At 43.5% G+C, this 1124925-nt stretch overlaps 10 protein-coding genes and 3 long non-coding RNA genes across 35 annotated transcripts; 7 read left to right on the top strand and 6 right to left on the bottom strand.

Moving 5' to 3' along the window:
- Positions 1–8717: 8717 nt before the first annotated feature.
- On the bottom strand, positions 8718–74863 carry UROC1 (urocanate hydratase 1). 4 transcript variants are annotated; one of them, XM_073351321.1, is made up of 21 exons: positions 74846–74863; positions 74615–74742; positions 66630–66760; positions 60773–60866; positions 58877–58936; positions 55501–55629; positions 54728–54789; positions 53241–53307; positions 51099–51242; positions 45615–45703; positions 44821–44883; positions 44066–44245; positions 41460–41557; positions 38700–38772; positions 36566–36687; positions 26328–26398; positions 25274–25372; positions 22190–22289; positions 18930–19011; positions 11359–11458; positions 8718–8966 (listed from the first exon to the last, which is right to left on the bottom strand). In XM_073351321.1, the coding sequence occupies exons 2-21, from the start codon at positions 74738–74740 to the stop codon at positions 8826–8828; spliced, it is 2031 nt and encodes a 676-aa protein (XP_073207422.1). In that variant the 5' UTR covers positions 74741–74742; positions 74846–74863; the 3' UTR covers positions 8718–8825. The 4 variants fall into 4 exon arrangements, with proteins under 4 accessions (XP_073207422.1, XP_073207421.1, XP_073207423.1 ...); XM_073351320.1 differs by lacking the exon at positions 74846–74863 and having other exon boundaries at positions 74615–74839; XM_073351322.1 differs by lacking the exons at positions 51099–51242; positions 74846–74863 and having other exon boundaries at positions 74615–74839.
- A 3989-nt stretch (positions 74864–78852) lies between these two features.
- On the top strand, positions 78853–144431 carry LOC140914151 (netrin-4-like). 3 transcript variants are annotated; one of them, XM_073351316.1, is made up of 11 exons: positions 78853–79390; positions 88475–89016; positions 102268–102531; positions 115906–116032; positions 118324–118512; positions 127138–127351; positions 128244–128377; positions 129980–130048; positions 132077–132247; positions 136398–136494; positions 137659–144431. In XM_073351316.1, exons 1-11 carry the CDS (start codon positions 79324–79326, stop codon positions 137834–137836), a joined length of 2052 nt encoding a protein of 683 aa, XP_073207417.1. In that variant the 5' UTR covers positions 78853–79323; the 3' UTR covers positions 137837–144431. The 3 variants fall into 3 exon arrangements, with proteins under 3 accessions (XP_073207417.1, XP_073207420.1, XP_073207418.1); XM_073351319.1 differs by having other exon boundaries at positions 136398–136519; positions 137659–137733; XM_073351317.1 differs by lacking the exon at positions 136398–136494.
- A 10258-nt stretch (positions 144432–154689) lies between these two features.
- CHCHD4 (coiled-coil-helix-coiled-coil-helix domain containing 4) lies at positions 154690–174384 on the bottom strand. Of its 2 annotated transcripts, XM_073351314.1 has the most exons (4): positions 174055–174384; positions 167623–167721; positions 159698–159736; positions 154690–155807 (listed from the first exon to the last, which is right to left on the bottom strand). In XM_073351314.1, exons 1-4 carry the CDS (start codon positions 174074–174076, stop codon positions 155515–155517), a joined length of 453 nt encoding a protein of 150 aa, XP_073207415.1. In that variant the 5' UTR covers positions 174077–174384; the 3' UTR covers positions 154690–155514. The 2 variants fall into 2 exon arrangements, with proteins under 2 accessions (XP_073207415.1, XP_073207416.1); XM_073351315.1 differs by lacking the exon at positions 159698–159736 and having other exon boundaries at positions 174055–174383.
- A 191-nt stretch (positions 174385–174575) lies between these two features.
- On the top strand, positions 174576–192383 carry TMEM43 (transmembrane protein 43). 3 transcript variants are annotated; one of them, XM_073351310.1, is made up of 12 exons: positions 174577–174766; positions 175689–175838; positions 177527–177661; positions 178606–178700; positions 181644–181693; positions 183178–183247; positions 185392–185462; positions 185680–185801; positions 186693–186767; positions 186860–186961; positions 188766–188883; positions 190086–192383. In XM_073351310.1, exons 1-12 carry the CDS (start codon positions 174755–174757, stop codon positions 190286–190288), a joined length of 1203 nt encoding a protein of 400 aa, XP_073207411.1. In that variant the 5' UTR covers positions 174577–174754; the 3' UTR covers positions 190289–192383. The 3 variants fall into 3 exon arrangements, with proteins under 3 accessions (XP_073207412.1, XP_073207411.1, XP_073207413.1); XM_073351311.1 differs by lacking the exons at positions 188766–188883; positions 190086–192383 and adding an exon at positions 187081–187367 and having other exon boundaries at positions 174576–174766; XM_073351312.1 differs by lacking the exon at positions 188766–188883 and having other exon boundaries at positions 190086–190264.
- A 3971-nt stretch (positions 192384–196354) lies between these two features.
- Positions 196355–216751, bottom strand: XPC (XPC complex subunit, DNA damage recognition and repair factor). 3 transcript variants are annotated; one of them, XR_012159785.1, is made up of 17 exons: positions 216053–216751; positions 212585–212777; positions 211407–211525; positions 209682–209805; positions 208651–208735; positions 206979–207136; positions 206609–206726; positions 204848–204937; positions 203109–204008; positions 202426–202586; positions 202209–202290; positions 201526–201660; positions 200672–200841; positions 200182–200275; positions 199173–199262; positions 198543–198648; positions 198086–198176 (listed from the first exon to the last, which is right to left on the bottom strand). XR_012159785.1 is itself a non-coding variant. In XM_073351308.1 (16 exons), the coding sequence occupies exons 1-16, from the start codon at positions 216165–216167 to the stop codon at positions 197964–197966; spliced, it is 2847 nt and encodes a 948-aa protein (XP_073207409.1). In that variant the 5' UTR covers positions 216168–216745; the 3' UTR covers positions 196364–197963. The 3 variants fall into 3 exon arrangements, 2 of the variants coding, with proteins under 2 accessions (XP_073207410.1, XP_073207409.1); XM_073351308.1 differs by lacking the exon at positions 198543–198648 and having other exon boundaries at positions 196364–198176; positions 216053–216745; XM_073351309.1 differs by lacking the exons at positions 198543–198648; positions 204848–204937 and having other exon boundaries at positions 196355–198176; positions 216053–216750.
- Positions 216752–217279: 528 nt separating this feature from the next.
- LSM3 (LSM3 homolog, U6 small nuclear RNA and mRNA degradation associated) lies at positions 217280–264116 on the top strand. Of its 5 annotated transcripts, none has more exons than XM_073351307.1 (5): positions 217280–217375; positions 219825–219935; positions 221702–221797; positions 222155–224127; positions 232345–232409. In XM_073351307.1, the coding sequence occupies exons 1-4, from the start codon at positions 217355–217357 to the stop codon at positions 222233–222235; spliced, it is 309 nt and encodes a 102-aa protein (XP_073207408.1). In that variant the 5' UTR covers positions 217280–217354; the 3' UTR covers positions 222236–224127; positions 232345–232409. The 5 variants fall into 5 exon arrangements, with proteins under 5 accessions (XP_073207408.1, XP_073207407.1, XP_073207406.1 ...); XM_073351306.1 differs by lacking the exons at positions 217280–217375; positions 219825–219935; positions 221702–221797; positions 222155–224127 and adding exons at positions 224260–228533; positions 239435–239539; positions 262270–262873; positions 263462–264116 and having other exon boundaries at positions 232345–235356; XM_073351305.1 differs by lacking the exons at positions 217280–217375; positions 219825–219935; positions 221702–221797; positions 222155–224127 and adding exons at positions 233157–235356; positions 239435–239539; positions 262270–262873; positions 263462–264116 and having other exon boundaries at positions 228614–232431.
- Positions 264117–451017: 186901 nt separating this feature from the next.
- SLC6A6 (solute carrier family 6 member 6) lies at positions 451018–524600 on the top strand. 3 transcript variants are annotated; one of them, XM_073351299.1, is made up of 16 exons: positions 451018–451258; positions 457928–457963; positions 460709–460774; positions 480276–480515; positions 481199–481333; positions 483963–484197; positions 492786–492918; positions 498152–498286; positions 500289–500392; positions 500508–500632; positions 505717–505829; positions 508911–509048; positions 511698–511800; positions 512909–513009; positions 515435–515605; positions 517891–524600. In XM_073351299.1, exons 3-16 carry the CDS (start codon positions 460720–460722, stop codon positions 518029–518031), a joined length of 1929 nt encoding a protein of 642 aa, XP_073207400.1. In that variant the 5' UTR covers positions 451018–451258; positions 457928–457963; positions 460709–460719; the 3' UTR covers positions 518032–524600. The 3 variants fall into 3 exon arrangements, with proteins under 3 accessions (XP_073207400.1, XP_073207401.1, XP_073207402.1); XM_073351300.1 differs by lacking the exon at positions 460709–460774; XM_073351301.1 differs by lacking the exons at positions 457928–457963; positions 460709–460774.
- Positions 524601–530076: 5476 nt separating this feature from the next.
- Positions 530077–1010178, bottom strand: GRIP2 (glutamate receptor interacting protein 2). 4 transcript variants are annotated; one of them, XM_073351295.1, is made up of 24 exons: positions 1009847–1010178; positions 609415–609495; positions 602828–602963; positions 601811–601956; positions 600328–600414; positions 599935–600010; positions 599333–599478; positions 588142–588289; positions 587209–587378; positions 579980–580105; positions 579156–579308; positions 578332–578518; positions 570875–571020; positions 570186–570266; positions 561450–561516; positions 560057–560202; positions 559619–559763; positions 554259–554398; positions 550630–550806; positions 544729–544918; positions 541362–541482; positions 537126–537365; positions 534962–535108; positions 530077–532358 (listed from the first exon to the last, which is right to left on the bottom strand). In XM_073351295.1, exons 1-24 carry the CDS (start codon positions 1009899–1009901, stop codon positions 532164–532166), a joined length of 3306 nt encoding a protein of 1101 aa, XP_073207396.1. In that variant the 5' UTR covers positions 1009902–1010178; the 3' UTR covers positions 530077–532163. The 4 variants fall into 4 exon arrangements, with proteins under 4 accessions (XP_073207396.1, XP_073207395.1, XP_073207398.1 ...); XM_073351294.1 differs by having other exon boundaries at positions 541314–541482; positions 544765–544918; XM_073351297.1 differs by having other exon boundaries at positions 544765–544918.
- On the top strand, positions 760180–765430 carry LOC140915240 (uncharacterized). The gene is made up of 2 exons (XR_012160109.1): positions 760180–760285; positions 765139–765430. It is a non-coding gene; the product is annotated as an uncharacterized lncRNA (long non-coding RNA).
- Positions 787358–792544, bottom strand: LOC140914144 (uncharacterized). The gene is made up of 3 exons (XR_012159783.1): positions 792443–792544; positions 789192–789267; positions 787358–788734 (listed from the first exon to the last, which is right to left on the bottom strand). It is a non-coding gene; the product is annotated as an uncharacterized lncRNA (long non-coding RNA).
- Positions 818271–832562, bottom strand: LOC140914145 (uncharacterized). Its single transcript, XR_012159784.1, has 2 exons — positions 832478–832562; positions 818271–818558 (listed from the first exon to the last, which is right to left on the bottom strand). It is a non-coding gene; the product is annotated as an uncharacterized lncRNA (long non-coding RNA).
- A 24207-nt stretch (positions 1010179–1034385) lies between the features above and the next one.
- On the top strand, positions 1034386–1057502 carry CCDC174 (coiled-coil domain containing 174). 4 transcript variants are annotated; one of them, XM_073351291.1, is made up of 12 exons: positions 1034386–1034566; positions 1038474–1038542; positions 1038638–1038742; positions 1040046–1040146; positions 1041637–1041695; positions 1043001–1043181; positions 1046306–1046401; positions 1048601–1048737; positions 1049152–1049246; positions 1050233–1050380; positions 1051963–1052112; positions 1056991–1057502. In XM_073351291.1, exons 1-12 carry the CDS (start codon positions 1034525–1034527, stop codon positions 1057263–1057265), a joined length of 1458 nt encoding a protein of 485 aa, XP_073207392.1. In that variant the 5' UTR covers positions 1034386–1034524; the 3' UTR covers positions 1057266–1057502. The 4 variants fall into 4 exon arrangements, with proteins under 4 accessions (XP_073207392.1, XP_073207391.1, XP_073207393.1 ...); XM_073351290.1 differs by having other exon boundaries at positions 1051960–1052112; XM_073351292.1 differs by lacking the exon at positions 1038474–1038542 and having other exon boundaries at positions 1034388–1034566; positions 1051960–1052112.
- A 6137-nt stretch (positions 1057503–1063639) lies between these two features.
- On the top strand, positions 1063640–1113546 carry C7H3orf20 (chromosome 7 C3orf20 homolog). The gene is made up of 16 exons (XM_073354737.1): positions 1063640–1064062; positions 1064587–1064613; positions 1064962–1065055; positions 1065804–1065926; positions 1066919–1067021; positions 1068652–1068843; positions 1073759–1073911; positions 1075942–1076062; positions 1077187–1077318; positions 1083711–1083831; positions 1085098–1085353; positions 1087307–1087619; positions 1089701–1089817; positions 1098418–1098560; positions 1110469–1110594; positions 1113420–1113546. Exons 1-16 carry the CDS (start codon positions 1063640–1063642, stop codon positions 1113544–1113546), a joined length of 2571 nt encoding a protein of 856 aa, XP_073210838.1.
- Positions 1113547–1124925: the final 11379 nt, after the last annotated feature.

The raw sequence follows: 1124925 nt of genomic DNA, 5'->3' as shown, positions 1-1124925 counted from the left end.
AAAATGGAATTTAGCCCTCTCCTGTCTCCCTTCCCACTGCCTCCATATAAAAGAAAATTATGTCATGTTTCAGGCAAAAAAGGGCAAATTAACTATAATTTAGATAAAAACAACACAGAGTCCTTGTGGCACCTTAGAGACTAACAAATTTATTTGGGCATAAGGCATGCCCAAATAAATTTGTTAGTCTCTAAGGTGCCACAAGGACTCCTCGTTTTCGCAGATACAGACTAACACGGCTACCACTCTGAAACCTACAATTTAGATGTTAATGGTATTCTGAGAAACAGCCAGTAGATGATGCTATAGCACTAGCCCAACAGTTCTATTTTGCATTTATTTTAAAAATTACTTTAATTTCTCTTCACAGTATAATTTAGCATTTAATCTTGAGCACCAAGGCTTGTTTCTTTATGTGGAACCCTTATTCACTGATAATAGTTCCAACAATATTCAGGTATTAAATTAACAAGCTCCTATTATTTGTGAATGCCTCCTGTAGTGTATTAATATGGGTGCGTAATAAGGGCACGTAGGTTTCAACTCACGCTAGTCTTGTGCAGTGTATGAGTTTAGAGACACAAGGAGACCCCCTTCCATAATATGCTTGTGCAAAGGGGAAGCCACAATATCAGTCCTCCTGATACATAAGACCTATAAGTGGTGGTGACAGCAGCACTAGAAACCCCAGAGGCAAGCCGGACATTGCCCCCAGTGCCTGGAGGAATTATGTCTGAGTTACTCATACTTTCCTTGTGGTAGGGCACCTTTGCAGCGTCCCATCACTGAAGGCCCTGGCAATCTAATTGTTTTGGATGGCTTCTGGTGGTAATGCTTATTACCATTTTTCCTAGCTTAGGAAATGCCTCTTGGATAGCATGTGGCCTAGAATCCTTCTCAACAAGTTGGGAGTATCTGTGTTTGGAGAGTGGGAAATGAAGCATGGTAGATTGTTAGCAAAATTCCAGGCCTCTGTCATTGCTAAGGAAGAAACCCAAACCAAAAATCCCTCTTGTGTACAACACACCAGAGAGATGCTATGAAAGCTCTCTGGAACCACAGACCTCACCAATCTCAATGAAACACCAATTCAGCTACAGTGATAGATATAAAAAACTGAAGCCCCAGATTAATTATTCTCCCTCAAGTTGTGGATTTATGTCCTGTAGCCATAACTGTGCATAAGCTTTTTCAGAACACGCAGCCTTGTCTTCAGGAGAAGAACGTGAAGACGCTGTTTGTAGTTAAGGAAGGACTTTCACAATGGGGCAAGCTTTATAAAGGACATTGCTACAGAAATTCATTTACTCTGTCAGTCATTGCATGGGTGTCTTTTATTATGACTGCATATGTGTTTGAATAAGTGCACTCTCCCCCTCACAGGTTTCTCCAACAGTGAAGACATCATCCTAGACATGACATCAATCTCCCCATGGAAGGGGGTTGAGCAATCACACCTTCAGAATTCTGGCTTCTCTGCAAGACAAGGCAGGAGGTTCAGATGAGCTCAGAAAAAAAACCCTTTGCCCAAGACTTGCATATGGTTTCAGCATGCTCTTAATCAGCTACTGCTTCACCCCAGTGGTGAGTAATGGGAAACCTGTTTCCTTTACCTCCCTGGCAAGGGTATCATGAGGCTCAATTAGTTCACATTTGTAAAATGCCTTGAGATCCTCAGCTGAAAGGGCTATACACGTACAAAATGTATCACAATTAGTAAAATTACATATATATCACATTATTAAATATGATGAATTACTCATGGGTTCATTTAAGTCCTTTCATTACTATTCCATCAGCCATCTTGCATTGCTCATGCTAATTAGTAAATAGACAAGCCTAACTAAAACTGATTGCAAGAAGGTCTGATCCTCAACCAATAAATCTTGTATGGAGATTATGTTTGGGTACTGTTGTTTGTTGACATATGGCCTGGTCCTGCAAACGCTTACACCCAGAGGTATGCGTGCGCCCATTGACTCTGGTAGGAATAAGCGTGGGAGAGTTTGCAGAATCAGGCCCAGATCATAAAAGCCTTGAGTCTGGGACCCTGTCTCTTTTTGTCTGTTGTCTGAGCACACTACCAGAACATAACTAGTATGAAATAATGAAAATGAATCTAACATATTCATAATAAAGATTTCCTTAGGCAGCCTTTTTCCTCAGTGGATTTTCACATGAGGATTAGGTTAAATTTATATCTTAAAAATTCCTTCAGTACAAAGAACTGATGTATTTGCTGGGCATTTATTCATGATAAAACAGTCACCCAATGCCATTAAACTGAGAAAAATATCTTTGAAGTCAAAAGGTAGTAATGATGTTGTAAGAGGTAGCTATCAAGATGCTAACTTTGGGCCCAATTCAACTCTTGTTTAAATCAATGGGAGTATTTTCGAAATAATTATGTATATAGGTCAAAGCACAGATTGGCAATTTTGGCTGATAGCTACTTATGTTGTGGATGTGTAAACTGGCAATTGTTCTTCTGTAATATGTAGCAATCTTGATCTACCACAATTTTCACTTCCCAGGACATTTGGTTAACCTGTGTATTTACAGCTGTATATTGTATAACTACAGACCGGTCAGCCTCACCTCTACCCCTGGAAAAATCATGGAGCAGGTCCTCAAGAAATCCATTTTGAAGCACTAGGAGAAGAGGAAGGTGATCAGGAACAGTCAACATGGATTCACCAACGGCAAGTCATGCCTGACCAACCTGATTGCTTTTTTGATGAGATAACTGGCTCTGTGGATATGGGGAAAGTGGTGGTTGTGATATACCTTGACTTTTGCAAAGCTGTTGATATGGTCTCCCACTGTATTCTTGCCAGCAAGTTTATTAAATATGGTTTGGATGAATGGACTATAAAGTAGATAGAAAGCTGGCTAGATCATCAGGCTCAACCGGCAGTGATCAATGGCTCGATGTCTAGTTGGCAGCTGGTATCAAGCGGAGTGCCCCAGGGGTCAGTCCTGGGTCCAGTTTTGTTCAACATCTTCATTAATGATCTGGATGAGGGGATAGATTGCACCATCAGCAAATTCGCAGGTGACACTAAGCTGGGGAGAGAGGTAGATACGCTGGAGGGTAGGGATAGGATACAGAGTGACCTAGACAAATTGGAGGATTGGGCCAAAAGAAATCTGATGCGGTTCAACAAGGACAAGTGCAGAGTCCTGCACTTAGGATGGAAGAATCCCATGCACTGCTACAGGCTGGGGACCGACTGGCTAAGCGGCAGTTCTGCAGAAAAGGACTTGGGGATTACAGTGGACAAGAAGCTGGATATGAGTCAACAGTGTGCCCTTGTTGCCAAGAAGGCTAATGGCATATTGGAGCACTGCCAGCAGATTGAGGGAAGTGATTATTCCCCTCTATTCAGCACTGGTGAGGCCACATCTGGAGTATTGCATCCATCCAGTTTTGGGCCCCCTACTACAGAAAGGATGTGGACAAATCGGAGAAAGTCCAGCGGAGGGCAATGAAAATGATTAGGGGGATGGGGCACATGACTTATGAGGAGAGGCTGAGGGAACTGGGCTTATTTAGTCTGCAGAAGAGAAGAGCGGGGGGGGATTTGATAGCAGGCTTCAACTACCTGAGGCAGTGGGGGGGGGGGGGGTCCCAAAGAGGATGGAGCTAGGCTGTTCTCTGTGGTGGCAGATGACAGAACAAGGAGCAATGGTCTCAAGTTGCAGTGGGGGAGGTCTAGGTTGGATATTAGGAAAAACTATTCCATTAGGAGAGTGGTGAAGCACTAGAATGCATTACCTAGGGAGGTGGTGGAATCTCCATCCTTAGAGGTTTTTTTAGGCCCAGGTTGACAAAGTCCTGGCTGGGATGATTTAGTTGGGGTTGGTCCTGCTTTGAACCGGGGATTGGACTAGATGACCTCCTGAGGTCTCTTCCAACCCTAATCTTCTATGATTATACAGCGGTAAATAGTACGGTATGTGATCAGGAGAAAACTTATAATCTTGAATGAGAGCATGCTGTACTTTACAATGGCACCTGAGATACTAATAGGGTGCAGAGAGTTGGCATTCACCTGGTTTATTGTGCATTAGCCCCAAAGCAGAAAGGGAAAGTAAGATATGGTCTTAAACAGTACATATAACTCCCAAAAAAGAACACAGGAAACCCATAGAGGATGGGATGATAAATCTTTGTTTGAAGAACACGCTAGTCCCAACAAAGGTCCATCATGGCTGAAAAGGAACTGAGTTGAATCTGAACTCAACATTGCAGGCAGATCAATCATAGGAAATACAAAAGTCACATCTAGATTGAGGAATTAATGGCAGCCCATAAGAAATAAACTCATTGTTATATATATAAAAATCCAACCTTTCACTGATAATTAGAACAAAACATTATTACATAACCTTAATGCTAGGATTAGGATGCAAGGCGCATAGCTTCTTCCAATTACATCAAGCTACATCAAATCCTTTGTCAGCATGGTTTTTGGTGGGCATGGGACAGAAGTAGTAAGGGAATCTACATTTGGCTTTGTACAGAATTACTGTGTGAAAGGAAGCCCATCCTGTCTATAAGGTTAGGTTTTGCTGCAGAGTAATGTTGGTTGTATGAAAGAAAACTACTGGATGATCTTCAAACAATTTTTAATATGGTCTTAATTTTTTGTATCATTTTGAACCTCATACAGCAATAGTGTTCACTACAGCTGGAGCAGAAGACCATAGAGATAATGCTCTAAAAATCCAAGTCTGTCTTGAGAGACACAAAAGAGACTAGAGTTTAGGATTCAGAGTTTCTAAGGCCATGTCTACTAGAGAGACTATACTGGCATAGCTATGCTGGCATCACCTTCTAGTGTAGACACAGCCTATGCTAGTAGAAGGAGATATTCTGTTGACCTAGGAACACTACTTCCCCTAACGACGTTAGCTACATTGACGTAAGCCCTCTTTCATCAACATAGCTGCATCCATGCTGTGGGTTATGTCATCATGACTATGTTGGTTTGGGTATGTGTACTTATTGTTCATACCGCTGACCGATGTAGCTATGCTGATAGAACTTCAAGTATAGACCAGAACAAAAGGCCTCCATCAATCTAATAAGTGGCTTCATTTGCTCAGATAATGGAGACAGCTATTAGGAAAGAGCAAATCCATCACAGTTCTTCAGATGGATGGGTGTACGCACAGGGTCAAACTCAATGGAATTGCACCACTTTGGACCGGCATTGAATTTGGCCCACACAACAACTCATGAAGCTGTTTTACACATTTTCCTGGCCTTGATGTTAACTTTATTGAAATGATTTAGTGCTTACCCCCCTTGTTCTTTTCCCAGTCTCTATTTCTGGCATTGCTTTCTGTTCAATTAGAGACTCCGTGTTCTGTCTTTTGTGCAAATCTCAGGTGACCCTTTTTCCAGGCAAACCCTGGTGCAGGTAGATGCACTAAAAATTCCTTTGTTTCATAGCAAATATCAAATTGCTTGTCTATATACAGGAAAACAGAATAGCTTGGCTTCAGCCCATGTAATTTTAATACCCAAAGTCAGCCTAAGAATATTTTCCACAAACATGTTTTCACACCCAAGTCTTATAGTAATTTGACAAGTCTTTTTTTATTTATAATCTGGCGATCAGCAAGTCCTAGTTTTTGACTGTGGAACTAGTTGGGACTACTCACAGATAAGCTGAACTTAAACTGCATTCCAACAGCACAGAAGAAACATGGCTGGCAAAGGAAGACCAACTTGTGTGTGGGTTTGTGATGTAGTTATATGGCCAATTGTTTCTGGTGCAATATTCCAGCTATCAAGCCAAGGACAGACAATTCAGTATGCATCACTTTAATATATACATATACTAATACACAAAAAACTATGTTAAAAGAATGTCAAGGGCGCAAAATCAAATATTCAAAAGTTACAAAATGCCAGAATTAAGGTTATCTGTTCAATTTGATTTGCTCCCTTCTACTCATGCATTATAATACAGTCTTGAATTATATTATATAGTATTTTTTTCCACAGGCCCCCTGCCTCATTCAGTGCACAGGATCGGACCTGCACTGGGGATGACTCAGGGTTGTGTAGTGAAAAGGGCTGTTTTTTGCAGAATGTCTGCTTCATTTGTTGCAGAAGTTGGAAGGTGTACAGTTGATGAGGCAGGGGATTGCAGGAACAGAAAGGATAGGAAAAAGAAAGGAAACTTCATGGAGGATAGGTCCATCAATGGCTCTTAGCCAAGATGGTCAGGGATGCAACCCCATGCTCTGGGTGTCCCTAAACCTCTGATTTCCAGAAGATGGGACTGGACAACAGGGGATAGATCACTCAATAATTGCCCTGTTCTGTTCATTCACTTTGAAACATCTGGCACTGGTCACTGTTGGAAGTCAAGATACTGAGCTAGATGGACCATTGGTCTAACCCAGTATGACCATTCTTATGTTCTTCGTCTGACAGGTAAGGCAATTGAACTCTGCCCTGGAGAATTGGATTCTATCCCTGCCTCAGAAATTCCATTATGTGGCATCACATTGACACCCACATGGGTCATCAGCAGTGTTGGAACCTTTAATGCCATGTGAGCTAATGTACTGTTTCCAGTAGAAGGTTGTCATCTTCTAGTGGACCAGCACTAGAGGGGGATGAGACACACAGTTTGCCAGTGGTTTTTGTGCCAGATAAGAAATGGTCTAACTCTGCAACTGCTAAATGAGATGTTAAAACCCCTTGTCCACATTCAGACTGCGTGTGTGAGAACTCTGATGGAGCTGAGAGCCATCAATCATGAAATCATTGTTAATACATTAGGAAACAGAAGGGAATGTAAACAAAAATTGAAGAAACTGGTGTCCATTCAGAAATGTTCTCAAATGGGGACTTTGACAAAAGCTAAGGGTTTCAATGTCCTGTGAGCAGCTTAATCAATAATATCACCAGCAGCTAAAATCCTAATAACTGTTCAATTGGCTGGGGCTGGTAATATCTAACAGTAAAAATAATTGGGAAATACCATGTACTAATACAGTACTATACTCTGAGCAGTTCACCTGTGCGTGTGAAGTGTGTGTGTGTATTACAGCTGGTCTAAAAATAGGAGGGGGAGATATGCATGTTTTCCCCATTTTTTCATTGAATTAGAAAATTTGTCACAATACACCCCCCCCCCCCGCAAAAAAAAAAAAAGTTGGCCAGCACTAAAAACACTGTGGATTCAGGAACTATTATTTAAAATCTTGGCCTTAACTATTAAACATATTGGTCTTGATCCAGATATAACTTTAATCAGGCCTTTGTGGTTAAACCATATTAAAAGCAAGATAGTAATAGGTTTAATCTCTTACCAAAAGCTATTGCCGGGACACAGTTTCACAAAATATCTCTTACGCTTTTAGCAAAATGGCTGCCATCTACACAACAATCAGAAATGCCAGCTGCAATTATGGATATGTCAATTTACTCTCAGTACAAAGTCATTCTTCCCTTTGAATTTTCAGTCTGTGAGGCTGAAGGGAATGGACAGGAATTGCTTTGGAACGACACACCATGTGTTTGGTACATTCAGATTGCAGGCGATGACACTTGCAAACAAAGGTCTAAGGATTTGGGTGCAGAGTAGCAACAGGAATGACAAAGGCTGACAATATGTCTTCAACATGGAAAAATGAAGCTACATAACAGGAGGACACAATTTAAATATAAAAATTAACCAATTAGTAGCTGCAGATATTTTATGCCAGGACAAAAGCAGGGTTAATCAGATTCTTTTCCCCTCACTGTGAGCCAAAGAAGGGCAGTATCCATGTTTCGGCAAGGTGTACATCTTCCCCCTGCCTTGCAGCTCCTGGACAATCATACAGAGTATGTAGACAGTGTGCTTCCTTTCCAAAGCATTGTGAAAACATTCATTCATTCTCAAATGTCCTAGGAGGTGAGTGTTTTTATCCCCATTTTACATGTGGAGAAATTGAGGCACAGAATACCATATCCAGCCTTGCCATAAACAGACACAAGTCCAGTCAAAGCCAATGGGAGATGAACGTGCTTATAACGGCAGAATTTACCTCACAAAGATGTGAAGTGATTTGCCTAAGGCAGTGGAGTGAGACCATAGCAGAACAAGGTAGAACTGAGAACTCCTGATCCCTAACTCCATACTCAACCCACTAGACCAGTGATACTCAGACTGAGGCTCCTGAGCTGCAAGTGGCACTTTAATGTGTCTCCTGCAACTCTTTGCAGCACGATATTAAAACACTGTGTGACTTAATTATTAACCAATCTAAGTTATTAACCAGTCAGGATGCCTTTACTATGTTATTAACCAATTGTAATGGATAAAACAACAACACTTGGTCTATATATATATACATATACAAATAGCCAATGAAACAATGAATTCACACAACTGGCTCTTTAGGGCAATGTTGATCACTCATTTGGCTACTGAACCACTGAGGTCTGTGTATCCCTGCACTAGACTAAAGGACGTCTCAGATTTCTGAACAGTCAGACAGGAATGGATATTTTTTATGTAGCTTAATTTGTTAGGCCCCGATTCCAACACCCTTATTCACACTGAATAGTATCTTCCTCCAGGAGTAGTCTTAATGAAGACAATGGAAAAACTCCCAATTATTTCAATGGAGTTTAGATCAGACCCTAAATGTAGGGAGCTTCCGCAGTACCCTGCTAATGATGAAGGAAAAGAACTGCTCACATGGAAGAGACACTTGCAATGCATTTATTATCTTACCAGAGAGTGAGGTTGGGTAACAAGAAATCAACTTCAAAGTGTGTCTGAAAGGAGCACGATGAATTCAGAATGCAATTAACGATGCAGGGCTTGCTCCAAAATGCTTTCGTCTACCACCTTGTGTGGGAGAGTCACCTTTAATTTACCAGTCTCCTCCATCGCTTGGCAGATTGTTTCATAGGCATTGCTGTTGCCCGACCAACAGCGTCTAGCTACCTGTCAGATCACAAACATAGTGAAAGTAAATAGATGTAAAAATGCAACTGTATCTCCCCACATCTCACCTCTCCCCATACACACGCACACAATTTAATTATAACAAATCTACCAAACTCATGCTAGTTCCCGGTTTCTTTACCAATGTAAGAAATCATTTGCTCTTTCACCCTAAGCATTTTTTTTAAAAAAGTTTTTGGATGGTCTTGATGCATTTTAGTCCAGTTAAAAATTAGGGGCTTATAGCCCTGGCTAGAGCAAGGCACACTGTAAAAAGATGCTTTGCAAAAGTCCCTCACAAGGAAAAATTAATGCATCTCAATCCAGATCTGCAAAACTAGCTGCTGTTTCAGACTGAAGTCTGTCTTAACCAATCACTGATTTTATCATGGGACAAAGAGTTACATGGAAGGACCCTGACAGCACTGCACATATTTTCAAATTGAACCCCAGGTAAGATTTGAAACCAAGGGGCCAAACTCCCTTCTAGCTCCTCTAAAGTAAATGGAGTGGTAGCCATTTACACCAGCAGAATTCAGCCCATAGTTTCTAGAACTGGAAGGCTCAGAATGTCTATGGCAAAGTTATGCCCAAACCACGGACCAGATCAAAAACTTTAAAAGAAATGCTAAGATTCAGATTCAGATTTATTTGTAAAATAGGTCTGAAGGAGGACAGAGCCAAACCTCCTTGAACTTTGGAGAAGGTCAGGCGTAGATCTGAACTTGCTGGTTTAGCCTCATCACGAGTGTATTGGTGCTATATAACTATTCTCAAGTATTAATTTATTATATCATGTATCCATTATGTCATTTAACACAAACATCACCGGCCAAATCCTGAGCTCCTTACTCAGTCTTTACACAGGCACAATCCAAGGTGCAATGGGCCTAGAAATATTATTTTGTTATGCATTACAAATCAGTGTTTGAAGTATTTGGTCAGACTCAAAGCTGTTAAAATAGGCAAATGCTTAAGATCCCAGTTCAGCAAAGTACTTAAGCACGTGATCAATTTAGAACTAATACATTTTGAGGATTATAAAAATAAAAGAACTACTAGTCAATGTCCCCTGCATATAAAGGATTATTCCTGGCAGTGTATTTTCTAGTGTACTGTCCAATTTCTTTCCATTTTTGGATGTAGGAATATAGGCAATATTCTAAGATTGTCTTTTTTAAACAGTGCACTGAGAAGTTGTACTATTGCATGCAATAAATCACATTGCAAGTAAATCTTCTACCAGACTGTTGTTTTATAGGCTGTCTCTGATAAATTATGCTTGTTAAGCAGTGGTCTCCATTACTCAAATCTAGAGATTAATTTAATCTTCTTCCTTCTTCTTCAATGATTTATCTGTTCTATCAGATCTCGTACAGGGAGTGCATGTGGATTGTTCCTCCTACTGTTTTTTGTACCACGTTCTCTGGAGAGAACCCGTTTTCAGATCTAATGCAAGGAAGGAAACCGTCTTCACCAAATTCTTTTGAGAAATAAAACAAAAACAGACCACACCAGAATTGGCAAGCAATCACCTCAGATGGTCTGAGACACATCAAGTAATTATGAATAGGCAAAGTCTTCCTAAAACGCAACAAATTTTGTCCTTTATAATTTTGCTGTATGTGATTATGCCACTGTGGGGAGTTGTCTACAGAAATTGAACCCAGGACCTCTGGATCTAAAAAGCATGAGCTACTCCTACTTGATCTAAATTACCACCTCTAGTAGCCCAAGCATGAGAATAGAGTCATAAACCCATATTGGTCTAGGTACTAATGGAGGACAAACACTCTGTGTTAGTATGTGTTACACTCTCCCTCAGGCCAAAGAAACTCAACCCAAGCTCATAGTCCATTGCAGTTCAATTAAATAAACTGATTTGTGTTTGCACATAACTAGCACTTAGTACTAAACTCTAGACTGAGGGACTTGTGGCATGTACCCAGGAATAAAAGTGGCCACAGGTGCCTAATGTAAAGGTATCTTGAGGTTGCTCCTTTTCCTACTGACAATATTGGAAAAACTCTCATTGATAAAGATAATAATGGAGATAAACAGGCCTTTTATGCATTGGGAATTCAGTGGGGGTTCAGGGTGCTCTGGACCTCCCAGGATACGGTCCCAAAGCCCTACATTTATTGGGTCTCTTTTTTAGGGTCTGACCCCAAAGCCCATTGAAGTTGTCTAAAGTTGATAGAAAGACTCCCGCTGACTTCAATGGGGTTTGGATCAGGCCCACAAATTGTACGATCAGAGAAGAGTTAGCAAAGTTAGTTACTCTGCCTATTTCGTGGTACAGCTTGCATATTCCTGGGACATCAAGCATTTTTTATGTTTTGAAGAAGAAAAGCAATATTTCAAGTCAAAACAGAAGGCAGATTTTGCTTACTCCATTGGAAACATCCCAGCTGAGCATCATCTTAGCTTGTTCCTCAGCCTCTGCTGATCCATCCAGAACAAGGCCAAATCCTCCATTTATCACTTCTCCCCTTTAAAATACAAGTATTTACATTTAAAAAAAAATTTTTTTTTAAATGATACAAACCAATCCTATAAGGTATCCCTCCAATCAGATGCACCGGGGGAAAGAGAAAATCTAAATTAGGCCTGGATAGTATTGCTGAAATTGGATACAGGACGCCATCAGTGAGTCTTTGTACTTAAAAGATGGAAAGTTAGCAGTACAAGAAACCAAAGTCCTAGTGTAGAAAAGGGTAGGAAGCCCATTCTGTACTTTCCCACACTATCAGCCAGCAAACCTATTCCTGACCCAAGTGGCAGTGCCAGAAGCTAAGCCCGCTGTAAGTCTCCTGAGAACAGTATGTTCCACATAGCCCTTGCTTTATTTAAAAAAAAAAAAAAACAAATACAGAAATGCCAGCATTCCTGATGATTAAAGAGCTAAAGTCACAGGGCTTCTTAAAGGTTAAGCCTTTCATGTTTGCTACATTCAGGTCTAGCATTCAGATAGTATGGTGATGGGGGTTCTGTTGGTATCTAGATGAGGGATCTCAAACACGTGGGGTTATTTCCTGCAGCCCGCCAGACTCCCCTCTCCCCAGCGCGCCACATCCCCACTCCTCTGCCTACCTGCAGGCGCTTCCCACCACCAAACAGCTGTTTGGTGGCACTTAGCACTTTCCAGGAGGGAGGGGGGAGGAGGAGGTGAAGAGGTGGGGTGGGGCGGGGGCTCATGGAAGGGGTGGAGTAGGGGCGGGGCTAGGGGCAGCACAGGCGGGGGCGGGGATCAGTAATGCGGCCCTCGGGCCAATGTACTTGTCTTCATGTGGCCCTCGTGGTGATTCAAGTTTGAGATCCCTGATCTAGACAGACAGACCAACCGACCTATTCATACTCCCATAATCAGAGTGTCACAGCTAAATACAAGATGGAACAGTTTGTTTAGCATAAGGCGTTAAAATACATTTCAAGGGTCCATTCAAGGTGAAGTGGCCTGTGAACACCTCTCCAGTCATATGGAGGAAAGGACTGAATAAAGGCACTGGATTTATGGCCTCCTACAATAATCGATAACTAAGGCAGCACGTTTGTCATGGAGGTCATGAAAGTCACAGATTCCGGGACTTTCCAGGACCTCCGGGACTTCTGCACTGGTCAGTGCAGCTGGCCAGGGGGCCACCTGAGCAGCTCGGGCAACTCCTAGGCCAGCTGCACCAGCCGCTGCTGGGACAGTCTCAGGCCAGCCCCACCCCCAGCAGCAGCAGGAGTTTGGGTGCATATGGGAGTGGGCTGAGGGTTGAGGTGTGGGAGGGGGTGAGGCTCTGGTCAGTGCTTACCTTGGGGGACTCCCCAGAAGCGGCAACATGTCCCTACCTCAGCTCCTAGCTCTGTGCGCTGCCTCCACCCACAGGCACCACCCCCACAGCTCCCATTGGCCATGGTTCCCAGCCAATGGGAGCCACGGAGCTGGCGCTTGGGGCAGGGGCAGGGGTAGGGTACGGAGCTAAGAGAGGGACACGTCGACGCTTCTGGGGAGCTACAAGGAGCTGGGGAGGGAGCCTGCCAGCCCCCCCCCCGGAGCAACCGCAGCACCCCCGGACTGCCCACCCCAAGCACCCACAGCACCCCCTGGGCTGCCCCCCCACGAGCATCCGTGGCACCCCTGGGCTGCCCCCTCCCCAAGATTTAGTCAGGGGTATACAATACAAGTCATGGACAGGTTATGGGCCGTGAATTTTTGTTTACTGCCCATGACCTGTTCATGACTTTTACTAAAAATACCCATAACTAAAACGTAGCCTTATGTATAACCCCACAGCTGCTTCCTTCACTCTCCCCCTTTTCTCTCTGTTCTTTTCCTCCCTATGACTGGAGGAGTGTTAACAGGCCACGTCACCTTGAGTGGTCCCTTGAAATGTGTGTTAACTACTTATGCTAAATGACAGGTTTCAGAGTAGCAGTCGTGTTAGTCTGTATTCACAAAAAGAAAAGGAGTACTTGTGGCACCTTAGAGACTAACCAATTTATTTGAGCATAAGCTTTCGTGAGCTACAGCTCACTTCATCTTTCACCTTGCATTTAGCTGTGACACTCAGAACGTTTCCCAGACCAGAAGAAGAGCTCTGTGTAAGCTTGAAAGCTTCTCTCTCACCAACAGAAGTTGGTCCAATAAAAGACATTACCTCACCCACCTTGTCTTTGGTCCACTGAGTGTGACTGATAACCTAGCCAGAATTCCAAATTCTGCTCTCAAGTACACCCATGTAAACCCAGTGTAACTCCTGTTAATTTCTATGCAGTTACTCCAGTATAAATGAGATCAGGACCTGGTTTAATATCTCAGATCATCCCACTACTAATATAGAACAGTAAGAAAATTAGATGTCTAGTTTTTTTGTTTTGTTTTGTTTTGTAAAATAGTCTCTTTGGCAAAACACTTGCAGAAATGTTTTTTAATGGCAAAAGATCTCCTCTGAGCCCAACATCTCAAAGACAATTCTTTGAAGCGTGGAAGTTAAGCGCTAGATTCCTGATCTCAATAATACTCAAGTAAATCCAAAGCAACTTCACTGATTTCAATGGAATTACACCAATGTACATCAGGAATAGCTGGTTAGAATCTGGCCTACCATCTAAAAAGACACCCATAAATTAAACCCCAAACAAGTCATGTTTGTTAGGATGGCTTTGCCAACAAAACCTCTCACTTTTAAAGGAGAGTACTCTGCCTTCATTAGCATTGGGTAATATTTTCAAGTAATTAAAGAAACATGTGGCATTTTGACCTAAGCTACCTCCTATAATTTCCAGATGCCTCCTCGTAAGGTGATCAAAGAAAACCAGGCCCCTCTCACAATCAAGATGTCACACTGTCAACTGTGTAGTTCAGTGTTTAAATTACCTCTGCTTTTTTGTCACTACAGTTACACAGACCTCATGCTAATATATATTCTAGTGCAAATGAACAGGCCTCGAGAAATCAATGACATTCAGTTGCTATAATTATGGCCAAGCCTGAGTTATTCTGTACCCACATCAACAGTGCATGTGATGCAGATCCAGCTAAATAAATACAAATCCTGTTTTTTGCTTGTGTTACAAGGTTATAACTTAGTGAATCAAAATGGAAGAAAAACATTTCTTGAGCCGTATAAGGAAGAAGCATCAGATTTGTCAACAATGCTGGTGAAAACAAAACATCTACTGCGAAGGCTGGCTGCCAAATAAACTGTGATCCTCTTTTCTGAATTCTCTAAACAGAAACATTCCAATGTCAAGTTGATTTCTTCCTAACATACGTATATACATACACTCCTTTATCAGTTATCATGGAAATGAAAGAGGAAAAATAAATCACACAGATGAAAAGCCTACATCGACTGAGATGAAGGAGATGAGGTGGCTAATTTTCACCATGCACAAGGAGATTTGTGTATTGCAGGGCCAGCTGATTTCTCATGTCCCCAGCAGTCTTTACAATGCAACACAGGTTCTCAGTTGCTGAAGTGCAACATTGCTGGATGAAAATGGAGGACCAAAGAGCATCTGGCTCTGTAGGGCAAGGAAATCAAATATATTTGTAATGGCTGGGGACTGTATCTTTTTTTAGGAAAAACGTCCTATTATCCCTCCCTTTCTCCCAAGAAGCAAATGCAAGGAGGATGCAGCTCCAACTAGACTGGGTGGCATACAGGTAAACAGAACAGAACCACTGCAGTGCTAAGGCTTTTAGAAAGCTCTCCGACTGCAGCATCTAATAACATGACATTGTTACGACATCTGAGTCTCAGTATAGTGGCTTATTAAGGCTTGTGCAAGGACAGGCCCAATTTTCAACTCCAACGTTCTTTGTGGAAGCCAAACCCTTTCATCACAGAGGGCCAAGTCTACCCCCATGAGTAAAGTGAGCAACAATGAGCCCGTCAGGTACTGTACCAAATACCCAACCCCAAATCATCCATGGCAGTTGGTAGGCTGGGTTACCAGTACCTGCCTTTCCATGAATATTTGGATTCCAGTAAACTTCCATTTGCTAATTTTCTGAATCATTTTGCAAGCACCCCCTTTGTTTTACATTCTGACACACATTCTACTCACTGGTGTAAATCCACTTAAGTCAGTGGAGTTACTCCAGATTTACATTAGTGTAACTGAGATCCCAATCTGGCCCATGCACTCTTCAAGCAAAAGAAGTAGGACTAGATTCCCAAAATGGGGTCCACCATGGGTTATACAGGGGTCTGTCCCTTGAGCCAGGGCCAGAACTGTGTTCTGGCAGTTTTGCTGCATGGAGGATGCCATTTTGTTCTCAAAATGGCATCCTCCAAACAGCGTGAGAGGTCGCACTGGTGGAGGTATTCCCAGGCTGGCAGGGGCATTCCAATAGTACCATTAAGGACCACACGTTCCCTGTGAGGGTTTTTTAGAAGTACTTTTTTTGCCACAGATGTCAAGACTCATGTCACTTCTAAAAGACAGGAAAGTAATACCCCCATTTAGGAGAAACAGAAATACAGATAAAATGAAGTGTAAAGGCCAACATGAAACTGACGTATGAAAAACGAAAGGGGTCCAGGGCGTTTAGGCAGCTGCCAAAGGGGTCATTTGCAGAAAAAAAAATTGGGAACTACTGGACTAGATAGTGTTTTCAATCACTTGAAGTTTGAACAGTCACAATCAATGCATAGAATAAACAATTCCTAAATACAAATCCATTTAAATAACAAATACATTCATGGACATAATGATCTTTCGGCAGATTTTCCAGCAGCTGACTAAAAAGTCTAAATTCAGCACAGAAATGACTCATTATGAATTATTCGCTCAGAATCTAGTTGTTTTCCATCTCTACAGCCTAAGGTTGAGATCTTCAGAGCAGTTTTGAGGATTTAGAGACATATCCTCCATTATAATTAACGGACATTATGGATGAAATCCTGGCCCCACTGAAGTCAATGGCAAAACTCTAATTGACTTCAACAGGGCCACGATTTCACCCTGTGTGTCTGACTTTCTCAAGACTATGGCCTCGATTCTGATCTCACTCAGGTGTAAGTCAGCAATAACTCCATTGAAATCACTAGAGTTAGAATAATGTAGACAGAATGATCTGACCAACCAAAATGGGAGATTGTTTTAGCTCTAATTAACAAGGCCACATAATAGTCAGTGCCTCTGTGGATAACATCTGTTGCAAGCTCTTTAATTCTGGTTCTCTGTACAGTTGTTCTGTAACATGTTGGAAGGAGAGTGGGTTCTTTACAGCATTTAACAGCAAAAGCTGTGCCCCTCTCAGCAACATGCTGTTCCACTGGACAATAGCCTAGAGACACTGCAACCAGCCAAAGTACCAGTAACTTCATGCCCCTCACACTACATTTTTAGCTGTAGTTTCCAAACTTGCTAGCATACGTTAGACTTGCAGTCTTGGTGACAAGCATTGCAATAGACTTTCCTGCTCTTAAAGTCATGGGCCTGGCTGAGATTTCATCGAAACTAGCAGCCTACTGCAGTGACCTTGGGGGGAAAGGGACATCTAGTGAAATGTCAGACACTGTCCTACAGAGCTTGGGAAAAATAAATGACAGCAAAGCAGTATTAACATTTTTCTTTCACAGATTTGAAATCCTTGATCAGACACCCCTATACTACAGGCAACTACCTTAAACTTGCGAACTAGAGGGTCAATCAGAAAACACTGTCACATTTAACGCCCTACAGCTCCTACCTGACTCACCCAAGCAATACCATGGGACTGCTTGGGTGGATAAGGCAAGCCAAACTTAATGGTATGAGTGATGATGTAATTTTATTTGTTTTATTAATAATCAATAATAAACCCAGTAGATCTATGTAACAACTGTACACCCAGAGTACTCAAGTGCACAAGTTTTCCAGTAAGTCGTTTGCAGATGGGCCCAGTTGGCCCTAAATACCACCCTCTAGCTGTGTTTGCTGGAAGCTCATGCCATGAACATGGAGATTCATGGAAAGAGGACAGTTTTTTTGCTATATTTTGAGGAAAACTATTCTTAAACACTTTTAAAAACTAAATTTTCTGCTTCTTATAAATGAGCCAAAGGATGCCTAAAGAAACAGCCAAGGCTTAAATTCTGCTTGAAGCTACACCAGTGTGAACCTGACATTGCAGTTGATGGAGTGATTCCAGATTTACATTGGTGTAACTGAAAACAGAATGCAGCCCTCAACAATAATAGAAAAGCTGTAACAAATTGCTATATTATACCGTAACAATCTGTCTCTCTACTGCAACATTTACAGAGCACCCATCATCACAGTACATAGAGTCCCATCCAGCAAAGCACTTAAGCACGTGCTTAACTTTAAGCTCTTGAGTATTTTTTTCTGGCATTGTTTAACATGAGAAGGCACGAAGCTCTAACAACACACTCATGTGCGCACAGGTAGGGGGAAGAACTTTTTTCCAGATTGTAAGTGGTGATCATCCTATGCCCTGAAACAGGAAGCCTGATCGTCATTAGTTTGTTCTTCCAACTTCTCTGTCTTTTATTAATGGAAATCTGCTAGAAATGAGTCATCTGAACCATCCTTGAGTAGTTTGAACAATCATACAAAACAAAGCAAAAAAGCATCCTCTTAATATTTTATTAGCCATGCTTCCACCTAGCTAGGCATTTCTATCCATGGTGCTTAGATTACATGATGAAAGTCATCTTAGGCAGCTACTATATTCTGATCTGAGATAAGTGCCAGTCCAGAGTAAGTTGTTAGTGGAGTTACTGTGGATTTACACTGGTGTAACCAAGATCAGAATGTGACCTCTGAGAATTCTCTTGAAAATATACATCCCCATCTCTCTCTATGGCAATCATATTGTTCTGCTTCTCACTTTAGAAATCCCTGCAGGTTCAGCATGTAATGCGACAAGGGGGCTGTTGTTCAAACCAGTCCTTGCATTGCTGCTGCCTTTTATCCTGCCAGGCCTGAGCAAGGGAAGAGGAGCAAAGAACTGAATGAAGAAGGACAGAAAAAAGTTTCCTGGCACCTGAGCTGTTTTGTATCAGTAACCCTTTGTTGCACTTTAGCACATGGGCATGTTATATTGGGGTCCTAAGGTCACAGATTTAAATGCAGCTTAAGGGGAAACCTAAACACAATCCATCCACTAACACTCTGGCTCTTCATGTGTGAAGACAATGTTGGAAGTGGGGTCTGTTCAAAAAGACTAAGCCAGTCTGTCCTTGTTTAGCAAATTAAGTTTCCCAAATAGTGCTATGGCCAATGTCTAAAACACTTTTTCTTGACATATGGACATTAATTAAAAAAGCGTCATATAACACCACTCTTCGACCTATAATATACACTTTGAGCTTCCCTTCCCTAAACCTCCATTTTTCCCATGAACATGGCCTTTTGCTGCCGCAGTAGCAAATGTTGACTCTTCTCTCTCTTTCTCACACACACACATCAACTGGATGGAACTGCTCTTCCCTTCAAACAAAATCAAGTTCTCCTTACCAGCCAACTCCACCACCATTGTGTAAGGCAACCCAAGTGGCTCCTCTAACTGCATCTCCTACAAAATTCTGTACCGCCATATCTAGGAAGAAAGGAAATGAGTTATTGCAGCACCAGAATGCTTCATTTATTTCATGTAACGCTTGTTGTTACTTCATTGCTTTTTCTCAGTCTGGGGGAGGGCAAAGGGAAGAGACTATTTTTTCCATCCTCTTTCTTTCCACACAGGAGGAAACACATGTCAGTATCACAGAATGCTCTGCTCGCTCAGGATTGTCATGCTCTTTATACACTGATAATGTGGAGATCTAAAACGAGAGGCCTATGCAAGAGGAACTGTAGAAAACTAGAAAATAAGTAAATAAGGGTATGTCGGCATTTCAATCGCTACAGCAGCACAGCCAACGGGAGGGGTTCTCCTGTTGGCATAGGTAATCCACCTCCCCAAGAGGCAGTAGCTAGGTTGGCGGTATAACTCTTCTGTTGACCTAGAGCTGTCTATACTGGAGATTAGGTCTGCTTAACTATGTTGCTTAGGGGTGTGGATTTTTCACACCCCTCAGAGACATAGCTAGGCTGATGTAAGTTTCCAGTTCTAAAACTTCACTGGAATAGATAAGACTTTGCAGAGATGTGGCACTTTTCATGGTAGAAACATTATTTAATTATAACCCTCAGTTATAAGTCAGAATTGGGTGGGTATTGTCATTTCCATTCACAAACAGAGAAACTGAGGCATGGAAGTTAAGGCCCCAATTTTTAAAAAAAGTGCAATAATTCTGGATGCCTCAGTTATGGGGTCTCACCCTGGGCACCCTTCAGCATGGGCATCCAAAATTAGTCGATGCTTTTGAAACCCTAGACACAAAGTGGAAGAGCCAAGGACAAGAAATCAGGAGTTGCCGATTACCAAGCCCGTGCTCAGACCACAGCTCCCTGTTACGCGCAGAGAACAAGCTAAAAGGCCTGTGCATCAATGAAGACTGAGATTTTCCATGGGACTTAAGTAGTGTGAAGGCTTTGCCCCGCACCTCTGTACAAGAGTGAGTTTAACCCTTAATGATTTGAAGTTGCAGAAGTTACCTAGAATATTTCTTTCTTTAAAAATCACACTTAAAAAAGCAAAAAAATAAATTAGAGGCCTGATTTTCAGTGCATGGCTTCCTCTGAAGTGCACATAAACACACAATATACACTCGCCCATGCAACAGCGGGCACTTACACTTGCAAATCCAATTCTAAAATTTCAGCTTTGCATGTACATTTTAGTACATCGAAGTACACACAGAAGTGTGCATATGTGGAAGAAATTGCGCACACCAGAAGATGACGGGCTAGATCCCAGTGAAAACAAAACCCTAGGATTTTTGATTCAGGAACAACAGAGCAAGTGCTTTGATTTTATGAGTTCAAAATCAACCCAAAGAAACAAACAAACACACCCCTAGAATCACATTTGCAATGGTGTATGTAATACATATTCAGTGTAAGAACTAGCTAATGTATCCACTGATCCATATTAAAACCCTGTCCAAAAGCTTTCATTATGGCATCATCTTGTCTGGCATAATGTCACTTTAATAACCCAGTTAACATAATTATTACTTTGTCAGATGGCACTGGGGACAAGAGGGATAAGAGTGTACACTCAACATGTAAAAACTTCCATTCCCTTCTCAGGCAAACAGCTGAGCAGAGTCAAGATTAGGAGGGAAGCATGGCAAGCAGAGTAATGATGCAATAATTTGCAAGCCCTCTGCTTTGGAAAAGGTCACTAATTGAGTGAACGACAGCACGGAAAGACACTTTCTTCAACAGAATCTGCCTGGGCTGAGGTGACCCTGATTGTCAGGCTGCACTGCTTAATGCAAAACCAAAACAGATCGGCCAAAGTTACAGAAAATCCCTATGTTCAGTAATGAGAGGACTTCAGATGGGCCAGTTCAGATAAACTACCAGATATTGCAGTGTTGAGGGGGAAAAAAAGAGAAATGAAGAGACCTAAAATGTTCCCCCACTCTCTCTGAGAGCTCGTCCTTAGGAGCTTGGAGAGCTAGGGACTGATCTACAGACCACTGAAAACTATAGAAAGATTCCCATTGATTCCAATGGGCTTTGGAGGAGATCTTTCAAGAGGGTCCATATAATTCAAGAAAACAATTTTATTAAACACTGATAAGCAAATTTCACTCTTAAAAAAATGAGCCTCCATTACAAACTGGAATCCTCAACTAGCCGACAAATTAGTCAAATTTTGCAACTCTGGAAACCTGCTAAGAATACTTTGTCCTTATAGCTTTGTAGCACCTTGCATCCAAGGACCTCCAAGCACTTCACCATCAGCAATTCATGACACCTTGCAACACCCTGAGGCATACAAATTATTATTATTATTATTCCCATTTTATGGTTGGAAAATTGAGGCAGAGAGAGAGATTTACGCCAACATTTTTGAAAGTGTGCACTGATTTGAGTGCCTCCATTTTTGGATGCCAAATCTGAAATACTTTGGGCTTGTTTTTCAGAAGTGCTGAGCACCTTCATTTTCCCCTGGCGCTCAGCACTCTACAAATCAGGTTCTAGGGCTCCCAAAATTACAGGCCCCTTTTGAAAAGGGAACCTGAATGACTTAGCCAAGGTCATTCTGCAGCTTGGTGGCAAAGCTTGGAATCTAATCCAGAACTCCTGATTCTCACTGCTGTGTATCAACCATCAGCCCATTTTCCCCGATGACAGGGCTGGCTCATAGAATCTGAACTGTATTTTCTCGTTAATGCACAGAGTAAAATGAACAGGGCTGTGTCAGTATCAATTCTGTTCAAAACATTTTTGTACACACAAGGTCTGATTCTGATCTTATTTCTACTGTACCAGGTTAATACTGCTGTAACTCCATGGAGAGTTCCTTTGATTTACACAGGTGCAAGATCAAAATCAGGTATAATGTTCCACCAGCTGGGGCAGATTCTACTCTTTAATTACACCAGTGTAAATCTAGAATAATGCCAGTGACTTTGTAGCATTAGTCTAGATTTGCATTGGTGTTACCAAGGGCCCTTCTACTTTAACTAGTTCCATGCTAATTTCTGAAACATAATTATATCCCATAAAGCCGCCATGTCAAGATAACAGGAAATCCGATTAATTGGGATGAAAGGGTTAAACAAAACCCATTTAAATTGTTCTATAAAAACTAATTTCTTGTTTTAAGCCATTTCTTTTGTTTGCCTAGACAGATATGTCTCAGCTGCTCTGCTGACCTGCACAAAAGGCTGATCCATCACAAATGTCTGAGGTCTCTCTGTAAGGACTGTCGGTGCCACTCACATCATGGTGATCTCGACTCAGGACAACCGGTGCCTGCAAGAAACCAAGGACAAGGAAGTGGAATCCTACAGACTGTCAACTCTGTCATTCACAGACTGTTTTTTTGCACATTTCACTCTCCACCTTATTGATTTACCATCTCATTTCATATCTCATCTAAAAAGAACTCGTCACTCCCTACCCTAATCCTCTTAATTTCCTTCTCCCTCTGTCACTAATTTTTTATTATAACTGGTAAATAAATGCTGACTTTTTGTGTGTGAAATCTGGTGGAGAAAATCACCATCATTTCACACCCAGAGATGAAGGGCCCTTTTTTTTGTTTGAGAGCTCTGCGTAAAAATTATATTTTCACACTAGAAAAAAAAGCAAAATGTGGCAAGTAATTGATCTGAATTGACTGCTATCTGAAATTTTAAAGACTTTGTGGAATTGGCTAATCCTCATGCGAAACAGAACAACAAAAAACAGGGCAAAGTCATATTTCTTCATGAATTTGCAACATTTTTGAAAATGTGAAATTAAGTATAATATCTGAGGCTATGAGAGATTACATAGATACTTTTAAAAAGCTCCACATTTCATTTTATAATTTAACTCTAACTTTATCATTTAGTACAATTATATTTGTAACTCTACAGCATTTAAGGAAACTGTTTGTTTTTATGAAAGATGCTATCCAAAATGAGAGACCAGTCCCGTGAACCTTACTCACAGAGAATTCTTTATTCATAGAATATTATTGACTGCAGAGGTACCGCCTGTGTGATCAAAGCTTTGTGAGATCAGGCCTTTAGCTTATCTTGTATTGTTTTCATTGATTCTTAACCACAAATCGCAACACATATGTGTAACTTAAACATCACTATAGATTGTGAGCTCTTTGGGGTGTTTGTACAGCACCTCGCACAATAGGGTCTGGATCCATGTCGGGGTTCCTAAGTGCTACTGCAATATAAATAATAGAGCTGGGTAGAAACTGGAAATCCCATTCCACAGTAAATTCCAAAACAATTAATGTTGTTGAGAAGTAGAACAAGAAATGAAATTTTGAAATTTCTCTTAGAACAAGAATTCCAAAATTTCATTGAGAAAAAATGAGATTTCATTCTGACCTTTTGGAAATGTTTCTGAGGCTTCCTGAGCTGCCCACAGCCCTGGCAGCCCACCAGATGGGGAGCCCAGCAGCTCAGAGGACTTGAAAACCCTGGGCACCCCGGCTCCGCCTGACAAGCTGCCTTGGACCCAGTAGCATGGAGGCCCCGGGAGCCTGGGCTGCTGAGGAGCAGAGAGCCTGGGCAGGCTGGCAGGAAACCAGACAGGATTCTGCTGGAAATTTGTCGAAATAGACACATTCCCCTGGAACATTTCAATGTTGTCAAATGGGCATTTTCCAGTGAAAACTGTTCCACCAGAAAATTTCCAATCAGTGCTAATAAATAATAAACTAAAAATAAGGGAACACTGAAAACTAACAGCTTCCTACAGCTCAGATAAATCTTTCTTGGCCGGCGGATATCTAGCCCATTTGATCAGGCCTGATTCTCCTCTCACTTATGCCAGTTTTACACCACAGTAACTCCATGGACTTGGCACGATCTGGAGTCAGTTTGCTCACTCTGCTCTGTTCTGCCAGTGAATTATGAAGTAACTTCAAGGGCATCTCTATGGCCAGCTCATGAGAATGGCTGAGAAGGGGAATGGAGATTCTGAAAAGATGAAAAAGATACAGAACAAAATCCAAAAGGCATGGAAGCCTGCCCTTGACATTCATAGCTCCGAGGGCTTGGTTTGTCTGGCCAAGTTTAGTTTTTAAGACTAGCTTGCAATGACATTCATTTTGAATCCTGACAAGATGAACGGTATTTGAAATATGTTAAACATTTTCTGAGTAACAAAAACCAGATATTGCTCCAATGACATTCATTGTAAGCATTACATGAATTTGCTTCTTTTAAAATGATGATAATTGAGCTCTGACACTGGAAAGACAGAGACGCGTGATTTAACATCTTTGGGCCTGATTCCAAGTGCACTTAAACAAGTGTGAATCTGGAGCAACTCCAATGGAGTTACACTGTTATAAAACCTGTCTGAGAGGAGAATTGGGCCCTTAGATTTTATGAGCAACAAAAATAGTAAAGATGGGTTTGAATCTCTGGATTTGAACGCCTGTCTGATTTGGGGGGTTGGAGATCAGACTGGGCTCAGAACCCTCTCTAAAACAAACACACATGCTGATTATGTTATTCTGTTGAATAGAAAAACATGCATGCCAGGCCCCATCATACTAAAATACAGGGAGCAAAATGCCACCACAGCATGCATCACTTAAACACCTTTCATGAGAATAAAAGCAAGAATTCAATTTTGTTCACCAGAGGTTTGTATACCACATAGTTTTGCTGTAGTGTAAAAGCCTTTATTATGCATGTACCACCGAACCCAACCATGAGCCCTAGATTCTTTGCAATAATAAGTGTGTATTATCTACAGCAGTGCCCAGGATCTAGGTCCCACAGTGCTATGTTGCTGTACAATCATATACAAAGCCCCAGAGACCTTAGAAAATCCCAATATGTACAAATTCCTGCACACGTACTACATTTCAACAGGGTAGATTCTGCCTCCATTACTCACACTGACTAGTATCTTACTCCTGCAGTAAGGTACCAGCCAGCGTGCACAAAGCTGGTAGTATCAAACACTGTGTTAGTTTCTCTTAATTTTTCACTAGCATATGAAACGTGAGTGAATGTCGACTGTATGACGCCCATACACAACACCAGGCAGATTTCTGGCCTGGGGATTAAATGTGGTATCTATGAAGACATTCTCTTGGTCAGACTCTCCTCTCATTGAATATGTTCCAGTGTAACAGGGAAGAGAATTTGGTTCTACATTTTCTAATATACTTTTTTATTATCATTGGTTGAACCATTCTACTTCTCCCATCCCACCCTGATCTCAGATACTAAACACAATTACCAAGCTGCATTGAGTGGGAAAAGCCGTACCTTAATCCTTTTCTCAGCAATGGCTCGATTAATAGCCACCGCAATAGACACACGACCCTTCCGATCAGAGTACAAGATTCTAGCTTGGGAGCCAACTACCTGGAAAATGAAAATGTCAGAGTGATAACGTTCTGTCTGCAACTGGCTTATCTCCAGACCCCAGCAGTAGACTCTGCCCCCTCCGCTGGAGAAAGCATGGAGTATTAATTTGGAAATAACCAGAAATAAGAAATTAACCCCCTCCCACCCCATTGAACTGAGTTTTATCTACACTCGCACAATGAGACTTATTTTTCTAATTAGCTGCTACAGTCCAGTAAATCCCACTTTTTAAATCAACCTCATTGTCAGGCCCACAATCCCCTATCAACAATCCCCTTATCAACAGCTGAGAAGCAGAGATTGGAACCGGTGGTGGTGGCAGTGGGCTGGAAGGGCAGAGAAATCTGGAGACAAAGAACATCGAACATCTGTCTCACATAGCTATGCTCCCATCCATCCCTTACTTTGTGGTCTTTAGTCTGACTTCCAGCTGGGGGATGGCATGCTTGAATCCTGAAGTGCCCACTGTTAACTGGCTGTGGTGCTTAACTGTGCTTTAAAAAGAGAGAGTCTGTCTAATACACAATGCCATAGGAGGAAATAGCCCTTTCCCCCCTTCTCCTGTAAAAAGCGTTACAGGACTAGAACAGCAGTCCTGAGGGGGACAGGACAGCTCCTTCAAGGTCAGATTTCAGCAGTGGAGCTCAGGGGAAGCTAGTTATGAATAAAGTGTATTGTGAGCCTATGATGCTTTGTTGAAAAATAGAGGTGGACTCGAGCCACAAAAGTTGGCTGTAGACCCAGTTTTCGAATATCTCCAAGTTGAGAGGGTGAGGTGTTAGTTTGGTTCATTATGAAGATGGGGCCATTCACAACGTTTGGATCCGGAGCTAGGATCAGATTTCAAACACCCCTGGGTGGACAGGGCAGTGTTTGGAGTCAGAGTTTTCACGAGGGCCCTCTTTCCTGCTTTTTGGTATGGCCGCATGCGAGAAAGAGGCTGTGTATTTACCAAGCTGTGCCTCCCGGCTTGCCGAATCCAGTGGATATTGTCGTGGTATTGCTGCTTCACAGATGCACTGACTGCAAGAGAAACCAAGAAACCAAAAGGTTTAGAAAAATAAAGGCAACATGCTCTAAATACTACGGAATTCATAAAACATCTCCAGGGTTCAAACCATACCCTCAACACAGGCGCAACAGAGGAATATAGGAGCGACCATACTGCATCAGACCAGCAGCCCATCTAGTGGCCAGCTCCAGTTACTTTCGAAGAAGGTACAAGAAATCCTGCAGCAGGCAAGTGTAGGATGATTGAAGCGCTCTTCCAAATCCATAACGGATTGATTTAACCCAGACACAAGAGGTTTCCAATACTTTTGTTCACATTAACTATAACAGCTCTGGATATTCTTGCTGTGCCTATAAATGTCCCATCTCTCTTTGAATCTTGCTAAATTATTGGCCTGAGCAACATCCAGTGGCAATTAGTTCCAAAGTCTAATTCCACACTGGGTGAAAAAGTATTTCCTTCTAGCAATTTGAACTTCCAGCAATGGAACTTCAAAGGGAGTTGCTTATGTGCATCTGAAAGCATAATCTGGTACAACGGTTGTAATCAGTGGGCCACATTCTCTCATTTACAGCTACGTAACTCCATTTAAGTCACTGGGTCAAACTGAGCAGCAACAGAAATGGAAGGGGGAGCTACATGTGGAGTGTAAGGTTAGAAAATGAGTATAAGTGGCAAAGAAGTGTAGCGTGCATCAGTCTGGCATGAGTGGGGGTGTTATAATACAAATCTAACATGTTGATGAGACTGAAGGTAACTGTAGCAGGTAAGTGACTAACGAGATAGAGGGAAGGTGTAAAATAAAGTAGGGGCTGCTTTATTTTGCACCTTCCTTTTAGGTGTTTTTGCTGTTCTACCTTTCCTTCTGCCCCTTGGTGAGTACAGTACAATAATTTGCACACCCACTGAATGCCAAATCAGTACATGTTACACTATACAGCTCACACCCATTTCCTCACCAACTTACAATGGGCATGTAACTTATACCAATATTTCCCTCAACACTGAATTTGGCCCAGAGACTCTCATGAGGTCTGAAACTGACTCCAGAGGGGGCTTCATGGGGGTAAGTGAGGAGTATTGAGACTATTGTCTTTTCACAAGGTGTACATTCAGGCAAATATGAACAGCCAAACTAGAAACTGAGGAAAGAGCCCGATATTGAAGATCAGGTTTAATATATTGCTAAAGAGAAATGTAAAATATATTAATTTCTGCATAGGAAAGATACATTACTGCAGGCCTGCACTAGCAGTGAGATAGACGCGAGATTGTTTTAATGATTCTGTAAGGAAGTTTCAGTGCTTTATGGGTTGGCTATGAGTGTCTCTAAATTATGCAGCAGGGATTAATATGTCAGCTCTTATAATCAGAAGGAGTAAAGGCTGAAACATCTGCTTGCACCGTCCTTTCCTAGAAGACTTGCACTGAACTTTAAAACTGTTACGGAAACATCCTGTAGAATTTAATAGATATGACAACCTTAGGGTACTATTAAAGTTTTACAAGGGTTTATAAAAATTGTTCTACAGAATTTAATAGAGAATGAGATCCTTTCGATAGTTTTAAAACAATATCCTATAGAGTATAATTATCTATTCAGTCCAGGGGTTCACATAAACCTACAGAAAGGACCTCATTCTCTACTGAATTCTATAGGTCTTTTCCTTAAGAGGAGCTAGTTGAGAAAACTGCTGTCATTCAACTAAGACTATGGGGACATACGACAACTAAATAAATCTGACCCTTCTACAGAGCCCGACACATTATCAGGCTCTCTTTTCTAAACGTTGGTGTGTCCCATGTTGAATTTCCTGTTAGTTCTGTGGGGGTGGGGGATAGCATCCTTTCATTAAATCTGACCTGCTGGGATTGAAAGTATTGACGCTCCTTCTTGAGCTGCTGTGGCTCAACCTTGGACTAACTCCACGCCTTTCTCATTTGTTAAACTGTTGCCGTCTCTCTCAAGAATATGTTCCTAAATCAGACAGGCTACTGTGTTGCTTCTGGTATTTCACAGATACTGGTCTTTATTTAGGCTTTAAAGCACATTCTGATCTTACAAAAATAATCCTCATCAGCAAGGAAGTTGATTCCTTGTTTGTTTGTTTTAATTTATTTTTTGCTGTCCAACCCTGTCAAACTCTGACTAGGGTGGTGAGCAAATTCCTCATTTAAATTAGTTATTACTATCTCACTGCCATTTGGGCCTTGATCCAGAGAAGTCAAGTTTCCCAGCAAGTGTCACAAGTGTTTTACAGGTCAAGCGTGGAAATATACACAATAATATGCAAAGTCCCTAGAGGGTTTAAACCATTCTCCTCCCTTTTATTACCATTGGTTGAACTGTTCTACTTCTCCCATCCCACCCTGATCTCAGATACTAAACACAATTACCACGCTGTATGGAAATATACACAATAATGTACCATTCTCCTCCTCTGTTGTGGGTTCACAGATTTTAAACAGAATATGCATGTGTCACAAGTGTTTTACAGGTCAAGCGTGGAAATATACACAATAATACACAGTAACACGCATCACTAAAATTGGAGAGGAGTCCAGACTGAAAGTCCTGATCTGAATTTGAAATTCCCCAAAATTCAGGATGTTGGGCTCCCGTCTTTTGATTCAACCTTTTACTGTAATCTGTAAAATTCAAATTTGGGTTTAGCTTTTGAATACCACTGATGTTAGGGGATGGCCAGATGCAGGATTTTGGTTTAGGCCATGTATATATTTACAATGGCTAAACAGCAAATAGAATAGTCAAGACCATGGGAGGTCAAACTGGAATCCATGAAAGGCTGTGTTTATTAAGCGCGTTTTCCATCCAAGTTCAGTTTTAAATTCTCTCTGAATTCCTCTCTCCATTGTGCTGCCAAGCACAACAGAAAATCCAATAACAGAGTTGCCCCCAAGTCTGCTCCCATCTGCTGGGTTTTAAAGTACCATTTTTATATCAATGTAAAAATACAAATAGCATTCCAATACCTTTACTGCCTGTAAGAGGTGCTTTCTCATATCCTTTCCATGCATTTCTCTGTGTGTGTATATATATATGTATCTATACACACACACCCCACTCATACGCATGTACTTACACAATATTCAATTAATTTGGTATATACACAGTGTGAAACATTCAAATGTCATGTGTTGGCTCATTCTGGGATGGAAAAAATGACTGGAGAATGAATCACATGCCAGATAAGTTGTTGTGTATTTATGCTGCCCTGGTACACAATACAGCACCACAGTTGCCAACTTTCACGCAGTAAATAAGTATCCCGACTTTCACAATAAGCCAAAAATCAAGCCAATCCCTAAGAACCCCAACACTCTATGTGACTAGATCCTCCCGGCGTGCAGTCTGGGACTGTGGTGGGCCCGCTGTGCACCCTGACTCTCTCCCCCCTTGCCCCTGCTTGCCAGGAGCAGATAAAAAAAAAAAGAAGCAACAAGCTACAAGCCAAAAACTAGTCAACAAGCAACTCATAAGCTCATTAAGCCAAAAACAAGCCCAATTTCTACATTTTTTTCATGGGTTTGGCACGTCTGTCCCCCTGCTGCCCGGTGCTCCAGGGTCCCCCCACCACCTGCAGCGGCTCGGAGCTCTGGGATCCCCCTGCCGCCCACAACAGCTCAGAGCTCTGGGGTAGCCCCACCCGTGGCAGAGGGACCCTACAGCTCCCGCTGCTGCGGGTTGAAGTCACAGAGGTCACTGGAAGTCCCAGATTCCATGATTTCCACGACCTCCGTGAAAAAATCGGGGTCTTATTCATCAGTGGTTAGGTTACTAGCCTGAGACGTGCGTTCAAGTCCCTGCTCTGCCACAGACTTACCTTGGACGAGTCACTTAGCCCTGGGCTACACTATGAGTTTAGGTCGAATTTAGCAGAGTTAGGTCGATTTAACCCTGCACCCGTCCACACGACCAAGCCTGTTTTGTCAACTTAAAGGGCTCTTAAAGTCGATTTCTGTACTCCTCCCTGGTGAGGGGTTTAGCGCTAAAATCAACCTCGCTGGGTCAAATTTGGGGTAGTTTGGATGCAATTTGACAGTATTGGCCTCCAGGAGCTATCTCAGAGTGCTCCATTGAGACCGCTCTGGACAGCGCTCTCAACTCAGATGCACTGGCCAGGTAGACAGGAAAAGCCTCGAGAACTTTTGAATTTCATTTCCTGTTTGGCCAGCGTAGCAAGCTGATCATGCAAGGTGACCATGCAGAGCTCATCAGCAGAGGTGACCATGGAGTCCCAGAATCACAAAAGAGCTCCAGCATGGGCCGAACGGGAGGTACTGGATCTGATCGTTGTATGGGGAGAAGAATCCATGCAGGCAGAACTCCGTTCCAAAAGACGAAATGCCAATATATATGCCAAAATCTCCAAGGGCATGATGGACAGAGGTTACAACAGGGACACACAGCAGTGCTGCCTGAAAATTAAGGAGCTCAGGCAAGCCTATCAAAAAACAAAGGAGGCAAAGGGTCACTCCAGGTCAGAGCGCCATACATGCCACTTCTATGATGAGCTGCATGCAATTCTAAGGGCGGGCCCTACCACTACCCCACCACTGTCCGTGGACACCTGCAAGGGGGGAGTCTCACGCAACAGGGATGAGGATTTTGTGGATGAGGAAGATGAGGAGAAGGATGAGGAGGTTGAGGATAGCGCACAGCAGGCAAGCGGAGAATCCCTTCTCCCCAGCAGCCAGGAACTGTTCATCACCCTGGAGCCAATACCCTCCCAACCCTCCCAAGGTGGGCTTCTGGACCACGAAGCTGGAGAAGGCACCTCTGGTGAGTATACCTTTGTAAATATAATACAGGGTTTAAAAGCAAGTGTGTTTAATGATTAATTTGCCCTGAAGACTTGGGATGCATTCACGGCCAGTACAGCTATTGGAAAAGTCTGTTAACGTGTCTGGGGATGGAGCATAAATCCTCCAGGGACATCTCCATGAAGGTTTCCTGGAGCTAAAAGCCTTTGCAGAAGGTTTCTGTGGAGGGCAGCCTTATTCCGTCCTCCATGGTAGGACACTTTACCAGGCCAAGCCAGTAGCAAGTAGTCTGGAATCATTGCAGAACAAAGCATTGCAGTGAATGGGCCCAGCTTTGGTGGCATTCAAGCGACATCCGTTCTTTATCCCTTTGTGTTAGCCTCAGGAGAGTGATATAATTCATGGTCACCTGGTTGAAATACGGGAAATTTGCTTAAGTGGACATTCAGAGGTGCCCATTCCTGCTGGGCTGTTTGCCTTTGGCTGAAAAGAAATCATCCCCACTGTTAGCCACGTGGTGCGGGGAGGCCCGTTCATGCTGAGCTGTTCGCGTTTGGCTGACAGGGATCTTCCCTGATACTAGCCACGCGGGGTGTGTGTGTGTGTGTGAAGCGATCATCCCAGAGAATTGGGGTGGGGGTTGTGCTGAACATTCACCCTAAAACTGCAGCCCCTCCTTTTAAATGGCCAACCTAACGGGCTTTGCTTGGTATGGGAAAGGAGGACAATGCTGTTTGAAACCATTCCCACATGTTATGAAGGTTGAAGAAGCCGAAACCCTTTGCCTTACCATGGCTGCCTGCAAGCCAAATTCTGTTGCCCAGCTGAGCATGTATGATGTCTCACACCAAACCAGCAGGCACTCAATATAAGAGGCAAAATGCAACCTTGTACAAAAGCACATGTGCTATGTAATGTGAATTGCTTGAATCAGTGTGAAATGGTCTTCCCTTTGTTCTCTAAAATGTATCTTTTTAAATACTACTCTCCCTTTTTTTCCTCCTGCTGCTTCAAATATTTCTACGCTCCCCCTATCATCTCTGTCCCAGAGGCTAGCGCAGATTAGAAGGTGAAAAAACCGCACTCGTGATGACATGTTCTCAGAGCTCATGCAGTCCTCCAGCACTGAAAGAGCTCAGCAGAATGTGTGGAGGCAAACAATGGCAGAGTCCAGGAAAGCGTTAAATGAACGCGATGAGAGGAGGCAGGATGCAATGCTGAGGCTAACGGGGGAGCAAACTGGCATGTTCAGGCATCTGGTGGGGCTGCCTGAAAGGCAGCAGGAGCACAGACTGCCGCTCTAGCCCCTGTATAACTGCTTGCCCTCCTCCCCAAGTTCCATATGCTTCTCACCCAGATGCCCAAGAACGCAGGGGGGTGGAGGGAGGCTAAGGGCACCCAGCCACTGCACCCCAGAGGATTGCCCAAGCAATAGAAGGCTGGCATTCAATAAAGTTTTTAACTATAGTGTGGCCTTGTCCTTCCCTCCTCCCCTCATCCACCACCCTATCCAGTGCTTCCCTCCTCACCCACCCCTCCCAGGCTACCTTGCGAGTTTTCCCCCTATTTGTGTGGTGAAAGAATGCATGATTTTGAAACAATAATGACTTTATTGCCTCTGAAAGTGGTGATTGAAGGTGGGAGGTTGGTTGGCTGGCTTACAGGGAAGCAGAGTCAACGAAGGGGGTGGGTTTTCATCACGGAGAAACAAACAGAACTGTCACACTGTAACCTGGCCAGTCATGAAACTGGTTTTCAAAGCTTCTCTGATGCACAAGGCACCCAGCTGTGCTCTTCTAATTGCCCTGGTGTCTGGCTGCACGTAATTGGCCACCAGGTGATTTGCCTCAGCCTCCCACGCTGCCATAAATGTCTGCCCCTTACTCTCACAGATATTGTGGAGCACACAGCAAGCAGCAATAACAATGGGAATATAGGTTTTGCTGAGGTCTAACCTAGTCAGTAAATTGCGCCAGCAAGCTTTTAAACGTCCAAATGCACATTCTACCACCATTCTGCAATTGCTCAGCCTATAGTTGAACTGCTCCTTACTACTGTCCAGGGTGCCTGCGTATGGCTTCATGAGCCATGGCATTAAGGGGTAGGCTGGGTCCCCAAGGATAAGTATAGACATTTCAACATCCCCAACGGTAATTTTCTGGTCTGGGAAGTAAGTTCCTTCCTGCAGCTGTTCAAACAGACCAGAGTTTCTGAAGATGTGAGCGTCATGCACCTTTCCTGGCCATCCCACACTGATGTTGGTGAAATGTCCCTTGTGATCCATCAGTGCTTGCAGCACCATTGAAAAGTACCCTTTGCATTTTACGTACTGGCTGCCAAGGTGGTCCAACCCCAGGATAGGGATATGCGTTCCATCTATCGCCCCACCACAGTTAAGGAACCCCATTGCAGCAAAGCCATCCACTATGACCTGCACATTTCCCAGAGTCACTACCCTTGATAGCAGCAGCTCAGTGATTGCGTTGGCTACTTGGATCACAGCAGCTCCGACAATAGATTTACCCACTCCAAATTGATTCCTGACTGACTGGTAGCTGTCTGGTGTTGCAAGCTTCCAGAGGGCTTGCGTCACTCACTTCTCAACTGTGAGGGCTGCTCTCATCTTGGTATTCTTGCGCTTCAGGGCAGGGGAAAGCAAGTCAAAGTCCCATGAAAGTGCCCTTATGCATGCAAAAGCTTCGCAGCCACCGGGAATCATCCCAGACCTGCAACACTATGTGGTCCCACCAGTCTGTGCTTGTTTCCCGGGCCCAGAATCAGTGTTCCATAGCAGGAACCTGCCCCATTACCACCATGATGTCCAAATTGCCAGGGCCCGTGCTTTGAGAGAAGTCTGTGTCCATGTCCTCATCACTATCGTGATCGCACTGTTGTCGCTTCCTCGCCTGCTTTTGCAGGTTCTGCACATGCTGCAGGATAATGGGCGAGGTGTTTGCAATGCTCCCAACAGTAGCGGTGAACTGAGTGGGCTCCATGCTTGCTGTGGTATGGCGTCTGCAGGAGAGCAGAGTTGCAGCAGAAGCAGTGGACGACAACGGATGCCAGGAGAATAGATATTTATACAGAACAACGAGAGGACCTGCGAGGTGGATTCATGGCACCAGGAGAGCAGAGTTGCAGTGGAAGCGGTGGAGGATGACGGTTAGCAGTCCGACTGCACTGTCTGCTGACAGCTGCACCCAGGACCCAACAGCAGTGGTGACGGTGAGCTCAGCTGAGCGGGCTCAATGCTTGCTGTGGTATGGGGTCTGCACGGAAAAAAGGCGCGAAACGATTGTCTGCCGTTGCTTTCACAGAGGGAGGGGCGACTGACTACATGTACCCAAAACCACGCACAGCAATGTTTTTGGCCCATCAGGCATTGGGAGCTTAACCCAGAATTCCAATGGGCGGCGGAGACTGCGGAAACTGTGGGATAGCTACCCACAGTGCACCACTCCATAAGTCGATGCAAGCCATGGTAGTGAGGATGCACACCGCCGACTTAATGGCTTAGTGGGGACATACGCAATCGACTGTATAAAATAGATTTCTAAAAATTGACCTGTATAAAATCAACCTAATTTCATAGTGTAGAAATTAGTCTCTCTGTACTTCAGTTCCTCATCTGTAAATAGGGAACAATAGTACTGCCCCATGTCTGGGGTGTTGTAAGGGTAAACACATTCATAGATTGTGAGGTGCTCAGATACTACAGTGCGGAGGGACCAAATAAGTACCATAGATAGATAGACTGACTGTATAAAAGTGAGAGTAGAATCAGGCCCGATATTTTCAAAAATAGCTGTCAATTGTACAGGCATTGTACAGGGAGAATGATGGGAAAAAATTATTTGCCATCAAAACTGCAACCACAGATCAGGTAGTGAGGATTCAAAATGGGTGGAAGGGTAAGTGCAGATATTTGAGGCCACATTTAATTCTCAGCACGAAGTTGCACCCACAAAACTGGAGATCAGCTGGAGGCCCAGACAGAAATTAAACTACTGGATTAAATGCATTTTTTGTTTTTCTGCAATAAACACATCCCAGTGAGGACTTATCTTGACCATTTTCTTTAGTGCATTTAATGCTTACGAAAGGTGCCAGGTGGACAGCTTTAGACAACAATGTTTTGAGCATTTATCCTAATAACAGGTACGGTATAGCTAGCAGATGTACAGGGCTCCCTAAAACTGTCCCACCTGGGGGCCTCACATACAACCTGGTGGAACCACCCAGGGGTAAAGAGGTACATCAGCATCCCTGGCCTCTATTTCAGTTCATAAAACCCCAAAGGTGCCCATCCCCTAAAGCTGTGGATGCCATGACACAAATGACATCACACAATATCATTCAGGGTCCATGCAAGGAACTAACCCTTCAGCACAAAGCAATAGCACTCCCCTACTTCAGTCCAGTTCACAAATGCCTCAAAGCCTCTCCTGCAGGAGAACACAGGAGCCTTGCGGCAAGCCCAGAAGATTAACATATCTGGGGATAGGCAGACCAAGGAGGGACGTGAATTCTAGAGTCGAAGGGCCCTCATAGTGAGTGCCCTGCCAGCAGCTCCCTCTCAGTTTAATTGAGGGAACTGTCTCCAGCTTGAGCACCTTTGATGACTTTAACTGCATCATCACATATGCTGGGTGAGAGGTGGTCTTGTAAGCGGACTGTTCTCAAGCTATTTCCGGCTTTAAGATCATCCTCCTGAATTCTACAGACAGCCAGTGCAGCTCCCAGAGCACTGGTGTCATGTACTCTTGACATGAAAGCCTACTTAATAAGCAGGCTACTTCATTCTACCCCAGCTTTAGCCTCCAGTTCTCAAGGCCTAGCCCCAGGTGCAGCGCATTACTGGGCTATTGGCTAGATCACTAGACACAGGAGACCTGCATCTTATTTCTGGCTCTGCCACTGGCCTGCTGGGTGACCATTAGCAAGCCACGTCACCACACCGTGCCTCAGTTTCCCCATCTGTAAAATGAGGACAATACTATTGATCTCCTTTGTGAAGCATTTTGAGCTCTACTGATCAAAAACTCTAAATAAGAACTAGGTATTACTACTATTATTATTAGCTGAGTCTCAAGCTGACAAAGGCATGGATAGATGCAGCAAAATCCACACCATGTGCAGATGGGAAATAGTGCTCTTAGTCACAGCTGCAGTTTACGCATCTAATAGCAGCCCTGGGCTCCATAAACCCCCTAAATAGTGCTTGTAAGTCATAAATATTGGCTGCACTCCTTACTGACTTTAATACCTATGTGGAGCAGACAAGAGCTTGGTTTTTCAGGTCTCGTCTGAAAGACACACTAAACTCCTTTGATTGCACCCCATTCTTCAAGAAATTTGCACCTTTTATGATAGAAAAAGAGTTGACATCCTACCTCCCTGATGTATAGCATCTTCAAGCACTGACGTGGCGATTAAGTCAGCGGTAGCCAAATCCTGTGGGTCACCTGACGTACAAACCCAGCGGAATGGTCCAAATCCCAGGGAAAAAATGTCTCTGGGAAGAGAACATGTTTCATTAAGAGATAGTTGAAATTCCTGTCTGATTTATCCTGGCAGTTAGCAATGCTTTTCTTTCATTAACTGAAGATGGAAGAATTCTAAATATTTCAAACAAACTAATCTAAACAGAAAGCACTTGGGATCATTATTCCAGAATTTAAACAATGCTGTCTCACCAAGACATCAGTGGGTGTGGGGAAAATTGCAACCACACTTGTAGTGCTCACAGCCTTTGATAGAAAACTCAAGGCTGTTAATCAAACAAGGGTGTTCCCCAGTTGACTGAAGGTCCTTTCATAAAATAAGATGTTGGAGGCCTGGTTCTCTCCTTTCTTACACCAGGGTAGCTGATTTACACCAGTGTAAGAGGAACACCCAGCTCCTTGTTTTAATGTCCACAGATGAACCTGTAATCATTTACAGAGTGAGGGCTTGATTGAGCCTCTCTTTTGCACCCTTGTCTAGTCATTTATAGCTATGGAAAGTGAATGCAAAGTGGGTGTAAATGTACCCATCCACAGAAGAGAGTGGAGAAGTCTGAGCTGGTAGCATTCTACCTTACACTGCACTTACCGGGCCAGAGAATCTGGCCCTTTCTGCTCCCATTGTGCTTAGGCTGGCCCCTCGTCCAGTATTAAACCGGACAGTCCTGCTTTTCTAGGGTTTGTCCCCTATCCAGAACTCAGACAAAACTGGATGTGGTTTTACCAGATGGGGATGCCCTTTTGAAGAGTGTGCTGCTTAGTCCCCGCTGGCGTGACCTGGCACGTGAGTGGAGGTGGAGTGGTGCGTTCTTAAAAATGGCTCCCCATGTGTGGTGTGACCTCACACGCACCATGCGTTTCAGGTCATGCTGCACAGGGGCAGAGTGGTGCGTTCTTAAAAATGGCTCCCCCTGAGTGGTGTGACCTCGCATGCAACATGCATCCAAGGTCATATCGCGAGCGGTGGAGTGGCACGCCCTTAAAAATGGCAACCTCCATGCACTGTGCATCTGAGGTCACACCAGTGGGGGCGAAGCAGCATACTCTTAAAAGTGGTACTGGACAAAACCACATCCAGTTTTGTCTGAGTACTGGATAGGGGACAAACCCTAGAAAAGCAGGACTGATAGGATACTGGACGAGGGGCCAGCCTGAGCACAATGGGAGCAGAAAGGGCCAGATTCTCTGGCCCGGTAAGTGCAATGTAAGGTAGAATGCTACCAGATCAGACTTCTCCACTCTCTTCTGTGGATGGGTACAGAAAGGGCCAGATTTGGATGTGTGGCCAAGGTCATGCCAGTGGGGAAAGGTTTATGCCAGCAAGAGCAGGCTCATGCCGTTCCCGGAAGACTGATATGTCTAGTATTCTGGGAATGCATGAATGGCCACCCTAATTGTGCCACTAATCCAAAAGGAGTCAGTCTCGCCCCAGAGTAGTGAGAGGTAGCAAATCTATGTATACAGCCACAAACCAACAGGGCACCGCTGCAATGCCAACTCTGCTTTCTGCATATATATAAATGTCTTCCAGAATTACTGAGCTGTTAAGGGTCAAGTCCTGCTTGCCTTAGTGCATATGAGATGTCCCCGGAGGCCTGATTCTGATATTACACTGATGTATATCAGGAATAACCACAGTGAAGTCAACAGTGTCCATAGGCCAGACTCTTGGCCTTGTTCCGATTGTTTTACATTGCTCCAGCATACACACATTCTTCTTAGCCATGCTGGGCACTGCTCCCGTGCAAATGAGCACGTGGCCCACACAAGGGTAATACTAGTGCAAGTGACATAGAACCAAGACATGATGGGATGTCTTAGATAATTCATTGCTGAAGCCCCCTTCCCATCACCATCATTTTACTCTGCAATGGGACTAGGCAGGATTTGGCCATGTAAGTGGGGTCTCCGAGTTAACATATTTTTTGGATATTCTCGTAAAAAGCAGTCCAGTTTGTAGTTTTACTTCTCCAGTAAATGGAAATAGCTCATTGCCCCAAGTTATCTATTCCTTCCAACATACCCCATAATGTGCTGAACATAGGAAGGGTATCGGAATTCTGTTTTATTGGCTCCTCTTTTCTCGACATCAGCACCTGCAAAAGGATTTTAAATGCAGATTAGTTGATGAGAAGAAGAGCTACAAACTTGGGCCCGATTGTACCCTGAGTTCATGCCCGACTGCATCCCTGCCTGCTCAGCTCTTCCCCTGCCACACCGAAAAAGGGGGTCAGACCTCTGCTTGATGGCACTTTCCTTCTCCGGGATCCCTCTCACAGGTGCTGTGTGAAAAGAGGGGTGGGGACTGGGTGGTTATGGGGAGGTCAGTGGGCAGCAGAGGATCTTCTTTTAAGGGAATGATGGAGGCAGCTGTGGTTAGGGCAGTCCTCCATTGGAGCTGCTCTGCCAGAGAGCTGGATGGGTAGAGGGAACAGGATCCCAGAATCAGCTTTCAGACAAAAGGCTTCTGTATGGAAGGCCATGGCCTCCTGTATATACCAGGGGTTCTGGAAAGTCACACAGCTCATACCATGGGGATGAACAACCCCCTCCCTAAATTGAAAAAGGCAGGAAAAATCTATAGGAAGACCTCTGTGATTTCTTCCCTCTTCCTCCTTTCTATGGGATTTCCCACAAGGGAAGCAATACAGGCTGCTATAAATTAAACCAGAGCAGAGAAGCAAACTGACACCCAGCCGGCCCACCTCGGCATCTCCCCGGCTTAGAAACACTATACTTTCCTGGGCCTTAACATTTCAGGCTCCAAGAGAAATTCTCTTAAAATCACTCACTATTTCTTCTATTTGTTTTAAATATTCTTGTTAGAAGAAAGAAAACAGGGAATAAATGAGTGGCAACGGCAGCTGAATGCAACCAAACAAATTAATGATATTCAAGAGGTCCTATATTTTGCAGAAGCCACCTCCCAAGACATCCTCAAAGCCGTCCCTACTGCTTTCTTTTCTTTATTTTTTTTAAATGGCTCATTTTTTATTTTCATTTTCTAGTTTTAAAATGTCAGCTTGTAAAAGAAAAGAAAATACCCTTGCCAAATCCTGCAGCATCAACAGGGCAGGCTTAAAAAGTGACCTGAAGCCCTTGGGGTGAGATTTTGTGCTGCGCCACAAAACGCATAGCCCATGGGGAAAGAGGGAAGGCACTTTTGTGCCCTTCCAATTCTAGGCTGCTCCATGGGCAGAACCTGCCCCAGCCAGGCTTGTATCTCAGGAGGGCAGGTGCAAAGGTGGGCTAGCCATGCGCCCACCACCAGCTCTGTAACACAGAGCAACTTAGAATGTTTGTCCCTCACTTAGCCCTGCCTTTTAAACCAGGGGACCTCATAGATCAGCATGTGGCTAGTCAGTACAGTGCCTGAACCAGAGAAATTATTCCCTGGCTGGCCAAGGGACTTTTACAGCCACTGTACATTGTGAAGGGGCCATAGTTGAAGAGGGAATCCCTCCCCAAACATTTTAAGGGGTCAAAACATGTTCCTTGTTCATATATTTTAAGCAACCACTCTGCATGGAGATGTCTTGGCAGCTTTTTCATGTTGATGCTTTAACGATGCAATGGAGTAAAAACAGAAATCCTGAAGCTGTCTCCTTAGACATTTTCTGTTACACAATGATTAAGGGTGAAAATCACTAGTGCTTTAAATGTTGATGCCCTACCAGTCACAGAACCTAGCCTGAAGATCAGGTTTAGTGAAGGAAATATATTGGGCCAGATGCTCAGTGGGTGTAATGTGGCATAGCTCCACTGACTTCAATGGAGCTAGACTGATTTACACCAGTTAAGGATCTGGAGCAATATATTCTACCCCTAACAAAGGCAGATGTCTGCTACATTTTCTTTGTACTTTCAGTTTGTCTGATCTGCATCCTGACAAGCCGCAAGGGTCTGTTTGCAATGCTAAGAAGGCTTTAGAAGATTCCCTTGTAAATCTCTGGTGGGCTTGAGTTTAAGGGCAGCGGGGCCATCTGGAACTGTAACATTTGCCACCCCCTCCTGTCCAGGATAGAGAGGGACATTAAATAAAAAATAAGCGTTGTGAGGAGCGGGACAGAGAGGGGAATTATAATCCTAGGCCCTGGTCATGAAAATGCCTCCACACAGGCAGACCCCTGCACCAGTGGGGCTCTGCATAGGAATCCACTCACACTGAGGCAACTGCAGGATTAGGGCCTTATTTTGCAAATTTCAGACTGGGATGCTGTTACCTTGTGTAGAATGGAGGTATGAGTGTCCAGATTGGAGCCCACAGTTCAACTGCCGGCAGTTGTGCCCACAGAATGGAGGTTTGTCTTTAGAAAGCTTGGCCACTGGAGTCCATCATCTGTGCCCAACATTGGGTGCAAAGTTGTGGATGTGCCATTAGAGGACACTTCAGAAATGTGTATTTTATTTTTCTCCTTTGAGGAAAGACAGACTTTGCTTCCCATCGACCCCCCACCCCACAAAAAAGTCAGTGCTGTTACTTTAAAAACAACGGGCCAGCTTTTCAGTGGTGCTGAGCACCAGTTTCTCCTACTGACTTCACTTGGAGCTGTGGGGGCTCAGCACCTCTGAAAATCAGAAACAAACACTACGGAATAAAGCCCAATACCACTAGTCTTCATGAGAAAAAGAATGGCACCAATTTAACGTCCAGGCAGGACTGACTCCTACCGATACACTCCATTTGGAAGACCTGCTCTAACAAAGGTAATGAACTATATGTTACCTGCTGGAAAGGAGAGAAGTGCCCTGGTTACATCTAGGAAAGCCAGCACCTACTCACCGGCTCTCTGAGCTTCCAAGAGAAAAGCATTGCCATAGTCCCAAAACACCATGCCCTTATCAGAGAGCCTGTTTATAGCAGCCACTTGTCTCCTCAGACTGAAAATAAAAAGGCAGAAAGTTAGCTCTGAGATTCATTCACTTATATAAAAGGTTAATGTCACAAACACCTTAGCATTGCTGCCCTGGGCTGTGAAAAGGTGGGGAGAGTTAGATAGATGACTTTGAAAGACTCAAGATCAATCCATGTTCTAAGCCCACCAGACACCAAATAAAAATACTTTCCACTTCTGTAGCACCTGTTATCCCAAGCTCTCCAAATGCTTTACAAATATTAAGTGAACCTCACAACACCACTGTGAGGTAGGGTAAGTAACACACAGGAGTCACCTATTCCAGCTCAGAAATGCAGCCAGCTCTGGGTTGGAACACAACAGATGTTTAACAGCACACAGCAATACTGCCCATCAGCTCAGAAGAGGCAGTGAAGAACAGTATCTTAACTAGCTGAAACTACAGAGATGAATTCAGAGAAGCAGAATGTGGTTATTGTACCTGAACAGGCATTTGGCTAACACAGCCCGGTTATCACCCATCCATTATGAAAACTGCCATTGGATCTTTAATGACCACAAGTGATCAGGAGCTTGGTTTTATGGGTTATCCAGAAGAGACCTCCTGTATCAGCACCATACCTGCTAGCAAGAAGCTGCAACACAGGTTAAGTACTGAGCCAGGGTGAAGAGTGTCACCTGCTAAATTAACAACAGTATTTCCCGAAGGTCTGCCACCCAGTTAAAAAGCCAACACAGCTCCTGAGATCTAACAGGAAAAATTGCAGAAGGTGGTACTGCTAGAGACTGCCTCCTAGCACAGAGCTGGCAGTTTCCAGTGACGAGGTAAACCTACCAAAGGCCAAATAACTTCAGACCATTATATAATGTGAGCAACTCCCATCACTGTCTCCTTCCTCCTCCCTATTTCTAGAACAGAGATCTAAAAACTTCAGGCAGCAAGAGAATTTCACAGCCACTGCTAATCTTTGTAACCTCATTCTTTAATTCCTAGTGCCGGTGGTTATGGTCTGAAACCCCCCCAGCAACTGGCAAAGGCTCAAAAGCAATACAGCTAGGGCTCTTAAATTTGTAACGGTCTCAAAAATAAAGTCCACTTCCAGCAAAGTCATTTGCTAACTTGGTTTTAGATCAAAAATCAGGAAGTTAATGAAACTGCTTCAGTCCTCTCTGACCCCTTCTTTGGAGATTTTTGCAATTCTCTGCTTCTTTTCCTTTTGCTAGCCCTTAAAAGCACGCACAAGGTCTGGGCTATTTTGAACTGGCTGCAGTTTCCACCTGTTTCTTGGACTACAATAGAATCACAAAAAACAGAGATTAAAAAGATCCCAGTAGATTATTTAGTCCATCCCTTGGCCAATACAGGGGCCTAATTTTCCTCTTGCTTTCACTGGTATAAATCATGAGTGAAGGCAATGGAATTAAATTGCTAATTAAGAAGAGAATCAGGCCCTAGGCCTATTCTTGAGAGTACCCTTTTCACTGCTTGTTTTCACAGCTCCCAATTCTAATCTCACTTGCAATGGTGTAAATCAGAAATCAACAGAATTACACCAAAGCATAACCAATGAGATTGGGGTCCCTAAATTATTCTTCATCTTACAAAAAGGTCCTGCTGGAAATTAGCTTTGCTGTTACAGACAGCATCGCCCTCAGAACAGCATCTAAAATGAAGACCTGGGAGACCGAAATCATCATTTTAGGCCCCTGGGCCAAAGCCAAACAGATGACAAACACAAATTCTAGCCTCTAATGGTAAAAACCTCTTCAGCAGGAGTGTTTCCAAGAGGAAGGAGAACAGCAGGAGTGAAAAGTAATAGCACTCAGAGCCAAAGAACTTCTGTAACTGCAAGCACCTGCTGGGTTTTAGTGAAGAACAGTAGCACTGTTCCCTGCTCCTACCCAATTAGTGAAGCTACTAGCAAGCCTGGAAATAATACAAAATAAGGATGTTGTTTATTTTCTGCTCTCTACGTTTAATAACAACTAACTCACATGCTAGGTACCTTACATAGGCTACAAAGCCCAATATATGGTTGAAATAGATCCAAGCAGATATTTTCAGACTTTAGTTCTTATACAAGAGGGAATGACCCTGCAATGGCAGGTAGAGGGACTAAGCAATCTGATAGACCGTTTCTCTTTCTAGAATCTGTGGGGTCGATTCTATGTCAGTTACATCTGTGTGAAAGCAGTCACGCCACAGGAGCTAAAAGAGTTACACCAGTGTAACTTCAATGGCATTACTCCAGATTTACACTGAGAGAACTGAGAGCAGAATCTGACCCACTGATTCTATGAGTCTTATTATGGGGAAGACAAGAATCTGGTCACTGGAGAAGCAAAATAAACACTGAGCCTAGAAATGCTGAGCAACCAAACCTGCATAATCAAGGCTGGATGTTTTTCTAACAGATCTGCTCTAGCAATTATTTTGGGGAAGTTCTATGGTCTGTGTTATGCAGGAGGTCAGACGAGATGATCACAATGGCCCTTTCTAGCCTTGGAATCTATGAATCAGGTAATTGTTTACCTTTCTTGCACCAGGGTACGGAACCTCCCTGGATTAGTAGACATGAGCTGGTTTGCCTCCTCAAAGCTGAGCTGCACGGGGTAGTATCCTCCACTGAATGGATTGTGACAGGAGGTTTGGTCGGATCCAAGATCAACTAGCTGTTCTCCTGTTGTATCAAGTTCATAGACAAGCCTCTCCCTATGGTGAGGAAAGATAATATATAGACTGCTTGTCTGGTGGCTGCCATTGCCAGCATCACCTCGTAGTTATATTTCTTGTGAGCATCAGCAGCACCAATTAGAAGTTCTCAGGAATATCCCTAGAGATTTTTTTATAATATTACAAGGATATCCTGGATTGGCAATGTCTGTTGGTGGATGCCTGATAGAAGTATAAATAATGCTTGTCACTGATTTCAGTGGGCTTTGGATCAAGCCACTAAAGCAGCAAATTTCTTTTCTCAATATTCTGATGACCAAGGGGTTGTCTTTCATTAAGACACCATTCTCCAGTTTCTGATTACCAATGAATTATCTTATTAAGACCCCACTTTGGTTTCCAAAACCAAAGTTATCCATCCTTGTGCCTAAAAGGGGTACTTTGGTCGGCAAAATGTAATTCACCCATTTGGAATTTGGACACCAGATTTACCTCCGAGAGTCAAGATGTAGCTTCAATGGTTGGTTTGAAGGACAATTCCCTTTGTCTACAAGCTTGGACATTGTTCCAGGCTAACTAACAAGGAAAAGTGCCATCTACCATCTGGTACTTACCAAAGATCTACCACATTCCCATGGTAGCCCAAACTAAGGGTAATTTTATTCTCTCTTGCATCTCTATAATAGAGTAAAAATAGAAATGGTTGAAGAAAATTCATCATCTGGATAGTTGCAGTTTACAAACTACACATAAACAACCAAAGCAGTCACTCAAAAGAGCAGAGAAAAGCCTATGTGGGTTCAAACAGCAAGACAGGAGTGATGAACACTTTCAACCTAAACTGACAAGAGGATCCTTATGCTGCGTGGGATTCCTTGAGTAGACTGGGAGTTCTAGGTGCATAAACAATACAAGATTAGGCACTGTACCGGGAACTGGACAATGCACTGAAGAGTCAGTGTTCTTATTCAGACAGACTTTCTGTCTGAAAGAGTTTCAGAGCAAACAGAGCTCAGACTGTGCTGTTAATAGTGAACAGGTTACGGTGCCGGCAAGCCAAATACCATTCCTTTCACTTAAAAACCTCAACAATATTCTTTAAATCCACAACCTCAATATGGAGATTTTATACTTTCACCTAGCTCATCCTTTTCAAACCAGAGTGATTCTGTAAGGGGCTATGGAGTAATAATAACAAGACAGGGAATTCATGAGTTGAATTTCTAATACACGGGCCTGATTTTCTTCTCATTTACCTCATTTAATAGCAGAGGTGATATGAGGAGAGAGATCCTGTAACCCCTCCCCTGCATACCCATGTAGGGGAATTCAAGGGCTGCTGCGGTTACTTCAGCCCTTGAGCAGGATTTAGCACATAGGGACAAACACAGCACTTCATGAGCCATACCTAAGCCGAGCAATGCAGTGGTCCAGGCTATCAGTGATTTCCATCAGCCAACCTTGCCTGTAACGTTTCAAAAGTGCAGCTTCATCAACCTGGGACAAATTGCATAATTATTTCAGGACTGTCATCTCACCTACGGAAGAACTTCTCCAATCCATCTTTAACTTTAAAACAATCCTGGATGAAACACTAACAAATGTACATAAGACCACACTCCTGCATTGGCTTCAAGGTGATGGGCTGGGTGAGCTAATCGTTGTTTTTTATTTCTAGCTTCTAATATTCCATCAGTTCTGGTTTCTGTTGTTTCAAACCAGGAATGGAACAAGAGCGGAATATTTTCTCCAACCACCTCCCAACGCCAACCTTTGTAGTTTTAATAAAATGGGAACCAGATCACTGCTTAATTTGTAATGAAAGAGGTGCCGGGGCTCAAGCAATTTTTTTACTTTCATAAACAACATGGCAAGCCCAGAGGTGCCAGGGATATGAACTGCCAAGCCCAGAGGTCCCAGGGCTCAGCCCTGGCAAGCCCTAGCACAAATTAAGCACTGAGCCAGATCCAAACCAACCTGGCTTTAGAAAAACAAAATCCTAATGAGAGCTGGTTAGGAAACATTTTTCCCCCACAAAAAAAATTAACAACAATTTTTTTATTTCTCTTGGAATTGTTCATGTTTTAACTGAAAAACTGAAAACAAAAAGTGTTTCTGCTTTCAGATTTTCAATGACCCCCCCCCCAATTTTACAATAACCCATTTAAACTGCCATGCATTCCCACAGCCCACCCCCTGCATTTTCTTTCCATCATTTCCAGCCACCAAACCATTGATACGTAAACAAAAAACGTTATATATTTGGGGCTTGATCTAACGCCCATCAAAGTTGATGGAAAGCCTCCTCTTGCCAAGTTATTTCAGTGTGTGAAACGTTCCTTCAATTCCCATGTCACTGATTAGGCATATCATTAAAAAACCCTGGTTTGGGGCAACACCAGTGGAGCAGCAGACTAAGAAGTCAGTTACACAGAGGAGACTGCTTCTCTTGGTATGCTGTTTTAGTACCAGGCAAAACAGCCGTGATGGAAAAAAGAATGCAGACTGGTACATGACAAATAAATGGGTTCTGATACTACAGTTCAAAAAGTCTGAGTGCAGCGCTGATTGGACTATCTAAATCCTCTGTGTTATAGTATCCTATATACTGTATTTCTGACCTATCTTGATAGGGTCTTGGATCTCATTTCATAGACCCCACCAACACACCCAAAGAAATTAACTTCCTTTTCATCAGATTCTAGAAAATCTTTTATGCTCTTTGATCAGCGAGTCAACAGGTTTTAAAATGACATCAACCACATGGGTTCACATCACACCTGGAGTAACTCCATGGGATTAGTGGAGTTACACTAGGGATTCTCTTCAACCCTATACCCCTGCATAATAGTTTAAACAGGCCCCAGCAGGTAGTTTATGCCCCAAAGTGAAGATATGAAAAAAACCCCGCTTTTGTTTTGATTCCAACATACCTATGCAGGGTTTGCAACCCAAACATTGCAGCATTTTGCTAGCATAATAATAGTTATCAGGGAACCTGATCTTAAAAAATGAGAAAGAGGGCCAAGGGGTTCGGAGGCCAGGAGGGGCATCAGGGCTGGGGCAGGAGGCTGGGGCACGGAAGGGGGTCAGGGTGCAGGCTCCCAGCAGCACTTACCTCAAGCAGCTCCCAGAAGCAGCGGCATGCCCCCCCTTCAACTCCTATGCGGAGGTGCGGTCAGACAGCTCTGCGCACTGCCCTGTCTGCAGGCGCCGCCACTGCAGCTCCCATTGGCCGTGGTTTTTGGCCAATGGGAGCTGCGGGGACGGCACTTGGGGCAGAGACAGCGCATGGAGCCTCCTGGCTGCTCCTATGCATACGAGCTGGAGAGGGGACATGCCACTGCTTCCAGGAGCCATGCCGAGCTACGTGCCATCAACCGGACTTTTAACGGCCCAGTCAGCTGTGCTGATCGGAGCTGCCAGAGTCCCTTTTTGACCTGGCGTTCCCTGGCAACCCTACCCAGCACTCACCCCACAGTGGCAGCTCCTGCAGCTCCTATGCTGTGGGGCTGGCTGGGCTTGGCTTTCTGCTTTGAGCATTAAAACCTTCGGGGTTGCAATGCCACTCAGCTTTGGCCCCACCCCCTGACTAGACCAAATTTGTGTGAGTGGAGTTGTGACCTGGCTCATGGGGTTGCAGCGCCACTCACTCAGATTTGGCCTATCTGGACTCCTGTCATCGTGACAGCTGGGCCAAACTTGAGTGGCACTGGGATCCCAGAGGTTGCATTACCTGGAGCAGGGAGGTGAGCCCAGCCAGCCCCATGGGACAGGAGTTGCCATGTGACCCTTTGAAACATTCTGGTGACCTAATTTGAGGTCCTGACCCACAGGTTGAGAAACCCTGCCATAGTTCAATATGTTTCTTGCCTTTAAACATCTATAACTCCTTCTACTGATGTCAAAAACCACCTATCCACCCTCCCACCAAGCCAATGGCCTCATCGGGCCGGCACAGTTAAGGCACACCAGTTTCATAGCCAATGGTACAAAAAGGAGTGAATCAGGAACCCATTTTGCAGCTGGGTGAACTGGAGGTGCCCTTTCAGTGTCAGATCAAATGCGACTTGAACCCATGACCTTCTACTGATGTGCTTACAGCTATCTATACTATTCATTTCTATAACATACTTATAACCTTGATTCATCATTTATTAACTCTTCTGAAATAGTTTATAAATGTAACTTTACTATAAAGTGTGAAATGTGACTGATATTTCCCTCCAAGTAAGAAGGACAGGATGAGGTTCTATAGAGTTGAAAAGTTTGTTAAAAAATTAAAAGGGAAATAAACTGATCTTTCAGCTCCCTTCAGTGGAGCAGAATTGTATTTATATTCTTTAGAAAAAGAATAAATGATTATATAATGAAACAGCCCCATTATTCCTAGTCTATGCCTGATCTCTGTTTATTACATTTTGGAGTATAGAAAATTATTCTGATCAATTCTGGTTAGAAACCAAAGAAAACTTTAGAAGAACAGAATCATTATAAGGAGCATCAGAACTTAAAAACAACTGAAAAATGCAGGCCCTAAGAGACTTTATTGTTTTTCTTTATTTATATTTCAAATCTGGGTGGATTTTATTTTGGTCTTATGGATACTTACATTTATCAACATTAGAATTCTAGTGTTTGGCTTTTAGATGTGTTGCTTATCCATCATTTTATAAACCTAATGGGCTCATAACATCCAGTGTGCTGATTGCTAATGCATTAGTGGTCTTTAACTTACAGATAAAAGGTAGCTAATATTAGCAAAATATCATTAAAAATTGATCTTACTCTAGGTGGGAATAAGAGAAGAGGCTGTGTTGCTACTTGCTCTCATTTTTTTAAAAAAACTGTCAGACAACTTTCCTCTAGGCCAGCGGTTCTCAACTCTGGTCCACTGCTTGTTCAGGGAAAGCTCCTGGCGCACTGGGCTGGTTTGTTTACCTGCCGCGTCCGCAGGTTTGGCCGATCGCGGCTCCCATTGGCCTCGGTTCACCGCTCCAGGCCAGTGGGGGCTGCGGGAAGGGCAGCCAGCACGTCCCTCGGCCCACGCCGCTTTCTACAGCTCCCATTGGCCTGGAGTGGCGAACAGCGGCCAGTGGGAGCCGCGATCGGCCAAACCTGCAGACGTGGCAGGTAAACAAACCTGCCCGGCATGCCAGGGGCTTTCCCTGAACAAGCGGTGGACCGGAGTTGAGAACTACTGCTCTAGGGGATCAAATAGATGAGCCATTGTGGCAATCTTTGCACAGGCAATGCTCCCATTGGGCCAAATGATAAATTCCACCTCCCCCAGGCTGAGGCTGCACATCAGTGGTGTGCTGTGGTGGAAGAGGAAAAGGCACTCCAGCAATTCCCCAGACAAAGTACTTGCCTCTAAGAGTCCTTTATAAATTGGTATAATTTAGAACAGCTCTGAGGCTGCTCTAAATTATGCTGGGGGCAGAGGGGTAGGGGAGGAGGGGAACCAGCCCCTGGCTGCCCACTCCCTACAGCATTTGGGAAGGTACACCCGGGGACTGACACAAAAGACTTCAGTGCAGGTTCAGGGTGTTCAAAGTCCAAATGCAGAAGCACAGAATGAAGCAGCCCCAAGCTTTGTGTACCAAAATGGAACATTTGAAAGAGAAATTGTATTGACCTTTCATATCTGGTCACTATAATGAGATCAGGACTTGCTGGGATAAAGGCTTGAGACACGTGCTGCCCCAGTGGTCTTTAGCTGATCAAAAGTGTGATGGGCCTTCTTGCTTAAGGGTGGGATTTTCAAAAGCACTTGGTATTGATTTAAATCTGCTCCCATTGAAGTCAATGGTAAAACTCCCAGTGACTTAAACTCCCATTGACCTGGATGGGAGCAGAGTAAGGCCAACGCTGAGCACTTTTGAAAATCCCACTAAAATAACTAGTACATTCCAAGATTTTGATGTGAAACTCCCATGTGAAGTTAAGCACATGGAACCATGGTGAGTTATTGACATGGGATCTTCTTTTTGCTGCTGGTGGTTAATATCTTACTCTTAATGCAGACAGGATTCATTTAAGATTTGAACTTGATCACAACGGATAACATAGCTACAGAAAATGTTATTTTCATTTTTGCCTTATTCTGAGTTGAATAAAAGGGACATCTTTGTGTTCACTGAAAGTGATAGGTAGGGGACAGGTGACAGCAAGGAGCTATTGCTCCATTGGACCACAGGGAATAGTCCACAGAACTGTCGTAAGAGATTTGGGAAGGGTCCGTACATTTGGGGAGAGTCTACCATTAGGCTCTCTTATAACTCTTGATGAGGCTGCTAGATGCATTAACCCTATTATGCTCACCCCTGTTTTAATACCTTGGGCCAGACTGAGTCCTGGTATAAAAGGGCATAATTCCCACTCAAGTTCATTGAAGTTAGGCCTATTTATACTAGGGCCGAATTTATCCCCAACATTAAAAACTGGCTCACTTAGAGAATGATTGTTTATTACTTAAATAGCACTAGGCATGTACCTGGCACTTTGCAAAAGGCAAGGTCCATACTCTGAGGAGCTTATAATTAAATACAGGGAACTGAAAACAAACTATAGAGGGTGGAGGACTTTAGGGAAGGGAGAGGAGCTTATAATAAGTAATGGGAAGGGTACACAGCTGTTGGGGGAGAATATTTTTTTTAATGAGGATCACATAAATTGCATGTTTGACACAATTATTGCCAGTTACACATTTGTGGGGTAGAGAGTTTTATAACTGAGCAGGCGTAGATGCTATCAGAATGGAGTTTAGCACAGGAAGGCAAACTGAAAGGAATGAGGAACAAGCCCCAAGAGAGTAGAGAGATCTGAGACAGTGTATAAAGGAACCCTGCAAAGGAAATACAGAATGAAAACAAAGAGGTGTTGGTCTTACCTCAGCAATGATCCCCACACATCCAGCAATGACTGCAGCTTTAGCCTGAGCACCACTCATCCCTCCAAGACCAGAGGTGACAAACACCCTCCCAGCCAGGTCCTCCTTGCCTAAGTAGCGACGACCTGCATTCAGCACTGTTAGCTAACACACAGTGCAGAACAAAGCAATCATTGGTAACCCCTGTCCCTAAAATCCTGAAAATTTAAAGATATTTAACATGTTTGTATCTCTATTGTACTTTTGCATTGATTAGGTATTTGTTAAGCCTACATTTGTTTACAAGTAGAATTGGTTAAGATACTCTAAGACACTGGTGTTTTTAGGAGGGTCAAGTGCTCTTCCCAGCCTTTTGCAAAAATGTAATGCTTGAAACACAATGTAACTGGTTTAAGGGATCATTTACATTCAATATCGGGAGAAACTATTTGAATGGTTAAAGAATAGAACAAGCTGCTGAGCAAGGTTGTAGACTCATCATTCCTGATCCTGAACATGTTCAAGAGACATCCAAATCTCATGGATGGTTTAGGGATGCCAGAATCAATCCCTCCATGAGGCCAGGGAATGGAATACATTTTAATTAAAGGTTCCTTTCAATCCGAAGGAGTCTGTGGATATACTCATGGGTTACAGAATCTGTGCACACAAATCTTTAGACAGGATTTTGAGACACTATGCAGGAAGAATTTGGCAGACAACAAAATACTGTATTTCAATACTAAATAAAATGAGGGATCAAGAACAAGTTACATTCAATGTACTAGGCAGTGGTGAGCTGGAACCGGTTGTTAAATTTAGAAGCCCACAAGGGACAACCGGTTCTAAAAGGGCTTCTAAATTTAACAACTGGCCAAAAGTGGTGCTTTAGGTTCCACTTCTCTGGGTGCTCCGGGGCTGGAGCACTGACGGGGAAAATTTGGTGGGTGCAGAGCACCCACTGGCAGCTCCTCGCCCCAGCTCACCTCCGCTCCGCCTCCGCCTCCTCCTCCTCCCCTGAACGCGCCGCCCCGCTCTGCTTCTCCGCCCCCTCCAGTTTCCCCACAAATCAGCTGTTCGCGCGGGAAGCCTGGGAGGGCTGAGATGCAGGCGGCAGCTTCGTGCTCAGGCCCAGGGAGGCGGAGGCGGAGGGGAGGTGAGCTGGGGCCGGGGGGGGGAGTGCAAGGAGTGCAGCAGGTAACCTGGGGCGCTCAGGGGAACTGCTTCCCGCCCCAGCTCACCTCCGCCTCCACCTCCCTGAGCCTGAGTGCGAAGCCGCCGCTTGCTTCTCAGCCCTCCCAGGCTTCCCGCACGAACAGCTGATTCGCAGGAAACCGGGGTGGGATGGGGCAGAGAAGCAGAGCGGGGCGCTGCGTTCAGGGGAGGAGGCGGAGGTAGAGACGGAGCAGAGGTGAGCTGGGGCCAGGCGCGGGGAAGGGAGCTGCTGGCGGGTGCTCTGCACCCACAAAATTTTCCCTGTGGGTGCTCCAGCCCCGGAGCACCCAGGGAGTCGGTGCCTAAGGCGCCACTTTTGATGTGATCGGTGGGGGGGGAGCAGCTGCTCCCCCTGCTCCCCCTCAGCTACGCTCCCCCGCCCCTAGGTGCCAGAGGGACCTGCCGGATGCTTCCTGGGAGCTGCCCCAGGTAAGCACCTCTGGGACTCCCCACCTCGCCCCCCAGCAGGTCCCTCTGGTTCTTAGGGGCAGGGCGCGGTGGGCACCCACTACAGTGGCCCACGAGACCCTCCTGCCCGGTTCTGGGGGCAGTCAGGGGACAGGGGAAGGGAGTGGATGGGGCAGGGGTCCCGGGGGGTGGAGGCAGTCCACGACCCCCTCGTGGGGTGAGGAGGGAACCGATTGTTAAGATTTTAGCAGCTCATCACTGGTACTAGGTACTAGGACAATGCATGTTCAGCCAATTTACCTGTTGTTACTGGAGATGAGCCCAGATTAAAACCCTGGATCTAGACACTCTCAAATTATGGCTCTGGATCATGATTCCATCTCTGATTTGAAGAGTTTGGGGGGAGCTAAAGTTCTGTTAATGAGGTGGCAAAACTCATTTCCTTTAGTAGTCAGGAGCATCCTGATATCAACTCAGCACCCACCACCTGTCTCGCAGACAATGTATGACAATGCAGACAACCCTCCCCAAATCTCTTACCACAGTTCCATGGACAATTCCCTGTGGTCCAATGTAGCAATAGCTCCCTGCTGTCATCTGTCCATACCTATCAGTTGAAGTGAACACAATGATGTCCATTTTATTCAATTCAGAATAAGGTTAAAATGAAAACAATATTGTCTGTGGCTATGTTCTCTGTTGTTAGAAAACCTGATATTATCAAGTTTACAATTTAACTGAATCCTGTCTGCATTATGAGTAAGTGATTATCCAGCACCATCAAAAAGAGGAAACCATGGCAATATCTCGCCACTCTTCCATGTGCTGAACTTCAATGGCAGAGTCACCTCAGAAGCCCAAAGCTGGTTATTTATTGCAAGAAGGTCAAATATGGGTATAAAAGGAGCTTTGGGAGTGCACAGCTGCAGCACAGACAAGTAAAATGGAAACATGGCTTTATGTGGGCTAAGCACTCTGGCTGTGACTCCCAGTGTTGATGAAGTGATGTAGACACTGAATCCCCATTGAAAGTCAATGAAAACAGAGGATAAATTTTTCAAAAGCACCTAAGTGATTTAGGAGACGTCTACACTGCAAAAAAAAAAAACCTCACTGCGGTGAGTCTCAGAGCCCAGATCAACTGACTTGGGCTGCTGGGCTTGTGTTATGGAGCTAAAAAAGAGCAGTGTAGACATTCCCACTTGGGCTGGAGCCGACTCTCTGACACCAGGTCGGGGAGAGGGTCTCAGAGCCAGTGCTCCAATCCGAGCAGGAACGTCTACATGGCTATGTCGAGCCTTGCAACACAAGCCCTGCAATCCTAAGTCAGTTGACTTGGGCTTTGAGACTTGCTGCAGAGAGTTGTTTTGGTTTTGGTTTTGCAGTGTACATGTGACTTGACTTTCAGTGGAACTTAGTACTTAAATCACTTAGGTACTTTTGAAAATTTTACCCTAGATTCCTAACTCGCCTAGGTTCCTTTGAGAATGCTAACCTCCATATTCATGCTCCATATTAACCCCTTTCATATGTGCTCCTTATTTATGTGCACCTACTTCCCCTTGACTTTCACAGCACTGCAACTATTAATTCTCACCATGACATGCAAACTCTTGGATAACTGAGTGAACAATTCCCCTGCTCCATAAACTGGATGAGCAATGAAAAAATAAAATGCAATCACATTATTTATTCCCAAAATATCAAAAATATCATGTCTTGGTCATGACTGAGGCTTTAGACCTTGATTCAGCTGAGTCCTTATACATGTGTTTAACCTTAAGTTCCAATGGGACTTAAGTATGTGCTTAAATCATTTGCTGAGCACAGATGGGATCACTCATGCTTAAAATTAAGCATATGTTTAAGTGCTGTGCTGAATCAGGAGCTTACTTTAGTGATGGAACACAGTTAAAGTTCATCTATATTAGAAATTTTAATCAAAAGGTAACTGGTCTCTAACTCAGATTTAGTTAATATAAGACTGCAAACCTTTGAAACAGGAGTAATAATGAAGCATATCTTACATTGTAACTCCCATTGCAAACATTTTCTCATATTCATCTCTGGAGGAATAGTTGGGAATAACCTAAAAAGAAAAAAATAAAGCTTTGGAACATAGCAATGGTTCTATTCCACAGGCCAAATTCTGCTAGACTTACTCATGCCAGTAGTAAATCAATGAACATCAATGGGACTAATCCCAAGGGTAAGGAAGGGGGCTTTGGCTCCATATGTTCTAATATTATGGAAAAAGTGACTCATCTGTCATGCAGCTTACCTGCTTTCAAATCTTACAGAGGTAATTACCTGTCCACGTGAATAACAGATGAAGAAATGGGTTTCAGAATGGTAGCCGTGTTAGTCTGTATCAGCAAAAACAACGAGGAGTCCTTGTGGCACCTTAGAGACTAACAAATTTATTTGGGCATAAGCTTTCATGGGCTAAAACCCATTTCATCGGATGCACGGAGTGGAACATACAGTAGGGAGATATGAAGAGATGAGGACTGAATGGCTTAGAAGACTGACAATGGAACATAGAAACCACCTCTAGGTCACTCATTCAAATCTGCCCTAGGCTAACTCTGACAGAAAAACATGGCCATCTGATGAAGGCAGAATTCTGCCCTTAATTATCCCAATGCAACCCCACTGACGTAGAGAGGGTTGCACTGGAATAAATGAGGCAGAATTTGGACTTACGCGTTTTCTTTTATTCATGTAATGATAATCTAATAAGGAATAAGTTTAAAAACAGCCTAAGATGAGGCAAACAGAATGAGATGATAATACCCACCATGCCATTGGTGATGATTAATCGAGGTGCATACCGATGGCTGGGGAAGAGGCCCAAAGGATGTCCACTGTACATCACTAAAGTTTGCTCTTCTGTCATCTCAGACAAATAGTGCATCACCAACCAGAACTGAAAATTAAAGCAAAGGAAAACTAGTGAATCTGTTTCTATCTTGCAATGATCTGTCTTCCAAGAGCTCTTAAGTTTCTAGTATAATAACAGCTGTGTGGCTAACATAGTGTATTTATATATAGAAAATCAACCAGAACTTTTGCTACATTCTTACTTTTAATAAGGTCTATTAGAAGGACATTGCTCAACAGCAAACACATACATTACTAGTGAGAACATTCTGAATGAGCTCCAGAAAGAACAGCAAAAAAATCAGTATTTTTCTCCAGTACAAAACTCAGAAATGACTTGCTAGCACTTAATGGATCATTTTTTGAATTGTCCTGATTTTAACCTGAAATCAGCCATTTGGTTCTGGCACTTTTCTGAAAATCTTCCCAAGGCCAAATGCTAAAAATTTCTCTTTAAAATAACAGCTACGAAAACACACACAAACCTCATTAATCTCAAGATTGCAAGGTCTCCTACGGCTTCTCGCCTTTGAAATAAATCTGGATTACAATTGGCACTAGAAGGTGAAAGAAGTTTTCGTCCTAAACAAAAATCAACTCTTGATAAAAGAAAATACGGTCCTTGATACACATTCAGATATATAAAAAAAAATTCCCAACATCATCTGCAAAATTACTCTGGAAGTACACTAGAGAGCAAAATTTGTCCCTTAGTCTATAAACTGGCTGCAGAGTTAACACAAGTCCATTATTTTCCCACAGAACGTTCATATGATTTCAAGTGAATTTTCAAAATGTGATTATGGACTGAAAACACACAAAATAGTCACATTTTGCTATATTTTATGTACAACCACCATCTTTCTGGCTGATTAGCAAGCAGCAATGACTGTCTCTAAAGCAAGACCCATCCTGGCCTTCTTGGTGGAAAAGAATAGCCCAGGTCACAATTTTAAGTCTTGAGGCTGGTGGGGCTAAAGTGAGGGAAATTTGGAACCAGAAATGGATTTTTCTTTAGTAATCTACTTGGAAAAAGCAAGGGGCTGTGCAGATGATGTCAGCACTTTCAGGATAAATTTTGCAATGGCAAAAAAAAAAAAGCACTCTGATTTCATGACATGAACACAGAGAACAAAGTGTTCCTATTACAACCCAATCATTCATCCGATTGCTACTCTAAGTAACCAGGAACAAAAAAGCATTGTTTGTTCTGCAGTGAAACTCCTGCAGTTCACAGCTCTATCTAATTTGGACAAGACAGCTGGAAATCGAGAAAGGACAGAGTGTTATCAAATTTTGTGTTGCTTGCATTTCACCTTGTTGTCTCACATTTGCCCTGAGGCATACCAGCCTCTGAGACACATGCATGCATCTAATTTAACTGGAGGTGCTGTTCACACTAAAACAGGAAAAGGGTCTCACAAGTAATTTATAATCAATTTACCCTCAAAAAGCCCCTGGTGGGGGTAAGGACTACAATCCACATTTTATCGGCTCGGAAATTGAGGCACAAGTGACTTGCCCAAGGTCACACATGGAGTTTGTTACAGAACTGGGAATAAAACCCAGGTTTCCCATCTCCCAGACCTGTGCCATAACCACAAGATCATTCATATTCCCCTACCTGTAAGTTAATGACAGGTTTCAGAGTAGCAGCCATATTAGTCTGTATCCGTAAAAAGAAAAGGAGTACTTGTGGCACCTTAGAGACTAACAAATTTGAAGTGAGCTGTAGCTCACAAAAGCTTATGCTCTAATAAATTTGTTAGTCTCTAAGGTGCCACAAGTACTCCTGTAAGTTAATGTATTTTTTGAAAAACAAACAAGGGACCAAAGTCAGAGAAGCTTCAGCAGGGATACATCTGACCCAATGCATTTCTGTCTTAAGGGTATTTTTGTTTGTGAGAGGTACAGGAAGCCTTAGAATAACGTGCACCATCTTCAGGTGAGCTCTGGGAGGACTTTAGAGCCAGAATTCCAACTAGATCTTCCAGTCTGCAGGGGGAGGTGCATGCCTGATGCTACATCCTTTCCAGGGGATGCAGCATATTCCTGTCTGCACACCTGTCCAGCTCTACCAGCAGCAAGGAAGGACTATAGCCCCAACTCCTCCTTTCACTTCTCTGCCCCCTTTGTAGTACCCTTGTGCCTCAGAAGATTCATGGAGGGGGCAGTTTCTGTGCTCACAGCAATTGCATTTGTGCCCTGCTGTCCATAGGGGCACATGAGAGCTGCTCATTGAATGTTCTTCCACTTCATCCCTGTTGAGCAACTGTACCCAATCTGGTTCTGAATGACTAAATTGCCCTTGTATAGGATGTAACCGAGTACCCATGTTATTGATGTCAGTGATTTCATTGAAATGTTTTTTTATGTGCAAATTTCAGTGTTTGCAAAGTGTTTGTGTGACAACTACACTGTACTGCATGCCATTACTGGGAAGAATGGGGACAACATATAGTATGCAGACGCTTGTTCTATGAGTAGAATAACACCTAATGCTTCTGAAATCTTCTCATCTAGCTGGGAAAGCAAACTCCCACAGACAATGGCCTGAGAAGAGTATCTGTACATTAGTGGAGAATTGACATTATGTCTCAGGATTATTGAGCTTTTGGGCAATGTGCGTGTCTTCCTCTGTGTTCTGCAAACCTGGCCTTGACCCTAGGTCTCAGATTTGGACTTTAGGATCCATTATACATTCCAGCCCCAGAATTTAGACTCAAGCCTCGACCACACCTCTTTATCAAAGGAGATATAATTCAATGTTACCAAAACTGAAGCTAAACTGGACAAAGAAATGGTCAGCTAGTAATTATGAAATGTCTTCAGCTGTTCTTTGATATTGTTGGAAACAGACTCAAGATTGTGCTTTTTAAGTCATTATTAGTAAGTTGCATGTTATCAAACTAGTGTGAAATTAGTAGAAACAAACAAATATTCCTTATTACATATTAAGATTCAATTTGCCTCTAAAATTATGTGAACAAACCAGAGGCGCATGCAAATGTACGATAGAAAGAAAAGAAATTATCTTAAAATACTCAATTGTCGTCACAACATTCCTATTTGGCAGCATGTCCTCTCCTCACTAAATAAAGCTCTGTACATCTCTACAGTTCATAACTCAGGATTCATCTACTCAGACGGGATGTTTTGGAATATTACGAGACAATGACTGCCAAGAATTTGTCACAAACTCTGCCTAAGCAGAATGGAGTTCCGGTGGGTGAAATATGAATCTGATCTACTTTTTCACAAGACCTCTGGTTGCAAATGTATCAATGTCATACCTGAGCCCAACTGCTGAAGACTTGTCCGTTTCCTCCGTAAGTTACAAGCTCCTGGGGAAACTAAAAAAGGCACATTTTCATGATTTTAAAACTAGTGCTTTCCTGCAACATTTCTGCATGATTCCTTTAACAATCCCAGAGATTAATTTAATGTTAAATTCAACTCGTTATATTTTTGCATCAACATTCTCTTGACTTTTGAAACCAGAAAGTATCATAGTAAAAGTGACAATTTAAGCAAATCAGTGGATTGTAATCTCTCCCTTAGAATAAGGGCTATTAATTATTGCAAAAATGTGGTTACCTATATGCCAAATTACAAAAATTAATCCTTGGCTGCTATTCTTTTAACTAGGCAGGCAATGCAAAAAGCTTCCTTAAAGTCAGTGTGAGCGATCTTGCTTCTGAGATGCATGCTGCACTTTCAAAGATGCAGAAAGGGTTAACATCTACTTTTTGATATATATTGAGGACATAAGATATTGAGTGCTTAACCCTACTCTCATTAAAGTCAATGACTTCAATGGGAGCAGGATTGAGCCCTGATTAATTTGTTGTGCCTGGCAGCCCCAATCAGAGTCCGGCCCCGCTGCGCTAGTCGCTCTGTAAATATATAGTGAGAGATGGTCCTTTCCCCAAGGAGCTTCCAGTCTAAATAGAGAAGGCACAACAAGTGTGTGTAGCAATGAATCGAAAAGAACAAGGAAAGGAAGACAAGTGAAATCAAAAACATTATTGCTTTACGGGGAAGTGGGCGTGGCAGCGGCAGGAGCACCCATCCAATAGCAGTATGGCTGCAAGAGGAACCATACCACTAGGTGGAATGAGAGCCAGCCCTGCCACTCAAAGGGTGGCCATCTATGTGTATGGCTCCTGCCCACATTGATTGGAATGGGGGTGGGGTGGGATGTCTCTTGCCTGCAGATCCCCAGTATCCATGGGGAAAGGAAGCATCACCCTCCAAGTTCCACAGCCCCCCCAGCTCCCCACAAGAGGGGAGCTATAACCTCCATGAGATCATCTTGCTGTGCTTTCTTGACTCATTGGCTTCCACTGTGGGCTTCTTTGAGGGAGGAGACAATACTTTTACTATATTTACTGACATACAGAGGCCTGTTAATTTGAACAACCAAAATCCCTTCCCCTCCCCACAGCCAAACTGAACACCTTGGGTCTCCAGATGCCAGCCAGTACTCCAGACTCCCATGACATCAGAGCCTAATTAATAAAAACGGTCAAATAGTTAAAGGGACTCCAGTAGTCACCATCTCAACCTCAGAGTGATCCAACAGGAGTTGAAAACTCTGAGGAATATTGTGGTCGGTGATAAGGTCTTTATAAAAATCATAGCTTTACCATCTAAAAACCCTGCATGCCTCTTGCATGCATAATTCCCACTGAAGTCATTAGGATTACAGCATATGGGACTGGCAGGCCTAAGCCCTACACAGATCCCTACCCTGAGAAACACAGTGTGCTTTCAGGCCCAACTGAAGCCAAAGGGAGTGGCTGGCCCTCAGTCCCCCCAGGAGATGCTCAGGAACCCTTGGAGGATCAGTCCCACAGAAAGTATCATTTTGGCATGCCACGCTGTACATACACTCTCTTGCAGATACTGAAAATGGCCGGTTTAACTAACATACATAGAAGCCAGCTCTACAGATGTTATGGAGGAAATGCACCCTTGTGTAGAGGACCAGCACAAGGTCTATGCAGCACTACTTCACTCCCATTTAATCATTATACTGAGGGTTTAAATGGGAATAAGTGGTGCATAAACCTTGCACAGGTCCTAAAATACTCCATTTATATGCGAGCATATCCGGAGGGAATTACTTGTAGATTTGCTCCTGTTCTGTGAATAATTTCTATCCCTTTATTTCCATGTTACATTACCTGGGCCACGGAGGGATCCAGATTATTCATGATCATGTGCATTATTGCAGCAGCTGATTTGGTTTTGCAAGGATATTCCTCTATGGGGTAAGCTCTGAAACAAACACACACAGACATTAGGGAGGATTTTGCTTAAGCACATGTAAAGAGAAGGAAAAAAACTGCAATGAAATATTTAACTGCCACCAAACTTCCCAGAGTTGCAGATATTGATTAATAAGGAAAGAAAAAATAAAACAAAACACAGCCCATGCCTGAAAAGACTTCTGTAAATTGAGTTAACATATTTGAGATTGATCAGAGCTAATCCAAGAATATTTGCAAATAGTTTTATTCAGCACTTTTCTACCATTAATTGTTGAATCAATTAATCACAAGTGGGATCTAACTTGATTGACATAAGCAAGTTCATATTACTCCTGAGAGCCCTGAAGAACCAGCACAAAGACAGCTGGATATTTCTGGTGCCCCATCACCTGAATTGTTTACTCCGCCAATTACAGGGCCACTCAGTTATATCTGTGCAACTCCGCACAAGACAATGGGGCTTGAAAGGTTTCACTGGTGGCATAGTTTGGCCTGCACCACCTCTGTTATTTCTGCTCATGCTTGAGAAGAAAAGACTCCAGCTTGATTCTCCATTCCTAGGTTGAGTTTGCAAGGCTGGCAGTTAGGGGAAAAAACACCCACATTTTCTTTTGATCCAGAAATCATTGAGGCATAATGTACATAGAATCCCACACTGGTATTTCTACAGAGCCACTTTTCAGAGCAAGATTATTCTTCAAGGCTAACTACTGTAATTATCTAATTGCTACCCTATGCTCTCCTTCCCACCAATTTGTTCTAAGACATCTAAATATCTCCTCATAGTGTAAGCTTTCCCGGGCAAGGACTGTTTTTTCTTATATGCTTGTACAGGGCACAGTACAACAGGTCTGGGGCCTCTAGGGGCTAACCCAAATCAAATAATATTAGAAAGTGTAACCATTATAAAAAGGTTTCACTGTTTTGCTTCCTCCTGTTCCACAAGCAGAAAAGTTGTTATGGCCATTGGAAGGTCATTCTGGCAGGAAAGATAACGTGGCATGTTTTACATGTCTAAACCATCTTTCTTCTATTTGCACACAGACCCTTGATGGCTGGGCTTTTGCTTCATATAGAAAGATGTTTAATCTGGAAAGGTTCGGATGAAACCTGCCAGTTACATTGATCAGACGTTGGCTGACCAACTTCTGACCCAAGACTGAAAATGTGTATTGTGTAGATTTAGCAGCTGTTCTCATCCCTTGGGTATATTTCCTTTTGTTTACCTGTATTCTGCAGGATAAAGAGGAAAATGTCTTGTAGTCACAGCCAAACTAGAAGGAAAGTCATTTTTAAAAAATGCACAGGGTTTCGTTTGTTTGTGGGAATAACATAGCAAGTACTGGGTAACTTTAAAATAATTTATTACAACATAAGATTACTGGATACATATATCAAAGTTGTATACACTTTGCACTAAGATAGAGGTGATATCATAGATGTGGTCAATTACCCAGACATCTGTTATGGAAATAATTCAGCAAGGCACAGATTATTTAACAAGTTCTTGGAATGCATTGGAGACAACTTTTCACTGCAGAAGGTGGAGAAAGCGACTAGGGGAGAATCTGTTCGGGACTGGATTCTGACAAATAGCAAGGAAGAGGTTAGGTGGAAGGCAGCTTGGGTGAAAGTGATCATGAAATGATAGAGTTCAGGATTCTAAGAAATGGTAGGAGGGAAAACAGAAGAATAAAGACAATGGACTTTAAGAAGGTAGACTTTAGCAAACTGGGAGAATTGGTAGGTATGATCCCATGGGAAGCAAGTCTACAGAAAAAAGGAGTTCAGGAGAATTATCGGTTTTTTAAAGAGACATTATTAAGGGGACAAGAGCAAACTATTCCAATTTGTAGGAAAGATAGGAAGTACGGTAAGAGACCACGCTGACTTAACCAGGTGATCTTCAATGATCTGAAACTCAAAAGAGTCATATAAAAAGTGGAAACTAGGTCAATACTGAAAAGTGAATAAAAGAACAATACAAGCATGTAGGGAGAAAAATAGAAAGGCCAAGGGACAAAACAAGATTAAACTAGTTAGGGACATAAAGGGTAACAAGAAAAGATTTTACCAAGACATTAGAAGCAAGAGGAAGACCAAGGACAAGGTAGTCCCATTACTCCATGAGGAGGGAAAGACAATAACAGAAAACGCAGCAATGGCCATAGCGTTAAATGCCTTCTTTGTTTCAGTTTTCGCCAAAAAGATTAGCAGTGTGAATGGGATAGGATCTATGTCTAAAATAGGGAAACAACAAGTTAAGAATTACTTAGACAAGTTAGATGTCTGACAAAATACATGCTAGAATATTTAAGGAAGTGGATGAAGAGATCTCTGAGCCATTTGCCATTATCTTTGAGAACTCATGGAGGATAGGAGAGATCCCAGAGGGCTGGAAAAGGGCAAATATGGCGCCTACCTATAAAAATGGGAATAAGGACAAGCCAGGGCATTATAGACCAGTCATCTTAACTTCAGTACCCAAAAAGAGAATGGAGCAAATAATCAAACAATCAATTTGTAAGCACCTAGAGCAGTGGTTCTCAACCCTGGTCCACCGCTTGTTCAGGGAAAGTCCCTGGCGCGCCGGGCCAGTTTGTTTACCTGCCACGTCCGCAAGTTCAGCTGATCGCAGCTCCCACTGACCACGGTTCGCCGCTCCAGGCCAATGGGGGCTGCGGGAAGAGCGGCCAGCATGTCCCTTGGCCCACACCACTTTCTGCAGCCCCCATTGGCCTGGAGCAGTGAACCGTGGCCAGTGGGAGCCACGATTGGCTGAACCTGTGGACGCGGCAGGTAAACAAACCGGCCCGGCGCGCCAGGGGCTTTCCCTGAACAAGCGGTGGACCAGAGTTGAGAACCACTGACCTAGAGGATAATAAGGTGATAAGTAACAGTCAACATATATTTGTCAGGAACAAATCATACTAAACCAATGAAATATGCTTCTTTGACAGGGTAACAAGCTTTGTGGGTAAGGGAGGAAGCAGTAGGTGTGATATATCTTGTCTTTAGTAAGATTTTTGATACTGTAAGCAACCTAGGGAAATATAGTCTAGATGAACCTACTATAAGGTGGGTGCACAACTGGTTGGAAAACCATACTCAGAGAGTAGTTACCAATGGTTCACAGTCAAGCTGGAAGGGCATATCAAGTGGGGTCCCTTAGGGATCTGTTCTGGGTCTGATTCTATTCAATATCTTCAACAGTGTTTTGGACAATGGCATTGAGAGTACACTTATAAAGTCTGCAACAATACCAAGCTGGGAGAGATTGTAAGTACTTTGGAGGACAGGCATAGAATTCAAATGATCGGGACAAACTGGGGAAATGGTCTGAAGTAAACAGGATGAAATTCAATAAAGACAAATGCAAAGTACTCCACGTAGGAAGGAACAATCAACTGCATAAATACCAAATGGAAAGTGACTGCCTAGGAAGGAGGACTGCAGAAAGGATCCAGGATTATAATGGATGACAGACTAAACATGAGTCAACAGTGTAACACTGTTTTCAGAAAAAGAGAACATCATGCTGGGATGTATTAGCAGGAGTGTTGTAAGCAAGACACAAGAAGTAATTCTTCCACTCTGCTCAGCACTAACAAGGCCTGAACTAGAGTGCGGTGTCCAGTTCTGGGCAGCACACTTCAGGAAAGATGTGAACAAATTGGAGAAAGTCCAGAAGAGAGCAACAAAAACGATTAAAGGTCTAGAAAACATGACCTACGAGGAAAAAATTGAAAAAAAAAATGGGTTTGTTTAGTCTGGAGAAGAGAAGACTGAGGGGGGACATGAAGGATGTAAAAGGTTGCTATAAATAGGAAAGTGATAAATTGTTCTCCTTATCCACTGAGGACTGGACAAGAAGCAATGGGCTTAAATTGCAGCAAGAGAGATTTAGGTTAGGCATTAGGAAAAATTTCCTAACTGTCATGGTAGTTAAGCACTGGAACAAATTACTTAGGGAGGTTGTGGAATCTCTGTTATTAGAGGTTTTTAAGAACAGTTTACACAAACACCTGTCAGGGATGGTCTAGATAACACTTAGTCCTGCCTCAGTGCAGGGGACTGGTTTCATAAGCAACCATACAATCCCTGGTCTTTGATATCTGCTAACACAAAGAATGTTGCTATGTGAACAAGGATATTAATGAAACAGAAGCACGCTGAACCACATTCCATAGGAAACACAAATAAACAAATGAAAACAAAGTGTGCCAGGTGGAAAAGAACAGACTTTTTATTTTTGAGATTCAAAGAAACTGTTATAAAAATGGAAAACGAAAAATAAACACACTATAAAAAGTATCTGATGCAATCAAAGAATTATTGACATTAGAGATGGAAATGATCTGGTGGGCCATCTAATCCAATCCCAGTCAGGGCAAGTTCGTCCCCAACTTTTTAGTGTTCAGTGCTTTGTGCTACCTAGAGTCCAATCCTGCAGTCCAATTCAGACAAAACTCCCATTGTCTTTAGCGTGCAGTTTGTCTTAGTTTAGGTCCGCAGAATTTGTCCCCAGTCTCATGCTGAGAGCTTGGAGACACAGTTGTCTGCACAAATCTGAGTGCTTTATAGTTACTTGTTTTATTTATTTAGATTTCTGTTAAGATATTAAACATGACCTTGTCTGACACAAATTAGAACACAATTAATCAGACTAGAAACAACAGCTAACCCACCAGCAGGCCCTCAACAAAACTGCTCTGCTCCACAAACCTTTGCCCCTCTCTGAAAGCTTGAGTAAAGTATTGCCCCTTACAGCACTCTCCAAATGTTAACAGGTCTAGTATATTTCAGATCAGGCTCAGGCAGCAGGTTCCAAAGCTGAGGGCCCCTCATGGAGAATGCTCTACCTCTCTTTTAAATCAAGGGGGATCCAGCTCTGAAGCCTCTCCTATGTGGCATGAGGAGAGAGCCTGTCTCTCAAATAGGTGGATCCAAAGCCACTCAGGGCATTTGACCTCTCCCTCTGATTCACCAATTGTTGGCTTCAACATTCCAGCAGTCTCTGGATTGAAATCTACAGTCTAGCAATAATAACCGAGGAGTTTTGCCAGCCAACCGAATTCAGCTTCAGCACAAGCTGCAGTGCATATAAGACTTATTCAGAGCTCGTACAGTTGGGACTGTACTTCAGATGCTTGTGAAACACTACAAGGACCTCTGAATGTGGCCATGTGTCAGACTTCAGTGGTGCATAGGCCTTGTGCAGTCTCTCTGCACAGAGATGAATTTCACCCCAAGTGTTTTACAACCATTCCAGGAGCTTGAACTGATGATGTAAGAGCCCAAAGTAAATGTCTCCAGAGTAGACCTGCTTTTAAATAAGGAGCACAGTATAATCAGAGATAGAGAGGGGAGGGCCTAGTTCGTGGCCACCCACAATATTTCCCTGGTTGGACAGTGGAATGCTCACTAATGCCAAGGGGAATTTTGTGGAGCTAGAGAGCAATATAGAGCCCGGAGTATGAAGAACCTCGGTTATGCAGCTTATGGGGTAGCATTCCAAAACTATGACTGAGGCTCAATATGAACAAAGCTACTGATTTCTAATTACATACAAGGCACAATATTTATTTGTTTGATTGATTCAGGTCATTAATATGTCTTGACACTGTTTCGAGATGGGTGTAAGCGGGGCCTCACTGGGGCATAGGCTTTGGGCTAGCCCTAGGCACAGAAGTGAATTTCATATCCAGAGTACAACAAGCATGGCAGTGGCAACTGATTGCAATTCTGAAAAGTGCCCTCCCAGCCTTACCTCATCTCAATTTCTGGACAGAATCGGTACATGTATATGTGGCCGTAGAGCTTGAGCTCTTCTGCAAATTCCAGCGCCAGCTCTTTGTGGACTTCGGGTGGGAAATAACGCAAAGCATTTTGCAAAGCCAGCTGTCAAAGAAAACGGCAAGGGTAAAATGAAGGTGACGAGGTGGGTGGTTATCATAACAACATGAGCTTTTATGAGAAATGATGGGAAACCTGCCCAGATCATAAGAGTATTCAAGGTTACTGCCCTTAAAAGAATAAGGACCCAAGAAGTGAGAAAGCTGAGCAGTTCCGATGATATTTCTTCATCCTAATCCTTGCACAACAGAAAAATACTCTGGCTCAGATTCTCTGCTACGCCCAGTCTCCATCAACCACAGCAGTAGAGGGAGAGGAGGACAGCAAAGGAGCCAGCTGAAGATAACCGGGCAGTAGGGTTCTGGCCACTCCTTTCCTGCCCCCAGCATCCCACTACACTCAGCCAGGAAGGCAGTGGTACAGGACACAGCTTTGCTATCTCTAAACAAGTTGAGGGCTCTCAGAGGCCAGGGGAAGCCTTAACTGTGGGGATGCAGCCAGTTTATGGCCCCTTTGCACCTCCGGAGTGGCACAAAGGGACTAGATTGGGCTAGACAATCTGAGCCTCTAAGATGTTTATTAAACAAACCCAACAATAGGGAGTAGAACAAGCTTCAGCTCAACTCGAAGGCAGCAACCATGTCTTCAGACTTTTGGTAAAATTTCAGACATATGGTGCTACGCACAGATGTTCAATAAATAACCATAACACCATGATGTGCAGTATTCCATTCGCAGTCTGGTGCAATTTCTGGTCTTTTTTTTATCTTTTCAATGTGCATATGTAATTCCCATTAATTTTAATGCAAGTATGGTATGTAAATTAAGTAAAGATTAGCCATAAATACTTGTGTACCTAGTTATTTCTAAAGATGTTTGCCCATCATTTCTAACCCTATACAGAAGAAAATGTTCACATTTTCTTTATATTTGTTCTTTGCTTCTGTAAGTCAAGTTATGATGGTGGAATTTTTAGGAACAATCCCACAGAGGGAGTAAAAATCCAGTAGACATGAGGCAGTTTCAATTTGTTATGCGCAAAATTATATGCAGAAGGCTTGCTCAAAATAGGACTTTAATGGGATTTAAGTGATGCATAGGTCTTGTTCGGGCTCTCTGCATAAAGATAAATTTCACTCAGAGTATACTCATAGCAGGATACCTACACTTGATAGTGGATTCTTGTAGGATCTTTCCCATTAAAAGTAACCACTAGATGTTTGTGAAATCCTCATAATGAAATGTAAATTCAAGGTTTTTCACATTCCTTACAAACTGGAAAATGGACTAATTTTCACAGAAAGCCTCGCTAAGGTATTCATATTATTTAGGCAAAACCAGGACCAATTTCAATTAAAAATGGACCAGTTTTTGAACAAAAATGTGAAAAAATAAGACTATTTTTCAGGAAAGGAAAACATATAAAATGTGTAAAACATGCAGCATTTTGAAATTACTGGAAAATCAATTGTTGGAATGAATAAAGCCATTTCGTCCAACATTTGAATAAACCTAAATGAACGTGAGTGAGAGAAATCATACAAAATTTTGTATATTTTATGTGAAATTTTAAACTCCAAATTAATCACAGGTGGGTGGGATTTTAGGCAAATCACACATACTCTTTTTGATACTTATCAGATATTTGTTACTGTTCCATCAGTGAGAAAATCAAATTATGAATTGATAAGGTTATTTAAAGTTATATTTTGGTGGAGTTATTTTATTTTCAGTTGTTCAGCACATCTAGCCCGAAACAACAGGAATTGCAGGAGGTGGCTTTGGACATAAGTAGTGTTCTTTCCTGTAAATCAGTACTGAACCAATCTCCATTGTTGTGCTAGGGGGCGCTGTGCTGCCAAAGGAGCTATTGTTCAGAAATGACAACAATGAGGTCCTGGGCTCTGGTGGGCGTTGAAGATCTCATGGCACGTTCCATAAGAGTAGGGTTTTCTCCCCTGTGTCAGGGCAAATTCACATTACATGCTGCTTGCCTAAGAGTCTTCCTGCCTAAGTTCCAGTTGGATAAGTATTCTCATCACTTTTCGTCCCAAGCTATTGCAGAGTGTGTTGCTATGCATTATTATGCATTTGCTACAATTTTCTACAGTGGTGGGTGTATTTTCATATTAAACTGATTCTTGCACATGGAATCAAACTCTGGAAGCTGTGCTAAGGCACTGTATTCCCTCTGCCTGCAGAGATGTTGCCCATAGTTTGCAAAGCACATTGGTATCTTTTGAGATGAAAGGTGATACGCATATGCTATTATCTTTATGTAACATTTTGTTAAATCGTGTAGCCAATATGTATTCCACATTCTGGTCTATTAGAGCCATAATGAGGCCAAAGATTTTACAACCTTTAAAAGGCTAATTGCACACAAAGGTCACGAAAAAGATTTTCCACTTGCATTATAAATGGCAGCACTATCCAAGCTGCTTTCCGCTGAAGATAGTCTCAAACCATATTTAACTTAATAGCTTCATTTGGGTGATTTGTAGGGAGTGGAGATATAGTTTGCTTTAAGATCTGATGAGATCACAACATCTCACCATGGGGGAGACTCTTGTTTTGGAGAGGGGAGAATACAGCACATATACCCTGCACTTGCAGCACCCTCTAGTGGCTGCATGAGGGAGTCATGGATGCAGATAATTTATAGAGAATGCGAACTGGAGTAGTGCAATATGGGAATAATGGTGCTTAGAACAGAGAACAGTGAAAACCCACAGACTCAACCTATTTATTCTCAGCATAGTAATTGTTCTGGGGAGACAAGACACTTTGGCAAAAACCCTTAAAAGCCATACAAAACCCAAGCCTTGGCCCAGTGGCAAATCTAGTTGACTTCAATGGGCCATGGTTTGCTCTTTATGGTTTAGAGTTCTCCAGCTAGCTCACCACTTGAGCCTGCAAGCCTTCAACACACAAAACTCCCACAGGCTTCAATGAGAACTAGCATCCACAAGGGCTGCCAGAAAAGACAAGACGATGACTATGTAAGAAAATGTTCCTGGCATAGGTATGCTTGCTTTTGAGCACGTAGGGTCAGATCCTCTTTGAGGTCAACAGAGCTATGACCATTTACACCAGCTAAGAATGTGGCCAATAAAATCCAGGGGCTGGAATTTGCCATTTTATCGACAGTAAGAAAAGAGAAAAAAATTCCATTCACTGGATGTAGAAAATGCAAATTATTTTTTCAAATTTAACTACCCCTCCAGCACCGAGATAAGCAGTTGTTTTTCAAGAGCATGTTACTAGCTAACACAAAAATCCCAGCTATAATTAATATATGATATGGTTGGGTGTTTTTGTTAGTTGACATAACAGCTGCAATCAGCCATAACTACAACAATTTAGCTTTGGAGAATTTCAAATAAGAGAAATGCCACACACACTCTTAAAAATAAAATACAATTATCTGGGATAAAATTCTATGTGTGTGTGTGTGGCCAGGGGGGAAATGTGTAACAGGAAAAGGGAAAATATTGCAACATTTGGAATTATGGCTGTGTTCTATGTTGACTATCAAGTGCTGGAGGAATGAAAATGTTATTTTTCTAACCTGGCTAGAGTTATTCAATAAATATCCTGCATTATTTGTAGTCTAATAGGATTGCTAGGGATATTTTTACCTAATCTACAAATACAGCTTGGCAAATTCAAACAGTTTAACATGTAAGTAAATACTAGAGCTGGGCAAATGATGTGAAAAAATTTTTGTGACTATCTGCTTGGCTTTTTTTGGCTGACCTTATGCCCTATTTGTGTTCCCTTTCCAAAAGCATCCAAGTGATTGAGTTTTGTAATACAAACATTCATGCAAACGAATTCCAAAGTTGCATGTGCTTGTATTTGCAGAAACCAAAGTGAATTCTCAGATGAAAGTATTGACACCAAAAGCGCTTGTATGTGTGTCCAATCAGGGAAGATAAGCAATACCATGTGACTTATGTGACCAATCACAACTAAGCAGCATATCTTGAATTCTGTATGTTCCTGCCCTCTACATCACTTAAATCCCACTATGTCATCAAAATATGGAGCCTTGTGCTAGACCTTAGCACATGAGTGAATTTCATCTATAATAAATGCATTTCTGGAAATCAAAATTTCCCTGTGACTATTCTGCAAGCAGAGAAAAAGATGAAGAGGATGATTTTCAGAGATGCTTGGTACTTACGACTCCTATTGACTTCATCTCATGCTGCAAGTGCTCAACACCTGTGAAAATCAGACTTTGATCTCACTGAAAGTGTACATGAAAGTCAATAGGACTTACGCTCCTAAGTCACTTAGACTTTTTTTGAAAACCCCACCTTGAACTAATTATTTGCTGAGAGTATTTCAAGCTGGTCACCTAAGTACAATATAAGAACTTGACACAAAGTTTCCTTCTTAGACATGCATGGTGGATCATGACTAATATTTTGCTCTCATTTTGAAGCACTCCACTAGCAGGTTGTTTTTCTTGCCTTACAACCTCCTTGGGAGGTAGGTCACTATCACATTTTACTGATGGGAAACTGAAGCCCAGAGAAGTGACACCCAAAGTCACATTGATTTCTTGGTTCCTTGTTCTGTTCTTTAACAATGAGATTAACTTTTTTTTCCCTCCCATTTATCTTCTTGGATTTGGTGTTTATAAGGCATTTATAGAGGGATTATTCTCTGAAAAGTGATTGTAAAAATGAGATTGTGGGTTTCATGTGTTATTCTCTCTCAATAGCATCCAATACAGATGACCTCAGTTTAGAAGTAAAAGTGGATCTTTCTGATTGGCCATTGTTGTTAACTCCACATGGGTTCTGAAAGTCCAGCTGTGTTCTTTATGGCTAAGATTTTCAAAAGCAGAACCCTAGAGTTAGACTCCTCCTTCCATATGTGGATTTCTAACTCAGTGGCCTGATTTTCAGAAATGCTAATCAACCAGAAGTTCCCACTGAGGTCAAATGTCCTCCCACTTCTCCACCAAGGTCAAAGGGAGCTGCTGGGGGGCTCTGCACTTTCTCAAAAGAGGCCACTTCAAGCTCCTATTTTTGAAATTCTTGACCCATGCCTATTACATTATAACTACTAGCAAAGATACTCCAATCAAAGCTTTCTGTCTGCAGAATGTTTAGCTTGACAGATGGAAGCTGAAGAGCAGAAAGCTTGAGCTTTCTGAGACGGGGAGGGAAAGACAGAGGATATGGCTGTTTCAAGCACTCGGCCATGAAAGTGGAAGCAAGTGAGCTCAGGAAACTTATAAACAAAATAGGTCCTCAGAAATGGTTTGGTTTATTGAAGGAGATTAAATATTGTAAGGTAGGGAGAATTGAATATCTCGTCAGCAAGCCCCAAGACACATGGCTTTTTCTAAATCTCACTTAAAGGCTTTATATTATTACCAGAAACAGAGGCACACGAAAACAAACATTGCAATGGCTTAGAATTATTATTGCAAATACAGAAAAACTTAGCCCCAAGGGATATAAACATCCTCAGCAAGTGTAAGTCAGTATAGCTCCATTGACTCCATACCAGCTGAGTCGCTGGACTACTTTTTTCCTTTGCTCATTAGCTATTTTTATTAGAAAATAAATGTATCATTGCACACAAAGAAAAATCTCCAGATAGTCCCAGCATTACACATCACTGATAAAGGCTGAAATCCTGTCTCAAGGTTTTGAAACCACCTTGTAGAAAGACTATATTTGTTAAGCATGGAAGGGATTTGGGCTTTCAGGTATCAAATAAATACCAGCTGAGACTCTAAACCTGTTAGGAGTTTAAAGGTGGAGGATTAAAAGCCAAATAAATCAGAAAGGAAGCTTTTAAATCTTTAACAGGCCAATAAAAGATTCACAACCAGCCTGACCCTTTATTAACTATCAGAGGGGTAGCCGTGTTAGTCTGGATCTGCAAAAGTGGCAAAGAGTCCTGTGGCACCTTATAGACTAAAAGACGTATCGGAGCATAAGCTTTCGTGGGTGAATACCCACTTCGCCGGATGCATGTCGTGGAAATTTCCAGAGGCAGGTATAAATATGCAAGCAAGAATCAGGCTAGGGATAACGAGGTTAGTTCAATCGCTAGAAGAGGGCCTCATCCTCCCTGATTGAACTAACCTCGTTATCCCTAGCCTGACTCTTGCTTGAATATTTATCCCTGCGTCTGGAAATTTCCAAGACATGCATCCGATGAAGTGGGTATTCACCCACGAAAGCTTAGGCTCTGTTACATCTGTTAGTCTATAAGGTGCCACAGGACTCTTTGCCTCTTTTATTAACTGTTATTGATAAGGAGGGGAGAGAATAGGGTAGGATGCTGGAAACCAGATTGGGACTAAACCAATTTCCACGGGGGTTTGTTCCCAGAAAATACTTGACCTGAGGAAATAATGTGGAGCCCATGATCCATATTATCTTCCTTGTGCGGTTATGGCAGGCAGGAAACTGTACTAGTTTCCATTCATAGAGTTCCTGCCTCATAAGAGAACAAGGGTGAGGATCTCTCCATGATGGGAGGTGGTGGGGAGGGGTTGGCCTGCTAAAAGGTGAATATCTGTAGGTCCATAGAGATCTCGGAACATCTATGGAGACCATATGCTTCTTCACAGCAGCTCCACTGATCTCCCCTCCTCCTGGCAGCATGGCTCCTTCAAGAGCCACGGAACCATTAATTCCCCCACCTCCATCCCATGGCTGTGCTGTAATAGCCGAGGAGAGCATTCCTCAGTAACTAATGTTGCTCAAAGCAGCATTAATTCCTAATTAGATCTCTCATGGCTGTTCTCTTTTTGTTCCAAATACCCCTGGTGTCTCAATCCTTAGAAGTGGGGCTTCCATAGAGTCCCAAGGACCTAGGGAGAGATCTGAGATCTGGGTCTCCCCAGATACACACCTCCACCCTAGCTGGTTTTTAACTATTTTGGTTCCTCCTTGCTTGTGGAAATGGACAGAAAGAATCTGACCTCAAGTGCAAATTCAACACTCACATAAGCAGGTTGTAACACCAAAGAAGTCTATGGAGTTGTGCCTACTTTCATCAGTTGTGAATGTGTCCCTGTGTGTCTAGCATGGGGGGTGGGGGGGAAGAGTACAATGTTATATTATTATTGCTATTATTATCTGATGAAAGATGGCCTTTCAGACCATTAAGGAACCCACTTGCTGCCCTTGAACACGCAAAACTCCTGTTGACTTTTGTTTTAATGTAACCTTTTAACTGTTAAAATTTTAAAAATCTCTAATAAGGATTGAGCCTAACGATTACCTAACAGTGCAAGCTACCTAGTCAAACAAAAAAAAGAGATAGAATTGCACAACCAAGAACAAATCATTAACCCAAACCCGAGAAGTCTGTGCCTCAGCAGAGAACACCAGGACGTTTCTGATTAGGCTTTTAAATATATTTCTCCCTGTAACATCTTAAAATGCAAAACCAAAATGGAATGTATGCGGATGGTTAGTAAACAGGTGTTGAGCTTCCATATTTTGTGTTGATCAATTTTGTGGGCTAAACCTTGTACGCATACACGAGGGATTTTTTTTTTAAAGGGGATGCTCATAAAATGTCCAGTGAAAAGTGCTAGATTGACAGCTACAGAGCCTAAAGTCCCATTTACCCCAGAAAGCACCAAAAAGTTCTGTGCAAGCTTCTCCCACACTGCCCCACCGACGTGTCTCAAGCTTTTCTTTGGGGAGAAGCAATGAGGTGAAAGCAGACAAGTCCCCACGGCATTGTCCGTTAGCTGACAGCTCCGTGATATTAAAGCCACAAGGAAACTTATTTAGTGGCCTTGTACTTTGGCTGCCAAACCCTGCGGAGCATTTGAGGCAGAAGCCCTGCTGCTTTGGATGGCTGGTATCTGGTGGGAAGGGAAGCTTGGTCTCGCAAACCCCATGTTACCTTTTCTTCCTGAGCAGTGAGGTTGGGGGTTCTCACAGGAGCATGAGGTACTCCTTTCTTTCGCCCTCTGTTTTCTGGCAGGGGATGTAGTGGAAGCCCCCCACAAATGTCCTCCAGGCTAGACATGTCTGCTGGGAAAATAGGAGATGAAGAAAAGGCTGGTTCAAGGGGAATGAGAAGTGGAGAGGGAGGTGTGTAAGCACCTGGGATGTGCAGTAGCTATGAGATCACCTCAGAGAGAACAGCCCACCCTGTGGCTTTTGCAAACATGTCTCCCAAGTTCTGAGGACAAACACCCCAGGCGACACACCTACTCACACTGTGAAGTCCCATTGGTTCTTCCCTCCTTCCCTGAATAATGAATCATTTACCATTTTGCTGTTTATTCTCTGAATTTTTTTTTTTTTTTTTTTTTTTGCAGCTGCTCTGCTAACATTTTGGGATACCTTTGGTCCAGTCCTACATTCTTTGCACACACCAAAGTCACATTGCCTTCCACGCAAAGTAAGGCTGCTGGACTTCAAAAGGAGATTTGTCTGAGTAGCGATTCCATGATTTGTGCCTTGACCTGTCTATAATCTCATAACTGAATATTGGGAGCTTTCTCTGTCACACCTCTAGATAGTACTGTACCTCACTCCTGACCAGTTTCTCTTTCTGTTAACAGCTGTTATCCATAATAGCAATAAGGATGCCACCCCACATAGGTTCCTGTTATTATATGTTCCTGAATTTTAACAGATTTAAACAGAATATATATCAGTCTATTCAATATTGCTACTGATTTTGCTGTGCTACATAATAATAGCAGGGAGAAAATAAGGTTTCTCTTCTACCTGGCTTTTATACACCATGATCAACAACAACCAGAGTGGCTAAGGCTCTTCCCATTCAAACATCACAAACAAACAAATATGCTTCCTGTGACTTTCCTCTTAACACAAAACATGAACTTTAATCTTACTTTTGAACCTTTGTTTAAATTGTGCAGCTGCTTTTTGGCCCTTGTTGCATTCACAGATCCACAGCCTATTTCTGTGCTGACATCCACTGGGAGAATTACCTGAGTAAGGACTCCAGGATTGAGCCCATAATCTGGAAAAAAAAAAGAGAGAGAAAAAATATTAAAAGAATGAACAGGTGTGAAATGGGAACATCTCAGACTTAAGGTCCATCGTTCTATGAGGTGTAAAAGGGTGAAATCAGTAGGGTTCTTAAGAAATTAAATAATGTTCTATAGAAATTATTCTGAAAACCTATAGCATTTAAAAGAGAATGATGCCCTCTCTTATAGGTTTCCTTGAACAATCCTATAGAATCCTACAACAGGGATATTATTGTCTATTAAATTTGACAGAAGGGTTGAAAAATGTATAGAAAGGTTATTATTTTTTGCTATTAAATTCTACTGGACTTTTCCATAAGTGCAGCAATAAACAAAATGGCAGGTGAAATTTAATGCTGATAAATGCAAAGTAATGCACATTGGGAAGCATAATCCCAACCATACATATAAAATGATTGGGTCTAAATTAGTTGTTACCACTCAAGAAAGAGATCTTGGAGTCATTGTGGATAGTTCTCTGAAAACATCCACTCAATGTGCAGCAACAGTCAAAAAAGCAAACAGAATGCTGGGAATAGTTAAGACAGGGACAGATAATAGGACAGAAAATATCATGTTGCCTCTACATAAATCCATGGTATGCCCCCATCTTGAATACTGTGTGCAGATGTGGTCGCCCCATCTCAAAAAAAATATATTGCAATTGGAAAAGGTTCAGAAAAGGGCAACAAAAATTATTAGGGGTATGGAACGGCTTCCGTCTGAGGAGAGATTAATAAGGCTGGGACTTTTCATCTTGGAAAAGAGATGGTTAAGGGGAGATATGATTGAGGTCTATCAAATCATGACTGTTGTAGAGAAAGTAGTTAAGGAAGTGTTGTTTACTACTTCTCATAACACAAGAACTAGGGTTCACCAAATGAAATTAATAGGCAGCAGGTTTAAAACAAATAAAAGGAAGTATTTCTTCACACAATGCACAGTCAACCTGTGGAACTCCTTGCCAGAGGATGTTGTGAAGATCAAGGCCATAACAAGGTTCAAAAAAGAATTAGATAAATTCATGGAGGATAGGTCCATCAATGGCTATTAGCCAGGGTGGGTAGGAGTGGTGTCCCTAGCCTCTGTTTTCCAGAAGCTGGGAATGAGTGACAGGAGATGGATCACTTGATGATTGTTTGTTCTGTTCATTCCCTCCAGGGCATCTGGCACTGGCCACTGTTGGAAGACAGGATACTGGGCTCGATGGACCTTTGGTCTGACCCAGTATGGCCATTCTTATGTTCTTATCTTAAACACTGATAACAGTGCATTGTGAAGAAAGGCTTTCCATTAATGTTATATGGAGCTTGATCCTGTGAGGTGTTGCACATCCTCTGCTACCACTGAACCCTGCTGGTCTGAGTACAAGGACAGTATTCACATGGTTTATAATAGGTGACTAATTATGCAACATTCTAGCAGTTTTAAAAGAAGGGGGGAAAATACACAAAAATATACGAATAACCTTCTCTCCCCCCTCCCCAGTTACTCCCTTCCCTAGGTTTCCCACTGTAACAAAGATTCTTTATTTCTGATTTTAAGATCTGATCCTGCAAACACTCAGGCAGGTGAGTTGCCTTTCTCCTGTTTAGATTCCCATTGGGCCTGCTTCTGTCTCAGGAGTGCAGTTTAACTCAGGAATAACTCCCCAAAAGCCCAGGGAGTGACACTGGCATAAGGTAGGTTTAAGAAAGACAAGAGTCAGGCCCACACTAGTCACCTGAAAAAAAGTCAGACAGGGCTGTGTTTTCAGGATTGGGCCCTCAAGCAATGAGTTCTGTGCTCTGAACAACTTGCACCCTCTGCCAGCCCCCATGAAGACAAACGAGTCCTAAAGCTGGGACCAGGCACTGCTTGTGTGGCTCTGCTGTCTGCTTGCAAGCTCAGGGCTATAGACTGTATGTTCTTTGGGGCAGGGACTGTCTCATTTTGTGCCTTGTACAAAGCGGGGCTCACACACCTAACACATCTTGCCTGGCAGGTTGGCCTAGCGGATCAGTTGCAATTGGTTTTGAAATCCCCTCCTACCCTCTGAGCTCATTGCTCCCTCCTTGCTTTGGATGCTATTTGCTCCCCGCTCTCTCTGTCTGGTTAGTAACCTGCAGCAGGCAGGTGTCGTTTGCCCGGCTGCCTGATAGAGGGCGCTGCAGAGGCGACAGCTGAGCAGCTGGTGGGAGGAGCCCCCGGGCTCACATGCTGGGTATTTAATTTAAAGGCACAGGAGCAAAGTTGGGGCGCGCCTGAGTTGAAAGTGACAAGCCTGCTCTAACCTCTCCCCTCCCCGCACCCCCCCAGCCTGGCTCCTGGAGGAGGCAAAGACGGCTGGCAAACAAATAAGACATGCATCTGAAGCAAGGATCGGCCACAAGCCCAGCCGAGGGTGTGTGGAAACGACACCCCCCCCCCAACCCGCCGCCTCTAAAAAACGTATAAAGAACAGGAAGAAGATCACATGTTATAATAATCCCCTTTGCAGCCAGACAGGACCGGAGGGCAGAGCTGGTCAGTTAGGACGGAGAGATGTGCTAGCTGCTGAAGGGAGGCAGAGAGAAAACTTGAAGATTACTAAATAGCACTACGAGGGGGCGAAACCCCTGTCCAGATAGGAAAAGGGAGGCTTTCTCGCCCCCTTTTTTCTGCAAGGCATATGGGAGGGAGGAATAGTTCCTCCAATCCCCTCCTCTCACACCCGAACCCCCAGCTCCCCTTAACCAAATGCTCCCCCTAAAACCCCTCCCCACCAAGAACCTAATCTGTCATAATTTCCAGGAACAAATCAAGTCCCAGGAGGCAGAGAAGAACAGTAAAAGGGGGCAATCGATTCTGTGTGCATTGACACCAGCGGTGACTTCATTATTACCCTTTGACGACCAGTCTGTGAAGCTAGCCCCTTGGTGGAGAAGTGAGAGCAGGGACAGAGAGAGAGAGAGAGAGGAGTAATTGTCCGATCATCTCTCAGAAAGAAAAGCAAACTTGGTTCTTCCTATGACCCTCTGCCTCAGGGAGCAAAAGGGAAGAGCGCACTGTCTAGGACAAAATTCACAACAAAGCAAGGGTGCATAGCCCCTAATTGCACCCCCATTAGCAGCGGGGGGGGGGGGGCGTAGGGAGGGGATAAGGGGGGCGGGGGACCCAAGAAGCAAGGACCGCAAATGAAAGTGAAAGATTAAAAGAGCAAGTAAAATAACTGCATATTATCAGATCTGACCGGAGACCTGAGCTTTGCTTTGCTTCCTCAGTGATGGTTTGTCTCAGGGTTGTGTCAGAGATGTGAATTTCACCTACTTTCTGGATGCAAAGGGGTAACATCTATCCATTCATTTATTTATTTGGAAGCAATGTGGGTCACGCATATAGAAGCCATCTGAGACCTGGAAAGCTGTCTGGATTTTAAATAAAACAAGAAGAATGAGACACCAGCCAGGACCCCTGCCCTGAGAGGAAGGTGAAGAAAGAAAGAAAGAAAGAAAGAAAGAAAGAAAGAAAGAAAGAAAGAAAGAAAGAAAGAAAGAAAGAAAGAAAGAACATGCAGACACCAAACCTGTAGATTTATGAAATTCTTTTTGCTCCACTAAGGACAGATATTTTCCCCCTTACAGACATGCAGCATAAAGGCATCATGCTGATTGTGTTCTTGGAATACATTGTTTCTGGTCACGGTGAGGCAGGTAAGCAAAAATCAGTCAGTATTGTCAGCCATGGGACAGTTAAACCTAACTTTAAAAAAAATAAAAAGAGCAGGGGATGGAAGAAGGGAAAGTAGATATTTAAAGTCTCTTAGTAAGGTTCTTTCTTTCTTTCTTTCTTTCTTTCTTTCTTTCTTTCTTTCTTTCTTTCTTTCTTTCTTTCTTTCTTTCTTTAAGGAATCTGGGCCAACCAATATACATATTTTTCTTTCCTCCTATATACCCCATTCTCCTTTCCTATGAATTAAAATAGGATGTGCAATTTATCAGCTCATTTTATTACAAGAAAATCACATATAGTCTTTATAGAAGAAAGAAAGAAAGAAAGAAAGAAAGAAAGAAAGAAAGAAAGAAAGAAAGAAAGAAAGAAAGAAAGAAAGAAAGAAAGAATTCAGTGGATGGGTGGGGAAGAATTGAGATATTCCAATAATTTATTTTGATAGGGGATACTATCTTCTTAGATAGGACAAGAGTCAGACGCCAGTTTCTTTGGATGGCACTGCTGAAAAGATCTGAACTATGTTACGGTTAGTTTTATTACAAAAATAATTAAAAGACAGAGCCATTCTATCTAGGAAATATTATTGGTACTGTATAAGGTAGACCATTCACTCAAGTTTCTTCTTACTTTGATCAGGATTTGATGGGCAAGTTTAAATTAAAATGGTTAATGTTTGAAAGTCAGTAGGACTAGGACCAATGCATAGCAGCTGGACATTTTTCATATTTGATTAAACTGCACTGGTATTTACATAGGATTCTAAAAATATCTCGATTATGATAAAGAATGGCTCCCCTGAGGGCATGGAAACTGGACATTGGAGTGGAAGAACAGCTTTGCCTGCCATGGTTTAATACATCTTTAAGGTTGAAAGAATAATAAAAAACAGGTTGAATTATGATGAACTAAGGTGATCAGATCAGAAAAATATGAAAACAGTATTGATAAAACAGGAGAGGAGCCAGTGGGTTGGTTCATGTGTCTTTTTCATCAGGGAATTGACTTAGGATCTCTCTTTCTCTCTTTAGAGAAGGCTACAGACTGCTTTAAATTTCACTTGCGTGTCCAGAGTATTGCGCTGATAACATCATTTTCCACACAGTGTCTTGAAGAATAATTACATTTTCTGCTTTCTGCCTCTCTCTGTTAAAATCAGATGCAGACAAGATTGCTTCAGCACAGGTTATTCCTCGACTAGACTATATTTTATGACATGATTAGACATTAGATTTCCATAACTGCAAATTTTTTTTAAGGTAAAAAGAACTGAAACCACAGTAACCAGAGAAATATTCTCCTACATCATACAGAGGTTTATCTTCAATCAGATCAGAGTCTGGCTATCCCAGCATTATAGGGAAAGGTTATAGGGAAGTGCATAGAATCTCCCATCATGTATTTACACCTCCTGCCCCTTAGTCTCTCATCCGAGGCAACAGCTAGTTTCCCTGCTTGAGACTATCCCAGCAGCACACAAGTGGGGATGTGTACAGAAATGTCATTTGTCGACCTATTGGTACTATCTGGGGAACACATAGTTAAAAACGAATTTAGGGGAAAATCTATCGTAAAGGCAGCTGAAATTTGCCTTGGGTAAGATTTGCAGAGCCAGAGTGAATTTTTAATGAGCCGCAGCATGAAGCAGATTGCTCAGAAGGTCTGGAATGGTTTGTTTTTTTCTGTATTGTCTTACAGACACACAGAGCATAAGGGTGTGGGACCTAGCGGTTAAAGACAAAACAGGTCTAGTGCTGCTCTGAAGGTTGAAGATTGGGCAATCTAGCTGAAGAGTCATGACATTTTAAAGGACTCGCATGCTGTTTATTCAGATAGTTGGCCAAAATACTGTACAATAAACTCCCCTCCCTGCCTTGGGAGTTGGTCCTTCCTGGCCAGAATTGAAGCACCCTGATGGAGGATGGTATGTATGTCGGATGCATGCCCTCTGCCAGTGCATGGTCCCTTAGACCATTAAAGGTAACATAGTAAGGGTGAAATTGAGGGTGTCAGCAATTTTGAAACTCATGCTCTCTCTTGCCTTAGTTCAGTTAGACTCAGGGCCTTATTCCCTTTGCCATTGCCGAGCTCTGAAAAGTGTCCTGAGTGGGGGGTCAGCTTGAAAGGCTGACAGCAGTTCACGCTCTTACGATCTGATCTGCCAGCATTCTGCCCTCCCTCCAGAGAGTGGGCGGTTCTTCATGGCTGCGTTCCTAATGGCAGCTCTCCAAAAGGGGGTGTGGGTTGGCCAAAAATGGCCATTTGTAGCACAAAGCTTAAAATCAGATGTATGTTCTTTTTGAAACAAAATTGACCTTGGATAATTACCTGTCAGACTTTCACTAAGTAATGCCAAGTAGCACAGATTTTTGCTTATTCTGCTTTTGCCAATGGGCACTAGTGGGCTAACTTAGCAGAGTGGCTTGGCTTCCTTGGGATCTGTGAGTCCCCAACACCTCTGAAAATCACGCCAGCCGTGTTCAATATAATTGAGACTGTAGGAGGGATTTAGACAAGCAGAATGGAATTGGTCGAGCTGGGATTTGGCCAGGACATTGGGTCTAAGACTCTTATACTCTGTCATATTCTATGTGATCTTTTACCTCCTGCTGGTGTGCCACAACCCTCATGTGGAATGGGACTACCCATAGGAGTGGAGATAGTCTAGTCACCACGGCTCATACAATCTTTGGCCTCTTAGGTAGCAAAGGGGGACTGTTAGTGCCAGTTGTGAGAGAGGTTTTTGTGATGTGAATATCTAGCCACTGGTAAATGGACTGAGATCCACCGAACTCATTTCACAGGGGCCATTGACCAGCCAACAAATGCTAAAATGTTTTGGTTGCTATCAAAGGGAAGCTAAAGAGTCTATAGCTCATTACTAAACCCTAGAGACATCAGTCTCCCAACCACAGCTGTTTCAGCTGTTAAGAAGACAGGTAAACAGAGTAAAACAAGTGAAATCTGCACACACACACACACACACACACACCCAGTGTGAAACTGGCTTATCATAAACGCAGCTGTAGTGAATCCACCAATACTAGAGATAGGCTAGGGACAACCCCAGATTTTTAGGGTGTCCAAAATATGGATCAGAACTTTGTGATTTGAACAACTGAAGACATTTAAAACACTGTTTCGTGGTCCTCTATGTTGACAAGAAATAAAGGACCTGATCCAAATCCCACTGGAGTCAATGGGCATCTTTTTATTCCCTGCAATGGGCTTTAGATCAGCCCCCAAATGAGTGGCCTGGTGCCATTTCTTCTGTTTAGGCCTCTAGAGAGGGTGAAAAATGCACTTTTTAATATTTAATATGGCTTCAGTTAACATTTGTCAGGCTCTGATGGCTAATGGGGATTTGAAGTTAGCCACTGCTGCCTGAACAGTTGTCCAGTACGTCCTTTCAGCCATGTGAGCCATCTCCAATTGAATGGCTCAATAATCATCAGAGACTGTCATTTGCCAGCCGCCCTCCACAAAGCTGCTGCCTCACTGCACAGCATTTAGGGAAGCAACAAATAAATAAATAAATACACGGCCTCGTTTATTGGGCCAAGCCATCCAGCGCAGGAGCCAGAGTTAATCAGCCTCAGTAATAGGCAGCACCCATGCGCTGGTCTGATGGTTTAGCCTCTTATAAATTATTCAGTGAGCCCCTCCTGGCATTCGGGGGAGGTTGCTGGCTTCCTGGCTGCTGTTTCCCTTCTTCAGCAGTGCCCTCGCCGTTCTGACTCCACATTTCAGGTCATAGCCATGAAACAATTGAGTGATCTGTTATCAGGAGGCCGAGCAAGCTCCTGCAGATTGATTTCTTTAAATGCAAGGCTCCCAATCGACTGCAGAACGTTTCCCCTCTCTCTCCTTCCCTCAAACACCCCTTCGCTAATTTGCAGTTTGTGCTCTCCTTTTTCCTAATGACACAGCAGTTCAGACAGGAACTGTATATTGCTGTTGCTGCATTAGCAGGCAAAACAGATAAACTTCTATGTCATTGCTGATCAGAAGGGCAACTGCATTCTTTCTCACTTTCCATGTGTCATTAAATACAGTTAGAACATTCAGTAGCAGACTGATAGCCCACCAACAGGAACTAAAAGAAACAGCAGTTTCCTGTCCTTACTTTCACCCATTCTTGGCTCCATGATTTCTTCCATGCTGTTTCTAATACTTAGAATTCCCGCATTCCCTTTCCTTGGGTACCAAATGATTTGTGTCTTCCTTCAAATCTTTGCTGCTGTATACTCTGTGAAGGCTTTCCATGATGATTCACCAAAGAGAGACAGTTGTCCACACAACTTTATAGACTGACCTTCCTCTAGCCATATGGTATATTACATGTCTCAATGGCATTTTTAACTCAAGGCCTGATCCTGAGAAGCACTAAAGGCTCTTAACTCTAGTTATGGCCAATACAAACTGAAGGCTTTCAGCATGAAGTAGGTAGGACCAGTCCAATGTCAGCTCTTTGGAACCAGAGACAATGTCTTCTGCTCTGGTTTGTACAGCACTGACCACATTGAGGTGATAATATCTGATCCATTTTAAACACAGAAACTTAATACAGGAACAACCGTATTTTCCATTTCTACAATGCCTTTCACCCAAGGGTCTCAGAGCTCATTAATGAAACCTCACAAGACAGAGACCAGACATTAACAAGCTAGGCTAGGTAAAATAAGGAAATTCAGATACCAAAATGCCATGAAAAGATATCCTCAGAGCACTGCAGTCTGAGAGCCTTAAAATTCTACCTCATCTGCCAGAAGCGAGGTGTTTTTTTAAAAAAAGAACTCAGTGTTATTCAATGGAACTCACCCTGCAGAGCAGATGGAATTGTAAGGCTTCAGGACTGCAGCAACAAGGCCGAAACCAGGAAGCGCTAGACACCTTGTCCAGGTGTCTGACCTCAGAAGATCTCTAAGCCCTTTCCCAGAAAAAGAGAAGTTCACATAAACTACAGACAAACTTTCAGATTAAGCTTCTGAACCTTCTGACGTTCTCCCATAACCATGCAATGCGTAGATGCAGTTCAAAGTGACAATTGATAACCTGAGAGCAAATATATCAAAACTGTGGCAGGCCAGTCAGAGCAGTTGTTGGCCAACCAAGGACTCTACTCACCAATGGGGTTATACTGTACTAATGGGGAAAAAAGTGTGCGTTGCAAACCTCAAAATGTATACAAAATTGTGGTCTGCGCAAAGTAAGCCAATTAAAATAAAAATTATGGTGGAAACCTAATATTGCAGGATCCTCAATTTCCGCAATATCGCAAATTAAGTAGGACCTTACTTACAGGATGAGTCAGTGCAGCTGAGTTGCTGCGGCATGCCTGAATGATGAGTCCCTGCTGGCTCTGTTCGAGGGGTGAGTCATGGGACCAATTGAGGTTCCGGGGGTGTGCCCCGGGTGAGTCATGGGAACTGAGAGAGCAGCTCTGGTCTGGCTGCGGGCCTGATTCACAGGCAGTGCTCTGGCCAGTAATCCTTGGCCACAGGAACTTGTAAGCTGTATTCAGGGAGTAACAAGCAGAGCCTGAGCCAGAGACCCCCAGCCAAGTAGCACTAGGCAGAGCTAGTCACCCAGTCAGGAGCTAGCAGCCTGGCTGAAGCATCTCCAGCTGATGGCAGGAAGTAGCCAGATCACCATCCTAACACAGGGCAAGCAGCAGCCAGCACCAGGGGTTAGCAACCCAACCACAGTACTATACCCAATTTGGGACAAGGAGCAGAGAGGGCCAGAGCCTGAGGGCACCACCAGCGTTATCTGGACACCAACCCAGCGAGATACCATAGCCAGTCAGGATTGTAGTCCTAATGTTCTTAAAACTCATCCCATGCTGGAGCCTTCTCGTGGTTAAGTTTTGATCATCCGGATATTTGCTGTCATTCATGTAAATAAAATAATTCATAAAGTATGTAACTTAGGTTACATCATTTGCAAAAAAACCTCCAGATTTCTGGACCTCCAACCTTAAAAGACACGACATCTAAAAATAAAAACTGATACCAAAATGAAATGGGCCATGATCACTCTCTCTGTTCTGCGAAGAGAGGCAAGTGCAGGGCAGGGCATAAAGGACAGATTACAAGGGGAATGTACTGTGTAGAAACCCTAGATACAGAGATATTGATAAATCAATACAAGTCTTCCCCTTAAGTCTCTCTTGATTTGGGGTGTTCAACAGGAAAATGTTCATTTCCCTTAGTCTGCAATATTGTGCTGTGGTAGAAAATCCATCAGGAGAGCTAGGCAAAATGTTTTGGATGAATAGGTTATTCACTGGAAAATGCAGTTTTGACTGAGAAAAAAGAAAATAAAATTAGAAAAGTCAAAATGATTTGTTTCAACATTTTAAAAACAAAACCTTTTGACTTTTTGTTGTGAAACGGTGTTTTATTTAGAAATTTAGCTAGATTTAGTTACCCCTTCCCCTCCCCCCCAAAAAAGGATTTAAAAAATCTGGAAATGAAACATTTTGTTTGCTCTGAAACATTTTTTTCAGTCTTTCATTTCAGCAAGAAAAACTGAAATATTTCTAGCTCTACCTATCAGCACGTACTGACTTGTACTTAGCTGGACTATTGGCCTCATTCGGCATCACACAGAACTGCTACTTAGGTTCACAAAAGATGAGATGCAACCAGAAAAGGGGTCGGAACAAAATGGTTATTGAGCCCATATTGCACAGTACACTTGGCTCAGACACTAAGCGAGGTTAGTGTGTTCATCAGGGTAAACTGAATGTCTTGAAATCGCTGCAAAGGCTGACCAGTACTACGGATTTTGAAGAATTCATGATATTAAGGGAAAATCTTGGGAAAAAGATCTGCATTTTGGACTCCAAGAGATTATGGTTTGTGCCTGATTTCTGGTTCTCATTACAATACACTTACAGTATTAGTCTGTAGAACTATTATTATCAGCAGGCCTTGGAGCTCCATTGATACACATATTTTTTAAAATCTTCTTAATTTTTCAGTTAATTTACTGCGTCTTTAAGATGCCAGATTGATAGTTTGGTCCCCCCGACTCCTACATTTTAGCCTGTGGTACACAAATACGGGACAAAGGTGCAAAGAGCAAGATCATTACAGGCCCTTGCTCAACAATGCAGTGTTGGAGGCATGTGCAAGAAGGCTCCAACAATCAGGGCTCCAGCAGGCTTGAGGGACTGCTTGTTCCTGTTTCTCCACCCTGCAAGGAGAAGGTTGCTGGGGCACGGCTGGCCTTTGGCTCTGCCCCCTCTTTGCACTAGTCTGCATAGTACGGCCAGCACTTTGTGGGGGGCATGGAAACGTATTACACATGTTCACAAGGCAGCCCCAAAGACATAGGTGCTAGAACTGGGGGTGCGCAGACTTGAAGTGGTTTCCATTCTATACAGAGTTTACAGTTTGGGTCAATGGCTCTCAGCACCCCCACTATAAAAATTGTTCCAGCACCCCTGCCTAAAGACTTTGCACCTGCCTGTACGTCTGAGACACAATCTGTGTCCAGAGCTTCTCTTAGACCAGTAGAGATCCTCACCACTCACTCCTGAGATCTGCAGCATAAATGCCACCATCTACCTCAAAATGAAGGACAGAAGAGAAACAAGGAACATGAGCTGGGCTCATTTTTTTCTCCATAAATTGGACTTTATGGTTCAATGCTTATGATTTCCATATTTTTATTGGGCTAAATCCTCACGTCTTTTCCCAGGCCTAACTTGACTTTAAAGGGTATTTTGCCTGAGTAAGGACAGAAGAAAAACCGAATAGGGATTTCAGGATTTGGCCCATAATTTGCTAAATCTTGAACGAACAGTTGATCTTTGAACTTCTCCTAGACTACTAAGCATTTAAGGCCATTCCAAGTTTCTCTGAAATGGTTATTTCCTGTAGGATTTGTACAGAGTCCTAGGGTTTGACTTGTGACCCCCTCTCAGATTAGATTTATGACCTTGTAAGGTCAGACTTTAACTCCTTCTGGACCGTTAAGAAATGAAGAATGTGTCGTATGTCATTAAAAAGATGATTCTCCTTAGACTGATAATAAGGTCTTGGGAGAGACCTATAACTTCAATGTCACAAGGTATTAATGATTTCCATATAGGAACTAGAGAGATGAACAAATGTAAATATTAGGTTTTTTTAGTTTTTTTTTAAATTTTCTTAGTTTCTAAAGAAATAAGTATATAAATAGTAGAACTTTTGTAAAGAAAAAAAATAATGTATAATCAGTAGAACTTGGTTTCTAAACATTTTGTCCAGCATTTGCAAACCTGGTTGCCTGAACTTCATCACTTGACAATATATTTAGGTACTTAAATGAGGGAACTGATACTTCAGAGCTGCTAAAACCCCACAGTTCCAGGTGATGTTAATGCTCAACACATCTGAAAATCAGGCCACTTAGGTGGAGCCGAAATATGGATGTAGGTACCTAACCTTAGGCACCCATATGTGAAAATATTGGCCTTAATTTTGGGGGCAGGAACCATCTTTCTGTTATATGTTTGTACAAAGCCCAGCACAATGGGGCTTCAATCCCTGATTGGAGCCTGTAGGCACTTTTGCAAAACGAATAATATAGAATACATGGAGTATACCTGTTCTGTAGGTGCATAGCTTCACTAGGGTACAATAAAAGTGAGATAACACAAAAGTGAGATAATATTAAAGAGATATATAGATGTGTAATACTGGACAAGACTCATTTTCAGAAGAGATCAAGGCCAGATTTTTAAGTGCTCAGTGTTGACAATTGGGGCCAGGTTTTCAGAAGAGTTCAGTTCCCAGTTAGGCACCTAAAATAAGGCTAGATTCACCCAGAAACTAACACTGTGACAAGTAGGTCAAATTTTCTGAAGAGACCAGCACCCACCACGCGGAGTTCTTTCAAAAAATCTGTCCTCAGTTGTAGTGCTGAATGTTCTGACAATTCTTTAGTGGTATAGATGAACAAGTGTCTCCATGATGGTTTAGACTGTCAGAAGTTTGTATCTCTTTCCCTATATTTAATAATGAGAGCGGCCTGAGAAATTCTGTTTAGTTTTGTTTCTTACTACTGTATTTCAGATCCAGTAACGCTACGAACCTTCCGCTGTGATGGCCACTCCTGCAATCCTCCTGTAGGGAATCTAGCAACAGGCAGGACTCCAGTCTCTCTTACCACATGTGGGCAGAACAGCACAGAACTTTACTGCTTCTACCCAGACCAGAACCTCCTTCATTGGGCCTCCCAAGGCTGTGGGCAGCCCCGATGCACTAAATGCAATGCCAATCAGCCTGATAACTCCCACCTTCCCTCTGATATGACAGATAATTTCTTCCTAAACCCTGGCTCCTGGTGGCAGTCTGCACAAGGAGTACACAGGGAAGAAATCAGGCTGGACTTGGAAACAGCATTCTACCTGACTCATGTCATAGTAGTGTTCAAGTCACCTCGCCCAGCTGCTATGGTATTGGAGAGGTCTCAGGACAATGGACAGACCTGGAGGCCCTACAGATATTTTTCTGTCAACTGTACAGCAACGTTTGGGCTTCAAGATGATCTTATTGAAGAGGGCTCTCTGTGCACTTCCAGGTATTCAGATGCGGTGCCTTGCACGCGAGGTGAGGTAAGTGATAACTGACATTTGGACCATATTTAGAGGGTCAGTTAAAAACTGGCTAAAATTCAGGGACTACGTGTTGAAAGGGACACTGTCCAAATCAGTAAATAAAGGTAGGCAAAACATTTAGGTTTTACATTAAGAAAATAAAAGAAGAGGAGAAGGGAAAACAAAGAGGAAGTTTCAGTAAAAGAAAGGGAATACAAATGCTTTCATGGGTTTTTTTAGGTCAGTCAAATCGCCTTTAATGTAAACAGTCACTTTCAGTGTTGCCACATACAATATTTTGCTAATGCCTGAGGATTAGGAAGTGAAACTGTTTAAAAACAGGAAGTGAAACTATCCCGCCTAGTTTCATTGTCCAAGTTGAGTGAAGTTAGGGGAAAAATGGGAATCTAGCATAAATATTGAACAGTAAATTAGATTTGTAAAACTCGTTCTGTGTTAATCCTCTAAGGTGCCATTAGATAGAAAAGGAGATTATTTTAAAGAAATATATATTTATACTGATAAAGTCTCTTTAAAGAGGAGTTATTAATTATTTACTAATAAAATAGCTACTTCATGTACAGGTATAGCACTTTTTGTCCATAGATCTCAAAGCACTTCAGGTGGCAAGGCGGGTAAGTATCATTATTCACATTTTACAGATGAGGAGCTAAGGCACAGAGAAGAGAAGTGACTTTCCTAAGATCACACAGCAGGTTGATGAGATAGCCGTGCTTAGAATCTAAGTCTCTTGACTCCAACCAAGTCCAATGCCTTCTCCATTAGACTCTATTGCCTCTCTTATGTTATATGAACAAATCAGAAGAAAAAGAGAACAGTTATACAAGAATGGCCAGACATCTCTTAGGTTCACTTGGCTATAATCAGAGATATTCATATTTGAATAAGTGCCTCCGAGAGCCTTACAACTACATCTTCTCCAAGATCCTTTAATGAGGTCACAGTCCTATTTATGGCATCACAATACGTAGTCACAGAAGTGATCATGCTGTCCCGGGTTTGGCATTGGGACTTCACTGCAAAATAAGCGAGGATGTGCGAGGTGATGCCCTGGTTTGCTTAAAATGAAATTATAGGAATTCCAGTGGTGCTTATAACTTCACAACAGCCTGAAGGGTTAAGGAATTATTATCCTTATTTTCAGGCTGGGAAGCTGACGCATAGAGGGGTGAAGAGTGAAATTCACCCCTGTGCATTGGCAGCATATGACCTATGCATATGGATGGTGCATGTATTGGAAATGTGTGGCAGTTGATCTGACTCCCAGACCATCCTGTTGTTTGAGTTGTAGCTCTTCTAATTAGTGAATATGATTTTTTTAAAACATGAAATAAGGAGAGTGGAGTTGCATTTAAGACAACTGTACTTGTATGTTTTCCGTTTCGTTATTTCTTTTGCACCCATCAAAATACTCTCTGAACACCTAATACCATTTTGCATTGTTATAGCACCTTCTGATCAAGGCTCTTAGTACTTTATAAAATCTAATGCATCACACCTCAGAACACACATAAATGGCATTATTGCCATTTTACAGATGGAGAAACTGAGGCGTGGAAAGGTGAAGTGATTTGCCCATGGTCGCACAGGAGGCTTCTTGTAAAGTTAGGAGTAGAATCCAGGTGTCTTGAGTCACAGGCCTTAATCACAAACAATACTTCCTTCCCCTGCCTCTGTAACAAAAGCCCCTGTCTCTGTAACACTTTGGTTTGTGCTCACATTTTTATTTAACCTTGGAGAATATCATTAAGGCCACGTGTTGCTGCTAAATTAAATCGGAGACGTGAAGGGCAGAAAATCAAACAGTAAAAGCTTCATCCAACACAAGCCTCTGCAATGACAAATCTCAGTTGGTGTAGCAAAAAAGGTTCCATGTATCATCTAGCCAATATATATATGTGCTGGAAATGTAGATTATTATTATTAATAATATATTTACATTGACCTTACAACCTTGAAGATCCCAAATAGTTCTACAAGCTGATGAATGAACTAAAAAACAGACAGGGTCACTTCACCCACTATTGAAGTCCAGCCACCTCTGCAATGAAATGTTGCAGGTGTAGAGCAGCACAGAGCAACACGATCCAACATCCTCCCAGAGAACGAGAAGAGGATTACTGATGTGCAGCATTGCAATTCATAATCTTTCATTTATATAGCACCCATAATCCCAAAGGATCCTGAAGTTATGGACAGACTTTATGAGGACCACTTAATTCACCATCATCACTGCAATGTGGGTATGTCTGGGGTACAAAGGCATTACCCATTCTGAGCCAGCACCATGACACACCAGACTTTTTATTCGAATGAAACAGATGGAGGGAGGAAAGGAGGTGGAATGTAGTTACCAAAAGTGAAAGTTGATCAGAACCATTGAGCTAACAGACTTACTCTCACAAAAAGTGCCATGGGATTTTTAACCACATGTGGTCAGTTTTTACATCTTAGTCGAAAGACGTCACCTATATCTGCACAGTGCCCCTGGGACACTGATTCAATACTAAAAAGAACAGGAGTACTTGTGGCACCATAGAGACTAACAAATTTATTTGAGCATAAGCGTTCGTTGTTAGTCTCTAAGGTGCCACAAGTACTCCTTTTCTTTTTGCGGATACAGACTAACACGGCTGCTACTCTGAAACCTGATTCAATACTGACTCAGAAGGAAGAGTGCCACCTAAGGAATCCCCAATGATATTTCCTGCAGCATTTCTGTTTTCTTTGGAGTTCCCACATCCAGTTGCTGAAGAGCCTTCCCCAGGAAAAGGGGTGTAGGGCATGAGAGCTGGTGAACTCATAGCACAAGCTGGTAACTTCTGAGAAATTATCTAACTTGTTCCCAACTGAAGTCACCAATTAATGTTAAGATGATTAAGATGCTAGTGTTACCCCTTTTGACCTGAGCTGATAGCCAATATTCAAGGTCTTGCAGGTTGTTTTTGTTAGGAGGAGAAATTGATAATAGTGTCAGGGATTTCTTTGATGCAAACCTGCTTATTTACAAAGAATGTAAACAAAGTTCTGTTTCCCTGAACACAGTAAGAATCAAACAAGAGGAGACTATTTCCTTGCTCATTATTCCAAGCCTCTTTTTCCAGCCAGCACTGTACCCCAAAAGCTCTCTTTTACCTTTTTCTTGATCACATTGCAAATTCTTCTCTAGCTATTCTTGGCTTTCTGCTGCCTTCTCTGTCTATGTCTGTGATGTTTCTGGCTCCATCTGCTCACATATAAACACAGGCCTCCACCAAAGCAGTATTCTGCCATCTGTGTTTGCATTCAACCCCCAGTGAAACCTCTCCATCCACATAGCTCTGCTCCTGACCAGCCTTGCATGTGGCATGTGTTTTGGGCAGTGGCTCCTATTGGCTTCAGCTATTTTACTCCAAAAGGAGCTTAGTTGCTTCTTACATTTAGCCTGAATGAAAGATGGCTGTTATGCCCACCAGCTTCACCCAAACCCCAGCATAAAACTATGGAATAACATTTTTTAGAAGATTTGTTCACCTCCAGTAAAACATCTGTCTACAGTAATGCTTCTGTGTGGCATTATGCATCAGTAGATGGAACTTTTTACTACTTGTCTATATGTCTACATTTCTAATGCACCACTCACTATTGTATGTAGGTACCAACACTAATATTATCGTTAGGGTCAGACAGTTTAAATGAAGATGTGGCCAAGGCAAAAGGTTAAATTAATTCAACACTGCAGTCAGACTTTGGTGTGCTCAGAAGCCTGGGAGTTCAGATCCCATCTGGTGGAGATAAGGATGGGGATGCTTGAACCTGCATATTGACAGCACGTGCATTCAAGGATGTGGGACATCAGGAGCGCATTTTTAAATAAACTAGAGCACCCGGAAATGAAAACAAATGTTCTTCTCTGTAGAAGAATATGTTTGTGTAAAAGGAAAACATTAACATGCAGGGTCTGTATCACAGTGTCCCACTTACAGCCTCAGGAGCTGATGATCAGAAATAAGACCTTACGCAATTGGGTCTGAAGAGTATAAGTGAGTTTTAAATCAAAGGCCCATCCATTTATGTGTGTGTCTGTGTGACAGATGACACCAATGAAGTGTGATATAATAAGCTCATTACTGGAATTCACTCGGGGGGAGAGGAATTGTGTATGCCTGAATAAGGTAACTGGTTCCTAGGCAACATGTGAAATGTGCCTTGGTTGGAAGACCTGTACACTCTTCATTGTCTAAACCATTGTGACCCCTTTGGGTATGGAAGTACCCCGTGCTGCCTTTTTGTCAAAGATGTCACTTTTAAGCTAACAGATTTTTAATTATTCCTATTTTAAAAAACACAGTGAGGGTCAAATTCAGACCTGGTGTAAGGGGGTGCAGCTCTCTGCTTCACAAGCACCAATTTGTTCAAACATGGGGCAGAGCCATCACCATGGAGGCCCCGGGTCTCTGTTCCCTCTCTAACTGCCATGGAGCAACACTGCTAGAAACTCTCTGGGTAGCTGCTAGCCCAGAGAAGGCTCTTCATCACACTGGGGGAACCTTCTCAAAAGTCAGTGCTCCTTCATAGGGACCAATGCGGGGGACAGGGTTATGTGTGCATAGCATACCTGGACATACAGATCCCTGACCCACAGAGGGTCCTGTTCTGAGTCCAGAAAGAGGAGGACAGTGCTGCAAAGGGGTGGGAAGAGGGATATCCATGCACAATATTTGCTCAGTCCTTTCTCAGGCAAAACTCTTATTGACTACAATGATAATTTTTCCTGATTAGGGACAGAGAGGTCAGGGCTGCAAGATTTAGACCCATTGCTTATTCCTCCCACTTGACACCATAATCTACTTGTGGCATCACAACGATTAGAGAACTGACAATGTTAAGGCCTCCGCAAAGGGATAAGCAGCAGGACCAGGTGATCTCTTAAGCAGGGCCAGCCTTAGGGAATATGGCACCCTGGGCGAACTTGCATTTTGGTGCCCCTTTAAGCAGGGGAAACTATTTTCAGGCAAATGCCCTTAAATTAAAGATGGAAGAGCCCTCTCTTTACCTGCAATATGTGGATACGTTAATAATTTACAAGGTTTTCAATGAGGCATCAGCAGCTATTTAAGGGTCTGATTCAACAAAGCATTGAAGTCAATGACAAATGGGATTGCTCATCTTTCTGCAAGATCAAGCCCCCTAATAGCGGAGGTGCAAGGGACAGAGTTGAATGCTCTAGTGAAATGTCCAGGAGATCTGCAGCAGGCATAGCAAACAGAGCTCAGCGTGATCCATGGGTTCTTCCAACTTCCAGCTGGAAAGGATTCGATGAGGGATTAGTCACTCTTGAAGGCAAGTGCCCGAATGTTATGACTAGGGCTGTCTGTTCAGCGTTTAGTTTAACTTGAGCTGTAGAGGAGAGAAAATGCAGAGGCATATTGGCGGGAAGTAGTTAACACCAGCAGAATAAACAAGTGGATAACACTGCCAGGCCTCACTTCTCTGGAGGACAAGCTTAAGGAGACAGAGCGGATTGTGTCTGAAGGTGACTTGAACCTAGAAGAAACAAATGGGGCTGAGAGAGGACAGGTCTGGGGGCCTGCCTCCCTGTTATATGAACTGCAGAGAGCCAGTGGCAACCCGTTCTGACCAGGTTTATAATGAGCCATGTCAGGGATATTTGTTTGGCACCTTGAAAACCAGCCAGAAAAACACACTGTTTTTCTAGCATTATTTCTGCGAGTCCTGACATGCCGGGCAGCAGATACCAAATAGATTTCTCATCCTCACGCTGTTATGTAAAAGCTTGGAGAAGCTCCCACTTCTTTTTTCAAGTCTCAATTGAGAAAAATCTCTTTGTATGAGAAGTTATTAGCCTGGTGGATAATTTACATGGTTTTTGTTTTTAACTCCATGCAGAAGATAATTTATTAATTGCTCTGTGGTTTTCTATATATTACTATGATCACCAAGACAGTGGCAGCTTAGATTTCTGTTAGATCTCTGTTCTGCAGGTTGGTTCTTTGGAAATCTTTCAGACAAGCTTTGCATAGGAAAGGTAGAGAAGAAATGGCATTGGTGATGGGCAGTGGTGCATTTCCCATCAGAATCCAGCCTAGGTCATCCATTCAGGGAGTTGATTGGCATTTCAGTATTGTCCATCTCTAACCTTCATAGAATCATAGAAGATTAGGGTTGGAAGAGACCTCAGGAGGTCATCTAGTCCAACCTCCTGCTCAAAGCAGGACCAACCCCAACTAAATCATCTCAACCAGGGCTTTGTTAAGCCAGGCCTTAAAAACCTCTAAGGATGGAGATTTCACCACCTCCCTTGGTAACCCATTCCAGTGCTTCACGACCCTCCTAGTGAAATAGTTTTTCCTTCATCACACAGGATCCTTTCCCATTGTCTTCTGACCTCTAAGCAATGAATCATTCCTCTAAGACTATGCATTACTCTACCACCAACAAGCAACAGCAACCATCAGCAGCAGAAAGCTGCTCTGACATACTGTTTGGATTGCCCTGCATAGGTATGATCCTTAGACTCCTGGCAAATTGCTATTGTGGCCCAAAATTTGGATACTCCTTCCGTAGTGCTTTATAATTCTTACCAAATGGAATGTAACACTTTGTAGAATGGGAATAGTAGCTTGTGGTACTCAAAAATATTCTTGTGAGGTGAATTTAGGAGAAATGTTTTGGATATTCTGAATCCAAAATGGAGCCACCATACTGATGACAAGGGTAGATGTTGAATGGAAGATTTGCTCACTGAGATAGCCCAAAGCAAATGCAAGTTGAAGAGGTATCAGCCCCCTCACTGTGTTGGAAAGCATAGAATTAATCCAAGGTGTCACTTTGTAGCTGGGTTTAACTGGATCATAGGTGCAAAACAAAAATTAAATGCATAGATATTTCTTTAATAAACTGCCATATTCTGTTTTTTAATTGCTCCATAGTTTTACTGTCCATAGTGGGAGGATGGAAATGCCGTAGATTTGGAGCCAACCTGTTCTGCGAATCAATGAGACGCTCAAATAGCTAAAAAGAAAACTGGGATTTCTTTGTGTTTCTAATTATGTGTTTTTCTGATGATGTTCTGAAACAGGACAAAGATCACTCTTGCATTGCAGGATGGAATAAAACAGGACAAAGATTACTCTTGCATTGCAGGATGGAATAATGCATTTAGCACTGTAGTTCCATTAAACTGATCATATAACATCTGTTAAAGGGTAGGAAAATTTGAGAGGTGAAAATGCTTACTACACCCTTAAGAACTAAATCAACTTGCAAGCAACCTACTACTGAAGAACATTTTGAATTGATGGAAGTTTTTATTATGGCTTCTTTCTGATGGGCATGCTTTGAGTGCAGGGACATTATTGTCCTCATTAAGCCAACGTGATCAGCATATCTTAGTGATGATTTGCAATATTCATTTTTTGTTCTGCACAAGGATCTTCTTTTGTAGGAGGGCATGCATAGGAACTTCCCTGCATGCGTGACTCATATTCCTTGACCTGAGGCTATGAGGGGAGCTTTTGTTGTGTCCACATCTTTTCTGACTACTGCAGGCTGGGAGATCATGTTAAAAAAACAGAATTAGCGGCCTCAAGAGTGGAGAAGCAAAACGTGGATTCAGTGAATGGCAAGAAATCAAGAATCTGAGACATTGTCTCTTGCATGAAGATGACCCTCTTGACTGGAGTTAAAATATCATCCACTATGATGCTGTGCTAGCTGGTGAACAGAAAAACACATCCCCTAAAGATGGCTGTCTTGATTAGTTTTGAACTGGATTCTGCTAACTTCCTGGCTATTAGGATGGTCAGGGCAGACCAGGATAATTAGGGTGACCAGACAGCAAGTGTGAAAAATCGGGACGGGGATGGGGGAATAATAAGCACCTATATAAGACAAAGCCCCAAATATCAGGACTGTCCCTATAAAATTAGGACATCTGGTCACCCTAAGGATAATCTCCATCTTTATGAATCATGGCTGAATGACTGATGAAAATTAGAAGTGTGAGCGGGAGGGGGAACTAAGGTGACGAATGGGCACTCGATAGCAGATCTGCACTTAAGCATGAAAATCCTTACTAAGCTTTCAGCTACAATTTCAGTTTCTGGTAATAAGAGTAACTCAAGACTTACGATCTATTTCCATAAGATGTTGAGAGCCTCTAAGGAGATGCTGAGAGCCCACAACTCCAATCAAATTCAGTGGAAAATGGGAGTTGCTCAGCGTTTATCAGGGTGGGATCTGTAATGAAAATTGAGAAGACTCTGTCCTTTATTTATGCATAGACAACTCTCACTAAACCTACACACTAATGTTGGGGAAAGGTACTCAAAATTTTAGGGCAAAAAGCGTGGTAGCAGAAAGACTCAGATACCACAGTGATGGATTTAAATAGAATAGAATATCCTTATGATGAATGTCACATACTGGGAAGCCATCTTTGAATCAAGAGTTGGCATCAGAATAATAGGAACGACACAATTGTTTATTACATTCTCCTGACCTTTTTCCAGGAACGTAGTCGGGATGCCAAACTTGCAACTGACCCAGGGAAAGCTAATAAACAAATCAATTTTTCCATAAGGTAAACAAAATGTAAAAGTCAAATGTCTATTTGTATGCCAAGAATCTGCCTCGTACAATTCAGAATGCACAACCCAGCCCTGTAAACTAATGATAAGGCCAGATCTCAGAGCATCAGATAATTGATTGAGAGCTTTCAGTGTAGACTATCTCTTTCCATGGCCCATGGCATTATAAGTTTATTAAGCCGTAGATCCACTTCTAATCTAGTGATCTTTCAAACCACCAGCACAGACATTATTTAGATGGCCACCTTTTAAAAAATATTGATAATAGTTAAAATTAATATTTTTCACTTTATCTTCCATCTGGGAATCTCAAAGCACTTTACATACATTAATGAATCAATCCCCTCACCTCCTGTAAAGGAGGTAAGTGTTCTTATCCCCATTTTACCAATGGACAAACTGAGGCACGCAGTGATTGAGGTCACTGATGTCACTGGGAAAGTTCCCATGGATTTAAGCAGGAACAGGCTCTAAGTGACTTGCCTAAGGCCATGCAGGATGTCTATGGCAAGGCTTTGAATAAAACCCAAAAGTCTGAGGAGATCTCTTTAGCCACAAGAACACCTTGCCTCTTTTTTTGTACTTCCTCATACAATATAAAATGAGTAACTAATTGAAATGACTTTAGTGTCTTCCTAAGTCACAAAAAAAATCTATATACAGCACATAAGTGATATATACAATCATTGGATATATTTGGCTTCTAACTAGGGCTTCATTCGTTCCGATGGAATGAAAACAAACAAATAACATTTTATCATCTCTTTTTTTAGCAAAAACATTTTTAGTAGACGGTTGTATTTATTAATGAATTATTCCTGGAAACATATATCAGATGGGATGTCAGATCCCACCTGATAAATACCAGTATTTTAAATTATGCCTACTGGCCTTCACCGTAACATATATAAAAAACAATTGATCAACTAATGACAAAACAATAATAAAATGTAAGCAGGGTCAGAAAAAATAATAATAGCCAACAAAGAAACAGTAACTACACAATCATTCGTGTCTAGCAGATTTTATCTTCAGTGTTTCAAAGACCAGGGTTCTCCTCCAGGGAGTGTGATGGATTGAAGAATCTGAAACTCAGACTCTGTGTTCACCAGAGAAATTTGCACTGGTGTTGCTAAATGGAATCAAACGCTAAAGGTGTGCTCCACCAGTGCAAAATGGGGCATGCATTCAGGTGACTCACTCCAGACACCTGTGCAAACCCTTAATGACTCACTGCACTTGTAATAAACAAGATTTGCTCTTCTTTGACATACTGCAGAGTAAGTCACACCAGTTCAAACTCCACTTTGCATCAGTGCAACATATCTACGTTAGCTACTCCGGTGCAAATTTCCCTAGTGTGGACAGACCTTCAGTTTCTGTGATTCTTGTAATAGTCAAGGCTAGCAAGGAGCCAGTGATTGCTGAGCCCAGGAAGAACATATATATGAGTTCACTTTTGTTATGTCACTGGAATTAGGTTTTAATGTTGTAAAAATCTTTCTTTGGGAGAGACTGGGATAAACAACTCTAATCTCACCACTGAACTTATTCTAAAAAGCAGAAGTACATCATGAATAAATCAGGTAAGCAATTTCTTGTGTCTCAAATGGAACGGAATATTGCTGTTCCATAAATGGAGGCCATGATCCCTATGGGACTTCCAAAGCTATTAACATCTCTGCTGATGGGTAGATACTCAGAGCTCTAAGAGGATTTGGAAATGTCAAAGCAACTCCCCTGAAGAGATGCAAAGCCTGAAATGAAAATATTTGCAAAACAATCAATTCACAAGGAGCCCGAGTATTTTCTGAGCTGGCAGGTTAAGAAAGGAAATGCAAAACACCTTCATGACAGCAGGCAGAGCAGTAGTGAGAGCTTAGCACCCTGTAGCCGTTCTTTCAGCCTAAAGAACTCATTGCTACATAGGATACCTATTAATATCTGGAGAGGATGGGCAATTAACTGGATACCCAAATCACTAATCACTACCTGAAAAATGTGGCTTACACTAATATATACGAGATTTCTAATATTACACTAGACAGGGCCAAATGTATTGCTAGCATATGCCAATGCACTTCTATTTCCCTCAGATTTAAATATGATTCAGGATATGTAATTATAGTAAAAATACTTCTTTGAACCTTCTATAGCACTTTTCTATTGAAAATCCTAAATCTTTGCACATATATTAATGAATTAAATCTCACAATCTAGCCCAGGGATTGGCAACCTTTGGCACACAGCCCATCAGGGAAAGCCGTTTCAGGAGCTGCGATCGGCCGAACCTGTGGACACTGCAGGTAGACAAACCGTCCCGGCCTGCCAGCGGCTTTCCCTGATGGGCCACGTGCCAAAGGTTGCCAATCCCTGATCTAGCCTGTGACGTAGATCAGTATTATGAGCCTCCATTTTACAGATAGGGAATCTGAGGTACAGAGAGATTAAATTATTTGCCTGTGGTTATACAGGAGGGCTGTGGTAGAGCTGGGTCTAGAACCCAGATCTCCCAGCTCTTACCCCATGCCAGTCACCATTCCTCAGCTGACATGTCGCGGAGCAATATGCCACTAAAATATTTTTTTCTCAAACTTGTGGTCTCTCAAGTGTCCTAGTGGCTTGCTAGTACATATGAAGAATGGAACTTGTACAGGGATGACAAGAAGACAGATTAAACAGACTGATCAACTTTTTTGGGCCTCAGCTCCCTTGTGCCAGTATGAGAGACCTTCAGAGGGTTGTTTCAGGGCTTAATATGTTATTATTTATAACTTGCTTTGAGACACTTAATGTCAGAAGGCTCTAGAGAAGTGTCAGGTATTAGGTTTGCACATGGTATAATTAAGAGTGAATACACCAGGAACTAGGAGTGAATACACCAATCTATTCCCACATTGCTCTATCAGTCTAAAAATGTTGATCTTTGGGTCGATCAGACTGGGTCATTTGCCCATGACTCCACTGATAAGCAAATGAAGGATCCTGTTCTAAAGAGATTTGGTCATTGACCTATGGTTCCATTGATCAGGGGAATGTTGGGCCCATGGACTAAACAGAATGGACCATTTGCTTATGGTTCCATTGATCAGGGGAATGTGCACATCTGGGCAGAAAGGACTAGGCTATTTTATCATGGCTCCATTGATCAGGGGAATGTAAGCACCTGGGTTGCACAGGCTGGGCAATCTGCCCATATCTCCATTGAACAAGGGAATGTGGACATCTCTGGTCTGAACAGACAGGGTCATTTGCAACTTTGTGGATGGCTCCGCAGAATAAAAGAAGAGAATAAAAAAAAGGGAAAATTATAAAATAGAAAATGCTGTGGAAAGGCATGAAATGTGCTGTTGGCACTGTGGCATAACTCTGTCAGGTGTCGGTCTGCTACTGAGTCAGGCAGCTGACTCTGTTATTTTAAGGGGGTTTATCTCCCATGTGCCATCAACACACAACAGAGTTATCTGTTAGGCACAAACCACCAGTTCTTTTCTGGCCCCTGCAAACAAAAAGGAACAGAAGAAATATTTTACACACAGCAGGTATTTAAACTTGTCTGTCCACAAAAAAAGAAAATCCAGAGAGAGAGAGAGAGAGAGGGAGAGGGAGAGGGAATCCCTATGGAAACAAAGCTTTCACTCCACTAATATGGTTAGTCAGACAGAGACTGTCACTACTCATAAAGCAGGGCCAAAGAACCCTGAGGGCAAGTACCTCTGCTATGATGGCAAAACTCAGCCAGAGGAGAAAATAGCTCTCAAATCAGAGACAGCACATCGAAAAGGGAATCTAAGCCTGGGAACTAATGCGACCAGCTCTCTAGTTCACTGTCACCCCTCTATCTCCACCACTCACCCTCACAATATAAAAAAAAAGACCCTGAAGAGAGGAAGAGTCAAAGTGGAATCCAAGCTAAAACAGGACATATTCCTGCAGCCTTTGTTAAACACAAAATCAGAGTCTTGATACCAAGAAAAAAACTATTATTCCGTTGGGATTCTGTAATCTGTAATATGAATAGCCTTTCTCAGCAACATGGAAACTCCAAACAAACAATAACCTTGCCTCTTATGTCCAGCAGCAATAGGATGCCTTTATTCGTGGATTTTAACTGTTTGAATACTGCAGATTCTCTCTCTCTCTAGCCCCTCCTAATTAATAATTTGGCTCAGCCTTTAAAATGATCTGCTTATCCTAATGTTTAACAGTGGTGTGACAGGCTGTGTTTGCTGGTTGTTAGTTTCGGGGACTGACTCATGACTCCTGGATTCTATTTTCAGCTTTATCACAGACCAGTTGTGTGGCTTTGAGCAGATCACCTCACCTCCCTGTGCCTCGGTTTATACTACTCTAGAATGGTGAGACTACCTCACAGAGGTATTGGGAGGCTGAAGGTATTTTCTTAAAATGCTTTGAGATGCTCAGGTGGAAAGTGGTGTAGAAAAGTGGACAGTGTTGCATTTACAACCCCGGTATTCGTCTGAGTTGTCACAATCCGTCACTACCTGGTGCCTCATACATGTCAACCATGACTAAGGCTGTGAGAAGCCTCCCAAATGGCAACTATTATTCTTTCCTGAGCATCCCGTTTGTCTGGACTGCACATATTCAGGGGTGCTGCATCTCCTCAAGGATGTGTTTTCTGTTTGCCTCCTAGGTGATCTATCGTGCCTTAACTCCAACCAACAAGATTGAAGACCCATATAGTCCTGAGGCCCAAGACCTCCTGAAACTCACCAACCTGCGCCTCCTTTTGTTAAAAAGGCAGGAGTGTCCCTGCCAAGGCTTGGGATTGCTGGAGAAACCCCAGAGGTTTGCCCACTATGCTATCTATGATCTGATTGTCCGGGGAAGTTGCTTCTGTAATGGGCATGCAGAAGAATGTCAGCTTGCCAATCGGACAGGGAACACAGAGAATGTGGTGAGTTCTTGAAATTCACTAGTTTACTTCAATTTGTATTTGTTTGTGCTTCCTGAGACAAAGAGAGGCTTCTCCATAAGACCCTGTCCATCTTCCCCATAACAGTTTAAAATAGGGTACCACTGATAATCCACATCAATGAAACCTAAACCTGCTTCTTAGTATGGAAGGGGCTATATAACACTAAAAGCTGTTCCAAACATGATCTGTGTTAGAGATAGGCCTGAACCAAAACCTTGGATCTGAACATACCCACACTTGTGGAGAGGTTTGACATCTGAACTGGGATCCAGATCCAAATATAGTGGCTGATATACCTCTTCTCGTATCTCAGCAGGGAGATAAACCAAAACCTTGGACCCAAACATTGCCCGTGAAATTCTGGAATTTCAAAATCTGTTCTAAAAAAGGAGTACTTGTGGCACCTTAGAGACTAACAAATTTATTTGAGCGTAGCTCACAAAAGCTTATGCTCAAATAAATTTGTTAGTCTCTAAGGTGCCACAAGTACTCCTTTTCTTTTTGCGGATACAGACTAACCATGGCTGCTACTCTAAAATCTGTTCTAGTTATCTGTCTTAAATCACATAAGGAAATCTCTCTTTAAACAATGCAAAGAATCTCATTTACCGCAAGCTAGGACATTAAAAGTATTGCTTGAAATTCCATTTTTACTTTGCACTGTATTAGAGTGCAAATGATAGCGGAGATCCCCACCACTGGAGACCCTTGAATTTGCAAGGCACAAGTAGTTGTGTTATGGTTATGATTTCAGCTTTTGACTCTGAACTTCCTGGGTTTTGTTGGTTCAGCCAGATGCTAAGCATTATTGGTGGGAGAAGAAGATTGTGTGAGTGGTTTAATTATAGAGTCCTACAGCCAAATTCATAACTGTGGAATACTTCAATTATTTTCAATGAAAATTTTGCTTGATTAGGCACTGCAGAGTTTGACTCTAGATACCAGGCCAGAAGAAAGAGGCATGATTGGTCTTGTTGTTCCTTCTCTTGAATCACAGCAATGTGTCAATGTTCTATTGGTTTTTTTGAAAGGTCTTAGCTTGACCCATTCAATCTAATCTTTGTCTTGATATATAATGGACTTCTGTACAAATAATTTGTTACTCATTTGTGACTCTAACAGAGAATATTCTCGATAAAAGGGAACATAAAAAGGGTAAAAAGAAGAAAAGAAAAAGAAAACGAACGTTTTGCCAGTGCAGTTATTTATGTGCATGTATGTTTTCGGGGCACAACTGTGGGACTAGTGGTTCAAAATGTGGCCGAGAACATATTTGCTTGTAATAAACTCCGATCACTTTTTAATTTTAATATCTACCTGGCTGTTCTTTTAGATACTTGGACCAACAATTTGCTCTAGTGCTGACACTACATCCCAAGTTTCAATCTGGAGGGATTTCTTCTCCTTTTGCACACCCTCGTGCACTCAAGTGTGTAAACTATTGGGCTTGATTATCCGAGGGGCTGAGCATTTAAATCTCCAACTGAAGTCAATGGGATCTGTGGGTGTTTAGTGACTGAAAAATCAGGCAGGACATCCCTTTTATTTTCTGGATAATGGACTAGAGAGGAAGTGAAAGTCTCAACAGAAATGCAGGTGGTCTTGAGCCCAGCCTTGTCTTGACCTCTGGAGAAAAGCCAGGTTTGCAAGGAGCTTGGGAATTATTTTTTGTGACACATTTGGATCAGCTTGTGATAAGATTCATAACCAAACTTAAAAAAAAAAAAAAAAAGACAGAATAAGTGCAAATTTACCAAGTTTCTGGTAAGATTTTTTTGTTATTTACTTAACCTTCTTGTAGCACAAGGTTCAGAATGTAAAGGTGATTCTCTTTCCCCCTCCACTCAGCTTAAAACAGGTTAGGATAAAAAGGATCTGTCATACATACCACAAGTTCACTCTTGAATGGTGCTAAGCCTGAATTTACTTCAAAGGTTCCGTGCGCCATTTACCTGACACCACCCTAGTTCACAGTAGCCCTTTACATTTTATGAGGAGACCAGATTCAAACTCCTAACCTTTTCACTGGTATTATACATGCCAGGTACATGTATAATACATGCTCCAGTCCAAATAGAGCAATTACGATACTGTGTGCTATAGTTTTCAGTAGAATGTTAATTGGCTGAATAGTGAAGAGATTAATAATTAATGTAATCTTCAACAGTCACTTTGGAATAAAATTTGAGGCCTTGATCTAGGAAAGCCCATATTTACACTGTGGTATGTGCTTTAGTGCTTTCCTGAATAAGGATGTGTTCCTGAATCAAAGCCTTAAAGCTGTGCAGGGTGTTCGAATGCTGCTATTCAGACTTCACTACCAATAATGCCCCCATTACTGTCTAAATACTGATTCAGCTGTACATATTGTATGGAGTAACCTTAATAACAGTCATGGGAGAATTATGTTAACCAAATATAGTGTGTTATCCAAGGACATCAAAAAAGATACATTCCAGGCCAAGAATTCAAGCCATTTAACCAGGAGCAGCAACACAAGTCAACAGCTCTGTGGTTTTCCATAAGGCTTTCTGTCTCTATAATGGGATCTGAAAACAAAAGCGCCATACATACTTTATTCATGATGCACTCTGACATTATAGACTCAAGAAACCCGTTCCACAACTAATTTCATGTCCATATAGGTATATGGTGCGTGTGTTATTCTGGTTTTTTTCGTCTGGAATGGATATTCCTAGGTGTCTTTTAAGTTTTCTACTTTTAGAGTTAGATATTGTACAATTAATAAAGATCATATGAATTTCACAATATTTAAAAGATTTTTTCTGAATCACTACTAGCCATGGTATAAATCAAGCATCTTATGTATGCTAGCATTGGGTGATGTTATCCACCCACTGTAAATGTGGACCCGTTTAAGACATAACTGTAGAAAAAACACTGTTTAAAGAACAAATTCTCTACTGCAAACTGTTTAATATACAAATGGTGAAATAGAATAGATGAGTTACTCATTAAATGAATACAGCTGGTAGAAGAATAAACCCTACCCGTCAAAAGGGAAAACACAATATTGTGCATGCTGTTGGCACAGTCATTGTAAACTATGACTGGATGTCTCTTTTTTTTATTTTTTCCATTAGTCTCAATGGAACAGGGGTTTTGTGCCATCAAATGACTTCACGGGGCAGAAGGTGAAATAGTTTTGATGAAATAGATTTCATGAGTGACTCATACCCCAGGAGACAACAAGAAGTATGTATCCTAGTACTTACACTGAGAGACAAGGGTGAGTGGTTTGCCTGGGTAGGACTCAATGAGAACTGAGGATGGGCTTCAGGATCCCTGTACCAATTCCCCTGAAGGTGCAGTGCCCATCGTGTGGCGGAAGATGTTTTATAGAACATATTAATAAAGAAAATCAATGGGCATCTTGAGATTTAAGATTGTTAAGCCTTTTTAAATCTTTTGATTATTTAATATATGGTACTTATAGGAAATGCAGAGCATACAAGCATTTTAAATAAACTATTCCTCTCAATGCTGGGTTTTGCTTTTTATGGATTATTTCACTGGTATTTTTGTCTGGAAGCATCTGATATTTCCTATGTTAAATTTAGCATAATCTCTATAACTACGCTCATATTTCTCTGTACAAAGTTCCTGTAAATTCCTTCCTTAGTCAAATAGGTGGGACACAAGACTAGGTGAAAAGCCTGGATCCAGCTCTTTTGCGTATTCTTCCATTTCAATGCAGAAAGTAAAAAGGAGAAGAAGTGATGGCCAAGAAATCTATGGGCAAACATCCCAAATTTGGGGGTTTTTTGCAGCAGCAATTACCCTTTTTCTTGTTTTCCCTTTCTCCTCTCTTACCCCCAAGTCATTTGGCAGATGCTGCAAAGATATGAAACATGATTTATGCATCATCTTGTAGCATCCTTAGGTTTACACTCAAAGGGCAGAATTCTTCTCTCAGTTCTGCACGGGCTACAACATTTGGTTCTCCCTACATTATGGTGACATGACAGCGAGTGTGAAAAATCAGGACAGAGGGTGGGAGGTAATATGCTCCTATATAAGACAAAGCCCCAAATATCGGGACTGTCCCTATAAAACTGGGACATCTGGTCACCCTACCCTACATGAGTGGATCTTTTATGGATGTCAGTGAAGGAGAACTACTTATTGAAGCTGGGTGATGCCATGAAAGTTACAGAGAAGCATTTTTGTTGTAAGTGCAGGACATTGGCACCAGTTTAGAAAGGAATGAATGCCCTGACCAGGCACATCTGTGTGCCTCCTTGCCAGAGGATGTTGTGAAGGCCAAGACTATAACAGGGTTCAAAAAAGAATTAGATAAGTTCTTGGAGGATAGGTCCATCAATGGCTATTAGCCAAGATGGACCTGGAAGGTGTCCCTAGCCTCTGTTTGCCAGAAGCTGGGAATGGGAGACAGAGGATGGATTACATGATTATTACCTGTTCTGTTCATTCTCTCTGGGGCACCTGGCATTGGCCACTGCCAGAAGACAGGATACTGGGCTAGGTGGACCTTTCTTATGTTTTCTATGTTTTTTTCATTGCTGGACATAGTGGAAAGTAGCCCTCCCCGACTCCCTCGCCAAATACTGTTTCTGTAGGAGGTGCAAAGATAGCTGTTGTGATGTGCTGAGGGCCTTGCTGTAGGACACTGTAGGGCATGAGGAACAGTGGTCACGTTTAGGTTGCAGTTAGCTAACAGATGGTAGCTAAGACCAACCTTTCCCCTAGCGTACATCTAGAACATACAAAGGAGCTTAGAGTGCAGACAGAGAGCGCAGACAGTGAATGGCTTCTAGACAAGCTTCCAGTCCATTTGCCAAATATTTCCCAGTTCTTTTTTTAGTGCAAATGAAACAATAATAAATATGGGACAAAGGAAGATCATTGTGTATCCAAAAAAATGATTTATAAAACACAGTGCAGAACCACTGGCTGTTGACAAGTGTTGGGAGTGTTTTGTTTGTTTTTGGTGCCCTCATTGCCAGGAAATTCACATGAATTGCCTCAGACATCAGTTCCTCTTCTTTATTATCTTGTTTACAGAGGGGAATTGTACTTTTTTCTGGGCCTGATCCTACACAATTTCAGCCAAAGGAAATTTTCTCATTGATTTAAATGGGAAAAGGATCTGGCCCTATCTGCAGTTTCTTGTTTGGGGTAAGGGGGAGTTGAAACAAGGGTTACATAGGGTAAAACTTGTTTTTCTACAGCACTTTGCTTGGTGACTTGGCTGTCATCCCCCTTACAAATATTATCTCCTGACAAAATACCTTGTGCTGTTCCACTGATAATTCTCCAACTAAGTTTCCACAGTCTCTGATGGATCCAAGTTGTGCCAGACTATGTGACTTCCAAGACTCAGTGCTGCCAGGAGCTGCTCTCTGTTGAAGATGGCAATTCAAAGAGCAGTTTTTGCTAGGGGAAAAATTAGCCTCAGTTAGGTGACTATCATCAGAAATGTTAATGTATTGTAGGCTACCTCAGAATGAGTTCTAGGGTCTCCCTACTGTTTTGCCTGAATAAGGACTGAATTAGGACTCCAGGGTCTGGTGCGCCCCATTTGAAAGAACAGGAAGAGATAACACAGACTATGTAACAATAAGTAGTTTGTTTAAGTTACATGGACCACACGTAAAGAACATTATATCCCTGGCACGTTTGCTAGCCATGTTAGATACAATGTTTTTCCAGGACTCCCTGCTGGAGCGGTGGATGAAGAAAGATGGCTAAGTTTCAGATATTGTCTGAGAGAGAAGCTGCCATAGCTAGCATCACAGATAGGTTCACTTGGATTTTCTTAGGAGCAGCTGTGGTGGAGCAGAGGGCTCCATGCAGTATGGTGCCCTGTGAGCCACAGATGAGAACCGACTTCAAAACTGCGGCTTTGAGGGTATGTTTACACTGCAGTTAAACACCCATGGCTGGCCTGTGTCAGCTGACTCGGGTTCGCAGGGCCCAAATCCAAATGTCTACACCACAGTTAAATAGCACAGTAATCCCAGCCCCGTGAGCCCGAGTCAGCTGACACAGGCCAGCAGTGGGTGTTTAATTGCAATGTAGATATACCCTGAGTGACAGTCAAGTTCCCCAAAATGATCTAATCCAAGGCCAGAGATGAATGTTCAGACCCATCTAAAAGGCCAAATCCAGAATTTCTTAGGCAAAACTCCCACTGAAGTCAATGGATATATTGCCTAAGTAGTGACTGAGTAAAATCTGAGTAAGGGCTTCTGGACATGGCTCAAGTAGCTGATATCTCATGTAGACTGTGAGGAACATTCCTACGTTAAGCTAAATCTCTGTTGTTGCCTGGCACTAGAAACAGGGCCCAAACCAAAATGCAGCATCACTAAACTTTGGAATTGTTTGAGATTCAGACCAGAATGTTCTAAACAGTCTCGCCTTTATTATGGGCAAAACCTAAACCCCTGATTCAAATACCCTCCAACTTTGGGACTGACACCATCCCAGTCTGGAAAATGCATTTGTCCTGGTATGAATTTCTTGTGGACTATTCCCTGCTAGTACATCTAGCAGCACTAAACGGGTCAGGTTTTTTTCTTTTTTTCTTTCAGATAGAGGACGTAGCAGATATTAAACTGATAAGGGCCATGGTAGACAGATCTCTCAGTTTCAGAGGTTCATTTCAGAAGTTCATTTCAGTTAAAATAAGGACCCAGTAGTTTGAGTTCCTCTGCAAAGTATTTCTGAAGTTTCTGAGTTCCTTGGGTCTCCAAAACTGAGCTCAAAGTCTCAAAGAGCAGGCACGCTCAGAGGATTTCTGCTACTTCCTACTCCCAGATGGACTAGAATACCTTGAGAAAAGCCTACCCAGTGGTATTTTGACACTTTAACTTCCAGCTACAATTGCAGGGGCACTTAAAAATGAAAAGTAATGAATAAAGTAGTTAATCAAACTTTTTAGAATCACCAGTGTTTGGGTTTGCGTTTTGGGTGAGGGTTCAGGTCAGATTGATTCACAGCGCCCTCATTTTTGGAACGCACCCACTCTACTGCTGAGTGCTGAATGAAATTCGGCTGTTGGCCCCATTCCTTCTTACAAAGAAGGCTAATTTGCTGAGCCCCTACTGATATTATTGACTGTACCCTGTAAATATACTGTAATGCATGGCATCTTTCTGTGTCCGCTGCCCTTTGCTGGACTACTCAACCTGGGGTCATAAATCCTGTAGCTAACATCTAATGGAGATTTGAGCAGGGGGTTGGACTAGATGACTTCCTGAGGTCCCTTCCAACCCTGATAGTCTATGATTCTATGATTCTCCGTTGGCTGAAATAGGGATCTGTGCTTTTAAAGCAAGAGGATCTGAGTTCCGTCCATGCTGTCAGTGTGAAGTTTTGAGTGGCTGTGGTGTACAGCATAGCAACAAACATGATAAAGCCCTTGGTGACCATGTTATCATACAGTGAGCATGTAGTCTAGGATTATAAATTCAAGTAAAATATACTTTCCCACATCCCTCTGCCAAGAACCACATGTGGTGCTGAATTACTCTTATTAATGTCTTGGAAATCTCTTTTATTAATGATTAAGGCTCTGAATCAGGAAACTTACCTATTCAGGAAGGCTGTTTAAGTGCTTTCCTGAATCAAGGCCTGAAAGAGCATTCTTTGTTACTTACTTACACACACACCCCCACACACACGCCAGGGAGCAGCCTCTCTATCTCTCTCTCTCTCTCTCTCTCACACACACACACACACACACACACACACCATCTTTGTAGGAAGCAACACTTCTACTCCACTTCTTTGACTTTAAACTATTTTGTGTGATGGGGTTACAAACTAACTCCCTATCTGAGACTGTATTAACTTTTAAACACAGCCTTTTATTAAATGTAATGGTTAAGAATGAAATGTAAGCCATTCAAAAGTACGGTAGTTTCATTTTATTGCTTAACTGGTTAATTACTGGTAGGTTGGGGCTTTTTTGGTTATTTTAATCACTTAATTGCTGCTTTCATCTTCTGTGAAAGAACCACACTACTCCTGCCAGTAGAGACCTTTGATTGGAAGCACTTGTAAATACCCTTAGGGCTGGTAAAATGGTTTAATGTTCCTTATATTGCCTTCAGGGGGTTGTTTTTCTTTTTAAAGATGGGGGAGGGGAAGAAATAATCAGCTCTGTTTAAAACTATCAAAGACCATTTGAGACCAACATCTATCTCTCCAAAGAGTCAAGTACAGCAAATTTCAGAGGGTGTTTATTTGGTTTCCATTCGATACAAGCTGTCCAAAATTAGACTTGATTCAAGCCACACTGATACTCTAGCAAATCCCAGGGTCATGGCAGTTGTTTTGTACAGGTGAATATCCACAGTAACAATGTAAGTATACCAGCTGCTGAGCTCCCTGCACTCTGCTACATGAGCCTCACACGCCAACTAAAAATAACAATATCACCCAGAATGTACTTTACTGTTTATCATTATCAGTAGTTAATATTAACTGAGTACTGTAAAATGAGATAAAGGAAGGAATTTATAGCCACAAACATTGGTTTGACCACTGTAAATCCCAAGTAATTCCATTACAGTCAGTGGAGTTGCATCAGATTTACACACTAGTATAAGTGACAGGAGAATTTGGCCCACTGGTGTGAACAGATGTTGTTCAAGTTTCTCCATTACACAGCCATGGCAGTACTCCCTGGTGCTAACCTGTTATGTCTGTGCTGGGAATCCAAAGATCTCTGATAATGTACTTTAGGTATGACAAAAAACACTTCTCTTCTCTCTTGAAACCCAGTTCCGGGTCTCTTCCCAGCAGAGCTGGCCACTCCTGCCAAAGTGTTTTGTGCTTTTGTGATGTGGACCAAAAGAATCTAGGATGTGACCACCAAACTCATTTTCACCATTTGATCTGAGAAGATTTGAACTGTGGCAAAAGTTCAGGTTAATGCATTGACCCAGTAATATACTGAGCCTCCTTTCTCTTCCTCACTTGAAATAGCCAGTCTCCATTCAATGGGGCAATCACTGGAACCAGATGACCTACTGCATCTCATTATTGTAATTGTAATGTCCTATGTTCCTCGGGCTTTATGTCAACATAGCAGCTATTATTTGCATGCTATTTGGTAGGCACTGACAATATGCTCATCGCTATACAAGACAGACGAGGGCAGCCCTGCCCAAAGACACAGAAAAGTCAAGCCTGCACAGAGACAGAAAATGATAAGAAACCAGACTGAGATGTTGGCTGGGGTGGAGTCATGCATGAGCTTGAAGGTGCAGACAAGAAATTGATGCTTGATGGATTAGGCAACAGAGAAACACAGGCAGCTCTCAAATATCCCCCAGCAGGCTTGACTTGCAGACATAGGAGATTGGGTACCAGACAAAGGCCAGATTGGCGACTTGAAACCCTCAAAGGCCCAGCTCACTCTATGACATCCCTTTGTTGTAATGTATAAATTTTGTCTCTTTGTGAGATCACGCACAGCATTCCCTACATTATGCCTTTGTCACTGTTCAGAAAGTGACTTGGTCTGGCCAGCCTGTGGATTCACCTAACTCATACAGGCCACCTTACTGACTTTCTTCATTGTTGTTCTCTAGTGAATTTGGGGAATGCTGATTCATTAGCAGTCTGGGAGACTGAAGCCCTCTGTTTATCCACAGAACAGGTGCCACACTGCCAACTTCCTAGCTCACCTTCCCCTGCCAATCCTGTTTTACAGAAGCTCTTTGGGATGGATGGACATTCTCCTTGGAGAATGCCTACAAGGGTAACAGTCATGATGACAGGGGTAATACAGACATGAACTTAGACCAACCTACTCATATCACATAGTCCAACAACACATGATGTGAATGGGTAATAGCCCTCAGTCACTTCTAACCTTGTCAGGATTTGAACTGGTGACCTAAATGCGGAAAGCACTGCAATTCATCACTAATTCCCTCTGCCATTTGGTCCCCTAGGGCTTTGCATGCTTGAAAAATTTGAAATATTTTTTTCATTTGACCACACAAAATGATTGAACTGGTTCATGAATTTCCCTCAAAGGCTCAAATATTGATGATATTATCAGAAATCACAGACATCTGATATAGCCAAAAATCCCTTTGTGGAACCAGAGAGCATGCATGCACCTCTCAATTTGGGGAGGTCATAAGGACAACGGGGATTAGTTTGAGGCAGAATGGGCAGATGAATGTTTCACTGTTTCTCAACTACCCACAAATGGTGCCCTTCCTAAAAGCCTGTAAATGACTTGCTACTGACATGGTTGCAAACTGCTATGTCCAAAACTGTTCTGGCGACACTACAAAGTGAATACACAGCCCGAAGACAAACATTTTCTCCGAATCAGCAACAGTTGCTCAGTTCTGGATGGCTTCCAAACTTAACCTTCATTCAGTAGCAAAATAATGAAATACACTGACAGCAGCCAAGGAGCAGCAGCAAAAACAACAACAACAATTACTAAAAAGATAAAAGAGCCCAACCAGACTGAGGGAAAATCAAAAGAGTGAGGTATGATGTAGAACTGAATGGAAATACTATGCATATTCTGCTTTACATAAGGGTTCCAGCCACTTAGAATTCTCTCTTTTCAAGTGTGGTTTGCATGCTCTTTATTAATCATTTTATGTCTGTTAACATCAGATATGAATGGTTAGGGTTCAGGAATTAAAGAATCAGAGAAATTAAAGATGGAAAAGACCTATTTGATAAATCTCTCTCTCTCAACTGCTCATGACAATGATATGTGTGGATGATACTTGATATTGGGCAGTCAAAGTATGAAGGAGTCTCTAATGATCACTTGGGGTCCTTCAGTCAAGACTCTGTGTCTTTCTCATAGATATGCTATGATTCAACTATAAGTTACTGGACTCAGTTCAGGAATCATGGGATGTAATTTTGTGACCTTTGTCATGCAGGAGGTCAAACTAAATGACCATAATAGACCCTTTTGAAATCAGATTTAGGGGTTTGACATGGTTGACCGTCTTGCATCCTGGTCTGGAGAGACACCACATAATGTGCTCAATATCGCATCTCCCTGAGGATTACTGGTGTTGAGTTCTGAGAGAGAAATGCATACCCTGAAGTCTGTGTTCATTCTTCCGTGAGGAGGCAGCCAACCGCTCTGTGAGGCGGTCAGTCTGCCAGCTGGCTGTAGAGGAGCAGTGGCATCAGCTGCAGCCTGTCCCCTCTGCTAGCTACATGAAATATCTGGTCTGAGAGGATTAGAAACTGGAGGAATAGGGAGCAAATTGCTGCAGGGAGCTGGGGTTGGGATAGGAGAGAATGCTAAGGTAACTATTATTTTTTTAACATTCTTCTCATCATCTCAAATTACCTACAATGATGAGGGTGGGGAATCGAGGAAACTAGAAGTTCAAATATAAAATCTGACTTTCAGGAAAGGCTATGGAAAATTATAACTCACATTAGCGGTGAGATTAAAGGATAAAATTAGATTCACGCTCCAGTCAAAAATGAAATCTCAGTCTTCACTTTTTGTGTCACGTGCACTGGGCCAGAGTTGTGACCATGTGGCTATAGGGCTTAGTCACCAGTGTGCAAGAAGGGAGGGGAGTCTTAAGTTCTTGACTTCTTGGCATTACCTGCCCTGCTGTTAAGACCATTTCCCGTGATGTACATGTCAATGATGGATAGCCACTAGCCTGACAGGTGGAAAAGCAGAATTGTCACTTGTGAGTTTACCTTTTCCATCTCCTGCCTCCTAGGCCAAATATCAGGCACTTCCTGAAGGAGAATCATTCTTCTGAAAGTAATTCTCTTCCTTCCTTTGCAAGACCCTGCAAGCAGAGAACTTGGTTCTCCCTTTTTAAAAGACGCTCTTGTGTCACAAAAGTTCTCAAGAAACTAGATTTGTAGAGTTCTGTGTGCTCAGGTGTTACCAGTTCTTGGATGCACTCAGACATTGTGGCAAATGCATAGAGGGAAGACTTTGCTCTCCACTATTTAACAGGACAGTAGTACAGTGGAATACCAGATAAGCAGGCAAAGAAGACAAGAAGCCCCCTGGCTCCCATTAGTGGTGGTTGTTTAATGCACAATCTGATACTGTACTGTGCGATTACTTGGAACACTTACACTAGCATCTCTTATTCTGAGGGAAGCTCTTCTCCTCCGCTCACTCCTCCCGAAGTGAATATATGGTTTTGCTATTCACATGTTAGCCTTGTAATGACTTTGCTAACTGGGTACCCAGAAGGAGAGCTTTGTTGCCATTGTCACAGGTTCACTTGAACTAGCAGAGCAACTTGCAAAGCAGAGCTCCTTTTAATTTTACAGCACTCCACTGATATCCAACTCGGGGCTTTAAATTCAACCCTTTAAAACAAAACAATATTTTCCTGGCTACACTAAAAGATGCAGTCAAAGTTAGGCCCCTGACCAAGCTGGGCATTTGGATTAAGACAGTGGAGAACCTTCCTTCCCCACATTCCCATCCCAGCTTCACCCAGAATTCCCTCACCTAGAGGAAGCACCCAGTCCTTTTTACCTTGCCTGCTGGGCTCTGATTGGCTTCTGCCTGCTTCCACCCCTTCTAGCTGCTGCTGGACCAATTATTGTTGGTTCCACCAGCAGCTGATCCTGGGTGGAAGCAAGCTCTAGGAGCTCTTGGAGGTCTAAACTCACTGCTCTTTTCACCCAAAAGGTGGGCAGGGTGTGCCAAGGCAGCAGGGCTTCAATCATTCACTGGTTCAATCAAAATAAGCAGTCAGAGTTAGGCCTCTGACCAGGCTGTGCTTTTGGATTAAGACAGGGGAGATCCTTCCTCCCCTGTCCCTGCTTCGCGCAGGACTGCCCTCCTGGAGGAAGCATCCCACCCTTTTTTACCTTACCTCCTACACCCTGAGTAGTGTGACCTAGTGGCTAGTGCACTGCACTGGGATCCAGGAGACCTGGGTTCTGTTCTTGGTTCTGCTGGTGGTCTTGGGCAAGTCACCAACCTACTATGTGCCTCGGTTTCCCCAGGGGTAAAATGAGGATAATAATACTGACTGACCTCCTTTGTAAAGCACTTGGAGATCTATGGTGAAAAGCTCCATATAAGAGCCAGGTATTATTATTCCAGCAGGGGGCATCAAATGCCTGGCACACCTCATCACCCATTCAGAATCTGACCCCAGAGTTACGGGAGGGCAGAGAATGAACCCACATTATTAGAGACTTCATGAGGCAATAAAGCTGAATGTATAGAAATTCTAGATGGACGGTGTTGGCGTTGTGAGAGTGCTGGGGAACTGTGCAGGAGAAATCCTCCTCGCTCAGAGGCTGTGCTGTGCTCTGTCCTGTTAATTCTTTCAGCTGCTTGAATGTATTCTCCTTCCCTGACAGGTCCATGGGACATGTGTGTGCAGACACAACACAGCAGGGAACCACTGTGAGAGGTGTGCACCATTATATAATGACCAGCCTTGGAAGCCAGGAGATGGAAAAACTGGGGCACCAAATGAATGCAGAAGTAAGTGGCGGGGGGAGTGGGTCGGGGGGGGGGCCTTAATGTGTCAGGGCAATAAATCACCGTCCAAGTAGGCAAGGCTCTATAATAGACAATTCACCCAGTTTGGATTTATGGTGCTCTTGCAGCAGATGGGGAATGAATTGCTAGGTAACTGCTAGAAAATCCTTTCAATCAATGTATTTTTTTAATGTAGCTGGTCTATTTGATCTATTGCAATATAGAACATACAAGGCAGAACTCTGCTCTTCAAAGAGAAACATTCCCTCATTCATTTCACCATTCCCAAGCATGAGTGTCTACAGAGCTGCAGTAGGCTAAGAAAGCTTAAGGGGATAAGTTTAATGGGGGGAAAAGAAATGTTCAGTGATCTCTGTCCTTGGCATGTGCATGGGAACAAGGTTTCAGGAATGTTTTGATTTGAGTTGGTTCCAAGTCTATATTTAATATGAGATATAATTACATTATGTATTTATTAATAACTAGAAATGGATTTCAACCAACCTCCAGCCCCTCCCCTTCCCCAGCCCAAACAAACGAGGGCATTGTGTGGTGAGAATCAGAATCCAAACTTGGATCTGGATCTAAATTTGTTTATACAGTGGTCTGAAACAACACCCCAGTTCTGAGCACTCCGAGACTTAGGGAGGTTTGATGTCTATATGGTGGACTCATCCAAAACCCTGGATCCAAACACCCCAGAACCTTGGAGTGAAGTCCAACTCTGGATCAAATCTGTCCATCTCTATTTTTTCCTCCTCTAGCACTAAAGGTGTGCATACTTTACAAAACACAAAGTATAGCATTGCTGCCCCAAACAGTTTACAGTCTAAACTGGATGGGAAAAAAGCCAACAGTGTTTTAATGTGGGGGATTCTAACTGGAGCAGAACAGACAGAGTCATAGCTGATCAATCTCGGAAAATAAAGTGGACTTTCAAGTTTACTAATGAGGGCTACAGGTTTACTATAACATATATTAATTTTAGTACAATCAGCTTGCATGCTTCAAGCTAGAATTGCAGGACATTGAAACAATCCTGAAAAGTCTTTATCTTTTTGTTATATTTGCGTTGCAAAAGCAAAATTATGAGTGGCTAGAGCTGGTTGGAACACAGGGGAGGTTCTGCGGAAAATTTTGACAATATGGCGAAAAATCAAAATCTGGTTTCAGAGTAATAGCCGTGTTAGTCTGTATTCGCAAAAAGAAAAGGAGTACTTGTGGCACCTTAGAGACTAACCAATTTATTTGAGCATAAGCTTTTGTGACTACAGTATGCATCTGATGAAGTGAGCTGTAGCTCACGAAAGCTTATGCTCAAATAAATTGGTTAGTCTCCAAGGTGAATCAAAATCTGAAATCTTTCAGTCAAAAACTGAAATATTTTGGCCAAAAAACAAAATGTTTCAACCAAATATTGAAATATTTTTATTCTAAAATGCTGTCACAGTGCCTCATGTGAGTTGTCATTCAGTTGTCTCATGTTCCCTTTCTTCTCTACAGGAGGGCTGCCTGGTTGGACTGCCTCTCCATGGTGCCTCATGGTTTCCCCTCTTGCTGAGGAGAAGTGGTGTATCCTGGGAGTCGTACAGCTATGGTGCATCATGGAAGATGAAGTCCAGCTGAGGAACCCAGCCATAGAGAATGGGGAGATGAGCCAACTGAACTACAAATTTCATAAGGCACTGCGGCAGCATATCTGAATCTGAATTCTGGGGGTTGGGCCAAAATATTTCTGTTTTCAGGCATTTGGTTTTTTGACAAAAACAGACACTTTAAAAATAATTTAGTTGAAAACCCAATTTTCTGTCCAAAACCAGTTTTGACAGGAATTTTTCAACTCGCTGTAGTAATGATAGATCTGTTATGGCCCAAAGGGCTCAGTTCTACAGGTGGAAATAAACAGGACAACACGAAAAGAAAAGATGGTCCAAGACGCATAGTTTAGATCTAGATTTGGATCTTAGCTTTCCCAAAGTTAGGCAGTGTTCAGACGTGGGGTTTTGGTCCAGGCCCACCTGTAATTAAATTTAGATACTTAGATAAGGTATACAGTTCGTGACAATTGGCTTTTTCACCTGACTGTCAGTCTTTCTTGGGATTTACTAGGAGTTTCATTCTGCTTTGACATTTCTGTTTTTAATGTAAACCCAGGAAGGCAGGCAAAAGAAAAATGTTTGGCATAAATTAATTTGGTCCTAAGTTCATTTCAATGAAACTGTCACATAAGTGATACTGTAGGCTCTGTGCTTTATAAACATGAGTGAGAAATGCATTTCCCTGCTCCCTAACAGAGTGCCGCTGTCACAACCATGCTGATAGCTGTCACTTCAACCTGAGTGTTTGGCTGGCATCTGGGAAACACAGCGGTGGAGTATGTGACAACTGCAAACACAACACGGAGGGACATCGATGTCAAAGGTGCAAACCAGGATTTTACAGAGATAGGGGAAAACCTATGTCTTCCCCAGAGGTCTGCAAACGTAAGTCCAATATACTACAGTGCAAATGAATGGTGAAAGTTGTTTAGGTCTACACTTTACAGAGTGAGCTGAGACATGCAGCCCATTAAAAGTATCTACAGGTATCTGTGGAAATACATCATAAATACATTATCCTTTCCTCCGACCCTTGTTTGCGAGCTCTGGTTTCCTGGTCAAGGACACTTTCCTCCTGACTCTGGCACCAAAGTCTGATTTTGGTGTGGGATTGTGGAATGGTCTGATATAAAAAAAAAAAAATTATTATCTGAAGCCATTCTATTTTTAGGGAAAGTTTTATTCTGGTTGCGTTTGCATTTAAAATGCTCCTATGCTAGCGAGGCACACATTTTATTTAGTTGGGTTTATCTGTATCTCACCCAAAAGGGGCCTACAGCGTCCATGGGTGTATGTTCTAACTGCTGTGAGGCTCCAAGGAGCCACAGGTTGATTTTGCATTCTCTCCACAGACAAACATGAATAATATTGGCTGCAGGGGATGGGTAGGGAGTTTGAGCCTCTGAGCTCTCACCCACATCTGACACCTTTGATCCCATCTAGTATTCCCCAGGAAGGTTTCTGTTTGTAACAATCCGTCATTTCATTCATCTCTCCCTCCCCTTGGATACTTCCCTTTCTCTGCCTCTGGATGAAGCTTGTTCTCTCCCCTATGCAATCATGATTCCTCCCCCAGCCCTGTCCACGCAGTCGTCAACACAGAAGAACTGCCTCCTTTGTCACCTATGTTCGTTCCCATTGTCAGCCATTGCTTCTGAAGTTCTCCTGCCCCTTTGACAGCCCTGATCAAGGTTTCTCTAGACATTTGGGTTACACATGCGCTTCTTGCTGGGACCAGCTGGCCTGCGATAGCGCTTGATCATTCCGGGCACAACATGCCCTATGTTTCTGATCCTTTGTATTCACCTTTCATTGGATCTTAGAGCCAGCTCTGTCTCCCCCCAATTCTTTCTTTTTGATTTCTTAACCTTGCGACAAAGCTCATTGATCAGGGGAGGAGGCAGGGCTTCCTTGGCTGTCTTCCCAATTGTGTTTGATGATGCCCAGATTTCTAGGGATTTTTCTGCTGGTTTGTTTCTGCTCTGAGAGGACTTGCCGTATGCAAAGATTTGTAATGAGAATAAATTCTTGTTCCAGTAGATTAGATTTCAAGTCTTATGGCACCTGAAAGAATCAATGTACAAGCTCTTTTATTTGACAGCAAGGTGACAGTGTAGTAACCAGCACTGTGTGTAATATGAGATAATCATTAAGGCTAGGAACATTAAAGAGTAACAGAGAAGAGAAAACATTATTTAAAAATACAGCCTATCTGTGAGGAAACCCTAGAACAGGCTGCCCGGGTGAAATCAGACCCTGAGCCTACCTACAACTCTTTTGTCCGGTCTGGGTACCACCTTCTCAGCACATTTTGCCAATGTTCTGCAAAACGAACAGGAAAACATTTCGGAAGGATGCAGTCACACAAGCAGAAATATACCCTGTTCAAACAGAGCTAGTCCTGTGGTGGCAGCATTTTAAGTAATAGCGTTTTTCCCAGCAAGATGGTTAATGCCAATAGAAGGCTCCCTGCAACTGTTCCCATCATGTATAACTTCTGCATTAAGACTCCAATTCTGCATAGCACTTATGCACATATGCATGACTTTAAGCATGTGGGACTGAAGTCAAAGGGATCACTCACACACTTAAAGTCACACACAGTGCTTAACTGTTTGCTGGCTCCTGACCTAAGGAACAGGTAGGCACTTTCCTCTCTAGAGAACCCCCTTAGCTTTCATGGCTGATTTGTGAACTGTGGTTGTATTTGTGTGGAGCAGGGAGAAACATTCAGTCTTCAGAGCCTGTTCAGAGAGACGTATTTTCACTGGGTATTAGTCTATGCCCTTTCCTATCTTATTTAAAGGTGAAGTGGAGAATTCCTACAAAGACATTCAGTTGGTTATCTAAATGGGCAGCTTTTTGAAGCTAAGAGCTGAGCTCCACAAATTTCCCAGTGAGGGGTGTGGGTCGGTGCGGGTGTAAAATGCTGCATCTACACAGGTAATTTTCAGGAAATCTCCCACTCTTCTGCTATCACTGTTTAGCTTGACCAGTGACACTACCTGTGAAGGCACTAATGGAGATAGAGCCCCCATACTCCGCCGATGCAACAGTTGTGGGGAGGAGAAGCATTGCACTGGGTGAAGCAACAGTAGGTTTGGTGCGGGGAAAGATTCACCCCACAGGGTCCCCCCAATGCAAGGGCATTTACGGAAGCTTGGCACAGGGTTGAAGATTTATCCCATAGTGAACTTTAACCCATGGAGGTGCATTTCTCTCACATCTCAGCCTGCTGATCACGACCTGAAGAACTACCAAATCTGGGTGAATAGCTTTGTGAAGGATTGGGCATGCCACCTCCTACACATCCACTCACGTTGGCTGAGAAAACCCTCCGAATAGTACCAGAGTCACAACATTAAATAACTAAATGTTTTCGGAAAATGATGAAGAGAGCCATAATGAATTGGTCACGGCAGACTGCACAGATGCTTTCGGGGTGAGCAACGTGGTTCTTGGCTTCACATTGGTGTGGAAGGGAGAAGAAATACAGGGGATTAAAACTCACCCAGTATTTACAGTAGACACTGACCTGGGAACTAAAAGATGATGAAAAAGATGAATGAAACGCTGTGTTAAGCCTTTTGAGAAATCATGCTTTAAGAGAGTGCTCTTCCATCCAGAGCAAAGTCTCGGTTAAGCTATGACAGCCCCCAAAAAGTTAGCAGGACTCTGCTAAGGCCCAGAAGGAATCTTTAGGCATTAGTCATAATAATCGGCAGCATTCTTTCTTAATCACTGCTAGGGGGGGAAAAGGGTTGTATAACAACTGGCTGCACTGCTGCTATCCAGATCCCCCTTCCCTGACTTCTCCATTTACAAGACTGAAAAGACATTTGCTTTAAAAAAAAAAAAAAAATCCCAGCTGAGATTTAACATGTAAATATGATTCTGCCATTCCTTTTCATCTGGAGAGATCGCCTGTCTCTGACCTCTTTGCTTCTGCTGTTCCTGGCAGCTGGGGATGAATGGGAGCCAGGTCATGCACAGAACCTTGTTTTGACACTGCTTAGATTAAAAAAAAAAAAAAGAAAGAAAGAAAAGGACATGAAAAGAGCCACAGAGCCCAGCACACACCTGCTTGTTATTGCGGGTGACAACACAGGATTAAACAGTTTGGATATAGGCTTGTATGGGAGCTTTGAGTCAGAAGCCTCGTGAAGCCGAATCGTTTCCCAGCCAGTGGTCAGAAAAGCTGCTGTATCCTTGGCTCTTTCCTGTGGCTTATTTGGAGGCTTAAAGGATACTTCTGAACTGACACCATCTTTTGTATTCACCCTTTGCTTATCCAAGGGGGAAAAAAAAGCAAGTATGTAGGACCGTCAGGCCAAAGTCTTCAGGGAAATGGGCTTTTTACTCTAGCAATCAGCTTGAAAATTAAAATGTGCGCATGCACACACGCACCCCATCGATAAAGCTGTCCCTTCCCTTCCCTTCTTTCCCCTCTAGACAGATCTGTGAACCTCCCAGTTGTAATATTTGGGATTAATCACATTTTTGTTAGAGTCAATATCTCAGTCGGCCACACAGATGGTGACCACACCCGCACAGCCTGTAGTGTATCTAATTTCCTTGATTTACGGGACATTGTTGAGTGGTTTTGGCCCCACATTTGACCCGCTTTAAAAATTGTTCGAATTTGGTTGGGATTATATTCCAGATTCCAAAGATTTTGTTTTGAAATTTGGAAAAGATTGAATCTGCTGTTAACTGTGTTTTGCACCGTAGTTTTGACAGAAATGAAAGGTTAGTTATCTTTGTCGGTATGTCTACACTGCAACCAGAAACCTGCAGCTGGCCCGTGCCAGCTGACTCAGGTTCACAGGGCTCAGGCTAAGGGGCTGTTTAACTGTGGTGTAGACGATCCAGCTCAGACTGCAGCTCAAGCCCTGGGACCCTTCCACCTTGCAGAGTCTTAGAGCCAGGGTTCAAGCTTAAGCAGCTAGCACTGCAATTAAGCATTCCCTTATAGCCCACGCTCCATGAACCCAAGTCAGCTGGCATGGGCCAACCGTGGGTTTTTAATAGCAGTGTCGACATACCCTGAGAGTCTCTTACATATGAATTCATTGGAGTACTACATGCCTGCTATATTCATGTTGGTTGGAACCACATTGTTGCAACTAATATTATAGTTAACATCTGTATCTAATTAAGATACAGCTGGAGACATCTGTGCTGAGAGCAGACAAATATTTATCTGCTTTATGACTGCTTTCATTCCTTGGTTCCCTCTCTGTCAACAGCATCCTGGCAAAAATCTTATAACTGCAGCTGCCAATAAAAATCCAAGTGGACATGTGGGATACTTCAGTGACCAACAACAGCCACCTCTAAGATACAACCATGTAATATTTTGTAGTGTAAATATTTTGCTGCTGTAAAGGGCAGAACCCAAATAAACAGGGCCCTACCAAACTCATGGTCCATTTTGGTCAATTTCATGGTCATAGGATTTTAAAAATCAGAAAGTTCATGGTTTCAGCTATGTAAATCTCAGATTTCACAGTGTTGTAATTGCAGGGAGATTTTGACCCAAAAAGGAGTTATGGGGGGGTCACAAGGTTATTGTGGGGAGGGGGGTTGCTGTACTGATACACCTACTTCTGCGCTGCTGCTGGCGGCGGCGCTGCCTTCGGAGCCGGGCAGCTGGAGAGCGGCGGCTGCTGGCCGGGAGCAGGGTGGCAATACCGTGACCCCGCCCCCCCAAAATAACCTAGAAACCTCCCTGCAACTCCCTTTTGGGTCAGGATCCCCAATTTGAGAAACGGTCTCCCTTGTGAAATCTGTATAGCATAGGGTAAAAGCACAGAAAAGACCAGATTACACGGTCTGTGATGCGTTTTTCAAGGCTGTGTATTTGGTAGGGCCCTACAAATAAACTAGCCAGCTCTGTGCCAGAATTGTCTGTCCACTGTCCCTAACATCCTTTGACAAAAAGGAGGTAAACCATCCATTGTCATGTTGGTTTGTGTTTCATTAGAAAGAGGTGGATGGAGAGAAAACTCGGGTTTGCCAAAGGGAAAAGAGCAAAAATCAGCAGAGAAAGACATTTTAGTTACAAACACTGGGAAATACAAAAAACTCAGTTTGTAAGAACTTACTTATGACTCTTCAATTGTGAGGTTTATCATCAAACCTGTTATGTTATTTGACAGATAAAACCTGGTCATCAACAGCTGCCCTTCAGCATGTGACATTCAGATTCATATTTTGGGAGTTACCTTAGCCTCAGAATTGTGAGTTTGGTCATAATACTCTAAAAGCCAGACAATGCACACACCCGAGTTGATATGCTAAATAAACACAGACTGAGGGAAGCATTTGTGAGCCACTTGTGTAACTCATCTGAAAGTGTCATGCATTTATTTGTTCAGTTTTGCTTTATGACCAGTCAAGAGCTGCCAAAGCTTCTAACTGGAAGCAATGCCTGCTTTTCATTTTTGGACCATCAACTTTCCTTAGTTATATCCCTGAACTAAATACATGCACTTTTTTCTCTACCTCCCTCCTTGGCCTCTGCTATAAATCACGGCCCACTGGAGCACTTTCCCTTTGGCTGGGATGGTGAAATTCACATTCTCCACCTATCTGACATCCTGTCCTCAGCTAGAGTAAGCTAGCATAGCTTCATTGGAGTGACACTGATTTACACCAGCTGAGGATCTGGCTCCAGATACAGAAACCTGGAAAGACAAGAGATGAGACCGAACAATCTGTAAAGAACAGAGATAGATCCAAACTAAAACTCTCAATCCAAATACCAGTGAACTTTGGGAAAGCTGGATCCTAATGACATAGTAGGGGAAATCAAGAACAAGGATTCAGACAAACCCAGACTGTGGCAAAGTTTGGATTTTTTTTGTCTCAGACCTATCTCTAATGAGGAAAGCACCCATTTCCCATGTCCAAAGACCAAGGACAACATTTTCAAAAATGTCAACTAATATTAGATACCTCCATTTTTGGAGTGGTGTTCAGCACTTCTGAAAATCAGGGCCACATTGTCTCAAGCTGAGCACCAAAAATCAGAAGCAACTTTTGAAACGTTGGTGCAAACGTGCCCTGTGATGTTACACCTGATTTTCAAATCCTGGTGAACAACAACCCTCAGATTGCTCTCAGGATCAAGACTCCTGTGTGACGGCAGCAGTAGAGCCTGATGCTACCGTGCCACTAGCCAACAAGCTCATTGTGTGGAATAAATTGCTCATTATAGTATGCTTATTTTCTGTTTTTAGGCTATTGTGCTAATGTTCCCTTGAAAACAACTGAATAGGATCCTTCTGCAGCACAGTATAATAATATTATTAAAAATATTGGCACGAAGAACACAGCTAGGACAGGGTGAAAATATAATATCTAATGGAAGATCACAAGAAAAATGCCCATTACTCAAACTGCTGGGCACTGCTTTTTCTCTTATTAGTATTCCCAAAAGAGATTTTTCCTTTCTAAAGAACAAACATGATGATGCGCATGAAAGTAAATCCACCATCACTGCCATTATCCTTCTTCATAGAGCTCCCTTCTTGGACAGGGACGTGTGGAACCAGTGTGTTCATTTGGTCTCTTATCTGTGAGCTCAGGAAGAAAAGTTGTTTGATCAGCAGTAGTGATAGGCAAACTTCAAAAGCACTGGAATAAAGATAATCGTCCAAAAGGCTGGCCCCTAAACCAAACATCTTGGGTGTCCAACATCTGACTGGAAATCCCTGTTAGGGCAGGTCTTATCCCCAAGATTTTTGTTTCTTCCTTCTTGCAGGTGGATGAAATTGTGACATCTTGGCACTTCAGGCTTTGGTGCCAGCAGAAATCAAGAGGTGTCACAATGTTCAAAAACGAGAGGGAGCTAAAATATGAGCCGGACCTGAGTTTGGGGTGAAGATTCAGCTCAAGTCTCCATTTGTCCAAACCTATTCAAACATCAGATGTCAGCGGGCCAGATCCTCTCTTGTGATCTAGCCTGGTAGAGCTGCCCTGACAGAACAAAGGGGCTGGCAGTCTGCCAGATCTCCCCAGTTGAGAGTTCCCCTGGTGGAGAGGTGTCCCAGCTAATGCACAGTCAGCTCTGGCCTCACCCACTCCCCAAAGCCCCTGGCATGGAGACTTTGTTAGGGGCATGGCCAGAACACCACTGAGCTCCAAATTGTCTTAGCTGGCGTAGTAGCCCCTGGAGGCCATAGCCAGCTGCTCTACTTTACAGCAGCCTCCAGACTATTCTGATGTATGCCAGGGCTGGTGTTGAAATGGCACCAGAATCAGAGAGCCGCACCTGGCTCTTCTGTCCCCTCTCTCGCTGCACTCAGCAGATAATGGTCATAACTGAAATATACACAATGGGTTTGGAGATCTCTCTCTCTCCCCCTCCCTCTTGTAATGTATCCATTGATGTGTGCATGCAAACTTCAAGTTCACATTGGGAAGAGAACCTACGGCCCTACAGCTCTCACTAAAGCAGAATCATGGACTCCTCAAATCTAGAGCTGGAAAGGGCCTATCCGGTTGTCTGGTCTGTCTCCCTCGGCCAGTGCAGAATTGCTTTTCATGTTGTACTTTTACTAGTGTTTTGTCCAGTTTAGTTTAAAATATACCTAGCAGTAGGAATTCCAACACTAGCCTGGGGAGCCTGTTTATCCCGATCTTCAGCCAAAATTATTTCCTCCTTGTTTTCATCTCCTTGCTTGGCACATCCTCTCGTATATCACACTAGCAAATCCTCTCTCTCTCTTGTGAATATTCTCCCTCTCACTCTCTAAATGTTTGGGCACTATTATACGGCTGCCCACTGTTGTAAACATATCCCTCATGCTGCAACCAAGTGCTCTTAGCGCTAAACAGCCTGGCTGCTGACCCTTGTGGTGCAAGTGTGCAGCACAGCGGGCACCTGAGAGGTCTTTGTGCGTACACAGAAGACTATGACTGATTTATATTATTTTATTGTATAGCCCCACACGGGGCAAATCCTTCCAACCCACAGCCTACAGCCACATACCATCCAAAAGGCAAGTTCACAGATGGGCATAATGGGAAGCCCACTCTGGCGACGTATGCACCTTGGGGCCCCAGACATGGTAGCCCAGTCAGGTGTTTTATAAATTCACTTGCCTGCCCCTCCCACCTACTTGCAGAGTGAGTCCACACCAGTAACACAGGCTACTGCATATCAGTATAACACTCTTTATTTGAGATTGGTGCAGGGGGAAGGATTTGGGCCACAGGAAATGGTGCTGGCACATGAATCGGTCTCAGGTGAGCATTTAGCAGTTCGGGTTTTATTTTGAATCCATTGTTATGCTGAATGAGACAACACCCCACCAATGCTTAAAAATTACATTTCCATTTTGAACCAAGGCTGCCTGAGAATACAATGCTTCTCAGTGCTGATGTAAGAAGACTGGCTGTTGGGAATGAGTGGGACCCATGGAGGTTATCAGCCTTGCAGAAACATCACCTAAATTGCTGACCCTTGGGATATCATCTCAATCACTTCTTATGTCTTGTTAGCTTGCTCCTGTCAACCTATGGGATCGGCCAATGCAACCTTCAGCAGAAGCTGGCGGTGCCACCCAAAGACGGGGTTCTGTTACTGCAAGCCAGGCGTGGCAGGCCCGAACTGTGACAGATGCCTTATGGGATACTGGGGCCTTGGAGAAAATGGCTGTCATCCTTGTGACTGTGCCAGAGACTGCGACCCCCACACTGGAAACTGTTTCAATGGGTAAACAAGGCCTCTTTTATGGGGAGATAATCCTTTGGCTCACTTTTGGGCCTTTAATATGAAACTCTGATTAACACTTGGAATCCTGCACAGATGGCATAAATTCAAGGAAGTGGGGGGAGGTAATAGGGGAAACAAGACAGTTCTCTGCATCCACCTGAATTTGAGTGGATTGCAGCACTGGGTCATTCAGATGCCATTTGACTGCTTCCATGTAAGTACATCCATAATACTCTTTAAAGGCAGTTCTGAAGCAAAGGTCTTTTCTAGTTATGATAGGTAACTCCATGACCCTGCTTGTGTCCATGAAACTACTGTTTGCTTTAGAAAAAGTAAATGAAAGCATCTGAAGAGCTTGCTGTGCTCTGTGGCCTAGGTGAAACAAGTTGGAGAGTCTCACTCCAATTCCTAGTGTGCAAATGTTCTCATCACATAAAACACAGACACACACGTGACTAATTGGTGACAGACTCAGCAAAGGCCAAGCCTGAATGGCCCACAGAGACTGAAGTACTCTTCCATCCATAGTGGTAGTCCTTTTAGATCACTGGTGGTGTGAGGAAGCCTGCACAGATGCTTCCAGTGCTCGTCATTTTCGACAGATAACTGCAGGAATTCAGTCCCAAGGACCATTAGTGAAGTGTTTCACAGTGTGAGTCAGTGAAGTTGAAGTATAAGCCCAGATATTGTAGTCTCTCTATAGGGCAGTGAGGTACGGTTTTGCTCTTATTTGCATTCAAGACTAGATGTGTGATTAAGTTTGCTCATCATGGCCTCTGAGGCCATGTTCCTTTCTGGCCCTGAATGCTGCTGCCATGTGGTAGTAGCTTCCTCCCTGCTAAACATCAGAAATCCTAACATGAGATTTTTCTTCTATGTTTATCTCCTCCAGTTATGAAAATGAGCCATTTTTCAACATCCCCATGGGTGGGCGAATCCCTGACCTCCTACAAATGCCGGCCAATGAAAGCGATGAGTGGAAATGGAATGATCATGAGCAGGGATTTTCTGCATTGAGACATCCAGGTATGTTTAGCGTTATAAAATCCATCGCTCAGTGTTTATTAAATAAATAAATAATTCTTATAGAGTGCTAGAAATAGGCACGGCTTTTGAACAAATGCATATATTTATTTTATTTATGATTTGTTTCTTCACATTTCTAAAATGAAGGTGTCCATCTAGTGTTCTGGGTGTCTATCCCATAAATTAAAAATCACAACATAAACAAAGGACTGCCTATAAAATATAAGTCTTCCCTCCTCTTTAACTGCTTGAGTGAAGAGAGTAAAAAGATAGCTAAGATAGGTTCTCTGTCCCAGAGAGTTTACAGTCTAACACAAGACAATACACAGGACAGCAGCTCAGGAGAGGGTGAAGGAAGGGAAGAACGAGGCTGCTGCATCAGCCTGCTCTGCAGCCCTACGGCACCCTTCAGAAACTTAAAGCCACAATATAGCTGGCCCACATATAGCTGTCCAGTCTGATCCTTTGCATCTTTGTAGGACTATTCCCTGCACCATTTCCTCTCATATCCTATCAAAACTGCTCCTGCATATTGGAGATGTAAAAGAATAATGGTGGCATCATAAGTTATTCAAATGTGGAGGCAAATGTGAGCATCCCATGAATGGGTCTGAGACTTCTTTGCCCCCAGCTCTGATTATTTGTCAGGACACTCCAGGATGAGTTCAAGGAGAGATCTGAACTGTGCTGGTTATTTGTATTTTCCAGTGCAGGTTGAACTATCCAACTCTGGCTTTGCGGTCAAGAAATGAAAAAGTCATAATTTAAATCAAATCTCAGTGAAAAATACGCTTCCCATTTGTATTATTCATTGATTTACATAGTGCCCTTTGGAATCTTTCAATTGCTTTGTAGAACTACAGATGCTATATGTAGAAGGATCATTTGATCCATGGCTGAAGTGCAGCCACCTGTGGGATGGAATGTAGGTGCTTTTAAGAACACCTTATGGCCACACTAAGCAACAATTCAGGACAGGCAGTAAAGAAGTATATTGTATTCAGCTAAAGTAAGAGGGAAATTAGTCCAACACAATATAGTGGAACCTTTAATGCCTAAAAGTGGTCAAAACCTCAGTTTTACATAGCATATTACAGACAGCACCAGTTAGTTCATCGCTGGTTCTATACTGACTCAGAGGAAAACGTGCCTCCTGTTGAATCCCCAACATGTCCTGAAGCACCAGGGATTTTCCTTAGAGGACTTCCATCTAAGTACTGATAAAGTTTAATATTGCTTATCATATGACATCTAACAACAGCATTATTTATATTACATTATTCACACCTGGATCTGATTCTGATTTATCTGTTGTTAGCATCAGTTTATGAACTCTGTAATGGACCCGATGCAGACCGCTTTTTACTTCACAATGTGGACCAGATTTCAGAACCATTTTTGTATTGTTTAACAAGAACCAGCTTTGCAAATAACTGAGCTCACTCTGAAATCTTCTTTAACCATCTGTGTTTATTCAGATAATTGGAGCAATTTTTATACATAGATGTGTGTGTGTATATGAATGAACATCATTTGCTTTGCTTTTCTCTTTCATGTTCTGGCCCTTCTTCAACCCCTTGTGGTCTCCGGTTCCTACACTAGAAAAGTGTGTGTGCAAAGAGAAAGAGCTCGGAAGTGTCACTGATTTCTGCCAGATGAAATACGCATATGGTAAGTGGCTGATGTGCCTTCATGGTATGATCATTCCACTGTTTTCTTAGCTGGTACCTGTGAAATCATAGATCGGTTTCCTTCCTCCTTTTTTGTCTAGTGATACCTCCCAGTCCTGGGAAGAGCTGATCAGAGGACAGCATACTTCCTGTAATGATGATTTCTTCAATGCCAAGCAAATCAACATGGCCTTCTTGAACTCAGGCACATGCTTACACCTATATGTGTATGTGCTGTAGACCAGCAGACCATGTCAGGACTCCTTTTTTCCTCTGGTGCTCCTCTTCTGTCTGCACAGCACCTCCCTCCCATTTAGCAATAGAGGAAGGGCAGGGTGGTCAGGATTCCCTGACACCTGCCTGCTACTCCCATCACCCTGAGGTTCAGAACCCATTCTATAGGTCTTGCAGTAGGATTGCCACCCTTTTGCAGTTTGCCCTGTAGGATAAACTTGCTGTGTCTGTTTCTCAATACCTTATTTATCACCCTGGCAAATAAGCAATTATGTCTTGTCATCACTCTGTGAAGGGTCATGGCCACCAAAAGTCACCACATTTTGACTCAACATAATCACATCGTGATCAAACAAAGCCTATTTGTGGGATTAGCCTGTTGAAAGTTGGATGATCTTGCAAAATCAGGAGGAGTGGCAACCCTGTTAGGTCACAAATCAAAGTAGCTTTTTCCAGCATATCATTATCATCTTAGAATTCTAGTCATGTGGCATTCCTGCACTCCAGTAGGAAATTTCCTGCCCTACAGCGTGAATTCCATTGCTTAACACTGAATTATTGTACAGCGGGCAGGAGGAATTTTAAAGGCTCAGGACTGTAGCTATGTAAATCTATTGCAAGCCTTCCAATGTCCAAACAAAAATCTGCCCAGGCTCTGAGTCAGTTTGCTTAAGATCATACTGTTGGCTGCTGGACTTTCTTTGTTTTTTATGGCATTCCTATTATCACGGGTTCCACTCACCACAGTGGCGCCTTCTGCTGGCCACCCTGGGGATTAGCTCTGCCAGTTGGTGCACCCTCTTCCGGAGGTACCTCTCCTGTCATCGTCTCTGCCTGCAGATCTGCATCACTCCAGGAACCAGAGAGTCCACTTCATGACTCGGCCCTTCGACTGGGTCACCATCAGTGTTTCCCCCTTCTGGGATGTATCAAAGTTCAATATTTAGGCCACTTCCCCAGTGGCTGATGGGGGGAAACCCAGGCCCTCCCACTACTCCTGGTCCTGACCCAGGGACCCTGAAGATAGCAACCTCCTGCTGTGACTCTTTAATTTCTCCCAATGCTGCTACATTTCCCTAGGCCACTTCCTCACAGCCCCAACACCTTCTTCGCCCTCACCTCAGGGCATTCAGTCCCAGCAGCCAGCCAGGAGCTCCCTCTTGCTCCCCCGGTCCCTGCCAGCAGCTGCTCTGTCCAAGGTGCTACAGTTCCCTCAGCCTGCTAGGGACACAGTCCTCACTCCTTGAGCTCCCAGCAGCCATTAACTTATTCTACCTTGCAGATTCTCTTATATGGCCTTGTTGGGCCTGGATTGATTGTTCCCTGAAGCTTTTCTCTGATTGGCTGCACCCCAAACAGCCACTCTAGGCTGCTTGGAGGACTCACCTCCATTGCTCCACTCTGGGGCAGGGCATGCTAGGACCATGAAGCCTCCACTAACCCCTTCCACTCCTGTGTGGGGTGGACACCCCATCACACTATACATACCCTAGAGGTTTCCTATGACTTTTGAGCTGTTGGCAGCAACCCATTGGAGATGAGCTGATAAAATTGGGAAGGGATTAGTTAACTGTCTAAATTGAAAAAATCCAGCATTCCTTCCCCAGATTCATTTAAATGGGTGCTGTGATTGAACCAGAATGCTCATATGTCCCTGACCAAGAGTCCCTGACATGATTGTTTGTGCCTCATCCAACAGTCCCTAACATTCTACCCTCTAGCCATATAAGGAAAATACCACTGCTTACTTTGAAATGAATTACTGGTTTGTGCCCATGTGTGTATTTTCTGGCAGTGATAAAAGCAAGAATCCTATCAGCTCATGACAAAGGAACCCATGCGGAAGTTGTAGTGAAGGTGAAGAAGGTCCTGAAATCAGGCAAAGTGAAAATTGCCCGGAGTAACAGAAGTATCTATCCGGAGTCCTGGACCAACAGGGGATGTACATGTCCCATTCTCAATCCTGGTAAGTATTAAATGCTTATGGCGTGGATTCTGTGGGGAAAAGACTATGTCAGTTGTTAAGGTATTAATGTTCCCAATTCTTATGTCACTTTCACTAGTGTAAATCAGCTATTGAAGCTAATGAAATTGTATTGGTATGGCACCTATGTGAGAACTACACTAGTTGACCATGCTGCTGGAATAATCCATTGAGGAAAAGCTGGTCCGGGTAACATAAAGCAAATGAACAGATTAACAGAGTAAAGCTGGTACGCTTATTGGAGTATTAAAGAGAGAAACATAACTGAGAAATCCTTTATTCAAATAGTTAGGGCTGAACTATGCCTCCCTGAGGTGGGTTTGCTACAGGGGAGTGGGCACAGAGACCCATTCTCCCTTCACTGCCCAAGCATCTGCACAGTGACCAGGCATAATCTGTTTCCCAGAGCTGGGGAGTGCAGGGCTGGGGGGCAGTTAGTCCTGCCAGCAGCTCTAGCAGGTTCAAACTGGTTCAGTGATGCCTTTCTGAGTTTGAAGACAGCCTGAAACAATAGCTGTGAGGTGTGAACTGCCCCAGACATCTTAATGTATTGTTACTTTGAAACTTAAAGCTCACAATTTGCAGCATGTGGGAAACTCAAAATATGGGGCTAACATACAATAAATGAATTTAATGCCACAATAAATGAGACAGGGGCTTCGGTGCTGATTGGATTATTCACCTTTAGATTTAATTCAGTAAAAACATCCCTTTTAAACATTTATCTGTAGCCACCGCAGAATTCCCACAACAGTGCCATAGAATCTAGGGCAAAACTGCCGTTGCATACATGCCTTGCATCATATACAGTATGCATAGAGAAAAGGAAATGCAATCTCAGTGTTAACCATAATGCAATCCTAGAATGTAAATAAATCCAGATCTCACATTTCAGTTCATTACTACATTAGATTTACGCTTCTGAATATACAGGTTTGAAAGAAAAAGAGAGAGAGTTAGAGAGGGAGGCATTGTCTAGTGGTTTACGCACAGACTTTTGGTCCAGGAATTCCTTGAATCCCATCTCACAATGACTCCCTCTGTGGGCACGAGAAACCCTCTGCCACAATTGCTTCATGTGTCAAGTGGAGCTAATGTTTATCAGAACTTATCTACTTCACAGAGGACTTGGAGGATTAATTAGTTAGGGCACAAGTGGGAGCCTTGCTGTGCACCTGCACAGGGGAGGGGCTTGTATGAACTAGTGACAACACCAGAACGAGCAGCTATTCCCCCTCCCCCTCAGGTAGGTAGAGGGAGTAGAGCCAGTAGAGGTAGGGAGGGAGTAGAGCCACTCCATACCTCTGAATACCACACCCAAGATGGCACAGAAGGGGAAGTAACTTGTGCCAGCAAAAGGGCTGGTGCATATTACTTCCCTGCAGGACAAGGGGGAAATAGGAACCAAATGATGTCTTGGAGGCACAAGAGCAGCACTGCACAGCTTAAAAATTGAAAAGCACATCGGCGCTGATTTTTATTTTTCCCAGTGGGTGCGCTACCCCTACTCTGCCCAGAGGCCCTGCCCCCACTCCACCCCTTCCCCCAAGACCCGGCCCTCGCTGCCTCTTCCCGCCCCTGAGCACCCCCGGAGTCAGTGCCTATGCCAGAAAGCAATATTATTAGTAGCTGAATGGATGGATTTTTCAGCAGAGCCCTCACTACTGCCTTCTTTCCCATCAAGCAATTTAGTGGACTGGAGACAGAAATATTTGTATTGCCCCAGCTGAAATCCCATGTGGATAATTATGGGGAGATGAGCTAGAGAGCCCACGTAAGTGCCTTTAACTGTGCTAACTGGAGTCTGGAAATGTCTTTTGGACCCTGCTTTCTTTTTTTCATCCAAGTAGGCAGCAAAGGGCTTGATCCCGAGAGGTGATGAGCACCCACAGCTCCCATTCACTTCAGCAAAGGCTGCAGGTGCTCAGCACCACTTAGGATCAGGCCCTGAATGAGACAGGTAACTTGGGGTTTTTTTGGATGAGCTAAACAGTGTCTCCAAGGATCATGTTTCACTACTGTGCCTTACACCATGGAGAGTGGGGACTTATCCACATTCTAAAACAAAAACTTGTTAGATAAGTTACCCTACATTTTTTCCTCTGAACAGATTAAACACACTTTCATGCTGAGTGAAAGAATTCCTTGTATTTGGTCTGAAATCCAAGGCTTACCCTGAGCTCTAAGGCAAATTCTCATCTGAAATCAGCTACATACAAAAGAGCCAATTGTTCTGGGATTGGCTGAGTCCAATCAAATCCAGTGTGAATTCTTCCAATCAGTCCAAAATGATTTGTGCCCTCTCAAAAATGATTTGGGTCTTGCATTATCTGTACCACCAGGTGAGGAATTGGGTTTGAATTTGCAGGGATGCACTATATGGTCTCTGAGAGCTGTACTTCAGCAATGTAACTCAAACTTGGTCAAATACATTTTACTGACTGTGGTGCAAATGATTAAGGTATTCTCTTACACTTCCTGTCCTAAACTCTTTTATGGTATAGCTGTGGACCATTAAACAGCTGCAGGGCTCCCTGCTCAGCAGTGGGAGCTGTAGGTCAGGGTTGGTGAAGATGTGTTTAATATAGGGTTAGACTGTGTTCGACCCTTCACAGAAGCTCAAGGAGGGGAGAGGGCATAAGGAGTCCAGCCCCCTTGTTTCTCTTTAGCTGTTAGGAGTATGGGGCCCCTGAAACACTATTGTACAGTTCTGATGCTAGCCAGTGTACCTGCAGTGATGCACCTGCACACTAGCCAGTTCTTCACAATAAGTTTGTAAACTAGATTTTCATCACAAAATTATGCACTAGATTCACACGTGGTGTAAATGAGCATAATTCCATTGACTTCAGGTTTCTATGCCGATTTCTACCCACTGAGAATTTCACTGTACATGCTCACTCATGTTGAGATTCCCTGCTTTTATTCGGCTCATGATTTTTACACACCCCTTTTCCCTTACTTCTGCATGCATATTAGCTTTTCATTCCCATCACTTTACTTCCAGCAAGGAGGGAGCGGGGTGGCGGTGGGAGGGGTAAAGGGTAAGCAGCAGCCACCAATGCCAGTCCAAACTGCCACTGTCGTCAGCAGGGCTTTCTGCTGTGCAGGGTGATCTGGCTTCCTGCCCAACCGTCTCTGCAGCATTGTGTTGTATGTTCTTCCCTGGCTGATGACAGGAAGTCCATATTTAATCTCACAGCCTTTAGAGTTTAATCATAAAACTTTACTTATGGAGCTACCAATGGATTTGCTGTATGGATACTAAAGAAAGACCTTCTGCTTTCCATATTAGTAACTCCCGGCAGAATAAACTATTGAGCTGCCCTCTGCTTTGCACATGAACGAGCATTTCTTTAAAAAAAGCATAGGAAACCTCAGGATTTTTAAAGGCCGAAGAAGTATAATTTGGGGGTAAATACTGCCCTCTCTCTCCCCTTCCAGGGCTGTGGAGTGCTCTGTCTGCAGTGAAATTGGTGTGCTTCCACTGTGCAAGGGGTTGCAGAGCAGGATTTGGGGGAAGGGAGGAGTGAGCCAAGGCCAGTGACTCCCATCACTATCAGCCTCAGTCCTTCTTAGGGAGCGGGGTTGCAACAGCAGCCTCTACTGAAATTGCAGGGCTGCTGAGTAGGGAACATAGGGAATGTATAATCCCTCAGAATCCCCTTTCATCACTACACATACTTGGGGGTATCAGGGGATTCGGCCCTGTGTTTTTAATAAACTTTATAGTATAATAGTGGGGTTTGTCCGCTTGAGTAATAAATCATTAGCAGTATCTGTGTCTTGCTAATGAACTGATCACAGTTGGGTGTCTCACCTCTGTGGTTATGCCTCTAATCCTATGGGGATGTGGTGGTTACATTTCCTGGAGTTGCCTGAGCTGCTGTTAAAGATCCTTATTGTGTCAGGAGAATGTGCATTGTTGTACGAGAAGAATACCGAGCTGGCAGTTGTCATGTCAAACAGCCATTTCAGCTAATCTGTGTGGCGCACACAGATTAATCTAGCCCTTTAGACTGCTCACCAGCCAATCGGAACACTGTCTCAGCTCAGGCGCTTTAATAATTGTGTTTATTTTGTTCCTCACCAGAAAACACTGACTGACAATGTGGTCTTTCTGTTGCTGCAGGTTTCAGCTATGATGGGGGAGGGAAGGCAAGATCTGTACCTTCCCCCACCCCCCTTGCCTATCATCCAGAAGTTTTGTTCCACACATTGAACCCGAAGTAATAAAACTTTGGATATTAACAGGTTGGATATAGAAAGGCTGCCAATCCCCCCCGCCCTCTCCCGCAGATGGATGTCCAAGCTTCATTTCAATTAAAAATCAAGCAATCACATACACATGACATAAATACACAAGCAACCAGATTCCATACAACAGCCATATGCAATAAGGCACAAACAAAAAAGAGAAACTGACACAGCAGACAAATGGATACATAATAACAGACGCGCACACACACCAGGCGTATGGATAGGAATGCACACACGTTGCTGAAAATAAGACAGTGTAAATTGCGAGCCAAAATCTAGCCATCCTTTTCAGTTGGCGGATGTTTCTTTGTTGTGTTTTAATGACTAGGGAATTTGCACCTTCCACTTGTGTTTTGTGCTATTAAACCAACAAAATCAAGATAACTTCAGAGGGACACAGCTCCCTTCATAACATGCCCCAAGGTGCTTTAGCTGTTACAAGGGCCTCTGAACAGTAAGGGAATTTTACATATCATACCCGATACAATACACAGCAAAAAAACACCTCTGTGTTTAATGCAAAACATCGTGATTTTCCGTGGTGCCTCAGTCTGGCCTTTCCTTGAAGGTGTACAATTTTGTATGAACTAGCACATTTTCTGTACATTAGCAGTTGCGTGTGCAGATGATAATCTAACAGGGATGCTTTAGAATTCTCACATTCAAAACCAGCCCACACCTGGCAAGACCTGATTCTGCTGTCACTTGTACCTGTGCAAACAAGGAGTAGTTCCACTGAAACCTATGGAGTTAAATTGGTGTAAAAACCAAATCAAACCCCAAACGCCACAACAACAAAAAACCAGTGACAGGGAGATCAGAATCAAGCCCAATCGCTTGCTGGTGTGGGTGTTAAGATTTTGAAAGGTCTTAAACCCCTTGGAACAACTAAGGTTTGTGTGTGAAGGTTCTAATATGTGCACACGCATGTTAGAATGTATTGCTGGTGTACAGAGGAATTAGTGCAAAGAAAATGTATGCACATAGAAATGTATGCGCACAACCTGGAATATTCATTTTAAAAAAAAAGGTTGAAGCTAGCTAAGGTGCAAGATCCTGATTCCCCGGGGAGTGGAGATATTAAGTAGGTACTCCTCTGTTTTATTTATTTAAGTAATTATTTTTTTAACCAGGAACAGACTACCTGATAGCAGGCCAGGAGGACTCAAGGACCAGCAAACTCCTCGTGAATATGAACAGTCTGGTGAAACCCTGGAAGGCATATTTGGGAAAACAAGTAGCAGACATTCTTCGAACTGGGTGCAAATAATTTCTTCTTCAGAAGTTAAAGTCATAAACTTTATATTTTAATAACACTGTGGTGAAAGGTATAGCTAGTTCATATATTACCATGCAACACCTTCCTAGCTAAGGGAACAAAAGTGGACTTACCCTCCTTTCCCTCATTATGTGTTTAAACCAGGAATCCTTGGACATAACTTTTCTTCCATAATTACACACTGTCTTATATGAAATTAACACATCACATCACATGTAGGTTACAAATCACAGTTCTTAGCTTGAAGCCATTTTCACAGCTCCCAGAGATTCACTCTCAGAGGAGAAGCAGAAGCTATGGTTTATGTGTTTCCACTCTTCAGGAATGAATCTGGTATCGATACTTATAAACCGCTTGCATAGTGCAGTCATTACTCTGGTGTCATTTCTTTATTTAAGTGGCCATTAATGGGCAAAAAAATTTCAGCTTTGCAGGTGGCAAAATATTGAACAGTCAGCATGTCAGATGACACTTGATTTGTTTGAAAAGAGCTGAGTTATTTTTATTTACCAAGCAAACTGCAGTTAGCTCAGTATAAGACACGTTGCTTTCTCGAGTGAAAATATCACATTGCTGCACAGAGACTAACGCTGGAACTTTATCTGGTGAGGGCCTCTATAGATGGGAGTTGTCAAAGTCAATGCCTAATGTGAAAGCACTTCTGGTTCAGTGTGGAATCCTGGCACCGCACTCATCTATTCTATCAAAGGTCTCCTCGTTCTTTGCTATTTGTACTGTCACACAACAGGTTTCAGAATGACTGCTGCTAAAAAGCCTTGAGCCAGTACAGTAGTGTCAAGCTGCAGCTCCACACCCATAGGAGAAGGTGATGGAAGCTGGCCCAGATCTGAGTTTGTGAAGCTACAGTAGATAGAGGTGTGAACGGGCAGCAGGCTGTGCCAATTTGAGGATTAAGCAAGGTGTTGATGTCTTATAGGGCAGCTACCTTGTTATTTTGATCAATGCCCTTGAGGCCATGCTCATTATTTAATTTTCGCTACCGTTTTCAGTCTGCTGTTACTCTTGCCCCCTTTGTGTGTTGTACTGTAATAGTCAAGTGATGTTACCTTTCAGTTGTGCTTGAAGTTTGTTTAGCGTGAGAAGCAGGGGTGGTAGCATCTCCACTCTAAGTAAAGTCCTGCTGTTCTGCAGAAGGAGTCCCCAGTAGATTTATTTTAGTCTGCTCCACAGTTAGTAAGAAGCCAGTCCATGGAAATGTGAGTTCCTCAGAGTACCATGGGGAGGGGGAAGGGAACAATCTCCTCCTGGTCTCTGCCCAAGTGACAGGAAACTCATGACCAAACTGAGAGGGTAAAGGAGTATGTTCCTTTGATAAGTGAAGCATCAATCAGAACTTTGTTCAAAGATATGATTTTTTTTTTGGTTTGTTCATATATGCAGCTTTTGCACATCTTTGTCTATGCTTACAGGAAGAGGAGATGGGGTTTGATCTGCATGCCACTCAGTCACTGTGACATGAAGGAATCTAGGGGACAGCCCAATAGCCATGAAAAGAAAGTGGTGGGTCTGGGTTATGAAGCATCTGATGAGAAAGAGATAAGTTATCGGCACATTCAACTAATGCAGTTGGGTGACAAGAATCTGAAGACCGGGGATCCTGGAATGCCAGAGCTACTTTTTTATTTCCATTGTTTGTTACCCCTCCTTTTATGTAGGGCCTGATGCACATCAGAACAGCAAAAGGACACATTTCAGTTCATTTGTAAAGAGAAGACCAGCAGAAATTTCTTGGAATATTCTTCCAGCTTAAGTGAAATTCTGGATGGGCATCACCTTGAAGTGACGCAGTGTGTGTTTACATAAACAACCTTTCCCTCCTCCCTTCACCCAGTCCCCTCAATCTATGGATGCATTATATATTGTCTCAGGCCAACATGACCTCATCCTATGTTTGGCTGTGAATTCAAAGGAGGTTCAGTCAGTTAGCTAGCTGGACTGATGAAATATTCCTAAACCCATTATTGCTCCTACAATGGCCCTGTTAAAAGCAACTTTCCATTTTGTGCCTGAAGTTTTGTAAATGCAAGTGCAATCAATATCACTTAGATGTCAAACTGTTTGGTTGCAAATAACATTGAGGATACCTTCAAATTTGCAGGCACAAAATGGGGAGCTGAATAGAAGCTCCTTTCAAAATCAGGTCCATACAGTATATTGCCTCACGCACAAGTGGATCTAACTGCCCTTGGATAATGTCACTTAACTATAGGCTTGTTCCAGTTTTAAAGCTATGCTGTGGGAAAGGAAGCTCCACATAGTTATTTCGGTAGTTAGTTGTTTTAGATTTCTGTGCTTTTAAGTAAATATACACAGTACCTTGGGGATTCCTTTATTTGTATTTAGTTCAATTTTCAAAGGAGCCCAGGCCACTCAGTTCCCATAGAAATGAAGTGGGACATCGGAGCCCAATTTCCTTAGGCACCTTTGCAGATCCCAGCCTAGAAGTATGTCCTGTTCACATTGAAACTAGCATAGAACTTGTCATCCCCACTTCATAGTTAACTAGAAGTATTCATGGGACACATTATGATATGGATGGAGGTTCCCATCTGAGCGTATACATTGACCCCACTTCCTCCCCAAAATTTGTTTTCTCCTAAGGAGCACAAATGCTGTGTTTTCTTTTTCCTATCATGGCAGGAAGAAAAAAGTCACTATTATCCATTTGTTGCTACCTAAAGCAGTAACCAAGAATTTGGCATCTCTGATTAGGCATTTAATTAATGTAATAAAACACTATGCACCACTAAAGTGGCTTTATTTAAAATGTCAGCCCATTAAGTTGAGTAGCAATCAAGTGATATTGTTTTCATTCCTGTGTCCAGAATGAGACTGACTACAAGGATTAGCTAGTCATCTTCTTTTAAAGACCATTAAAAATAATGATGTGTTTAGATGACTTTACAGTCCATTCTCAAAGGGCCTATTAGGAAGAGTTTCAATAAAGTAAAGCCTAGGGTGAGAGAATGTGTTTGAGGGCATTTAACAAATGCATTTATATTTACCACTGTGTGTGCTTTTTATCTGCTGAAGGTCATATTCTGTTCTCATTTACCCAAGTGCTATCCCATTGAGCTAAATGGCATTGCAGAGGGTGTAAATCACAGGACTAGAAGGTTCCCCCCCACAGCTATTTTAATTTCCAGGGGTGAAACTTACCCTTTTTGTGGGAACCCGAGAAGGGAACCCCTTGCAGCGACCGTTTCAGGTTATGGGCTGGGATAGTGACCAGTGCCTTTGTTCTTTTCAGCGTGCAGGCTGCTGAATCCACATAGTCCAGTCAAGCCCTTCCTCTGATCTACCACCAATACGCTCCTCCATGCCAGTTTATTTGGCATCAGTAGGAGCCCACTATGCAGCATCCACTCAGTCTGCCTGCCTACTCCATGTAGGGCTACTACAGGAAGTGGGGAATCACCAGCTCAGAGGGCCTTGTACTAGCCTTTCAAGGGGATATGAATTCCACGCTTACAGAGTTTCTATGTGCCTAATCTTATATGTAAGGGAGGAGGTTATGTGAACCCCATTACAAAGCTACACTCACCATTAGGGTGCCTCCTCCTGGCTGTTCAGGTGATTAGCTCCATCCACATCTGATGACCTATTGTTTGCTCTCATCGTGGCCCCTCCCACCCTCTGGGACTCAGCATGCTCCCTCTCCATAACTTGGCCCTTGGACCAGGTCACTATACATGTTTCCCCTTCCAGAATACCAAAGTCTCTCCAGATCAATTGTCCAGTTGCCTTTCCAAGCCATCCTCTAATTCAAGACTATGCCACTTTCTTGAATGGGGGGGGGGAAGGGGGTTATGGGACCCCAGCCTGCCTATTACTCCAGATTCCAGCATAGGGACTCTGTTCAGCAACCATGGTCCACTTACCCCCAGACCTCAATGCTATTTCCCTGCTCTTCTTCCTACTTTTCTCCCCTAGCTCTACCCCCCTCACCCCAGGTTACCAGTAGAGCTCCCTCTGCTATTTCACCCTTTTCAGTTTCTTGCCAATTTATATTCCAAACACACTTTCCTCCTCCTAGGGAGTGACTGTAGACTACTTCTCCTACAACCCCTTCTGTTTTCAGCTTGCTGGTTTTGTATGAGACCAGCCTACACCTGCTCAGCTGAAATTCATCTTCTATTAGGGCTTGCCTGGCCAGCCTAATTCTCTGCCAGGCACAGTTTACTGGGTTAATTAGCCTCTTCCCAGCTATCTTAACCCTTCCAGGTGATGTGTGGAATGAATACTCCATCACAAGCTTATACATACAGCTTTGCAATGTACCTTAACACCAACTTTCAACTAGGTGATTCCCGACCATATTCATCCATTTGTACCAGACTGTGGTGGCTTTGTGGTATATGCAAATGCCCACTGCAAACCAGAGTGGGACCAATACATTTACGTCACTAATGGTCAAGCTACTATGTTCTTGAATCTATTGCAGCCATTTCTTATAACCAGGGATCTGTCTCATCATGAAAAATATTCATTAATGTCATTCCCAAGTGTTCTATCAATATTAGATGGGAGATTTGAAACAAAGGTACTTTTATAATCTCTATCACTTGCCTTGGGGTCCATTGTAATAAAAACAATCAGGCTAACAATTTTTTTTTTGCATTCAGATACATTCTCCATTGTGTAGCCAAACATTTCCAAAAGTGAATCAGCTGACATACAATAATGTGAGAGGAGTGGGGAACAACTGAGGGCAAATGTGAAAAAATATGCATAGGTTTTTTTTCCCCTTCCTCTCTTTCATCCTATTTGATGGTGGCTGGAGAGCTGAGTCTACTTCCTATTCTACAATCTCCATTACTTAGAAATACTACACATTCCATTTTGACTGTCAGGCTAACTGCTGTCTGATGGCTTCTGCTTTGCAGTCATTCAGGGTAAGCAGATACCCCACCAGCGTGTGACACTGGTGAGCCTACAGGTTGAAGGTACAGAAGCCAGTTATGGTCAGCCTAAGAGCAAGTTGACTTTGCTATTATTCCCAGCTGTTCATGAGATCTCTGGTTAACTAACCCAAGAAGAAAGTCAAAGAATGGGGAACAAAACTGAAAATTATGCAGAACTATAGTGTCCAGCCAAACAATAGTACCAGCATGCTCTGCAGTGCTATAAAGCATGTAGCCTGCCTGAAAATAAACGTCCAAAGTACAAATGAACTCCACAGATTTGAGTGAGAACAGAGTTCACTATTTGCAATGGAATTAAGACTGTATAAAGGGCTGGTTATCTTGGGTATGGGGGAAAAAAATAAACCTTCATATACTGTGATGGCTCAGAAGAAGATTATTGTGAGACAACGTGACACTATCAATACTTCCCAGAAGTAGTTGCTATGTATTTCCTGTGACCAGAACAAACAAGGCCCTACAGAACTAACAAGAGGATCTGCCAAAGAAGATGCACCTATTGAAATGGGAAAAGAAATCTGTTGGTCTTGTCCAGGGGTTGCTGAATACAGCTCTCCAGTACTTTCTACCAGATTGTCCGATCATCAGCTTTGCCAAAAAGCAGCAAAGACAGGGCAGCTGTGTTACATTCTGATGCACCCCAAACACCAGGAAATCAAATCAAGACACACAGGTAGGTGGTCAATCAAAAACATGTAATAACCCTAAACCAGTTAAGTCAGCAACAGTCCAAATGGCAGGTATGTAGCAGAAGGCTCAGCGTAACTGCACACGCCCAAAACTGTGTGTACATACACACATGTGCACACCCACCCACACACAGAAGAACAGGAAATGGAACACTGAATTCAGGGAGCGGGAACCAGGAAACAAACAGAAACAAGGAGCAGGAAGCAATAAGCAGGAAGTCAACACAGACCAGTCATCAGCATCAATACTGAAAATGGTCATACGAACAATCCAACCCAAACCATAGTAGACAGGTTGCCCTATCGCTAGCTGTTATCACATGTCAAGAAATAGCAAAGACAGCTGGTAGGCCCTGCCTAATGATGAAATAATAGCGTTTACCCCCAAGAAAAGTATGGAAAGCACTGGAGGAGTTAAACTGGGGCAGGGAAGGTAATAGGCTGAAAGCAGCCGCATATGTGGAGAGGAGGCAGCAGCACCATTAGGACAGTTTCAAGTCAGAGCAACTATCTGTGAGAGTTGTGCAGCTCACGTATCAAATAAAATGTGGCCACATCTATCCTAGTCTTGGTAGGGAACTTTAAAGGATCAAAATAGTTCACTAGGTAGTTCTTTGTGAGTGCTGAGCTCAATATGCAAGGTTGCTATGTTGTATTTAATCATGCTTCTGCATCTCCTGCTCTTGTACACTGGTACAGCAAGCAGATAGGAGGAAGGAGGCAGAAGGAAGGCAAACAGACCTACATACAATATTGTATTACTTTGGCAAGAGTGGCTCATTCTTCTAACGGCTATACAGAGCAAGGTTTCTCTGTCGTGTTCTCCATTTGTGTATCTCAGATTGTTTCAGTGCTGCCTGATGTAAGCTTTCCTTGAATTTATCTAATTCACATGGTGTTCTCTCCAGGGTTCCTCAAACCTGGAAAAGTGATTGTGTTATTTGTAACGTGTTGTGCACATTTTCTGTTTTGTACTTAAACTTTGATTAAAAATACTGATAGAAATGTATATGGATCTTGAGTTTGGGTTTTTATGTTTTAAACTATGTGATTTTCAAGCCAAATTACACTAGTTCTGTTGAAGTTAATAAACCTGAAACATTCCAGACATCAAACTCTTGGTTCAATAGTCTTGCACAGAGTAAAAGAAACAGGAGGAAAGAATTTAGTTAAGGAAATTGTACCAATTTTCCTAGCAAGCTAATTCTCACTATTTAAAAACTAATATGTATATTTTGTGTGTATGATAAACACACAAAAGAAAGTGTCAAAAATAGATGCTGATGACTTGTATCAACAGCATATTAATTCAGAATTTCAGCCCAGGTCCTTCAAAACCTTATATGGGTATTTAACTTTAGTAATATGAGTAGCACTTAGGAGCATAACATTACACATGTATAAATGCTTGCAAGTTTGGGACCTTAAAGCTCATCACTACATTCCAAAGTCACTCCCTAGAGCCTAATTATTGCCCACACCAGGCATCAGGCACAACAAAATACAAGTTCAAGGTGGGTGGAGAAGCCTTGACTCTGGTCTGCCCAAAACTTATGTAGGCTTAAAACTACTACTTTTTTGGGGTTCATAATTACTTTTGCTTTTAATACACAAAAATAAATGCATCACAGAGACTTGGCAGTGTGACTTTGGCATTGATTTTGTGCTAGCTCTTCGGGACATATTATGAGTTCAGGATCCTTGCAGGTCTTCCTACTGAGATGTTTGCACCTCCATTCTCAGCAGGCCTTACTCTGCATGCAGATGATTAACACAACGAACAACACTGAGGCTTCAATCCATGTCTTATTGACATGATATAACATAATATGTCAATAAGAAGGTGACCTTTTGAACTGTGGGGCAATATTCATTGCTGGCATAAACTGCAGGGGATTTATTACAATAAAATCAATTCTGCCTAGACAGGTGTAACTCCCATTGAAGCTAATGGTAGCTGATTTACCAAGGCAGAATTTAGCAATGGGAATTTGTGCCTATGTATCTGAAAGTAGTACTATATGTAGCCAGGTTGGTCCCAGGATATTAGAGAAACAAGGGGGGTGAGGTAATATCTTTTATTGGACCAATTTCTGTTGGTCAGAGACACAAGCTTTCGAGCTCTGTGTGGCTTGAAAGCTTGTCTCTCTATCACCAACAGAAGTGGTTGCAATAGTACTGTAAAGTATATACTCCCTTAAGTACAGTACAGTATATACCCCTTTAACTAAAGTAGTTCCATGTGTCACAGCTCTACAAGTACATGACTCTCAGTTTGTTAACTGAATTTAAATTACAGGAACAATGTGGTGCATAACAACACAAACAGCTTCAGTATCTATAAAACAAGTGGCTCAGTACTCAGTCTCTGAACACTGCTGAATTTCAGGGAAGCTCAGATCTGGGTCTGTGCTTTCTGGCTCAAACCCATATCTAATTAATGCATTTGTAATGACTTTTTTAAAAGAGAGCAAAGATCATAGGCATTAAGGACTTTTCCATATTTAACTGAGGAGATACAATGCCTGTTTATTATTGTAGCTGCCATGGCTACAAAAGTTATGTCATGGAGCTGCTTCAGGATGTAAACTGGTCACTTGGATGTTTGTTCTTGTTCCTCCTTCCACGTACACTAGTAAACAAGTGGGTAAGTGTATTACGAGTGGGGGTTTTTCCTGCAAAGTATCAGGTTTTTGTAACTTCCGGAGATAAGACACCAAACCCGCTGGACCAATAATCTGATTTGGTATAGCAAATCCTACTCCCACTTTCCCCCTTCACCTCACTGCTATGGGATCCGAGCTAATCGTCAATGAGCAATCACTACAAATCTTCCAATGCTCTTTGTGTTGGCTGCCATGGAGCCTTCATGAGCTGTCTGCTCACTGATATATTGACGCTAATCTGTAACACGCTTTTCTTTTTTTGTGCATTTACTCTTGTTTTAGAGACTGCCTCTCCTTTTGGTCTCTTTATGTTCGGCCTCTGAGTGCGGTTTATGCTAAGGATACGGAATTCGAGCCGGGAGAGAGAGAAAAATAAAAATAAAGGCCAACGATCCTAGCAGAAAATAAAGTTAATAAGAGAAAGGAGAAGCTGACAGTTCACTATTAGGAAGCCTCTGTCACACATTACCCCTTGACACCAGTGGTGGAAAACTGCCAACTCCAAAGTCTATTTTCCTTGAATTGCAAAAGTGTTTTTTTTTTAAAGCAACAACACTGCACTCACCCCAACAAGTAGGACAAAAGGCCCATTATTAATTATTTCAATTAAATCAGCAAATGACAGGAAATAAAGCAACATTCCAAGCATTTTAATGCGCTACGCAGGCTCCTCCAGTGGATCAAAACATATGAAAAAAATTGCTCTGGCTTAAACCGTTGGTGGCGGCGGGTACAAAGCCAATTGCAGCCTTTTACTGATACTATTAACATGTTAATAGCAGCCTGAGCTTTTAAAAGTTCATGAGTAAAAATAACCATGCATTGCAGTTGCTTACTTTCTACTGTTCAAAACCAGGCACGTGTTAAATTGGTGAGCCTCTCTTTCCCAACCCCATCCCCACTTTGCTGTTCTAAGAAAGAAGGGCTACTGAGCAGGGGCTGGCATGGGTCGATGACCTAGTGCCTCCCTCCCGTCTGTGGAAACTGGACTTTTGGTGTTTGATCGGTACATCTGACCGGACACTGCCAGGTGCCCTTTTTGACCAGACTTTCTGGTTGAAAATCTAACACCTGGCAACCCTAATGGGGGCAGGCGACAAAAGCCCACAGATAAGTCCAGAACATGGAAACGTGGGTGAAGAGTCAGAATCTGGGGAGAATGTGGGTAATCATAGCAGGGACAAAGGAGACAAGAGGGAATATAGAGGGGAAATTTAATGAACATTTTAGATAGCTGTACACTAATGCAAGAAGTATGGGAAATAAATGGGAAGAATTAGAAATACTAGTGAATAATCACAATTACAATACAATTGGCATCACAGAGACATCTTAGGATAATTCACATGATTCGAATACTGGTATAAAAGGTTTTTGCTTGCTCAGGAAGAACGGACAGGGAAAAAAGGGAAGAGGTATTATGTTGTATATCAAAGATATATGCACTTGCACTGAGGTTGAGATAGAAGTGGGAGGTAGACCTGTTGAAAGTCTCTGGGGTAATAAACAAGGATGATGTCACGGTAGGGGTTTAGTATAGGCCGCCTACATAGGAAGAAGAGGTGGATGAGCCTTTTTAAAAAAAAACAAAAACCAACTAACAAAATCATCCAAAGCACAGGATTTGGCGGTGATGGAGGACTTCAACTCTCCAGATATCTATTGGGAAAATAATACAGCAAGGCACAGATTATTCAACAAGTTCTTGGAATGCATTGGAGATCACCTTTTAATGCAAAAGGTTGAGAAAGCAACTGTGGGAGGCTGTTCTAGATTGGATTCTGACAAATAGAGGTGAACTTGTTGAGAATTTGAACACGGAAGGCAGCTTGAGTAAAAATGATCATGAAATGGTAGAGTTCAGGATTCTAAGGAATGGTAGGAGGGAAAACAACAGATTAAAGACAATGGACTTCAAGAAGGCAGACTTTAGCAAACTCAGAGAACTGGTAGGAAAGATCCTTTGGGAAGAAAGTTGAGGGGGAAAAAAAAACAACTTCGGAAGAGTTGGCAGTTTTTTTTTAAAAGAGACATTATTAAGGGGACAAAAGCAACCTATCCTAATGCGTAGGAAAGATCGGAAGTATGGTAAGAGACCGCCCTAGTTTAACCAGGAGATCTTCAATGACTTGAAACTCAAAAAAAAGTCATACAAAAAGTGGAAACTAGGTCAAATTAGAATTATGAATATAAAAAAATAACACTAGCATCTAGGGACAAAATTAGAAAGGCCAAGACACAAAACAAGATTAAACAAGCTAGGGACATAAAGGGTAACAAGAAAACATTTTACAAAGACATTAGAAGCAAGAGGAAGACCAAGAACAGGGTAGTCCCATTACTCAATGAGGAAGGAAAGACAATTACAGAAAACGCAACAATCAGCAAAGTATTAAATGCCTTTTTTGTTTCGGTTTTCACCAAAAAAGTTAGCAGTGATTGGATGATGAACATAGAGAACATCAAGGTAAGTAGAGTAGGATCTGAGGCTAAAACAGGGAAAGAACAAGTTAAGAATTAATTAGACAAGTTAGATGTCTTCACCTTGGAAGGGCCTGATTAAATACATGCTAGAATAATTAGGGCACTGGCTGAAGAGGTCTCTGAGCCATTTGCCATTATCTTAGAGAACTGATGGAGAATGGAGAGATCGCAGAAGACTGGAAAAGGGAAACTATAATACCTATCTATAAAAAGGAGAATAAGGACAAGCCAGGGAATTATAGACCAGTCATCTTAACTTCAGTGCCCGGAAAGATAATGGAGCAAATAATCAATCAATTTGTAAGCACTTAAAAATAATGTGATAAGCAACAGTCAATGTCAAAACACAGGGTAGCAAGCCTTGTGGATAAGGAGAAAGCCATATATTTGATATATCTAGGCTTTTGATACTGTCTTCATTCCTTGCGAACACCACTCTTGTTCTAGCTAATCTGTTGTAAAGATGCAAAGTGTGTTAGATATTTTAAAAAGGAATACCTATTTACAGCGTTATAAAAAAGATATGATTAAATAAACCTCAAAAGTCCCATTGTAACCCCCAAGGAGCTTACTTGGTTCCTGGTTGTCTGTGCTTGTAACTCAGGGAGAGGCATACTGTCCCTGGGAGGAAGGGGTGCCAAGGGCAGACTAGGCAGTCTGCTAGGCAACCAAGAGGGAGAGAGGAGAGAGACTATTTGGGGCGCCCACTGGGTAGGGGGAGGATAGCAGGGTGCCTGTATAGCCACGAGTATGCCTGTTAAGAGGAGGAGCAGCGACTGAGTAAAAGGAGGGAGGTAGAGTCAAATGACTGAGGAAAAAAAAGCCTGGTAAGAAGAGCTAGCTTGATCAATAGGAAGCGAGATACCCTACCATGGGAGCACTGGAGAGGGGAGAAGCCATTTTGGAGGAGTCGGGAGCCAGCCACTGCAAAAGCAGGATTTGCTATGTGGTGAGAGGTCCTGAGTCCCAGGCCTGCATGCAGGGGGCCCAAGAACTGGCCTCGGGATACCTGGCAGCAAGTCTTAAGCTTGGTCCTTTCCCCATTCAAGGTGACTCCCCAATGCATACAATTTTGTTGGGAAAACTCCCTACCCAGCCAGGTGAGTTAGCCCTCCAGCACCCTAGATCCACTCAGTTACTATGTAGCAAATACTGCTCTTGCTGCTAGTTTGGGGTGCCCACTTGCTGTGAGTGTATGTGAGCACTATGGTAGGAGGTTGGAGTTCAGATTTTAGTAGAGCAACTACATTCCTTTGCGGTGACGGGAAATCTTAGGAACAGAAACAGCTCGATTCCTGCATGAAGAAGATGCCTACCAACTAGTTGCTGAGGAGTCGAGAATGATTCATCTCTGAACCGGAGGATCATTTGTGGAGTTGTGAGTATACCATCTTTTAGTCAGTCAGGGAAACTGACTAAGCAGGGGACTATCAAACAGTTTCCCTGACTAAGCGGGGTACTATCAGTCAGGGAAATTCTTTGATAGTCCCCCTGCATTGTGTCCTCAAGCTAGGGGGCAAAGGTTTGGGGATTTTATTATCTGCGGCCTACTAAACTTGGGGAGGGACTTACCATCTTATACCCATGTGAGAGTTTTGTGGACTGTACTGAACCAAGTCAGCCAAGTTGCTTTGCTGCTACAGATGATCTTGTTCTCACAGGTCATCAAGGGCCCCCGCAAAGTACACGGAGCAATGGGACACTAAATTTTACTCTTGTTCTGAGGTCATGTGACTGGGGAAATTCATCAGTATTATCATGACACTGGTGACTCAGAGTAGTGTTTTACCCTGTCATATTTATTTTATGTTTAATAGAATTACTCTGTTGAATATATTGCATGTGTTTGGGTTACTTCTTGGGAGCGTCCAACTATCTGGAAGTAAGGGGGCGTTAGCCTGTGGTTAGAATTTTCCTGCCAAGCTGCCCTGGTGATCTTGCTAATGAGGCGTGATGGGGGTGGAGGCACCGCCAAATATATTCATAGGGGAAGAAAAAAGGGAAGTTACACCCTGCTGAGATGAAGGCAGAACCCTGACCTCTCAATCAAAACCTGTAAGGAGACTGGCGTTAAAAGGAGGTAACTGGGTGGAGAGGGATGTTACCTACTATTAAACAAACAAAAAGTCCTTCAAAGACTTTTTGACCTAGGTTTTGTCTGGTTAAGACTGCATAAAACGGATGCAATTGTTGGCAACCCTTTAACAGACAATTCATTCCAAACATTTAGGTGTATTGTTGTCTCTCAAAAAGATTTTTTTTTTAAATAAAAGGTTAATTAAATCAGTAATTGTTTATTATATTTAAAAAGAATTGTTCAGGAAAGACACTAGGGTCACGTCTAAAGCGCTTAGCATTGCTAGTGTAGTCACGGCAGAGCACTGGGAGAGAACTCTCCCAGCGATCTAAAAAACCCATCTCTGCAAGGGGTACTGCAACCAGCGCTGGGGCACTGTCTACACTGGCACGTTACAGCGCTGAAACCTGCTGAGCTCAGGGGGGTGTTTTTTCATACCCCTGAGCAAGAAAGCTGCAGCGCTGTAAAGTGCCAGTGTAGACAAGGCCTAAGGAAATGGGTCATACCTAAAACCCTAAGTCAGATGTCAGCAGTCCAGGTACACAACCATAAATCTTTATTCATGTGTAGGTTAGGTCAGCAACTTCACTTTGTCTTCTTTACTGTCTGACTCATAAGCTCTTTATTAACAAATTAAAGATAAATGTGATGCAATAAATTTACATAGAACTTGTCCACAATTCCTTTAGGCCTCTGCAAAACAAGCTCAGGAATATCCCAGATCAGACACTGAAGATCTGCCACTTTAAAAAAAATAAGGTACGTTTGTGGCAGAGATCCAGTACATATTGTTAAAAGTAGTAAACAAAAGAAATTGAAAAAGCAGCAATATTTGCCACATGCAGGTCTATATTCTATCTCCAGCAACTAATAAAAGTGACCCCTTGTCTACAATTTCACCAGCCTGCCATATAATGTTGAGAAGCATTTTATCATCTGTTACTTCTTAAAATAGCCTTGACTGATTATAGGTTTAAATTGGAGCGTGCATGTATAAAAGAGAAACAGCACCAACAAAAGGTAGTAGTGGTGAAGGTGTAGTATGATGGAGTTGTACCAGCCTTGCACAAATACCCATGTTAACATATAAAGTAAAGGAAAGGTTATAGCAACGATCTGTAGCCCACTAACACTCAGCTGTTTCTTTTATCTGTCCCTCTCTCCTCATAAGAGCAGCCATACTAGCTCAGACCAAAGGTCCGTCTAGCCCAGTATCCTGTCTTCCAATAGTGACCCAATTCCAGGTGCTTCAGAGGCAATGGACAGAACAGATAACCATCAAGTGGTAATCATCCATTTAAAACTAGGAAGTTTCCTTCCTATCCTGAGTAGGCAGGCTCTTCATACAATTTTTCTAATATTTCTAAGGACATGGATATTAATCAGAAGAGAGAACTCTTCTGGAGACTGATTCTAGTTGCAATTACCAGTGACAACAAGACTACGGGTAAGTCAGCTAGCCTCTCTGTGCCTCAATTGTTTCAGCTGTAAAATAGTAATATTTAAGCATCTGCTCTGTTAGTGAGCCCCCATACTTCTTCTGTAAGTGCAAAATACATTATATGACTAATGGATTTTAAATCCCAAAAGCAAGGGTTTTTTACACTGTTTTACTACTGTTAACACAGCAGAGTACTGTGCCCACATACCATGACGAGGAAAGCAGTGCAAGAACCTACACAGAATGAACTGCATACTATATTTTGGCTTGTGCATCACTCTCCACTAAATAAGCCTTTAGCAGACTTTTAGGTCTCAAGTGCAGTTTGTAGAGCTGGCAGTTAGAAGTGGTCAAAAAAAGAAAATTTTGGAAATTGAGCAGAATTGATCTGCAAGTCACTGAAAAATAAAAGTGTAATTATTCCATTTTTAGAGCCACTTTTCAAAGTGTAATTGCATTTTAAGGGACAGCATGAAGAATGAGTGGTGGCTCAATTATTTTAGCCACTAACTTCTAGATTTCTGGTTAAGAAAGAAACTTCTATTGAGTTCTCTTTAAAAGGTAAACCATCATCGCCTGCAATTCCAGAATTCCCTTTTATGAAATACTCAGGAGCTTTTAAAAGTGGTTGGCTATCTACACATCTTGTGTACATATAGACACTTTTGTAATTTTTACTTAGATTGTTTGATGCAGGGACCATCCTTTTCTTCTGTTTAATACAACACCTAGCACAATGGGGTGCTGGTTCATGACTGGGACTCCTAGGCACTATCTCACTACAGATAATTTAGGCCAAAAGAAACCCTAAAGTATGCTAAGCTATATGCTGTAAATACAACAATCCTTTCATCATCCAGCGTAATGCACTGGGGTAGAACACGGTAACTGATCGACAGTGCACAGAGTCTGGAACAAGAAATTATGAACAATAGAAATGGCATTAGAATGCCATTAGAAATGGCAGGAGGCAACTTAGTTTTAATTTATGACAAGTTACCCAATCTACTCTTAATTGTAAAATTGTATACTGAAAGTTGACATTGTTTTAGTTAGGAAATTAAAAATGTAAGCTCTCTGAGGAAAGGACTATATGCTCCTTCCTGTTTGTACAGCATACAGAAGGTACAACTAGGAACAAATACATAATGATTTTTGACAGTATGGGACAGGTTGACAAGGGACTGAAGTATGGATTGAGATGCAACACAAATACAAGGCTAGAACTCATGCATTCAGTACACAGATGCTTCAAATACTCAGTTACAGATAATAAATCCTAAAGCAGCAAGGTGACAAGGCAGTGTGGGAAAGAAAAGCACACCACAGAAGCACAACAGGCAAGCAATTCTGAGAACAGAGCACTCCTTCACACTCTGGTATTCCTTTAACAAATCACAAGCTGGGTTTCCTTTTGAAAGACAAAGGTTCAGGTACACGTGATTCGTTATCAGTGCTCAGTATTTTTCTGTTTGTCTGAAATTTCATTTCTCCATGACCCAAATGCCTAGTCATCAAGGTTTATCACTGTCACTTTTGTGCCCACTTTCTCAGGTTGTTAACTTGGCAACTGTTTTGCTGACTGTTTCATGCACAGACTGAAACTTTCGCACACTTTGCTTCTTTTAAAGTCTGCCCAGAATACTTGCTATTCAGCCCCCCAGGACTGAGTTATTACCAACTACCTAATCCTGAATGAAGATTCAACTACTATTGAAATTCAAAGAGGGCAGACAGTGCTTTAGAGGCTAGCAGAAGAGAATAAATAGGTCCATTTACACTGAAATAACTTAATAAGAAAAGGAGTATTTGTGGCACCTTAGAGACTAACAAATTTATTTGAGCATAAGCTTTTGTGAGCTACAGCACACTTCATCGGATGCTCAGGAAAGCTTATGCTCAAATAAATTGGTTAGTCTCTAAGGTGCCACAAGTACTCCTTTTCTTTTTGCGAATAAAGACTAACACGGCTGCTACTCTGAAACCTGTCATTAATAAGAAAGTAACACTAAACCAAAGTATTGATACAGGGCATATCAACAGTGTTGAGTGATGAAGCCAAAGGCTTTCAGCCCCCCAAGGGAGGCAAGTATCTAAACATTATCACACCTGCTGGAGCGAAACACCTGCTGGAGCGAATTAGTGCTATTGTAAAATGTACTTTGCTATATTTTGGTAACAACCGATTAATGAGCGTAAAGGCAAGTTACACATGGTACTTTCATATTATGAAAGGGATCTTACCCAAGGCTTCAGTATCACATTGACTATCATGGCCGTCTCTTTGCTAGTGGAAAGGGTGGTAAATGTATTATCCCTTTGACCTGCAAGTTGTAATCCAATGTAATTTTTATAATATACTGTCCATATACAAATCTAAAGCAAATCATCATATCTTTCATGTTACATATACTTAACTTCACATGATTCATGGACTATGGCAAGAGGTTCTTGTTGCTTCATAGCCACTATGGACTTCTGGGAGGTGAGTAAAAACAATGAGACAGGCTTCTAAGCAAGGTAAAAAGATTTTGCTTTTTTAATATCTGCTCAAGTCACAATATCTGCTCTGAGGGTGTTACTCCGGGTAACATTTCAATTTTATTGTCAATGGCATATTGTAAGAACATGTCTATACAGAAGGAACAGGCACTAACAGAGGGACCCCAAAAGCTGGGCTTTCAGAACAAAAGAACACAGTGATCAGCATTCTTCCCATTCACTTGATAGTTTTATCAAAAACTGCTCAACACACCACCATTTTCAAAAGGCAAGAGCCATATTCAATTCATAACATTTAAAAAGCCACACATTTTAACTTTAGTTTTCAGGAAATCTTTACCTGGAATCAGTAGTATATGCAGCCAATACCTTTTAGTGCCATTTGAAATTATGGCGTTTGCAACTTTTAAGCTTAGCTCCTTTCCAACTTTAAGGGCTACTCCCCAGCAGAGAAGCTTTAAGAAATTCCACAAAAAGCTTTTCCTATCAACAGCACAGAACACATTGAAAAGGAACAACTACTGATCAGAATGAACTGAAATGGATATAGACCTGACACACTGGCTAATGGAACTTTTTGGTTGAAAGAAGTATGTTTTATACTTTTACAGACATTATTCAACCCAATCTGCAAACTGAGAACTGGAGAAATTTTTTTTTAAAGCAGTGGCTGTACCCACTAACAGTTTACACAGTACATACATATAGACTTGCTCTTTCTGCAGTGTTTACTTTTAAGACCACAGGGCTGAGGTCTCTGCTCCTGTAATAAGTTATTTCATACAACACAGTGTATAGAACATTAAAGGTGAAACACTTCTTGAAGACTCAAAAGACAGACACTTTTCAAAACGTCCATGTGTCTGATTTTAAGGAGTGGAGACAAGAGCCTCCATGCATCTTCATTAGCTAGATCCCTTCTCCTCTTTGGCTACTGCAGCCTCTGTAGGAGTAGTTTCCAAATCTTTGCTCTGATTTTCTCTCTCTTCATCATCTTCTTGGGGGTAAAGGTCTGGATACTTCTGCATGCACTCCTGCATAGCCCGGAACTGGTCCACACAGTCCGATCCCTTTATTTCTTCTGTGCTATAGTGGAAACAGGAAAAGGCCGATTTGAATTGTTCCCCACAGGGACCACTAGCCATTCCACCAAGGCACGGGCAATTCCAATTGATATCTCCATTCGGCAATATCAATCCTGAACAAAAAGACAAAAGACAGAATAAAAATTAGGTGCCCTATAGGTTTTCTTCTTTGTTTTTAGGTGAATTTTGTTCTATGAAATGTACTGGGCGACAGCACTGAAGTCTGAGGTTCTTTATTATATCCACAAAACCAGTACAGAATCAACAGTGGCAGTGCAAGCCACCCTTTATTGCCTAGCCTTTGTGCCTCAACTCTGACCTGTATGACTCACTGCTGAGAAAGGGAAAGAGGAGAGGTTAGCTCATGTCCCAATTCAGTCTCTGGGAGAATAAAGAAATGATAGGGAAGGAAACAGAGAAGACAATGTACAGAAGAGAGGACACAATGACAACATCACAGGAAAAAGATATCAAGATCTATTCTAGGAATGAAAACACAAAACGTGAAGGCAAGAAGTTAAACAGCTTAACAATATCAAGAAACGTAAGTTTGTAAAAAAATAAAATAAAGTAAATTGGTAATGTTATTATAGGTTGTGCTACTAGCCTTCATCCCCCAAGAAGATGATAACTTAAGGTCACCTGATACTTACCACTATAAGTCCCTGTTTCCAGTCACTTATTATGTTGCCAAACTTTTAACTGTTTGAACTGAAGTTTTCCTTGATGAGTGTCTGCCTCAGTTGAATTTATTTTTTGAAAATTTAAGCCATAAAGCTTCAGCCATTGCTGAGAACAAGGCTAGGAAAAGATGTTTTGCCCATGTTAAAAAAATTTGGGTGACTTTTTCTTTGAAAAGCTTTAGTGACAGGGACTTGAAATTTGGAAGGACAGTGGCCTTTGTATCAGGGATGTGTCTTTTGCTGTCCCTGTGGAAATCTGCCCAGATTTGGCTGAGTTATATGCTTTATTTATTTATTTGAAGTTTGCACATGCTCAGGAGAGACTTCTTAGAGTTTAAGATTCTCTCTGAAGATTCTATCTGCACAGGGCCTATAGGTTATGTTACCCCAAGTGCTCGAGGGCCACAATTCATGTTTTATTTTTAAAAACAAAAATGAACAAAGTAGGGAAAAAAATAGCTAAGCACTCACTGTAGTATACACACTTAAAACGTTTACTATTTTTTGCTCAAGAATCTTGTGAGTCTCTGGAGTTCACGTCCATTCAACCAGATCAGGCCAGGAGAAAACAGCTTTTACAACTGAAGCAAAGTGGGTTTGGTTCAGCACCCCAGAAGGCACTGAATTCAGACTATCTGTTTTACACTAAGTCTAATAGTAAACTGCACAGTCCCCGTTATACCATTTCTGTGCTGGAAGTACTATTTACTACCCAAAGACTGGAACATTGTCATGCATAGGTCTTTTGGACATGCTCACAGAATTGTCACTTATCCTGCTGGAAAAAATTCAATCTCCTTCATGGACAAGATGTAGCTAGTACAGTACATCATGGCATCTTTGGCAAACTATAGCTGGGGGGTTGGGGGAGAGAAAGCAGGAGGTCATAAAAAAAGGTGGACAGCCTGTTGAAGACTCTCTATTGCTAGGGATGATATCAAGCAGAAAGAATGTAGATTGATCTTGCAGTGTAAAATAAATATGGTTTTGCTTTGTAAATAGACCAAACTAGAATTTGAAGTCACTGAGGGAAATTACGGAATATCAACTGTTAAAATGACTGGCTGTGTCTCAAATACTTTAAGAACATAGAAAAAGTTTTCTGAAAATAACCTGATCAGGGCATTGCAGTAATAAAATTCCTTGTCATATAACTCTCCAATCTGAAACAGAAATTATTAGTTTTAAAACTCAAGACTGCATGGTGATGTAGAAAATTCAATTGTAAATTATGACTTTCCACACATGAATCTTTGGCGCTTACTCCTGGATATTTTAAGAGTAGAAAAATAGGTATAACTCCACTAATCTCATCATTAAAAGACACAAGCTTCTAATACCAACTGCACAGAAACCACATTTTAAAAGAAAGCTGAACAAGAGTAAGAGCTTTGTTCCCAGTGGACCAGAGGCACAGAGGAGTCTCCCTACACTAAAAGTGATATAGTATATTAGCTAGAATTCTACCCAGACACCACTAGGGGCACATAGAACATCCTTTTACATGAAGCAAGTGGGCAGGATTTTTTTTTTTTTTTTTAATGTAATCTCTGAACTAATAGTAAATTGCACTTTTTCTTCTGGAGGTAGTCTGCAGCACATTGATCCTCTAATCCAGACCTACTGTTAAATACTAGTTGAGGCTACGCTTGAAAACCACTCAATTGGCATCATAACAGATCCAGGGCTTAGGCTGGCAATTCGTTGCAGAGCTCATCCAACCTAAACCCTCTTAGATAATGGAAATTGATATCACAACCACAAATAAAAATGTCTGCACTTATGGTAATACATGTTTTGTCCTCTCTAACCTACTTAAGTGCCTATAATTAGGTTGTATCAGAGATGCAGAGATCTGCATTAGGATTCCCTTTAACATTATAAATTCATTCTTGGAATATTGACTTTTGTTGCAGTTGGCTTGTAATGTGAGCTTGTATATCTATTATCTATTGCACCTCTAAAGTCTTCCCTTTATTAAATGCTTGTAAGTGGCGTTCTGCTGGGCATCATTTTTTTAAAATCATCCAACGGCGTTATAAGAACATAAGAATGGCCATATGGGGTCAGGCCAAAGGTCCATCTAGCCCAGTATCCTGTCTTCTGACAGTGGCCAATGCCAGGTGCCCCAGTGGAAATGAACAGAACAGGTAGTCATCAAGTGATCCATCCCCTGTCGCCCATTTCCAGCTTCCGGCAAACAGAGGTTGCCCATCCTGGCTAATAGCCATTGATGAACCTATCCTCCACGAATTTATCTAGTTCTTTTTTGAACCCTGTTATAGCCTTGGCCTTCACAACATCCTTTGGCAAAGAGTTCCACGGGTTGATTGTGTGTTGTGTGAAAAAATACTTCCTTTTGTTTGTTTTAAACCTGCTGCCTATAAATTTTATTTGGTGGCCTCTAGTTCTTGTGTTATGAGAAGGAATAACTAACACTTATGTACTTTCTCCACACCAGTCATGATTTTATAGACCTCTATCATATTTCCCCTTAGTCATCTCTTTTCCAAGCTGAAAAGTCCCAGTCTTATTAATGTCTCCTCATACAGCAGTCATTCTATACCTCTGATCATTTTTGTTGCCCTTTTCTGAACCTTTTCCAAGTCCCAATGTATCTTTTTTGAGATGGGGTGACCACATCTGCACGGAGTATTCAAGATGTGGGCGTACCATGGATTTATATAGAGGCAATATGATATTTTCTGTCTCATTATCTATACCTTTCCTAATGATTCCCAACATTGTTAGCTTTTTTAAGGCATTTGACTTGGTATTGCATGACATTTTGATTAAGAAACGTGAATCATATAAAACGAACTTGGCACCCATTAAATGGATTAAAAACTGGCTAACAGAGGTCTCAAACGGCAAACTGCGAATCATTATCCAGCAGATGTGTTTCTAGTGGGGTCCCGCAAAGATTGGTTGTTGGCTATTGAACATTTTTATCAGTGACCTGGAAGAAATCATAAATTATCACTGACAAACTTTGCAGATGACACAATAATCGAGGGAATGGTATATGCTGAAGAGGATAGGTCACTGATACAGACCAAGTGCGATCACCTGGTAATCTGGACGCCAGCAAACAATATGCGTCTTAATACACCTAAGGATATATCTAGGAACAAAGAATGTAGGCCACACTTACACGATGGGGGACTCTATCCTGGGATGCAGTGACTCTGAAAAAGATTTGGGGGTTGTGATAGAGTCACTGCACATGCGCTTCCAGTGTGATTCTATGGCCAAGAGGGCTAATGTGATTCTTGGATGCATAAACAGGGGAATTTTGAGTAGAAAAAGAGTTATTTTACCTCCGTTTTTGGCACTGGTGTGACCTCTGCTGGAATACTCTGTTCAATTTTGGTGTCAATAATTCAAGAAGCGTGTCGATAAATTGGAAAGGGTTCAGAGAAGAGCCATGAGAATGATTAAAGAATTAGAAAACACACCTTATAGTGACAGACTAAAGGAACTCAATTTATTTAGCTTAACATAGAGAAGGTTATGGGGTGACCTGATCATAGTTTATAACTACTACATGGGGAACAAATATTTGATAATGGGTAATTCAATCTTGCAAATGTATAACATGAGCCAATGGCCAGAAGCTGAAGCTAGACAAAACCTCAGACTGGAAAGAAGACATAAATTTTTAACAGAATATAATTAATCTTGGAACAATTTGCCAAGGGTCATGGTTGATTCTTCATCACTTGCAATTTTTAAATTAAGATTATATCTTTTAGAAAAACATCTACTCAATAATTATATTGAGGAAGTTCTATGGCCTGTGTTACACAGAGGTGAGCCTGTATGAACACAATGGTCCCTTCTGGCATTGGAATCTAAAAATTTAAAATACCCAGAATGCAAGAAGTGAATATGAGTTTGGCATATCTTGTATATTTTATAAGGGCACTTAATATTTATGTTTTGTACACCTTTAAAACACAGGAATATAAATTGCAAAAGGTGCAATGATGATGAGTTAACATTCTTAGGAGAACCTTTGTTTTAACTTCCTTACTTCTGAATATTTCAAATTCAAAACATTAACATTTTAGTTTCTCAATCCTCTTCAGACACGCTCCCCATTAAAAAAACCTCAGGAAAACCCCAAAACAATTAGCCTTGAGGAACTTGTAGGCTCTTCAAAATTAAGTTATTGAAGACTGGGAGCTTAAAAAGCTCTGCTGGTTTCTTTAGCAAGACTGGAAAGCCACACAATTCTCTCTTGCAGTGCAAAGAGGAAGTCAAGTCATAAATTTATCCTCAAAACTCACTTCTACTGTCTCACCTATGAAAAGTTTAAAAAACCCACAAAAGCACTAAAGTTAATGGAACTGTCAAGACATGTACCCAACTTGATCTTGTAGCATCCTTTCCTTCCGCTGATTTTTTTTTTTTTTTGGTCTGTTTATGATCCTCGTTTGTTGTGTAATGGGAAATTTAAGGGAAGGGCCTGTGCCTTCACCAGCAGTTTTGGGAACCACTCCTGCCACTAGACAATTATTTCAATACAGAACCTGCTTTTACACTGAAATCTATTTATTTAGAATCTTTTGTGATTAACTAACTCTTTCTACGTAAGACATTAGTTATGCTAACAGTGCTGTAACATTCACAAAAGTCACCTGGCATGCACAAACTATTTAAAAACAATTATAACAGGTTTCTCAATTTTAAATTATATAGATTTTGCAAGTGATAGGAACAGGTCCTCAGTTAGGAACAGTCACCCTGAAAAATTTGACACCTGTAATATTCATCTGTTTGCATGTGGAAGCAAAAAGCAAAGTCTTAGATTGGGAAAAATATTTTTTCATCTTTCGGTAATTCAAATGCTGATGACGAGATTCTTAGGCAATTTGCCCTGCCCACCCCTGCGAAGAAAGGATGTTATAATGAGAGTCACAATGTAACTTTAGGTACTGCTTTTATGTTCTAAAAGCTATAATTAAAATCTCTCACACACTTTGCCATCCCACTTAGTTGGGAATCATCTGCAGCTTTGCCCATTGTACTTTTAATACTTCTGGCTTAGAAAGTGGGCTCCAGACATTTTAATAATTGTAACTGAATCCTCATAACTGACAGTGTAGAAGGGGAGAAGAACAATACACCTATATCTTACCCAAGAGAAACAGCATATAATTAGGATTTTCCTATGCAAACTATTGATCAGAAACTTAATAAAGATAATCTTTGATTTAAAAGAGGAATTTAACAACTGGAGCTACAACAACAATTATGTTTTGCATTGTAATACCATGCGTTAGGAAGGCTGCAAAATAATGATCACATTCTGCATAAATGTAAAGGTTTACATTATATTAGGACTCAGTGCAGATTAATGACTTAATATAATAATCATATTCCTCTTTAAATGTGATTATTCTGTGTATAGTACAGTAAAAAAAGATCAAAAGGGCCATTACTGTGAATTATGCCACAGAAGTTGAACACTGGAAATCATATCTCCTGTTCAAAGTATAAGCTAAATTAAAAAAACCTGCATGTTACTTTATGATCGCCTAAAGACTTTTCCAAATTTTCTTTTAAATAAAAACCACACAATAAACTAGAGCTCCTGCCCTACAATGCTTCAAAATGTTTTGCCCATGTCTTTCCTCTCCATAGATTTCACTCCACTCAGATACAACTGCAATCTGTGATATGTGAATTGTTTATTTTTTTTATTTGATTGTTTTATTGTTGTAGCTTTGGAAAACTGAAGTGAGAAACTTTGAGAAAACCCTTAAATTTTGGCAGCAACTCACGGCATATTCAAAAAAGCATACTACAGTATTTAATGCAAAAACCACTTTCATGTTGGATCATATGTATTTCTAATGGAAAGGACAAGGATAAAATATCCTTTTCACTGCAAGATTTTCCCAACACAACTAGCTTCTGGCCTTTTCTCTCTCCTTCCCCACCCATAATAGGCCTGGACAGGCCAAATTGGGAATATAAATCCAGAGTACAGCTAGCAGGTGGTCTAAAGTGCTGGAATTACTGCTTTGTGAGAGGATACATATCTCCCTCCCACCAAAGCCCCTCCACATCCAACATAAACATGGCAATTTCACTGGCCCTTCCAGATGAGTTGTCTTGGCCACCTTAAAATTCTGCCCAGGCTGTCCAACTGGGAAAGAATCTAGACTCTATGACATACTAACTTCATTTGTGCAACCACTGCCATGAAAGAACAACACAGAAACTTGTCCTTACAGGTCCCAAGAGAACAACTATGCTCAGAGTTCATGTTCGAATCACTTGCATGGCTGTTCTGCATCACACCAACGCCAAGAGATCCTTTTCTTCCCTCTTTTGATCTGGCACTGACAATACAGCAAACCTCACTGGCTTGCTGGACCATAATTAGTAATATAACTCAAAATATCCTGAACTGTTATGGCTCAGTTCCAATAAGGTAAGTTTAAATTCACACACCCCATTACTAGAGAAGCCCTGGTTGTTGAAGACATGACTTCTAGTGCAGAACAGAAGTGTCACTTAAAAAAATTCCAACACACTGTCTTTACAATGATAACGGGAGATATTCGAAGACTTGAAGCAGCTTCCTATATCCCAAGACTGCATGAATGTAAGAATTTGCCAATATAAGCAGCAGTCTTTTTTGTTCAGTTATACACCACGTAAGGTGACTTATCAGTCTATGAACTGTTAACATGCATTATAACATCTCCAAGAGCTTATATGTTCTCCAGATGTGAGGTTGTGGTGGGATCTTTATTTCTGGTAGTCTAGTTTTGCAGAAGAGAGACAGGCCAGGCAGAAGGGAGTTGGGATCTTACCACCGCTATATTAATCAATGAAAAAGATCACCCATCACAGGCTATTAACACTATACTTAAAACGGCTTTTTCTAAAAATTTGAGACAGCATTTAAATACATTTCCTCATTGTTTTTTCCACAGAGTACAATAACTGGCTGATCAGATAAATTTCTCTCAGAAAATGCTTTTCATATAAGGGTCAACTGTATTACAGAACTGACTATTTGTAGATACTGTGGGCTCTATTCTCCTCTCCATAATCAGGGAGTTGTATATACAGACATAAATTGAGAAGAAAACAGATGCAAATAGTTTGGATTTCATGGCCAGTACCAGATTCTACTTGAAATCTTTAGAAGCTGATGCACTGTTTTCATAGAGGAGATGCTGACAAATCTTATTGTGCAGATTGGTGAAAACAAATCTGCTGTTTGAGCATTGGCTCTTAGCTAGTAACACATCCTGCCTGAAAATATGAGGGGTAAAGGAACTCCTGACAGACACTAAACTTTAGCTTCAACACATCTTTCAGAAAAAAGACACACACACTGGAAAGTTTAAGGGGGAAACCAGCTATTTCTTTTCATCTCAGAAAGGGTGTAAGGTTAACCTCAATCACACCAAGCCTGCCAGTCCCATATATTGAGAAGGCCAATTGAACTTATTTTGAGCACCTTATCTGAGGTACATCATCAAGTACTGTGTAAGAATGTCTGTTTCTACTTACCTGTTACTGTGAAGTTATGTTTAATCATCTTTTATTACTAGCTTTCACAAGAAGTTCCACATGGGCTGTTCTCTCAACCTACCACCTAAACATAACATTGTCTTAAATTCACAGATACTGGGCTAATACTAAATGTCTTGGGTTAAACAACTGCACACACCAGGGTTAAATGTTCTTTCTAACATACATATGCTATCACATCCTTACTGAGCAATACCTCAGAATATCGCCCCACTTCATAGATTCTAGCAGCCTTCTGAGTGGGTGAACTGACTGATGGCCGAGAGATTGGGGTACAGAGCATCTCTCACCGTACTGTCCTAAACTTCAAAAGAAACTTTTGACTTTGAATCAAGAATGCTATGGGAAGGAGTCTGGTAAGTTACTGTTCTATCTGAAAGAAGTCTGTTCACCTGACATACATGTAGCATCTAAAGTCAAAAGATTTCTCTATTCCCTTGTCCCAATTTTCATTTAGATCATTACAAAAGTCAAAGGATCCATGTTGAGGATGTGTTCACTCTGAATACTGCTGTAAACAGGTTCAGAATCTGTGCAGGTATGTAATGCACGCTCATTTTAGCACAAATCTATGTATGAAAACAAAAAAGTTTAATTATACAGGAAAAGATGGTTCAAATTAGATTGTGTACTGTATGTTTGTTTGTACCACCAATATCCTTTTCTGAGTGCTAAATGATGTGTGAATACTGCCCCCTGGAGATTAAAATGCTAGGGGCAGAGTTTCTGCTAACTACTGTATGTTTAGCAGATTTTCAGCTGGGAAAAGAAACAACTTAGCTCAACTTCAGTCAAAGTTGGAGGCAACAAGACTTGATACTTAGTATACCTCAATTCATGCAAACTGAAGTAGACATTACAGCCAAATTTCAAACTGGAGTACCTGAACTTATGCACCCAAATAAAAGCAACCAATTTTCAGAATTGCTTGAGTGTCCACAGTTCCAATTGATTTCAACAGGAGCTGTGAATAGTAATAGCACCTCTAAAAATGAGATTGTTTCCATTCAGGTCCCAACTTCTGGCACTCATATTTCAAACAGTTGCCTTTTGTGCCTGGTGAACATAAAAGCAATCCAATAAATCCCAAATCCAGTCTTAAATTTTCACAGACATTTATTAGCCTGGGTCAAAATATATCCACTCAGCTTTTACCATGACTATAAACTAAGATATTTTACTCACCGATTTTAAGAAAAAAAGATTACTTGCCCAAGGCAACCATGATTTTACAAGGCTTAATCCCATGTTATTCTGTCTCACAAAAAGCAGAATAAATAGCAATAGTAAAAGCAGAGAGTTCTTAAATTTGTTCACTTGCAGATGTGAACGGTTTAGCAACAGTACTGGTTTATCTTGCATGATATTTTGGCAAACTTCAGTTCCAAACTGCAAATGTTAAATTACTTGCCTCTTAAAGCATTAGTGCCAACTGGATCCCTTTAGAGTGGTCATTATGTGACAGGAGGAGGAAAATAGTTTTAGTACTTGTTGAAATGGGTTACTGGGTGTAGAATAAGTAGTTGAGGCTGAAGGGGGACCATTAGAAAACATGCAGAATAAAGAAGTTAGAGAAACACTAAGCTACTGTATGGCATTAAACTGCGTTAACTCCTCCTCTTAGACCTGTTCAAGACATGATTAACGGTCTTTGGGGGAGCGTACTGTAACGCCCATATTCCTCATTTTCATGGAATTGTGATCTCACATATAAAGCATGCCTTGTAAGGTATCAGGGGAAAGGTTATGCTCTGCTGAAAGTCATTCTCTATCCATATTTCCATGATATGCATCTGAGGAAGTGAGCTGTAGCTCACGAAAGCTTATGCTCTAATAAATTGGTTAGTCTCTAAGGTGCCACAAGTACTCCTTTTCTTTTCTTTTATCCATATATGTGTATCATTAATGCATATGAAGTTATGAGAAGTGTGTTGTATGGTGGTCACTAAAACATGCTGTAAGTTGGGGAATCAGCCAGATATTAGCTCCCCAGAGGCAAAAGCAAAGAAAGTAACCAACGCCCAGGCTGGGTGTCAAACAACCCATCAACAGCCATTGTCCAGCAAGGGAGCTACAATGCAATGACTCACCTGCATGAGGCCACACCAGGGGAATTGCTCAACCTTGCCTGGAGAGACTCAGCAATGCCCCCCAGACATGCCTGGACTTGTACTCCCCAAGCACATGGACTGAGGATATAAAACAGACAGAGTGGACACATACTGGGCCCTTCTCCTGTCCCCACCTTCACTGCAAGCAACTAAGGGCTTGGCTACACTTGCGAGTTACAGCGCAATAAAGGAGCCCTGGGCACACTAGCTCACTACCTGTCCACACTGGCAAGGCACGTAGAGTGCTCTGACTCCGCGGCTAAAGCGCAGCTGGTACTCCACCTTGGCGAGTGGAATAACGTTTGCTGCGCCCCCGCTGGAGCGCCGCGGAGCCAGTGTGAACGAGGTGTTGCTTTACTGCGCTCTGATCAGCCTCTGGAAACATCCCATAATCCCCGAAAGTCAAGTGGCCACTCTTGTCATTATTGTGAAATCGGCTGCAGGAATGCGGAAATGCCCTTTCAAAGCTCCATTCTGGAGAAGCCAGCTGCTTATCAGCTCTGAGAAAAAGCAAACATTTACTGTTTGCTTTGAGTGAGGGGGGGGTCTGAACTTACAAGACAGCATGTTGACACACTCTCCCCACCACATACACACAACACACTCCACCCCACCCCACCCATTTGAAAAGCACGCTGCAGTCAGTTGCATGCTGGGATAGCTGCCCATAATGCACCGCTCCCTATGCTGCTGCAAGTGCCACAAATGTGGCCACGCCAGTGCGCCTGCAGCTGTCGGTGTGGACAGACTGCAGCGCTTTCCCTACTGCGCTCTCCGAAGGCGGGTTCAACTCCCAGAGCTCTACTTATGCAAGTGCAGCCATGCCCTAAGACACTGAGAAGAAAACAAGACTCCAACAGAGGTGACTGGCCTGCAATATCCAGTGGGGTGTTGCCCAGTCTAATAGGATTGAGAGTTTAGACTGCGTGCTTTTATTTTATTTTGGTAACCACTCTGACTTTTTGCCTATCACTTAAAATCTACCTTTGTAGTTAATAAATTTGTTTGTTTATTCTACCTGAAGCAGTGTCTTTGATTTGAAGCATGTCAGAGACTCCCCCTGGGATAACAAGCCTGGTGCATATCAATTTCTTTGTTAAACTGACAAACTCATAAAAGCTTGCAGTGTCCAGCGGGCATAACTGGATGCTGCAAGACGGAGGTTCCTGGGGTTGTGTCTGGGGCCAGAAATATTGGCTAGTGTCATTCGGTTGCACAATCCAAGGAGCAACTTACATGCTAGAGGCTGTGCGTGAACAGCCCAGGAATGGGGGTTCTCACAGCAAAGCAGGGTAAGGCTGGCTCCCAGAGTCAAGGATTGGAGTGACCTAGTAGATCACTGGTCCAGATAATATGAGAGGGGAACACACACAGACAAGGATTATGTCTCCATTTAAAAGTAAAAAGTAAGTTAAAGTTAAAGAGTAAGTTTAATGGTACTGCATTAGGAAAAAGAATGACCTAGCTTTTAGAGATTCTCTGGGGACTTACTCCACTAATTTAAATGGGAGCCACAAAAATACTTTAGATTGTTAAATATATGTCTTACCATCCTCTTACCAAATGTTACTGACCTTGGTCTTCATAAGGGTCATTGGGGTCATCTGCTACCAGTTCTGCACTGCTTGGTGTCTCATGGTCCTCTTTGGTTACAAATATAATTCTGTCTTTTCCTAACATTTTAAGGAAAGACAAAAAGCAAGAGTTCAGAAAAAGGATTAAGCTGAGACAAAACAAGCCACTTACAAAGCCGCTGCACAGTACGAGCTTTTGAACTGTTGTGCATGTAAACAGATGCATTCATTTTAAGAGCTAATGAGTCTGCTCTACTTGACCCTGGTTAGTCTTCAATTGGAGCAGTGTTCGGTTTTGGGCATCACATTTTAAAAAAGACAAATTGGAGAGTGTTCAGAGGAGAGCCGCTAAAAAATGACAAAAAGATTTGGAAAATAAGACCTACAAGGAAAGGTTAAGAGAATCAGGCTACGTTCAATCTAGAAAAAAGGTTGACTGAGGCGAGACAGGATAACTGTCTACAAATACATAAAAGATGGTATGAAGAGGACAGGAATCACTTATTCTGATTAATCAACAAGGACAGAGCAAGACATAATGAGCTTAAGATACAGCAGGGTAATTTAGGAAAAATATTCACATCTTTATAAGAGCCGTTAGGCAATAGAACTTGATGTCAGGGGAGATGTAGAGGGGTCCTCATTGAAGGGATTCAAGGCTACTATAGGTGTCCATCTATCAGAGATTCTGAGTCAACTCTTAGGATTCATGGACTTGGGGTTAGAAATTACTCCAGGACCCACTATTATTTGTATTTCAGTGACACCTAGGAACGACACTAAAAAAATTAGGGACCCTTTATGTGAAAAGACCTTTCAGAATTAAAGTTATAAAAGAACACAACAATGGCCATACTGGGTCAGACCAATAATCCATCTAGCCCAGTATCCTGTCTTCCAACAGTGGCCAGTGCTAGGGGCTTCAGAGGGAATGAACAGAACAGATAATTATCAAGTGATCCATCCCCTGTCACCCATTCCCAGCTTCTGGCAAGCAGAGGCTAGGGACACTTCAGAACACGGTTTTGCATCCCTCCTCACCCTGGCTAATAACCACTGATGGACCTATCCAGTTCTTTTTGAACCCTGTTATAGCCTCGGCCTTCACAACATCCTCTGGCAAAGAGTTCCACGGGTTGATTGTGCATTGTGTGAAGAAATACTTCCTTTTGTTTGTTTTAAACCTGCTGCCTATTAATTTTATTTGGTGACCAGTAGTTCTTGTGTTATGAGGAGTAAACAGTGCTTGCCTATTTATTTTCTCCATACCAGTCATGATTTTATAGACATCATATCATATCATATCCCCCTTTAGTCATCTCTTTTCCAAGCTGAAGAGTCCCAGTCTTATTAATCTCTCTTCACATGAAAGCTGTTCCATACCCCTAATCATTTTTGTTTCTCTTTGCGGTACCTTTTCTGAGATGGGGCGACCACGTCTGCACGCAGTATTCAAGATGTGAGCGTACCATGGATTTCTAGAGGCAATATGATATTTTCTGTTTTATTATCTATCCCTTTCTTAATGATTCCCAACACTGTCAGCTTTTTTGACTGCCGCTGCACATTGAGTGTATGTTTTCAGAGAACTATCCACAATGACTCCAAGATCTCTTTCTTGAGTTGTAATAGCTAATTTAGACCCCATCCTTTTATATGTATAGTTGGGATTATGTTTTCCAAGGTGCATTACTTTGCATTTTTTAACACTGAATTTCATCTGCCATTTTGTTGCCCAGTCATCCAGTTTCATGAGATCCCTTTGTAACTCTTCACAGTTTGCCTGGGTCTTAACTATCTTGAGTAGTTTTGTATCATCCGCAAATTTTTCCACCTCACTGTGTCCACTCTTTTCCAGATCATTTATAATGTTGAACAATACTGGTCCCAGTATAGACCCCTGGGGGACACCACTATTTACCTCTCTCCATTCTGAAAACTGACCATTTATTCTTACCTTTTGTTTCCTATATTTTAACCAGTTATTGATCCATGAGAGGACCCTCCCTCTTATCCCATGACAGCTTACTTTGCTTAAGAACCTTTGGTGAGGGACGTTGTCAAAAGCTTTCTGAAAATCTAAGTACACTATATCCAAAGGATCACCCTTTTCCACATGCTTGTTGACCCCCTCAAGAATTCTAGCAGATTGGTGAGGCATGATTTCCCTTTACAAAAACCACATTGATTCTTCCTCCAACAAATCATGTTCATCTATGTGTGTGATAATTCTGTTCTTTACTACAGTTTCAACGAATTTGACTGGTACTAAAGTTAGGTTTATTGGCCTGTAATTGCCGGGATCACCTCTGGAGCCTTTTTTAAAAATTGGCATCACATTAGCTATCCTCCAGTCATCTGGTACAGAAGCTGATTTAAATGATAGGTTACATACCACAGTTAGTAGTTCTGCAATTTCACATTTGAGTTCCTTCAGAACTCTTGGGTGAATACCACATGGTCCTAGTGACTTATTACTGTTCAGTTTATCAATTTGTTCCAAAACCTCCTTTAATGACACCTCAATCTGGGACAGTTCCTCGGATTTGTCACCTAAAAAGAATGGCTCAGGTTTGGGAATCTCCCTCACATCCTCAGCCATGAAGACTGATGCAAAGAATTGTTTTGTTTCTCCACATTTTGTTTCTCTGCATTGAACTTTAGTGTCCCATTAGACAGTAAAGACAGGACCCAAACCATATTCTCTTGAGGCATCTAGGCAGGATTTCCTCTAGGATATACTAAGGCAGCTAAAAACGGCAAATGTAGTGGCTAATTTCAGGTGAGCTTTGAAGGTCAGAGCCATAAGGCACCACTGGCTTGCTAAGAACACCTGCAAACCCCCTATCGCACTCGCCACATATGAAGATGCAACATAACTTAAAAGCAAAGTAACTAGCTTCCTACTGATCTTTCCCAGATGTCAAACACCAGATAACTTTTTTTTTTAATAGTTAAAATATTAACTAGCTAGCACTGGTTAAAGTTTAGCATAGAAAAAACAATGACCATCAGTCAATTACTAAGAAACTATGTACCACATTACACCATTTATTCATGTAGTTCAATATTCCTCCTCCAACAGAGAAAGCTAAAAAACCCCATAATATATCTAATCAGCTGTAGCCAGATTTTATTAGGGTGCACATCACTGGAGTAGAGTTCCACAATGCTATATGTTTGGAGCTGGGAGATGATGTGGGGCAGACACCACAGGGTTTAGGGAGGAGTTTATCTTATGCCCTGAAGCATTCAAAGTGATTAGTCTTATCTTGGCAAGCATGGCTACCGTCAAGGTGACCTTAAGAATTACTGCTCTTTGTGGAGAAGTTTCTTTCTAATATGCATGTAAGGTAATTTGCTACAGAGCAGGTAGTACTTTTAGGCAGTCTTGACTGTGACTTGTCAAAAATTTATTGATTTTTGCAATTGAGTTACCATAAGAACTAAAACTCAGGTGCACCTCTGTATATATCCTGTTTACAGTCTAGTTAAACAAGAAACTGGCAGCTCTTAATTTGTAACCCAAGGTCACAGCTCATTTCACTGAAGATCAGGGACATTGAAAAGTTACAGGTTTCAGAGTAGCAGCCGTGTTAGTCTGTATTCACAAAAAGAACAGGAGTACTTGTGAAACATAGAGACTAACCAATTTAAGAATGGCAATACCGCAACTTCCCTACAGTAGCCAGTAAAACTAAAGCTTATGCTCAAATAAATTTGTTAGTCTCTAAGGTGCCACAAGTACTCCTGTTCTTTTTGAAAAGTTGAAAACTGGCTTGGATAGCAATATCATCAAATGGACAGAGTTGGCTAAAGGGACACAAACAAAGGGTATTGATAAATGGCACATGTGCTGAGTTCCAGGCAAGTGTCTAGTGGACTATTGAGGGGATCTTTTGTATTAGGGATGGATTTAATATTTTTATTAGTGATTTACATGAACAAAGTAAAGAGCACATTAAATTTGCCGATTATATTAAATTGGGAAGTGCTGTGAACACTATCAAGGATAGAAAAATACAGTCTGCATAAGATTTGAAGGGTGTAAACACTGCAAAGATAGAACTCACTGTGAAGGTCCAAGGGTATACAAGTGAGCTGTAGCTCACGAAAGCTTATGCTCAAATAAATTGGTTAGTCTCTAAGGTGCCACAAATACTCCTTTTCTTTTTACTCTGAAACTAGAGTAATGGAAAGTTTAGGGGAAATTTAGGATGATTCTCAGGGTAAATTTTTCTAACTGAAGTCTATGAGACTGCAGAATAGTCTCCCAAAAGGAAATGTTGGAAACTTCATTGGGAAATAATCTTTCATTTGCGAGGGAAGAGAAAGGGTGATATACAATAGCCTCCTTCTATCTCACATTTCCTTGAAGCTACCACAATGAGTCAACAGGGAGGGTAGGATTAGAAATTAAGGCTTTCCTAGCTCTCGGTAACATGATTGCCATTAGTGGACACATACAAATTACAAGATGTATAAACGTTTGGTGAAATATTTACTAATCTTCATTTCGATGTGTCTGAAATATACCAGTTAGATGTGTGAAGTGTCTTTGTGGCAATTGCTATTTCAAACACCGTAGAGTGCATGACTGCAAACCCTTCACCCTGTCAAGCAAACTTTGCAGCCATGAATAATACTGGAACAAATTATTAATCCATATGTAAGCACCTAGAGGATAACAGGGTTATAAGGAATAGCCAGCATGGATTTTTCAAGAAAAAAATCATGCCACAACAACCTAATGTCCTTCCTCGACAGAGTTACTGGCCTAGTGAATAGCGGTGAAGCAGTAGGTATGATATATAGGGTCCTACCAAATTCCTGGCCATGAAAAACGTGTCACAGACTGTGAAATCTGGCTACTGTAGGAAAGTTGTGGTATTGCCATCCTTATTTCTATGCTGCCTTCAGAGCTGGGTGGCCAGCAGCAGGTCCGGCTCCTAGGCCGGGTTTGCGGGAGGGAGAGCGCGCATGGGGCTCCATGCGCTGCCCCCCACACCAAGCACCAGCTCTGCACTCCCATTGGTCAGTTCCCGGCCAATGGGAGCTGGGGATGGTGGTGCCTGTGGGTGAGAACCACACAGAGCTGCTTTTGAGCCTCAGCCAACGAGCTGGACCTGCTGCTGGTCGCTTCCGGGGTGAGGCGCAGTCCTTGGTGCCACTACAGGCAGGAAGCCTACCTTACTACCCCCGCTGCACTCCTGACCAGGAGCTACGCGAGGTAAGCCTGAGCCCGAACCCTGAGACCCCCGGCCAACCCGGAGCACCCTTCTGCACCCCAAACTCATCATCCCCAGCCCCACCCTCGAGCCCGCACCCAGTAGTGCCATACTAGGATATCAATGTGGAGCCAAACTGGCATGCTCCCGGTATGTCTTACACACCATCCTGTGCAGCTTTGGGGTTTTCCTTGTTCTCCCATTTGAGTACTGACCCAGCTCAGATAGCGAGAGCTACCACAACCACAGTGCAATCTGGCTAAAAGACATAGAAATTACAGTGCCAGATTGAATGAGTGGTCCATATAACCCAGTATTGCATCTCCAGCACAGACAGCACCAGCCCTTCACAGGAAGGTACAAGGTAACCAGATAGTGGACAATTAAGTCTCATCTACACAGTGTGGCAATGCGCACTAGAGGGGTGTGAATCCTAAAATGCTTAGGGCAGAACGTTGGCATGTTTTAGAATTCACCCAACCCCCTGAGGCACCACGTAGACTAGCCCTGAGAGTAGGTTCTTATTTAACGCTTGCTATAAAATGGCTTATGCTGCAAAGTGCAAGGGTTTTATTTTTTACATTGTAGCATAACTGGGTATTTTTACCATGCGTACATATGCCTAAGCCTTATTTGATGCCTACTAAACCTCTGGCCTCAGGGACATCTTGTGCCAGTGAGAGATCAACTCTCATTATTTTATCACAAATCTCATGATAGGCGACGTATTTCTTAACATCGCAATTGCTGGAATGAAGAGACTCAACTATACATATATATATATATTTTTTAATAAAAGAAGCTCCTAGCGGTCATGATTGAGAGGAGGGGGGAAAAAACATGAAAATGGGACACGAGCAAACCCTAAAGGCTCAAAAAACCGAACGCAAACACGGGGGACGGGCTCCTGGTTTTACCACGCCCGAGGCTAGCCAGCCAGCCGCACTGCACCCGTGAATTATGGCCCTCGAAGGAGTACTGCCCGTGACGGCTGCGCAGGGCGCCGCTTGTCCCCACGTGCGGGCAGGAAGGCGGCTCCGCGTGCTCTCTACCCCACGCGGGGTCACCGTGGCCGCCCTCCGCCTCACGCGCCCCCAAGCCGCGCCGTGCCCCGCCCCTGAGAGCGGGCCCTTCACACAACGCCCCCGCGGGCCCTCCCCCCCCCAGCACTGAGGGGAGGGCCGGCCCTCCCCCCGCCACGCACCTTCTTGCCTGCAGTAGGACATGGTGAGGGACGGGGTGGTCTCTCCGCAGCTCCGGCCCGCGGCGACTGACTGACTGACTGACCCAGCCAGCGACCCGTCCGTCCCCGCCAGCGCCTGAACCAGCGGCGGCCGGCGCGCCACACTGCGACCTCTCACTCCGCTCCCAGAAGGACCCCGGGCTGCCCGGCTCCGCGCCTGATTGAGAGCCTGAGAGCGACCTCAATCGGTCGCAGCTCAACGGAGGAGCCGTTAGGGAAGCCGGGGCCGCAGCCAGGACCCGGAGCTTTGCCGGCCACCCTTCCGCCTATCCCGGCGTGCTTTGCGTTTTGCCGCGCTTCTTACAGAAACAGGACTGCGTTTCCCATCGGGCCCTGTGACAGCGAGCTGTCCCGGCTCGGATTCGCCCGAAGCACCCTTCTCGCGCGCGTGGACTGCATTTCCCAGCAGGCCCCACGGCGGCGCCACAGCTTGAAACTACTTTTCCCAGCATGCCCTACGCCAACTCTCAGTTTGGAACCACGCTTCCCAGCATGCCTTGCTCTGGGGCGTAGCTGCCGGGCTAAAGTTCTGTAGGCGACGTTGTGTCCTAGGGCGGCAAGTTTCTCGCTGCGCTCGGAGCCTGGCGGGGCGAGCTCAGCGCGGGTGGCCCGTCTCTGCTGCGTTAGCCCGGGCTTCAGCCGCGCCCGGCTGAGGCTGAAGATGTCCGGGCATGTAAGTGTGTGAGTCCGGGTGGGGAACAACTCACGTTCCCGCCCCGTAACCCCGCTGCCGACTCGCCCCTGCCCGCTGGCTGCTTCTCCCTCCGGGCTGCGGTGGCACCTCGGAGTCTCCTCGCCCCTCTCCCGTGTTGTGTTTAAGCTGGGTGGCTTCATGGTGCTGCGGGAAGTGTGTGTGTGGATGTAAGAGTCAGTCTGCATGTAGGATATAAAAATGGTGTTCTAGCCAATGCTCAGATCGGAACAGAAAGTGGTGGGAGGGCCACTCCCTTCCTGAGCATTTTCTAAAAAACATCCCCAAACCTGCGAATCTTATTTAGCTACCTAAAGCAATTATCAAACTGTTTCTAGCTATTCCTCACCACCAACATAAATACCGAGTGCCTCCACTCCAATATTACCTTGCTTTTACTCTGAAGACAATAGAATAATATGTGTTTAGATCAAATCAGCTGTCTCCATTTATTGCCCTAGATGCTTCATAAGAGGGAGAGAGGTCTTTACTTTTGAAAAACACTCAGTTATTCCATAGTGATGTAAAATATTATGTGTTAGTCTCAGCTCCACTTTTATATGGCAGGGACACCAGGAATATAATTGAACCTGCCAAGGCCCAAATATGTGATATTGACACAAAATGAGAAACCTAACAAACCGTATCTCAGGCAGCTTTAAAGAATACACTGGGCTATTATTGTGTAAATTACCTTATTCAATAAACCTCTGTTTATTTACAGTTTTTTCTGGTATAAATAACTAAAAGTAATAAAAGTGAGATGAGACAAATGTTTAACTGGGACAGAGATCAGGTTTGCTCTAAATCAGGAGATGCGCCTTTTAAACAAGGGACCCCGTGAGTGGCAAAGCAATTTCTGCCTTAGCTAAGAAGTTATTTAGTGTTTGTTTTTCTTTATCAGTTCTCTGACACAAGCAGCAAGAAAGAACATGTGAAAATCACAAGTGAGCCCAAGCCAGGGTTTCTGGAGCGACTCAGTGACACTGCTGGAGGGATGCTAATTGGACTTGCGGCATTTTCTCTCTCTTTCTACCTTCTTTTTACCAATGAGGTAAGTAAAACAATATTGACTTTTGAATTCCTTGTTCACCTCTATGCCCAAACTCCAATGCTATTCAAGACAAAGCTCTTCTTGCTAAAATATTTGTAACACTAGGTTGCTGAACAGTTCAGATTGTCTCCAGGATTCATTATTAATTTACACTTGAGAGAGGTGTCATGCATGTGGAAGAGCCTGAATTGTAGCCTGATCCTTGGTCCTGTAACACCCCCTAGAAGGTGGGGGTGTTACAGGGGGATATGATATGGGATGGCAGAGCTGTATATGGAGATTTTATCTAGAACTGAGTGTGGAGAATAGAGATAGGATATGACTGAGTAAAATAAGATCCATTGGCAGAGGAGTGGATTGATTGGGAAGTGGGGAGAAAGGTGGGTCAACAGCACATGACAAGTGTGATTGGAAGAGTTTGTTTGGACTTACATGTGTCTGCTATGTGCTAGTGCACCTCCTCTGTGTATGTAACTTCTGCTTTGTGCTGTACAGCTGAGGGGCAGTTGTAGTGAGAAGGGACTTGATGTGCTGCAGGAGCACAGAATGAATCACTATTGAATATGGGAATTGGAGGTTATCTAGCTGACTTGTTTCACCGGTCTCAGAAAATGACTTACCATCAGCGAGCAGGGGTGATCATTTTTATCCAGCCTGGTTTTTACTCTCTCATTGCTTCCTCATTCTCTTGGTATATTGCAAGGCTAAATTTTCAGCTAGCTTCATTGTACTTACATGAAAGGAACTTAATGCACCTAGCCAAACTGGGCAGATCTATTTTGATTAATTCCTAGGATAATCTTGGGCCCTGTCTTCTGCAAACATGCATGTTCTCAACTTTAGTACCATGAGAAGTCCCATTGAAATCAACAGAACTACTCATGGTTGTAAAGTTAATTGCATACATAAGAGTTTGTGGGATTGAGGCCATAATCTGTTATCCTGAAGGTATTTATAGTTAGAGCTGGTTGGAAACTTTGGGGTGGGAGCAGAATTTTGTGAAATTTCATTTCAGATTTTCATCAACATTTTCTAACCATCAATGTATAAATGAAGGAAGGGAACTGTTCACAGGTTTAGGAGATAAGGGAAGAAAAAATTGCTAGATCATAAATCAGAACAATTGGACAGTGGAACAGACTCACAATGGTACCACCATTGCAGTTATTCAAAAACAACAGGTAAGGTAAAAGGTGAGGAATAATTTCAGGGTCCTAGCCTTCAACTTGTATGTGCCTGCAATGTCCATCAAAGTAATTGTGAGTGTTACATACATAAGCATTGCTGGGCTGATAGCTCATGCTAGTGTAAATCGGGAGCAGTTCTGTTTTCTTCAGTAGAGCTACATGTATGGGTAGTGGGTGGTGGTTGTTTTTTAAGGGTGCCACCTGCTATTGCTAGTCTGATTATCCCACAAACTATTACTCAGGGGAGTAATCCCTGTGCACATGAGTAGTTCCACTAACATCGGTGAGGTTAGTTTCACAAATAAGTACTACTCTCAAGTATCAGACATAAGATTGCGACAGCTGGGAAGTGCAGGTGTGTTCCTTGGTTACATGCATGGAGGCCGAACCTATTAGCACTGAATGGAAGCTGTGGCTCCAACGCCTACTAAACTAACACAAAGTGGCAGTGTGTGACTATACCTCCACATGGTTTTTTTTCTCTTTTTTAATTGACTACAGGGACGAGCCTTGAAGACAGCCACTTCCCTTGATGAGGGGCTTTCTCTTGTGGTCCCTCTTGACAATATTCACAGTGTGTCCCAACAGAACGAGGGAAAACTAGTGCACTTGTCGGGTGCCCTTAGAACATCAAAGGTAGGTAAACAATAGTTGGTTTGAAAATAATGCATGAACTAAAAGGAAGAAAAACTCTTTACCGCCAGATTAAACCCATGCATCCTTGATATGAAATATTACTGTGGGCTGTAAACCTCCCATCTGAAAATGTTCCTCCCCATTCCTGTGCTGTGTGTTTGGGAGCCAGCTGTGCATTCCTGAAGACACAAAGTCCTGAGGATCTTGCATTGCAGAGGCTGTGCATCTTCTGGTTATTCCAGAGATAGTGATGTTGTTTGTCAGCTCTTTTTGAAAGAGAGAATGTGATGGAAAAGCAGCCGGCAGAAAAGAATAAAAGTTTCTCTTCAAATGGGTTCATGCATGGTTTAATGGTTAGAAGTGTGAACCAGGATTCCTGGTTCTATTTCCTTGCTGTGCCAATGACTTGCTGTCTCAGTTTCTTCAGGTCAAATTCACCAGTGGTATAAGCAGATAGGGTGTAGTGCTCCCTTTTTAAAAAAGATTTGTACAGTCTGTCCATCACTGAGATATCTCTGTGGCTTCATGGAATTTCACATACTTTTGACAGTGATAAATGTGGTGTCTCATCCACAAAATGGATCTTATCACGTGATTTTGGGAAGCTTAGTTAATGTTTGTAAAATTCTTCCAGATCCTCAGATGAAAGAAGCTACAGCATAGAAATGCAGAGAAATAACTGTTCCTGATGCGTTGTTATACTTTTATTCCATCGTCTGTCTTGCTGCATGTCACCAGGGCCTTTTTCTTTTAATTTTTATTTCAGAGTGTTTTTGAAAGAAAAATTTTACATGACACCCCCTTTACTTTTTCATCACAATAAACTGAGATTTCGCCAAGATAAATTTACAGGTATCTGCTCTGCTGGAATCAATAATAAAAAGTTGGAGTTATCTGAGATACAGCTTTTTAGACTGACTTGTATTTTATTTATATCCTAATAGCCTTTGTTTGATCCCAGCTATGGGCTCTCCATCCACGCTGTCAAACTGAAACGTCAGGTGGAAATGTATCAGTGGGTAGAATATGAAGACTCCAAGTAAGTCGTAGGCTCGTTATTTTTACTTCTTACCAGAATCCAATTACAATTTAAGGAAAAGGTGCTGGCTAATTAACGTTTTTTTGTGTGTGTTTTTTTTGGGGGGGGGGGGGAGGGGGTTGTAACGTGATGACCCAAGAGCCCTTGAGTTTTCAGTTTCCTTTAATTTTCCCTACATTTAATTTTGGTTTAGTGATTCTGGCCCCAATCCTGTAATGAGCTCTATGCGGGTGGACCCCATTGCAGGAGCAGAGTCTTAAGAGAATCCCAACAACCTCCAGCAGTAGGTGAAATGTTTTCCCACCCCCTAACCTCATATAGTACTATATCAGACCTCTTGCAATCTAAGATACAGCTGTGGCTTTTACCTTCTATTTTCTGATACAATTCCATAGGCTCCTGGAATATTAATTTGTTGTAGGCAATGTCAGTAGAATCTATACATGCATAATTTATTATAATTTACAAAAACAGTTGAATACACTTTTCTAAAAAGTATAGAAATCAATTTTTTTTTAAAAGTGGCACTAAGGATTTTACAGACTGATCAATGCGGATGTGCCCCTGCGGAACCCTGCTGACTCCCATGGGTCTTTGTGGCTCAGTATTGCCTAGGACAGGGGTGGCCAACCTGAGCCTGAGAGAGAGCCAGAATTTACCAATGTACATTGCCAAAGAGCCACAGTAATACGACAGTAACCCCTCATCAGTCCCCCCGCCCCCACTTCCAGTGCCTCCCACCCACCGGCAGCCCCGCCGATCAGCACCTCCCCCTCCCTCTGGATCTACTGTTTTGTGGCATGCAGAAGGCGGGGGGAGGGGTGGAGGAGTGAGGGCACAGCAGGCTCGGGGAGGGGGTAGGAAGGGATGGAGCAGGGGCAGGGCCTGTGGCAGAGCCAGGGGTTGAGCAGTGAGTACCCCCGGGCACACTGGAAAGTCAGTACCTGTAGCTCCAGCACCGGGGTCGGCGCCTAGACAAGGAGCCGCGTATTAACTTCTGAAGAGCCGCATGTGGCTCCGGAGCCACAGGTTGGCCACCCCGGCCTAGGACTTCTCCCTGCATTCATCATTTTGCAGCCCCTAATCTCGAAGCAATTGCTCCTGATGTCTTAAGTTTTTTAAGCGCAAAGTCTAGCTGCAGAGTATAGAACGCTTTCTGGTATCACCCAGCTGAACTCTCCCCACTGTTGAACTCTCAAACTCCAGAATGGAGGCACAAGCTCATTTTTGACCTCCTTCGCCAAAAAGTAAATGCATTTTAAATGGCTTCTGCTGGATCTGGAAACCTCTCCATGTTAAACATAGATTCTTCCTTTCCTCCCCTCAAGCTCAATAATGATGAACTTTCTTAGAACAAATAAAAGCCACAATTTAAAATGTGAATTCTGTGGTAAACTACAGCCCTTGATCATTGGCTGGAATGCAATGAATGGGTAACTAGGTGAAACGTAAACAGATTAGATGATCTAAGGGTCCCTTCTGACCTTAAACTCTATGGAAGTGTCTAGTCAATACCATGCTCTGAACATAACCTAAAATGTTTTAAAATATATTTAGTGTGATATACTGGTTAGAAAAGAGGCCTGGGAATCCAGATTCATGGGTAATATTCTCAGCCCTACCAACAGCCAGTAACTCAGTATGTGGCCTTGGGCACATCACTTAATTCCCTCTGTCTCAATTTGCCCATCTATAAAATGGCTACACAGGAAAAACCGTGTCTGAATTTGGGATTATCCAAACTTCTTCTTCCCCTCCCCCCTGCAATTTCAACAGTCATATAAAAACCAAAATTAATTTCTGTAAATTCCAGTTTCTTGAATGTCTCAGGGTCATCCAAAACTTTCAGTTCATTGGAATTTGTCTGTAATAATCTTAGTGGTACCTTCCTCCCAGTGGGCTGTGCAGCTTTCAAGAGTGAATGTAGGAAAGGTCTTTTAGCTGCTTTGCTGACAGGTGCAATAGAAGAGCAAAGCATTATTATTATTATTTATTTTATTATTTTACTGACATGAAACAACAACACGTAATTTGTTATAATAAAAACCTCGTTATGGATGTCTGTAGCTTTGGGTGTGGAATCAGGACTCACTGTTTGGGAAACTGTTGTCATAACACACAGAAAACAATCATCTAGAAAATTTTGAAGATGCAGAAAACAAGAGGTCCCCAGTTTAGAGAGAGTCTGCGTTTACGGCACTGTGTAAAGTACAGGCACCACACATGTAGCTACGCACTGCAGTGAAAGGCAGGCTACATCCGCACTTGTCGCTGCAGTGTGTAGCATGCCACAGTGCAGGGCTTCAGCTGCGGGGAAAGGCTCTGGTAGCTCCCCTCTGCCAGAGCCTTTCCCCGCTGCCGGAGCCTTTCACTACAGGAGGGAAAGGCTCTGGCAGCAGGGAGGCAGCAGTGTTAGACCTGGGAGGCACTGGTTGGGTGTGGTATAGAGCTGTGTAAGGTATATCCCTGAACCCTACAGTGTGTAGGAATCTCTGCCCTACTCGCCATAGTTGTGCCTCACTGTCTACTCCGCTATTTATACCTGTGCTAGCTGGGTACTGTCTCTACTCTAGAATAGGTATCTATACTCTACACCTGGCCATAAGAGTAACTACCTATAATGTGCATATGATGCTAATGCCAGTAAGAGTCCTTGGTTTAGGGCAGTGGTTCAGTCCTTCCCATATTGGGCTCCCTGGCACTAATTTAGTGGACGCCTCCCTTCCAGTTAGCTATAGGGGAAAGGCAGGGTGTGTGCCACTTCATGATACCTGTCTGCAGGATCCCCCCAACCTTGCTGTTCAGAATCTATTATTTAGGGAAACGTTTACTTCATTCTAAAGATAAGTTTGGCTTGTGCTTCATTTCCCATGGGCTTCCTGTATGTTTCACTTGTGCGGTGGGCCCTGTCCTGACCTTCATGCTGTGTGTTTTCTTCTGCAGAGAATATGAGGAGAATGGTGAAGTTAAGAAAGAAACAAGATATTCATATAGTAAGTTCATCAGTGCACAGTACAAAAGCATTTCTCCCCCTTTGAATTCAAAATGGGGTTTGCATGCGGATTTAAAAATAAGTCCTATAGTACCCTGCTAGGATGAGAAGAAAGGGGTTTGGAGGAACAGGGAAAGATTCATTCCATGCTCCCTTAGCAAATGGCAGAGACTTTGTTCCATGAGGTAATTGAGATGGGGACCAACTGGGACGCTGTTCATGAATAACCTACAAATCCCAGGTTTCAGAGTAACAGCCGTGTTAGTCTGTATTCGCAAAAAGAAAAGGAGGACTTGTGGCACCTTAGAGACTAACCAATTTATTAGAGCATAAGCTTTCGTGAGCTATGTCTTCAGGCTTGGATAGTCCGAGTGGGTGACTGGGAGGAATGGCATGTGTATTTCATGCTCTATGTTCAACGTATTGAGAGACTGCTCAGGCACTGGTATCAGCCAGTGGAAACGCCCAGTATCTTGAGTGCCTCCGCCTTTTGACAAGCATTTGGCAAAAACTATAATGCCCATCTGGCAGAAGCTGTAGAGAGGATTATTTCCCTCCAATTCTGAGCTACCCGATGGCAGAAAACAAATACTCTGAGTCTCTGAGCCTCATTTGTCCCTGATTCAAGCACGTGGGCATGTAATGTGGGTATGTAACAAGCCATGTACATGATTATAAAAAATACTATCAGCCTGTTGGAATACAGAGCTCCTTGCTATGGAGATATATCAGGACCAGAACTGGTGGCTGTGAGCTAAAGGAGCTGCTTTACATTAGAAGGGAACTAATATAGACTGGTGTATTCCAACCAATAGTTGTCAGTAGGTCACACATGAGAGCATTCCATGCAAGCACCCTCACTTCACCCTTTAATGAGGATCCCTTGCTTTGTCTTTGTCCCTGCATGGAAATATGGAGCTTTCCTTATTCAGCAGATGAGCTACAGAAAGAAGGGGGAAGAGATGATGATGCTGCAGGAGTAAGAAGGAAGCTGCCAGAGCCAGTGCTGAAAATCTCAAGAAGCTGCTTTGTGTTTCTTTGCTGTGAAGACAGTAGCACAACATTGTGTCCTACTGGGGCTTCTTCCCCTCTCTGTCTGCTGTATCACCACACTGAAGCAACTTATTCCAGCAGAACAGTTATTCCTTTCTCAGCCAGCCAGAAATCGTCCAGTGATGGGAACCAGGGGTGGAATCCTGGCTCCACTAAAGTCAGTCTGAGAACTCCCATTGACTTTAGTGGAGTCAGGATTTCACACCAGGTAGCCTTTCCCTAAATCTTTCCATTCCTTTATAAATATGTCATGAGATGCAGGTGTATATATGGTACCTTTTTTAAATATATACCTTGGTGTAAAGAATGTTACTGCAAGTATAAGGCACGTTGCCTAAAACTTGTCAGTCCTTCTGTAGCATTTAAGCAGAACATTCTTGATTTTAGTGTTTTTAACTCTTCTCTTCCCAACTTGTATCCCATTTTCCTTAGACACTGAATGGAAATCAGAAGTTGTGAACAGCAGAAACTTTGATCGAGAGATTGGCCATAAAAACCCCAGGTAATTCTGACTTCTGTAAGATAATATTTTTGAATTTGATACCCATGCTAACTGACTAGTCCTTTCAGCTCTTTGTGAGGTAGGTGAGAATTATCGCTATTTTATAGGTGGGGAAACTGAGGTACAGACAGGGCGGGGGAGGGGATTTTCCCAAGGGTACCACAGTGAATCAACAGTGGAGCCAAGATTAAGTTATTTATATTTTAGCTAATAATTAATAGGCAGGGGTCTTCCTGACTTCCAACTGTATTCTTGTGCCTCTGGAGTGTGCTGCCTCCAAGTAGGAAAACTAGAAAGGATTCCTTTCTGACTTTCATAATCCATCAATGAAGCATGGAGCTATTAAAAATACAAAAATAGAATGACATCTCATGTGACTGTCATGCCAGATGCAGTAGTGCCTGCATCTTTTGACAGAGCATATGCAAGATCACAGACTTGTTTGTGTCAATCACTCAAGGCATAATTTATTTTTAATTACTCCCTGCTGCCACATTTTGACTTATTGACTTACTAACTTTTGAGTTATTCTTATAAGATCCTTGGGGCAGGGACCTTCTTTTTGTCCTGTGTTTGTACGGTGCCTAGCACAGTGAGGTTCTGATTTACAAACTCCTAAGCACTATGGTAATACAAATAATATTCCGTACAGGTTCTGATACCACCTTCATCATGGTAGTATCTGAGCATTTTCCAGTGGTGCGATGTGGCAAAGAATGTCTATAAGGATAGGTGGGAAAAATGGCATTTGGGGTTTTGAAAAATCTCTGCATCTTTGCTTTGGAGATTTGGACTTTCACAAGTGTCCCATAAACTGAAGCATTTTTATGCAAGTGGAATTTTGTTTCCAATATATTCAATGTATTTTTAACAAATTGGCACCCTGAGCTATGCAAATAACTTAGAGCTGGTCAGAAAACATGGCAGGGTGGAGGGACTGTTATGTGTTAGTTTTCCTTTGTTTTTTATTGACATTTTCCAACCATTAATAATAATATTATTATATTATAATATAAAATATTATTAATATTATTATTATAAAATTAATAATTAATAATAACCAAAGATTATTATTTTAAATCAAATCACATTCTGCTTCTAGGGCTGCCACAGGAATAACAATAAAATACGTAGCAGCCCAGAGTCAAATGGTGCAAACCATAAAAGCTGTGAATGCCATTGTAAATGAGTTACATGCCTGACTCAAACCCACCGATTTGAACACTAAAATTTACAGTTCATGCCTTTCTGATGAGAACCTATATCTTTCAAGTCAGTTCTAAATGTGTCAAAGTGCATTATCACCTCATTAGCTATTACAAGTGTAAGAGAGACTCAAATTCTAAGAAACAGTTTGTAGGGAAAAGATGTGGCCTTTGAATTTATTCTTTCTTTTGTAGGGTGGTGCTCTATCTGTATGTATCTTGGGCTTTGATCCTTCAAACACTTATACATGTGGTTTGCTTTACAGCCATGAGTTATCAGTGGAACTACTTATGGTAGTAAAATTAAGCACGTGTAGGTGCTTCCAAAATTACTGGGGCTTCAGCTACTACTATGACTTGATCATGGTTTTTAAGTACCAACTTGAGGAAAAGATTTCTGATAGAGGGCTCTTTAATTTAGCAGACACAAAGGCATAGCAAGATCCAGTGGCTGGAAGCTAAAGCTAGGAAAATTCAGACTTAGAAATAAGATTCATTTTTTAAACCATGATGGTAATTAACCCTTGGACCAAGTTACTTAGGGATGTGATGGATTCTTCATCATGTGAAGTCTTAAATAGCTTTCTAAAAGAGATGATCTAGCTCAACTAGAAGTTATGGGCTAGATGTGAAAAATCACCTGGTATAACTCTCTGACCTGTGTTATGCAGGAATCAGACCAGATGATCATAATTGCCCCTTCTGACCTTAGTAACTATTAATGGTCCTATTACTGTAGTATCTGAGCACCTAACAATCTTCTAATGTATTTATCTTTACATCATGGCAGTTATTTAACTCACTGGTACACTCTCACACTCACAGGTTTTTGTCTGTCAGCATGGATCAGTATTTTGTGCTTCTGTGTATTCTATGTTGTTGGTCAAGAGTGTGCTCATAATACTAGAATTTATACAGAGATTATTTCTTTTCCCCAAGTGCCATGGCTGTGGAATCTTTCACTGCAATTGCTCCTGATGTCCAGGTGGGCAGTTTCTTTCTTTCAAAAGGTAAGGGATGTTTTTTACTTATTATAACAAATACACACTGGGTCAAGTTCATCACTGGTGTAACACCATTAAGCTCATTGGAATTGCACTGCAGATGGCTTTTGGTTCATTATCTTTTGGGATGGCAGACTTTTAAATGGCTGTCTAGGGCTAACACAATGGATCCTGAAGTCAATGCACCACCTGAGACCTACATTTGGCTCTTTATTCTGCTTAGGTCTTATTGAGAAAATTGACAGCTTTAAGCAGATGAGCCTGTCGAAACTGAAGGATCCGCATGCTGACATCACTCGAAGAGAAGATTACTTTTATCACAGCGAGAATCCCAGGCGTCCAGAAGTAAGATGAAAGGGCTTTGCAGAGATCATCAAGGCAGCAACTAAAATCTATTCATTGAAGAAAATGTAGGGTTTTATCCTGCAAGATGCACACCACTCTCATCTCCCATTGAAATCAATGCATGTCATAGTGCTGAGCAGCTTGCCCACTTAGCTCTGACTGCAGAGCTAATGGAAGAGTGATTAATTTCTGTATATCAAACGAGCTTCTTATCCTGCCCTTACCCTCCTCTTTCTCTTCTTGAGTGTCTTCTTCCCGTATGTTAGACTGACAGGCTAAGAAGATGCTTTTAACTGGAAAGAAACAGGAGCAGGGCTACTGCTATTCTCACATAGGTGGGTTTCATTAGTGTCTAACTGGTCTGTCTGAGTTAGGTCTACTCAGTGCAAGTGAACTGAACGCAGTAATGAGTGAGCCAGGTCACTGCTGGCTGGCGCTGCCTGCCTGCGGCTGAGGATAGCTAGCTGTAACTCTCTTTGGGAGCCCATCCTTGCCACTCCTAAATCAGACAGGGGAAAGTGGCATAAAGCTTGCTCTCCTTTGGGACTTGAGTTATGCTGTCTCTGCAGTCCTCACTTTCTGCCAACCCAGCCTGGAAAAATCACAAGCCAGGAATCCTACCTGGCTGTCTCATATACTGGTGCAAAGCCTTATGGCACAGCATCCTCTCTTAGAAGTTTTTTAAGGTCAGGCTTGACAAAGCCCTGTCTGGGATGATTTAATTGGGGATCGGTCCTGCTTTGAGCAGGGGGTTGGACTAGATGACCTCCTGAGGTCCCTTCCAACCCTGATATTCTATGATTCTCCCATGATGTTCCCGTGCAGAGTGGCTTCACTGGGAATTTTTTGTTGAAGTAAATTTTTATTAACTTGTGATTTACGTATTTCCAGGTGGGAGACCTTCGTGTTTCATTCTTCTATGCGGGTCTGAGCGGAGACAAGTCCCACCTGGGCCCAGCAGATGTGGTAAATCTTCAGGTTCTCCAGTGATTTGCTCCCTAAGGCCCCAGTGCTGTAACGAGTAAAGCTCTTTGATTGGTTCCTCTGCCTCTTGTAAGGTGTCCGTGATTGCTCGTCAGCGAGGGGACCAGTTGGTTTCATACCAAACTAAGTCTGGAGATGTCCTGCAGATTCTTTATCCTGGTGATCTCTCTGCTAAGGTGAGTTATCCCACAGCATGAGTAAACTATTGGAGACAGCTAGCATTGAAACTGGAGGAGGTAGCAAGAAGCAGGGAATGGGACAGTGAGTTTCCTCCCTCTTCACGTTTCATTTGCAGGGGAAAGATCGGGTGGTAAGTTACCAGTCTGATGCTGGACAGAGGAAATCTGGTCTGAGTATTGCCTCTCCTGCCTCTAATCTCACTGCTGGAGGACAAGACAGTTGTGAGCCTGTGTCCACCTCCCTCATCCCCCCCACCCTGGTCTTTGTGTGTGCCTAACATTGACTTTGCCTCAGAAGAATGCAAATGCTGTGTACTCTTACCCTATCAGCAGTAGCCAGTTAGGCTGTTTCATTCCTGCTCATTAAAGTGTGATTTGTGGCAAAAGTTACCACACAAAATAACTTCCTTCTGCTATTGCTTCCTTCTGCTGTAAATGAGAGAGCGACTGTAGGTACAATAATGTCTGTTGTTGGACCGAAGATATTACCTCACCCACCTTGCCTCTCTCATGTCCTGAGACCAACTCAGCTACAACAGCTCTGTTGTAAATGGCATTCTTTGTCCCCCTGCCCCCCCCCCAATTGTTTGCCATCTGTTTGTTTCATGATCACCCAAATACTTTCTAAAGGTGATATTTTAAAATAAGTTAGTTTTTTAATTAAAGCCTGTAATTCCATCCTCACCCCTTCCAAAATCCATCCCTTTTAAGGGACCTAAAGGTTTGAAATACAATTATTGTTAGTACAGTTGGGTGGGAACCCTCTGGCAATTAACTGGGTTGCAATAAACCCTGCATGTTCCAGCAGTTTGATGATTCACTTACTCCCCTGGCAGGTTGGCTTCCATTAGTGATTGTTTTGTGCCTTGCTGCAAAGATCCTTGATGCCAAGTATTTGAGTTCCCAAAAGCTGGTGAACTGGCTCTTGCTTCAGGCTGGTCTTGAAAGAGATAAGAAATAGTAACAACTTTTGTTGTAAGATGTGACCCTTAATATATTTTTACTTCAGCAGAAACTGAGACACCACCAATGTAGAGATTGGTCCAAATAGGATACAAGTAGTTTCCAGGAGGTGTCTTCCTACTATAAAATCTTTATAAGCAGTTGCAGAGCATCTCAAAGCATGTATGAACTTAATTCATTAATGTTGTACATGTGGTTCTGAAAATCTCCTTTACTAAAACTGTTTGCTAGGCAGTGTCTTGTTTTTGAAACATGCCCAAATTTCTAGTCAGCAAAACACATGCATCTCTTCTGAATAAAAACAACACAATTAATTAATATGCAAATCTTCTACAATTTTCCCTGGTCCCAGTGGAGGTTGCTGATTTTAGTGCATGTGTTTGGATAAGGAGAGAGAGAAGGCAGCAATCTTTACAGAAGTGTATACAACCATTTAATAAACTAGTGTATCTGATTCTTCCTTGGTAGGGAAATGGATGCTCCTTATTTGAGTTCATCAGCAACAACACGTGTGCACTTTTCAGGTGTGTTCTCACCTTTAATCACAAGGTGTGACAGAAAATGTTGTGGACCAAGTTAGGACTCCACAAAGATGGCCTTGGCCCTGCCCTTTGGCCACTGTTGTAACATGTTGGGCTGCTGTTGAGGGAGGGGAAAAAAGCTACACTTTTAGTAGCCAAGATAGTATTGCAAATGGCCCTGTATCTCTTGGGAAGCATTAATATTGACAAGCATGATCCCCTGTGATGTATTTATTCATAAGGTTCAGGAAGCAGCAGGATTTGGGGCTTGAAGGAACCCCAGAAATGGGCAATGTATAACAGTGTTTGGGTTTCAGGAGGTGTTTCAAAAAGAGCATGAAAGTAACACCATGAAGACCTGGGGTCTCCGTGCAGCTGGCTGGCTGGCGATGTTTGTAGGCATCAACCTTATGACCAGAATCCTTCACACTTTGGGTATGTCTGTTACTAGAAACAGAGCTCGGTTTAGAGACGGGACCTGACTCAAAATGCTGGATCCTAGTGACAAAATGACCAAAACACAAAAATTAATTTTTTGGCGGGTGCAGAATTTGAATCTGGATCTGAACTTTGCAATTGGCTTCTAAATCAATAAAGATCAGAACCAAAATCCCAGATCCAAACATCTGCTTTGTGGATGTATGAAATCTGGATCAGAACTTTGAGATTTGAACCCATGTAATTTGAAATGTGGATTAGGTCACAATTCATAGTCTCGTCTCTCAGTCTAGTCCCCAGCGGATGCTTACCCTGTGCTTACCAGTCACAGACTGATAACACAAGCTGGGCAGGTTCTTTAAAGACTTCCCCATGCAGCTCTATCAGACCTGCTATTGTTTCCAAATACAGAACTGCTATGTACCTGAAGTCTGAATTGTTGTGATTTGTATTGCAGTAATGCCTTGAGTCCCAGGCCACCACTGTGCTAGGCGCTGTACAGACACTGAACTAAAAAATGGTCCTTGAATTTTGTATTTTAGTTTAAGGCAAATTTTACAAGAATAAACTTGGCAAAAGAGCATTTTTTACATTAAACTTGTTTAAATTGAATTCCAGAGCTACCTCTTGCTCTGAAATAGCATCTATCCCATATTTTGAGAGAAACATTCACGATGCTTGAGACTCTTCAGAGAAGTTTATGCAATCTCCAGTTCTCAGTGAAATGTGACCAGTTATACCTAGTCTTTCCTCTTGTGACTTTCACACACCTCTGTCCTATGTATTTTATACATAAGCAGAAGGATGGCCTTGTAGCTTTGGGACAGGCTTGGCCATTAGGAGGCTTTGAATTCTATTCCCAGCTCTGCCATACATTACTGTTGTATCTTGGAACTGGTATTTAACTACTTTCCCTGACTTTCCCCTATCTGAAGAGAAGGGGAATGACACTTAACTGCCTCCCAGAGATGTTGAGGCTTTGCTTGTCAGTGTTTGTAAAGTGATCTGCGATCCTCTGATTGAAAGGACTGTGGAAAGACCTTATCCATTGTTCATTGAAATGGATGGGAGTCTTTTCGTAGATTTCACTGGCAGCTGGATGTGGACTCTAACCACAAATTTTTAGCAGTATAAAAGCTTACAGCTGTTCACACTGTCAAATATTTCATTTTCTGTTTAATTCTTCTTCCCACCCACAGTGGATTGGCTTCCTGTTGTTCGAGATCTGGTTAATATTGGACTTAAAGCTTTTGCTTTTTGTACAGCCACCTCGCTCTCCCTGCTAACTATTTCTGTGGGGTGGCTCTTCTACCGCCCACTCTGGGCTCTACTGATTGGGTTGCTGTCTGCCGTTCCTATTGTGATTGCAAAATCCCGGGTTCCACCGAAGAAGCATCAGTGATGATGGAAGAATTCCTTTTTTTTCTCTCCCCTTGTACTTGAACCCTATTTTTTTAACCCTTTGAATCCTAGTGCATTTATCATGTTTCAAGCTATTATGACATGCTTAAGGCACATTACAGTTCAGAATCTTGACTCCCTGCACCAGAGAGTCCAGTAGGAGACAAAGGTGCAATTTTTTGTATGTTTATTACACATCCATGGGAAAACGTAACTGTAGAAGCTGCAGTTTGGAGTGGGTGATATTCTGTGTATTTAGAGGAGGAAGTAGCATTTGTTACTTAACTGCTATTTGCCAATCTTTACTTATTAAAAGAGCAATGCTGTGCCCTATCCACAGGGGAACAGGGACAGATTTAATTATGCGATCCATGATGTGCAATCTCTACCAGATTTTGTGTGTTTGCCTCTCATTTAACTATTCCCTCTTATTTTCTTATGTACATGGAGAAATATACTTATGTTGACAATGTTTTGAAGTGCATGTTCATAGACAAAATGCTGCTTTCACATGAGTGAAAGCTGTGTTACGCATTTAATTTTTCAGTAGTTAGAAAACCAGGTATAATGTATAAGGTTTTCAAAAGTAACTAGGGATTTCGGCTGCTCAATTTACCTTTTAAACGGACCTGATTTTCAGAAAGGGATGAGCCTTCACTGAATCAGAACCCTGGAAGCGGTCTCATTTGGGCACCTAAAATTGCTAGCATGTCTACCTTGTTTTGTAAAACTTTAAAACTGATTTAAAATTCCATCTGCTTAAAGGGATAGTCTAAGGTCAAAAAACATAACCGGTTGAAACTAAGAACTGATGTAACCTGTAAAACTAATGTAAACTCCTGTACTTAAAAACTGATTATTTCCCCCTTTATTTTTTTCATTTCACTTAGTTTGGCTAAGGAAAGATGTCTGAGAAACAAACTGAGTACTTATATAAGCTGTAGTGTTTGGATTTAAACGTTCTCCTTCGGGGTTTGCAAGGGCCTCATACTTAAAAACCTTAATTGAAATTAATCATTAAAAAATTGGTTAATGTTTTGTAAACCTAAATGTTAAGCTTGGTCATGTTAGGGGAAGAAGCAACTCTACATCTAACCTCTCACTAATTCATGTTTACGTTTTTCTGCTAACACCAATACTTACGTTTTTGGAACCCCTTTTGTATTATTTTTAAGTGTATTTGCTCCTAACAACTTAGGGCTGTCTTTCAGCCTGCTTTTTTCCTGTGCTTCCACTTTTGTAAGCACAACTGATGTTTAAGAAGAATACCTAATTCCATGGAGGAATATGGTAGCTCATTGACCTCAACCTTGATTTTCAAAATCTTATCCCTTAAAGTCCAGTTAAGAACTTCAAGAAAGGTTCCTTCCCCTTGCTACATTATTTATTTTACTTGAATATATCTGAGAAAGGGTTTTTGTTTGCTCAGGATCTTAAACAGGAGAAACTAAACCAAAGCTGAGGAATGTGGAAGGTATAGACCTTAAATCCACTTAACACATAGTCAACATGTTTAAGGAATCAGACCATGTAATTTTAAAATCAGTTACTATAGTTACCAAGGTTATTAGCATTAGTAACTTATCTAACAGCCCAAGGACTATTTAAAAGTTGACTACAAGATGAGAATCCAAGTCTTTAGTGATGGGGCAATTTTTGAATTTTTTTTGCACAAAACTATTAAAAAGAATGGCTTGTAAAATATAACTTTGGGTAGTTGCTACTTGAATGAACAATAATCATTAGGCAATGCCCTTTTATTCCTGTTGATATCCAGCCATTGTCAGTTCAGTTTCAAGGCTCAAGGGCCCTAATCTGCCCCCAATGAAGTCAGTGGGAATAGGCTCTTGGGCAGGTTGCCTGGATATACAAATAGTCAATTAATAAACTTATGCAGTGTTTGTCTGCTACTTAATCATTGCAGTATATCTTCCAGTACCTCAAATGGTGTTCTTTTGGGGAACACTGTGTTGAACGGATACTTTCCAAACTTAAACCCCAACCAGCATTCAGCTACTGTATAATGGAGACTCTTGAAATAGTTTTCTATGGAAGTGCTGAACTTTTGTATGTTTTATTAAAAAAAAATTCTCAGATGGTGTGTGTGTTTGGGTTTTGTAACTGGGCTTTGATGCTAAAGGTGCTGTAACCACAGCTGGTCTGAACTCTTCTGGAGACTATTAAATACAGGGAGACATACAGCTTTTAGCTCCTAGACAAACCAGCTCATTACTAAAACTACACTGAGAAAAAGGCAACTGTTTAGTTGTAGATTTACATTCAAATACTTCACTCTCAGGAGGCATGTTCATATTACCTGAATTACTAGTATCCAGGGTAAGGTACTTTATATATAAAAGGCAGCACAGTGGAGTGGTTTAAGAAGAGCACTAGAACTTGAAGACAGGTTCTGGTTCCTAGTTTGCCACAGACTTGCTGTGAGCAAGTTGCTTAAACCTTGACATTTCCTTATCATAGAATATCAGGGTTGGAAGGGACCTCAGGAGGTCATCTAGTCCAACCCCCTGCTCAAAGCAGGACCAATCCCCCATTAAATCATCCAAAACTTCTAAGGAAGGAGATTCTACCACCTCCCTGGGTAACACATTCCAGTGTTTCACCACCCTCCTAGTGAAAAAGTTTTTCCTAATATCCAACCTAAACCTCCCCCACTGCAACTTGAGACCATTACTCCTTGTCCTGTCCTCTTCTACCACTGAGAATAGTCTAGAACCATCCTCTCTGGAACCACCTCTCAGGTAGTTGAAAGCAGCTATCAAATCCCCCTCATTCTTCTCTTCTGCAGACTAAACAATCCCAGTTCCCTTAGCCTCTCCTCATAAGTCATGTGTTCCAGACCCCTCATCATTTTTGTTGCCCTTCGCTGGACTCTCTCCAATTTATCCACATCCTTGTAGTGTGGGGCCCAAAACTGGACACAGTACTCCAGATGAGGCCTCACCAATGTCGAATAGAGGGGGACAATCACATCCCTCGATCTGCTTGCTATGCCCCTACTTATACATCCCCTAATGCCATTGGCCTTCTTGGCAACAAGGGCACACTGCTGACTCATATCCAGCTTCTCATCCACTGTCACCCCTAGGTCCTTTTCCGCAGAACTGCTGCCTAGCCATCCGGTCCCTAGTCTGTAGCTGTGCATGGGGTTTTTCCGTCTTAAGTGCAGGACCCTGCACTTATCCTTATTGAACCTCATCAGATTTCTTTTGGCCCAATCCTCCAATTTGTCTAGGTCCCTCTGTATCCTATCCCTGCCCTCCAGCGTATCTACCACTCTTCCCAGTTTAGTATCATCTGCAAATTTGCTGAGGGTGCAATCCACACCATCCTCCAGATCATTTATGAAGATATTGAACAAAACTGGCCCCAGGACCGACCCCTGGGGCACTCCACCTGACACCGGCTGCCAACTAGACATGGAGCCATTGGTCACTACCCGTTGAGCCCAACAATCTAGCCAACTTTCTACCCACCTTATAGTGCATTCATCCAGCCCATACTTCTTTAACTTGCTGACAAGAATACTGTGGGAGACCGTGTCAAAAGCTTTGCTAAAGTCAAGAAACAATACATCCACCGTTTTCCCTTCATCCACAGAACCAGTAATTTCATCATAGAAGGCGATTAGATTAGTCAGGCATGACCTTCCCTCGGTGAATCCATGCTGACTGTTCCTGATCACTTTCCTCTCATGTAAGTGCTTCAGAATTGATTCATTGAGGACCTGCTCCATGATTTTTCCGGGGACTGAGGTGAGGCTGACTGGCCTGTAGTTCCCAGGATCCTCCTTCTTCCCTTTTTTAAAAACTGGCACTACATTAGCCTTTTTCCAGTCATCTGGGACTTCCCCCGTTCGCCATGAGTTTTCAAAGATAATGGCCAATGGCTCTGCAATCACAGCCGCCAATTCCTTCAGCACTCTCGGATGCAACTCGTCCGGCCCCATGGACTTGTGCACGTCCAGCTTTTCTAAATAGTCCCTAACCACCTCTTTCTCCACAGAGGGCTGGCCATCTATTCCCCATGTTGTGATGCCTAGTGCAGCAGTCTGGGAGCTGACCTTGTTAGTGAAGACAGAGGCAAAAAAAAGCATTGAGTACATTAGCTTTTTCCACATCCTCTGTCAGTAGGTTGCCTCCCTCATTCATTAAGGGGCCCACGCTTTCCTTTGCTTTCTTCTTGTTGCCAACATACCTGAAGAAACCCTTCTTGTTACTCTTGACATCTCTTGCTAGCTGCAGCTCCAGGTGCGATTTGGCCCTCCTGATTTCATTTCTACATGCCCGAGCAATATTTTTATACTCTTCCCTGGTCATATGTCCAACCTTCCACTTCTTGTAAGCTTTTTCATGTTTAAGATCTGCTAAGATTTCACCGTTAAGCCAAGCTGGTCGCCTGCCATATTTACTATTCTTTCGACACATCGGGATGGTTCGTCCCTGTAACCTCAACAGGGATTCCTTGAAATACAGCCAGCTCTCCTGGACTCCTTTCCCCTTCATGTTAGTCCCCCAGGGGATCGGACCCATCCGTTCCCTGAGGGAGTCGAAGTCTGCTTTCCTGAAGTCCAGGGTCCATATTCTGCTGCTTTCCTTTCTTCCTTGTGTCAGGATCCTGAACTCAACCAACTCATGGTCACTGCCTCCCACATTCTCATCCACTTTTGCTTCCCCTACTAATGCTTTCCGGTTTGTGAGCAGCAGGTCAACAAAAGCTCCCCCCCTAGTTGGCTCCTCTAGCACTTGCACCAGGAAATTGTCCCCTACGCTTTCCAAAAACTTCCTGGATTGTCTATGCACCGTTGTATTGCTCTCCCAGCAGATATCAGGAAAATTAAAGTCACCCATAAGAACCAGGGCGTGCAATCTAGTAGCTTCTGCGAGCTGCCGGAAGAAAGCCTCATCCACCTCATCCCCCTGGTCCGGTGGTCTATAACAGACTCCCACCACTACATCACTCTTGTTGCTCACACTTCTAAACTTAATCCAGAGACACTCAGGTTTTTCTGCAGTTTCGTACCGGAGCTCTGAGCAGTCATACTGCTCCCTTACATACAGTGCTACTCCCCCACCTTTTCTGCCCTGCCTGTCCTTCCTGAACAGTTTATAACCATCCATGACAGTACTCCAGTCATGTGGTTATCCCACCAAGTCTCTGTTATTCCAATCACGTCATAATTCCTTGACATCACCAGGACCTCCAGTTCTCCTTATTTAACTGCAGCAACATTCCTACCTCCACAACCCTTTGAAAGGCATTATACAATGGAACTGGAACTATTATAATGGTTCTAATTCCATTGGATTAAATATTTAAGAGCTTTAGGCTTAATTATACAATCAGAACAATTTTAAGTATGCATCCACAGTAGCTTACTTTACACACACAAATAATGTGAAGCAAAACTCCATGTTACCAGAGGTGCATTTTTTTTCTAAGCAACATAGCCAGAATTGGTGCTTTTATTGCATATATACAAAAGTTTCTATAGTAACAACTGCAGCAATAAAATTTCTCTTATGCTGGCTGTACAGGTTAGGAACCTCCACCAGTGATACAGTCCAAAATTCAATTTATGTGAAGCTCTGTTAGATCTCCTAGGATATTGGTTGACCATGCAAATGGATTCCATAGTCATCTTCCATTTATTCCTAGCTGTTACTTAATTTCAGATCCATTTAAATTAATGGAAAGAGACTCACAAATTTCAGTGAGTTGGATTCTGGTCCTTACCCTGAACCATTTTCAGTGTATGAGCATGTCATGTATTTGCACAGCATATAGCACAAGAGGACCCAGACCCCAAAGGGACCCTCTGGTAATTACTGCAGTATTGTCAAATCTTGCAATACCTAGAGTTTTTCTTGAAGCCTCATCTGCAGTCAAGTACTTACCTGAGAATCTCAGCTTTCATTAAAAGCATTTCTAGTCTTTGTTCAAAAAAAACTTAACATAAACCTTAAAAAGCTCAAAGAACAGAATGTAAAGAAACGCAAATTTACATGTTTTGAACACTTAGGACTGGTGATACTGCTGCTGTAATACAAAAATGACAACTAAGCTGTCTGAGGTCACTGCTTTTTCCTTTAATAATTGTTCATTGGGAATACAGATAAATGCACTAAAGAATGACCCATAGAAATAACAGGGACCATGCATAGGATTAATCTTTGCAAACACTATTTTTTTCCAAAAATTCAGTATAAAAATATTTTTCTAAATATACATAAGTACTAAAGCTTTTTTTCCTTGCATTTTTAACCTCTCTACTGGGGTTATGAGTTTGAGCCCATGGCATAAGGCAAGGAAGCAGCAGGCTCTTAACATTGCTGCATTCCCTCCATAACCAGGAGTTTTCTTAAAGAGAAATTTAGGTCTGTTTAGGCCCAACTATAGGTTTTCTAAAAATAATTAGTCTAGATCAAGTACTATTTCATTAAAAAAAAACCCCATAAACAGTTTGCATGGATTTAAACATTCTTTTACAGTGTTTAGAATACAAACCCAGAACTATGCTAAAGAGAGAGAAAGTGAAACTTGCTATAGACAATAGGTAACAGTTTCAAAAGTGCTTAAGTCCCACTGACTTTTACTTCTGGCAATGGCGCTCTTGCAAATTTTGCCCCAAACTGAAAGTTCTTGGTCTGCTTTTGTTGTCCAAGCTATGCCATATGCAGACAGTAAATAAACATTAAGGGTGAAAAGTTATTTTAGTTAAATGATAAAGGCGGTGATGTAAAAAATCAATAGCACCTCAAAACCTGGCAGATCGCTAACATTTACATGTTTTGCAAAGGACAGAAATTTCTTAAGTGTAGTTTTGACTTATTTTACTTTTCAGTCCTTGATCTTTTCCCTGCCTCCATAATCCTTTTGAGAGCGCGAGAGAGAAAAGTCTTGAGATAATTTGGGACACTGTCATGTTGCATTTTTTAAAGATTTTTTTTTAATCATTTCCACCCTTGTGATGATGGACTACAAATGGGAATAAAAATTTATTGCACTGCTGATTTGAAACAATATGGGTTAACTACCAATAGCGATAATAGGCCAGTAATAGAGTGCAGGAGGGACTCCTGAATAGCAGCTACACATGCTTCTGTTTGTTGGTAAACAAGACTTGTGGGAAGGAGATTGTGAAAGTGATGCAGCAATAGGTGTACTGCAGGGGTGACAATACTTGTCAAAGGGGAAGAACAGCTGCAATGGGTCACTCTTGTGAGAAGGATATGATATCTACAAATCTGTCCCTCAAAGCTCCACAGATAAAAAGGTTACCCATGACTCCAAAAGAAATGATAAAATAAATCCAGTTTCACCTTTATAGAACTCTCAATGCTAGATCAGAGAGAAGGGCTTGACATTACCCTGTGGAAAGAGTCCACCTTTGAGCATCAGAAATACATATATACAAGAGAGCTGAAAGCACACACTGGTTGGTATGCTCCTGTTGTGATGTATTTTTATCTACCTCCACATCTGCTCTTTGCTCTATTTATATAATTTTGACTCATTCAGTATCAAGCAGGCAACTGGTAGAAAACATCAAACATTTTCTAGCTTTGAAATTATTTACAAGATAGTTTTAAAGAAACCAACCACCTTCATCCTTGCATCAGGAAATTGAACATAAAGAGTTTAGGCCTGGGTTCTGGTCATAACTTCTCAAAGGGGAACAAGTGTGCTACTTCTCCCTTCTTTTCCCGCTTGCTCTTTCTGCCTTTTTTCTCTTTTCTTTGTTCCTCCACTTGCCGATTCAGAGGCCAAGAAACCACCACATCTTCAGCTGGAGTCTTTGAACTTGGCTCCCCTTCTTCATCAGAAGAAAATCCAGCTCCTTTCTCAATCATGGATCCGGATGCCTCACTCTGGAAAAAATAAGCATGAATGTTAGAGGCAAACTTGCCAAACCCACAAAAAAAAAAAAATGCAGAAATTGGGCTTGTTTTTGGCTTAATTGATTTGGGAGTTGCTTGTTGGCTAGTTTTTGGCTTATAGCTTGTTTGGCTTTTAGCTTGTTGCTATTTTTTTTTTTTTTTTGATTGGCTCCTGGCAAGCAGAGGGGAGATAGTCAGCGAGGCACAGCAGGCCCACCACAGTCCCACACTGCACGCTGGGGGGGATCTAGTCACATACAGTGTTGGGGTTTTTAGGGATTAGCTTGTTTTGGCCTTGTTTTGAAATGGGATTAGTTTGATTTTTGCCTTATTGTGAAAGCCTGGGTGCTTATTTACCATGTGAAAGTTGGCAACTGTGGTTAGGGGGTGTTTTTTAAGAGTCCTTTTTTGTCATAATAGTCTCATCACCATGGAAGATGCTGCTCTAGTTATCAGGAGTGATCTATAACAGACAAGCGGTACATTTTATGTAATTCTCTACACAAAGCAGTATCAGTCCATGTCTCGTATGTGCAGCATTAATTCAAGTTCAGAAAGAATATTCACTAGTCAAGAGAGTGTAAGAATAAACCGGCTTTAAAATCTGACTTATCACCGAGCATGATGAAAAACATATTTAAGGACAGAATCATTTCACTTCATAACCCAAACCAACACAGGTCACTTTATGCCTCTGAAAACTACATTTGTGGTTTGGACTAAGAAATCCAAAATATGAAGTGGATATGATGTCAGAACAATAGAGCCATAATATAAAACCATGTTGCCTGGTTGCAGAGTGCTCGTGTTATGTTAAACAAGGATGAGATTTCAACTGACATGATTGAGCTAAATTCTTGTTCCAAACCCAGTACAAATTCCACTGCTACCATTTTCCTGACAGTCTTAGCACTACCTGGCAGGCAAATTCTGCCTTGGAAAACTCCTTAGTCCTTACAAGTAGCAGATATACACACAGATTCTTACCTTTCTGCAGTAGCGTTGCTTCAGTCTCTCTCTTATGAGAAGTCCTTTTGTCAGCAATTTCCAGTTACCCAGTGCTCTCTTCTCTCTTTTCTATGTGGAATTGTTATTTCAAAAAAAGAAATCCTTAAAGTCAGGAATTCTGATATATTCAGAACCATACAAACAGTCTTTGGTGTTTAAACAAAACGGAGAAATTCTGTATATTAATTTAAATGTATTGCATCACTCCTGAGCATTCAGTAGGCCTATTAACCAAACATCATTATATTTTAAGAGGTATCTGTTTGTACAGGAATCATTGTATTTATTCCATTATATAACTTTATACCATTTTACTCACTATCAGCAGCCAACATGGCTTTTTGCTGTCACATCTCACAAACTAAGCAGTGTCTTATATAAGTATTTATGTAGGAGGCCCCAAAAGATCATCAGTAGATGCTGCAGGATATGGGGCATTCGTCTCTGAGTCAATACTGAATTGGGCACTTTTCTCAAAGTCAGTACTGAATCAATGCCCCACTATCCAGGGCTGCTGGAGGGGCCATCATTTGGATTAAATGTAACACCAATATCATGGCCATTTATAATTATTTGTGAATGAGCAGGGTTGCTGACCCTCATTCCCTGGCAAATTCCAACTTGGATAATTATATTATGCCTAAAATTTAGCTCAGGGTATGGATTCTTCACTTTGTTTTGAACAACCGTGTAACGTTGCTGTGTGCTGTTAAACAGCTGCTGTGGTCCACCTCAGAGATGGCTGCATTATTATAATGGATCACGTGCATCCCTGCAGTTTGGATATCAGACAGAGTAAAGTGCTTTAGGAATCCATCTGGACAAGTGGTTCTACTGAAATGTAAGATTGTGACCACTACACATTTACATTGGCTCAGCTCTGTGTTTAATGCTTGCAACCCCGTTTGACTGTTATTTTACATAACTGTAAGTGAAGGTGACTTATTGTTCAATATAAAAATAAGGACCCTGTGAAAACAATTCTCACCTCCTTTTCCTTCTTTTCTATCTCTGCCTGTTCATTCTCCCAGGCTGCGACGAGCACCTCTTTGTATTCTTCACAGACTATGTAGCCATCAGTACTGGAAAGGAGAATACATTCACCTATCAGTTTATGCACCCACAATATAGGCCAAGTGCTGGAGGAAGAAAGGAAGCAGGCCAATACGTATCGATGCATCATAGACCGAAGACTACTGAGTATTGACAGAGAAAGCAGAGTATCTCACATGATGCATTTGCAAGGGTGGTTTCCCTACTCTTCCAGAGCAAGAGCAGGCTGCTAATGGAAATGAAAGGACACGTGTTGAGCTGAATTCTGTGATGTCATGTGCCACAGCTTGCTCTGAGGTGTCCTGCCTCTACAGCAGCTGACAGAGAAAATGGCATGGAATATACCCTTAGCATGGAGCACCCACCATGCAATATACAAAAATCCTCACAGGTCAAACAAAACAGAAAGCAGGCACATCACGTACACTGGGTGTGAGTAGCCACCGTGAAAATCAAATCCAGTGATGGCTTGAACACAGTCAATGTCCAGTTTCCGTGCCACTCTATGCAGATTGGGAAGTTTTAGCTGCACACAGCCTATTGGTAACATGCAGGGCAGGAAGAGATACACGTTTCCATATTCATTCCGGGGAACCTGTTATTGAAAAATGAAAATAAAAAGTGAAGCCTCATGCTCAGTCAGGAGATGAATGGAAATTCCTGCTCTTATTCAGAAATAGATACATTACAAGTATCTGCTTAGTTATCCTTATTCTGAGTGTCTGATTAGCGACACTGGCAACAATTCTTTAATATTCAGGACACAAGCCATATATTCAGACATTGGCCACACTTTGCAACTACATTTTAGCTACATAGACAACCCTGATTTATGGTTACCATCTGTGCTTTGTAACTATGGGCTTGAAAATTAAAAATGAAAATTAATCCAGAATAAGGTAGGATGGGAATTTCAAGCAGATTAACTATTTACAATTTTCTCCATAGGTGGATGCTCTTACACTGGAAGAGAGTGCCTTATTCTGAATTAACTTAATTCACTTACAAAGTTAATCAAGAATAACTCCGCATGTTTGCAAGCCCTGAATTGCAGGCACAGAACTCCATAATTATTTCCAATCATAAAAATGGAGGCCTATTTAAGGTGGGACTAAAATTTGGGCACTTAACCAATATAATCTACAAATCCCAGAACTTTGGGATCCAGAAGCTGATCTACCTCTAACACTCAAAGATGCTCTAGGAAAATAAAGCCTATGTCCTTGTTCCAGATTTTTGCATTCAACACACACACCGCCCTCTCTTCCCTCTTGCCTACCCTTCCATCCACTGCCACAGGAGGCTGGTACTCCTCCGTCTGCCACAGGCCAAACAGCCCCAAATCATCTTTCTCCCTGTTCGAAGGCTCTGCCAGTCGTGCTTTCCTTGCCTGGTTGGAATATCCTTTCACCATCTGTGCAAACACAATGGCTGCATTTGTCACACTTTAGAAACAAACAAACAGACACTAATCTGGGATCTCAGATTTTATTTGGGAGACCGAAAAAGAAGGGTCTGGGAGGAAAGGGGTGCTCATTCCATAGCTTTGACATCTGTAATTTATAGCTTATGCTCGATGCACCTAGGCATGTTGTGAGCAAATTGGGGCCAAATCCTCCAATTCAAGGAAGGGTCCTGGAAGGCTCTGAACAGAATCAAACGAGTGCAGTTCTGCTAGGCAGGAAGCCTCCAAACAGGGATGGTCCCTGAGAGTGTGAAGAACACATAGTGGAGTTCTGGGTAGAGCTGGTACACAGCTGGCTGACGGATCCACAGCAGCAGGGCAGCTCCCTGCAGCCTGGAGGGAAAGAATTGCATCTCTCTGACTCCTCCCACTCCCCTCACCGCCCTGGTCACAGAGTCCGCTGTGCAAATCTTGTCTGTGCAGAAGGTATAAAAGCAATGACTATTTATCCAGAGAGCGCAGTCACATTGCACTGACATGATTCCAAGCTCCCTTACCTTATAGGGCACTTCCCCAATCCTCACCACGCGAGCTTCCTTCAGCCAGGTGTCCCGGGAGTGCAGTGTGTGCACACAGTCTCTAAAGAGGCCAGAACAAAGCAACTGTCTACACTCTTTCAATGGACTGCAAAAATACACAGAACTGTCTTGCTGACATTCAATCAATTTAGCTACCTGTATAATTTTTACAATATGACAAGCAGGTAGGTCTCACCTGGAATATACCGCCTCTCCTCTGCAGTATCCTAGGATAGCAGCAGTCTCAGGGTAGATGGCCTCATATTTCAGGATATGCCTCTTCAATGCATAAAGAGGGTGATTTTTATACTCTCCAATGGCTGTCGGCAGAGGTTGGTCTTGAAGCTTAACTAGAAACTGTGTGAACCATGCAAATAATAGTGAATTCAATGATCTTTTGCATTTTACAAAAATTTACCAGCATTTTACAAAAAGACGACAGATTATATTATAAACTTGATCGGGGGGAAAAAAAAAAAAATCAGAAACCCATACAAAAGCAGGTAATCCAAATGACCAAAGGCATCCCTGGTGTATCTCCTTTGGTGATGATGGAATTACACCACAGATTAACTTGGTTCAAAGTGTTTCATGACAAGGGCAATGCTATTCTATGCAACAAATTACAAATGGGGTTGTCCTCTGGATTTGTTCTCTCCAGATTCTCTTCTAAACAGCTTCCATTTTATTTTATTTCTTGTAACATACACATATATGTTCCCAGATTTAAAACACCCACATATGAATACAGCAAATATTCTGGCACCAAATCCCAGCATCCCTTCTAAGGGAAAATCTCCCAGGGAGCTTTGCCAGACTCAGGATGTCAGAATTTGGCTCTCAGTATGAAATGACACTGAATGTCTGGTGTCCATTTACCTCCCTTTCTTCCTTCTTCTCTCTTTCCACAAAGGGGCTTCTATATGGTTCCAGCGTGTCTTCCCACCACTGAGGATCCACACGACATTTCCTTGTCGAAGTCATCCAGGCTGGGTCGTACCTTTGCGTTACGTCCTTTACATGCCCATTGCTGTCAATTCCCACAATATAGGAAACTGGCTTGGTGGCATATTTAAAACACAGAGAGGGCTGGCCAACGATGCCACGAACACAGTCCACACACACCCACCTGTCTTCCCGCTCAACAAAGATTTCCAACCACTGATCTGTGCCTGTCACTTTCACCACCTCCTGCTCCCCATCATCGTCACTAGAGATTATTTTGTTCCTCTTCCTGGGTGTATTAGAAGAGCCTGGAGAAGCTGCTTTTGCCAGCAATTGCTCATTTCCACCTGAATTCTTGGGCCCTTTTGGTTCGGAAGACCTGGCTTTCCTGCTATTTTCAACTACTACCCTTGCTTTATGGGGCCCTGATGTTCTCTTCTGCCTCTTAGAGAGAGTTTCAAAATCCTCATCAGAGAAATGACTGTCTTCCTCCTCCGAAGCCTCAAACTCAGAAACACTGCCCTCGTCACTTCCACTCTCCTCTTTGTAAGACACTTTCAAGGTCACTCTTCGTTGGCATTTGTTTCTGGGCCTGCGTGCTCCTTCCTCTTCCCCCTCCCCCAAGTTGCTTTCATCATCGCTGGATTCCTTTTGTTCCTGGCAATCCTTGATCACCCTTGACTTACTTTTCTTTTTGGACCCAGAGGTGTTTGGTTCCTTGTCAGCTCCTTCACTCCCTGACAGAGTTTCCTGTTGCTTGGCTCCTTTGCAGGAGCTTTTTCTTGACGGAGCCTTAGGTTTTTTGGCAGAGTGCTTCTTGCAGGAGCTCTTGCCCTCAAAACAAAAAAGAGGCGATTTTGATTTTTCTAGAATAAATAATGTTTGTCTAACAAACTCCAACTCCCACTAACTGGGTTAGGTGGAAGCAGAACAAAGTTTTGTGAGTACAGTAGTCCTGTTAATATGCAAGCTTTAGGGAACCATAAACCTAAAGTCAAACAGCTGGGTAGGGCCATTTGGTGGGCTTCAAGAGGCTGTGTTCTGTGTTCCCAACCCAGAGATGAGAACACTGCCTAGATACACAGGCTGGCTGTCTTTAAAGGATCTGAGCTTGTTAATTAGTCTCCATCACAGATGTCAGAGATGGAAAAGACCTATTGGATCATTCAGTCCAACTCTAGTTTCATCCAGCCTAGTTTTAAAAGTCCCAAGCAACTTGGTCTCCAAAGAAAAGTGGTGGAAGACATTCTACAGCTTAAATCCTTGTCTCAGTCGCATCAGTTCAACTTGAGGTGTGGCTTTAAACTTATTCAATTTATATTGGTGCAAAGGCTGTGTGGACACTCTTATTTAAGTTTAAACCTCGTTTATTTCTATTCATCTTAATTTGAAAAGAAACATGTATAAACTAAACTGAAATAAGACATTCAAACCAAAATAAGAGTGTCCACACAGCCTTTACTGTTAGCTAAATCAGTTTAACATCACATTTTACGTTAAACTCTGGCAACTCCGCCCTAATACAGCTCATTGTCAGGAAGATTTCTCTGATATTCAGCCTATTTTTTCCCTCTTCATTAACATCATGTGACTCCTAATGATCACCCTCTGGGCCAGAGTGTGGACTCCTAAAATAGTCAATTCCTTTATTTCACAATCCCAATTAACCCTACCTTTCCCGCTGGCTCTTTCAGGGGAATGGGTCGCAAAGACAGCACAAGCCGGCAGAGCAACTGTAACGCTCGTAGAATAAGTAAAAATATCTGTTTAAGAAAAAAGAAAAAACTTGAGGGTTGGGGGTTTTTTTGGGGGGGGGGGGGCGGGGGGTGGTTAAGTATGAACAACTAGCTTAAAACCACATTGGAGCCAGAGTTCAACCCAAAAGTCAAGTTTCATCCAGATCTTTAACCTGGTGCAATGTGTGCTGATAAAGATTCATTTCAATTGTCTCTGGTACTTACATTGCACCCATTACTACAGTGTCTGAATGTCTCACAATATATGTATTTATCCTCACAACATCCCCATGTTATAGATGGGGAACAGAGGCATAAAGAAGTTAAATGACTCCCAAATATTACAAAGGAAGTCTGTGGTGGAACAGGGCCTTGCACCCTGTTCTCCCAAGTCCTAGTCTACTGCCCCAACACTGGACCATTTTTCCTCTCAGTTCCTCATTCCTGAGGTAAACAGAGCTAAAGGAGACAAAGTGGCACCTCTTTTAAGGATGGATTGAATAAATTATGTATGCTAACAAGATGTTACTATATAGAAACATCTGCCATTCATATGGACACTGCAATGGTAGTTTAGTGACTGTAACCTAGTATCAGTGGTGACCTGCTGACTGTTTTGTTATGTGGGAGTTCAGCAGAAATGGGCAAAAATAGATAAATTCAAACCAGAAGTGTTCAAACTCAGGCATGGTTCACTTTGTCTGTGGTCCTCTCCCGCCAGCGTATGTAAGCTTAATTCCTCAGTTCCTAGCTAGAGGTATTTTTACATCTCCAGCCACAGCAAAGACATTCTACAACTAGACGAAGGCTGCAATTTCCCAGGTTTCCAAGGAGCATGACGGAGTTGTGGGCAGAATGCCTGCAAAATGGCAGTTCATATGCTGCTCTCCCAAAGGATGGGAAGCCTTCCCTCAATGTTCGGTTTTCCGCTCATGAATTATTTTTCTTTAACCAGCAACCCCTATAAGAACTGGAAAGACATGACTAGTTTGCCCCTACTCCAGTTCCAAAGTCACAGGCTGACTTATTGCCAGATGTCTTAAAAAGTAGTGGTCAGTTAAAGCCTTCAGGCTACTCTAAATCACATCTGGCTGCCCTTGGCCTCAAAGGGTCATTCTGACTGCTGAGGATTGCCTCAATGCAGTAACACCTTCATCACAACTCTTTTTTCCAGGTAAACCCCCTAAACCGGGAACCAAGAAGGGGCTGTGACCCCCTAGGAATTGCTTCACAAAAGAGGAATAGGGAGCTGGTTAATCTGACTTTGTAGTTGCTTTGCACTGCCAGAGCAGACTCAGGGGTAATGATTTTGAACAATGCACATACTTATTGTGAAGCCACCAGCATCAGGACCAATTACACATTAAGGCAAGTGGATATTGCCTAGAACAGAGGGCCAAAATCATCAGGCCTTCAGTTGGGTACAGCTTAGAATCAAGGGCTAACCACAGCAGGATCCCAGTGGGTGCTTCTTCAGGTTATAAGGCACATATGTCATTCAAAGCACCAGGGCTACGTTCAAAACAGGAAAAAATAAAGAGAAAGCTGAGGCCCAGAGATGATCTATCAGTTTTCTTCAAATCCAGCCCCACTCCTTAAGCCTAACCTGCAACCTCTACAGCAGCAATTCTACCCCAGTGATCTGGCATCCAACCCCAGCAAGTAACCTTGGGAGCTTCCAGACTTCAAGTCACTCACATGGATCAACTCTTCATCATCTCTTGCAGCATAGATGGCGAAGCGCCTCTCTAAAGTGGACTGCAGGCTCTCTCGATCAACAGAGAGTTCAGCGTTGATAGTGAAGGTTGCAACAAACCTTGAAGAATGACAAATTCACCTTAGTGTCTAGTTTCCTGAATAACTTCTTCATAGTTCACCCCTCTTTTAAAAAAAAAAAAAGTGTGTGTGGGGCGGGGGGGGGGGTGGGATTTTCCCCACACTAGTATTTAACAAGATAAATCACTTGAGTCTGGATGACTACACTCATTCAGCTTGATCTCTCTCCTTGTGCTGCATCAAAAATTCAATAATTAACATGAGAGAGCTAGATTACAAGGAAGGTTCTTACCATTTCACCAAGTTGGAAAGGTAGAGAAGGTCTATACGACCTGCAGGCACTTTAGTGAAGTGGGTGGGAATGATGGAAAAGCCAATAGCCTGAAGATCTGGCTGGTTGCAGACCCTGTTCCTATGGAAACCATTTGCTAGCAAACATAGTAGGTGAACCTGGAGCAGATAGAAAATAGGTTTTAAGATTGTACCAAACACACTGGCTGTTTCAATGAATGACTTTACTCCTCCATCAACAGCCAGGGATAGGGCAAATACAAAGGCTCTTCAGCTAATACAACAAGCCATATTAATTCAGGTGCAACTCCATTACAGTTAACATACCAGTGTGAATCTGACCCAATAGCTATACGAGGAAGGAGATACCAAGATTCTCAAAGGAATTGTGGCCATGTAAGCCAGAGGACAATGTGGCCTTTTGTGACTACAATTTCTGTGGCCTCCGTTGGAATTCTGTCTTCAAATTGTCAGTTCTAAGATCTTTGTTTCAATTCCCTCTCCATGGCACAATTATTAGGGACGTGAAATAAAGATAGCTAAAAAAGGAGGAGCAGATTTTAAACTATACCTGAAATTAATGCAAAATGAAATGCCAGTTAAGTTCCCTTTTTGACAGCCATGCATCCATCTACCATCTGGAAACACTGATGAGCTTTGATTTAAACACTTCACATCGTTTGTTTTCTAGGACTAGGCACAAAACAGATACAAAACCAACTTTGTGTCTTGAACATTTGAAACAACTGTCATTGCTTCACCTGAGAGCAGAAGCAATATTCATCTCCAAAGACAATTTTGAAGTCAAAAGCTAGTCCTTATTTTAAGTACTTTTCATTGTACTGGATTTCCCACCCTTTTCCCATAGCCAGTACAAAAACTGGAACAGAAGCTGGAAGGAGATCTGCCAATAACAAAACAATGGTAAAATTATGTACTTATGCCTTCCTAATTTAACTCAATGTATCTAGGTACTTATCTGGCCGCTTTCATCGTATCTGTGCACTACACAATAATGGGTTTATTCTTGCAATGCTCTTGTGAAGTAGGAAAGTCATATCCTTGGATCTAGCAATAGGAAACTGAGGCACAGAGGAAATCTGTGTCAAAACAGAAATTGAACCCAGATCTCCTGAGCTCCAGTGCTTTGAACACAAGGCCATCTTACCCTGCTCCAGAGGAAGGTGCTCCAGAGGAAGGTGATAAAGGCCCTGATCCTCAAAGGTATGTAAGTACTTAATTCCCATTGATGTAAATGAGAGTTAGGTGCCTACATACCTTTGAGGATCCGGATCAAAATCCCTTTCATGCTCATCAGTATCACCAGCCTCAAATGTGATGAATAGTTTAACTCCATGAATATGAGTGGGAATCACTCCAGTTCAGTAACTAATCCTATATACACCACTGACATCTATTTTGTTCCTGAATTCCAGAAATGCAGATTCTCCAAGCAGCAGGGGATTCCAAATGATGATCAGAGAGAAACCTGTATGTGAATTTGATTGGAACTTTGCTTTCCTTTTTCCCTTTAGTTTCTAGGCATGTCCATGAATCATACAGATTAGAATTGGCTCTAAATGTCATTGTGCCTTTTCAAATCACATACCACAACTGTTCCGAAGTCTTCATGATCTGTACCCTCTCTGCCATGTTGCTTCCGTGACCCTCACCTTATGCGTATCTTCATGAACCTCCTTGTTGAAGCGTTTCATCATTCTCCGGAGATAGGTCTCAAACTCAGCTTTCCTTTTCTCTCTGCAGTGTTATAAAAAAATGAATGCTGTAATACCCTGTGGACCTACCATTCCAGATTCCTGACCAGGACTCGGAATAATCAAAAAAGAGAATGCGTCAGAGAATCAATTCCAGGTTTTATGCTAAGATCTGTGCATGCTTTGGGAGAATTCAGTCAATTCTATGCAAATAGTCATGAGGTGCAGATGTGATTAAAAAACTGTGAGCACTATATACCTTACTATTGAGACTTAGTGCCTTGATTTAAAGAGCTGCCAGTGTAAGGAGGTACAAACAAACAATAAAAAATACTTAATACTTATTTAGCACTTTTCATGAACTACCTACCTACTCAACCCTCCCAAATACCCATGTGAATTAGGAAAGAAAAATTCAGCATACAGGTAACACGATTCCACCTATAACTAGTATTCATATATCTATAAGACCAGATGTAAATTCCTAGCCTCACTACCCAAACTTGTGACAGGATCTAAGAGGGCTGCTGCTAACTGAATTTACTGAAGGGGTACTACTATATTAAAAATGGGAAAAGACAAAGAAGATATATACAGTCATAGTACTGTATAGTTACATTACAACAGCCCCAGATCTCAAACCACTTTACAAAAGTAAGTATCCCTATCCCTATACATGGGGACACAGAAAGGCATAGTGAAGTTAAGGGCTTGATTTTCTAAGGTGCTGTGCACCCTGAGTTCTCACTGACTTCAATTCAGGTTTTGGATGCTCAGCACATCTAAAGATCAGGGGACAGATCCTCAGCTGGTCTAAATGATCATAACTCCAGTGACTTCAAGTCAATGGCGCTATGACCATTTACCCCAGCTGACAAAGTCATACAGCCAGACAGTGACCAGAGTTGGAACCTGAGAGGTCTCCCAACTCCTGGCCCCCCTGCTCTACCCACTGGCCTATGCTGCCTCCTCTGTATAACTGATCTTACCTTCTCTCTCTTTTCTTTGCCTGCTCTGGAGTTTCAATCTCTATCTCAACTGGTTTGCTGGGCAACACTAGCGCAGGAAGGGCAGCAGCTGTTCCTGATTTATCCAGGACAGGATCTTCAAGTTCTGGAAATGTAAAATTAAAATTAATACCCATGGAATCAATGGCCCTGGGGAGTCTCCTCTCTGGTTCACCTGTTCAAACATAGCCAAAGTTGAACTGCCAAAAGTCACTGCCATTTGGTGTCTCTTCAGTAACCTGTGTTAAATGAGCAGATATTCTGTATCTAAGGTATTCATGAAATGCCAGTCGCTTTAGTATCAAGGTATTGACACTGTCCAGTTTCTAGCAGACAGGTCTCCCTTTCACAATACTACCATCACAATCAACCCCCTTTAGCAGAAAGTCCAAAGAACAAATCATTACTTCAGAAGTGGATTGAGGAACACTGGTGGAGCAGCATAAGGGAAGCTTTGCATTGCTATGGGCCATGCTGTGTTTGTTCTGGGGACACAATACTTAGGTTTCAGAGTTGTCTCGATGGCACCTTACAGGAACAATAAATTTAGACAGTTATTTGTAAAATAATCTTCATTAGTATTTTTTGAACTGGGTACTCCACATTAGGTAGGAGCTGAGAATGCAGCCTTCTCTACAGCACTGCTGCCCTATTTAAAGTACCATGTTCTGGGACTCTACCATGTGTTCTGTGGTAGAGGGATATTATTACGTACGGTAACAATGTCAAAATTCTACCATAACTTTGGTATTCTTAACTTCACCCTCTGTCTGTTGGAGCTCCTCTTCCCCTGGCACCTTATTCCTACATTGAGGCTAAATCCTTCTCTATCAGTTCAAAAGCACTGACAAGACTCAGGAGTGTTTTTAAGTAGGGAGTTCACTTTAGTAGGCATGCATTTACAGCTAAAATACAATACAATTCTGGTCTTCATAACCTGGTTTGATGGTCAACTAACTGGTATCTGACTGAATGACTTAACTTGCCCAGTCTCCATCTCGATCTCAGTAAATCACAGTCTGATTCTTCTGTTGGACTCACTGTAAGCTTCTCTCGGCATAAGGTGATATTTCATATTTACAAATAGCTCAGGGAGTGCCACATGTTGGGTAACAGCATTGCTACACGTTAATAGGTATCAGGTGCATAAAGATGCAGAGCTGTTCTGCTCACAGACACTGGCAGCTAAACTAGGTGGGTCTTAGTAACACCAACTACCATACATAAAAGGGTCCCTAGTGTCTTTCTGAGGCAGACTGAATGAGGGGCAGGATAGAGAGGTTCTGCAGGGAGCAATCCTAAACTCAGGGGCAAATTCTGCTAGGAATCTTATGTTATTTAAGTAAGCAGTAAAGGAAATTCTAGAAGAGGGGCAAGGCTGCCCCTTTATCCACTGTTTGTGGATGAATAATAGGAGGCTAAAATGCCACCCGCTGGTAAGTATATTGATTTTAGTTTGGATCCATCTTTAAACACCCATGAACACTGGAATGTTCAAAATCTTGATCTGTATATTAGATTAGATCCTTTATAATATTAATAGAAGAGATTCAATTAAAAAAAAATCTATAGCTGTAATACTGAGTATAGAAACTATCTGAATTCAAGATTGGTGCACCAGAGTCAAATAAATCATCACTGAGAACAACAGTATATGACAATATTTAGAGCATAATAGTTGATAAGGCCACTGTAAAAGACTGTTACCTTCCACATCCTCCCACTCATCCTCACTTCCATCTCCATCATCATCTTCATCCATTTCTTTTTTAATAGTTGATTTTCTCTTCATTGTCGTCTCCTTCTGAGAGGGGCTTGGTAAAGCACTATAAAGATTACAAAAGACAACAAAAAAAGGCTTTAAGAGTTAGTGTAGTTTGTTTGCTAGTTTGTTTAAAAATTGGAGGAAAACAACATTAAAATAATAGAAAAACAAATACAATATATCTGTATTAAAAATAACAGCTGCAAAGCTTTAAAATATTTGACAAGCAAACTACAAATGCAAACAATGCATCTGTACTTGTAAAGTAAAATATCCTACCATAAATAGAGGTAGAACAGTAAATATAGGGAAATATTCTTCCCAGTGCAGTATGTAATGTTAGGTCCCCATTCTGTAAGGATCTCCAGGGAGATGGATACCTGCACCCTCAAAAGATCCCAAATCAACAGGGCTCTACATAGATGCAGAGGTTCTGTCTCCATATAATATTTTGCAGGATCAGGGCCTTAAAGAATTCAAGAACTGTTAATCTTGCTGAAGCATCATCAGTATAAAAAGAACAGGAATTAGAACTGTCTGTTTTACTATTTTAGTAAATTTTGTTCAGGTTGGCCAGTGAAACAAGACTGATCAGTTTCACTTCCTGCTATTAGTCCACACAAAAGCTTCTTTGACATTTTTAAATACAAATGTCATAGAATCATAGAAGTGTAGGACTGAAAGAGACCTCAATAGGTCATCTAGTCCAGTCCCCTGCACACAAGGCAGGATTATTACTTCCTTTGTTGCAATTTAAGCCCATTTCTTCTTGTCCTAGGTTACATTCCTCCTCCCTACCCTCATTTAGGGACAAACAAACCTGAATTTTTGGCCTAAATTACTAGGCAACTTCCATATAAAATTTAAATTATTTGCGCTACATAAAACTCGAAAACGTCTCAAATATTAGCTTTCCACCCAGAATGAATTCCAACAGCCTGATCCTGCAAACAACCATACACCTGAATAATTATGCTCAAGTGCATAGTGGAACTATGAGGTTACTAGTGTGAGTAAAGGAACCTGTGTGTATTTGCAAGATCAGGCTCTAACTAAACACATTTAACAGTGAATACAATATTGTCCCAGACTATTATGCTGATGCTGTAGATTAACTTACCGGCACGTTTCCCCTTTGTTTTTTACAGTTATGTTATTTTCCTCCTTCGCTACTGATTTTCCTCCTTTTTGCCTTGAAGATCTACCTGGTAGGCTATGAACTTCAGTGTCACAATCTCCTTTCTTCTTCTTATTTCCACCAAGAACTTTTGAGAGCTTCTTCTTCATACTGGGCTTTTCCTCTTCAAAATCATCTGCAATGGATCAGAGGGGAAAAATACATGTCAAAGAGCGAAATCCTAGCCCCACAGAACTCAGTCAATAATAAAACTCCCATCAACTTCAATGGAGCCAGCACATCACTCACAGGTTGCAGGGGAAAATGCAGGCTTAAAATGAACACACTGCCTATGAGAATATTTTCATAACAAATGTGAAGTGTTTACCAAAAAGTGCATTTGAAGCAAAAGTATCAGGGAAATTTAGCAGCCCAAAATACACAAGATGGACAATACCTGCCCTTACATATGATGGTGGATGAAAAACAAATATTGTTCTCACCTATCTCAAAAGAGTTACTTTTCCCAGACAAGTGGAATTTTGCAAGATGGATTTAAAGCATTTCTGAAGATTCTCCTGTAACAATAGCAAGATGCTTTCCTCATCACAGTGAAACCACTGAGCCCACTGTGATGGGTGCACTATGTACATATGAGATGGGATTGATGGGCACAATCCCGTCATGCAATGTGCCAGGTTTTCCTCCTTTTTCAGGATATGGCATGGCTCCACAGAATTTATTTTATTTGGTATCCAGTATATAGGAATAGCTATTTTATATCTATAAGAGGTTTCCAAAGCCACTCTATGTAAGGAAAAAAATGCCAGTTATTTAATCCCTTATGGGTTATTACATATTCCAGGGAGACTGCTGGTGTCCAAGCTGACATACACACTGTTCCTGAAAACACTCACATATATAAGTTACTCTAATCATGCATGTACTCCCTCTGAAGTCAATGCATGAGTAAAAGGGCTATTTGCATGAAGTCACTTATGTGCTTAACTGTGTGCAGGATCAGGCCTACAGATCAATGCATTCTGGGTCAGTATAGCAGAGAAACACCAGCCAATGTACAGTAATTTTGAAGGAGATGATTTTTTTTTCCCAACGCTACATTTACAGTAATTTACTAGCTGAATATTCCTCTGCCTGTGGCTGTCCGACATTCACCTCATTAGTTTGTAATGATCCCACTTTGGAGAAAGCTTTGAAGGTCACTTTTAAGATCCTCTGCATGTATAGAGCTAGCTAGGATTAGGACCTAGATTTTTATTTCCTAATGAAGTAGAGATTATCTGTTATAAAATTACAGCTTCTGGAAGTCTGAGAGAAGCAAGAAAACTGGAGAGATCTCTGTTGACTCTGTTTATCAATTTTACTGAAACAAGCTTTCTTATTTCAAATCAATTCACATAGGACCAAGCAATTGCAAACCAGTGCAATTGTAAATACATATCAGAAGCAGAGTTGCCAACTCTTATGATTTTATTGCAAGTCTTGCAGTATCTGCTGCTGAAGGCACAGCAGAACTCACAACCCCGGGGGGAAAATGGGGGGGGGTCTAAGGTGCCCCTTTGCACCCTCTTCATACTGGACTGCTATGGAAGCTAGAACAACCCCCAGCGTAACATAGGCAGTCAAGCAAAACTTGAAAATGTGACCCAAATGTACGATAAATAATAAGTAACAACAACACTCCAGAAGGCAAACAAGACGACCTTCTTATGTTTTTACAGTCTCATGATTTTTAAGCCAATCCCATGCATTCTGGGGGCCTGAGTCATGGTTCTGAACATCTGAGGTTGGCAATACTGCATGAATTGGTGGGCATCCACAATGGACCCTATTCTGAGACCAGTAAAATTGGTTCAAATTCAATGAAATTTTTAAAAAACAACCTTGTAGAGAAAATTTACTGAGGAGAGAGGCTTTTGTACTTTAAACATTCCATTTAAAAAAAAACAACCAAAAACACAAAGGTCCCAATCCTGTGAACTGCTCTGTGACACCACACTCCTGAGCCCACAAAGTAGCCTCCTGTCTTTAATAGGGTTTTACATAGACACCAGGGTCCAATAACATTGTATCAAGACCTACACAGATTCCAAAACCATTATTTCTTAAATGGTGTGTTTATGAGAGGCCTGATTTTCTGAGGCTCTTCAGGTATCCTCAACTCTCACTGAACAGGAGTTAAAGGTGCTGAGCACTTTGCAGGACCAAATCCAATATATTGGACAGAGCAGTCACAAAAAAGCAGGACACCATGTGAAAATTTAGGGTCTCTCTCACAAGTTAAGGAATGATACAGATTGCTTGGAACTCTCACCACATCATCTTCTACACCTATGTGAAATCCAGAGAGAAATTATGCGCACGGAAGATGTGGTGAAGGAGTAGAAGATACCATAGCATAATATTAATTATGAGCCTGAGTGTTGGTTGCACAAGAAATACAGGATCAGGCCTTAAGATTTTATAGAATTTCTTTCAGTTAGCCTTTTCCACAAGCAGATGTACAATCAATCAAACTCTACTATCATTTGATTTAAGAATGGCCTGAATTCCATGCTTATATTTTACACAGAGCATAATGCCCTAAAGATCTGTTGAAATGACATACATTTACTAAAAGCCACCAGCAACAATCCACCCTAGAACTTTCATTCTTCTTAGCTGCACCTGTCAGACCAAATCATTTGATCCTGCCTTCTTTCATTGTGACAAAGGAAAGGTTTAGAAACCTTGGATTGTCTACCGACAGCAGTAAGCACTTCTCTAAGTTCTAGAGAGGAAACTATCTTGCTTAGGTAACATCTGTATAATTTAAATGAGGCGGACAAAAAAATGCTAAATCAGCCATGATCTCATGACTACATACTGTATAATAGACAACAGATCAGCAGATGGAGTGAAATACAAACACTACACTATTTAGTGGATATGAAAACAGATTGTGTTTTTAAAGGGGGTATATCTGCTCTTTAAAATATTTCAAAGGCTCTATTCAGCTCTAAACAGACAAATAGAGACAAAAACAATTCTAAATAAACTTTTACTTTTTTTTTTTAACTCCTACAAAAACCCTACAGGAAAACGGATGTTACAGAATGAATGCAGCTAGAAATAAACACTAAGGGGGAAATTTGGTTTGTTCTTCACAATCTAATTAGAAATGCACTTTGGACAGCAGGCCAAAGGCTTGCAAAAACGGTAACATTTAAATGAGGGGATAGTCCAAAAAATCAAGTGAGATTTTAAATGTCCTTCAGCATAGAGGGAGCATTTTAAAGTCATTTTTAAAGTAATAACAAAGGAGCATGTTGGGGGAAAGTGGCAATCTCCCTCCCCCACTCTGCAATCTGGTGCCAGGTGCTGCTTCGCCTTCATTTTATATTCTCCATGATGCTTATGCAACAGCTTGTAACAGGCTCTGGCCAAGAGAGAGTCTATTTCTACACTCACCCTCTGGTTCTTGCCTGGGAATTTGGGGGGCCCTGGTGGCTGCTGCAGCAGGCTCTCCCTTTAATTTCTTGCTGGCAGTCTCTTGCTGCAGGGAACCTTTGCGCTTCTTTCCCATGCCGTTTCCTCTTCAAAGCTGCGTCTTTCAAGGGGTGCAACCAGAGACCGGCGGGGGACACAAAGCAAACACGGCGGAGGTGAAGGCAGCCCGCCCCTCCTTTGGCAAGGCCTTTCCACGCTTTCCCCGCCTCCGAAGAGCATGTGCCCCCGAAGTCTCCCGTAGCCGCAGAGAGGCCCTGGGAAGGCCGGGCTGGCACAGCCGGCTCCTACCTCTGCTCTCGCCTCCCCTTCTGCCTGACGTCTCTTCCGGCCCGGCCGGCTGGGCTGCAGCCCGCAAGGGCGGGAGACAGCGCCCGTCACATCCCACTTGCGCAAAGCTGCCTAGGGCAGGATGGCGGGGCGGCCGTTGTTCTGTGCGGGGCGCTGCAGGGGCCCGTTGGACGGTGCTCACTCGTGGCCCCTTCTTGGCAGAGGTTGTTCCCATTGTGTCCGCTCCGCCCCAGTCCGGGCGAGCGCCGTGTGCCCATTGCCTGCCCCCCAGGAGTGACTGCGGGCAGGGGCTGGCGAGCTGCCCCGGTCACACGTGCCGGTCGCCCGGCTGAACAGCCCCGAGGCGGCCTCGCACTAACACGTCCCCCGTGCGCCTGCCGGAGGGCAACGCTGCTGAAGCACTTGGCCACTGCGGGGCAGACAGGCCTTGGGCTGACCCACGCTGGCCGCTCCTGCGCCTACTGAGGCCGTTATAAAGTAATTCCAAAGGAGCCTCAGTTTGCCCATCTGTAACGTGGGTCTACCAGCATTTGCTTCCCTTCGCCACGCCCGTTGGGAGCCCAGCGCTACACCCTACCTATCCCCCTGTGGCGGTCAGGGGAGCGGGGAAACTGAGGCCCAGTGACCGGCCCTGTTCGCATAGAGCGTCTAGGGCAGAACAACGCGGGGGGAGGGGGTTGGGGAACCATTGAGAACAAGCCTGGGCGCCCCCTGGCTTCTCTCTCCCTCGCCCTGCCTGTGGGGCGGGCCCAGACAGCGCCCGCCCCGCCCCGCCTCTGCCAGCCAGGCCCCGCCTCTGCCAGCCTGGGCCGACGAACGGCGCAACTGCCCCTCCCCCGCTGGGAGACCGCGCCACGCCTCCTCCCCGACGCAATGCGTGGCGCCACCCCCCTCCGTTCCTACGCGCCGACTCGCCGGCGCCTCCCGGAGGGGTGACAGAGTCTCGCGAGAGGAGGCGGGGCTGGCGTTTGAAAGATGGCGGACGAAGTGGACCAGGTGAGCCACTCGCCCCTTTCTCACTGTTTGGCGGGAGCCACGTTTGGGGCCCGTGCGTGGGGTCGAGCGAGGCTCTCCCCTTCCTCCAGAGGCTGGGTCCCCTCTCCTGGGGACTCCCCCCGTCAGCGGGGTCGCCCTCCCGCCTGGTCGCTGTCGCTACACGCCCCCTCTCTTACTCAGCTTCTCCCCTGCTCAGACCGTGCCGGGGCGGTTAATGAATGAGGCTCACCGGGGGGGGGGGGTCCCCTCACTGTTTACTCTCCCCAGTGTCCCCTGTCTCAGCCCGCCCCAGCTTGCCTCAGACGCTCACTGTCTAGCTGAGCTGCGGCCCTCCAGCAAAGAAGCGCTGGATACAGCCCCCTCCAGAGCAGCGGCCTCCGACCTTTTTATGCCCCAAATCACTTTTTGAATGTAAGGGATCTACCCCCCCCCTTTCCCAAAGCCCTGCCCTGCTCACTCCGTCCCGCCGTTTCTCCCTCGCTGCTTTCCCCTCATTCGCTTTCACCAGGCTGGGGCAGAGGGTTGGGAGAGGGTGTGGGCTCTGGGCTGAGGGGTTTGCGGTGTCGGAGGGGGCTCCGGGGTGGGGCAGGGAGCTGGAGTGCAGAAGGGGGTGTGGGGTCTCAGAGGGAGTTTGGGTGCAGGAGGGGCTCTGGGCTGGGGCAGAGAGTTGGGGTGCAGGCTTGGAGAGGGAGTTAGAGCTGGGGTAGAGGGTTGGGGTGCAGGAGGGGGTGTGGGGTACTGGCTTTGGGAGGGGGCTGGGAGTTGGGGCACGGCCTCCCACCAGGCAGCACTTACTTTGGGCAGCTCCCAGTCGGCAGTGCAGTGAGGCTAAGGCAGGATCCCTGACCCCATGCCACTCCTAGAAGGGGCCAATGTGCCCCTGGGGGAGGGGAGGGCATGTTGCTCTGTGCACTGTCGCTCTCTGCAAGCACCACCCCAGCCGCTCCCATTGGCCATAGCTCCCCGCTACTGGTCAATGGGAGCTTCAGAGGTGGTGCTTGCAGGCAGGAGCGGTGTGGGGAGGGAGACACCCCCCATCCATGGGGCCCGCTGTTGCCGGAGATCGCTATCGACTGGGAGATTCTCTAGGATCGGTGACCACTGCTTCAGAGCATGCCTCCACCACTCTTCAGTCCTTGCTCAACCAGAGGGACTTGCTCAAGAGTGACATGAGATGCTTTTTTTCCCCTGAATTAGTAAGCTAAGGCAGAACAGAAAAAGGATAGTTGCCTTCAACTACCTGAAGGGGGGGTTCCAAAGAGGATGGAGCTAGGCTGTTCTCAGGGGTGGCAGATGACAGAACAAGGAGCAATGGTCTCAAGTTGTAGTGTGGGAAGTCTAGGTTGGCTATTAGGAAGAACGATTTCACTAGGAGGGTGGTGAAGCACTGGAATGGGTTACCGAGGGATGTGGTGGAATTTCCATCCTTAGAGGTTTTTAAGGCCTGGGTTGACAAAGCCCTGGCTGGGATGATTTGGTTGGGATTGGTCCTGCTTTGAGCAGAGGGTTGGACTAGATGACCTCCTTAGGTTTCCTCCTAATCCGCTATGATTCTATGTCAGAGTGGAGGCATGACATAAAGAAATAGCAGAAAGCTGCAACCTTTGACGTGAGGCAGACTGAATGTTCCCTATGGAGCAGCAAATCTTTAACCTCTCACTACTGTGTTTTACATCAGAATTTTTTCCTTTGTTTCAGTCTTTACTATGATCTTTATTAAAAAATAAAAATCTAACTTGCATTGTTCTTTGTGGTCTTAGTGCCATTTCAGTGCTGTTTTATGTCTCCTGGAACCTCAGTATTGGCAGTGCTATTATCAAGCTTAAGAAATACATGGCCTTGTTTCCTACTTTTATTGCAGTTTGTTTTGTTGAAAATGAAGCTGAAGGAATAATTGTGAAGGAATATAAAATACAGGACACTTACCCCGGAGACCCCAATGCATTATCTCTTTGGGGCAAGGACCACCATTTTGTTCTGTTTGCACAATGCTTAGGACAGAGGGGTCCTGGTTCATGACTAGAGCTGCTATGTGCTACAATAATACAAATAATTATCCACCAATGAGAACAGCATAGTCAGTGACAGTGTAAGCTTCTCTACATCCCCTGCCAAGGTATCTCAGACCTGACCGTGCAAGCTCAACTTTGAGGGTGAAAGGCATATTTGGTTCCCTTTCTGTTCAGGTTTCTGGCCTGTCACTAAGGCTGCCAGTAAACGGTACCAATTGTGGTGGTAGTGCCTGTCCACTAGGAAGTGGACTGAAATTCGTGTCACTTCATACCGGCCACCAAATGCTCATCTTATGGTAATGATTTTTGATTGTTACCAGCTTGCGTTGGATCAAATGACTGAGATGAAGGTGAGGGGTACTTTATCCTATCCCTGAGAGAGAGAGAGACTGCTTTTGAACATAAGTTACTGTGAAAACTGCTTTCTGTTTTTTTAGCAACAAACAACAAATACTGTAGAGGAGCCACTGGATCTGATCAGACTCAGTCTAGATGAACGAATCTATGTGAAAATGAGGAATGACCGAGAACTTCGAGGTAGATTACATGTAAGTGAAACACTGGAAAGATTTAACACTGGTGTACTTTTAACTATGAAACAGTAGATATAAAAGTCAAGGTAACTTATACTCAAAGGTTGGTTGCTTTGTGGCATTCCATTCAAGTTCATTTTTACGATCTATTTAAAGTGTGTAGAAGTTTTTTTTGTGCCTGACACATTTTCTGAGCATTTCTTGGTACCTGAGTATGGGTACCTGTAAAAGGTATAAATCCTTGTCTTTTATTCTGTTCTTAGAATGACAAGGTGCTGGATTTTCTTTTCTGCCATTACCAGTTGTCTTTACAACATGATGGTTTAGGAAAAATCTAGTTTAAACTACTTTAGAGCAGTGTCGCTTAGTGGATAGAACTCAGGACTGGAACTCAGCACACACTTGGGTTTGTTTCTTGCCTCTGCCACTGACCTCGGGCAAGTCACTTCAGCTCTATATACTGCAGTTTCCCATCTGTAAAATAGGGATAATGATACCAACCTTTTTATAAAGCACTTTGAAATCTGAAATCTGAAATCTACCGATGAAAAGAGCTTTATAAAAAGTAGGTATTGAAACATTCTCTAAAAATAATGGTATTTGGGCTCAGGCTGATATCCTACAGAAGTCTAGTCTGTATTCAAGCAACTTTCAGTGATAATGACATGTCCCTTACTCTCACAAGTTGATATCTGGCTTTTTGTCAGTCAAAGCATCCCTCCTGAACACTGCAATGTGGTATAGTCCTCACCTTCAAAGTCCCAAATGGGCTATCCTTGAAATGGCTTCAGCACCAGTGTGGTTTATGGCATGTTGGTGTAATGTGTTGAGAATGGTCATCTCTGATTAGGCCTTCTGAGCGCTATGCTGGGTTGGCCCCAGGTAGATCCAGTTTCAGTGTGCATACTGGAGATTAGGGATGTAAAAGGTTAACCGGGAAGCGTAGTCTTACCAGTTAACCGCTAACCTCAGCTGGGCTGAGCGGGGCTAGCTGCGCTGCCCGCAGCAGCCTGAGCCATGTTGGCCATATGGGCCCCAACTGCTTAAAACGGTTAACCGTTTAAATAACATTTTTAAATCATGTAAATGGTTAACTTTTTAAACTGTATTCACACCCCTAGTGGAGATGATTGTGTGAATTTTTACTGTTCATACACGACTAAATTAAGAGAGCCACTTTAAGGCCTTTGCCTAGGTTCTTTTATGACATCTTGAAAGCTTCAAATCTTCAAAGCACAGAAGTAAGGGTGGCAATACCACAACCTCCTATAATAGCCTTGCAACCCCACTCCCACAACCCCATTTTGGGTTGAGACCCCTACGGTTACAACACCCTGAAATTTCAGTTTTAAATATCTAAAACCAATAAATTTATGATTTTAAAAATCATATTACCATGAAATTCACCAGAATGGAACCTGAATTTGGTAGGGCCCTACCTATATAACTTCAGTAATCTTAAACCTGTGCAACTATAATTTGGTAAAAGTATGTGACAGCTGAAACAACTATTTGAAAGAAAATTAATTTGTAAAAAGAAAACAGTTGTACTGTGTTCACTAGTGCAGGTGAAATTAACACTCCAGTTAAAATACTGGTATATTTGACAGTCAAAGCAATTGATTATTCATGAGTCCAAGTTGAAATACACTAAGAAAAGTTACGTTCATTTTAGTTAGTTTGTATTTGAACTGCTTTGATCTACAAAGATTTAAACACTTTTTTGTTGTATGTGGTACAGATTATAAAGAAAATAATTGAAACTGGTCTCATTCGCACAGGCTTATGATCAGCACTTAAATATGATTTTGGGTGATGTTGAAGAGACTGTGACAACGATAGAGATTGATGAGGAAACCTATGAAGAGATTTATAAAGTAAGGGTTTAAATGTATTTGTGGTTGAGAAAAGAAAAACTGAAAGTACTTTCTAAATTAAATGTTTTATCTAAAAAACTTAAAATTGACAGATGAAAATTGATTTTTGCTAGCTAGATTTGAGCAGGACTTGATTTAAAGCAACTTCAGGCAAATTGTTATCAAAGTAAAAGCTACAGCAAACCTGCCTGCTAACTGTATTGCTCTTTTCAGTGTGTGGATAAGACTCTAAGTTGTAGTTCCTCAAAACTTGCTTTTTATGAACCTTTGATATCTCTTTCTTTGAGCATGAATTTAAAGCTGGTTACATTTCTCAGATGCGTTGTGTAAATTACGTTTTCCTTTCCTTCCACTTAGTCTACCAAGAGGAATATTCCAATGCTTTTTGTCAGAGGTGACGGCGTTGTGCTTGTAGCTCCCCCACTGAGGGTTGGCTGAAACCACAAAGGATTTGCCCTGGTTGGAAGCTGCTCGCTTTGAGATAAGGCTCCTGTTCAGCTCACGCTTCTGTGTAAAACTCTGCATATTTTTATATGATATTGTTGGTTTGTGTTTTGTTTTTGTTTTTTTGTACCTCCTTGGCATGTGGATCTTTGAAAATAACCCTCAAAAATGACAAAAGACAATGGTGTGAGACAGTTTAGTTTTCAAAGAGTAAATTTAAATGCTATAATACAGGTGTCCGTCAAATCAGTAAATTAATCTATTCAGTTTTGCAATCTTGGCAATTGCTGAGTTCTGAATTTTTTTTTAAATAAATATGGTTTATCTTTTGGATTATTGATTTGTCATCAATTTTTGGTATATAAAAATAACCTTCAACATGCATCGTATTTACAAGTTACAACTTATTGTGGAATTAAATGCACTTATAGTTATTTTATGGAAGAGGTTAATTTTTTTTATGTTGCATTGCATCTTTGTTTCCTCTAATTTGCAAGGGTTGCAGCTTGTACTGACTCTTTATACAGGGCACTGTTGTATCAGTCATACAGAGGTGGCTGTTTTGTGCTCAGTTTCTTAACATGTATCCTTGTGTATGCACATACCATTCATGATTTCTAAAGCATGGAGTCTTCTGCTTTACACTGGGATAGTCCTAGTAACTAGTATCCAAAATCAGTTTTGAAAGGATTTGTTGTCTGAATATCAACCATTTGTGTTGTCCAATTTGTATAGGTAGTCACCAGTGTCTTGCAGTCTAATTGGAAGGTGTGATCCTGGTAAATGAAGGGAACTTGCTTTCTTTAGACTCTTAAACCTAGCAAGCACTGACGCATGGGAGTCGTAGCATCTGTGTCTGAAATTGTGGCTTTGTTTAAGCCACAGTGCATAGCAGTTTCTGCAAGACCATTAATCCCCATCTGTAAAATGGGAATCATGATACCAACCAAATTTGTAAAGCGCTTTGAGATCTACTATTGAAAAGGACTGTATGAGAGCTAGGTATCTATGCAAATTTATGAGTTATAAAAGGCCAGCTACCTAATTGGGGTATATTTCCCATTTCAATAAATTTCTCTGGGCTAGATTGAGGATGCTGGTTCTGTACTGGGCCTGTTTCTCAAATAGTGTATGTTTAGCATTTTAGTTTATAATATTTGCCAGTACAAGCTGCTGTCCTGAATAGCTTTCTCCTAGAAGTGAACATCCTTTCTGATCTACAGTACCCCTAGTTTATGTGGCCAGAGTAATAAGAGTGCCGGATGTGTGAGACTCTACTTCTGGGTTTGTATTCTAAAAAGAGAAAATGCTGCCTTTTATGCCAAGGATTGTCAAGAACCTCCAGGTTGCATCTGTTCTGTATGTTTCTGCTCCCCTCATTTCAAGAGAACCTGGGCAGAAAGCCAGTTATAGTTTCAGTGGAATATCTCAACTTAACTTTTCTGTATTTTTCATGATATGAGGAGCTCTCGTATGATTTTCCTACATTTACAGTGAGAGGTGTATCTTCAAGTATGTGAAATGGAAACAATAGCTGAAACGAAGTTCAAATTACTGCAGGTAACTACAGTGCATTAATTATGCCATTTAAAAAATAGAGTCTTCTGTTGACAGCCGTAGAACTTTTAGAATGTGGTGCAAAGAACATGCTAGGTAGGCAAATTGTTCTAGTCCTCTCCACATGCAAGAATAGTTAATCTAAGAATAATGCTTTTGTGTTTAGGCCTCTCATGTAGCCTTATATGCTCTCTTCTACTGAAGGGAAAGGGAGCAGAACAAGGTTGGTGGAGAACGGAACCAGTGACTTTCTAGCAAGCTTCCCTGTCTATGCTGTGTTTGATTATTGCCTTGGAAGCTCTGCTGCTCTAAGTCAACTCTGTTGTGAGGTAAGGAGAGCAGCTGCAGTCCATGACCTACATTCATATCCATGCATGAGTTAATGCTGTTCAAGTTGCACTGACTCCTATTCACTACCTGTATTGCCTTTGATGAGGTGTAGGATGCCCTGCTCCCATGTGCAGTTGTGGAGAGCTCCTCTTATGGAAGAGTCTGCAGCTTCCTTTTACTACTGATCTACAGTGGAGGCAATATGTCCCATTTCCACTGTGGTTTTCAAACCTTTCCTGCAGGTGAACCTCATTCAGCACAGCAGACTAGGAAATGCTCATAACATGTAAACATCTAACCTTCCTCACTTAATGGCTTCTTCTGGTGCAGTGCAACTCTGCCTTATTACTGTCTGCTGCTGGTATTTAATGTGGTGTTTCAAAACAGGTGCAGCACTTCCTGCCAATTGGCCCCAAAAGGCCTCTCCATAGGATGGGTGTTCGGTTTACAACTGCTTCTTCCCCCATGACTGTTTGTCTGTGATTTTTCTGTGTAGATTAATTTGAAGCTGATCTTTGAATTTTAACTCACCCAAAACACTAGATGGTGCTCTGTTCCCTCAGGTTTAAGCTTGATTCACCTTGCCTGATTTTATCAGTGATATATATTTGAGCTGTGCCTATATTTCTCAAATTAGTCATTTGTTTTTAATTTAAAACTGCCATCAAATGTGATTCTAATTACTTATGCTGAGCAGGAGAGTTAGACATCCAAATATGTCTTGATATTTACATAGGCACAAATGACTTCAGGGGCAGAGTAAATATAAAACAGTTTAGTACATGTGCCCTGCATTCATAGGCATAGTTTGACTTCTATATTTGGGGGGACAGCTCCAGTCAGGCCAATGGGACCATGCGTGGGGGGCAAATTCCATGGCTGCCCAAGGTTTGCAGTTCGGGGCAGGGGGCAACGTCCCCTTCCACCCCATGCCTGCATTATGACTGATTCAAACTCCTGAAATCCTGACTGGCTACTTTGCTAATAGCACCAGTGAAACAAGTACACCATTTAAAAAACAATTGTGGTTAACAGCTTAGCTTGAAGAACGGCAGCACAGAAAGCATGCATGTGCCAGTTGTGCCTATCACCACCATTGACTTCAGTGTTCTGTAGAGAACCAGCCTTGGTGTGATTAAAGCTCAGCATTAGAAACAGGTTAAGCTTCTGAGTGTACATATATCAAATTCTGTTTAAAACATGACAAACACTTGTTATTTCCAGTTACTGTCAACATATTGTTCTTTATTTTCTTTCTGAGCCGATGGAAATGGCTTGGATCAAATCTGGCTTTTTGAAGGAGGAAGGACCAGCATTAAACATTCAGTTGATAACTCTTACCTACAGACAGATTGTATAGGCTATGTTTTGGTTCACCAGAGTTTCTCATTCTGTATCTAAGGTAGGCTCTACTTCCACACTATACTGTCAGAAATATAATTAAGGTGGGGAGGGGCTATGGGTAGGATAGCCTTCATCTTTTAAATATCCTTCCTCAAATCTGGGTTAGATTACATGCGAGTTTGGGTGGGCTAAGTCTGTTACCTCATTATCATTATGGCAAGATTGGTACTCCCTGCAAAGGAGAGATTTGGCTTGAATAGTAAGGGTACATAGTACAGGTGGGTTAATGTGTTGCAATGGCAGAGCTATGCAGGGGCTCAGGCATAGAATAGCAAAGGAGAAATGTGCATGTCATCCACAACAGGGAAGTTTGCAAAGCACTTGGCTGCACAATGCTGTGCTCCAGGTTTCTAAAGAGGATGTTCTTTTTATATACTAAACAAAAAGAATGGGAAAGGCAAATAGAAAGTTCAAATGAAAAATGATAATATATAAGCCAAATTTTTATGCAGGATGAAGGGGGGGAAACAAAGATGGGTGAAAGGAAGGGACTAGATGATGTGGCCTGGAGAGGGAAACAAACTATTGAAGGAAAGAGGTGCAGTTACCTGCTTCTGAGGTAAATTTTGCATTGCTACCTAAATATGTTTGAACGAGAGAACGGCCCACTTTCAAAATTTGGATCACCTGGCCTTTTGGGAAAATGACTAACTGCCTCTGGGGGCAGAATAAGGTATTTCAGAAAATTCTGCCTAATCCTATGAAAAGATTTGGTGGGAATCACTTATTCAAATGAGCACTTTCTTTGGGGCAAAATTCTCTTCTACTATCCACAGGACTTCTCTTGACTGCACCACGCATGGAGGATAATAGAATAGTGGAATCTAAACCTACTGTGTGAATCAGAAGGGCGAATTTGACCCTTAGTGCATATAATGCTTTATAGTCAATAATACACATTTGTATTGCAATTACTAAAATAGTTTAAACTTTAGAAAGAAAGCATTAACATTTTTGGACCTCAAATGATTATTTCTGGAGATATATGAAATATTTTGCAGTGGGCAAGATCCTCAGCTGTAGTAAATTGGCATAGCAACACTGACTTCAATGAAGCTTTATCTGACTTTTGCAAGATAAGGGTCTGGCCTTATAACTTTTATGTAGATATGCTATTGTATATTTTAGATTGTGAACTCTTTGGGGGCACAGAGCTCGTCTTTGTCTAATACCGGGTACAGCCCTAATGCTATTATATAAATAATAATTCTGCATCTCTAGTTTCTTCTTAAATTTTAAAACTAATTGTTCATTATTATTATACTTTATTCATCTGACACCTTAGCAACAGAGTGCTTTACAAGCATAACTTCCTCAAATTATAGCCGGTTGAATCATGTAATCCAACCCCCTGCCAATACAGGATTGCTCTTTACAATATATTCTCTAATAATTGCCTAGTCCACTTTTAAGTGACCCAACCAATGGGGCTTCACCACTTCCTTGCGAATATTATTTATGGACTGATTGTAGTCACAGACTTAGCCAGTGGCAGCACATGGCTCCTCATTTAAAGGGACTCTATGGCAGCCCTGGTCTGTCTTGATCTCCCAGTAGCAAGCCATTTCTCTCCAGCTGGTGCACCTTTGTCATAACACCCCACTGCTCAATTGAAGGGGTGGAGGAGGTGTTCTCTCGGTGGAGGATCTCTAATTTGGGATTGGGTGGGTGCAAAATCCTATAGCTGTCAAGGGTGCTGATGCATTAAGGGATCCTCCATCATTCACTGTCTAACAGACCTCACAACTGAGACACTTTCCTTGCAATTTTAAATTTTCCTTTGCTCTAATTTCATTTTATGAACTTCTTTGGGCAACAAAATCCCCACAAATGCCACACAAGTCATTACGCCAAATGTGTTTGTGAGTGTATCGCTCAACACAAAATGCTTGTCTAAAATTTTGTCATGAATCACTTATTGGCTTCCCCAATGCACTCTATGTAAATTACAGAGAACCTTGATAAAAACAGTTGTTTGATGAAACTGAGATTCTCTCCTTTATAAACTCTTAATTTAAAAGACTCGTAATTCTGAGCATCAGCCTAACTGTAGCTGTGTACCCAGTCTTCCTCTAGACCTTCAAATTATGATTGTAGGGAAGAAACTTGAACCAGGGAAAGGGTGTACTTTAATTCATCTCTGCATCAGGTGACTCTGACTTTGTCATATTCATCCTTAACAATTAATTGCTATAATCATGTTTCTTCCTAACATCATAAAAGTTGACAGTTTGTTTTTCTTTTCTTTACATAGCAGTGACACAGGTTAGTCACAATTAAAGGAACATGGTTTAATTTTTTTGCCTCAAATAATTCCTGTGGCTTCCATCTCAGACTGTGGCCCTTGCCGTCAGAAAGTCTGTGAAATGATTTGCTATGTTCTAGATTGTCCACTTCCAGGACTTTAAAGTAAAATTGCTACCTCTTCCAGGTGTATAGATGTTGCATGCTTCTGATTAGCAGAAATCTGGGGAAGAACTGAAGTGTTAACAAGTATGGAAGCTAATCTGATTTGTCTTAAATTAGATATGTTTATGATACATTCCTCCAGGCTAAATTTTAGTTGCCTGCTTAATTAAGGCAAGAGAGGAAGTTCTCGTGCAAACCAACAGAAGACACTATATTAAAATTAAACAGTTCTTAACAGGGTCCTTATAATATACTAGTTAAAGTAGCCATAGATCACTATTGCCCTCTGCTGGTGCAATTCAAACCTGCTCAAGTGTTATGTTGCTTTCTAATGGCTGCTCTACATATATGCTAAATGACTTAATACTGGTACTGGTAAATGGAAATTCTCCTTATAGTCAAATGGAAAGATTTGTAGCAATTACTTGTCCTGGCTTCAGTCCCCAAACCACATCTGTAAGCTTAAATGAAAACCATTGTGTCCTTTTCTTTCATGTGTGAAAATGTGGGTGAGGTAATATTTTATTGGATCAACTGCTGCTGGTGAGAGAGACAAACTTTCGAGCTTATATATTTCAAGGGACCATTCAAGGTGAAGTAGTCCAAAAACACCTCTCCAGTTGTAGGAGGGGGAAGTGTGGGGGGGAGGGGTAGGTTGGGAGGGCAGGGGTAAGTGGATTATAGATTGTTGTAATAAGACATAAATCCTGTGACTTCATTCAGTCCATGATTTTTAGTATCCAGTGTGGCAAGGCACCGCCTCTGCCTCAGCAGGCTCAGTGCTTCCCCCTCTGGCAGTGAGCGCCTAGGGTAAGTAACCTCCACCCACTCTGGAGGGTGTTTACTCTCCCACTTGGCAGTTTATTTCCCGGTATTCTCTAGAGAAGCCTGTGGTGGGCTTGATGGAATGCCCCCTGCCAAAAAAAAAAAACACACACACAAAAACAAAAAGAAACCAATTCAAACTGAAGACAAGGGAAAATACCTTTTCTTCCCCTCACTCTGAGGGTGGATGGCCTTGTTATTGGCTCTGGGGTGCCAGCCCTTCCCACGGCAGACAGTCTGTTTTGTAGCTTCCCCTGTAAGGAAGAGAGCAGCCCTCCATCCTGGAGCAACCTTTCTTCCTTATTCCTACTAGCCCCACAGCAGCTTGTCTCGCTATCCCCTTCTCTCACCAGAGGAAGAGTTTTTAAAGGTCTCAGGCAGCCCTTAATTGGACTCAGGAGTCCTGAATTGGCCTGAGGTAACCCCTTCTCGGCTTATGGGGAAAAAGGCCTTTATCATTCTGGTGCTAATGTATATGCCTTCCACCACCCTCTTATAGCTGCCCAGGCTGACTTTGGCATACTAGCATCTAGCCAAGTTATGAGTTTAAGCTTCCAAGCTCATCTTTGGAAGATGTTGTGTAGGTCTCCTTTGAGGATGGGAATGAGAGCTCAGATAGAGAGTGATCGCTGTATGAAAAGCATACACCTACAGGTGATATGGTGGTTATGTCTTCTATAATTTTCTATGCGAGTTCATTCGAGAGGACAGTGATTGTCTTGTTTCACCCACATAGTAGTTGTTCTCTTTCTACGCTGGTTAACTGCAGCACAAAGAGATGAAGTGACTTGCCATAGGTCAGAGTCAATGTAGAAAGCAAAGATCTGCTGATTCCTGATCCAGTGCTTTATCCACTGGACCCTGCTGCCGTGTCCTTTAATATAAGGCAGCATCTTGTAATCTCTAATTCCTATTTGAAAAGGAGGCAAATCCTTCACCTTATTCAATACTAGTGATTCTTTTGTCTGATTAACACAGAAGAACTTTTAAGAAAGTAAAGAAAAACATTGAACTAATCTCTCTGGCTCTTTCTGTTGTAGCCAAAGGCTAGTAAGAGTGTTGTCAGCTGCAGCATACTCTGATTGCAGCTGATATAGTCATTCATTTGTGCTTCTCACTCTTCTGACTCATAAGCAGCCAAGGAGGGAGAGCAATCATAAGCATCAGTAAGCACTTGACAAACATCTGCATAGTGATAAAGTTTCTATGGACACTACACTGATTTCAAAGAAGTGATGTCTGATGGAGTGGGAATCATGGGCAGCCTAGATCTATCACATTAAGCAAATCTCTGAAGCTCTATATAAACTATATACGTAAGAGACAGCTGCTTTCTCAATCTGAACATAATGCTTACGCACCGAAATGCGATGCATGAGGCTGGTGTGACGTTCATGGGGCCACAAGCAAAAGCAGGGCTCCAGTCTCCCACAGTGGGGAAGGGAAGGAATTATGTAACAAACTGCCTTCTTCTCGGATCCTGTTGCTAAAGAAGAGATCAGCCAGTAGATTGCCTCCCCAGTCCTTTTCTGATACTGAAAGAGAAGATGAGGGAGTGAAAGGTGTCAACTTTCTTTTAGCTGCTCCAAAGGGAGATGTGACAAGCTCCTGAGTTGCAGAACATGCACTGAACCAGTTCTCAGATTGCTTGGCTTGTGCTTAAAGTAGCCCTTCATAGGAATGGCCCTACTGGGTCAGACCAAAGGTCCATCTAGCCCAGTATCCTGTCTTCCAACAGTGGCCAGTGCCAGGTGCCCCAGAGGGAATGAACAGAACAGGTAATCATCAAGTGATCCATCCACTGTCACTCATTCCCAGCTTCTGGCAATCAGAGGCTAGGGACACCATCCCTGCCTATCCTGGCTAATAGCCATTGATGGACCTATCATCCATGAATTTATCAAGTTCTTTTTTGAATCTTCTTATGGTCTGGGCCATCACAACATCCTCTGGCAAGGAGTTCCACAGGTTGACTGTACTGTTCCACAGGTTCTCTGTGGAAGCAACCGTCATATCTCGTTCACACTTTATCCTTTTAACACTTTATTTTTTCTGGTTACAGTTAATGATAGCTGAACCTCTGAAGCTGTGACATTTCAGTTCCAAAGAATATCCAGATTTTTGGAAGCCTCTCTGAGCCTCCAGCTGGGAAATCTGGCTTCCTTGTGAGAGCCATTGATACTACAGAAATAGCTTTCTTGCTGCTTCTGCTTCTAGTTGGAGATGAGGCCAACCCTCCCTCCCACCCACACACTTACCTGATCAGAGAGATCCTGCATTTTGGGGAAATTTGAAATCAAACCCAATTTTGCCACTTGAAACCATGATATTGGGGGCACATGATTTTTTAAAAATGCAGAAATCACCAAATGTGTATGAGCTTTAAAAGTAAATCATTCAAATTAAGTGTGGGGTGAAGGTTCACGCAGGGTATTTTATTTATTTCATCCAAGCCTATTCACCCATCTCTAGTCGCAACAGAAATGTGAAAATCTTGCAGCAAGATATTACAGAGCATGAAAATACATGATGTAAATGGCCAATTTGCCTTGAGCACTTTTTCTCTTCCATAAGGCCTCGTTGCATAACTGTTCCCTTCAGTGTCTCTCTTGTGTTTATGAGCTGGATATTTGTGAGGAAATAATCAGAACATTTTCCACTTTAAGGGACCAGTAGGCCCTTGGGAATTTTGAGAGGTTTGAGGCAATAGCAGGCAGATTAGCAGGGGCTGGTCTCCATTGGGTCACTAGCCTAAGTTTCCTGCAAATAAAGATTTGTTTTGCCAGTTTGCGTAAGGGTGGGATATACTCTGTGTTTTGCTATGCTGAAAGCCTGATGCTGTCTGGCTCAGGGCAAGGGGCAGCAAGATTGTCTCACCTCTTGCTTTGGTATTAAATCATCCTACGGATAGACAATTCCTGACCATCACCTTGTACCTTGGAGGGGTTCCTTCTCAGTTTTAGATTGCTCAGAAAAATGCTAGAGTAGAGTAGCAGCCAGTTTACAGAGATGAAGAGCCCTCACGTGAATAATAATACTAAGGACTTATGCACACTTCATCCATAAACATGAAAGCATTTTACAAAGGTAACCATCATTATGTCAGTTTTTATAGATAGGGTAAATGAGGCACCCAGATTAAAGGACTTGCCCAAAATCACATAGTGAGTCAGTGGCAGAGCTGGGAGTAGAACCCAGATCCAGTGTCCGTAATTGGCACCACTGCCTTCCTCAAGAGAAGTCCTACTGAGTCTTACATGTAAGGGCTCCATTATTAGGTGCTATGTGATTCATTGTGGAATTTAAAAGTTTAAAGGACCTGGAGCTACACTCCTTACAAATTACTGAAGCCACAGTTTTGTATTAGAGCTTCAGTTGGCACCCAGATACCATTGTACTGGGGCCAAGGTTGTTCAAGAGCTAGCCCTGCCTATTTTTCAGATCTCTTTTTGGGTAACTGATCTGTTTTGGAATCAGAACTCTGAGCCTCAATTTTCAAGAGTTAATTTGTCTATCAAAAGTCAGTTAGTGGTGGAACTTGTCATACAAATAAAACAGCGGAAAATTCTATCTTCCAGCTACATCTGTGTGGATTGTGCTGGGCAACCCTTTCTCCTCCTCTTCTATACATCTTCTCTAACTAGCCCCATGCAAAGGAAAGAATGGTAAGAGATCATCAATATGGCTGCGTCAAGAGCTCTTTACAGACCTGCAAATAAATTTTAAAAAAGTGGAAACAATGACAATTGCTAAGAATGGGTATAAACGAATAGCACAAGCCGGTAAGGACGAAATCAGAAAGGCTAAAGGCAAAAAAATGACTTACAACTAGCAAGGAAAAGAATAGGTTCTATAAATACATTAGGACTAAGAGAATAATGGGGAAAAGAGTAGGCCCCTTACTTAATGAGGGAAGGAGAGCTAATAACAGATCATATAGAAGATGCTGAAGTGAAGTGCTCAGCTTTGCTAAAAAAAAAAAAAAAAGTTAATGGTGACCATATGCTTAGCACAATTAATATTAACAAGGGAGAAGGATCTCACATCAAAACAAGGAAAGAACAAATTAAAGAATACTTAGATAAGTTAGATGGTCTTAAGTTGGCAGGGCCTGATGAAATTCACCCTAGAGTATACATGAACTAGCTGAAGCACTCTGAGCCGTTAGCGATTATTTTTGATAACTCATGAAAGGCAGACATGGTCCTAAACAGGGTCATCCAAAAGGGGAGAAAGAATGCCTTGGGAGTTACAGACCACTCAGCCTAAGTTGGAAAGATACTGGAACAAATTATTAAACAATCAATCAAACCTGGAAGATAAGTAATAGCTAACATGGATTTGTCAATAACCAATCATGGCAAACTAATATAATTTCCTTCTTTTACAGAGTAACTACAATAGTGGATGGAGGAAGCAGTAGATGTGATACAACTGAACTTTATTAAGGTTTTCGACACTGTCACACATGACATTCTCCTAAGGGACACATGACATTCCCTAAACTAGGGAAATACGGTCTAGATGAAATTACTATGAGGTGGATATGCAACTGCTTGAAAGACCCTACTCAAAAAGTAGTTACCAATGGTTCACTGTCAAGCTGAAAGGACATATCAAGTGGGGACCTGCAGGGGTTTGTCTTGGGCCTGGTACTGTTCCATATTTTCATTAATGGCTTGGTTGATGGAGAGGAGAGTATGCTTATAAAATCTGTGGATAACACCAGGCTGGGAGAGGTTGCAAGCACTTTAGAGGACAGGATTAGAATTCAAGATGATCTTGATAAATTGGAGAATTGGTCCAAAATAAATATGATAAAATTCAATGAAGACAAGTGCCAAGTGCTACATGTAGGAAGGAAAATTAAAATGCACAAATACAAAATGGTAAATAACTAGCTAGGCGGCAGTACTGCAGAAAAAGATCTGGGGGTTGTAGTGCATCACAAATTGAATGTCAACTGTGCATTGCTGCTCAGAAAAAGACAAATGTCATTCTGTTTGGTATTAGCAGGAGTGTTGTATGTAAGATATGGCAGGTAATTTTCCACTCTACTCGGCACTGGTGAGGCCTCAATTGGGGTACTATGTTCAGTTTTAGCCACCAAACTTTAAGAAAGAAATAAAGCAATTGGAGAGAGACCAAGGAAAAGCAACAAAAATGATAAGAGGTTTAGACAACATGACCTATGAAGAAAGGTTGAAAGAACTGGCCCTGTTTAGTCAAAACAAGAGATGGCTGAGGTGGAACATAAGTCTTCAAATATGTAAAAGGTTGGTGGTAATCAATTGTTGCTAAGTCCACTAAGGGTAGGACAAGAAGAATCAGCTTAGTTTGTAGCAAAGGAGATTTAAGTTTGATATTAGGAAAAACTTTCTAACTATAAGGATAGTTTAGGCTTGGTAGGATTTGATTTGTACCGTTAATCATCTTTAAACATCAATTTCACACACACAGATAGATGAATCAATGAAAAAAAATCCTTCAGTAGTAATCAAACAGGGTCTCCGCTTCCCTGGAGGGCTCAGCCTCCCCTGTACCGAGCATCTGCAGGGATATGGTAAACTGGGCCCCTCAGCTGCACAGGGAGCCCCCTGAAAACCCCACTTTCACTGGCCCCATAGCTGCACCAGCATCCCCCTTTTGCCCCTCCTGTGAAACCATGACTATTTAAATTGTTTAAAAATAAAAATAAATATTGATATCTGTTGAAATTACCAAAAAAAAAAAAATCAAATTCTACCAAGCCTAAGGATAGTTAAGCACTGGAACAGGTGACCTAAGGAGGTTTGTAATCCCTGTCATTTGAGGTTTTTAATAAAAGATTAGACAAACACCTGTCAGGGATAGTCTAGATATACTTTGTCCTACCTCAGCACAGAGGGATGGACTAGATGGCCTCCTCCCTTCCAGCCCTGCATTTCTATGATTCTATGATAGTGGTGAAAAACACTTCTTCTGCAGCACAGGAATTGTCTAACTGCTTATCCCTTTTGACATAATGTCAGGTATTTTCTACACAGATAGGCCAAAACTGAGAATCTGGACCATCTTCAAACACTGAGGAAATTTACATCTAGATCCAAATTTTGCAGCGTGGGGGTCATTTCTAGTATCTTCCAAGCTACCTCTGAAATAATATTTAATTTACAGTTCCAGATGAAATTTTCTGATCTCTAGTAATCTCTGGGCTATATCTGTTTACATACCTTTACGGTAGGGCTGATACTTTGGATTCCACAACAACCCAAATAAAGCTGAATAAATCTGCATTTGTGTTTATAATTTTCATGAGGTATTTTAATGCTTCAAGGAACCAGTTATAAGGACAATATAACACACCATTTTTTCTTCCCACACTACTTCCACCATCCAGGAACTAAAATACTGTAAGACTACAACTTACATTTTTTATTCCCATACATTTAATGAAAATTACAATATGTAATATTTTAGACCCTACAAAATTACAATCTTGTATCCATCCCTTTTGGTTCTACAGTGGCAATAAACTCACAAATACTATGTGAACATCTGTACCGATGTCATGGATGAAGCTGGTGCACCAACAAAGAGGTTCTGGCATGGTAAGGCTTTATAAATATGGAGCACATAAGAAGAATCAGTGGGCTGAAGGGTAGCAAATTTAGTGCAACTAAGATCCCTTTTAGTTACTTGCTAGCTATCTGCGGTTCACACCTAGGGTTCAGTCCTGCTCCCACTGAAATCAGTGGCAATACTTGGTTGTCTGAGTGCAATAAGATGTAGTAGATTGCAAGTGTACTCATTAACTGCAGGGCCCATCATGCAATGCCCTGTTTCTGCTCAGAGCAAGATGGAACACTGCATGCTCAGATCTATAACCTCTGTGGGCTTCTCCTTTGTACTGAAGATTAAAACTGCCACATTGTGGAACTCTGTGTGGGCTGTATTTGGCCCACAAGGTGCACGTTGCCATCCCTCATATGCAGTGGAATGTAAAACTTTCCAGCCTAAGACAGATTTTGTTTTGTTTTTAATTCTTTAACAAAATAGAACTTGAAATGAGATGGATTTAAGTGGGAGTTTTACAATGCATGAGCCAAGGCTAAAGGAATTTTCATTTCACTCAGGGCTTACATTAATCCCTGAACTTCTCTTCAGTGTTGAGAAAACCACCAGCTTAACTGCATGATGAACAGACCACTAGCCTGGTCACATGATAAACTAGATGAGACAAATCAGTGGAGAATATGCTATGGAGAGCAATCCTACATTGCTTGAGGGTGGATGGACTAGGTGAGCCAACAATGAGTCTTTTCCATAACTTCTATGATTCTCTGATCAACAGACCATTCTTACAGCCATGTGATGGGATGATGAAAATGATCCTGGTTTTTTAGAAACTTCTCAGATGTCAAGATTTATAAAGTTCTGGGACTTTTGCCACTGTATTCAGAGGAGCCAAGATTTATTTCAGCCCTTGGCTTATAACTAGGTTAAACAAATAAAAACAATAGATCTCTTGAAAAAAAGTGTAGGAACTTTATTTTAAAATGTTATGAAGATGCAAAGATGCCCTGTGTGTTTTATTCAGGAACTTGAAAATATGAACCAAGAGTGGTGAAGCTAATGCTGAAAGTACCAGGGAAAAGTGAAGATTTAATTATATAATTTATTGCTAAGCATGTATGACATATACAGCAATTCCCAGATCAAAGGGTCTGGTCCTGCTGTCTTTAGTTAGGTGAGTAGTCCCACTGATGCCTGATCTTGTCATATGTCAGATCTATAATCCTGCTGTATCAGATGACTAAAGAAATTTCAGTTAGACAACGTGGATTAGTTATGTTCATCACCTCTCCAAATCTTTTTTGGTGCCTTATATAGTGCAGTTAAAAGATATTTGTTTGGCTTGTAGCAAAACTCACATTTTTCTTCAGATTTAATTCTTAACTGCAGTCCCAGCTAACATTATGGGCAGGTCTACACTACGGGATTAAGTCGACCTAAGTTAGACAACTCCAGCTATGTTAGTAATGTAGCTGGAGTCGACATAGCTTAGGTCGACTTATTGTGGTGTCTACACCATGCTGGGTTGATGGGAGAAACTCTCACGTCAACTTACCTTATGCTTCTCATTCGGGTGGAGTTGGGAGAGTGATCAGTGGTCAATTTAGCGAGTCTTCGCTAGACCCGCTAAATGGACCACCGGTGGATCAATTGCCGCAGCATCAATCCATGGTAAATGTAGACAAGCCCTAAAGACTATTCCCATGATAGGAGCAGCTTATTTCTGAAAGAAAAAAAGTCCATTGTCTTGTGTATGTTTCAGACCCTACAAGATTGATCTCCAATAGACCCAATTTACTTATTTATAACCCTTCCCTGATTGATCAGTATAAAAAGTTTCACTTCCAAAGACAGGCCCTACCTAAACAGCGAAATACCCTTTGAGTGTGATGTGCAATGCAGATGCTGACATAAGCATTTGCATTAATTTCTGCTTTTCTTCATTTCTTCCCAGGAAACTGTGCACTCTCCTAAAATTGTCACAAAAAAGCAGTACACTCAGGTTTTCTTACCCTTCATCTGAAATGGCTGTTGTTAATTCACTAGGCTGCTGTAGGCGGCAACTGTAGCTAACACAGACTGTGCCATAGTCATTTCACTTTGCTTGACTTGTTTCTTTGGCAGAATAAGAGAACTGTTGTGAGTGGGAAGAGAGGAGATTGTGCGCTGAGAGGAAAGGAAGTTTTATGTTTGCATCCATCTGTGCAAGTATTTCAACATAGCTTTTTGCAGCATGCTGTCCCCTTACAGCAGGGGTTTTCAAGCTGGGGATCAGGACCCTTCAGGGGATCGCAAAGTTATTACATGGGGGGTTGCGAGCTGTCAGCCTCCACCCCAAAACCCCCTTTGCATCCAGCATTTATAATGGTGTTAAATATATTTAAAAGTGTTTTTAATTTATAAGGGGGGGGTTCACTCAGAGGCTACCTATGTGAAAGGGGTCACCAGTACAAAAGTTTGAGAACCACTGCCTTACAGTAAATGCAACGACATGCAGAATGTAGGATGCAATGGCTAGACGTGGGTGATGCTCAAAATGCCTTGAAGTTCCAGAGTGATAATCAAGTTTTGGGTTCTTATCTGGGCATCTTCAGTCTTGACATAGGGCAGGGAATATCGTCTGAAGAGGTGTTTTTGAGTGATTCCCAACATTTCCTACTCTTGAGGATAACTCTTCTTTCAAAAATCCACTTAATTATGTATAAGACCAAATGTATTCTCAAAATTACTCTAGCTGTTATTTAAAATTATTATTTAATGTAGTATTGAACACTTAAATGGCAGTGTCCAGTGTTGTGTCCCAGACTACTGGGAATTCCTAATTTTAAAATTTGATCGCATTGGTTTGTAGTTAGGAGTATTGTTAATCCTATTTGTATGGCATTGGTCTCCATCAGTGCTTCCTGAACTCCCAAAGTCCTGTCCCAGCATGCACTGGAGCAAGTGTAAACCAGGATGGGTATTCAGGAGGGACACTCTCTAGTTGTTACAAAGTCCTGAGGTAGCATCTTGACCCCTCTAAAGTCAATGAGGCTAAGATTTCACCCCAGTCAGGAATCCCCAGATGATTACATTTTACATCTTCAAAGCACCTTGCAAACATTAACTAACCCTCACAAACTCTTTTCAAATAGACAGGAATTCCCAGAACCAGTCCTAGATATTTTGGCAACAGGCAGATTAGAGGTACAGAAATGAAATGCAGAGGTTAAGTGATTTACCCAAGGCCACAACTGGAGGAACTATATGAACCAGGATTAGGATTAGCCAGACATTCCTTGTATTCAGTCCTATTCTCAGACCACTGAACCATGCATTTTTCTGTTATTGTTATTATTTGTATTCTGGTAGTACCTGGAAGCCCCAGTTGAGATCAGGATCTGATTGTGCTAGACTTTATGTTAATACCTAGTAGGAAGCAATCCCAGTGTTTCTGTTTCTAGTCCATCCTGAATTCAGGAAGTAAATGGAGATGTGTAATAGGTTCCTTATAACATCCCATTATAACAGGTGCTCTGGAAACAACTGACTGCTTGGGGATCTAAGGGGCAAAGGCCCAGAGGTGCCAGTACACTGGAGGCTTGTTTGTGTCCTACAAAAAAATGCCAACAGTAACATCTCTGCGCATAACTTTTAAATAACTGTGCTTCTGCCTCTCTTTCTAACTTGAAGGAGGCAGAAATCAGGACATGTGGCTTTGCTGCTTACATCCCTGCCTGTCAAGAGAAGCAGGCAAGGAAGAAAATATCTTTCCTCACTTGAAATCCTTTTCATGTGATGTTTATAAGGTCTCTGTAAGTGAAAACCTTTGCCATAAAGGAGAGGCATCCAATACTGGCTAGTGCTAGAGGCAGGATGTCAGACTAAATCAGCCTCTCCTCCCCTATTTTTACTATGGTGGTGGTAGCAATGATAATGGAAAAGGGAAATAATGATATTCACATATTGTCCAGCATAACCCGTATATGCCCTAGGCAAGAGGGTGAACACAATTCTTCAGGACTAAATTAGACTGGACAGTGGTCTGACCTGAGATGGAAAATCCTATGATTATTTAAAAAAATTCTGCCATCTCTGACTCCATAAGAAGTGTTATTCTCTAATCTTGTGTAGGGGGCCAGAAGCTTCAAGGCAACCTTGCTGAACAAAGACCACCAGCTGAAAGAATAACACCCATTTACCTGCACTGTTGAACTAGACTCTTCAGAGAGAGAGAAGGTGAGCACATCAGCCTACTCCAAAATAATATAGGATGTACATGATAATAGACAACTTTTTTCCCTTATGGCTATCAGGCAGGCTGCCCACTAAATTCTAATGTTATTACCATCTGATAAAGTGAACTGCTTGCAAAAGGGTTGCAGTCCACTTAATCGATTCATAGATTATAAACCCAGAAGGGACTATTGTAATCATCATGCATAATATGAGCCAGAAGACTTCCCTGTATTAATTCCTGTTTGAAATAGGGCATATTTTTAGGAAAATATCCAATTTTGATTTAAAAATTTCTAGTAATGAAGAATCCATCACAACACTTGGTATATTGTTCCAATGGTTAATCACCCTCACTGTTAAAAATCTTCACCTTAGTTCTAGTCTGAATTCTCTAATTTTGACTGGTAGCCACCACTAGATCTTATTATACCTTTGTCTGCCAGATTGAAGAGCCCTTTATTATCAAATTTCTGTTCCCATGTAGGTACTTACAGCCATGGTGTAGCTAGGAGTGGACATTTGGGTGGGCCCCCATTTATAGTGGCTAGGCCATGACCAAAGGTCTGATGTCACAGAAAGCACATGAGCCATGAGGGCCCTAAATCACTGCTCCACCAGGCTGCCCCCCAGCAGTGTGCCAGGTCCCTTTGTGGCTCTCCTTCCACCATGGGTTATTCACACCAAGACCCACAGATCCATGCAGGAGCCACCCCACTCTATGGCCCCCTTACCTGGTACAGGCTAGTAGGGGAAGGAAGGAACTGCTGGTCTGAGGGTCCCAGGATTGGAACCTGGTTTAGCGGGCCGGCCTGGGATCCCCTATGAACTACTGCACGAGTAGTGCAGTCAGCACCATGGAGATAGAGACTGCCTGAGACTTTGAGGAAGAAGATTTTGATAAGACCCCAGAAGGGGAGAATGATAGTGATTTGGCCGGAGGGCTGAGCCATGAAGAAGAGGCACTGCAGCCAGAGCCGTCCTTACCCATACACAAACTACACGGCTGTGTAGGGCACCAGGAAATTTGCATGCTGCTCCAGCGGCCAGCCCGATCCCCTGGTGACCTCAGCTGGCCAGGAAAGCTGCCCCCACTGCACCCCTTCCCCAAAGCCCTGGCCCCTGCTCCGCCCCTGCTCTGCCTCTTCCCACCCTTGCTCCGCCCCAGCCCCACCTTTACTCCACCCCTTCTCCAAAGTCCCGGCCTGTGCTCCATCCCCACCCCGCCTCTTCCCATCCCTGCTCCACCCCCAGCCTCGCCCCCACTCCACCCCTTCCCCTGAGCTATGTCTTGGGGGATTGCAGCAGGAGTTGGGCGCAGCCTGCACTCACGGAGCGGCAGGAAGTGGGGCGACCCGGCTCCAGCCCACTCCACACCGCCGATGAGTGCTGGGGGGCAGTTCTCCTGTACCCCCCAAGTCTGAGAGCCAGGGGAGCAGAGAGGAGCAGGCCGGGGCCTGGTCACTCCACTTCCCACCACCCCGTGAGTGCGACCCGGCCCCAACCCACTTCACTCCACCGGCTCGTGATGGGGGGCAGTTTCCCCTTACCCCCCAAGCCTGCTGATGCCCCCAATAGACCTTGGGTGCAGCTTCCCGCTCCCCACAGAGGCCTGGGGACACGCTCCCCGCCTCCGCCCACAGGGGGGTGTTGCGTAGGGCACTAAAATGTCTAGGGATGGCCCTGACTGCAGCTCCTATCCAGAGTGAGAGGGGCCACAGAGTGAATGACTGAGGCAATGGGCTGAGTGACTTCAGGAGAGGACATGGACAGTGGCAAGCTAATTCCCCAGATGACCAAGAGGAGGTGCTGTTGAGCAGTGAGTAGCATGCACCCCATGACAACCCCCTTGTATTGGAGTGCAAGAACTGCCCCCTCCCCCAAAAACACTGGGTGCTCCCTTATAACAGTGCACAGCCACACCACCAGTGTGGACCCAGAAGCCGCACACAGACACTTCTCCTTTGCCCCAATGGAGTAACTGCTTCCTGCTGGCTGTACCATGCTTTGCAGACCCAGAGAGAACCTCAGTCAGTGTACAACCTAGCACATTGGCTGGCAGATCAAAGCAGACACCAGGGTCCAATCCTGCTAGCTCATCCCTTGGAGGTGTCATGTTATTGCCACGATTATGCTGGGCCCAAGAAATGCAGACCATGGCTTTCCAGCCCCTTGCGGGGGGTCATGATCCCAGGCTGGTTTGACTTTTAACTCCATCAGCTGATGTGGGCGTGTGGGGGGCACAGGCCGCAAGGGAGAGCAAGCCCCAGATTCCCTTCCATTGACAGGCAGGAAGGGCATGGCACTGCACTCGGTCACCAGTATGCTGTGGTTCTGCGTCATGAGCCAGATTGTCAGGGCTAGACAGGGTGCGATTACAGAGCACCCAGTCTCAGCACCCCAACAACCTACCCCTCGCACTGGATGGGGGTGCATGGTCACAGCCCCATGAGAGCTTGAGATGTCTTGGGCTGTCTCCTTCCACATCCACAGCAGCCTCAGTGACACCAGGGGAAATTGAGGCCAAGAGAAAGGACGTGGCCCAGCCCCAGCACATGCAGCCAGCCAGCAACAGAGGAGGGAATGGAACCCAAGAGTCCTAACGACCTTGCTATCTCTCCAAGAAGGCCAGAGAATCCTTTACTCGGACCCAGAACTGGCACATACAGCAGCTGGGCTGCTGGCATGAACCTCCCTGAGATAGGCATCTCCCGACTTGTGTGTCCTGACGACGAGGAGCGCTCACATGGCTAGGAGGGGGTGTCATCAGCATGGCAGGAGCCCTCAGCCCCAAGGGAGGGAGCTTCTGTCAGTACAGGGAAGAGAGTGATGGAGTCTGCACTAGTGAGGCCAGCCACAAGCCCCAGTGCTGAACTGGGCATGGGGCAAGGCCCTGACAGCACTGGGGGCATCTGGATCCTGGTCCAATGCCCCCAGTCCTGGGCTCATTACACCCCTCTGCCTCAAGAGAAGCTGGATCCCATTCCAAAAAAGCCACTGAGCTGGGCTGGGAGCTAGTGGGAAAGGGCTGTGACTCACTCCAGGCATGCAGCCAGACCACGGCAAGGGCAGGAACACAGCCCAGAAGCCCCATAGCCCAACCCCTAACCACAGGCTGTTGGGAAGCATCACTGGCCAGACAAGGCCTGCTCCCGTAGTATCAAGGTCAGCAGAGCCCAGGGACGAGGGTATGCACAGCGCTCTGTCCAAGGGGACTTGCCTGGAAGGGCCAGCAGGACACAGCACTAGTGGGGCCAAGGAAGGGCTGGCTCCCCTGCTGGATGGCACTTTCTCAGCTGGCATTCATACAGGTTCAGATGTTGGTGGGCTAATTGGTTAGGCCCTGGCCATGCCCCTGACTTATAGACTCTGCTCAAGTCACCCGTTAACTTCCTCTTTGATAAGCTGAGTAGATTGAACTCCTTGATTCTCTCACTATAAAGTATGTTTTCAAATCCTTCAATAGTTCTCATGGCAATTTTTCAACACCCTTCTTGAATTGTGGGCACCTGAACTGGACACAGTATTCCAGTAGTGATCGTATCAGTGCCAAATACAGAGGTTATTTAACCTCTCTACTCCTCCTCAGTGTTCCTTTGTTTATCCATCCATAGGTTGCATTAGGCCTTTTAGCCACAGCATCTCACTGGGAGCTGCTCTTGTTCAACTGTCTAGCCATCATGACTCCCCAAGTCTTTTTCTGGAGTCATTGCTTCCCAAGGTTGAGTCCCGCTTCTGTAAATATGGCCTGCATTCTTAGCATTTCCCCTTTGGGGATCTGAGTTTGTTTTGTACTACTTTGCATGCCCTTGTGAATTTCCCAGTTGCTGTTTATTTTCTGCCAGTCTCTGTGCTTGTCAATCCCTGGTGACTGGTATTGTGGGTAATGTTCACAGCCATGGGGCAGGGCTATTTTGTTTTGGGTGTTATCTCAACCAGCTGAAATATGTCAGAATAGCACCCAGCCCTTCACACGCACACACCACCCACTCTCCCCGTCGGAAAAACACAGTGCATAACCTCAGGACAGAGGCCAAGGAATGAAAGAGTCACTCAGGCCTACTTGTGCTCTCTCCAGGTATGGTGGAGGTATACGAATGGGGCCGTGTGCATAGGAAACTTGCACTACCGCTGCCTCTGTCTGTCTGCTTGGTGAATAAACAAAGGGCTTTCGGGTGTAGCACTGCCGCTACCGTGAGGAATGCGTATGGGTGCTAGGTTTGTATCATTTTTGGTGGTGCCCAGAACGGGTCCAAGCAGAACGGACTGGGCTGGGAGCTAGCACCCCGGTCCCCGTTCTTTGTGGGGGGAGGTGCCACGCTTCAGGGGGATGCGGGATCCAGGGCAGCCTGGGGATTTAGCAGGGGTCCTGGCGCTGGCAGCAGTGAGTGACTCAGCCCCAACCCTCCCCACTCCGCTCTGCTCCACTCTGCCGGCTCCCTGTGTTTCTCAGGGAAGGGTGCGGGTACTGGAAAGAGGCAGGGCAGGGGCTTGAGGGAAGGGGTGGAATGGGGATGGGGTGGGGGTGTAGCAGGGACAGGAAGATGCAGGGCGGAGCTGCTGCTGTGGCCAAGCCCCCCCTAGCCCCTCAGACCACCCTGGACTCCGCGTCCCCTTGAAACACCGGGCCCCCAAAGCACGGGGCCCGGGGCGGTTGCCCCAGTCCATCCTATGGACGGGATGGCTCTGAAAATATAAGCCCCAACATTGGTGGAGCTGGGCCCATGTTCCTGAATATTGGTGGAGCACGGGCACCATGGGCCCAAATAACTCACTGCCTACATGAATGCTTTATAAGTGCTGATGGATGGACTGGTGAAGGGATAGGAAGATAAATGGTCGGGTGCCTCTCCCCAGCACTAAATTCTTGTACAGATTGAAAAATGAAAAGTAATTACCACTCAGATCAAATTCTTTCAAAAGTCAAACCTGGCTAGCCCAACAGCGGATATTTGTTTTTAGGGTTGGTCTTTGTGGTTTTTATTAGCAATGCATTGTTCCCCAGGGTCAGGAGCAGGAAGGGAGGAAGAAAGGAAGAACAGCAGATCTTCTTGAGCTTCCACTGTTAAAACAAACTATGTAAAACCTACGGGGGAGCACTTAATTCCAAGAACATGAACATTGTCAGCACGGTGTCTTCAATAAGTTCCTCCTTGCTTTGAAAAATGCATTAGCCACTGGTTTTAATTATTTATTGGCCTGCTGGGCCACCCTACTGTAATAAAGCTGTGGCATTAGGATGTGATGTGATATGTTTAGGTAGAGAGCGCCTTATGTCTCCGGTGACGGATATGATGATGCTGAGTTTGTTCCTCTTTCAGAGTTTGAGGCAAACAAGTTTCAGGGGGGTAGCCGTGTTAGTCTGTATCAGCAAAAACAATGAGGAGTCCTTGTGGCACCTTAGAAACTAACCAGTTTATTTGGCCATAAGCTTCCGTGGGCTATAACCCACTTCATCAGATACATCTGAGGCAAACAAGTTGAGTTAATCTTGGGCAGGTGGTGACTGTTTTTATTCGTAATCGTGAAGTTTACACACTGAGGTTTATGGGCCCAATCCATCCGAGGTATCACTCAATTAACAAACACAGTGGAGAGGGCAGGATTTGGGCAATAATTATTTGGGCAATAATATTAGCACTAATAGCATCCCTGGACTTTGGGAGGCTTTTTTATCAGCCATTCCCCAGGTACTCATTTGGGGTGTCTCTGTTTGGGTCTGTCTCCTTCAGACAGAGCGCAACTGCCGCAGCTGTCTCTAGTTGGAGTTGTGAGACCTCAGCACCTCAGGTTTCTCAAGCTGGGCAGCCAAAATCAGAGTTTTAAAGAAATTGGGCCTCGTTGTCTTGTCAAAGGCCACACAACAAACGAGCGGGAGAGCCAGGAGTAGGACCCAGAAGTCTCAGTTTCACTACTTGTAAAGTGGCGCAAATACTTCCCGAGCTCCCCCTGAGGTTGGGAGCCTGGCTTAATGTTTGCGAAACACCTCGAGGTCCTCACCTGAAATGCCACGACACAAAAGCAGACTGATTATTACTTGTATTATTATGTCTAAGCCCCATTGATCTATATAGCCATAATTTAGTCACCATCCAACCAATTACAAATATGGTGTACATAACACCCACCAAAAAGCCTTGGTCATGGTGGTTGGAAAACCCCTTTGTGGGACAGAAAGTGTTTAAATGTTTAGAATATTTTGGTTCTGAGCTGTTGCTCTGAAGAGTCCTGCGCGGGATCGTTTCCAGGCAGAAATAAACAAAACCTTTTTGAAGATGGCTTTATGGATGGATGAGAATAATAGAGGATGAATGGCAGGGAATTCCTGTGTGATATGAAATGCAAGCTGTAAATAAGAAGCAAAGGCATGTTCAGTTGCAGGTGGGTGGCTGGTCTTCCCACTCCATCCTACCTACATAGCACAATGTGCATGGAAGAATGTATTGAGAAAGCATGGCCTGGGTTTCCAATACTTCATTCACTAGATGGCAATGTTGCACAAAGTTTGAAAGTGAGGTCTAAATTGTGCTCCCACTGATATCCGTGAGTTTTGCTACTGATTTTAATAGGAGCAGAAGAGAGCCCCTTATGTATATCTGCCTCTCTGTTCCTGTGGATCAGCTATATAACTGAATGGGGCAGCCATCAGGTAAAGACTGGGGCTATGTCAGCTGTGTAATGTTCAGCTACAGCCATGGGACTGGCTTATTCTTGATTCCATGGCATATGGGTGAATATGCCTACAGGAGGCAGTTAGAGACGATAGGGTTTAAACAGTACCCTGACAACTGCTGCGGCAACTTGTGATACACTGTACTATAATGGCTTGTGTAATGTTCCGTGGCCTCCCACACACAGACACAGCTGGAATTCATGATCTGCAGTTCCAAAAACACAAACCGTTACTCTGTGTGAGTGGGAAATGATGAATACTTCCGCAGGTATAACATTCCAGGGTATTAGAGAAGAGTGGTGCACACACAATGGGTGTCAGATGGCCAGAATTAAAACATAGAAGTTCCTGACACCCAATCCAATATTGAGACAAAAAGACTGATGAATTTTGCCTTTTTCCCCTGTCGTCTCAATTCCCTTTCCCTTTAGTTCAATGCATCCACCTCTTCTGGACATGGGAATGGGTGACAGGGGATGGATCACTTGGTGATTTCCCGTTCTGTTCATTGTCTCTGAAGCACCTGGCATTGGCCACTGTTGGAAGACAGGATACTGGGCTAGATGGACCTTTGGTCTCACCCGTTATGGCTGTTTTTATGACAGAATTTGAAGATTTTCTATGATAATGAATATTATAGAGAAGGCATATTAGGATCTTCTATTTTTCCTGTCCCATGCTGCAAGAACAAAGGGACATTCAATTAAATTGCAAGGTGGCAAATTCAAAACAGCTAAAAGAAAATACATGTCATCCAGCACATAATAAATTGTCATCTTAATTAGTGGAGGGTTTTAAATAAAGTTCTCAGTTACACTATAAAGCAAATGTTATATAACTTTGTAAAGAAGCAGAACTGGGTAAAGATTTCAGTACTTTAGTCTGAGGGCCCTTTTCAAACCTGTTTTGGATATTTTAAAAAATTCTGAAATATGAAAAGATTTAAAAAATATATACACTGAATGACTGCAATTGCACGTACCAGTTGGGTAATCACTCGCATCCATGGCAAGTGCCCATGCAGATTACGCATTAACTTGCATTGCATGCACATTTTTGTGCTTGCAGTTTTAAAAGTGTGAGCCTCAAAAGCAAAACAAGACAGCCTCATCTGCATGCCGATATATATTTTTTTCTATCCATGACTAGTTTAGGTTGTTCATTATAATGGGATGGGTGCATGATCTGGAAAGCCACTGTGGCCGATGTAGTACCTTTTTAAGTGAGAGGACAGAGTGTCCAGGTGGCTTTGTAGAATGAATAGGGATCAGTAGTCTCCTACCCATGTTGATTCCTCTAATATCCATGTTAATGAGGTTTGTGTAAGGCAGGGCTGCTGCATGTGCGGGTGACTTCCACTTGCAGATGCAGACTTTCCAAGTGTCATGGGGTATGTCTATACTGCAGCGTCCCAGCCCAGGTAGACAGACTCAAGCTAGGACACTACAAATAGCAACATGTATGTTGCAGCTTGGGTTAGAGCTCAGGCTTTCAATCCTAGAGATTCAGATGGGCCACAACGTCCATACTGCTATCCTTAGCATGCTAGCTTGAGTCCCATTAATGCCAGTGTTAACCGGGCTTGGAGGCTCACTGCCAGCTGCAGTGTAGACATGCCCATAGGTTTGTGTTCCTTCTCTTTTCCCTTTCCTTTTTGGCCTTGTGCTCTGCCCCTTCCAGAGCCCAGCTATGCAGTGATATATTGCTCTGGGGAAAACAGTAGTTCAGTGTCAACTGAACGACTGCTAGTTTGGCACATTTCTTCTTCTTTTACAAATAAGAATTTGAGTAGTTGCTGTGTGGTTTGATGGGTTGGGCAGATCAGGGCCCTTCTGTCCTCACATCCTTCCCTGTGACCCATCCATTCTTCATGTCTTTCCCTGTGTCCCCACCTCTTCCTGCCACATTTCTTTGGATTCCTTTTCATCATTGTCTTGTTTCCCTGCACCCCCCTGCTTATTCCCACCCATTTCCACTTCTAACAGGCTGGAGTCCTGTGGAAAAAATAGTAAGTGATTATATAATTAAAGACTGTATTGTCATGCTGTCACATTCTGGGGAGCAATCCAGACCAGTGAGGGGTTGTCAGATCCTGCTACATTAGGTGCCATGCAGTACAATTGATTTCAGGATCAGCGGAAAAGCCAGGAGAGAGGACAGGAAGAAGATAGGAGCAGAAAGGAGCACATAAGGGAGGGGAAGATAGAGTACAATCTCACATGTATCTAGCGTGACCAGACAGCAAATGTGAAACATTGCGAAAGGGGTGGGGAGTAATAGGAGCCCATATAAGAAAAAGACCCAAAAATCGGGACATCTGGTCATCCTACATGTACCAGGTTTGAGTCCTTACTGGTGCAGCAATGATGGTCAAGTGTGCTCAATGGAATTTCAAGATCTGGTGTCACGGCAACAATCCTTCCAATGCAGCTGCAGTGATGGTAAAATAAAGGTTCTTCTTTTATTGTCCCCCAAAGTCTCTTTTTAAGGGTCCCAAACAGGCAATGGGTGGGATAATTCATGCCCTCATTTCATCCACCAATTAGGCTTAATTTCTAACACACCAATATTGGTTCATTAATTTCCTATCCTCTATTCCTCTTGTTTACCACTCATAATCTTAACACAGTCCTTGAATGATATCAGTAAACCCTTTCTGTTTAAATGAATTCCGTCTTTCTGTCTCCTTCTCACATGTTTTCTTAAACAGTTTTATATAACAAATCATGTGAAAATTTGTGAACCGTAACCACTTTCCATCAATTAAATTAGACCTGCTATGCCCCAATTATTACAACAGGCCCCAGTATGTGGATGTTTATTAGACTGCCCCACTGTAAATATACGCTTGTCTTATGTACCAGCTCTCCATCATCTTTATTTTCTCTCTTTTTTTTCAACATCTTTCTTAAGCCCCACCTAGTGTTTACCAACTCCTGGTCTATTTGGTTAATTAGAAGCAATAATATGGTCCCTGCTAGCTGCTGATGTACAGGACTGTATTTATAAACCAGTTTCCATATTAGTTTGACATCAGGAAAACTTTGCTGTTTAATATTTAAACAAAACCTTTCATGCAGAAGCATGGGGATGGGCTAGATAATCTAACAGATTTCTCACCTTCAATTTCTATAATGCATTAACAGTAAAATTCTTTTCAGAGCAGCAGCCGTGTTAGTCTGTATTCGCAAAAAGAAAAGGAGTACTTGTGGCACCTTAGAGACTAACAAATTTATTTGAGCATAAGCTTTCGTGAGCTACAGCTCACTTCATCGGATGCATTCAGTGGATGCTGTAGCTCACGAAAGCTTATGCTCAAATAAATTTGTTAGTCTCTAAGGTGCCACAAGTACTCCTTTTCTTTTTAGTAAAATTCTTATTATTAAGCCACCTTTAAAGTGGGACAGAAAATGATTTTCAAGCTCTTAACAGGCACAGATTCACAGATGTTGCCCATTTCCTCTGTCTGATGGACTCAGCTTTCATCCGTTAGGTGCCACAGATGTTACAGGCTCAGATGCTCCAGTTCTAAAGGCAGATAATCAGCTTCTTGTTTGCTTTTATGAAAAAGATTGTTTATTATTTAGAGTCAGGCCTAGAATCTACCCTGTGCGACATTTTGTATCTTGCCTTTGTTCCATGACCACAAACAACCCTGAAATTGTGATTCACGCTCAACATATTGCTTGTCACATTGATGTTTTCCGACAGCATCCCAGAGCCATCGCCTACAGAAGCTGGAATTAGTCACTGATCCTGTGCTGTAATGCATCAAGTTGTATTCATTTCTGTTTTCACTTGATCCTTGTGTGTTCACAATGTCATGTGTTGTCCAGGATTAAAGGAACATGCTACCAGCTAGAGTTTGGGCCCAAGGTTTAGTCTCTTTAACAAAAGTGTTTTACAAAACCTACTATGACAAGAAAAGCATTTGTGAATGTTTTTAAAATGTCAAGGATAAAATGGAGGGGCAGTTTTAGGGGGCAGTGAGGTGGTGTGAATCCAAATAAAAGATTTGTGCTATTGCATGAAAACCAGAAAGTGAAACTGACTCCGGAGGCCTACATTTTCCAATAAGTGCGTACCTGGTTAAAGTGCACTAATCAGGTTGTACATACATGTACATCTGGGATATTCACATCTCAGTTAGGAATGTGAAAAAGTATGCATGGTGCCCTTATGTATTTGTCTCTGAGAATTTGGACCAAACTTTCTATAAATACAAGTGAAACTTAACCAGTCTAGGTTGATAGTCTCAGCCTAATGAAATAAGGGAACCACCAGCATATTAATACTTTAGATTTTGAAAATTCAGTTTGAGTAGTCTATAGTGTTATGAGTTTTTTGTTGATAGTGCCCATTTAAGTATCCCCCAAGTTAAAATGTAGCTTGAATCTGGGGTTTCTAAATGCTCGGCATGCAGGGGACATTGAGAGATTTCTTTTCTCATGCTCTGCTTCTCCTGTTAATTCTAATTACCAAGGGATCTTCATAGAATAACTTAAGAGATCATTAGCTAATATGTGCATAATTTAATCTTTAATATTTTCTCCCTGTTAAGTATGTGATCAGTATGAATTCCTTGGGAGGTCGTTATCACAGCTTTGATCTTAATGAAGTGACTGGCTATTCATGTGTACATTTAGATTAAAGAACACAGTTGTAATTCCATGGAACATAAGAACTGCCTAAGGTACACTTTGTGCTAAAGGACAGATTGAGTGCATGCAAAAATGATGGGCCAGATCCTGGGGAGCATCTGATACACACAGCACAGGCTGCGTGTGCAGTGATGGCTTAAAACTCTGTTATTAGATTTGGAGAATTTTGGAATTATTCTTAAGAATGCCTCTACCTGCAAATATACTACCTCATTTGCCTTGATAGTAGAACTTGAACAAAGCTTCAATCTTATCAAAGTCCAGCCTCAAGAACCACTTCTGCTGCGATGCCCACAAGAAATCAGCCGACGACAGATGGCTAGGTAGAGCAGCCGTTATGGATAGCTGACATTATTCAGAATCATTAAACTGTACAATAGCTAACTTGTGTAACTACCTGATCTTATCGTTACTGGAGCTGGCTGCAGACTTTTTGGTGAAACATTTTTTCAATGGAAAATGCCAGTTTGTTGGGAGAGCTTTTTTCAGGTGCAGGATGGAATTTCTGGTAAAGAGATGGCCCTACCCCAGGATAGCCTGGTGGCTAGAGACTAGGCGGGGCTGTGGGGGACACAAGTTCAAGTCCCCGCTGGGCCTGACTCAGATCAGGGACTTAGAGCTGACCATGGGCCCTAATCACTGGCCTGTTGGCTATTCTGGGGTGGGTTTCTCTCTCTCGGTGACCAGATAGTCTCTCCAAGACCTGCCCAACCAAAGTTTTGTTAAAGAAGTGCTTTGCCTGATTTGGAGCAAGGATTTGAATGCGGGTCCTCCCCATGCCAGGTGAGTGCCCTAGTCCCCAGGCCATTGGATATTCTCTTGCTTTCTCTTTTTTTCATGAACATTGTCAAAAAGTCTTGGTTTTATTCCACATTGGAACCAGAATGAATGTTGAAACCTTTATAGGATCGTAGGACTGGAAGGGACCTTGTGAGATCATCTAGTCCAGTGGTTTTCAAAGTTTTTTTCTGGTGACCCAGTTGAAGAAAATTGTTGATGCCCACCAACCCAACGGAGCTGGGGATGGGGGGCTTGGGGTGTCGGAGGGGCTCAGGGCTGGGGCAGAGGGTTGGGGAGTGGGGGTGAGGGCCGAGGGGTGGGGCCAGGAATGAGCGGTTCAGGGTGTAGGAGGGGACTCTGGGCTGGGGCAGGGGGTTGGGGTGCAGGAGGGGGTGAGGGCTCTGGGCTGGGGGTGCAGGCTCTGGGCTGGGGCCAGGAATGAGAGATTTGGGGTGCAGAGGGGGGTCCGGGTTTGTGGGGCCTCAGGGCTGGGGCAGGGGGTTGAGGTGCAGGAGGGGGTCAGGGCTCTGGGCTGGGGATGAGGGGTTTGGGGGCCAGGAAGGGGCTGTGGGTTGGGGGGGCTCAGGGCTGGGGCAGGGGTTTTGGGGCATGGGGTTGGGGTGCAGGCTTACCTCGCATGGCTCCCAGTCGGGCTTCCTGCCTGTCCTGGTATTGAGGACCATGCTGCACCCCAGAAGTGGTCAGCAGCAGGTCCAGCTCCTAGGCAGAGGCACACAAGTGGCTTCACGCGGCTCTCACTCGCAGGTACGCCCCCCCCCCAGCTCCCATTGGCTGGGAACTGGCCAATGGGAGTGCAGAGACGGTGTTTGGGGTGGGGGCAGTGCATGGAGTCCCATGGCCTCCCCGCATAGAAGCCAAACCTGCTGCTGGCTGTTTCCAGGGCGCAGCACAGTGTTAGAAGAGTTAGGGACTAGCCTGCCTCAGCCGGGCAGCATCGCTGACGGGACTTTTAACAGCCTGGTCAGCAGTGCTAATCAGAGCAGCTGCAACCCAGTGCCTGATATTCCGTGACCCAGTATTGGGTCGCGACCCACAGTTTGAAAACCACTGATCTAGTCCACTGACTCTCAACCTTTCCAGACTACTGTACCCTTTTCAGGAGTCTGATTTGTCTTGTGTATCTCAAGTTTCACCTCACTTCAAAACTACTTGCTTACAAAATCAGACATAAAAATACAAACATGTCACTGCACACTTTCTGAAAAAATTGTTTACTTTCTCATATTTACCATATAATTATAAAATAAGTCAATTGGAATGTAAATGTACTTACATTTCAGTGTATAGTACGTAGAGCAATATAAACAAGTCATTGTCTGTATGAAATTTTAGTTTGTACTGACTTAGCTAGTGCTTTTTATGTAGCCTGTTGTAAAACTAGGCAAATATCTAGATGAGTTGATGTACCTGCAGGGATACATGTACCCACTGTTCCCTCTAAGCTGTGTGCATATGCGCGCACACAGATCCTAAACCCTGCACACACGGCGAAACACCGTGCGCACAAAAATTTACACAGAAGCACAGCAATTTGCACAGAAGAAATTTTTTGCGCACACAGACGGTCAAAAATCAGAGGGAACATTGCATGTACCCCTGGTTGAGAACCTCTGATCTAGTCCAGTCCCCTGTTCTCATGGAAGGACTAATTATTATCTAGACCATCCCTGACAGGTGTTTGTCTAACCTGCTCTTAAAAATCTCCAGTGATGGAGATTCCACAACCTCCCTGGGCAATTTATTTCCAGTGCTCAACCATCCTGACAAGAAGATTTTCATGAAACAGAATTATTGTTTTCCAGCCAGTCCTAACCATTAGCCTCTTCCTTCTCCTATTGTTTGTAATCATTGTTTGTTGCATCTTCATTGTGATAAGTCTGATAAAACCTGCATTTCATCCCTACAATCAGCACTCAGCACCCTGTGTCAAGGTGAATAAAACATCTGACTATATCACCCAGAACATATTTTGCCATGATACAATGGCCTTTGTCTTACTAAGTGCTTATACAGTGCTCAGCACAATGAGACCGTGCTTCTGAGCGGAGTGCTTTGGCTACTATTGTAACATCTGGGAAAATTATGTGTCACTGCCCTCTCTTATTGCTAGTCCTCTAATGGATAACAGCCTACTATTGTTACTGGCTAATAGAGTTACTCCTGTAGTTTTAAGGGGCAGAGGTCTGCAATGTGGATCTTATCGTCTTAGGTTAGAATCCTGCTGATGACCCATGCTGATGGTCATTACAACACAAATAATAATACAGTTACTAACTATAACCCCAAACAAGAACCTCATTGGAATTTGGGAATGTTCAAATACAGATCCAAACTTCACCTCTTGGACCTCTCACGATAATGGATTGAAAAAAACCCTGGATCCAAAATCTTGATCTGCCTCTGAGCTTTGTGGCTTTGGTCCCTTGTGTGCTTCATGTAGTGCAAAATGTATTAGCAGCTACCAGCTGCAATGGGCCTCAGCAGGAACCTTTCCCCTTACAACTCTCTGAGGAAAAGGCCATTGTATCATGGCAAAATATGTTCTGGGTGATATAGTCAGATGTTTTATTCACCTTGACACAGGGGTGCTGAGTGCTGATTGTAGGGAGGAAGTGTAGGTTTTATCAGACTTATCACACTGACTAAAGGTTACCCAGCTTTCCAGCCACAGACAAGCCCATTCCATTGTTCCTCCCCTCACGTTATTTGGGGCTACGTTCTATGGGAAGCACAAGTGAATTCTATATTTCTATAGCGTCTCTGAAGAGAGGTGGCAAACTAAGAGCTAGCAAAATCCTCTTGAGGTTCATGGGGAGGAAATGAGAGAAAGCTATCCAGCACTTGCATTTTGTTCATTTAGAAGAGTTGAAATGAGGCGACACAACAGGGAATGAGGAGGAGGGGCAATCTGAATGACAGTTATCATTTCAGTCTGGTCAGTTCTTGCAGTTTTACTATGAGTCTCATGATATTTGGTGTCTTTCTTAAAGCCCCAGCTCCTGGAATCATGTTATTTTGTAAGAATCTCATCTTTCATTTAAGAAAAGTTTCTAACCCTTTGATTGCAGAGAAAAGCTAGAAAACATTACTTCTCAATGGCATCAAACCCAGAAGAACTCACATATTGTTTGTTTTTATTTACAGTTTCATGATTTTTAAACCAATTTCACGAATTTTTGAGGTCTGACTCTAGAATTTTGGCCGCTTGGGGTTGGTTGCACTGTGGTTTAGCCTGCTAATCTCAACTTTTCTTTTGGAGGGCAAGAAGCAACATGGGAAAATGAACTGGTAGATGCTGTATTAAGCCTTTAGAATAGCATTTTAGTAGCTCAGTGTAGAACAAGAAATTACTGAGGAAGAGAGGCTTTGAAGAAACAGAGAGAACAAAGACTGCACAGAGAGAGGGAGAACACATGTCAGAGTAGGGGAGAGAAGGAGAGAGACCAGAAGTGGGTGGAAATCAGAGTTGTAAAGATGAGAACATAAAGATGAGAGATACTGCCTGACACCTCTGCATTGTTAGTGGAGCTGTTGCAGCCATGCTGCTTTAGCGAAGGTTTATAATAAGTGGGGCTTGGCACTATTTTCGGAGGGTCAGTATTTTAACTATTGGTGCTTGTCATAAATGACACAGTCTCTTGCCATGCCTGGGACCTTCGATGCACTAAAAAATGTGTAAATTGCCTCTGACATTTATACAGCAGCAACAACAAAAATGTCACCTATGTAGTGTTATTATAACGGGAAAGCTATTTTAATGCAAGTCTGCGGGGACCTGCAATGATGCTATATTTGAGTGTGAAATTATATGGGAAAACCATTTCAATGCTAGTCTGTAAAGACAATGGCATTAAAAAGTAAGATTGCACATGGGGAAACTGTTCCCGTGCAATCTGTGGGGACCAATGGCATTAATATATGAGATATAGAGAAATTATTTCAGTGCAAACCTTCCGGGCCAAGTGACAATGGGATTGTAATGTCAGTTTACATGGAAAAATTATTTCAATGCAAGTCCGCAGAGACCTGCAACAATACAATTTGGGTGTGAGATTCCATGGGAAAACCATTTCTCTACCAATGAACTGAGGTTGAATAAGGTCATTAGATAGTGATGAGAAAATTATTTGAGGCAGAGAAGGTTACAATAGACATAGAACAGATCCTCAGCTGCACTGAGTTTTCACTCCGCACAGCTCAAGAGAGCCAGCGAGGAGGTTGGCTGTAAGACACCTTTCCAGTTCCCCTAAGGGCTGCTTTAGTTCTAGTGGGTGATTGCAGTGATCTCCTAGAGACTGCTCTGCTGGCTGAGGAACAGACAGAGTGCAATGCATTCTGTCCTGCCTGCCACTCCTACCTTAACTTGCCCCCTTCCCAATCTTCTGCTTGTGTGGAGGAGGTGAGGAATGCATGGCTCTCTCCTAGAAGTTCTCAGCTGTTGCTTTATAGCAGTTATTTGGGTGCTTTACTCTTTACAGCACAAAGCAACCAGAGCTGGGTTGAGGATTAAGTGCATAATTAGGGGAATTACTTTTTTTTATGCAATTTCCCTGGGTATGATAAGAGATGACCCAAAATGGAACTTTGGGTCCATCCTCACCCCCACACCTTGTGGAGATTTATATCCAGGCTTCATGATTTAAGGATATTGCTCCAGTGGGCCAAACCATAACCCTGGATTCAAACATATCCAATCTCTGGGAAAGTTTGGCCTCAGATCTAATAATCCTGGCTAAGTACTAACTCTGAAATGGGCCCAAACAAACACAAGTCCCTAGGGTAGCTGAGATTTGGATTCAGATCTGGATTTCAGAACCCACAATTCAGTTATTCAATTATATGATCTTGAAATAAGCTCTAGACTATTTATTTTAATAATTCATAACCAATGTCTTCTCTAATGTGACCTATAAGAGGCTAGTAAAGTCTGTGGATGCATCTAGTACCTGTTTTGTTAGTACAAAGATGGCAATTATCAGTGGCATTATAGTTTAAAGCAGTGGCTTTTCAACTGTGGTCTGTGGACCCCTGGGAGCCCTCAGACAGTCTAATATTTCCAAAGGGTTCTGCATCTCCAGTCGAAATTTTTTAGGGGTCTGCAAATGAAAAAAGGTTGAAAACCACTGATTTAAAGCATTATTGGCTTATTTACTACCATAGTTCAATTAAAGTACCACCACCCCACCTAAACTGATAGCACATCGTAATCCTGCTTTGCTCAGCACATCACTCATAGCCCCTGCAAGACTGAAGCTTGCTAAGAAATCTGTTCACAGAGATCCATTCGTCTGCCCTAATCAACACTGTCTCCCCCCATTGCAGAGATGGGCCTGAGCTGCAAAACCTACTTCTCAGCTGATTTACATTTCAGGGGATGACGCTCATTTTAGTCACAAAGTTACTACCTTCCAGGCAAATCTGATGTGCTCTCCTATTTATTGCTGAGTATTTACATCAAAAATAAGACTCACTGTGCTGATGTTGTAGAAGGAACTCTTTACTGAAGAGGAAGGAATCCCACAGCATTTTATGATTCCTGCATGAATAATTCTTTTTTGTCCCTCATTTTGGGACTTTGTTGTATATTGTCCCACATTGCAGCATGCCACTCCACCTACGATGGCCAGAAAGTTCAGAGCCAGGTTCAAATTTCAGGGATGTTCAGATCCCAGGGTCTATCTCTGCTTTCCAGTAGCTATTGATATTAAATCTGGGGACAGCAGTGTCAGCTAGTTTGCGTCTTGCTATAAAGAATAGCAGCAACAGGAAATGTCATGAGGCCAGTAGTCATGTCAACTGATTGCATTTTTTCTAGAGATTAAAACAAATTCCAATCTCTCTGCTTTACATTTCATCTGATTGATTTAAGACATGGCAGTATTCTCTTTCTGGCTTCAGGATCAGTGTGGAAATAGATTGGCAATGGAAACTGATGAACACTGGCAATAGGAGTCCAGATTCTGATCTCAATTGTATCTGAAGTTGCATTGATGCAGACTTGTTAGCTGTCCACATACCCAAATTTATTAAAGTCCTATTTCAGTGGGATTTTAAATTATTGTTTAAAAAAGTCATCTGCATATCATCACACTTGATTCTTTTGAGGGAATGAGCATCCTGAGGCCTAATATCTAACAAATGTCCCCTCTATGCTGCAGAACCCTCCCCCACTCTTGTATGGGGCAGCAAACAGCTGGGGGGAATCATATCACAGGGTTCCACCAGAATCATTCTGGCAAGGAACTAGGGGCAACTAGTGCGGACTAAGAGGCACCATAGAAGAAGCACCACTAAGAGGCCCCTTATTATGGATAGTCTTGGTCTTGGCCGGATTCACCAAGATCTTGGAGATTGAACACATTCTGGGGGCTGATGCCCTTGCTTCTTACCTTGTGGGAGAGGGAGCAAACCTGCTGTCCCAAAGGAAGACATTGGAAGAAACTGTATGCGGGGAACTGCAAAGAGTCCTTTCCACGAGATCTGAGCCATTGGGCCTCATTTTCATTTCCACCAAGACCAAATCTACACACAGAAATTGCACTGATTTAATGAACTCATTTCTCTAAGTTGATTTAATTATATTGATGCAACACCCTTTTGTGGACTTGCTTAAATAGGTTTCAGAGTGCCCTGCATTGACTTAGAGAATTAAACTAACAAACAAGTCACAGCTAATGATGACTAAGCAAAGGCTTGTTGAATGAGTAACTTCCTGACATAAGGCTCTGTTACTCTGTACCACAGCCAGGGATATAATCCAGATCTACCAGCTGCCATGCCTTCACTATAAATCCACCCATTTGTTGAAGCCAATGGAGTTACTCCAGATTTACACAGCAGTGATTGAGAGCAGAATTTGGCACCTTCCCTTTAGAATGTCCTGATTCACTGGTGTTTGATTTCTCAACCTTTACAGAGCATTAATATTAATATTTTACTCAAATTAAATAATTTAATTAAATAAAATAAATATTAATCTTTTAATTAAATCTTGATTTATTACCTAGTTAGTCCATTATTTTGCAAGTTGGAAACAGTATATAAAACCTTCTATTATTGCTGAAAAGAGCAAAAGAAGTGTGGGATCTATTATACTTGTTAGCCTATTAGGAGAGAACAAGACAAAATCAGCTTAAACTGTAGCAAGGTAATATGGGTTAAATGTTAAACCTTTCTGTTAGGACAATTAGACTATGGAGCAAGCTGCCAAGGGTGATTGTGGAATCTGTGTAATTGGAGATCAAAGATAGACGAGACACCTATATGGTAGAGAGGACTGTGGAATAAAGAAATCACTCCTGCTGTGCATGAAGCAGGGGTATAGACTAGATGACCCGCTTTGTTGTTATTATTTATTTGTATTACTGTGGCATCTAGAACTCCGAGTCATAGACCAGATGCTATACAAACACAGTACAAAAACCAGACATTCTTTTCAACCCAAATTATTCTATATCCATTCCTATTTAAAATAAAATATCTTTGGATTTCATAAAAAAGGAATTGCTGCCAACTTTCCCTCAAAATGCATGAATCTGATAGGTTTTCAGGATGCTGAATGGTTTATCCTTTGGTGCTAATGCACCACCATACAGTCTCCAGCAGTGTTTCTCAACCTTTTTGATACCAGAGACTGGCTTGTTGCTGCCCTAAAGCATGTCAGGAAAATCTCAGGAACTAGTGCCGGTCCACAGACTGGTTGTTGAGAAACACTGGTCTACAGCACACACACAAACCCTGCAGTCCTTTGTGCTTTTCAGACTTGGATTCCTTCTAATTTTCCAACTATGCGGCAAAGAATTTGGCCAGATGATCTGAGACTAATCAGAATGGTCTCTTCAGATTAGGCTTCTGATATTTACTGAATACCCCCACACTGGCCATCACACAGAAGTCAGACAGGCCCAATCTTTCTTTTAAAAAATGTATCTTTTTTCAAAGATAGCACTGTGACAGAGCTTTAGGCTAATTGACGAGTGAAAATGTGTCCACAGCTATGGACAAAACATCACACAGGCAATTTTCAGTGCAAAAGAAACAAAATTCTGCATCCATCAGACACTGCTGCCTCTCATGAGGCTATGTTCATGGAGACATACCAAACCACCATCTTAGCTGGGGTTTGTTTGTAGGAGAAAGTCTTCAGAGTTTTTTTTTTTTTTTTTGGCAAGATAATATAACAAGCTAGACCCAAAAGCACACAATGCTTGAACATCATGCTGAGCTTCCACAAAGTAAAATTAATGCCACCTTCTTAAAGCCATGCACATCTTCTCTAACTCCCTTCATGACAGCTGATTGGCACCAATATCCCATCTACAGTTTACAATACCATTTTATAAACCTGACAAGGGTCACAGCTCCAGTGTGTCAACTCATGAGGTATCTGATCTTTGCTGTCCTGAGGGTCTCCTGACTGGTCCCAGACCCCTCACACTGGCAAGTTACAAATTCTCCAACTTCGTCTATGCGGGGTCTCATGGAAAATGACATTTTGGGGGGATCATCTGGTGATAGTTTCAACATGAGAAGAGCATTGATGGGTTCTTTTAGAGGGTAAACAAGGTTACATTCAAGGCAGTGGTTTCCTGTCTTGTTTTGATTAGATCTTCTTTTGATTAGCAAAGGCCAGCCCCCAGAGTCGCTTTATGCCATGCCTGGCAGTTGCTACCATTTCTGTTCTGAGTCTCCCTCCCATCCTTGTGTATATGCTCTTTGAGTCCCTTCTTGTCTCATTTTTTCTTTTCCTATGTATTTTTATCTACTTTTTTCTTCTTCTTTGTCTTTACCCTTGTTCTTTGATGACCCTCTCCCTGTTCCTTTACTCATCATAAAGCTATGTGCTGCTTGGCTTGGGGAAGGTCATCCAGTGGCTGCTGCATGGGGCCGGATTGAGTGAACTCTCCTGCCTGATGTGATTACAGTGGGAGCAGAGACTCTTGAGCCCCCATGGTATTCCCTGACCATGCAGCTCTGTACCTTTGAACAGCTCCTGCTGCCAACTGCAGTGCTCATGGGAGCAGGGAGGATGGTAGGTAGCTTTCAAGGAATCCAGTACAGCTTAACTCACAGGAGTATGTTTACCCTAAGGGCTAGGAAGGATCTAGGGTCATGCAGCTGTCTCTCTACCCCATTTATGCCCCATGTGACATCACCTCCTCCAGTAAGGTGACCAGATAGCAAGTGTGGAAAATTGGGACACTTTTTTTTTCCGGGGGATGGGGGTGGTGACATTGTCTTTTATAGGCAACTAAGCCTCTAATATCGGGACGGTCACAATAATATCAGAACTTCCAGTCACCTTATCCACTACCAAACACAGACAAAGTCCCTCTTTGTGGGACAACAAAAGGGATGGGGGAGAGTGAAGGGAATTGCCTGGGAGGCAGGGAGCTCCAAGTTCAGCATCTGAGACTGAGAAGCTCTATTGTTGCTTCTGCATGTGATGTTGTCCAGTTATTAGAGCCAAGGACTGGCCGTCAGGAGTGCTGGGTTCTATTCTCTGCTCTGCCAATGACTCATGAGCCCTTAGCTTGAATCACTTCACCTCTATGTGCCTTCATTTCCCCTTCTCTAAAAACAAAGATATTAATAATGAATTCCATGATTGTGAAGCATTTTGATGGCATTGGATGAAAGGTGCAATATTAGCATAAAGTGTTCTGATCATTATTATCCACTCAGTGAACACATTCAGGAGAGGCCTAAAAATGTTTACTTAAACCAGCAACACTTCGCCTGATTATTTAATCAGCCACGAATAAACCCACTTGACGCTAGAACAAAAATACTTGGGCCTGGTGCCCGAGTCATTAAAGGTCACAGCAAGGACAGATGGAGCCTCTCTCTCCAGCAGGGTCAAAGCTAGCATATAAACTGATTAATCCCTCTGACAGCCAGGTGGCAGACCTACATAAGAAACCCAGATGCTGGCACATCACAGCTTTTCGAAACCCTAAAAGACAGGTCAAATTGTCATAGGCAGTAGGGAAGGGTCTATAAGCTAGTCCAGAAATAGCTCAACCACTGGACGATACAGGGGGCTGCATTCAGATGAGTCTGTAGGTTCAAAGTACGTTCCCTAGCTCTTTCATAATCTGAACAATCTTGTAAGAGAGAGACCTTCCCATAGACCCATAGATATCTGCACCCAAACACACTGGCTCCCCCCGGTTGGGTTCATCCTGTGACCCTCAGGCCAGGCGGTGAGGATGACTGATGGTTTGAGAACCACTGGGCTAAATTATGCCACATAAGAGGCAGAGCTGGGCTGGTCGGGAGTTGGAGTTTGCTATCGGAGCAGCAGTACCTATGCGAAGCCTTCTAGGTGCTGGGGAAAGTGAAGTAATTCTTACCACACTTAGCCCTGGTCTACACTAGGACTTTAGGTCGAATTTAGCAGCATTAAATTGATGTAAACCTGCACCTGTCCACACGATGAAGCCCTTTATTTCGACTTAAAGGGCTCTTAAAATCGATTTCCTTACTCCACCCCTGACAAGTGGATTAGCGCTTAAATCGGCCTTGCCGGCTTGAATTTGGGGTACTGTGGACACAATTCGACGGTAACTTTTGAATCTCATTTCCTGTTTGGCCAGCGTGGCAAGCTGCAGGTGACCATGCAGAGCTCATCAGCAGAGGTGACCATGATGGAGTCCCAGAATCACAAAAGAGCTCCAGCATGGACCGAACGGGAGGTACGGGATCTGATCGCTGTTTGGGGAGAGGAATCCGTGCTATCAGAACTCCGTTCCAGTTTTCGAAATGCCAAAACCTTTGTCAAAATCTCCCAGGGCATGAAGGACAGAGGCCATAACAGGGACCCGAAGCAGTGCCGCGTGAAACTGAAGGAGCTGACGCAAGCCTACCAGAAAACCAGAGAGGCGAACGGCCGCTCCGGGTCAGAGCCCCAAACATGCCGCTTCTATGATGAGCTGCATGCCATTTTAGGGGGTTCAGCCACCACTACCCCAGCCGTGTTGTTTGACTCCTTCAATGGAGATGGAGGCAATATGGAAGCAGGTTTTGGGGACGAAGAAGATGAGGAGGAGGAGGAGGTTGTAGGTAGCTCACAGCAAGCAAGCGGAGAAACCGGTTTTCCCGACAGCCAGGAACTGTTTCTCACCCTGGACCTGGAGCCAGTACCCCCCGAACCCACCCAAGGCTGCCTCCTGGACCCAGCAGGCGGAGAAGGGACCTCTGGTGAGTGTACCTTTTAAAATACTATACATGGTTTAAAAGCAAGCATGTGAAAGGATTACTTTGCCCTGGCATTCATGGTTCTCCTGGATGTACTCCCAAAGCCTTTGCAAAAGGTTTCTGGGGAGGGCAGCCTTATTGCATCCTTCATGGTAGGACGCTTTACCAGTCCAGGCCAGTAACACGTACTCGGGAATCATTGTAGAACAAAGCATTGCAGTGTATGTTTGCTGGCATTCAAACAACATCCATTTTTTATCTCTCTGTGTTATCCTCAGGAGAGTGAGATATAATTCATGGTCACCTGGTTGAAATAGAGTGCTTTTCTTCAGGGGACACTCAGAGGAGCCCATTCCTGCTGGGCTGTTTGCCTGTGGCTAAACAGAAATGTTCCCCGCTGTTAGCCACGGGGAGAGGGGAGGGTTGAGGGGGTAGCAACGCGGTGGGGGGAGGCAAAATGCGACCTTGTAACGAAAGCACATGTGCTATGTATGTAATGTTAACAGCAAGGTTTACCCTGAAAGAGTGTAGCCACTGTTTTATAAAATGTGTCTTTTTAAATACCGCTGTCCCTTTTTTTTTCTCCACCAGCTGCATGTGTTTCAATGATCACAGGATCTTCTCCTTCCCAGAGGCTAGTGAAGCTTAGAAAGAAAAAAAAACGCACTCGCGATGAAATGTTCTCCGAGCTCATGCTGTCCTCCCACACTGACAGAGCACAGACGAATGCGTGGAGGCAAATAATGTCAGAGTGCAGGAAAGCACAAAATGACCGGGAGGAGAGGTGGCGGGCTGAAGAGAGTAAGTGGCGGGCTGAAGAGAGTAAGTGGCAGGCTGAAGAGAGGGCTGAAGCTCAAATGTGGCGGCAGCGTGATGAGAGGAGGCAGGATTCAATGCTGAGGCTGCTGGAGGACCAAACCAGTATGCTCCAGTGTATGGTTGAGCTGCAGCAAAGGCAGATGGAGCACAGACTGCCACTGCAGCCCCTCTGTAACCAACCGCCCTCCTCCCCAAGTTCCATAGCCTCCACACCCAGATGCCCAAGAACGCGGTGGGGGGGCCTCCGGCCCACCAGCCACTCCACCACAGAGGATTGCCCAAAAAAAAGAAGGCTGTCATTCAATAAATTTTAAAGTTGTAAACTTTTAAAGTGCTGTGCTTAAAGTGCTGTGTGGCATTTTCCTTCCCTCCTCCACCACCCCTCCTGGGCTACCTTGGTAGTCATCCCCCTATTTGTGTGATGAATGAATAAAGAATGCATGAATGTGAAGCAACAATGACTTTATTGCCTCCGCAAGCGGTGATTGAAGGGAGGAGGGGCGGGTGGTTAGCTTACAGGGAAGTAGAGTGAACCAAGGGGCAGGGTGTTTCATCAAGGAGAAACAAACAGAACTTTCACACCGTAGCCTGTCCAGTCATGAAACTGGTTTTCAAAGCTTCTCTGATGCGTACCGCGCCCTCCTATGCTCTTCTAACCGCCCTGGTGTCTGGCTGCACGTAACCAGCAGCCAGGCGATTTGCCTCAACCTCCCACCCCGCCATAAACGTCTCCCCCTTACTCTCACAGATATTGTGGAGCACACAGCAAGCAGTAATAACAGTGGGAATATTGGTTTCACTGAGGTCTAAGCGAGTCAGTAAACTGCGCCAGCGCGCCTTTAAACGTCCAAATGCACATTACCACCATTCTACACTTGCTCAGCCTGTAGTTGAACAGCTCCTGACTACTGTCCAGGCTGCCTGTGTACGGCTTCATGAGCCATGGCATTAAGGGGTAGGCTGGGTCCCCAAGGATACATATAGGCATTTCAAGATCCCCAACAGTTATTTTCTGGTCTGGGAATAAAGCTTCCTGCAGCTTTTGAAACAGACCAGAGTTCCTGAAGATGCGAGCGTCATGTACCTTTCCCGGCCATCCCACGTTGATGTTGGTGAAACGTCCCTTGTGATCCACCAGAGCTTGCAGCACTATCGAAAAGTACCCTTTGCGGTTTATGTACTCGGCAGCTTGGTGCTCCGGTGCCAAGGGATATGGGTTCCGTCTATGGCCCCACCACAGTTAGGGAATCCCATTGCAGCAAAGCCATCCACTATGACCTGCACATTTCCCAGGGTCACTACCCTTGTATCAGCAGATCTTTGATTGCGTGGGCTACTTGCATCACAGCTGCCCCAACAGTAGATTTGCCCACTCCAAATTGATTCCCAACTGACTGGTAGCTGTCTGGCGTTGCAAGCTTCCACAGGGCTATCGCCACTCGCTTCTCAACTGTGAGGGCTGCTCTCATCTTGGTATTCATGCGCCTCAGGGCAGGGGAAAGCAAGTCACAAAGTTCCATGAAAGTGCCCTTACGCATGTGAAAGTTTCGCAGCCACTGGGAATCGTCCCAGACCTGCAACACTATGCGGTCCCACCAGTCTGTGCTTGTTTCCCGAGCCCAGAATCGGCGTTCCACAGCATGAACCTGCCCCATTAGCACCATGATGCATGCATTGGCAGGGCCCATGCTTTCAGAGAAATCTGTGTCCATGTCCTGATCACTCACGTGACCGCGCTGATGTCGTCTCCTCGCCTGGTATCACTTTGCCCGGTTCTGGTGCTGCATATACTGCTGGATAATGCGTGTGGTGTTTAATGTGCTCCTAATTGCCAAAGTGAGCTGAGCGGCCTCCATGCTTGCCTTGGTATGGCGTCCGCACAGAAAAAAGGCGCGGAACAATTGTCTGCCGTTGTTCTGACGGAGGGAGGGGCGACTGACGACACGGCTTACAGGGTTGGCTTCAGGGAGCTAAAATCAACAAAGGGGGTGTCTTTACATCAAGGAGTATTTCAGGCAGGACTTCACGGAGGGTTCCAATAAGAAATGGTGCACCTAAGTTATTGTTCTTATTGGAACAAGGAGGTTAGCCTGGCCTCTGATTGATGCATGGCTAGATTTACCTCGCTGCACATTCTCTGTGAGTGACTGCAGTGTGACCTAGAAGAATGAGCCCCCTAGACGGGGGCGGGGGGGGGGAAGCAAATGAATACAGAACAAATCTGGTCTATTTCTTGTTTTGATCCACTCCATCTATCTTTTACATCTTTGGCTGGCAGCAGATGGTGCAGAAGGACTGCATGCCATCCACATCTCATGGCTGCTCGGCAGAAGATGGTACAGTACGACTGCTAACCATCCTCATCTCTTGGCTACCCGGCAGAAGATGGTACAGTACGACTGCTAGCAATCCATATCGCCTGCCTGCTCACCATAAGACGGTTTAATAGGACTGACTGCAGGACTAAAGAGAATGACCTGGTCAAGTCACTCCAAATTTAGTCCCTGCGCCCATGTCTGTCCAGGCACTCCCAGCCGACGTGGCCAGGAGCACCTCGGACATGACGATGACGGCTACCAGTCGTACTGTACTGTCTGCTGCCACAAGGCAAGGGGTTGCTGCTACTGTGTAGCAATGCCGTACCACGTCTGCCAGCACCCAGGAGACATAGGGTGACGGTTACCTGAGTGGGCTCCATGCTTGCCATGGTATGGTGTCTGCACAGGTAACTCAGGAAAAAAGGCGCGAAACGATTGTCTGCCCTTGCTTTCACGGAGGGAGGGAGGGAACGGGGGCCTGACGATATGTACCCAGAACCACCCGCGACAATGTTTTAGCCCCATCAGGCATTGGGATCTCAACCCAGAATTCCAATGGGCAGCGGAGACTGTGGGAACTGTGGGATAGCTACCCACAGTGCAACGCTCCGGAAGTCGATTTTAGCCTCGGTACTGTGGAAGCGCTCCGCCGAGTTAATGCACTTAATGCACTTAGAGCATTTTCTGTGGGGACACACACACTCGAATATATAAAACCGATTTCTAAAAAACCGACTTCTATAAATTCGACCTTATTCCGTAGTGTAGACATACCCTTACAGTGCTGGTCAGTGCTCAGGGTGCTGGGGTCTAGCTATGCCCAGCCACATGCAGACACTCCCCCTTGGGTTTGGTCAGCTCTAGCTGTCCTTCCACTCTCCTCATGCACTGGAGCTCTGGGGGCTAAATTATAGCTGCCTTATGTGTACACTGATGGGGAAGGGTGCCTGTGTGTCCTGTCATCCATCCCCCTCCTCCCCCGCTCTAGCCCATCAACACATTTACTCTTATAGCGCCAAAGATGGTTCGCTGGGTGAAGCAGCTCCATTAGCTTTCTTTCTTGGGTGGATTCTCTGGCCTGCCTTATATGCACAGAAGGTGGGTCGTAGGCTCAGCAAATTCCAGGCAGCAATTTAATTACACAAGCTCTGAGAGTTATACTCATTCATGATGACATCTCATGCAGTGGGCAACAGCCCAGAATGTTTGAAGGTTTGAAGGCCAAATTTGAGGATAGGGTGGAGAGATGCCGCCGCTGCTCCGTAGACCCATGCCAGGTTCAGCCTGAACTCCCTGTCTTGAGCTAGTAACCTTCTGTTTCCTGGCTTTCTCTGAAGGGAAAGGTCTGCCTTTCCAATCCTTGCATACCAGTCCAGCTGCTCCCAGCAGGAGCTTGTTACAGACCGATACACTGTCAAAAGGTTCTCTCAGGCAGATTAAATTGTCTGTTTGGAGCAAAAGGAAAAAAGAAATGAGAACTTGCAAGCACAGAAGAACTGCAGTCAGGAATCACAAAGTGCAATTAGCATTTGGAATGAGTATTCTTCCTTCCCCTCCTGCGGCTGCAAGAGACCTACAGTACGTTCCCAGTGGGCGCCCAGCCTGCAGCCCTGATTCATATAAAAGTGGCCCCACTTGGGTGAATTAAGCCTGTAGGAACAGTCCCTAAATGCATGTAGAGGAAAGACAGCGACTGTAAGCTTCACAAAACAAGCTGAATGAGCTGTGAGCCCTGGGAATTCTAAATTATTCAGTGGAGGTGCTAATGAAGTGTATGTGTGTGTACATATGTGCGCGGGCATATGAGTGTTATGTGAATGCATGTGCATGTAGGGGGTGCAGATTGTTGATCCAATCATGCACACCACAAATCCCCTTTGAAGTGAATGGGAGTTTCATGGTTCACAAGGAATGTAGGATCTGGCCGTTGCTGAGATCCATGAGGGAGTCACAGGAGATTGGCATTTTCATGGAGATGTACAGCATCTGCAGGAATTGTGTAACCTGCAAAGTCTCATGGAAAATGACACTCTGAAAGTGATGCAACTTTTGAGCCTAAATTCTCTAGCACAGACTTCAGAATACTGGGCATAAATATACCCTTAGAAACACGGGTGTAACTCAGGAGCCCAGTTCTACCCTCAGATACAAAGGTGCAGCTTTCATTGGTTTCAATAAGGATTGCAACCAGGTATCTGACGACAAAATTAGGTCCCTTGTGTTGGACATTTGTCAGCATTAACACTAGAGTGCTCCTGCAGGACAATTACTATTAGTCTGCACTCTGTGTTTACGGCTTTTGATTTAAATTCACAACCTCACAGGGAGATCTGTGTTCTTGTGGGATCCTGTACCTTCAGGCAGGACACAAATGACTGCTTCTGTAAATGTGCTTCTGTGTGAGTGTACCTGTGTGGATGGTGCCTATATAGGTCTAGGGAAAAGGCTGTCATCCCCTTTGATGAGCAGAATGAGGATGGGGTAGGGATGAAAAGAAATGGAGTTGGATATTAACTCACTTATGGCCACCAGAGGTGGGTTTTGCCCTGTGCATTGAACACCAGTGTTGGACTAATTAATCGCATGATTTCCTCCTTACTCTGGTTGAGAAATAACACATACCAAGCAATGCAGAAGGAAAAGTTGCAAGTGAGCTTTTGTTTCGCTATGCACTAATTCTCTTCTCCATTCCCCTTGCAGTGAACTCCAACTATATTGAGTGTTTTCTGTGTTATCTACTGTATGTGCTGGGAGACTGGAAGCAAAACAAACATTTTGTGTCAAGGGCTAAGGAGGCTAGGAGTATTTTCTATTCCAGCAAAGAATCCTGTGATTTAATCAAGCCCAGAACAGGACCTTGCAACACTGTGCAGCAAAATATTCACATTATGCACAGACTTTTCAGGCATGTGAGGAAAAGGAGAGTAACTTCCCTTCCTCCCCCTCATCCTCCTGCCCCCAGATTCAGTGAGTTATGGGTAATTAATGGGTAATCAATATTAACAACAAGGGGTAAGGAATGCAAGTCAAAATAGGGACAGAACAGATTAAAGCATATTTAGATAAATTAGATGTATTCAAGTCAGCAGGGCCTGATGAAATTCATCCTAAGGTACTTAATGAACTAGTTGAAGCAATCTTGTAACCATTAGCAATTATCTTCAGGAACTTGTGGAGGCTGAGTGAGGTCCCAGAGGACTGGAGAAGGGCAAACATAATATCTATCTTTAAAAACAGGAACAAAGAGGACCTGGGAAATTATAGACCAGTCACCCTAACTTTAATACCTGGAAAGATGCTGGAACAAATTAAACAATCAGTTTGTAAGCATCTGGAGGATAACAGGGTTATAATGAATAGGCAGCGTGGATTTGTCAAGAATAATTCATGCCAAACCAACCTAATTTCCTTCTTTGACATGGTTACTGGCATAGTGGATAAGGGGAAAGCTGCAGATGTGATATATCTTGTTTTTAAGGCTTTTAACAGAGTCCTACATAACAGTGTCATAAACAAACTATGAAAATGTGGTCTAGATAGAATTACTATAAGGTGCATGCAAAACTGGTTGAAAGAGAGTAGTTATCAATGGTTCACTGTCGAACTGAGAGGAAGTATCTAGTGATGTACCGGAGTCTGGCACTATTCAATATTTTCATTTATGACTTGGATAATGGAGTGGAGAGAATGCTTATAAAATTTTCAGATGACACTCTTACATTTTGGGGTGCTAGCCAAACCAGTGAGGGGTTTTGTCACTGCCTGCCCTGCAACCTTGGGTGCTTTGCAATGCTTTGCTTTGGTAGCTCCCAACCAGCCTACCAGCATGCAGATCACATCCTGAGTGTCTGTGTGCTGTGCAGCCAGCCCTGGTTTAGCAGCTCTGACCTCAGGAGCCCCTCTCTGGCTTCTACCAGCCTTGGTTACAACCAGCAGGGTCACCCCAACACACCCCAACACACCCCAGTCTCACACTTTCCCCAAACCACGTGCTCTGCAATCTCAAGCTCTTTACTGGACAGTTCAGAGAAACAATATGGTTTGTTTGCTCCTCTAAAGAGACAAAACACATCACAGCTTAATAACTTAACTGGGGGTAAATACACCCTTCCCTTTAAACACAGCACTGAGTTGGTTTAAGGTAAAAATGAAATAAATTTCTTAACAAAATATACATGGAGTTAAGAGAGTTAAAATGTAAGGAATGGATATAGAAAGAGTTACAAGTAAAATAAAACCAAATATTCATCTAAAAGTCTAAAACTTAATCTAGCAAGATACAGGCTTTGTTCAAGATGGCTTCTCTCCTCAGTCATGCTTCTTCTCAGCTATGGCTATCTTTCCCTCAGCCAGGACCTTCCACAAAAGTACAAGATGCTGGCTTCCCTTGTCTTCTTTGCCTAAGGAGGTTTCTCTCCTATATTCTGTTCCAGAGACTTCAAACTGCCCCCCACCTTGGTTGTAGGAGCCATCTTTCTCAGCTTTCAAGAGCTCTGTTACCTGGTGTCTGTCTCATGATGGATGCCAAAGATGGCTTCTGTCCTTGCTTATATGTTCCAAAGTTCAGTGAACTTGTTTCAAAAAGCAGGATCAGCTCATGTTGTTCTTCCCTTCCAGTGGGCTTCCCCATCCCCTGGTAGGATTTCTATGTAAATGGGGCTTCCATTGTTTCTGATTTCACCATGATTAATTTACACAGAAGACAGGTAGATAGCTGTGACCTTCCCTTCTGTCGGGGTAGACTGTACAGCCCAATAGGAATGAGATTCCATAAATCCTTATGCAGTGTACTATATACCTTTCACAATGATTTAATCACCAGTCTGTCATTAGCTTTCAGAAAAGACCTCACTCTATACACTTTTATAACACCGTAATATTGTATACAATCAGTTGATTCAATTGCTCATCACTTGATATTGAGGTCTCCTGTCTTTATAGACCAGTGAACCTTTGACATGGATTCTTCTGAGGATTACCCCTCAAAGTTAAGTGTATTCAAGCAGGGAGGAAGCATGGATTCTGGTGGTGAAGGAGGCTCCATACTCTTTTCCCCCCACCACTTATTTTTGCTAAAATGCAAATTGTTCTGTTCCCTGCCATCTACACCCCTGCTGTCTCGATGATCCTGTTTACTACTTACCTGTAAATTTGGACCTTCGTTGTCTTTGAGTGACTATCAGGCTGGTCAGAGAATCAAATATACATTCCTTTGTCTGTGGGCTGGTCTACACTAGGAAATTAGGTCGGTATAACTGTCACTCAGGGATGTGAAAAATCCACACCCCGAACAATGCAGTTAAATTAACCTAATCCTGGTGTAGACAGCACTAGGTTGATAGGAGAATTCTCCCATCAACCTAGCTACTGTTTCTTGGTGAGGTGGATTACTAAGTAGTCCTGGGTTTTTCTTTGCTGTGTAGACATACCCTCAGTGTAGAAAAGCCTTCAGACAAAGCTGCCACTGAAATCAAAGGGAATATGACTGCCCAAAGACCATGTGATTTGGTTTATTGACCTCAGTGATAGCTTTCCCCAGGGAAGGTTTTGGCCCGCAGAAAACAAAGGTCTAGAGGTTAAATACAAAATTATAAAGCAGCGATCCAGAAATAGCATCATGCGTCATAGTCCCCTCTGCTGATCGTGCAGCTACCCACACACCAGATGGACCCTGGGAGTTGAGAGATCAGCTGTTTGTGATGCATGTATTGTGTCCTTCTAAGAGGTTTGGGTTGTCTGCGCTGGCATTCAGTATAACAGTATGGACCAATGGGAGCATCTCTGCCTTCCGCTGTCCATGTTCTGCCAGAAAAAGAATTTGTGAGAATATGTTACACTGGCACTAGGAGTTTTCATATGGTCCAAGACAAGTAGATAGCAACTCCAGGACCTGCTGGAAATGGATGTCATAGAGCACCAAAATACTGAGCATGGGCTGGGGGGCTGAGTTCAGAGTGATCGTGTGTGTGTCTATGGCATGGGTAATGGAACTGGGACCTGGGCTTTGGATGCATATCAGAAGGATTAGTCATGAAGCATGAGGAGTTTATGCTGCCCTGGAAGAGTTTTCTGTTTTTTTGGTCATATCTACCCCCAGAGGCAGAAGCTGCAGGGTAGACGAGGAGCAGACCAGTTGGTATAATGGTGGGGGGCGGGGGATAAGGGAACGGACCCTGACAATGTCAAGCATCTATTTCTTAGGGACACAGTCTGCTGGCAAGAGGACTATGGGAACTTGGATCTGGCTGCACCTTTACTAAAGCTGAATGGTATTGACGGGGCAATGTCATGCCTCTTCAGTTTCATTAGGGTAGAGAATGGGAATTTCCTTTGCTCCTTCTAACTCCCTTAGCAACTGTTGACGGCTTGTCATTTCCCCATCTGCAGCCTCCTCCACTTGTATCATGAATGAAGTAACAGGAGACAGAGCACCAGTCACACCCACGCAGACATCTAATGCATTTGCCTCCTTATCTGACATCCATGGTCCCAAGAAGTGGGAATCCCAGGGGTTCTTCCCACACTCTGGTCCTGACCCAGACTTATGGGTGATGCTGCCAACTTTGCTAACAACAAATTTCTTTATTTTTTCTCCTTGGCAGTGATTTCCAAATGAGAAGGGGACCGTGGGAATCAAGTGGTTGGCTCAAGGGACTAGGAGTCAGGAGACCTGGATTCTATTTGCAGCTGAGCTACAGACTGTGTGAACCTGGGCAAGATCAGCTATGGCTACACTAGCACTTACGTCAGTAAAACTTTTGTTGGTCCGGGGTGTGAAAAAAACACTGCCCTGACAGACAAAAGTTTTACTGACAAAAGCGCTGGTGTGGACAGCGTTGTGCTGGTAGGAGACGCTCTCCTGCTGACATAGCTACCCCTGCTTGTTAGTTTAATTATCCTGCTGGCATAGAGCAACTACACAGGAGACCTTACAGCAGCACAGCTGTGCCCCTGTAAGGTCTGTAGTGTAGATGTAGCCTTAACTTCTCCATATCTGCTTCCCCATCTTTGTAAAGTGATTTCAGATCCTTGGTGAAAGGAGACATATACCTCTTGGTGCTCTGTAAGCGCAAGGTAGTCGTATTCATTTGGAGCCAAACTCTGAAGTCCCCACCCCTTTCTTACTCGATCCTTACTTAGGCAAACAAGCCATTAACTTCCTTTTGGAGTTTTGCCAGTCTAAGTACTGAGTAAAGGCTTCAGGGTTGTGCCCAGAGCTACTACTTAACTGTAATGTAGCCCTTTTCATCTTCAAAGCACTATGCAAACATTAACAAATTAATATATTCAGGAGGAGCCTCTGCTTCTGCTCAGCTAAGTTTGTGTTTCAGCTGAGTTGATTTCACCATATGGATTTAAAACGGCCAAGGTTGACTGATATGGCTGATACCTAATAGCACATCAGGGTTGGAGGCGGAGGGAATGTTCTGGGAAAGCTACAGTATCAGCTTTGCCTCTCTAAGAAGGTCTCAAGTGATCCTGAGCCCCACCCAGGAGTCCAATGTCCACTTCCCGACAAAACTGGGGATGTCTGTGTTGTTTAATTCAGATGCCACCATTGCACCACTGAACTTTAATCCTTTTTGCCTTTGTCCCTTCTCCCTTCTTCTGGTTGGACTCTCGCCCACTGTTCTTCAAGAACAGGGAAGATTCCAAGGCTCTTGGAAATGCAAATGATATCATCTGGCCCTGTGGGTCCTGCAGCAAGTTACTATCCTTCCATCTGATACAGTTTCAGCCTTCCTGCTCTCATTGACAGTAATGCTATATAGATGAACAGATGGGAGGGATACTATGGCAGGACTCTAAGCTGACAGCTGCTTTGCCATTATAAATCTGGAATGCGATTTGAGGGTTCTAAGATACTTAGTGGTAGGGCCTTAGTGTGGGGAAAATATACCAAGTAGGTCAGACCATGCACAAAAGACAGAATAAATGCAGGGGAGAGACTGCTGCATGCTGTGGTAGTTCTGTCATTTCATCACTAGGTTTGGGTTTTAATGTAATTCTTGTGCTATTTTGATCATTCATTTTTTAGCTCCTGCTTTTTCTGCCATTCGTCTCTTTGCTTCATTCTTTGTGTGAAGCTTGTAAACCCGAGTGCTCGTGACATGGTAATTCCCATTTCTGATCTACTTAGATACTTACCATATATGGCCCCTACTGCTGTAGTGTCGGACGACCTTACAAACTTAATGGATCTATCCTGGGAAGACTCCTGTGAGATAGGGGAGTGTTAATATCCCTTTTAATGGGTAGGGAACTGAGGCACAGAGAGATTCAGTGATTTGCCCAGGAAATCTGTGACAGAGCTGGGAATCAAATCGAGAGTTCCAGGCTAGTCCTTTTACCACAAGAACACCCTTCCTCCCTGGAAGTACCTGAAATTTAGAGTGAGGCTGAGTGTGGCCAGGCCCAGTGCCAGCTTCATTTCATCCACAGAACCAATCAGGGGCAGCGCCAGCCTCTCCCTAGTGGGATGGGGAGGCTGAAGCGGGTTAGACAAAAAATTGAGGAGGCTGTGCCCCCCCCTCACCACAAGGCCCTGCTCCTTTGCAGTGTGGGGTGGCTGCTGCACGAGCTGATGCCATGGTGCGGGCAGCCACAGTCCTCCCCCATCTCCTTCTTCTGCTGCTGCTCCTGAGCTCCCCACCACCCTTTGACTGTTTGCAGCTGGTAAGAAATGGCCTGGTGGGGGGACCTGGCTCTGGGGCCAGCGGTGCAATCAGGGAACAGTGACAGCAGGGGGCGGGGCCCAGGATCCCAGGCCGAAGCAGATCAGTCTGGGCCGCTGTGGGGAGTCTTGGACCCTCCACCTGCCCTGGGTGGTGCACTCAAGTGGGCGGGGACACAGGCTGGGGGGTTGCTCTCCCCCCGCCCACCTGGGTTTACTCCTGCGCTGCTGCTGGTGGCATCGCTGCCTTTAGAGCTGGGCACCTAGCCAGCAGCCACAGCTGTCTCTGCTCTGCCTTCGGAGGTGGGTGGCCAGAGAGTGGCGGCTGCTATGGGATGACTACGGGAGGGCTAAGGCAAATTTTGGGGTGGCTATCAGTCCGCACAAGGCCCCCCCACACTGCCCCTGTAACCAATGCACCTCAACCCTGACTTGTAATACTCCTGCATAGTCCAGCTCTGTGGTCCCTTCTTCCGTAGCTCTGCCAATGCAGCTCAACCTAGTCTCAGTACCAGCTGCAAGTCTAACCCTGGAACTCACTCAACTCTACCCATGCACTTCAGTCTTGACCTGCACCACACCCTGATATGCCAGTCCCATTCCTTTCCAGCACAGAGACTGCAGTTCTTGCGAAACTGCTGTGCTCATCATATGGAAGAAGGCAAGGACACATGGTATGGGTTTAAACCAGGGTGCAACTTTAGTGTTCAAATTACGCCCCAGGTTCCCATCAGGGAATAGCCCAGTGCAGTCACTGAGAGCTCATTGATCCTTTGCCAATTCTCTGCTATGGGATTCCTTCTATAGACTGAAAAAATTAAGCAAATATGGTGCCAAAAGAATTGTAAATCGCACCGGGCAGGGTCTCAGAATGCCAACAATGGAAAGCTGCACTGGATACATGGGCTGCCAGTTCACATCAGTAGAACTATTGGGGTGAGTGCTTTTCACAGGAGGATCACAGTTGCGTCTTGCAATAACCTTCTTCATTTGCAAAGCTTTCTTTAACTTCAGTTCCTGTTTCATCATTTCTGATGTCAATTTCCAACTTCCATTGGTGGCAACAAACAGTGGGATAATGTCTGGTGGTACATTTTGAACTGAAATGATGAGTTACGCAGGGGTCCCTCTAATTTTTCCCACGCATGTGCGGAATGAATTTTGTTATGTGCACCAATATGGAGGGGATGTGTGACACATCAGCTCCATATTGGTGCACATAACAAAATTCATGTGGTGGGGGTGGGGCTGAGGGTTTGGAGAGTGGGAAGAGGGCTCAGGCAGAAGATTAGGGTGTGTGGGGGGGGAGTGAGGGCTCTGAGGTGGGGCTGGGGATGAGGGGCTCAGGGCTCCAGATGGGGCTGCGACTCTGGAGTGGGGCTGGGGATGAAGGGTTTGGGGTGCAGGCTGCCCAGGGGCTACGGTGGGGAGAGAGGACTCCCCCCAGCTCTCTCTCCCCACAGCAGCACATGGGCTTGGAGGAGGGAGGGAGAGGCACCTCTCCCCGCCACAGCAGGTCCATGCTGTGGCAGAGGCATCTCTCCCTGCTGCAGCCTTGAGCCCCTGCGAGGGGCTTAATAGACAGCTGTGCAGCTTAGAGGGAACTTAGGTTACAGGCCTCATGCTTAGGCATGCCTGAGATAGGAGGATTTGTGAATTTCTGGTCATCTTCTCCCCTCATATCATGATGTATTTTTAACATCAAAACAATGATAATAAAAGGACCCAAAGGATCTTTATTCTTGATCTTAGGAAATAGGAATTGCCCTACTACATCAGCCCATCAACCCATGACATTCAATAAGGACAAATGCAAAGTACTCCACTTAGGAAGGAGCAATCAGTTGCACACATACAAAATGGGAAATGACAGCCCAGGAAGGAGGACTGCAGAAAGAGATCTGGGTATCACAGTGGATCACAAGCTAAATATGAGTCAACATTGTGTTACAAAATGGCCAATGGTGGTGTGGTGGGTCCCACACTTTTCCTGGTGGGGGACTAAGATGCCACCCCTTGTCCCTGCTCTTGGGGCACTAAGGGCCCTGCTAGTGGCTCGGGAAGGTGGTAGAGGAGGGAAGGGGTCTGGGTTTGCTCCTCACCCTGAGCCTCAGCCCCTCTCAGCCCCTGTGGGTTTCTTACCCTCTTCCCCCTTGAGTAGAGCTACCCTTGGGCCTTGACACTGCAGGAGGGAGTCTCCCTTCCTTTGGTTCTCTGGTCTTTCAAGTCCCAGCAACACACTTCCAAACTCCAGTCCTCTCTCCTTCCTCACAAACCCTGACTGCCTGAAGCAGGCGGTTTTATTAGGTTCCTGACAGGGCCTTAATTCACACAGGTGCTCCAATGAACCTGTAGCAACCCTCCCTAGTCTACAAGGAACCACGCCTTAATTAGCTGAGGGCTTATATATTTCCCCTCTCTCACTACTCCTTGGCCCTGCTGTATCACAAGTGTAACACTGTTGCAAAAAAAAAAAAAAAAAAAAAATAGCAAACCTCATTCTGGGATGTATTAGCAGGAGTGTTGTAAACAAGACATGAGAAGTAATTCTTCTGCTCTACTCTGTGCTAATAAGGCTTCAGCTGGAGTATTGTGTCCAGTTCTGGGCACCACATTTCAGGAAAGATGTGGAAAAATTGGAGAAAGTCCAGAGAAGAGTAACAAAAATAATTAAAGGTCTAGAAAACATGACCTATGAGGGAAGATGGAAAAAATTGGGTTTGTTTAGTCTGGAGAAGGGAAGACTGAAAGGGGACAGTAATCTGCTGGCAGGCCGTGAGACAGTTTGTTTTCATTGACCGTCCGCAGGCACGGCCACCTGCAGCTCCCAGTGGCCGTGGTTCGCTCAAGTCATCCAAAATGGACTTCAGTATAAAAATCCAGAGCATGTTTCAAGCTCTGAAAATGTCTGGAGTCATTTCCTGATGAGCATTACTCCTGCAAAACCAAGGAACGGCCACTGCAGTGTAAACATACAAATACAGCTGAGGCCTTTGCATGCCTCTTTGCATTAAAGAACAGCAGGTGCTGCCAAACCTTGCCACTCACCAATACATAGGCTTTTTCAGATATTCAAGAGGTTCAAAGAACGCTTCACTGCAAATCTGCATCAAATGTACCTCAGTGATGACACCTCCTTAAAAGGCTAATCCAGCTGACCAAATGTAAGTATTCATCCTCATTGCTCAGAAAAAAATCTAAAAGATGTTGTCAGCTGCTCTGAAAGTTTGGGTACAAATTCATAAGCAGTTAAACTAACTCTGAATTACAAATGTTTGGAATCCACAAAAACCAATAGCATGTCCCGGAGCAACCTCAGAGTGGAGATGATGTCGATATAACCAGAATAATTGCAGAACCTCTTCTAATTGCTTGAAATAGCGTCCACTTATCTAGATTCTCCCTCTGCCTCCCATTAGGAAGAAGTTATTTTACCATCACGCATCACGTGAAAGATCCATATCAAACTAGAATGGGTAAAGCCCTAGCAAATATACTAAAGGACACAATCCTGCACTGGCCAGGGAGATACAGAAGATCACCAAATTGGTCATTTCCACTTTCCATTTCTGAAGCACATGGGCCTGATTCTGCTCCCACTTACATGGGTATTACCTGTGTCATTCCACTGACATCCAGGGATTACTCCCAAATGACACCAAGGCGAGAGGAAGGATGGTCTTGTGGGAAAGGCTATAGTCTAGCAATTTAGGAGGTGGAGGTTCAATTTCTCATTCTGCCACAGCTGTCCTGTGTGAACAAATCATTTAGTCCCTCTGAGTCTCAGTTCCCCATCTGTAATATGAGGACCGTAAACTCCCTTTCTCACGCCCTTTCTCTATTAGAGCATAAGCTCTTTGGGGGCAGGGACTGTCTCTTGCCCTGTGTTTGCATAATGCTTAGCACCCTTAGCTGCTCGTGGTTGGAGCTACTATGATACAAATAATAATTATCAGAATCAGGCCCCATGATTCCTTATCCACTTATGAAAAAATTATATGCTTCAATTTCCCTTTTGTGCCATCCTCATGATTTCCCCTGTCCCTTCCACTAATTATCAAAGCTATTTTTGTCAAGATATGATTTGTTTTTTCTCTCTCTGAGACCATCTTCTTCGCCTGCTTGATCTTGCACTAAATTCAGAGGAACAAATTCTGCCTTCAGTTGAACCTGTGCAAATCTAGAATAGTGCCATTCACTTCAATGGATTCACTCAGGGTTTGCATTGTTATAATTGAGAGGTGAATCTGGTCCAGAGTGCTGAACTGCAACTCCCTTGATAACAGACTGCACTATCAGAATCACAATGCCATTAGGGAGAAATTGTTTACTGGTTAGAGGAGGGGATTGAGAATCAGGACTCCATTGTTCTATTCTCTGCTATGGGATGGGAATGGGTCTGGGTTTACATCAGGAGGCTGGCAGTCAAGATTCCTAGGTTCTATTTCTGTCTCTACCACAGATTTCTTTGGAAAGTTCCCTTCCTGAGTCTTAGTTTTCCATCCATTAAAATGGATTTATTATTAAACCTTGTGAAGTGCTTTGAGATCCTCAGAAGAAAGGAGCTATAGAATTACAAAGTATCATTAATATACCTTTACATTAGGATCAGACAGAAGAAGCTGCATTGTTAAGAGGCAAATTCCTATACAAAAGCAGGAGTTTGCAATGGCAGCACAGAGAATGCAGAAAATTACATGTAAAGTAAATAAGAGCTTTTGTACTGGTGTGTATCATTTTATTTCCATCGGTCCCAAAAGCTTCCAACACAGTTTACAGTCCCAGCTCAGAATCAGCCAATAAGTGACATAATTGGGCCTTGAAATCCTCTTCTTAAATTGGATAGAGCTGCGAGTATTAACCGAGTTCTCTGAATTCTTTTTTTAACACCAGGAAGGACGCAGTCAGGCCACAGCAGTATTAACAGCTGATGTCTTAAATTCATTATGGGAATGGCATAAAAAGCAGTTTATCAAGGGAGACTGAGTTCAGGTCACACCCATATGTGGTCTTTGGTCTGAGTCAAAATAAAAATGGAAGTACAAAGCAAAGAGTCAATTATCTTTATTTGTGTATTCACAAGAGAAGCAAATAGAATTTGTTAGTTACGTTGATCCCAGGAAGAGAACCCACACCTGTCTCTGCCCCAAGCATGCAAAACTGCCTCTGCTCTTCCAGATGTAGAAAAGAACTACTACTGTACTCTGTGCATGTGTTTTTACTGCTCTTTGGTTACAGCAAAGGGTTGTGTTAACAAAGAAGAACTAGGCAAACACCAGGGGAGACAGACAGAAAGTAACAATAGCTTCCACTGAGTCAGAGTGGCTTTTATAGAATCCTAGATTTGAAGGCCTGAAAGGACCATTATGACCATCTAGTTTGACCTCCTACGTAACACAGGCCAAAGAACCTCACCCAGTAATTTTGGCTTTGGTTCTGTTGACAACTAGGGACACTTTCTCAATGTTAACACTGGTGGAGCTGAACTGATGATAGCAATGGAGGGAAATAGGTAGCAGATTTCCTTGATAAGAGGGTGACATTCTCATGCAATCAATTTTTTTAACCTTTGAAAGAAAACATAATTCAAAAGTACAATATAAAAAGAAAAATTGAGAGTGTGTATCAGGAGTAGAGATTGGAGAGTAGAAAAAAGCCTTTTCATTCTACAAAAAGTAACTCAGAGGAATCTTTTTGGGCATCAGAATGAAAAAGCCATGATTACTGAGGGATACCTCTATTGAAACTCTTTCAAAGAGAAAATACTGGTAGTGTGGCTGGGCAAACGGACTGCTGCTGGTGATATTTGTCCTCTAAAAAGCAAAAACAACTCTTTAGGCTTGTTGCCCCACCCTACTGTGCTACATTGCAAAGGGGAGTGGATTACAGTCGACTTCCTCACAGTGGGCCAGACTCATTCCTGGTGTCAGCCCATTGACTTAAGCGAAATGCCCCTAGGGACTACTCAGTGTCTTCTAGGTTGTATGGTAATTCTATGTTCAGATACTGGGGGGACAGGATGGAGAGTGATCTGATGGGAGAGACTAACCTTGCAGAGTAGCAGCTAAAGAAAGTAAGGTTAATGGAGCTAAATGTATACTGCCAGGCTCTAAAAGATGATTAAGAAGTGATTTGAAAACAGTCTACAAATATCTGAATGGCATCATCAGGAAAGAAGGGAAGGGAAAGAATTGTTGTGGGAAGCAAAACTAGAAGTCAGAGATGATGCTGAGCAAATCAAAACCTAGGCTAGTCATTGGTAACATTATTTCCTAGCAATAAAATCAGTTTAACTGTGGAATACAATAGTTTGCTAAGGGATTGGGTTTTCATCACTTTCCTTGAATTCCTCTATAAGAGACAGGGCAAAAGAGCTTGGTCAGTTAACCTACATCTTATAGTAATGAAGATACCATAGGAAACGATCTGGAATTGATAAAAAAATAAACTAGATGACCCAGAAAGCCTTTTCAGTCTATGATTCAATGGAATGGTCCATTCAGATCAAAACTGAAAACAAGATTCTAATTCATAGATTAATAGATTCCGAGGCCAGAAGGGATGATTGTGAACATCAAGTCTGACCTCCTCTATAACACAGGCTAAAGAACTTCCCCCAAATAATTCTGAGAGCAGAGCTTTAGAAAAACATCTGATTTTGATTTAAAAATTGACAATGGTGGAGAATCCATCACGACCCTTAGTAAATTTTTCCAATGGTTAATTACTCTTATTTCCAGTCTGAATTTGTCTTGCTTCAACTTCCAGCCATTGGATCATATTATACCTTTCTCAGCTATATTGAAGAGCCCATTATTAAAGATTTATACCCTGTGCAGGTACTTATAAACTGTAATCAAGACACTTAACCTTTTTGTTAAGCTAAATAGATTGAGTTCCATGGGTCTAGCGCTATAAGACAGGTATTCTAATCCTTTAATCATTTTCTTGGCTCTTCTCTGGACCCTCTCCAAATTTTCAATGAATGAATGAGTAAAATCCTAATGAGTTCTAACAAATTAGCTCAGTAAAGGGAGCGAGGTCTGCAGTGTCTGAAGGCGCAATGGACTTTACATTTCTACATCTGATTTGCAGTGGGACCTCACCATGGGCAAATGGAGTTTCCATGAGCCTACTACATCAATGATGTGCGGATGTTAGAATCTTCTATCAGTGCATGCTGGTACAAAAGTGCCAGTATGTGCATGCAAAGGGTGTGTGTGTGAGAGAGAGAAATTGGACAAGCATTGTTGGAACCTGGGGACCAAAAATCAGGGCTTCTGTGTGCAAGTGAGAGGTCACCTTGGTCACCTTGATCGATTGGTCCTTCGGTCCTCATATAGATCGCGCTGATCACAAGAAGTCTTTCATTCTTCTCTTATCCTGGCCTTCCTTCTCCATGTGCAGCCATGCTTTTTCACCGTAAAATCTTCCCATCTCTTTGGAGGTTGGCTGAGTGGTCCTTTCAGTTCTCGTGGGTACCACTTGGCAACATCTGCAGTCCATTGATTGTCAGTGAGCCTAGCTATATGCCTGGCCTATCGCATTTTACTGTGCCTGCTTTCAACGACATCCTGCACTCCACTCTGCTGTCTGATCACTTCACAGGGGACTCAGTCGTGGATTGAAATCCCCAGAATTCTTCTTTCCATCGCCCTCTCTGTGACAGACAGCTGATGCTCCTCTAGCCTTGCCGTGCAAGTAGTACTGCAGTACTGTTGAGTTCAAGAGCTTGGCGCATGCTGCCTTGTTGATTTTTCCTTGGAGGATGTCCTTGATAGAGTTGCATGTGCACCAGCCAGCTTTCTTTTCTTCACGAGAGTTCACCTTTCCGATCATGGCGCATAGTGGCTGAAGAAGTGGCTAAAACAACAATGTGAGAGCTATGGGTACTAAACTGCAGTAAGCTTATTATTATTTGTTTAACATCAGCAATGTCCTTGGCACTGTGCAAGATCAAAAAAAAAAAAAATGCCCTGCCCAAAGAGCTATATCAAAGTGGTGAGCAGTATAAGCTGTTCCTTGCCCTTGTCTTGGTTACATTATCCTCCCAGGAAGATTAAACAGAGACAGGCATGATTCTCTCTAGCTGTCACTTCCAATCATTTAATTCCACTTTCTTGTGGATTTGTAGTGAGGAACTGCTCCAGCAAGTTCCCTTGTATGATTATGTGCCTGTCAGCTTCACACCCAGAGACCAATGTCACCATTCTCCTGAGAAAAGCTCTTAGCAGTTTGCTTAAGATGGTTCCCATGCTGTCAGTCACAGAATGTAGATGGTTAGTGCCAGCAAAGAAACCTTTAAAAAATTCCATGCTCAGTCAAGATTTAAGCTTAGAAGATTCTCCTAATCATTTATAATGACAGGTGTTATTTATTTTTAGATTTTGAAAGCATTCCCATCACATTTGGTCTCGGTAAATCCTGCCCCAATCTCCTCAGGTGAAGAAAACCCCAGACATGGTAGAACCACAGTGTAGGGGTAGGGAGTCAGCAAGCCAAGAGCCCCTGCAGGGAGAATGCTCTCCCTTACATACCACAGAAAATAACTCTGCAGAGGTTCGTGATGCCAGGATATAGGTGGGACTGGAGGATCCCTGACAAGGAGCATCTTCCCAAGGAAGGGATGAGGACGTGAACCATGAAGGCTGCTCCAGCCATTAGAGTATAGTAGCAGTGAATGGAGTACGCCTCCACTGTCACTCCAAAGTCAGATTAATTATTCAGGTTTGGGGCAGGATTTAGGCCCAAGTACATGTAATTTTAAACCAAATGCACATGACTGTATCACCAGCTATTACATTAGGCCAGTAATGAAGTCTAATTATAACTAGAAAAAAATCTCAGCAACATTTCTGCATCCCAATGACCATCCTGGCTTCGCAATAACAAATGTAAAAATACATCTGTGTATTTATAGCATGTCAGCTTTGTCTGCTCACACCACAGGGAAGGGCATGCCTCCTGTCATGCCCTTGTATATACTGCTGTGTTTGGCAGGTAGTAAATAATGACCAACATTTATGTAGTGCCTTTCATCCAAAGAGCCTAAACTGATTTGCAATATCTATCTATTTTATCAGTAGCAATCCCATAATCTTGTAGGATTCCACACAAACCAGTCCCAGTGACTTTTAGATAAGCTCCAGGGCCGCAGTGCTATGCCTATTTATGCCAGTTGAGGAGCTGGCCCCAAGAATTTTAGGTGTTCTCTGAACTGGACTTGCAAACTTAAGATTCACTCATTACTGCCCAGGATCTAATTTTGGTGATTTCTGCTTTGTTTGTCCACTGCCTGGAGTTTACAAATGTGTATATGATATTCTTATTAGCCTCACTGAGCCTAATTTGTGCAAAATAATCAGGGATTCTTGACCTTCAGGATGTGCTGCCAGGCTTATCTTTTTGGCCAGGTGGTTGAAGAGGTTAGAAAAGGGGTGGGCAAACTTTTTGGCCCGAGGGCCACATTGGGGTTCTGAAACTGTATGGAGGGCTGGGTAGGGAAGGCTGTGCCTCCCCAAACAGCCTGGCCCCCGCCCCATATCCACCCCCTCCCACTTCCCAGCCCCTGACTGCCCCCCTCAGAACCTGTGACCCATCACTGTCCCCCCACCTGCTCCTTGTCCCCTGACCACCCTGACCCCTATCCACCCCCCTGCCCCCTGCCAGGCCCCCCGGGACTCCCACACCTATCCAACCGCCCCTTGCTCCCTGTCCCCTGACTGCCCCCCTGCCCCTTATCCAACCCCAACCCTGCTCCCTGCCCCCTTACCATGCCGCTCAGAGCCACGCAGTCTAGTGCACCAGGGCAGGCCGGTGGCTCTCGCGGCCGTGCTGCCAGCCAGGAGGTCGCAGTCCCACCGCCCAGGGCACTGGCGGTGTGGCGTGCTGAGGCTGCGGGGGAGGGGGAACAGCAGGGGAGGGACCAGGGGCTAGCTTCCCCAGCTGGGAGCTCAAGGGCCTGGCAGGACGGTCCCGCAGGCCGGATGTTTCCCGCGGGCCGTAGTTTGCCCACCTCTGGGTTAGAGCCTAATATAGGTTGATTGTTTATGGAGAACAAAGGTTTGGAAGGTAAAGTTCTGCCTACTGGGTTATACTGGGATAAAGTTTTGTTGGAATTTGTCTGGGTGAGTGGCTGCTGGTTTTTCTGTATTGGTGCTTCAAATAGTGTCATGTTGAAGAGCAGATGGACTCCTTTTTAGATGTTATGAATTGCAACAAATAAATAACATTCTCCTTCCACTGAAGTCAATGGGAAATTTGCCATTGACTTCAATAGGATCCAGGGGTTGGCCCACTATGATTAGTAGCAGATTGAATCAAACCGCTGTGTTTTGGGCTAATCCCAAATGGTTAGTTACATTCTGCCTGCTTAAACTCCCCCTCTAGGTACCGTATCCTTCACCTTCTGTCCTGGACTGCTCTGTTGTGTTGCTGTATGCGTTGAAAGAGTTCCTGTGTTCGAGTTTGGAGATGGTTACATTTTAGTAGAACAGGAAACCTAATGCTTTGTAGAAACAGAAGGCTGAATAGGGACACTGGGTCAACCTCACTTCTGATCAGTAGCTGCTTGGTGTGGCAGTGCTCATCAAGGAGAGTTCTGACGCACACTGGGATGCTTGGTGACTGTGTTTGTATGCTAGGATCCATCAGACTCAATGAGCTCAAAGGTAGTGAGGTTTGGTTTCTAAAGCGCTGGAAACTCACTGAACAGTTTTGGCCTTCCTTGTAGTGTTCAAGCCAGAATGTGCAAGGCTGTCTCTGCTCTTCTTGTCTGTAGAGATGTGCAGTGTTTGGATTTTCTTTGAATTAAAGGAAACATCTTGCATCAGCATTCAAGTAACTGTTCATTGCCCATGACAACTGGGTAAACACAATTTGTTTTTTAAAGAAAATATAACTGACTCAAGGCCAGTTGAACTGGAAAGGTTTGTTTTCTGATTCTTTTTCAACTGCAAATTATTAAACTAGTTCCAGGAAAACAAAAAAAACCAATTTTACTTGTGTGCAACCTACATTGGGCCAAAAGATAAGTGCCTCACTTTGCTTTTATCAGTTCTTTCTCAGGCAAATTTGCCCTGTAGTCAATGGGCCAAATTCTCATCTCAGTTACGCTGGTTCAGATCAAGAGCAACTTCATTGAAGGCAATGGAGTTAGTCTGGATTTTCATTGGTTTAACAAAGATCCAAATCTGGCCCAATGAATATACAAGTCATTGGGAGTTATGTGTGAATAAGGACTTAGTAAAACTGATTAAGAACCTCAGGATTTGATACAATTATTTCAATGGGATTATTTGCTTGAACAAGGTTAATTGTGAGTCTTAGTTGCAGGTTGGGCTCAAAATCTCCCGCTGTCCCCTCTTTTACAGGTTTTGATTTTGAAGTCTTTAACCAGTGAGCTGAGTTATCAAAATGTGCATTTATTCCCAGCATAGGAGAGAATTACAAGAGAAATAAATTGATTAGTCTCTAAGGTGCCACAAGTACTCCTTTTCTTTTTGCGAATACAGACTAACACGGCTGCTACTCTGAAAATAGTTATGATCATATCTTTTATGTGATCTAATAATAATAGAAAGCAATTTAACCATTAGGCTAATTTCTGGTTTCATTTGCTTCTGCTAATTAAGGAATGGAGATCAACATAATGCAGGCATCTGGTGTGAACACAAGTCCTGCTATTGGGGGGCAGCATGCCTCTATTTATCTATAGAAGAAGAGCAGCCTGGGCAGAAGCAGGGAAAACTTCCCCCAAATTGCCTTGAAATGCTCCTGCAATATAAATATTAAATAATAACAATAAATGGCTTTCAAGCACTAGAGACATGGGGGTATCTGAAACCACAGTCCAGATGGGAAAAAATCTGTATCCTATGGATATGCAGTTCACCACTTTATGCAACTGAAAATAAATAGAAATCTTTTGTTTTTCTCCAATAGCAATCTGCTTAGCTCCATTCAATTTCATCCAGCATTCAGAATGAGCTGAGCTAGACAAAAACTGTCCTGGAAGCAATCCTAATATACTCCTACCTGTCCAGTGGGTGAATTGTTGAAGGGGAGGAGAGGTTGCTGGTGCCCGTGAATGTGAAAGTCGGGAACGCTTTCAATTTTAGTGCATTCTGTGTTTTCCATACAAGACATTCCCCAGATTTTAAGGGTAGAGGTTATGAAAAACTCACTGATAAAAGCTCTTCTGCTAAGCAATCAGGAGTCCTGCCAAATGGGAACAATTCTGGGAAACAACAATTTTCTCTCTGGTAACTAACATTCATTCAAAAACATTATAATTATTATTAATTTCTTGGGCTCAGGAACTTTGTGTGGCTGTTCTTGATTCTTTGATGTGGAGCATTTGTCTCCCTGTTATTCAGGTCCTGTGGAGTTGGCACTAAAAGAGAAATGTTTTTCAGGGAATGTTGTTTTTTCTCCTATGTGCACCTTAAGTCAGTGGCAAAATTAACCAAAGGATCTTACAGTGAGAAATCCTGAATCTTGTCAAGGGATTTAGAGGGATTTGGGAGCTTTAAAGATTTTCCACTGTCATGATTTGGAATGATTTTTTTTTGGGGTACATATTTCCCATATTAAACTCATGAAGAATATAAAATCCTATTAAGGAGATAGGTGGGGCTGAAACAGATGCTCCAGCTCATGCAGAATGCAGCCATCCACCTCCTCTGTGGGATGGGGTGCTAAAATCATATCATCTCTGGGCTCAGGGCTGGCCTTAGTGGTGGGCCACCCAGGTGACTGCCCTGGGGTGCCATGGTCAAGGGGGCACCATGTGGCAGTCCAGAGGTGCGCGCTGCCCGTGTAGAGTTAGAAACTGCTCCCGGCAGGCAGGGCACTGCCGCAAGGGGGGCACCCAGATGTGTCCCAGCTTCCTCCCGGCAGAGGAACATAGAGGGGGGGGGAGCGGTGACACATATATACTGCCTGCTCTCCCAATGTTCCTCTGTGTGTCCCCTTGTAAGGGGGTGAGTGAGGAGCAACACTAAGCGCTCCAAGCATCCAGGTCACTTTCCCCACCTGGGCCACTGCTCTCTTGTCCTCCCCTTACACAGCCCAGGTGGGGAAAGTGACCTGGATGCAGGGAGCCCTGACACTTCTCCTTGCCGCCCCCCTCACAGCCCTCTAGGGGGATGCAGAGGAGCAATGTTGGAGGTGGGGAACGAGCAGCAATGCAAACTACTCCATGCATCCAGGTCAATTTCCCCCTGTGGGTGCAGGAGGGGGATGCAGGGGTTAGGAGCACAGTAGGGGAGTCAGGTGTTAGGGGTGAAGGGGCACAGTAGAGGAGTTAGTATGGGGGGTGCTGAGGTTAAGGGCAAAGGGCATAGTGCAGGGGTTATGGGTAAAGGGGAGCTGAGGAACCTGGGGAGCCCATGGGGACCAAGGGCAATGGGGGGTACCCACGGGGGCCAGGGGCAATGGGTGGAGGTGCTGCACCGACAGGGGACAGGGGCACCAAGATACAAATTTGCCCAGGGTGCCATTTTCCCTAAGGCCGGCCCTGCCAGCCTGGGCTTCCATCTTTCCACAGGCTCCCAATCCCCTTTCTTTGCCGGCCCAAGACCCTTGTCCTGACTGTCAAAGCCATGAATGGGTCAGGATCCAGCTCCTGTATTTCCATCCATATCCCACCAACACAACTGCACTTGCCTGGAACAACACTGCTTACAAAGGCACAATGAAGCTACTAAAGCTGGATAGAAAGTGTTATTGGTTGAGGGAGTTCAGCGGCGGAAAGAGCTCCCGGAGGGGATTAGAGTGTTCTGAAGTCTGACTGCACCTAGGGCATGGCCCTCTTCTTGGAAAAATCTTCTCCATAATAACTGGAATGATTTTAAAAAAAATGTCTCTGTGTCTACTCCAAGCAGAATGTCCTATAACCAGGGCATGGAAAAGAGCAGAAGACTCCTTGAAATCCACTCAGGACCTAATTTACCTGGGAAGTGCTAAGATAGTACAGACACAGGCACTACATTAAACCCTAAGGTAGAAAGAGTTTCGCCTATGTTTAGGAGTGGGGTGTAGAGCAGTGGTTCTCAAACTAGGGTGGCTGCTTGTTCAGGGTAAGCCCCCTGGCGGGCCGGGCTGGTTTGTTTCCCTGCTGCATCCGCAGGTTTGGCCGATCGTGGCTCCCACTGGCCGCAGTTCTCTGCTCCAGGCTAATGAGGGCTGCAGAAAGGGTGGCCAGCAAATCCCTCAGCCCGCGCCACTTCCCGCAGCCCCCATTGGCCTGGAGCGGTGAACCGCGGCCAGTGGGAGCCGCGGTCGGCCGAATCTGTGGACACGGCAGGTAAACAAACCTGCCCGGCCCACCAGGGGCTTTCCTTGAACAAGCCTTGGAGCTTTTGGTTTAGCCCAAGTAAGAAAAAAGAGGCCTGGTTCCAAGTTCAGAGCTGGATCTGAATAGGGTGACCAGATGTCCCAATTTTATAGGGACAGTCCCGATTTTTGGGTCTGTTTCTTTTATAGGCTCCTATTACCTCCCATCCCCTGTCCCAGTTTTTCACACTTGCTGTCTGGTCACCCTAGAGATGAACTTCCGCAATGCTCAGGGGATGTTTGGATTCAGGATTTTGATTTGGGCCCATCTCTGATTAAGGGAAGAAGGTTATTGAAAGATTCTAGCCAGAGTTTCTTTCATCCACTAAAATAGACTCCATGGCTGTTAAACAGAATTGGTCTAGAAGAATATATGTGTATTAAAATAGGCTGCCCAGTGTCAAACTTCCTACACACCTGAAATCAGTACTTGTTGTGCCTCTCGCTGCAGAGAACAAACAAGAGGCTGTTGTAATTAATATAAAGGGGTGGTTTAGGGAGGCTGCTGGGCACAGACCCTGTGATTTCTCTTTCACCTCTGCTACCTAGGTTGACCACTCAGGGTCTCCTTAAGTCCTGGCCTGGATTCAGCTATCCTGGAGATCGCTGCTTAATAGACTACTAGGTCCATCCATGAACCCTGTCACAGCTGGTGCTTCCCAGTCAACATTTCCAGACAAATCCTGGTGATCACAAATTGGATTGGTAGCAGTTTGTGTATTGCTGCTTAACTGCAGGCTATGAGGACAGGCACCTTAGAAAGACTAGGATGGACTGGAGATAATGAGGGTCAGATCTGGCTGACAGTCACATTGGCTGCAATTGGCAGTTCCAAGGAGCATAGATCAAGATAATTGTTATTCTTAATCATGAGATGGATTTTTGGCTGTCTGCCAAGTCGTGGCCAGTGCCAAAGTGGACCAGAGGGCAGTATCCAGTTAGCCCCAGTTCCCAGTAAAGGCGGCTTTAAGCTACCTTTCAGTTCCTCATATTCTTGGGGCTTCTGTGGGTCTGACTGGCCCCTGGAATAAGTTACTCTTGGGCTGCCCATGGTGTACGAGCAGCTGAGAATATACCACACAACAAAAACACAACAAAACCACTAACCCAAGAACCAATCCCTGCTACAAACCCCATTGCCAGCACTGTCCACATACCTATTCACGGGACACCATCATAGGACCTAACCACATCAACCATACCATCAGGGGCTCGTTCACCTGCACATCTACCAATGTGATATATGCCATCATGTGCCAGCAATGCCCCTCTGCCATGTACATTGGCCAAACTGGACAGTCTCTATGCAAAAGAATAAATGGACACAAATCAGACGTCAAGGATTATAACATTCAAAAACCAGTCAGAGAACACTTCAACCTCCCTGAACATTCAATAACCGACTTGAAAGTGGCAATTCTTCAACAAAAAAACTTCAGAACCAGACTCCAACGAGAAACTGCTGAACTGGAATTAATTTGCAAACTGGACACCATCAAATGAGGCCTGAATAAAGACTGGAAGTGGATGGGTCATTACAAAAACTAATTTCCCCAAACTAATTTCCCTCTATTGTTACTCACACCTTCTTGTCAACTGTTTGAAATGGGCCACCCTGATTACATTGGCCTCACTATCACTACAAAGTATTCTACTGTTGAGAATAGCCCACTTCCACCTTAATTGAATTGTCTCGTTAGCACTGACCCCCGACTTGGTAAGGCAACTCCCATCTTTTCATGTAAGGCAACTCCCATCTTTTCATGTACCGTGTATTTATACATGCCTACTGTATTTTCCACTCCATGCATCTGATGAAGTGGGTTTTAGCCCACGAAAACTTATGCCCAAATAAATTAGTTAGTCTCTAAGGTGCCATGAGGTCTCCTTGCTGTTTTTGCTGATACAGACTAACAAGGCTACCGCTCTGAAACCTGAGAATATCTAGAAAGTGCTGTTCTGTGGCCACGCCTCTTCCCCCAGAATGGCCCTCCCTGCCCCCCTCTAAGTCTTATACACAGGGATAGGAGGGGGACCATTCTGGCACCTGTGCTCTGGCCAGAGAATGGCCTTATGCCAGGTGTATTCCACTAGGTTGTTTCTGCCACTGTAAAAGGGCAATAGGACAAAAGAGAATTAGGCCCTATTGGTGCATGTTACCAGAACCAAACCTTCAGCTAGCACTATCATGATCTATGGGACAGCTTTATCAGATGAGCCCTACGGGATCCCTGCCCTGGCTGATCTGGCAGCGGGGGTGGCTGAGGTGATCTCAGCCGGAAGTTGTTCTGCACAGCCTACCATCCTTCTCCCAGTTAGGTGGTCCTTGAAAATGCTCTTTGTATATTTTAGAGGTTTAGATCTAGTGATGAATGAGAGCGTGTGTGTGTATGTGAGCATATGTGTACAAAGATAAACGTCCGTGTGTGTGTGTGTTTGTGAACATTGGTTTGTGTGTACATGGGTGTGAGCTTGCATGTGAATATATGAGGAAGTGTGAGTGTGTATACTTGTGAGGATGTGTCTGTGTACACATGTAGTCATAATGAGCATGTGTATGTTACCGTTAGCACGTGAGAACAGGATACTGGGTATGCCCATGCGAGTGTGCAGATGTAGTTGCATGACTGCATGCGTATGGTGTGTGAGCACACCTGTGTATTTGTGGTTATGTGTGTGTGTGACTGTGAGCTTGTGTGCACTACATGTGAGAGTATTTGTGTGCAAGCCTGCATGGGCATATGTGCATGAATGTGCATACGTACGTGATTGCGTATGTGAGTTTGTGTGTGTATATTTGTGAGAAGGAATGCTACATGGGAGCAGGTATCTGTGCGTGTTTGCCTGAGTTTGAGCATGGGAGTATGCATGCAGTCTCCTTTATACAGGCGGTGGTACCATTTCAGAAAAACTCATGGTGAGAGGGCAAAGTTGTGTCAGCATGTGTGATTAGATTATATCCTGCGAAGGATGGAAGGTAAAAAGTGGAAGACATAATGAAGCATCTAGACCTATAAAAAGTATGGTGAGGGGGAAAACCAAGGTCTGGAGGGTGGGTAACTGCTCCCCTTTCCCCATAGCAAATGATGCTTCTGATGCAGGGCCGCTCCCCCAGAGCCTAGTTCATTCAGCACCACTATAACAGCACTTCTATCACCTGAAACTTTTTGCTCTGAGTGGGTAGATTCATAGACTTGAAGGTCAGAAGGGACCATCATGATCATCTAGTTTGACCTCCTGCAGACTACAGCCACATAACCTCTCCTACCCACCCCTGCAATAGGCCCATACTCTCTGGCTGTGTTACTGAAGTCCTCAAATCATGATTTAAAGGCTTCTAGTTCATACCAGCAAATGGTCCATGTCCCACGCTGCAGAGGAAGGTGAAGTCCCCCCCCAACTCCCAGCATCTCTGCCAATCTGACCTGGGAGAAAATTCCTTCCTGACCCCAAATATGGTGAACAGTTAGACCCTGAGCAAGTGGGTAAGACCCACCGGTGTACCGAGTGAGAAGTCTCCTACCCTACAGTCAAATAATCAGTGTTGAGCGAGTCCAATTTTATTTAACATCTTTATTGATCATCTGGAAGAGGTGGTGAGAAAGCAGACTAATTGGGAGGTGAGGCAGAGAAGCTCCAACCAGTTCAGAGAAACAAACCTCAAGGAGCTAAACAAATGGACAGGAAATAAAATGTGATGAAACAAGGGGAAGTGGACAGGTCTAGTACATTGAGGAAAAAATATCCCATCATTTTAACAAGCTGGAGATACCAGGAAAGCAATTGGGCAGGAGCATGCAGTGTAATATTGAGGCAAACTCACCTAAAAAGGTCAGTGAAATTTTGGGTGGCACACAGAGCCATCATGAAATGAACCTGGGATGCAAGTCACTTTCTGTGCTGTATTCTACCAGCAAAATTACAACTATAGGTGAATGCTGTATTTGGGCACCTCAACGCTGGAAAGAAACGGATATCATCCAGCCCAGATTACAGTGTAATGGAATCTAAATCCTTCATTTTCAGCTGGCTGTGAGATGGTGTTTGTAAACGAAAGGGACTGGCTCAGCGGGATGAGGGGGCTAGCCAGAAACCTCAGAGAGGTCTTGTCAAGAAAATATTTCCCCTGCAGAAGGATAATGGAAAAACTAAGCAGAAGATACGAGCAAGGAATTTGCTGTGGTTCAACAGAGAGACAGGCAGACATGGAGGGCTCCGTCTGTCTGTCTGTCTCCCATGCCACTGACCAGCACTGGGTCTAATTCATTGTGTCAGCTAGGTGACCATCACTAACTGTACCTTCTTTCCTGGATTAGTTGCTGTTAATGATTGTTTATTTTTAGATGGCAAAACTCCATCTGTGTGTGCGGCTGTTGTTGTTTTTTAATAGCCAGTTACAATTTAATGCTAAATGCTTTTGGCATCTGATAGACAAAAGTTTGTTTTTTAAAAAAAACAACCTACAAACAAAGTAGGAGATTACTTTCACATAAGTAGCAACAATCTCTTCCCCCCGGGGGCTCCAAAGATTGGGTGGATCTCACTATTGCCCTCTCCTTAGCAGATTAAGGGTTTGCATGCCTACAGGCAGGGATGTGGGATTGCATAATAGGCAGTTCGTTTGGAGGCCCAAAGGATTTATTGACATTCTGGGCTTTTTAGGCAGCCGGCTAGAATTTGTCATTGTTTTCTTTTCATGATAACTCGGAAGACTGAGAGGATTAATGCAAGAAATGGAAAGAAGTAGCATTTCTCTCTGTTACATTTTATCACAGATAAAGAGCAAAACATGAAGGGCCGGATCCTCAACTGGTGTAAATCTGTATAGAGTCACTGAAGTCACAAACTTCACAAAATCAGTAACAAACAAGTGGTTTGTTACTGATTTATACCAGCTGCCGATCTGGCACGTATATTTAAGTCAAGATTACTTTTAGAAAAAATGGGTTTGTGCCTTTTTAATTTCTTTTCTCATTTGTGGTGTGTGAATAAGGCCAAACCTATTTTGGTTTTGATGTTTTAAAGACTGTTTTTAATACATTAGGTCCTGTTTCAGGTCCTGTTTACCCTGGTTTTGACAAAGCCTCTATGGCCAGATGGGAAACTGGTGGGGTTAGAACATCAGAGACACTACGAAGTTAAACTTGATTAACTGAGAGAAGTGATTTTTATTCAGACAGTTTAAAATTCTGCCTTTTTTGTTTTTTATTAACATCTATTTAAATTAAACATCTTATAAGAAGTTGGATTAAAAGATTTTTTAGTTAAAGAGTCAACCGTGCTTGCACCTTCATATGATGGTTGAGAGTGCTCACACATTTTGTGTGCTCTGACAAAAGCCAGACCAGACTTGAAATTCCTGATATATTTCTAAGACAAAACCCAGGCAGAAAAAATTGAAAGCAATATTTAAGCCTTCTTTATACATTATAAAGAAGCAAAAGAAGAGAAAAAGGGGATAGACAATTGACCAGGGAGAGGAACAAATCCTAATTTTATTCCCTTTCAAGTCATGATTACTTCTTTGGAAACCTGTATGTACAGGTATCCATGGGTGGTGGGTGAACTCCGGGCTTGGGGAGGCTAGCCCTTGGCCCAGCCTGCCCCTTCTCCCCAAGGCCCCACCCCTCCCGTCGAAGGCCAGAGCCCCCCTTCCCCAGCCCCAGAGCACTGGGCGGGAGGGTGGCACCCTCCCCGCGCAGCCCCAGAGCGCAGGCCAGCACTCATTAACCCCAGCCTGGGGCCCCAGCCACAGAGGGAAGAGCCCCCCGCAGCACAGCACCAGGAAGCAGGAAGGGGCATGGAGGTGGAGCGTGGGCAGGGCCACACAAGGCTGTTTGGGGCATCAGTGTTTTTACTTTTACGTCTATTAAATCTCTATTTTGGTGGGATTTCGATGGCTCTAGAGTAACAAAGAAAGGAACGATTAAACAGACAAAGGAGCTAGACGGCAGATCCCCACTGTACCAAAAGGACACAAGCCTAGCAGCATTCTGTTATATATCATGACAATGTGATGTCAAGAAGACTGCAGGAAGCCAATGTCATAATGCCCCCGATATGTGAGCTCAGCCTCTTCAGAAATGCTTTCCTGCTAGCCATTTGTGTCTGATTCCACTAGGTAAGTGAAATCGAGAAGGGTTTATCTTGTTAGTCTGAACTGTAGCTGTTTGCCTGTGACCAAAGACCTTTTTAATCCACTGTGGTGAGCCCCTTTAATCCTAATCACTGAACGGCCACAGAAAAAAATTCACCTTTTCCAATCTGTCAAAAACCTTATCAGTGAAATGCACCCAGTCTAGGGTCTGAGGATCTAAGACACTGAGGTGACATTAGCATAGATGTTAGAATAGGGGAGCTAGAGGAAGCTAGCACCAAAGGGAACAATTAGCATGGTTCGGTGCCACAAGTCCTCCTTTTCTTTTTGTGGATCCCTTTAGTAGTCTGACCAGTAGAGGGAGCTGTGCTGCATTGCTAATAGAGGGGTTTATAAAGAGAGGGAGGCTGTAGGTAAAGTGCCTGGTAGTGGGACTGCGAGCCACTCACCATTTCCCCCACCAACCCACTTAGGCAAACGTGATAAGCAAACACTAGATGCTCGGATTGTTTTTGTTTGTTTGCTGTGTGCTTTGAATTATTTGAGTGGCAGCTCAGAGGCACTGCCCAGGGCATTGGAGACAGGCAACCTAATGAGGCCTCCGAGAATGTGGGTTCCCTTTGTTTGAGCAGAGGAACATTGTTTAGTGTTTGTGTAGTTAGAGGGCCCAATAATGCAGTCCCTTATTCATGAGACATCCTTGCTAGCATGAGTTTTTTCCCTGAAGTTACCATTCAAACAAGGAAGTGTTGCAAGATGAGGCTCCTAATCTTACGTCTAATGGATTGTCCATGTTGGAGAGAGCAACCCCAGCCTGTTATGTTTATATTCTGCCCAGAGTTATTTTTGATGTGCTGTTGTAAAAAAACAAAATTTACAATTTTTGTTACTTGTCGGAGGAACTTTTTGGGTAACTAATGTTTGTAAAGTGCTGCAAAAGCCTCTGTTGAAAGATGTTCTAGAAGTGCAGAGTACCCATATTTATTGTTACAAAGAGGCTAACCAGCAGTTTATCTTGCTTGTGAAGACACCTCTCAGTAACAAAGCCATCTGAACCAACCGGAGTCCACTTCCTAACATGATTTCCAAGTAAGGAAAGGGACACACTGCTTTCAAAGCCCCTGTAACCAATATTAAAGAGATTGATTTGATCTGTATGATTTAAACGCCTGATTCCAGGATCCTTTCCAGACATCAATTTATACTGTTGAGGCAAAATATTCCTGTAACATAACATAGGTCTCAACATACAGAGCTGAAAATGCATTGCCAGTAAGACATTCCATACGCTTAAATACTATGTGCTGAAGCCCCATTGGGCAGGCTTTGTCTACAGCCAGCATGGGTGTGTTCATCATTCTTTGCTTTCTGACATCACAGTGGTTAAGCTGACATTCATTATTCTGTGCTTGCTCTAGAAGTCACTATAATATTGATATTAGCTGTTTCAGGTGAGATCAGAACATGGTCTATCCGTTGCCTGCCTCTTCAGACAAACGAAATGCTGGGGAATTTTAGCTGAAACAGGAACTGAAAATGCTCCTCCATTTAACCTGATGTCATCTCACATGTGACATTGTAGCTGTCACTCATATGCTCCATGTGGGAGGAAGACTGGTCTTGTGGATAGTTAACTATTTATACAAGGTGTAACCGCTCCGGCAGGAGAGATTGAGAGAGAGAGACAAAGAGCCTGATCATTGAGCTTGCTGGTGAGGGCACGCAGGTGGGATGTGAAACAGGCAGAACAGGGACCTGAGCCTAGCTCTCCCACATGAGTGCCTGACCCAGCAGGCTATTGGATTTGTAGGGATTGGGGCCTTTGTCTTATTTTTCATGAAAAATATGCAGTTTTTGTGCTGATGCAAAATGAAAACAGTTTGTGAAACCGCCATTTGTCTCCAAGCAATAGAACTCTGGTTTTCTAGCCAGCCCTAAGAGTGATCTCTCAGGTGCAGACTGTTGGGTTCCCCCATCTCAGACCTAACCGTGTAAGTGAAGGCTCCCTTTGCTTTGTGGTGATAGTTCCCCTTTCCCCTCCCCAAAGAATTAGGAAGCAGTCTGCCTGGCAGGGGAAGCGACGTGGTTCATACCCCCACCCAAGGGTTAGGCAGGGAGGCTTGAGAAAGCAGCTGTTCTGGTTGTGGTCTTTCTATTAGTTCCCAACACTGGAAAAGTACCATTCGTGACTTCCTCTGGCTCCAGCCAAGCCTGTGAGTTTACCTGACAAGTGCTGTGGACAAGTGAATTCACGGAACATTTTCTCAGCTGTCCACTTTAACCCCAAGCAAGCCATAGCGAGGTGGTGAGAATGGAGTGAAGTCCAGTGTCCCTTATATAACTCTGAAAGGCTGTCTCCGGCTCCCTGATCCAGCAAAGTCTTCACTTTGTTATTCTGGCTACATGGTGTGGCATGTTGATGGGGTCCTGCCGCTGTGTAGAGTGTCCCCTGGGTCCAGGGCCAAGGGAGTTCTATGCCTCCCCATCCCTGGAGCAAGTCAATTAATTAATTAATGTCCCCACTCACCTTCTTCTCAGACATTACCAGTTGTTCTGTGATCACCGGCAGGGTCATTATTATGTGGTCGGTCACAAGGTGGGACATCTTGCTGCCTCTGTATCTTTCCAAGGCTCAGGATCTTTTCCAGGCCACCCCAAATAACTGACCTCTTATCACAGATCCTACTGAGCACCCACTAGGACTACCATGGGGGGAATCCAAGCCTCTGGGTTCTAGATGCCCAAGGTGTTTCCAGCTCCTAGAGTCTGAACAGAGTCTAAGCACTGCCCCAATCTCGGAGTCCCTAGGCACATTCTCAGGGTACAGACCTATCTCACATCCTCTCCGGAGAGCTAGAACCTGCTGTCCAGCAGCCTAGCCCCCCTGGGTGCAGCACTGGCCCTTGTCTCCCCTGTACTTCAACACACTCCTCTCCCAGAACTCCATCTCAAAGATGTGAAGCGTCTGGTTCCCAGTTTAACTCTCTCCAGGCCATGCAGTAACTGAAGCAGCCTGTCAGCATATGCGCACGTGCACATACGCATACTCTGCCCAGTCTAACAACTTTACGTTCTTTTATATTTAATCGTGGTAAATTATTTTATTACTAACGGTATCTGCAAGCAAACTAGCTCTTTGTTTCTTTGAGGGCTCCCCTGCATATTCCCAGCCCCTAATCACATCTTTCTGTTGGTGAAATCACAATCATCACTGTTATGTCAGAGAGGGCGGGGACTCCTGGTGGTGACAAGGCGCATAAGGGGTAAGCAGAAGAAACAGATGGCTGTAGGCTATGGTTTAAGTGCATAGAGTGGATGTACAGAAAGGCTGCTCATCTTTGCTCCCTCCTGATGTTGGTGCTGCTCTGTGCAGGGCCAATATGCCCCTGCACTGGATTAGAGCTGCCCCATGTCCATAGATTCAAAAAAAGCAAGCAAGGATTGGCGTAGCACAAGAGCATTCTGGTCACACCTTTCCTCCAGCCACAACCCCTGTTCCCTGCCGTGCTGCAGTGGGGAACGTGAATGGTATAACAGTTACATTGACTTGATCTCACCAAAGAACCCTCCTTAAATTGAAGTGATCAACCCTGGACTAGTCACTCTATTGCTGGGGTCTGAATGCAAATATTTTCACACCTCTCTGCTTAATGCTACGTTGCCCCTAGATACAAGCCCACTTTTTCAATTGCTCACTAATTATAGCCAAGGTTTTCAAAAGTGGCTCGTGATATTGGAGGCCCAAATTGGGACAGTGTAAAGGGGGTCTGATTTCTAATGGTGACTGCGCAATGGAAAATCAGGGCCCCTTTCAAGTGTCAGTCTGGGCACTCAGGTTGGAAGCACCAGAAATTATTTTGTGCTTTTGTAAATTTTGGTCACAATCTTTTACAAAAATATGCCACATGCTTTTAGTGAATCCTTGAGGATGGTGCTAGAAAAAATTGGTCTTGCCAGTCATCCCACAAAGAGACAGCCTCTTCCAGTTGTGGGAGAGCCACTGGTGAATGAGCTTCATAAGCTATTGGCCTTTGAATCTCACTCTAAGTATTTCATTTGCAAGGTGGTAATATAGCGTTGATTCCAGGGTAGGTCCTAACAGAGGAACAGCACTGAATACATTTATACAGACACATGTATAACTGATGGAGGGAGTGTTACCAAGTGGTTAGTGCACAAGACTTGGAGTCATAGCTCCTGGATTCTATTACCAGCTCTGACACTGACTCTCTGTTATCTCAGGCAAGTCACTTAACTTCTCTGCCTCACTTTATTATCACCATTTTTAGCTAAAACTGTGATCATACCTACCTCATATCGATGTTCTGGGGCTTCATTGTAAAGAGCTTTGATGCAGATATTTAATGTCTTAAACATACTGTATATATTTAAGGGTGAGAGATCCTTGTGTTTGTATTGATTTCTCTTGTGTTTATCATTCACTGGTGTTAACTAGGCTAAAACTAGACAAATTAACCAGAGTCAAGTGGTGACTCACCAAAGTGCTCTGTCACATGAGGAAATACCAGGAACCCTGGGCTTGTTCAGACTGAAGGGACAGGGTAGTTGTTTACAAATACTGTACATGGTAGGACATGCTAAAGAGGATGCAGATCAAATATTTTCAGTAGCAAGAGGACAGAAAAAGCTATTATGGGCTTAGGCAGTAGCAGGAAACAGTTAGGATCAATATCAGGGGAAAACTTTATAATTCCAAGAAGAGTCATATAGCAATTGGAACAAGCTGTCCAGTCGTGGATTCAGTTCCAACCTCCAGCCATGACTTTGGGATGAGGAAACCAATCCTGCTATATGGCATGAGTTGAGATGGACTGTGTGATCCTCTCACAGCCCCTGAGATGGGTCTCTGAATAGAAGGGAATGCTTGTTTGCAGAAGTGGAAGCTTGTATAATACACTGATTGTTCTTCAGATTGTACATGGCCCTTCAGGGCAGGGTCCGTGTCTTCCTCTGTGTTTGGAAAGCACCCAGCGTGTTTTAGGCACCACTGCAATATAAACAATAATAATCCTCAGTCCCCAGTTGAATGGCAGGAGGAAATCGGAAAAAAACTAATGCTCTGGGTTTTGAACAGTGGAGCCAGACAGTAGCGCACTCCAGCTGAGCAAAGTCACTTAACAGCTACCTTAAGGGCAAATTCCTATGGCTACAGCCCCAGACACACAAGGCTTGTGTCACTGCAGCTGTAGTTGCTCTCATTCCTCTTCCCCCTTCTCTTTCTTGAGTAATCAGCAGTTGTAAGAACTGAACTGCAGTATCTTGCACCGTGGCCCCTTTGTAAGGTGCAATCCTGTTTCTTCTGGGGGAAAATGGGGGAATGGAGACACGATGGCCTTCTATCGGTACAAGAGCAATCCTGCCTGCGCTGGGCAGGGAGGCTCAGGCTGGACAGTTGCACCAGTGGGATGGGCACAGTTGCTCCTGTGGATGACAGCACCTGTTTTAACTGGCTGGGGGACTGGTCATGTCCTGAGCTGGCAGATTATCATTGCTGGGTAAGCACTTTGTGCGATTGTGGCCTTTTAAAACTCCCACTGGCTCTTCGGGGGATTTCCTGCTCTACAGGGTGCATTTTGTTGAGTTCCTCTAACTTCTCTCTTGCAGGGCTGCAGGATTATTAAAGGGCCAGGACTGTACTGTTATGTGAAGCAAGTGTAACTCCTATAAAATTAAATGGGGGCAAAACATCCAGCTGAGAACCTGCAAGGAATGCAAGTGCCCTGAGGTTCCAGCTCTTTGGCAAGGCTCGTGAAACGGTAGGTGGAGCTATCAGTGTTATGCCATTGCCAAGGACTCTTACTCCCAGAGTCAGCAGTCTCTGTTCAAACCACTTCCCCCTCCCCATTGAGGGGGAATGGGAAGTTGGTGGCTGGTATTTAGGGAGGGAGAGAAAAACCAAGATGCTGCTCCATGTGGGGCCCATAGGATTAAGTGTGTGCTATGTTCCCTGTTTGCTTGACTCTCGTGCAGAGATGTTTGACCAGGAAGAATAATCCATATCTGATTCCATCTAGGTCCTGTGAGGATGCAAGTCCCTCCTAAAGTTACCTAGTGGCACAATGTGGTACTCAGCCTGCTACATCTGACACACCTTTGGTTTCCAATCCCACACAGTCCCTACAGGGCTGCCTTCAATCTCAATCACTTTAAATACCTAAGAATCTGCCCCCGGTTGTACACTGAGCCAAGTGTACACTTGCCACTTGGCCATGCTTTTGGCAGTATGGACCCAAGCAGTGCAGACATGCTCATAGCTACCTTCCTCAGTATGGAGGTGCAGATTCAATGCATGCCCAGCAACATGCACCCCCAGCAAGCGTGGATTCAATAAGCATAATCATAGGAACTCCACCATTCTGTATGGCTAATTCATCAACAACAACAACAAAAAACCCTAGAAAGGCACAGCACATTCCTAGCATTGTGGTGCTGTGGAGCTGATAGAGGTCCTGTAGTCACAGTGTCACAAAGACAGCGTAAGGACCAGACAGAAAAAAAAATGCCTCCTCGGACCTTACTGTTGCATGAAGCGTTCCAGCTACAGTGACAACCTACTGCTCCCTTCAGTGTTTACATCTGTCTTATCCTGTATTCTTCCAACTCCAAACTAGAAACCATTCAAACCTGAGATCTCTCTCTCTCTCTCTCTCTCTTGCTCGCTCTGTGTTTTTGGCACAGCACTCCTGTAGCATCATGCCGGAGACTTTCTATGCTCTGTAAATAATATTGGCTATAAGCCACACTTACTATATTGATGCCATGTAATTAATACTGGTTTCAAGGCACATAGAGAAATCCCAGAGATGTCAGTGGACTCTGTGTGTAGGCAGAAGGTAGCATATGGCCTTGAGGTTGTGACCTAGGAGGCAGCGGATAATACTCAGAAATGCCCATTTACAAAGCACTGTACGAACATTAGTATCACCCAGATCTTCTACCCCATTGGGTTAGGTCACTAAATATTATGATCTCCATTTTCAAGAAGGAGAAGCTAAGGTGCAGAGACATTAAATGACTTTCCCAAAGGCCTCGCAGCAAGACAGTGGCAGAGCTGTGTGGAGTAGAGCTTAGTAATACCTGAGTCTCAGCGCTGTGCTTAATCCACACTAGACCCCACTGCCTCTTTAGAAGATGAAAGTCCTCTTGACTTTTACACCACCTAGTGTGGAGGGAGCTCTCCTGACTCGTGTTCTGATTACAAACCCTTGGACATTCTGAATGGTAGACTGCACCTTCTGTGGCCCGTGAGTGTAGAAGACGCATGCTAATATTAACTAGAAAATGGCCCAGGAGATGGGGTTCACATCTGAATCCAGCTTAGGTTTAGGCTTGTCTTGGGGGGGGGGGTTGCATTTAAAAGTGCCCATCATATTTTCCCATCAGATTTCTTCCACATCCAAACTGGAAGCAGCAAATATTGATTCTGATTTGGAACCAAAAACCGTAGAGGAGTGGAGATGCAAATCCAAACACACCCTTTCTCCTGGAAATTCAAAGGTGCTTGGATTCCAGATTTTATGTCCTCTCTGTTATCAGCATTTCAGTGATTTCAGTGAGATGTTGGTGGATAATAGCAGCACAGCAGGAAGAGGGGGTGAGTCATAGCATGCTTCTGCAGTTAACAATTGACAGCAGACCCATAGGGTGGGAGTTTCAAAAAGTGCTTAGCTACCCCTGTTCATTTTATGGTCTTGGAGGATTCTCTGTTCTGTAAACTAAGCCATCTCTTACTTATTTCTATTCCTATGAAACTCAGTAATGCATTTCTTGCTGCTGTTGTACTTCTTGACAATTTACATTTGCTTAAGTATTTAGCCAAGATGCAGTAAATTCTGGTCTGGTTCCAGTCCTTCTTTGTGGCCTGATTCAAAGGGAGGTGTGCAATGCTGGAGAAGAAAAGGAGATTGACTGTTCATGGCAAAATCGTTTACGGCATTTCTCCCATTGCAATTACAGAAGATGTTTGCACTGGTGTGGAAGCTTATTCTTTCCCACTCTGGCTTCTTTCTTCTGTTAGATCCGCTCATGCAGTTACGGTCTTCACCCATCACAAGTACAAAAATGAACATTGTCAATACCAATGACTAGAGTCACAATGGTGTAGCACAGCAAAGTTTAGGTGCAAAGGGCAATGGTAGGATCTTAGCTGTGTGTAAGCAGAGTCAGGATGAGCTCCACCCTGACATCTGGTGGTGAGGTGTGGCAAGTTGTGGAAAAGAACTTCAGGGGCTGATATCATTTGCATAGGCACACCCACCACGCCTAGAATGAGACCATAGCTGCCCAAATGGTCACTTTGGCTGTTGTGGGATCCCCAGTGTCTCTGTTATTGGGGCAGGAAGAATAAATTGTTATTACCCTGATTATGGGAACTGTGCTTGGAACTGTACTTGGCCTTTTGTTATGATGGAGGGACTCACCATCAACTAAGTAGCACTCGCTAGGCAAGGGACATGGGTTCCAAAACTCTGTGAATTGAGAGAGGCTTGAGACAGGTATTAGTACCTGGTGGTGTGGGCCCCTTTGTGAGGGCCTGAAACACCAATTGCACCTCTGTCTCTCTCCACTGTGGCATGTCAGAGCTAATTTTGGGTCTATTAAGAGTCTTGCTACAGGCACTGTGCTGAATTCACTTTGGCCTTATGGTGCACCAGCACTAAGGCTCCTACTACTATGAGCTGAAATCACTGAGTGCTGTGTCAAGTAGTGGGGAGCTGGAAGATCTAGAGTGCAGTGGTGCTGTTTGTGGATAGGCTGGTGGAGTGTTTGTGAGACAGCGAGGTGAGCTGTGCAGAGCGGAGCCATTCGTGAGACAGCGGAGTGGCGAGGCGAGCTGAGCAGAGCTGTTTGTGAGATGGTGGAGTGTTTGTGAGACAGCGAGCTGTGCAAAGCGGAGCCGGTCGTGAGACAGCGGAGCAGAACAGAGCCCTGTGGGGCAGTCAGCTTCAGGACACGTAAGGTGCCCCTTACCTCTTTCCCCCACACACAGGCACATTTTAGCCAGACTGGGGAGTAACACTCTGCAGATGAACTTTTGAACTCTGGGGCTGGACTTTTTGGACTTTGGGTGATTTGTGGATTGCTGGACTCAAGAGACGTTTGGGTTCTGGGACTCGAGAACCCGAGGGAAAGGATGTGGCCCAATTTGCTGGGGTGGGTCTTTGCTCATGGTTTGGTTAATGAACACTAGTTGTGGTGTTTCCCCAATTTAATGCTGATGTTGTTTACCTCATGTTATTAAAGACTCTCTGCTACCCGGAGACTCTGCTTGCGAGAGGGGAAGTATTGCCTCTTTGAGGCGCCCAGGGGTGTGTAAGATTTTCCCAGGTCACTGGGTGGGGGCTCCAGCCAGTTTTGCATTTGCTTTGATGAGAGGGAACCCCTGTGTACTAAACCCGGCCCTTGCTGCTATCAACTTGGCCTGGCAGAAGGGTGACTCTGCTTACATGTGGAACACCTGACTGGAGGAGATCAAAGTGAACTGGACACCCCCATCCAGCAACAAATCCCCCATCAGGCTCAACAGCAGAATAGAAGTAGCTGAACTTCTGAGCAGTGTTTAGGGATATCGCCCACTTGGAAGGAATAGAATCATAGAATATCAGGGTTGGAAGGGACCTCAGGAGGTCATCTAGTCCAACCCCCTGCTCAAAGCAGGACTGATCCCCGACTAAATCATCCCAGCCAGGGCTTTGTCAAGCCTGACCTTAAAAACTTCTAGGGAAGGAGATTCCACCACCTCCCTAGGTAACACATTCCAGTGTTTCACCACCCTCATAGTGAAAAAGTTTTTCCTAATATCCAACCTAAACCTCCCCCACTGCAACTTGAGACCATTACTCCTTGTTCTGTCATCAGCTACCACTGAGAACAGTCTAGATCCATTCTCTTTGGAACCCCGTTTCAGGTAGTTGAAAGCAGCTATCAAATCCCCCCTCATTCTTCTCTTCCGCAGACTAAACAATCCCAGTTCCCTCAGCCTCTCCTCATAAGTCATGTGTTCCAGTCCCCTAATCATTTATAGCAGGAATATAGCCTTGAAGTGATGCAAATAGGGAGGTGAGGTCACAGCCAGGGCCGGCTCTACCTTTTTCGCCGCCCCAAGCAGCGAAGCAAAAAAATAAAAAAGCTGCCGCCAACGTTCTGCCGAGGAAGGAAAAAATTTTAAAAAACCCCAAAACGCTGGAGCGCTGCCCCTTCTGATGTGCCGCCCCAGGCACCAGCTTCCTTAGCTGGTGCCTAGAGCCGGCCCTGGTCACCGCATCCCTGCCAGTTAAAGAAGATAAAAGGACCTGGGTATCCACTGCAAACCAATGAAACACAAAGGGCTGGCATATCCCCATTATGGCTTCTGGTTTTAGTAGGAAGAAAAATGGGGCTGGGCGGGGGTAGAAAGGAATGATCCCCTGGCTTCAATACCAGTCAGCAGTATAACAGGGAAAACCAAGAGGAACAAATTAAAGGTAAGAGGGTTGAGATTTTCATTGGTTGAAAATGGGTGTTGGCTGCAAAGTTAAGGTCCAGATCTGAACCTCTCCAAAACTCAGCTGTGGGTGTGGAAGGGGTGTTGTCTCAGACTCATCTGATCTAAATCTGAAGTGTTGGGTAAGTTTTTCCTGGACTGGAAGTTTCGTAGAGAGGGGCACATGGATGCACACAAACACTGGGATGACTGACTGCTTGCCAGTCACAGCTGTTTCGCTCATTAATTGAAATCTCCAGGCTGCTGACTCTTCCAGATGAGGAAATACTAGAGTGTTGACATCACAGCCCCACCTCTTTTTGCTTTGCCTGTCAAGATGCAGAAACATAGGCACACAGCTGAAGCTGTCCTGTACGCTGATCAGGAGTGTTTTGGGGGCACCACTCTTTGGCCAAGCTGAGTGGCCCATATGTTTCAGACAAGCCCCAAAGAAGGAAAAAGACCTTGAAGTTGAATTTCTTCCAGACCGACCTCTCCATTACAAGAAGCGAAAACTTTCCATGCTCTATAAAGCCACAGGCCTTTCTTTGTTTACAGGGTCCCCTAGAAGCAATGTCACTGAACAGCCTGTAAATCAAAAACACACAATGTGCTTTCATCTCTTAACTCGGTTAGGAACTTATTACCAGGAACTGCAAAATACACTCGCCTGCAGAGCATCTGCTATTGTTAGCAAAGGTAGGGAGAGAAGAGATAAAGGGAAACTCGGCCAGGGGACAGTATACTGAAGGCAGAGAGTGGAAAAAGAGGCTTGGTGGGTTTGGTTTTGCAAAACCAAATTCAAAGCAGGTGTGCTATGGAATCAGATCCTCCTTTGGATCCTGGGTTGGATAAGACTGGGTAAATAGTTCTAGTTTGGGAACCTCACTAGGATAGAAATGCTGAAGGTTGGATAGAAAAGAAGAGAAGGAAAGAAAAAACGAAGGGATGGGAAATGAGGAGGAAAGGAGAGGAACAAGGAGCAGGAATAAAAGAAAAATTGGGAGGATAGGGGAAAAAAGAAGAGAGATATTGGAAAATATAGTACTGGCTACTTTAAAACTAAACCAGGTAAGTCCAAATCCTGAGATACCCACTCAGGCCTTACTCAGGCAAAATTCCCACTAAAGTCAATGGCAGCTTTGCATGAGCAAGGGCTGCAACATTTTCCCCATAGCTTTCTAAATACTGACCTGAAAATTGGGCTGCTTCCGAGTTTGAAAGAAATTTAGTAAGAGCAATCTGATAAGAGATGGCAAGTAGCACATATGTGCCTACAAGCCTAGTGGTGGGGACCATACCGGGCCTAGATCAATGCTGTCAAGTCTATTCACGTGTGGTGGCACTGATGGAAATAACCCCCAGTGCTATCCAGACATAGCCTTCCCCTCCCTCACTGTGTAAAATGGTGAATGCTGGAATTCTGGAGATGTATGTGTATGTCTTTGACGATAAACGATGCACTTAAGGTTGCAGTCTGAGTGGGCCCACTCATGGAACAGGGTGGCATTAGGCAGTTTATTATTCTATAGGACTGAGTCATTCAGGGCATTCAGAACCTTTCACCACTAGGTCACTATTTCAAAACTAGTCTATGTCAGGATTAGCTGAAGATTACTCTGTGACAGCTGGTTGGTAGTTCATGGAAAAAGAAATGCTGGGCTCAGTCCAGTTCCTACTTGGTCAGATGTCAGCATCATAAAATCCCCCATCACAACTGACACTTATTGGCAATCTCAAGAGAGACGCCAAGGACTAAATAAACCAAGGAGGCTGAGCTTCCCTCTCACCCCTAGAGGTGGTCGCACACGGTCAGGACTGAAGCACATTAACAGGACGGAGTAGGCAAAGACTCTCCATGCAACTTCCTATGCCACATTGTTCTGTGCAGACAGAGAGGCCTTTAGTCTTCGGTGCTGCCAATGTAGCACCTTTCAGGAGCACTACATTCATTGTAATAAAGCAGGAGGAGGCTAGCAGCTAGCCTCAGTGATAGTCTGTGTATCTGTATTTCTGCAGAGCAAAATAAGCAAAGTAGTCTCAGGACAAATATATTTCACAGGAGCTTTATGAAACTTGATTTTCTCTTGCATGTAAAGTGAAGTTCAGATTTGCAATCATGCAAGTTCTGCAATCACACGCCTATTTTGCACACACAGTTACCATGACTGCATGCTCAAATCAGGTAATTTAGCATGCAAGTCTAATTTAGCATGCAAGTCTAAGCCACTAAATATGTATGAGCTATTGAGCACCTACTCTGTCTGAAAATCTGGCCCTGAGATTTCCAGTGGTGAAAATGTGCACAGAATAGTAAGATCTAAGTCACTGGTTCTACCATCAAATTTCATGTGTCTATTCTATGTAGGTTTTTATACCGCACTTATCACCATAGTATCTGGTGAAAAAATGGTGGATGGCAGAAATGTTTTCAGACTCTTGCTGTATGCAAAATAGCACCATTTTCACATTGAGAATAATTGTTTTCCTCCAGTTAGTATGTGAAAAATAGCAGTTTTCTGCTTTTATTTCCATGGAGAACAGAAACACACAAGGAGAAACCACACAATGATTTGTTTTTCATCAAAACAGGATTTTTTTTTCACAGTCATTGCAAATTTTAATAGACAACTCTGGTAGCATTGAATTATCAGGGACTCTGTCATACTTGTGAGATGCTTAGATTCACTAGCATTAATAATAATAATTAATAATGATAATTAATAATAATTTGTTTACAAACTAGAGTCACACATACACCTAACCTTAAGAAAACAAAGTCCAAGAATAGAAGGAAAAGGGCCATTCTAATGCCAGGAAAGATAGTAAAGGCCAGGTATACAGCCAAAGAGAAAGAAAAGAGCCAGTCCAGAGTCAAAGAGAATTAAAAAGAAAAGGAACATCCAAAAGCTAAAGGGAAGACAAAAGGGCAGTTCTAAACTCAAAGGAAAGACAGAAGTACAATAAGGAGACAGCAGAATAGTAGGCAGAACAATCCTTTGAGCAGGTTCACTGGTTGAGGGGTAGACTACCCTGTCCTCCATGAAGTACTTGATCTTGTTGGGCTTTCAGTATTAAAATCTGGTTGGGGAAGGATGTTTCTGCAGCTGAGAGGGGAGATATGCTGGAAGGCCCTTCACAGTTGATGGTGTAGGTCCTGTTACACCCCGAGGTAGTACTGTCTGTGTTGTTTCTGGGTTCTCTTCAAGAAAGTCATATGGGGGCACCTCTGTGCTCCCTGCTACTGCTTGCATCACAGTATGACAGGATGTTCGCTGCTGGAATTTCGCTGAGATGAATAATCATGGCGGTGGCAGTCAGTTGCCTTTTCTTGAAGTGGAGGTGTATGTTTACTGAAGCCTGGCTCTGAGTCCTCAGAGGGAGGAAATGGTATGTCACTCCATGCCACTGCCAACAGGTCTATGGGAAAGACCTGGCCGTGGCTCTGAGAGAGAGCTGTTTATCTTCCCTCCTGGCAGGAGTATTGTCAAGCCAATTCCCCACCCTAAATTGCATTCTGAACTTCACAGTGACTCCTTAGGAATTCACTACACCCTTCTCATCCAGCCACTGCTATGCATGGAGGCCAGCAAATGGAAATCCTCTACTAGGCTGGCTTAAAAGGTGGGATGTTCTAGTCTGCAGGGCACACCAGCAGGGCTGGATGAAAATGACTGTGTATGCTTGGGGGTGGGGGCTCAAATGGTAATCATGTTATGTGTTGTGCAGCTCCCACTGAAGTCAAGTTTGAATTCTGAATGCAGAATTTTATCAATGGCACACACACTAAGTGGGAAATGACTGCCCAGGAAGGAGTGCTGCAGAGGGGGACCTGGAGATTATAGTGGATCACAAGCTAAATATGTGTCAACAGTGTAATACTGTTGCAATAAATAAATGAATGAATAAATAAATGAAATAAAAAAAGAGTGAAATAATTCTGGGAGGTATTAGCAGGAGTGTTTTAAGCAAGATACAAGAAGTTAATTCTTCCACTCTACTCCATAGTGATAAGGCATCAGCTGGAGTATTGTGTCCAGTTCTGGGGGAGATATTTCAGGAAAGATGTGGACAAATTGGAGACAGTCCAGAGAAGAGCAATAAAAATGATTAAAGGTCTAGAAAACATGACCTATGAGGGAAGATTGAAAAAACTGGGTTTGTTTAATCTGGAGACAAGAAGACAGAGGGGATACATGATAACAGTTTTCAAGTACAAAAAAGGTTGTTACAAGGAGGAGGGTGAAAAATTATTCTCCTTAACCTCTGAAGATAGGACAAGCAGCAATGGTTTTAAATTGCATCAAGTGAGGTTTTGGCTGGACATTAGGAAAAACTTCCTAAGTGTCAAGATAGTTAAGCACTGGAATAAATTGCCTAGGGAGGTTGTGGAATCTCCATTACTGGAGATTTTTAAGAACAGGTTAGACAAACACTTGTCAGGAATGGTCCAGTTATTACATAGTCCTGCCTTGAGTGCGGAGGACTGGGCCAAATGACCTATTTAGGTCTCTTCCAGTCCCAGACTGGAACATATGATTATGTTTATTGGAACAGAATGAGTGAGCTGAATTTTGGGGACTTCTGGTCCAGCAACTGGCTTTAAAAAAACAACAGAACTAAAACCAAAACACAGGCTAAGAATTATAACCCGATTCAAAGGCAAAAGCATAATCTGAAGTGACTTGTTCGAATACACTGCTCAGTGTGGATAGCTAAACCTACTGTGTATTTTGTTTACACATCTGTAGCAGTGCTACTCAACCAGGGGCTGCGAGCAGGTTTCAGAGGGTCCACCAAGGGGGACCAGTGTTAGACTTTCTGGGACCCAGGGCAGAAATCTGAAGTCCCACTGCATGGGCCTGAAGCCTGGGGCCCTGAGCCTGCCACCTGAGGCTGAAGCAGAAGCCTAAGTGACTTAGCTTCCCAGTGTCCCCTGTGGAGTGGGGCTGTGGGCAATTGCCCTGCTTACTACCCCTTAACTCGGGCCTGGCTTTTATATGCAGAAAACCAGTTCTTGTGGCACAGGTGGGCCATGGAGATTTCATAGCATGTTTGGGGGGGAGGGGCTCAGAAAGAAAAAGGTTAAGAACCCCTGGTCTATCGGACACGTTTCTGTTTAGTTCTGGTGCCACAGGCTTTTCCTTCTTTAAACATGTTTAAGAGGAGAGGCTGTCTAAAAACATCTCAGATCAATAAAAGGAGTTGTGAGAACAAACACACTCCCCAGATCTGAACAGCTCCTGATCTTCAGAGAAGGTTGTATCAGGATCTGAATTTTGTAGCTGGATGGTATCTCTGGCTGAATAAAACCCTTGGATCTGCTCAGCCACTAGAGTGATAAGCATGATGATAATCCCTAGGTAGAGAGAACACTTCTGAACTCTGGAGAAATTCAGACCTGTGACCAAACTCTTTGTCTTTGTCCTGTCATGAATAGATTTAAGATGGCACAGGAATTGATAGATTAGAAAAGATTAGCCAACAGATGGCCTCTCAACAAGAGTTGGCAGGACAAAAGTAAATTTGTGGAAGTGGGGCTGTTCCAATGTGACTGTGGTGAAACACAAACCATGGAACATCTGCTGGTCTGCCAGCTCCTGGACAAACTATGAAAGATCTTGCCATGGCTACAGGGTGGGCCATAGCATGTGTCCAACACTGGACAAACCTATGATTGTGGTGGAAGGACACCAGAAGAGGAAGCCAATGGGAAATAAATATTTATATAAGAGCTTGTCAAAAAAGTTGATTACTATTCACAGAAAATTTAGAATAAAAAGCTTTTTTTTTTATAATCATTAACATTTTTCAGGTTTTATAATTGTTTTTTTTAACTAAAAACTTTTTTTAACTGAAGAGCTAACTGAAAAGGTTTTTTCCACTGAAAACTGAAAATATTTACAGAAAACAACTTTTTGTTTTGTTTTGTTTGTTTAAAAGAAAATGGAAAATTTGGGCCAAAACAATTTTTTAAAAAACGTTCATTTTGGTCAGAAATACATTTTTCATTAAAAAATGTTATGATGAAAGAATGTTGACCAGGTCTGCCATCTATACAAAGATCAATTACATATCTGTATTTGTAAAAACCCTCTCTGGTCATAACTACATCTGTGTGACAATTTTTAATGAAACTTCAAAACAATAAAATGTGAAAACGGTTTCATGTTTTGTTAGAGATTGTCAGAAGGATCCTGAGGATTACAAACCATTCAATCAACAATAGGTTTGAGCTCCAGGTGAACTTGAGGTCAAGCTTTAGGGGGAATGAGGGCTGCTTTAGGGTTTTATGGATGGCTTGGTTGTTTTGGATGCTTTTAGCTAACGTTCACTTGAACCCAAAACTCAAGAGTGAAATTAAAGGGCCATGAAGCCCAGACAAAGCAAACAAAGAAAAAAATTGCATGATCATCTGCAAACAGAAGCTGTCATGTTTCACATAATGTTAGCCAAATCGACAGATGGACTCAAGACTCAAAAAATTGGATCCAGGTTTCAAATAACCCAAAGTTCTGAACTATGGATTTTATCAGGCTTACTTTAGTCCAAACACAGCATGAGACTAAGAATGTTGTATATTATTGCTCCAGAATGGAATAACTACCGGTAGGTCTTCATAGAAGGCCTGAGGAATAACACTATGGGAGACAAAAGACTTGTCTTCACAACCCTGCTACATTGGTGCAGCTGCATCAATTCAGCTGTGCCAATATAGTACATCTGCTGAAGATGCGCTATGTTGACGGGAGAGAGTCTTCCGTCAACATAGCGCGGTGTAGATGACGCTTTAAGTCAATATAATTTATGTTGCTTTGGGGGGTGTTTTCGTCACACTACCGAGTGACGTAAGTTACATCAACTTAAGCGGTAAAGTAGACAAGCCCAAAGTGAGAAATAGGTGTAGAAACACAGGTCTGATCTGTATCATTTTAGTGAATGAACAACAAAGCCAGACCAGCTAGACAGTTTGAGTTTCTCCAGCTGTGTGCGCCACTCCTTTAACCCTTGCAAACAAAATAGCTTAGAACTGAGACTTTGGTTTTTCCCTAAATAAAAAGAAATTGTGAATTCCACACACATAAAGAGCACCTTATTACAAAAACAAGAACATCTTGGTCATCTGAAAACTGAGGCTGGAAGGAGTCCAACCCACTCAATGCCTCTCATGCAGAGCGTGCCACTGTTACAATATAATGTGTTTTGAAAATAATAACTTGATTAACAGTGTTCAGTGGGGTGGAAGGAAAAAGAATTAGAAAATGTTTTAAACCTCCATATGAATATAATCCGTGGGCAGTGATTTCAAGCAAACTGTCAGCCTCAGAAATATCAAAAGATGACTCATGCACTGATGACATAAAGGATAGAAATATCATATCAGTGCCTGGTAGTGCTGCTGGAGTTTAGCGGTAGTTGCTGTTTCTTCAATAAACATGCTAGTTTCAGGGCTTTGTAATTTTGCTTTTTAAAATATGCTTAAATTAATGAAGCCATCATTTATAGCGAGATCCTCAGCAGGTGTAAATCAACATATATCCAGGGAAGTCAATGGTTTGATTTACACCTGCTGAGGATCTGCTCAGAAACTATAGGCTGGGATTTTTCAAATTCTCTCAGCATTGACCCAGCTCTGCCAATGGAGTTTGTTCCGTTGAATTAATGGGAACAGAGGCAGGTCAGTGCTGCTGATCGCTTCAGAAAACTTCCCCTGGGCACATCTCCTCCCAGATTCTGAACTAAGACTTTGGAACAATCAAAGAAAAACCTTCTCCCCAGAGAAACCATCCCAGGTATTCTGGTCAATTCAGTCCATGCTGCGAGAGAATGGGTGGAGCTTAGGGAGTGTTGAGAAGATACTTGGGTAGATCTCCAAGTTATGTACCTCAGTAGTGAATCTTAGGGACAAAGATTCCAGCTCTAATTCCCCATCCACAGAGCTACCCCTAGTAGCAGAACGGACTTCTCAGCTGTACAGGTTGGGCACAGGGGCATGAGGGTACAGATTAGGCCTTTAATAGTGCAATTTAAGGAGCTCGGCATGACACAATATTTGTGGGTACAATTTCTTTTTACCTTTTTTGTGTGGATTAAGCAACTTCTGGCTCTCAGAAAAAATATTATACCACAGGGCATTTGAATGAAACCCCCCACCTTCATGTTACTATGTGGCAGGAGCAAAAAATATAGCTATAAACATAAAACTGAATTTATAGTGAGTGCCTGACTGACAGAATCATGCACAGCAGCACAACAAAGAAACATTTAAAGAGACGGCTGGGGAGTGGGGAACACTCTTATAATGAAATAACTTTAGAAGATGGGACAAAGTTGGAAACTTTGTGACTGGCTGCCAGTGACATCATGACTGTCTTAACAATGCCGAATTAAAGGGCTGATCCTAAGAGATGCTGAACACCAGAAACTTCAGGCCTTTAATGTATATAAGCCTGATTTTCATTTGGTTTGATTCATACATCCCATTCCACAACGGCAGCCAGGTAATGCTTGGGTGTTTCAAGTCACTCAGCCTCTGGTTTCATGTTTTAGTTGTTACATCACCTAAGAAGTACTATAATTGCTCAGAAATGCAATGCCTGGAGAGTCTGCCGAAATACATTGAACACTCTCTAGTTCAGTCAAACCTCAGCCATGTTGGCCATCACCATTTGGCCTCGTGGAGAAAATAGACAGTGCACGTGGTAGTACAGAAAAATATGTAATCTTGCTTTATTTCTATTTCTCACCTTTTTCTTTGAAGTAGGTAATTGGTCAAGGAAGGCTTTGCAAATAGAGAGCTGTCCCTTTCATTACGATCAGAATTTAAATACATTTGCGGCTGAAAAAGCAAAGTTGTTTTCAAGTCTATAATAAGTACAATTGTTTTTTTGTTTTTTATTCATGGGGAATGGCCTGGAGGGATCATAAAAGGATGATTCTGTGAGCTGTATTCAAACAAAGCCCGATAATCTCCATGTTTATAATATCTAGATGACAATAGTACGACGTCTTGCAGGATGGTAAACTTAGCATGTGATTAGCTGATCATGCATGCTACCAGTTTTGTGTTATGTGAAACTAAAATTCTCAAGATCACGGCTAAAATTCTCCAATCTGATTTCACTGTTAAATGTTGAAATAGAACTTTAGTTTCTTTTTAAAGGCAGAGGAATGCAGTTATATTGAGGGCTCAATAAACTGGAGAAGGAGCATGCTACCTAGAGCCAGGCATGCCTGCAGAGATACAGCTCTTCCATGCTACATCTGCCAGAGATTGCCCTACCTCTGAAACAAGGGTGGCTTCACAGCATTGAAAAATACCCATGGGGAACTAGACTGAAGGTAGTTACCATTCCCTTGTTGCTATTAGTTTCTCCAGACCAAATCTAGCAAGTCTCATTGTCTTCTAAGAGAGCTGTGTCTGGACTTTACGTACTGGTGAACTCAGGAGAAACTCCATTGAAGGAGGAAGGACAGTCTTGTGGTTAAGGCACTTGGCTGGTATTCGGGAGACCTGAATAAATTCTGGGGCTGTACCACCAGCTTTCTGTGTGTCCTGGGGCAAGTTAGGTAATCTTTCAATGCCCCAGGTGACAGCCTTCTTTGTGACCCTTTCTCCAACCCTTTGTCTTGTCTGCTTAAATTGTAAGCTATGCATGGCATGATCTGGCTCATTCTATGTGTTTGTGTAACCCACAAGCCAGTATATCACATGTCACCATCTGTTCCTAATCCACAGAGGATATTGGCCTGTTTAGCTCCTAGCTAGACAGGCTGGCTCTTTACCTCAGGCTACAGAGATTCCTGTTTTTGGCTCTGGAGGTTCATGGTTCAATCCTGGGATTTGCCAAGATGGCTGTCTGTCATATTTGAAAAGAGGGCCCTGGTGTTGCAAAATAGGGCCCTGATGTTGGCTGAGGCCTGTAATAGGTGCTACTGTAGTACAGATACGTAATAATAATAGAAGAGGAAAATGGGGCCTGGAATAAGGATTCCAGGAGTTGTCCCTCTGTGTACAGGATATGGGGGTGGGGTGCCAAGAGGCTAGGTTCAATATGCAATGGTGCAGCAGTCTACCACATTAATGGGTATTTTTCTAGGATCCTTCTATTTTTTCCCTATCACTGTTTTATTTTAATCTGCCCCTGAATATTTCAAACATCAACTCATCCCCTATCTCCCCCCGATAGGCAATGCTTTTTATATTTGCTCTCTCAGGCTTACCATTCGACAGAGCAGAACGCTGGTGTTAGTTTTCTCACTGGGAGTGACGCAGTGAGAGATTTGTGTATGGACAGGGGCCCAGGGAAGAAAGTATGCTGTCAATGTACCATTTAGCATGGTGCCAAGTTCTTCCCAAACACAGTAACTTTCCTCTTGTGAGAGCTGCTGGGTGCCAGGGAGGGACGACGCACTGAATGAGGGAGGAAAGTGTCAGCAGATCCATATCTAGAAACCGAAGTGGTGTGTATACGATTGCTGCTGGCAGTAGGAAGGTATTTCTCCAGAGGACAAAAAAAGGGTCTCTATTGTTGTCTGGCAATTGTTCTCGTCGCACCTGTTGCATGGTTTACCACTCTTGTTTCATGCCAGAGCTCATTTTTCCCCCCACGTGAACTTGTTCAGTGTCCTAGAGGTCTTTCAGTATGATGGAAGGACGGAGGAATTAACCAGTGGAGGAGGAGATAGCAGGAAAGGGTGACTTTCACAAACAGAAATGAATACAGCAGGCCTGTCTTATAGCCAAGGTCTTCTCTGTGTCATAAACTGCTATGGTTTTGTATATTACTTGTGCATCCATGGGAGTCCTGTGGTCAGAATGAAAGCAGAGTGGAGGTTCATAGTGCAGATAAAAGATCTTCAGGGCTGATCGGGGAGGAGAGTTTTGTCCTTAGAATTAGGTTAGATGCAGCTTCTCACACATAATGTACTGACTGGTCTGTGCCTTCTGCAGAATGGAATGACAGACTTGCCCGAGGAAGGGGATCATGTTGTCCTCTAATGTCTGTGACCCACAGATGATACAGGTCCTCATACTACTACAGTAACCGAGATTATCGAGCTCAACTGGTAGAGGCCTATATATGCACTACAGAAAGGGATCTGGGGGTCATAGTGGACCACAAGCTAAATATGAGTCAACAGTATAACGCTGTTGCAAAAAAAGCAAACATCATTCTGAGATGTATTAGTAGGAATGCTGTATTGTAAGCAAGACTCAAGAAATAAGTCTTCTGCTCTACACTGCTCTGATTAGGCCTCACCTAGAGTATTGTCTCCAGTTCTGGGTGCCACATTTCAGGAAGGATGTGGATAAATTGGAGAGAGTCCAGAGAAGAGCAACAAAAATGATTAACAGTCTAGAAAGCATGACCTATGAGGGAAGAGTGAAAAAATTGGGTTTGTTTAGTCTGGAGAAGAGAAGACTGAGAGGGGACATAACAGTTTTCAAGTATATAAAAGGTTGTTACAAGGAGGAGAAAGAAAAAATGTTTTTCTTAACCCGTGAGGATAAGATAAGAAGCAATGGGCTTAAATTGCAGCAAGGGAGGTTCAGGTTCGACATTAGGAAAAACTTCCTAACTGTCAGGGTGGTGAAGACCTGGAATAAACTGCCTAGGGAGGTTGTGGAATCTCTATCATTGGAGATTTTTAAGAGCAGGTTATACAAACACCTGCCAGGAACGGTCTAGATAATTAGTCCTGTGATGAGTGCAGGGGACTGGACTAGATGACCTCTCGAGGTCCCTTCCAGCTGTACGATTCTATGATTTCTAGAGCTAAAAGACCTGACCTTTATTTACATTAAGGCCCCTTTAGACCTCTCTGGCAGGTAAAGGACCTTTAGAGTGGCTGTAAGGGTTCTTTACAGGGCCCTTATTTCTATCCTCAGTGCTGCATGTTCATGGCATAGCTGATGTCCATGAAATCTGTACTTGTGGAGCCCAGTGAGTCAACACAGTGCCACCAACTGCTGTTATGCTGAGCCCCCCTTAAGGTGCATTCAGTTGCATAGATAAATACCTCTGATGGATATTGACTCTCCATGGAGTAAGGTGCCATTCAGCATGAGTAGGGATCAAAATCAGGCCCTCGGTATTTGTTAGCCAGGCATAATGTTCTCTTGATGTTCATGACGGGGACCATCACTTAAAGCCTCAGCAGGATTTCAGACTGAAATATTAATAAAAAAGAACTCATGGCACCAAGGCTGACAGAATTTGTTCTCGGCCTGTGCAAGTGAGAAGAAAAAAAGAAAGACTGAGACAAGAGGTTGAAATCCAATTAACTCTCTGGGAGGAAAAAGATATAAATAGAAAGTCACATGTCAAAGGGGTCCTGAGTTTCAAACGTGAGCTGCATAGATGCCAAGGCTGGAAGGGACCATTGAGATCATCAAGCCTGATCTCCTCTATTATACACACTCTAGAACGTCCCCAAAATAATTCCTAGGGCAGATCTTTTAGAAAAAACATCCAGTCTTGATTTAAAATTTGTCAGTGATGGAGAATCCACCACAACCTTTGATAAATTGTTCCAGTGGTGAATACTCTCACTGTGAAAAATGTACACCTTATTTCCGGTCTGAATTTGTCTAGTTTCAACTTCCAGCCATTGGATCATGTTATACCTTTCTCTGTCAGACTGAAGAGCCCATTATTAAATTGTTATTATTTATGTAAGCACTTACAGACTGTAATGAAGTCACCCCTTAATATTATCTCTGTTAAACTAAATAGACTGAGCTCCTTGTGTCTATTCCTAGCTCTGCCACAAACTTGTTGTTAGACCTTGGGCAAATCTGTGAACCTCCACTCGCCTATTATGATGGAGGATGTGGTAATAATCACTTGCTTTGCTCAGGGTGTTGAAGCTTAAAGTGTTGCAGGTGTGAAGGGATGGAGGCACAATATAAGTGCATAAATATCAGACCTTGGGGCACAAACACTTGGTTCCAGTTACATTTAAAACAAACATAATAATACCATATACTCTGCTGTGTCAAGCAAAGACAAGGCACAGCAGAAGGAAAGGCTTTATTAGAGAACTGATTTCAGTTCCTAGCCCTGGTGCCAGGTGTATCCTAGCCCCAGCAGAACTTAGAGCAACTTGGGGACTTCTCTGAACTCCACGAACTGATAACAGCTCCCAAGGAGATGTCTGCCAGCTGGGGATGGTCCAGCCTCCTGACTGTGATGTGGGAGCTGCAGCAGTGGAGATGGAAGGGTCATCTTCGCTGGCTTTAAATCTGTTGGGAACCCTAGGCATAGGAATCCCCAGCAGCGGAGACGCAGCCAGCATATTCTCCTTGGGAGTTACCAGAACAGCACAAAGTGAGCAGGCTGGAAACCAGGATGTGGCTCAAAGAACAAATTAATAAGCAAGAACCCTGAGTTCATCTCCTCAGCACTGAATAGATCCACTGAAATATAACAAGTGGGCTACTGAACAAGAGTAGCTTGTCATGTGTTTGATGAAGTTGGGAGACTCTCCTCAGAGAGAGCACAGCACCATGAGACCAAAGCATAAGAAACCAGGAACCCAAAGCACCAACTCATTCCTGGGATGAAGAAACACAGACTGAGTTTTTGAAGTTGGTTGAGGTAACCTTAACTTTTTTGTGCCTGACTCCCCAGTGCCTCCTTGGCTTAAGATGCCTTTAAGTGAAACTCTTCTGTTTCAAAAAAAGAAAAGGAGGACTTGTGGCACCTTAGAGACTAACCAATTTATTTGAGCATAAGCTTTCGTGAGCTACAGCTCACTTCATCAGATGCATCCGATGAAGTGAGCTGTAGCTCACGAAAGCTTATGCTCAAATAAATTGGTTAGTCTCTAAGGTGCCACAAGTCCTCCTTTTCTTTTTGTGAATACAGACTAACACAGCTGCTACTCTGAAACCTCTTCAGTTTCACTGTTATGGAAATATTGTTCCATTCTATTTTTAGAAAACTTAACATTACATGAAAAAGCCAAAACTCACTGGGCTCAGAGAGTTCCAATGGGCTTTGGAGCTCTGGCAGAAATAGGTGTAGGCTTGCCATCCCTGATTGCCAATTACCAATTCAAACTTATTTCTATCTTTTCCTGGTTATGATTTTGGGATCCTGTGTGGATAGATCTGGCTCTCAGACACAACTGGGATGATCCAATTTTAGAAGCATGGATCAGGAAAAATTGTTAAGAAATATAATTTCATTAGTGGTGGGTTTTTCTGGTAACCATAAACAATATGGTTCTTGGAATGATTTTCCTGGGTTCTCCAATTGCAGATCTAAGAGCCAGTAATTGCTGAGATAACCAGTCCCAGTCTGCGCGGAGAAAGGAGGGTGACTGTAAGCTCCAGGAAAGGGGATGACTTGAACAACAGGAGTAAGGGGATGAAAATGGGCAAAAGGAATAAGCTGAATCTCAGGAAATATTTTCTAATCACTAGATCTACTAGACTGTGCAATAATCTCCCAAGATCTATGGTGGAAGCCCTGTTGTTTAAGGCATTGGAAACAAACTGATCAAAGTATTGGAGAATAGAATGATCCTGCACTGAGTCTGGATGGACTAGATGAACTAATATGTTTTCTTCCCTTTATATATTACCATGATTCCATGTATCTGCAAGTATTCAACACAATCTTTATCCATTTAGCAAAGCACTGTGCTTAGTGTGGCGTCTATCAGTTAGGGTCCATTAAACCATAGCCTTCTGACCACTAGGGTCCTGGTTAGTTTCTAAGGTTCAGGAATGTGTAGATCTCACACAGACATGGGATTTTAACAGCCTAATGGTGGATTCTGCTAATTCTACACTAGATTCTTACCACCAATGTGCCAGTTTCTGTGTGGTGAAAATACACCAATGGGCACATTCACGAAAAATGAACTGAACACGAGTAACCAAACGAAACTTTGTGCCTGAATTAAAGCAGTAGATGAGCCTTTCAAACTGCCACATCCCACCTCCACAACATGCACACAACCCAACACATAACCACAACAGGAGCCTAGCCCTGAACGATATCCCCATTGTACTTTAGTGTATGTTGATCAGGCAGAGAAATCTAGAGACACAAACCCACCCAACAAAAGGACCTGCTTCCCATCCTCTCCAGACCATGTCTTGAGATGGACCTCTGTCCTAGTCCTCCCAAATTTTACTTCCATTTTGTCATGAGGTGAGATGGGGTTCTTCAGGAATGCAGGCCCTAAATTATTTAAGGCTCTAGTTACTAAAAGTAAGACCTTGAAGTGCATTGATGAAGACTTTGCTGAACATATAATGCATAAAATAGGCAGGGCATGCAGGGAGGATTCTGAGTTTGGGGCCCTCGCTCTTGCTCACCAGCTGAATGGCATGTACAGCATGGCAGATATATTTATACTACACCAGTGTACATTTCATTTTCAAATGAGTTTTAGTGGTCGAGCCAAAAACATTTAGAAAACAAAAGCCCAAAGTGTTCAGAAATTCCTCCTCGTGCATCTGAAATCTGTCAGTCACTTCAAGCCATTGCTATAAAAAAAACGCAGTGGATGTAATACTAATGGACAGCTTAATGCCAGCATCACAGACTGCTGATGCCCCTTAATGAACTTAGCTGAACCAAATCAGCAGTGCTCAGGGAACTCCATGTTCTAAAAGGGTGAAGAGAGGTGTCAAGACTGCCATAAAATCACTTCATCTTTGGCAGCTCCAGGAAAGGGTATTAGTGAGAGCGCTCCCTTTATTACCCAGCACTGAGCTAATTGGGGACAAGAGATGGGGTCAGAACATGCAGCAAAGAACTGTCCCCTCCCCCCGTCATCGCACCTCTGTTGTCTATAATCACCTTCACCTTTTCAGGAACATACCAGCTCTTGGCATATCAGCTATTCATTGTGGAGTTTCCATCATTGCGTGGGTTGAGCACATCCTACTTGAGATGAGCTGTTCTGAGTGGTATTTGTTACAACTTGAACCTGTTCTCTTTCCGGTCCAATATCCATCAGAAGGAACAACCTTGCCTATGGAAGCACTGTTCTCATCTTCTTTTGCAGAGCTTTGCCTTGCCCCTATTCTCTCTTTCAGACTGACTCACACTTTCTCAAGTCTTAAAACTCCCACAAGCGGCATGTTTTCCTGGAAATGTTATGATTTTGGGAATTTCTATAAATAGACCTGACTCTTGGTCGGGGCCAAGGATGTGAGAGTGCAGATCTGGTTTCATAAAAGCTTGGATCAGGCTGAATTGGGAAGAATGATCTGACTGAATAAGCAATGTTTGTGTAATCAACATGAATCTGGCAGCAATTTTCTTAAGTTCTCCAAATTCAGTGCTCAGCACAAGTAGAGGCTGAAATAACCAGACTTGTCCTGTGAGGAGAAATGTAGAGAGTATTGATTAAGATGAAAGAGGAATAGTTTTGGGGCTTTAATGAGGAACAATGGGATGAATGTGAGCGGAATCACAGGAAAGGTTCCCAAGGGCTGAGACCTGTTAGGTTGTGGAATAGCCTCTTGAGGAAAGTGGTGGGTTGCTTGTTTCCAGAGACAGTTAACACTGAATTGGACAGGGCAATGGAGAATAGACTGTAAGGCATGATTCTGCACTGACAAAAGGTAATGGAATATATGATACAATATATCTTCTCTGTATCACATAGCAGACTCCAGAACTTCCTTATGAGCCTTAATCATCTCCCACTGAAGTCAATAGGAGTCTTTCCATTTGCTTCATTGGAGTTGGATCAGGCACTAAATTAGAGGGCGTTTAAGTCAATGGCCCTATACCAAAATATCCCTGAATTTTCAGATGTTCTAAGTCCAAATCTCAAATTTTACAGTTTGGGCCCATCTTTATTTTATATCCAACCAAGGAGACATGATTAAACATAGAAATCCCTTGGCTGTGAGTGCTGTACTGATGATCCTTGTGTAATATGGTAAAAACCTATTAAACAGAGAGATCTGATTACTGTATTACTGTATGATGTCTCTTTAATCAAAAGCTCACTGTTATAGTGATTATTGTTTTGTTTCTGATCTTTATGTGTCAAGGATTTGTAAACCTCTGAAAATTTCCTAATAAATAAATAGTAGGAAAATAATCCCTATTCTGGATCAGAGCCAGGGTCCATCCAGTCCTTTGCCCTGTCTCTACCAGTGGCTACTACCAAGTATTTCCTTTATCATCTGTATATTTGCTGCCTTTCAATTTCATTGCCTGTCCCTTTGTACGATGACAGAGGATAAATAAGAGTGCTTGTTTTTCTATACCATTCATGACTTTATATAATTCTATCATGTCTCCTCTCTAAACGAAATAGCCCCACTCTTTTTCAACCTCTCCTCAGATAGGTGTCTCATTGCACCTCTGATCATTTTCATTGCCCATTTCTGCTGTAGGGTTCCCAGAACGGAACATAGTATTCCAGTCAGGGAATGCCATTGATTCATGGTAAGAGCCTGACTTCTTCGTTCCTTCTCGCTAACACAGTGATGAATTGGACATGACTGCTGGAGAGAATGGAACCCAGGCAAGTGCCAGCAGGTGCAGCAGCTTAGACCAACTCTGCAGTTAATGGGCTAGGCTTGTATCCACATAGGTTCTCTGGGCCAAATTCAGTCTTGGAGGAATTCCACTAAAGTTGTCAAAGTTGTGCCATATGTGAATTTTGCCTCCGGAACTGGATCACTCTGTAGCCAGCGAGGTGTTTTATATTTTCTTAGGCTTTGCCAAGCATGTCATGCCACGTCCTTGGAGAGATACAGATCTGAAAGAGAAGAATGAAGATTGCCCAGGTGTGGCCACTTGTTTGACAAGACTTTATCTCTTCATTTTCCTGTCTCATGATTTTTGTAGAGCCTGAGCTCTTTTTTTTTAACATGCATGTAGGGGAGTCACGCAGGTATTTCACGCAGGGACGGTAGATGTGTAGCTGTTAGTTATTCAGTGTGGAGTGAGCACAAAAAAGAAAGAAAGGAGATGTAATTACCTGATAATTCTGGGATGCTGAAGTGGATAATGAGGGGTGCTGATGCCATGTATTATATTTATTTATTTTTAGCATGTAAGATACTGCCGGGTTGTCAGCTGTATATGTGAAGACAGCAACTAGCCCAATTTTTCAGTTGCTAGGATCTCTCTCCCCCCCCCTCAACTTCCTCTCAACAATGGAAGATTACACCAATCCATATGCTATAGTTTCAGCAGGGAGATCATCCATGAAACCTTCCATCTGCTTCTAAAACCATATTCTGGCTAGCAAGGACCCTTCCCTCTTCTTCCCCCACCTTGCAACCCTTAGCCAGGGGCTATGACTGCATAATTGCAGTCCCTGTGTTCTCCTGAGGGCAGGGACTATATTCTGTTAATTCCCCTTGGGACGGTAACCACCCCTAAGAGGACAGATTTGAAGGATTATAGCCAGCAGAATTTTGCCCAGTATTTTGCTTTGTTAGGGAAAAAGATCCAGGAGGGCTTCTTGCTGTTACTTAAAAAATAAATCAGGCATAATATGTGAGCTGGTCTCAGCTGGTATAAATCGGCATAGCCCTGTTGAAGTCCATGGACCTATGCCCACTGTCCCCAAATGAGGATCTGGCCCATCTCTTTTAACTGGTTTCAATTTGTTGTGTTTTCACTCTTGAGATTTACAAACTGGATTAAAATAAACATCATCCAGATTTTCAGGAATCAAATATTTTTTTTCTGTCTAGTTGTATATCGACGGCTGCTTCCTATGCTTCTGCATTGCTGGGAGCCCTGGATTTTGCTGCTTTCTGTATCAGTGGAACTGGAGTCAGTGGGCCCATGTTCCTTGGAGGGGCTGTTATTGATGGCACACCATGAAAACAGGCAATATGAGGAGTCAGGCTGGAAGTTCAGCCCCATGGATGGAGTTCAGCCCCATGGATGGAGCAGTGCACAGGATTGAACTAAGGCCATGTCTACACTACCACTTATGTCAACAAAACATATGTTGCTCAGGGACATGAAAAAAAACACCCCCCTGAGTGACATAAATTACGCCCGCATAAGTGGTAGTGTGCACAGCACTACTTAGTTGGGGATTTAGTCAGGGATCGGTCCTGCTTTGAGCAGGGGGTTGGACTAGATGACCTCCTGAGGTCCCTTCCAACCCTGAGATTCTATGAGTCTATGATTCTATGTCGGTGGGAGAGCTTCTCCAGACACCAGAGCTACTGCTGCTCATTGGGTGTGTCAACAGGAGAGTCCTCTCCTTTCGGCATAGAGTGGCTACACAAGAGATCTTACAGAGACACCGCTGCATCGGTACACCTCTGCCACAAGCTGTCTAGTGTACACACAGCCATAGTTCCACCTGTTCAACTTAATCTGCATTCAGCTTTACTCTTTGTGAGTGAAACGCTGCCTTGCTGCCAATTCTCCAAACACACCCACTCCCAATGGTTTCTGTTGGTCGGTCTGATTTGTTTCTCTCAAGGAAGGGGCGGGGAGCTGCTTTCATCATTGATCAGCCCAATCCTGCAGCCCTTCTTCAGGCAAAACCACCACTAAGGGCTAGTCTACACTGGCAACTCTAAACCGCTGCCACAGCAGCGCTTTAACGTGGCTTGTGTGGTTGCAGCAGCGCTCTCCCAGCGCTCTAGAAGACTCCACCTCCACAAGGGGCGTAGCTGCCAGTGCTGGGAGTGTGGCTACCAGCTCTGGTGCACCGTCTACACTAGCGCTTTACAGTGCTGCAACTTGCTGCGCTCAAGGGGGTGTTTTTTTCACACCCCTGAGTGAGAAAGTTGCAGTGCTGTAAATTGCCAGGGTAGACAAGCCCTTAGGCAGATGGATTCAGCCTCTTCACTTCTCATCCCCTCATTTCTGCTGCATATAGCCTTTTCCATGGCCATGGAATTTCACACATCATTGGTCTCCTTTATCAGGGCCTGCTTCAAAGCCCGTTGATGTCACTAGAAAGACTCCCGTTGATTTCAATTGGCTTTGGTCAGGTCCTTCTTAAGGGCCAAATCCTGTTCCCAGAAGGCAGCCCAAGTAACCAGGTTGTGCATGGTTTGGGAAGGGGGAAACGGAGGTTACACAAGCTGGGATAAGAGAGGAAAGAATCCTCTTAGACTACAGAGTAAGAGTGCGACTACCCCGTCGGTGCTAATGCAACCACAAGCCTCTGGGGTTCCTATGTGCCCACTCCAGAGGGGAGGGGGAAGGAATGACAAGTGGATCTGCCTGCCTGATCTCCACTCCTCCTCAAGCTACAGATGCATTGATCCCCTTACAACATAGTTCCACTCTCTCTAGAGAGTGAAGACCCCTAGTGTAGGGTGCCATCGTCCAGCCCTTTGGTCCTTCTTCTTCTTATAGATTCATAGATATTAGGGTCAGAAGGGACCATTATGATCATCTAGTCTGACCTCCTGCACAATGCAGGCCACAGAACCTCATCCACCCACTCCTGCAATAAACCTCTCACCTATGTCTGAACTATTGAAGTCCTCAAATCATGGTTTAAAGACTTCAAGGAGCAGAGAATCCTCCAGCAAGTGACCCGTGCCCCATGCTACAGAGGAAGGCGAAAGACCTCCAGGGCCTCTTCCAATCTGCCCTAGAGGAAAATTCCTTCCCAACCCCAAATATGGTGATCAGCTGAACCCTGAGCATATGGGCAAGATTCACCAACCAGATACCCAGGAAAGAATTCTCTGTAGTAACTCAAATCCCACCCCATCTAACATCCCATCACAGGCCATTGGGCCTATTTACCATGAATATTTAAAGATCAGTTAATAGCCAAAATCATGTTATCCCATCATACCATCTCCTCCATAAACTTATCAAGTTTAATCTTAAAGCCAGATAGGTCTTTTTCCCCCACTGCTTCCCTTGGAAGACTATTCCAAAACTTCACTCCTCTGATGGTTAGAAATCTTCATCTAATTTCAAGTCTAAACTTCCCAATGACCAGTTTATATCCATTTGTTCTTGTGTCCACATTGGTACTGAGCTTAAATAAATAAATAAATAAATTCTTCTCCCTCTCTGGTATTTATCCCTCTGATATATTTATAGAGAGCAATCATATCTCTCCTTAACCTTCTCTTGGTTAGGCTAAACAAGCCAAGCTTCTTCTTCTTCAGCTGTCCCTCAATGTGAGGATGATGTCTGCCAAGGGAGTTCATTGGTGGGTTTTTAAGTGGCTGAGGAGCCCAATTCGTGCCCTGCAGGTTTTCCCACAGAAGTGACAGGTGTAATCTTGGAGGAGACATAGTTGTTGGCTGGACTGTTGTATCCTTTCTTTCCTCCTTCATTGCTTCTGTCTCATAAGCACATCTGTTCTTCTCGAAGTGAGTTGTGGCTTGGTGTATGGCTTGGCGCCACTGTGTTCTGTTCCATGCCAAGTCCTTCCAGTTTGTTCGGTTGATGCCTCCCTTTTTAAGGTGTACTTTCAGTATGTCTTTGAAACACTTCTGCTGCCCTCCGTGAGCCCTTCTTCCCTGACTTAACTGAGAGAAGAGTACTTGCTTCGGGAGGCGAGCGTCAGGCACACGTATACAGTGGCCAGCCCAGCGGAGTTGGTGTTTCATGACCTGCGTGTCTATACTACTGATGTTGTCTGCAGAGAGAACACTGATGTTAGTGCATCGGTCTTCCCAGCTGATCCTGAGAATCCTCCTGAAGCAGCGCTGTTGGAACCACTCCAGCCACTTGAGATGTCGTCTATAGGTTACCCAGGTCTCACACCCATAGAGAAGGGTGGGAATGGCAACTGCCTTGTAAACCAAGATCTTGGTGCCTGTTTTCAGATCCCAATCATTGAATACTTGTTTGAATAGTCTTCCAAAGGATGTGCCTGCACAGGGGATCCTGTATTCAATTTCTGTGTCAATGCTGGCTGTTTGGGAGAGATGGCTCCCAAGGTATGGAAAGTGGTCCATGTTTTCTAGGGGTTCTCCATTGATGGTGATTTGTGGAGTATGAAGAGTAGTTTGTGCAGGTGAGGGCTGGTGGAGTACCTTGGTTTTCCTGATGTTGAGAGAGAGACCCAGGCTTTGATAGGCATCTGCAAAAGTTTTAGGGTACTTTGCAGGTCGGCCTCTGTGTATGCAAGAATGATGCAGTCATCTGCATACTGAAGTCAGTGATGCCAAGTCTTATGATCTTAGATTTTGTTTGGAAACGTCGGAGATTGAGGAGTTGACCATCCATATGATACTCAATCCCGATTCCATCAGGAAGGTAGTCATGGATGAGAATCAGGATCACTACAAGGTAAATGGAGAAGAGTGTTGGAGCAATGACACCGCCCTGCTTGACACCAGTGCGAATGATGAATAGAGCCGTTGCAAAGAATGGTGGCAGTCATCCCATCATGGAGCAGTCCGATGATGGAAATGAATTTCTGTGGACAGCCAAACCTGCACAGCACCTTCCACAGGGCAGTGCGATTGATAGTCAAAGGCCTTGGTTAGATCGATAAATGCCATGAACAGTTCCTGGTGGTGCTCTCTGCACTTCTCCTGAATCTGTCATGCCACAAGATCATGTCAGTTGTGCCTCAGAATGGTCTGAAGCCACACTGTGATTTGGGGAGGAGTTCCTCGGCAAGGGGGAGTAGGTGGCTTAGTAGGATCGGGGCAAGGATCTTCCCTGCGATGGAGAAGAGGGCAGTACCTCTGTAGTTCCTGCACAAAGATTTGTCCCCTTTCTTAAATATTGTAACAATGTTGGTGTTCTTAAAGTCAGGTGGAATTTCTTCGCAGGTCCAGATTTTGTTGAGGAATTGGCAAAGTTTGGGGAGGGGTTTGCCCCTGTAATATTCTTTGATCAATTAAATGGATGAATGATTTTTTCCATGGAGGGAGGGGTGGCCACATGAGGAGTTATTTCTCATCAAGCAAACCCCAGCCTGCCCCAGCTGTTTTTGATGTTAAGGAAATAAATTTAAATCAGCTCTGTGTGCCGCAGAGATAACCATGAACTGCCAGCTATTGCCAAGACATTTGTTTATCAAAACCTTCAAGGAGGTGACACTTATTTGTTGTGCGAGCTCGTGCTCCAGTTACCACCTTACAGGGAAAACAACAAACACCTCAGCCGATTGAGGTGAGAATTTGACAGCAGCAAACACAGAATGGCTTGCCACTGTGAAATGGCTGGAGAGTGCACAGATAGGTAGGCACCAATCGTCCATTGCTACATGTCACAAGAATGTAAAACTTAGACCCTTTTCTGTATTACAGCAGTGTCAAAAGGACAAAGCCACTATGAATACTGTGCTCTTCTGCAACGCCTTTGAACCCAAGATGTCAAAGCACTTCACAAATAATCATGAACTGTATCTCAAAATCGGCCCTGCACATATTAAATAGGCCAGCAGCATTATCCTTGTTTTATAATGGGGAAACGGAGGTGCAGAATGGCTAAGTGGTATGCCTAAAGTCACACAGGAAACCTGTGGCAGAGCCAGAAATTTCCTGACCCCTAATCCCCATGCTTTACCGACAAGAACATCTTCTTTTGAGCACTGTTTCCATTGGTGCAGAGATACACTGTGATATGAAAGTTACACAGCAGCTGATACCTCCTGGTGATCTTTGAAACCATTCCCTTGGGAAACAATTCTTGCTTTATTTGGGAAATATTTTCTCCTCTCTTGTTCTTTTTGGATTCAAAGATGGGATCTTTATGTCCTTTACATTTTTTTCTGGTAATGTTTGGTCCTTACTTATTAAAGTGTCATTAGAGTCAGAACTTTGTAAATTGGTATCATGGGGTTCCCTTTTTTCCATATTCTCTGCCAATGACCCCAGATCGAATGTTTACTTACAGTCCCCACATATAAACTGGAACAGAAGGACATGCGGACATTCTTCTTGTATTATCATGAAAGCTAGATAGTGTGACGGGGCAAGGCCAGATGGCTATTGGAAAAGTAGTGGGAGATAGATATATTAACTCCAGGCTAAACAAATCCCTAGTACCAGGATAAGTGAAATGGCAGCTGCTCCAGGTCAATTAAGACACCTGGGGCCAATTAAGAACTTTCCAGAAGGCAGGGAGAAGGCTAGGTTGATTGGGACACCTGAAGCCAATCAGGGGCTGGCTGAAACTAGTTAAAAGCCTCCCAGTTAGTCAGGTGGGTGTGCATGTTGGGAGCTGTGGGAGGAAGTTGTGGTGTTGGAGAGGCTGAGTAGTACACACCATATCAGGCACAAGGAAGGAGGCCCTGAGGTAAGGGTGAAGTGGAGCTTGAGGAAGTGAGGGCTGCTGTGGGGGAAGTAGCCCAGGGAATTGTACATGTCATGTTTCTAAAAGGTCAGCTACCACAGCTGATACTATTAGGGTCCCAGGGTTGGAGCCCAGAGTAGAGGGTGGGCCTGGGCTCCCCCCCCCACCTTTGCCCCCTGATTAATCACTGAGACTGGGAGACGACAGAGACTGTGCAAGGAAGGATAACTTCTCCTCACCTCCCTTGCTGGCTTATGATGAAAATGGCTCAGTAGACTGTGACCCTTGTCTCTAGAGAGAGAAGGGTTATGTGCAGGGTCACGGTGAGCCTCTGAGGCTAGCGAAATCCGCCAGGAAATGCGGGACCCACGGAGGCAAGGACAGAGCTTTGTCGCAATAGTAATAATACAACAAATAACCCTGCACAGACCAAGGCCTACAGGCATAGGTGCTGAAACTAGAGGTGCTGCCTCACCCCCTGGCTTGAAGTAATAATAACAACCCAAATACATTGTTTCCACCTTCAGCACCCCCACCATAAAAATAGTTCCAGCACCACTGCCTACTGTGGTGGTTCTCAACCAGGGGTATGCGTGTCCCTGGGTGTATGCAGAGGTCTCCCAGAGGGTAGTTAGTTGCCTAGTTTTACAACAGGCTACATAAAAAGCACTAGCAAAGTCAGTGCAAACTAAAATTTCATACAGACAATGACTTGCTTATATTGCTCTATATACTATACACTGAAATGTAAGTACAGTAATTTTTCAGTACTAGTGTGGCTGTGACACATTTGTATTTTTATGTCTTATTTTGTAAGCAAGTAGATTTTAAGTGCAACGAAACTTGGGGGTACGCAAGACAGATCAGACTTCTGAAAGGCATACAGTAGTCTGGAAAGGTTGAGAGCCACTGGCCTACAGGACAAGCTTTATGATATAAGCAATGCAAAATATAAATCAAAGCCTCTCTCCTCAGAGTGATAACTGAACCCTCTTTCCATGCTGATCTCCCATACCATGGATCAGGATCAGCATGAGAGAGAGAAAAAAAACCCACTCAAAAACACAACCATCAGATGGGGACTGTGTTAGTGAAAGGCCTTAAAGGTTGAAGGGGGTTCTTGAGGGGTGGGGAGAAATTCCCACATGGTCCCACCTTGCCATTCATTAGTGCCATTTTGGGGATTTAAGTGGTGATGTGATTATCTAGGAGTTTATGTCAGCACCTTTGAAATACATTAGGTTCATGAAAAAGATGTCTTTCCCTGAACCTAACATGCCACAATTGTGCGCTCACATGAAGAAAAACTCTTGAGTGTGAGCTTCAATTTTCCATTTAAGACTGAAATCTTAACCTATTATCACTAGATGGCAAGACTAATCACAGATAGTAGCTCTGGGGCCAAATAGTAAACATAACACCAAAGAAATCCAATGCTGACCTCAATGTTCCAGCTTCTGAAACTCAGCTCGCAGCATAAACAACTTCAGGGAAAACAAATCGTGCAGTGAGGTTATACACTTTGCTCGTCAACATTTTCCCTTTCCACCCACGACTTCCTCCATGGTAAATGGAGGAACCTGCGGTGTATGAGACACTCATAAAAGGATTAATTTGCATAAGACTGCTGCTTCCACAAAGCAGCTAGCAACAGCATCAGGCCTCATGGTCTGATCAGCCAATGCATGCTTGTGCTGGAGACGCTTGTGACCTGATAGACTCATGAACGTTCAGTGAAACTTGTCAAATTAATCTCTGACTTTTCTTAACATCAGTTGTTACTTTTCCTATTTCACCCACAGATTATTAGGGCCATGAAATGCCATAACTCCAAATCACAAAGAACCGTTAGCCAAATTACGGGCCCAGGCAAAATTTTCATTGCTTGTATAAGGAAAGTAGGAATTGACTTTACAGTTTTGAAGTCATCAGCTGCTTTGTTCACCAGCCAGCCTTGCAACAGCTGAATATGGTGACTGTTTTTTGAAAAAGTTGGAAGAAAAGGAACAAACCTAATTTTTTTCAAAGTTTTTCATGGAAATGTGATGTTTGTACAAATGAAATACTGAGAAAAATCATTTTAACTAATTTTTTTTTAAAAAAAGAACTGAAAATTTTCCATTGACATGTTTATTTTGAATATAGGCTCTATTTCATCACAAATATATGTCCAAATGAAAAAAAATTGAATGGAGGTTGGAACTAAAGCTGTTCAGAAAACAGAATTTGCATCCTGGGAAATGTCAACATTTGGAAATTAGTTTCTGTTCTGAATAGGAACAAAAATTCAAAATATTGAACAACTTAATGGAACCAAAAATTCAGAAAGTTTCAAATCACAAATGTCAAAACAAAAAGTGTGAACTTTTTTATCAAAATGAAACTACTCCATCTTAGCCAAGTGCTTTTTGAGACTGTCTCACTGTGACATGCGTGGCCATGTAACTGTTAAATCTTTCTAAAGAGTTCTGCTGTCTGTCGAGTTAGGAAGGCATTTTGTTTTCAGAATTGCTGCAGCATGTTATAGAGGAGTCACTTGGGCCGTAGTCTATTCTGGAGACTTTCTTTTTGTTCTTTCTTATTGTTTCCCTTAAACTAAAACTCATTTTAGTCTGAAAGTGAAGGTTTTGCTCTTTGTGTGCGGAAACAGAACATTCACATTCATTCCCCACCCCTATCCCCTTCTTCCTGATGTGAAATACAAATAGCGCCTAGTGGAAAATGTCATGAAGAAAAATCAGAGGAAATAGCTGAAAATGTTTTTGAGCAAATAGCCGTGCTTTGTAACTTTGTGTTGCAAGGTTGCCTAGAAACATTGGAAGAGCAGGGACACTTCTATATATATTAGCTAGTTTAAGTGTTTACTCTTGGAACTTGGAATGTAATTCTAGCCAACGTTTACAAATGTGTTGGACCAACTATTTCAAGAAAACCAAACAGAACAAAAAAAAAAAACCCCAAAACCCCCAACCCTTTGTTTCTCTTTTTCCAGCCATGTTGCATGGCTATCCTGATGGAAAGTAGATAGTAGCTTATATAAGAAAATCCAGAATTAATAGTGGATATCCTGAACTTAGAATAGATGCATACATATGGCTCCCATTAAAATCAGTGGAAGCTTTGCCTGTTGTGAAGAAGGGCTGGATGAATGCTGCAAAAATAAATAAAATAAAATAAAATTATGCAGTCTCTGGATTTGTGAAGGAATTCTCTCTGGCTGTGTTTGTGGAGTCATCCTGATTCAGTGCATAAGGCACTGAACTGGGAGTCAGGAGACTTGCTTTTTTATTCTCTATAGGTTCTTATTCTGTCCTTCTCACCATACTGCCTGAGTGCCTTCCAGTATTCTAGTAGTGCATTGTATGATATGATTAACATCTATCATATGTGGTTTGTTCTCTCTTCCATCCTCTCCCAGGGAGAGAATTGTGTGTGCAGTGGAGTGTTCTGTTTTGGTAGGTTGGTTTTTTTTAAACATCCATATATACACATACTCCATGTTTATTTTAAGAAGGGCAGGCCATAGGAGCACACCCCTGTGATGGTCCCTAATTTCTTCAGGAGTTCGTTCCACAGTTCAGGACCAGCCCCCAAGAAATCTCTGTCTCCTTCATAGACAGGCTTTACCCTGGTGATAGAAAGTTCCATTGTGCTTGAAGAGAGGAGTTGTAAACTGCAGCTCTCAGTGCAGAGCACTAGGTGATATTTAAGATATACGGATCCCAGGCTATTGAGCACCTTGAGCAAAAGAACCAAGACCTTGAACTTGATTCAGTATAGGGAGCACAGGACAGGAGTGATGTGTTTGCAGTAACCCATGTTGACAAAGGGACGCAGTGCAGCGTTCTGTACTGTTTGGAGTTTCTGAAGAGCTGATGGCTTCATGCATTACTACAGTCCAAACAGGCAGAGACAAAGTTGTGTATAAATGAGGCCAGGTCATCAACTGTCAGGATGGGATGGTATCTCCTACCCAACCAGAGATGTGGATTATCACTTGTTTGAAGGAGGAAGGGAAGATTCCTTCCCTGAATAAGACTTGGTTTCAGTTCTTGCTTCTGTTATCCTAATCAAGGTACTTTGGTTCCTTTTATTTATTCTCTTGTGTATGTGATTGTGTTTAATTGTTTGCAGAAGTAGTATTTCTAGGATACGTAATGTCCTTTCGATTTCACTGCATCATTTTTATTTGGGCCTGGAATTGTTCCAGTTAATAATAATAAATAATCAAATGATCTAATCCTCTTCAGGATGGAATAGAGCTGAATCTTCTTTACCTAGCTCTTAAATTAACACTGGTTTGGGAATTTAGCTCTCTTGAGGGATTACTGGCATATTGTAAGAAATCCAGGGCCATCTGGGAACCTCATCGTTGTTACTATGCTGTACAAAGTGGCCAGATGGCACTTCATAGTAACACCAGGGGTAGAATGCAAATCTTCCTGCTCCAGAAATACAGGATCCTACCACTTGAGCCAAAGATGAATTATAGTTAGCTGTTAGCAGTATGTCCTATGACACAGTTAAACATTTCTGAATCTATCAAACAGAAGGCAAAGATATATAGAATCATAGAAATGTATGGCTAGAAGGGATCTGGGGAGATCTTCAAGTCCAACACTCTCTCCCCTCCCCCACCCCGCACTGAGGCAGGACCAAGTATATTCACTGGCTAGTTTTTTGCAGTATATTTTTGAGAGCTGTGGAAAACATTATCATGCGAACCTCAAAATAAGCAAAGCATTTCATGTTTTAGATTTATTAACAAAATTGAAACCCAGACGAGTTAGTCAAAAAGTTTGGTAATATCACATTCTAACAATTCTAACACGTTCTAAGCTGATCTTAACACTTTCAGTGCCCTTACAAACTTAGATGCGTCTCACCACAGGCTGGCTGGTTGCCCTTCAGCCAGACTCTCCCCTTTGATCAGCGCTTCAGTCACTTGGTGGTGATCTGTAGATGGAGGTGGAAGAGAGAGAGTTTTTCCTGGGCTTGTTTTAAGCCATGAGGACACATTTTCAGCCTCATAACTATATACATGAAATTACGACCTATAACATTACTATAACAACAATCCTCAGTGCATCATGAGCCTTCCGAAGACACCTGACACGACAAACTTTGCATTAGATACCACACAACCATATTATAAGGATGAACATGGGGGTATAGGGTGTTCCCCCGAGATACAGCGTCACAACCTTGACTGTACCTTGACCCAGAAATTTGGACCTTGACAAAAAATAATTGACTCCCCCTGCTCTAAAAGAAAAGCAAAGTTAGGTTTTCTATGTGCTTGCAAATTGATTCCTGTATAATGTAACCTGCTCTGCTCCCTCCAGTGCCATATCTGTTGAAGATAATTAGCATAGAAAGGCCTCATTTTGTAGGGCTGTCAAGCCAATGTTTTTAATCAGCACTTATACTGAAAAATTGTTAGCATGAAAAAGTCAAGCAGTGAAACATCTAACCCCTGAAGTGTAAGAAAAAAGACCTTAATCAAAATGAATGCTCTTTATCAGAATAGATTTTAGATTAATAGATTTTAAGGCTAGAAGGGACCATTGTGATTTGCTAGTTGGTCCTGCATGACAGAACCTAGGACTTTCCTGTATGAATTCCTGCTTCAGTTCCAAGCATATCTGAAAAAACAACAACTTTCTATCTTAATTTTAACATTTTTAGTGATGGAAACTCCATCACAACCCTTGGTAAATTAACTGCTGGAACAATTACCTTCACTGTTAAAAAATGTGTGACTTATTTCTGGTCTGCAGTTATCTAGCTTTAACTGTCGCCTACTGGATCTTGTTATAGCTTTGTTGTCTAGATTGAAGAGACCTCTATGATCAGATTTCTGTGCCCCTGGGAGGAACTTGATCTAGTCACCACTTAAACTTCTCTTTGATAAGCTAAATAGATTGAGCTCTTTATGTCTCCAAGTAGAAGGCATGTCTTCCAAATCCTTTAATCATTCTCATGGCTTTTCTCTGAATCCTTTCCAGTTTTTCCAACATCCCTCTTGAATTGTGGACATCAGAACTGGACACAGTCTTCTAGTAAAAAGAAAAGGAGTACTTGTGGCACCTTAGAGACTAACCAATTTATTTGAGCATAAGCTTTCGTGAGCTCACGAAAGCTTATGCTCAAATAAATTGATTAGTTTCTAAGGTGCCACAAGTACTCCTTTTCTTTTTGCAAATACAGACTAACACGGCTGCTACTCTGAAACCAGTCTTCTAGTAGTAGTTACAACAGTGCCTAATACAGAGGTAATATAACCTCTCTACTCCTACTCCAGATTCCCCTCTTTATGCATCCAACAATTGCATTAACAGAATTGCCAACTTCCAGAGATCAAAAATCATGAGTTGGACACCCCAGAATCATGAGATTGGCCCCAAAATCATAACATTTAAAGAAAGGTTACGGTATATTGTGTTTTTATATCAGTCTCTTGTGTTTTGAACTCCACTGCCCATCCCCAGAGTGCGTGCATGTGACAATGAGTGTTACCTACTCTCCCACATGGATTGGATAAGGTGACTTTGGCCTCGGCTGCAGGAGCTCTCACCCCCACATCTGCTCATCTCATGCCCAGCAATTAACCCGGTCCCCCAGATTCCCCATCAGTAAGGCTAAGATTTTGTCACAGTTATTTTTAGTAAAAGTCACGGACAGGTCATGGGCAATAAACAAAAATTCACAGAGCCCATGACCTGTCCATGACTTTTCTAAAAATAACCGGGGCAGGGCTAAGTAGGGGGAGGAATGGAGTCCCATTGGCAGGGGAGGGGTGACTGACAGGCCAAGACCCTCACCAGGATGGGGGGCACAGCCCTGGCTCCAGTGGCCGCAGAGGGGGGCGCACAGCCCGGCTGCAGCCCCTCTCCATCGCTCCACCCGCAAGCCGCAGGACAGGGCCTGCAGGGTCCTGGTTCCAGCCATCCAGCCCCAGTTGCAGCAGGGCAGGGGCGCACAGTCCCGCCTCCAACCCCGGCTTCAGCTGCTGACAGCTTAAGTGGAAGAAGTCACGGAGGTCCAGTAAAGTCACGGATGACTGCCATGACCTCAGTGACTAAATCATAGCCTTACCCATCAGTTCTCTCCTCTGACCCAACCCCCCTCAATTGAATCCCCCAGGCCCCATCTTCACCACCCCATCTGTTCAGGCCTCCTACCCCATCGACCCTCACTGCCCACAGTTCACTTCCCAGCATTCACCCCATCTGCTCAGGACCCACCATAAGTACAGCCCCCCACCCTCCTCACTTCAACCCCCTTGCAGATCCCAGCCTCACCTCTGCTCCTTTGGGTTTTTCACCCTCCCCAGGCCTTCAGGGTCTGCAGTGGGGTCCCACTTCCCAGGCTGGCAGGGGAGCAGCTTTCGTGGGAGCTGACAGCTGGAGCCCCAACCAGCCATGCCTAGAGTAGTTGATAGGATTTCTAAGTAAAATTAAGCCTTATTTTTAGAACTCAGATGTCAGGATTTTTTTTTCATTTGATTCAATTCCTTATTTGAAGGTTGGCCCTCCTCCCTTCTTTATATCTCTGTTGAAGTTTCTCTTCCCTGCTGGTGTGTAGCCACCCTGTCTCTTGTTAGCTTGATAGCTTTGTTATTCTGATATGTAAATGAATTGAATTCTCATTGTCTTTTAAGTACTTTGGAATTAACTGCCTGGTGGAGGAACCACATTCTTTTGTTTAGGCTGGGGTAACTCCTGTGTGAGTGGAAACACATTTGTGCCAAAACTGATTAAAAAAAAAAAAATCCTGACATTTGAGTTTTATCATGAGATCATGAGTGAGGTTTAGTTTTACTCAGAAATTGTGACTCTCATTATCAGTTGGTGGCACCTCTGTACTTCTGGCCACAGAGTTGCACTGGGAGCTCATGTCCAGCTGATTATCCGTCATTTGTAATGTGGTAGTACCCAAAATGGGCGAGGTGTTGTCCCCTGTTATAAAGGAAGCAATCTCTTTCTCCAAGAGCTTGCAATCTAAAATACTCTGGCCACAAGTTACTGTACATTTTCACAGTTGGTGTCTTGTATACTGTTCCCAGTAATGAACCACTAATTTTCTGATATGGATTCCTGTGTACCACACAGTTCCCTGGTTCTAGGAAAAAAAAGTGCTTCAAATAGACCATCAGCTAGAACATATCACAGCCAACAGAACAGGCGTGAGCACAGGCAATACACATCTGAGAACATTAAAAGGACATTAGGGAAATAGTGAAGAAAAGAAAAACAAGACAGTAGGAGATGTTGAGTTTTTGTGAGTTTCCTCAAATAAAGACTCCAGTTCAATACTATTGAGCACTAAGGTCTGACTACAGCCACTTTTCTGGAATGTATTCCTGTGTTCTGCCCCTCTCCTGAACCTGAGTGACTTTACCATTCACCACATTGTCCAGAATTCATGCTTTCTTCCAAAAGTTCCCATCAACTCACAAGAAAATTCTCCAAAGAAAAATCATCAGCCCCAGAGGAGTCAGAAGGGATAAAACGAATCAAAACCCAAACAAAACAAAATGAAAAAACAGCCCAAGAGAGAATAGAAATTGAATTCCATAGGGAGAACTCAGGAAAAGTGCTGCGTGTGTTAGCCAGCAAATCTTAAACAATATTAACTTCTTAGCAACAATAATTCTGTTTTGTTTAACTAACAAATGATACTGTAAGCAGATACATATTTTTGGGGCAGATAAGGTTTTCATTGGACAGTTCTGTTATTGGCTTAGGACTTTGCAATTAACTTGTATTTAGCTATGGGATGAAAATATGACATGTATTTGCGTCTAACTGAGGCGGAGGTTAAATATAAGGCTGTCTGTAATATTCCAGTTCCCTGTTAAATCTAAATCTGAATACACTGAGCCCCATTCTGCCCTCACATATATCTGTGCTAATCCTAATGAAATTGGGAAGTGTGAGAATAACAGAGAGCAAAATATAGCTTCTGTCTACCTCTCAGTAGAAGAGTAACATTTTGCACATATATATTGCCTTTTATCCAAGCACATAAGTGGGTAAGCTTTAATAGCCACTTTGTATAGATGAAGAAACTGAGGTCTTGTATATATGGTGACTTAGTGCACAACAAAGTAGGGTATAAATCTACTGCACTCTGTGCTGCTGTGCATTAAGTCACCATGTTGACCTTGCTACTGCACACTCGGAGTTCTGTACTGCACTCTGACCGATGGTCCACACAGTCAGCACAGGTTTGTCTCCACAGAGTTGGGAGCGTGCCTCCCAGCCCAGGTTGGCAGACTTGCATTAGCTCTGCTCAAGCTAGTGTTCCAAAAATAGCATGCCCATTGTGGCACAAGTGGTGGTTCGGGCTAGCCAAGTGAGTCCAATCCTGTCTAACCTCCTGGGTCTGAGCTCAGTAGCTATCCTGAGATGCTGCTCATGCCACAACATCCACAATGCTATTTTTAGTGTGAGCTCAAGCAGAAGCAGTGCAAGGCTGTCTACACAGGCTGGGAGGCTCACTCCCAGCTGCAATGTAGACCTACCCTTTCTGTGCAGCAGGCTAGAGCGCTGTAGATTTCCACTCCAGCTTGCCGCACACTAATTCTCTGTATAGACATGCCCTGACTCAAAAAAATTAAGTAACTTGCCTGATGTCAAGCAGCAAGTTGGTGTCAAAGACAGGATTAGGAAACAGACCTCCGGAGTCCCAATCCTCTGCTTTAATCAATAGACACCTCTGCTTCTCCATGAGACTCTCAAATGTTACCACGATAGCAGTCTTGTTGAAAATTGTTTGTTCAAAAAGGCCACTGACGAGGGCTGGTTGGGAATTTTTTGACAAAAAAATGTTTTGATTGACAATGCCAATTCATTGGAACCAAATCTTTTTGTGGGGAAAGGTTGGTTTGGACAAATTTTCAACTTATCAAAACATTTCATTTCAACATTTTTGAAATGAGAAACTCGTTTTCCAGTTAAGAAACCCTTCATTTAGAAATGTAAGCTCATTACAGTTTAAAAAAGAATTTCAAACTGGTCAGAATCAAAATAAAATGTTTCAGTTGACCTGAACCAATTTTTTTGGGCGGGGGCATGGATTTTTGGTTCATGAAAATGTTTGAAAAAAGAAAAGAAGTACTTGTGGCACCTTACCAACTAAAAAATTTATTTGAGCATAAGCTTTCGTGAGCTATTTGTTAGTCTCTAAGGTGCCACAAGTACTCCTTTTCTTTTTGCGAATACAGACTAACACGGCTGTTACTCTGAAACCTGAAAATTTTTGAGATTTCAACTTCTCATCCTGAATCAGGATAGGAAATTTTTCTGCTATCTTAAAAATTTTTGCAGGACAGGAAAACTATTTCTCTCCCAATTCTACCGTTGATTACTAAGCAACAAAGAAGTTTTAATGAGAACTTGCTCAGTTTACAAACTGTCATTTCTCTCTCTTACTTCCTTTATCTCACTGCTGGGCTAGTAAAAATCTCTTGATGCAATTCTTTGAGACTCAACTGGCAAATCTTACAACGTATGTTTAATCTGGTCTTTGTAGGACACATCCATTTCTTTTCCCCATGTATCAACTAACGAATAATAATAGCACTATCTTTCTGAAGATCACCCAGACCTTTTACAGAAAGATTCCTTAAAACCCCAATCCCTGAAATTCCTTTCATATAGATGCATTGCTGTACCTTGTATGCAATGAATTGCAAGATCAGACCCTATAAGAACCACAACACAGCTATGGGGTCCAGCAGGTAGGTATTATACATCTTCTGCAGATGGGCAAACTGAGGCACAGAGAAGTTAAGTCATTTGCCCAAGATTACACTGCAGGTCAGTGGCAGAACTGGGACTAGAACCCAGAAGTCTTGGCTCCATTATCCTAATCTAAATACTCGACTCCTTTTCACCTTCTGCTGCAAGTACCCTTAAGCTATTGGATGGTGTATTTTTAAAAAATAGATAAAGATCAAATATGCATAAAACAAACTTAGTGATTTACCAGAGATTGAAGAATCTAAGATACTATTATCAATTAGCTATTTGGGGTCTAACATGAAATGAGATGAAGGTCTCTCCATCCAGTTCCTGGTGGACAGGTGTCCCTTCACAAAACCCACTGTCATATTTGCCTCTTTTGTTGACAACCCCAGCAGGGAAGCCAAAGACTAATGGGCCAAAGAATTCCTCTCTTGCCCCCTTATAGTCACTCCATCTGATGGTTCAGGCATAGTGAAGGAGGAAATGGGGCAAAGCTTGCATTGCTACTGCCACTACTAAACCAGCTTTGTGAATCATCACAAGATTTCAGTCTCCAGGGCTTCAAGCCAGAACCTCTCACCAGGGCTAAACTCACTTCCCAGAACACAAATAAAAAACAAACAAAAACACACCCTACCCCTTTGAAAAGAAGGAACAGGCCATTGATCCATGCTCAGTATCTCATATAAGGAGTGGAATTCATTCCTCAGTAATCAGGAAAATTAAATAAAGCTGATGTTGCAGAACATACACATCTAAATATAGTTATTTTAAAAATCCCTGTTAAATTCCTGGATTAGGTGTACAAGAAGGGCATGTCTTTCATATGAAATCACCTTTCAGCCCAGCAGCATGTCCCTCCATTTAGGGGGAGAGGTATCTGAACGTTGGGGATTTCTTTGGTTTCTTTCTATGTGAATTCAAACACATCACACCCCCAGATTCCACTCTGAGTCACACACTTGAACCCAACAATTTCAAAGCAAAGCTAAATTGAGATTGCCAGAACTGCACATCAGAGTACGAAAACCACATCCCTCACATGATTCCAGCACAGCTCCAGAAGATAGTGGATTTTCATGCAAATCTGGGCAGTGTGACAGGGTCGGGCCGGATGGCTACAGGAGAGTAATAGAAGGCATATATATTAGCCCCAGGTTAAGTAGGTCCCTTTTCCCTGGGTAAGGTAACAGGGAAGGTTCCAGAACAATCAGGAGACAATTAAGACAGACGGGCTGGTTAGCTGCAGGTGTTCTAATCAAGAAGCTGCTAGAATCAATTAAGGCAGGCTAATCAGGGCACCTGGGTTTAAAAAGGAGCTCACTCCAGTTTGTGGTGCACGTGTAAGGAGCTGGAGCAAGAGGCACTAGGTGCTGAGAGTGAGAACGCATACTGTTGGAGGACTGAGGAGTACAAGCATTATCAGACACCAGGAGGAAGGTCCTATGGTGAGGATAAAGAAGTTGTCGGGAGGAGGCCATGGGGAAGTAGCCCAGGGAGTTGTTGCTGTTGCACAGCTGTTCCAGGAGGCACTCTAGACAGCTGCATTCCACAGGGCCCTGGGCTGGAACCCAGAGTAGAGGGCGGGCCCGGGTTCCCCCCAAACCTCCCAACTCCTGGTCAGACACAGGAGGAGTTGACCTGGACTGTGGGTTCATGAAAACAGCCAAAATGCGGGCTGCCGTGAAGCTCCAAGGCGAGCAAATCAGCCAATAAGCACAAGACCCACCAAGGTAGAGGAGGAACTTTGTCATAGCAGTTTGAGAGATTCATCAGCCTGGATGAATCGTTCACATGACATTGTTCACGTTTTTTGATGAAACTGAGCAAGATGAACTGGAAATCTTTTTAAAACCAAGCAATGAAATTCTATTAAAAATTTTGAGTCATTCACAAAGCATATGTGCAGGCTGTATGCTTTCTATATCTCCAACTGGTTTATATTAATCTGACTCACAGGGGGTTTGTGAGGATAACCTAATGTTTGTACAATACAAATGGAAGTGCAATATGTAAAGTTTTATGACTCTGAGCCAGTTCCTTGCTACTCACATTGCATGACCCAAGTAAAGAGTTCTGTGTTTCCCTCTGAAACCTACAAAATTGTCATAATGCAGCAACTTTCACATCTTTAGATATCTCATGTGTCTTCAGCTGATGCAGGAGAAATGCCAGTGCCTGAACTCAACTCTTAACAGTTTCATCTTTCAGATAAAAAAAAAGGAGTACTTGTGGCACCTTAGAGACTAACCAATTTATTTGAGCATGAGCTTTCGTGAGCTACAGCTCACTTCATTGGATGCATACCGTGGAAACTGCAGCAGACTTTATATACACACAGAGAATATGAAACAATACCTCCTCCCACCCCACTGTCCTGCTGGTAATAGCTTATCTAAAGTGATCATCAAGTTGGGCCATTTCCAGCACAAATCCAGGTTTTCTCGCCCTCCACCCCCCCACACAAACTCACTATCCCGCTGGCAATAGCTCATCCAAAGTGACCACTCTCCCCACAATGCGCATGATAATCAAGGTGGGCCACCCCCAGCACAAATCCAGGCCTTCTCACCCCCCCCCCACCTCCATACACACACAAACTCACTTTCCTGCTGGCAATAGCTCATCCAAACTGACCACTCTCAAACTTTAAATCCAAGTTAAACCAGAACATCCGGGGGGTGGGGGGGCGTAGGAAAAAACAAGGGGAAATAGGCTACCTTGCATAATGACTTAGCCACTCCCAGTCTCTATTTAAGCCTAAATTAATAGTATCCAATTTGCAAATGAATTCCAATTCAGCAGTTTCTCGCTGGAGTCTGGATTTGAAGTTTTTTTGTTTTAAGATAGCGACCTTCATGTCTGTGATTGCGTGACCAGAGAGATTGAAGTGTTCTCCAACTGGTTTATGAATGTTATAATTCTTGATATCCTTCGAGACACCACTGACTTCCTGAGGAAACTTCAATCCATCGGTGATCTTCCTGATAACACCATCCTGGCCACTATGGATGTAGAAGCCCTCTACACCAACATTCCACACAAAGATGGACTACAAGCCGTCAAGAACACTATCCCCGATAATGTCACGGCTAACCTGGTGGCTGAACTTTGTGACTTTGTCCTTACCCATAACTATTTTACATTTGGGGACAATGTATACCTTCAGATCAGCGGCACTGCTATGGGTACCCGCATGGCCCCACAGTATGCCAACATTTTTATGGCTGACTTAGAACAACACTTCCTCAGCTCTCGTCCCCTAAAGCCCCTACTCTACTTGAGCTATATTGATGACATCTTCATCATCTGGACCCATGGAAAAGAAGCCCTTGAGGAATTCCACCATGATTTCAACAATTTCCATCCCACCATCAACCTCAGCCTGGTCCAGTCCACACAAGAGTCCTGGTCCTGGACACTACAGTGCTAATAAACAATGGTCACATAAACACCACCCTATACCGGAAACCTACTGACCGCTATTCCTACCTGCATGCCTCCAGCTTTCACCCTGACCACACCACACGATCCATCGTCTACAGCCAAGCTCTGCGATACAACCACATTTGCTCCAACCCCTCAGACAGAGACAAACACCTACAAGATCTCTGTCAAGCTTTCTTACAACTACAATACCCACCTGCAGAAGTAAAGAAACAGATTGATAGAGCCAGAAGAGTTCCCAGAAGTTACCTACTACAGGACAGGCCTAACAAAGAAAATAACAGAACGCCACTAGCCGTCACCTTCAGCCCCCAACTAAAACCCCTCCAACGCATTATTAAGGATCTACAACCTATCCTAAAGGATGACCCAACACTCTCACAAATCTTGGGAGACAGGCCAGTCCTTGCCTACAGACAGCCCCGCAACCTGAAGCAAATACTCATCAAAAACCACATACCACACAACAGAACCACTAACCCAGGAACTTATCCTTGCAACAAAGCCCGTTGCCAACTGTGCCCACATATCTATTCAGGGGACACCATCACAGGGCCTAATAACATCAGCCACACTATCAGAGGCTCGTTCACCTGCACATCCACCAATGTGATATATGCCATCATGTGCCAGCAATGCCCCTCTGCCATTTACATTGGTCAAACTGGACAGTCTCTACGTAAAAGAATAAATGGACACAAATCAGATGTCAAGAATTATAACATTCATAAACCAGTCGGAGAACACTTCAATCTCTCTGGTCACGCAATCACAGACATGAAGGTCGCTATCTTAAAACAAAAAAACTTCAAATCCAGACTCCAGCGAGAAACTGCTGAATTGGAATTCATTTGCAAATTGGATACTATTAATTTAGGCTTAAATAGAGACTGGGAGTGGCTAAGTCATTATGCAAGGTAGCCTATTTCCCCTTGTTTTTTCCTACGCCCGCCCCCTCCCCCCCCCCCCCGGATGTTCTGGTTTAACTTGGAAGAGTGGTCAGTTTGGATGAGCTATTACCAGCAGGAGAGTGAGTTTGTGTGTGTATGGGGGTGGGGGGGGATGTGAGAAAACCTGCATTTGTGCAGGAAATAGCCCAACTTGATTGTCATGCACATTATGTAAAGAGTTGTCACTTTGGATGGGCTATCACCAGCAGGAGAGTGAATTTGTGTGTGGGGGTGGAGGGTGAGAAAACCTGGATTTGTGCTGGAAATGGCCCACCTGATGATCACTTTAGATAAGCTATTACCAGCAGGACAGTGGGGTGGGAGGAGGTATTGGTTCATATTCTCTGTGTATATATAAAGTCTGCTGCAGTTTCCACGATATGCATCTGATGAAGTGAGCTGTAGCTCACGAAAGCTTATGCTCTAATAAATTGGTTAGTCTCTAAGGTGCCACAAGTACTCTTTTTCTTTTTGCGAATACAGACTAACACGGCTGTTACTCTGAAACCAGCTAATTTAGATTCCATCATTTTGTATGTATAGTTGGGATTATGTTTTCCAGTGTGCAGTACTTTGCATTTATCAACATTGAATTTAACCAGCCATTTTGTTGCCCAATCATCCAGATTTATGAGATCCCTTTGTGACTCTTCACAGTCAGATTTGGTACTGTATGCAAACTTTGCCACCTCACTGTTTAGCCCTTTTTCCAGATAGCTCAGTGGTTTGAGCATTGGCCTGCTAAACCCAGGGTTGTGAGTTCAATCTTTGAGGGGGCCATTTAGGGATCTGGGGCAAAAATTGGGGATTGGTCCTGCTTTGAGCAGGGGGTTGGACTAGATGACCTCCTGAGGTCCCTTCCAACCCTGATATTCTATGATTCTATGATTCTATGTTGAACAGCACTAGTCCCAGCACAGACCCTGGGGGGACCCAGCTGTTTGCCTCTCTCCACTGTAAAAAGTGACCATTTATTCCTACCCTTTGTGTCCTATCTTTCAACCAGTTACTGATCCATGAAAGGACATTCCCTCTTGTCCCACGACTGCCTACTTTCTTAAGAGCATTTGGTGAGGGATCTGGTCAAAGTCTTTCTGAAAGTCCAAGTACACTATATTCACAGGATCACTCTTGTCCACATATTTGCTAACTGCCTCAATGAATTCTAATAGATTGGTGAGGCATGGTTTCTTTTTACAAAAGTCATGCTGACTCTTCCCCAACGTATCATGTTCATCTATATGTCTGATAATTCTGCTCTTTACTATAGTTTCAACCAATTTGCCTGGCACAGAAGTTAGGCTTACCTACCTGTAATTGCCAAGATTGCCCTCGGAGCCTTTTTTAAAAATCAGTGTTACATTAGCTAGCCATCGGTCATATGGTACAGAGACTGATTTAAGCAATAGATTACAAACCACAGTTGGCTGTTCTCAGTGGTAGCACATGACAGATCAAGGAGTAATGGTCTCAAGTTGTAGTGGGGGAGATTTAGGTTGGATATTAGGAAAAAACTTTTTCACTAGGAGGGTGGTGAAGCACTGGAATGGGTTACCTAAGGAGGTTGTGGAATCTCCTTCCTTTGTGGTTTTTAAGGTCAGGATTGACAAAGCCCTGGCTGGGATGATTTAGTTGGGGATTGGTCCTGCTTTGAGCAGGGGGTTGGACTAGATGACCTCCTGAGGTCCCTTCCAACCCTGATATTCTATGATTCTATGATTCTATTTTTTTCAGTAGGATTTGACTTCCAATTTTTAAAGGATACCTTTCTGCCCCTTTTTGCCACTTTTTAAAGAGCCTTTTTCTCATTTTTGTGTAGTTCCCCTCTTTAAAGTTAAATACAACTGTGGTAAGTTTGTTTGGTATTTCCCCCCCCCCCCCCCAAGGATGTTAAATTTATTACATTATGGTTGCTTTTACTGAGCAGTTCAGCTATCTTCACCTCTTGGACTAGATCCTGTGCAGCATTTAGGACTAAATCAAGAATTGCCTCTCCCCCTGTGAGTTCCAGGACTAGCTGCTCCAAGAAGCAGCCATTAGTGGTGTCTAGAAATTTTATCTCTGCATCCTGTCCTGAGGTGACAAGTACCCAGTCAATATGGGGATAGTTGAAATCTCACCTTCTTATTGGGTTTTCTCTTTTTGTAGCCTTTCTAATCTCCCTGAGCATTTCACAGTCACCCTCAATTTTCTGACATATGTATTAAAACAAGTATTAAATAAAAAAAATGTAAAAGACAAGGGAATACTGCAGAATGAAGATGGTGTAAATGACAACTCATAATTCACAGCCTGTGAGTTACAGGAGGTCTGCATAGGGGCCAGATCATCAGCTGGTATAAATTGCCATTGGCTTCAATGGAGCTATGCTGATTTACACCAGTTTAGGATCCAGCCCAGTTATTTTTATAAACGTTATCAATTTTTTAAAAAAATAGTTAATCCCGTTTGGCCCATAAATGACACAAATTAGGGATCTGCTGCTACTTTCCTTGGGAGCTTATTCCACAGTTGAACAGTTCTCACCATTAGGACATTTTTCTGGATCGTCATCCTACATTTTCTGTTTCAAAACTTCATTCCATTTTTCCCAGTTGGACTCCTTGGACCTCCTTAAACGATTCCTCTCCTTTCTTGGTATTTTCACCTGCCAGACCCTGGCTAGCTATTATACTCTTCCCCTCATCCATTCGGCCATGCCACTCATACTTACTTCTTTTAATAATTCCTTATAAATCAATCGCTCATTTTTATCCTTTTCTTCTCAACTTTTGACACATTGCTGGCACTGACATGCCCAGCTCTCAATGAGCTATAGAGAGGCTGTGCAGTGCTCCTGATCAATAAAGTTCCAAATCACTTTAGGTGTAGGTTGTTTTTATTAAAACCATGTTGCATTGCAAGCTCCGATCTAATTTACTGTCTACTATCACCCTGTGATCCCTTTTGGCATTAATACTTAACCAATGATTCTCTTATTAAACATCTGTGTTTTATATTATTTTCATCCAGATGTATTACCTTGCCTTTTCCTAGGCTGAATTTCATTTATTACATGCTTATATTTGTAACACCCTTTGTATTATTTCTCTGTCCTGGTGTTTGCAATACCTCCCGGGTTAGACCGATTGTCTATGAATTTAATTAGCTTGCTCTTTACTCTTATTCGGGTCATTAATACAGTCCACCAGCAGCAAACTGAAAGGCTGGGCCTGGAGCAATGTATTCTGCGGGGAAGGATCAGACAAATGAACAGCATTAAGTATTAACAGAGGAATTGTTAAAATCAATACACTGCCTAATTGAGGCAGCACTGCTGATGGGATGTAAAGGCTGGTGAAACTGAGACATGAACGTTTAGTCTCAGGTGGCAGTTTTGCAGATGAGTTTGGATTAAGCTGCAATGTATTCATGGCCCTGCCTGTTAAAGCTGTCAGCAGACAGTGTGAGGAATCCAGCCAAGATGTAACCCAAGAATGGATCAGCATCTCACCATTTCCCTGGGGTAACACAAACAATAATCTAGCAGCATTCCTGAGATAGAAGTAGGGCATTTGAATGACAGAATGTAGCTGATCGTCAAAACATAATCCTGGATTGAAGATAACTCTAAGGTTCTGGACCAGCATACATGGATGCCCTGAAAGCCCTCTAAATAAGAATGAAAGACGCAACAGAGCTGAAAAGATCCCTAGCTTGGATCTACTGTATATTTTGGTCCTTTGCCTGTTGGTCCCTCTGCATCAGCAGCTGTGGTGTCAATGTTCTGTTGATATTCCATTACGATCAACCAGCTGCTAGAACATGTTTTGCACATTCAGCAGCTTAGCAGGTGTCCTTTGCCCAGTCAGATCTGGAACATTCCTCAGCCTGGCAGGTATGTTCTACCCAGGTGTTCCTGGTGTATGTAGCAGCAGCACAGTAAGTGCATTCTACCCAGATCTATCTATCGATCTATCTATCTTTGATTGATCAACCTAAGCATTTATATTGCATTCATCACCATAGACTGAGGGCCTGATTCACCACTCTGTTACTCTAGTTTTACACTTGTAACGCCATTGATTTCATAACTGTAGTAACACAGTGGTTAAGCCCGACTTGAGTGCCTATGTGGAGCATTCAACAAATTCACAATACACTGGGAGTGTTCTTTCTGGAAAACTAGCCAGCTCAGCCTACAGCAGCAGCTGTATTCTTGCTGGATATACCTGGAACATTCAGTAGCACATTTCATTTGTTAAGAAACTCAGAAGTATATGGGATGGAACCTCCACCAGTCATTGAGAGAGAAAGGGTTAATTCACAATTCAGGATAAAATTAAACACTCAGATCTGGGTAGTAATTTTAATGTATGGTATATACGGACATCAAAATTCTGAGAGCAGGCAAATATAACTGGGCTGTCAACAGATTAGCTGGCCCTCAAGGCAAGCTGGGCTGAGCCTTGGCTTTCCAGTTTTCCCTCAGCTGACTGGTAATATGGCAGCATAATGATAATTAATGTCCCCAGCTGTGAAAGGGTCAGGACAAGACTATATGAACTGAGTGGACAATGCAGTTAGAGAACAGAGACTCAGAAGAGAGGCATAAGAAGAGTTTCCTCTCTGGGAAAGGCCTAAAGGAAGTTGGATTGGAAGAGACTGCCAAGGAACAGGTTCCTTCTGTGGGTGAAACCCTAATTTAGGGCCTCTCTGGGAGATCTTTGAGGTAAACTGCCAGTGTCCCTGGGGAAGGGAGGCAGTAAGGGAGTCCTACTGAACAAAAACAGCAGAGGCAGAATGCTGCAGGACCCAGGAGTGGAGGCAACACAGAAGAATTTAGATTGGCTGAGAAGGGCAGAAGACTTATTAGTTTGAAGCTATTGCAAAAGGGCGGGGCTTGAACTTAATGTGACTTGGCCGGTCACATGGAAGACACGGCCAGTCATGGAAGACCCAGACAATCTATTGTGGGGCCAAGGAAGTGGCTATGGCAGTGGGGTGCTAGAAGTGAAGTCCCCAGCAATTCTATGGCCTCATGCTAGGAGGTGCTACGGTGAAAAGAGCAACAGCCCACAGGGGCCAGACATTCTGCCCCTGTAATTTGCTTTAGGTCATCTCAGTGAGTGAGAGAACTGGTGTGGTGCAAAAGAATTCTGATGCCCAGGGGTTAACAAAGGGGGCAGCTTGGGTAGCCAGTACTCTTCCTCAGACCCCCTCCTTAATGACTAGTGAGATGAGACTTTCCCTCCTGTTTCAATCTACTTTAATCTACATGGCTAGGGAACATGTTTTCATGGGGTCACAGCTTTAATTGATGATGATAGTAATTATAACATATGATGAATCCTTCCCACACCATCAAATGTTGCTTAGGGCATGAACAAGTTTCTGGCATCCCTGGCTATCCAGAGCTTCTCTTTGCATGGCATGAAACTATTAACATTTCTTCCCCCTCTCCTCTAAAAAAACCCCTCTGAAACCAGTGAAGTTTCTCTATGAAAAAGGAGAAACTTCCACCCCTCAAAGAAGATGGCACCAATGAGAGAGAGTAATGGTGGCCCATTGAAGAGTAGGGGCCTGCAGTGGTAATGCAAAGAGGGAAGCAAATCAGGGATGTATTTCAGGGCTGTGAAGATGTAGCTGGTGCTCCTGGTCAGTCTATTGGTGCAAGGCTGTAGGTAAGAAGGTGACTGTAGCTTGTTGGAGAGTCAAATGTGGGAAGTGAATGATTTGATTCTAGGGTTGTGCATTGGGAAGGTGTTGCAGGGAGCTAGGGGTGCTCAGTAGAGGGTCATCGTGTGGAATGGAGGAGTTGGGAATATTGGTAATTGGGGGATGGAGGTTTTCTGAAGGAAGTTGAGTTTTTGGGATGGCATAAGGGCTGGAGATGATTGAAAGTGCAGAAGGTGGTTGACTGTTGTAACCACTCATTTCCCCCCCCCCAAAATGGATTGCTCTTTGCTTACTAAGGGCTTGTCTACACTTACCAGAGGATCAACGCTGCAGCAATCGATGCACCAGCAGTCGATTTAGCAGGTCTAGTGAAGACCCACTAAATCGACCGCCGATCACTCTCCTGTTGACTCCTGTACTCCACCTGATCGAGAAGAGTAATGGGAGAGTGTCTCCCATCAATATCGCATAGTGTGGACTCTTCTGTAAATAGATCTAAGCTACGTCGATTTGAGTTACGCTATTCCCGTAACTCAAATGGCTTAGTTTAGATCGACTTTTCCCTTTAGTGTAGAAAAGGACTCAGAGCCCCCAGAAGTTTTAGTTACACTTACAGGACACTTCAGTGGCAGAACTAGACTGCTGCTGGCTTATGCTGTGAGGATCTCTGCGAACATCTGGGTACTTCTGAACATCTGAGGACCTGTCCCACTGCTCATCAGTAGGAGCAACACCCTGCCTCTACTACAGATTCAGCACTACAGGATAGCTACTTGCCTGGACTAAGAACTTACAGATGTGGGACTTGAATCAGCTGATAATATGATAGGGACCTTGAGAATCAGTGTGGTTACTGCATCTCTCTTGGTCTCCATTAACATCTCCTTTCCACCTCTTCATCCCCCAGATACCTGAGAAGAAATGAAAATGTTTTGCATGTCATCTTTCTCCCACTCTCCTTACTGGTTACTTGTAGGGATGGGAAGAGATCCCAAAATCTCCAGTCTGTTTGCTTAGAGTTATTTGTGCTGCCTCAAATGTTGCAATTTGCAGTCTCTCAGTAAAAACAGCTATTATGTTAGAGGACTGGAGAGTAGCAAAAGGTGTATCTATCTTTGAAACAGGTGCTTGGGGTGCTCGTACCAGTGAGTCTTATCTCACTGCCAGGTAAATTGGTGGATGAAGTATGAAACCACTATATGCACATGTCATGAAAGCCACTGGCTTCCGTAAAAACATCATGCCTCTTTAATCTATCTGAATTCTGTGATCATGTCAATGAAACAGTGTCTAAAGGAGAACCAGCTGACCTTATGGGCCCAACACACTATTTAATCCAGTTTCACAGTGATGTAATTCCATTAAAACAAAAGTTCATGTGAACACTCTTTCCATGGTAGTGTGGTCCCATGGATTTGGCACTGGTCTGAGACACTGGAGATCTGGGCACTATTCCTTACTATTCCTGACACAAGTGACCTGGGGCAAATCACTTAATGTCTCTCTGCTTTAGTTTCTCAATCAGTAAAATGTGGCCAACAACCTCTATCAACTTCTATTAAGCATTTGAAGAGAGAGATTTGAAACACGCTATGTAAGTGCTAAATATTATCTGTAGTTGTTAGTGTTTGTTTAATGATTCTTTAGTGCAGAAACAAATTGGTCTCTCCCTTCCTCCACCCTTCTCAGAATTTCTATAGCCTGAATATATGATCCATTTTATAGGGAGCTAAATCAAGATGCAGGGATAATATTTTGGGACATGGATGTTCCTGGTTATGTTTGCAGATCTAAACCATGTTCATATGGGCAGCAGCAAGGTGAGATTGGCACTGCACTCCATGAAGTACATGTGTCTATTCAATGAGGCTCATTTAGTACAAAGACTTGATACTTGTCAAGTTGAATTAAAAAGCTGGAGTGTAAATCTGACAAGCTTCAGAGCAGTGTCCTTGAATTCAAAAAGAGTACAGCACTAACCTCCTTCTTTCCCCTCTCCCACCTTTCATAACCAGAAAATGTTAAATGAATTGTAGAGGCTTTTACTGTTGAGGATTGAGACACTTTAAATTTAGTCCCTGTGACGTTCCCCTCCAGTGTTATCTGGACTGATGATCTGCTAGGTCACTCCAGTCCTTGACTCTGGGAGCCAGCCTTACCCTGCTCTGCTGTGAGAAACCCCACTCCTGGGCTGTTCACGCACAGCCTCTGGCATGTAAGCTGCTCCTCAGATTGTGCAACCGAATGACACTAGCAAATATCTCTGGTCCCAGATGCAACTCTAGGAACCTGCATCTTGCAGTGTTCAGTTATGCCTGCTGGTCGCTGCAAGCTTATATGAGTTCATCAATTTAATAAAGAAATTGATATGAACCAGGTTTGTTATCCCAAGGGGAGTCTCTGACACGCTTCAAACCGAACGCACTGCTTCAGGTAGAATAAACAAACAGATTTATTACTACAAAGATAAATTTTAAGTGATTATAAGTCAAAGCATAACAAGTTAGATTTGGTCAAACGAAATAAAAGCAAAACGCATTATAAGCTGATCTTAACACTTTTGATACCCTTACAAACTTAGATGCTTCTCACCACTGGCTGGCTGGTTGCCCTTCAGCCAGGCTCTCCCCTTTGATCAGCGCTTCAGTCGCTTGGTGTGGTGTCTGTAGATGTAGGTGGAAGAGAGAGGAAGAGCCTGGCAAACGTCTCTCCTTTTTATAATGTTCTTTCTTGCCTCTTGGCTTTGCCCCCCCACTTCAGAGTCAGGTGAGCATTACCTCATTGCAGTTCCAAACTGACCAAAGGAAGGGGGGTGACTCACTCGAAAGTCCAACAGATCCTTTGTTGTTGCCTAGGCCAGTGTCCTTTGTTCCTGTGAAAGGCTGGGCTGGGTTTGTCCCATACATGCCCTCATGAGGTGTGAACTGCCCCTCTGCTCTTGGAGAGTTTTTGTCTGGGCTTATTTTAAGCCATGAGGACACATTTTCCGCCTCATAACTATATACGTGAAATTACAACCTATATACATGAAATTACAACCTATAACGTTACTATAACATTACCATAGCAACAATGCTCAGTACATCATGAGCTTTCTGGAGACACACAACATGACAAACTTTGCATTAGATACCACACAATTATATTATAAGGATGAACATGGGGGTGTAGAGTGTTCCCACAAGGTACAGAACGTCACAGTCCCATTAACTTGTATTCATTTACAGGCCACTTGGACACAATCTCTAGCTCTCCTGAGTCCTATCATGTACCACAACCAAGACAATACACTTGGAGAATTATGTGTAAAAAATAAACCAAAAAAACCCCAATCTCCATCTGAATAAGTGGTCTTTTTCTCTCTGAACCTGGCTGCAAAAAGCTGCTTGCAGCTTGAACCGTTCTACTGAACTTATTGTACCTGTCAACATTGCCTCTGAATTGCAAGTGAGGAGCCATCTTTTCACACATGTATTTACTGGAGCTGAGAGAAACAACTGGCCTGTGCTTGAGATAGGCAGGCAGCTATAAAAACCTGAGAACGAGGGAGCCCTTAAATTCAAGACAGGAAATAAATGCATATTGCAGTGAAGGGATTTTCTATTCCTTCACAAACAGCGAGACTGACACCATGTTGTCTGCACTCCTAGTGAACCCTGCTGCTGTGAAGCATGGGCAAGGTTCGGGTCACATCTCTTCAGAATCAGTACCACATTATCAGTGGTCCCTTAGACGTGCTGTGGGCTTGATTGTGATCTCACATTGGGGTGACTTTGAATGTTTTTTTATGGAGTTGCTCCTGATTTCCATTGCAGTCAGTCTGGCCCTGGAGCTGCCTATACCATTAGCAGTAGCTGTGCTCTGTACTGGCTGTGTTGTTTATAAGTTAAATGTGTTTAATCTTCATACTAACATCTCCCTTCTCTCTCCACATCTGGGTCAGATCGCAGCTAGCCTTGGATGGGTGCATTTTGGAAAGTGGGAGGAGGGAATAAGGCATTTTCCACCTTTACCTATACCGGGGTGTATCAGTCATAATCCCAGTCCTTCATTCCTAGTCTAGGAATGAATGTACAGTCATGATGGTGAATTCAGTGAACGGGACAAGGAGGAGCCTGGTGAATAGAGCTGCACCTGTGAGGCTAAGTATCAGGGGCAGTTCAGGCCTGCATTGCCCCAGCTCTGACAGAATTTCTGCCTGCCTTGAGCACAATGCCACTGGGAGCATTGGTCGGTGCACAGTCACCACTTGACCCATCAGCTGGAGAGGTAACTTAAATCCACGCTCTCATCTTAGGACTCTGGGAAAGTTCTGTCACTTCTGATTCCGTATCACTCTACAATCTCCCTGCTGAAACCCCAGTCCAGTCTTCCATCAGCTCTTGCTTTGAGGACTACAGCAGCCTCCTCTCCGCTCCATCCGAAGTGCTGCAGCTAAAGTGACCTTCCTCTCCCACTGCTCTGACCATATCACTCTTCCTCCCACTAATCCTTTCTCTGGCTCCATCTCTGTTTCTGCATCAAGTTCAGGCACCTTGTCCTCACCTTCAAAGCTCTGCATTCTATGGTGCCATCTCAGCTCCTGTTTCCTCCTAGCGTTGTGCCTGTGTCACGCTGACAGGCCCCGGTTGTTGGCAGGCAGGATTGAATCTGGGACCTCTGGAGCTTAGTGCAGGAGCCTCTGTTGCATGAGCTAAAAACCATATGGCCCTTAGCTAAGGCTGTAGAGCAGACTTATCTCTCTCTCTTTCTCTCTCCCACTAGATGGGACAGAACACCACACCCAGGAGGTGTGTGGGTTACATATGCACTCGTATATATGCACACATGATCTGTGCTCTTCCTAAGTCTATCTCCTTAAGTCCCTTTGTCTTTGTGTGTCTTGCTTTTTACACAACAAATAATTTGAAGAAACCACAAGGGCAGGGCTGCGTTCTTAATAACTGTTTGCTCAATATATGCAAGGTCTAGTTACATACAGACTGCTGCTTTGGCAAGTTTCTGGTAGTTTCTAAAAGCACAGAACACAGTGAGCACTACTTGAGGGCTCAGAAACTATTTAAAGGGGTACTAACTTATTCCTATACAGTAAAATCTTCTTCCAATCTCAACTGCAAGCTCTTTCCCCTCCATCAGCTCCCTCCTTAAAGTTTACTTCTTTCAGTAAGTCTTCCCTTGATCGTCTTCTCTCTTATGCCGAGCATGTCACCCAAGTAAGGAGCATGTGTCTTTGCCCCTTTTTAGTGGCTGGCCCACAGAAGAGGTCTGTGAGTCTGCTACAACTACCAAGTTGGAGATTTACCCCTTTAGCTCAAGTGGTAGAGCTTCATGCCTTTAACACGGAAGGTCCCGCATGCCAGCTGTGCTGCTGTTGGTTCTATGTTCTCCAGTTCTTCTGCTACCCATATGTATCTGTGATAGAGAGGAACCCAAACATAAACTGGAATCCAAATTCCTCAGAGTTTGGAGAAGTTTGGATCTGAACTTGGTAGCTCAGGTCCATGTCTAGTTTGTGTTTGTCTGAATTGTACTTAAGCACATTGGGGAGCATGGAGATTACCAGACTAGATCAAACCAATAGTCCATCTAGTTTAGGATCCTGTCTATGACAGTGGCCGATAGCCACTGCTTGTACTGGTCCACAGTTGGCCATTTAGAAAGCTGTTTGAGTCATATACAGCTGAAAAGTATCATGTCACTTACTTGATCTTCCAGTAGTGGACAAATAAGACCCTACATAATTCTAGTGCAGGAAAGAGGAGAGACAGATTTATGAGCTAGTTAGCAGGAAGGGGGAAGCCCATCATAATTTAATTAAACTAACATCAACTGCAAATCTCATGACCAAACATTTTGAAATTGGCAGAACACAAGAAAATAGCAGAAGTATGTAGGGCAGATTCTGCCTTCATTTTCATGTGACTGAGTGTAATCCATGAAACACTGCCAAATTACAGTATGTCTGACTTTCTGCCATCATGGGTTCAATAAGGAAATGATCCAAAGAAAAGAGACTGGTGCATCATAAGCAACTCATTGTTATGACTCTTTGATATACAGGCCACTGCTAAAAATGTGTTTGGGTTTTGAGACTATTAGATCCAGGCAGTCAGTAATTTTTAAGAATTAGGTAGTTATAGTCCTGGGGAAACAGCTAGACTGATGTCAGTGGGAGAAGCACAAGTGAAAGTGAGAAGAATGTAGCCATGTGTTTCTCATCTGTGATCTGTGGGCACCACCTCCATGGAGGAGAGAGGGTACTTGGTGCTCTATAAAGCCCTTAATTTTAGCCCTGCACAGTGACAAGTGCATCCTTGGCACTTAAATTACGGGATGGATTTTGTCTTTAGGCCGAACCCTGGGCAAGGGGTGAGGCATGAACTGCACCACCAAGGGTCACCCTTGGAGGCTGGGTGGGTCAGGTCCTCAACTGGTGTTAATGTAGCTTCATTTACTGCAATGGAGGTAGGCCTTGTGAATGAGGGACACACTGCTGATCACAGGTTCCGTCTCTGCTTCCTTCTTGCTCCCAGAGATTAGTTGGCCTGTACCAGGGACAATTTATTACCCTCCCCATGGGCAGCAGAATTGGCAGAGGAGGAGGGGCTAGCACACCTCTCACTAGCATGGAAATATTTATATACATGGAGGATGAGAGCAGGACTTGGAGGGATCGGAGGGGTCACCACAGCATTCAGGCTTAGGATGGGGAGTGGGCCCTGGAGGGGCTGGAGTGGGCCTGGGAGCAGATAGGAACTCTCAGGACCCTCCATCCCAGCCTGGAGCCAGTTCCCCTCCCCTCCCCCTGAGACTGAGTGTCACTACCTCCTCTCACTCCCCTTCCTATCCCTCCAGCCCCTTTCCATTCCAAAGGAGCTTCTATCCCCCTCCACTCTCCCCACATCCCACTACACTGGCTCTGCTACTCTGACCAGTACATGTGAATGGGGGTGGGGGCCATGGAGCCAAAATCTATCGATTCCTCAACAGTCTGCTCTGGAGAGGAAACAGTTGGGCATTGCTTACTCCTGTGCACCTGGATCCAAGGTCCAAGTAATCTATGTGTGGAGCTTTTCACTTTCTCCTATCCTTGTGTATGGATGGAGTCACAATCTAGCCCTAATAAAACTATTGTTCAAATCATTCCTGATTGCTCGCTTCTTCCACGATGCTTACAAGAAGTACAATGATAATGAATAAGAACACAAAATGTCCCAGCCAAGCTGAAACCTTCCTCTGGGTTTCCCAGTGCATTCTGACAGGTTTCAGAGTGGTAGCTGTGTTAGTCTGTGTCAGCAAAAACAACTAGGAGTCCTTGTGGCACCTTAGAGACTAACAAATTTATTTGGGCATAAGCTTTCATGGACTGAAACCCACTTCATCAGATGCATGGATTGGAAAATACAGTAGGAAGATACATATAACAGTACATGAAAAGATGGGAGTTGCCTTACCAAGTGGGGGGTCGAGACAATTCAATTAAAGTGGGCTGTTATCAACAGGACGAAAAATCACTTTTGTAGTGGTAATCAGGGTGGCTCATTTCAAACAGTTGACAAGAAGGTATGAGTAACAGTAGGGGGAAATTAGCAAGGGGAAATTAGTTTTTAGTTCTTGTAGTGACCCACCCACTCCCAGTCTTTATTCAGGCCTCATTTGATGGTGTCCAGTTTGCAAATTAATTCCAGTTCTGCAGTTTCTCGTTGGAGTCTGTTTTTGAAGTTTTTTGTTGAAGAATTGCCACTTTGAAGTCTGTTATTGAGTGTCCAGGGAGGCTGAAGTGTTCTCCAACTGGTTTTTGAATGTTATAATTCTTGACATCTGATTTGTGTCCATTTACTCTTTTGTGTAGAGACTGTCCGGTTTGGCCAATGTACATGGCAGAGGGGCATTGCTGGCAAATGATGGCATATATCATATTGGTAGATGTGCAGGGGAATGAGCCCCTGATGGTGTGGCTGATGTGGTTAGGTCCTATGATGGTATCCCTTGAATAGATAGGTGGACAGAGTTGGCACTGGGGTTTGTTGTAGGGATAGGTTCCTGGTTTAGAGGTTTTGTTATGTGGTGTGTAGTTGCTGGTGAGTATTTGCTTTAGGTTGGGGGGCTGTCTGTAAGCGAGGACTGGCCTGTCTCCCAAGGTCTGTGAGAGTGAGGGATCATCCTTCTGGATAGGCTGTAGATCCTTGATGATGAGCTGGAGAGGTTTCAACTGCTGAAGACAGGTACAATTGGACATATTGCTTACTACCATGGGTAGCTTCCAGTTAATTAAGCACTACCCCCATAGTTAATGCTTGCATGATATGGACTTCTGTCTGCCTCCTAAACTGTGAGCACTGTAGGGTAGGGATTGTCTTAATCTGATATTGCCAACTGCCAGATGTTGAACTAGACTGAGCCTGTCACCAACTCATTTCACAAAGAAGCTATCAGTTGGTAACAGCTTCTAGCTATTACAGACCTGCGCGGGTTTCCAGCTGGTGATCTTGAGGTAAAAGGCTTCATGTCCCATAATAGTCTCCCAAGTCATCAAGTCTTCCAGTGTTGTAAATTATTGTATTTTAATTATTATTTATAGAACATCATGACTGCAACTGGTACAGAATCTCACGTAAAAGATATTACACAAAAGCTAAATTCTTGGCTCATAAGCCTAAATTTAAGGCTAAACCAGGTACAGTACGGTTAACAAATGAAAGGCTAAATCCCAAACCCAGTTTTCAGAAATTCCTTACGTGGGCAAAACTCCTTTTTTAGGTTGGATATCTTGCTTCAACAAGGAGTGACTAAAAACGGAGTCCGGAGTTTAGGATTGGGAGTGGTATATGGATATTCTGGTAATTTGACATTTTTAGCTCAAGCAAATTGTTCCTTTGTGTGAGTTTAGGACTCAAACAATTTGAATGTCTACCTTTCATAGAGCTATCTCCCTTCTAATCTGATCCTCTATTCTTTTGGGATGAAAGGAAGGATAGTCCAGTGATTAGGACACTAGCCTAAGACATGAGAGATCAGGGTTCACTCCCCTTCTCCACCACAGACTTCCTATGTGACATTAGGTGAGTCACTTCGCCTTCCTGTGCCTCAGTTTGCCAAACATAAAATGGGGATAAAGGTACTTCCCTACCTCACATTGGACTTGTAAGGGTAAATATATTAAAGATTGTGAGTTGCTCAGATACTGCAGCAATGGGGTCCATATAAGTACCATAGATAGATTTCCTCTGCACAGAATCCCACAAAAGCTGATTGGACCCTTCCTGCAGCTTGAGATCTGTTTCAGGGAATTCTAATAGAGCAGGGGTGAGGAACCTATGGCCCATGGCAAGTCTCAAGCCCCGAGCCTCGGCGCCGCCATGTGGGGTTGAAGCCATGAGCGCTGGCTCACCCCACTGTGCGGGGAAGCTAGGGTTGCTAGGCCATTAAAAGTCCGGTCAGCTCTGCGCAGCTCCCGGTAGCGACCAGCATGGAGCATGGGCGATCAGGGAAGCTCTGCACGCTGCCCTTGCCCCCGGCAGGGGTCGGCAACTCCCATTGGCTGGAAACTGCAGCCAGTGGAAGCTGCAGGGGTCTTGCCTGCGGGCACAGGCAGTGCGCACTGCTCAGAGTCCCCTGGCCCCTCTGCCTAGGGGCTGACAGGCGAGCTGCTTCTGGGAGCTGCGTGGAGCCACGGCAGGCAGGGAGCCTGCCTTAGCGTTGCTGCATTGCCGCCTGGGAGCCGCCTGGGGTAAGCACCACCTGGCTGGAGCCTACTCCCTGAACCTCCTGTCCCAGGTCGAACCCCCTCCCAGACCCCGTACCTTCACCTGCACCTCTGCCCCAGCCCAGAACCCCCTCCTCCACCCCAAACTCTTCATCCGCAGAGCCTGCACCCCAAGACAGAGCCCTCATCCCCTCCCACACCTCAACCCCCAGCCTGGAACCCCCTCCTCCACCCCAAACCCCTCATCCCCAGCCCCACCCCAGAGCCTAGCGGAAGCCCTGAGCCTCCCCCCACCCACACCCCCCGTAGGGCTGTGTGTGGCCCCAAACTGATTTTTTTTCTGTGGGTCAATGGCCCATGATAGAGAAGGTTCCTCACCCCTGTAATAGAGGAACATGGCTCCTGTTATTAACATCTTGATTCCAAAGTCTGGAACCTAGAGCAGCAGTGAAGGTTATAAAGATACACATGTCCACTGACATTTTCTATAGGTGGCACTTGTGTCTCAATTACTGAAAAGTTTGGCTTGACAGATTTAAATGCCATTATAAGGCTTCCCTGACACTTCCGTTGTAGATTTACACCAGCTGCGTATCTGGCCCCTTTTGTTTGCACCATGTTGGTTTACAAATATCCTCATGTAAGATATCGTTAAAAGCAGATGTACTTCCCTTTGATGCTCAGAATTTAGGTGTAACTCAACCCAGAAAACAGCCTTCTTCTAGAGGGTTAATAAGTCATTTTTATGTGTATTTACACATCAATGGAAATTTCAAAAAGCCAGAAACATGGAAACGTATAAAGCAAGCTGGTGTTAAAAACTATCTGGCTTCAGAACAGAGGACATTTTATTTCCCCCTTGTCCTGGAGGGTTTAAAAGGACCTAGCAATAATTGCGTTTGCATATTTCTGTTGGCTTCTCATGACCTTCACGATCAGCTTGACTTGTGCTGAGTCATTTAAAAAATAAAATCTCCGATAATTTTCCAAAATGATATATTTAATGACAAGCCTTGTAAGAACAAACTTTATCACAGAGACAAGCTGGGTGAGGTAATACCTTTTATTGGACTGTGTGTTGGGGGAAGAGACAAGCTTTTGTGCTTACCCAGAGCTGCTCTTCAGGGCTGTGTCAGCTTGTCTCTTTCACCAACAGAAGTTGGTCCAATAAAAGATTTAACCTCACCCCACCTTGTCTCTCTAACATTATGGGATCAACACAGCTACAACATTGCAAACTTTACCCTGGTTTACAGAACACCTTCACAACTGCATGGAACTATACAGTAAAGAATGCTTCTTCTTAAAAGTGTAGTTACACCTGTCTTTAACAAAAGTGTTTAGTGTATGTCTACACTACGAAATTTGGTCGATTTTATAGAAGTCGATTTTTAGAATTCGATTTTATACAGTCGATTGCATATGTCCACACTAAGCGCATTAAGTCAGCAGAGTGCGTCCTCACTACCTTGGCTAGCATCGACTTACAGAGCGGTGCACTGTGGATAGCTATCCCACAGTTTCCGCAGTCTCTGCTGCCCTTTGGAATTCTCGGTTAAGCTCCCCATGCCTGATGGGGCAAAAACTTGTCGCAGGTGGTTTTGGGTAAATGTCATCAGGTCCCCCTCCCTCCCTTGGTGAAAGCAATGGCAGACCATCGTTTTGTGCCTTTTTTCTGAGGTCCCGTCTGCCGGCCCCGCTCAGCTCGCTGCCTGCCTGGATATTCGGAACCCCAGGCAGGCAGCGGGCTGAGCGGGACTGGCGGACGGAGCCCCAGACCGGCAGCGGGCTGAGCGGCTCAGCCTGCTGCTGGTCTGGGGCTCCATCCACCGGCTCCTGCCAGCCGGGGTCCCGGCTGCCGGCCTTGCTCAGCCCACTGCTGGTCTGGGGTTCCATCCGCCAGCCCCTCTCAGCCCGCTGCCATGCTTGTCATACCACGGCAAGCATGGAGCCTGCTCAGCTCACTGTCACAATACCTCTCCTGGCTGCTGCTGGCAGATGCTGTACTGCATTGCTACACAGCAGTAGCTCCTTGCCTTCGTGACAGATGGTGCAGTAGGACTGTCAGCCACCATACATCTCCTGGGTGCTCCTGGCAGACCTTGATGAGATCGATCGGGGCGCCTGGACAGACATGACTATCCTCCTCTTAGAGTACCGAATGGGAGTGACTCCAGATCATTCTCTTCTTTTAAGTTTTGTCTCATGGAGATTCAGTCCTGCCTGGAATATCATGTGAGCAGGAGGCTTCTGCCTCAGGCTGCTCTCCCAGCCGGCAGCACCGCGCGGTCGCACCTACCCCAGCCTGCCCCTTGCTCCCATGGCTCATGAAGCCTGGACTGTAGTAAGGAGCAGTTCAACTTGTGGAATGACAAATCTAGAACAAAGGATTGCACTCTATGGGCCACGTTAAGATTATTTCAGAGTCCTAGATAGCATTTAGTCCCTATAAAAGGCTTCATGAAAATTTTCCCCCGCCCCTAACAAAAATGTTAATTTATGAGAGCAGCTGAAAGGGTAAGGAACCCGGTACTATAACTTGGAGAGAGCTTCCATATTATTTAACTCATACTTGATATAATTCAAAGTAAAATTTCACAGCATGGTCCGTTCTAAGACTAAAAATGCAGGAAGTGAGTCAGAAAAAGGAACAGTGACCTGTTTCAAACTGGGGACCTTTCATGTGTTAGGTGAAGATGATAAGCACTACACTACGGAAATCCAACTTGACTGTATCCCTCGCGTGGTCCCTATTATACTTTATGTAAAGTGTGGTTGTGTATTATGAATAGTTTGGTGTGTCATGGGGCTTCTCTTTTTTTGCCACAGACTTTGCCGAATGTACAGGAACGTTTTCTCTAGCTACAGAAGCTACATAATGCAATGTCTATATCTATGGCCTTCCCGCTCACGAAGCGGTCATGCCCCTGCCCAAGGCTGACACAGCATGGAGTGCATGTGACACAGTGACCTGGCTTGGGCAGGATCGCAAGTGAAGCATGATACTTTTGCTGTTAAGCAAACACAGCAATTCTTTCCTGGCCTCTGCCACTGAATGCCTCCATGCATTAAGCTGTGCCCTATCAGTGCAGGAGGACTGCATGAGCTCAGAAAATATGTCATTGTGAGTGCAGTTTTTTTGCCTTCTAATCTGCGATAACCGCAGGAGGGAGATGATGTGGGAGCGTAGAAACATTCTGTGGGGACTGCATGGTCACCTGTGCTGCTGAGTTCACCACGCTGGCCAAACAGGAAATGAAATTCAAAAGTTCCCGGGACTTTTCCTGTGTACCTGGCTAGTGCATCTGAGTTGAAAGTGCTGTCCAGAGTGGTCACAATGGAGCACTCTGGGGTAGCCTCCGAGGCCAATACCGTAGAATTGTGTCCACACTACCCCCAATTTGACCCAGCGATGTCGATTTCAGCGCTAATCCCCTCATCGGGGAGGAGTACAGAAATTGATTTTAAGAGTCCTTTAAGTCAACAAAAATGGCTTGTCATGTGGATGGGTACAGGGTTAAATCGATCTAAAGCTGCTAAATTCTACCTAAACTCATAGTGTAGACCAGGGCTTAAATCATTCATTTTAAATAGCCCACTTCAGCTCTACAGGACAAAGGACAGGTGTTTCAATTTATGTGTAGTACTTAAAGGGAAGAGAACTCCATCCTCTCTCAATCAAGCAATTACCATATGCTCTGGAGCATGAGGTTTGAGTACCCTTATCCCTTTCTTTTGTGCATAGGATGTGCTCACCCTAGGACATAGCTGTTGTAAGTACTGGTGCTAATTAAATGGAGCAAAAGTAGGTAAAAGTAACACATGTGTCAGATCACAAGAGGGAGATGAAGGAAGGAGATTGCAGGGGCTGCTGGGAGCTGTTCCATTTATATATGTCCTTCAATAAAGAACCCAGTTTTATCTCACTAGAGTTCACTCACTGCCGATAAATTCATTGTTGAGTCTCCTTCTCATAAATACATAAGAGGGGAACTACAAGGCTCAGGAGATTGGATTGACCTCCAGCTCACGAGTTCAAAAGCAGCCCAGGTCAATAGTAGCTAAGGGTACGTCAACACTTGGCGCCGGGGGTCTGATTCCCAGCTCAAGGAGACGTACTTCCGCTAGCTCTGGGGTGGGTTTGTACTTCAGGTGGATTCGTGCTCGGGGCAGCTAGCCCACGCTGCTGCTGGCTGTGCCTCCTGTATTCCCACAGCTACGTTACTGTTTTTAGCATGCAAGGTTATTGAGAGCGAGTGCAAGTATGTCTTCCCAAGCTGGCAATCACACCCCCAGCTCCGAGTGTAGACATAGCCTGGAAGTCATCACCTCCTGGAGAAGGACTCTACCAGTTAATCACGGATGTGTACGACACTGCCCTCTGAAGCTTTAGTGGCCTGGGGAAATGACCACAGTGGTGGGGTCTCAGGTCAGTTCCCTGTGGCACACCATAAAACCCACCTCTGTAACTGAAATCCTTATTGGCAGCCTTAGCAAAGAGGCCAATGGAGTCCTCTTTCCTTTTTAAAAGCTGTCCCTCCAGAGTCAGTTCGATGTGTTGGCAGGAAGGGCAGTATGGTGAAGCTTAGCCTGCTACTGCAATCCTTGCTGGAACTAACTATTCTCTTTAGAAATACTGTACAGGACTTCACATTTGACTCCAGTGCTTAAAGCCATTAGCAAATAATAATGATAAAAAAGGCACCAAAAAACAATCAATGTTTCACCTCTCCTATTAATAACATGAATTGACTTCCTTGAATGATAGCACATGTTCTCCCCTTCCTGATCCCTTTCCAGGCATATTTTAAGGAAATTAAAGAGATTCCTATCAAACTGATGGCAAAATCCAATGTCTTATCAGGCTTCCAGTTGTTGGGAATATTGTTTTCCCTGAAAGATTAATATTTACAAGATTTACTTAAAAAGAAAAGGAGTACTTGTGGCACCTTAGAGACTAACCAATTTATTTGAGCATAAGCTTTCGTGAGCTACAGCTCACTTCCGATGAAGTGAGCTGTAGCTCACGAAAGCTTATGCTCAAATAAATTGGTTAGTCTCTAAGGTGCCACAAGTACTCCTTTTCTTTTTGCGAATACAGACTAACATGGGTGTTACTCTGAAACCTGTCAAGATTTACTTAGTTATCTTTGTTCCTTTGGTGACCATTAAAGATCCCAGTTCCAAATGCAATGAATGAACCTTTCTTTATTTGTCCTCCATGAATTGTTTGTCTTTTGCCTCATCGGGCTCGAAATCAAGGAATCAACTGTGGGGTTGGTTTTTTTACAGCCTCTGCATATGAGGAGGGCTCTAGGTGGATGTCGCTATTGTTTTGGTATCGGTGTCCATGCCTGACATTTCTGGTACTGTAGATGTACTTGAGAATATATGTATATTTGTATATATGTAATATACGTATATTTATTAGAAACAATATTAAAAATCTACTTTTTAAAAAAAAATAGGTGTGTTTAGTACTAATATGCTTAAAAAGGAGAAATAATGGTGATGTGCCAAATCTTACTCACAATCTCCAAATGTGCCCACTAAAATGATTAGCAGTGAAATGGTTAACAATGTAGCATAATTCGGGGAGTTGCCATTAGTTAATACTTCAGAGTTAATACTTCAGTTGAGCGGGAATTTACTGTTTCATACCCGTCTTGCTGTGCAGACTCTCCATCAGCAGTTTCCCATCATGGTTCAGTTCATGTTCAGAGGTGTTTCTTTGCAGCTACAAAAGCTAACTGTTTTGTTTTTTTTCGATGAAAGTTTAAATACGGCAGAAAGGGATTCATGCAGGGAAGTGTTCATTCAGTGTAACACAGGGCTTAGTCCAACCCCCTGCTTCTAGGATTATAAAAGCCCTCCTTCATTTCTCAGGACAAGTGAGCTCTGAAGTCACACATTAAGCAGCTCTCACGTGAGCTAAGGAATAGAGATATTCTTATATTCACAGGCGTATTTCTTAGGCACGCCCATAAAGAACAATACCAGGGATGAATGTGTCCTATTTTACAAATCATTTATATTCTAAATTTATCCCTGATGTGACTCCATCAAATACAATAGGGATACAGCAGCGACTAGTATGGCCTTGAGTGATAGCAGTTTTAACCCATCTGATTTTTTTCCTTAGCATAGATTGATAATGATACCACCTCCCTTCCCTTGAAGTGGTACCATCCAATTGTCAGCTTAGCACAGTCTCCCCTGAAACTGAAGTCTCTTCTGGCTCAGTACACAAAATCTGTCCCAAACTATTTTCTATTAGTACTCCTCCAACCCCTGCTCACCTTACATCCCCACTCTTCCCATTTATTGAGATTTTCTTGACCAAAACTGCAAGGAAGGGGATTACTGTATATTCCAATCTGCTCACAAGCTGCAGCTTGGAATGAGCCCGGCTGGTTGCTCTTTGTATGAACAGACACCTTTATCAAAACCACAGGCCTCATGAGGAAGCCCACTAGAGGATGTGATTGGTTAATAGAGAAAGGATGATTTATAATTTTGGCATAGCCAAGGTTTCTCTCCCTCCCCCTTCAGAGAAAATGGAAGACTCCATTGCACTTTCCATAGGGGTGTGTGGGTTATTTGACTACTTCACAATCCGCTGTCTCATTCTGAAGCTGCAGATTTGATGTGTTTTTATAGTAAATTCATACACGCAGTCACAGATGTCTCTGATGTGATAAGAACTGTGGCCAGTGACTGTTCTAGCTTCAGAGCCTCTCAGGATTCTCACCCACGTTGCAGATAAGATGTCATTTTCTTATCAATTATGAAACACTAACAGCAACCGTACATATAAATAATATGTCACCAACATCAGTTCTGACAGACCTGTCAAGAAATGGTCTAGATAATACTTAGTCCTGCTAGGAGTGCAGGAGAGTGGACCAGGGGCAGATTTACTGCGAAACATACCGTGCCCAGCCCACGCTGCTTCCCACAGCTCCCATTAGCCAGGAACAGCGAACCACAGCCACCGAGAGCTGCGATAGGCCATACCTGCGCACACCGCAGGTAAACAAAGCATCTCTGGTCCACCAGCGGCCAATTCTGTGGAGCCACAACCCAGAGTTTGAAAACCCCTGGACTAGATGACCTCTCAAGGTCCCTTCCAGTACTATGATTCTATGTGCCAGCGACATCCCCCTTATAAGACTAGTTCAGTATTTCATTTTCCCATCCTCCATCCTTCGTCCTCTTTAGAAAACCTATTGCTTTTTGTAATAAGAAGGGTTTCCTCTTTAAAATACAGTTGGTGCAGAGTTTAAAGGTACAATATCACGTTAAAATAATTAATAATTATATATTACTAAAATCAATGTCCTTACATATGTTACAAAGAACACTTAATTTATTTTTAACTATTTATGCTCTTTGTTTGCTTTCTGCCTCTCTTCCCACTTGGGCAATGAAAATAGACTAGTCACATTCACTTTCTGTTTCTCGTCAATTTCTCTCTCATAGGTCCTCAGGTACTAACATCTTGTTGTAATGTTTGATTGCAACTGCTGCAGGGGAAGGTTTACTCTTTGTTAAGTTTTTGTTGGAAATTTAAAAAACATTAACCCATTTCTATTCGTCTTAAGTTTTGTAAAAGCTTGTTTTTAGAAATTGTATATGGCCAAATTTGACATGTGTCCCTTTAAAACCTCAAGAATCATAGGCACAGAAGCAAACAGATCCATGCCTGCTAGGTCAATAACCTTCACCATTAAGACTAGTAATCATCAGAACTTGAAATACTATCAGGTGAAGTTGTTCAGGTAATTGATCTGCTTGATGTTTTCTTAAACCAGCATTTTGCAAGCCAGGGGTGTGGTTATATTTCTGTTGCAAATTGCCTTCAGGGGAATGGAACTTGACTGCAAGAATATGATTCATTGGCAGGTTGTTGGTGACATGAAGGTTTTTATTGTTCTAAAACTTTAGTTTCATGTTTCTCCTGTTAGATAAGCTGCAACCATAAACTACACTGTGACCTACAAATAAAGTGTGATGTAAGAATTAAACTTATTATTTGACTGGCAAACTGGGAACCCTTTTTCATGTTAAAGGTTTGAATGTATTTTAACAAAACCAAGTCTTGATCTACATTTTAGAAAGCACTGTGCTCCAAAAGATTAAAAAACAAAACAAAACCTGGCAGAACGCTGCAATTAATATCTGTCTCTGCACAGCACCTGTGGCACAAAGACTAAGGCTTATGACTTTAATGGAGTTATTTCAGATTTACACTGTGATGGCTGAGACCGGTCTCTGGCCCAGAGATTCCAAATATGTGTCCACAAGTTCAGTGAGTTTGATGGACTCAGCTCAATCTCAGTCCCAGTTGAGCATTGTATGAGTAGCAAGGGTCAAGTAAGCACCATTATTCAGGATCAGCATAAATGTGAATGAACTCAGAGCTAAACAGGAAATTGCTTTATTGTCATTTTAGTTGACAAATTGAATGATACAGACATGTAGCCCAGCTTGTTTAACTAGGTCTAGATAAGAGTTTAGAAATGGTTGCCATTCTAATCATTATAGCAGGTTAAGAAGATAACATAATCCATTGATGACTCCCAGCAGCGTGAATGATTTACAGTGATTCTTATGGACACCCACTGTGTTTTGCACCGGCTTGGGTAAAGATCACAATGGCAATTGCACACACCCCCTTGGGGCATAGGCTGGCCATGAGCTGGTGTCAGAAACAATTTCTCTAGTAGAGACCACACTTAGGGTGTGTCTTCACTGCTAATGGTAGGCTTTTTATAGCATGATAACTAACAGGTCTTAACTATCCTGCTGTAAAGTCCAGAGGGAGGCAACATACCATCGGTTTTCCATGAGGTAAACTAGGAGAGGTCATCCACCAGCAGGGGGTATAGCGTGGGCCATCCTAGTGGGTGCCCACCCCGCCCCTAAGAGCCAGAGGGACCTGCCAGGGGGCGAGGTGGGAAGTCCCGGCGGTGCTTACCTGGGGTGGCTCCCAGGAAGCATCTGGCAGGTACCTCTGGCTCCTAGGGGTGGGGGAGCGTAGCTAGGGGGAAGCAGGGGGAGCGGCTGCTCCCCCCACTGATCACATCAAAAGTGGCTCCTTAGGCACCGACTCCATGGGTGCTCCTGGGCTGGAGCACCCACAGGGAAAATTTGGCAGGTGCAGAGCACCCACTGGCAGCTCCCTGAACTGCGCCCGGCCCCAGCTCACCTCCGCTCCGCCTCTGCATCCACTCCTGAATGCACTGCCCTGCTCTGCTTCTCCACCCCCACCCCCGGCTTCCCATGAATCAGCTGTTTGCGCGGGAAGCCGGGGAGGGCTGAGAAGCAAGTGGTGGCTTCGCACTCAGGCCCAGGGAGGCGGAGGTGAGCTGGGGCGGGGAGCAGTCCCCTGCGCCCCACCCCGGGTTACCTGCTGCGGTGCGGGCGGCCCTCCTCACACCCCCCAGCCCCAGCTCTCCTCCGCTCTGCCTCCACCTCCCCGGGCCTGAGCGTGAAGCTGCCGCCTACATCTCAGTCCTCCCAGGCTTCCCGCGCAAACAGCTGATTCGCGGGAAACCGGGGGAGGGAGGCGCGGAGAAGCAGAGCGGGGAGGCGCGTTCAGGGGAGGAGGCGGAGGTGGAGCAGAGGTGAGCTGGGGCCGGGCGCGGGACGGGGAGCTGCCAGTGGGTGCTCTGCACCCACCAAATTTTCCCTGTGGGTGCTCGAGCCCCGGAGCATCCACGGAGTTGGTGCCTAAGGCGCCACTTTTGGCCGGTTGTTAAATTTAGAAGCCCTTTTACAACTGGTTGTCTGAGGGACAACTGGTTCTAAAAGGGCTTCTAAATTTAACAACCGGTTCCAGCGAACCGGTGCGAACCGGCTCCAGCTCACCACTGGCCTTAGATGCAGGACATGGGGCCAGGGGCAATATTGGTCAATTCTGCTAAAGGTTTTACAGATGGTGGGACAGGACAATTTGGTGTTTCATTCCATAGGAACTTGAAGCTCAGTGAGAAGCATTTCAGTAAAGCTGATGGTTCTTTACTTTAATATTGCCTCTTAGTGAATTAATTCAAAGATTACAGTGACCTGGGGCACAACTGAAGATACGTGCTCACATTCGCAGGATGAACTTCCCTATAACAAGATTTACACCATATTTAAAGGGAAGATGTCTTGCTTACCTTGCGCCTTTACAAGGCCAGAGCAACATAAAAAGGCCTTAAAGGGGGTGGAAACAGTCGCCTGTGGATACTCCCTGTGAAGGACATAGCTGGCATCAAACCTCCAGCATGGGAGCCATGCCTAGAATGCAGTGCACTAGGGCAGTTTTCTGCTTCCTTGGGCCTATAGTGCACCTGGGAAGCAGAGAATAATTTAGAGCAGCCCTAAGGATGTTCTAGTTTACACCAGCCACAGACCAGGCCTTCTGCATGAGCTCACAATACTGGGAGCACAAAGGTGGCTTTAAAGCCAACTTGAACCCTGCTTCCTATCCCTGCCAGAAGTGCAGGAATGGAATAATTAGGAATCAAGTTCCTAGTGATGATTTTTCATGGTGGTTTCGTTCATACAACCAAAATATACATTTCAAGTCTTTATTCTGTAGAAGAAACCCCTACATCCAGGATCTCTAACTCTAGTGGAAAGATTTCCCTTTCTTAAGGCCTGTGGAGGAAACTGTCTTTTCTCAGGCATCAATCTGCCTAAAATAAACCTGGTTCTTATGGTGTACGTCAGCCAAACCCTGGTGGTGGAAGAAGACTGATTCAGTTACAGGACGATGAGCAAGTGCTTAAAAAAACCCACTGTGCATTTCAAGAGAATGGCCTCTTGTTGTTATCTGGATCCTGTTTCATTCCAAAGAAGCTTTAACTGCTTTTCTCTTCATTTGCTGAACTCCAGTGCCAGGTGGCTGGGCTTTTCCCCTCATTGTGGGCCGGGGCCGGGGGGCAAGAAGGCCATAATACTGACTTCAGTGGTTGTCTTTCATGCTGCAACATTTTCAGCCTAATCTCTCTTTTTGGCAGCAGCCAGAGTCAGATGCTTAAACCTCACATGGAGGCTGATTCCTTGTAATATGGGATTATACCTGTCTGGCTCACGTACTCACACGCAAGCCAGGGTAGCACAGGCAGAGCAAAGACAAACAAACAAAAAAAATCCTTTCACCTTCTGCAATGTCCTCTTGTGCCTTGGCCCCTTTAACTCCATAAAGGGTGTTAACTCGTGTAGCACATACAAAATAATTGGTGATCATGTTCTTCCCTTGTACCAAAGAACGATGGTCTGTGTTTACCAGAGACAGGTACAAAGGTTGAGATGCTCCAAGGTGCTGCGGGTACAGCTTAGCATCTGCTGTGCATTCCCAAATTCCAGCGTGTTGCCTCAGAGCTGAGATACCTTGTCTGCTTGCATTGAAAACGGTTATATTGGAATATTACTGAGGTCAGCTGCAAAGTTAAACAACGGCAGTAAGTTTAGGACAATAGTCATAGGCATAGGGCAGATCTGTGCTGTGGAGGGGAAAGATTCGAGGAATTGACCTCTTATGTTGTGCTGCAGCTATGGAACCACCTTGAAGACAGTTTAAAAAGCACAGAATCTGAGAATGAGCTAGCAGCAAATCCAGATTTAAGTTCCACCAAGTTGTTTGTCTGCAGTTTAGCTACAAAGAGCATCTTGTTACATACAGATATTCTGTGTGGCTCTGCCTAGCATGAATAGTCCATTTGAACACTCTACCTCCAAAATTAGGGGATGCCAGCAGTCAATTTAAGTCTATCTTTGTATTTCATTGCACTCCTGGGGACCGATTCTTTCTCCCCTCCTCTGGGCCTTGTGTTATTTATCCCTGTGCAAAGGCTACCACTGGCATGAGTGAATGGAGACTTCTGGCTGAATAACTGCTTTACACCTACTGTGTGTAGGTGTAAAGCATTACATTAGCTGAGGTGCACATGTGGAACTGCTATGTAATAACCCAGGAATACTGATATGTAATCTTAGGAATATTGCATGTGACCTGTTCAATGAATAGTCGCTGTATAGCTATGTTGGGTTAGTGGGCTTTCATGGAAGAGTATATTAATTTAGGTTAAAAGAGGGCTGTTGGAAAAACATGCAGGAAGGCAACACAATCCCTCTATATAAGTTGCCACCCAATAAATACTTGGGGGCAATAACAAGACAATGGCCAACCTATTAGTAATGAAGATGCTACTTCCAGGCTCCAAAATTACACTGCTGTTTTGGGAACCTAGAGATCAAAGGGACACCAAACAGTTAAAAAGACTCTCTCTCTCGAGAGAAGAAGAACTTGTCAGTGAGCTGTTTGTAGGGCAAACAGACTGACCCAGATACAAATCCTGCAACAATATCTGAAGCAGCTGGGGCCTCCCCAATTTTCCAGGGGATGGTATAAGGGAAGACAGGCCCATATAGATTGTTTATTATTCTACGATCTTTCTCTCTGAAATGGTGTAGATCCAAATACACAATACTTTGCTTTAAGAAGACAGTCTGGTCACTGGATAATGCAAGTCTCAAATCCCAAGGAGTAGAACTGCAGGTACTGACCCTAACTTAGGCCTGCTGAGGAAATCTCAGTTGGTACACAGTGACTGCAGCCCAATGCCTGGTCTGAGAGTGGGAGAATCATGTGATTCCTCCCCAGGAGAGGTGTCTGTCAGTGTAGGAAATTGGCCCCAAATGTTAACAGAGCAACCTGGGGCACCATTAAAAAGCAAATGTCTACTTCAGTATGATATAAATATTTTTGTTGCTGTCTATGTGCCAAAGGTAGGAAACGCTGAGGGAAAGTCAATACCATGGTACAGTATTTGCTTACTGTTTAATAGTGTTATGCTGAAAGGTATTAATGAATGACAGCAGGTGCACCTTAGATCCATATATATCCTCAGACCTCATTAGAGCCAGTGGGTGTGCCAAGAATTCTCTTCCAGGCTCAACAAAAAGAGCAATCAGTTCCCTTGATGTAGTAAAAAGGGATACTAAACTGCTTGGCAGCTCAGAGCTAAGTTGTGTGGACCCTGGGTTTCTCAGGTTGCAAACATGGGCGAGGACACTGATTGCACACAGTGTGTGGTGGAGACAGAGAAAGCCAGCAGAAGCGATTGTGAATGTGACCCTGAGGAAAAGCAGAGACTCAGAGGTTCTTGGGCACAGAACTTGCTAGACTGGTAGAGATTTCTGAGCAAGGAGACTGCCTGCTGTTGTTGGTTTCTACTGTGTTCAGGGAAGCAGGACTTTGTGGACATTTTTTTAGGTAAACAAGCTCAGACTAATAATATGCCTGACTCAGAACACCAATTTCTCATCCTAATGGAAACAACCCTGCAAGGCCCTGACTACTGGCTGGCCACTTGGGCAATAGGGACAACGGTCGCACCCAAGGTAATACACCCGTATGCCAGTGGGCCTTGGGTAGATTTATTTTTCAAAGTATCTGATTTGGCAGGGGACACTGAATTCTTAATTAAAGGCCCGGCTTCTCTAGGGAGTTTACAGTGGCGCAGCTGCACCACTGTAAGCTCTCTAATGTCGCCTCTCTAAGCTGACATTGGCTTAATTACTCCAGCCCCACATGAGTGGCAGAAGTTATGTCGACAGAGCACCGTCAACATCGGCCCTTAGGCAGGGGCACCGTTTAGGGTGAGTGTCGAGGGTGGGGTGGGGGAAGGACGGGACTCCTTCCCCGCCCCCCAGTTTCATACAGAAGGTGTGGTCCCAGGCAGAGCTCTTAACCACAGATCAGCAATAGTCTGGGATGTGGGTTCTGCAGAGGAGAGGTGCACCTGGGGCAGTATTTTGTTTACAAACAGAGGCAGAGTGAGCAAGATATGAAAGGGCTGGTAATTAAATTAAGAATCTGGAAGTCAGTCCTTAGATGAGCCTGTAAAACAGGAATCCCTCTGCAGAGGGTTGGGGGTGTGGAAGAGAGCATAGGCACTGACTCCGTGGGTGCTCTGGGGCTGGAGCACCCACTGAGAAAAATTGGTGCGTGCTCTTCACCCACCGGCAGCCAAGCTTCCCCCCAGGCCCAGCTCACCTCCGCCTCCTCTCCGCTCCTCCCCTGAGCATGCCACGTCCCTGCTTTTCCTCCCAGCGCCTCCCGCCATGAAACACCTGTTTCGTGGTGTAACAAGCTGTGGGAGGGAGGGGCGAGGAGCGGGAATGTGGCATGCTCAGGGGAGGAGGCGGGGAAGAGGCAGGACAGTGCGGGGATTTGGGGAAGGAGTCCAATGGGGCAGGGAGGAGGCGGAGTTGGGGCGGGGACTTTGGGGAATGGGTTGGAATGGGGGCAGGGCAGGGGTGGGGACGGGTGGAGTTGGGGCAGGGCTGGGGCAGCGCCTATGGAAGAGAGAACACAGGGGACTCAGAAGAAATACAGCTAAACCGTCTGAGCCAAGGTTACATTCAAAAAAGAGGGAGATTTGAGGGGCATTGGTGAAAAGAAAGGGCCAAAACCTAGGGAAGGGATAGCAGTGGTGTAGAGAGGTTCCCCCTCTACGTGTGGTACTTATGTGGCCCCATCACCATAGTATCTGAGTGCCTCACAATGTCTCACCTATTTCATAGAATCATAGAATCATAGAATATCAGGGTTGGAAGGGACCCCAGAAGGTCATCTAGTCCAACCCCCTGCTCAAAGCAGGACCAATTCCCAGTTAAATCATCCCAGCCAGGGCTTTGTCAAGCCTGACCTTAAAAACCTCTAAGGAAGGAGATTCTACCACCTCCCTAGGTAACGCATTCCAGTGTTTCACCACCCTCTTAGTGAAAAAGTTTTTCCTAATATCCAATCTAAACCTCCCCCACTGCAACTTGAGACCATTACTCCTCGTTCTGTCATCTGCTACCATTGAGAACAGTCTAGAGCCATCCTCTTTGGAACCCCCTTTCAGGTAGTTGAAAGCAGCTATCAAATCCCCCCTCATTCTTCTCTTCTGCAGGCTAAACAAGCCCAGCTCCCTCAGCCTCTCCTCATAAGTCATGTGTTCCAGTCCCCTAATCATTTTTGTTGCCCTTCGCTGGACTCTCTCCAATTTATCCACATCCTTCTTGAAGTGTGGGGCCCAAAACTGGACACAGTACTCCAGATGAGGCCTCACCAATGTCAAATAGAGGGGAACGATCACATCCCTCGATCTGCTCGCTATGCCCCTTCTTATACATCCCAAAATGCCATTGGCCTTCTTGGCAACAAGGGCACACTGCTGACTCATATCCAGCTTCTCATCCACTGTCACCCCTAGGTCCTTTTCCGCAGAACTGCTGCCTAGCCATTCGGTCCCTAGTCTGTAGCTGTGCATTGGGTTCTTCCGTCCTAAGTGCAGGACCCTGCACTTATCCTTATTGAACCTCATCAGATTTCTTTTGGCCCAATCCTCCAATTTGTCTAGGTCCTTCTGTATCCTATCCCTCCCCTCCAGCGTATCTACCACTCCTCCCAGTTTAGTATCATCCGCAAATTTGCTGAGAGTGCAATCCACACCATCCTCCAGATCATTTATGAAGATATTGAACAAAACCGGCCCCAGGACCGACCCCTGGGGCACTCCACTTGATACCGGCTGCCAACTAGACATGGAGCCATTGATCACTACCCGTTGAGCCCGACAATCTAGCCAGCTTTCTACCCACCTTGTAGTGCATTCATCCAGCCCATACTTCCTTAACTTGCTGACAAGAATACTATGGGAGACCGTGTCAAAAGCTTTGCTAAAGTCAAGAAACATATTTCTCCTCATAGCCCCTCTGTGAGGCAGAGCAGTGCTGTTATCCCCATTGTACAGATGGGGCATTGAGGCACAGAGAGACTAAAGTCCAGATTTTCAAAGGTATTTAGGCACCTAGTGGGATTTTCAAAAGTAGCTAGAAGGTGCCTAAAAGGCTTTGAAACTCTTCCCCAAACCACTGGCCTGAGGTCATACAGGAAGTCCATGGAGGAAGTGGAACCCAGGTGTCTCTGCGCTAGCTCCCTATCCACTGAACCAGCCTACCTCTCTGCTGCATGCTACACAAAACAAACAAACAAAAAAGAGGGCTCTGATAGGTGGGAGCAAAGCGAAGAAGGCCAGTTCTCTGAGACTCCAGCAAATGGTCCCAGGCAGTTGGGAAAGATGTCATGCTGACAGCATGAAAAGCAGCACAGAAGGAAGGAAGGAAGGAAGGAAATCATTTAACCGCCAAGGGCGGCAGTTTTGTCCCAGGGTGGGCTGTAGAGCAATGGCTGCTGTGCAATTTTACATTTTAACTGAAAACTATTTCTGAGTTTGAGAAAAAGGAAGGAATGAGAAAGTGTCATATGAGTATCAGATGTGTTTATGTCTCAAATTCTTAGGGTTCCAGCTGTATCCAGGCCAATTCCAGAACTGAAATTGCATCCACAGAGTCCATAAAGTTGACCATTATTGTCATGATTTGTATTATTCACTGAGCACCATCTGTGTGCTCAGCACAGTTCAGAATATGCCAGAAAATGTAGCCCCTGAGCCATTGCGTATAAAATGTGAAGCCCTGGATAAAATAGCTCAGATATTTAAATATGAAGTATATAGTTATTGAGCACATGTTAATATCTATGAGTGGAGGTGCTGATGGCTATACAAGTTTTACTTGATTAAGGACTAGAAGATTTGACCCTCCAACTTTCTTTCAAGAGGAAGAGCTGCCCAGAGCTCTGGTGCCTGTTTATATTCCTTGCCTGCCTGCAGTGGCCCTGATATACCTCAAAAGTCTCAAATTTTTTCTCAATTTTAAAATGTCAGATTTTTCTGGTGTTTGGTTTTAAATATTCTCCTGTGAGAACTGCAACTCAATCGCTGTAGTGTTGTGTTTAAGAGCCTTCTGAAAAGTAACTAGCCTTTAAATAGAAGTGAAAGTCGTGTTGCCAACTCTCATGGTTTTGTCATGAGTCTCATGATAATTGTTTTTCTTAGAGCCCCAGCTCCTGAAGTCAAGTGCTATGTGATGATTTCAGCCTTCATTCTTAAAGATAAATGAAGTATCTAGCCCTTATGGCTGTGGAGAAAGCTTCAAAATGTGACCCCAGTGCACCCTAAAGGCTCAAAAAACAGAATAAAAAGAACACCAAATCTATTATTTTTACATAATGTCATGATTTTAAAACCAATCTCATGATTTTTGGTGAGTCTGATTCATGAACATTTGGGGTTGGCAATACTGTGAAAGTGACTTGAAAGTGTCAGTTTCATGCCTGTTTAAAGTCAGTTTCTAGTCTATTATTTGTAGTGAGGTAACAACCCCAGAGTCCTGAGCAGGTGCAGTATAAGCTCATGGGGCCTTACCTTAGTAGGATGTTTCCAGAAGTTAGTTAAATGATCTATTCCCTGCAAAAGTCTTATTTTTTTTTTAATTTAAATAAACAAACTGGTGTGTTTTTCAAAAGCTGAATGTAAAAATATAACATTTCAGCTGGACAAATATAAATTTTCACACCAAAACATGCAATATTTCAAGTGTGTGTGTGTGTGTTTTACTTTCCTATATAAATATGTATGGAAATAAAATTTGTCACCAAAATGACCTAGAAAAAAAACCCAAATATTTTGCAATGAAATTCGGTGATGCTCTCAGCATTTTCACACACGACTAGTTTCCATCCAAAATAATGAACGTTTGTACATTTTACAAGGACATATATTTTGTGGGGTGGCTGGGCAGGATGACTCAAATGATTGCTAGTTTTGGAAAAATATAATCTACAGATGGAAAAACCCTATTAGCTCATCCAGTCCATCTCCCCATTAGCATAGACTTGATCTCCATTGTACCTTTTATTAGTTGGTTTTCCAGACTACTTTCAAATGCCCCACTACCACCCTTGCCTAGGGAGACTATTCCTCAGGCCAATAGAGCCCACTGTCAGGAAGTTTAAACTGATAAGCAGTGTAAGTTTTCCCTTCCTAATTACTATTACTATTACTAATTATACTGCCCGTAAATGGCATAGGTGCCGATTCCGTGGGTGCGCCGGGGCTGGAGCACCCACAGGGAAAAATTGGTGGGTGCTCTGCACCCACTGGCAGCCAAGCTCCCTACCCCACCCTCCCGCCCCAGCTCACCGCCACCTCCTCCCCTGAGCACACCACATCCCCGCTTCTCCTCCCAGTGCTTGCCACCATGAAACAGCTATTTTGCAGCATAACAAGCTCCAGGAGAGAGGGGGGAGGAGCGGGAATGTGGGGCGCTCAGGGGAGGAGGCAGGGCTGGGTGGGGATTTGGGGAAGGTGTCCAGTGGGGCAGGGAGGGGCCGGAGTTGGGGCAGGGACTTTGGGGAAGGGGTTGGAATGGGGGCGGGACAGGTGAGGGGGGTCGAGCACCCACCGGTGCCAGGAGAAGTTGGCACCTATTTGTATCTTTGGTGTTGACACCTTTAAAACAAACAGACCATTATCATGTTTCCTTCTTAGCCAAGCGATACCACACATATTTAAAGGCCTATTCCTCCACTCCTTATGAAAATTCATCCGATGAAGTGAGCTGTAGCTCAGAAAAGCTCATGCTCAAATAAATTGGTTAGTCTCTAAGGTGCCACAAGTACTCCTTTTCTTTTTATAGATGTCAATGGGAGTTTTCCCTGGGTAAGGAATGCAGGATCAGGGTCTGACATTTTTAGGGTCTGATCCAAAGTCTGTTGAAGACAATGGAAAGACTCCTGTGGGCTTTGGTGGACTTTGGATCTGGCCCTTAATTATCCCTTATAAGTCTATCTAGGGAGGCCATTCCTAATTTTGTGGAGCACTGTATCTGTCAGGTAGGGACTTAGCATCAGCTATGGCTTTTGTCCAGTGAAAATGAGAGAAGACAGGAGGAGGTTGTGGACACAGGAGGACACCAATTGGGACAGGGGTGGGAGCAGTTCCTCTGTGTGGAATGAGACAGACAGGGGTGGGCTCAAGTAGGTAGGGGTGGGGTTTCACGCAAATGGGCTGATACAGGTAGAAGCGGGCACACACAGGTGGGGCCAGTGCAGGTGGGGGCAGGCTTATGTTGTTCGTGGTGGGGATATCCTGTGTTTTGGAGATAAACCAGTAGCTACCTTAAGTCAGTACCTTCCTCAGTCCTTCATGTGGTTCAGAGACTCATAGATTTCAAGGCAGAAGGGACCACTGTCTGACCCCCTGTATAACACCAGCCATAGAACTTCCCCAAATAATTCCTAGAGCAGATCTGATAGAAATACATCCAATCTTGCATGGGTGGTGCCTATAATAGGCTGGGGAAGGCTGTGCCTCCCCAAACAGCCCTGCGTGGCCCTGCCCACACTCTGCCCCAAGCCCCCTCCTGCTGCTTGTTGGCCTCAGCCCAGAGAGGCTGCACCTCCTCTGGGAAGCCAGCTGGGGCTAGGGCAGCTGGGACTTGGAGTGGCTGGGGCCACCTGGTGCTCCAGGGCTGGGGCTGGGGCGGGTGGGGGGGCCTGCGCACTGCCCACCCGGCGCTGTGAACCTGGAGGCACAACGGTGACCCTGTCCTGGGGTGGGGGATTGGCGGCCGTGTGTGGGTGTTCTGGGCTTCAAGGGGGCAGGGGTGGGAGGTGCGGGCCCTCAGGTGGAAGGGGTGGCCCAGGCCGGGGACTAGCCTCCCCGAGCCCATGATTCACCCACCGCCCATGCAATATTGATTTTAAAATTGTCAGTGATGGAGAGAATCCACCACTACCATTGGTAAATTCTTCTAATGGTTAATTACCCCCACTGTTAAAAATAAATGCCTCATTTCCAGTCTGAATTTGTCTAACTTCAACTTCCAGCCATATGGAATAGAAGGCACACAGCTGCAACAGTTAGGCAGGGTAAAAACTTCTAATAAATACATGAAAAAATAAACAAGCAGCTCTTCTTGCTATTGTGGTGGATACAGACAGCTCAATTCATCTAATGAAACCCCTGTGGAATGCGATTTTTCTATTTGTGGACAACAGACAGTTTTTATATAGCAGTATTAACTGGGCTTTTTCTGAGAAGCTGTGACCTTTAATCTCATTATGTATGGAACTGTGTATGTAAATGTGACCTATACATTTGTTACCAAGACACCATTTGAAGCAAACGTCCTAGGGCCTTCCAAGTTGGCAAGGATGGTAATTTCTGAGTCATCCCTACGCAGAATATTTTCACATTGTAAAGACATTTTAGGCTGTTAAGAGAACATTAGCCATCTTATCTGACCAATGCAATCAGACTCCTTCAATTGGTTTCAGAATGAATATCAAAGGGAGAGGCTGGACACACACATTTCAGATCTGAATGTAAACTTTTTGAAGTTAATAGGGATGCAGTTCAGCTCATTATAAAGATGGGGACCTATAAAATTGAGGTCCAAATGAATCCACAGGTTGCGATAGCAAGGTAAATTCTCACCATGTTCTTACAAGCTTCATATTTAACATATGTAGCATATGTTATTTGTGTAAATAAACATCTCGGAGAAGACCAACTCTGTTTTGCTTGAAAGCTTGTCTCTCTCATCAACAGAAGTTGGTCCAATAAAAGATATTACCTCACACACCTTGTGTCTCTAATATCTGGGACCGGCACAGTTACAACTACATTACATATGTAGCATCTAACTAACTACATAGATATGGTTTGCATCTTCATATTTGTTGCTGCCCTCATCTCTCCCCTTCCTTGTCTGTTGTCATCATTTCTTATGTGCAGTTCTAACTTAGGACCCAGTTCTGCAAACATGTACTCCCAAGTGTAGCTCTCACTAATGTGAATAGTCCCACTGATATCACTGAGAATAGCCACGACAGTACGGCTTGAGCCCGTAGCTTGTCAAACCTTTAAAGTAGAGACCATCTGTGATATCCTGGCCTCACTCAACTCTGTGGGAGTTTTGCAGCTGTGCCAGGATTTCACCCCAGTTTGTTTAGTTTCTTTAAAATCTCATTCATAATTAATTAGATAATTAATTAGATTATATTAGATAATAACCTGCTAAAACACAGCTATCCAATATTGGCCCTTTCAAAGATCCCAAAAGAATGACAAGAGAGACACTGAGCAAATTCAAAAATGTTTGCTTAACTTTTTTCTCAGTATTGTACAGGGTGTATTTCTGAATTTCCACTGGGACCAGAGGTCTGATTCCAGTACCACTAGGGTCAGTGGGGTGGTTTCCATTGACTGGAGACCAGGATTGGAAGATGGAATGCCAAAATATAGTGAGAGAAGCCATGGTTCAGGTACATCCAACTTGGTCAGAAGCAAGAGTTACTGAAGATCTTGCAGAAAGCCTGAGGCATACCCAGCTGGTAAATTAATGACAGGCCAGTCCTCACTTACAGACAGCCCCCCAACCTAAAGCAAATACTCACCAGCAACTACACACCACACAACAAAAACACCAACCCAGGAACGAAACCCTGCAACAAACCCCAGTGCCAACTCTGTCCACCTATCTATTCAAGGGATACCATCATAGGACCTAACCACATCAGCCACACCATCAGGGGCTCATTCACCTGCACATCTACCAATGTGATATATGCCATCATTTGCCAGCAATGCCCCTCTGCCATATACATTGGCCAAACAAGACAGTCTCTATGAAAAAGAATAAATGGACACAAATATGACATCAGGAATTATAACATTCAAAAACCAATAGGAGAACACTTCAATCTCTCTGGTCATTCAATAACAGACCTAAAAGTGGCAATTCTTCAACAAAAAAACTTCAAAAACAGACTCAAACGAGAAACTGCAGAATTAATTTGCAAACTGGACACCATCACATTAGACCATTACATTAGGCCTGAATAAAGACTGGGAGTGGTTGGGTCATTACAAAACCTAAACCTAATTTCCCCCTACCGTTACTCACATCTTCTTGCAACTGTTTGAAATGGGCCACTCTAATTACCACTACAGAAGTTATTTTTCCTCCCTTGGTATCCTACTGTTAATTGAATTGTCTTGTTAGATTGACCTCACACTTAGTAAGGCAACTCACATCTTTTCATGAATTTGTACCTGCCCCTGTATTTTCCATTCCATGCATCTGATGAAGTGGGTTCCACGAAAGCTTATGCCCAAATAAATTTGTTAGTCTCTAAGGTGCCACAAGGACTCCTCATTGTTTTTACTTCACTAGCAAAGTATTAGATCACCCTAAATGATATACCTTCCTCAATACAAATAATCAACAACAATAATAGTATTATGTTCTTCTTGGAGAAAATTAAAATTAATCCATTCTTTCATATTCTTAGCACAATGAAATCTTCAGATAGAAGGTGCTAGCAGTGCAATTTATTATTAGATGTAATTAGCCTCTTTGCCAACAATGCCACCATTAATAATTCAATTAATGAGATTTCAGTCCACGATAAGTGAGACCAGCACTTTAAGGGGGACTGTGTTAGGCCCAGAAGGGTAGTTTTTGAGTGTTTAACAACAGCTAATAGAAATGTTTTCATGTTTGTTTGTTTTTAAAACATTGTTTGGAAAAATAATTCACCTCAGAAAAATGGATGGACAGACGGATGGATGGATGTAGGGTCTGATCCTGTGTCCACTGAAGTCAGTGGCAAAATTCCTATTTACATCAGTGGGATTTACTCCATAAAATTTCCACTGCAGTGCTGAAAAGCAACACACAACAGCGGCAGGTTATGATTAGTGCCTGAGAATTAGAAAGTGAAACTAACACTTACAGCTGTTTACAGAGCAGGAGAAGGCTGTTATCAACAAAATCATGTGATTCCCAGCAAATGACCTGTGATAGACTTCTAGGTAGAGAAAGCAAGAGAAAACTTTTGTTGTGTAAGATATACAAATTTTATTAAAGCTCACGTTAAAATTATATAATATACAGGTTGAGGAAAGAGTGTTTACATCTGGGTATAGTGCTTAGATTATCCACAAATACAAAGTTTGTTTTTAAAGTCATAAGATACATATAATGCATAATCAGTTTTAACCCAAATTTAGGTGAATGAATTTAAGAATACAGGTTTCAGAGTGGTAGCCGTGATAGTCTGTATCAGCAAAAACAATGAGGAGTCCTTGTGGTACCTTAGAGGCTAACAAATTTATTTGGGCATAAGCTTTTGTGGCCATGACAGCTTATGCCCAATTAAATTTGTTAGTCTCTAGGGTGCCACAAGGACTCCTTGTTGTTTTTTTTAAGAATACAGTTTAGATATTTAGCATCCAAGTATTTGGGTACATTAGTAATGAAAAAAGTAATACAGAGAATTGGTGGCGGAAAGCAAAATATATCAGTGAGTGAAGATTGTCCCTCAGTAATTGAGAATTTAGAATACGTTGTCCATTTAGAAAAAACAGTCCATCAGGAAAGTATTTGAGTTCCTTTCCTGACTGCAAAAAGAAAAGGAGTACTTGTGGCACCTTAGAGACTAACCAATTTATTTGAGCATAAGCTTTCGTGAGCTACGCGCTTCTCATCGGCACTCCAGCTCATTCCTCCCAGTATTGCCAATGTCCGGTGATGTATTCTGTGTAGATGTCCCTCGACCACCTGATGGCATCTGACACCATGAGTTGCCGCATCAGCCAAGTGTAGCATTAACAGACTCCACATTCTCTCAGCACTTGCTCGTTACCGGGCTCCCATGTGCCCAGGGCTCCAATGATCAGCGTGTGAGTTTGAACCTCATAGCCCCTCACTCTCAAGGTGTCGGCCAGAGAGGCGTATTTCTCCAGCTTTGGAGATCAGGCATGGCGGAAAGCCGGGGTCCTGTTTTCCAAGAGCGCTTAAGTATCTCAAATTTCCTTCTTCCTTCCTTTTTCCTACATTCATTTGGGAGTTGCTGAAATGTAAACATAGAGGTCAAATGAATAACAATTCAGTCATTAACTACACTAAACTTGTAAACACAAATGATCATTAGAAACATAAGTCTCAGTTTAAACCATTAAAGGTTTTTTTCACCTTTTTTCCCCCTAGTGAAAGATACCAGCTCCACAATCTTGCAAAGTGAGGCCCTGTATTAATTCAGACTCTCATCGAATACAAAGAGATGTCAGTGAGGAAATTCAACTTTACTTCATTGGGAGTGAGATCAGGCCCCTACAGAACAGGTACAGTGAAGTCAGCTGAGATGCAGGTTTCCTCTCCACTGCCCCACTAGTGTAACTTGGACAGAGTAGGGTGGACTTCGGTTTTCACACTGGTTTTTTAGAAGGGTAACTTGATTGACTTTATTGGAGTTATTCCATATTTGAACCAGAATAACTGAGAACAGGAGTCAAGTATCAGGGGGTAGCTGTGTTAGTCTGTATCCACAAAAACAACAAGGAGTCCGGTGGCACCTTAAAGACTAACAGATATATTTGAGCATAAGCTTTCGTGGATAAAAACCTCACTTCTTCAGATGCATGGAATGAAAGTTACAGATGCAGACATAAATATACTGACACATGAAGAGAAGGGCGTTACCTCACAAGTGGAGAACCAGTGCTGACAGGGCCAATTCAACCAGGGTGGATGTAGTCCACTCCCAACAATAGATGAGGAGGTGTCTATTCCAGGAGAGGCAAAGCTGCTTCTGTAATGAGCCAGCCACTCCCAGTCCCTATTCAAGACCAAATTAATGGCGTTAAATTTGCAAATGAATTTTAGTTCTGCTGTTTCTCTTTGAAGTCTGCTTCTGAAGTTTTTTGTTCAAGTATAGCTACTTTCAAATCTGTTGTTGTTTTTGAGAACAGAAGTGTACCCAGCCACTATAGGAGCGTGCAAACAACTCAGTCTCCATGCCTCATCTTGTCCTTAGACATCCTATGGCAACTCCCAATAGGAGGTCAATTCCGATCTATTAATACGTGGTATAGTCTAAATGAACTATAATGTTGCTAAAATAAATTACTACACTACCAGTGAAACCACAGTCATTTTCTTTTATCAATTTGACTGCCCAATATAGTAGAACTTCAGAGCTGTGAACATCTCAGGAATGGAGGTTGTTCGTAACTCTGAAATGTTCGTAACTCTGAACAAAACATTATGGTTGTTCTTTCAAAGTTTACAACTGAACATTGACTTAATACAGCTTTGAAACTTTACTATGCAGAAGAAAAATACTCCTTTTAGCCATCTTAATTTAAATGAAACAAGCACAGAAACAGGTTTCAGAGTGGCAGTCGTGTTAGTCTGTATCAGCAAAAAGAATGAGGAGTACTTGTGGCACCTTAGAGACTAACAAATTTATTAGGGCATAAGCTTTCGTGGGCTAAAACCCACTTCATCGGATGCATGCAGTGGAAAATACAGAGGAAGATATATATATAGAGAGAGATATAGATATATAGACAGAGAACATGAAAAAATGGGTGTTGCCATACCAACTCTAATGAGACTCATCAATTAAGGAGGGCTATTATCAATAGGAGGAAAAAAATCTTTTGTAGTGATAATCAGGATGGCCCATTTCAAACAGTTGACAAGGAGGTGTGAGTGACAGTAGGGGGAAAAATTAGCATGGGGAAATAGATTTTAGTTTGTGTAATGACTCATTCACTCCCACTCTTTATTCAAGCCTATTTTAATGGTGTCCAGTTTGCAAATTAATTCCAGTTCTGCAGTTTCTCGTTGGAGTCAGTTTTTGAAGTTTTTTTGTTGAAGGATTGCGACTTGGATATTGGATATTAGGAAAAACTTTTTCACTAGGAGGGTGGTGAAACAGTGGAATGCGTTACCTAGGGAGGTGGTAGAATCTCCTTCCTTAGAGGTTTTTAAGGTCAGGCTTGACAGAGCCCTGGCTGGGATGATTTAGTTGGGGATTGGTCCTGCCTTGAGCAGGGGGTTGGACTAGATGACTTCCTGAGGTCCCTTCCAACTCTGATATTCTATGATTCTATGACTTTTAGGTCTGTAATTGAGTGTCCAGGGAGGTTGAAATGTTCTCCGACTGATTTTTGAATGTGTCAAATCTTTTATTTTTTTAAACTGTCCCTTTATTTTTTAATAGTTTACATTTAACACAGTACTGTATGGTATTTGCTTTTCTCTCTCTCTCTCTCTCTCTTCTACTGCTGTCTGCGTACTTCCGGTTCCAAATGTGGTGTGTGGTTGACTGGTCAGTTCGTCAATTCTGGCGTTCGTAACTCTGAGGTTCCACTGTAGTAGACTCTTCCTATAGGATTTGAGTGGGTTTCATTAAAAAAATCCATGCTATTTTCTTTAATTTTTTGTTTCCTTTCCACTGTCCAACCTATTGCATTTAATCTTTCTTCAGGATAGGTATTCTGAACACTTGTTCTAACAAACATATGTTCCCCCATTAACTCTAATGGATTCCTCATTTTAAAGTTGGTTTGTGTAATATTTCAACCTGGAAATTAATGTGCAATTTATTAGACATCTGGGAGAGCACCAATTTGCTACTTAATCAAATCCATGTTCTCATCCCTAAAAACATGTGCACTATATGCGTGAAAGACACCAGGAAAATCTGGCAGACAACTGACCTAATTGAGAACAGAGTCTTTAGCTGAAGGCATAAACCTATACAATAGGCCCGTATTGCCAAATGGTTTTGCACAGAGATTGGGAGGACATTTCATGTACAGCAGGAAATGGAACAGCTTCTATATCTAGCTTCATCATTTCAGCCATTTAAAACTAGACTGGGTAAAACGCTAGCAAATATACCATGGGGAATAATCTTGCATTGGCAAGATGATGGCTTGCATCACTTAAGTGGTCTTCTTGAACTCTTTCTTTCTTGAGTCTACTATTCTAGACAAAACTGTTTATTCACGGAGTTTCATCTTTCAGTCTGAACGTCCCGGATTTGAAATGTTTACATCAGACTTAAAATGAGACTGGCTAATTAAAAAGCACACCTCACAACCAAACGTCTTTGTTACCCTGTGTTTTTAACAACACACCTGATTATGAATAGTGGAGGAATTTTAAAAATCCAGCATACTTTTCTTTTTCATGCCTGGTTTATTTTTTTGTATTTCTCTCAGTTTGCACAATGAAAAATAATCAAATCAATGATGTCAGTTTTACATTAATAGTCATTTTCATTTAGAGCGTCTTAAAGATGCAACTTTGGCTTTCAGACACTGAAAAGGAATGATTATTTATTTTAAAAACCTAGTCTTTTTTAGATTTTTTTTTTTTTTGGTAAGCTGTGGAAGGATCTTAGATTTTATAAAAGCCTATTTTACAAAATGTAAAATTAGAGTAAATCTAAGCTGCCAACATCTCTTTAATGTCACTGTAGTTTACAGAGAGCATTAGCAGTAAGCTCAATGCAGGTTGAAAGAAGAGGCTATGTTGCTTCAGTTTCCCTTGAATTTTTTTCATCAGCCTGGTGACTACTTGATGACACATTCTTCTGGGTCACATGTTCATGAAAGATGGGCTATATGGGGACACACAGCATGGAAAGTATTCTAACCAGGGATCAGTTATGTTGATGAGCTCCACACGTGTTGTATATTTGTATATTTCTCACATGCATTTTATTAATAGCATGAGACAGAGGGAAAGAAAGAACCGGTGATTATTCTTTATCCAAACAAAAAATAAAGTAGTTTTTCCTCCTTATAATGTCATACCTACAAACGGCTTAGTATCTCACATGGCAGCTTGGATATAGCACGATGCCATTAGCAAATGCAGTGAAGAGTAAATGAAAGTCATAGAGCACAGATCTCCAAGCCTACCTAATGGTATCTAACGGTAGCAAGGAAGAAGTGAGGCCAACAGGAGTGAGAAGCCAGAATTCATAATTTGATAACGAATCCGAGGAAATGGGCACAGACAACTATTCTAAAAGCCTCTTTAGATACCTCATTTTTTTAGGACTAATCTCAAGAACAAGCAAAACAAGATGCCACCTGGGGACCCATGACCCAATGCAAGCTTTGCAATTCCTGGGCCAGCTTTATCCTGCTTTGGCCCTGTCTACCACCAGAGGGAAAGAGATCTCCCCACCCAGGTTACCAACTTCCTCACCACCATTGGAGCAGGAGAATTATCTCTGATAAGGAGATTGGGGGAGTAAATGCCTCTGGTAAGGAGATTGGGGGAGTAAATGCTCTGATACAAGGTTACCTATATAATCACCCATATCATCATTCATCATCATCAGGTCTTCTACCACCTGAGCTAAAGAAGTAGCTCGTAGCAGTAGAAAGCCAAAAGTATAGCTAAATTCAAAAAATAATTAGATGGAGGATAGGCCCATCAATGGCTATTAGCCAAGATGGTCAGGGATGCATCCCCATGCTCTGGGTGTCTGTAAACCTCTGATTGCTAGAAACTGGGACTGGACAACAGGGGATGGATCACTCGATGAATTGCCCCGTTCTGTTCACTTCCTCTGAAGCATTTGGCTCTGGTAACTGACAAAAGACAGGATACTGGGCTAGATGGACCATTGGTCTGACCCGGTGTGGCCATCCTTATGTTATTTTCTTATACTCTTCCTGGAGTGAGGGACAGAAGCAGAAGGTGGGAGGGAACACCACACAACACGCCATTGTGTTACCTTGACTTCCACAGGCTTCCCAGCAGCTGGAATGGATCAGAAAACTTCCACAATAGTTTCATCAGTTTTGATTTTTTCCCAGAGTCGAAGAAAAATACACACATGGAAAGGGCTTTTATTTGGTACAACTTTCCTATTTTAACTCTGGAAGTATCACTCACTAGAGATGAGTCTGAACTAGATCCAAAGTCTCCAAGTGTTCAGATCCAAGGTTTTGGTTCAGGGTCAACGCTAGTATTCACAGTGTCAGGTTATATGAGGTTACGTTCTTTTAACATGCTCTTCAGGTTGTAATTCATAACATTGTGAGTTAAGATGAAGAATGCTACCAGTTGTGGTTAGTAACCAGCAGGGCAAATTAAAAATGAATGATCATTAATAATGCAGGATCTTTGGATTCCATCTACTCCTGAAATCTATTTCCTCAACAATATTACAGCCTCACAGGCTTTCAATTCAAGATAAATTATAGCTTTTCAGAAATTCTTTCCTGAAGCCATCATAGAAAGGGCAGATGTCTCCGGCACTGGTCATGTCTAATTCAGATGGGAAATTCAGGTCAACCACACCATTTCAGTGTTTAGACAAGGGAATGAGTATTGTCCAGTGGATAGAGCAGGCAAGTAGGAGTCAGACTAGGATCCATGAGTTCTGTTCCCAACTCTGCCACTAATTTGAATTATGACTTTGGTAAGGCACTTAATATCTTGAGGGCTTCAATTTAACCATTTGTGAAATGGGTATAACAATATATTCTTTTCAGGGACATTGCAGAGCTTAGTTAATGGTTGGATGAAAGGTGCCCTGAGTGGAAGGATTAGTATTATTAAACAGGCAGTATACTGAAAGGCTTTCTCTCAAAAAAAAACAATTTACCACACATAAACCTCAAAGCTTCAAATCTTAGAGATTGGAGGATGGAAATAAATGAGAAAGACATCTTTTTTCAGTGCCAAACACACTATGTCAATAGGAATAATGCATTTACATTTGTACTGGATGCAGGGAATTCAGCGGGGTCCTGTGCCTAGCTAAGGCTCCTAGGTGATACAGGAATACAACTAATAAATAATAATAATGAAACATGCTAGGCCAGTGGGATTTTTCACCATGTTTAGGAGGATGATTTACCTCCTCAGCTGAGAAAATAAAGACCTTGGCTAAGAATATTTAGTAAGTCTTCCAAACTGACATGATTTAGTTGTAAGGAAGAAATCAGTTGTAAATTTCACACATTTCTTTTCTCTTCTGACAGAGTAAATTCCCTGCATTCATTCCCTGTAATCCCCCTGCTGCTGTTACTTACAGTGGGTTGGAAATGTCATGGTACCATTGAAGTAAGGAACTTTTCTCCAAGGCACTTTGCTAACTTAATTAGATTAAGTTAATTAATTAACTTAATTGTTATTTCCTTCTCCCTAATATTCTCTTAGGCCCTTCTATCAGAAATCTTTCAGGTGCATCAGTCCTAGGGCTGCCAAGGTCCTGCTGATCACTGAGGCCAAAAACTACTTAATGTAGTAGGTTGCCCAAGCAGTTTGCAAAGCAGCTCGAAATCCCTGTGGCTAATATAAGAGGTCAAATGGTGCCGTTAGATGCATGCATGCATGGCTCCCATTGACATTAACAGGAAACATTCATGTGTAGCCAAAGACCACATGTGTCCTAAGGTCATTACCATCTGAAGAGACACTCACATCCATGACTATTCCTTTCACTCCCTAATAGTCAGTAGAGTTGCGTCAAAACTGGCAGAAAGGAGCATCTTCTTTTCAAAAGGGCAGCAGGAGAGCTCAATACTAGCAGCTTCAACCAGCTGGCTTGTCTTAAACCATCAGCATCATCTACAAGGTTTTTGTTAAAAGAAAAGGAGGACTTGTGGCACCTTAGAGACTAACCAATTTATTAGAGCATAAGCTTTCGTGAGCTACAGCTCACTTCCTCAGAAGTTTTTGTTGTTCTTGAACAAACTGGCAACTGCCCACCATTCTGAGCCCTGCAGCCAATTCATATATTAAACAGTCACTGAATGAACATTGTGCTGCCATAGGCAACTGCCTCTATGATTGGGCAGCTGTGATTCTGGCTAATGATATTATCCTATGAAATCTGAGGTTGTAAGAGCCTGCAATCTATGAAACTAGATCAAATACCCAAAGATTATGGACCCTTAAAACATATGCTATGGGGATCTATATTCGTGCTTCTTGGAAAAATTACTGTAGGGAACAATCTTGCACTGATCAAGAGAAAAATGGACTAGAAGAAGGATAGGCCATAGGATTTTCATTCCAGAGACCAGGGTACTAAACCTGGCTCTGCCATAGATAGCCTGTTTGACCTTGGTAAACCACTTAGGCCGCTATTAGATATTTCATACTAGGCACCCAATATCAGTGACCACTTTTGAAAATGTTGACCAGACTGTAGATACAGCCTGCATTTCCTCCACTTCTGAAATGCAGCCACCTCTGGGCAGAAACGTGGCTGCTGTTTAACAACAAATGATGAAGCTCTACGGCAGTTTATGATAGCAAGTGAAAAATACACATATGCAATTGAAACTGCAGAAGTTTTCTGTATAAGCAGAATGCACTAAATGTATAAAAGTTACTGGAACTGTAATTTAATCAGAAGGCAGGGGGCTATGCATCGTCACTCTTCAGAAGAGCACAGAGTGACCTTTAATGACCACAAACCGCTGATCCAAAAGACAATGTGGAACTTAGAATGCAAAGGTCTCAGTTCTACGATATCCAAACATTTCTATAGCCGCCATCATCAGATTGTAAAGCCGCCCTTCCTGCTGTAATTCCCAGATGAGGGAAGGAGCAGAATTGCTGCCATTGATTCCCCATGTATATCTCCCAAGCAGTGCAGCTATCCCTTTGGGCTCAGAAGGGTGCAAACTGAACCCTCATGTGTAAGTAGATTTGAATTTAGCCCTATTTAGCCTATTATACAGTTATATTGCAGTAGCACCTAAAGGCCCCATACTTCTGGGCACTGTACAAACGTAGAACATAACATCCCCTGCCTAAAGATCTCAAACCTCTTTGATTACCCATTTGCAAAATATGATGGACATGGTTAAATGCAGAGCAGCTGCTGAGCATGCATGCCAAGTGGTAAGTAGTCCTCTTAAGAAGAAGGATTATCTTATGTTTAAGGTACAGGACTAAAAGCCATGAGGCTGTGGTTTCATTCCTGGTGGTCCAAGCAAGTCTGTTCACTTGCCAGTTTTCCCATCAGAAAAATGGGCATAATAATACATCCTTACCAGAGCAAAGTGTTGCAAAGCTTAATAATTCAATATGGTTTGTATTTTTGTAAATATCTTCAGTATCTTTGGGGAATGTGCAAAGTTGTATTAGTCTATTCATATGTGACAGGTGAACCCTCCCTGCAGGGAGGCTAGCCCGCTTACCCCACCCCTTCCGTCCAATGCCCTGCCCGCCCCCCCGCATGCCAAAGCCCCAATGCCCCACCCCCCCATGACTGGAGGAGCCCTGAGACACACACCCCTGCAGCCAGAGGAGCCATGGCTCGCCCACCCATGCCACACTGATTGGCCCCCCCAGCACCAGGCTGAGCTGCTGGCTCTCGACCCTGGTACTAGGCCGAGCCGCAGGCCCTCTCAAGTGCCAGGCTGGCCCCAGTGCCCGGCCAAGCCACCAGCCCCCCCACCCAAGTGCTGCACCAGCCTAAGCACCCGGCTGAGCTGTCGGCTCCCCCAAGCACCGGGCCGGGCTGCTGGGCCTAGTGCCGTCTCTGGCCACCTGTGTCGGCCACCGAGCCGACATGGGCAGGGCCACAACCTGGGTCGGGGTGGCTTAGCTTGCCCTGGCCTTTAATACCTGCCACCCAAGAATCTATTCAAAACGTCACAAAGGAAAAAAATTGTAGAGGGCCAACTTCAGATCTTGAGGTCAAGAAGTTTTTCATAAACAAAGACTAAAGGGGCAAACTTTCAATAGGTCTCTAAAATGTTACCATGTGACTTTTGCGCTTCAATAGTGCCTTTTACCTGATATTGCAAGGCAAGCTATAAAGGGAGATAAGGATTATCTTTTCTTTTACTGCTTGAGAAACTGAGGCACAGAGAGGCTAAGTGATTTACCCAATGTCACCCAGCCATCAGTAGCAGCGCATAGAATAGAACCTCATGTGTCTTTCCTCATAGTCCGTTTGTCCTTAGTAATGAGTCAATCCTCCTTCCCCGGTGCTTTCTTTCCATTTTCTTCATAATGTGCATGCAAAGGCAGAATTTTTAATGCAAAAATAGCTGTACCATTTTTAGAGGCACATTGAAAATTTGATCCAGTGCCCATTGAAATCACCTTACTATACACCTCTTAATGTGGGAATGGAGGTTGATGGCTAGGCAATATGTCAGTGCTGGTTGCATTATAAAAATAACTAAAATTCCAGTCTTTGATGACATCTACAAATTGTTCCAGCTTTGTTCCTCTGTTTATGGAACCCTCACTAAAAACAATCTCACTTTCATAATGTTGAGTACAGTTCAAAGTCTGTATTATAGGCATATATTTTGTCTAAAATATTGTCAGTGGCAGACATGTGATTCTAAAAATATATCTAACTCCTCTAAAGAGGTTTCATTTTTCCTATTGGTCTCATCCTTCTTCAAGCATCAGTAGGAAGCATTGTAAGTTACTACCCTCAGAAAAGAAAGCATGCCTATGATATATATCGTCACATTTGAAGTTAGTTTGCAATCTTGATAGCAATCTGCACTGATTTTGCTGAACATAACTTTACCTTTACCAAATCCCACAAACAAATGTTGCATGACCCGGCAGACTGAACAGTGTTAAGTCTGGAGTATTGTGTCCAGTCTGGGCACCACATTTCAGCAAAGATGTGGACAAACTCTAGAAAGTCCAGAGAAGAGCAACATATATGATTAAAGGTCTAGAAAACATGACCTGTGAGGGAAGATTGAAAACACTGGGTTTGTTTAGTCTGGAAAAGAGAAGACTGAGGAGGGACATGATAACAGTTTTCAGGTACATGAAAGGTTATTACATGGAGAAGGAAGAAAAATTGTTCTCATTAATCCCTCAGGATAGGACAAAAAGCAATGGGCTTAAATTGCAGCAAGGGTGATTTAGGTTGGACATTAGGATAAACTTCCTCTCAGGGTAGTTAAACACTTGAATAAACTGCCAAGGGAGGTTGTGGAATCTCTCCATCATTGGAGATTTTTAAGAGCAGGTTAGACAAACACCTGTCAGGGATGGTCTAGATAATTAGTCCTGCCATGAGTGCAGGTCAGTGGACTAGATGACCTCTCTAGGTCCCTTCCAGTCCTACGATTCTATGATTCTAAGTGTTCAGGGTTAGAGCAATAAGGCTGCAGCATGTCAACAGAGTAAGCATGTAGACTGATGGGCAACAAGGTCAAGATAAACTGTAGTAACTATGAAGGCTATTTATACCTCTGCATTTGGAGAGGGCACATTCAAATTCATGATGAAAACATATTGGCACTGTAGTATCCTCAGCCAAGCAGCACTCTCCAAGCTTCAGGAACAAAGCATCTCTACAATTTTCCTAGAAATGTTCCTAGCCTGAGGTTGTCAGAACATTCATTCAGAACAATTTGATGGATTTTTTTTTGAATGTAGCAAAAACAGCGAATTAAACTAAACCAAAGCACATCTTGTCTACCTCATCTAATTACTGTCCAACCTCCACCGAGACTGCAAAACTCCATGCAATAACGCTTTGCACTTACATATACTGTCTTCCATTCATAGACTTAAAAGTACTTTATAAATATTAATGGGAGCAGGAAAGAAGCATTAAGTCATATACAAAAGGTCAGACTAGATCAGACTAGAACGGTGGGGCGCACCCCCTTAGGGGGGCATGAAGGACATTCAGGGGGCTGTGGTGGGCAAGGGCCAGCCCCTAAGGGGGGAGGGGAAGTAATGCCACCCAGCCCCGGTCCATCCCCAGCTCTGCTTTGGCCCTGCCCCCAGCCATGGCTCCAGCTCCCAGCCCCACTTCTGCCCCTGGCTGCAGCTCCATCCCTGGCCTCGCTTCCAGCCCCAGACCCACCCCCAACTGCAGCCCCAGCCTTAGCCCCTTTATCCCATCCATGTCTCTCCTCCCCCACCCCCCCGGGAGCCACACCCCATTCCCAGCTCTGGCTCCTGGTGGACCCTCAAAAATTTGGGGACCATTGGTCAAGATGATCTGATGGTCCCTACTAGCCTAAAACTCTGTGACTCTAAGGATATGTCTGCACTGCAATAAAAGACCCATGGCACAGCCCCAGCTGGCCTGGATCAGCTGTGAAGGGGTTGGTCTCAGAGCCTGGGCTCCAGCCCAAGCCCAAATGTTTCCACTGCTTTAGCTCTACAGCACAAACCCCCTGATCCTGAGCCAGATGACCACATTTAGCCAGGGCATAACTGACTTCAGGGGAGTAACAGCAGGGGCATTTGTTCCATTGCCCTCAGATTATATTTGGGGAAACTGAGGCTCAGAGAAGTTAAGTTATTTGACCTAGTTTGCACAGGGAATCTGTGCAACAATCAGAAATGGAGTCCAGATCTTCTGAATCCTAGCCCTATGAGTTGGCCACAAGCCCGTCTGGCCCTTGATGGATATATGCCCGTCTGGATTTGGCATTTTGAACTTTGTGCATTTTTTAAAATTAGAGTTCTTGTGCACTTAAAAACAGAGTAGCTAGTCACTTCAGTTCTGTGTGTTTCACTTCAGAGGGGTTCTTGGCTGCCTTGTTGCTCCCAGGAAGTTACATGAAATATTTGGTTAAGGGTGGGGTATAACACTGCTGCCAATATGTGCCCAGAAGCTGTTATGGCTTGTTAGTAAGATTCCTATAATTCTTAACTGATTTCTCTATGGCTTCCAGAGTAGATTAGCTATCACTGAACCAACATAAGGTGTCAATGAGCCTTCTGTTCTGGAATTCATTTCTGATGAAAATGCACTTGTAAAGGGTGAAATATATTCCTCCTACAGGCAGCCTGAGTGATCAGGCGGTGCGTGGGAGAAGTGCGGGTGAGCTGGGAGAGGTGAACCTACACCTATTCCTGGGGACAAGCTAAGCCCAGATCCTCTGCATAGGGTACTGGAACCAATGTGTGTGCATAAACATGGTTCTTGTGGCACCTGCCCATGCCTGTTGTTGCCTTTGCAACAGTCTATTCATGGTTGACGTGGAGACCCTTTCAGCAGCATCCAGGGGATATTCAGACATCCCTGCGTAGCAGCTCTGCTTACATTTGCACTGCCGGGTTCCAGTGCTGGGCTTAAGTGTTGTGAAAGACCCTCCGCATCAGAAATGAATTTCAGTCAAAGGTAATATTTATCTGCTGATATTGACAAACCAATCTCAGTTAGTCTAAACAATACAAATACGTTGAGTCTGATTCGCATTTTCGACATTTGCACTTTCCACAAAGTGCCCACCTAGCTGCTACCTCTGGCCAGTTTGTGAGTTCCTCAAGTATGAAGGAGCTCTCTGGTGCCAACAGAGCCAGCATTCTGTCTAACAATCTCACCCAAGCAGGGCATAGGGGGCAAGTGGGGGGGAAGAAATGGCATGGCAAGGGCATAGAGTTACACTGGCATAAACCCTATCTTACATAAGAATGTAAGAAAGGCCATAGTGGGTCAGACCAAAGGTCCATCCAGCCCAGTATCCTGTCTACCGACAGTGGCCAATGCCAGATGCCCCAGAGGGAGTGAACCTAACAGGTAATGATCTAGGGATCTTTCTCCTGCCATCCATCTCCACCCTCTCCCTAACACCCTCAGCCGTGAAGACTGAAGCAAAGAATTCATTTAGTTTCTCCGCAATTACTTTATCATCTTTAAGTGTTCCTTTTGTATCTCAATCGTCCAGGGGCCCCACTTGTTGTTTAGCAGGCTTCCTGCTTCTGATGTACTTAAAAACATTTTGTTATTACCTTTTGAGTTTCTGGCTAGCTGTTCTTCCAACTCCTTTTTGGCTTTTCTTATTACATTTTTACATTTAATTTGGTGGTGTTTATGCTCTTTTCTATTTACCTCACTAGGATTTGACTTCCACTTTTTAAAAGATGCCTTTTTATCTCTTACTGCTTCTTTGACGTGGTTGTTAAGCCACGGTGGCTCTTTTTTAGTTCTTTTACTGTGTTTTTTTAATTTGGGGTGCACATTTAAGTTGAGCCTCTATTATGGTGTCTTTGAAAAGTGTCCATGCAGCTTACAGGGATTTCACTCTAGTCACTGTACCTCTTAATTTCTGTTTAACTAACCTCCTCATTTTTGCATAGTTACTCTTTCTGAAATTAAATGCCACAGTGGCATTAAACCCTATCTGACCAACCCGAGAAACAGGCCCCATATATATAGTAAAAATGAAATGGGTGTTACACTCAGCTACTGATAAACTTATCAGCAAAGCCAACAGATAACCCATACCCCCAGGAACACACAAAAACCAAAGAAGGAAAGAGCATCTGAGCAGCATCAACCATCTCCCCAAAGTCTCCCTGTGCTGGAAATCAATTTTCAAGTTTAATGACATCTAATAAATTGCCCTCTGTAACATTAAATCGAGGTTTATTTATAATTATTTGTATTACAGGGGTGCCCGGACGTCCCAGCCAAGATTGGGGCCCCACTGTGTTAGGAACTGGGCAGACATGGGCCAAGAGACAGGCCTTGTCCCTTAGAGCTTACAGTCTAAAGAGACAAGACAGACTGTGATGGGGTGTCTTAACCCTACACTGGGACAGAAGGGGTTAAGGAACAGTTCCGGGCCCACCTAAGGAGCCTGCTCCAGCTGGAGGAGGAGCTTAAAAGAGACCCAGAGACACAGGGTAGGTAGGAGAGGCTTGTTTTGGGACTGCCTTAGTAAGGCTGAAGTAGGTGTTCTGGCTGCAGGGGAGAGGGCTGCACATAGCAGCCTCCCCAGGCCCTAGAGGAGGGAATCTCTTTCCTTAGAAGTTTTTAAGGTCAGGCTTGACAAAGCCCTGGCTGGGATGATTTAATTGGGGATGGGTCCTGCTTTTGAGCAGGGGGTTGGACTAGATCACCTCCTGAGGTCCTTTCCAACCCTGATATTCTATGATTCTATGATTCTATGACTAGCCTTTCCCTAGCACTAGGGAACCCTTCTCATGGATCATCTGTGAGGCTTTGATCATGCCATGGAATAAAGTGGTAGGAAGAGGCCCAGGGAGGCAGTCTCAAAGCACTCTGGGGTGTTTGCTATCACTGCCTTTTGTAGGGCTCTGGGCTGGAGCCCTGTGAAGGAGCAAGGCCTGGACTCGCCTACTAAGCACTCTCTTGTGAAGAGGGAACAAACGTCTCGTCCTGAAGATAAGGGGGAATAGCGACATTGAAAGCCATGAGACAAGGGTGCGTAACCCCCAGGGGCCTGGAGGTTGTCTGAAGACCCTTTTCTGTTGTTGGAATGTTGGACTACATACATTTTGTTGGACATGGTTACCCCATAATGGGGGTGGACTCGACTGGTGACCTGGCTGGAGGGCTGAATTGCTACCTACTGGAAGGGGGACATACCACAGTGTCTGAGTGATGTCCCCCAAGGGACACTGGAGCCAGGGGAGAGCTGGGACCCAGTGACCTGACCTCTAGGCTGCACCGCTGGCAAGCTCAACCCTGTCACACAGACAAAGGGCAGGGGGAAAGGATGAAACATGCAGAATGAGCAATGTGATGGCCTTAAGTGGCATGGTAATGCCACAATGTTTGTGTTTAAAATATTTTGGGGTGAGCTCAGCAGGGGAGGTGTAATTGCTGTTGGAATAGGCCAGGAGGAAGTTATTGCCCCCTGCAACAGGGAAGCAGGGAGAGAACTCTCCTTCAGACAGGTGTGTCAGAGGCCCACTGCCTGGTGGGGTTACTCCTCGGGTGATGCTGCCACCACACCATCCTTGCTCAGGGCTGAGTTTATAGGCATGCTGTAGCTCTGAACTCTCGTAGCTCAGAATTGACTTGTCACATTTGCCTTGAGCTCCTGCTCTGGCCTTGCACCACGCATGGAGCATGTCAATGGATTTTGTTCTGCTAAAGTTAGAGGTTGGGATGTATGTGAGTTTTAAACAGGGCTTATAAAAGAAAGCTTACTTTGACCTTCACTGTGGAGAGATTAGCACCGTTCCATAACTAAATACTGCACCTTGTTCTAAATATCCCAAGGCAATTTCTGTTTACAGCAGGGCAAAATGTGCTGAGCTGGAAGATCCTACTAGTAATAAAGCCAGTGCTGTCCTGTCATGGGGCCATGGGGATTCCCCACCAATCATTTCTTTATTATGTGGACTTCTGCCCTGCTCATAGAGGGTGCAGAACATCTTTGTGTGTTGCTACTGGAAGAGATGATGTGGGCTGTGGCAATTTGCTGTGTAAAATTGCCTTGTGTGTGTGTCTGAAACTAGAGAATGAGGAGTCTGTTACTACTTTGCCCTTACCTTTGGTTTCTCCCATCTCATTAAAGTCAGAGAAATGCTTTCAAACTGCTTCCCTGTGGCTAGACCATATAGATATATAGACCAGGCTAGATTCTTCCTGGTCTATATGTGGTTGCACACTGCAGGGTGGGGAGAAATAAGAAGCTTCTTTCCATTTGCACTGCCTGTGCAAGGAGTGGGTAGATTTGCAGCCCCTGATACTTCCTTTCTCCCCTGAGAGTATGTGGTGCCACAAAGGGGACAGGGAGAGGAGAGGAGGAGGCAGGGATATGGCCCTGTCTCCTCACATATATTGACCCCTAATCTGAAACCCCAAAGGGAGTTTAACAGTCATGCAGCTGTTCTGTGCTTAGGAGCTGTACATACTTGACATATGGGATTTTCATAAACACAGCATTGACTTATTTTGCTCCCACTGACTTTGGAAGGGGCACTTTGGAAGCCCAAACACACAATGTTTGTAAGATTAAGTACTTGTGGTAACAATACCATTGTAAACTTACACAGAACAGAGCTTTTTATCCTGAAGGATCCCCAAACACTTTACAAACACAGGGCCCCATCTTGCAAACACTTCATACTGATCTTAGTGCTTCCTACAATGAGCAGGCCCATTGCAGACAATGGCATGACTCAAGTTAAAACATGTTTGTAGGATCAGACCCCAAAATACCAGCATTTAGTGTTTCTTGAAAGTATTCCTATACAAGTACTGATCTGCCTTAATGCTACTTGTCTACGGATTTAGACAGCTGATGCTTACATGGACTCTAACCTGGGAATTTTTCTTAGGATATAGACAGATGACAAAGAAGAAGAAAAAAACAAACCCCACAACCAAAAAACTGAACCTCCCCCACTAAAAATCACTATAATCTTATGCCCAATCTTTAGAGAGTTTAAATTCCCAGAAGATAAAAGGATGGTCATTTGGCTGTCTCAATTCACTGACTTTTCCGGTGTTTCCTGTTTCTCCTACTAACGTGGATTTCACTGATCACAGACTGCATGTTTTTTGGTCCAGACCAGAATACTACCAATATTCCTGCTTCATCCATCTATACCCGATTCACAGCTCAGCGTTTGGCCAGACTAAACAGGCTCACGTGTTGTGCTAGGTGCACTACAAGATCAGTTTCATCCAATCCCCATCACAAAGTAACCCAATCTTTGCTCCCAATTACTCCCCTGCACTCCTATGGACATCATGATCTAGATCCTCAGCTGCTGTAAATTGATGTAACTCCATCAGAGTCAATGGAGCTACATTGACTCACACAGCTGTGGATCTGGCACCAGGTGTTTTACTGCAGTGACAACAAAGGGGAAGGTGTACAAATTACCTGAATTACCAAAAGCAATTTAATTGCTAGATGAATAACCTGTAGCAATCCAGCAACAACTAAAAAAAATGACCAGATGAAGAAGAATGAAGACCAAAAATCTCTATGGCATTGTCATTGCTATTTCCAAGTCAAGGACAACCCATACATGCACAAAATCTATCCTAGTATGCCACGAAAGGCAATGCTGGGGGGAGAGAGTCATGCCCACATGCTTTGCTTTTCTAAAACATTAATCTTATCAAAGGTCACTTAGTAGCCAGGGCCAGAGTCTCTGCAGGCTAGCTGGAGAGTTGGGATGACACACAGATTCTTAAATCTCAGGATTTCCGAAATTAAACAAATTAGGTAGATTTCACTGCAGCCACTTCTAGAATCCAGGGAAAGTTGATCAGTCTTTTAAGGCATTTGCCATCCACACTAAAGAACCCATAAAAATAACCTCTGAACTCTCTTCCTCTTTTGTAGTTGCTTGATTCTGCTGGGTAGCACACTGGATGCAGCCTTGCGTGCCCTAATTAAGCCTGATTCTGCTCGCACATACTCTGGTGCAACGCCACTGACTTAATCAGTATAAATTAATCTAGAACTGGGCCCCTAATTCTACTTCTAACATGCCATTTTTTTTCAAGAAGTATCAAAGCATCATGAACAAGTTTTCTGCTAGCAGAGCAATCTGTAAAATTAAAGATGCCAAAAAGCACCTGTATAGAAGTTTGTTAATAGCATCAGCATTTAGTTTTTGGACCTTTTTATTTAAATTAAGAAATATAAGATGTCTCTTTTGAGTAATATTCTCCTCCTGTCTATCAAGAGTTCAATGCAGGTCAATACAGCATAATTTGAGAATCAGTGGGCCCAATCTGAAAGCCTTTACTCAGGTGAGTAACAGCAGGGAGTAACAGGATCAAGCCCATAAGCCGTCATTCAGATCTTAGGGGAGAATTTACCCCTAGCAAATGTGTAGATGTTACTCAATGAATTTTGCCTCTTTTCTTATTCATTAAGTTCCAAGAGGTAGCTAGCAACTTTCTCAAATTTATTCCTTATTCAGAATTATGTAAAGAAAGGGATTTACCCAATAATTTTTGGTCTGTAGATCATTTGTGAGCAGTTCATTGCTGGTATTCAGTATTCAAGCTAATCATCTATTTATATGGTCTCCCAACCCACAGTGAATCTATCCTCACAACTCCCCTGTGAGGTAGGGAAAGAGTACTATCCACATGTGATTAAGCAACTTGTCCAAGTTCACAGAGAATCATAGAATATCAGGGTTGGAAGAGACCTCAGGAGATCATCTAGTCCAACTCCCTGCTCAAAGCAGGACCAGCCCCAACTAAATCATCCCAGCCAGGGCTTTGTCAAGCTGGGCCTTAAAAATCCCTAAGGTAACGCATTCCAGTGCTTCACCACCCTCCTAGTGAAATAGTTTTTCCTAATATCCAACCTAGACCTCCCCCACTGCAACTTGAGACCATTGCTCTTTGTTCTGTCAATCTGCCACCACAGAGAACAGCCTAGCTCCATCCTCTTTGGAACCGACCCCCTTCAGGTAACTGAAGGCTGCCATCAAATCCCCCCTCACTCTTCTCTTCCGCAGACTAAATAAGCCCAGTTCCCTCAGCCTCTCCTCATAAGTCCAGTGGCGTAGCTGCGGGGAGCGGGGCAGCGGCCGCTCCTGCACTGAGCACAAGTGGCGCCTTGTCGATGTCTTGGCGCCTTTTAAATTTTCCTCTGTTGCGGGAACAGGGGGAGCGATCCAAAAAGAAGGCGCCACCCGCTGCGGCGCTTTTACTCATCCGGTGGCGCTCCGGGTCTCTCGCTCCGGGTCTTCGGCGGCACCTCGGCGGTGGGACCTTCAGTGCCGAAGACACCCGGAGTGAGCGAGGGCCGGCCGCCGGAGCACCGCCTGGTGAGTAAAAGCGTCGCAAGGGTGGCGCCTTCTTTTTGGATCGCGCCCCCTGTTCCCTCCACCTGGCTACGCGGCTGCATAAGCCTTATGCTCCAGCCCCCTAATCATTTTCGTTGCCCTCCACTGGACTCTGTCCAATTTGTCCACATCCTTTCCGGGGGGAGAACGGCAAAACTGGATGCAATACTCCAGATGTGGCCTCACCAGTGCCGAACAGAGGGGAATAATCACTTCCCTTGATCTGCTGGCAACACTCCTACTAATGCAGCCCAATATGCTGTTAGCCTTCTTGGCAACAAGGGCACACTGCTGACTCATATCCAGCTTCTCGTCCACTGTCACCCCCAGGTCTTTTTCTGCAGAACGGCCACTTATCCCCAGCCTGTAGCGGTGCATGGGATTCTTTCGTCCTAAGTGCAGGACTCTGCACTTGTCCTTGCTGAACCTCATCCGATTTCTTTTGGCCCAATCCTCTAATTTGTCTAGGTCACTCTGGACCCTATCCCTACCCTCCAGCATATCGACCTCTCCCCCCAGCTTAGTGTCAGCCGCGAACTTGCTGAGGGTGCAATCCATCCCATCACCCAGATCATTACTGAAAATGTTGAACAAAGGTCAGTAGCAGAGCCAGGAATTGTATATCTGTCTCTTCAATGACAGTCCAGTGCCTTACCCATCAAACAATTCTTCCTCTTAAATCCTCCTCCTCCTTCCAGCTGCATTGCTTAGCTTTGTTTGGACCCCCAGGACTCATGGTACTGTTTCTATTCACAGAATGGATGAGCCTATTGTCTCATTAATGGAAAGTGAAGAAAAAGCCTCATGATACACAAAACTGTTCTTTATTTTTTATTTACTTCTTTAACTTCACTTATGCAACTGACTTCTCATTTCCTCTCCATTACTGTGCAGATCTCTCTTTCTAGCTGAACACCCAACCCCCAAGCAAGTTACTTCCTCCTGGCAAACCTCAGTTATTTTTTTTCTTTCTAGCTTGTTGCAATTTTTTTTTTTAAATTACAGTGTCGAATCATGGTGCATAACAACAAATGGCATCTTGCTGAGTTAGACAGTATTGTTCTCAGCTGCACTGTAGTTTTCCTGCTGATCATGAAGCAATGCAGGTTGCACAATGATTCACATGCACATTTGATGATTCAGCCAAGTTTACAAGGGTTGGAGCAAGAACTTGCCATGGAAATGTACAGAGTTTCTAAGTATCTTACAAACTTCACCAGCGGAACTTGCAAAATCCCAAAACTTCCCCCTAAGCCAGTTTTGTAGAACAAAACAACTACGAGTCAGTCTGAGAACCTTTGCTCTAACTTTTCCCATTCGCCCCCTGGCTATTGCATGTACCTTCGTATAACCATTCGCAGAGTGTTGGTAGTGGGCAAGAATCCATGGTTTTCTGTAAGGATGAAAGAATCAGGAATTCACTAGTTAAGTGAACTAGGCAAGTACAAAGAAGATCCAGGCACATTGTGGATTGTTAAAAATGTATTCAACGAATTAGCACACAGTCTGACAGTTTTTGTGAAATGTGCACATTAGGAATATGAGTAGGAGCAAATACGGTTGTTATGTTTTCAAATAATGACCTGCTCTTTTATTTATTTTATTTAATTTATTTATTTATTACAAATAAATAAATAAAATGTTCTTCAAATTATCTGAAATGAGGCACGGTTTTGACTTAGGGGATAAGAGAGAAGTTTGTCTGACAAATGTCAAATTTGTAAGAAGAAGGCTTATATCTCCAGAACTATTAAAATAATGATCAACACAAATGCAGGACTCATTGCAAATTAAAGTTTTGCGAGTGTATGGACTGAGTAAAAGTTGATGGCACAGAAGACACATGAAGACCAATTTCTGGGGTCATTACTCAAGCAAAATCCCCAATGGTGCCTCTAAGGTAGGTTTTCAGCCCAGCGCAATCAGATGAAATGCCCACTCCTGCGCTCAGCAAAGTCAACAGGAATTTTGCCATTGACTTTAGCTGACACGGGATCATGCCCTTAGTCGTCTTTATGTAGAACCTCATAGTATACATATCAGAATGAATCCCGCATGTTTGTAAAGCCACGGAATGGGGATGCAAAGTTTGTCAAAGCCAGAAGAAAGTGCCTTAAATATATGCTACGCCAGAAGGTAGAACACCGCATGCAGTTGAATTAATTTAACTTGTAAACAAGCTGTGGCTAGAAGCATGCAACCAGCCAGGGCCAGCTCATCTAGAGAGGAGAGACCACCAGAGCTGCTGAGACAAGCCCCATTAAAGAAGACAGTCAACATGGCTTACATAACTCACTCAAATTCCAGTAAAAAGTCGTGATCCTGTAAGCAGCTCCTTTTACTGACATGGACTCATAGGACTTTGCAGAGAGACGGGGTGTGCCCAGGGGTCCATCCCCGTGAGGCTGCTTGTAGGATCGTGGACTAAACGCTGATAATTTTGTATTGATTAGGACAATGATCACTTATCTAAAACAACAAGCTCGGATCCTGATTGAAGTCTGTTAGTATGACCGTAATAATTCAAATACTAATTAATAGGTTAGGGCAAGAATACAATAGATAATTCCAAGACATGCATGCTCGAGAACTATTTTAAATGGACTCTCTTAGTTCACGATTTTGTATACAGAATGCAGAATGGATTGAAAATTCTCCCAAGACCATATAGGAAAGTTTTGAGAGACTGAGTCGAAAGATCCAGCAAAAATTTTAAAAGATATTGAAGACTAGAAAACATACAGCACAAATCAACGTAGACACATTAAAGACAGGAAGGCTGCACAGCCCTGTGCATCATGTAAAATGAGTGCAGCTCATCATGCTGAATTGTTCATGCTCAGAGCATCTACACTCAGTCCTACAAAGTAAACTCTTTGCAAAGCTTCATAATGCAGCCGAGTCAGTTAAAAGCTGGTTATAAACAAGGAAGCTTATTTAGCTGTCAAAGCAATTTTCAGCTACACTAAAACAGAATATGATGATAAAATTCTGCAGTGACTTATGCCCTGTGCTAGCCATTGAAGCCAATGGAGTTGCATAGGTGTGAATCCGTGCGGAATGTGGCCCAGCAATTTGCAATGTGTGTGGAACACATGCCTGGACAGCATAATCACCCCATCCCCATCTCAAATCATGTTATAAATTACAAAATGCTTGCATAAATTGCACTGTTTCTGCAGTTGCGGATGTCAAAGTTCTGCCCAGACCGATGACATCTTTGTTTCCAAAGTAATCAATGCCCTTCAGTGTGTGTGTGGGGGGGGGAGGCGGGAGCAGAAGGCAATTCAGAAAAGCATACAAAAGTGTAACAGGAGAAGACAAATCCATGGTGCAAACAAATTAGATGGTAGGTTGGGCATATTAACAAATGTGCATTGCTCCTTCATGGGGAATATATCTATCTCACTTGTGGTTCCACCGCTTGGGATAGTGCAATCACCGCAATCTTTTGCCAATAAAATCTATTCAGCATCACATGCCTTCACATGTACTCCACATAGTAATAGATAGTTCATAATAAATGCCTTTACTCAGCGCAGTGGCCCAGAGTGGCCTCCACTGGGGCACTGTTGTGACTCATGTGTCACTAACAGGTGTTTCCAAGCCTCATCCTCAGCATAGGAAGTAGAGGAAGGACTGGGAAGTTACAGATTCAAACTAAAATTAATCAAAATAACTGTCACACTTTCCAAAACAAGATGTGTGTGAGATGGCGGGGGGGCCGGGAGGGGCATTCTGGAGATATTCTCAGATTTTATTTTGTCCTTGAAACAGCAAAATCACTGTTAAATCACTTAATTCACTAATTAAAAATCTTGGGTAAATCTTGACTTCAGTGGGGCCAGGATTTCTCTTACACCTTTTTTTTTAAACCATGTCCCTTATTTTTCCCCACTGATTTCCTTTATCTTTTCCTATTCTACATGTTTCCTGCCAGAAAACTCTAATTTGTACTTTCAGTTGTCTTTACCTTTCTTTTTATAACTTAATTGTTTTTGTATCTCTCTCTTTCTCACTCCCCCGTTCAGTTCTCTGTCCAAATCTCTCCCCAAGGTTATCTCTTCTCCCTTTATCTGCCCAGTTCTTTTGGGATAGGACCCAGGGCATGTGGCCATTTCAATCTCCAAACGTGAGTATCGAGTGTCTTGAAGAATGAGCGGGTGACAGTGGAAATGTGCTGGTGTCACCCTTTAAATGCAAGTGACAGACATAAAACAGCATATAGAGACCAGGGTGGGGAACAGAATTAGCCCCTTGATGTTTGTAAAAATTGATACCTAATGTGTCTATAAAATCAGTTTAATATAAGCTGATACCACAAACACCAGTACAGGGATCAGCAACCTTTGGCCCGCAGCCCGCCAGGGTAAGCCCCCTGGCAGCCTGGGCCGGTTTGTTTACCTGCCGCGTCCACAGGTTCTGCCGATCGCAGCTCCCACTGGCCGCAGTTTGCCACTCCACGCCAATGGGGGTTGCGGGAAGCGGCGGCCAGCACATCCCTCAGCCCACACCGCTTCCTGCAGCCTCCGTTGGCCAGGAGCGGTGAACCACGGGTAGTGGGAGCTGCAATCGGCTGAACCTGTGGATGCGGCAGGTAAACAAACCGGCCCGGCCCACCAGGGGGCTTACCCTGGTCGGCCGTGGGCCAAAGGTTGCTGATCCCTGCACTAGTATGTATCAATCATAATTGTATTATTATTGCAGGGCATCTCTGTAGGGCAGAGTTACGGCTGTTTGGGTGCCTTTACTGCTCTTCCATACCTTAACATGCTTGGATTTCCCTTAAATTTTGTCTTAACTAACAATTTATGGTTTATAATCAAGGGGGTAGCCGTGTTAGTCTGGATCTGTAAAAGTGGGCTGCTTTTGGTTTATAATGTGTATTTTGGGGATAAATACAATATCCCTGTAAAGTTTTAATCTTAAATTATGGGTATGTACCCTCAAATTTAACTCCCATTCTATTGTAGTTTTGTCTTGGAATAAAGAGAGAAGAGAACAGGTCCTAACTATGTAAATATGAATGCTAATGGAAAGACATAGCTACATTATTCTCCAGTGAGAATATTCTTGGGTATATGTTTATCCCACTTTAGATACTTGCTTGTTGGATTCCCTATAATTTTGTTTTAAAGTAGATAGAGACCCCAATAAATTACCTTGTTTGGAACAACTCCAGACACAGGGGAAGCTTGGATTCTCAGCCACCATCTGAGATGCCATTGGCTGCTATCTCTGTAGTAGGCAGAACAAGATCCCAGCTCCAGAGGGCTCATTAATGCCCATGAAATATATTTGTACTTTCTTCTATGTTCCTCCTTAGGGACTTCTGTTGGTCACACACAGTTGGGATGTGAGGCGTTTGTGCCAGTGAGAATTACCAGCAATATACTTCACACTTCCTGGTTAGAAACTACAGTACAAATTGGCAGCAAGAATCCATGTTTTCTGGCAGTGCCCAAAATAGCTGCTTCTAACATTTACGTGATTAGAGCCCATTCTATTCTATGTCTCTGTGTATTTCTAGTCACACATCACTATGGTATCCAGATACCATGGGTGGCTATTAAGGGCCTGCTGTGCCAGTTCCCCAATGATTATAATAAGAATATTAAGCTGAGTGGTCGGAAATGCTCTTTTGCTGGCCATCTTGACTTGTAATCTTTGTGTTCTTTGCCTCTGATCTTGGATTTTACAATAGAATGCTTTAGTTAATTTTTTAAAAAAGGGGTGGGGGAATAGGAGCAGTTTTGCAATATCTGGACTCTGGGGGTAATGTAGAAAACTTCTCCTTTAGAGAACCATAAGTGACAATAATGTCATTCCTATCTTTATTGCTAATATTTGTTCTTCTTTTGACAATAACCTTCTCAGTAGAACTGTGTGAAAGGCTCATCTCAGATGCACTTGAAATCAGCTATGGTTTGAATCTGACCTCCATTCATGAGCAAGCAGTGGTTCATTAGGCATTTTGTGTACCTGCAAACACTCCATCAAAGTATTGTTTTGGGGGGTTTTGTTAATTTTTTGTTTTTGCTTTATCTGGATATCCACAAACTGATGCTGACATATCTGATGCTGTGTCTTGAGGTTAATTGGGGTTCAGTGGAGCAAGTCAAGTGACATTGTTGCATACCAGTGCATCTTATCATACCAAGAAATATATTAAAATGAACTAATATACACTTAAGAAATAATAACCCACTTGCACTCTATGCCAGTCTGTTCACTTATAATAGATATTCACCAGCTGTCAATACCGTTTCTCATTTAGGATAAATAGTTTATCTTGTGTGTGATTTGTTGTGCCCCGAGGCTGGGTTTCATCTCCTGATTTCATGGTGCACTTTGGTACCAGTGATGAATAGGGATAGAGAAAGAGAGGCAGTCTCCAACGTTTGCCACTGGCTGGCTGGTTGTAGACATGGTTCATCACAAGCAGCAACACCACAAGAAGTATCAGCCATATTAAAACTGTGCTGAGCAGAGAAGGAGATTATGGGACAAGACCAAGAGCCTGATCCTGCAAGCCATATTCATGTGAGTGGTCTGTACTCTAGAAATGGTCCCACAGAAGTCAATAGGACTTTCTGAGTAAGAAGTGTTTGCATAAGTAGGGACTGCAGGACTGTGCCTCTACTGTTATTAAGATACAAAACTAAATGTAAAATTTTAAAATCAAAATAAGTACTAAAGCAATTCTTGTGTAACCCTGAATGTATTGTTTTCTCCTCTCAAAACAAAATTTGTAATGTGCCTTAACTTGTATAAACAATTGGACTGTTTCAAAATCAACGATCTATCCAGTGCTGGCTTCCATCCCTTCATGTCTTGTTTTGTTTCCTCAGTTCCCTTCCCATTCTTTGGGATTGTGTTCCTAATTTTCCTCTTTTCTTCTTAACAGTGAAACTAGGCTTGTGGCCTAGGCACTCTTTCTTGTACATGTGGATTCAAAATATTTCTTTATAGAATATCAGGGTTGGAAGGGACCTCAGAAGGTCATCTAGTCCAACTCCTTGTTCAAAGCAGGACCAATCCCCAATTTTACCCCAGATCCCTAAATGGCCCCTGCAAGGATTGAACTCACAACCCTGGGTTTGGCAGGCCAATGCTCAAACCACTGAGCTATCCCTCCCCCCACAGACCACAAGAAAGGCACCATGGATCATTGATGACTCCCAAACTACAGCGTGAGACCCACTATCTAAACGCAACTCACTGAATAAAATATCCCCTTTATGTTTGTCCTTTCCATTAGACCTGTTTACGTGGTTTTGCTGAGTTTGGTTTGAGAGGTATCAAAAACCACTAATGGAAAGTCAGTATACGTGAAGGAATTCACATTGGCCTTGTTTCAGGAAAGCATGTACGCACATGCTTAAGTCAATTATGAAAACATGTATGGGAAACACATCTGGGTGCTCCCTTTCCATTGGAAGAATGGGAGCATTCTTGTGCTTTAAGGATTAAACTAATCTCTGTCCATAGGGCAAGCACAAGGCCTATGCATCCTGTAAGCCTTCAAATAGGACTCAGGTCTCACTAAATTGTTCCACATACCTAATACTGTCTGTCTAGATGCAGGTAAATTTTACCCTAACATAATAAATAAATACAGTTTAAAGTACAACATTAGTTCTGATTCATGATCTTTATTAGACGTCAAATAAACACGTCACGTTGGAGTTGAAGTAACACTGACATAAATATATTGTGGAACTGTGAAAAACCACAAAAATAGTGGGGAAAAATAGACAACAAATGGTCATTCAAGTCTAGGAAGAGAATGAAACTTCTCCACTAGTTCTTCTGGGTTTCCTGCTGGAAGATTATTCTTTTCACAAACAGCTGTCTGCATGTCAGTGAGTGGCCTGCTCTTCTCTTAGGATCTAATGTACTGACATAAAACGGAAGAAAAAACTCAGTTCTGAGGCTTCTGTTTCCCTCCAAGTCTATTCGCTGTAGTTCTTCCCTGCTGTGACAGGCCACCCTCACCCCTACCTGGCTGGAGTATTTATTTCTCCTGTGGAGTCTTCTATCGTTTCATCAAAAATAGTTCAAAATAAAGCCTCCTCTAGTCCATGCATTCACCTTCTTATCAGGGCTCCTCCCAGGCCTTTCCTGCCTGTAGTCTGTCCCATCCAAGACCCAGGAGTCTCTAATCTCCCTGGGCATCTCCCTCCTCTGCAACTTCCTGCCGGGGTTTATAGGGAAATCACCTTCTCCCTACTCAGGGGTGCCTGCTTACTAACAGGCTGCAGGCCTCTAGCCTGTAAAGGAGCAAGCCTCCATTACACTGCCTATTCTTTTTTTCTTGAGAATCCAATGGCGGGTCTTTTTTTTCTTGGGAACCCAATGGAGGGATTCAAAGTTCTGCTATACAAATAGCTGGAATAACTGTAAAACACCTTGTACACTCCTTGTGTTCAAGAAAATTCAGCCAAAGAAGTGAAACAATACTATACTAGTGAGGTGACTAGTTGTAGAGTATGTAAAATGAATGCCATCTAATCAAATTCTGCACTTGGTGAACAATACATTGGCTGAAAATTATTTGTCCAAACTATTCAGCAGATGCATACAAACTATGAACAAGTTCTCAGCCATCAGGATTGGTTTGGGAATGATTATTCATCGCCAAATGGGCTCAACTTGTGAAATTATGCCTTGTGCACAGGCTTGGGACAAAACTTAGGCATCACTTACATCCCATTTAAATTCTCAGAATACATGCATAGACCTTGTTTGGGGCCTCTGCACAAGGATGATTTTCATCCTTGATGGCCAGCTCTTTAAGGGAAGGCCCACTGGCTGGGCATCCATAAGTAACAGAGGAGAGGGAGAAAACAGCAGTACAAGAAATGTTATATTCAAGCTAGAATATATTGCACAAAACACAGGGGTGGGAAGGGAGAAAAGAAATGCAAACAAGAAAGAATTGGAGAGTATCTCTTCAGGAATCCACAGCAACAAGCCAGTGTAAGAAAAATACAATAAATTCCATAATAATTACACTGTAGACTTGATATTAAGTTTGCGTGAATGATGCTACCTGGCTAGCGTTTTACTGACACAGCTGGTTATTTCCATTTTCCAAGAAAGACTGGGGAAGCTGAGCAGCTGTCTGGATTGATGATTTGATTTTGTTTAAAGTCTTCAGTAAGTAAAAAATAAAGGCAAACTACGTGAATAATAAACCTGCTGTTGGTTTTGTGGATGCTTTTGGATTTTCCCAGAATAGCCCCTGAACCTCAGCCAAAGTGAATATAGCCAGACTATCGATGGAAGGAGTCCATACAAGGAGGTGGGGGGGATGATTCCACCAATTGCTGTTTAAGTACAGTATTAACTGTTCGGATCCGCTCCATCCACCTAAGAAAGACACATTGTAACAGAGGCAAAAGGCTAAACTATCTTCTCAGTTACAACTGGAATCAATCCCGTGTAACCACGTTGACCTTGCGGAGTCTCACAGGCTTTATGAAGCTGAATCTGAGAAAAGAATTTGATTTCACTTAAACCAGCTAAACTCTCAACTCTGTTGCCTTCAAGCAAGTTCCTCCTCATTTACACTGGAGTAACTGAGATCAGAATCATTCTTCGAGACAGGTTTAGAAGGTATTTACAGGCCTAAAGATGCAGATAGGCTCCTAGTGGGATTTTCAAAAGCTCAAGCCTAACTCCTGTTTCTAGCTAAATCTTTAAAAATCTGGCCTCGATTCCGGAAGCTGTTCCAAGCATACAGGCTGCTGACCACAAACAAAGTTGCATAGATTCAAACGCAGGGGTATACCCAGTTTGTAGGACCAAAATCTTGGTTTTGGAAACCTGGCAATAGAGGTAACAAACTGGTGAATGTTTTGCTCCACAACCTCTTGTATGATGATTGTTTGCTGTTTCATTTTATGTGATTTTGTATCTCCTCAAGTGCTCCTTTTCTGCAAAAATTAAACAGCTATTTTGAAATCCCAAACATCCCCCCAAATAGAACTTTAATTTCAAAGCCACCTTTCTCACACAATGGGACCCATATTGTTCAGGAACAGCTTGAGGAAAGGCCTGTTTTTAAGACAAAAATTAATCAAATATGGTGGGGTTTTTTTTCCCAGCCACAAGAGCTCACGTTTGAGTGTGTGGTTAAATGAAATAAAAATGAGCAGCTTTGCCTTTTGTTGCCCAGGTTTTCACACACCTCCAGTGGCAACACTTGTTGCCAAGATAACCTCAGAGAGAAATGAATTCCACAATGAAACTCTGGGTGTGTGGGTGTGTTTAAAATAAATGAATTATTCGCTCTTTTTGAATTTCTGGAGACACTTAAATGCTGCTCTCCAAACTATCACAGATCAAGCTGATAGGTAGGTAATGTTGATAATATTAAAAATGTATCTTGCATTTATAAACTGCCTTTCACACCTAAGGTATCCCAAAGCAGTCTGTAAATTAGGAGCCACATCCTGGGCCCTGCTTCAGCTGCTTTATGTCACTCCTGCAGACCAAAGCTGCCCTAAAACTGTCTTAACCAGTACCTTGAAGACTCCATAGTGGATTCTTGGGTGGCTTAGAGCAGATGCACTGACTCCTACCCTTCCCACTCTGTGTGCATAGGGTAGAGGGAGTGGACGGTGGCATGGGGGCAAAGACTTGTCTGCATTTGGTCTCTGGGTCAGGGGAAGTATAAATGTGACTTAAAGTCACTTCCAGCATGCTTGGCACATGGCCTCGGGGGAGGATCTGGGCCTTTGGTTTTGTTAACTTCAGTGACTAATGACATTTTGGATAAAGGACATCTTTGCTAAAGCTTCAACAATACTGCCCTTTCAATTAAGATTGAAGAGCTCACAATAAACATCTTCAGAGGCACTCAGCATATCCTCTGGCAAAGAAGAGACCAGAGAAGACCAGACTCTGCAATCCTTATATTCATGAGATAAAAAGCAAGGACCGCTTGTAAATGAAGGCCTAACTCTTTAAAATCCTGTGCAGGTCACCTTTAATCTACTGCTACCAATTTGTACTTAACTGAAGATGAGAATTGATACTTATATGAATGACCCTGGAAATCCTCACGTTATGCCACATTTGAAATTTAAGTTGACATTGACCTAGCAACTATGAATGGCGGCAACTCTCAAAGACCTTTGTCATCAAAGAGCTGTTCAATAAGGGTGAAAGCCAATCCCCTGTATAGGGCCAGCCCAAGGTCCATATATGATTTATTCAACTTTTGTAGCATGGTCTGGCCATACATTGGTGCTGTCAGGCCTTCTAAGGTACAGAGCCCTGGGCTTCCCATTTTGCAAACTTTTCCCATCACACACACAATTCTAAGACAAAACATATGCTGTAATGGGCCAAATTCGCCCTGGTGTAGCTGTATTGAAGTCAGTGGAGTTTCACTAGGGATGAATTTGCATGTCCTAGTATACTTCAGCCAAGTCGACACTGAGGTAGCTGATGGGAAAGATCCTGTTTGATATATTGGTCCTACCAATGTGAGCGTATGGTTTGTGTGCATATGGATTTAGGGCATGCCAGTAGGTTGGAGAAAAGGAGAATGAAAAGAAGCTGAGAGAATGCAAACAGCTGTTTCATTTTCTATTATATTTCTGATAGGCTCAAAACTTTCATGAAACCAGATATTCATAGACTCCTATTCATTGGTAACGGCCTCTGAGATGACCTAGTCCATCCATCTCTTCTTCTAATGCAGTGCTGTTAGACCTTTCAGTGATGTGTCCCATGACATTTTTAATGGAGCTTTCACCATGTGCCTTGGGATCCTATTTCACAGTCTAATGGAGTTTGTTGTTAGGAGATGGCTTCGGATATTCAGGCTGAGTTTTCTTCTTCTCCATTTTATTGCATTATTCCAAGTTATATCTCCAAGAACTTCCAAACCAGTGCTTCTCCCTTTCTGGCATTTCAACTTTTCAAATATTTAAAGACTGTCCTCAGGACTCCTAGTTGTTTCTCAGCCAAGCTACTGTATGTGTAACACACAGGGCCAATTTCCACTCATCCACATGCATGGAACCCCACTGACTTCAGTGGTGATCCATAGCAATTAGTGAGAGCTAATGAGAGTTCATTTGACCACAGTATTCAATTATTTTAATCTTTCTTCATAATTTAGCCCATTCATTATTTTTCTTGTTCTCTGAATTCCCTTCAGTTTGTCAAGATCTTTCTGTTACCGAGGTGTTCAAAACTGTACATAGTGTTCTAAGGGGAGCCTTACCAGCCTCATGCAGAAGAAAAATAACATTGCCCCACTCTGTGCTGTGATGTCTACTAGTATATATTCTGCTCATCCACGTGGGCACTAATGATACTGCCAGGACTGACCCAGAGCCAATCATCAGTGACTACACAGCTCTGGCAGCTAGGGTCAGGGGCACAAATTGTGCTTTCATCCATCTTCCCACTTGTGGGTAAGTTCCCAGGAAGGGACATGCACATCCTGGAGATGAATACATGGCTGTGCAGATGGTGGTGAAGGGTAGGGTTCAGCTTCCTTGACAATGGGTTGCTGTTCCAGGAAGATGGTCTACTGGGAAGGGATGGGGTCCTCCTGACCTAGAAGGGGAAAAGCATTTTTGCACACTGGCTCACCAGCCCAGGAAGGAGGTCTTTAAAGTAGGTTCCAAGGGGGCAGGTGACAAAAGCCCATACGTATTAAAACAAAAAGGAGACCTTAACAGAGGGTTAGATTGGTGTGGGGTATAGAGGTGGCTAATTACAATAGGGTCATAGGAGCAACAAGAAGGAAATCAGTGTGGGAATCTGCTCAACATCTTAGATGTGTATACACAAATGCAAGGCATATGGGAAATTGGGTGAACTGAAAGTATTGTTACCTAAGTTAAATTATGACTTAATTGGCATCACAAAGATTTGGTGGGATAAGCCTCAGGACTGGAATATTAACTATAGAGAGGTTTAGCTTGTTCAGGAAGGACAGATGGGGTAAAAAGGGACAACGTGTATATATACTCTTAATGTATAATGCACTTGCTCTGAGGTTCAGAAGGAGGTAGGAGGGAGTCCAGTGGAGAGTTTCTGAGTAAAGATAAGAGGGATAACAAATAGGGGAGATGTCTTGGTAGGATTCCACTATAGATGACTAAATCAGGAGGAGCAGGTGGATGAGGCATTTCTAGAACAAAAACCAGAAATATCCAAAACATAAGACCTGATAGTAATTTGGGACTTTACCTACCCAGACCTCTGTTGGAGAAGTAATATGACAAAACACAAAATTTCCGGTAAGTTCTTGGAATGCATTGGGGAAAACTTTTTGTTCCAGAAAGTGGGGGAATTAACTAGGGGGACAGCCATTTTAGACTGGATTCTGATTAACAGGGAGGAATTGGTAGCAAATCTGAAGGTGGAAGGCAGTTTGGGTGACAGTGATCATGAAATGATAGACTTCATGATTTCTAAGGAAAGGAAAGAGTGAGAGCAGCAGAATAAGGACAAGGGATTTCAAAAAAGCAGACTTTAATAAACTCAGAGAACTGATAGATAAGGTCCCGTGGGAAGAAAATGGAAGGGGAAAAGTAATTCAAGAGAGCTGACATTTTCTCAAGGAGACAATATTAAAGGCACAACTATATACTGTCCCCATGCGAAGGCAAGAGAGGAAGAAAAGTGAGAGGCCAGTATGGCTCCATCAGGAGCTCTTTAGTGACCTGAAAATCAAAAAGGAATCCTACAAAAAGTGGAAACATGGACAAATTGCTATGGATGAGTACAAAAGAATAGCACAAGCATGTATGAACAAAATCAGAAAGGCTAAGGCACAAAATGAGTTACACCTAGCAAGTGACATAAAAGGCAATAACAAGAGGTTCTTTAAATACATTAGGAGCAAGAGCAAGAGGAAAGAAAGTGTAGGTCTGTTACCCTGAAAAATGGATTTTGGGATGCTGCTATAATAACCAGCTGATTGCCCACTTAGTGTGTTCTTCCTGAGATAAAAGTTTCCAGGGTTGTTAAGGAAACACTAAAGGACACGGATATATATAACTCTTTCCAAAAACAAAATACCTTTTTATTGCTGTAACTGATAATCCCTAATACAGTGTATCCTAAAATCCTAAACAAAACACAGAATCCCTCATTGCTAGTTAAAGAACATTCAGACTACAATAGCATATAGTTCAAATGATTTTAAGTGACGTGATTTGTTATAAGTGGCCAGTTTATAACAAATCGCTGACAGCAGATCTTAAAGAACTGTTTGAGATGCTGAACTTTTTTGAAAATTGAAAGGAAAGTGAATGGTTCAAGTAGAGATGAGGCCACAATGCAAAAATTCAATACCAGATCCATATTTCAACTGCCGTCCCATTTCCACCAAAGCCTGAGGATAGTCATGTCTAGAGTTCTGGTCTTGGCCCATCTCATTTAAAACCTCCATGTTTCTCCCCACATGCCCATTTACTATTAAAGTTGTTTTGCCATGATAGTTGCACCAAAAGGGGACTGAACTTTCCATTGTAATGCATTGGTTTTGCTATGGGAACAATGGCAGGACCAGTTCATTTAAGACACCCGCATGGTAAAATCATGTCAGCAAGGTAAGTAGGGGGAGCTGTACCTTTTTTTTATAATTCCTTTTCCTGTGCTGTTCTTGTAAATTTAGTTAAATGTCAGGATGTTCCCACTGGTAAACTTGGCAGCACAACAAGTACCATCCTGATGAATGTAGCTGGTATGTTAGACACAGTGTTGCACAGTATCATTGAGGATATGAGAATACTTTTCCTTACTGTGTTCTGCAACTGCGAAACATTCCTCCTTCTGTCACTTGTAGCTATATGCCTGGATCTGCCTCCCCCCACTGTGAGTGCCCAAAACACCAGCTCAGGATTGTTGAGTAACGGATCAGATGCACGGGGTTCCAGAAAAGAGAGATATTTGATTAAATCTCTGGACTAAGAGATTGTCCTGAACCAGGGCCAGCTCTGCTCTGATTGTCCCATCACTGTCTCTGGAATTTTCTGTCATTTAGATGTAGACCATGTTTGTGCATTTTAACATAGTGCGCTTTGAAACAGTACTATGTTAAAGGGCAGTAGGCAGAGCCATCCCTAGGGTATGGCGAATCAGGGCGACCACTCCAGGCCCCATGCTTTGGGGGACCCTGCGGGCTGTCCCGATTGGCCGGCGCGGTCAGTCCCAGAAGTGACGGGTCAGTCCCGGAAGTGATGAATGGCCCTGGCACTAGGGAACCTTTAGTGCACGCCAAACAGGGTCTACATGGACCAATTAATGTACAAGATATTCATGCACTTTAGAAATCACACCTCTCTACAGTGCGTTACCCCACTGTGTAGACAAGCCCTACCTTTCTAGCCTTTACCATTGTGAGCGTAGCCTTAAAAATGAGAAATGGTGCAGTGTTCCCTTCTTGAAACAATAACTGGGACACCCAGTCTCCTGCCCCTTCATCTCAGTGTGGGGTACTAACTCTGGAGACTACTGAGAACTCCCATATTAGAAGAAAGATCCCATTCTAGGACTGTAGGTAGAGTTTGGGAGTGTGGGGGGAGTCTGTTCTGTGGTTGGAGTTCAGGCAAACTACCACTCAGCCTTTCCCCCCCACAGAAGTGTGACATAGCTTGAACACTGGTAAACATATACATTATGACAATAGTCCAAATCCTTGCTGCTCAAGAACCAGCGGTATGTACCTGAGAGTGCTGCAAGGGCACAGCCAGTTGAGTGGGAGTTGGACCTACTATGGAACATCCAACAGCAAAAAAATCACAGGCTGATGTTGCTGGGTAGTAGTGATGTGTGTGGTCAAGATATGAGTAAGCCTGTGTGTCATTGAGCTCTGGACCTGGAGGGAAAACATTTGTGCCAGCAGGACTGAGTGCATGCTCATAGTTGGAATTACCTGAGCTCATTTTTCACTAGGGTATTAATACACAAGCTGCATTTCTGAAGCAGAAGACAAGTAGCAGCACAGAGAAGAAGTGGCACATTGGAGACATTCTAGCTGGCTCACGCTTCCCTCCTGTCATCCTACCCTACCGCGCAGCCGGTGATAATTCATCACCCTTTTGGCACGTTGTTGTTTATTTCAGTAAAATGGAATTTATTATGATCTTGGAATTTTCAAAAGTTATAACTGAGTGAATTGGACAATTAAATGAAATGCTAGGGAAATATTTGCTCCTAAAATCTCTCTCTCTCTCTCTCTCTGTTTAAAATGAGAATAAGTTAAGGATTTCTTATAAAGTTATAAAGGACCCTTTGTACAGAGCTCTCAGGTACATAGGGGAAAGCATGCACCTGTTATGTATAAATTCTTCAATGTTTTGTCTATTTACTGGAAGTTAGGATGGCCTTGTGACTAAAGCAAGCTCTGGGAGCAAGTAAATGTGGATTCTAGTTTTGGATCTACCACTGAGTTGTGGTGGGGCTTTTCTTCGAACCATAGAGAAAACAGCAAAGCAAAACAGCTGCTGTGCAGTAGAGACAGACTGAGGAGATGGTTTGGATCCAGATATCAGTTAGGTTTGAGGCCAAATTATGGACCTGATTTGAGATTTAGGGTGCTGAAATCTCACAGGCTCCTAAGATCTTGCCCAAAACAGGGCACTCTTCAAAGATTTCCAACATTAGGCTGAAATCTTATCAGAGCAGTTGCTTTTTATGAAGTTCCAGCCATATCTAAAACAGGCATCTTCTAACTCCAAGCCAAACCAAGCTGGTCTACACTGCACTTGCGTTGTTAAAACTTTTGTTGCTCAGGGGTGTGAAAAAAACCGACAAAAATTTTAACGACAAAAAGCGCCAGTGTGGACAGCGCTTCGTCGGCGGGAGACATGCTCCTGGCAACAAAGCTACACCTCCTCATTGGGGGCGGTTTTATTTTGTCGCCGGGAGAGCTCTCTCCCGGCGACAAAGAGCGGCTACACTGAGCACCTTCCTAAGGCACGGCTGCAGCAGCACATCCCCACCGTTGTATGGTGCGCAGTGTAGACATAGCCTAAAAGGGCTAGTTCAGATCCGTGTATTCAAAAAAGCCCCCTCTCACCCTGAAATTCAGAAGTTCTGGTTTTGACCTGTCTCTGCATATTGATATAAGGCCTTGTCTATGCTGAGACAAGGTTTGGCAGCTTAGCTTTATTAGTAGAGCTATACCAGCAAACTGCCCTAGTGGAGACACAGCTCATACTGGCAAGAGTTCTCTGCCGGTGTAGCTTAAACCAGTTCCCTGAATGCAAGAGGCTGTGCCGCGACAAGGATTTTTTGCCTGTATAACCGTGTGTACACTAGGGCTTTTGCCAGCATGACTGTGTGCAGTAGGGATTAGATTTTTCAGACTCGAAACCGACACAGCTGTGCAAGTACACTCTTTAAGTGTACACAAGCCTAAGTCTCAGCCTTATATTTGTATCCAGGCTTGATAAAAAGAGCGCTACAGGATTCTTGAAAGTTATCACATTCCCCTACGTCTCTCCACTAAGACAGACAGAGCCTCTGTTGAACACGGGGCTAAAGGGCTCTCAGCATCTCACTGGACTGGGCTCTTAATTCTTTGCTTCCTTTTTAAAAATATATTTATAATTAATTCTTTGCCTGCTTAGTTAACAAAATTACTCCTGTAATAGTCTGTCCAAAGCGCCAACCCACTTCCTCACTCCCATAGGCAGCTTGCAGCTCCAGCACTGTTCAATACCTCAGTGGGTAGGATGTTACCAGCAGAGCGTAGGAATCATGTGAAGTTGCAGACAGTGACTGTGGAGCAGAGGGGCTTTTGTGGATATGCAGATAAACGGGATTGTGGGGAGGGCTACATAAATAGCTAATAGTGAGTGTTACAAAGGTTGTAGAATGACCAGCCCTCCCACCCTGTTTGTTTCAGGGTGTTCTACATCTCAAACTGAAGCTACAAGGGTGTGAGGATTTGAGTTCAGATTTCCTCCTTTTGCGTGATTTGAACAACTCTGCTGTTTTAACAGATTTTTTTAAGAAACATTTAATTCCTAGTGATTTGGGCTGACTCCATTAGTCATGAGTGAGGAACCAGGGCACAGTCTACAGTAGAAAGCATTCAGCTCAGAGCATCACACACACACACACACACTCAACTATGCATATGGTCTGCACAGACACAGAATCAGAGTTCTGGCTGAAATGTCATCCTTTGCTCACCTGGCTATGCTTAAATGTTGCATGGCCCTTCAAATGGTAGGGAAATGTGCATGCAATACACCATGTGCCACAATATTTACATAGGTACAGCAACAGGACACAAGGATAACATTTCCAGCAAGGGGGAAGAAGGGACAGTGTGACATTCTATACCTAGGGGGAGCATACCGTAACCCCCATATTCCTCATTTTCATATAATCGTGATCTTACATATAAAGCATGCCTTGTAAGGTATTGGGGAAAGGTTACGATCTGCTGAAAGTCATTTCTCTATCCGTATATGTGTATCCTTAATACATAGGAAGTTATGAGAATTGTGTTGTATGGTAGTCACTAAAACATGCTGTAAGTTGGGGAATCAGCCAGATATTAGCTCCCCAGAGGCAACAGCAAGGAAAGTAACCAACGCCCAGGCAGGGTGTCAAACAACCCATCAACAGCCATTGTCCAGCAAGGGAGCTACAATTCAATGACGCACCTGCATGAGGCCACACCAGGGGAACTGCTCAATCTTGCTTGGAGAGATTCAGCAACGCCCCCCCAGACATGGCTGGACTTGTGCTCCCCAAGCACATGGACTGAGGGTATAAGACAGACAGAGTGGACACATACTGGGTCCTTCTTCTGCCCCCTCCTATGCTGCAAGCAACCAAGACACTGAGAAGAAGACAAGACTCCAACAAAGGAGACTGGCCCAGGTTTAAGGAACAAACCTGTATATTAAGGACTGCAATATCCAGTGGGGTGAGAAAAATCGCTTAATCTAGTTGCTACCCAGTCTAATAGGGTTGAGAGATTAGACTGTGTGCTTATATTTTATTTTATTTTGGTAACCAGTCTGACTTTTTGCCTATCACTTAATATCACTTAAAATCTATCTTTGTAGTTAATAAATTCATTTGTTTATGCTACCTGAAGCAGTGTGTTTGGTTTGAAGCATGTCAAAGACTCACCTTGGGCTAACAAGCCTGGTATGAATCAATTTCTTTGTTAAATTAGCGAACTCGTATAAGCTTGCAGTGTCCAGCAGGCATACGTGGACACTGCAAGACGGAGGTTCCTAGGATTGTGTCTGGGACCAGAGATATTGACTAGTGTCTTTGGTTGCAAGTAGCTGGGAGCAGCTTACATGTCAGAGGCTGTGCGTGAACAGCCCCGGAGTGGGGGTTCTCACAGCAGTGCAGGATAAGGCTGGCTCCCAGAGTCAAGGATTGGAGTGACCTAGCAGATCACCAGTCCAGATAACACCAGGGGAACGTCACAGAAGCTTAAATGTTGCATGGCCCTTCAAATGGTAGGGAAATGTGCGTGCAGTACACCATGTGCCACAATATTTACGCAGGTACAGCAACAGGACACGAGGGTAACATTTACAGCAAGGAGGAAGAAGGGTCAGATCACAGTAATGGGCACATGCTTAAGGGCCCTTAAAATTAATTCAGTGTCATCAGAGGAAGCCAGCATCTTCAAATGCATGTCAAAGTTGGATGCCATGCAGGCTGTTGGTTAAAGTAGAGGACTGGGTATATGGAGTCTTGTATTCTATCCTCAGCTCTGCCACTGACTAACCGTAAAATCTTGGGGAAGTCACTCTCACCACTCAATGCCGCAGCTTCCATGTCTGTAATGCTAAAATTTACCCCACCTTTTTCACAGGCGATTAATTAATGAAAGTTTATGAACTGCTTTCTGCTAATCCCATGGAAGATGCTATTCAAGTACAAAGCATTTATTATTGATTATATTAATTCTATGAGCCCTGCAAATCTGCCAGTTCCCCCTTTCTTCTACTATTTCTGATTTAAATGGGTGCACTGGTAATCACACAAGAAGCCTATTCTTGTGAGCCTCCCAACCAATTTTTGCAAATTCCAGAAGTTCAGATTAGTTCAGAAAAGCTTGAAATAAGTCTCCAAACTTCAGGCTGCTTATGTGAATAACCACTTGAAGTCTAAACCTGTAACTACATCTGAATTTTGCAAATGGTTCCTGTATTTTTATCTTGAACCAAACACCCCCCCCCACCCCAGATCTGAACATTACTGAATTTGGGGTGTTAGGAAGCCGGCTACAGCTCTGGATCAGAATTCTGGGGGCCTCAGCCTGTGCTCTCTAGTTGTGACGTGTTATCAAGCTGGTTACATAGTAATCATGTAGATTTTAGGTATCCAGTTACAACAGTGATGGAATCCAGGTAGGATAGGCAGAAGCGAAGTGGGGTCATATTTGTAGATATTCATGCCACCACTGGGATTTAATGATTCATGAATTTTAACATGAATGATTATTCATGCCAGATGATATTTCTTATTTGTTGTTCATCACTATCCTCTTTAGAAGGTTTCAATCATCCAATCAGAGCAGAAACAATACCATCTGACTCTAATGACCATCAAACACACCTATGAATAACCAATACTGAACAGTTGAAGCAAAGAGTTGGCAAACACCCCATAAATTGGAAAATTACTCACCCTAACTGTTTGGTGAATATTTGTTATGAACAGAAACATATCAGCAGTCTATTTCCTGGGTGATCAGACCTGGCTTACATTTGTTCTTTGCTACAGCCATAGCACTGTAATTATCCATAGGATTCATGGATCTTTTTCCTATTGTCATTTAGTGTGAGCGTTACTGGAAAGAGATTAAGTGTTTGTGAGATCCATCTGAATTTGTTCAACAGATGACAACCTGCAAGAAGATAGGGAACTGGATGTCTTGGTGGATTTTTGATGCTCCACAGAGACCTTGGGTCACTGGTTCAGTTGAGCTTGTATCAGAATGTATGAAACTTGCACTTATATAATAGCTTACTATGGTAGCTTACTAGGAACGAGACAGTGGTCTCAGTCCTGTTGCCTCTGTCTGTACATCATACAAGCTCCCCCACAATTGGTACTTGTTGACAGTCTCACCAGAGATGCCAAGGAATGAAAGAAGAGGGGAACTAAACTCCTCTCTCTCAATCCTGGAAGTAGTTCCTCAAGTAAAGATTGAAGCACATTGGTTGAACTAAGTTGCAGGGCAAGCTTGACAAGCCACTGCCTTTTTCCTTGGGGAGAGGACTTCACTCCCCAGGGCACTCAATCCAATACCTTTAACAAGCACTAAATGTCATTTTAAAAATAGTAAAGTGGGGTTCATTTCTCTAAGCTGGATATTGCCATGCATGCTCTCAGATCAAATATTTATCCAAGAATGAACAAAATCTGTGAGAGGTTCAGCGTATATTTGGGTATAAAATTAAAAACATGGCCATGGTTTAAAGGGACAGTTAAGCTGCACAGTGAGTCCTTAGGATTTAGTGTGTACCTTTTACACAGTTTTCTATTTCTATATAAAACATGAGAGGAGTTTACTCAAAATGGAAAACCAAAGTACTGTTTGTTTACACTTATTTACAATCCCACATAGAGCAGGAGAGAGAGCCCTGGTGTCTTGGCTAATTTCCATCTCAGGTTATTACTGTACATTCTGGCCTATTTACACTCCCTGTATGTTCACTTAGATAAATTGTTTTCATTTTCCTTTTGTACACTGTTGGTAGGTTGTACTGTTGCTGTTAAACAGCTACTGTGGTTCCCTTTTGTCCCCCTCAATATGTTGCTGCATTTCAATGGTGAAGGAAGTCAATCAGACACATATGGGGCCAGGTCAGAACTGGTGTAAATTGATGTAACTCCTCAGAAGAGCAACACCTGATGAGGATCTGGTCCATGAAGTCTTGCTTGTAATTTTTTGCTAATTACAGGTGCTATATAAATGTTTGTTAATTCACTTTAATTATTTTATCATAATAGATATTTAAGGCCAGATTTCCAAACAACCAGAAATCTAAATGGCCATTTACATGCACAGTCACAGGAGATGCATATACACACGAGATTCAAAACTTCATAGGCAACTATTGCATGTTATCTTTTAGTAATTCCCCTACTGTTAAAAAATCTGGCCTTTTAGGGACTTTCTGAGCTCATGCAAAATGCCCGTTTCCTTCAATAAGTTAGATAAGGCCTGTGCTGTGCATTGTTTTATGTTTTGAACTGTTAAAAAATGTGTTGTGTTGTTGTTTTTTTTAAATCTCTCCAAAGCCTAGCAAGGGAATTAAGAACATGGAAGACTGCCCAGTAATTACTCCATATTGGGAGATGATACATGTACCACTAAGCCACATGCCACAGTGAGGACTGTCTTTTTACAACTGAGAATTGCAGCATCCAGTGTTCTACTTACCATATCGAGAGAGCCTACCCCTTAGTCTGCTGTGGCACGTAGGTTTCAGTGCTATGTGTCTGGGATAGCTGGATGACCCGTGGTGAGAAGGTGATGTTTATCATCTGATTCCACTGTCTATCACCAGCACATTCATGTAGTTATCTGTGCCACATACATGTGTAGGGCAGATTAGAATAGAGGTCAGGTCATGACCCAGGTAGTTTAGCCATACAGGGTGAAGGTATGGGGGGGAGGGGATAAATAACACTCTTCCTACATATGTATCTTCCCTGAACTTTGGGTCCAAGTGCACAGGGATAAGTGGGCACTGTTTTCTGATTCATGTTTCCTTCTCAGATCTCCTCCGGAAGTTGTTCTAACTTGCCACTGGATGTCAAACTGGCTGCAGGCCAGTTCCATGATCTGATGGAGAGTGTATAAAGGTAACATAAAAGCCATCTATACTCTCCTTTGGATCCTGCAGTTCATCTGGTCCCAAGGTTGACCGGCATTGGATGTGATCTGGATCAGAACCCGGTTGTGGGACTGGGATTCAGCGGGTCCTGCAGGACCCGCTGCCATAATAGATGGAGCTAGTAAAATGTACTGTGTTGCAGGCAGGATTAGGTGGGCAAAAAAACAAAAACAAAACCATGGTGGTAATTTGTGGAAAAACACTTTAAATGTTTTAATACTTAAATTTAAGTGAGAGATAGAGGAGGAGGATAACAGGAGTTAAAGTATTTTTTACATACTTTAAGCAAGATTTGTTTTATTCTTTTAGTGGTAAAATTGTGTCTGAATTCCATTTATAGATTTAAGATATTAATTGACCTTTTTTTCTTTTTTGTAGCATGGGGGAATTGGTCTCTCTTGCAGGATTTGCAGGATCTAAGGAGGAATAAAAATGCAAGAAACAATGGGGGAGCAGGTGGGAGTTATTATTGTGGGATGGGAGAAGGGCAGGTTTAAAAAAATAGTGCGTTGCAAGGCTCTAATCTGAATCTCATTTTACCGGCACTCCCAAATTCATGGGGTCTCAGATAAATGATTCTGGTTTGTCCAGTCTCTGAAAATACTATTTTCTTTTTCTAATCCATGAGACAAACAATTTCATATCTTCCTCTCCTGCCTCAGGCTACTGAAAAGAATTGAAATGAACATGATGTTTTGCATTTAAAAGAACAACAGCCATGATCTCAATTCTGACCTCCACTTTCTCTTCCTTAGCTGTAGCTGTCTGGAAAGTCAGTGTAACTCTTTATGTGTGTCAAGTATCAGATGCGTAGCCGGGTTAGTCTGGATCTGTAAAAGCGGCAAAGAGTCCTGTGGCACCTTATAGACTAATGGACGTATTGGAGCATAAGCTTTCGTGGGTGAATACCCACTTTGTCAGATGCATCACTTATGCTCCAGTATGTCTGTTAGTCTATAAGGTGCCACAGGTCTCTTTATATGTGGTTTTTTTTAATGCACTTCCTTCTAAACAAAAAGTTTATGAGTATAAAACAAAAAATTAATGTCAGCACACACACACACGCACACACACAGCTTTTATATCCATTTCCATGAGTGTCAAGGCACAGGTTCCCTACCAATGGTGACAGAGGAGGTAAACAACAAGAGCATGCTGTATTTACCATGCCATTCCACTCCATACCGTATCTTACCAAAAGCTCAGTACTGACTCTAGTAGCTTTCATGCAACAAATCAGAAATTGCTTTGTACATAACAGTTAATAAAACCAGATAATTCTCTACTGGATTTTTATTAACATTCATTTAAATCATACAGGCCTCCCTGAAACTTTTTCCCTTTATGCCCTTTGGACTTTACCTACTAAAAGCTAAATGAGAGGCCTGCATTCTAAACTCTGGGCTCATGTGGCCCCTTGATTTAAAAAAAGGAGACCTCTTTAGTGTCATGCCAAAAGTCAATGGCCCACATTCTCTGGCGTGTCCAAGCTGTGCTTAGAGCTCTACAGGAGGATGGGGAGGGCAAAAATGTCTTGACACCACCTTCGTGGATTACTGATACTGGCTCTAGCCAGGAGCCAGTTCACTAATTGGTGCAACTCAGAGCAGCCTCAAGGCTACTCTGAATTGTGCCTCGCTATCCCTAAGTGGCTTTCTGGCACATGGGGATCACAGCAGCATTCTGTCCATGGCCCATTTTCCCTGGACATGTCATCTATGCTGGGAGCCAGGAGAGTGGTGGTATTGAACTGCTACACAACCAGATTTCTCTATGTAGGGGGATTCCTCAGGATGCTCCTTTGCAGCCCATTTCCATCATCAGAGCAGCACAAAGCGGCATAGGGTGGGTGAAACTCTGGGCTAATGTTTGTAAAGTGATTTGGAGATGTAACGTGTCTGTCTGTGCACAGCTTTTGCAGACCTCAGGACAGAACAAAGAGCCAACGCTTGATCCTAACACCTTCGCTGGAACCACTAATCAAAGACAGGGCAGTAAATTAATGGGAGTATGGTAACAGATTCAGGCCTGTAATGAGTGAAAAGGTAGCTGACCAAGATCTGACTCTGGCTGTACACATAAAAATAACAGTTTTGAAATGAATGTGTTATCTATCCAGTTGCCATGGCAGAGGTTTGAGCAGAATGGATGAAATTGTCCCTTCTTAACTAAGATCCTAGTGGGCACATTTTGCACCAGCTGGAATTTGTACAGAGCACTATTAGGGAAGGCAGCCAATAAAGAATTACAGTAATCTAATCTGGCTGTGATAAAAGTGTGAATAACCATTTCAGTGTCTCTCTGGAAAATTACCACAACTTGCCTATGCTCCTTAAATGGTAGCAAGAGAGAATTTGATGATGTAGTCAATTGCTTTTTAGAAGACAGAGCAAGGGTCATCTAGGACCACCAGACTCTTCAACAATAAAGAGGAAACAGTCTTTTTTTAATCAGAAGAACCAATGGGTGACTGGGTGACTGGGCAACAAAATGGCAGATGAAATTCAACGTTGATAAATGCCAGGTAATGCACATTGGAAAACATCATCCCAACTATATGTATAAAATGATGGGGTCTAAATTAGCTGTTACCACTCAAGAAAGAGATCTTGGAGTCATTGTGGATAGTTCTCTGAAAACATCCACTCAATGTGCAGCAGTAGTCAAAAAAACTAAACGAATGTTGGGATCATTAAGAAAGGGATAGATAAGAAGACAGAAAATATCTTTTTGCCTCTATAAAAATCCAAGGTATGCCCACATCTTGAATACTGCCTGCAGATGTGGTCACCCCATCTCAAAAAAGATACAATTTTGAATTGGAAAGGGTATCGAAAAGGGCAGCAAAAATTATTAGGGATATGGAACAGCTTCCATCTGAAGAGAGATTAATAAAATTGGGATTTTTCAGCTTGGAAAAGAGGTGACTAAGGGGGATATGATAGAGGTCTGTAAAATCATGACCAGTGTGGAGAAAGTATATAAGGAAGTGTTATTTACTCCTTCTCATAACACAAGAACTAGGGGGTCACCAAACGAAATTAATAGGCAGCAGATTTAAAACAAACAAAAGGAATTATTTCTTCACGCAAAGCACAGTCAACCTGTGGAACTCTTTGCCAGAAGATGTTGTGAAGGCCAAGATCATAACAGGGTTCAAAAAAGAACTAGATAAATTCATGGAGGATAGGTCGATCAATGGCTATTAGCCAGGATGGACAGGAATGGTGTCGCTAGCCTCTGTTTGCCAGAAGCTGGGAAAGGCTCACTCGATGATTACCTGTTCTGTTCATTCCTTCTGGGGCACCTGGCATTGGCCACTGTTGGAAGACAGGATACTGGGCTAGATGGACCTTTGGTCTGATCCAGTATGGCCGTTCTTATGTTCTTATGTAAAAAGAACCCAAGGATGGGCCCAAATTTGTGATGAGCTCCCTTGGTTCCCATTGGTGTCAATGATTATCAAGGACACTCAGCATCTCTCAGGATCTGCACTGCACTGCACTGCCCAAGATCAGGTCCAATATACTTACAGCAGTTGCCTGAGAGCAAACATGTCAGGTAAGATTGCAAAACAATTTCCATTCTAAGCACCTGTTTCCATGCCTTCATTTTTCCCAGATAATCACTTATTAGGGTCACAAATGGTCCCTTTTTCACATTGGATCAAAATCCCTTCCACCATTTTGGAGTGTGGATGACTGAAGAAAAAGGACTCTCTTCCTGATTTAGAAATGAATTGTCACATTTTCACAGAGACAAGGTGGGTGAGGTAATATTTTTTATTGGGCCAACATTGGTTGGTTCAAGCTATCCAGAGTTGTTGTTCTTCTTTGTAAGCTCAAAAGCCCCTTTCTGTCACCAACAGAAGCTGGTCCAATAAAAGATATTACCTCACCCACCTTGTCCCTCTAATATGCAGGGACCAATAAGGCTCCAACAGCACCACATTTTACACACAGATCATGTGTGGCAAAGGGGTTAGTTTCACCCTGAGTGCACGGGAGACCTTCAAATGTCAAATTTCAACATATGAAAATCTGGGTCATACTGTACTTATAATGTAAATAGTTTTCACTCTGAAATAGGCTAGTTGTCACTGGAAAAGGGGCTTGTTTTCAAGCAAACAATTAATAAAATTATTCCCATCCACCCCCAACCTTCCCCTGGAATGTTTTTGATTTTCTAATTAAATAGAATAAAATTCCAACCCTTTGTCGCAAATGTCTCACACCAGCCTCCCTATGTGAATAGCATTATGCATGGTGCTGGGGCAGGGTGGGCAAGGCACTTACATTAGCATTTCTCCTGAGTTAAAATTCAGTATCTTCTGAAAAGAAATAAAGGACTCAACTAATGGGAGCATCCATGTGGCCCTTTTCTGTTCCAGCATCATCTCTTCATATGCTTTCTTACTGGACTGTAACATCCTATGTATCTCCTTGCCTCCACCATCACTTTCTTCCTTCCTCTTTTGAACATTCGCTTGGCATATAATCATCAATCCCTTCCAGGACATCTTAATCCAGACCAAGATTTAGACAGATCCTGTGTGGTGACAACAGGCAGGACAAGCTGTGTTTTCATCAGTCTGAAAGCTGGTGAGAGTCAAGGAGAACTCCAGAAGCCTGCATCCGATGAAGTGAGCCGTAGCTCACGAAAGCTTATGCTCAAATAAATTTGTTAGTCTCTAAAGTGCCACAAGTACGCCTTTTCTTTTTGCGAATACAGACTAACACGGCTGCAACTCTGAAAGAAGCCTGAATGTGTCAAACGGCCTGAATAAAGGATTGCCTTTATGTTACTTACAGTCAAGGCCTGTCTCTTCTTCTAGTGTACCATACATTACATGGAAATGCACAATTTAAATTTGAAAGGCCTGATTCTCATTTATACTAAGGCCACTTTATGCAGCTCTCGTTGTTTAAAGTGGTGGCACTTTAAGGCCCCTTTACACTGCTCTGGTAAAGTGGCATTAGTGTAAATGAGACACAGACTCAAAGTGCAGTAAGATATAAAGCAAGTGAAACTAAGGAAACCAGTTAAAAATGACTCTTCCAACCAACAGTCTATTCCTGCTAGTCCCTGTAATAAATCACTAAGAAAGCTTGTTTTTGGAACTTTCCACCAACTCACGACAGGCAACTCTGATGAATAGTTATTCTGAAAGGTACCCAAAGCAGGGCTCTATATTAGGAGAGAGAGTGCTGACATGTCTGGTTAGGTTAAGGTCAGTGTTGCTACTGCTTTCAGCTTCTTTTTTCTGCTCCTAGGCAGACTGACCTGCACTTAAGAAACAAGAAACAGTGACTTGAGCCATGGACCCACATGAAACCTGTCTGTTGTCTCCCTCTAAATCCTGAAAAGGGCATTATTATGTGGGATTAAACCTTCCATTTAATGAACTGAACCATTGCTGATCTTGACATTTAGTACACATGACGCCTGCATTTACTGTGTGACCTTGCTCATTTTTATGACTAGCGTTGGAGGGTAAGGTACAAGAACACTAACAGGAGTTACACATGCCTATCAAGTGAGATGATAAGAGCCAGATCCATAACTAATGTAAATCATTGACTTCAGTGAGCACACACCTGTGTCCAACATTGCCCCATGACTTTTTGGTGTTTGTTGTATCCCCGTGTCACGTCTATCATTTAGATAGTAAGTTCCTCAGGGCAGGGATCTGAAGTTTATGAGCCTGATTCTCCTTTCATTTACACTGGTTTAAATCAGGACTAACTCTGTGGTTCTCATCTGAAGTCAGTGGAGTTATATCAGGGTAAAGCCAACATAAATGGGAAGAGAATCAGTCCCTGTTTGTGTTCTGCTCCGTGCGTTGCGCAAGTGTGGGTGCTATAAAATAATTACTAACAACTCCCACTAAAGTAGTGCTTAATGAGCCAGCCTGACCTTGAGGGGTGTTTGATTTTCAGACAAATTATTTTAAAACTTAATTTAAGAATATTGTCCCCTCCATTCCATAAAAGATTTGGGAACCTAAACAATTTAAACATTTGTTACACAAAAACCCTGCAACCAACAGTTAACATTCTTTGCGTAATAGTGTACAGAGTAATCACGACTATTTAAATCAACCACCTTAGACTGTTTAGGGCCTTGGAAAAGGGCAGTTCACTTGCATTGCCCTGGGAGAGAAGATGTGCCATTCAAATCATTGGCCTGGCCTTATAGGGTGTGTCGATGCTGCAATTAAAAACCCATGGCTGGCCCATGTCAGCTGACTCAGGATCACAGGACTTGGGCTACGGGGTTGTTTGTTTCTGGTATAGCTGTTGAGAGTCAGGCTGCACCCTGGGCTCTAGGGCCCTGCAAGGAGGGAGGGTCCCAGAGCCCGGGCTGTGACCCAAGCGTGAATGTCTACACCAAAATTAAAAAGCCCCTTAGCCCAAGCCCTTTAGCCCAAATCAGCTGGCATGGGCCAGCTGTGGGTTTTTAATTGCAGTGTAGACAAATCCATAGATACAGCTCTGGGCAAGTGCAGAGGTGAACTGTCGGTGGAAGGGAGATAAACATAAAAGTAACACAAAATGCTAAAGCCTTACAAATAGGAGGAAATAAAGAACAATACTGTGATAAAATCCTTGACAAAATAAAGACCAATGTAGCAGAACCCATTTCCCCTCCCTTCACCCCCCGCCCTAAGATTTGCTTATTTCCCAGAGCTACAGAGATCATCTGATTGCAGCCAGTTAAGCATCAAGTTAAGTACTTTGGGCCTTACACAAAGTATGTAAAAACCCTGTTCATTTTTCTCACTTGGAGTACATCTACATTGCAGCGGGGAGGTGGGATTCCTGGTACAGGTGGCCAGATTCACAGTAGTTCAGCTCGCACACTAAAAACAGTCGTGGCTTGGGCCAGCCACCTGAGCTTGGACGCTGGGGGTTGGGTGGGCTTGGACTCAGGCAGCTAGCCTGGGCCGCCGCCAGCGTGCAATGTCCACACTGTTATTTTTAGTGCGCTTGCTGAAGGTGAGATAGTACAAGTCTCTATTCCCACACTGGGAATCACATCTCCCAGCTGCACTGTAGACATACTCTCAAGGTCCTGCCATGGTATTTATTTAGTTATGTTAAACCATTCCCAACTCACCCACTTGTCAAGGGGAGAGTAGAGGGAGGAGAAGAAAAACAAACCCTCTTGGAGTTTTAGAGTCATGGATGGATCAGACATTTTTATGGTAATTCTGTGAAAGGGACGCATCCCTGATGAACTGGGGTTTATTTTGCCATCAGTGTAACTAAATGAGGTTGTTTCCAAAAAAAAGTTTGCTCTTTACCAGCAGAAGGCTGAATGAAATTAGAACATAGAAATTAGAACCTTGAGCCCAAACACTGTTTAGTATTGGGTAATTCTCCCATTGCTGGCTCTGAACTGGCCCCTGTAGATTTGGTGGATCGAGAACCAAAAGGAGTCTGTGGTTTGTATGCAGCCAAAATTTCTCCATAGAGTTCCTGGATACAGTGGACATTACAAGATGTCCACCATTCCTGATGGCAGAAACTTTGTGAGATCAATTGATTCTGTGAGATAGCCACCATGTTCATGCCCAGGCCTCAGAAGAAAACCTGATCTCATGAAATATCTGTCATTTGGGGCTGAACAGTCCTAAGACCAGCTTGCCATATTTCAGTGCCATTGAATTGGAACCCCAGACCTTGCCCTCCTCATTCAGCCCTGAACGCAAATTCCTAACCCCAGTTTAAACATAATCCAGACCCAGGCCATATTGTCTAGAGCTGAAAACTCTTTGGAGCCAGGACCGTGTCTTCCTGTGTGTTTTTACAGCACCTAATATAATCGTGCCACTGATCCCTACCTGGGACCTCTAGGGCCTACTGCCATAGAAATAACAACTAATAATTAGGCACACATTTGAAGTCACTTGCCCAAAGCAAAAGATGCAAGGGAAAATCCTCAGATGGGGTTGATTTAGTGCCATTTATTTCAGTGCAGCTTCACAGTAGCTGAGGATTGGGCCCTTAATGTCAAAACGAGAGGATTACACTTGCCTCAGCGTTAATGTCAGAGCTGGGACTGAAAGTCAAGAATTAATGGGGCTCAGGTCACGAGGCAGCTTCTCTCAGTTTTAAAGAGGGATGTTCATGCTGAGGAAAACTTCCAAGTAGATCCGATTTAAAAGCAAATCCATTGACTTTTCACGTGTTTTTTATAATTTGTCTTGCTGCCTGCTTGCTAAGGAACACAGCTATTTGTGTTCAGACAAAAGGGCTGCTCCCTCCTACCCATCTGACCATCAAATAGGAGCTCACTGTGGGGAGACAAGGGCAAATTCTGAGGTGACAGCAATGCTGGTGTCATTTACACAGCTGTTAGTGCATTTAAGTTGCTTTAACTTGCATGCTGAGGGCGGGTGCAAGAGAGGGTAGCAGCAATCAACAGAAACCAACAGCACTATATGAGAAGATGTACAGTAAAACAGGAGGTTTGGTTGCTTGCCTTGACTGGCCAACACACATGGTAGGGCTCCTCACTCCACGGTGGGGCACGGCTAGTGATTCTGGAGGGGTGGCCTCCCTACACACTTGCTGACACCTGCAGGCAGCTGCTGGGGGTGGGGAAATCTCTTTCCACCTGTCAGCATGAGGTGTAAGTGCTACTGTTCAGCACTCTGCCCCCTGCATTCTATTAGCCATTGCTTCTTATTCAGCTCCATGCAGGCAGAATGCCTCAGAGCACCTCCGCTTGGTAACTGCACCCAGCTCTTCCCCGCAGCGTGCCTCTGGCGGCTAAGGCCAGAATCTGGCCCTAATTAATGCTCACAGTCCCCCATGTGCTAATAGATGAGCATTATTATTCCCATCTTTTGTTTTTACAGAATAGGCAGTTTTGGACAGAGAAGTTAAATTAGTTTGCCAAGCTCTTAGGGGAAGACAGAAGGACTAGAACACATGCCCTCTTTAGAAATTCTCTACACTCCAGCTGGAGTGTATTACTGCAATATTTGAACGTGATCCTTCTGGCTATATGTTTTGTTTCATCAAATTTATGAAAATGTAGCTTACGCTGCTTGATCTTTAGTTCATGGTGCAGCTTCCCTGTATTACTGAAGCCCAACCCTCATTTGAATATTTACTTCTCTATGACTTGCTCCTTAGGACAGAAGAATAACATACTGTGATAGACAATGGACCAGATTTTCTGGTGGTCAGCTCACACAACTGGGGCCAGATTTTGAGTCCCACTTAGGACCCTAAATAAGGGACAGATGGATATTCAAAAGAAAAAAAATGGCCAATTATTTTGGTGCTTAAATAGGGTCTGATCTCCTTTGAAAATTTGGCCTACTACTTGTATTCCTCTTCCTGCAGCCTATGTTGTTCCAAACCTCTCACTTTAATGTCTATCTGTGTTCTCCTCCCACCTCTCTCTTCATGCCTTCTTTCATGATATGCCATACACTTGGAATAATCTACCTCTCCTCGTTGCCAAGCACCTCTCTCATTATTCAGATGTTGTCACTCTAAACACACTCTTCTTCCATGAGGCTTGTCAGCGCTAACCCACCAAGTGCAGAACATATGTTAAACATAAATTAATTGATAAGGCCAACATCAGTTGATACTTGGTGATACAACCTACAGACTGTACCATATGTTTAAAGTATATTATCTGAGGTTAGATGTTAAGTTCCCAGGGGCAGAGACCGTCCATAAGAACATAACATAAGAACATAAGAATGGCCATACTGGGTCAGACCAAAGGTCCATCTAGCCCAGTATCCTGTCTTCTGACGGTGGCCAATGCCAGGTGCCCCAGAGGGAATGAACAGAACAGGTAATCATCAAGTGATCCATCCCACATTCTATTTATCATGCACTGCATTACCTGGTGGCACCTGGTGGGATTTTCTAAAGTGTTAGGTGTCTACCTCCTACTGGGTGCTTTGAAGATCCTGGTGGGCACCTAGCTGCATCTTTAGGTGCCTACATACCGTTAAAAATATGGCCCCAAATGCCTAAATCTCTTTTGAAATAAGACTTAGAATCCTAAGTCACTTAGGCACTTACAAAATTGAACTATGTGTCTAGTCCCAAAAGTAGAGCTGGTTGGGGGGAGGAGGGGAGGAAGGAGGAAAAAATTGTGAAATTCTTTTTGAACTCCTCACTGCTGTTTTTAAATCCAAAATTTAAGAATATTTTGATGAGCTTTATAATTGGCCAAAAAATAGAGGAAAAATTCCATTGAAGTTTTTCCTGGTTATTTTTTTTCAAATGTCAGCTAAATTCAAAACATTTGGACCAGCATTCTTTATAACAATAGGGTTTGGTTCTGTTCTTTTCTCCAGAAATATTTTTAGTGTGATCACAGGCAAATATGTAAAATCAAAATCACAGGTAGTATATATTTTTTTCTTACAGGGGCACAATATTACACCACTGTGTTACACTACATTTGCCAATAGATTATTAAATGTAATTATAAATTATTAACACTAAACTAGAGTGGACAAAATATATGAACAAAGCACTTTTTGGCTGAGATTTTTAAAGCTGCCTCAGGCATCCAAATTCCATATAACTTTGAAAATCTCAGTTGTTACATGCCATCATCTTGATTTTCTCTTGTGTATGTTCTCTTACCCACTAACTGTTAATAAGCAAATTCAATCATTTGGGTGAATGAGCAAGGTTTTACTATAAGGAAATAAAGAGCACTCTGGAATATCTAGATATCTGAATGAGAAGCCAATAATTTAGCTCTGGCAACCACAAAGTAAAAGTGTAGACTGCAGGTACAATACAGATTTCTAATAAAATAACTTAGTGTCCATTCTTATTATTTACCTCATTAGTTTGTAATCCGCACTCCAAGGTTCCATGCACAAGCCCTCCAGAGGGATGATGCTACAACTATAGGAACAAGTCCAAAATGCATCTAAATTGACAGGCTGTTTTCAGTGGGAGTTATGCAATGTGTTAGTACTTCTAGGTGCAAGACCAGTGGGATTTCTACTTGTACAGCAGATGGTCCAGGCATCATTGCTGGAATGCACATGCTGACCCTAGGGCAGAGCCTGAATGGACTTCAAAAGAGGGAATGAGCATGTTTCAAAGTGTTATTGTTTAAATGTTCCACTAAATGGGGACTCCAGAACAAAATATCCAGCTGAGGTCATTCTGAAAAATGTCAACAGATGTAATGAGAAAACAGCATGTCATGGGAGGAAAACATTTCATAAAAGTATTGCTGGTGTTTTGGTTTGTAAAAACACTTTTTCCATATGCGTCAGCAGGTTGTCACAGTGTCACTGTCATGGAGTAGAAGTAGATAAACCTTCATTACTTTTGTTGGAAAGAGCAAGAAGGGTGTGTGTGGTATAAAAGGCTAGGAAAAGTGCAATGTGTCCACTCAACAGGTACACTGCAGCTACCATTACAGATGCACTTTGGGCTAAATCCTCAAGTCGTGACTCAATTTTCACTGGTTTCAGCCGTGTTAGTCTGTATCCGCAAAAAGAAAAGGAGGACTTGTGGCACCTTAGAGACTAACCAATTTATTTGAGCATAAGCTTTCTCTAAGGTGCTACAAGTACTCCTTTTCAATTTTCACTGACTCCTTCTTCAGTAAAACAAAATTCCCACTGACTTCAGTAGGTGTTTTGCCTAAGTAAGGACTCAGTGAAAAGCTAAGAGCTTGATCCTGTGGTTGATAATCATGAATCCTATTCTATTCCATTCTATATAGGTTTTATGACCCTCAGTTATAATGAGATCCTTCAGCGCTGAGTTCTGCCATTGATTTCAAAGGGAAAAGGAACAGGCACATACTCACATGAATAGTCCTGAAATCAGTGGGACTAATCACATGAATAAAGATTTCTTATGTAGAGTGACCAGACAGCAAGTGTGAAAAATCGGGATGGGGAAGGGGGTAATAGGAGCCTATATAAGAAAAAGACCCAAAAATCAGGACTGTCCCTATAAAATCAGGACATCTGGTCACCCTATTCTCATGTGAATAAGCATTTGTAAGCTCACTTTTTTAATAAGGAACTTACGATTTGGCCCTTCGTTCCTTATTTTTGTTGGTTCAACTCTGGGACAATGTAGGCATCAACGGTCTCAATAATCATCATACCTTTTATCTGACAAAAATCCCCAGTGTTGGCAATTGGCAATTCAACATGAGTGATTGGAGAGGAATTTCCTCCACTGGAAGCTACTAACAGCAACTTGAACTTTAATAGCACCTTAACCTACGGATGCACTGCTTGGTCAAGAGCCTTTACAATGACATTGACATTGAAAGTTAATTTACCTTGCAGCTAGTTTTGTCCAAAATAAAATGCCAGTGAAAGTAATAAGCCTCATATTAAGTCATAAAGGGAAGGTTCATCAATTTATCATGTCAACGTGTAATGAGATCAACAGTTCTGGTGTACCCTGGTCACAAGAACCACAAGTCACGGTAACACATCAAAGAACTGGAGAGGCAATGACATCTGTGGTAAGGAGATAACTTGGACCCTGTTTGTAAAGGGCTTACATCATCATAAGCAAGTTGTAACTGGCATAAAAGTTGATTGGTAACCAATGCAACTGTATCAAAAGTGGCATGGCATTCAGAATCCTGGTTATTGAAGTTTGTACAAATAATAGTCTGTTAATTATTTCCCTGAAAGCAAAGAACTTAAGCAACATGTTTTCAGAAAAGTACTTAAGCCTATGCTTAATTTCAGCATGTGCTTAACTTTAAGCATGTTCAAAAGTGTTCTGCTGAATAAGGACCTGAGAGCTAGGCAAATAATTCCTAGCAAATCATTTATTTAAAGAGTTTTGTCTTTTTCTGTTTGTGGGATGCCCGCAAAGAGCTGACACTAAGCCTGCACGTTGTAGATAGTCAATTTGTTGCGGGTATTCAATATTCAAAATTCAAGCTGCGTTGGTTAGTCATCAGTCACATACTCTCTTTCAGTTCCCTAATTGGAGGACTGTTACTGTTAAAACCAGTTTTCCAATGTGCATGGTTGCACTGAGAATTCAAAATTCACTCCCTACAAATCTTTTACAAATTTTAAAAAAAAAACACTCCTAAATCTAACTTTGTTAGACTGTTCATGGAACATTAAAAAAGCATAAACACAGGCAAAGTGAATTGGTTTAAAAATTCTAATGTACTTTGCCGAACAGGGAAATAGGTTCAAGTGAACTCAGAGAAAAGATATTACATTCATGACCCCATTCACACTATTTCCTTGAGTATCAGTTGAGCTATAAACATTTTCTGTCAACAGCTTACAAAGAAACCTGTTCTAAAAATGATGCATTGTGAGAACTTTTACATCTAAATGGGACTTTTAAAACAATATGGTCTCATAGGTGGCTGTTAGTTAGAGCTGGTCACATAATACAAAGAGGGATTTGAAAATAAGCAGAGAGGGTTATCTTCTCCTATAATCATAGAGTCATTATATTAATTGTTCACAGGTATTTGGGTAACTGCCAGTTTATTTGTGAAATGTTTACAAATCTCAAACGTTTCATGAATTTTACCATAAATGATAATTGACCCAAAATTTTATACTGAAAATTGTGCTATTTGTTATTCTCCTCTTAAAGTTAAGTACGTGTTTGAGTCCTTTGCTGAACAGTGAAGGATTTGTAGGCATGTTCTGAATCAAGGCCTACAAAATTTCATCTCTCCAGTCAGGGAGGAATATGGCCTATTTAGAGTTTCATTAAATTCTCTCATTCATTTACCTTAAACTAACACCCTTAAACAAACCTTACTTACCTTAAACAAACGCATAGACAATCCAGGAAGTTTTTGGAAAGCGTAGGGGACAATTTCCTGATGCAAGTGCTAGAGGAGCCAACTAGGGGGGGCGCTTTTCTTGACCTGCTGCTCACAAACTGGGTAGAATTAGTGGGGGAAGCAAAAGTGGATGGGAATCTGGGAGGCAGTGACCATGAGTTGGTTGAGTTCAGGATCCTGACGCAGGGAAGAAAGGTAAGCAGCAGGATACGGACCCTGGACTTCAGGAAAGCAGACTTCGACTCCCTCAGGGAATGGATGGCCAGGATCCCCTGGGGGACTAACTTGAAGGGGAAAGGAGTCCAGGAGAGCTGGCTGTATTTCAAGGAATCCCTGTTGAGGTTACAGGGACAAACCATCCCAATGAGTCGAAAGAATAGTAAATATGGCAGGCGACCAGCTTGGCTTAATGGTGAAATCCTAGCGGATCTTAAACATAAAAAAGAAGCTTACAAAAAGTGGAAGGTTGGACATATGACCAGGGAAGAGTATAAAAATATTGCTCGGGCATGTAGGAATGTTATCAGGAGGGCCAAATCGCACCTGGAGCTGCAGCTAGCAAGAGATGTCAAGAGTAACAAGAAGGGTTTCTTCAGGTATGTTGGCAACAAGAAGAAAGCCAAGGAATGTGCGGGCCCCTTACTGAATGAGGGAGGCAACCTAGTGACAGAGGATGTGGAAAAAGCTAATGTGCTCAATGCTTTTTTTGCCTCTGTTTTCACTAACAAGGTCAGCTCCCAGACTGCTGCGCTGGGCATCACAAAATGGGGAAGAGATGGCCAGCCCTCTGTGGAGATAGAGGTGGTAAGGGACTATTTAGAAAAGCTGGACGTGCACAAGTCCATGGGGCCGGACGAGTTGCATCCGAGAGTGCTGAAGGAATTGGCGGCTGTGATTGCAGAGCCATTGGCCATTATCTTTGAAAACTCGTGGCGAACCGGGGAAGTCCCGGATGACTGGAAAAAGGCTAATGTAGTGCCAATCTTTAAAAAAGGGAAGAAGGAGGATCTTGGGAACTACAGGCCAGTCAGCCTCACTTCAGTCCCTGGAAAAATCATGGAGCAGGTCCTCAAAGAATCAATCCTGAAGCACTTGCATGAGAGGAAAGTGATCAGGAACAGCCAGCATGGATTCACCAAGGGAAGGTCATGCCTGACTAATCTAATCGCCTTTTATGATGAGATTACTGGTTCTGTGGATGAAGGGAAAGCAGTGGATGTATTGTTTCTTGACTTTAGCAAAGCTTTTGACACGGTCTCCCACAGTATTCTTGTCAGCAAGTTAAGGAAGTATGGGCTGGATGAATGCACTACAAGGTGGGTAGAAAGCTGGCTAGATTGTCGGGCTCAACGGGTAGTGATCAATGGCTCCATATCTAGTTGGCAGCCGGTATCAAGTGGAGTACCCCAGGGGTCGGTCCTGGGGCTGGTTTTGTTCAATATCTTCATAAATGATCTGGAGGATGGTGTGGATTGCACTCTCAGCAAATTTGCGGATGATACTAAACTGGGAGGACTGGTAGATACGCTGGAGGGCAGGGATAGGATACAGAGGGACCTAGACAAATTGGAGGATTGGGCCAAAAGAAATCTGATGAGGTTCAAGAAGGATAAGTGCAGGGTCCTGCACTTAGGACGGAAGAACCCAATGCACAGCTACAGACTAGGGACCGAATGGCTAGGCAGCAGTTCTGCGGAAAAGGACCTAGGGGTGACAGTGGACGAGAAGCTGGATATGAGTCAGTAGTGTGCCCTTGTTGCCAAGAAGGCCAATGGCATTTTGGGATGTATAAGTAGGGGCATAGCGAGCAGATCGAGGGACGTGATCGTCCCCCTCTATTCGACATTGGTGAGGCCTCATCTGGAGTACTGTGTCCAGTTTTGGGCCCCACACTTCAAGAAGGATGTGGATAAATTGGAGAGAGTCCAGCGAAGGGCAACAAAAATGATTAGGGGACTGGAACACTTGAGTTATGAGGAGAGGCTGAGGGAGCTGGGATTGTTTAGCCTGCAGAAGAGAAGAATGAGGGGGGATTTGATAGCTGCTTTCAACTACCTGAAAGGGGGTTCCAAAGAGGATGGCTCTAGACTGTTCTCAATGGTAGCAGATGACAGAACGAGGAGTAATGGTCTCAAGTTGCAGTGGGGAGGTTTAGATTGGATATTAGGAAAAACTTTTTCACTAAGAGGGTGGTGAAACACTGGAATGCGTTACCTAGGGAGGTGGTAGAATCTCCTTCCTTAGAGGTTTTTAAGGTCAGGCTTGACAAAGCCCTGGCTGGGATGATTTAACTGGGAATTTGGTCCTGCTTTGAGCAGGGGGTTGGACTAGATGACCTTCTGGGGTCCCTTCCAACCCTGATATTCTATGATTCTATGATTCTATGACCCCAAACCATGAAGCCCACAAATTATGCATGTAATTTGTCTATGTAATCATATGTTCCCTTAAGTGAGAACCATAACAAACCTTCTTTTGTTCCTTCTTCCTTCCCAGCCTGATTATAGGGTTTTTAATTTTCATTTGTGTGTGGGGAGTGTGTGTGAACATGTGCACATGTGTATACAGAACTTTGAGGGAAAGCTAACTTTAAGAAATGAGTTCTGCGTTCAGTTTTGAGCAGAGTGTGGGGGAGGTTGTTTTGGTGCTATTGTCTGTTGCAGTAGTCATAGACAGGTTTCAGAGTAGCAGCCGTGTTAGTCTGTATTCGCAAAAAGAAAAAGAGTACTTGTGGCACTTTAGAGACTAACAAATTTATTTGAGCATAAACTTTCGTGAGCTACTTGAGTACTTGGAGTGCTTTTCTAATGCTTCTTCTGTTTGTTCCCGGTTGGGTAGAGTTTTCTGTAACTTCTGGAATGTGGCAAGGTGCAAAAATTCTCAGGGACAGAGCAGAGAGATAGTTTCTTCTTGACTTGCAACAGGTAGAGTTCTTATTTCTGCATGGAGGAGGAAGTGGACTGACCAGGTCATAGGGGAGGTGGTTCTTGCGTTCCTTATGTCCACCAAGAATCCAGTCCAGAATATGGCTGGCTCTGTGTGCAAGTGTATCTGGAGATTGCCCATGAGATATTTAAGGCAGGGATCTCGGATAGGTTGTTTTGGGCTATCTCAGTAGAGGTGCTGTCCATGTGGTTATTGAAGTCTCCCAAGATGGTGAGTCTCATGAATTTAATCACTATGTTAGACAGTGTTTCTATCATCCCCTCTTGAAAGCCTGTGGTGTCTGGCGATTTATAGATTAGCAGGAAATTAGTTTTGTCTGGACTCACATATTAAGGGGACTCACTCAGAATTTTTTTACTTGAGTGAACTTGTCCTGCAGTCTAGCCCAGAAGGGGAAAGAATGGCTACTTAGCCTCCAGATCTGTCTTCTCTGGGCCTGGCTCTGTGTGGAAGAGACTATCTTGGGCGGGCAAGGTGAGCTAACAGGTCTATGGTGTCGCTCAGCCATATTTATGTGATGCACATAACACTAGGTTGGGAGGCTAGTGGTCAATAAGATTGTGGATGGTGAAGAGCTAATTGACAACAGATTAGCATTCTAGTGTTTGTTTTTGGCCATGAACAGCAAAATGATAGGATCAATGATATAGTAAAAAAAAAAACCCCTCATGTCATGCTGACATCAGTCGGAGTGGTGTATCCTTTTCACAATTGTCCTTACTGCCAGTGGGTGGGTACGCCTATGTATTGGGAGACTCCGTGAACACTTGCTGTCTCCTTTGTAACCAACAGAAAGAAACCCAATTTCTACCAAGGGATTAGAACTCCATCTGAAGAAGTTATCCATGTGCAGTCTTGCAATACCCTTTTTTAGATTTGGATCCTGGAAGAGAATTAATGAAAAAAAGGCTTATGTATATCCCATGTTTGGGAACTGTGAATGACAAAGGGATTAACAAATGACAAAGGGATTAAGAGATCTGCTATATTAGAAACTACTGTACCCTGGAATGAAGATATTCTATGGTTCTCTTTCAGCTAACTTGTGCCTAAGGCGACTGGATACTGAAGGTTGCGGATATCTGCTGCAAGAGAGGTCTTGCACCAGTTTATCTTGCACTCCCTACAGTGATTAGGTTAAATATATATCTGTGCGAGGATTATTATTAATAATGATCGGGCTAAATCCTGACATCCTTACTTAGTGTTTACTTAGTTCTTACACAGGCAAAAATTCCCTTTGAAGTTAATGAGATTTCCATCTGTGTAAAACCTGAACAAGGAATTCAGGGTTTGGGCCACTTAATAATAACCTTCTCGACCCTATCATTTCTAGAGAATTTGATTTTCTACTTTGTAGTAAGTTTATTTATGTAGTAAATTTATTGGGGAGGGAAGGGTTCAAGACTTGCTTAACCTTGAGTTTCTTTTCCAATATTCTTTCTCTTATATTCTACCTACGAAGGCAGAATGTCATAATTACTGTTGACACCACAGATCTGCAGGTGTTCATTCACTATTTTGGCTGCTTCTCTGTAACAATAATAAGGTGATTTCAGCTTAATCCCTTCCAACCCCAGAACAATCTATATTTGGAGCTTAATATGGAGAGTCATCATAACAATACCGAGCACGGGGAAGTGACAGTCTCTCTCCATGCAGTTCTAATGCAGTGTCACCTAGAATATTGCATTCAGTTATGAGCACTGCTTTACTAGAAAGATTGACAGACTGAAGAACAGCAAAAAAAGACAAGGGCATTTGTGGGACTGAAACACAAGGAAAGATTAAAAGAGCTAAATATGGCATTTGGGCTAATAGACAATATGAAGGCTACGAAAGGCTATGAAAATAGTTTATTACTATTTGATGGCTGTAAAGTTGCAGAAGACTTTTACATAGAGGTATGACAAAGGCCTCATCTACACTATAGCTATAACTGACCCAGTTAGAATGTTTGACCCCTTATCCAGCTACAACATGGCTTAACAAAGTAATGTAGATGAGACCCAGTCATGGCTGTAACCAGGTCAAAATCCTGGACAGTCCAATGATTCAATGCAGTTATGGGCCCACTGTTAGATTCCATCTACACAACAAATGTTAGCTATGTTGTAGCCAGGTCGGGACCAATTGTCATAACTATGCTGGCTGACTTGGTCATAGCTGTAGCAAGGAATAAGAATACTTAGACAACATTAAGAAAAGGAAAAATTAGATTGAATACCAGGAAAAAACTTTCCAACAGTGAAATCTTTCAGGCTGTGAAAAAGTCTACTAAATGCAGGACAAGAGCCCCATTATGTGGGAGTCAGGAAGGCATTTAAAATGTTAAATATTAGGGAATATGCTAGAAGCAACAATCCTGCACAGTCAGGGAGATATGTTACTAGAGAGATGCTAGAGCAGGGGTGGGTAAAGTACGGCCCGTGGGCCACATCCCGCCCGCAAGCCATTTTAAGCCAGCCCGTGAGCCGCACCACGCAGCTCTGCCCCACTCCAGTGCTCCGGCTGGGGTGCTGGGTCAGGGCTGGACCACGTGGCTCAGCTCCACTCCAGTGCTCCGGCTGAGGCACTGGGTCATGACAGCACCACGCAGCTCGGCCCCACTCCAGCACTCTGGAGGCAGAGGCTGCACCAGCGGCTTGGCCCCACTCTGGTGCTCTGGCCGGGGTGCTGGGTCATAGGCCGCACTACGTGGCTCCTAAAAGCTATGGCATGGCCCTGCTCTGGCTCCTATGCACTCCAGTGGGAGCTGCAGGGGCAGTGCCTATGGATGGGGCAGCACGCAGAGCCACGTGGCTGCGCCTCCACATAGGAGCCGGAGAAGGGACATGCCACTGCTTCCAGGAGCCGCTTGAGACAAGCGCCGCTTGGAGCCTGCATCCCCTGAGCCTCTCCCCATGCCCCAACCCCCTTCCCCAGCCCTGATGGCCCTCCCGCTCTACAAACCCCTCAATCTCAGCCTGGCCCACCCTCCTGCACCCCAAACTCCTCATCCCCAGCCCCACCCCCAGCTGGAACCTGCACCCCTTCCCACACCCTTGCCCCAGCCCTGATCATAGAATCACAGAATATCAGGGTTGGAAGGGACCTCAGAAGGTCATCTAGTCCAACCCCCTGCTTCAAGCAGGACCAATCCCCAATTTTTGCCCCAGATCCATAAATTGCCCCCTCAAGGATTGAACTCACAACCCTGGGTTTAGCAGGCCAGTGCTCAAACAACTGAGCTATCTCCCCGCCCCCCTCCCCTGCTCTCCAAACCCATCAATCCCAGCCTGGACCACCCTCCTGCACCCCAAACTCCTCATCCCCAGCCCCACCCCAGAGCCCCCATCCCAAGCCGGAACCTGCACCCCTTATAAAAATGGCTTTGCAGAAACATTCCCATTACAGGTGCATTCTCATGTTTAAAAAGAGACTAGAGATTTTTTGAGTTTACAGGAAAATAAAAAACAGTTGCTATGCGAGAAAAACTTCCAGTTTATTGTGGAAACAAGCTCTCTCACTATGCCTAATCCTGGGGCAAGTTTGGAAAAATTCACGCTTTTGCTCTTTGCAAAACTTTGTAATGTTAGTAGCAAATAGCTCTGATGCTGGTGCAAATGGCAGAAATCTGATTTGGATTCATATCTGTGTACTACTGGGGGAACACAGGTAATTTTGCATCCCTTAAGTGACATGAAATTCATTAAATAAAGACTGAGGATGAAATCCTGGTCCCACTTACATTAGTGGGAGTGTTGCCATGGACTTCAGTGGGGCCTGGATCTCGCTCCACATTTAAGCCTGAGACGCTGCGCAGGGGGAGGGCCCCAGAGCCCATGCTGTAGCCCAAACCCGAACGTATAACCATGATCCTAAATCAGCTGACCCTCACCAGCCGCGGCTGTGCCGGGTTTTTTTATCATAGCGTAGACATACCCTAACAGCTACTGGATGAAGAACATCCAAGGAATCACCATTATCACCCTATTCTATTTAGGTCTATTTAGTAATTTATACTATGCTCTTCACCATAGTACTTGAGGGCCTGCTGCACCAGATTATGCATGGTCAGTGCTAGGACCCACGGTCTGTGGAGTGTAGGAGAGTCCTGCAAAACCCATCTGCATACTTCCCCCAACAGAGCCACTGCAGGACTTCAGTGGTGTAGAGAGGGATTTACATGGGCCATTTACTAAGGTGAGTATTACCCATAATCCTGCAGTTCTTTCACATGCAAAACTCCCCTGGGCTTTAACCGCTGTTCATTGTGTGAAATAATGACACCAGAATTAGGCCCATCAAGATTACATTATTTTGTATAGCAAATGCCTTTTGGCCTTTTCAGTCTTGTCTCTTGTCTATTAATAGCACACTTAGACCTAGCTTGGAAAATGCGATTCACATGATAAAAGAGGAATTTAAGAATATATCAAATACTGGGAAGGAACTGACATTCCGAGTATTGTTATGAATACAGAAGTGGCGCTAGAGCTATGTTCCATTTGATTTGATTTGATGTAGTTAAAAAAAAAACAAAAAAACAATACACGTATTGCTGATCTTGCCAGGCCACTGAAGTAAAATGGGACCTTTATGTCAGCACCACAGGATTCAACCCAGGGTTATTGTGTGGTAGTTACCTAAAACTAGTGGAAACTTGCTTAAAATAGATATTAAAAAAATCTAGCATGAAGTGAGTTGATTTAGTAAATACTTTAACAACTAGAGTTTTCTGGGAAAGCCATGTAATTGTTTTTACCTACACTACGTAAAATAAATGATACAAGTGACCATTTGATTGTTAGCAAATAGCAAGCATTCAGGAATGTACAGAGGGAATAACTCTTTTTTTGACAGGGGAATGGTCAAAGGGAACAAATGTTTTCTGTCTTTAATTGCTTTGATTCTGTGAAAAAATGTGCAATACCACATCGCTGATCATGTAGAACACAGTTGCGAAAGAAGACCGTGAGCTGCTCGTCATTTTGGTGATTAACAACAACCACACGTGGTTATTTTAATGTAAGGAAAAAGGATTTTGTTTCTTTCTCTTTTTTTATAACAGTGGGTCTATTGTCCCTTGAATACACACACATACTTAGCATTAATCTTTAATCACTAAAGGAAAACAATCAACTTTAAAAATGACATTCTCTTCTGAATTTTCTAAAAGATCTGCTCTAGGACTTATTTTGAAGAAGCTCTACTATGGGCCTTGTTAGCCAGGAGATCAGACTCAGTGATCACAGTTGTCCTTTCTGGCCTTGGAATCTAGAAATTTATGAAATTCGATGTAAAAAAGTCTCGTGAAGAGAAGCTCCTAATGGCCAGGCAGTTTCAAACACCACTGACTGCTATAGTTTCCAAGAGTAGACACTACTATATTTATTTTGTACATTGTGTGTGCTAGATGTTTGGAATCTCTGGGAGGCTCAAGCAACAAAGCCTGGATCTGGTCACCTGAGTTCTAGTCTTGTGTCCTATCTGCTTGTCGACACTCCCTCTTCCTTTCTGGTTGTTAGGTTTGTAACCTTATTTGAAATCTCACAAAACTAGGGCGTGTTCAGGTGTGAGATTTTAGTTTGGAGACTACATAGCTAGATCTCAGAGGTCTGTAAACATCCCTAAAAGCTCAGTCTCAACCAAACTGAATGCAGCCAGAATTTCTGTGGAAATTATCAACCTGGGAGTAAGTGAGGGCTATGGGTTTAGGTGTGTGTTGAGGGTATAGATGAAGGGTAGATCTTGATTGTGTTCCACTTACTGTTGCCCTGGTCCCAGTACAGCCTGATACTTGGTAACACAGAAGGGAACTCTTTGTAGAAAAAAAAAAAGGCTCCCCAGACAAACCTCTGCAGCCTGTGAGCGTGACTGTGGGAAGGTGGAGAGGATGCAGGGCCTCTCAGAACTGCAGACAGAGACAAAGAGTGAGTTGTTACATATTTCACAAGCGACATCAACCCACCGAAAAGCCATACAGGGAAAAAAGGCAAAACAAACCTTGAGCGGCTAGAGCATAGCAGATTTAGATTAAATCTCAGGAAAAACTCCTTAACAGTAGGACAATGGAACAGACGGCCTAGGAGGGGGGTCATGGAAGCTCCTTCACTGGAGGTTTTCAAAAGGAGGCTGGATAGCCATCTGTCATGGATGGTTTAGACACAACAACTCCTGCATATCTTGGCGAGGGTTAGACGAGCTGACCCTTGTGGTCCCTTCCAACCCAATGGTCAGGGCCAATCAGAGGGGGGGCCAGGAGGGCCATTTGCTCTGGGCCTCAAGCTCAAAGGGGGCCTCAAAGTTATACACTTGTTAATTTTTTGGCATTTGATAAGTTTTGCAACTTGTTTTTATGTGCATCCCTATCGGACCAAAATGTGACACACTCTCTCAGCTTAGAGCTGCGAATTTAAGCAAATAAGAGATGTGATTTGGTAAAAGACTTAAGTTTTTTGTTAACTGATATAGATTTTATCATATTAAAGAGTTAAACATTTTCATAAATATTAATAAAAATATATCAGTTCTGATGGCACAAGATTAGACTATGATGGATGTGTCCTCTCAGATCAGCTGATTATATAAACAAACTACTACTAGTGGCTGGTGCTGGATCAAATGTATGTTGAAAGGTAGCAAATTGTTACATTTTAGTGTCTTTATAGTTTTATGTCTAGTGGACTAAATATTTATGTGTGAGAATTCCTCATTATTGTCTTTTTATGGTAGCTAAAAGAGGTGACTGGTTGGTTGGTTGAGCCCTAGCTTGGTAGTTTGGCCATCGTCATCGGCTTTCGTAGCCTATAGGTCCAGTTTCAAGGTGAAAATTTGTGAGGACAACCTTGTATAGTGAGTTTCGTGAGGACACATGTTTGAAATTTTTGGACATTATCCCTCTGTCTGTATCCATGTCAGTGTTTACTATATCTATATATCTATATCTATATATCTATATATATCTATGTCATCCCTTTGTCTTCAGCTCAGCCTGTTATATTATACCTTTCATGCTTGAGTTTTGATTCAGTGATAAAGATAATAACCTGTCTGACTGTTTCATTTTGTGTTCTTAATTAGTATTCCTTCGTTTTAAGTCTTTTCAGCATTTGTGTAGCATTCAGCATTTGTGTGAATCTCACTGCACAGGCTCGAACTGAACTTCAGTCTATTCAGAAGCACATGTCCAACTTTGAATACATTCTGATGTCATCTTTTTGTGGATGAAACTACTTAACAATGATCCACCAAACTAACCTGGTAATTGAAGCACACAATGTTACACTTGATGTTGAGAGGGATAACATTGAAAGTCTTATCAATGACATTCAACAGATTCGTGAACAATGGGAAGTGATCCTGACTGAGTCCAGATTAGTAGCACAGAATACGGCATTTCGTCTGAGTTCTCTACCAATTGCAACTTACCTACTGAATCCGGTGCCGAGCAGCATTATCAATGTCTTTCTTGTCATCACTGACTCTATTCAATCAGGTCTTACATGTCGATTTGAGTAATTGTGACTCTCAAAAGATCTCAGTGACAAGGTCACCTTGGGGGGAGGGATACCTCAATGGTTTGAGCATTGGCCTGCTAAACCCAGGGTTGTGAGCTCAATCCTTGAGGGGGCCATTTAGGGACCTGGGGCAAAAATTGGAGATTGGTCCTGCTTTGAGCAGGGGGTTGGACTAGATGACCTCCTGAGGTTCCTTCCAACCCTGATATTCTATGATCTTCCTCAAACAGATATATTCTACAAACTTTAAACTGGATTGCAAGCCAAAGGAATTGCTTCAAGAAATACTCAAACTTGGACTCTCTGAGGTGTTTCCTAATATCACAATTGCATTGTGTATTTTTGTCAGTTTGCGTGCATCAGTGGCTTTGGGTGAACGCGCCTTCAGCATGTTAAAGCAGGTAAAGAACTATCACTGTTCAACTATGGGACAAGAGGTTTTTAAGGTCAGGCTTGACAAAGCCCTGGCTGGGTGATTTAGTTGGGGATTGGTCCCGCTTTGAGCAGGGGGTTGGACTAAGGGGTCCCTTCCAACCCTGATATTCTATGATTCTATGGAGAGCGTTTGAATGGGCTCGCCATGCTGAATATCAACTGTGACATTGCCCGAAAGCTACATTTTCCCTCAATAATTAGTGCGTTTGCACAGAAAAAGGCTAGAAAAGCATGTGTTAAATTAAAAAAAAATCAAATAATGGCTCACTCGTTTTTTTGGTGCCTTATTTTGTTTTCAGGTGTCCTCATTTTTTATTTTTATTATGGCTTGGGGGCCTCTCTGGACCTCTGGGAGGGCCTGCCTCCGTGGTCCTAGGAGTCTACGAGCCCTCCATCGCCTGGATGGAGACAAGGCCTGGGACCTAGGCTCAAGGGGGGCGGGCGCTCGGGTTAGAAATGCTGTGTGACTCCACTTGTCAGTGCAACTCAACGCCTCCGCCGCGTATCCAGGGCACCTGGCGCCGCTGTGCCTCGCTGCTCTCAGTTACACCCCTGTCAATCCGGAGTGACTCCAGCGGGGGTGGGGGGTGGGATGCGCGGCAGAAGAGGGGGATGCGCGGCAGAGGGGTGGGGGGCCGGCAGCCTGCGCGCGGCCGGGACGGGCTGCCCCAGCAGCGGGGGAAGCTTCCACTTTCCCTTTCGCCGAGCTCGCCTGCTGGCCTCGCGTCCGCACTCAGCCTCCCGGCTCCCAGCAGCAGCAGCTCCCCCTCCTCCCTGCCCCCGGCCCCGCTGGCCGCTGCCCCTCCCCGGAGCTGAGCGGGCTGCCTGCCAGCCCAGGCTCCCGGGCTGTGTGTCTGAAGCGTGGCCCCTCCTTCCCCCCCACCCCTTCCTCTAGCACCCCCGCCCCCTCCACCAAAGAAGAGGCTGAGCCGGTGTTTTTCCACTCAGCAGGATGGGTGATGCTCAACGCTCCCTCATTAGACAACAGAGACGAGAGGTCAGGAAGAAAGCGCTTATAAATCACCCCCGCCTCCCTCGCAGCCCGGCTAGTCGGGCGGTACCTTTCCCTGGGACGCACCGGGCAGACGCCTAGAGCCCTGGCCAGCTACCTGAGCCCGCAGCAGGTAAGATCCCCTCTCTATTGTCTGCCAGAAAGGGAGAGAGCCTCGCGCTCTGGTCGCTCCCGAAGGCAGACGGGGAAGGAACAAAGAAGGAGCCGTCGGGAGGAGGCAGGGAGGGGGTTTGCCTTTGCCGAAGGAAGATCTGCCCGGCCAGAGAGGGAACGAGGGAGGACTGATCGCCGCTTCTCTCTTGTTGCTGCGTGAAGATGGCAAAGAAAAGACCCTCAGAAGGAACAAGGGGAGGGGGGCGGGCATTGCCTCGGTGGATCAGGGCTGCAAATGTCTCATCTATGCTCAGGGTCTGTTTCCCTCCTGCCTCTCCCCCCCCGCCCCATATCTTCGCTGTGGTTTGCCGTACCCTGGGCTAGATAGATTACAACGTGCTGTTTCTTTGCATTTCGGTCGCGCAGGTCAATAGGGCCGTTTCTTTCTTTTCAAGTCCCTTATAAAAACCCAACACCTACCTATATTTAATTGCTATCTAGGCTACCGTGTGGTTTCTCGAGCGGTTATTTCCATCTCGCCCTCCGTACATGCTCCACCACCTTGTATTAACTTTTTTCAGATAACAGTCTGCAGTGTGAAATTAACCACTTGCTTGGCAGCTCTCCAGCCGTTAAAAGTACATTTCTTCTTTCCCAGCCCTGCTGTTTCCCCTAGTGCAAAATGCAACATTTTTTTGAAGGCTGTATGCAAACCTCCAGTCAGGTCCAATTGAAAGACCCATACAGCCGGTGCTGTTGCAGCTGCTGCTGCTACTAATGGATCTGACCGGGGTCTGACATTCTTTTCTTCAGAGGCAGTTAAAGTTTCCATAACTTTGTGGGTCAAGATTCTGATTTCAGTTATCTTGGTGTCAAAAAAGTAATTCTGGATTCACATCAGTGTGGATTGGGTCAGAATTTGGCCCAGTGAGTTTAAGATGATGAATATTCAGTGGTGTATGATCATGTAACAAAAGACAGACTTTGGAGACAGCTTTAAGTTTCCATATATGAAGATAAGGGGTGTGTGTGTGGGAGTTAATTTGCATTCACACCGAAGATAAAACATGCATTAAAGATGGAGAATTCAGAATATATTCACCCACTTCCTCATTCGTGAGAGGTGAAAAAATATATTTTTCTTTGAGAATTACTTTTTTCCTTCAAAGTGACAAAATTCTTACACTTACATGTTCTGAAATCTTGTTTCTTCTCTTTATTATTATTTTTTAAAATAATAATAACAAAGGAAAACATAGTGGGAAAACAGAGGTACAGAAACAAGTTTGAAGAAACACAGTCCCACATATGAAGGATTTTTGTGTTTCAGTAGACTTCATGCCAAGATGGAGAGAGGCTTTTTTTTTTGGTTAGTTCCCATTTTTTAACCGTATTGGGAAAGGCATTAAGAAAATGTGCCAAGAAGAACTGGTTGTGTTTATAGTGCTATTTTGGTAACCACTGTATCTTTTTGCTTATATGTCAAAATGTTTCAAATGTTGGACCAACAAAAAGTGGAGCGGTATTGTTCAGGAGACATGGAGTTAGTTGTCTGGGTAATTTGGTACTTGGATGACAGTTGCTACCAGTTTAGATTCTATGGCTTTAGGATTGTAAGGAAATCAACCCAATAAAACTGTGTGTTGTGGAATGTTGAGGAGAGAGACTTTGTGCAAAACTTTTAAAATCTTGGCATATGGATTTGTTACTTCTAGATTTGGATTCAAGCAGAACTGGCCAACTCTTTTTGGCCTTGTTTATTTCCAAAGAAGTATTATGGAAAGATTTCCCTGTGGGATGTTGGTGGAAGATCATTTTCTTTTACAGAAGTGTACAGTATGGTCGTGGTGAAAGAGGGAGATTTTAGTTTTTACAAAGGGATAGCTACCGTACTAATAATGCTATTTCCCTCCAATATCGGGGCACAAGTTGAGGGTGAATTGTATGTGTCTGGAGGGAGGATATTTGTAGTAAAGGTGGGTGAGTAAATGTTAGCTAGTACCTGTGAAACATTCAGAGATAGCCCATCTCTCACTTCGGTCTTTATCTACCTTTTTGTTCTTTTCCCCCCTCTGTCCTTTTCTCCTCTTGTCTCTCCATCTCACCATCTCGATCTTCACTGCTGTCTTCATCTCTCCCATCATCTCTCCCATTCTCTTCCATCTTCTCTTTCTTATGGCTTATATTCTCTTTAGGCTGCAGCCAGTAGGGGGTGACATAGTTTCTCAATCAGTTCTCAGGCAGATCTAACTATGACACTCCAGCCACTAGAGGGCAGAATATGGAGGACAGGCAAACTTAATGTGCTATATCAGTGATACTCAAACTGAAGCTCCTGAGTTGCAAGTGGCTCTTTAATGTGTCTCCTGTGGCTCTTTACGGCACATGATATTAAAACACTCAACACTTAATTATTAAACAAACTAAGTTATTAACCAGTCAGGATGTTTTTACTGTGTTATTAACTGCTTGTAGTTGATAAAGTAATAATACTTGGCCAGTCATTTTGCTGTGAGAATAATACTGTATATATATATATGTGTGTATATATATATATATATAATTCTCACAGCAAAATTACTGGCCTTTATATTCATATTTAAACAGTAGGACAGGGGAAATATTTAGGAGATATATTTAAACAGTAGGACAAGGGAAATGTATCCCTTGTCCTACTGTTTAAATATGAATATATAGCACTATAGTAAATGAAACAGTGAATTCACACTACTGAGGTCTGAGTATCATTGTACTATAATATAGATGGAGAGAGAATGGAAAGGGCAAGGGAATTCCTTTTTAATTTTTTAATTTCTGTTGTTTACCATTTACCAACCTGCATTTTCCAGTGTGTAGTGTCAGACAACTGGCTTCAAAATCCTCTAGCTACCTGCTGCTTAACTGTGTGCAGTGCTAGGGCACTATGTAAAGAGCAGTAAACTGCAGCCAGCATAAAGCAATCTGGAGGCATTAAGGAGATGGACAAATGGGCAGAAGTGCTTGTCTAAAAATGCCCTTCTTTGGTTTTAGGGGTATCAGGCCAGATTCTGGTGTAAACCTGGAATAATTCTGCAGATGTTAATGTACACTAATGTAATGCAGGGGAGAATTTGACCCTTCAGTTTAGTTGGCAGCCATTAGCTTATGCATTTTTATTTTTTTGATGGTTTGATGGTTATTTTTTTTTATTTTTTTTTAAATGGCACAATGCGTGAGCTGAGGTAAGAATGGGTCTCCAGGATGTTTGAAATCATGTATGAACAAGAGGTGCAGCACTGCTGTGGAAAAATACAAAGAAACCTCAGACTAGATTACTATTTGTGCATGATGTTGGAGAAGTCCTGCCTGCCAGAATTTAATGGCTTCAGTAGGGTTCTTCAGAGTGACTTGTTTTACAGCTAAAACTGGGGAGAATTTCAAGGATTAATTCCTTAATTTGAAATCTGAATACCAAGACTGAGCTACAGCCTCGTGATTTGCACTTAAAGCCTCCTTTCCATTTGGGGATGCATTTCCAAAGAGGATTTTAACTGAGCAAGTCCTATGGATTATAGCGCGGTTAGAAAACCCCATATAGTGCTTTGAAGCTCTACTCCCTCATAGCCTAATTGTTTTGTGCTGTGTGTGCTTTCAGTAGCAAGGAGGCATTCCATTCTGTGTCTTTCTAACTTTGGCTGTTCCCACTTGGCTCTGCATTGAAAGTGTAATCTGCATTTTGCACCCAAATGCATCAGCAGAGCCAACTGAGGGTATAGATTGTGGGGCAGAGAAATGTAAACCCTAAAGGACAACTAAACCATCATTGCACAGAGAACTGAATTTAGGGTAAACCAAAGTCTTTTCACTTTACTGAAGCATCCTGAATTGTCAAATTAATACAATGGCAGAACTGTTTAAACCCCAAACAATCACATTTTATTTCATTACGCTTTCCCTCCTCAGAACATAACAATATAATCTTTCAGTCTTCCAAATCTTTATTTTCCTGTAGATTATTTGCTCTACAGTGTCATTACATGTACCATAGTGGAAGCATTTTCTGGAGAAAAGATTAATTGTTTTCTTATTCTATTGGATCTGACAATATCTTGTTTAAAGAAATGAGTGCTGTAAAGGAAATGACTATCTGATGAAATTTATTGATGGGAAATTGCACTTATAAAATGTAGGTTAGAGTCAGTTCCATTGCTAAGGCTCTTTCTGTCCACTGCAAATAATAATGCTGTCAACCCTAGTATTGCTTTGGAAAGCCCTCTGTTTCCAGTATTAAAAAACCCATGCAGTATTCCGCAGTAATAGCAGGTTCAGAACACTGGATCTTTTGACTGAGGTCTGTACTATATTTTTTAAAAATGAGTAAAACAGCATAGTCACCATCATTTAATTTTTAACTTTAGATATATAAAAATAATTAGTGTCTGAGCAGTCTCCTCCATCTGTGATTTCCGCTAGAGCTCCAGAAACACCCTTTGTCTGTTTCTACTAACAAGGGGGGTGGAATTGGTGAAATGAAGAATTGGTAGCACAGTATAGCGCCAGGTACTGCATTTAGTCAGTGCAAGCTCCTCATCACACCCCTCTGCCAATGCTCCTCATTTCTCATCTCCCAGACCCCCTCTGTTATTCCATTGCTCTCCCTTCCTTCCCAGTTTGCCAGCACACCTCAATCGTGACCTGACACACCTGAACCAATACCAAACAGGGACTCTGTACAGCAGTGCCATGCTCTGTAGTGTTTTTAGAACGTAGACAAATGACTCCATAAAGATGCTTTTGCTTTCTTAAGAACACTTCAGTTCAGTTTGAAACATGCAACAGCTAAAGATGAATGTGCAAGGTGGAGGAGTTATAGCTTTTTAAAAAAAGATAAGGAGGACTTGTGGCACCTTAGAGACTAACACATTTATTTGAGCATAAGCTTTCGTGAGTTACAGCCGATGAAGTGAGCTGTAGCTCACGAAAGCTTATGCTCAAATAAATGTGTTAGTCTCTAAGGTGCCACAAGTCCTCCTTATCTTTTTGTGAATACAGACTAACACGGCTGCTACTTTGAAACCAGCTTTTTGAAAGTAATACCTTATCTGATTCATCACCCTAATCAATTGTCAATGCTTTAAAATTGCAGTTTTGAATAGATTACAATGGGAGATTAGTGATGAAAGAAGTCAAATGCTCTAACCCACATTTATGCTACAGGATTGCTTTTAAAAAGTAATCCCATAGTCCCATCATTTAAGCACTTCATATAGCAAATTCCCACTTAACTACAGTTGCACTTGGAATAGTCCACTTACAGGAATGATTCTCCAGTGGTTTGGAAAGAAAGTCAGAGTATGAAGTTGTCCTTCCTATGTTCATTGAATTTCCCCCCCTCCCCCAAGTGTATGTTGGGATAGGTTAAACCAAAAGCTAGAGCCTCTGCTGGTGTAAATCGCTGTAGCTACATTGATTGAGTTGAGTTATACCTGCTGAGGATCTGACCCAAAGTATTTTTATCTGTTCAAAGAGAGAATGTACATGCTAAGCTCTGGTCATTACTGCATTGCTAAACTTATACCGTGGTTGACATTGGTGTAAAATACTCCAGTAGAAGTTTGGAAGTAGAGGTGCAGTAAAGTTATCCATTAATTTGTTTCCAAATTTAAGTATGGGGGTTGCCATTGGAGGGCCAACATTTACCAATATTATTTTACCTCAGGGTCTGAGCTTCCAAGAAAAAAGAGAGAAGTGATAGCAGTTGGCTTCTTCTATTGCCACCACTGTATTCATGTGGTTTTTATCTTTCTGAGGGACTTAGGGCTTGTCTACATGTGGGAGTTATTCCAGAATTAGAGTGTCCGCACTTGAAGTTATTCAAGAATAGTTATTGTGTTTTAAATTCACACCCTTCTTAATCCAAATTAACTTTTAAGTTTACACAATCCCTGTTTACACTGAAGACAGGAAAGGGGAATGGCATGAGGCAGGGTGGTTATCCAAAGTCATTTGTTGGAGTGAAGGCTTGTTGAGTCCCAACAGCTCCATTGTGTTTGTTGTTATGGTTTCCCTGCCATAACAGAGGGAGCCATCCACTACTTTTTTGGCTGCAAGGCTTGTGTCTCAGTGCAACTGTGTCTTGGGCATAGGGTGGAGGAAAGTGATTTGCAAAACCTATGAGACACTGCCTTAGGGGTTGCCCCAGATATGCATGTTAGCACTGAGTAGATGGGAAACAGAGATCCTACACAGAGATGCATGTGGCCATCAATGAGAACTTTAGGAAGTAATTTGAAAAGCCTTCTTACCTTGCTCCACGTAAAATGGCCTTGGAATGTTATTTTCACTCAGACAGTGTAATTTACTTGCTCTTAATACACATGCAGGCAAAATTTCTGTAACAATTCATATTAAAATTTGCTGTGGGATGACAGATGAGAAACGACCTATTTTTGTGGTATTATGTTCAGTATCTTGATGTACTTCAAAAAACTTCTTTAGTTCATACGTATTATTTGTTGGATATCATCTGCATGATGACGTATAAATCAAATGTATCTTAGTATCCTGATGGACTTTTTCCCTCTTTTTTATTTTAATTTAATTTAATTTAATTTTATTTTATTTTATTTTATGTATTTGTCTATTTATTTGCTTTCTCTTTTTTTTTTCTTTTTCTTCTTCTCCCTCTTCTCCCCCCCTCCAAAAACAGGAAGAGAAAATCCATTCAGGAGAGACTCTTCTTCATGTAAGTGTTATTTATGTTCATTTATGAAATTACAAAAGGATTATAAAAACGATTAGAATGTTCAAATACTGAACGCTTACCATCTGCTCATAGAAACCAACTGAATAAAGAGCATGTAAATATAAACTTCAGTTACACAATAACAATACTCAATACCTGTTATCTCAAATCTATATATGCAGTTCTATTGTGTATATCATGGTAGTACCTAGGCACCATCACAAAGTACTTTACAGATATTGGTAACTCCTGTGAAGTAGGTATGAAGTAACGTCTCACTTTATATATGAGGGGCAACGGATGCAGAGTGGTTGAGGGTCTCTACCAAAGCCCACTAACTTGATGGAAAAACTTCCATTGACTTCAGTGGGCTTTGGATCAAGCCCTAAGTGACTTGGCCAAGGTCAAAGAGGGAATCAATGTCAGAGTTCAGTTTAGAACTCAGGAGTCCTAGCTCCCAGTCCTATGCTAAAAATAAGCTTCTCTCTTTTGGATTCTTCTACAAAATCCAAGTTGTGTCTGTAAAGTTGTTTTTGTTTATTTGTTTATGTGTGTGGCCTCTTGTAGCATACAGATGTTTCAGGCCTTTTTTACAACCCATGGACCCTCTAAAATGAGATTAAATAACACCAGCCATCAGTGAATATTGTTGCAAATGTTTTGTGAATACATTTGCCTCCAGAATAAATGCTCAGTCTACATCAGGCTGATGAATCTTGTACAGGACTCTCCATAGAATACGTAAAGCTACACATCATGGAGTTCAACAGTTTTACACGTCGCCTAGCAACTTGATTTGCTTGCAGATCTCTGATTTTAAAACTTTGAGTAGTCAAGTAAATTCTGCTCCAGTATCTCTCTCTAATAAGTAAAGTCAAGAAAATCTTTCAAGAAGCAGCATAGATTAAGACCATTAATGCCTTAGTGCAAAATGAGCCTTAATGAGGAAAATGACTGCATTAATTGCAATGCAGAGGACCTGCTTTATATAACTTTGAAGCACGCACTAGGTCAAGTGGCGTGGCAAGCCATGAGCATTCACATCAATCTGACTTCTCATAAATCAACATTTTTTCAGAAAATAACATACGTCTCTGAATTACGGCACTAGATTAGACTCAGATAGAAACTCCTGGTTAATATGTAGCAAAATGCTGTGTGGTGACAAATGTTTTTTGTGTGTGTTATTGGGCTGGAATGTTAGTTCCGCTTTTAGATAAAAGGAGCTTGCGCAAAGCACCCTTGTAGACCATTATTTCCCTGTCTAGTACGATAGTTATGTAGTCAACTGTGTTCAGCTGTTTCTCTCTTATGCTACCCTTTATTTTGCATTTCAATAAGTGGAGGGCTTAGGTGTAGACAGAGACTTGAGCCTCTTTGAATCTAGCAAGACACAACTGCGTAGTCCATTGCTAGTCAAAAATCTATTGAAAACTCGCTATATTCTGGCTATATTTCTGGCAGAAATGTTATAAGAATTTTATTTTGTATCTTTGAATTATGAACATTCTTTTGGCTGGTTTTATGGAAATAGTTAGGGCAATCAATTAAGGATAAGCTTTTTCAAAGGAGAAGAGCATGTGTATATTAAATGAAAAAAAACCCCCACACCAGCAATTAAAAAGAATTGTCCTTTACACTGGGATGCTAAAACTGAGACTGAGGGTATCTTTGAAAAGCTACGGTACCATTTTTTAAAAGACAATAGGAATGGAAAAATTCCAGGAGTCATATTACTCACTTTTTTCAACATGGGACCCCTAATATAGAAAATTCAAGTCTCTTGAAAAGAGTTCAAAGGACACATTTCCCCCAGTTTTTTAAAGAGGAATCACCAGGGTAACAAAAACATCTTTAAAGGAAGAGGCTCCAAATAGAAAAAGAAACATAAAGACATGATGATACGGTGTCCCGACGTTGTACGCTAGAATCTGGAGCCCATTGGAATGCAGATTCAAAGATCTCCCTCTAGTGACTTTAATATCATAAAGCTGAATATCTGGATAATCTAGAGCCTTGTAACTGGAATATATTCCATAAAATGGATCAGTGATACAAAATTTATGGCCAAGAGGCCACATGCAGTACAACCTTCTACCACCTGCTGTGGCATTTCAGCAGCCAAAGGCAAGCTTTGAGCACCAGAGCCTCTCTCTCCTGGTTCTGTGCATGAAATATCATGACTCAGATTTGATGTCTGTAACCTGTCTCTATATGTGCCTCAGTGCCTTGGCTCCCTTTGGCTTCTTCAACAGTATGAATTTCCAAAAGAGAGTTTACTCCAGGGATGTGAATAACCAGCATATTGTCAAGTGTCGGAATTATGAAACTTCCAGGATAGAAACCTGTCTGTGCAGTGTGAATTTTCAGAAGGGTCTAAACTTCCGCGGATATGAATTCTAGATTGGGATTAACCCCATCGACTGTGAATGACCAAAATGAGGCCTCTTCGATAATGTTAAACTTTCAGAAGCTAATAATCCCCCCAGAATGTGAACTCTCAAGAGGAAATTAAACCCAGGGATTTCAAACTTCAGATGGTGGATCCCACTGATATGTCTGAATTCTCAGAGGTGCCTCGGACACGTGAAATATTTGCAGGGGCCACCTCCTGCCATTGTGACATTTTGAAAAAGGACTCCTGGTGACAGTAACCAGGCATTTGTATTATAATGATAATAAAGGGACCGTCTTGTGATTGTCACTTTGCGACAAATACTACCACAATTCATTACTTTCCATCAGTGCCTCACCCTATGGAGGAATCACCACTGCCCATCCACAGTGAGAAGGGGACAGAAGTCCCGACTGGTGAGTGCAGTTGGGATGGGATATTTGTAAAGGGTGGGGGCAATGATGCTACATGGATTTATATGCCTGGTGTGTGTGCACCCATTTGTCATTAAAAATTCTAGGACTTGTTACCAGTGCCCGCTTTTTTATATTTTTTAAGTGTTGTGTATTTTAGCATTCCTGAAAGGTGATATATTGGCATGATTGGTTCTCAACTGATCCACAGACAAGGTACAACATGAGCAGCAACCGTGTCAAGATTCCACTTCACATTGTCATACTAATGTCTCTGAACTCAGAGCTAGAAGGTTCACCTTTATGTGTTTAAAAAAAAAAAAAATCAGATTTCATGCCCTTTCAGCCTTTGGCCTCAATGCTGAAACTGCCCATAAGTCTGCTTATTGGGATGGTGGTTTGTGCAATGAGGACACTTGTTCTTCCAGAAATCCACAAAACTTATTTTACATAAGCCACAGGACAACCAACTGACCTGGGTTCGATTTTAACCAGATATATAGCAGCAGAGTGGGCCAGGTCCTGTAAGCATCATATATTATATACTTCTGTGTAGGAGCACCAGCCTTTCAGATAACCAAAGTAAATAGAACATGAAAAAAAAAAAAAGATTGCCTGGTGTATGCCTTTGGATTTTAAGAGCGCTATTGTCTACATCTTTTTCCCTAGCTTCTTATTTAACCTGTTCTTGAATTTGGGCAATGACTGTACCCAGACAACCTCCTTTGGGGTCTGTGTCATTGCTCTGGTGCAGCACTTTAAAGAACTTCTTCTTACTTTCCATCCAGAACTTTTCCTTACTTAATTTCAATCAACTGCTCCCTGTTCTACCATCTTTTGAGCCAGATTAATTATTTACCTTCACATATATTATTACCTTAAAGGTATTTATAGATGGCTCATGGCCCACATATTCTTCTCACTTCTAGACTATATTAATTTAGTTCCTTCAATCTCTCCATCCGTCCTTGGATCACTTTTATTGCCCTTATTTGTGTTTCCTTTAATTTTTCTATATCCGTTCTAATCTGTGGAGATCAGAACTGCACATGCTATTCCCACTATGGCTGTGCTAGGGCTGTGTTAACATGACACTGTTATCTCTTTAGCTTTCCATATGATCCTTTTATATATATACAGATCCAAAAATAGCATGGCATCTCCACCCCAGCAGCATCACACTGAGACTCTGTATTAATTTGCTGTCTGTGATCACCCTTAGATCTTGCTCAAATTCACAGCTAGCTACCCCTCAATTAATAGCTGTGCTATTTATTTCCTCTCCCTCAATACAGGAATTTACACTTGCTAGTACTGAATATCATCTCATTGCATGCAACCTACTTATTGCACTAGGGTTTGGTTTAAGACAGTATGATTATGTGTTCATTTTAATGCACCTAGATTTATCCTAACTTTCGTATTGTAGTTGTTATTGTTTTGTTATCTACAGTGCAAAGAAATAACTGAGATACGTAACATTTTATGTTTCAATACCCCTCCTGCAATTGTCCTCTGTATATTACTCCAAACTCTATTTCCAGCTCCGTCATTTTTATCTGCATCCCTGCCCTTCATTTGTTTTATACTAGTTTTAAAATATTAGTAAATAATGTAGAAACTGACAAGTTTAGCACTTTTCTTTTTCTTCATATTGTACCGTGTCTCTCTGTATAGTTAGTATATTGTCATTATATGGCTTATATGCATGGAAAGAGGTAGCCTTTCACATAGTGGAGATAATCTCTTTCTCATCCATGTTGGAGCTTTGCTCACGTAAGCAATTGGGTGACATCAGTCCACTCTTATAGAACTGCTTAATCTAACTCTCTCATATACATTGGCATTTTTATCAAGTCTCTTCCATTGCCCTGAGGGAGGCTGGACTGCTGGGATTGTGGCATGTGCACCAAGAATGAAATATAAAGTCTGGTGCATCATGAAAAATCAAACAAACAAACAAGTGTGAATGAAAGCTTTTTATTTAATGTTTGCTCACTGCTGTCATGGAGTGTATTTCCTAGACTGTGTACTGAACTCTGGTGTAGCTGTCAGACTACCCAGCTTGATCCAGGTTCAGATCAAACCAGATCAAAGGTGATCATTAAAAGTTTAAAATAAATGGCTGTATTATATACATAACACCTGGCAGCAAAGAGGAAACAAGTGGCAAAGGTGAACAATGGTGACAGAGATGGGTGTAAGCTGCTAAAAGGTTGGAATATGGAGTCTGAATAGCCAAAGAATTGGATCTGGGATTTTAATTTGGCTCATTGTATTCTGTAGAGATGGAAGTCAGCTGCAAAAATATGATCTGTGTCTGGGTCTGGATTCTGATTATAGTCTCCCTGATTTAGGTCTGAGCTATCCATTTGGGCCATTTCCTGAAAATAGAAGGGAGTCTTGTCTCAGGTTTAGGTAGGTCAAAAAGCACCAGTTAATAATTGATACACACACACACACACACACACACACACAATGTATATAGTGATACAACTGTGGAAGTAATTGATTGCAACAACTACTTAATTAAAACGAAAAGTAGTTTTGTGAAGTAATCTGATTATTTCCTGTTCTGGAAGGTAATTTGAATTACATGTTAAAGTTATCTTGTCTTGCCTCTCCCAAATATGAGTAGGGATGCCAAGTCACTTTGCAATTCACATATTTGATGCAAAAGACTTGCAAATGGAGTCAGTAATACTCCCAATGCAGTAGATCCATTTTTTCAAAAAGTAAATTTAACAATGCTGATTTTAATTAGTAAGTGAAAGGAACATATATCCAGCTAGTTTATTACAGTTGCTACATGAAAGCAACAGCTACAAATAATAATACACACTCATGAAATATCACACACGATAGATTCACCAATAAAAGAACCAACATGTGCTCATGACTGAAACACTACGTACTCCAGTGAAATACTGTATAAGTCCTCTGAGTTGAGGAATGGAAGGTTATAACAAAATAACATTTTCATCTCCTTGTGATGCGGTGAAGACGTTAAAAGAAAAGGAGTACTTGTGGCACCTTAGAGACTAACCAGTTTATTTGAGCATAAGCTTTCGTGAGCTACAGCTCATTTCATCGGATGCATCAGAAGACATTGGCATTTCTGCTGATAGCTCAATAAGACTTTTGAGTAAGAAGGATTCTGCTTGCTCTTGATTTGTTTTTGCACTTTTATGAAATACATTCCCATGCAAAGCTAGGGGAGCAAAATGTCAACAAACGTGTTAATAAATCAAGACTGTAGATGAAAAGGTAGAAAGTAGGAAGCATTATGCATAATAGTATAAGAGAAGATAAAGAATAATAATAAAAGAATACAGGGCAAAAATCTAGCAGTCTTTATTCAGGCAAAACTCCAGTTGGCTTACATGCTTGTGACAATTAACTGATTTAGTAGACTCGAGGTGAAAAAGTGAGCAGAACAGGTCATTTATTCATTTTTATTTATATTAAGGTCATGGCCAAAGGCCCCAATCACCAGTTGGGTCCTGTTATGCTAGGCACTGAAAAAACCCATAAGACAACACAGTCATTGGAGGCTTTACATTTCAAAAGGCAAAACCCGGGAATGAGGTATTTGTAATTGCAGTAGTTTAATTTAAGTCACACAGTGTTGAAGAACATCACTGAGGCAATAATTGTCACCCAAGGGATTGAGGAGCAATAGGGCTGTAGGAGAAGGTGTTTATTCATGTGATTCCATGGACTCCCTCCTAAACTCCCTACCTTCAGATAGCATTAATGTTGAGAAGGAAGCTGTCAAAATTCTATTCCAAAGAAACACACATGTAGGACCTGATTCTGAGCTTATTTACACTGTGATAACTCCTGACTGCAGGGTTGCTACTTTTGATTTACCTTTGTATAAATGAGATCAGAATCAGGCCCTTAATTTCCATAGACATGGGGCCCCGTTTTACTCTCCTTACTTAGGATCAATCCTGCTCCCCTTGAAATCAGTGGGAGTTTTGCAATAATGCTTAGTTGTTACTCAGGCAAAATCCCACTGGGCCATATCACTCCCCAGTGGTGCACTTGTAAATCTGATGATCACTGTTGACTTCAGTGAACTCCCTCCAAATTTACAATGGGGCAATTTAGGCTCTGTTTACCGGGGTTGAAGCCAAGTAGACACAGTTTAACATCCTTTCAGTTATTAGCTGGTTATGTTATAGACTTAGTCTAGGCTCTATTAAGAACCTACGAACGGCCGTACTAGGTCAGACCAATGGTCCATTTAACCCAGTACCCTGACTTCTGACAGTAGCTAGTGTCAGATGTTTCAGAGGGAATAAAGAGAACAGGGCAATTTCAAGTGATCCATCTCCTGTCATCCAGTCCCAGCTTCTGGCACTTGGAGGTTTAGGGATACCCAGAGCATGGGATTGCATCCCTGACCATCTTGGCTAATAGCCATTGATAGACCTGTCCTCCATTAACTTATTTCATTCTTTTTTAAACCCAGTTATTGTTTTGGCCTTGAACTCAGGGTTTTAGAGCAGGATTTGCTCTATGCTGCGTGCACTCTGCTGTTAAGCTCCTCCATTAATGATGAGTTCCTTCCTGAGGTGTCAATCTCTTCCTGTCCTAGGCGGACTGACTGAAAGACAGATGATCTGTCTTTTTCCCCTTAATATGACTGTGCTCCTCACAGGCAGGGCTGCTCTTCAGGCAGAATGAAGCACAGAGAGCACATCTTTGCCCTGACAGAAAGAGCATAATTTGCTCTGTGGAGTACCAGTTAGCTGTGTCCCTTCAGTAGGCTGGCTATTTTCTGAAGACAAGAGCAGAATGTTTGTCTGAACCTCTACTGGGAATGATCGCACATAAAGGGTCTGATTTTGCCAGGTGCTGAATGCCTTCTGTGAGGTGCTGAATAGTCTTTGCAGCCAAAAAGAGCTGATTGCTCTTTGCACCAGCCCAGATGTGCCTTGCAATACCTGCAGATAGCACTTACCAACTACGTGTTTTGACAAACTGGAAGTGGCTTGGATAGATTTCCCTGCAATGCAACATGTCTCGAGCATTCACAACACTTTCCAGCCACTAAAACCAGTACATCACCATTTGAAAATAATAGAAAATAATAATAAATAATAATGATGTGACTATTTCTGAATGCCCTATTGGGAACTGACAATTAAAAAAATCCCCAAACAATTAGTTGTTTAAAATCACTCCAAATACGTTACACAGTGAGTTATACCATCCAGAACTACCATGTATACCAGTTTACTGTGGCGCAGGGAATCAGTCACAGAACATATTGTGAAACACAGTAGTGATTATTTGGCACATGTTGTTATATTAAGCATTTTCTGTTTATTTAAAGGAACATGCTTTGTGCTTTCAAGATAAAATGAGTATAATCTAATATAGCTCTAATGGGGGCCATTGCTATTTTATATTCAACCCAGAGCTGTCATTGATCACTAGGATGACCAGATGTCCCGATTTTATAGGGACAGTCCCGATATTTGGGGCTTTGTCTTATATAGGTGCCTATTACGTCCCATACCCATCCCGATTTTTCACACTTGCTATCTGGTCACCCTGTTGATCACCCATATGATAATGCAATATCCTCTCTAAATTTTTCTTTCCAATTATTTGTTTCGAATGTGTGAAATATCAGAGCGTTTAAATTTGCTTTTCATACAGTGTTGTTGTTACTTACTTTAACCTTTGTCCCTCCTTTCCCTAAGCTCTCCTTCCTCCGCCTCTTATTTTAGGACCCAAACCAGTTTTACACCAGCGTAACTTCATTTTAGATCAGATTCCAATCTCACTTACACTAGCATAAAACAGCAGTTACTCTGCTGAGGTCATCTGAGATCAGAAGTGGGATCTTTATGCTAGAAATTTAAATTGTAAGCGGTTTGGGGCAGGGACCCTGGCTGACTTTTGGTGGCATTGAAATCAGTAGTCTTGCCATTAATTTCAGTGACACTGGGATTTCACCCGATGGCTCTTTAAATCTCTGTGAAGTGCCATGAGAAGATATTGTGGTATAAAGTGTTTAATAAATAATTATTTAATAATGATTATAACAGTTTGGGACATTTAAACGATAGATACCCTTTCAACTCCCGCCCCACCCCCCACTAACACTAAATGCCCATTTGATATTGGTACAATCTTAAATAATTTTGAAAAAGAGCCTCCAGGCATTTAGGATCTATATAGGCACTCACTACTCGTGCCACTATGCGATGCCTCCCGGCAGCAGATAGAGGTCACACAAGGTAGTTAGTGCTGCACAGAGCAGCTGCTTCTCAGCTCAGCTGTTTTTCAGTTCAGCAACTCCAAGCCACAGAGCCTTGGCTATGAAGAGAGGCTTCTCTGAGCTTCAGGAGATAGCAAATTTTCACCGGCCGAATGTGCTAACAGAACATTCCTTTTGTCGAAGTAACTTTATTTTAACCTGCCTCAGAGAGGTGCAAAACTACATGCAATTTCACTGGTCACTCCAGATAATTTTCAAAGGTATCCACTGCAAAGATGCTACCAAAAATCCCCAAACAATTATAAACAGTTAAACATAAGGAGATGCCTTTACTTGACTGTTTCTACTCCAATAGCCCGACTCCTTCCAGGTCTCTGTTTTATCTGGGGAAAGGGTGTTGTTTATATGGACCACTTATTTCCCATCAGGCCTTGTCAGAAGCTAAATCTACAGATATGGCTGCCATAATGGACTACATTTCCCAGCCTGCTCTGCTTCCCTGGATGTCAGAGAGAAAGGCTGGGTGGGACATGGGAGGATAGGATAGGCTTATACTCTAGGAAATAATTTAGCCCCATCTGTTCAGTTTTCTGAACTGTACCTTCATAAAGTGAAATTTACAGAGCCCCAGGTTGGGAAGATAAAAGCAATATACTGTACAACTAAAGCCATCAGCTGATATCTGTCAGAAATGATAGAAAAGATAAAGGATGGAGGAAAATGGTTGAGTTGCTATATTTTGTCTAGTCATACACAGAAACATGTTCACCCACAAAGACCAACAACAGGGCGACATGTGGACAGCTGAGGAGAGAGACACTGGTATTAGGCTGGCACTGTTGGTATTCTTTGCTCATATCAGAGTTGATCCTGTAGTCCTCACTCACACCAAGGTCGTTGAGGTCAAGGTGGCACTTTAGTGGGCTCTTTGAGTTTAAAGTGTAGGATCAGGTCCTTTTGTTTGCATGCAGAGCACCTACGCCACTTTCAGAGCGTGGCAAGCAGAAGTGATCTGCATGTTCAGTTTCCTTAGAGAAATTAAATGTTTGCTTTAGGCACTATCTGCTTTTCATATCTCTCGACACAAAACGAGCAGTGCAGCTTTCCTTATATGAAAGCTGTCAAAGCTGTGTGGCTACAAAGAACTGAAGATATACTTCTGGTTTAAAAATTAATCAAAGTCATGTGATATTTTGGAGAACTAGATGTTTCATGGGATTGGTAGTGAGATAGGAAGACTTTCACCTCCAGCTCATTAGTTTAAATCAGGTCAGCAGTGACCAAAATTACTTTCTGTTGGAGGCTATTCAGAGGCCCTGTATAAAATGGAGGCACACGAGTGGTGCGGGGAAATGCAGGGGAAGTGGACACTGAACTGGGCTGGCCCATCCTTAACCATTCAGTACATAAACAAGGCACTTCAGTCTCCAGGCTGTCAGGACTGCACCCTTCACAAGATGCATGGAAAAATAAACAGAAAGAAAACATCATATGATCTTCATGATTTTGCTTCTTTTATGATGTTTGACAATCAAGAGCAGAGCAAACTGTGCCACCAGCTTATGCAGCCAGTTTATCACTTCTTCTTTTGGCATATCCTCTGTATACCAGTAACCACTGTTAGATTTCATTTCCTATGCAAATCTTGATAAAGTTTAAAGCTTCTGTTCAGCTGCTTTCTTGAACTAAATAAACAACGTTCCCCTTCCCCGCTTTCCAAACCGAATGAAAATCTCTTATTGTTCAAGGGCTATGAACTAAGATTGTCTTATAAAGTGCCTTAGAAACATTCTTACCTCAGTAAGAGAACCAAAGATTCTTATCATAGCAGCACTGGCCTGCGTCATTTTAAAAGTTGACAACTAATTTGTCTCACTGACTCATATTTCTGTGAACTATAGGCCCCACTGCAGACAAGAAATCGAAACAAAACCCAAAGTAACTCATTCTCATCATTAGAGCCCAGGGCTCAAATTACGCTCAGTGGAACCACATTCACAGTGCAGTTGGACTCTGGTGTGTTCTTCTACTGTGGCCACAGCTAACATGGCTCAGCTCATGCACACAGCAACAGGTTTTCCTGCACAATCTGGTGTCAGTTCTGTTGGTCAAGTCCAACCTGCTGTGCTGCACAGCCATTTGGTATTAGTGCATTCTGGGCAAATTTTGGTGCATAGGTACCATATTGGTGGTGCAGAAGGGTGCGGCTGGGGCCAAGGCATGGATTTTTGTGAACAATGCATTTTGGGATGTCCTCCCTCCCACACCGAGATCAGGGCTTTAGGAGGACTAGTTTGCCCAGTACACCGACATAATTAAGACATGATTAACCTACACAATGGAGTCACTATGTTAGAAACCACTTACAATCTGATGTTTATGTTATAAAAGTCCTCATAAGCAGGGTTAGAATAAGTCCTCAAATACTATCTAAAATAGGGATCTCAAACTCAAATCACCACGAGGGCCACATGAGGACTAGTACCTTGGCCTGAGGGCCGCATCACTGACACCTTTTCATACAAAGATACAAAAGCCCCCAACTCTGCCCCTGGCCCTGGCCCCACTCCACCCCTTCCATAAGGCCCTGCCCCTGCCCCGCTTCTTCCCACCCTTCTCCACCCCCATTCCAACCCCTTCCCCAAAGTCGCTGCCCTAACTTTGCCCCCTCCCTGCCCCTATTCCAACCCCTTCCCCAAATCCCAGCCCCGGCCCCGCCTCTTATCTGCCTCCTCCCCTGAGCGTGCCGCGTTCCACTCCTCCCCCACCCCCCGGAAAGTCCTAAGCACCACCACATAGCTGTTTGGCAGCGGGAAGAGCTGGGAGGTAGGCAGAGGAGCGGGGACACTCAGGGAGGCGGAGGTGGGGGATAAGGGGAGCTATGGTGGGCTGCAGGAAATAACTCTGGGGGCTGCTTGCAGCCCGTGGGCCACGTGTTTGAGACCCCTGATCTAAAACTTAGATGGATACATAAGGTCAATAAATAATGTAGAAATACAGTCCCATCCAGGTAGTTAGGATCTCATCCATGCTACAGCCTGGTCATAAAATTGGTCAAAATCTGTGAAATGACTTTTTGTATGAGATATTGAAGCATTGCAACAGCGCTCCTCTGCTTACCACTGGGTATATTACAAGGAAATTTGAATGCTTCTGACATTTCCTTTTTTTATCTTCTTTGCATAGTGTCACATATTACTTATGGATAGCAATAGCCAAAAAAAACCCCAAACCCTGAATAATATTTAAAAACCGAAAGTTTGTTTTTCCCCAGAGAGAGAAGGTGGGTGAGGTAATATCTTTTATTGAACCAACTTCTGTTTCCACCAAACATGTATTCTGATGTATTTATTTGAAGTATAGGTGCCAATTCCGTGGCTGCTCTGGGACTGGAGCACCCACGGGGAAAAAATGGTGGTTGCTGAGCACCCACCAGCAGCATCCTATCAGCCCCCCTCTCCTTCCCCCAGCGCCTCCTGCCTGTCGGTGGGCCCTGCCAATCATCACCTCCCCATGCCTCCCGCTTGCCGCAATCAGCTGTTTCGCGGCATGCAGGAGGCTCTGTGGAGGGAAGGGGAGAGCGAGGACATGGCACTCAGGGGAGGGGGTGGAATGGGGTGGGAAGAGGCGGGGTGGGGACTTGGGGGAAGGCGAGGAGTGGGGGCTGAGCCTGGGGCAGAATCGGAGATTGAGCACCCCCGCCGGCACATTGGAAAGTTGGCGCCTGTGGTTTGAAGTGAGTATTTGGAAAACATATGAAAAAATGTGACCAACCTTTGAGACTAGCCCATGAGTAAACGATATGGGTAAATGTAGTGACGAACTGAGAATTTGTTGCTAAAGCAAAGCATGTTAGGGGAATATGAAATTATTCCCAAGGGGAAAAAAAGCTAAAAATAATATATTTGTACATCTCTTTGTATGCTTGCTTCATCCAATGCCTACTTTATTTTTATTTTATGCATTTGAGATCTACTCAGTATAAAATTATAGCACCAAATGAAAGACTGATGACTAATGATTCCATGTATTATTTATGTGATTAATAACGTATTGAATCTATCCTATGCATGCACCGGGCATTATATATATATATATATATATATATATATATATATATATATATATATAATGCCCGGTGCATGCATAGGATAGATTCAATACGTTATTAATCACATACAAAAAGTCAATAGATACTATACAAAATATTGCAAATATTCAAGTTCATAAGCTCTCTTTTTTTTGAGAGGTTACATTACATGATCAAGTAAATTTCTTCATAGTCCATACGGTCTAAGTGTTTGCTGATGGTTTTTCAGAGGTTATAGAAAAGGTTAATTAAAAGGGTTAATGCTCAGGCACACTAATGAACTGTAACTTCATTATATAACAGCCCCCTAGAAGCAAAAAACCCAAACCAAACCAAAATTAAAACACTTGCTAGGTTTAGTAGGAAGGTGAATTATTATTTAGTGCAAACAAATCAGTCAAAGGGGAAAAAAAGAGATTTTAAGGAACAAGACTTGAAGGGTCCTCTTAACCATACCAACAACATTTGGCAATGCATCCGTTGTGCCATGTAAATTGCATGCACACATAAATTTTGTGGGCACAGTCAAGTCACTGTTCTTAAAAATTAGGGACATTAGGAGGTATGTAGTAATAATGTATTGCACTTTCAAACCTGGAAAACGGGTACATCAGAAGCAGTATAGCAGGGAAAGCAGCAGGAACATGGTGCTCATTCTAGCTTGTTGACAATCACTAGGCTTTTAGCTAACACACCCAGGGGGTATTAAATTAGGTCAGTAGTTGGCTTGATGTGAACAAAAACTACTTTTTAACTGGACATTCCCACTACACAGTTTACGAGTACTATATACAAAGAGCATAATAGCTGTAATCAGTTCTTCCTACCTCTGCAAACTACCCACCACCATTGCATTACTCCTCTCCCCTATATGGGATCTTCACCTGTGGTGGAAGCACCACAAGAAGTCCTGCTGATGAACTCACCTGTACCTGGATCTGTGGTGCGACAAGCCTATTGGCACGAGAAGACAGTGGCTGAGATTTAGGCTTGTTGGCATGCAAGGATTATTGGCCGTAGCTGTGTGATGCAGAGGAGTAGCAGTCACCCTATGCAGGGATGCTCTGTACCCCATCTGTACCATTGGGAGGGTCTCCACAGCTCCTAGCTGGGGTTGGGGGTAGAGAGAGGTGGGTAGGGGAGAGGCTGGTAGGCCAATGTTCTATGATCTGCAGGGTGTGACCCAAAACAGCCCTGTGTTCACACCCTCCCCACTATTATAATAATCTTTGTACAAAATGTGCCTCGTGAGGTATCACCTGGAAACTAGTAAGTCACTGGTCAATAATATTATGCTGAAATGTAGATAGCAACATTATATGTAAAGTTATGAATTCCCCCATGTGATGTTATTAGCACGGGTTCAAAACCAGACTGCCCTGCTGAGGCAATAGTTGTTAAACTATTGGTTAAACAAAAGAATGTGTGTTTACCTCAATTTACATACAAGTAGTAAACAGGCCCATCAAGGCAGCAGGGGGAGGAGATGTCAGGAAACAGAAGGATTTGCATTTCAGCAAACACAAGTGGGGGACAAAAGAGCATGGAGCTTTCTTCACCACCAGACTCTGTCGCCTTCCTCACAGCTTGAATGAACTTTACTTTGAGGGGTATCCTTTGGAAGAATCCACTTCAAAGATTCACTGGACTATAAAAGAAAGGCACAGAGAACCCCAAGTTAGTTCTTTCACCTAAGAAGACAAAGGCACCAGCATCTTTGGGCCTCTGGAAGAGATCCTGACCGAGGAGAGGGCCAGTAACCGTCTTGCTGGAAGACTGTGGGTGAGAAAGGGCATCTTGAACAAAGCCTTGAACTAAAACTTGCTAGATTTAAGTGTTAGACTTTTAGATGCATGTTTTCACTTTTATTCACTTGTAACCATTTCTAACTTTCTCTCTTATTCTTGAGCTCACTTAAAATCCTGTCTTCATTTGTTAACCAGCTTGTTTTACTGTTAATCTAAACCAGCAACGCTGTGTTTGTGCCAAAGTGAATATCAGCTCCAGTTAATGTGGCAAACTGGTGGGTGTTGTTTCCTTAAAGGAGATTACGGATTTTATTATTCCTCAGAATGTTGCAGGAGAGGGGTGGACAAATCCGAGCACATGGCTCTGGGGAAGTTCAGGACTGGGGATGTGTTGGGGTTACCTGCTAACATTAACCAAGTCTGGTAAAGACAAAAGTGTGTCTGTGATAACTGCTGGCAGGCGGTTGGATTCATAGCTGTTGAATCAAAAGCTACAGCATACAGAACAGAAAGAGCATGCTGGCTGTAGGTCGTATCCATTACTGCTCCCCAGTGCCTGTACTAGTGGCTGTGGTTCAACTGAACAGGCCTCCTGGTGCAAGACTCCCTCTCCATCCCTGCAATAGTTTCACATGGACCTTTTATTTCAGCCCTACGGTCTAGGGGGTCTAATACTTCTCCCATTGAAATAAATGGAAGTTTGCATTGACTTCAATAGGAGCTGGATTGGTTTCCAGCTTCCCCCTCATCTGCCCACATGGGAAACGCTACAGAACTCTCACTCCCCTGAGTCAATGGTATCAAAATACCTTCCTCCCTTTCCCCAAGTCCCATATAAAAAGGTGACCTCTGACTGCTGAGTATTTTGTTTCTTTAGGCTTCATGATTTGTTTTGAGCAGAACAACACTGCATTAATATACAACCCATTGTATTTTCTTTGTAAACACAGAGTAGCTGTGTGTCTCCCTCCCCACTTTTATCCTCCCATTAGAAAGGCCAAGAGCAGTGGGTTTTTTATTTTCCCCTACTCAACTAATTGTCTGAGGTTCAGTGGTGATCGATTTATTGGTTCAAATAAAGAAGTATAACAGAAAATTCAGAGTATTATATGATTGCAGATTTTCTTTTGCAGTGAGTGTTTCATAACAGCTCTGAGCTGAGACACAGTGCCCATTTACAGCACTTGACAAATATGAACACAAGGACCACATAGAAAAGACATCTGGAAAGCAATAGATGCCTTTTGTCCAGGATACAATTGATTAAAAAGAAATTGAAACAAGTCCATGGCTTTCCTTTTGTAACCTACCCCAGCTAAATAAAGGAGTATCTGTTGCTCCTGGAATTTTCTGCAGCAATTTTTCCAGATGTCAGCCTTCGAAGGAGGAGAAAAGGAGTATACCCGCAAAAGAAACAGGCAAAAAGAGAAATGAGAGGAGATATGATTTGAAATGGGAGGGAGAAGAGTGACGGAGAAGAGGGAAAAGAAAGGGAGGATGGATAGATGAATAAATAGACACACACAGAGAGAAAAGAAATCAAGAAAAGAAGATTGAAAAAGGACAGAAGTGAGAAAGAAGAGGAGAATGTGAGGGAGACGATAAGAAGGAAAGTTTGTAGAGACCCTTTAAAGAATATTAGAGAGGCAATACATTAAATAAATGGAGGGTTGATATTTTTCAGAGAATATCGGGGGTATTTTGTCTGATGAAACAAAAAAGGGTTGGGATAGGAGTTAAGGACAATAAATGGAGTCAGGCATTCTCTGGATATTGCTACAGGCCTCCAGGGTAGCAGGTAAAGAAGTGGATCAGTATTTCCCCCTTCAGATAAGAAAGACCTGTAAAAAAGCCAGAACTTTTATCTGGAATTATATGTTTTACTCATCTATTGAGTAGGCTAACCACTCTGATATTCTAAGGTGGGAAAGTGACAGACTTCAAAAGTTGCATGGTTTAGAGCTCTGAGCTCCTAGGAAATGAGCCAAATGTAATAAAGATTTTATTTGGGGCCTGATTCTGCTCTTATTGAAATCAGAGTTTTTTCCCCGTTGCCCTCAGGTGCAGCAGGAGTTGTGAGCTGGGAATCACAGTGCTATTAATATTGAAATGCTCATGTATATAATGATATGAAAATTAAAGGTGGCACAAGCACGCTTACAGTCTAGGGATGGCTGATTTTGTGAAAATATGAAATGGAGATGGAAATTTAACTTGTTTCACAAATGTACAGAGATCAAATAGAAGTTATGATAAAGCCTAAACTGGCAAAGGGCAATCTGCTTAAGTAGGAGTATAAAATGAATTATAACGTGATAAACAGAAGGCTTTAAACAGTCTTGTAAAAAGGAACATTACCCAACAGAGAAAACACAACCTGAAGGAAGTTACCATTAGGGAAGCCTCCAAAACAGCAACAAAATCCGCTCCTGAACATCAGCCTGCAGAGAATATTCCAACCCTCAGTAAAAACCACGGGTCAGATTCTGCAGTCATTCTTTAGGCAGAGTTCCCAGTGTTTTTATAGCATGTTGGGGGGGGCCTCAGAAAGAAAAAGAGAACCCCTGCTATATTGTATTGTTTTCCTTTATGTGGGGTGGGAGAGTGAATCATTATTCTAATGACAGAGTTAGCAGTTATGTAACTACACCAGAGATGATGTACTGTGTGGAGCTACCTGGTATTAGCTGTGGGCATTCTCTGCCTAAGGCTGATCTCTTTTGGAGTTCTCCGCTGAGGGCCAAGAGCTAACCAGTAGTAGGAGAGCAGCAACTGAGTCTGTGTTAATCAGACAGTGAGATATTCTGAGTGAGGCATTTCATGCACCTGCCTGACAGGTGGGAGTGGGGCTGATGTATGTGGAGTCTGGAGTTGTGCTGCAGATAAAAAAAGGAGCTATTAGGCCAATTATGTAGCGTGTGTGGAGCATGTAATGATTATGCTGGGAGCCAAAGAGAGAAAAATGCAAAGGGCCACATTTAGCTACTGTATTATATTCTCCTACATTATACCAGCATAAATCCAGATTAACTACATTGGCTTCAGTGGAGTTAATTGAGTTCACACCAGTGTAAATGAGAACAGAATTAGCCCAGCAAAAGTTGGATTTTTTCCCCTTTTTTCCATCCACGTTCTACATATTTGGCTGCAGGCTTGGCTGCGGTTCTTTGTTTATCCATCTAAACTTTAGCAGGTCAAGCCAAGTCTTCCTGGAGATAGCCAAGGCTCCATAGAGGGAGCTGCTCTGGAAGGCAGACATGTGTCTTCTGGAAGGCAGACATGTGCCTTGGAGTTGAATCACTCATGTTGGACTTCACGCTTTTATAAGTAGTTTCTTACAGTTTTTCCCTTGGGGGAATTAGAGGGACTTGGATCTCAGAAAGTGTCCCACTATGTGATTCTGTAAAAAATAATCTATCATTCTCTTGTTCTGACCTGAGAAGTGAGCAGCTCCATCAGGCTATTTGTTTGTTATCCCTTAAGAACCTCACCCAGTGGAACATAACTGAAGGAAATGAAACTCCAGCCCCATTAATGATACAGACAATGCCTTTCACTCAACAAACTCAGCTTTCTTGACTTTTCCTTGCCAAACAGAATGGCCTCTGCCCCTCCCCTTACAGACTCTGTTGGCACTTCCGGTAACTGGGAGTGGCTGTGTAGCCACCAGTAGTTGGCAGCTAATGGGATAAAGTCCCACAGTCCCTGAATGTAACATATGACATGGGCTAGAATTGTAGTCACAAGTAGCAGCTTAGTGTTAATTCCTATGGCACTGATGGACAGTACGTGCCTGCCAGCCATAAACAGACACTGTATCTTAATGGACAATAGAGACCTTGCCAACACTAGATGAATAGGTTCATAGCAAAAAATGAAATGTTACAATGAGGGAAATAAAAGATCTCGAGCTGTGCATTGCACAGCTATCAGGTAAGCAATGTACTGTGTTTCACTGTGCAGCTGGTTAAATGCTATAAAGGCCTTATAATTAGTTTCAAATCCTGCTGTCTTTGCTCTGTGAAATTCTTATTGATGGACTTAAAAAACTGAGTGTAGAGCTTGTCACTGCAAGATAGCAGAAGAGCCAAGATCCATCATCACATTCCAAGTAATTTTGGATCAGAAAATAAAACTCAAGACTTACATTTTCAAAAATGAGACACCCAAAAGGAGTGGACAAGTAGAGCACCCCAAATAAGCGTGCCCTTTTGAAAATGTAGTGTCATGTGTTACGAAATAAGAATTCCAAAAGACAGCAATTAGCACTTAGCCTGTAAGCCATTAACTCTAACTACAGGACGGTCAACCATCTCAGAGATAGATAAAATTTATAGAACGCAGCATGCAAAAAATTGGTTAGGTTTGCAAATTCTAAATGAAATTAACTTGAACTGTGATTGAAATAAACCAACAGCCAGTAAGATTAGATTAGATTAGATTAGCAAAGTCACTAAAAATGAAATAAAATAAGAGCTCCATAGAGGAACAGAAGCATTATCTCTTTGCAGATCATTGATCTGTTTAGTTAGGTATCTTGTCTCTAAAAGTGGCCACTTCCTGATGCTTCAGAGGAAGGTACCAAAAAACAAAACCTACCCCCCCAAAAAAGAAACCATTATGGTCAATGATTATTAAGGCTGGGAATCTGTCATGGATATCATGGAAGTCATGGATTCCGTGACTTTTCAGGACCTCCATGACTTCTACAGCTGTCAGGTGCAACTGAACCTGGAGCCGCCCTGCCAGCAGCGGCTGTGGCAGTCCTGGGCTTTTCCTGTACCGCTGAGCACCAGTGGGTGCCCCAGAGGCCCCAGCACCAGCAGGCACCCTGGAGCCCACCCTCGAGCACCACCAGGTGCCCTGGAGCCCCCCCAGCACCAATAGGCACCCCAGAACCGCCCCCCCAGTACCAGCAGGTGCCTTAGAGCCCCCCACCATAGCACCAGCGGGCACCCCAGAGCTCCCGCTCCAGAGCAGCAGCCCCCCAGAACACCCAAGATTTAGTCGGGTATATAGTACAAGTCATGCACAGGTCATGGGGCTGTGAATTTTTGTTTATTGCCTGTGATCTGTCCATGACTTTTACTAAAAATACCCGTGACTAAATCTTAGCCTTAATGATTATCCAGCATCTTGTTATTCTCTTTCTCCTTCCCCAAGCTCCCCCTACTGTTCACTAGTATGTATATAATAACATACCTTTCTCCTAATGCAAGAGAATACCATAGTGATTAGTACTGCTAAAACAAATGGTTTGTTTTTTTAGCTGTCAGAGCAGTAGGGAGTTGTTGCAGAGGACCATCTTATAAGAACACTGGCCTTTCAAATGTTTAAGGCACTGGGGTGTGACTGGCCCAGGTTTGACTGGCTCAGACATACATGGTGTATGGAAAGGTTTTCATCTCTAAAGGTACACTGATGCATGAATCTCAGAATCATGTTCCAATTAAAAACTTCTTGTAGAGCTAATGTCAACCCAAACTTCTAAATCTGTTTACCGATCAGAAAGCAGCAAGCAAGTACTAGGTTGACGGCTATCAAATGGGATAATCTGAAGCATGATTTTTATTACTGTGCACACATTATAACATGTACCAAGCAACCCATAAATTTGCTGGGTTTTTTGGGTCTGATGAAAATATTTATTTTCAGCATCATAAAACAGTCTAAATGTAACAAGCCAGAGTCAGCTGAGGTAATTTGAGTTGCATGCAGAAGAAATTTGACCTAATGTCTGAATTTGGGTTTACCAGTTACTTGCTAACCATTTTGATGAATGCATAGTTTCAAATAGTCTAGCTGTAAAAAACAAAAACAAAAACCATGTTGTTATTCCTAAACTGGTTTAGTTAAGAACTGCTGGATAAAAAAGGCACTTGTATGTAAAATTATGTCACGTTTTATTATTTTCACATGAAGAAAAGGAGGACTTGTGGCACCTTAGAGACTAACCAATTTATTTGAGCATAAGCTTTCGTGGGCTACAGCTCACTTCATCGGATGCAATGAGCTGTAGCTCACGAAAGCTCATGCTCAAATAAATTGGTTAGTCTCTCAGGTGCCACAAGTACTCCTTTTCTTTTTGCGAATACAGACTAACACGGCTATTACTCTGAAACCTATTTTCACATGGCAGTTAATCATTTTCCCTCTATTAAATTAGCTGGCCCCTGTGGTAGAATTTGCTTTTGGTTTTGCATCAGGGTCAGTCATGCCCTCAGATTTTTAATTAACTAACAAACCATCACACTAGGAAAATGTGTAATTTTATAGGTACATATAAGAAGTTAACTGAATATAAAAGTTTATTTGCTTTTACTGATGCCAAGTGAAAGCAGTTTCATTGTGAAACACTGCCGGAACCCTGGGGTAACAGTAGCTGGGAGCCCCAGGGCCCTTTAAATCACCGCCGGAGCCCTGGGGTAACGGTAGCTGGGAGCCCCAGGGCCCTTTAAATCACCGCCGGAGCCCTGGGGTAGCGGTAGCTGGGAGCCCCAGGGCCCTTTAAATCACCGCCGGAGACCTGGGGTAACGGTAGCTGGGAGCCCCAGGGCCCTTTAAGTCACCGCCGGAGCCCTGGGGTAACGGTAGCTGGGAGCCCCAGGGCCCTTTAAGTCACCGCCAGAGCCCTGGGGTAACGGTAGCTGGGAGCCCCAGGGCCCTTTAAGTCACCGCCGGAGCCCTGGGGTAATGGCAGCTGGGAGCCCCAGGGCCCTTTAAGTCACCGCCGGACCCTGGGGTAGCGGTAGCTGGGAGCCCCAGGGCCCTTTAAATCACCGCCGGAGCCCTGGGGTAACAGTAGCTGGGAGCCCCAGGGCCCTTTAAATCACTGCCTGGAGCCCTCGGGTACTGGCACTGGCCAGGAACCCAGGGCTCTGGTGGCGATTTAAAGGGCCCGGGGCTCCAGCCACTGGCGTAGCAGCGGTAGCAGTGGTTGGGAGCCCCGAGTCCTTTAAATCACTGCCAGAGCCCCGGGGTAGCGGCGGCCGGGAGCCCTGGGGCTCTGGTGACGATTTAAAGGGCCAGGGGCTCCAGCTGCTGCCAGGAGCCCCGGGCCCTTTTAAACTGTCGGGCCCCGGGGAAGCTGCCCCTTTTGGCCCACCCGTCAGCAGCCCTGCCGGTACGGTTGGCTGTGTACTGGCTTTTACTGGTACGCCATACTGGACTGTACTGGCTTACTTTCACCTCTAAGTGTTGGATCAAGCACAGGAAGTATTTGCATCGTATTCTGACAAGGTCCTGCAAAGGTAGAGACTTCTGTGTACTTTTTGAGGCCTATCTGTATCCTGGTCACTAAAGGAAACATGTGCGTTAGTAATGGGTGACCTTTAAGGGAACTTAGTTTGGTAAACAAGTTTTGTACGGTTGGAGTTCTCCCAATAATGTCTGTTTAATAAATTCATGCCACTTTTTTCTCTTTAGAAACCAGAAACATGGCAACAAAGGAGAAGCTTCAGTGTTTGAAAGATTTCCACAAGGACATCCTCAAACCTTCCCCTGGCAAGAGCCCTGGGACACGCCCTGAGGACGAGGCAGAGGGGAAGCCACCTCAACGGGAGAAGTGGGCGAGTAAGATTGACTTTCTGCTGTCCGTGGCTGGTGGATTTATTGGTTTAGGCAATGTCTGGCGGTTTCCGTATCTCTGCTATAAAAATGGCGGAGGTGAGTATTTTTCTCTCTCTCTAATTTCTTCTCATTCACCTATACATTCGTCCCACCATCCATCCTTCCAATACTGTAGCATCGGAGTGCCTCCCACATATTTAAAATTGAAATAACCATAACAATCTCTTTTCTCTTTCCCAAGCTGTAGGGGAAATTGCTTGATTATTTCATAGTTAATGTCCAAGCTCTGTTATGAAAATACTCAACAACCTTGAATTTTACTATTATTACAGTTGAACTTCACTTTTAACTTAAAAATAAATATATACATTAATTATATGGATTAATATTCTCAGTGTAAATGTAGAATAACTCCAATTAATGGCGCTACTCCAAATGTATAGTGGTGCAGCTAAGACAAGACTTGAACTGAACACTTCTTTTGGGTTTTAAAGTAAAAATACTGCTTTAGCTAAAATGAAATGAAAGTATATCTAATCCTCATCATCTTTATAGATGTTTTCTTTAAAAAGGAATGAAAATGACCTTTCACTTTGGTTTGTAACCATTCTATTTTTAATCTTTGAACAGGAGCAATAATCCCAGAAAAGTAAAATTGTTATGTGTGTACACAAGGGTATCAACTTTGTTTCTTTGTTATATATATCTACTGCAGCATGTGTATTATTCTTCATTTTGAATTCTCTTAATCTCTTTTGTACATTGTGTTTTCTGTACAGGTGCATTTCTTATACCTTATTTCATTTTCCTGTTTGGGGGAGGTCTTCCTGTGTTTTTCCTGGAGGTGGCGCTAGGACAGTATACCTCTGAAGGAGGAATTACATGCTGGGAAAAGATCTGCCCTATTTTCACTGGTTAGTTATTTTCCTGCCATATCACGACACAAGACATAGTTAATGAATGTAATGACATGTTAGCGCTAGTTGGAATTTTTCAAAACAGCTGTGCTAGATGCGCTGATGGTATTGTTAATGTTATTAATGGGTAATTTCCATTTTGGCAACCAGTCCTGCAAAGTGCAGAATGCCTTTGACTCCCATTGTTATAACACCCAGGCCCCGGTTCATCAAAGCCCTGAAACACGTGCCTCACATTGATACTGTGGGGTTTATGCATAAATTGAACTGCCTTGCTAAATAAGGATGGGATTACTCAGGTGCTTAGCGCTGTGAATGTGTTTAAGTGCTTTGCTGAGTTGAGACGAAATACACTATGGGGGAAATTCACCCCTGGGCAGAGGGCCACCACAAGGCATATGCACCATTTAAGCTGCACTTAAATCCTCAGATATTAGGGTCTGATCCTAGAAAGGGACTCACATTGATTTCAGTGGTCTTTGGATCATGTCTCTAAGGTACACCCTTGATGTGGTGTATTGCTTAAAAAACAGGGGGCAAGTATATTTCCTTCCTGTCCATCAGCGCTGCTATTTGTTGTAGTCGCTGACTATATGATATTGGTTCCTGGAAAGGTAGAAATCTGAGAGTATAAAGGAGAAATCAAAGTATTAATTTTTGTTGCTGTCATCTTGTTAAATGACAGAAGTGCCAATAAATAAGAAAGAAATAGCATGTTGTGCACTTAATAGGCCCATAGCAAGAGGCCGTGCAACCTGTGAGAAAGAGAGAGGTCATTTCACATTGTGTTGACGAGAGTTGGAGAAGGTAGTGTTCCTCTGAAATACTAAGTGATCAGACTCTTTTCCATAGTCTCATATCCTTTTGCGAAAGTGCCTTTCCAAATATTATCCTGGGCTGAAAACCAAACTCTTTTTGCCATGCAAAACCTTGCCATTGGCATCACAGTTATATTACAAGCACAGTGGGAATTTGAATGGCTTTCTGTGGAAAGATTCAGGCACAGAGCTTTTGCAATAATTAGATCAGACTGTAAAAAACAACTCTGGTTGCTGCATATTCTTATTAAAGGGCATTTGCCAGCACACGAAGAAACACTTGCCGTTCACAAGAATTGTGCGAATGCCACTCTGAAATGTAATGGGAATATAAAATTAAAAGCTGGTTACCAAAATCCTTTAGAACCCCTAACTGCATCCCACACATCGACTGGCTTCAGAGAGACACTGGGAAATGAACTGACTCATTAGAATTAACCCCCACTAATTATGAGTGATTACATTGGATAGAGATGCACTACTTTTCCTTTTCAAAATTGAAGTGGGAATGGGCACCTTAAATTGACTTAGGCCTTGATTCTGCCACCCTTACTGATACCGAGCAGTATCTTACTCCTTGAAATGAATGGAACTACCTAAGTAAGTAAGATCGTATCCAATGGGCCAAATTCTCAGCTGTTCTACCGAAGTCAGTGGAATTATCCTGATTTCCACCCCTTTCTTTTCTCCCCCTCCTCTCACTAGGCCATAGGATGGGGGGAGAAGTGATGCTCTTGGTTTAAATAAAAATCACCTTGGTATCCCTGGAAAAGGAAATTTATGGTTCTAATAATATGGCTAAGTGAATGTTCTGACTGAACAGTAGAATAGATAATACACTCTATAGGGGGATAATACACTTCCATTTGCACTCAGCACAAAATTATTGGCTGTGGAGAATCACATTGCAATATGGCTTAAGATTGTGCAATATAAGGCAGCTCTGCCAGGTGTTGATACAGTATATCAGTAAGCACCTTTCATATAAACCTATTTATTTAATTTAATTTATTTATTTTACAAACTATTGTAAGTCTTTGTTGGGAAAACAGGTTTTCTTGCTCCCATTCCTAAATGGAACATTAGCTTCAGAAAGCCCTTCAAGATTCTAAATACTAGTGTTCAAAAGGTATCAGAAGAAGGATATGTATGCAGACCTTTTGTTTCTTACTTTAAATAAAGAGACTGTTTCTCCTCTGACACAGAGGTATCAATCAGAAGTAATGGCAATGAGATTACGGTGGTGTGAGAGGAGTCAGACCCACAGAATAGTTTTGGTATTTAATTCTGCCAGAGCTGCATTCCATCACCTCCCTGATTGCCATTTTAAGTTGTGGAGGACGTGGCCTTATCTGCCCATGACCCTGTGTTTAAAAACAAACAAAGGACATTTTTTATTGTCAAGTATTGATAGCAGAGTTAAACATTGATTTCATTAGCAATAACAAGCACAAATAGCATACTTTCTTTGCAAAAGAGAAATGGGTGCATAGATTACGGCTTTCACTTCACTCACTTTGGAATTTTTAAACACACGTCTTATTTTGCACATACACTGAACCTTCTGCCCAAGGATCTCATTAATACTGCTGCAACCACTGGTGCTAGTGACAATCAATGACAGTAGCATGGTTATGCTTTAGTTGCGTGTGCTGTTTAATGGGATCGAGTTTCCAATAGTGGTATATCATACACCAGGATCTAAATCCATAGAGTATTAAAAAACAGCTTTAAATGTCTGGGATTTCATAGTGTTGGAACGATAAGTGACCATTATGTATGTGTTTTATTTATTTATTTTGTATTAGGAATTGGTTATGCTTCCATAGTGATTGTGTCCCTTCTGAATGTATACTACATCGTCATCCTGGCTTGGGGAGTGTACTATCTGTTCCAGTCATTTCAGAGCGTCCTACCTTGGTCACTTTGTGGTCAGAAGTGGAACACACCTACTTGCATGGAAGACACTCTCAGGAAGAACAAAACACTCTGGCTGTCACTGAACATTACAAACTTCACTTCGCCTGTCACAGAGTTTTGGGAGTAAGACCATGCATTATTATTTTTTAGTGCACTTTATTTAAAGGAAAGAAATCATAAATGCAAATAGCTTCTTCTGTTGAAACTCCCTGGGGAATTTTAGGTAAGGGAAAATGAATAGATCTAGGTTGGAGGCCTTGCCTATAGCCTGACAGAGTATTTGGTGGCCAGCAATTAGAGAAGGTGCACTGGTGCTGACCCTAAAATGTAGACAACAGGAAGCCAGGGTGCTGAATCAGGGCTATACCCAAGCATAGATACGGCCACAGCGTCACCTTCTTATAGAGTGACCAGATGTCCTGATTTTATAGGGACAGTCCCAGTATTAGGGGCTTTTCTTTATATAGGCACCTATTACCCCCCAACCCCTGTCCCCATTTTCAACACTTGTTATCTGGTCACCCTACCTTCTTAATGCCCAACGTTACGTGCAGCACTGATCCTGGCCAGTCCTTAGTGTTGTCCCATCCCAGTACTAACAAGACCCAACTGTTCTAGCTTCTGAGATCTTAGCCTGAGGTGCAAAAACCCAACCTCAAAACAAAAATTCAGCCTCAGAAAATGACTTTTAAAGTAACGTTAAGGATCTGACTTGAACCCACAAAAGCAAATGAAAGCAAGTTGTGCTAACAGTATTGTCTTAATTCTTGTGGTACTTGGATATTGCTGCACACATGAGTGTAAATTCAGACCCTACTGTAAGGGCTGCAACACCATGGATTTCACTAAACCCATTGAATTTGACCTATGGCATAGGAGATAGCTCAGTCTTCTCAGATCCTTGCGAAAACAGAGGACAACGATCAGAGTTAATGGATAATGAACAGCATGGGTTTTCAATCATACATTTAATTGTGATTTTCTTTGCTTCTGGAGATAAGTGAACGTCTAAATATTACATTAAACCTCTTCTTTTTCATTGAAGGTTGTAGGAATGGGAGAGGAGGCACAAAGGCCCAGATCTGCAAAGGTATTTAGGCACCTAATTTAAGAGTTAGATGCCTAAATACCATTGAGTATCTGGGCCAAAAGATATTCAGATGTAATGTATCTAAATGCATAGGTTCACCCAGTAGAGTACAGCAAGTCCCCAAAAACCTGTCTTGGTTTGAAAGGATTTTGGTTTTGTCTTCTATTGTGAAAAATACCCATTCATTTCTGGGGTGCGATTCTCTACATCAAATATGAGTTTGGAACATTTCATTTACAAGTACCTTGATAATAGGGGTTTACAATGGAAACAATGACAGACCATTAATTATGGTTTTGTGAGCACAGCTGTTGTTGCCTTTTCCCCCTCCCTTCCTTGTAAATTCACTTTCTAAATGTATAACAAATCACTTACTAACCTGGCAAAGATGCCAGCCATTAACCTGGCAAAGAAAACTGGCAGAGATTTTAAACACTGCCCGGTATTGTACATTTCTGTGGTCATTTGTCTTGCACTAGCCGACTGTGTTATCTTGGAGAAGATCTTGCTTTTGCCAAATGCCTGGAGTTTATCAGGCTTAAGGTTTTTGTCACAGTTTCTCCTGCATTTCACATTATAAATTCTGTTTTGCACAATCTGATTTCGGAATGGAGAGGCAACTCTGCAAACAGTGTATTTGCACAGGCATCAAAAATGTGCAGAATAAAAGGGAATACAAAGAAGATCTGTGTGATGTAAGACCCCCGTGAGCAATTTCAGAGATTATTTACTTGCTTGGCTTGCCCTGGTGGTATTAAGTGTAGCATTTGCTTCTATCCCACTTTGGCTTCTTCAGGCCACTTAAATTCCAGTTTGACTCCTTGAATCAACTTGAACACACTTCTGTATTTTATAAATAAACGTAAGCCAGTTGCTGCACCAGAAATGACATCCAGACTGCAAATATTTGGCAGGTGTTAAGTTTGGAAAAAAGATCCTAGGAACTGTGCTGAAACTTGTAACCCAAGAGCTGAAGATGAGCCCGTAATGTAGAGTAGGTTTTGGACCATCAGATGATTGGTGTAACTGACAGAGTGCATCCTGTATTACCAATTTTTTCAGTGTCATTAGCACTAAGCTTCTGTGCTAAGTGACAGTTACTTTCCTAGATCTGATTTCCTGGGTGGTTGACTGGTCCCTCTGTTTGCTAGACAGGCATTCCACATCAAGAAGTCAAAGACCAAGTGGAACAGGTCAAAAAGCAATCTTCTAATGTGGATAACAAATCAGGCTAATCTTCCTCAGCTCTATTAAGTTTATGCTGTCTCACTTTTACATAAGAACATAAGAATAGCCGTATTGAATCAGCCCAATGGCTATCCAGTTCAGTATCCTGTCGTCTGACAGAGGCCAGTGCCAGATGCTTCAGAGGGAATGAACGGAACAGGACAATCATTGAGTGATCCGTCTCCTGTTGTCCAGTTCCAGGTATTAACAGTCAGAAGTTTAGGGACACCCAGAGCATGGGGTTGCAGTCCTGACCATCTTGGCTAGTAGCCTTTGATGGACCTATCCTCCTTGAGCCTATCTAATTCTTTTTTGAACCTAGTTATACTTTTCTGCACATGCAGAACAAGGATGATTGATGAAAAGTCAATGATTAGAACCCATAGAATATATCTGTACTTGGAGCTGGAGGTGTGTTTCTCAGCTCAAGGAGACCTACTTGTACTAGGTCTGATTGCACTATGACAGCACAGATGGGAGGATGGGCTAGCTGCCCCGAGTACATGCCTATGGCCTTGGAAGGGTACGTATTCAGTGTGGCTAACCCGTCCTGCCATCCATTCTGCTGGAGAGTCATTCTATTTTTAGTTCTCTAGCTGGATGAGAACTAGTAGTGAGTACATTTCCTTGAGCTGGGAATCACACTCCCAGCTCCAAGTGCAGAGATACCCCTCTAGGCAATTCTTTCTGCACCTGGCAGCCTCATTAACTTCTGTGCTCAAGCAGCCATGTTAAACATCATAGGCCAAATACATCTCTGGCTTCAATGGAGTCATGTCAGGGAGGCGTTTGGCTCCAGGATACTGTTAGTGTACGTGCACTGCCCTGGTCAGCCACTATTCCCTTGGGCGTTAAACCGTACCATCATGAAACAAGCCGTGTTCAGAACTGACAACACTGACAGGAGCAGTAGAAAAAAAAAAAGAAAAGAAAAAGGCGTTGTTCCCTTTCTATACAAGAATGCATATTAAAGAGTGAAAGTATTAATGCGCAGCTTTCAATATACCACATCTAAGGCCAGGCCAGGCCAGACTTTACACAATACATTCTTTTTAATCTCCATTCGCCCCCCAGCTCCCTAAAGCCTTTGATAAAAGGCAATGCGAAAAACCAGTTAGATTTCCCAGGTAAAAATATACCTGCTGCCGGACAGTCTGCCTTCAGAGGCAGTACTGCCACTGTTAGTCACTATCTCAATAGGCTGGGAGGATCCCAATGCCCAGGAAGAGTTTTACCCCGGAAGGCAGAGGAATACCATCTTGTTAGCCTACCTGCAAAACTTCACTCGTCCTTGGGAATAAGATCATCGGCCCTTATCATTTTTATTTTTAAAAGCTTGTGTTATTGCCATGATCTTAAATATCCCATCACTGAGACCCTGCAGACCCACAACTCTCAGAATGACCTAGTCATGTCTGAATAAAGGAAGGCAGACACAGACGTCTCTCTAGAAACACAATAACATAGCCTGTGGGCAGTTAACAATAATTTGTGCTGTCAATCTTACTGGTCTTGGTGGACTCTTTGGGCCTGAGTTTTAGTGGGACTTCAACAATGCTTCTCCTTGTGCACCTGCATGCCCCCCAAAACCACACTTTTTGAGCCTTAACACATGCAAGTGATGTATTTAGCACATGCAGAGTCTAGCATCCATATGGCCCCAAAGTGTGTGCAAATGCAAGTTGTACATGCAATACGTGATTCTGAAAATAAAGCCCTTTTCCTTAGGAGCCAGTCAGCTAGGAAACTTGTTGCCTACAGGACATTTACATTTGCCACTCAGTGCTCAAGCATTAACAGTCATACAAAAAGCCCACAATGCTTAGAGAAGAGGCTATTATTCTGTGATTGAAGGAATCCACACTGTTTTGTTGTACAGTTAATGCCTATTTAATTTTTTGTTTTTGAAACTAACTGCCCTTTCCAATCTGGGAAACGGATGTGGTTATCTTCATCAGTAGTGTGTGGTAAAGCTGACTCCACACTGGTATAATTGGCTCCACTGATACATTAGCCTCTTCATGCTGAATGACATGGGCCCCTTCCCCGTCCTGCTGGACATACAGTGGAGCCTGACATTTCAGTTCATCTGAATTAACATTCTGTGCAAATCACATGCTTACTTGAGCAGCAGTAAAAGGGGTTAAGCAAATCTGGCTTTATCTCAGGAGACTTACATCTTGCTATCATGTGCTTTAGGTCTTATTTCTTCAGATTTTCTTTTAAAGTTCTGAATTTTAAAGTCTTACAAATGCAGTAATGCGAAAGGGGTGAGAATTATGGGACAGCTCCCATTAAACAAGAGCTCTGATTGTCTGATGCTGACCAAATGTTTATAAATGGCTGGTAATCAGCAGACCTTGTTCATCCAAATCCAAGAAAGCCTGTCACATGTTCCTGGCATGTAACCCTGAGGAAAGCAAAACAAAACTAAACAAAATCCGACTTAGTCTTATGTGCCCTTGGAGGCAAACAAGATTTACGAAATTGCTTCTTTCATCGCATTCCCTTTAGTGAGTTCCTTGTACACCTGATTATAGTACTAGTTGTTATTGCTCGTTCTATGTTAAAAAGCACTTCCTCTCTCTTGGTATGAAAGGTCCTGACTGCATTTATGTGATTAATTGACATGGGACACCCTTCAAGGATTGCCTAATTCCGCTCATTCTATTTTTGTGTACATTCTAGAACCAGTTACAACTCCTGTTATTACATTCTCCGTGTTATTAGTCCATACTGGCTCTATGAAAAAAAGCCCAAGAATCCATGTTTGATATTTGTCCCACTGAATACATACATATATATATAAATGACAGAATACATCTACATATATATATAAACGACAGAATACATCCTGCAGGCTTGGTAACGGAGGGAGTAATGGAGGTTTGTCCATATAACCAAAGCTGTTATGCAATACAGCTTACTTACCTTACTCCACCTAGGAATGAAATTATTAAGGTGTTACAGATGCAGACTGATGTGCTTCTGCTACAGAAATGTGTGGATTTTGGTTGCCTGACATAGCCTAATGCAGACACTGTAGTGGTGTGTGCTGAACTGGCTCCTTGAGGTATTCTACCTTTGCAAGGGAGGATGGCTCAAGACAGCCAGGGAGCACATCAAACAGTGCATTTACTAGTCCTATATAAAAGAGAAACCTACCTGGCTCCTAATAGCAGATTCTGGTCTCCTCCATAGAATGTGGGCCCAGAATCCTGGGTCACATTCTAGGTAAGATGGCCACCTGCTTTTGAATCTATAAGAGAAGAACAAAGAGTGGTTCATGAAACATGCCACATACATTCACAGATCTCCAATTTCCAAAAGGAAAAAGGCTACTCAGTGTTTTCTTGCACCAAGCCATGTTGGCTGCTTATTAGCATTTTATTCCAAACTACCTTTCAGCTTAGAAAGTTGGACTTTATTTAAAAAACCCCATGAGAGCTTGAAACTGAACTTTGGTCTCCTTAAAAATTCTTCATTTTCTTCTCCCACATACTCACATCGGGCCTGATCCTGCTGCTGCTGACTCCAGTGAGTAAGGACTCACTCATATGAGCAAGGACTGCAGAATTATACAATTGTTTGTTATCATAGGGTTGCTCCTCATTACTGAGTAGCTACACTGTTTGGGGAGCATCTGTTCTATTGAGTCCCATTAGTCTTTTTCCACAGTACTGAATACACTCAAACAATATTTAAAAAATATAAAGCATTTAGTTCTGAGAACACACACACACATGCTCAAATTATCGTAACAATTTTGCAAGCTAATATTAAAAAAGGGAACCATTTTGGGCCTTCTAAACTGGTCAGTTTCTCTTTATTATCAAAAATGTATAGCACTTTTAGATCACTGGTTTTATTAATTTTTATTGTTTTTTCCATTGGGAACAAATAACCTTGATACACACTAGGGGGGTGGGTAGAGCGGGGAGCTTAGTGCATCAGATTGCTATGACCTCGCAGGGTTTGGTAAATGTTTTTATCCTGATGATAATCTGTTTACACTAAACTTGTGTACCTCATCTGTGTGTGCAGACACCCTGACCTGGTGTGCCCCTCGCACTCCTGATTTGGGCTGCTGACTTTCATCATTGGGCAAAAAACAAAACTCAGCAGCATTCTTTCATTGAACAAAGTAGTCTGTGGGCAATGCCCTGCAGTTCTGACACAGCCAAAACTTTCATTGACGACAGTGAAAGTCTTGCATGATGAGGAGTTCAGGATTTGGCCCACTGATTTCAGCAGAGTTTTGCCCAAGTAAGGAATTAGTAAAAAACTGAATCAGGACTTCAGGATTTGGTCCTTTATTGCAGGCAGCGAGTAAAGGTGTGACACAGCCTGTTCATGTTAGAAAAAGCGACGAACATGCCATTTGGAGCATGTACATTGCCAGAGAAAGTAAAGGAAGTAGTTTTATTTCAATATTTGTTCTTACCCATGGAAATTGACAAAAGAAAGAAGTTAATAAAAACTTGTTCGTATGAACCTAGCTGTTCTGATGCTCATGTTTTTGCCTCCCCAGTAGAAATCTGTGTTTATTTTCTAAGTTGAATAACTAAATAAAGTTTACCAAATATCCTTGGTCAACTAAACAAGGACCTACTTGTGATGACTTTGACTACCCTTGGCCTTCATCAGTAATGTTTGTATGCATCTGAGCCAAGATAAATGGAAAGGGTAACAGAAATTGTAACAAATCCAGGCTCTGCACTGCAAACCAAACTCCTTAATGTGTTAATTTGACACACTGTTGTCTCTGATCCCCATAATGATAGTCACGGTAACAGACTGAAAATTAAAAACTGATGTACTGTGGCCTTTTTGAATAAGTCTGTGTCAGACATTATGGGTGATATTGACATACAAGTACACTATGGCTTCAAGGCTGTTTTGACACGGTCTCCCACAGTATTCTTGCCAGCAAGTTAAAGAAGTATGGGTTGGATGAATGGACTATAAGGCGGATAGAAAGCTGGCTAGATTTTTGGGCTCAACGGGTAGTGATCAATGGCACCATATCTAGTTGGCAGCCAGTATCAAGTGGAGTGCCCCAAGGGTCGGTCCTGGGGCCGGTTTTGTTCAATATCTTCATAAATGATCTGGAGGATGGTGTGGATTGCACCCTCAGCAAGTTTGCAGATGACACTAAACTGGGAGCAGAGGTAGATACGCTGGAGGGTAGGGATAGGATACAGAGGGACCTAGACAAATTGGAGGATTGGGCCAAAAGAAATTTGATGAGGTTCAACAAGGACAAGTGCAGGGTCCTGCACTTAGGACGGAAGAATCCAATGCATTGCTACAGACTAGGGACCAAATGGCTAGGCAGCAGTTCTGCAGAAAAGGACCTAGGGGTTATAGTGGACGAGAAGCTGGATATGAGTCAACAGTGTGCCCTTGTTGCCAAGAAGGCCAATGGCATTTTGAGATGTATAAGTAGGGGCATTGCCAGCAGATCGAGGGACGTGATCGTTCCCCTCTATTCGACACTGGTGAGGCCTCATCTGGAGTACTGTGTCCAGTTTTGGGCCCCACGCTACAAGAAGGATGTGGAAAAATTGGAAAGAGTCAGGCGGAGGGCAACAAAAATGATTAGGGGACTGGAACACATGAGTTATGAGGAGAGGCTGAGGGAACTGGGGAAGTTTAGTCTACAGAAGAGAAGAATGAGGCGGGATTTGATAGCTGCTTTCAATTACCTGAAAGGGGGTTCCAAAGAGGATGGCTCTAGACTGTTCTCAGTGGTAGCAGATGAGAGAACAAGGAGTAATGGTCTCAAGTTGCAGTGGGGGAGGTTTAGGTTGGATATTAGGAAAAACTTTTTCACTAGGAGGGTGGTGAAACACTGGAATACGTTACCTAGGGAGGTGGTGGAATCTCCTTCCTTAGAAGTTTTTAAGGTCAGGCTTGACAAAGCCCTGGCTGGGATGATTTAATTGGGGATCAGTCCTGCTTTGAGCAGGGGGTTGGACTAGATGACCTCCTGAGGTCCCTTCCAACCCTGATATTCTATGATAGAGATGCCAGTAGAGGTCTGGCTTCCATCTCCATGAAGAACAATTATAGCAAATAACTTCAACACTTACAACATACATATATGATCATTAGCTTCCAAAAGGAGCCTTGGTTAAGATGCTGTATCGTATGTTGGTCAGACGAATCCTATAGGCAGCAGACATACCTGGGGATTAATCCTGCAAACCTTTACCCATATGAGTAATGCTGAGTTAGGCAAGTACATGTTCATAAGATTGCAATATTAAAGTGCAGCCAGTCCAGTCATTGCCATAAGTAATGTGTGTATAATTGCAGAGCTTGTAAGAAAACTCCTGACTAACTGCTTTGTTGCATCTTTGTCTTGCTTCTTTTCCTTTCACGCATTAAGGCACAACGTACTGAGCTTGTCTACAGGGATTGATGATATCGGTGTTGTCAAGTGGGATCTAGCACTGTGTCTTCTCTTTGTCTGGGTGATATGTTTCTTCTGCATTTGGAAAGGCGTCAAGTCTACTGGGAAAGTAAGTGCTCTGTCTACCCCTTTACGATCACTACCTTAGAAAAGTCAGCAGTACAGTGAATAATAGGCTGTGTCTTTTGTCAATAAATAATAACAGCTTCCATGTGAAAAATGTATTTTCACACTAAGAGATGGACTTGATTGGTGTTGGAAGGCAGTGGCCAGTGCCATAGTACAGAATGCCTCTGAACCAAGCGGATGTTAATGGAATGGCATCAAGAATCATATAAAGATGACTCAGGAAGCCTTTTAAACACGCCCATTTAAGACAATGGAATCTAGCCAGTGCTACCTGAACTGGTGAGGGTGCCTCAGGCTTTCCTGAGCAGTACACTACTTGCCTCTTCCCACATAATAATAATAGTTATACCACTGTGTGCTTCTATTACTTGTCACCCACAGAGCCACCTTCAGCTCTGGTGCAGTGCCACTGGAATCAGTGGATCCACAGTGGGGATAAACTGGAGTCACTGGGAAATGCTGGATGCTTAGCAGTTTTGGAAAATCTGCCCACGTATTTAGGTTCCCCAAGACAGATTTAGGAAACTAACTTTAAGCACTCATTTATTTAATGAAAATGCTCGTCCTAAAACAGCAGCACCATCTTCTTCTCCAGAGTCATTGTCCAAGGGCTACTCTGACACTCAGATCTATTCCCTGTTTATTTAGTCATTTCTAGTGTGCCTCTCACTGCAGGGCCTACCTTCCTCTCTGAAGTTTTCTATTAGGCGTATTGAGTTCAGGGCTGAGTTCAACAACATTGATATCTAGAGTCTATATTTTAGATGCCTGCTGAAGGCCGCAGTAGTTAAACATTCACAGACTCCAGACCATTGGGTGCTCCAAGGTTTTTGTTGAATGGGACCCATCTGTGGTTCTTTCCCTCCCCCATGCCCTTGCCACTGCACTCTCCAAAACCACGCCATTCCATATGGCATTAATTAGACAGCATCTGAACCTCATTCCATTCCAGTAGCATACCAGGAACAAAGTACAGAAGTTTCCACACTGTCGATTAATGAGGCGATGCCTGGTATTTATTGCCTCTTTAAATATATGGTAGTGGTTCTGTACCATCATTTCTCTCTCCCTTTGACTTTATCATAGGGCCTCATTAAAAACATGGTGCCTTATTCTTCTGGTCTCCTGCCAGTGTTAGGCCCAAAGAGCAGCTTCCGCACCCCTAAATCTGTACTGACTGAAGATGGTTTTATTCCCTATTGTCACTGATTGGCATGACCTGTTGAGTTGGCTTGTCAAGGGTATTAATGAAAGAGAGCATAGTAATCTCCTCAGCAATAGTAGAATGGAAACAAACACTTCCTGAGTACCTTTTGCGATCATGATGTCTGTTTGATTCACAGTTTAGACAGCACCAAAAGATTTTCCAAGATGCTTATTGTGTACAAAAACCAAACACCTGCTATAATATACCAGCATAATCAAAATCAGTGAGGGTGTATGCTAGTCTGAGAAGGTCAAAGGGCTGCAGTGACTTGAAAAATTTAGAGGTTTGCTGGGAACTTTCACAGGTTTTTCAATGCAAATCTCAACAGCTGAATATCTATTTGTGGGTATGTTTTCTTGTGCATCCCAAACTCCCATAGACTTGAGATGGAGTATGCAGTGCACAAAGAATGCAAGACTGGACTCTGAAATGTTCCCGCTGCCCTTGTATTTCTGCACCAGGGAATTAATGCTGAACCTTTTGAAGGTAAAAAAGCAAAAAGGAACGGTTAAAAAATATCAAATAACCAACAGGTTTTTCTGGAAATTAGGTGTATCTCAGAACTTAATCAGAATTTACTGTCTGTTCCTCCATTGTATTTTGAGGACACAGGGCCCGGTCAAAAATCCATTGAAGTCAGTGGAAAGATTCCCTTTGACTTCATTGGCTTTGAATCAGGCCAAAGCAAACTGCAGAACTCTTAATGTAGGCCTGGAGTTATTGGATGAATGATTAGCCCATAGCTTAATTTTATAGATCATTTCTTACACACTTAACTGCTTTCCAATGTACTAACAACTTCCTGAAGGGGAAATAATCATTTAAAAAAATCTTGTTGGAATATACTGAACAAAAGAAACAGTCATGAAAAATAATAGCCCAGTGTTTTGGGGACTTTTTTGTATAGAGTGCTGGAGCCTAAAAACTCCTTCAGTCATGCAGGGGTTTTCCTGCCCTGCAGTGGGAAAGTCCATTGTGTAATACTGAGTTCCTGTGAATGCAGACACAGCCTTGTTATTAGAGAGCAGGGATTTTTATGGGTTAAGATTATATAAAAAGGGATCATACAGGACAAAAAGTAAATAACTTTTCGAAAGTTTTTAGATGAAACTAGGCTAATGTTGCAAAAAGAAAAGGAGTACTTGTGGCACCTTAGAGACTAACAAATTTATTTGATCATAAGCTTTCGTAAGCTACAGCTGAAGTTAGTCTCTAAGGTGCCACAAGTACTCCTTTTCTTTTTGTGAATACAAACCAACATGGCTGCTACTCTGAAACTAGGCTAATGTTATAAGCCATATTATTTATCAATGAAAAATATTACTGCGTTCCAAGAGGAAAAGGAAGAAAACCCATATGCATGAAAAGGTTTTCTTTGAATTTTATCAGTCTGGCTACCTGAGTTATATCAATGCTGGCTCTGATTTCTCCTGGTTACTCTCCTAGGACACACTTAAAAGACAAGTGGATGCATCTCAGGAGCTTTTCCCCGATTAAGTTAAATTTTGAAAAACAAAAATGTATTTTAAATAAGGCAGCAGCGCTGTAATTACCTGGCAGAAACATTTGACTCCATTTGAAAAAAGGAAGAAACCAATCCTTTTTGGAAGGCAGAGATTGCCTGGCAATAGAGTGTTAGTGCTTCTCTGCTTAGGGAAATTGATCAGCATAGCTATTCTGAAATAACTATTCTGTAATAGCTATTCCTGAATAGCTCCCTGTGTGGACACGCTATGTTAGCATACACGTGGTTTTATTCTGGAATAATTACTCCATTCACAAAGCAGAGTAATTATGGAATAAAGTCCATTTTATTTTAGAACAGGGTAGAATGTGGGTTATTATGGAAGAGCTATGCCAGTCAGCTTCCCCCCTCTGGGCAAGCCCTCAGCCGTACGTTTTGAAGATAGTGCCTACAAGGTTTGGGTGAATCAGTCTTTAGTTCTGAACTATTGTATCATACTCTGTCTTGCCAAGATTCTGCTGGTTATTCCTCTGAGCTGGAGATGTTTATAGCTGCAAATGGGAAAGCCAGTCTGTGGGCAAGGAGGGTGTAGGCATCTCTTGGAGAAGGGGAGTTTCTTATTTTGTTTTTAAAAGAAAATCACCTTTGAAAAATTGTGAAGTGGATTTAATGCTTCCAATGAGGAGTATAGTATCGGCTTGAGCCATACAAAGGTTCTAAATGCTAACCAGCGCACCCTAGTCCTGAGCCTTCACATGGGATAATATACCTCAATCCCAGCCTGCAGCAACCCCTTCTGTTCTAGTCCAGCATCTCTCTTGAGCAGACACTGCCATTCATACCAAAATGAGGACTGGTTTGTTTCTCCTAGGGTGAGCCTGCCAAACTCATTTGCACTGTGGCCTGGGTCAGGGATGAAACTCAAGTCTCCACAGGTGAACAGCTCTTTCACTAACCCAATACATTGCCAAAGCCTTTCAGCTGGATTCCTTTTTATTTCTGAGAAGTGCCTTTAAAATCCACACAGAGGACAGCAGTATTCTCAGGCAAAAGAACAAGCCTGCAAAGCCTTCAGTCCTCATGGACTTCACTGGTCCCTGCATGTATATCTAAGCTGCCCCTCTGTTAGCAAGATACATGGCAACACCTGTGTCATGAGAGAGACGTGTATATTGGCCTGATAGAGGAGCAGTAAGTAGCACAGTGCTTAGCAGTACAGGAGATTCAACTCTGGGCGTGGGGCCGGCAGCTGGGACCCCAGAGCTGGTGGGGGGGAGAGGCGGCAGCCAGAACCCCAGATGCGGGGCCGGCAGCCGGGACCCTGCGTAAAACCTGGGGTTGCTGCAGCATCCCTAGTTCCTGTGCCTGTGACACCTTTCATACATTCAGGCTCCCAGTAGTTAGATGAATAGGTGGAAGATGCTTAAGTTGCTCTCCAGAACATGTCAGAGGCAATGGGTTAGGGGAGTGGTTGGAGCAGGTGTCTGGGAAGTTCATTTCCTGGTTCTGCTGCTGACTGAGGGACCTTGGGTAAGTCTCTTAGTCTCTCTAGGCCACAGCATCCCTATCTGCAAAATAATTCTTACCTACCTTACGAGAGGGCTAAATTCACTTATTTTTGTAAAGCACTTGAAGAGCCTCCACTGGAAGGTTCAAAAGAAGCTTGACGTAACCCGTTACTGACCCTTTGCAGTGGTGGCTGTTATTCTTCACTGCCAAAGGTGAGCCTGTGGTAAGAGAAGCTGGCAGGGGGGCAAAGAGGAAATTATGACTAGTGTGAACAGTTAGCAGAAAAGGCCTTTGCGGTTGTAGGCTGCTGGCCAGGGAAGGACGAATGCTCACCCAAATGTGTTCAGGCTCTTCCTTCAGGGCACAGCTTATTCTTCAGACAAATAACTCATTAACACCAAAACAAAGCTATTCCCCTGACCGCAGCTTGCTTCCAGGGTTCAGGGGCCTTTCCCCTTGCGTCTCCAGGTCTTGCTCCAGGGCCCACCTCAGGATCCACCCTGCTTCCTGCAGCTCCTCCCCTCAACAGTACTTTTCCAGCCCTTTTACAGGAATCACTTGACCCCTTCCCAGCTGGGCTGGACAACCCCCTCTCCCAGGCAGGAACAGCTCCTCTAAAGACAAGCACTGTTTCCAAACAGAGCGGCCAGCTTCAGGCCCTGTGGTCCTTAAAGAGGCAGACCACCCTGTTCCAGCACCCTCTTTCCCTGGAGATGCAGATAGCCACTTTCTGGAGACAGATCAGGCCAGACTGTTATCTTTGCATAGATCGAAGATTGGAGGAACTTAAGGCATCAGTTGAACACTACAAGCCAAGAGGACAGTTGAGAGTGGAAGAGAGCATTAACTAAAAATGTGCTTAAACACCCAGATCAACCAACAAATTTGAGCCTCATGAAATGTAAGGGGGATTTGAATTCAGATCCCTGGATCTCCATCAGTTTTGGTTCTGGGTCGAAAGGACACCAGTTATATATTTTGTTTCTAAATTAATTGTCAAGGACTCTACATATTGTCACTTTGTTTTGGCAGGTTGTGTACATCACCGCTACATTCCCGTTCATCATGCTTATTGTGCTGTTAATCCGTGGTGTCACCCTGCCTGGAGCTGCAGAGGGCATCAAATTTTACCTTTACCCTGATGTATCACGGTTAGCAGATCCACAGGTATGGGGCCAGTAAGTAGGAGCAGGGAGACTTCCCATGCTCTGAAACAAGAGGGACATTTAGAGGTGGGTGGTGGTGCAACAGTAGATTTTTTCCCGTGATCTTTATCAATCCAAACATAGCGTGGACATTAAAACTTGGTTGTATTTTTCCATTGTATCTGGTTGAAAAGGTCATTGTTAAATGTGTTAATGCATCTTTCCGTGTGTGTATTTTTGTGCCAAAGGACTCTGAGGCTGTAGACTCTGTCCAGTTATAGAATCTCAGCTTTCTTGTTGGTATTAGGCTCTGGACAAGGTAAGGGAGATACGTTTTTTTTAGGAGGATAGTCTTTAGTTTCGGAGGGAATCGAAAGAAAGGAGAGAAATATGAGCATGGCAGATGGCACACCAAGGAGCAATTGTGAGTATCTGTTTCACTCTGCCACCACCTCTCAGGAGCAGGACATTGGGGAAAGAAGTGAACAGAGTAGTAGAAAAATGAAAACCATTGCAAACATGCAAGAAATCTGTTTTCTCATGTAAACTCATGGGAAAATGCCTGGGAGATGGCGACTTAGCACTGGGTAGGAGGAGTTGCATCTTTTTTTCCTCCACAAGCTACAGCTAGAAAAGAAAAAGACTATTCATTTCCATGGTACTGGTGTAGCAATGAGTGAAAGTTTGACCACTAGCTTTTTGCCCAGTGGTGATCACATGGGAAACGCAAAACTGTCTAACCAATAGCAAAAAAACAAATGCAAATGATAACCGTGATTTTTTTAAAAAGTGATGGCCATAGGCATGATAGGGTGAAAATCCCTTTCTTTGTTGTTTCTTGTCTAATGATTATCTGGTAAAATATCAAAAGCCCAAGGGGATTTGGGCCCTGTAAGGAAGCAGGTAAGGTATCCTTGAAAGAAACTTTTGTGACAGTCTCTGTGATTTTGCCTTCATTACACCAGCCATTCAGACATGCATTTACCTCCGTCCCTGGTAGCATGTAATTGTTATGAGTTATTAGCCGCAAGCTTCATGCCCTAAGATGTGATGATGGATAACACAGGAAGGATTTAGATTCTGTTTAACTCCCAGGCCCCTCTTCCAGGATAGCATAGCTCCCTCCAGGGTTAAGTTATCATGGACTCCCCATTGAAAAGGCTCGTCTTTCACCAGGAGATCCCTGTGTTTCAGGTGGATGATGCTGACAATGGTAGGAGAGTTGTGCTGCAAAGCTGCTGCTTTCCCCCCTTTCAGACCCCCTGGATGGTCCCCATTACCTTTGTCAGGTGTTAGTAGAGAGAAGTACATGGCTGTGAATGGTCAGGCATAGATGGAGGAGTTACCACAAATGTATTAAGCTGGAATTTCTCACTGTAATGATACTGTATGTTGTATGTTATTGTACTAATACCATCAGGATGATGAGCCATGAACTGAGGTTAGTAACGGTGTTATTTATGTTAAAGAAATGCATTGTGTTATGCTTGTGTCCCCTCCGCACCGGCAGTGTTTGGCCTTGTGCCACCTATGGTTGAAAGGTATGGTTGGGGCAGCAGCATGGAGCCATTTGGAAAAGTGGCAGTCATGGTGTTCGTGTCTGCAGTCCAGTGACTCTGTGGGCTGGTTTTCACTGAACTGCAGCAGATACAAGTGTATACGGGACTTTACAGGGGCCTCTGTGTTGTCCCTTCTCTTGGGAGAGTGTTGATTGTTCTGCAGTAAGGAAAGGATCGGTTGAATGACAAACTAGAATTATAGACCACCTTTCAGGCAGGGATTTTTGAACTGTTGACAGAGCTGTGAAGTTTTCGAGTGGACTCTGATGCTAATGATTTATTTTTCCCTACAACGTCGTCATTTTAAAATGAGATGCTCTCTTTTTTTCTCCTGCTTTGCCCCAGTACGTGTCTCCGGGGGAGCAATTTTTGTTGTTGCGTAGCCTGAATGACAGACTGATTGTGATGCACGTTGCTATAGGGATTGCCTACATTAATGATGCTTTCTTCCATCTTTTCTCTTAGGTCTGGATAGATGCTGGGACACAAATCTTCTTCTCGTATGCAATCTGTTTAGGAGCAATGACATCCCTGGGAAGCTACAACAAGTATAAATACAACTGCTACAGGCAAGTCTCTAACCAAGGGGGTTTAGTGTCTTAGCTAAATGATGTAAATAAGTAGGGACAATGGGTTCAATTTTTTTTTTGAATTAACTTGCTCCATGACATATGTGTGACTTAGGGACTGTTTGCTGCTGGGATGCCTGAACAGTGGTACCAGTTTTGTGTCTGGCTTCGCAATTTTTTCCGTCCTGGGCTTCATGGCACAAGAGCAAGGGGTGAACATTGCTGATGTGGCAGAGTCAGGTACGATGGTATCGGTGGCAGTGGTGGTGGGCACTGCCACCTAGTGTGTGAGCAAAGTACTGCGGACTAAATCAGCCAAACAAAATAAAATAAAATAAAATAAAAAGAAAGAAAAAAAGAATTCCCACAAGCATCAGAAAAATAATTAAATGCGCACATGTTAGTCTGGTTCTCTTTTAGAACGGTAGTGGGTAGCTGATTAACATAGGACTTACTTTACCTTAATTAGTGTGGCAGATTGAACACATTTTTCCAAAGTGCGTTAATAAAGTTTAGCTCAGATTAGTTAAAAGGACCACACACACTTTGTTGTCTCGAGTCCAGACATGTCAATCTGTTTTGGAAATCTACACCAACCCTCTTGTTACTATAGCTATGATTGCCCACCGGTGAGAGATGCCGTAGGAATAAAGTCTGGCACTTTCAATGGGACATAAGGGAACTGGATGCCCAAATCCCATTGAAAGGCAAAGGAAGTTGGACACCTAAACCCCATAGGCTTCTTTGGAAAATCCCTTCCACCATGACACCAACTCTTGCAATTCTACATTTTAATCTAGCTCCAAGGTGAAGCTGATACTCTTTGTGCCATGTCCATTTTGAAACTGTTTACAGAGACATATTTTCCCCTTGATTTGCATGTAATTATTCCCATTGTCATTCAGCTATACACATGTATCAGAGAGAGGGTACATCCAGCTTGTGAATATACAATGAACAAGGTAGACTACATCTTTCCCCTGGACAGACTTTATAGGACTTGCGGGCATGAGTGGTACTTTTAGGCTGTCACAATGATGGTGAACAATTATACCAAGCTAGATCAGTATTGCCAACCTCAGGTGTTCAAAAATCATAGTCAGGCCCCCAAAATCATGAGATTGGCTTAAAAATCAGGAGATTTAAAAGACTAATAATACATTTTGGGTGCTTTTTCTTTTCCGTCTGATTTTTTGAGCCTTTAGGGTTCAATTTTTCACTGTAGAGTCATGTTTTTCAGCTGTTTTTTGTAACCAGGAAGACTAGAAACTTACTTCCTTTTTTTTTTTTTTTTTTAAATAAAAGATGAGATTCTCTTATAATTACATTAACTCCTGGAGCTGGATCTTTAAGAATCACAAAGACTCATTACAGATTACAGGAAATTACAAATGTTGGGAACACTACTAGATTCTCAGCTGGTGTAAATCAGCCTAGCTCTATTGAAATCAATAGAGCAAATGCCATTTTACAGCAGCTGAGGATCTGGCCCATAAAGGTAATTTTGATCAGACACTGATTGCTTTACTTGCATACAGGAACAAACTAAGGGAATAATCCTGGTGAATGCACCCTAACCAGCTAAGCACTTATTTCAGATGCAATCTAAGACATTTTGCATATTTGGCATTTTTTTCTATTCAGATTTTAAAAAAAAATCTTATTCAAAATTTACTGTAATTGACCTAAAATAAAAGACATAATCCATTGCTAAGTGGGCACCTTTGTCCCTGATATTTGATATTTTTAAAGTGGCACCACTGATCAGTTTTAGACACTGGACTTTAATCCTTTATTTTGGTGCGTATTTTAGTTTGTTTGAGTTCAACCCAGGTTGGCGGTGGCCACAAGTTGTAGCCATCTGATGGCTATTCAGTGGATTACACAGTATATACATGTGGTGGTTTTAGGCTCATGTCTAATGGACAGGTATCCAAATCACAACAAACCGCCGTCGAAAGTGGTACCAGTTGGTATACTCGTTGCCATTCTAAGCCGAGAGGCCAAGAATTGAATAAACCTGGGAGCGTGGTTTACCCCTCTCAGTCCGAAGAGATGGTTCCTTCAGTCCATGATATTGGCAGGAGTTGTGGGCCCTGTTCCCTTGAAGCTGGGCACATGCTTCGGCGGCAGGACGCTGGCTTTTTCTTTTTCTTTTTTTTTTTTTTTTTGTTGCTTCGGCAGTGTCACAAAAGAAATTTTTTGCACGCACGGCCTGTTAAAAATTAGAGGGAACATTGGCTGTGGGGGGAAACTTGTACTACTGCTGCCTGCGCTCTACCTGGTCTCTGTCAAAGAGGCGACTTGACTTTCTAGGGAGGGCATCCTGAAACCATTCACCAGCAAAGAGAAATTTAAATAGAGTTGGTTTTCCCCCACATATATCCCCCTCCCGCCCCCTTCCCAATTTTTTTTTTTAACCCTTATTTTGCCAGTATGCAAATCCAGGACTATCCTTCCAGGTAGGAAAAGGAGAGAGAGAGCCATGAGCGTCTGCAACTTGATTTTGCGGCTTGGCATAGGAAGTTGTGTATTGGGCAACCAGATGATTCCGCCATTCTGTATCCTCCCACTTGCCTTACTCACACCTGTAGTTCCATTGACTTCAGTGGATTATTCTTGTGATTTAGGCACAATCTAGTTCACTGACAGCAGAACCCTAGCATCACACTGTTGCTTAGTTACTCCCCCCACCCCCCGCCGCCAAATTCACCCTTTCTGTAATGGTCTTGAGCTGAATTCTCCTTTGGTAGGATATGAGTAGTGAAGATCAAAAGGCAGTGGGAGCTACTCCTATCTTTCATTGGGCAAAGTGGACTCCTCGATTTCAGTGGAGTTACACAAGGGTTGAATTTGGTCTGTCTCCCCCGCCATCTCTCACCCCAGATTGGCAAACTGCCTGATTTTTTTAAGTTCATTTTTCTCCTTTATTTTTCCAATTACATTACATAAAAAAAAAAAGCGAAAAGCATTGTTGCATTTATTTTTTTTTAACCTAAGAAACGCAATGTGGGAACAAAGGAAGCACAGTGAGGCCTGGCTAATCTGTGCTGGATTTGTCTGTGTGCCTGGCTGGATGAAAGATATATTGCATGTACAGTATGTACCAGTGATAAAGCCATCGCAAGACTTCCTTTGTTTTAACGCCGTTTGCAAACTGATTCAGATTAATTGGTCTGACTATTGTGTCTGTCAGCTGATGGAGAAGGTTTGGCCTCCATATTTTGTATTGTTTCAATCTGTCTACCATCCATGGTTCCTTCTGCCAACTGGGTACAATTCCAGCCATAATATTTCATTTAATCAGCAAGTGGCCAACAACTAGACTATGGTTATTACTGTTCTAATAAGCTTTTAACAACTACCACAAGCAAAGTGCGTTTTAACAAGATAATTATTCAGTGGAACGGCGCTCCATATTAAATGCAGTTTTCAATGATTTACAGTAAACTGAAAGGATGCCAGAAATGTTATGTTATTTTACATGGACTTTTCTCTTTATAGTTCAACATTTGCTTTCACAGAAAAATACACACAGAGCATAGAGCACTTGTCATCAGAAATTAACATACACACACATTTTAAGTGAGTTTTAGAGAGCAATAGCAGTTTTACATCTGTCTCATCATTTGCGCAGACTGGCTACAAATGCAATCTAATAGCAGTTCTAGCTGGGAATTCAGTTTTTACTGAGAGAAGACATGATGTCCAGAGATTGAGGGAAACGCAGAACCCCAGAAATTTTAGCTACTCAGCCAATTTTGTGTGTGCGCGCTTTCTGTCACATAAAACCACAGACATGTTTCTTTTTAAAAATTAATGAAATAAAATTAATCAATCAATTGCTGGCTAATTTGTATTTATTTCTATTTAAATTACTTAAATTTTTCTTTTAATTTAAAAATGTCTCCTCCTGCTCTCATATTTTCTTTCCCTTGCTCCTTTCTCCATCTTTCTTGTTGGAAAGGAAAAGTGGGAGTTAGGAAGAGCGTCAGTAGCGATTCTCCATGCAGATTAAACAAGAGAATTCTGCTCCTGTGATTTACCGGACTTTAATGTTCCCTACTGAAAAACAAGTTTAATTTGAATCTTCTCACCAAACCTGGAAGATGTCAACACTCCAATCCACCTTCTTTTGAAACAAAAAAAAAACCCCTCCAGATTTTAATGTGCATGTAAATCTGTCCTTGCAAGATTTCCCCACTCTGTAAAAATTACAAGATCACTTTTAAACCAGTAGCAAATTTCAGATTCTTTCTGCCCCTGTCGCCCAATCAGAGATGGCATACTCACTTTACAAAAGTTCTCATGATGTGTAACTAAGTGTTACTTGAAACTTGTGTGACACCAGATGAGAACTTCTGTGAAAAACAACATAGAAGTGCAGTGCGCCGGTGCTCTGTGTGAGAGTGAGCCCTTTAGCTGAGCCACAGAGAAGATAAGGCACATTCTGTTACTGCTAGCTATGGGGGAAGCTCCTTTAGCTTAAGTTTTAGAAGCCTGTGATTTTGGAGCAGAAGGACCAAGGTTTTAGTCCCTGGTCTGTGGGTGTGTACAGCATGTGTAGTTGGTCTAGTGGTTGTGCATGATTGTTGGCAGTACCCAGATTTGTTATGGCACGACTTAGGAAGCCTAGTGGTATAGGAGAATCTGACTAAGGCGGCGTGTTAGTAGTATCATTGTTATTAGTATAATTTCCAAACAGCAGGGAACACATTTGAGAACTCATAGGCCTAGATCCACAGCTGGTGTAAATAGGGGCAGCGCTATTGATTTCAGTGGTGGTTCATAGCAGCTAAGGAGCTTGGCTATTGGAGTGTAAACCAAAACCTGGAAGGAAGGTGCATGAGAGAGTTGTGTTTTCAGAAAGATAGGTTGAGTTGGCTGCAGCATTGAAGCTTCAGGAGAATATTTGGAGCAGATTCCCTCTTGTCCACCCCCTCCACTCAAATAGAGATCATGTGTGCTAGAAACAGGATTCCTTCATTCTACTGGGGCAGTTCCCTTCATTCCTGTTACACCTCCTGAATGGCTGGTGCAGGAAGTGATCCATTACTGGCATGTTTGAGACAGATGTTAAAACTGGTGGTCGGTTAGCGATGGCCTTTGGGTTTGCTTGGGGCTTCTGCTGTAGTCATGCGTGCTTCTTTGTCAGATGAAAGATCCAAACAATTTCACTTCTGGTATTTCCAGCTGGGTTTGGGTTTATCTGAAAGGAACCAGGCATCCCTGCATTGGTGTGTAGCTACCTCTAGGCACAAGCGGAGTACTTACTATCTCCATTCCCTTTCCCCCCTTCCTATTTTCTCTTTCTCTTCCTCTAGGTCCAGGTCTGGCCTTCATTGCCTACCCAAAAGCTGTGTCCATGATGCCGGTGCCTACCGTTTGGGCTATCCTTTTCTTTGTTATGCTTCTGTTGCTTGGACTGGATAGCCAGGTTAGTAATCATGGTAATGGACATATATGTCTTATTTGTCGCCATGATGCCAACAATGGCAACCCCATTATAAATGGGGCAATTAAAAATAATAATAAAATACCAATGAGGCTGCTTAAATGAAGTGCCTGTGCTGCGAACCCATGCGTCTGAATGGAGAAGCTGCTTTGGTCCTTACGTAGAGACAATGAATAAGTTAGTGGTGGCAGGATCAGCATGATCTTGTGCATTAAGGTTTTGTTGTCGGGACCCGGGGGAGTCCCAAGGGGTAGAGCAATGTACCCTGGCCCAAATGCTGCCCCACAACACACCACCATTTGTGGTTGGTGTGCAACATTATCTGAGTCTGGTGAAGGAGAGAGACTCATCACAAAGGTAAGGAAGAGCTAGGGCCTGTGCCTGCAAGGGGCGGGGTGCCATTGAAATCAATTGGCACGGAGGTTTCTGAGCCCGGTAGGGCTTGTGGACTATGCGGGAGTGAATTGCAGAGCGCACCAAAACGTTGTGGTGTAACTGCTCCTTGTGGACACTGCTGGTGTGAACTACAAGGTACCTAGTTTGTTGTAGTGTAGTGCTTTTCAAAGAGGAGTTTTTTTCACAGAAATAGCAGCATAAATACCACAAAGGAATCTGTTAATCATTTCTAGATAGTCACAAGTAAACAGAGGCAACCAAGGATTACGCAGTAACTATAAACTGAGCTTGCCCAAGGTTTCAGAGCAACAGGCAACTCTTTGTACTCCGCTAACGTTATAAAAATTCACTCAACAAAGGCAACATGTTTATTGAACTCAAATCCTTGCTTATATGAGGAGAGATTCATAAGTGGTTTTTTTCCCGGTTGTTACCAGCTTAATCGCTCCAATTTGTAAAGTGTGGCATGTGTTCTAAATTGCTCTTTACCGCTTAATCTTTGAACTCTACTAAGTGACTTTCAGTCCCTTCCAAACTGAATGTTACAATGTCCAGTGCTGTGGTTCTACAACTAAGTGCTTATACAAATTTTAAGCTGTCTAGTAATTTTAAATAGCTCCTCACTGTGTAGAATAATTGAAACTAATTGGAGCGCTTAATTTCCTCTTCCTCCACTCCCCCTTTTTGGAGTGCAGTCAAGCAGGGTTTTGGAATGCCAGAGCATCTTAAGATCAAATCCAACCAATGGGAAGGGTTACATGTAAAAAGAAAAACAGTTTTACATAAGACTTTCAAATAGGAGTTCAACCAAGCGTTCAGTATTAACCACTAGATGGCTAGATGGTCCAGTAATATAGCTGCTATCCCATATTAGTGAAGGGTACAGAGTACAATGTGTTTAAAGGAAGTTTCTGGACATAGTAAGTATATTAATGCAAAGGATAGGATGATTTATATACACCAGAATATTGCTACTTCATGAACTCTCTGCGAGATGTCACTGACTGTGGGATGAACCATTTACTTATTGACAACTCAGTGGGGCCAAACTGCTCTCAGTTACATCAATGCAGCTCAATGAAGTCACCGTTATAAGGGCCTGATCCAAAGCTCATGGAAGTCAATGCAAGGGCTCCTGCTGTCTTCAGTGGGCTTTGGATTGTGCCAGATATGAGAGCAGATTTTGGCTGTCTTGATTTCTTTCTTTCTATTAGATTTGTTTGTGCACCATTAAATGGTCCATTTTCCCATACATGAAGTATCAGGTGGGTAGCTGTGCTGTGTTAGTTTGGATCTGTAAAAGTGGCAAAGAGTCCTGTGGCACCTTATAGACTAACAGACATATTGGAGCATAAGCTTGCATGGGTGAATACCCACTTCATCAGATGCAGGTCATGAAGTTCTTCTGGCTGTCAATAAATTAGAGCCCTTTCCCCAAGTCTGGTTTTGTTTTATTTGGACAACTCTAGTTATATTTGTCTTACATTCATTTTTTCAGTTGCAAGGACATACAGATAATTTTTAAAAAATAAAAACTATTCTAAGATGCTGAATTAGACACAGTAAGATATTAGCTGATCTGCTCAGGACTTTGGTTTATGTTGCAAGTGAGAATATTTTACCTACCCTCGGTAAAGTGGCTGTATTGTTACAGCTATTAGAGAAGCACCTAAGGGTCTCAGTCACAAACCAGATGGCCCTATTATGCTAGGAGATGTAAAAACATATGTAAAGAATCAGAACTGTAGGACTGGAAGGAACTGCAAGAGGTCTTCGAGTCCAATCCCCTGCACTCAAGGAGGGCTAAGTATTATGTTTGTACAGCGGCCAAGGTCAGCCCTGGGGCTGTCGAACAGCTCACCAGCAGCCCACTGCCCGAGAGCAGTCCCCTGCCTGCCAGAGCAGCGCCCAGGATTGGGTCAGCCCCTGGGGCTGGTACAGCAGTGGTCAGCTCCTACCACAGGAGCAGTAGCAGGGCTGGAGCAGTTGCTCTGTTTGTCCACTCCTGCCTCAGGGTATTTTTAGTAAAAGTCATGTCGCAGGCTTCTGTGAATTTTTGTTTATTGACTGTGGCCTTTCCCTGACTTTTACTAAAAATACCAGTGACAGAATCTTAACCTTACCCTATACTGTTACTGAATAATTGGTCTATTTACAGTGTGTAAAGTATCTGCACAAATTTTTGCAGGAGTGGGGTCTAAGTTTATGACAAGATGTAATAGGTGGATGAAACAAACAAACAAACAAATTGGGGAAGTGGGGTTTTGTGGAGAGAAAAAAAATTTGAATGAATTTTCACCAGTATAACTGAAAACAGAATTTGTCCCTAATTATGTACTTTAACTATGCAGTGTATATAAATTTCACCAGCACATCAAATGAAGACAAAGATTGAGAGATGCTGCCTCAGTTCAGGTTTAGCTTTTCGAGTATTTTTCTCTACCTCTTTTCTCACATGCACTTTTTGTTCATCAGAAACATCTACAACATAAAAGCCACATGACCATTTTCCTCTCATCACATTCATTTCCTTTAGCCTTCTAGTTTATGTTTATAAGAAAACCAACTTAATGTGTAAATACAGAGCTCCTAGGGGGTGTTTAATTAAGACAAAAGAGAATGAAATGTATACTGTGTATATTTCAATTTGTTTTTTTCCCCCTTTAGTTTGTTGAAGTTGAAGGACAGATCACGTCACTAGTTGATCTGTACCCATCCTTCCTAAGGAAGGGTTACCGACGGGAAATCTTCATTGCTATAGTGTGTTTCCTTAGCTATCTTCTGGGACTAACTATGGTGACTGAAGTAAGTAATGCTGATGATGGCGTGCTTTATTTAATTTAATTTAATATATTTATTTATTTATTTTACTATCAGCATGTATCCTCATTGACATTGTGAATCAGATGGCATAAAGCAAACAGCTTAGAAGAACACCACCACTTAGCTCCTACATAGCCCTTTTGATCCCTAGATGTCAAAGTGCTTTGAAAGGGAGGTAGATATCTTTATGCCCATTCTACAGATGGGGAAACAGAGGCACAGGGAAGTGAAATAGAACCCAGGACTTCTGACACCCAATCCATTAGTTCTCAACTAGTGGAGAGGGGATGTCATGAACAGTTACATGGATATATGACTACCCTTCCTTTCTTTATGGCTACATAGGAAGAGGGTCCCAAACCTTTTTTCTGTTATAAAATGGGGTCACAGTATAGAACCACTGCACTAGCCAATGATGCCTCATTGCAAGCCAAAAAATAAAGCACTTGGAATTTCCAGAAGCATCTACTCAGCAATATGACATATCTAGTCTGAACGTAAAAAAAATAAAAAGATGGAAAATCTGACTGTCATTCCCGTATAACCTAGTTTACATCTGCTTCCTAATCAGATAGGTGCAGAAGAACAGCTAAAGACTTTGGGAATGAAAATCTTTTCAAAACAAAAGCTTGAAAATTAATCACCCCTTTCATAATGCAACAAGAATGACAGAAAGGGGCTTAAACCAAAGATTACTTTAAAGAGCTTTGCATCTCATTTCTGATTCTGAAACTTTTAAAACATATATATAATCCTAATAACTCCAGATAAATTCACTCATCTGCTCTAGCGAAATTTGTTTATTATGCTGTATATTTCTCTTTGATGAAGTAGCAATTTGGCTGGGTAACTACATTGTCCCTAGCCAAATTCCCTCTTGACCTAAACTGTTGACTAGTAGCTCCTGACTTTCACCACAGCTGCACTTCAGTTGTGGGATTTGTGTATCTAAATCAGATCTCTGCAAAGTACATGCACATTATTGTGTGTGCCCAAGTGAAAATTTGAGTCAAGTTTGTAGTACTTTAAGATCTTTTAAAATGAAGTATTTCTTATTAGTGTAAAATATTATTTTTACTGTGGGGCAGATTCCGATACCATTGCTCAACTTCCTCCACAAGGAAACTCAGTAATTTCAATCGTGGTGTCTAAGGTACTATACAACATGAGTAAAAATGCCAGAAATCTGGCCCCAAATTATCAAAAGGGTGGTAGGACTCTTCAATGCATATTGTAAAACAGGTTGAGATTGTTAAACTCAAATCTAGCATGATGTGTTGGGGTGTACAGCTTCCATCTAGTCCATTCAGTGAAGTAGGTTCTGATTTTGGTTACAGACATTTGAATCAGTGAAGTTACTCTGGATTTAATTTGGTATAAGCAAGCCTAGAATCTGTTCCAATGAGTGCACTATTGTGATATTTATCTTAGAAATAACACAAGCCTTCTTTTGAAGATCAGACTTAAAACAAAATCTGAGGGATCTCTGTAAGAATTAAAATAATGTCCATAACTGACATTTTGAATACACTGACAATTTGTCCAGAAATGTTAATGTGAAACTAACATAAGAAGTGAAGAAAATTACATCCATATAGAACTACAATTCAGCACATTTAGAGCAATATGTGGCAATGAAACTGGACAGATCTGTGTAATATTTAAAAGTAATAGAGAGAGAGAGGGAGGGGTCATGCTGAGAAATCTTTCCATTAGACTCATAAATGGAATATCTCCTAGTGCAGAGGTGGGCAAACTCGGCCCTCGGGCTGGATCCGGCCCCTCAGGGCTTTGGATCTGGCCCGCGGGATTGCTACCCCCGTGGCACCACACCTCTTCAGGAAGCGGCCACACCATGTCCCTGCAGCTCCTGGGGGTGGCGGGTGGGAGGGCAGAGAGCTCTGCACACTGCTCTTGCCTGTGGGTACCACTCCCAAAGCTCCCATTGGCCAGGAATGGGTTACCGCGGCCAATGGGAGCTTTGGGGGAGGTACCCCCCTATTGCATCCCGCACCTCAACCCCCTGACCTGAGCCCCCTCATACAACCCGCTCTCCTCCTCTGCCCCAACCCCTTGCCCTGAACACCTTCCTGCACACCTCACCCCCTCCCGCACTCCGCCCCTGCACCCCAACCCCCTGCCCCGGCCCTGCAAGCAATTTCCCCACCCAGATGTGGCCATCGGGCCAAAAAGTTTGCCCACCCCTGTCCTAGTGAGATGACTTTAGTCTCATTAGAGGAGTTTATGTTAAAGACCAATTATTTATTTTCATATGTTTCTATAAATGCCCGTACAAAAATATCTTTAAGAAGGAAAGACTTAAGTGTCTCAATCGGTTATACTAAGTGGCTTAATTTTAATCAATAAGCTTCTGCTTTAAAGTGCTTTCAGTGATAAACAAGCATCTTTTCTAGGGAGGTTAATGCTAAGTACTAACCTTTAATAGTTGATTGACATCTGTACTTGCTAAAAAGCAATAAGATATTTTGGTAGAATTTTACTTTTTATAAACAGTCAAGAATTTGGTACAGCATGGTTTTCTGTTCATAAGGCTATTTTATTTTGAATTGAGTATAGAGCACTCAGGGTTTTAGTGACTGATCCTAACCCTTTTGCGTATCTCTTTTACAGGGTGGCATGTATGTGTTTCAACTCTTTGACTACTATGCAGCTAGTGGTGTATGCCTTTTGTGGGTTGCATTCTTTGAATGTGTTGCTGTAGCCTGGGTTTATGGTGAGTAAGGATCCCTAGGTCTAACATGAATCTTATCATGAGTCCATAAGTTTTACCTATTTGCTGGTCAAAGCTAGCAAGACACCATTCAGCAGACTGAACCATCCATTCCTGACTAGTCTGTGGAAGCACCTGCTATTTTGCCATTATTGTCATTTTGCTCTTCATTCCGAGGGCCACATTTTCAGCTGGGCTCAAGTCAGCCTCCAATTTTTTCATACAGAAATGAATGTTTTTTGCATGCTCATTGGTAGTTAGATGCACAATTAAGCATTCCCATGTGTAAATGTAACATCCAGAGCTGAACTTTCGGTCGATAGTGAAAAGCTCTGATTGTGTCTCAAAGACCTATCTTCTAAAACTGTCATCTCTACATGGGTCAAGCCAGCCAAATAGAAAACAGATGGGAGAGAGCCTACAGAAAATGGATTATGTCTGGTTATTTTTAGGTGATTCAGATTTCCTAAATCTGACAATAATCTATGTTGCCATTTTGACTGGCTATGACTGGTCATTTCCACAGTTCTTCATGAACTATTAATATTATAGTATTAATTATAAATACTATTCTTTTACTTCATATTGAACCACAGTAAAATTTAGATTGAAATGGGCTGTATCAGTTATTACTCAGTCCTTTCTCAGGCAAAACTTTTGCCAACTTCCATTGTAGTTCTGGGGTTAGTATTCTGCTGTAGTAACGCAGTATTCTACTGCAACAGTATGAGAAGAGAGACTTCCCTCAACCTTTCAGTGCCACCATGCGCGGCCTTTTTGAAATTCCTGTACATCACACTTGTTGAACAATATTGTACACAGCCCTGTAATGTAACCTTTCCTCTTTACTATGGAAATTAGCATCCATGAAAATATAAACAGTGCATCTGATGCACTTAGCCACAGACACTCCTCTCTAAACACAAACAGCTCCCATAGACTCAAAACAAGCCACTATTTTTCCTCTTCAGCTCCTTCTCAGCCACAACTGTGCAGCTGTATTAGTGCAATACCAGTTGGTTACTGATGTCCTATACTATGTGGCTTTCATATCCAGGCTCCTGATAATGCTCTTTTCTTCACCAAATCACCAAGTGACTATGTATTCCAGGCGCTGATAATATTTACGATGCCATTGAAGATATGATTGGATACAGACCTGGTCCCTGGATGAAATGGAGCTGGATTGTAATCACACCACTTCTTTGCGTGGTAAGTACAGAATCACACTGTTTCTCATCTTGCACATGTTTCTTCTTCCAACCTTTGTCCTGGTTTTTTGTCCAGTAAGGGGGAACTTCCCAGAGGGCACTGTGTGCAGGTACCCAACTGAAAGGGGTACACGCAGTTTGGAAATGCTCCATTTCTCATTTAGTATTATATATAACACAAAAAGCTATGCTGCAAAATCAGGCATTCAGACGTTAGGAAATGCCAGAATGAAGGTTGCCTGTGCAAGGTTACCTTGTCCGTTCAGTCTTCCCCATAGCTCCTTGTCCAGTTTCAATGCTCTCCCTGAGCCAACTGACTCCCAACCCTACCCCACCCTGTTTCCCTCATTGATTCCCAGTGCCAGCCTTCCCACCCAGCCACACCTAGCCTCACCTCCTCTCTAACTAGCTCCCTGTCCTTGGCTCCTAGCCCAGCCAGTCCTAGTCTCCCTTCAGCTCCAAGTCCCAGTCACAGTTCCTCTCCCTGCTTTACTTACAGTCTCACTAGGCTTCCTGTGTCAATCCACTTTTCCCCCCAGCTTTGTCTCATCTGTATAAGAGTTAGACAGCTGCCTCCTCCACATTGTCTGAGGACCAGCAGGGGGCTGTCACTGAGAGCAGAGATAGGTTCCCTATTTTGATTTCCGGTGCCTGACCCTGTGCGGATGGTATATGCACAGTCTGGTCAGCACTAAGACCTGTGAGCGGTTTGAGCATGGTCAGTGAAGATGGAATCGTTGGAGCTTTTAGTGTTGAGCTCTAGAAAGTCTCTGCTGAACATGTGTTAACTATGATTTTTTCAAAGGCTTATTTATAACTTGGCCAAATTTGGGCAGATTTTCTTGGGGATGGTAAAAGTCCGAAACAAAGGCCATCCTCCTGCCAAATTCCAAGTCCCTACACCAAAGTATGGGGGGCATTAGAGCATTTCAAAGAAAAGATCTCAAGAATTTTTCAAAATGGGCAAAACAATATATTTTTTCCTCGCCTTGTCTTCAGAAATGACTGAACCATTTTGGCTGAAATTTTCCAATCAATCAATATCTATCAGTCAACTTTAGGCAGACACTCAGCATGGAAAACTTCAGCCCAAATGGTTAAAGTTTGGTAAAGTTATAAAACATCTGAAAACAGGATCTTATACTGGGAAGTATTGAGCAACCTTAAGCATAGACAGTAATATCAACCCCTCTAAATCTATAGTGGAGCAGTGTCAGCTAGTCTTGATGAAGATGTTGGAAGTTTTTATGCCAGTGGTGTGTAAATGTTGACACTTTGAGGTGGACAGCTGTAGCATGGCCTCAATGCAGCAGAATTCTTATATGCAAGGCAGTGGCTGGAGAAAATCAAGTCCCCCTCATATTCATATTTCCTGTTTTCTTGCAAACACACACAGAGAGAAAATATTTCCTTTCTCACTGATGCATGTTAATGCAACACAATAGAATCACATGTTCGGTATAAAACCTCCTTACTGTCAAAGCAAGTGAGCTTGCGTGTTGAGTGTAGGTGTCTTGACAAGTGATCTCCCTCCCTGTCTTTCTGACACCTAACATATATGTATGGCACCTATCATATATGTATTGGCTAACACCATGCTCACTGTTCAAAGTGAACACAGATGAGGGGAGTTCAGGAGATACTTACTGAGTGACTATGTAAGTGAGTAAGGAGATACTTACTGTAAGAGTACTGTCATAATATCCTGACCAGGACTTTGGAACAACAAAAGAAAAGCGTATCCCCTTATAATCCATCATTGGGTTTACACTGAGATCACTGCACGATGGAACAGGACTCTGGAGGTTAACCAGTGCTGTATGGATGCCCATGCAGTGCAGACCTGACTCACTGGGCTTATGGCAGTCTACCTCACTGTTAAGTGTCTGTTTGATTTAAGGAGCATCCAAGAACCTGGCATACAGACTGTAGCACAAAACCTATTAGTGTTGGTTGCAGAGCAGAAATAAGTAGTTTTCCTAATTTTGCAAGGGGGAAGAGCATATCTTTCCCTTGCAAAGTAACCAGTACTGAAATAAAGCATCTTTATGCTGGAGGACAAGTTGCTCAGTGTTAGGAGATAAAGTAAAGAACTGCACAGAGAACTCCATTTGCAATGCACAAGTGTTACTGGTTCTACAAAATGCAGGAACTGTGCTACATGTTTGAGTGCTGTCTTCTGGGACCATATCTATTAACTGGCTATTTACATAAATATGCACATATAAAGCTCTCTTGTAACAATTTCAGTGTAGAATGTCTTTCCCATGGTTTAAAATGCTTAGCAAAGTTGGCCAGTGCTGCCTTTTACTGCCTTCCTTTTCTGGATCCCAGTGATACCCTATCGTGTGTAAGCTGCAGTGGATCCACAATGCTAGTACCTATTCTATAACCCTTCTTCTCGTTTTGTTTTCCTTCCCTTACAGGCGTGCTTTATCTTTTCTCTGGTCAAGTATACACCTCTGACCTACAACAAAGTTTACACATACCCTGACTGGTCCATCGGCCTGGGATGGGTTCTTGCCCTTTCCTCCATGACCTGCATCCCATTGGTCATGGTCATCCGCATTTTAAAGTCGGATGGCTCACTTATTGAGGTAAGAATGACCACACAAATGGTGGGTGGATGGTTACTTTGTGTGTGTGTGTGTGTGTGTGTGAGACACAGAGAGAGAAAAGTTTAACATTTAAGAGTAAACGGTGGCTTCAGTTGGGGGCCACTCTCTTTGTATCTGCTTTGTTGATTTGGCTCCAGGAAAGTTATTTTAACATACAGTGGATAAAGCAAGCCACACTGGAGAGGTACGGTATGGCCCACACTTGTCCATGTCTTTAATATGGAAGGGCTGCCAGTGGAGAATACAGACCCCAGCATGCTAGCCTCCACCTTCTCCATCTTGATAAAGATGAAGCATGGCATGCTGTGACATGAAGCTGTCTTCTATGCAAAAGATAGGCCAGCTGCAGCCTGATCCATGTTATGCAAAATAATCACAACCCTTGGAAAGCTGCCATTGTGGCTCTTGGTAGGGCAAAGTTGAACATCTCAGTTTAACCAATATAAATAATCACTTTTCAGATCATCTTTCAGCAAACATTATGAATCCTATCTAACTAGATTAAAACCTAAGCCTTCTGGCCTCAAAAAAAAAAAATCAGCTGATATGACGTGCCTTCCATGGCTGTGTTCTTTTTGTTCAACAAAATGTTCCCTCTCTGAGCACAGTTGTTTTTTAGTCTAGTTTCACACAGAAACTAAACTATGCCTATGTGCACCAGAGTTCAGTTTGCAAGGCAAAGGGAGCTCAACACACAGTTCAGTAGGAAAATAGTAGAGATAAGATTAGAGATAGAAAAGTTAGAGAGAAGGCCAAATCTAAATCTGCACCAAAGAACCCATGGAATTTTGAGGATATTTAGTACCACATGTGAAGGCCATGCCTGACCTTATCTCTAGTCAAAAGCTTAATTCCCGAATTTTAGGAAAACTCTTCTGAACTTTTTGGCTCTTCTCTCTCTCCCTCTCACGGTCTAAAATGACCCAAATGAAACACTGGCTCCAAACGCTCCCAAACTTTGGGGAAACTTGGATTCAGATCTGAACTTTACAGCTTGGTCCTGCCTCTGGCAGATACATGCTTAGTGCACCTCAAAGACAAGTCAAATACATTCTTCTATTCGCCCTTCACAGTATTTCTTCATCTTCTCTTCAAACTGTGCTTTTTTTCAGTAAAGAAAGTAGCTTTTCCCAGAGCATAGTAATACACTTGAATGTGTGCGTTCTCGAAGTTTTAATGGTCTTTTTAGTGCTGGCTAGGACATTTTGTTGGGGCATGTTATTTTCCTGTCTGCATTCTCACCATCTATTCAGAAAGAGGGCTAAAAGTAGCCAAAGCTGCCTTTTAAGATCATCTTAGGAGGTAACCACTTGTCAAATGCCATCTAGTTCCTTCTTTGTGAACTGAGACTAGAAGAAAGGTCTCAGCTTGCCAATGAACTACCCTGTTTAAAGGCAGGATTGTTTTCAATACAATGAGAGAGAACACATGAATCGGAGGAGACTCTATAGCACTGAAATTCAACTTGTGTTTAGTCAGGCTCTCTGACTTCCCATCCAGTGAGGCCCTAGTGCTCCTTCTTGAATAAAATATTAGGGTTGGAAAGGATATTCTGGGTCCTGTAGGCCGCAATGCTACATAGCAATAGTACAGTTTCCATTAATCTTATAGCATCCCTGAATATCTGATGGCCAAGTCTAGCCTCAAATACCTCTAATGATGGTAATTTCACAACTTTTCTTGAATTACGAGCATGCTTTTTCTCTGATCTCCAGTCCTTAAAGATACTGGGTTTCATTCTCTAAGTGAGGCCAAGGGCTCAAAAATAGACTGAACTTTTACATGGATAATGAGATAGTTACATTAGATAGGATAAAAATAGCTTTAGGGGGATATATATCCATATGCTTCAGAGCATACATCAACTATGAATTGAAGGGGATAAGGAAGAAAGCTCCCTATTGGGCAGGTTGGTTAGCATCTGATATCAGCCATTCTTGGACACTGGACTAAGTGGACTACTGGTCTGAGCTAGTAGAGTATTTACTAATGACCTAGCCTAATTCAGATCCTGGGTTTAATGGTAAAGATGAAAGTGGACTTCCTGACAGTGAGCCAGATTAATTGGTAGAGTCACAGGAGCTGCTCGTGGTAGTAAGCACTATGCTTGCGGATAAGCAGCTGCGAGATGAAGCCCTTCATAAGATGCTCAAGAGCGTCTGGAGAGAACTATGTTTTATGACAACACACTTTTCTAGACTCTTGCTCTTCGGATCGACGTGGCCATTTTTCTAACCCTTGGCTGTTGCTCTTTCCCCTTTCAGAGAATAAAAGCAGTGGCTGCCCCTAAGGAAATGAATCGGTGGGCCAAAGAAACAGAAAGCACCACCTCGTTCTGCGCCAATGGAACTCCTAACGGTGGATTGATTAAGCCAACTCATGTCATTGTGGAGACTATGATGTGAGCTCTCTCTGTGAGAGGATAAACCTGCTTTAACTGCCATTTACTAACCATAGATTCTCATAGGACCGGGTTTACAGAGCTTTATATTTGCACTAGGATTTATTTTTATTTCTCACAGAGAAAGTTGTTTTTTGTGGTGTTTTTTCTCTCTCTCTCTTTTTTTTTTTTTTTTTTTACATATTTTGTAAGGTAATCACAGCAGAAGCCTCGCGCAGGAGGCAGCTTTCATATCAGACTAGACCTATTACAGGAATTTACTACCATTGGGGTTTTTAACACGTTAATAGCTCTCTGAATATTATACATCTTATCACTTGAAATTGATTTTCTTGCCAGCAATATATTCAAATCTCAGAAAGCAATTTTTTAGGTGCTGGTGTGGTTGGGAACAGGGTAAACAAACCCTAGAACTCATGAATGAGCTCTGTTGAGAGAATTGCAAAAAAAAAAAAAAAAAAAAAAAAAGAAGAAGAAGCAGCCAAAAGGTGGATGTTGCTGCAAGGGATTGGTTTTCAAAGGTGTAGTGCTTTCGTCCTCTGGTTCAGGCAGGGTGAATGACCGATTTCTGAGTCATGATGCTACCTTTGCTATGGTCAATATATATATATATATGGTCAGCTGGAGGAGAGAAATGCATGGGGGTGGGCAATGCAGTTAGGAATTAAATACCCAATCAGGACACCTGTCCCTCCTGAGCAGCATGTAAAAAGTCCAGTCACAGTAGAAGAGAAACTACTTATTGCCTACAGAAGACATCTTGCCTGAGGAAGGAGTTTTGTGCACAGACCCATTAATTTTCCAGCATGCCGTAGGTTAGCTGAGATGTTACTGGTTTAAACTTGCACTTTGTACGAACAGAATGGTAGGAGCAGCCTGTGTGATAGTGAAGATCTGAATTATGGAGAGGCAGCATTCGTGTTTTATGGAATTTAAAATATATATGTATTTTGTAAACTGCTGGTCTTTGGTAGCAAAAGAAAAATATATTGAGGACAATGATCGCACCAAGCTTAACACCCAGCATGTTATTCATTACCACAGGAGCAAAGCAGCCTAGGTATATATTGTACACCAGGCATTTCCAGCAGGCACATTTTTAATAATAGTAATTAAATTAAGAGAACAACAATGCTTAGCACACCCCTATGCGCTGTTCATCCATATACCTCAAAGTGGTATCCCTGTGTATTTATTTTACTATTGTTGTTGCAGTTGGGAAAGCAGGTCCTGGAGGGAAAGTGACTTGTCCAAGGTTACAGAAACTCAGTGGCAGAGGTAGGGCTAGAACTCAGGTCTCCTGACTGTCTTGCCCCAGAGGACCATACTATCACCATTTTGTTTTTTGGGTAATGCATTTATCAGGGACAAAAAAGGGGGAATTCCACCTACTGTAAACTAGGGCTTTATGTAAATTGAGAAGTATGTAATTTTTCTTTGGTTAAAAAACATTACATACCATTCCAATTTAGACTTAAAAGAAAGCATTTAATGCAGTAGAAAGCTGCTAAACAGTTTTTAAAATAGTTTTTTAAAATACAGCCGGATGGCTGTAGGTAAATTGATCACATAGGCCAGGTCAGGAATTTCAATCGAGATTTGCTCCGTGAAGAATTTCAAACATCTGGATAGATCTTGTTTCACAAACCTCAATACATGCTGAGAAGATGCTCCCTAAAGAAATCCAGCCCTTTCCATTTGGATACGGTACTTGGGAGATAATCCTAATTGTAGTACCACAGTTAGGCTAGCCAAAGGGATCTGGGGGGAGCTTCAGCAGCCGAGTCTGTACCTGCTTATACTATTGCCAGTTCAGTTTGTCCATGGGTAGATTTTTGCAGTTTAAATGTGAACATATCCAGTTCTTAACATTCCTACATGGGACATTTTTAAAAAGATGTCCCATGCATTAACTGTATGCAGTGTTGTTACAGCCATGTCGGTCCCAGGAGATTAGAGAGACAAGCTGAGTAAGGTAGTATCTTTTGTGGGACCAACTTCTGTTGGTAAGGGAGATAAGCTTTTGCGCTACACAGAGCTTTCCTTCAGGTCAGGCACTAACTGGTCATTGCAGCAGAAACTTGTAGTGTTAGTATTAATGTAAAATGGAAGGGGCAATTTAGAAATAAGAAAGGGACCAAAAAAAAAGTGTCTTGTATAGTTGGAGAGTCTTTATAATTTGCGTCTCTTTTTAAGTCAGAGGGGCTGAATTCCAGCAACAAAAACAGCCAACACCACATTAATTTTGTTTTCTTTTCCAATTACTGTATTATGAGAGTTGCAGATGAAACACTTATAATTTGTTATGGCAACTATCACATCTCGTGCTGAAGGTAAAAGCCACCCTGAAGCTACTCGGGGTGCCTTGACCACCTCAACAGAAGAATTCTCTAAGCCAACGTGATTAAAATTGGATTTTGAGAACTTTAGTGAAGAAAAAAAAACAATTAAAATCAATTCCTGTGTTAAATATTGCTTTAACCTTTTGCTATCAAAAGGCAACTAAATTAAAGCTAAAACTCTGTCAGACATGTTATGTATTCCAGCCTTTGTGGAAATGGAGAAGGCCTGAGTCAAAGCCTGCTGCAGTCAATGGAAGGATTCTCAGTGGGCTTTGGATCAGGCCTTTTGTCCTTCTCAAAATCTCGTCATACTTTGTGTATAGGCACAATGGCATGAGTTAAGGTGAGAATAGCAACCCCATAATTAAATTCCTCATTTCAGTTAGTGTAAATTACAGTAACATATTTTGTTATAGACTCACATTTTGTGTGCGCACACATACTCTAGAAGGGGTACATCTGAGAGGGACACTAATTAGAAAAATAGTTTGAAGGTTGAGATTGAGATTTCATGCTTCACACATGGTGGAGGGTGGATTTGCATTAGGAACCAGAGGGTTAATACTACACCTTTAAAACTACAAATAAACAAGAACGAGAGCCCAGCGCCATTTTGACTCAAACTGTGCCATTCAAATCAGTCGCTTCCATGTTCCAAGTGAAAGTGTCTCACACACATATGCAATGACCTCACCGAAGTTCTGCTGGTGTAAGGTTCGCTGGCCCTGACTGTGCTATTCATCCTGACCGCAAGAAAGGGCCAGATTCATGAAGAGCTATTAAATCCTCCTTTCTCTTGAACAGTCACCCAGAACAATGCTGGTCACCATCCCACGGTTTTGAGCACCAGCGAGCCTATTCACAGTTTAGAATGTTTCCTAATGCTTTTATCTACATTTTACCTGGTGGTAAACTTGCATTTCAACATTATAGTCTGCTAAATTAAAACAAAAGGTAAATGATTCTTTCAAGTTCATATTTTCTACGTATTTATGGTTGCAATGATAACTAATTTTCTAATTCACTTTGTAGCAATGTGTGACCTATTTTACCTGCAGCGGAGGCACTAAATATCATGACTAATCATAGATGAACTGATTTCAGTTAAGGGGAAAATACCCCAGATGTTGGCCTTTTTTTACATTTCATGCACCTTTGTACTTAGTGGTTTCTTCTGGGTTTGGAAATGGCAATATTTCCAACTTCACTGAAATCAGGTACTGAAAATTTCATGGGGGAAATCTTTCGCTCATAAGATTTTCAGACCAAAGCAGTGCAGATAATCAAAACTTATGATTCTTATCTAAGCCAAACCTTCCAAACTCTTGCAGTCCACCTGTCACTCACCTGATCTCATTAAAAGTCACAAAGTATGATAACGTAACCAGTAGACTGTATTGGTACAACATGGTTTCATGAACAGAATTTGTTTTGGTTCTCATTAATTTTCCTTTTCACCTGTCTATTGGTGACTCTGGTCCAAACAGATCTATGAGCTTCCATATGTTCTCACTGAAGTTTGAGATATGGAAACCAATATGGGTCAGTTCCTATGCAGCAAACAAAAATAAAAAAGGACAGTAGTTCTGTGTACCACCTTAACATATGTTGCTATCCAAACTGCAGTGGAAGGTCAGCTCTTGAATGTGGGTTCGGGAAGTGGCTCAGCAAACGTGAGCTGCACTGGTGCACTTGCAAAAAAAAGTGCGGCCTTCTAATCGTTTTAACAAGACAACGGCAGAGAATTTTATGTCGTCACTGTAATCACATGATCAGTGACTAATCAGAACTCCGGCTTGTTTTTAATGTAGTATGTGCCCTAATTGCTCACCTGCAGATGGACATGGCTACCCAGCCTCTGTCCCAAATAGCTCTAGATCTGAAGAAGGGTGAAATGCCCAGCAGTCAGTAGTACGTTGTTGAGCAGAATTGACAATTTGGTAATGTCTTTGTCATAAGTGTGTTCAAATCCTGTACCCACTGATACCAATAGCTTAACCGCCGTTTGTCTTCAGTGGGAGAGGGACTGAACACCTGGAATGACTGGTTATGAAGCCATGGCTTGTGGTCGCTGTGGGTCAGGTAGGGAGACAGTGTAAATAAATGGTTAAATAAGAGGTGTATTGAGTGGAGGGCACAGACTACTAAAGTGTTTCAAGTGCACTGGGAAGAAAGTTGGCCATCACCTAACACCGAGGAAATTCAGTGCATTTGGCACACTCCCTGTAGCAAACAACTGTTTTCAGTTCACATCTCAAATGAGACCCCCACCACAATTAAAAACAGCCTTAGGGGAGGTGCTGCTATGTCCAGTCTTCAAAGTATTTACAGCATTCTTGGGAGATGATCTGATCAGGTATTGCTGGCAAAGAAAAGTGTGCAAAGGAAAAGCTCTTTTGAGTGCACTGCAGCAACAATGCCACCCCACCTTGTTTGATGATTGACAAGAGTGCACTGAAGTAGGGTGGGACAGGTTAGCCAGTATTCATAGGCGAGAAGCCTAAACCTCAAGGAGCCAAGATCACCTCTTCTTAACTAGTGATGGGGTGAAATAAAAGCTCAGAACCAACGACCCTGAACTTTGGGGAACGTAGGTTAAAATTCATGGCTGCCTCTGTCATAGGCTGAACTGAAATCCCAGGTCCAAAATACCCCCAAAGAGAGTTCAGATATGGATCTGAAGGTCACAGCTTGGGCCCATTTCTTCCAGAGTTAGATGCCAAAGCCTTGTATTTAGAATTAAAGGTTATTATTAACTCTCAGCTGAGAAGCGTTCAGGAACTACTAGGACACAACCTTTAATCTGTTATATTTATTCATTTTTAATCTAGGGTGAACACGCTCCTAATTGTACTAATTTGTTTACAGAGGAATTAATGTTAAATAGGACACGCTGGGTTTACAGCTTTGTGATGTATTACTCTTTAGTTTATTCTGAGCTACTCTAAGGAGGACATCAAAGCATCAGATCAAATCCCTAGCTACAAAGATAAACACGACTCAAGCATCTGTGGACACAGAACATAAGAAAACAAGCTGAGTGCATAAAATGAGACCTTGATCCTGCATGCCTTGGTCAGGTTAAAAAGCTCACTGATTTCAATGGACAATTTAATTTCAGCAGAAATTTTGCCCAAGACAGTGCCCAACCACGACTACAGCTGGTCCAATTTTTTTTTTTTAAAAGGAAATCCCCCCTGCCAAATGGAAAATGTTTCATTCAAAGAGTGCTAGTTTTTCCAAAGGCAAACAATGTCAAAACATTTTCAGTGCCTCCCCCCTTTTTTAAAAAAAGTGGAAATTTTGAAAAAAAATTCTTTAAAAATTTCCATAAAAACATCAAATAAAACCCAGGTGGCATTTTTCAACGATTTCTAATCAAAAGCTAAAACAAGATCTGAAAAAGCTTAACCAAAATATAGCTTTAGAGTTGGTTTTAAACCTGGAATCAAGTAAGGATCAAAGTCTGTGAAGGCAGGTTGAAAAATGTGTGTGCAGGGGGGAGGGAGTCACAAAACTTTTGTTAATTTAGCCTTCCATTTTTTCCCCATTAAAATCAGAATTTTAGGCCCAATCAGAGGGTACAGGAGAACTAGGAAAAGAAACTGGATTTCTTTAGCCTGGCACTTGTTGTCTGTAAATCTTCTGCAGCTGAGGTGTGAAAAGGTTTTTACAATAGACAAAGTGGCAGAACACCAGTGTTGAAAAGGTGTTGGGAGGCTGAATGTTGTGGGACAGATTGAGGTGGGTCCATCATTTGCTCTTGTCGAAGAACTCAAGGATGTTCTCTTAGCATTGGATTAATTGAAGTACTGCTCTGAAATGCTCATTGTTTTGCTCGGATTTTTTTTTCAGTGTGATGTTGTGATTGTTACCTGATAGATCTCCAGGGACTTCAGATAGTAAGCAGTGGTCCATCTTGTTTGATGTATTTAGCTAAAAACAGTGGTGGTGGTGATTTTTGTTTTTTATTTAATTTCCTAATAACTGTAACTACAGTATGTGATAAGTAGCACGTGGAAGAGTGACGATGTTGAAGTCACCTGACCTTTTTAAAAACTTTAACAATAATTTTTAAAAAAAAATGGGGTTTTGTTCTGAGCAGGACTGTTTGTATTTGAATAAGATCCTGGAGTGTAATTCAATCCTTAAAACTAGCCTTTGTGTATACAGTAAATGTTTGTATTTTGCAGTATCTGTTTTGATTTTTAGATAAAAATGTATATTGATATTTTTAAGTCATCTTTGCTTTTTTAGATGGAGTTTGTAATCACCTTATAACAGAAAATAAATTTTTCCTTTATAAATTAAACGCATTTGTCAGTTATTTTTAAGATTCAAATAACAGGAGACAACCTGTTATGCTCTGTGCTTATTGCAAAATACGCAAAATGCACGCTATGCTTTGGAATAGATTTCAGAATAGGATACTTTCAAATGACCATATTTCATTCAGTTGGGTCCTCACTGCTACACTACTATTAGACTTGGCAATCGGTGAACTCACCTCCAAACGTGGTCAAGTTCCAAAGACAGTGGATGGTTATTCGTACTCACTCACTCAAAATTTTCAGTGACTTCCCCCAATCTGCTTCATTTCAGCCTTGCTCAAGTCTTCACAACTTCCTTGATTTGGATTCTCTCACTCCAATGCTTCCCTTAAGTTCAGCTCTGCTCCCTCCATCCTCCCTCGCCCCCACCCTCACACACTTTCACCAGGCTGGGGCAGGAGGTTGGGGTGCAGGAGAGAGTGAGGGGTGTGGGCTCTGGCCAGGTGATGCCTACCTCAGGCGGTGGTGCAGTGGGGCTGAGGCAGCCTCCCTGCCTGCCCTGGCCCCGCGCCACTCCCGGAATGGCCAGGTTGGCCCTCCAGCCCCGGGGGCAGAGGGCTCTGTGTGCTGCCCATGTCTCCAGACACTGCCCCCGCAGCTCCCATTGGCTGCAATTCCCGGCCAATGGGAGCTGCAGATTCGGGGCATGGGCAGTGCATGGAGACCCCCGACGCCTCCCTGCACCTCCTGGAGACGCAGAGAGCCTGCCTTAGTCGTGGTGTGCCGCCAGATTTTTAGCTGCCTAAAATCTCCTGGTTTGGCTTCAGTAGCCTCCAGGAGATAAAGCTCAATTCCAGGAGACTCCCGGCAAAACCAGGAGGGTTGGCAACCGTACTTAGAGGCAGGACAGGCATACTTGTGTTCATTGGTATCAAATGCTGCAGAGAAGTCCCGCAGGTGAATATGAATGCATTTCCCTTGTCTGTGGAGGAAATAGTATAAGGAGAAGAGAAGACTGGGGGGGGGGGACATAACCTTTTACATACTGAAAAACTGTGTTACAATGAAGACGGTAAAAATTGTTTTTCTTAACCTCTCAGAATAGGGTGAGACACAATGGGCTTAAATTGCAGCAAGGTTGGTTTCGATTGGACAGTAGGAAAAGCTTCTGAACTGTAATGGTAGTTAAGCACTGGACAAATTGCTTAGGGAGACTGTAGAATCTCTGTCGCTGGCGGTTTTTAACAACAGGTTTGGGTACAACAGATGTCCCACAGATTGCACTGGCTTCCGCTTCCAGTCAAAGAGCTCTTCATGGTGTTCATCTGTAAGTTTTATATGACTCTAGGTACATTAGAGATTCTTGCCCATCCTAGTGCCATGACACTTGAGCTCAGCTGGACTGTTTCGATAATCCTCTAGATTTGAATGTCTGGGCAAGTGGAGACAAGATCTGAGTCTGACCCCACATCTGTGTAAATCCGGAGTAACTCTAGTGAAGCTAATCAAATTAGCTGAAGGTTAGGGGTCTATTAGAGGAGTGGGTGGTTGTGGTTCTGTGGTCCGCACTGTAGAGGAGGTCAAACTAGATGACCATGATGGTCCCTTCATATTGCTATTCCCAGAAGACTGTGGCGGGTGCCAAACATCCCGCCGCTGAAATGCTGCCGCAGAGAAGCAGCAGCAGGAAGAAGCGTCATTGCCAAAATGCTGCCGAGAAACAGGCAACACATTGGGGACCCCTGGCTTAGACTATGAGACTAGACTTCTGCACATGGGCTTAGTCAGAGACATATGAAGGATTAACAAGAAAGTCCATGCTCTTAAATTGGCATTTTTTTAATACAGAATTAGATACATACCATGGTTTGAAAATAACACATAGAACACGTCTGGTTCACAGTGAATTCAGTAACAAGTGGAGAAGAATTGCACAATCAGTTATTTCACAAAGGGCTTGCAGCCTTGGATAATCAGATCAGCTCCTAGAATCATAGAATATCAGGGTTGGAAGGGACCTCAGGAGGTCATCTAGTCCAACCCCCTGCTTAAAGCAGGACCAATCCCCAATTTTTGCCCCAAATCCCCAATTTTTGCCCCAATAAAATTGACCAATCCCCAATTTTTTGCCCCAGATCCCAAATGGCCCCCTCAAGGATTGAACTCACAACCCTGGGTTTAGCAGGCCAATGCGCAAACCTCTGAGCTATCCCTCCTGTTTGTTCTTTCCAAGAAAGGGACTAGCTACATGGATATGTTGGAGTTCAAACAGAAGAAAATCATTTCAGGAAAGGCCTAGGGCCTGTGTTATACAGAGGTCAGATGAGGTGATCACAGTAGTCCCTTTGGGCCTTGGACTCTCTGAACTGTCCTGTACTGTTCTGGTGTTTTCAAGTGAAGTTTGTGAGCTAAAAATATGGAACATGTGCCCATCTTCTAACAAAGATTACTGGACTTGTTTGACATGGAAACTGCATCCAACACAACCAGTCACTCTCAGAACAGAGTTATATTGGGTATTACACTGCGGGGCATGAAATTAAATGAATTGAGCGCCAGAGAAAAGAACTACCAGCCCTGGAGATTTGCACGCTGTTTATCCCCTGAGCAGTAGAGCACAGGCAGTCTAAGGGCTAGGCCCCACCTCACCAGCACACTGGCTCACAGAAGGAGGTGGGCCTCCAGCCGTGTGAGTGCAGGTCAGTTTCCACAGACCACTCAGTTCCGGGCCTCTCAGTGAGACAGGCAATGAGGCGACAGACAAATTTCCACATCACACATCCTAGGGAATGAACCATGAGAGTTCACCAGTTTATTTCACATTTCTCTGTGAACTACCATTCTAGGGCAGCAACTATCTGCCGCTACTGTCTTCAGCAGCATTTCAAATGGCAACCTAGGGAGAAGAATTTCATATATTAACATCCAGCCGCACACGTTTGTCTGTCACCTGCCTACCACCGAGTCAGACATCTCAAACTGGGCATTGATGGAGCCCTCTAAGCCTCTGACCCCTTTCACTTTAAGTGCCTCCTTAGTTTTCCCCACCTCAGTGTCCTCCACACTCATTTCTGAGCTACTGGTGACCCAAGCCTCAGTCATAGCACAGGCAAGGGTTGCTAGAGAATGATAATCCCTAAAAGCAGCCCACGTCAAGGAGCCGCTGTTGTGCGGTTTGTGTGACACCCAGATGGCTGAATACTTACCCAACGAGAATGTCTCCAAATCCGAGGAGCCTCTTCACATGACCTTGTAAAGCTACCACCACCACCCAGCAGTGAGGTTTGTACATAACATTTTGTAGTACAATGGGTATCTTATTACAGGGTAGGTGCCTCCAACGTTAAGACATTCTAAAGCATTCCAGATGAGCTGCCAGATGTGATAACTTTTACCTTGTGTACAATGGAGGCAGGGTTAAGAGGATACTGAACTGCTGAAACTACATTTGCTCCATTACACCTAACAAGATTTTATGCAATGCATACAGAGCCCTCTGGTTTACCCTGCATTGCTTTGGCAGTTGATTCCAAGTATTAGGTGCCGAACATCTAAAGGTCTTTGTTCTAAGGAATTTGCTACCTAGAAAGACAGACAAAGGTCACAGATAAGAGCTGTTTACTGTAGCAATGACCTGACCACAAATATTTCCATAAAAAGATTAGGTAAATTAAGAGGAATGATCACAGGTCAATCAGGGGCTTGATCTTGCACTGATCCTTCTGGGCCTGATCCGGCAAAGTATTTAAGCATCCAACTGCTCCTACTAACTTCAAGGGAACTACAGATATACTTAAACCTTGAGACACTTAACAGCCTAACAGTGTGGCTGTAAAATTATACTGCCCAAGGCAACAAATTGAATAAGCCTTAGGTTATGTCTACACTGGAATTAGACACCCACAGCTGGCCCGTGCCAACAGGCTCGGGTTGCGGAGCTGTTTAATTGTGGTGTAGATGTTAGGGCTTGGGCTGCTGACAGACCTCTGGGACCCTCCCACCTTTCAGGTCCTAGAGCCCAAGCCCAAACTTCGACTCCAGGTTCTATTGGCACCTAATTGCAGTGTAGACATACACTTCGTGGCTTGGGCAGCAAAATTGTACAGCCACACGTTGTTAAGTACACGCTGTAGGGTGACCATCTTTTCAAAAGGCAAAAGCGGGACACATGCAGAACTCCGTGGCTCTGCCCCCGCTCTGCCCCTTCCCCTGCGGCCCCGCCCCCTGACCAGGCCAGAAGCTGGAGCTGTGGTAAGAACTGCCCAGGGAGCCCAGACTGCTGTGGGCAGCCCCAGACCTTCCACTTGCCCTGGGTGTGGGACTGGTTGCCCGAGAGCAGTCCCCAGCCCGGGGCACATGCCCAGGGTAGGCAGAGGAACCCGGGCTTCCCAGGTGGCTCTTACTACTGCCTGGCTCCGGCTTCCGGTCTGGCCAGGGGGCGGGGCTTCTGGGTGAGAGGAGGACTAAGGGGCAGGGCCTCATCTTGAGCGTGGGGGGGGGGCGCTAAGGCCCACCTCAGGCCCCTCCTGCCCCCACCAGGAAGAGGCTGGCACCACCCTGAGCCTCGGGCAGGTGGAGAATGGCGCCACAAGTGAGCCAGGAGAAATACGATCCTGGAATAATTCAGCCTTGAACTCTGCATTTCAGGACTGTCCCACCCAATTCAGGATGGGCGGTCACCTTAGTCTCAAGGTTTTGAATCAGAGGGTTTTACCTAGGTACAGAAGAGAGTCATCTACTTTAAGCTTACTGTGCCAAATTATACTAAAGACCGAGGGCTGCTTTTAGGGGCAGCAGCACATGGAGTATCATAGGCAGCCATTACAGATGGGCAAGATTTGGAGTTGGATCCCATGGATGTTGAAAAACACTACATTCTGGGATTGAATTTGTGCCCTTCTCTCAAAGCACTCCCATTTCTCCAATCGGAATACTATTTAAGACCAAATCCAAACTCACAAAGCTTTTCAGTCAAATTTACAGCCAGATTTGGCCTGGTCCCAACGTGGGTGTGTAGGGAGGGTTCAAGAAGCCTTTACCCACAAGGCCCAAAGACAAGAGAAAGACCCTGTCCTGAGGTGGGGAAAGGGTAGGGATTTCTCCATCCTCACGGCTCAGGAAATTGAAATCTCCACAAAGGGGAAGGGAGGAGAAGGGAAGGCCATGTCCCTAATCACCTCTGCATTGGCCTGCTCTGAGTGTACAAATGTGCACATGAGGGAGACGGCTGGACCATCCAACCAGCCAGTATTATCTGGATTCTAACCTTTAGCAGAAATACACTCAAGAACAAGGCCAGATGCATTTCACTTGTTTTTATTTAATTAAAAAAAAAACAAAGTCATTGCAATCCCAGTTAAATACAGAGATTTACAAATAGGTCCAAAACAGGACTAAAATATTCTTTGAAATGCTGTACCTTTAAATATTGTGCTTTCATAGATACATAAGAAAATTAGCATATAAAAATACTTTACAAGGAATACACTCTAATATATGGATAAAAATACACATTTAAGTAATGCATTTCAGTTTAGTACCATTCAAAATGCATAGGAAGGGATACAAGGACCAAGTTGTTGTTTTTTTAAAGCCTTTTTAATAAAAGTCTTCATTAAAAACCCATTAGAAGCCGCACTGAGCTTCTGCCTTTTAGAATATTGCATATAAAAACACTTTCAGCTGTACTGTTAATGCCTTGCAGTATCAGTTATGGCACATTATCTAGTTATGGCAGCAATGGTATGGAATATTGCATACGTGAGACAAGAATGGTTGCACCTACAAATAGCTGGATGTGAGAGACAGTTGCAAATTTGCCTAGAGTACAGACATGGGAATTAGTCCTGGCTCAGCCTTGGTGGAACAATGAACATTTCAAAGCTACATGGCATCCCGAATACACAACAACAACAAAAATAAATAAATAAAATGAGAACAAGCAGAAGGAGGAGACCCATTTCCACTAAGCAGGGATCTTTAAAAGGATGTCCCCTCCCCTGGGGGAAAAAACAAAACAAAACAGGCCCTTACGACATCCGTTAAAAAATAAATCATAATAAAGTGCAAATATATGAAACACGGAGCAGGCAATCACATTTGCCATGTGAAGAAACTGACACGGGCCAGCAATTTTGTGTTTGGAGACGAGAAAGGAAGAGATCATGCCCTTGGTTGCATCGCAACTAGTTTGCTGCAGGCAGATTTTTAAACCATTTCAAATATCACACCCATATCTTCTACAAGGAGCTGGGCTGAGTGCAGGGAGACACAGGGTGAGGAAGAGCTACCGAAAAAGGCATCGTGCTTACTAACCACAGAGAGGTTAACGATAGGTAAAGGAGGGCAGCTATGGCAGACTACAGGGAAGTGTCCAAAACCTATCAGAGACATTTAAAAAAGTGTACACACTTGTACTTGCACTAAGGTGACCCAATCTGGGGCACATATGGGAACTGGAAACACAACATCAATCTAGGAGAGGGCTTTTCGTGCCAGCATTTGGCAGGAGACCACAAGGATTTATTTATTCAAAACACTGGAAAAAAATAACCCTGAAGTTGGCCTGAGATGAATGTTGTTCAGCTGTTTGCTTGGAGGAACAGCCCCGGTTTTCAATGAGAGGAATCTCTGTGATGGTCTATGTGAACAAGAGAGCTAGTGATTCAGGACAGCCATTCAGTGGCTTTCCTGGATGCTGTGTTGTACTAAGTGCTCTGTAAAAATGTATGAGGACAGACAACCAAATTGTGTCTTGGAGTCAGCAACGGGGGCAAAGTGCTTCCTTGCATTTCCAAAGGGGTGGGTGACGAGGGTGGGATTTCCAACTGGAGAGAGACGTTGATCCATCAAAAGGATTTAGCTTTCAAAAGAAAGTGCATCTAGCCATTCGCAAGTGAGTTTTGAGTTGGGTTTTAAATGGGACTTAGTGCTGCCCAGTGTGGGTGAATGTTCAGGTGGAAAGGGGATTTTCAAATGTCAGATTTGGTGGTAGTGTTTTAAAGAGGCTATAGGATGAAGTAGCATTTCCTTTCAAAGAAACCAGGATTTGTTTTACTCTTACTGTATGTGATTAAGAAAGCAAACAACAACGCAAAAAAAAAATAGCACCATGTGTGTTTACAGGATGGCCAAGTCCTTCAGAATGACGGTGTCAGAGGAGCAAGGAGATGATCCACCCTCCATGAACCCACGCACAGTGAAAGCTCAGGCCTACTGGAGCTGAACGATGACTGAAGGTTGCCCTGCCAAAGGTGAATTACCCTGGATGCTGTTTTCTGCTATCAGCAGCCCATTTTACCATTTGCATTAACCAAGGTCCACACTGCTCATCTGGTTTAGCTTGCACCTTCAGAGCAATGTCTGGTGGTCTAGGAGTCACAGCTAATGGCAGACCCACCTGCAAGTTACACTACATACAGCATTACAGTTACCAGTGCAAAAACAGAAAACCACAATGGATACTCATCAGCTTTTCCACCATGGCAGGGCCCAAAGGTACCTTCCATTTAAATCCTCCCTCCTCAGAGTGTCTGCATGCTTGTTTTGACCTCCACGCCCAAGGACTGTGGGACTAACTCTCCACTGGCCTCCAGTTGGGTATTGGCAGCGAGTGCCAGGGGGTTTCGACTAATGACTAGGTCCAGTTTGTCTCCTGCCTCGGAAATCAATGGTACAGCCAGACAGCAGTCAAAGTCTCTTGTTCGAATGCGATTTACCTGCGGGGGGGAGCGAGGAGGGAATGTAGTGGGAAAGAACAAAAAAACATTCGTTAACTGCAAAATCCAAGAATGCCACTAGAACTGAGACCTGGCACTGGAGAGGAGTCCCTATGAATACAGTCTGTCTGGAAGCCCTGAAATTCCTTCAGCCCTGAATGGGATTTCCCAGGACTGTAGGAATTGCAGCAGCAGTCAGCAAACTGCACCATCTCGTCCAGCTATAAAGTCTCCTTAATAGGAAAACTATACAATCACACAAATAGAAAGGACAAAAACTCACTGAGCTTCCACATTCTGCAGGTTCAGATCTGGGGATTTGTTTCAGGCTGATCTCTAATCCAATCTCATCAGATCTTGGATCTGGTATCAAAACAGAATCTTTGCCTGCTTTCCTACTCCCCAACATCCTCAAGCTGCTCCAAAAACCACAACAGATACTTCACCTATTGGCACAAGCAGCAGCAGGTGGTCTAAATTTTCATTTTATACCCAGTTTAAACCTGGTCCTAATTCTCAGAGATTCTGAGCACCTGCAGCTCCCACTGACTTTAATGGAAAATAAGGGTGTTCAGCAACTAGGAGAATCACACTTCTGGTCTTTTGAGCCACCCGCTCTACTGTTAGACAAACAGAACAGCATCTTTCAGCAGACATGCATTTGAGTGGATTATAGGCACCTATCTTATGTATTATTTTTTAACTTGTGTATGTATATATGCATTGTTGAGACTGCTAGAAACAAGCTCTGTTCTTCCAGGGGTTTGCAGAGCACAGCTGGTGCACAGTGGAGGTTTCTAAAGCATTCTCTGGAGACCGCAAGCCCTCCCTGCAGAACTCGGAAGAAAGAGCCAACTTTTCTAGCTGTCTTCAGTGGAAGTTCAAACATATTCCAAGGTTAAATCACCTGCAATATGAACTACTTAGGGGCAAACGCTCCCCCTCCTGTGATTAGCCAGAGTAGATGAGCTTGAGGCAGGGATGTCCCCAGGACTGAAGAATGGAATTTCCTTTCCGTCTCAGCCCCTCCCCCCGAGCTGAAGTAGCATCTGGAGCAAGGCTGGGCCTCCTTTACAGGGCAACGGATGGTGGATCCATGTAGCTCCCTCTCACAGGCTCCTCTGGGCTCATTAAGTGCCCATGGAGCTGCACTCAATGACACAGGATGGGCTCCCCAATTGCCACGCATGTTGTAGAACTGCACTGGTTCCAAGGTAGACAGGTCCCTTCATAGCTATGGAGGAAGGAGTGGCTGCATCTACTCCTCACTGGGAAGCGATCTAGGAAGACTTTTAGACTATCAGCTCCACGCTGAAGCATCTTCAGTGCCCCTTCTCTATGTTTTTTCCTTGGATTCGTCGATAGCAATATTTCTGCAAAGCCCTCGTTCAGCACAACCCTCAACGCCAGTACGATAGCTACAACAGAAGACAACTTTGTCTCCTTGTACGTCTACAATGGACCAAGAAGAGACATTGAAGTTGGGGATTGTCAAAGTCTCTGCTCCCGTTAAGATTTCATGCACACACACACAGAACGCTTGGCATTCACTTGGATAGCGACACATCCAGCATTCACCCGAAATGCAGCTGCAGAGCCTAATTGGTGCAAGAACGAACAAGAGGCTAATCTTTTATTGGAGGCTGAGAAGGAATAGCTGTATACCAGCCAACTGGCTACGGACTATCACAAACCCAAATCAGGCTCCCTGTGCTGCTGCCAGTTTTTCAGTTACCTGATGTACAGAATATATTTGAGCTAACTGGGGCACTGAGCCCCCGCCCCTCACTTAAAATTAGTAAAAATAAAACGTCCTTATGAGAGTTTCAAGACTTCTAATGTGGTTACAAAACCCACAAGTGGCAATGCCTTCTCTAGCTGACTGTGCTCTTCCTGTTGCTATCAGAGTTGAGCTTGCTGCACTACAGCTATGTATTTAAGTCTCTTGGAAATATCTAAAGCCAGTCCCCACCCATGCCCCATTACTATTCTCTCCATGGTGGTCAAATATATCTGCATATGTTGTGGACCGTGTTTACTGCATATTGTATTTCGTTTCTGCAGCAAATATGCGGTGGCTCAGGAGTCATTAGGGGAAGTGAGTCTAGGAACAACAACACCTCACTTGAAGTGTGTGTTTCCTAGAATTCTCTATGCATATGCAAGATGGCTATGCACTGAACTTCAAGCAGACCATTTAAATACACATGGAACTGCACATGCTGTCTTGCTTTGACTGATGTGCCAAACTCTGGTTTACCTGAAAAGTCCCCCTGATGCACCAGGGAAAGGATGAAAAGGACTTTCCGCCTAGCACTAGAGAGAAATCTAGGCTGTGCGGTTTGGAGCTGGATGCCAACTTCCCCAAAATAATGGGCGATTCTGATCTGGAGCTCAGGTCCAACTCTGCTACATAGTAATCCCTTAGTGTAACACTCTAGCTAGCTCCAGATGCATCGTAATGCTAAGGGCTGAGTAGCTAGCTGCTTACCTACTAGCTTTTATAAAGTTGGTGTCACCTTAGTGGAATCTTACAAACTTCTCTCTTCCTCTCAGTTGCTCACTCATTTCCTATCTCCAGAGCTGTACTTTGCATTCCTTACCTGAAGGACTCTGTCGTAAGGTTTGAGGCCACACTGATCAGCCGGCCCATTGGGACGGATCATATTTACATAGACACCTTTCTCCAACAGGCCATCAGAGACACTGAATCCAAAGTCTTCACTCTCTGGGTCCTTGTGGAGTGTCATCTGCATGGAAAGGCATTGAACAAGAAATTCTAATGCAGTATGAGCCACAGATACATGAGAGAAGCATGGCAGGAACTCCTCAGGTAATGTGTCCAGTACAGTAGTGTGATTCTGCTCTGGGTCTAATGGTGGGGTTTTGCTTGGACTGAGTAGTAAACATTGGTTGTCTGTTAGTTTTGAGAGGAGTTTAATTTAAACTTGTGCACACACTGCCAGCTGTTTATACAGGTCACATGCTCAGATGCTTTGGCAATGGGCACAAAATTCACAAACAAATCTTCTGCCCTTGCTTGGGGGAGAACAAGAACGTTTAAGTAGAGTTATAAATCACAAGTTTTTGGATAACCTCCAAAGAGGTGGACACTACCGGTCAAATAATGGAATTTTTAATCAATGGGGCAACTCATTTGCTTTGAGCTATTCTAGGCATCTTGTGTGTCCACCATGCAAGCCTATGGTGCTGAAAATCTGAATGAAATTAATTGACAAACATGAGTGTTTCCAAGCAGGTTGTTGAATTATTTACAGCTCTTACAGATTTTTAATCTTGGTGGCTTATCCAATAGCTTGCTTCAGAGACATCACACTGATGAGTTTTAACACCATTAAGAAAATGTAGTAAAATGATGAAACCACAGTCCCCTCAAAATTGGGTCAGTGTTCGCAATTTGTGACAGTGGATTGGGGTGTGACTGGGCTTCAAACTGGTACTGTTTTCGGCTTTGCGCCATTTTGGTTTTGCCCTTTTACCGCCTCAACCTGATCTGCCTTTTCCTGGATGCTCCAATGTTAGGAATTGCCAGACTGTGGCGTTACCAGCACCAATAGTGAGTAGCACCAAATTCACAACAGTGCTGGCTAGAGCTGGAGCTGCTGCCTCCCTCCAGCTTCTCAAGGACTAGAGCATCTCCACCACCAGCCATTCAGACAGCTGACACTGAGCCAGCTGCCTGGGGTCAGATCAGAGAAGAGCTGCTGTACTGTGCTGAACCCACTTTAAGCCTCTCTCCTCCTTTCTTCCCTCCTCTCCAGCAGCAAAGGCAGCTGGTAGCTCATCCACCCCAGCAGTGAAAGCAATATTTCTGCCTGACAGGAGACACATCAGGACAGATCTTTTCAATGCCCCTAGCCAGAGAAGCAGTGGCCCTCAGCCAGCGAGAGCCAGCTCAGCACACTCTATTTGGAGTCATATTTTGGCAACACAGTTGGGAATTGTGGGGTTGTGGGCACAGCATCTCCCCACAAATTAAATCCAGAAGGTGGAGGCAGTGTATTATTGCCATCACCACCACCATCAACTACCTGTGATGAATACCATCGTATTCTCCCTTTGCCCCCAAGGAACTTGGCGTGCAGTAGCTATGTTCTAGCTCAGTGTTAGACTTTGGCCTAGTCCACACTTAAAACATAAACAGAGAGGGGTGCAAGCCACAAAGCTGGCATTAGAATTCTCCCAAAGTTTGGCGATGTGGGGTAGAGATCTAGGGTCAATATGTCTGAGTCCATCTCTAGGTGGGAGCAAAGACCACTGCTGCTATGTTCTAGCTGGAGGCCACCTCCCCATTAATCTGACACCCTGAGAACATTTACCAAAGAGATAAAGGAAGTGTTAATTCAAATTGACATTTGAAATGTTTCGTTTGACCCAAATGGAATATTTTCCATTTTTTGGGGGGAGGGGGGAGGAGAAACATTTCCTCCCCTGCCCCTTTCAGTTAAAAAACTAACCAATTTTTCTTTTCGTTTTTCAATTTGGTGGCTGATCCGGGAAAATATAAATAAAATATTGGCTCAGCTGTAGACATGGCTGACTTGTATTATGCTGGGAACAAATCACAGAAAAGTCACTTCCCAGCAGAATATTTCTCCTGCCGTCCTGTTTGGCAGGGAACATGCAGTATAAGAGCAAGTTCCCGGACAGTTTCAGGGTGCAAACCCCACCGTAACCCCAACAATGTTATTTGTAACCGAGGGATCCTCGGCGTAACACTGAAGTGACCTCTGTCTAAACACAGACCTTGTGCAACTCGAGAGGGGTTGGAGACATGATTTCCTGCACCTCCTCCTTAATCTTCCTCATCTCCAGATTCCTCTCATTCTTCTTGGTGGGAGTGATGCTGCTGTCGCTCTGCCCTTCGTCGCAGCAGTTGGCGTTTCCTTTCCTCAGTGGGCTCAATCCGGACTCACTAACCGAGTCCACGAGCAGTTTGCTCCCTTCCAGACCCAGGCTGTGCACGCTCCCTGTCATGATGGAGGCCTGTGGATAAGGTGGTAAGTTAGTTCAATGAAAGTTTGAGTGGCAAGCGACTGATGGACCCTAGAAGAACAAAAGCAACTTAGAGAGAAGCAGGAGACACACAATGTTCAGCACCAACCAGGGGGAGATGTAATTCTGACCCCAATGGTAGCACTAGTAGTCACTTCCGGCTGGCTATAGGAGCCACTTACAGAAAGGGCAGGCATCTCGGCAAACGCTCCTTGCTTCTTGTCAGAAATCTTTAGCCAGTTTTCCCCCCCATGGAAAAATGGAGGGAACATTTTTGATAAAAACCACTTGTACACCTTTTATGTACAAACACACACACAAAATGGAGGTACTTGTTCAAGGAACTGATAGAAAAGAATGCTTAAATTAATGCATATCTAGCTGAAATGCCCTTAACTCAACCATCAACTCCCAGCAGTCTCTAGGAGGAGTTCAACGTTATCTTTTCATACACTCAGAATGGCCAACAGACAGTGGAACAAGCTTACAGTGAAACTATTACACAGCAAGGTAGACTCAAAATCCTCTCTCTTGTCAATATGTCAAAATATGCAAGTTATACTGCCAGCTACAGGTTGTTTAGAGCAAGGTTGGGCTTTGGAGACAGAGAGATAGTTCCTTCAAACAGTCTGGGCCTGGAGAAGTGATCTTTTCGCTTCTGAAACTGGTTTCCCTCTTAAGTGATGGGTTTTGCTTCACAGAAACTCAATGTCATTCTATGGACATCTTGGGAAGGACATTATAGGGTCTGAAACACTGATTTGCTGACACCACTGTAGTTCATAGACTAACAGCTCAGTGAGGCAGCACCAGGGGAATGAAATTGGCACACACATTATTGGGAAAGATGTGGACAAATTGGAGAAAGTCCAGACAAGAGCAACAGAATTGATCAAAGGTCTAGAAAACATCACCTACAAGAGAAGACTGAAAACACTGGGTTTGTTTAGTCTGGAGAACAGAAAACTGATGGGAGAACATGATAACAGTCTTCAAGTCCATAAAAGGTTATTATAAAGAGAAAGGTGATAAATTGTTCTCCTTAACCACTAAAAGGACAAGGGAAGTAGTAATGGGCTTAAAATGCAGCAGGGAAGATTTAGATTATACATTAGGAAAAAATTCCTAACTGTGAAAGTAGTTAAGTACTGGAATGGATTATTTTGGGAGGCTGTGGAATCTCCAACATTGGAAGTTTTTAAGACCAGGTTAGACAGGGATAGCACAGGGATGGTCGGATAATACTTAGTCCTGCCTCAGTGCAGGGGACTGGACTGAACGACCTATGGAGATCCCTTTCAGACCTACATTTCTATGGATTGTAGGGCAACTTATGGCTTCTTCACTATGGAAGCATACAGAAAATCCCTTCCTCTTTAGTACCCTTGTGCAGAAAGAGCTCAGAATGCTTCAAGCCAGCATTCTTTGGATGTAAGGGAGTGAGAGCCACTAGCACTGCAAATAGGGCTAAATACCCCAGAGATTGTGTGTCTAACTACCCTGAAGAGAGATGTGACCATGGACCCTGGCAAGCAGCAGGAGGCAGACATGGGAGGAGCACATGCTACATGTGTTCTAGAGATACAACAAAGACAACAAGCAATATGCTTCCCCCCATGCCTGTGCCTGCCTACTCAGGTATAAAACCTTCAGCCAGATGCACTCTGATTTTGCACCATCTCCCTATAATATAGCTCTGGGATTATGGCATTCAAAAGGATGGGAGGATAGTTTCTCGGCATGCCACCATACCTCTAGTTTGCCAGCCTGCTCTGTTCTTACAAGCAGGAAGGGAACTGAAATATACCAAAATCTGGATCTCGGAGAAGGATTCTGGTAGGTTTTGATACCATACCTGCTTCCAGAGCTGCAGTATGTTGCGAGTGCATTTGTCTGCAATGGCTAAGCAAGACAATACCTTGAGTTCCACAGCAGGTTTTCCAGCCAAGAAATTAAGATTTTATCAGGAGTGCTGGAACAATTTGTATAGTGGGATGCTGAGAGCTATTGAACCAAACTATAAATCTTGTATATAATGGAAACCACTTCAAGCCAGGGGATGCAGCAGCTCCCCACAGCACCCCTAGTTCCGGCACCTACGGATTTTATGTCAAGAGGTGGCAGCCTTCATTTAGGAAAATTGATCAAGCCTTTTAAAAAAAGTTAATATGAAATTAGGTAGCATTTAGGACCAGTCACCCTTTATAGCATCCCTTTAAAGATCCCCCTATGTAGAAAAGTCTCTGTCTGGCAACGTTTTTCATTAAAGGGATTATACTGATCAAAGCTAAGGAATGAGTCAAGAAATCAGTGTGTGCAGCCTCAACTGGTTCCAGGACACACAATCTATTTAAATTAGTAATGAACAGTTTAATTCCAAGGTTCAAGCTCAGTTCTCTTAAATGTCAACAGGCACAAGAAAAAAAAATGAAAGGTAGGGAGCAGATAGCAAAACTCAGCAGTGGCGAGTCAATGACCAGCCACTGGTGTGCAATAGTGAAAGAGTCACCTGATTAAGCATGTAAATAAATCCTTCCCTCCAATGGAGGATTTAATTCACCTGTGTTAGCGTCAGATAGCTAGAGAGATCAGATCAGTCTGCTTTGGCTTGGAACAACGGAGGAGAATAATTAAACAGATTCTTGTGGCTGTGTGAAATATACCTGCAATATCCTCATTTTCCTGAAGAGGGTGGTGAATGGAAACCTTATGTTTTTTAAATTCCCTGTCACTTTCACTGCTTTATGTGAACTGCAAAACTCAAATACCCAAACTTCACTGGAGAAAATGCCAAAAATTCAAAGCCCATTGAATTCCATGGATCTTAAGTCTAGAGAGTCACTTTACAATGTGCTCTAAGTAGGGAGCAGTGCATTGTTGGACTGCCCCAAGAGCAGCCTGGGATGCAAAGTCACAAAGTTCCTCCTGGTCTCACTGTTGCTCCAGACCTATACGCAGTATAGCATACGTTACCTTGTGTGCCAATGCGGTTTTGCTGGCCAAGCGTCTTTTGGGGGGACAAGGGGTCAAGCAAAGTGGAGCCAAGGATCCATGCAGTCCTCACCTGCCTGCACAGATCCGGGGGAGCACCAGCTGCACAGAACCTGCTTCCACTCCTGTGCTGCAAAATGTGATACAGGCAGCTCACCTTACACTCCTCACTCCTTTGCATCACTGCAAAAGCCAGGCTACAATCTGGTCTTCTGTAATGACTGACGCCTAGATTAGAAGATGGATATTCAGCCAGTCCTGCTAGTGCAGGGTTGTTCCTTACAGAACTTACTAGTGATTTTTAAAGTGGTTTCTGAACAGGGATTTCCTGCTTTACTTTCTCCACAAGGTTTTAAATTCCAACCTGCCCATCCCACAGCCAGAGACAATAAAAGGACTTCCAAAGTGTTGTGGGTAAAGGCAAGAGAGTAGGCCATGAAGAAAGGAAACACTATGTCTACAGGAAGCTGCTGCCTTCTTGTAAATTTTCCCAAGGGGTGGGGTGGGGGTTGAATGAAAACCAATCATTTATCCATCTTACTGAACCAGCAGCGGGTGTAAACACATCTGAATGCAAGGTATGTGCTGGACTCTCAGACATCTAAAGTAAGTCAACTGTTCAGTACCCACATTTTTTGGACCCATTTTGGCCAATCTGCAGAGCTTGTCAATCAGAAATACTTCTTCAATGGAGTGTTTGCCATTTGATAGGAAGATTTAGATATTTTATGACTATTGTTTGGTGAGCTATGAAGCTGATCAAAACAAGAAAAGCTTTTTGTGAATACTTTGACAGTTGATGGGAAAAAAACCAAAGAGACTATTAACAGATGAGTAGAGTGATCTGAAAGTACAGATATTCCAAGGGATCAAACTCGGATAGAATCCTTACCCCCCCCCCCACCCACAGATATAGTCAACATTTAGCATACAAGGGGAAACACTTACTACAAGTGGCGAGAATGGACTGGTTAGAACAATTCCAAGTTGATTTACCTCGATCTCCCTCAAAAGTTCAGACTGGCCGCATGTTTCCAAGTCCTCCAAAGCTTCTCCAAAAACACGCCAAAAACTATCCTCGTGAGCAGTCTCAAGGCCGTTTTGGCGGTTGGGATATCTGTTGTAACGTAGGAACCAAAAATTGTCAGCACTCTTCTGCAGCGGGAAGAAAGCCGCAAGGCTAGAGCAAATGGCTCACCAGTAAAAGCAGAGACTTGAAGAGTCTTCATATACAAAAGCAAACAATATGAACTTTTCAGGCAAGAGAGTCCAAATACAAAACCTCCATGCACTTACTAACAGGGCAAAAGTCCTTCAAAGGAAGAATTAAGTTGGTGTAGTAATGTCAAGTTCAAAAGGGTAAATAAAAAGTGTCTGTAGGAAGACTGTAGGTTTAGGAAGACGTTTTGGTGAAACAGAGAAGTGAAAGAAAAAAGGATGCATTATGGGTAAACCAGGAGCCTCAGAGACTGTTAGTACAAAGGCTGATGGGACAGAGTTCAGATCTGAGACACAGAACACCTGAGAAGAGAGAAAAACACAGAGGGTAACAGACATGGTGAGAAAATGATAAATACATTAGGTCTCTGTGAGAGTAAATAATGTAGAGAGATGTATATAAAATGATTTGCCTGAGCCTAGACAAGTCAATAACACTGCAATTAACAACACAGGGAACTTTAGAGTACAACTCATATGACCCAGCATTTGCTTTAACTTAAGATGTATTTATCACATGGACAGCAGTGAGGGGAACTGGACAACATAGTCAAATAGATCTTCTCTCTTATGTCTTTGAAACAGTGGCTGCACTTACAACATTTCTACCCATTTAAATGTTTTCACGAGATGTACCAGTATTCCCTGTTACATGTGGAAGAAATCTCTCTCAAACTGGTAGAAATATTTGCAGTGCAATACTGGGTAAATACTGATTTTCCCATCACTGCAGCGCCTGTATCTCTGTTAGTGAGCCATTAGACATGATGCGGGAGTACAGTATTTAGATCTCTAAAGCAAATGATAATTGAATGCACTGAAGTGGCTTGATAGATTCATGGCAAGGGAATTATTAGCATTGTTTTGTGGATTGTGGGAGTGCCTAAAATATGCCAGGCACTGTGTAAAACAGCTCCTGAGACAAGGAACTCTCGATCTAATATTTTAAGGTCTCCAAGGAAGTTCTCTCTGTATGCCATACTGAGACACAGCAATGCATTATAAACCCAGCAGTTAGAGTCGGATAGTTCTACTGTATCTAACCTCAGCAATGCTGTCTTCTACCACTATTATTAGTAACTGCATCTATAAGATTCTCTCTCTGTGGTGTCTGGTGACAATTTACCTAGCTAAAATGGAGTCATTAATTTTTCAAATATGAGAAGCTTCTCCATCAGTCAATGCTATTTAACAAAGATCAAACATTCTATTATTTGAACACCAGTCAAAAAGCAGTTGATTTTTTTCATCGAATTAACTGAAGACTCCCCATTTCAAAAGCCCCACTTCCAGATCCATACTAATTTAGTCCCAGATCGTGCAAGGCTTTAAGCACATGCTTAACTTCATGCACTGCATGTAGCCCCATTGGCTTCAATGGGACTATTCACACTGCATAAATTTAAGCACACACGTCGATCAGTCTTTGCAGGATCAGGGTCTTAGTTGATTGCACTAGAGAGGCCAAAAGTTATCCAGTGACCCATTTTATAAAAATAAACAAGAACCCCTTTAGACTAAGACTGAAACCTGCTATTATAATGCCAAAGACTAACTTTGCTTCCCTTCCCTTCCCCATTCTCTTTCTTTGCTGTAAAGTTTCCAGTGAGACAGACGCTCCCGCCAGTTGGAGTCCCTCACGTCTGGAATCAGTAAGTCAAATCTATCATTATAAAAATGCATTCAGGGCTCCAGACTGGGGATCTTGCATCACTGGCACCAGTACCTTTTCTGGGTTGGAAACAGCTGGGGTTAGATAGGTTAATTGTTTTCTCCCTAAGACGACGACATGGTCTAATTGGCCCTCTGACTTGTGCATGTTGGTTTTCCAGAGCTGAGTCAGAATGGGTTGGGCTTCAAGAACCATTACTAAGGCTCAAATATGGTAGCTACAACTGTCAAGCAGCCACCCTTTCTTTCCAGCTTTACTATTTTAAATAGGTGGAAATGTCCATGAGATGATCTAATTTTTTGTTTTGACAAACAAAAATTTTAAAAAAACCAACCAAACAAACAAAAAAACCCACCACACCTCGCAACACACACAACTATGTGACATCTGGAGAATGTCAAGGGCAGGATTAGTCAATGAAGTAGGAACTCCTTTCACTGCGCGTAACTCAGTGAGGGGTCAGCTCCTCTTCCCCTCTCAGGGAAGCCCTGTGTAGAGCTGCCTAGCAATATCAGGGGTAGGAGAGGGAAAAAAGCAGGCGTGAATCTCAACAACAGAAGTTCCATGCAAAAGCGAAGAGTAGCTTCGCTCCCTTGCACCCACAGTGTTTATTTACAGGCATTTCTGCAGCACCTGCAGTAGCCTGAGCCAAGGGCTTGATTCTGCTGCTCTTGGTCACCTTGACTTCTTCAGCCGGACTAACTGGTGGAAGAAGGTACAACTCAAGGTGAGCCAGAGTGGGAGCAACAGGTCACGGCTTTAGGAGATAGTGCTATCAAGTTATTCTTTCATTGTAAAATATAGTGAAGCCAGCAGTAAGGGCTGCCTCTAACAGGTAATCCACTGTTTTAGGCAACCATGAAATAAAACTTAAGGGGGTTTGTGATACAATTTTTTTTTTATAACAACTGAAGACCTGCCTGCTTTAAGAAGAGAGATTCTGCTGCTCCTTGAAGACAGTTTCACTGTATAATGTCCTTGGCAAATTGCAGTGTTAATAAAAAAAGTGTCCTGCCAATGTAGTCTGAAGTGAAGACTTCATGGTGCATGATCTTTATCAAAGCCCTGTTGGTTAAGTTACCAATTTACTACGGGTCTAATTTTTTTTTAAAAACGATTACCTAACTGAAATTTGAGATTTGGTAGCAAACTGCAGCACTGCATGCACCTGATATCCCCCATGTGCATCCTCCCCCTGACACACACATACCCCCAACAGTGCACACCCCGCACTGTATGTGTTCAATATTGTAGATAATAACTGAATTCTCAGCAGTCACAACACAACTTAAGAATTTATTTGAACTGGGCAACTATTTGATTGTAGTTGGGAAGATATTAATAGGAACTATCCTGTCCACTCTCCATTCCTGACTCAACTGCTCCACCACGCACAAATACACCCTACACATTGCAAATACAATATGATGGACAACACAGTCAGTTTGGACATCCACATACACACACGCCTACCCGGTCTCCTCCCTGCTTCTTCCAGCTCCTTCATACCTGGTGGGTTTGTCCCAGTCATCTTCACTGAAACTTCCATCCATATAGGGATAGTTCTTCCTGGGATCCTCAGGAGGGGTGCTGTTCTTCTGCCTGCTAGGTCTCCATTCATGTGGATGTAGGGCAATGCCAACAGCCTGAGGTATGTACGTACCTAGGAAAGGCGGGCAGAGAGGAAGAGAGGGAAAAATAATTACACCTGGTTAGACAGTCAGAATGAAACATTAGATCCCAGAAAAGGATGGTCATGTGCTAAAGGCACTGGATTTGTTCTTAAAAAGATCAGAGTTCCATTCCAGGCTCTGCCACAGACTTCCTGCATGATCTTGGGGAAGTCATTTAATCTCTCAGTGCTTGGTTTCTCCCATCTGTAAAATGGGAATTAATAATACTTCTTTCCTCCCACCTGTATCTATCTATACTGTAGGGTCTTTGGGGCAGTGACCATCTCTTACTACGTGTCATCTTGACTGGGACCTCTACGTGCTACCATTATACAAATAAACAGTGAGATCAAAATAAAATCTGACAAAATATTTCATGCTCCTCTGCTGTTTCCATCTTCCCCACCTCAGTACGCAGGAGTAACTGTGCCCATTAGTAACAGGAGAGCTGAAGGAAGATATCTATACTGTGATACTACTACGAAGAGCAAAAAGTTACCCTTAAGTGCTGAAGTAGCTCCCAAACCCTGGTCCCTCACGTAACTGTATTGCCATTGGGTCAGAACTTTTAATGAGAACCCACTTGCTGGGGTAATGCAGAAGGCAGTATGAACTAGACTTTTGCCAGCTGACATTTTGTACTTGGCAGAGATCATTCTTAATGGCAGTGAATTCAATGCAGGAATTATTGCTTGTAAATTTCCAAAGCTTCTTAAAGGAATTTGGACACTCAATTCCCATTAGTTTTAAGGGATTTGGATGTCAGGTCCCATTTGAGAGCTCTGAAAATCCCATTGTAGATTAACTATTCCAGAGTCCTAATGGACACTCTCCCAGTTCACTTTAGTGTCCCAGACCCACTCTCAAGCTTCCAACTCCCCTGCTGTTGCCTCCCTTCGATGGGAAGACAGGCCCGTTCCTTTCTAACCAGCGAATTTTCAGGCTGCATGGTTCTCTGCCTTCAATGTATTTCCCAGCACAAAGATGTTACCCAGGAATACCTGCTTGCTTTCTCGTCAGAGATGGTTAACAGGTGTAATAGCTATACTTATAAAAGTAGCACACAGCACTTCCTATGCAAGCCTACTTTATTCTGAAGGTAAAAAGCATTACATAAAACATAATAAAAACAACAGAAGAACCTTCACACATGCTAATAAGTTTGCCAGAGTTAACCCCAACCCTAACATGGAGTTTTGGGAGGATCCATCCTTCAAACCCCCACCCAAAGGTGATTTTTGTGCTTACCAATCATCACAGTTTCAGCTCAGAACAAGCACCCAGTCCTTCCAACCCCATCTCTCCAAGGGGGTGGCTTCAAAGGGTTGATAAAGGAGGAAGTTCATTAGCATCCCCCCATCCCTGGTAGAGAAGGTACATGCAATGCCACAATAACCCATACACAACTGCATTTTTAACATAATGTACCCAAAAGGTATTAACCCTAATTCAATAAGGTTTAACTTAATTCCATAAGGTTTGTTTAGGATAACACAGGATTTTGTCAGTCTGCCACAGACACAAGGGGAAAAAAGCCATAAGAAGCAGGACAACACGAGTTTGGAAATAGCATCCAAATGTTGCTTTTCACATCTTAAAATCTCTCATGGTGAATGGAACTCTCACCTTTCAAGGAACATATCCATGCTGATGGAATCCATTGGTTGGTACCATCAGAGTCACCTGCCTAGCTGCCATTTTGCTGCACAAAATGTGAATTCTTGTTGGAAGAGAGTAAGGCCTGGTCTACATTTAAAAATTAGATTGATCTAGCTATGTCACTCAGGGCTGTGAAAAATGTCACTGGGCTGTGGTTAGGTTGACCTAACCCTGGCGTAGATGCAGCTGGGTCGATGGCGTGACCCTACAACCTCCTAATGACAACTGGCCACGGGGCACAGAGGGGTTATAGGAATTCTGTGAGTCTGATCTGTACATTCTGTTCACCACAGAATGCCATGTGAGGTCTGAAACAAACCCCGATGTCACATTGGTCATCAATATCATTGTGAAATACATGTTCGGATGTTGTGTAAGGCAGTGCTCCTCAAAGTGGTGGTCTGCAGACCGCTGCCGGACCGCGAGCCATCGGCTGCCAGTCTGCTCACACACTGGAAAAAAAATTGCCAGTCCCCCACATCAGATAACTCCTTACACCAGTGCTTCTCAAGCTATGTATAGACACTGAAAATATGTTCTTAAAGTCTGTCTGGGGGGGATTGGTCATCAGCAAAGGCGAAAAACAGGTTCTCTGCCAGACAAGAAGATGTTTATTCATTTACATATTTACATGTAAATGGAGCATTGCCTCATTCACAATAGGTCTCCTATCACCAGTCTGAACTGAAGGCAAATGAAAGATTGTGGGGTCTTCAGAAAGAAACTAATGAGGAGAGAAAATCAGCAGGGGTATGGGAGAGAACCCCCTTCTATTGGGATACATATCAAAGGTTTGCTCTACTGTATTTTGGGAGGCAAACAGGACACCATGGCACCCTTCACTGAGGGGGGAAAAGGACAGCGATTTTGCTTCATGGGTTCTCAGCCAGGCTTGCTGAAAACTCTGGAGAGAGCTTTGGGTGAGATAAGCTTCTTTAGACAAGAGAGTAACTTGTCAGTTAAAGTTTAGTCTCAAAAAAGTGTGTATTGATTTTGTTTGATATATAACCATTTGTTTCCAATATTCTTTACTCACTATACCTGAATCTCTGGTCTTTGACAATAAAACATATTCTTGTTTTCACTTTAAATATATCTAAGTGCTGTGGTGTTAAGCCAAGTGATGCTCTGGAGTTGAGTCTTACAAGCTGGTGCATACTGTGGGCTTGATCGTTCTGTGAGTGTCCATGGACAGAGGAGGGGCTGGACTCTGCAGGGAATGCTTGGAATAGTCGGGAGTTGGAGTGCACCTATTGCTACCTGCAGACAACCTGGCAGGCAGAGCTTGTGCTGCCCGAGGCTGTTGGTTTCAGGAAGCTGGTCCACAGCAGGCACAGACAAGACAGTTTCACGCTCAAGGCAGGTGATGGTGAGGTGCTTCCTACCCCTGAGGAGCACCACAGATGGAAGAACTCTTCTGTAGACCTAGCTACTGCCTCTCAGAGAGGTAGATTAACTACCTCAATGGAAAAACCTCTTCTGTCCATGTAGGAAACATCTACTTTTATGGCACTACAGTGGCACAGCTGCACCACCAGAGCTATGCTGCTATAGAAGCTGTAGTTTGGACATACCCTTTGACCTTGATCCGGCAAGGAGTGCCCCAGTACAGGCCCCTGTGCCTGTGAACAGTTCACTACAGGCTCAGGGACTGCAATTTATCTGGAGGAGACATGAAGAAGTGTATCTAACTAAAATATACACATGTGCCCAAAGAGCAGCAAGAGAAACTGGTTCATAGCTAGTACAAAGCAGTATAGCCCCTATGTGCACATAGCTCAGTGGTTTGAGCCCAGGGTTGTGAGTTCAATCCTTGTAGGGGGCCATTTAGGGATCTGGGGCAAAAATTGGGGATTGGTCCTGCTTTGAGCAGGGGGTTGGACTAGATGACCTCCTGAGGTCCCTTCCAACCCTGATATTCTGTGATTCTATGATTAAAGCCCCACTGATCCTATATACGATTAACTCCTCCTTCCCCTTCACATAGTAAAGATGGAAATATACAAGCTTCCCCTATTCCGTACACTAAGAATAATTCTTCACATACCAAGCCATTTGAGATGCAAAGATTTGATCGCCCTGGAGCAGCAAGAAACTGTAGGTCTCAGGGGGATGAAGCAGTATAGACAGCGACTTTTCCAAACAGAGCATTCATTGGTAATTTAGGTGCTGTCGGCAAAGGAAATAAACTCACTTGCAACCCCTCCCCACCTTCCTCACTCCCCGGCCTATTCAGTGCGTTTTTCAGAGAAACTCTAGCAGCCTTTCCAAGAAAAGTTGCACGCTGCCATACAGGCTTTGCCAAATCAACAGGAAGAGGTAGCGGAGCAACACATAATTAAAGGAGATTTGACCTCCTGGACAGCCAAGAGCAATGGAAATGCTGAGGGACAATGCCAGTAATTCCTGTGAAAATGCCAAGATCCATTATTTTCCTTAGCCGAGTGTTCTCTGTGCTTAAAGGTTAAAATGTTCCGGAGAGAGTGCCCCAGAAAATACTTGCCAGCAGCTCACAAAAGCTGAGAGCAGCCGCCATTTCCTGGGTCAGGAGAACATCATGGTCGCTTTGCCCAAACCTCTATGGTGCTACGAGTCAAATTCCCCCCGGTGCATTAGGGCCAGAATACAGCAATATATCTGGCTGTCAACCTGGGTGTTCCTGAGCTCTCTCCTTCCATTCAGTCCCATAAGCACAAGTGTTTCTCAGGCTTTTCTCCTGGGAAATCCAACATAAAAATCCTACTGCACTGGAGCCCCCTGGTGGTATGTTCATGACACAGTCTAGTGCAACAGCCTCACCCAAATCCTTCATACGACAGAGCTATTTTGTTGAGTTAACAGCTGTGAATGGTAGGTACAAATGGAACACGAGGTACATTTATTTAATCTGACCCTGTGCTCTTATTTTGCTGAATGGGCTTCACAACCAGCCCTGTTAACCCTACCCACACACACCATGGCATCAGCAACACTTCTGGCCCTGCAGTGGCTGAGGACAGGTTCTTCACTATTGCTACTCAATGCTTCTGCCCGCCAGACAGTTGAGTCTACTTCTTAGCAACCTTCTGTCCATTCCACACTCACTTCAGCCAGTGTCGGTATAATGCGATGAAGCGTAATGCAATAAACAGAAAATACAAGAAAATCCCTTTTAGCCAAGCTGCTTTTTGCCTATGGCTCCATCTCCTCTAGATAGTGAGTCTCTCCTTTCGTGTTTGTGAGAGCCAACCGTATTGCTTTACTCTGCAGTATCTTTTGCTGTTATGCAATGGTTTCATTAAGTCCTTTCCCCCAGTGATTAGGGAGAGATTCTAATTTATTGGTTTCATTATCCCTAATGCAGATATAAAGTGACATATCTGCAGAGGTTAGAAAGATCCGAAGCAATATTCATACTTCATTGAACAAGGTATTCAGTGCGTGGTGAACCCAAGTGCTACTAATTACACAAAGGGCTTATAGATTTCAAGCAACCTTCCATGCTACTGGCTAAAACAGATAATATTTTGAATGGATGAAAAAAACCCCAAGCATCAGGTGCAAAAGCTATTTAAAGTGGCATAATCCAGAAGCTAAAGAAAGTGGTTGGGTGTCAACAGACTTGAGTTCTATCCCCAATTCTATCATTGACCCACTGTGTGATCCTGAGCAAGTCAGAACCTCTACTGGCCTTAGTTTTCCCCATCTATAAAACGGGGATAATATTTATCTATCTTTGTAAAGGGCTTTGAGATTCTCAGGCTAAAGGCACCATACGTGCAAAACAACAATAGTAGAACTAGAAATGGCAGCAAGAACTTGCTCAGATAAGTACCCAAATGTTGGTGACTCTTCAGCCTCTGCTCAGAATTGTCCTGAAAATCTTGCTTTACATCAGGCTGAAAATACCACAAGAACAATGCTGTCCATGGTATTTCAGCAATTCAGTGCCCCACTGCAGCCAGGAAATCATGCAAGAGGGTCAGGCTCAGTCTGAGTTTGGGGCAGCTCTCATTATATCCAGTTTGGCTCCCACATCTACAGTAAAGAGACCCAGACTCACCTTGGCTTCCATAGCCTGCGTCAATGCCCGAACCATCCCAGGATTCCATAGCGCTGTCCACGCTGGGGATGGTGGTGGAGTAAATCTCAGAGAGTTTGCTAGTTTTCTGAGAGTCAGTCAGTTCATCTTCTGGGTCACTCACTTCATTCATACTCCCCGACTTCTTGGGATAAGACCCTGGAACCAAAACATGTCACTTGTTCTTAGGCATTTTATTGAGTATAGGTGGGACGCATGTTACTTGACAAAGACCATCAGAAACTGAAGACCTGCTCAGATAAACATATTTACAAAGGTGGTGGGCAAACGTCAGAGAGAGGTGTATGCTCAGATATTTGAACAAGCCAGAGCAGAAATATCCACTTCTTGGAAAAACAGGCCTCCTATGAAAGGAACCATCACTCTTAACTGCAACCTTTATATTTTGCTAAAACACACTAAACTTCACCACCAGGTGGTCAACTGGTATTAAGAGTAGATTTTTGGCCCTGCAAATCTTCTGAGAAAGCTCTTTGGAACATCTCTATCTGAAAAGGGAGACTACTATTGGACAGTTAGAATGTCTCCATACATATGGCCTTACAATGACTGCTCTCACAGAGCCCTAAACAACTGGCCATCTTTTTATGTTGTGCATGTTCTCATATACATGTTGTACATAATAAACTAATCACTGGGATTTTTTTTTTAATTCCAGAATGCAGAGACTTGAGAGCTACGCTAAATCCCCAAATCCACCCCTTCCTCCTTCTGGAGCAGGGGATGGCAAACTATGGCTCGCAGGCCAGATCCAACCCATCAGGGCTTTCAATCTGGCCCGTGGGATTGCCAGCCCCATGGCGCAGCAGGGGGCTAAGGCAGGCTCCCTGCTTGCCCTGGCCCAGCACCGCTTCCAGAAGCGGCTGACACCACATCCCTGTGGCCCCTGGGGGAAGGGAGGCAGAGGGCTCTGTGCCTTGCCCTTGCCTGCTGGCACCACCCCCTGCAGCTCCCATTGGCTGGGAATGGGGAACTGTGGCCAATGGGAGCTTCAGAGGTGGTACCCACAAGTGAGGGCAGTGCGCGGTGGAGCCGCCTGCCCCACCCCACCCCAGGAGCCACTGCCGGACATGCTGGCCACTTCTGCAAGTGGCATGGGGCCAGGGAAGGCAGGGAGCCTGCCTTAGCCCCGCTGCTCACCACTGCCACGCGGAGCTGCTCAAGGTAAGCTGTGCCGGACCAGAGCCTGCACCCCAAACCACTCCTGCACCCCACACCACAACCCCCTGCCCTGAGCCCCCTGCTGCACCCCAACCCCCTGCCCCAGCCCTACTTTCATGGCCCTGCATAAAATTTCCCTACCCACATGTGGCCCTTGGGCCAAAAAGTTTGCCCACCCCTGTTCTGGAGGCTTTCTACACACATCATCACTGATCAGATTCACCTCAGATAAGAATATTCCCTATCTGGAAGGGCTCAGGGACTTCTTCCTTACCCCCACGTTACTTAGATTAGACACAGCTTCAGTGCAAACAGTTTCTAACATGGTTTGCCAGCATGGACAGGACCCAAACTGTGTTTGAACAGTGGTCTAGCATGTGATCTGCTATTTGGACACAACGGGTGGCTTCACTGTGTTTGAAACCATTTTAGCAAGGTTATCCCATGGGGATACAAACGCAATGTGGACAGGACCCTAAGCCATCTGGTTAAAGTAATAACATGTTGGAAGGTGAATATGAGTTTATTTAAATTCAAATGAACCATCCCCCCTCAGAGGAGAGGGCTTGAGGAAATTGTAACTTGGATCAGGATCTGAATGTCACAGCTCAGGCAGGCCCCTCTCTTTATATTATTTTAGAGATAACAGGCCCTATTACCATTAGATTATTCCCCCTTTTTAGCAGAAGCTACTGATGGAATCAGTTTCTTTGTGTCATGATTTAACTTTACTGAACATCTCAGTTTTTTTGGCCCCACCACCTTTGCCTTCTATCCCCAACATTTTACCCTCAGTGCATCAGCACTGTCTGTCGAATGAGGACAGAGGACTATTTTGCCAAGCAAAGTTTATTAGCCTTAAAAATCCCTGCATCCCAAGCAATAAAAGGATTGCTTGCTATGATTAACCTAAGATTACCTTGAGATTTCAATTACACAGCCTTTATACTTAGAATGGTTAATGTGAAGCCACTTTTCTGATCACAATTTGGCATTTCTTCAACTATTTCAGTGACCTACAGAGAAAGCACCCACAGAGCATCATGGGCAAAAGGTTTGTTTTGGAGAAGGCCCTAGAAGTTTGGCCTAGCAGATTGATGCTGGACTGGGACTTGGGACACCTGGATTAAATTACCAGATCTGCCACTATTTTGCAGGCTGACCTTGGACAAGCCACAGCTGTCCCTATGCCTCAGTTTTCCCCATCTGTAAAATGGGAATGATGATACTGATCTCCTTTGTAAAGCACTTTAAAATCTACAGAGAAGAGCTAAGTAAGAGCAAGGTACTTTTATTATTTTGTCAAACCTCTTGGACTTTCAAATCTAGACTGGAATAGGCTTTCCTGGAAGAGTTTCTGGTGTTTCCTGCTATTAAGTAGAACAGGAAGAAACTGTCTCTCCCACGGCACTTCCACATCTGGCCCCTGCCAGCCCTAGAAAGTGCAAAAGCACAATAAAAAGGCAATACATAATGTGGGAAGGGGAAGGAGGGATTAGAGACTGGTCACAATCTTTTTGGAAATTGATGGGAGGAGTTTCATGTGGTTTGCATTTGGCAGGGGCCCTGGAGAAGAAAATACTTTTAAAACTTACCCAGATTAATATTTTTTAGCAGGGACAAGATAATCAATTTTAAAAATGACCTGTCTGTCCTAGATATGCCTCCTCCTTCTTTGATGCTACATCAGAGTGGAATGACTTCAAAGCTGCACAGAGGTAAGTAGGTGGGGGGTGGGGTGCGGAATTCGAATACAAAAAGAAGGGAGCTTTGAAGATCTTAGGACCACAAGCTAGGCGAGGCTTTTAAAAGGATAACAACCAGTGTGAAACCAAGTCTGTTTCAAAAGGAAGAGTTAAAGGTAGTTTTTCCAGGAACTACACCAGATAATTTTTGTAGCTTTATAAAAATCACATTTTTTATTTTAAAAAGATTTCTCTCCGCTCTCCCTTTTGCTGTGCGAGACATGCACACAGATGGGGAAACCTGTGAAACCACTGACACACAAAGTGCTGTCTCGAAAAGTACATTTTAACTAATTATACATTTTCCATCTAATCTCTTTCCACCTCTAGTCAATTTAGGTGTTACTTGGAATGGCAGCAAGTTACACATTTGCAGACCGAGATGCGATTATTATTGCTGATTGTGTCCCTTTATATATAATTTTTTTTTAAATAAATATTTTACTTTTAGTCATGATTTTCCCCCAAATTTCCCCCCAGGTCTTCCTTTTCAGATCTGGATATATGGGCTCTGCAGCATGTTTTATCCCTAGACAACCAGGTAGCAGAACACCAGGGTGAGGAATTAAATCCAGATTCTCCTATAGCATTGCAGAACACGACCTGCTACACCATGAGGCCAACCTCATTTCTACTGTAGCTGTAGACTTTGGACAAAAAGGTTGCAAAGGCTTCTGCCCTTACTTTCGGTTTGTTTCTTGATCTTCAGCGTTACAGTCTCTCCAGCCATTTGGAGTAGGTGGATGGCTTCACTGAGTGGTTTGCCCTTGAGACTCACATTATTAATAGCTAATATCCGGTCTCCCACATGGATTGCTCCAGTCCTAAAGAGGAAAGACACAAAGTTAGAAACTTTGAGGAAGGCTGCTGTCTTCCCTAATATAAGGGCCGTTAACAGATTGCTTTAAAATAATGGCGAACTAGCCTTCAGTACTTTATAAGAGCAGGGATAGGGTCTTCTTGTACATGTGGATAGTGTCTATCATATTATGGTTTCAGAGTAGCAGCCATGTTAGTCTGTATTTGCAAAAAGAAAAGGAGGACTTGTGGCACCTTAGAGACTAACCAATTTATTTGAGCATAAGCTTTCGTGAGCTCCAGCTGTAGCTCACAAAAGCTTATGCTCAAATAAATTGGTTAGTCTCTAAGGTGCCACAAGTCCTCCTTTTCTTTTTATCATATTATGGATGGCAGCAGAATACTAAATCAAACATCACTAGGAATCTCTCTATATAATGTCCCAGTCACCATAATAGCTGTGAATCTGTAAGAGTGCAAATGAAGTTCAGCTTTTTAAAATTGGCAGCTCCTATAACTAAGTCAAATGTATATGAAAAGCACACAACGATTCCAGTGTGAGATTTCTGTGAATACTCATGCATGCAACTTTAACATTTGTTTCCACATTCATGGAAAGAACACAGGAGGGGGCAAAACCAAAGACAACGTAAATTACTTTAAAAATTCAAACCAACATATATGCAAACTGTTTTGCTTGGCTCGCTGAGTTACCAGCCTTGATTCAGCAAAGCAGGTGACTAAACAAAAAGGACTTATGCACATGTACTTAGATGAGTGAGGACCACACTGCCGAGCTTCTACTAGAAGACATTTGGTTACAGCCCTAAAAGTTTTTCCATGGTTAACTTCTGCGATCCAAGTTTTCAGACTTGAGGAATGGCTACAGTTGGCTTCAGCTTGTTGATTATACGATGTGGAAGCAATATTGAATCATGCCAAGTTTCACTCTTTATTGCTCAATTATTGCATTACTAATCTACAACAGTGACACACATTCACTTCGCATCTGCCACAGATTGTTGTGCTGGCTGGCAGCTCTGGTAACCTGGAAATGCAACAATAGACTCACCCCAACGACTGGCAACTGGGAGGGAAGATCTAGGTGCTTGTTGGATCTTACTTATGGTACCAATGTTAATGCTCCCTAATGATAAAAGTCAAAAGGAGAAGCTTCTTTCCCCAGAAGTTCCACAATTTTTGGCTATATCATGGGAAACTCATGACTGAATCAGAAAGAGTGCAAGTCTGGAACATCACACCTTTCTATCAGAACTGGAGTTCTCAGCTAGGTCACTTTCATTCATTTAGTAAATTACATTTGACTGCAGTTCCTCTAAATACAAGCTTTTTGCACTTTGCCAGCTACTGACAAAAGCAGATACTTATCTACTCCTTTAAAATCACATGCTGTTACAGCGAAGACAAATGAAAGTCGAAAACCACCACCTGTCAGTTTTAAAAATCTATTTTACAGTTGCAAAGTTGCAAAATTAAGCCATATTTTTGGTAAGATTTTTCAGCTGAAGTACACTATTTCTCTAACTGGCCACTAGATGTCCCTGTAGTTCCACTCAATTTCCACTGAAAAACCCTTGGGGAAAAATTGAAGTCATTCAAGTAAATTATCGATTCAAACTGGATCTGGAGTATCTGCCTTAAAGTTTCATCTACACAGCTGAATTTTTTTTAAAAAAATATTTTAAATGGTAGCACATTACAGAAGATGCTTAACTTGCTACAGTAGTTCTAACACTTAGAAACCACCTCTCCTAGCAATGAAATCAATCACTGAACCATGAATGGGACCAAATTCTCCCCTCCGTCCCACACCATAAAGCAGCCTAGCTAGAAATAACCTGAGTAACGTAACTGTATATAAATTGGTTAAATGACTCAGCAGAAGAAAGAAAAAAAAAAGTCACAGTTAGTAAGGTCTTTTCCTCAAGTATTAGGAAAAGTAAACCAAGCCACTCAGACTACCCTGGGTATGGAGACAGAGGCTTTCCTCCTAAGCAGTCACTGATCTAGCCTGTGCCATAAACACTTCTGCAAGGGAGAGGGAAGCTGAGCTGGAGTTAACCCCTTGTTAACCAGAGAGCACGTAGGTCCCGATACCTGTCTCATATCTCCCTATTTATTTTGAATCATGCTACCCTTTCCTTTAATGCTGCTCCAGTGCAAAACAGTCTAAAGAGTTTCTGCTGACAACACGATAGACACATCTTCTGCCAGAACCAAGACACAAAGGATTGGTTTGCAGTGATAGGGTCCTGGCTCCAGCAGGGGTCTGATGTGGATCTGAGGCAAGGCAGTTTTGCACTCCACCGGAGGGTATTCAAAGAGCCCATCCAAACCTGAAAATTCGGGCAGTGAGACACACGACACTTCCTGGTGACCGATTTAAACCCTGGCCAGGATCTCACCCAAGCAGTGCTGACCTGACATAAGCGTTCACCAGTATGTGAGTTTAGGGGTGGGGAGAAAGCTTTGCATTCCCACAGATTGTGGTTGCCCTTGGGTAGTGCAGCTGTGCAAATGAGCATAAGGATTAATGGTGGGAGACAGCTGTTGCTTCACAATGACCCCGTTAACCTGAATCCTCCTCTGTAGGTTTACACCAGATCAGATGTTTGCAACATAAAAATACTCAAGGTTGACATAAAACTAGTTACTTGAATCGGAGCCTTCTAAGCCCAGCCAGACAGTCGGTCGCCCAGTATGACATACACGTGGCAGATCCTAGAGGACACTCTGCCTTCCCCATTATCCAGAAATCAGTAGCAGCTGCAGTCCCACTACGGGGCGAATCAGCCAGAACATCTCCATTGTGATAATAGGAAACACATCCACTGCACATTGTGATGTCTCCTGAGCAGCATGCTGTGCTCCTGCAAAAGCTGTACATAGGCTTGGGATTGGGTTTAGCTCTGAATTCTCTAGAAGCCGATGGTGTAGACATAGGGACCCAGCTCGGCTCTGGGGGCCCGCCTCATTTCCAAGAGGCATCGTGCTAAGGCGGAAGGGAAGGAGGATTGCTGGCTGCTGGGAGAGGGGGCAGAACAAGATGCTTGGGATTAGCTGTTCCCATCCTCCCTCTCCCTGCCAGCCCCCCCGAGATGTGAACTGGCAATGCCTCCCCCCCACCCCCGCTCTTAACTTCCTAGCCCCTCTATCGTTTTGGGAACAGCATCTTAGAACAATATTCACCCTACCCTCCTGGCAGACTTCATCCCAATCATTCCTGAAAGGAAGCCAAGGTTACACAGAGAAGTCCCTGCTGTGACTTTTCTATTTTATATCTATGCTGCTGCTATGGACAGGCATTTCTTCGTTAGACTGCTACAGTACACACACTAAACGACTCCATTGCTCCCCTCAAAGGTTTTATTTCTTGCTCTGTGCCAGCACCAATCAGAATTCAATATCACTGCAGCCCTTGCCTGCCCTGTGACACATACAGTTCTTGACCAACCAGCTGTGCACATCTCCGAGGAAAGAGGGGAACAGCCAGGAATGCTGTACAAGGGAATAGAAAGCATTATGGGTATAAGATCACTATGTGCTGATCCCAACAGTATTCCACCTTCTCATATCAACACTACTTTATGCTGTGCAGAACGGTCTAGCTTCCAAAAACAATGCAGAGTTTTTCGCCTGAAAAAGGAGAAAAATGCCAGAGTCCACCAGGTCCACTGAGGACTTTGCTACTGATCCTCATTTTACATGGAAGACGCACAGCTACTACGATGACAGGCGGCTGCATAAAATCCTAAAATAAAACAAATTAAATCAAGAGATAGATAAAGCCTTTGGATATTGCAATTTAATTCCACATCTCTCTCTCTCTCTCCTTCTTTCCCAGAGCACACAATTGATCTGCCTTCTGTACAAAACGAAGCACAGTGTTGGAAACATTTAGGTGGTACCTGCCAAGTGAAAATGAACGTCAGAGGCAAGTGGAGAATTTATGTGCAGATTTCCTCTAAAAACCCAGCTGCAGGAGAGAATCCAGCACAGAAAGAAAGATGAACCAAGTTCAGATCTGGGGTGCACGGTTTTGAATTATGCCAGCCTCTAGCACCTCCCTAACTTAGGAGCCTTAAGAGACATGTTTTGATGCTTGCTGCAGCTCTACCCTTCGTGCAGAAGAGGGCTCTGCAATCCTACAGAAAGTAATCAGCAAGATGCTTACCTATGCGCCAACATAAAAAGAAGAAATTAAGACACAAAGTGTGATTCAACTCCACCTTAAATTTACATAAGGAATAGTTTATATTCTGAGCAGCCTCGAAACCCCCCAATTATTTAGGTCGTCCTCCCTCCCCTCCATCTTACTGGTTGTTAGAACCAAAATAACAGCCGTATTTACATTGTCTCAGAGTACACCTACTGTAATGCTGTCCAAATCTAGATCTAAACAGCAACAAAATGAGCAGATCCGTTCACATTTGGATCCAGCATTTGAACCAAAATAATGGAAATCTAGCAGGGACAGTGGTAAAGGCTTCTGGGATTTGTAGCTTCAGCAGGTGGCATTAGCAGCAGGGAGTGCTGGTACCACACTCACTTGTGTTTAGGCAGAATCTCCAGAAACAGCTCCCCAGATTAGATGAGGTGGTGGTAGCCTGAGCTGACGGCGCAGACTCCTAATAGAAGCGGAGGTGGAACTAAAATGGAACCACAGCCGGGATTTCAGGGATGATGCTCTGGCTGGTTGCCAGGTGAACACTGTGTGGGGCCCTCAGAGGCATGAGTGGAGAGCATTACGTGTACGTAGGTATGATAATACTTTGCACCTCTATAGCACCTTTCCTCTGCAAAGCTAGGCCTGGGGACTCTGTGTACTAGACACTCATTCAGAGCACATTAGACCAAAGAAACATCCCTTCCTTTGCTTCTTTCTAAATTTTGCAATACATCGTGACCCCCTCCAGTTTCACCGTAAACCTCCACCCTGCTGGGGTTCCTCGGGAGGGACATGTGGGGCCACCTGCCCCTCCAGATTGCTCAGTCACATGGTGCAGCCAGGCCCCCTCCCTGCAGGGCAGCTGAGCTGCAAGGGGCAAGGAGAGGCAGCTGTTTAACAGTGTTGGGAGAGGCAGGAAGAACAGCTGGGAGCTATGGGGAGGGGCCGCTCCTTTCCAGAAAGGGGGACTGTTGGAGAGGGGGGCATGAGTCAGCTATTCCAGGGTTGTGTCCCCCCACTATCAGCAGGCCAGGGTTGTCTTTGCTTTGCACCTCACCTTTCAGCCAGCCCTCGTTTGGTCAGGCCTGAAATGATGATCGGATCGAACGGTTCCTCTGTTCCGGAGATCGTTATTCCCAGAGGGCCGCCGTACCTCTTTAGTTCTACAGTGTAGATAATAGCACCGGTTGTCTCTTGCTCATCTGAAATGGGAAACAGGGATGCTGGAAAGTATTTTAAAAATAAATAAGCCATGAGGAAAACTCAGAACATTCAGAAGCGAAAATCCTGAAGTCTCCTGCTGTGCACAGGATGAATAGGATTTAAACCTTCCATGCCACATTTAAAAGAAGAAGGAGGGGAAAAAAGATGCTCTATAATCAACTGGAAAGTGGTCAGCAGACTGACTGCCAGCCTCATCTTTGTTCTTTTGCATTATGTCTGGGCAAATGTTATTAATATGGTCAGACAGTGCTTTGCATCAGAATTTCTATACCAGAGTTATCTTCATCCTTCCTAATCTTCAATTTGACTAGGTCTTCACACTGCCTCAGAATCTGCACTGCATCCTCCATTGAGCAGTTGTCGAGTCGGATGTTATCGATGGCTAACAGCTTATCCCCCGGCTCCAAGGTGCCTGTTCTGTGTGGAAAAGAACAACAAATGGTCATTTCGGTTAAACCTTTCAGATCTTCTGACCATTTGTTCATTTTAGGAATTAAGGCAACAATATTGCCTTTTATCCTCCAAGACCTCCTAGAAATGCCCATCGGGACCATAGTGTGTGGGGGTGCAATACCTGGGCCAATCTAGAGCGGTGTAAAAATATTCACGTCCAACCCCATACCTGCTTGGAACAGACCACTCGTGCCCAATTTGAGGCACAATGTAAGGGCCTGATGTTTAGTGCTTTCTGGAAAGCAGTCCTCTTTAAAGGGATCTCACAAGCTGCACTAGTCCTTTTGGTAGCCTTGGTTTAGATGTGTACAGGCCCAGGTTCATAAAGGCTTAGCTAATAAGGTTCAGGTTACACACCAGTTGAGATGCACTATGGCTTCTCTCTCCCCACAATAGCTACCCTTCTACCTTAGTGGCCTCCTTTGTTTCCCCCCATAAGACATCCAAGGTAAGGAGTAGGGTCCCTGGGTTCATTGGACGGCAGACGGCAAACAGTGACTGGATGTGTGGAGGAGTGGGAAGAGTCCTATTTGAGAGGCTGCTAGGATTTATTTCATTTGTGCTCCATTGAAGCTGCAGCGGTTTGCTGCAGCAGAATGCAGCATGCAAACACCTTCGAGAACTGAACCCTGCATGGTTTGCATAGACCAAATTAATCCACAATGAAAACTTCTCAAGGAAGAGCACTTCCCAGACAGGCTGGGAAGGAGTTTGGAACCAGCTGGTCTTCTCAAGAAGTAACCCACTCCCAGATTTATATATAAAATTCCGTCAGTGTCCTCATAAAACCGCTTACTCTACGGAAGGGAAGCCTGTGCGCTGTTCACCTGTGCGGGAAACACTTGCATGCTGGGACAGAGCGGCTGACAAGACATGACGCTTCCTGTAAGGGGTCTGATGAGCCACCTGTACTGAATGCATTGCCCTTAAATAGAGAGAAGGGGAGGGAAACATCCACACACAGAGGGGCCAGCTGAACAGCTTTGGCTCCAGATCCAGAGCTAACTTCTTTGTTGGCTTAATTCCTTTGACTTCCGTGCAGTTATCCCAGCAGAGAATTTGAACCCCAAATTCTATAATGGACTGAACCAAACCTCTGTAACCGACCTCCCCTTGAACTTTGATGTAGTCCAGAACCAAACACTGTGACTTAGGTCTCTACATTGAATTACTGCATTGCATATTGTCATACAGTCAACTGCTGCGCTTACCTGTGAGCTACGCTCCCCTTCTTGATATCAGAGATAATTAAAGGCTCACCAGGCTTTCTACTTGCAGCTGCAAAAGAGATGCATGCATATAAAACACACTTCAGGCTCTGGAATCTATCAGAGTGACAGCCAAGGGGAGAAAAAGGAGTTACAGGGAGGGGAAATTTACATTAATTTGACACAAGTGCAGCTTCACACTTGGAATTTATAAAAGACAGACCTGCAAGAATAAGGGTTGGGCCCAAGCAATTTTTGCATCCTGTCTAAATTAGCCAGCTGATTCCTTTTAGCCTATTACAGAACAAGGTGATGAAACTGTGGAATCAAGTGATTCAAAGCAAGGGCTTCTAATCTCTGTGTAGCTCCATCTGCCCAAGTCTAACACGGATGTCTACACCTTCCAAAATGTGTGAAGGCCACGCAAAGTGAGCCTCACAGAGAGATAACAGTTGTTTCCTGAATATCTCACTGTACATTATTATTATTTGGGCGTTCTGAATAAACGTGTAGTCAGCCTGGAAATCTGCTCAATTTGTTAGTAGCTGGCAGTCATGTAAGTGTTAAATAGTCCTTCTCCCCCTAGATTGTCTGTAAGAAATTGGATGTGCCCTACTTCTCTGAATTCTAAATCACAAAAACGTGGCCATTCTTAATATATGCGTTCATTGAGCCGAATCCCTCCAGTACAGAGTGTCCTGTAACTTGTAGTTTCAGAGTTCAGTGTTTCTGGCATTAGCCTGAGCCCAGGCCTAATTTGTCACTCTGTTACACGAGCTTGATGCAGATTTAACCCCACTGGTGTGACGCAGTGGAGGATTTGGCCAATGATCTGTATAGGACAAGAACATGTGACGACCATGAATCAATCCCTCTACCAAGACATGTATCTCTGAATCCCACTTAGCTCATGAGATGCTGATAGCAAGAAAGCTGTAGATCTAGCATAATGCATAAGGTGGTCATGATTCTCTCTCTCCACCACATCTGAGGTGGTTAAGCCAGTTATGCACTGGGTCTCATTTGATTCAAATTTATGAACCACAAAGCCTCTGTGCTTAAACCTGGATCTAGCAGAGAGTCTTTATTTGTCCACTGATTTCAACATAGCATTGTTAAAAAATTTAATAGTTATCGTTTAGCCATTAAAGAGTGGCAAATCTTTTCATATTCAGGTAGCGTCGCGTCTGCATAAATTCCCCACCCAATGGTTCAGCTTCATTAAATCTGCTGGAGACAATTGCCTAACATGTTGTCTGTACATTTTCTGAATTTTACAGCACCTTGAACATAAGAGGGGTGAAATACTGGCCCCACTGACGTCAATGGCAAAACTTCCTTGACTTCATTGGAGCCAGGATTCTGCCCATGGTGCTGCAGAAAGGGAGTACACACAAGCAGAATTTCAACTGGCTCTCCAAACCCCAGGTGTTTTTATAGACTAAGAGGGGCCACTGAAAGCATGAGGATGAAGCAGGGGGGCCGATCTAAGAAGCTGAACTCCAAAATGCCAACATTTAAATGAAACAAGATGGGAGCTCGCTGCATACCATGACCTGACCTACCTCCCAACATCTTCATAAAAGGTGATCTGCAAAGCTTTTTCAAGTTTGATAATTTCAGCTCATGAGACTTGTGGTCCACGAAGAGCCACTTCTGCTTTATTTGAGTCAAAGCCTGCATTTTCACGATTATTTACATTAAAGATAGTGGCTGTGGGCTCCCTTCCCCACTCAGAAAAACCTAGGTAAGAGATCTGGCCCCTGCTGACCTCACTGCTATTCACATGCCAAAAACATATGCAAATAGCATTCTCCTCTCTCTCTCTCACACTCTCTGCACTTACACATTGCTACATTGCCTTGGTTACAGCTGCTATTGTCTCCCAAGGGGGGGGGGGTGGAGGGGAGTGATGGTGGCAAAGAAAGCTCAAAGCCTATGAGCATCTCAGCTTACAGCCAGGGATGAACATGTTCAGGATTTGTGATGTCACTGTTCCACAGAGAATGAATTTACATGAGCTCTGAGAAAAAAAACAGCAGCCAAAAAGGAAATTCCAGAGGAATCCAAAGACAGGAAAAGTTGGTCTTTTTTTATTATGGTCTTAATTTATTAGTGGGTTTTAAAAACATATGCTAGTATGAAGCTTGTTATAAAAAACGCTTTGCAGGTCACTGTTAAGGATATTCTCTGCCTGATTGCACAGTCAGCTGTATTTAATAGTGTCAAATGTCACCAATCCATGCTCAAGCACAGCAGAGAACTAAACATACGTGAGAGTCCTGTGCTGTAGGAGTGCTTATGGTGAGTGTTATAGAACCTAAAAGAGCTGTCTTCACAGCCTCTTTGACAATGCGCTGATGCACATCCCGTGCATCTGGTATCTGCAGACTGAGTGCTCTCCAGTTCCATTTAGAGCCAGAAGCTAAACCCAGAGGCTGTTTGGTTGCTCCAATTCACTGAGTGGTAGAAAAAGAGTCAAGAAGGAAAAACGAACTAGTATCTTGACTAGCATAAAGACCCACCTCCATTATAAACCCAACCATGAAAGGGACCAAATTATCACATGGTTGTACTGCACATTATTAAACTTTGTTCCATCTTGTTATGCAGACTGGATCTAATGGTTTTAACAGTATCCTCAAACCAGCCTCCTGAAACACCATTGTGTATTGACCATTGGGGACAGGGGAACAAATGGAGACCCGTGTGCTGTAAGTAGGTTTCCCACTGGAAGTGCCCCATTGTGTGAACAGACACCTGGGAACATGTCCTGGGTGGTCCTAGTCTTTGGGAGATTCTGTTGACAAAGAGGCTCAGATCCATGCTGCCCCACAAGATTGGGAGAAGCCCCTATAAGCTTCCACAAGCCACCTCATTGTTCTCCTTCAAATCCCTCCTTAACACTCTTCTCTGCCATAATACCTACAAAAAAAACACACAACAAAAACAACCTTTCCAATGGCTAGGCGACTGGCACGCGGAGACCTCTGCCTGTCATGCGGACTAATATTGTCTCATTGCTTCCATCTATACCATCTGTTGTCTCTTGTCTTATACTTAGACTGCAATCTCTTTGAGGCAGGGATTATCTTTTGTTGTGTTTGTACAGCACCTAGCACAATGGGATTCTGGGGCAGGACTCAGGCGCCTCGCTGCTACTACAACACACAACAAATAAATGAATAGGAGTTTTGGGTGAATACATTTCTTCTGAGGTGTTTTCCTGTGCATACCATGTGCTTTCCCTTCTGTTACAAGGTCTGTATCAATATTCCTGTTTTTATAATCCTTTAGTGGTTTTTAATAAAGCCAATTTCACCCCTCACCTTGTGTCTGCTGCATGTAATCATAAGGGAGAGGATGCATAGTCTTGATCAATATACAGCCACCTAAAATGAGGGTTAGCTTAATCAATTACATTTCCCTTTAGAAATACATTTAAAAAATACTGTGATAGGACTGACCGCATCGCTATCTGGTGGTATCAAGCATGTGCCAGCTGTATTAACAAATCCCTATAGAAGCCCCCCCCCACACTGTGCCTTCAGCATCTCCCATTTTGCCCCATCCCCTGCCTTATGATCTCTGCAACATTTTGTCACAGCTGCTGTCCTTCAAAGAGAAGCCTAGACTAGATCATTCTATAGCTGTAGCTCACGAAAGCTCACGCTCAAATAAATTGGTTAGTCTCTAAGGTGACACAAGTCCTCCTTTTCTTTTTGCAAACACAGACTAACACGGCTGCTACCCTGAAACCTGTCAACAATAGGTGTCACTGTTGATTGAAGCAAGACACTTCCCACTCCCAGAATAGAGTATGCAGTACAATAGGATAGTCTATCCGCCTACTGAAACGTATTGCTTCCTAAAAGGGAACTGATCTACACTAACAGTTTAAATTACGCTTTTCACGTACGCTTGCTGATATTTAATTTAGATGTAACCAAACAAGTCTTTTACTTTATTTTATATAATGATAATTAAAGAGGAACCAAATTAAATTTTAACAAACTGGTAGGCCTTCCAATTCATTTTAAATAAATAATCAGTTTGGCACATAATTGGAAATCTTTACAAAAACCAACCTTATTCATTCTAAATAAGACGCAACAGCTATAGAAATGAAAGGTTTGTTAAATATAATCTAATATGCCATAATCGCTTTGCCCCAATGATGGCAAGAGATACAAGCCTATTATATCTGAGCAAACCCTCAAGGTGTTTAACAGTCACTTAGTATTTAATTAACACAGAATAGCTCTTATTAACTAAATTAAGTCTCCAATGCCCTTCCCATTCACTGCAGTCCACTGAAGAGCTGGGCTCATTACCTCAAACCTTGAATACAGATTTGCCGGGTTCTCAGTTACACTAAGCCCCTTTTCAGAGTAGCAGCCGTGTTAGTCTGTATCCGCAAAAAGAAAAGGAGGACTTGTGGCACCTTACAGACTAACACATTTTCCACTGAATGCATCCAATGAAGTGAGCTGTAGCTCACGAAAGCTTATGCTCAAATAAATGTGTTAGTCTCGAAGGTGCCACAAGTCCTCCTTTTCTTTTCACTAAGCCCCTTTATACTTCACTTCACATTCACTTTCAAACCCGTTTACACTGCCAAAGTGGCGTCAAGAGTCTTTTGTATAACTGATGCCTTGTCAGCGCAAGAAAATTATATTGGATTTCACCAAGTCAGTTGAGAGAGCAAAGTTGGCCTAGTGGCTAGGACACTAGGCTGGGACTCAGGCCTGGTTTACGTTTAAAAATTAGATCGACCCTAGCCACATTGCTCAGGGCTGTGAAAAACTGTGTGCCCTGAACAACGTGGTGAGGTAGACCAAAGCCTCAGCTGAGACATGGTTAGGTCAACGGAAGAATTCTTCTGCCTCTTTGAGAGATGGATTACCTACATCCACGGGAAACCCCCTTCTGTCAGCGGAGGAACCATCTACACAACGGTGCTACAGAGGCACAGCTACCGGGCTGCAGTCGCGCCACGGCCGCAGGTGTAATGGAGACAGGCCTGCAGAAGACCCAGGCTCAACTCTATCCTTAGCCGGGGACTTCCCGCGTGATCTCTGGCGAGTCACTTAGGCCTGATCCCTACTTGAACGTTTAACCAACTGTTTCAGTCAGGAGTGAGATTTTTTTAAAAAAAAAATGAAATAGTTATATAGGTAAAAGCCCTAAGATGGATGCAGTTCTATAGATATAAAGGGGACTCATACCAGTACAGTTATTCTCCATCCTAGATGGGAATAGCTATTCCCATATAAACCATCCTTACACCAGTCCAACTACATCCACAGTAGGGAGGTTGGACCACTATACTAGCATAATGAAAGCGGAAAGCTTTCTAGTGTAGACAAGGCCTTAATCCCTCTGTGCCTCAGGCCAGGACAACATTACAGACTTATATCGGTAGAACTATGTTGCTCAGGGGTATGACAACTCCCCCCCCGAACAACATAGTTATACCGACCTAAACCCCTGCGTAGTCAGTGCTGTGTCAAAGGGAGAGCTTCTCCTGTCCACATAGCTGCCACCTTTCAGGAGGTGGATTAACTATGCTGATGGGAGAAGCTCTTCCATCGGCATAGTACCGTCTTCACTAAAGCGCACCAGTGCAGCTGTGCCACTGTACACTTTAAGTTCCTCATCTGTAAAATGGGAATAATAGCATGGCCTACTTCAGAGGGGTGTTGAGAGAATAAATACACTAGAGTGTGAAATACTACGGAAATGGGGGTCAGATAAATACCTAAAATACAAAGATTGCCATCAGTGCAGGCCACTCATGTGGGCAACTCTTGTTTCGGTTTACAAATGCCAAGGCAAACCAGTTTAATTAAAACAATACAATGTTCTCATGTGGACAAGGCCCACATACGTTTTAAAGCATCACACACTTCTCAGTGTGTTTAACAGCACACAGGGATAGTTTAAAGGCTACTCTAGGAGGTAAGAGCAGACTCCGGAAGACAACAGCTGGTGACCCTGGAAGAGGACAAAGAAGAGTGAGCTCAAAATGACAGCGCTGTTTGGCTGTGGTGAGTGGGCAGTAATAAAATGCGAGATGGTCAAAACCCTTATTTATTGTTTATAAACCGCTTTCAGTCCCCCGCCACGTCTGCTGGGATTCTGGTGATCTCAGCGTTTACAATATGATGGATGAAGAAGCTCAAAACACACGTCCACTTGGTATTTTTAATAGGATGCATAATGATTTGTATTGGTAAATTATTCCCCTCCAAGGAGGCTGAGCACATAACTCACACGCACCAGCGCTTCCACCGGTTATAAACACCTTTTGTTATTGACTGAGACAAAGCAGCATTTTGCCAATGTGTAATTAAAGAAATGGCATTAATATCATAAAACTGCATTTAAGAATAAACATGTATAATGGAGGATGGGGAGGGGGGGAGAGGAGAAATACCAACTACCAGCCAGGGATATCTAAGCAAAGGGAGCAGGAAAAAAAGGTGAATCTGAATCAACTACAATAAAGTAGCAGTCAAAATACAGTTCCCACTACCAGCTTTTCCCTGTATCATCCATTAACTTTAACGACAGGTTCATAATTAGAATTGCTTCCAGCAGGATATTTACGCTACCATGTATCTATTTATTTTCAAAATCTTTAGATACTGGGCCAAGGTAGAATATTCTGTTTCTGTAAAAGTGCTAAAGTGGAACAGTTCCACGTATTAGCTGAAGCTGCAATGTTAACAGAAAAGACCACCGTGAAGTGCAGGCTGGCATAGGTCATGGGCCCCTCCCTAGACCCCCAAAATGGTCCCAGTACATGTGAGAGGTGTTGTCTGAGCACATGACTGAGTTCTAATCCTGGTTAGGAGAGTGATTCCCATAGTAACCTTGATCAAGTCACTTAATCTTCATCTCAAAATTCTGCCTCCATCATCTGCAAATGGGAATAATACAGAGATTTACCTATGGCACCTTACCAGTGGCACTGGGATAGATTTGTTATTTAATTTTCAATTACCTTCCTACTATATAAAGTGTTATTGTATTAAGAAGAATGACAGTTTAAATGCCTATTTAACAGCAACAACAAAAATGCACCCTGCAGTAAAACTCAACTAGCCACTGGGGGAAAACATTTTATATAGGTAAAAAAAAAAAAAATCATTCTTCTAATCAATCAGCATTTTCCTGAGGCTAAAACCAGTCAAAGGACTTATTTGAAGGAGATCAGATACTGACTACACAATAAAACACAACTAGTAGTTTGCATGCCATGCATGCGTACCCACGTCTGGAATACATAAAGGGACCATCACTTGAAGAACCATTACTAGTTCTTACTGCCATAGATTATAATCCGTAAAAGATTTAGAACAAAGTTGTGTGATTTGAACAGAATGCACCCAGAAATAGAGGAGAGCGCTTCATGGGGCACATTCCAGCAGTCTGGACGAGTAGACAGGTCATTATGAGCCTGTTCTCTACATTATTGGGTCTACAGTCACACATTGCACTTACTTTCAACTGTACCACACGGAGTACCTCAGAGTCCTTTGTAAACAATTAAACCTCACAACCCACATGCTGCTCTGAACCAGGGAGAAATAAAAAAGTATTCTGTTTGGATCCGTAAAAATGGTTGTTTTAAAACAAGTGCACACTCCCTTGTGCTGCGGCTCTGGGTGCCTCATCAGAATAAAATACAAGTAATGGGCAGCCGGAACAAATAACAAAAAGTATCATTTTTAATTTTTTCCTTTAATAACAAGCCACGATTTTCAGAGAGAGAAGCCTAGAATTAGACTCATGTTTAGGCCTGCAAATAAAGGACCTGACATACAAAAGTGTTCAAAACCTAGGAACTTCAATTCACAACTGTAGTTAATTCAGATTCGTTTTCCTGAGCATCTCTGTGTAGACAATTACTCTTCCCCTCTGGCCCATTTAGTCCACCAGACTAGCTCTACTTAGATGTTATAATACAATTCAAATTATTAGCCTTGGTGCAGGAATTACTGGGTGAAATTCTATGGCCTGTGTGCTATGCTGATGGTCAGATTAGATTATCACAATGGTCCAATATGGCCTTAAAATCTATATCCAAATGTCTTGTCCCAAATTCATACAGTGGGTCAGTGTAAGAAATGTGACTAAAAATCAGGAGCCTATATGTCCAGTTCCCCTTTCTAAGCACTAGATATACTTTCCTCCCTGAAAGGAGAAAGCCTTCACAGGTGATCCCTAAATCTTATTTTGGCGTTTGAATCTAAAGCAGTGATGGAAACTGAACAAGATGGAGGGTTTTGTTTTGTTTTTCTCTTCTGACTTGCTGCTTCTATCCAGCATATGCCTCTTCTCTGTACCTAAAGGTCTGCAACTGTTGTGTTCATCTGGTGAGTGGTGGGTAGAGAGGAAAGTGATCTAAAACTTCACAGAGAATGACAAAGATGAAATTGTGACTCCAACTGCCATTTCTTAATTTTCACTGTATTTTCTGCCTGGCAGTTTAAAGAGTAGGAAGTAAATTGGTCTCTCTCTCTCCCTCTGAACATGACTCAGGCCTTGATTCAACAAAACATATGCTTATCTTTAAGCATATGCTTAAGCCCCATTGATTTCTAGCACATTGTGGGCACTATCAAAACCAAATAATTTCTGTCTTTATTGTGTTCCTCTAGCAAGCTAGATTGGAAGCTAGTGGTGGCTGCTACTGCCAGCCGTTGTAGCTATAGTCGAAGCAGTACTTACAGCTGATAGTAATTCCAAGCTCCACACCTCTTTTCTTGGGCAGTTTAACATGGAAAGTACCACTGCTGGGTATGACAGACTCTATAAAACCAAAACAGAGAGAAGAATAAAAGTAGGAAAGGACAGATTTTTCAATTGTTTTGATGGACCATTCTGAACCACCGAGAAAATTAGTTTTAAGACATATATTATAGGTGTTGATAAATGTAACATACTACATAATTTAGTCCATTCAATGTACTCATGGTTAACAATGGCAATCTAGATTTTTAGGAAAATTGGATTAAAAATATACATATTGTATGTACTGTTATCAGTAGAGAGAGAATAATCAGGAGGTGCAGGATTCAGAGGCAGCTCTGCCAAGCACACACACACATAGGAAACCAGTCATTGCCTTTAGTCTCCTCACTCTCTTAAGTCCATACATTTATAAAATATCTGAAAAAAAAGATGACCTCTTCACCTATTAAGCATGCATGCCCACTAAGAGAGGTGGCTTCTGGATAAAACAGGATTTAGACAGGGATCGAATGTATCTCTCTATTGCTAGCTCACATCAAATCAGTGGCTCTTACCAAGGCTATAGAATGTTTATGGAGCAGGCTTTCCCTATATCGGGGCTAATAAAGAACTACCAGAGCCTTTTGGGGGATGCTGTGAGAGAGGTGAATGCACTGATTACATACCTGCCACGTCAAATTCTAACTCCAACACAACTTTGTTGGTTAGTGCTGCATCGCGCAAGAACTGATTGGCTTCCTCCATGGTCCCATCTTCAGTTGCAATGCCATTGATGGAAAGGACTCTGTCTCCGACTTGTAGCAGCCCACACCTGCAGTCCAGATCAGAAAAGGAGAAAAAGCTCAAAGACAACTATGAGTCACCTTTGCCAGACAAGTCAGTCACAATCTACAGATTGACTTGGAAGAATTCAATTTTTATTTTTTCCAACCATTTTGATGGATAATATCAATGTTTATTTAAAGCATTTTTTCCTATTTTTAGCCATTTCAATTTTCACAGTTGCAGGAAATAAGACAACGGGGCGGGGGGGAATCCAATAATTATTATGACAGCAGTTGCTCAGATTCAAAAAGTTAAAGCTTTATATACCCCGTTAAAACACAAAAAGAGTCAACTTAACATGTCAAAAGATACAAAGTAAACCTCCTTAAATTAAAACTACTTCATTCTCAAGCAGCATTTTTCGTACTTTGCCTACCTGCAAATGTCAGTTATCGATGGAAATTTTTTTTTGTTGGTGTGTGTGTGTACAGTGAACTAGACATTTACTGATAAAAATCTGATGTTTCCAAGTCTATTTATAGAAGACTAAAACAGCTGACAGAGGCAACACACTGGGGAGCCATGCGGGGTCATGTGCCCCCCGAGATTTGCTGCTTGGCTTGTACAGAGCATGCTCAGTAACACTGCTGAAGCCAGCTGCCCTTGCTCTGCTACCGTCCCCCCTCGCCCCCACACACACACACCTGCAGGCACGGATCATCTCTGACAGCTGAGAAATGATAACATTAGACCGCAAAAACAAGATACATAGCTCTAAAATACACACCCTAATGTAGAGAACCTACCAAGATCATCAGGAACAAACTCACAAGCACGGATATTTTCAGAGTTTGACCTACTCTTTGCTCAGTCATGTTCTGCTCCCAAATAGCAGTTCTTCGGGTTTCCTGCAGTGTACACAGAGAAATCTCTCTGCCACCCCTAGAAACCAAACCCACAGCTGTGAAATTGGATAAAAACTAGTTGCCTTTGCTCTCTAACCATATCTAATGGTACACAGCTCTCCATGTGTGCATGTCTGAGTCTCCTAGAACCCAAAATAATGATACTGAAAATTACAGCGTCCTCCGATTAATATAGGACTAATATCAAAGTTACAATCCAATGAACTCACCAAAATGTCTCAGCAAATTGGATAATCATTCATCCCTTGTAATTGCATTTCCTGACGCCAAATGTACATTGATGCTGTTTACTGGCCTCGAAAGGCCAATATTATTGTTTGATGCTCTTCCAATATAACCAGAACTGACACTTTAAAAAAAAACCAAAACGTAACTGTGTAACAACTTTTTAATTCAGAAGAAACCAAAGAACTCTACAGTTGGGTTGGAGTTGTATAACTGTAACATGCATGCCACATATTGTGGGTTTCATCTGTGCATATGAACAGAGCAGAGTTTTTGCAAACACTAAGCAATACGTTTGCAAACAAACCCCAATCTCACCTGCCTTAACCTCAGAAGGAAATCTTAAGACTTCTGTGCCATCCACCACAGCTCGTCTTGCCTACCGCGTTATTCCACAAAGACATGAATGCAGTGCTGTACCTGGGCTTTCCATTGCCCATTGGGCAGTTTTGTCTGTCTCACACACAAACATGTAACCATTGAATTATAGCTAGAAGGAAGGGACTAAACCCATGAAATCTTTCCAAATTTTTCTTCTCTTGCATTCCTCTTTAGTTACCACAGCCAAGCACTGGTGCAGAATTCCAGGATTTATAGCAAGTTCTTCTTTCAGTCAACTTAGAATGGTCTCCAAAATCTCTCGATGGGTATTGGCTTTAAGTGTACAGGTGGAGAAAAAGAACTCTCTCAAGTTTCAGAACTCAGGTTCTCCAGCTCAGTGGGATCTTTATCTGTTACTGACCATGCAAAACCTTTAGCTACCCAATTTCAAATATCATCGATTTGTTTCACAGAGCAAACATATCTTAACAATCCCATACCTCACTCCAAGCACGACTGGATTGTAAGAGAACAAGTCACCTGTGGTATCAAGGTTTGTTACTACATTAAGAGGCCATCATGGACAAAGGAGACTAGGAAGTAGCTGTCATTCCAAACAAGCCCTGGATGCAACCGGCCAAGATGTCATGAGAGCACACTTACATTGTGGTGTTGAAAAATGCACATGCTCAACACCTTTTCTCTCTAGAGGTTGGAGAGGTGATTTTGCTGGGGGGAGGGTATTTATTAAATCTGTGTTATGTTATGGGGCTGCCTGGGTTACGTTATCCATGGAAAAATGAAGATGTATTTTTAAAGAATATGTCAAGGAGACCCAGAGATGCCAGGCACTCTTCTGTGTACTATAAATGTGAATCATTGCAGTTTTAATTGGCTGTACAATCAATTAGATGCTTCACTGGTCCTCTGCATGTGCAGCTACTATGATTTGATGTGGCTAGATGTGGAAATTGTGGCTTATAGAACTTAAGACTCCCAACGGCTGTGACAGAAAGATTTCCTTCAGCACTATGAACTCTGTTGCTGCAGCACTAGGTCTTACTGAGAAGGAACCAACAGCAGCACGACAAAAAGGTATTACATTGTGATCACAAGGTCAGCTAAAGACTGAACCGGCTGTGACACTGCCATGGTTTTCATCACGGGACAGCAGGGTCATTGGGTGCCCTCAAATAACAACAGAGAAGATGGCTGCCCTTTTCCTCACTCGAGCTGCTTGGACAGGAGACGCAGGTTCTTACGTTCCTTCGCTCAAGTTAGATTTTCCTCGCAGGTTTCTAAAATGTTGTGAAGTGAAGCCGTGACCTCATGTCCCCCTTGATGAAGGTGCTGAAGCCAGATGTGCCTTGTTAACTCTAGTCTACAGTATCATCTAGTGGTGAGTGAAGGAGACTGGGAGTCAAGACTCCTGTGTTATTCTTCTGGCTTTACCACTGACACGCTGGTCTTATGCAGACCAAACCCTCTTTCAGTCTTTTTCCCCACCAAGATGACACCCAACTTATGGGTGGGCTGCGTGGCTTTCATCAGCGTTTGTAAAGTGCTGCGAGATCCTTGGAAGAAAAGTGCTACCGATGAAAAGAATGAGGAGGCTGGTGTATTCTTGAGTGAACGACATACTTCTTTGTAACACTGGAGTTCATCGTGTTGGATGCCTTCACTTGGGTTTAATGTCTGCTCTAAATGAGCTTTACATTTTGTTATGGCTGATACGATGTGCAGGTCGCATCCTAACCTGATAAAAACTTGGTGGCAACTTTCACTGGTCACTAATTTTTCTCACTTGTGAGCTCTTAGTGTTACTGGCTTCCAGGTGCTATGATTAAATGACAAAAATCTGAGCAGAACTTGATTATCATACACATTGTAAGGAGAGTGATCACTTTAGATGGGCTTTTGCCAGCGGGAGAGTGGGGTGGGGGGGTATTTTTTCATGCTTTGTGTGTATAAAAAGATCTTCTACACTTTCCACAATATGCATCCGATGAAGTGAGCTGTAGCTCATGAAAGCTTATGCTCAAATAAACTGGTTAGTCTCTAAGGTGCCACAAGTACTCCTTTTTTTTTTGAGCAGAGCTGGAGATCTCAGAACCTAAACAGACTTAGATTTTGGCACCCAGACACAGACAAGAAAGCCTCGCCCATTCTCCTGGCAAATATGCACTCTCCAAAGGGCAGATCCTGCAGACTCTTCCTCCCGCGGATAGTGCCCTGAAGTCACTCTGGTAAGGAAGGGTTACCTTACTTGTTTCAGCAGCACGTTTAGTTACATGAGGGAGAGGGAAACAAACACATTTAGAGGCAACCAAGAGGAAATGATAGACACCCAGCTTATACCACTCCAGCTGCTGATGCAGAGGGCTGAGTCACAGCCTAATTTTCAAGGCCAGAGGGCTCAACCTGCCCCCATTAAGCAGAGTGACTGATGGGGAGGGAGGACTCTTAGATGCCACCAGCTGTAAACCTGATCACAGGGGTCTTTCCCTTGAAATACCTGTCACAGGGTCACTGGAAACAAACACTAGTTGGGTGACACATTGACTTGTTGCCAAGGAGAACTTAGCCTCTTCCTGCACCAATTGAAAGATGCAGTACATTCTCTTTCTAAACACAGCCTGGTGCTGCTGCCTAGTGTAAGGCGCTGACCTAAAACAGAGCACTCTAGAGGGGATAGGAATCAAATCCTCTCCCCTTCGCTTGGATTCTCACAGACCATTCTACAGCAGGCACACAGCACTGTCAGCTCATAAAGCAAGTTTCCACAGCCAGATGTTGCGTCTCTCACTCAATAGCTATTGGGAACTGGCTAGCTGCTTTCAAGAGAATAGTGGCTATACCGGGAATTGACTCAACTCACCGGAACTGCACTATGTCCCACCCCATTAAACAGAGAAAAACCCAAAGGCGGTGAAGAGGTGAGACCGGCCAATGAGAGAGAGTGAGTTATGATGGTATCACAACATGAGGCAGACCGCATCCCCATGGAGGACAGCCGGATGAGAAAAAAAAGCAAGACTAGGGAAGGAAAAGTTACATTCCTGGGCCTTGCGTCCTTCCTCGCACTCAAAGGGCTTTCCTTCCCTGCTCCGGAACGGCTCCCCCGGCTGCAAATGCTCAGCCCGTCTCCAACCGGCCTCCTGTTCCACAAGCATAGCCGACCAGGCAAACGCATGCTCTCTCATATACAAACCGGGGAGCCCAATTTGTTTGCACAGGTGGCTACCCAACGTTTGTGTAGCACAGAGACTGCACGCACATGGGTGAGCATGTCGAAATGAAGGCCAGCCACGAAAGACGATTTGGCCTCGTAAGTGGAAGAAAATGGCTGTGATATCTGGAGTAGTAGCAGTTAGAACAGTACCTGCTAAGGAGGAGAGAATAAAGTTCCTGGCCTGAATGGAGGTTAGTACAATTTTCTTTTGGTCTCCCTACATATCTCCTCTCTCCCTCCCCGCTAAACACCGACCGGATTCTATTGTGCCAGGAGGGCAACAACAATATGATGAAGGTGTTTTACCTGTGACTAAGAGGCTAGGAAAGGTGGCCTGCTATGTTGAAGATAGCACACATTGCAGAAAGTAATTTTCAACATCCAAATAATCTGTACTGCAAAGCAGGGAAGATAGTTCTCTGCAATCTGAATGCATGAAGGTGGTGACTGGCAGAGCGAGAATCCTGCTGGGTGGTCAGCTAAGAAGAAAAGCTGCCTGCATGACACGTTAGATCCAGGCAAGACCGTGCAGCAAGTCTCTGCTCTCGCTTGGGGCTTGGCAAGAGGATAAGAGAGGCAGCACTGATTCCAAACCCTCCTGGGAGAGAAGGCTTTGTTAATGCCTGATTTATAAAAGCAGTTTGGGATTTCACAACACGGTCCAACTCCACCACATTAATGGGAAATAAAACCACCGTCGCTTTTATAAATTGGATTTTAAATCCAAACAATAAAGGCGCAGAAGGCTTTAGCATCCCTACCAACTGGTGCCACAGCTGGACAATATTTTCAGGGAGACCTCGGAGAACAGAAGATACTTCTTTTCTTTTTGCCACCACCACCACCTCACAAAGTTTGATCCTAAGTATTTAAACTATATCTGCTCTGATTACGTACAACACAGGCTGCCCCACAACGTGGATACCGCGATGCAAAGATTCAGATTTTTTTCTGCTTGAGACTCTTAAATGCCACTAGGCCCTCTCTGTGGTGTGATCAATGTTTTATTTGTGTAGTGTGGTTTGTGGCAACTGAAGCCTTGCCAGGGAGATAAAACATTAATCAAGCCTGCAGAGATTTGTTGTGCTAGGGAAAGAGCCACAGTAGGAACCGGGAGCTATTTGTTACTTCCACCACAGCATTTGGCAGGACAGATCATCAGTGTAAATCACAGGCAGTTTAAGGAATTGTCCATAGGGGTGGGTGCATGCGGTTAGTTTTGAAACTAATGTACCTTGTTCAGTGGGAATTAAAAGCAAGGCTGTAGCCAGAGAATGCTATGTAAAAATGACTTCTTATTCAAACCAGCGGTGGTCTTGTTTGAGTCTCCACTGGTGACTTTACTGGCACTATGTAAAGACAATATTTGGTCCCGTAATCCCACAGGAGCCAAGGTAACTCTGGAAGTACAATCTCGATTCTATTCTGCTCCATGAATAATCATTGCTAATTACTCTGCCTCACTCTCAACATTGTCAGCTAAATTTGAATTGCAAGGGTCTTTTTACTGGTAACAATGTAAGAGGGAGGAGGAACAGATTGATTTTTAGAGCTTGAGAGTTATGTTGGGGAAAAAAGCCATGTGTGTGGCCCTTTGGCTGGAATACAGAACTTGGGCTCACAAGACCTGGATTTTAGCCCCAACTCCAGCACTGGCTTGCTGCACAACCTTTGGCAAGTCACTTCACTATGCTGTCCCTCAGTTTCCCTGTGCGTAAAATGGAGATAATGACGTTTAGCCACCTTCTTGAAGAGCTCCGAGATGCTGAGTTGGAGAGCGAGATAAGCATGCTACGTAATATTCTCTTCTGACCTGTGAAGCAAACCAACCTACTACTGAGTCTCAGTGAGGTACACATGGAGCCAATAGCGTCATTTTTATAGTCATTTCTGGCTCCAACTGCACTTAAAAACAAACAAAAAAAAAAAGACGTCACAAAGCACGTGGCAGGCAGACAAAACGATAAACACCAGCATTCAACTGCCACAGAAATAGACGCTTCAGGTAATGCTCACACAAACTGGGTATGACCTTCCACTGAAAACCAGATATCAGACAGCAGCACAACTCCTCCAGGAGATGATGGAGCCATCTCAGAGAAGGGACAAGGTGTTTTTCTGGGTGCACCTGTGCAATGCCAGAAGATCCTGTGGAATTCGCAGCCTCTGGTGCTTCACTAGAGCCCACACCTAGTTTGATTTAGGGCACAGAGCAAAGTGCGTTTCTTTATACAGGTCTTTGATTAGTCAAACCACAGGCCTGCTGAGCCAATTACAGTTAATTTTAATGAACTGTGACCATTTCGTGGTACATTGGCTTTAATTGTAGTGAAAACCCAAATGCTGCTGTAGTGGCCAATGCATACAAATAAATATTGATGCTCTCCTAGATGGGAAGGAGATTAAAATTAAGTTCCATGCTGGAATATGAGGAAATGCAATGTCTGAAACAAACCACCAGCAAGTAGGCCCTCCAGTACAGTACCGATTCACTTCCCTGTACTGAACGCACAAGCACTAAGCCACACCCAGTGAGGAACTGGTGATAATGAAAAGATAATCAATAAAAAGAGGAGTAATGGGTGAAAGACACGTCTTTGAAAAAGGAAACCATCAGCAACATCATGCAGTGATCAAGGGCAAGGTCTCTAACCTCTCTGCTGGGCTGTCGGGCTCAATAAATCGGACGAGGGGCGGGGAAGACAGGGTTTCAGTAGCAAAGATCCCACCCTGGAGTTGAAGGCCAAAGCCATTCAAGGGGTCTCCCCTTAGGATCACCTCTGTTGTTTCTGTGTGAACAATCTGCCCGCCGGGACCCACTGTACTAGAAGCCAGCGACACTGAAATGAGACAAAGCATTAGAGGCGGTGGTTAGCAGTTAGCTTTGTGCAAGGTCTGCAGAAACGTGGCTCCCGTGTTACCTCGTGGCTGCAAGTGCACACAAGCCATTCCCAACTGGCCATTCTGCATCGTTCCACGGTAAAGGAACACTGCCGGGGAGGGGAGCCTAACATGAACACACATGGAGGTGGATGCAGTATGTCACAGGAGCACCACTTATCAGCAGGGACAGAGGGGCAAGCTCATGATTTGCAAGGTCTCAAGCAAGAGCAAGACCTAAAAGATGCAGGCAGGAGAGATTGGGGGGGGGGCGGCGGGGCGGCAGTGATTAACTTGGGCCAGGACTCTGGCCCCACTGCAGGAAAGGTTGGAGTAGTAGGAGCAGTACAAATTAAGGGAGAGAAACTAAACTCATGACAAAGTTTCTCCAAACTCTGATCCCTGCTGGCAAAAAGGTGGGGAGGAAAAGGGGACTGCAAGATGCTGTCAGCACAGCATTCACAAAAGCACAGGGCCCACCAGTCTCTTCCACTGCTCGTGTCCAAGGCTGGCCCTAGTGAGGGCACCTGAGTAGGAAGAGGGAAGGGTTGGTGGCACTGAGATCAACACACCCTTCTAGCCAGGCATCCCACTTACAAGAGCTCTTGTGGTCCTTCTTCCTCTGTCTCCTCCTCATCATGGTGGCACGCGGGCTCATGGGTTGGGAGCTCCGAGGTAGCGTATTCGAATTCTGGCAGGGGAAACCTTGTGTGTTCATGCTGGGCGATGAGAAATTGGCAGCAACCAGAGCTATGCAAACACAGAACATGTTACATACCCACACGAAGAATAATAAATAAGAGAAAACAAACCTAGCTCACCAGCATGGTTAAACGCAAACTTTTAACTCGCCAGTTATACATCAAGCAAGCAAGTAAGCAAGCAAGCAACTACTTCAGCAGATTAAAACAGGACATGCTTTCTGCTGGAAACTTCCATTGCCTAACCACGCATGCACTCACTGGCGTGTTTACTGTAAGGTTGCCTATGATTACGCTGGGCACACTGGTGTGTTACTGTAGGACTGTCTCCTCCTTAACCAAATATGCTGGTATCATTAGTATAGAGTTGCCTTCTTTGCAGCATGTCATCAGCATATTGTAGAGCTGCCCAAGAGCATGCCTAGCTAGTTACACTAGTGTGTTATTATAGGGTTGCTCAGCACGCTGGGCTTTATTGTAGGGTTGTCTGCTCCCCTCCCCCATGTGCTGGACTGCACACACTCACTTAACAATAAAAACCTCATTACGGATTTTTGGACACAGATTTGGAGACCAAGGAAGTGGTGGGTCACATTCTGGATCGATAACCTTGACAGTGTTCTTTAAGCTTACTGTGGGAGGTGAGTGGTCAGTAAGCACGACCGCAGAGCTACTAGCTCTTGCGGAGAGAGAGACACAAATGCTTAGTGGATGGGTTACATTTGCAATAATCTTGGTTGGAGGTCTGGTTCCAGGTGGGTGTCTTGCAGTGCCCTGGATGGTGGGTGTGGCAGTAGTTGACACAGGGATCCCAGCAATGGTGATGGTCACTTTTCTGCACCTTGACTGCAATCAGCACACACAAGAAACAAAACCACAAAGACAGGGAAAAGAAAATTAAGATAAGCAACGAGGAACAGAAGCCTTTGAGGATTCAGCCATTGGGAGAGCTGTGTAGATCAGTGGATCAATGCATTAGCCTTTCCCCACGGGGGACTTTGAGTCAAGTCACATTAGCACCACTTTATTGAGCCAGGCACCATGCAGGCGTCTCATGCACACAGTTCTGCCAGTCTCGACAAGGGCTGCAACATATACCAAACTTCCACATCCCCACCAACGTCCCATTGGTAAGAACAGCCATAATTTTGTTTGGGTAGGAAAGCGGTGTCAGGGTGCAGTGACAGAGTGTCAGCAGCAGGGATGTGTCACTGAGTAATGTCACAGCACAACAACAAATGGATGACGTGGATGTCGGAAATTTGCTTCCCCAAGAACTAGGCTTCCATTCACCTCAGAGCCGCTGGCGTGAATCTAACCCAGGTCGGTAGTGCCCAAGACTCATTACCATCTGAAAGCTGTTGTATAGTCACGGGTATTGCTTACACTAGAGCATTTTAGCCTGAACTCCTGGAAGCCTGGTCTACACTGGGGCTCCTGCTGGTGCTAACACTATTTCAGTGGCACCATGCGCTGGGAGCCCTACTGTAGACAAGGCTTCAGAGGCTGCAGGAGGTTTTGAAAGGGAGTCTTGTCTGCTGTAGGGTTCACACCTACACTACCACTGGTGCAGATGAACTAACAGTAGCACTGGTGGGATTTTTCCCCCTAAAACACCCGTACCGTAGATAGGGCCAATGCAAAATGCATTTGTGGTCACTATTTGTTCACCAGTGGTCAGGCATCTATATAAAAAATGACTACCAGAAAAAGCCAAAGATTGAAGGGTCTCTGAGACAGAACCATCCTCTTACCAGGGCAGAACTAAACATATTAACAGAGCACCACGGGGGATTCCAGCCAATGCTGAACACTATATGTGCATGCTGAAGGGAGGTCAGTTTTTAGAGCTTCATCTGGCACCTTTTACCAGCAGTAACTTCACCAACCAACAGATAATGTCACACCTAGGCCAAGGCTAATGGTGATGGGAGGGACTCCTGTCATGTTGAGTTGTGGGCTCCAGAGCACTCACCAAGGCAGAAGAAAGAGGGAAGGGTTTTTTGTTTGTTTTTCATAAATCTTATTAAACACACAAACCGCACACACTGCGCCTCCACTCAAACAGAAAAAGGAGCCTACATTACAGGAAGTCTACATAAAAAAAAAGCTTTAAAAACCAGGGCGCAAACATGACACTTGGCAAACATGCAGGAAGCCACTCGACGGCTTTCCTTTTTATCCCTTCTTCCAGCCCAGCACTTCAGGGGTTCCATAGCAGCACAACGGTTTGCCTGTGCAGATCTGATTGTAGGATTAGGGTCCTAGAGCATAGTCTCCATGCAGGAGCTACCTTGGCTTCACGATACCTATTTATGGTGCCATGCACACTCTTTGAGGTGAACAGATAAATGAATACCAAGATGCATGCACATTTTCTGTTCTGTCTGAAGTGATATTTGAATGTTTTCTTATCAAGGCCCCTGGACCAAGAACTGGCCGTGGCCACTGACGTGGTTTGATTTCCTACTCCCAGAGCACTTGGATCTATTTCCCAGGTGACATGCATCGTGCTATCTATCTATCTATATTTTTGTTTCCTGGTGGGCAATGCTTGATAAAATGAGCAAATTTGCAACAGACCCTCTTTTCAGCAACATACAAACTGCATCCCACAGCAGACAGTCACTGTAGCCATGACTTATAGTGGAGCTCTTTTAACCTTTCACAGACTGATAACCATCCTTCACGGATGAGATATTCTCTGCAAATTGAACTCTCTCTCTCCAAGTGTAATTGCTGGCAGCACAAGCAGGATCAGCTCTTACCAAGAAACAGATCTCTGACAAGGACACCCGCTCGACTAGTGACTTCGCCACACAGATTTGATCTAAAAAGTTATGTTCCCTGATGATCTAAACACTGGAAATAAATTCTGCTTATGTGATACCCATCACACTATAGGCTTCCATAGGCACTTTACACCAATCACATTGTTCAGCTCAGGCATTTCCTCTGCAATTCGGTGTACTTGTTTCTCTGCGTCCCGTGTGATTTATTTAGCGAACTGAGCAGATGAGAAACTATCTGCTTTTTAAAAGACATGGCTCCAGCTATGCAGTTTGCATGCTGTGAATATAGGGGACACTGTCCAGTAGTTCAGATTAGGGTTGCCAACCTCTAGGAGTGGCCTGGAGGCTTCAGGGAATTAAAGATTAAGCCGTGTGTTGAAACCTCCAGGAATACGTCCAACCAAAATTGGCAACCCTAGGTCAGATCCAAAACACAGGAGTTTTGTTCTCATAAAACCAAATATTAAACAGTATTTAATGAAGAGTAATTGACATTCTTGTGTCTCTATGGGATGTCAATGGCATCTACCCACCTACGCTCTGCTGCTCTCCAGAAGGCGATATTCTAGGCCTTACACACCTGCCATCCACTGAAGAAGTTTACCTGTTTTGTGTTGCATGGCCCATTTTTCTTGTGCCCTCATTTGTTCCCAGATTCACATGAACAGGATACTGCAAAGAGGGTGGCAGAGTAACACCCACGCCCTGCTCCATGTACAGCCCTATGTACCCGTACAAGATCAACCACCTGAAGCTTATTATGTGGTCCTGGGGGTTAATCACTATGGGGCAAATTCATACCTGTGCTGGCATGAGCACTGGTGGAGGGACATAGCGGAGGTGGCTTGTGCTTCCCTTATTCTGGGCAGCCAGGGTCCCACTGCCACCCTCCTACAGCCTCCCCCTGCCCTTGCAGTGGGGGAAGGGGAGGGACTTACATGGAGGGGGTACTAAGACCCTCTGTGCAGGGGTTATTCCCTGGGGAGGGGGGGAGGTTTATGTCTGCCCTACAGCCCCTTTGCACCAACCTAGACAGTATAAAGAGGCTGCAGGGCAAATATCAGTTTGGCCCTAAGAGCTCAATCACTTACGATGCAGAGGGCCACCCATTCCCACGGAGGTCAATGGGAGCAGAACGTGCTCAGCTTCTCGCAGGACCAGCCGCCACAAGAAAGCTGCAGATGCCTGTAAGGCAGCATTGTTCACCAGTTCTCCCACTCCTAGACCCCGCAGATAGCGGCCTATTACTTCACTAAGGGCTCAGCTCTATGTATACATACACACACACACACACACACACACAGATAGATAGATAGGAGCAGGGAACATTTAAGGACATACACCAGCCTGGATCCACAGCACACAGAGCTCTGCTTCATATCAACGGCCATTCAACGTGCAGCTCAAGGGCATCTGTTTGTTTTGACCTTCATTCGTTAAACAGTTTAAATAACGTGGGAACAGTTGTCACTTTCATACCTTTTGCCTTGAAGTGCCATGATTATGCTAAGAAATTTGCACTCTGGATTGCTACTACGGTTGGCGGATCTAAGTGGGGATGGGGGGAAATGACTGGGTACATACACAAAGCCATCCCTCCATTAAAGGTACCTCCTGAATGCATGTGTTTTGGAAGGAGATTAGGAGCAGGGCACCAAAGCAGGAAGGAGAATGCTCATTTTAATGGCTGTTGAAAAAGGATTAGTTTTCCATTTTTCTTGGGCACCTGGGTCAAGTCATTAGCCCCTCTGCTCAACTGCTCTAATTCTGCACAAATTAATCTAGGCATTTTAGAGCTTTAAACTTTTCTAGAAAAGGAGCAGTTATTAGGGTTTTATGATTCATTAGATTATGCTAACGGACATTACAAATTCCTCCTTTCCCAAGTCATCCTGGAGCGGTAATGGACTGTGAGCTTCGCCTTGGGCTATTATCGGTCACCAACGACTAAATGGGCGCGTGCAAGATTGGTGCCCTGCAACCAGACGACTGAGAAAGCACCATAGAGGTGATTGGAACTGGCAGTTACATTATCTGATCCTGGGCACCATGAAACACTAACAATCAGTCTCGACTTATTCAGTCCCCAGAAAGAGCAGGCCTGCTGTGCAGAATGTGAAGTTTACCCCTTAACAGAGCAGGCTGGGACTGCATTAAATATTATGGTATCGGCACTGAATTCAGCCTAGGTTTAGATGAGGATCCGACCCTCTGCCAACTCTTGTCTTATAGGAAGAGAGATTAAGGCACGGTGTACACTTGGAGCTGGGGGTGTGATTCCCAGCTCACATGAACATATTTCATGCTAGTTCTCATCTGAACCAGCATGCTAAAAATTGTAGCAGAAACACTATAACATGGGCAACAGCAGCGTGAGCTAGCAGCTACGAGTATAATCCCACCTGGACCCTGTGGATAGGGCAGCTAGCCTATGCCATGATGGTCCATGCTACCATGGCTACACTACCATTCTTAGCATGCTCCTTCAGATGAGAGCTGGCACCAGGATGCCCACACAAGCCAGGAATCACTCCCCCAGCTCAGAGTATAGACGTACCTAAGGGCACATCTACACTGCAATCGGAGTGTGACTGCAGCACTTGTAGCTATACCCATGCGATCACAACTAAAAATACCAGTGTAGACACAGCAGCACAGGCTTCAGCCTGGGCTAGTAACGCAAGTACATGCCCAGGGTCTCCAGCATGCTTGTCCAGTCTGCACTGAAGTCCATGACATTGCATTTACATTGCTATTTTTAGTGGTGCTGGTGTGGGTAAGTCTGCCTGCACTGAAATCACACCTTGGGTTGCAGTAGAGACTTACCCTAAGACGGATAACAATGAGGCTTCCAAGGGTGAAATCCTGGGGGGTTTGTCATTGACTCCTTTAGTGATATTTCCTCTCACTGATTCTTCTAGTCCACCACCTTCTTCTGCTCAGACTCAGGGGCACATGATCAAGCAGCAATTACGGCAGTGCTGAGCAGGAAGACCAGCACTCATGTTTCTGCATTTTTTCCATAACTGGACCAACTTGTGGTCTAATTCTCTATCTACTGGCATCATTCACAAGGCAAGTGCCAGGCCCTGCACAATTAAAGATGCACCTTGAAAGCCAGATGCCTATGTAAGGATTGTTGAATAGAAAAAAAAATCATTTTGGGGTACCCTTGTAATAATTGGGCTTACATATTTATTTTAAATGTAAACTCAATTAAAAACAATATAAAGTTCATAAAAAAAATCACAACCTATAACCAATGTTAAAAAGGATGACCCCTCCAACGCTCCTAAATTAGTCTAAAACAAAAAACTAATATAGTTCAAAAAACCTATTAAAATCATACCTAGTAAACAAAAAAGTAACACCAAAAATAAATCAAAATTAATCTGAAATGTTTAGCCTAATTAATAAACAAAATGACAAAAATAAGCTATTCCACCCACCATTCCCTTTAAAAGTTCTTTAAAAAAAAACTTTAAAAAACAAATTAAAAACTGAAGCAACTAAAGCAATTTTCACCATCATAACTGCCACCCCCATCATCTGCCAAGACCCCAGGCCTTCATCATCATCCTATGTGATGTCCTGACCAAACAGGGCAAAAGGAACGTTATCAAGGATCATCATCACCACCTCTACCGGCTCCAGCCAAATCCCAAACACCACCTACAATAAAATGAAATCAAACTTTAACAGTGGCAGCAGCAGCTCCAGCCTATGCCAACTAACTTTTCTCCTTTACCCAATCTAAAACGCTGTCAAACAAGGGGGGGGGTTTCTTCTAAACTCTCTCTCACTGAAAACAAACAAACCAAAAAACCCCTTAAAATAAAAGCCTTACTTAATGCTTTACATTTCAAATCCTTCAACTGTTTTTCTTATTAATAATGAATGTTAATAGTATATTTGCCACAATAATAAGCAAGGGTAAAGTCCCTGTAAATCAAACCTGCATTTAATGTTAAACAGTAAGTGGGTTATGTTAACACCATTAGCCCTTTTATTCCATCTAAATTAATACAACAGGACTAAGGATGTGAGCTTAGCACAGCTTGTGATGCTGCAGAGCAATGGATTCCCAAGTCAGATGTGCCCATACAAGCCTAGAGGTTAAAAAGAAAAGGAGGACTTGTGGCACCTTAGAGACTAACCAATTTATTTGAGCATGAGCTTTCGTGAGCTACAGCTCACTTCATCGGATGCATACCGTGGAAACTGCAGCAGACTTTATATACACACAGAAATCATGAAACAATATCTCCTCCCACCCCACTGTCCTGCTGGTAATAGCTTATCTAAAGTGATCATCAAGTTGGGCCATTTCCAGCACAAATCCAGGTTCTCTCACCCTCCACCCCCCCACACACACAAACTCACTCTCCTGCTGGTAATAGCCCATCCAAAGTGACAACTCTCTACACAAGACGTTCTGGTTAAACTTGTATTTAAACTTGGAGAGTGGTCAGTTTGGATGAACTATTGCCAGCAGGAGAGTGAGTTTGTGTGTGTGTGTGTGTGTGTCCGTCCCCGGGGGGAAAAAAAAGGGGGAGGGGGTGAGAAAGCCTGGATTTGTGCTGGACATGGCCCACCTTGATTACCATGCACATTGTAGGGAGAGTGGTCACTTTGGATGAGCTATTACCAGCAGGAGAGTGAGTTTGTGTGTGTATGGGGGTGGGGGTGGGGTGAGAAAACGTGGATTTGTGCTGGAAATGGCCCAACTTGATGATCACTTTAGATAAGCTATTACCAGGACAGTGGGGTGGGAGGAGGTATTGTTTCATGATCTCTGTGTGTATATAAAGTCTGCTGCAGTTTCCACGGTATGCATCCGATGAAGTGAGCTGTAGCTCACGAAAGCTCATGCTCAAATAAATTGGTTAGTCTCTAAGGTGCCACAAGTACTCCTTTTCTTTTTGCGAATACAGACTAACACAGCTGTTATTCTGAAGCCTAGAGGCTAGTCACTTTTTTCTATTAGTTTACTTGACAAACTTCGTCTCATCCACTGTGTTTCAGCAGAATGTCTATTTTTCTCCCCAGATGTCTCTCCCTGGAGCTATCCAATGTTTTATGAGAACCACGGTACAGATATTATGTCAGCATTAAAAACAAACAAACAAGGTTTGGCTTCTTACTGCAAGTACACACCTGTGTCTGGAGGTTTCAGGGGGAGTCTGCTCTGGTGAGCAGGGAGTATTTCCAACTTGACATTTTCCGAAGTGGTGGCTAAGAGCTGAGTGGCCTCTAACAAGGAACAGTGCTCTGTGCTGGTGCCATCGATGGAGAGGATGTGATCACCAATGTGCAAGGCCCCACACCTGCAGAGGAAAGACACAGCCCATTATGTAAGAGCACAGATTTGTGTCCTGTGGTTAGGATTAGAGTTGGGCAAAATTCAGCAATTTTGGTTACCAGGGCTTTCACGTGAACCTGTTTTCTTCTCAGTTTTCTGATCTCCCCTTTAAATTTCCAGCTTCTAGCAAATGAAGCCAAAAGCTCAAAGGGTGACAATCAAGTTTGGATTGGTTCAGTTGAAGCCAAATCAAAAACCTATGAGATTCTAATATTTTGCACCCACAGGATAAGTTGGCTGAAAACCCAGCCAGCTTCTTTATGAATATAGGCCGAGTTTCAGGTGTACATTAAATCCTGGCAGCCAATGAAGGAATTCAATGACAAGACTATTACACTAATCATGACCTAGGATTGTAGAAAGGCCTGTATTTCCTATACCCTAGCATAAAGCAATAAAGTGTATATAACAAATGGGCACAAGCCAGAAACATCAGCTCTACATTTTTGAACATCTCAAGGCTTGAAGATATTCAGATGTAGACTTCATATTTGGGCTCAATTCTCATATGCATTGGATCAAATTTGTTGCTGATGAATAGAGTCCAATGAGATTTTTTTTAATCCCACCAATTTTGCACAGAATCCTTGGACATTGCTTAAAAAAAACCACATTTTTTCTAGAAACTAGTGCATTTCAATGGGGGAGAAGTGGAATATAACTCAAATGGAACAAAGTAAGCAGCAGAGAAGACAAGTGCAACACTGCCATCTTGCTCAGGTTCATACCTATCCACCACGCTGGCGGGCTTGATCTTGTCAATGACTATGACCTGTTTATTCCGATGTGTGCCTGTTGTCAGAGTAATTCCTAGTGTAGATCCAGGAGTCTTGGCTATTTCCACTAGTAACGGACCGGAAGCATTGGCTACAGTATCTGAAAAACAAAAATAGCATGGAGTTTTAAGACAGTTCTATTGCAGTTTTGCCAACTATAAAGTATCGAGGAAGGCAAGGTAATTTGCACGTTCACCGGTATAGACGGAATCTTAAATACCCAGTTCTCTCTATCCGCCTCTTGCTGCACCTTTACTTCCTCTTGTGTCAATACATAAGTTCTGTGGCTTCAAAACAAAGATGTGGTAATAGGTTCTAGAGCTATTACAAAGTTGCACCAGTTTCCACATGACCACCTTTTATTACATTGATGAAATAAGATCAGGCCAGACAGTACTCTAAGACCGTGTAATACTTATATCAATAATATTAAAAGCAACTACAATGCTTATCTCCTGGGAGGTTAGAGAGGGTTGCAGAGTGGAGAGACAATGCACTAGTTCTCTTCCTAGAAAAGTACAAAGAAACCCAGGAAGAGAATAGAATCCTATATTACCAGCTATTCCGAGAAAGGCAAGTGGGTCTGCACTTAAGACTGGGAGCCAGGAACTCCTCAGTAATCATGGCTTTGGCACAGACTCCCTCTATGGCCTTGGACAAGTAATTTCACCTCTCTGCCTCAGTTTATCTATCTATAAAATGGGGCTAAAGACCCAGACTTACCTATTACCTGACAGGAGTGAGGAAATTTTGTAATTTGTTAATGTCTGCAAATGTGTTTTCATTACAACTAACCATCAGATGTTGTATTAGAGATTGTTCCTGCTCAGACATAGACAGACAGACAGAGAGAGAGACAGAGGAAGATTCATATATTCATATCTTAACTCCCTTCATATCCAATAAACTATTTCAAGAGGAGAGGGGGGGAAAATCTGGATACCAGGCATCTGACTGCCTAGATAAGGGTCCCCCTCCTCCCTATGATATTACCTAAAGCCATTGTAAAGCAGCAAGATTTATGAAGCAGATAAAAGTTTTTACACTATGCAGTCCACAGCCAGAGTTGGAGCCCTCCCCAGCACTCTGGGATGTGTGTAGGCGGAGAGCTTCACGGAAAGCCAGCCATCCGCTTCAAAAGAGCAGCTAATAGAATCACCTCTGAGAATTCCTGCATTCGAGGCCTCCAAGGCCCTTGATTATTCTGGGCAAGGCTTTTCTCTTCTACAATATGCACACACACTAAAGTGCTGATGTTATCTGACTACAATTGGAGACAGGGCTCACTCCAGCTTTCAGATAAATGGGAACGCATTGATGTATGGTTCTTCCTTGTGATTTTACACTATTCCTCATAGACACTAACTCTCCGATGAAGTGAGCTGTAGCTCACGAAAGCTCATGCTCAAATAAATTGGTTAGTCTCTAAGGTGCCACAAGTCCTCCTTTTCTTTTTGCGAATACAGACTAACACGGCTGTTACTCTGAAAACTAACTCTCTGGACACAACCAGGTGAGCAGAAGTTTCCTTCACCTGGGCTTTTGCCAGATATGCAGAGCTTCAGTTTTCTAGATCTCAGTTAGACCCTGTTCACAATGGCTTTTTACTCCCAATTGGGAGTCATGTTTAAGCTTGGTTTGAATAAGATTCGAGCTAAAACAGTTTTTAACATTAGTGCCAATTAGCAACTTTCAGCGCATCAGGTGAGACTTTGATCCACAGACAAATCACAAACCTCCTTAAAGTCAACGGGTGTCACACTTTCTTTCAGACTCAATGAAAGGAGCAATTAAATTACGTCCTTTTCGGTAGTAGAGAGAGCCGAGTACAAACAATGGAGGTACAGCCCAAGGCACCTTGCAGGTCAGAGCTAAGCCATCTGGGTTGAGGGATTTAGGATACTGGTTTTTCAGCCTGTGTGTGCTAGGCCTCATCTACACTGGCAAGTTTCTGGGCAGTAAAGCAGCTTTCTGCGCTGTGACTCCCGAGCTGCACACGCTGCCAAGCCACTGAGTGTGCAGACACTGCACAGTTGCAGCGCTGTAAAAACTCCCCCCCGGACGAGAGGCGCAGAGCTTTCTGCACCGGGGGCACTGCGCCTCCATGCCAGTGGAGACACCCTGGGCGATTACAGCGCTGCGATTGGCCTCCGGGAGCTGTCCCACAATGCCTGTTCTCGCCTCTCTGGTCATCGGTTTGAACTCTACTGCCCTGCCCTCAGGTGACCAACCGTCATCTCCACCCCGTAAATTCCTTGGGAATTTTGAAAGTTCCCTTCCTGTTTGCTCGGTGATGTGTGCAGTGGTCTCAGTGCACCTTTCCAGGTGGCCATGCCGGCTCCACGCACCAGGCGATCCCCCGCTGGGAGCGATGCCAAGCTGCTGGACCTCATCAGCATTTGGGGAGAGGAGGCTGTCCAGTCCCAGCTGCGCTCCAGCCGTAGGAATTATGATACCTACGGACAGATTTCACAGTGCATGACAGAAAGGGGCCGTGACCGGGACACACAGCAGTGCAGGGTCAAAGTGAAGGAGCTGCAGAACGCCCACCACAAGGCGCGGGAGGCAACCGCCACTCCAGTGCTGCGCCCACGAGCTGCCGGTTCTACAAAGAGCTGGATGTGATACTTGGTGGTGACCCCACCTCCACTGCGAAGTCCAGTGTGGATACTTCGGTGGCTCACATGCCAGTTGAGAGTGGACTGAGCCAGGAGGAGGAAATCTTGGACGAGGATGTGGAGTGGGGAGGGGGACCCAGAGGAAGAGAACGACTCGGAGGCCAGAGATGCATACCAGGAGCTCTTCTCTATCCCAGAGTTGTTGGGGGCAGGAGGGTTGCAGAAAGCAGGCTTGTGTCTGTATGATGTGTGTACCACCACCGAGCGGTGGAACAGGCTGTTGATTGACTCCCTCGCTTCACAGGAATCTGCCTCAGAGGTCACCAGGAAGCTCTCATGGAGATACTGGGCAATCCGCTCACAAAGTTTCCACACACAAAGTTTCACAGAGTTAACTCCATCAGTTTAAACACATACCATTCGTAAAACCAGTGCAAACAAGCCCTGGGTCACCACATGCTGCTGACCTCTAGGACAGTGACCAGGGATTGCCCTCTGTTCATTTTTTAAAAAGGCATTTGTTGAAGAGAGACCAGCCATTCAAACTTGTGTCATTGTGCTAGGGAAAGACAATTTACTCTTCTCCCAAATTAGGATCAGACACCTGCAATTTAGCAAAATTAGTTCGGAGCAATTAGCACAGGGCTATTAAGTTCAAAACTAATTTAAAAAGAATTGTTGAGAAAAGTCAGCAGGCAAAGTGAATGATCACATTATTGAATCAATTTCTATGGGTCCCTTCGGCACTACGGAGAGGTTACTGTGGCATTAGGCACTTCAGCACCTTCCTCAGGCCTGGAAAGACGGTGCTGGTGGCAGCAGCAGAGAGGGATAGTCAAGAAGCCCTAAAAAATTAGTCATCTGGGCATTTCAGGTGGGTGGCATGCCGCATAGGTAGAACAAGGCAGACTAGGTGCTACACTCCGTAACAGGGGGAAGGTACCCCAATCCCACTACAGATCAGAGTAAAGCACAGTTCACTGTTGGTAAGAGTCTCTCTCACAAGCCAACACAGTTTTAATTAGCTGTTTGGCAGCTCAGAGCTTAAGAGATATCCAACTCAAACCTTCAGTGTCCGCCAAGGGCCATACGTCCATTACTGCTGAGCTAACAGACCAGAGCCCACTGCTGCACAGCTTAAAGATACACAGCAGCTTTCTAATGCATGTCATATTTTGTTAATCAATAATGGAGCCAAGTCCCGGTAAAGCAAGTAATACCTTGCACTATTATATTGACTTTCACATAGGGATCTCAAAATGCTTTATGGCCAATGAAGCCCCTCAGCAGCTCTGGGAGGGAGGTATCACGGTCCCCATTTTACAGATAGGGAAACAAAGACATTGAGAGATAAGCGACTTACGCAAGGACACATGGTCAGTCAACTGGTAGCAAAGATGTGACTACTAGAAGCCTTCTGACCCCCAATTCCCTGTTTCGGGCACAAAATCATCCATCTCCTGATAGGAATGGGTGTGCCAACTTGAGGAAAAATTTTCTCCCCTCACACTTTCCCCTCTCTCTAGAAGAAAATCTTTGAGGTTCTGAAATGATCCAATTGTGATCCAGGGAATCCCTCCATGCCAAATGGCAGAGGGCACAGCATACCATCATTCACATCAGGCTGATACATTGCTCCTACTCACTGTTGTCACAATCTGTATCTAAAAGGTGGCATGTGAGGCATCGCATGCAAACTGGTAACACATGGGAAATTAATTGTATGATGGACGTACGGGCGGTGCATAAAGATGTGTGCTGGAAAGATGCTCTTAACAGGTGTATGGAAAGCAATGCGTAAGCCCAGCCTCTCCTAGACAAAGGAATGATGTTTTGCCTGTTTTCCACTGTCAATTGAGCCAGGTAGTACTGCAGAGGACAATGAGAAGTACATCTACATAAAAGGCAAACAAAGCCATCAAGCTAAATGAGCAGGGCGTGGGGAGGGAAGACTGCTTAACTGTTATGATGGGGGATGAAGCCTCCACCGCAGGAAGCCTTCCTGGCTCTTGAAACAGAGACAATAGACTTTAGGAAATATAAGCAGAATCAGAAAGGCCATAACTTGTGGGACACAAGAGGCCAGAACTCTTGTATTCTGAGAAAGGCAGATCTTCACCCAAAGGGACTGAAATCTCTGGAGCCCGACTATAGGTGAGAAACCTGCTTAGACAAAGACTGTAAGTAGGTTAAGTTTCAGCCAGATCACTGCGTGTTTTGTTTTACTTGTACCCGTAGCTGTGCCTTGTGGTTTTACTTCTCACTTAAATCTCTGTTCCTTATTAATAAACTGACTCTTGTTTTATTACCAAACCATCGCAGTGCTGTGTGTCCAGCTGAAGGGTGAAGTCCTCAGCTAAACTACCAGGCTGGTTTGTGCTCTGTCTCTTCGGAGGCAGTGAACTCATAACTTCTGTGACAATCCAACTAGAGGGCCTGGACAGTGCAGGGGAGACGGTATGGGGGAGACACAGGAGTGGAAGGGCTATTGGTGTCACCCTGCAAGGAGGAACCAGGCTGGGGGAAACCAGGATGAGGCCACAGCAATTGTGAGCAGGCTGCCGAGCCAAAGCTGCACAGCACAGCAGCACTCAGGGATACAGGGCAGGTGCTGACACAGCCCCTTACTAGCCTGGAGAACACCCAAACGAAAGCCTAACTCCTCGGCCGCTGTCATAAACATCTGTGCTTACGGCCTGATACAACTGCCTCTGAAATGAATGGAAATGCTCCCGTGGACTTCATGAGGTGTTGGATCAGGGCCTTATGAATTTCAGCACTGGTTCAAGTATACCAGGAGAAAGGCCCTTGATGAGGCTTCAAGCTGATTCAAAGAGATGTTAATAGTTCACAAATGCTGCCGAATCCTTCCCACGCTTCTCCATACGGAACCCAACCCCTGACCCTTTCAAGGGCTGCCCAGCACTAGCTTCTAAGAGCTGCCTGAACCTTTAGGTCGTTCCCAAGAATCTCATAAATCCTAATGTTCTCCTGCAAAAACAAAGCATTAAACACCATCAAGGTTGCTTAGGTATAATAAATCCACCTTCCCGTCAACCTGGAGGAGAAGCATCCCAATCAGACCACAGCAGGCTGACCAGACCCCAGGCACATTTTGATAACTGGCTGCCAGCTGACAGGCTACTCATGGATGAGTTCATGGATGCTACGGAATCAGTGTCCTCTTGGTTCAGTTCAGTCTGCCCATACAAACGTTTCCCAAGTACGGGGAGAACCTGTCAGCCAACCGGCCCACAGGCGGGGTTTTGTGGCTGCATTTTAAGACCCTTGGTCCCCAATCACATATAGAGAAGGCACTACTGCATTTCTTCTCTGTTTTGCATGGAGCTCTTGATTCCCTCCCAGTTTTGTTAAACTCCCTATGGATAGATGCACTGGCAGCCAAGCATGCACCATGAGGAGAGCAGGGAGAAAAGGCATGTCCCACGCTGCAAACGCAGCTCCATGCAGAGCTTCCTGCTGCTGGCTTACACTAAGTCAGCTGCAAATTCATTCGGTTCCGAGAGTTCATGCAAGTTTATACAGTTTCATGGGTCACCCCTGAAGGGCAGACGGACACTGCCACCACTCAGCTCACGTAGAGCAGTCAACTGTTCATTTAATGCTGAAGGACATTAGTCTCTCTCTGCTTTCTCACCAGGAGAGCCACACAGAACTGTAGTCTCCAGCTAATGTTAGTGGGCTGGTAGGCAGCTGGGAAAGGAGAGAGGGTGGAGAACACAGCAACCCTCTGTCCATTCATCTTCTCCAGCAGATAGCTTCCCCAAACTGTGAGTCAATCTTAAAAGCCTTCAGCCCCGTGCTCTGTGCAGCAGCAGATACAGCTTATTTACAAAGTCACTATTTAAATGATGCATATTGCTTTAGAAGAGCCCATGAAATACAATGTTGACGCAGGAAAACGTTTGCTACTTCTGTTGCTAGACAAATGCTACAGTAAATAGCAGGGCAAAGACTTTCAAAGCTGCCTTCGGGATTTGGACACTGAATTCCTATTCATTTTAATGGGAGTCCAATTTAACTCCTTAGGTGGCTTTGAAAAAACTCAGCTAAGGTAGCAATTTAGCCGTGAAAGCACCAGTTAAAAGAGCACACCCTGTGGCCCAGTTCCACCCAGGTTTCCACTGGTGAAAAACCCTGGCGCATAGTTGCTTCCCCTCTTCCCTCCTCCAGGTGAAACATCTGCTGAGGTGGGAAAGTCCTGCAGCAATGGAGCACTACTGCAATCTCCCTGCATTTGGAAGAGCTGTCTGGAACCCCGCTGCTCTCAGAAGTGGGCAGTGCTGACCACACTGCCTGTGCACCTGGGAAATGCCAGGATTCAGAAGATCCTCTCAGCACCTTCTACTGACTGGGCTCCTACGAAGGACAGCAATCAAAACAATACCTGCACTCCACAGCAGTCAGTCCTCACCACTTCTTATATTTTACATTTTCCCAGATAGCTTATCAGTGTGCAAGTTAATTTGCTTCACTGCTTCAGGCAAATGGATCTCCATGGCCCCAGTGAAGTATCAGGAAGTACCAGAGGCACTTCAGCATCTTCCTGCCAGCTCAACTGGAAGGAGCAAAGCCTAGTGGTTATAGCAATGACCATGTGTGAGGAGCTCTGGGGTCGAGTCCTAGCTCTGTCACCAATATGCTGTAGGGCCTTGGACAAGTCACTCAGATGCTCTGTGACTTACGTTTCCCAGCTGTAAAATGGGGACTATTTAATTGAATGTTTGCAAGAGGTTTTTGATGTCCTCAGATGGAGAACACAATCTGTACAAATTATTAATTTGCCAGCGTTCATCCTGGCCCCTTGGAGGTCCATGTCCCCTACTTCAGGAGCAAACTAGGAACTAACAGTTGAATGAGGGAGGGAGAAAATCCACACTCCCAACACATGCTTTCCCTTTATTACTTTCTGAAAGAATTAAGGTTATTTCTCCTTTCAGACCAAAACAATCTCAGGAAGAGTTAACCAGCGTGAGAGGAACATGCGATAAAGTAAGCAACTGTAAAAACTAAATTAAAGGAAAAACCACGGAGGGACAATTAAAGACTCATTTTTAATTCACTTTAAATCAGTATAACTAAAAATGCTCCCTCCTGCTTCAGGGGGCGAAGCCAGCATCTGCTGAGCCATGGGCAGCCTTGCCAGCTCTGTAGACAGAAGGTCCTCACAGCACATTGGTTGCACATTTGTAAACATGCACCTTCTGTGGGGAGACTGTTGCCTTCATGGAGAGCAGAAGAGAGGGGACTTCTAATGGTTTCTCTGCCCCACCTAAAAATGTAAAACGCTAGTCCAAAAAATGAATTTGCCCAATGGACAGAAGCTTAGAAATAGCATAATCTCCCCTCCCATATTTGGATTACAGTAATGAAGAGTTAAAATAATTTCACATTAAGTTATGTTCAATGATGCTGAGAAGCAATCAAAAACAAAAGGAACAAACATTACTCTCCACAGGACTAGTGGCAGGGGAAGTTTGCTCGCATATTAGCTACTATTTTGGTGTCTCACACCTTTCTCCTACCCCACTTCCCATGTGGAAGGCTGGTGAACCGTCCTCTTTAGACGGCAACATTTAAAACAATAAGTGACATTTTTGTGCTTCCCATAAAATAATAATAATAATAAAAGCTCTGTCATTCCTGTCTCAGACAACGAAAGCAAGAAAAGTACATCTTGATTCCACTTCTACAGAATTAGAATAACTCTTTATGGAGAAACTGTCCTATATATATGGACTCAGCTCAGATTGGCTGTACCAAGTCAGACCACTGTTCTATGTTCCTTCCCTAATATTTAGGTGTAAAGTTATGAAGAAATGCAAGAGACTTGAACTGATCTCTCTTAGTGTGACTAAGTCAAGTTTTAAAACCATCAACCCTTTGCAAAATATGAACCTAGGATGTATCTTAAAAGCCTGCTTCTCACCCACCATTAGCTGTTTGCATTTGCACAGACACTTGGAGTCATGAAGTTCTACACAAGCATTCCATTCTGCAGAGCATTCCTTAATCCAGTTCACCTGATTGTCCAAAAGACAGCTGAAAAATAGCAACAACTAAGGCGGCAGTGGATCTTCCCTATTGAGATTTCTGGAACTGCTACTATTCAGAAAACTACAAATAAACTAGAGTGATAAAGAATACCACAGAAACAGTGGAAAGGACTTGTTCCATGTCAGGCCTCTCTCTGGTGCCCTCTCATGGGTGGATGGCACCCCACAGGCACCTAGCCTCAGTTTCCCCTCCCTTCCTAGTGTCAATCCAAACACTCCTGAAATACACTTTTGTGGGTAGGAGGACCCTTATCATGGGGTAACTTCTTATTACATGTCTCAAAGACAAACTACACTCATTATTGTAACTCAAAACACCTCAAAGTCTGCCACATTTTTTCCACTCTTGACTCTTTTTCAGTCTTTCTTCAAACAAGACAATAACAATGTCCACCTGCTCTGGGCTTAATACAAGTCCTGTGCCTCCTGGGTTCTCTCTCTCTGCTCCCTATCTCTTCTTCGGGACAGCACACAAGGTACTTCCTTTGGCCTTCCCTCACCGAAGCACTCGAAGAGATCAGCAGCAAACATCTCCTCTGCCACTCTGCAGGCCCTTGGCTTTCTTCATGCTCAGTTCTCTCCCAGTTCTCTGACCCTTACGCAGGACAGTGGCCACAGGGCTGCTCTCCTGAGCCTTTCTTCCTGGAGTTTTTCCCCTGCTCAAGGGTCTGCCTGTAGATTCTCTCTGCAGACACCCGCTTTTCCCAGCCATTTGCTGCAGCTCTTTATAAGGTGCATCTATTCCTTTCATAGCCATATCTGATTAATTACCTGGCCTGGCCGGCTCCAGGCATCTGGCCCTGTTACACCCTATTACAGGGCTCAAAAACCTTGTGGCACTAGATAAACTATGAAAGTGAGACTGCATTTGAAATGTGGATAGAGGCAGGCAGAGGGCAGGTAACTAGTGTGCAAGCTTCTTTCACACACCTCTGCCAATGCAAGTCAGAGTAGAGATGCCTTCCAACACCCCTGGGTCTCTCTTGAGGAGAGACTGTGGACTGTATTTATTTGTGAGGAGTTTTTGTTGAAAGCAGGAGAAACAGGAATGGGAGAAGAGAGATTTTAAGAGTGTGCGTGGGGGGGGGGGGGCACAAATAAAACAACAACCCTCTGACATTTTGTTTCTCTGAGTGAATAATTCTGGAGACATCTTCTTATGACACCAAAAACATTGTGCAAAGCTCTCAAAAGATTTCAACTTGGGAAACAGCTCTATAGCCCTCTAATCCTTTTCTCCTTGAGAAAACTCATTAATGCTCTCTGGACTGCAGCCACCTTTGATTTCCCACCTGGCTGGCAAATCAGGAAACAATCTGACCTCATTAGCCTCTTCTCTTGCTGGCTCCAGACATGCTGACCTGCTACATGGGGTTGGCAGAAAAGGCTCCAGAAATAATTGGTCCAGCTTGTGACTCTGGCAGTGGCAGAAACCCCTCTCAAGAATTGTGCCTGGCATCAGAATCTAACCACACTTCGCTGAGCTTCCATAGCCAACACAGCTTTGGACTCCGATAACTTTAAACCCATTAACTATGCTCACGGAAGTAATGTGTGTGTTAAAGAGCAGCTCTAAGTTGTTATACAGCAGTTAACCACAACCCCTCCCCCATGGTCTGAAACTCAGACCCTTAAGGAAATCGTTCAGAAATACCTCCTCATCCTCTGTCCCTTTCTAGCAGGTGTTCTTTAATTGAGAGTTTCCACTGACCACTTCTTGTTTCTATTAGAAATTGATCTGAACTAAACCCCCTGAAACTGAACCTCCCTAAACTGAAAAAAGAAAAGGAGGACTTCTGGCACCTTAGAGACTAACAAATTTATTAGAGCATAAGCTTTCATGAGCTACAGCTCACTTCATCGGATGCATGTAGCTCACGAAAGCTTATGCTCTAATAAATTGGTTAGTCTCTAAGGTGTCACAAGTCCTCCTTTTCTTTTTACGGATACAGACTAACACGGCTGCTACTCTGATCCCTAAACTGAGACATGTTCAAGCTCCCGAACCAAAATATGTCCATGCCCAGTATCCATTAGTCAATTAGTCTGTCTTCTGCCCAGATTTACAACAGGCATTTGCGGTCTTCCCAGACAGCACACAGCTCCCATTTCTGTACCTCTTCAGCCCCAGCCCCTGGGACTTCCTGTCTGTGCCTTGTCCACACTAATCATTTCCTCTCATAAAAAGAGCCACTGTTGCCATCACTGATGAAAACGGAGTATCAGCAGTTCAACCCCTTTATCATCTAAACCTACTCAGAGCTCTACCAACCATGGGCCAGACTCTGCCTTTCCTATGTTGAGAAGTACCTTACTCAGTGATTTCTCACTGAAATCAACTAATGCAGTTGGCATAACTCTAAGAGCAAGTACTTAGCCTCCCAGGCACCCACTGAAAAATCCACCCCAGAGCAGCTCTTTCAGTCCCTCCAGTTTGCTTGTCCTTACCCATAATAGTGACATCATACTCGATCTGGAAGAGCGCCTCCTGGCTGCACTGACGCAGGATGTTCAGCGCATCAGCATGAGTTATACTGTGAAGGGGAATCCCATCAACACTCAGCAGCCTGTCCCCAATTTTCAAGGACCCCTCCCTAAAGGAAGCCAGAGGTAGAATTCAGTACAAAACTCAATCAAACATGATCTGAACATTCCCCTGGACAATAGTTTATAGTCTGATGTCCATCGTGTTTAATTAGCAATATGAGAATAAAGAGACTGCCTCAGATCCCTTACTACATTACCCTCTATCATACCAATGGTGGCCCCTGAGAGATTTACATTCAGCTAATTAAGTGATCATTTTGGAAGAGGTACTCCTAGGCATAACACACACACATCCCTACAGGAGACCAAGATATATCAAGATAGCCATCCTATGACTATGTTTGGAGAGCAACTACAACTTTACAAGACCTCTACATTGAAAGCCATAATTAAATACCCAGGAGAGACAGATGAGATGGGCTTTTATATCCTGACGTCTGGTTAGAGCTGTGCATACATTTTGTTAACCTCCATTGGGAAAGAAGATAAAACGTGAGCATTACCTGTCTGCAGGGCCACCTGGCCTCACGTAGGTGAGTACTAATGGTCTGGATTTGTGCCAATCTTCATGGGCTCCCCCTAGAAAAAAACCAGAAAAGCCTTGAGTAACTAATCTCTAGAGCTGAATACCCTTATTGTCTTAATAGGGGTGTTGAGGGACTAGACACATTTTTCATTTAATAGCGGACAAAACTTGCAAGCAAATACGACTCTGGCTAGCCAGCCAGCAATCCTTGAAGGTTGGTCAGCACGTACTTCAAGGCAGAGTTTTGTTTCTCATACAAGATTTTCAACACTCATTTCACTCATCCCTTTCCTTCCCCCATTCTCAGAGGCACCCCAACCAATATTTTGTACATCCAGTCTTTATTATCCTCCTCTGAGAAGTCACTGACCTCTTAGCACAAAGCCAAAACTGTTGCCCTCCTTGTACAGACACACCTCTATGGTCTTTGGAATAATGCCAGAGCTGCTCTCCGGTGCTATATGTGGGAGGAAAAGGAGAAAGATGCCTGTAACCCAAACATAAGTGCCTTTTCCTCTTAAGACTAGGAAATAATAGCATTAAAATACAGCTTCATTTATATTCTAGATTTCCCCAAATCTGCCTACACTAATACTTTGACACTAAAGTGAAACCCTGCCATATCTCAGCCAGTTTCACTGTGTTCAATGCCATTCAAAAGCCAGCAGCCTCAGTCAGAGATGAAAAATTCTTGATGTTTTTAATTAAAACACAAACACAGTCAACTGTTGACCTAAAAAAATCCTAAACCAACCTTTTAGTAATGAGGATTTCCCCCACACACACACACATTTTGACTTTTAGAAGGGTGAAAAAAAGGAAGTGAATGCTTTAAACTGATCCTAGGGGAAAATCAGTAACTTGATGCTGAATATACTGCTCCATTTAAGGTCAAAAAAGTACAGTGAATGAAGAATAACAAAAAATGCCCATTCTCTGATGCGCAGCCATTAAGGAGTGTATTCATTTTACCATTAATGGTGCTTTCTGCCAATCTCCCTCACTTTGGGTCCTTTACGCAACTAGTTTAGGGAGATGTAGGGTGAAAGAATCTCAGACACACTAAAAGTGAGCATGCTCAGTAGAATGAGGGATTAATTTTATTAGTTTACTTTTCCTTTCTGATTCAGGTTGATTTGTTTCAAGATTTTTTTTGGGGGGGTGGTTAGTTATTTTTTTCCGGGGGGCGGGGGGGAGGGTGAAATCACAGGGGACGTCAATATTGTGAGTATCATTCTTATGGTGGAAAGGCCTCAATGAATGTGTTTTCCAAGATTTTTTTGCATTATTGCTTTGTTCTTAATAATAAATATTAAGCCAAAAATTTCCAGCCCTCGTAACAGAATCCTTCTTGTAGATGAACTGGTTCATCTACATCTGGGTTTAAGACTCTCTAGCTACAGAACATAGTTTTTCAGCCTACCTGTTGAAGACATGTAGTAAATGAAAGTGCTCAGAAGAAACAACATTTAATACAGTTAAACTGAGAAAGCAGAGAGGTGTAGTTAATGGGCAGTTAGGATTCTGAATACTTTCCTACAACCACGATACACTTAAACAAAAAAACAAAAACCAACAACAGAGGGCGGGGGGGACGCAGATCAGGGATTTGCTGCCAAGTCACAGCCAGCGTGCATGAGCAGACAGCAGCTATGCTGGAAATAGAGAGAACTAACTGCACTTGAAGAGTGGATCTGCAACCTCTACCAATGTTTCACAGACGGATGAAGACAGAACATAATGCTGCCCCATTAAACATTCTTTGTGGTAAAGGGCATAACAAACAAATCCCATCTGTAACACAGAATAAGACAGTCAAGCAAAGAAAGTAACATTATTTTAGAGACACACACCAGCTGGGGGCAGTTCATACTCCACCTCCAGTACCACCTTTTCCCCTACATTCTTCAACAGGCTTATAATTTCGTCATGCCGCAGTTTAGTCAGGTTAATCCCATTCACTGACTTGATGTAGTCTCCAACGTTTAACTGATCACTTCTGTAAAGAAACAACAGCAACAATAAGATTCTCCATTATGTTCTGCCTGGGACATCTTCTCTACTGGAGCATTTTGTAAAAAATGCCACCCCAAATTAACCAATCTTAGCTGTATTATCAAAAGGAATATGAAATATTTCCACTTGGCTGGAAAATGTGCCCATCGACTATTTTTCTAGGGGCAAACCTTTAGATTCAGACAAATAATAATAATTGAAAAATACATCTTTGCAACTTCCCTCCACGCCACTCACTTTGCTGTGAGAGGTTATCATGGGAAAACCAGAGACCAATGTCAAGTGCAACCTCTGGAAAAAGTTCCAGCAAACAAGACAAATTCTGTTTTTTCCTCTTTCTGCTGGCTCCCTGCAAAATTACTCTATTATTTCCCTGCCCTTTTCTCCCCCCTTCACCGTTTCTTCTCCCTCACTCCTCTCCACGGTCTCCTAGTTGATCATGAATCCTACAATGACAATCTTAGTGCTGGAGTTAAACTTAAGCCCCCAGTGTTCGAGTTGGTTCAGAATTAGGCCAAGTGTATTCACTCACCCGAGTCAGTACGTAATCTACTACTTAGATACATTAAAAAATAAAACTGCCTGGGTTTTGTGGAACCACTTTTGTTAGTAACTGATGGGATTGAGAGAAACCACAGAAACTTGTTTGGTTTAAGCATTCCAAAACCTGTTCTAAAATGTTGTTTCTTGATCACTGCATGGATCATAGGAAATAAACTCTGACTGGAACAACAGGCTTTTCCTATGAGATGAACAACTTTACATCTCCTGGTACCATTACAAAATAATCCAAGGACAACTCACTTGTCCTTATACATATTCAATACATCCACATATAACACAGATTTTCTCACCTTGCTGCCAGTCCTCCTGGCCTCAGGTTTGAGACCCTTGGCTTTCCATCTTTGTCTGTGCCACCGGATATAGTTAAGCCAAGGGTGCTTCCTTCTTTCTTAATCAGCTCCACAATGGTGACCCCTCTGAATTCCTCTGAAGATAAATATCAGAAACAAATCAAACTGTAACTGCGAAAGTCTCAGGAAGGTACCTTTGGCTCACACCCTGGGAGCACTATATCCCAGTGCATGGTGGGACCGAGCATAGAACTAGTTAATTTCTTTTTTTTTTTTTTGGGGGGGGGGGGGGGGAGAGACAGAAAAAAAATGAGACGGGGATAGCAGCAGCAGAAGGGTAGAGGAAAGGGAGAAGAGAGGGCGAAGAAAAAAAGACGACAATAGGATGGTTCTCTTTCCTGTCAACTTGTTCATTTCATTTCTCCCTTTTCTCTTCGGAAGCAATATCTCCTTTTAGGGAAACTCAGGCAGAAATTTATGGTTTCTTCCAGGACACTCCTACCTATTTTGGATCGTGACAAAATATCTGTACCTATTTAGACATTTGATGCTTGGGAGTAACCCGAACCACATTGTAAACAATTACTACGACTAAATGTTTATATTACACTAGTGCCCAGAGGCTCCAAACAGAATCAGAATCCAGTTATGGTGGGTGTTGTCTCAAGTCATACTCCTCAGGGTAGTCAATAGGTGGACCATGGGCTAAATCCGGACTGCCAGATATTTTTGAATGACTGCAAAATCTTTTTACTTACTTATCACCATCATTATTGCGGTGTGAAAAATGTTTCTCTGGAGTCTGGACCTTGACTATACCTTGACCAAGAAATCTGAACCTTGACAAAAGATAATTGACTAGCCCTGTCAGCTTATATACTAAAACAAGTGATGTACAAAAGTTGAGGTGAGTAGTGCGATGCAACCAAATATGCACACAGTTGATTTTATATGCAACTTTTAAAAACATAAATGATAACTAAAATGCCAGCTCATCTTATCTGCCCTCTCAGTGCATCATTAAATTGGCTGATTTCTGGGGTGTGTGTCTACACAGCCTGTGCCAGCTGACTCGGGCTTGGGCTGCAGGGTTGTTTCAATGCTGGGTAGACTTTGCTTTAGGACCCTGTGAGGCGTCTAGCTGCTGTGGGGACATACTTCTACTTCAAGGCCTGTAAGGGTATTTTCTGAGGAGAGATTTGGCGTAGGAGTGGCTGTCTGGATCAGCTGAGGAAAAGTATTCCGTGTATAAGCGGTGGGATGGAAGAAGGTGCTGTGGGGAGGAAGCAGAGCTGCAAAGGACCATGTGTGCGAGGACGAGAAGCTGGAGCTTGATCAAGTAAAACAGAGGGAGGCTGCAGAGGGATTCAAATGTGGTGTGATCAGGCCAGAGCAAGGGCCAAGAGCGATTGTCTCAGCAGCAGATGGACCAGAGAGGGGTAGTGTGAGTGTGAGGGAGGCTGGGGAAGAGGAGGTCACAATAAATCAAGAGAGGAGATGTGGGCCTGGACAGATAACACATGATTGATCTTAGAAATTTTGTGGTGGAAGGAGTGGTAAGATTTGGTAAGTGCAGGGTATGAGATGGGAAGGAGTCAGATTCTGTTGGCATATGAACAGGTGGCTAGGGAGATGAGGAGGATGGATGAAATCCTTTCATTTAGGATAGTTCTCAACTGCACCTGTACTCCACCCTTCCTCAGCTTGCCTGACTTGTCACAGATGTTTTGACATTTTCCATACCCAGCTGGAGTCAAAAGTATTGGACACTTATAATGGATATAGGCAGAGTATGTTTTACAAGACATAATGGTTATAAATATTTATAACAGAGTCAATTATGTGGTACTTAATCCCCTTGTCTACTGTGTTAACGTCAGTTCTCTTTTTCCTGTGGACATTACATTCTTCCCTCCCCTGCCCCTTCAATTATTTTAAGTATGAATTTTTGTTTCTTTGCAATTGGGGAACAATATTGCCGTTGCATACACAACAAATGTTAAACACTGTTAATTGGTGCCAGTTTTTGACACCTTACACCTAGTGTTTGAAGGGTTTAAAGCCAGACTCCCCAACGATTTGCATTTTGGTATTTTACATGGACAGGGAAGCAGAAGGAAAATAAATATTGGTGGAATTTTCAAACGTGCCCTGCATTGGCACAGAGGGAGAGGTAGGGCATTGCCTATCTCTGGACCCTGGGATGCAAATCTCAACTGGGTTGCAGCTGAATCGGACAGTCTCAGACTAGCCTCTTGGGGCTGTTTGTCCGCATGACATAAACAGCATATTATGGGCTCTCTTTGCTCAGGCAGAAGACTAGGAACAGCTGAAGACACTGGAAAAAACAAAAAAAACCTTGGGTGTCTTGACAGAGCTCGGTATAGGAAACTTGCATAAAATCTGTCTACGCTATGAGCGATTAGTCTCCATTTTTTATGAGCATTAAGATCATTTACAATTTTTTAAAAAGACAATTTCTAACCTTAAGAGAAAAATATGCTGTGTGATACAGAAAAGACTCGCAAGAAGGGGACGCTGGCCACTTGCAATGCACCGTGAAGAGCAACTCCAGATCAGGGCTTTGGAGGCTACAAGCTAAAATCTTGCATCTTTACAGTGAATAGTCAAAAATGAGTTTGTCTGGATGGAATAATGCAGCAGGCTCAAATGAGATTTGCTACAGAGAGGGGGAACATTTAAAGATGTGTACAGTTTGCATTTTCAGGCCCTGGAAATCTCGGAAATCATTTATCACTACAGTAGCTCTCTGCAACTGTAGGGTTGTTTTTTCCCCTTTTGCTCAGAGTATACATCATCGTTTTAATATGGTGTGGTGCCAAATAACAATCAGTCTGCGAGGTCTGGCTGGCACTTTGCTCTTTGTGCAATGTCACAGTAACAAAGCAAGGTGCAATTTCTTTTAAGTCACTCTGCATGTTGCTGTTCTGTAAAGCAGATCCTCCGCCGCCACCAGGAGCCTATGCACTTGATTAATGTGAGTGGGGAACCTCTTTGTGATCGAGCATTGTTTGGAAGGTATTCAATCTCTGCTGTGTCCCCATTTAACATGGCAAGTGTTGATCCACTCAAATTTTATGTCCATTATGCTCCTGGTCTTTAAACTCAAACAGTTTTGATCCACCGCCAAGTACAGTAACAGTTTTCAATTCACCAATCCAGGATTTCAGTAACTGACAGAAACTTTCCCCACTATTCCCTGCTGTTCTAAACAGAATGCCATCTGGCATGATCTTGCAAATTTCCTTTTGACTAAAGAGACTACCGATCAACACAGATGGAGCCACAAGGGGTAATTATTAATTCTTCAATGGGGCTTGATTTTGGTCCTTGACAAGTGTTAAAAATGAGAAATCCCATTGTGCAATTATCCATCCTCCGGGTTCAAGTTGAAACTCAACACCTAGAATGAAATTGGAGAATTGTTTTTCTATCTATCTGTCAAGATAAACAATGTCCGTTAAGTAAGCTGACTAAATGGGATCTAGGTTTTCCAATCATAGAATATCAGAGTTGGAAGGGACCTCAGAAGATCATCTAGTCCAATCCCCTGCTCAAAGCAGGACCAATCCCCAATTTTTTTTTGCTCCAGATCCCTAAATGGCCCCCTCAAGGATTGAACTCACAACCCTGGGTTTAGCAGACCAATGCTCAAATCACTAAGCTATCCCTCCTCCAAGATACCTAAGACAAGACAAGCCAGATAGTTAATTATTGGCAAGACACCCAAGAGCCACCCCCAAAATCATTTTATGAAACACCTAACCAGTGGCCTATCTAAAATGATTTGGAGTTCCAATCTGGCTTCCCATCAAAATTCACTACCACCACCTTTGTTGACAGTCTCAGAAGAGAGACCAGTGACTGGCCAGGCTTGGTGAATTAATCACCCTCTCATCCCTAACAGTGACCCCCTCCAGGTCACGGACAAGTTACATCAACACAGCTTTCCAACACCTTTTTGTCCCCTTCACATACAGTCAGGGACTTATTGAACCTCCAGGACATGTTAGAATAGTCTATAGTCTCTTGCTCCAGCCCAGGATCACAAGAACACAGTGCAGACTGGGAATGAACCCTCCCATCCCTGGAATACCCACTACACCAGGGAGGCCAAGAGCAGGAGGCACAGTGCTAGCTACGTTAGCTTGTTTCCACCTGAGGACTCCCAAAGGGTGCAAAAGCAATAGAGCAGGGCCAAATATCTGTCCCACCCCCGCTCCTCAAAAAACACATTCAGTACAAATCCCACAGATCCTCTCTCTACTTTTCTTACTTTCATCTTTCAACACAAATATGAGGCTACCAAGCCCCAATCTTTTTCAGAATGTGTGTTCGTTGTCCAGCGTGACCATCTGACACTGTTCAAGAGCATTGTAATGGTCTACAGAAGAGGCCTACCACCAGTAACAGCAGTGAAAGTGTCTCCATTGCTACACTACATCTTTGGCCCCCTGTTGGCTTTTCTGCACTGAAAAAATACATCATGTTAGAATGTGACTGAGGAGTCATGGTACCTAACATAATGTTAAACACCATTTAGAGGTTGGCATAATCATATTTCACATTGCTCATGGTCAGGGTTAACCCTAGAGGACATCGGTCACAAGTAACTACAGTGTGACCCCAGGATGGACCACGAAGAGCAGACATGCTGCTAAACATCTCAGTCCCAATCTACACACAGTGTTTAGCACTGTGTTTGCTCCCAGGATGCCTCAATGACATTTTTAAACCTGGTAAAAGGTTGACAAAAAGTTTTTAAAAATGAAGAATTTCACAGGAACTGCCCTCCCCGCACCAGCCTTTTCTTGAAAAGGTTTAATTTTTTGCCATTTTTCCAAAGCCTTTTTAAAAACAAAACAAAACCGGTTATAGAAGTTTTTTCATTTACTGGATTTGGTAAGCCATTTACTGAAAAACCTGGGTTTGGCAAATGGAAAACATCAAGCACCATTTTGATAATGGTTCTGATTAAAAATACAGTGTAAACAAAGTCCCAAAAAATACAAAAACGAGTGTTTGGCATCCTGTGAAACAGAAAAAGCTTTGAAGTTTTAAATGTTTCAGGTTTCCAGTCTTCAGCCAGCTTCAGTACACTTGTAGTGCCCACAGGCCCCAACCAGGGCCCAAATTTAAGAGCGAAACGGAGTCTCGAGTTCCAAGTTTATTCATATCCCCAGCTTCAAGCTGTACCTCCAAGACAGGCTGCCAATTGTGCTGCAGATACTTGCCCATTCAGAACTAGGCTTAGATCACAAACTCCTTTCACCGGGTTCCAATCATCATGCACCGACTGAGCAACTGGCTGGTTTTTGTCTTCTCACTGCGTACATCTACACTGCTGTTAGGAGGTGTGACAGGAGTCTGTGTAGACATAACCAAGCTAGCTTTGATTGAGCTAGCTCTTTAAAAACAGCAGTAAAGCCATGGCAGCACAGGTCATTCGCCTGAGCGTGTACCCAGGATCCTGGGTGGGCTTATACGGGCCTGTGCCACTGTAGCTTCACAGCTATTTTTAGTGAGCTAGCTTGAGTTCACCTACACGTGCTGCAATCACACCACCAGACTACCTTGTAGACTTGTCCATTGAGCAAGGACCTCTGGAGCGAATGGCAGAGTGGAGGGTGTCCGTACGTCTCATGGGGCAGCAATGGGGGAGCTGATAGACTAAGGCTCCTTGATCAGGACAAGTGGAAGGGGAAAGTCTGCAGCAGAGAAGAATGAGGGGGGATTTGATAGCTGCTTTCAACTACCTGAAAGGGGGTTCCAAAGAGGATGGATCTAGACTGTTCTCAATGGTACCAGATGATAGAACAAGGAGTAATGGTCTCAAGGTGCAGTGGGGGAGGTTTAAGCTGGATATAAGGAAAAACTTTTTCACTAGGAGGGTGGTGAAGCACTGGAATGCGTTACCTAGGGAGGTGGTGGAATCTCCTTCCTTAGAGGTTTTTAAGGTCAGGCTTGACAAAGCCCTGGCTGGGATGATTTAGTTGGTGTTGGTCCTGCTTTGAGTAGAGGGTTGGACTAGATGACCTCCTGAGGTCTCTTCCAACCCTAATCTTCTGTGAAGGTTTTATAAACTTGAATTAATAGGCAAGGGGTAAAAAAAGTTACCAAATAAAATAGGCAAGGAAGTGTCACCAAGTAACAGATAACAGCAGCCAACAGAACAACAAAAGTTACTGGGGAGACAGGCAAATGTGCATAGTTATTTCTACCAAATCCAATAAAATAACGAACTAGCAAGACATTTGCTGATCACCCTCACCACTTCTTTCCTCCTGCCTTCCCCTCTACCTCCTACCCCCCACTTCTTTTAAATTGTAAGATCTTCAGGGCCTGGATAGTCTCTCCACACCTGTGTAGCGCTTGGCACATTTTAACCACTATTGTAGTAAGAACTCAGAACAAATCTGCACAGTTTAGTGCCTGTTACATTCCACCCACAATGATACCAACCATACCTCCTTCTTCTGCAGTCCGTTGCTCTGATTACTGCTATGCTGCCCACGGGGGATGATGGCTAGATGAGAGTGGGAACAAGTACTAGTTCTTTCACTTACCTGGAATGCTTTGCCTTCTGGAGACGAGGGCTGTGTCCAGTCCACTTGAGTCTTTGCTCCCCTTCGAGTAAGGGCCATCATCTTCCGAGGAAGAAAAAATAAACAGAAGCTAAGATTATACTGAAAGCAAAAGCTACTTTTAAAAGCTACTTTTAAAAGCTACTTTTAAAAGTTAATCCGTGACCATTTTTATAGATAGTGTCTCATCCCAGGTCCTGGCTTCAGGTGAGAAAACGTTTTATTAACCACAGGACCACTTCACAATCTAAATTGGCACTATAGCCTTTTGGGGAGGGAGGGAAAGAAGAGACAAGTGGGGTGATAATACACATGGATTTATTTCTCTGGGAGCTAATCCTTTAGGAGAGAGCAAATTCCCTTAGTCCTGTAATCATGTGGAACAGCAGAGATGAGGAAAAGCTGTAACATCAGTCTCAAGTTTTAAGCCTGTCATCATGCTTGTGAAGAAACGCCTGGTCTTTGGAAATGGAGTAATACTTCAGGATACTAACAGGGCACTAAATCACCATACTTGAATTAAATTGCCTATGCTTAAGAGATCCTATTGTTTTAAAGTCACATTTCCTTGCTATAGCTTCAGCTACTGTACAGTAGAGAAACCACCTTCTCTTAAAAAAAAAGGGGGGGGGGAGGCTTAAAAATGCAGGAATAGAAGAAAATGGTATTAGAAAGAGAATTGTCTGACATCAATTTAAATCCAAATGTAAGTATTAAGTATGATCTATGTATTCCTACTGGAAGATGCATATAGTTAATTCATGGGGAAATCAGGATACTGAAAAAAAAAGTGGGATGGGGGAAAGGTTTTTAAATCGACTGAGCCAAATATGACAATCATTAAGTCTTCAGGACAGGTTAAAAGCAAAGTGAATTTCAAGGAACTTAGTGATTGGTATTCCACAGTACCTTTATCTGATTTCTATAATCTACAACAAAGAAAGACTTAAAAATAATTCTCTCTATAACATGGATATTTATTAAGTTTCTAATCACTGCAGTATCCACTGTGGATGGGTTTCCAATCATTTAGGATGGAAGAACTGATTAGATAAAGACTCAAGCTGAACTATCACTCAGAACTGTAAAGGCTAAAAATTGTAAGGTTCTTGTTTAGTTTGAATTGAATAAACACTCCTATTCATTCCACTACCACACATATATGAAGTGCTTTAGTAACTGGGCACTTTATAAAATGCTGAACTTTGCAGATCAATACATTGTCAGTAAATCTTGGTTTAGAAAGCTAGGGAGACTATACTAAAGCAATGCACGATCAGATAAACCTGATTCCCATTCACTGCATTCCTGGAGTGTCCTGAAACTCTTATCTTCAATAGCTGTAAAGATTACAAAACTTAGTTAAAATAAAAATCTGGAGAACACTCTCTCCTATTTGCCCTCCCCCTCCCCCAGTAAATTTATGTATGGGTCAGAGACCACAGGAGTTTTGCCTCTCTACTAAAGTAAAGGACCCAATTTACACTCCATTTAACTCCACCAAAAGACAATAAGCTTGTAACTCGCTGAAAACGGTGGGCTTCTATTGGGTACAAATCAGGACAGATTTTGGCCTGATGTGAGCAAATAAAAATGCTTGGTTAGCTCCTGCTGCTACCATCCTATTATTATTATGAATGAGGGTCTACGCACTTCCTGCTTGACCATGTCATCAAGTGCCAGGAACCCAGCAAGTACAGGCACTCCAGATTTCCAGCCCGCCTGAAGCAGTCTTGGAGCTAGACAGATAGCAACCAATTGCCTTGCCAATCTACACATTCACCACTGGTGCAATATGTAGCGATGATCTCTAAAATGGAGAGCAAGGCACTTCCTTTAAAAATAAAAGGAGTGGAGCAGGTAAGGTCTCTACAGAATGAAACCACACTGTGTGAAATCTCCCTTCCAAGATCTGACAGCCCAACACCAGCAGTCTACACCAACATTGAAACAAGCTGCACTTGTACAGATAATTAGAGCAATCATCAGGCCAAGCCACTGATTGGTGATAGGAGCTTGTATAGCTTGGCCCCAATTCTAGGATCAAAGAAGGCATGAAAGTTAATTTGCATTTATAATGAAAACAATCCCGTATGTGATGCAGAAGTGGGGGGCAGGGCTTAATACTCTGGATATAGGTTTAATTTACTAAGGACAGTTTAGCTGCAGCACCTGGTTTAAAAAAAAAAAAAAAGGAAGTCACTCCCTTGCCACCAATAGGTCCTTGATGGGGAAGCCATAAGCACCAGGAGACCTTGCACTGTGGTGACCTCAGCCATGAAGGTCATTACTATGATAGGAACCACCTGCCTTAGAGGGGAGCCCCTAACTTTTACTCTATGTCTCGCAGTGTCACTGAAAGGGACAGCTAAGGAGAGCATAAAAGAATTCAGTGCTTCACAGTGAAGCTCAAAATGCATCAACATACAGTCCAAACTGCCCCTCCAGCTTCGGTCCCTCAGTCACTGATTGAGGCACCGCTTTCCTTTGGGCAGGGGCAGATCCTTGCATGCAGTGCAAACTCGTACTGCCAGGGACCTCAGCTGCTCCCCAGACACATCTCCCAGCCCTGACCTCAAACTCTAGGCCTGCTGTGTCCCTGCAGCAGCAGCAGATACCAGCTGCTGGGCCCCATGCAGTCTCTTCTCAGACAGCGTCACCACCATCCAGTGGGAGGAACAGGAAGTAGAAGTGGGATCTCCTGCCAGCCCTCTAGCCAACGGGACTCTACGGGGATGGAGAGGCCACCTCCCCTTGTTTGCCTACCCCTTAACTAATCAGGGCTCTGGGAGCAAGCCAATCTTCACAGCACTGCTGCCACCATGTAGAGTGGGGGCTCCACACTACAAACTGATATGAAACTCCGGGTCTTCTCCATCCCCTAGAGGTCAGGGGAGGGAAAGTGTGGGCCTCGTAACTGAAGAAAGATTTCTGGAATAGCAGCACAGGGCCACCTCCTTTCTTTAAGTAACCACTTCAAGCACTGCTGACTAAGCCATATAGAGCGCAAGGGACTGATGCCGAGGCTCATACAGCTGAGACCGTATTAGTCAAAATTAGATGAATCCAAAAGCAAGAGAATGCTACTTTGATCATGTGAACACCCAGCCTTCTGAATAAAACACTGTCATGACGACAATGTGCAGGACTTGGGGCACTTCCCTTGATCACCATATCCTCAGTCATACAGTAAGCAAGCCATCAGCTAAGTTTCAAACAGGATTTCTGCTTCAGCAACTGTAGTCAGAACAGTTAGCAGCACAGAGCTCTGCCATGCTTGGAGCACAAGAGATCAATATCACGCCATTAGGAAATGGCATCTTTGGGTCTGAGGCCGTCAATTAATCCAGAATGACAGCAAGCCATTTGCATTATGAACTTGCCAAGAGGGGGGAAAAAAAAGTTAACATGAAGGATAGTGTAAACTACCCTGACAGAGACACACAAGGTGCTACCCTTGAGGCAAAATGCTATATAGCAAATGCAAAGCCAACATTACTGGGAAACCACAGAAGAGGATCTGAAGCCAGCTCAATAATCTGATGGCAAAGTACAGCAGTCAACCATCTGCTTCACATAAACACACCACCCCAGACTAGTTAACCACCAGAGTGCTTCTATGCTTAATTTCCCTGCAGTAGCCCAAACAAACAGTGAATGTGAAGTCTCATGTCCGTAGCTGCTATCCTTCCCCATCCCAAAAGTGCTATAGCTGTTGGCAAACAAATAGGCTTTCCATTTTAGGAAGCAACCCAAAGTAGCTAAATTTCCCTCATGTTAATGGCAGCCATCGTCAACAGCTAAGCAGCTAGGACAAGTAATGAAGTTCCATTCAGTGTTCATGATTTGACATGCAAAAGGGATGCCTGTCAACAAAATCCTCTGGTATTTCATCGACAGCCAGATCAGCTGGCAAATAATTAGCACCAAGATTCCCCTCCCTCAGGTGTTCTTTCCTCCAAAACAGTTCATTATGCTAAAATGTTTGGTTTTGCTCATTATCTGGCTAAAATGTCTGCGCAGTCAAGGAAGCTGCCACAGGAGGCCTGTCGAAGTGTGAATTGGCTTTTGCTTGTGTTAGATTCCCCACTGAGCAGCCCTTTGTTCATTTTCAGCCAATTTCCTGCTCTGCCACTCAAACTGGCATTAACAGAGTTGTTAAAGTTTTAATGTTCTGTGCTTAGGAATCTCCACTCTTCTTATCGCTGTTCCCTTACACAAAACATATTCCTAAGAGGCTCCAGTAAGCACGACAACCAGTTCATTGGCATACATGGTACTGCCAACCTCAAGTGTTCAAAATTCATGAGTCCCCGCTCCCTCCCCCACCCAAATAATGAAACTGACTTACAAATGAGGTGTGGATATTAGCCAATAAAAATAACCCAATATATTCCTTTCTGCTATTGGACCCTTTGGGGTTCACCTCTTCAAGCTTTTCACAACCAAGACACTAGAAACTCATCAAAAAAAGAAAAGTTGAGATTCTCAACTTGTCACATGAATTCAAGGACTGGGGTTTTAAAAAGCAACAGGTATCACAAGACTGGTGATAAAGTCACGTGCAGTGCTGCTGTCTCTCGTGTTTTTCTACTAGGATCTGTGCCAATTAAAAGGGTTCTACTCAATTCTTAGATGCCTTTTCCAAATTTCAGTTCCAATATTAACCCAGGACAACCTCCCACACCTTCTCTCCGTGGCATGGCACGGCACTGGTGTTCTGCTGCAGCGTGGCTATGTTTTTATAACAGGAGCGCACATGCAGTAAGCAGCACCAGGTGGGAGCAGTACGTAAACAAGAACGGTGACAAAACCACATGGAAGTTACCACTAGGGAGATGAGAAAGGAGACAGGAGCAGGGTCCTCAGGAAGCAGAAGCATCAGAGTCAGGAGTCAATTCTCAGGCCCTGGGGAGGCAACAGTGCCTACCACAGTGGGTCGCCTACCACAGTGGGTACGGTTGACTCAGCATGGCGTGTGCCCAGACATCACATGCTCACTAGCACTTAGATAGAGCATTTTGTCCTGCTAGGCTGGCAAATGGTGTCTGCCTGGTCTCAGCACACCAATTTAGACCACATCTATCTAGCCAGCTTGGCTTGTGCTCCTACCTCCCAGGTCTGTGCCTAGGATATCACAGCAGCTGCACGTACTACTGCAGGCTCTCCCCAAGCATCTCCTCGGGGCACGATCCCACGCTGAGGCAGTGTGGGATAGCTACTGAAGTTTTCCCAGAATGCACAGGCACAAACATAGTTAAGCAGCATGGCAGGTGTGGATGCACAAACACATCAGCAGAAAAGTTGCAGCAGGGCACAGCTCAAGAATTTATCTTCATACATAGATGAGACAAGAATGGAGGTCATGGTTGTGCTTATATGGACAAGACCAAAGTGCCACCCCGTTTCTCCTTAGAACAGTGGTGCTTCTCGCTTCCCAGCAGGTTTCTCTCCATAGTCCCTGGAATCTGCTCCTTGTGATGGCATCATAGAGGGAGACGTGGGGTGGAAGAATGATGCTAAATTTCCCACATGCAGAGATATCTCACAGACAGGTGCTGCCCAGCCAGACTGCATATTGGGAATTTGAGCGAGGTCTGAGAATCCTAAAATTAAGTTAATTTACTGTTTATTTTTAAGGAAAAAAAAACAACAAAGTATCAGGACACAAGATCTTTCTAATTATGTATTTTTTCATGGTAGAAACACACACAAAAATCTCTACAGCACCCCTTTAAACTTGTCCCGGCTCTAAATGCTCTCATGACATATCACCTGATGAGGTCTATTTCACTTTGTGAGGTCAGTGGAAATATGACCACTGAGTGCAAAGTCTCAGGATACCAGGAAATCTATCACAGGGTGACTGAAGAATGAGATGCCATGGTAACACACTCCACAGAGCTGCAAGGAAACCTGATTGAACATCTATAGGTTTTCAGTGGAAATTCAAAGATTGAACATTTGCTGAAAATTCTGAACGTCTGTGTTGCTGCAATCAATCAAGTAGCCTTCATAAGCGGAGTTGCCTTGAGATCGAAGGCCTGCGATGCATTTATTAATGTGACAGCTCAAAGAGGGAGGAGATCGCTCAGAGATTGCTTACAGACTATGGAGCCTTTCACACCCTAAGGCTGCAGTTCGGTAAGGTATATGAGCAGGTGTCTGCCTTTCAGCATGAGAGTTCTATTCCATTTAATGGGACTACTCATACGGAAAGTTAGGCACCTGCTTAAGTACCTTGTTGAATTCAGGCTTAAGTCACTAGTTAAAATCTTGCCCAGTTTAGTAGGGATCAAAAGAGGTTCCTATGATACAGCTGTTTGGTGGTCTATGTGAAAGAAACTAGTAATCTTGATCCAAGTTACTAATGAATATTAATTACTATTAAATATTCCTGCTAACCTCACTCCCTCCTCTCTCCGAGCTCTGTCACAGTTGTCACTGGCTGTCAACGGCAGCCAGTCCAAGGATGTTTGAGCCATAGAGACAGAGCAATCTCATCCTACGAGAGGGGTTCCCTTCAGTTCACAGCTGGGGCACATCATCCAGGCAACATGGGGCAGCATGCTGTGCTGTTTTCTGTTCCTTGGACTTCAGTCTCCAGAGCTGCCAGGCTGTTGGCTTTAATGATCGTTAAACTCATGCCAAGTTGTAACAACAGAAGCCCCACAACCAGTAAATGCAGTTGGATTCCAGATCACAAGGTATCTCCTGGCACCCACACAGTGGATACTGGAAAGTAAAGTAATTTCCTTGTTGCTGGCAGTCTAACTCACTCTTCATCCGTGAGAATTTGGATTACACATTCTAGGCCTAAGACAAAAGTATGCAAACATGGAAATCCAAGGCCAGAGTTTTAGTTTATCAGTAGGGCCCTACAAAATTCACGGCCATGAAAAACATGTCACAGACCATAAAATCTGGTCTCCCCCCATGAAATCTGGTCACGTGTGTGTCCTTTTACCCTATACTATATAGATTTCATGGGGTAAGACCAGTGTTTTTCAAATTGGGGGTCCTTACCCAAAAGGGAGTTGCAGAGGGGTCACAAGATTATTTTAGGGAGGTTGTGGTATTGCCATCCTTACTTCTTGCACCGCCCTCAGAGTTGGGCAGCTGGAGAGCAGCAGCTGTTGGCTGAGTGTCCAGCTCTGAAAGCAGCACCCTGCCAGCAGGTGCGCAGAAGTAAGGATGGCAATACCATACCATGCCACCCTTACTTCTGCGCTGCTGTCTTCAGAGCTGGGCAGCTGCTGACTAAGGGCTCAGCTCTGAAGGCAGCAGCAGCACAGAAGGGTGGCGATACCATACCGTGCCCTCCTTACTTCTGCGCTTCTGGGTGGGAGCCCAGCTCTGTCTTCAGAGCTGGGCTCCCAGCCAGCAGCGCAGAAGTAAGGGTTGCAGTTCTGCAACCCCCCCACAACTTCTTTTTGGGTCAGGACCCCTACAATACACCACCATGAAATTTTAGATTTAAATATCTGAAATCATGAAATTTACAATTTTTAAAATTCCATGGTCGTGAAATTCACCAAAATGGGCCATGAATTTGGTAGGACCCTATCTATCAGTATAAGGTAGGATGCAGAGGTCAAGACAGAACATCATGCAGAAAACAGTGTCATTCAAATTTAAGCAGATAGATAGTAAGTTCAGTAAGTCAATACCCATCCACTACCCACAGAAGGCAGGCCCACCCATCCCGGTGTTTGATGGGACGGAGTACCCGAGAATTATGGCAGGTGTTCCTACATCTCTATCGCCTCACTTTCTTCTATGGCAACAGAAACCAACCTGCTTCTAAAAACTGCTGAGAGAGACAGGGGAGGTGAATCAATATCTTTTATTGGACCAACTTCTGTTGGTGGAGAGACAAGCTTTCAAGGTCTGAAGAAGAGCTCAGTGTAAGTTTGAAAGCTTCTCTCTCTCTCTCTCCACCAACAGAATTTGGTCTCGTAAAAGATATTCCTCACTCATTTTGGCTCTCTAATATACTGGGCCCAACGTGGCCTTAACACAGCATTATGTCAATAGACAATCACCTGTTCAGACAGCAAGAGTCTATTTAGGAAGGACTATAACTGAAAGAACAAATGGCACATCACACGGAGTATCTGTGAGCAGGTATGTCTAAAATCCTTGTTGGAAAGCCACCTATTTTTAAAAGAACCCTGCGGAGAGCAGCTGTGAATGGCAGAGTCTGATGCAGCTGTGAGTCAGAGAGATATGCAGTTAAATTGTTCACTGTCTTCTTATTCTTTACTGGAGTCTTTTCCACTCCCTGATAAGGGAGATTCTGCTGTTTTGCATCGTAATACAGAATTTATTAGCCAGGAAACCAGGGTCCATGACTGTGAAGCACCACCGTGCTTCTCCCCCTGCCTCCCCTTTTCATATTCAGAACTTATTGCCGTCAACTCGTGTACATGGGTCCAGGCCTAAGTGTTGCTAGGGTGTTGCAAAGGAGGACTTGCAGGTGCCCAGAACATACCTCTAGCCTGCTGCTAAAGGGCACAGAACTACAGAGCAAGTTTGCTTACTGTACAAACACCGTTTGTTACCTACATGCTGGTCATGTCAAATATGCAATAAAAATTTACTGCTACCTTCTCTCCAAATAGCCAGTGTCTCCCCTCTCTCTTTCTTCAGCCTTCCTAGCTGAAGATCTTTTGGTTTGCAATATCTTGGGGTGTAGGCAGTAGGGGATGAGAATGAAAATCCAAAGTAAGGGGGATATCAATCCAATCAACTTAGTACATGAGGGGAAAATGGATCTGCATTATGAAGGTCTCCTTGCCAGTCTTTTTCAAATCCAATGGATTGTTGCAGTGATAGCTGCCAAGTTCAGATCTGAACTCCCTCAAAGATTACGAGCTGGGGAATCGTTTTGATCACACAAACACACAAGCTTTACACCCAGGTTAGCAAAGAAGATGAATTATGCCACACACCAGTCATAATGGTTAAATAATGTACAGAAAGGGTGATCCATTGATTAGGGTGCTGGCCTCAGACGCAGGGGAGCAGGATTCAGTTCTCTACTTTGCCACAAGCTTCCCGTGCAACCTTAGGCAAGTCAGTCTTTCTGTGCCTCAGTTCCCCATCTGTAACATGCGCCTTGTAGGGAAGAACACCACTGTGAGGAGAAGTACATTAAAGTAGTACATGATAGTAGGGGTTATATGTATGTTAGATGGATGGAAAACACTCGAGACCACCTCAGTCCATTGCCCTGCTAATGCAGAATTGTTTCCTGATGTATATTTTCTATTAGTTTGTGCCTTCTAGATTTAAATCATGTCCTAAATAATGGAACTTCCACAACTTCCCTCAAGAAACTGTTCTCAATCCAAAACGGACCTGTGCCCAAATAGCAGGTGTTTGATCTGCTAAAAAATTCGAGACAAAGCATCCAACAAATAGTCTCAAACAAACAAAGAGCTGGTCTCAAAACAGCATTTTCCATGAAAAACAAAAATAAACCACATCACAAAAATCTTGTTCAGAGTGTGGAAAATGAAATTATTCAAAATGAGCCTGTGGATTTCTTTTGCAAAAGGTCATTTTTCATTGAAACATTCCCTCACTCCCCACCCAAATGTATCTTCTCTACCAAAAGATATCAAAGAACACACAAACATGCATGTTCTCACACAAAATTCCCACAGATCTCAGGCTGTTTGGCAGTGGACTCTCAGGGTATGTCTACACAGCAATCAGAAGGAAGACTGCAGCATATATACTTTAAACAAAAAAGTCTGCATCAGGGGAGTCTTCCTATGAACTTCAGTCAGCTTTGGATCAGACCCCTAACTACAGCTGAGCAGATTTCCACTGTCAGGAAGCTTTCCCCAGTACTCAGCACCTAAATTCCTCTCTAAATTCCTGGTTTTGCTATCCTGACTCCAGCTCCCTGTGCCTGGTCAATTACAAAGTCAAACCGAAGTTGATGTTTTTTGTTGTACATTTAAAAAAAATAGCACAAGTCTATAGCAATAAATATACAGAATTCTTATTCCAGGCTCCTGTTGAGGTTTTAAATGGAAGATTCACTTTTACTTTGGGCTATTGAAGCACACTCTCTTTTTATTATTCTCAATATTTTGCTCATTGTGCCAGGAAAAAAAAATGGTTAAAAATGTGTTTTGCATTTTTATTCTCTAGGAAACTGGCTGGAAGCATTTAGAACTGCACAGGGCTATCTCAACCTCCACACAGGTAAACTTCACCAAACGCACATACATTTATATCCAGGAAGCGCCTGCGCTTTCAAAAGCTGTGGGCAGGTGTTTATCAGCACGATGCTCCCGTTGGGAGCTGCTCAGACCTGAATGCGGCTTTGAAAGTGTTCTTCTTCCCCTCTTTTGCATTCAAGATATTCTTAAAATTGCCATCCTAGCAACTCTGAGTTTCAGCCTGAGCAATTTCAAAGTTATTTCTATGTTAAATGAACATTATATTTACTGACCGATTCAATGGCAATATCTTAAACATGGGCTTAAACTTTCCCACTTAGCCTGTGATAAACCCTCATGTGCCAGGTATTCAGGAGATAACAGAGAAGAGAGATGAGGGACTAGGTGGGGAGGCAAAGGATCTTTTCTCTTTTGGCTTCCCTGTTAAAAACTAACAAACAAAACAAAAAGCTGCACACAAATGTTTTCTCATGACAGCATAACCAAGAAAGGTGTAATACCATCTACTGAGTGCAAAACTTCTACTTGGTTCCTGAGAAATAGACCAAAGATATGAATATACCAGCAGAGTGTTCAGTTTGTAGAATTTGCAGTGGGATGGTGGTGATGGGGTATCAGCCTGTCCCTCGTGGAAAACTCCAGGGCTACCTTCCCCTAGGAAAACATCTTGATAATGCCTGACATTTGGTGAATTCCAGAATCCGTTTACTCTTCATAAGCATTTTTGAGGCTTAGGGATGAGTAATCTCTGGCAGCAGTGATCCAGCAGTAATCAGAGGGGAGGGAGACTCCAGAGGCAGAGAAAAAAAATTAACAATCAAATCTCTCTCTCTCTATCCCTCTCTCCCCTCAAATCTTTTCTTCAATTTGGTGGTGGGACTTTAACTAGGGATTCTGACAGGATCTTCCAGAGCATTTTTGGAGCCATCTGAAAGGGGTTTCTCCTCCCCACCTCACAAAAGCCATCGTTCAGCACACAGCCAGGCTGTGCGCTAGATTGTAAAGCCACTCTCTCCCTTTCCTCCTTCACTGCATCCCAGCTACACAACCGCCGGCCACCCGAGTGTCCTCTCACTGTCTTTTCCATGCAGCTCACTACATCTCGAGGCCACTCAGCCCTCTGTCTGCTATGCCTCCAACCCTACCATCCCTCCAGTCCCTTCTGAAAACATGCTTCTTCCAAAAAGCGTAGCGGGCCCTAGTTGTCTTCTCAAAAGGAAAATTCATTCATTGTGTGACAAAATGCCATCTTCCTAGAGATCCCCTGAGCAGCTTACTTAATGCTCCAGTAAAGGATCTACATTTGAAACAGAATGATTAGCCCTTTATTATTATTATTAAAGCGGCGAGTGTCACATAAGTCAGGGATTCCAGGACATTCCGGGACCTCTGACTTCTGCATGGCCGGTGCAGCTCTGGGCCAGCCGCACCGGCCACTGCTGGGTCAGTCTCGGGCCACTGTGGCCCCCTCCCCCTACAGCAGCAGCAGGAGTTTGGGTGTGGGAGGGGGTGAGGGCTCTGGGTGGTGCTTACCTCGGGGGGGCTCCCTGAAAGTGGCAACACATCCCCCCCTCCCTCAGCTTCTAGGTAGAGGCCGTGCAGTGCCTCCACCCACAGACTGCGCCCCCATTGCTCCCATTGGCTGCAGTTCATAGCCAATGAGAGCTGCGGAGCCGGCGCTCGGGGCAGAGGCAGCGCGCAGACCACCAAGGAGCCGACGGAGGGGCACATCAGCCCATCTGGGGAGCCAAAGGGAGCTGGGTGAGGGTAGGGAGCCTGCCAGTCCCGCCAACACCCTCTCCCCCTACCCCCCCCAGTCAGGGGAAAAAGTACAAGTCATGGACATCACAGGCCCTGAATTTTTGTTTACTGACCGTGACCCATCCATGACTTTTACTAAAAATACCCGTGACTAAAACGTAGCCTTAACTATTATTATTGTTCTGAGCAGCAAGACCTTGTATTGCACATTATTGGAAAAATGTGACCTCTCCTGCACAATCGTGGTATAGTAAAATACGGACTGTCCTTGTAATGGAAAAAACTTTCATACCAAGTAGATACACAGGAGAAGCGGCAAAAAGAGAATAAGTACTTAGGCCTGGTCTACATGCGGGGAAGGGGAGGGGAAAAAAAATCAATCTAAGTTAGGCAACTTAAGCTACGTGAATAACGTAGCTGAAGTCGATGTACTTAGATCTACTCACCATGGTGTCTTCACTGTGGTGAGTCAACTGCTGACGCTCCCCCGTCGACTCCACCTGCACCTCTCGCCCTGGTGGAGTACTGGAGTCGACGGGAACACGCTCAGGGCATCGATTTATCGCGTTTAGTCTAGACATGATAAAATCCACCACCGCGGGATCGATCGCTGCCTGCCGATCCGGCGGGTTGTATAGACATATCCTTAGAAAGCTGGTCACCCTTTTTAGCATACTCTGAGGGGGAGGGCTCCCCAGCCAGCAAGCCAGAATCCTTAGCCACGTTCTTTGAACATTAACCCTGATCTTGACCAAGTAATAAGCAACGTACAATGTAGCATGTCAACATTGTATTGCAACTTGCCTTAATAAAAAGTTTCAAAATAAAAACATGCCATATGACCAACAAAATCTCTTCCAATTATCACTTCTCAAACATCTGCTTTTCTTGCATCCCATCTCCTATCCTTAGTTCATTTAGATTTTAAGCTCTTGGGGTTGGGGGAGGGGGAAAAAGAGAGCCATCTTACTCGTCTGTAAAGCACTTGCTTTTGTTGAGCAACAAGTAACCCCATCACAGAAGACCACTGAAGTCTCAAATTTGCGACTCTAATGCCTTCTGTATGATGGCAGTTCCTATTAGGAGTATAGGAAAAAGTCCCAGTTACTGCAAATACCTATGGCAACAATCGTAGAGATTTTAAAGGCATCTACACCATCTATTTGTGCAATCGCTTCTTTCGGCACCTGAGCCACCAGAGAGATACAGTCTGCGTGTCCCAGTGCACTCCAGAAGCAGGTTGTTTCTTATTAGTTCCCTTTCCCCAATACACACAGCATTCATTCAGTTTTCCCCCTTCTTTCTTCTCATGTCTTTATCCATTCTCTTATGAACCTTAATAAGGCATGTCAATTTCATAACCACTTGCTGCTTTATTCACAGCAAGGAGGTCTATAAAAGACAATAGCTATTGTTCAACTAAAACACTACATACCTGCTTTGTGAATTTGTTCCTTTTTAAAGAAATAAAAGTTGACTTTTCAAAAGGCACATTTCATTCAATACCATTTTAAGCAGCCATTTGAAATCATGACCGATGTAATGACTTTGGAAATTATTATTTGTATTGCAGTAGTACTTAGCACAATAGTCCATAACGAGGATTCCTATCAAAAGAAGTGGGATTCTGATGGATATGACATTGTTGAGAAATCAGAAGGGCAATTATTCTCTACCGCTTGCTTTCCACAAGCATATAAAGCCAGTGGAACAAAAGTATAGGACTAGCATTCAACACAAATCATTTCTGCTGTTCAGGGAAAGGTGGGAGGGGAAATTCAGTACGCTCTGTACTTGTGTGCACAGAGCCCATTTACTCTGGGTCTGCACAGAGTCCAGGCTTTGGCTCAATGTCTAACTAGTAAGGGTTGGATTTAACGCCCATTGGCTTCAATAGGATTTTGATCAGACTTCAAGGACCTGATCCAAAGCCCACTGAAATCAACGGGTGCTGAACCAGGCTGTAAACACACAGGTTTAATGTCACCCTTATCTTTATGCTTTTATGGAAAGCAATTTATAGATAAAGGGAAGTTACAGAAGACATGTCATCTTTGAGTATTTGCAGTCACTCTGCCGTTAGCCTTATAACAACAGACACTGCTAAGAGTTATAGCCATACAGAAATGCATTGCCGGTCATCTATTATTGGTTTGGAGTCCAAACTAATGTCATCTATGGAACCAGGGTACCTGGGGAATGCATAATACACAGTTTCTAAAAAACAAACAAACAGTCATTAATTTCCACTCAATGTATATTAAAAGAGAAGAATTACTTAAAAAGGTGACTGCAGAGAATTTTATTAAATTGAGCTGGTTATCTATTTTGCTCTTCTAATGGGGTTTTCACTCTTAACGTTTTTCTTCAAAAACGGGTTGTGTTTTTTTCCTGCTTGTTTTGGTTCTTTTAACTTGAGAAAAAACAGGAATGGCTGGTTCTGCTAGAGGACCTGCTGAGTGTGTCAGATCACGTTTATTATGAGCCCTCCCACCCGGACTGAAAGAGTAAGCCTACTTTAACATTTTGGAGATGGGATGGCTTTGTTAATTTGTCCTTAACGTTAAACAGATATTAAACAAAACATACACCCCTTCCCCACAAAGTGTCCAACTAACTATACCTTCCCTGCCAAATTGCTTGGTTTTCACTCTAAGATCTTGTCATATTACTATTTGACTAATTCAGTGGTTCTCAACTAGGGGGAGGGGCTGAGCAGGTTTCAGGGGGGCTGCCAAGCAGGGCCAGTATTAGACTCGCTGTGGCCCAGGAAGGAAAGCTGAAACCAAACTGCATGGGGCTGAAGCCCAGGGCCCTGAGCCCCATCACCCAGGGCTGAAGCCAAAGCCTGAGCAATTTAGCTTCATGGGAGCCCCTGTAGCAGGGTGTCGTAAATATAAAGGGAAGGGTAAACACCTTTAAATCCCTCCTGGCCAGAGGAAAAACCCTTCCACCTGTAAAGGGTTAAGAAGCTAAGATAACCTCGCTGGCACCTGACCAAAATGACCAATGAGGAGACAAGATACTTTCAAAGCTGGAGGGGGGGAACAAAGGCTTCTCTCTGTCTGTGTGTTGCTTTTGCTGGGACCAGAGCAGGAATGCAGGTCAGAACTCCTGTAAAGGGTTAATAAGCAATCTAGTTAGATATGCTTTAGATTCGGTTTTGTTTAAATGGCTGATAAAATAAGTTGTGCTGAATGGAATGTCTATTCCTGTTTTTGTGTTTTTTTGTAACTTAAGGTTTTGCCTGGAGGGATTCTCTCTGTTTTGAATCTGATTACCCTGTAAGGTATTTACCATCCTGATTTTACAGAGGTGATTCTTTTACTTTTTCTTTAATTAAAATTCTTCTTTTAAGAACCTGATTGCTTTTTTCATTGTTCTTAAGATCGAAGGGTTTGGGTCTGTGTTCACCTATGCAAATTGGGGAGGATTTTTATCAAGCCTTCCTCAGGAAAGGGGGTGTAGTGCTTGGGGGGATATTTGGGGGGGGGGAAGAGAGACGTTTCCAAGTGGGCACTTCCCCTGTTCTTTGTGTACCCTAGAGTTCAGAGTGGGGAAGGAACCTTGACACAGGACAATTCCCTGCTTTCTAACGCTGGCCCTGGCTTTTATATGCAGAAAACCAGTTATTGTGGCACAGGTGGGCCACGGAGTGTATACAGCAAGTTGGGGGGAGGGGCCTCTGAAGGGAAAAGGTAGTGCAGGGGCTCTCAACTTCACCAGAGACAAGACCTTAACTTGGTGCTAAAAATGAAGCAGATTTTTTTTTTTTAAAACAACCCTTCCTCCACCCAAACTTGTTCAAAACCACTCTCCATCATGAAGTAGTACAGGGGTCTCAAACTCAAAATCTTCCTTAGGGCCAGTGCCAGTCCTCAAATCCTCCCAGAGGGCCAATAATGTCACTCATGCCACCTAGAACCCGCCCCCACAAAACTCCCCTCCCCAAAAAACTCCACTCCCCACCTGCCTAAGGCTCTGGGAAGGAGTTTAGGGGCTGGGGGTGTGTGGGAAGGGGGAGAGAGTGTGCAGGCTCTGGGAGGGGGTCGGGGGCACAGCGCTGACCTGGGGCTCCAAGGCAGGGCAGGCCGGGGGGCCTCTGTGCGCTGCTGCCCCCAGGCACCACCCCCACAGCTTCCCATTGGCCGTAGGGGCACTTGGGGTGGGGACAGCGTGTGGAGGCACAGCCCCACCCCACCCCGGGGCCAGCAGCCACTGGAGTGAGCAGGCAGACGCCAGTGAGCAGGCTACCTGCCGCCCCAGGCAGGGCCAAAGGGGAGACCTGGCCCCAAAACTGCTGGAGCCCCGCAGGCCACATTGGGGAAGTTCATGGGCTGCAGATGGCCGGTGGGCCAGGACTTAAATACTACTTCAGGGGTCTCAAAGTGGGGGAAGGAGGAGAATCCTTCTCTCCCACTTGCAGGACACCTTTAAATAAACAGAATAGTTTCCTTTTGCGTGAGGGGCCCACACAAAACAAGTTCAGAATCGAAACCCCCCAACTCATAGTGAGATTATATACTAGGGCCCAGATTTTTAAAGGGTTTCAGGTGTTGCTGCACTCAGCATTGCAATGCCGAACTGAATTAGGAAACTAAATCTCATTTTCAAAAAGGATTTAGGCCCTTCACAGCCAAATTCCCATTGACTGTCAATGGAATTTAGACTCCTAAGTCTAAACCCCTTTTGGTTCCTAAATCAGTTAGGCATTGCAATGCTGTGCACAGTAACCCCCAAACAGCTTTAAAAGTATGTAGAACTATTTAAAAAATAATAAAAGTGATGTTATGAAAGTTGCATTTTCCAGTCAATCTGGCAATTTCTCTTATTCAGCATTGCAGACTGTACTGGGGAGAATCCAACAGGATAGGAAACTGAAAGAGTGATAATACAGTCAGCCGGTGCATCTGAAGAAACTAGCTTTCAAAGTAAAAATTAAAAAGAAATAAGTTATATTGCCAGGTCGGTCTTTTGAAAGTTACCCAACTGAGTGACTAAGACAGTGAGAAATGACCAATAAAATCTAAAGCCATTTCACAGGAAGAATGTCTCTCTAGATACAACAAGATCTGTTAATCAGTAGAATAGACAGCAGTAAATCTGAGAGAGCAGGGGAATACATGTCTTACTAGAGTCAACCACAGATCTTTACTTTCTCTTGTATTTGGGAATGGATCAAGAATGGGGATTGGATCTTGGACTTTCAGGGGAAAAAACACACACACACTCTGGTAAGTAGGAGTGGAGGAAATGCTACTCTTGGTATTTCTGACCTGGATGAAGCCACAACATTTCTCGCAAAGAAATAAGTCAAATTAATGACTATTCTTTTGAGATTTAGCATCTAAACGTTATTGGGGACTGGATCCTTCAGGTGACTGGGAATGACTGTTAGTGGGCCTCTTCTTCTTGCCTGTCTAAAATGTTTTCCAGTAGAGTTAGTCAGAAAAGGAAAGTTACCACCTGTGAAATGAAAGCAATTTCTCTCTTCCTTTCCCCCGCTCCAAAACTGGTTTTAAAAAATAAAAATAGTTTTCAAAATGTTTTGTTGTCAAAACCGAAACCAAAACAAACAACCAAAAACACACAATCCCAACCCCCCCGAGAAAACCAAAACCAAACCCAAAAAACCTCTGACCAAACAAACAAGCCCCACAAACACCCAGAGCTTTTGGTAAATGAAAATTTTTGATAACCATTTCAGTATCTATTTGCATAAAAATGTGTTAAAACAAAAAAAGCATCAATAATATTGATTAGTTTTAAAGAGATCATTTTATGAAAACCCCCTCCACACACATGCACTTTGAAAGATTTTGACCAGCTCTCCCGAGCAGTGTCTTGGCTCGATCATTAAATGAGGTTAGCGCAATCAGGCTGTTACAACAGTATGCCTGCAAATTGGGCAAGTACACACAAAATTTTGGGTGGCAGAAATAAGAGGGAAAGAACAAAGCTCTGTGTTTGTGCTACTGATAATGAGAGGCTTGAGGATCTTAAAACCCAAGCCCCAGTTAAACAGCAATCTGGCTGAAATAAAAATACATTCTTTGATCTATTTTACCTTTTGTGAACTCACTTGGGGTCCTTAAGTGCTTTGGTAAGTCTGCACCTGCTAAAGAATTACCTGTTGTATTAGGATGTCCTTCCAGGCCAAACCAAAAAATATGGGTTATTGACTTGCCATCTAGGGAAAACTTCCTCTGATTTTAAAGAAAGAGCCCCACTCTGAATCCACATATTACAGGTCTGGAAAACACATCTCATCGTAAGAATCTGAAGTAGCTCGATTTATTTTGTTTACTGATGAGAAAGTCAAGAGGTGACTTGATCATCATCCTCCTCAAGCACCTACACAGGGGAGAAAGTTAGTACACAGCTCTTTAATCTAGCAAAGAAAGACATGAGAGCTAATGGTCGGAAGCTAAAGCTACACAAATTCAGACGAGAAACAAGACATATTTAGTTAGTTAGTTTTACAGTGAGGATAATTAGCCGTTAGAATGTTGACGGATGCTCCATTACTTGAAGTCTTAGACATCTACGTTTGAGTTCAAAGCTGTGCTACAGCTCAACCAGAAATTAATGGATGAGGAGTTTCTTTGGCCTGTGTTATACCAGAGGTAAGACTACACAATCATAACGGTCCCTTCTGACCTTAAAATATATTAATATGAGAAAGTCATTCTGAGCGGTGCTGGTTGAAAAAAAGTTTGAAATTTGATCAACACAATGACAATTTTTTCATGAAAAGATCTCATGGATTTCAACCAGCTCCAAATTTGAGCTCTAATTCCCACCAGAATTAAATGATGCATTAAAATCCGTCTGGAGTAGACAAGCACTGGACAGCACATTGAAGTTGTGCTAAGGTTTCGCTCCTTCTGTTACTAGAAAGTAAAGTGTGTGTGAGTTAGTAAAAGAATAGCGCTAGAGCATGGAGCTGAAATACAAATACAAGGTGGGATCTGTAGACCTCATTACGAGATGCCCAGAATATATTTTATGAGGCAGCAACTATTGGGTGGATAAAAACAGGGGGCTGCGTTGTGCTCTTAGTTACATCCGTGCTACCTTGCCGAGTTCAGTGGGGTTGTCGGAGCAGAATTCAGCCAGTCTTGCCTGCTCAGATGTATACATATAAAGTACAAAATGAAAAAATTCAACTTGCATGTCCCCTGAATTCTAGGAGACACTTATAGGGAACAATGTGAATTTAAGGTTGGTAATTAAAAAAGAGGGCAGCATTAAAATCATACTGCAGAGCCTTTTTACATGTACAGTATTTCTGAGAAAGAGTGCGGTGCCCACATAATACAAGTGGTCCTGACAGTAAACAAAGTTTTAGCTCCTGTGCTAAATTTTCAGAGTGCTATGAGGGGTTTAGCCAAGTACGGTAAAGCAATCTCAAGGAAACCTGAATTCCTTAATTCACATGTAGTGTAGAAGTTATTAACCCTTGGATAGGACAGAAAACAGACCCCTTCATCCTAGTTGTCTCGTAGGCCTCACCCCACTATGTACATATCTCAGATCAATACATAGTTTGGTACAACTGGCAACCTCTGCTCCAGAAAGACCCAACAAGAGAGTAACAAGCCATGTTGAAGAAGCTCACACTGCAACCGGCTCAACACAGCCCGGTGGCACTTTTACATGCACCAGATTCACCCCCAAGTGAAAAGACTGGTTAGGAAGGTAGTACAAGCCCAGAGAATGAAATGAAGAACTAGTATGAGAGATTAGGTTGCGCCAGGTCTGTAGCTGAGATTTATGCTAGTCCAGGTGTCCTGTGAATCGATCTTGATGTGGGGGAAGATACACAAGGTAAAATGAAACAACAAAAAACACATACTTAGATACAATGACATTTAATAAAGGTCTGGATGAGAGATACAGGCGGGGTCGGGGGAAGAAGAGAACAGATACATATAACAACAAACAAACGAAAGTGGATGCCATCAGCCCTAGCATGAAAAATCAAATGAATTATGAGGAGCAGCCATCAAGGCTGTCTGAGATACTGTTTGTTATTGTGCTGATCTTATCATTGCTATGCTATGTCTGCAACAGAGTCATGAAAATTAGGGCATTTAGGAGATCCAAGACAGTCCTGCCCAACAACAGCCTAATGCCTGGTACATATGTATGTAACACCATATAATGATTGGTTACTGGGGGTTGCTCAGGGGAGCTGGGATATTGATATCTTGCACCTATAGGGAATGGTGGGGGTGGGGGGAGAGGAAAATAAAAAACAGGACCAAAGGATCTGTTTTGGAAAGCAAAGGCTAAGTAGGAATTAAAATGTATCATTGCAACACAAGAGGTCAGATCTGGGAATTCACCACCAGTCCTTTGAGATGAGGTGCCTGACAGCTTCAAAAACAACCAGCCCCACCTACCAGTTTGGTCTGCAATAAGCCCAGTTAGAATTTGGTTATCAGTCTACTGTGGTTACAGTAGATTGGAGCAATCCCCAGTTTTAGCCTCCAACTCCAATCCACTTTGCAGCCAAAAAAGGGTTTGAAATATTTTGAGATTACCGACAGTGAAGGCAGACATCTAGTACTGCACACTGGAGTTGTGTGGGAAGATGTTTAATGCAGGAGGTTGCAAATCAGTTGCTTTAATAGGATTTGGACTGGATTTTGATGCTATGAGCTTAAAACAGTGAGAGCGGGAACAGGGAAGAGGCTTCAGAATGGCATTAACAAAAAAAAAAAAAAAAAAAAAACAGAAAAAGAAGTTCCTCTGCTCCATTTAGGACCGTTTCTAGCTTTTTAGTGTCTCTGTGAAGCTCCACTAAACCTTACTAAGATTTAATGCCAAACTGTGATTTTTCCCACCAGCATTCAGCTAAGTAGCGATATTGCAAATAGTAAATACTGAATTGCTGGATTTGATTATTCATGTAGGGGGTAAAAGCCATTATGTATGAATATATACAGATGTTACCATTTTGCAACTGATCTAAACATAGGTCAATTTTAGACTTTGGCACACAAACCATCCACTATGCAATGGCCCACGTATGCAGCTGGGATCCTATGTGAGGAAGAATCATAGGGGCTGCTGAAGAGATCGAATAAGCTTATAATTAGATGAGCAAAGAACCAGGGCACATGCTTTATTCTCAAGCAAATGGCCCCTTTAAAAAGAAAGGGGTGTGGTGGGAGAATCAAAAGAGATGGGGAATGGCAGAGTGAGATGTAGTAACATACAAGTTAACACAATTTGAATTTTTGAGACTAGATGTTATTAGATGAATGCCAAGATTCTGCTCAGTATTGTGCATGGCTCCTCCCAGAGTTTACCACATCCAGGTGAGAGTCACCTATATCCTTGGATTTGTGTTGTGCTGCTCCCATGATGCAAAGCAGCTACAAACAGAACACAACTTACCCTTTGTACTGGGCTTATAGCGGCTTTACACAAAAATGGTGTAAAGCAGCCAGAGCTGACTGGTGAATCCAGCCTGTGCAAAATATTCCTAACAAAATCAAGTGAAACAAATCCAAGTGTTCTGACATTGGCTAAAGTCAGAACACATTGCTTAAAAAGACACGATGGTTTTGTGAGCCTTCCATGTGAACATAGGTGCAGACTGCAGCAAACGTGGACAGGCCTGTGATTTGGGGTTGAAATGCTACTGTCTGCTGGTTTGCAGGACTGTCACCATATTGATCAAGTTTGCTTTGAGATTCTGGGTCCATGTAAAGTCTGCAACCCAACAGTCCCCATCACACAAAATGAAGGCGAGAGCAAAGGCACATGGTTGGGTATGAGGAGGTGGGGGTGGAGGGAGATTTTGGGAAACCACTAAATTCTACATATTTATAGTCCGGACTAAAACATTTGGCCTCTACGTTTCCTTTCCTCCTTTCAATACCTCTTCATCGTCTTGAGTATCTGCCACAAAGGAAATCTTTCATCAGAGACAACAACTTCTCTCCTGCAGTTTGCTTCCATGGATGATGGCTCACTTCTGAATACAGAGTGCAGACTCAGAGGTTGATTTCAGCAAAACCATCTCCTCAGAAAAGTGTATCCTGGTCCCCCGCGCACACTCAAAAAGAGCTTATTAATATTCTGAATTTCTCAAAGGGAATTTTCTATATAAATTCAAAGAGCTCTACAAAAGTGGGTAACTGCTAACTAGCTCCATTTTACAGATGTGGGAAACTGAGGAACACGTGGGTGACATGACTTGCCCAAGGTTACGCAATATTTCTGTGGCAGAGGATGAGAGTTTGGTTCCACTTCATAACTTCCCTTGTTTTACTATAATCAGGCATATAGCGAGTTGTGGCACCAATTCAGAAATTTCTTGGAGGGAAGAGAATGGGGAAATGCTGATCCTGCCCCACCAACCCCAGCAGGGACACTGCTTGGGTCCCAACTCATGCCCTAGCCCATCCACCCCACAGGAAGGCTGGGTCTCCTTCAGCCAGGAAGTCTCCTCTCTCTTCCATCAGGGCATGAGCTGGTACCACCAGGAGTCAAGCTCTCAGCAGACTCCCCTGCACTCTGCCATACAGGAACGAACTCTCCACACACCAGGTCGCAATGCTACTCAATAAGTTTGGCCAGGCCACCCCTCCATCTGTACAGAGGTGTAGCTGAGCCAAATTTCTGTGGTGCTGTCACCATGCAGCTGGGGCAAAAATCTGGATCACTCCAGCAGCAGCTGTTAAAGCTCTTTTGGGGGAGGAGGCAACCCCCCTGCTCCAAACTGTCACCAGTGATAGCCAGCCCGTAGAATCAGGTGAGGATCCTGGGCCTTGATTCAAACACTTCTGAACTTAGAGAAAAATCCAGATTTGAACTTTGGCATTTGAGTGCATCTCTCTTTGAAAGAGGTACACATGGGCACAGACATACTGTCCCTGGCTTAAAACATCCCTATAAGCTTCCAATGCTGTGATGTCAGGCACTAGACCAGAGGTCCCCAAACTGTGGGGCATGTGCCCCTAGGGGGCACAGAGGAACATTAGGGGGAGTAATGGGCCCAGGCCAGCACCCATGGGGGGGCGGGGAGGGAGCGCCACCCAGCCCAGCCCCGCCCCACCTCCAGCTCTGCTCCTGCCCCCACACCCAGCCCTGCACCTGGTCCCATCCCCAGCGCAGCTCTGCGTCTGGCTGCAGACCTATCTGCAGCTCTGCTCCTGGCTCCTGCCCCCAGCCTTGGCCCCTGGCCACAGCTCCATTCCTGGCCCCAGACCCACCCCCAGCTGCGGCCTTGGCCCCCTTACCACTGTCTGTGTCCCCCCCTCCCAGAGCCATGGTCCTGCTCCTGCCCAGGAGGACATGACCCTGAAAAGTTTGGGGACCACTGCACTAGACAAACCAAAGCAACACAGGAGATACAGCAGTTAGAGAGGGATTTAAGAGTCAGGTAATAAGAGACCTGATTGATGTCACTGAAGTGAGAGGGGAGATATTGCTGGACCACATGCTGAATAGTGCCATCGAGTGAGACCGAGGTCTGCAGTATCAGAAAGAAGCTGCAACAGAGGATGCTAAGATGGTATGGGCATGTATGACAGATGAAAGAAGGGAATCCTGTTAGGGAGGAATTTGAGATTAGTTAAATGAAAACAATGAGGAGTCCGGTGGCACCTTAAAGACTAACAGATTTATTTGGGCATAAGCTTTCATGGGTAAAAAACCCACTTCTTCAGATGCACGGAGTGAAAATTACAGATACAGGCATAAATATATATTGGCACATGAAGAGAAGGGAGTTACCTTACAAGTGGAGAACCAATGTTGAAGGCCAATTCAGTCAGGGTAGATGTGGTCCACCCCCAGTAATTGATGAGGAGGTGTCAATACCAAGAGAGGGAAAATTGCTTTTGTAGTGAGCCAGCCACTTCCAGTCCCTATTCAAGCCCAAGTTGAGTTAAACAGTGTATGGAAGGATGGAGTGGACCAGCAAGTGGAAATGGAGTAAGCAGTGGACCAGCAAGCCTGGAAAAAGACTGATCTGGCAACCTGACCACAGCTGCTGGGAAAAAGGGAAGAAGAGGTAATAAAGGCCCCGATGAAGAAAGCAATCTACCAAAAACCAAAGGGAACAATCCACAATCCTCAAACTCACCAGCACACATGTCCACAGTTATGCTACTTTCCAGTTTAATATGGCTTCTTCCCTTTAACATTTCAGAGTACACAGGATAAGAAAGATTGCACAGTTTAGTGCAGGCCTCCCGATTAAATCTTACGAAGTGCAAGAAAGAGTACTCAAAAGGGGGGAAAAAAGTAGTATCTAAGATACCAGAATGCCTCACCCAATAACTCAGTTTAAACAGGTGTTTAAAAAACAGATTCTCACAATAGACATTGATAGCTCCACAGAGCTATGGGGATCTGGATAGTAGACAGAGCTGGGGAGCCACCTGGGCCAGGGCCTAGCCACTTGTCATACAACAGCAGCTCCACTCGACAGCGTAAGCTACAGTAGAACCTCAGAGTTCTGAGCACCGCGGGAATGGAGGTTGTTCGTAACTCTGAAATGTTCATAACTCTGAATAAAACAATATGACTGTTCTTTCAAAAGTGTACAAGTGAACAGTGACTTAATACAGCTTTGAAACTTTACTATGCAGAAGAAAAATGCTCCTTTTAGCCATCTTAATTTAAGTGAAACAAGCACAGAAACCGTTTCCTTACCTTGTCAATTTTTTTTTTTTTAGTAGTTTACGTTTCACACAGTACTGTACAGTATTTGCTCTTTTTTTGGTCATCTCTGCTGGATTGCATACATCCGGTTCCAAATGAGGTGTTTGGTTGACTGGTCAGTTTCTAACTGAGGTTCGACTGTACCGCCTATCTTCTGGAAATACTGACCTAGCCCATCTGGTTTTTTGGTATCCTGCTTCCGTTTGGCTCTTTTAAAAAAAAAAAAACTTAGTTGCTTATGAAACGTCCCATTTGGGGCTTTATAGGCTTAGACTAGATGATGAGTGGTGACAAATTCAAAAGAAACTCAGCGGCAACTAAAGACTCCAATGTTTTGAGGAGAGGAGACAGATGATATACTTTTACTATTCTAGAACACACACCATTAAGGGTAATGCTTCAGATTATGGTTCCCAAATATGCACTTAATTTAGATTCAACAAGATACTTACATGTTAATAAAAATTACAAACAGTGAGTTCCATCGAGTGTGTAATAGATGCACATATCTCTCACAGCGTGTGAAGGTAATCGTAAAATTAACTACTAAAGCTGCGTTATTACATCCAAAATTCTAAGCATCCTATGGAACATCACGTAAACACATCATCCTGATACACATGCTGGGTGGAGTCACACAAAACTACGCAGGTATCTGTGTGTAATATTTGAATGTCTCACAAGATGGATAAAAATAGATCATTTATTTGAAAAACAAATTAAAAATCAGATTGTTATATAATTTTTTTTTAAAAAAAAGAACCTGTTTAAAATGAAATTTTAATTTATACAAAATACGTTAAGGCCTAAAACTATAATCTCTTAAAATATTTAAATAAAGAATGAGGAATCCATGAGCCTCTATCAAAAACTTGGCGTTAAAAGCTACTTTTCTATGTAAAAAAGAATCTATGGAAAAAGTTCGCTTTTGAGGTTAAGTTTATATATATAAGCCCTTGTACCTAGCAGCACAGCCCCCTGTTCCTCTTAGGATCAAGCCCTTAATACAGTACATGACCTATTGTGCTTATAAGCATTATTATATATATGGCACAAACAGGTCATATACTATATTAAGGGCTTGATACTGGGGAGACCCAGGAGTTATGCTACTGGGTACAAGAGACTGGCAAAGTCATCATAGGCATTGGAATCCAGCCCCCAACTCCAGGGACGCTATACTCCAGGGACGCTTTTGGATGAGACCAAAAGATATTTGGCTAGATGGACCAGTCTTTGGACAGTGACTGGTGCCAGAAGCTTTGGCAGGAATGAACAGAACAGAATAATTGATTGAGTGATCCATCCCGTTGTCCAATACCAGCTTCTGGCAGTCAGGTTTAGGGACACTCAGAGCATAGAGTTGCGTCCCACACCATCTTGGCTAATAGCCACTGATGGACTTATCCTCCTTGAACTTATCTAATTATTTTTTGAGCCCAGTTATACTTTTGGCCTTCACAACAGCCCCTCGCAATGGAGTTCTACAGGTTGACTGTGTGAAATAGTATTTTCTTACATTTGTTTTAAACCTGCTGCCTGTTAATTTCATCAGGTGATTCCTGGTTCTTGTGCTATATAAAGGAGTAAATAACAGTTCCTTGTTCACTTTCTCCACATGATTTTGTAGCTCTCTATCATATCCTCTTTATCTGTCTCCAAGATGAACCGTCCCAGTCTTTTTAATCTTTCCTCATATGGAAGCTATTCCACACCCCTAAATCATTTTTCTTGTCCTTCTCTGTATTTTTTTCCAATTCTTTTATATATATATATATATATATTTTGAGATGGGATGACCAGAACTGTACACGACATTCACAGTGTGAGCATACCCTGAATTTATAGAGAGGCATTATGATATTTTCTATCCCTTTCTTAATGATTCCTAACATGGTGTTAGCTTTTTTGACTACTGGTGCCCACTGAGCAAACGTTTTTGCAGAACACTCACAAAGCAGATGAACTCTCACAGCCAAAGCAGTCAGTGTCGAACTAAAGAGAAATGTAGACAATATGCCAAATATCCTGAAACCTATTTCCATAGCCTTGGAGAAACTGCAGAAAGATCGCTGCTCTATTGTTGGTGTTGTTGAAATTTGGGAAGACTTTCAAGTGACATCAAAGAAAGAAATACCCAACAACAAAGTTAAATGGCAGGCAGCGAAGAAGTGGATGGATCAAGCACCTACTCCACCTCATTTTCTTGCCAATATTCTCAACCTGAAGTACCAGCATAGATGCCTAACTACTGCTATGATATGGGCATCTAATAAGTACCCATCAGTCTTGCCAACCATAATAAATTGCAGGGCTGGAGGTGACTTATTTAAGCAGTACCTATTTGCTGATGATGTTTTAAAGAAAGTCACACCACTGATCTGGTGGAAGTCACCAGCTAAGCACCTATAATTAGACTTTATTGAAGTGCTAGACCAGCTTTTGACAGTAGTAGACTCTTCGGACTGATTCATTCAAAGTTAAAAAATTGATTGGGAGAGTTTGAGACAGTCTGTACCTTTATGCTCATTTTTACAAAACTATGATACATTTTGTATGAAGTATGCTTTGTGAGGTGTATTTTGAAAACCGTAATTTGCTGATCATTATTGGCCTGATAAAATGTGCGAGGCAACATTGTATGTAAAGTTACAAGATTCTACTGTATGACTTTACTGAGACATGCTCCAAGTTTAGACAAGCATGCACAAACCAGTTCCTCAGAGACACAAGGCCAACTGATGCCTCAACCAGATGTCAACAAAATCAAATGAACTATCACCTGATTAAGCCACCATTCTTTGGCAGGAGAAAGGGTGAGAGTGGAAAATGTACATCTTGGCCGTGTAACAGCTGCGGGTTCCTGTGTAGACAGACGAGCTGTTGCCTGAACCCTATCTGGAGAGGATTCTCAAAAGAGGAGGAAAAGATATAAAAATAAGGAACAGAGGCCCCAAATCACTTCTCTTCCCTCATCTCTACTCACGGCATCAACAACATTTGAAAGACAAAAGCAGCATCATTGCACTGGGGGAGGGTCCCTGGCTGAAAGAAATCCAGTTAGACTGTTATAAACATGTGGTAAGAAACCTTCTTGCTTTAAATGCACTTAGATTGTTAAATTAGATATTAATTTGCATATTACCTTTTATTTCTTTGTAACCAATTCTGACTTTTATGCCTCATTACTAAGGCTACAATTCTATCATGGAGGTTGCAGAAGTCACAGAATCTGCGACTTCCAGAGACCTCCGAGACTTCAGCCTGCGGCAGCTGGGAACAACAGGGCCCTCCGGAGTGCCGAGCAGCTCCCAGCCACCCTGGGGTCCCCTGGAGCTCTGAGGAGGACTTGTGGCACCTTAGAGACTAACCAATTTATTTGAGCATAAGCTTTCGTGAGCTACAGCTCACTTCATCGGATGCATGCAGTAGAAAATACAGTGGGGAGATTTTATATACACAGAGAACATGAAACAATGGGTGTTACCATACACACTGTAACAAGAGTGATCAGATAAGGTGAGCTATTACCAGCAGGAGAGCGGGGGGGGGGGGAGGGGGAAGAGCAGGGAGGGGGAACCTTTTGTAGGGAGAATCAAGATGGGCCATTTCCAGCAGTTGACAGGATGTCTGAGGAACAGTTTGGGGGGGGGGGGGGATGTGGAATAAACATGGGAAAATAGTTTTACTTTGTGTAATGACACATCCACTCCCAGTCTTTATTCAAGCCTAAATCAATTGTATCCAGTTTGCAAATTAATTCCAATTCAGCAGTCTCTCGTTCGAGTCTGTTTTTGAAGTTTTTTTGTTGAAGAATTGCCACTTTTAGGTCTGTAATCGAGTGACCAAAGAGATTGAAGTGTTCTCTGACTGGTTTTTGAATGTTATAATTCTTGAGGTCTGATTTGTGTCCATTTATTCTTTTACATGGAGACTGTCCAGTTTTGCCAATGTACATGGCAGAGGGGCATTGCTGGTACGTGATGGCATATATTATATTGGTAGATGCACACGTGAACGAGCCTCTGATAGTGTGGCTGATGTGATTAGGCCCTATTATGGTGTCCCCTGAATAGATATGTGGACACAGTTGGCAACAGACTGTTGCAAGGATAGGTTCCTGGGTTAGTGGTTCTGTTGTGTGGTGTGGTGTGTGGTTGCTGGTGAGTATTTGTTTCAGGTTGGGGGGCTGTCTGTAAGCAAGGACTGGCCTGTCTCCCAAGATCTCTGAGAGTGATGGGTCGTCCTTCAGGATAGGTTATAGATCCTTGATGATGCGTTGGAGAGGTTTTAGTTGGGGGCTGAAGGTGACGGCTAGTGGCGTTCTGTTATTTTCTTTGTTGGGCCTGTCCTGTAGTAGGTAACTTCTGGGTACTCTTCTGTCTCTGTTAATCTGTTTCTTCACTTCAGCAGGTGGGTATTGTAGTTGTAAGAACGCTTGAGCATCCGATGAAGTGAGCTGTAGCTCACGAAAGCTTATGCTCAAATACATTTGTTAGTCTCTAAGGTGCCACAAGTACTCCTTTTCTTTTTGCAAAAACATTTAAGGTGGCTTTGCTTAATAAAATAAATCGTAGATGCTGTTGTGTGTTTTAATTAAATTCCAGTTACCATCCTAATGCAGCTTGACACCAGCCATGAGCAAAAAGTTAATTATCTGGCCAATAAGCAATATAGCATTCATCATTTCCTAAACTTTACTAAAAATGTACAATTAATAAGAATTTGAAATATTAAGCTATACAATTGCTTATATAAATGTATATATTTATAGCGTACCCTCCTTAATAGCAAAAAGATGTACCAAATCTAGTGTAAAGGCTCTATTTAGTTCTAAAATGAAAACATGTTGATTTACATCAACCAATGAGAATGCACCTTTCTTTGGAAAAGAACTGAAGTACAAATGGGAAAGTTGAGTAAAAGATTAAAATCGGGGCTTTCCACTTGATTTAAATAAATGATTTACATCGCTGATTTAAATTGCCATGACTGGTGTCTGTCTCATCAACATGAAAGAGAGAGATCCCTGTTACTGGTACAATCCAGATTTCCTCGGATAACATCACCCCAGCCTTAGATAGCGCCTGAGTACATCAGAAAGCAGACACTGCTAACAAGCTTTTCTTGCATGACTTGTCTCTGCTCACCATCTAAATGGAACCTAAATCTGGTGCTACGTACACCACTCACTTCAGTGGAATTGTTCTCCATTTACATCAGTGACAGAGGAGCAAAATCAGGCCCTGTGAACATTAGATACAACAGATCTGTTCAATCATTAAACACACATGATTGCTTTTAAAATGCAACGTCACATAAATCTGCTAGGAGCTAATTGCCTGTTATAGCTCACGGTACTGCTAGAATCAGCACGGAACGATAAAGTGACTTTTTAAAAGGAGAGAAAGCTAACAGAGCAACTGCTGTTAGCCTGAGCTTGCAGGGCTTGACGAGCTTTATTCTCCAATTTCGTCCGAGGTAAGTGCTTCTGTTACCCCTCCAGTTAATTGTCAGGATCCCTCTGCCAAGCTCCCTTCAATTTTAAGGTAAGATCATAGGGGCAAAATGGAAGAGAGGGATTTTTTTTTAAATTCACCTAATTTCTTCACACCTCCCATGCCATTACTGCAGCTATTTCAGTTGTAAACACCTGCAATATAGTCACAAGACTGGATTGAGTAACGTGACGATGACAGAGACTGACATGCTCAGTATTTCAACTTCAATGCAGGGAACTTAAGGGAAGGAGGTGAGAACTGGCTGGTGCCAGCCAATGTGTTATGTGGTTTTTAAAAACAAACCAACCAAAAACACACATTTTTTAATTAGGCCAGAGTGGCTGGAAAAAAGGATGGAACAAAACAAGATAAACATGGGATGATGTGAAATAGTGAGCAGTATACCTGAAGAAAAAAGTTTGCCAGTTAAGACTAGCTCTAGCTAAGGTTTACCAGATCATGGCTTTACAAGAGCACTATTTAGGAGACAGATGTCTCTTCCTGTGACTCAGGACTAGAGCATCCCCAGCTCTTCAGATCCACTTGTGGAGGAGGTGGTCCCTACACGCATGGAAAGGGGGCTCATGAAACTATCTCTCCATCCCCATCCCCATATCTAGCAAGCCCTTGCCACGCAGTCTAGGTGAGAGGGCAGAGATTAGGCAAGTCGTAGGAGGCTGCAAATAATTCTTCGTTCTTCCACAGAATTTGTCTGGAAGAAACATAACACAGGCTGGGGCTGCGCTATTGTCTAAGTAGTCCCACAGGCATCCTAAGGGAAGGGTATGGGGAGAAAACCATGGGGGTTAGAGCCAGGATGGATAGGCCTGGCCCTCCTGGGATCTGCCAAGTTTGGGAGCATGGCTCCCACATTTTTCCGGGGGAGATACCGCAAGGAAATCCTCCTGGAGAGTCCCATCCTAAAATTTCAATGCAGGAGGGGATGATTTGGCTGCCTGACTGGAGTTTCTAGGTGCTACTGCAATATGAACAGGGAAGAACAATATACCGTGGGAAGGAATGTGTGTTCTGAAGAGGACAGGAAACGCCAGGGCCAGCAGCTTGAAGTAGGACATTTGGTCAGGAACAGCGATTGACAGGAGTTATTATATAATTGCATATTCATCAGGGATTTGCGGGGGGCCCACAAAACTTGCAACATTCCAAAAAGGGATGGGTGGTGTACATCATACCAGCAAGATGGTTTAAGCAGTGGAACAAGGAAGGGGAGGAAAGTTAGATAAGAGAAATGGAGCAGGAACTTGAAGGAAGGGTAGTAACAGTCGTTTTAAATGGGATTATTTTTAACAGGTAAGGGGTCTTTCATAAGACGACTCAGGAATATTCAGCAGTTTTGACAGGGAGGATATCGACCAGAGGGTTGTGGAAAGAATAATCTGTACAGGAAGGGCACATGTGTGTTCGCACACACACACACACAGTTCTAATGGAGCAAAGTACTGCCTCCCACAACAAGACCCTTATACCTCACATTTTAATATCCCAAATGCCTCCCACCCGATTTCCATTATTCTTTTCTCCGGACTGAACTGGCTCTTAATGTTGTCTCATTTGAATATATAGAATGGTGGTAATTATATACACAATTTCAGACTGGGTACCTGCTGTGAAGAAAAATGGACAATTCTTCTGCCTTTACTGATGTCATTTCATGAACTTGCACAACAAGAACTGGATCAGTTGCAAGGCATGATTAAGTGGGATCATCTTCACGAGGCTAAATAGCTTTCACATGGCCATTTTGGGAACTGATATGCAAAGCAAATTAATGTGATTTAAGAAAAAATTATATTCCACCCTTTCATGGTTTCCAGGTGTAGGGACCAATTTGCTTCATAGCAATTTTCATTTCTGGTCTCTTTTTCCAAAACCCTGCATCTGCCAACTATGCTGGCATCTACTGCAGTTAGGAAACAAATTTCTCTGCAAAGCAAATTCTTCCAGGATGAATTGAGTGAAGGCAGAGCTCATAATTGCACATTACTGCAAACATTTCTGATAAAAACTGGAGAGATATTTTTATCCACATCTCCAGCTGAAAATTGCTGGGAAAGATGCCTTTGAAAAGCCTTCATCTCCAAGCATATAATTACCAGGTCCTTGAACAAAACCACATGACCAACAGAAAAAAAAACCCATTCTTATTAAAATAATAAAAAAAATTGGGGATGGCTGTTGGTGGGGATGGAGAGGAAGGCCATTATCCTAACTCCTATATGATTTTACATGTCTCTAGGTAAAGTTATGCAAGTGAATTTCCAAATCACAAGTTGAAAGGAAAGCTGAAAAAGAAGTTATCAGTTTTGAAGTTGAGAACATTCATGTTAGTTAATAATGGTGATAAAAATATTAATGTATTAGGAAGTGAAGAATAAAAATGTCACACACACACACACACACACACAGAGCAAACCAATCAGAAACAGGCTGTCCATTATCTGTAGTTGGGAAGAGGGACTCAGCCTAGAACCAGGATTTTCACACATACCAGATGAGCCGTCTGCTCTTAAGCAACGGAACCACCTCCAGGTGAGGTGAATTTACAGTAAAGAAAAACTTGGAGCCCCCATCCTGTAAAGACAGAAGTTCATGCATTACCCAATGGGACTACATGCATTTATAAAGTTAGGCACGGAGTGCTTGCTGAAAGGGACTTTAAACATTTTTTAACTACTCTCTTGCTGTGCAGCTATCGCTGATTTCTTTACAACAGGGTGAACTGGCTCCTTTCAGTCGACCAACCCCCACCCCCAAAACAGCTGGATACAAAACCAAAAAACCACATTTAACATGTGGCATCCTGGCTGGAATAGCATCTCCTGTGACATCTTAGTCAAAAGGAAGCCTGAGCACATATAAAAGGTGTACTTTTACTAGTTTGACAGCAACGTGAAAACTGGTATTTAGAAATTGGACTCTGGCATTTATTGAACTGTTGACCTTGCAAAATAAGGATTCCATTAGTAATGCCAAGTAGTGTCAATGGGGTTAATGACAATGACCCTGCACTGGAACACCAGCATTGCGATGCTGGACTTACACAGCAATAGAATGCAGATGAGCCCAGAGACAGTCTGACAACAGGGGCTGCTGGGCACACAGAGTAAAAGGGCAAAAAAGAAATTTAGGCCACTGGCCACCCTGTTTGGTAGCCCTGTGCAAACTGGTGAGAAAGTTTTCCTAACATTCTCCTCCTCCCCCAAACACGCACACTTTTTTGTTCTTTTGCCAGTTTTCACACCCCTGAAATTTCATTCCTTTGCATGTTTTCTACGGTGGAGAAAAAAGAAGTTTCAATAGAAATGGGCTATTTTTGCAAGAAAGCTAGAGACCAGTTGCACTTTGTAGACAAAGTCCTTCAGATTTAGCAAAGAATGACTTAGTGATACTGGGCAAAGCCGAATGTCTGGTTGCAGGCCCATCAGAAGGTTCGAAGCACAGTGGTCTGTTTATTTGGCATTACTGAGTTAGCAACTAACATGTTTAATCTGTTAAATGAAATTTAGATTTGATCTTGTCTTCCTCTTTTGTCACTTAACAAGCGGTTAAACTGAGTTAACATCCCTCAAGAATAAAAGCTACATTTGATAATACCACCTTGAAAAATTCCAAACAAAATAACATGACTTCTTCTAGAAAATGCAAGGGTTCCCTCCGATCCCTCATGGGTATCTAATACAAACTAGAGACCAAATGATCTCAGCACATTGCGCATCCGATATGTCGGTTCCTTAACTACCAAGGGTCAGCGGCTTCCCGGTTAATAGGGCTAAGCAACATTGTTTCCATGGCTGTCTGTTTAACAATAGAGACTGCTGCAGTGACTATACAAAACTGACAGGTTTCAGAGTATCAGCCCTGTTAGTCTGTATTTGCAAAAAGAAAAGGAGTACTTGTGGCACCTTAGAGACTAACCAATTTGAGTTATAAAATCTCCTCACTGTACTTTCCACTTTATGCATTGATGAAGTGAGCTGTAGCTCACGAAAGCTTATGCTCAAATAAATTGGTTAGTCTCTAAGGTGCCACAAGTACTCCTTTTCTTATACAAAACTATGAAGTTAACTGTCAATGCTATGCTAAAGTGAAGAAAAATTAGGGTTAGGGCCTGAGTAGGTCAGGGGATTTGTAACGGACTGTAGAGCTCGTCACTTCTAGGCCATCAGTCACCGCTCAGCCTGGGTTAGAAGAGACTCAAAATCATTATACCACATAAGGGGTGTTCAGTGGCCTGTATGAAGCCACTTGGTGGTCTCTGTAAAGCTTTCACACCAAAAGCCACCATCATAATGGACACCATTGCTGGCAGCTTCAGCAGAGAGGCCAAAGACTTATTGGTCATGAAGAATGAAATCCTAGCCCAGCCCTAGAAGTCTCTACAGATGGGGTCTGAGGCACATTGGTTGGGGATAGCATGGAGAAAGCTTCCATTACCACTATTTCCTGTGGATGGAGGACTGCAGGGATATCCATCCCACACTTTTCACTAGCACTAGAAATAAAATTCCTAATTATAGGAGAGAGGGGGAGAGAGACAGACACTCTAAAGAGGAACTTCATGCCAGTCCAGATTTTCTCCTCACCATGATTTTCTCAGCAAAATCAGGCTTAAATTGAATTTTTCTGTCAATGCTGCAAACATCACTACCTGGCGTGTGGAAAAAAAGAAAAGTCAAGCCGAGATCTTTCCAACTTGTATACCCTCTTCACTGGTAAAGAATCTGCAGTCAAAGCTCAGCTAGCTATTTTGATCAGAATTCAAAAAGGCAAAACAGAACTTAGCTCCTTCTCCCACTGCTGTCCTGGTTCTGTGATGGGACAGTAATAAAAATCTGGGATTCATCTTTAAAATGAGACTCAAAAAACACATGGGGCCAAATACTGCCCTTATAAACTGTGCAACCTATTTGACCTCAAGTGGGTTGCCAGAGGTAAAACAAAGGCAGAATTTGACTCAAAGAACCCACACAGTGAGTAGAAAACTGGTTTTAAATAGGCTGCTTCCAATTCTCACTGCAGATTCATCTTGTTGTGTCCAAGCAAGAAGTGCACAGGCATTTTTACTGAAGCATCTCAGGTGCGTTATCTGCCCTCAAAACAAAAATACTTCAGAGGGTCCCCACCCTGGAGTCATGATAATGAGCACCCTGCATGAAGTGCAGACTCATGTTTCTTTCAGTGGGGCTCCACAAGGATGAAGTCCCAGCTTTTTATTATTAACAACCCCCTCTCCACCACCACTTCCCAAAACCCCATCTAAAAGCAGCACAAAGATATCTAAACCTGGTGACATTTTTCGCCACTGTATACGGAAAAAAACAGCCAAAGATTTCTCTCTCCTACCTAACACATTAAAAAAAATTACACACACTAGCCAGATGCCTTACATTGCAAACATAAACCCTGTGTGCATATCACTTGCTAAATATATAAAACTGCAATTTCTCCATCAGGGCTTCCACTGTGATCGGGAGAGAAGCTCATTCAAATAAATGACAATTGACTCAAACTTCCCCCTAAATTTTAAAACAACCCCCCTATCTTGCAAGTCAGATTATCTTTAAAAAATGGTTCTGGGCTGCTTTGCATTTTCTGTTGCCGGCTGGGACTGTAAGTTCCAAGAAAATATCATGACAGTGGACTACTCAGACTTTCTACCATGACCAGGGGCCATCAAAAATCAGGAGTGGTTGGCCCAAGGGGTGTGAAGACACATCTGAACTTTTGGGTTCTCCAAAGTAAGCCATTGGATTTTGATATTTCCCCGTCACTTTTAAACTCCAAGTAGAGTGACTCATACAAAAATCACTTGAAAAAAAATGGAAACAATTATTTTAATGCATTCATCTCATTCTCCAGCCACCAAGGAGATTTCCAAAAAGAGAGACAGATGAAATATTTTTAGAGGAGAAAAAAAAAAACACAATAAGAATCACATTTTGTTTTGCGTGTTCAAGGAAGAACTACTTAAAAAAACCCTGCAATTAAAATATTGACCAGACATTAAAGATCCATAGAATGCTACTTTGTGTACATCAGTCTAAAAGAGGGGTCTGAAGAGAATGGAGGACGGCAGGGCTGGGAGACAATACAGCCAGCTGTCTTTCCCTTCTCCTTTGTGATGTAGTGAGTCTAGTTCTGGTAAATGAGACCACAGCTCTGCTATAGAATTCACATGACAGTGAATTCCTGGGCAATAGAAGTGTAAGCTTGGCCCTAGTCACTCAGTGAAGTGCCCCACCTGCAATCTGAAAGGGACACCTCTAGCATGGAGAGAAATTCTGATTTTAAGCTACTGTAACACGTGCATTCAGCGTGGTGCTCTGTCCCCTTCTGGTGACTGGATCCAATATTGAGGTTGATAAGCCTCCTGCAGCCTTATCCAAGAGCATTGGACCTTTTCTCAAACAGTGGAGACTCATGGTTTGAGATCCAGAGGTCTGATGTTTGATCCCCACTACCAATGACCCACTTAGGAGTGTCACGTTACACCATTAAAGGGTACCAACTCTCAGATAGGGGTCTACTTAAAATCACAAAATCACATTTTTCACAGGTTGGTCACAGCATAAATAGCAAAATTTCGCAGATACGTTCACACAGTATATATACACACACACCCCACAAGTATTGCACTGTATTACTGTTACACTTGTAAATCACCCTGGATTAAGATTCTCAAAAGGGGTTCTTAAACTTTTTTTGCTGGGATCCCCTTTGCAAATATTTCAGGCTGTGACAACACCCTCTCTACCATGCTACCCTTACCTCTGCACTGTTGCTGGCATCAGCACTGCCTTCAGAGTGGGTGACCTGCCAGCAGCCACCGCTCTCTGGCCGCCCAGCTCTGAAGGCAGCACAGAAGTAGAATGTGACAATACCACCATCATCCTACAATAGGTTTGCGACCCCCAGTGTGGGTTGGGACCTCCAGTTTGAGAAATGCGGTGTACTTTTGTAAAAGAACACAAGACCAGATTTCACTGGGGAGGCCAGATTTCATGGTCCATTATGCGTTTTTCATGACCTTGAATTTGGTAGGACCCTAGTCACAGGTGGCACAGTCTGAGGAACTGGGGTGAGACTCTCCAACATTTCATATAAACTACAGGACATCTGCCCACTGGTAACCACTCTGCATCACTAGATATCAACCAGTGGCGGTGAAAAGTCCTATATCCCATACCAATTCCCAGAGCCAATCAGGGTCCTACCAAGAAGTCTCTTCATGTAGTGCCTGCATCCATGGCCTGTTACAGCAGCTTCTCTCTGCCTAGAGAGAGATGATACTTCAATGGTTCAATCAGCTTGAAAAATGGACATCTTAACTTACTGAGAGGCAGTAAGTGGATATCGGCATCTAACCACCATTAATGTTATTAGGCATCACTTAAGCCGGGTAAACTGACTTATGCCAGCTTCATTTTATCCTTTTATGGAGATCTAACAAGCGTATGTTATAGATTTTGGAGTGGAAGGGGAGGAAGAAGGTAGCATAGTTTTTTCAAATCGATTGACCTGGGTTCATTCATTCAGCCAGCTCAGGAGGTGGGGAAGAGTGCATCCCCTACCAGATTGCTTCAAGCAATGCAGATTTATTTGGAATCCAAAATAACCCTTTTCTCCAGGCTCTGATGTTTTCGCTTTCACAGGGGGAAGGGGGGGTTGGGGAAGCAAACTTCATGCAGCATTGTACATGAAAACTACAAGCAGGGCTGTGGCATGCAAGGACCAAAGTGCTCCAACATTTTAACCACACTCACACTTTCAGGACCACCCCATTTTGAAGGGCCTGGTGCCAGACTTCTATATCCAGAGCCTCATCCCCAAATAAATCATTTAAAAGGTGCCCTTAAAGCCTTCATCTCTGCACAGGACTATGGGAGATAAAGGAGGCCTGTCTGATCCATATTAGTAGTTTACAGCCCTGTATGTCCAAACAGGAGTTTATCATCATCATCATCTTAGACTGGCAATTTTCTAGTGTGAGCCAAGATCATTATGGTAGTCACTGTAACAGTAGATTAGACCGGTGATGCAGATTGCTGTCAGGGATCCAACTCTACTCAGCAGGGTCCATTACTAACAAATACCCCGCTTTGTACTTTCAGCTTTTATACACCTTGATCTTTAAAGTAATAACAAAAGAGAACAAGAAAGTATGGAGTTACATGAAGCCTCCATAAAACATCATTGCCGTAAAAATGGTCACAGAAGAGCAAACATAATATTTTGGGTGTCTTAAGAGCACACCCTACACCAGCCAGCATTTAGGCAGATACAGGATAAGAGGAGAAGCAGAGCGGTATGTACAGTGCTCTCCAATTGTTACAGGGAGAAATTCTTTTCAGAGGAGCAGAGGCACGTTTTACAAATCAAAGCAATTAAGTCAGAGTAAAAAACAAGCTCTTTTGAAACACTCCAGTAAGGCGGACATACATTGGTTACTGGGTTTGGACAGCAGTTAAAAGAAATCAAGTGAAATGAAAGTAAACTGGTGGGGGGGAAAAGACAGGCTCACTCACCGAAGTCTGACTGCAAATCCTTTTTCAGTCCACAAAGCATGTTTGCTATTCTCTATCAAAGCATTCAGCTAATTGCAATACCAGCTCCTTTCGGTCTCTCCCCTGGCTGTACTGGAATCACTTCACAGCAAGCTCACTTTCAGTCTGTCTCCCACCACAGAGCAGGGTTACAATGCACACTATGCTCCTCCACTTAAAGGGAACAAAGTCCTATTGACTCCACTTTATGAAGACTCCCAGCAAATGCTGCACTCCCTTTAACAAAATTCTAAACAGGGCTAGTTAGAACGAGAATCTCAAGATCCAGTCTGGTTTGACAAGACCAAAACCAAACCAGAGGCTAAAGGATCTTTAGCTGTTCTTAAAAATCCAGCAATAGATTGGTCAGACTGGCCACTCGGCATTTGTGGAGCACAAGTTATAAATGCAGTGATTAAAATGAACAGCTGGTTGAAGGAGCAGTGACAGCTGAACACTGGCTGGCTGGCAGATGCAGCAAACATGAAGCACACACTTCATTCCCAGCAATATTCCAACTTGAACCATGCTGGTTGAGAGCAGCCATCATTCCACATGGGCAGCGTCCTTGCCCTTTGCACAAAACCTTTTGTCCTGAATTCGCAAAAATCCAGGAGATGGTGAAGCTCCTGCCCTGGAGGAGATTCCCTTCTGTGCCTCCAGGACTTTACTGTGCACGAGCCCAGTTGCAGAAGTTGGACGGCAGCTAAACCTTATGGAAATCTCCAAGTTGCAGCAGCATTTCCGAGCATGGGAGCAGGCTGAGGCTGCAGTACTGCTTGACAGGCTTGCCTTTCCCCCACCCCCTTTGGCAAACGCTTAGAGAGCTTCCAGCACCTTTCAAGGCAATGTCAAGCTGCTGTCAAAGCATTCTGCTCTCTCCTCAAAACAGAGTGCAAGAGAGAATGAAGCTGCAATTCTATATCCTGCCTACAGCATTTTCTGAAAACTCAATTTAACCCCTTCTTGGAAGGGCAGACTGGCATTGCTCAGTTTAACTCTCTCTGGAGAGGAGAGAGGGGTTTTATTTTTTGTTTTTGGCTTTGGTCCCAAGTGCGCCAAGGGACAGAACAGATCTGAAAGATCGGTGTTTTGCCCAAACCCCACATACGTCCTGGGAATGGAGAAAGGGCAAAAGGAACATAAGCTCTCCGATGCTTACAGGAAGAATAACAATGCCTGCAATTTGAGTAGGCAGGATACAAGATAATATGGTGATCAAGTCTCGTGCTTAGGGTATAAACTGATCAACGGCAGGCAATTTTACCCTCTGCTATAGGAAGCTTGGTGTGTTGCACTGAAGCATCGGACACTAGTCACTGGACAAGAAATTGTCGTAAAGGACCAATATTCCTGCAAACTGCTTCCTTCCGTTATTAAACCAGGAGCCCCACACCCTGTCCTGTGAGACTGACTCTGTGTTCCTTCACCACTTTCTTCTAACGCTGAAGAAAGACTGTGCTGTGAAGTCAGAACTTCTCCCATTCCATGTCCCACACCTAAGGTCCTGTCTACACTAGAAGAGCTCTTGCTGGGATAGCTATCTTGGCAGATACAGCTTGAGAGTGCTTTTGGCGGCATAGCTCATGACTAGGGCCCTACCAAATTCACAGTCCGTTTTGGTCAGTTTCACAGTCATGGGATTTTAAAAATTGTAAATTTCATTATTTCAGCTACTGAAATTTCACAGTGTTGTAATTGTCGGGGTCCTGATCCAAAAAGGAGTTGGGGGGGTCCACAAGGTTATTGTGGGGGAAGGGGGGGTTGCAGTACTGCTACCCTTACTTCTGCGCGCTGCTGCTGGCGACGGCGCTGCCTTCAGAGCTGGCAGCTGGAGAGCAGTGGCCGCTGGCCGGGAGCCCGGCTCTGAAGGCAGCGCTCCGCCCGCAGCAGTGCCACACCAGCAGCGGCACAGAAGTAAAGACGCCACGGTGTGGTGTTTCCACCCGTACTTCTGCGCTACTGCTGGCAGGGCGCTGCCTTCAGAATTGGGTGCCTGGCTAGCAGCCACTGCCCTCCAGCTGCCCAGCTCTGAAGGCAGAGCAGAAGTAAGGGTGGCAATATTGTGACCCCCCTAAAATAACCTTGAGACTCTCCTGCAGTTTCCTTTTGGGTCAGGATCCCCAATCTGAGAAACTCTGGTCTGTGAAATCTGTTTAGTATAGGGTAAAAGCACGCACAAGACCAGATTTCACGGGGTGAGACCAGATTTCACGGTCCGTGATGCATTTTTCATGGCCATGAATTTGATAAGGCCGTATTCATGACTTATACTAGTTCTCCAGACTCATATCAGCAAGAGGTTTCTTGTGGTGGTGGTTTTGTTGTTGTTTTGCTGGTATAACTGCATCGACACTAGAATTTTTCCTAGGATAACAATGTCATAACCAATGTTGTACCGGCAAAAAAGTTTCTAGTGTAGACCTGGCCTAAATATTTAAGATCTCTGTGGGCTTAGCAGTGGCATGTGGACAAGTGGGCTTCACAGAGGGAAGCCTAAACTTTCTGCTGGGATTGAAGTGCAGCAACATCTTTATTGTGGCATGAAGGCAGCTGTTTTGTGCTCAGATGCCTTACACAAAAGATTTATAATTAGTAACACACACACACCATTTTGGTCCACAATTTGTGTGGGTATTTTTTTTAAAGTTCTATTTGACAATAGATGTAGTTAGTAATTGAGCTGAAGTTTGTAATTAAAAATCTTTTCAGACGGCTATTAATGTTTTTGCAGTGGAGAAACGGTCTTTAAAAATGTGCTATACTTGAAGCTTTCTTTTTAAGAAACAAATATAATTAGAAGCTGATAATTTGAGGAAGGTTGCAATGAAATGGACATTAAATCTACAATAGATTGCTTTTTAAAAGTATAAATTCCCTGATATGTTTACTGCCGCCATCAAAATGATCAGCTGTTGAAAAAAGGACAATCATAGAGGACGTGGGACGAGGGTAGATGAAAGAATGAAGATGTTTACTCTATGGATACTGGCCAATGCATATAAACACTATGCCTACTTGAAATTGTTGCCGGCAATATTTAATAGTGGAAGTGAACAGCTTGAATCTCTTCCAAACAATAATAATTTTTTTAAAAAGTACACCACAGATGTGGAGACCAATTATGCAGCCGAAAAAAAGTAAAATATCTTCATGTTGTCAGGTATGGTTACCAGAAACGTTAGTATGAGGCATCAATCTCAACTGTGGCTGGATGAACCAAAGCAGTAGTAAGGAGAGCTTTGACTTGTGATAATCTACACATCCTCTACCTCTTGACATTAACTTTGATTGAAGTGTCCTGAATTAAATAGCTAACCAACAATACTCCTGTACTGATGTATGTATAGACGTGCCTATCTTAAAAAAAAAAAAAAAAAAGGTTCTTGCTGAAACTGGATGCCAATTAGGATCTTTTAGCTAGACAGAAATAAAAGTGAATTGAATACTAAATGAAATACCAAAAACCCTTCACATGAAATTCTGCATTCTTAGCACTCCCAAAATTTCCACTAACTTTTGTTAAAATGTTGGATGTGCAAAGAATGCAAGATCAGGCCCCACATCTTATTTCAAATGCTAAACTGAAGACAGTACAACTTCAAGATAGCTTCATCACAAAACCAGATTCCATGGTCCACAGTAAAACACATTTCCCAGTCTAGCTTCTTGAGAATTACACGCTATTACACCTGGATGAAAGCCAGTTGAAAGGCCATTAAGTCTAAGTAAAAGAGAGATTTTTTTCTCAGAGAGAGAGGTGGTCCCTAGAGAAATCACTCACCAGCCATCTGTTTAAAATTTAGTTTGCACTAACTATTGGCCAACAGCAACCAGGAATATCTAAATTTGCATATATTGACACAAACATAAAAACTCTTAAGTTTATACCTGCCATTTCTTGTCTTCCCACTTTTGAAATGTTGCAACCAATCACTGAGCACCATCCAGTCTAATGTAAAGTTCACTAAATACAGAATACACTTTACACAAACAACAGAGCTGAGGGTAGAAGCGGGCAGAGAAGCAGCTTATTCAAAACATTGATGTGGTCCACTGCTTCACTGTTGTGAAGAACAGAAGTTTGCTGCCCCATGCTGATCCAACCCCCCTTCCCCACTCCGATCCTATAGCAATGATCCAAACCCTGTATGCCGTTACAGCAGAATATTGTAATGGTCTGTCAATGAAAAAATACACACAGTGTTTGGAAAAATGTAAAAATATCTTATGTCACTCTATAGTAGCATATCCCAGGAGATTATTGGACAGCAGCAATGTAGCTGTCTTTGGAGAAACGGCAAGGAGAAATAAACACTTATTGCATAGGAGACACAGAACCTGACCACATATGAACTCATATTAACCCAATGAAATGCTTGGGTTAGGACTGGTTCATAAGAAAATGATCCAGAAACTTCCAGCTAAAAAGATGAGGTTCAAGGGAGTTTGGGTGACCTCCCCCGACATCCTTGTTTTCCCATTTACATAATGTGGCTCTATGGTTTCACCTGGGACTAGAGTTCCAAAATTGCCACTTATTGTCTCTGTCATGCTAGAAGCGTAAGAAATACTGGAAATCTCAGAAGAAAGCCAGTTAATTGTGAGACTTTCCAACCCAGTTTTGCATAATAAAGAGGTTCAGACAGTTTAGATAATGAATCCCAACCTCGCCCAGTTTGTCCACCTCTCCCTGTATATTATTAACAGGAGTTCCTAGCTGGTTACCTAACCAGCCACCACCTACTGTAATTACTCCATTCTATTGCCACAGAAACCACACTTAGCTAGCTGTGCTTATTTAAAATAGCTGAACACCTATGGGTCAGATTCAGACCTGTTAATGGGGAGAGCAGATGCAATCTGGCTTTACATTGCTAAAACTCTGCAACACACAACCACTAATTTTCTTTCCATGAGCAAAAAACCTTGATCTTTAAAGATGCCTTGTATCCAAGAAACCTAGACACAGAGCCAGAGGACAAGCATTTCTGTATTGCTCTATTCATTATGAGCAAATTCCACCAGCTAGTCTTAAAAGTGAATTTATTATCAATAAATGGACACTGCATGATAAATTGACCCATCTAATAGGCAGTTAGGGCCCTTGCTTCACAAAGACGTACAGGCTGTTAGAGCACCAAAAGGGAGAGTATTTTAAGGGGCTGCTTTCTAAGACCCCAATCTATTTTCCTCATCATTAAAAGGGAAATAAAAACTATAACTATACATTTTTCCTCCTTAAACAACAACAGTCACAACTATCATTGCCCAATAGCAACAGCCATGTCTGTGGGTGGGAGCAAGAAGGGAACTGAAGAGGGGATGCCTCCCAGGAGTGTGATTGATGGGGAAAAAAGGGGCGTGCTGCAGTGATCCCTAAATCTGACACTGGCTCTTGGAAGTTCGAGGATTACGCATTTCACATGCCTTCCAACCATCCCCAACTAGGCTGGAATGCACATTAAGATAATAGACTCTTATTCAACACCAATCCTTCCTTACATTACGGTAAGTGGAAGATCAAATTTTAATAAAAACAAAAACACGCCCCCCCCCCATCTCCACACACACACAGAAACACTCAGAAGACATAGGCCATTTGGAGTTACAATGTTCCTGCTGAATTCAAACACAGGCTGCACTAATCAAATGGGGGCAGAAGTGGCTTTCCTCTTTCACATGCATAACTTTACCCAGGGAAATTGTGTGTAAGATGCATTTAAGCAAATAGAGGATAGAATTCATCCTGGGACAAACTCCACTGGCCTCCTGGGGTTTACACCACGTATGGAAGTACCAGCCCAGCTTCCCCTAGTTGATCTTGCATTCAAGTCATAACGCTCAACTTGCGATAGCTCACTTTTGGGGCACCCTGCCCCTTTTAATGCCCTCCTGTGGGCCCCATAAGAATTGCATGCCGGCTTTCACATGGACAAAAACACCCACTGCCTGGGGCTGGTTTAATAACAAACAGTTCTTAATCTTCAGGGTCCCAAAATAAAGCCCAGCACCACACAAAGGTCCATACTTCGCTCTGGTGTCTTCTCTCACACCCAAAGCTCCTCTTCTTCTGTCCCAGTGTGGTCTCACAACCTGTCCTCCTGGCTCTTCCTATCTGGAGCTGAGCCTTCTGGCACTAGCCTGTGGGCCCCCAAATGTCTATACCCCCAAATTTCATCCAGGTAACCCACAAAAGTCTCCTGTTCCCGGGCTGCTTGGTGTCACAACTCCTTCGGTCTCAGGATCTTCCCTGCAGGAGTTCTTCACACTCCTTATAGTCTCTCTCTACTTTTCTAAGCAACCCCCATGCCTGCTGCTCTTCATAGGGCAATCACCTTCATCTCTCCCAGGTGCGACTCATTGTGTAATCAGGGCTGGCTAGCCCCAGTCCTCCAGCAGTGAGCCACCCTGTTACAGAGAGACAAGGTAAGGAAGAGAGTCAAGCTTTTGAGTCTCTCTCACAACAGAACTTGGTCCAATAAGAGATATTGGACTCACCCACCTTTTCTCTCATATCCTAGGACCAACAGGACTACACCACCACAGCATATCCTGTTAGAGACATTCAACTTTAAATGGACTAATTTAAAAAACAAAAAACCAACCACCAAGAATGTTCTCACAGAGTACTCTTACATAAAACAGCCTAATTTATTGTCAAACATTTTCATCGGTTTTTCCTCCCGGTTCCCTTACTGAAGTTTAGACATGTCTTTTGGGTGGATTGAAGAGCACTACCACCAAATGTGTTCAGGCCCACCTCTCTCCATCCCCTTGCCTTCCTCTCTATGCACTCGCCTGCCTGCTGGCTCTGCAAATTCAGCTTTGGTGCTGCCATTCCTGGAAAACGTTCCCTTGCAGGGCATGGAGAAAAAAAAGGGAGCATGAGTACACCCTCCAGAGCAGGGTGAGAGTGAAGTCATCAGGCAAATGAATGAGACAGGAAGCACAACTGCCCATCAGCAAAATAATGGAGCGGGACTATGTGAAACTGACAAGTGGGCATGGTAACCAAACCAGAAAAGCTCTCTCTCCCCATAGTTGCTGTCGATTATAGTGATCTTGTGGTCACTTTTAACAATATGAGTAAACTTTTTCAGGTAGAAAATGTGCTTTTAATTAGAAATGACAATTTATAAAACAGTCCTGGCAGAGGCGGAGTAGTTTTTTGTACATGTGTGCCCCACTATTAAAGTGGAACTTTTACAAAAGCCTCTGGGGTCTGCACATTCCAGTCTGATAGGTCAGATTGTTTTGTAGGACCAGGCAAAATTATTAACTTAAATGTGGGCCAAAGATCATAAATTATAGGATATAACTCTTGTGCTGGAGTTGCAGCTACCATGAAACCAGTGCTAAGAACCTCCAACAAGCAACTGTCTTAAACAACTTCAAAGTGTCTTCCAAGTTTTTGTGTTTAAATTTTATTTCACCTTTAGTTAGAGGAACAACTAAATTAGAAGTTTAAGATCAAATTACAATTTTAAATAATCAACTGTCCAAGAGTTAATTCCCCAACTTCCCCTCACTTAAAGATCTTTGTAGTGGGAGGACACGTTCTTCTCATTCTGATAGACGTGGCTTATGTGGGAGGTGTTTCTCCTTCTACATTGCCAATCTGAAGTGGGGAATGAGACTGGAGACTGGCCTGATGTTAGTACAGACCCTGTATTGTTGTTTATGCTCAGTGCAGAGCTAACTGGAAGAGGAAGCACTAGTTTGAGTGACAGGGCTTGTTCCCAGCCCTCCTTCCCGACGTGCAATGACACTACTGTTCAGGCGCTAAGAAATCAACAGAGCAGAACTCAATTTACTTGTGCTCCATAGAAAATGAGAGGTGTTTGTGGGAGAGGGTAAGTTATGTCTAGTATGGAGCCTCAGAGAATATCCCACCCCTCCCTGCCCCAAACTGAATATCCTGTACAATGTTCTGGTACTCAGAAGCTGACTGCCGTCTGTCTCTGAACATGAAAGTTGCATTGTTTTAATTTGACGCAAGAAAAGATGCTAACATTGGAAGAGCAGAATATATTGGAAGACTACAGGAAATGACTCTTGAAATTAAGGAACAAAGCACATTTAATGGGTAGCTCTGGAGACAGATTGTACATGTGCATAGAAATGTAGGGTTGGAAGAGATTTAAAGAGGTCATCTAGTCCATTCCCTTTGCTTAGGCAGAATTAAGTGTCCCTAGACCATCCTGGAGAGGAATTTGTTTAACTTGTTCTTTATAACCTCCAATGATGGAGATTCTACAATCTTCCTAGGTAATCTGTTCCAGTGTTTAAACTATCCTTATAGTTAGAAAGTTTTCCTAATGTCTAACCTAAATCTTTGTTGTTCCTCCTCAGCCTTTTCCTCTCCTCTAGGTGCTCCTCCCTTATCTTGTTCTAATGCCTTGGGCTGTCCTCTGCTCTCAACACAGAGCTGCACAGTAGTATAGGAAGTGTTCTCACCCTCCCTGCCAAACACATTATTTTCCATCTGTCTTGTAGCATTTCTCTGGATTCCATAGCACTCATATGGATGTCTCTCTGCAAAGAGTTGGCTCAGCCTGGGCATTGGTGTGGGGCTGAACTCACCAGTGCCCTGAGGCATTTCTGTGCTAGCCTCATAGCATAAAAGGTCTGCAAAGTAATCCATTAAGCCTCCCTAGGAATACCCTGGATATGGGGGAGAGGCATCCCACCTTCCCTGAAAGACCTATGGCCAGTTCTACTCCTAGCCTCAGCAAAAATACAATATCTGCTGGTCCAATCTTTGCCCTGTCCCCCAGTGGCCAATACAATAAAATCCACTCATTCTATGGTCTTTCACCCTAGCTTTGTGTCTTGTGTAAAGTACATTTTTATACAGCCCAACCTTAACTGTCTCCTTTTTGTATAGTGTGGGTAGGATCTTTGAAAGCTCTCAGCACTGACCTAACGGGGCTGCCATTCAAGTCACTGGGAGCTTAACCACTGATTTCACAATTAAGCTTTTGAAAAATCCATAACCTCATGCTGAAGTGGATCCCAGCAGCTTGTTAGATCCCTACGTGTTCAAGGCCATCTCCCCTGGAGACTTGGAGAGTGAGAGAGATTTACATTAATTGTTAATTTACGTTAAGCCCGAAGCCCCACCGACCACCTTCCCCAAGCCCCCATGTTAAGCCCTACCCCACCCCCACTCTGCCTCTTCCCACCTAGTACCACCCTCCTCCCCCAAGCGTACCCCATCCCTGCTCCTCCTGCACCCTGTGGAACAGCTGAACGCGGCGGGTGCTGGGAGGGAGGAGGAGGAGTTGATTGGGGGGGCAGCAGGTGGGTGGGAGGCATGGGGAGGGGCAAATGGGGAGCTGACTGATGGTGGGTGTTAAGCACCCACTAATTTTCAGCACCGATGCCTGAAGCATATATAGAGCTTGCATATTATAGCAGCTTCTTTTGGAGCCTAAGACTAATGTGTGAGTGTGTGTGCACGTGTACCTGCTTTAAACCTTGCAAATAACTCATTTCTTTTTCCTAATTAAAAAAAAATGTTTAGTTAGTTTATTATAAGACTGGCTACAAACATAGTCTTTGGTGAGAGATCTGCGGTGTAGTTGACCAACGGTAAGTGACTGGTCCTCTGGGACTGGGAGTAACCTGAATATTGTGATTTTTGGTGTAAGGGACTATCTATCACAAAGGCAAGTTTGCCTGGGTGGCAAGATAGAATCATAGGACTGAAAGAGACCTCAAGAGGTCTTCTAGTCCAGGGGTCCTCAACCTTTTTCCTTCTGAGGCCCACTCCAACAAGCTATAAAAACTCCATGGCCCACCTGTGCCAAAATTACTGGTTTTCTGCATATAAAAGCCAGGGCCGGCGGTAGCAGGGTAGCAAGCAGGGCAGCAAGCAGGGCAATTGTCTGGGGCCTCAGCTTCACGAGGGGCCCTGTGGCATAAGTTGCTCGGGCTTTGGCTTCAGTCCCAGGTGGCAGGGCTCTGGGCCCCAGGCTTCAGCCCCATGCAGTAAGGCTTCAGCTTTCTGCCCTAGGCCCCAACAAGTCTAACACTGGCCCTGCTTGGAGGACCCCCTGAAACCTGCTCATGGCCCCGCAGGGGGCCCCAGACCCCTGGTTGAGAACCACTGATCTAGTTCAGTCCCCTGCAATCAAGGCTGGACTAAATATTATCTAGACCAGCCCTGATAGATGTTAGACATTGGAGGTTTTTTTAAGAGCAAGTCAGACAGATCCCACAACCTCCATAGGCCATTTATTCCAGTGCTTAACTAACCTGACAGTAAGCGAGTTTTTCCTAACGTCCAACCTAAACCTCTCTTGCTGCAATTTAAGCCCATTGCTTCTTGTCCTAGCCTCAGAGGTTAATAAGAACAATTTTTCTCCCTTCTCTTTGTAACAACCTTTAGACAGAGTGCTGAAGGGGACTGTCTGGGACTCCATCTTAAGGCTGGTGCTTGAGGAGTTCACACTTGATTGGTTGTGTGTTCTATACTTAGATTTCACCAGTTTGAGGTTTGTGCCCTACTTCTTAACAGTCTGCCCTGAGGCCGATATGTTCATGAGCTACTCCAGACAGCTTGACAAAGAATTGGTAAATTCTTTTTGGCCACAGTTCACTTGGACTCGTGTGTCTCTTTGGATATCTCGGGTGAGGTATGTGTCAGAGTGGGAAACAACCGAACCGGCATTTAATTTAACACTCCAGTTATAACTTTCATTGTGGCATTAAGCTGCACATCCAGAGATTTGGTATGTGAGTTGCTGGCCCAGTCTGGTGTGCTATATATTCTGCAGTTGAACAGATGAGTACTAGAATTGCTGTTCGACATGCGTGCACCTTGGCATCCCATATTGTGCATAAGAGTTTTTGAACGAGGCTCCTTTGTATGTCATTCCAGATGAGCTTTTTTTTTTTTTTAAAAAAAAAAAAAAAAAAGTCAAGGTTCCGTCCAAAGTTATACCCTAATACGTCGGAAAAGGCTTATTTCAGACCCGGTGATCCCAAAAGGTGACATGAAGTGGTTTCCTGGCAGCTTTGTTATTTAGGTGAAAGGCTATTACTGAAGTTTTGGAGGCATTGGGGCAGAGCTTCCAATATTGAAAGTATTCCGCCATTATCTTGGAGGTCAGTGGAGAGGATGTTGCCAATAGTGGTGAGGTCTTGGATTCATACTGCCAGAGTGATGTCATCAACATAAATGAATGTACGGGAAATTGTGTCAGGTGAGTCATTAATATGTACACCACTGAATCGGTCTCCCAACCATGCTTGTCACTTTGGCCCAAAATTCTTCAGGAATTCAGGATAAATACAGTCCTTGCCAGCAGCTTTTCTGCTTTTAGTGGCTAGAAGAGACTCATTTATTTCTTCTGTAGCAGTGATTTTCAACCTTTTTTTCATTTGTGGACCCCTAAAAAATTTTGAATGGAGGTGCACACCCCTTTGGAAATCTTAGGCAGTCTGTGGACCTGCCCAGGGTTCCATGAACCACTGGTTGAAAACCACTGTTCTATAGCATATGGAGATGATAGTGGTGAAGTTGCAGCTCTTTTCTGAACTTCCTGTATAACCATCTTATCAGTTTAGGTCTTTGAATTATGAAGACCACCAACAATAGTGGTCATTGCTTTCAGTTGATGGTGTTTTACGGAGTCAGTAGCTCCAAGCTTATGGAGGAATGCTCAGGTTTTGCAAACAGAATGAGGGAAATCAAGATCCTCCACCGTATCATTCCATTTTTTCAGATGAGCATAATTCAGTGACTAGTAGTCCTTTTACACTGAATGACATATACTATTATTGTAATAGAATGGATCAGGAATTTTGCATGGGAATGGATTTTCAAACAGAAAATGCAGTTTCCACATGAAAATTTTGATTTTCCATCAGGAAAATTGAAATGACATTTAATTTTCAAGTCAGTTTCAAAATCAGAATATTTCATTTAACTGGTTCAAAATATTTTGTTTTGAATCATTTTCACAAAACATTAGACTGCCTTATAGGAGAGGTCATTTGGGCTCCATTCTGTCTAATGGATTGTGCTCCCTAGAGGACTAGATCTCCCATAACGCAATGCAGAGTCTCCTCTAACTGAGCTGTGTGGTGCATTATGGGAGCTGTAGTCCAGCCAGGGAGCTTGGCCCACATGGGAGAATGGGGGCATCAGGCTCCCAAACTACAACTCCCATAAGTTAATGTGCCACAACGGGAAAGTGCAGTTTCATATTCAATTAACTCTATATGAAGCATTTCAGGACAGTCCAATAAACCAAAATTAACACATTTTGATTTTGGAATGTTTGCGTGTTTTGTTCCCATCAAAAATTCCCAAAACAAAATATTTCAACTTTCTTAATTGAATTTTTTTTCATGGAACAGAAATTCTGAAAATTTTGAAGTTCAACTTTTCATCCCAATTTGGGACAAAAACAAAATGTTGAAGTGTCAGAATTTCTGGAGGGATGGAAATTCCCATTTTCACACTCATCTCTAGTTGTAATTTATAACAGATCTGTGACCCCTAAAAAGGCAGTGGTGACTGCTACATGTAATGAGAATTCAAGATTTCACAACAGCAGCACTCAAAATCCTCCTGCTGAAGGAGCATAAGTCCTTACTACTGGTGCTAAAATAGGATCTCCTTTAGCTATTAACAGTATAGGGCCTAGGATGTGAAGCTGAGACATCCTAATTCCATCCAGTGGAGGGCAGTAGCTCAAACAAATGTACAAACAGTTCATTCTAGTTTCAAGGGCAAGTACTATCATTAGGCAGAATTCAAGTGCACCTCTTCCTTCAATTTACACAAAAACTCTGCTTTCCACTTGCAAGATTTCCCCTGGCACCACTATCTGCACAGGGACACTGTGCCAAATCAAATGGAAAAATGAGCGAGCAGGTCACCACTATTAATAGGTGTCACATAGTTTCTTTTCAACGACTAGCAGTGTAACAATGCATTAACGAGAAATGAAACACCATGTTAACATTAATTTGCATAGTATTAAACCATGATGCTTTGCTTTTCTATTCTCCTTCCAAACCTTCCTGACTGGCATATGAATCAAAAATGAAATTTAATTGCCAGGGTATTCAGCAAAATCATTGAGTTTCTGCTTAATAAAGCTTCATTTGTACGCTGGTGCATCAGACCTTCTCTCCAAGGTGCTATATTAACTAGTGCAGATGTAAAATATCTCGCAGGGTTTATTTTAATAAGCATTTCAACAGAGGAAAAAGAAGGAAGGCCAATAGTGAAGTTTTACAGAAGAGCAGGAAGAAGTAGAAACTAATACCTGCATTATGGTAAAAGCAAGCAACACACAGCAGCTTAAAGAGCATTCACACAGAATCACAGAAATGTAGGACTGGAATGGACATAGCTAGGTCATCTAGTCCAGCCCCCTGCACTGATGCAAGACTAAGTATTATCTAGACGATTCCTAACAGGTGTTTGTCTAACTTGTTCTCAAAAACCTCCAATGATGGATATTCCACAGCCTCCCTAGGTAATTTATTCCAGTGTTTAACTACTCTTGCAGTTAGGAAGATTTTCCTAAAGTCTAATCTAAATCTCCCTTGCTGCATTTTAATCCATTATTTCTTGCCCTATCCTCCGTGGATAAGGAGAAAAAAAGTGTATCACCCTCCTCTTTATAACAACCTTTTATGGATTTGAAGACTGTTATGTCCCTTCCGTCTACTCTTCTCCAAAAGAAACAAACCCAGTTTTCTCAGTCATTCCTTGTAGGTCATGTTTTCTAGACATTTAATCATTTTAGTTGCTTCTCTCCTAGGTCAGCCCTGCCGCCTCGTTAACACACAGGGGAAACATGATCGAGGATTTAAAACCAAAAAAACCCACAGCCACCAGGAGTCTAAAGCCTTGCACTAGTTACTCCTGAGGGCATTCTGCACCAAAAAATTAAAAATTCTGCCCCCTCAAATTAAAAATTCTGTGAATATTTTAAAATTCTGCAAAATTCTCCAAATTTTATTTGTCAAATAAATGTGGAGTCTCCAGCATAGCATTGGGGAGCACAGGCCACTGGCTGCACAGAGGTGGGACATCACTGTGCAGCTCCCCCATGGGACACAGACTCAGCAGTGCAGCGGCACCCAACCCTGACAGTGCAAGGACTGGGCCTTCCCCAGAAAAACCCCAGGGCCCTGCCCTTCTGTGCCAGGTGCACCAGGTGTGGGCAGGGAGGCTCAGCAAGGCAGGATCCAAGTATGGAGGGGCTTAATGTGGGGGGAATCCAGGTGTGGATTGAGAGCGTTCTGTGTGGGGCAATCTGGTGTGGACAACTCAGTGGCAGATCTGGATGCACAGGGGCTTGTTGGGGGGTTCTGGGTGCAGGGGGGTCCAGGTGAAGGTGGTTGGGGCTCAGTGGGGGAAATAGAGCTCAGCAGGGGGATCCAGATGCTGGGGGAGCGGGGTGGGGATCCTGGTGCAGCTGGTTGGGGCTCGGTAGTGTGGGGATCCTGGTGCGGGTGGCTTGTTGGAATGGTCCAGGTGCAAGGGGAGTGGGGCTCATCAGGGGGATTCTTGGTGCAGGGGAGGGGTGAGGCTCGTTGAGAGGGTCTGGATGCGAGGGGGTCTGGATGCATGGGGGTTGGGCGGATGGGGGAAGCAGTTCCCTGTACAGTGATCCTGCACCCATTGCTCCTCAGCTGCAGGGGGAAGAAAGCATAGGGGTTGGGGGAGAGTTTGCAGAGCTTCCTACAGTCAGGGGAGAAATCTGGGGGTGGGTCTGACATGGACCCGGACACCATGCAGGGGAAGAGGAAGTCCCGTCCTCCCCAGCCCAGCCAAAACTAGCAGTTGAGCCCAGCACAGGGTAGGAGCCACCAGCCAGGTCTTCCCCAGTCTCACCCCCTGCCCCAGTGATTTACCTCTCTGCTGGCTGCCCTGGGCACCTGAAACATATTGCTGGGGAGGGTCTCATAACCACTCTTGTGGCTTCCCTTTGCGTCCCTGTCAGAAAGCCATTTTTCTGCGGGGAACCAAAGAAATCTGCAGGGGACACATTCTGCATGTGCGCAGTGACGCAGAATTCTCCCAGAAGTAGCTAGTGCACACTCTGTTAGGTGGTCTCTGCCCTCCCCCCCCAAAAAGGTAATACTCTTTTCTATGAGTCTGCATCGCACCACTGTGTAAACTAAATACAAAACAGAGGTTCTAAACTACAAGATAGTCCATGGAACTAATTTCAAGAGCTGGAGCATTTGTCCAAGACAAAAAGGGCTAATTCCATTTTTGGGTAGTTGACTATGGCGTATAACATTTCCCTGCCATTCCAAGCATAGAATCATAGAATATCAGGGTTGGAAGGGACCCCAGAAGGTCATCTAGTCCAACCCCCTGCTCAAAGCAGGACCAATTCCCAGTTAAATAATCCCAGCCAGGGCTTTGTCAAGCCTGACCTTAAAAACCTCTAAGGAAGGAGATTCTACCACCTCCCTAGGTAACGCATTCCAGTGTTTCACCACCCTCTTAGTGAAAAAGTTTTTCCTAATATCCAATCTAAACCTCCCCCACTGCAACTTGAGACCATTACTCCTCGTTCTGTCATCTGCTACCATTGAGAACAGTCTAGAGCCATCCTCTTTGGAACCCCCTTTCAGGTAGTTGAAAGCAGCTATCAAATCCCCCCTCATTCTTCTCTTCTGCAGGCTAAACAAGCCCAGCTCCCTCAGCCTCTCCTCATAACTCATGTGTTCCAGTCCCCTAATCATTTTTGTTGCCCTTCGCTGGACTCTCTCCAATTTATCCACATCCTTCTTGAAGTGTGGGGCCCAAAACTGGACACAGTACTCCAGATGAGGCCTCACCAATGTCGAATAGAGGGGAACGATCACGTCCCTCGATCTGCTCGCTATGCCCCTACTTATACATCCCAAAATGCCATTGGCCTTCTTGGCAACAAGGGCACACTGCTGACTCATATCCAGCTTCTCGTCCACTGTCACCCCTAGGTCCTTTTCCGCAGAACTGCTGCCTAGCCATTCGGTCCCTAGTCTGTAGCTGTGCATTGGGTTCTTCCGTCCTAAGTGCAGGACCCTGCACTTATCCTTATTGAACCTCATCAGATTCCTTTTGGCCCAATCTTCCAATTGGTCTAGGTCCTTCTGTATCCTATCCCTCCCCTCCAGCGTATCTACCACTCCTCCCAGTTTAGTATCATCCGCAAATTTGCTGAGAGTGCAATCCACACCATCCTCCAGATCATTTATGAAGATATTGAATAAAACCGGCCCCAGGACCGACCCTTGGGGCACTCCACTTGATACCGGCTGCCAACTAGACATGGAGCCATTGATCACTACCCGTTGAGCCCGACAATCTAGCCAGCTTTCTACCCACCTTATAGTGCATTCATCCAGCCCATACTTCCTTAACTTGCTGACAAGAATACTATGGGAGACCGTGTCAAAAGCTTTGCTAAAGTCAAGAAACAATACATCCATTGCTTTCCCTTCATCCACAGAACCAGTAATCTCATCATAATAGGCGATTAGATTAGTCAGGCATGACCTTCCCTTGGTGAATCCATGCTGGCTGTTCCTGATCACTTTCCTCTCATGCAAGTGCTTCAGGATTGATTCTTTGAGGACCTGCTCCATGATTTTTCCAGGGACTGAGGTGAGGCTGACTGGCCTGTAGTTCCCAGGATCTTCCTTCTTCCCTTTTTTAAAGTTTGGCACTACATTAGCCTTTTTCCAGTCATCCGGGACTTCCCCGGTTCGCCACGAGTTTTCAAAGATAATGGCCAGTGGCTCTGCAATCACAGCCGCCAATTCCTTCAGCACTCTCGGATGCAACTCGTCCGGCCCCATGGACTTGTGCACGTCCAGCTTTTCTAAATAGTCCCTAACCGCCTCTATCTCCACAGAGGGCATTCTTCACTTTGTCTCCTTAATTATGCAGTATTGCTGCATACTATTAAAACAGCTGGTCATCTTCCACCACAGGCAAGGCACTGTTTCAGTACCAGGTGAAGGGATTCCTGGAAGAAAAAGTTCTTTAGCATCCAAGGTACTGAAGAATTTTACATGTATAAATTCCTGCAGCTGGCTTGGAGAAAGTAAAACAGAGAGATGCAGTGAGAATATGGGTGCTGAAGTCATAAGGCTGGATTGGCCAAAGTATCGGCACCAAGCCTGTGGAAAAATGTGGTCACATCTACTTAGTTTTTGGAGCTTCGTGCACAATGGCACATTTGTGCCAAGTTTTATCATCATGATCCTTTTACTGTGTAATAATAAAATGGCATTGGGAGATTGCATCTTTTAACTGGTCTAGTCAAGAGCCTGCCCCCTCCCAGCCCCAAAACTAGAGCCTAGTAAGAGTAAACAGATCCATCAGAATGTTCTCAAGAACATCTCACCTGTGAGAAAGTGAAGGGACATGAATATTCTTGGTATAATGGTTCAGAATAAACAGACAGACCTGACCCAAAGCTGCTATCCCAACAGCTCACTATAGCTATTCACCATTCATGACAAGATTTCCAACATACAGGTACACATCACTACATAATTCATCACCAAAACTGCGCTCCCACCCCTCAAAAATAGGCCACAGAAACTAAGCTACCCTATTGATGCTACAGTTTGTCCCTCCAGGTCAGTGACCATTGGTAAGAGAGTATACACATGCAGAGCTCTACAGAAAAGCTTCCAGTGTGGCTGGTAGTGATATACCTGTCCCAAGGATACAGCCACATTTGCCTTCAGTCACTAAGGCTGTCAACCAGACACCTTTCATATGTGCTAAATTTAAGTGAAAAACAAAAAGTTTGAGTCTCTGAAATTTTCAATCCCATTTAATATTTTGTGATAACTTGTTATTGGACCAGATTTCCACAACATAAAGCATCGTCTTGTTAGTTATAGGAGTCAAGCTGTGGTTCCTGAAGATATCAAAATGTTAAATATCAAAATATATTTCTGTACTGAAGTCTCAAGGAGATGCTCTGAGAGCCCTAGAACTCTCACACACACCCCCCACCCACCCATGGCATGTATGTAAATATCTATAAAATTCCGTCTGATAAGCACAAGGCACACGTTTTGGAACCAGATCTGAATGTTTAGAGCAGAGCTGAGATAAGGCAGAACCTAAATCCATATAAACTCATCCTCTTCTGGCTAGTGACAGCAAGAGGGGGACATATAATCAATGAAGGCAGACTGACTCAGTTGCCATCCGTGGCATTGCACATTGGTGGTAATGGATTAGCGTGAGTTTTAAGAGGCCAGAACATGGCTCAGTGATTCAGCTTTATTTTACAGGGAAAGGGAAGTAGAGAGGAGTAATATGGAGAGTAATACAGTCTTCTTATCTGAGGACTGCTAGTGATAAGGATGTAAATGACTAGAAATAAAAAAAAACCACACACAGTCAATAATAGTATTTTTAAAAAAAATCTGGAAATTTTAGGCTATTATCTTTCCAGCTGAAGAGCTGTAATTGAAAGAGACTAATCTTCCAGTGGGTTCATGAAGGGTTTACAAGCTAATTGTTCTCTTTTTGTCTTTAGGATTAATACTACGTTCTGTGAGTGGAGCCACAGCAGATGTGCAGCCTTTGCTCTCTCTAATCGAAATGCCTGTAATGCCACAGATGTGCCTGATGCCGTACAGTGACATAATAGAATCTCTCTCTCCCTCATAAAGTGGCTGTTCTGAAATGAAATTACAACAATCTTCATAAGACAACAATAAGTTCCCTTATATGGGGAGGGCAGATGGGTGAGAAGAGAGAAGAAGATATGTCGGGAACGTGGGACAACAGATGAACTTCCCCTTCTCTCCTTTCCTGATATGTAGTTTGTGTCATTTGGAAATGGACACAATGGGAAATTATCCCATGGAAATCAGTTGCCAAACTCCCATAGATTTCAGTGAGGTTGGGATGACTGTTACGCAGAGGTTTCTCCTACATCCAGTAGGCCTAGTTACAAACCCTGAACATCAACAGCACCTGACAGGAGATACTATGAGATAACAGCAGAGGGAATACGTGATTTGTAAAGCTCTTTTAAAAAACAAAACAACCTCCCACTCCAACATCTGTTGAACTATCCAGTTCAATGGAGACTTCTGAAATATACCAAAAAAGTCAGTGGGAAAGGATTCAAGCATTCTATTTCATTGCAAATCCCATATGAGAAAGGCACAGCTACTACCAAAGAGGAAGGGCTCAGAAAAGTTCTGGATCAGGCTATTCGGCTTTCTGGTGTCTACTTCACACAGGGCTGGATTTAGAGGCAGGCAATCCAGGTGACTGCCTGTGGTGCCAGGTTTGGGGGCGCTGGGCTCTCAGGCCACCCGGCTGCCAGGGAGCGTGGCCAAATGTGCCTGGGGAGAGGCACAGGGAGAGAAGGACAGAGCCCCTCTCCCTCCTCACCCCCAGCAGGCCAAGCTGGAGGATATTTGACACCCCCCTCCATGTTCCCTCTACATGTTGCCTCTGTTTGCTTATATATGGCATGAATAAATACAGGAGTTACAGATCCTAGCGTGCAAATTTATCATCTTATAGGACAAATCATGCAAAGTCACGAAATGGGCTACAAATGCAATACAAAATAAGGTATTCAAAGGTTTAACAAATCGGGGAGGGGGGAGAAAGAGGTGCGACATTTGGTCTAGGGCCAGCCCTGACTCCACAAAATATATAAAAAAATAGTTTTGATTCTAGAAGGAGAAGTCACTTTAAAAACTTTCACTGATTGTTTCGGGCAGTGGTTAAACAAAGATGAACAGTCCCTGGCCCGAGACTGCAGTTGTCCTACATCAGGCCTTTCACTGCAAGGAAGATGGAATATAGAGTGTTCAACTGACAAAGAATTTCTGTTGCCATGTCTTCTAGAAAGTCTATCATGGTAACCGTAGTGAGCAACATCCCTTGTCTTTGCAATAAATATTTTTTATTCCAAGTACAAAAGAGTAAGCAGAGATGGAAGGCACTCCAGCATCACAGTGATAAATGATCTTATTAACCATCTACCTAGGTCATGAATCTTAAAGGGAGAGGAGGAGATACTTTCAAAACACCCTATTATCCTAATGGGCTACTTTTTCAGAAAAAAAAATGCTTGGCATTTGTGCCCATTGATTGTGAGGTCTTTTTTTCCCCACATGCAATCATTTGCACATGCACTCAACCAATTACGTCTCCATTTGCACAAGCCACTTAGGCACATACTTAGGCACCTTCCATTTTTGCACATGTAGTTGTTCCCAAATTTTAGGGCAATATTTATACAAGAGCCATTTCCTTGGCATGTCATCATTTTGTCAGCATTTCCTAGTGTTTCTTAAACAGCTCCCGCCCCCTGCAAAAGCCAAATCTGTGTGGGATTTTTTTCCCCATAGCAACACACTGATGTTAGAATAGCAGAATAATATACCAACAGGCACATAAAATATAAACCCTAGCTTTCATCCTGGGTTAGCAAAAGCTTCTTTTGGTTAGACGACATTAAAAACACAAGATACTATTACAAGTGAGCATACACAGAAGAGACAAAAGCTCTCACAAAACAAACATTGCCAGGTTTTATTACCTACTCAGAGCTTTGCCTGGGTTACCAAACCTTGGCAAACTGATGGAAGTTATTTAAAGAAAAATGGAGGGGGTACCCTGGCAATTTAGCTTTGCAGTTCTGAGAAAGTTTTTGTCGTATCTAATGCAAGTGGAATAGAGCAGGGATTCCCAAACCGTGGTACTCTGGGGGGTACCCGGGAGAAATTGTGCAATGGTGGATTTTATTTATTAGTTTATTTCTTGCATTTTCATAATAGGTTCCTCAGATGAAGCGTTAAAACTCTGTGGGAATTTGTTATATAAAATACGGTAGTTAATTTACTTCAAGATCTACCAGTGAGAACACAGAGAGGCTGATGTACAAAGCCCTCATCTCCTATCACTGTACAGCATGGGTACAGCTGCCCAGCAACTGTCCAGTCTAACTGAGCTCAGGACTTAGAATCTTTTTTGCAGTTGTGTACACGTCGCACTATAGCTGTACGTAACAGTGAAATATGGACAGATGGCTAAAGACAGGTAGCGTTAAGAAGAACATACAAAATATCAGTGATGAGAAGGGTAGGGGAATGCAGGCAGTGGGTAGATCTGAAATGGGGTACATGGGCAGTGAGTAGATATAGAAGGGGATATGCAATAAGAAAAGTTTGGGAACCTCTGGAATAGAGCAAAGTGAGCAAAAGTGCAATACATACTTGAACTGTACAGGGAGCCCAGAGGAAACAAGATGGATCCATTTCATTTGCGCTCAGAATCTAGCTAACTCCTTGCATTGGCTTGCATCAGCCAAGCTATGGCAGGTTTGTTTTGACTTTTGGGGTGCTGCTGGAGGATGTGAAGCCATTAACCAGAATGGCTGCATTTGCTTCCAAATACTATTTTTGCTCCCATGTTTGGGGGGACAAACAGCAGGGAATTAAGGGTTTGCAATATATCCTGTATACCACATGAATCTCTCCATTCTTCTAAACAAAAAGCTGCTATCCCATCCTGAAATCAGAGGGTACAGCAACCGCTACTAATACGTACACAGCATTTTCACATGCAGCTCTCCAAGCACTTTACAAAGAGAGGCAAGGAGCATTGTCCCCATTTTATAGATGGGGAAAACAGGCACAGAGGAGGATAGGACTTGCCTAAGTCACAGGAAGAGGCAGTAGGACGACACAGGTCTGATGTCTCCCAGTCCTGTGTCCAAAACATCAATATCCCACACCTCTGATCAGGAGGCCCACTGTAGAGTACTAAGCAAAATTATATTTGCCCCCTCAAAAGATACTATCATCACAGAAACTTTTTGTTCATTTTGAGAAGGATAATGTATTAGATTTATGCTTCAAATCTATACAAGTCCAACAAGCAACAGTTTCGGTGACACAAGACCACACTCTGCTATTAATTAGTTGCCAAGACCTGCTGTGAAACTGCTCAGCTACATGTGAGAATTGCTGGGTTTGAGGGTTTAGTGGAGGGAGAACTGCACGGTTCCTCTGTATATGGATAGGGGATGGTTGGAGGTGTCTTGAGCAAGAAAAAAAAATAAGACCAACAAAGCTTACAGATGTGCTGAACTAACAAGCAGTCACTAAGCCATTGTGGGGAATATTAATGCTTCCTTACAAGATTTCAGGTGCACACTCTTCTGGAGAGGATTGTGCGCTAAGCAGATGGAGAAGCAGGTGTAATTGCCGTAGAAATTACAGAATATTTTCCCCATAATTTTCACTTGAAATTAGTGGCTCGTTTATTTGGAAATACTATCATTTTTCCCTTGGGTTTCTCAAGGGGTTCTTTTTGGGAGCAATAGTTGTTCTTTTGCAAATCAGTGCTGACATTTAAATTGCACTTGGATTGAAACTGCATAAAAACCCACCTTCACTCCTGCTAGAAAATCTCATGGAGAGACGCCCGTCCATTGTAATGTATTCCTGGCATTGCATCAGAGGTGTTTCTATGAATGGGTTGAAATTTTCTATCCAAAAACATTTTTTCCATAATGTAAAATGTCTTTTGATGAAATATTTGCAGTGTTCAACAAAATGAAAAAACCCCCACAAATTCTAGAAGCTGATCCAATAAAATCTTATCTCACCCACCTTGTCCATGTCATCAAAAGACACATTTTCGTTGGGGGCCGGGGAAGGGGAATGCCTCAGCCAGCTCTGGTGAAAACTATTTGGACTCTCCGCAAAGCGGACTGTTTTTGTAGTGTTTTCAACCTGCAGCGGAGCAAGCAATACCAGAAGTCTTGGAACAGCACCTTGTTGCAAGATTGTTGGTCAGATTTTACAGACTGAGGTGGTTTAGATGAGCAATCGAACTCAACTCCAACCCTTTGATGAGAGCTCTCACAAGATGGGACTACACATGCTGATTCCCCCATAGAGGAAGTTTATTGTAAAAGCTTACCATGGTCTTGCTCCAGCTTACCCATTTGGCATGGCATCTTTCCTGTCACTTCATCTAGCATTGGCCTTTTTTCTGGACCTTTACATAATCTCAGAACAGTTTGGGCCACAGGCTTCCTCTGCAATTCCAATCATCTAGAAAAAAAACCCTCCTGAATTCTTGTAGTTCATTGCCCCGCCCAACTCTCCATTTCTTTATAAACTCATCTTAAAGATCTCATCTATTCTCTCTTGACCAGGCCTTTCTGCTGCCCTCACATTGGTTTTCTGAAAAATGCATTACTGTGATCATTCAGTTCCACATTCTCAGAGGGTTGGTTCTAAAAGAGCACATGCCCTTGCACACCCAACTTAATCATGTGCAACCACCAGTGCATGGGCATCTGGATTTTGCATGCCCATGTGGTTACGTATGTCCACCTCCGCCCCAGTCAGGTCCGTACATTGCGGGGGTGGAGGATGCCAGCACCTAAATTGGGCACGCACTTTTGACAATGTGTGTGTTCTTTACACAACTGCCTTAGCGTATGTAGGTTATAATATACACGCTCTCCTCTATAAAGTGTGTTGGGATACACCAGTTGGTATGAAAGTGCTTTACAAAGCAGTGCTATCTTGTATTAGGTGGGGGGACCTAGTAAATGGATTTGGCCAATGAAGTAGTTTGAATTTATGCAAGAAGTAGTTTTCTTCCTACTCCTGGGGGGGAAGGGGAGGGGAGGGGAGGGGAGGGGAGGGGAAGGAAAGAAGTCAAATTTAGGGATGGCCAAACTAGTTTTGAAGGAAGAATCATGACCCCAAACCTTCACTCCTTTTAAGAATCAGACCTGTAAGGATCTCAGATATTCCCCTTGCCCTCTCCTTAATACAGGTCTACATATCAGCATGCCGCTTCTTTTCTCAGCTGGAAATCTCCAGGGGAAGAAAGCCAACAGGAAACAAGCCTTCACGGTTTGCAGAATCCTGAAGTTCTGAGAAGCAGCCAATATTTTCAATGTGTATTTGAACTGAATGCCAAGAACTTGCTAAGGGTCACTCATCACTAGAGAGAATTCTGATTGTAGAGTCACTCCTCCTTCCTGATGCATCATCAAAATGGGGGGGGGGGGGGAGAAGAGGCGGGGAAGGATGATCACACACAGCACCCAGGGGTTGGTGGGCAGGAGGAGCCAGCCAGACATGATCCTGCAATAAACTTATGTCAAAGGATAGCAAATAGCTTAGGGCTCTGAAATGGGCTTGTATCTCTCCACAGTGCTGGCTGGGTTCACCAGATTCACTCTCTCGTCCAAACAACAGGTTATTTGGCAGGATTTTACAGACAAGCAAGAGAAAGAACATAATCCAAGATGAAACAGGCCAGATCAAAGGATTTCTGCATCATTAAGAGCAAAATAGGCTCAAAGCACCCTAGCTCAGTGGCTCTCAACCTTTCCAGACTACTGTACCCCTTTCAGGAGCCTGATTTGTCTTGCATAGCCCCACGTTTCATCTCATTTAAAAACTACTTACTTACAAAATTAGACATAAAAATACAAAAAAAAAAATGGTGTCACAGCACACTGTTACTGAAAAATTGCTGACTTTGATTTTTACCCGTATAGTTTTAAATCAATTGGACTATAACTATTGTACTTACATTTCAGTGTATAGTACATAGAGCAGTCTAAACAAGTCATTGTATGAAATTGTAGTTTGTACTGACTTTGCTAGTGCTTTTTATGTAGCCCGTTGCAAACCTAGGCAAATATCCGGACGAGCGGAAGACCTGTGGTGTCCTGCCAGGGATACACGTACCCCGATTGAGAACCCCTGTCCTAGCTCACCGAAGGGCAGCATGCACAGCCCAGGCTTCTTCCTTACTGCAGGAGAGTCAGAGTACGTCTACACTAGCACTTTTGTCGGTATAACTTAGGTCACGCAGGGGTGTGAAAGAAAACCTAGGTTACACGGGCAGAAGCGCCGGTGTGGACCCTGCTATGCCGGCAGGAGAGCTCTCTCCTGTCAGCATAGCGTGGCTACACGGGAGATCTTACAGTGGCACAGCGGCACTGGTACAGCTCGGCCGCTGTGGTTGCACTAGCTAAATACTCTTCTTTATTTGCTTTTAAAGACCTTGGTGTCCCCAGCACAAACCCTTCTGTTCACAAAGTTAGGAACCCACAAACCCTGTGCAATTCGCAAAGGTTAGGAAAAGAACAGATTTCCCCGACCAGATTCCCCCCCCCCGCCCCCCCCAGCTTGGAGGCAGTCTCAAAGCAGCAAGATGGCTTGTGTGTGTTTATCCAAGGCTTCCAGTTCAGTTACCATAGCAACACAATGCAAATGTAATCTAAGTGTTTACACAGCACAGATGATTTATGCCAGCCCAGCCTTGGTAAATAGCTGAAGAAGTGGGTGGTGGTGACGACGGAGGCTACCTTGGTGCTTTAGAACAATCTCAGTGATTTATCTGGACAGTTTTGCCCTCCCCCACCTGACACTCCTCCTCTATCTCAGACTCTCCACCCACCAGAGAGCTTTTAGATCATGTTCACTCCCCAGTCTATAGATCAGAGGGTTGCCTGTTAACTCAGCCAAGAAGTAGGATAGTGACTGCTTTGCATAAGCTTGGGCAGATTTGAAGCTTAAAAAAAAAAAACACACACAACCAACCCCATCTCTATAAAATTATCTTGGCTACCTAAGCTTTTGGAAACATCTAGTCCAGACAGCACCTACATGCTTAGCTGCCCTCTATCCCAAGAAGTGGGTAAACACTTTGAAAAAGGATAAAGCTGCATAAGAACATTAAAACAGGACAGCTTTGCTTGCATAGTCTCTAAATATCCACTTAGAATTCCTTGAAAATCCCTCTGGAGTGTCAAAGTCATTATTGCTGATGTGACCATAAAGTTCCCATTCTGTAGCTCTGCTGAAGACTTTAACGTGTGGGAAGGGAAAATACAGTGTTTGTTCAGAATGGTTTCTCCACTGAGCTTGGCATGGTCACAATCTAAAGAAGTGGCTAGCAGCAAACAGGGCTTGTTACTCCACGTAAAGGGTTGAGGTAACATGCCTCTGCCTCAATGAGACAGACATTTGCGAACACAATTGCCACTTAAACTGGTGGTAAGCGGTGTCTTGTTCATGCAATGCTTTAGAGTCCCTTAGCTGCCTAAGGCAAAGAATTGTCTACAGGCCCTCATTGGCTTCAATGTCACAAACTGAAATGAAGGATATCAGTTTATGGGGCAGACAAGCACAAAAATAACCTCATTCCATTAAGGCATCTAAACAAATTCTCCAGCAACAGTGTTTCTTCTCGCCACCAGGAGATTAAGACAAAGGTCAAACACATCTTGTTGCCTGTGTGGATATCTTGCAGGCCATTGTTGCACATAACGATTGTTATGAATGGTCTTTGTTCATCTCAATTATGGACAAATGTCATCACACCCCATAATGACATGGAAGCAATAAATATTCCATTAGGTACCAAAGTGAGTTTCTTCCTTTAGGTAGAAGTCTCTTCCCCCCCATTAGGCTGAGGTCTTGTGATAGCAACTATCTTGACTGATACCAGGGATTGAACCAGGGACCTCCAGAGCTAACAGCATGAGTCTCTACAGCTTGAGTAATAAGCTCTGTAGTTAGGAGTGTTTTACCACCCCATCATCTATGGATAGGGCACAGAGGGAGACGAACACACACAGATCAGTAGGTTTCACTCTCTCAAATTTCTCTGTAGACTAGGAAAGATGAACTCAGTCATGGCTTAAGAGGTTGAGCATCAGTAATAGACTGTGTAGATGTGTTCCATCTCACCCACTAATTTTTCCACATTACCTGTTTCTCCAACTCTTTCCACAGATCAGAATGTAACATTGATATGGCCAGCATGTTCCAATTCTGGAATCTACTATTCTGTTTAAGATTTGTGAGGCAGATGCTCCACAATCAGAAAGGTTCAGAAAAGTTAAAAGTAGAGATGGGCTGAACTGCTGTGTTTGAACTGAATCCAGACAAAAACAAACACCACTCCCCCAAACTTTTCTAAGATTCATAGCTGGAGTTTTGATTCAGGCCCATTTGTACCTAATCAAAAGGATGTCAAACATGCATAGTGGGTGTTTCTCAAATATTTTTTCTTGTTTTGAGTCTGAAAATGTTAAGCAGCTTGACTGTTTTACCAGTAAAAAAAAGAAAGATCAAGATTTTGAATAATTTCAAATGCGAACTAGGAATTGAGCGAATGGTTTTGGAGAAAAACAACATAACTGAACCAAAAATTTTGATGTCTAGAAAGAATTTGGATAAAAGTTTTGGCCTTTGACTTATACATGCCTCTAAATTTCTTTTTTTTTCATCCAAGTCCAGAGGCAGAAATGCAAGAGTACTACAAGGAAAAGCTCATCTTATGATCGTTTGCTGGACAAAGTCAGCAAGTCCTAAAAATATTTGCAGGTCACCTTACTTCCCACCCAATTTCCTGAACCGAAAAAAGCCTGAGAGAGGCCTTCAAACAAACACCGTGATACTTCAAGACCTTACTGTTGAAAAGTTTTGAAATGCTCAAACTGTGATTTTAAGACGGAGGCAGCACACTCACCAATTCAGTGTAATTCAGAGATTTTAAAGCCAAAAAAGGACCATTGTGATCATCTAGTTTGACCTCCTGCATAACACAGTAACAGGCCAGAGAATTTCCCCACAATACCAGAGGCGCTCACATACCATCATAATGAACACAATGCAAATGTTTAAATCGATACGCCGCCTCTTCTAGGACAGCGCAGGGGATTAGTATTGAGCACAGTAACACCTGCGATCCCTGCTACAAGATACCAGCCAAATACCTGGTCTATGTTAGGAAGCTTCCCTCTAACAGAGGGATATGCTTTTTAAAATTCTTGTTCCTCCTGACACCTCCACACCCTTCACGTCTCAGGCTTTCCCTTCCCTTGGGCTACGTACAACATTCTGCTAATAGAGGTGGAATGAGCCCATCTGACTCAGGACTGCCAGCTGCTAGTACACACCTGTACTTACGAGGGACCTCATGGGCTGAAATAGACACACTGTCATCCCTGAATGTGATTCTATGCGCGCTCACTCCAGCTCAGTACCACCCATAGTTGGAGTCCTGGGCATGAGGAGGATGGTAGCACTTGGCATTAAGCCAACAAAAGTCGGGATGCTGGACTCACCTAGCTTTCTCAGGGACTCCCATTTTCCCCATTCCGCCTCTGCTAACGGCTTACGGCAACAAGACCACCAATTTCTTATCATGCTGTCCTCCATCAACCAGCCTCCCCAAGGGCAAAGCTTGATTTGGCTTTCAGAGGCCAGGCACCTGCATTGTGCTTCCTCCAGTTTTAAAGAGCTAGTGAAAGCCTCAAAGCCAGCAGGTTTTGACAGCTCCTGGGGTTTCCCCCTCTCCATTCCCCTTGCATTAACGTTTTCAGCTGCTGAAAAGATCCCCCTCTACATTTCCCCCCCGCCCACCATGGGAGCATGGTGCAAGCGGGGAGGGATAGCTCAGTAGTTTGAGCATTGGCCTGCTAAACCCAGGGTTGTGAGTTCAATCCTTGAGGGGGCCATTTAGGGATCTGGGGCAAAAATTGGGGATTGGTCCTGCTTTGAGCAGGGGTTTGGACTAGATGACCTCCTGAGGTCCCTTCCAACCCTGATATTCTATGATTCTCTGAACTGGTAAATACAAAGGCAGTTTATGTGTTAAAATCAGGAGTGGGCAAGGAGAGAAAATGTGTGGATTGAGGCGAGAGCAGATTAATGGCCTCACATTTATGACAGTTTAATAACAGAGCTGTCACAATAGGAGAGATTTACTAATTGCAGAGTCGTTTTCTACTGGGTTCCCATCATGCTGCCATTTACGATCACTCTGCAGCTCTTTCTAGACCCCTCTGGGGAAAAAAGGGAGGGGGCCCGCTAGAGAAAACACCCACATCTCTTATTCACCTAAATTTAGGAAACAATTGAGTTTCGTTACAGAGGAGTGAGTATATGAGGACAGCAAGGAGAAGGCTTTGACCTTTCTATGTGCTCCAAGGAGCCAAATTGCAAGTACTAGGACAATCAGAAAAGCCTTACACTTTCATCACAAAGGCCAACACACACATGAAATTCAGCTGGTCTTAGGAACTGAATTCAGGGCAACTGTGCAAGCCTTTCAAATGGGCAAGCCCCACACAGGTTTAGAGGTGACCCACCAGGTCTTCCTCTAACCTTGATCTATTGTTTCAAGCTGCTGTTCCTAGAATTAAGGTCCCTTTTAACCAGTAAGAATTCTGGGAATGGCAGCAAGGAGTCACCAGGAAGCAGAGCAGACACCATTCCTAGAGACGGTCAAAAGGGATGAGTGGTTCTCCCACAGAGAAACACTTTAGAACCAGGTTGGTTTGCCTTTAACCAGCTATCTTAAAAAAAAAAAATTAAACTTGTAATTCAGGCATGTTCTCCTCAGAAAATGAAAAAAGACTTGTATTATCTAGCCCCTTTCATCTGAGCACACAAAGCTTGTGTGAGCTTGTCAAACACAAAAAAGAGACAAGATGCCTATTGAAGAGAAATAGTTTTCATACCACATCACCTAGAGAAGCCTCCTCCCCTCGGGCCCCCCTAAAATACAAGGCAGAATTGTGGCCTGTTTTTCCAGAGGCGCCGAGTGCCTACAGTTCCCACTGAGTTTATGGAGTCCAGCTTGCTCTAGGATTTCTGAGGCTTGATCAGCAACCTTGTTTGCACTACCAGAACTCAGGAGATTTATAATAGGACCTTTTACATTTAAGATCCAATTAGGGTTCTGGAAGGAGAAGAAAACACGTGAAACAGATGTCACCAATGCCAAAAACTGGTCAGACCAATCCAAAAAACAAAATTAGGAAACCTTGAGATAAAACACTCCTTTGGCTTTTTTGTGCCTACAGGCGCACAAACATAAAACATCTCATCACCAGCGAGATAAAAACCTTCGGGGACTTCCGGGAATTTGATCTGTTCCCTCATTATTGGAGCTCCGCCCCTCACTGGGAGGATGTGTACATCATACATTAACAGAACGGATCCTCATAAGCCCCAGTAATTACACTGAATCAGCATTAAAAAACAAAAGAAAAAAATCCAACCCGTGGCCTAAAGCTAAAATTTGGAGAAATGAAAACCAGAAAAGAAATAATGCAGCGACTTTTTTATGGAGGGAGAGAAGAGGGTAAGGAGGCCTAGATGGTTTTTCAAGTTTACTGGAAGGGCTCTAAGGACCTACCTACTAACCAGCCAACATTTCTAATTTCAAACAAGCCTAAATGCACTGTCCGTGTTAGATTCAGCTTTTGAGCTGGGATACCTCCTTCGAGATCTACACTAGTTTTCAGGCACTCTGCTAAGGACGGGGCTCCAGCAGCAGGAGCAGCCTAAGTAGCTCCTTTGTTTTGGTGTCACGTGCCTAAGCATTCATTGCAAACTGACAGACTGCACAGGAAAAATAACTGAGCTCCAGAGCAGACCCTCAGTCAGATACAAGGACCCTTTGTGCTGCTACTCTGGAATAAAAGGGTACAGAAGGCAGCAGCAACAGTTAAGGATCCCTTACAGCGGAGGTCATTCTCAAGCATGTCAGGGCAGAGCCAGAGCACAATGTACTCCCAACAACCCTGGCCGGCACAGAATGGCTTATTGATGGAGCAGCCCTAAGGTGTCCAGCAACCACCTGCATTAAGGCAAGAGAAGAAAAGAGGTTGGAAAACTCACCTAAGGCCATTCACACTCAGTGCACAAGTGCTGCCTGCTAACTCCTGGGGAAATCTAACCCAGTGTCTTTCAGAATAGTTACTGTGGTGCAAGGCCATCCAGAGCGCTGCTGGCCGTATAAGAAACGATGACGAGATTCAGTTTAACGTATATTTTTATATTTGGGTGGTGGGGTGCAGAAATCATGTTTAACCCTTAAAAAAAAAAAAGTAAATTCTTTCTCACCAATATAAATTCTGCCACTTCCTTGAGCGGAAGTGGTGGAGAGGACCATTGAATACGAGCCACCAAATTACTAATTAGGTATATGTATGAGGCTGCCCCCTCCTGGATGGAATCATGGGCATCTTAGGCCCCACTTTATTAGAGTCTCTCTCAGCTGAAACAGTCGGAGCCTGAGTCTCTGGAGGAGGATCAGAGTAAACCCTTACTGCTGCTATGCAGTGCGGAGGCTCTGTAATGCACTGCACAGTGATGACTGTCAAGTCCTCTGTGGCCATGGATTTGTTAGTATACACAAAGTCAAGTAACAGCATAGCGTAGTCTGACCAGTATTGTTTCAAGGGTAGAAACAAATATAGGCTCACACCTCAGTCAGGGACACAAAGCTGTGGTATATCCAATTATGGGATAATAGTTCTCTCAGCTCAGCTTAAAAGAAAAGAAAAGCCCATTTAATAGATGAGGGGATTAAAGTAACCCTTTTCATTGGGGGAAATCTCGCTTACATAACAAGTTGAGGTTTGGGATTTACAGTGCATCAGCAATGGGGCACTCTGTGGCCTTTAGGTTTACCACAATAGGATTATTATTATTATTATTAAAGTAATACATACTGACCTCCCCTCACGAGCCAATGTCTCTTAGCACCCTCCCCACCACACACACTACACAAATTGCATTTCTGGACCACAGCACATTTTCATTCCTCCCTGCTGTGTGTGCGTGTGGGAAATCCCCACTTACAGGACTAGTTGTAGGTGGAATTCTAAAACAATCTGACATACCAGATGCAGTTTTGATCACATATTCTGCTCAGTGTAGTGCCAGATCATTGTTGGCAGAAGGCACTTGGCAAGGATGTGGATCACCGTGTTTTCAGGGAGATAAGTCACTTCCATCTTCTCCTTCAAAGAAAAGATGGACCAGAATCACCCCAGATCAAACCATGCCCAATCTTAATTTGAGGAAAGTTCCGATAGGAGCTCTGCAGTTCGTGCAAGTGTTATGGTTCTAGTGCCGGGGTAGGCAGCCTATGGCACGCGAGCCAATTTTCAGTGGCATTCACACTGCCCGGGTCCTGGCCACTGGTCCGGGGGGCTCTGCATTTTAATTTAAATGAAGCTTCTTAAACATTTGAAAAACTTTATTTACTTTACATACAACAATAGTTTAGTTATATTATAGACTTATAGAAAGAGACCTTCTAAAAACGTTAACATGTATTACTGGCAAGCGAAACCTTAAATTAGAGTGAATAAATGAAGACACGGCACACCACTTCTGAAAGGTTGCTGACCCCTGTTCTAGTGGATCAGAATCCTGAGATAGGAACAGGTCACATACTGTGTCCCTTCCACCTTCTTGATGATTGTAACAGAGCATGCCAGCGGTGTAGCACATCCTACTGGACAAGCATGACTCTGCAGCACCCTACCTCAGTTTCCCCTTCTCAGGCTCCCCAGTAACTCCACAAAGGCTTGTGTCCAACACCATCACCCCCTGCTTGGGGTCTGGTTTATGAACATAAAAAAACCCTCAAAAATAAAGTCTTATTCACCCCAGTTTCAGACCATGCACAAATCCTTCTCCCTGCGGTCCGTCTCTCTGCCCTCCCAGTACATCTTGCTGGGAGTTTGGACTTCTCTACAAGCCTTTTCACTGGCATCTCTCCCCACACGTTGACTCAGGGTCCTGCAGGAACCTTAGTACACCTTGCAATGTCCTCAGGCATCCTCCAACCGCCACCTTGGTGCCCCTTCAGGTCACCTGACCCACTGGTCACAGAATCTTCATTCTCTGCAGTCTGTGTAATGGAATGCTAAACTGTATTATACTGTTCATCCATTAAGTGGCACTATGTATAAAATACCTTATTTAAAACAAACCCCAGTCATACCAGACAGAGTATTAAAGGTTCTTACAATGAATACATCAGGTATGTATAAGCAAGCTCTGTGGCCAGTCCAGGAGTAAACGAAGAACAGAAACAGAAGGGAAAACAGCAACAAAAGGCTGCAAACAGAAGGAACAAAGGTTGCAGGATCTCACCAACATGCCATTCTTCAATGCCCCAGAGAACTTCAGCTTTGACAAATGGGCAATGGACAGACTGGAAGCAGTATTTTGCAAGATTTCAAGTTGCAAACAAACTCCACAGAGAAACAGATGATATAAAGGTATCTTCTGTAATTTATGCTATGGGGAAGCAAGCAGTCTCTCTCTTTAAATCCTTTGACTTTACTGAAGACAGTCAAAGAACTATGAAAAGGTTCTGGCTATGTTTGATGGATACTTCAGACCCCAGAGATATGGGATATATGAAAGAGCATGTTTTCACCAGAGAATTCAGGAACCAGGGGAAAGTGTTGAATGTTTTATAACAGCTCTGCATACACTGGCTGAAATGCAAAGCATGAAAATACCAGAGACAGGCTGATTATTGGGTTAACAGATAAAAACCCTTTCACGGCAGCTACAATTGACAAGAGATTTAAGCCTACCCACAGCTATTGCCAGCCAACTGGGATAAGGGCAGTCTAGTCTAGTGGTCAGAGTGAGGGTCAGTAGTCCAGCGCCAAAGCCAAGGGCCACACTAGGAACAGGAACTGGATAGCAGAGTCGAGAGTCAAGCCCAAGTCTCCAGGCAAGAGCCAAAACCAAGGGTCAAACTAGAGGGCAGGAACCTGAGCAAGCAGGATAGCAGGCAAGGAGAGGTTGAAGGCAGGGGCAAGGCCCGGTGCAAAGCAGGAGCAGCATGAAAAAGGTAACACAGGAGCACTGAGCAGCCATCCTGCTGGCATCTGTGGCCAGCCAATCAGGCAGCATGGCTAATCAGGCAGCCTGCTGCAGGACAGCTGTACTGATGGGGCTGCCTGAAGACTAACTCTGCTGCAGGCCCGGATTCTTGATAGCTATACAGCTAACAAAGCAGTCAGAATTAGTCAAAACAACAGAACAAAAGACAGGAGCAACTTGAAAAACCTGAAACTAGCTCAAACTATAGATAGCAGAATGTTAAAAAGTCATTTTCATAAAACCCGAGGCAAGCAGAGAGAACTCCCAGACAAAATCCAGCCTCTGCGCACAAGGTATGGAAAAGTCATATCCCAAAAGATGATGCATGTCCAGCCGGAGGCATGTCGTGTAATAAATGTATGAAATATTGACATTTTGCAGCTGTTTGCTGCACCAAAGCAGTCAGGGTGCTGATTCACGATTCATATTACAGACAGACAATCAAGAGCAATAGTTTCTGGGATCTATCACTTGTGATGACAGGGCCTGCCTGGATAGCGAAGTTGAATATTCATGGTAAGACAATTGACTTTAATATTGTGAGGAGCTGACGTCACAGTCATCTCAGAAAGGACTTACAATCACCTTCAACTTCTCCCAGAGCTGATGTCACCCGACAACTAAACTGGGATACTAAACTGACACTAAACTGGGAGGAGTGGTAGATATGCTGGAGGGGAGGGATAGGATACAGAGGACCTAGACAAATTGGAGGATTGGGCCAAAAGAAATCTGATGAGGTTCAATAAGGATAAGTGCAGGGTCCTGCACTTAGGACGGAAGAACCCAATGCACAGCTACAGACTAGGGACCGAATGGCTAGGCAGCAGTTCTGCGGAAAAGGACCTAGGGGTGACAGTGGACAAGAAGCTGGATATGAGTCAGCAGTGTGCCCTTGTTGCCAAGAAGGCCAATAGCATTTTGGGATGTATAAGTAGGGGCATAGCGAGCAGATCGAGGGACGTGATCGTTCCCCTCTATTCGACATTGGTGAGGCCTCATCTGGAGTACTGTGTCCAGTTTTGGGCCCCACACTACAAGAAGGATGTGGATAAATTGGAGAGAGTCCAGCGAAGGGCAACAAAAATGATTAGGAGTCTGGAACACATGACTTATGAGGAGAGGCTGAGGGAGCTGGGATTGTTTAGCCTGCAGAAGAGAAGAATGAGGGGGGATTTGATAGCTGCTTTCAACTACCTGAAAGGGGGTTCCAAAGAGGATGGCTCTAGACTGTTCTCAATGGTAGCAGATGACAGAATGAGGAGTAATGGTCTCAAGTTGCAGTGGGGGAGGTTTAGATTGGATATTAGGAAAAACTTTTTCACTAAGAGGGTGGTGAAACACTGGAATGCGTTACCTAGGGAGGTGGTAGAATCTCCTTCCTTAGAGGTTTTTAAGGTCAGGCTTGATAAAGCCCTGGCTGGGATGATTTAACTGAGAATTGGTCCTGCTTCGAGCAGGGGGTTGGACTAGATGACCTTCTGGGGTCCCTTCCAACCCTGATATTCTATGATTCTATGAACTCTGACTAGCCCTGGTGATATACTGGATTTGCGTGGGCCAGTTCAAAGAAACAACTTACACAGACAAAAGCTATGCATTCAGAGAGTATGTGGTCAAAGAGCTACAGACCAACAGCCTTCTCAGCTGCACCATGGCAGCCAAGATGGGCCTAGTGAGAAAGGTGAAAGCACTCTATGGAATATTTGGTGATTCTGGACTTTTGAAAGGAGATTTGGTACAAATAACTGTAAGAGACAATAGTGAACCATATAGTGTACATATATCTCACAGGATTACTATCCCATTAACTCCTTTACCATTTTATGAAGCAAAGAGAATGGAGTGGACTGGTATAATAGAGTAATGTCTGAGCCAACAGCATGGTGTGCCCCAGTGGTACCAGTTATAAGGGGCTGGGGGTGGAGGGAAATGGAAAAAATACAGATTTGTGCAGATCTTAAAAGACTTAATGACACTGGCTGACTTCTGCCCCAAAGTAAAAGGAGCTATAGAGTTCTCCAAGCTGGATGCCTTGAATGGATTCTGGCAAATTCCTTTAGCCAAAGAAAGTGCTAAATGGACTACCTTTATCACAACCTTTGGGAGATTTTGCTTTTGAAAATTACCCTTTGGGATTACCAGTGCACCTGAAATTTTCCAAAGAAAGATAGCAGAACTGCTAATGAACACCACTGGAGTTGTAGTTTTCATAGACGATATTTTGATATATGGATCTTCAGTGGGAAAGCGCAACAAAACCCTCAACAGCTCCTGTTCTCCTCAAGTACTGTGATGTGTGCAAACCCACAATGGGGGGTGGGAGGGGTCAGTGCAGATGGAAGCAGCTGTGGCTCAGGTGGTGTAGTGCTGCAACAACATGCTTCTGAGTGAAAGCCACGCTCACAATTACAGAAGCTGAAAAACCAATACGCACAGATTTTTTTTTTTTTAAAAAAAAGGAAGTGCCTGGCAAGCGTATGGGCATGTGCGTTTTTTGTTGTTTTTTTTTTTAAACACAGATATCCGTGTGGACTGGATTCATTTACACTGACCATAAGCTGCTTGCAACCCTCATCAATGGGAAATATCTGGATCAAGCACCACTGAGATGCCAATGTCTATTGATAAGGTTAACGTGATTCAACTCAGTTGCTAAATATGTTCTGGGAAAAATCCAGTAGTAGCAGACACTCTGTCACAGAGCCCAGCATCGCACCCAACTACCTGTGATTTCGATGATGACAAAGGGGTGCGTGGATGCTGTGGACTTATACAGATCAGCATTAGTCTTTCCCCCCTACCCTAGCTACAAAAAGCAAACCTCCACAGATACACAGTTTCAGGAAGTTCTAAATTACTTGGGCCAGCCATCCCTAATGTATGTTAAAGATACTAAGGAAATGACAAAAGACTACTTGTGGTGCCTGGACAATTAGAGTCAAATAGATTCATGATTAAAGGTAATTGCATCATAATTCCAAATTATATAAGAGGAGAAATCTGAAACCTCATCCATGAAGGACGTCAAGCACTAACTGAATGCCATGAATGGGCCAGCCAGTCAGCATGGTGGCCAGAAATCTGAAACCTCATCCATGAAGGACGTCAAGCACTAACTGAATGCCATGAATGGGCCAGCCAGTCAGCATGGTGGCCAGAGATCAGCAAGGACACAAAGAATAAAATACCTGCATGTGAACATTGCAGAACTAACAGACCAACACAACACCACCTTTACCAGATGAGCCTTGGAAGAGACGAGCTGCAGATTTATGCAAATTCAGATGATGTCATTACCTGGTCATCATGGACAATTTTTCCAGGTATATAGAAATAATGTACTTGAAAGACATAACATGGCACAGTGTTATCAAAAAGTGAAGTGCACTTTTGCTCACTTTGGTATTCCAGAATGACTGACAGACAATGGACCACAATTCACTGCAGCAGAATTTAAGTCATCCCAAATGAAATATGATTTTGATCATATTACTAGCAGCCCACATTACCCACAAGTGAATGGAGAGGTTGAGAGAACTGTCCAGACAGCCAAGAATACCGTACAGAAGGAAGATCTATTCTACGCTCTTCCGAGTTACACATCAACACCAACAGGGATATAGCACAGCAGAACTCCTGACGGGAAGACAACTCTGAACTATTATTCCAACTTTGGAAAGGAATCTATTTCCAAAATGGCCAAATATGAAGAGAGTAGCCAAATCAGATAAAAAGGCTAGAAGTGCTTAGGAGCACTTTTACAATAGACGTCACTCAGAGAGCTGCCAGATCTAGAACCTGGTGACCATGTTCATGTCAAGTTTGATGGAGAAAAGGGATGGACAACTCCAGCTGTTATGAAGAAAGAGAATTCAGTGCCCACATCATATGTGATCAAGATGGATAGCGGGTTCAACAGAAGCCACCGACAGCTACAGTTTGTTCCTCAGAAAGAACAATCGAGAGAGCAAACTCTACGGATGGCAGATTCAGAACAAGACAACGATGATGACTCAGGGATTCCAAACCGACCACAGCCTGTCATTGCAACTAAAGGACAGCCAGATGATCAGGTTGTTACACATTTGGGTCATGTAATTAGAAAACCAGTATGATCCAGAGACATTTAACAGACTGATATGTACTGAATTTCAAAGACCGCGTGATAGTGTAAATCCTAGGAATGTAGAACTTAAAGGGAGAGATATTATGCAATGCTAAGCTGTATTATACTGTTCAGCCATTTATTTAAATGAACCTCAGCCATACCTGGCAGAGCATTCAAGGATCTTACCATGAACACATCTGGTGTGTGTAAGCAAGCTCTGTGCCCAGTCCATATCTGGTACCAAGATGTGACACCTGGGGAGATGAGTTAAGCTTGTCGCAGATGGACTGAGGCTTATCTCCCTGCAAGGGGCCAGTCACCCTGTGACCCACCGATGCAGGATTGATCTCCCTTTTACATTTATTAGTGCTTTGTCTATCCCAGCAATAAATGTCACAAGTAATTTCAGTAGGACCCATGGTACAGAAGAAACAGAATTCTGCTGTAATGAATATATAAGAATATTCTTTATTGAGGCTGCTGTTGTAGCCTAGGGGGAAGTTTAGGCTAAAGCAGCTTCAGACATGTTACCCTGCATCTTGATGGGGCTTTTCCATCAAGCTACCTTGATTGTGCTAGCACAGCTGAACACACGCTTTTTGCCTCTCAAGTCTGTTGCCCTCATTTCCCTGATTGACTGAACTGCTGTGTCTACGAAACTGTCTCCCTAAATCGCACGATGAAAGGGACGAGTCATGCAGTTATGCAAAGGACTGCGGCTATGCTACACTCAACAGGGCAGGGCTGCGATGTAGCCCCCCCTGTAGGCCTTTGGGGGACCTCGAATCTTTTGTCCCATCTAGGATGGGTTTTAATAATAAAACCAAACCATATGTGGAGTTATGGCCTCCTGCAATACCATCACAGGGCTTTGTTCAGCACATATATACATAGACTATCAGGGTTGGAAGGGACCTCAGGAGGCCATCTAGTCCAACCCCCTGCTCAAAGCAGGACCAACCCCCAACTAAATCATCCCAGCCAGGGCTTTGTCAAGCCTGACCTTAAAAACTTCTAAGGAAGGAGATTCCACCATCTCCCTAGGTAACCCATTCCAGTGCTTCACCACCCACCTAGTAAAAAAGTTTTTCCTAATATCCAACCTAAACCTCCCCCACTGCAACTTGAGACCATTACTCCTCGTTCTGTCATCTGCCACCACTGAGAACAGTCTAGGTCCATCCTCTTTGGAACTCCCTTTCAGGTAGTTGAGATCAAATCCCCCTTCATTCTTCTCTTCTGCGGACTAAACAATCCCAGTTTCCTCAGCCTCTGCTCATAAGTCATGTGTTCCAGTCCCCTAATAATTTTTGTTGCCCTCCGCTGGATGTTTTCCAATTTTTTAACATCCTTCTTGTAGTGTGGGGACCCAAAACTGGACACAGTACTCCAGATGAGGTCTCACCAATGTCAAATAGAGGGGAACGATCACGTCCCTTGATCTGCTGGCAATGCCCCTACTTATACATCCCAAAATGCTATTGGCCTTCTTGGCAACAAGGGCACACTGTTGACTCATATCCAGCTTCTCGTCCACTGTAACCCCTAGGTCCTTTTCTGCAGAAATGCTGCCAAGCCATTCGGTCCCTAGTCTGTAGCGGTGCATGGGATTCTTCAGTCCTAAGTGCAGGACTCTGCACTTGTCCATACCATAAGGCAATAAGAAAGTAAGTAGAACATGCATCCTAGAAAATATATTCCCTTCATTTGTGACATGGAAAACCTGAAGCCTAGTTTCCAGGCCCACATGGCAAGGGGGCAATCTTGCCTTCCCTCGCTTTCTGCATCTAAAGCCATCACCGCATTTTGTCTCTCTTTGCCTCCCTACATGGCTTCAGGAGCAATCAGCTATTGTAGATTGTGAATATGAGTGTAGCTCTTTGCCTCCGACAAGGTACTGCTTTAAATGATTTATTCATCAATTGATTTCATAGTTGTGACAATTGAGGAGGATTAAGTCACCAAATCTCAGAGGCAGAGGGCTAGAGAATACAAGAGCAACTGATAAATGATGGGGTAGATTCTTTAACTCCTGTGTTCATGAAACTGCAAGGTTTGGGGAGAGGCTTAAAGCACATTTTAGTATTGACATGTACCCCAACGACCAGAACTGGTGCAGTTACATGCATTTCCCTTCCTGCCAATTGCCTCATGTTAACCTTTATTGTAAAAGTTTCACCTTGCATCTGCAGCAGGAATAGGCAAAAAAAAAAAAAGATTTAGGGTAAAATTTTCTAAATTGTCTAGGCAACTCAGGAGCTGTTGGATTCATTTAGATGGAATATATGGGACCAACGCATTAACGGAGTAAACATGACCTTGTCTGTCTAACATTAAACAGTGTTAACATTTTGGGATTTGGTATACAGAGACCACAGCCTGCTTAGTACCATGGTGCAAACACCATTAGAAATCCTTTTAACCTTTTTATTAAATACACAGAAAAAGGAGGAACAAACAGTTGAAATATGAAATAAGGCTTTCCCTTTAACTCCCCTTTTGCCCTTTAGCTGGAGAGAGGCTTTAGAAGGAAGAAACCCTTGTTTGACAGTCTCTTAGCTAGTATTAAAGATGACAATTACTGTCCTTTTGGAGGAGGTGGGGGGGGAGAAGAAGTTAGTTGAGATGGGCTGAAGCTGTTGGTGGGAAAGCCAGATCCCTATTTCCTAGAAGGCAAAACAAGACAAACACATAGAAAAGATGAAAGACAAAACCCAGCAAAAGGCAGCCTCCGCCTCCGGAGTTCATTTTCAATTGCAGTCTCACTGCTGGAAAAATACAGGTACAGCACAGTGTCTTATCTGCCAAGCCAAGACCTTACAAATTTGTACCAGCATCAGGCTGTTAAGGCATTGCTTTTAGCCATCTCTCTCTGGTCACAGGCTTACTGCAGTGTTGTAAAATATACAGTCTTGGCCAGTTAAGCCAGAATCTTATTACAGTGAAGGCAAAAAGAAAGATAGGAAAGAAGAAAAAGCGGATAAGGAGAAGGGCATGTCTACACCATAAAACTAAAGTCAACCTATGCTAGGTTGACGAACCACTGCAGTAATTACTGCGTTGGTTTATGTCCACCCTGCCCTTCTTGTGTTGGTGGTGCGTGTCCTCACCAGGAGCACTTCCGCTGACTTAGAGGGGCAGTGTGGGGGGCTGAGAGCCAGGGCTTGCAGCTCCCTGTCAGGAACCCAGCTCCCCACTGGGAGCCCATTTGCCCCCTCCCTTCAGCTCCCCACTAGGAACGGAGCAGCTGCACTGAGCTCTGGGTGCAGCTGTGCTCCCAGAGGGGAGCAGGGAGCCAAGAGCCCAGGGGTGGCTGGGGTGCTGGAGGGGAGATCCACTCCCAGAGTCTGGTTAGCGGCTGTGTTCAGAGAGGGCAGCCGGGACTCTAGGGGGGGTAGTAGGGCTCCCCCGGGGAGCAACCTGGCTTGGAGCAGAGACCGGGCAGTAGCCCAGCTAGGAAGCCAGGAGCCGGATTTCTTGTGAATTTCACTCCAGTGGAGCCGTGAAGTTGACAAGAATGACAGCCAATATACCTAAGTAAGGCAGTGCCTACAGAGACACTACGTCACCCTAACTACACTGACCTAAGCCCTATGCCTCTCATGGAGGTGGAGTTATGTCAATGTAGTAGGGCACTTACATCGGCAGGAGCAAGGCGGTAGCGTGTACACTGACAATGAGGTCGATGTAACCTACCTTACGTTAACCTAATGCTGTAGTGTAGACCAGGCCCAAGTCTCACATTTCAGGTGGTGGATGGGATTTAATTGAAGCCAGTGGCGATGTCATCTAGGTCCCTCTCTCTGGCCTGGTCTGGTCAGGACATCTTTCAGGAGCAGGACAATGAAGGCCCAACAATGCCACACTACATCCCATGGTCCCAGAGTGAAGCAGGGGTGGCAGCCAGGAGGGGAAGGACTGAACTTCACCAATTTTTTTTCCCCCAGTCAACAATTGTCTCCTTTTGCTTCACCTCCACTAATATTTTCCCCAGAGTTTTCTTCTTTTTAAAAACCCGAAAGAGTGATGGGTGGCATAGCCCATGATCTCATTATTTCATCCACCAGTTAGGCCTCATTTCCAACACAACAGTTTTGGTTCACTGACTTCCAGTCCCACACTTTTCTTGTTTACCAAACAGGATCTTAACAGCATCCTTGAATTATATCAGTAGGCAATTTGTCAATCCTCATTCAGTCTGTGTTTCCCTTTTTCACCTCTTCCCCATCAAACATTTATGATTGATTGTGACACTTTGTGAGCTCACCTGTGAAAAGGCGAGTGAAATATCATAATTCAGATAAATGCGCAGACCCAATTTTCACAACAGAGCCTACATCCCAATGACTTTCAGTGGGACACTGGTAGGCACTTGGACATTTTACCCTCAGTCCTTTCTTCCCCATCCATTTTCCAAGATGGGTTTATACTTCAGCTTTAAATGAAAAAAAAAAAAAATCTGATATATTCCTCCTCTCCCACTGACTCAATGGCAAATATAGCTCTCACATTCTAATACGTTAGCAGCCGATTGATCAGAAACTGAATAATTACAACAAGGCAGGAAGGTTAATGGTAAGATACAGCCACTTCCACCTCGTTAGAAGAAGAATCTGAATGTTAGTGTGTGTATTACACCTGATTACCGGAGACACACTGGAGACCTGTTTGGCAGATTGACAGCTAGATTAGTTTTAGCATGGTTATCTGCAAATCTTACTAAAACCATACAGAATAACTAATCCTACTCCCTTTCCACATTAGAACCATAAATTACCAGTGTCATTTCGACTGTGACATGGACAAGTCTTCAGTTTACAGCCTTTCTATTGTTAGAGGCTATTTTATTGAATAATTATCTACAGCATTGTTAACTTCAGTGAGGTTAGTTTTTGTGAACTGGATCCATTTCTCACTGACTGGATTTCATGCCATTGGCTGGGAACTAAAAAAAGTCCTGGGACATTAACATGTGGTTACCCAAATCATATGGGTCACTTATGAATTTGTTGTTGAGTTCAGACTGTTCAGTACATTTTTGCAACAGAAATAAGTCTGGACTCAAACCAGCTTTACGGGGACAGTGTTGGGTCATTTACAGACTGAAATTTTGATGGCATAGAACCCTGTTATGTAAAAAAATGCCCTTCTTAATTAAAGAGATATACGAGTCCACTGTGCTTTAAGTGACACTTAAAATACTTTGCTTGGATTTAAACAAAAATGTCTTCCTCACTGCCTACAGCCCAGATGTGTCATGCTGGGCTAGCAGACTGGAAGTAGAAAGCGAAGCAGCAAAAGCCACATGGAGTTCCCAGTCTGCTTCCCTTCTATAAGGAGAAGGGCAAAACACAGTAAGACTAATCAAATGAATTTAACACAAAATTACACAAACACAATTAGCCAGGGGAACTCACCACCAAACTATCATTGGGGCCAAGAGTTCGGAAGGATAACAAAAATAAAATAAAAAAAAAGTGGACAATGTCAACACACAGTTACACTAGATAGGAAGAGGAGGATATATAAAACCAACCACTGATTGAGAAAAAAAAAAGAAAAGGAGGACTTGTGGCACTTTAGAGACTAACAAATGTATTTGAGCATAAGCTTTCGTGAGGTACAGCTCACTTCATCGGATGCATTCAGTGGAAAATACAGTGGAGAGATTTATATACACAGAGAACATGAAACAATGGGTGTTGCCATACACACGGTAACGAGAGAGTGATCAGGTAAAATGAGCTATTACCAGCAGGAGAGCCGGGGGGGAACCTTTTGTAGTGAGAATCAAGGTGGGCCATTTCCAGCAGTTGACAAGAACATGTGAGGAACAGTGGGGGGGGGGGGGAAATAAACATGGGGATATAGTTTTATCTTGTGTAATGACACATCCACTCCCAGTCTTTATTCAAAAAGAATGTAATGGTGTCCAGTTTGCAAATTAATTCCAATTCAGCAGTCTCTCCTTGGAGTCTGTTTTTGAAGTCTTTTGTTGAAGAATTGCCACTTTTAGGTCTGTAATCGAGTGACCAGAGAGACTGAAGTGTTCTCCGACTGGTTTTTGAATGTTATAATTCTTGACGTCTGATTTGTGTCCATTTATTCTTTTATGTAGAGACTGTCCAGTTTGGCCAATGTACATGGCAGAGGGGCATTGCTGGCACATATCACACTGGTAGATGCGCAGGTGAACGAGCCTCTGATAGTATGGCTGATGTGATTAGGCCCTATTATGATGTCCCCTGAATAGATATGTGGGCACAGTTGGCAACAGACTTTGTTGCAAGGATAGGTTCCTGGGTTAGTGGTTCTGTTGTGTGGTGTGCGATTGCTGGTGAGTATTTGCTTCAGGTTGGGGGGCTGTCTGTAAGCAAGGACTGGCCTGTCTCCCAAGATCTCCGAGAGTGATGGGTCATCCTTCAGGATAGGGTGTAGATGTGTTGGAGAGGTTTTAGTTGGGGGCTGAAGGTGATGGCTAGTGGCGTTCTGTTATTTTCTTTGTTGGGCCTGTCCTGTAGTAGGTGACTTCTGGGTACTCTTCTGGCTCTGTCATTCTATTTCTTCACTTCAGCAGGTGGGTATTGTAGTTGTAAGAATGCTTGATAGAGATCTTGTAGGTGTTTGTCTCTGTCTGAGGGGTTGGAGCAAATGTGGTTGTATCGTAGAGCTTGGCTGTAGACAATGGATCGTGTGGTGTAGTGTGGATGAAAGTTGGAGGCATGTAGATAGGAATAGCGGTCAGTAGGTTTCCGGTATAGGGTGGTGTTTATGTGACCATCGCTTATTAGCACCATAATGTCCAGGAAGTGGATCTCTTGTGTGGACTGGTCCAGGCTGAGGTCGATAGTGGGATGGAAATTGTTGAAATCATGGTGGAATTCCTCAAGGGCTTCTTTTCCATGGGTCCAGATGATGAAGATGTCATCAGTGTAGCACAAGTAGAGTAGGGGCATTAGGGGACGAGAGCTGAGGAAGCGTTGTTCGAAGTCAGCCATAAAAATGTTGGCATACTGTGCGGCCATGCGGGTACCCATAGCAGTGCCGCTGATTTAAAGGTATACATTGTCCCCAAATGTGAAATAGTTATGGGTGAGGACAAAGTCAAAGTTCAGCCACCAGGTTTCCCCGTGACATTATCAGGGATACTGTTCCTGACGGCTTGTAGTCCATTTTTGCATGGAATGTTGGTGTAGAGGGCTTCTAGGATGGTATTTTCAGGAAGATCACCGATGGATTGTAGTTTCCTCAGGAAGTCAGTGGTGTCTCAAAGGTAGCTGGGAGTGCTGGTAGCGTAGGGCCTGAGGAGGGAGTCTATATAGCCAGACAATCCTGCTGTCTGGGTGCCAATGCCTGAGAAGATGGGGCGTCCAGGATTTCCAGGTTTATGGATCTTGGGTAGCAGATAGAATACCCCTGGTCGGGGTTCCAGGGGTGTGTCTGTGTGGATTTGTTTTTGTTCTTTTTCAGGGAGTTTCTTGAGCAAATGGTGTAGTTTCTTTTGGTAGCCCTCAGTGGGATCAGAGGGTAATGGCTTGTAGAAAGTGGTGTTGGAGAGCTGCCTAGCAGCCTCTTGTTCATATTCCAACATATTCGTGATGACGACAGCACCTCCTTTGTCAGCCTTTTTGTTTATGATGTCAGAGTTATTTCTGAGGCTGTGGATGGCATGGTGTTCTGCCCGGCTGAGGTTATGGGGCAAGTCATGCTGCTTTTCCCACAATTTCAGCCCATGCACGTCGGCGGAAGCACTCTATGTAGCAGTCCAGTCTGTTATTTCGACCTTCAGGAGTCCACCCAGAATCCTTCTTTTTGTAGTCTTGGTATGAAGGTCTCTGTGGGTTAGTATGTTATTCAGAGGAAAATATGTTGTTGGAAATATTCCTTGAGTCGGAGATGTTGAAAATAGGATTTCACAGAACTGTATCATGTTGGTGGGAGTGGAGGGGCAGAAGGAGAGGCCCCAAGATAGCCCAGCAGAAGAATCTGTCCTAAGAGTATAGTTGGATAGATTAACAATATTGCTGGGTGTGTTAAGGGTACCGCTGTTGTGGCCCCTTGTGGCATGTAGTATTTTAGTGTCCTTTTTCTTTTGTAGAGAAGCAAAGTGTGTATTGTAAATGGCTTGTCTAGTTTTTGTAAAGTCCAGCCACGAGGAAGTTTGTGTGGAAGGTTGGTTTTTTATGAGAGTATCCAGTTTTGAGAGCTCATTCTTAATCTTTACCTGTTTGCTGTAGAGGATGTTGATCAGGTGGTTCCGCAGTTTCTTTGAGAGCCTGTGGCACAAGCTGTCAGCATAGTCTGTGTGGTATGTAGATTGTAATGGATTTTTTACCTTCAGTCCTTTTGGTATGATGTCCATCTGTTTGCATTTGGAAAGGAAGATGTCTGTCTGTATCTGTATGAGTTTTTTCATGAAAGTTGATAGATTTCTACTCCATACAGCTAAATTCTGTGACCAGGTTATTCCACAGTTGTCCACTAGGGGGTTTCCTCGCACTCTTTTGAAGTACTGTATCAGGTAGTGGCTGCTGTCAGAGCCAGAATACTGACTAGACAGACTGCTGTCCTGATCTGGTCCGGCAATTCCTCCATCCCCAGGAACATAAAACAACACTTCCCTGGCTAGTACATTTTCCTGGTCACTTTGCTCCTCCCCCAGCTCGGGCATTCAGCATTAAGAATGAACAATAGGATCACACAAAGTCTTCTGGTTAATTAACAGCGTAAGGAGTCAGTGCAGAAGCAGGGCTCAGGCCCCTTGATGGCACGATCCCTGAACCCAGCAGGGGGTTTCCTGTGGGGCATAGACTCTGCACAGCTGGAGGGGATGTGGACAGGCAGGCCAGGATAGAGCAACAAACACATTGTTCCTCCCACACCAGGACTTACACAGCAGAGAGTTAATTCAGTGTGTGGCCATATTAAACTCCTCTGTGGACTCCTTACTTACTTAGGATAGAACATTGTACATACAACTCATGTGCTAAGATCGGAGCTGCGTGAAGGGGGTGTTCACATGGTTCCAGTGGAACCAGGTTCCAAAGGACCCCTTGTTTTGTTTGGCATTTTCCTTCTCTTTCTTCTCACTCTTTTCTTCCATTGTGGGGCATTAACCGTCTCTGTTTAATGCTCTGAATGGTGTATTCAGGGTCCCCATTTAATGCTTTGTAGATTTCATGGATATCCACACCAGAACAGGGGAGGGGATTATGGAAGTTATTTTACAGAAGCTGGGGGACAAAAATGGTTTAGATACAACTTTTTCTCCTGCAATCAGCTGTAACACCATAGCTAATATAGCGACTGTATACAAAGGTGTTTAAAATCAAATTCAGTAGGCAAATCAGTATACGTCTTTCATCCCACTGGCTGCCCCCTCACTGAATCTTCTTGGGGAAGCTGCTACAATGGTTCTTTCCCAAGTTGTTCTATTTTTGTGTTTTGAATTGTTCAGAAACTGTATATCCTGTTTTTCACTTGAGGTGTTGAAAAAGCATATTACCATTACATTAAAATGTCAAAGCACAACAAGATGGTCAGCAACAGTAGAAGCAATCGGTCTGCTACCAAATCTGACTGAGGGCGTTCTTGACACCATAGAGGAGATCAAGGCATCACACAATCTTAGGCCAGGACTTAAGCTGGAAACTGACAGACTGCAAATGAACATTTCATTTCTTGTTTTGGTGGAGATGCCGCACACAATTCTACCAAACATTAACATTGTGAGCAAAAGAGTTGCAAGAGTCTGGCTCTTGACTCCCTGTTTACTTTAGCAGAATTATGGTATTCTGGGTTCATTACAGGTAAGGTAGCTGAGGTTTCATAGGATGAAAAGAGTAGGAATATCCACACAGTTGAAAGATAAATGATGCCAAAGGAGGAAAGCGGTGCCAGGTGAACTTACAGAGGATGAAAGGTCATCAGATCCTGAAAAAGTTTTTGAACACAAGGTGTTCAACCCCATCTTAGACCCAATATTAACAAAATTGGACAATAGGATATGCAAGTGTGATGGGGTCAGAGAAAGGCCTGTGAAAAAAGCAAAACCAAGAAACTGAAAAGTCTCAGCAAAGACCACCTAAGGAGTCAAAGTTTAGCAAGCAGCTACCCTGAGGGTTTAAACTCAGAGTTTTGAGAATGAGATTGAGCTCTTCACCAGTTTTTGCAAGTCAATCTTTAAGGATGACTCAAATGAAGATGTCCATTGATCTCCTTAGCTACAGTCACAAGAGGTCTTTGACTGTGAGTTTCCCTAACACAGAAACAGCACTGTGTATTTTTGATGTCTTCCCGCAACTGTCTTCCTCCTAATGAAAGGAGTTTCAGCAAGCTAAAAATTAATCAAGACCCATCCAAGAATGTCCATGGGGCAAGCAAGGTTAAGTACGCTGGCAGTTATTTCTATAGAGAACCCAGAAGCGAGGTGGATAGGCTGATATGAGCTAATTAATGAGATTGCTTGAGAGAAGGCTAGGAAGGTACCTTTGTAAAAGCACTTAGTGGGGATTGTGGGTTGGGGGGGGGGGGTTGCAGCCAAGCGGAGTGGGGAAAAACCTGGATTTGAGTATTCAAATCAGGACAGGCACACATTTGGCCTGGTATGGCCCTGACTAAGATAAAAGTCAGCAACTCAGAAGCAGGGCCAGCCTGAGGGAAAATGGCACCCTGGGCGAACTTGTATTTTGGGACCCCTGACCCCAGTCGGCACGGTGCCCCTCATTACCCCTGTTCCCCCATAGGCCCCCCCAGGGCCCACTGCCTCCCCCCAGTGCTTAATTCGTATGGAAAGAGGTGCCAGGGCTCAGCCCCAGCACAAACCGAGCACTGGCTGGGCACCTCGGTCCGAAGGCAGCGTTGCCGCCAGCAGCAGCGGAGAAGAAAGGGTGGCAATACACCATATACCCTGCCGCCTCACCCTGTCCTGCACTGTCCCCCCTTCACCGCTAGCCCCCACGCCATGCTCCCTCCTGCATCCATGCTGAGAAACGGACTCGGATGCACGGAGCAGCAGGCACTGCTGCTGCTCGCTCCCCCTCCCCTGAACGCTGCTTCACGTCCTCCTAGGGGACTGTGAGGAGGGCAGCGAGGAGCAACATCAGGGTTCCCTGCATCCAGGTCACTTTCCCCACCTGGGCTGCCTAAGGGGAGCGGGGGAGAGCAGCAGCCCCTGATGCTCGCATCACAGCACAGCCCAGGTGGGGAAAAGTGACCTGGATGCATGGAACGCTTGGTGTTGCTCCTCACTCCCCCTTTCACAGTACCTTAGGGAGTGAAGAGGAACATGGGGGGGAGAGGGGAGCGGGGAAGAGCAAGCAGTATCTGTGCATCACTCTCCCCCCATTCCTGCCCCACGAGGAAGCAGGGAGAAATCTGCCCCCCCCCCGACACGCTGCCTCTGCGAGTTTACAGCGCTCCCCTGCCAGGCGGCAGCATGCACGTCTGTGCTGCCGCATGGCGCCCCCCTGGCCATGATGCCCTGGGCAGTCACCTGGGTGGCCCACCCCTAAGGCCGGCGCTGCTCAGAAGACTAGTGAACAGTAAGAGGCTATCCCAGTACTCTTTCCATGCTGGTCTGGTCACAGCAGCAGGACATTCAATATGGTGCTAATCGAGGATGGGTTTGCTTCATTACACAAATCGCTCCGAGTAACTCTGTACAGTCTGCAGCTTTATGTGCCACCTGGCCTATAAAGACTAACGTCCGGGCTGGTCTGCCGAGAAAGTTCCAGGCTCCTCTTCCAGGAGCATGTGCCTCAATACACAACATTGAAACAGTTATGCACCGGAGAGTTGCCCTACCACCAGTACCCAGACCCTTCAGTTGGGCAGATGGAGCCGTCATACTGCCGGGATATCTGTTGGCAGCTCACTGTATATGAAAGCCAATGCAAACGGTTACATGCCCAGCACTGTCAAAGAGAGGGGACTACACCCGAGCTAAATTCTTACAAAGGGCAATGAGCAAGATTCTGCAGGAAGCATCTGGATACGCACCTGTTCCTAGGTAAGTTCAGCGAGAATGATCACTCCTTGGTGCTGCGTGCCCCCTTCCCCATTTTTTCTTCATACATTGCACTGCACTGAACCTGCTCCTTCAGGGCACCCGTAGTGTATTGTCAGTGTGTTCTAGGGTGACCAGATGTCCCGATTTTATAGGGACAGTCCCGATTTTTGGGTAAACAAAAGACCCTTGAGTTAAGTGATATTCCTATCCCCCACACCCCTTAGCTGGCACAGTAGTAGATCCTTTATCCCAGGGGTCTCAAACTCAATTTACCTTAGGGCCAGGGCCAGTCCTCAAATCCTCCCAGCGGGCCAATAAGGTCACTCATGCTGCCCAGAATCCCACCCCCCCAAAAAACTCAGCCCCCCACCTGCCTAAGGCTCTGGGAGGGAGTTTGGGTGCTGCGGCAGGGGCTGAGGGTGCAGGAGGGGGGGTTGCAGGCTCTGGGAGGGAGGAAGGGTGCAGGCTCTGGGAGGGAGTTTGAGGGCAGGAGGGGGTATGTAGGGAGGGGGTGGGGGTGCAGACTCTGAGAGGAGGTGCGGTGCTTACCTGGGGCTCCAAGGCAGGGTGGGAGGCATCCACGCACTGCTGCCCCCAGGCACTGCCCCGCAGCTTCCCATTGGCCGCAGGGGCAGCGCACAGAGGCACAGCCCCACCCTGCCCTGCCCCAGGGAGGGGCTGGCAGACACATGGAGTGAGCAGGCAGACGCCGCTCAGCTCTGCTGTGCTGCCAGGGCCCAAGGCCATTGTAAATCACCTGGGTGGGGGGGGAAGCACCTGGGGGCGGCAGGTGGGGCCAAGGGAAAAACCCAGCCCCAAAACTGCTGGAGTCCTGTGGGCCACACTGGGGAGGTTTGTGTGCCTCAGAATGCCCATGGGCTGGGAGTTTGAGACCCCTGCTTTATCCTTTCTGAGTCATTTAGGGGAGGCCAACTTCAGATGATATCTGAGCACCCTCAGCATCCATTCAGGGTTGGTCATTACCATTCTCTGGGGCAGAGTACTCTATTGTCATGTTTTAAGCATTGTGAAGCATCATCTTATGATGTGATAGGTATAATACGCCCAAAGCTGCACTGAAATCCACTGTGTGGGACAGGAAGGAAAAGCAGCCCACACCTTTTTTAGTTGTCTCTTTACACAAGGGCAGATTCTGCCTCCCTTATTCCCATCCAGTAGTATTTTATTCTGCAAGGGTCATAGAAACCAGCCCTGTCTAATTTGCAGAGACTAAAGCATAATTAAGTACAATGCACATTATCGGCACTGCCTGTTAGAATGAAATTTTCTGATTATCCAGGTTCCTACATCCAACCCACGCTCTATGGTAGCGGGCGGAAGTCACATTATAGACATATAGAACCATTGCCAGGTTTTACTGTATTATATTAAAGAAGTTCTGATCCACACACAGATTTTTATCTTGTATAACCTCATCAGTTTGAGGGGTGATTATTTTTTAAGCCAGAATAGCTTTATGATACAAAGGATCCTGGATGCAGTTATATCAGTAAAAAGGTATCTTATACCAGTATAGTCTATTCCCCTTCCCATACAGAAATAAACTATTACACTAGTATAAACATTTATACGTGTAACTCTTCTGCCTGTCAGAGTTGGCAGCAACAAGGGCCGGGTTCAATATCTAGGGGATCCATTCCAATAACACAATGCAAACCGGGTCGAGCCCCCACCCAGTGACCTGGGACAAATATATACCACCCCCGCTGGGCGCCTCCAAGAGGCAATACTTCCCCTCTCGCAAGCACATAGTCTGAGTATAGCAAAAAAGACTTAATAACAGAGAGAAACAATGTGGCATTATGTTGGGGAAACACCACCAACAGGATTCACAACCCATGAGCAAAAACCCACCCCAAGCAAATTGGGGCATACCCTTTCCCTTTGGTTCTTGAGTCCAGCAACCCCAAATCACCCAAAGTCCCAAAAGTCCAATGACCCAAAAGTCTCCGTCCCTGGTCAGGGCAGCCCCAGAGTTCGAAAGTTTATCTGCGGAGTTTTACCTCCCAACCTGGGTGGAGATTGGGGGGGGGGGAGGGGTAAGGGGCACCTTACATGATCTGAAGCTTCATAGGCCTTCTCTCTGCTCCGCTCCGCCAGCCGCCCCACGAACAGCTTTGCTCAGCTCCGTGGCCCACAAGCAGCTCCACCAGCCTGTCCCGAAAACTGCTCCACAATATATCTTCAGGCTCCCCCACTACTTAACACAACACTCAGTGATTTCAGCTCTTAGGTGAATTCAGCTTGTAGTAGAAGCCTCAATGCTGGTACACCATTAGCCCAAAGTGAGCTCAGCAGCCTGTAACTAGACTCCTAATAGAATCAAAATTAGCTCTGATACTCCACAGTGGAGAGAGGAGGAAGTGCAGTTAGCATATAAGGCCCTCACCAAGGGGCCCATACCACCAAGTAGTAATACTTATCCCCAGCCTCTCTCAATTCACAGAGTTTTGGAACCCATGACCCTTGCCTAGCAAGTGCTACTTAGTTGATGGTGAGTCCCTCCATCATAATAAAAGGCCAAGTACAGTTCCAAGCACAGTTCCCATAATCAGGGTAATAACAATTTATTCTTCCTGCCCCAATAACAGAGACACTGGGGATCCCACAGCAGCCAAAGTGACCATTTGGGCAGCTATGACCTCATTCTAGACGGGGTGGGTGTGCCTATGCAAATGAGATCGGCCCCTTAAGTTCTTTTCCACAACTTGCCACACCTCACCACCAGATGTCAGGATGGAGCTCATCCTGACACTGCTTACATACGGCTATAACTGCACCCATACTAGGAGATTGTGCTGCTTTAATTCTACTGATATAAGTTGTGTGCATAGACAAGGGCCCAGATTTTTAAAGGTATTTAGGCATGGCACTACTCAACATTGTAATGCCTACTGGTTTAGGAGCCTAAATCTCATTTTCAAAAGGGATTTAGGCACTTAGGAGCCAAAAAAGGATTATGTTCGTTATTGTACAAACACATAATGAGACAGCCCCCCTCCCAAAAAGCTTGCAGCTTAACTAGACAAATCCAAGTGTGAGGAGAAATTGAGGAACAAACAAGTGAGGGGATTTGCCCATATCCACACATCAGGGCCAGCAGTAGAGCCTAGCTGAGAAGTCAGGTGTCCCAAATCCAGATCCAGTTGTTTATCCACTAGACTACACTGCCTTGCTTTTGTAAAAGCAAAAACCCAATCTCTTGGTTGAAGACAACCTTCAGGTGCTTGCCTTTCTCTGAGAACAGCCTTAAAGTAAAAACGTGTATTCTTAAAATACTCTTAAAGTATCTAGGTTGGGGGTGTGGTCATTATTAGAGGCAGTCCATGGATTGTCCCCACACCTTGGGAAAAACAAACAAAAAACCCACTTGCATCCAAACCCCCAAAGTCTCACTAAAATAAAGACTGCACAGCTAATGTAGCAGTTAAGTTATTTACCAGCAAGTAGTAATGCCCAAGGTATACACACAGCATTCATGAAAGTTTATCCCAACTCTTTGTATGCAGTAGGTCACATGATATATTCTTAACCAAGGAACTGTTCAGAATGTCGTATTGCTGCTAATCCAACAGGCATCTGCTAATGAGAAATGTTAATTAGGTATGGCACCTCTGCTATTTTAAATAGAAATACAGACGGTCACTTTTATTTATCCCACTCATATGGTCAAGGACAGACGTGGTTATGGTGATCCTACCAATGCATAATATTAACAGTGCCATTCAAGTTATCGTTCAGATGTTAATTAGGTACCAATTTATATGTTCAAGTCCAACATCAATATTAATATAATGCTGCTTGCAATGTTCCTATAGCCAAACGCCCAGGAGAATTGCATGGATACATAGCTGACCTTTCAAAGTTACTGAGGACATTCTTTGGGTAAAATAAATAAATGTTTGACCAGTGATGAAATCAGCGCTGAAGGCCAGTCAAAAAGAGAATTATATTTGTGTCAACAGCACGGTGGCTGCTACTGTGATCAACGCCATGGACAAGGCCTGCTCCAATTAACATCCAGCAGGTCCAAGGGATTAGGGAATTTGGAAGCTGTATGACAACTCTGCCCTCTTGTGATACAGTAGGGCTCAGTAAAAATCACTGTCACGGAACTGGAGAGACAGGGAGCAATCCAAACACTAGGCAGACACCGGCTATTGTCTGAACTCCCCGACCTCTCAGAAACCCTTGAACAAGAGAATCGCAGCGGAAGGATGACCTTTCCCCTCAAGACTGGATTACGAAGGTCAGCTATAATCTATTCTGCACCAGACAGCAGCCTATTGACCAGGCTGGGAAATGCTATTGGTCTAATCACCCTGCTGTAGAAGAAAAAAAGAAAGTTGCCCATGACCACAACCATGAGAAGATTGGCGGGGTAAAGAGTAAGCGTTTTGCCCGGCTAGTGCCTTCTCTCTAGAAGCAAAGCTGACCGCAGAATCTAATGCACAGCTCCGTTCCAGGGTGCAGATGCCACTGTTTCACAAGAGGCAGCTTTATTCACCCCCAACCCATTTCTGTTTGCAGGTCAGATGAGAGACAGTTACTGGGCTCTTGCCTTGCAGCCGTGTTGTTTAGAAGGCTCATGCCATTAACCCACTTGGTTTGAGTTCCACCCTAAATCAGTCTGATTCACTTAGAATTCCCCAGAGAGGTGACCAAGAGCCATCATCACTTATTCAGCCTCACACACCTAAAGAGCTTTTATTTTGGCATGCAGATTGAGCCCAAGTGCCTGGTATGGAAAGTTCCCAGGGGAGGATACTTCTCTAATTCTTCTAGGGAAGTCTCGCCATGCATAGCTCTGAAATGCAGAAGTTGAACCCTGGGCTCCCCAGTTTGCCTAGCACTAGGCACTCCACCAACAGCGGGGACAACATGATTCTTGTCCCTCTTGGAATATGGCTCGAGGAAATAATTTTTGTTGTAATGGGAATCCACATTAAGAGAGATTCCCTAGTCCTTTATGTCCTCTGCAAGGGCATACACCTCCAAGACACAGAGTGCAGTCAGAGGCTAACAAGGAAAATGTAGCTGTTAGAACGAGCAGCATCTCATCGCTTTCCTGAAGTACACAGGCAGGTTTTGCAGCTTTAGGCTACCTACCTGCTGTTCAAACCAATGACAAGTTAACCTCTGTGCATCAACTTTCCTCCTGTCTTCTCTGAAGGAGGCTTTCCCCCATGAGCAGTATCTTCTATTCTTGTGTTACAGAAAACTAAATCACTTAAAACCCCCACTATTTTAAATTGATACTGTCTAGTCAAGGACAAGGGCTGGCTGAAAAACAAAGAAACAAAAACAACAACACCCCCCACACACACACACTATTTGCAAGGCATTTTCCCCCCCTAAGAAAAATGTATGAGAGAGAACTTCACCTTTCTTCATTTATTCACATCTCTAGGTGAATCAGTATGATACTAAAGACCTGAGTCTGGTAGTGTACAAAAGAAAGTGGTGTGGTATTTCTTCCAGAAGCCTGTCTCATTGCAGTACCCAAGGATCCACTAGGGAGCAGTGTGTGCCTTCATTTGGGATCGCATTAGTCAACAGCATCCCTTTTAAAATGGTTAACACTATTATAGTGGGGGTTAAGATTTAGTCATTTTTTATTTTAAACACCGCCCCCCCCCCCCAAAGTCAGGCTGCAGTATCATTTGGCTGTGCTGAAGAGAGGTGGGCACTACTGAAATAGTGAGGGGAAACTAGGAAACCCAGAAGTATATACTATACAGACATGTACATGAAACAAGAGTAGAAAGCATATCCTACCAGTTCAAATAGCTGCCGGACAATTTTCTGCAAGAAAGAACGCAGGGGAAAAAAAAGCCAGGCAATAGAGAGAATAAGGTTTTGAAGACAAATATGCAGCACTATTTTCCCTTCCCCGCCCCAGTCCCTCAAAAAATCATGTCAAGCCCTCAGAAATGTCACGAGATTGGCTTTAATATTGAGATGTTTAAGAGATTATAAATTTGGGGTTCCTTTTATTTGTCTGGTTTCTGAGCCTGCAGGATGCACTGGGGTCACATTATCAAGCCTGCCTCCACAAACAGAAGGGCTATAAATTTACTTTACCCCCCGCCCCTCCCCCGAGAGGTTCATATAGTCACATGACTCCATAAGCTGGATCTTGAAGAAAAATTCAAATATTGGGAGCCTTATGAAAAAAAACATACAAGAGATGCAACCCTGATTCAGGGACCTCTTTCATGAGACAAAAGATGGACGACATGGCAGGCCCTGGATTGGATTCCTTATTCTGCCACAAGTCTGTCCACCTGACTTTGGACAAGCTATTTAGCCTCGCTGTGCCCCTTCTACAAAAGGGGGATAATATTCTTTCCCTGCCTCTTAGGGGTGTGGTGAGGATACATACATTACATATAAAGCACTCTGAGATCCACTGATGCAAAGTGTAATATAAGAGCCAAGTATTATTATTACTTAAAGTTAAGCCTCACAAGTAGTAAACAGGCCAAATCCCATGGGCTTTGACAGGAGGAGGTTAACGCCACACTCTCACATAATAATTGCATCTTCTGATCATTGGGGAAGGGAATATCATCATCTACCCCTTTTTCTCGTGGAACAAGATGTAGTCCCAAGAGCCAGAAAGTTGATAGCTCGTCCTCAAGACACGGCCACAGGTACAGTGCCAGAGAAAGCCTTCCACATGGGAAACTGCTCAGAGCGTTCTTCTCCAGGGCACACATTAACTCAGCAGCATCCAGCGTGTTCTACAAATTAGCTTCCTGCAATTTCACAGCAAAGTCAATTTTCAATCGTAAGCAATTCATAGATTCATAGATTCATAGATATTTAGGTCAGAAGGGACCATTATGATCATCTAGTCCGACCTCCTGCACAATGCAGGCCACAGAATTTCACCCACCACTCCTAAAGAAGACCTCACACCTATATCTGTGCTATTGAAGTCCTCAAATTGTAGTTTGAAGACCTCAAGGAGCAGAGAATCCTCCAGCAAGTGACCCGTGCCCCATGCTACAGAGGAAGGCGAAAAACCTCCAGGGCCTTCCAATCTGCCCTGGAGGAAAATTCCTTCCCGACCCCAAATATGGCGATCAGCTAAACCCTGAGCATATGGGCAAGATTCATCAGCCAGATACTACAGAAAATTCTTTCCCGGGTAACTTGGATCTTACCCCATCTAAAAACCCATCACAGGCCATTGGGCCTATTTACCACGAATATTTAATTACCAAAACCATGTTATCCCATCATACCATCTCCTCCATAAACTTATCGAGTTTAATCTTAAAGCAAGATAGATCTTTTGCCCCCACTACTTCCCTCGGAAGGCTATTCCAAAACTTCACTCCTCTGATGGTTAGAAACCTTCGTCTAATTTCTAATCTAAATTTCCTAGTGGCCAGTTTATATCCATTTGTTCTTGTGTCCACATTGGTATTGAGTTTAAATAATTCCTCTCCCTCTCTGGTATTTATCCCTCTGATATATTTATAGAGAGCAATCATATCTCCCCTCAACCTTCTTTTAGTTAGGCTAAACAAGCCAAGCTCCCTGAGTCTCCTTTCATAAGACAAGTTTTCCATTCCTCGGATCATCCTAGTAGCCCTTCTCTGTACCTGTTCCAGTTTGAATTCATCCTTCTTAAACATGGGAGACCAGAACTGCACACAGTATTCCAGGTGAGGTCTCACCAGTGCCTTATATAACGGTACTAAAACCTCCTTATCCCTACTGGAAATACCTCTCCTGATGCATCCCAAGACGACATTAGCTTTTTTCACAGCCATATCACATTGGCAGCTCATAGTCAACCTATGATCAACCAATACTCCAAGGTCCTTTTCCTCCTCCGTTACTTCTAGTTGATGCGTCCCTAGCTTATAACTAAAATTCTTGTTATTAATCCCTAAATGCATGACCTTACACTTCTCACTATTAAATTTCATCCTATTCCTATTACTCCAGTTTACAAGGTCATCCAGATCCTCCTGTAGGGTATCCCTGTCCTTCTCTAAATTAGCAATACCTCCCAGCTTTGTATCATCTGCAAACTTTATTAGCACACTCCCACTTTTTGTGCCCAGGTCAGTAATAAAAAGATTAAATAAGATTGGTCCCAAAACTGATCCTTGAGGAACTCCACTGGTAACCTCCCTCCAACTTGACAGTTCACCTTTCAGTAGGACCCGTTGTAGTCTCCCCTTTAACCAATTCCCTATCCACCTTTCAATTTTCCTATTGATGCCCATCTTATCCAATTTAACTAATAATTCCCCATGTGGCACAGTATCAAACGCCTTACTAAAATCTAAATAAATTAGATCCACTGCGTTTCCTTTATCTAAAAGATCTGTTACTCTCTCAAAGAAGGAAATCAGGTTGGTTTGGCACGATCTACCTTTTGTAAAACCATGTTGTATTTTGTCCCATTTACCATTGACTTCAATGTCCTTAACTACCTTCTCCTTCAAAATTTTTTCCAAGACCTTGCATACTACAGATGTCAAACTAACAGGCCTATAATTACTTGGATCACTTTTTTTCCCTTTCTTAAAAATAGGAACTACGTTAGCAATTCTCCAATCATATGGTACAACCCCTGAATTTACAGATTCATTAAAAATTCTTGCTAATGGGCTTGCAATTTCAAATTCGGGCCTGGTGCAAAGCTTTCTTCAGACAATAGGAATGCTTCCATTGACCCCAGTGGGCTTGGGATCAGGACAGCTCTTTATTAAGAGCAAGAGAGGAACATTTGTTTCTAGTTCTGATTTACTTTTGCTCCCCTGCAAGATTCATTTGGCTACTGGCCAACACACTTCTTTTCTCAACTTGGCTGATTAGGCAGCTAGAGCTCAGGACATTTTCCTGAGAAGTGGGCTAATTTTGCCTAGAACTTGCCTATTTTAAAGCTCTTGATTTGCAAGTCAGCTTTTCCTGACATTTGTCAGTTTGATTTCTCTCTCGGAAATAGCTGCCTACCAGCCATCTTGGCCCCTTAAAAAAAAAAAAAAAAAAAAAAAGCGTGCGCACACACTCACAGAGCGCGCAGCTTCACGAATTAGCATAGTCCCAGGTCTGTCAAACTCTATAAGCATTGACCGATGTTGCCTTCCAATTAATATATTTTGTCAGGAAAAAGGAGGAAAATTACAGGACTGCCCAAACATTCAGTATAGCCTGGAGATGGGACTTTCCCCAGAGCTTCTGCTTCACTCTGATCACAGATCTTGGTTCCTTTCTCACACATCTCACAACATCAACTACATGAATTCAGGAAGATGGAAGGAAAGTAAAATAAAAACACATAAAACCAACCACACCATCTAGTTCCATCAAAATGTTTCTCCCCCAGCAATCAGCTGAAAGGCTGGTTAATGCTTATGGAAGAGACTAAGATCTCAGCCTCTCCCCCCAGTCTGTTCAGATCAATCTACTCCTGTAAATTTGTTTCTGTATTTCGCTCTGTTAGTACTCAATCCAGCCCAGATCAACAATAAATAAAGAAGGGAGACCTGTTTAGTGGCTAGACCCAGGTGCTGGAAGTTAGCACTCGAGTTCTTTACCTGGTTCTGCTCTGGTTTTCTAGGTGACTTGCAAAAGTCGTGCTCTGCGTCTCATTTTACTTCTCCCTAAAACAGGATGTCAGGAGATTAGACTATTCTGATGAATATTGTGGCAATGCCACAAGACCAGTGGGGGCTTCATTGGACTAGACATCATTCTCATCAGAAAAAGACAGCCCCTGCCCCTCAGCCTTTACAATACAAACGAATGTTTGCAATGAAAGGCATTATAGGCGTGTGATGCATTGAGGGCATCACATCCAGCAACTGTTCAGCATCATAGAATGGGTGTTGGTTGCCATCCAGTCCCTAGATGCAAGTGACACCCTGTCAACTTCAGAGTACTTAAATACTGACTGGGCCATAGAATCGGGGCTACCTTCTCACCCCTAGCTTTGACCCCTTCAGAGCAGGGTTGACGAATACTAGGCTGGCATGACGGAAGCTTCCTCTACGGCTGTCAGTGCTATACTGGTCCTGTGGATAAACGGATTGCTTCACTCAACAAGGACACCATCCATCATACAACTTGTCACCAACAGTTATTAAAATCGGTTTAGAACCATTAATTAGGGAGGAGTGCTTGGTAGTCTCCTTATTTTCAATATCAGCAATAGAGTCTCTGAATGGAACAGGCAGCTCTGGTTAATAAGAAATCTGATTTCAGCTAAGAGTCTAGAGCTCCTAGTCTACCCCACTTCTGATCTCAAACTGCAATAAATCAGGACTAATCCCGTGACGGGGGCCGAGAACTTCATTTCTTTAGCACAAAGCTTTTCTAGAACCTCACAGGCGATGCAAATCATTTGCCAATGAAATGATGAGACAACCACCATCTGGGCTGACACATCAGGGATTGAACCAGGGACCTTCAGCGTTGAAAAGCATAAATTGCTACAGCTTGAGCTAAACCTCTGAAGTCCAGGGCTACCAGAAGTCATATTCTCTGTGCATCACCCCAGAGAGTGGATTACAATGACACCAGGTATGGCTGTGCGAGTGGAGGTAAAGAGGAGTCCTTTTAAAAACAACCCACCCCTCCACACGTTAATAGCAACAACAGGATGAAGAACGGTAAAGAAGAACTGAACAAATACTTAACATTCAACTGCTGCCAGCATCTGGAACTACAACATTCCGTGACCTGCAGCTCTGATTCTACTTACACCCTCAAAAAAAAAAAATCTGCCTCCTCTTCTTCCAAACTACCCAAGCCCTCATGTGAGTCTTTTACCATTTAACCTCAGCCAAACAGAAGCTATATGGAAATCTCCCTAGATGTGGCTGCCTTTTCTGAGGCATGGAATTGAATTTGGCAGAGCTGAAAGTAAAGCATCATCTCTTGCCCTGTACCCTCAGAGTTAGGGAGCTTTGAAGGCATTTCATTTTTTTGCATACCACAGGCTGATTTTTGCACACCACAGGTGCTTGTGATTCATCCCCAGAAAGTTCAAGATTAGATGACCGAGACCACTGGTCTGGTACAATCAGTTCTTTCTATACTGTGGCAACTGGGCCAGCACCCTCCTTCTGACAATATCTGATGTTTCAGATAAGCCTTCGCTAAATTGATCTAGGTAGTACTGTAATTAGGGAGAGGGCTCTTTTCCCTACCAGAATATTAATTTACACACTGAAGTGAGACACTGATTACAAGAAGGGGAACAAAGACTAAATTCTGCACCCATTTATACCCTCACAGCCTCCAGTGACACCAATGGGACCTTGCCGGGAGGTAATCAAGGGCAGAAGTTGACTCACCGGCTCTTTGCAGAAAACTTGCCCTAATCCCACAGATAAATGATAGTGGTTAGAATAAGGGAACTGGGGGTTAGTAGCAGCAGCACCATGAAAGCTCACTGTGTCGGCATGCAGAGAAATAGAACATTCCTTGATAGCCGTGCCTGATCCAGGAGCTGCACGAGGGTTATAAAATTCTGTAGAAGGGTAGCAGTTATGCCCACTGACTAACCCCAGAAACTTTCCTGATCAGCCAAACAGTTTGCTTGATTGGGGACAGAACTGCAGAAGCCATAAAACTGTAGCCATCAAGACAGGGTCAGGAAAGAAACGTGAAGGGGTGGATGAGGAATACGATGAGAACATTGCACCTTGCAAACAGCCAAGGCGCAGCTAGCTTACCAAAGGCCATTGCTTTGGCACAGCAAAGACAGAAGCAAAGTCTCCTTTACTAATGTGCTCAGCCATATGGCCACGGAATTCAGCTATAAGCAACCAGGGAACCCGCCGTCCCCCAGTTTTCACTGCTTTTCTGCAGACAGACAGTACAGCATCTTCCCGAGCTAGCAGGGCTCATATGGAGCAAATGGCTGCTGTGCAACGTGAACGCTGGAGATAACGTTTTAGAGCCATCCATTGAAGAACTCCCAGCCTCAGATTCAAGCTGGGACAACCATGCTAGTAAAGTTACAACCCCCCTCCAAACTGGATACACATGCTTTTTGGGTACCAACCATTCCTAGTAAGCCATAGTATCTAGGGTGTTGAAACTTAAATGGCCATCAGCAGCTGGGCTGAAGGCTTACTAGAGAGTGTTGTACTGCCACCCAGGTGATCTAAACCCATGCAATTACCTTACAAAACCAAACTTTGCTTTGATTAGACAGGGAAAGTCCCCCCCCCCCCCCATGCCCCCTTCTAGTAGACTGACAGAGCTGACTGGGATCCCAGGGTTAGCTCTGCACCCCCCACCTTGCAGGAAATGAATTAGTATTGCAGCCAGAGCGCAAGTGCAGAAAGCCTGTATAATCTAAGTAGTAAAACATCCAGATGAAAAGATTATACAGTACATTAAAAACATAATTATGGCAAGTCACTCCAGAGCTTAGATGTTAAAGCGACAAGGGTAATATTTTAAGCCTCCAGAAAGAAGAGCAGTCCTTCAGCTTTACTTTTAAAGCTGATGGCTCATGCAGCTGTGGCTACCATCATGAAAGGCAAATGGCAGACACACCTTTAGGGAGAAGTCATGGGAGCCCTTTTGGAAGGATTTTGGGGAATTCTTTCAACTTCAGTCTGCAAGTTTAGGTCTTACCAGCTCTGAGTCTCAAGGCCATACAGTACTTCTCACCACACCATGGATAAACGAAAAAAACAAAACCAAAGCCAAAACAAAAAAAGGAGTCTTGTATTATCAAAGCCACAGGGAATACAACACTATTAACTCTTTTAGTGACGGTTCTGCAGTGTTACAGTAACGGGAGTAAGGAAACTGCCAAGTATTTTAATAGCACTACACTCAAAGCGCAAGCGTAGCCCGGTCTGGGAGAGCTACCGGGTAGGGATCTGTGCTTCAGCTCAACTGGTAGAGGCTTATGCTTTAGTTTTGGTTCAATTCCCTTTGACTCTTAAGGAGGGGCATTTCAAAGTAAGTCAGCCTCTGCCCTTAGGCCCATTACAGGAAATGGGACACCACTGTCATTGTCCCCAGAGCAGGTACAGGCATGCTCCAGAGACTGCTTCTACATACAATAGACTGACGAACTTCTCCCTACTAGAAAAGCAACTTACAATCAATTCCCCCCCTGGGTGATGATAAACTTTTGCCACATGGCTATCTCTAAACAGCTAATTGGCAGCTTTTCACAAGGAAAAGCTCTGCGTTATTAAGCAACACAATTTAAATCCACTGCTATTTACACACACATATAAAAAAGGATCTCCCACAGGAAATAATCTTTTGATATTACAAAGCCCACAAGATAAACACCCTAAAAGAGAATGAGAACATGTACACAGATTCCCCCACCCCAATTAACTCAATCAGCTTCCGCGCAGCCAAGAGACGGTAAAGCTCTCACTTGGTTAATAAAGCACCAGTACCTAACCCTATATGAGGCACATGCATCTCCAGGAGGAATCAGCAGCACCATTCAAATCCAAGCCATGGTCAAGCATTTAGCAGCCCACCCAGGTCCCTCATGGAATGGGATTAACGAAGCCATAAAACAAATGAAGACTGCAACCAAGAGCACAATTACCTCCTAGTGCCCTCCCTCGGAGGAAGGTCTGCAAGAAGTGCATACTCCTCTTTTTTCAATCCCAGAGGAGGTAGCAGTATTAGCCAGATGTGATCCAGTCTACTCAGTTACCACCACTCCAGCCTCCCCAGGCTCTTTCCACCCCCTCAGGGCTGCTCAGACCAGGCTTAATGAAGTGCACCTGGTCTGATCTGCTAATCACTGACGTGGAGACTAGGGCTTCTCTCTCCCTTCTCTCTCCCTTTCCAAATAAGCAATTAGCATGAATAATTACAGCTCTGATGATAATACCCAGCCACCTTTGAGCAGAGGAAAAGACTGTAATTAACTCTTTCTTGGGGATCAGTGTGAGGTTGAAATAGCACGGGGCCTATTTAGCTATTTCTTGGGATGCCTCCCAGCTGCTAAGAGGCTTTGCAAAGAGGGTGGGAATGAAAAGGTCAGGTAGCCACCAGTTGGAAATCTGTCTGTCAAGCTGGATTTCATATCTCGCTTACCAAACCCGACATTAGAGGCACAGGCTTCCTGAGAAGAAAGAAGCGGCCTTAGTTTTTTCCCTGTGCAATTAGTTGGTAGTGTCTGGAGGAGGGGATGGACGGGCTCCACTGTGTGTTTCAAGCCCCTCAGGTAGTGAGAGGCTGCCTACAACACCACAGAGTGACAGATTGTTGACTATTAAGAACTTTGCAGCAGTTACATGCAGAGTCTCCTACTTCAAAAGCACAGGTCCCTACCATGTGACCTAAAGAGAGGTGCTGTGAGCAGTAAAGGGTCTATGACACACTTCAGCGCAGTTCTGATTCCGTGCAGTAGAGTGGGGAGTGGTACACACACACACACACATGCATACATCTGTGCACACACTAGCCAGTTCTCAACAATGCCCTGTTTTACATAGCAGAATTAAGAGCTTGTGGCATCTTCTTCATGAACCTTTCCCTTTCCATCATTTTCAGGCACCTCAGTTGCACAGTGTATCTTATAATCTCCTCCCCTTCAGAGAACTCCCAACAGGAAAAATCACATCACCAGCCTACGGTGGATGTTAACTGGTGACCAGACACTAAAGCAGATTTAGCGACGCAGATTCAGAGCTGCATTTGAGTTGTAGTCAGCACAGCTCCTGGGAGCAGGGGTAAAAGTGACAGTATGCCTCCTGGACCCAGGGAGCTGAGCATAAGAAGAGCAGCTCAAAGGCTATTCTAACTGGCAAGCAGCTGCCCACAGACCTGTTCCAGTGGACCGGACTACTTGAGTACAGAGGTGGTTTGGCCACACTCCTTCATGTCCGGAGAGAGTGGCATGGAACAGTTTCCACAACACATGGGAATTCACTTTGCACGAGACAATGATCAAAGTCCTACATCAGGTTGGATGGAGACACTGCATGTGTGTCTTGCACATAACTGATGTTTTCACTGTGTTAATTGAGAGCATTGGAAGTTTTACCAAAGGAAAAATCAAAGGCACCTAGACAGAGGATAAACAGCAAAATACTAAGGGCTCCTTCACTCCCAAGATCATCAGTGGAGAAGTTCAGCCATAACCAGTAACTGTACAGTAAATGGCACCCTTTAGACCTCGATCCAGACTACTGCGTTATTAGACCTGAATCCTCAGTAAACCCTGCGTCTTAACCGCTGGCCCCAGACCTGGTTGCTCTGTCGAAAGCTTGTGAGCACTGTGGCTTCCCCGTGGGTTATGATTTTTTCAAATGGCTCATTCCTGACAGTTCCATTGTGGATGCATTGCTTGACCTCCAGGCCTACACTTCAGTGTAAATCTGTAAAATCTTTATCTCTGGGGGCCTTTAAGCAGACACAGAGTCCAGAGAGCCGTGGGTTTTATATCCTCACTCGGAGGCCAGAGTTTGCTGTTCAAAACTGCTCTTTCCGAATGGATAAAGATGCTTACAAAGAAATAGGCAGGTGCACTGGACCCGACGGGGCTGGAATAGAATTGCCTGTTGGCTAAGTATCCTGGGAGTAGAAGCTGAGAGCAGCCTGAAATAGGAATGGGATGCAACTCTAATAGAAATAGTTAATAACAAGGCAATCAAAGATTGGCACCTGTGGTGAAGACAGGCATCTGCCTGATAAACTCTTTGTCTGCTTCTGCTAGCAGTGTAATGTCCACTTGCCCCAAGGGTGTGCTCGTTAACACCCCCTCCCCCGAAATACAAGCATCTCAAACACTTTTAAATCTCAGAAGAGTCTGGGCTGATGTGGGAGGAAGGTTCAGGTTTGTCCGGACTCATAATTCTTCACCATAAAACTACACTTACTAATGTTTGGGATCTTAGGTGCTGTGGTTATTGTTATAAAAGGGGCCACAGGATGTGGTTGGTTTGCCTTGATTGGGATGATTACATACCTCAGGAGAGCTGGATCAAAGCCATAAGTAATTCCTTAGTTCAAACAGAACCACTGAAGAGCAGCGCATTAATTCAGCTCTTTGCCTCTGTGAATTATATTAAGGCTCCATTAGGAGAGGTGGATGGTTGTTTTTGAGGTTTTCCAAACGTTTTAATGATTCATTTCATTGTTAATTGTGGTGACTTGAAATTGACCGGGCTGCAGCCCGGTTTGTGCAGCATCAGGGAATGAGTCTGTGTCCTATCGTAAGTCACAGTGTAGGTGACCCTAACTTTTACTGCCTGAGGTTTGTTTTTGTAAATCTAATATATGGTTCTCTTTGGAGAAATGCCTTTATTAAACTGGTATTGTGGGACTCTATTGTCTCTTCAAGATGCTAACTTTGCAGTTGACTGATGAAAGTTTTTTTTTTTCCAGCTGTTGTTCTTTCTGGCTTGTGCATCATGGTCTAGTTATTTTGTAGTCCTGCCTTGAATGCAGGGGACTGGACTAGATGACCTCTTGAGGTCTTTTCCAGTCTTACATTTCTATGATCATTACGACCAGTAATTCATATCATGGGAGTTACCCCACATAGGCAGACCCCTGAGACTGAGTGGAAGCCCACTGAAGTGACTGGAGCTCCATAGTGGTGCATGCATCTACACAAGCAGAAGAGTTTGCAGGATCAGGGCCTCAGGTCCAATTGCAGAAGCATTACCATGGTGCACAGAGGTACCCACCTCAAGCCTACATTAACTATGCCTCTTACTTACTCAGGTGAGTCAGAGCGGACGATGATAATGCATGAGCCAGAAAGAATCCAGCTTGACTTCCAGATTTCAGGCTGAGTTTGCAGCACTGGTAGTTAGATTGCATTAAAAAAATCATTTTACTAGCAATGTGGACAAATCCTGGAGAGACCAGGAACATGGTGCCCCCCTTTTCTTTTCAGAGCAGAACTGCCCTTTAAGGTTTTGATCCTGCAAACACTGTAAAGTGAAATCAGTGGGATTAGTCATGGTACTAAAATTAAACACGTGCAAATATTTGAAGAATTGGGATCTTACAAGTGTGCTTAACTGCACACAGGTGCCTTCCATGCATGAGTGTTTGAAGGACTGGGACCTTAAGACTCAAAATACGTTAGGGATGTGAATACCTTCATCCTCTTGTTTTTTTCTTTTAAGAAAATGGGAGGAAAATAACAAAGCGCACTGACAGAAGTGTGTCTGGGGTAAGGCCAGGTTTAAAGTACACACTCTGTACAACAGCTTGGTAAGTCCTACTTAGAAAATTGTTAAAGCACTCAAATTATTGTCTCCATAAATATTTTATTGCATTTTAATTTGCTTTTGTATGTTGTATGGTGCCCTGAGCACTTTGACTTCATAAATGAAATTATTGTTATATTGAGAGACTTTGCAATGTGAAAATTAATGTTTAAATGCTTGGGGGCTTATAAAAATTTCAGCAGTTTTTCTAATCTAATGATAGCACAGATTTTTCAGCTACCTACCAGACATTGCTGGTCAATAGTCTATAGAGGAAAAACATAGCTTCTCATATTAAAAGGTGGGGGAAAGGATCAGCATTCTTATCCCCAACACAGAGAGCCAAAGTGACCCGCTCAAGGTCCCATGTAGTAGAGCCAGGAATAGAACTCAGATTTCAAAACTCCTAATTCTGTGCTGTAACCACTAGACCATGCTTCCATTTCTACAAAACTTCTTTTGTGACTAGGATGTTTAAACCTTCTGCTTGCCCTCTTGCAGCAATCCCCAAAGCAGTACTGACAGGCTGTAGCAGGAAGTTGCAATGAGAATAGCAGATAAAAAGCTTGGGGTGGAGGATGGGGAGAACCAACCCCTTAAGAAAATGTGGCTAATTTATTACTAATTATTGGGTTGTTACTAAAATGCAAACGCTGTACAGATGTGGAAGTGTTATGTTGCATACACACAGTACACCAAATTCACCACTGATGCAGCAAGTGCAACTCCATCAAAATCAATAGAGTTTTGCAAATTATTGGATTATGTTACTGAGGTGCAAAAGTCCCATAGATGGGGAAGTGTTATGTTGCATACACAGACAGTAAGCCAAATTCACTGCTGACTGAATAAGTGCAACTCCATTGAAGTCAGTGGAGTTGAGCTCACTTACACCAGGGCTCAATTTGGCACACACAGACACACACACAATGTACAATACTCACATGCTCTAGTACATACCTACAGCATCTAAATTCATCTATCACTGTTTGACACCTGAGCATCAACAGACTGACACAAAAAGAATAGAGAGACTCACATACGTTCTAATAGGCCCAGACATGCCAACAGACACACCTACACAGAGATCTGACAAAGATCACTTGCACACGTGCCCTCATGAAGCAAAACAAGAAAAAGAATCTGGAAAAAAACCCGCTGAAGACTCTACAAGGAATAGAGTACATACACATGACCTGAAAGCCATTCAAAATGCATCTGAGACAGCAACAAGAACAAAAAAGGGTGGTGAGGGAGGGGGGGTGACATGTCTGGCTTTTGGAATAAAGTCACTTCTCTGACAACGTATCCTCTGGTCTGTGATTCGTGTGTCCGACTACATCTGGAGTCAGAGCAGACACTGTCAAATGCTTCTGCGGCATGCAAGTCCACCTAGCAATGAATGGTTGAAAATGATGACATTGCTACTGACAGAGAACTCTGGGACAGCACTCTCCAGCCCGTACCACAAACTTCATTATGTGCACTAGTTGGAACTGGTTGACACCTTCGGCTGCCTGGGAGTAAAGAAAGGCTACAAGTGCCAACAGCATCACAAGGCTGAGCAAAGCAATGAAGCCAGGCAGGACAGGGGGAGAGAAGAGGAAAATGACGCACTGTTCCTTTAAGAGCCCGAATACAGAGCTCATCATTTTACATTTCAACGTGGTACCTGAAGCGTTCGCTCGCAGGAAAACTGAAGAACTGTGAATCTCAGCAGAAATGGGGGCTGCAATTATACCCTGCTACCAAGGGAGAGGATTAAATAATTAATCACAAAAGTAACTGAGTGTTAACAAGCCGAGCTGGATCAAACTGCATGAAAGATGCAAGAGTCCCGCAACCCTCTTCAATACGCTGACACATCTCATTTTAATAACTTTACTATCAGGATTCCAGAGGATAGGCTGTAAATAAATAAATACCAGCTCAATTTCACCAGCACTTTCCAGCTGGAGAAGGAATGCAAATAGAGTAACTGAAATCTCTTGCTCCCTCGAAGTGGACCAGCATCTTCCCAAATCAGCATTAGGGGGTGGCAGAGCAAAGAGGGGAGGCACGCAAAAATCTCCTTTATCAGAGGTTGCGATTACAAAACCAAGCAGAAGCTGCTGGGATCTGGGGCCCATTGTATTCCGATGGTTTGGGATGGGGTGGAGGGAATGTGAGATCCAGATACCTGGTGCTGACTCAGTTCCATCTTTAGCTAGAAGGGGTTGGGTGTTCAGGATTTAATTACAGAAGTCTGGTGATGGTGATGGATGCCACGGTGATGGGTAGGGTCTGATTGGATAGATAAACAGATAGACACCCCCCAGCTCAGTCCCTGATAAAGCTGGTGCATTTATCTCACTATTATTTTACACTGCTGCCAGTGCTTATTCTTGACCCTGGTAGTGCTTGTGGGTACCATTTGCATCACAAAGATGCTACACCATGTCATGACTACAACATAAACATTATCAGGTCACGATACTAGACTGGGACAATCCATCCTGCCAGGATGTGACTCCAGTCAGCAAACTGGGAGAACAGCCCCGCTGTCTTGTCCTACTCTTTTACTTTGGAGTGGTGATCTTTTAAGTACAGACAGTCTTACTGAATGTATTTGACCTATTTCTGTCAGATTTTTCCCACCCCATCAATAATATTGTTGTGCCTACCAGGGAGAATAAGATCCATTGTACAGATAGTTATGAAGGGGTCCATTATGCCACTAGCTATATAAATAGTCTAAATACTGAGATCTGTTTATACAGTAGCATTTTTCTCAAAGGATTCCAAAGGGCTTTGCAAAATTAAACTGATCTACAGACAGAGATAACTTTATCCATCACTAAAATGCAGCCACCAATGGAAGGGGCACCTGTTTAACCACACACAGAAACTTGTAAAAATCGGTGTAACTTTGTATACTTACTGGTAAGGTACATTCACATGCACCACTGAAATAGACCCTCAAGGTGGTAATTTGGTTGGTTTGTTTTGATTTTAGCATTTTAATCCTTTTGAGCTGGACAGATTGATTTCCATGCAGTTGAGTCTGTGATGGTGTTTCAAATAAGACCTCAAGATGCGATTTTCAAAAGCATCTAAGTGACTCTGGAGCACAAGTATGATTACAAGTCTTACTGCAAGTCAATGACTTTTGGTGGGACTTGTGCTCCAAAGTCATTTAGAGTCTTTTGAAACTTCTGTCTTTAAAACTCAAGGCCCTGCCTGCTCTTCGATATTAAAAACCCCCTGGCGCTTATCATAAACGTAGAGATTTGGTTCACCAATCTGTGCCAAATGGGGATAACTATACCTACCACACAAGGATGTCGTGTGATCCTACACATGTAGAAAAAAAACTTTGTTAACTTGAGGTTGCTCAAGTGTATTTCTTCACAGCAGTGTAAGCATTAAATAGCAGGGAAATCATAAACTAAGACAACATTCAGACCTAACACAAATCCCACTCTCCAAGCATCAGTTCCTTACTCTCATGATACTCAACCAGTATTCAGATGAAAGACTCTTCATCTCAATTTGTATCTCCCACCAAAATGGAATGAGAAAGGTAGTCATATTTTGTTTAGTTAAGATGTCCAGGTGTGGAAACCGGTCCCACAAGCCACAGAAAGAATGAAGACCATCACTGGAGAATAAGAGCTTTGGCAATCAGCACTGGTATCCGAATTTGACCAAATCTCTTTCAGGTTGCTAGTAGGAAGGATGGTCTTGCAGTTAGGTCAGTGGCTGCAGAGGCAGAAACCTGTGGTGAACCAGGGTTGGCTTCCTTTGATGCAACATTAAGGTTGCCCCGTTAACTTCTGCCCAGCTTGACTTTTTGAGTGCTTAAGATGGAACATGCAACCCCCAATGGATGTCTAGATTGCCATTTAGTATTTCAGAAGTGTATGTTTATCTAACTTTGGAGAAAACATTCTCTTATTTAAGAACTATAGACTCTGATCACACCGGGAAGGAAGGTATCATATTTTAGGATGGGCAAGAGGGATGAGTTAAGGGTGCAGATTCAGACTGTACTTATTCACTTCCTGACTTCGGAGCACCGAGCTGTGGAACCTCAAGCAGGCACTAACATAATCATTTGCATTTTTGTATATGTAATCCCGCCCCGCTCTTATCTAAAATGACGTCAAGTCCCCTGAGGTGCATCATTTACATTAAAAACTCCCCTGTGTCTCTGAATTACTTTCATGTCCCCCATTCCATTTCTATCCTTGAAGTACGGTATGTGTGTATGTTAGGGGAGGTGGCGGGGAGGCATATCCTTCCCAAGCATTCCTTCAGCCAGCAGTCTAGAAAATGCCAGCATACAAAAGGTTCAGCTGATGTGGAAATGCAGCTTCTCTTTGAAAATGAGAAACTGAGCCACCAAAACAGGTTCAGTGCAGCTAAACTGATCCCCTGAATGGTAGTGGTAACTGACACCTTCAGCCCAAATAAGAACCAGTGGAATATTCAGTAAACAGCATTCAATACTTCTGTACTGAGGGAAGAAGCAATGAAACACTTGGAAACTGGCCATACCATGTTATCCTGGGCTAGTGTAAAAGACTCGGAGAAATTGCTTGTTTGTAAACATACTGTGTGTTAAGGAATTTTGACTACTACATCAATAATTGTGGTGTCCTTCAGGAATTTGACTCAGTGCAATGACTGACTCACATGGATAGGTTTTTTCCTATGGAAAGGGTGTTCTGGGGCTCCCCATCACACACACTTTCCACTCTTCTGCCCCATTTACTCCTCAAGTGTCACATTATGACAACTCACCCTCTGGCCGGGAGTGGTTGCACTGGACTCCCTCCAGGTCCCATCAAAACTGCTCTAAGCAGTGTCCAGAGTTGCATTACAGTGGCATGAGTCGCTCCTCCGGTCCCCTCCCCAAAGGCTTAAACCCTGCAGGTCTGGAAAAGGAGAGATCTAAACCTGGACCTCACCTGCCTATGACACCAGAATGCACAGGGAGTAGACCCTCCAGGGCTGCCTCTGAACTTCATGTCTAAAGTCTGAACTTTTCCTTCAGCCCTGAAAGGATTTCAGCTATTTTCTTATGGGCATTGTGTGTCAGTGAGGGGTGTTGAACTGGCAACCCCGGTGACTGAGGCCAACATTTTCAAACATTCAGTGTCTAAAGCTGGGCTCCTAAAACAATATTTAGCCACTGAGATAAAAGTGACTGGGGCGCAGATCCTCAGCTGGTGTAAATTATCATAGCTCAATTGACTTATAATAACAATTTACACAAGGGAAGGATCTACCAGCTGATTGGGTGAGTGTGTTTTTCTAAAAATTGGGCCACTTACAATACAGATGCCTAAGTACAGTATGTGTTTAGGAGCCTAACTTTAGAAATCAACTTTGAAAATGGTGACTTTAAGCTCTCTGTTTCACTATAATCAGAGCAGATCTGCTGGAATTGCTTCTTACTCTTCAAACCAGTCTATACATCAGGCACTACTATTTAATATTAAACATAGAAAGGGCTTTATCCTAGTTCCCTAGTTTTTAGGCTTTTGGTCTTGCCAGAAAAGAACAGAAATTCTGAGTGCACAAGTACCTGAATTTCTCAGGTTAGACCTGTTTTGTTTTTTTAATATAACTATTGCTTGGTGATGAGCAGTGGCCGTTTTCATGGTATTAAGGAGTTCATTAGAAAGCATGAGAGGAAATTCAAAGAAAGAAAACACACAAGAGATCAGCTGTTCTGGGAAGCGACTCTCGCTTTGCAGAGGGAACATGAATATAACATTGATATTTAAATTACTTGCATTCTGCAATTTTCTCGTTTTTATGATCAGTTTTAGATCACAAGAAGGGAAAAGGTAATGATTTTTCCTCTACTTTTTCATTCTGGGGTAAATTTGTCAAACCACTCCGCCCCCCCCCACCCCCTCCAAAAAAAAACAAAAAACAAAAAACCTCCAACAGCAGACCCTGCCAATAGTTCTGGAACATACGAAGATGTAGTCTGTTCGATACAGAAGGGCAGTATGTATTAGGTTTGCTAATGGCCCACGGTTGTGTTTTCTAACTAGGATCACTGTGGAGATATACTCCCATGGGTGAGGAAGGGCTTCTCCGATGAGAAAGGCCTGTGCTATTGGACCCACATCTTGTACCTATTTCTTGTTGTATTGGCAGGCTTGTAAGAGATGGTTTAGTGAGCCTGTATGGCCTGAATGGAACTTAATCACAGAGAATACTGAGGTAAGAGAGCATTTGCGAACAGCTATTGTAGAGAGGGAGCTGAGATGACCACTGTTTCCCCCTCACTTAGCACAGGAGGTACCTCTGGTAACTGCATGGGTAAATGAATACAATATAAATACCTAGACAGTTGGCATATATTGACTTTTAATTGCTTCTGTTTTTTTACCATGGGTTTGCAAAGCACCTGGCACAATGGGGCCCTGATCCACCCCCAGACCTCTGGGGGTTGCTTTAACTGATATAGATAATAACTCATTATCAATAGAGATGCTCATTTTCCTCCCTAGGCTACAGAGCTGCTTCTTTGCCTGACACTAGAAGTTGAATGGCACTGTGCCCTCATGTGGGGATGGTCATCTGGGTATAATGGCTCTTGACGACATGCCATTTATTTGAGAATGGGAGTTGTACAGTGTTTCTTAAAAACCCTGTAAAACACCTGACATACAGACAGACTATCCTGGGGACTGTTCAAAGTGTGGGTATTTTTTTAAAAATAAGGAATGGAATCCACACCATATCAATAATTAATCCCTGAATTACACAGTGCTGGAGAATTCTCTGGCTTCATAATTAATCTGGCTGTACTATGTAAAGGGGAAAGAGGAAGAAAAGGAAATTACACACACAAAACTAGGTTAAAATAACCTTCAGGGTCTGAGTGAACTCAGGAAGAGGAAAAAAGTTCAGCATTCAGGCTTCAGCTGTGGACTGAGATGCAGTCCTAACTCCAGAACACTCAACCTGCTGAAGAAGTTCAAATATGTGACACAGGATTTTAAAAAGTATGACAATGACAAAAGATGGCAGACACAGCCAAGGAAGCATGACATGATACAAGGGTCATTTATGTAAAGGGACAACATCCATTAATTTAGATCCTGCTATTTATACTTTCTTAGGAGAAAAAGTTTTACAAAACCTAACAGGGCAGTGGGGTGGGGGAGGGACCTTGAAAATAGTTTTTTGTTTTAAACATTCACCCCTAGTGTTGAAAAACCCAGCGACTATAACGCTGTTCGAGCGGATGGAAAAAACAGATTTTCTGTCCTGGGGGAAATGCCAATGGTTCAACATTTGTTTTTATTCCAAAGCAGATGCAACGTTGAGATAGCAAAACTTTTTGCAAAATGAAAAGTCTCCCAGGACACATCATAGCAGCTCAACCATGCTGGTCATAATGCACCATGAGAGATGAAATCTGGCCAGTGAGCGGAACCTATATTGGAGAATGGGGCATGAGGGGACCTGGAACTACAACTCCCAGGAGGCAACATGGCAGCTCACACAGAAATTAATATTGACCTGAAACAAAACGTTTCATTCAGATTTTCCTGATGGACACAATCTTTTCCCATGGAAAAATGTTTCTTTCAAGAAAACTTCATTTTCCTGTGGGAAAATGTTTAGTTGACTATTTTTCAACCAGCCCTAAACATTATGCTAATGCATGTGAACTAGCAGGTGAAACTGATTGGTCAAATTTCACTGTCCAAGCTGTGAGGTGCAAAAAGCAAATGAACACCACATAAGCAGTGTCAAATAGATCTGATTGTTTCAGTTTTAATAATCTAAGTTGTTGTTATTAACACAGATAAGAACGTTTTTTAAATATATGATTTTTATCACGTGTCTCTTTAAGATGGATAGATTTCCTATATAATCTTGGTTACAGATTTCAAGGGTCAGAACATGTGTATCATACTGTTAGATAGCATCAGATCTGTGTTCAGCCCAGGGATGTTACAGTGGGTATTATTAAAACATTGCCTTTACACATGTGAAAGTAATTAGTTACTTGGGTTTTCCTGGATTGGCCAGTAACACTAATTACTTTCAACTGGTAAGTGTCAGCATTTTAATAGCAAACACTGTCATTCTTTCCTTTGAGCTTGCCACCTTATAGTTATAGCCTCTGCATTCTATACTCAGAGATATTGTAATGTGAAAATCTGGAATTTTACCTAACTCTAATTTTTGCCAAAACATGGCAGAATTTTGAAAACAGTTTCCACGGTATGCATCCGATGAAGTGAGCTGTAGCTCACGAAAGCTCATGCTCAAATAAATTGGTTAGTCTCTAAGGTGCCACAAGTACTCCTTTTCTTTTTGCGAATACAGACTAACACGGCTGTTACTCTGAAACCTGTCATTTTTCACCATGTTACATTTTCCCAGTTTTATTATATTTTAAAATCTACATAGTCTAGTTTCACAAAGCTGGAAGCACCAATCCACTTCTGCAGTGCAGGAGTATCCCTCTGGCAAATAACTGTGAAACTGAAAAACCAATTACTTCACTCTCTTCCTGATCTTGTGAATCTTAGGAAAAGGCTTGGGGTTTGGCTGGTGGATCAACATAGTTATAGAATCATAGAATATCAGAGTTGGAAAAGACCTCAGGAGGTCATCTAGTCCAACCTCCTGCTCAAAGCTAAACTAAATCATCCCAGCCAGGGCTTTGTCAAGCCAGACCCACATACAATGTTCCCATTCCAAAACACTCCCTCCCCTCAGCTCATATTGCAAACTAGGTTGGAGAGACCTGAGCAAAACACAGCTCTGTGGCAAGCAAAATGTCTGGACTTCCTTCAGCCCTAAGCAGGAGAACCACATTGGTTCCACTCCTTCTTGGGCATTCCATGCCCACAAAGGATTGGGCAGGGGAAGTAGGAAGACCATGATTTTTGCCCCTTAAACTCTTCTAACCTGGGCTGAATTTGAAGAAATGATCTGAGGCCTGATCCAGTTTCCACTGAAGACAATGGGAGATTTGCCATTGATTTAATCTGGAACAGGGTCAAACCCCTAGTTTCGATATCCCACTGCCAATCTTGAGTCCTCTTTCATGTGTATCAATCTGTTTGCCCTTTTCCAGATCCCCACACAGGACACACAGCAAGGGGACAGAGCTCTCCTTATTAAAACAGGAGGTTTGGTGTTATGCATCTGGGGAAGGAACAGAAGTTAAGGGAGCATCTGTTGTTATCAGACAATTATCGCAATGCTAGTGCTACCAGTCACCACTGTAATTGTTGCACTCAGTTAGAAAATATCCCTAAATTTAGCCTACAGCAAGCTAATCTTGTTCAGCTTTGTGCTTTGTTCCTGTAATTTGCAGGAACATCCCCCTTGCCAGATTATGAACAGACAAAATACAGACCTCAGTGCGTATCCTAAGCCTTATTATTAAATTCAGGTCTCCATCAGCTTAAATATCTTTCTAGGAGCACAAATTCAGTTCAGCTGAATGCTGAAACCTTATCTAATGCTATTGACATGTCCTGTCCCCAACTTTTAATAGAAACATTATCAGGAGAATTTTTTTATAATTAAAAAAATTCTATGCTATTCACTTGGGTTCATAACAACTCATGGAAAACATGAAACTGAAACCTGCTTCCTTCTCAGACATTTTCCACTGGGACAGGGGAAGGAGGCCTATATCTATCAAAAGGGCAGTGAAACACACAGAATTATTAATGCCAGTCAGAGGAAGACTAGAACTAGATTTTTTGGCTCCCAAGCCAATGCTCTGGTTTCTAGACCAAATGTCAAATAAGAAGCAGAGGAAGAGGATTCATTTTGGCTGGGTCTGGGGGTGTATTTTGTGCATGTTTAATGCTTCAAAATCATACTGGAGGTTTAGAGGGGCATGGGAGCATGGGTAGAGCGTGGTAACAAGTCAGCCTTTGAGACAGAAAATTGTACAAGTTCTACTGTGGATGAGCAAATAGTGATTTTTGCTTTTAATGCAGCCAGCTTTGGATGGATTTTCATGGGAACAGCAATCTCTATGTCCACAGGATTGTCCCCCGGCCAAACTTCAAGGCCCTAATCCAAACCACAGAGCTGCTTTGGCAGTTTAAAAAAAAAGGCAGGGAATGTTTTTACAGTGACAAAAGTACCAGTTTTTGTCACACTTTTCATTCATTTCCAAAAATATCTGAAATACTTCAGGCCAGATTTTAAAGTCTGACAGAGTTATAAGCAACTGAAAACAGACAGTCATAATACAAAGTGTTAAGCAACCTTAATAATAGGTCTCATTATGCCTAGAATGACATGTATACATATGAGCACTGAAACACTTCTTTTAGGAAAAATACTCAGATAGAGAACTTCATGATAACCCTTAAACTAGCCAGGAAGCAAAAAGGTCCTGTCCCATGGGGCTGTCTGTTTGTTTGTTTCAGGGAAGCCTGGCTGTTTAAAAATAGCCAGAGCTTCACGAACCAGCTGAGCGGTGGCGAACCAGCTGAGCAGCGGGGAACAGCAGAGTAGCACACAGCAGGAGTTTGCCTGGGAGTTCGCCTGGAGTGAGCCCAGTGAGGCTTACATTTTGCCAACTTCTCTGAGGAAGCTCATAGTAGGAAGGTGATATGGAAGGCGGGGGGGTGGGGTTCAGCTGTTGTGACCTGCACTGGATGTGCCATGTTTGTCTTTCTTCCACAGGACAGAAGCGACTTTGTCTGTACAAAGTGCAAGCTGGTCTCCATATTGGAAGAGAAGATTGAAGGTCTGGAGCAACAGATAATGACCCTGCGTTGCATACGAGAAACTGAGGATTTTCTGGACAAAAGTCAGGCTATGCTTCTACGGGCACAAACGGGCACAAAGCTCTAAAGATTTAGAGCAGGTTGCACAGCGGAGCCAAGAGGCCAGTGAAGAAGCCTGGCAACATGTGACCTCCAGAAGAAGAAGGGGAAATGTCCGGGTTCCAGCAACACGGACACAGGTAACTAACGGCTTTCATGTTCTCTCCACAGGTACCGTTGCGGAGAGTGGACCAGATGATATGTCTGGGGGGAGAAAGCAGAAGGAGACTCCACTGGTTGGAAGGCATGAGATGCGCTGTCCTGAGATGGGGGGTTCCATGACCACCACTCCCAAGAGAAGGAGGCGGGTGGTGGTGGTCGGGGACTCTCTCCTCCGGGGGACTGAGTCATCTATCTGCCGCCCTGACCGGGAAAACCGAGAAGTCTGCTGCTTGCCAGGGGCTAAGATTCATGATGTGACGGAGAGACTGCCAAGACTCATCAAGCCCTCGGATCGCTACCCCTTCCTGCTTCTCCACGTGGGCACCAGTGATACTGCCAAGAATGACCTTGAGCGGATCACTGCGGACTACGTGGCTCTGGGAAGAAGGATAAAGGAGTTTGAGGCGCAAGTGGTGTTCTCGTCCATCCTCTCCGTGGAAGGAAAAGGCCGGGGCAGGGACCGTCGAATCGTGGAAGTCAACGAATGGCTACGCAGGTGGTGTCGGAGAGAAGGCTTTGGATTCTTTGACCATGGGATGGTGTTCCATGAAGGAGGAGTGCTGGGCAGAGACGGGCTCCATCTTACGAAGAGAGGGAAGAGCATCTTTGCGAGCAGGCTGGCTAACCTAGCGAGGAGGGCTTTAAACTAGGTTCACCGGGGGAAGGAGACCAAAGCCCTGAGGTAAGTGGGAAAGCGGGATACCGGGAGGAAGCACAGGCAGGAACGTCTGTGAGGGGAGGGCTCCTGCCTCATACTGAGAATGAGGGGCGATCAGCAGGTTATCTCAAGTGCTTGTATACGAATGCACAAAGCCTTGGAAACAAGCAGGGAGAACGGAGGTCCTGATGATGTCAAGGAATTATGACGTGATTGGAATAACAGAGACTTGGTGGGATAACCACATGACTGGAGTACTGTCATGGATGGTTATAAACTGTTCAGGAAGGACAGGCAGGGCAGAAAAGGTGGGGGAGTAGCACTGTATGTAAGGGAGCAGTATGACTGCTCAGAGCTCCGGTACGAAACTGCAGAAAAACCTGAGTGTCTCTGGATTAAGTTTAGAAGTGTGAGCAACAAGAGTGACGTAGTGGTGGGAGTCTGCTATAGATCACCGGACCAGGGGGATGAGGTGGATGAGGCTTTCTTCCGGCAACTCGCAGAAGCTACTAGATCGCACGCCCTGGTTCTCATGGGTGACTTTAATTTTCCTGATATCTGCTGGGAGAGCAGTACAGCAGTGCATAGACAATCCAGGAAGTTTTTGGAAAGCGTAGGGGACAATTTCCTGGTGCAAGTGCTAGATGAGCCAACTGTGGGGGGAGCTTTTCTTGACCTGCTGCTCACAAACAGGGAAGAATTAGTGGGGGAAGCAAAAGTGGATGGGAATCTGGGAGGCAGTGACCATGAGTTGGTTGAGTTCAGGATCCTCAGGGAAGAAAGGTAAGCAGCAGGATAGGGACCCTGCACTTCAGGAAAGCAGACTTCAACTCCCTCAGAGAACAGATGGGTAGGATCCCCTGGGGGACTAACATGAAGGGGAAAGGAGTCCAGGAGAGCTGGCTGTATTTCAAGGAATCCCTGTTGAGGTTACAGGGACAAACCATCCTGATGAGTCGAAAGAATAGTAAATATGGCAGGCGACCAGCTTGGCTTAACGGTGAAATCCTAGCGGATCTTAAACATAAAAAAGAAGCTTACAAGAAGTGGAAGGTTGGACATATGACCAGGGAAGAGTATAAAAATATTGCTCGGGCATGTAGGAATGAAATCAGGAGGGCCAAATCGCACCTGGAGCTGCAGCTAGCAAGAGATGTCAAGAGTAACAAGAAGGGTTTCTTCAGGTATGTTGGCAACAAGAAGAAAGCCAAGGAAAGTGTGGGCCCCTTACTGAATGAGGGAGGCAACCTAGTGACAGAGGATGTGGAAAAAGCTAATGTGCTCAATGCTTTTATTGCCTCTGTCTTCACTGACAAGGACAGCTCCCAGACTGCTGCGCTGGGCATCACAACATGGGGAGTAGATGGCCAGCCCTCTGTGGAAAAAGGTGGTTAGGGACTATTTAGAAAAGCTGGACGTGCACAAGTCCATGGGGCCGGACGAGTTGCATCCGAGAGTGCTGAAGGAATTGGCGGCTGTGATTGCAGAGCCATTGGCCATTATCTTTGAAAACTCGTGGCGAATGGGGGAAGTCCCAGATGACTGGAAAAAGGCTAATGTAGTGCCAATCTTTAAAAAAAGGAAGAAGGAGGATCCTGGGAACTACAGGCCAGTCAGCCTCACCTCAGTCCCTGGAAAAATCATGGAGCAGGTCCTCAAGGAATCAATCCTGAAGCACTTACATGAGAGGAAAGTGATCAGGAACAGTCAGCATGGATTCACCAAGGGAAGATCATGCCTGACTAATCTAATCTCCTTCTATGATGAGATTACTGGTTCTGTGGATGAAGGGAAAGCAGTGGATGTATTGTTTCTTGACTTTAGCAAAGCTTTTGACACGGTCTCCCACAGTATTCTTGTCAGCAAGTTAAAGAAGTATGGGCTGGATGAATGCACTATAAGGTGGGTAGAAAGTAGGCTAGATTGTCGGGCTCAACAGTTAGTGACCAATGGCTCCATGTCTAGTTGGCAGCCGGTGTCAAGTGGAGTGCCCCAGGGGTCGGTTTTGTTCAATATATTCATAAACGATCTGGAGGATGGTGTGGATTGCACTCTCAGCAAATTTGCGGATGATACTAAACTGGGAGGAGTGGTAGATACGCTGGAGGGCAGGGATAGGATACAGAGGGACCTAGACAAATTGGAGGATTGGGCCAAAAGAAATCTGATGAGGTTCAATAAGGATAAGTGCAGGGTCCTGCACTTAGGACGGAAGAACCCAATGCACAGCTACAGACTAGGGACCGAATGGCTAGGCAGTAGTTCTGCAGAAAAGGACCTAGGGGTGACAGTGGACGAGAAGCTGGATATGAGTCAGCAGTGTGCCCTTGTTGCCAAGAAGGCCAATGGCATTTTGGGATGTATAAGTAGGGGCATAGCAAGCAGATCGAGGGACGTGATCGTTCCCCTCTATTCGACATTGGTGAGGCCTCATCTGGAGTACTGTGTCCAGTTTTGGGCCCCACACTATAAGAAGGATGTGGATAAATTGGAGAGAGTCCAGCAAAGGGCAACAAAAATGATTAGGGGTCTGGAACACATGACTTATGAGGAGAGGCTGAGGGAACTGGGATTGTTTAGTCTGCGGAAGAGAAGAATGAGGGGGGATTTGATAGCTGCTTTCAACTATCTGAGAGGTGGTTCCAGAGAGGATGGTTCTAGACTTTTCTCAGTGGTAGAAGAGGACAGGACAAGGAGTAATGGTCTCAAGTTGCAGTGGGGGAAGTTTAGGTTGGATATTAGGAAAAACTTTTTCACTATGAGGGTGGTGAAACACTGGAATGCATTACCTAGGGAGGTGGTAGAATCTCCTTCCTTAGAAGTTTTTAAGGTCAGGCTTGACAAAGCCCTGGCTGGGATGATTTAATTGGGGATTGGTCCTGCTTTGAGCAGGGGGTTGGACTAGATGACCTCCTGAGGTCCCTTCCAACCCTGATATTCTATGATTCTATGATTCTATGGTCCTGGTCCTATGAGGTGCTGAGTGCCCTCTGTTTGCACTGGGAATTGAGCGTGCTCAGTATCTGCCTTTTTTAACACCTCTTCCTAATATGGAAACATCATTCTCAGTAATACCACTATCAGGCCATCTGGGGAGAGTAAGCAGACTGTATTTGGGGGTAGCCTGGATCCTCTACATCAGGTTCAAGCTGCACACCATTTGGTTAGCCTCTTTTGAATGGAGGTTCTTAAACTTTATCGAACCGTTTTTGCTCATTTCTGCAAAAAAGTGTGACTTTGGAATATTGATTTAAATAATTCATATGCATGAGAGACAGACAGATGCTGAAAAAAAGTTCTACAGATGACAGGGAAATAGTAGATCAAGACATTTCTTTGCTTTCTTTGAGTGACGGCACCCATTCTGCTTTATATTGTTCACAGACTTGGAAAAGTTCGGCAAAGCTTTGCAGAACAGGATGTAAGGTGTCTAGGCACTGGCACAGCACGGCTGTCATTACACACTGAACAAAAATCTGTGTTATGAAGAGAAGTCTGTAACCCTGACTTCAGGTCAAGTGTTTTTAATATGCGACGTACGCTCAAGTTCCTGGCTGCCCATACACAATGGAGAAAGTCAAACCTCTGACACAAGTTTGGCTTGGGATTATAAACAGAAAGCTGTCATGTATTTAAATAATACCCAGAATGTATTGTCTGTGTTGACCCTTGGACTCCTGGCATCTTGGAAGCTTTGGAGCATGTTTTTGTACTTAAATGGCTCCTGTCAAACAATATTATCAGCCAAGTACGTTATTTCCCTCTCACAATGAGATTCTGTATGTTTTCCATAGACCGTACATTAGTTGGCAGTGATCTCACTGACTTTCCGCAACGTCACACATTTCAGATCTGTTCTTTTTTGGTTTGTTTTAATTTGGGATGGCCAATGCTCTCTGAGTACAATGGATGTCACTTTTCCCAGCATCCAAAAGATGACTGGCTGACCCTACACTAAACTCGAGGGCACTTCTCAGTTTCTCTGTCTGTAATGCGTTAGCTGTTGAATGCCACATCTGATTGATTCCGAAATGTCATGGAATGTTCTTGGCATCAATGGGCAGAAGCCTATTGATTTGGGTGAAAATCAGAAAATAAGATGGGGGAAATGGGGGGAGGGAAAGACATGGTGTCCCCGGCATCTGGTTAGCATCAGCTTCAAGCAGCTCTGTAATTGTCTATACACACACACACACACGAGTTGAAAGCAGCCATTTACACATTGCAACCTAACAATGATCCCATTGCAGCTCTGCCTATCATTCAAATACAGTTTAAAATGTTGACACCCTTGTGTTGCTGGCTGACCCGGTGCCAGCTCATGCCAAGGCCCCTTAGGTCTCACTGAACACTGACGAGTGCATAGCTGGAAACCAGCCTGCCTCGCCTGTGGGCTAGTGTTGTTAAACAGGGATTAGAGTTATAAAAACGTGTTCGGCATTAAGACTTTATGAAACGCTTGTGAGTGGCTGCCTGCATTAATCTCACCAATAGTAGCTGTGTCCCATGTTATAAGGTAGTAGTTAAGTGTTTGCTCTGAACGGTAAACCCCACAGGCAGGAGAGACGCATTACCAAGCGTGAAATACTGGTTTTCCACAAGAGGTGTCATCTCCTGCCCAGCAAAAGAAGGCCGACAGACACCAGACAAACCATTGCAAAACTTCAGGGGACAAAAGACTTTGCTGATTGCTCCCCCCATCCATGAAGAGGAGACATGCAGAGGAACTCGTCCCATCAGCTTGAACTCTGGGGGAAGGGAATAAAACCCCTGACAAGAAGGAACGACATCTCTTCATGCTACTTGGCCTCTGAGGGGCAAAGATTTCTGAGCATAAGCAAGGCATCCCCAGGTGCTTAACCTGGCTTAGCTCTAAAGGCCATATAGAGCTTGCTTATTACAGAAGCTTCTTTTCCCTTTTGAAACTAAGACTTTAACTCACTTGTGTGTGTATGTTTACTTGCTTTAACCTTGTAAATAACTCTTATCTCTCTCTCTTAGTTAATAAATCTTTAGATAGTTTATTATTGGATTGGCTACAGGTGTTGTCTTTGGTGTGAGGTCTGAGCTGCAATTGACCCGGGCTAAGCAAGTGGTCCTCTGGGGCTGGGAGCACTGGAATATTGTTGTACTTTTTGGTGTAAGGGGCCCTATTTCTTCCGCTCTCATACTAGAGGTTCATGATTTTGGTGCAAGAGGCCCCAGGTTCAATCCCTGCTGATGACCCAGGCTTGTGGGGCAGACCCCTCACCAGTCTGGATTGCACCCCAAAGCATGACACATGTTAACACACCATACGCCATCTGATACACCATAAGTCAGCCAGAAAGCTACTTTAAAACACCAACATATGTTATCGATGAACAAAGATCTCTTTCTGGAAGTGAGAAATACTTCAGATGAAGAAAGATAATGATACTGTAGTTTAGCCATCAAACAGCAATTTTTATTTGAGAACTACTTTACAATCATTAATCAGTCCTCCCGACACGCCTATGAGGCAAGTAGTTGTTATTACTCCTATTTTTCAGATCTAGTAAGACAGGCTGGTTGACTTGTGCAAGGTCACAGAAGGAATCAGAGCTGGAATTAAAACTCAGGAGCTCTTAGTTCCCAGGACTATGATCAAATCACTCTTGCTCTGTGATGGACATCGGCTATTTTTGTTATGCCCTGTCAGACTTTCCAAATCCTTTCCACATTCTGACATGCTTTCCTCTTGTCAATGTGACATTTTATTTGAAAAGCTGTATACTCCCGGGGGGAAAAAGCAATGTCCATAATGCATTTCTCAAAGGTAGTTCTGTAGCCTTTGCTCATTGAAATAAACCCAGAAAGTTGGTTTCCGATATACTAAGATCAATTAACATTTCCAGAATGACAAACCTGAAGCCACTGGATCAAATTCATGGCTGGGGTTACTATTAGTAGTATTATTTGTATGACAATAGCACCCAGCTGCCCTAGTCGAAAGATCAGGGCCCCAGTGCGCAAGGCACTGTACAGACAAATAACAGACAGTCCTCATCCCAGAGCCTACAGTCCAGATAAGCAAGTGCAGTTGCATTGACAAGAGTTGCACCCATTTACATCACCAGTGAATTTGGCCCATAATCTCAGCATGGGCTCTAGTTCCCCCTTTAAAAAATCCCTAATCATCATCCACTTAAAGGGTTTACAATTATTTTGAAAAACTGCCAATGGTGCACGACACAGGATCAATAAATATATTTTGAAAGGGCAAAATTGGTCTATTTCACTCAAAGTGAACTGGGAAAAGAAAAACAGAAGGGGGCTGAAACGGTGCGGGTGGAGAATGGTAGTATTGTCAACCGTAAGTGTTCAAAACTCAGAAGTCAGGTGACATTCCCTCCCGCTCCCCCCGCCCCCAACACCAAATCATAAGATTATCTTTAGAATCATGAGAATGTGAAAAATGATATGTCTCCTTCTGCCTTTAGGGGTCATCTCTGCAAGCTTTTCTCTGCAATCATGAGCGTTAGAAATGTTTTTTAAATGAAAGATGAGATTCTCACCTAATCCCTGACTGCAGCAGGCGGGACCACCAAATATCACCAGACTCGTGATAAAATAGCACGAGTTGGCAACACTGACCAGGTTATGCCAGTCTGAGGAACTGCCCCTCAGCATAAGAAGGTAGTTCTTCTCATAGTCCTTCTCATTAGCCATGTGTGTGTGTGCTTCATCTCATCAATCCCCCTTTCTAGCACAGCCCCTATATTGCTAACTTCTGCCATTAGCTCATTTCTCTTCATTTACCCCAGCCTCGCTAATGTACCTCTCTCAACTCCCAGCCAGGCTCTCCACTTCCTAATTACAGTCAGTTAACTGGTTTGTCAGTTTCCATCAGACATCGATAAACCATCAGTGTTTTCTATTAAGGGCTTTCCACGTCACACAGGACAGACATGCTGCCCTGGCACACCCACAACACAGGGGCCCCTTCCACTTTTCCCAGCCCAACAAGAACACACACAAAATACCCTCACAGTCTCCAAATCCTACAGCTGGTTCTTTTTCACTGTTTTTTATTATTATTATTATTTCCCACTTATATATCTGAAAACTGTTTGGGGTGAAATTTGTCATTTTGGTAGAAACTGTATTTTTTGTGGAAAAAAAAATATTTCAGTGAAAACATTTTGACCTGGGGTAAAATTTTCAAAAGGGCCCAGGAGCCACATTTTCAAAGGCCTTTACGTGTGTTAGCCCTTTTTGACCTGAGCAGCTAGTCAAAATCTAGTCCCCCCTGTGGGCCATTTCTGTTAGGAGGAAAAAATTATGGTATCTTTGATGCAATCCTGCTTATTTACAAAGAATGCACCCAAAGTCCTGTTTCCCTGACCACAGAAGGGTCAAACAACTGGAGATAGTTTCTTTACTCACAGTTCCAAACCTCTTTCTGCCTGCACTCAGCCCAAAAGCTCTCTCTCTCTTAGCTGTTTGCTCAGGGTCATGCTACCAATTCTGTGGTGGCTGTGGTTGGTGCTTCCTTGATGCCTTCTCTCCCTGCTTCTCTGATCTTTCTGCTGTTTCTCTCACAGCTCCAATCCAATCAATGCCCTAGCCCCTTGTGTTTGCCATACCAGGGAAACCCATTGGGCCGTAAGGTTAAGATTCTACCCAAGCCTTGCCATGTGCCTGTGTTTTTGGGGGTGCTCCTATTGCTTCAGCTACCTGGTTACATAAAGGAGCTTAATGGCTTCTTATAACTACAGTAGAACCCCGTTAATCTGACACTCCATTAGCTGGCTCTGCGTGTTAACTGGACAACCAGCGCACACAGATCTAGAAGGGGCAGATCTCTCCTGTGGCCTCTAGATGGCGCTGCTGCATGGCACTTTCCCATCCTCCGGAAAAAGAAAAGGAGGACTTGCGGCACCTTAGAGACTAACAAATTTATTTGCGCATAAGCTTTCGTGAGCTACAGCTCACTTCATCGGATGCATTCAGTTGAAAATAGAGTGGGGAGATTTATATACACAGAGAACATGAAACAATGGGCTGTATCATACACACTGTAAGGAGAAAAGGAGGACTTGTGGCACCTTAGAGACTAACCAATTTATTTGAGCATGAGCTTTCTTGAGCTACAGCTCACTTCATCTTCCCACTTTATGCATCCGATGAAGTAAGCTGTAGTCTCTAAGGTGCCACAAGTACTCCTTTTCTTTTTGTGAATACAGACTAACACGGCTGTTACTCTGAAACCTGTAAGGAGAGTGATCCCTTAAGATGAGCTAATACCAGCAGGAGAGCGGGGGGGAGGGTGGTGGAAGAAAACCTTTTGTAGTGATAATCAAAGTGGGCCACTTCCAGCAGTTGACAAGAATGTCTGAGGAACAGGGGGCCCATGCAGAGAGGTGGCTAGTGGCCTCCCTAGGCACTTAACTCCCATTGAAACTAATGGCATTTACACCTATCTTACTTAGGCACTTTGGAAAATCCCTCTAGGTGCCTATCTGTATCTTTAGGAGCCTAAATACCTTTGAAATCTGACAATCAGCACTTCAGAGCCTATGCCTCATTGTAAATTAGGATGTAAGTCTTCAGTGCCTAAAACACTTTTGAAAAGGGGACAAGGCTCCCAAATCACTTTGGGCCATATTTTCATAGGTATTTAGGCACCTTAAAGACATAGATGGGCATGTGCCTAAGATGCCTAGGAGTTACTAATGATTGGTTCTTAGGACCTTAGTGGACCTTTTGAAATTTTTACCCCAGATCTACCATATACATCAGCTTGGAAGATTTAGATTTTTATTGGTAGATGTCAATAAACATTGTTTCACTGTACACATACAAACCAATGAAAAAATATTTCCATCGATGATAATAAAGTACAGCTAGGCAAAGGAAGAAAAATGCTGATTGAGAACTGATTACAGTTGATTTAAGGCTACTTACTTGGTATATTTTGACATGGGACATTGACAATTTGTGTTTTAATGGTTACAGACTTTAACTTTTTGAACCTCAACACCTACTGTTGTTAACTAATTATTGTCTGATCCAACCCCATAATTTCCCACAACTGTGAAAATATAAATCAATAAAAATCGAAAAGAAATGCTTAAAACTCATAATTTTGCATAAGTACAAAAATTTTAATTAACATTTTAAAAAAATGTTTCAAAATAAACATTCATAGTATCCGTCGAGATTATTAAAAATCGAAATCGAATTCTGCCAAGCCTACATATACATATCATCTGCATGAAATGTTGAGCATCGTTAGGTTTGCTTCGGTGTCTTTTGGGTCTCAATGGCCCTCCACATACAGCATTTAAAGAAAACACTCTGGTCTTAATAACCTCTCACCAACTCCTCCTCTCACTGGTAGGCAATGGTACTTTCACGCCACGTGACAAGGGACTTTGTAGTCACATACTGCCAGTGCATGAATTCTGCATGAATTCTCCAATATGGAAAGTGCTGACACTGTGCCAGAAATCAAGTGGGTCATCCTAGCTTTGGATAGAGAATTTGTGTAGTAATGGTAGAGGGGACTGACAGCATGAAACAGGCACTCTGCAGTTTCCCCACACAGCTCTGCCAATGAGTCTCAAACGCTGACCTGCAGCCGGCCCCTTGCAATTCCAGTCCTGGGGCCCTCAAAAGCTCTGCCAATGTCGATGAGTCCTGACATGCAACCTCTCTTGCTGTTTCAGTCCTGGGCCTTTCTTGACTGGGTAAATTGGGTAATTGTTTTACACAGAGAATTAAGGTCCATTAAGGACCCTCAGTTGTGGCCACAAAACTCACTGAACCCAGAACTCCCGAGTTGAGTGGCTAGTGAATCAATCCAACGGCTATCACCACTTTTTAAAAGCTTCTTTAAAAAAAAATTCTACAAATATATTAGCTCATATTACAAAGAAAGCACCAACCTCTTCTGTGCTAAATTATTGTGGAGACATTGAAGTACCACTTTGCAAAAGCAGAATCTAACATTACATGTGCAGTTTTTTACTTTATGTTTTTGCATGCACCATTTTCCACATGTAAGTCTTTTGCACTTGAAAGCTGCATTTGTGCATTCAAATGGATTAGAGAGCCAGGCAGTGATGTCTATTAAACCCTGACATTCTGTTAAAGATTTGCCATCTCAATCTTTCTTTTTTCCTTTTTTTTTTTGCATTTATGCATAGGGAAGACTTAACTGCCCCAGCCTCTTTGCATGTGCAGATGAAGCGTGCATGCGCTATTCCTGTTCATGCAGCATTTCCACAAGATTGCGTGCCCACATTCAGTCCCCTTGGAAACATGGCTTCTGGTTCTGATGTGCAACAGAAAATACAGGGGCTAGCTTTAGGCATAGCCCTGAGCAGTGGGTGGTGTGTAACCCGCACCCCTGCAGGAACGCTCCTGGGAATCACTGGGCCTTACAGACACACCTTAGGCACAGCTTCCTTCCTTCTTGCCCCTTGCTGGCATTGGTCAACAGCAAATTATGATGCTGGCTCAGCTGTGCTGACTGGCACATTGGAGAAGTGGGAGCCAAGGTTGCACCGACTACCCACCCACGTGTCGTGCAGGTGCGGGGAGCACATCTTCTTACTCCTTTGCCCCTGGACCCAAAGTCCAGATAGACTGTGCTGCGGTGTCTGGCAGGTTATCACCCCTCCGGTCTGGGCACATAGGCCCCACCACAATTTTGCCCAAAGAGATTTTGAGGCAGTATCCTGTATCCTGGAGTTGTCTCTCCATCTCACTCCAAGAAGGAAATAGCCCGACTTGATTATGTAAAGAGTTGTCACTTTGGATGGGCTAGCACCAGCAGGAGAGTGAATTTGTGTGGGGGGGTGGAGGGTGAGAAAACCTGGATTTGTGCTGGAAATGGCCCACCTGTTGATCACTTTAGATAAGCTATTACCAGCAGGACAGTGGGGTGGGAGGAGGTATTGTTTCATGATTTCTGTGTGTATATAAAGTCTGCTGCAGTTTCCACGGTAAACATCTGATGAAGTGAGCTGTAGCTCACGAAAGCTCATGCTCAAATAAATTGGTTAGTCTCTAAGGTGCCACAAGTCCTCCTTTTCTTTTTGCGAATACAGACTAACACGGCTGTTCCTCTGAAATCTTTCACCCTCAGTGCTGCAAGATTTTATTGCTTTTAATTTGATTACCAGTGTAACAGAGTCATATACGCTTTGCCACCGCTGCCCAGAGGAAGACTAAGGATAAGAATGGGACAAAGGGAGCTGTGGAGAATATAGCTCAGGTGATACTCACCTGGGAGGCCTCTCCATCAGTCTGAAAAATTGGCTTCATTAGTAGACATAAATAAAACATGCCCGGCCATTAGTTATTAATGAATTATCGAAAGTGCCGAAGCGTAGCTATGCTTACAAGAGCAGAATCAAGAGAGGGCAGCTAACGTGCTCACCAATCACTGGCTTGGATTCCGATCGTTTTCCCTAGTCCCATGTTTAAGGATATCCTGCTTTTGCTGCTGAAGAAGTAACGACCCCACCAATATTAACTGTAGCAGCTTCAGAGTTGTCACCTGCTATTAAATATTCATCTGAAGTCAAACCCTGCAAGGTTCTGATCGCCTTGAAGAGAAGGTATATAAGAAAGGAAGGGTTGGCTGAGGCCCTAGCCTAAGAATTGAGAGACCTTGGGAGTCCCTGCTTTGCCACAGACATCCTGTGGTACATTTAACTTTTCTGTGCCTCAGTTTCCTGTATCTATATCTTCTTACTATATGTTCCATTCTATGCATCTGATGAAGTAGGCTGTAGCCCGCGAAAGCTGATGCTCAAATAAATTTGTTAGTCTCTAAGGTGCCACAAGTACTCCTGGTTTTTTTTGGATACAGACTAACACAGCTGCTACTCTGAAACCTATAAAACAATAGCTTCCCTTACAGGAGCGTTGTGAAGATAAATGCATTCAAGACTGTTAGTTGCTCAGATACTATCGTAATGGGGACCTGTAAGTACCTTGGGGAGACAGCTCTATTCACTCTCACTTTTTTTAAACGAAAAATATTGATTCAGCACCATGGTGGAAATTAAAGCGGGTATGAGCCCTATCATGACATGTCCCTTATAATGGGGTATTTCCAGTTCCTCTGCAGTGAGCAATTCTTAATGCGTGAGAATACCAGTCTTGATATAAGAAAACACAGTGTGCTGTGTAGCACAGCCTCAATATAGCATTGTGGTGATGCTATGGAGCAAATAAAGCAACAGGTCAGATGGGCTTGTCACTGACTCTGGAGGAAACTTTCAGTGACAACGTTCACACAAACAACATGTAAGTCAATTCTGACCTCTTCTTATGTTGAATGAAGGTGGAACAATTCCAGACATTTGTAAATACATCTAAAGGACAAGTTGGGTGTCTTACGAGCACAACATAACCTGTCTGAAAACCTGGACCTCAGTGTTGCCACCTCCCACAATGACATCCTGAGTCTCACAATATTGTGTGTTTTTCTTTTTAAAAGCTCCTATAGTAATTTGATTGTGTGTCTCAGCTTTTATTAAAAAAAAAAAAAAAAAAAAAAGAAGTTTCTTGTCCTGATGGTTGCAGAGAAAAGCTTGTAAATGTGACCTGAGTGAATGCTAACGATTCAGAAACCAGAAGGCAAAGCGAAAGAACCCTCCCCTTTTTTTAAAAACAAAACCTCATGATTTTGGAAGACCGGAGTGACAGCGTTTGAATACTTAGGACAGGCTACAGTGACAAAGTGCAATAAAATCCCAAATCACGAGCGCTGCACATAGGGAGACTTTGACATGACAAAAATAAATATATTTTTAAACAAGATATTTTAAAATAGATTTCTCCTTTAATCACAGGAAATGAGTTCAGGGTTTTGGATTTCCACTGCCAGCGGTGAAGACACCACTAACACCAAAAGCGCAAGGAAGGCAGCTACCTTTATCTCTTCAGGTGTTTGTGATCCTATCAGCTCTTGCAAGACAACCCAGCTCTCTGGGCTCAGGTTGTGGGAAGTAAATAAGAAGTCAGTTAGTTCACCTTTAAATTGCAGTCATTTGTATTTTTCAAGCCTACACATGTATCTTGTTAATGATTTAGTATCTCTAACAGTTTATTTATAAAATCATGTCAGTTCACTTTAGTAACTTAAGAACAACTCAGAGAAACCAAGACAGAGTAGAATTTAGGCCAGATTTGGCGACTGGCTGAATGTCAGACAAGGTCATATGGAAATGCCTGGCAGATAGACGTACTGTAATAGCACAGCTATAGTATTCACCATCGAAAGGGGACCCTTGTTTTTTAAAAAAGAGATGCTTGCACCATGGCAGCTACAGTTTTTTCCATTCTTGGAAGGGAAAATACACCAATGCTGAGGAAAGGTTCATGTGGCAAATGATCGGTTTTTTAAGCAGCACCGTCTGTAGAGGGTCAAGGGGAGCCCTGGATCTGGGCTCCCCTGCCAGAGAATGGCTGGCTGCAGCAGTGAGTCAGGGACAGAGCAGTAGGCAGTAGTGGTGCCAGCCCGATGCCTGCTGGGTTAAGCGGGGATGCTTCCCTTGCCAGGGAAGATCAAGAGCTCAGGAACGGAAAGAAGACAGGCATTCACGTGTGCTAAGAGGAATAATTTCTCCCAGGTCACGGTGCCAGAGGATTAGTTTGGGAAGAAGAGCCTGAGAGTTTGCCTGGCGAGTGAAGAGGAGATACACTTGGAAGAAGAGTGTCTCAGGGTAAGTGTGTGACTAGGAAGGAGGAGAGGGGGGAAAGGGCTAGCCTGGGAGGAAGAGTCTATCTGGGGGGAGGGAATTACCATTAGTTTAGAGGAAACTGGTGTGTCCAACAAACCACCCTCAATATCATGCAGTTTAAATCTGACACTTGCTATTATGGGTCATTGCTGAGGACTGAACCCAGGAATGATACTCTTGAAAACATCTGCCTCAGCCACTGGAGCTGAAGGAATACCTCCTCCAGCTGGTAGCTGTAGTAGACTCATATCCAGTATAGGCCTGCCACTAGGGTGGAACACATATGGAACAGTGGGTTACATAAACACCTTAGTTAGATGATAAATAGATGGGATGGATTTGAGGAGGTATATTTTCTGCTGTCATGTACACATCCTTCTCTGGCTACATTGGATACTCCTTCCTCTCTGTACAGACTTTGTTCTTTGAAGTAAACTGATTGATTTGTTGGGGAAGGGTGTGGGGTTTGGGATTGACAGATGTCTCCTGCAGGGTTGAGCATCCCCAGGGATGCAACGGACAGTTAGAAAGTATGAAAAGACTAGAGCAGAGTGGGTCGCAACCCCATTTTAATGGGGTCACCAGGACTATCTTAGACTTGCTGGGGTCCAGGGCTGAAGCCCAAGCCGCAACGCCCAGAGCTGAAGCCGAAACCCGAGGGCTTCAGTCCTGGGCGGTGGGGCTCAGGTTACAGGCCCCCTGCCTGGGGCTGAAGCCCTTTGTTTTGGCCTTCCAGCCCGGGGCAGTGCCCAGGGCGGCAGGGCTCAGGCATACTCAGGCTTCGGTCCCCGCTCCTGGGATTGTGTAGTAATTTTTGTTGTCAGAAGGAGGTCATGATGCAATGAAGTTTGAGAGCCCCTGGACTAGCGCATTTATGGATAGGCAAACTGCACAGTTCATTCCTTGTTGCTACAGTTCATATCAGTTACTAGTTCTTGGATACCTCACATTGGTGATATCACTGATTTGTTAAATTTGGACTCATACATTTTTTATATTTATCATTTGGGAGTTATTTTAACTTTAAACCAGATATCCCAATTTACAGAAACCAGGTAACGGACTCTGCACATGTGTGTTCATTTGAAAGCTCTAACCCGAAAGCAAGTTCCAGCTCAACTTAATCCTTGATCAAAGCAGAACAATTTAGCACCAGATTAGTGATTCTCATATTTAAAGCTATACGTAAGAAATGCAGGGGATCCAAGCCAACTCCAACTTAACCAAAGCTGGGGAAACTTTAGACGGTAGCGTTGGAGTAACATTTTTTCTAAACCTCATTGGCTCAGTTCCAGTCTTAGCTGGCCCTAGCATACAGTACATCATTACCCTTCCCTCTGCTTTAGGAGTGTTTCCTAGCGTTCCTCACAACCTATGTCAGAGGAAACTGTTCTAGGAGGTTTCATTCAACTGACCTTTTCAAGTATTTTAAGTCCCAAATAGAAGCTTTTCTTTATAAAGGGGGAGGGGTGAAGGAGGGGAATTTCAAAAGCTAATACCCAGGGGCCAAACTCTCCCCTGGAATAACGGCACTAAACAGAACACTGGATGTATTTGGCATCCAGGGATTTCTAAATGTCTTCCAGTGTTGGAATCCTGAATACAAACAATAGAGCTGGGCTACTGGTGCATGAGAGTAGGCATATGAAACCGACTCTGTGCCGACATAGGAACTGACCAGGTTCGTTATTTGCTCAAACAGAAGTGCAATGAGCAAACAAACATAAGCATAAATTGTAAAAAGCAAATGGCTTAAAATAAAATCTGTAAATTTTTAATAATCTGGGACCAAACGCTGCAAGATGCTGAGCACCCTTAACTCCCACTGACTTCCATGACAGTAGAGGGGGCTCAGGACTCTCAAAGTCAGACTCCTAAGGTGTTATCAGGAAAGGAAACTCTTACTTTTGATGTAGGATTTGGGCTAGTCCTGGGTCACACTGAGGCTGCTATACTGGCTCCAAAGTGAACATAAAGCTTGCACAGCTGGCCCTGGAAGGATGACCTCACAGAGTACTCATTATTATCCACTAGTGGGGTCGAGCTGGCTTAACAGCTGTGTCACTCCCCTCACTGGGGTTGGCATTGGGCACATGGCCATCACATCCGTGTGCTCAACCCATCCCCGGCTGCAGTCACAGCCCCTCAGGCTGCTCTGATCTACGGTATAGGCCACAGCACTCGGGCCTTTATTTGGATAAGTCCCTTTTGCTAAAGGGACAAGGTGTGCACGGGAGTTAGACTCTAGACTCTAACGCTCGTCTAGTTCATGGATGTATATGCGATAAAATATAGCCCGCACTGCTAATACAGATCAATGCCTGCTGGTGTCCTGACAGAGTTCAAAATGCCAAGGATGCATCAACTCTCTGCACCAGGCAATAAGGCTCTCTCTAAATGAGGGAAAAGCTAGGTTTGTATCTTCCAGGATGCCTGAAATCAATAATATCCAAGTTACACTGAGCCCCTAGAAGCCACTGTTCTTTAAAGGTCCTTGTAAAAATGCATGTCATTTTCCTTTATGTGAAGCAGGCTTTGATCGGCAGGAGGTATACCTGGCATTTCTGACCACCTTAAAGGCTCATATGGTGGAGTATAGCCTCCACTCTATAGGAAAACTTTTCAATCCATTACTATATTAGACATTTAAAAAAACAAGACAAAACTGAACTGAACGCCAGCTGCAGAGCACTAGAGCAACTGCAGGACTTTACAATGACAGGAAAACTGTGTCACTCCATCAGCGAAGTTCTGCAATCAATTTAATACTGTTAAAACTAAAAGGCTTGCGGCTAGGGTCTACATGCCCAGCAGAAGTATTCATTAAATTTGTCTAACATGATATTGTAAGTAGTAGGAAGAGAAACCCATCCATGCCTGGAAATAGATTTTGCCTGAGATCTACTTATAATATTACTAGCTTCTCATTTCACAGTGGGATTTCTTCCCAGAAGTAGATTTCCCCTGTACTCTATTGACATGTCTCTGTCCCACCTTTCCTTGAGTCCCCTATTTCCAGCCCACCCTCCAGAAGCTGTTCTCGGTGGGTCAAATATCAGAACCGGCAAACAATGCTGTGCAGTCCAGCAAAACACAAAACTGCCTGTCTCTGCAAAATAACAACTCCCTTATGAGGGCGTGAGGGATTCTTGTAAGGGTCCGAGGCACATCTAAATCTACTTTATTGCAATGATAACTACAACAGCTGAACAAAATAAAAATCCACAAGTCAAATGATCTCCCCTGAAAACATATTATACATAGAAAAATAAAATAACCCCCAATCCACACCAATGGTGCAGATCCGTCACAGGCTATACATTATTTTTTCTCTTGTCCACCTAAGAAAAAGTAAATATTCAAACTGTCCCCACTGAGTCCCTCTTTCAGACAGGAGTACGCCGCTCCCCCCCATTCCACTGTACCTTTATTCTTCCGTCTCATCACCCCTAGCCGGCACTTCAGCGAAACAGCAAACATCTTCCCGCATCACAGCCTCCAGTGCTCCACTCACATGGCTCTGTGCAGCATCTCCCTCAACACCTCTGCCTGGCTCTGTGTGGGGCTGCCGGCTCTAAATTAATTTATGATTACTGTGAAATAGAGTCGTGCTTCATGCTGTGGCCGAGGGAGCAAGCCAAAGAGGAGATCAGGGTGAAAGGGGAAAGGAAAGAGAGAGACAGAAAGAGCGGGGGCCTGGTTTTCAGTGCTGATCTTTTTATTGTCATTTCGTCCAGGTGAACATGAAATCACCAATCAATATTTATAAATCTATATCCAGTCCTCTTGTTCTTAAGGGATGGGAATCCTCTAGTACATTACCGTACCACTGTGCAAAGCAGTATCATTCCTTCCTGGGTGTGCACATTCACACTTCCCCATAAAGATAATCCTTACCTGCTTACTACAGCAAAGATTCAGAGCCCTTAATTTTGTGGGACTTTGGCAAGTTGTCAGCAAATAAATAACCCACAAGTAGCAAGGGCCAGATTCAGCCCTGGGTCTGTGTTGGCAAAGGCCCCCAGTAGCAGAAAGTCCACCAAGGGGGAGGCTGTGACAGTGAAAAGCATCAGTAACCTCCCCTCAGTTAGGGGGCTAGCATGGTTCAAAATGTGGGTGGCACCAGTTGGCCATGGGGTGCGGCTAGGACAGGCAAAGGATGCACTGGTTCAGCTGCTAAAGGGTTGGCAGGATTCTGGTGGAACCTGGAGCACCATGTAAAGCTGCTCCCCACCCTCGTTATGTGGAACCGCTGGTAGAAGATGGCAGCAGTAAGACAGCCTGCCCTTCCTTGGGGTGAATTCCAGGTGGGGCCAAGGAGCCAGGCTTCCCCTGCCAGTTTCAGTGAATCTGGCCCTTAAAATGTATAGAGGATCCCCTTCTGAAGGGCCGGATTGGAATCCCAGCTGGCTCAGGGCGGACTTTTCTACAGAGGCTAGGAAATGGATGGGTTCCCATTTTACACTGGCTGGGGGAAGTGCTTTAACCTTCTTCTCAGGACAACAGCATCTGCTCTTCCTCGTCAGTCAGCCACATGATAGCACTCAGGTGACCTGCATTAGATCTAGACTTCAGTGTACGTGTCTGGTATACCCAGACTTTGACTTGCTTGCTGGGAAAGAGCAAAACAGTTCCACAACCAGGTCTGAAAATAAATACAGACATTGACTCCAATAGAGTAACACTGGTGTCAAATTGAAGTAATGCAGTGGGGAATCAGGCCCTGTGTCTTGTAGCTAGTGCAGAGTCTAGGGGTTTTTTGTTTGTTTGCGTGTTTGTTTTTAGGTCACTGCATCTAATAGAGAATTCAGAACAGGTTCTCAGCAGGAGCCCCAAGGACTTCAGTGTGATAGAAAGAGTATGACAGGTTTCAGAGTAACAGCCGTGTTAGTCTGTATTCGCAAAAAGAAAAGGAGTACTTGTGGCACCTTAGAGACTAACCAATTTATCTGAGCATAAGCTTTCGTGAGCTACAGCTCACTTCATCAGATGCATACTGTGGAAAGTGTGGAAGATCTTTTTATACACACAAAGCATGAAAAAATACCCCCCCACCCCACTCTCCTGATGGTAATAGCTTATCTAAAGCGATCACTCTCCTTACAATGTGTATGATAATCAAGTTGGGCCATTTCCAGCACAAATCCAGGTTTTCTCACCACCACCACCACACCCCCCCCCCCCCGCAAACAGGAGAGTGGGTTTGTGTGGGGGTGGGGGGGTGAAAAAACCTGGATTTGTGCTGGAAATGGCCCAACTTAATTATCATACACATTGTAAGGAGAGTGATCGCTTTAGATAAGCTATTACCAGCAGGAGAGTGGGGTGGGGGGAGGTATTTTTTCATGCTTTGTGTGTATAAAAAGATCTTCTACACTTTCCACAGTATGCATCTGATGAAGTGAGCTGTAGCTCATGAAAGCTTATGCTCAAATAAATTGGTTAGTCTCTAAGGTGCCACAAGTACTCATTTTCTTTTTGAGAAAGAGTATGGTTGCTCTGGGGAGGACTCCCAGGGATTTCAGGGTAATAGAGAATACAGGGTTTGTTTTATGCAGAATTCCCTGGGACTTTAGGGGACTGGAAAATACAGGGCTAGTTCTGGGCAGTGACCCCAGGGATTTCAGTGGTTTACTGTACATAGTTCTAAGAAGTCAGTGAATGTTTCACAATATCACTGTTAACCTCTCTGTACCTCAGTTTCCCAGTCAGTAAAATGGGGATAACAATCCTTGATTCACCAGCGTGGCTTAATACAGCCCATTGCACCTGGCAAGAGTTCTAAGTGCTAAGCAGGAGGAGAACTTTTGTTTATGGTGGCTCAGTAAATGACACCATCCCCCACTGAGCTCTGGCACCCAGTCTTGTGAGCAGTAGTGTGTCTTTCCAGAGGGAATGGCACTGCCCAGATTAGTAAGGCTAAGCAAGGCCCTGAAGATGGGCTTCTTAGTGTTAGCCCTTTACTATCAATAAAGTACTGACGATGAACTTTTTGGTGCATTCACTCAATGCTAACCACTAATATGGAACCACATTCTTAAGTTTATTGCAAGCAGTGCTACAGGGAGATGGCACCTCGAGAGATGGCTTGGAGTATTTTCCAGCAGCATTACTAGGAAACTCTGGGTGGGTGCTGGATGTGAGTGAGAACCATCACAAATCTGTGAAAGCACCATCCTTGCTTTGTTGGTTTTTTCTGGGGTGGGGGGACAGAATGCATTTGAAAGACATATAGGAAGACTTAGGAAAGAGGCTTTTTACTTTTACCCAAAGGTATAAACTACGGAGTGGATTTAGGATGTAAAAAGTAAATAAATGCTTAAAGAAAACAAGTGTTCCATTTCCTTCCTTTGTGAAGAAATCCAGTGTAGTCTGGGAAGGGAAATGGAATAGCAAGTATGCCGCTCCACTGGGTTACATTATACTCCCTCATAACTTCACTGAACGCAACACACTAGAGCTGAAATTCAAAGGAGTTATACATGCATCAAACCGGGGCAGCAGAGTGGAGAATCAGGCGCTCTGAGTTCAGAATAAAACATGAGAGGGATGGACACACACACACACACACACAAAATTCACTCGGGATACAGAGAGATCCAGTTAACATCAAAGCAAATTACACTGTTATCTGTTCTTATACTACTAGCATTGAACATCAGACAGCCATTTAACAAGACTGGATTTTTGACTGTCCATGGGAAGAAAAAGGTATATATTATGTATGTATAGTGGTTGGCCATATTCATTGGTTGAAGCCTGTGGCAAATGCAGACACACATATCACCTACACTGAACAATTCCTAGAGGCTGTGGGTTATAAAGCCTCAATAGATACAATTTTAATATGGCGCATGAGTAATTGGGGTTATGGGTTGCATTATCATTGGACAGTTCCCCATTCTATATACCATCTCCAAAAATGTACCAGTGGGAGATGGGTTCTCTTTGCCTTATGTGATCTGCATACCCACAAAATATATTCTCAGTGCAATACCAGGGGTTTTTCAGGGCTAGAAGAGTGTACATTAGTGAATGTATCAGCTTCCCAGTGGCCTCCTTCCACCCCTTTCTATTTCCCCCGCACCTTTCTTCCCACTCCCAACCACCAGCTGTTCCTTTCTTACCTCCAGGCACACCTAGCTCCTCCCCTGCCTGATTACACAAATCATTGACGGTTTCAGAGGGCTGCAATCCTTTATCTGAAGTAAGAAAAGGAGGACTTGTGGCACCTTAGAGACTAACCAATTTATTTGAGCATGAGCTTTCGTGAGCTACGAAAGCTCATGCTCAAATAAATTGGCTACTCTCTAAGGTGCCACTAGTCCTCCTTTTCTTTTTGCGAATACAGACTAACACGGCTGCTACTCTGAAACCTGTCTTTATCTGAAGTGTAGCCCTTTTTCTTTTTCATCTGTTCAAGGTGTGAACCTGAGGTAGCCTGTCAATCCAAGGGGCAGAGATCCCTGCCTCTGCATCAGCTTAGCTTTGATCAGTCTTGGGGTGCTGCTGCCTGGGTGAAATGCGCCTCCATGCAGAGGACCAGCACAAAGCCTAGGCACCACTGAAATCCCACTTAAGTCTTATCTTTAGATGGGATCTGAGGAGTACATAGACCTTGGCTGGCCCTTTGCACAGAGCTGAATTTCACCCAAAGTGTTTAGTTGCTGAATAAAGCTGCACTGTCTTGACCTCTCCTACACGGTCTGTAGTCATGCAATGGCAGAAAGGTTTTGAGTGACATGCCAGAGTATTCCCAGCTAATGCTAGGGGAATGGCCAGAGTTTATCCCAGGAGATGAAGGAGGAGCTTTCAAAGCAATGGTTTGGATAAGCACCCCAACATTCAAAGGTAAAAAATTGAAGGGGAAAACAAATGATGCAGGTTCGGATTTGATTTGAGCAACAGGAAAACACCTGGGTCATTTTCTTATCCAAACTTGTTCATCTACCCCAGAGATGTTTTGGAGGTTGCAATTTGGTTCCATAGACTGACTGCAGCAGGCAACAATGAACAAATTCTGGTGCTATTTTTATTGGTTTCCCAAGCTTCCTCACTAATTACTTGACAGAAAACAATTATCATTAAGGGCCACATTTTTAGCCATGGCCTCTAACTGAGCCTCTTCAACAACATACACTCAAATGACTAAGCTTGGTACATTTCACATGGCGAAAGACAGAGATGTTAATCCAGAAGCAGGGGGGCAGAGCCTAGAACTAGAGTCTGGCACAAAGCCAGGTGTAAATTTGGACCCAAAGCAAAACCTTACACAGAGGGATTCAAAAAACTTCCCAGCAAGAAGGAGCCAAGAAAGATGCGGTACTTTGTACTTGATAAAATCCATTCTGCTATTTCCCGACAGTGAGTGGTTACAAGTGCAGCTGCTCCACTTGGTCAAGTGCCAATGGTCTCCCTCCCCTTTCTATTTGTGTAACGTGATGTCCCAGGTGAGCAGAGTTTGTCAGGATTACAGGGCTGCCCATGCTAGGATCCAAAGTCACTCCCTTTTTCCTTCGGGGCTCTTGTATTTTCCTGAGCCTTTCATAACTTCATGTCTCTGTCTTTACCTCCAGCCCAAAAGAGCCCAGCCTGGAGAGAAATGGAAATGACTTTCTCACTCACCCAGTCACCCCTCCAAGCTGCTAGTGCAAGATTGTTCCTTACAGATCATTTTATTGTACTTTGTCCAGCCTAGTTTCTAATGTTGCTGGTGACAGAGATTTTCCTTGGGAGACTGTTCTACAGCCTCATAGATCTCACTGTCTTATTATTCAGCCTAATTTTCTTTTTCTTACTATCCTCATTACTTCTACTTCTGCCCATTGTACCATCCTAAAAATTCCACTCCCTACATGGCATTCAATCTGCCAACATCTGTAGACTTTTATTGTACCTCTACTTAGTCATCATAAGGCATACATTTTTAACTATGAGGGTAATTAACCATTGGAACAACTTACCAAGGCTCAGGTGGATTCTCCATCATAGACCTTTTGTAAACCAAGACTGGATGTTTGTCTAAAAGATCTGCTCTAGGAATTATTTTGGGGATGTTCTATGGCTGTGTTATACAGGAGGTCTGAACAGATTATCACAATAGTCCCTTCTGGCCTTGAAATCTATGAAGCACTATACAAATTTAAGGCTTCAACTTGTCATGAAAGCAACAGTCTCTCCAGAACCCTAATCATTGTTAGTCTTTTATTAACTCCCTTTGGATTTGCCAACAACTTGGTGGTAATATTCCAGTTGCAATGTTCTACAGAAGGATGCAACATGGGCTACCGGATCAGGCACTAGACTGGGAGTCAGGAGAGCTACAGTGAGACCATCACCCCACCTTTTTACAGAAGATAAAAAGACTAGATTGGTATAAAGAGATCCTAAAAGTCCTGGATCCAGTTGAGGGAAGATTTCTACAGTGCAGGGACAGCAGGAAACAGCTGTGACTATCTCCCACAACTCCATGCTCCCAAACCCACTCCTATCCTCCCCATCTCTTGTCACTCTCCCCTGCTCCAGGCCCCTCCCTTCTCCTTTCACCTCCCAGTTCCTACCTCCCACTCCCAATCTCCTGCCCCTGTCTCCTTGTGCTGCCTCTCTTCCCTCTCCCCGCATTCTTCACCCCTCTGCATTTGAGTCAGACTGTTTCCTCCTTTGCCTCTATGCTGCCTTGGTGCCAGCAGTGGGAGCACTAAGAGCCCAGGAGACACACTGTCCTTGCTCAGCTCCTGCAGTGCTGGACTGGGACATGCTCAGTCACTTTGTGGAGATGGTGAAGGAGCAGTCTGGTTGGCAAATAGGAACTGTGAGGTGGATGACACACGCTCCATGAATAAGGAATCTTCAGAGAATTTAGCTGCCAAACTCTAAGAAGTCTCTACTGACCATGTGCAAACTGTACTACCACGTTTCCCTCATACTGTTGTTTTGTTCCCTCATCACCACATCCAACAGGTGCAATTATAGCCACAAAGGAAGGAGGGCTTCTTCTCTTGATGTTGAAATCAATACATTCCCAGCTCTCAAGCTCATTCATCTGATAATGGTTGCAGGGACATCAGACATTGAAAGTGCACAAGGCATGGAGAGAGGAATGGAGCAATTGGATAAAGAGGATAAAAGAACATTTTTTCAGGGAAAAATTTATTACCATTTATCACGTTTGGAATCTCAAACGTCTCCACCAAGCCACAGAATTCATTTCCAATAATGCAAAGGAATGATGAAAAGATGTATACACAGAGTGCAACAGAAATATTGTGAAATCCAATGTGGTTAATGTACATTCAATATCCAGAAACCTATAAGCAAGGCTGAACATGGTTATTAGGATATGATTATAGTGATTCAATAATAACAAACTGCAAAACAATCAATTGCAAGAAAATAGCCTTTCACTATGCATATTTTCTATCTGAAAAACGTATTTGAACAAAATAAAAAGACGCTAAAAAGTAATTTGGGTTAAATACTTTGTTTATGTGCAGACTTATTTCATGCATTTCTTGAGGCTGATCAGTGGTTTGCAATTTTTCCCAGAAATAACAATAAAACATTGCATAGTATATGTATGTTTCACATACTTTGACAAAAATACATATACTATTAAAAAGTATTACAAAAAGTAGTATTACTCCTCATGTGTGCCAAAATACACTATACATTATTAAATTAATGACTTGTGTGCACCTGACAATATCTCCTTTGTGAATATGTTCAGATTATATTCTTTACATTTATTCTTTATAAGTTTAAAAAACACATTTTACTGCATATATGCTTCTTCAATTCTATAGTGAAAAGTTATTGAATATATAACTACTATATATATATATATATATATATATATATATAGTTATAACTATAGTATAACCACAATTGCATTTAGAAAATGATTAATTTTTTTTTAGTGAAAACAGTTCTCTTTTGTTTGCATTTAAACATTCTCATTAAATGTTTGCAGAAAGTAAAATAGGTTATAAAATAGATTTTGCTTAGATTCCAAGGTAACAGGCAATTTATAAAAAGAAAAGGAGGACTTGTGGCACCTTAGAGACTAACAAATTTATTTGAGCATAAGCTTTTGTGAGCTACATTCATTGGATGCATTCAGTGGAAAATACAGTGGGGAGAGTTCTATACACAGAAAACATGAAACAATGGGTGTTAACCATACACACTGTAATGAGAGTGATCAAGTAAAGTGAGCTATTACCAGCAGGAGAGTGGAGGGGGGAAAAAACCTTTTGTAGTGACAATCAAGGTGGGCCATTTCCAGCAGCCGACAAGAACATGTGAGGAACAGCAGGGGGGATGGGGGGGGTAAACACGGGGAAACAGTTTTACTTTGTGTAACGACCCATCCACTCCCAGTCTTTATTCAAGCCTATGTTAATTGTATCCAGTTTGCAAATTAATTCCAATTCAGCAGTCTCTCGTTCGAGTCTGTTTTTGTCCTCACCCATAACTATTTCACATTTGGGGACAATGTATACCTTCAAATCAGTGGCACTGCTATGGGTACCCGCATGGCCCCACAGTATGCCAACATTTTTATGGCTGACTCAGATACAGACTAACACAGCTGCTACTCTGAAACCAGGCAATTTATAAATACCAAAGTTTAGACTGAGTGAAACTGACTATTCAATGTTTTCCAACTGAACTAAGTATAAAAGTAAACAAAAAGGTGGCAACAAAGTGATTATCAACAAATAATATTTTAAAAACTCATTTAGTTTGAATAATTTCTGACGTAACTAGTAAAACAGATGAGGAAATCTGTGTTATTTTAATATAGGACTTTTAACTTATTAGGGCCCCTTTGGTTAATAATACAGCAGATTTTGTCTTCAAAGTGCTTAGTTAAAATTCTTTAGTCCAATAGACTTTGTTGTATAATTCAGTTCATTAAGGATATATAATATGGATTAATAAATGATAAACTGAAGACATCTCTCAAAAGTTTTCATCTAACAGTGCATCTTAAGTAGAAGCAGCAAAGCAGCGGAGACAACAGTTGTGCACAGAAGAGTTTTGCCAATCCAGAGCAGACAAGAAGATTAGTCCAAATTTCCATTAGGAATACACTTGGAGACAAAAAGTCTCTCTTTGACAAGCATTTTAGATCACTGCAGAAACAACAAATCCAAACAATGCCTTGAAACAAACTCAGGATGACCTGGTTTAAAAAGTTCAGGTATTATGTAGATTGATGGAGACTACTGAACAGCATGTTGGCATGTAATCCTTCCTGCTGTATATGTCCGCGCTGGAAGTATTCCTATCATGTATTAAAAAAAGAGTGACATGAGGCCAGCCATTTGGTTTACAATTTATAGCGTGTAACTACTCTGAGGGTATGTCTATACTAGCCACCAAAACGGCGGGCAGTGATCGCTCCAGCGGGGGTTGATTTATCGCGTCTAGTCTAGATGCAATAAATTGACCCCCAAGCACTCTCCCGTCAACTCCTGTACTCCAGCACCGTGAGAGGTGCAGGCGGAGTCGACGGGGGAGCGGCAGAGGTTGACTCACAGCAGTGAAGACACTGCGGTGAGTAGGTTTAAGTACATCGATTTCAACTATGTTATTCACGTAGCTGAAGTTGCGTATCTTATTTCGATCCCCCACACACAGTGTAGACCAGGCCTCAGAAGGGATTTTTTAAACATAACATCAATGGGCTCCAAGTTTATGGTCTCTCAGTGACTGTCAGAACAAAGGTATTTCATTAACTGACAGTTTTATTTTATTTTCAGGCTACTAGGTTGGCAAAGTCAAACTGGGCTCTTTCCTTCTCATACCTGTGCAAAGCCTTTGCCTTCAATGTGTTTGAACCCACTGGAACTTTTGTTGATTGAATGAACAGTGAATGCATTATGGAAACCAGGCTCCATTAGCAGACAAATCCCCCAAAAATGGACTTAATTATCCTTCAGAAATAGATTGCCCAACTCTGGTGAGCATGGACTGAACTAATTCCCAGCAGTACTACAATGTCCTCAGTGGAGTAACACCCAGGGTGAAGTTGGCCCAGTGTTACTAGGTTTAATATTTCTGACAGTAATTTATGAAGGAGAGACTCTGCCATGGACAATGTTAAGCTAACTAGACAAACATATTTTGTTTAACCTTCACCCTCATTACCTTAAAAGCTACTCTTGTTCTCATTCACTTAGACCTACCTGATTAACACTACACCTGGTTTGCGCATCTTTCCATATTCACTGGCTTCCCAGAAATTTTTGGAAGTGCAAAAACCATGTTTCACAGCAGGCTTTGTGCTGGTTATTATACTCAGTCCTCTTCCTGAGTTTAAGAAAGAACTTTTCACATACTGTCCCTCCACTGAAGAGTGGGAGAGGAAGAAGCAACAGACACTTTAGCAGAATACCCCAGTCTCTAGTAATGAATCCAGTCATTCTGTGGTTTTCACTGTGAATACTATGCCCTGTTCAAGTTATCAGTCCAGACCTTTATGAGTAGCACACTCACAGTTTAAAAATGATGAACATGATTTGCACACAGACAATCTTCAACAACAAAATATTGGGGTGGGCCAATGAAGGGGGCATTCAGCTCCAGATTAGCTTTAGACTAGAATTCAGGGATAAGACTCAAGGAGGAACTGCGACTTAAGTTTTGGTTGCAGGTTCTGTGCTGTTGAAATCTTCCCTGCAGTCTCCCCAAGATGTCCAAACATAATGGCAGAAAGACTGTGTGATCATCTGGTCTGTGAGATTTTGTGTAATCTTTTGTGGAACTCAAGCCAGAGGACAGGACCCTTAAAGATTTGGCTCAGACCCTACACCCACAGAAGAGGAAATGACAGATATGACAATATCCTGGGTGAACCCTATGGAATTACGTTTTATACCTTTGGAGTCCATTGTATTGAAAATGAAAATGTTTGTGCGCTATTGTGGGATTGTGTGGAACTTCTTTAGGAGAAGGAAGGATTAATGCAATCTCTGGGAAATAATGGGAACTTCAAAGACGCTGTTAAACAATGTACCAGACGCGGTTGGTCTTTTGTAACAATGTGTGTGAAGTGGAACTCCAAGGAAGTACTGGGGAGAAGGAGATTGCAAACCCCACCCCCCCACCCCGCACCTCTGGACTCAGCTTTTGAATCTTTGCCCTGAAGGGGGGAACTTTTATCTATCACCTGTGACAGGAGGACAATTCAGAGATCCAATCTGGATTCTCAAGGGACCACTAGACAAAAGACTTTTGAATAAATAGCATGAGTTTACGACAAGGCTCCATGCATCTGAAGAAGTGGGGTTTTTACCCACAAAAGCTTATGCCCAAATAAATTTGTTAGTCTCTAAGGTGCCACCGGACTGGTTGTTGTTTTTGTGGATACAGACTAACACGGCTACCTCCTGATACCAGAGTTTACTCAACCTAAACCCATACTCTGCAGCTAATTTGCATGTAACAATTTCATTGGTTGTACGAGGGAGACCGCACGGCTGGTGGATTACTTGGCCCAACTGCAATATGTATATGTCAGCACAGGCTTTCAGCTACTAGTTATGTAATAATGATTTAATCAATTGGCAAAGCACCACGACGGATGCAAATATTTATTATGTATGCTCACACTTCATTTCTTTCCTTGCATTGCTCCAGCGTGGCTTTGGAGTCATGTTGGCATTATTGGCCAAACTTAGATTGTATTCTCTTTGGAACAGGGACCATCTTTTTGTTCTGCATTTGTACAGCTCCTAACACAATGGAACCCCGGTCCATGATTGGGGCTGTTAGGTACTACCAGAATACAAATAATATAAATCATCACAGTCCCTAATAGCAGGAACCTATATCATAAGAGATGAAACTGAGTCATAAAGAGATATGCTTTACAAGAGGGTAATAACCCAGGAGTTGTTGCATGCATAGGCGCCAACTCCGTGGGTGCTCCATACCCACCAGCAGCCCAGCTCCCCCCATCTCGCCTCCTTCTCCTTCCCACCCCGTGCACAGCGGCCCCGCTCCTCCTCCTCCCTCCCAGCGCTTCCTGCCCCCGCCAGCCACCTAACAGCTGTTTGGCAGTGCTTAGGACTTTCTGGGAGGGAGGGGGAGGAGCGGGGATGTGGCGCGCTCAGGGGAGGAGGCAGAGAAGAGGCAGGGCAGGGGCGGGGACTTGGGGGAAAGGAGTGGAATGGGGTTGGGGATGGGGTGGGAAAAAGCAGGGTGGGGCAGAGACTTTGGGGAAGGGGTGGAATAGGGGTAGGTTAAGGGCAGAGGGGAAGTCGGCACCTATGGTTGCATGTGTTCTGCAATGGGAGGAATATGGCCTTGTGGGCAGAACATTGTTGCCTGAACTGAGCCAAAGAACATACTTGATTTTGCTGAGAGTGGGAAATGCTGAAATTTTTCTTCATTAATAATTAAATGGTACACCTTGTTTGTTCAATCTAAGAATCTATGGACAAGGCCTTGGACTTTCCAAGAAGGCAGCTGAGCCTCCTGAAGCAAGACACTGAAATATTCTTATCTCCATGTATATGCTTATCTTCAACATTCAATCAATATTCTCATCTTCAATAGTCTTCTCTTCACTGCCTATTTACTTAGGAGAAAGAAAGTCTTCTATTGCTAATCCTGAGTATGGATGCGTCCCCAGTTTGTGGTCATATATTACCCCCAATAGCCTTCTTCTTGGATTTTACATTCGTGTAACCTCAATGAAGCAATTACTTAGCAACATGTCTAGATAAGTTAGTAGGCCAAAGGCTGTTTACCTCATAAGCAGGTCCTCATTACCCAGTACAATCACACTCTGCTGTGTCTTATTGTGATTATTATAAGTTAAATGATAATACATAGTCTAACTATTACTAAGGGAGCATCATCAGTCTTCTCTGCCTTGTACCGGATAACAGGAAAGGCATGGTCACTGCCACAAGACACCTTACTTTCTAAATTAGACCACTTCAGTTCAGACATGATACCCAAAAAACCAAACGGTGTCCATATCACAGAGTCAGAGACTTTACGGTCAGAAGGGACCCACAGATCATCTAGTCTTACCCTCCTGCACATTATAGGACAGTAAACCCCACCCAGTTACCACTCTGTTCAGCCCAAAAATCTGAATGAGACTAAAGTATTTGCAGCCTTCAGGAGATGAAACTATTATGTGCCACAGGCAGAGAACAGGAGGGACCAAGTTGCACCAATGCCGGAGACCCCTGCAATGGCAGGGAATTGATTTGGTGAGATATGCCCTGATGGCTGTAGCAAGCAACCCGTACTCCCCCCTCCCCTTTCTTATTAGATAGTTATTAAATTGGTAGATTAATACCAATAAAGGCTGGTAGCCTTGGTTTTATTGCTATTTCATTTTTAGGCAAAAAACTAAAGGAGCCAAGTTGTGTTGTTATGAACCCATATCAACAAAGTGAGGAAATCTTGGTGATGAGTCAAAACTAAAACTATTGGTAGTTTTATTGTATCACTTGGATCAAAGGCTCATTTTGCTGGACTTTGTACAAACACACAGTAAGCAACAGTCTATCCCAAAGAGCTTACTATCAAAACAAGACTCTCCCAAGAGTGGGCAAAAGGAAGTACAACTATCACCATTTTACAGATGGAGGACTGAGTTACAGAGAGACTAATTTACAAATTTGTAATCGTGAAGGTGATTAATCGTTGGAACAAACTACCAGTGGAAATGCTGGATTGTGATGGAAGTGATTGGATGTCTCCAAATCAAGACTGGATACCTTCTGGAAGAGATGCTGTAGCTGAACACAAGTTATTGGGCCTAGTAAAGGGACAACTGGATGAAATGATATGGCCTATACAGAAGTCAGACAAGAGGATTTTATGACCCCTTCTGACCTTTAAAATCTATGACTGAATCTAAGACCTACATTCTCTGATGGTATTACTGGCATGTTGTCTCCAGTGGAGCTGTGCCAATGTACTCTGGCAGAGAATCTGTCCTTAAGAGAGTTGCCTGAAGTTCACAGAGAGAGCCTGTAGCAGAGCTGGGAATAGAAACCAGTTCCAGATCAGCGCCTTAATTATGAGACCATCCTTCCTGTCTAAATACAAATTATTTCTCCACCTTATTTTAAATGTTTTCCCATACATAAAGGGCCTGATTTGCCTATCACAATTAACTGCAGATGTAGAATTGAGGCACAAATTTTGGTAGTTTTGTGGTATCGCCTGGATCAAAGGCTCATTTTGCTGGACTTTGTACAAACACACAGTAAGCAGCAGTCTGTCCCAAAGAGCTTACCATCTAAACAAGACAGAGAGCGGGAGAAAGGAAGTTCTACTATCCCCATTTTACAGATGGAAGACTGAGTTACAGAGAGATTAATTTACAAATTTGTAATAGTGAGGGTGATTAATTCTGGGAGCATTTAGGTGGTTGGCCATCTAAGAGCCTCGTCTAAACCAGGACTATAGAGTTACAATGGTATCATTACAAATGGATAATATTGCTCCTTTTCGACCCACGCTGCTACTTTGGGGCCCTGGGGTGTTCCTGTTGGGAATGGATATTGGTGATAGTCACTTTCTTTAATGTAATCTTGTTTATTTACAAGGAATGTACCAAGTCCTGTGTCTCTGAATGCAGAAGGAACCAAGAACAAAAGAAGCAGTTTCTTAGCTTACAGACCCCAAGCCTCTTTTGCCAACACCAGATTCAAAAGCTCGCTCTCTCTTGCTTCTTCCAGGGTCACACTGTGCTCACAGGTTCCTGTTGGGCTTTTTTGCCTCTCCTTCCCTCTCTTGGTTCTTTTCTGTTCTCATTTTGTGTGATCTCTCTTCCCATACTCACACCCTGGTACCCGAAGCAACACTCAGCCAAGAGCTCCTTGGTGGGTTCTCACATACCTGTTGTCTTTGGTGGGGGCTTATGCTTATAGTTATGCTAACTGACTGGTGAATTCACACCTATCAATCTCAATGGGGTTTTAAATCAACCCATAACAAGACTTCCCCTTCTCCCCCCCATTTATAACAACAATATCTCATTTAAGGTTGGGATTTTTGAAAACTACTCATCATGGGCCTCCCTCTGCCCCCGCTGTCCTCATGAGGTGGTTTACGTGTTTTCATCCCATATTAAAAATCCCATATTAAACATCTACTCACAACTTACCTGCTTTTATCTCCATAATGCATTTTATATTCACACAGTGCCTTTTATCCAAAATGATCCCAAAGTGCCTACCACCTCACATAGTAATTGCTCCACTCCGATTCTGTGACTAACAATGTCAGGCTTAGCCCTCATTCCAGAACAGGCTGGGGTTCGGTCTTTAACTTACTTTATATTTGTTCTAAAACATCAGTGTAAAGACCTACACTTTACAGACAGAGATCCAGAAATCAGCACTTTCTGCTATTGGTTTTCCCTTGTTAATGGACAGGTCCTGTCACCAAGGAAACAAGAAGGAAAAAACTGCTTTTTTGCTTTTGAGTCAATAACATTACACAGTGCTGATGGGATTCCGTATTGATTACAGCAAGGTTACTCGTTTGCAGCTTTTAAAACTAACTTTTATTTCCACCTGGTGGCTTTTTGTTTTGTTTCGTTTTTTTCTTCAAGGGAATTTCAGGCCGGTAAAAAAGCTGCTGAAGCAGCAGCTCTGGAGACTGAAGTCTTCTGTTTACACACAGGGCATGTACAGTACAAACAAGCTTCCCCCACTCTGCTCAGTCCACTGGAAGGACCACCTGTAAAGGTGAGAGGGTGCTGTAGTTCTGTCTGTTTCCTTTTGGGTTTCCATAGCACCCACTGCTGTAGTTCCAAGGCATTTAACCAGTTTAGTCTCCAGGCCTACTTGGTCACTGGCCTCTATTGAGGCTAACACAGGGTCCAATTAGTGCCAGTTGCAAAGGGCACTGGACAGAGGCCACCAAATCCATTTCACATACTTCCACTGAACAGCCATCAGATAACGTCTGCAAATTATTACTAGCCTGCTCATCATTCACATCAGCAACCTACATGTGAAAGGCTTCCTAGGCCTTTGCTGATTCTCTTCACCATCCAGTCCCCCTGCTTTGTTAGAGATGAGTCTGAGACGAAGAGGCTGGATACAGATCTAGGCACTGATCCAAACTATTCCCCAATTCAGAGCTGTTTGGAGCCCTGATTTAGATTTGGGCCCATCTCTAGCTTTTCAGGTTGTATAAAGGTAAGAAAGATGCATATAGAAAATTTTTGGAAGATTTAATAGAGTGAGAAGCGTATTTATCAAGTTAAAAACAGTGCAATTTAAAGGATTAGCCTGTTACTTTCTGGCAAATGTTAGCCTTCAGAAAAGCCATAAAAACACTTGTCTTTATTCTACGGAGGACGTTATCAGCTAATTCATTTCTAGCACCAGACAGGATTCCAGCTGAAGAGGATTTTAATGACTGGAAATATTGAAACTGAGAATGTTTTCACAGTGAAATTTGTCCTCTGTTACAACGGGCTGATTTTATTTTATCAAAAGCCATGTTTGTACATGGCTTGTCTACACTACGAGCTGGATTGACGGGCAGTGATCAGTCTAGCGGGGGTCGATTTATTGTGTCTAGGATAGACACAATAAATCAACTGCCGATCGCTCTAATGTTGACTCCAGTACTCCACCTCAACGAAAAGCGCAAGGGGAATCAACGGGAGAGTGTTTCCTGTCGACACACCGCAGTGAAGACACCGATCTTATAAGTAGGTCAACTTCAGTTATGTTATTCACGTAGCTGAAGTTGTGTAACTTAGATCAATCCCCCCACCCACCCTATAGTGTAGACCAGTCCTGACTCTTCTTTCTTAGAGGCTGCAGAGATCACAGTCAGCTGTTAGTTTTCACTTTCAAATCTCCAGTATGTACTAGCAATTGTCCTTTTGAAACAATGACAGTTACAAACAAGGGAGAAGTGGTCCCCTGAGGGGGGCCGTTAATAACCTAACTCTCTGACCCTGTTAGAGAGGAAAGGAAACAGATGTTTGGGGCTTTGAAAGAGCTTCAGGATTTGTATAGAAAATATAGTTTTCTCTTTCAACAAGCCTCCACAAGGGAAATCACTCTGAAAGGTAGAAAAAGGCAACTCTTTCTAGCTCTATAAAACATCTTGTGACATAAGCACATAAATATAACTGTAAAAAATCCTCCAGCTGACAGCATGCCCTCCAACGCTGGATACAGGATATTTGGCTTCTTGTCCTGCTTTCCCTCCTTAAGGACCCTTTTTCCACCCCCATTCTCTGCGTGTGTCTCCTCTGCCTCCATAGCACTGACTCTCCTTTTCTGACCCACACAACAGCCTTCTCTTTCTTGGGCTTTGCCTCACTCTGCAAGTCATGTCTCCGCTACCACTCTCGGGACCGTTCTCTCAGCTGCCAGATCCTCATTTAGATCTCCTTTCCTGTTACCTCTTAACCTCACCACAATGTCTGCAGGCTGCACCTTTTTAGCCACTGCATTCCAGTCTCAGCAGTGCTCTCAGATATCACTCTCACATACCCTCCTTCCTGCACTACAGCACTGCTCAACAGCTAAGGTCTGAAGGGTTTTGGGAGGTGTCACCAGCTCCTGGTGGGGTCTTTCGATGGGTCGCTGCTGCTTCTGACTCCCGCCCCCGCCTTAGTTTGCCCACAGACAGAGCAGTTCTTGGACCTTCACCTCTAAATGAGTCAATCATCTCCTTCAGTCACTTGGATGCATTTGCAGAGGCAGCCTGGTGCAGGGGTGTTGCACCTTTGCTGCCCCACACCTTTCTGCCCTCCCTCTCACTCTGTATTCTCTCTCCTTTATAGCAGGCCTGGTTTCTTCTGTTGACTGCAGCTGTGGGTGCCCAACTCCATGATTGGCAGTTATCAGCAGCGTGGGGGTGTGGTCAAGCTGCATGTCTGTAAACAGCAAAATTTGTTAGTCTCTAAGGTGCCACAAGTACTCCTTTTCTTTTTGTAAACAGGAGAGGCTCTGCTCCCCCTTCTGTCTATGCTCAGCATGGGGTGCCCATTACAGGAGGGCATAATGAGCTATCACTGAAACTTCTGCCCATCCTCGTCTCCAAGCTGGCCTTAAAGAAACGGAATAGTGAAATGGAATTTCATCCTCAAATAGTTTGGCTCTATCTGGAATTTTCAAGCTTGTGTGGGTTCAGACCCCTCCTCCCCCATTCAAACTTGTCCCTACTATGTGTAATTCTCCTTGTGTACAGCTAGGACAACACCAGACATTTATTATTCTTACTACATGTTGGAAGGGATGAAGGTGGGGGCAGGACTATAAGAAACAAAGCAGGCAGCATGATCCAATCATTAGAGCAGGGGCAAGGAATCAGGGAGACCTCCTTTCCACTCCCAGCTCTGGCACTTACTTGATGTGTGATCTTGGTCATGTCACTTAACCTCTTGTGCAACCTCTTTTACAGATAGGGAAATCGTAAAATGGGAAAACTAATAACACCTATATCATTAGCAAGCATTCTGAGGTTCTCCAATTAAAAGACACCATCTATATACAAGTTATTATTACTGCCATTTTTGTCCAAACAACAAGAACTTCTTTACTTATTGAGGGGAGGAGAACCGGCTATATAGGGAACGATACTTGTTCAAATAAGAGAGATGTAGGAAGGAACAAATCTCCTTTCCTAAAGACTTGATTTATTCCTTGAAACAAAACCATCAGCTTCCCAGTTATCTACTGCAGCGCAAAGAGACGTGTGAGATACAAACAGAGGAGAGAACCAGGCAGGACAGTAAATTGTCTGTCACAAGCCAAATTGTTGTAATAAAAACAAAAGTCAGGTGAATGCAAACTTGGTTGAGTGGCTCTGTTCTTCTCTCTTTGTGGGGAACCAGAGGTCCTGTAAGGCAACTGCTCTTATGCCCCACAGGTTCTCTAGTGTAGGGTACTGCAGGATTTGTGTCTATCACTTCTCCTGATCAGTGCTGGATGAGGAACTGTAGCTGTTTGGGCTGCACTGCCATTAATGTGCTGACAATACTCAGCTCTATGTCTCTATTTCATCGGATCCAGAAGGTGCTATTTCTTTCCTTCCCCACCGTCCAGCCAAGACTGGGGCTCCGATGAGAGTTTGTTGGCTGAAGTTCAACCCAGTCAAGGCAGAGGCTGGCACCAGGGAAGCATCTGGAAGAGATGTCATAGCTGATGTCTGCCCCTCAGTAGAAAGCATGCTACCTTTGGGGACAGGAACATCCCCAGCTGCTACATGGGGATGAAAACACAAGTAGCCAAAATTGACCACCTGCCCCCACATGAAAAAAGAGATCGAGCCTTTCTTATCAAATCCAGACCTCACAACAATGATCCATGTTTTTGTCTCCCCCTGCCCCCTGATCACTGCATCCTGCTCTATATGGGGCTACACCTGAGACCACATGGAAACTTCAGCTGGTGCAGAACACGTGTCTACCTACTTGCTTAATAGTCTCCTTGCAGGGAACATGATACCTGGGCTCAGTCTGCACTGGCTCCCAGTTCATTTCTACAGGCATGTCAAAGGGCTGGTTTTGATCTGCACCTACAACTGGGATTAGCTTTTCAAACAAGGTGAAGCACCCAGCCACTGTCAATGTGACACTTCTGGACAGATTTGAGAGAGCTCAGCAATCAACATGCACCCAATGTTGTGAGCTCTTTTGAAGGTCATTTATTTTAGGTGCCTAAATGGGAGTTGAGATCTTTTGAACATCTGGCCCCACTTGTGGGTGTTGAGCCCCTCTGAAAATTCTACCCATAGTTTGGGATTGATCAGGACCAAAGGTGTGTTCCGCTATGCAAATACAAGCTATTACCACAATGATCATGCTTTCCTATCTGTCAAAGACAGAATGTCTCAGTGGGATCCCCACACCTTTTCAAACAGCGAACACACCAACTTCAAAGCCATGGGAGAGCAAATATTAGGAGCAATGTGAGTGGATTTATGAAGACAGCTCAGTTTTAATTATGTGTCTTGGGGATTTCTTTTGTAAGGCCGAAGTGACCTGCCACTGACAGCATGGTTAGACTTAGCTATGGGAGCGCAGGAATATTTCCTGGGATGATTTGAAAGGCTGTGCAATGTTCCTCTGAACCTAAAGACAATTTTTCAACATGGAAGGTGAAGATCTACCTACCTATCTCTGATACTTCTAAGAGACCTGATACTCTATTGGGAAGTGACAGAAATTCAAAGCATTTCAATGTAGAGAGGGGTCTGAGCAACAGAGTTCAGATCAGATGTAGATCTCAACTCCCTCCAAAATCCAGGATTGTTTGGATGCAGGGTTTTGATTTAGACCCCAAATCTCGTATAAAGAAAACCACAGTAGAATATAAATAATTTTGTGTGAGGGACAGTCCCCACAAACTAGATTTCCCCTCCCCCTTTAGTCTGTAGGTATAAAATATGGGTATACAAGATATAAATTAAAGGTATAAGGCAGTAATTCAAGAGACCTACAGGTCCAAGCCTGTAAGATATTAGCTTAAGCACTCAGCATAAGGATGTGAGGCCTACAATTTTTAGCATAAGTTAACCAGCAGTGACCTTAAGTCACAGGATATCATAAGACGTATTGCTGTAATGAATGAATATGCTGACAGGTAACTGCAAGAAATCAGTTGATGCCAGTACGGTATTTTAGGATAGGAACATCAGGAGATGTTCAACTGCAAGATTGCTGCAGCAACCAATTGATGTATATGTTAATACGTTTGAGAAAATTAATGTACTAACCTGTAGTTAGTATACTAACCCAGCATTGTTAGGGTGAGGAAGTTAGGTATGGACAAAGGAGGCCAGATATTCTTATGAATATTCATGGCAGCCACCAGACCCCTAGGCCATTGAAACCTTGATTATTGGGATCCTTTGGCATCCCAGGGATAGGCTATCACCCTCATGGATCACTACCTTTCTCATTACCTCTAGGTCTCCCCAAGGATGGCGTGAGTATGTGTATGACATGATGTTGGATGTTAAATTAATATTACATTACTGCTACTCACTTGTTTGGGTTGGAGCGTTTGTGTGTTTACACCTGGTGTTAATCAAACTATTGCAAATTCAGATGCTTTTTCCTAAGTGTGAGTGTTGCAACTGTGAACATCAGGGTTTCCAAATGAATAATAATTCCAGTAACTCTGGGCCAGATCTGCAGACTAGACACTACCAAACCTCAGAGTGTTAACTGGGAATTCTCAAGTAATCAGTGTAAGTAACACACAATCAATAGATCAGGCAACACCCTACAAAGAATCAGCTGAATTCTTCCAAGTGGCCCCCTCCTCTACCGCTCAGTCTCCCGCTGTTTACAAACACTGCAAAGCTGGTCAACTTGCATTTCTTTGAAAGGAAAATTGAAAAAAAAACAAGAGGGAATGTCAGTGGGGAAATCAGAGGAACTGCAAGAAGAAAGGGGAGGCAGGGAGAGATTTTATGAAAACGTATGAGACAAGGAAAAATGACAGGCCAATTAAAAGACTAAAAGTAAGATCACAGATTATCCAAATGCCACTGCCATGTCTTACTGTTATTTCCCTTCTCTTTCTTCCCCATCCTCAGCCTATCAAAGAGCACCTCTCAGACATCCAAGAGTCCCCTGCTCTTCCTTCAGACCTAATTCAACTGAACAAATCACCATCTCATTGCAACTTGTCTTTATTGTCTGCTGGAATACTTCTTACCAATCTTGGGCCAGTCGATGACATTTCTGCTTTCTGTGCATTGCTTCTAAAGAATCTATATGAATGCAGAGCACCTTGGGGATTGACAGTTATATAAATGTCATGCTAATCTGTTTAAGGCATTATACTACCATATATGTCTTTTTTAATAACAAAGGCAATATTTAAATGCTGGCAAGGTATCAGAGAGAGAGAGAGAGAGAGAGAGGCAGAAGCAAAAGAGGCACCTCCATTATACAAACAATGGAAAATGCTGTCTTATCTTTTCACTCCGGACTGCAAGATAATTTATTGCCTTTCTTTTCATTTTAGTTTTGAGATACAATTGGTTAGAATCACCATCTTCAGAGAACATGACTGCAAGAATGCTCAAATTTTCTCGGCTTTTGCTTTAACAGATGACTTTGCAGCAATTCATCTCTATCATTTCCATACTAGAGATGGTGGCAGGCTGTTCTGACCCACTGCCTAGCTCCCATTGAAAAATCAAAAACAAAACTACCAGCATAGCCTGTTTTGAAACCCCCTCGTGACTGGCAACAACGTTCTATAACGGACCAGCTCAAAGCACCAAAGCCAAATGTCTCTGTACACCCACTGCATCTAAGCAGTCCACACATAGTCCATCCACCCCCTTCACATTCAATCTAAGGGGTTACCATAAGGGTGGGCCATTACTTCCAGGTTTCATTGCTCAATTTAAATGCATTGCATTTAAAAGCCCTCAGAATGATGGGATCTTACAAGCCACCAACCAAATAGCCAAGTGAATGCTTAGAAGCATGCATATTAAATATAGGAATAAACTGAAACTCAGATCTGACCACTCTCAATCATTTAGAAAGTTTGGATGTGATTTTTTCAGTGGAAGCTCATCTCCTATAAATATAGAACGAAATGCATGTAAGAGTGGAAGTGGCAGCTAAAGTTAGCTACAGCTACCACCAAAGCTAGGTTTGGATGAGATTTTCCATGAACCTTCCTGTTTTCTGTTGCTCATAAGTTTCCAGTTAAATGTTGAGCTATTTTTGAGCAAAGAGGGAGAGTGGGGAGAAATACACTTTTAAAAAATCTGCAACAGGCTTTTAATCATCCTGGTGAGCTGATGATTTTGATTTGACTGCATTCTGAGCCTTTGAAAATCACATTTTGCAGCTGTGCAGAATATTTTGGCCTTCGTTTTCTTTGGCCAGATTTGTACAGTGTCCAGTTAAGGAAGGGTGCACATGCACTGCATATTGAAAGATACAATGAAGCTGCAGTGGGACAGAGGTAAAAATTGCACAGGAACCCTTGGCTGACTCAGTCCTTGTAGGTCTTGGAAGATCAAAAGGGTTAAGGGGAGTTGAGGGACATGTGATAAAGTGTGCTGGATCTGACCCAAACTTCTAGAGAAAGACTGTATAATATGATTGCAATGTATTTTTTGAGAATTCATGTGACAAAATTAAAGATGGCATTACATAGCAGAAACATAAGGTGACAGAGTCTGGGTTGTGCATGCAGCCTTAACCTTGCTATTTACGGACTTTCAATGTGTTAGTCATGTGACCTATTCTTTTAATGTAAATTTTAGTATGAAATATTTGTACATAAATGCAAAGAGGGAGGGAGCGAGATAAATGCCAGGGGTTCACATCAAGACAGTGGACTGGGACACAGCAGACACTGGGTTCAATTCCCAGCTCTGCCACACACTGTGTACGTGACCTTTGGCAAGTCACATAATACAGTCCAACCTCACAGGGACACTGAGAATCATGTCCATGAGGGACCATAAAAGTAGCTGGATAGAGTTAGATAGATAAAGAAATACATAGATTAGAGAGGGAAAGAGAGAGTCCATAAAGAGTGGAAAAATTGCACCTGTACTATCGTAACTATACTGTCAAATATGAAAGGAATGATGACATAAATCAAACACCACTACAGTTTCAACTGTTCCATATGAGTAGTTAAGATCCCTTTGAGGCTTTCTATATGAAACAAAGAAAAGCTGCATTTAATAACCAAGTCCAGCAGCTTCTGGGATCATCCTCTCCTGCACTTTTGGGGAATAGATGGAAAGACAGATACACTGGGAAGGTGCCGGTGAATTCCATATTTTCTATGCATCATTGTCCCAATTGCCTTTTTTTAAAGTAGTGGAACAAAACCAGAACCATTTTTCTGATTAACACCCTCCTATGAAAGGTTATGCAAGCGTAGAGGGACAGATAAAATGGCACTGGAGTCCAAATCAACCTTGGGCTTTGCAAATAAAATGACCAAGGAGAATTTGCAACCCCCCATTTTGCTCATTCCACATTGTTTCCTACACATTTTTCTGAATATGGAAGCACAGGACTTAGATACTTTTTATAACCCCAATACTTTTCAACTAAAAGTCTCAAGGAGCTTTACAAACTTGTTTTAGTTCTCAGAATGCATCCTGTAAGAGACAAGGATTATTATACCAATTTCACGCATGTGTAAAATGACTTGCTCAAGATCACAAAGAGTTGAGAGCAGAAATGAGGAGAAGACCCAGCGTTTCTAGCTCCCTGTCCTATGCTCTAAACACTACTCCCTCCAACACTTTTAAGCTCTGGAAAAACTTAACAGTGATGCCTGGTTTTAGGAGTGTCTTCCTATAGTATCAGAGATTGACTTTAAATATAGATGCATATCTCCCATTAATCAGTAAGATCAGTAACATTTTTTCCTTACCACCAACACAGAGGTGTAGACTGCATAAGCCACCTGGCTCACAAGATCTTTGGGTTTCCACCTCCTCCTCTATCCTGAGCTCCTCTTTCCATCTTCTCCTTCTTGAGGACTTTTTAATGATCTTCAAGACCCTGTTAATTTTATTCATTTGTTCGCACAGCCACAGAGAGGGTTACAAACCTTCCCCACTCTTATGTCTCAGCAGCTCCAGTTTCTCTTGAAGGAGGGACAGCTATAAAGCAGCCAGGTCACTTGGAGGCATGAAAGCACTGGTGTGTATACCAAAGCTTCTTCCAACCCAAGGGGAGCATTTCAGGGGACAAGGGAGAATGATTTCTGTAGCCACAACCAGTCCATAGTTCCCTTGGAAAGTGTGGGCAGGCATGTCTCCTCTCCGATGCCTTATGAAAGCTAATAACTCACAGGGGCAGCAGCTCCTTTATAAGGTTTTCAATTTCGTTTTTCAACTATACATACATTCTGGCAGATTTCAAATGCTCCTCGGGCAAAAGAGTCATCATCGGCTCAGAAGAAGGCGTGACTCCTCAAAACACACTCTCACGCATGCACACACACACAAAACTTGGCTTCATTTCAACAATTAGAAATAGCTAATGCAGAATGAACATAATGTCTTTGGGTAATGGTAAATATCTGACCATTCCACGAGAAAGAATCTTTACATTCCCTCATGTTAATAAGTATTTGCATTAGCACTTTTCTTCTAAGCATTAATGCATTAGATCTCACATTCGACCCTTGGGAAGCAGGTAAGGTAAGGAGAACTATCCCCATTTTCAGAGATGGAAACTGAACTGTAAAGAGGTGAAGCAACTTGCCCAAGATCATACCTAATGATCCCTGCGAATAGTCTACCTGCCTATAAACTTTGGATGACATCTGGGATGTAGACTAGAGTAGGTTAAGGTATCCCCCATCATCTCCTCCAGTCCTCCCCAGGAACATAGGAATTGCCATGCTGAATCAGACCTGTGGTTCATCTAGTCCAGTATCCTGTCTCTGACAGTGGCCCAGCAACAGAAGCCTCAGAGGAAGGTTCAAGAACACCAGGGTCGGCAGATGTGGCACAACCTGCCGCTCAACAAGGTCTCAGCCTGCTCTCTCTCTGTTAGGGATGGGCTTAAACCCTGAAGCATGAGGTTCTATATTCCTTCCACTACTCTTTTTTAGCACTGTCTAAGCACAACAAAACAAGTGCGGTTTCCCTAAAAGAAACAATTTTAATTGTGGTGTGGGGAGATTGGAGAAATAGCTCTGCATGCTCAGGACAGGCTATTTGGGAAGCTAAAGCATTTTTAGGTGGATCACAAGCAATGTTGGGCGCATTCATTAAAGCTGCTAATCCTTACTTTAATATCAACTCTTGTGGACGTATTTTCTGAGGTGCTATATAACCACAACTTCTGTGGAAGCCAATGGGAGCTGTAGGTGGTCATCCTCCATGAAAATCAGGTCATTAGTGAATTCATTAGAGGCTCCCAGAGATGCAGCATCCCTTCTCCAGCCCCAGCGGGACACTGGAAACATTCTAAACGAACAGTCTGGTTTTAAAAAGCTATCAATCAAACTGATCCATGGGTAATTTCCAAGAAATTGTCTCCCAGTAATTTCTGGGTCAGAAGGGAGGAAAGATTGTTTCTTAGGGGGAAAATTCAGAAGCTATATTCTGGCCAGTGAACTAATAAATACAAGGAGCATCTTCCACTCCCAGGAGGGACGAGGTTAACCAAACAAAAAGGTTCTTCTCCCAAATAAGAACATAAGTAAAAGTAACATTTACATGGGTCTGCCAAGTAGCAGGATTTGGAGCTCATTAATATGCCTAAAACTACATTTATAGTGATATAATTAAGAACAAATCCTGCAGTAGATAGTATTAGTGGACACACAAATTAAATTATTATGCACTTCATTTAAGGCATTATAAATAGAGTTATTATTGTCATCATTGATCAACCCATAATCCTCCCCCTCAAACACAGAGTGAGAGCCAGCCACAAAGTGAACGGCTGCCCATCAGCTAAGCCACATTCAGTCTCGCTTTAGTCCTTTGAGATCCGATCACAGCAACTGCTGAAATGCAAAATCTCCACCACCATTTCTCTAACCGCTAGATGATGTTCCTTCCTAGCAGTAACTTTAATATATAAGAAGGAGAGAGGGCTATTTTGTTTATTGGTAGCAAATAGTCAGAAACTATCCTTGCTGAGAAAATATTCAATTCCAAAAAATGTGTGAAGGTCATCTTAGAACATCTGATCTGGACATCAACCAAACCTCAACCCCTACCTCGCAGGATTGAGAACAAAATATTATCCTTGTCCTCCAATAACTACCCTCCATTCCCACCCTCAAAACCCCCAACCTTCTCCGTTCTTTTCCTTTCCGTGGATGATGGTCGTGATCCTTCATAAATTCCTCATCAGTTTAGGAGATTTATGAGTACAATTCCATTTTATTTTGATGGTTAATATTAGCACTAATACTGCTCTCACATTTACATAATTAGTAACAAGACTAATAATGCCAAACCCCCAATCAAATAGTCATTGTACTGGCCTCCAGCATCATTAGTTAATGCTGACATAATCAATTTGCATTGCCACTCACTGGGTCAAGCCAGCAATAGCCCTTTTCTCTTGAAATAAAAATTGGGCTCAGGACTGTATGGTAGCTGGGATTTTCATACTGGGAGTGATATAATGGAATATCGTGTGATGGTCAATCCTCTTGTGATGCCATAATTAATATTATTGCACTCTCCAAAGGATTGCATGTAGAGAGACTGCAAGATCGTTTGGTACGGTATAAAGATTTTACGACAGCGAGCTTGTGACGGCTGAATTGCTCCAGATTGACAAGATCCCACATCCACCTGAGTGTGAATGTAACCTTTGTATCAGACCTTCATGTATCCTGTGCATGCCATATGTTTTAAAGAACACTGTGTTACAGATTTCAGAGTAACAGCCATGTTAGTCTGTATTCGCAAAAAGAAAAGGAGTACTTGTGGCACCTTAGAGACTAACCAATTTATTTGAGCATAAGCTTTCGTGAGTTACAGCTCACTTCACTGGATGCATAAAGTGGGAAGATGAAGTGAACTGTAGCTCACGAAAGCTTATGCTCAAATAAATTGGTTAGTCTCTAAGGTGCCACAAGTACTCCTTTTCTTATTGTGTTACAGATGTATTAGAATTTTTTTTAAATGTCCCTGTTCTTATACTTGGTTAGTTTCTGCCTGTAAAGCCAGTGCCAGTAGTCCAGAAGAACAGGCTCTTTGGGGACAGGGACCATATTTGCACAATGGGGCCTGACTGGGTGATATTGTCATAGAAATAAACAAACCACAAAAACAATAGGCTTGTAGGGAGAGAAGAAATATCCATGTTTGAGGTCTCTCTAAATGAGCTAACATCACTGTTCACTGTATAGCAATCTTGTCATTTTAAGGCTTGTTACCTCACAGGCTAACAACGCTAAACCCAAAAGCCTTCTATTGCTAGAAAGGGGAAGCCCTGACAGATTGCAAGATGTCACACTGCAAATCTGTCACTGGTTCAATACAGAACACAGCCCCTCGCAGGCCACTGTAATTCTAAGGTGCAATTCTGAAACATTTCTCTGGTTTGCTTTTGTTTTTTAAATGACGGCTGTTTGAAGCTGCTCAGAGATTTGGAATCCTAGAAATGGTCTCGGCAAAGAAAGAATAATGGGCAGAGAGCAGAGCAGGTGGTTAAAGGCACATTACAGAAGCAATTGATCACACCATGCATGACGTAATGTATACTGGGTGGGTTACAGAACACAAACAGGTAGCCATAAAACCTTGGCTATGATCTCAGATATCATAAACTGGAGCTCATGCCAAGCAAGATCTCAGCCCAAAACAAAATGTGTAGCAATGGCTGAAGCAAAAAACAAATCAATGTCTCTATTTTGGGGTTTAAAGAGTGGCAAATGTCCACCTCCTCCTATGGGAAATTAGTACTTTTCGATCCCTTTCCTTCCCTAACTCCAAAATAGCTTTGGTTTTCTACAGTGCTCTTTTGCAGGCTATTAATCCACAGTGTAGATTAGTGTCCCTGGGTGCTTTGGAGGCCTGCCCAGCTCCTCGGTGTTGACTCCCCCAGTGTGATTAGCAATTGCAACATTCCTCATTTAGCAGCATGATTCATATTCAGCTCGCTGCTGCTAACTCCACTGATATTAAGATAACAATGTCATAGGGCTGTGACGACAGCCTCACCAAAAGGATGGAGGAAGGGACATAGTACTCCTCTTCCCTAGGCTGTCTGGGATGAGGCTCTGGAAATGGCAAAAAAGGCACTTTCCTGCCACAGTGGTATGCATGTGTTGATGTGTAGCTGAGAAACACAATACAACGGCAGGCTCCATCCCTGATTTGAAAGAATAATCAGTTTTAATCAGCTCATTCCCTTTAGGTTGTATGTTTGCAGTACCACCTACCCTGACATTCAACAATCATGAGTCAGGATACCCAAAAATCATGAGATTTAAAAAAAAAAAAATAAGCCTTGGGTTCTTTTTATGTGCATCCTAGTTTCTGAGCCTTTAAGTTGCACATGAGTCATGTTTTCAAGCTTTTCTCTGTGACCATGAGGGCTAAAAACTTACTTATTTTTTAATATGAAAGCTGAGGTTCTTACAGAATCACCTGCTTCCAGAAGCTGGGTCTTTAAGGAAAAACACCAAATATTGCAAGCCTCAAAATAAAATAGTGAGAGCTGGCAACACTACATTTGCATTTTGACTTGCCCAGTGATGCTATTCTGGGTCCATTTCATTGCCTATTCCTAGTAAGTTTTACTTTCTGTTTCTAATTCAAGGCATTTGGATTTGGGTTCCAGGCTTCATTAATATTTAGAAAAAATAAAATATGGAAGCTTTTTTATTATCAATAGTTACGATGCAATATTTATTTCCTTCCCTGCCTCTGACCACAAAATTTGTGGAGCAAACTACAGTGTCTCTAAGTTTTTCCAAAGCAAAACCACAGATGTTTCAAACTGGTCTCCAAGTAGCAGTTTTATTTTTGTTTTTTAAATGATCGGGCAGCAGTGCTAACACAAGGGCCATCACATAAGTCAGCAGCATGTCTCTTGCCTGACAATGCAGAAAACTGATGACTGACATTGCGGGGCAAATGCCCTTCTACTCTGCTTGAACCTAGATAGTTCTCCCCTCCCCAAGCCCCTGTTAATCACACCCTTGTGAGATGAACTGCCATGCACACCAAGAATGACGCTGTTTTCTAACTAGCAGTATCGTTACTGCTCAGATGTTGGAAGGCCAGTGCACTCTAGGATGAGAAAGCTGACACCTAACTGCTTTACTACTATTGCTTCATACCTCTCATAGACCCCGATCATCCTGCACAGATGCCAGGGTGGATGGAGCCTTGTGGAAGTGCTCTGCTTCCTCTATGACGTGGTGCAGACTCTGAGTAGTCAACATTGGGAGAAAGGATTGGAGACTGGCAAGGGCGGGCGAACTAATGCACATCACACACACACCCCATCTGTCCCACAGATAGGACTCAGAAAAGATAATGCAGTCCTTTCCAGTATTATATTTTCTATGAATCCCTCAGTTGGAACTGTGGGCAGCTGCCGCCAGAGGACATCCCCGATATTATAGCCGCAATGATGTCTTGATGTCAGGGTGTTGGGATGAGGAGGCACTTCCAGCGGCTCTAGTACCTGTGTGGGTCTCTGGAGATCTGCCAGGTTTGGGAGCAGACAAAACCTGTCCTCTCCACAAGGGCAATGTGGGCGGGAGATCCTGGCTGAGATCTCCTCTCCCTGCCACCTCTCCCTCATGCAGGAAGAAATGATCTATACCAATGCCCCCGAACTGAAGAGAAAGGACAGATCATTCACCCAGTAACTAGACCTCCTAGACAGACTATGGCCCTATATGGACTGCAAGAAGACACTGCATGGTTAAATCTCTCTTACAGTGGGGGATGGTAACGAGACACAGAATCTTATACACCTGGGATGGCAATTACAAACCCAGCCCAAGTTGGTAAGGTACTGAAAATCAATATAATTTGAAGGCTTCTTTCCCAACCCATGTGAAACAAACTGTCTATCTCAGTCCAGTTGTTAGTGACGGAGGGACTCATGCCATAAAACTCACCAGCACAATGGCCAACCTTATCAAAAGGGAAACTAAGGATGGAATGGGTCTAGGAGAATAAGTCTCCCCAATAACTCAAAGATACCATGCAGTCCAGGCAGGGCGCAGGCCATTGACCCTTCAGGATGAAAGACACTGTAGAACTGCTGACTAGATGGCCACAATATCCTAGATGAGTCCACTGATGTAAAATGATGGTCTCTAAAAGGCGTGATCCCACAAAGTGCTGAGTGCATCTGAGAGGCGTTCATTGGCTTTAGGGCCAAAAAGGACAATGAGATCCTCTAGTCTGACTTCTGGTATAAAACAGGCCACTAGATTTCACCCAGTTACTCCTATACTGTGTTTGGCTAAAGTATACCTTCCAGAAAGGCATCAAGTCTTGATCTGAATATTGGAAGAGATGAACCCACCACTTCCCTTGAGAGTTTGTTCCAGAAATTCATCACTGTCACTGTTAGATATTTGTGTCTTATTTCTAATTTAATTTGGCTGTCTTTAACTTCCAGCCATTAGTTCATTTTATGCCTCTCTCTGCTTGGCTGACGAGAGTCCTTTAGTTCCAGTATTTTCTCCCTGTGAAGGCACTTCTAAGCCATAATCAAGTCACCTCTCTATTTTCTTTCAGATAAGATAGATGAGCGGTGTAAGTCTCTCACTGTATCTTCTCCAGCCTGGAAGTCATTTTTGTGACTCTTTTCTGCACCCTCTCCACTTTTTCAGCATCCTTTTAAAAATGCGGCTACCCGAACTGTAGGAAATATTCCACTTTCGATCTCGCCAATGTTCCATTCTGAGGTATAATCCCCTCCCCACTCCTACTCACTACTCCCATTTCTACATCTGTAGCAAGGCACAGCTGGGCCCCTCTCACTTCTTCCCCTGTTGTCCTCACAAAACCAACCAGGCATGCCGCAGGTGGAGGCAATCACTCCTGTATTTTATTTATAGTTCTTTCCCACCACCAGCTTACTATCTATGTACTGGGTTTTCCAGCCATACTTCACCAGCAACAGACCACAGCCACCAGTCCCTCTTAGCCTCTGGCCTTTCTCTTCCCCTCTTCTGGCTTCCTTCCTCCCTCACTCCCCAGGCTAATTAGGCTGCCATCTGTTCCTAGTTGCCAAGCAGGCAGGGCTATTCAGCCAACCCAATCCATTCCCCTTGATTGGGGCTGGTGTGGCAGGGGGCTGATTAAGCACTTGGCGCCCAGCACCCTGTCATAACATCCAAGGATCGTATTCGCTCTTTTGGCCACAGCATCACATGGGAGCTCACGTGGTGTTGGGTGAAGTGCTTAATTTGTGCCAGGGCTTGCCAGGGCTGAGCCCCAGCACCTCTAGGCTTTGGCAGTTTGTAGCCCCAGGCACCTCTGGGCTTGCTGCTTCAGTTATGAATATAAAAAAAATTGCTCAAGCCCCAGCACCTCTTTCATTACAAATTAAGCACTGGTTGGTTGCCCACGGTGAGCCCTACTGAACACCCTCAGCTTCCACTGAACTCAGTGGGAGCTGAGGGCAGTCCCAAGTGCTGTGTAAAGTAGCAGTCATACAAAATGTTTTCTAATCAACACTTGGCCTAGCATGCATTGTGTCAGACAGTACATCAGTGAAGATTTTCTGTCCATCCTGATCTGCCATGCATCATGTTCCTCACTCGCTGCCATCACACTGGAAACAAAGCCACTGGTGCTGGATATGAAAATCTCTTTGGTTTACAGAATAGACACACTGAGGCCTCTTATTGCAGTGGGTAAGTTTCACCACCATACAGGGGAGCTATAGGCAGCCTTCCACATCACTTCTTCCCCATTGCAAGAGATGGTCCCTCTCCACTTGAATGTATTCCACGCACTGTGCACAGCTCAAATGCCTGGTAGGGATGGGGTGTGGTTATGATGGGGCTGGTGGGGACAAAATTTCTGCTAGCATATTCAAGTTATACATCATACCATGTATGAAGGCAGCAGGCTCGCTCTCAAGAAGCTTTTCGTTACTTTCAGGCCAATCCCTATCACTTACTTTTCTTGTAGATTTCTGCTGACACTGTGGCCTTTAACTTGCTTCCTTTGGATATTTTCTAGCTATGGTTGAGACCATGACAAGTTTTGGAAATACATCTGCTTGGTTTGTAATTGCCGAAGTTGGGCAGCGAGAATTAGCTAGAACGGGTGTGTGTGTGCAGGGGTGTGTGTGTTAAAGTAACAATAAACCTAACACAACAGAGGAAGCACATAGGGACTGAACTTCCCCACCTGCACCAGCTCAACAGGGGGCCTGCAATCACAGGAGTAACAGCCATGAATTGCAAAGGAATCCAGTGATGGGAGATCAGAAGCCTGGTGGCAGGGGAATTAGGATTCAGTCTGATAGTTCTAGCCTCTCACTTTAAGTTCAGAGGCCATGCACACATCACATGTTTCTAGGAAAGATGAGATAAAAATAAAAACAGATCTGAATAGTAAACGTTCATATCCAGATCGGGACTTTGGGTCTCATGTTCAAATCTAGTGTTTTTCAATTATTCATGGAGGACTACATGGCTGTTACAGGCCAAGATCAAGGTAGAGTATGCAAACAATGTCAACAGCAAAATGGTAGCTTGAATGCTATTATTATAAAAATAAGAGCAATGCTTAGGCTGCAGGTGGGAATAGCCATGTGAGTAGCATGTACCATTAGAGATGGTCCAATCTCTCTGGATAAAATAAGAATTGCTTGTCAGGTTCCGGGGTGCAATTCACACCAGGGAGAGGTTGAGTCACTACTCGCATTCGAACTCTGAGTGTCCCAAAATGTTTCAGCTACTTGTGTCTCCCTGCCTGGGACATACATACAGCCAGCAGTCAGCATGTGCTTTGTGTTCTGTATGCTGTACAGCAGGGGTGGCCAACCTGAGCCTGAGAAGGAGCCAGAATTTACCAATGTACATTGCCAAAGAGCCACAGTAATACGTCAGCAGCTCCCCATCAGTCCCCCACTCCCAGTGCCTCCCTCCCACCGGCAGCCCCACTGAGCAGCGCCTCCCGCTCCTTCCCCGCTCCTCCAGATCAGCTGTTTCATGGCATGCAGGAGACTTTGGCGGCGGGGGGGGGGGAGGAGCGAGGGTATGCCAGGCTCAGGGGAGGGGGCAGGGCCTGTGGCAGAGCCAGGGGTTGAGCAGTGAGCACCCCCGGCACATTGGAAAGCTGGCGCCTGTAGCTCCAGCCCCGGAGTCGGTGTCTATACAAGGAGCCGCGTATTAACTTCTGAGGAGCCTCATTTGGCCCTGGAGCCACAGGTTGGCCACCCCTGCTGTACAGCTCTGGTTCACTATGAATCCAAGCCTGCCAGCAGTTATCACAGACACACTTTTGTCTTTACCAGACTTGGTTAATGTTAGCAGGTGATCCCAATCCTGTCCCCAGGGTGCGAACACAGGGCTGCTGTCGGTCACACTGCTCCATCTCACATATTTCCTTTCCTTACCCCTTTCTTGCACATTATATCATTTCCTGTGTGTATCTGATGTGAGAAGGTAAGCTCTTCAGACAGGAACTGTATCCTTTTCTGCTGCTGAAAACTGCCTTGTTAAAGTTATGGCCCTGTGTAAACATGAATATCAATCAATTAATAATCTTAATCCAAACCCTGAAGGCTGGATGAGAGGTGCAGCCCTGGAGAAGTGGGGGCAAAAAGGGTTTCATGTCACCTATGCGTCTCCATCATTTTGGGCAGGTGCCTCTGGGGCTGCTCTAATTTATGGCAGCTACCCAAAAGCACCACTGGGCTGCTCTGAAGCGGGAAGCCCAGACTATTCAAAGTGCTCCATCCACTCCTCATCATGCCCCTGGCCACTTTCCGAGTATGTCCCTCTGCAGGGGAGTAGCTAGAGGCACCCAAGCCAGCCCCTGCATAGGGGTATTCTGTAGGGGCTGGTTAAGCGGGCTTTGCAGCCCCATTACCGAGGCTAAGCTGGGCTGCAGTGGAGCCTAGAATTAGACCCCAAATCTCTTCTGAGATTTCAGACAAGTTTAGCTCCTAGGTTCAGCTGCACGGAAGCACCCAATTAAAAACAGGGAAAAGGTTGATCTGTCCAGTCTGTCCACACCCAGGTAATACCAGAAATCTCACCAATAGAATATCTCTTCTTGTACAATTTCCAACCTGATTTCCACACCGACTACAGTAAGTTCAGAGAAGCATCTGAGCTCTTAGGTGCTTATCCACATGGAACTCTGAGATTCATCCATCATTAAACACAATGGACCTGAGCCCGCAGCCACACTCTTTCTGTTAGAATTAGTGGATTTTTATAGGGCCTGGCCTGCAGTCCCTATGCTGGCAAGATGCACACTAAAATGAACGGGCCAAATTCTGCCCTCCTTCGCATCCCTGCAGTCCCAGAGGCTTATCAGTTATGGGCTGAAAAAGGAAATGGCATATGGGCATTATTGTACTGAAAAAGAAGCAATACCAAAGCAAGGAAGTGGAGATGGACATTTGGCTTTTAAAAAGCAGAGTGGCTTGGGAAATTGACAGTGGAACAGGGAGCAGTTCTCCTCTCAGTTGCCTTGCCAGGTCAAATTTAGCTCTAGCCTACAGTGCAGAAAAGGCCTTATCTGCAGGTTGTTTGTGGTAATGAGCTGCTGGACTCTGCCCAGACCCTCGTAAACAGCAGCCGACCTCACAAACAGCACTAACTGATACTTTTGCTAGCAGTTCAAACAGAGAGGCCAAGGCTTAACCGAACACAGGCTTGAGTCTCTTTGTTTGTGCTAGGTAGGATCCAGAGGGTGTCTGCTCTGTTACAGCATTGAGGCATATTGGAGTACCCCAAAGGGCAGTGGGTGGGAGAAGATTGCTGTACTGCCTCCCAAGCTGTATCTATTCTGTAGATAAACAGAACACCACCACTGTGAATTTCTAGAACATCTTCTACTCGAGGCTTTCAAAGCACTTTTCCAACATGAACCATGCCTCACTTGAGGGAAGGAAGTGTTGATATCCTTTGTCCACAGATATGGAAGCTGAAGCACAGAGCAGTTAAAACCTAAATTCTCAAAAGCTTCAATTTAAGTGTCTCACGCTGGACATCCAAGAATAGTGTGTTCCCTTCTGAAAACTGAGACCACAGTGACTTGCCCAAAGTCTTAGGTAAAGCTGAATCTGCTCTCCCCCATGCTGGTGTCAACCAAAAACAACTCCACTAAAGTCAATGGAGCCACACTAGTGTAAATCAGATTAGGATCAGGCCCCAAGAACCCACGGCAGAGTGAGGAATAGAATTCAGATCTCCTGACTCTGAGTCTGGCACCAGACCATCATTTCCTTTCTGTAGAAAAAATAACAAGGAGGCATATTCTTGACCAATGGGAAGGGCAGATTGCCATCTTTACAGGTAAACCTACACTGGGGCTGTACCAGTTGAGAGGCTTAGGAAATGAGACACAGTCCTCTAGGAGCCTTTATTGTAATTTCTGATAATAGTCAAGAAAGTGGGGACTATGCATGAGGCATTTTTGGTTCGTTATTCATGCTGGGATATGCTCCTTAAATGGTGACACTATTTCTATGACTACCTCAACTAACAGGAAATTAAAATGTCCATAAGCTGTAATGGAAACCAAATACCAGGGCTTAAAGTCAGCTCTGTCATAGTCTTGAAAGCAGACTTGTTGACTGCATCACCAAACCACCTAAGGGTGAACAGCTGCCAAGTAAAACTCCTTCACACACATTTTTCAGACTGGTTAGTTCCTGTATCTTTATCACTACAAACATGGCCATCAAGCCTAGAAATGTCAAGGAATATGGGAACTCCCTTGCCCATAAAGACCAATGACCCATGCAGTGACCTCCTCTATACTGAAGAGCTCAGACGAAGGTGTAAAATGGCCATAATTCTACCAGGAAAACTGAGCAATAAGATGGAGGGGAACATTTATTTTTGCTCCCAGATTTTGATCAGCATGTGCACTGAGGCCTAAAAATAGACTGCCCTTATCGCCTGTATCTTAGCTAGTATAAATGCAGATATTGTTTATATTCACCTAAGCCTCTCTCTAAATCTTTGCTGAATCTAACTTATATACTTCCCTGAACAATACCCAACAGTAGTCAACTCCACAGGTAAAGCATAAAATAGTATCTCCATGCATTCATTCTGGACAGAACTGAAAACCCTCTTCTCAAGACAAAGGAGAGTGTTTTAAACTTTTGAAGAAAGTATTATAGCCAGTGGGAGTTCAGATTTGTTATCACCATCCGACAACCCTAACTGGGATGTTTCAAGGGTACTGGCTGACTCAGCTGTCAGAATTGTCCTCTAATATCTAGGCTTGTAGGAGCATATGCATGTAATTCATGTAATTCAAATCAACCATCCAGCCCTTAGTAATTAAAGACATTTCTTTTCTGTAGGAACTTACCAATGCTTTGTCTTGCCTGATGAACAGGAAGCATTGGGTAAGTCAGACCCATAGCCCTCACCTTCTCCTCAGATGACAGAGTGGGATGGCTTTATTTTATCTTCTTTGCACTAAATTTCCCACTAGTCGAAGTCAGAAAAGTAAAAAAGGGTTATTACGGCCTAGTGGTTAAAGCAGGACAGCTGGTTTCTATTCCCAGCTCTGCCACACAATTGCTGTGCCAAGAGCTCACTGGGCCCCAGTTTTTCCATTTGTGAAACAGAGTGGCCCAGACTGTGGAGAGGTAGAACAGTGCTCATTACTGAAATCTAATCTCTCTGGATCATGAAGAACTTTTCTTCTAATTCCCATCATTCTGTGAATGGTGAAGAACCACAGAATCCACTGGGATATCTCTGAAAGAGGAGATCTAATGGCCATGCTATGACAAGCTCACAGGCTGAGATATCTATCCAAGACATTTCCAATGTACCTTTCACCAGGACCGGCTCTAGGCACCAGCAAAGCAAGCACGTGCTTGGGGTGGCACAATTCCAGGAGCAGCATTCCAGCCACTCTTTTTTGCTTGGGCAGTTGCGCTCTCAGAGCTTGGGGCGGCAAAAAACCTAGAGCCAGCCCTGCCTTTCACTACTGCATCTAGGCAACAGTGAAATCTCACAAGGTGAGCAGAGTCAAGTCTACTCAGTTCTTAGACCTGTAGGGATAAAAAAGGATGCTGCAGAAAGTGGTGATGATCATTCATTTAAGGCTTTCTTACCTCCAAGTCAGTAATGAACCAATGCTCTGAGCATGGAGCTAAGGGTCTCTGTGCTTCTGTACAGGCAAGACATACAGCCAAACCTCTGACCATTTGTGCTCATTACAATTCAATGGCACTTTCCCCCCAACCTAAATCATCCTTCATAGTTTCAGCTAGATATTTGTCTTTATTCTTGCCTTACACTAGCAAGTAGTGTTGCTGCATGCTCTTGAATGCTCCAGTTGTGAGTGTATTTCAGTGATAGGTGATGTTATCATTACACATAAATGGGACTAACTTCTACTCCAACCAGTCAGTTGAGTTCAGCAGGATGGCAGGAGGTCTTAAAGCGGAATTGAGCAGCCCATAGTCTGCAAAGCACTTTGGGATAATTCTCGATGAACAGTGCCGTGTAGGTGTGTGACACAAATTAAACACGACTAGCCAGCAGCTGCTACTCAGGAGAAGACAAATAATTCCTCTAACTCCTGCTCACAGACCATTCTCTAACTAGGAGACACTCTCAGTAACTGTGTCACAAAAACAACACCAGAAGGGAAAATGCAGGAAAGGAGGCCAAACCTGTTGGCGTGTGAGCTGCAAAGCTGTCACAGACTGAAGCTCCAGGACACAGCTGGCCCAGAGCTGCTGGGCTGCTACTTTCTCCAGCATATAGGTAGGGGCTGCCCAGTCCCATGCAGGATTTACTACCACATTTCCCTTTGGTATTTTGCATTGTACCTATCTTCTGCCTTCATCCCTGTGATGTGTCATTCCATACTCTTTATGAAAATATGCTTATGATATGAATATGACATAACTGAGATATACATTACGTAAGATGGCTCATGTGAGATATAATTGGAAAGCTTATGATTTACTGAATGCGATTATCCAATTTGTAGGCACATATTTCTGTATCTGAATTTGGGAATATTGACTATCTGTGTTTCAACTATGCTCCTTTGGGTGACTCCCACTGCCAGCCCTTCAGGTACAACAATGGAAAAGCCAGACAGGCGGATGGCCGATCAGCAAGGACAATGGGCTGTAAAAGAGCTTTGTCTTCTTGTGAACTGTGTGGATCAGCCCGTGAAGAATGGCTACAAGGGCCCTACAGAGTCAGGTGGTCTTGTCACCTGACACTAAAACATTACCTAGGACTTCTTGTAACTTTCCACTGTAAGGGAAGAGGGGTCAAACTAGGAAACAAAGGACTCCTGTCTTATGCAAATCCTATTTAAGGGTGAGGAGTGAGGTCATCCGGGTCATCAGTTTTCCCCTGCTACTCCACCAAAGATGACTGCTGGAAACAACTAAGACTGAACTGGGAGAAAGAACTGGGCCCAGGCTAGAAGGGTGTCTGGCCTGTGAAGAAGATTATTAGAACCACATTTAGGGTTTCTTTAGCGTATTAAGCTTCATTTGCATGCTCTGTTTTATTTTCTTAGTAATCTGCCTTGTTCTGTCTGCTACCACCTTAACTACTTAAAATATACCTGTTATAATTAATACATTTATTTCTGGTTTATAATATAACCCAGTTTATGTATTTCTAACCAGGGGGTGAGAAACTGTGCATACCCTCTTCCACATTGAAGGAAGAGATGAATATATCTTTGGGTCTGCACTCCAAGGGAGGTGGACATCTGAGTGCTGGAGCAAGTCCCTTAAACAAAGTCTTCCCAGAGCTGATCTGCAGCTGGGTGTGGCCCTGCCTGTGTGTGTGTTAGAGGCGGTTTTAAGAGCCTGGCTCAGCAAGACAGGTTAAATGCGGCCCATGCTGGTACAACAAGTCGACTCAGGGGTATCTCAGCACATCAGATGACTTCCCAAGGGGTCCAACCCATCACAATCCCTATTAATTTCGAGCTACAGGGAGCAGGTGATGGAGCAGACTGTGCCACTGGCTGCAGAACATGGCTGCAGATATGGGGAAGCTTCTATTGTGAGCAAGACCCAATGCTGTGAGAAGGAGCTGTCCCATTTGGCTCACTAGGGCACACTTTGATACCTATCTACTACAGCGATAGACACACGTTAGATGTGCCGCAGATAAGACACAAGGGTTGCTGTGACCAAATCCAAAAACGCTCATAAACTGTCTCACTGTCTGATCACAAGGGCTTGGGGGGCCTTGGAGAAATGGGCCTGGTGACCACTGGTCTCTGGGGAGAACTTAAATAATGCCCTTTCATCTGGCCTTGCAAACTCATCTCAGGTTTGTCCAGTCTTCCCCGTTGGACAATGACAGCTGCAATTGGACTGGCCCACAGGATGGTTCCCTACAGTCCAAAAAGAGTTTCACATTGGTGCAATTATAATTCACTATACTTGCCTGAGTACAGAGGGCACATGGGCGAGAAATCTCAGGCCACGGTCCTATCTCAGCATAACAGACCTGCCCCTTCTTATCCTGAGCTACCAACAAGCCATTATTTCCAAAGGAAATAATGGACCAATCGAGTGGCCTGGGCATGACAAAATGCATTAATGGTGCAGCCTTTTCTCATGACAAGGGTGCTCCTAATGCATGTAACCACTGCATGTGAGCTGTACAGCTATTTGTCGATGGAAAAAATCTCAGTTAAATGAATAGCTCTCAATTTTCTAGAACTTCTGAAAGCATCCCATTATGTCAGATTGCATCGGGTTAGGTCATACAATCCATCGTAACTTGATTTAATGAGGCAATTAAAAACAAATGCATTTCATGGGCAAATTGCTGGGCAAATATCCTTTTCTTGGTTCCACTTGGCTTCACATTCTTTTAGGGGTGAAGAGTTTAAAAGACTAAAAGGAGCTGTTTATTTAATTTCCTTTGGAATAAAAAATCCAAGAGGGCATATATTAAAGGGCCATTCTCCTGCAAACAACAGGTAAGTATCTACACACTTCAGCAATAAGGCTCTTAGTCCAATGGAAGAGCTTCTTCAGAGCAGAACAAAAACACCGATAGCAAAACGAGAAGCTATTTGACCCAAGGGATCTTTTTCTTTTTGATATGTAAAATTAAATGCATGACAACAACAAAATGCTGCAGGAAGACAGAAAAACAACTTCAGTGCCTGGCATAGCAAGAGAGATATGTGGCTCCTTTTCAAATTAAAAAGATTCCCCACAGCTCAAACCCACACAGCTTCTGAAAAAACGGGGGTTTGTTTCTTCAGCAAGTGCACCACCAGGGGCTTGTTTTCCACTTGCTCTTGAGGGATCCCATTACACTTCTTATAATACCGGGAAGCAAATGGCATGCTTCAGGCCAGAAGCTGATTGCTTGCCAGAGTCATGAGGAATTGCCTCCACATACAAAGGGCTATGTGCATTATGGAAGCATTCCACTTTTCTTTAAAGCACCAGTTATTGGCCACTGCTGGAGGCCAGATAACAGCCTAGATGGGCCAGTGGTCTGATGCAGTATGACAAACTGTATGTTCCTATGTTTTACACACACTGGATCTAGGCAGGTTGGCCATTCATGTGTTGGTAAGTGGCTACAATCAACAGGCAGGGCAGCCTCCCTCAGCAGCATTTGTTCCATTAGGGCTTGCCTGCCTTCTTCTATCCCTTGGCTGTTTGGCGAAGCACAAGTTCAATTGTTCAGCTGGCAGTTTTCAGGACAAGAAATTATATACGGGAAGATTTAATTTGTCATTGAGGAAAGTGAAGGCTTCCAGGTTTATTCATCACTTTCACTGGAGTACTGAACCAGAAGTAGCATCCAGAAGCAAACACACACCTCTTCATTAGCAATTTCTGAATCACTGGATAATCAGCCAGGCTAACTCTTGGGCTCTCTGGCCTTTTCCTTCTTCTAGGTTCCTTCAATGATATCAGAAGGGGCACCAATGCATTGCTCCTGCTGGTGAAATTCAAGATCAAGATTTGCCCAAGATATTCCCAGTTACCTCCTTGCTCCCCTGTTAATGGTGCAGCTGCCTACATCATGGGTATCTCAAAAGACACAAACCTATATTTCCTGTTACCCAGGGACAGCTGCTGCAGCAACATCTGCAACTGAATAGATGTACTGGACAGAAGCAGACTGCAAAGTGAGCATGACAGTTCATTCTCTCTCTCTCTCGCGCACACACACACACACGCAAGGCTGGCCAATGCTAGAAAAAGTACCCATTGCTTTCTATGGGTATTAACAGTAGGTGCAGCAGAGCCAGATAATTACCTGCAGGTGTTGATCCAGGGCAAGCTATGCTCTGCATCCATTCAGTTGCAGCTACTCCTGACACTTGTATCAGCAATGAGTCATTTATCCTTGTGTTGCCTAGGCCATGTGTTGAATACCGGTTAGTCACCTATGTTCTCTGCAGATGGATACAATAGTAAGAAATCACTGGTAATAGAAAACACTGCTTTTCGCTGGGTCTTGAGATAGATGGCTCAGAATGGTGAAAGGGGATTCTGAAAGGCAGTGGATCTACGGACACGATGTTCTCTTGGTATGTCAATTATGGGGCCTCAGTGGGGAGGGAGTATGCAAAAGTTTGGTCATGTTTAGTAAAATATAAATATTTTTTGCAAAATAAAAAAATCTGAATTAATTTGTTCATAACGGTCAAGGAGCTGGGTAGCAGAAGCCTTACTACATCCCTCATGGCCTATCAGTGACTTCTGTCTCCGGATCATGGGGATCATGACCTCTTGTCAGTTTAGCTGTCTCCTAAAGAGGACACCGAGAACGGCAATTCTGATGGCAGCCTCACGTGTGTGAATTAGGCTGGGGGGGGGCATGTGTGCTGACTTCCAGCTAGTCAGTGCTATGGGACATATTTATTTCTCTGTGACTCCACAACAGGGACAAATCAGTGTATTATCCATTAAGCTACTCAGTTCATTTTTCTCAAGATGAATGGAAGACAGGGCTTCGAATGAGCATGGAATCCCTTAATCCTCCAATCAAATATCTCCTCAGCTACTAAATTGGATGACCCAAAGATATTACTTTTTCAAGAGAGAAATTATTGTTTTCTAAATAAGAGAACCTCCAAATGAATATTTAATGTTTTCTCTACATCTCTCTGTTCCTGGCTTGCAATATTTAAGCAAGAAGTCTGATCAGGGAATGTACTAGCCATGAGATAAATACATCTCTGAGGTATTTGGATGCACAAGGAGCAGACAAGTGTCTGTAATATCTCAAGTGTATGATTGTGTCATGATTATAACATCCTGTGGAATTAGGTTATTGCCACTAAGAAGGCTGCCTACACCATGCCTACTTCACTGTTTTCTTGACTTGAAAAATAATCTAATATCATCCTCTTTCATTGGCAAAGTAACAATGACAGCTACAGCATTGTACTAGCGGTGCAATTGTTATTACTGACATGGCACTTTCATTAGAGGGCCTTTTTGCAGATAACGTTCAAAAAACAAACAAAAAACCCCTCCAAAATCAATATCTTTTGGGATGGGAATTTCTCATGTTTATTCCTAACTCCAGAGGAAGTTTTTGGGAAGTTTGGAAAAGTTCCATTCAGCCTTTTCTGCTGTATCTGATTAAAAAAAAAAAAAAAAGTGTTCTACTCACAGAGGCCTCACGTCCCCTAAAGCACTAAAGCAGATGCTTAACTTAAGCAGGTTGTTAAGTCCTGGGTGTAACGTTTTCCAGGGTTGTGAGGCACCACTCCCTGTCCTGAGCGTGAAGCAGTCTTGTCTGTGCCAGCCGTAGCTCAACTCCCTGAAACCAACAGCCTCCGGCAGCACAAGCACCAACTTCCAGCTCTCCGCAGACCTCTCTCTCTCTGTGCAGACACACAACAACCCCCTAGTCCTTGGAGCGCTCCCTGCAACAGCCAGCCCATCACTGGATGCACACAGAAATGTCCAGGTAATTGTCTCCAAAGACACAGGGGACACATAGGTTGACAGGTTCAATGCAGGATCAGGCCCTTCAGAACATTTCAGCACTGAAACATATTTATAGTGAAACAATGATAAGTTTATTATCAAAGGTTAAGTTTTACAAGATAGTGAGTTAGGATAATGAGTAGAAACCGCAATTTTTACACATTCAAAACAAAACATAAAACACAGGCTTAGGAATACACTTATCAATGGTACCTTTTCTATTTAATAAAGTAAATTTTCTCCCAAGGATTTAGTGTTTGAGAGAGCTGCTGGTGGTTCAGTCAAAACCAGGATCCAAGTTTTTATGAATACCCCATATCCTTCAAGGGGTTTCCTCCATGAATGGATCCCAAAATGGCTTTTTGCTGCTCCTTATATTTTCCAAAACTTATTGTTTTGTGCCCATTCGGGATGACCCCCCTGGTTCCCTTCCTGATGTGCTGGCTCCAGGATGCCTTCACATCTTCATGTTGACTCCATGTGCAAAATGGGGCTTGCATTGAGGTGACTTACAATGCTTAATCTACATATAAGCAAGGGCAAACAGTTGAATCTACATCCTTTTGTCTGACAAAACCTGTTTGCATCTTGCAAAAAACATCTTGCAATGATTTCCAGGATGAGTAGGACATAAGATACCTTACAAAACACTATTTATGGATAAATACCATGAAAGCAGTGCGTTAGGCATAGTGAGTTTGTTACACTCGTTAGGAGTTGTGGTTACAAAACATGCATACAAAAAATGCATCCGATGAAGTGAGCTATAGCTCACGAAAGCTTATGCTCAGATAAATTGGCTAGTCTCTAAGGTGCCACTAGTACTCCTTTTCTTTTTGCGAACACAGACTAACACGGCTGCTACTCTGAAACCAGTTACAAAACAGTGAACACTTTGTCAGTTGGCATTGAGGGGTTCTTAGGGACACACTGGAAAGACATTTTTCAGACACTTTGGCCAAATCCTGCTCGCTGTTATACCAGCGTCAACCCAGAGTAACTCAACTGCCTTCAACAGAGCTACCTCCAGATTGATATTGACATAGTCAAGAGCAGAATTTAGCCCTTTCTGACACAGCTCCATGTCACTATATTTTTAAAACATCTGACTTGTCACCTAAACATGCATGTTTGAAGAAATTTGCTTTAGAAACAATGAAACTGTAAGTGTCAGAAAATCACACATTGCAGGTGTGGAGTACAACATTTCTGTAGAACCACCTATTTAGAGCAACACAACATAGAATGCAAAGAAAGTCATTTAAATTGGACACCAACTGATGTTACCTTCAGGACTTCCTACTATAGATTGTTCAGCACTGTATCCAGCCCAATTCTAAAGGAGGCAGGCAATAGGGAGGGCTTCCTTTGGGAGATTCTTCCATAGCTTAAGAGAATTTCATATTCCAAGAAGTGTTTCTTGGAATCCAGACTAAATATTCCTTTGCTCCATCTCACCACCAGTCCCTTGCATCATGGAACAACTCTTCTTCCTTGATGATAACACTGTTCTGCTACGTGTTGACTAATTTCCACCTTCACCTGCCTCCTCAAAATCATCATCTGACCAAATCAGGGAAAAAATAAAAGAAAGAGAGAAGGCTTATTTTAAGCAAGGAGAAAACACTGACAAGTGTTCAGATCCAGTTTTTTTGTCAAGCTTTTTTGGTCAAGATTTATCTATATGGAACCTAGAAGGGACGGAAGAGCTGGCAGGGTGGAGGACGAAGAGCTGCCAGGATGAAAATCTGTCAAGGTGAATGTTCAGGCCCATAGGGAAAAGGAACGAATGCTGCAGTGACCCCTTGCCCCTATGTCATTGGCTAGCCCCAGAAGGAGATGATATCCAGTCCTTCTCAGGTCACAAGATCAGCCGACACAATGCAAGGTCAGAGGAATATAATGAAAGAAATGGGAGGGGGTCATCAGAGCTCTGACAGGAGCTTGGAAGAGTCCCCAAGAGGAGCTGGGCCATGATTTCAAGTTGCGCTCTTGCTTGCTCCATGAATGAGTGACTTACTGGCTGTTTGGCACTCCCCACTGCAATCCCCATCTGGGCAATTTTCACAAATCCTTAGAACAGTCGTAGTTGGAATCTGAGCAAGAAAGGAAAGATTTACTGAGCTGCGTAGAACAAACACAGAAACAATTTACCACTTTCCAGAGCAGCAAAACTGTTTGCAAACAGTCAAAAGGAAACAGGCTGTCTCACCCTTGAGACAGGTTCAGGACTGGAGTATTGTTATTCAGAGCTGCTAGATATGGACAAGTGTCCCCGGAAGAAAAGATTATAATCTCGATAGGTTTCTACCTGAATAAATAAAGATAATGAAGGGGACCAGCTAGAAGTCAGGAAATCCCACACAGGGACAATATCAGTGTACTCCTCCTCTCATTTCAAGCCTGTTCTGTTACTTTAGATTACCACTGCCTCAGAATCAATTCCCAAGAGCATTTTGTGTGAGGGGGAAAAAAAAACCAAGCCAAAACCACATATATTCTCCCAGCAATGAGGCTCTCAAACAGTGTCAAGGAAAATAATCAATGTAATCAGAGAAAAATGTTACAACTCTTACAGCAATTTTGTATGGTAGGAGAATAAAAGAACCAGTCTTTCAAAAGAAGAAAAAGTGAAGCCCCCCCTATTCTTTTCCTGCAATTTCTAGTTGCTGCAGTTATGCCAATAATTTAAGGCCTGATCCTGTGAGGTGTTGAGCGGCTCTTTCAAAATGCCAAATAACTCCCTGCCAATGACTGCATTAGGACAACAAGGTGGTCAGCACCCTGCAGGATGTGGTCCACAGTTTATAAAAAGGAAGAACACTGTGTGAATCCGAACGGAACAACCAGGGAATTCATTTGCCTAGCTTAGTGGAAAAAAATATAGTGTGTGTGAGGGTACATCTACACAGCAAGTTCCCTTTTTCTGCAGCAGCAAGTCTCAGAGCCTGGGTCTACAGACTCGAGCACATGCTGTTGCACTAAAAATAGCTGTGTAGACATTTGGGCTTGGGCTGTAAGGTGGCTCTGAAGCCTGGGGAGATGGGTGAGTTTCAAGCTCCAGCTGAACCCAAACATCTACATGGGTATTTTTAGTGAAATAGAGTGAGCCCCAGGGCCTGACTCTGTAGACCCAGGTTCTGAGGCTTGCTGCTATGGTTTGTTGTTGTTGTTGTCATGTAGACATACCCTGGGAGAGCCACTTTACAACATTGGCAGAGGACTGTGGCATGACATGCTCCTCCCACATGGGGAAATTTGATATGTAAATCGGCCCACTGACTCAAGGAACAAGGAGGAATTACAGGTCTATGCCCTGGCCAGCTATGGTTGACACTGTATTAGAAATAACATTATTTAAACACTGTTGTTGCTAGTCCTGTTCCATAGCAGTGGACAGAAATATAAGTATATTACATACAAAAAACACATTAAAAGAACATTAAGGGTGAAATTCTAAGCAATCAAATGTTAGCAAATGCAGAGTTAAGGTTGTCTGTGCAATGCATATGGATTTGTGTGTATGTATTGTGATACAGTCTTTCATTACATGACCACATGTAAATTTTTCCATAGAACTGCTATGTCATTCAGCCCACATGTTAGATGGTGAGCAGCTTTTCAATGTGTTGTTTTAACTATACTCTTCACCGGTGACTCTGTGCCCTATTTACTGCATGCCAGTCAAAGTCTGTTCGGAACACAGAATTATTGATTTCCTCGTGGGCTTTTCTATGGTGCTCATCTCTGTAGCGTCTGAGTGCTTCAGGAACATTAATGGATGTATCTTCAAAACATTTTACCGATGGGGAGCAGAGGCACAGAGACATTCATGTCAAAAGTGTACGCTAATATTGGGTGTCCAATTTGAAGTGCTTATGGCCTGATTTTTCAGATAATTGAGCATTTTATAGCTCTTTATATGTTCAAAGCACAGCTCCCACTGACTTCAGTTGCTGTTGTGAGCGCTCAGCATTACTGTAAATCAGAGCCCAGATCTCCCACTGGGAATCCAGAATATGAGGAACATATTAATGGCCTCCCACCTAGGAAAAGTTAGGTTCAAGTGACTTGACTAGCATTACCTAGGATCTCTGTGACACAGGCAAGGACAGAATCAATTTTCCAGGGCAGCATTCAACTGCCTGAACTATGAGACCATCTTTTCTCTTCCTGCAATACCCAACCCCATTCACTACACTCCTTCCAACTTTTGGAACAATTGACACAGGGCTCCTACAGATAACAGCCTCATTCACAATACAGCTTTGATTTATGCATTAAATAAAACAGATGTCCCATGGAAAAATGGTATGTGATCATGTAACTAAAGACTCTACCATAATGCATACAAACAAAGGGGACAAATTAAGGTTACACAGGCAACCTTAACTCTGTATTTCTGTACTTCTGAATATTTGACTTTGCAACCTTAACATTCATTTAATGCCATTTTTGTGTGTGTTCCCTCCCAGGAACCCCCGCCCCTCACTGCCCCCCAGGACCTCACCCCCATCCCCATCCAACCCCTCTGCTTCCTGTCCCCTGACTGCCCCAACCCCTATCCACACCCTGCTTCCTGACAGGCCTCCGGGGATTCCCACGCCTATCGAACTGCCCTCTGCTCCCTGTCCCCTGACTGCCCCCTGGGTCTCCCAGCCCCTTATCAACTCCCCCGCCCCTGCTCCCTTACCATGCCACTCAGAGCACCAGGCCTGTCAGCCACGCCACCCAGCCGGAGCCACACCACCGTGCTGCCTGGCAAGAGCTCACAGACCCACTGGCGGCACAGCGAGCTGAGGCTGCGGGGGAGGGGAGACAGTGAGGGAGGGGCTGGGGACTAGCCTCCCGGGCTGGGACCTCAAGGGTTGGGCAGAACAGTCCCGCAGGCTGGATGTGGCTCGCGGGCCGTAGTTTGCCCACCTCTGCACTAGAAGGAGATGAGGCACTCATTTTGCCAGTGGGTTTCACAGCTATTTGCTGATAGCAGAGGAATGTTGAGACTCATGAATCCTGGGTTCTATTCCAGGTTCTGAAGACGTAAACTCCAGTAATTACAGACTCTTGTGCTCCTGTCACTCCCAAGCCTGACCCCTTCAACCTCATCCCCTCCAACCTGTCTGTCCCAGCTGCAGTCTCCTCTGCCACCACCACTCAGCTCTTCCTCCCAATCTTCTTCCTCACCACTCCCTCCAGTCCTGACTCCTCACCCCACTGCAGCTTTCCCCTTTTCCTCTTCTCTACCCGGGCATCAGCAATGAAAGCACTGACCGCACGTGAGAGACAGTTTCTCTGCTCTCAATTCCTGTGCCTGGTGTGCCCAGCAACCCCTGGCTTCCAGAAGGAGCAACGGAAGGCCAAGTCCTGCTCTTCCTCTGCCGTCCGAGGAGAAGCGTGCTCAGTCACTCTGTGGGGATGGCACATGTGTAGCCTGTTTAGCTCATAGAAACTGTGTGGGAATGAAGCAGGCACAACCGAGACTGACTGTTCAGAGAATTTAGAGGCCAAATTCTATCATATCGCTGCTGAGCATGTGCAAACTGAGAGGGTTTATTAATATGATTAAATATAGGCCAACAGTTCCCCTTGCTCTCCTCCCCAAGTAGCTCCAAATGTTAATTCAGTCATTTCATTAATGCAGACTTTACACATCAAAGTGAACACTCTGGGTTTTTTTCTAGATGAGATGGAAGATGCTCTAAATATTAAGGTCCAATGGGAGAGAACATCTGAGCCACAGTGTAATTCTGAGCATCCAAATGTGGGTAACAATATCTGATGCCCATGCATCAGATGCATCATCTGATGCCCAACAAGATGGTCAGCAAGTTAGTGTTCTTAGGAGAGAGGAAACAGTTAGAAAACAGCCCATTTCCAGAAGGGCAAATCCAGGTTCATTTTATCCTGTACCACATTATATAGTTCAATGTATTCTTTCTATGCTGATGTCATTCCAGAGAATGCAATGCTACAGGCTGCTGTAATCCTGCCATATATACACAGTGAAGGGGAAGTGAACTGTCAAGCTTTGTAAATGTCTGGCGTACTGCATAGCTTTGCATGCCTTTGAAATCCCACATGAATGAATGAACCTACCTATATCCCTTCCTCTCCTCCAGAGTGGTGTCACCTTTCATGTTTAAGGAATTAATGCACCAACAGCACTTTGAAGTCTGAGGCGTGACACCTTGCAAGTGAAGAATCAGGAAAACATCTGGGGAAATCTGGAAAAACAATAACTCTGGAGCCCAGGAGAATCATTTGTCAAAATAAAGAGCGAGACAACGAAAGCAAAGAATTCATTTATCACCCATGTATATTCAACATGCAGTTTGCAACTAGCAATAATTGGATGGGACAAGAAATATTGTGAAGAGAGAGACAACAGAGAGGCAGCTTAGAAGAAGAGAATGAATCATCTACCCCATGCTATTCCTCAATAAATTGCTCTTGTTTCAAAGCTCCCACCCTTTACACACTCGTTACCTTCATAGAACTTTTTAAATAGCTGCCATATGTTATTTGCTAAGGAAGGTGTTGAGGGTTAAGTCTCCTGAGTAACCTCATGGGGTGAGGACAGTGGTCCTGTGGACTGGTTTCTAGGTCTGAGGTACAGCTTTCAAGATTAGAATTGCCCCCCGCCCCCATTTTTGGGAGGACAAAGCAGTCGACGTGGAAGGGAGGCCAAGCTCCCTGCAGTTTCATGTCAGAAAGAGGACGCAGTCTTTCAGGCCCCCGAAGGAAGTCTTAACTCCTACACTTCTGCATGACTAAAGCCAAAGCTTAGTCCCAGGGGTTCAAAGGAAAGAAAACCACCAGCCCATCTTTGTCAGAGGGCTCAGACTGGCAATGCTTCTATTTCTCAGTCAGTAATCCAGAGTCCCAGGCTGGGGGCCCTGTGCCCCAGTTTAGTTTGTTATGAAGTACTGCCCCGAACCTGGCCGGATTCCTCCCTTTAGTCTCTTCTTGGCTGGATGGGGGAGTTATCTGCCCCACCACAGAACAGTGCAGGTTTTGTTGTTGTTTCTTGTGAAGTTAGAGACTGAAACTACTTGGACAACGCTGGGCAAGCCTTATGGGAGATGTCCCAAAACGACAACTCAATATTGACTTAGATTCCTCCTCTTTATCAGTCTTGTACCACACAGCTCTGTTATTCACCTCCACTTGGACCTGCAACATCTCTTATAATTCAACCTGGAGTCCCCCTTACTGCTCTGCTAATGTACTATCATGCAGTGGGCCACTTTTTCAGTCCTACTAACACAAGAGCTTTACTTGTGCCTCTCAGTACTTACCTGCATTTTGACAAAAAGGGGGGGGGGGGAGTCAGTTTTCTGCTGAAAAGTTCGATTTTATGGCAAAAAAAAAATAAAAAACTAAAACATTTTGGCTGAAACTGAAATAATTCAATTTGGAAATGCTGTTGTGGGGTCACATGAGCATTGCAGAGCACGCACCTTGTGCTCCCATGCTTTTCTATAGGGCGGGTGACCTGGTCAGACTACATCTCCTATGGAGCATCATGTTCGCCCCTCATCATGAGGGCAGGCAGCTGCACCAAGGGAGTCGCTGGCTGAGGTACATCATGGGAGATGTAGCCCAACGGGGAAGCCTGGCTCATAGAGAAGGGGGACATGAGGAAACTGAACTACAACTCCCATGAGGCATCGCAGCAGAATAGCCAATTGAAAGATTTCATTTTTTCAAGCATTTTTCTGTTTTCCACTGAAAATGTCTACAGAAAGCAGACAGTTTTTGTGAAAAATTTCCATCAAAAATCAAATTTTCTGTCAAAAAACAGTTTAGATTAAAACATTTTTCAGGCAACTCCACTGTTGACACTAGTTATACCTTCCCTACACAATCTGTACAGCCATGGCCAGCTTGTATTTTATTGCCACAGACGCTCCCACAAAAACAATTGCCATCGCCAGAGTGATATTCTGATTTGCATTTTGGGCCATGCCTCCTCAAAAAAACCCTGAAGTCCCATGGGAGACCTCTTGCTTCCTACGTTCCATTCAGTTGTCAAGTTCCAACATCCTGTTTATTTCCATTCCATAGTGTAAACACCAAAAGACTGAACCATATCAATGTTTCCCTGATGTGGCTGATTTGGCAGTGTAGATGGGATCTCTGGAATACAGCCAGGCAACAGCTCTAGGATTTTCAGTTTTCATGGGAAAACATGAAAAACTGATTCAAGGAAGGAGACAGCAGGGCCCTGGCTCTGCGATTTCTTGCCAAGAGCTGAGGAATACAATACAGGGGTGACAATTTCGACTGCAGCCTCAGGGCATTGTTAGACTGATGAAAGGAGGTGTCATTTGTTTTCCCTCTCCAGCACTTTAATTCCAGTTTCTGGAGTGATTCAGAGCCCCCTGCATCTCAAGATTTCAGACCTCAAGCAATGCAGGGTTTAAGCAAGGAATTGGGGGCGGGGGGAGAAATGCTTGTGTGAGTATGATTTGAACAATAACTTCGAGGTGGCAATAGAAAAGCAGAGCATAAATACTGATTGGACTGATGAGCGACAGACAAACAACGAAAAGTCGACTCAGGGAGCCTCCTTCAGTTTAATTAGCAATTCATTAAGGAAGATCTCACAGAATCACCTCCCATCAGAAGATACATCTCCAGAGCAGAAAAAGACCTGAGGCAGCGAGTCTCAGAGCCTGGGTCAGCTGCCTTGGGCTCCCCAGCTTGCTCTAGAGCAGAGGTTCTCAACCAGAGGTACATCTACCCCTGGGGGTCAGAAGCGGATTAAGGTTACCCAGGGCCCTCGGCCGGAGCAAGTGGGGGTCCCTTCCCCACCTGTTCTGCCTGCGGCCCCACCTCTGTTGTGCCCCTTCCGCCTGTGGCCCCACCCACAGCCCCACCCCATGGGCCAGTGGCTAATCCGCCATTGCTGGGGGTACACAGAGGTCTTCCAAAGAGTACATCAACTCATCTAGGTATCTGCCTAGTTTCACAACAAACTGCATAAAAAGCACTAGCGAAGTCAGTGCAAACTAAAATTTCATACAGCAATGACTTGTAAGTAGAATATTTATATTCCAATCAATGTATTTTATAATTATATGGTACAAATGAGAAAGTCAGCAATTTTTCAATACTAGTGTGCTGTGACACGTTTGTATTTTTATGTCTGATTTTGTAAGCAAGTAGTTTTTAAGTGAGGTGAAACGTGGGGTATGCAAGACGCATCAGACTCCTGAAAGGGGTACAGTAGTCTGGAAAGATTGAGAACCACTGCTATAGAACAGGGGTTCCCAAACTGTGATACATGGATCCCTGTGGGTATGCGAGACATCTCTGGGGGTTAAGCAGGAGAAATTGTGCAATGGTGGATTTTATTTATTATTTTATTTCTTGCATTTTCATAATAGGCTCCTCAGATTAAGCTTTAAAACCCTGTGGGAATTTGTTATATAAAATACGGTAGTTAATTTACTTCAAGATGTACCAGTGAGAACACAGATACAAAGACACGATGACGTACAGAGCTCTCATCTCCAATCACCGTACAGAGTGGGTTCAGTTGCCCAGCAACTGTCCAGTTTAACTGAGCTCAGAACTTAGGGGTTTTTTTTTCAGTTGTATACATCGCACCATAACTATCAGTAATGATAAGGGTAGGGATATGCAGGCAGCTGGTAGATCTGGAAGGAAGTACGCAATAAGAAAAGTTTGGGAACCTCTGCTCTATAGGGCTAAAAATAGCAGTGTAGATGTTCCCAGAGAGAGCCACCTCATGTGTACAAAACACCTCCCTCTCTCTCTCTCTCCCATGCACACACATTCCTCACATTTTAATGCACCTAACACAGACCCACAATAAGTGTGTCCAAAAATACACCAAAAAGAAAGAAAGAAAACTAACAACACCAACAAATCCTACTCAAGCACTTCCTCAGAAGAAGGATGCCTTGGCAAATACAGTCCATCAGCTTCGCCATGTGCCCAGAAGATCAGCAAACTCCAGCTCAGTACAAAGCTGGGGAATGTCAGCCTAAGCGCCGCTTTTCTCAGTGATGGGTAGAGTGAGAGAGGAGGTGTCTTAGGTGCCCAGGACCAAAACCCCAATAGGTCAAGAGCACAGCTGGAACGTGCTCCCCAGGAGAAGTAAGTGAGCAATTGCATTCTGCACTGAGGTTTTTGCAATGTCTTCCAGGTAGGTGGAGGGTCTGTGGCAGCCTACGGTGGCCTGGGCTCCCTGGGCCTCTCTTACCTGGGCCGGGCTACAGCTTCTGGTCTGGCTGGGGGCCGGGGCCTCAGAGGGAAGAGGAGGGACAAAGGGCTGGGCTGGAGCTTGGGCCCTGAGACCTACCCCCTTTACTTCAGAGCCCACGTAGGGTTGCCAACTTTCTAATCGCACAAAAGCAAACACCCTTGCTGTCATAAATATAAAGGGAAGGGTAAACCCCTTTGAAATCCCTCCTGGCCAGGGGAAAGCTCCTCTCACCTGTAAAGGGTTAAGAAGCTAAAGGTAACCTCGCTGGCACCTGACCAAAATGACCAATGAGGAGACAAGATACTTTCAAAAGCTGGGAGGAGGGAGAGAAACAAAGGGTCTGTGTCTGTCTATATGCTGGTCTTTACCGGGGATAGACCAGGAATGGAGTCTTAGAACTTTTAGTAAGTAATCTAGCTAGGTATGTGTTAGATTATGATTTCTTTAAATGGCTGAGAAAAGAATTGTGCTGAATAGAATAACTATTTCTGTCTGTGTATCTTTTTTGTAACTTAAGGTTTTGCCTAGAGGGGTTCTCTATGTTTTGGAAGCTAATTACCCTGTAAGATATCTACCATCCTGATTTTACAGGGGGGATTTCTTTATTTCTATTTACTTCTATTTTTATTAAAAGTCTTCTTGTAAGAAAACTGAATGCTTTTTCATTGTTTTCAGATCCAAGGGTTTGGGTCTGTGGTCACCTATGCAAATTGGTGAGGCTTTTTATCCAACATTTCCCAGGAAAGGGGGGGTGCAAGTGTTGGGAGGATTGTTCATTGTTCTTAAGATCCAAGGGTCTGGGTCTGTAGTCACCTAGGCAAATTGGTGAGGCTTTTTACCAAACCTTGTCCAGGAAGTGGGGTGCAAGGTTTTGGGAAGTATTTTGGGGGGAAGGACACGTCCAAACAGCTCTTCCCCAGTAACCAGTATTAGTTTGGTGGTGGTAGCGGCCAGTCCAAGGACAACGGGTGGAATATTTTGTACCTTGGGGAAGTTTTGACCTAAGCTGGTAAAGATAAGCTTAGGAGGTTTTTCATGCAGGTCCCCACATCTGTACCCTAGAGTTCAGAGTGGGGGAGGAACCTTGACACTTGCCCTGCCCCCAGCCCCACCCCTTCTCTGAGGCTCCGCCTCTGTTCATTCCATCCCCCGCTCTGTCGCTCACTCTCCCCCACCCTCACTCACTTGCTCATTTTCACCGGGCTGGGAGAAGGGGGTTGGGGTGCAGGCTCTGGAGTGGGGCCGGGGATGAGGGGTTAGGAGGCAGGGGGTTGCGGTGCGGGAGGGGATAAGGCTCTGGGCTGGGGGTGCAGGTGCCAGGGTGGGGCCAGAAATTAGGGCTCCAGAGTGTGGGAAGTTTCAGAGTAACAGCCGTGTTAGTCTATCTTTGCAAAAAGAAAAGGAGTACTTGTGGCACCTTAGAGACTAACCAATTTATTTGAGCATAAGCTTTCGTGAGCTACAGCTCACTTCATCGGATGCATACCGTGGAAATTGCAGCAGACTTTATATACACACAGAGATCATAAAACAATACCTCCTCCCACCCCACTGTCCTGCTGGTAATAGCTTAAATGGCCCAACTTGATGATCACTTTAGATAAGCTATTACCAGCAGGACAGTGGGGTGGGAGGAGGTATTGTTTTATGATCTCTGTGTGTATATAAAGTCTGCTGCAGTTTCCACAGTATGCATCCGATGAAGTGAGCTGTAGCTCACGAAAGCTTATGCTCAAATAAATTGGTTAGTCTCTAAGGTGCCACAAGTACTCCTTTTCTTAGAGTGTGGGAAGGGGCTCCAGGCTGGGGCAGGGGGTTGGGGTGTGGGGGGCAGGTTGCAGGGTGTGGGCTCGAGGAGGGAGTATGGGTGTGGAAGGGGGTTCAGGACAGGGGGTTGGGGTGTGGGAGGGGATGCAGGGAGTGGGCTCTGGGCGGTGCTTACCTTGTGGGGCTCCCTGGAAGCAGTGACATGTCCCTCAGCACCTAGGCGGAGGCGCAGCCGTACGGCTCTGTGTGGTGCGTGTTGCCTCAGCCCTCAGGCGCAACCCTAAGCCTGCGTGGGAACATCTACGCTGCTTTTTTTTAGCCCTGTTATGCAAACCTGAGTCAATTGACCTGGGGTCTGAGACTCGTTGCTTCTTTTGGGGGATTTTTTTTTGCAGTGTGGATGTAGCCACACACACACACTCCCTCACATGTACATGCCTCTTGCATCTCATTCTCCCCTGTGCTCACCAGTTTGGACAAAATGATCATTTGCTACTGCAGGCTGCTAGCCAACAACGTATGATTCAAAGAGCTCCAGACAACAATTAAGAAGGTGGCCCCTTTATTTCCACCTTGCTGAACAAAGAAAAACAGGAAATAATCCCTTTTTTGAACAGCACTTTAGCTACAAGTTCTATAATCTAAGACATGCAGTCCCCTTGTCATTCTCCTAGTTATTGATTCGCAAGGACTTGCCACATAACAGTAAAGTCACCTCTTCTGTTCTTCCAGGCAGACCACAGAGCTGTTAACAATCACCTCTATTATCCTTTAGATAAATGTGTGGAGGATGAAAGGAAAAGGAGGACTTGTGGCACCTTAGAGACTAACAAATTTATTTGAGTATAAGCTTTCGTGAGCTACAGCTCACAGATAAAGACTAACACGGCTGCTACTCTGAAACCTGTGTGGAGGATGTTAATGCTAGGAAAGGAGGGGCTCTCGTCTGTGGTGGTTCCAGTCAAACACTCTGGATCCGACATCTGTCTTGATTAAACTTTAGTGATATTTTGCTTAGATTGATTGGCTCCCCTAACTCAACCAGTGCAAGAGGGTCACTCTGTTTCCACTCTGTCCATTCGGTTTGCGGTCACTTCACATGACAGATGAAGCTTTCCCGTATGCCCCATCGGCTTGCAATGAAATTACAGACAACTCTGCTTCCAGTAACCAGTGCTCTTTGGAAGAAGTTTCATAGATTCATAGGCTGAAGTCCGAGCTCCACTGAAGTCAATGGCAAAGCTCCCATTGACTTAAATAGTGCCAGGAGTACACCCATAGATTTTAAGGCCAGAAGGGACCATTATGATCATCTTGTCTGACATCCTGTATAACAGACCCCATGATTCCTGCATCTAGCCTAACAGCTTGCAGCTGAACTAGGACATATGTTTTAGAAAGACATCTCTGTTAGATTGTGCCCTCTCTTATACAACTTCCTTGCTATAGAAAGAAACAAGTTGACTGTGGCAGGAATGAGGGTCCACACACAGCTGGACAGATAATCAACAGGCATCCAAAATTAAGCAGTGAAATTCTCTCTGAGGTTTCATTTTTTCCTGGTGCAGCAAGGAACAGTATATAACCACACGAGTCAATATAAACAGGGCAGCCTTTTGTGTCTCCAGAGCTCTTTCTCCCACTTTCTTGTTCATAGGACCCTCTTGTTTTTTTTTCTAAAAGGAACAGAGCTTCAGTTGAATTTCTGGGTCCTCAGCATCTCTGAACATCAATCCCTTAAGTGTCTAAAATAGGGCTTCAAAACCTGGGGCACCCAAAAATTATAGGCCATATATGAACGTTCTGGCCTCCACCTTTCTACATACTTTAGGTGAGCTAGTCACTGTGGGGTTTCCAAGTGGTACAGCTAAGTATTGTTGTTATTGTATCCCTGCTGTACTGCAAATTGCAGTGAGTGTTCTTGGGACATAGTGGGTTTTTATACAAAATATGGAGGTGTACAATGGGAAGTTGATCTTGGGGGAAATGGGCTGGTGGACATAAAAGAAAAATAAATAATGAAGATGATCCTCTGGAGGAAAACTGAGCAGAAATATCCCTAACAAAGGTGTAAAAATGTGTCTCAGCTCTGCAAAAACAAACCAACCAACCAGCCAAAATAAACATACCAACAAAAAGAGAACCAAAAACCCCAACAGATTTTACACAACACAATCCAGTTCTTTTGCCAGACTTCCTCATTGGAGTCTGCTGGCTTGTTCCACTGGACAGGGAGCCCCAGGGCTGGAGCTCTGAACTGATGTTTGAAAGAGAGAAGGTGTTTTACACTGTGAGGGATGCACTTTCAGAGAAACAAAAGGTTTGCGAGAAGCAATTAAGCATTTCCCATCAAATTTGACATTTGGCATCTGCTCAAGCATCTGTTGAGACTTGCTTTGTTTCCAGTTAATATGTACAACACAATATGATTTAGCCTTTAGCCGAGTAGCTCACAGAGCACAAAATCTATTTCTGGGGATAAAAGAAGCAGGAAAAGACTTTTTTGGCTTTACTTTTAAATTAACACAGTCTCTTCTCTCTTTACTGCTAATATTATTAGCTCTCTTGTGAATTTAACAAGGGAGAAGGAGAGAATTACCCCCTCAGACAGCTAATCCATCGACCTCTCTCTGCTCTCCCTTTTCTTCTGCTGCATTTCACTCACGTGTGTAAATGGAGAACACTTCAAACATATCAAGCCTTAGGATGGTAGAGATGACACAAGAAAAGAAGGGCCAGAAAAAAAACACGTTGTGTCCATCAGCTCACAGCAATCCTCTCTCATTGGGCCTGACTCATATAAACCACTAAGCCCCAGCTAAATCAAAAATATACCCACCTTTCTGTATCCAGTTCTCCTCTAAGGAAATTTTTAAATCAGGGACTTGAGCATGGGCTTCCTCTTCTCCCCGCTCCATGCCCTTTTTTCTGCAACCTTCTTTGCTTGAGAAAGACTGCTTCTAATTCAGTCAAACCAGTCACTATGGGACCACATGCTTCCCTGTTACACAGGTTATACCGAATGACTTTTCTATGCTCCTAGTCCTGCAAGCTTGAGAAGTGAAGAGTCCAGCATATTGAACTTGGAGTTATTAGTAGTGCATGGTGCTCACTACAAAGCCACAGGGCTGGATTTACCAAGATCCATCTTGGATCACAGGCGAAAATCCCTGATAGCCTGTTACTTCTCCAAAGATCAAGGATTTTTACAGCAAGAAAAATGGTCATTTTATTTTGCAAAAGCTGTGACAACACAATGTAAAGATCTAACTAGGTAAGTGATCAGGGACAAGTGCCAGGGCCCGATATTAGCGTTGTAATTACAGCTCCTTGAATGAGAGACAGTCACAGAGTAGCTCCAGGCCCCAAATAAGTTAGCCTTCCTAGCAGCTTCACAGAAGCCCAGCCAAGCATGGCACTCAAGGCTGGCTCCTGTGGAATGTGGGTACTTGGGTAACTGGTCCCATCCAAGCAGGTGGCCTGGAGGCTGACACTTTGGCTAACAAGAGGACATGATTCTTTGACCACTTAGAGGTCTGATTTCTATGGTGTCTATCTTTCTCCAACTGCTGACAATACCTAGTCTAATGGATGGGACACTGCTAATTAAAGAGCCTTTCCTTCTTAATCTTCCCTCTCCACAGCTCATGACAACTACAAATTGTGCTATTCATGTGTATAGCTCAGGTTATTCATGAAAGGAAGCACTTCGCAATTAGCTTGAAAAATTTTTATTCCAAGACTGCTTGCAGCATAAAAGCAGGGAAGCAAACTGAGGATGCAGATATCTCTCAGGTACAACTGACATTGTAGGATGAATATCTCACAACAGAGCTTTGCCCCACTGAAGAAATGAGGGAGCGAGAAAGAACATATGATGGAAGGGAAAATATAAGTTCAACTCTGATGATAACTCACCAAGTCTGCTGAAAGGATATTTCATTTGGGTTTCTGTTAGAAGTGTGATTCTCTTAGAATACATCCAGCTAATTCAATTACAAATAAATTGCAGTTTGAACCTCAAGGGAAAGTTAGAAAAGACCTTTTAGCTTCATGAACCAACTTACATTGCTGGAAAAGTGCACTGGAGTATAGGCTCCTAAATGCATGTACATGCGTGCACACACACATAAAAAGTGCAGAAAAACATACCATAGCTCTAAGCAGGTGAACGATCCAGTTTCCTCAGGCTGTATGTTAGGATACAGGATCATCAACTCCAGTTATGTAAAGATGACTGCTTCACTCTAGTGGTAGATCCACTGAGGTGGCACCTTACTCTTAGCAGCCCACTGTTGTTTTTCCAGCTTTGTTTAGAAACGGCATCTCTGCTGGCTTTCAGGTCAGCCTTCCACCTGTGGCCAGGCAGAGAGCCCCCAAATGAATAGTTTAAAAGCCCACAAACAATGAGAAAGGGGAACGAATTGTGAATTAAAAACAATCTCTTTCATTTACCAAGGGCATGGTTGTCGCTAGTCTAAGGTTGTGCTTAGCTCACCCCTGCTTCTCTTACAGCAAAAGAACAAAAGGTGACACTTCCCCTAACCCACAGGGGCCTGGAGCATTAAGTTCATCCAAGAATCAGCCTCCCTAGTAGCATTTTTTCTTTCTTTTAATATTCAATTAAATTTTATTGTGCAAGAAAGTTGCTGGATCGGCAGCCCTGGAAACTGAAATCCTCAATTTAGGAAAGCAGGACTGGAAGGGGCCTCCTGGGTCATGGAGTCCAGTCCCCTGTGTTTGCTGGAAACTCTGTCATATAATCCCATTCATATTTACCCAGAAAACGTGCAGGACAGGGAGCAGCAAGGCAAGCCCCTCCCACATCACTAACACTCATGTCTGGTCCTGAGGGACTAATTTTATTCCCATTCAATCCTTCACCTCTCTGATGAGACTGTCAATAAGGGTGCCAGTTTTGTTGCATGATCACCTGTCCACTAGGGGCTTTATAGAGGCTACCAAGTCATTTCACATAAGCCACTGACAGCCATTTTATGGTAAAGACTTTCATCTGGAAATGAGCTAGTGACCTAGAGTGAAAAGGCTGCAATTCACCAATGAATACCTGAAAACAATTATACAGGTTAGCACATGTCAAATTAGGATGTGGATTTGCTGTCCTCAGAAGACAAGCCTTCAGCATTTCACTTTGCCTTTACAAAGAGTAATCTCTGAGCCACGGGATAATAGTTTAGAGCACTTCTGCATAGTAACAGCAGCATATCCAATTAAAAATACCTATATATGAAACTAACACCAAAAGGCCTCACTTTAAAAGAGCTGGCTGAGTGATCACTGCTCTGATCCCTCTGTCCATAGCATGGCATGCTTATCCAGTCAATACACTCATTCTCTTTAACACAAATGGATGTGATAATAGAAGGAAGATTATGAGAGTATATGAATGGGTTTCATGTAAAATGATCCCTATGCCTCCTCCAGATACTGATTTTGTACTCAAAGGATGCCAACAAGTCGAGACATTGACACTGACACTAAACCACATTTGCTACCTGTTCTACACAGGAACAGTCACAGCAGTGATGCTGCCATGCAACAGGGTGTACAGATGATGAGTCTACAATAATCGTTCATATGTAGTGTTTTCATCTGGGAATCTCAAGGACTTTAAAGTTAATTAAACGTCACCACCACCTCACCCTTTCAGTGAGACAGGGATGATGATGATGATGTCCCTCTACCAGATGGGTAAACTGAGGTACAGAGCACAACTCAGTGGCATAACCCAGGAGTTCCAAACCCCAGTCCCTTGCTCTAAAGACAGCTCCTATTGCCTTTATGGTCTACCATTTTAATGACAGTATAGAGAAATGGTTGTGGTTTCATTTACTCTCCTGATAGCTGAGATATGGCAAATACAATTCTTTCACTGCCCACACGTTTTGAAACCACTGGGAGTTTTGCCTGAGAAAGGACTGAGTAAATACCTCAGGCTTTGGCCCATTTCATTCACCAAATGCAGAAAAAATGTGACAGGATATTATGGAACAACAGCACCCCAAGGCGGTTATGAAGCTCTGGTGATAGATGAGTAGAAGTAGCATGCTGAAATTACAAATAAAATGAAGACTCCGTTTAATGAAGTACAACTATTTTATCATTACCACTGAACCATTGTTATGGTTCCTTTAAAGATAAGGTTAGGTGAAGCAGTTGAAACTGCTGATGAAAAAAGTATTAGATGATAGAAACTGGGGGTCAATTGAACTGCTGCTGTGCACAATTTCTGGTCATTAACTAAATGGAAGCATACTGAACACTCTTAACCAGCAAGAAAAAATCCCATAAAGAAAACAAACTTCAAAAGACATCCAATTAGTTGTTCAGTAGGAAAAGAAAATAAATCTAAACTGGCAAAGCACCCATCACAGTGGCTAAGCAAGCAGAATTAGAACAGAGAGGGTTGCAGGGCCACTGGCCATATTGGGAATATCTAATTGTCTTAAAAGGAACTATAATCAAATGTACAAAAGGAGTGGCAAGACTTCCACTTTCCATTTTCATACCTCTACGTTATGCTTAACCAAGCTCTCCAGATTCATAGAATCATAGAATATCAGGGTTGGAAGGGACCTCAGGAGGTCATCTAGTCCAACCCCATCCTCAAAGCAGGACCAATCCCCAAATAAATCATCCCAGCCAGGGCTTTGTCAAGCCTGACCTTAAAACCTTCTAAGGAAGGAGATTCTACCACCTCCCTAGGTAATGCATTCCAGTGTTTCACCACCCTCCTAGTGAAAAAGATTTTCCTAATATCCAACCTAAACTTCTCCCACTGCAACTTGAGACCATTCTCCTTGTTCTGTCATCAGCTACCACTGAGAACAGTCTAGATCCATCCTCTTTGGAACCCCGTTTCAGGTAGTTGAAAGCAGCTATCAAATCCCCCCTCATTCTTCTCTTCCGCAGACTAAACAATCCCAGTTCCCTCAGCCTCTCCTCATAAGTCATGTGCTCCAGCCCCCTAATCATTTTTGTTGCCCTCCGCTGGACTCTTTCCAATTTTTCCACATCCTTCTTGTAGTGTGGGGCCCAAAACTGGACACAGTACTCCAGATGAGGCCTCACCAATGTCGAATAGAGGGGAACGATCACGTCCCTTGATCTGCTGGCAATGCCCCTACATATACATCCCAAAATGCCATTGGCCTTCTTGGCAACAAGGGCACACTGTTTGCTACCAAACACTCCAGATAGCTCCAGGCACAGCACACCTGCTTACTGATTAACGGTAATGCACCTCCTGGACATTCCTGGAGCAACACAGTTCCTATGCTCTGCACTGGTGTGTCCTTGATTTCTACTAATTTCATGGACAAATGAATGGTGGCCAGCAGGGTCACAGAAGAAGAAAAGGGAACGTGGTACATAACCCCCTGGAATACTGCCAAGCCAAGGATGAGTCTCAGCAGCAATTGAAGATGGTTAGAACATCCTTTCAAATCAATGCTATGTAAATAACCCCTTTTGTCCCATTGTCTTGAATGGATGTGCCATTAAAACAGATTCTGAAATGCCCTGCAGCAGTAAATAAGGTTAACATGGACATCTTCAGCATGGTGTGTAATTGTCCATGTCAGCATCTTGAAGTGGCAACTAGTGCCAGAGCAAGTCAGTGCGAGTGCATTGTTGTCAGTCTCCAGCAACATAGAAGATAATCGCAAAAAGAAAAGGAGTACTTGTGGCACCTTAGAGACTAACCAATTTATTTGAGCATGAGCTTTCGTGAGCTACAGCTCACTTCATCGGATGCATCCGGTTGCATCCGATGAAGTGAGCTGTAGCTCACGAAAGCTCATGCTCAAATAAATTGGTTAGTCTCTAAGGTGCCACAAGTACTCCTTTTCTTTTTGCGAATACAGACTAACACGGCTGTTACTCTGAAACAGAAGATAATGCAGCTCACCAGTTCAAGACCTTCAGAGAGCAACGGTGTTTATATTTTATAGCGTGTGCTCAAGGAGGATGCCGGATTGATAACTACCTGCAGATCAGGTACAGCACAGACAGTGCTGGTGTAATCTTCCCCAATAGAACATGACCTGCCGTTCTGCCTTTATCCTGACTTGAAGGAGCCACCTCTACATGCAAGAAGGGAGTTTATGCTCCCTGCACAATCAAATCTTTTGGTCTCTCTACTGCAGGGGTGGGCAAAGTTTTTAGCCTGAGGGCCACATCTGGGTATGGAAATTGTATGGTGGGCCATGAATGCTCACGAAATTGGGGGTTGGGGTGCGGGAGGGGGTGAGGGCTCCAGCTGGGGGTGCAGGCTCTGGGGTGGGACCAGAAATAAGGAGTTCAGGGTGCAGGAGGGGGGGTCCGAGCTGGGGCAGCGGGTTGGGGAGGGTGGGGACTCCAGCTAGGGGTGCGGGCTCTGGGGTGCGGCTGGGGATGAGGGGTTGGGGGTGCAAGAGGGTGCTCTGGGCTGGGACCGAGAGGTTCAGAGCGTGGGAGGGGGATCAGGGCTGGGGGTTGGGACATGGGAGGGGGTCGGGGCATGGGAGGGGGTCAGGGCTGCAGGCTCCAGGCGGCGCTTACCTCGAGCAGCTCCTGGAAGCAGCGGCATGTCCCTGCTCTGACTCGTATGTGGAGGCACGGCCAGATGGCTCTGCATGCTGCGCCATCCACACGTGCTGTCCCTGCAGCTCCCATTGGCCACAGTTCCTGGCCAATGGGAGCTGTGGGGGCAGCACTTGAGGCGGGGGCAATGTGCAGAGCCCCCTGGCTGCCCCTACGTGTAGGAGCCGGAATGGGGATATGCCTCTGCTTCTGGAATCCGTGCGGAGCCACGGCACATGTGGAGCAGGGCAAGCCCCAGACCCCACTCCCAGTCGGGAGCTTGAGGGCCGGATTAAAATGTCTGAAGGGCCAAATGTGGCCCCCGGGACATAGTTGGCCCACCCCTGCTCTACTGAGCCTGCCCAATAAGAGTTCCAGTGAGGATTGGGGGTTTTCTCCATCCACTTGGAACTGAATTGAGACTATTAACACAGTTTTATATGTTTCAGAGTAGCAGCCGTGTTAGTCTGTGTTCGCAAAAAGAAAAGGAGTACTTGTGGCACCTTAGAGACTAACAAATTTATTTGAGCATAAGCTCTCATGAGCTACAGCTCACTTCATCGGATGCATTCAGTGGAAAATACAGTGGGGAGATTTATATACATAGGGAACATGAAACAATGGGTGTTACCATACACACTGTAAGGAGAGTGATCACTTAAGGTGAGCTATTACCAGCGGGAGAGCGAGGGGAAAATAACCTTTTGTAATGATAATCAAGGTGGGCCATTTCCAGCAGTTGACAAGAACGTCTGAGGAACAGTGGCGGGTGGTGGGGGGAATAAACATGGGGAAATAGTTTTACTTTGTGTAATGACCCACCCACTCCCAGTCTTTATTCAAGCCTAAATTAATTGTATCCAGTTTGCAAATTAATTCCAATTCAGCAGTCTCTCGTTGGAGTCTGTTTTTGAAGTTTTTTTTGTTGAAGAATTGCAACTTTTAGGTCTATAATCGAGTGACCAAAGAGATTGAAGTGTTCTCTGACTGGTTTTTGAATGTTATAATTCTTGACGTTTAATTTGTGTCCATTTATTCTTTTACATAGAGACTGTCCAGTTTGACCAATGTACATAGCAGAGGGGCATTGCTGGCACATGATGGCATATATCACATTGGTAGATGTGCAGGTGATCGAGCCTCTGATAGTGTGACTGATGTGATTAGGCCCTATGATGGTGTCCCCTGAATAGATATGTGGACACAGTTGGCAATGGGCTTTGTTGCACGGATAGGTTCCTGGGTTAGTGGTTCGTTGTGTGGTGTGTGGTTGCTGGTGAGTATTTGCTTCAGGTTGGGGGGCTGTCTGTAAGCAAGGACTGGCCTGTGTTCCAAGATCTGTGAGAGTGATGGGTCGTCCTTCAGGATAGGTTATAGATCCTTGATGATGCGTTGGAGAGGTTTTAGTTGGGGGCTGAAGGTGATGGCTAGTGGCGTTTTGTTATTTTCTTTGTTGGGCCTATCCTGTAGTAGGTGACTTTTGGGTACAGTTTTATATAGGCTACCAAGCAGTCATCCGGTCATAACAATGTGTAATCGCTAACAAACAGCAGCAGCCCTTTCTCAGACTTTGAGAAACACTATGATACGGTGAGGAACATTGGCAAAGGAATTTTGGGCTGAAGTAAGAAAAAGGCCTCTAGGACTAAACTGGATTAAGAATGTAACCAAACCCTGCAAAGGTAACAGTTCTCCATACTGTTCTCTTTGCTCCTCTCCATAGGTCTTTCCTCAACCTCCCTCTAGCATTCTTCAGTATGTATTACAGGTACCAACTATGGCTATTCTCTTAGCAGTAAATGAGAAAAAGAAAAAGAAAGAAAAAGAGGGATATTGTAGAAGCAGAGAGATGTTGAAATGGGGAGAAGAATGAGGCAGTCCAAACCAGTTAAAATCTTAAAGTGCCTGATTCAGTTTGATAATCTAGCTGGGATTTAGGCCAGTTATGTTTTTCTCAAACTAGTTCCCTCATCTCTCAAAGATCTATGTTCTTTTCCATAAGCAAGAACAGGACAAAGCTCTGTTCTGGAGATGGTAAAAGAGTATTCCTCCTCTGAGGCAAAAATGAGAGTGATGCCAGCATCACTGACCCAGGAAGAAGACTCCAAAATGTCCTCTTTTATCTATTAAAACAGATGTGTCCCTGTCTGCTCCAACTAGGCAGCTACTGATCTGTTTAGGAGTTTGATTAGGACTAGACCTAAGCCAATCATGTTGTGAATATATAAGCACTTTGTGTCATTCCATACACAATCAATATAAACAGGTTTCAATCATATAAACTGTGATTATCGGGGGCTGTCAGACATTCCTACTGATGTCTGATGCCATCTGGTAAACCTATCTATTGGCTTTGTTAAATCAGCCAGAGGATTGTGCAGAACATTCACCACTGTGATTTCTGAATGCAACAGAGCGGAACACAAATCTTCCAGCTGCCCTGAAGGAAATTGGTGAATAATGTATCTGACATCTCTGCTGTACTCAGCTCGACTTCTCTCTTTTTAGTGGCATTTCATTCTACCTGAAGGGCCTTTTGCTATTTAGGCCTAGTTCACCAGCATACTACCACATTACATTTAAGTCATGTTGAATCAGGAAAGGCTCCAGACTTGAACTTTAAAAAGGAGAAAACACGCTGCTAATGAGAGATTCTCCTATAGAAAATTCCTTTGGTGATAGTGCACTTCCTCTTTCCCTTAAGTGGAAGGCTTCAAGCAGAAAATCTACCCCTTTAATTTCATTTGGTCTTTGAATTTACCGTCCATATCCCTAGTCTCTATAGGGGTTAAACACTGAGCCTCAAGGGCTTCATGATTATCTTCCTTGCAGTACAGAGGACATTTCTTGGTACATTATGGTAAAGTGACCAATCACACTAGCTCACCTCTTTATAATGGGGTTATTCCTGGGTTTTCAGGGAGCCATTCAGAAGATACAGCTTTGCCATGGCAGACCATTGGTCTGTTCCAGGACAGCAATTCCTATGGAGTGGTTCTGGTACTGATACATTGTAGCAGGGGCAAAGGGAAATAAAATCAAGTTGCTAAACATTTACACTGCAATGTTTCCCAAAATGATGTAGCACTGAGGAATTTTTCCTGTTTTAAAAATAATTTATTTTATTCATTGTTTCTAATAATCTCTTGAAAAAAAAGATAAGAAAAATAAGAACAAATTGGTGGGAACTATTATCTTTGATTGTTTCCCTTTATGTTATGTCTTTGAGGGATCCAAGTGTGGATCAATTGATGCTTAGGAGTCTATCTTGTGCCCTCATGGAGCTAGGAGGTTAATAATAGAAAGACAAAGCAAAAGCTAACTAAAAAACCCACTAGCAATTAAAAGTAATTGGTCCATTTTACTGCTCGACAGTCACATGGAAGAATTCCATAAGAGCCATGTGAGGGCCGTAGGTGGTCCGCAGCGTTGTGTTTCAAGGGCTACACACAAGCAAAGGTTTGTGCCGAAACCAAACAAGGGTGAAGGTGGAATCTCTGAAGGTGCTGGGTGGTGTGTTTGTTTTTGGAGAGGGTTGCCTCATAGTTCTTTGCTCTGCTGCAGGGCAATATCCAGTCACCCAACATGGATTCGGAGTCTGGGAAAGGGGTTGTAGAGCCACTGGACGATTCAACTTTTCCCTTTGAAGTGTTTAGTGAATGTAGTGCTAGTGGATGGCCCTGAAGAGTGCTTGGTATCACAGATCCCATGTGTAGCACCGCACAGCCCTACCAATCTAGAGATCCTCTAGAGGCACATGATGAGATCAATCTTCATGGCCATTCAATCCCTGGCCTCTTTTCTGAGAGTGCAACAAGGGTGCCAGTGATGGCAATTCTGTAATGTAGACACCTGCTCACAAGGTACTGGAGTATAGCAACCAACTCACTGCATGTAGACTACTAAACAATAATGACTATATCAACCTGGGGCCTTATTTCACTTGTATGCTCAAGGGTGTCAGGATGGGGAGAAAGAAAAGGAGTACTTGTGGCATCTTAGAGACTAACCAATGTATTTGAGCATAAGCTTTTGTGAGCTACAGCTCAGTTCATCCGATGAAGTGAGCTGTAGCTCACGAAAGCTTATGCTCAAATAAATTGGTTAGTCTCTAAGATGCCACAAGTACTCCTTTTCTTTTTGCAAATACAGACTATCACGGCTGCTACTCTGAAACCTGTCAGGATGGGGAGAAGAATTCAGGCTGAGAGTTGGATCAAAACCTATGTACAAGTCTCTATACATTAGTCCTCCAAGAATGGCTGTTTTAGCTACTTGTATTACTTACTATGTATCATTCTTATCTGGTGTCTGCTCTGTCCTCTTCAATTCAGTGACTGGATGGAAGTCTAACCATTTGTTTCAGCAATTTTTGCGTCCATCCATGTGTGGTTTCTGTTCCTGAGAGGGATGGATCTATTACATTTTTATTCTCATCTCTTTGTGGTGATGCCTGAGGGAGAAAGCTCTGTTCATAAATATATTTAAGCAATTTCTGAGGGGTTTACAGGAAGCAAACAGAAAATCTACACCTTGCTTGGTTTATCTCATTTGTCTTCCAGACACAGATTGTGCAACTCTTCTTCAATAAGCTTTATTTCCTTTTTGTAGTCAAGCTCCGAGTAGTCAGCTGTGTTTTAAAGTCTCATCTCTTCAGAGTTTCATGCCCTGACACCTAGAGACACTGCTCTGACCCATACTCAGGTGACCCATCTGTTAATGGAAGAGTTATATACAGAGTTATAATTTGTAGAGTTATACCCTCCCATTGGTGCAATTACCCCATTGCGGTCATTGGGATAGTTATGCCCCTCTCCACTGAGCAAAGTTACACTGCTGCTATTGCATCAATACGGAGACCCTCTGATTTACATGGTGGCTATTATTGGTATGTTTATGCTTTCCTGTGAACATCGTTACCTTGCTACTATTATCTGTGTAGTTAGTTATACCCTCCTAACGGTATAGTTACATTGCTGGCCATATTAAATTGTCTTCCACAGCTGTAGTTACATTGATGGCTTTATCTAAATACTGTGGTTATACCATGCAGTCAGCATGCAGTGGTTGCCCTATTACTATTAGTTATATAGTACTAGCATCCCCTTGATATAAATGCCTCATTCTGAGAGTAGGTCAGGGGAGTTACATTGCTCTATGTATAAATAAATAGTACCAGCCTGGTTCGCTAATGTGTTACACTGTTTCTACATCCATGTAATTCCCAGTGTAGAACAGGTATAGAGTGGAGAATCAGTCCCTCAGAGCACTGAAATCATCAAACTTTGATAGGTCATTTGACAAATAGGTAAATCTCCAACTCATCCTCATTAATTCAAGATCATAAGAAAAAACGGTTACTTACCTTCTCGTAACTGTTGTTCTTTGAGATGTGTTGTTCATGTCCAGTCCAACCAGGTGTGCGCACACTGCATGCACATTCATCGGAAAGTTTTCCCTTAGCAGCTCCCATCGGGTTGGCTGTGGAGCCCCCTGAAGTGGCTCCTTCATGGTGCTCAATATATGACCCTGCTGACCTGGCCCGACCTCAGTTCCTTCTTGCCAGCTACTCCAACAGAGGGGTAGAAGGGTGGGTATTGGAATGGACATGAACAACACAGCTCGAAGAACAATAGTTACAAGAAGGTGAGTACCCATTTTTTCTTCTTTAAGTGCTTGTTCCTGTCAGTTCCAATCAGGTGACTCCCAAGCTCCACCGAGTTGAGGTCGGAGTTAAGGAAATGCTGACTGGAGCACTGCTCTGCCGAATGCTGCATCATCTCTAGCCTGTTGGGTGATAGCATAGTGAGAGGTAAATGTATGCACCAAGGACCACGTTGCTGCCCTACAAATTTCTTGTGTCAGGACTTGGGCCAGGAGCACCGCTGACGAGGCCTGTGCCCTTGTGGAATATGCCATAAGTACCGGGGCTAGGCCCTTGTCCAGCTTGTAGCACGTGTGGATGAGGGACGTGATCCAGGAAGATATTCTTTGAGATGAGACCAGGAGTCCTTTAATCCAGTCTGCTACCACTATGAACAGCTGGTTCGACTTCCTGAACAACTTAGTGCGTTCGATGTAGAATGCTAGTGCTCACCAAACATCCAATGAATGTAGCCTCTGCTCACAGCTACTGGCATGAGGCTTAGGATAGAAGACAGGTAGAAAAATGTCTTGGCTAGTATGAGTGACACTACCTTGGGAAGAAAGACTGGGTGAGGCCTGTGTTGCACCTTATCCTTGTGGAAGATTGTGTAGGCTGGATCAGAGGTAAGGTCCTTTAGCTCAGACAGCCTCCTAGCTGATATGATGGCCATCAGAAAAGCTACCTTCCATGATAGATAGAGAAGGGAGCAAGGCACTATTGGCTCAAAAGGAGGTCCCATTAATTTGAAGAGGACAAAGTTGAGGTCCCATGCTGGGACAGGCTGTCTTGTCTGAGGATGTAGGCGTTCCAAATCCTTGAGGAAAAGGCCTACCATGGGGTTAGCAAATACAGATTGGCCGGACACTCCCAGGTGGAAGGCTGAGATAGCAGCGAGATGTACTTTGATGGATGATGCTGGCAGTCCTTGTTGTTTCAGGTACAGAAAGTATTCTAGAATGGGTGGTACAGATGCCTGGAGTGGAGGTGTACACTGCTGGGCACCCCAGCAACTGAACCTTTTCCACTTAGCTAGATATGTGGCCTTAGCAGATGGTTTCCTACTGCCAAATAGGACCTCCCTTACTGGTTCTGAGCATAGAAGCTCCATGGAGTTTAACCATGAAGCTTCCAGGTGGTGAAGGCAGCCGTGATCCTGAGTGATCAGATCGGGATGCAGTGATAACTTGATCGGAGTGTCCACTGACAGCTCCAGGAGCATAGTGTACCAGTGTTGTCAGGGCCACGCTGGGACCACCAGAATTACCTCCTCTCTGTCCCTGTGGACCTTGAGAAGTACTTGTGCACGAGGATTGGGGGAAAGGCATACAACAGGTGACCTCCCTGGGAAGGAGAAACACATCCATGATCGAGCCAGGATTGTGACACTGGAAGGAGCAGAACATTGGACACTTCCTGTTGCTCCTGGTGGTGAACAGGCCGACCTGGGAAAACCCCCACCCTTGGAAGATGGAGTGTATGACATCCAGATGGATGCACCACTCTTGATTGTGGAATGATCTGCTGAGGTGGTCTGCTAGGTCATTCTGCACTCCTGGGAGATAGGATGCCTCCAGGTGAATGGAGTGGGCTATGCAGAACTCCCGTAGCTGGAGGGCTTCCTGACATAAGGGGGAGGAATGGGCTCCACCCTTCTTGTTGATGTAAAACATGGCAGTGGTGTTGTCCGTCATCACTGCCATGCACTGACATCGTAGACGGGCCTGAAAGGTACAGCATGCTAGCCATACTGCCCCGAGCTCCTTGATGTTGATATGAAGGGGAAGCTCCTCCCATGACAATAGGCCCTGTGTTTGTAGGTCTCCCAAATGTGCGCCCCATCCCAGAGCTGATGCATCTTTTACAAGGGACAAGGAGGGCTGGGGGCTGTTGAATGGGATTCCCTTACAGACTGCCAGGGGGTCAAGCCACCACTGGAGGGACTCTAGTACTTGTCCTGGCACCGTGACCACTACGTCCAGGCTGTTGCGTTCTGGGTGGTAGGCCAAAGCGAGCCGGGCCTGGAGTGGCCTGAGCCTCAGTCTCGCATGGCAGACCATATAAGTGCAGGCCGGCATGTGGCCGAGGAGACTCAGGCATCCCCTTGCTGTGGTAGTCGGGTACTGCCCGAGGTTTTGAATAATGTCTGTTATGGCTTGGAACCAGGTCTTTGGCAGGAACTCCCTTGCCTGTACCAAGTCCAGCGCTGCCCTGATAAATTCTATTCTTTGGGTCGGTGATAAGGTTGACTTATTCATGTTGAGGAGGAGACCCAATCTCTAGAAAGAGAATCTGACCAATTGGACTTGAGACTCTACCTGCTCCCTGGAGTGCCCCCGGAGTAGCCAGTCATCGAGGTAGGGATATACCTGCACCTGCCTCCTCCAGAGGAAGGCTGCTATGACCGACATGCACTTGGTGAACACTCAGGGAGCTGTTGACAGGTTGAAGGGGAGGTCTGTGAACTGATATTGTTTTTGATCGACCACAAACCATAGAAATTGTCTGTGTGCAGGTCGAATAGCTATGTGAAAATACGCATCTTTCATGTTGAGGGCGGCGTACTAGTCTCCTGGATCCAGAGAAGGGATAATTGTACTTGGGGGGAGACCATGCGGAACTTCAACTTCATCATGAATCTGTTGAGTCCTCGCAGGTCGAGGATGGGTCTGAGACACCCCACCCCCCACCCTTGGCTTTGGGGATTAGGAAATAGTGGGAATAGAACCCCTTGCCCCTTAGCGCCTGAGTAACCTCCTCCACTGCCCCTGCTGCGAGGAGCGTCTGCACCTCCTGGATAAGGAGTTGCTTGTGAGGAGAGTCCTTGAAGAGGGACAGGGAAGGGGGGAGGGAGGGGAGGAGCAGAATTGGAGAGAATATCCCAATTCTACAGTGTGAAGAACCCAGCGGTCTGATTTTATTTGGGACCAAGCACGGTAGAAGTGGGACAGACGATTCCATAAAATGGGGAAGGATCCAGTGTAATGGCAGGTGCACCGTCCTCTGGCGCACCTTCAAAAGGCCTTTTTAGAGCCTGATGAAGATTTGGTTGGGCCTTGGACCTGCCCAGAAGGGGGATTGGAAGGTTTGTGCCTGCCATTCCTTCCCCTACACCTATAAAAATCCTGCCTTGGCCAAGGAGGATATGGGCGCTGCTGTTGCAGTTGGGGCTTGAAATGTTACCGTTGGGTTGCCGGGGACATACCCAACGACTTCATAGTTGCCTGGGAGTCTTTGAGACTGTGCAGCTTGGAGTCTGTTTGCTCTGAAAATAATCCTGTGCCTTTGAATGGTAGGGATTGAGGCAGGGGTTTGCCATAGAGTCTTAATATTGCTCTGGATTGTTTTTATAATTGACAGAGCCACCCTAGATGGTCCCTCTGGCGCAAGGATGTCCACCTTGGGGTCTTCAGGCTTGACCACCTCCTGTACCATGTTACGGGCAATCCTTCGTAGAAGGTCCTAGTGGGCCCTGAGGTCAATTGGGGGAGGGCCTGAGGTTGAAGCTCCCATCACTGCTTCATCTGGGGAGGAAGATGAGGAGGCCAGAGGTGGTACGGGGTCCTCCTCCTGTTCAGTGTCTGGGGCCTCTATGGCAACCATATCCAAGGTGGCAGTAGCCTGGCCTTGCAATGGGTCATGCCTCAGAGTTGCCTTGGTGGCGACCTGGACCTGGGCCGGCTGTGGGACTTGTGCCAAGGTTTCCTCAGAACCCCACTCCCAAACCTCACTCTATATAATATATACACTAACAAGTAAGAATGCTAAGGGAAGCGCCTGCTTAGCAAGCGACAACAGTTCCAACAACCATCACTGGAGGTGAGAAGGAACTGAGGAGGGGCCGGGTCAGCAGGGTCATATATTGAGCGCCATGAAGGCACCACTCCAGAGGGATCCACAGTCGACCCGATGGGAACTGCTAAGGGAAAACTTTCTGATGACTGTGCACGCAGCACGCACACACCTGATTGGAGTTGACATGAACAAGCACTTGAAGAAGAACAAGTTTTACTTTTCAGGGTCAAAAACTGTGTCTAAGGTATTTCCAAAGAACCCATCACTGTAATATCTAGATGTCAAATACTGACTGGCTATAAGGATAACAATCAATAAAATATGGCCTTCAGTGAAAATAACATATTTCTTGGGGTCTGGTGTAGTATATTGGTTAATATTACAGACTGATGGGAATATGGAAAATTGACAGAGCTATTTCTTCCAAGGACAGTAAACTTTAATGTTGTTATACTGACAGTCAGTCGGTATTTATGATCATATGGAAAATATACAAGACATGTTGGTGTAGTGGGATATAATTATCTTACTGGCATGATATTTTGAAGAGATTTTAATTATATATATATATATATATATATAATATGCCATTGTTTTCAATAGCTAGATAGTCTTGCTGTAGTTGTTGTTTTCCAAGGAAAAGTAATTTTTTTGAAAGCATGTTTCTAACTACTGGAAGCCTATGCTATGCGAATGAGAAAGATTCTTGCCCATAAATGATTCGCTCTCTGATTCTAAGGCTACCCAGATGATATAGGGTTTGTTTGTTTGTTTGGCTTAAATTTACTTGGCTTTATAGGTGGAAGGATACAATAAAAAGTCCAGAGGCCGCGTTCTCCGCTCAGCTTCCAGAGGGAAAGGTAACTTGGCATCATTCTATAGCGACACCTGCTGGTCTGTTAGCAGCAGCCTTAACCAGCTTTGCTCATTGTCCTGTCTGGAAGTATTCAAGTCCCTGGGGTTACTAGAAGGAAGGGGTTACCCCAGCATGTAAAGCCAGTGCATATTTGTGGAGCTTTAGTGGTGGAACAGGGAGTCTCTTTGGAGGTGTGATTCAAAGAAAACAATACGAGTTCAAGAAAGTAATGTAATGGGCTGCAGGTGAGACAAAGACCTTGATACTCCCAGCTGGCTATGCATAAAACCATTTGGAAGCTGCTTCGTTGGTACAGAAGTAAAATGAAAAAGAGGAAGAGGGCACTTGGGAGTCCTTACTGACTCTCTTAGTCCCATTTGGCTATGTTTGTCATGATTCAGTGGTTTCCAAGCTGGGATACTTGGCATCACCTGGGTAGCACCTCACATGCCGAGATCAGCATCCCCACCATTTTTCACATCAATAAAAGCCAGCAGGTGTCTTTCTGTAAACATCAGGAAAAAAAACAAGACATGAACCTACTGAAAATAATCTGCTGATAGAGATCTTGGCACATTTATTGTATAAATATATCACTTAGCAATGGGTGAGAGATGAAACGTATTCCCTCAGGTGGCTGCACAGTCATGTTACATCCTTCACATTTCTTCACACTTTTCCCTTCCTATGGAGCAAAGGCCACAAACACATGCCGTTCATATCAGGCTTTAATCCAACATCCACTCGCTCCATTCTGATCTCATGTACAGCACTCAAGCGAGACCTTTCAATGCAGATTCTGTGGGAATGCAAAGACTATAGGTATAATCCCTTTTAATGCTTTCTACATATACTGCCCCTTTAATCAGAGGGTCAGGATCTCAAGGCACTTTGCAAACATTAATGATACTTCACAGAACCTCTGAGTTTGGCAAGTATTATATCTATTTTATAGCTCTGTAAAATGAGACCCCAAGATGTTAAGTGACTTGCCCAGCGTTAGATGGTGAGTTGGAAATAAAACCTCTCTGTCCCAACTCCCAGTTCCTTATGTGAAACATTACAGACTTCCTATATTATAAACAAGGATACATCCAACGTTTAAAGAACTGAATTCTTCCTCTCTGTCCACAGTGCTGTTCCCCCCAGAACTGTTTGAGAGGATAGGGAGTGAAGGAAGCAATAAGTGAGTGAAACCTGAAACCAGACAATTTTTTTGAGGTTCAAAAAAAAGTTCACGTTTTCTCGCTTTTCATTTTCAAGAGCCTCTTTTAAATTTATGGTTTTGACCAGGAACAGGCTCTGGAAGACCACAAGGAAAGTACCAAAACAAAGTTATCTTCTCATAGTTTTTGACCTAGCTGGAGCCAACATGTATCAAATTCTCAACTTGATTGCTTACATTAATAGATTTTAAGGCGAGAAGGGACCATTAGATGGTCTAGTCTGAGCTTCTGCATATCACAAGTCATTAAATTTCACTCGGTTACCCCTACATTGAACCCAATGACGTGTGTTTGGCTAAAGCATACTTTCCAGAAAGGCATCCTGTCTTGATTTGACGACATCAAGAGATGAAGAATCCACTACTTCCCTTGGTATAGTTTGTTCCAGTGTTAATCACCCTTACTGTTAGCAATGTGTGTCTTATTTTTAATTCAGATTCGGCTGGCTTCAGCTTCCACCCACTGGTTCTTGTTATGTCTTTCTCTGCTAGATGCAAGAGCCCTTTAGCACCTAGAATTTTACCCTGTGAATGCAGAACCGGTGGAAGCTTGCTAAACATGTGTGTGGGGGGGGCCACCAGCACCCAAATCGTGGCCCCACCCTCCCACCACCCATTCCCCTGAAGCCCCACCCCCACACCGCCTCTTCCCCGCAAGGCTCTGCCCCCTGCTTGCTCTTCCCTCGCTCTTGTCGCTCACCCTTACAGCTGGTAAAAATGAGAAGGCATAGCCCTCTCACTTTTAAAACTGCCGGACCCCCCCATTCCACCCTTCCCTGCGTGAAGATACTTATACATTGTAACCAAATCACCTGTCAGTCTTGTTTTCAATAAGCTATTCCAAAGGGGCTCAGATAAATGATTGGATAAGAATCTGGACATCAGTCTGGTTATCTGCCCTTGACATCTGAAACTCTGACGTTCACCCATCAGTATCCAAAAAGAACTTCTCTTGTACTCAGCAAAGAGAGAGAGAGAGATACACACACACACACACACCCCTGCTACAGGCTAAGCTGTTAGCTAACACAAATACCTTACAAAAATAGAAATTCTCCGTTTATCCGAAAAGCTCATGACAGATCCCTAGATGTAAGATTTATCTCGACTTGAGTGAACAATTAGACAGTCCTGAGATTCTTCCTACTAAGTGACCTTCCTTTCTCTCCACATAGGAATGGTTGACTTTCTTTTTTTCTATCAAAGGTCCTATTATACTAATACCGTTGGATACAAACTGGATGTTGTCTTGGTGTTTTAAATCATACCCTCCTCACAGCTCTGTAGCCCAGATAAATGATTTTATGCCTATAGATCATGTTAGTCACGCTTATGTGAACATCTGGCTAGTCCTCTCGGTATTTGTACATTTCATTAAAATTCTTTGATCAGAAAAAAAAACATTTTTAAACAACCACATATGCCTATAAGGATATGCTAGAGATCAGAACAGCCATTCTCCCAAAAGCTCTGTCCTCTGCAGTGCCATATAACTGACAGGGACCATCACTTAGATATTTGATGAATCCAAACCATGACCTTCTCAGAGGAAAGCGTTCTCTGTACCCTTGCTGCTAATGAACACAATACCTGACCAGAACCTGTCCAGTAAGTACCACTCTGACTGATAATGCATAGGATGCATTTCTTGGCTTTTCAGAATCATGCTGTTCAACAGCCTTTGCACAAAAATGCCCACCACAGAATATTTTTCCTTGACGCCATACTTTGCTTGAAGCCACACTTTCAAATTTAGGTCCCAATCCTGCAAACAGACATACACATCACTATTTGATCAAGGTTACACATGTGTTTAAGTGTTTGCAGGATTAGAGGCTCAGAGACAGAGCCTATATAGTTAAAAAAGTATTAATATCTGCTGCCTACATTTCCAATCCAGCATCTAAACAACTATATTATTTCAAATGACTAAAAAGTGACACACTTAAGGTGCTAAAGGGCAAGATTTTCCTTCCCTGCTTTCTCAGTTTATCCATGAAAAAATGTGACTAGGGAAGGTCCACAGGAAAACTCAGTGGTGGAATGGTCAGAATAGATAATTATGATGGTAACACTGACAGGACCTATTTTCCTAACTATTAAGGCAGAAAGCTGTGATCCACAGTTATCACCTGTAAGCCACAAGTTCAAATCTGGGCCAGCCTGCTAACCATCAGATGCTTCTTTGCTGACCTGTTTGAAGTAAGGTTGTGGTCCTCGTTTTTAGTGCCTGTTTGTTCACAACCCAAATCACATATAAATGCAAATATGTGGATGCTGAGAACCATCTGTCCACTCCATCTCTCTGTTCATCAGGTATATCCAATTACCAGTTATATTTCTGTATTGCCATCACAGATTTGGCATCCTTCATAGCAGTCTAAGGAGAGAGGGCTCAGAGTCAGACACGCCAAACCTGTTTAAAAAAACGCAGAAATTGGGCTTGTTTTGGCTTAATTGGCTTGTGAGTTGCTTGTTGGCTAGTTTTTGGCTTGTAGCTTGTTGCTTGATTGGCTTGTAGCTTGTTGCTTCTGTTTTTTTGATCGGCTCCCAGCAAGCAGGGGAAGGGGGGCAAGCAAGGGAAGGGGAGAGAGAGTCAGCGGGCCCATCACAGTTCCAGACTGCACGCCGGGGGGATCTAGTCACATAGAGTGTTGGGGTTCTTAGGGATTTCCTTGTTTTGGCCTTGTTTTGAAATGGGATTAGCTTGATTTTTGGTTTATTGTGAAAGTCGGGGTGCTTATTTACCACATGAAAGTTGGCAACTGAGCTCAGTTCAGTTTCCACATCCATTCTGCTCTATCTTCTCATCCATAGAGTTGGTCTCTCCAAAACAGGAGACAGAGCAGTATGAGGGGCTGTTTATATAGGAGCTGGGTGCCCCATAGATGTTCCGTGGTTGAACAGAGGACTTCAGTCTGTGGGGTTGTTCATCTGGCATCTTTCATCAACAGAAAATTACCTTTACATTTTAAAGGTTGTGGCTGGTCCTGTGTGGGTGAACAAGGTGGTGACGGGGAAGAGAGGGGACAAAGGACAATCTTTATCCCCTTGCATCAATACTCAAGGGTCAGGCACAATCCCAGCACAAGATCTACTCCAAAGAGGATGGGGAAGGGCAGGGATGAGGTGATTGCTCTGCCCCCACTTCTGCACCACTCACTGGCCTTGCACAGGAAGGAGTGTGTGCCTGGATCCCTGGGGAGTGAACACTGCACCCTGTGGAAAGGTGGTAGAGGTCCCACTGCAGTGTGCACTCTTCCAGAGTCCCATGACGAGTTCTGGATGAACTGGACAGTCCCTTGTATTACAGTAGCACTTAGAGGCCCAAAACTAAGATCAATTCTAGTTGCATCTGTCCACCTAGTGGCAATAAATGTGTTCTGTCTGGTAGCATAACAAACCAAGCAGAAAACATAAGGCCCACCACAGGCCCGCCCTCCCTCCCAGTCCCGGACCCACTCTTTCTTTATAGTCACCAGCAATTGTAACAAAAAAAACCCCATACATAATCAAAAGTACAGGAGAGCAATTCCACAATCCACTCTGGAGTCTTTGTAGGCTCCCTGGCCACACCCAGAAGGTTATATCATTCTGAGCTAGCCAGTTAACAAGGCCCACCTACCAAGTCAACCCTGTTGTTCAACTCTGTTGGTCCTGCAGTGGCAGCAAGATTTCCTCATATGGACCAGTTTGGCACATGGAGATATCATTTCAGAAGGGTTATTCCAGTGAACCCCAATGGGCCTCTAGACCCTATCATGGTGCCCATCACTATGGTATCTAACTGCTACTAAGGGTGTTTTCGCTGAGCTGTACAGCAAAGAGCCAGATTTGACACAAATAGAAACTGGCAAAGGAATTAAATGTCACAGAATGATACACTGGGATGGCAGATTTAGCAAGTCAGAAGAAAACATTTTTCATCTAAATGGAAAAAGTAGACTCTGAGGAGATGTCGCTACAATTCCAGGAGTTATACGATAATGTAACCTCATAAACTGATTCCAACAGCATGTAATAACTTCCTATAAATGTATACCCACCCCATTATGAAAAGGCAAAATTGGCTTCTTTCGGATCATTTTCTCGCTCTTCTCTAATTATCGTGGGCTCTTCCTCAGGGACGTAAGCCCTGGCGATGCAACTACGTTCTTTAAAACATATTGCAAGTTTGCATGATGCCTCTGTGTTAAATCCAGCCTAATTCCAGTGGGTCGTTCGCTCTCAGGGCTCTGCCCCACTCAGGAAATATTAGAAAATGTAATCAAATTAAAGTAAAATAAAAACACCTCCATTATAATTCAGAGTAATCATAAATTAACAGCACAACTCTAGCAATTGCCCATCTTTCCACAGTGGAGAACTAATGGACACTTTCAAAACTGCCCTGAAATGATAAGCACAAGGTATTTCTCATTCCCTGCAGGAGCATGGATCTATCTTTGGATCAACAGAGTTTTTCCTTTGAAGGGTTGGGATGGGGACTACACCTTTGGGACAATCAGGCTATTTGCAGCATGCAAGATGTGGGATGACTGTTTGGGGATTAATGTGGTCCACTGCACTGTGTCCTAACGTGCACCAGAATGTTGCACTGGACATGCAGAATTTTACTATTTCCCAGGTGAGTGTCTCCCCCTTGAGCCCTGCTGTGGTTTTTAGTTCACAGTGCCCTGCCTACTATTTTTACATGGAGCCAACATTGTGCATTGCCCTTTTTGCAGGAAGAACAATGTTTACTCATTCCCAGGGGTCTCTTCACAGAATACGGATGGCTTCCAAATCATGGGTGAAAATAGTGTGCTTATGGGCCAAGATTTTCAATAACGCAGTTCCCAACATTAGGCTCCTAAATCTAGAATTAGGCCCCTAAATAAATGGCCCAAATCTCAAAAGTATCGGGCACCTGCAACTTGCACAAACCCAGATGGAGCAAAAGGCCCCAGGTGCTTATCAATTAAGGCCAGTTTTGACATTCACAGATTCCTCAGAACTTTTGAAAAATCAGGCCATTTATTCTGGTCCTGCATATGGATTTAGGAACCTAACTTCAGGCAGCCATTTTGAAAAATCCTCGCCTACTTATACAGTGCCATAGGTGAGCATTGTGCTTACCCAAACAAGAAACACTTAAGCTAGGGAACTATGAATTGCATGCCTATAATGCTACTGTGATCTTTCTGGTGCTGACATAAACCAAAAATGAAGCTTTCATCACCACACTCCAGAAGAGGCCTTCAAGCCAGGCTTTCCTTAGTCATCTTTTTTACATTTGATAATGCCGTGCATGTCTCTGAATTTCATTTTCCAGTCTCCTCCAATCTCCTACTTGCTCATACTCACCCGTGTTCCATCAGATTCCCTTCCTTTCCCCTCTCATTCCGTATCCCCACTTCTTTCCCCCCGTTCTCTCTCCAGTTTAGCTTAATTCCAAATGGCCCTGTTTCAAAACTTAAACATATACAAGTAAAAAGGTGGGACCAAGCCATCATGAAAACTGGTTCAGCAGCTGATCGCCTACCCTGGCATGTCAGATCTTATTGTATATGACAGCTATCGCAATTTCACTCTGCTCTTCATGCACTATGCGTGTTTGCACAGAAAAACAAAAACAATCTGTGTGCTGGTCTAATGCAAATGAGAACTAATTAGTAGTAATGTTTTCTCTTTCTTTCCTCATATATGCTCCAAATGAGCTAAAATTGGTAATCTCAAAGTGAATCTGTTTGAAATGCACTGGCAATTTCACTGTCAAATTCCTGAATTCAAACCAGGTTTGGTTCCTTTTCAGTTCAAGTTGGGATGTGGCAGGAATCTCATGAGAATGGTTCTCTTGAGAAGAAAAAAAAAATCTCTCAAGACATGAGGTAAATTGATCCAATGACATTTCTGTCATTTGGGGCTGAAATCTCGTGAAAGTCCCCCATGAGATGTTGGTGCCATTTTACATGAACATTGATAAACCTAATCTAGATGCACGCACCAGCTGCCTCAGCCCATCTCAGATATATCCTGTATGAGCAAACAAACTCTTTGCCAGTCTTTTCAGCCTGGATTTCTCCCTACATATTCAGTGTAACTTGCCTTGCTGGAGTAGACTGTCCCTGTGTCTATCAATAATCTGTCAGGGATACTATAGGTATATTAATCCTGCCTCAGTGTGGGGGATGGATTAGATGACCTCTTGAGGTTCCTTCCAGTCCTACATGTATATGAGATTTATTAATCATAACCACTGCTTTATTCCCCCTCCCCCCAAACAACTCTGAATCTTTCTAACTCGGTGACATCAGTGACCCAGCTGAAGTGTCACAATAACAGAGAGTCAACCATCTATCATTGTGCTGACAAATAACCTGCACTCAACAAGCTTAATGCAACACTGTACCAAACAGGTCACATGTAGACTACAGAAAAAAAAACCAAAGTGATATAAGACCCCTGCTCCACCATCTTCATGTAGACTGATTTTCATGTCATCAGTAGAGAAAGAGAGCAGTCACATAAATCACGGAGATTCAGAATCATTTATGGCACATGCCAGAAGAAATAGTCAGGTAGTGCAAACAGAGGTTCAATCAAAGTGTCATTATACTTAAAAGTGGGATGCAAAGCAATCCCAATCTGTGCCAGCATGAGGCACAAAACAGAAATAGAAATCCAGAGCACCCTGCGTAGAGTCACTAATCAGAGTCGTTTTTGTAGCTCTAGATCTCCCCACAAGAAAACAAGTCCAGTCTTGGAGCGGGACAGGTCTATCTTTGAAGAAACAATACTTCCATGAAAGATACATAAAATGCACTGTCACTATTAGAGTGATATCTGGGATTACAAAGAGACAAAGAAGGCAAATGCTAGCAGGATCAAGGTACTCCAGCAATGAGCACATTAGAAAGGCATACATAGGTTAGAGAGAGAGATTAGATATAGGCATCCACCAATGCCCACCCACCATCCCTGCAACTGTAGGAAATTAATCTTAGGGAATAGGTCCGTCTGATGTGTATAGTGTAGGTTGTGAAAGTCTATATGATAAGGGTCATTCAGGCTATGTGATGACAAGGACGAAGGAATATTTATATTGGGTAACCTTTTCAAAAGCATCTAAATCCTATTTTCAAAAGCAGTTTTGGCATTTAGGCTCTCCAGTGCCTAAGTCTGTTTTGGAAATGGTCTAGATCTAGTCTACGCTAAGGGGATTTTGCCGGTTTAACTATACCAATATATGTAACCAAACAAAACCCACCTAGTGTAGGCACAGATCAGTATAACAATGGGTGCATTCCCCAACCGACATATGCTATACCAGCAAAAACACTTTTATATAGACATAACTGCATCTGCATTAGGGCGATCACTGCAAAAAATGACACCCCTAACTGATACAGCCATGCCAGCAAAACTTTCTAGTGTCAACCTGTCCTTAGGTTCCTAAGTCACTTAGGTGCTTTTGAAAATTTTACCCATAGTTCTCTGAGGCTGAGATTCTTAAAAATATGAGGAAAATTGTAGAGCTATCGCTAAGGCAGGTAGCATACTGTACCTAAGAAAGCAACAATAATTTTACATTATTTCTTTTCATAATATATCTTTTCAACTGAGTCCTCTAGGGCAGATGCAGATGAATGTGAAGGCATGAAAGGTTTTTCTGTGGAGTAACTGAGCTTTCTATTTATTCAGTGGTTGGGCCAAAAATCTGGAGAAGATCTCCACCTTCCCAAACCTGCAAACAGATTTCTCATTTCTGTCTTCAATGGTGAGTTTTACATCCAAACCTCTGTAAAAATAACCCAACACTCTCAGGGTGCCAGATGGTTCTGTGCTTCAGGCAGTGAGGCTAATGATCAGGAACGTAACACAATACAATTTATTTTCTACATAGCATCCTTGATACAAAAGAAAAAATGGTTCTAAAGAATGAGGGACAGAGAGGTTCCGGGAAGATACCTCATGCCAGGAAGAAAGAACCCTTTTACATTTAAATGGGTGCATTTAAAATGAAGTTGCTGGACATCTAAGGGGCTTCAAAAGCTGTGGACAAATAAGTTAAGCACCCGTGTTGGGTCATGCACCGTGACACAAAGGCCTTTTATTGGATTTGCTGGAGGAAGTCCACTGCAAATCTTAAAACCCACAAATCTCCTGCAGCAGGGCCGCCAGCCCTGCCTCCCCACCTGAGGACCTGCTCTCCTTCCCCTGCCGAAAGCCCCCCCGCCTCAGCCCCCAAGTGCAGGGCAGATGGGTGGTGTGCAGCCCCCCCAACACCCTCAAGCACAGGGTGGGCAGCCCCAGCGCCTCCACCCTTCCCCGGAGTGCCAGGTGGCACGGCTCAACACCTGGGGGCCCCCAGCGCTGGGCAGCCCCATTCACCCCAAGTCCCGGGCACCCTAGCTCCAGCCCCACCACACTTCCCTGAAGAGGAGCAGCCTGCCTGGGCTGGGGAAAAGGGGGAGGGGCAAGGGGGGGTTTCAAGGAGGAGTGTGGTGGGGCCACCCCGGGCTGTTTGGGGAGGTACAGCCTCCCCAAGCCTATGCGACTGCCACCCATGTCCTGGAGGGCTATAATAGAGCCTCACCATAACCACAGTAGTTTATTTACCACTAAAGACACCACTGCATTATACCTAACAAGTTTCTATGCATTAAAACTGCTAATTTGCTCTTAACACAGCCATTTCGTTGTCATATATAATATTACACGTCAGTGTCACAACCATAAAGTCACGTGACAAATGGTATCCAAAGTTAACATGCAACATCATGCAAGATGATTAACAATGAACAAATAATTGGAGCTATGTATTCAATGATTTAGTCTTTTTTTCTGTTTTTAAACTGTCCCTTAGCAGTTTATGATTTTTTTGGATATATTTATTATTCAAATTATTTGTGATTTTATTTTTGTGAATAATTCTTACAAACAGTATGGGACAGGAATGGGTTTTCATCTGTGTTTGCACAATACCTAAAACAATGATACCACAAGCCTGATGCCTGAACTTAGTGGGAATTTTGCCATTGACTTGAGTGGAATCAAGATTTCATGCAATCTGTAGATTGTTTGCAGTCAGTCATTATGACTATTCAAATTGGGCTGGCTTGTTCTGATTGAACTCATAGGTCACATGGCACTGTTTCTGTTCCTTGATTGGATAAGTCTTGGAATTATCTTTCCTGTGTGAATATTCACATCTACAAGTTCAAAATTAGAGTTTGGCAAATACTCTAATTATCTCTTAACATTTCCTCTTTCTGGATAAAACTGCCACTTTTACAGAGGGGTTAGCAGAGGCTAATGCACCACAGTACTTAAATGATCAAATTAGAGCCTTATTCTGGCTCATTTATGGATATCCCTAGTGTTGAAAACTCTTGCAATTTTATCACAAGTCTCATGGTATTACATCTTTTTCCTTAAGTCCCCAGCTCTTGGAGTCAAGCGATTATGTGACACCCTTGGCTTTCCTTTAAGAAAATAGTAACTTTCTAGCCTTCATGATGACAGAGAAAAGCCTAAAAATGTGAACCAACTGTGCCTTAAAGACTTACAGAACCAAAAGTGAATTTTTTAAAAATCCCCAATGTTTTTATTTAATTTTTTTTGCGTGGGGGGGGAGCCAAACTCAAGTTTTGAGTAGGTGGCATTGGCTACACTGTATTCCTGTCGGGTAAAGGTTTGTTTAGTAGAACATTCCTGAAAATAAAAAGGGCTCAAACAGTCAAAGTCAAGTCAATATTGTATTTGAGCAAATGTCCTCAGAAACTCATGCTGAGATATTTATCCAGCTCTAGTGGTAATAGTAGGACACTGAGAACATTATGATAACAAAAAGGCAGCTTATTTATCAGTGTATGTGCGGGGGGAGGAGGGGGACATGGGGGTGCCTTCAAAACAAGTGCTGAGTCCAGTCAGGTGAGACAATGTTGATTTTATATAGCACAGTAAAACGTGCTAGGCATTTCTATACTAAGCCCCTGCCTGAAACAAGAAAGTCTATAGTACACTAGTGAATCGATACCAGTGCCATACACCCAGAAACAGCAGTTTGCAGGGGCTTAGCAATTATGTATCCAGAATGTTGATTTCAGTTAATTAATTTTTTATTGAACTTTCTTTGGTGCTCTTGAAAGCAAGGGACTAATTAGCACTAACGATACAGTCTCTCGTGCAAGGCATCTCCACACACAGCTACTTGGTACACAGCCTTGTCATTGCGTCTCAGCCATCCCCACCCTGCTACGCTAGTTCTTGGAGTGCCCTGCTATTGCACTACACAGCCCCCACAGCATGACCAATGCACCTCCCTCTGAAACTGCCCTGGTGCCATTCCATATGCTCAGGGTCAGATGTGTGATATTCTGAGTTCGTGCTGTGACGTAGAGAAATGTACAGCAAGGCTGAAATTTTCAGAAGTGGCCACTGATTGCAAGTGCCTCCCTTTTTGGGTGCCCAACTTGGCATACCATGGATATGGTTTCCAAAAGTGCAAGGCACCTGTGATTCCATTTTGAAGCCAATGGGAGCAATGACTGCTTGGTACTTTTGAAAACCAGTTGATCTAGTTGGATCAAGCTGGGATATCCAAACTCCCTAGCCACTTTGGCAAATATTGGGCTTGGTGATTAGGTTGAGATCCTCAAGCACATTTTCATTTACAGCCGGAGGGTAAAATTTTCAAAGTGACTGAGAGGACTCTTGACTTTCACTGGGACCTAGGCTCCTAAGTCACTTAGGTTCTTTTGAAATTTTTACCCTCAATCAGCATTTCAAAGCAGGTCTCTCACCATGAACTGCTAGAGCACAAAACCTTGGAACCAATCATCCCTGAAATTATCTGGGCACGAATCTGACCTTATTTACACAGCTGTAAGTCAAGAGTTTACTCCATTGAACTCACTGGAGTTACACTGGTATAAAACCCCTGTGAGCAGAGGCCCTTTATTTTTAAGTGAACAATCTTGCTTGATAACATGAGGGTGACATTTTGGGCTTAAAAACAAAAAAATCTATTGCCACTGCAAGCTGCCACCTGAAAACAGCCCGAGAAGTAACGAACGATGCCTGTTACTCGCAAAAGAGGGTATCACTCATTCTGATAGCATACTGTATGGATTTACCATGGATACACAGTGCATGAAAAGACCTGTACAATGCATAGCAATTTTACAGTGGATTATTAAAGGGTTTATATTTGTATATGTTTTGGCAAATTCTCTATTTCTTTATTGCTTAGTCAACAAAGAACTATTTAGCTATTAGGCAGGCCTCTTTGTTTTACAGATCCCCCAATACATTTGACACAGAGGGAGGCTTACGTAATGCTTTGCTATTCTGCCCTGTGCATAGAGGTTACTAAAGCTGTGGAAGACTCTGGGAGCTCCCCTTTGCATACACAGGGGCCCAATGTGACAACATGTTAAATAGAACTCAGCCAGAGCCAGTGTCCCCCCAAAACCAAGAGCCATTATTACAGCTCTGAGAGGCCTAAACTGAGATCAGCCTCGTTGTGTTAGGTGCTGTGCTTGTCCCAGAGAGGTTATAATCTAAAAAGACTAAGACAGACAAAGGATAGGAGGAAAGAAGTTCTTTTTTTTAATTTCCCTTTGTCCAGACACACAGAGATTGAGGGACTTGCCACAGCCACACAGCAGGTCTGTGGCAGAGCCAGCAATTGAACACAGATAACCTGGTTCCCATCCCAGTTCCTTAACCTCTCTCTGGATAATGGTAGACAGAGCTCTGTGCAGAACTAGCGTAGAGTCTTGCAGTGGAACCGGGATCCCATGAGTCCTGCAGGACCCACTGCCATAATGGCGTGAGTGAGTGGGAATGGGAATGGATATTGCAGGCAGGGGTGGGAGTGGGATGAAAAATAGTCCCGCGCAGGGCTCTGCTGGTAGGGATGAACACACCAGCTTTGAATAAAATCAGAGCAACTCTGAATCTTTGCCCCTGAAAGTCAGATTGAAACCCAGGAACTTGGTTAAGACATGAAAGATATTAGTCAGTTTCCCTGACCACCAGTATTTCCTAGTTTTGGTCACAACAGGAAGTACAAATCCATTGAAAAGAGCTAGTCTCTTAGTACTTGCAGCCTACATCACAGTTAGAAAGCACCTGATATTGTACTAGGAAACCAAATCTCAGGTTTTTCATCCCGATTCCTAAAAAGGAAAGTTGACATCATTCCAAGTTATTCCCTCCTCTGGGCCTCCCAGCATCTCATCGTCACCAAGTCTCGCTCTCAGATGGCAAGATCCTCAGGGCTGGGGTCATTTTCAGCATGCGTTTTGAATATTACTGAGAACATTCCTGGTGCTTAACAATACATTGAAGAATAAATTAACAAAACAACACTAGAAGGAAGAGGTCTGGCTATGTTTGAGTAAACATCTGACCTTTCAACTGTGGAAACATGCAAGACACACACATATACTTCTGGTTACCAGACAGGAATCCAGCTGGATCCCGTTTCAGTCTCTGGCCCCCAGTCTGCCATGTACTGAGCTGGTTCTAATGCTTCTGATGATGGCTAGCAGCAAGCAGAGGGCATGTGGGAGGAGAGCACAAAGAAATCTCTCTGAAACCTAGATCATTATTGCTGTTTTGCCCTATTTACCACTAAATACATTTCTTCTGGCTGCCCTTCAGCAAACAATATGACTCATGTCTGACAGGTAAACTCCAAATTCTGCTTTACAAAATGCTTGAAGCAATTGCAAGGGTGCTGAGGGTGGAAGAAATATATTTCCTTCTCTCTGATAAAACCACCACTTTCTCATGACAGATAGTTGCTGTTTCCCAAACTCTTCTCCTGCAACAGATTAAGGAAGCACATCAGTAATCAAAGGCAGGTGCCAGAGATACTGCCAGCACTGGGAGGGATCCCATAACACACACCATCCCAAACAAATTGGGAGAGTGATGACACCAAATCAGGTAAGGTCAAATGAACAACCCCAACCAGAGGCTGAGACCTTCCCTGGGTTCCACAAAGGTGTGTGTGTGTGTTTTCACTCACACAAGGGCAGCGAGTTATATCTCCACATGGTGCCTTGGCACCAGCAATATTCAGAGCCCAGGGGCCCAGCTCCACCAATATTTGGGGCCGCGTGCCCCCCCCCCCCCCGCGCCTCCCCCGAGTGTCCCCCAGCCCCTCCTGCTGCCCCCGCGCGCCTCGGAGCAGAGCATCCCACCTCTGCCTCTTCCTTGCAGCTCCATGCTGCCTCCCTGCCGCAACTGCTGCCGCAGGGTCCTAGCGCCCCCCAGCTCCACTGCCAGGGCAGACTGACTGAGCTTGCTCTTCCACCTCAGACCCTTCCCTTTTCCGGTGGGACCCTCCACCAGCACAGGGCCCCCCGCCCCGCCTGCAGTCACCGCTCCTGCCCCATGCTGGGCAAGGAGGCAGCCTCATCCCCAGTGAGGCTACAGTCAGGGGCAGTAGGAGGGGAGGAGGTGCACGCAGCACCCCCCCCCCCGCAGTACCCACTGGGGGGAGGCGAGGGAGATTCCTGGACCTGAGAGGGGCCCTAGAAGCATATGCAGTGACAGTGGTCGGGGTGAATGTGCTGCTGGGGGGGGCAGGAAAAGGGGGCTTCTCCTCCAGAGCTCGCTGCTGCTGGCAGGGAAAGGGCTGGGGGGAGTCCTCCTCTCTGACCCCTGTCCTGGAGCAGCCTGCCTGCACCCCAAACTCATCCCCAGCCCTGCCCCAGCCAGAGCTTTCACCCCCCCACACCCTCAACCCTAGCCCTGAGCCCCTCCAACACCTTATCCCCAGTCCCAGCCAGAGCCCTCATCCCTCCGCACCCTAACCCTCTGCCCGAACCCTGAGCCCCTCCAGCAACCCAAACACCTTATCCCCAGTCCCAGCCAGAGCCCTTATTCCCCTGCACTCCAACCCTCTGCCCCAGCCCTGAGCCTAACACCCCAAACCCCCAGCCCCAGACAGAGCCCTCACCGCCTACACCCCTACTCTCGCCCTGAGCCCCTCCCATACCCCAAATCCCTCATCTGCAGCCACAGCCCACACCCCTGCACCCCCTCCCATCCCCAAACTCCCTCCCAGAGCCTGCACCCCAATCCCCTACCCCAGCCTAGAGCCTGCATCCCAGACCTCCTCTCCCACCCAAACTCCCTCCCAGAGCCTTGGGCAGGTGGGGGGCGGAGTTTGGGCAGGGGCAGATTCTGGGCACCACCAAAAATTATACAAACCTGATGCCCCACACAGGCCTGACTAACCAGGCTGGACTGAGCACCAAAGACCAAGGCAGACCCTCAGAGTGAATCCAGAAAAATGATAAAAACAGCCATCAGGTTGCCAGAAGCAGCACATGCCTCTGAAGAGAGAATGCTAAAGGGCTGGGTTATAACTCAGGTTGGGAGTTTTCAGGGCAGAGCTCCAGTTACACACAAGCATTTTTCTTTGTTTTCTTCTTATTGCAACCCAACACGCCCTGGGCCTCCAGCTTGAAATCTTAAGGACTGTTCTGTCACTGCTGAAGCAGCTTATATCCCTTATCCCAGAAGCTAGCACGCACTCCCAGAATCCCCACTTCTCAACTCCTTGCCCAACCTCTGCCCTTCAGCTCTGGGTTTGAGCTGGCACCAAAACAAACTGCAAGAACAGCTGGTTCTCATGGGATCTGCAGCCCAGTTAGAAGCAGATATGGGAAACCTTGGAGTAGGCGCATGTTACAGACCCAAGAGCAGCTCTGGACAGTTGGAGATGGGCAGTGGTTAAAGCAGATTGAAACAGGAGGGAGAAGCCAAGCCAACCAAGAATGATGAGGAAAGCAGGGGAGCTCCCTTCTACTTTTAGCAAAGATGGGAAAGCTGTGCCCCACCCCTCCCTGGCTCCCGCTCCCATTAACCCCTGGAGAACGCTTAGCACCCAAACTTTTAGACACTTTTCTGAACTGAACCTGAACTCCAAACCTTTTGAAGTTCACTCCCACTAGTGTCAACAAAGCAAGGGATTTCACTGAAGGCAAAGTCTGTCTGACAGTGTCTTATACCAGACACAAAAACACTAACTAAACGCATACGTCTGGGAAAATGCCTCCCCTCAAAACTGAGACTTGCATTTGGATTTAAGATGACACTCCCAAACCAGAAACTTAGGTGTCACTGTGACTTACTCAGTAGCACCCTCTCCTGAGGTGCAGTTGTGGGTTCAAATCCCCCAGTCTCACATAAAGCCCATGCAGTGCTGACCCTGTTGTCCAGAACTAAAGGCATGGTGTAAACACCCTACTTCCTACCTTTGCTGAAATCAATCCGAAGACAGTAGCTGCCTTCAAATCTTGCATATTCAGGGGTTGCTCTAGGTTTGGCAGAGGGAAGCCAATATGCTCTGAGGTCCCTTAATGCTGCAGAAACTCTGAAGGTGCAAGATTTCACTACAGAAGCTGACCAAAGCTCTAGAGAGAAAATGTGCCAGAACTAAGACAACTCTTCCCTTCCTACACTGGGGTTGACAATAGGCAGGCAGAAAAGCAAGAAGGATCTGTGTGGGAGAACAGAGAAAGGCCTTCAAAGTTTCAGACCTTCCGACCTTTTGAAGTCTTGTCTAAACTGAACCACCTTTCCTTTTGTTGTTCACCACCCATACCCTGATGAGCTCACCTGCCTCGCAGCAGAAACACTACCAGCTAAAATAGCATCCACGACGTCACTCTTCACAAATGGAGACAGCTCTGTTAACACACTTGTTTAGAAAAGCAATGAAAATCTGTGTTGGTTGTCATTACCATTCCATTTACCCCATGTGCAGAATGTTAGGCTGGATGGTTTACTCAGCAGCATATGATTATGTGATTGCTCAGATGCAAGGTGGGTGGAGGAAACAAGAGCTCGGGAGAAGAGAAAGGAGGTAGAATAACTTGTATTTTCCCTAATATCTTTTGGACAGAAACTCACGGAAGTTTAACTCACATTCCTTCAAGCAATCGTAACCCATAAACTTAATGCAATATACAGTACAAAGGAAGATCTTTGGGGAAAGATTCAAAGGAGAAAGCGACTCTGTGCCTGGTGAGAGAAGCATTCCAGACAGTTTACTGTCAGAAGCATTGCTGCTCCACAGTCTATCTATTTACAGACACCTGAGGGACACATCCTCATCTGGTATAAATCAGTGTAATTCTACTGACTTCAGGGATGAGACATCAATTTACACTGGCTGAATGAGCCACAGAATTAGGGCATGGATAGTAAAACCCTTTCTATGTCACCTCTGCTGCAACCAGAGCTTGAGGAAGCAAGCAGGTCACGACTGAAGAGTTTGAAAGGCTGCCCCCAGGCAGAGCTCTTGCTGCTTCAGGTGCTCTCCCATGCACCCCAGTGCCTAGAAGACTGAAGCTCACTTTCACTCGGATACACTCTCACAGAAAATTGAATAGTTTGGGGTTCACATTCGAGAGGCTTTCTGGAATGAAGTATCTACTACCCAAGATCCATAAACCTGGAAATCCTAGGCGCCCCATCATCTCAGGCATTGGCACCCTGACAGCAGGATTGTCTGGCTATGTAGACTCCCTTCTCAGGCCCTACGCTACCGGCACTCCCAGCTACCTTTGAGACACCACTGATTTTCTGAGGAAACTACAGTCCATCGGTGATCTTCCTGATAACACCATCCTGGCCACTATGGATGTAGAAGCCCTCTACACCAACATTCCACATAAAGATGGACTACAAGCCGTCAAGAACACTATCCCCGATAATGTCACGGCTAACCTGGTGGCTGAACTTTGTGACTTTGTCCTTACCCATAACTATTTTACATTTGGGGACAATGTATCCCTTCAGATCAGCGGCACTGCTATGGGTACCCGCATGGCCACAGTATGCCAACATTTTTATGGCTGATTTAGAACAACGCTTCCTCAGCTCTCGTCCCCTAACGCCCCTACTCTACTTGCGCTATATTGATGACATCTTCATCATCTGGACCCATGGAAAAGAAGCCCTTGAGGAATTCCACCATGATTTCAACAATTTCCATTCCACCATCAACCTCAGCCTGGTCCAGTCCACACAAGAGATCCACTTTCTGGACATTACAGTGCTAATAAACGATGGTCACATAACCACCACCCTATACCGGAAACCTACTGACCGCTATTCCTATCTACATGCCTCCAGCTTTCACCCTGACCACACCACACGATCCATCGTCTACAGCCAAGCTCTGCGATACAACCACATTTGCTCCAACCCCTCAGACAGAGACAGACCCCTACATGATCTCTATCAAGCATTCTTACAACTACAATACCCACCTGTGGAAGTGAACAAACAGATTGATAGAGCCAGAAGAGTTCCCAGAAGTCACCAACTACAGGACAGGCCTAACAAAGAAAATAACAGAACGCCACTAGCCATCACCTTCAGCCCCCAACTAAAACCCCTCCAACACATTATTAAGGATCTACAACCTATCCTGAAGGATGACCCAACACTCTCAGAGATCTTGGGAGACAGGCCAGTCCTTGCCTACAGACAGCCCCCCAACCTGAAGCAAATACTCACCAGCAACCACATACCACACAACAGAACCACTAACCCAGGAACCTATCCTTGCAACAAAGCCCGTTGCCAACTGTGCCCACATATCTATTCAGGGGACACCATCACAGGGCCTAATAACATCAGCCACACTATCAGAGTCTCGTTCACCTGCACATCCACCAATGTGATATATGCCATCATGTGCCAGCAATGCCCCTCTGCCATGTACATTGGTCAAACTGGACAGTCTCTATGTAAAAGAGTAAATGGACACAAATCAAATGTCAAGAATTATAACATTCATAAACCAGTCGGAGAACACTTCAATCTCTCTGGTCACGCGATTACAGACATGAAAGTTGCTATTTTACAAGAAAAAAACTTCAAATCCAGACTCCAGCGAGAAACTGCTGAATTGGAATTCATTTGCAAATTGGATACAATTAACTTAGGCTTGAATAGAGACTGAGAGTGGCTTAGTCATTATGCAAGGTAGCCTATTTCCCCTTGTTTTTTCCTACCCCCCTCCCCCCCAGACATTCTTGTTAAACCCTGGATTTGTGCTGGAAATGGCCCACCTTGATTATCATACACATTGTAAGGAGAGTGATCACTTTAGATAAGCTATTACCAGCAGGAGAGTGGGGTGGGAGGAGGTATTTTTTCATGCTTTGTGTGTATATAATAAGATCTTCTACACTTTCCACAGTATGCATCCAATGAAGTGAGCTGTAGCTTATGAAAGCTTATGCTCAAATAAATTGGTTAGTCTCTAAGGTGCCACAAGTACTCCTTTTCTTTTTGCGAATACAGACTAACACGGCTGTTACTCTGAAACCTGTCAATGTATTAGAGATCCACACAGTACCTTTCACTGCAGGGTCCCGGAACACTCTACAAATGGTGGGCTTTAATCCCTGTGTAGTGACACCTCTCACAGAGAAGGCGGAAAACTCCAGGAGCTTAAAGTTTAATTCCTGGCCATTGTTTCAGTGAGGAATGAAAGGAGTTGGATCCCAAAGGGAAGGAGGGGGAAGAATGGCTCTTTGAAACTGGAGGATCTTGGGAGTTCTACAAAGGCCCTCTGTTTCCAAACAGCAGCACTGCTGGCCTTCTCCCACTGTCAGCATGGCTGTGCAGTGGTTGCTGGCTCATCTCCCTTACTCTTCCCTTGTTGATGGCTGGTTGGCTCCATGGGTGTTCATGACACCTTGACCCCCATCAGCTTTCACGTCGGAAATCCGTGGGCTGGAGTAAGGAGAGTACTTGTTCCCTAGTGCCATTCCTCTGACCAGAGTGCCTTGGTTTTCCACCTTATACAGATGGCATACAGGACCACTGGCTAATGGAGAAGCTAATGATGATCATGCAGGTATAATGGTGCAAAATGCAGTCTCACCTCCCAGCTGTCTGAGGACACAGAAAGACTATCAATCCTACTTTTATTGAGATCTGTTAGGGATTTTCCTTCAGTTCAAATCGTAGAGCTGCTCTTTATGATCTCTGGGTCCCTAATTTAAGTCCCAGTGAGGAAAAAAACCTTATAATCCACACACCTTTTTATCTGCAAAACACAGATTTGGGTCCAATTTACTTTTTCTTTTTTAATTAAAAATACTTTCTAGGAACAGGTGAACTGGGCTGGGTAAAAGCAAACCCCCAAAACCAACCTGAAATTCACCCCAAACCCACATGGTTCTGAGATTCGGGTAATTTATCTCACTGATTTTTCCTGTCTGCATAACCTTGGTACTTCCTGGATCAGGACAAAGCTGAAATGTCAGAAAGCTGCAAGGGATGCTGTTGTTGCAGATCTACCCACTGGGTCAGAAGCTTGAAGTAGCCCCCACACCGCTCTAGGTTATGCTGAGAATGGACGGCAGAAGACTGGCCTCAGGCTTAGGCGGCCATTAATATCTCTATCCCAGGGAGGTGGGTTTAGCCCCACCTGTGACTATTTAGACCCATCACCTGTGAGGCAGCTAAGGCCAGGAATCAGGAGACAGCCTGTGGGTCACCTCGTCCTTAGATAAAAGGCCAACATGCAGCTCAACTAAGAGAGAGATCTGCAGGCTGCAGGCAAGAGATAAAGACCTGGAAAGAGGGCAGGCAGCACAGCCAAGCTAGTCTATTTAATTTCTGTTGGGTTGGTTCGCTTTTGAAAACTAAAAGCATCCCAGAGGGAAGGAACTGAAATTCTGCCGGGGGCTTTATGTTACCCTGGCCAGTTACTTGGCCCAGTGGCCTAGACTTCCTTGCGGGTTCCTTGCAGAGCTACGCCCAGTGCTGGGTACAGTTGAGGATTGAACCCAGAGCCTTTTACTTCCGGGTTGCTGGTTTAAAGCTCACTTTGTTTGCTAGCAACTGAAAGCTGTTACCATCTGATGGCTATTCCGTGGCCAATGGTATTAGTCTTAGTGCATTTCCCGTCACACAATCCACTGCCACATTTTGCCCCTGTGTTGGTAACCTCTGCAGAGATCAGTGACAGAATAGGGCAATGGGAACCAGGCCACATGGAGGGAGCTACGGTATACTGGCTGGAGGCCAGCATCGGGGAATTGAGACCAACCTCAGCCATGCTCTATCTGATCTGCAGATAAACGCAAGACTCCGGTCTCCAGGTCTCTCAACTTAGCCCCTTTCACAAACTCTTTGTTAAAAAAAAAAAGAAGAAGAAGAAGAGAGGGGAAGGGTTACAGTATCTGTGACTATTTCTATTGTCTGAAATTAACAACCTTGTTATGTCATTTAAATAGGTACCCAGCTAAAAGAATAGAAACTCTAGAAATTTGAGAGAGAGGGTGAGTGGGAGGGAATGGGGTTTATGGATTATAATATCAGCTCAGAAAGTTTCCAGTCTCAAACCTTCTCTGAATTGTGCTGACGATATCACTTATGCACAAGTCTTCTCCTTTAACAGGCTGCGAACTCTGGTTAAGGGACTTAGGGCATGGCTACACTTGCAGACGTAGAGCACTTTGAGTTAAACCAGCCTTCAGAGAGCGCAGTAGGAAAAGCGCTGCAGTCTGTCCACACTGACAGCTTCAAGCGCACTGGCGTGGCCACATTTGCAGCACTTGCAGCGGCATTGGGAGCAGTGCATTATGGGCAGCTATCCCAGCATGCAAGTGACTGCAACGTGCTTTTCAAATGCGGGTGGGATGGAGTGTGACAGGGAGTGTGTAGTGTGTATGTGGGGGAAGAAAGAGTGGGTTTTGAGGCGATTGAGAGCATGTCAGCATGCTGTCTTGTAAATTCAGACAGCAGCAGACCCCCTTCCCCCCCCATTGCTCTCTCACTCACTCAAAGCAAGCAGCATTCCTCAGTAATGGTTCCTTTTTCCCGGAGCAGATAAGCAGCCAGCTGTCAGAAACAGAGCTTATCTGCATTCCTACAGCTAGTTCAAAACAATGACAAGAGTGGCCACTTTATTTAAGGGGATTATGGGATGATTCTGGAGGTCAATCAGAGAGCAGTAATGCAAAACCTCATTCACACTGATGCCGCAGCGCTCCAGCCAGGGCGCAGCAAGCGTTATGCTTCTCGTTGAGGTGGAGTACCAGGAGCATTCCAGCTGCAGAGTCCAGGCTCTCTAAGTGCCTTGCCAGTGTGGACGGGAGTTAGGATGCCTGGGGCTGCTTTAAAGCGCTCTAACTTGCAAGTGTAGCCAAGCCCAAGACCTTTAATCTGGGTGCTTTCGGACTGTATAAAATACTCCCCTCTGTTCTCCCAAGTAAAACTGCAGAGCTGTTGAAAGGGCCTTACTAAAGCAGTGCAGTGATTCACAGAAATGGGGGTAAAATATATAATCCGTGTACAGATTAAGAATTTGCATACTGATAACAAAAGTACCTGAAGCTCTTGGTGCTGCTGCTTAGAACTTCAAGTCTTTCTTAACTGAAGTGCCTTTAGGGTGATTGTTGTAGCATAGAGACGTAATCAGGCCCATCGTAATTATCGTATGAGTTATTTGTACTAAAACAGAATGGCAGGCTGGGATCCTCAGAGATAATTTACCTCCAGACTCTAGTTCAGAAGGAGACGATCTTAATCATTCTCTGCTTTTACTGTAAGTGTATTAAAACGGTTTGGAAAACAGTGCTTAGTTCTGTGTTTCTATGGTTGGGATTTATTTTGTTGTTTTTTCCCCCCTAGACACTAAACACCTCATTAAAATCCAGTCTTGTAAGGTACAGTTTTAATTAGTCCATTGCTGGATCAAAGTGATAAGTGGCCACCCAGCATTTCGTACTCAGAGTTCTTTGGCATTGCACAGTATGGAGTCTCTATGTCCCTGAAGCTGAAAGCTGGCTGGAATATGTGACCCTACCTCCCTAGCTAACAGGAAATTCACTAGAGAAGCATTCTTACGCTGTATCTTTATAAACAGGATGTAGGCCACAAACTCAGGACAGAATAAAACAATCTTTCACTTAATCCTTAGTTAGTATGGACATAATGTGTCTTGAGGTGCTAGGGTCCTTCATCCCCATAAGTGTTCTGCTTTTTCTGCTGCCATTGTTCCATCAAACACACCCAATTTCTTACTCTATCATTTCCTTCTGTCCATTCACTGGTTGGAGAGGAAGAAATGACATCCAAAGGTCTGATCCTCCTTCCCTCCTAGAATTTTAAAGAGATGGTGGCTTATTTCTACAGAACCAAATTGTTCATCCATATGATCATCCATAGCATATTGCAGTGGTAGTGGTGGAAATGTGTGGGTGGGGACTTTCATACCCTTATTATTTCTTCATCTTCATCAGATAACCAGATATTATGATATTCCAAACTAGGTTCTAAATTAAATCAGCCATTACTGAGGACATTTCCAAGTTCCAAATGCAGGCCAAAAAGTGATCATGACATTTCCTACACCTTCAGATATCACTGATGGGGCTTTCTTTTTCATTGTCAAAAACCAACAGCTAGGGAAAGGCAGCCCTCCAAAATGTTGGTCGACCGGTTCAAGTCTCATCCAAACCCCTCAACTCAGCAAGATCTGGCTAGAACTAACCTTGTAAGACAGTGGTTCTCAAACTTTTGTGCTGGTGACCCCTTTCACATAGCTAGCTTCTGAGTGTGACCCCCCCCCTATAAATTAAAAACACTTTTTAATATATTTAACACCATTATAAATGCTGGAGGCAAAGCGGGGTTTGGGGGTGTAGGCTGACAGCTCACGACCCCCTGCTGTAATAACCTTGTGACCCCCTAAGTTTGAGAACCCCTGTTGTAAAAGGCTCAGTCCTACAAAATGCTGAGTAACTCCTGGAGGTGCTAAGTGGAGTTGATGATACTGAGCATCTCCACTTCTTGTTCAGCACCTTGTAGGATTGGGCCCCCAAAACAGGTTTTCACACAAGCTTGGTCTCTCAGATGATCTGTCCCAGGAGGATAATCTCTCAGATGGGAATATCACAAGTTTCCAGCTGGTGGAGCTTGGAACTTCTTAACAGTCCTTATCAAAGCATTTCAGCATGTCTGATGGAACCAGGAGACGGGGAAATAGCATAAAAATGAAAAGTAAATAGCTACATGTTTAAGAAAAAAAGTTAACTAAACATTATCACAGTGCAAAGGATTTGGTTAGGTTTTGTCTCTATTTGAATGACGGTTCTGGTTGATTTGTTATTGTTCCCAACCCGATCCACTCATTTTAACCACTGGAGTGACACTGGATGGCACAGATCAAAGTCCAAATAAATATACTCCAATGCAGTTAATGTCTCCTTCTATTCTCGCTCCCCTCCACCTGGAAAGCCTCTGTCATTATTATACTGCAGATCCAGCAGTAAACTACACTGAAAACTAACCAGCCTCTCAACTCAGCCTGCAGGCTGCTGTCTGTGTCCTTCTCTGAACTCAGCGTACTTTTCACCTTGTTAATTCCGGTGACAATAAGACATGTAACATTAAGCTGACTTTGCAAACTGACATGGGAATGCATCTGAATAAGTCATACCTAAAACGAACAGATAGGCAAAGGATTTCAAGAACATATACAAGCTAACTGATCAGTTACTCTCAGACACTCACATTCCATAATTTAAACTAACTTCATTCACCATTGCATTCCAATGCTGTGTAGCATCAGTTCTGCACATGCCATAGAGGACCAGGCTCCTGCTTATCTCAGAGGAAATCTGTTCATCTGTGGTGAAAGCAAGAGGGGAATCAGTCCCCAGCTAGTCTGCAGTTTGCTGTATGTCATTCCTACGGATAGGAAGTAGTTATGACTTCCCTATGGCACCGAGAAAATACACGCTATGTCATAATAAGAGTGGATAGTTTAATGTTACAAATAATCCGGTTTTGAGCAACATCAACAAAAATCAATATTTTTACCGCTCACAGCCCCCAGTAAAATGTATCATTCCTGCTACTACCAGCATAATTTCTATTGTTTCTGCCTCATTTATCATGAGCAACAATTACCAAAAAAATCAACGCTAACAGATCTGGTTAGCAGAATGAAACGAGTCTGGGTGCGCAGAAGCCAGGTTAGGCCTGTAGGGCAGAGAGTTCTTCCAATTCATTTGTTACCACTAAAGCAAGCAAATGTACATGACGTGCTGTAAAGGGAATATGGGTGTGCAAGAGGCTCCAAAGAATCCGTTGTTTTGTAACTAGTGGCCATTTTCACCAAAAAAGTGGGGACATGAGGGACATAAACTCGCCTGGGAGTGCTCTGTGCTTCACTTCAGCTTGGACTCACCTCTACAACCTTCCAGTTGGGTTTTATCTCATCTGTCAGTGGAAAAAAGGGTCAGACCTACAAAAGTTACATAAGAGGGACTTAATTTTCAGAGGTGCTAAGCACCCACAGCTCCCAGGAAAATCATCTGGAGCTGTGGCTGTTCAGCACCCCTAGAAATCAGGGCTGTAAATACTATGATCTCCTAGTTCCTTTACATCAGGCCCAATCAGGAGTGGCGGTACTGACCTAAAAGCGGTGGTGGGGGGGGGGGTGCACAGGTGCCTGAACCATGGCCCCGCCTCCTGTGTCGCCCCTTCTCCTGGAGCCCCCACCCTCATACCACCCATGCCCCCCAAGGCCCTGCCCCCACATTGCCCGTGTCCCCTGAGGCCCCACCCCCACACCACCTCTTCCCCCGAGGCCCTGCCCCCACACCACTTATTCTCCCCCGAGGCCCCGCTCCCACGCTGCCTCTTCCCCCCGAACAACGCTCCCCCCCACCCACCCGCTTGCCCTTATGTCCAGTAAAAAGTGATGGGACCATGGCTCCCTGGACGCCCCTGTTCCAGCGCCCCTGGGCCCAATTACTCTCTGAATTATTTGATGGCACTGTTGGCCCTAAATAATTAACACTCAGATGTGCATTTAGTCTAGCTCTGTGCCGCGTGGTCATACAAACTGGGCTCTGATACAGCTACACATGCAGGAAGCGTGTATCACACTTTTATACAAGATGACAATGATAGAGGGACTAGCGCTAGAGGACTTTTGCACATATTTTCTTCCTGCCACAACCCAACTGCCTTTCCTCTGCAGACATGCTGCTGTTCTGTAATGGCAAGGAATACTTTAATCAGGAGATTCAGTCCAGGTTGCATACTGTGGAAGCAGAGGTGCTGGAAGTAGGGGTGCTGCACCCCCTGGCTTGAAGTAGTTTCCATTATATCCAGGGTTTACAGTTTGGTTCAATGGCTCTCAGCACCCCCACTATACAAACTGTTCCAACAACCCTGGGCAGAAGCCATCAGAGGCCCTAGGAAAACTAGGGTTGGTGGGGACTGTGGAAATGTAAGTCTCCTTACCCCTAGAAGGAGGAGGTAAAGAGGCAGCAGCCCCCCACAAAAGTGGGAAGATCTGCTGGGAACAGAGCATAGCCAGGGGTATGCTGATTTTGTATGTCCTCCACCAGCAAAGCTTCTATAGACACAGACTAAGCTGCTTTCCCTACAGTCCCTGAGGATGAAGGCAGTACTATCCCCTGCTCTTCCTCACGTTGATTCTGCCCTGTGCTGCAGGGTACCAGATTACCGCTTGCTACACCAACCAGAGTGAACCAGTCCCTGTTATATCAAGAGTAGACAATGAACATGGTTAGACATTTACATAGCACTTCTCATCTCAACAGATCCCTGTGCACTTTTGGAAACATACAGATGGGAAGCAGTTCACCAACTACGGACATGCAGCCACTACAGGGTGTAACATGACAGCAGTTTAATGGCACAAGGGAACCCCGCACAATTTACGACAGGAAGTAAAGAACACTGTTTAACTAGTGTTAACATTTGCTCCATTCGTGTTTACCACATTAGTGTTTGCTACATTAAAAAAAAATCGAATTGCAGAATTCATAGCTTGCATTTCTGAGAGGTGAAATCAGGGCATCTGTATGCACACTTATTACACACACACACACAATCAGGTGTATGCAGATGCACACACACTCCCTCCACACACGATGTGCAATAAATTTGATCAGATATATGTCAAATGTATGCAGTTGCTGCCTCTGAAAAAGGCTAGTGTCTTGTATGGAATGTGAGAGACCTCCCTTGCTCTCTCTCTCTGCAAGGAGCAATGCATTGAAATCTCTGCTGCTCAAATACTCGCTCATTCTCTTCCGCAGGGATTCCCTATTGTCTGGGTTCAGCCATCAGCAATAGCCCAACAGCTTATCAATGTAGTAAAATGTGAGACATATCTAAGGAAGAAAAGGGTCAAGCCCTTGACATTGAACCTATAGGATATCTAATGGGAGAAGAGTGAAGATGTGGTATAACACCACTGAAATCTAGCTCTATGCAAGGGCAGAGTGAAGGAATGATAAGTAACCTGCTCAAAATCAGGATCTATCCTTCTTAAATTAGGAGGAGGGGTTGGTTGGCAGCCATGCCTGCCCCGCCTCATTCCTCAGTTACAGCTAGACATAGGTGGAAACTGGATTGTTCATTTTGCAGGTAATTCTGCACATTAGAATTTTTTTCTTCTGGAACAAGAAAAGAAAAAATTCAAACTTTCCCACAAAATAAATTTTTTTGGGAAAAAATCATTTCAGGTGAAAGCATTCTGTTTCAATTTAAATATAAAATGTGTAACACATTGACACTAAAGTTGTTTCAAAAATGAAAACTCCAAGTACTCTGTTCTGAAAATGTCCAAAAGACACATTTAAAACCTTATTCATTTTTTTTCTTTTTCTTCCCTCAAAACAAAATGTTGTGGCACTTGACACATTGCCACAAAACATCTCACTTTTACCAAATCTGCATTTTCCGACGGAAAGACGCTCCATCAGAAAAATTCCAGCTCTACATGTACCCCAGCAGCTTGTTGCACAAAACTAAGGCCTTGTCTACACTGGCAAGTTTGTGTGCAGTAAAGCAGCTTTCTGCGCTGTAACTCCCGAGGTGTACACACTGCCAAGCCACTTAGTGTGCAGAAACTGCACAATTGCACTGCTGTAAAAAAACCACCCTGACGAGAGGCGTAGAGCTTTCTGCACCAGGGGTATAGCACCACCATGACAGTGGAGATGCCCTGGTCAATTACAGTGCTGCGATTGGCCTCCGGAAGGTGTCCCACAATGCCTGTGTCATAAATATAAAGGTAAGGATAACCACCTTTCTGTATACAGTGCTATAAAATCCCTCCTGGCCAGAGGCAAAACCCTTTCACCTGTAAAGGGTTAAGAAGCTAAAGTAACCTCACTGGCACCTGACCCAAAATGACCAATGAGGGGACACGATACTTTCAAATCTGGGGGGGGGGGGGAGAACAAAGGGTTCTGTCTGTCTTTGTGATGCTTTTGCTGGGAACAGATCAGAAATGCAGCCTTCCAACTCCTGTTAAGTTAGTAAGTAATCTAGCTAAAAATGCATTAGAATTCCTTTTGTTTAATGGCTGGTAAAATAAGCTGTGCTGGAGGGAATGTACATGCCTGTTTTTGTGTCTTTTTGTAACTTAAGGTTTTGCCTAGAGGGATTCTCTATGTTTTGAATCTGATTACCCTGTAAGGTATTTACCATCCTGATTTTACAGAGGTGATTCTTTTATCTTTTCTTTAATTAAAATTCTTCTTTTAAGAACCTGATTGATTTTTCATTGTTCTTAAGATCCAAGGTTTCTGGTCTGTGTTCACCTGTACCAATTGGTGAGGATTTTTATCAAGCCTTCCCCAGGAAAGGGGGTGTGTAGGGCTTCGGGGTATATTTTGGGGGAAGACGTCTCCAAGTGGTCTCTTTCCCTGTTCTTTGTTTAAAACGCTTGGTGGTGGCAGCATACTGTTCAAGGACAAGGCAAAGTTTGTACCTTGGGGAAGTTTTTAACCTAAACTGGTAAGAATAAGCTTAGGGGGTCTTTCATGCAGGTCCCCACATCTGTACCCTAGAGTTCAGAGTGGGTAAGGAACCTTGACAGCCTGTTCTCACCTCTCTTGTCATCGGTTTGAACTCTACTGCCTTGCCCTCAGGTGACCAACCGTCGGCAGCTACCGGTGTGGTGCTCTGCTCTTGTTCAATGATGATAACAGTCGGCTGCATGTGTGTTCCCTCTGTGTACTGTCCCAGCTCTGCGCAGATAGCTAACACAGCAGACCCTGAGAGAACCCCCCAAAACCACCAACTCTAGTAAGGTACGAAGGAACCCGAGCCAGGTTTACTGTCAAAGGAAACACAGTAATAGTTCCCTATAGACTCTACAGGGCATACTACGAATTTGTGCTCCCTGGCAATAGACACAGCCAGGGGTGGCTCTACCAATTTTGCCACTCCAAGCAGTCGCTGCCGAATTGCCGCCACCGCAACAGCGGCAGAGCTGCCGCCAAAAGCCGCCGCGGCAGGAAGAGCGGCAGAGCTGCTGCCAAATTGCCGCCGTGGGACATGGACTTCCGCCCCATTCTAAATGCCTCCCCAAGCACCTGCTTGGAAAGCTGGTGCCTGAAGCCGGCCCTGGACACAGCTCAGTCAGTGGTGGGACACTCCACTGTCCCCTAGGCTGGACAAAGATGTGCGCTCCCGGACCTACTTTTATACCGTTGCAGGACAGATTACTCATCATAGTTCAAACGAATCTATCCATCATGTTGTCCTTTTGTCCCTGTCTTTAAGATGCACCTGTCTGTTCCTTGTTATGTCTGTGGAGTGTTCTGATGCTGTCTTGGCACAAGTTCCTCTCATTAGCACTTATGTGTGTGTGTGCACATGCTTCTAACAACCTTTTCTTGCCAACTTCTGTGAGTGGGACCTGCCTCTGGCTCACAGCCCAGCTTTGCTTAACACTGCCTGGAAGTACTTTGGTTCAGGCTTTACTTTGGTTCAGGCTTCAGGCCTCAGACTGGGCCTCTGATACAAGAATTTATGTTTCAGGGCCTCCTCTTACTACAAGCCCCACTCCTTAAATTTCTTGGGAATTTTGAAAGTCCCCTTCCTGTTTGCTCGGTGATGCATGCAGTGGTCTCAGCACATTTTTCCAGGTGGCCATGCCTGCTCCACGCACCAGGTGATCCCCTGCTTGGAGCAATGCCGAGCTGCTGGACCTCATCAGCATTTGGGGAGAGGAGGCTGTCCAGCTGCTCTCCAGCCGTAGGAATTATGATACCTATGGACAGATTTCATGATGCATGACAGAAAGGGGCCATGACCGGGACACACGGCAGTGCAGGGTCAAAGTGAAGGAGCTGTGGAATGCCTACCACAAGGCGCGGGAGGCAAATCGCTGCTCTGGCGCTGCACCCACAAGCTGCCAGTTCTACAAAGAGCTGGACACGATACTCGCTGGTGACCCCACCTCGACTGCGAAGGCCCCTGTGGATACTTTGGTGGCTCATGTGCCGGTCGAGAGTGGACCAAGCCATGAGGAGGAAATCTTGCATGAGCATGCGGAGGCGGAGGGGAGTGTTAGTGAGAGTGAGCAGCATATTGGTCAACAGTGCAGGATCCATTCCTCCAGACTGAAGAAGCAGAGCGCACAATACACAAATCATTGAAAGATGGTGCCAAATGCAGATGGAAGTACAGGGATTGCTGGGATGAGAAGCAATGCATCATGGGGCATTGGGACAGGATCCAGGATGCCCCGTGACCTCCTCCACCTTCCCACAACTCTTAGCGGCAGAAGAGTTGCTCTGTAGGATAGCTGTCCAGAGTGCACTGCTCCGAATACGCTCCAGTGTGAACATGCTATTGCGCAGGCAGCTGACAGTGTGAACACGCAACAGCGGTTTCCCTTCAGCACTCTCTGAGCAGCGCTGTAACTACTGGCAATGTAACTCTGCCAGTATAGACATACCCTAACTCTCTGGTGCCTGAATGAGCATTTCTTCACATGAGCACCAAGAACAATGCCACTGAATTTGCAAGAAACCCTAGTGCCAGAAGAGTTAACTACTGCCCACACAGGCATCTTCTGACAAGAGGGTAAACTCACGTGCTAATAATTCCACCTACAGTTCCTCTGCATCAAATATTAGTTATCAGTTAGCTTACTTACTTATCTAAATTGCATCCATTATCATCCCTGGAATATTTCACTCTCTGTACGTCTTCTCTGGGGTTTTACGCCATCTGCTGAAGCCTGCCGTCCATGCACATAATGTTTAAACCAGAACAGATGCTAACGCCAGTGCTCCAAGGAGGCACTGGAATTTGTGCACGCACGTTGGGAGGTGAGGGAATCTTTTGGGGGGGACTTCGTTGGCTGAACTATCAAAATTCATCCATATCATTCAACCCCCAGAGATAAAAATAAGCTCACAGAGGGTTCGTGGAACCCGTTAGTTCTGCATTTACATGTGTAAACTGGGTGACAGTGTGTGCAAACAGATTTGTACAGTGGGCCTGGTTGAACCTCAGGCAGCGTGACCTTCCAGAGCTATTTTCAGAAGTGCGCAGAGCTCATTTGAGTTCCTGAGCACTTTCCCCCTGGAATTTGAAACCAAGATAGAATCAGCCTTTAAAAAACAAACCTAAACATAAATAGAATACTATGTTAAAACATTTCTGCTAGCTGGAGGGCTGCCTGTGGTTCATACTGGGATAGAAGAACACACCACAGCACCCCCAGAAACCTAAGTTGGTATGAGTGGATGCCTTACTGCATACAGCTGAGGAATGAATGTTCAGGAGAATGGAACACATTTTCATTAGAATTCACTACTGCTGTTCCTTTTCTCCCCCACAGTCCCTCTGCTAAGGAGAACAGGTGGGATTTTCAAAAGCAGCTCAGTGATTTAGGAGTACAGGTCTGACTGAAAGTCACTGGGACTTGTGCTCCAAAATCACTTAGGTGCTTTTAAAAATACCACGCACAATGTGGTGTATGAATGAAGATGATGCCCTCTAGTGGTGGTCCACAGATAAAAATGTAGCAACCTACTACAGTAGAACCTCAGAGTTACAAACACCTTGGGAATGGAGGTTGTTTGTAACACTGAAATGTTCGTAACCCTGAATAAAACGTGTTTCAGAGTAGCAGCCGTGTTAGTCTGTATTTGCAAAAAGAAAAGGAGTACTCGTGGCACCTTAGAGACTAACCAATTTATTTGAGCATAAGCTTTCGTGAGCTACAGCTCACTTCATCGGTGAGCTGTAGCTCACGAAAGCTTATGCTCAAATAAATTGGTTAGTCTCTAAGGTGCCACTGGTACTGAATAAAACATTATGGTTGTTCGTTCAAAAGTTTACAACTGAACATTGACTTAATACAGCTCTGAAACTTTACTATGCAGAAGAAAAATGCTGCTTTTAACTATCTTAATTTAAATGAAACAAGCACAGAAACAATTTCCTTATCTTGTCAAATCTTTCGTTTTTTTAAACTTTGTCTGTATTTTTTAGTCGTTTATGTTTACCACAACACTGTACTCTATTTGCCTTTCCTCCACCTCTCTGCTGCTGCCTGATTGCATACTTCCGGTTCCAAATGAGGTATGTGTTGACCGGTCAGTTCGTAACTCTGATGTGCGCAACCCTCAGTTGCTACTGTATTAGTTTTAGAAGTAGAGGTCTACATTTGTGGAGATGAAGAATCAAGGTAATTATCACAACTCCCCAAGTGTCTCTCTGTGTGATTTATATAGGAATTGTGAGTGGGATTTTTGAAAGCACCTAAAGCTCCAGTCCTGACACATTTTACAATAAAGGAAACTGAGGCACCAAGAAAAGACGCAGTGTACTCAAGGTCACACAGGAAATTTATGGCAGAGGTTGTAACAGAATACAGATTTCCAGGCTCTTAGACCTGTGTATTAGACTGTGCTTCCTCTCTAATTTGTTGTTGTAGCTGTTGTCGAAAGGTGTCATCCCAAACCACTAATAGCAAATGCGTTCACAGTTTCCCCCCCAACCCCGCATTTATCTTTTTCTTTTTTTAAAAAATCATTTATATCACATAGCACGAGGGCACATCCCAATGCGCTTGTCTAGAGGTGGAAGTGTGGCCCAAGATTTGGTATTGTGCCTCGTGACAAGACATGCAAGAATGTTAATTATTCATATCACTCTTCAGCCAGTCAATACCTTCCATTTCCTACCTTCTCTGAGCCCTTTCTGTGCCATATCTGTGGCCTATGCTGTGGAAATGGAATGATCCATCTTCAGAGAGGGGTGTTTGCTATTCAATTTATTTGTGAATGCATTTGGACCATGAAAATGTACACCAGCCAGGAAAATTCCCTCTTTTGACACAAACTCCTCATATGATTTATGAGGAAATGGATTCCTCTGCACTATTTTCTTTCCCCAGATAGCCTCTCTCTCAGGGGTGCACATGGCAAACTACAACTGCCTTTTGTTGCTGATGCTTTGCACATGCTAAATGACTGGCATTCCCAGAGCAAAGTTTACAGTAATTCAGTAATCATACTGTATTTGTTGGAAGGCTTATAATCTGTCAAGCAAAGACATTCAAGCGGCTTAAAGAATCAAAAAGCTGCTGACAGCAGGGCATGCAAAGAGTCAGTCATACGGCTTCTTAAAAAGGGTCTGTAATCAATGAGATACACATGGCACCGGGAGTCAGATTAAACGTGTACGCTTTTCTAAAGTGATTTGAAGTGTGACGTGGGCATGAAAATGAGGCAGACAAATAAAAGCCTGCTAAAACTAGAGCTAGCGAGAGAGACAGGCTTGCATTATGATTTTATTCAAGTCACCCATGAACATTTCAATGCAGGGAGTCAAGCTGTCTATTTCCTGGAGGTTCCTTGAGCATTTAAATTAAATGGGAATTTTATTATACTTTACTGATCTTCAGATCTGGTCAGCTGGCTTTTATTCCCCCCTCTCTCCCACACACACTTTATACATTTTTTTTTTTTTTTTAGTAAATTTGGTGATGGGGAAAGGTTCCCTATTTATAGCCCTAGAGAATGCAGTCTGTCCACAAAAGAGACACAGCGTCAGCCCCAGCAATGCAAGCTCCCCCTTGATATCCCACCAACACACCTTATGTTTGGGATCACCTCTAAAGCTGAGAGGGGAGACCAGCCTCCACAGTTCATTTAATCCTCACCCTCTCTGATTAGACACCCCCAACAAGAGTGCCAAGGAGTGCTTGTGTTTTTTTGTGATATCTACATCCGTCCCACTAGGAACTAAACTAAGACTCACCAACTAATTTCACATACATGGCTGAAGAGCGGGGCCGGGGGGATGCCTTAAAGCCACTATTGACCCAGGATGGATTTGAACCAGTGATCTAGAGAAAAAAGACTCAGCGCATCGTGAGATGAGAAGAGAAAATTATCCCCCTAGCGAAGAGCAGAGCACACGCAAAAAATCTTTCCATCAGTTCCCAGGGCTCAGACAACATCTGTGAAATTGCTGCAAGCTGGAAGAGCTGTCCAGGATGCTGGCATGCATGTCAGTGCAGAATTTGCTTCCAGAATTCTGAAGATCTGGAACCAGGGTTCTGAACACCGCCTGCGGGATGCTAAGCTGCCTCAACCCCCACCAACTTCAATGGGGTTTAAAGGAGCTCAGTACTTTGTCCCCCTGCTGCAGCTAGGGACTGGAAATTTCAAAGCGAAAGTAGGAATCTCCCTTTCTGATCGAAGGACGCCACCTTATATTTAATATTGCTATAATAAATAACAATTAGCTCTTCAGATCTCCAACTGCTATATACAAAGGAGGTTAAGCATCATAATCTAGCATTTCTGTATCTAGAAACCGAGGCACAGAGAGATGATGTGACTTGCCCAAGGTCACCCAGCACAACCATTTTAAATATCTATATCTATCTATATACATATATTGGTGGCACCTAGAGGCTCCAATAAAGGATCAGGGCCCTATTGTGCGAGGCGCTGTACACACACATAACAAAAAGACACTCCCTGCCCCCCAAATTTTGCAATCTATAAAATGAGACACAGCAGGTGGATACAGCCAACAGGTAGGGGGAGCACAAGATAACAGCGAGACAGTGTAGCAATGGAGCCAGGACTAGAACAGAAATCTCCAGATTCCCAGCCCTGTATGTTACCCATCTACTTGGTATTTAGTATGTAGGGAGGGAAAGAATGTAAAACTAATGAAAAGTACAATGGTTTTCATCAGTTACACTTGTTTTGTAATATCGTCTCATCTTAATTTCAAATCAAGGCAAGTGTATAAAGGAGCATTTCAGCTATGACATTATTCAAGGGGATGAGAGGCGAGAGAGAGAGAGAAATATTATTCACAGACATCTGAAAAGCAATGGAAGGTAAAAGCAGTATCCATTAACAGCGAGTCAAACTGGCCGACAGTGACCTTTCATTCATCACAGGTCCCTGAGGTGATGGAACTGACCAGGTTTGTGATCCACATCAACAGTGCAACCAAATGCAGAAGTTTAAGGGGGACAAGGATTCAAGGGGAAGGAACAGAGGGACTAAGTGATATGAAAGTCAATACTACTTAATACTTTGCACTGATATAATGCCTTCCATTGGAGGATCCGAAAGTGCTTTACAAGCACTAGGGAATTCAACTGCACAAATGCCAGATGGGGAAACTGAGGCACAGAGAGGTGACATTAACTTGTTCAAGGTCATCCAGAAAGGCATGGCCAGGTCTCTCACCTCCCAGTCCTGTGACTTAACCACAAGGCAGTCCAGAAGGGCCCGATTATTCCTAACGGTCTCTGGATACACTGGTAAGTGCTCAGAGGTAGGTTTCCAGCCTTTGGAATAACTTGTGGCCAGCAATAATCCCAATAAGGAGGAAAGCTTATGTACCCATGTGTTAAATGGATGGAATGGTCCTGGCACATGTGGCATGTATGCCAAATTGGTGCAACTTTCATGCAGATTGGGAAAGGTCACAAGAGGCTGCAATCCCATCCATGTTTTACTCTAGGTAACCCCCCAACCCACACAGATAGGCTCAAAGCAGTGCCTTGTAGCCTGTTATTCCTTCTGGAAATAACAGACCAGTACCCCCGAGGAATACAGTAGCTCTTACTCCCCACACAACGTTATCCATATTTGACTATTGCATCAAAAGCATCTGAACCTGACACACAATTTCAGTCAGACCTTGCCCGCTGCAAAAAGGCCGGTTTTATCTAAACTGCCTTTTTTCCCCCCATTGTGCTTATGTATAGTAATAATGATAACACTTGGCACAGACATAGCACCTTTCTTATGAGCATCTCCAAGAACTTCACAGCAATTTAGTTACTTAAGCCTCACAGCTCCCGCAAGAGGTAAGTAAATATCATCCTCATTTTACAGATAGGGAAACTGAGGCATGCATTTGCTAAGTGTCTTCCCCAAGACCAAGCCAGTGGCAGAACTAGATAAAGAACCCAGGCATCCTGACCACTAGCCAATACTCTATAAACTCTCAATGTATATTGTCTCACAACACCATTGAAGTTGACATCACTTAAGTGTACCCAAAGAACCCATGCAAAATATGACCTACAAGCATGAGCCAATTTTGTAACTGGAGTTTGGTCTAGTTGGGATAGGCAGGGATGTCCAATTGGGTTCATCACACGAATGTCCAGGGAAGAGCTCCCTTGTGTTCTTGACCAGGTCTGTAAACTGACCAACAGAAGAGAGAGAGACCCCCAAGGAGTCTATCTGGGCCTTTACATGAGATCCAATGCCTGCTAGAACAGAACATTTGGGAATGTTTAGATCAGTGGTCCTTAAACTGTTAGTCCTCAGAGCACTAGCTGACGGCCTGCATAGAACTGTCTGTTAACATGTTGTTACAAATACATTAAAAATATTTTGCCAATGTCACTTTGCCATGGAAACAATGGTCATTGCCACAGGTTTGTTGTGTACTCATCAAAGGGACAGGGTAACTCTGCAGTTATGAATGGAAGGGAGGTGCTCCATGTGCTCAGGTCTGGGGGAGAAGATGCTCTATCAATCATTTCTGTATTAGGATGTGGCCCAACTCATGCTTAGGGCTAGATTCACAAAAAGATGTACGTGCCTAACTGCCACTTTAGGCTCTTAAACCCCAGAATCAGGCCCCCCCTGGGATTCAAAGCCCCACTCAGCTGCCGCCAAACCCCGCAGGTGCCTAAACTCGCTCAGTGCCCACATTTCTGCAGTAAAAGTTCCCTAGGCGCCTATGTTTCCACATCTGAGCGTAGGCACTGCAGCCCCTCGCCAGGTGTCCAGAAGCCTAAATCCCAGAGTGATGCACAAACCAGGAGAACACAAGTGTTCTTCTGCTTAACTCACCTGCAGGGCCCAATCTAGCAGGCGTGCTTAGATCACCCCAGCCGAATCAGGCCCCAGTAGACGAGCTTACATAAAACAGAGGCAGGGGAGGAGCTCCCTCATAACTGTTTAGCCCAGTGGTTAAGATATCCACCCTGGCTTCTTGCTAGCGTGGGCACCTAACCCTAAGAGATGCTGAGAAGCACAAGAAGAGGAAGGCGCCTCCCAGCAGTCCAGATTTAGGCACCTATCTCTGAGAGACAGGCAGGGCTTAGCTCACACCTCTTGGCTTGGCACCCCTTTTGGCTAGCTAAGGCGAGGCACCACCTAGCACGCTGGCTTTTGTGAATCCCATTCTGAGGCGCCATTTCCCCCCATTCGTGGTCTAGGGAGCTAAGGCACCAAACTCAGGCTGTGCGAATCCCAGCGATTTGGCTAGGTGGCTAAAAGTGAGGCATGGTGACACTGGGCATCATGGCACTACAGACCCTTCGCGAATCTAGCCCTTACACCATTCTAATTGAGACCTCTGGCCCAGGCTAGATGGGTTCAATAAAGCTGCTCTTTCTTTAACTTAATGGTGACTGCTCTTAGGTCTGGCCTACACTTAGAATTTAGCTCAACATTGTTACAATGCTCAGGGGTGTGAAAAATCCACACGTCCGAGAGCTGTAGCTATGCTGTCCTAACCCTCAGCGTAGGCACATCTAGGTCCATGAAAGAATGCTTCTGTTGGCCGAGCTACTACTGCTCCAGCAGATGGTTTTTCTATATTAACAGAAAAAAACCTTCCATTGCAGGAGGTTACATCTCCACTACCGGGTTAGTGGAGCTACAGCCCTGCAGCTATGCCACTCTAGGCCCTGTAGCGTAGACAAGACTTCAAAGTATTCAGCGCTCCCTGCAACACAGATGCTCGTGCTATTGATGCCTGATCCAGATCTGCCCTCCTCTACTGTACAGAATCAAATGCATTCTGGTCCTTGGCAGGCATAGCACCAAAACGCAGCACAGGCCCGGGAGCCGCTGGAATTGTTTTGTGTGGTCTCAGCTGATCTGAATCCCACTCAGGGTTTGGTCTTGCCTACCACGAGCATGCGGCACTGAGAACCTGGCCCAGACAAATCCCTGGGTCAACTAGACATAGCACAGATTTCATTTCAGAGACAGGTTTCAGAGTAGCAGCCGTGTTAGTCTGTATTCGCAAAAAGAAAAGGAGTACTTGTGGCACCTTAGAGACTAACCAATTCATTTGAGCATGAGCTTTCCTGAGCTACAGCTCACTTCGTCGGATGCATACCGTGGAAACAAAAAAATTTCCATTGTATGCATCCGATGAAGTGAGCTGTAGCTCACGAAAGCTCATGCTCAAATAAATTGGTTAGTCTCTAAGGTGCCACAAGTACTCCTTTTCTTATTTCAGAGACAGTTAGTTCTGCAGGATACACAGTCAACAGCATTGTGACCAGTCACTCACGCATTTGTTATTTATCATGATTTGGACACATATGCTTTCCAGAGCGCGTGTTGGGGGGCGGGGGGGGAGGAGCAGATTTTGGGGAAGGGAGAGGTTAATATTAGAAATGTTGGTTCAAACAGGCTCCAGGTTAACATGTCTCAGAATCTGGGCTGGATGTAACTGGAAAACTGGCTGTAGGGAGCAAATCTTTATTGGCCAGAGATGGGGAACAAAGGTGGGTAGGATGATTTAATGGGTCTTTTCAGTCTCTACAGACTATTATTCTGTGATTAGATGAGACAGGCAGTATTTCAGAATTCAAAAAAGTCACCTTAGATTTGTAATCAATTAAATAACCTTGTTAAATACACACTGGAAACAAAATTGCTGCCAGTGTAAAGAAATCTCTCTCACAAACTTAGTTTTAATGGACCAGAGCTGATTGAGCTGATTTAGAAAAACAAAAATAAAAATCTTTGTGCACCTCTAGACTTGAACCCAAATGTGACCTTTTGGAAAGTTCCACAATGTTCATCTAACTATTCCCTCCCTTGTTCTTTGTCATTTTCCTGGGCATCTTCATGTCTGTTTCCTTCCAGGGATCAAAGCACAAGCGCCAAAATACTCCAGCAAAGGCTCTGCTTCTGGATACTAGGCCTCTGTCCCAACCAAAAGCAGAAATCTCACACAACGGGCTGTTCTCTCAAGATTCCTTGCTCACTTCTGCTGAGCACAGACAATCAGCTAGTTCAGATAAACTTCAGCTAAACAGTCCAATATTTAAATGTTTTCCAGATTTGAACTCAAATTCCAGATATTTTGAACTCTAATTTACGTTTGAAAGGGCCCAAGGAAGAATTAAATTTTATTTCATAATGCACTTAGTTCTGGTAAAACAACGATTCGTTTCAAAGGCAGATTGGAGAGATGCTAGAAAAAGTAAATGCTAAAAACAAAAATCCTCAGAAAAATTATGCAAGAATCCTCGCAAAAGGTTCCAAGTGCAGTCTGGCTGGTGTTAAAAATGGGTCTGACCTTAGGCAGTGTCTGTATAAATTAGATGCAACCTAATGTTAAATGCATAAGCATCTCTGGGGCTCTGGCACAATGAATAAATGCATGGGTCCTATGTGTGGATACAGGAGACCCAAACCCTGGCACAATTGTTCATCCATCACCTCAGGATGAGTCTGCACCCAGAGAAACCTGTTCCTACATTACTGTAGTGCTTCTGCCTTCAAAGATCACAGGGATCTCTCAACTTGTTATGCAAAACTTGAAGCCTAGGGTCTATTCTGCTAGTGTATCATGTTTTCTGTTCTTCTGCTTCACCTGTTGTTATTACTTTTACGTGTTTATATGTAAATAGGGTGTCCACTGAGAACCAGTTCATCTGCTCCTCTCCTACTGCTTATTCTTCTCTTTAAATCTTCCTCCTCTGTGTGTGGCATCACGATTATTGACAGAACAATTGTTACATTCACAACAGAGGATTTATTATGGCTCCAGGTGGGGCTGAGAAAGCAGACGAACTATTACTTGGAGGTGCTTTTATTACATCAGGTCTAGATTAGGGTGACCAGGTGCCCAGTTTTGGACCAGAACACCCGGTCAAAGAGGGATCCTGAAGGCTCCAGTCGGCACTGCTGACTGGGCCGTTGACTGTCCGGTTAGCGGTGCCGCTCCGCCGCGCCACGCCACGGGGTTGGCATGCTCCCTGCTAGCCGCCCCATGGCTCCCAGCTGGCCGGTCCGGCTCCTAGCCTTAGGGGTGGCCGGGGGGGTAGGGGGGTCCACGTGCTGCTCTGCCCCCTGACCGCAGGAGCAGCTCCCATTGGCTGGGTCAGGGCAGTGGTGGAACTAGTGCAAGCGCGACTTACGAGCACTCAGCAGGCGGCTGTTGAGGGGTCACGTGGCGCACGCCCCTTTCCCGCTGCTGCCCGGCCCTCTTCTCCTCACGCTCCTCGTGTGGCTGGCTCGAGCTGCGGTGCGTGCCCTGCAGCGAACCACAGTCTGTCTGTCACCCCATCGCCGGCCCCCAGGAGTTGGAGGTACGTGTATCCCTGTCTCTGAGTGCTGGGAATGGGGCTGCACCCCCATCCCCCTCACTGAATCCCTCCCCGTCCCACCCCACCGCACCCCCATCCCCCTCATGCATCCCTCCCTCTCCCACCCCTCGCCCCCTCATCCCCCTCACTGAATCCCTCCCCTGTCCTGCCCCCCACACCTACCCATCCCAGCCCTGTACCCCTTACAGCGCTCTCCTACCCATCTTCTCCACCTCCCAGAGCCACCACCCTCATGTCCCTCACCCCCTGCACCCCTACTCCCCTCACTGCATCTCTCCCCATCCCACCCCTCACTGAATCCCTCCCCGCCCCACCCCACCGCACCCCCATCCCCCTCATGCATCCCTCCCTCTCCCACCCCTCGCACCCTCATCCCCTCACTGAATCCCTCCCCTGTCCTGCCCCCCACACCTACCCATCCCAGCCCTGTACCCCTTACAGGTCCTACCTATCTTCTCCACCTCCCAGAGCCATCACCCTCATGTCCCTCACCCCCTGCACCCCCACTCCCCTCACTGCATCTCTCCCCATCCCACCCCTCACCGCCTCACTGCATCTCTCCCCGTCCCATCCTGTCCTGCCCCCCACACCTACCCCTGTACTCCTTACAGCGCTCTCCCACCCACCTTCTCCACCTCCCAGAGCCGCCACCCTCATGTCTCTCACCCCCACACTCCTGCACCCCATTCACTGCTGCACTCCCATTATGTCCCTATACACCCCTGTGCCCCCCACATCCTCATGCTCCTGCAGCTTTCCGCTTCCTCCTGCATCCCCATACACCCAACATACCTTCCCACACCCTCTCCTCTTTCCTTCACTGCCCCCTCTCGCTCCCACCCTGCTCTCGTCCTTTGCCTCTTTCCCTCCCTGTTCTTTTTCCTCCACACCCCTCCCCCATCTTTTCCCCTCCAGCCCACCCTCCTCCCTTCCCGGCTGGGTGATTTAGGCAGCCCCTGGAAAAGTGTATGAAAAAACGTCTTCGTGTAGACAAGTGTGTGCGTGCATGCGTTATATGTGTGCAAGAGACTGTCTGTGTAGGGAGCAGTGTATATTGCCTCGTGTACACCTGTGTGACTAAAACGTGCAGCCGAACTCTTTGACTTTTGGTCCTTTTGCCCACTCGTGCACAAAAAAATTGATGCCATAAAATATGTGTGTATTCATTTCATAACAAGCTTTTAAAAGAGAAGGGAACTCCAAAAGAAATGTATTATTTCTTAAAAAGTGAATGTTGTTGACTAGTAATTGCAGAAGAGCCAATGTATTATACGTGTCTCCCCACCTTTGTCTAGCTACATTATAAACTCTTTGTTGCAGACTCTCTCTTCTTATGTGCATGTCCAGCTCCTACCACCCTGGAGCCCTGATCTTAGTTGGGGTCTCTAGGCACTAAACAACAATTGTAATATTAAATAATGTGGAAGTAGATGTGCTAATGCATGCTCAATGTGTACACGTGAATACACATCTGTATCTGCATGTAGGTGTGGGAGTCAGTTTCTACAGATTTATTTATATGGGTATCTGGACAGCTGTGCATTTCTGTGGTTGTACTCTATGGATTTGTATTTGGGTTTCAGGAGTGGGCCTTTAATGGACCCATTGCAGCTGTGATAATGTACGGTCCTAATTCCACACGTAAAATTACAACCACTTCAGTGAACAAAAACCATGGAGTTGGTTACAAAAAATAGGAAGAGGGGAGGGAAAGAATCATGAAAATCTTTGTGAAATTTCATTTTTTTAAAAAATGACCTTTTTTGACTATTTTGCTGCCAGCTCTAATATCCTATAACAAATAAATCCTGAACTTAGCATAATACATCTGTCAAAACAATAAATATGCTTGTTTGGGCCTTGCAGTGAAAATGAGCACGTGAGAGAGGGTGGGGGAGAGCAAACGACGGAGGGATGGAGTGAGCGGGGGAGGGGCCATGGGAAGAGGCGGGGCCTCAGGAAAGGGCGTGGCAGTGGGTGGGGCAAAGGTGTTCAGTTTTCTGGAATTAGAAAGTTGGCAACCGTAGTCTAGATTCAAACTGGCAAACTAGAGAGGAAAAGCTCCACATCTCATTACCAATGCAATGAGCTAGCCAGTTCGACTCTTCTCAGCAAAGTAACTAGCTTTTTTATTTTTAAGTGTCGTTATGGTAATTTTAAAGTTGACTAAGTCCAGTAGCTATACTTCTGCATCACCTAGATTTGGTTTAAAAATTTGAGTCCCAGAATATTTATAACGTGGCCAAAATGGTCAGGGTAGAACATGTAGGGACAGATCTTGTTGTAATAAATCAGGCCTGATCTATACTTAAAACTTAGGTCAACACAGCTACGGTGCTCAAGAGTGTGAAAAAACCACTAAAAAACCCCTAAGCACTGTAGCTATGTCAGCCTAACTCCCAGTGTAGACCCAACTAGATCAGTGGAAGAATGCTTCCATCGACCTAGCTACTGTTGCTCAGGGAGGTGGTGTTCCTATAGTGATGGAAAAACCCCTTCTGCCATTTGTAGTCTATGTCTACACTATGGGGTTACAGTAGCATACCTATGGCGACTTGGCTATGACACAGTAGCACCTGTAATGTAGACATGACCTCAGGGAGCTCGAAGCAGCTATGCCTATTTAAATCTAATGAGGATCTGACCATGTAGTGCTTTCTATACAGGTAGGAGCCACCTACAAAACAAGCAATACAAGGCTTGGACATTTGGTGGGGTTAGATAGACAGTGTAAGACTTTCTTCTCCTTTCCCAAACAGCTGGTAATCTTTCTAAAGTCCCCTCAGCTAAAAAGAATAGTGGCTTGATAAGAAGGGCTGCAGGACCAGGCAGCACCTGGTGGGATATGCTCTGGTTCAAAAAGGAATTAATTTGGGCGTGTTGTACAAGAGGTCGGACTAGATGATCTCTGAGATGATCTGTCTATGTACAATTTATGAATTTTGATTGACTTCATAAAACGGCTGTATCACTGAATGCCTCAGTGAATGTGGAGTCAGTCACCTACTGTCAGGGCTGGGGTCACGTCCCTTCCAGGCCAGAGACAATGGAGAGTCATTAACATAAATAGCTCCCATTCAAATGAGAACACTTCAGGACAACAGGATAGCAGAAGTGTACAGGAACCAGCTCAACCAAGTTTGTCTACAGGGAAAGTGTGGTAGTGAGTGGGGGAAATGTGTAATTTCCCCAGAAGGGGAACAAACCAACCAGGTGTTAAGGAGATTCACAAGGGAACTGAGAGGGGAACAAAGGAGACAGGACCAGTCAGGACTAGAGGAAACTCACTGCAGTGGTCAGCAGAGTGACTCCAAGATTCAGAAGAGAAGCTTAACCTGGAGAAGTGGAGTCCTGGTAGGGTGACCAGACAGCAAGTATGAAAAATTAGGACAGTGTGTGTGGGGTAATAGGTGCCCATATAAGAAAAAGCCCCTAATATTGTGACTGTCTCTATAAAATCGGGACATCTCGTCACCCTAAGTCCCAGAGAGGGATCTGGAACCCAGAAAAGACACGAACCGAAAATCCAAAGGATGTTAAGGGGTTGTGAGGAAACTGAAGCAGGGATTTGTGTGCAGGTGTTTCTTATTCTGCCTAGATCTGTATATCTCTTGTGTCATCTAAAGTAAAGAGACCCCTATACATAGGGCCCTACCAAATCCACGGTCCGTTTTGGTAAATTTCACAGTCATAGGACTTAAAAAATCTTCAATTTCACGATTTCAGATATTTAAATCTGAAATTTCACGGTGTTGTAACTAGGGGGGTCCCGATCCAAAAGGGGGTGAGGGGGTTGCGGTATCTCATCCTTACTTCCGTGCTGCTGGGGCGGCGTCCCTGCCTTCAGAGCTGGGTGGCTGGAGAGCGGCGGCTGCTGGCCAGGAGCCCAGCTGTGAAGGCAGTGCCGCTGCCTGCAGCAGCGCAGAAGTAAGAGGGGCAACATCATACCAGGCCATCCTGATTTCTGCACTGCTGCTGGGGGCAATGCTGCCTTCAGAGCTGGGCGCCTGGCCAGCAGCTGCGGAGCTTCCTGCAGTTGGGGGAGATTCCTGCAGGTGGGTCTGACCTGGCCCTGGGAGTGCCCATGCAAGGGAAGAAGTCCCATTCCTCCCCAGCCTGGCCAGGACTAGCATCTGGAGCCCAGTGCATGGTAAGAGCTGGGGCGCCCCAGCTCTACCCCTCCCCAGCTCTGGGCCCAATGCTCGGGATTTAAAGGGTCTTTGGGCTGGCTATGTGGGGGGTGGGGGTGGGAGGTGTTACCACAGCACCCCCTGACCACAGTGCCCCGGGCAGTTACCCATCCATAAGGCCAGTCCTGCCCCCCAAAAAGTGACCATACCATGCCACCCTCACTTCTGGGCTGCTGCTGGCAGTGATGGTGCTTTCAGAGCTGGGTGTCTGGCCAGAAGCTGCTGCTCTCTGGCCACCCAGCACTGAAGGCAGCATAGAAGTAAGGGTGGCAATACAGTGACCCCCCTGCTATCATCAGATTTCATGGGAGGGACTAGATTTCATGGCCTGTGACATGTTTTTCACGACCGTGAATTTGGTAGGGCTCTGTCTATAACATGTCTATCTGCTTCAACTGTTATAGGTACCCAAAGGAGTAAATTGTAAACCAGGGTGCCCACAAGGTTGGCACTATGAGAAAGGTGTGGAAGCCTGGCACTAGTATCAGCCTGGGGGAGCCGGCACTAGTAAGGTGGCTGAGAAGTCCCAGTTCTCAAAAGGAGGTTCTAAATGGAGGATCTGTACCCTGAAAGTGTGCCTAGAGACCCACAGCCAGAGACAGTGCCTGGACTCGGCTCAGACTCAGCAAGCCAAAAGCACACAGGGCTAGTGTTGGGATCCAAACATAGCTGCCTGGTGAGTGTCCAGTGGGGGAAGCCAGACCAGGCCTATGAAAATCATAAATCTAGGGGTACATCTGCGCTATGGCTAGGAGTGTAAGTCCCCTGCTCACGTACACAGACTCACGCTAGCTCTTACTGAGCTTGTGTGTTTACAAACAGCAGTGTAGCCAGGGTAGCAGAGGCATACGTGAGCCGTGCCGAGTTCGTACCCACCAATTTCAGGCAGGTTTTTACTCGGCCTGGATCAGCCAGGCCTCCACTGCCACTACCGGTGCTACCGCGGCTACACTGCTCCGAATGCTCTCACTAGCTCAATGAGAGCCAGCACAAGCGCATGGACACAAGAAAGGGAATCACACCCCTAGCTCAGAGCATAGACGTAGCCTTTGAGTCATCATTTTGGATCACACGGAGAATGGAATGAGTGCTGGTGAGCACAAGAGGCCCTAGGTTGTTTGGTTTGAAGACAAGCTTCCTTAAGCTCTCTGTGGAGAAATTCCCCCCAGGGATATCTTAAGTGTACACGATTTCCTTGTTCTGAACCAGGCCGGGGGAACCAACAACATTCAGTGATGGATCCAGATTAAAAAGCAGATAGACTGGAAGGGAGCAGACTCCTTCTTTCAAATAGAGATTGTGCCACTCCCCAGTATTTAAAAAGAAATACCTAGAAACCTAAAGCCATTACCACCCAAAGCCACAAAGTCAAAAAGCACTTGGATGTTTATCCGTTGAACGAAACCTGCTCTGTAGAGGACACAGCTGTAGCAGCCACCTTCGCTTTGAATTTCCTGCACTGCGTAGGCTTACGCCACAACCTCCGTGTGGATTTCACATTCAGCCTAGCCTTTAAGTGAAGGTGCTCTGTGCAATCTGCCCTTTGCCTGTACAAACTAATAGAGCATCTGTGTGCTTGACATTTCAGGTGGCATTACCACAGCCTTCCCCATTCCCAGCAACAATGTCAAAAGGACAATCGATGGAAGCGAGAGGCATGCAGGACTGGTTCAGTAGGTTATCATTTTAGCTGCCAAATGTGTTTCACAGAATAATGATAGCAAATTAAATCTAGTTAATGAACTTGTAGATGAATGAACTTAAATGTCTGCTGCCTGCAGTCTTTGGTATTTGAAACAGAAAAGGATATAATTAATCCAAACGGAAAACTTACCGAAGCCTAAATATTTATTGTCATCGTTCAAAAATATTATTGTTTGACATGTATAACAAACAGCCCCTTATACTCTGAAAGGTCCCAAAAGGCTTTAAAGACTGCATGCAGAGATCACTTTGCCTAGCACTACAAAGCATCCACCTCTGTGATGGAAAAAGAGCAGCTCTTCTGTAGTAGCAGCAACACCATCCAACAGTTAAGAGGCAGTGCAGCTAATGGACAGAGTCCTGGACTGGGGCTCAGGAGATCTGGGTTCTAGTCCTAGCTCTGCCATTAGCCTGATGGGTGACCATGGACAAGTCCTTTTACCTTAATGTGCCCCAGTTTCCCCATTTGTGAAATGGAGATAATGGTACTGATCTCCTTTGTAAAGCACTTTGAGAACTCCTGATGACAGGGATGATTATTATTTAGGACAAGAAGTGGGAAATAACACACAAATGAAAATCAAAGGGAAAGATCACAACTTGGGGCCAGATTCAAAGCCCATCAAAGTAAATGGGAATCTTTCCAGTGACTTCCATAGGTTTTAGATCAGGCTCAAAGTTACGTACGTTTGGATTTGGCCAGGAGACCATCTCTTGCAAAAAAGAAAAAACACTACCCAAAACCAGTCCTGCCCCCTGAAAAAAACCACCAGCCCTTTGTATTTTTAGTGGCCACACTTCACGAAGGTGGTTTTATGTGGGGGAATGGTAAAGAGACTGGGCTAGTTTAATTGGTCAATGACCTGCTACTAACGATGGATGAAAATCAGCTGTCTCTGACGATTCCTTTCACTGTATCAGCTGTCAGTGATGCAGTTGGCCAAAATGTGTTGTTGACACAGCTACATCCTGGCAAAGAGATGGAAGCATCAAGGGGCGCCTGATTTCTGGTGGTGAAGACCCTGAGGTTAGTACTGAGAGACTGTTTTCTGCCGTAACGGCAAGGTTCTGGGGCTCCTCCTGCTCATCAGGAATCATAGGGGAGACAGTGTAGTGACACAGGTTGTGGTGTGTCCAGTATGCGTCACTTAGGTTTACAGCCTCGGGCTTGATCCAGACCCAGTCTGTTTCTAGATGTACCAGTAACAGCAGTACCCAGGAGTGCTGCTGATCATGCGGCTAGAAGGTTGTGAACTGTTCTTTCAGAGGTGGGGAGCCAGTCACAGTGATCCCTGCCTTTGTCACCCGAGGCTGGACTGCTGCAGTGTGTGCTGCATGAGAACGTGCCTTCCAACCGCCCAAGTCTTCAGCCTGAGCAGAACACAGCGGCCTAGCTATTGAAGGGCATTTCCTTCCAGGCAGAGGTGCAAGTAGGCCAGCAAGAGCCGGTATGCAGTGCCAGACCGGACCGGCTTCCCCAGGCTGGCGATTTAAAGGGCCCAGGGCTCCCTGCAGCAGCCAGAGCCCTGGCCCTTTAAATCGCCTCCCGAGCCCAGCTGCTGGAGCTCCGGGGTAGCAGTGGCAGGGCTCCGGCAGTGATTTAAAGGACCCAGGGCTTTGGACGCTGCAGGGAGCCCCGGGCCTTTTAAATCACCACCGAAGCCCTGCCGCCGCTACCCTGGGGCTCTGGCAGCGGGGCTTGGGCAGCGCTTTAAAGGGCCCGGAGCTCCGCTGTGGTAGCGGTGGCTGGAGCTCTGAGCCCTTTAAATCACCCCTGAACCCCAGGGCTCCCAGCCGCCTCTGCAGCTGGGAGCTCTGGGGGTGATTTAAAGGCCCCAGGGCGCCCAGCCACAGCTGGAGCCTTTAAATCATTAAAGGCCCTGCCTCTTCCGGTTGAGGACACGCCTCTTCGGGTTGATGCCACACACCCCGCTCAGGACTCCGGCATACCGGTAAGTCCTTTAAGTTACTTTCACCCCTGCTTCCGGGACTACATTGCGCCCTTGATTCAGGATCTGCACTGTTTCTCCAATTGGAGGTGTTGCATTTAACCGATCAGCCCTTTCAGAACATGCACTGGGTCCTCATTACCTCTGATACTGCCTTTCCTTCATGTCATGAAACAGTAGTTGAGATGAGCTAAGGCTCCTGAGGTAGCACCCCCTGATCTAATCAGGAGGGACCTGTAGACAGGATATTTTCAGTGAGGGGTTTTTGACTCTGGAATTCAATCCCCGAGGCCTGGATTTCACTGATTTTCAGGTCACACTGAAAAGCCTGTCTGTTTTGGCAGGCACTGGTTTAGCCCTAACCAGAGGGATGAGTGCCAGCCAGAAAACAGCCAATATGACTATCTGCAGCATCTGTTCTTTCCAAGATCTCCCCTCCAACACGGTCCAAACCGAATGCTGCTTAGCTTGCTGCATGGCTCTAAAAACAACAGGTTTGGTGTTCCCTATTTACTTCCCTCCCAATGATTTTCATGCCCTACTTGCTCTGCTTAGAAATCTGAGCATGATTTTTCCTGAACAGACAGAACCCAGCATGCTCAGCCTGGTATCAGAAAAATCAAGCAACTTTCTTTATGCTTCACACATCATTGCTGAGCATTAATTTAAGAAATCTGAACCAATCTGGCAATGGCATTAAAGATGCATGAGCGGGACCGGCTCCAACTCACTCTTCAACAGCTACAGCATATTGGTTCTGGGCATGAAGGGGTTTGAATAACAAGACCTGAATTTTTGCCTCAAATACAAACTGACTCTTTCATCGAAGTTCAAAAAAACATAGAGAATATTTTTCTTTGTTGTTTCTCATGCTTATGAGAAACCCTGCTCTACACTTTCTGTTAGCAGACAGGACAGGAAGTTTGAATTCCAGTCCAAGTTTGGAGAGTCAAGAGGCTAACAAAATGCATCTCGCCTTGCATTAGTCCTTTCCATACATAGCTTTGCATGGCCACCCCAAAAAGGAGCAACTGAGTCCTAATCAGATCACTCTTGCCCACAAAACACATTGTATTTTTTTGTATTACAGTGAGTACAATTTGATACTATTTTACATGATGACTTTGGATTTTCAGCTGTGGGAACAGTGAGGAAAGGATGGCTTTAAAAGACATTAAATGGGGAAAAAATGACAGCATTCAGAAGAAACTGCACATCCGGGAGAGGAGAGAGAGAGAGGAGCCAAAGAGAACACTGAAAATATGGGTCAGAAAGATAGGAATGATAATGAAGATCTCAGCAGAGACAGAGAAGGGAAGCAGGGGAAAGAGAGAGGGGGGAAGTGGAGAAATTCAGTTTTAGAAAGATTGAGTTTACGATGGCAGCTGAACATCCAAGAGGTGACGCCAGAGAGAAGAGGCTGGACAAATGCAGAGTCATAGATAGGGGAATAATCAGCACTGAGGTGGCAGGAGAGAAGATCATCACAAGAGGAGCCAGAACAGACTACTGGGACCCAGAATGCATTTACTTGTCAGTTACATATCAGATTGCGATGCAATTTGTACAATCTTTTGCCTGACCCTAAACCGCACGCCAAGGTTTGTCTTGCATGTCTCCCCTATGGCACAGAAGGGCTGGTCTGAAAGGTCAGCAATGAGTTGTGTTCTATTGCTGTGGGTTTACTACCAAAACCAATCAATAATGCTGAACAGAAACAACCTGATCCTGCTGGCAAGTCTAAATCAAATAATGGATTATAGCTCACTTTCCACATACAATGTGTTCAAAGAATGCAGCTACTATTATTTCAAGAAAACCTAGTCCACACCTCCCTAAGGACTGATGGCTCAGAGAACATCTCAACATAGTTCAAATCCAGCCCAGGTCAGTAGTGGCAGAAAGCCACCATTTCCGCATCGAATGCCTGTGTGGTCACTTACAATATGAGTTTGGTTGCCTTTCTCTGTGCTTCCCAGTGGACATGTGTCTACATGGCAAAAGCCATTACCATACCTACTGACATAATTTGCCAGCAGAGATAAGAATAACCTTGGAGCTCACAGTTTTGGAGGTGACAGGGGGAGGGTCAGATTTAAAATCTCCAGATCTGAACCCACCCCTACAGTTTTAGTTCCAGGTCTGCTCCAAACCCAGAATGGTCCTATTTTCCTGTTAAGGATCAGAGTCACACCAATTTTCATGAGATTTCGGCTCAAGGTACTGAAAATCTCAGAACAGCTGATCCTGTGAAATTTCCACCGCTTAGGGCAGAGATTTGTAAAGTGGGCTTGCCAAATGTTGGTGTCATTGACTACAATTCCTAGCCTAAGGCTATTCTGGGTCTGAACACCGAATCCTCAGCTCAGCTCTTCTAGATACTTTCAGCACGGAAGACTTAATGGGCATGATCACTGAGCTACCGTCTCATCCCTAAACATAATCCCCCAAGTGAGCGTGAGGCACACATTGCTACTACACTTGCCATACATATTCTGTGGCAAAAGGTTGCCAGGAGTTGTCAGTACAACTCCCTTCACTAGTACTGAATTCACTTGATTTGTTTTAATTGAAGAGGTCTAAATCCTTGCTGCATTTTAATTATTGGAGTTGGGGGGTATAAGAAAGACAGTCTAGTGCCTAAGACACAGGACTGGACATCAGAAGACCTGAATTCTATTCCTAGTTCTGCAAGAGACTCCATACGACCTCTGTTAAATCACTTAATCACTCCCCATCTTACTTTCCCCTTCTGTTAAATGACACTAATCAAACTTTGCTACCTCAAAGGGAGGATGTGAGACTTAATGTCTGCAAAGTGCTTTGAGATCCTCAGATTCAGATATATGGATTTACTATTACTAGTCAGATTAATTGCCTTTTCCCCCCTATTCTTTTTAAGTTCAGAAGCAAAGCAATGTAAAATTGAATGATGTGCATGTTTCACATAAGTCCTTCCTGGCTGTGGGAGGATGGGAAATAGGGGGCCTTTTGCACTCTCCTGCTCAAGATCTGACTATCCAGAGAGAGAGAGAGAGAAGCCCATACCTGTGAATGTTAATTGCTTCCCTATACTCTGCACTCATTGAAGAAGTTGCCCAAGATTAAACAGTGCAGCCCTGGCTACAAATATGCCCCATTGCTTTCATTATAGTGCAGTGCTGTCAATATAACCTTCCAAGTTTACACACAGGTATTGACAGCCCTGCAGCTTTATGCCAGAGACCAGTAAACCTCGCCGCTTTCTAAATACTCTCTGTTATCTGCACTATTATGCACTGAGGTGCTAAAAACAAGTACAGTTTTCTCCCGCACCGCCCCTAATCCCCCACTGCACCATGAGCCCTTCCTCTCCCATAGAGACGGGTCAGAAACAGAACCCCAGATCTAGTCTGAGTTGGGAAAGTATTGCTGTAAATACAGATCCTGATCCAAAGTGTGTGGGTCCAGCCTGTCTCTCTCCTCACAGCCAACCTGTTCCCTCCAACATATCCTTTCTCCCATAGTCCCCTCTGAAAACTGCCAATGCCCTCACTCTTCCACCCCTACCCCAGGCTTTTTGTCGGCTTCCTCAACTTCCATCGTGGTTTTGCCACGGCCTCAGCTACCAATGTGACCCATATTCTCCTGCTGACTCCCACCCTGAGGGTTAGGTCAGGAACCAGTAGGGGGAAAATCGGGTCACATCAGCAGCCCACACTGGGGCTAAAAGCAAGATGGAGGTTCTGGTGGCCCGGTGGTGAGTGGAGTCCTGGGGAGAGCAATTCTCAAGCTCACTTTCCTCTCAGCAGCTGGAAACCCTCCCTTTCCCCTCTCTGCTAACCCCTAGAGAATGCACCACTCCAGCTTCAAGCGGGAGCCCTTTTATCCTTGCTTGGGAGGATGGCCAATGTGATGGGGGGACTTGAGTCTGGGAGAAGAGGGGTTAAAAACAAGAACTGATTGCAGGGTCCTTGGGAAGCAGGATGAACAAAATGTCCCCCCCTTCTGTGAAACCCCACAGTTAAGTCAATACTAACTAATTATTACAGGAATAGTCGGCAATGGTCAGGAGGCTGTACTCCACAGTTCTCAAACTGCATTTGCAGTGGGAAGGGTGATGTTTTGTGTTATGTAATGTGCTGGAGCGAGGAGGCAGGGAAGGGGGTGGAAAAATATCATTCAGCATTTCATCTACCCCAGCCCTTCAATACCAGAGTCAAAGCAAAAAGAAAAGGAGGACTTGTGGCACCTTAGAGACTAACCAATTTATTTGAGCATGAGCTTTCGTGAGCTACAGCTCACTTCCGATGAGCTGTAGCTCACGAAAGCTCATGCTCAAATAAATTGGTTAGTCTCTAAGGTGCCACAAGTACTCCTTTTCTTTCTGCGAATACAGACTAACACGGCTGTTACTCTGAAAAGAGTCAAAGCAATTACTTCCACAGATTCACAAACCTTTGCACCTCTCTGTTAATGTCTCAGATTTTATTACTTTAATTGTACCTTATTTTGCCCTTAGATACAGAGAGTGCTTCATCTGGAACATAAACAAGAGCTCGCTTTCATTTCCTTCTTTTGCTCCTTTCAGTCTCTATCTTATTGTCTTTAGATGGTCCTGTGACGAAACAGGTTCTTGCAGAGAGAGAGCTCACTACAGAGACTCTTCTTCCCGATAGCCATCCCATTGCAGCAGAACCATACACGTTAACTCCATATGTTCTCTACAGTTATATAGCACTATTCATCAGAGAATCTTAAAGCACTTCACAGAACAAGAGTAAATATTCATTATCCCCATTTTATATATTGGGAAATGGAGATAGAGCGGGTAAGAGACTTGTCCAAGGACACAGAAGGTCAGGGTTGGACATCTCTCAATGCCCATCCTAGTGCTTACACTATAAGACAGCACTGGCTCCTATCAAAAAGTACCACTCTTCCAAATATTACCCATACCAATGGGATGAAAATCCATCAACGGCCAGTGGAAAGGAGCAACAGGAGTTAGCTGCTTTTGAAAGTCCCACTAGATGCCTATCTGTATCTTTAGGCACCTAAATACCTTTGAAAATCTGGCCATAGAAGTCTATTCACTCCATCCTCTGCCTGTCCGGTAGGTATATCCTGTGATATTGTCATTCCTTAAGTATTCCTCCATTCTAGGATTCAGTTCTGCTGTCCTGTAACCCCATTGTAAGGTCAGCAATTCCATATAGTAATAAAATGATCCTCTGGTTGGGAGGGAAAAAAACCTCCTGAATTACAAAGCCTATATCCAGAGCTTTTCACTCCAGGCTAGTTTCCTGATTCTAACCATACCAGCAATGCTGGAAAGCAGGGTTCTTGTCAGTGTCATGAACACGAATCAGCCAGAGACGACTAGAAGGATGGTGATTCATGCTCATGTTTCCTGCAAAACAAAGCTGCTACATCCCCCCCCCTTTTTTTTTTTAAATCCTTTATTGAATTTAGTGCTATTCATAACAAGGGACTAAGCAGCAGGGTAAGCCAAGCATAGCAGTCATGTGATCTCTCTCCAATGTGTAAAATGGGAGTGAAAATGTTTTCCTACCTCACTGCCGTGCCACGGAAATTACTCAAGTACACACTACAGTGACAGCAGCCTCATAAGAAGCTAGCTGTTGTGCTGGGAGGTGCCCAACCAGCTTCCCCATGGTGCACCTCCGTCCTGCCTTGCAGCACCCTGTCCTATACTAGCCCTCAGCACACACTGCTAGTTGGGCTGGATTGTGCCAAACCACATGCGGGTTTGGTGTTCTGGACAAAGCTGAGAGCTGTCACTTAAAGCTTCACTGTTAGTATCTCTGTGTATTGCACTGACATTGTATGCAGTGTTAGCTCCACACCCAGACTGTTACCGGGATAAACTCACCCTTCTGTAGAGTTACACCATCCACTGGCTTGTGTCAGGTCCTACATGAGCAGAGGCTTCCAGCCACATGTTTGACAAGCCCTTTGTCATCTCCGGATGCATTGGTCTTTTTGTGTACAAAGGCAGAGAGGTTTTGATGCTAGACGGACAACTACAGAGTAGAAGAGGTTGTTCAGGTTTGACAGACGTTTTTATTTATCTACCTGGCAGAGAATTCCTGTGGCTTTCCCAGTGTCCCAGGAATAACGAGTGTCGAGGCTGAGGAGTGCTGACCAACCACGGATTTTCCTGCGGGGAGGTCAGATTTTATCTTACGATGACCAAAGATAAGACAGAGTGTTCTCCTTTTGTTCTGCCTCCCCCTTGGAGGCAACTTGCTCAGCAACAGGGTCAAGTGTGGGACACTTCTCCACTCTGGCCCTTCACCTTCTCCCCTCACCTTAGCCCGCTCCAGCCTTGCTCTCACTCCAGTCTTGCTCCAACCCAGCTCTGGACTCCTGATTCTGACTCTGACCCCTGACTCTGACCACTAGGCCCAACAATCAGTGAATGAAAAACCAGGACTGTTCCAAAGGAGAAAACAAGAAGTCCCATATCTCCTGTGAGTTCCCATATCCCCTTGGGAACCTGCCCCATTTGAAACTGTTACAGATTTGTATGTGAGGACTGAACAATCTGTGAAAAAGAAAGCGGGGAGATTGCTATATATTCTCGTCATATTGCAAGTGTATAGCAAGTATGTGTGGGAATCAAGGGGGCAGGACTGGGCTGGTTTCCTTGCGAATGTGGGACATGATGCTCCCAGGCACAGTTGCCTGACAATGATATGACCCTAGTGATTTCAAAACTACAATAGTCTGTGTACTACTACTCCCTTAGATGTAATGCCCAAGATAGTGGCCCACACCTAAACTCAGCTGCACTAAGGGGAATTACCAGGCCGCTAAGGGCCAGACTTGCATAACCTCACACGTGTAATCGTGTGCCATGTTTGCACATTGATTACTGCCATTGTGTGTGGAGTGGCTATAGCTGTGTGTGTGTGCAAATAGGTCACGAGGTTACACACCTGCAGTTGTGAAAAATCTGGCCCTGGCTGCCTTTGCACAGGCTGAATGGGAACAGGATTGCTTTATGGAAATGCAGCCAGTTGGTCTGCAAAAAAGGAAGAAAAAAACCTTTCAGCATGTAGAATTTATTGTTGAATGGATGCCACAAACCCAACATGCATATGGGCCTGTCTCTCCTTCCAGATAAGCAGCTCTGCCAGGATTTCTGAATATGGACTACGCTGATGTTGTAGGGATGTGGCTCGTACTGAAATTTACAGCTGGATTTAGATTGTTTCATTTGTTTGTTTTTTAAATAGTAGCTTGTTAATTATGGTATCTCAAAAAATGAATCCGTGTTTATTCTCCTAAAAATAGCAAATCCGTAAATGCTTTTGTGTTTGAATAATGTCAGTTTGGTGACCTGCAATCTATAGGCAAAGGCATAAAAGAAATCATTTTCTCTTTCTCGTAGGAACCAGATGGTTTAGTTCAATCTCTGTAACGTTCTCCAAATGCAATCGTTTTGCAGAGGTTCAGTAAGAAACTCATTTAAGGAGTTTGGGGATGGAAGGACAACAGAGATTGAGCTACATAACTGAGAGGGGTGCAGGAGAGAAGAGGTGGGAGTGGCAGGGGCAAATAATTTGAATCAAGTAATTTATTCCATGAATTTAACTTCCTCTTTTCTCTGTGAAAAAATTGCAAAATTCCCATATTTATTCAACACTCAAATCTATTAGCAAACTTTTTCAGCCTACAATACTTTACCTGCAACTTGTTCCTTACAACTATTTGCAATTCATGCTGTGTTGGCTAGTTACGTAAGTCACGTGGCATTGGTTCTGTTCCCCGTTTGGACAATTTATGTGCCTACTATCCACAGCATGAGTTTTTAATACCCTATCTGAGTATAATGTTTGCAAAGGGCTAGTTTGCAGTTTGGAAGTTGTGGCCTGCAAATATTTGCACACTTGAGCATAAAATTTGCTTTTCCTGACTATTCACACTAGTAAAGCTCTTCCAGTAGAATACGTGAGGAAAGGATGCACAAACATATAGCACATTTAAGCACTGGAACAGGCTTCCATTGGAGGTTGTAGAATCCCCATCATTGGAGGTTTTTAAGCACAGACTTGTCAGGGATGTTCTGGGTATACTTGGTCCTGCCTCAACGCAGGAGGCTCGACTAGATGACTTCTCAAAGTATCTTCCAGCCCTATGTTTTTATGATTCTATGAAAGGAGAGCCAATGTACTCTCATACAATATGGTGCCTGGCTGCACCTGGTTCATTGGTGCTATAGAAAATAGTTGAGTTTTGAGAAGAGATTGGAAGGAGGAAATGAGTGGCCTGTATGACAGTAATTGGAAGTCCCAAGCATAGAGAAGAGGGAGGAAAGCAGCTGGAGGAGTGATGAGGAGAGAGGCTTGTGGAGACAGAGGGCTTGTCTTCACGTACAGTGCTACAGTGGCCCAGCTGCACCAGTGCAGCGCTTTAGTGGAGATGCTCCTGCGCCGAGGGGGAGCTTCTCCTATTGGATATAGCTAATCCACCTCCCCGAGAGGCAGTAGCTATGTCGACAGAAGCTCTCTCATCGACATAGCGCTGTCTACATGGGGAGTTAGGTCGGGATACCTACGTTGCTCAGCAGTGTGGATTTTTCACACTATGTTATACTGATACAGGTCTGTAGTGTAGGCCTAGCCTGGGTGCTTGAGAACATAGGAGGAGATGGGGACAGAGGGAGACGGTGGAGGTGGAGTTGTCAATAGCTCTGAAAGTGAGGAGCAGAAGCTTGAATGGGGTGCGGCTTTCAAAGATGGTGCTTTTTTCAAATGGGTATTTAATGTGTTGGAAAGCTTCATTCTTCACAACACAGCCAGCAAACGTGAGTGAATGGCAAAGACATACTCCTGTTCAAAAACCCTTCTGGATGTGATCCGAGCTGTCAAGAGGAATCAAAGCAGGACTTCATTCATGCCAGCAACTGTTCTCAGAATGCCCTTTCTCTCGATGAGCCGAGTGCAGTGGTAGCAGAACCCTCCCCTGCAGGCAAGTCTGCAAGGACTCAGCTCTTCCGCACTTGTGGATTTAGTGTCATGTATTGCCTGAAAAGTCAGTCTTAAAAGAAAGGAGAAACCCCAATTCATTATCTGAAAGAAAGAGCAAGAGCGGAACAGGGTCTGCAAAGAACAAAGTGGGACAGTTACCAGCTATACTAAGCGATTCCCTCAAACAGCATGTGGATGGGTAACAAATTATAAATAATAACTAACTCTATTGGAATAAAACAAGCAGACAATTCTGCTGCAGTCTTATAAACCAAAGCCTTTGGGAGAGATTTTCGGCTCTTGCATGGTAACACAAGCATCTTTGTAAGATACAAAGAGCAAAATTATACTATATGTAATCTCTCTCTCACACACACACACACACACACACACACACGGCCAGATTCTGATCACAGTTATACCACTGCAAATCTAAAGTAACTCTGGATAGACATGGGTGGGTGTAAATGTAATTGAAATCTACCCCAGAAATTGACACACAGTTGTACAACAGAAAGCTAAGTTTTGGGGAGACAAGGAAATTCCACTGGGAAAAAAAATCAACAATATTTGAAACATAAAGAACCAATCTCTCACTTTAGTAGCAGCTAGAGGTTCTGCTGCAAATCACTGGAAGAAAAAAATCCCTAAGCAACATGTAGGTATAACAAAATTTGGGAAATATCAAAGATGGAAAAAATATTTTAAAAAACTCTAAATGTGTAAAGACATCTTGAAATGTGGGGACTTTTTATGAAATCCATATTTTAAAAAAGGCCTCCCAGATAGTCAAGCTCACACAATTCAACTCATGCTTTGTTTACTCTTAATGACGAATAGATAGCAATTATTAAGTTCAGTTTACAGAGTGGTAGCCGTGTTAGTCTGTATCAGCAAAAAAAAAAGTGGAGAACTTGTGGCACCTTAGAGACTAACAGATTTATTTGGGCATAACCTTTTGTGGGCTAAAACCCACTTCATCAGATGCATGCAGTGGAAAATAAAGTAGGAAGATATATATACACACAGAGAACATGAAAAAATGGGTGTTGCCACACCAACTGTAACCAGACTAATCAATTAAGGTGGGTTATTATTAGCAGGAGAAAAAGAACTTTTGTAGTGATAATCAGGATGGCCCATTTTCCCATGCTAATGTTTCCCCTACTGTTGCGCACACTTTCTTGTCAACTGTTTGAAATGGGCCATCCTGATTATCACTACAACCATTTTTTTTTCTCCTGCTGATAATAGCCCACCTTAATTGATTAGTTTCATTACAGTTGGTGTGGCAACACCCATTTTTTCCATGTTCTCTGTGTATATATATCTTCCTACTGTATTTTCCACTGCATGCATCTGATGAAGTGGGGTCTAGCCCACGAAAGCTTATGCCCAAATAAATTTGTTAGTCGCTAAGGTGCCACAAGTACTCCTCATTTTTTAAGTTCAGTTTCGTGCATTTCCTTTTTTCTGCAATCATTATTATTATTTACACGATAAACTCAATCAAATAAGCTACGTAAGCATTTGTAAGACACCTGTCTCCAAAGTCTTTAAGTGCAAAATAATACACAAATATATATTAGTATCATCAAAAATACAGAGTCAATAGTAAAGTATATATTAAGGAGAAGGCTGTATTTTTACAGAAGTTTCTGGCAATAGTATGAATCAGAAGAACTAGGCAGTTGTGTGCATGTGTAATGTACTGTACAGAGAAGCAATGTATAAATATGTATCATCTGCATCTTTCACTTGTGTACCTTGCCATGGGGCAGCCAGGCTCTGTACTGCTAGCCAGAGGTTGGGTCTGAGTCTGCAGTGAGCTATAGTAGTAAGTCAGTGCTCATCAATGTTAACGTCAGGTCATCAGTTTATACCCAATTCAAACAATGACTGACTGGCTAACCCAGCTACGTCCTCAGTGTGTTTCTATGCAGTCATACATCAATCTTTCCTGTATTCATGGAAGAATAAGCAGAGCCCCTTCCAGACTGTCAAGCCAATTACCTATTGAAATGGTGCAAAGCTATTTCCAGATTCTCAAGAGCAAAACTGAGCACCTATAAATCTGCTCCTCGTTAACCTCTCCTCACATCCTGGGACAGAGTGACTCTCACTGCATTAACTCTGACACCAGTGGGGGCCATCAGAAACAAACCTGCAGGCCTATGTGGCTAAAATAGAGGCTTTCCAAGTCAAATGAATTCTGCATGAGGGGACATTGTCTAAGAGGCAGATAGAGAATTTAGCCCTGCAGCTTATGTTGACTTCAATATCAGGAGTAGGTGTGCTCTCTACTTACTAGAGAAGGGGTGTCCACATCACAGATGCCAATATCACAATGAGCATTAGCAACTCCCCCATGCTGGCAATCTCAGCAGAGAGGCCAGGAAATGAATTCACCAGGGAATTAACTAATCAGTTATCCCAAAAGGAGGTAGCAGGATATATTTGTAGATCTTGATTCTTAGGTGCCCCTTAGCACAGTGTGAGTCCCTCACAAACATTAAAGGGATTATCTTCATGACACACCTGTGAGATAGGAGAGTATTATCCCTATTTCACAGATGGTGAACTGAGGCAAAAGAGAGATAAGCGATGTTTCCAAGGGAACTGAAGTCAGGTCACCAGTGTCTCAGACCAGTGCCTTAATTATAAGATTGTCCTCCTTTTCCCTCACCAGAAGTTAGCACAAGGGGCTGGGAGTCAAGAGCACAGGTTCTATTCCTAGCTGTGCTGTGTGACTTTTGGGCCAATCACTTAAATGTCACATGCCTCAGTTGCTCACTGATAACAATGGCATCTGTTTGAAAACACTTATGAAACCCAGACGAAAGGCAGTATATCAGTGCAAATTATTATTACGAAGGGGGTTCTTCCACATAAGGGGTAAGGCACCATACCGGGGCAGCGTTGGGAGAGCTTACACTGCTGCTGCCCATGTGGTATCTGCTTAGTAGAGAATGCCCCTCTCTAGGACTCTCAATCCAGCCCCTTTAGTTCAAACGCTTTATTGAATATTTATAAAATGCAAATACACAAACTTCTGCATAGACAACAATTAGAAAAAGATACTGGATATATTTATAATGTAGTTTAACAAGATCTAAGGTACATGAATATTTATGGTGCACTAAGAAAATTAATGGAAACATTCCAGCTACTGTATTAAGAAATGGACCCAAATGCTTCCTATGTGGCAGCATCTAGTCTCTCAAACACATACAGACTCAAGATAGACCTACCCAGATATCTACCCAGAGATGAGAGGAGTCTTTCCAGTGCCAAAGGAAGTTTTTAATCACAGCTGCTATTAAGATATTTATAATCTGGCACCTTTCACCAGTAATAAATTCACATGGAAATTGTAAAAGGAAGATGATTTAAAAGAAAGAGAGAGAGAGAGTCTTAAATATGACGTGAGTGGCCAAGACATCACTCAGTGGTTTAAGCCTTTGAAAACTTCCTATGAACACTGAGCTCAGGCCTCAGCTAGCCTACTTCTTAACATCTCCTGTACAGCAATACACATTTTATCTCCTTGACTCGGTCAATGAAAATGCCACCTTGTTCTGCAACCAAATTCCTCCTTTGCTTCCCTGACTGAAGGCAGAAGAACTTGACAAAGCATTAAACAAAGATAATGTCAAAACACAATCCTGCTCTGCTTGGATGGGGCAGGAGTAGATAACTCAATAGGTGTTTTTCATATCCAGCTTTGATGAGAAGCCTGGCAGGCTGGTTCCTGATGATAGTACCTGCAGCTTTTAAAGAAGAGTTCTCTTTGAACAGCGATACCATATTCGAAAAATCCAGTTTAGGAAGCCATAAGAACCAGCGATGGAAACAAACAAGGAGGGAGAATTTCATTACAGACACAAGACTCCTACAATTTTTCATTTTTACCTGTTTTTCCCTTCACTGAATTCCACCTGCCTGAATTGATTACATCCTAACTACCTGACTTCAGTGGGGACACCAGAATACCCAGACTGATGAACTAGACAGATTCAAATTTGCAAATTCTTATCCAAATTTCACAATTGTCAAATTTAATCCCATCTGAATTTATAACCTGAAATTCAGCCTACCTCTAGTCAGATGGTAGAGACAAAATGGAGAAGACAACCCAGCTATTGTTATTTATATTTAGCTATTCCCATCAATACACCAGAACACTTTCACCCTTCGTATCCCATTGTATATTCCGGAGAGCCGAGTGAATTATTTGCAATTGATCATTTAGATGAATTTCACAAGTAAACTTATTTGCTAGAATATTCACAGGAAGCAGAGCCAGAAAGGAGGGGAAAACACAGCCTCCAATAGTGGTAGGGAGAGCAAACTCCTAAGTAGCTTTAAGCTGGCGCTTGATATGTTTATGAATAGGATTATGTTATGGGGTAGCCTGCTATAGCAGGCGACTGGACCAGATGACCCAAGAGATCCCTTCCACTCCTGTGTCCTGTGTAAACGAAACAGAATCTTTTGGGAAGTTCATGACAGTTTAACATATTTGGGATTAAAAGTACATTTTTTTTCATTGGGCCACTTACTGATTCCAACGCACATCGGCGGCACAAAGAACACAGTGGTTGTTACTGGCAAAAATAAGGATTTGCCTACTTTTTGCACATTGGTATCAAAGACAGATGCTGGCCCCCTCCCCCACATAAAATAGCAAGCAACTGGTGACTATGCAGGAACTTAGAATATACTGACACTTTAGCGGTGACTGCTGCCACACAAGGTGGATTTCTTGGTGGTACTGGAAGCAAAGAGTATCCAAAATCATCCCAGAAAGCCTATTCTCATGACTTTCTCACCCAGATTTGCCAAAACAAGAGATGGTGACGGTTTGGAAAAGCAATCAAAAGGTTGGGAACTGTTCGGAACAAAACCTCATTAGGTTTGGAGGTTCAAGTCAGTAATGCCCAAGTTGCAAATATCATTGCTTACATTAATCGGGCTACTGCCACTATATGGCTATTATTATTACGTCTTAGTTGTATTATCATATTGCCTAGGAGCCCCATTCATGGAGTAGGACCCGATGGTGCAAGGTGCTGCACAAACACAGAATAAAAAGATGGTCCCCACCTCAAAGAGTTTACAATCTAAGTATCTGTGCATTTGACATGTCTTAAATTAGCTTACTACCAGTCCCAAAGGGTAGACAAAAAAAAAAAAAAAAGGAGACAGTCTTTATTCCAATGATCTTACTAACTAAATACTGATTGGCACTTGGCATTTCAGCCAGAGGTCTATACACAGCAGGTGCAGGGAAGAGAACATAGTTGTCAGGTGCTCTAGCTGGCCCACTGGACTAGGAAGGCCCATTCTGCACTAGATTTTGATGGCTTTCAAGGTTAATCTAAGATATAGCCTATAGCAGCAGCCAAGTCACTAGATAACCAAGGTGTAGGGTCACTAGAACAAGATCCAAATTGCAGATGTGGGGTGCAATTTCATTGTTGGCTATGGATTAAACACCTTTGCGCCCCCTGCCCCTGAGAGTTTTCTGTCCCTTATAAGGAGGCCATGGATACTAACAGACATTAATGATGTTCAGTCTCCCCAGATTGTTCTCAGACTCACTTTCCCTGCTTTGTATTCCTTGCAATCACTGCTTCAGTGCTCCAAAGCCAGCACAAATATAAAACACATATATTCAGATTTGATACTATTACAGTGGCAGCCCAAAAGCTTTTAAGCCATTAAACCTGCCCTGATGATCTCTTTATAGTTTTATATACTGCATGCATTCTAATGAAAGGATGTCAAAGCCGTGTTATCTGGGCAATTCACATTTGCCATACACACAGCATGCAGATCACAGGCTCTGGTACTAGATTGCAGAAGGACGGATTTTTATTAATGAGAGTAACTCTGCACAACTGGAATTCTGTGTGTATGTAAGTAAGTGTGTCTGTCTGTCTGTGTGAAACAGAGAGAGAAAGGAAGAAGTGAGGGGGAATGAACCGAATCAAGGAGCTTTTACAGCAAAACTGAGAGGAGCTTTAAAATTAAAAAAAAAAAAAAAGAAAGAAATCAAGAGAGAAAACAACATGAAACAAGAAATAGTTTCCTCAGTGTGGAACTTGCAAGGAAGCAAATGGCAACCACATTTCATTTCCTCTCCTCCGCTGAAAGCAGAGGTAGACTTCCCTGTCTCCAGCCTGCTTTGAGTAAACAGTGTATCCTCTGATACTGTTCCCTCTCCTCTTCCAATCTGCTTTAACCCCGTCAGCCCTCATCGGTTTCTAAAGCACCGTCTGCTGATAGATCTCAAAGCACCTGGGAAACATTAATGAATGTAGCCTCACATGGCGGGTAGAGAAGTATTGCAGTCCCCATTTTTCAGATGAAGAAAGGGGGGGGACAGAGAGGTTCACTGACTATGGTCACACTAAAAGTGAGAAGCACAGAAGAGAAACCAGGTGTCCTTACGTCCAGTCTTTTGTCTGATCCACTAGACCACTCCTCCTCCCTGGTTATTCAAACATCTTAGTGTTGCACAAAGCAAGCTCAAACAAACCACATCAGCAAATTGCAGCCAGGAGAGCCTTCAATTTATATTTAAAAAGAGTGAATCTGTCACCTGACTGGATCTCTCTGGGGAAGAGAAGAACAAGGCATGTCAACTCCTACATTCTGAAGTGCACATGACAGGGATAGATTAATTAGTAACAGACCCTTATAGGAGGGCAGAGAAGGGAGTTTTGCCATTGACTTCAATGGGAGCAGAATCAGGGCCTAGGTGCTAATTCAGAGTTTTGATCTTTGCAGTGTGAAGACCACACTGGATCAGAGTGGTGGAGGCGGTGACTGTGGTGGTGGATATAATTAAAAGAGGATGTACGGAGCACAAACTCCACTCCTGAAAGTAAATCGACCCTGTACAGACATTCTTAAAAGAAGTTGTACTCATTGCTCTAACTCCAGTCCCACTTATTTTTTTCCACATTTTAAATATTTTAAATTCAACGTGTTAATTATACCATGGAAATAACATTTTTTTTCCTTTCCCAGCAACGGGTACAGATAGACATTAAGTTGCTGACAGCTCAATCTCATTTTGTCTGCCTAGGGATGAGGAAACTGCAAAGCAAGACAATGAGGATGTACTTTTGAGAGAGCAATTTTTCTGCTCCATGCTAATGATAGCCAGGTGAGTGATTTGTGGAGTAAAGACACCACTCTGTGGCTAAAATGCAAGTGTACAATTTCTGATCTCAGCTGATTTCCACCAAGGGCAAGAATTCAAACACAGGTATGTACACATTAGGAATTATCCCTCTTCTCAGAAAGTCCCAACGATATATATAAAATGATGGGGTCTAAATGAGCTGTTACCACTCAAGAAAGAGATCTTGGAGTCATTGTGGATAGTTCTCTGAAAACATCCACTCAATGTGCAGCAGCAGCCAAAAAAAGAACAGAATGCTGGGAATAATTAAGAAAGGGATAGATAATAGGACAGAAAATATCATGTTGCCTCTATATAAATCCATGATGTGCCCCCATCTTGAATACTGTGGAAGATGTGGTCGCCCCATCTCAAAAAAGATATATTGAAATTGGAAAAGGTTCAGAAAAGGGCAACAAAAATTATTAGCGGTATGGAACGGCTTCCATATGAGGAGAGATTAATAAGACTGGGACTTTACAGCTTGGAAAAGAGATGGCTAAAAGGAGATATGATTGAGGTCTATAAAATCATGACTGGTGTAGAGAAAGTAGATAAGGAAGTGTTGTTTACTACTTCTCGTAACACAAGAATTAGGGGTCACCAAATGAAGTTAAAAGGCAGCAGGTTTAAAACAAATAAAAGGAAGTATTTCTTCACACAACACACAGTCAACCTGTGGAACTCCTTGCCAGAGGATGTTGTGAAGGCCAAGACCATAACAGGGTTCAAAAAAGAACTAGATAAATTCATGGAGGAAAGGTCCATCAATGGCTATTAGCCAGGATGGGCAGGAATGGTGTCCCTAGCCTCTGTTTGCCAGAAGCTGGAAATGAGCAACAGGGGATGGATCACTTGATGATTACCTGTTCTGTTCATTCCCTCTAGGGCACCTGGCATGGCCACTCTCAGAAGACAGGATACTGGGCTAGATGGACCTTTGGTCTGACTCAGTAGGGCCATTCTTATGTTCTTATGTTCTTGGCCTGTTCTTTTGAACAATGAACACAGAAATTTCTAGAGCTTTCTGGCCTTGAAAATGTAAACTGATCAACCACTGCTTTTGACCTTTGAATCCCACACCCATCAATGCTCAGTTCTGGATGTGTGCTCAGAGCCGTTCTCCGCTATGAGGAGGCTAGCTGTCATTGATGGTCCCACAGCTGCTTGCTGACTGGCTGTCTCCTCTAGTGAACAGATACTGTGGCATCTGGCCGGGAGGGGCACAGTGTAGTATCTTAGGGGGCAGCCTGGACTCATGGATTACACAAGGGATTCACCCAAGTCTGACACCAACTCCCTTAGCAACCTCCCTCAAGTCACTGAACCAGCCTGCCTTCATTTCCCCATTTTTAAAGTCCTACTGTTTCTGTGCTCGCATTCACCTGAATGCAAACGAAATGCTCCAGCAGCTGGTAGCCTAGTGACCTCCACCTTATTTGAGTGATCATCCTTTGTGTCTGTGTGGGGAGCGGGGGGATGTTTTTAAACCTTGGTGGCTATGCAGAGACCCCAACACAGGCAGCTGGGCTCCACTTCAACTACAGGAGGGTCAGGGAGAGATGGTGTCAGGGTTCCTTCCCCACTCTGAACAGATGTGGTACAGATGTGGGGACCTGCATGAAAGACCCCCTAAGCTTATTCTTACCAGCCTAGGTTAAAAACTTCCCCAAGGTACAAACTTTGCCTTGTCCTTGAACAGTATGCTGCCTCCACCAAGCGTTTTAAACAAAGAACAGGAAAAGAGACCACTTGGAGATGTCTTCCCCCAAAATATCCCCCAAAGCCCTACACCCCCTGTCATAAATATAAAGGAACACCTTTAAATCCCTCCTGGCCAGAGGAAAAACCTTTTCACCTGTAAAGGGTTAAGAAGCTAAGATAACCTCACTGGCACCTGACCAAAATGACCGATGAGGAGACAAGATACTTTCAAAGCTGGAGGGAGGGTGGGGGGGACAAAGGGTCCTCTCTGTCTGTGTGATGCTTTTGCCGGGACCAGAGCAGGAATGCAGGTCAGAACTCCTGTAAAGAGTTAATAAGCAATCTAGTTAGATATGCGTTAGATTCTGTTTTGTTTAAATGGCTGATAAAATAGCTGTGCTGAATGGAGTGGATATTCCTGTTTTTGTGTCTTTTTGTAACTTAAGGTTTTGCCTAGGGGGATTCTCTATGTTTTGAATCTGATTACCCTGTAAGGTATTTACCATCCTGATTTTACAGAGGTGATTCTTTTACTTTTTCTTCAATTAAAATTCTTCTTTTAAGAACCTGATTGCTTTTTCATTGTTCTTAAGATCGAAGGGTTTGGGTCTGTGTTCACCTATGCAAATTGGTGAGGATTTTTATCAAGCCTTCCCCAGGAAAGGGGTGTAGGGTTTGGGGAGGATTTTGCGGGGAAAGATGTTCCCAAGCGGGCTTTTTCCCTGTTATATATTTGTAGACACTTGGTGGTGACAGCAATAAAGTCCAAAGGCAAAAGGTAAAATAGTTTGTACCTTGGGGAAGTTTTAACCTAAGCTGGTAAAAATAAGCTTAGTGGGTTTTCATGCAGGTCCCCACATCTGTACCCTAGAGTTCAGAGTGGGGAAGGAACCTTGACACCCCCTTTCCTGGGGAAGGCTTGATAATAATCCTCACCAATTTGTACAGGTGAACACAGACCCAAACCCTTCGATCTTAAGAACAATGAAAAAGCAATCAGGTTCTTAAAAGAAGAATTTTAATGAAAGAAAAGGTAAAAGAAACACCTCTGTAAAATCAGGATGGAAAATACTTTAGATTTAGAACACAGAGGATTCAGATTTAGAACACAGAGGATCCCCCTCTGGGCAAAACCTTAAAGTTACAGAAAACAGGAATAAACCTCCCTCTTAACACAGGGAAAATTCACATAAAACAAAAGATAAACTAGTCCGCCTTGCCTGGTTTACCTATACTGGTTGCAATATTGGAGACTTGGATTAGGATGGGTTGGAGAAGATGGATTTCTGTCTGGCCTCTCTCAGTCCCAAGAGAGAACAACCACTTAAACAAAGAGCACAAAACAAAAGCTTCCCCCCTCCCCGAAGATTTGAAAGTATCTCGTCCCCTTATTGGTCATTTGGGTCAGATGCCAGCCAGGTTAGCTGAGCTTCTTAACCCTTTACAGGTAACAGGATGTTGCCTCCTGCCAGGAGGGATTTTATAGCACTGTATACAGAAAGGTGGTTACCCTTCCCTTTATATTTATGACAGATGGTCTAAGATCCCCCGCTCTGTTTATATATAGTCAGCTATGTTTGGGTGCATCCCCCGCTTCGCAAACTCCAGAAACAATCCAAAACGCCACTTCCATTGAGTGGTGTTATTACATGGACAGAAGTCAGATACATAGAGGGCAGGGGCTGAAAAACTGTTTTCACAGGCTCATCCAAATCTGTTAAGACTGACTCTTTATAACCAGTAAGTCAGGGAGGTTTGGAAGAAGTTGTGAGAGGGAGCAATAGCTGTCCCAATAGTCCACAGATCTATTAATTCTGGCCCTTTGAACTCAGAGGGAGGCCTGGGCTAAATGAGTTCAGAGCCCTGGCCAAAATACACAGTGTGAAAAGCTCAGAGTGATAGGACAGTGTCAGCCCTGGAGGACTTAGAATTTGTGTCGTTAAGAGCCAGAACTTTCAACTGCGTTGATGCACGATGCCAGTTGACTCAAGGGATAAGTGATCTGGTCCCTATGCCATGCTTTCAAAGTCTGCTCAAGTCGGGAGATTTCAGGTCAGATGTTTTCCCGATATTCCTGCCTGACGCGTAGGAGTGAGACTTTCAGATTTGCTGCCAGACCATAGGCAGAGCTGTATGGAAGAGGCCCTCGGCAGGCGCGTTAGTGTCAATGAATGGCGATTATTGAAGCAGTACAGGATGCTCGGAGTGGGAACTCTTCTGAGGTCTGGTGATGGATCAATGATCCAGAGAACAAGCTGCCATTCTGCATGCTGTCCACAGCAGCTGAGCAACATTACAACTAATGGGCTTGTTGCAAACTGTGGGGATGGGAAATTATGCTGTTGCTCCTGTCTCAAAGGAGGAGACAGTCTGATCTGTGTCTAGCTCGGAATAAATTCCTTGGTGTTTGGTTTTTTTTACCATCATTTTGTGCAGGAATTATTCCTCTTAGAACAGAAACTGAAGCAAACGTTAACTCAAGACAACCAGGTGTTAAAAATGTATGGCCTAGTTTTGAAGAGGCACTGAACATCTGCAACTCTGACCTGACTTCAATGGTAGATGAAAGTGCTCCGCATTTCACAGGATCACACCCTAAAACACATGCCAGTATTATTGAGATGCAACACTCTACCACAATATTGCCCAGTGAATTTAACAACCAGCACATACCCCAGTTTCTGTGTCTTTGCTTGCTTATAGGGTTTACTCTGGCTTTCATCTTTGCAATGTCTCAGGACACAGCATTCTGGGAGGTAGGGACATATCTTATCCCCATCCTAGAGACAGGAAAACTGAGGCACAAATTTCCTGCATCTTTTGGGGAGGGCTAAGAAGGAGGGGGGTTCAATGGAAAAACTGAAAAATAACATACAATTATTTTTTAAACTGAAAATTTTCACTGAAAACTGAAAAAAATGTACAAAAATCAATTAACTTTTAGCCGCTGGTTTTTCACAGAAATTTTTTGTTTTGGTTGAAAAGTCATTTTTCTTTGAGAAAACATTTTGACAAAATATTTTCAGCCACCTCTGCTTTCCCACATGCATTACATAAACTCACTGTAACTTATCCACTCCATACTCACTGCATCACACATACACTCTGCAATGTTTTTGTATTAGCAGTTTTAAGGAAAATTCTTTTAGTTATTAAATGCATTTCCAGCCCTATAAAAGGCTGCACCATTTCATCATTCAGACATGGAAGGAGGAAGGTGATTCCAATCAAATAGACCAGGGATCGGCAACCTTTGGCACACGGCCCATCAGGGAAATCCGCTGGTGGGCCGGGCCGGTTTGTTTACCTGCAGCATATGCAGGTTCGGCAGCCCCCATTGGCCTGGAACGGCGAACTGTGGCCAGTGGGAGCTGCGATCGGCCAAACCTGTGGACGCTGCAGGTAAACAAACTGGCCCAGCCTGCCAGCGGATTTCCCCGATGGGCTGCGTGCCAAAGGTTGCCGATGCCTGAAATACACTAACATTAGTTCGTCCCCTAACTTATTCAGGACTGGACAACGTGACACCCAGAAATGTGCTCCTCCCATGTAAATAGACCCACTCTATAGCCTTCAAATTAAAAATATAAGAACTGCCATACTGAGTCAGACCAATGGCCATCTAGTCCAGTAGCCTGTCTCCAAGAGTGGCTAGTACAAGAGCTTCAGAGGGAATGTACAGAACAGGGCAATTTTTGAGAGATACACGTCTCTCTTCCCCTCCTAGTTTCTGGCAGCCAGAGGTTTAGGGTCACCCCACACACTGGGTTACATCCCTGACGATCTTGGCTAATAGTCATTCCATTTCTCCTGCAGGAAGGGAGGTTCTTTTTCTCAGGAACTCAGTGCATCCAATAGGACACGCTTTGCAAGCTGGGCGATTTTAAAAGATCCTGTCTGGTGCTTCTGAGTGTTCATCAGAATGGACATTATAGAGGAAACAGCTGCCAGGACAGCTACAGATTCCAGCATCCTTGAAGGGGTTAATCATCACCAAGGGTCATGTTGATGAGAAGTTTGTTAATGAAAACTGCTGAAGTTTTTGTACCAAGAAATCCCAATGAACTGGAGACACCTAGAGAAATTAATTAGATTCCCCCACACACACTTTTATATAGTGCAGTACAGAGAGATTCCCCACCCCCACCCCCACCGCGCCCCACTCACCATTTTGACCTGTGGTATATTCTGGAGCTTATCCCAATGGAACTCCCCTAAACTAGGCTATCCTTAGTTCTCTCAGAGATTCTGAAAGTATTGCTTTGTCAGTATTCAGGGGGAAGAGCCAGTTTTGTTTTTTTATTAAGGCGATGACCCCAACATGCATGAGTTCAAAGCTCCTCCAAAGTAGATCATTGTTGTTTCATGTTTGGGTCCAGGGTTTTTGTGACAATTAGAGTTTGATGACCTTTCTGAACCTCTAAGGCAATCACACTGGAGCGAAGCCTGCTGTTACAGCTGAGAGCTGTTTCAATCAGCTAGCACAAAGAGGTAGGTCGTTCTAAGGCTGGTTGAAATTTTCCATCAAAATTGTTTGGTTGGTTGGTTGGATTTTTTTTAAAGAAAATTGTGGTTTTTTTCCCCAACAAAGTCGAATTTTTCACGAAGTGTTTGCTGCCCCCAGAAAATGTCAAGTTTCATCCCCAACAAATGAAACCTGAGCAGGGTTTGGATAAAAACTGGAAAAAAATCAGCCAAAAGCTCTTTTCAGTTTTTGGCCGGAAATTTTTGATTCTTGGTTTTTCAACAAAAAGTGGGAGATTGCTGTGGGAAACATAGACAAAAAACACTTCCCTGCCCCCATATTAACTGACATGTTCTGTGGGGGGAAAAAAAACCATTTTCTGACCGGCTCTAGTCATTTCATCTGCCAGGTCACTCTGGATCTTGGCTATCGCCACTCCGTGAATGACTCTTTTATTTGTCTGAGGCAGAGAAACCAAGCTAGACACCAGTGGAAAAATCTCAATCAAGTGAGCTTCTATGAAGAAAAGTGTGCTGTTATTGCAGGGCAGCAGCATTTGAATAGATTAGCTGGTTTCTCGTTACTCAGTATTCAGAGGCAGGACTGTAGAAGCTTCCATACTGAAGCTGGAGCAGCAGGGTTTCTTATCAGCCTGAAGCGGGAGTAGAGCTTTGTTCTACATAGTGGAAGAGATTGGCAGCAAGAACTTTTGGATAGGTTAGTCAGCCGCTTTGCTAGGCACACTCATGTACATCACAGGTCAAGGAGATGTCTTCCTAGACTGATCCTGATACCACTTCTGATGAGGGATCCTACTTCTGGACCTCAGTTGGCATCAAGAAGCTCATGAACTCCTGTCAGAGCAAAGATCAGGGTGGGCCCTACCCATCTGAGAATGATTGGCATGACACTCTTCCTGCTCAGAGCACTGCAATCAAAGCCACCTCAAGCTTATTGCGGCCCCCTGTTAATTAGCACTACCCCTTTCTCTGCTATGAGTTGGGAATGATCTCATGGGATGCAGGTGGTAGCATGCTGAAATGAATTCCTGCCTTAGTTTAGATATGTCACAACAGGCACTGTAGACATCTGGTCCCTGGAGTAAACGTGTTGGATTAGACAGATTGGGGTAGTAGGAGAATGCTGCCACTGGTCACAAACCACTAGCTCTGGATTGGACCATGAGACCACAAACTGCACCGGCAAAGGTCAGACATCCATCTCCAATAGCAAGCCTCCCCTGTGTAACAACTGAAGGAAGGGTTTATGTACGTGCAAGTAGCAGATTAGCAACACAAGATCAGAATCAACCTGGCTAGTCTAAAACATGCTCGCAGCTGCAGCACAGATGTCTGGATCCCTAAGGAGACCTGGCTTGCTTTAGAGAAGAAGGAGGGTCTTGTGATTAAGGCACTGGACGGGAACACTCCAGAGATCTCGGCTTACCACAGACTTCCTGCGTGACATGAAGCAAGATAATTAATCTCTGTGCCTCAACTCCCCATCTGGAAACTGGGGATAAAACTACTTACCTACCTCATCGGGGTGCAGTGAGGTGCTCAGACACTACTCTTACATTGTAAGCTCCTCAGGGCAGAGAACCATGTCTTTATACGCTGCCTAGCACAACAGAGCCCTGGTTCGGGCCTCTAGGCACTGCTGCAGTACCACCACCAACTGCGGTCATAGGGCTATATAAGTGCCTGGGTAGATACAGTATCTTGGAACTAACCCCTGGAAGTTTTTCCACTCAACACAATACAGGATATGCCAGATTGAAGCTTTTCTTTGGCTTTTCAATCTTCATAGGCTGCAACCCACATTATGAAAGAGATGCTGCTGTGAGAAGGAATAGGGTCCCTTTTCATCTGCTGTGTGGTGGGGAGAGGTGGGAGAAGGGGATTAAAGGAATAAGGATTTAGTTACATTTGATGGCTGTGATTTTCTCTTTAACTAGTCTGCTGATCCTAGTCACTCTATCCTATAAACACACGAGTTCACCCAATTCAATTAAAAGGCAATACATTTAAAATACACTAAAAAAATATTTTCTTTTAACACAATTATAATCAACCTGTGGAACTCATTGTCACAGATTATTATCAAAGCAAACAGCTTAATAAGATTTTTAAAAAGCCAAACATTTAAAATGAATCAGAACCACATCTACAGTCGCAGTAGTCAGAACAACAACAAAATTCACATGGCCTATCAATCCTCAGGCTTCAGGGCATAACCTGATCACCAGCGGGAGTCAGGAAGGCATGTCTCCTGTAATAAGTAGTACTGCAGGGTTAGTTGCATCATACGGGTTTTACAACTTCCTATGATGCACGCAGCATTGGCCACTGTTGCAGACAGGATACCAGATTAGATGGACCACTAATACAGTGTGCTGTGGTATGTCAGCTCCTATGTTCTCATAGTGTAAAACTGTGTACTCCCGGCATTAAATACACAAACACATTCCCTAACCTAATGTAACTTCAGAAGGCCAAACTGCACGCTATTTCAGGAAACATGCCTTGAGCAACACTTTCATTAATCTACAGCTGTTTGAGCAAATTATTAAGGGTACAAAGCGACAGATTTTTTCCCCCCTTTAAATCCAACATAATTGCAAGTGAGTATTTCTCATGGGCTTTGAGAGTCTGCTTTCGGAGCCAGGAATGTGTAACAGCCACTCCAAGTACAATTTTATGGTTGGATTTTAAACGTGGATAAATGAAGCAGACATAGAACATGAAACACAACCGGAGCACTGGCTTTAGACACTTGCATGATGGCATCTCCAGGACTTTAGCACACAATAAATATTCACCACAAAACCCTCCTGGCTAGTCTAGTTTTACCAATCTATGCTGTAGAGTCCTCCCACTCCACCAGACCCACCACTGGTTGCCTCCAACACATGATAGACTGACAAACTTCTCTGAAATTGCACAGCAGTCCCCCTGCTCTATGCGGTTCCCTTCATAATCCACCTTGTTCCTTCCTTTCTGAGTGTGGCAGAGAAACACAACCCTTTGGGGGCAAGGACTGTCAGTACAGCACCTGGCACAAAGGGGACCCAAGCTGGTTGAGGCTGGTAGGCACAATCACAATATAAATAATAAGGTAGGAAGAACTGAGATCCTCACATTGCCCCCCCACACTGTCCTTGAAATTGAAGGTGATAAGTAGTGCCTCAAAACCGTAAGTTTTGTGGTAGACTGGACCTTCTGGATTGTCAGTAAGGATGCAGTGGAGCCCAGGAACGTGTGTTCCAAAAATGTAAGCTCCTAATATCTGAGATCAAGGAGGATCTCCAATAGCTGTTGTGATAATAGGGCTTTTATTTTCTGTGGCTCTCAAGCCACAAGAGGGTAACACGCCCACATATAGCTGAGCAGGCTTGACATTTCATCTAGTAGAGGGCTGTGATGACACATGAACTGGACAGTACATTGCAGGCTCCATAGCATCTACCATCAGAGCAACTCAAAACAAACAATTATTTCTCACAACATCCCTTTGAGTTGAGTATCATTATTGCCATTTTACAGCTAGGGAAACTGAGGCACAGAGCAGTGACTTGCCCAAGGTGACCACAGAAAGTTAGTAGCAAAGTTTCTACTTTCATGGCTTACATATTTCTAATGCGGCCATCACTCTAATATCTGAGAGCCCTAGAAATGGAGCTCAGAAATCTTGACTCTTCATCCCCTGCTCTAACTAGTAGACAGCACTCTCTTTAGCTGATAGGCCCACTTTATACTAAAGGCTGGATCTTTGCTCATTGCTCCTGAGGAAGGTACATTGCACAGTTCTCCTTTTCCAGTATCTTTTTTCCAATCCAGTACCTGGTGATTTCTCCTGTGCCAGATGCACACTAAACTCTGACAACCAGTGTCACCTGATTAGAGTATTCCGTTCCCTCCTCCACATTCACTTCAGTCCCTGTACTCCTGCCTCCAACTCGCCGACTGTCTGCACCTTCTAAAGGCAACCCACTGTCACCCTACCCTGCCTGCGCTTTACACACACAAACACACTCTTGCTGCCTATATTAAACCCCTTCCATTGGCAAATCCTCTTTCTTCTCCTGCTCTGCTCCATAATTCTCGACTGCCTAGGATGACTTTAATCTCTCTCATGCAATGTTGCACACAGGCTATAGTCCTTGTCCTCCTACATCAAACGTACTGGGGGTGTAATCCTTCGCTTTACATGTCAGAGGCACTGCAATCTTCCTCCAGCATCCCTGGTGCCCGCTCTCTCATTCAATCACACACACACACACACGCTAAAACTCATCATCACCTTCCCCAGGCTTTAAGCAAAGTGCCTACTTTGGCTCAAATAAATGAAAGTCTTCATTTTAAACAGGAAAATATCCATTTAGTTTATGGATCCCAGGTTGACTATTGGGTGCTGCTGCTGCTTAGCAAAGCCATTCCAGCTGTTCTCCTGGAGGTCTGCCATCAGCAGACCCTGGGGTACTGACTGACACATTGCTGATTTGATTTCCACCGGGAGGGATCTTATATCTGTGTACAGATAGAGCTAGATATATACAGTAGAACCTCAGAGTTACGAACACCTCGGGAATGGAGGTTGTGGTTGTTCTTTCAAAAGTTTACACTGAACATTGATTTCATACAGCTTTGAAATTTTACTATGCAGAAGAAAAATGCTGCTTTTAATCATCTTCATTTAAATGAAACGAACAGAAAGAGTTTTCTTAACTTATCACATCTTTTTTTTCAAAACTTTTCCTCTTTTTTTTTTAGTACTATCCTGATTTGCCTCTGTGTGTGTGAGTGTGCTGCCTGATTGCGTACTTCTGGTTCCAAATGAGGTGTGTGGTTGACCAGTCAGTTTGTAACTCTAGTGTTCATAACTCTGAGGTGCTACTGTAGATATATAGATATATATACCTTGTGGTTCAAACATATGTTTTATTTGTTATGCCACTGCGGTTCAGTAAGCTGTGCACATTCTCAAACAACTGATCAATACAACTGCAGGTTATACTTGCTCTTTTGAAATGACTCTTGCTCTGTGTTCAGAGGTCTATGTTGCCACGTGAGATGGTCAGAGAGGCCTGTTTGGGGCTGGGCAGTCAAAGAAGTCTGGTAGATCACCTACTGCACACAATTCCCAAACTTGCAAACCCAGTGGAATAATGAAGGATATTACGTTCTCAGGGAGGGGTGTTTGTTTCCTAGCTAAGCTATCTGCCTTGCTAGAAAATGAACTGGATGAAAGACACACCAACGGAGAAGTTGGCCCTAACTCCACTGAATTCTGTGCAGTCACACCAGCAAAGTATCTAGACTGTAGGTAGCAGACATCCTAGTAACAAACAAGAGAATCAGGTCAGATTCTGATCTAAGTTATGCTGGTGTAAATCCAGAGTCACTCCACTGACTACAGTGGATTTATTCCATGTAGCTGATCTAAAAATCTGTCCTTTAGTTTTATATCGTCACTTGCAACCATGCTGGGGAGAATGAGTCCCCCTTCCCACAAAAGGTAGTATTTTCATAAACCTACTACAGCTGTTGGGGCTTCTTTGGATTTTTCTACCCACCCACAGGTTACCCTTCAGAAACTACTAGAGCTTCAAGTGACAGAGCGAACTCTTTATCCATCACCTGTGCTTAGATCGTGGGTTTAATACTCCACCATCCAGGCTAATTCCATACATTGCTGAGCAGATCCCAGTGTGTCAGCTCCAACCCTTCTATGCATCTTCCAGCTGGGTGGTGAGGACCTTCCCGATCCAAAGCCCAGTGAAACCAATGAGAGTCTTCAAAGGACTTTGGAACACCAAGCTTCCAGACCAATGACTGTTCTAGCATCCTGCTGCCTCGGTTGAAAAGGAAAGAAAATAATAGGAATAGGGCTGGCAGCCCATTCCTCTCTAGTAACACTGAGTACACTAAAAGAAAAGGAGGACTTGTGGCACCTTAGAGACTAACCAATTTATTTGAGCATAAGCTTTTGTGAGTTACAGCTCACTTCATCGGATGCTGTAGCTCACGAAAGCTTATGCTCAAATAAATTGGTTAGTCTCTAAGGTGCCACAAGTACTCCTTTTCTTTTTGCGAATACAGACTAACACGGCTGCTACTCTGAAAACTGAGTACACTGAAAGTCTTAGCTGATTTCACTGGCATGACTCATACATTATCCCTTCACACTCAAATGATACGCAGGAGATACTGAGACCATCATGAATCCAAATCTCAGCTCTTCTCAATTCCATCCACAGGACATTTATTCACAATTTTACATTCCCCACACTGGCTCCCAGTAAAGCAGTGTAATGATGTAAGGCTTCTATTAACATTTCATGTTATTCCTCTGTCTGGTCCCCCTATCTCAGCAAATTGCTTGTCCTGGAAGTTCCCGAGCCAGCCATTCATGCTGCTCGTGCCAATGTGGGCGTTCTTAATACAGTTAAATGTTTCAGCTCCCCCAACAAATAGGAACATTGTTGCTATGCTACCACATTTAGATTGCTTTGTTGGCAGAGATAATGGGTGTAAGAACAAGCCAAGACCTTGGTCAAGTTCAAGACCTCCTTTTGCAGTGTTGTTTTTCCCTGGAGAGGTAAAGATAGCAGACTGTGAAAACACTCAAAACATCGCTGCAGAAATGTGAGCTATCACTTTAAATGGTCTTTTCGCACTATTGATTTAGAACAGTGCACAACACCTGGATGCTATGAATGAAGAAAATAAGCATCACTTAGATGTTAATGAAACTCTTTAGTACAGGAACAAATAACCTCACAGGTATAAACCACGCAACAAGCAATCATGGACAAGACGCAATTTAGGTATAATGGTTCTTTCCATTACTCATCACTCTCTATTCTCTCCCAGGGATGGGGGAGTTGGGCAGAGGATTCCTCTATATCCCAGGTGGAGCTCCTCAAATTTTCCCATATCCAGAATTTTAACCTTTGTGGTCCTTCAATGTCACACCCCAGAACTACAACCCTTATAGCCAAGGATGCACTCATCAATGCACTAATTATTTCTTAACTGACTAAGGGGAGCCTATAATGAAGCTGAATGTGCTACCTCTGCCCAACACTTCATTATTCAAGAAGTGAGAGGCCAAGACAAGGATCAAGTTCTCCCACTGGGCAAACCTCACTCAGTACTTTTAGAGAGACAAGGTGGGTGAGGTAATATATTTTGTTGGACCAACTTCTGTTGGTGAAAGAGACAAGATTTTGAGCTTACACAGAGCTCTTCTTCAGGCCAAGAAGAATTGTGTAAACTTGAAAGCTTGTCTCTTTCACCAACAGAAGTTGGTCCAACAAAAGGTTTTACCTCACCCAATTTATCTCTCAAGTATCCTGGGACCAACGTGGCTACAACATTGCAAACATCATAGTACTTTTCTCCTTTGTCCACCGGCTCCCTTTTATGGCACTGATGATAGCTTGTTCTAAGCACATTGTAACTTCAGATGCACAAAGTTTAGTAATATACAATCCAAGCCAAAGCTCACAAAAACTTTCCCAGTCTCAGCATATCCTGGATTGCAGGGGCCTCATTGCATAACTGCACAGCCTGGACTTTACTAAAGATTTCGTTATCGGTCTGTCCAGGCTTTCTGCTCTAGGACCACCCATCTCTTAGGCACTCACTCACTGTCCCCACTCTCTCCATCTTCCCACCCTGGCAGGAAAAGTCTAGAAAACCAGGCTTAGAATTATGGTTTACAAGCTGTAATTTAATGTTTAGAGCACGCATCTAACCCAGCCTACTCTACATACACAGTCCTCACGCAATGTAGAGTCCAAACTCACCATCTTCCCATCTTCTATGAAAAAAGGGAACAAGATTAAACTAGCATAAAAAGCAGCTCACACCATCTCCCCAGGCTTAGTTGCTCCTAGGGCTCCTCCCTCAGGATTGCTCAGCCCACACCTTCGGTCCCCTCTTTCTAGAGAGTCACTCCATCCTGTCTTGTGCCCCGGTAGGGTAAACAAGTCACCTGCCTCAGTGATCCTGCAGAACCGTCTTGACCTTATCCCAGCAAGATCAACACTTGTCAAGAAGATGTGAGTGTTTCAGACCAACACTGCCAGCCAGTTGCAATGTTTAATTATGTACATGTGTAATTCTGCACAAATAGTTCTAAAACTCCAAGCCTAAATAGAACTCAAAAGTATCCACCTTGGAAAGGGTTTTGCCTTCCTTTTTTCAATGCATCTTTTTTTCCCAACCTAATTTTGCTTTCTAGTACATTTCTCACAAGCCTGACAAATCCTCTACACCTCCCTAATTGACAGTCACTTTATATTTTCTGGGGAAATGTACTTGCAATTTCCGAAAGCATAGTCATCAGCAGAGAATGTTCTCTAAGACATATCAGACAGGCACAACATATTGTCCATGGTACTTTCAAGAATTATAGCCTCCCACTGGGGAATGGTATTTAATGTATTTCACTCCACTATGGCTGTTGGATTACTCTTAAGCAGCAGTGGCTATATTATGAATATGATTAGTAAAAAGGTATTAATATTTAAAGTGGCCATTAGCTTTACCAGTCTGGGAAGAAAACCAGCTAATATTCTGAAAGCAGTTTCTGAAGGCAGCTACTACTAGCTAAATATCATGAGACAACTAAAAGGAAGTAGAAGAACTCAAGAAGCACAGAATTATAATTAGGAATGAATTATCCAATTGGGTTAAATTAAGAATTTTGCCCCTAGTTCAGACTCAGTCCTAACTCTTTGCCTGAGGGGCAGAGGGGCTTTGAAAAAAAAGTTATGTTAAAACAAAAAATTCCTGGTTTTTATGGCTATAAAAGGAACAATACCTTTTGTGGATGTTTCCTTATCTCTTTACCCCCATCTAGCAGATGCAGTTGGAGCTATTTAAATGATCATACACTGAAATACAAGTGGTTTTGATCCTTCCAACATCTGCACCTGCAAAGCCTCATTCCTATGTGCATGTTAAGGAAAGTAACATACTTCTCAATTCTATCTGAAAATACTGCAGAACTCCAAGGCCAATATTTTATTTTAAATGTGTGTCTAAAGTTAAGCTCCTAAATCCATATTTAGGCACCTCTTTTGGCCATATGTGACCAAATTTTGTGAAGTGCTGAGCACCCAACAGCTTCCATTGAATTTTCAGTGGGAGCTGTTAGGTGCTCAACACTTTTTGAAAACCTGGCTGCTTATCTGGGTGCCTAAATATGTACGGAGGAGCCTGACTTTAACCACGCATTTTTTGAAAATTTTGGCGTATATTGTCAAGGCTCATTTTTTCCATTTGGAAAATTCTCCAAAATAAAAGGTACAGAGAGAGCATTTCAAAAACTACAGCCATTTTTTAAAATATAAAAACATTGAAAATTTCACATGCAAAAGTAACGCAAACTTGTAAGTTATGCAGAATGTACAAAATATAACCAGCTCAGGTATAAACAGTCTGCTATCAATTTCTCTTTGGTTCTTCTGTCCCCTGGAACACCCTTCAGCACTTCTAGCTGCATGAACACCAGAGACTTGGTACATCTGAATCAACCTCTAAAGATGTATGTTTAACCTTTGGAACTCCCTGCCACAGGATTGTATGGAAGCAGACAAATTAGTACAATGCTTTAAAAAATTAGACCAGACATATGAATAATTGTAACACTTGCAAAGATAGAAGCTGAGCTAAAAAAATGGCAAGTGATATTGATCCTCATGCTCCAGAGAAAAAACGGATCACAGGCTGGGGTTAGGAGGAAATCCTCTCTTACATACCTCCCTATGATACAGCATTGCACAACTATAGGCCTGATCCTGCAAGGTGCAGAGCACTCTACTTCCATGTCAGTGGGGACTGAGAGTACTCAGCACTGCAAAGAAAGCACAGCTGTTTTCATAGGTTCAGGCTCTAATTCTATTGTGGTGAGATTGGGAGGCGAGACACTGGGCAAGATGGACTGTTGGTCTGCTCCAGCATGGCTGTTCCTGTCTTCCTTGTCAACACTGAAGACTGACGGGATGGCTTCTCATCACATAGTGTTGAGGAGTAACCTCTGTTAATGCCTGAATAATGAGCTCATTAACTCCCTTGCTATTCAAAACAGCAAAAAGAAGCAAAGCAACTCATATGCCTGATCATGCTGTACCTTGGTCATTATTTATTTAGGTATCAGGTTGTGTGTGATATATTATTTATGTAAACATGAATATTTATTAGAGAAGGGGGAGAAATAAATTACTTGTTGTCTGCATTTGTCTGCATCTATCTGCCTACATTAAACCACCCTCATGCCCTATGGCAGTGAGCGATCTTTCCACACTGGTGATATCCTTCATCTGGTGCTTACACCTCTCTTCCAGCCCGAGTAAGTGGGTATGCCTGGAAACTTGGTGACAGAGGGGCAGGGGGGAGCTTTGCTGACAGCACAGAGGTGGCAGGGTAATCATCTTTCAGAGTTTGTTCCATGGGGTAAAACACAGTTCCTCATAGCACCCTGAGTTTTATGTCATGACAGATCACAATGACATAACGTCCGGACATGCTATAACTAGAGTTGTGTGCATAACTAATTTTTTGGATCCCTAGCCAAACTGAAAAAGTTGAAACTATTTTGTCTCGGGTCAAACAAAATGTTTTGGTTCCATTTGTGAGGTTTCTTAAGCTCTTTAAAAAAAACTGAAGTAAAATTCTAAATGAAAAGTCATTTCATATAAAAAAAGTTTCAGTTTGAAAAGGTCAAAATGAAATGTTTTTATATTGCAGACTTTTTTTTTCAACAGAAACAATTTGGCAAATTCAACACACATTCACGAAATGTTTGGTCAACTGAAATCGACATTGTTTGTTGAAAAAATGTTTTGTCTGAAAACAAAAAGAAAAGGAGTATTTGTGGCACCTTAGAGACTAACAAATTTACTTGAGCATAAGCTTTCGTGAGCTACAGCTCACTTCATCGGATGCTGTAGCTCACGAAAGCTTATGCTCAAGTAAATTTGTTAGTCTCTAAGGTGCCACAAGTCCTCCTTTTCTTTATGCGAATACAGACTAACACGGCTGCTACTCTGAAACTTGTCTGAAAACGACACCCAGATCTAGCTATATCAGCCTCTGCAAACCAAATCCTAATACATACGTGTGTGTGTGTGTGTGCGTGTGCCTGAAGCAAGTTAATACTGAACGATCAAAAGCTTCAACGTTCCTATCTGAGGATTGGTCTCCTGATCACCTGATCAGAGGCTCTGATCTTCAAAGCACTCCTTAAGAGTATTAATGTTTATAGGTTAGCAAATGATTTAACTGGCCAATGATGAGCTGCCAATATTTTAACAAGACACTATCACCTACTGATTTTATTTCCTGTTGCCTGTGAAAAACCCTGTGTCTCAAGAGTGCAGCTGTTGATAGAGAAGAGGGGTGAGACATTAGGAAAAGCATTTCACTTCCTTTCCCATTTAAAGAAAATCACTCTCTCATAACTACAAGCATTTTACAATCAAAGCAGAATTAAGTGCACGTGTCCAGATGCCAAGGTGATAAGTGCCATGGAAAAACCTGTACAATAAATAAATGTCTTCTTACATATGTGCTTTTTTCCTGAAACCTGTAAGTATGTTGTGCAGAAAGCGTTCAACTTGTGTAGTTCGAAACAGAGCTGGTGAGTGAAGACCTTGGAGGAGATTTTCAGACACAAGTGAAAGTTATGCACCTACCTACCATTTGTGCCTTTGGAAATCTGTCCCTTTGTATCAGCATCCTCCTCGGGTTGTTGTGGGGTTTTTTTGTAGACGGGTCAAAATTTTCAGATGAGGCCAGGGGCACTGGACGATGCCTTGGGCTTCATTTTCAGAAGCAATAAATATGTGCAGCTCTCAAATGCTTCAATTGGAGAGGCGAGCCCTTCAGCACCTCTGAAAATGGGGCCGAGGGTGTCTCAGGTTGGTCACCCAAAACCTGTGGCACCTAAAATCAGCAGTCACTTCTGACAATGTTGGCACAAGCATCTACCAGTGTTGGCCTTGAATCCGGTGCATTCTAAAGGCTCCTCTGAAACACTGTCTATGAGTTCAAGGGACAAGATGTCTCTGGCAGAGATGATTTAGTAGTATATGATGGCAAAATTGTAACAAGGGGCTCATAGATGCCACTTCCAACACAGTCCCTTCCTGGGCAGTCAGAGCTGCACGCCCAAGCACTAGTATAATATAAACCAGGCACTGCTTTCTTCAGTGATTGCATAGCACACCACCACTTGTACTATGAGACCAAGACCAAAAATCACCACACAAAGCCAAGGAGCTTCCTGAATGGTCCTAAGCAATATAGCAATCACTATCACAGCAAATAACGTGCCTGCTGCTAAAAAACCTCCAAGTAGACAGTGGTATAGCAGTGACAAGCCTCTGCTACTGGGCCATTACTGCCCTGCATGCCTACTTTTTAAAGGGATACACTATTCTTCACTTTATTATAGCTTATAAATGTCACTGCTTTGGAGAGTAGATAAAAACCCCAATGGGACATGCCTGGCTGTCGCAGCTCAGAACTGGCAATCCCACCCTTGCTGGGCTGCTGGGGAAGAAAAGCAGAAAGGTTTTGTTTGGTTAATTAAAACAGGCTTTACAATGGAAACCATCATAAAGCTTTTAATTAAGGATCTCAAATAGGCTTTAAATTCCAGGCTAATAAGATAATCAGTTCATGTTAATTTAATAGCAATTAATAAAGCAGATGCTGACCACAACCTTTGCCCCAAACTTGAACCAAATTTTTTCTCAAAAAGAAAAGGAGTACTTGTGGCACCTTAGAGACTAACCAATTTATTTGAGCATAAGCTTTTGTGAGCTACAGCTCACTTCATCGGATGCATTCAGTGGAAAATACAGTGGGGAGATTTAAATACATAGAGAACATGAAACAATGGGTGTTACCATACACACTGTAACGAGAGTGATCATTTAAGGTGAGCTATAACCAGCAGGAAAGCAGGGAAAAAAAAACTTTGTAGTGAAAATCTGAGGAACAGTGGGGGGGGGGGGAAGGGACAAACATGGGGAAATAGTTTTACTTTGTGTAATGACCCATCCACTCCCAGTCTTTATTCAAGCCTAAATTAATTGTATCCAGTTTGCAAATTAATTCCAATTCAGCAGTCTCTTGCTGTAGTCTGTTTTTGAAGTTTTTTTGTTGAAGAATTGCAACCTTTAGGTCTGTAATCGAGTGACCAAAGAGATTGAAGTGTTCTCTGACTGGTTTTTGAATGTTATAATTTTTGATGTCTGATTTGTATCCATTGATTCTTTTATTCTGGACAGGCCCCAGGCTCCCTAGTGCCATCCCATATCCATGCCTGTTGCTTTTCCTCCTAAGCCTGACCTTGTGATTGGACCCTTCTACCCTCTCTCTTGCTGGTTCCTGTACTAAGGTAGAGATCAAGGAGAAGTAGGAGGGTGAGGATCCTCATACTGTGAGTAAGCTGTTCCCTGCAAAGGTGGGGGAGAGCCGGACAGAGCAAAGTCAAATGAAGTCCCTCTGTCTTTTATGGCTCCCAAGCGGCCCTGCCTGTCAGAAGCCAGACACCATCCTCTCCAGAGCCCCCTTACCCAAATTTTAGGAAAGTAGTCATGCATCAGTAGACTGAGAGACATATAGACAAGGGGGAAACAGAGAGCTGAGATTTCAAAATAGATGAACTCCACGCTCCTTATCCACTTTTAGACAAGCTCCAGCCACAGAGCCAAACTCTGCTTCCTCACAGCATCTTGTCCCATGTGCCTCTATTGACAGCCCCATCAACACCGTCAGCGATCACTGCTGCAAGAACACCACCATTGCCGTTCAATACCAGAAATTACTGTCATTTAAAAAGAAAAGAATGGAGACAGAGGAGGGAAATAAAGATACCGTCAAAAGATGTGAATCCTCTCTACAGGGAGGAATCCTTAAAAAGGCATTACACGTAATTGCTTCGAAAAAACAATCACGAGTATCATAATAACTACGGGAATCAAAGCAACTCTCCCCCTCACAGAGTAAATCATTGACGTGAGGCCAAAGGCAATCCGGTTTCTTTGCAGGGTAAGAAGGAGAAGGCAATTACCTCCAGAACTATCTTCTGTGTGCCACTAGAAATGCTCCACTAACAGGCCAATCATGTTCACATTTCCATGGTAAAGGGTCCAATTTGAAGTGTGATTGTGCCAGAGGGTTGGATGTGGGGTGTTGTGCTAATATTCTTATGCCAAGGACTTTGTATCTTCCTCTCAGGGACACACAGGGAGGGAGTTGATAACCCAAGTGCTACTGATGTTAATTCAATGGAATCTGTAGAGTTTAAACATGGTTTTAAATCTTTTACAGAGCACCATAAATCCACTTCTCATTACTTTTTCGCACTCCCTCCAGGACATGTGCTGGTGCCTCTGATTCTGTTTGTTCCTTTCATTAAGTTAAATTGCACCCTGATAGAAATTTGTTCCCACTCTCCTCTTCCTTGCTCACCAGCAGAAAAAAATAGAGCTGAACCCAGACAGGGTTTTTGAAAGGAGATAAGATAAATTACACATACAAATTACAAAAAAAGCAGGAGATGGCTTTTTGAGTGACAGGGCCACAGGAAAGAACTCAGGCTGTGAGTTGCTGTGGGTATGATGGGTCCTCCTGCTATCAAAAGTCTGAAGGCAACAGCAATCTCTTGTCCTGGGTGTGCATAAGACCAGTCCTGAACTTATTTATTGGAGGTCACTGCTCTCTTCCACACACATAACATACATATTTATTAGAGAGAGAGACACATCCTACTATGCTACCAGTGCCCTGATCAGTCAGTCATCTCAACATTGCCTTCTTGTCTACTACCACTCCTTGTCCTGTTTCTGCAGAACTTCGGCTAGTAGCTTTAGATCTTTTTAAAAAATCAAATATATAAATAAATATACACAACAGAAGTTCACTTTGATTGAATTACAGGGCACCTGGTTAGGTTCGTTCTTGAGATGGCCTGAATTGAAACCTGGGACCCAGACACCTCAAACTTTGAAGCTGTTCGAAATCTGAACTTGGATCCAAATTTTGTAAATGGCCCCTTTTCATAATGAACTGAAACAAAATGCTGGATCCAAACATTCTCTGACTTTGGAGTGATCAAAGCTGTCATATTCCTGCCAGGATTTTGGACCAGCAAAAGAAGACTACACTGACCACCATAAAATCCTTCTCTGGCTTTATTCTGAGCCTAGGGCATGCTGGGAGAGGACTTGGGAAGTTGCTATATGGGTACCTATGCACATAGGTGCTGGAACTAGGTGTGCTGGGCTTGAAGTGGTTTCCATCCCATACAGGTTTACAGCTTGATTCGTTGGCTGTCAGCACCCCCACTATAAAAATTGTTCCAGCATCCCTAGCTATGCAGGACAGATGGGATCTGTGGACCACAGAGTCATGGATCTCATTACTGATGAGTCTCAAATGCCTTGATTTAAGGAGAAACCAGTGACAGACATAACACCAGTCCCAAAGATCCAAAGAATGAGCAGTGATTACATTTTTTAAAAAACAAAGAACAATCAAAAGAGGGGAGGCAATCAGCATAAAACACCCAGAAACTAAGAACCATGAACAGCCAACAGAAAAGGCAAGGACAGATAAATGCAGCAATAGAAAGCAGTAAAGGCTCACTGTGAACCACAGAAGGCAACAAAGAAATGCACACGAATATACATACTTGTACTGAACACTTTCTCAGATTGACCTGTATATATGTTTGTGCAGCTTCTCTCAACACAATACTAAAATCAGATATCCAGCACACACATATAAGAGTATTGAACTGCACACTCAGTGGGGTTCCATGTGATCAAAATACAGCTTGAAAATTACAGCCATACACCATGTTATCTTAGCCACTTGTAAAATAATCTCCACAGTCATATCCAGAGTGATCACTTTTAAAAGTAAAAAAAAGAGGGAGAGAGGGATTTGTCCCCTTTTTGCTTCTTCATGATGTAAACCTGACAATGTTTATTTAGTTTATTTTCAACAAGAGAAATTTAGGTCTTGAATACCCCGGAAACACTATGGAGCATTGTTCGGACTGTCAGCTTCATGATATCACAGATTCCAAAGGAATGAAGTGACTTAAATGCAGACTGCTTTCAAAAACTATTTTGGGACTGACTCTGCTCTCACTCTGGTGTAAATCAGAAGCTCATAACACAGAGGTCTGAGATCTCCAATGAGTTTGCAGGTAATATCAGGGGAGACCAGATAGAAATATCAATAATGTTCTAAAGATCAAATAAAAGAAGAAGGAAAAAACTTAAGAAAACAAAATAAAACCCTTTTCAGATCTTTTCTATATTATAAAGAAGGGAGGAAGGCACAAACATTTCCCTCTCTTTTTGATCACTTTTAACCTACTATAGATTTTCTCCAGCACTCTGTTCTACAGCTGGAGAATCTATGTATCCATCCAGAAGGCAGATCTTCAGCTGGTATAATTTCCATAGCTCCACCACGGTGCTTTGGCTATGACCCTAACTGAGGGTCTGCCCCCTGGTACTTTAGATAGTGCTATCCCCACAGTGTCAGAGTGTCCAGGTCTTTATACCATTTCTATTGGAGAGCACTAATTATTAACAACATCAAGAAGAAACTTGGCTAATAGTAAAGGGAAAGAGATTGTGAACATTTTAAAATAGGTTTCAGAGTAACAGCCGTGTTAGTCTGTATTCGCAAAAAGAAAAGGAGGACTTGTGGCACCTTAGAGACTAACCAATTTATTTGAGCATGAGCTTTCGTGAGCTACAGCTCAGATCACAAAAGCTTATGCTCAAATAAATTGGTTAGTCTCTAAGGTGCCACAAGTACTCCTTTTCATTTTAAAATAGGTTCATCATTTTCACCATCTTCTATTGCCATGGCTGTCCCCATCGTAATACAAAGTGAGAAATAAAAGAATAACACCACGTTTGTCAGGGGATTCATAATCCACTTTGGAAACTCATGCATTGTTCACTTTAAAATGATGTAATGGAATCCGATCAGCTCTGCTAGATCTCCCCTTTTGGGAGTCTCCAGAAGTATTGAGGCTTTGGCACAGTGATATAGTTGGCTAGTGGGATATTCCAAAGCAAGAAAACAGCAGCAAACCCAGGGGGATTTCTTAGTATACTCAGCAAGCCTGTTATCCTGCTGCAGACCAGGGTAGAGATAGTTGCAGATAGGGCAGGACTGAGTGGATTAGCAGATGCAGAACATGTGCTTCAAAGGGTCCCACAAATTCCATTAAAAGGTTCCCAAATTTTGTGACTTCAATTTTTTCCACTCTGGAAATATATAAATAGACTCTTAATTGTGGCTGATTTCCTGCAGGCTGAGCCTGAATCCATCCCTGCTGACCTTTTACCACTTTCAGAGTTCTTTGCCACCCTCACATATTACACTCGAGCAGTTGAAGTTCAGAGCCCTTTGATCAGAAGCTGCTAATCAACACTGGAAATTGCCATTATTTTTCCACAGTAGCTTCTGTTACACTAGACACCTGGATCATAAAAGCAGACTGTGTTAGAGCACTTCTCTTTGTGTTTAGTTTAGTTGATGGTCTGGCCACTGGTTCCAGCAGCAATTCTTCCAAGCTGTGTTAGTCACATGGACAACACCCAGTACAAGGTTAAATAAATGGGCCATCGTTCATGTCTGACCTTCACGAATCCTACAGAAAGATTATCAACGGCCAGATATGTGGATCCTATTCTAGCTGCCTTTTCTCCTGTTTGAAGAAGAATAGAGGATTTCATAGGCATGCTGTGCAGGAGATATGGGTGAGGGGTTAGGGTCACTTTGGAGGCCCTGGAAACAAATTTGATGGCCTCAGACTAAGACATCATAAAAATATCTAATAATCTAACCCAATTCCACCTCTCTGTCCAGGAGACTGCAACAAAGGATACTACCCAGCTCCAGGAAGAGGGGTTTCAGTACAGCTAGAGGAAGTGAGAGGAAAGATTGGAGTTAACAGAGGTTCCAAACGGAGATCCATTAACAGCTGCATCAGATGCATACACAGCATTTGCCCTCATGATGCCTAGATCCACTGACATCATTCCTTCACCTAACACCATTGACCCCAACGTTATTAAATTCCTTTTGTAGTACAGCTGGTCAAAAAAATTCCAACAAAACTGTTTTTGCAAGAAAATAGGATTTTCAGCTACATGAAATTTTACACACACAGTGTCTGCTTTCCAGGGGCGTGGGGGGGCGGGAATGTTGGTTGAAAAACTGAACATGCAAAAACCAAATCATTTTGGTTTGGATATGCTCTTGCAGTGCCAGCTGGAAGAAGTAGTTTGGGTGCCTCTTGTTCCCATTCCCCTCTGTGGGCTGGACTCTCTGGCCAGAATACTTCTCCCATGATGCACCACAGCCACAGACACCCATGTTGCATCACCTTCCCTCTCAAAGACTTTTGTTCATTTTCATCAAATTTTCTGTGGAAAACCCCTCATTTTCCAACCCCATTTTTTGACCATCTCATATGTAGATATGCACATGTTTTGGATTTTGTGCTTGTGTTCTAACATGGGCAGGTGAAAAAGACTAAGTATTTTCTGTGAAAATTTTCAGGAAAATCACATCTTTTTGTTTGACATCTTCACAGATTTTTATTTTGTGATTAAATGAATCAAGGACAAAAATCTGTTTTGATTCATTTGGTCAAAACATCAAAATTTGTGAATGAAAAAAATATTTACTAAATATTTTGTTTTCTTTGAAAAGCCATTTTACATAGTGAATGATATTCTGATGAAAATGTTTCAACCAGTTCTAGTACCGAGGTTTCTAGAGATCTGCGACTCAGCTGCCATTTTGAGAGACAGAAATGATGTGGCATGTTAAGAGGAAGACTCTCTTACAAGGGACACTTTAGTTCTTTCTTGTTTTGCCTTCATTTCAAATAAAGGTCAATGTAAATGAAAACATTCTGCAGCTGCTCTTAGTGTGTTCAGATAGATAGCTATTGTCAAGCTTCTGACAGAATAAACAACAAATTAAGTTATTTAAACTCTTGGGGGCGGGAACTGTCTTTTTTCATTCTGTGTTTGTACAGCACCCAGCACCTAGCACAACTGGGGCAAGATGCTACTGTAATTGAAATAAATAATAATAATATTATTACTGTAGCAGCTCCTGGGATAATCATCCAAAACTCACGTTCCTGGACTTCTGTTTTTAGCAGTTGCACAGTGACCATTACAAAGAGTCAGTCTTTGCCAATAGACATCCCAGAATTACCACATTTATTTCCTATCCTGAGCACAGAGAAGAACTATGATATCGCAGAAACCAGCGTGTCGGGAATGTTGGCAAATGGTGCCTGCTATTCTTAGCGGCCAGAAAAAGGCATTGCCAGTTGAGCGTCAGTGAAGCAACTGTGACATCTAGTGGTCAGTTTGAAAAGCCTCTGAGTCTGTATTCTTCAGTTTCTTACAAATTGTATGCACAGACTCGCACCGAAATACCCAAAGTTGTGAGTTAAAATGGCTTCAGTTATTTCACTGCAAGTCTGTTTGAGGGCACTCTTGTTTCAGAATGGGAGCAGCTAAAGCTGTTAGCTACACTGATCTTAGTTAAGCCAACTCTTATTCTAAAAGAAAAGTGTCCATGCTGTGATAAAATGTCTCTTCTACCTTGGGGAGGGTCCTGCGCTTATTGGCGGATTTTGCTCGCCTCAGAGATTCACAGTAGCCATCAGTTTGACCACTTTTGTGGCTCAAATCTGCCGTTCACTCAGATAACCTCATAACAGGCCAGCATGGGGGGAAAAGAGTAAGAACAATCCCCGCAGTCTCTGCTGACCCACCACGTGGGTCGGGAAACAGCCTAGAGACCTTCCCCTCTGGTGGAACCTCCTGTGTTGGATCAGGAGTTGGGAGGTTTGGGGGGAACCCGGGCCCGCCCTCTACCCCAGGTTCCAGCCCAGGGCCCTGTGGACTGCAACTGTGTAGAGTGCCTTCTGGAACAGCTGTGCGACTGCTACAATTCCCTGGGCTACTTCCCCATGGCCTCCACCCAACACCCTCTTTGTCCTCACCACAGAACCTTCCTCCTGCTGTCTGTTAACGCTTGTACTCCTCAGTCCTCTAGCAGCACGTCCTCCCGCTCCCAGCTCCTTACACACACCTAACTGGAGTGAGAGCCTTTTAAAACCCAGGTGCCCTGATTAGCCTGCCTTAATTGATTCTAGCAGCTTCTTGATTGGCTGCAGGTGTTCTAATTAGCCTATCTGCCTTAATTGTTTCCAGAAAATTCCTGATTGTTCTGGAACCTTCCCTGTTACCTTACCCAGGGAAAAGGGACCTACTTAATCTGGGGCTAATATATCTGCCTTCTATCACTCTCCTGTAGCCATCTGGCCCGACCCTGTCACAATACATAGATTTGCACCAAAGTAATGACAGTTTTAGAAATCTGATTTAGTTAAATCAGTGCAAGTTGGCATATAGACCAGCGCTTAGTGGTGGAATACCGCCCACAACATTTTTTTTAATTAGGGGAAACAAAGAGTCGTATTTGAAAAGCCATTATGGCAGAGACGGGGGTAGGATACATGCCTCCGTCGTGCAGGTTGGTTTTGCACAAAAATTCAATAATTAATTTCCAGCCTACAGAAATAACTCTTTATAATTTCATCCACCATGAAGTTCAATACTGCTTTCCATTTAATTTCCTTGGTGCTCAGGATGTCCGTCACTTTCCTTGCTCTGCAGTTAATTATTGTAACATATTCTACTTTTCTGCTGGGTCAATATTTTGTTTTCTACCAGGACGGTGCACAGTAAGTTTTATGGGGGATGACTCCAGGCAGCTTCATCCAGATCTATTTCTCTTTCATGTACACATCATCATATTTGATCCTGTGTGTGTGTGTGTGACAAAGAACTTTTGAGAATTACATGACCTGAATTCTCCTAATGTTGCCCTTGGCAATTTATCCTACATATCAATGGTTCTCTCTGTAACAATCTGAGGTCACTGCGCTGCCATAAAGGGTTGTAATAATATAATACAATAATAATGCCTAGCTTTTATATAGTGTTTTCCACCAGTAGATCTCAAAGTGTTTTACAGAGGGAGGTTAGTATCATTAGCCCATTTTACAGATGGGGAAACTGAGGCACAGAGAAGTAAAGTTATTTGCTCAAGGTCACACACCCGGGCGAGAAGCAGAGCAAGGACTAGAACCAAGGTCTCCTGAGTCCCAGCCGGATGCTCTAGCCTCTAGGTCACACTTGCAAAACCCTTTACAAGTGAGAATTCACCCAGTGCAGGCACTGTGTACAATGACAGTAGGCTGCTCTATACAAGCCCCCTCACAAGCCCTGCTACAGTGGGCCTGTACAGGTGAGAAGGAAATTCTCTGCTGCTGTGGCGCTCTGCATAGACAGTCCTGTGGGGAAACTGTGGGGCCACCATATATTGAAGCAGCTCCTGGCTCCTCTATTTTATGCTGGGGGCCATACTAGGATCTGGAGAAGAATTAGAAGGGCTCAAAGTGGGATTAAAGTGACTTTTGTCTCCCCTCCCCATAAGCAGTGCATTAGTGTGTGCAGTCTCCTGAGGGACAGTCCAGAATCTCAGCCGTGGTATCTAAATATCATGCCTGTCCAGCTGTCCGTGTGTTTCCCCTTTCTGTTGCTGAAACAGTCGTGTGACATCTCTCCCCTTTCACCATTGTTTAATGCTTGTCCTGCATGTGGCAAGTAATAACCATTGCATCACCGTGTTATAACTAGACTTGGATCAGTACCACAACCCTGAATCTAAAGCCTACTAACCTCTGGGGAACATCTGGTCCATTTTCAAATTTTGCAGCTCAGGTCCGTCTCTAATTGTAATGTGTCATTGCATCATATTAGCATACTGCACATAAGGGGATTTTGTTGTGTTTTTTTGGTAGACCATGGGGCAAATTCTTCTCCTAGTTACACTTGTAAAACAGAAGACACCAATGGTGTTACATGTGTGTAAGTGAATACCCAATTTAAACTGGTGAACCTAGTGACTAGAGAAACAGACTAGAGGGCCTGATTCTCTTCTTACACCAATGTAAATCAGGAGTAACTCCACTGAAGGCAAAAGGCTGAGTTTTCCAATTTGTTACATTGTTGAATTTAGTGGCATTACATCAGCATTAAGCCAAAGTTACACCGGTGTTACAGATGTAAGGAACAGAGGAGAATCGGGCCATAGGATTCATTTTTTAATCATGCAAAACATTTCAGCATAGGGATCAGATCAGATCCATGTAATCTATCTTTTCTCTCTCTTTCCCTTTGCTGTTGAGTAGGCACATGGCACAACAGTATCAAGTGCTGTCATGTCCTAGACCATATAAGCCAGCGATGGGAAAGTCCTATCAGATCACCTAGTGGCTCCTTAGCGAGGCAGCATTGTTCCCCACAGTACGTTTTATAAGGATTTACAGTTTTAAATATAGCTTGCCAACCTTATGTACAGGGTAAATGTCGGGAGTTTAATTAAATAAATCCACTAACAAGCAACTGCCTATTAAAAACCAAACCAAACCAAACCAAACCAAACCAAAAAAAAGCAGGTAGCAGATAATGAAAAGATAAATATGTGTCTAACTCTCTTTCCAAAGGGGGAGTGTAGACAACTCATTATTTATTATTTGTACAGTGCTCAAAAACCTAACGATCGAGTCCGCTGTACGAATGTGGCATTTACTTTGTATTTGATATTTATTAAGTCAGTGGCTCTCAACCTTTCCAGACTACTGTACCCCTTTCAGGAGGTTGATTTGTCTTGCGTACTCCACGTTTCACCTCACTTAAAAACTATTTGCTTACAAAATCAGACAAAAAATACAGAAGTGTCACAGCCTCACTGTTACTGAAACATTGCTTACTCTCTCATTTTTACCATATAATTATAAAATAAATCAACTGGAATTTAAATATTGAATGCACATTTCACTGTATAGTATATAGAACAGTATAAACAAGTCCTTGCCTGTATGAAATTTTAGTTTGCATTGACTTCGCTAGTGCTTTTTATGTAGCCTGTTGTAAAACTAGGCAAATATCTAGATGAGCAGATGGAAGAGAACCACTGTTCTACATGAATCCTCTGTGATGCCTGTCCTACCTAGGTAAAGAAGGCTCATATGTGCTTTCTGTTCCAAACAGACATAGAGGTGCCAGTGTCTTACCATGCCTTGTGGATTAGGACACTAGCATACTAGGACTTTGTGAAAGAGACACACCTCTAGGCTAATTTGGCCAATTCATAGTGCTATCCCTTCTGTTGGAGAGCAGACCGGGAGCTGTGGGTTTGGGGGCTTGCTTTATTAGGAGGTTGCTTATTTGAGTTTTTTTGTAATAGGTGACTTCAACACAAAGTTATAGTTTAAAAATGGTTGTAGGAGTGGTTTCGGTGATTGATTGGTGTCAATGTATACGCATGTCCTTAGAATTTTAGAATCTTTCTTTCCCCACTCCCGTTCAATTAAGAAAATGCACCCAAATTTGAGAACTTTCTGGCCCATACACTCGGCACATCCTATGTTCCAATTTTTTGTCCCACCCGGCAATATGCTTCAGCGGTTCAACATGGGAATGTACCACATTGAGGCAAGAGACCATGAAGGATGGAAAGAGCGAGAATGACCTTATTAAATAAGGTAAGTGCACACAAATTTATTATTTCAATATTTTTAATGTTGTATGAAGCAAAACTAGAACTACTAAAAAAATGGAATTTGTATCACAACCCCCCTGCTCTCCCTCTGAACAAGGTTGGGCTGTTTGGGGCTTGTTTTGAAATGCAGTGTCGCTTCTTTTCTTTTTTTCTCGTGAGACTTGGCAACACTTGATTTTCTAACAACAATGTGTAGCTGCTATATTTCTTATCTGTAACTAAATGCATGAGGAAAGATTACAACAGCTAAACATAGATAGTTTGGCTTAAGACAACAAAGTGGGGAAGTAGAGAGGACTCGGGGAAACGTGCAATACAAATTTGAAGAGCAAGATGCTAAGGGAGTGAGGGTTATTTAGGGCAATAGATGGGGATACGGAACTAGGAGTGATGGGAAGAAATTAAGAAAGAGAAAAAACAGGCTGAATAGCAGGAAAATACTGTTATCTTTTCAAGGCAGGCAACTGGTGTCTGTAAAGTGCCACTTACGCATTGTTCCAAACAGTGAGCTCTAGGAGGCTGTGGAGGGGTCTCTAAAAGGAAGTGGTAAAAGCCCCATCATTTGCCGGGTTTAAAATTAGATTGGGTGGAACATTAGGAAATCTATTGTAAGGAAAAATCCTACTTTAGCAAGGAATGGGTACAACAGAAATTTGCAAGCATAAATCAGACATGCACATGAATGAATGAATGTATGTAACTGCATAAGTATATGTGCCTATTTTTGAAATGTTGGCCCTAGAACCATTAGTGACTGAAATTTTTGCCAGATTCAAATGCACTAGGAATAATGTAAATTGTGTCAACACGAAGCAACACATAAGTAGACCAGGGCACTTTACAGACACCAGTTGCCCGCTTTGTAAAGATGTCAATTACCTCAGAAACCAGGGACAGTGGTTCAGTTGTAAAAATGTGCGAGGCCACCAATGAGCAGAACAGAACACTCAGTGAGTTACATCTGTGGAACTGGAATATGCTCTCATAAAACACAGAAGGCCTGCGTTTCAGCTGCATAGCTGGGTACCCAAATTAGAATTCATATCCATTGTAATTCTTAAATGAGAGCTTTCAAATTTTTGTGTGCCTACGTTTTGTAATGCTGACATACTGACTCCCTTGCAGAGCTCTGTTGGGTAAGAGGGGAACAATTTAGCAGCCTTGGGCCAGCTCCTCAGCTGGTGTAAATTGACATAGCTCCTCTGATATGCAATGCAGGTATGCTGATTTACACCAGCTGCGGAACAGCTGAACTCAAAACTAACAAAGCATTTTGATTAGGAATATCAGTTGATACAGACAAGCACTTGGGAACTTGAGGGCAGGGAGCAATTAATCAAGGAATGAGAGTTTACTCATCCATAGAGTGAAGAGCAAATGTAAGAAGCAGAGTATGTGATGAACACTTAACTCCAACAGGACTGAAACTTTGGCCTTCTATACCAAAGTTAGTCTCCTGACAAAGCTACAAGGAGTTTTGATTTAAAATAAAACAAAACAGATTTGTACGCTATCAAATTAGCCACCAGAGGGAGTTCTGAAAATGCAACAGAAAAGCAGTTTAATTGATTAAAAAAACGCAACAATTAGTTAAATGTTGTAGAACTTAAGATACAGAGTTGAAACAAAGTGCTTCCCTCATTCTCCAGGTCTCACCAGCCCTTTCATGCATGCAAATAAAGCTGGGACAACAACACTTTGGGAGCTGTGTCTGGGCCTTGCTGCTTGAACAGAGATCCAAAGAGAGCAAGCTGTGGCATGGATTTCAAGGTGCAAAACTGCAAGTGCATAATTTGTGTGCAGTCACTGCGAACATGCATGTAGTCACAGCAATTGGGCATGTGAATTACCTATATCTGTGCTTGCTAATCTAAATATCCAAGCTCAGATTTTTAGACTACCAAGTGCACATACAAGTAATTTGCATGTATGCATTATAGGGGTGTCAACCCTCCAGGATTGTCCTGGAGTCTCCTGGAATTAAAGTTTAATCTTTAATTGAAGATTATGTTATGTGATGAAACCTCCAGAAATATGTCCAGCCAAAACTGGCAACCCTAGCATTGTACTAGGCTAAACCTAGTCTACTTAGCATTCTACATTCCAAATCATTCTACATTCCAAAAAGACAGTGATGCCTTATGGAACGCATTGCGTTCAGCAATGCTATACTATAAGGTGGGTAGAAAGCTGGCTAGATTGTCGGGCTCAACGGGTAGTGATCAATGGCTCCATGTCTAGTTGGCAGCCGGTATCAAGTGGAGTACCCCAAGGGTCGGTCCTGGGGCCGGTTTTGTTCAATATCTTCATAAATGATCTGGAGGATGGTGTGGATTGCACTCTCAGCAAATTTGCAGATGATACTAAACTGGGAGGAGTGGTAGATACGCTGGAGGGGAGAGATAGGATACAGAAGGACCTAGACAAATTGGAGGATTGGGCCAAAAGAAATCTGATGAGGTTCAATAAGGATAAGTGCAGGGTCCTGCACTTAGGACAGAAGAACCCAATGCACAGCTACAGACTAGGGACCGAATGCCTAGGCAGCAGTTCTGCGGAAAAGGACCTAGGGGTGACAGTGGACAAGAAGCTGGATATGAGTCAGCAGTGTGCCCTTGTTGCCAAGAAGGCCAATGGCATTTTGGGATGTATAAGTAGGGGCATAGCGAGCAGATCGAGGGACGTGATCGTTCCCCTCTATTCGACATTGGTGAGGCCTCATCTGGAGTACTGTGTCCAGTTTTGGGCCCCACACTTCAAGAAGGATGTGGATAAATTGGAGAGAGTCCAGCGAAGGGCAACAAAAATGATTAGGGGACTGGAACACATGACTTATGAGGAGAGGCTGAGGGAGCTGGGATTGTTTAGCCTGCATAAGAGAAGAATGAGGGGGGATTTGATAGCTGCTTTCAACTACCTGAAAGGGGGTTCCAAAGAGGATGGCTCTAGACTGTTCTCAATGGTAGCAGATGACAGAACGAGGAGTAATGGTCTCAAGTTGCAGTGGAGGAGGTTTAGATTGGATATTAGGAAAAACTTTTTCACTAAGAGGGTAGTGAAACACTGGAATGCGTTACCTAGGGAGGTGGTTGAATCTCCTTCCTTAGAGGTTTTTAAGGTCAGGCTTGACAAAGCCCTGGCTGGGATGATTTAACTGGGAATTGGTCCTGCTTCGAGCAGGGGGTTGGACTAGATGACCTTCTGGGGTCCCTTCCAACCCTGATATTCTATGATTCTATGATTCTGCTTTGCTGCTTTGCAACCATTTGCCCTTGTTCCTTACTCCTCATCTGAAGTCATAGTCCTCTCCTCCTCCTGCTGCTTGTGACACTGTCCAGTAACAAACTACTATACAGTGCATATAATGGGGCCCCGATCCTGATGAAGGCCTCTGGGCATTCCCGCAATATAGCCATTAAATAATAACAATAATAATTAATGCAGGGTGTGCCCTACGTAGAACTAAACCCTGCTTTTTTTGTCTCCAATTGCCAGGATACTGTGCTTATCAGCATGTCTGTAGTAGCAAGTTGTAACGTTAGAGTTCACTTTACCTGGGAGTAGCTGCTCCCTTGGGGAGCACAGATTCCTCGTTCAGCCAACCCAGAACCCCACCCACTTTGGAAAGGGAGATCCACCCAACAGGAAAGAAAAAGGACGGGATCAGTTGGGATTAGGAAGGGGGAGAAAAGAGAACCAACGTTTGCAGAAGGGGAGGAACCTACGTAAAGTTTTAGATGAAGTTTTGGATTCTTATCTCCTTTCTAGTGTGAAATACAGACTTATGTGAGTGACAGTTAGGATTCAAATTCTTCACTTTTTTATTTCAATTTGAATAGTGGTTTTAAAAAGACACCTATCCAAAGCTCTAGGCACTTTGACACACTATATTACAACAAAATACTAGCAGCATTAAATAATTATTCCTACAGGAATTCTGCCAGCCGGCCACTTACAGAAAAACTTCTTTCTGCCCTCTCATCTGGGAAGCATAATCTTGCCCCTTTCCAAAAGCACTATGGAACAGGTTTCTTTTGCAACGTGCTCATGCAGTCATCAGATTTGGACTATTTCAGATCAAGTGGAAGAGCATGTTCCAGAGACCTGCACCCCACATAGAGAATGCCTGGCCAGATGCCCCCCTTCTTTTATAACATGGGGGAAACTGGCTCAGGACCCCTGATGACCTCAGCTGTGGCTGGTACAGAGAGAGGCAATCCTTCAGGTAGGCTAGTCCCAGACTATTTAGGACTGCATAGCTCATAACCAACAACTTAAACTCCATCTGCCAGGGCAGATTCCAGCACACTGGTGTCAGTTACTTGTCTTACACTCTCTCTTCGGAACAGCTCTATACCCTTCTTCTCTCTGATGACAACTTCTGGCTCCTGACTAGAAGCTCACTGACTGAGGAAACTGACTGTTCTGTTACATTAAAAGTCTCATGGACCTTTCCCTGTAGTTTCTCAGGTTCTAAACAGGCATTCTGAGGATGCAACAATGCCTCCTATGATACCATTCATTCATTTATAGGCAAGAAAAATCATCTTGAGAATTGGATGGTCCTATGACCCATAAATGCCTCAATACCAACTAGCAAGGGGGTATAAGAACATTGTGATCTGAGGACATACTTTCTGATTCACCAAAGAATGTCATGTGTTGTATTAAATAAAAGCCAGGGTCACATAGGTCATTAATATAGTTGTGAAATGTATGTACAGATACCACGTAAGGAGTTGTGTGTGTACATATTGAAAATATGTCCTAAAGTCTGTCTCAAGGCAGAGCTGACAAAGGTTTTCTGTCAGACAAAAGATGTTCATGCATCGGTCTCAGTGGAAGCCCCACTTACGCATGAGAAACCAACAGGGAGGCAGCACACTGGAGGCTAAGCTACAGGGGGTTATTCTGATTCCAGGAACAAACCATGAACTTTGGAGGATATAAGGAGAAGGCAAGGAAGACGCCCGTTATCCTGTGCCTAAGAAATAATCAGGCAGTGTGATTACATTCATGAAAATTGGATCATAACCTGCTTGGTTGAAACACTGCAAAGGGCATTTAGAGTGAGATAAACTTTAGCCTATTAAATTTAGTCTCTAGAAATGGACTTACGATTTTGTTTTATATGTAACCCTTTTGGTTCAATTATCCTCACTCATTTTTTCTTGAGCTTTGATAATAAACTGACATTTACAGTGAAAACAAACGATATCTCAGTGCTGTGGTATTATACAAGGAGCTGATCCTGAGCTGAATCATTCAAGCTGGTGTGGGTACTGTTCTCTTGGGAACAGCAGTCCTGGTATTTGTTCAGTAATAAGGGGTTCTGGACATGGCAAGGGAATGCTTCAAAGGGACTGGGATCTGGGGTACATCTATTGGTAACCTGCAAAGCAAAGTAAGGACTGGCATAGCCCAGAGGAGATTGTTTGGGTGACTGACAGACTGATACCCAGGCAAGCATGAGCAAGTCTCCTGCTCATGGCTGGCAGGGGGAGGAGGGGAACTGTGACATTATGCCCCATATTTTTCATAGAAATATTGTTATGATATGAATATGGCATAACTAAGTTCTGTTTTGTGCAAGATGGGTCATGTGAGATATCATTGGAAAGGTTATGATTTACTGAACATGATTATCCAGTTTGTATGCATATATCATTTCTGTATTGGAAGTTAGGAATATTGACCATGTAACAATTACAATGTCTGTGTACTTGGGGAATGCCCACCAGACAGTAGGCAATCAGCCTGGATGGGCCATTAGGAAGGACAATATGACTTTGAAGATACTAATCTTCCTCATTCCTGAGAAGTTTCCTGGGATGCTGCTTTGACACTGCAGGGTCAGGTGATCATGTCACCCGGTACAGGATACCATCTTGAAATGCTGGTACTTTTCCACAGGAAGGGGGTGGAGGGGTCAAATTAGTAAACAAAGCATTCCCGCCATATGCAAATCCTATTTAAAGCTGATGAGTGAGTTAATCAGGGCCCTTCTCCACTGCCTCCCCGCCCCAGAAGGAAGACTGGTGAAAATACCTGAAGAAACAAAGAAACTAAGCTGGGGGACGTAGGGGGTTGAGTCCAGGAGAGAAAGGTCAACATGTAAAAGGAATCCCTGGAGATTTAAGCTGCAAGCAGTGCAGTTTACCTTCAAGAAACTCTGCAACCTGCCTGAAACATCATTTAGGGTGAGAAATTATTTATAGCCATTATTCCTTAGTGTATTAAACTTAGTTTGTGTGTTTTGTTTTATTTGCTCAGTAATCTGCTTTGATCTGTTTGCTCTCCCTTATTATCACTTAACATTTACCTTTTGTAGTTAATCAACTTTTTTTGCTTATTCCAAGACCCCCTTTGTGCAATTCATAAGGGGGAGGGGGGCAAAACGCTGTGCATATCTTCCTCCACATTGAGGGAGAGAGCAAATTTCATGAGCTTCCGCTGCATAAATCTCTATACAGCACAAGACAACATAATTTTGGGTTTACACTCCAGAGGGTGTGTGCACCAAAGTGCTGGGCAATTCCCCAAGCTGAGTCCTTCCACACAAAGTTGAGTGCAGTCTCTGTGTGATTCTACAGTTGGGTGTGTCCCTACCTGTGTGTATGTGCTGGAAAGGGGCTTGAGAGCCTATCACAGCAGCACAGAGTAAGGGGAACCCAGGCTGGTGGGACAGGCAGGCTCAGTGGGACCCCAGAAAATCAGGTGGCACCCTGGAAGGGGCGGGGGTCCAACCCATCACAGAAACATAGTGGTTCTCAGTCTTGGGTATGCCAAGAATCGTCACGTCCCCTTAAAAAACCAAACCAAACCACAGTTGTTGTGCAACAGTCATATGACCACATAGCAAGATGGCAGTGGCCTCTTCCCAGCCAGCGGGAGCTCTAGGTCAGGGGTTCTCAAACTGGGGGTCGGGACCCCTCAGGGGGTCGCAAAATTATTACATGGGGGGTCGCCAGCTGGCTGTCAACCTCCACCCCAAATCCCACTTTGCCTCCAGCATTTATAATGGTGTTAAATATATAAAAAAGTGTTTTTAATGTATAAGGGGGGTTCACATTCAGAGGCTTGCTACGTGAAAGGGATCACCAGTAAAAAAAGTTTCAGAGCCACTGCTCTAGGTCAAAAGCTTAAATGGGGCACTGTAATTTGCCTTAGGTCTAGAGGTGCTCATTCCCCGAGGGCACTTTTGGAAGCAGCCCTTGGTGCTCTGCTCTGGCCGACAAACTGTCCAGTGCATTCCTGCTGTTGCTGGGCTTCCCTGCTGGTACGTACACAGTGGGGCTCTGGCACAGCTGCCCCCACCGAGCCTTCAGCAAGGAGAGCTAGTCCATTCACGTTAACGCTGTGAAGGAGGCACAGAACTGGGATAAAGGGAGGTTTTGCCTACTCCGATTCCATTTTCAGCTGCCCCACTGACAGAGCTTCTGCTGTTGCCAGCCCACATTGGTCGCACAGCCCAAACCACAGGAGTGCTCATGAGGCCACATGGGGGTTGTTTTCTGTCCCAAAGGCCTGAAGAAGGGCAAGGTGAGCCCGGGCGAGACCACCTTCTCTTTAGACACCCACCAGTCTTCTCAGCTGCCATGACAACAGCCCATCTGGCAGACACACTTAAGGAGCTGTGATGGTAACTGGCCTAATGGCCACCCTCTCACTTAGCAGGGCTAGGAAAAGCAATAAAGTGGTACCCTGCATCACGCGGGATACCTGGCCACAGATAGGGTTGCCAACTTTCTGATTGCAGAAAACTGAACACTCTTGCCCCACCCCTATCCCGAGGCCCCACCCCGTCCCTTCTCTGAGGCCCCACCCTTACTCACTCCATCCCCCCCTCCATCACTCCCTCTCCTCCACCTTCGCTCACTTGCTCATTTTTACCTAGCTGGGGCAGGGGTTTGGGGTGCGAGAGGGGGTGAGGTCTGCGGCTGGAAGTTGCACGCTCTGGGGTGTGGCCAAAAATGAGGGGTTCAGAGTGTGGGCGGGGGCTCTGGGTTGGGGTGGGGGGATGAGGGCTCCTGCGGGGGGTGTATGCTCTGGTGTGGGGCCAGAGATGAAGAGATTGGGGTGTGGAAGGGGGCTCAGGGCTGGGGCAGAGGTTTGGGGTGCGAGAGAGGGTGTGGGTTCTGGGAGGAGGCTCAGGCAGAGGGTTTGCCGTGCGGGCTCCAGGAGGCGCTTATCTCAGCCAGCTCCCAGAAGCAGCTGGCACATCTGGCTCCTAGGCGTAGGGTGGCCAGGGGGCTCTGCGCACTGCCCTCGCCTGCAGGTGCTGCTTCCACCGCTCCCATTGGCCACGGTTCCTGGCCAAAGGGAGCTGCGGAGCCAGCACTTGGGGCGGGAGCAGAGCATGGAGCCCCCTGGCCACCCCAGCGCCTATAAACCAGACGTGCCAGCCACTTCCAGGAGCTGCAGGGAGCCTACCTTCGCCCTGCTGCACTGCCGACTAGACTTTTAATGGCCCAGTCAGCAATGCTGACCAGAGCCGCCAGGGTCCCTTTTCGACCAGACGTTCCGGTTGAAAATCGGACACCTGGCAACCCTAGCCACAGAGGGTATGTCTACGCACAAATTACATACCTGAGACTGGCCTGGGTCAGCTGACTCGGGCTCACGAGGCCTAGTCTGTGGGGCTGTAAAACTGCAGTGTGGGGGAAGGTCCCAGAGCCCGGGTTCCAACCCAAGTCTGAATGTCTACACAGCAATTTTTAGCACCAGAGACCAAACCCTGCAAACCTGAGTCAGCTAGCCTGGGCTAACATGCCACGGGTCTTTTATTCCAATGTAGATGTACCCAGAGGCACTTATAGAGCTGGCAGCTGCCTGCCTTCCCCACTCCTCCTGAGATTCTTTCCCTGAGGCAGCAGCATTCCAGATTAGAGAGGCGAGTGCCCCTTTGAGACCAGTAGGGCGGGACTGCTCTTCTCTGTATCTAAAGAACCTATTGGGATTTAAACATTTAAAACGCCACCATCTCCATAACTGCTAATATTTTCCTTCCCCAGGACCCACCACTATCAAGGCCTTGACAAAGCTACCCTGTGATTCAAGCTGACACTAAAAGCTTGGATGGGAAATTAATATGAAGACAATTTAGATTCCTCAGCCCCAGGAAGCATCCATTACATTTTACAAGTAGAATTTCAACAGCTGATGCCAGACCTGCTTGCCACTCGCTCATCAGACAGCCAAGTCCTTTCCCATTTTCACTGACGCCAAACAGGCATCATGGTTCAAAGTCTTATCAAATGCCCTTGCTGCAGCAAATACACAATATAATCCTCTGGTTCATTACCAGATAAGACCACAGGCAGTACTTTTTGAGATCCATCAGCATTTCAGTAACAGCAGTGCAGATGTTCTTGGATTCTTTTTTATCTTAGCTTTCTCTTTCTCCTCTCCTTAGATTTCCCATCAAATCTGTACATTTGGCAGATTATCCATTTCTGGCACAACCAGAGGAATTGTGCTTGAAGGTCTTTTGCTTGTGGGTGTTATGATGAAAAATGTTTAAGTGCAGTATTGAATTTCCCTTTAAAACTTATTTTTTATTAATGAAATGTACTACGGTGCACAAACCCCACTGGGAGGGCCATAATCCTCATGTGGGAGGGATAATAGAATATATCTAGTGTAGGTACTTATATGGTCTCCATCACTATAGAATCTGAGCATCTCACAATCTTTAATGTCATTACCCTCACAGCACCACAAGTACACAATAAAAGAGAAGCTGGACAGAGCAGGGTATTGCTATAGAGCCAGGTTGCCAGCTCAGATCCAACACAGATCATTCACGAACAAAACTTGTTACCAAGTGAGGGGCATTCAGAGGCTTGGTAAAATTAATTTGATTATTATCATCTATATAAAAAGATTCCAGGATTGTCACTCCGTGTGTCACTCAGAAGCCTCCAACGTCTGTTGAGTTTGTGTGAAGTGGCTTGTTTACACTTACGAATTATACCTGTTCCACAACACAGGCTTTCACCTAGTTACTATTTGTATTTCTAGAGCAACTTAGGAGCCTCAGTCATGAATCAGGCCCCACTGGGCTAGATCCTGTAGAAACACACAACAGAAAGATGGTTCCATCCCCAAAGAGCTTGCAATCTAAGTATAAGACAAGACACAGACAGGGAAGTACAAGAAAACAATGAGAAAATATTGGTCAGCAAGATAGGCAGTGGTCTCATCACACCAATGGCCTGTCATCAACTTTATTGTAGGTGTCATGACCAAGGAGAGTTTTAAGGAGGGATTTGGAGGAGGAGAATAAGATAGCTTTGCTGATATTTATGGGGAGCTCCTTCCAAGGGCCAGGGGCAACATGGGAGAAAGCATGAAGGTGCATGTTTGAAAATTTAACAAGTGAGCAATAAGAGAACATAAGAGAGTGACCATACTGGGTCAGACCAAAGGTCCATCTAGCCCAGTATTCTGTCTTCCAACAGTGGCCACTGCCAGGTGCCTCAGAGGGAATGAACAGAACAGGTAACCATCAAGTGATCTATCCCCTGTCACCCATTCGCAGCTTCTGGCAAATAGAGGCTAGGGACACCATTCCTACCCATCCTAGCTAACAGCCATTGAGGGACCTATTCTCCATGAACCTATCTAGTTCTTTTTTGAACCCTGTTATAGTCTTGGCCTTGGAGGCTGGCATCGACATTTTGATAGTGAAGAAGAGCTGATAGGCTGTGAAGGATCTTCAAAGTGAAAAGCAGCAGCTTATGTTTGATATGATAGAGAACAGGGAGCCAGTGGAGGGATGCAAAGAGAGGGGGAACATGGCCAGAGCAACAAGCTAGCAGAATGGTCTGCAGCAGTATTCTGAATGGTTATGAGTGGGGTAAGACTGTATGTGTCAAGGCCAGAGAAAAGGATGTTGCATTGATTGAGACACAAGGTGATGAAAGCCTGAGTGAGTTTTAGCTGTGGGGATGGATAGGAAAAGCCATGGGTTACAGATGTTATGCAGAAAGAATCTGCAATGGAAAGGTTTCTGTATCACTAAAACCAGAAGCAAACTTGGCAATAATTGCTCCTTTGTTGGCAGTATCAGCAGCGAGGCTGAAGATCGAATGGCCCATGGAAATCAAGCTCCTCCCCTAACTACTAGAGGTGTTTCCTCCAGGTAAGGACAGACACACACTGGTGTGTGCTTAGCCTGCTGTGCTGCACTCATTCTGTTGTTGAATGGTAGACTTCAGTCTCCAGGGCTCTCTGCCGAGAACTTTTCATCAGCACTAAATCCACAGGGCCAGGTTCTCAGCTGGTGTAAGCCAGCATAGCTACTCTGCTGCCCAATGGAGCTGCACCAATTCACACTGGCTGTGGATCTGTCACACAGGGTCTGTCAAAGACAACCAGAAATTTCTAATCCTTGAGATATGTTAAAGCACATCAGTGGGACAGCATGTAAGAACCAGGTTTAGCGGTTCAAAATGGCTGTGAAATGTCGTTACCTGACTTTACATCTTTGAGTAGAAGGGCACATGAGTAGCCCCATGGCAGCACTCTGGGGATGAGGGAGAAGAAAGCCCTGATTGCGTTCTCCCTTTTGTCCATATGTATCAGATTTCTTGCAGATGACAGGAAGCAATGATCCCTGAGTTCTTTGATCAGAGAAGGAGGCATGAAGATAGTCCTTTTAGCGGTTCAAGCAAAAAGACGGGATAGCTCTGAAGAACAGTTGTGGCGTTCCTTGGCCCTGTAAAAATGTCATGGTTTTCATGCCACAGCTACAGCAGTTCTACCCACGGGGCTTGATGGGGCATCCTGACAACAATCCAGGACAAAAACACCTCAGAATCGTTACCGTCAAATCCTTCCTTGGAAGAAAAACATGTCGAGCCATCTGAGTTCAATGTCTGCTGATTTTCCTGTTTAAATTCATTTTGCTTGGACAATAATAAAAAAAAAGGGGGAGAGGGGGCAAGACAGAAACTCCTCATGCATGCAAAGGAATTCAACCAAACCTTCACCCTGTGCAAAAGGATTTTGTGGAAGCTTGGCGTACACATAGCTGTGAACCCTCCGGGTAAAATCGAAAGAAGTTGTGCTGATTTTCAAATGTCATCAGCAGGAGCATTTGCATGCATATTTTGGATCTTTACCAGCACAAGGGTTTAAAATCAAACTAAAGAGGTCCCTTCCCCCACCCCTGCTGTGTAAGGAGCTAAAAAATACTGCACTGGTTTATGTGATGTTTGATCTATTCCGTGCACGTGTTAGCAGAAGAGTAGCTTTGATTATGAGGAGCCTAGAAAAGCGTTTCTACAGGAAACACTACTCTTGGAGGGGACTGCGCTGAGCTGCTTTCAGTTTCCAAAGGTTCCACTTGGCTTACTCATGGGCATTCCTGGGGCACTAGGGTACCTGAGCATCTCACAAATATTAACGAAGGGAAGTATAACCCCATTTTACAGCATGGGGCACAGGCACAAAGAGGTCAAACTTGACTTGCGCAACCGCGAGCCCGTTGCAGAGCCAGGAAAAAGCTCAGGAGTCCTGACTACCCATCCAGTTCTTTAACCATCTGATCTCCCTTCCTCCTAAATGAAGCAAGGGACTTAGTTTCCAACAGAAGGCGCTCTGGTTTGACCACCATCAAATAGAACCAGGAATACCTGCTCTAGATAGCATTGTCAGGTGTGTTATATAAACCATGACTGGCCAATCCAAACAGTCCAATCTCTCTATTACTGTTGTTTTGTGCTGTAGTTGGTGTTTGGGAAACAAAGTCCTGATTGGCTGGCGTATGGATGCTGGGAACAGTGTGGTGTCCTCAGAATATGCTCAGCCAGTGGGTATTTTCCGTAAAGCTTTACTACTTCTCTCGCACGGGACAGAGGCTCATGCAAAGCACTGCTCACTGGTGACAAGAGCTGGGTGAATAATGCAAAACCATTTGGGGGCATCTCCACTGGAATGGTGCCTCTTCAATCTGCAAATACTTTACTGGGACCAACCTTCAGGAAAAGCAGATTTCAAAGTCACAAGAGCCAGTAGCAGCAGAAACAAAGTTTGACTTATCTGACTAATCACAACGGAGTGACACAGAGTGAATTCTGAATATTCACAATTGGCTCTTACAGGAAAGTGATCAAAACAGACATCTTGTTTTTATCCTTAAACACTGAGTATGTTTGAGAAGACTGTCCCGCCCTTTTACGGTGGACATAATTCACTCAGCTGGCCTCAAAGAAAGAGAAAAAAAATCTCATTATTTCAAAAAATATAGAAATTAAACTTGCACCTATTTTGCCATCTGGATTTTTATTAATTTATGAGGGAAGCAGTGTGATCTAGTGGTTAGAAAAGAGGAAATGAAAATCAGGACTCTTAGGGTATGTCCACACTGCAATTAAACACACATGGCTGGCCCGTGTCAGCTGACTTGGGATCATGGTGCTTGGGCTATGGGGCTGTTTAATTGGGGTGTAGACTTCAGGCTCAGACAGGAGCCTGGGCTCAGGGACCCTGAGGGAGTATCTACACTGCAACAGGGACCCTGAGGGAGTATCTACAGGCTCAGGGACCCTGAGGGAGTATCTGAGCCCTGGGTTAGTGTGATTTGTTTGTAGATGGAAGGGGAATTAGCCTTGAGCCTGAGTTCAAACCCTGGGCTTACACTGCAGTGCAGACATACCCTTTGGGTGTGTCTTTACTGCAGAGTTAACTCAAGCTTTTACTCGGGTGCTTCCCCTAGACCCCTCCTGTCCAGACACAAAGCCCTCTCATTCAAGTTTAGTGGTGCTTTCAAGCTGGGCTAGCTGGCATGGCTAGGAGTGTGGGTTAGGTGCAGCTTTCACTTGGGTTATTAACCTGCCCACTTTGCAATGAGGATGCAGGCTAAATCACTCAAGTGCTGATAGTCCTCCAATGTCTTCCCACAATTCCCCCCAGGTGCCTGGAAAGACAGACAAGTTTTCCCACAATTCACTGAGGAACACCCATAGAGCAGCTCAACTTACTGCAGCACAAAGAACCCTAGGGTATGGCCCAGAAGTCCTATCAACCCACCTGGGAGTGAAGCACCATTGAGAACCCAGTATCTCAAGAGAGGTGTTGCAGTGTTCCTGCTCACAACAGGTCAAGGCTACCCCAAGAGCCCAGACCTGGTTGCTAATCATTTGAGTTTATTCTGAAGAGGAGACATCCCTTGCTTCTATTTCCAGTGTTCCACCTCTGGGAGGCAGTGTATTTAGTGGACAGAGTAGAAGCACAGGGAATCAGGACACTCTGGTTCTGTTTCCAGCCCTGAGTGGAGAAAGGGGTAAACAGTGAGGTGGCAAAATTTGCAGATGATACTAAACTGCTCAAGATAGTTAAGACCAAAGCAGACTGTGAAGAACTTCAAAAAGACCTCACAAAACTAAGTGATTGGACAACAAAATGGCAAATGAAATGTAATGTGGATAAATGTAAAGTAATGCACATTGGTAAAAACAACCCAACAATACATACAATACGATGGAGGCTAATTTAGCTACAGCTAATCAGGAGAAAGATCTTGGAGTCATCGTGGATAGTTCTCTGAAGACATCCACGCAGAGGGCAGCGGCAGTCAAAAAAGCACACGGGATGTTAGGAATCATTAAAAAAGGGATAGAGAATAAGACGGAGAATATCTTATTGCCCTTATATAAATCCATGGTATGCCCGCATCTTGAATACTGCGTACAGATGTGGTCTCCTCATCTCAAAAATTATATACTGGCATTAGAAAAGGTTCAGAGAAGGGCAACTAAAATGATTAGGGGTTTGGAACGGGTCCCATATGAGGAGAGATGAAAGAGGCTAGGACTTTTCAGCTTGGAAAAGAGGAGACTAAGGGGGAATATGATAGAGGTATATAAAATCATGAGTGGTGTGAAGAAAGTGAATAAGGAAAAGTTATTTACTTGTTCCCATAATATAAGAACTAGGGGCCACCAAATGAAATTAATGGGCAGCAGGTTTAAAACAAATAAAAGGAAGGTCTTCTTCACACAGCGCACAGTCAACCTGTGGAATCCCTTGCCTGAAGAGGTTGTGAAGGCTAGGACTATAACAGGGTTTAAAAGAGAACTGGATAAATTCATGGAGGTTAATGGCTATTAGCCACGATGGTCAATGAATGGTGTCCCTAGCCTCTGTTTGTCAGAGAGTGGAGATGGATGGCAGGAGAGAGATCACTTGATCATTACCTGTTAGGTTCACTCCCTCTGGGGCACCTGGCATTGGCCACTGTTGGTAGACAGGATACTGGGCTAGATGGACCTTTGGTCTGACCCACGATGGCCATTCTTATGTTCTTATGTTCTCTGTATGGCCTTGAGTAGGTCACTTAACAATCCCATAGTTGTATTTACCTATTTGTTAAGTGGTTCATAAAAACATATAGATCATAGTTGGGTTATGAGACTCAACGAATCATTACGGATCACTAGATGTGAAAGATGCTACATACCACATTTTATGTATGTAATAACTAAACCCTGTTTAATTAAAAATTTCCTATTTGTACTGTGGCACATAAAAATCAGCCAGCCTCGTGTATCTTTGTGGGCATGTTTCCCCAACATGAAAATGTGACAGTTCTATGTCTTCCAATAAAATCTACAAATAACCTTTCACAATTGTCTTTATTACAAAAGGTAAAAATTTCAAAAGTGTCTAAGTGACTTAAGTGTCTAAGTCCCATTTCCAAAAGCAATGTGGGCATTTAGGTGTCAAAGACTTGTTGAAAGTTAAGCCACTTTGAAAATGGGAGTTAGCCACTTTTGAAAATTATTGCTGCTGCAACTCAGACATACATTTTTTAGTTCGGGGGGAAAAAATCTTCTTTCTCTAACCCACAGCAAACTTCCCCCTCCCCCAGGTGAGAAAAAGCTAGTCACAGAGAACATAACACAGAAGCAACAGGAAACCCTCATGCTATGCATGGGAAAGGTTGTTTAAAAAGAAGGGAAGTTCTTCTTTGGTAAGGAGCGTGCCTTCTACTGCCTCTTTAACTGTCAATGTCTCCAGTCTTCCAGCTGTGCTCTGAGCTGGGCTCTTCATCTGAAACTCAATTTACAAGCAGTTTTGCTTCAGATTCCCTTCTGTTTTATTACAGAGACCATTCTCCTGGCAACACAACATCACAAAAAGCCACACCCCCTACTGTCATAAAGACTTTCGCGACTACCATAAGCATTGCTCAACTACACGACTCATCAGCATGCTGTGATCTCGTTACAGTCAGCATTTACCGTGCAGCTTTCTCTCTCAACCTTTGTCCATAATCACACAGTAACACTAATACATTGTAATAACATGGTTTTTAAAGTCTCTTTCTCCATGGCCAAGCCCTTTGGGGTGATGCACAAATAGCTGGACACAATTATAACCATAAACCCCATCAGAATTCTAAGATTCAGAAGTTCACAATCTTTTCCATACTGTGGGTCACCCTTTAGTAAAGGTTTAATCTCTTAGGCACCTCCTCATCCCATTCACAAGTAGCTCCCTACATCCTGATAGAGAGATTGTTTTGTGGGCCCCTTCCTTCGTATGCACAAATCATAGAATCATAGAAGATTAGAGTTGGAAGAGATCTCAGGAGGTTATCTAGTCCAACCCCCTGCTCAAAGCAGGACCAATCTCAACTAAATCATCCCAGCCAGAGCTTTGTCAAGCTGGGCCCACCTCTCTAGGTAACCCATTCCAGTGCTTTACCACTCTCCTAGTGAAATAGTTTTTGCTAATATCCAACCTAGGCCGCCCCCCGCTGCAACTTGAGACCATTGCTCCTTGTTCTGTCATCTGCCACCACTGAGAACAGCCTAGCTCCATCCTCTCCGGAACCCCCCTTCAGGTAGTTGAAGGCTGCTATCAAATCCCCCCTCACTCTTCTCTTCTGCAGTCTAAGTAAGTCCAATTCCCTCAGCCTCTCCTCATAACTCATGTGCCCCAGCCCCCTAATCATTTTCGTTGCCCTCTGCTGGACTTTCTCCAATTTGTTGACATCCTTTCTGTAGTGGGGGGCCAACGTTGGACGCAATACTTCAGATGTGGCCTCACCAGTGCCAAACAGAGGGGAATAATCACTTCCCTCAATCTGCTGGCAACGCTCCTACTAATGCAGCCCAATATGTTAGCCTTCTTGGCAACAAGGGCACACTGTTGACTCATATCCAGCTCTTCGTCCACTGTAATGCCCAGGTCTTTTTTTTGCAGAACTGCCGATTAGCCAGTCGGCCCCCAGCCAGTAGCAATGCATGGGATTCTTCCGTCCTAAGTGCAGGTATCTGCACTTGTCCTTGTTGAACCTCATCAGATTTCTTTTGGCCCAATCCTCCAATTTGTCTAGGTCACTCTGGACCCTATCCCTACCCTCCAGCATATCTACCTCTTCCCCCAGCTTAGTGTCATCCGTGAACTTGCTGAGGGTGTAATCCATCCCATCATCCTTTGTGGATTTGAGCCACAAATATAGTAAAAAGCACCTCCTCGCCGTCATAATCACATATCATCCCTGTGGCAACCGTACGGAAAAGTAACTTTAGGAAAACATTTGACGTATTTCCTACTGCTCTTTAATGGCATGCACTAGCTGGACTGAGGGGAAGGAGCCAGAACTGCCACTTAACTTTCTGTGGATCACCAGCAAGTGCGCCACAGACCAAGGCTCGGAAACTTCTGCTCTGAGTATCAGAATCCTGGGCAAAGGTAGGCAGGACTAGTAGCATGAGCTAAATAGGCAGGAACAACCGCTGGGGTTTGGAGTCAGTATCAAAGTTAATAGTCAGGCCAACAGGCAGAGCCGGAGACAGGTCAAGGATCAGACTGAGGGTCAATACCAAATATCAACGGTTCAAGTGGGAGTCAAGGTCCAAGGCAGAGCAGAGGTCAAAATGAGGAGTTCAGGAAAAGACAATGCAGTGGGGTCATGGCAGCTAGCTAGCTAGTGATCTGCTTTGTTGTCCAGGCACTTCCTGGAATGCGCCCTGGGTTCTTAGAAGGCAGGGAGCCAATCAGGTGAAAGAAATGTCAAAAATATCAGAATCCACCCAGGTATGGAAATTCCATTTTCTGACAAGTTCTAGCCCAGAACCTGAAAGCTCCGCCACAACTCTGGCTTGCAGGGTATCCACACCCAACCCAGGGAACCCATCTGCACTCCAGACCCTGAAAGGTGATGGCTACAGCTGCTGCATCATCACTGATGCTGTCACGTGGCAAGGAGCTGGAAGACAATGCTGGGTGCTGATACACACGTGAGCACTCCTAGAAATCTCCAAGGCACTTGTACATCCACCCTTGTCGGGACAAGTAGTTTTAGCTGTTGCACTAAGGTTTATCCAGTGCAGGTGTGTGACAGCGTGGGCTCTGCTACAAAACGAAGAGGAGTATGAAATCCTTCCCATTTAACATGGTGCGGGGGGGAGTTGTATGGATTTTGCTGTGGGGATCAGAAGCCTTTGGACAGACGATGTTAAAAAAAAAAAAAGCCTGACTTATTATATTACAGGTATTTTGTCTTCCTGCACAGAAGCCAGTTTGTGCACGGTGCCAGCATCTCACTAGCAGAATGACTGATCTAAGACATTCAACAATGCCACTGCCCTCTCTGTGCCGGCCCCACGTGCCAGGCCACCACTGCCCCTGCCTTGTATCTGTCCCCTGTGCCAGGACATCACCGCAGCTCTGACTGTACCTGTCTCCAGTGCCAGGCTTCTGCCACCACCTTCCCTGGGCTGGGAAGCCACTGCCCTGCCTGCATCTGCTTCATGTTCCAGGTCACTGCTGCCCTGCCTCTATCTGCCATGTCTTTTAATTTCCCTCAGGGACTCCTCCCGCCCTTTGCTAACGCTAACAAACAACAACAACAGAGATTTTAATGATCACAAAATCTCTGTAAGGAGAGAGCGATGAAATATTGATGAGGTGATGCTAGTGGGGTAGCTACAATGCCTCCTTCCAGTGCAATCTTCACAACAACAAAACATCTTCCCTGAAAGCGATCAACAATTCATTTTACAGGAGTGTGGCTCTTCGGGGATTTGTGGGGGAGAGGGGCTTCTGAGGATCTTCTGTTTCAAGTTCTTGCATGAAGAGGGGGCTGTTTTCCCCCAAGCCCTTTGGGAAGCATCAAACTCTTGACAGGGATGCAAAACATGATCAGAGGAGTCCAGCATCATTCTCTGCTTGGTCTAACTAATAGCCATGCTTTTAGGCTGAGAGTCAGAAGACACCTCTTTCTACACTTATTCTCTAACTCCTTATACTCCTCTGTGATTCAGGCTGACTGAGTACCATGTTGGGTCCAGCCTGCTGCCCTGCAATAGGAAACTGAGATTTGATCTTGCTCACAATGCCCTAATAGCCTTCAGACAGAATCACTTGAGATGTGTCACAGAGATGTCTGATAGCATTGATTCACCTTGCTACTTGTGGGACTTTCCCCCGGGACACAATTTTTAGCAGCCATGTGTATTTTTGATGTTTTGGCAGGCTAGTTGGGTTTGTTTCATATGTATGGTTTCAGCCAGGCCACTGCTTCCCCTACCAGATATCTGTCCCCCTGTGCCAAGACACTACCACAGCTCTGACTGTGCCCGCCCCCTGTGCCAGGCTTCTGCCACCACCCTACCTGGACCGGGCAGTCACTGTGCTGCCTGCATCTGCCCCATATTCCAGGATGCCACCACTGCCCCGCCTGCCGTGCACTACAGCTATGCAGCTGTAGCACCTGGAGCGTAGACAGGCCCTCAGTCCACATGGGGAGTGCAGGATAGCTATTGTGCTTTGAACTCATACCCTAGCTATTTCACACTAACTTAACTGTGAATTCCCATGTAGACGAGCCCTAAGAGAGACAGATCTTGGGCACTAGCTCGACCCAAGAGAAGTAACTTACATGACAGTGGGCCCAAAAACTTTAATCACATTAATCATTCTGAAACATGGATTAGCTTTACACATCAATGTTCATTGTGTAACATGGGTGGCTCTGTGGGCAAATTCTATTTACAAAATGTATTAAAGAGAGCTGGGCAGATACAGCAGAAAACTTGCCACCGCTGTTTAATTCTTTAAGGAATTTGTTTCAGCTACATTCGAGCCACTTTTGCATTCCAGATTCTTGCAGCAGCATGGTATGAACAGGCGTACTCAAGGAAAGATAGTTTAAGCTTGCCCCAAGTCCTCACAAAAACAGAATTTTCAGTTTTCTTTCCGTGAGCATTCACAGTATAAACCCAGTCCAACTGGAGCACTGAAACAATGCCACGTGATTTATGTGACCCATCATAAGTAAGCTACACAGCTCCATAATGAACATGACCCATAGATAACGGGAGATTGCAAATAGTCTGTATGATCCAAATAATCTGTATGATCAGTTCTGAGATAATTGCAATCTCTTTGCTGACATTCCTTAAACAGAAATAGATGAAAAAATAGATTATTGGAACTAAGCTCGAGCAATAAGCACATATAATACAGAGAATTTGTACTCATTTCACTGATCCATCAGAAATACTTATAAGTCATTGAACTTCTAGTCCATCCCACCATCCCTTCCACCTCCCACGGGACAAGGGCTGTTCCGTACTGTACATTTGGTAGTGTTTTGTCCAGCCTAATTTTAAAACAACCTAAGTGTTAAGGCTTCCACTTCTCTGCGTTCTCTCAACTAGTCATACTGTTACTGTTCAAAGTGATAACATTTGTAGAAGACTTGTCACTTGGGTTTTGGTTTTATTTTTTTTGCTGTACATCACCATTTAGCTGGATTATAAACCAGTTCCATCATAATCAGTCATAACAATAGGCTATTTATCACAACAAAGAAATACCAGCTTGCCTTCTTGACAGCAGGCATTCTCTTGTCTTGTTTTGTTACACTTGAAGGGAAAAGCCACCAAAATCATTTGAAGAAACACACAGTGGGAAGGGGGAAGAGATAAATTAAGTTGTAAACAACAATGGAAAAGCTACGGCTGAGTGGTCTGGCAGTTCAGACTTTTGCAGCTTCAGAGATTTGTCAGTCAGTCCAAAAGTTTGGAGATGCTAGTGATTCAATGACATGATCACAATGGATGAGATTGCTGCTGCAAAACTGTGGTTTTCTGCACCCAAGGGTTAATTTGAGGAACAGAAATCCTGGAAAAAGACTGCAGTCTCAAGACTGGAAAATACCACCTTGGGTCCCCATTTCCAAGGCCTTGTGGTTCCATTCCTTTGTAGTTATTTTCTTGTTGAACTTGCTTAAGATCAGATTATTGAGATATGCATGAGCCAGAATTATAGCATGGAGTCGAGCTGCAGAAGCTGGGCATCGCTGCCAGACATATGAGAACTCCCTCCCAATATATCCTGGCTTACACCTTCCTGCCTTCTCACTGATAAAAGCCCTTGTCACTACTGAGCCCACCTGTGCCCTGTTCCACATCAAACTCCTTCTGCTCTTTTTTCACAAAAGGAGTATGTAAAATGGCAGGGTCACCCAACAGAAGTCTAGTGCAGGGAGAGAGCTCTCTCACAGCTCCTTGTTGTCAGGGAACTTTAGCAGAACAAGTTTCAAACTAAAACAAGGAATTTGCTCTTAGGAGGGAAAACAAACAAACAAAAACCAGGCCTGCTCAGACAGACATAAAACTAGTCTTTCTACCCTGAACTAGCTTATCCAAGAGTCCTACTTAGCTGGTTTGCCACTAATATTCTCCCATGCCTCAAGAATGAGAGAGAGACCTGGCCTTCCGATTGAGCCTTCAGTTGGATGTCCCACTTCCTTACCCAAATCCCTACCTGTTTGGATATGAGGAGCAGAAAGGTGTAACAAGGAATCAGCTCCCTGTTGGCCAGCGCTAGGTTCTCTGCTCACTGCCAACTACAGAACAGAATTACTTCAAGACTGTAATAAAACTCCCCTTCCCTGCTCTTGAACTGACTTCTGGGTTAAATCAAAGGCTTGAACAAACAGAGAGATCTTATACTCCATTCCAAAGCTCACCAGGAAGTCTGTTTCTGGGAGACAACCAGAATGCCAGAGGTGCGAGCTTCCACTGGGGACCCTTGTCACTGGTGTTGGACAGTTTCACCGCAGCAACCGGCGGTGAGGGTGACCCAATAGATTTCAACCAAGAAAATCCTAAATAGATTCACTGCAATGCTGCTACTCATAGGTTTGGCTCAGTGAATGGTTGGGTTTTCCTCCTGGCTCTTAACATAGTGAATATGCAATGGTTATCATCTCAATTCACTGCCATCCTGGGGTTTGCCCTTATCATTAATTCAAGCAACCAAATTTTACAAGAAGATTGTATTTACAGACATATACTGGAGAAGACTTTGCCCTCCTGGTTTGGTCATGTTTAGGGATTTTTCCTGCCGGACCTCCAATACTTTCCCATTTCTCTCTCTTGCCTCGGAAAGACTCAACCTATGTTTTACACACCTGAGTTTGAGTGAATGAGGCCCACCTGCACGGACTGCCAGGGTGAGTCAGAGGAAGGGCTGTGTACACACCTCCAAAAGCCTCACATTCTGACACAGGCTCATTTAGAAAGGAGGGACCAGAAAAGATTTGGTATTGTGCAAGTTAACTTGCCTGGGCCTGCATTCTATGCAAACCTTCACAAAGGCCTTCTGATAAGTTTTGGTCATGCCTACGCTTACAGGTCAGGATGTAATGTGAGCAACACGGCATATCCATTGGCGCACAGAAGTCCAATCAAAGGCGTGTAGCTGCGGTTCATAAGAACAAACCCACTAGAACCCGACAAACGTAGCTGAGCTCTGAGTCCTTTGGTGACATGAGATAAAAGAAATAATGGAAGAATTTCACACAAAGAAGAAGCTAAAATGGAGAGGGGGTGTGTGAAGAGAGGTGGGGAAGAGAATGATATTTCACAGAGAAACCTGAGCAAAATCCCCAAGTCATAACAAGATGTGAAAGCTCAGCTGTGTAAACAATTTAAGGCCTCCCTAACAAGAAGACTGCAACACAAACTATCGTTCAAAATCACTGTAAATTTTCTCTTGCCAAAGCTGACCACAGTCACTTTTTTCTATTTTCTAAAATAAACCAGACCAAGTGCCTTTCCCCTAGATCAACATACTGACCTTCAGAGATGCTCTCTCCTCTTTTTTGGTTCATAGGTGGTCAAAATGGCTCACTCGTTTTGACAGTTTATAATCCCATAACATGTGCCTCTCTAGATTTGGTACTCAGTGAATAAAATGTTTGGGGCCTTGTACATGGTGATGTTGTTTACACCTGTGCAAAGTGAGCACAAAGTGGGAGTCAAAACTACCCAATCAGATTGGCAGTGTTCTACGCTCACCCGGCACTAGTGCAAATGACTATATATGGTGCAGGGCAAGGGATCATCAGCTCCTCAACGCTGCATATTTATACTCCAAACAATGGGCGTGACCTTGCTTCCATTGAGGTCCTTGGGAAGCCTCTCGTGGAATTCAATGAAAGCAGGAACAAGTTCTGTCTTTGCATTATCTTTGCCAATGGCAATAACCAAGAAGAATCGGCCAGTTCTGCCTTCCAGTCCTCATCTTCCCCCGTGCAAAGAGACACAACCTTAGCTCTGTTAATGGAAACCTGAATTTGAAAAGGTGAGTTTCTTGTTTCTGACTGTGGAATTTTAGCTTAGAAAATACACCAGTGAATGAGCTTTCATGTACTAGCATCACAGCTATCAAGGACTGCCAAGCAGCTACTTTGATAAATAGCTCTGATGGAGAAGAAGGGGAGAGTGGGAGGAGAGAAGGGGTGGGAGGTAGATGTCAGCCTTTTGATGGCAGCATTGGTACATGGAAGCAAGATGCAGAACCCCATCAAAATGCTTTGATGTGCAAAGGAACCTGATCATGACAACTGCCCGATTTATTTTGCTTCCTTCTGAGATACAAAATATTCCATGCACAGTGGCCCTAGATGAGGTGGGGTGATGTGGGACATGTAATAATGTTAATGTGAACTTCCAACTGCTTGTTTTCTTGCTATGGGAAAATTTGCTCTGAGCAACGGAAGGGAGTTAATCACAGCCATCAGATGTAGTTTCTAACAGAGTGGGAGCTCGGCAGTGCAGCCAGCTGAAACTGGGAGAAATGCCCCTTGACTTAGAGAAAGGCTGCTGCAGCCCAAGACATGGCACCTTGGTCAAGTAGTTGACTTCAGTGGGATTATTCACATGCTTAAAAAGTTAAACGTGTTTAGGTACTTTGCTAGATCAGGACCAGAGTGCTGAGCCACAGATCAGATCTCACAAGGTAAATAGACATAGGCCTGGTCAATACTTGGATGGGAAAACACCAAGTGACAAGTCAAATCTAGATGCTGCTGGAAGTGGTATTGATGGTTCAGTAAAAGAGACAGAATTGAACCACTACCCTAACAAAGGGCTACGAGGTGCTGTGTTTCAGATGAGATACAAAACTAAGACCCTTTCTACTCCTGGTGACAACACATCCTATGCCACTTCAAAAAGAGGAGTAATGGCTTCAACATCCTGACCAAACTCCATTTTAAGCTCACACATTTTACATGCCTAAAATTCTCCTTAGTGTTTCAATTGCATACAACAGTCTTCCTCACTTTCTGTTCAAAACTACTGCCTAGTATTGCTGCCTGCAGTTAAACAGATGTTGAATTTTATCCCAAAGGTGGCTGCATTTTAGTGCTGAATGAAGCAATTCTTGTATATATACTGTATTATATAAAGCATGTCAAGTGTTTTGGGATACCCCAAAATGAAAAATATCATACACATGTGCAACTATTACAAACATTTAAAAGCACCATCATAGTTTATCTCCATGTCAGGCTGTGGAGTTGCAAAATCAGGTCTATTTTTAAATGAGAATTAGGCAGCACATAGGGCAAGCTCACTATAAGCTAATAACGTATATTAACTAAAAATCCAAAGCCATAGTAAATGAGAGGAACAGTACAGGGTGGAAAAGAAGGGCAATGAAATACAGCCCCCTGGTGTTCAATTACTTCTAACTCATCCTCCCAAATGAGCTCTTTGCCTCCATAAATGAGAGAAAACAGAAACACTCACACTGTTGAGATAGAAGGTAATTATTCTTGCACAGTATGAGAGGAAAACACACATGCGAACAACTTCGGATCATGGGACTGTGTTTGTGTCAGGACTAAGAAAAACACACTCTTAAAAACGGGCTTGGCTCATGGTACTGCACAGGTATCTGCCACCATCGACATTACTGTACTCATTGTTAAACTCTGTCCGTGTGCTTGATCAAGAGAGTTTGAGATCTAGACGACTCCCATAGAAAAATACAGCACACTGAGAGATCCACAGGAAGGAGTCACCAAGGATCCTTTAAAAAATATCCCTTAAAAAAGTCTCTTGTGTAGATGTAATGGAAGAAGTGGGTCTCTTGGAGGGGCTTGAATGAGGAGAGGGTGGGTTCCTGGTGGATGGTGACTGTGAAGTAGTTCCATGGGCAGGGGCAGAACAGAAGGTATGATGATGGGAGTGGATGAAGGAAATGAAGGAGGCACAGAAGCTAAGTGACAAGGATGACACGGGAATGTGATAGTAGATGAGATCTGGGTCATAGACTGGATTAGAGCTGGGTAGAAACTTGAAGGCTAGAGCAAGAACTTGCTACATTGAGCAAGGGAGAACCAGTGGAGCAGTTCAAAGAGGGACCTGGTCTGATCAATTGAAAAGGGCAATGTTTTGGCTGCTTCTTTTTGGTCAGTTCAGAGGGAAGTGATCCTGATAGGATAGGTGGGCCAGAGGAGGTGGAGGTTGCAGCAGCTAACAAGGAAGTGGACAACTATTTTAGCTATTTGGATGGACAGGAAGGGTTGGAATTACATCTCAAAACTCTTCTCTGAAATGAGAATGGAGGGCAAAAATGGCAGACCTGACAGTCAATAAAGGATCTGGATAGCTCAGAGAGCTGGTAATGAAATATGGGTTTTCTACACCAGTGGTTCTCAAACTAGGACCGCCGTTTGTTTAGGGAAAGCCCCTGGCGGGCAGGGCCGGTTAGTTCACCTGCCGCATCTGCAGGTTCGGCCGATTGCAGCTCCCACTGGCTGCGGTTCGCCGCTCCAGGCCAATAGGGGCTGCAGGAAGGGCGGTGATTGTTTGTACAGTTTCTCCTTTGTGCCAATCTACACAGAACATGAGATGCTACAGACCACAGCATTAGAGCCTTGGCTCTTTTATTCAAACTGTAGCAACTCATGCTTTTAACTCTGGAGAACGCTGGGTCAACCCCTGGAGTGTTGACCAAGAGTGTGACCATTGCACACACACAGAGACTAAATGTGCTATTCCAAAGAACACCAAGCAGAGGCTTAGGTGCGAGTGACAAAATCTTTGCTAAAAAAATCTTTGTAACAACTAGCCTAATCTGTTCCATCCTCCCATTGTAATACCACTGAAAGAACTTGAACATCAGCACACATGCCTTAACAAACAAAAAATTGTTAGATGAGCCATTCATTCGGTCTTTCCTTTCACAATTGGCCTAGAACACAATAACAGCTGCAAAAATGACAAATCAACCTGAACAGATGTTTCTTCTGAGACCTTTCTGGGAAACTTTCCACTTTCTGGTCTCTCTGTAGGTTCTCAGGAATTGTACCTGAAGAGTGTATTTGTGTATCAGATGACATGCTGAGGCCAATTGGTCTGATTTCCAATCTCACACAATCGACTGTATAAAGTCACTTTCTAAAAAATCAACTTCTATAAATTTGACCTAATTTCATAGTGTAGACATACCCTTACAGTGTACACTGAGAGTAACTGAGGCTCAATGCCTCTCAGGTTATGTATTGTGGCTATATGATAGATTTAATGAATGCATGGTGTTCTCAGCTTCCCTTCTAAGCAGCACTTAACTGGACTTCTCAGGAGCCATCTCTCTTTTTCTCGCCATAGCTGGAGGTTAGCTAGGTCTCATCTACCTGTAAGACCCTGAGTGAAATGCACAATTTCTGATGCCTGGATTAATATTTTTGAGGGTAGTTCCTTTAAAACCAAAGAACTTAGAAAATCAGGACATTTCTGTGACCTTTCCAGAGAAGTGTAGATTTGGTTATGAAACTTTCGGTAGTTCTAAACAGCATGGAAGAAAGAAGAATACAATTCTTCTTGCACCATGTGTTACTCACATATGAAAAACATACTCTTAAATACCTTCTTCTGGAGCACATTTTGTGTGTCACTGGACAAGAAAAATATTTGATCAGCCCCTGTATAGTATGGTTACTTTTATGTGCCTAAATAAGAAAAGGGTCTTATACTAATTCACAAATTTAGTTTGTGGGAGATTAAATTTCCTTTATGAACTTTGCCCTTTCTTAAAAATTTTATTACAATGATTCAATGAAAGGCAATAGCTGAGGAGAAATCTTAGGTCAAGTATCCAGAAGTCCTTACATTTTTACAGTCTCATTTGGCTGAAGAGTTTAAATTTGCAGTTTTCTTGGAGATTAGAACTAGCATTTTCAAAGGAGCATGCAGGAGCTAGGCACCCAATTGAGATTTGAGCTCCTAACTCACTAAAGCTCTTTTTAAAATCCAAACGTAACATGGTATTTTATGAGTGCAATTTATAGGAATGAGTGTGTGTTGGGGGAGTGGGGCAATCAAAATCCCAGCTAGCCTTCAGCTGGCAGAGCATCAGGCTCTTAATCTGAGGGTGTAGGGTTCGAGCAGTAGGTTAATGTTGACAAACATATAAATGGGACTATGTGATGGAGCTGCCCGTGATAGGAGAGGATTGGACTCCTTCATGTCTAATTCATTTAATTGCTAATAAATATCTACATTTGGGGATTCTTATCCCAGAGTTATCAGAATTATCCAGAATCCATGACTCTGCCAAATTGGGTAAAAATGCTCAAAAAGAAACCCAAAAGAAATCAACAACATACAAGTGGAAGGAAGGTATGTGAGAAATAAATATGAGTAAGGATACAGCCCAAAGAGCCAATAAGTTCCTACACATTTATGAAAAACACCCACTGGCCTCATCTTAATCTTCCCACAAAAGCAATCAGGAAGTACAACATTAACAGCAAACAGACAACAAGTAGGAGTCCTACCACTTTAACAATGTAAGCACAGAGAAAAACAGTAACATGATGAGTGGCATACAGTTCTAGATGGGTCACACAGCCTATCTGTCTAGTGTCTATGTGAGCATGCAATGAAAACTATTCACTGAAATATGCTGAGTTTCTTTGTAGGGCAGCCATCTGTCTTTCTTATATGCAACAGTAAATGCAGATGGCTCTAGGATGTATGCATATCAACAAAATACCAAAAAGAGTACTCTTAAAAAAACCTTAGTGCTCTGACTAGTCAGACTGAGCCATTCACATGAATGGATCAATCTGTAAACTATAATGTGGAATACAATACATTATTATTACATTTATATAGCGCTGTTCATTCCCAGGAGTCTCCAGGTGATTCACTCTCTTAACTGATTCCCATCCCCCAAGACTGAAATGCAGCCACCTCTGCTGCAGAATACAGCAGCTACGACTGTTGCATAGCAAAACTTCACAACCATTCAGGGCAGGATGTGGAGAAAAATACTGAGTCCTACTAAAACTGCAGGAAGGATTTTTGGTAGGATGAAGATCCCCAAATGAATAAGGATCCCAGGATTAGCATGGTGCCTACACTTGCAAAGTGTGTCATGGGGGCTGCAATGATCACAAATGACCACGTCCTCCATTTTCTATATTACCTAAAAGACATCCCTTCCAGCAGCACTATTGTGGGATGACAGGCTCATTACTAACTCAAAAGGAAAACCATCACCTACTGAATCACTAATGCTGCTTCCTGAAACACACTGGATTTTCCTTCAGGATTCCTCCATACATGTCTGGACCCAGGCCAACACTACTTGCTTGCTTCAGTAGAATCGAGAGCTTCCTTCAGTTTCATGCTGGATCCCCCCCAATGAGTAGACCGTGAATGGATCCACACAGATTTCAGAAGCCACCAAGAGAAAGGAAAGCATATGGTCACGTTAATAATTACACAGCCAGCAAAAAGGCACAATTTCCCAGAGCAATCACATGGAGTTAAAAGGTCAAAAAGAAGACAGAGAGAAGCAAATGGAATAGCAGTTTGTGCTAAAAAGCAGCACAGTAACACATGAACTATGCCAGCAACCTTAGGGATACTCATAGAAATGTGTCCAATCAAATAAGAGCTAACAACAGACAACAAATCCCAAAATGGGCTTTGCCTTCCATTGCTCTCAAGCTTTCCTATTCTAAAAAACAGTAATACACTTACACTGAGCAAGGGACTTTTCCCCACTGTATTTTAACACTAAAGTTCTCTTCTGGTGGGGGGTGTCAGTGACAAGGTGCAATGAATTTAGAAGCCTTTTGTCCCTTCCTCTAACTTTTTCTTTTTTTAACATGGAAAAAAAAGACCCATGGTATCCAAGAGCAGAATCTTGCCCTAGATACTTTGGCCCAATGTCTGCCCTCATTTATACTGTAGTCAATCAAGAGTAACTCCAAATGGAGTGTATTATCCAATGGTGTAAACAGAACTACTCCAAGACTGCATCAAAGACTCTCAGACTATAAAGCCAGAAGGGACTATCCTAAGCATCTAGTCTGACCTGCACATCGCAGGCCACAGAACCATACCCACCCACTCCTGTAATAGGCCCATCTGGCTAAGTTTCTGAAGTCCTCAAATCTTGATTTAAAGACTTCAAGTTTACAGACAATCCACCCTTTACTCTAATTCAAACCAGCAAATGACCCAGGCCCCATGCTGCAGAGGAAGGCAAAAAACAACAACCAGGGTCTCTGCCAATCTGACCTGGGGGGAAATGCCTTCTCAACACCAAATAGAGTGATCAGTTAGACCCTAAACACATGGGTGAGACCCACCAGCCAGACACCTGGAAAAGAATTTTCTGTAGTAACTCAGAGCTCACTGCATCTAGTGTCCCATCTCCGGCCATTGGATATATTTGCTGCTATGCCATTGTACACATTATCACCATATCATCCTCTCCATAAACTTATCAAGCTCAGTCTTGAAACAAGTTGGGTTTTTTTGCACCCATTACTCCCCTTGGAAGGGTGTTCTAGAATTTCACTCCTCTGATGGTTAGAGATCTTCATCTAATTTCAAGCCTAAACTTATTGATGGTCGATTTATACCCATTTGTTCTTGTGCCAATACTGCCCCTTAACTTAAATAACTCCTATATCTCCCTGGTGTTTATCCTTTATCTGTCCCCTCAGCCTTCATTTTGTTAGATAAAACAAGCCAAGCTCCTTAAGACTCCTCTTGTAAGGTAGGTTCTCCATTCCTCTGATCATCCTAGTAGTCCTTCTCTGTACTTGTTCCTATTAGAATTCATCTTTTTTAAACATGGGAGACCATCACCATAGCTGAGTGCAGAATCTGGCACAGCACGTCTTACTACGCATAAAATCCAGAGACCAAATAACGCAGATACAGGTAGGAGTCTCTCATATGCGGTTCCACCAGTCCCAAGGCGTAAGCCCTCCATCTGTTTGGCTGAAGTCCATTAGCTTCTGCTGAAGTTAATGGGAGCTATCATAAATATAAAGGGAAGGGTAACAACCTTTATGTATGCAGTAATATAAAATCCCTCTTGGCCAGAGGTACAGAATCCCCTTACCTGTAAGGAGTTAATCAGTTCAATTAACTAAGTTGGCACCTGACCAGAAGGACCAATGGGGAAAGAAGATACTTTCAAATCTGGGGGTGTGGGGGAGAAGCAGTGGTGAGCTGGCGCCGGTTCGCACCGGTTTGCATGAACCGGTTGTTAAATTTTGAAGCCAGTTTAGAACCGGTTGTTAAAGGGGTGGGGAAGCTCAAGCGGGATGGACAGGATGTGGCCCACGGGACCGTCCTGTCCGTCCCGCCTGAGCTCTTGGCTGGGGAGGCTCCCATGTGAATTTTTACTGACCCGGCGGCACTCCGAGCCTTCGGCGGCACTTTAGCGGCAGGTCTTCACTCGCTCCGGGTCTTCAGCGGCATTTCGGCGGCGGGTCCTTCAGTTCCGCCAAAGACCCAGAGGGACTGAAGGACGTGCCGCCGAAGTGCCACCGAAGACCCGGAGCGAGTGAAGGAACCGGTTCTTGAGCTTCTGGCAGCTCATCATTGGGGAGAAGGCTTTGTTTTTGTGCTCTGTGTTTGTTCTCTCGGGAGACAAAGAGAGAGACCAAGCAAGTAATCCAGCTTCTACTGAATGATACATCTAAAATTACAGGAATAGTAAGCAATAGCAAGGAAATGCATTAGAGTATCTTTTGTTTTGGCTTGTGAATTTTCCCTATGCTTAGAGGGAGGTTTATCCCTGTTTTTTGTAACTTTAAAGTTTTGCCTGGAGGGGAATCCTCTGTGTTTTGAATCTGATTACCCTGTAAAATTACCTTTCATCCTGATTTTACAGAGGTGCTTCTTGTACTTTTTTTTCTTTATAATAAAGTTCTGTTTTTTTTAAGAATCTGATTAGTTTTTGTGTCCTAAAAACCCAGGGATTTGGTCTGTGCTCACCTGTACCAATTGGTGAGGATATTATTCTCAAGCCTCCCCAAGAAAGTGGGTGAAGGGGCTTGCAGGGAATATTTTGGGGAACAGGAACTCCAAGTGGTTTTTTCCTTGAATCTTTGTCTAACTCACTTGGTGGTGGCAGCGAATTCCGTCCAAGGACAAGAAGGGATTTTTGCCTTGGGGAAGTTTTAACCTAAGCTGGTAGAAATAAGCTTAGAGGGTCTTTCATGAGGGTCCCCACATCTGTACCCCAAAGTTCAGAGTGGGGAGGGAACCCCAACAGGAGTGGTGTCCACACAGTAATGTGAGGTACAATCTATCCCCCAGGATCTCCAGCACACCCTGCTAATACAAAGTCTAGGCTATTATTAGGGCTCCGTGTCTGTCACGGAGGTTGCGGAAGTCATGGATTCTGTGACTTTCTGCTACCTTTGTTACTTCTGCACGGCCAGTGTGGCTGACCCCATGGCTGCCCAAGCAGCTGGCCCCTGTTACCACCCGAGCAGCGGCCGATGCGGCTGGCCCCAGGGACTGCCTGAACAGCGACTGATGCAACTGGCTCTGGGGATCACCTGAGCAGCGGTCCTGGGGACAGCAAGAACAGCCACAGCTCAGTGGCCTCCAGCAGTGGTCCCGGGGCAGCCGGAGCAGTGGAGGGGGGAAGCCCCCAGTGGTGGCTGAAGCAGCCACTGCTCGGAGTCCCCCAGCAGCGGGTCCCCGGAGTGCCTCCCCTCAACAGTGACCCCTCCCAAAAGATTTAATCAGGGGTATTTATGGTGCAAATCATAGACTGGTCACCAGGACACGAATTTTTGCTTATTCTCCATGACCTATCCATGTCTTTTACTAAAAATAGCCATGACTAAATCATAACCTTAGCTATTATTGAAGAGAAACTGCCAAGTAAGTGGTCGTCTTGTGATGGGGCAAACATCAACTGATTAGCAGATTGGACCACCATTACAAACAAGACCACAGTAAGGAGAAATAAAATTGATGGGCCCAGCATACACTTCTTTGCATATTATGCCTATTCACTACCCAAAATACACTCCATTACATATTTGGTGTGTGTTTATACTAACTCCCACCTGTTCCTGTGGTTCCCATCTTATTGGATCTACAATCACTACAACTAAGGACTGCTCTACAGTATTTTGATTAGGGGGGTAGTTTACTGAAATCATTATACTAGTACAACCCCCTAGTGTGGATGCAGTTATAACCGTGTTTGTTTACAGCCTGCTATCTTAGTACTTGCTATAAGTTCTGAGCTTCATGTGGCTTTGTTTGTGGCAAGTTTTCACAGAAACAGATGTTTCAGATGCTTTGGAAATTTGCTCAGCCATACCCAAGAAAAATATGTCCCCATATGCTTCCTGTACAATCTCACAAAGGCTCCTGGCCCCATCTACCATTTACATTGTAAATCATAAACACTGCCCAGGCGGCACTATAAATTCGAATGCAAACAAACATTTTATCTCATCTCTTGCTCCGAAGCCTTCTCAGGGAATACAGGCACATCTAGCTCTAATTTTATTAAAGGCTGGTGAACATCTCATGGCAAATATTTACTTGGGCACTGACCCTTGAAATAAACATAACTCATTTCATTGCTGATTCAGTCCACACTTCAGCACCTAGTACTGACAGTGTGTATGATTCCTGGCGGAGTGAGGTCTTTAGACTCTCTCCCTTTCTGGCTGTCTAGGAATTTAAAACTACCACTGATCTTAATAAGAAAAGGAGGACTTGTGGCACCTTAGAGACTAACCAATTTATTTGAGCATAAGCTTTTGTGAGTTACAGCTCACTTCATCGGATGCTGTAGCTCACGAAAGCTCATGCTCAAATAAATTGGTTAGTCTCTAAGGTGCCACAAGTCCTCCTTTTCTTTTTGCGAATACAGACTAACACGGCTGCTACTCTGAAAACTGATCTTAATGGTGCCAAATCTGACTGGTGTGTTTAGGCAGGGATTTTTAAAGACTCCTACGGGTGTTAGGCACTAACCTACTATTGAGTTTCAAAGGTATTTGGGCACCTAACTCCAATGGGAGCCTTTTTAAAAGCTCAACCTTAATGCCACTGCCCTTTACTTTACTTTATTACTTTATTTAGAGTAATTGGCATTTAGATATCATGGTGATAGGAAGACAGATCAGTTTAGATAGACAAATCAAGCAATAGATTTCAGCTCACTTTAATTTTGTCCTGGAAATCATGGATTCCATTCAGGATACCAAACAGCACCCTGTGACTTTTTATTTTCTCCCCAACCCCCTTCCAATATTTTCCAACGGTTTTTGCATGTTTTACCCTGGCACCTGCTAAAATTACCATGAAGAGGAACAATGAGCCTTTGATCTAGGGCTATATCAGTGTCAGTGTTTAAGCCCCTCAAATCCCTTCCGTGAGCAGCTCCCCACTCTCACAAATTTCCCAGACCAGTGACTCTTCACAGAGCTGCAGATGTGACATGGGATTCGGTGACCCAATTACAGATTATTTCCTGGATTAGCAGGCCCATTCAAGAAGCAGCACTGTATGAGGATAACACACGACATGGAGAGTTACAAAAGAAAATCAAAACTGTGGGGAGGGGAAGGGGGAAGGAGTAAGGATCGTGCAGAAAACAAGAAGACAACTGGAAGTAGATGCCAATGATGTCACAGATTGAAAGTAGAGTCTGGTAGGGGCAGAGAGGGCGCTGGATTGTCCAGGTGCTCCCTGGCTTCTAAGAGAGTCACTGCAGATTCTTGGGGTAGTGGGTGGGGAAGGAGAAAGGAAGCTGGTGCCCTCACTGGTACCTACAGGAAAGTCTGCAAGTGCTGGCTGCGAAAGATTTAACAGATGGATAGAGAGAGGAGAAGGTGCTTGAGGGAGATGTGCACATGCCTTGAATTCCACCTTCCATGCAAATGAAGTTTAAATAGACCTGAACACAAGAGAACTTTTGCTGATGCAAAATGCTGACCTTTTTATTTCTGTTTGGCTTCTCTTTTGCCCATGTATCCCTTGCAATTACTATAGAGTCAGATCCTTCTGTAGAACTGACCATCTCCCAGGAGTCACCTAAAAACATGAACCCGAGTTCTATTGCAGAGCAATTTGCAAGAGACAACAGAACACTATGTATGTAAGATAAAATAGGAACTAAATCTCCTCATTATGGTTTTCAATGCGAGGCAGGCAGCTTTGCATTAAAGACATATTTTAAAATTACATTAGGAGGGGGGAAAAAAACAATTTTCCACAGCAGTCACAGAATACAAATGTTTGATTGATTAATTTAGAACTGAGAGGATGGGGGGTCTCTATAGATCCACGATGACAAATAATGACATCAAAGGTATGTCTGCAAGTCAATAGTACCTATGGTCAGGAATTAGGGGCTGCAGCTGAGTCTGGGACTCCTCTCATACATAAAGTTAGATATGTTCTTAAGTATCGTGCTGAATCAGGGCCCAAGAGCCTGACCCAAAGTGCATTAATGGTTCTGGCCCAAAAGGCATTGGTGACAAAGGGTACCAACAATATCTTGCATGGCATTGGTGAGGCCCCTGGAAAAGCTGGCCAATGCCCATACTATTGATGCAAAGCAGAAATTCATTTCCACTGCAGACAATGGAGATCACGTCGGGCAAGAATTAAAGAGGAATTATTGTGCTCAATTCCCAGGCAAGCAAGATGCAGAATGAGCAAGAAGGTGACTACAGCTGAAGTGCCACTGGAGTTGAGCAAACAGCAGAGTGGGTCAGGAACTTCAGGTCACAACTTAAACCTAAGAGTAATATTTGGAGAGCAGACAGAAAATAAGAAGCCCTGAAATATGACATTCCTTCTGTATGCTTAATATACCCCAGGTGAAGTAAAGTAAAGAACATACGACTGGGAAATTGAACAAGATGGAAAACTGTGTTTGCTGTTGGGGTGGATGAAAGGTGGGAAGTGATTAAATACTTTAGAGATATCCAAAGAGAAATGAAGACAAGGGTCAGAGGCCAAGCCTACACTACTTCAGTATAACTACGCAGCTCAGGGGTGTGAAAAATCCACACCCCTGAGTGACACACTTATACCAACTGGAACCTCCTGTGTAGACACCACTATGTCGGTGGAACAGCTTCTCCCACCAACAAAGCTACCGCCTGTGATACTAAGCCCAATATTCTTCATAGAGATATTGTTATGTTATAAATATGGCATATTCATAACATATTCAACCTAACTAAGATAGGTTTTATGCAAGATAGGACATGCGAGGTATCATTGGAAAGGTAATGATGTACTGACTTTGATTATTCTATTTGTAGGCATGTATCATTTCTCTATCTGAAGTTAGGAATATTGACTATGTATCAATTTCAAACATGTTTGCACCTGGGGAACACCCACCAGACTGTAGGCAATCAGCCTGGATGGGCCATTAGGGAGAATCTTCAGACTCTGAAGATGCTAATCTCCCACCTTCCTGAGAAGCTTCCTGGAATGCTGCTTTGACACTGCAGGGTCATGTGATCATGTCACCTGGTACTGGACCCCATCTTGGCCTACCAGTATTTTTCCACTCGTAGGGGGCAGGGAACAAAGGATTCCCGCCATATGTAAATCCTATTTAAGGCAGGGAAGTGAGTTACTCCGAGCTCTTTTCTCACTGAATCCCCACCCAGGATGACTGCTGAAAATGTCTAAAAAAAACGGCGAGTTGGGGAAGAGAAGAGCTGAGCCCAGGATGGAAAAGGTGTCTGGCCTGTGAAAGAAATGCCTAAAACAACATTTAGGGTGAGAAACTACCACTTGTAACTAGTTTTTTTAATGTATTGAGCTTAGTTTGCCTATTTGTTTTATTTGCTCAGTAATCTGATGAACTCTCTTTATGCACAGGGTTTTTCTTTAAATCAAGGCAATATGAAGGTTGTGTGATATTATAATTCAGTGATTCCCCCTCTCCCCCATCTACTTCAGAGGACAAAACAGAGAACTCAAAGTGGGTTCCAGTATAAATGCATATCTGTCCTAGGCTGCTACTTTTGACAAACTCCCAAATTCGAATGATGCCATCAAAGGAATGCTTGAGTAATTACTTGAATGATCCCCGGTGTCTCTCCCCATCTTGCCAACTAATTCCACAAATTCTAAATGCAGACATAAAAATCTGTGCTTTTAGCACAGTTGTCCTAAATGCACCCATTGGCATCATGGTAATTTGCATACTTAAATTTGAAGCATTTTGAAAATCAAGACTTCTGTGTAAGATGCCTTAAAACCACTAACAAAAGTGAGCTGAGGAGTGTGGAGGATTTTGACCAAAGCTGAGTCTGACCACGCATCAGAGAATGGAGAATGGACAGAGTTGGGGCTGACATCCATCTACAATCCCAATTGTGAAATGAAGGGTCTCCTGACATCATCTCATCTGAATATTTTCTTGGAAATGCACTGGAAATTAGTTCCCTAATGTGTGACCTTTATTATACAAAATGTCTCAGCCCTCCCTTCTATTTTTGAATATCATCTCTTTCAGGCAGCTGATCTATTTCAAGTTGACTGATCAAAAAAACAAAACAGACAGACAACGTAACATTGACATTTGATGTTGGTATTTAGTCTTAATGTCAACTTTGCCATTTGCCTGCGATGATCTGACACAGGAATCTTTTTACACATAAAGAATACAAGATCAAAGTTTAAAGATGCTAGCAAGGAGGGTCATGGAAAAAAGAAAACAATGCACCTTTCTAAGCCAAAGAAGGGGAATTTACACAGTAAGGTGCCTGAGAGGAGTCAAGCCTTTGCAGTAAGGGTGGGTAAAGAGCACCCAAAGTGTGGTGATCTAATTCTCAGGCAAGGGCTATGAAGAATTTGTTCCTATGGCTTTTTGGAATCTCATTTTGCATCTTCCTTTACCTCTGCTGTACAAACAGTGAGCAGCATAAAGCTTTCAACAACTCCGTAATAAGTGTAAAATCATACCAGAGCTTCCTCCTGAAAAAAATGACAACTCCAACACTTCAGGCAAAAAAACCCGAGGCTTCTCATCCAGCAAATGCAGATTGCAATGAATGGAGTTGATGGCAATTGACCGAAAGAAGGGCAGTTCATCTAGTCCATGAAATTGCAGACTGCCATCAGAAGCTATTTCCTCCAATTCAGAGCATTCCCTCCCTTTTTCCTCTCTAACAATAGGCCTAGAAAAAGCCCGAGACATCTGTCAAAACCAGATGTCTGGCTCCGAAAATGACTGTGTGTATCTTTGAAAGGAAAAAGAGACAGAGACAACAGAGAGTATTTGGATATGAAAAACTTCCAGAAATATTGGAGACTTGATCTCATTCCCAGCTGAGTTGAGATTAGGGAAAATATTTAAGGAACCGGTTAGCTGGGTCAGTAATGCTAGTGCAGAAAGTGGTAAGTTGTGCCTCTCTGAACCAACAAGGTCTCTCGACCCTCGGGATGGGAAATTCACTTTGAGTGAGGCTAGAGGGTGTTTACTTGGCCACCCATCCTGAGAGTTTCCATCAGACAAGAGCAACTGCAACTCCTGCTGAGGTTCTATGGGGGATATGTGGATAGGAGCAGGTATGGCAAGGTGCTTACTTCATGCTTGCAGCTTTGGCTGCATCCACTTACAGGCCAACTTCATCCACCTTTGGGGCTTCATTGGCTCCCTACAGGCTTTTAATGCCATGCCTGGTCCTCTTATGGATTTTCTGCTGCCAAGGTTTCCATTGGAACACATCCTGGAAAGAATGTAGCTAAGTATATCATAGATACATTTGATATAAAAAACTACACTAGAGCAACATTCAGGTTGCAAAGTGAAGTGCCAAATAGCCAGGAAATGTCAAAGTTAAGGCAGCCTGAGTGACCTTAACTCTGCTCCTTCTGCATTTGCATTATGATGCACTCTTTAGCTATAAAAAGAAAAGGAGTACTTGTAGCACCTTAGAGACTAACAAATTTATTTGAGCAACTGCTCAAGAAACTCCCTGAAAAAGCACAAGAACAAATCCGCACAGACACACCCCTGGAACCCCGAGCAGGGGTATTCTATCTGCTACCCAAGATCCATAAACCTGGAAATCCTGGATACCCCATCATCTCAGGCATTGGCACCCTGACAGCAGGATTGTCTGGCTATGTTGACTCCCTCCTCAGGCCCTACGCTACCAGCACTCCCAGTTATCTTCGAGACACCACTGACTTCCTGAGGAAACTACAATCCATCGGTGATCTTCCTGAAAACACCATCCTGGCCACTATGGATGTAGAAGCCCTCTACACCAACATTCCACACAAAGATGGACTACAAGCCATCAGGAATAGTATTCCCGGTAATATCATGGCAAACCTGGTGGCTGAACTTTGTGACTTTGTCCTCACCCATAACTATTTCACATTTGGGGACAATGTATACCTTCAAATCAGCGGCACTGCTATGGGTACCCAAATGACCCCACAGTATGCCAACATTTTTGTGGCTGACTTAGAACAACGCTTCCTCAGCTCTCGTCCCGTAATGCCCCTACTCTACTTGTGCTACATTGATGACATCTTCATCATCTGGACCCATGGAAAAGAAGCCCTTGAGGAACTCCACTATGATTTCAACAATTTCCATCCCACCATCAACCTCAGCCTGGACCAGTCCACACAAGAGATCCACTTCCTGGACACTACAGTGCTAATAAGTGATGGTCACATAAACTCCACCCTATACCGGAGACCTACTGACCGCTATACTTACCTACATGCCTCCAGCTTTCATCCAGACCACACCACACGATCCATTGTCTACAGCCAAGCTCTACGATACAACAGCATTTGCTCCAACCCCTCAGACAGAGACAAACACCTACAAGATCTCTATCAAACATTCTTACAACTACAATACCCACCTGCTGAAGTGAAGAAACAGATTGATAGAGCCAGAAGAGTATCCAGAAGTTACCTACTACAGGATAGGCCCAACAAAGAAAATAACAGAACGCCACTAGCCGTCACCTTCAGCCCCCAACTAAAACCTCTCCAGCGCATCAAGGATCTACAACCTATCCTGAAGGACGACCCATCACTCTCACAGACTTTGGGAGACAGTCCAGTCCTTGCTTACAGACAGCCCCCCCAAGCTGAAGCAAATACTCACCAGCAACCACACAACAGAACCACTAACCCAGGAACCTATCCTTGCAACAAAGCCCATTGACAACTGTGTCCACATATCTATTCAGGGGACACTATCATAGGGCCTAATCACATCAGCTACACTATCAAAGGCTCGTTCACTTGCATATCTGCCAATGTGATATATGCCATCATGTGCCAGCAATGCCCTTCTGCCATGTACATTGGCCAAACCGGACAGTCTCTACATAAAAGAATAAATGGACACAAATCAGACGTCAGGAATTATGACATTCAAAAACCAGTTGGAGAACACTTCAATCTTTCTGGTCAGTCGATTACAGACCTAAAAGTTGCAATTCTTCAACAAAAAAACTTCAAAACAGACTCCAGTGAGAGACTGCTGAATTGGAATTAATTTGCAAACTGGACACCATTACATTAGTTTTGAATAAAGACTAGGAGAGGATGTGTCATTACACAAAGTAAAACTTTTCCCCTTTATGTTTATGCTTTATGTTTATTCTCTCCCACCCACCTACTGTTCCTCACATGTTCTTGTCAACTGTTGAAAATGGCCCATCTTGATTATCACTACAAAAGGCTTTTTTTCTCTCCTGCTGGTAATAGCTCACCTTACCTGATCACTCTTGTTACAGTGTGTATGGTAACACCCATTGTTTCATGCTCTCTGTGTATATAAAATCTCCCCACTGTATTTTCTACTGCATGCATCCAATGAAGTGAGCTGTAGCTCACAAAAGCTTACGCTCAAATAAATTGGTTAGTCTCTAAAGTGCCACAAGTCCTCCTTTTCTTTTTGCGAATACAGACTAACACGGCTGCTACTCTGAAACCTGTCTTTAGCTACACAATCACAGATCTAGATGCACCTTCATGAATCACAGTCTTGCCTATGAAAATTGAAATTCTACCACACACAGTGGTGCACGTATGTGCACGCCCAATGGATTCCCAAGACATCATCAATGAGGTGGTCGTTTTCACACAGTTTACACACACACTCATGCACATCACCAGCGGGGGTGGGTGGGTGGGGGTGACATAATTCAGCTCACTTGCGCAAAGTATGTTTTTTAAAACCTTACAACTCTGACAAAGTTAATCGGATTTTGACTGGATTGATGAAAGGCAAATCAACAATGTAGGGGCCTGCAGAAGGTGCTGCCTTGTGGTCAGGCGGGGTTGGCAGGATGTCTCCCCACTGAAGCACCGGCCTTCCTTCAGCGCCCCTGCTCCAAGGGTTCCCAGTCCTCCGTTTTAGCACAGAGGCTCTGAGGGCTGGCCCCTTAACACTCACAGTCTTTTCCCTCTGGCCTTTTACGGGATTTGAAGGCTCTTGCATTGTGCACTCGGCATGGGTATGTGAGCTCAGGCCTGTCCTCTCCACCAGGCTCCGGTCCAGGGCCCCATGATGGGCAGCTACATGCAACACTTTGGGGTGCTAAGCCACTGCCCCCCTCGACCATTTCCTACCCCAGTCTCTTTCAGCTTCCCAGAGGGAACCACTCTGACACATTCCGTCCCCTGTTCCTCCTTTGTGGGTTTGCACAGGTCTGCGTTGTCAGGTCCCAAGCAGTGAGTCCCTGGGCAGCACTTTCCCCTCAGAGCTCAGAGCAGCCGTCTGCTCCCTTCCACTGCCTGCCTCTGAACTGCTCCATTTCCCCTTTTAAAGTTCTGCCTGCGGCATATGAGGGCTTGGCAGGTGTGCCTGGGTGGGGCTGTCTGGGCCCAGATCTGTTCTTTAACCCCTTGCTCTGCAGTGTGTGGTTTGTACATCCCATGACTGGCCAAATCCTTCCTCTGAGCCATCAGATCTGTTCAAAAGTGAACATCATTTTTTCTTAGCAGGAAAAGTGATTTCCCCCCAGCCATTCCTTCAGTGCTGAGAATGGCTCAACTGTTTTCAATGAAACTTTCAGAAGAAAATTGCTTCCTGGCTCAGAGTAGTAGTACCAAATTTCAGCCAGACAGGTAAAACTTTGAGAAAAGTTATTAGCAACATGAAAAGGCCTTTTTATAATGGCAACCTTAAGTTAGGCATTCCATATGCTCCCTGCATATACTAGGGAGAGAACAGGACGGATGGACAGGTCTTCACCAACTATATATATATATATATTCATGACTTGGTCGAGAGTTATGTGAATTTGCACAGTTGAAACTCTGGATTTCTCCTAACCTGTGGCTGGAAAGAGTAATATTCAGTGAGTCAGTATATTATGGAATGGGAGACTTCAGATCCTGGGATAAGCTGTAAATAAAATGTAATTCTGCCCTGAAAACTAAAAATAAAAAGGTGTGGGAGGGGGGGAGGACACTCAAAGAAAGTGTAACTCCATTCCAAAAAATGTAATTTCTATCGGATTAAGCTATTGTGCCATTTGCTCTTGTCTGTTTTAGCCTCTGTTCAAGATGTTAACCTCACTATTCCCAGTGAAGCAATGAAAACAATTATCTTGCTGGCAATGGGATTTGCTGCCACAAAGAAAAGTGTATTAAGAAAGGAGCAAACGCTCCAATATAAATAACGGTTTCTAGTCCCAGCAGTGAGCTATAACCTGCGATAATGTGATTGTGTTAGCAACACTGGCCTTAGCAAGGGAGCGTACATGGGGGCCAGGGGAGCGGGGAGAGTGACACAAACCACATATGTCCACAAAGGCAAGAATACAAATATTTCAATGCTGGAAACGCAAGAAAAGAAAGCATCCATAAGGAATTTTGTTGTTGTTCCAGGAGCTCTTTTTACCAGCAGGTGCCACCAGAGGCAAAGTTGTGACAAGAAAACAAATAGTAGGAAAAGGAGTTAAGGGCACAAATGCCCTGAGTGCCTGGCACAGACATAGACAGACAGCTATGTTTGTTAAAGATACTTTTGGTTTAAATAAGACTTACTTGCTACGGTTTTTGCAAGGGGAGTGAGGGGTAGAGAAACCAAATGTTCCAGACCCAAACCCCAGTGGAAATAAGATAACTACTGATTGATACAGATGCTTGTGCTGTGCCAGCATGCAGAATCTGTGCTATTAAAAGATAAAAATTGTGTATAACAAGGCAAATGAAAGGGAATGATGCTGAATTCAGCACACAGTCTTAATGGCTTCTCAAAAGCCTTCATACTGTCAGCCAGCTCCAGTAATGCTGAATAACCCTGCATGCTATTTCACTGGAAATTAAGTTAATGTAGTACTTGTGAAAGGTGGCAGATTAACAGCACTAGAAACAGAAGCCCTCTGCTTAAGCAAAGAGGACGGAGGCGGAGAATGGGCCCTTGTCGACAGCGGCCACCTCTAGGACTCAGGCAGGAGTTCACATTCCATGGCCCACTACAGCCTTGGCAAATTCTATTGTGCCTCTCCAGTGCTCGATCCTGTACCACTGATGTCCACGGGAGTTTTGCTACTGATTTCAACAAGAGCAGGAGCTGGTACGGGGAAGCCATTATTTTTCCTGATTTCGTCTCACAGGAGAAGAAATGAAAGTTCCATGTTTCTTGGTAGCAAACACTTCAGTGTTGCATCTTTCTGGTTTTCTGTAGGCCAGAGGGTTCTGAAACACAAATCCATTCACTCACACAGTTTGCACCGCAAGTAAATAAAGAGGCAGCTTTTGTTGTTTCCACCAGCGGGATGATGCAATGACCCCTCACGAGCATTCTGTCCGCAGAAGATTAACAGCAGCCGGGCACCATAGACCATTAGTCAGCGCAACAAGACCCAGGAAGGTTCTGGTAGCCTGCCATCCCCAATAAATCTCTCAGATATTTCATTGTCTCCCACCAGCACAGGCTGTCACCATACTAGTGATGAGTCGTCAGAGACCTTCCGTTCCATCATGGCAGTTTCCTTGCTGATTACTGAATGGCTAACAGAAAAGGAGTACTTGTGGCACCTTAGAGATGAACAAATTTATTTGACCATAAGCTTTCGTGAGCTGTACCTCACGAAAGCTTATGCTCGGAGCATCCGATGAAGTGAGCTGTAGCTCACGAAAGCTTATGCTCAAATAAATTTGTTCGCCTCTAAGGTGCCACAAGTCCTCCTTTTCTTTTTGCAAATACAGACTAACATGGTTGCTACTGTGAAATCTGTCATTATGAATGGCTAATGGCAAAGAGATCATTTTAACTGCTTTGCTGAGTTCTATGCACTTCCTCTGTTCCACATCAGAGCTCTAAGGGCTGCTTCTTTGTGGGCTCACTTAGGTTTAGTTTGACTAAGCTGCATGGGCAATGCTTTGCTGAAGACATATCCAATTCATTGCTTGCAGGGAAAGAATATTTTTCTTTATTTATATATTGAAATTTAAACAGAAAACACCCACCCAAAACTCCAGGTGCCTTAACAATTAATAAGAGATAAAACCATATAGGAGGACCACCCAAGCATCAGAAAATAACCGAGAAACAAATAATGAAATAACTCAGCCAGCCAATAAATCAGAGCAGCAAAACATCCCTTTAGCTTCACCCCAGCCTTCCCCCAAAACCCTGTCAAATAAATGGCATTTGCTGCAGGCCCAGAAGGTCATTGAGTCCAGGCTATTTTGAAACAAAAGAGGGGGGAAATCGTTACTATTTTGGAAAGAGTTGTGGAGTTGCTGTTCTGGCACTGGTCATGTTCTTCAGCTTTGTCTAATACTAGTTTGTGCATCTGATCACTTGAGCTGATGAGACAACCTGCTAATAGTCACCTTTCGGGCAATCATGTAGGAGCACACTACAGCGAGGGCCACTTTCTTGGACTAAGCTACACGGCTTCTCTGCAAATTCTTTTAAACAACAATAAAGGGAAGCTACATCAGAAGAGATTATTTTAGGTCAGTCATTGTCAAATTATGTCCTGTGGAACCACATTGGTCCACAGGCAGCATGATGAAGTGGAGAGGGAGCAGGATGGACTGGGATTTAAAAGACTTGGGTTATACTGCGAGCTCTGCCATTGCCTCAGTTTCTCCCTCTGTAACACAGGGGTAATAACGTTAACCATTGCCCTTAGTAAAGCACACTGAATTATTTACAGAGGAACATCACTGCAAAGTGTTACTATTGTTAATCCACAAGCACACTGTTCAGGTTCTGTGAAATCACACCCCCTCACTTTCTAAGCTCCAGATTCCAGTCATGCTCTATCTAAACAGAGAACTTTCCTTGAAACCAACCAATACCATCCTGGAGGCATCGCCATTGAGCAATGCAAGGCACTCTTTCCCCTGCCCATGATCTGAGCCTGCTGCTTTCAAACGACTGCCAGCCCCTACTACCCACAGGTCTAGTAAAAACCAGAGATGGGCCTAAGCCACAATATGCAGACCTGGTTACAAACTTCCCCAACGCCCAAGGAGTTCCGATCTAAAGTTTTAGGTCATGTCCTCTTCATGTAAAAATGCATTTTAACAGCAAACTAAAGTCATACAGTTCAGAATTCCATTAAATTGAGAAGAGGAGGATCCCATTATTCAATCTAATTCAACATGATCTGTTGCATTTCATTAGATGTGGCTGCACCGGAGACCCAGCAATAAGACTCCAATACTTTGGGATCCTGACTGTTTCTAATCCAATCTGCTAACCTGATGCGGACAGTTGTAATTGCACGCATTAGCTATTGCACCTGTAATGTACCTTGGCTGCATTTTAGGGTGAAGACAGCAAGATTATAATGAAACAAAATTAATAGGAGAACATCAACTCACTTACCATACAATCCAGAGCAGGGAGCATCACAAACCTGTGGGGGTCAATTCCAAATGTTTGCAGGTGCCTTCCCTTGACTCAGACTGGGGAGAGCTCAGTACAGGGAAAGAGCGGCCCACGTTAAGTTCAGCTAATTAGTTTGATAAATCTAAGTACAAAACACAAGATACGGAGAGTTTCCTCTACTTAGACATTCCTCCTACAAGCTCTGCCAATAGCTAAAAATCACGCATTGGAGTCATTTCTGAGGATACCTGAATGTTGTTATTTCCAAAGTAAAGCGTACTTGGTACTTCACATGCACAGAAGCCCCAAACCAAATTTATTCAAGACTCCACTGAAAGCAATGGGATTTTACTTTGAGTAAGGAATTAATCAGGACAGGATTTGGTCCATAAGAAGACCAGATTCCTGCTCAAAGGAGTTTAAGGAACCAATCCAGTAATCCCTTCACGGCAAAACACACATCAGCTTCAAAGTTTTGTGCAGAAGCTATAAGATCAGGACAGATATTATCTGAGGTTCTAAAATGCACCCTGTTATATGTTCCCAGGCACTGTGAAGAGACCATTTGAACCCCACCATCTCAGGAAAAGCCTAAACAATAGATGCCCCTTGCACCGTGTCAACAAGTATGGACTTTATGGCACTTGGGAGAAAGTGAATTCCAAAGTCAGAGGTCTTCCAGTGAGTATGCTCAGCCATCAATCCACAGACCATTAAATATAGGGACTGTTTGCTTGAGAGCCCCAGCTGACCTCATCTGGGTGCAATGCTTGGGGAGAGAGGTAGAGCTCTTCAGATGGCCAGCACCCAGCCCCGGGCTTTGTAAAGCAGAGTCAACAGCTTGGCTTACCCCTGGAAGTGAGCAGGGAGACAATACTCTTGCCCCTTTGCTGAGAAGCAATAGTTTGGGGGGCTATGGAGTGAGGCGAGTTCTCATTGGAAGAGAAGTTAGTTGTCACAGATGAGGGATATTTCCTAGGCTAATTTGTTTATTTACAATATAGACGCAAGACCTGTTTACCTAGAAAACAGACAGGAAAGAACACAGCAAGGCTACACACAAGGAAGTCCACATGTAGAAACCTCAGTCAAGACACCACCTCATCCAGTCCTATGGCCAGCAGCGTCCAGTCCTATAGCCACTTCCTCTCTGATCTCTGGCCTCTCTCTCCAGCTCTCAGCACAGTCCAGTCCTGTATCCTGCTTGCCTCTGTGTCCTCACTAGGAAACCATCAGACCTCACTCACCCACCTGATCACATAGAGGCCACTGTTATCAGTACTGAGCACAGGCTAGTTCAGATGGGCCTAGCCATTAACCTTCTTTAGTCCAATTACACTAAAGCACAAAGGGGCTCTTCAGACTGGTTCAGCCATAATCAGGGTCCACTGCAGCTGGCTTTAGTACAAGCCTCCATCCACGCAGAAGAGAGTTGTATCCCACACAACCTCCTTAACAACCATCCAGGTGCGGTTGCTGAAGCCATCTGGGCAACACCCTCTCTATTTAACCCGTTTTATAAAGATGTTTCAGATCAAGAATTCGCAACACGCCTTTTGCTATCAGCGTAGCAATACATTCCCTATGGCCTTCACCGCCAGGCAGGCAGCCTGCCCCATTCTGCCCTAGCTGCAGCTGCCAAACATACCCCATGTGGAGCACACTGAAATAATCTGAACTGAAAGACACAAAAGCATGGATCAAATCAGCGCACATAGCTTCCCAGCTCTGTCCTTCCCTCCATTGGGTATCAGTAGTGGCAAAAGAGCAGTGACTGAAAGGTCTGCACAGGTAGTGTGCTTAGCTAATGAAATGGAGGTATCGCCTTGTGGCCACTGGCAGCTGCTACCAACCCCACCTTATGCTGACACTAAGAGTGACCGTCACTGGCTTCAGTGAGAAATGTGATTGCAACCACCTGAAGTTAGATCAGGAGAGGCCCTTGAGGAATTGATAGAGCAAAAGGTCAGAAGGGACCATTGTGATCATCTCATCTGACCTCCTGTACAACACAGGTCATAGGACTGCCCTGAATTAACTCCTGTTTTAACTAGAGTGCATCTTTTAGAAAAAACATCTGATCTTAATTTTAAAATTGCCAGTGATGGAGAATCTACCACAATCCTTGGCAAACTGTTCCAATAGTTAATAACATCACTGTTAAAAATGAGCACTTTATTTCTCGTCTGAATTTGTCTAGTTTCAACTTCCTGACATTGGATCTTATTACACCTTTGTCTGCTAAATTGAAGAGCCCATTATCAAAGTTTTGTTCTCCATGTAGGTATTGACAGTTTGTGATAAAGTCATCCCATAACCTTCTCTTGGTTAAGCTAAACAGATTGAGCTCCTCAAGTCTGTCACTATCTGGCGATTTTTTAATCCTTTTATCATTCTCATGGCTCTTCTTCAAACCCTCTCCAATTTATCAATATCCTTCTTGAATTGTGGCCACCAGAACTGGTCACAGTATGCAGGATAAGGAAGTGGGACATTAAAGAGGTGACCTGTGGCAACCCCAAAAACATAGAGGGCACCCTGGCTGTGATGGGGCTGATCACATTTATGGCTGTAAATACAGCCTCCTTTAGGATTATTAATAAATTCCCTTTGGTGGAGTGGAACGCATTTCAGTATAAAAGCAAATACAGCTGAACTTACTCAGATCATTCATATTCCATGATAAAGTCATATTGCTATTGATTTCAGAATTATCTTCAAATTACAAACTTAAGATTGACAGTATGAATTTCAAGAGAGTTATGCTTCTCTTGCTATTTGAATTATTGATCAAGCTGCTACCGTGGAAGCATTAAACTCTGAAAAGCTAACAGTGATGATTACTATGCTGCTGTTGCTATCTTTCCGTTTAATTTTAGGAATATGCCTTGCACCAGGTATTCTGGGAATTGTAGTTCAAATGCCTTTCTTTGACACATGCTTGATGCAGACGCTTCCAAGATGGAAAATTGCTCCCAACACAGAGGACAATGAACTCTTTCATATCAAACAACAATGAATATTTACACAAGGTAAATAGCCTGCTATTTTTAGCACCATAAGTTGATCAGATAGGTGGAAAAAGTTACACTGCCCTGAGGAACCAGAGATCTTGAGGGTTTATTCCTGGAGACCAAGGTATATTTTAAAACCAGCTCGGCCCAAATTCATCCCTCGGGTAACTCTGTTGACATCAATGGAATTACACTAGAGGTGAATATAGCCCATCCTTTTTAAATATGAAGAATAAGAACAAGTTCACTGGCTTCTGTACTTCTCAGAGTAACACTCAAATATTTTACAAGCTGCATTCACTGAGCAAGAACTGCTGGAAAACCTTGTCTGTTATAAGTACATCCTGTGAAAACGACTTGGCATTGTATCCATATAACTAATTGGGTTGAGCATATTATTCCCTTTGCTGTGTTGATGCTGATGCTGCTCAAATTCACCTACTAAAGCTGCTGTTACAAATGCCCAGCAGCCTTCAACTCAAATCTCCAGCTTCCTCTGTCTCTCTAATTAATACAGTGTAGCTGAAGTTAAGACAGGAAACAATTACAGCAAAGGTTTATCTGTCCTCCCCATTTATCATTTTGGAACAGGTTTGGTGCTCGCCTTGACTACAGGCAAGAAGGTTGGATACCAAAGGTTTTCTAGTAGTGTGTCTGTGTTTTAGGGGAAGTTGTTTGCTTATTTATTTGGAGCAAGCTTCATAGAGTCAGATCTGGCTGAAAATTCAAGGGTTTCTGTAGTCTTGCTACACTGCATCTATGTCTTGTAAAGTTCAGCCTGGCAACTGCCTCCTTTGCAAAGCTGGTGTCTAAAGGTTGGCCTCTGTTGCTTCCCTAATTATTTTGTTCTTCCAGACTAAACTAAGCTAATAAGCTATACTGAAGGCTCCTAGCAGTCCTTAAACTGCCAAAAGAAGTCTCATAGTGATTACATTCTAGAAATTATTTTGATGATTTAGGATCGCACTTTTCCTTTCCTTTTCTCTATCGTTTCATTAATAGAGACCATCTGCATGAAAACTAAACACCTGCTTTCACCACTGTCTTGCACCAGGTGAAGTAATTTATATCTGTGCAGAGTGGATACAAAAGGCTACCCCATTGCACAGGTGTAAGTGACTGTACAAAGTGCAAAGTAGTGGAGAATCAGGCCCAGGATTTAATGCTTAGACTTGTAATGCAACAATATAAGCATATCCTGGGCCAGATCCTCAGCAGGTGTAAAGCAGTGTATCTCCATTAAGCTCTTGAGAAATACACTGATTTATACTAACTGTGGATCTTGCTCATTATTATCACTATTTATCTCTGTCATGGTACTGCCTGGGGAGGACCCCATTGTGCTAGGTACTGTACAAATACAGAACAAAGAGACAGTCCAGCATGAAAGAACGTACAATCTAAGTATTCTAAATATCTTGAATGCCCCCTTCTGGCAGCACAAATTATAGACTCAGTACAGGAAATACTGTACTGGGAATCTGCTGCCTATTCCTCAACTGAAATTATATCCTCTATCCATGACATGAAATTTGAGCGGAGTATGATGTAATAAGGAGAAGTGAGGCCCTCAGATGGGGAATAAGTAGCAGGGGCAGAGGGAATTCTAAGCAGCAGAGATCTTCTTGTGTTCATGTAAACATCCTTAATACAGCTCCTTGGCAGGCACTGTCATTCACCTTGTATGTCTGCACATGGGCAAGTGTATTGTCAGTGCTCAATAAATAATGATCAAGAGAAGGTAAAAACCAGACAACGCACCAGCAGAGCCCTCTCCAATGGGAATGCTTTTCAAAGCTTGTGATGCACAGACCTGCATGGTTCTTTACTTTGAATCTTATTATCGACTTTAAAGAGGCGCTCAACTTTAAATCTGGATCCATGGTTTCCCAAAGCTCAGGGATGTCTGCGTGCAAAGTTTTGGTCTGTGCTCATCTCCGATTAAAACTGAATTCTTTGCCAATAGGAAAACATTTTCCAACAACAAGCTGGGTTGAGGGGGGGGATTGTTTTTGTTTGTTTTTTGTCACAGACAAACATACCCATTCCGCTTGTCACCGTCATCAGGACTAGATGGGAAAAGACCTTTGCAGTCACTACCTGAGGACAGAATGCTGCTATAGCACTGGTACAAGCTACCTCCTCATGCAACACCATGAGAAAACATGTCACCAGTTAACTCCTGTTAATCCCATGGGGCTGGATTGTAACCCTACAATGAAGCCTGGAAATGGGGCGGTGCACAGCTACACTGCCCCAGGAGCAGGACAGGAACCATCTGGTGATCCCAAGAGGAACAGTCTAGTCCCTGCGGACTCTTTGCTGCTGAGAAAAACAGGAATATAATCTATGCTACCACTTCCCCCTCTGTGCTAGCTCCTGAGATGGATGGGTTAACTCTAATCCATGGATTGTCTACTCTTTCTTAGTGGGAATCCTGGCTTGAGAGGAAAAAATTTCTTATATGAAATTGGAAATGTCTGACTGAGACTTTTGAGTGTAAGGTCCCTACGTGTGTGCAGTAATGAACATTCTCCTGTACACACTGGCACTTAGCAAGGTGCAACAATCTGTACGCCCACTTTCAATACCCGTGCACGCAGGGTTAGAATTTGCATCCCATTTGCCACAACGAGTTTTGCATTGCAAATTCTAACACCAGCATGTGTATGCCCAGGTGTTACAATTTGCAATGCATGTGCAGTGGTCGGACCTGCCAACTGTTGGCATATGTACCTTTGCAATTTTGTGTACATACAAGTAGAAGCCATGACAGAGCACTTTTGCTGATTTATGTCAGCATCCAAACCAGGTGGGTCCTAAGGAGTAAAGAAAAAGAAGCCACCAAATGAGCATTTGATCTGACTTTGGTCAAATGACTGAGCTTTGAGACTGACTCAATATCAAATCTAACTCATCCCAAAGAATTTTATCTAGCTATTGTGTAAACTGCCCTATAGCAGAGCATAACAGGGGGTTCTAACTTGATTTATATCAGGGACATTAATGCATTGAATAATACAGCTTCTCCAATGAAAAGAAGTCTGATAATTTACATATTTTGTCCAGATAGGAGGGAGGGGACAAATGATGGAAACACATGTGAACAATTTGGTTTTGCTGAACGGCTAAGGATTAGATAATTAATCCAATAGTAAGATTGGAGTAGTGTTTCCCCATGCAGAGAGGATTTTTTTAACTAGGAAAATAACATGGAAATATAACAGCTGGACCTGTCATTATGCTGAGCCTGTTAACTGAGATGGTTTTCAGGAGTCATACAGCCATTAAAAAGAGTGGTTCTCAGACACTGACTTTCTGCAGACCTCAAAGAACGAGGGAGAATTTCTCATAGCCAAACCACCACCTCTCCTCAGTCATTCACATTCCCTGCAAGCATCTCAAGGGCTGCTGATATGCCAGGATGATACCCCACAAGAGCAATCAGGAAGGAGAAATGGGAGTACTGGCAAGTGTTATTTTGCTATACCAGTGTCACTGGTATCTGTGCAGATATCCAAATTGTGTGGGCATAGCAGAAGGAAACAGACATCAGGAGAAATATCACCAGAAAAATTAATCTGTTTGCAAAGATACTGTAGATCCATCCCAAAGAAAGCTACAAATGCTCCTGACCACCCAGAGGCAGAAAGCATTTATTTCTGAATATGATGAATTTTTCAATAAGATGTGACTTTCTAGGATTTCAAGGTTGTGAGTCATTTTACTGCATGCCGTGGCTACTAATAACTTCACAGTGGCAATAGAGATAAAAAGTAGATCCTCCTCTGTCCAAAGCCCAGTGCCCAGCCACTTGAACTATTATACTTTACCTTGTAGCAGTATAGGGTCTGTGACACACAGCTGAGCTGTTCTGATGAAATCCAGTAGAGGTCGGGGCAGTTCATTGTAACACAGTCCACCTCAAGAATCCTAGAGAAATGGATTTAATATGCAACCTGCGATGATCTCCTGCTGCTGTAGTTACAATAATAAAATAAGTAAATAAAAGCCCTGAACAGGCAAACTCAGACTCCCTTAGATTTACTGCGACTCACGTCTGAAATTGGGCCTACACTTGCTTGTGGCTTCCTCAGCATGACAGGCACACTAAAAGTCTCAGGGTACATGCAAAGAAAAAACACGGCACTGGATCTCAGAGTCCAAGTCAATAGATTCAGGCTCGTGGGGCTCAGGCTGCAGGGCTCAAAATAGCAGCAAATATATTCTGGCTGGAGCCTGTGGTCCCAGACCCTCCGCATTTGCTGGGTTTCTCCTGGGCTCCAAATTCTGGGTATTTAACTGCAATGTAGACAATACCCTTAGACTCCTTTTAATGGCACATAAGGTTCTAGAACCTTGCACCAGCTGTTCTGCAGTTTGTGGCTGCTGTCCAGAACAGGAAGATCCTGTTTGCTTGTGGGTTTGAGTGTCTAGCTGAGGCAAAGAGAAGTAGGGGGAAAGGATAGAGGGATTGTACAGGGAAAACCTCTGTGAACAAGCAAACTCAAGAGAAAACAGTCTGAGTTTCAAGCTTGGGTGCTGTCATTTCTGTACACATTAAAGACAAATCCCGTGAAGGGGGTAAAAGTTTGGACCAGACTCAGAGCGTGCGTATGTGTGCGCATGTGTACTGTCACTGACAGAAGCTGCAAAGCCACCCACCTGCAGTCCCTTAGGCCCAGTCTATACTCCAGAGACTTTGCAGGTGTAATTAAGCTGGCAGAGCCCCCTAGTGGAGATGAAGCCAAAGCTGATACCAGGATTTCTGCCAGCACAGCTGCACCACACAGTGATGTTAGCCAAGCCGCCTGTCAGTGAGCACCGTTGCAGGGGTTTTGCTGGTATAGACATATCAGCTAGGGGGTGGGATTTTTTTCACACTCCAAACCAACATAATTATGCCAGCAAAACTTTGTAGTGTAGACTACCCCTTAGACTCTCCCCCGCTATATCAACATGTAGTTTACTCCTCTCCTTCTACGATTTCTGAATTTGGCTCTGAGGGTACGTCTACACAGCCTGCAGCAGCGAGCTTCCCAGCTCGGGTCGACAGACCTGGGCTTGTGGGGCTCACACTACCATGCTAAAAATAACTGTGTAGAGGCTGCAACTCTAGGGGGAGCCGAGGGTCAGGCTTCAGAGCCACAGCTGCAGTCCGACCGCAACTTTAAAACAATGTCGACACAGCAATTTCTAGTGTGAAAGCCCAAGTCCAAGTCTGTCGATCCTAATACTAATTTAACTTCCTACTGCTAACATGCCTATTGCTCATGCAATAGTGGATGGAAATTTACATAGACGCTCCTGTCCGTTTTGCAAAATAAGAAACTCTTAGGAAACTAGACAACATAAAGCTGCCATAGATTGGAAATTCCTAATAAACTTATTTTTCCCCTCCATCCTCTGGTGTCAGCCTCGGGATAGATAGAAGGGGACACCACAGTGATTGAGGTAGATAAATTAGTCAGGAATAAAATACTAGTCCCTCTAAGGCTACACCTTTATCTGCTGCTCTCCTCTGCCTCGTCGCCTCTCCCTGTCACCTGCTCGTCCAAAGTAATTACATTCCCCGAGGAACAAACAGCAGATGCTATTTGATCAGTTCCACGACCTTTGTGGGGAGTGAAATTAAAAACCAGAGGGATCAACCACAATAGGAGGAAGACATCCTTCATGGCTAAGTTTCTGGCCTGAAGGTTAAATGGCTGCTGTTAGCTGTTCTCAAGTCAACTTTGAGATGGGGAAGTCTGCCGCGAGGGCTCCCATCTTTCTGCTCCCTCCCTCCCAGGAGGCAGAGGACAGCTGTTAATGCAAATGACTGTATCATCACAGTTGCTTGCTCTAGGACATGAGACTCCACATACCATTAATTTGCATGCCATGCATCCCATTAGGCCCCCTCCATGGTTTGGAATGATAAGCACATGCCTTTCTGGGTAACGGTCTGGACGTTCGGTTCAGATAATAACGTAAGTCTAAAAACCAAAGGTCTGGCTGTTTAGCTGGACCCCATGGAGCCACTTGAGTTTGCAAAGCCTAATAGAAAGCACCTCTCTCACAAGATTTTGGGGATTTCCTTTTTCCCAATTAGCCAGAAATACCCCTCTCGTGCTGTGTCGTCTCTTTCATGCACTACATTTTGGGTCCTGATGTGAACAGAACTCGCAAGCCTTCTGAAGTTAGCCTGCCACTACTACTTTAGCAGAGATCACTCAGTTTGTACCAGATGCTGCAGATTAACTCGGATTGGCTCAAGCAGCAGACAAGTCCACCACAGAATCACACGGTGTTATGGATTACTGGGAAGCTCCTTAAATCAAGGTACTGAGACTTCAAACTTTATTGATCATGTCTGCACTGCACGGCTATTCACATGCCACTGGCTATACCACTCAAAGTCTTGTCCCAGCATGCACTGTGCTCTCTGTCGAACCTGCAAAGGATCTGTTGGGGGCAAGCTACTCTTGGTTGGAAATCTGGAAGGGTATTGCCAAGATATACTAATTCAGTGGCAAAACAGGTCAGCACTGAAGATGAAAGAAACCCTGTTAAAGGAGAGGATAAAGCCATGTGCATGTGGAAGAAACAGACCTGAATTCCACAACTGCAGGAGCTGCCAAAGCAGGAACAGGGATCTATGATGAAGAGTGTTTGCCAGAGATTTTCATGCAAGTGAAGTGGACAGGGGGCAGCTGGGATGTGCCAATCTCTCATCCTAGCTCCAATTTTCCAATTGCATTTTGGGAAAGGACTCACAGTAGTTGCTTGACTCTGGGGAGGGAAAAGTGACAGTGGTTCCCCAAATTTGCCAGCATCAATTTAGGAGGTGGTTAACCATCTTAACTTCAATGACATTCTCCAACCCAAGGTCCACAGGGAGGCCAGGATTTTCCACACAGGGGTCCAATGTGCTCATCATCCCTTTACCCCTTAAGTTTTAACCCCATTCAGTGACCTGAGTCTTGGACTACAGAGAGGATGTCCAGGAGCTGCAGGGATTTGTATTGGAGAGAGAGGGGATCTTCATATTCTGGAGGGATTAAAGATGTTCGGTTAAAATATATTCTTAGTGGGAGATTATAATGATTCTGTGATCACGGACAGAGCACTGTGACTAAGTACATTTCATAGTCTACCAAGCATCAAAATACGAAAATGCCTGATACACAGGCTCTCTGTGGCAGAGGAGGGTATAGTAGAAAACCTTTAGGTTTAATGGAATAAAATTGCATCAAAAGCCTAGTTTCTCAATTGCTCTTGCACACTTGCTTGCTTCCTTACTTGCTTGTTTGTGTGTGTGGATGGTATTTTTGGTGCATGTATTTAATTTGCAGCATGACAATCTTCTGCCTGTTGGGACTCTTTCATGCTGCTTTGCTGATCCCCGAAGCATCGGATATTTACTAACACTTGAAACTTCCCCTCACGCTTAGCCATGAGCTCATGCTCTGTACAGGAGGAATATTGCAGCACAGGGTTGCATTCACGGTTTTGGGTAGGCACGGTGAATTTTTGGGCCCCTCACACTAGCTACCAAGTTCTCTCCCCATGCTCAACTGACTTGTAAAAAAGGGGTGAGGATGGGATAGAGAGAAATTCTAACTGCTGCCAACCTCTCCCGCCACAAGAGCGGTGGAGCCCAAACACTGAATTGCCACCATCTGAAAAAGTTTCCCATGGTCAATTTTCCACATAAGCTGGGGATCTGCCAGGCCCTGACCACCAAGGGGCTGCATGACCATCCAGGTCAATTTACAGTGATTTTTCCCATTCTTTTATTACATCGTTTAACTCCAGCAGTATGAACAGCAGTGCTCAAACCTGCCAACACACCCCTGTCCCTGAAAGGTACAGAGCCTAGGACACCTGCCAGGGAATTACAGTAAAGTAAGGGAGCATAAACGCAACCTAAAATCTGTTTGGGCCTGTGTGTCTTATCTTTTTTCCTTCTCCTTTCTTTCCTTTACCCCTTCCTCTCACTCATCCCTCCTCTCTCTCCCCCCAACCCCCACAGGGCCGGCTCTAGGCACCAGCAAAACAAACAGGTACTTGGGGTGGCACATTTCTAGGGGCGGCATTCTGGCGCCGGCCATGCTGCCCCTAGCAATATGCCCCTGACACCCAGTTCCACCTCCGCCTGCTCCCCTGAGCGCCCCGCCTCTGCTCCGTTTCTCCCCCCTCCCTCCCAGGTTTGCCGCATGCCAAACAGCTGTTTCGCGTGGCAAGCCTGGGAAGGAGGGAGGAGAAGCTGAGCAGCGGCGCGCTCGGGGGAGGCGGTGGTGGTGGATTGGAGGCGAGCTGGGGCAGGGAGCAGTTCCTCTATCCCCCCCTTACTTCCTGCGCTCCCCCCCTCGCTCCCCTCCGCTCTGCCTGCTCCCTGAAGGTGCTGCCTCTCCCTCGCCTGAGAGGGAGGAGGGACAAGCAGAGCGGCGGCATGTTCAGGGGAGCAGGCTGGGCAGAGGTGAGCTAGGGCAGGGGAGCCACAGGAAGCAATGCCGGGGGGGGGGGGGGAAGAAATGCAGCACGCCCGGGAGAGGAGGCAGGGTCGGGGATTTGGGGAAGAGGGTGGGAAGGGGTGGAGTTGGGGCGGAGCCAGGGGGGGCGCAAAAGAAAAGCGGGGGCTGCCAAAAATGTTTTTGCTTGGGGCGGCAAAAAGCGTAGAGCCGGCCCTGCCCCCACGAAAGAGGAGGAAGCATCTATTTCATCCTCTCGCTTCCAAGTCTCATCCCTCACTTCCCTGGGCCTTTCCTTTGCAAGCCAGGATATCTTATTCTTGGCTACTTAAAGACACAGTCCCACCTATGAGGGAGAGCTTCACTATTAGGGCTGGTTGAAAATTTTCTGTCAAAACTGATTTCAGCTGGAAATGTCAGGTTTTTGGTCAGAATAGTTGGGCCAAGAAAACATTTTCAGACAACATCTTTCAGTTTTCAGTCCAAAACTCCAACATTTCAGTGGAAAATGTTGACACAAACTCAATTTTTGTTTTCGTCAAAGATTTCTGTGGGGGAAAATAGTTCAGACCAGCTCTAATTCACTACAGTCAGCCAGTAGTTGTGTTCCCTGCAGTGTTTCCCTGTGTTCATCTGGCTGCACAGGCTCTTAGCTTAGCCACTCTGAATGGCACCTTCCTTGTACCCAGGGCCACAGTGCTCCTTTCCCATTTTAAGTTATTCACATATTCCAGGATTTAAAATTTTCTGTTCTTTGTTAACTTTGCCATGATTTTTTTTTTTTACAAAAAAATTAAAGCAAAGTCGTTTTCAAATTTTTTCCATTTACCGAAAACCTAAAAGTGGGAAATGAAAAATTTCAAAAATCGTTTTGGTTACCATGACAATAAAAATGATCATCAAAATTTCTTGAAAAAAAAGAGAAAATTTTGATGAAGGCTCATGATGTTTGGTGGAAGCTTTGAGGATTATTTTTTTAACGCCATTTTTCCAACCAAAAAACCAACCGAACCACCTCTGTCAAGCACCTAGATGAATTATATCCTCGTGCGGGTTATTTTCCTGCTATTTCTTCCAAAGAAAAGGAAATAATCGAGATATTTCTTTTCCTGTATCCCACCTTCACAGGGATTCCAACAGTTCTCTCCCCACCCAACTTTGTGAGTGTTTCCCTCCATCTCTGCCTGACCCTTAAGTCATGCTGGCAGGTTTTTAGTTCCCTGCCTCTTCACTCGAACCATCCTTGCCTACGCTGCAAGACATCAGCTTCACACTAGCCTATGCAGGCCTGGCCTCTTTCCAAAGCTGTTTTGAAATACATCTGCTGAAGGCTCCCCTATCTCTTTTCATAGAATCATAGAATATCAGGGTTGGAAGGGACCTCAGGAGATCATCTAGTCTAACCCCCGCTCAAAGCAGGACCAATCCCCAATTTTTTCCCCACAAGCCTAAATGCCCCCCTCAAGGATTGAACTCACAACCCTGGGTTTAGCAGGCCAATGCTCAAACCACTGAGCTATCGCTGACCCTTTATTTTGAGATCTAGGGTTTTGTGATCAGTTGTTTTAGCATGACCCTAATTTCTTTCAGTAACTCCATCATGCCCTGGAAAATCTGTTCTGGCATCTGCCCCTCGTTCTCTCTGAACATTAAAGAAAGAAACCATTGTTTTATTTATTTTGTTAATCAATGTCTCTCTGATCTGTCAAGAGATCCTCTCTTGCTGTCTCTTAAAGGGCCTGTTGGCGCCCTGACTTCTTGGTCTTGGAGGACGTGTTCTTTAGCATAGCTGCTTGAACAATCATGTTCTTCCCCACTTTTTCCCTGTATATCATTTTATTCTCTCTTTTCAATTAAGAACTTTGTACAGCTCTCTAAACCCTAAGCATTGATCTCGGAGTACTCTCTCGGGGTATGCCTACACATAGCGCTGAGGGTGTGATTCCCAGCTCACCAGAGTTGCTGACTGCCCAGGATTGTCCTGGACTCTCTTGGAATTAAAGATTTAATCTTAAATTAAAGATTATGTCATGTGATGAAACCTCCAGGAATACGTCCAGCCAAAACTGGCAACCCTATCGAGGAGACATACTCACACTAGCTCTCATCAAGCTAGAGCACTAAAAATAGCCGTGTAGCCATGGTAGCAGAAACTGTAGCCAGCTGAGTTGCCAATCATCCTCAACACTGTAAAGTCTTAGAAGACTGCTTTGATTCTTACCACCTTTGGGCCCAGTCTGGGGAGCTTTTAGGTGCACCAGGAATGTAGGATCAGGCCCAGAGAGTTTGATTCCTGGCTGTGCAGGAATCTCTGTGCATTTCTACTTTAATGTATTGAGCAGTAATTTAGCAGCTCGTCTGCAGATGGCACCTTGGATCTTGGAGAAAACGTTCCTATAAAAGCGAACGGAGCTCATTAGAAAGAATGCAAACAGAGCATGAAACTGTCATCAGAGGCTATTCATGTTTTCTTAATGTGTGACTTGAGCTGGAAGGAGAGAAAAAAACAAAAAGCTTGTGCAGACTTGGACTGCGCCTTCCTTCCCGCCCATCAGGGATGTTTACATCAGAAAAAATGTTACGTCCCTCTTTCCCTCAGTACCACTGAGGAGACGCCATGAGGCTTCACGGAACACGACGAAAACCAAAACTGCCTAGTGAGGTCTTATTCTGGATGGTATATCTCCTATTGTACTTTCTTCTCCAGTTATTCCCAGTGAGAAAAATTCAGGCTAACGCAGGGTCTTCCCTCCTTTAAATAATACTTTGCACCACCTCATCCCAAGCACTTGATAGAGGTGGGTAAGCAAGATCAACCCACTTACAGAGGAGGAAACTGGGGCACTGAAAGATGAAGTGACCTGCCCCAGGTCACACTCACCGACTGAAAGAAGAGTCAGGCGCATGTCTCCCGACTCCCATTGCGATGTTCTACTGACTGGGCCTGCCTCTCAAAACTCCTTTAAGTTTTCCCTGCGCAGCTGGTTACTCATCTCCTGCTGTTTGTGCCATCACAATTAGGTGGTATAACAAGGATTATGGCTTAGTCTACCCTACACAGTTTTGGTAGCATAGCTACAATGGCTAGGAGGGCGGGGAGGGGAAAATCACACACTCCAGCTGACATAGCTATACCAACAAAACCTCTGAGTAGACACAACTATGCTAGACTGGTGGCATGGCTAAGCCCCCTCCCAGAATGACATGAGCTAGGCTGGCACAAAAACACCTTCTGTCGGCATAAGCTGTGCTACACTATGTTTGCTGGCATAGCTGTATTGACAAAGCATTTATAGTGTAGGCGGGCCCCATGTCACCACCGACCTTGGATTAGTTTGAAACGGGGAATTTCAGAATGAGAAGAGCAAATGAGCTCCTAAACCAGGGAGATATTCTAAATGCCAATGTCCTCAGAACAGGATACAATAGAAAGAAATGAAAACACTTGAAAATATATGATATATGGGGGGCATAATTGTGTCTACATGACATTTTTTCCTAATTTTCTTAGAGATGGCGGGTCTGTAAGGAGGCTAAAAGATGTGTCATTCAGAAAATCTGACCTCTGATGAGCTGCTCTTTTTTTGCTCAGTTGCTCTCTGGGATTATCAACCCTTTGAGGAGCGTCAGAGGTAGGAAAGGATGAGTAAAATGTATGTCCGTATATTCTATTAGTGTCAGTGCAAAACAAGGAAGAAGCAGCATCTCACAGCACTTTGAGATTCTGAAGAACTGAGTTGTAATGGCACTTTGCCATTGCTTTCCTGTGTGACCATGAGCAAGTCTGAGCCTTGGTTTCCCCATCTGTAAAATGGGGGTGAAAATTCCTTTGACAAGTGCTTTGAGACACTCTGGTTAAAGATGCTATGCAACTGCAAAGTAGTATTAAGTACTACCTGTGCATAGCTAGACACCCACTTCAGTCTGCTCCCTTTTCAGAGTCTGTCCCTGGTGGGTTGTTTTTTGGAGTGAGGGTTATCATAGAATCATAGAATCATAGAATATCAGGGTTGGAAGGGACCCCTGAAGGTCATCTAGTCCAACCCCCTGCTCGAAGCAGGACCAATTCCCAGTTAAATCATCCCAGCCAGGGCTTTGTCAAGCCTGACCTTAAAAACCTCGAAGGAAGGAGATTCTACCACCTCCCTAGGTAACGCATTCCAGTGTTTCACCACCCTCCTAGTGAAAAAGTTTTTCCTAATATCCAATCTAAACCTCCCCCACTGCAACTTGAGACCATTACTCCTCGTTCTGTCATCTGCTACCATTGAGAACAGTCTAGAGCCATCCTCTTTGGAACCCCCTTTCAGGTAGTTGAAAGCAGCTATCAAATCCCCCCTCATTCTTCTCTTCTGCAGGCTAAACAATCCCAGTTCCCTCAGCCTCTCCTCATAAGTTATGTGTTCTAGACCCCTAATCATTTTTGTTGCCCTTAACTGGACTCTCTCCAATTTATCCACATCCTTCTTGTAGCGTGGGGCCCAAAACTGAACACAGTACTCCAGATGAGGCCTCACCAATGTCGAATAGAGGGGAACGATCACGTCCCTCGATCTGCTCGCTATGCCCCCACTTATATATCCCAAAATGCCATTGGCCTTCTTGGCAACAAGGGCACACTGCTGACTCATATCCAGCTTCTCGTCCACTGTCACCCCCTAGGTCCTTTTCCGCAGAACTTTGATGAGATAGATCTGGATGCCCAGGAAAGTGACAAATTGACTGAACTTGTTGCAGGTGGCCCTATTAGTGGCTGCACTAGAGAGGTGTCCTACACACAGCTGTGCTAATGCACTGCAGTTCTGACCTACTAATCCCACCGCTAGCCACAGAATGCCTCAGTAGTGAGCTCTGCTTTGTGGACAAGGATCAGAGAAGACAACTATAAATTTGTACCAGGCACTAATGGGAACATGGCATGGGATTTCCTGGAAACTTTTAGAGGTTATGTTCACAAAGTTGCACACATTTGACTACAATCAGTTCAGCTGTAAGTGGGTTGATTTAATTAAACTGGCATCAACTCCTGCCTGGACATTCATAAGTCAATTTAACCCTAGTTTATATCAATTTAGCATAAATTGGCACGGAATTAACATAAACTAAATTGATATAAACCAAGGTTAAATTGATTTAAACAGTGTCTACACATCCCGGTCTTGCACCAATTCAACTAAATCAATTTTTAAAAATCCCCACACACTTTCAATTAAACTAGTGAAACTGCCTGTGTGCATAAATGCACGTGGGGAAGAGAAGATGGACATCTGTGCATTTTAAGTTCCATTTTTTTCAAATTCCATTTGCAAACACAAGAATCCATCCCTGTCACTTACCTCCTTGGTTGGGGTTTTATTTTATTTTCTGTTCACACATAATTCATTTTATCCATGATTTTTAAAAATATTTGCCAAACAGCACTGATAAAACGGCTGACATTTCTCGTTTTGATTGGTACGAGGCATGCTAGCTGAAGATCATGATTTCAGAAAGCATGCACCACACAGCTGCAAACCGAACTGGGAAAGTGTTGATATTTGTTGGGATGATGAAAAGTGCTGTGGTTTTGTGAGCATTAAATAATCAACCTCAAGTTAATTCGCCGCTCTGAATGCACATGTAATTCTAATTGGAGGCTTTTAGTACTGTGAAATTTTCAGTACAAGAGAAAACACACATAGCCTGCGGACAATGAGACCCAAGCCTTCCACAGGCAACTGTTGCAAGGGGGTAGTACTGCGTATCTTTTTCATACAGCAGCAATTCCAGTGGAGGAAATTAATTTAAAACTCATCTTCTCATGCACTAGAAGCACCTCACTTTGTATGAACTTTGTATGAATGGTGGAGAACAAGGAAAGTGTAAATACGGATTGGTTATTAACATGTGTTGAATTTATATATGCATCATAGCACATAGTCAAAGAAGTCTTTTAAATATACTAAATCATAACTATGTGCTGGGAACAACTTAACTTTCCTCCCTCTTTTGTATTCTGCAGGTGGACAAGGGCTATTTCATTTTTGTTCATTTCAGGTGAATTTCATGCTGATAAGAGGTGCTGACCCATTTCAGTTCTGGGTTGGTGGGAAAAGACCACCAAAATAAATAAAGACTCGCCCCCTTCAGACGAGAGAGGGACCACAACATGGGTGGCAGGCATCATAGGCTGGGGGAGGCTGTGCTTCCCCAAACAGCCAGGTGGAGCCCCACTCATGGTCCATCCCTAGCCCCCCCCCCCCCACCTGCTTCCTGCTTTCTGGCTCCCCCTGTGCTATGGCCCTGGCTCAGGCCGCACCGCCCGCCCTCCCGGCGCTCTGGGGCTGGGGCGCTAGACTGGGGTGGGTCCTGGCAGATGGGGTGGAGGGACTCTGGGCTCCAGCAGGGGGACGCAGAAGGGGCGGGACCTTGAGCGGAAGGCGTGGGGCTGGAAACTAGCCTCCCCCAGCCAACAGTTCACATGCCGCCCATGGGTCACAGTGAGAGGTGCTGACCTATTTGAATCCTGGAAAGGTGGGTGGAGCCCACACAGAACTAAAGGCCCACCCCCTCAGATAAGGGAGGGGCCACAGTGAGGTTCTGAGTTGACAACCCTAGAGGCTGAAATCTTCTATCTATCCACTCTCAATGGTTGCTATCCATACAAGCTACTTCTACAGTCTCCCCATCTGTGTATGCCAGTCCTATAAAGTGAAGTCCTTCACATGGCAGGAACCACAGTCTCCAAGGCCCATTCACTCTCTGGCCTCTCTGTCGAGTGTGATCAAACAAAATGGTAGCTTTAGTGAAGTGGAGGCCAGTCTCCTGAGAGCTGGGCTGAGATAAGAACTAATTCATTTTACATGGACCACCAAACAGAATAAGATAGTAACAATTTTTGGCCTCTGCTAACCTGTATTTAAATGGACAACCTAGCAGCAAAAGTTTAGTGGCTTATGTCTAGCAAGGGTGAAACTGTCATGGTTTCCCTGGTGCTATATTGGCCAGTATAGCTTTCTAAGCACTGATGTGGATGCCACAGAGCCTCAAGAATACTCTTTCCTCCAGGGAAGAGTAATTTCAAGGCTGACCTCTGGGGAATGTGAGAATGTGGAGGATTTGGTATACAGTAACTCCCCACTTAACGTTGTAGTTATGTTCCTGAAAAATGCGACTTTAAGTGAAACGATGTTAAGCGAATCCAATTTCCCCATAAGAATGAATGTAAATGGGGGGGTTAGGTTCAAGGGGAAAAATTTTTTGCCTTACAGTACAGTACTACAGTTGGGAGGTGCCCCCGCCCTACCCCACACAGGCACAGCCCACTGGCACTAGAGACACTGAGGCAAGCAAGGAGGCTGAAGGTGCTGTAGGCTAGGAGAAGCACGTTGCGCAGCAGCAGCGGCAGCTTCCCCTACTCTGCAAGCACCACGGGCGGGGGGCTCAACCTTTGGCCCACCCACTCCACCCCTTCCCCCAAACCCCCACCCTTAACCCGCTTCTTCTTCTCCCCCCTCCTCCCCGTTTACTCCGCACACCGCGTCCTTGCTCCTCCCTCCCCTGCCTCCTGCCCATGGCAATCAGATGGCCTGCAGCGTTCTGGAGGCAGGAGGGAGGGGGAGGAGTGAGGACACGGTACGCAGGCTCCCCCTCCCTCCTCTGCCCCCTGAACGCCGCAAGCCAGCTGATTGCCGCTGGCAGGAGACAGGAGGAAGGAGCGAGGACTCAGCGCGCAGCCTCCCCCTCCTTCTCCTGCCTCCTGCCTATGGCAATCAGCTGGTTTGCAGCGTTCAAGAGGCAGGGGAGGGAGGGGGAGCCTGCGTGCTGAGTCCTCGCTCCTCCCCCCACCCTCCTGAACACCGCAAGCCAGCTGATTGCCACGGGCAGGAGGCGGGGGAAGGCGCTGATCCACGGGGTCTGCCGTCAGGTGGGAGGCGCTGCAGGGGTTAAGCTGATGGGGGGCTGCCAGCTGTGCACTAAGCAGCCAGCCAAACGACATTATAGCGGAGCATTGCACAACTTTAAATGGAACATGTTCTGTAATTGAGCAGGGACATAAGATCGAAACATTAAGCATGAGGATGTTAAGTGGGGAATTACTTTAATATGGGGCCTTTGTTTGTTAGTGCCCCATTGTGGTGAGATGGGGAATAACACCAACCTGGCTCCATCCCCCTTATGTCACCAGTTCTGCATTTGTCAAATCCTTGTTATGACCCGAGCCATCCTTGTTGGGTCTTCAATAGCTTCTGAGTCTCCTGGGTTTAGGAGTGTCTCCAAAAGTGCCCGGCTGTCCTAGGAAGGGGAACCCATGCTGACCCACTCCACTGGGTCCCACCTTTGGGCCCTTGCTTGGAACAGCCAGAACCAGTCCTTCTCTATGCCTTGCTGCTCCCTGAGCTACTTTCTACCTCTCCTCCTCTGTAGGCTTCCTCAGTGTCTTGCCCAGCTTCTCCATCTCTGGAGTGCTGGTTTGTCTGGCAGCTTCTCACCACTCCACTGGAGGGATCCTCTCTCTGCTGCCCTCCTGCCTTGCAGCCCTTTTAACCTCACAGGAGCTGTGAGGCCGCTAATCAGCTCTGGCTGAGCAATCAGGCAGTTGCTTCATTAATCCTTTGGCTGCCAAACCACCTTGGGGTGTACAGACCCCATGGCAGATGGGTACAAAACAAGTGAGACAGAGATTCAACACCAGATCCCGCTCTGCAGGACACTGTGCCTCCAGCTGGACATTCCCCACAGATCCTCCGAGATTCCTCTACACAGGAAGCAGAACCTCTTGGTAGGAAAACCCACAGACCCTTCATTGCAAAGTGTTCACTTGCAGAGGGTCTCCACTCTATTTAGAGAGGTTGCAGTGTGTCCCAGGAAATAGGGCATAGGAGTGGGAGGCAGAATATTGAGCTTCTAGTCCTACTCCATCATTGACTTGCTCTGTGACCTTGGGCAAGTCATTTCACATCTCAGTGTCCCCATCCATCAAATGTGCCCCCACCTTTGTAAAGGGCTTTGACGCAAAATGCAATATAAGTGCTAGGTATCAGTATATGTTATCTAGAGGCTATATATAATCAAATACTGTAAACTATCTTAATTCTGTATTTATATGAAAGGTTGTGGGTGGGGTTGGTTGTTTAGGTATGTTTACAAATTTCCAAATTCTCTCTTACAATGGATACTTTTTGTTCCATGATCCTCCTTTATTTCTGCCTAAAAATAACCTCACACACACTATTATCTAAGGTCTGGAGGAATTGTTTGTTTGTTTGTTTTAATCATTTTATATAAAGACTCAGCAGCTGGCTGGTTCATCATTCTCTGTGTGCAACTGTGAGAGACATTCCTCTTCTAATATTAGCCACATAGCTGAGATCATCGTAATTCCACCACTACCACCACCTCATAGAGTCCAGTCACTTTCTCCTCATCTGAGCTGGACTTATTGCCACGTTGACGGCAAAGTAGCTGCGGCTGAGCTAGAGAGAGAGAACAGGCTCACCGACTTTTCACTGCCATGGCGGTGATGCAAAGGGGGCCTGGAGATGTGGATACTTGTCCATTTGGAACTAAACAGGAATCAGCTGTCAGATGATGAACCTATCTGTGACACTTCTCACTTGGGCTGGATTTGAACTGGTGTAATAGGTCCAGAGCCAACTCCCACTGAGATCAATGGGAGTCTTTTCACTGACTTTAATGGGAGCTTGATCGGGCTCTGAGAGGTGGAAGGCCATGTTTCCCATTACTAATCCCTTGAGCCATCTAGTGTCTCTGTTTTAAAAAGACAGACAGAAAAACAAAACAAAAAACCAGATCTCTATCTCTCTTATCATTACGGGTATCTGGCAGAAAAAGACACAATGCACAGGATTGCTTTGTTGCCGCATTTAGCGACTCCATTTTTCAAATCCTATCAATGTTATTGCAAATGGCTCCACACCAGGAGTAGCAAGGGACCATATCTCTATGGTCTGAATCAAAACTGCTGTTAACTGCTCTATCTGGTGTCATACATCAGTTCACGGGAAGAAAAAAAATTGTGATGAAAGATATGAGGCTTGCTATTATCTGACTTCTGAAAAAGAATAAGAGGCCGGGGGGCTCCTCATTACAGATAAAATCTAGGAGGCTCCTCCATTACTTTATGCACTGGGTAGGCAATCTGCAGTGTCTCTACTGTTACAAGAGTGTTTTGTGTCTATGTGTCAATAGTTAATAGAAAATGTGCCAGGTGGCACTAAAGAATATGCAGCATAGTTTATGCATTGGTAGCACCACTAAAGTTCATTGTTGTTGTGCACCACAAATCACTTCTCTTGTGCAGCTCTTAATGACTGTTACTGTCAGAGATCATGTAACTTTGGATGGATAATTTTATGATTGCTGACAACAGTTTTAGTTATGGTGATTAGGACAAATCAAATCTCATGCTTCAGGATGTAAGCCAATCACCTGACAGAATCCTGGAGGAATTTTTCCTGTGGCAGCTGATTACAACATTACACAATCCGCTATGGTGCATGATCAGGCCATATAACAAGGAGTTGACTTCCTCTGAAGCATCAGATGAAGTAGTATACTGGATCAGACCCATGCTCCACCTTTTCCCCTGTCCTGTATCTGCCAGCACCAGATGCTTTAGAGGAAGGTGTTAGTATCCTGCAGGATAATCTGCCCCCTATGAAGGTCTCACCCTAGTCCCTAATAGTTTGAAATTGTTTTAAGCATTGAAGCATGAGGGTTTTTTATCCCTTCCAAAACTCTTTGTTTGCATGAACTATCAATGTGATATATGCCATCATGTGCTAGCAATGCCCCTCTGCCACATACATTGGTCAAACTGGACAGGCTCTATGTAAAAGAATAAATGGACACAAATCAGACATCAAGAATTATAACATTCAAAAACCAGTCAGAGAACACTTCAATCTCTTTGGTCACTCGATTACAGACCTAAAAGTGGCAATTCTTCAACAAAAAAACTTCAAAAACAGACTCCAAGGAGAGACTGCTGAATTGGAATTAATTTGCAAACTGGATACAATTAACTTAGGCTTGAATAAAGACTGGGAGTGGGTGGGTCATTACACAAAGTAAAACTATTTCTCCATTTTTATTCCCCCCCCCCACTGTTCCTCAGATGTTCTTGTTTGGAACTGCTGGAAATGGCCCACCTTGATTATCACTACAAATGGTTCCCCCCCTCCCGCTCTCCTGCTGGTAATAGCTCACCTTACCTGATCACTCTCGTTACAGTGTGTATGGTAACACACATTGTTTCATGTTCTCTGTATATATAAATCTCCCCACTGTATTTTCAACTGAATGCATCCGATGAAGTGAGCTGTAGCTCACGAAAGCTTATGCTCAAATAAATTTGTTAGTCTCTAAGGTGCCACAAGTACTCCTTTTCTTTTTGCAGATACAGACTAACATGGCTGCTACTCGGAAACCTATTATAGCTCTCTCTTGTTACCCATGTAAACATCCAATCCCCAGTGGGATCTTGCTAGGTTCTTGGCCTTAATGACGTTCTGTGGTAGTGAGTTCAACAGTCTGATTATGTGTTGAATGAAAAACTATTCCCTTTAATCAGTTTTGAATGTCACCTTTCAGTCCCCTTGTTTTTGTGTCATTTGACAGGAAGACTAGATGCCCTGACCTACTTTCTCTATAATCATTTGTTATTTTATATACTTTTATCAGCCCCACTGGGGTTCGTCTCCTTTCCAAGGTCAACATTCCCAATCTGTTCAACTTTTCCTCACAGGAGAGTTTTTCCAGACCTCTCATCATTCTTGTACTTCTCTGAATGCTCTCGAATTCTGCAATATCCTTTTGGGGAGGGATCACTGTACATACTATTCTAGACAAGGGCATACCACTGCTTTATATAATGACATAATAACTTTAGCTTCATCAGACATTAGATACTGCAGGATGTCGGGGTTCATGGACCAAATGTCTGACCTGGTACAACAAATCACTCTGTGACCTTTGGCAAATCACTACATCACTTTGACTACCGAATCAGAGACTGTAGTTGTCAGTTAATAACTGCATCAACCCAGTGGGAATCCTTAAAGGGTTTGTGCATCAGGGCAGTAATGCTGCTTGGTGAAGGAGTGGAAGGGGCACAGCCATGGGCTAATCTCTTCCTTGACCCATTTCAGTGTGGCTAAAAAGGGAGCAGATTTTATGCTCGGGATAACACAGGAACTGAAATTGTGGCTAGCACCTGTCTAAGGGGGTGAAAGGAAAGGCTCTTGGTTCCATCCACTCTACTTGTCCAGCCATATGTTGAATATCTAAATCAATGGAGTTTCCACTTCCTTCGGGCGTCTACTTCACTGTCTACTGACCTCCCCATAAAGAGCACTAAGGTGTAGTCTTGTGCAGTTAGCAAAGCTATTAGCTAAAGACTGATGGTTCAGTGCTACTCAGGAACATTTGCTTTTGGGCTACTGAATCATCTCCCAAGGGACTACGTTACTGTGACTTGGGTGAAACCAAACAAACCCCATGTATATTCAAAACAGGGAAAATAAGTCATGAAACCCAGGAAATTAAAACTGGAAATCTATTCTAGCATCTTGATCGTCCCACCACTCTGGCAATGTAGAACAGAAATGTATTCTCTCCCATTTTCAGGTGGGTTAAAGCCAGGGATGCTGAACAAAACAACTAACTTATCTCCAACACTGGTCATGGTTATTTCAATCACTCGAATGAAGAAGTTAATGTATTTTGACGGGATCCCCAGGGTGCAGCCTGGGACTGTGGAACCGCTGTGCCCCCTGAACTCTCTCCAGCCTGGGCTGTCTCTGACAATGCTTTGCTAGTGACCAGCAGCAAGCCCCTCCAGGCGCTGTGATCACTCATCACAACCGCATGTGGAGCCCCACAGCTAGCTAGATTGCATGAATGCTCCCAGAGCTACTCATGAATCACACAAAGAGGCACCAACCAGATCCCCCCCAGCTACCAGCATTGTACCCCAGTAGTACACTGTCTTGCAGTGCTCAAAGTGGGCCATGCAAATTTATTAATCGGTTCACCACTACATCAATGGAAAGTGGATATACACTAGCCTTTGCAAAACCTGAGCAGATTTGCCACACACTTCATACAAACTCACTGGTAAAGATAAACAGTAAAACAAAGTTATTGACTATAAAAGATAGATTTTAAGTGATATCAAGTGATAGGCAAAACGTCAGAGTTAGTTACCAAAAGAAATGAAATATAAACACGCAGTCAAAACTCTCAACCCTATTAGACTGGGCAATAACTAGACTAAGCAGTTTTTCTCACCCCATTGGATACTGCAGTCCTTAATATACGTATTTGTCCCTTAAATCTGGGCCAGTCTCCTCTGTTGGAGTCTTCAGTATTCTTCTCAGTGTCTTTGTTGCTGCAACGTAGGTGGGGGCAGGAGAAAGGCCCTGCATGTGGCTACTGTGTCTGTTTTATAACCTCAGTCCCATGTGTTTAGGGAGCACAAGTCCAGGCATGTCTCGGGGTATTGTTGAGTCTCCAGGCAAGGCTGAGCAATTTCCCTGGTGAGGCCTCATGCAGGTGAGTCATTGCATTGTAGCTCCCTTGCTGGACAATGGTTGTTGATGGGTTGTTTAACACCCCACTCAGGTGTTGGTTGCTTTTCTTGCATTGGCCTCTGGGGAGCTAATATCTGGCCGATTCCCCAACTTACAGCACGTTTTAGTGACAACCATACAACACAATTCTCATAACTTCATATGCATTAATGATACACATATTTGGCTAGAGAAATGACTTTCAGCAGATCATAACATTTCCCCTGATACCTTACAGGTCTTTATATATAAGATCATGATTATATAAAAATGAGGAATATGGGGGTTACAAATGCTCCCCCAAGGTATAGTATGCCACATGTATCACTGTACCTGGTGCTGTAATGGCCACCATCTTGACCAACACTGGGGATTGATCTGGGCACCTGCAGAGCTGAAAGCATGAGCTGCTCCAGCTTCAGCTAAAGCTCTTCAATTGGGGCTGTAACGCACTCGTATCCTCTTTGGATTGGGCACAGAAAGGGGACTTGTCATACCCAGTGGGTAACGCTGCTATAAAGCGAGAGATTTGGGTTTGAATCCCTGACAAACCAGCTTTAATTACAAAGGAAGAGGCAAACTCAGCTTCAGCCCGGAGCAGTATGTGAAATAGGGAGGGTGGTTAATCATTATGTCATTCCTAGTCACCTGCCACATATGATGTGTAGAGATCTAATACTATACATTATCACATGCTATTCAGAGGGAAGCATCTGGCATACAGTCCCTAGATACGCCCTTTCCTAGGCAAGTCACTTTACTTCTGTACCTCCAGTTTCCTCATCTGTAAAATGAGGATAAAAAGACTTACCAACCTCTGAAGATGTTATGGGTGAGGGATGCATAGCATGTTGAGATCCTAGAATAAAACACAACAGAGTAGGGCAAACACCTCCTGAGTCATCTTGAGTGCACATTGCTCCAGTATGGATTCAGATTAACCTGTTTAGCGTGACCCTAATGGTCCAAATGCAAATTGAAACCAATGTCGCTACATGCAGTGGCATTGTGCTTGCCCAGGCCAGTGGGGCATTGGGCCGGAGAGGGGCTATATATATTTTCATAAGTATAAACCATTAAAAAATTGCACTCTCGCTATATTCTATTTATCTATATACATAAGAACTGGAGGGCAGGGACTGTCATTTACTATCTGCGTGGACAATGAGGCCCTGACCTACACAAGGCCTCTCAGTGCTACCACAATATAAACGTTACATAGGACACACATCATACAAGAGACTGAGAAAGAAGGGGGAGGAGGGGAAGAAACCCCAAACCTTAACTCCTTTCCCAAATTATTCAACCGGCTGCACCAAACATATGTCCTCGGCAGCATTGAGAGGCTGCCATCCACACTTGCTCCTTGGTGCAGGGGCATTTTTTTTTTTTTTAATATAGCAGCCTCCTGTTAAGGTTGCATAGATCAATAGCCAGGAATGGCACTGATCTATCTTTAAAGGGAATAACACTTTCTCTCTCCTTTAGTAAACAACTGCATGCCTATGATATACCGTTGCTGCCAAAACTCTAAAAGATTCACTGGGGATCACACTAATCAATTTTTATTTCTAATTAAACGGCTGCCTGCATTACGTTGGAGGAATTATGGACAGAAGAAACCATAGTGCATTTTGATCCTTTGGAAGGAGGTGGTGGGGTGGGAGGAGGGATTTAGATGATACAGTTGGTAATATTGGTATGAAAAGAGAAAAAAAAGGCAGCAGCAAGCCACCGGTAAAGCCAGACAACATTACAATTTGTGCTGCTAAATCAGCCTCATTCATTTTCTCTCTCTCTCTCTCTCTCTCTCTCTCTGTCACTTTCAGAAGTACATGGCTTCTGAGATTATCCTGCAAAAAGCTTGGTAAATACAGCCTGGTTTAGTACAGCAGGCTATAATATGCTAGTTGGTGTGTTTGTACCACTCGGCACAGAACTGCTCAAGCTCTACTCCCACTGAATTCTGACTACTACCTTTATAGGGCAACTAATAAGGAGGTGTTGTGATTTCATTTTTGCCCCTTCTCTGGTCTCTCTGAATGCACCCCCTCCACTGTTAGGCCTTGTGCCGTTACCCGTCTTGGTGCAACTGCTCCACTCCTAGACTGGGATCTGGGTACAACATCCCATGTATGCAAATCACGTATTCCTATGCAGGTCCAATTTGGACACCTGCTTCTCTTCCCCTCAGGAGCCTGTGACCAGTGACATAGAAGTGACCATCCGCCTTCTTATAACAGGTATGTTTATTAGCAAACAACAGAGAAACAAACAAAGCATCAGAGAAAATGGTTTCAAAACAACAGTTTACACATATATTTAATCTTATCTAATCTTAGGCTTCCCTACAAGTTACATTAGATGGGTTTCCCTCTCTAGTTACACAGGAACAGGGTGCTCCCAATTTACATTCTTTTAGGAGGCCCCACAGCTCTTGGGACCCAGACAGGTGTGCATTTCCCTTCCAGACATTGTGATTTACCTCTCCTAGGGAAGACTCTCTTTTCCCAAAGCCCCACCCTCTCCATGTTTATTTGAGCCCAGGTAACATATTGCTCAATGGCTTTTGTTACAGGGCCTAGGTATGAAGTCTTCCTTTTACCTCACACCAGTTTCTCCCAGTCAGCCAGCTAGGCCATCTCAGAGAATGCCCAATGTTGCTCCATCATTTCCCAGTTAGATCCACTCACCCTTAATGGCTTGTGGCAATCACAGGTCTCCTGGCTGTGGGGGACATCCTGGAACGGTCTGCTTCCTTGACATTCCAACGTACCACCTCAGAACACCGATACAGCAGATTTTTGGAGCACAGATCCATAGTCATTATTGAGCACCCCCACATTCATCATAGGAGGCTGTAAGCCCCAATACTATCAATTGCTAATGGAGATTTGCCTTTTGCTCGCGTGAGGCAAACTTGCGTTCTCAGAGTTGAACCTCCCACGTTCTAGTGAAGGTACTGTATGTGTGTGTGCTTTAGCAGACAGATGTAAGGATGGATACAGCTAAAGTTTCAGGATAAATACAAAAGGATACTTATTTTCTGAAAATACTTCCACTCCATCAATTGTTAAAAATGGGGCAGGGGGAGAACTGATAATTACACAGTATCTTGTGAGATCTGGCTGGATGCAATTCCACAAGCATAAGGCTCAGAGTGTAATCTGAAGAATGTGATTCTTAAGGTCTAGAAAACAGCTTCTGGTCTCCCTGTGTGGTACAACATAGCTTTATATCCCCTGTGGGTCTTACAGAAATGATAGCCTGAAATGGTCACAGGTTCCTTAGAGCAGGCACTCCAAGTGTCTTGAGCTCACCCACTCCTGCTCTGAGCTCCAGCCGTCAAATAACATCTTCCCATACAACTTCCTCTTGTGTAGTATCTGTCAAGCACACCGTACCTCGACACTATTTAAGAAGCTAAATCATATAGCTGCACAGTTAAATGGATAATCAGAAGGGAGAAAGAAATTAAGAGGCATAGGAAATAAGCAAGGGAGAAAGATTTTCAACTGACATTTGAAACAGCAACGAGATGATAAGGCAGAGAGATGCAGGAAGGCTATTCTGGATGGCAAGTGCTTTAGAGGAGAAGCTCTTACACCAACATCAGTGATGTTGTGTGATGGGGCTGGAAGTGCAAGTCACAGCTAGATAGTCAGGGAGGAAATCAGAGAGACAAGCTAGCTGGAGCAAGTCCATGGGAGGCTATAAGTACCAAGGAGGGGTGTTCTAAATTGGAGCCTGAAATGTTTGTACTTGCTCCTGTACTCTTATCTCTATGCCCCTCACCCTCAATGGTCTTTCTAAGCTGGGAGAGGGAGGAAAAGAAACAGACATTCAGCTTGCACATCCTCATGGAAATAGGCAGAGTTGGCTCACCACTGAGAGCCCACTATCACTGGCTGTTCAGAAAACTGGTGAAAAATGATTGACATTTGCTGCCAAGCTCAACAGATAATCAATGATTGCACCCCACACCCCTTCACCTCATCCCTCTCTCTCCTCCACAAGATCACACTGATTCTGTATCCATTCAAGGGGACTGACACACAGCTCTACAAAGTCAGGCTGCAGTACCTGCACAAACTTTGCTGCCCTCAGTCTAATCCAGTGGTTCCCAAACTAGGGGTGCTGTTTGTTCAGGGAAAGCCCCTGGCAGGCCAGGCTGGTTTGTTTACCTGCCGCATCCGCAGGTTCAGCCAATCGCAGCTCCCAGTGGCCGTGATTCGCCGCTCTTGGCCAATGGGAGCTACAGGAAGCGGTGCGGGCCAAGGGATGTGCTGGCCACCACTTCCCGCAGCCCCCATTGGCCTGGAGCGGCAAACCGTGGCCCATGGCAGCTGCGATTGGCCGAACCTACTGATGTCGAGGCAGAACTGACATTGCTGCTGCTCAAGGAATCTCTGGCTGCTAAATCAACCGGTTCTGGAAGATCACTAGATCTGAAAACTAATAGGCCTGATTTGGCTTTGATGGCTTAGAATCATAGAATATCAGGGTTGGAAGGAACCTCAGGAGGTCATCTAGTCCTAGCCCCTGCTCAAAGCAGGACCAATCCCCAATTTTTGCCCCAGATCCCTAAATGGCCCCCTCAAGGATTGAACTCACAACCTTGGGTTTAGCAGGCCAATGCTCAAATCACTGAGCTATCCCTCCCCCCCCGAACCTACTGATGTGGCAGGTAAACAAACTGGCCCAGCCCGCCAGGGACTTTCCCTGAACAAACGGCGGCCCTAGTTTGGGAACCACTCGTCTAATCTCAGTGCCATAAATTTGCCATTGTTGGCGGTAAGATTACTGACACATCATGCAGGGTAGACGTGGAGAAAAAGTCTTACATTCAAGTGGCAGCTGGTGTCTGTAAATGTAGACATCAATGGGCAAAAGGGGTGAATCACACAAATGTGCCGGAAAAGCCGAAGACTAGCTTCTTTGTTATAACAGCATGACACTCAAAGCCAGGGTCAGGAAACCTGGACTTGGTTTCATGGAGTTTGGCTACTGACCAGTTAGGTAACTTTGAAATGCTTCAGACTTCATACTTATCACGGAGGGCAGGCTGTATGTTCCACACTCTAATAAACAGACTTGGTTCCAATTTTTTCAATGAAAAGTTTTTTCAATTACAACGTGGTCTTCCTCTCATCCCTGCAAAAAAGAGTGCTTTTGAAAACTTTTTTTCCCATTTTTTTATTTACAAAATTTAAATTAAAAACATTCTTGAATTTTTTCCTTTACTGAAAACCAAGTTTTTCCAGGAAAATTTGACTGAAAACTGGAAACAAATTATGGAGGTCAATTTCAAGAATGTTTTCATCAAAAATTTATGCTCAACATTTTCCAGAAAAAAAAGTGGGGACTGGACAGTTGTACCCTGAGAAACGGGAACAACATGGAAATACTGAAATTTTTCACAACATTTTTTTTCCAGTTTTTGATCAGCTATACCAATGAAATTCAGTCAAGCCAAAGGGAAAAGTTAATAGCTTCTGTATCTCAATATAAGATGGTAGAACTGGTTTAGACAAATTAAGAACATATTTGAGACTTCACCCAATATTAAAACAGAATTTAATTTTTAAATTGCTTGAGACAAACTGCTGTTTCCAGCCACAACTAGACAGAGAAGAGATGAACTTTCAAGATTTCCAATCCAGTTTTGTAGACCGGAGAGGTTTGGATATTGTGGAGAAGGTTTCTAGAGGCATCTGAATGTTCATGTGTTTACCTGAGCCAATCTTGAAAGGTTTATCCATTACTAATATGATTATGTAGCACCAGATTCAGATACAGAATTTTCTTTATTTGGTAGGTTCAGATCTGCTAGGCCTCCTTGGCTGGGGTAGAGAATTTGGGAGAGTTTCCAATAGCTGGAAAGGGAGAGCTAAAGTGAGTGTTTTGGTCATGGTGGCAGAGGAAGGAGTTGAGTTGGACTTCTTGATGGGGAGGATTGCTGGCATCTGGGAGGAAGGATCAAGTGTGTGTTTTGGTCAAGAATGAGCATGAAGGTTTATGGTGTCAGGTCAGATGGGAAATGGATCAAACTGAGCATCCTTGGTCAAGAGGATTAGGGACCCGCAGTAGACTGGTTAACATTAATCATGAGGTTGAGAAAGAGTGAATGCTTCCTTGTAGATGATGGTCTTCATTTCCATGGAGGGGAGAGAAAAATCAAAAGGATTTCATAGCTAGGAAGCAGGCTAGAACCACCATATGGAAATCTCAGTGTTTCAATATGGGAACATTTCTGATCCTTTGGTTCCAAAAACCGCATTATATTTGGGATTCTTTTCTTAAATCAAACAACCAACCAAACATACATCCCTCCCACCCCCCCCCCCACAACGTTAGGTACAATACACATCCCCCATCCGGAGAAAGCTGAGCAGGACAACTGAAGTACCAAATTTTTAAAAGTAACTGTTAAAACCAGGAAGAAAATTGGGAACTGCTAGCACCAGTTTATTCAACAGCCTGTATGAGTTGTAGACCAAGCTCAAGGGCTCTGATTTAATCTACACATTCCTTTTAATTTCTCAGACAGGCACATGTAGTTAATATGACAATGAGCAACATGTTGAGAGAGTATGTTTCTGGTAATTTATAACCTCAATTTTACTCCCTGTGGCCAACATTTAAAATACAACCTTATCCAAACACCTCCACGCAGGGCTTCATAAAAACACTAAAAGATAACAATTGTAAAATTCTGAAAACATAAATTACAGACCCATAATGGGAGGTTTAAGTCTCCAGTTCACTTGGAACAGAAGCAAAGCCATAAATTAGAAGAAATACATGCTCCAGAGGAATACCTCCTTGCTAGATTTCACTTTATACACCCAGAATAAATTACCATTGTAGACAGGGATAGAGCTGTTTACTTATTTTGCTAAAAAAAAAATGGATGCCAGGGAATGGATTTATTGAGAGTATAATATATTATTTCCTAGAGTACCTTGCTGAATGGCAAGCGGAAATGTAATTACTATTACCTAAACTCTTAGGCCAGTGTGACAGACTTTTTGCTAAGTGTACAATAATCGTTTAGCAAGAACCTGTTGGAAAACAAGACAGGGATCTGGAACACATCAAGATGAGCCAGCTAAGCCTTTGAAATACTAATAATGCTCTTTTCATTTCTATCGCCAAAAAGTTTTAAAATTCCAGGAAATGTCATGCTCCTGTAGCCTCTGTGTAGAAATTGGTGCTCATTGGCTGTAAAGCAACTAAGCATTTATATTGAAAATGGGAATAAAACAGATTATGTGTATAAGAAGGAAACATTCTTATTTTATTGTGACCAAATGTGTTCTAGATGCTAGAGAATGCACACAGAAAGACAGATTCCCCATTCCAAAGATCTTACACTCTAATTAACTCAGTTAACCACATTATTTCCCTAGTTATTGGGGAACTCCTTAAATCAAGGCACGGAGACTCAGAGGCGAAGTAAATAAACTATAAGCTTTATTGATCACATCTACAGTTCACGGGCATGTACATAAACTATAGCACTGACTGATCTCCCAAAGTCATGTCTCAACATACACTGGGCTCAGCGTGGAGAACCTGTGAAGGATTCTCTGGGAGCAGACTCCTCCTTTGTTAACAAGATCAGGAATCTGGAGGCAGGAGAAGGTGACAGTGATGAAGGTGCAAGGTGGTTTAGGATTTTAACAGTGAGATAAAACAGAGAACAGCAGCAAATAAGCACAGGATGCATGTTAATCCCAAACCAGAACTGGTCTGAATTATTTAAATGTGCTCACTTTTATCTCACACTGATTTACATTTATTTAGCACTTCTCATAGAAAAGGACCCAGAGCATTTTACAAACCAATTAATAATAATGTTTCACATTTACAGCGTGCTTTCAATTCAAATAAATATCACAAGATGCTGCTCAAACATAGATTCAGCCTCACAGGCTCCTGTCCTATCCACTAGACAACATTTCCTTGGTGTATGTGGATCACTTCATTTTCCACTACATAATGTGTCCTGGTCTGGGGTGTTACATGCTGACTGTTTAAACAGGCTGCAAAGCACTCTGAAGAGGAAACATGCTGTAAAACAGATTACCATTTATACAAAGCAGCACCAGGAATACTACTCAGCAGTTTGAAACAGGAAGTGAACATCTCAAAGTACAGGAAACACTTTGCTTTGCCCAAGAGGGACAGAGGCCGTGGCCCCTCTGCCATTTCCCTGTCCACCCTGCAGATGTAGCAAGCATTTAGTAGCACCAAATCAGTGGATTCCCTGAGATCTACAGATCCCTTGTTCCTCTGCACTGGCTCTACACCCTCTTTGGGGATATCAGGTAATTTCATGCAATAACTTACCTGCTAAAGTTCCCCCAGGTTATCAGGGGGAGCTTGACAGGGTAAGAAGCCAGCCAGTAGCTGTCCACCTGCCCCCTTCTTGCTCACTCCTCCCTATCCATGATGCCCCCTCAGAAGGACTTATCTGGGGGAAAAGGGAAGATGGAGACAAGGGTGCAAAGGCAGCAAGCAAACTCCTCCACTACATCCACCCCCCCCCCGACCACCCCCCCCAATCATACCACCCACTTCCAGTGTGTCAGCAGCGGAGGTCAAGGGGGTGACATGGCCCAATGTAATTAACCCAGCTGAAACCAGGACACTAACACCCTATGCCTGAGAAGGAAGCTGAGGGAACCTTATGCTGCATTAACCTGAGAAAAAAAACGTAGCCCCTGGGAAGCAGAAAGAATGTGGTTTCTCTGCGTAACAAGCCTGTCTGAGCTCTTCTTGGATGTCTGCATCTTCCACAGGACAGGATCCTCACAACTGAGTCCTATTTACATTGTCGCTTGAGATCCCTTTGCTCATGAGGAATCTGCCTCATCTCCATTTTTATTAATAAACTCTGACATTAACCTTTTGCCCAGCTTTCAATTACTGCTCCTCTCATGCCTCGTGCTGCTGGTAAATGCTTCTGCACCAGCCTTCAGATGCTTCCCAGAATTACCAGCACACCCCTCCACCTCTGCTGTCTCCGTTCTTGCTTGAGCACTCTTCGTGCTCACTCCATGCTCTGAACGCAGTCGGGCACCCAGCACTGATGCCATGGTGGCGAGGGGCAGAAGGGCAAGGACATAAGTTGGAAACAGAGAGAGACACCAAGGGATTTGTTAAATTAAAACCACGGCCGTTGGGTAATTCAAACATTCCCAGACAAGTAGCTCACTGGTGGGACCTCCCCAGTACCAAGGCTTTGCCCTGGCTGCCTGTCCTTCATTACAAAGACTGTACAGAAAGAACGCGGGGTGGGAGACCAGCTGTTCCAGAGAAGGGCTGCAATGAGCCCTAAATATAGAGCATGTATCCTCAGTTTTGCCTCCCAGTCATATAGTGGCATCAGGATTTGTTTCCTTGATGCTGATGACTCTTGAAGCCGCCTGCTTCTGCCCAGAGTACAGTAGGTAGAAGCATGGCATACAGTCAAGAGCAGCGGTTCTCAACCCGCGGCCCAATTAGCACACAGCTGCGGCCTAGCTGTGTGCTAAAAGAAAAAATTCAAAATTTGCGGCTCTGGTCTGAAAGGGGGCGGGGCTGGCTGAGGAGGAGACAGCGTCTGGCAGCCTGTTGGAGCGCTCCTGCCAGCAGGGGCGTGGTGAGTGTCGCAGTGGGGCAGGGTGTGGGAGAGTGGCTCTCTGGGCAGGTTTGTGGGCAGGTGGCACACTCTGGGCAGTGAGGGGGTGGGAGACGTTGGGAACTAGGGGTTTGTGGTGGGGCTGCAGCTCCCCCAGGTTTTAGGTTGCTCAACCCCACGCGGTGGGTCCTGGCTGCCTGGCTCCACAGTGCGGGGTGCTGGGTCCAGCCCTGCGGTGCGGGGTACAGATCCTGGCTACCTGGCCCCATGCCCAGGGCTCTGCTCCTGGCCCCACTCTGCGGAAGGATCTCTGGGCGTGGGGCACTAGGCATGGGGACGGTGGGGAGCTTGGGGGGGGGGGGCGATGTGGTTCTCAACCTGTGGCCCACATAACACATTGTGGGCCAAGGTTGAGAACCTCTGGTCAAGAGCAATGGCTGGTGTAAAGGAGCATCTCTAATTCCCCTTTCAGCAGCCCTCATTCAGGTTAATCCATTACTGGCATTTAATGACAGCACGAGGGGGTTGTTCCTTTTCCAACAGCTCCTTATTTTAACCCACTTTCCCCATACTAAAAGAAATCAATGATCCCCTGAAATAACATTATCCCAGCAGGTTGGTGTTTTACCATCTTCCTGACACTGAAAGCACACACCAGATTAGGCTCCTCTATTGTGGTGCTCGCCCACCTGTGATCAGACACAACAGTGGACGTAAGCTCCAGTGGGAGACAGCTGTGAGTTATGCAAAGGGCTGGGATTCAGGAAACCTGACTCTCTGACTCTGCCACTGACTTATTTTGTGACCTTGGGCAAGTCACTTTGCCTCTCGGCTTCTTATCCCCCACCACGCAAAATGGGAATAACACTGGCTGGAGCTGAGCCAAATTTTACATAATGAATTTGGCAATTTCACATTCAGCAAAAGCAGTCACAATTTCAAACATGTCACATTTAGCTGAAAAACTGTTTTGATTGACCACCCTAAACTCAACAAACTCCAATACATCCAGAAGTCCAACTAGTGAAAAACAGGGAAAACATTTTTTAAAACCCTACCAAATCCCTCCCTCCCTCCCGCCCCCCCCCCCAAAGTAATTCTGACTTTTACTCACTTAATGCTTACCCACATGTTCCCAGGGACCAATTCCTCACATGCCAGAGATCAAGAAACAATCACAACGCTCTTGAATGAACTCAGGCAGAAAACTGATAGATGACAAAAACACCATATCACCTGTGGCTAAATACTTTTCGCACAGCGCTCACTCAATATCTGATATTTCAGTCCTCACCCCCAAAGGAAACTTGCACAATACCTTCAAAGACAAGCGTAGGAGCTTAAATTCATAACTTTGCTAGACACTAAAAATCATGGTCTTAATAAAGATGCTGTATTTTTGGTGTAATACAGCAATCTGTAACCCACTAACCCCCTGGAGAGGAATGGTCCGTTAACATATATTCTAACTGCTTACTCTAAACAATCTGTTCCACCTTGTATCTAGCTTTGACACTAAGAGCACCTTTCCCAGACCTGACGAAGAACTCTATGCAGGTTGACAACTTGTCTCTCTCACTAATAGAACTTGGTTCAATAAAAGATATTACCTCACCCACTAGGCTCCAACCACTAGGCAACACTCCTTTTATTGTGCTTCTTACTCCTGCCAGCCCAGACCCCATATATGATAGGCCACAGCTGCTCTGGACAATAATGTTGTATAGGAGTTAGCATTTGGGAGAGCAGATGGATGGCAAAGAATGACACAAATTGCTCCCTTGCTGAAGGCATAATTTCTTCTTTTAATTATTTAAAGCCATAGAGTAGATGCCATTTGCTGCAGTTTTGTCTGCCCTGAATTACTACTGTGCAGTGCCTGAGCCTTGGCAAGAGCTAAACTCACTGCCCAGGCACGCCACCGTAAGCTGCTTTCTCGCTTAGGGTGGCATCTGGAGTGGCAGAGCAAGGGAGATTTATATGGAGGTCCATTGAGTATGCTCAGATTCTATTTAAGAGGCCATGGTATGCTCGCTTCTTGGCAGCTATGCTCTTGGTGAGGGCTGCAAGGGAAATATTTCAGTGGATAAACCTTTGACCTACAATCCAATAGTGAGTCTTAGGAAGCAAGGAGGAGAGCTCCAGCTACTGCCTGATTTCTTCAATGTAGATCTTATCTTCCCACTCTGGGCTCGGCTCTCTGCCAACTTCCCTCATAAATATGGTGATGTTGGAGGAGCTAACAGACAATGCAATCAAAGTGGGACAGGGAGTGTCAAAAGCAAAATTATAATGGACGTTCAAAAAACATTTCCATAAATACTGAGCATCCTTGACAGCACATGGGAGCGGGGGAGAAAAGAAAGAAACATAAATAAGAAACAACTGATCATCCTTGCACAGGATGTCTGAAACTCAGATAGTACAGGCTAAGAGAAAGCACTGCAGATGACAAATTTAAACCCCAAGGCAGTTGTGCAACTAGAGTTATGGTTTGGTCAGAAAAGTTGTTAACAGCCCCTGATTTGTCAGGAGTTGATTGCTTGACAGAATAGTTGGAAATGGGATATTTATGTCAGGCGCCCAAAATACAGACACTTAGAGGGTAAACTGGTGACATCGATTGCAACTTTTAGGGCACTAAAAAGTGTTTGCTCAGTAAAATGATAGACAAGGTGGCCCTTTGTTCTCAGGACCTTCTGAAAAAGAAAAATACAAACTGCAAACTCTGGGTACAATGGGGTGTCTCAATCCTACACAGGTGGGATGGAGAGTGAGGTGGAGAAAGAGATAGACACTATAGTCTAATAGTTCTCTTTGATTCTATGGGCCAAGTTCTGCCCTTCACATCCCCATGTGTAACTTCCACCGGAGACAGTAAAAGTTGTGTTAATGTGTTGGCAAAACTTAACCCTGTGGCAGGATCAAACTCTGCTCTTTTTATTTGATGGGTTCTGTCAAGGTTCCTCCCCCACTCTGAACTCTAGGGTACAGATGTGGGGACCTGCATGAAAAACCTCCTAAGCTTGTCTTTACCAGCTTAGGTCAAAACTTCCCCAAGGTACAAAATATTTCACCCGTTGTCCTTGGACTGGCCGCTACCACCACCAAACTAATACTGGTTACTGGGGGAAGAGCTGTTTGGACGCGTCCTTCCCCCCAAAATACTTCCCAAAACCTTGCACCCCACTTCCTGGACAAGGTTTGGTAAAAAGCCTCACCAATTTGTCTAGGTGACTACAGACCCAGACCCTTGGATCTTAAGAACAATGAACAATCCTCCCAACACTTGCACCCCCCCCTTTCCTGGGAAATGTTGGATAAAAAGCCTCACCAATTTGCATAGGTGACCACAGACCCAAACCCTTGGATCTGAGAACAATGAAAAAGCATTCAGTTTTCTTACAAGAAGACTTTTAATAAAAATAGAAGTAAATAGAAATAAAGAAATCCCCCCTGTAAAATCAGGACGGTAGATATCTTACAGGGTAATTAGATTCAAAAACATAGAGAACCCCTCTAGGCAAAACCTTAAATTACAAAAAAGATACACAGACAGAAATAGTTATTCTATTCAGCATAATTCTTTTCTCAGCCATTTAAAGAAATCATAATCTAACACATACCTAGCTAGATTACTTACTAAAAGTTCTAAGGCTCCATTCCTGGTCTATCCCGGACAAAGACCAGCATATAGACAGACACACAGACCCTTTGTTTCTCTCCCTCCTCCCAGCTTTTGAAAGTATCTTGTCTCCTCATTGGTCATTTTGGTCAGGTGCCAGCGAGGTTACCTTTAGCTTCTTAACCCTTTACAGGTGAGAGGAGCTTTCTCCTGGCCAGGAAGGATTTCAAAGGGGTTTACCCTTCCCTTTATATTTATGACAGGTTCTAAAAGTGTTTTATTGATTTAATAAAGATAGCATCAAAATTGCTGAATACCTGGAGAAGGACCTGCTTGCTCCCACTCCTGCAACTCATGTAGTTATTCTAAAATATTTGTTACCATAACAAAAATAATAAATATAACATAATTTACTATCTACTGCACTCTGGCCACTCTGTTCTAAAAGTTCAATGCCGCTACAAGCATTTTGTGCACAGCGATAAAATGCAGTAATGAAATTACACCCTTAATAATACACTGCACTTATATAGCTGCTTTGATCAGAGTTCGTTTCAAAGACTGCCATTATCCCTCTTCTACAGATGAGAAAATTGAGGCAGAAAAAAGTTAGTGACCTGATTCTCAGAGTTGCCACCAGTTCCCACTAATTTCAGTGGGAGATGTGGGTTCTACACATCTTGGAAAATCAAGCCATGCCTTTTTTTTTTGTTCATTGCTACCCTCCTCCAGTGCCAGTCAGTGGCAAAGCCAGGAATGGAACCTTGGAGACCTGACTCCCAATCCCCTGTGCTAAGCTACTAACTCAAATGCCCCTGCTACTTAGGGATCACTTTGTCCACTACTGAAATGCAGCCGGTTCTGGGGTGGAACACAGAAGCTATTTAACAGATCCTGGCAGCACTTTACAAGTATTTAGGTTGGGAAATGAAGGAGGACACCATATCCAACTGAAATCGCAGGGGAGACAGAATATAATTACTCACAATAGAATTGGCCCACACCATCAGGATTAATACCTCCACTTGTCTGAACAATATCACAGGATTTGCAGTGGGCCTGAATTTAAGTTTCATTTGAAGGATGGTACCTAAGCAGCACAGCGCTCTCCTACCTCACGCTGGGGCACAACGTGCAGCCTCCAACTCACTCAAAAGGAGCCGGGGGATCTAGATACCATGGCTCCTGTGTTTATCAGCAGTTTAAACTGTTGACTTAGCCCAAAGCTGGCTGGTTTAAAAAAGGGCCGAAAAGCCAAAATATTTCTCTAATCCTCATTCACTTTCCAGCAACTGCTATTGATTTCTGCATTAAGGAGTTAAAGCGGCTCTTGTCTTTCATCTTCTCTCAATGCAAACAACTCTGTTGGAGATTCACTCATATTTCTTGGGACAGAGCATTAGCTCTAAGATTTGCTCTTCCAAGCCTGGATCTTTCAATTGATCAAAAGACTGTTCCTTATTTAAAATCATCCTGTAGGTTGACAAGGAGCCCAGCCATCAACAGAAATCAGAAGCCAAGTGAAGAATGCAAGTGTTGCTGTGAGTGACTGCATGACGTGATGGTGAGTTTAAAATTTTTTTTTTAAAAAATAGAAACCTGGATGTAATCGAGGAAAAGAAAAGAAAAGAACGTTGCTTTCATTACTGCCTCGAAACCACACTGCTAATGAGCAAGACAGTGCTCTTTAACCTTCCAGGTAATCAAAGCATAGAAGAGAAGGCTAGTGACTAGGGCCATACTGATGTACCGCAGGTTCCTACTCACCATCATGGTCACTCAGAGCATAGTACGGTGTTATGAATTAATTCCATACAGTGGTGAGCTCTCCTGCACTCAGACAAGCTCTCTCCATGGAAAAAGAAAAAGAGGACTTGTGGCACCTTAGAGACTAACAAATTTATGAAGTGAGCTGTAGCTCACGAAAGCTTATGCTCAAATAAATTTGTTAGTCTCTATGGTGCCACAAGTCCTCCTTTTCTTTTTGCGGATACAGACTAACACGGCTGCTTCTCTCCATGGACATCAGGACCACATGAACAGTTATTTATCTGGCTATAGAGCATCTTGCTGCTGTAAGAACTCATGACATTTGACCCAAGAGTTTGTCCCTCATGCCCCCACTGAAGATAGATAGCTAAGTAGGCCTGCTTGAAGTGGGAAATTACCATTTCGTAAAGGAAAACCCACAAAAAGGGGTCCTGAAAGGAGGAGAGCTCCATATGGTTTCCTCCAACTGCTCTATCACAAGGATGATGGCTCCTGTAGTCAATGCCCACCCCCTGTACAAGCAGGGGTGTGGGCAGTTCATGTGGATGTTGGGGGCACATTTGGGCATGCAAGAAGGAGGACCACTGTTTCAGGTTATGAGATTAAATTAAGCAAGCAAAATTTAATCTGAATATAAAATAAATTTTAGCAGGGACCCCTATTAAGGTGCTAATCCCTAGCACAGATATTGCCACCTACAATCATTAACTAATTAACCTGCACCCCCCCCCCCGTAAAATAGTGACAAGGAAACTGAGGCAGATTCGTGTGCATGGCAATTGTCAAAGGACCTCAGTTGGGCGACTCAGCAGAGAACCTGGGGACTCATTCCGGGCACTCAGATAACACAGTGAATTTTCGAAGGATAACACAGGCAGTGCTTACTCCTGCAGGGTACCAGGAATGATCCTACCCTGGCCAGGTATGTGTGGACAAAGAGTACATCAACACTGCAAAATCTATATATCTCACAGCAGCAATTCTCAGAGCCTGGCTCAACTGACCTGGGCTCACAGGCCTCATGTTACACAGCTGAAAACAGCAGTGCAGATGTTCCCACTTGGGCTGGAGCCCGGGCTCTGAAACCTGTCGAGATGGGGTAGGTCTCAGAGCCTGAGCGGGAACAATTACACCACTATTTTTAGCCGTGTAGTGCAAGCCCCACAAGCCTTAGTCAGTTGACCAGGGCTCTGAAACTTGCTGCCGCAGGGGGAAGGGTTTTGCAGTGCAGACACACCCTCCATCTCGAATGACACTTGCTGCACTCACTGACACCTTGTTTCACTCCCTTTTGCTTGATAGTTTTGCTAAAGCTCTGAAAGCTTCCCTAGAGACAGACAGACAGGGAGGAAAGCCCTCCACAAGATTCCCCACATCCAACTCTACCATTCTGCCTTCCCCTGTGTCATACAATGGTCTAATCTTCCATTGCTGGGATTTTGCTGGGCAAACGCTGCCAACGGTGCTAAACTATGTGGTGTTGCAATGATTATTATCATCATCTATCCATATTGTGGAAGAGGCCTCAACCCAAACAGGGGCCTCACTGCACTAGATGCTGCATAACCATATAGTCCTCCTTGCTCCAAAAAGTCAGCGTGGACAAATGTTGACAGAGATCTGAGAAACTGTGCTGAGGCTCCCCCCAAACTCATCTCCCAGAGGACCCAAGTTGAAATCTCCCATGGGTCTCCAAAAGCTGAACATACAGAAGGGGAAATGAGTGCCCAGGAAGGAGAACTGCGGGAAGGGAATCCGGGGGTTAGAGCGGCTCACAAGCTAAATAAATACATCAACAATGTAACGCTGTTGCAAAAAAACAATGATAATTCTGGGATCTATCAGCAGGAGTGTTGTAAGCAAGACACGAGAAGTAATTCTTCCGCTCTACTCTGTGCTAATTAGGCCTCAGCTGGAGTATTGTGTCCAGTTCTGGGTGTCACATTTCAGGAAAGATGTGGACAAATTGGAGAAAGTCCAGAGAAGAACAACAAAAATTATTAAAGGTCTAGAAAACATGACCTATGAGGAGAGATTGAAAAAAGAGGGATAGTCTAAATGAATATTTAGACCTGCACTGGACTAGATGACCTCTCGAGGTCCCTTCCAGTCCTATGATTCTAATTAATTATTCCATGTAGGGAGCAGTTCCTCCCCTTTTCATTACACAGGCAGTGTTCAGACATTAGCTGAGACCCTTATTTCCTTGTGCAGATGAAATGAAGTGTCACTCAAATGACTAAAAGCATCACATTAGCAGAGAAGGTGACAGCATCTATAATCCAAATAAATATATAGGGTATCTTCTAACGTCTGCAACCAAGAGCACACCAAGGTTAATATAACTGCTAAAATGAAGCTCTGTAATGCTTTGGTCACTATAGCAGTAGAATAGTTTGACAGAAAATGTACCTTATTTAACAGGACAACACAACAACTTGAAGACTGTGCAACTGAATTTATTTTGCAGCTTCAGAGAGTTTCTTCTGCTGTATTATCTTTGCCCTCTGTTCACCAGAAGGGAGCAATTAAGTTGGCAGGGTCAATGACATCTTCCACATAATGCATGGATTTAATCGAATTCTGATCCCTAACATTCCCTTGAACACAAACAGCACATAGTAGCCCCTTCTGCTTAAATGCAGTGCAGGCTCACCTGACGCTGAACATGTCAGCGGAAAGCATGTTCGATTGAATGAATTCGCTGCTGGAAGGCAACATTTTCAACACTGTCATTGGAATCAGTGAATTTAGTCTGAGCCAAAGACAGTTCTGGCTGGAAAAATCAGAGCCAGTAGTTACTGGATGCCAAGAATATCTAACGTTAATGAGAGGGGGAAAAGTAGATAAAATGGAAATAATTATGAACTTACAAACTGTGTATGTTTCTTTTGTTCTATATAAATTACTTCATATTCCAGGAATAAAAGGATGGGAGAGGTAGGTCACTCCCCTGACAAAGCAAGATGACTGGAAAAATTATTACACATGAATTCTAAAACAAAAAGCTTCATTACTCTTTCTTTCTATGGAACAAGTCCACAGGAACATCAAAAATAATTGGACAAAATAAAAATCCTTTGAATAGAAACTGTTTTATCACAGCGTGAGATTCAGCTGACTTAAGCGCCAGAAAGAAGAGAACCTATCATCCTCTATAAGGACCAGTGTACCAGTGTGGAATCTATTCCCTTACAATTTTTCTCATCATAACTGTCAGTCAAGGCTGGGACTCACTCTGATCTCAGTTTATACTGATTTATACAGATTTATACTGATGTAAATCCACAATAGCTATATTAATTTCAGGAAAGTTATTCCTGATTTACATTGGTGTAATTAAGATCTGTATTTTTCCCCAGCATGGGTCGAAGACACATATGCAGTGTTGTTATAACCATGGTGGTCCCAAGATATTAGAGAAATCAGGTGAGTGAGGTAATATCTTTTATGGACCAACTTCTGTTGGTGAGAGAGAAACACAGTCTACAGACAACCAAGGCCTGATTTTCAGAAGTGCTAATATAACGCCAACAAACCACGGTTCTTGGTAGGCACGAATGCATGAGCTTCTACTGTATGAGCTAAATGCCACAGGCCTCTTAGCCAAGGCTGTAGCAAACTCATCAATCTTCAGGTGGTTTAGGTGCCATTAGAGGGGGACAGAGCACCACACCCAGCAGGCATGGGTTACACTAAGGGCTGGTCTACACTAACGCTGTAAGTCAATCTAAGATATGCTAGTTCAGTTACATAACTGAAGTTGACGGAAATTAGGTCGACTTACAGACAGCAGTGTCTATACCGCACTATGTTGACAGGAGACGCTTTCCCATTGACATAGCTTCTGCCTCTCAGGGAGATGGAGTACAGACATCAACGGGAGAGTGCTCTGCCATCGACTTAGCGTGTCTTCACCAAACCCGCTAAATCGATACTGCTGCATTGATCTCAGCAGTGCCGATTTAGCTGGTAGTGTAGACATGGCCTTAGTGTCTGCAACTCCACTGGAAGTCAGTGGGAACTGGAGTTGCTCAGTTCATATGAAAAAAATGGCCCTTAATGATTCAGGGGTTATTCTCCTCTTTTGCACATTCTCTCATTTCATTCATGCCGGTTGTTTGTACCCACTAAGGGAAGATTATAGTAAATAAGTTTTCCTTCCCCCACAACCGACCCAATGATTTGCTGGATATGCCAAGTCACCTTTCCTAACATCACATATGGGAACCTTTAAAGCTCAAGAACTAGAGCTGCAGTCACGAGTTACCGTACTGAACTTTAACCTCTAAAGACCAGGGCTCTGTTTAAGTGAATGTAATGCTCTAAAAACTGCCTGGTTGACAGTTTTAGGACATGTCTATATGGGGAAATTCCCTGGCGTAGCTACACAAGAATAATTATCCCATTATAATTATACTAGTATGAGTCTCTGTGTGGACACTCAATACTAGAATAAAAAAGTGATTTCATTCCAATATAAATACTCTGCTTTATGATAGCTATTGTAGTATAGCTATGCCAGGAAATTTCCCCATGTTGGTAAGCCCTTAGGAACTGAAGGACTCTATCCACCCACAAAACAAGTATAATATGAGCAATGAATGGCAGTGCCTGTTTTTTCCCCACCCCAGTGGCCTCTCCACTGAGAGCCAGACTTAAAGAACTAAGGCTACAGACAGCCTTCAGGTGGTTTTGTCCCTAACATGCTGATCTGAATTTGAAACTCTGAGCTACAAGTGAATGGCACTAGGAACAGGAATCTATCCCGTGAGTCATCCTTCCCTCCAAGAGCAGGTTTGGACACCACTAGCGTGCCAGTGAAAATTAGCATTGAACGTCCTCTCAGGCCCATCTGGATATTGGGCCACATCATATAAGCTGCCCGCAACTTTGTGGTAATTTGGCATGATAAGCAGCAGCATCTCAGAACAAGCCCAGGAATGGAAAAGGCAGGGTGCCAGCAGCGAGAAGCATGGCATATTTGCAGAGCACCCACGCTAGATTACTGTTATTAATTTCTATTTATAAAAAAGCAACTACTGGAAACTCTGATATAAATTATGTAAACAATGTTCAATCCACTCCCCCACACACACCATTTCCCACTAGCAAAATTCTCCAATCCCACAAAATTCTCAGCCCCCATCAAGAAGCCCCTCACTCCCCATAAGCTTTTTCAGAGTTTTACCCTCCTTGCAGCATGCTCTGAGAGCCAACAGACCCAGGAACCCAAGAGCAGGGAGAGTAGCTTCCAAAGCTGAAGGACCCTCATGGAGAGTACTCTTCCCCTGGCCTCCTCTCTTTGAAATGAAGGTTGAACCAGCTTGAGTGTCTCCACTGATTGCAACTGCCGCAGTATGGCACGAGCAGAGTGGAGGTCTCTGAAGTCCGATAGTGCCAAGTAATTGCAGCCAGCACTATGCCACTGCACAGAGTATTGCGCCAGTATTATCATTTTATCACTGCTCATGAAAAGCCTCTTTTCTCAAAAGACCTGTATAATAGCCCGTCCAAGTGAATACGAACTTATAGCTATGTTGGACAATTCTGTAGCCTTGTTCAAAAAGGCTGTTATAAACTATCTTATTTTTTAAAATCAAATTCTATAGGTTTTTAGAGCCATTTTTCAGAATCCCATGTTTCATCCCTATTAAAGAATTTCCCATAAGGGTTGATTGTAATGGCTAAGTCAGGGACCAAACACCACACTTGACACAGCCACAGCGTGACAGAGAGTTGGGGGGGGTCCCAGGGAGCGCTTACCCAAAACACACTGATGGTCACAGCTGTTTGTCCCTCATTTTAAGTGGTGCTGAATCCACACCAACATTTTAATGAAGGAAAAAGAACCCATCACGGTCTAGTAGGATTTGCTCTGACTGTCCTATCAGTTTGATGAATGAACATTGCCCTTTAAGCATTACTACCACAGAGTTAAAGCCATTCTAATTTCCTACCATACGTTGTTGGAGGTCAGAACCTCTATTTGAACATTTTGTTTAAAAGCAGTGGCCTGTATAATTAGTATTGCCAACAAACTGCGGCCCATAAATTCCTAAGCACCATGTGTGCAGCTCCTCATCTCTGGCAAAGCTTAGATGCACTGTAAAGTTAGATGCTGGTATCTAGAAATATATTAGAAGACACACTGTATATAGAGACAGCCATAAAGTCTTTTCAGCACCCAGACACTTACTATTTGTAACAACTGCAATCCAGCAGAACTTCTTTACTAAAAAGATGCCAATAAGGTAGTAAACCACATTGCTGTAGATTCAAACATGGGGATTCTTCAAAGCAAGGTACCATGCGAAAACTGCATAGCATCAGCCTGCTATTTAAATGCAAGTATAGTAAAACTTTGCTAATTCTCAATAATAAGTAGGAGACGTATTGTGAGTTACTGAGTTAGGTCCTGATCCTACCCACACTAATTTAAGCAGGTGAATAGTACAACTGATTTCAAGTTAAGCATGTGCGTAAGAGTTTGCAGTATTGGGGCCTTCAGAGGTAAGTGAACAAGCACATTAAAAAATAATGCAAGTTCTTTTCCATTTGCAGGATTCTTTTGATATTGTATTCTGTCTTACATTCTCACGTACTACATATTTATATACACATATACAAATGCCATTTTTATGAAATCCCTCAAAAATCTGCATATTTTCTGATAAATTAATTGTGAGATTCACAAATTCCCCATCCTTGACTTACTGGGGCATTGCACTCTGAGATGTTAGCTTACATAGATAGAACCCCAGTTCGAGACAGAATCATATTGTTTCACAGCTCTGAAAAAAACTGCCATCATTTATGGATGTAACTGAGGGCAGAATCTGGACTAGATTTTTATAGCACAGCAGCAGCAGCTGAGATCTTCAACGTATAGATGCTGTTACATTTCAAATGTAAATTTAAACACTTCCATCAAAATCATGGAAAACTCCCCTTGTTGAAAACTACTTCCAGATTCCCACTTACTGTGTCACGTTTAACCCATTGATATTTAGCATGGATTATCCCACTGCAAGGTATGTAAGTAATATTTTATCCCATAATTTCCATGTTTTTTCTTTCATCTTACAAATCAAAACACATCATTGAGCATTTCCTTTTCCTGGGCTGCACATGCACGGATCTACCATGGGAAACCTCTGCCCACAACCCTGACAATCAGCGTGACCACACAGCCAATAAAATTACATTGTACACTGCTACAGCTGTTTCCTAGGTAACCAGCATGGAGCTACATAAACTGGCTAGATGCAATGGACGGAAATAAACAGCAGCAACATAATCCTGTAACATTTTGACTTTTCAAGAACAGCTTTAACTTGTTACAAATTTATTCTTTTATCTTCCCCAGTCGATTCACATGTGAGGAATCAGTAACTCACTTTAGATTTTATAATTCCCCTTTATCACTCGTCCTGTAGTATTCCAAGGAGGAAAAAAAATCACCACACTGGGCTTTGTAGTGTACAAATTATAGGCCAAACCTTGAAGTCCTTACTCAAACAAAATGTCATTGAAGCCAGCGGGAGCTTTTCCACAGTAAAGATTTCATGATTTGGCCATATATTAATGACCTAGACCTTTACAATCAACCCTATACTTGTCCCCAGTAGTATATGAATTACATCTAAGGACTGTGTAATGCTGTCTAGATATTAGAGTGACTACACAGGTAGATATTATATTTCCCATACTTGCTACAACAAAAATGTCTTATTCTCTTGTTCAGTAGAGAAGACTTAGCCCTATGGCTATATGGCAACACTCTGCCCTTGGTTGCTTACAGTGGGAACTCTCCCACTCACCCACATGTATGCACAACCCTGAAATCAGAATGTGGCCTTTATTTTTTCCACTACTGACATCCTGAGAAAACCATGAATAAGGGCCCAGTCCTGCAGTCCTTTCTCAACCTAAATTCCCATTAAGAACTGCAGCATCAGGTTGTTAAATCCTACTTACAGGCATTGTGGGCCATAACCTGCAGTCTTTGCAGAAGCTTCATTCACAAGCTACTGAAATCAGCAAGATAGTTCTCTCCAACAGGACTGCAAGAAGTAGCCTGACAACTAATCAGTGATAAATAGAATGAACATGATCTATTTCGTTCTGCCATTCTTGAGTTTTCATGATTGTTAGAAACTCAGTGACCCACAACATTGCTCCAACCTTTATCAGTTTATAATTTATGTGGTACTATTTGGCAAATAATCCAATATAATAAACTATAATAAGAGAATTGTATCTTACTGTGTGATACTGTAATTAAGGACATGATTATAAAGCGTGAGTACAAAGTGTGTAATTAAGGACATGATTATAAAGCACGCAGGCAAGGTAGATTTGTTTGTGTGACTGCCTTACCAGAGAATTTCCAGTCTTCAAGCCAGATCCTGCAGTCAGCTGAGCAGTACTTATGCAATATGACCTGACCCAAAGCCACTGAAGTTAATGGGAGTCTTTCCATTGACTTCAATGTGCTTTGGAGCTGGCCCATAATGGTGCTGATGGACCTATTCATGTGAATTAGGAAGTAGTCACAGTAACTGGTCCTTGACTTGGAAAGAAAAAGGCTGTTTACATAGCATGTGTGTTGGGGGTAGGGGTAACATGGAATCTTACTGACAATATTCAACTTTTTTTTAAGTCATTAATGTCAATTCCTCCTCCAAATTAAAAAAAAACCCAACAATTGTACATACCATAGAACACTTTTTTGATGGCGAAAGAGAATTTATTCATGATCACAACGGTTTTGTGCTTTCTCCTGTGATCATACACTCCAAACCATAGACTTTTAACAGCAAACCAAATGTATGAAGAAAATACCTGTAGTTGGTTTATGCTTAAAATATGAATGAATGCCACACTTCAGCACAGCCCATATGACTTTTATGTATTTTAAATATGTTACTTAATGCTCTTGACCCTTTGAACACCTTCCTCGATTAATGAAGCACCCACTCTTGTGTAGAATGGCTGAAAGTAGCAAGTGATGCCCATTGCAGCAATATGGAGTAACCAAAATGTACCACTCATTTGCATAGGCTGAAATATACTCCTTTAGATGACTAGCAGAACATTTACTTTGGAAACTCAGGCCTATGGTCTGTGTACAAAATTTATACACTGTGTGGTGAGTGTGTGTAGCTCTTACAGTGCTGTCTCTCCTAGTTGTGGGATGGCTGAACTGAAAATGCCACATTTGAACAATCACAAAGAGACAACAGCCAGAGATAATTTGTTTGGAAAAAGGGTAACTGGAAAAGAATATTATTAATAGGATGATTGGAGTTTGGCTTGACAAAAAAAAAATCTGAACAAAATACTGTTTTCAGGATGCTGTTAAACAAGACAAGATGTGAAACTTTCTCTGGAGCTTAGTTATACATTGTACTGTGTCTGTTAAAATATTAGTAGTACAGAATTTTAAATGGGTCCATATTTGTTTTCCCCGTTGAAGGGCAACAGAGTCTCACACTGAAATATGAACAGCTGACTACTTAGCATTGTAAAAAAAGAAAATACCTGGTAGAAAAGGGAAGAAAATCTCTTCCCTGCATGCCTTCACTGTGTCCATTGCCATACATATAGCTTGTCCTCTAAACATCAAACCAGCTCGTGATGCTCCCTATCCTGCAAGATTTCTTTTTTCACATGGTTAATCAGACAGTAGTTAAGTCATAACTTCCAAAGGCAAACTGCTCTTGAGCTGTGCAAGGAACTAAGGGCAATGACTGTTACATGAGAATCTGGTAAACAGCCTATAAGAATGTGGATAATGTACCAGCATACTCAGGTAAGAAACCCACTGCAGTGCTGTGTGCAAGAGGAGCAGGGAAGTCAATTCCAAAGACACAGAAGGGAAGAACCATTAAATATCTGTGAAAGTCATAGAAAGTAATAAATCCAATCACGCTAAAACAATGCAGCTAGTACTTCAGGAGCTCAGTACTGTGAATACTGTTTAAGAATTACTGACCTCCAAACCTCCACTGGTGCAAGAGCACCCATATGTATTACTGCAGGACAGTGTTACATAGCACTGCATCCCACGGTGACTGCATTAAAGGACTAGTCTGAAGACACTGGATTTGTTGAAAAAGATGCTTTTTAATAGAATAAAATCTCTAATTTTCAGCAGAATTTAAGTTCTCAGTTTAATGAGCCTGGAGTCCAAGTGGAAGCAATGGACTCAAGCGGTTAAAAATATATATATATATGCTGTTATCTTGAAACAGAGTGCAAGAAAGAGACAAGCAGCCTCAGAAAAAAGACTCACTGAATATACCAGCTTAACTATCCAAACCTGACACAGCACAAAGCAGGTAACAGTGAAATTTGTTTCTGTGTCTGGTAACCAACAGGGTTGAAAAGTCTCTGCTTTTTCCATTACTCACTTGGTGCAACTGTAATGCTTTAAATCATTCTTAAGCCCTGCTTGGCATTGCAACGCAACTCACTGCTAGCCAACTGTAGCAAAGGAGCTGAGGGGCTGCATTGAAAGGAGAAGCTGCAAAGGCAACCAGAAAAGGAATTCCTGCTCATCTCTGATCCCAAAAGCTTGTGTCAGGTTAACTCCCTAAAACCACTGTCATGGGATCAAGACAGAATTATACCCCATTTCTGACATAGGTACTGTCCCCTGACTACTATCATCCCCATTCATACATACTCCCCATGAACCAAAATAAACTGGTGTGTAAGATTTTAAACATTCTTTAGGTTCTGCCACCTTGTGGGAGTTTCCGTCCAACTTTTATGAGCTGCAGATCCAACATTAATTTAACATCACACTGTAGAACACATTTCCCAGATGCTGTGAGTAATAGTACGAAAGACAATATGAGTAGTAGTAAGCTTGCAGGACCACAGTGAAATTCACAAGACCCAAATCCCTGTTTGAAGTTAAGCACCAAAAATAATTGCCATTTGGAAGAAGCAGCAGCAGCTTTAGAAAGTTACATGCAAGATGCTGCATGCTACTCTACTGCCAAAAATAAATATTCAATTTCCCCTTTCTCATATCTTTTCCCAACACAAGTAAATGAGCATCAGCTACAATCTTACGCCCAGAATGATGGATGGAGGACAGAGGTGCTGCTTTAAAGTTTATTGGCATTTGGTGTATTTCACCCCTTCCACCAGTGCATCAGCCATCTGATTTATGCAGCTGTTCCTTGCAAACAGGTCAACACCAAACAGGGCTCAAAGTGATTTGTATTCCTGGGGGAGGGGGGGGGGGAGGAAACCCTACCAGAACAATTGTTTGTAAACACACAGTTCAAACAGGGGCCTCAAAAGAGAGGCTGCATTTTCAAGCATCCCTCCGGAGCCAAAGAAACAGACCCCCCCCCCACACACACACACATACCCCACGAAAAACTCCAAGGCAGTTTCTCAGGGCAGTGCAATATCCCCCCACCCGCGTGGCATTCCCCCCTCACTCTGTCGCCAGCCTTACCTTCCTCCTGCATTCTCTGCAGACACAGGGTCAGATTCTTCCTCCAGCCTGGCATCCCGGCACCGCAGCAACCTGCTGATGAGGCGAGGGGGCCTTTTTTTTCCTTCTTCGGCAAGTCTGGACAGGGCCCCCAGCCCCACTCCAGAAGTGCCGTGGGTACAGCGCAGCGAGCAGCGGCGAGACCGAGGGCTTTACAAGGCTAGACATTGATGTGCTCCATCAGTCCTTGTGCAGGAACAAGGACTGGGGGGGGGGGGGGCAGGACTAACAGAGGCAGCAAAGAAATCACCTCGCCGTGCCGCTGGCTAGGGCTGCTTTAAACGATCCTCTCCTGGCCCACGGCACGGGACTGGGGCTCTGCTGAGGCTTTTTACTGTAGCCACGGGAGCTGCGGTTCCCAGCGTGGGGTGGGGGATCGTACTAAGTGGCAGCAGAAGCCAGGGGGAGCGACGCAATCGTTCATTTCCTCCCTCCCTCGGCGAAGCCTCTGGCTGGGGGAGCGCAAGCTGCGGACCGGTAACGGGGCCCCGGGGCGGCTGTCCTGCAGGGAGAGCCTCGCCGCCTGCCACCAGGCCTGGGGTGGCTGCAATTCCCGGCAGGAGGTGCCCGAGGTAGTACAGTCCGGCTCCAGGCTGGATCCGAGTCACTGTTTCCCACAGCTGACCAGGTAAGAGCAGCCGGAGGAGCCTTTTCCCCCCGGGGTGGGCGTGATTTTCTTCCGCCCCTTGCAGGGGGGTTAATTTGGGGAGCCCCGGGCATCGCAGGAAGGTGCTCCCCGAAGAATTCCAAGGGGAGCCGGGGCAGGGAGGAAGAGACAAAGAGCGCTGTGGTCTCTCCGTGGGAAGCGCATGGACCATGTGGGTCTAAACGGGAGCTGCGAGGGTGGGCCTGAAACCACTTGTCTCCGCGGCCAGAGAGGCTACACTGAGCCCGATGACACCAGGCGCAGCTCGCAAGGGAGCGATGCCTCCGAGTTGTGCCTTTGATAGTTGTATCAGCGCCTGGCTTGTTTGTCAACTGAGAGGGGGGGAAAAGGGGGGAAATACACCCAGCCCCCCAATCTGCTGAGCACAAATGGGGCTGCTGCCTCCTCGGCCCCACGGCAGGTGCGTGCCGTCAGGTCGTAGAAGATCGCACACGGCAGATTATTCAGCCCCCGCCAGACTCCAGAGGTGTCAGCCCCAAAACCAACACCCCATCACACAGTATTGTAATTAGGTGTTTTCTCTCTGATCAAACCATTTCAATGCACAAGGTCAGCTTGCAATCTAGTCTACTTGAATAAGTGAGTTAAAAGGAGTTAAAGGAACGACTCCGGCTTCTTAGTTCTCTCGCCTGCTCATTTTCCTGGCATTAGGTCCACATTTTCTTATGTTTCCCATTATTTTCTCCCCCCTGCAGCAGTGTGAAAACCCACATAAACAACGGGTGAAGGGGGGGGGTCTGTTTTACCATATGTTATCAAATGCACAAATCAAACAGATCTTTTGAAGGAAAATATTTTTCTGGTCTCTTTTTCTCTAATCTGAGGCATTACTTGTAACAATGAGAAGTTAAAAATCAGTCAGGTTGATTTTAAGTTGATGGTGTCCCATTAAATATTGTTCAACATTTACATTTTATAATGAAAACCTGAGACCAAGAGAAATATTTGCATGATTAATTAATATAATTGATTTTGAACATAAGCCTTTCCTGGAATGTCTGAAACTCAAACCCTAAAAGTGAAACTGTCCATAAACAAAAGCGTTTCAGTCGATTTCACTGTCCGAGCTGAACGAAATGCAAGGAGTAAATGAGGAGCACAAAGAGTTTTCAGAGTAGCAGCCCTGTTAGTCTGTATTCGCAAAAAGAAAAGGAGGACTTGTGCTCAAATAAATTGGTTAGTCTCTAAGGTGCCACAAGCTTTCCTGAGCTACAGCTCACTTCATCCGATGCATTCAGTGGAAAATACAGTGGGGAGATTTTATATACACAGAGAACATGAAACAATGGGTGTTACCATACACACTGTAAGGGGAGTGATCAGGTAAGGTGAGCTATTACCAGTAGGAGAAAAAACCTTTTGTAGTGATAATCAAGGTGGGCCACCCCTACCAGTAATAGCTCATCTTACCTGATCACTCTTCTTACAGTGTGTCTGGTAACACCCATTGTTTCATGTTCTCTGTGTATATAAATCTCCCCACTGTATTTTCCACTGAATGCATCCGATGAAGTGAGCTGTAGCTCAGGAAAGCTTATGCTCAAATAGATTTGTTAGTCTCTAAGGTGCCACAAGTCCTCCTTTTCTTTTGAAAGAGTGACCAGTAAATAGGACTCTAAAAATTCTTTCACCTCCTAAACTAAGAAGTTATTAGTAATATAGGGAAAGAAGTTTGATATATAACTAAATGGAATGTATCCCTTTAACCTGACATGTTGTGTGTGTCTTTACCACAAAGGTGTGATTGCAGCACAAGTAGGAATACCCATGCTAGCTTTAAACAAGTTAGCACAGGAAACTATAGTAGCAAAGATGTAGTAACACAGGCTAGCAACCCAAGCATGAGCCCATCAGGGATCCTGAGTACATACTCTGGTTGCTAGCCTATGTTGCCATGTCTCTTATTGTTACCTGTGCTAGCTTAATTAAAGTCAGTCCAGGTGTGCCTACCTGGACTACAGTAGCACCTTCACTTTGCAGTGAAGGCACATCCAAAACTTGTCTCTAAAGCCCTGGTTCTGCACCTATGTCCCAGTCCTGCTAACATGCCTGTATGTGACACATTGCTCTTGTGAGTAGGACTAAATATTTGAAACTGTTCATGTAAGTAAAGTTGCATGACTTGGACCAAAGTTGTTTTTGTCCCGTGTCCCCCCCCCCCCATTGTAATGACTATTCACAAGTATTTAAAAAATCTGGGGGTGGTTGAAAACTACCTCTGTGATTATTTTTTTTAGGATGCCAGAGTTTTGTTCGTTCTTGAACATGCAGTTATAAAGGAGAAATCTATTGCGTATGCCACCATGTTCATGTTTTTAATTTCCTGAGGGCAACATTTCTTAGTAGTGACTGGCAGACTGTTTGGTCTTCGTCAGACCTTTTACAAGCAGTGGTAGGTCTCCATGTATATCTCTGCCTTCATGGTGGTAGCTATTTTACTGTGTGTAATGGAAGGTGTAACCTTATGTAACCCTTCTGCCCGTCAGAGTTGGCAGCAACAAGGGCCGGGTTCAATATCTAGGGGTTCCATTCCAATAACACAATGCAAACCGGCTCGAGCCCCCACCCAGTGACCTGGGAAAAATATATACCACCCCCGCTGGGCGCCTCCAAGAGGCAATACTTCCCCTCTCGCAAGCACATAGTCTGAGTGTAGCAAAAGTCTTTTAATAACAGAGAGAAACAATGTGCCATTATGTTGGGGAAACACCACCAACAGGATTCATAACACAACCCATGAGCAAAAACAACCCCACCCCAGGCAAATTGGGGCATGCCCTTTTCCCTTTGGTTCTTGAGTCCAGCAACCCCAAAAGTCCAATGCCCCAAAAGTCTCTGTCCCTGGTCAGGTCAGCCCCAGAGTTCGAAAGTTTATCGGCGGAGCTTTACCTCCCAACCTGGGTGGAAATGGGACGGGGGTAAGAGGCACCTTACGTGATCTGAAGCTGACCGCCCCATAGCTCCATAGCGGCGCTCCGCTCCGCCAGCCGCCCCACGAACTCCTTCGCTCAGCTGCGCTCCACTCCGCCAGCTGCCCCACGAACTCCTTCGCTCAGCTGCGCTCCACTCCGCCAGCTGCCCCACGAACTCCTTCGCTCAGCTCCACGGCCCACAAGCAGCTCCTGCCATCCACACACTGCTCCGCGTCGAACTGCTTCACCAGCCGTCCCACAAACTGCTCCACAATATATCTTCAGGCTCCCCCACTACTTAACACAACACTCAGTGATTTCAGCTCTTAGGTGAATTCAGCTTATAGTAGGGGAGCCCCAGTGCTGGTGCACTGTCAGCCCAAAGTGAGCTCAGCAGCCTATAACTAGACTTCTAATGAAATCAAAATTAGCTCTGATATTCCACAGTGGAGAGAGGAGGAAGTGCAATCAGCATGTAAGGCCCTCACCAAGGGGCCCATGCCACCAAGTACTACTACTTGTCCCCAGCCTCTCTCCATTCACACAGTTTTGGAACCCATGACCCTTGCCTAGCGAGTGCTACTTAGTTGATGGTGAATCCCTCCATCATAACAAAAGGCCACGTACAGTTCCAAGCACAGTTCCCATAATCAGGGTAATAACAATTTATTCTTCCTGCCCCAATAACAGAGACACTGGGGATCCCACAGCAGCCAAAGTGACCATTTGGGCAGCTATGGTCTCATTCTAGGCGTGGTGGGTGTGCCTATGCAAATGAGATCGGCCCCTGAAGTTCTTTTCCACAACTTGCCACACCTCACCACCAGATGTCAGGGTGGAGCTCATCCTGACACTGCTTACACTTATAAGATTATGGACCAAATTTTCACTCAGACCCCAGAGGGTAGGGTGCAGTAGATCAGCCAGTTTGTGTTACAAAGAGCTGCCCCTCTGGCCCTCTTTGGGACAGCTGCCGCGCTATGGGGACATAATAACCTAGGGTGTCTGTCTATTTCAGCTTAGCTGGGGGGAGGCAAGAAAAAGGAATTGCAGTTTTATTTTCCCTTTTAGTAAGAAAGAGAACAGAAGATCAGCCATTCTGGCTCAGACCAAAGGTCCATCTAGCCCAGTATCCTGTCTTCTGAGAGTGGCCAGTGCCAGGTGCCCCAGAGGGAAAGAACAGAACAGGTAATCATAAAGTGATCCAAGTCTGCAGCTGGGATACCCATGATTGCTGCTGAGGTAGCAGTAACTTCACCCACCATCGTTGGGTTAGATCTTGGATCTGAGGAATGTTTATAATGGGTAGCGTAAAAGCCAGTTGTTTTAAGGGCAACATAAGGTGGATGGATAACGTAGCCCACCACCAAACTGATTAGCAACATTCTGAAGGCTTCCTCTGCATCCTTGTGAAACATGAAGGACTTTCACACAGAGACACTTTAATCCCCCCACCCCTTCAAGGAACCAGTGCTGCAGCTACCATCCCCTGGCTGAAAAGGATTCCTTTTGAATGTCACTCCTGTATTGGCCAGAGGAGTGAGTGGTGGTGAACACAAGACTGACCCCCTCTTTGCAAAGAAAAGTGACATTGTCAGTTCCTGCAGATTTAGGCCTTGATCCTGCAAACATTTAAGCACGTGCTTAATTTTACTCACATGAGTAATCCTATTGAATTCAATAGGACTACTCACATGTCTAAAGTTAAGCACATGCATAAATGTTGGTGGGACTGAGGCAGTAAGCAGTCAAGCCCAGGAACTGAACCCAATTACCACAAAGATTGCTCCCCTTTGCCAATAATTTCTAACTCCTGGAGCTATCCCTCATCCCACAACAGGAAATATATCTAGATGCTGGCAACTGAAGATATATTCTAGAAAACCAGCTTGTAAAGTCTGTAGGCAAAGGTGCGCAGCGTGCCTCTTTTTTCCCCCCACTGTATCCAGTTCTAAGGGACATTTCACGATGACCGTCAGCTGGCAGCAACAGCACCGCTCTCTCTCAAACTATGGCATATCCACGAGCGGCAGCAGAGCAGCAAAGATTACAGCGGATGGGGTGGTTAGGTTGAATCACAAAGGATGAAGGGGAGGGGTACATTTCTTGTCTGACCTGCTACTGGAGCAATAGCTAGACTGCAACCCTAATACAGTAAACTCCTGTTTATCCAAATGTACTGGGGGGGGGGGGGGGGGGAGTGGAAACTTTTGGCTAACCCAGTGTTCAGATGCATGGAAGTGCTGTCAACTAACATAATCCTACAAGGGGACACATGGTGGATTAAGATAATTAGAGCCCTACAAATTTTGCATGTGCATCCAATCTGTGATCCGCAACAATGATCCGGGGATATAAAGTATGTATCTGCAGATTTGCAGCTCTTTAGGTATAAAATTTGGATCCGCATGCAGCTGCAATCCACAAAAATGGTCTTCAGGTAGCCACATCTGCAGGTTCTACAGATAGCTGAATCCTTTTATCCAAAAATCCTAGTTAACTGGAATTATACTGCAGTGATGAACCCCGCTTTTGTCTTCAGCTGGAGTTCTGACATGCAGATATCTCTTGGCTTCTTTACAGTGAATGTGACAGTGTGCAGCAGTTTGCTTTTAAAGGAAAAAAACAATCCTCTGTAGTTTGGGTGCAAAAGTACGTGATAACTTGGGGAGCTGCAGTAAATCAGAATTCTTTAGCTGAATTTGATCAGTGAATATCACCCTAAATGCTAATGAAAGGAGACAATGCTTTCTAGTAGTTAAAACATGGAAGTGGATGCCTGGACTGTGGCGTTATATTCTGGCTCCACTACTGACCTAGGCAAATCTTTTAACCTTTTGATGCCTTAGTCTTCCCATCTGTTAATTCGGTACAATACTTACCTCACAGGGCTGTTGTGTGGCTTATTCAGCATTTATGGGCTGCTCAAAAATATTCACAAGACAGGTGCAGTATTATTAGGAAAAGATTTTAAAAAATGGCCCATGGTGGCCTAACTTAGCTTCCTCTGAAGTCAATGAGAGTTTTCAGAAATGTGCTGTTTGAAAGGGTGAACATGAAGATGACAAGTGTCTACCTTTTTAAAACAGTTGAGTGCCAAGGAAATAAATAAATAGGCAGAGTTCGAGTTGAAAATATTGCCACATGAATTTTACAAATTGTATGTGCCCTAGTAATTATAATTAAAGTACCAATGCTACTAGGCTGGGAGTTTCAAGAGCATCCAATGTGAGCGTAACACTGTTCCCCTGAAATCAATGGGTCCTTGTTTGAAGAGGAAACTGCTACCTATTGAGCCACTAACATTTTTGCTGCATTCTGACTTTTCCTCGCCAATCTTCCCTCTGAATCAGTGCCCCAGCCTGGTGGTAGAAGGTTCTATCCTTTCACTGGCAACCACCACCAACTGGTCAGAGAGGGATTTTTCAGGCAAATGGAAATTTGGAGGCGTGCGGATTGTATACATCTCACACTGAGCTTCATGAGTTAGGTAGGAGTGCTTGTTTGCCTGGTTGTTTGGTCCCAACTTAGCGACTGGTGGGGCATTCTTCCTACCCCTCTTGTTGACTTGTTTTAAATAAGTACTTTTTGGTATTCCCTCCAAGCAAACCTCCCTGTCCTCTAAGCCATGTTACCCCACTGTTGACAGGCGTTCCTGGACAGCCCTCCTGGGAAATGGGAGGGACTGCTGAGGCAACAACCCAAGGTGCATTTCATTTTGAGCAGGCTTATGTGTCTATATGTGGAGGCTTTACCTCACTTAGTGAGCTGCTGCTGCTGCTATACAACATATAGTTAGAAACGAAGCCAGCACAATGCTACAATCTTAGTTTTGTTTAATTCCGCAGAAAGGAAACATACTTGGATAATTATTTCCAGACTCTCTCTCTCTCTCACTACTGGGCTTAATCTCTTTCATTCAGTTTATTTTTTTATCTTTCACTAAGTGGCTTGCTGGGCAAACAGTGCATTGTAAATACATCCAGGGAAAACGTTTATGTAGGGCCATCTCCTGTCATTTTTTTGATGTAAACTTCCTATTGACTCTGTGGGAGTCTTGCAAACAAAGCGATGGCAAGATATTGCATGTGAATTATGCCATCACTGTAAATTAGTATTTACATTGATTCACACATAATTCAAGTATAGCTTGTCAGTAAACACTATACAAACTCAGATTTTAATGTGTAAATACTAATACAAACTAGGTTTTTTGAGGAAGGGGCCTTGCCTAACTCTATGGTTGTACAGTGGCTAGTATAACAGAGCCCCAGTCCTGGTTGGGACACCATTGTAAAGAAAAGGAGGGACAGCCACATGGGTATGGCATTAGCCTGGGACCTAGGAGACCCAGGTTCAAATGTGTGCTCTTCCACAGACTTCCTGCATAGCTATGGGCAACTCACTTAACCTCTCTGTGCTTCAGTTCCCTATCTGTACAATGGGGACAATAGCACTGTCCTACCTCACAAGGGTGTTGTGAGGATGAATGCACTGAAGATTGTGAGGTGCTCAGATACCATGGTGATGAGGCATAAGCACATATGCTGATAATATAGATGTTTACAAAATGTTACTCACTTTGGAATAGTTTGTGGTCAGACCTGCAGAGGAGGAAGAGAATATGAACAATAGTTTCTGCCAGAGGTCCTTGCATGAGGGACTGGATGTAATCTGGTCCTTGCACTTAGTGAAATTAAGAGCCAACAGAGTCCCCTCCTACACTGGCTAGTTCAGCTGGCCCTGGGTGGGGATGCAGAGGAAGTGCACTCTGCATCTTTACAGAGTGGTAGATTAGTCATGTAACCCGGAGCTCCAGGAAGCTTTGTGTCTGAGTAAAGCAGGATCTCTCCAGAAGTTTGTTGTGTAGCAATCTGCCTCCACTCTACTGTATTAAGTAAATGTTTATTTCCAGGCCCCAGCCATGTGAAATGAGTCATTGTTAAAAGAAAGTAAGTCCAAATATTGGTAACATCATAGCAGAATTTTCAGAAGCCTTCACGATCCATTGATAACTTCAAGCACTCGGCAACTGACCTTCCAGTGATCTTCTGTAAATCATCTATCCATCCATCTCCTTGATGGTCATTCCATACTACAATGACCCTCTACCACTCCTTCAATGATAAACTTTCACTAGGTTATTTCCATTTCTACACATAATGTGACCAAAGTATAAAAGATTGCAACTGTTGATCTCCAACATCAGGGTCTGCTTCCCTCCCATAATATTTCAAACATCAGCATTCATATTTTTTTCTGTCCAAGAGATATGCAGGAGTCTTCACCAGCACCACATTTCAAAGCTTTCAATTTTCTTCTTGTCAGCACCATTAACTTCCCATGATTCAAATCCATAAATCACTATGGGAGGGGAGGAGGGAAAAGAGAGGCTTTTCACTAATTGCACCTTCATACATTTCAAGACGCCACATTTCCCCCCCGACACTTTCTTAAAGAAGGCCATAGCTGAGAAGTCATCCCTACTTCTTCTGATTTCTTTGGAACAGCCTCGTTGATTGGATATATATCATCAAGATAATTAAATTCATCTACTGCCTCTACAGCTTGTTCATTAATCGTGATGTCTGCATGCATCTTGCTTTTGTTAGTCATGTCACTGTCCTGCATTTTGTTTCGTAGCATTCAGAAATAGTCCATATTCCTCATGAACTGTTTTCAAAGACTGCAACATTTGCTGCATTGCATCAGTGGTGGTACCAAAGAGTATGATGTCATCAGCATATATGAGGTCTGTTAAGAGGCATCTCAGTGGAATTCCCAGCTCCTTCCTCTTTGTCAAAACCTTCCAAGGCTTGTCTCAGAATCAATTCTGTGTATATGTTAAAGGGGTCTGGTTACAAAAGGTTAATACCCTTGTTAGAGAACAGGGGGGTCAGAATCAGGGTTTTTTTTCGTGGCTACTGTTACAACTCCCTCCTATGTGGGGCTGTGCCTTGAAAATACTAACTGGTTCATCTAAAGCAGTGATTCACATTTGCTGTGTAAATCACATACCTTTAAAGGTAATACTACCAGGTTAAAAATCACTGTAAATATCAAATCACCTTCATTTTGTTACTGACAAGATTGATACAAAATGTACTTACTGGTGCAGCTTATTTACATTTTGCACTTCACTCAGTATGGACAATAATAATACACTAGTCAGTTTCACATTTGTATAGCGTGGGGCTATGTCTATGCTGCAGATACTGTTCTGGCAGAGCCCCCTAGTGTAGATGCAGTTTACACCAAGTGAGGGAGCTTTGCTGCCAGTGTAGAAACACCACCTCCCTGAGTCTTCTCTCAACATAGCTGCATCTACACTGCGGGTTTTTACTGGCGTAGCAGTGTTGGTAGGGAGTGAGGATTTTTCACACCCGTGATCAATAGAGCTATGCTGGTGTAAGTTTTAAGTGTAGATCAAGCCTATGTTTCATTGTTAGGTTTTCATACACAATCACACTGCTGTAATGCTTGGGTTGCAAACACTGCTGGGGAATGCTTAGAGGGTTTGCTGGAATTTTAAAGAGTAGTTTAATGAAGACATTCCTATGGAAGCTTTTTTTTTTTTTTAAACCAAATCTACATTTTGGGCCTAAGAGTGATCAGCCACTATCCCTTTCAACTGAGGCTGAGAAAACCTTACCCATCCAAGATACCTTACATTACCAAGAGTTTATGCACAAGTATAAACTTTGTTCAGAAGCACCCACAAAAACCACAGGAAACACTGTGGGTTCAAGAAATTTGTCCCCATGCAACCGAAGCAGGATCAGGATATAATCATCACCACTCTTTGTTCCTACAGGATGGAAGTGGAAACACATCCATTTGCCAGCTGTGTTTCCAGGAGGCACAGCAACAGTTAATTTGCCTTCAGCAAGAGGTAAGTTATTACACACACTCCTGCTGTACATGGGAACTACAGCACCAGCAACAAAGGGCTAAGATCAGTTCATGGGTATTCTCCAGTGTGTCCATGCCATGGAGATCTTGCAAGATAAGGACCCAAAAAGTTTCTTGCTGTTGAAGAAACAAGGCTGCCTGCCAGCCAGGGTCAAAACACAGTGAAAGTCAGAGTGGGTTGATTGCTTATTTCTGAAAGACACTCTGTCAGCTCAGCTTCCTTTCATTATCACACGGGCTGTCTGTAGTTGATCAGCACTTGTGGCCAGGACTGATGGGGTCTTTAAACATGTCTACAGACATGCTATGTCTACACTACAGACCTTACAGCGGCACAGCTGTTTGGATTCTGCTGAGCCATTCCATCAGGATACACCCTGGGATCAATAAGAGAGTCTTACAGGATTTGTTCTGCAATGCTGTTTCCCACTTCAATGTAATCTTTTCCCCCACCACCCCTGACAGCTGACGACTGCAGTACAGCATTGCAGAAGTTCCACACTTCTTACTTCCAATTATCCAGTGACACTAAAGGTTATGGGCCTGTAGGACTATGGCGGAGAGCAGGGCAGAGCCAGAGGAGCCTGTGTCTTGGTCAGTGCTTACTCAAACACATCAGTGTTTAAGCAAGCCAGAGAGGATGGTCTTTTTTCCTCCCAACACTGTATTGTTTATAATAGTGTTGTGCACACAGCTGTATTGCAGCTGCTGTGTATTGATTTCAGGTCTGCTGAGGCAGATTCTAGTAATTCAATACACTGAGGTGACTGACCATGTTAGTCTATAAAGTTTCCTATTCCAAGTAGTCAGCAAAGTGCTTGAAGCACTAGTTGCTGACACAATTGCTTAACACCATTAACGTTTGCTTGTAATTGTATCACATAGGGGACAACAGCTACTGGCCCAGTTGTTTCTGTTTGGAACAGTCACAAGGTTGCCAGTCGACATCTTCCTCATGGAAATACAGTGGAGCTAATGCACAACTTTGTGTGTTGCTAAACCAGCCAGAGTTCAGCCAGCAGTATATTCAAAGGCTACTTCTTTACTGGGAATAAAGAATAGTGGTGTTAGCACCCATTTGTCTTTTGAAAACCTCCATGTTCTCTTGTAGTGGGATAGAAGCTCTTTGGGGAGAATAAAACTTCTGCTACAATTCTGGGTATTTTTTTCAATTCTTATGGATTGGATGTTATCTCCAATATCCCCGTCTCTCCTCCCCAACAGTCCTTTCAATATCCCCTTTGTTTTCCTTCCTTCTTCTCTATTAACTCCTCCTCTTCTCTCCCCCATCCACCTTGCAACCTCACATTCAGACATGGTGACAGGAAAGAAGTTGCACCTGCTTACACCATTCTACATTTGGCCCTGGCTGATGGGTGCAATTATATCCATTGTAAAACAAACCCATTTTAAGTTGTACCACAGTTGCCAAGTTCCCTGTACAATTATACAGCATTGCCTCCAGCAGTGAACATTTTTACAAGGTTCAGCAGCACTAACTGCTACCTAGTACATAAGGGTTTAATCTCAACCCAGCTTCTCCTTGGGCTGGTGCTCAGGGGAAGTTCCATAAATCAGCTAAATGCAAAAGCGAGGGCCATTGCATATGAGAAGTCAGCACTCCACACAGGAGGATATACAGGAGGTCAGGCTAGATGATCTGGTGGCCCCTCTGGTCTTCAGCTCTATGATTTGGCTGAACCCCAGTCTGGGAGAGTTTCCAGTTAGTACATGAGTTTTTGGCTTGATCTCAGCTTTATAAACATTTTCACTTGAGGGGGAATAAGCCCTTGCTGAGTACATGTCTGTTCCACGCCTGCCTAGCCACTCTCCCAATTGGCACATGTCTCTTGGCTGCCAGCCCTGCAAGTAAAGAAGTTCCTCAGCTGGATCTCTATCATCTCCTGGGAGCCTTCTAATGCCTGTGACACTTACACATGGTGATGCAATTTGGAGCTGCTCCTAGGTCTCCTTACTAACAGCCCAGGCCTGCCATGTTGAGAACATACAGTCTCCTTCCTGAGAATTCATTAAAAACCTCAGTGGTGAGGACAAGAGACACCCTGGTCACTCTGCCTACCGAACATTGGAGTGATAATGATTAGTGTATTTACCATACACTTCACAGTAAGCAACTTCAGATCTTATATAAAGGCAGCCACCTCTTAACAGCAGATATTAAAACACTGTTTCGGATCCACAAAGGGACACAGGCGTCATAACACTGAAGAAGAATCACAGGAACACTCACTGTGCTCCCCAAAGCCGGAGTTAAGCGCTTAGGCTCCCTGTCCAAAGAATGGAGAGGGGGGGGGGGGCCTTAGAACGCAATCCACAAAAGCCAACACTCTAGACAGAAACGCCTAAACTAGCCATGGGAGATGCTGACAAGAGAGCAATTTCCTAAGCCTCACCCCTCTCTTTGAGAGAAGCACCTGAGCCAGGCTGCAGGGAGGCACCTATCTCTGCTTAACAATCCACGAACAGGCACCTGTCTCCTGGAGTCTGGGGGCTCAAAAGCCTCAGAAATCGCTTGTACAAATGAGGTTAGGCATCTGCACACAACTACAGGAGAAGGCGGTGGTGCCATGCACCTTATAACTTTTAGCCCACTGGTTAGAGCACTCAGCTGGGATGAGGGAGAGCCAGGTTAATTTCTGCCCGAGTGGGAGAAAGGTGGGAGACCCTGCTCAAAACCTTTCAGGAGAGTGCTTTTACCACTCTCCTGTGGGATATTCTGATGCGGGGCTCTCAGTGTCTCTCCTGTTGGAGCTGTTCCACTGTGGATGATTAATTCAAGAATGATTGACTCAGGGGGCAGGACCCTAGGTCTCCCATCTCCCAGGCAGGTGCCCTTACCACCAGGCTACAGAGTCTCTCTCATGTGCATGTGCCCAGTGACTGTTCCACTGTGGATAAATAGTCATTAGGTCAGTGAGAGAGAGACACACACAGACACACTCTGTAGCCTGGGGTTTAGGCATCAATGCCCCAATCCACTAAGATACTTTTCTTTTTCTGATCGCCAGTCCAGAAGCGGTAAGAAAAATGTACTAGTTAGGAAATTATATGCACTGATGGGTCAGTACTTGTGCACCCCTTTCATTCTGACATGATTTTAGCTCTCTATCTCACTAATGGTTAGAATTTTATATGAACACATCAAACCAATTCAAAATGGTGGTGGGGGAGCTTGAAGTTAGTTCTCAAGAGAATGACTAAACTCATATTTGAAATGTGTGTGTCTCAGGGGGGAAGGGAAGCAAAACAGTAATCAGAGATGTGATTTCACATTCTAATATTTCACAACCCCACTGGAGTGAAAACAAAGTGCTATGATGGAGCAAGAAAATGGAGGTTACCCCCAGCCTTCTACTGACACTCAGCATGATATCCTGCTTGGATGGTCTGCAAAATATTGGACTTTAAAGTCTTTGTGGATCCTCAGTTTAGTAGAGGAATTTCTTAGCATTGATCCAGCATGGACCTTAACCCAACGTAATTTTCATCCCCTCTGAAATATGACAATTCTGTCCCATTCTGCTCCTTTGTATTGGGCTGATAACATGCAACATACACTTGTAAGCTCCCCAGGGGCATAGAGCCTGGGTCAGTTTCGTTCCTTACTTCAATTCCTAAGAGGGTATTAATAATCCTACTTCGAATTTCCTTTGCCAGCCAGCTACACAGACACATTTTTGTGCCTTCTGGGTTTTTATTTTAAGCCAATTTAGTGCTGGAGTGACAGTCCTGGAGATAAGGAGTACTTGTGGCACCTTAGAGACTAACCAATTTATTTGAGCATAAGCTTTCATGAGCTACAGCTCACTTCATCGGATGCATACTGTGGAAAGTGTAGAAGATCTTTTTATACACACAAAGCATGAAAAAATACCTCCTCCCACCCCACTCTCCTGCTGGTAATAGCTTATCTAAAGTGATCACTCTCCTTACAATGTGTATGATAATCAAGGTGGGCCATTTCCAGCACAAATCCAGGGTTTAACAAGACCGTCTGAGGAGAGTGGTCACTTTAGATAAGCTATTACCAGCAGGAGAGTGGGTTTGTGGGGGGTGGGGTGGGGAGGGAAACCCTGGATTTGTGCTGGAAATGGCCCACCTTGATCATCATACACATTGTAAGGAGAGTGATCACTTTAGATAAGCTATTACCAGCAGGAGAGTGGGGTGGGAGGAGGTATTTTTTCATGCTTTGTGTGTATAAAAAGATCTTCTACACTTTCCACAGTATGCATCCGATGAAGTGAGCTCTAGCTCACGACAGCTTATGCTCAAATAAATTGGTTAGTCTCTAAGGTGCCACAAGTCCTCCTTTTCTTTTTGCGAATACAGACTAACACGGCTGTTACTCTGAAACCAGTCCTGGAGATAGGAGTGCTCAAAGCCAATGACAGAAAAGGAATAGCTCAGGCAGGAGCAATGCTAGCTTCCCATCCCTGTGAGGGAGAGAGAAATTCAGTTTCCATGCCTCTTTGGTCCTTAGCCTTGCAGCGGAGACTGCCAGTGTCAGTTGTGATGGTGACAAGGGTGTCAATTGCTACCAATCATGGGGGTGATTGGAGATATAAGCACTTGTCTTCCGATCACTGGCTCATTTCACATAGGCTACCAAACAACCCTCAGAGGGTAACGACTGCTGGATTGGCAGTGGTAACCTATAGTAAAGGCACTGTAGCGCACCATCCGAACCAGTTAGTCCCTCTCACATTTGAGTTCTTCACTTGCCATACTTCCAGCATTATTTCATTTCTATAGTACTATGGAAATAAAAGATTAAAGCCATGTATTTCTCATAATGTAGCAGTTTGAGAGAGGATGGACTATGGGAAGGTAGAGATGTTCTCATGTATGTAGAGTAAATTCTGCTAAGAGTGATCACAAGCACTGGTGTGCTGTGTGGATCTAACAGGCCTGTACTGCCATCTACTGTACTGAGAGAGAGCAAGTTACCAAAGGGGGTGATTAACCTCCATGCTGTTGCTGCAGATGGAAACCAGTAATATGCCTTTGACCACCTACAGCTGGCCTTTTTTTTTCTCCTAGGTAAATTTTACTTTATTTACTTGATAATCTCAACAGTAAGTGTTCAAAAAAGACTATCAGTTGCTTTGACTCCAAACATAATTCCTCCCCCTTCCCAAAATGGGCTATAAAATGTCTAATTGAGAAAATGTTTACATAAGCGATAAGAAATGAGCAGATCAAGACTCAAACAATATACCTAGCCACTTTAAATTTCAGGATGCATGGATGTTGGAAGGGAAGAGGGAGACAAAGGGGCATGTTATTCTAAGTGATCAGCTATTTACCTCTGATGTAGAGATGATCCCAAACTAGACCAATCAATGATTTGATCCACTATGAAAAGTCCTACATTTCTAAAAATGTTTTCTAATGTAGAAACATACAGGTTAACAGCAAGTTCTTGAGCCAAATAATAGTTGCCAGTTAGCCATTCTTGCTAGCATGGGGAGGACGACAGGTAATCTTGTGGGCACGGTATTTCTCTGGCAAATACCCTGATTTAATCACATCACACATTGGGCCAGTCCACCTCCTCTTTACTGAGCATCAAGAACTAAACCCTCCATAAGCAGAAATTGTGCAGAATACTTGGCTTTATGCATGAGCCATCAAAGCCCATGTCAACAATTGTTGATAAAACTGACATGGCAACAGAAAAAAATATTTTAAGTAGGGGTGTTTTTTGTTTGTTTGTTTTTAAGTGCACTGCATGTATTTTAAAAGGAATTTCCAGCCTCAAAAGCAAAAAATGACCTCAGGCTAGTTTGCCCAGAACAGAATCTGCTACTTTGCAATGAACTGAAATCTTGCCCATGCACCCATTTAAGTTCAATATAGCTGTATCACTTCTCAGCGGTTTATATTTTTAAATGCCCTAATAGCAATTCAGAGGCATTGTACTAGAGCTAGTAAATTCCGAATAGTGTCCCATTGAAAGAGGCCAAGAAACATTCCATAGGACCCAGATTCTTGCCACCCTGTGGGGGGATGTTGCCATGAACCTTCTGGTATAAAAATAATTCTATCAAACACCAGTGGGATATAAAGAGAATCATGTCACAGGCAGTGCCGGTGCTATAGATACAGCTCGTAATATCACCCTGAGGATGTCACTGGAGGAATGTAAAACAACAGGGTTTAAACTCGGAGGTTAGAAAACAGCATCTTTGAAAAAAAACATCCACAGTGAAAAGCAGCATGTGCTTCTCTACCTGCCACAATCAGTACTCCAAAGATTTCTTTAAAAGAAAATCAGATCATGATTGATGATCTTAGTTAAAAGTTCCCAGCCATTTGATATCATCCTGTAGCTGCCCCTTAACATGTACACTTGAACAGTTTAAAGCTACATTTTTAGGCCAGGTTCTGATTTTAGGGACACTGGTATAACAGGAGTGATCATAGAGTTCCTCTGGATTTACACCAGCATAATGGAGATTGGAATTGGGTTTAACCAAGGATTTCTTTGGAAAGATCATTTGATTGGAAGAAATTTTGTGCTGCCCCCATTTTTTTTTTTTTTAAATAAAGCTCCATCAGAATTATATTTTTAACACTGAGTAGGCAAAGGCTTTGGAAGAGAGATTTGGAGTTGGCGGAATCGTTCATAGATAAAAAAGGAACACTGGATCCTCTTTTCCCATTGCTGCTCCAAGATTACAAAGCATTAGAATCTCCACTTAGTTGGTAGTATTCCTCTTCAGCCTTACTTCAATGCGGCATTCTCTGCAGACAAAGAATAAGGCTTTTCCTCCAGCCTGGCATCCCAGCACAGGAGAGACAGAGAACTGCAAGTCTGTAAAGTGGCTTGTAGATGTGCAGCTGGAATTGGAAAGCCAGCTTCATTTATAGGGCTAGACATTGATGTGCAGGTAGTTTCATCAGTGCTTGCAAAGGCATGAAAATTCTCTGGTGTATGTGAAAACCTGATTGTGAAGCACCCAGACCAAATTTTGCTGCAGGGATGGAGCAATGTCACCTGTCCAAAGCAAAAGAAACAGATGGCTGGAGAGAGGAAGGACAGATAGACGGGCAAGTTTCAAGAAGTTGAGCAGTTCCTTAAAGGGCAGGTGAACCTTTAATTCCTGTGGTACAAAAGTCACAGATGATAGCAGAATAAAGGGGTACATGATACAAAATATTTGAATTGCTTAGAGAATGCTTATCAGTGGAGTGAAAAGTGTTTTAAATCTAATTTTAAAACAAAATATATAGTGGTGTATTGTGATATTTTTCCCTGCTTCTTCAGGGCCCAGGTGATGAAAGCACGTGAGCGAGGACATAAGCCCAGGCTTAAAGTTAAGGACCTTTGACTCCAATGAGACTTAAGAACATGTTTAAGTGCTTTCTTGAGTAGAGATCAATATCCCAATGTTCAAAGAATCCACCAAAAAAAGTATTAAAAATAAAAGATTAAAGGATGTCAACACAAGTTTAGTAAAAAAAATTGCAGTTGAATTACATTCTTCCTTTGGTTTCTATACCACCATATAGAATTCTCATTTCCTATCAAAATTGTTGCACACTGTTAAACTGTTGCTTTCTAGCTGCGTTGCAGTGATGGAGAAATACAGTTCACTGCTGTATATTTTATAAAGTGCTTCAGGGTCCTTCTGAATAAAAAGTTGCCCTCTCTCATATGTAGAGAGAGACTTAGGACCTATACTGTGGTTATCTTAACTAAGTGCATTGTAAACTTGTATGTAAAATGCAGTTTCTAGTTAAAAAAAGAAGTTCAAGGCTAGTTAAGACAACTCATTTCAATTTAGCACTAAACTTGGGAACTATAACATACTTGTCTTGTCTGCTCACCAAATAGTCTACAAGCAAAAAGAAACTAAAGGATTCCATAGCAGCATCCTCTAACCCTAGTGCTGAAGGTTCAGAGCGGCACTTATCTACCAGGGAGAGATTACAGACACACAGTGCTTATGTGCTACTCCTGAACAGAGGTTTTGACTTTCTAGACTCAGACAACAAAAGTAGTAGTGTATAATAAACCTACAGTCACTCTCATTCAGAACCTATGTTCATCTGCAGATAATATTTTATTTTCAGTTTGACACAGTTGAAAATATAGAAACGGTCTTCACTCTGAACCAAAGCTAGTTTAGGTTTAAAAAGTTTATCTTCATTTTTCTTGTAAACATTTCTGACTTTAATGCCTCCTTACTTGTACTCACTTAAAAATCTAGCTCTCTGTAGTTAAATAAACTTGTTTTCTTTAATTGAAACTAATCTAGTGTTGTGAATTGTTTGGTTAACTCCCTTTAAGGTAGCAGACTGTTATATGTTGATCTCCTTAAAGGGGCAAAAGGCCTAATATCTGTTCAGGAGAAGGCTGGAGAGTGCAAAACACAGGCTTTTGGGGGGGGAAGTCCGGGACTCTGAGTGGTTTGGGCTCACGCTGTAAGTAGTACCCAAGGCTGCTGGACGCCAGAGTGTGGCTGGTGTTTGCTGATAGGCTGCTGGGGTCAGAGCTGCGGCCATACAGACACTCAGGGTGCAACCTCCATGCTGTTCAGCTGTTTGTGGAGAGCCCAGGGTAGGAGCTACAGCAGAAAAGCATAGGAAGGCACCCCAGGTTGCAGGGCAAGTGGTGACACAGGCTCACAGCCCCTCACTGGTCCAGATTGCACCCCGGAGTGTCATACCCACTTTTAAAAGGTGCACGTTGACATGGCACAGATTGCTTCCTAAGAGCAACCTGAACATGAATGGGAAAAAAGCTTGAAAATTCCATGCAGAATTTCTCTCACCTAAAAGAAGTTGTGTGTGATACATGAGATGAGATGTTGTGGGAGGAGGTGGTGTGCCAGACCAGAGACCTTGAGTTTATAAAGTGTGGGTTTGCTTTAAAAAAAAAAAAAAAAAAACATGCTTAAGGTTAAAGTTACGGACAGGTAAAGATGCAAAGTAGACAGGTTTTATTGTATTTTGAGGCTTTGCTGTTCCTAGCGGCTGTGGTATAAGCATCAGTCTCGAAATAGCAAAATCCATCAAAATTACAACTTATTTTTTTAAAGCCACATATTCTAATTTTAGTTGATACACAAAAAACCCCCAACTTTGCATATGGCCCATTTTAAGATAACGCAGGATTCTGGGCCAAATCCTGCAAGGTGCTGAAACTCCTTAGCTTCCACTATTTTTAAATTTCCTTTAATATGATCCACTATGAGCATCATCTTCACCAAAAATAATAAACAAGCTCCTGTGTTGATGCAGCTATGTGGAAGTAAACACAATTAGGCCTCTTTTATGCTAAAATGAACAGCATACTAATGAGACATACTGAATCAATTATTCCTAAGGGATTCATGGCTATCAGTCAGATTATAAAAGCTAGTTTATTTAGACTTCACATTTCTGATAAGAAATTCTATGTTAAGCAGAAGACAGCTACATTGAAATTGAAAAATTAATCACCACGGTTGTTTGAATTAATCCGGTTCATCTGATTTTGCTTCACAAAAGTTCACAGAGCTGTTCTTATTTTAGTTCCCCGCCCCCCCCCGTTCCCCCAGCACCATATACACGTGAAAACCCTTGATAAACTGCTTGTATGCCAGAGACTAAACTAAGACAGTCTCCAATAGGTTGGAGTTAACATCAAGCCTTCTTGATGAAACCATGTGTAAAAGCTTGTCAGTTCTTAGACAGTAAGAATGGGACTATTGAACTGACATTTATAGAGTGCTTTTTAAATCATCTGTCTGAATGCACATTACGGAGCAATGAATCACACACCTAAAACAGTACTTGTGTGCAGACCAATCCTGCAGCCACTGTGTGCTCAACAATCACATATCTGCGTAAGTTTTCGTTACTGTTGGTCTTCCTGATGTTAACTGAGGAAGGGAATACTGGCTAATGGTTCTCTCATAGCTGGACTCCATAAATTATACACTATAAAAGAATGAAATTGATTGACTTGCTCCACAACATATTGCAGAGATAGCAAACAAAGGCCTTTTCCACTCCCAGTATTGAAGATTCCACTGCACTTTTTGCAAGAGCAGGTGTGTGAGCGCTGGAGTCCTGGCCAAAATTTCATTTTAGGTAACTACCTAAATTCCTCCTGCAGTTTCACCTGGATTCAGTTCTTCTGTAGCTCCTTTCCTAAGAGTTATGTAAGGCTTAGAAGTTTGCATGATAATGGCATCTGCAAGTAGATCATTTGAGGATTTCTATGTAAGCGACACATTGCACTGCAAGTTAGGGGACCTCAAATAGAGAATTCCGCCTTCCAGAAAAGAGGTGGGGAGATGGACAGGTTACTAAGAAGTCAGAACCTGCACTGAGTTCAGGTTTACAGCAATTTATCTTTAACAATTTGACTGTGGGTGGGGTGCATGTATATACATGTCCTGGTGTGATTTGTAACAGTTATATTTTACTGAAATGAGAAGTGGGGGGGAGGGGGGGAGGAAGGGAATTGTGCTTTTTCCCCTACTTTCCAGCAATGCTCACTTTTCTTCCTCCCCCAAAGCCTGAAGGAGGCCAACTTTATGGCCATGATATCATCTACAATCTTCTGCTTCTGTCCCCACAACTTTAGTTTTCTGTTAATAAATCATAAGCGAGTCCAGTCAGCCTTATTCACTTTATTTCATATTCCCCAGTATTTGCTCTTTCAGAAGTCCATGTTTATTCACTTATCTCTTAGAATACAGACATACTGTATTAAATTCCCAAGTATCTAAAAAAATAGGATGATTTGTTGATTTTTCCCATAAATACACTTAAATAGGTATTGGCCTGAACCAAATTCCCAGATCCAAACACAAATGCTGGAGACATCAGATTTAAATTCTCGATGTAATGTTTAATGATAACTGTCATACGTAATAAAGGCCACAACATTCTAGTATCTTAATTGTTTTTGTTCTACTGTAATGAGTTTTACACGTTCCTTTTCTAACACTAGAACAAATTCCTATTCCTCTACTCACACTGAGTAACATCTACTGCCACAAATGGTCCCATTTCTTCAGTGGAAACATGAGTGGAGTAAGGAGCTACTCAACACAAGTAAGCGAATTGGAATCAAGCCAACTGAGAACTATCAGAGTTCTTCTTCCTTTCCTCTGGCCACGTCCATTTTTAGGTCTGTCCACTCTGGGCCTGACCCAAAAGCCACTAAGTTAATGGCAAGAACCCATTTGACTTCCGTGGGTTATAGCTGGAACCCCAAATACACGATTTATTAGGTATCAGATCCCTTACTCATCACAACTCAGAGACTGTAATCCACTGGTGAATGTGCTTTATAGGTTCCCCTCTGTGCTGATCCACAGAGCATACAAGTTGGTTACAGACCCTAGCCATAGAGCCTTTGCTCATGCTTTGTGTGTGTTTGCCTCAAAGGTGACCATCACAGGATCAAAAAAGGAAAAAACTATTTGTATTCCCCACAACCATGACCCTTGGGCTCTAGAAAGAAAAAAAATATTATAGATACAGCAGAACCTAGACTACCTAAAATGCCTTGTCATATGAAACAGCTTTGTCTCCCAACATTACTAGTTACATTGAAGGAATTTTCAATTAACTAAAAACGTTGATTATTCAAACATTCTCCATACTGCCCCGCACTCCACCCCTTCCTGACATTCCACTAATTCAGGTTGTACTGTATTGCCAACCTTTAAAAACAGCCAGATTCCTGATAGATGTTGAGCATCCATAAATACCAGTAGGCAACCCCCACTCTTACATGAAAGGCCATGGCATCCTTCATGGCCAAACAAACTAGAGCAGATGGGACCTCAGTTTTTTCTTTCTCCAAAAAGACACACAGACAAATGTAATTTGATTTAACTATTTGAACAAGACAAAGGGCAGAGCTGGCCCTGTGGCTATTCGAAAGGATAGTCAAAAAAGCTCACTCTTAGGGAGGGAGGGAGGGAGATAATCCAAAATGGGAGTATTTCTTAGACAGATTTTAAAGCTGTGTGTTAAAGCAGTGCCTCTCAACCTTTCCAGTCTACTGTACAGTACCCCTTTCAGGAGTCCGTTTTGTCTTGCATACCCCCAAGTTTCACCTCACTTAAAAAGTATTTATTTACAAAATCGGATATAAAAATACACAAGAGTCATACCACACTATTACTGAAAAATACTGACTCATTTTTACCATATAATTTATAAAAAAAAATCAACTGGACTATAAACATTGTACTTGCATTTCAGTATATAGAACAGTATAAAAAAGTCATTGTCTGTATGAACTGTTAGTTTGTACTGACTTGCTAATGCCTTTCATGTAGCCAGTTGTAAAACTAAGCAAATATCTAGAAGAGTTGATGTACCCCTGGTTGAGAACCACTGTGTGAAAGGTTGTTGTAGTCTGGTTCAATGAGACATTTTAAATCTCACTTATTTCTCACAGTCACTCACATATTGACTGCTGTGGGGGTATAGATAGTCTTCTGTTGTTGCATTTAAGTGTAGGTATTGCAAAACTAATGCCTAATCCCCGGTTTAGGCCCAAATCGAGTTCTGTGAATTCAGACACTTTCACCTGCACTGAGTCCCATTACTTCATGGCCACAGTGGGACTCCAGGGGTGCACCCACAAAGATCCCCATTGAAGCAATTAAGTTAATAGGGCTTGATTCAGGCCCAGTGTTCCACCCTAACAGAGCACACTACAGGATCAGGGCTTTGGTAATCAATATATGGTAGAACTAGGATTTTTTCTGAAGAGTTTCAGTTAATTAAGAAAAAAAAAAATCTTCACCCAAAAGGACTATAAGGTCTCATGCAACAAAAAGGAAGAGACAAGTCATTTTTTTAATTAGGAAGGAAAAAAACTAAAGCTCCCAAATTGGCATGGAGACTCAGGAGGAGGGGTAATATAGGAACATGACTCCATTCTTTTGAAATTGACTAGATTTCAAATTGTCAGTGTCCCTTTAAATTACTCTTTTTCCTCTTATGCTGCACACAATAGGGATTTACTGATTTTTTTAGTGGACAGCAATATGTCTGACTCATTTAGGGGATTATCATTACTCTAACACAGCATTTCATTCTTACATATTGGAAATCATGTATACTGTAATTCAGGCAGTGTAATTTCCTGTGGGGCACTTCACCACATGAATAGATCAGGGAGTTAAAATATATTGTATATAGAATATACACTTTGCAGGTAAAGTCAAAATATGGATGTTAAATATCAGTCATTACACTTGTTACATGCATGAGTGGCCACTGCAACAAAGGCACTGGATTATTAGCTAATGAGGGACAAAAAGAAAAATCATACAACCCTGCCTCACCCCCATCCGTTTGCCTCTCTCACAATGTTTGATCTTTTTTCTCTGAACCCCAAGCCCTGGCTTTAAGTGATTTTTCAGATCTGAGATTTCATTTTTTTAAAAAAAGTAAGTGTCTTGCCTTCCAGGCTGCGGAGAGGAACTTGAGAATGGCCCCTCTGACGGCTACGGGCTCAAAACCCAGAGGCACATAACGAGCCCTCAATGTAAAGAGCACGAATCTCATGATCTCAGTGGGCAGCCCCTGTGCCCTGGTTTCTGGGCGCGGCCCCCGGCGGCCCCAGGCTGGAGTTAGCGCCTGGTTCCCGGCCTGCTGCACCGGCAGCAGCCTACAGCGGGCTGAGGAAAGCGGGGGTTTCTCGGGGGGCCCCGCGGCCCGGTTACCGTAGCGAGGGCGCAGCGCCGGGACTGGGACCCCGGCGACTCTCTCCCGCCCTTCGAGCGCGGGCTGCGGCGCTTGGGTGGCTCTGCCCGGGGGGACGCAGTTCGAGCGCAGCCGCAGGACCGTGGCGGATCCCTCCACAAGGCGGCGGCGGCGGCGCGGACGGCCGGGCGGGGCTGAGGGCTGCTCCCTACCACCGTGTGGGCCTAGGCCGTGCCAGCGCCCGCCGCACCTGCCACCCGCGCTGACCTCCCCCTCATGGCGCCGGAGAAACAGCCGCCCCTCGCGTTCGCGCTTTACGGCACTGTCGCAATCATACAGGCGGTCTGAGCTCAGCTGCGCTTTACGGCAAGATGGCGGGGCCGGGCTGTGGGCCGTCTATGGGCCGGGGCCGGGCTTCGTAATCCGCTTCCCCTGTCCCGGCGCAGAGGCGCCATGGACCGTAGGAAGAAGCCCCTGGAGGTCACAGTCGCCTCGGTGAGTGCTGCTGGCCAGGGTGGGGGCAGCCGGGCGGGTCTCTCCCTGTGTCTCCTGGGTAGGTCTCTAGCCTCTTCCCTCCCCGATAGCCCCATGCCCTAGACTGGTTCCTGCTGCGCCCCCGCCCCGACTCCGTTCCCCAGACAGATCCCCCCACCCCCGGCTTCCTCCCCCAGCTGGGGACTGGAGCCGGGGGGAGACTGTAGTCGCTCTCCTCCCCCGAGGTGCTGCAGAAACCCGCCCCCTGGGGCGAGCAGGGCAGCTTGGTCTCGCTCAGTGGTTCCCAAACTGGGGTTCGTGAGATGTCACAGGGGGTTCTCGGGGAAAGTTCCCTAATGGCGGGCAGAGCTGTCCCTAGGGACTCCGGGGAGCCCGGGGCCAGCCGCCCGCAGCCCCTGGACTTCCAAGAGCTAAGCAGATCAAAGCAAGCATCACTGTCACCCTGAGGAGATTTAAATGTCAAGACGCCTTATAAGAAATGGAAAGGGAGGTGGATATTTTTTTTGCCGTTTTTAAAATTAAATAGGCAGCTAGTATTTTTAAAATTATTATGAAGAACAAGTTTAAACTTTGTTGTAATGTGCGTTGTTTGCCTGGACCGCTCAAGACCTGAATGCTTGTGTAGGAGGAACTCTGAGCTGGCTTCTTAAATACCTTCCTGCCGTTTCACATGTGATGCTCCTTGATGAAACATAGGAGCCTTGTCTTATAACAGGCTTATTCAAAGTGATACAGGCTACAAAAGTGAGATCTTGGAAGAGTGTTGCTGTTTTCATAATGTAATAAAAATACTGTAATGATAGATACTAGCGTGTAATAAGCATGTAATAAAAACAAATTTTATATTTCCAAGATCACTCCTTTTATAATTTATACTCAAGTAAAGGAGAAAATCCCTGGGACTAGTCATTTTTAGGAGGGGGGTTCACAAGAGTTGACATTTTAGTGAAAGGGGTTCACGGGTTGTTAAAGTTTGGGAACCACTGGTCTAGCTGCTCATGGCCCTACAAGCCTGTCTCAAGGCCTCGCTCCTCCTAGCGGTGTAAGCGCATCAGAGCCAAGGTTCTGCACAGTGCAGGAAATGCCATCATGTTGTGGCTGTACAGCACCAGCTCATCCCCTTTCGGCCAGGGTATGTGAATGGCCAGTCTCCACCTGGCTGGAGTCAGTAGGTGCAGTGATTCTGCTATGTGAAGACAGAGAGAGAGATTAAAGTGGTGTGGTGCATCATAAGATGACACCATACGGTGTTACCAAGGTGCAAACATTAGTGGGGGACGGGGGGTGTCTAGTAGGACAAATATTAAAAGCTCCTACTTTCTCATGTACTACAGCAACAGTAAACGATTTTAGAACTATTTATAAGATGTTCAAGGTTCATGCGAGAACAACAGAAGCCCCTTCACATCAGTTTTAGTTCCTCCTGGAAAGTTCCCTTGGGTTTTTATTCAGTTGGTTTGTAGTTCATTACAGATCATTTAAATGATTTTGTATCTCTGAGCTATTTTATTGTAGTTGGTAATCACACTTACATGCAACACAAATTAAATTAAGCAAAACTTGTACTTACCCAGTTTTTAAGAGCCCTCTAGGAATTCTTTCCTCCTACCCAGGTAACTCCTCTTTCTGAGAGGATATATATGAGAATTGCAGCACTCATCTCTTCATCCTGATTGGGTCTGGGTAAGAACACAGCTACTTTACACCCCATGTAGAGTTGGTCTGGAGAAACAGCTGTGCCTTGTATATTCCAGCTGGTGATCTTTCTTTGCCTCTACCTATTGAGTGTGTTTGTTTGAAACAGGGATGAGGTGCTACTGGACAATGAGAGTTCCCTTAAGAGCTGTAAAATGGTCTGTGTGCCCCGTTACATAGCCACAAAGTTATATAATCCTTGGGTTGGTCTAAATACAGAAGGTTCAACAGCATCTCAGAATAGTCTTTCTCCAACCTTCATGAGAAAATAAAATGCCATGGAGTAAACATGGGGTATTGTCTCTTGCCTCACCCCTAACACCTCAACCCTATTAATAAAAAATAAACCCTAATGTGAAAAAAATACTTTATCTCAAAGTGTCTCTCAATATCTCAAAGTGTCAGGTTTCAGAGTAGCAGTCATGTTAGTCTGTATTCGCAAAAAGAAAAGGAGTACTTGTGGCACAATAAATTGGTTAGTCTCTAAGGTGCCACAAGTACTCCTTTTCTTATCTCAAAGTGTGTCTTTCTGAGGGATGCTGCTGTGCTTTGGCATGGCAGTTGTAGCCGTGACCTTACACTTCCCCCTTCAAACACAGCACACTGAACACTTAACTTGTGCATCTATGTCAGTATTGAATTTGCTAATGTTACAAACCCTAAATATAGCCTGAGTATTTTGTGAAGGAGAAGAATGTGAATGTATTTCCTGATTTTTTTTATTTTTTTTTTGGAGGCAGAAGGAGGTTTTGTGAAGATGCATAGTCTCTGACTGTCATTGGAAATGCCTTCTGTGGGCATTAGGGTACAGTTCATTGATTTCCCATAACTTGTTATATTCCCTTGCTGTTAAGGGTGTGCTTAAATGGAATTAAGATTGGTTAAGTGGGACATTCCTATTAAACATTTGTTTATGGAGCATCCTTCATGGGAGATTAAGTTTCTGTAAAAGTCCCAAACATGAAAGCAGTAGGTAACTTCATTCATACCTAAGAGGTTGTCAGGACTTAAACATAACCTGAAATAAGGTGGCATTTTGCTGTTTGTTTATTTTCTGTGGTATACTTTTGTTTATAGTCTAAGCATCTTTCATTGATTCATTGAAGTCTTAGATAGAACATTAATAATAGAAATAATGGAGTGAAACTATCAGCGTTTTGTGTGTCAGGATAATCTAGCAATTTAATTGAAACACAGCAATGAAAATAAATAGGGTTGTATCCAAAACATACATTTAATGAACTTTTGCATCAGTACTTCTGACAGTTTAGGAAAAGCTTGGTTGGTTAGCATCATTGTGTTTGTGGCAAATTTTAATACCAAGAAAAGGAGGACTTGTGGCACCTTAGAGACTAACAAATTTATTTGAGCATAAGCTTTCGTGAGCTACAGCTCACTTCATCGGATGCATTCATAGAATTTGTTAGTCTCTAAAGTGCCACAAGTCCTCCTTTTCTTTTTGCAGATACAGACTAACACAGCTGCTACTCTGAAACATTTAATACCAAGGACAACCAACAGCCTAGTTACATTTCTTGTAGAAATCAGTTTACTGGAGGACTGGCTGAAGAAGCCATCAGATCATAAATGGTTTTTTGGTTGTTTGGGGGTTTTGTTTTGTTTTAAAAAGGGACTCCCACACTCCTGAAGGCAATTGTTCAAAAGTTGAACCTGCTGAGTGAAGTTTCTTGGGCCCAGATTCTCAAAGGTATTTAGACACCTAACTCTCATTTAAGTCAATGGGTGCTAGGTACCTAAATACCTTTGAGAATGTGGGTCTTGATAATTAACATTTGTGGTGGTGATGATTAATACCAATGGGAGTTACATATTCATATGTATAAAAAAGAAAGTCTAAAAGCAGCAGGGAAGAAGGTACTTTTTATAAAGACTTATGTCTATCAGCTAGTTCCTTTTTATAATAATAATAATAATTAAAAAAAAAAAGCTTTGCTTGCCAGCAAATCTCCTTAGGGGTTACTTTTTAAATTAAAAACAAACTATTGTTAGTTTATTACAGTCTTTGGCTCAAAGGTGGTTGCTGAAAACTTTGTATGGGATTATGCCCATTTTGTTCCTGCAGATTTTCCATTATGGAGTGAAGGATCAGTAATATAAATGCAAGCTTTTAATTAACTTATCTAACCACCTAATCATAAATTATGTTCTGTCTCATTATTTTGGATTACATATTGCTGCAAATGTCACAAAGTTCTTCCTGTTCAAATCACTGCTCCTATTTTCTACATCAGAAAAGCAATCCGTTTATTTTATTACATGTGTAAGTAAACTCTTGATTTCTCACATAAGATTCTAGAAATTTCCTAATTATTTTGTTAAAATGACTTTTGTCGTTTTTTATGGTGGCTGATGTAGTTGGTAGATTTAAAGGCTGAACTCTTCCGAAAGCAAGAAGAATTCAAGAAGGAAAAACTTCTGAAAGATGCTGGAGTCTCTGTAAAACCCCAAACAACAAACAAGGTAGAAATAAAATATCCATCCTTACTCATTATTTTTCTGTTTTTCTTTGTTTTTCTAGGCATTGCCCAGAATTGAAGAACAAGCCATTAGAAAATGTAAAAAGTTATTAATACAGTGTTTCGTTTACAGTTGTAGGACAAAAGTTGTGATGGCTTTATTTATCAAATTTCTATTGACTCATTTCTAGTTGAGTCTCTCTCACAAAAATCAAAACTAACCGTTCAATTATACTGCAAAGCTGTATTTAAATAATCTCTTAATCTAAATGAGCCCCAACCTCCTTAAATGCCAGCAAGAAAAAAGTGAGCTTTGAATTTTGATAAATCCATGATCAGTTGGACTAGGAAAGCACTTTCCAGAGTCAGTGAACCTTCCTGGAAAATGCCCGGCCATCAGCTCCTATTCATTTATATGGGGGGAAATAATATCAGATGCACTGCAATCTTATACTTCAGTCTCTACTGCACTAAAACCTCTGTTCTTTTTCCTAAAATAACATATTGCATAAACCTGACTTTTCAGTCCCATTCAGACTTTGTTTTAACATTCAGACCAAATGAATTTGTGTGATCTTGTGGCTGTCTTGTAGTAGACTGTAGTATTATTGCTGTGTTTGAAGACCATGCAGCATTTTTGCCTTTACATGCAAAAAATCAGACTTGTTACTATGTTATGTGTAGAACTAGAAATAAACATCTGGAAGAACTATGCAAAAAGATCAGAATTATGTGCCATTTTGAAGAAATTAATAGGTTATAACACTGAAAAATATCAATCCCATAATTGGCTATGTAATTCTGTATGAAAATGTCAGTGACTAGTTTTATAAAAGTTATTTTTGTTGACCTTATCTAATTAAGAACACAAGTTCTCTTAGAATATAAGAGATACTGTACACTATACTTGAATCAGTACTCCTCACACTAAGTCTTTGGCATCATTCTTCCTGATAATCTTCACTTCCAAGAACAAATATGAATTATTCTTAGATTTGCTTTCCTTTTAGTAATATGTCCAGTAAGCAACTATTATCTTTATTTATAGCTGCTCAAGAATAAAACTTGTGTTCCAAATTTTTAAATAAAAAAATCAAACTCATGTTAACCCCTTTGTTGGTTCTCCTTCCTGTGCTGTCATAAATTTAAGACGCACCTGCTACTTTCCACAACACAGCAGCAGGATTATATGAAGAATGTTTAAGCAGATAAATAACTCTAGAGCCTTTCTTTTTTTTTTCTTTTCTTTTTTTTTTAATGGTCAAATAAGGTTGAAATCCTGTGTTTTAAAAACATACGTTCCACAGAAACCAAGCATTTGGACTAAGCAGAACACAGGGGTTTCAAGTCGAGCTGAGAAAGATGTTGAGCAGAAGATAGAAGAAGATCAAACGTTAGAGAAAGCGAGGTAATTTTTAAGTTACAGCAATACAAATAAATAAGAGGAACAAACGCTTGCTAGAATTTCTTTACACTTGTAACAAATTGCATAAAAGAAATCATACAAATAGCAGAATGCAGGTAAAAGTGGCAGCTATTCAGTTTTTACTGGGCTGCAACTAGTTCATTGCTTGTTAATGTCTCTCCACTTGCTGCACTTTGTAACATCTACACTTCAATGATTGTATCCACAGAAATTTGACAGAGTATAGATTTTCTTTTAAAGCATTTTCTTCCATATCAGTAAAAGCATGGATACAAACACCACAATCAGTATTTTGTGCTCCAAAGAATACTTTTTTATAATTTTTGCAGAAAACTGTCTCTTACCTATTTATATATATATATGTATGTATATGTATATGTTTTTGAGGAAAATTACAGGTCAGTGACCTGAGTCGGTTAGTTGTTCAATTAAAATATGCATTGGAAATGTGACATCTGCTGGTTCTCTGCAATAAATTCCCCATCTCTTATGAATACATAGGTGTAAACTATTCCAGGAGCTAGTTTTAAGGTATTCTCTCTGGTTTCTGTGTCCATTTAGATCAGTGGGGGGCAACCTGCGGCCCACGGGCCACATGTGGCCTGTCAGGGTAATCTGCTGGCGGGCCGCAAGACAGTGTTTACATTGTCCGTCTGCAGGCACAGCCGCCTGCAGCTCCCAGTGGCCGCAGTTCACCGTTCCCGGCCAATGGGAGCTGCGGGAAGCAGCACAGGCTGCAGGGACGTGCTGGCTGCCGCTTCCCACAGCTCTCATTGGCTGGGAACAGCGAACTGTGGTCACTGGGAGCTGCGGGCAGTCAATGTAAACACTGTATCGTGGCCCGCCAGCGGATTACCCTGATGAGCCGCGTGTGGCCCGCAGGTTGCCCACCACTGATTTAGATGGTGTTTTCTGAGACATAGTATCTCATGCCTTTTATGCTGTGCTCCATATCTTGTTGCCTGAAAGTAATTACCATAGAGAGGTTCTGGGCTGATATACAGTTTATCTTGGTATTTCATCTAGATAATTGTAATTACAGAGATGTACAATACTTACATTTATATGTTGCTACCTATTTGATCATTTCATTGAAGGTGAACTATATTACTTTTTATTAAAAATTGTTCACAATACAGACTAATCAGGAATCTGTGTTCTTAGAAATGTCAGTTACAGTTTAAAACAAAATTCCTCCTTTGCTTAGCTCTTAAGATCTGAATTCTGGGTTCTACGATTCCACTTACTACAGTTGATAACTTCACTGATACCTTCAGCAGTATAAGAAAAATGGTGCTTTTCCTGCAGTGTCCCCTAAGCCATTGTTTGGTTAAAAACTCTTGCTGTTCATCTGTAAGGGAAAATATCAAACATTATTGTCATTTATTCCATTGCAGCCTAAATAATGAAAGACTATTCTGTTTGTGGTGTATTTGGAATCATACTGTAAATATAACCTGCTTTTTCTTTAGGCAGAAGCTGGAAGAGAAAGCAAAGCTGTATGAGAAGATGACAAAAGGAGACTTTCCAGGTGAACAAAACCTGCCTAAAACCAGTATATATTCTAAAAACCTTGCTTTTATTTGGTCACTCTAGAAGCTGGCCACCTGAACAGTCTCATAGTTGACAGCTGTTATGCTATAAAATACAGTACTTCTGTTAATAAATGTAGCTTTTACACTAAATACGCGTTTTGGAGGCACAGCATACAAACTAATTGATAACCATTATTTTTGCTGAGAAAGAAAAGCCAGTGCTAAGGAAAGAATATTACTTCTTGAAGGACAGTCCAGCCTAGGAAAGAAATGTGAGAATCATTTGGTTTGATCATCAAGTGAGAGAAATATATTCTGGTTTCTTAGTATAGAACTCTAGAAAACTAAAGTTACTTTGTCATGTTGACATCCTTGGCTTTTATCTGTGCTTCTGCATGCTTCCTTTTCACTATATGAAGAGTTTAACCTGGGAAAGAGAGGAGGTGACTGGCTGGTCCATGTGTGAATGCCAGTAGCTAGTAGGGTCTGACTTCTCACTTCCCAGCTTTGAAAATCTCCAATCCATATACATGCTTCCACTTTCCTCTCAGCACACATCCAGTCCTTTGTGTGATGTGACAGTTAATAGTAGAAAGGCTCAAATTCAGTTTAATCCTTCAGTGCTATCTCTTTCGCTAGTTTCGATGTGCAAGATCCATCGTATAAAATGTACTCTCATCATTCTTCTCCCTTTTGGAAAGAGAACTCAAGTGACTGCTTAGGTGCATTCTACGTGCAAAATGCATCCTCATGTTACACTCAGTCTTAAGTAATTGTCCTCTATGAACACCATCATTGGAAACTGAACTATTGAATGTAGTAGCCTGCTGTACCCATTCATCTCTTTCATATTCACAGTTTGTCAAAGAACTATTTTATTCTCTCTCTAAAATAAAATTAGCAATTTTAAATCTGTTTTTCCAAATGGTAGAAAGAAGGTTATCCTAACACTCACGTTACTGCCAGTTTCCTTTTCATGTTAGGACTTGAATTAGTATTGTAGCTGTTAATTAGCATAAAGATTTTTTATTTTTTTTTAAAGAAGGTGTCAGCACAGTTGCTGTGAACTCTTTTCTGGGGTATATGTAATTAATTGCTTTAAACAAATGAAGTTTACATACAGAAATGCGAATCATCCCATATAGCTGAATTTTCTTGACAGTAGATGAGATTAAAGTATTGTCTAATAGTATAGTCAAGGGCATTGTTGGCAGCTATGATTCTGGCTATTCCATATTGATTTCTTGCTCAGTTGTGTTCTTTTGATGCCTGTTATCTAAGAATTGATTTTTCTGCCCTAGATGAAGAAACTGAGGATTTGTACCTTGTGGATTTCGCTCAGAAGATCATAGACAAACGGAGAGAAATAAAAGATCTGTGCGAGAGTGAAGCTGCTAGAAAGACATCAGAACAGGAGGAAGATGAAGAGAAGACACTACCTGAAATAGAAATACCACCCCCAAAAGACCCCAGTGAAGAATGGTTGGTAATACTGTATGGACAGAACAAGTCTGACAAATCTGTTTTTATTTTTTGATAATCTCGTGTGCATTTAGTCTAGTTTAAAAAACATCTTGAATAAGGAATCATTCTGACTGATACCAGTCCATCACTTGTGATTATAACTTTTTCCCTTTAAGAAGCACTTTTTTCACATTTGTCTTCTTACCCTGCAGGAAAGACTCCAGGTAGAATAGGTTATTTGTGTATAGTTTAAGATTAATTTGTTTTTTAAAATCTGTGTGAAATTTTTAGTTTAGTTTTATCTAAATGCAATTATAGTCTCTCTTCTTCTGTCAAAACTAAGAGCATTGTAATCGTGTGAAGATACCTCCTCAAATCCAACTCTTTCCTTTGGAATGGATAACCACATAGGCATTATTGATCTTTATGAACTAGTTCAGGGAAAGGCTTCCATTATATAGACCAGATTATGTAGATTGATCTACTTTTTAAAAGAGGGTTACATTTTCAAAGCGAGGAATGGGGAGTTTAGACGCCATTCCTATTCACAAACAAGATTTTGCGATCTGGTACCTATGCAGTTGTTTGAAAGTCAAATAGTAAAAATTTAGCTTCTTGGGTTTTTTTTTTTTTTTTTTACATTTAAGATCACTGAGACAAAATGTTAAATTAGGTAATCTACCAGTTATTTTTCTTTTAATGCTATTCTATAAAAGAGGTGAATGCAATAGGTATTAGAATACGTAATTTATATGCCTTATGGAACACATTATTTTCCCTTACTTTCTCATCTCTCAGCAACATTAACTTGCTTAGTGCAGCTGGACTTGGGAATTCTAGGAGTTTCAGTGTGTGGGGGAGGCTGGGCTGTATGAGAGCTAAATCATTCTTACCTAGTGCTTAAGGTAACAAATTTAAACTGAGCCTTTTTAGATTGAAAGGGGAAAACCTTCAATCTTCCAGAAAGAGACCCAGAAGTTCAAAGTTTCTCAAACTGCTAGCAAATTTGCAAGTAACATTTCCTTCCACAACAATGTATTTTAAACGGATGGCCCACAATAGATGCTGTTTTAAGTACCCAGGGTTTTGAGATGTATTGATCAAGAAAATGTGCTATGAATAAGAATGATATTAAAAGGGCTCATACATTTTCCTGCTGAAGTTATGGGAGTTCTGATCCTCTTATCGATGCAGACTGTACATCTGGTGTGTCCTGCATGGAAGCATTCTTTAACTAGACTAATTTTTATTGAAATAACTCTGCCCCCTTTGAAGTAATTATTTCCTCTGATCTCATGACTTTCAAAGCAGCAGTAGTTTTGGGTTTCTGGCATTACTGAATGTACAGATTTTCTCTATATGGAGGAAGACAGTGCGTTACCAGCATTTCTTTAAGCTCCAGAGTTTTAAACTATCCATAAAAACCCTTCTGTAGTTAAGTTCCAGGCGGCCAATAATCTTTCAGCAAAGACGCGGTAAATAATTATGAAACCTAGCTAGCTAGGTTTTTTTTTTTTTTCCTGTCTGTTCATAAAGAAAACAGCGTAGGCAGATGGAGGTTTTACTCCTGGTAATCAGGTTTGAACAACAATAACTAGTCTGAAAAATAGCATTCCAGTTTTTCAATTTATTAGTTTTAAGGTAGGAGATAGTCATTTTGTTTCTTACAGCGTACAAGGGGAGTGTGTCCATGGCGAAGAATCAGAAAGAAATATGTGCTACTGGTATACTACTAGGTCTAAGGTGAAACTGTCAAGTTATTCTGTGCCCTTATCAAGTTTAAATATCAGAAATGTAAGCCAATCTGTTCACCTTCCATATACTTTTTCAATACTTGTCTTCACCCCACCTCAGTAAAATGAAAAAGACAATTCTAATTATTTACTGATAAGCCCCCAGGAACATTATTGTCTCAGCACTATGGGGCTCCAATCTGATTGGAAGCCTTTGGGCACTACCATAGGATTAATATATACTACTAATTATTCTCCAGCTATGTATAGGTCACAGATAGAAATATTTTTTTCAATTTTCGTATTGTTTACTTGGTAAAAATAAATGGCACTAATACTAAGCTCTAAGGGTATGTCTGCACTGCAGTTAGACCCACCAGGTGGTCCGTGGCAGCTGACTTGGGCTCGGGCTAAGAGGTTGTTTAATTGCAGTGCAGAAGTTTGGGGTCGAACTGGAGCCCGCACTCTGGAACCCTCTCCCCTTGCAGGGTCCTAGAGGGCAGGCTCCAGCCCGAGCCTGAATGTCTGCACCACAGTTAAACAGCCCCTTAGCCCAAGCCCTGCAAACCTGTGTCAGTTGGCACGGGCCAGCCATGGGTATCTAATTGCAATGTAGACATACCCTCAGTGCCCTTAATGTTTATTTTAAAAGCATAATTTAATGACAGAATAAATCTTTAAAAGTTTAGTATTTGGGGACTATTTTATACTCTGGGTCAGCAATACTTTGTTGGCTGTATGTCTTGAGTTTCCTAAAATGGTATCACTAGAACTACTTGATGCTAAAGAACTCTTTGTAGCATTGGTGAACAGTAAGTACCTCTGTTTCTCATTCTCCTCACAGTTTTAAGTGGAGCATTCACTATGATAAATAGCTTTACACAAAGTACACTATGTAAAGGGACCTTCAAAGGAACAACATTCTGCTTGATTTACTAGGCTTTTGTTAAACCACTTGAATGATCACTGAAGCTCTTAGTAAATGAGCCACAGACTGATAATTGCATTATACTATAGCAATTTAATATTTGTGTGAGAAGTCAGTGCTGCATCATTATGTTCACCACAGGAAGCAGATATTATGCTTTCAATTTTATTTTGACTTGGGAGCTACGTGACATCATAACTTGTAAACAGTTTTCAAACTGTCTTATCATGAAGGAAGACAGCTGTCTCAAAATGAGATTGAATAAAATATATCAATGTGATGTATCTGTTACAAACCCTGTTAAAAATGTGTCCTTTAAATTGTTACACTAGGCTTGTTAACTGTTAGGATTGTGGTAACTTTAGCACCCTGAATGTGAATATTCTCTATGGAAAGTATTCAGTTACTTGTATCCTTTGGACAAGAGTTCTGTAAATCTGAGAATATAAATTGTGAGAAATTCTTGTTACTTTGATTACAGGGTTGATTATGTGGATTCCTTGGGCCGATCTAGACGCTGTATGAAGAAGGATTTGCCAAATCTGCTTAAAATGGATAAAGAACTTCAGGGGAAAAGGTATGGCTTCTCTAAGGAAAGTATTTTCTCCCACAGGATTTCATAGACGTGTTTTATGGCAGGAAGAGAGTTTGTACACACACTTGGCAGAGTTGTATAATGAGATTAACTTCATTGAAGCCATCAAAGTCTTTTGACATTGGTGTAACTGCAGAATTTGGTCCAATATATCCAAAAAAAGAAGAGGAGAATAGTCAGTGCATGATGGATTGATTTAAATCACCAATTCTAATAATGATTTAAATCAACAAGCAGGAAACCTTGATTTAAATCACCAATTTGAATCATGGTTTTGCATTTGTACTTTTAAATTATGTTAAAAGGCAGCAGGAAGGCAACACACATACACATCACTCATCACTGTTGGTAACGATTAAAACATGATGCTTTGCAAATCAGCCTTTACACTGAATTTGGTGCTGCTGTTTGGTAACTAGGAAGATACACTGTCTATACACAAAAACAACAACGAGTCCAGTGGCACCTTAAAGACTAACAGATCTGTTTTTATTCATAGATTGGGAGAGAAAAACAAGCTTTCCTGTTTTTTCAACTCCATTTGGTTTTTTTATTTTTAAATTAGCTTGTCATTGAACTGAACTAGTTGAAAAAACTGAAATAAAGAAACTATTCTCTCTGCCCCTGTAGAAGAGAGTGCTGATGTCAAAAACTAGTTTAGCACTTCAGCAAACTCTGGGTCCAGTTCCATAGTCTGACTTTCTTTAAAATTTAGCAGCAAACATGTACTGCTTAATATTATTTTTTGTATTTAATCTAAATGATTTTAATAGTTTGGACCTTAACATTGGATAAATTAGATTTTAAAAAAATCAAATTTTAAATGTTTATTTTTAAAAAATAAACCTGTATTTAATTTAAATTAAAAAAATCTTTTCTGTTTTTAAAATCATCAACTTCTATCCATCCTTATTCAGTGTGTTTAGAGTGTCACAATCTTTTGTGTGGTTTTATCAAAACTTCCTTTGTGAACACATGCATTTGTCCTAAGCTATTTTATTTCACTGGCAACTGAATTAATCCTCTGAAAAGTGTGTGGCATATTCACATTTTAAATGGTACCTGAGTTGAGGCCATGTATGCCAAACTTAAAACACAGAATTTTTATAAACTATTAAAGCTCAGATTCTGATGGAAAATGCTAATGAAATCCAAAAACTTCATTGTAGAGCATTGGCTCATATTAGCTCCACAAACAAAGGTCTATTAAATTAATTTAGCAGCCTATCGGGAACTTGACTTATTTTTTTAAAAGTTATGGTCCTTCTATAGAAGTTGTATTTTAATGTGCCTTAAACCTAAAGAATCCCAGCAGATCTATATTTTTTTGTCCTGGATGATCTGATTTTAAGGTTTTTAATAAAGTCCAATACATGACATTCTGAGTGAATTTGTTAGAACTCCAGTTGTATAGTTAATTATAGCAATTCTGATAAAACTAATGGCAGAAATGAAAATTATATTGGAACAAAATGTACCATAATTGAGCACTTATATTATTGAGTTGTAAGCGTTCCTTCTTGAAAATTTTACAGCCTGTTCTTTATAGTTCGAAACAGAATGAAGAATATAAAATTGCTTAGGAAGTACATTCTCTGTGTTCACCTGGATAAGTGGTCTGCAATCATATTTTGATCTAACTTAGCTAGATAATGGGGGAGAGAACCGTTTCTGCCTCCCAAGGAAAAACATAAAAGTATTTTCCCCCTCAGCTGCTGATGTTGCTCATTTAAATGTTTCATTTTTTACATTAAACAAATAAATGCTGTTCACGTTTTTGTATCCACTTCACATTGGTGAAAGTGTTGCTGTTATTCTGCTTTTGGTGACTATTCTGTTGAGCACTGGTCATCTCCCACTTATTCTATTTTCAGTTATTAGTGACTTCACAATGCCTATGAAAATGGTATCAACTTCTTCTTAAGGATCTTTAATTAGAATTAGTTTACTGTGCTTTGCCAGATGTGGTATCGTATCCTTTCCTCCCTCTTCTATTCTGCAATGTACTATAAATTCTCATACTGTGCTCACGGCTGTAGTATCTTGGCGCCTTCCATTAGCTTTCCGCAAACCAAGTCCACGCTCCTGATGAGTAATTAAAAATGGCTTAGCCGTTGTCATACTTCCATTGTTCAATACCAAAGAACCTTTACACTTTGTTTGGGTTTTGTTTTTCACTAGACAAGGCATTGAGGTGAAGACTCTATCGTCTGAAGATATGAGACGAGAACTTCAGCGGCAGCAATGGGAAAGAGAGGAAGAAGAGGCCCTAAAGAAACCTGTGGGACCCATACATTATGAGGACATTAGAGAAAACGGTTTATATTCGTTCCTTTGTATGGCTTATCTTCACTGTAGGATGGTTTGTAGAGAAAGAAGGTGTAATTTACCTCTAAGTATAAAAATTACTCCAGTATAAATATATTTTCACCTTGTTAAACTGTGTTAGAAATAGCCACTTAATTTACAAAGGGATAGCATGCATTCATCTCCTGACTGAAAAAATAAATCAGGAAAAAACCTCCTAGTCTCCTAAGAAAAGTTGCTGGGAAGCGTCATCACGTGAGTCAATTAAAACTAGACTGGCCATAACCCTCTAATGCTATTGGCAGGCAGGGCAATGGGCCGGATGACCTAATGAGTCTTTCTCCAATAACTTACACCCTGGTGATTTCAAGGTTGCTGCAGCTGTAAATCTGATGAAACCAACTGTTGAAAATTGTTCCTTTCAGAGGCCAGACAACTAGGCGTTGGCTACTTTGCCTTTGCTCGTGATAGAGCACAGAGAAATAAGCAAATGGAGACTTTGGAAATGCTGAGAGAGCAGGTATGAAGCTAAAAGTAGATCCTTAGCCTGTGCTGGGACCAGCCTTGGCTCCCCATCTTTATATATTATTTTGGAACCTTTGCACTGTATACCGGGTAGTAAATGTGTTGGAAAATAGTAGCAAAACCAAAACTACTTGTGTAAGGTGTTGAACTGCAGAGCATGGACACCTGTAATTGTCCACTCACGATCTTGATGCCGAAAGGCAAAATATTTAGAAATAAATTTTCAATGGAAGTAACCCGAGGTCTGCATGCAAGAAAGTGTTGCCATGTACATATATTTACTGTAGTTGTGTCAACAGATGGATATCTAGACTTCAGAATAGCCACTTGCATGCACAGTTGCAATAATTGCACATGTGCAGCCTTGATAAATACACAGCCATGGCTCCTACCCACTGGAATTTGGCCCTTAAAGTTGAAGAACTACTTTTCATTATTACATTTTGTATTAATTTCTGAGTATAATATAATATTAAGAATGCTTTTATCCCATCAGTATAGGGGAAGGGTTGCAGGAACAGGTACAAAGTTACATACATAAAACAAGTGTTGAAATCCTAAAATAAACCCCTTCCCCCATTTTGGCTTTTCATGGATTTCTTTTGAGTTGAGGTTAGGTGTAGCTTCAGTGAAAAACCTGTTTCTTCTACTCTCTTGAAGTTTTCATCTTATATGTGAAATAAGTATCTTTACATCTCTTCCTCATGTCTCTGTTCTAAGTAGCTTGCTATAGAGAGGCATGTTTTGTTTGGCATACTTAGCCAAATGTTACTGTACCGTGCTCACAGCTTAAACCAATGGCAGTAAGTATTATGCCTGGTAGTGTGTGCAAGTTTGGATTCAAGGAATGGGGTCATTTTCCTCCCCATTGAGACAATGCAGCTGATATTCAGTTCATTTCTGGGGATAATTGAAGGAGATGCACAGTTCATTATAACCAAATGCAGGATTAACTAATGAACATTTTTGGTTACTGTTAAGACCACAGACCAAAGGACTAAACGTGAACATTTAAAGGAAAAACGAAAGGCAGTTCTGAAAACAAGGCTTTCTAAACTTAAAGCAAGAAAGATAAAGCGACTAAGAGACGATGGACTAGAGGAAGAGGCAAACAAACTGGAAAATGAAGGTATGGTCTGTAACAAGTATCTTTGTTTTAAAACAATCATTCTCCCTCAGTATCGTGGAAAAAATATTTTGCTCAGATGAAATATCTGTGTTTGAATACCAACATTATATATTTTGAATATATTGAATTATATGGCTTTGAAAAAATTAACAGTTTAAATTAATTGCACATAGGTATAAAATCATATATACTAAAAATAGTGCTTCCCGTGGAGAGGCAAGTGTTGTGTTGTGTGCATTGAACTGCCTTTTAGGTTCACACATGCCAGGAAGAATTATGCAGGTCATTCTAAGCTAGAATTGCATGTATTTAAATGGTGATTTTAAAGATAGCCAATTAATTGAGGTATGAAGAAATACAAGCAATTTGTGCAGAGCTATCTTGTCAGGAATGTCAGATACTGTATATTCATAAAATTAAAATGATTGTAGGTGGTAATTAAGGGCCAGAATCTGTATTCAGATGACTGTGCACAACATACATTTTCTATTAAGCCTATAGCTTAATTTATGTATGCAGAAAAACCCCTTCTGCCATGTGATTTTTGTGAGAGTTGTTTTAAGTAAAAGGTTCAGTATGTACAAATGGACACATTCCAAAGCTTACTTGTAACTTGGTGGTACAAAAAAGAGTTATAGTACCCTCTAGTAACAGCAGTCTGTGGGTGAGCATGATGAGATTATGTCTTCACTGCAGACTTAAATTGAGTTATCTACACTTAAATTAGCTCCACTTGAGTGAGAGTGGCCACACTGTGGAATCACAGTCAAGCTACACAGAGTGGTTGTGTTAGTGGCTAAGTTGTACCAACTCAGGCTTTAGCCTAGACCCTCTGATGGGTCAGCCACCACACTCAAATTAAGAGTTTTTGGGTGGATGAAATTCAAATTAGGAGCAACACTCAAGTTACAAGCTCTGAAAAAGGTGAATGTCAGAAATCATATAAAGGGAATGTGGCCTCATTTCACAACTTGCAGACATAAATTTTTGAGTTCTAATCTCAGCTCTACACTGGCTCCATCTATGGTATTGAGTCACGCTATCTGCTTCCTCATCTGTCAAATAGAATTAGTACTTTCCACCACCCAGTAATGAGAGAGTGCTTAAATGTAAAGTACTTTGGAAATGCAGAACAGTAGTATATCAGTGTTAAGTATTATTCTTACAGAGAAGAATAAGAACACAACTTTTTTCTAAGATCACTGAAGCGGAGATACATGCAAGTGATATTTTCACTCTTCCCTAATTTCCCATCGTCAGTAGACCACTCAGCCTATTCCTAGGTATGTTATTAGGTAATACGTTTCCAGCAGTCTCTTCTTTTACACTCAAAAGCTAATGAAGGGTTGTGGATTCATTTCTAGATTATCTGGCTTATCCACTATGGCTTCTGAACTAATACACAGTAAATTAAAAACAAACAAACAACACCTCCCCAGTCAGATGTATTTCATTCTGATTAGATAACTGCTGTAGATGTTATCAGTGTGAATGTGGAGTAGCTCTTGTCATGTATCCTATGATATTTGAAAAATAAACCTTTATCCTGTTAACAAATTTCTTTTCCCTTTTTCAAAAGAAGAGGAAGCAGTTATTGGACCACTACCAGCTGAACCAGAAGCCCCTGTGGCTCCAAGAGTTGCAGAAAGTAGAAAAGTGGAGGTCATCATTCAGGAGAGAAAAGATACAAAGGCTGGTGTGCCCTATGTTCGAGAGTGGGATAAAGGGAAAGGTAAGAAAACTGAACTATAAACGTAGCATGGTATAGTCAAAAACACTGTTTATTAATGGGCTCAGCACTACTGTCATTTTTATACATGATGAAGCTGAAAAGTAAAGAAATATACTTTCCCTTTCCCTGTCAAATTTACATTGTCATTACTTTATGGTGAGCCTAGAAAGAGATTGACAGCCTAGACCATGACATGAGCAGCTGCTGTTAACATATCCTAGTTTTACCATTGACACAGGTTATTGGGTTCCCTACAAAGATACTGATGGAGGAAGGTTGAAGTGTGAATTATTTTAGTTTGTAACCTATCCTGATACACAAAATAATTGCTGTAACTTTATACGATGTGGTATAGATGGGCAGGATGTGTCACACAGAAGAGCCTAAACTCTAAATGCATGAGTAGGTAGAGTATTGCACTAAATTACATAAACAGACACCATGGAGGCAGATGGAGTAGTGCAAGGTCACTTTCCCTAAAATGCTTCATGGTCAAAGTGAATTTTGAGGGAAGGATTTGAGGGAAAAGCAGAAAGGCTCTTGGCACACAGCAAGTGGAGGCTGTTCTATGATTCTTGTGAAAAAAGGTGCATGTAAGAAGATAAGAAAAGGGGAAAAAGAGGAAACAGTGAGAGAGATGTAGGCAGCGTTGGGCAGATCCTTAAAGGTGTGGACAAGCAGTTTGAACTTAATGCAAGAGAAGTGTAAGTGTTTGTGTGATAGAAAGTAGTAAATTTGGAACTGAAGTGAGGGCCCTCCCTCCTAATGAGGTATAGTTAAATATGTGGCTACAGCAATTTGTATCAAATTGTCAAGAGTTAAGTGATGTAGTTAAGACCACCATATTAATTTATACTGAATAAAAATGATATTTGACTTTTGGCCTTCTGATTATGAGGTGACATCAACCCCACTACAGCACATGAGGGTAACTTAGTTTAACTGGCCAAACTTTTTCAGAGAAGTGAACAGAAGTGCTGTATGAAGGAAGGAAGTAACTTTATATCTCAATCATTAATGTACAAGTGCCCTCCGCTCTTCCCATGCCTTTATTCATGCTGTGGTTACACATGGAAGCATCTTCCTTTTCCTGAATGCCAAGTGACTTTGCTGTCCTTCAAATCCTTTCTCAAAACTCACTCCTTTCATCTCACTCCCTGCCATTAATCTAATCTCAGGTACTCTGGCCTGAGAGCACCGAAGGAACATTGTGACACAACGCCTGACCTCTAGGCGCTAGAAAACCACTGGAACAACACTGGGATTTACAAAGCCTGAGTTAGGCACTTAGGCACCTTAGACCAGGGGTGGGCAAACTTTTTGGCCTGAGGGCCAAATCGGGTTTCCAAAATTGTATGGAGGGCCGGTTAGGGGACGCTGTGCCTCCCCAAACAGCAAGGTGTAGGCCAGCCCCCGACCCCTATCCAACTCCCCATGTTTCTCGCCTCCTGATGGCCACCCCCCCAGGACTCCTGCCCCATCCACCACCCCCTGTCCCCTGGCCGCCCCTGGACCCCCCTTCCCTGACTGCCCCCGGCCTCCCCATTCAATCCCTCCTATCCTTCCTGACTGTCCTCCCAGGACCCTGCCCCCGGCCCCTGACCACCACCCCAAACTCCCCTGCCCTATATCCAACGCCCCCTGCCCTCGCTGCCTGGAGCACTGGTGGCTGGCGGTGCGGCTGCACTAGGACAGGCTGGGCTCTGCAGCTGCGCTGCCCCAGGAGCTCACAGCCCACCCCCCTACCCCTGAGCTGAGGCTGCGTGGGAAGGGGAACAGCAGGGGAGGGGCCGGGGGCGAGCCTCCTGGGCCAGGAGCTCAGGGGCTGGGCAGGAGGGTCCTGAGGGCTGGATGTGGCCCGCGGGCCATAGTTTGCCCACCTCTGCCTTAGACTGTGATTCACAAAAGGCAACACACTAGATGGAGAGCTGTCTAACCTAGCCCGGGGGGAATGCTGACGAGGGCTGTATACGTTTGCACATGTGCTCGCTCGCTCTCTCTCTCCCGCCCAGTGACTGATCTGCTGTAGATAAATACTTAAATAGTCATTGAGCCACAGAGCAAGAGAGAGAGACTCTGTAGCCTAGTGGTTAAGACACCCACCCGGGAGGTAAGAGACTCCAGGTCTGCTCCCCCTGCTCTAATCATTCCATTATTTATCCACAGTGAAACAGCTTCAATAGGGGAGCCAGTGGGCCCCACATCAGAATATCCCACAGTGCAGTGATTAGAGTGCTCTCCTGAGAGGTGGGAGACCCTTGTTCAACTCCTTTCTCCCTCTCTGCCTAAGGGAGGAAATTGAACTTGGGACTCCCACATCCCAAGCAAGTGCTCTAACCACTGGGATAAAATTTATAAGGTGGGCTGCACCACCCTCATGTCTACCAGATCAGGCCCTGCACACAACTTAAGTGGGCAAATGCCTATCTTCCCTTGGTTTTTGAATCACTCTGGGGCATAGGTGGGAGATACCTAGAGGGAGGCAGTGTGCACATGGCCAGAGACAGAAACATAGGTACCTAGGGACAGTTGTCCTGAAAATTTAGACAGTGAATTTAGGTGCCTACAGTGGTGTCACAGTTCTCAGGCTGTTGACAGGCCCCTCCTACTGGGCTGGCACTGAAAAATCCTTAGGGCTCTCCCATCTGCCTAGGTAGGGGTCCCTATGATACAAATTGTGTTACAGTCCTTTTATGTTGAAGTGACTCTTGGCTCCCATTCCCCAAGTCCGTTGTGTATGGTCTCAGATTCCCTAACCCCAGAAGGGGGTAACGCCACCAACTGCCTGTTAGGCTCACCTTGCTGATTCTACTGTATGTGGCCAGTACCCCAGGGTTGTTGTCTCCTTGTAGGCAAAAGGTGAGGGGCTCCCTGAGCTGTTCCCGGAAGGCTTCCAGAAGTCATCTTCGGGAACTGTAGAGCAGCCATCTGCTCTCTCCCAGACCTGCCCAGAACCTGTTGGGAACTTCCTGGTTTTAAGCCCTTTATTCCACCCTTGACATGATTTATAGGGCCGGAGGAGTGGGGCCAGCCTTGCCCATAGCAGCTCTTTAACCCCTTCCTTACCGGTTCAGTGTTTATACCTCCTGTCACAGAAGTTTAGGCAGCAGTTTTGTGCATCACACAGGAGCCAAAACTAGGTCTTAGGTACCTAAATTAGGGAATTAGGTACTTAACTCCTTTAGAGCATTCAGGCCTCTCACTTCACATTCTGGCACCTGGTTGTTAAATAAAATAAAAACAGATGACGTATATAATCATGTACCGTCTACAGTATTCCCCTCCTACTGATTATCTGTGCATCTCCCACCTTCCTGCCCTTAGCCAACATGATCTTTTGTCATTATTCTTTGCTCTGTCTTTGTGGTTAGATTGTAAGGACCTCTGGCACTCTGACAAAAACTTTGTCACCCTCTATAACTTGGGAAAAAAATGTTAGTCAAGCCCCCTGCGCTCATACTTGTGGGGGTCATCTTTTTTTTTTTTTTAGTCTGTGTTCGTACAGCACCTACTACAATGGGGACATGAGCTATGATCGGGACTCCTAGATGCAAGAAGTAATGGGCTTAAATTGCAGTAAGAGAGATTTAGGTTAGACATTAGGAAAAAAGTCTCTAAGGTGCCACAAGTACTCCTTTTCTTTTTGCTAAGTGTAAGGATATTTAAGCACTGGAACAAATTACCTCGGGCGCTTGTGGAATCTCTGTCCATGGAGGTTTTTAGGAGCAGGTTCAACAAACACCTGTCAGGGATGGTCTAGGTCAAGGGTTCTCAACCTTTTTCTTTTGAAACTCCCTCAGCAGGCTGTAAAAACCCCACTGCCCACCTGTGCTACAACAACTGGTTTATCTGCATATAAAAGCCAGGGCCGGCGTTAGGGGTAGCAAACAGGGCAGTTGCTCGGGGCCTCATGCCACAGGGGGCCCTGCAAAGCTAAGTTGCTCAGGCTTTGGCTTCAGCCCCAGGCGGTGAGGCTTTGGCTTTCTGCCCTGGGCCCCAGCAAGTTTAATGCCAGCCCTGCGTGGCGGACCCCTTGAAACCTGCTCGTGGCCCCCTTGTTGAGAACCACTGCTCTACATATAGTGCATAGACCTAAATTACAAATAAAATTAGAAAAAATAGTTACAAATCAGTGATTTGTAAATCAATTTGTACAGTGTAAGATGTGCAGTTTCTTGCTCTGTTTCGAAACTTCTGTTTGCTACAGTTAATATTTGTATTGGAGTAGTGTAAAAAAGCCGTCTTCAGAACTAGAGCCCCTTTTTGCTATATGTTGTACAAACCCACAGCACCTGCCCCCAGGAGCTTATAATCAGTTGACAGGTTCCTGTACCACTGTACATGGGGTCAAAAGCTGTTGAGTTCATCTTCAAAATAAAACGTATTTATTGTGAACTTGAGCTGTTGTCACATCATTTTGTAGCTACTTTTAAAAATTTGTCATGGGAAATGATTGACTGTAACAGAAGTTAAAATGCCTACCACCGGAGGGTATAGCACATTCTGACATTGTTGACTACCCGAGCATAATTGTCATTTTTTAATATTTTTGGGTTCTTACTGCTTTGATCGCATTTAGAAGGTGGGCTTCCCCTTATAACTAGCAACTTTCTTCTTAAAATAACCAACATTCTTTAAGATAAAGGGTAAAAGTTGTCTTTAAAATTTTAAGTGATTTGGTTCCTGAGGTTTGAAGCAAGTGGAGTGTCAACTTAATACTGAGGAAATTAAGTGAAAGGCTCTGTTGCAGATTATTTCAAGCAATTCAGTTTTCCATTTCTGTTAAACGTTGAAGGAGAAATTCCTTCACAGGAAGGGAACATAAATGATCTTTGTTAAGTAAAATTTGTTTGTTACCATGTTTTTCCTATCTAATAGAGTTTACTTTTGGACAATGGTCAAAGAAACGTGCAGATGAACGAGATCCAGAATTTGCACCACCTTCCAATTACTTCGTTTGTCAAAAGAAAGCCAATAACTACCAAAGCCAGAGTTGGAACAAGCTTGGATCCTCTCCTGAGAAACTGGGACAGGAGTCAACACAGAACAAGCAGTTTCCATCGATGCAGAATTACTGCAACAGCTCAGAGGAACAACAACCAGTTTACCAAAGTCTAGATGACATGTTGTCTTACTACAAACAAATGACTTGAGCTTATCAAAAGCATAAGCAAGAATCTTAACTTAAATAAGTGAAATAGAATTATGTTCTTAGCATTCACCTATTGTTTTCCCCAGCTTTGGGGGAAATAAGGTTCCTGTAAGTAGATTTCTTATTAATTAAAGAAATCTGTTATGTGAAGTAAGGCTGTCTGAACTGTATCACACAACAGCCACGCATTTGCTCCATCAGTCCTGTATTGTATTAAAAGGATAAGTTTTGATGGTGGTATTTGATTGTGGAATTTGACACTTATTCTTTACTCTCTAACCCTATTCTTTGTTATTGTCCTGCATTTTGCCCCTATTTTGAAATTTACAAATAGAGATGTTATTTTAACTAGATAAAGCTTGTTTTAGTCCTTTTTTCCGTGACACTTCCTCTCCCCCCTGCCCAAAAAGAAAGGGATGTTGTTATAAGAGCTAACTTCTAAGAAGTGTCAAATTGAGAATACTCTGACAAACTGAAAATCAAGTCCATTGATAATATGGTCAAATACTTCTAAAGAAACAACATGCAGCCAGTTACCCCTATTTGCTAATTAAACCGTCGAGTGTTAAATACAAAACCCATTTACCAACATACTGACATTACTTTTATATGCTATTGCAATAGTTGTAGTGTAACCAAATTGATGTGCACACTACTACTACACTTCAGTTAGCTAAATAGACAGTGGGCGGTGGTTGATATTTAGAAAAAATAAATTCTGATTTCAGGGGGCAGTTTGGATCATTGGAGTTTGTATTTTGAAAGCTTATACAAGGACGCCAAGATAAAAGAGTAAATTTTGAAATGAAATTTCCCAAATTGATAGTATTTATAAGGTTAAGTGACAGTGGCAAAGTGATAAGCACGGCAGCAGACACTGCAGTGGGCATGGAGACAGTCAATGTTTTATTCTTGTAATAGTGCTTTTCATCATAGAGTCTGAGTGCTTTGCAAAGGTTGGTAAATAAGAGTATCCCCATTTTACCAATAGAGTCAGGAGTGCCAAAGTAACTTTGGTTTCATATTTCTGTTAAATAGATTTAGTGCTTGTAAAAGGTGCTGCAGATTGAAAAGTTTAATCCACCCAGTGTGTACAGTTCAGCTAACAGTGCAAACTTCTATGCCTTCCTCTCTGATGTTTCAACCCTGACCGGGACCCATTTTTAAGGGTTGAGAGGGGACGTCCATCCCCCTATCCCTTTCATCCTCTGAGTTTCTCCCAGTGTGAAAGAATTTGAAGCAGCAAACTAGAAGCGAACTGTTTTGATAATAATTGTTTGGGCCATCCAGTCACCTCTCTCCTTCCTGCAAAACAAAAACACATAACCATGGATTTCTTTCTAAAGAACTCAAAACAATTAGCCAGTTTACACTGAAGTAAAATGAGAGGAAAACGTTCTAAATCTGGCCACTTTTACTGACAGTCAAATTTTTTAACTTTTTTTATAGTGATAAGGTGGCACAACAAAAATGGATGTTTTTCAGCTCTGATCTCTCTGGTTTATGTGTCAAAGTTAATGCCCACCAGATGGCAGCCTAGTATTTACTTGCTAGTAACAACTCACTGCAGTTGTTTTCATCCATGTGGACAATTTATGTACCATTCCCTTCCCAGTAGCATTTGAGGAATTACCTGTATGCATCTCCAGTATATTGACAGACTATTATAGAACCCATAACAATTATCCCAAATGCTACACTGAACAATGTATAGCTCAGGATCTCTGGGCTAGTACGCAGCCCTCTCTACATTTAGGCAGCTGCATTCAAGAACGACACCTGCAGATGGAACCCAGAGCTGAACGTGGAACGGGCAGGGCAGTCTCAATGGAGTGCCATTAGTTGTGGAATTTGCAGACATTATGCTGAGGTTAAATCTTGCAAACTTTAGGAACTAATGCATTTTTGAACCCATGTAGCAAATAGCTCAGCTATACGATGTCCCCAGCACTGTGCCCCTGGAATAAATAACCTAGATTCCTCTTATAAATAAACAGCTTCAGTGTATGAGGGACGGGAGAATGGTTTGTTAGCCTAGAAATGTTGACATATCATTTAAAGAATGTAATGGTAGCTAGAATGTATGGCAGTGGAATCTGTTGAAAAACACAATTGGCTTTTGATCAGAGATTCAAGTGTCAAAGTCCTTTACAAATATTAACTAAACACCTTCAGGAGGTAGGGAAGTAAATATTATCATCTCCATTTTATGAGAAGGGAAATTGAGACCGGTTATGTGACATGTTCAAGGCCACAAAGAACCACCAGCAGAGGAGGATAAGGATTTGGGAGTTCCTGATTCCCAGTCCTATGTTCTGGCCACTAAGCCACGCTAACACTGTACTCCTATATAATTCTGAGGCTCTCTTTTCCCCTAATTTACTGATTGTCAATTTACCAATCAAAATATGGGGAGGACTCTTCTCCCCTCGCAGTATCAACTGAAGCCTAAGCCCATTGTGCACATTCTTAAATTCCTCTTAAATTTTGGGCCAGAGTAGTTTTGAAACATAGGTGAGCAATGCTGTGTAAAAAGCAAGTGGTTTATACTATAGGGTTCTGACCTATTGTGACATGTAAATGTTCAAGTTTTAGAATGTAGAACTTGGAGCAAGTACCCTGTTCTGTTCTCTTTGGCAACTAATATAGCTTATAATAGCAACATTCGTGTTCGGATTACCTTTTAGGGGGTTGGGTTTCTTTAATCAAGAGTAGGCTGCATTTAAAGCTGTGGGTTTGATGCATCTTAAATGATCGAGGTAAGAAATTCAAGATACTTTACTGCAAAAAGTTCTAATCTACTGTTGGTTCCCATTTTGAAGCTGTGTTTTGTCATTACTTACTGAAAAATAAAATCTCTGGTGTTCATTAACTAGATGCTAAATTGTACTTAGTATTTGTACTAGACTTGTGTTCTGATCAAAACCACATCCGGAGTACCAAATAAAACCGGTTAGGAAAACCAACAGTTGGTTGCAGCTAAGTGAGCAAATCACCCAGGCTGGAAAAGGGTTATGGCCTGGTTAAAACACAAGACGCAATTAGAGCTAATAAACATGATGTCTAGAGGCCCAGTGCAGATTTCCTTGTCTGAATGTCTTGAATAATTTGGTATTGGACTTGTGCATGTGAGCTCACTAGTGGGTTTTTCTGCACATATATCACAATCTGGCCCTAAATATCTTGCGCAATTAGGAATAAAGGGTGGGTTTTTAAAGGTGCCAGGCACCCAACTCTTGCTAAATTTTAGTGGGATTTAGGTACCTAACTCCCCGGGGCCTCTTTAAAAATCCTAGCCTAAAGGTATAAGCTGAGCCCACAGAAAGATATGGCAGCTAGAAAGTAGCAAAATACCTTGTGTGTTGGACATTTAACATTCTTTTAAAGTGGAAAAGTCGACGTGACTGCTGTAATAGACCTGCAGCAGTATGTCATCTAGTCCATTCGTCTTCCACCGTAGGAGTGTCTCTGCCAGCTCAGACTTCAGTACTTTGTCCAATTCAGCTTTAAATGACCCAAGCAATGTGGCTCATTAGGGTGTTAATCATGGAATCCTACTCAAATTCCAGGACGAGACAGCCTGCATAGTTTAAACACCACACTAGCATTTATTTATTGTCCTAAGCTGGTGTGCTGTGTTGCTATACACTTTTACACTGCCTTTGGATTCCACACCAGAAGTGGCTGCATTTCTGCAATGGGTGAAGCAATTCCTGCATGCAAGTTTTTATCATCTTTCTGGGTAATATGTTTCCACTACTACTTTCCTCCTAAGATCTCAACACTTTGCAAATATTCAGGAATCAAGACTCGCATCCCTGTTCTGAAGTAGGGGAGTTTTGCTGTCCCCACTTGACAGATGAAGTGAAATTGTAGCACACTATGTCTATCATTCAAGGTCACAACACATCGTGTGGCGGAGCAGAGCCTTGAACTCAGGTCTCTTGTCTCCCGGGTCTGCATTATTTGGAGTAGAAACAGAGATTTAATTGGATCTGAGCAGACTCCTGCAAAACAGCAGCCAGAATGTTTTAAATTTTGGGCTCAACTTGAATAACAAGTTGTTCGTTATTGTTTCCTTTGAACTCTATTCACATCAGTTCCTGTTCTATGTTCCTATTTTGCCTCCCATTTTAATCACTGACATTAAGCTTTCCACCATCCCCATTCCACTCAGACTTCCTGTTTTCTGGACCTTTCTGTTTTTTGGGTATATGTGACTTGGGAACTGTAATGTCCTGGGTTTGGTTCTGAAAACGTGCCTAAAAAGCTAGACTTGGAATAAAGTAGAATAACTGAAGGCAAAGGGTACTGATTTCCCATCTTATATAGTAAACATGGCAGAACAGAAATTAAAATGAATGTAAAAATTTATCAGGAGCCAATTTGCATGCCGATGTCTGGATTAGCTAGCCCTTAGCCAGCCATAGAAATTTGAACTTTCATAAAAATTAGTGTGATGCTTCATTAGTTCCAGCTGAAAGTTTACTTTGTAATTAAGAAAATTTGCTTCCTTTTCCTAATTAACCTAAATGTAATTGATCTTCCACACTGAGGTACTTGCAACTATATTTAGAATAAAAGGGCTACCACTCTGGAAAGTTTAAAATATCTTTAGTTGCATGATGGTAGCCTGGTCTAGACAGGAGACCAGACTTGTGCTCTGCCACTAATTCACTCAATGGCTTGATTTGTGGCACAGATGTACTTTGCAATAGCCACCTTTATAAATTCACTAATTAATTAATGGGAAAGTGCAAGGTGATGGTGACCTTATAATCAGTTGCATTTTAGTCTCTTGAAACCTAGTCTTTGCCCTGGACTCTGCTGTTATCAAAGTGGTAAGGTAGGCATGCTCATGCTGAAGAGGTGTGCTCACCCTTGCTTCTTAATGGCCTAAAGTCTTTATCATCTCCTCCTCCTCTTCTGTTATTCTTAGCCTCCTTGCCCACTTCTGTATCTGTAATTGACTCTCCAGGACCCATACCGTTCTCAGCATCTTTGCTGGGGCTGCCAACAAGAGTACCTAACTGTGGGAGCCGATTCTGTGAGGTGCATAGCTGTGCAGCAGAAACTACAGCAGCCATCTTACTTCCTATACCACCAAAAGCTGTCAGAAGGTAATAACTTTGAAAAACAGGCCTAAAAATAAATAAATGATATTCAATGCATCAGATAGTTTAGCACCCAAGTGTGCACCCAATATTTCAAATGCCAGTACTATGACTACACACAAGTATTTGTGCATGCAATTAGCTAATTAAATACACTTGTGCGTGAAACAGCTATATGTTGGTATAGCAGCTGTCTATGCAACTTAGGGACACAGCTGTGCATGCATTTTGCACCTACAGTTGCATACCTCAACTTTATGAAATCAAACCCTATTTTTCAATTGATCTAAATATGCACACACAGATCAGGCATCAAATACATAGTACTGGCCAAACAAATACTCATATACTCAATTAAGAGAACCTGGTGTAGCCACATGTATACAGAACAGGGGTTGTCAAAATCATCTGTAGAAGTGGTCTGTATGTTTATGACAAGCACTGCGGTTTGACAGCCTCTGAGAGTTGGTACCACAAGTGATACGTATTCAGAAAATGGTTTTTATATCTCATATACACTTAAATTCCCTTTGCTGTTTCAGCTGCATATGATATTCTCTTTCACTTTGTCCTTCAGCTGAGACATGGCACTAGATTCTGTTCTCATTAATACTAATGTAAGTCAAACTGATTTATCTAAGATACTTGTAGCATGCAAAACATTAATTTTTAGATGCCAAATCCAGAGTAGCTCCAGTGTATCAGGATTTGGCCCACTGTCCATAAATTTGAATACATTAATTTTAAAAAGTCAAAATGAGACAAGTACATTGCAATTATAGATATCTTTTATTATCTTTCACCTTTCTACCCTTTGTTCTCTCCCATGCTTTACCCCATCCCTCATTTTGATGTTTTCAGCTTAAATTGTATACTCATGCACACCAGGGCATGCTTGAAACAACAAGAAAACAGTCTGAAATTCCTGTGTGGTATTGCTGTGTGCTGTTAAATAACTGCCACGTTCCAGCAGAGGTGGCTTCATTTCAATACTGGGGGAAGCAATCCATTTGTACATCAGTTTAGTTAGTTTGCAAAGCTAATCCACTTCACAGTCCACCCGGATCAATTAATACCTTAGACTGTAAACTATTATTATTATTCAAATGTAACCATTACTAGCACTTTTTACTATTATTCCAGTGGAACATATTCCTTTTGGTCACCTTGTCTGCAGCATAGGCCTATGATGGAAGATAGATTTTGTTTCATCATCTGTTTTCCCGTAGATCACATCAAATGAAATAGCTACATGGGTGATATGAGTGCCAAAAGGAGTGATGCCAAGTTGTATGAAAAGTTTAAAGTGGCAGCACCGGAAATGCTGGCTCAAATCATCCAGCTGCTTGCATTGTGCCATAAAATGAACATCCATGTGCCACGAGGGGTCAAGAACCTCTTCGAGTTCACATGGGAGGAGCTAACAGTAACGACAGAAAGGAAAGCCATCACTGGAGAATACTGTCCTGTGGTCTATTTAGTCCCCACCATGGAATCATCTTTCTCTAGCACGACCTACAAGAGCCATACGGGGACGAAATCTATCCCCAAAAGCACAATGCCAGAGCCCAGCTATCTGTCTCCTTCAGCAGAAAATCAACAAATACTCCTCAAGTTCCAGCGAAGGTCAGTCCACCTGCTGAGCGAACTCCTCAAGCTGAAGATGAAGGTGATGATTGATTCTGTTACTGGTAAGGACACCTGAGTAATGTAATTACGTAAGTTTTCTTTCGCTACACCGACACAACACCACAATAGAACCTGCCCCTGGCCTGGGAAACTGTGCTAGAATCTTTATGGTAACCCCTTGCTCCCATTAACCATGTTGAAATATGACTGTAGCAAGTGTGCCCGTGACCCTAGCATGGAGAGGCCCTTAGATAGCCATTCAACCCAGTTATCTCTACATCTGTTCAATGCCTTTGAGCAGATATGGCAATTCAGGTAACTTCCTACATAGTTGTCAGTCATAGAGCTTAAGGCCAGACGGGACCCACAGATCATCTAATCTGACCTCCTGCACATCAGACCACTACCCACACCTAGTTACTCTTGCACTGAGCCCAATCACCTGGATTAGACTGAAGTCTTATAGCCCTCTGGAGAGTAAACTATTGTGTGCCACAGGCAGAGAATGGGAGGGAGCTAGGTGCATCAATGCCTGAGGCCCCTGCAATGGCAGAGAACCTATGTGGTGAGTGTGCCCAGATGAGCCTAGTAAGCAACCCCCATCCAGCATGCTAGAGGAAGGTGAAACCCCCACTCTCCAAGGTTCCTGCCAATCTGACCTGGGGGAAACTTCATTCCCACTCCCTAAAATGGTGATCCCAAGCATGTGAGCAAGACACAACAGCTAAGCATCTGAGAGAGACCATTCTCTGTACTGCCTCAGTTAAACTGATCTGATATGTCAAACTTTTCAAATGACACCATCAGCTCTGGAGGAGACAGCATATTAACACTTCTATGCACTTGTTATCTTAGGGAGAAACTGATTTATTAATAGAAGATGGCATTAACAGGGAGAGACCTCTAATTTTTTTCTACATGATTTTTTTTCCCTCAGGATGTAGTTCCGATGAGGTTACCAGAAAGTTTTTGGAGGCAGGTCAGCTGCTATGTCCCAAGAACCAAGAGGAGGCAACTGAATTAATGGCACAAGCACCCAAAAAAAGAGGTGGGGGTAGAAAACAGTATCCATGTTTTTGAAGGCTGTGATACAATTGTATCCTTCTTATGGAAAATAAAATAAATAAACTTAATAGTTTGCCTGTATAAGTGGGCCTTTTCTTACAAGGATCTCAAAAGCCCAAAAGGGCTTTACACATGCTAATGAATTCTCACAATACTCCATGAAGGTATCCATTTTACAGAGAAGGGGGCCTGAGGCACTGAGATATTACCTGACAGAAAATTAATGGCAGAGCTTGGGAAAGAACCCAGGATTCCTCAGTTCTAGCGCCCTCCTCTGTCCACAATAAATAGATTTCCCACCTCTTTAGTACTCTTCACTGTACTAAATTCATTATTATTAAGGGCTCCAAACAAGTGTGGGATGCTACTGTACTAAGTTGTGAACAAAGAAGAGCTCCCAGGCTACATAGACAAGACAAAAAAGGGCATGGAGAAGAAATTATAATCATAACCCCATTTTACAGATGAGGCAAAGAGAGATTGAGTGACTTGCCCAAGGTCATGCAAAAGGCTATGAAAAGTAGGGAATTGAGCCCAGATCTCCTGAGTCCCAGTCCAGTGCTTTAATCCCAGGAACATCTTTCCTCTCTTCCTCTGGCCCCAGGTTTACAAACCAGGCTGACAAGACTTGTGACACAACTGAGGCGTTTGTCTTTATTTCCATAGCTATTTTCATTTGAAAGTTCTTGGTTGGTTTTAACTTCTAAACCCCAGTTTCTGCTTAATCCCAGTGTCAGCCAGCACCTGCAAGCCCATCCCTATTTCCTCCACCATCCAACTAATACACCAAGTCTCTGTGTCCTGCCTCACCTTCTCACTCGCTTCAAAGGAAAACAAACTACCAAAGGCCCCAGGTAAGTGTGATTCCTAGGGAACGCCTCACCCTCACCGTGAATAGCAAGTGCTTTACCCTCAGCCAAAAGAAAGGCCCATATAGGAGTTTGTGACAGGCAGGGTGGGGGATCCCTCATCTACATTATTAATATCAGCGTCACTCCCAACTACACAGGCAAATATACCAGCAAACGATGGGAGATGCTAGACAGCCTGGGTGAAGTTTTGACTGAACTATCTATCTTAGTGTAGTAACGAGAGCCATATATGTACCTAAGTGCCTTACAATCTTTTTAACACATTTATTTACCCACCCAATGCCCCTGTGAGATAGGTCAGTGCTATTCTCTCCATTTTACCGATGGAGAAGTAAGGCACAGAAAGGCTAAGTGACTTGTCCAAGCTCATACAGGAGATCTGTAGCAGAGCAAGTAACGGACCCCACATCTCCTGATTTCCCGGCTAGCATCCTAACTCCTGGATCATCTTTTCTCCCTGCCCCCAAACAAGCAATCTTCAGGATCTTTTTATTCAGATGAATGTAGAACTGTGTTCCATTTTGGTATTCTGCTTTTTTCCCTTCAAGGCTCCTTCCCGAAATCCCTTCTACTGTTCCCATGTGTGTGTTGCATATACTGACTTCTGCTTTATTCCATTACAGTTACAACTGCTCAGAAATTTCCTGATGAAAAAGGGGAGAATATTTTCATGAAAAATATCCCCATTTTTCAGATGGCTTTAAAATTACAGTGGTTTGTAGATGTGATGGAGCAGGGTCTGAAAAGGGTACTATGGCTATTCAGAGACAAGCTATTGCTTCTTATTATTTTTTAGAGCGGAAATTAATATAACTTTCAGACAGGTACAACTTGTCCATAGTGAAAAGGGGGTTAATGTAATCTCAGCTCCCCCATCCCTTTGCACAGATAAGATTCTCAGGGCAAGGGCAATAAGAGGGAATGTTTAGGAGACTAGCTGCTTTTAGCCTTTGTCTTAACATTTACTTTTGCAGGTTCCTCTAAATTCAAACCTATGCAGGAAGTGATAAATGTTGACCATCAGCATGACCCATGCCCTGAAGCCAGGCAGAAGCTCAGAGAAATGTGCCGACATATGTAAGCATCTCCAATGGCCAAGGCTAAAGCCTAAGGCATGGGTGGGAAAAAGACTCAAGTGGTGGGATAGAAACATAGAAAAGTCCATGCCAGATCAGATTTATGGTCAGTCTTGTTCAATATCATGTCTCCAGCAGTGGCCAGCAATAGATTTTTGATCAGAAGGCAACCCCATAAGAGACAATTATGGAATAATCTACCCACAAAAGTTTCTTCCTAATTCCTCTCAGTTAGTGGCTGGTTTACAATGAAGCATGAGGGCTCATATCTCGAAAACTGTTTTTGGCTGATAGGTTTCTCTTGTCTGATTAACTTCAGGTTTCAAGGAAATATGCATTTTAAAGAGTTGTGTTTGTTTATCTGGCATAGAAATAAACACTCTGAGCACATCTGTATTGGCCATGAAGCTATAGGCCCTCCCTCCCAGGTAGCTGACTTGAATTGAAAGACTAGAATGCCAGCAAGGTTCTCTGGAAGATAACTTTTGACAACAATTAATGATAGATATATATATAACTAGTGCCTGTCATCCTGAGATACCCCAAAGTGCTTTAAAGACCACAGAGATTTCAGCCATCTCTGGAGCAGAACATAATATCCAATCTGTGTCCCACAACAGTGTCAGAGGAGGGGAAGCAAAAGGTTAGTTTTTAAATTGAAACTGCAGGGGGAATTTATGATGACACAATCTGTAATTACCCAAACTGGAATTTAATGATAATGCTATGGTTTAGGCTCCTATTTGTGAGAAATGTTCCCTTTGATCTTTCCTGACCACAAGAAGATAGGATCTAAAAACAACTATTAGAAATGTAAAGAGGGGGAAATGATCAGTATTAGTAAATGGAAGGGGATGAACTCAGTAGGGGAATAGAATATTATCTTCAAGATGTATAGAGTATTACATCACTGGGGGGGGGGTTTAAAAAGAAAATAAAAACTCTAGCAAATAAAGTGCTATAAAAAGAAGAAGGAATGGGTGGCTCAGAGAATTGCTAGTGAGGAATGAACTTTTCACTGACAGGCTGGTAGTTGTTACCATCAGATGGCTAGTTGGTGACCAGTCTCACATCTGGTTCCCATTGGCTAGATATCCACATGACAGAAAATTGGCACTGAAGGATGCCCTTCGTGGTAGTCCCAATAGAGAGGCCAAGAACTGACTGAAAGAGCATCCCTCTCACTTCTAGAGATGTCCCCCCAACCCAGGTCAGGGATGAAGCACGTTAGCGAGTGGAGAGGGTCGGCAGTAGCTTGCACTGTATCTCATTGTGTGTTACTTGTTTTGTGGATGCATTTCTTTTCATCCAGTACCTTTCAGAAGCAGTAAACTCACTACTTTAAAACAGAGAATGAGAGAGAGAAAAAAATTAATAAGATTCTCTAAAAAGAAAAGTGGGCAGGGCCCTTTCTTGACAAAGGTGTTCCCCCCCCCCCCCCCCAAAAAAAAAGCCTGACTTGTACAGTAGTAATCTCAAAATAAATGCAGAGGGCCAGACCCTCAGCTGGTATAAATTAATGAAATCAATAGAGCCACACCTGTTCATGCCAGCTGAGGGCCTCACCCCCTGGCCTCATGAGTTTGGAATGTTTCAGAGACAGACAACTTCTTTATTCCTATTCACTTTAGAGAGGAAGAGAAGGCTGCAATGAAAGCAAAGGGCCATACCAAACCCCTAATAGTGCAAAACTATGCCACTGTGCTCGGGTCACCGTCCATCTCCTCTAGGAAAAGTGGGCAGCTGGTCCCACCGCCAACAGAACGCAAGCCTAAACCACCAAAGCTCTATTTTGCCTTTCCTGATGGGACAGCATTTATTTTGTATCCTTCTATTGAAACCAAGGGAATAGGGTGGTTTATAACAGGATTTACAGGGAGATGCTTCTTCTGTGCCACTCCACAGCCATAAACTGGTCACGCAATATCAGGCCCTAGATTAACATAGGCTCCCCCGATACTAAACCCCCTGAACCACATAGTAGCGACACAAGTACCATTGCCTTTCCTTGGTGAAATATCAAAATGTACAGAACATGGCACAAAGAAAGAGTTGCTGAGGGAGCCAGGCTTTCGGGTTAGTTCCCTACGGATGTCCAAAGAGGAACAAAATATTGTAGATAGTTACTGAATGCTCATTCTAAGGAGAAATCAACCCCTGGTATATCCTAGGGGGAGATAGTGCTCATCCATGAGTTAGATATTTTTTGGTGAGGGACTGGGAGGGGAGGATTTATAGTGGCAAGATTAATAGACGCTAAGGTTGACTGCCTTCCAATGTGTCTTGAAGCGAAAGGAGAACAGTGCTTTTTCATGGGCTAAGAGAAAATTCAGACTGGAAAGTGATCAGATTTAGTTAGACACACATGTACACATTCCTGCCTATAACACACCCTTGTACCACATAACAACCCAGGATAACATAGTTGAGAGAGAAGATGAGTTCTCCAGGTGCTTTGAGGCTCAGTGGATTCCTGGAGACTACTTTGATCTGATTTCCTGTGAGCACCCAATGACAGATTAACCTTTCCTATTCCCTCAATTGAAACTAACTTTTTCCCCCTGCATTTGTTCCTACTTGCATTTGTCTTGATCCTAGAGATCAGAGAGCCAGCCAATGGGTTCTAACAAAAGGTGTGCTCAAGCCACACTGAAACAAAAAGTGGAAGCATTGTCTATAAAAGCATTGTATAGTATTTGCTTTGGTTCTCACCTGACTGTTGGATGAAGTCCTGCATTTAGAACCTAATCTCACGCTGATTGAAGTCAGTGGGAATGGAGAAGGTCATTGGCTTTTGCCATGTGAACATAAGATCGGCTAGACTAGGTCAGACCAATGATCCATCTAGCCCAGTACCCTGTCTTCCGACAGTGGCCAATGCCAGGTGCTTCAGAAGGAATGAACAGAACGGGTAATCATCAAGTGATCCATCCCCTGTCGCCCATCTGGTCCTTACATGAACCATTGCTAGGGATGGGTGAACACCAAAAGACTCAAAGGTTTGGTTTACCAAGCACTAAGAAACTCGGATTACTCAGCCAAACCTCACCTAAGGCATCCAGACATCATTGGCCTGCCAAACTGTGATGTGAATCTCATGGGAGCAGGTGATTTCTAGGGCTTTTTCCTGGGCTGGAAAGACCATAAGAAAAGCCCCTTTTGTGACATTTACAATGGTCACACTTAAAATGTTTCTATTCATTTGAAATATTTTACTGGCCAGAGAGAGATTTCTATTATAACTGGTAGACTCTCTCAAATTGGTAGTGCAACCAATGTTGGTGCTCAGCTGCCAGGATGATTAGGGTGATGTATACATTTAGGTTAGATAGATGGAATAGATTAAGTTAGATTTTGTCCCTTTTGCTTCTGGTCCCAATTATGATGAGGAAGTTCAAAGACACAGAAGTTATTATTATTCATACGGTAGTAGCACCTAGGAGCCCCAGGCATGGAGCAGGACCCCTTTGTGCTAGGTGCTGTACAAACACAGAACAAAAAGATGGTCCCTGCCCGAAAGTGCTAACAATCTAAGCATGCGCTTTTGTACGTTTAGAAATGTAACCAAGCTGTTTTGAATCCCCAGATAATTCCAGTTCAGGTTCAAAGAACACACCAAGTTTTGGATCCATTTTTCGTGCTACCCGGGCAAGTTTTCCCAATGCTAATTGTAGGCCAGTGATTTTCACTGAAAACCCCTTTGCCTAGCATAGCTGGAAACGCTGGCATTCAGCTGTCATTCGTAATTAATAACCCCGTCCATCCCCCAAAAGACCCTGAAATTGTTGGGAATAGTGGGGAGACATGCAGCATCTTTCCCAGCATAATTAAATTTTCATAAATTAAACTTTCAGTTCCAGTCCTTCAGGAGGTTCACAGACTGTTAAAAGGCAAGGGGGGGACGAGGGTGCTGTCTAAACTACTCTTGATTCCTTCCCTCCATCTCTGAGGCAATTTCTGCCCACTACCTTTCTCCAAAGGAGCTCCATTGCAGTTCAATTTGTGGTTGTTTCACAAGAGCTCATGTTCAGTTTGACCTTTTGACTGAACTGGGAATTAAGAATTTAAAGCAGCTAGTCAAAAAATTCGTATAATTTCTCTAGTTTAAATGAATCCATTCATCACATTTTATCCAGTCTCTGCTTTCTAATACCTTTCTAATATAAATGCTTTCTAATATAAAACACAAAGGGCTCATTTGGCGACATTCTTCCTTTTTTTATTCTGTTTCTAGCTCCTCACTTTGGTTAATAGAATCAATTGCTGCAGTGTCGGTTGTGACGATGTCAGTGAATTAAGCCCTTAAAGAACTGGCGCTCGAGTGAGAGACAGACCCTGTGCTCAGTCAGACAATCTTTATTCAGCTGTCTGTAATTCAACCTAATCTCTAATAGTTTAGCAAAATGCACATATCATCAATACTAAGGATGGAAAGGCATTTTGGAAGTATTTGCAACCAGGATCAGGTGTTTGCCACTATGCCAAGATGCTATATAATGGGAGTAATTGGTAGCACAGCAGTAACTTTGTAGCTGATAGTTATTTCTAGACGGAGGAATTGCTCTTATGTTTTTCTACACACAAATACCCACCCACTTACCTTTCAGGCTGAGTGACTTATTTTAGCATCAGAAAAGCATCAAGAAAGAACAAAAGTAAAGTTTCCATGGTGTATGTCACCCTCTTTGTGATAGTCTGCAGCAGAACTGGTTGGAAAATGATTTTTTAAAACACATCCACAATTTTCATTAACATTTTTAAAAAATCATTCTTGTCAAAATGGTCATTCCAAAATTTTGACTTTTTTGAAAAGCTTAACCCCCCAAATTTTTTGGCAAACACGCTGTCAAACACCCAGAAATGTTCAGGACCAAAAACATGTAGATTTTTGACTGGAAATTTTCAGGTGTTTTGTTTTCTGATGAAAAATCAACCATTTTCAAGGAGGCAGACACTCTGCACAAATTTTCACATTGTCAAATTTTTTGTCGAAAAATAGTTTTGACCAAAGATCTTCATCTAGCTCTCATCTGCCTCAACCATGAGAACACAATGGCTACTGTCTCTACACATAAACACGGTCCTTAGAAATTTGAAGTACATGAGAAAAGGCATTACAGCTTCCTAACTACAGACACCACACTTATTATTTATTTTAGTAATCTATACTGGTGCTGTTCATCAGTAAAGCTGCCAATTGCAAAAGACATTTTAACAAATGCCTTGCTTCCTAAGAAAATTTCCTTGTTCCTTGATATTACAAAAGTTTGATCAAACTGTCAGGGTTCCTTCCCCACTCTGAACTCTAGGGTGCAGATGTGGGGATCCGCATGAAAGACCCCAAAGCTTATTCTTACCAGCTTAGGTTAAAAACTTCCCCAAGGTACAAACTTTGCCTTGTCCTTGAACAGTATGCTGCCTCCACCAAGCGTTTTAAACAAAGAACAGGGAAAGAGACCACTTGGAGATGTCTTCCCCCCAAAATATCCTCCCAAGCCGCACACCCCCTTTCCTGGGGAGGCTTGAGAATAGTATCCTAACCAATTGGTTACACAATCATCAAAGACCCAAACCCCTGGATCTTGGAACAATGGAAAAATAAGTCAGGTTCTTAAAAGAAGGGTTTTATTAAAAGAACGGTAAAAATCATCTCTGTAAAATCAGGATGGAAAATACTTTACAGGGTATTTAGATTCAAAACACAGAGGATCCCCCTCTGGGCAAAACCTTAAAGTTAGAGAAAACAGGAATAAACCTCCCTCTTAACACAGGGAAAATTCACATAAAACAAAAGATAAACTAATCCGCCTTGCCTGGCTTACCTATACTGGTTGCAATATTGGAGACTTGGATTAGGATGGGTTGGAGAAGATGGATTTCTCTCTGGCCTCTCTCAGTCCCAAGAGAGAACTACCACTTAAAAAGCACAAAACAAAAGCCTTCCTCCCCACCCCCACCCAAGATTGGAAAGTATCTTGTCCCCTTATTGGTCCTTTGGGTCAGGTGCCAGCCAGGTTAGCTGAGCTTCTTAACCTTTACAGGTAACAGGATGTTGCCTCTGGCCAGGAGGGATTTTAAAGCACTGTATACAGAAAGGTGGTTACCCTTCCCTTTATATTTATGACATAGCCAAAAATCATAGATCTTGTACTGTGCCCTGAATATTGTCAAACTCTGGTTCTAGTAGCCATGTGAATGGAGCTGGTTCCAGAGATGTAGGACAAAGGTATTCCCTCAGAGGCTATTCTGTGGTACAGAACTTATGCTTCTGCTAGGGTACTGTTAGGTACTGTGAGTTTCAGGAAATGGGGCTAGTGTGATGGTGGTGGAGGAAGGGAACAAAACAAATATGGTTGCCTTGGGAGGCCAAAAATGTCTTGGGCACTGTGAGGTCCAAATGCAAGAACTGGAGTTGGTGCTTCTTCTAATGTGGCAAGATGCAGTTGGACAGAGCATCCCAGAAGGTCTCTTATATGTAAGTAAAAAGAAAAGGAGGACTTGTGGCACCTTAAAGACTAACACATTTATTAGAGCATAAGCTTTTGTGAGCTACAGCTCACTTCATCGGATGCATGCCAATGAAGTGAGCTGTAGCTCACAAAAGCTTATGCTCTAATAAATTTGTTAATCTTGAAGGTGCCACAAGTCCTCCTTTTCTTTCTGCGGACACAGACTAACACGGCTGCTACTCTGAGACCTTATATGTAAGTGTTGACAGTACTTGACAGTATGTATAAGTTACCCAACAGGAAATATTGCTGCTTGCCAGTTCCCCATGTGCTGTGTGGGAAAAACAATCACCCTTCTCTTTAATAATGCTCCAAGTCTAGCTCTTCTGGCCTCTTTTATAGCTGACTACCAGGCATGTGTGCATTATTCCTTCAAAGCCAGGTGAGTGGATTTTAACCTACTTCTATAGTGTAGATAATTCGTGGGGGAGGGGGGAGGGGCAAAGTACTGATGCCCGTTTTCCAGAGCTGTTGAGCAGCTCCCATTAAATCCTGGGAAATGTGGGAATTCAACACCTCTGAAAATCAGGCCGGGGGATCTAATATAAGTGATTGACTGAGTCCCCAGCAACCGGAAATGGTGGCTTATTGTACTGGTGTAGATGGTGGTGGAAACAGTGGACGGAACAGTACATGATACAGTGTCATGTATCAAAAGCAGACTGAAAGAAACAATAACCATAGCTCTAAAACAGAAGAGCACATGTTGTGAGAGAGCTTAAAATATTTGCAGCTAACATTATAACCCGTGCATTACATAAAGCCTATTGATACCTAGTGCATGCAATGACTTTCTATTACAGGTGCAGCCCTGTCAGAACACAGAGCTGACACATTGCAACCCTAGGGGTTTGAAATCATCCAGAGGGGTGGTGTCAATGGGGCAAGGGGGAGAAATCTTTCTAAATGGTAACATTTAATTTCTAAGGTATGAGGACTTGCCAGTGCTCTTGGATTATGGTTTTTCATACTTTATTATTGTCTATTTATTTGTATTCCCATAGCACCTAGCAGCCCCAGACTTGGATCCAGACCCCCTTCTCTATTGTATCAAACAGATGCTGCTTGTCTTTACTTTCAAGGCCCTTGCAGGCCTTTCCCCATCTTTTGCTTTGGACATTCATTAGCTAATGTTGCCATATCAGTTCAAGAAGAGGTGTGCAAGGACATTTTAATGAATTAGTAGGTGGGGTTATTGTTGTGTTCTCATCAGTTTAGGCCTGAATCCTGCAAACACTTAGGCACCCAAGTAACCTTATGCACGTGCGCAACAATCCCATTGACAACTCATGCATAAATTTACTCATGCGCTCAAGTGTTTGCAAGACTGGGTTCTTGGTAATTCTGTATTGCTTCCATTTGGGTTGTGCATAAGACTCTAGGCTCCTGGAGTGCTTTTCCAGCTAAGGACACCAGCATACTTTACAAATATTACCTAAGCAAGTCTCTGAACCCTGTGAGGTAGACATTATCATCTCTATTTTACAGATGGGTAGACTGAAGGCACAGAGAAGTTAAAAGATTCACATTGCTAATTGATAATGAACAAAGGAACACAACCCAGAGGTCTCAACTCCAATCAAATGGTTCCTTCTCATTAATAATAACTGAATATACTATAAAAAAGAGTCTCCTATAACTAAGGATAGGATTCTGCCATGGAAGCCACGCCGAATAACTGACCGGTGGTCAGCCTGGGGTCACTGAACAGCCGCTGCCAGAACAGCGGCCGCGGTCAGTCCTGGGGCTGCCAGAGCAGCGGTCCCCAGCCTGCAGACCAGTGGGGACCGCTTTATCTGGGGCTGAAGCAGCAGCGGTCAGCCCTGCCGCAGGAGCAGTGGTGGAGCTGGAGCAGCTGCAAGCCCTGGGAGTGCTGTGTTTCTACCCAGAGGGTATTTTTAGTGAAAGTCAGGGACGGGTCACGGGCTTCCGTGCAATTTTTTATTTATTGCTTGCAACCTGCCCCTGACTTTTACTAAAAATACCCGTGATAGAATCTCACCCTGACCTATTACTTACTGTTTATGCTTATCATCCCCATCATTCTTTCTGGAAGAAAGACAATTAATTCTCCTGACCCTTAACCTTTGCACAGAATGGTATTGGTGCTTATTAATGGTGCCTGTAAGAGTTTAATCCCAGCGGGTGTAACTGATGGTTACTGTGCTTGCCATAGCTCAGGTAGAAAAGGTCATCAGAGAGCTGAGCAATGTGTATGAAAGGGAAGGGGAGCAGAACAGAGCAAATCTGTTCGAGTAGTGGTGCTCAGGGTTGCACTGGGTTTATGTGATTCTCCGTAAGAGTGTAAAGATCTTAGTTGAGAATTCTCCCCTGAGTGTTGGATGTTTATTATGATCAGTCCAGCCAATCAACACAAAGTCTAACTCGTATTTCCCCTTCTGTCCTGCCCAGCTGTTCACTTGCATTGATGATGGATCTTGAAGGAGGAGCAGTCAGGGACAGAGATGGATATTTGACTCACAAGTGGAGTTGGGCTTCAAAGACCCAGACTTTTCAGTCTTTAGAATTTCAGGTACAAAACTGAACTCTTGCTAAGTGTCAATATTCACAGACCTAATAGAGTCAAAAATTATGAACATTCCCAGACTTCAGAATAGCTGTCTGTGTAGTGTGGTTTTGCACCAGGAACACTTTTGATCCTGTCTGAGTTCTTCTGTTCGATGTGATGGTGGTAGATGCGTTGTATTTTATTTCTGCCTATTCCCTCTGATACTACTTTGGCACCCAGTCTCAATCTGCAGATTATTTCTAAAGTATCAAACCTGCAATAATATGGCCTTGGAAAGATGTAACTTATCATCTCAGTTTCCGGCTATATCTTCTTGAAAAAGATGGGTCTGCGGCATTATTAGTTCGAAAAGAAGCTGTGTGCCATCAGACTGAGGAGACCTTCTTAAATGAAGGCTGAAATTTTCAAAGACTCCTAAGAGATATGGGTGCCTAATTCTGATTACTGTTTATGGAAATTTGGCATCCAAATCACTTAGGTGGCTCTAAAAATCTCAGCTGAATTGTTTAACGCTAACTCAGATAGGACAGGTTGAATGGACTGAAGATTTATGAACCAGAAGCTTCACTGGTTTGTGCTCACTGAAGAAAATGTAGCTGACGCCAGGCTATCTCCCAAGAATTAATTACCCCAGGATGCTAATTGTTTCTGTTTGAGGGTGTTCTCCTGGAATACTGCAGACTAAAGCCCAAATCCTGTGAGATGTTGTTTTGAGCACCCTCAACTTCTGGTCTGAATGAAGCAACCATACCAGTTGGAAATCACAATCCTGTGGGGCTGTGACAAATTCACAGAATTTAACTTTGAGGAGTTTCTCATACGTCACTTCATTTTCAGAACCCCCTGTATTTCCTTTTAGTCTCAGTTTTGACAGAAGAGAGATTTCCCATCAAAATCATTTGAATTTCTGCATGTTTTCAATATAGAAACCTGTCCCTGATTAACAAATGAACTCAGTTTTGCTCCAAGGAGGCATAAACTCTGGCAAAATGTGTTAGAGGTGTTTCACAGACCTGGGAAGCTATCAGGTGGAAAGATGGATACAAATCTCCTGGAGTAGTATGTAGTAGGAAAATGGTGGCAGCAAAAATGAAGGCATAATTTACCCTGTCCATTATCTTCCTCAGATAAATGAACAGCTAAAACTGAAGGTACTTGGTCAAAATTCCATTACTCTTTCTTTTTCCTGTTTGAATGAGACCATCAATATGTCTTTGTCAAGAACTCCATGTGCACACACACCCAAAGCTGAAAAATGGGTAAGCAGCAGTAATATATATATGAATTACACCCAGGAGGATGGCTGATGGGTGCCCCACTAATTGCTAGCCAGTTTTAAATCCATTAACCAACCATAGTATGTGAAATATGGCTAAAATATTGCTATTTTCACTGACCTAGTCAAGCCTATTTACTAGAGTGATAAAATAAGGACAGGTCCTAAACTTGAACCAAACATAAAACTTGTTTTGTACAGTGGAAGTCATTAAAACTCTCGGTATTTGTTCATCTCTTCCTCTCTCAGGCTTTACAAAGGTGCATGTCACCATGGGACACAGTGCAATTACTAAGGAGCTATTTCCGCTCCTAAGAATAGGAAGGTACCATAGAATCATAGAATATCAGGGTTGGAAGGGACCTCAGGAGGTCATCTAGTCCAACCCCCTGCTCAAAGCAGGACCAATCCCCAACTAAATCAGGACCATAATCATTGCAGGGGACTAGAGAGGCAAATGTTGAGGTTTTAATGGTATCTACTCTAGTTTTAGATAAGTTCAGTTAATATTTTGAGCTATTGTTTTGCATGTGACTTTGCATTTCTTGTTTTTGAAGTAGACCAGAAGCAGAAACGATTCAGTATCGAGCCTGATCCTGCATTCCTTATATATCCCAAATGCCCAATGAACCATCAAACCGTACTGTGCTGAACCTAGTGCAACTGAGAAAGGGACAAAGATAACTTTTTGCTACCTCTGTGCCCCAAATCCAGTGACTGACCTGGTATCTGATCCCCCATGGCCACACCAAGCTGTGGTCAGCTACAACAGAGCCCCCCTGGGTTGTTCTTGCACCACTTGTGCCATCGTTCCCTGACCTTGCTGCCCTCTACGTAGGGATTGAGAAGAGGATGGGTGTAGAATCATTGTACCAGTTCCGTTCCACCCATGGCTTCTCCTTACCTTGGCTTTCTGATTACAGTGTGCTGCTGAAGCAGTGCAAAGGAGCAGAGGGAGGGACTGCAGGAGGGAGCTGAAGATCTGGCCTTAGGTGTGCAAAAAATGCAGGATCAGGCCCATAGTGAGGCATGAATGACCTATTTCTAAACTACGGGGTGTTATCAGAGACATTCTTTACATTTGTAAGTCTTAGACTGTGAGCTTTTCAGGCAGGGATGGTATGGAAGGTACTTATTGCACTGTGGGTATTACTATAATACAAATATTAAGAATAATCAGAAATATTTCCCACTGACTTGCAACCAGAAATGCTACAATTCACATGAAAGGGTGGTTTTCTTCCAATTTCCAGCCTAGTTTCCTCATCTGAGGGGTGTAGCTAAACCGTGGGTTATGCTTCACCCACCCTTCCTATGCACTAGTGGTGACATTTACTCCAGGATAAGGGGGCTAGTGCCAAGCCTTAAGCACTTGAAATCCTGTGTTAAGGGTCTGGCTGAGTGGGGCTTTTATGGTACATAAGTAAGTAGTCAGCAGGAATAAACCTTGCATGGGACCTCTGTACTGGAGTGAATTGCCCCCTGAGCCCCAGGCATTACAGTATAGTGCTGTTTTGCTTGCAAATGCTTTTACCTCAGGTTTTGACTTATCAGCAAAAGCAAACATTACATTTAAGGAAAGTAGATAAACAATACATCCCCTTGTTTTAAGACTGGATGTTTTTAAATTGCTTCCCAAGGCTCCCATTGACCTTTGAAAAGTAACCCCTAGGAACTACATTGAAACCTACCTTAGAGACAACCCTCTCTTTTAAGAATCATTCCTAGGTCCTTCCCTAAATATTTATATTGTGGATGCACTTTTATAGAAAGACAGTCTTTCAATTAAAATGCTTTATTAGCCCAGAGGCTGCCTTCATAGGCTGCCTGAGTGACATATTTCTCCACCATTTGGTATTAATTGGGCCAGACTTTATACTTAGAATTCATCATCCTCCCAGCTGGCATTTTTGTTTTTACTGTTTTCACTTTTAGAAGACAGATAAAATAAAATAAAAGGTTTATTCATCATACAGAGAGGAAATCTGTCAACTTCAAAACCAAACAGTATGTGGCAAATAAATACATGTCTTTACTTGCTGCTAACCTCTTAGCCAATTTAAGCTGAAAGAATGTTTGAAATCCCATTTCCTTTTAAAATCTTTTCTTTACTTTTTGCATTTCCCTCTCAGTGACATGCCCTCTCAGTGATATGGTCGACTTCATTTTCAGGTTTTCAGTGCTGAAAAGGCAGGACTGCAGGGGAAAATGATGGGAAAATGAATGTTACCATTGAATTAAGAGAGGGTAAAATCTTGGAAGCATTTTTTAGTGGTGATAGATTTGTAAAAGCTTGTCTAAATTTTGGGCCTGATTCTAGTGTCCTTTAAGAACTTTAGATTTGGTGTGGAATGCTAGCTTCATTTTTCTAGTATCTGAGAACGGGCCAGATCTTCAGGTGTAAATTAGTGTTGCTCCAGTGACTTCAGTTTACACTAATTAGGGATCTGGCCAATTTAAATCACATATATGTAGATGCTAGACATTCTGGATAGCTTTCAAAATGTTCTTGCTCTCCATGTTTGAAAATGCAAGTTTCACTGAAATATATCAGGTTTCAGAGGAACAGCCGTGTTAGTCTGTATTCGCAAAAAGAAAAGGAGTACTTGTGGCACCTTAGAGACTAACCAATTTATTTGAGCATGAGCTTTCGTGAGCTACAGCTCACTTCTGTAGCTCACGAAAGCTCATGCTCAAATAAATTGGTTAGTCTCTAAGGTGCCACAAGTACTCCTTTTCTTTTTACTGAAATATATAAATTTCTATGAAATATTTAAAAATCTATTCTCACTATTGTCAAGGAGAGTTTGCATTCAGTAGGAAACATTCTTCATAGGTCAGTGCTGAGTCAATATGGAACTGTTATGCTGTAGGAGGTCATAGAATTTAAGGCCAGAAGGGACCACCAGATCATCTAGTCTGACCTCCTGTATATCCCAGGCCACCAACACCACCCAGCACCTGCTTACTAAACCCAACAACTGAAATTAGCTCAAAATATTACAGCCCACAGAAGACTAGACTATTATGTGTCACAGGCAGAGAACAGGAAGGACAGGTGCACCAATGCCTGAGGCCCCTCAATGGCAACAAATTGTTTAGATGAGATGTACCCAAAGGATCCTGGCAAGCAAGCAACATCCACACACTGCAGGGGAAGGCCAAAAAAACCCTCAATGTCACTGCCAATCTGACCTGGGGGGAAAATCCCTTCCCAAATGCGTATATGACAATCATTAGCAAATTTGCGGATGATACTAAACTGGGAGGAGTGGTAGATATGCTGGAGGGCAGGGATAGGATACAGAGGGACCTAGATAAATTGGAGGATTGGGCCAAAAGAAATCTGATGAGGTTCAAGAAGGATAAGTGCAGGGTCCTGCACTTAGGACGGAAGAACCCAATGCACAGCTACAGAGTAGGGACCGAATGGCTAGGCAGCAGTTCTGCGGAAAAGGACCTAGGGGTGACAGTGGATGAGAAGCTGGATATGAGTCAGCAGTGTGCCCTTGTTGCCAAGAAGGCCAATGGCATTTTGGGATGTATAAGTAGGGGCATAGCGAGCAGATCGAGGGACGTGATCGTTCCCCTCTATTCGACATTGGTGAGGCCTCATCTGGAGTACTGTGTCCAGTTTTGGGCCCCACACTACAAGAAGGATGTGGATAAATTGGAAAGAGTCCAGCGAAGGGCAACAAAAATGATTAGGGGTCTGGAACACATGACTTATGAGGAGAGGCTGAGGGAACTGGGATTGTTTAGTCTGCAGAAGAGAAGAATGAGGGGGGATTTGATGGCTGCTTTCAACTACCTGAGAGGTGGTTCCAGAGAGGATGGTTCTAGACTATTCTCAGTGGTAGAAGAGGACAGGACAAGGAGTAATGGTCTCAAGTTGCAGTGGGGGAGGTTTAGGTTGGATATTAGGAAAAACTTTTTCACTAGGAGGGTGGTGAAACACTGGAATGTGTTGCCTAGGGAGGTAGTGGAATCTTCTTCCTTAGAAGTTTTTAAGGTCAGGCTTGACAAAGGCCTGGCTGGGATGATTTAATTGGGGATTGGTCCTGCTTTTGAGCAGGGGGTTGGACTAGATGACCTCCTGAGGTCCCTTCCAATCCTGATATTCTATGATTCTATGATTATGATTAGACCCTGAGCATGTGAGCAAGAACAAGCCAGTGAAGCATGAGAGAGAGAGATAGAGAGAGAGAATGCACGGTGCCACCTCAGAGCACTGGTTCATCCTGTCCAAGTTCTCATCTCCAGCTGTGATCATCTCTGATGCTTTGTAGGAAGGAGACAAAAAACCCAGAACACATTGCGGGGGGCGGGGGGACAGGAGGGCAAGATCCATTCCTGATCTCTGCAGGTGACTGGCTGAAGGCTTGAAGCAGGAAATTTTAGGAATATCCCACATGAACCAGAAGGGACCTTCACGGCTGCCAAGCCCTGCCCTCCACCATCACAAGCGACGCTGTCATACAATCCCACTCTTACATTTGTCCAGCTTTCTCTCAAAAATAATCCCTCCACTTATTTGATTCTCTGTGGACTTGGTCTCTTCTTTTACATACCACAAACTCTTCATAGTTAGTGGTCATTCTCACTTTGTACAGCACTGTAGGGTAACTTCAATGCCCTCTGTCTGAGTTAAATCCTCTCTAAAGTTCACCTGAAAACTTCAGTTTACTTTGTTTAAAATGGACACATTTCTACTCCGCTTTCCCTTTCCATAATTATATCCTTCAAGACGTCTCTCATTACAAATAAATACAATAATCAGCCTGTAGGAATATTTACCTCCATCTTTTATCCCATTTAAATTTCCATTTAAAACAAGATCACTCTTTCAGTTCTGTACATCACTTTCCTTTTCTCTGTATCCAACTCTGTCAAATTTTTCTATTTCACCTCTCACTGTAGTGCTTAATAATCGGTAGGAAAGAAAGTATATACACATTTATGCCGTATGCATAGTGCCTCTATTTTTTTAAGAGTTTTTGGTTTATTGTTCTAAATAAACTATTTTATGAAAAACAGTAATAAGTAACAATATCAGACCTACATCTTTATATGTCTTAACCAATATATATTAATTAATAAAATCCAACAATAAACCGAACTCTCTTCCCACTAGACCCAGAGACCACCCTTTCCCTCCTTCACATGGAAACAACCAGAAAGTGTTCATAGGGGTGAATTATGGAAATCCTAGATGCTAAGGGCTCCTTCCCCAAAGCACCCAGCATCAGGTACAGCTCATCCCTCTTACTGTGTACCCAGAGGATGCACATGTAACACCAGGCCCTGTAGATGCCAGTTTCCTTCCCATGTAGGAAACAGTAGTAGAAGCCAGGAGAAGCTCAGACAGGAAGACTACAGAAATCCCCAGACTTTCAAGGCTCCTTCCTCAAAGCAGTGAGTATGAGATACAGTCAGGTGTGAACTGATAAACCAGGGCCTCCTCACCTCTGAGATCGAGAACAGCAGTAGCCAGGAGGAGCCTTCACAGCCTCATGACACCATTTGCTCAACACTGAAACCTTGATGTTGGATTTGACCTTTTCATTTCATAGAAACATAGAAATGTAGGACTGGAAGGGACCTCAATAGGTCATCTAGTCCAGCCCCCTTCACTGAGGTAGGACTAAGTATTATCTAGACCATCCCTGATAAGTGTTTATCTGACCTGTTCTTAAAAACCTCCAGTGATGTAGATTCCACAATCTCCCTATCTGTCTGCACTTGTGTGCATAAAGGTCCTTCTACCATTCTCAACCAATCTGCAGGAGAGAGTGGCCTTTCAAACTGCATTTTTCTCTAGCTGTTCATGGCCCTAAAATAAAACTGAATCAAAAATTTAGTTTATAAATTCTAAAGAGCTGTGAGAATTTTAAGGCATTTCCATCCATAGGGTTTCAAGATGCGAAGGCATTGGAGAAAAGAGGGAGATTGATTATTTGGCTAACTTATTTTTGATGTCACGTTTCCATTGGAAAGGAAAGAGGAACAACACAGGAGGGATGTCATTAGGTGATTTAGCTCCGATATCATATTTCTGCTACCTAATACTGAACTATTATCAACAGAGGACAGGGATTAAAAGAGAAGACAAGGGAAAGTGAAATCATCACCTAGTCATCCTCATCCTGGGATGGGCTACCAGTTAAGTGGGTAAAAGATCCACTCTTTCTGTGAGACTTGAACACAGGACCTTGGATCATAACTAGGAAGTAAGACTGTTATCAACGGAACAGGTCTCTAACAGGACTGCACGAGCCTCCCCTCAATCATAATGTCATTCAAAGTTTACAGTGCTGGAAACGTGATTCTAATCTTAACTAACAATGGTTGGGTTTCTCCTTTCACTCTTTAAAGATACATGCAAAGGCAAGTGATGGTGAAGAGAAGGAACAACTGGAGAGAGCCTTGGAAGAGATTAAGAAGCGATTTCAGAAGACAGTGAAACAATTTATAAATGCCATTTTGATAGCTTCAGGTATCGTATTTTTTGCTGAGTGTCAACAGAGTGGTTACTCCTGTACATATGTATAATAAGTTCTGGTGTCTCCATCAAGGGACTTACAGTTTAGCTCCAACACATATTAATGCAAGGATGATGATGTAAGGTCAAAGTACTGGAGAGGCTGGGAGAGAGAATTGCAGAAAGGTTTTCTGGAAGAGATGGGCTCAAAGGAATGAGTTGAAGGGAAAGAACGATGTGGGTACTGAATAAAGCAGAGCAAATAATTGATTTCTGGTTTAGTGGCTGAACCAAAAAAAATCAACTTGGATTGACCCCAAATGGAAATGTTTTGGAGGTTTTTGCTGAAAGAAAAAACCTGAAAAAATCTTTTTTTGGGTCAAATGAAATGTTTTGTTAGACCTGAAATGGTTCCCCCTCCTGCCCCCAGTTCTTTGGTTTTGTTTTTGGGTGTCTTTATCCTTTTTTTAATTTGTTAAATTTCGAAACAAAATATTGTTTCAAAACTAAAAGTTACATTTCCAAAATGGAACGTATCAAAATGTGTTGATTTTTTGAACATCTTTTCTTTTTTGGAGCCAAAACTATTATCCCTATCTGACCTGAATTCGTGAATACATTTGACTGACACTGAATTTTGCAAGGAATGATTTTTTTCATCCAGAAAATTTCACCTAGCACTAGAGCTGAAGTTACTTTGATTAAAATATTTGAAGTCATTTAATACTGAAATATCAATGGATATGTTGAACAGCAGATTTGAAGGGGGTGAACTAGAAGACCTAATAGAAAATTTGAATAAAGCCATACAAGTTAGAGGTAGACTGAGTAACTCCAGAATACCTACATACACTTGGGAAGGTACATGAATCAACAAGTTACTCAGTGTCCCATTCACCTTTGGGAACCTTGTTCAAGTTGTCTTCCGGTCCCAGGTGAACATATCCCATTTTTGCTTCATCAAACTATCATGGAACTCAAGGCTGAGTGAACAAGATGCACTAATTTTAAAAAGTGACTTAAGAGCATCCAATATGTGCAGCCAGGGCAAGGCCAATCATGCACAACCTGTCAGAAAGAGGGGAGTGCAGGCATAGTGCTTCCAGGGCTGGTTAGATTTCATAGGTCAACAGCTAAACAGTCACTCTGGTTGTATGAATTTCTGCAGGCATAAAACTCTTGGGGCCTTTCAAACCAAAAGCCCAAACCATCCCCTTCAACTTGAGCTAAAGAAAATTCTCTAAACAAGCACATCCTTAAGTGTTGTTTTTTATTTGGCAGGTATGATTCCTATAGAATATCCAATTCTAGAAGGAGCAAAGTATGTCAAATTTAAAAGGAAGGAACCGTCATCTCAAGCCTGGGCTAAAAGAGTGAACGAACGTGCTCCAATAGCTTCAGAAATGAAAAGGCCTCAAAAACCTCCTAGCAGACCAATTGACCAAAGGATTCCTCCCAAGCCTTCTCGCAGACCCGTGGATCAAAGGAAACCTTTCAGTCACTTGGATACCGTGACCCAACCAAAGCCTGCACCAAGGTTTGCTTGGTGATGCCTACACTCTTCCTGGTTGGGGAGAGGACACAGTGTCACTGAAATTTTGGGTTCACAGTTTATTTTGATCATAAAGGAAATAGTTGTGTGGTGAATGAGGTAAGCAGGCAGCTGGCAGGATTAAACTGGATTCTTTGATCCAGATCCTTAGTTGGTGTTCATCAGCATAGCTCTAATGGGTTCAATGGAACTCTGCTGACATACACTACCCGAGGAGCTGGCCTTTTACATAATATAATGGCATCATCTTGCCTTCTTTTTCAACCTGCTCCACTATTCCTGCTGCAGTTCCCGCTAGAATTCCTAAGTGCGTAGTACATTTATTCCTCAGTGGGTAGATGAAATCCCCATAAATCTCTATACACAGGAAGACTGAAGAGAGTTTTATGATCACATCCTACAGAGAACATTTAACATTTGCCCAGTTTGTTTGATGGGTCAGAATATCTGCACCACCACAAGCCCTAGAAATTGAATATTCCTGTAAGATAAAGCTTAGGTTCTACAAGAACTGGTAAAGGGCCATCAAAAGAGTGCTGGTATAGGCCCTGATCCTGCATTAGTAGAATCAATGGGAGCTTCACCGCTGACTTCAAAGAGTGTAGGATCAAGCCTTTGTGAACCAGCTCAATCTGACCTGATGCCCGAGTATTAGTTTCCAAGGGTTTGTCTGCATCTGTTGGAGGATTCTTCCCCTCTGTCATACATTCCTGAATGAACACAACTGTTAGTGGGAGAGAAGTTTTGCATCTTCTGCCTCTCAAAGATCCACTTTCCTTTGATGTTAGGGAATATGATGCTTTTTAAGTTGAGACAGCCCCAAGTTGCAAAATCAGGGTCTGGATGCAGGTTCAAAGCCTTCTGCAAAATTTGGGAGGTTCAACTGAATGGTTTTTTTGGTGGGTTTTTTTAAGCCTTTCTCTATTTTACATTGTCAAGGTTCCTCCCCCACTCTGAACTCTAAGGTACAGATGTGGAGACCTGCATGAAAACCTCCTAAGCTTACTTTTACCAGCTTAGGTTAAAACTTCCCCAAGATACAAATTAATTTTATCTTTTGTCCTTGGAATAACCACTGCCACCACCAAACTCTAACTCGGTTTACTGGGAAACGTAGTTTGGACACGTCTTTCCCCCCAGAATCCTCCCAACCCTTGCACCCCACTTCCTGGGAAAGGTTTGGTAAAAATCCTCACCAATTTGCATAGGTGACCACAGACCCAAACCCTTGGATCGGAGAACAATGAAAAAGCATTCAGTTTTTTTACAAGAAGACTTTTAATAGAAATAGAAGTAAATAGGAGTAAAGGAATCACCCCTGTAAAATCAGGATGGTAGGTACCTTACAGGGTAATTAGATTCAAAACATAGAGAATCCCTCTAGGCAAAACCTTAAGTTACAAAAAAAACACACAGACAGAAATAGTCATTCTATTCAGCACAATTCTTTTCTCAGCCATTTAAAGAAATCATAATCTAACGCATGCCTAGCTAGATTACTTACTAAAAGTTCTAAAACTCCATTCCTGTTCTATCCCCGGCAAAGCAGCATACTGACAGAGAGACACAGACCCCTTGTTTTTCTCCCTCCTCCCAGCTTTTGAAAGTATCTTGTCTCTTCATTGGTCATTTTGGTCAGGTGCCAGCGAGGTTACCTTTAGCTTCTTAACCCTTTACAGGTGAGAGGATTTTTCCTCTGGCCAGGAGGGATTTTAAAGGGGTTTACCCTTCCCTTTATATTTATGACATACTTGCAAGCCAACTCAACTTTTTAAAGGGTCAGATTTCCATGTCTTAGGCATACTGGAGCCTCTGCCTGAAATCATGGTAACAAAGTGACCTGTATTTAACTACGTTCTTGGATTACAATAAATATCTACTGTATATTATGTACTTCTGTTATGTATGTATCTAAACTGAACTTTATATGCCTTGCAGAGTTAAAACTATTTCAGCTGCAGGGGCACGCCCTGCCAGTACCTGGGCATCATCTATTGCTGACTGCCCAGTTGTGCTCCGGAGGCTGCTCTCCAAACAGGACACTGGCCTGGGCTGCAAGTGCGTCGTGAAAATTCCATTTGTTACTGACTTGGAGTTTGACAAGTTTATTTCAGCCCCCAGAAAGTCCGATCAGATCCTGGTGATCTTTGTCTTGTCATCCCAAAACCCTTCCTATTCTCCCTTCTTGGAATGGATGTTACAAAGCCTGTACATGGAAAAACAGCATGGCCGCCCATCCCCTTGTGTTCAGGTAAATTGTGGTTGGGGAGAAGGATCAGAGGACAGAAAACACACGTAGGCGACCCACAGCAAAGGGGGACTGCCTCGTGCTTTTCAAGAAACACAACGTTCAGATTTCAGAGTAGCAGCCGCGTTAGTCTGTATCCGCAAAAAGAAAAGGAGGACTTGTGGCACCTTAGAGATGAGCATAAGCTTTTGTGAGCTACAGCTCACTTAATCAGAGAGTGAGTGACACTAGTGAATAGTATTAGACTGACAGTCTTGGGGATTATTTTGGGGAAGATCTATGGCCTGTGTTATGCAGGAGGTCAGACGAGATGGTCACAGTGGCCCCTTCTGGCCTTGGAATCTATGAATCTGAGACGGAAGAACTCTTCATGGAGAAGCTACAACACACAGCAGCAGCAGTTCAAGTTTTCTCATGCTGTCCACTAATGTGCTCCAACTTTGACCTTGGGCGCTGAGGAACCATTACTAGCGATGAGTGGGGGAGTTCAGACTCCACGTTCATTAAGTCACTGTTAAGTTATAAAATTTGTCCCTAAACTACTTGATCATTTCCCCTTGAAATGATAAATATGAGGCTTTCTGCTTACCACTGAGCTACAGAATGTCACTGGTGTGATAACATGCATAGACCAGGCAGAAGAGATGTCTAACCAACACAAGATGTCATTCTGATTGCTACCTTTATCTTTGTTATCTTTATTTAAAAGATAAAGCTTAATAATGACTGCACCCACATTTTGCAAACTAGCCACCAGGATGTGCTGCTGTTCTAGTAGAAACAACTGCAAGTGCAATTATTTTAATCTCACTAGGGGTCACTATTGATGTCTCAGAACCAGCTGCATGTGCAATTATATGGCAATTATAAGAAAAACAGCCCTTAAAGAGAGAGACTCAAACTGTACATCAGTGTCTCCAGTCCAGTTCAAATATTGAGGATGTTGCTACATCCGTATTATACATATTCAGAAGATAGGTTCTACTCAAATGAGAGTATCAGATTAATTACTGAGTTAACACTTTGTGGTGAAAGTCTTTCCAGACTGGATTAATAATAAAACCAAGCAAGTTTCACTCAACAGTGACAGTGAAATGGTATAGCAGTGTCAGAGCTCAGAGCCAGCATATATGTAAGGATTTGAGAATTGTATTTCCAACCGTTTTTATACACAGTCCTACAATTAAATGCTGGCCTGAGTTCCAGATGTGGTTACAGTCCTGTATATACACGACTCTGTGTCAAGTCTGCAACTCCCAGCATTCTTTAGCTTATCTGGCAAAGTGTCACAGTCAGCGAGAAGAAATAAATGATACAATCAAAGAGCATTTTGTGTACCGCTAAGGCTATATAAATGACATACCTCTTGCTGCAGTGCTTCAAGGGCCTGATCCAAAACAACCTTGCATCTGGCCACAAATGTGGCAGAGTAATTAGACTGTAATTTCATAACACTGTACTCCTAAACCCCAACCCCCACAAAAAATCAAAACCCCAACTCCTCCCCACACCTTGAAAAGGGAGAAGTGCCAGAGACTCCAGGAAGTCCAGCTGGGACTTTGATTGTTCCTATTGATTTTATATGGAAGGCGCTCAAATACTATGGTGATGTGCAGCAGTAGAAAACCCTAAAATAGACAGATGTCAACCTCTTCTGCTCCAACAAATGCAGTGCAGCAACTCATTTCTATCGAAACCTTCACAGATAAAATATTTTGGTGACCCCTGTTAACTAGTGCTATGTCACTTGTATCATCTAAAACTAGACTGGATATGTCCCTCACAAATACTGCTAAGGAGCAATAGCTTTTCGTCATTGGGATTGACAAAAATCACTTACATTCTTCTCCATCATCAATTTCAGTGATTCTAACACATTCCATTTTAAAATTATAACAACCAACATTAGGGCTTTATTTTTTAGCTGAGACCCCCCCACTAGAGTTCCCAAAGACCTATTTTATTCTATTCAAGTTTTTATACTGTGCTCATCACTGTACTATTAGCCCCTTCCATTAGTGCATTAAGCCACGTGGCTACACATCTGTGACCTAGAAAGAATGAATGTGTTTGTCCATCTCTAGTGCAGGTGTGACCCTTACCGCTTGCTGAGGTACAACATGGACAGTGTCATGAGAAAAAAGCCCCCCCTGCCACCTCTGCTTGTGCGGAAGCATGCTGTCACTCCGGGAATGGTGCTGGTAAGTCTGGAAGTTTTGCCACTTGGAAGGACCCTGAACCTTTGGCTCAGTGACTCAGTCAGAACACTATGTCTCTATGATGTATGGTACTCATGGGTGACTACATTATACATAGTGCTGCCTGCCAGCCAGCTCCATTGTAAATGAGGCTGAGTACCAGCCTGATCTGAAGGAGAAAGAGTCACTGACTCATTAAAACATCTGTTTGTTGGCTATGAATCACATTACCTCTAGGAAGGATGGTGGTTTAAGGCAGGAGAGAAGTTCCTTTACAAAAAGTTGAGATGGGCCGAAGTTGCAATATTTCGATATGGATCCTGATCCAAACTTCCCCACATTTGGGTGGATTCAGATCTAATGTCATACAGTTCAAATCCATCTTATAAAGATGGGCCCACACCACGAATTTCCCCCAAAATTTGAAGAAGGCTGAATCCAATGCCTCTAAGAGAAACCCAAGGCCATGCTGTATATGTTCCTCCAGTGCATATCTTGTCTCCGTTCATTATCCATATGCATTACCAAATTAGGAGGTGAATGTGTGACAGGAGAGTGTCTACAACTGAAGAACAGAAGGCACTTTTCTGTTTGGTCACCAGTCATATTCCTGTTTGGCTGTAGAAGTCTTCCTTATTTTGTTTTTACCAATACAATAGCTATTCAGCTTCATCCAGCACCTTTTGTCCTAGGCTGTCTGAGCACAAACTTACAGTGACGTACAATCTATGTCAGGACTCACTTTACCCCTCCCTGAAATGAAGCCACTTCTGGGGTGGTGTGCATCAGAGCAAGACTACCCAGCCTAGCAAGACTACTGAACACTTTAGGATAGGAACTGAAGAATAACATATCTGGATGAAACCACAGTAGCAGTTTAGGGTGGCAGAATGTTACCCACACTGGAATTTGGCTAGGACACTGGGGTTGGCACCCTTATATTATGAAAAGTTTCTAAAGGGGTTTTAGTGACCACAAGTGGCCCTGTCTCACCCGAGTAATGGATTTTATTGTGAAATACTCACTCTGATTCTGCTCCCACTGAAGTCAATGGCAAAACTCCCATCTAGTGTTGCAGGGTCAAACTGTCTATGTGGTAATATTGTGCCTATATAGCCCCCATCTAGCCTAACATTTAAGCACATGTCTAAAGTGAAATAAGTAACCCTAATGAGCACTCACTTATGATTAAAACACCCTACAAATAATAGACACAGCCATCTCAACCCTAACAGTAACAGCTACCTCACTGAATAAATAAGTATTCATCAGATATTCTAGATAATCCCTGTGGGTCAAATCTCTTGTTCACTTCAATGAGAGTTTTAACCAAATAAGGACTTCAGGATTTTGCCTTCAATATGTAAGCACTCAATGAATTTCTATTAGTATAGACTCTTCAGCTGTTCTACTCCAAAAATGTGCCAGTCAGTGTCAGTATGTTGGCTATTCCTAATCATCTGATGACTGTGAATAATTTCACCAGCCCTCTCTGATATCCAGCCAAAACCCTGTCCTCACCCAGTCTCTGCTGGTACATGGCACTGTCTATCCAAAGATCACACAATTTACAATGAATCCAGTCTTTCAAGCTGCTCTGTGAAATAAGCACCATCTCCATTTAACAGCTTGGGAAACCGAGGCAGGAAGGAATTAAGGGCTTTGCCCATACTGCACACTGAGTCAGTGGCAGAGCTGGGACTAGAACCCACTTGCCAAAGGCCCACGTTTTGTACAGAAGAAATACCGTGCTATTGAACGGCTAGACATTCCACTGCTTTGGGAAGGGCTATTTCCATGGAAGTACAGTTCCCTTCTTGGGAGTCCTGGCTCACACAGGTTTTTATTTGGGTTCATTGAAAGAGGCACCAAGTCAGATAAGGCTGTATAAGAGAGCCTTTTAATGAATGCCCTACTGTGTTCTAGAATGGCTCTTTTACAGCCCTGTAAATCTCTGACTGTGGAAGTGTAACACTCTTGTCTCACTGGACAGACAAGACCAGGGATTGGAATGGTTATAAGGCTATTATTCATTCCATTTAGCAACCAGAATCCATCGGCTGACCTCTGCAACACACTTAAGCTTATTGTTAACATACAGTCTGGATGTACAGGCAAATAAGATGTTATGGTCAAAACAGAGGTCATTGCAGAAGCATTTGAACTTCATGAAATGGTTTTGTTTGAAAGGACTTTGATTTGTGGAACCAAGAATTTACTGCTAAAGTTTTTCCAAAGGAAGGACCTAGATGAAGGGATGAAATTTTAATGACAGATTTGTTTAAGTGTAGTTATTAAAATAAGGTTTTGATCATTGTTTGACATGAGTAACTTTAAAGCACAAGGGAGGGGGGAGGATTACAGTTTTGAAAAGAAAACTAGGGATAGCTGAGGGAGACAGAAATATAGAAAAACTGAGCCTCGCCAAGGAAACAGCATGAAAATCAGGCAACCTGGAGTCTCACTGCAGCTTTGCTACTGACTCACTGTATGTCTTTGGGCAAGTCACTTAACTTCTCTGTGCCTCAGCTTCTCCATCTGTAAAATGGACACGATAATATTAATTTGCCGTTTTGTAAAGTGCTTTGATAGCCCGGAATGACAGCTGCTGAATAAGTGCCAGTTATTCCAATTGTGCTTGAGTAGGCAGATGTACAATAGCTCTTGCTCTGCCTGTTTAATCTCCCCTTCATGTGACACATTGCACCAATTCTCATCATGCCACTAAGCCCAGCTCCCACACCCTTGTCCCTGCCCCACACATTTTTTTATCTTTGCTGCCAGCAGTAAACAGATCCCGCACATGCCCATGTCTGACCCCATGAAATGCACCAAATCCCTTGGGAGGATTTAAAAAGCCCTGTGTGGGTGGTGGCAGGAGCGGGGAGAGGAGTGTCTAGGAAAGGTCCATTGGTCTGCTCGGCTGGGCTGCATGTTGTGATTTCTTCCTGGACAAATGCCACTGTTTGAAAATGTGTAAATGCCTCTTAACAGCCACTGCATTGGTGGGTATTATGTGCTCTGCTGAATAACTGAGCTGAGCTAATGCAGAGAGCTGGAGTAGAAAGCAAAATTGTAAGGCTCTCGCCCAGGGAGGAGTTCTTTGTCGAGGAGATTTCAACAGATGAAGCTGACGTTGGCCATTCCACTCCAAATGACCCTTCCTGATTCCCCTTCCTCTTCCATGACAGTTACAGAGAGACTGACTCTTACGGACTGATAATGGCGCTTTACCTTACCGAACCTCTTGCACAGGGCTGCTTGTTGATCTGTGCTCTACTAGGTACTAGTGTGATGGAAACCACCCAATTGTCTTTTGTGATGTTTGCAGAAATGAGATTGGTCCTGAGATGCTGTTACTGCCTGACATCTCCTTCATTCTCCTTAGGGTAGGCCTCCTGACCCTTGTACCTAGTGCTTAATGTGTAATGAAAGAGGTGTCGGGATTCAAGCAATTACGTACTTGAGGCTCAAGCAATTTTTTTTTTACTTTCAAAACTGACACAGCAAGCCCAGAGGTGCCAGGGCTATGAACAGCCGAGCCCAGAGGTGCCGGGGCTATGAACAGCCAAGCCCAGAGATGCCAGGGCTCAGCCCTGGCAAGCCTTGGCATAAATTAAGCACTGCTTGTACCCCCAGTGTAATTAGCACTGAGCTTAATAGTTCGTTAATCACTTGAAGAATTCTCCTGCCTAGCCCCACAGCAAAGAAATATCAGTTGGAGCAGAGCTGGACAAACACTGCCCTGAGGTTATTGTAAATAATTTGGTGACATCTAAATTAAGTTCCATTCCACATCATGCTCATCCCTTTCCCACAAACACTCCTACATGCATGCAAGCCATTTCTTTTCCTGTTTGTGCACAGCAAAAGCACTCAGGTAATGCTCTGAGTACAGATTTGGGGGTAGAGAGGGTTTATCTGCGGACACCTGTGTGACTGTGTTTGCATGAAGGTTCACTATAGGAGTGCTCAGGTGGCCATCTTGAAATGTCTGTCAGGGCTAGAAACAGGCCCGTGCAACTTAGGTGACCAATTCTGTAGTGTGATTATCATATTGTGACTATCCTGTACTTAGAAGAATTTTTACACTGAAGACTTCCTGAACAAACGGTATGTTGGCATTTTGTTTGTGAATAGCCAACACACTTGTAAGGAATGCAATCCTGGCTGGACAATAAGAGTGTGGCTCCAAAAGACCAGACAAACCTTCCTCAGATCATGCTGTCTCCACAGAAGTGGAAGGGACTTTTAAATGTCTAATAGCTGCAATCATTTTACTGAACTATTGCTTTGCCTGCAGGTGGGCTGGGAAATTAAATATTGCCCTGAAAGGGGCTTATGAGTAAATAGATTGATAGGGTCAGATCCTCAGCAGGTGTCCATTGGTGTAGCTTCATTGCCTCCTTTGGTTTACATGGAGCTACCCAGATTTACACCTGCTGAGGAATTGTCCCATAACATATAAAATTAAGTAGGGAATCTTGATTATTTTTCTTAGCACCTTCCTATTAGTTGTTTTTCCTGCTAAGTCCCTTCTGCCAGAAGCACACACAATATCACCAAATGAGCTAGGAATAGAATCCAGGAGTCCTCATCCTCCATCCCCTGTTGAAGCTACCAGACTGTTGTTGGGGCTGCTTCTACACAGTTATTAATTGAATGTCTGCTAAACTAGCTGAGGTTTGCTGCGGGATCTGTAGATGCAAAGAGTTGGACTTAACCTGATAACTGGTGAAAATGACGTTGTTTGCTATGAGCCTTCCAACAACGAGGCCCTGCTGTTGCCTCCTTCGATGGTGAACCTGAACTCTATCATCCGTAACATTCCTGTGGAACGCAGTTGTTGCAATTAAAAGTGGAAAAGGAGATGGTGCTGGGGATAACATGGTCCTTCCCCTTTCCAGGGCTTAGAAGCTAAGAAACAGACTCTTGAACATTGTGCAGGGTCTGATGGGCAACATAGATCATACATTGGGGACATTAAGCACTCTGGTTGGCTTGCTCCTTTTAGCAGACAGGCTGCTACATGTTCACTCATCTGTAGCTTGCAGGTGGTCACTGGGGACAGGCCAAATTAGACAGAGTTGCTCCAGCCTCAAGCTAATAAGCTAATTCATTCAACACTACTGCATTCCCTCAGTGCCTGCAGTCCCCTGTGCTCCAGAAGTTGATGAATACAGCAGCCAGAGATGCAAAATACTTGGGCACATTGAGACTGATTCCAATTTAGAAAGGCCACCCTGCAATGTGGAAGATATTTCAACTCCCAACCCCCCTATGTCTCCCACCTCTTTCACACAGAGGGTAGATCTAATGGGAGAAATCAGGATATGTATCTATAACTATGTCAGGAGACATCGAGTGGCGCATTAGCTTTGTTCAAATGAACGTGGAAACATCTACCCAATTGTAAAGTGTGGGTAGGCAGGATAGGAACACAGCAATTCAGCTTGAAAGTTTTTCAAGTAAATGGGTATATTGCACTTTGGTTTCAGACACACCTGCTCCTTTTCCAGATCCTGTAGTTAGATGCCTGATGTATTTGGTCTTCTAAACACGCAGCCCTTCTGGCTTTCCTTTTGTGAGAAGATATGAAAGTGCTGGTAGCAATCCTAACACCAGTGCTGGCTTTCAGTGCCTTTCTACACCCTCTGCTGCTGCTCCTCGCAGTTCAGAGAGATTAATCAGATAACACCAGAGGGAGCTGCTGGCGTTCAGAACTCAGGCCAGTTGCCCACACACGGCACTTTGACCAGAAGAGAGAGTAACTTGTGAGGCAATCAGTGAGCTTCAGCTTTGAAACAACCCTTTTCTTCCTCACACAGATGTACAAATAGAGCAAGTGTGTGATCCAGTAACCACCACTGACAATTGACCATGCACTTTCCATATCTCCCTGCATTCTGTGCCCCACCATCCTGATCTCTCATCCTTCTACTCCCCTTTCCCGGCCCTCCACCCATTCACTCCACTCCTTTTGTCACACCCTGCATATATCCACCTACTCTCTGTCTCCATCCTATTGCTCTGACCTCACGTCTTCCTATCCCACCCTGTTCCCCCTAATTATCACTCCCCTAATCGTTATGCTCCTTCAGTCTCCACCCTGCTGCTCTGATCTCATATCCACTGACTCACTCTACTCCACAGGTCTCCACACATGTTGTCCCCCACATCCACTTGCCATCTCACTTCTCCACCTGTCTTTGCCACCTTCATTCCAGATCTCCTCCCCACGGTGGTCTACAGCTGGAGCAGGGTGGCTCCTTCATTTGTGCTACCCCTGGGCTGTGTTCCACTGAATCACTTCTCCTCCGTTAAGTCTTGGCTTGAAATCGTCTCTTTCCCTTATGATTCTATGTGCAAATGACACTATGGAAAAAATAGAATGCACAGTATTGAATTGTAATGCATCTTCTTCTGCACTGCCCCAATCAGGGAACAGAGTTTTTAGGGCTGTCAAGGCTATATTAAGATTTCATATGGATCAGGTATATATCTATTCATTGCAAATCCTGAACGACACAAAAGCTGCTGCAGAATGTATCCTGCTGTAAGTAGAAGGTGGAAGTTGAAGGACCATGCTGTGCCTAGCAGGAGGCTCAGCCCAGGAGAGGTGGGTGCAAAGGTAGCTTTGTGATAACTCTTCACCTCTGATATTCCAGGCTACTTTGAGGATAGGGATTTGGCCCCCAATGTAAGCTAGAGCGGATCCTAAGGCTGCTCTAACTGATGGTAGTTGCCATCAGCCACCGCTAGGCTGTTCTGTATTCCACAACAAATGAAGTACTCTGTACTCTAGGCACTTCTCCCTTCCTGCCCTCAGCCAGCCCCTTGTGCTGGGGGCTGCACGGGAGTGCTCTAGGACTACCTATGTCACCCCCTTCCTGGGGGAATTCTCCACAGGCCCATTTCACCCCTTTTTGACACATATACATCACAGGAGTGGCATGAAGAAACGGCAGAGAGGGCCAGAAGACTCCCTGTAGTAGAGACTGATGAACCTCAGCAGACTCAGAGGTTCAGCTTGGGTTTATACCGAAGAATTTAGAACCCAGATTTGCAGAAAGTTGCAAATCTGGGCCCAGCTTTGGACTGATTTCTGAGCTAGAGTAGAAAAACCAGGAAGCTCTGGATTCACATGGTTTCTAACTAGGGATCAGACCATGCAATGTAAGCAGAAGTACCCATTACTAAAAAGGTTACCCACAATCCCCGGTTACCTGGAGGTTTCAGTTAAAATGGTCAGCAGTGAAACAGTTACGTTTCAGAGTTAACTTGTCATTGATTAAAAAGGGTGAAATGTTCATGTATATTTTTTGTGAAAAATACATCCCATTTTTCATCTAGCTCTAGAGCTGCTTGAAAACATTCACATTTTGATTTTTTCTCCAGTTAAATTGATGAATTTTTGCAAAAGTTTTTCTACAAAATCTTGCTGTTTTTCAGTTGGCTGCATTTTCATCCCAACCCAGGAAAAACACAGCTGTTTCCAGTGGGTATCAGTTTGAGCATTTGGGTTCATTTGGCCTTAAATTCCAGGGGAAGGGGTTAATAAACCCACACAGACTGAAACAAATGATCAAAAGAAAATGTAAATAACCCTTAATTTTTGCACAAACTCTAGTGCTTCCTTGATCCTCTGATCTGCAAGATTAGGCTTGAGGTCTCAAGAAAACAGGGCCCAGGAGGTACCTGATATCATATAAACAGCATCCATCTTGAATGTTCATGCTTCTGTTTCTATTCCTAGCCAGCACTTATAAGTAAAGTGAGGCATGCAAATGGAAAAAAGTTGTCATGTATTGACACACTTACATCACCAGCTTCACATTAGTCCCATGTACACGTCAATTAATTGCTCAGCCATCCTCTCCTCCAGCCTCTGTGATGCTTACAACCGCTGTTCCAGAGGAAGAAGAGGGAATGTTTTGAGATTTGAGGTTGGCTCAAACAAAACTCATTGGGTGTAAACCCAGCACAAATCAGAACCTACAATGTTTCCCCCCAAAAAAACTCCTGACCAGGAAACCACCAAACTCTGCCCAGCTCTACGACCTTGAATAGCTTCAGAATTCATGCAGCCATACGTATGTTACGCTCACATCCAGGGCAGGCTCTAGGTTTTTTGCCACCTCAAGCAAAAAAAAAAAAGGGATGGCCAGAATGCTGCCCCTGGAATTGTGCCACCCCAAGCACGTGCTTGCTTTGCTGGTGCCTAGAGCTGGTCCTGCTCTCGATCAATCTACCCTACTCTATTCCTAAAGCACAGTGTAGCGTCTAGTTGTCACTAATGTCCAGCGGGTTCATAGAAACATTGCCGGCAAAAGGGCTTTCACAGTGTGGAGGACAGTCCCATACTTTTCCACTCCAAAAGTAAGTTGAATTCCAGTCAGCACTGATGGTGTTAACTGCTCTGAAGGCAGAAAGTGTGTCTGCAGCACTCAGAGGCCCTAACCACTGGGTGAAAACATCTAAGAGTCCTGTGCAAAACAGGAAAAGGAAGCCATTTGGCCCAAGCTTTCACGCTTGGTTTTATTTTTTTTTTATGGTAAAGCGGGTTTTTTTCCTCTTTCTTCTTCCTGCCTGTTTGTCAACAGATGTACGCTGGAGGGAAGCTGCTCTTCGGGGGCTGTGTTTTCAACGGATATGGCTGCAGCAAGAAGGACCTGCTGAAACAGATCGGCCAAGCTCGCCTCGACTGCAAGATGGGTCACTTCCTGCCAGAGAGTTTCAAATTTAGGTAAAGCAGGAAATGCGGGGAAGGGGGCCCCATGTCACACTGAGGTCTGTTTGTGACATGAACCTGGCTAACTAGGCGAAATCGAGGGGGCTGTGATAAGGAGCGTGGGGGCATTGATAAGGTCATTATCGGCCATTCCAGTTAATAAACAGCATGAACGGAAAAAATAATGGAAGAAAAAAAGTAGGATCAAGTGGAATATTCTTCCCTCACGTGTTTCTGGAAGCTCCTTAATTCAGAGCACTGTGACTCGATAGAGGCATAACTAAGAGCTTGATCAATCACCCCTACTATGTGGGCATGCCCAGAGCACAGACACAACTCCCTAAGATCTGGCCTAGCATGTACTAGGAGGGATGTGGAGGAGATGTAGCCATGCTGTTACATTTCAGTTAACAAAGTCAGTGGGCTGCCTTACAAATTTGTGGTGAGCTTTTCAAAGCCAATTGGATTTAATCACAACTGAACATCTCCATCTTGATTGCCTGAGATTTCATTTCAACAACCCCTTACTCCTGCCAACTAAGCCTGCCATCAAGACACAGATATTTTGCCACACTGAAGTGTTCACCTGTATTCTGGTATTTGAGGGTTTCCTTATCTTTGGAATGGGAATCTGTTCAATTTAGTTACTGCTGGGAGTCAAACTGAAGTTTTTAATGGCCCGCCACTATTCTGCGGGAAGCTATATCTTAACTGAGATCTATCCCCCTTGTAGTTCAGAGACATAGCTGAACTATACGACAGGTAGGGCATGTCTCCAGTGAGAATTTAATTCACATTAAGGTAGGGTGTGAATTTAACGCAAAATAATTATTCCGTATTAACTCCATGTGTGGATGCTCTTATTCCAGAAGAATTCTGAATTAAACTGATTTGGAATAAGGCACTTTCATTCCAGAATAAGGGCATCCACACAAGGAGTTATTCAGGAATAGATATTCCAAAATAATTCCCTGTGTAGACAAGCCCTTAAACTCTCCCATACTTCAAGGTGTATCTCTTAGGTAGGGAGATGCATTTATTGGACTCACCTTGAGACATTTACTACTATGCGTATATTTTCACATTCATTTCGCAGGTTTTTCCCCCTGTATATCTGAAGAATATATATATATATTAAATGTAGCCCTTAAATTGTAACCAGCAGGCAGTTATCTACTTCACTGCACCACTCTGGCCTCTGTGCTCTAGCCATGGTGTTTTAGTGATCCACGGAGGTCCCAAGGGAACTGCTTGGCACATGCAAGCTGCATCAGGTGTGTGCTTGTTTGCCCAATTTACATGACATATTAGATGCCAAGGAAATGGCAGTTTTATCACTTAATTCAAAGCCAGATATACAGGCAGGATGGGAACCTAGTTCCCTCAAGCACAGCCCAGGCCTTTGAGGGTGCTTCAGTATCAACACTCTTCTCCTCTCTGTTTTATAGCAAGGCTGGAGTCTGAGCTCCGGGACCTGACTCAAAGGTTTGGGTTGTGCTATTGAGTATCCTGACTTCAGTGTCTACAATCCAGATGCATAGAAGGATTTCCCTACTCTGAGCCCCTTTGATTTAAGAGGCAAATCCTGCTCCCCCTCTCCCACCCCACAGGCATAGAAAAATCCAGAGGTCATTTTGATCTAGCAAACAATAGCAGCGAAGCCCGGGCAGCATAGGCTGCACAAGCCTGCCTAGGACCCTGGCTATGTACTCAAGCAGCTATCAATCTGATTTTCAATGAGATTTGTGCTCCTGAGTCAGGGTTTGTCTACAGGGGACAACCAGGAAAGTTAATCCAAATCAACGAAAGGTGTGAATTTGAAGTGGGCTAGTCAAACCGCATTAAGATCTTGTACAGATGCTGTTATTCAGAATTAAAGTGGCCTTAATTCAGTTTATCTTAATTCACTTCCAAACCGAATGTCCACACATGCTGCAGTCACACCTCTGGTTACAGTGGGCACATGTCTACTTTTGAAAATCCCATTCTAAATCCAATTAAATGGCTGCACAAAAGGTGCGCAAGGCAAATCAAAACCACAGCTCGGCTATAACTAAAATAAAATAAATGAAATCTACGATAAAGAAATAAATATACAAATGAATCAAATAAACGCAATATTCAAGAGGTAACAGCCTACTTGAACTGGGAGGCATCATGGCCCAATGGATAGGACCTGTACTGCTAATGCAGAGATCTCAATACTAGTTCCCACTCTGCCACTCTCTTAATGTGTGACCCTGGGCAAGTCACAAGGTAGCTTTTCAAAAGCAGCTAATGGATTTAGGCGCCCAATTACTTTCAGTGAGATGTCTGCTCCATAAAATCCCCATGTGTAAAATGATGACAATAATGCTGAATCACCTTTGTAAAGCACTTACAGATTCCAGAGGAAAAGCATTAAACATTAGCTGTTATTTAAAATGGGTAACTCCAAATAAACGCCTTTCCAGTGCTTTAAGGGGATATCTCATGCTGTGCATGCCGGGAGCATTGGTCTGTAAACTAGCAATGAGAGGTACATGCCAAGATTCCATCCACAATCGCTGCACTATGCCAAACTGGATGCCCCAAAGAGCACATCTAGCATTCAAAGGGTTAATTGGTGCTGCGTGTTGGGAGTTTATTAGGCCAGATGAGAAAATCCTTAGCTGCACGTATGATATAGGAAGGGTATGAACTCATTTGCAGTCTCTTACAGTAACCCTTCCCCACCGCTGACTAATGCCTGTTCGTTCCTGTGGTATGTAATGTTCTCTACCGTCATGTTCATGGAGGCCGAAGTTATTTTTAATGCAGCTGTAATATGGGTAGCAAAAATATCCAGGAACAGTGTTAACTTGTTTTCTTTTTCACTTTAATCTTGCTGCTCTTGGACAGGAAACACAGACTACACTGTGTACTGGAACCTGTCTCCTGAGTGTAGTAGACTGATACAGCAAGGGTGATTGACCCTTTCACTGCTGGGCACTAGTGGTTTGTTTGCAGGAGCTTTTATGCCTTTGAAGGACTAAGGTAATTGAAACCTCTGTAACTGCAGGTTCCCTTTGAAACACTGAAAAGGTCAGTGCACACACTCTCTTTCTTTCTCTTTCTTTGTTGTTCATCTTCTTTCTTGGCATCTTATATTTCTGATCTGTACTAAAATTTGAGGGCCAGATATTTTATTCAGTCCTTGCTCCAAGCAAAATTCCCATTGACTTCAACGGATGTTTGTCTGAGTAAGGACATCAGGTTTAGGAAGACATTTTCTCTTTGGGCAGGTTATTCCATAACTGTTTTCTATGAGGTTTCCTGCACCTTCCTCCAAACCATCTGATGTTGCCCATCACCGGAGACATAATATTGGATTAGATGGACCTTGGGTCTGATGTGATATGGCAGTTCCTATGTTACTGTGAATATAACATAGAAAATCCTGCAGGTTCTATATTGGGGTCTCAAAGTCCCAGCCCGTGGGCCATCTGCGGCCCAAGAACCTCCGTACTGCAGCCCACGGAAACTTTTTAAAAAGTTATTTCATCCGGCCCCCATGGCTGCCAGCTGGGGGGAGGAGGGGCAGGAGGGGAGCGGGCAGGAGAGATTTGCATGCCCCTCCCCCCGGAGGAGAGACCCATGCAGCCACGCTGCTGGCTCTGTCTGCTGCAGGTGCTGCTCCCCCTTCCCCCCACCACAGCTCCCATCGGCCGGGGGAGAGGGACAGAGGTATCATAACTAGTCGCTGGGCAGAGTCAGCCATGGAGGCAGCGTCACTAGTCGCCGGGCAGAGTCAGCCAGGACTGCGTGAGGCCAAGGGAGCGAAGTGACCTTATTGGCCCGCTGGGAGGATTTGAGGACTGGCACTGACCCTAAGGTAAACTAAGTTTGAGACCTCTGTTCTATATTGTATAGGGCTAAACTGACCAGCCCTTTTAAACCCAGGACCATAGACATTTTCCAGGCTGCTTACATGTAGTAGGAGTCACCACAAAGTGGCACGACTTTGCATGACCTCAAGGCAGACAGAGCAAGTTATCAAGTTTTGTCTGGGGACCATCATACTTTCACAGCGATTCTCACTGTGTGTTTGTGTATAAAGGTTTAATAAAATGCATTCTCAGAGCCGTGAGGAAAGCTGCTGACCCAAAGCATGCACATTCTGCAAACCCCCTCTCTAAAGGAGGAGAGCTCAGTGCAGCCAACTCTGGAGCCAATCAGTGCTGCTTGGCTGTATGACTTGGGGGTGGGGGTGATGGTCAGTTAAGAATAACACAAAGCGCTCGGGTCCAAATCCGTCCCTGCTCTATGTCCATTCATGTCAACGGGCCTAAACCTGGGGTAGATTTGGCCCCATTTGTCCTCCGGGTCTGAGTGTGCTCCCAGCCCTTGGCATTTGAAATGGATTTGGGAGCTTACATGTGAGGCTGTGTGCACTGTGGAGGGAAATGGGGGGCCAGCCCGATAGTCTTAAAATAAAGGCACAGGATAGATTAAATTACGTTAAAAAGATGGTAGAGGAACCTCATCTGGATGGACTTTTCAATCACAGCCAGGCACTAACCAAGTGCAATGAGGCTCAGATGTCTGGGGGGGAGGGTGTCTGTGCAGAAGGCACAATGATGGCACAAGACTCAGGTATATCTGGGGGCTGTTGTATCCCAGTGAGTGACCCGCAGTAGCGTTGTTTGCTGTATTTCAGACCATACCATGTTTCACACAGCCCCAGGGCAGAACACTAAAGAGCCCCAGACAGTCCCATGTTGCAGCACTGCATCCCCTTGGAGTGGGGCATTAGCATGCTGATAACAAGATGTCTCCGTGCGATGGGGACGGCAGAGCTGTAGGAATCAGGAAGCCATTTTACGTCACCGGGGCTTGTCCGTGATCTTACACTCGGACTGACGGATGAGGCTGAGATAAGGGAGGAAGCAGAGAAACATTGCATCGTGGCTGCAAGCATTCATTCTCCCTGCAGAATGTGACGAATGGGGAGGAAGGACGGGTGGGATAGTGAGGTGGAATGTGGCTCCTCCTCACCCAACCTCTCCCATGGTCATAAATAGATTGGATCACAAAAAACGAGAGTGAGGATCAACTGTTTGTTCCTAAGGGCTTCCACCTTCCCTTCTGCTGGTCTGAAGCCAGGAGTTTGTAGTGTGGAAAATGTAGACATGTAAGGCAAAATTTTCCCTCCTGCCTCAGCTGTGGACACCTGATCTGCAGCATGGTGTAGAGACTACAGCAGACGCAGGTGAGACAGGGAAGAGGGCTCAGCCAATTGCGAGTCTTTTAGCTGTCAGACTGGAGAAGAAAGCACAGATTGGCTAGATGCTGCGGTGGAAGAACGAATAGGGTTTGGTGACAGCCTAGAGGTGCGAGTGATATGAACAGGGCTAAATCTGATAGCAGTGCCCTTCCAAACATGGGTAATGGGATGGAGGATGGCACATCTGGTGATGAAGAAAGGAGACAGTGGAGGAGTTCAGTTCCAGTTTTGCTGAAGTTGACTTGGTAGTGGGAGTAATTGGAGATGTGGGACCATGCAGAAGGGGAGAGGTCAGGGCCATCAAGTTGTACATGAACCCAATAATTAGAACATGGCTTGTCATAGACAAGACAAGAACAAGGGCTGCAGTCAATGGCTGGAGTCTCCCAAGGATTTAACACAGGTCAGTGGTGGTGTGTTTTTACAAAACAAACAAGAAAACAGAACCATGCTACCAAGTTCAGCCAGTAACAGGAAAGCACCACAGCTGTGTTCTCTTCTGGGCGTGCCATTGTGAACTGCCTGGGGTGTGGGCAAGAAAATAAGCCAAAGGCTTGTGTAATAGGATGCATTCAACATAGAAAAGGAATGCTAGAAAGTGGCAAAAAAAAGGAAAACCTATCAGTCTGAAGGACAGTGAGACAAATCTCTGGCACTGAGTTTTCAGGAAAGGTCAAAGGTAGTGGAATGTTTATGAAACGTTTCAAGACAGGTCCATATCCCACCCCACCTGCTTGGATTCCTAAGAAGTCATAGCAAGCGATCAATATTTGTCTTGTTGAAACAAGTCAGAGAGTGGGAGTAAGAAGAAGGTGAATACATCATGGCTTTGTCATAAGACAAATAGACAATCTAAGACAGAATCGCGCTTCCTAGAGTACTGGCCATTTAGTAGTAATTATTTTAAAGGCTCAGCATGACAGCAGCAAAATATGCAGAAGTCATAAGATTTGCTCAGCTGCTTTAAGAGTCTGAGGTCCCTGCTGTTTCTCAGTGCTATTCCTATTAGTTTTTATTAGCACTAAGAATATTGCAATAGTGTTGCTATTGCATTGAATGCACCTACAGTGAAATTTATCCCAGGACAGGGTATGCAGAAAACAATACAAGACTGTGTCTCGGGCAAACACAGGTGCCTTAAACCCCACAGAGACTAAGGAACTGGGTTATCCAGTTAATGTTTCAGGTAGTGATGGATTATGCATTGCACATTTATCGTAAGTAAAGTCCCTGAGTTTTTGCTGGTCTGCATAATCGGCTGTAATAAATTATCAAAGAGCCAGTCGCTCCCAGTCCTAAACTGCATTAATGCTTGTGCAGTCCGTCAATGTCTCTGTCCATTGCTGTGAATAATTGAGTGCAGTGACATAGGCTGGAACTTTGCTAATAGTTAAAATGCTTTCAAATTAAAGCGAGTAATGGAGGGAACAAAGAAGACTGACTGCAAACCATGTCCATAGGTGGGTCATTTGGAGCTTTATTCCTGTTGCTGGAAGTTCGAATAGCCCTCCATATACATTCCCCAACTTTCTGACATCCCCCAAAATCAAACCAAAACAACTTCTGCTTTGTAAAGGCTCTTGGATAAAGCCAATGTTGATTTGATCCCAGCTTTTCTTTTCTTCTGACATTCATTTTCGTATTGCATTTCTTTACTGTTGCTTCCATTCTTCAGTGTTCTGGAGGAAACTTTCAAAGCACCATACAGGAGAATCCTGAGAATGATGTTACTTCAAGCATTAATTTTGTGGGAATATTCCCTGAAAAGCACAGCCCACTGAAAACTGAATCCAGGTCTTTAGAGAACTTGAGTTCTGACTGATCTTAGTGCTTAAAACCACAGGAAATCCTCTCCCATAGTATGTAACCACAGAGCAATTTCTTGCTCAGGCAAATACCAGATGGCAAGAGTCCATGCTGGCATGAAGGATTTCCTCAGCTTTATAACACTTTATAGGATGCTTTTCATTCATGGCTTTCAAAGCACTTTACTCCACTAAGAAAGTGTCATCTCCCTTCTTCAGGGAAACTGCAGTGTAAAGAGATTTAGTACGGTTGGCCAAAAATGTTCTGTCAAAACTGTTTTTCGATGGAAAATTTGTTTTTTGACAGAATAAACCTTTTGGTGAAGTGTCACCTTTCTCTGGAAATGTCTGATTTTTTTCATCAAACAGGTACCCCAAAACTGAAAAGTGTGTTGTTTTTGGCTGAAAACTGAATGGAGTTTAGTTGCAACATGTCCCCATTCTTCTTCCTGGGCTGGGCTCTTCAGCTAAACTTCATCTTCTGTGATGCACTGTGGCCATGGGCCTTACCTGATGTACTGCCTTCCCTCGAGCAAAGGGTGTGATTCATCATGAGAAATGTAGTCGGATCAGGGAGCCTGGCCTATAGAGGAGAATGGGAGCATGGGACACCCAAACTGTAACTCTCATGAGGCACAGCCCCTGCATTTCCACACTGAATATTTCATTTTCCATCTGAAAGATTTTGATTTTTGGCCAAAAAGTCAAAATTTTCAGCAGAACTGAAACAGTTCTGCTCCAACCTCCTCCAATAGTTCCAACCAGTTCTATTACCAAGTGACTTTCCCAAGCCCAGTCAGGGGCAAATCTGTGAACAAAGCCTAGATCTCCTGTCTCCCAGTCCTTTGTCTTCGCCTCTCAATCACAGTGCCTCCAACTTCTGAATAGTGTGGACATTGTTAGAAGGAACAGAAAAAGAAGATGTAAAAGACTGCTAATTGCTCCCCACACTCTGGCATTGGTAATAAACAGGTCATATAGAATGTGCCTGTCTGAGCCAAATGGGCAGCCTCTGCCCACTGCTCTGAAAGCAGGGTTACAGCTGACCATTTAAAATGTGTATCAGACTTGCTGATCCATCAGCCTCCTTTTTGCAGTATCCCCATAAATCTCCTGAGGTACAGTCACCCTCGCACACAATATGATCATTGACACAGTCGGTGCAGTTAGCTGGAAAGACCCAGTACTAATGTTAATAAAAATTCTGACAAGAATAATGAAAAACCTGCCAGTTGCAATACAAAATATTGCTCTTCTGGGAAATTAAAGGTTTTATTCTATGGTGGTATCCATGACGTATACCCACCTACACCCATGTTGCACAGGAAGACAACAGCAAAACCCTAAAGCCTATGTGAATACATTTTCCCCAACCTGGGACTCAGTTTAACCGTGCCCATGTTGACAGAAATCGCCATGGCTAAGCATCTCATTACACTACGCCCAAGATACCATCAGTATCTAAATAACAGGCCACGGCAGCTGGAGCACTGGAAATTGAAGCTGTTACCTCTTAATTGGAAAGGGCAGCAGCTCCAAGGCATGGTCTCACCTGTGGACGGCTGGCTCTCCTTGGATAGAAGCAATTTCTGTTGCTTGAGCGGCAAGTCCCTTTATGGATACTTCAACGAGAAATCTCATTTTGTTTTATCAGGAACAATCCAAGATAAAATGAGGCAAGTAGTGAAAAATAAAGCCCAAAGCATTTCCACCCTTAATGTCAGAGATCCTCCATCAAGCTGTGATTTTCCACAATCTATCCTGCAAAACAGCATGTGATAACTATATCAGGTCACTGAAAAATGGGACTAAACTTTCAATATCTTCCTCCCAGGGATCTCATAAAGCAGGCTGATTGGGACACCGCTCAATGAATGTGCCTCCCTTGGCACTGCCATTGTATTACATAGCTGAGGCCATTGATATGATGTTATATACTGAGGGCACTTTGCTAGCGTCTAGCTCTCCAAATGTGGTACAGAGTCTCCTTTGACATGTGTTCCTCATCAATTTCAGTTGCAACTCTGCAGTCCCTCTCTCTTGCCCCATACACCAGAATCTGTCTATATACATGCTGAGATGATACCACAGTGGAAGGTGCCTTAGAAAAACCTCAGCTAGATGGGTCACAGTGACCTTGGGTATAGCGAAACTCCACTTGTGGCAAAGTAGAATGAAAGCCCTGACTTATTTCAATGCATTGTAGTGTGCAGACATCTACTTATAGCTGGATGAGACCTCCGCCTGCCATGTAAGTCTTCTGTGTGAGCCCTGTCCTGAAAAAGTGAGCAAACCCCAGTTAAAGGAGTAGCATGAAAATGTGCTAAAGCACAGCAGAGCTGAAGGGACGGATCGTCATCCCAATGTCGATCATAGGGCCTGGTATACGTGTCCAGCCAGCTCGCTGATGGCTAGTGCTGGGTGTTAGGCTATGGGAGTCTAATACTGAGTGCGTGATACTTTAGAGAGGCAAATGACTAAATGTCCTGCCCTGTGAAGATTATACTCTATATAGGCATGGGTGCAGTTCTCGTCTGTCCCCTCCATAAGGTAGATCCATATTGTCTTTGGACCACGTGGCCATTTCTCATTCATGGCCATTTCTCATTCATTTCTCCCCGCTCCATTTCCCTGGAAGGAGACAGCATGGCTATCACCTTCCCAGCATGCAGAGTGGGTGTACTGTTTCCCAAATAGGTTCTCTGCTGCTTTGCTCCCCTTCCCTCCCCAAGCCAATAGAAACACATCACTTCCACTGTTTTAGGCCCTTATGTGCCCATTTAAAATTCCTGATGATTTCACCCTATAAAGAGGGTTCACGTGTGCATGGGTCTGTGACTGTCCATATTTACCATAGCATATAATTTTTTAATGATTTGTGTTTAGCTACAAATGGTTTGGGTAAGCTACAGCGAGTGTCCAGATCATGGACAACAGAGCTAAGACCCATGAAGTCCTGTAACGCAGCCAGCCTAATTGCTGATACAGGGTGCTGCCTACGAGAAGTTGTCAGTGCAGTCTTTACTTGGGCAAAGTTTGATGCCTATGATCCAGATGGTCTGTTTCAAGTACTAGTGCTAAACTGTACATCAGGAACCTGCTGGGATTGTGAGTAATCAGGCTTATGAATTAATTTAGCTAGGAAAAAATAAACGACGCAAAGTAAGAACCTATTAGAAGGGAATTGCAGGTATGCATTCTCCCTTAACAAGAGAATGCGATCACAGGTGTATTTCATAATGGACTCTGCTCATCACTTCATTACACAAAAGCTATCAGCCCCATTTAGTGTAATGAAGTTTCACTATTCACTTCACCCTTTAGCAGCCCTCTGGAAATTCGGTTTCTTGTAAAGCCGTGTGCTTTATCTGGGGGCTAGCAAGGGTATAAAGAAGTAGTTAGGAAAAATGCATTTTAAAGGGAAATTGTTAAGCTTAATGAGCCCCAAACTTGACTTTTGTCTCATTTTGTTCTCTTTGATTCTTACATGTGATTCTCTCTCCCCCCCCCCAATGCTCTCTTTTCTATAAACAGTGCTAGCTACCCCGTCCTAAAATCTATCACACCACCACAGTAACCCTAGGACCACAAACTACTGGCCCTGGCTTAGTTCTCATGAGTCACACTGCAAAAATTAACTAAAGTCTAGCACTTATAAGCAGCCCTCCTTATCAGCACAGATCTGAAAGTGATTTACAAGGACGAATAAACATAATTGTCTCCATTTTTCAGGTGTTCAGAGAGGTTTACCTTTGCTAATACGGTGAGATAGTGGCACAGCTGGGAATAGGACCCAAATCTTCAGGCACCACAGAACGATGGTGTCTCCCACACAAGCCACTGTGAGCGTCTAGGGGGAATTCGAAATGGGTGGTAAGGTTTTAGTTCCAGCTTGCAAGGAGCGGTTATAAGGAACAGTGTGTTTGTTTTCATTTTAAATAATGTCGCATTTAAAGACCATTCGCTTATTCTGGGACATGATTCCACCTACAGCTCTGTGAGCATTCAGGACAAACTTTGGATCATTTCCACCAGTGAATATGTTGCTTCACTGGGAACAAGGCAACATATCAACTTGGGCGAAAGCTTTCTTTTTTCCCTTTCGATTCCACGCAGCAAATTTTTGCCATTTTCCATGGTGAAGCCCAGTTTTGTTTAACAAATTGGCAGAGATTTAATCTCCCTCACTTTTATAGAAACCAGATAGAGAGTGGGCAAGATTCAGAACTGGTGTAACTGGGTGCAACAAGAACAATGCTGGAGTAAATGGTGTGTACGTGGACACACTAACTCTGAATTTTACTGCTACCATTTATATGACAGTAGCATCTGCAGGCCCCAACTGAGATCAAGGTCCCATTGTGGTAAGTGCAGTACAAACACAGAGTAAGACATAATCCCTGTCCCAAATTGCTTACAGTCCAAATACACAAGACAGACAAAGGGTAGGATGGGAAACAGGGTCAGAGAGAGGTGACGTGACTTGCCCGAGATCACACAGCTAGTCAGTGGTAGAGCTGGGAATAAAATTCAGCTTTCCTGATTCCCAGTCCAGTGTTCTGTCTACCAGACCATGTTGCCCTTCTCCATTTGGCTATTGATGGAATTCAGAAAAGGGCTAGATAATTTTAGATCCAATATTTAGTGGCTGTTTAGGCTTAGGTAATAACAGTTATAAAAACTCATTCTTCAGGATGTAAGATGATGATCTTGTGGTCAAGGCAGCAGACTCTGGATTCTGCTCCTGGCTTTGCCCTAGACTTCCTGTGTTCAGGTCTGGACGTGTGGTTCTGGCTCTCCACTGGCAATGCTGAACAGATGCTCTTGAAATGCTAATCGGCATTACCGAATGCAATTCTTTTTGTCTTTGCAGTTCTATCCCTGTGGAGGACCCTGACCAGGACAAATTGAATAGCCAACAAGATTCAGTGGAGACAACTAGTGAAGAGCCTTCTTTAGTGCCCAAGGGGAAAGATACTCCCCGCTCAAAGCTAAAGATGTAAGTCCAGGGAAGGCTGTCCCAGGGAAGGCTGCCCCTGAAAAAGCCAGGAATTAGCTGAAACATCTGCAGGTGTTCCCTATTAGCTGCCCTCGGTTAAAAACTTTTTTTAAATCAAGGGTTTGGTCTTTAGAGAAAAAAGAGGCATGGGAGTGACTTATTTTGCAGGCCTCCTGGGCTTTCTGCTAGCTCCTCTCTAACCCTGATTGTAAATGACATCTTTTTTTAAAATTGGTGCAGAGAGAAGCTAAGGAAAGGATTGGTGTCTTTTTAGCTTAGGATGCCATTTCTCTCCCTCCACTCAGGAGACAACTTGCTGCAGCGGGAGTGGCGAGTTTAATGGAAAAGGTGACTCTGTGTAATCTGACCTTTCCTTAAAAGTGCTGTAGGGAATGTGGTGATGCACAGAGATCCTCAGGAAAACATGTCATTTGTTTTTGTGCCTGCATCCCCTATGTTAGTGAAGAGGAACTTTTAAACACTCCTTGTTTGGACTGAGGAGGGACTAGATGGGGGTCTCTCCTCTGCCTCACCCTTCACCCACTGATTCCATTTGGATCTCATGCCACCGTGTGATACCTCTTGGTAGCTGCTGACTTTAGCACAGTGACCATGGAACTGAGCTCAAGTCAGTAGAAGATTTGCTTGTGAGAGGCATCATATACATATGAGAGTTTTGGAAGGACAAAGCTGTATTCTGCCACTGGGCTCAGTTATGCCCTCACTTGCTCTCATTGAAGTCAATGGGGTTGCGTTGCATGAAGAACTGGGTTCTTTGATTTCATGGTACTTTCAGCACCTAAACATGGGCTTCAACCATGTTACCTAAAGGAGAACCCTTCTAGTTGTGAAATAGTAGGAGGTTCCATAATCACTAGAACTAACCAGTGGAGTGAGACATTATCTCGTGCATTAGGCCAGTGAATTATCTCAGATACTATGATGATGTGCACCCTAGAATTGTGATGGCTGGTACTGATGACAGGGTGGATGTGGGGATCAGTTATGGCTGATGAAGTTTTTCCCACTATTTCAAAGGTGCTGAATGCTCTGACAAGCTATCTTGGTGTTCCAAATTAATTTTCCATCAGTGGCTTCCATAACTATGATTGCCCAAATTCAAGTCAACCCAAAATTTGTTTTATTTGCAGTCTCAACATAATTTCCATACCTGTCCATCACTCAGCTGCCTCAGCATTTAGCATAAATGATATGTTCTGCTTAGGAGAAGCCCAGCAGTGGAGTTAACAAGGGGTAAAACAGGTCAGGTGTGAGGCACACTGGCAGACCGGTGTAGAGTTCTGAAGATTGCAACAGGGGATATGTGGGGCTATGTGCCATGATGCTGAGATGCATTTACCGAGCTATGGGTGGGGGAGGAGAGCCTGCGCAGAAGTGGAGGAGGCCCCTTGGTCCTGTACTTCAGCTGACCAGGACATCGCCTCTTAGATGTTGGACTCTTAGATTTTCTTGTTCTGATGAGTCAGCACTGATTACATCAGTCAAGTTACTGTAGTCAGTATTAAAATAGGACTGACCAACAGACTGGACATTCACTCCCGGGGAATTTAAAAACATGCTTTTCTAAAAGGAATAAAATAGCATTGTCTTGTGGAAAGCCACTTGCAAATTAATTCTTTTTAAATTAATGACACAGTTTTTTAGTACTTCCACAATAAGGGGGAGAAGGGAATCTGATTTTGTGCCTCTGAAGCCCTTAATAAGTTAAGTGATGTGTCTAGAGAAACATCCCCCTCATCTGTAGAGTTCAAGTTTTAGAGGAGTGCTGTCTAAACTTTTAGGCACCCTAAATATGTAGAACTTTTTGCAATCATCATAATCCTTGGTAAGGGCGAGAAATTGTTTAGAGTGGCCCATAGGATTTAACGAGGAGCAGTGGGAGGAAACTGAAAAAATAACATGTAGGGTGATTATTAGTAAAAGTATCTTCACAGTGAGGTCTCAGGCTGTAGGATAATATGCCTGGGATAGAAACTCCATCCCTCAAGTTGTTTAGAACTAGCCTAGACAAAGCAATTGACTGTACACTCCAGAAAATGGTTCTGGATGGACAGGTGAATATTATCACACAGTAGGCCACTCCCAACTCTAAATTTCTGTGGGTCAGATTCCACTCTGACATATACCTGTGAATCTCCCACTGGACACAATGGGAATCTGCCCATGAATATACATAAAAAGGACAGAATGTAGCCCAAAGAACCTATCAAAGCGTAAAATGAGACCTTAGATAGAGGCTGAATTCTGCTCTAAGGGCATGTCTACACTGCCCTGCAGTTTGGACTGTGAAGGTGTGAATAGCAGCATGCACCAAAATGCTGCACTGTAACTCCCCCATGTGGATGCTGTGGGCTCAAATATACATATCCCTAGTTCACGCTAATGTCCTTCTCCTCAGTTGGGACTAATTGATTTGACAGGAGTTTCTTTGGTGTAACAGAGAGCTAAATTCAACCTTATGTTGCCGCTTTGGTTTGGTTTGTTGCACTTTGCTCCAACCCCCACAGTTAAGACTAATCTAGTCCTCTCCTGTTTTCTAATCAGAGCCCCAATGGGTGGAGTAGGAGTGTGGGGTCAGGTCAAATAAGACATAATTAGGACTGTCTTGGGCATTTAAATGAGTTAGCCCATTTCTGAGGAGGCTGTTTTAATAGGTATCATATCTTTATATTGCTGAACTGTGCTTTTCCTAACAGGGCTTTATTTTTCCCATATGAAATATTTAGGATCTGATTTATAGATACCTTCCCTCAAACTACAAGACAACTCAACCCCCTTTACCCTCTCTGTATTTTCCTTACTAGATTAAAGACTTTGACAGCCATAAAGTGCATCTTTTCAATGCAGCAGCAGCAGAAGCAGAAGAAAAACCAAAAATCTCAAATAGCACAAGCAAAAGACAGCAGAAGAACCAGTGAGGCTAGAAAATAGACACCCCAGGCATCTACTTCACACAGAGATACCTGTCCATAGCTACATCTTTCTAAACCTACTCTGCCATTTTGTCCAATCTGTTATATTTTGATTGTTAGTAACAGGAAATATTTACTTTTAAAATCTCAATATAAAATTGCAGTCAGCAAATGCTTCTTGGTTTGCTTGGTCTTGTTTTCCTCACTTAAAGAAGGTTCCTCCCCATGTACACTGACCCCAGTGCTTGCACAATGCCTGGAGAATTCGAGCTCGACAGAAGAACCAGAGAGAAACCAAATCATTGAGGATTCATGTGAACTAAGTGTCTGCTTTAACAAGTGTCCAAAGACATGCTAGAATGTCTTTGCAATGGAGGTAGGGGAATAAGCTAACACTGAACAAGTCCAGGTGAGCCAGGAACGTAGAGGAATCTCTGCAGTAAGCTTGTTGGAGTATCTGCATTTTCGAGGGCTTGCCATAAAGGTGCAAGAAGCAAAAAAGGGAGGATAACAGCCTGTTTAGATAATACTCTGGCAACCAGTATGATAGTACACTCAGTTCTATATGACTGGAGTGGCCCAGGACTGGGATAAACAAGAGATGCTGGCGAGCAGTACTGAGGTGCCCTGGCAGAGTTGTGAGAAGGGGGCTCTCCGAAATAACTAGGAGTAAAGCAGGTCAGGATAGAGGGATTTTGACAGAGCTGTGGGGGTGACCCTACAATTGGAAAGGAACTGATACAGGTCAGGATGAAGGCATATTGGCAAAGATACTTCAGTGCATCTCCAGGCAACCCCAACCAGTGGGCTCCTGCCATGTGGTGCTCTGGTCAGAATTTAAAGCTGCCACCCACCCCCTGAAATAGGATTCCAATCCAGTGCAACAGCCCCTGTGTCTGTAAGGAGGACATTTCACATCCCTTTGCCAGCAGGAGTGAATCTGCTCCATTGTCTGCAGATAAAAGAGGAAGGACATCAGGGAAGAGCTCCCAGCTGATTGGAGGTGGAGTTTATCTAACATTAAACACATAACAAAACTGCACTGGCATAATGCCCTTGTTTTTAAATACATATGGAGAGCTACCTACCAACGACATTTAACGAGAAAAGGTGGGTGAGGTAATATCTTTCACTGGACCAACTTCTGTTAGTCAGGGAGACAAGCTTCTGAGCTTATATGACCCTGAAGAAGAGTCTCTCTAATATCCTGGGACAGACCCAGCTACAACACAACTGCAGTGGTATTTAAGGCAGGCTTCTTTCCTCATCAGAACATATAGGTAGGCTTTTCTCCAGCATATTTAATCAAACTCACTTGGCTTCCAGGGGCACAGCAGTCTCAAAGAAGCCAGCTCAGAGTCAGCCACTGCAATAGCTGTAGATGCCAATGTTTCTTTAGCAATATTTGTTGTTTGCTTTTGATTGATACATTTGTTATCAACATCTGTCCAGACAATGAGTGGTAGAAAAATCTTGGCTCTTTAATTTAAGCACATAATCTGGCATGCACTTCAGCAATTGGCTTTGTATATGTATAAAAAAAAATCCACCCTCATCTCATCCTCTCACATCCTTTTGAGATGATACATATTTTTAGGGGTGTCCATCTCTCTTTGCCATCCCATGAGCTCTTGTCTTATTGAACTTGAATTGTCCAGTAGGTCATCACCAATTACACAGATTTGGATTTTCCTCTTGTATTAAAGTATCCCTTCAGGGCTCCCAACTATTGTCCATTTGTCTAGGAGCCAAAGGAGTAAGAGGGTATCCTCAAGCAGTGGGAGGCACCTCTACTTTAAAAGAAGGAATGGGTGAAACAAAATGAACATGATCACTGTCTAATTGTAAGAAAAGTAAAAGAGGTTAAGATTTTCATAAGCTAAGGGATTTAGATTTCAGAAGTCTTGAACAGATATTGTACCTTTGGGTCAGTTTGATTAATGAACCTAGCTGAATAGCAAAAATTGAAAATCATCTTGCAGTGAATGCATGTGCTGCAGACAGACAAATTCTGTATAAACTGCACACCCACCCATGTGGGGAATTGAGCCCAGAGCCTCAGCCTTAGTGCCAAAAAACACGGCCCTCTGCCACTTGAGATCTCCTTCGGCTAGTAGTAGTAGCAGAACTCTTACCTTGTCTCTGAGGCAGACACTGGAGATCAATATTTCTCATTCATTCATACACCCGTACAGAGTATTTCAATATTTCTTTCTTTCATCACATTTTTTAGTGTAACATTTTTCTGTCGACCATTAAGGACATCTGTCATTATATTTAAAGGGACATGACCACAATTCAGATTTTGGATTTTTAAACAGTGTTTTATACAAATTGGCTAACATACAGCAATTTGGATATCTCTGAAGAACTGTGTAAGTTGTAAATATTATCTAATGTAGTATACTAAGACCTAATCTGCTTAGAACATTTCTGTTTCATTTAAACATTCGCACACATCATTTGCAACTCAAAAGAGTATCAGAATTGCCTTAGGGCTGCTGAAAAACCTAAAAGTGAAACCGATTATGACTGGGAAATGAAATTGATCCACTTAGTTTTACTGTCCAAGTTAAATGAAGTGTAAGTGGGGGAGGTGCAGGAAGGAAACAATAACAGTGAAGAAAACAAATTAGAATTTTTAAAATTCTTTCATCTTTCTGTTACTGGTATCACAGATAAAGCTTTTTCTGTTACATTTCTAGGTCTAGAATTTGCCCTGATTTACACTGTAATTTCTGTTCTCATGATGTCCCTTTAATTTGTTCACTTAAAGGTAACTGAAAAAAGCTAATGACTAGAACTGGGTGTGAGTGCACTGCTAAAGCACAGATGCATGTGGTGGGGAGAGCGAGAGAGTTATGTGCTCCCCAGGAAAGGCCCCATCCTTACCAGTGCTGAGCACCTCCTGGAAGGTGCTGAATACCCTCAACTGCCTTGGCAAGTTGAGAATGCACAGCTCCTCACAGGATGGGGACCCAACCTTGAGTACTTGGGAGACACCTCTGTGTTTCAGTAATTGAAGGGGAGTCCAGGGCTGAAGAGTCTCCTCTGCCGGCAGCTTGTTGCGTTGATTTTATTCTTGACTTCATTTGATTATTTCCCTGTCGTGTTTTGTTAGTGTCAGCAAGGAAGAAAATCAGTGCCATGAACTATCCATCAGACTTACAAGTTGCCCTCCAAGCCATAATGCCTAATTATTATCCAGCTGCTACATGTATCCTGTGTGGATTGACAGTGCAGATGGGCACGAGAGTGAGATGTACTAAGCCATTGTCTGAAATGTGCTGTGACCTTTATTCCTTTGTTCACTTTTTTTCTTCTCTAGGAATAAAGATACCTCGGGAGCAAAACATGGATCTTTAAATAGCACAAAGGGTACAAATAAAAAGCCCCTGCCATGAGAAATGTGCTTGCCAAAAGAGCTTGTGAAGAGTGCACATTGCAACCATAGCGATCATGGATTAGAGTGCTGACCTTTTAAATGATAATATTCTATCAGCATAACATGAAGTACAGCTGGGATGTCAGGGTTGCATTCCCATTATTGTTCCTTATTATGAAGCATATAATAATGTGTTGAACTAACATAGCACCTTTCAGCTGAGGATCGTGAAGCAATTTAGAAATAATTATTAGCCCCATTTTACAGATGGAGAAAATGAAGTAAACAGAGATTAAAATGCCCTGCACAAAGACACCCAGGATATGTCCACATTGCATGGTAAACCTGGGCTTACAATTGCTGGACTTGGGTGTCACAGACAGGCTATCACGGCCATACTGCACTACGAAGACCTTCTGATATGGGTCTGCAGCTTGATCTGCATCCAGACTGCAAAATGACAGGACTTGGACCTGAGTTATAGCAGGACTCAAGCTGTGATCCACCCTCCTAGCGGGGTTCTAGGACCCAGGTCCTGAGTGCTTGCTGACCTGAGTCGGATTGATTTGTGTGTGGACGGAAGCACAGGCTTGGGCTCAGACCTGAGTCAGAGCCTGGACATAGCATGCACTATAGACACACCCATCAAGACAAAGGTGAGATTTGAAGCCTGACTCCAAGTCACACGCTAGAATTACATAGCAATGCCACTTCTCTGGCTCACAATAGAAGAGAGTGAACCTCAACAGCTTTGGAGTTTTAGATAAGCATCAAAAGTTTGTACGTCCTTGTTCCATCCCAAACTGTGTCTCTTGGCTCCTCTTCTGTTCCTCAGTCTCTTTGAATGGGTCTTTTGTCTGCTTTTCTCCATACACAATTCACTTTGATGGCTCCTTTCAGACCATCTCCCACTCCCACAGTGTGACAGATTTGCTTGTAAAAACATTTACAGTTGGAAAAGCAGATAAAATCAATGTGAACGTTTCCTCCGTCACTTTCTTCTGTCTCCGTTTCCTCTTTTAGTTTTGACCTCAGCAACAGATGACAATAATAGTGTAAACATCTGGATTTTTTTTTCCACACCATAAGGTTCCCAAATGGAACCTTGAGAAGCACTGTGATTTCTGTGTCAGTGCATTCCCAATAGAAGGAGGGAAATGCTGTAAGGAAGGTGCTGACTGTAAACAGAGGTAACAAAATGGTGGTGACTGATCTTACATTTTCTGTGTGCTAAGAGTTTTAGTCTCCCCTGGTACTGTGTTGTAGTTTTATGATTCGGGATAATTGTTATGTGAAATTTTCCCTTTGAATTGTGACTCCAGCCCTACAGCTTCCTTGGGCTCTCCAGGGGTCAGTGAATAATTTCCAGAAGTCAGATATGTAAATGTGACCTAATAGTGTGGAGTGAGCTAAGCTTTCATTACTTCTTAAGCCTTCCTCATACTAGACCCAGGGCCAGAAGGCAGACTGGGATGGAACATCATTTGACTCTGTTTTGGTGATGCAGCCTTATGAGCCAGCATTGCTTACAAGGGGTGAGTGAGGCATAATTGTTCAAACAAATGCTACAGGGGACTCCTATGGATGTTAATGGGTATCAGTGGGAAAGATTATACCTGTAATTTTCTGACTGCAGATTCTGAAAATTGGACATTTTTACCCAAGGGCACCACTACTGAGGAGAAGATACTTATGCAGATGGCTTTAGGCATAAGTTGAGTAGGGTTGTCCATCTGAGCGATGTAGTACTGGGACCACCAGAGTCATGCAGGCCCAAACCTCCCTTCTTCAGCTGTAGAGCTTCTGCTTGCCCAACATGGCGTCATGTGCATCTGAAGCCTTGATTCTCAGCTACATCTAAGAATAATTTTTGGAGTTCCTTAAAGCCAATGCAAAGGATTCTGGGGAGCAGGTGAACATGACTGGAATAGAAACAGGGATGTCTTTGTGAGGGAAATGACACTGGGAAGGAACTCGTTATGTTGCTGAGCTGGACAAACTGATGGGGGGTGGGGGTGAAGCGGCTGGGATCAAGAGGCTCAGGTCCCCTCTTCACTTACCTCAGCTCCTGGGCCCTTTCAGGAAGCGGAGGTTTGAGCCCTTTCCTTGTTTTTGGAATGGGCCAGAGTTACTCCTCCTGACACTCCTATTGGTGATCTTTAGTGGCTGCTTCCGTATCCATTCAATACAGATAGCAAGTTATCAAGATTGTGAGAACAGGTATAAAATTCCTCTGCCAGCTCTCAGAGCTTTTTTTCTTCTTTACCTTTCAATAAAGCAGGCAAGTGCTGGATGCAATAGCTTCATAACAAAGTGCCCTCTGGAGCGTGTGATAAATTAATATGGGCCAGAAAATTGCCATAATTAAAACAACATTTTATTGCCGTAGCTGTCTATTTCTTCCCCATATTATCTAAGAGATGCGGTGTGATTTTACACAACTGATGCCTGTATTAATCCTGTGGGGCAGAGGAGGACAGAAAGGAATCTAGATGAATAGTTAAGATCACAAGGGAATAATTACCCTTTTGTTTATCATCTATCTATGATATTTTTGAGTCACTCACCATGGTATCTAGGCAGTATAATCACAATAGACCCAAGGGAAACAATCTACCCCACCATGCTCTTGGAGAATATAAAATCCTGGATTGCTACTACTAAACTCAGCCCTAAGATTTAATCTTTCTAAAGCAGTGAGCATGAAGATATTAGGCCTGATTCATGTCTCACTTGCAGTGATGTAAAACCAATTTAACTCCATTTAATTCAGTGGAGTTACACTGGGGTAAAACTGATGTGAGAGGAGAATCTAGCATCCCAGGACCTTTAAACAATAGCCCAATTATTTATCAAGGAAGTCCCAAAGGGTGAAATTAATCTCTTCCCCTCACAAAGCCCAGGTAATCAGACTTCAGGCAAGGAACTAGGCAGACATCAAGGGAATGGAATTCCCCAATACGGCACAGCCCCTCTGCAAGCTCATGGGCTGGAATAACAACTAGTGCCCATGCCCCTCTGTACCCCCTTCATGGAGGTTTTGGCTATTGGATCTATATAATCATAGATCCTGTGGATCCCCTGAATTCCTGTCACAACCTCCTGCACCCACACTTTGTTCCAGCTTATCCAGAGTGCTGCTCTGGTGCACACTGGATATGGGTAATTCCTCAATGTACACCCAGCTTCAGCAGGACCAACAGCTGTCTGGATTGTCATCTCCAGGCATCTCCCTCCATCTGGAAACTGACAGCAGAGCCTCCACTCAGGCTGAGGCTTTGCTTCCGGGAAGTAAAATGAGGCAGACTCTCACCCACCACCCCTTGGGTTAGCCTTAAAGCTGTAGCTGCGCAATTTCCCATAGAATCATCTCTCACATGAAGAAAAACCGCCCTCTCATCAGGGTGATTTCAAGAGAATTTTATTGTATAGCTTCGTAGTAGCTTCCTGAATCACAAGGACTGAAACAAGAGAGCTTTCGAGTCTGCCCCAGCCTGCTGCCCTGAGAAAGGGATATCATCAGCCATGACGAAGACATGCTGCATTGCACTGTATCTCCCTACCAGAGACACTTACAATCTGTGCAACTTAGTGATGTGCTCTGGTAAGGGAATCCAGTGCCAGCTGGGAGAATGTAACTTATCTCAGCAGGGGAAAATGTAATTTATCTCAGCAGCCTTAATCCATGTGGAACACATCCCAGCCATATATTCTGTAGACAGCCTGGATTATTTATACTGAAAATCTTTGGTGTGTAACAAATTCAAACTTCCATTTAGTACAACAGCATAAAACTCAATACATTTAGCGAGTGGCATGCACTCAACCGTGAGTGCCAACCTCAGGGCAGGCTGTCAAGAAGCAGGGCAGAGACCCCCAGACTGGTTGTATGTTCTATAATTAGATTTTGCCAACCCATCAAGAGATGTGAACTCCTGAAGCCCTATAACAGTCTTACCACAGCGTCACAGTCAGTCCCTTTGGACACTCCAGTCTATCTTGCCACCCAAGCAAGCTGGACTTAGTTATAGTTGGTTGCTTCCTATCTCAAGGGACCAGTCACTTAACCAACGTCATTGTCAATTTATACCCCATCTCTCACCAAAGACAATGCTTGTAGCGAATCCTGTAATAAACTAACTAAAGATTTATTAACTAGGAAAAATAAATGAGAGTATTATAAAGTGAAAGCAAGAAAACACATATACACAAATGAGTTATAGTCTATGGCAGAGTTTCCCAAACTGTGTTCTGCAGAACGCTGGTGTTCCACACAATGTGAATAGGTGTTCCGTGAAAGAATCTAGAATTAAATTTTGACTCTTGCACTTGATTTTTGTACTACTTTATATGCACTTTCCAGTTAGAAATTGTTAGTTCAATTTATTTTAAATTTGTGGTTTTGCTTTGTTTTATAAAATAAAATATATTGGAGCATAAATAATGCAATTTTTTATCTGAAAACCAAACGACTACAAAAATATATTTCAGTATTCCGTAATAGGCTAAAAAGTGTTCCATGGCCAAAAAAGTTTGGGAAACACTGGTCTATGGTTTTAAAAGGTGACAGAGTTCTAGTAATCTGTCAGCTCTGAATGGCTTTAGGACTAACCCAGGTTGACCCTGGGGAGCGCTGATTTTGTTTCATAGCTCTGGCCTTATGACAGTCCAAACAGCAAAGAGAGATGAAAAATTTTCTCGTCGGATGTTTTTATTTCCTTTGTCCAGAATTCAAGATAGTGGGACAATGCCTGTTGTACTACCCTCTTCATAAAAAGAAAAGGAGTACTAGTGGCACCTTAGAGACTCACCAATTTATTTGCTGTAGCTCACGAAAGCTTATGCTCAAATAAATTGGTTAGTCTCTAAGGTGCCACAAGTACTCCTTTTCTTTTTGCGAATACAGACTAACACGGCTGCTACTCTGAAACCTACCGTCTTCATGCATGTGAAGAGGCAATTAACAAAGTCTTTGTATTGTGATGTCCGACAATGGCCCAGTTAGTTTTGATAGGCCTTCTTGATGGTTACAAGACAATCCCTCCTGACTGGGTTCACAGTTTCAGAACAAACATTTTTACAGGCCTAAAGAAAAAATGTAACTCTTACCTTATAGCACATGATAACATATTATAAGTGAGATTAGCGCATGCAGCAATTTACAAGTCTCAACACATTTTTATAAATTCAATACCCATCTTAACCATACTAACAAACAGGTGAAACAGACTGGTTTGCAGCAGTGAATTTGTCAGTGCTCAGCGGAGGCCTAAAGCCTTGGCAGGAGTGGACACCTGTTCTGCCACAATCACAGACAACTGATATGCTCTGTGGGAATTTATAGTAATAGTGTCTGCTAATTAAAGCACAGGACCAGGGACCAAGAGGGCTAAACTCAGATTTTTAAAATTGTATACATTTTAAATTTGCATGTGCAGTTTTGCATAATTTGCATATGCAGTTATCACAAATAGCCACGCAATTGCAGACATAAATAAAGCATACGTATAGCACTAAAAAAACCAGAGCCTCACATTCACTCCATGTGAACTTGGGCAAGTCACTTAACGTCCCTGGGCCTCAGTTTCCCAATCTACAAAACAGGGATCATAAGAAGCTACGTCACAGGGCTGTTGCAAGGCTCAATAATTAATGCCTTTAAAGCACTTTGATATGCTCGATGAAAGGCACTAGAGAAACAAGAGCCATATTGTACACCCACTCTCCTGATTAAAAGATAACAAAGAACTGGCTTTCCAACCACTTTTAAACAGAATGCAGAGAATTCCAAAGGCTAACACCTGCAAGAAAATCTGAACAGCTCAGACAGTGAATGCACTCTTTTCTGTACACCTTCCTGGGTATGTTCTTCTAGTCCATTATTTAGGTGCCAGAGTCAAGGTTTGCATATCTCATATCTGTGCTTGATGCTATAGGTCATCTCCTATACCATACACACACCCCATTTATAGCCATTCATTTACACCAGAAGCATTGCAATATGTAGTACCTTGTGACAGCTGTGAAGAAAGCTGTCAATCACCCCTGCAATGTAACAGCAACTTTGGGAGGCCAGGAATAGCCATATGAAGAAGTGAAATAACCAGGGTAAGGCTAATGGAGTTCCTACAGTCAAGATACAGCACATCTAGACGACTTCTGTTAGAGGGACCCTGTGTATATGTTCTGTTAAGAATTATGACTTCCCATACCGTGACACTAGACTTGACTGATTCTTGCTGTACAGTATGAAGGAGCACCTTCCAGATGACTGACCAAAGCTAATTATTCATACATGTTCGAAAAAGCAAAGAAAGTGATGGTTCAAGGACAATAACACCCAATTACTGGATGTTCCCAGAGAGGTCCAGGACACTAATCCAATAGAAGAGGTTTGGTGCACAATGAAATCTCATCTGTGTATGTAAAATCATGTAAGGAGTTTAAAAAAAGCTCAAACAGAGTAACTGGATGCAATAAGGAAGGATGGAAAAAGTGGAGAGGTGGGGGAGATGTGTGGAAGAAATATGGGCTAAACCCCCTCAGATTTACTGGCTGTAATAAGGCTAAAAAAAACCCCAATTAATAGTGGACAGCTAAAGAAGATTCATTAATCACAGCCACATGGTTCTCTTAGCCCCAGTGGAGGAAACTGTTAGAATTTATAGATTGCAATGTTATCCTAAAGGCCACCATTGCAATTGGCATCAAGTGCACCTGAGCAGAGATGCCCAAGATTGATGGGGCACAAAGACTCAATTATTATTTCAGCCCAGCAAGGGGTCCCTCCCAGTCTGGCAGGGCAGTACATTGCTGGGGTGCTGTGGGGAAGTTTTTATTGCTGCTGCTTAGTTTGAAGACTGACACTTTTGACCACCACCACTAAGGCCCCAACTGAGCAAAGTAGCTATGCACTTGCTTCACTTGAAGAGAGTGTTTCTGTCCCATTGAAGTCAGTGGACTTTAAGCCTGTGTTTAAATGTCTTTTGAATAGGGCTAGAGTTAAGCACATTAATTTTTAATTATTATTATTTGTATGGCAATAACACCTAGGAGTGTGCTAGTCATGGACCAGGACCCCTTGTGCCAGGTGCTGTACAAATACAGAACAGACAGCCCCCAAAGAGCTTATGCTTAATATTAGCTTGTGTGTAAATGCTTTGTTGAAAGAACACCTAAATCATTCCTGACATACTGTATTATTTGGGGGGAGGGAGGGGGAGAATCAACTGTAAGATGAAGTTGGTGAGATATTTTATTCATGCCAAACAAAACAGAATTCTAAGAATTCTGAACATCAGGGGAGTTTTCTAACTGCCTTCCAGTCAGACCGCACCCATCTCATAACATAGGTACCGACTCTGTAGATGCTCCAGGGCTGGAGCACCCACTGGCAGCCCTGTGGGTCAGTGCCTACCCCTCCCCCAGCGCCTCCCACCCACTGATGGCCCCGCTGCTCAGCACCTCCTGCCCACTGGGGATCAGCTGTTCTGCAGCATGCAGGAGGTGCTAGGAGGGGGGGAGGAGCGGGGGCAGGAACAGGCAGGGAGGGAAGAGGCAGGGTGGAGGGCGGGGGCTTGAAAGAAGGGATGGAGTGGAGGTAGTGCCTGGGGCAGAGGCGGGGTCGAGCACCCCCTGGATAGAGAGGAATTCGGCACCTCTCATAATAATAAATAGCCATATAACCCTAAGCCCAACGGAAAAGTTTCTGTTCATATTTAAAAACTCCAATCAAAACAACTGCTTTTAAATAACCATTTTTTATTCCCCTGCTCTGTGTGCAAGAAACATTTTTCAGGAATGAGAACCTGAAAGTGAACTGGAATATACACTAAAGTGAAGCTGACTTCATTGTGTTTCCTTTGCCGCACTGAGAGAAGTATACAAAGCAAACAACAGGCACAAACCGTGAAAAGTAAATTGGGTTTTTAAAATTCTTGCAGCTGGTTACGCAGGTAAAATCATTTGTTATATGACTTAAATTGGCAGTGTCCCCTTAAAAAAAGGGGGCCG

The sequence above is a fragment of the Lepidochelys kempii genome, chromosome 7 (genome assembly GCF_965140265.1).
Source record: "Lepidochelys kempii isolate rLepKem1 chromosome 7, rLepKem1.hap2, whole genome shotgun sequence".
In the NCBI taxonomy this organism is placed as follows: domain Eukaryota; kingdom Metazoa; phylum Chordata; order Testudines; family Cheloniidae; genus Lepidochelys; species Lepidochelys kempii.
The sequence above is the reverse complement of the archived record's forward strand: the minus strand, read 5'-3'. Positions and strand labels throughout refer to the sequence as shown.

What these genes read in the sequence shown, in the direction of transcription:
- UROC1 (XM_073351321.1), bottom strand. Translation starts at nt 74,740, where the DNA reads ATGTCTAGCCTGGAGGACATTTGTGGGGGGCTTCCACTACATCCCCTG. An exon ending in AAGCCGGGAGGCACAGCTTG is followed by an intron (nt 25,373 to 26,327) that starts GTAAATACACAG and finishes TTCATTTTCCAG; the next exon opens with GTAGTTGGCTCCCAAGCTAG. An exon ending in AATGGTGGTGGAGTTGGCTG is followed by an intron (nt 11,459 to 18,929) that starts GTAAGGAGAACT and finishes TGTATTTTAAAG; the next exon opens with GGGAGAAGTGATAAATGGAG.
- LOC140914151 (XM_073351316.1), top strand. Translation starts at nt 79,324, where the DNA reads ATGCAGCATAAAGGCATCATGCTGATTGTGTTCTTGGAATACATTGTT. An exon ending in GGCACCAAATGAATGCAGAA is followed by an intron (nt 116,033 to 118,323) that starts GTAAGTGGCGGG and finishes GCTCCCTAACAG; the next exon opens with AGTGCCGCTGTCACAACCAT. An exon ending in TTCTGCATTGAGACATCCAG is followed by an intron (nt 128,378 to 129,979) that starts GTATGTTTAGCG and finishes TTCCTACACTAG; the next exon opens with AAAAGTGTGTGTGCAAAGAG.
- CHCHD4 (XM_073351314.1), bottom strand. Translation starts at nt 174,076, where the DNA reads ATGTCCTACTGCAGGCAAGAAG. An exon ending in TGACCCTTATGAAGACCAAG is followed by an intron (nt 159,737 to 167,622) that starts GTCAGTAACATT and finishes AAAATTGAACAG; the next exon opens with AGTATTCCAGCAGAGGTCAC. An exon ending in CACCAGTGCCAAAAACGGAG is followed by an intron (nt 155,808 to 159,697) that starts GTAAAATAACTC and finishes CTTTTTGTTCAG; the next exon opens with GATTGATATTGCCGAATGGA.
- TMEM43 (XM_073351310.1), top strand. An exon ending in ATTGGCCATAAAAACCCCAG is followed by an intron (nt 183,248 to 185,391) that starts GTAATTCTGACT and finishes CTTTTCCCCAAG; the next exon opens with TGCCATGGCTGTGGAATCTT. An exon ending in CAGTTTCTTTCTTTCAAAAG is followed by an intron (nt 185,463 to 185,679) that starts GTAAGGGATGTT and finishes TATTCTGCTTAG; the next exon opens with GTCTTATTGAGAAAATTGAC.
- XPC (XM_073351308.1), bottom strand. Translation starts at nt 216,167, where the DNA reads ATGGGAAAGAAGCGCAAAGGTTCCCTGCAGCAAGAGACTGCCAGCAAG. An exon ending in ATGATGAAGAGTTGATCCAT is followed by an intron (nt 204,938 to 206,608) that starts GTGAGTGACTTG and finishes TTTCTTAAACAG; the next exon opens with ATATTTTTACTTATTCTACG. An exon ending in TGAAAGAGCCAGCGGGAAAG is followed by an intron (nt 204,009 to 204,847) that starts GTAGGGTTAATT and finishes TTTTGTTTTGAG; the next exon opens with GGCAAGAGCTCCTGCAAGAA.
- LSM3 (XM_073351306.1), top strand. Translation starts at nt 262,291, where the DNA reads ATGCAGAGCTCATCAGCAGAGGTGACCATGATGGAGTCCCAGAATCAC. An exon ending in AGGCGGAGAAGGGACCTCTG is followed by an intron (nt 262,874 to 263,461) that starts GTGAGTGTACCT and finishes TTTCTCCACCAG; the next exon opens with CTGCATGTGTTTCAATGATC.
- SLC6A6 (XM_073351299.1), top strand. Translation starts at nt 460,720, where the DNA reads ATGGAGGAATCACCACTGCCCATCCACAGTGAGAAGGGGACAGAAGTC. An exon ending in TCACACCACTTCTTTGCGTG is followed by an intron (nt 513,010 to 515,434) that starts GTAAGTACAGAA and finishes CTTCCCTTACAG; the next exon opens with GCGTGCTTTATCTTTTCTCT. An exon ending in CGGATGGCTCACTTATTGAG is followed by an intron (nt 515,606 to 517,890) that starts GTAAGAATGACC and finishes TTCCCCTTTCAG; the next exon opens with AGAATAAAAGCAGTGGCTGC.
- GRIP2 (XM_073351294.1), bottom strand. Translation starts at nt 1,009,901, where the DNA reads ATGCCAGGCTGGAGGAAGAATCTGACCCTGTGTCTGCAGAGAATGCAG. An exon ending in AAGGGGAGCGTAGCTCACAG is followed by an intron (nt 560,203 to 561,449) that starts GTAAGCGCAGCA and finishes TTTTCCACACAG; the next exon opens with AACAGGCACCTTGGAGCCGG. An exon ending in CGCAGGCTATGGAAGCCAAG is followed by an intron (nt 544,919 to 550,629) that starts GTGAGTCTGGGT and finishes CGCCTTTCCTAG; the next exon opens with GTACGTACATACCTCAGGCT.
- CCDC174 (XM_073351290.1), top strand. Translation starts at nt 1,034,525, where the DNA reads ATGGACCGTAGGAAGAAGCCCCTGGAGGTCACAGTCGCCTCG. An exon ending in TGGAGGTCACAGTCGCCTCG is followed by an intron (nt 1,034,567 to 1,038,473) that starts GTGAGTGCTGCT and finishes AATGTCACAAAG; the next exon opens with TTCTTCCTGTTCAAATCACT. An exon ending in AAACAAACTGGAAAATGAAG is followed by an intron (nt 1,050,381 to 1,051,959) that starts GTATGGTCTGTA and finishes CTTTTTCAAAAG; the next exon opens with AAGAGGAAGCAGTTATTGGA.
- C7H3orf20 (XM_073354737.1), top strand. Translation starts at nt 1,063,640, where the DNA reads ATGAGTGCCAAAAGGAGTGATGCCAAGTTGTATGAAAAGTTTAAAGTG. An exon ending in ACAAGCACCCAAAAAAAGAG is followed by an intron (nt 1,065,056 to 1,065,803) that starts GTGGGGGTAGAA and finishes GCTTAATCCCAG; the next exon opens with TGTCAGCCAGCACCTGCAAG. An exon ending in CCAGAGAGTTTCAAATTTAG is followed by an intron (nt 1,098,561 to 1,110,468) that starts GTAAAGCAGGAA and finishes TTGTCTTTGCAG; the next exon opens with TTCTATCCCTGTGGAGGACC.